Raw genomic sequence first — 1,153,433 nt, 5'->3', positions numbered from 1 at the left:
TACAAAAAAATTAGTCGGGCGTGGTGGCGGGTGCCTGTAATCTCAGCTACTCGGGAGACTGAGGCAGGAGAACAACCTGAACCTGGGAGGTGGAGGTTGCCCTGAGACGAGATGATTCCACTGCACTCCAGCCTGGGCAACAGAGTGAGACTCCATCTCAAAATAAATAAATAAATAAATAAATAAATAAATAAATAAATAAATAAATAGTAAAACCCCATACCTACATATAAAATGTGTAGTCTGCATGCAATAACTGGAATCCTTTGCTAGTAATTACTAGTAATATTACTTGCCCAACCACCAAACAAGCAAACTTCTGTTAGTACCCTCCCTGGCAACCACCCCAGGGTACTAAGGTGAATTTACTAAGATGCAGTATCCTAGTAAAAGAACATTCTTCTTCAAGTATCTAGGGTACAGACTGTAGTAGGTATTAAAACAATGTAGGTAACCCATGGACATATCCGTAAGCTCTCGAGTGTTATACCACATCAATCTTCCATGCAGATCCCAGGGTGATTGTGAATATTTGTATTTTTATTGGGGAATCTTCGTATAAAGGGGTTGATGTTGACATGGAGCCCACTGTTTGGGTCTCAGAGTCACCCTGCGTTTAGGCCTTAAATACTTGTTTGATGCAGTACCCTTGTTTTTGAGACAGGGTCTCACTTGTCACCCAGAGTGCAGTGGTGCAATCTCAGTTCACTGCAACCTCTGCCTCCTCATACTCAAGCCATTCTCCTACCTCAGCCCTTCATGTAGCTGGGACTACAAGCACGCACTACCATGTCTAGCTAATTTTTGTATTTTTTTTGTAGATACAGTTTTGCCATGTTCCCCAGGCTGGTCTATGAACTCGTGGACTCAAGAAATCCGCCCGCCTTGGTCTCCCAAAGCGCTAGTATGTCCGGAACTGGTAGGTTCTTGGTTTCACTGAAATTATGAATGAAGCCACGTACCCTCGAGGTGTGTTACAGCTCTGAACGTGGCGCGTCAGTTTATTCCTTCTGATGTTTGGATGTGTTTGGACTTTCTTCTTTCTGGTGCGTTCGTGGTCTCGCTGCCTTATGAGTGAAGATACAGATCTTTGTAGTGACTATTAAAGCTCATAAAAGCAATGTAGACCTAAAGAGTAAGCACTAGCAAGGTTTATTGCGAAGAACATTCCCAAGCTGTGGAAGGAGACCCGAGCGCTTTGCCACTGCTGGGTCCGGCAGCCTGCTTTTATTCTCTTATCTGGCCCCACCCACATCCTGCTGATTGGTAGAGCCCAGTGGTCTGTTTTGACAGGGCGCTGATTGGTGCGTTTACAATCCCTGAGCTAGACACAAAGGTTCTCCACGTCCCCACCAGATTAGCTAGATACAGAGTGTCGACACAAAGGTTCTCCAAAGCCCCACCAGAGTAGCTAGATACAGAGTGTCGATTGGTGCATTCACAAACCCTGAGCTAGACACAGGGTGCTGATTGCTGTGTTTACAAACCTTGAGCTAGATACAGAGTGCCAGTTGGTGTATTTACAATCCCTGAGCTAGACATAAAGGTTCTCCACGTCCCCACCAGACTCAGGATCCCAGCTGGCTTCACCCAGTGGATCCCGCATAGGTGTTGCAGGTAGAGCTGCCTGCCAGTCCCGCGCCGTGTGCCCGCACTTTTCAGCCTTTGGGTGGTCGATGGGACTGGGCGCTGTGGAGCAGGGGGTGGCGCTCATCGGGGAGGCTCAGGCTGCACAGGAGCCCATGAAGGGGGTGGGAGGCTCAGGCATGACGGGCTTCAGGTCCCGAGCCCTGCCCCGCGGGAAGGCAGCTAAGGCCTGGTGAGAAATCGAGAGCAGCGCCAGTGGGCTGGCACTGCTGGGGAACCCAGTACGCCCTCCGCAGCCACTGGCCCGGGTGCTAAGCCCCTCATTGCCTAGGCTGGCAGGGCCGGCCGGCTGCTGCGAGTGCGGGGACCGCCAAGCCCACGCCCACCCGGAACTCCAGCTGGCCCGCAAGCGCTGCGCAGCCCTGGTTCCCCCTCGCGCCTCTCTCTCCACGCCTCCCTGCAAGCTGAGGGAGCCGGCTCCGGCCTTGGCCAGCCCAGAAAGGGGCTCCCACAGTGCAACGGTGGGCTGAAGGGCTCCTCAAGTGCCGCCAAAGTGGGAGCCCAGGCAGAGGAGGTGCCGAGAGCGAGCGAGGGCTCTGAGGACTGCCAGCACGCTGTCACCTCTCATAAGGGTTACAGACGTGAGCCACCAAGCCCAGCCTTCAGTACCCTTCTTTTGTGACATGATCATTAACTGGGATATTTCATTCTTTTTATTTTCTTTTTTTGAGACAGAGTTTCGCTCTTTCGCCTACGCTAGAGTGCAGTGGCATGATCTCTGCTCACTGCAACGTCTGCCTTCCGGTTTCAAGCGATTCTCCTGCCTTAGCCTCCCAACTAGCTAGGACTACAGGAGCCTGCCACCACGCTTGGCTAATTTTTGTATTTTTAGTAGAGACGGGGTTTCACCATGTTGGCCAGGCTGGTCTTGAACTCCTGACCTCGTGATTCGCCCGCCTTGGCCTCCCAAAGTGCTGGGATTACAGGCATGAGCCACCACGCCCGGCCTGGGATATTTCATTCTTAATCATCCAAGTTGACCATCTGCAACACTTCTTGAAAAAGTAAAACAAATTTCAGCAGCTTTTAAAAACTTCCCCAGAATGTTGGGCTACCGAAATCCTGACCAGGCCCTTGCGAGCATTCACATCTCATCCAAAATCTGCGCTTTATTTGCATAAAACCCTTCTTGCCTGCTCTCAGCTATCAATGGAGTCCAGAAGAGTGTCTCCTACTCTTCTCCAGCAAAGCAGGACTTCAGATCCCAAAAAAGCACAGGAAAAATTGGGACATTTGCAGGGCACACCATCTTTTCACCCCAACTTCTTCTGAGTTAAAAATGTAAGGTATATTTGCCTATTCTGGTGGTGGTGTGTTTCTTTTTTTTTTTTTTTTTTTTGAAATGGAGTCTTGCTGTGTCCCAGGCTGGAATGCAGTGGTATGATCTCAGGTCACTGCAACCTCCACCTCCTGGGTTCAAGCTATTCTCCTGCCCCAGCCTCCAGAGTAGCTGGGATTACAGGCACGCACCAACACAGCCGGCTAATTTTTGTATTTTTAGTAGACAGGGGTTTCGCCATGTTGGCCAGGCAGGTCTTGAACTCCTGAGCACAAGTGATCCGCCCGCCTTGACCTCCCAAAGTGCTGAGATTATAGGCTTGAGCCACCTCACCTGGCCGATGGAGTGTTTCTGTGTCTATGAGACAGTGCCACCAGAATAGGCCAATCCGTAGAGATAAAAAGTAGATTTATGGTTGCCTGGAACTGGAGGACTTCGGGTGAAATAGAGGGTGACTGCTAATCAGGTAGGATTTGTTTCTGAGGTGATGAAACTGTTCTAAAATCAATCATAGTGATAGTTGTACAGCTCAGTAAATATACTAAAAACCATTAAATTGCACATTTTGAATGGGTAAATTGTGTGTTGAAATATGTCTCAATAAAGCTGACATTAAAAAAATACAACTTCAGAAAGTGCACCATTCTTTTAAAAAAGAAAAAGCAAGTAGTAACGCTAAAAGGAACCTCCGAAATCATCTATCCGTCTACACCTTCAATATACAGATGAAGAACCCAAGCCAGAGAATGTTGTGCTTCATTGCAGCGCTCACAGATGGTGGCTGGAAGGCCCAGCCTGGGGTCCAAATGACGCCGTGGTGGGTCCCCTTCCATGACTCCTGACTCCTCTCCCTTAGAAGAAGATGGTTTGGTTGTTGTTAAAACCCAAATCACTTTTTATTAGGATTTAGTAGGCTGGGCACAATGGCTTATGCCTGTAATCCCAGCACTTTGCGAGGCCAAGGCAGGTGGATCACCTGAGGTCAGGAGTTCGAGACCAGTCTGGCCAACGTGGGCAAACCCCGTCTCTACTAAAAATACAAAAAATTAGCCAGTGTGTGGTGGCAGGCACCTGTAATCCCAGCTACTCGGGAGGCTGAGGCAGGAGAAGTGCTTGAACCTGGGAGGTGGAGGTTGCAGATTTCGCCATTGTACTCCAGCCTGAGCAACAAGAGCAAAATTTCGTCTAAAAAAAAAAAAAAAAAAAAAGAAAAAAGAAAAAAAAGGATTTAGTGATGACGAAATGAAACAATCTAGTCATCATCCCTACGTTTAAAATGATCGACAAGGGGCAAAGTCTACTTCTGATCAGCACAAGGAGAGAAACTGAGATCATACGTTTATAGCCTGGGCAGCATAGCCAGACTCCATCTCTTAAAAAAAAAATTTTTTTTTTTAATTAGCCAGGCATGGTGGCGCATGCCTGTGGTCCCAGCTACTCAGGAGGCTGAGGCAGGAGAATCATTTGAAACTGGGTGCCGGGGGCTGCAGTGAGCCGAGATTGCGCCACCGCACTCCTGCCTGCGCAACAAAGCCAGACCCTGTCTCAAAAATAAAAATAATAATAAAATGCAATCATCCGTTTATGAGCGTATGCCCAGCTGCACTGTGGTTCCTAAGGCAGGGCAGGGCCTGCTCACTGCCCCCTGCAGTGGGTGCGGGCTGGCGGTCGCGCGTGGCGGGCAGGGGCTCCCTGTCCACAGGGAGGCTTCTTCCAGGGAACGAGTCCGCATGGAGCCAGAAGGGGGCGCCACCAACAGCTTCGTGGCCCCAGGCGGGAGGTTCAGCGCTTGGCCACCCGGGGACCCCAAGACACCCGCGCCAGAGGAGAGCCCTGGCGACCTCCTCCCTGCTCCCGCAAACTCCGGACAGACCCAGGCCCAGGCAGGCAAGACGGGTGTGCTCAGAACCCCGCGATTGAGGCGGCCTCCTGGCCTCTCCGCGGGCTTCCTGTCGCAGGCCCGGTCCTCTCAGGCCAATGGGCCAGGTCGTTCAGGGAGTTGTGGGGTGGCCGCAGGACCCTAGGCTGAGACTCCGGATCGTGAAGGTTCTGGTCCGGGCCCCACAAAATCTCCGCGAAGCTCAGATACCTCATCGGTGAACTAAGGACGGCGAGCCCAGCGATTCCGCCGTCCTTTGAGCCCCGCAACTCTGATCCCAAGGCGCGTCCAGCCTGGAGCTCGGGGCACACAGGCCCCGGGACTAGCATCCAGGAGTGCTAACACTGAAGCGCACAAAGACGGGGCCCTCCATGAGCAAATTCGCGTCGCCCCACGGCCGTCACAAGCCACCGAGGCCAGGCGCGGGGACTCGCGCTGGTAACCCAAACCCTGGAGGCCAAGGCGGGACGATTGCGGGCCATGGTGGCGCACGCCTGTGGTTCCAGCTACTCAGGAGGCTGAGGCAGTAGGGAGAGGACCCCTTGAACGCAGGAGGCGGAGCCGTGATCGCGCCACTGTACTCCAGCGACAGAGTGAGACCGTGTCGAAAGAAAGAACGAGAGCGAGAGAGAGAGACCGAAAAGGGCAACCTTTTTCCTTTTTTTTTTTTTAATATAACTCATTCTCATTCACTCTCAACATTGCCCTGAATCTCCATCTTTTTTTTTTTTCTTTTTTCTTTTTTGAGACAGTTCTCCTTCTGTAGTTCCGGCTGGAGTGCAACGGGGCAATCAAGGCCCACTGCATCCTCAACCTCCTGGGCTTAAGCAGTCCTCCTGCCTCGGCCTCTCAGCTGAGTAGCTGGGATCATAGGCACACACCCAAGCTAATTTTTAAAATTATTTTTAGTAGAAACAAGGTCTTGCTATGTTGCACCAGGCTGGTCTCAAACTCCTGGGCTCAAGCAGTCCTCCCGCCTCAGCCTCCCAAAGTGCTGAGATTACAGGCATGAGCCACGGTGCCCGTCCAATCTTCATTTTTTATCAAAACTGACTTCCTCTGAGAAGGTGTCTGGACCCATCCATTCTTCTCTGTGCTTACCCCTGCTAACATGAACTCCTTGTTAGCTAACATGGACTCCTCCTCCTCAGGACTCCTTGCCTTGTGTCCTGGCAAGCAGTGTGCCCTCCAGAGCCAGGCTGCCTTGTGTTTGAACCCTGTATGACGGTGGGCAGATGACTTAACCTCTCAGTGCCTCAGTCTCCTCCTCAGTGAACTAGGGGTAATAGTAATACCTATCTCATGTGGTCCTTAGGAGGATGAAATTAGTTTATATAGGCCGGGCGCGGTGGCTCATGCCTGTAATCCTAGCACACTGGGAGGCCAAGGCGGGCAGATCACCTGAGGTCAGGAGTTTGAGACCAGCCTGGCCGACATGGTGAAACACGTCTCTACTAAGAATACAGAAATGAGCCAGACGTGGTGGCGGGCACCTGTAGTCCTAGCTACTCAGGAGGCTGAGGCACCAGAATCACTTGAACCCGGGAGGTGGAGGTTGCAGTGAGCCAAGATCGGGCCACTGCACTCCAGCCTGGGCAACAGAGTAAGACTCTGTCTCAAAAAAAAAAAAAAAGAAAAAGAAAAAAGAAAAGAAATTAGTTTATATAATTTAACCTCATCAGAAGGACTGTCCTCTTACTGGTGTCCCTTCCTAGTACTAAAATAGTGCTCCACTTACTATCTGCTTCCCTTAGCAATCAGTTTCAAGTTAGCACAAAGCCCTTTGCCGTATTTTTTAACAAGGATGATCTGCTCTTATTTTAAACTCTTGATCCTCACTGGAGAGAAAGTTGTCCCCTTCCTGTTTGCCTCATTTCTCCAAAGCCTTTTGTCATGTTTCCCGAGTGTCCTTTAGCTGTGGCCACCCTCGGACCATGGGACTTTCCTGGTTCTGGGCTTCAGATTACGGTTTAAAATTAGCCACATGACTCTCAGAGGGGGGCACCAGAGGAGGCAGGAAACGTGGTGGGAGGGATGAAGCAGACCTGCGTCGGAGGCAGCGGTGTAGCGGAACAGAGACACGAACCCCCGCAAACGCTGGCATCCACGGAGGGAGCACAGAGCCTTGGGATCCCCAAGGTTATAACAATCCTGACTTTATGCCTTGTTATATGTTTTTGGGCAAGGTCTGCTGCTGCTACAGTTCAAGCTGCATTGACAACTGGAATCTTCCGGATTGTTTCTTTTGTGATTATAAAGTGTCTTTGGAGTAGCGTGATGTGGGTGGATGCAGTTTATAGAACTACTTGGACCAATCAGCCTCCTCCTCAAAGGAACACTGGCTTTCCACTCTTCCAGTGTTGGTCTTGCATTTTGGGGAAGAGAAGAGAAAGGACGTCATTTGGTTTAAGGACATAAAGAAATACCAGAGCCTGGGGCCGGCCCAGAAAAGACTTCAGCAGGAGTGATTTGTCTTGTATGCATCCTCCCTCCTCTCTCCCGACCTTTTCCTCATTCCATGGTATCTCTTCTTCTGTCTGATGCCTACTGCCTGCCTGTATTCTTAGTACCCTAACTCACCAAAACCCTCTACTTTCCAGAAAGGGACAAATCTCACCATTGATGGCTTCATTATAAAAGTGGGATTTAACAACAGAGACCTGGATTCAAATCCTAGCATGGGCCGGGTGCAGTGGCTCATGCCTCTAATTCCAGCACTTTGGGAGGCTGAGGTGGGAGGATCACTTGAGGTCAGGAGTTCCAGACCAGCCTGGCCAACATGGTGAAACCCCGTCTCTACTAAAAATACAAAAAATTAGCCAGGTGTGGTGGTGTGCACCTGTAGTCCCAGCTACCTAGGTGTCTGAAGCAGAAGAATTGCTTGAACCCAGGAGGCAGAGGTTGCAGTGAGCTGAGATCGTGCCACTGCACTGCAGCCTGGGTGACAGCGCGAGACTCTGTCTTAAAAAAAAAAAAAAAATCCTAGCGCATCTGCTTCCTAGTTGTCTGAACTAATCTCTCCTGTGTAAAAGTAGGGATTATAATGCTTACTGTATCTGGTAGCATGCTTTCAGCAGCAACTAACGGAAAAGCCAACTCAAATGAGTTTAACCGAAAAGGAAATGTATTGGCCTATGTAACTGGAAGTTCACAGATGGGACAGGCTGATTGAACCCTGGTGTCAAGGACCTAGGTTCTTTCTGCATCTCTGCTTTCCATCCTCAGTGTCAGCTGCCTTTTAAGCCTGGCTCCCTTCATAGTCAGAATGGCTGCCACAAAGACACAGGGCCACTCCCTTAACCACAAACTAATAACTGACATCAAGGGAATGCTATGTGCTGATTGGCTTGAGCCTGGATTCCTAAGTCAATCACGAGTAAGAAATAAAAATGAAATTCCAAGCCCCTAACTGACTAAACAGACCCCTTCTTGGCCAAGGGAATCTTGCAAGCTGAATTCACGGCCATGAGGGGATGGGAGATTGGACACGCCTCATTATACCCCCTCCCTCTATAACAGCTATTAGGTTTTCTTCCCTCAGGGCTAAACAGAAACCAGCCCTTTCAAAAGACTACTAGTTTATCTTTCCAGGTACAGAACAAAGACACCTTCACCCCTCCTCAGACATCTTCTTCCTCTATTCCCTTTTTCTTCAAATGTTCACCTTATCTTAGGAAAAATGAGCACCAACTAAAGTCTCACAAGTATGTAATCATTTGTCTCATGCCCTGCCCCACTTTCTTCAGGAAAATGTATAAATGCTAAACCTCCTGAGACCCTCTTTGGAAAAAACAGCCACAGATGCTTCTGTGACTTGCGTTTTTCCTGGGCACTCCCTTTAAGCTGCCTTGCTAAACCGCAATGATTCGAGACTTATTCCTCCATCACTCATTTTGGTTGTCACTAGCAAGGAGTGATAGGATTACCGTGACTGGTACAGACACCTGTGGTTCCCAAACATGAGCACGCATCAGAATAACCTGAAGGATGTATCAGACCCCACAGATGATGGCCTCAGCTGGAGTTTTTTTTTTTTTTTTTTGAGGCGGAGTCTTGCTCTGTCGCCCAGGCTGGAGTGCAGTGGCATGATCTTGGCTCACTGTAACCTCCGCCTCCCAGGTTCAAGCCATTCTCCTGCCTCAGCCTCCAGAGTAACTGGGATTACAGGCGCTTGCCACCATGCCTGGCTTTTTAAATTTTATTTTTATTTTATTTTATTTTTTTTAGTAGAGATGGGGTTTCACCATGTTAGCCAGGATGGTCTCGATCTCCTGCACTTGTGATCCGCCTGCCTCAGCCTCCCAAAGTCCTGGGATTACAGGCATGAGTCACCACGCCCAGCCGGTCCGAGTTTTGAATTCAGTAGGTCCAGAGAAGGGCCCGAGAATTTGCCTAACAAGTTCTCAGGTGACAATGATGCTACCACACTTTGAGAGCTACTAGCATAAACTAATCAGGGGAACCTGTAGACTGGGGTCAGTTCCTCAAATGGCACAGTGAGGAAGCAGTAAAATTGATGTTGGAGAGTTAATTGTGAGCTTCAAAACCTTGTAGCAGGCTGGGCACAGTGGCTCACGCCTGTAATCCCAGCACATTGGGAGGCCGAGGCAGGCGGATCACTTGAGGTCAGGAGTTCAAGACCAGCCTGGCCAACATGGTGAAACCCTGGCTGTACTAAAAATACAGAAAAATTTAGCCAGGTGTGGTGGCACACACCTGTAATCCCAGCTACTCAGGAGGCTGAGGCAGGAGAATCACTTGAACTCGGGAGGCGGAGGTTGCAGTGAGCTGAGATTGCGCCACTGCACGCTAGCCTGGGCAACAGAGCAAGACTCCATCTCAAAAAAAAAAAAAAAAAAAAAAAACAAAGAAAACTAAAAAAACAGGCCGGGTGCAGTGGCTCACGCCTGTAATCCCAGCACTTTGGGAGGCCGAGGCAGGCGGATCACAAGGTCAGAAATTCGAGACCAGCCTTGCCAACATGGTGAAACCCTGTCTCTACTAAAAATACAAAAATTAGCTGGGCATGGTGGCGCACGCCTGTACCGGGGCAGGAGAATTGCTTGAACCCAGGAGGCAGAGGTTGCAGTGAGCTGAGATCGTGCCACTGCACTTCAGCCTGGGTGACAGAGCAAGGCCATGTCTCGGAAAAACAAAACAAAACAAAACAACAACAAAAAACCTTGTAGCATAAATACGGGATTGTTTCAGTTGCATATTGCTGTGTAACAAAATACCCCCAAACTTAGTGACTTAAAATAGCAATTTTTTACTATTTCTGATGATTCTGTGTGTTGGCGGGGCCCAGTTGGGCTGTTTTCACTTGGGGTCTCACATGCAGCTATACTCAGAAGTTGGGTGGGCCCCAAACCATCCACAAGCTACAAGGAGCTGGATGTCCAAGATGGCTTCTACATTCACACATCTGGCTAGAATAGCTGAGGGCTGGCCAGGCATCTCTTTCTCCACTCAGCTACTCCACACGGCTAGCTTGAGCTTCCTTACAACATGGTGGTTTCAGGATAATTGGATTTTGTATTTAGCAGTTGACTTTCTCAGAATGAGCATCCTAAGCGACCAAGGCAGAAGCTGTAAGGCCTGATTTAGCTTTGCAAAGGCCACACGGTACCACTTCTGCCTCATTCTGTTGGTTACGAAAGAGTCACAGGGCCCACTCAGATTGAAGGGAAAGCCCCCACAGAAGGGCATGAATATGCAGAGGCAAGGGCTATAGGAAGCCGTCTTGGAAACTAGCTTCTGCGGGGATTAAAGGAGGTCATTCATGTGGAGTCCTGAGTAAGAACGAAAGTAACGTATTTACCACAAGTAAGTGCTCAGGAAATTAGCATTATTATTATTATTGCTGTTCTTTTCAGGGGAATTTGCCTATTATACTTTATCTGTTATTGAGGAATTTAAGGTTTTCTCAACTAGAAAAGGATTTTCAGGCACTAGCCAGAAGGTGAGGCAGTATTTTCTTAAGAGTGATCTTGTCAGTATCCTCAAAACTGTATAAACAACTATTTCTTTGACCAGGAGTAAGACCTGTATTTTCAAGTATATCAGCCTATGCAGTGGAAATGTTTCTTTTCTATTGGTTTCCATGTGGCTCCTACATTAGAATTTGGCTTTTGATGAGACATTTTTATTCAGACTCTTATAGATGAGCTAATTTTACTAATAATTATGACAGTGCTTTTAATACTGCTATATTATTAATACATCAGTATTTAGATAAAAGATAGTTCTCAAATGTCCTGTTGCACATTCCAGTTCTGGAAAATCTCTAGAACAACAATTTATCAAGACACTATCACTCCCATTCAGCCATCTCTATTCTGAGGACAAATACACCTTGCGAATTTGCATAATATCATGCATCACTTAGTTTCAGAATGGTCTCATACATAGAATGATTTTTCTTAATTTATTTCTGCCAAATGTGTGTGTGTGTGTGTGTGTCTTAGCTACTGGTGGTTTTTATTTTCCTTTCCCTTAGAGTGTGAGAGAGAGTTGTTTTTTAATAACCTCTTGATCAAGGAAAACTTGAGGGGCTTTCCATTTCTGCATGTTGTTGGGGGTGGGGGAGGAGCAGGTGTAAGCTGTAAGAAAAATCTGCTGGTCCAGAGGGAAAAAAACAAGGAGCGCCTGAGGAGCCAGGGTGTTCTGTCTGTTCGCTAATGTACCCATGCAGCCCTGCCAAGCTCTGATGTGTTTAGACTTGAGCTTCAAGGGGGAGATTGCACAAAAGCAAGTTCCTGGGATTTGTTCTGCAGTCTGAGTAGGCTGGGGTGTTCTCACTGAGCTATTTCTGTATAAAAAGCTGTCTGGAACCATCTGAGAAGCCACTAACCACTGTGGTTTACTGGAATATGCCTTCTATTCACTCTCTGTTGCATCATTTCCCCTCCATTTTATGCTCAAAAGAACGACTGTGTGTGTCCATGTATACATCCATGTGCGTGTGAGTTCCAGAGTTGCGTTGCCATGGAGTTATTTGGAAAAGGCATCTTGTGAACCACTTGAACTGAACATACAAAAATGCATCTCAAAAATCAAAGCTGCTCTTATATGCATAGACTCTTTCTGGAAGGATACACAAAAAAATTCATAACAGTAGTTGCCTGGGGGGATGGGAACTGCAGGGGGGAATGCTGTGAGGGTGGTATACTGTTCACTGTGCACTGCTTAATTTTTTTTATCATGAGCATGTAATAGATTTTTTAAAAATGAAAACTGGGCCAGGCATGGTGGCTCACGCCTGTAATCCCAGCACTTTGGGGGGCTGAGGCAGGCGGATCACCTGGGGTCAGGAGTTCAAGACCAGCCTGACCACCATGGTGAAACCCCGTCTCTATTAAAAATACAAAAATTAGCCAGGCCTGTTGTCGGGCGCCTGTAATCCCAGCTACTCAGGAGGCTGAGACAGGAGAATCGCTTGAACCCAGGAGGTGGAGGTTGCAGTGAGCTGAGATCACGCCCATTGCACTCCAGCCTGGGAACAAGAGTGAAACTCTGTCTCAAAAAAAAAAAAAAGAAAGAAAGAAAGAGAGAAAGAGAAAGAAAGAAGGAAGGAAAGAAAGAAAGAAAGAAAGAAAGAAAGAAAGAAAGAAAGAAAGAAAGAAAGAAAGAAAGGGAAAGAAAGAAAGAAAACGGATGTTTAAATACTAAGGCTCCTCTTGGGAAATATTCCCTGACTCAAATATCTCTCTTGACTCCTGCACCCAACTCCCCAGGAGGAAATTGGGAATCTCTGAACAATCCGTGGGCTGAATACGAAGGAATCTGCCTGGCTTCTTGGATGCACACTTCATGCTCTCAAGGACAGCCCTCTTTATTGGAATGCACAAAGTATGTGGAAAAGAGATACCATGTCTTGTCGGATTCAATTTTGCTCCTAACATAGTGTGGATTAAAGAGTAATCAATAGTGACTTTAAGCATATTCTTTCCGGCAGTATCACAGAGAAAATGCAGCTGGTAGTGAATGTACCAGCCTGCTGATTGCAGGGAGCTAAACATGTATATCGTATCTCCAGATGCCTGACACTACCTGCCAAGCCAACATGAAGCACTCACCCAGGTTGGACCAGGAAGCTTCCTACCTGGTCACGTAGGAAAAGACTAAACACATTCATAACGTGTCTATACAGGTATTGATTCTCCAAGAGATGATGGATCAGGCTTCAGAAAGAGAGGTGACCTTATTGTATGTTTCTGTATTATCTTTGCTGAGCTGATGGCCCACTTCCAGACCAAGAGCACAAATTACAAATGAATGCCCCCAACAGCAGTTCCTTTTCCATCTTTACTATACGGGGAACCCACTAAAATAAAGGCTGTCAATGCAGCATCTCTCATTGACAGTCTGTTCATTGTTGGCTAACTGGATTGTACTGGACAGAGTTCTATTCATTGGAAATCATTAGCCAACTCCAGAGGGAGGAAAACGGAATAAAAAGGAAAAACATTGCCCATCACGAAAATAACTCGAGAATTGTGCAATCTGGCAACATTGGTCATCTGTGTTGAACTTGCTTTCAGCACTCTGTTAAGTGTACTGTACCACACCCTACCTCTGAAGCGATTACTCCCTTCCTTTTGAATAGCAAAGTAATGGGAACTGGAAAAACTTCTGTGAATTTGGCAAGGTTTAGTATAAATGTTTCCATAAAATCTGGGCAAGGCATGGATGGGGGAGGGAAACGCATCCACCGATTATGCTTTTGTGCTACCTCTTGGTTGAGGGTTACCTTTCAGAGGTGAAGCCAAACTTTTCCCATCCTTGAGATCATGCCTAGATCATATACTTGGCTGACAATATGATTTTGCTGCACAGCTTATATATCGTTCACATATATTTGGAATTATCATGGAACTTCATGTTGTGCTGAAAGGTTTCCCACAGCAAATTCTTTTGCACATAGAGCTACCTAGTGTCAGAGTTTCTTCCTAAGGACACCACACTTTTCCATTTAACACAACAGGGCAGGTGCTTCAGAGGATTTCAGTTCAGTCGGGAGAAATTTACTGACTGTTTTCATACATGTTCATGTCTTGTTGCACAGCCACTCTGCGAGGCTGACATCATTGACTTAACTTTACCAGGGAGTAAGCCATTGCTCAGGGAAGTGAGTGACCTGCCAAGGCTGCCCCACTGGTACATGACAAAGCTGGGACTCACACCCAGGTCGTTCTGGCTCTTATGGGAGCTTCCTCCCCTGCAGCAATGCCCTCTTTGATGCTGAAGGTCAAGGTGTGGCTCATAGTTTGGACAGGGCTTTTAGGGAGCCTGGCCAGACCCTGGAGGGACGTTGATGAGAATGGGGACTTGGAGTGGGAGAGTTTCGGTAATCCACCACACAAGTGCACCTGGAGCCTGAGAGGTGGGGTTCCTCCAGCTTAAGGGCAGGTATGGAGGGACTAAGCCACAGGGTAGGACTTTAGAAAGACTGAGGAAAACACAGGTGGGCCTTTAGTTGTGGAGGATATAAAGGAAGCCACGATGGCATTGACACAGAATCAAAGGTATCAAAGGGGTCAAGATGAAAAGCTTCAAGGTGAAACTTTCATCACAGGGGCTATGATGGTTAGCCAATTACTGGAATCAGGTCACAGCAAGACCAGCACCAGCCTGACTCGGTACTAAGCCTCTACTATGTGGCAGGCACTATTCTAGTTATTATGGAAGTAGCCATGAACAAAGTAGATCAAGTATCTGCCTTCGTGAAACTGGAGTATAGTGAGAGAAGATGAATAAACAAGGAAATATATATCTAATGAGGTTAAATACTATAGGAAAAAAAGCTGCATAATGGAGTTCGTCGTGCTGGTGATGGTGGTGGTGTTTGCTATTTTACATAAGGTAGTGAGGGAAGGCCACAGGCCATGGGACATTTGAGCAGAGACTTGAAGGAAGGGAGAGGGTAAACTTCCTGAATACCTGGGAGAAGAGCTTTGCGGGCAGAAGGAATAGTCACCGCAGAAGCTTTGAGATCAAGGGTACTTGGGGTGTTTTGGTATAGCAAAGAGATCAGGTTCACAGGTCAGGGAAAGCAGTGTCTGAGATGATGGTTGGCACACATATGATGCTTACTAGGAAGTGCTCTTGGGATCAAACCATGGAAGGGAAAGAGGGGCAGGAAGCAAGACTGGGCAGAGGGGGATGAGCTGTGATGCAGTCTCAACTAAAGCCCCAGACAACCCCATGGGGATGTTGAAGATAGGATGGCCCTTCAGAGCTGCTCTGAGCTGGGGAGAGGGGACAGGCCTTTACACCTCCAAACCATTCAGCCACTGGATACTGGCTACGTTGAGAAGGGAGTGAGATAGGGTGTTGACGGGGACAGCGCTCCCCAGCCAAGGCCACCTCAGCATCTGAGGGGTGGCAGCCAGGAGCACGCCTCAGCTCCTGAAGGACGCTCTAGGCAGCACCTGCTGGTGGGATTGGAGCTTGAGCCAGGAGGCAGGGACAGAAGATGAGCTCAGGAAGGTGTCCAGGAGCCAGACTGGGGGAGCCACTGTGGGCCATGGTAAAGACATGGCCTTCTCTTCCTCATGAGGTGTGGAGCCATCGAAGGGTTTGAGAGAGGAATGCTAAAGGCTGGCTTCTGGGTTAACCTGATCACGCTGGCAGCTGTGTGGAATAGACCGCAGATGGGCGAGGGGGAAGCAGGCAGGCTCACTAGGGGGTGCCTGTAGTCCTCCACGAAAAAGGAGACCAGTGTGTAGCTGGTGGCGGGTGTGAACAGTTGTTGGATTCTGGATATATTTTGAAGACAGAGCCAATAGGATTTGTTGATGAATTGGATTTGGGGTGTGAGAAAGAGAAAAAAATGAGGACAACACCAGTGTCTCTCTGGAGTAACTAAAAGGCTGGTGTCACCATTTACTGACATGGGGAAGCTTGTGTATGGGTTTCCTATTGCCACCATAACAAACTACCACAACCTTAGTGGCTTAAAACAACACTAGTATGCTCTCTTACAGTCCTGGAGGTCAGAAGCCTAAAGTCAACGGGTTGAGTCTGGGTGTGGTGGCTTGGTTTGTGCCTGTAATCCCAGCACTGTGGGAGGCCAAGGCAGGTGGATCACCTGAGATCACCTGAGGTCAAGACAAGCCTGGCCAACATGGTGAAACCCTGTCTCTACAAAGAATACAAAAAAAAAAAAAAATTAGCCAGGTGTGGTGGAGCAGGCCTATAATTGCACCTGGGAGGTGGAGGCTGCAGTGAGCTGAGATCATGCCAGTACACTGCAGCCTGGGCAACAGAGGGAGACTGTGTCTCAAAAATAAATAAATAAACAAACAAATAAATAAATAAATGATAAAGTCGAGGGGTTGGCAGGGCTGTGTTCCTTCTGGAGGCTTCAAGGGAGAATCCATTTCCTTGTCTTTTCCAGCATCTAGAGGCTGCCTGCATCTCCTGGCTCATGGCCTCTTCTCCATCTTCAGAGTATGTCATTCCAGCCTCTGGTTCAGCTGTCACATCTCCTTTCTCTTTCTGACTCTGATCCTCCTCCCTCTCTCTTATAAGGACCCTTGTGATGACATTGGTCCCTCCCACATAATCCAGCAGCATCTCCTCATTCTCAAGATCTTTAATTTTCTCACATCTGCAAAGTCCCTTTTGCCCTGTATGGTAGCATGCACAAGTTCTGGGGATTCGGATGTGGACATCTTTGGAAAGCCGTTATTCACACTTTGGAAAGAGCCTGTTTTGCAAGGTAGAATCTGACTTTCATTGTGGACATATTAAATTTGAGATGCCTTGTTAAATGTTCAGGTGGAGATGTCAAGTCAGCAGTTGGATATGATATGAGTCTGGCATTCAGAAGAGCAGTCCCAGCTGAAATATGAATTTGGAAGTTTTCACAATATACAGAAGTGCCCTCTTATCTGTGGGGGATACTTTCCAAGACCATCAGTGGGTCTGTGGGCCTGAAACCTCAGATATTACCAAACCCTATATACTGTGTTTTTGCCCATAGATACATAATCATGATACAGTTTAATTTACAAATTAGGCACAGTAAGAAATTAACAGTAACTGGTAATAAACTAGAACAATTAAAACAGTATACTGTAATAAAAGTTATATGAATGTAGTCTCTTTTCTCCTCCCTGCCTCTCTCTCTCCCAAAATATCTTTTTTTTTTTTTTTTTTTTGAGACCTAGTCTTGCTCTGTCACCTAGGCTGGAATGCAGTGGCACCATTTCGGTTCACTGCAACCTGGACCTCCCAGGTTCAAGCGATTCTCCTGCCTCAGCCTCCCAAGTAGCTGGGACTACAGGCGCATGCCACCATGCCTGGCTAATTTTTTCTTTTTCTTTTTTTTTCTTCTCTTTCAAGACAGAGTGTCGCTCTATCACCCAGTCTGGAGTGCAATGGTGTGACCTCCGCTCACTGCAACTTCTGCCTCCCGGGTTCAAGCAATTCTCCTGCCTCAGCCACTTGAGTAGCTGGGATTACAGGCACCTGCCACCACACCTGGCTAATTTTTGTAGTTTTAGTAGACATGGGGTTTCACCATCTTGGCCAGGCTGGTCTCAAACTCCTGACTTCGCGATCCATCCACCTTCGCCTCCCAAAGTGCTGGGATTACAGGTGTGAGCCACCGCGTCCAGCCTAATTTTTGTGTTTTTAGTAGAGATGGGGTTTCACTCTGTTGGCCAGGCTGGTCTCGACCTTAAGTGATCTGCCCTCCTCGGCCTCCCAAAATGCTGGGATTACAGGCATGAGCCACTGCGCCTGGCCCCAAAATATCTTATAGTTTGGGACCACAGGTGACCATGGGTAACTGGAACCAAGAAAAGTAAAACTGCGGAGAAGAGGGGACTACTGTATTTAAAGCCACATGACTAAATGATGCCAGCTAGGGAGTTGCTGTACAGTGAGGAGAGAAGTCTGAAGATTGGGCCCTGGAATATTCCAGCGGTTGGGGATTAGGGAGAGAAAGATCCAGGAAAGAGTGTGAGGGAGTGGGGAGAAGTTGAGAGAATGCTGGTCCAGAGGCCAAGGACAGGGAGACAGCAGAGAGAGTAACAAGCTCCATAGGAACAGGAGGACTGAGCAGTGCCCATTGGATTTGGCTGGTGACCTTGACAAAGGCAGTAGATCTCCTGTTTGAGAGGAGGAAGAGGGGTGACAGCCTGATTAAAATGGGCTCAAGGCCAGGTGCTGTGGCTCATACCTGTAATTCCAGCACGTTGAGAGGCCGAGGCAGGTGAATCACTTGAGGTCAGGAGTTTGAGACCAGCCTGGCCAACGTGGTGAAACCCCATCTCTACTAAAAATACAAAAATTAGACCGGGCACGGTGGCTCATGCCTGTAATCCCAGCACTTTGGGAGGCTGAGGCAGGCGGATCACGAGGTCAGGAGATCGAGACCATCCTAGTCAACTTGGTGAAACCCCATCTCTACTAAAAATATAAAAATTAGCTGGGCATGCTGGCGCATGCCTGTAGTCCCAGCTATTCGGGAAGCTGAGGCAGGAGAATCACTTGAACCCGGGAGGCAGAGGTTGCAGTGAGCTGAGATCACGCCACTGCACCCCAGCCTGGCGACAGAGCGAGACTCTGTCTCAAAAAAAAAAAAAAAATTAGCCGGATATGGTTGTGCACACCTGTAATGCCAGCTACTTGGGAGGCTGAGGCAGGAAAATCCCTTGAACTCGGGAAGCGGAGGTTGCAATGAGCCAAGATGGTGCCACTGCACTCCAGCCTGGGCAACAGAGCGAGACTCTGTCTCAAAAAACAAAGGGCTCAAGATATAATGGGAAGGGAAGGATTGGAGACAATCAGTGGAGACTACTTTCTGAAGAGCTTTGTTGGAAAAAGGAATGAAGAGATGGGGCAGAGACTTGGGAGCAAGAGAAGACCAGTGAGTGCAGGGCATTCCAAGGGCAGCTCCGATTCCAGAATCTGGGCCAAATGGAATCTACAGGTGGGCACAAAGGGGTCCACCTGAAGGTTAGAAATGAGATGGTTCCAGGGGGAGAGGCCTAGCAAGCCCTGGTGTGGGGGATGGAGGAGGGCAAAAGAGCAATACAGATGTGTTCTCCTTATCCAGTGAATGTCTCCCTACAGATGCTGAAAGCCTGAACAGGAACTGAGTTTTTTGAAAATTTGTTCTGATTTTAACTACACTGGGAAAATTATTTAAAGGAAACTACTAGTGATTTTTAAGGTGAAAAAATACTCTCCAAATAGAATTATGCTATAAGAATTTCCATGTATCAGTTTTTCCAAAACCTGAGTACACTTATAAGTACATATTTTAGTTCTGTATTCCATCTAGTACAAAACTAAATATATAAGATTTTCTTCAAATCATTGTAATCTTTTTGTTAATGGAGACATCACTATATGACTGTGAGATTATAGAATGGTATGGTTTTAGTTTTGAAAAGCTAAAACACGGAGCAGGAAAGTTATTTTCCAGATGCCACTGAATAAGTGCCCAGCCAAGCCTGGCAATGAATCAAGAGAACAGGAATTCAGGGCCAGAAGGCCTGTCGCCCTCAGGACCCAAGGGAGATACACGTCAGGAGCCATAAAAAATGGTTTCAAGGCTCTGGGGAGGGCTTTAAGAAATTAAAGAATCAGAATCAAGATTCTTTAATTAAACAAGATCCCCAACACACAAACAGCAGCATGGGGCAGGGAAGATAGCATGCGCACATGCCAAAATGCCTGCAGAGAGGATGGTGCATAACAGCTTTGGCTTACACTGAGGAGAAGGTATCCTTCCTGTGCTTGGAGATTCAAGACTGTACGGTGTCATCTTGAAAATGACATCTTCAGGATAAGCAAGCCAGCCCAGGGCCTTTGCACATACTGTTTCCTCTGAGCCACTCAGCCCTTCCTTCCACCCCAGCTAAATCTCACTCAACCTTCAGGTCTCACCTGAAATTTCACTTGGTGAAATTTTTTTTCTGAGCCTTTTCTGAACCCCCAGGCTGCCTCATTCCATCTTAATTCAGTTGTGGGACCTATTAATTAGAAACCCACAAATATTTCCTCTGGAAGAAACTTAGAATCAAAATTTTAAAATAAAAAAAAGTAGGTAAGCATCTCATTAAATAAGGTGTCACTGAGGCCATTATAAATATTTTGTGAGCTAGGCCAAAGGTGTGGATACTAAAGCCTATTGGTAATAGAAGGTTCTGGGCCCTTCCAGGTCCTCTGTGACTAAGGTCTGTAATGTTTCTGCCTGAATAGAGAATGCAGAGCCTGCTCCCTCCCATCCTCTCGGTTCTGCTCACCATCAGGGGAGATCCCATTCCTGAGCACTCTATATGAAACAGCAAATCACCCAGGACACACGGTCTCCATCCTCTGACTTTGCTTATTTTTCTCCATAGTCTCCCAGGACATTTTTACGTTTGTTTGTTTATTGGGCTGACCCCCTCCTTTCCGTAAAGGAAATAGTTTGTCTTGTTCACTATTATATCCCCAGAATCTGGAAGAATGCCTGGTGAGTAGTAGGTGCTTGGTAATATCTGTTGAATGAAACGATGAATGAGGCCGCGCACAGTGGCTCACACCTGTAATCCCAGCACTTTGGGAGACCGAGGCAGGTGGATCACCTGAGGTCAGGAGTTCGTGACCAGCCTGGCCAACATGGCAAAACCCCATCTGTACTAAAAATACAAAAATTAGCCGGGCGTGGTGGCGCATGCCTGTAGTCCCAACTACTCAGGAGGCTGAGGCAGGAGAATTGCTTGAACCCAGGGGGCGGAGGTTGAAGGGAGCTGAGAACGTGCCACTGCACTCCAGCCTGAGCAACAGAGCAAAACTCCGTCTCAAAAAAAAAAAAAGAATGAATGAGTTGGTCAATCAATGTCAGACGACGGGGAGAGCAGGCTGCCAGGCTACACACATGGCCTGTCACAGCCTGGCCCAGGTACCTCCGGGCCTACAGGTAGAGAAACTCCTCCTCATTTCACTCAATCTTCTTTCATTTCTCTTTCTGTAGCACAGATGTGATCTCCTGGCTTCTCTTGTTTCTTGGTTTGGGTGAACCTGTGGTCCCAGTTCTCCTCTCACCTTGTTCTGGTCTGATTTCCTGGTCTCTTTTGGATTAAAACAAGCCCCTAACAGCCTGTTCACACACTGCGGCCTCCGGACGCTCTCCTCCGGTTCTGGCTGCTCATGTGAGCATCAGCAGCTACTGCTCTATGGGATAACAAATTTCAGTAGCACCACATACAGTTCCTTAGAAGATGCCTTCCTGCTTTCTATTAATCTTGGGAGAAATGTCTTATGGAAACACCTCCCTCTCCAAAGTAAATAGTGATCACCAAAGGTTTTCTTGCAGATGAATGTCCAAATAATCACTTCTCTTTGAGAAGCACTTCGATTTGTATAGAGGTCACCCCTAAAACTTCCCATTGCTTCATGGAGACTTTCCTGGGTAGGATTTTAACTGCCATATTTGGATGATATTTTGACCAAAGCAACAGCGAAGATACAGGAAGACTTCACAAGGTCCCACATCATTTACGATTTCAAATATTTGGCTGGAGAGGGGAAGAACAAGAGAAAGAGAAAACAGGAGGAGAGGGTGTTCCCTCTGAGGCTGCACTGTCAATGCTATTTGTATACCTCACCATAATGAAGACAACATGCAGTCCATGTGTCTTCATAAGAATGACCTGCTCCAGCTGGGCGCGGTGGCTCACGCCTGTAATCCCAGCACTTTAGGAGGCTGTGGCGGGCAGATCATGAGGTCAGGAGATCAAGACCATCCTGGCTAACATGGTGAAACCCTGTCTCTATTAACAATACAAAAAATTAGCCAGGCGTGGTGGCACGCGCCTGTAATCCCAGCTACTCAGAAGGCTGAGGCTGGTGAATCGCTTCAACCTGGGAGGCGGAGGTCGCAGTGAGCCAAGATTGTGCCACTGCACTCCAGCCTGGGTGACAGAGTGAGACTCTATCTCAAAAAAAAAAAAAAAAAAAAATATGTTAACAGTGGAGCTTTAGGTAGGCAAGTGTAAACTGTAGAATAGATATTTTTGTAGGACTTTACTGTTTGCTTTATCTTATTTTACTTTATTTTTGAGACAATCTTGCTCTGTCACCCAGGCTGGAGTGCCATGGCACCATCTCAGCTCACTGCAACCTCTGTCTCCCGGGTTCAAGCGATTCTCCTGCCTCAGCTTCCCAAGTAGCTGGGATTAGAGGTATGTGCCATCAGGCCTGGCTAATTTGTTTTGTATTTTTAGTAGAGACGGGTTTTCACCATGTTGGTCAGGCTGGCCTTGAACTTCTGACCTCAAGTGATCCACCCACCTTGGCCTCCCAAAGTCCTGTCTCCCGGATTCAAGCGATTCTCCTGCCTCAGCTTCCCAAGTAGCTGGGATTAGAGGCATGAGCTAAGGCCATACTTTACTGTTTAAAATTTGGCACATGGACCAGCAGCACTGAGATCCCCTGGGGGCTTAATGGAAATACAGAATCTCAGGCCTGCACCCCAGACCTACTAAATCAGAATGTGTATTTTGACAAGATCCCCAGGTGAGTTTGAGAAGTACTGGTCTAGGGAAGCACAAGATATTGGAATTGCCCATCCAATCTACGTGGAAAATGTGCTATTAGAAATTGGAGAGAGGGGGCCGGGTGCGGTGGGTGGCTCACACCTGTAACCTCAGCACTTTGGGAGGCCAAGGGGGGCAGATTACTTGAGGTCAGGAGTTCGAGGCAAGCCTGGCCAACATGGTGAAACCCTGTCTCTACTAAAAATACAAAAATCAGCCAGATGTGGTGGCACGTGCCTGTGATCCCAATTACTCAGGAGGCTGAGGCAGGAGTATCGCTTGAACCCTGGAGACAGAGGTTGCAGTGAGCCGAGACTGCACCATTGCACTCCAGCCTGGGCGACAGAGTGAGACTCCATTTCAAAAAAATAGAAACAGAAAGAAAAAGAAAAAGAAATTGGAGAGGGCAGATAGATGCAGGTAAAATTCCTACAGGTGGACCCGCATTTTCCTGCTCATTTCTGTTGCCCCTCCAACTTGTGAACACTGTTAAGCCCCTCTCTGCACCTTTACACACTCCTGGTCTAACACTGCCACACAGAAACACACCTCCACACACCATCAGCAGTGACTATCGTGAATCTACTTATCTATTTTTACATTTGTATGGTTAATTTGTAGTAAAGATGGATTCAAATAAATCTTTTGCTGATTGACTCCAATTTCATAATGAAGGAAATTAGTTCAGTTGCTCTGTCATTCTAGAGAAATTCCCATTTTAGTTCATTAGGATTGTCCTCTCTGAGTTGGTCTAATCCAACTCTCTGCCAAGTGGTTAACCTTACATGAAGAAAATACACGATTTTAACTTCTTCATTTTACACATATATAGTGACATAAACTGGTCAATCTTCCCCACCCATATATCCATGGGAAAACTGGAAAAAATAATTATTAGAAATGGACACCATCATTCTAAAACAACAAAAGGATAAACCATTTTTGTTTAAAATTTGTGTTTCAATTTTTGTTTAGAGTAGGCCAAGGTAGTAAATTATGCCTGGGAAATATATATACAAATCTCTGGAAAACAGATTTTAAATCCAGGCCTCAACAAATTATAAGATATAGATTTCCAAGGAATATGAGCTCACAATAAAAATATCTCAGAACATACAAGGAAATAAGCCATCATGCATGAAAGCCAGCAAACCCTGAATGACATTTTTTAATGAAAAAAGTATTAACAATAGATTCAGTGCAATCTCTATCAAAATCTAAGCATATTATTAAAAAGAAGTTGATAAGTTCACGCTAAAATCTCTGTGCAATTGCAAAAGACATAGAAAAGCCAAGACTACTTCTTCTTCTTCTTTTTTTTTTTTTTTGAGATGGAGTTTTGCTCTTCTTGCCCAGGCCAGAGTGCAATGGCATGATCTCGGCTCACCACAACCTCCGCCTCCTGGGTTCAAGCAATTCTCCTGCCTCAGCCTCCCGAGTAGCTGGGATTACAGGCATGCGCCACCACGCCTGGCTAATTTTGTATTTTTAGTAGAGACGGGGTTTCTTCATGTTGGTCAGGCTGGTCTCGAACTCCCAACTTCAGATGATCCGCCCACCTTGGCTTCCCAAAGTGCTGGGATTACAGGCGTGAGCCACCGCGCCTGGCCAAGAATTTTTTTTAAAAAGAAGAATGAAGGTGGCGGAATTACACTAACTGAATTCAATACTAACTATAAAGCTACAGTAATTAAGATAGTATAATATTAGTGTAAGAACAGACAAATAGATTAATGGAACAGAGAGTTCAGAAGTAGATCCTCACATATATAGTCAATTGACTTTAGACAGACGTGCCAAGGTAATTCAATGAGCAAAGGGTATCTTTTCAACAACCGTGCTGGAAAAACTGGATATCCATATGAAAAAACATGAGCCTTAACTTTTACTTCACACCATATGCAAAAATTAACTTGAAATAATCAAAGACCTACTTCTACAGGCTAAAATTATAACACTGCTATAAGAAAAAATAGGAAAAAATCTTCACAAGTTTGGGTTAGGCAGATTCCTTAGATGGGACACAAAGGCATGAAAAGAAGACATGGAGAAATTGAACTCCATCAAATTTTTAACTTCTAATCTTCATATACGTCAGAAAGGACTGACAAAGGACTTCTATCCAGAATATATAAACAGCTTTTATAAATAAACAGTAAGAAGACAAAACCCCGATTTTTTTATGGGCAAAAGATATAAACAAATATTTTACAAAAGAAGATATAGAATTGTCCAATAAGTACATGAAAAATGCTTAACATTTTCATTTATCAGAGAAATGCAAATGAAAACTACAAGAAAATACCACTCCACAGCCACCAGAATGGCTAAAATTTTTTAAACTGACAGTTCCAAGTATTGGCCAGGATGAACATTGCTGATAGATGTACAAAACAGCACAACCAATTTGGAAAATAGTTTGGCAGTTTCTTCTAAGGTTACAATAACCATACGACCCAGAAATTTCACTCCTAGTTGTTTACCCAAGAGAAATGAAAACATGTCCACAAGAAGACTTGTACATAAATGCTTATAGCAGCGTTATTTATAATAGTGAAAACAAAACAGAAAATAACCAAAATATCTATTAGCAAGTAGATAGATAATGATGGTGTATCTATATATGTCAACATAATGGAACACTACTCAGCAATAAAAAGGAATAAACTACTGATGTACACAACCTGAATAAATTCAAAACATTGAATATATTTTTATTTGTTTGTTTATTTTATTTATTTATTTATTTATTTTTGAGACAGAGTCTCACTCTGTTGCCCAGGCTGAGGTGCAGTGGCACAATCTCTGCTCATTGCAACCTCTGCCTCCCAGGCTCAAGCAATTCTTCTGCCTCAGTCTCCCATGTAGCTGGGATCACAGTCGTGCACCATCACGCCCAGCTAATTTTTGTATTTTTAGTAGAGACGGGGTTTCACCATGTTGGCCAGGCTGATCTCGAACTCCTGACTTCAGGTGATCCGCCTGCCTCGGCCTCCCAAAGTGCTGGGATTACAGGTGTGAGCCACCATGCCCAGCCCTGAATATATTTTTATTTCAAAAACATTATGTGAGATCAAAGGAGCAAACACCAAAGAGTATATAATGTATGATCCCATTTATATGAAACTTCAGAAAAGGGGAAAATCATCTATGACAACAGAAAGCAGATTCGTGGTTACCTGGGATCAGAGATAAAGACGGAAAAGGAATAGCAGAGAAGTATTTTGCCAAGACAGAAACGTTGTAAATATTGATTATGACGGTGATTACATAAGAGTCTATACTTATCAAAATCCAAGAAACTGCATTCTTAAAATACAATGATGTTGAGTTTTACAAAACTGAAAGAAGGTATTGAAAATAGAAGGTTGAAAAAAAAATACAATGTCTAGAAATGAAATATATAATTATTTAAAATATGTATGGAAGATCTACTAGATGCAAGCAAGATGTTAGATGGTCCCGGAGTGTTAAAGAAGATAAAATGGCAGCAATAGAGTGGAAAAGGGTTGGGACTGAAAACCAGAATTGGGGCTCTTGCACAGTGGCTGTGTGACCTGGTCAGGTCACTTCTCCTCCATGGGCCTCGGCTGCCTCACCAATAACATGAAGGAGATGGCCTGGCTTGCACCCAGTCCTGATACACTCTATTTTCAAGTCCATTAGGAATTTACCTCCTTATAGCGTGAGAGATTAGAAATGGAAAGATACATAGCTTAAGTCAGACAGATTTTAAATACGTTGTGCTTTAAAGAAATGAACATATTTGGCCGGGCACGGTGGCTCACGCCTGTAATCCCAGCACTTTGGGAGGCCGAAGCAGGCAGATCACCTGAGGTTAGGAGCTGGAGACCAGGCTGGCCAACATGGCAAAACTCCGTCTCTACTAAAAATACAAAAAATTAGCCAGGTGTGGTGGCGCTCGCCTGTAGTCCCAGCTACTCCGGAGGCTGAGGCAGAAGAATCCCTTGAGCCCGGAAGCAGAGGTTGCAGTGAGCTGAGATCTGACTGGGCGACAGAGCAAGACTCCGTCTCAAAAAATAAATAAATAAATAAAAGAAATGAACATTTTTGCAAAGGTGTGCTTTAAAGAAATGAACATAGCATTCATAATAGTAACTGTCTTAAAGAAATCATGCCACTTTCTTTCAATTAACTTTTACTAAGCCCTCATTTTTATAGGTGTCTCCCCGACCTCCCCACCTCCACCCTCCCTCTCTTTCTGTTTTTATTTCTTGTGACTCAAAAGACTGTGTATTAACACACCCCCGAAACTGCTCGGCGGTCACAGTGACCTACTTTCTAAATGTCAATTCCAATACACGCTTTTTTTTTTTTTTTTTTTTTGAGACGGAGTCTCGCTCTGTCGCGCAGGCTGGAGTGCAGTGGCGCGATCTCTGCTCACCACAAGCTCCGCCTTCCAGGTTCACGCCATTCTCCTGCCTCAGCGTCCCGAGTAGCTGGGACTACAGGCACCCACCACCATGCACGGCTAATTTTTTCGTGTTTTTAGTAGAGACAGGGTTTCACCGTGTTAGCCAGGATGGTCTCGATGTCCTGACCTCGTTATCCGCCCGCCTCGGCATTCTTAAATCTCCATCTTACCTGATTTCTGGGTCACATTCAACACTGTTAACCCCGCCAATCTCAGATAATTTGTAACTCTTCAATTCTGAGATGCTATTCTAGCTGAGTCTGCTCCCACCTCCCGGATGACTCCATCTCAGCCTCTTCTTTTTCTTTTCAACCCAAAAGTTCTTTGCAAGGAGCCAGATAGTAAATATTTTGGGTTTTGTGGGTCATGTGATCCCCTAAAGTATCAGATTCTTCTTCGTTTTTTGTTTATTGTTGTTGTTGTAAAACCTTTGGAATATAAAAGCCATTCTTAGCTGGCCAGCGGGAGCCCTCCCTTTACACTCCGCCAGTCCTTCCTGGCCCCTTCTACCAACTGCTGCCCTCAAACACCTACCTGTAACCCAGGCCTTAAGAGTGATGTCCTTTAAGTTCCATCTCTCCATGACGGGGGTGTTAAGGGTGCCCCATTTTCTGCATTCCAGGAAAAAATCTGGTTGTACAAAAAGTAAGGGCCAAGTACATGAATAGATGATTCATAAAATAATGAATGTCAATGGCTTTTAAGCATATTAAAAGATTCTCTACCTCATACACAATAAATGAAAGGCAAGGTAAAACCACTAGATGTAGTTTTTCCATCTTGCAGAATAACAAAAATGAGAGTCTGATAACATAAGGTGTAGATGAAGAATTGGAAAAATAAGCATGGTCCTCTTTGGTGCTCAGTTTAGCAACATCTATTAAAACATAAGATATGGCCAGCGTGGTGGCTCACGCCTGTAATCCCAGCACTTTGGGAGGCCGAGGCGGGTGGATCACGAGGTCAGGAGATCGAAACCATCTTGGCCAACGTGGTGAAACCCCGTTTCTACTAAAATACAAAAAAATTAGCCGGGCTTGGTGGTGTGTGCCTGTAATCCCAGCTACTTGGGAGGCTGAGGCAGGGGAATCACTTGAATCCAGGAGGCGGAGGTTGCAGTGAGCTGAGATCACACCACTGCACTCCAGCCTGGCGACACAGCAAGACTCCGTCTCAAGAAACAAACACACACACAAACAAACACCATAAGATACACATATCTTCTAACCTAGCAGGTCCATTTCTAGATAGTTATATGAAAAAAGGAAGGACGGAGAATTATCTGCATATAAAATAGAGTGTTGAGTGGCTAAAGTGAGGCAGAAACTAGAGTGCTGTGTGTCATGGGTGAGAGAGAAACTTACTTTTTCACTGTGTGTATTTCATATTGTTAGAATGTTTTTCGTATCATATTTTATTTTTACTTGCTCCCCCATTTTTTTTTTTTTTTTGAGATGGAATTTCACTCTCGTTACCCAGGCTGGAGGGCAGTGGTGCGATCTCCGCTCGCTGCAACCTCTGCCTCCCGTGTTCAAGCAATTCTCCTGCCTCAGCCTCCCAAGTAGCTGGGATTATAGGTGCCCACCGCCATGCCTGGCTGATTTTTTGTATTTTTAGTAGAGATGGGGTTTTGCCATGTTGGCCAGGCTGGTCTTGAACTCCTGACCTCAAGGTGATCCACCTGCCTTGGCCTCCCAAAGTGCTGGGAGTACAGGTGTGAGCCACCACGCCTGGCTAAAATTGTTAACCTGAATGAATGGATAGTTAGCTAAGTAGATAGAACGACAGATACATACATACATATATACATAGCATCTTATAAGCAAAAAGGAATAGTTCAAGTAGAAGAGAACTTAAAAGTTGTCTAATCCAAGACCAATATTTGCTGATGAGGAAACTGAGGCCTAGACAGTTCCGTGGTATTCCTAAGATCTTGCTGTTACTAGCAGAAGGGAAACTTGATTCCAGGCCTCTTAACTCCCAGTCCAGCACTTGTCTCTCTACATCCCATCACCTCTCTTAGATGACCCCCTTAATGCAGGTAGTTCATCTCAAGCATTTGAACTCGATGAAGCAACACAGCTTTTTAGAAAAAAAATTATCGTCTTTTATTTTGAGACAGTCTTGCTCTGTCAGCCAGGCTAGACTGCAGTGCCATAACTTCAGCTTACTGCAGCCTTGACTTCCTGGGCTCAAGCGATCCTCTTGCCTCAGCCTCCCGAGTAGCTGGGACTATAGGCAGGTGCCACCATGCCCCACTAATTTTTTTTTTTCCTGAGACAAAGTCTCCCAGGCTGGAGTGCAGTGGTGCGATCTCAACTCACTGCAACCTCTGCCTCCCGGGTTCAAGCGATCCTCGTGCCTCAGCCTGCCAAGTAGCTGGGATTACAGGTGTGCGCCACCACTTCTGGCTAATTTTGTATTTTTAGTAGAAACGGGGTTTCAACATGTTAGCCAGGCTGGTCTCGAACTCCTTACCTCAAGTGATCTACCCACCTTGACCTCCCGAAGTCCTGGGATTACAGGTGTGAGCCACCACACCCAGCCAACAAGACTTTTTTATTGTTTATCAGCCCTGTATATTGCCACTACACAAATTTCATATTCATCTATTTTGCCTTTTCCTTTTGAGTTTTTCTTCTTCTGGCTCTTTGTGTACATTTAGGATATTAAACCTTAATTAGAATATATGATGTAAATATTTTATTATAGACTGTCATGTCTTTTAACAATTAACCATGTCTTTTGTTGCATATTTTTTAATGCAGTCTGTCCGTGTTTTTCTTGTGGTTTCTGGGTTGCGTGTTTTTTAGAAAAGTTTTTGTTCAGGATTTCTCTTTTTCTTTAGAACTCCTTTGTGATTTTTTTTTTTTTCAGGATTTCTGATGTGCAAATATCTGGCTTTTCTGTTTAGAGCAGTCACTTCTGGGTTTGGGGCTCACCATGAGATTTTTGTTCATAGTAGCCTGGGACTCCTAAATGTTACCAAAGGCTTAAAAGGCTTATAAGACCCACCCCGGGTCTTGAACTGTGTCTACAGTACCCGATCCTGGGCATACCCAGCTAAGAACAGATCTCCACAGCTGAGAAAGAGAGCATCCTTGGCCTTACGGTTAATTTAACACTTACTGAGTTCAGCACTCAGCAGCAGGGTTTAGGAATGCGTAGGCCATGGCCCTGCCTGGCTGGTGCTTACAGAGTAGCAAAAGAGACAGATACATAAACAGATCATTTCAGTTTTTCTACTATGAGTGATTAACAGTCTAATCTCCTAAAAGATTTAAACAGCTTGGGCCCAGTGGCTCACACCTGTAGCCCCACTGTGTCCGGAATTGGTGGGTTCTTGGTCTCAACTGACTTCAAGAATTAAGCCATGAACCCTCATGGTGACTGTCACAGTTCCTAAAAGCGGCGTCTTCGTAGTTTGTTCCTTTTGATGTTGGGATGTGTTCGGAGTTTTTTTTACTTCTGGTGGGTTCGTGATCCCACTGGCTTCAGGAATGAAGGTGCAGACCTTCACGGTGAGTGTTATAACTCTTAAGCTAGTGCATACCGGGTTGCAGACAGTGTTACAGCCCACAAAAGCAGTGTAGACCCAAAGAATGAACAGCCACGAGATTTACTACAGAGTGAAACAACAAAGCTTCCAAAAATCTCCCACACCATACAAGTAAACCTGCGCTGTTGCCACTGTTGGGGCTAGCTCCGGCAGCCTGCGTTTATTCCCTTATCTGGTCCCACCCACATCCTGCTGATTGGTCCATTTTACAGAGAGCCGATTGGTCTGTTTTACAGAGAGCTGATTGGTCCATTTTACATAGAGCCGATTGGTCCGTTTACAATCCCTGAGCTAGACACAAAAGTTCTCCACATCCCCACTAGATTACCTAAATACAGGGTAGGTGGGTGTATTTACAAACCTTGAGCTAAACACACAGTGCTGATTGGTGTATTTACAATCCCTTAGCTGCACATAAAGCTCCAAGTTTCCACTGGAGTCAGGAACCCAGCTGGCTTCACCCAGTGGATCTCGCACCCCGGCTGCAGGTGGAGCTGCCTGCCAGTCCTGCATCCTGCGCCGGCACTTCTGAGCCTTTGGGCGGTCGGTGAGACCAGGCGCTGTGGAACAGGGGGCGGCGCTCGTCGGGGAGGCTCAGGCCGCGCAGGAGCCCATGGCACGGGGAAGGGAGAGACTCAGGCGTGGCGGGCTGCAGGTCCCAAGCCCTGCCCCGCGGGGAGGCGGTTAAGGCCCGGCGAGAAGTCGAGCGCAGTGCCGGTGGGCCAGCACTGCTGGGGGACCTAGTGCACCCTCCGCAGGTGCTGGCCCGGGTGCTAAGCCCCTCACACCCCGGCGGGGCCGGCAGGGCCGGCCGGCTGCTCCTAGTGCGGGGTCCGCCAAGCACACGCCCACCCGGAACTCCAGCTGGCCCGCAAGCGCCGCGGGCAGCCCCGGTTCCCGCCCGTGCTTCTCTCTCCACACCCTGCAAGCCCAGGGAGCCGGCTCCGGTCTCGGCCAGCCCAGAGAAGGGCTCCCACGGTGCAGCGGCGGGTTGAAGGGCTCCTGAAGCGCGGCCAGAATGGGCGCTGAGGCCGAGGAGGCACCGAGAGCGAACGAGGGCTGTGAGGGCTGCCAGCATGCTGTCATCTCTCACCAGCACCTTGGGAGGCTGAGGCAGGTGGATCACTTGAGGTCAGGAGTTCAAGACTAGGCTGGCCAACATGGCAAAAACTCTGTCTCTACTAAAAATACCAAAATGAGCCGGGTGTGGTGGGAGGCGCCTGTAATCTCAGCTACTTGGGAGGCTGAGGCAGGAGAATCTCTTGAACCCGGGAGGCAGAGGTTGTAATAAGCCAAGATCGTACCATTGCACTTAAGCCGAGATGGCACCATTACACTCCAGCCCGGGCAACAAGAGCGAAACTCCACCTCCAAAAAAAATTTTTTTTAAATAAAGGTAGAGATATTAACTCGATTACAGAACTCCAGATTTTAAAAATTGCTCCAAAAATTGTGATCTAAGATTCTATAACAGCCAAAGAATTACCTACTAAGTGAGACAAATAAAAATAGCATGATGTGTAGAAAGCAGAGACTCGGACAGGAGTCACTTCCTTGGATTCTAACCTGGGTTGTGCCAGGTACAAGCCATGTGACCCAAAGTACTCCCTAGACTTCTGGCCTTGGTTCTTTCCTAGTTGGCTTTCAGGATCTTGGGATAGGGGGAGTTTGATAAGGAGAGGGCATGGGAGAGCAGAGATGCATAAGGATTGTTCTGTTTTTTCATTTTGATTTTTAAATATCACACTGAAGGCCCCCTGGCTCGTGCCTGTAATCCCAGCATTTTGGGAGGCAAAGAGGGGGCAGATCATTTGAGGTCAGGAGTTCAAGACCAACCTGCAAAATTCTGTCTTTACTAAAAAATACAAAAATTACCTGGGCATGGTGGCGCAAGCCTGTAGTTTCAACTACTCAGGAGGCTGAGGCAGGAGAATCGCTTGAACCCCATAGAAGGAGGTTGCAATGAGCTGAGATCCTGCCACTGCACTCCAGCTTGGGTGACAGTGAGACTGCGTCTCACCAACAACAACAAAATCACACTGAAAAATCCTGCCTTTTCGATTAAACCCATATTTAGTTTACAAAGTGTTTTGTGATCTGATCCCTTATCTCACCTCTCTTGATTCCGTTTTTAGGCAGGTCCTGTGTTCTCTCTTCCCTGTGAGACCTTTGCACGAGTTACTCTGTCCTCCTTCCCTGGCCTTCCCCCATCACTTCTTTACCCACTGTTATAGGCTGAATTATGTCCTTAAAAAAACCTTATGTTGAAGTCCTAACTCTCAGGACCTCCAAATGTGACCTTATTTGGAAATAGGGTCATTGCAGGTATAATTAGTTAGGATGAGGTCATACTGAAGCAGGGAGGCCTCTGATCCAATATGACCACTGCCTTTATGAAAAGGGGAAATTTGGACACAGATTGAGATGTAGGGAGAGAATGCCATGTGAAGACTGAAATTTTGCTGCCGCAAGCCAAGGAGTGCCAAGGATTGCTGGCAAACCACCAGACGCTAGGAGAGAGGCATAGAACAGATTCACACTTGCGCCCACAGAAGAAACCAACCCTGCCAACACCTTAGTCTTGGACTTCCAGCCTCCAGAACTGTGAGACAATATATTTATGTGGTTTAAACCACCCAGCCTGTGATACCTTGTCAAGGCATCTCTAACTAACTAACTAACTAACTCAGCTCAATGCAATCTCCACCTCCCGCATTCAAGTGATTCTCCTGCCTCAGCCTCCAGAGTAGCTGGGACTACAGGTGCACGTCACCACACCCAGCTAATTTATATATATATATAAATATATATATACGTATATATATATGTGTGTGTATATATATATATTTTTTTTTAGTAGAGACGGGGTTTCACCATGTTGGCCAGGGTGGTCTCGATCTCTTGACCTTGTGATCCGCCTGCCTCTGCCTCCCAAAGTGCTGGGATTACAGGTGTGAGCCCCCGCGCCCAGCTGATTGTTCATCTTTCCCAGTGGCTCACACAGAAACCGAGCTCTTCTAAGACTTCAGGTGGGCCTATGATATGCCTGTGGACACCCCACCCCACATCATATTAGACATATTAAAATGTGTCCAAATCCTAAATTAAATATAATTTTGTGGTATAGTTTTGAAAGAATTTGCTTTATAACATTGCTTTGGGAATGCACTATGGGTAATTATTTTAAATTTATAATTGTTTATATCAGTAATAATTCTATGTATCTGGTAATTGTAAAAATCTTTGTTTTTTTTGGTTTTGGTTTTAGATTTTGTGTTTTTTTGAGACAGGGTCTTGCTCTGTTGCTCAGGTTTGAGTGTAGTGGTACAATCACGGCTCACTGAAGCCTCAACCTCCCGGGTTCAAGCAATTCTCCCACCTCAGACTCCTGAGTACCTGAACTATCTAGGTGCATGCCACCATGCCTGGCTAATTTTTTATTATTCTTTTGTAGAGACAAGTCTCTCTTTGTTGTCCAGGCTGGTCTTGAACTCTTGGGCTCAAGTGATTGTCCCGCCTCAACCTCCCTAAGACTGAGATTACAGGTGTAAGCCACCATGGCCTGTAGAAATCTTTTTTTTTTTTTGAGATGGAATTTCGCTCTTGTCACCCAGGCGGGAGTGCAATGGCGTGATCTTGGCTAACTGTAACCTCCACCTCCGGGTTCAAGTGATTCTCCTGCCTCAGCCTCCCAAGTAGCTGGAATTACAGGCGTCTGCCACCACACCTGGCTAATTTTTGTATTTTTAATAGAGACAAGGTTTTACCACGTTGGCCAGGCAGGTCTCAAACTCCTGACCTCAGGTGATCCACCCGCCTCAGCCTCCCAAAGTGCTGGGATTACAGGCATGAGCCACTATGCCCAGCAGAAATCTTTTAATAATCTAGTTTACAAATTGTTTTCAGATGTAATAACTTTTATAAATACTAAATGTGGCTGTGCTCAGTGGCTTACGCCTGTAATCCCAGCACTTGGGAGGCCAAGGCAGGTGGATCACCTGAGGTCAGGAGTTCGAGACCAGACTGGCCAACATGGTAAAACACTGTCTCTTAAAAATACAAAAATCAGCCAGTCATGGTGGCAGGCGCCTGTAATTCCAGCTACTCGAGAGGCTGAGGCAGGAGAACTGCTAGAACCCAGGAGGCAGAGGTTTCAGTGAGCCAAGATCACGCCACTGCACTCCAGCCTTGGCGACAGAAGGAGACTCCATCTCAATAAATAAATAAATACTAAATGAATTTGGAGGCGGTTGACATAGAGTTGCATTTTTATGTGATGTAGACATTTAATTAAAGATTTATTTGATGTTTTCATATTTTTATATTTTGAATATTTATATATCATTTTTATATATAGTTCATTTTCTTTTTATATTTTGGATATGATATTTATATATCATTTATACATCTATCTCTCCATTAAGGGTTTAGAATATATATATAATACACATATATATGTGTGTGTGTGTGTATATATATATATATATATATATATATTTTTTTTTTAGGACTCAAATATTTTTATAGTTCCTGGTAAAGCTTGCAGGCCTTAAGCTCCTGCCAGTGGTGCCTAATGAATCAAACACACCCCAATATCCTGAGCTTATTTATGTTGCAGGACATAGCATTTCTATGTTACAGTCATTACCTTGGGTTTCTTATCCAAATGTATAAATTTCTGGGGGAACAGTCAGTCTCTACCTTATTTCTCTTTATATCTTACGCAGCGCAATGTTTGCCATGCAGCTGGTGGGTGGTCCAGTAGTCTCATTTAATGAACAAATGAGCCCTTTTTGTTTTTGTTTTTGTTTTTACAAATTCAACTTTAAAAAATTACTAAGTGTGGCAATAATTAATGCTTATACTTTAAAATAAAGAGCTAAACATGAAACAGATAAAACTGCAGGAAACAGTTAAAACTGCCGGGCACAGTGGCTCATGCCTGTAATCCCAGCACTTTGGGAGGCTGAGGCGGGCGGATCACCTGAAGTCGGGAGTTTGAGACCAGCCTGACCAACATGGAGAAACCCCATCTCTACCAAAAATACAAAATTAGCCAGGGTGGTGACACATGCCTGTAATCCGAGCTACTTGGGAGGCTGAGGCAGGAGAATTGCTTGAACCTGGGAGGTGGAGGTTGCGGTGAATCGAGATCATGCAATTGCACTCCAACATGGGCAACATGAACTAAACTCAGTCTAAAAAAAAAAAAGAAACTGCAGGGCAGGCTGGGTGCGGTGGCTTACACCTGTAATCCTAGCACTTTGGGAGGTCGAGGCGGGTGGATCACCTGAGGTCAGGAGTTTGAGACCAGCCTGGCCAACATGGCAAAGCCCTGTCTCTACTAAAAATACAAAAATTAGCCAGGTGTGGTGGTGGGCACCTGTAATCCCAGCTACTGAGGAGGCTGAGGCAGGAGAATCACTTTAACCCAAGAAGCGGAGGTTGCAGTAAGCCGAGACTGTGCCACTGCACTCCAGCCTGGGTGACACAGCAAGACTCCGTCTCAAAAATAAAAAAATAAATAAAAAATTGCAGGGTGTGTATATTTTTTTACATATGAGAACATTTATATTATGTCATTATAATGACAAAACCACATTTTACCTTAGAAGAAGAAAACCATTGTCATTTTGCTATTCCTAAGGGATAGGAGCAGATGCTAATTGTTGGTAAGTGGTCTAAGTGGGCTTCCACCTCTCTTGGTCTTCCTTCTAGGCCTTGGTTCAAGGAAGTGAGTCTTGGATTAGGCCAAGCTAAGGGTTTAGAATAAATGCTAAAGAGCAAAGGCCAAGGAGGAGAAACACATGGACATCATAATGGTAAGAGCAGGGTCTGAAAAAAAGTAGGGATGTTGGGGAATGGAGGGTGAAGCGGAAGACAGTTGCCTATGCAATCGTAATGATGCTGATGAGATAATAAACAAGCAACAGCATGTGCTGAGAGTTACTAGTGCCAAAAGCAGTGGGGATGGGATTTGCATGCATTGCCTCTTTTTACTCTCATGACAGTTCTGTGATGTGTTATCATTGTCCCCATTATATGGAAAAAGAAATTGGGTTTAAAGAGATAAAGCTGAAGTTAAGGTGAAGGTCTTCCAGCTGATGATGGCAGAGCTGGGATTTGGAGTCTGTGTGGCTCCAGAGCCCACACTCTTAACTACCACCTTCTTCCCAGCAATTTGGTTACATATTTCTGTATTTTTAGTAGAGATGGGGTGTCACCATGTTGGCCAGGCTGATCTCAAACTCCTGACCTCAAGTGATCTGGCCGCCTCGGCCTCCCAAAGTGCTGGGATTACAGGCATGAGCCACTGTGCCCGGTCTCCCCAGCAATTTGTTCTCATGTGTCTATTACTAGCTTATGGGGCCCTTGAAGGCAGAAATGTCCGTTTTGTCTTTATATTATAGGTTGCTTTTCTGACTGTTTAAATGGAAGAATATGAATATAATACAGTAATTGCTTATCATATCGATTTTTATTGAGGAAAGTGTATGATACCCTCCAAATTCATTTCTCTTGACGTTTATTACAATATTTATGTGAAAGCAAAAACTCCTTGAATCAATACCTATTCTGTTAACATTAAACACTTAAGCAGTGCTTATTCTGTTCCAGGCACAATTTCACTTGGGCTGTGTGTATTAACTCATTTAATCCTCTCAGGAACCCTCCAAGCAGAGGAGCAGCCCACAACCATGCAGGTTGTAAATGGTGCCCCCTAGAGTTGTGCAGTTCTCAACCTGCACAACCACCACAACTACATGTTGTGACCCTGCTTGTGCCCCTTAATATGCTCATTTTACAGATGGAGAAACTGAGGCGTGGAGCTATTGAGCAAAACATTCTTACTTCAGAGTTTAATCAACCTCATGATCACTACATAATTATTATTCAAACCTTGGTAAAATAAAACCTCATTAATCCAGCTCAGTTGCAAGAATGGGTGTGGAAAGGTAGTAGATTTCACTACTTAAAGTGTACGAATTATAGAATTATTTTTAAGGAAATTTGTTCTAGTAGATTAAACTACATTTAACCAATTAGTTAAGTACTTCCATACTGTCTACGGAGAAGCACTGTCATGTTCCTTTAGTAAATGTTGATGTCTCACAGTCACTAATAATGAATGTACTAAAAATCCTTCAAATTAAAAAAGGATCTGGCTTTATTTAAGCAGTTAAATGTGTCCCCTTACAAGTCTATTAACTAGCATAACAATTTATTTACTAAACAATTTCTTAAATTAATTAAAGCCTTCACCATGTTCAAAATGAATGCATTATAATTCAGAATTGAGTTCAACTTGGCCGGGTGCGGTGGCTCACGCCTGTAATCCCAGCACTTTGGGAGGCCAAGGCGGGAGGATCACGAGGTCAAAAGATGGAGACCATCCTGGCTAACACGGTGAAACCCCGTCTCTACTAAATATACAAAAACAAAATTAGCCGCGCGTGGTGGCGGGCGCCTGTAGTCCCAGCTATTCGGAAGGCTGAAGCAGGAGAATGACGTGAACCCAGAAGGCGGATCTTGCAGTGAACCAAGATCACGCCACTGCACTCCAGCCTGGGCGACAGAGTGAGACTGCGTCTCAAAAACAAAAAACAAAAAAACAAAACAAAAAAAGAATTGAGTTCAACTTAATAAGGTTTTATTATATTGTAAAGGACTACATTAGGAAAGCTTTAGGCAGGAGCTCCAAGAGAAACACATTTCTAAACTCTGACAGAGTAACTCCTAAGCCAGTGATGACACAGGATGTGAACCTGGTTCATGGCCAATTTAACACAGATTTTTTGGTCTAGTTTCTAGAACACATTGCTCAGTTAAAAAACTTAAAAGGCCACAGAATTCCAAGTAAATTATTTTATGCATGTATTAAACTTACTATAAAACTGGCGTTGTGTTGCATGGTGCTTTAGGCTTCAGTCTTCCCAGACTTTAATGTGCACAAGAATCATCTGGGGATAGTTACCCTGCAGATTCTTATTCAGTAGGTCTGGGGCACAGCCAGAGAATCCACATCTCTAAAATGCTCCCAGGGAAGCTGATGCTGAAGGTTTTGGAACTCAGATTTTGGGGGCCAGATAGTTGGATTTGCATCAAAATTGTAGCTCGGTCGGGCACGGTGGCCCACGCCTGTAATCCCAGCACTTTGGGAGGCTGAGGCGGGTGGATCACGAGGTCAGGAGTTCGAGACCAGCCTGGCCAATATGGTGAAACCCCATCCCTACTAAAAATACAAAAACATTAGTTGGGTGTGGTGGCAGGGGCCTGTAATCTCAGCTACTCGGGAGGCAGAGGCACGAGAATCACTGGGACCCAGGAGACAGAGATTGCAGTGAGCCGAGATCGTCTCACTGCACTCCAGCCTAGGCAACAGAGTGAGACTTCATCTCAAAAAAAAAAAAAAAATTGTAGCTTTACTGCATATTAGATCTGTGACCTGGGGCAAGGTACTTAACCTCTCTGTGCCTTAGTTTCCTCATCTGCAAAATGGAGTCATGGTAACAATATATACATCATAGGTGTGTTGTGAAGATTAGATTAGTTAATGAATGTAAAGAAATTCAAGCAGAAAAAAAAAAACTGGCGTTATACTACACATAGGATTGCAGCTTGCTTTTTTCATTTAGCTGTATATCCTGGGCATCTTTCCATGTCAGTAGAATAAAATCTACCCCATTCCCTCTAACAGCTACATAGAATTCCACAAGTGGATGTATCTTAATTTGCCTCATTCCAATGATTTTTTTTCTCTTTTTAAAAATTATGGTAAAACATATATGACATAAAATTTTACTATTTTATTTTATTTGAGATAGGATCTCACTCTGTCCACCAGGCTGGAGTGTAGTGGTGTGAACATGGCTCACTGCAGCCTTGACCTCTTGGGCTCAAGTCATCCTCCTGCCTCAGCCTCCTGTGTAGTTGGGACCACAGGTGCATGCCACCACACCTGGCTAGTTCTTCAAATTTTTTTGTAGAGACACGGTCTCACTATATTGCCCAGACTGGCACTGAAATCCTGGGCTCAAGTAATCCTCCTGCCTCAGCCTCCCAAAATGCTGAAATTACAGGCATGAGCCACCATGACCAGCCCAAAATTTGCCATTTTCAACATTTTTAATTGTACAGTTCAGTGGTATTAAGTACGTTGGCATGGTTATGCAACCATCATCACTATCTCTAGAATTTTTTCACCATCCCAGACACAAACTCTGTACCCTATACACAACACCTCCTCATTCTTCCAGCCCTTGGGACCCTTTATTTGATTCTGTGTCCCTATAAATTTTCCTAGTCTAGGTTCCTCATATAAGTGGAATTATACAGTATTTGTCCTTTTGTGCCTCTGATGGATTTCGAAGGACATGTTTTCTCAATCCGCCTTCCTGTAGAATCTATGCTCTGAATTTTGAACTGTCTGAGGAGCTGGCTGTTACCCTCTCCTTGGCCTGGACAGGAATTAGGTCTGAGGTGGTGGCCTTCTATGACATGCAAGCTCTGTAGGCTTCTGACTGTGTAATTAACAAAAGCAAGCATCACTTTCATTCCCTGCGCACCTACTGCAGGCCAGCACTGTACTGCACGCTGCTCTGTGAACTTGGAAGAATGGCCCCCGTTTTACAGATACAAACACTGAAAATCAGAGAGGCAAAATGACCTTTTTGCTTTTACTAGTTAGGGACAGAAGTGGGTTCTAGTTAGGTCTGACTCCAAAGCCCCTGCTGTTTCACTGCCTAGTAGTCTGGCAAAGGAAAATGCAATCATTTCCAGTATTTTTTTTAAAACAACATTCTGATTAGTACAGGTGGAACTTAAACTAAGCACCCTGAAAATTGAAAATGCAGATACATAGCCAAAATAACTGAGGTATTTGCTAAACAAAGGAATCATCACAGAACCTCTCTTGAGCACAAAAGCTTCTCATTTGTTACTTAGTTTCTCAGATAGGGGCATTTTCAACCGCTTGTGTGTTTGAGAGTAGATTTACACTGCATGCTCTTGTCCAGCCTCCTTTTAACAGTCTCATCCTCATCACAAGAGTACGTTGACTCAGGATGGTAGTTAAGCAAACAAAGGACTTCAGCAAACAGTTCTTTATGAGCTAGCCCTATCCTAAAAAAAAAAAAAAAAAAAAAAAAAAGCCCTATCCTAAAGCAGTCATTCCCCTCAGTGCTCCACAAGGAACAAGAATGCTCAGAGGCAACCTCTGAGTGCTCCCTGACATGGAACAAAAGTCAAAATGCTAGTTTGATTTCTTAAGATACTCCCTGGGCAACTAAACGAGCGTGCGTGTGTGTGTGTGTGTGTGTGTGTGTGTGTGTGCGTGTGTACATGTGTATCCAGTTACTTATGGAACTAGACTCAACTATTCTACTTGATGGGAAAATCCTCTGAACATGGCTATAACTATCACATCTAAAAATTCCCTTCCTCTCTCCTGCAAGGTGTCTTTTGTCTCTTGTTTTTGCCAAAAAGAAAGAGCGCGGTCTATGTTTTGCATCACCCTCTTCACGTGCTCAAGTTCAGGATCATCTTCACCGGCTCACATGTTGTTTTGGCAGCACACATGCATTCTTTCCTGCGGCAGCCCCTTAAAGGAGCCACGTTCAGCCGAGAGGAACTGCGGCTGTCCTCCCAGCAGCTGCCGAATGGATGTACTGTGTGTTGTGATCGTGTGATGTTACGCTCTAGGTCTGTTTTGACTAGCTGGATATTAGATTGGGGTGATTAGAGAAGGCTTGATAACATCACCTGAATACAATGTGCAAGCCAAAGCCACTGTCTTCTTATTCATTGTGAACACCAACAAGACCAAAAAAAACCCAAAATGATAATATCCCCAATGACTTCAGAAAGAGATACTGGTCAAAAGGTCAAGGTTTTCCAGATCTGATGCTTTTTAGTGATTTGGGTCAAGCTATTTAACATTTTTTTTGAGACGGAGTTTCGATCTGTCACCCAGGCTGGAGTGCAGTGGTGCGATCTCAGCTCACCGCAACCTCTACCTCCCGGGTTCAAGTGATTCTCCTGCCTCAGCCTCCCGAGTAGCTGGGATTACAGGCATGTGCCACCACACCTGGCTAATTTGTGTATTTTTAGTAGAGGCGGGGTTTTTCCATATTGGTCAGGTTGGTCTCGAACTCCTGACCTCAGGTGATCCACCCACCTCAGCCTCCCAAAGTGCTGGGATTATAGGCGTGAGCCACCGCGCCTGGCCGATATTTAACATTTCTGTGACAATGATTAGTATCCAACCCCTACACGGTTACTAGGGATTTTGTAATTAGACAAACTTCTAAGCTGTTACTTAAATAAGTCTGAAATTCAAATCACATGTAGCTCCATACACTGGATACCTTTGAAGGATTTGTGAAAAACAATCCCCTTAAACACCCTGGCTAGGATGCAGTAAGGCTATTCAGCACACTAGGAAATTGGTTGTACTATTTTCTTATTGCAGCAAAGGTTGCTGCCCTTTTAAAGTTTGATGCCGTATCAGAACATAATCTTAACCTGTGATCCCTGTTTCAATGCTTTGTGGGAATAATTGTGCATTCACATTCAGCAAGATCCTCAAAATTACAGGGCTAGTATGATGTACAGGGTTCAGAAAAACAGGGATAGAAATAAAGCCATCCCTCCAGTTTTATGTGCATGTAATTGATTGTCCATTTGGGGTCATTGAAATACGTCGCACGTGTATTCTGGGGTCCATGTGTTCTGGAGAAATCGTGGTTGCCGTAAATGTTAAATTATAATTCAGTATGTATTTACTGAACATCTCAATGCTGTGCTTGCTCTCAAGTGAAGAGAGTGAGCTAAGCAAAGAAACAGATGAAATAGCTAGTGGCCACCCTTCTGAAAGGGTTTCCATCTTCCCCTCTTCCCGTCAATATCATATCACTCCACAGCAAGGCTGTTTTTCATCACTCAACAAGCACGTGAAACACACAATGTAGTGTATTTATAAGGAATTTGTTGTCTAGCTTAGGAGAAAAAAAATGTATATATGAAAAAGCTAGAGGCTGGGTGTGGTGGCCCATACCTGTAATCGCAGCACTTTGGGAGGCCAAGGCAGGCAGATCATTTGAGGTCAGGCATTCGAGACCAGCCTGGCCAATATAGTGAAACCCCATCTCTACTAAAAATACAAAAATTAGCCAGGTGTGGTGGTGGGTGCCTGAAATCCCAGCTACTCGGGAGGCTGAGGCAGGAGAATCATTTGAACCCGGGAGGTGGAGGCTGCAGTGAGCCGAGATTGCGCCACTGTACTCCAGCCTGGGTGACAAGAATAAGACTCTGTCTCAAAAAAAAGAAAAGAGAAAGCTAGAGACCAGTGCAAGTTCATATAGAATCAAGTGCTAGAATGTGAGTGGCAAAGACTGAAAATGGGTTGGAATTTCAAAGGAGGGAAAATAGCTGGGCTCAGGTTAGTGAGAGATTTCTATGGAAGGAACCTTGAGAGGGGCCCTTGAATGGAGTAAGGAATTGAACTAATGCAAAGGAGAAAGAGTGGGCATCTCAGACTGGAAAATAGCTGAGCCGGAGCAGAGCATGGAGGTGAAATGAAAACACTGTGCATGACTATTTCCATTTGTCCCTCCTTTATATTTTTCCCTGCTGCCTCACACAGGAGAGTTCCTTCAACTCCAGCTAATAAGCTGCAAGTTTATAGAATAGCCACTCGTACTTTACACCATCTGTTCAGGGAATGTTTTGTACCGTCTCTCTCATATTTTGGGGGAGGGCAGGGGAACTGTATTTAATGAGGAAAATGGAAACATTAAAGAGAAATGTGCTCCTTCCTTTCTTATCCCTACCCTTTCTTCCTGAATGATTGAGTCCTGAAGTATGAGATGGGGCAGAGTGAGGTGGGCATTCACAGGGAGGGGAGAGACAGGGCTGCGGTGCGTCAGAGCCACACCAGGTAGAGGGGCCTCCATGCAAGGGGAAGGTCAGCCCGGGAGTCACAGCCTACAGGGTGAGGCGCATCCACTCATGGGGGTGCTCGATGTGTGTATCTGAGCATCCTTACCTGGGGGCAGCCTGACATGGGGCATCAGAGCCTGAGTGGAGAAAGAAAAGCATCCATAAGGGAGAAGAGACAACTGTGGAGTTTGGAGATTCATGCAATAAGAAATATATTAAGGTTTCTGTTCGTGACCAGCCTGACCAATATGGTGAAACCCATCTCTACTAAAAATACAAAAGTTAGCTGGGTGTGGTGGCAGGTGCCTGCAGTCCCAGCTACTTGAGAGGCTGAGAAAGGAGAATTGCTTGAACTCAGGAGGCAGAGGTTGCAGTGAACCGAGATCGCACCACTGCACTCTAGTCTGGGTGACAGAGTAAGACTCCATCTCAAAAAATAAAATTATATATATATATATATATATATACACGTGTATATATGTATATGTATACATTTATGTATACATATATACATAAAGGTTTCTCACTGTCAGAAAGGAGAGTCAAAAATATGGAAAGGAAGAAAACTAAGATGAATATTGTGGTTTTGGATTAGAATTGGGTGTATTAGTATGTATCAGAGTTTTCAAGATAGATGAATAGATAGACTTATAAACATAAATGAACATCCATATATATGTATTGTGGTGGGCATACTCTCGGAAGGCCCCCACTTACTCACTTTGGGAGGCCTGAGTCTCCTCTTGCATCTACCATGTGTTAAAGATGCTCCTGAGATGCCCTGGAATGATCTGCACCCCCTGTATTCACCCCCAGTATTCATGGTTTCCCCTTGAGTGTGGGCAGAGCCTATGACTCACTTCTAACCAAGAGAATATAGCAAATAGAATGGACTATTGCTATAGTCATTTCTGTGAGTATGTTACATAAGATTATAATGTCCATCTTGCTTGGAGACTCTCTTTTGCTTTTTTTTTTTTTTTTTCTTTTGAGATGGAGTCTCGCTCTGTTGCCCAGGCTGGAGTGCAGTGGTGCAATCTCAACTAACTGCAACCTCCGCCTCACGAGTTCAAGTGATTCTCCTGCCTCAGCCTCCTGAGTAGCTGGGATTACAGGCGTGCACCACCAAGCCTGTCTAATTTTCGTATTTTTAGTAGAGATGGGGTTTCACCATGTTGGCCAGGCTGGTCTTGAAGTCCTGACCTCAGGTGATCCGCTTGCCTCAGCCTCCCAAAGTGCTGGGACTACAAGCATGAGTCACTGTGCCCGGCCTCTGCTTTTTTGTGAGACAAAGTCTTGCTCTGTAGCCCAGGCTGGAGTGTAATGGCGCCATCATAGTTCAATGCAATCTCTGCCTTCTGGGCTCAAGCGATCCTCCTGCCTTAGCCTCCCAATTAGCTGGGAGTACAGGCATGTGCCACCATGCCCAGCTAATTTTTTTGTATTTTTTATAGAGACAGGATTTCGCCATGTTGCCCAGGCTGGTCTCAAAGTCCTGGGCTCAAGTCATCCTCACCTCGGCCTCCCAAAGTGCTGGGATTACAGGCATGAGCCAGCTCATCTGGTCTTCTTGCTGACTTTGATGAAGCAAGTTGCTAGGTGATGAATCGCCCTAGGGAGAGGCCCACATGGCAAGGAACTGAGGGTAGCCTTCAGCCAATAGCCAGTAAAAGCCTGAGGCCCTCAGTTCGGCACACCCAGAAAGACCTGAATCTTGCTACCACATGAGCTTGAAAGCGTGTCTTTCCTCAGATGAACCCTGAGATAAAACCATAGCCTCAGTTGACATTTTGTGAGAATTTAAAGCAGAGGATTCCACTAAGCCATGCCAGGACTCCTGAGCCACAAAAACTGTGAGGTAATGAATGTGTGTTGTTTTAAGATGCTAAATTTGTGGTAATTTGTTATACAGCAATCAATGCCTAACATACGTATGTATGTATATTACTTAGCTCTTGCTGAAAAGACCTAGAGGAACAACACTCTGATATCAATAAGCACACTGAGCACCTAGATTTTGGCCTCAAGCACCATTTGCAATTAAAAGGAATTATGGCTCCTTGGAGAAATGGCTGATTCCAGGGCTGTAGCATGGAAAGTGCGAGATGAGTCTGGAACATCTTGTTGTGCCTGAAAGTCAGGAAGTGGTCAGAAAGTGTTGGGGACAAGTCAAAAGGCATAGAAGACAGGTAGAGGGGCTCCCACTAGCCTACTGAGGGACAATCTGAATATCAAAATAAATAATAATGATGAATTCTAACCCTATTGAATAAAATTGGAAATCACATCCATAGAGCTATAAATAAATAAATGAAAGTTTGATGAAGAATGGGATATTTGGATTATTTCAAAGCATCTCTCCACAAAATATTTGCTAATTGCAAAGAGGAAAAGAATAACTTTATAGTGGAGAAGACTGACAGATAGCACCTCTATTAAATGATAAAAGTTAGCATCATCAGAAATGCGACACATTACTATTGTTGGCACCTGATACACTGAGAAGAACACAGAGGCATTTCTATGATATGCCTCCCAAGATTCATAACCTGAATCTACACTTGAGGAAATAGACAAGCCCAAATTAAGGGACACTAAAAAATAACTGGCCTGTAATCTTCAAAAGTGTCAGGGTCAGGAAAGTCAAGGAGTTACTGAGGAAGTGTTTCATGGCTAGAGACATATGACGAGTAACTGCAATGCATGGTTTGAACTGGATCATTAGCTGTAAACAATGTTATTGGGGCAACTGGTAAAATTTGAATGGGATGTGAAGATTAGATAGTACTAACGCATCAGTGTTTCTTTCCTGATTCTGATGGTTATATTTCGGTTATGTAGAATATCTTGTTTGTAGAAATTCCACACAGGTGATGTCAGCAATTTGCTCTCAAATGGCTCAGTAGAAATAGTTCTTTGAATTGTATCTCTGATTTCCCTGTAATTTTGTGATTGTTTCAAAAATTAAAAAAAATTTTTTAAAAGGAAGAAATGCTGGTCTCCCTTAGAACTTGTTGGAAATGCAGCTTCTTGACCCCACCCCAGATCAATTCTTCAGGTGATTCTGATGCACTGAGAACCACTGTACTAGCCCGTTTATTCAAATTTTAACATCGAAAAACCATTTCTTAGCTGAGTGTGACTCCCACTACTGGACACAAATAAGATTGGTCTTTTAAAATTTCTACTCCTATTTCCATTGATAATTCATTATAAAGCTGAAAAGGTTGATACTAAGAAAGTAGAATAATACATTTTAGAACTGTTTTGAAAAAAGAGGGAAGGAACTGCTATTTATTGAGAGCATGCCATATGCCAAGCTTCATGCTAGTTTCTTTCTTGTAGGAAAGAAAATCCATGGATTTTCAGGATAGCCTCCAGAAATTTAAATCAGAATCCTCCAGCCCAATTCACTGAATATTCTAGCTTCTTAGAAACCATTCACCATTCCTTCAACAAACATCTATTGATGGCCTACTATGTGCCAGGAGTAAGAAAAGCACTGAAAGTTACATGGCAGTAAATTCATGTACACAGTATTTGGAGCTTATGACAAAAACCTTCATAGCACATGTAACCTTTTTTAAAATAAGAGCTTTATTGAGATATAATTCACATACCACATAATTTCTCCATTTAATATGCACAATTCAGCAGTTTTTAGTATATTCACAAAGTTGTGCAACCATCACCATCATACCTTTTAGAACATTTCACCACCCCCAAAAGAAATTTTCTATCCACTAGCAGTCACTCCTCACTCTCTCTTACCCCAAACTCCTGACAACCACTAATCTACTTTCTGTGTCTATGGATTTGCCTATCCTGAACATTGCATATAAAAGGAAACATAAAATATGTGGTCTTTTGTGATTGGCACCCTTCAATTAGCATAATATTATGAAGGTTCATCTGTGTTGTAACATTTATCAGAACCAGAACTCCATTCCTTTATACTGCTGAATAATGTTCCACTCTATGAATAGACAACATTTTATTTTCAAATGTTTAATTTAATTTAATTAAAAAATTCTTGAGACAGTGTCTCGCTCTGTCACCCAAGCTGGAGAGCAGTGGCATGATCACAGCCCACTGCAGCCTCGACCTCACGGGCTCCAGAGATCCTTCCACCTCAGCCTTCCAAGTAGCTGGGTGTACAGGTGCGCACCATTACGCCTGGCTAACTTTTCTATTTTTTTCTAGAGATAGGGTTTCTTCATGTTGCCCAGGCTGGTCTCAAACTCCTGGACTCAAGCGATCCGTCCTCCCAAAGTGCTGAGATTACAGATGTGAGCCACTGTGCCCGGCCAACATTTTATTTATCCATTCATCCATTGATGGATATTTGGATTATTTCTACTTTTTTACTATTATGAATAATGCTGCTATGAACATTTGTGTGCAAGTTTTTATGTGAACATATGTTTTCCTTTCTTTTGGGTATATACCCAGGAGTAGAATTGCTGGGTCATATGGGAAATCTAAGTTTAAGCTTGGAGGAACTGCCATACTGTTTTCACACCTGCAGTGTCTGAACGTATCGGGGCTCTGATTTCTCCACATCCTTGTCAACACTTGGTATAGTATATGTAATCTTTGCATCATAATTAAACTGTGAACACTTAATTCTTTTTTTTTTTTTTTGAGACGGAGTCTCGCTCTGTCTCCCAGGCTGGAGTGCAGTGGCGTGATCTCGGCTCACTGCAAGCTCCGCCTCCTGGGTTCACGCCATTCTCCTGCCTCAGCCTCCCGAGTAGCTGGGATTACAGGTGCCCGCCGCTGCGCCTGGCTAATTTTTTGTATTTTTGGTAGAGACGGGGTTTCACCGTGTTAGCCAGGATGGTCTTGATCTCCTGACCTCGTGATCTGCCCACCTCGGCCTCCCAAAGAGCTGGGATTACAGGCTTGAGCCACCGTGCCCAGCCCCTACACTTAATTCTTAGAATGAAGACCACTGGATGGGTTATAAAGACTTGAAATCAAGCATTATGAAAGTAGCTTGCTTGTGTCATCAAGAAGTATTTAAGGAGTGCCTCCTAGATATAGGGCACTACAATAGGAAATAGGCTCTTTGAAGGTGTTTTTTGTGGTTGTGTTAAGTAAATGGGGCACCTATGACTCAGATTTCCCTGGCAAGCCAGGAAGTATCTCAAAATCTCCAGGTCTGGTTCTACAGGCAGGGCAGCATGACTGAAAAATCTGGTATTTCAGATCACCCACGGTAGGCAGGGACAAGTAATGATAGCTTTTGGCAAACCTAAGACAGATCCAGGACACCTGTAATTGGCCTGAGTTTCCGGCTTTGAGTTCAGACCTAGCCTTTAGGCCACTAACTGGTGAACCATTGGCCAGATCTGACCCACAGAGGTGTTTTGTTTGATCTGTGAAGTGTTTGGAACATTTTGATTTGAAATTCCTTTATGCTCTCCACTCTGTTATTGTTTTATACCTGACCTGGTTCACTCTTTTACATTATCTACCTGGCTCATGGAGGTATTTGAGTTTGCAAGTCCTGCTCAGGATGATGCCTTAGTCATATGTTTAAGGCCTGGGCAATTATCAAATAGAATATCATTGCCATAATAAAAAAGCAGAGTTACATCCCTACATCAACAAGAAGCAGTTGTTAAACCCATAATTGTGCAACATGCGACATAGAGAACAGTAAATAGTTGTGACCTATACCTATGAGGACCTTATAAACTAAGGTAAACCATGCTGACACAGACAGACTTTCACATGGTCAACAGAGAGTAGAAAAAGGCATATGGACCATGAAAATAAACATGATGAAGGTCAGTAATGAGCATGGTGGCAACAGCCAAACTTACGGGCTTGTGTTCCTACTTACACACGTATTCTAAAAATGGTCTCTTTATGAAAGACCCTCTTCCCAGATTAAACCTATTAAAATGTGAACTTATTTGATGGACACATTTGCAAGACTTGTGACATTCCAACATTGCTCAGTAATGCCAACATTCAGAGAGTTCTCTTAAGGCAGATGTAGTCATTGAAATGATCAGGTGTGTGATTAGAAATGTGACTGGAAGGCCAGGTGCAGTGGCTCTCACCTGTAATCCCAGCACTGTGGGAGGACGAGGCAGGTGTGGATCACCTAAGATCAGAAGTTTGAGACCAGCCTAGCCAACATGGTAGACCCCGTTTCTACTAAAAATACAAAAATTAGCCTGGTGGGGTGGCAGGAGCCTGTAATCCCTGCTACTCAGGAGGCTGAGGCATTAAAATCATCTGTATCTGGGAGGCGAAGGTTGCAGTGAGCTGAGATGGCACCACTGCACTCCAGCCTGGGTGACAGAGTGAGACTCCGTCTCAAAAAAAAAAAAAAAAAAAAAAAGCATCGTTGGATGCTCTTGGTGCCCTGAGCATGTCCTGTCACCTGCTGATGCACCCATCTCAGGCCGCAGGGAATGTTGCCAGTGACTCATAGCCACACCCTCACCTCCTTGCCCAGAGATCCCTCGGATGTTATACCACCCCAGGGAGGAATGTGGTCTGCAGCTAATGAGTGGTTAATACAGGCCTTAAAAGCCCTGGACTCTTGCCTTAAGGTGGGATGATTGCATGGTGCACACACACTCCAGAGCTTCCTGTGGGGTTAGGCTGGAGCCAGACCTCACCGAGCTTACATCTTCGCCTGGCTTCCTCCCCGTGCTAGTTTACTTCCCTTATTCCCCTACACATTTCACTTGAGAGCACTCTGTCAAAAGATCACATGTACCAGAAACCCCATCTCAGCCTCCGTTTCTAGGAAACCTGATCTGGGACACCTAACCTACCCTACAAAATTGTCCTTATGGGGTCAAATTTTTAAATAGTTATTAAAGCATAATACACATGACATTAGGCATGTAATGGTTAGAAAGTAACAGCCCTGAGCTGTAGCAGTCATGGTGACCCTCTAATAGTCCCTTAAAGGCAGTTTTATGGCATTAATGCCTCTGCCCAGTGGAAGAGCCATTTCAGTTCATACTTCAATCATAAAATCACTTTTCCGTCAAACCAGAGTGCTTATATAACCCCTTCCTTTACTGAAATGTGGCCAGAACCGAGAGAGAGAGAGAGAGAGAGAGCAAGCTATAAAATTATGAAGACAAGCAGTGAGCCTAGATTGCCTTATTGACGTACATAATTTATATAACCAAGCTCTGTATCTTACAGAAAAGTACTTTCAAATAGAAAGTGCTTTGATTTTGATGAGAGAACTGTGATTGTTATATCACTCTGGCTTCTGCAATGCACAGTATACCTAATTGTCTTAACAACTTTGTGCAACATTTTTTTCCTGAAACCTAAAAAGTTTGCAGTGTGTGTATGTGTAGATTGGTTTCCAAGGGCTGCTGTAACAAATGGCCACAAATTTGGTGGCTTACCACAACAGAAGTTTATTCTCTCACAGCACTGGAGGCCAGAAGTCTGCAATCAAGATGTCACAGGGCTACACTCCCTCCAGCTCCACAGGAGAGGGTCCATTCTTTGCCTTTTCCAGGTTCTGGTGGCTGGTGGCATTCCTTGACTTGTGGCAGCATCTCTCTAGGCTCCATTTTCACACGGTCTTCCCTTCTCTGCGTGTCTTTTCTGTCGCAAATCTCCCTCTGCCTCTCTCTTATAAGGACACTTGTCATTGGATTTAGGGCCTGCAAGGATAATCCAGGATGATCTTGTTCAAGATCCTTAACTTAATGACATTTGCAAGGACCCTTTTACCAAATAAAGTCAGAGTCACAGGTTCTAGGGATTTGAGGTGGACAGCTTTCTAGGGTGCCATTTTTGGATCTACCACAGTGTTTATAAACGTGGGTGTGCACAACCACAGGAAGATAAAGAGGGGTGTATATATTTGAAGAACCTGATCAGAGCTTGTACATTTAGCTTGTACAGTCTAACTTGTACATTTAGACTCACACATTGAACATCCACAATCTTAACTCCTTTCTTTTTTTTCTTGAGACGGAGTCTCACTCTGTCGCCCAGGCTTGAGTGCAGTGGAGCGATCTGGGCTCACTGCAACCTCTGCTTTCCGGGTTCAAGCAGTTCTCCTCCCTTGGCCTATCAAGTAGCTGGGATTACAGGCACTCGGCACCACGCCCAGCTAATTTTTTGTATTTTTAGTAGAGATGGGTTTTCACCATGTTGGCCAGGCTGGTTACACACTCCTGACCTGAAGTGATCTGCCCACCTCGGCCTCCCTGAGTGCTGGGATTACAGGTGTGAGCCACCGCGCCCCGGCCAGTCTTGACTCTTTAGAAGCAATGCAGAAGGCCGTTTTGCCATAATTTTACCAAGCGCTAATAGCATCCCATGTGTGTTAAGGTTAGTGCACTGCATGGAAACACGTAGCCTAGCCAACCACTCAACAGCCACATGTCAGTGTGGCTTTGTTGTTCTTCAATCATGTAGACTATTCAAATTATACTTACTGAATTTTATGGGATGATATAATATTGTTTCATGAGATTTACAGTTTAAGGATTCAGAAAGATCTGGGCCTCTTAAGAATGTCAAAGATCTATTATCTATGAGAAGTTTTCATATAGACAATGGCATAAGGCACATATGGGGGACTGTTGGTGATATTAAGAGCCAGACTGGTAATTCCACAGACAATGCTATCTCTCTTTAAATAATTGATGCCTGTTTCAAAGTTAAATATTTGCAAAATAAACTAATTGCAGCTGAAGCAGAAAAATACTAAAAAAAGTATTTTGAAGCCATTTTATTATTTATGCTGCCTTTATTTTTTATTTTTTTATGTTTTTGAGACGGAGTCTCACTCTGTCACCCAGGCTGGAGTGCAATGGCGGGATCTCGGCTCACTGAAACCTCTGCCTCCCAGTTTCAAACGATTCTCCTGCCTCAGCCTCCCGAGTAGCTGGGATTACAGGCGCCCATCACCACACTCAGCTATTTTTTGTATTTTTAGTAGAGATGAGGTTTCACCATGTTGGCCAGGCTGGTCTCGAACTCCTGACCTCGTGATCCGCCTGCCTTGGCTTCCCAAAGAGCTGGGATTACAGGTGTGAGCCACTGCGCCCGGCCTATGCTGCTTTTTAAGATACAGATGTTCTGACATCTTTGAAATATTGCAGTTTTGGGAAGTCTCACGTATTGCTGAGCATATTTTTCCCAGCATATCTTTGAAGGCACTTAAGGAAAACAAATAAAAATGTTTTTTAAAAATTCATTACTAAGCATAAGATAGTATATGGCTATGGTGAAAGAAATAGTGACTTATGAAATAAATTGCTTTACTAAACAACTTTCTTTTTATGTTTACTTAGATTGCAAATTAGGCCTTGTACTTTCTTTGAGGACCATGATGATAAGAAAATATTTGTATCAATTATCTCCATGCTGTAGCCTAGATATAAAGAAACTTAGATTGAAGAATTCATTTTACTTGTAAGAATGGGTTACATTCTTACAATAGGCTGGACAATTACTTTTCCTAGGATATTAGAAAAAAACCTGGCCAGGTGTGGTGGCTCATGCCAGCACTTTGTGAGGCCGAGGCGGGCAGATCCCCTGAAGTCAGGAATTATAGACCAGCCTGGCCAACATGTTGAAATCCCATCTCTACTAAAAATACAAAAATTAGACAGGTGTGTGGTGGGCGCCTGTCGTCCCAGCTACTCAGGAGGCTGAGGCAGGAGAATTGCTTGAACCCAGGAGGCGGAGGTTGTAGTGAGCCGAGATTGTGCCATTGCACTCCAGCCTGGGCGACAAGAGTGAGACTCTGTCTCAAAAAAAGAAGAAAAACCTATGGCACTTTTTGTCTCTCTTAGAACACTATTCATATTCTACCTTGAAAAACTGGTTGTGTAAGTCAATTTCCTACAAAACTATAAACCAGTTGAGGGTAAAGATGTTAGTGTCCTTTAAAAATGTTTTCCCCTATGCTTCCTAGCGCTGCGCACACACAATAGGTACATAATAGGCACTCAGTAGATAATGAATGGAATGCAGCCTGCATCTTGGGGAACTAGGAGCCTAACCCACAGTGGGTTGGTGAGTTATTCTCCTCAATGATATCTGGCACCTTGGGGAGCTATTTATCATTTTCTTAAAGAATGATCATTTTCTTCTTTTTTATTTTTTCTATGCTTTCTATTTTTGTCTTTCATCTTCCTTTCTTCCTGTTCTTCCCTCCAAACTATGCCTTTGGCTGCTTGCATGATATTCCATCCACTGCACCCATAGGCATTTCCTAGACCTGCAGGGGGCATTCCCTGGAGTTCAGAGACATTCTGGGGTAGGCTTCCCATCCCATGATTCCATCAAGAACTTGATCACTGTAGCACCAGGGAGGAAATGAATTCCTGCTATCTGTTCCCTACAGTTACTCTATTTTTACTTTTTTTTTTTTTAGACAGAGTTTTGCTCTGTAGCCCAGGCTGGAGTGCAGTGGCACAATCTCGGCTCACTGCAACCCCTGCCTCCCAGGTTCAAGCAATTCTCCTGCTTCAGCCTCCTGAGTAGCTGGGATTACAGGTGCATGCCACCACTCCCGGCTAATTTTTAGTAGAGACAGGGTTTCACCATGTTGGTCAGGCTGGTCTTGAACTCCTGACCTCGTGATCCGCCCACCTCAGCCTCCCAAAGTGCTGGGATTACAGGCATGAGCCACCGCACCCGGCCTCTATTTTTACTATTTGTTTATTTATTTATAGTAGAGATGAGGTCTCCCTATGTTGCCCAGGCTGGTCTCAAACTCCTGGCCTCAAACAATCCTCCCACCTCAGCCTCCCAAAGTACCAGGATTACAGGTGTGAGCCACCATGCCCTGCCATTACTGCATTTTGAATGCACTTTTAATGTCAACCATCAAGAAACAAGAAAGAGGGTCAGGCGGGTGGCTCATGCTTGTAATCTCAGCACTTTGAGAGGCTGAGGTGGGAGGATCACTAGAGGCTAGGAGTTTGACAGCAGCCTGGGCAACAGAGGGAGACCATGTCTCTTCAAAAAAATTACAAAAAAAGTCAGCCGGGTGTGGTGGTGCATGCCTGTAGTCACAGCTACTTGGGAGGCTGAGGTGAGAGGATCACTTGAGCCCAGGAGGCCAAGGCTGCAGTGAGCCATGATTGTGGCACTATACTCTAGCCTGGGTGACAAAGTGAGACCCTGTCTCAAGGAAACAAGAAAGAGGAGACATAGAGATCAGTATGGATGGAAGGATGTGAGTTCTGGCAAATGAGGAAGGGCTACAGTGGACTAGAACAAGCAGAAGGAAAAATTAGGAGGAAAATCAGAAGGAGATTGAGAGCCTATTAATTTGTCAAAAAGTCATTAACTTAGGTTATTTCAGCCCAAATTGTAATTTTTGTACAAATTCTTCTAGAACAGATGATAAAAGTTTCCTCTAAATTTAACTTTTTGTTTTTCACATAGATTTTACTTCACGAACACTGAATTGTAACCACTTTTATTCACACATGAATATTAAATAGTATATTTATGTTATTCCATGTGGTCCTGCAGACCCTTTTCACCCTGAACCCCAAACCCCAGGGATGCAGTCTCTTGGTTTGTGGTAAAACAGCCAGCACCCCCATCATGTTCTCTTCAAGACAGCACGCAAATTCTGAGGCAGAGTCCGCCCTCACTAGACCTTTGTGTATCTGCCCATGGACTCTGGAACACTTGTTTCTAAAGAGCATCAACTGAGGCTGGGTGTGGTGGTTCCTGCCTGTAATCCCAGCACTTTGGGAGGCCAAGGCAGGAGGCTCCCTTGAGTTCAGGAGTTCGAGACTAGCCTGGGCAACATTGCAAGACCCCTGTCTCTACAATTAAAAAAAAAAATTAGCTGAGCACTGTAGCATGTGCCTGTAGTCCTAGCTACTTCAGCGGCTGACGTGGGAGGATCCCTTGAACCCAGGCTTTGGAGACTGCAGTGAGCTATAATCGGGCCACTCCAGCCTGTGGGACGGAGCAAGACTTGTTCTCCCAGTCCTTGCTATTCAGGGGCTAATCCATGGATCAGGAGTGGCAGCAGCCCCTGGAAGCTTGTTAGAAATATAGACTGTCAGGTCCCATTTGGCAAATCTCCACATTCAAGTCTGAAAATCACTGCTCTCTAATTCATGTGTGCAGTCAGCCCTCCCGTGTCTGAAGGTTTGCAACCTTGGATTCAACCGAAGACCAAAGATGTAGTTAGACCAATGATTGTTCTGTCTGTCCCGAACAGACTTTTTGTCCTTGCCATGATTCCCTAAACAATACAGCATCACAACTACACAGGATCACATTATGTTTAATATTGTAAGTAATTTAGAGGTGATTTCAGTATACAGGAGACGATGTGGGTAAGTTACAGGCAAATTCATTTTATTATCCAAATTTTTATATAACATCATGTTATATAAGAGACTTGGGCATCTGTGGATTTTGTTTTCCAGTTCTTGAAACCAATGCCCTATGGATGGATACGGAGGCGACAACTGTTAATCATCTCACCACTCTGCATTAGTCCAGTCTCACATTGCTAATAAAGACATTTCTGAGACTGGGTAATTTATAAACGAAAGAGGTTTGACTCACAGTTCAGCATGGCTGAGGCGGCCTCAGGAAACTTACAACCACGGTGGAAAGGGACACAAGCACATCCTTCCTCACAAGACAGCAGCAAAGAAAAGTGCAGAAAAAACACGCAGAGAAAGACCGTTGTAAAACCACCAGATCTGGTGAGAACTCACTATCATGAGAACAGCATGAAGGTAGGTAACCCCATGACTCAATTACCTCCCACTGGGTCTCTCCCACAACACATGGGGATCATCACAGCTGTAATTCAAGATGAGATTTGGGTGGGGACACCACCAAACTGTCCAAAACTGGTGGGTTTTTGGTCCCACTGACTTCAAGAAAGAAACCACAGACCCTCCTGATGACTGTTAAGTTTTTAAAGGTGGTGTGTGTCTGGAGTTTCTTGCTTCTGATGGTAAGACATATTCAGTCTCTCCTTTACTGGTGGGTTTGCGGTCTCACTGGCTTCAGAAGTGAAGCTGCAGACTTTCGTGACAAGTGTTATACCTCTTAGAGGTGGCGCATTGTGTTATTCTTTCCTCTCCTCCAGAATAGTTTATTTTTTGCAGTCAGTTACTGACCACCCCAGCCTCAAGAATGAAAATGCAGACCTTTACAGTGTTACAGCTCATAAACGCAGTACAAGCCCAAAAAGTAAGCAGTAGCTAAATTTATTACAAACAGCAAAAGAACAAACCCTCCACAAGGTGTAAGGGGACCCCAGCATGGTACTACAACTGGCTGGGGCAGCCTGCTTTTATTCCCTTATCTGGCCCCACCCACATCCTGCTGATTGGTCCGTTTTACAGAGAGCTGATTGGTCCCTTTTGACAGGGTGCTAATTGGTGCGTTTACAATCCCTGAGCGGGACACAAAAGTTCTCCAAGTCCCCACTAGATTAGCTAGACACAGAGCACTGATTGGTGCATTTACAAACCTTGAGCTAGACACAGGGTGCTCATTGGTGTGTTTACAAACCTTTAGCTAGACACGGAGTGCTGACTGGTGTATTTACAATCCTTTAGCCAGACATAAAGGTTCTCCAAGTCCCCACTAGATTAGCTAGACACAGAGCACTGATTGGTGCATTTACAAACCTTGAGCTAGACACAGGGTGCTGATTGGTGTGTATACAATCCTCCAGCTAGACATAAAAGTTCTTCCAATCCCTGCTAGACTCAGGAACTCAGCTGGCTTCACCTGGTGGATCCCACACCCGCGCCACAGGCGGAGCTGCCTGTCAGTCCCGCATCGGGCACTCCTACTCCTCAGCCCTTGAGCAGTCGACGGGACGGGGTGCCACGGAGCAAGGGGCGGCGCTTGTCGGAGAGGCTCGGGCAGTGCAGGAGCCCATGGCGGTGGGGAGGCTCGGGCATGGCGGGCTGGCAGGTCCAGAGCCCTGCCCCGCGGAGAGGCAGCTGAGGCCCGGTGAGAATCCCAGCGCAGCGCCGGGCACTGCTGGGGGACCCGGCACACCCTCCGCAAATGCTGGCACGTGTGCTAAGCCCGTCACTGCCTGGGGCCTGCGGCGCCAGCCGGCCGCTCCGAGTGCGAGGCCTGCTGAGCCCATGCCCACCCGGAACTTGCCTTGGCCCGCGAGCGCCGCACGCAGCCCCCGGTTCCCACCCGCAGCTCTTCCTTCACGCCTCCCCACAAGCAGAGGGAGCCGGCTCCAGTCTCAGCCAGTCCAGAGAGGGGCTCCTACAGTGCAGCCGCGGGCTGAAGGGCTCCTCAAGCCCGGCCAGTGTGGGCGCCAAGGCCGAGGAGGCACCCAGAGTGAGCGAGGGCTCCCAACTTGCTGTCACCTCTCAAAACCAATCACTTTCCAACTAGACTCTGTTCACTGAAGAAGTAGATTCCACACTGCTGTTTTTCTTTGTAATCCTTCTTGTCTCTTTTCTTCATTCCCTGCCTAGAGAAGACAGGACCCAGGGTTCCAACATAACAGGTGCTTCATAAATGCTGACTGAGAACTTTCCCAAACTTGGACCCTTTACTGCTATAGTTTACTAACATTGTTCAGCCATTTGCCATCCATTTGAATTTGCCACACTCTACGTACAGAAATATTCTTACTCCACTCGTGTGGCATCAGGCTGCCTCGGACACTGGAGAGCAGCACGCATTGTGGGTAATAAAATGAATTTGTTCACTCCTAGGATTTCATTGCTAGTGACTTGGCCTTCATTTTTAGTGTTGAGAATGGTTTATAAGGAATGTTGATGTAATAGTCTGGAACAGGAATCACAAACTGAAGCCTGTAGGGCAAATCCAGGCTGCTCCCTACGTTTGTAAATAAAGTTTTGCTGGATCACAGCCATGCCCGTTTATGTATCATCTATGGTTGCTTTCATTTACAATGGCAAAATTGAGTAGTTGCGACAGGTAACTATGTTCCGCAGAGCCTAAAATATTCACTATCTAACCTGTTAGAGAAAAAGTTTGCTGATCCCTGGTCTAGAATCCATATTTGATGTGAATGTGGCAAGTGCAGTTCCCCAGGGTCACTGGAAGCTACAAGGACCCTGTATGAGTCAGTTTCCAAAGACGGCCTTCAATGATCCTCACCTTCTCGTGTTCATAGCCTTGTGTAATCCCTTCCCCTTGAATATGGGATAAAACTAATGACTCACTTCTAACAAACATGGCAAAAGTGATGGGATGTCACTTCCGTGGTTGGGTTACAAAACACTAACTTTTGTCTTGCCACGATTGCCTTGTTGGCTTGCATGCTTTCATGAAGCAAGCTGCCATGTTGAAGGGGCCCATGTGGCAAGGCATCATGGGCCACTTCTGGCCAATAGCCAACAAGAAACTTAATCCCTTAGTCCAGCAGCCCTCACGGAACTGCATCAATGAGTGCGATAACCACATCAGTGAGTGTGAAAGTGGATTCTTCCCCAATCAAGTCTTGAGATGACTGCAACCCCAACTGACACTTTTAATGCTCATGAGAGACCCTGAAGCAGAGGATCCAGTGAAGTTGTGCCAGATTCCTGACCCACAGAAAATGTGTGATAATAAACGTTATTTTAAGCCACTAAATTTGAGGATTATTTATTCTGCAGCCATAGATAACTAATCCAGACCCTAAAACCATACTATAGATCTTGGCACACATTGCCATAACATTTTCCAGTACCCAGAAGGATACTGTCATGGGCATTGACTGAAACAGGCTGGTCAGCATCTTACCTCTTTCCTAGTATCTTTCCTAGTATGGAAAATCCTCTACTGTGGGCACCAGTGGCCCTTTTCCACTAGGGCAATGTGTCCTAAACATTTTCATGTTATGCCATGCACAGAAAATAAGATGCGTATGGTACTCTGAATGCACAAGACTGCTCACTGTTGGAAGGGACCAGTTCTGGAGGCTGTAACCACTCAAGGCCCACCCTGAGCTGAAGTTATCAATAACGTAGCATCTCTGTAACCCAGTCACTGGATAACCTGGGAATCTCTGCTTGCTGGTGTATTCTGGCATGGGCACACAATCTAGGCTTGGTGACTTTGAAACTTGAGTGAGTGGTGTAAAGGCTGGAGGTCAGAGAGATAAGAGTCCAGGTGTTGAAGGTGACATCTGGCAGTGATTTCTATGATCAGTGCTGGGGTCCAGGCCAGTCTATTTATGCAGCCTCTCCTCCTTTGGCCATTGTCAGTTTTCAGGCCTGCTTGTCCAGCCTTCTGGTCAATTCTGAGAACCATCTAATATCTTTCCAGTAAGTTCCTTTTTTGCTTAAGAGAGCCAGAATTGGTTCCTATTGTTCGATACTGAGAAACCCAGCAGATACAGATACTGGGTAATATTAGAGCAATACATGGTAAAGACTGAAAACATAGGTTCAAGAAGGGTGCGGATATGTTCATGGCTAATGGATTTTTGCTATTTACATATCTATGTACAATTCTATTATTTTCATAATAAAAGTACATTACTTTTAATAATGCATTATAATTGTCCATTATGGAAACATTTTACAATTTTTCCTTCATGTCTTTTTGGTAATGATTTTGGCAGTGCTATAATTATCGTATTGCCTCTTTTCATTTAGCATATCATAATCATTTTTCTATGTCTTCAATAACATATTTTTAAGAGGCCATAAAATATTTGTTTCAGGCTGTGCCTGTGCAAGAAGCCTGGAGAGAGTGGGTCTGAAGTTGGGCCCAAGATCCACTAAGTCAAGAGGAAGGGGTGGCTTTTTCTAATTGGTTGGCCTTTTTTGGCACTTCCACTGCCCAGAAGGGATACCTTAAAAAAAAAAAAATGGCACGAATGTGCTGTATGTGCTCCTGTAGCATAACTCCACTGAGTGGGGTATGTGATAATTTCTTCTAGTCTCTTCCGGTTGGGCATTTGATTTGCTTCTACATTTAATCTACCATTAATACTTCTTGTTGAACATTTTTCAGCCTAAAGTATTTTCATATTTAGATTGTGTTGTTTGGCTTTTTGATAGATAAGTCAAAAGGTATGAACTCCTTTATGTCTCCTTATAAATATAACCAAGTATGTAGCTTTCCAAAAGGACATTATCAATGTTCTCTATCTCCTTCTATATGAGAAAGTACCCATTTCACAGCATCCTCCCCCACAACTGAAATCATTAATTTCTTGATGGAGAACCACCAGTCCCCGTTATAAAATGCTTCCAACAAAATGTTAGACAATTCTATTCCTTCAGCTGTTCCTAAGATACGGAAAGTTCTAGATAGTTCCTAAGTGTGCTGACAGAAAAAAAGTACATCTTCAAAAGTGTTTCAAGAAAGTTTAATGAGGTCTGGAGCCCATTTATTCTAACATGGCTATCGTACATTTAAATAGAGCTTGGCTTACATTGAACTCATTGTTACTGTAATATAAATGAAAGTGTTAGAACACTGTAAATACAGTGACATCATGTGATTTAAAGTGCAGTGGTTTAAAAAAAGTCATCAAACAACAGGTTAAAATTAATGGATATTTCTATCAAAGTACAACAGAGGCCAGGCATGGTGGCTCACGCCTGTAATCCCAGCACTTTGGGAGGCTGAGGCGGGTAGATCACTTGAGGTCGGGAGTTCGAGACCAGCCTGGCCAACATGGTGAAACCCCGTCTCCACTACAAGTACAAAAATTAGCTGGGTGTGAGCACATGCCTGTAGTCCCAGCTACTTGGGAGGCTGAGGCAGGAGAATCGCTTGAACATGGGAGGCGGAGGTTGTAGTGAGCGGAGACCACACAACTGCACTCCAGCCTGGGCGACAAAACAATAATAATAATAATAATAATAATAATAATAATAATAATAATAATAATAATAATAAAGTACAACAGAACATGTAGTTGTCTGGGTAACTGAGGGAGAAATTAGGCCGAATGACTCTGTTATTTGTTCTGGCCAGATAATCTTGGCCTTAAATTAAATCACCTTTGGCCTACCTTCTTCAAAACGAAATAATTTTCTCTTCGGCAAAACATTTCTTATTTGACCAAATGATTACCATCATATCTTTGGCAGCAAACAAAATATCAGAATTTACATCATATAATTTACACATGCAAAGCCCGATTTTGCCAGCTAGGGAGGGATAAGCTAAACAAAGGGAAGTGGTAAAAACAAAGTAGTAATGTTATGATGGGTCAGAGAGCAACACTTGGCAAGTTGTGCCAAATTAGTCGACGAAGCATTCTATTGGGAATTGCAAAGTAGGAAGTCCTATTTTTGACTCTGCTGATCTCAGTAAATATTTCCTTGTTTTAAAAATGGGCATAATTTTCTGTTACCTAAGAACCCTGTTATGAAAATTAACGAGTCTATAAAATGTTCTGACGTCTCTAGAAGCCCCTCCTAAACACACACTATAATCTTGTATTCATACAGTGCCTGCTCCTGCTTTTTGAAGATATGCCGGTCTTTATTAATGACACCTTCTACCACTGTTAAGTTCACTGTGAGTCCTCGTAAAATTAATTAATGAAATAGTCACTATTGTAAGTGGGAGACTGCCTTCAGAAGTGGTTTCTACTGCCCATATGGTCAATGCTACGGAATTAAACACTGTGAAGTACCAAAGGCAATGCGTTCCTCTTTGGAGGGAGGCGGCAAACGGGAACGGGACTGAGGCGAGAGCCAGCAGCACTGCGCGGGGAGCCTGAGCCGCTCCGCACGCCCCGGGCCGACGGGTCCTAGAGCGCCCCGGGGCCTGGGCTCGCGGCGGCCCCAGCGGGGCTCGATTACTCTCGCCTGGACGAGAAACGGCGCCTCGGCTCGGAGGAGCCCTACGGTGGGGAGGTGGGGCGACGACAACAAAAAGAAGTCAAGTGGGAGGGGATTCGCCGGCGAGGGGGGCGACGGCGGCCGCCAAGGGAGAGGAGGCGGACACCTCCGAAGGGACCTGCGGCGCCGGGAGCCCAGCGATCCTGCCCACGAGCGACTGGCGGGCCCGGGAGGACGCCTCGCGGCGCACAGCCGAGAGCCCCGCGGCCCGCCCCCTCGCGCCGCTCGCACCGCTCGCGCCTCTCTCGCGCCTCCGTCCCGCCCCCTCGCCTAGCGCCGCCCGCGCGCAGCGTCTCGCGCCGGCCCGGCCCGCCCGCCGGGAAACAGCCGCGAGAGCAGCGGCCGCGGCGGCCGCCAGCGCGCCTTCCCCTCCCGCGCTCCCGCGTCGCCCCCGCCCTCGGCGCCTCGTCCCCGGGCCGCGCGCCCGCGCTCCGGCCAACGTTCTCTCCCGGCCTCCCGGGCCCGCCGCCCACTCCCGCGTCTCCGAGCTCCTCAACCGCCGCGGTCTTCCTGGGCGCGCGGCCCGCCGCCTGCTTCCGGGGCGGGCGGACTGGGCGCCTGGTGCCGGTGGCCGCAGCGACAGCGCCCCCGGGAAGCAGAGGAGGAAGGAGAGAAGAGGTGGAGGTGGCCGCAGGCTGAGTCGCGGCCGGGATGTCCGGGCAGCCGCCGCCGCCGCCGCCGCAGCAGCAACAGCAGCAGCAGCTGTCGCCGCCACCGCCGGCGGCCTTGGCCCCAGTCTCCGGAGTCGTCCTGCCGGCGCCCCCGGCCGTCAGCGCCGGCTCCTCTCCGGCCGGCTCGCCCGGAGGCGGCGCGGGCGGCGAAGGCTTAGGGGCCGCGGCGGCCGCCCTGCTCCTCCACCCTCCGCCGCCGCCGCCCCCGGCCACCGCGGCCCCGCCGCCCCCGCCGCCGCCCCCGCCTCCCCCTGCCTCAGCGGCCGCCCCCGCCAGCGGGCCGCCCGCTCCCCCGGGCCTTGCAGCGGGCCCCGGCCCCGCCGGAGGAGCCCCGACCCCAGCTCTGGTGGCGGGCAGCAGCGCCGCGGCCCCCTTCCCTCACGGGGACTCGGCCCTGAACGAGCAGGAGAAGGAGTTGCAGCGGCGGCTGAAGCGCCTCTACCCGGCCGTGGACGAACAAGAGACGCCGCTGCCTCGGTCCTGGAGCCCGAAGGACAAGTTCAGCTACATCGGCCTCTCTCAGAACAACCTGCGGGTGCACTACAAAGGTACTGGGCGTGTGTCCTGCGGTGGGAGTGGGGCACTGACCCGACGTGGCCGGCCGCCGCTGCGCCGCTCTCGACCCGCCCCCGACCCCCGCCCTCGCGGGCTCTGCCCTCGGAGGCCACTCGCCGCCTGTTGTGCTGATCCGGGTGGGCGCGGGGGTCGCGGTGAAGGGTCCGAGGGTGAGGGGCGAGATTCTTGGAAAAGGAAGGTGAGTAGAATGCCCCAGGGTAGAAAGGAGCTGGTAATCCTGGACCAGGAGCAGGACACCTTGAGGGAATCCGGGATGACAGGACAGAACTGGCTTTCTGATTTCCCTGGGAGATAAATCTTGGGGCTTGGGTAGAGGAATCCATGGACTCGGAGTTGGGTTACATTGTTCTCCAGGTGGTGGGTCAGGCGTTCTCCTCTTACAAGGGGGGAAGAGAGGCACGATTCTGAGGTATGATTTCTAATTAAGAGAGAGCAGGGATACACAGGGGGAGGAGTAATCAGAATTAGGCCAGAGATTGTCTAGGGGGACAAAAGGACAAGGGGCCCAAGTTTGCCATCAATATATTTTAGTAAAAGCAACCGGGAGGGTAAGAGAAGGGAACCCCAGGAACACCCTTTTTCTTAGGAGAGCAGAAACCTACCCCTCCCGATTGGAAGTGCCCTATACAGGTCCTTAGGTGTTGATATTACATGAAGTCTTGTTGAAAACGAAGATGGAACAAAATGCAGCTTAGTATTTTGAAGAAAATTGGCTTATGTTTTACACCTGCAGTTAAAAACAACAACCTTAGGCTTGTGCTTGCCCCTTTCCTCCCTCACCTACCTCTCCTAGGTTAAAACAAAGCTTGAAGCAAATCAGTTGTATATAAAATTATGAATTGCTATGGGAACTATTGAAATGTAGCCCAATTTAATAGCATGTATCAAGTTTACTTGTGTGGGAGAAAAAAAAATCAACCTAACATATCAGTCTGTCTGGAAACAAATCCAGGGTTTTAGGCCCCAAACCTAAAGCAGAAGCTTTTACATTCACGGCAGCCTCACTTTGATTGGCTGTAAAGGGGTCTACTCAGATCCTAGTGACATGTATGTAGACGGGATAAACAACCTTGTTAAATTCTTAACTTACACGGGACTGAAATTTGAGAAGAAGCTTGATAAGTAAGTTACTATTTAATCAGAAAGGCGAATGGCAATAGAAATCTACCAAATGATTTGGCTGCAAAGAATCACGCACAAAAATAGGCCTTGTTGAACATTCTTTTTATTCTCGCCATACATCCAAAGAAGTACTTCCAAGTGTTATCCTCCTTAATCTAAACGTCTGAACGTTTCATTCACAATATCAGATCTTTGTTTTTTCTCAAGTTAGGACCTTTTGTTAATTTCCTTGTGAAGTATTTCTACTTTTATGTTTTAATTTGTGTGAACGGTGCTATGTTATGAGGTGTTTACTTCTGATCTGGCTGCCAGAAAGCTATTGTTACATGTGACAGAATTTTATAATTTTAAATTTATGATTGACAGTAAATAATTTGCTCATGAAGTCAGAGCCAGTGTAGATGAACAAAGAATTCTAGATTTCCTGAGTTCTGCAGTCGTTTGTGGTTGTAGATATTTTACAAGACTGAGCCTCAGTTTCTTCCTCTGAGTGGTGTGTAAGTTGAGCTGGACGATTGGTAAGGAAATTTCCAGCTCTGAATTTCCGTAATGTCTAAGATTCGTGATTACTGTTTATTTAGTATTGTAAGGTGTCTTGATTAGTTTAAGTGTTTTACATAAAATTGATGATTAGGTCAGAGAAAAACACACGTTTATATGAAATTAGTTGGAGTTTGGAATATTTCTGACACTGCTGTCTCAGTTGTTTTTATTCTTGGCCTCTTTATTACTTTCTGTTGTGTAATACTAAGATTCACTTTCTGGGAACATAACTGTTCTATAAACATAAATCATTATTTCTGGAAGAACAGATTTTGTTGTTATCCTTTTACTTTCCCTCTCTTCTATCTTCCCTTTGTCTCTCTCTTACCCCTTGTCAGAAAGTCTTTTTCCCTTTCTACTGCCTCTTCCTCTTGTCTTGTTACTGTAGACTGTGTGTGTGTGTGTGTGTGTGTGTGTGTGTGTGAGTTTTCCGTTGTTACTGTTGATTTTCTGCGTGTTTTCTGAGAGGACCACGCCGATTGTGGTGGGCAACTGTGTCCCAGTAGCAGTAGCAGTAGCAAAGGAGAAGTATCATAGAGAGTGGATAATACTTTAAAGTCACAGAATAAGAAGAGTCAATTTTTATTTAACCTGTCATTGTGCTGCATTGATTTTACCTAAGTATTATAAGACACTTTTAACAGTAAAAACTACTATTCATATACTCACGTATTACAGAATTTCAAAAGAATGATTTTAATTATTTTCCAGAATGACGAGAATTTTCCTTATCTTTGAAATAGAAGTATTTTGCTTTCTTTTGCTCCAAAGGTATTCTGGTTTTTTGTTGTTGTTGTTCTGGTGTTTTTGTGTGTGTGTGTGTGATAGGATTTCAACTTTGTTGCCTTGATGGAGTGCAGTGGTGCGATCATGGCTTACTGCAGTCTAGACCTCCTAGGCTCAAGGGATCCCCCTGCCTCCATCTCCCAAGTAGCTGGGACCACAGGCTCCTGTCACTATGCTGGGCTAAGTTGTAATTTTCTTTTTTTTTGTGGAGATGGGGTCTTACTGTGTTGCCTAGGCTAGTGTTGAATGTCTGGGCTCCAGTGATCCTCCCACCTTGGCTTCCCAAAGTACTGGAATTACAAGCCTGAGCCACTGTGTCCAGCCTGTATTCTGTTTTTAAGATGTTCTTCTAAATTGAAATTACTGCTTTTGGAAGCAGTATTGTTCCTTAAATGATTTGAAGAGATTAATGTTAGATAATACTAGACATGCAGATAAGGTTGATTGGATTGCAGAGGAACAACAGGGTATGTATAGTATATGTGAAATTTTTTTAAAGGCCTTTTGCTTAGCAGTCACACAACAACTATTGAAAAACCCAGGGATAGCCCCTCTTATTTTTGAAATTGTTGTCAGTATTGAATAAGTACAAATGTGACAAGTTTAGACTTAGTTATAATGATAACGGGAAAATAATTTTAATAAATATGACAATGGATTTAGTTTAAATGTTTCAACAACAGATTGCATTTTTATATTTTTCTAGTTATTACCACTATTTGGATATTTTATAGAGTGCTTTATATATACACACACTAGTGGATCTGGACAAGATCCTGGAATTTTCATTTTAAATTTTAGTGGTAGAACCTGGAGGTTAGATCTTCCCAGTCATAAGTAAATCAGGATTGAAAATTTTCACTAACTCCAGATTTAGTGTTCTTTTCACAATCCCATAGTATTGCCTCTTTAAGTTCATATGAGACTTAATTATCTCAAGTAGATAAAATCCTGTGATCACATTTAGAACTTTTAAAGAATAGTTGAGATTGAAAATACTTACTCTGGGGGAAAAAGGTAACTGGAACACAGTGCTTCAGAAAAGTCCAGACACCTTGATTTTACTGATTTAGAACAGTTTAGAAGAAATCCAAGGTAAGTCAAAGTTGGGAATTATAGGAAGCAATGAAATAGTCAATTTCAGTGGGTGTGGTGGCTTATGCCTGTAATCCCAGCACTTTGGGAGGCCAAAGTAGAAGGATCGCTTGAGCCCAAGAGTTCTAGACCAGCCTGGGCAACATAGTGGGACCCCGTCTCTACCCCTAAAAATTAACCGGGCTAAGTGGCACACACTTGAAATCCCAGCCACTTAGGAGGCTGAGGGAGGAGGATTGGTTGAGCCCAGGAGGTTGAGGCTTCAGTGAGCCATGATGGCCTGGGTGACAGAGTGAGACCCTATCTTAAAAAAAAATTAGTAAATAAATAGTGAATTGCATTTTTTTTTTTTTGAGACAGAGTCTTGCTCTATTGTCCAGGCTGGAGTGCGGTGGTACAATCTCTACTCATTGCAGCCTCTCCTGGGTTCATGCAGTTCTTCTGCCTCAGCCTCCTGAGTAGCTGGGATTACAGGCACTTAGCACCACGTCCGGCTAATTCTTGTATTTCTAGTAGAGATGGGGTTTCACCGTGTTGGCCAGGCTGGTCTTGAACTCCTGACCTCAGATGATCCGCCCGCCTCGGCCTCCCAAATGCCGGGATTACAGGCATGAGCCACTGCGCCTGGCCTGAATTGTCCTTTTTTTTTTTTTTTAAGATGGAGTCTCGCTCTGCTGTTGTCAGGCTGGAGTACAGTGGCGCCATCTTGGCTCACTGCAACCTCCGCCCCCTGGGTTCAAGCAATTCTTCTGCCTCAGCCTCCTGAATAGCTGAGAATACACGCATGCGCCACCACGCCTGGCTAATTTTTTGTATTTTTAGTAGAGGGGAGGTTTCAACATGTTGGCCAGGATGGTCTCGATCTCTTGACCTCGTGATCTGCCCGCCTTGCCCTCCCAAAGTGCTGGGATTACAGGCGTGAGCCACAGTGCCCAGCCAGAATTTCACTTTTTAATTGAAATGTTATGAACAGTATCTAACCAAATAGGTTGAACTTTTTTTTTTTTTTTTTTGAGACCGAGTCTTGCTCTGTTGCCCAGGCTGGAGTGCAGTGGCGCGATCTCGGCTCACTGCAAGCTCCGCCTCCCGCGTTCACGCCATTTTCCTGCCTCAGCCTTCCAAGTAGCTGGGACTACAGGTGCCCGCCGCGACGCCCGGCCAATTTTTTGTATTTTTAGTAGAGATAGGGTTTCACCGTGTTAGCCAGGGTGGTCTCTTATCTGCTGACCTAGTGATCCACTCGCCTCGGCCTCCCAAAGTGCTGGGATTACAGGCGTGATAGGTTGAACTTTTGTTATACTTACTCTGTCTTTCCCACCTGTACCCCCAGTCATTAGCCCTTGAACACTTCCTAAATATAATTGCTTATCTAATTTCTTGCACTTTTTAAGTTTGAACAGATATTTCAACATGCTTGCTTACAAGTGCAAATGTCTGTTAAGCATTATGGGGGTGATATAAAAATGTTTCTTTTTTTTTTTTTTTTTTTTTTTTTTTTTGAGACGGAGTCTTGCTCTGTCGCCCAGGCCCAGGCTGCAGGGCAGTGGCGCGATCTCCGCTCACTGCAAGCTCCGCCTCCTGGGTTCAGACCATTCTCCTGCTTCAGCCTCCCCAGTAGCTGGGACTACAGGCGCCTGCCACCACGCCTGGCTAATTTCTTTTGTATTTTTAGTAGAGACGGGGTTTCACCGAGTTAGTCAGGATGGTCTTGATCTCCTGACCTTGTGATCTGCGCGCCTTGGCCTCCCAAAGTGCTGGGATTACAGGCGTGAGCCACCGCACCCGGCCTAAAAATGTTCCTTAAAATGAAGGAATTGAAGAATTACTTGCCAAGATTTTGGGAAATTAGGTTTAAAAATGTCCGTTGGTAACTGCAAGAATCAAGTAAATCTAATAATCATGCAGAACAGTAGACAATAATAATGTATATTCTTTTTTTTGTTTTTTTTTTTTTTGAGACAGAATCTTGCTCTGTCGCCCAGGCCGAAGTGCAGTGGTGGCACTATGTCAGCTCACTGCAGCCTCCATCTCCTGGATTCAAGTGACTTTCCAGCCTCAGCCTCCCAAGTAGCCGGGATTACAAGCGCCTGCCACCACGCCTGGCTAATTTTTGTATATTTAGTAGCGATGGGGTTTTGCCATGTTGGCCAGGCTGGTCTGGAACTCCTGACCTCAAGTGATCCGCCTGCCTTGGCTTCTTAAAGTGCTGGGATTATAGGCGTGAACCACTGCACCCAGCCTAATGATATGTATTCTGCCAGACGAGACAATTTATATGTGTTTTTCACTGTTCATTTCTTCATTTATTTAATAAGCTTTTAGTGAATGTTTATTTTGTGCTAGGTTCTGGACACTCAGAGGTGGAGAAGATACTGTCATTGAATTCAGAGAGCTCAGAGGACATAAAATAGAGTAGTAAGGGAAATATTATAGAGCGTACTGTGGAAAACAGGAGCGTCTAACCCAGGCTGACATTGGAAAGAATGAAGGAAGTGTAGGTATCAGGGATAGCTTCTTGGAGGAGTCGAGGCTAGTGGTCAGTCTTAAAAGATGAGTAGGATATAGGAGAAAGGGAGGGGCTAGGTGTTGCAAATGAAGGAAAAGCAAAAACATAGAGAATTACTTTATGTGTCTGGTTTTACAAGCAATTTTGGGTTGGCATTTAGAGTATGTGACAAGGAGCATCTGGGAAAAGATCAATTAGGAGGCTTTTTTTTTTTTTTCTTTTTTGAGGCAGGGTCTGACTCCATTGTCCAGGCTAGAATGCAGTGGTGCGATCTAGGCTCACTGCAACCTCTGCCTCCTGGGCTCAAGTGATCCTCCCACCTCAGCATCCTGAATAGCTGCAACTACAGGCACGTGCCACCATTCCCAGCTAATTTTTTGTATTTTTTTGTAGAGAAGGGGGTTTTGCCATGTTGCCCAGGCTGGTCTCGAATTCCTGAGCTCAAGCCATCTGCCTGCCTTAGCCTCCCAAAGTGCTAGGATTACAGGCAGGAGCCACTGTATCTGGCCCAGTTAGGAGCCCTGTGGAATATTTTGTTGAGTTTAGATCTTATTCTGTAGGAGATGGAGAATCATCAAAGGATTTTAAATGGGAAGTGACTGGCTCATATCTTCATTTTTGTCAGATTACGCAGCTGATTGGAAGATAGATTCAAGAGGTTACAAGAGTGGGAATAGTAAATTCATTTAGAAGACTGTTGCAGTAGACCATGTTAGAATTGACCTCAGCTGGGTCAGTGGTAAGGACAGAGAAAGGCAGATATATTTGTGAGATATTTAAAAGTAATACTGAGAGGATACGAGGAATGATGGTGAGAGAAATCAAGGAAAATGTTTGGGTTTCCAACTCTGTTAGGATGATGTTTGGGTCTTTAGCTGTTAGGCTCTTGCAGTGAACCATGAATAAAATAATGATTGTGAAGGAGACTGTATTACAGTATAGTTGGAGATAAGTGAAAATGGGAATCTCAGCCCTGTGATCTGACTTCATGGAAACCAGAAGAAGCCAAAGAAACAAGCCTTACAGAAAGAACAGGAACAGGTCTTTTGGAGTTAAGGGGACTCTAACTGGTCTTAACAGTCATGACTTAATTCTATTCTATTAAAATGACTCAGCTCCAATCACTAGTTTCTGGTTGTTTTATTTCTTTTTCCCTACTGACTGGCTTATCCTTTCCTTCCTATGTCAAATTCCTGAGAGACTTAACAGATTGGCCTGGCTAATTGCTATGATTCTTAGTTGGGCAGAGCTTTTCATTACAGACTATGTTGTGAATTGGTGGCCTTCAAGTCAGGTGCTAACCTGTGTTGAATCAGCTGTAGGAATGGTGGTAATTATAAAATACAAAATACCCTGCTGGTACAAGGATAGTCTGGGTCTCACTTCTTTTGGTAGGGACAATGTGTGAGGCAGTTTCTCCTAGGAAGGGTTGACAGTTAACCATAATTGATCTGAAGCTTGGGAGAGAGGTCTAGGTCGTGACTGATTTAGGAGTCACTTGTAGGTGGTAGTTGAAACTCAGAGTATTTGAAAGAGAGAGGGAGAATAGAGTGAGAAAAAGCAGTGGGCCAAAGATGGGGACCCTGAAAAACACCAACATTGAAAGACTAGAGGGAGCACAAAAGAAATGGTAGGTCCCCAGACATCAAGGAGGTTGGTGTCACAGAAGCTGAGCACGGGAGGGTGCAATGGCTCACACCTGTAATCCCAAAGCTTTGGGAAGTCGAGGTGGGAGGACTGCTTGAACCCAGGAAGTTGAGGCTGTAGCCAGCGGTGATCATGCCACTGCATTTTAGCCTGGGCAACAGAATGAGACACTGTCTCAAACAGCCTCCCCACCTTCCCTAGAAATGAGGAAGTGATATTTAGTGTCTGTTGCAACAGATGGGTTTAGTAGGATAGGCACAGATAGTTTTCCACTACGTTTGGAAATTAGATCATTGTGACTTTAGGGAGAGCAGTTTGAATTGAGTGATGGGGCAAAAACCAGATTTCAGTGGGTTGAAAGAGTAAATGAAAGGACCAAGTAGAGAGGATAGTGAATAGAGATTATCCTTGAGAAATATAGATGAAGGAAGAGATTAGGCATTTCCTAGAGGAGGATGGAGGTTAAGGTAGGATTTTTTTTTTCCTCTAATTTTTAACGGCTGATAGTGGAGTTACATTTTACCTGGGGTTTAGCTTCTAATGTCAGCATAGAAGATGAAAATTTTAATTATCCTTAAAAATTCCTTTGGAAAGTATTGTGTTAGAGACCACTGTGTCATTTCTTAGTCAATCTTGTTTTAATTTGGTTGTATAGGTAAAACTGAAGCGACATAAATTAAATGAAAATACTATATTAGTCCAAGGTATGGTGTTCCAGTAAATGTATACAAAATTTAACATGTTAACAAATCAAATTGATTAGCCTACCTGGTTATTATTACTATTTTTTCTTGAACAGAGTCTCGCTTTGTCAGGCCGGATCCCAGGTTTAAGCAATTCTCCTCCCTCAGCCTCCCTAATAGCTGAGAGTACACACACCTGCCACCATGCCTGGCTAAGTTTTATGTTTTTAGTAGAGATGGGATTTCACCATGTTGGCCAGGCTGGTCTGGAACTCCTGACCTCAAGTGATCCACCCACCTTGGCCTCCCAAAGTGCTGGGATTACAGGCATGAGCCACTGTGCCCGGCCTTGTTATTACTTTTAAGGTAAAAAATTATGTACCACCAACTCTGGTACATTACTGACAATGATTTATATGTAGCACAGAGGCATAGAATTTGTGAAAAGTGTACATTTTGGGGACATTGTCCTTTTACAGATTGAGGGGAAGGAGAGATTAGAGAGGAAGATAATGAAATACAAGCTTGAGAGGCTGACAGAGAGGCTTCTAGAGAGGAAACTGGTTCCAGAGTCCAGAATGGTTGGTCTTGGAGAGGAGAGTACAGACTGTTCTTTGATAATAGTGGAAGAGGTGAAGACTGCCATGGACATAGATCACTTTGTAATAAAAGAGTGGAGAGCTGAATATGACCATAGCTAATGGCCTCCCGTTTTTTTGTTTTTTTGGTTTTTTTTTTTTTGAGATGGAGCCTTGCTCTTGTCGCCCAGGCTGGAGTGCAGTGGTACAACGTCGGGTCACTGCAATCTCTGCCTCCAGGGTTCAAGCCATTCTTCTGCCTCAGCCTCCCAAGTAGCTGGGAATACAGGTGCGCACCACCATGCCTGGCCACTTTTTGTATTTTTGGTGGAGATGAGGTTTTATGTTGGCCAGGCTGGTCTCAAACTCCAGACCTCAGGCAGTCCTCCTGCCTTGGCCTCCCAAAGTGCTGGGATTACAGGTGTGAGCCACTGCACCCAGCTGGCCTCCTGTTTTCTTGATAAGAGGCGAGGTACTTTGCTCATGAATTTGAGTAGAGGATGTAAAGTTTAAAGTAAATGATGAAAATGTGGACTAGCCATTGAGAGGGATAGGGAATAAGCTGACAACATTTCTAAAAATACTGTTGGTAGCATTGAGAGTGCTCAGTTGACATCATTAGTTCATAGCAGTGGCTGTTCATAAGATTTTGGACTTTATTCATTAGAAGTCAACTGTCCAGTGTGGGAGTATGGAAGGTAGATTATAATACTGAGAGTGTCATTTTGCTGGTTGGATATGATAGAATGATGGGCATATGAGGGAAATCAAGGATATTTGAGAGCTTTAAGTGATTACCATGTAGCCTGTCCTGGAAGAGGAAAAAGGGAGAAAAAACACAAAGAGTTTGAGGAATTAGAGTTCCCATGATGTTGAAGAGGAAGTATAGATGTGAAGGCTTTAGAAAGGGGATAGAACAGGATGGTGTGTTCTGGAGGAAGATACCGGTGTTTCTGCAATAATGTCCTGAATGCGTGGCTGGAAAACCATGTTTTCCACAAAATCAGTGCGCTAAAAGTAACAGGACTTATGCAAACTATAAAGCTGGAGCAACCCCTTAAAACCTTGGGAACTTTGTAAGCATTAATCAGAACACTACAAAAATTACAGTCCTAGTAAAATAAAAGCCCAGTTAAATTTTCACTGTGCCCGATATTACAGGTGGCTTGGTCTGTTGCAGCTTTAGACTCTGGGTCTTGAGCTTTTGCTTCTTCAAGAAGGAATGATTGAAGTTAGAGTGGAAGTTAGCGGGAATAAAGAGGTTCAGGAATTAAAACGCAGGGAAAAAATAATTAAACGTGAGTGTTAAGTGTGTAAATGTGCAGGAGAGATACATGTTGCTATGAGGGCTTGTAAAAAGGAGCTTCAACCAAGTTGGAGAGATTAGAGAAAGAATATTTGAGGAAGTAAAGCTTGAGCTAAGATTTAAAGTGTGAGTAGGACCTACTCAGGCTAAGAAGGAAAGGTGGAGGGAATAGCATGTGTACAGACTGGCCTGATCAATGGTGAAGAATCAAAATAGTGCTGATGTGGCTGGAGCAGAAAGGAGGTGGAAAGTGTAGGTGGAGAGCAAGACCAGACAAGGTGCTCAGGAAGCGTGTCTTTTTCCTAGGCCAAAGAGGAGGCTTTGGAAGGAATCTTAGTTGTATTGAGGGCTACTGATACAAGGACGGCTGATTTATATTTCCAGAAAGGCACTGGCTGGCTGCATGTTGGCGAGTGGAAGGGAGTGGGAATGGGGTAGAATGGTTTATTCAAACTCTTTCCATCAGATTGTTTGAATAAAAAGAGCTAAACTTGCTAGCCTTAGAATTAGGAAGTATTACATATGTTTTCTTCTAAAGCCACATAGAAAACACTTAATACTGAAGACTTTGTAGTTTTACAAGTTTAAACTTTGGTAGTATGAGGTTGTTTTTTGGTTACCACAGAATTTGAGGTAATAATAAACTTTCAGGTGATGAGCATTGTTAGAAATAGGCCCTTTGCTGCTGATATTACAAGTTTGAGCATCCCAAATCTGAAATTCAAAATGCTTTCAGAATTCAAAACTTGATTTTTTATTTTTTTTATTTTTGGAACAGAGTCTCACTCTATTGCTCAGGCTGGAGTGTAGTGGCGCTGTCAGGTCCCTGCAACTTCTGCCTCCCAAGTTCAAGCGATTCTTGTGCCTCAGCCACCTGAGTAGCTGGGATTACAGGCGCACACTACCATGCCAGGCTAATTTTTGTATTTTTAGTACAGACAGGGTTTCACCATGTTGGCCAAGCTGGTCTTGAACTCCTGACCTCAAGTGATCCGCCCGCCTCAGCCTCCCAAAGTGCTGGAATTACAGGCATGAGCCACCACGCCCGGCTCAAAGGAAATGCCCAATGAAACATTTTAGATTTTGGATTTTTGGATTTAGGATGCTCAACTGGTAAGTATGTGCAAATATTGTAAAATCTGAAAAAAATCTAAAACACTTCTGGTCCCAAGCATGTCAGATAAGGGATACTCAACTTGGACTGGTCTCATTTAAGAAATAATATGAAACCTTATAATCTTGCATTTAAACTTTTCCTTATACCTTTTACATCTAATTTAAATTTTAATTTAAACATGAAACAAATCTTTTTAGTTTTAATATTTACAGAATTTATCTGCAATTGGTGAATCATAACAAATATAATGGATACTTGAAGATTTATAACTGGTACTTTATAGTAATTTTTGCATAATGGAAAAATGTATGGGATTTTAATTCATGCATGGATCTGATATATGTTTCTACCAATTTGGGGCTGGGTATATAATGTGTAAAAATTTTATTTTTTTTTCTGTAGGCCCACGACAGATTACAGATTTCTTCATTTCAAAAAGTGAGGTTAAATAATACCTATTTCATAAATGTTGAAAGAGAAAAATCCATACAAAAGCACCTAACTCTTTGAGAGACTGTTTACTTTCAAATATTAGTTTCTTTCTCTTTTCCCATAGAAGTAGTCAGAATAGGACATGGGGATATGTGAAGTGATCCCCGAATGTTCATTGTAACTAAATCCTTCATGTGGGTTCAGAGCTCACACTAGATCAGGTTTCTTGAATTTAAATCCCAGCACAAATCCTGGTTTGGAATTCGCTTTTAGCAGTATGACTTTGGGCGAGTTTCATTATCTTCCCTTGGATTCCTCAACTGTGAAGTGATAATAGATAGTACCTTCCTCATGGGGTTGTTTTGGATATTAAATGAGTTAATAAACTTAATGCTCTTAGAGCAGTGCCTTTCACACGGTATTAAATATATATAACTATTATTTGTTATTAAGAATACTTTGGGATTATTTTATCCCTAAAAGTTTGGGTCACTTCCCTTAAAAAATCAGTGGATTTAGGACTGCAGTTAGATTTTGTTTAGATAGTTTTCTAGTAGATTTATTTGTAACAATCTAATTTTTAAATATGTAGTTTCCATGGCCTTTTCTCAGGTAACTTAATTATTTGAACATATTTTGACTGAAAAATGTGTTTTACTGCCACCATAATGAAATATTATTAAAAAGTGACTAGTGCACAGACTTGTGCAATTGTTTCTTTCCTGCTGCTTAGCTCAGTGTAAATCTATTAACCTGCATCATATGTTAAAGTAGTTTTGATGCATGTAAATATTGTTGCTTCCATTTTTGTCTTGCCTAGCCAAGCTTGTTGACTCCTTATGGTCACCAGGCTAAAAGAACTTCTGCCCATAACCCAAGTTTTCATGGTAATGGAAGGAGTGGCAGAATTCATTCCATTTTTTTGTGGGGGGAGTGGGGGGTGTGAACATGTACTAATTTGCACTGCAAGTGTAAACTTAAGTGTTTAATAATAATAAGGCATGTGTTGGAAATTTGATAAATTTGGTCAAGTGTGTGGTAAGGGAGGATATGATCTCATTCATGTGCGATGATTGTATATCTTAAGATACAATTTTTGACTTACAAGAAGGTATTTAGTTTTAAAGCAATCATGATAAATTTGAGAATTCTGCTACCCATGAGGATAATTTTATAGTATGACTGAAAGATTAATGCGAAGTTTGTATTGCGTGGAGCATATTTAACTAGAACACCCAAATAATGATTTAGAGTATTGTTTCTCATGCAGTCCTTTTGGGGATTATGGAGACTTGTCTCACTCATACTCTATGAGTACTTTCTGACATGCTACTTCAACTTCTTTCTTTATTCTTCCATGGTTTTGTGGACATATTTTCTCTTAATATTGTCTACATGCTAGCTTTCAAGGTAATTTGTGTCTTGGGTGAGAGGTAGGGGAAGTGATTGTGAGTTTAGCAAACCCTATGGGATTAGAATTGAGGAATAGCTGGTTTAAAAAGTTTGAAAGCCATTATCTAAAAGATTTTCTAAAATGTCAGCAGTGGCATGGTGTTACTTCTGTTGTTTAAAAAGAAAAAAATACGTTTAGAAATTAGATGTATTTCTCAATAAGCTATTATTGGCCCAAGAGATTTTATGAATCAGCTTTAATTAATAAGACTATACCAAAGAACAAAACTGTAAATTCTTAAGAAAGCTGTTTTGCCAATTCAATCTAATTGTGTAAGATTTCACTTAGAAATATACAATACAGATGCTTCTGGTTTAAAGAGCCAGGACTTTGGCAAGAGTGTACAGAAATTATATAAGTTATATGCAGATTTAGACCTGATAAAATTAAGATCTTTCTCTCATGTTCTTCGTACAGCCTTTTTCCTCTTAAAAATATAGTGTACTCTATAACGTCTTTTATTTAATTTGCATAAAAGGCTGCTAGGTTCAATTTCCATATTTGGATTCTGCAGTCTTAATAAAACTAGTAATAGTGTGAAGAGTTCTGTGGTTAACTTGGGCTATTTTGCATATTGGGTTCATGGTGATGATAAACGTTTTATTGAGTATTTGAACTGATAAGAGCAGAAATTATACATCATTCCAAAAACCTATATGTTCCTGAATTGTTTAAGGTTTTCATCTTTCAGTGAATATCTCATGTGACTTCTTTTTTCCTTCCTGTTTCATATGCAGGTCATGGCAAAACCCCAAAAGATGCCGCGTCAGTTCGAGCCACGCATCCAATACCAGCAGCCTGTGGGATTTATTATTTTGAAGTAAAAATTGTCAGTAAGGGAAGAGATGGGTAAGTAAATTTGGTGAGAAAAATCGTTTGCTAGTTTTTTTGTTTTGATTCATAATGTTTATGATGTAATTGGAAAGTTGGAATCCTGGAAATTTTGGTAATTGGAAAAGTGGAATCTGAATATTTCAGTATAACAGATTGGATCTGGTTATGCTTAAATACTAGCTGAAGTTAAAGCTTGAGTTGGTGATATTAACTAAGCTTTTCTGGTAGGTTTATTATTAAAATGGAGAGTTTGGAATTAAGGAATGAAGGGATGGTGACTCATTTTCCATGACTTTTCTTACACTGCTTTTTCCTGAATTCTGCTAAGAAGTTAAATCCTCTCAAAGCTAGTAATCATAGTCAGTTGGTGATTCATAGGTATTTTACAGATGTTGGACTTAGAATTTTAGGTTTCAGCTGGGAAATGTGTATTTGTATGCTCTCAACTAGAGGAGATTTTCAGGGTTTAGGATGTGGTTTAGAAATTTCCAAATGAGAATTCCATGGTAGGGCCTGGAACCAAATTTTATATCATTGCTTTTCAGCTTGGGATTGGTGTGTGGTTTGTATGGGTATCAGAATTCACTTATGAGACTGTTAAAAATATAGTAATTTTTGGGCCTTACCCCAAAAGTTCCTAAATTAGGATTTTCAGAAGCAGAGCTTTGGGCAAGATAGGCATTTTGAGAAAGCTCCACACTGAATTTTGGTGCCTATCCCTGGTTAAGCACTAATTACCTAGAATCATTGGATCTATCCTATAGTATTTCCTGATAACTTTATTGCATATCAGAGGTCTCTTAAAGCAGTCATAGGGTCATTAGTTGAGTTACCAAGACAAAGCTTATTGGGCTGTGTGGATAAGTTGCCCTGTGAGGTCAGTCAGATGGACCTCAAATCAAACCCCTCTTAGTGATCCTCCTGTGTTTAATTAACCAAATAAGTGTATTCAGTAGATTACTCCTTTATCGGCTGAATATTCTCGATGTCAACAGTATGAGCAACAGAAAATAAAAACTTGGAATTCAGTGACAGCTTTTTATGTAACTGCCTCAGTTTTCTTAGGGTAATCAAGCCAAAGAGAAAATCAGAGATGGCAAGGATAGAGTGGTTGAGAGAGGCCCATATTGAAATAGGCACACGATTGTCACCATTTCTCACTTTACAAGCTGTATAATCAGTAAGCTGATTCTTTTTATACTTCAAATTATATGAACTTGACCTCATATTTGGCTGCAAATACCCTGATGATTCTCAAATCTAATGCTACATCTTAGCTTATTCCCTCGAGCTCCAGACAACGTGTCTAACCAAATGTTTGCATTTGAATGTCCCGCAGGCATTTAAATTTAGCTTGTTTAAAATCTTTTTCTGAAAAAAACAAAAAAACAAAAAACATTTGGTCGGTGGTTTCACTATTGCTAGAAACTTGAGAATTTTCTGCTTTTAACTTTTCTGTTCATCTCTACTGCCTCTCCCTTTGTCAGATCTCAATTATTTATCTGCTGAATTACTCTGAGATAGTTGGTTGATGGGTCTCCAGTTGCTGCCTGTTTTGCTCTTATTCTAGTCTATAACTGTTGTCAGTGTTCTTAGTAATAAAAAACTGAGTTGCCTCTACCCTTTTTTTGAGATCATTTGGGACATCTGTTGCTTCAAGGATAAAATGTAGAGCTTCTTAACAGGACCCCTCAGATCTGACTAGCTCTTGGGTCATTTTTCAGTCTCTTTGTAGCCAGGATACCTTATCCTTTTTCTCTTGTTTTTAAAATTAGGTATATTTTACATATAGTAAACTTTATTCTTTTTAGTGTACAGTTCTGTGAGTTTTGACAAACATGTATAGTCATATAACCAGCATCGCAGTCGATATGGGAGACTCCCCTTATCTGTGGGGGATACATTCCAAGACCCTTTGTGGATGCTTGAAACTGCAGGTAGTACTGAACTCTATATATACTATGTTTTTTTTCAGCCTGATAATTGAGAGGGCTACTCAGTGACTAAAGGGCATGTGGTATATACAGCGTTGATATGCTAGACAAAGGAATGATTCCCAGGTGGGGACAGGGCGGGACTGAATCCAATGGCATGAGATTTTATCATGTTATGCAGAATGGCATGCAATTTAAAACTTACAAATTGCTTATTTCTGGAATTTTCCAATTAATATTTTTGGACCTCAGTTGACTGTGGGTAACTGAAACATTGAGGAAAGCAAAACCACAGATAAATGCGGACTGCTTTATATAGAACAGCTCTATCATCCCCCAAAATTCTGCCATACCCTTTTGTAGACAACCCTTCCCCGTATCTAGCTCCTGGTAACTGTTGACTGGTTTTCTGTCTCTATAGTTTGTCCATTTCAAGAATGGCATATAAATGGAATCATATAGTTTGTAGCCTTTTAAGTCTGGTATCTTTCACTTAGCATAACACATTTGAGATTCCTCCCTGTTGTATATATTCATAGAACAGTCCTTTTAAATCTAATTTTGTAGATAAGTGAACCAAAGTTTGCTTACCCACTCCCCAGTTGAAGAACTTCTCAGTTTCCAGTTTTTTTGGCTGGAACTGTAAACATGTATATACAGGTTTTTGTGTAAACATAAGTTTTCTTTTCACGAGTAAGTATCTAGGAGTGGGATTGCTGGATTGTAGTTAAGTGTATTTTTAACTTTGTAAGAAACTGCCAAATTGTTTCACAAAGTGGCTGTACTAGTTTGCATTTCGTTCTTTTTGTTTGTTTGTTTTTGTTTTTTTCTTGAGCCAGAGTCTCGCTCTGTCACCCAGGCTGGAGTACAGTGGCGCGGTCTTGGCTCACTGCAACCTCTGCCTCCCGGGTTCAAGCAATTCTCCTGCCTTAGCCTCCCGAGTAGCTGGGATTACAGGCGCCCACCACCACACCTGGCTAATTTTTGTATTTTTAGTAGAGTCGGGGTTTCACCATGTTGCCCAGGCTGGTGTTGAACTCCTGAGCTCAGGTGATCTGTCCGCCTCGGCCTCCAAAAGTTCTGGGATTGCAGGTGTGAGCCACTCTGCCTGGCCCACTGGTTTGCATTTCTACCAGCAGTGTATGAGAGTTCCTGTTGATCTTAGCACTAGGTATTGTCATTTTTTTTTTTAATTTTTAGCCATTATAATAGGTTTCTAGTGATTTCTTGCTGTGGTTTTAATTTATATTTCCCTAATGACTAATTATGTTGAAGAATCCCTAATTCTCACCTGCTCTTCACCTATAAGGTACCATTTGGAGTTCTCTGACTACGCATGCTGGCTTATATTTCTAGTTCCTTATGCATGCCCTTCCTTCACCTTGTCTTATCCCTTTCTCTATTTGCCTAGCTAATTAATTAGTCTTCAAGTCCTAGTTTAGGAGTACCTTTCTTATGGCATTTTCTCCTTAAAGTAGGAATATGCCTTTTCTATGCCTCCTTTACGTTTTGGCCAGACTGTAATTATGATATTTGTATTGTTTCAATTGTCTGCTTACTGCCAACGTGACCCTACAGATTTAAGAGTAAGGGACTATTTTAATTTCTATAGCTCCAGTACTTAACTTATAGCTGGCTTTTAAAGGTATGAATAAATGAATGGATTAGAAGAAGTACTATTTCTTGTATGTTCTTGGAGAAAACTATTTTTTTGTTTGTTTGTTTTGTTTTGAGACAGAGTCTTGCTCTGTTGCCCAGGCTGGAGTGCAGTGGCACGATCTTGGCTCACTGTAACCTCCACCTCCTGGGTTCAAGCAATTCTGCCTGTCTCAGCCTTCCAAGTAGCTGGGATTACAGACATGTACCACCATACCTGGCTAATTTTTGTATTTTTGGTAGAGATGGGGTTTCACCCTGTTGCCCAGGCTGGTGTCAAACTCCTGACCTCAGGTGATCCGCCTGCCTCTGCCACCCAAAGTGCTGGGATTACAGGTGTGAGCCACTGTGCCCTGCCTTTTTGTTTTTTGTTTTTTGTTTTTTTTTTGAGACGGAGTTTCGCTCTTGTTGCCAAGGCTGGAGTGCGATGGTGTGATTTCAGCTCACTGTAACCTCTGCCTCCCAGGTTCAAGTGATTCTCCTGCCTCAGCCTTCCGATTAGCTGGATTACAGGCATGCGCCACCACGCCCCGCTTTCTTTGTGCTTTTAGTAGAGATGGTGTTTTGCCATGTTGGCCAGGCTGGTTTCGAACCCCTGACCTCAGGTGATCCACCCGCCTCGGCCTCCCAAAGTGCTGGGATTATAGGTGTGAGCCACCGCGCCCGGCCAAACTATTGTACTTCTTTGGTCACATTCATTTATCTCTCTGGTAAACGTGTCGAACAAAGTTCTAGGCCCAGCCCATTGTTTTTGGAAGCAAAGAACAATTCATTTATGAAAAAAAGCAACTCGTATTGCTAATTTTGGCCAACTAATGTTTTTCTGGAGAAAAGATTCTTTCCTAAAAATCTCAACATCTTTGTAAAGCATGGACCAGAAAGAGTAGCTGTTAGGCACCTTTTGTTTGCAATGATGTATGCCCATCTGAGAGTTTATTCTGCTTAATTTAAAACCGAATTTTCTCTGGGCACAGTGGCTCTAGCCTTTAGCACTTTGAGAGGCTGATGCCGGTGGATCATGAGGTCAGGAGTTCAAGACCAGCCTGGCCAACATGGTGAAACTCCGTCTCTACTAAAAATACAAAAAATTAGCCAGGCATGGTGGCAGGCACCTGTAATCCCAGCTACTTGGGGGGCTGGGGCAGGAGAATCGCTTGAACACAGGAGGCAGAGGTTGCAGTGAGCCCACATCACGCCACTGCACTCCATCCCAGGTGACTGTGCGAGACTCAGTCTCAAAAACAAACAAACATACAAACAAACAAACAAAAAACACTGAGTTTTCTTTTAAACAAAGTGTTTATCCCAGATCTCAGTTTTTAAAATAAATTGTCCTTGGCAACAAATTTTCTCATGAAATGGCAAGAGTTGGATGTGAATTGCCTCTTTCAATAGGGTAGAAAGAACTGATGTTAATGTATTATGTGCTTGTAAAGACTTTTAATTCCTATGGTGTACGTTATTTCTAGGTTTACCCTGGAAAATTAGGAATATGACTGTCATGATTATTACTTGTATTTCTTTATTGCCTAGAAAATGAGACATGAAGAAAGTTCCTTTTATTGAGCGAAAGAATATATTTCATTTTCTGCCATGAGTTTTCATTTAAACTGAACCTAAGTTTTGTGTATGTGCAGCTAAATAAATTTATTAGGACTAAATAGTCTTTAAATATTAATTTAAAAATAAAATCTAATGCATTTCACAAGAAAAATTAAATCACTTTATCTACATGACTTTTTTTTTTTTGAGACGGAGTCTCTGTCACCCAGGTTGGAGTTCAGTGGCACAATCTTGGCTCACTGCAACCTCTGTCTCCTGGGTTCAAGGAATTATCTTGTCTTAGTCTGTCCTAGTAGCTGGGATTACAGGTATGCCCCACCACACCCAGCTAATTTTTGTATTTTCAGTAGAGATGGGGTTTCACCATGTTGGCCAGGCCGGTCTTGAACTCCTGACCTCAAAATGATCCACCCACCTCGGCCTCCCAAAGTGTTGGGATTACAGATGTGAGCCACCATGCCCGGCCCTGCATAACTTCTTTAGGGCATATATTTAACGGGTGTGTGTTTACTTTCCCTTCTTTTTAGTGATCATTGACCGTTGAGATGAATTTCTTTAAGGAGTCTGTATCTTAGGTACTTTCAGTTCAGGGATTTCATTCAAATTTTAAATTATGCATATTAATAGAGGCAGTGGACATACAGTTAATTCTAAATGTGAGAGAGAATAAAATTTTTATTTGAAAGTTTTTAGAATTATAATTTATTATGAATGGTATTTTTAGCTCTTCAAACAAAATATTGATGCCACTCTTTGACAGTGTTTCAGTGAGAACTGGCAAGTAATTCAGTCTCTCTGTTCTGTTCCTAAATTCTTCTGCTGATAATAAAGTGCACTCTTTCAGAATGTTCCTTTTATGCTTGCTGACTTTCTAGTTTATTTCTTGGGAGGGGAGGAGAACAAAGGTCTTTCTTCCTGTCTAGCTTTGAAAACTAGAAGGATCTTTCCTTCTAGGTTTGATTTGTTGTAAGCAGCAAATGGAAGCACAGGGTAAATGTGAACAAAGAGTAAACAATATATTTATTATAAGTAAGCAATATATTTATTTAACAAATATATGTTGAACACCTATGATATAGCACATTGTCAGCAGCTGAGTGGGGATAAGAAATTATTTTATTGATTTGTCTTATTCATAGTTCTTACTAGAGGACCTGACATTTAGTAGAAACTCAATTAATACAATGAGTGAACTGAATGTGGTCCCTGCCCTTGAGGAAGATCAAATTTAGTGTAGTCATATGTCACTTAACTACGGAACATGTTCTAAGACATGAGTCATTGGGCGATGTTTTTTTATGAACATCGTAAAGGGTACTGTAAATCTAGATGGTATAGCCTACTACATACCTGGGCTGTACCTACTACATACCTGGGCTGTCCAACAGAGGACTACATATATAGTCCTTTGTTGACCAAACTGTTGGTATATGGTGTTTGGAAGATATGGTGGGACAAGGAAGGAAGCAGAAATATGCAACTCTTAAGACATAACATACTAAGTACTTAGAAATGAGACCATGTATGGGAAAACTGAGGAGAGAGTAATTAATTTTGGCTCAAGGAAATATTTATACAGGAAGTAGTAGTTGGTAGACCTTACAAAATGAGTAAGAATTTGAGAGGCCTTTTTGGGGAAGAACATTCCAGACTATGGTAAATGGCCAGAATAGTCTCACAGGAAGAGTGCAACTTTGTGATCTTTGGCAGAGATACATGGTTCAGTATTGTTGGGGACTTGGATTATAAGGAAGAGTTACAAAAGTAAGAACAGGCTGAGCATGGTGGCTCATGCCTGTAATCCCAACACTTAGAGAGCCCGAAGCAGGTGGATCACCTGAGATAAAGAGTTTGAGACTAGCCTGACCAACATATAGTGAAACCCCATCTCTACTAAAAAGTACAAAAGTTAGCTGGGTGTGGTGGCACGTGCCTGTAGTCCCATCTACTTGGGGAGCCAAGGCAGAAGAATCGCTTGAACCCAGGATACAAAGGTTGCAGTGAGCCGAGATCACACCACTGCACACCAGCCTAGTGACACAGTGAGACTTCATCTCTCAAAAAAAAAAGGAAAAAAAGTAAGAATGGAATCAGATGTTATAGAGCCTTGATGATAGTTCTAGGGTGAAATATATTCTATAGGTAGAAGGGAGCTTTCAGTGTTTTGTTTTGTTTTGTTTTTGTTTGCAGCAGAGTCTTGCTGTGTCACCCAGGCGGTAGTACAGTGGCACAATCAAGGCTCTCTGTAGCCTTGACCTCCCTTACTTAAGTGATCCTCCTGCTTCAGCTTAGCCTCCCTGGTAACTGGGACTACAGGTGTGCGTCACCATGCCCAGCATTTTTTTTTTTTTTTTTTTGTGGAGATGGGTCTTGGTATGTTGCACAGGCTGGTCTTGAACTCCTGGCCTCAAGCTATCCTCCTGCCTCCCTAAGTGTTGGGATTACAGGCATGAGTCACTGCACCCAGACTGCCTTCAATCTTTTTGAGTAGGGAAGATATATGATACCTGCTTTAGAAAGATAATACAAAGTGGGGAGAGGATGAAGTGTGTGATGGCGGTCTGCAAGACTGCTACAGAGTTTACAGGTTAGGGCTAGGAGTTAGGTTGTGAGGCGGTTGCCTGAGGATAGAGTGTGATAGAGATTAAAAAAAAAAATAACAGGAGGAAAATAACAGATGAGGAGATTTAGTTTGTCGAGTACCTGTTATGTGCCAGATACTGTGCTAAGAACCTAGGATTGACAAAGATGGAGACAGGGCTGTAAACATGGCTGAGAAAGGGTACCTACTTTCCAGAAGTTTGCAGGTAAGAAGGGAAATGAACATGTAAGTAAATAATAAAATCCAGTATGAGATACACAGTAGTAGACATATAAACAAATTAGAGAAGTATGTTGGAGGAAGTAACCAACTCTGTTGGAAGACAGGGTGGTGATCAGGGAAGTCTATCTAGGAAGCTTACATAAAATTACAAAAGAGGAATACAGTTAAACATAAGCTTCTCTGTCCTTCAGTTGCTCAGGTATCCTTCACAAGACAGGATATGAACAGAGATTTTAAAGATTAGTAGCTGTTTTAGAAGCTGACTAGTTACTTTTGTTGAGAAGTATAGTGGAGATGTAAATCTTGGCTCTGCTACTTAACTGGTTCTGTGGTTTTGTATTTTTTGACAGACTCTCTTAGTCTGTGAAAAGGAAATGATAGTGCCAACCTCATAAGACTAAATTACATAACTCACTTAAAGCACTTATTAGAGTACCTGGTGTGAAGCAAACTCAAGGTAGCTTGATGCTGCTCTGAAAAAAGATGCCTGGTGCACAGCAAACTCATGTCTTCTTGCTGCTGCTGCTGCTGCCACTGCTGCTGCTGGAGGAAGCTCAGCATAAAGTTTTGTGGGAGGAATGTGTCTGGAGATGATCATGAAGGGACTTCTAATGCTAATGGGTGTTACCTTTTATCTTTCAGGTGCTAGTTTTAAGCAAGGGAATTATATGGTTGGATTTGCTTTTTAGGTGGGTTATCTGAGGGTAAGATGGAAAATAGATCTGAGACTGACTTCTAGAGATCAGTTGGGTTATTGTAATAATAAATTGAGGGTTTAATCTGTGTAGTGGGGTTGGAGAGGAAAGTAGACAGATTTGTTAACTAATTAGGACTTAATTTTTTTACGTGAAATCTGTCTTTATTTTCTTGATTAGGAAGTAGGAGTAGTAAGCACGTAAAGGTAGTTGTTGAGAGAATGTTAAGAATGACTCCCTAGCTTTTGTCTTAGAAGATTAAATGGATAGTGATGTGACTAAATACATCAGAAAATACCAGAAGAGGATTTTTTTTTTTTTTTTTTTAAGAGATAGGGCCTCACTTTGTTGCCCAAGCTGGAGTGCAGTTGTGTGATCATAGCTCACTGCAGCCTCAAATTCCTGGGCTCAAGGGATCCTCCTGCCTCAGCCTCCTGCCTCAGCCTCCCAAAGTACTGGGATTACAGTTGTGAGCCATCACACCTGGCCAGGAAGTGGATCTTTAAAGAAGATGATGATGAGAACAGTGTTTGAGCTGCTAGGGGAATCCCAGAAAATTAATAGCAAAGGCTTTGACTAAAAATAAATGGGATTTAGGAGAGTAGGGCTGAAGGTAGATTTTGGAGTGGTCAGAAGGTAAGTTGTTAAAGCCATGGGAATTGATAGGATCACCCAAGTATGTAATGTAAAAAAAAAAAAAAAAAAAAGAGGGCCTAGGGTGGACACCTGAAACACCATATTTAAAGGACATATAGAAGGAGGGAATTCATCTGAGATTCTTTTCATGTACTTATGAATTTTTTTAAAAAATTTCTTCTTGTTACATAATCATCTAAGATTCTATAAAAGAATGGTCAGAGAATTAGAAGGCAGATCCTAGGTGTTTTCAGAGGCCAAGGAAGTCAGTTCAAAGGAGGACTGCTAAGTCTCCACTGGTTTGTCATTTGGGGGGTTAATTAGTCCTTGTGATAGCAGTTTCCTTAAAATTGGGGTGATAGCAGGTGCAGTGTGTCAAAGAGAGGTAAGGAATGGAGATAATGTGCCAGTGGACTTAGTAGCTGTGTTGCTGTTGTGAGAAACAATAATTCATAACCCATTTAGAAAAGTAATACACTGCCAATTTGATAATTCAAGGCCAGGCATGGTGGCTCATGCCTGTAATCCCAGCACTTTTGGCAGCTGAGGTGGGAGGATTGCCTGAGCCCAGTAGTTCGAGACCAGCTTGGGCAACAAAGCGAGACCCTGTTTATTAGGCTGGGCATGGTAGCTCATGCCTGTAATCCCGGCACTTTGGGAGGCTGAGGTGGGTGGATCACCTGAGGTCAGGAGTTCGAGACCAGCCTGACCAACATGGTAAAACGCTGTCTCTACCAAAAATACAAAAAAATAACTGGGCGTGGTGGCGCATTCCTGTACCCAGTTACTCGGGAGGCTGAGGCAGGAGAATCCCTTGAACCTGGGAGGCAGAGGCTGCAGTGAGCCAAGATCGCACCGCTGCACTCCAGCTTGGGCAACAGAGCCAGACTCCATCTCAAAAAATAAATAAATAAATAAAAATAATAAAATTAGCCGGGTGTAGTGGCATGCACCTGTGGTCCCAGCTATATGAGAGGCTGAGCCAGGAAGATCGCTTGAGCCCAGGAGGTCAAGGCTGCAGTGAACTGTGTTTCTGTCACTACACTCCAGCCTAGGCTACAGAGTGAGACTCTATTTCGGGGAAAAAAAGAAAAAAAGAAATTTTGGAAATTCAGGAAAGAAAAAAAAGTACAGAAAAAATGTAAGGGAGAAAACTAAACCATGATTTTTGTATAATTAATTGCTATCAATACTTCTGCTCGTTTCTTTCGGATTTTATATATACACTTATATTTTAAGCTTAGTTATACTCTTTTTTTTTTTTGAGACAGAGTCTCGCTCTGTTGCCAGGCTGGAGTGCAGTGGTGCAATTTCAGCTCACTGCAATCTCTGCTTCCCAGGTTCAAGCAATTCTCCCACCTCAGCCTCCCTCCCATTAGCTGGGACTACAGGCGCACACCACCACGCCCAGCTACTTTTTGTATTTTCAGTAGAGACAGGGTTTCACCATGTTGGCCAGGATGGTCTCGATCTCTTGACCTCGTGATCCTCCCACCTAGGCCTCCCAAAGTGTTGGGATTACAGGTGTGAACCACCGCGCCCGGCCTGGTATCCTCTTTATACAGGTTTTTACATCCTGTGTTTATCATTGATTTATTTAGTATTTTTGGGGAGACAGGGTATTTCTCTGTTGCCCAGGCTGTAGTGCAGTGGTGCATTCATAGCTCACTGTAACCATAGCTCACTGTAAACTGTTGGGTTTAAGTGATCCTCCTGCCTCAGCCACTCGAGTAGCTAGGACTACAGAGATGTGTCACTATGCCTGGCTTATTTTTGAATTTTTTTGTAGAGGATTGTTACTGATTTATTTCTATGTAACAGTTATAGTGTGTTTCTTACATAATTATAAGCATTCTTCTGTGAGATTAAAAGCTCTGAATATCTTTTTATTTTTGGCTGTGGCATAGTCTGTTATAAGTTTATTAAGGCACATCCATAGCTGTTCTCCTGTTGCCAGTTATTTAGATTGTTTTAATTCTTTCACTATTCTAAATACTCTTTTTTGCATGAAATTTGTCTTTATTTCCTTAAGAAAGATTTCTTGAAGTGGAATTATGGATCACAAGAAGGGGTATGCACATTTTTAAGGCTTATGATACACATGGCCAAATTACTCTCCAGAAAAATTATTGCAATTTATGTTTGGGTGGGAGAGACCTTGTTGTATGTATATGCTGAGGAGAAGGAATCACTAGTGAGTCCAGGAGAAGGGTGAGGAGGCGAATGAGGCAAGTTTCTTTGCCCAGCAGGTGGGATATGGGGTTTTAAGTATAAATTAGGAAGGTGGGATGCTGTGCGGAATTTATTTATTGGCACTTATCACTACTTCTGGAAGCCTGTCTTGACAGCCTTTTCACCTCCAAACAAGATGAGGCTCCTCTGTTAATGCCCTTTCACAGCATCTTGTACTTCCCCTTCATAGCATTTAATCACCTTCATAATTATTTATTTAAGATCTGTCCTACCCGTTAGAGTATCCCTTTAGGGAGGGCACAGACTTTTGTCTTTGCCACAGCTTTATCTGTGTCGTCCTACACATAGATATTTAGTAAATGTTCATTGATCAGAGAAGTGAAGGTATTGAGGAACTGTGAGATTTAAAACCACGAATTTGTGACAGCGGTTTACATACTTACAGTTTTTTACTATATACCCAGCTGGTTAGAGAGGAAAGTTGAATTGTATGATTGATGCAAAATGGGAAACTATAGGTTAGGTAAGTTGGAAGAACAATTGTAGTAATTGAGGTTACTGGTGAGGGAATATCTAAATGGACCATTTTAGTTCAGGCTGGGTAGGGAAAAAATGAAATCAGCATGGAGCTGATATACTCAGACAAAATGAGAGATTTATATATTGCTGTTTTTAGTGAGTTTTAAGGAGATGCAGAGGGATTTCTGAGGTGGATTTGCTGCATTTGGCTAAGTGTAGGGCATAACAATGAAAGACAAGAGAAGAAAATCTTTATCAGAGAGGCTTTTTTGGTCTGTTTTGTTTACTGCTATATCCATGTTGTGTAGAACAATGCCAGACACAAAATAGGTGCTGCATAAATATGTTAACTAAGTAGAGGTGGGTAGGGATAATAACATCTTTTCTTTTGTAATCCCCTAGCACTTGCTGTGCATAGTACAGAGTATAGATAGTCAATATTTATGCAATGGACAGAATGTGAGTCTTGGATTTTGGATATGTTCTAAAAACCATCAAGAATGGTAGGAGCCACATTTTTGGTGGAGAGAAAAATTGGTTATTTAAGAAGGTATGAAATATGGGAAAAGTGACCTAAAGATACATAACCATCATGTTTCTCAAATTATTCTTGAAGTGGTTATCTTTAGTGCAGTTTAAATCCCAAATCACCCTTACCTCTTACTCTGTCAGTTATTTTATACTTAACAAGTATAGGTGGTTTTTTTTTTCCCCAAGAAATTTTTTTTCCAATTACAAGGTAATGCATTCTTAATGCAAAAGGGAAAATCAAATAAACAAATCCTGTGAAATAGAAAAAAACATAACATATTTTTAAAAGCATATACAGTCCTACCACCTGGATTAATGGCAGTTGACATTTTGGAGTATATTCTCTCCAGCTTTTTTTCTCTATTAAAACTGCTTTCAACATTAGTCTAAGAAAGAAAAATAGGTTTAAGATGTATTTGAGTCACATGAGAGATTAAAAAAAATTATTCTCATGGGTACCAGTTCTTATACTTTCACTTTAATATAAATTTAATTGAAAATTCAGGAAGAAAATTTCATTTTAATGTCTTAAAGACACCCATGTCATATAACTTTAAGATTGTATATAGTTTTGTCCTGATAAATATATTACTTGAAATCATATTTCAGTTTTTCAGAACCAGGAGAACAGTTTATAACCATTCTATTTATGTTTATCTCAGATATATTGAATTCTTGCTCTTTGCCTATTGCTGGAATCACTTAGGTTGATTAACATTCCAAGATAAGGAGAAATGATCTGTTGGTCCTAGACCTTTTTGGCTTTGTGGATGATTTAGTAGTCTGGATAGTTTTTTGGAGGAGTGGTTGAAATGTTTTAAAATGGTTGATGAGAAGTAATTGTTGTCAGATGGAAAAACAGATTGGTTAAGAGTTGAGATTCATCCCAGTGATTCTTTGTGATTTGTATAGTACAGAATCTAAGGAGTTTTCCTCCCCAACATTTACAAACATACAGAAGACAGAGTTAATACAGTGTATACCCTTGTACACACCACCTAGATTTTAGAATTAAGATTTTGCTATATTTACTTTATTACAGATCTGTTCATCCACACCCCATCTTTTTAAAATGCATTTCAAAGTGAGTTCATGAGTTGCAGAGTTTCCAAATCAGTTTTAAAGTCTCTCATTTTATACTTCTTTTTTCTTATTCTGAGAATCTTTGATTCTAGTGATATTTACATATTTATTTGCTTTAGCCTAGAATATCTTGATACATTTCCAAATTAAGATACCAGTAATTTGGGAGGCAGAGGTAGGTGGGCCACCTGAGGTCAGGAGTTTTGAGACTAGCTTGGCCAACATGGCAAAACCCTGTCTCTACTAGTAACAAAAATTAGCTGGGCCTGGTGGTGGGCGCCTGTAATCCCAGTGACTCGGGAGGCTGAGGCTGGAGAATCGCTTGAACCCAGGAGGCGAAGGTTGCATGGAGCCAAGATCGTGCCATTGCACTGCAGGCTGGGCAACAAGAGCGAAACTCCATCAATTAAAAAAAAAAAAAAATTATGTATTAAGAACATTGAATACTTTATGTTTTTTTGCAGTCTTTTTTTTTTTTTTTTTAATTTTGCTTCAGTCTTTAGAATATATCCCATTAGGGATGGATATTCAAAATACTGTGTTTTAAAGTCACTTGAAGTAATTCTTTTTTCTGTATTTCTGCCACCAACTTGATATATACTAGTTTCACTTACTTAAAATTATCTTCCATTCTTAGGGACTGATTTTTAAATTTTTGTTTTAATTATATAAAACATTTACACTGTTTCAAAGTAAGACTGTTGAAGAAGGCACTTGGCCCAGGCGCGGTGGCTCACGCCTGTAATCCCAGCACTTTAGGAGGCCGAGGTGGGAGGAACACCTGAGGTCAGGAGTTCGAGACCAGCCTGGCCAATGTGGCGAAACCCCATCTCTACTAAAAATACAAAAATTAACCAGGTGTGGTGGCACGTGCCTGTAATCCCAGCTACTACTCAGGAGGCTGAGGCAGGAGAATCGCTTGAGCCTGGGAGGTGGAGGTTGCAGTGAGCCAAGATTGCTCCACCGCACTCTGGCCTGGGTGACAGCACGACTCTCTCTCAAAAAAAAAGGAAAGAAGGCACTTCACAGAAGATTCACGTCATCCTTTTTTTCTTCCCCCTTCAGGTAACCATTTTCATTAGTTCTTGATTTATTCTTTTGTTATTTCCTTTTGAAAATGGAAGGAAATATGCCATCGAAAACTTTGAAGAGGTATCACAAATAGCTGATGACACTAGTTGGCTGTAGGTAGAGGAAGTGGTTAAATGGGGATGGGAGTGAAAGGAAACTTGAAACATTTTTGTTGCTTTTGAATTTTTTTATTTTATCTATTTTGCTCTTTTTTTTTTTTGAGAGGTTTAGTATATTTTTACATTGAGAGAGGTACATTTATACTAATACCTGTAGTCCCCTCCTTTTAAGGTACTCTTGTATTGTGAGCAATAATGAAATTAGCTAGTAACCTTTTCAGCACCTTTTCTTCCCTTTCCCCAGTGTCTGTGGGTTTTTTGCACTTAAAATGTATGACTGATTAATGTGCAGTAAAATACATTTTTTTCAGTGTATAGTTGTGAGTTTTGACAAATAGAATTACATAACAACCACCACAACTAAAATTATATAACAACCACACCAAACTCTCTCTTGTTGCCCCTTTATCTCAAACCCTCCTCCCACCCCCAACTCCTCACAACCACTGATCTGTCTTCTGTCCCTATAGTTTTGCCTTTTGAAGCCAGAATGTTATATAAATATAACCTTTTGAGAATGGCTATTTTGTAATCACTTAGCATGATGCATGTGATATTCATCGAGGTAGTTGAGTGTATCAGTAGGTCATTGCTTTTTCTGTAAACTCTCTTTTTTGTTAATTGTTTTATATCTATATTTTATGAGCATATAACATTTGCATACACTACACTGTTATCTTTATTCTCATCACTTAGTGTTAATTTTAAATTATATTCAATACTCATCATCAGACCTTATCCCAAAGATACTTCGAGGATTTTTTGGTTATCTGAAGCTCACATTCTACAAGTGAGCTCATGGGAACAATATTCTTTTAAGTCCTTTTGGTTCAAACTATTTGCTTGTGACCATTATACTCATTATATTTGAAGCTTTGATTGTATGTAAAATCCCTGGCTCGTGTTTTCTTTCTTTCTTTCTTTTTTTTTTCCGAGACAGACTCTCACTTAGTTGCCCAGATTGGAGGGCTGTGGCACAATCGTGGCTCACTGCAGCCTCAATCTCCTGGGGCCAAGCAATCCTCCCGCCTCAGCCTCCTGAGTAGCTGGGAGTACAGGTGCGCACCACTATGCTCAGCTAACTTTATTTTTTATTTTTATTTTTGTTGGGACAGGGTCCCATTGTGTTGCTCAGGCTCGTCTTGAACTCCTGGGCTCAAGTGATGATCTTCCCACCTCAGCTTCCCAAAGTGCTGGGATTACACGCATGAGCCACTGTACCCAGCCATGTTTTTTTATGAGCTCCATGGACATTTTCAAAGTCTTCAGACATTTTTTTCTTACAAGAAATTTGGTCATTTGCCTGGTTACCTGAAAGATTTTTCTTTAAAGAACCATTGCTTGACTATGTCTTGGTGTTGATCTTGGTATGGTCTTAAGAGTAGGTTCAAGTGTTTTATTTCAGAAAAGTTTTTTCGTATGATGGTTTTCAATATTTGTTCTGTTCCATTACATGGGTTTGTTTTTTAGGGACTCTAATTATGAATGTATGTTGGGTCTTCTTTGACCAACTTCTTTTATTATTTTATTTGTTTTTTTTGAAGAGTTTTTTGGTAAAAACTGGAAAACCTGCCAGAGAAATTCTAAAGGAGCTGTAACACTTGACTAACTTCGTTATTTTAAAAATTTCCTCCATTCTCTTTCCTCTTTTCTTGTGGGGTCTTTTACTTTGTGTTCCAATTAGCTTGTCTTTATTTCTGAAATAATTTTCCTTTTTTTCCTTGTAATTCTTAAGTAAATAAGAACACTATTTTTTGACCGATTTATATTAAAAATTGGAGACTTCCTGTGAACAAGTCTTGAACATCCAGTGTAAATTTTAAGTTATAGCACTTGTGAAGAGAAATATTGTTGAAAAACAAAACAGTAAAACGCATCTCAGTCTCCATAGTTTTATAGGTACATCTCATTTGGTACAAGTAGAACCTGTAATGTTTATAGAATTGAAATGTAAATCAGTTTCTTCTGAACTTATTTGTGTGATTTAAAGTTGCTACTTTTTATTTATTAATCTTATAGGGATATGTTGAAAAACAAGATTTTAAATATGGATTAAAATATAAATAATTTTATTAACCAAAAATGTCAGTTTATTGGAAACATAAACAATTTTGTGTCTATTGGGTGAAAAGTAGAATATGTTGTTTTATGCATATGATAGATTATTTTCCTTAACATTTAACACCGTAACAGTTTAACAAGTTATTTTGTGTTTTGTTGTTGTTGTAGTAGTTAACTACAGATGGAATTATTCGACAAAGAATTGTCAGAGGAACTCTCAAACTAATAGGCTTTTCTTGTTTTTAGAGCCTTATTGTCTTAATTATTTAAAGGCAGGATAAATGAATAGGTACTTTGAAGGCCATCTTAGTAAATATAGCCAGGCCTTAATTTAAGGTATTGTATATTTATATTTTTATAGCTCTTCGAGAGGTAATGGGAGAAAGATGCAGCTGAAGAAAGATGCAGCTTGATGTATATTATTGTGAACTTTCTGAAGGCAAGAAATAATTTCTGTTTTCCATGATTCTTTATGCTTTGGGAAGAATGTGGTAGAGAAGGTGCAGTATATAGAGAGAGAAGTAGCTGCTTTACTGTCAGCATAGAATTAGAATTGGAACAAATTTTTTTTTAATCACAGCAGAATGTTCTAGGTTTGAAAAAAGGATTTCTGTTTTCTGTTACTTTAGTTTTAAGTTTCTTACCTCAGTTCCATTGGTGCAGATAATCATCTGGTGATTAATATTTCACTTTGCAATATTTTGAGCATGCATATACTTAAATTTATAGGTGTAGGTGTTGGATACGGTGTGGTAAAAGTCTGGGTAGCTGCAGGGAGATATGAGAATAAGGCTTAGAAGGAAGAATTTTATTATACTCACAGGTCTCAGGGAGGGTCACTGCATGCCACACAGGGGAAGCACCAGGTTTTAGTCAGGAAGCAGAAGACAGGAGCCACGGAAAAGTCCAGGCCAGAGTATTGGGATTTCCTGGGAAAGGCAAGGGAGGGCAGAGTAAACAGTTGAGGATTGAAGAGTTTGGATGATTCCTGCAGGCTTTGAGCTGTAGAGGTGGTCTCTAATTGCCTGGTACCTGACTCTGGAATGATTTAGGGCAGGAAATACTGGCTTCGTATGTGAGCGTTAGATAAGGAGGTGGATTTGGCTGTAGACTCAGGAGTGGTTGGTTTGTATATGGAAGACATGCTCCTGTGAGCCCTCGTATCTCAGAAAGCACTAGCCCTGGCCAGCAAGCTTTTAAAAAGCCAAAACATAATAAAATATAGTAAATAAGAAACATGTTTTAAATACAGTGGCCAGCTGAAGTTCTGTTTACCTTGTCAAATAATTTCTGTGTTAATAATCTTTGAGAACCATAGCTTTCTCAACAATTGCTTTCCTTTTGGTTCTTTATTATTTTTTATAAGTTCTCATTTCTTTTAGATAGTGATTGCCTTTTTTAAACACTGAAATACGTCTCAAGTATGTAACCTGATTGAAATATTTTCACAGGAGCATCTGTAATTGTTTGTTTTTTGAGATAAGGTCTCACTCTGTTGCCCAGGCTGGAGTACAGTGACGTGATCACTGTTCACTGCAGCCTTGAACTCCTGGACTTAGGTGATCCTCCCACCTCAGCTTCTTGAGTAGCTGGCACTACAGTCACATACCACTATGCCTGGCTAATTTTTTATATTTTATGTAGAGACGGGGTTTTGCCTTGTTGCCCAAGCCAGTTTCAAACTACTGGGCTCAAGTGATCCACCCACCTCAGCCTCCTAAAGTGCTGGGATTATAGGCTTGAGCCACCACACCTGGCCTGCAGTTGTTGATGGAATGTTTTTGGTTTGATTTTATAACACTGCTATGTGAATCACCAGTTGGTATATATCACTTTTAATATTATTTCACTTATGATGGTTGAAATATGTTAAAGTTTGTTCTTTTACATGAGAAAAAAATGGGTATATGTTCATAAGCTTAAATGTTTAAGATTGGTAACTTGTGAGTTATAGACAAGTGCCCTGAGTTTCTTAATATAAATAGATATACGTATACTAGTGTATCTTGCTGTAGTAACTAACTTTTGGTGCTCTTAAGTCTTATTATATTCATAATGCCATTTGGCAGAAATAAAAGATTTTATTTCAAAGGTATTAAGTAATTTTTAGGTCTTGTAAGATAAAAAAAAGATCCCTCTTACTGTGTCAGTAACTTATATACATGAATAAACTATTCAGAATTCGAAATTTTAAAATTTGAGTCTTCCTGTCCATGAACATAGGCTATTTTTCTATTTATTTAGCTTTTCTTTGAGTATTTCAGCAGTTTTATAGTTTTCATGGTATCAATTTTGTTAATATTTGTTAGATTTGTGCCTAATTATTTCCTTTTTGTTGGTGCTAATATAAGTGGTATTGTGTGTTTAAAATTCCAGTTCATTGCTGGTGCATAGGAAATTGACTTCTGCATATTAACCTTGTATCCTGCCACCTTGCTATGATTGCTTATTTTTTCCAAGAGGTTTTTTTCTGTCAATTCTTTGATATTGTCTGCATAAACAATCTTTTCAGCTACAAAAGTAGGTTTATTTTTTCTTTCTCAATCTATATACCTTTTATTTCCTTTTCTTGTCTCATTGCATTAGCTAGGACTTCCCCTATGATGTTGAATAAGAGCCGTAAAAGGAAACATCTCTGCCTTTTTCCTGGTCTTAAAGAGAAAGTGTCTAGTTTTAGCCATTAAGTATGATACTAATTGTAGGTTTTTTGTAGATGTTCTTTATTAAGTTGAGGAAGCTCCCCCTCTATTCCTAGTTTACTGAGAGTTTTTATCAAGAATGGTGTTGGATTTTGTCAGATGCATTTTCTGCATCTATTAGTCTGATCACGTGATTTTTCTTCTTTAGCTTCTTGATGTGATTGATTACATTGTTTTTTTTGAATGTTGAGCCAGCCTTGCATACCTGGGATAAATCCCACTTAGTCTTGGTGTATAGTTTTTTTTTTAAAATTTTAATTTATTTATTTTAATATCCAGACTTCAAGGAGGTATAGTTCTTGTATACCTTGTTGGATTTGATTTGCTAATACTTTATTGAGGATATTTGCATCTGCGTTCATAAGAGATATTTGTCTGTAGTTTTCCCTTCTTGTAATGTCTTTATTTGGTTTTGGCATTAGGGTAATGCTAGACTCAGAATGACTTAGAAAGTATACCCTCTGAGTGTATTTTCTGGAAAAGATTGGAGACAGTTGTGTTATTTCTTCCTTACATGTTTGGTTGGAATTACCCTGAAGCCATCTGGGCCCAGTGTTTGTTTTTTTTTTGGAAGGTTATTAATTGTTACTGTTATTTTTTTCTGAGTATATCTTTTTATTTAGCTTTTACAAACAATAACCACAATAAAAAAAAAAGTGAATGCAGATAACTTTTGAACACAATATATCGTACACCCTTATTGGATATATTCTGAGGACAAACATTATGCAACAAATATTCTTGAATTTTATTTAATAGATTTATTATGGGTGTGCTTTCTACTATTGGGTATCATTGCTTCTAGGCTCTTTCAATGGATGGAGTTTATTTTGACACTACAATTTGATCTAGTTACCAGAGTTCTTCCTCTTCTTTCTCATTTCTGTAAAGATTATTAATTATTGATTTAACTTTTTAATCTATGGAGGCATATTTAGATTTTCATTTTCTCCTTGTGTGTTTTGATAAATTATATCTTTCAAGGAATTGCCTTGAAATCCATTTCATCTAAATAATCAAATTTGTGGCATAAAGTTAGTTATAAATGTTTCTTTAATACTTTTTTAATGTCTGGGATCAGTATTGATATTATTACTGATAATAGTTTCTTATGTCTTTGATTTTGGTATTAATAATTTGTGGTTTTTTTTTTGTTGGTTATCCTGGCTAGAGGTTTATCAATTTTACTGATCTTTTCAAAGAACTGGCTTTTAATTTTGTTGATTTTTATTTTATTTTATTTTATTTTTTAAAATTTCATTGCTATCTCTATTTCTCATTTCTTCTTCTTTCTCTAGGTTTGTATTTATTGCTCCAGTCTCCTAAGGTGGAAAGTTAAATCATTGATTTTTAGATCACCATTACATTCAGTGCTATAAATTTCTCTGTAGGCACTGCTTTCACTGCATCCCACAAATTTTGATAAGTTGTTTTCATTTAGTTCAAAATATTTTTAAATTTCTCTTTAGACTTCTTTGATGTGTTATTTTAAAATGTGTTGTTTAATCTCCAGATATTTGGGGATTTTCCAGCTATCTTTCTTTTATTGATTTCTAGTTTAATTCTATTAAAGTCTGAGAGCATAGTTTGTATGACTTTAGTTAAGGCATGTCTTTCTTATGTCCCAGAATGTGTTCTGTTTTGGTGAATATTTTTGTGAGCTTAACAAGAATATGTATTATGCGGTTATTGGATAAAGTATACTATAAATGTCAATGAAATCCAGTTGATGGATGATACTTTTCAGTTTGACTATATGTTTACTGGTTTTCTGCCTGCTGTGTCTGCCAGTTGTTGATATAGGGGTGTTGATGTCTTCAGTTATAGCTGTGGAGTTAACTGCTGCTTCTCGTAGCTCTATCAGTTTTTGTCTCACATCTTTTGACACTTTGTTGTTAGGCTCAGACACATTAAGTGTGGCTGACTGCCACAGTTACTACTTGAGACTGTCACTGAGACAGTTACTACTGTTACTACTTGAGACCATCATGAGACTGAATCAAGGGGGACAGACATAGAAATGAAAACTTAAGACAAAGGTAACTACTTTAAAGTAAGGGTAACATGGGGAAGGAGAAGAGAGAAGAGAAGAAGGGCTCCCTGCTTTTAGTGAGCAAAGGCAGCCGCCTAAGACTCTACAGCCCTTAGTATTTATTGGGTAGAAAGAGCAGCAGGAGGAGGTAATGATGGTCAGCTGCTTGATTGATCACAGGTTCACATTATTGCTAACAGGTTTCAGTTATGCCTAATCACAAGAAACACTTGTGCCTGGGTGGTGGCTGCCCTCAGCATTCCTTCTGGGCAGCAGACACAGTTTGTCAGTTTGCCAACATCCTGCTTTTATGAGAAACAGTTTGCTGTTTACACATACAGCCTCCAGTAGTATACTGAGTTGATCACGACCCTCGACAATTAAGGATTGTTATATCTTGTTTGATAATTGATCCTTGATCATTATGTACTATTCCTGTTTTTCTCCGATAATTTTCCTTGTTCTGAATTCTGCTTTGTTAGAAATTAATATAACTAGTCCAGCTGCCTTTTGATCAGTGTTGGCACTGTATGTATTTCTCCATCCCTTTAACCTATCTGTGTCTTTATATTTAGAGTGAGTTTCTTGTAGACAACATATATTTGGGTCTTTTTGTTCACTCTTGTCAGTTCTGTCTTTTAATTGGTATATTTAGACGATTCACATTGAAAGAATTGTTAAAGTTGGGTTTTAGTGTCTACCATATTTGTTTCTTACTCATTATACTTGTTCCTTGTTGCTTATTTTAAAATGTACTTTTTTTTTTTTATTGAGACAAGGTCTCTCTCTGTCACCCAGGCTGGAGTGCAGTGGCGGGATCTCAGCTCACTGCAGCCTTGACTTCCTGGACTCAAGTGATTCTCCTACTTCAGGTTCCCAAGTGGCTAGAACTACAAGGGCACACCACCACACCTGGCTAATTTTTTGTATTCTTTATAGAGATGGGATTTTGCCATGTAGGCCAGGCTGGTCTCGAACTCCTGGGCTCAAGTGATCCTTCTGCCTTGGCCTTCTGAAGGGATTACAGGCATGAGCTACGTGCCTAGCCCATTGTCTGATTTTAATTGAGCATTGTATATTATTCCATTTTTCTTTTCTGTTTAAAATACCAATTGTACTTCTTTAAAAAGATTTTTTGGTAGTTTCCCTTAGAGCTCATCTAAGTTCATTTTTAAATACCATTTACACTGCTTCACACATAGTGCAGGTACCTTATAACAGAATATAACCAACTCCTCCCTCCTGTCCCTTACAGCATTGCTGTTATTCATTTCACTTATCCATAATCAGCAGTTACCCAAGATATTGTTACTATTTTGAATACTTATCTATGTGATCAATTAAGATTAAGAAAAATAAAAGAGTGTATCTTCATTTATTCCTTCTTGGACTCTCCCTTTCTTCATAAGGATTCTATTTTCTCACCTATATCATTTTCCTTTTCTCTGAAGAACTTGTAACATTTCTTGCAAGGCAAGTTTGTTGGCCACAAGTTCCCTCTATTTTTGTTTGTCTGAGAAAGTCTTTATTTTTCTTTCACTTCTGAGGGATAATTTCTCTGGATGCTAAATCCTAGCTTGGTGGGGTTTTTTCCCAACGCTTAAATATTTCACTCCACTCTCTTCTTGCTTACATGATTTCTGAAGAGAAATCTGATATAATTCTTACCCTTCTTTCATATAGGGTGAGTGTTTTGTTTTGTTTTTTTTTTCCTGATTTCTTTCAAGACCTACTCTTTGTCTTTGACCTAGGTTTGAAGATGAGGTGTTGATGTTTTGATATTTATCCTGTTTAGTGTTCTCTGAGCTTTCTGGATTTGGGGTTTGGGGGATCTGTCATTAATTTTGGAAAATCATCAACCATCATTACTTCAAATACTTCATTTTCTTTGTTTCTTCTCCTTCTAGCATTACTATTATGAATTTTTTCACCTTTTATAGTTGTCCTACATTCTCAAATACCATGTTCCAGTTTTTTTTCAAGCTCACTGATTGTTGTTTTTTTTTAGTCTGCTGATTGCTCGTCAAAGGCATTCTTTATTTGTGTTAATGCTTTTTATTTCTAGCATTTTGTTTTGATTCTTTCTTATAGCCCTTAGCATTTTAATGAGTTATTTAAAATGTCCAGTTTGATCATTCAAAATCTACCTTACCTGAGTTTGGTTTTGATGCTTGCTTTGTCTCTTCAGACCTTTTCCTTGCCTGTTACATGCCTTGCAATTTTTTGTTGAAATCTGGACATGGCTTATTGAGTAGTAGAAACTCAGGTAAACAGGTGTTTAATGTGAGATTTTAGGTTTATCTGGCTAGGAGTTAGGCTGTGTTTAATGTTCACTAGGTATTTATATTGTTTGTAGGTATAAGACATTTCATTTTCCTCTACTTTCCTGTTTTTTGTCTTGTTTTGAGTTTCTTTAGAAACTTTTATTTAAAAAAATCTATTTCTTGTAATTTTCTCAGTTGTAATCTGTTATATTGGAGCCCTGTTTAGTAGAGAGGAGAAGTGTTCTATAATCATATGATGAAATCTGTTGGGTTTTTTAGTGGACCAGAGTTCCTGAACGGATCTTCAAAAGAATTTCTTAAGCCTTTTTCTTCCCTCCTCTCAGGCAGGTTAGAGGGGGCTGGAATTATTGCTCTTCCTCTAGGTCAGATTTCAAAATGGTTACTTTTCCCTTTTCCCTACTCAAAATGGAGGGGATTTTACTCTAATAAAAACCAGGTGGAGCTCCTTTTCTCACCTATATTCTTCCTTAAGACTGAGCCCTCACGAGTTAAAGCTCAGGTTAGTTCACTCTCGGTCTCCAGCAGTTTGCTAATTACTTTTAAAGTGTTCCTTCCAGTTATTGGCTCTAGAGTAAATATAGCTCCATATGTCTATATTCACATGTTTCTTCAGTTTTTCTGGAGGTGTTGTGACCTGTGAACTCAGTTTTCCAGTGCTTCTAAGAGTAGTTGATTTTCAGTTGTTCTGCTTTTTTTCTTGTGAGGATGGGAGTAATGATTTCCAAGCTATTTACTTAATAGAGTGGAACAAAGATGTCTTCTTTATTTTTTTAATGAGAGTTGTATTGAGATGTATAATTCATGTACATATTCACCCTTTAAAAATGCACAATTTGGTAATTTTTACTATATTCACAGAGTTATGCAACCCTTACTATTTAATTTTTAAACATTTTTGTCACCTGAAAAAGGAACCCCAAAACACTCACTCCTCCCAGTTCCAGGCAGCAACTAACTATTTTGTTTTTATGGATTTACTTATTCTGGACATTTCATATAAATGGAATTATACAAAATGTGACCTCTCGTTTCTGACTTCTTTATCTTAACATAATGTTTTAAAGGTTGATTTATGCTGTATCATATATCAATACTCCATTCCTTTTTGTTGCCAAATTAATATTCCATTGTATTAATATATCACATTTTGTTTATCCATTGGTTGGTGGAAACACTTTTTGACTGTTAAGAATATTGCTGTTATGAACAATTGTGTAACATTATAGTATGGCTATGTGTTTTCATTTTTATTGCAGAAAATGGGAGTGTAATTTCTGGGTCATAGATACCCTATGATTAACTTTTTGAGGAGCTGCCAGACTGTTTTCCAAAGTGGCTGTACCATTTTACTTACTACCAGCTATGATAGTTGCAGTTTCTCCACATTCTTGTCAACACGTATCTTCTTGATTCTAGCCATCCTAGTGTATGTAAAATGAGAGCTCATAGTGTCTTTTGATTTGCATCTCTAATTACTAATGATTAACATAGTTTTACTTGCTTATTGGACATTTATACATCTTTGAAGAAATGTCTATTCAGATCCTTTGCCCATTGTTTTAGTAGGGTTTTCCTTTTATTGAGCTGTAAGAGTTCTTTATATATACTGGAAAAAGGTACCCTATCAGATATATGATTTGCATATATTTTCTGCCATTCTGTGAATTGTCTTTTAGTTTCCTTGACAGTATCCTTTAAATCACAAAAATTTTAAATTTTATGGAGTCTAGTTTGTCTACCTTTTTTTTTTTTTTTTTCCTGAGATGGAATCTTGCTCTGTCTCCCAGGCTGGAGTGCAGTGGTATGATCTTGGCTAACTGCAAGCTCCACCTCCCGGGTTCACACCATTCTCCTGCCTCAGCCTCCCAAGTAGCTGGGACTACAGGCGCCCACCACCACACCCGTCTAATTTTGTTTTTGTATTTTTAGTAGAGACGGGGTTTCACCGTGTTAGCCAGGATGGTCTCGATCTCCTGACCTCGTGATCTGCCTGCCTCAGCCTCCCAAAGTGCTGGGATTACAGGCGTGAGCCACCGCACCTGGCCTAGTTTGTCTATTTTTTTCTTGTGTTTCTTCTGCTTCTGATGTCATATCTAAAAGACCATTGTCTTAAGCCACTATCACAAAGATTTAACATCAGTGTTTTCATCTAAGAGTTTCATAGTTTTAGCTCTTCAGTTAGCTCTCTAATCCATTTTGTGTTAATTTTTATGTATGGTGTGAGATAAGGATCCAGCTACATTCTTTTTGAAAATTTTTTTTTATTTTTGAGACAGAATCTTAATCTGTCACCCAGGCCAGAGTGCAGTGGCACAATCTGAGTTCACTGCAACCTCCGCCTCCCAGGCTCAAGCAATTCTAATGCCTCAGCCTCCCGAGAAGCTGGGACTACAGGCATGTGCCGCTGCACCTGGCTAATTTTTGTGTTTTTAGTAGAGATAGGCTTTTGCTATGTCGGCTAGGCTGGTCTTGAACTCCTGACTTCAAGTGATCCACCCACCACCTTGGCCTTTCAAAGCGCGGGGATTATAGGCTTGAGCCACTGTGCCCGACCTCAGCTGCATTCATTTGCATTTGTATGTTTTCCCAGTACCATTTGTTGAAAAAAAAAAAAAAAACCAGTTCTTTCCCCACTGGATTGTTTTTTCCTGCTTGTCAAAAATCAATTCATCTACCAGATGCTGTGGCTCACGCCTGTAATCCCAACACTTTGGGAGGCCAAGGTGGGCAGTATTGCTTGAGCCCAGGAGTTTGAGACTAGCCTGGGCAACATGGAGAACCCCTGTCTGTACGAAAAATGCGAAAAAAAGTTAGCCAGGCATGGTGGCATGCAACTGTAGTCCCAGCTACTCGGGGGCTGAGGTGTGAGGATCACCTAATCGGGAGAAAAAAGGCTGCAGTAAGCTGTGGTCATGCCACTGCACTGCAGCCTGGTTAAAGTGGGACCTTACTTGTCGCAAAACAACAACAATAACAAAATTAATTGATCATAAATACAAGAGTTTCTGAAATCTCAATTCTATGGCATTGATCTCTATGTCTGTTTTTAAGCCAGCAACACATTCTCTTGGTTACTGTAGCTTTTTATTGAGTTTTAAAATTGGAATGTGTGAGTCTTCCAACTTTTTTGTTCTTTTTCAAGATTATTTTGGCTCTACTGGGCCCTTGCATTTGTGTATGATTTCAGGATCAGTTTGTCAATTTCTGCAGCAAAGCAAGTTAGGATTTTGATAGGGTTTGTGTTGAATCTCTAGATTAATTTGGGGAGTATTGCTATTTTAACAGCATTTAGTCTTCAAATCCATGAATATGGCATGGGGAGTCTTTCCATTTACTTAGGAGTTCTTTCATTTTTTTCAACAATGTTGTTTTTAGTGTTCAGGTTTCACACTTCTTTTGTTATATTTATTCCTAAGTATTCTTTTTTTTTATTCTGTTCCAAATGAAAGTATTTTCTTAAATTCATTTTCAAATTATTTCTAGTGTGTAGAAATACAACTGATTTTTGCATATTAATCTTGTATCTTGTAGTCTTGTTGAACTTGATTACTTTCAATAATTTTGGGGGAGGAGATTCTTTAGGATTTTCTATATACAAAATTGTGCCATCTGTCAATAGAGGATGCTTATTTCTTGCTTTCTGATCTGATGGCTTTTATGTCTTTTTCTTGCCCTCTTGCCCAGGGTAGAGATTTCAGTACTATGTTGAATAGAAGTGGTGAGAGAAGACATCCTTTTTTTTTGTCCCTAATCTTAAGGTCAAAGTATTCAGTCTTTTACCACTAAGTATGCTATTAGCTGGGGATTTTTCATAGATGTTCTTTATCAGTGCGAGGAAGTTTCCTTCTGTTTCAAGCTTGCTGAGTCATGATTTTTCATGATTTTTTTTAAATCGTGAAAGGGTGATGAGTTTTGTGAAATTCTTTTTCTATGCCTGTTGAGATGATTATATGGATTTTGTTCTTTATTTTCTTAATATATTACATTGATTTTTGTTTGTTAAACGAACTTCATGTTTTTGGGATAAATCCCATTTGGTCATGATTTATAATCTTTTTTATGTGTTGCTGGATTTGATTTCCTAGTAATTTGTTGAGGATTTTTGCATTTGTATTAATGAAGGATATTTTTTCTGTAGCTTTTTTGTGATGCCTTTATCTAGTTTTGGTAACAAGGTAGTACTGGCTTTGTAGAATGAGTTAGGAAGTATTTCTAGCTTTTTTTGGAAGAGTCTGGGAAAGATTAATGTTAATTTTTATGTTTGGTAGATTTCCCCAGTGAAGCCATCTGAGCACGGGCTTGTCTTTGTGTTTTAAAATTACTATGCAGTTTCAGTAGTTTGTGTCTTTCTAGGAATTTGTCCATTTAAAGGAGGTTATGTAATTCATTGTTCATAGTATTTAATAATTGTTTTCTTATGATCCTTTTTAGTTTAGTAGTAATACTCTTTTAATTCCTGATGTTTAGTAATTTGAGTCTTCTTTTATTTTTCTTGCTTAGTAGAACCTACTTTTGAATTTGTGGATTCTATTGTTTTTCTAGTCTCTCCTCTTATTTCTCCCCTAATCTTTATAATTCCTTTTCTGGTACCTGCTTTGGGTTTAGTTCATTCTTAATGGTAGAAATTGGATTACTAATTAGAGATCTTTCTTTTTTATTTAATTTTAATTTTTGACAACAGTAACAAAAAGTGTGTTGTGTAAGAATGGGGATACGTTCTGAAGAATGTGTTGTTAGGTGATTTTGTCATTGTAGGAATATCATAGAATGTACTTACACAAACCTAAATGGTATAGACCATACCACATGGCTTATTAAACACCTAGGCCATGTTGTGTGGTCTATTGCTCTGCTCCTAGGCTACAAAACTGAATAGCTTGTTATTGTGTTACAACAGGGAATTGTAACACAATGGTTTTGTGTATCTAAATACATCACATAGGAAAGATACAGTAAAAATGTGTGGTATAAAAGATTTAAAATGGCATACTTGTATAGAACAGCTCCATTATAATCTTATAGGACCATTGTTGTACATGCGGTCTGTTGTTGACCGAAACATTTGTTATGTGGAACATCACTGTAAATAGGTTTTTAAAAGTGTTTCTTGCATTGCCAGCATGTGATACATATACTAACTTAATCAAGAATGTAATAGATCAAAGATGCATTAAAATCTTAATAAGGTAGTCATTAATATACTGCCAAAAGGTATAGCAGAAAACTAATAATGGCCATAAAACAAAAATAAGAATTAAAAAGAACACAGAAAAAGATGGAGAGAACAGATGGACAGATAGCAAGATAGTAGGCTTAAGCCTATCAATAATAGGAATTAAACTAGAATGCTGTTAGTCTCCATTGTATGTTAGGCACAAACATTACTTACATAACTGTTAATAAATGCATAATTTGTGATGATCTACGTTGACATATTGACCTGAAAAATCTTCATGTTCATTGCTCTTGGTAAACACATAGTACCACAATAATAAGTTTCTTGTTCACATAAATTTTGCCTGTCCCTCACTGTTGGATTGAGTTTGTTTTTATATGTCACATAGCCTTCATATATCTACCAGCTATTCAGTTTACTGTGAGTCATGAGCCACACCCAGCCACAACTGGTATTACAAATTTCCCTTTGTCAGATAACCCTCCTTCCATCACTTCACAGTAACTCACAAGTGGTAACTCTTTTGACACCCATTTCTCAGGCATAAACTTAGGTGTTTTTCAAGGTAAAATACTCACTTTCTTTTAGTATTTGTTCCATAACAATTTTTTGTTGTTGTTGTTGTTTTGAGACAAGGCCTCTGTCACCCAGACTGGAGTGCAGTAGTGCCATCATGTCTTACTGCAGCCTCGACCTCTCAGGCTCAAGTGATCCTCCCGAGTAGCTGGGACTACAGGCAATGCACCACCCTGCCAATCTTTTTTTTTTTTTTTTTTTTTTGGAGAGGCGGGGTCCCAGGCTGGTCTTGAACTCCTGGACTCAAGCGCTCCTCTCACCGTGGCCTCCCAGTTTTGTTTTCCTTTGGGATTACAGGCATGAGCCACTGTGCCTGGCCTATTCCTTAATAATTTAATTGGTGTAAAATTGTTTTTATTGGGTTCTTATCTTTTCAAAAATGTGTTACTGACATTTTTGCATGCTGTGCTTCCAACCCCATTTCCTTCGTAAACCTTGTAGCTTTTATTGCATGATTTTGTATAATGTGATTTTTTTGAAACTCATATGTCATGATATAGCGGACCTGACTATAATTATTTTATAAGGTATCTCTTTATTCCTCTTTTCATCAGTTGATCCATCTTAGTCTTTGATACATTTCAGTGTAGGTATACTTCCCTTCTAATCACTACAGCATGTATATCATTAACTAGAGTTTGATGTCAGCTTACTTCTCTTTTTGTGTGTGTGTATGTGGTACAGTTTACATTTGGTGAAATGCACACATCTTAAGTGTACTCTTTGATAAGTTTTGCAGATGCGTATGCCCATGAAATGCAAACCTCTATCAAAGTATAGAACATCATCATTCTCAGAAATGTTCCCTCATGCTCCTTCCTAGTTAGGCCCTTGAGCCACCCTTTCAGAGGCAGCCACTGTTTTGACTTGTTTACTACCGTAGATTGGTTTTTCTTGTTGCAAAATTTCATATAAAAGGAATTATATGGCATATGCTCTTCTTGTATGTAAAGCTTCCTTGAGTCAGCATGACATTTTGAGATTGATCCATTTGTGTTTATCAGTAATTGTATTTTTGTTTTTGTTGCTGAGTAGAATATACCACAATTTGTATATCTGTTCGCTTGTTGATGGATATCCAGGCTGTTTCAAGTTTTTCACTGTTGTGAAGAAATCTGCCATGAACCTATTTGTACAAATTTTTTTAGTAGACACATCTTCATTTTTCTTATGAGTGGTATTGCTGGGTCATAGGGTAGGCAGGTGTTCAGTTCTATGAGCAACTGCCAGCCTTTGTTTCAGAGGTTTTATTGTTTTAAATTCCCACCAAAAACATATGAAAGTTCCTGTTGTGCCATATGCTTGGCAACACTGATCTTGTTGGTTTTATAAATTTTAATTATTCTGGCAGGTATGCAGTTGTATCTCAGTGTGGTTTTAATTTGCATTTTCCTGATGACTGACAATTTGGAGCACTTTTTCATGTACTCCTTGGCTGTTTGCAGTATCTTATTTTGTGAAATATCTATTCAGATCTTTTGTTCATTTTTGAAAATTGGATCATCTATGTCTTTTGTTAAGTTTTAAATTTTGCTAAAGTTTTATTTATGAGTTTACTCTTTTATGGGTCTTCCTTTTTGTGTCCTAATAAATCTTTGCTTTATCCTCAAGTCATTAAGATAGTTTTACATGTTTTCTTATAGAACCTTTATAGTTGTTAACATTTATATTTAGGACTGTGATTCATCTTCATTTGATTTTTGTGTATTGTGTGAGATAGAGATTAAGGCTTACTTTTTTCCACATGGATGCCAGTTATCTTATTACTATTTGTTCAAAAGACTTTCCATCCTCTTTTGGACTGTCTAGGCACTTTTGTAAAATATTAAATGACTATAAATGTGGGTCTCTTTCTAGACTCCTTAATCTGTTGCATTGATCTATTTGTTGATCCTTAAGCCAGTACCATACTGTTTAGATTACTCAGCCCATGCTATGTTTTGAAGTCAGATTGTGTAAATTCTACAGCTTTCCAAGCTTTTTTGGGATGTTTTAGATCCTTCACATTTCCATATACATTTTACTTATTTAATTTTAATTTTTTATAGCTGCATAATAGGTGTCCCTGTTTTGGGGGTACAGTGATAATACATTCATATAATTGTAAAGATCAAATCAGTGTATTGGGGGTATCTCTTACCTTAAATATTTGTCTTTATGCTGGAAACATTTGAATTATTCTCTTCTAGCTATTTTGAAATGTGCAATAGAATATTGTGAACTATAGTCATCTTACTGATCTAACACTAGGTCTTATTTCTTCTATTAAGCTGTATATGTACATTCATTAATCAGCTTCTATATACACTTTAGAATCAGCTTTTCAGATTAAAAAAAAAGAAAAAGAAAAGCCTATTGTGGTTATGCTTTGGATTGTGTTGACTCTGTGATCAGTTTGAAGAGAATTGCAGTTGAGGTGCCCAATTCGTAGACATGATATGTTTTGCCATTTATTTACGTCTTTTAAGATTTCCCAAAGTGATGTTTGGTAATTTTTAGTAGAGAGGGCTGCATGGCTTTTGTTCGGTGTTTTATGTTTTCTGATGCTGTTGTGGATAGAATTGGTTTTTTAAATTTTGTTTTTCTAGTATTTGCTGCCAAATACAGTGGACTTTGTATATTAACTTTGTATCCTGCAACCTTCCTAAATTCACTTATTGCAGTTATTTTGTAGATTCCTTAGGATTTTCTTTATAAACAGTCATATCATCTGTACATAGAGCCAGCTTTATTTCTCTTTGATTTTTATGCATTTTATTTCTCTTTTTTGCCTTGTTGAAATGGCTAGGATTTGTAGTATGGTGTTGAATACGAGTGGTGAGCATTGGCCTTCTTGCTTTTTTGTTGGTCTTTGGAGAATAGTGTTCAGTATTTCACTATTAAGCATGTAAGTTGTAGAGTTTTTGTAGGTACAGGTTGAAGAAGTTCCCTTGTTAGTTTGCCAAGTATATTTATTTTGAACGGTGTTAAATTGTATCAGGTGTTTTCACTGCAGCTATTTCATGATAGGAATTTTCCCCTAGTATAGTAAAATACATTGATTGGTTTTGAATGTTAAACCAATCTTTTGTTCTTGGGTTAAACACTGTCTAGTAATCATATGTTATCGTTTTGATACATTATTAGAATTTCTTTTTATTTACTGACCTTTATGTCTCTGCTATTTTTAGCCATTCTAGATTTTGTATATCTTTTTTCATAACCTGTTGAGAATTAATATTGAACCATTTTATGTAAAATATAGAAACTTGCATTTCTACATTTATCACTTCCTCCTGTCCTTGCTGTAATTGTCATATGTATTACATCTATGGTATGTTATAAACTACACAATACATGTTACCATTTTTGCTTTAAAGAGTCATATTTTAGGAAAATTAAGAGCATTTTTTAAAGTGTAGGTTTGCTAGCAACACATTATGTTTTTCTTTTATCTGAAAATGTGTTTGTTTCACTTTTATTCTTAAGAATATTTCCCTTGAAAATAACATTTTGTGTTGGCAGGCTTTTGGGGTTTTTTTCTTTTTAGCACTTTTAAAGATTTCATTCCACTGTCTTCTGGCCTTCATATTTTCTAATAAGTCAGTGGAAATTCAACTCAGTGTTCCTGTGAAAGTAATATGTCGTTTTTCTCTAGCTGTTTTCTGCACTTTTTTTCTTTTTTGTTAGTTTTCAGCAGTTCAGCTGTGATTTGTGCCTAGGTGTGGTTTTCTTTTTATTTAATTAATGTTTGCTGAGCTTCTTGAATCTATACGTTTTTGTCTTTTACCAAATTTGGGGAATTATTTTCAATTTCTTTTCTGTCCTATTCTCTTTTTCCTTGGGATTGGTTATATGTATTTTGATACTGTTCCAAGGACTCTTTCCCCCCATACCCCTATCTTTTTTTCTCTGTCCTTCAGATAAGGTCTGTTTTCATGTTACTATTTGTTTTGCCATCTTCAGTCTGCCATTAAGTACATCAGTAAAGATTTATTTCATACAGTTTTCAGCTCCAGAATTTCTGTTTGGTTCTTGTTTTTGTTTGGGCTGCAGTAACAAAACACCTTAGGCCAGGTAATTTATTGTATAAACAGCATACATTTATTGCTCACAGTTCTGGAGGCTTGAAAGCCCAAGATTAAAAGGTTCCAGCAGATTCAGTTTCTGGTGAGAACTCTCTGCTTCATAGAAAACACCTATGTGTCCTTACATGGGGGCAAACAAGCCTTCTCATGCCTCTTTTATAAGGGCAAAAATCCCATTCCTGAGGGTGGAGCCTTCATGACCTCCCAGAGGCCCCACCTCAGAATACCACCACATTAGGGACTGGGTTTCAACATAAGAATTTTGGGGGACACACGCATTCAGACCACAGTAGTCCCTTTTTATTGATTCTTTTTCTTTTCTGGAATTTCTTTTCATTCAAAGCGAGAGTATTTCTCCCTACATCTTGTGCATTGTAACAGTACCTGGTTTAAATTTTTTTGTCTGCTAATTCTCACATCTGGATTGTCTCAGGGCCATTCCCTGTTTGTGCTTTCTTTTGAGCATGGATATTTTTTGTTCCTTTGTATGTCGGGTAATTGTGTCCTAGCACATTATGTATGGATGATAGATTTTAAAACTCTGAATAGTATTTTTTAAATTGATAATGACTTTTAGTGATATATTTTGTCATTTTCTGTGCTGATTGTTTCCTTGTCCATGCTTTTCTTCTATTTTCACTTGTCTCCCTGCTGCCGAAGTATGCCCTCAGATAGTTCTTTTGTGACAGTCTGTGTATAGTAAACCATTAGCTTTTATGTGTCTTAAAATATCTTATTTTTTCCCTCATTCTTGCTGCATTACCTGGGACCTAAGTTCTAGGTAGACAGTTACTTTACTTCCAATGCTTTGAACATATTGTGCCATTGTTTTTCGTCATCAGTTGTTGCTGGGGAGAAGTCTGAAGTCAGTCTAATTGCCATTTCTTGCTAGGTAATCTGCTTTTCTTTCTGGTAGCTTTTAAGATTATGCCCGTGATTGATATTCTACGGTGTGTCTTATGTGTGACTTAATTTTTATCTTCCTCAGTATGTAGTGTGTATTTTCAATTCAACAGCATGTTTTTCAATTCTGGAAAATTACTATCTAAATTATCTCAGCAAATATTGGTACACCACTGTCCTTATATCTTAGTGATTATGTTTTTTTCTTTTAGTATATTCCTAAATATACTTATTTTTATGTTTTTTTAAAATCATACTATCCATTGGGTGATATCATCTAGAATGAATTAATGTTCCAGCCATTTATTTTATTGGTCTTTCTCTTTTTTTCTCATTTTTTTTCCCACATGCCTGTTGTGTCACATTTGTTGATATTATATTTTAGAATTTTGTCCTTGCAGCCTTATTTTGATTGGGAAGTTTAACATTTTTCTTCATTTTGCTCATCTGTCTTTTTCTATGCTTATTTTCTTTCTTACAGTTTTTACTTGATTTTCAATTCATTCCTCCCAATCCAAAATTAGGTTTGTATTAGAGTTTCCGGGTTCTTGCTTCAGCATGATATTGAGAGTATTGCAGGTTCTGTCATGGATCCATTCAATAACTAACTGGTTTAGATCCTGGTTAAGAGGTTTCTCCTCTCTCTTTCCCCTTAACTACACCACAATGTCAAATAAGCTCTAGCTTAGGCAACAGGTGATTTCAGTATATTCTTAGCTTCCTTTCAAGAGGAGAAGGCTATTCCAGCCTTTGGCTTTAAGCAGTAAGCATAGCTAATACTCCTCTTATGGAACATTTTTAGTCCTTGTTTACCCAGAGGAGGGGGAACTTTGAGCCACTATTGAGTGCTCATAGACTCAGAGCTTTGCAGGTCCACAGCTTGTATCCCCATTCACAGCCTTGTGTTTCTTCTCATCTTCTTGTGACTTAGCCTTTTTAAATAAAATGTAATACTTAACATTTTATATTGTACTTCTAGCGAAGGGGCTGAATCAAAATACAAACTTAATGAGCCTTCTTGACTAGACATCTATGTGTTGTTTCTTAATGTTTTGTCACTCTTGTCTCACTTGGCATATGCTCATAGTAGTAATATTGCTCTTGTGAATCTGAGTTTTAATTTCTAGTAGGGAAAACTCTGAGTTTTCTTTTTTAAAATTTTGTCTTGATCAAAATTATATATTTTTACATATGAACTTTGAAATAATTTTGCTCAGTTTTAAAACATCTGTTGGAATATGTCTTGAAATGTATAAATGTATGTCTACATCATTTTAGAAAGGTTGTCCTCCTTTTTTTGTTTTTGCCCTCCAGCCTGAGTGACAAGAGTCCTGGTCTGTCACTCAGGGTGGAGTGCAGTAGTGTGATCATTCATGTCTCACTGCAGCCTCAACCTCCTGGGGTCAAGCAGTCCTCCCACCTCAGCCCCGCACATAGCTAGGACCACAGGTGTGCACCACCGCACACAGCTGATGGTTTTGTTTTTTTTTGAGACAAGGTTTCCCAATGTTGCCCAGGCTGGTCTTGAATTCTTGGGCTCAAAAGATCCTCCTGCTTCAGTCTCTGAAAGTGCTGGGATTCCAGGTGTGAGCCTCTGTGCCTATCTGAAAGATTGCCATTTTTATGCTCTCAAGTTATCCAGATGTTTACTATATCCATTTATATACAGCTTTTAATATGTAATTTTGAGCCTTCCTTGAGAACCTTATTCCTGTTTTATGTTTTCTGTAGTTATTGTGGCTGTCCAGCTGGCTATACTAGAAGAAATATTAAAATGTTCCTCTTATATGTAGTCACTTTGCCAGAATGCCTAAATAATTATAAAAGGTTTTGGTAGATTCTGTGGTTTTCTATGTATATAATCATACCAACTACAAATAAAGGTACTTTTATATCTTTTAACATTTATGCTAGTCATTTAGTTTTCTTATTAAGCTTTCTAAAGCCCCTAAAACAGTATTTAACAATTATAGGCATCTCTTTGTTCTTGATTTTAGTGGAAATGCCTTCAGTGTGTTTTACTGTTGAATATCTTGCTTGCTGTATTTGGGGGAAAAGTCTCATAGTTAAATAATTTCCTTTTATTCTTATTTTATTGGAGTTCTTATTAGGAATGGTGGCTGAATTTTATCAAATGCCATTTAAAACCTTGATAACAATAATGGGCAATTAGCCTTTTAACAAACTGGATTCAGTTTGCTTTTTATTTTTTCTTTTTGTGTTCATACTTACAAGTGTATTATGTTATGTTTTCTTCCTTTGAACTATCTTTATCAGGTTTTGTTGTTAATGTTTTATAAGCACTTGAAAAATAACTGAATACCTTAATAATCTTTCCTTGTGTATTGTGTGGAGATTGTTTTGTTCTAACTTTATAAATTGATAATAAACCTCTGTTTAGGTAGATTTTGTCAGTTTGCTCAGTTTTAGAAAGCTAGTATAGAAAATACATACCTTGGGGTAATTTTATTAAGATATTTTTATGTGAGTTTGAAATTTTTTCCAAATATGAATCCATATTTCCGTGTGTGTGTGTGTGTGTGTGTGTGTGTGTGTGTGTGTGTGGTCTAAATTTGTACTGTGCCCCTTGGGAAACACATTTGTTTCCTTAACATTTTTTTTCCTTCTGCAATCCCTCTGTGCTTTTTTGTGAGAAATCTTAATCCCAAACATTTATCTGTAAATAAGTTGGAGAGATTTTTTATAGGTGTCAGTAGAGTGCATAGCTGTATATTAATGCTTTGTGTGTATTTATGAATTATTACCATATGAGTTTGTGGTGAAGTCTGAGTATTACTGGTACTTAATATTGCCCGTTGTTGTTACATAATAAATTGTAATAAAATTTTTGTTGCTACCTTAGGAGTTCCAACTTGGGCTTGGTTCTGATATTGTTTGAGACTGTTTGGTAATTTATACATATATGACTGTAATAATGTCCTTTTCTTCTCTCCCCCCACCTCCGCCAACAGTTACATGGGAATTGGTCTTTCTGCTCAAGGTGTGAACATGAATAGACTACCAGGTACACTTGTAATTGAATTACAGTATTATGTCTTATGAGTAGCTCTTTCTGGTTAAAATTTTCAAGTAAGAAATTGTAATATTTAAAGATACTGATTTTCTGTGTTTTTAATCATCATTATGAATTTTAAGTGAAAGCTGAGTGGGGTTTTTTTGTTTTGTTTTGTTTTTGAGACAGAGTCTCACTGTGTCACCCAGGTTGAAGGGCAGTGGCGCAGTTTTGGCCCACTGCAACCTCTGCCTCCTGGGATCAAGCGGTTTTCCTGCCCTCAGCCTCCCAAGTAGCTGGGATCACAGGCATGCGCCACCAGGCCTGGCTAATTTTTGTATTTTTAGTAGAGATGGGGTTTTGCCATTTTGGCCAGGCTGGTCTCGAGCCCCTGACCTTAGGTGATCTACCTGCCTCGGCCTCCCAAACTGTTAGGATTACAGGCGTGAGCCACCATGCCCAGCCTGCTGAACGATTTCTAATAAATTTAAATTTCACACTATTTAGTAAAACATATAGTATATATATCATGCTTTTTTTGTATTTTTATATTTTTAAGTTTTAGTACATAGTAATATCAGCTACTTTAAATATTTTAATGTGGCTAGTTATATTGGCTACCCATCACATTTTTGACTTTTAACCCATCTTAATATTCAGGGAATATCGACTAATACTTAAAGTAAACTAAGGAAGAGATGAATTGAGATCCAGACCTGTTTCCCAGTACCACTTATGAGAAGGAAGTGATTCTTGGATTATGTCTTCTAATACTCTCTTTGCTAAAGTTAAAAATTAATTTTGGCGAGACTTTTTGAAGTACAAGGCAAAACTGTCAATGTAAAACTACATGAAGTACCTTAAACAAACCAAGACAATGTAGTTGCATCTGATTGTAATCACATATGTTACCTTGACATGCTTTGTTTTGTACCCTTTTGCTTAAAATTATACTTGAAAGAGGGTTTAATTGAGGTTTTTATTATTTGAAAACTCCTTATAGAAGTAACTGATAAGGTAAAAATCTCTTAATGATGATATAAACATATCTGTAGTGTGGTAAGACCACACCCTGTTTGGCTTTTATATTTGGATCACAGTCTTGAGAAACTTGCAGTGATTGAATAGGATGTAATCTCTTATGTTATATAAAACGTGTATGTGTTTCTTTAAATCAAAACAAAATTATTTTGGTGTATTAGCAAACGGAATATGCACAGAAAATGTGTCCTCCTGTGGTTGTTGCATTTATGTTTGTTTTTTCTGGTAGGGGGTTCTCTCTGTTTAATATTTGTTTTAGTGTTCTGTGTAGCTATTTTTCTTAAATTTGTAAACTGTATTTTAATATAGAATAAATTATGTAGTGTAATTGTTGAGAATTTAAATGTACATTGGGAATTTCATCTTTATATTATCTTGTACTGTTCTGATTTATCATAATCTTAGTGAATAAACCTAGTACAGAGGAACCTTTTCATTGTAAATATGCCGGAACTTTCTCCTTAGGTTGGGATAAGCATTCATATGGTTACCATGGGGATGATGGACATTCATTTTGTTCTTCCGGAACTGGACAACCTTATGGACCAACTTTCACTACTGGTGATGTCATTGGCTGTTGTGTTAATCTTATCAACAATACCTGCTTTTACACCAAGAATGGACATAGTTTAGGTACTGAGATAATATATTGCATGCAAAATAACCAAATATGGAGATTATTATACTTCCAGGATGGTAGTTGTATTTATTATGTGATTCTTCTTTGTAGATGAATGCCTCTGGAAATGGTTTCTTTCTTTTTCCCAGACAGAAGCTGAGGAAATGGTGAATATTTATATTCACCGTATTTATATTCTGTGAAGGCCATCTATATAATACATATATGTATAGGAGTTACTGTAGAAATAATCCCCACACTGAGATACTTATTCTAGAAATAGAAATGCCAAGAGTTTTCTGCTTTAAATTAAACGCTACACAGTATAATCTAATTCTCTGGGTAACAGGTGCTAAGAAAAAGGGGCAGTCAGTTGTTAGGATAGTGTGGGGAATAGTAACAAAGGAAGGGAAAGCTTGATGCCACAAGCATATGAAGGGCATCGACACACTCAAAGGTCAGATCTGCTAACAAAGATGGCTAAGTTGGTAACTACAAGTTTGTTCTATGGAAGGAAGCAGAATTAAACAAGCAAACAGTGACAAAACTGAGAATAAAAAAACTTCTGAAAATAAAATAGGTTATGGAAAACTTGAAACCCATACATTGTAAGACTTATAGTAAAGATTTTCAGTGGACTATTCATGTACTCACAGCACTTCAAATTTAAAGTTATATGTGGTCATTATATTCCTTTTTCTTAGAAGTTTTTTTTTAAACTATAGAAAATATAAAGGATAATAACACTGATGCTTTTTGTTTTATAAAAAAAGATTTCACCTTTTACTGCTGGAAAAATCTTTGACTCAAAGCAAATTATTTTTAATGAGGTAAAATGAAAGGAAGCATAAACTAAGTAACCCTAGAAGGCAGAAACTACTTATAAATAGTATTTAGAAATTAGACTTAAAGTAGTATGCTTAGACATATAATAGATGTTCTTTAACACAAAAGCTGTTTTTTCTGTTATTTCATAGTATAAAAGAAAATTCTGAATTTCTGGCTACATTGGCAATACTCTTTTAAAAGTGTTTCAATAAAGTTAACTTTTTTCATATTCAGCTTAGCATTTCTATTTCTGATTACTGATTTTTAATTCTGAAGTCCTTCTGTATTATCTGACTTAAAAGTTTTTCTCAAGTCCACAAGAGATCCTTTTCTCACTAGTACAATAATGTTAAGGACCCCATGCAAATTATGTATATTTGTGTGTGGTTTCATTGTTGTGGCCACCTGGTTTCCAAGAACAGTACAGGCCTCTTGAATTTATTTGTTGTTACTATTCTGACTGATCATATAATCTTAGTTGGCTTGACTGCTTAAGATGTTGGAAGTTTTGAATCCGGAGAAATCTGCTTTTAGGTGTGACTTTTGGCTCAAAAACCAAAAAATACATTTTTAAACAACCACAATCTCTTTAACATAAACTTTTTAAACTTTCCAGAGAAGAAATTTCATTTTGGGAGATAAGACAATCACAGGTGATAATGATTTTATTTTTTCCCTATTTTCACAAATATTTAAATTAAATTTTTCTCTTGGCTGAGAAAGCTATTTTTAAAATGTAAGACGTGTCTTTAAAAAGGTGCACCTAATAATGGAGTCACATTATAAATTTTTATTTTTTGTTTATTTATTTATTTATTTAATTTTTGAGACGGAGTGTCCTTCTGTCGCCAAGGCAGGAGTACAGTGATGCGATCTCAGCTCAGAACCTCTGCCTCCTAGTTTCAAGCGATTCTCCTTCCCCAGCCTCCTGAATAGCTGGGATTATAGGCACGCCATCACCCCCAGTTAATTTTTGTATTTTTAGTAGAGATGGGGTTTCACCGTGTTGTCTAGGCTGGTCTTGAACCTCTGACCTCAAGTGATACACCCGCCTCAGCCTTCCAAAGTGCTGGCATTACAGGCGTGAGCCACTGTGCCCAGCCCACATTTTAATTTTAAGTAAACCTGAATGTTTGGCATTATTCATTCTTAAATTTAATGAGTATTAAGCACATAGAGAGATGGTATAACAGTGGTTAGTAAGAGTTCTTTAGTCAGACTTGCCTGGGATTGACTCCCGGCCTATGCCAGGTAACCATATGTAAATTACTTAACATTTCTGTGCCTCAGTTTTCTCAGTTTGTCAAGTAGGATCACTGTAATACCTATCTCACTAAGGTGGTTAGACTAAACTGCAATAGTATGTGCACAGTTCTGGCATCTAGTGAATAACCATTAAATGTTATTTAGTATCATTGTTTGTCAGCCCCTGAGCTAGGTTCCTAGGATCCACTGGTAAACCATTGATGAGCAGAAATTACTTCTCTAGAACAGGAGTCTACAAGCTATGGCCAAGTTAGCCTCCTGTTTATTTTAAAATTTCATTAGCAACCAGCCACACCTACTTAAATGTTGTTTATGGTTGCTTTCCTGTTACAGTGGCAGAGTTGAATATTTGTGATAAAGACCATATGGCCTGGAAAGCAGAACATATTAGTAGTCCTTCATAGGAAAGCGTTGCCTACCTCTGGTCTAGGTTCTGGCATCTTCCAAGATAAAATACTATTAAATATTTAGTTACTATTCCCTTATACTTCCTAAATGGATAATCTGTGCCCAAAACCTGATACATCTTTAGTTTCTGTCTCATGGAAGATTTTCAGAATATATATTTGTTTACTATATAAAGAAAAATAGAAAGGTTTTATTTGAGAAAATAAGAGAAACTTTGCAGTATATAGGTTAATGTAATTTGATAATTTTTTACTTTGTTTTATTGAATATCGTTCACCAATTGAAGATCACTTTTCAAAAAGCCTGACAAATCAGGAAATTATGAATATAGAAAATTGCTTTCTGTGTAAAATTCAAATAGTTATGCCATCTTGTTAAAGTGGCATCTTTTCGTGGTCTGATTGAGCAAAAACATGTTGTGGTAACTATATTTGGCTGTGTTAAAAAATGTTAACCTTTGGAATTAATTTTGAATTTTTCGTTAGAGTTCTTGGTAAAGTGAAGATTTCAGTAATTACAAAGGATTTTTGCTAAAGATAGAATATACAGTCTTCATTATAACTAGACATCTTTGAGAAAAATTATTTTATGAAAAATATTAGAAATATGTATAGTTTATAGTATATTAAAATATTCTCTTGCTTTCTGTATTCTTTTTACTTTTGTGAAATTTTTGGGAAAGTTTTTTATTTGGGCTGATAGTGCTTGCTTTCTGTGTTATTAATGAAGTTAAATGTAATGATAATGTTTTACATGGGGAAAACAGGAACCCTAACTTTGCTTTCCTTTTAACAAGCCACCATGAATTTACTAGTTTTTAAAAATCATAAAAACAGGGCTTTACTAACTACAAAAGCATTAATTTTACACATTATTTTGAAAGTGTAAAATTTATTTTCAGTTTGTCTTTTAACTTTATTAATAAATAGAGTTAGATGTTTTCTGTTATTACAGCACAGTCATAGAGGAATAAAATGTCCAGTAGGAAGAGACCTTAAAAACAATTTAATGGAAATTCCCTCAGTTTTAAGATAGTGATCAAGACTGTAGAAGCAGTGGTGCTGGCTTGGTTTTAATGTTTGTTTTAGACTGGAAGAATTGAGATCAGTTGACTGACTCACCAGTACTGCTCTCCCATTATTCTAGAGCTAAATCTTTAAAAATATATCTACAGAAATACTTTATTATTTTCAGCTAAGTTGTATATTTGAATATTTAAAGGAGGTCGTTAAATTGTCACGTTGAGTTGACAGTAGACTTATTCCAATGATATTGCCATTGCTCAAGTTGTATCTAGAACATGACTGTTGTAATTACTGTCAAAAGGTATTCAAGAGAAATTCTAAACTGTGCAAAATCGTTCATCCTTTGAAGGAGGAATAGATTTTTCCCACGAGTAAATCATAAGTTAAAGAATTTACTTTCATAAGAAACATTTTTTAAAGAAGCAAAAATATACTGTATTTCCCCTTGTTTGCCTTTTATAACGGAAAAACTCTTTTCTTTCCAGCTAAAATTATTTAAAAGCTAAATCTAGATGATGATTATTAAACGGTGAGGCTACAAATTGCAACTTGGGGGTAAAAAATAAACTGACTGTTTTGCAACCAACTTTCTTAATGTGTTTTCTAATGTAGCTTTGAAGATATATCTAAAAGTATTTCAAAAATCCTGGAGACAATGGCAGCATCTCAGAAATAAAATTTGTGTATGACTAGCAAGGCTGATTATCTTGAAAGGGGACAGCGTTCGTTCACTCAGACATATGTTAGTATTATTGATTAAAAATTAGTCTTGTTATTTTTTATTTAGGCTTTAATGTTTTTTCTTTTGCCATTTGTTTCCTCCTTTTAGTTAGAAATTCAGCTTGTCAGTATAGTCTGCTTTGAAAAACAGCTTCTAATGCCACTTTTTTTTTTCTTTTTAGGTATTGCTTTCACTGACCTACCGGTAAGACTTTTTTTAAAAGCAGTTTTCCGTTTTTAATTACAGGAAGTATAAAGAAACTGATACTGGGCATATTTAGAAAGTTTAAAATACAGTCTTATTGATATTTATTAGGTTTATATGACATGCAAAGAAGAGATCTTTTCTCTAACCACCTTGGGTGTAGACCCTCAGAAATTAAGCTCCAACTTGCACTGGATTCATTGTATAAAGGAAAATAAATCAGAATTGATTTCCAAGTGTCTTTTTAAATGTCACCATTCATTCATTTGAAATGTATTTCCTTGGACTTTTCAGCAGAAGGCTGTATAGCAGTTATAATCGTTTATTCATCCAAGCTATATAGAGGCCTACTATGTGGCAGGTAAAGTGCTTGGAATATATTATTCAACAGGTAGTAAAGGTCTCTGCCCTCTTGGACTTTATAGTATTCAAGCTGTGAAAGAGAATGAGCAGTACAGGAAAAACAAGTAAAGTAGAACATATTTTAAGGGTGTTAAGTATACTTTGGAAAGAAAGGGAAAAAACAGAGAATGGGAATACCAACGGTAGGACACAAGGTTGTACAAGTTGCTCCCCTTTGCTCAAGGTGAGACTTGAGCTGAAGCTTTTGGAGAGGAGTGAGGGAGTCTGCCAAGTGGATATGTAGAGCAAGAGTTTTCCAGGCAGAGGGAGGTTAGAGAAAAGGTGCTCAGGCAGGAGCACAGATGGCTTGTTTGAAGAAGAGTGTGAAGTGTGGTAGAGAGGAGTGAGGAGGGCAGAGCATATGTAGTAGCAGATGATCAGAGATAATAATGGGGTTGGGGGTAAGCTATTAATAGATCATCTAGACCTGGGCAAGCCATTGGGAGGGCTTGGAAATTTACTCTGAGTGAAATACAAAGACATTGTGGACTTTTATTTGTCATGATAGGACTTCAGTTTTTGCGGGATCACTGTGATTGCTTAGTTGAAAAATAGACTAGGCCAGGCATGGTGGCTCACACCTGTAATCCCAGCACTTTGGGAGGCCGAGGTGGGCGGATCACGAGGTCAGGAGATCGAGACCATCCTGGCCAACACGGTGAACCCCCGTCTCTACTAAAAAAAAAAAAATACAAAAAATTAGCTGGGCGTGGTGGTTGGCGCCTGTAGTCCCAGCTACTCAGGAGGCTGAGGCAGGAAGGAGAATGGCGTGAACCCAGGAGGCGGAGCTTGCGGTGAGCCAAGATTGTGCCACTGCACTCCAGCCTGGGTGACAGAGCAAGCCTCTGTCTCAAAAAAAACAACAACAACAACAACAAAAAACTATATGGGAGTAAGGGTAGAAGCAAGGGGACCTGTGAGAAGACTATTGCAGAAATTCAAGCAAGGGGTTACAGTAACTCTCTTCAGTAGAGGTTTGATTCCACGTATCTTATTTACCAAACCCAAGGCACTGTCAGTTGTAATCTGCATCATCTGTGACACCAAGGGGGAAAAAAACTAACAAACTGTGACATAATGCCTCCCTTATCACTTAGCATTTTTATTTTATACTCACTGAATGATCTCTTAGGGTTATTTAAACTTAGATTTTAATATGTGTCTCTTTTTAGGTGTTGCACACCTAAAAAGGATGAGATAAGCAATATAAATTGATTAAGGTATTCCTAAAATTTCATGTTCAGAGTCTAACCTTTTAAATCAGTTTTTTAAAGAGTGGATGCCATGATTTTCTTTGATCTCACTCTGTCACCCAGGTTGGAGTGCAGTGGTGTGATCTTGGCTCACTGCAACCTCTGCTTCCCAGGCTCAAGGGATCCTCCTACCTCAGACTCCCAAGTAGCTGGGACCACAGGTGCACGCCAGCATGCCCGACTGATTTTTTGTATTTTTTGGTAGAGACGGGGTTTCGCCAGGTTGCCGAGGCTGATGCCCATGATTTTCTATGTGATACTATCTTCTCTGTCATCAAGAACATTTTTTAAGATTACTCTTATTATGTCTCTGGGATTAATCTCCGAGCTGCTGATTACATCGTGCACGTTTGATACTGTCACTTTCATGATGTTAACCGATATCACGAAAATGAAAATTTCATCAGGAAAAGCAACTCAGTCCCAAGAGTTTTTCAGTGAGCTCATTCTTTAACAAATCGCTCCTGTGCAGGCATTGACAGCTGTGTCATGACAGCTGCCTGACAATAGTAAGGTGTCATCAATTATAAAATGCATTCCAATTTTCAGAGATGTTTTGAGAGAGATGATGGAAGATTCAGAGGTAGAGAATAGATACCAAATCTATAGACTATTTATATCCCTTAATAAAATGCTAGGAAAAAACAGAAATCAAAATTATAATAGAAAATAATTTTAAGCCAAGGAATATTTGAGCCCTACCGATCAAAAGTACTCTTCAAGAAGCATTATTTGGCTCTGGGTGTCTGAGGTGGGGGGACTGCTTGAGGCCAGGAGTTCAACACCACTTTGGGCAATATAATGAGATCTCACCTCTACCAAAAAAAAAAAACCAAAAAAACACAACAACAACAACAAAAAACCCTGCCGCATTATTTAGTAAATAGTGATGGAATGAGTCTTTATTATTTATTTTTTTAAAATACATATTGTTAGGACAAAGTGTAAAGTAAGTTCTAGATGGATTAAAGAGTTAAATTTTTAAAAATCCCAAAATAATAGTAACAAAAATATGATTCTTTTAAAAATCCAACTGAAAACCAAGAGAATTGGCTAATGGATTGGATCTGAAAATTACATAAGGTCTGAGAATTGACAATTGTACTTAGCAGAGTAGAGGTCATTGGTGACCTGGACAAGAAAGTTTCAGCTGTGGGATGGAGACATCCTGATTGGAATGGATTTTAGGAAGAGGTGAGTTATAGGCAGTGGATAACTCTGGAGGACTTTGGCCATGGTGAGGAGTAAAGAAATGGAGTAGTAGCCAGTGGTGGAAGTGGGGGCAGTAGAAGAAAAAATTAAGTTAGGAGATTGAGCATGCTGATGAAAATGTCGGTGTCGCATAGAAAGAGGTAGACAGATGTGGAATTGAGGGGATGGGCTTTTGAGAAGAGCATTGTGGGGACAGGCAGAGTGTGTAGGTGCAGATTCTGGTTAGTGGGTTGATTTGGTCTTTAACAGTTAAGAGACTGGTGAGAATGCTGTAAGTTTCATTTGGAGTTGGTTAAAGGGTTTAGTGACTTTTTTTTTTTTTTCTTTCTGTTGTGGCACTAAGCATGTAAAACCAACTAGTCAGCGTGAGCTTTTGTTGTTGTTAGCTTTCGTTTTCTTGTTCATAGATAGCGGAGATCATTTGGAAAAAGCTTGGTTGCTTGTAGACATGTTGATTATTTTCTCTCCCACTTTTGAATCACCAGTTATGTTTTTTCCCTCAGGTAGCCAATGATCATGTGCAACTTCGTTGTAACAATGGGTACAGTGGTGGTTTTAGGTTTCCTTTTAGTATAGTATTTTTCATTTTTAATACTGTAAATCTTCTGCGACTTCCATAGGCTTCATATCAATTCTTCCTTTTAAAGGAAGCATCAAGGAAGTGTTTATATCTTCTATACGTGTGATCTCTCACAAGCTACCCATACCATTGAATCCCGAGAGAAAGTATATTTGCAGAAAAACCAGTTTACCTAGATTGTTCTGCACCTGTTACGGAATATAAGTGTTTATACAGCTTTGAAAACTTTAGATTTTTTTCAAAATAGTCTTTTTTCCTCAGCTTACCTCACCAGTTTGAGAAATGACATTAAGTATAACTAATTCAGTTTGGGATTTAATTATACAATTAAATTATGATAGTTGCACAGTTCTGTGAACATACTAAAAAACATTGAAGGCTGTTGCTTTTTAAAGGCTTTTGTTACAGTAGCTGTTCTCATTTTAAATGATGCTGTTTTCGAATTCTGGGCACTGACTTGAAATCTACTTTTTGTGGATGCATTATTTGTATAGTCATTTTTATTAAAAGAGATCTAATGTAGACCAAAGCTGTGCTATTGAGAATATAAGTTTATATTGTGTACATTTAGCTTTTAAGCAATTTCTAGATTGAAAGTATGTTTTGCAAGTTAATAGAAATGTTTTCCTATTCTTTTCATAAAGAACCTATTCTGTCTATATACTATTCTACATGGGCGGGAGTATTTTTCTAGAAGACATTATTACATATAAATCTACAGTGACAATGCACCTGCTGCATAGATGAACCTTGAAAACATGCTAAATAAAAGAAGCCAGCCATCTGGGTGCGGTGGCTCACGCCTGTAATTCTAGCACTTTGGGAGGCCGAGGCGGGCGGATCACGAGATCAAGAGATCAAGACCATCCTGGCCAACATGGTGAAACCCCATCTCTACTAAAAATACAAAAATTAGCCAGGAGTGGTGGCATGTGGCTGTAGTCCCATACTCGGGAGGCTGAGGCAGGAGAATTGCTTGAACTCGGAAGGCAGAGGTTGCAGTGAGCCGAGATTATGCCACTGCACTTCAGCCTGGGCGACAGAGTGAGACTCCATCTCAAAAAAAACAAAAACAAAAAAACAGTCATATAAGATCACATATTTTGTTGTTCCATTTATGCAAAATGTCCAGAATGGGCAGATCCATAGAGTTAGAAAGTAGATTAGTGGTTGCCAGGGGGAACGGGGAAATGGGAAGTGGCTGCTGATGGGTACTGGGTTTCTCTCTGGGGTGATGGGATTGTTACACAATTAAATTACAGTAGTTGCACAGTTCTGTGAACATACTAAAAAACATTGAAGGCCGTTGTTTTTTAAAATCTGTAATATGGCAAGTTAAGGACTATGTCCTTAATCCTCTTCTCCCAATTCTCCAGTTTTAAGGTTGAGTAAATGGTATAACAATTATACTTACTTTTCAGTGAGCCAAAACTGACTTAATATTACTAAAAGTTTTTTTTAATCTATATCAGATTACAGAAGTAATGTATAGTATTAAATACTTAAATGAGAAATGTTTATATATACAGAAATGTACAAAAGAGAAGTTCTTCATAATCCCAGTCTCTTTGGCTATAATGTTTGTTTTAACTTGAATATATATCCTTTTAGACTTCTTTCTAAACACATATAAGCCAGTGTGTTCATTTTTTGAATGTTTATGTGAAAGATAGGGTCATACCATATACAATATGTTATACCTTGCTTTAGTGTGTATAGGACATCTTTCTGTGTCCATATATACATTTTTCATTCTGTTCTTTTTGCCTGCTTTATGTTATCTTATTAACTTACTACCACAATTGATCAATTATAAAATGTACATTTTTTTCATATTTTAGTATTTCTGAAATGAGAATGCACTGTAGAATCAATGACTGGTCAGAGTTTAATTTGCAGTCTGTTTTCCTAGACACAAAATAGTGATGTTTGTTACTATTAGATTTTGAGATTTGATGAATGTGGTATAATATCACGTATCTGTGAATATTTTAAAATTTTGTTTGCATTACAAATAATGCTACAAGACATATCTTTGCACATACTTATTTTTGTAGGAATACACTCTTCCAAGTGAAATTACTTGGTCAATTTTAATAGATTTTTCCAGATTTCTTTATTAAAAGATTATGTCAGTTTACATTTCTGTGTACAGTAGATGAGAGGGTTATTTCCCCAACCCTTATCAGCATTGGGTATTCTCAGTCTTTCAAGTCTTAATCTGATGTGCAAAAGTTTTTAAATCTTGAACTTTTAATTGATTTTATTTTTAAGTGCGCATTAAAAATGTTCATCTAAAAAGTTGAGTGTGATTAAGCTTCTCTTTATGTGTTGTCATTTTTATTTCTTCTACAAATTGCCTACATAATTCATTGCCATTTTTAAGAATTTGAACTGGTAGTCTTTGTCCTCCTGAATTTTTTCTGTATTTGTAAAACACATTTTGCCATATGTGTGGCAGATTTTTTTTTCTAGAGAGTCATTTGTCTTTGCCATTTGTGGCATGTTTTGTCATAGGGAAGTTTTAAATTTTTATGAAATAGTTTTATCAGGGAATTCATGAATGTTGATTGTCTTTGATAGTGTTGATAGAATTATTTTTTCTGAATTTGTAAGAAAATTTAGATGAGCAGTCATTTTAAAAATGTCTTTATTTAGACAATACTGAATATCATCATTATAACTGAATATCATCATTATAAACTGCTTAATGAACAGAATTGTCTTTCACTCAATTGTGTTTGGCTTATATGCTTTTGTGTTAAAGTATCTCATAACTCTGTAGTGGTTTTTCTGTTTTGTTTTGTTTTGTTTTGTTTCTGTTTTTGTGTTTTTAAGACAGAGTTTCACTCTTGTTGCCCAGGCTGGAATGCAGTGGCACAATCTCGGCTCACCAGAACCTCCCCATCCCCGGTTCAAGCGATTGTCCTTCCTCAGCCTCCCGAGTAGCTGGGATTACAGGCATGCGCCACCACACCCACCTAATTTTGTATTTTTAGTAGAGGCGGGGTTTCACCATGTTGGTCAGGCTGGTCTTGTACTCCTGACCTGAGGTGATCTACCTGCCTTAGCCTCCCAAAGTGCTGGGATTACAGGCGTGAGCCACCATGCCTGGCCTGTTTCTATAAAGTCTTTAGGTCTCAGTTTTCTCATTGGTGAAATGGGAAGGCTGTACTATCTCACCTGTTTTTGGCTTAAAAGTTTATAAACTTGTTAGCTCTGTTGATTATTAAGAATCAATACATTTGCATACTTTGCTTTAACCATTTATTTCCATAATCCAGTAGTACTTTATATTTTTGATATTTTGACGTAATATTTTGTTTCTGATTTGTTCTGCTTGATTGAACGGTTGTTTTTAAACACACCCTCTTTGCATTTTACTGTGAAATCTATTTAACATCTTACATTCACACAGAAATTATCCGCTCTTGATCTTTACCTTGTTTTGTACTGAAAAATACTTGTTATAACTATTAAAGATATAAGACATAAATACAGAAAATGAAAATATGGTAGGATTTGGAGTTGCAAGAGGAAAAATCAGTTTTGGATGTGGTATCAGACAAACTTGTGTTCCAATTCCATCTCTGCCATTTGTTAGCAGAACGACCATGAGCAAGTTATTTAACCTTGAATCCTCATTTTCTCTGTCTTTGTAGTAGAAATAATAATAGTGGCCTCACAGAATTATGATTAAACCCTGGCATTTAGTAGCCACTCAGAAACTCATTCTCCCTTTAGATGTAACAACCAATTAGTGACATAGCCAAAAGAATGACCCCTCTATTTTTTGTTTACTTGAAGTTATCACCTTTTCATCTTGATTAACCTTGAAACCATGGAGTGTACCTGAATGCATTTCTGAGTTTGGGTATATTCAGACTCATCCTTTTCCTCCCTTGAAATACATATATTTGAGGTTTTGTGTGTTTTTTTTTAATATAGAGAATCTCCACTCTTCCTGGCACTGTATTTTGCTTATAGTTATGGTCTTATCCCCTTCCCTTTGTAAAGTTAGGCATCCCAAATGTACAGAATGAAAACAGTAAATTTAAGCTATTAAATGCCAGACTAGCTGAGATTATACTTTTATGATAACTAGCTTTAACATGCAGTTTATAGAAATGTATCATATATAAAATCTGGGATAAACCTGAGTTATGTGTTTATATTTCAATTTCTGTAACTACTATATGACATAATCTTAGAACAAGAATTACATGCACATATATTAGTAGCATAATACCACATGGTATAATACAACGTTATCCCTGAATAAATAAAACAGAGATCTTGGGTCTCTTTGTTTTTTCTTGATGATTAAATTGCAGGAAGTGATATTTTTTCATCTAACATATAATGTGTTTTTAGATCATTTGTTTTAGCCTTCTAATATTTTGATTGGGATTTTAAAATATGAAGTCAATTTATAGTTCTATTCTTTTAAATGTAACATTAAAATAATTATTAAATCTAACATAAAATGGATAGATGTTTAATGAAATATGTTATCTTACAGCCAAATTTGTATCCTACTGTGGGGCTTCAAACACCAGGAGAAGTGGTTGATGCCAATTTTGGGCAACATCCTTTCGTGTTTGATATAGAAGACTATATGCGGGAGTGGAGAACCAAAATCCAGGCACAGATAGATCGATTTCCTATTGGAGATCGAGAAGGAGAATGGCAGACCATGATACAAAAGTAAGAGTGAAGAAATTTGAATTGATGCTATTCAGAATCTGTTTTTTATAAGACATTTATTCTGTTGGTATCCACAGAAGCTTTTTAATCCACTAATTTATATACTGACATATATATTATATTATTGATTTTAATCTCTCAACAAAAAGTAATTTATTCCACTATTTAAACAAATTAAAAACAATTGACACACGTACAGAATTGTATTTCAGTCTGAATTAATTTGATGAAGGAAATAAAATGATGTTAGGTCACCTAGGCTAGGTTAATTCATTTGCTATTCTTAGTAATAGGATTTAATGATTTCTGTAGGTTATACAATTTAACTTTTAATAATGTTAATGGAAAAGATAAAGTGGAGAGATAATCTAGATTTTATAATCAGGATCTGTGGTTTTTGGACATGAACTTGGCTATGTCCAAGCTCTTACTATCTGAACTATCAGCAGTAGTTAAGTATAGACTTAAAATTTAAATAAATACCATTAAATTTAAAAAGTCCTCTTCACTATTATAATCCAGGTCAAGAAAATAGCAGACTTTCAGATACAGTTGGTCCAACACATTTCATCTTTAATGTCCTTATAATTGCTTTGAATATTCTTAACTTTAAAATTGTAATAAAATGTTGGGGGTATTTTTTAGAAAAGGAAGTGATTGGGAGACATGATGATGACTCTGAAATCACACTTCGTCCCTGGAGCTATTATCATCTGTATTACAGAGATTGGACACTAGTTTTTTTGTCCAGCCCAGTTGAGAATAGACAACCCTGATGCAGAATCCTATAGTCACCATGAAGTGAAGCTAGAATAGGTTGTTCTGGGGCCACACTGTTTTAATGCTCTGAAAATGGTTACCACTGAGTATCATGGCAAGATAGTAGAAAACATTTATCTTAACCTTATAACCAGGATCCTTCCACCCACTTCTTCACTGACTTGATGTTCACCATGAACTCTTGAGAAGTCCATTCTAAAAGGTCCCCTCCCCCTTAAATTAATTTGAACAATTGGTTAAAATAAGATGAAGATCTGTTTCTTAGACATTTTCCCCCCTTTCCTCCCTCTGCTCTTCGCCTCAGTCTCCTCCTGTGGTGAACCACTGCTTCCCACCATTTTCTAACTGGCCCTTAGTAGTGTCAGGTGGAGGCAAGTTTAAAAATTGACTGTTTGGAGATAACAGATATTTGGGTTAATATTGTTGCATCACCAGTTTTTCTAACCACATCTTGTGGGTAGATGTAAGTATATGTTTTGACTACCTGGTACCTTTTTAAAAGATTATTGTCTTGGAAATGTGTCACTTACATGTAAACCATATTTGATAAATCTCTTGGGTAAAACCATAGTAATTGATTTAGATTAGAAGGCTGATTCCTCCTTTAATTAGTAGTACACTTATAGACATGTTCTGGAAGATTGTCTCTCTGGATTCACCTTAGTATTCTGTACATACTTTGTGATCCCACTTCATTTAACCGGTGTGTAAAGAAGATGGTTGAACTCTGGAACATTAAGAGTTAATCTTTTATTTTAAAGTTGGTTATTTTACAGAATGCCAGCAATATTGGAATAAGTCATATGATAAAGTCAAAATAGAAATTATGGTTAGTAGGGCTGAATAATAAGATAGGAAGGGACCTGGGGGTAATGAGAGTCCAAGAATCAAAGAAAAGGTCACTTAATGTCCTTGATTCTCAAGTAATATTTATTTTAGGGAGAGTAGTCTCAACATAGCATTTGCAGTTATCTTTTCGAAAATAGTACATGAATAGAACAAAATGATGTTTTTCAAAAGCTTACTTTAAAGGTGAGGTTCTTAACGCCTTGTTTCAAGGAAATAGGTTCGTTTTTATAACACCAGAGTAGATTTTGTTTATATAAATTGTAGTATGAAGCATGTATTCTCTTCACTAAAAGATATATGTTTCTTCTTTTTATTTTAAGAATGGTTTCATCTTATTTAGTCCACCATGGGTACTGTGCCACAGCAGAGGCCTTTGCCAGATCTACAGACCAGACCGTTCTAGAAGAATTAGCTTCCATTAAGAATAGACAAAGTAAGGACACTGTGGTGCATGGCTAACATTTGTTTTCAGATTATAGATTTGGTTACTTTAATTTTTAGAAATTTTGTTTTTTTAATTAAAAAAATTTCAAATATATTAATTTAAAATGGATGCCTCTGAATTTTATTTTCACTGACATTTTTGAAGATCAGTTTAAAAATTCACATAGGACTATGTCAGAATTCTAATTCTAGAGAGATTTTACAGAAATTTTTCGAAGGAATGTCTTTACCATTTTTTTCTTAAAAGAAATGTTTTCTTAAGCTTTCAGGAAATAAACATTTAATAAAAAGATTTAAAAATAATAATAAAATAGTCCTGATTAGTTGGAGGAGATAGTATGTGAAAGAAATGTAAATATCTTTGAATTTAAATGGCTAATACAGTATTGATCATAAGTATTTATTATTTAGATCCTAGTGCTGGCCTCTGTGGCCAGAGATAAAACAGGTCCTGTATAACAATGGCAAGTCAGCATAACTGGTCCATAGTTAGCCATCCTAAAATTGGTGCTGTTTGTCCGTCAGGGTGGGTATGACTTGACAAGAGTATAGAGATGAAAACAAAATAGATGGGTGAAATTAATGGGTGAAAACAACTATTTCATAGGTCAAATTGCTGTAATAGCACTGATTACATTGTGTTGTAGTTAATTGTGTGCTGTCCTTTTCTACTATTTTAATAAGCTCTGTTGAACAGAGATCACTTACTCATTTTGTATCCTTATCATCTAATTTAACAAATACCAGATCAAGTGAATGCTCAATGAGTCTCTGTTAAATTGGAATCTTAGTCAAAAGCTAGCATTTTTCAGTCCTTTGTTCAGAAGATTATGTTTGATAAGGCATTTTAGTATCCCTTTAAAACAGTCTTTTTAATCTCAGTGTTTGAAACTTCAATATTGCATGATAGGTATTTTAACTACATTACTCGTATGTTTGTGATTTTTAAAAAAAAATTTGTGACAGTGCTTGTTTTTCTAATTTTCTAGTATGTCTGAAATGTTTCCTGGATTGCCTAATGGAAACTGTGATGTTAGAGAAAGAAATTGAAATTAATCATAATTTATTTAAAGATTTCTTACTAACTTTCTTTTCTGAGGTCCACTAAGTTTATGTTTTATCTACTTTTGTAAAAGTTAATCGTTTGCTTTCTTTTACTGAATAGGAATTCAGAAATTGGTATTAGCAGGAAGAATGGGAGAAGCCATTGAAACAACACAACAGTTATACCCAAGTTTACTTGAAAGAAATCCTAATCTCCTTTTCACATTAAAGTGAGTTTGCATAATAAAATGCTATATTTGTTATATATTATAAATATTTGTCATGTTATGTAATAAAAGACATTTTCGTGCTTTTGTAATTTGTTTTTTTCGTTTTTCAAGTATATACAATTTTGTGATGTCATTTAAGCAACATGTTATGAAAAATACTTTTGTGTTAAGGACCATAAGCAGAAGGTGTCTTTTGCTATGTATTTGCTTTTATTATTCTATTTATGTGTTTAAAAATGTGAAAATCTTATTTAGAAGATGGGTGTCTGTTTTTCCTTCTCAGAAGTACCTTACATTTAATCTCTCTGGCATTTTAAAAAATTGTGATAAAATATACATTAAATTTACCATTTTTTACATTCACATCATTGTGCAACCATCACCACCATCCGACTCCAGAACTTCTCCATCTTCCCAAACTGAAACTCTCTATTAAACACTAACCATCCATTCATCCCCCTAGCCCCTGGAAACCACCATTCTACATTTTGCCTCTATGAATTTGACTACCCATATAAGTAGAATCAGAGTATTTATTCTTCATTACTGGCTTATTTTAGTTAGTGTAATAGCCTTAAGGTTCATCTTTATTGTAGCATGTATAAGAATTTTCTTCCTTTTAAAGGCTGAATTTTACTCCATTCTTTGGATAATACTGCATTTTGTTTATCCATTCATCCACTGATGGACGCTTAAAGTTTGCTTCTACCTCTTGGCTATTATGAATAATTCTGCTGTGAACATAGGTGTACAAATATCTGAGTCCCTGCATTAGATATTTTTGGTTATATACCCAGAAGTGAACTTTCTGGATCATATGGTAATTCTATGTTTAACTATTTTTTTTTAATAATAGCCATCCTGATTTGACAATTTTAATTGGTTTTATGAATCTTTGTTACTTAAAAAATGAGATGTTACTGAGCTTCAGATTTCAACTTGTTAAGCAACAGGTATCCTTTGTAAGTCAAATGACAGAATTGTTTTGCTTTAGAGTAAGAATTTTAAATGAGGCCCGTTTTGGTTAAGAGGTTGGGAATGGGACGGGTGGGGAGAAAGGCTACGCTTTATATGTATCTCATATACATAAAATCATGTCTTTAGGCACAATTTGATTTGCTACCAGGCGCAAATGTTATTTTGATTAAATTACTTGTAGCCAAAAAAATGGGGTTCATATCTTCTTATAGGTAAATTTCCATTTGGTAAATCCTGATTAAAGGGGGTAATATTATTATAAGTGTCTATTACATTGTACTCTCATTTTTCTGGAAATTCTAAAATTCTAAGCATTAAAGTATAGGACACCATATTTAATATTTTTAGCTTACTAAAGACCAATCCTACTGATAAATCAAAGTTTTAAAAATATTTTTAGAAATCTGTTGCTATTAAATAAAAGGCCATTTGAAGATTATGTCTAAGTAAATTTTTCTTTTCTCCTTTAGAGTGCGTCAGTTTATAGAAATGGTGAATGGTACAGATAGTGAAGTACGATGTTTGGGAGGCCGAAGTCCAAAGTCTCAAGACAGTTATCCTGTTAGTCCTCGACCTTTTAGTAGTCCAAGTATGAGCCCCAGCCATGGAATGAATATCCACAATTTAGCATCAGGCAAAGGAAGCACCGCACATTTTTCAGGTGAGATTTAACTTATGACATTATTTTTAGATTTTTCCTCTTTATAATCTTAAACCTTTTTCCTTTTGAAAATCTGTATATTTCCAGCTGGGCACGGTGGCTCACGCTTGTAATCCCAGCACTTTGGGAGGCCAGGGTGGGCGGATCACGAGGTCAGGAGTTCGAGACCAGCCTGGCCAACATGGTGATAACCCCATCTCTACTAAAAATACAAAAATCAGCTGGGCATGGTGGCAGGTGCCTGTAGTCCCAGCTACTCGGGAGGCTGAGGCAGGAGAATTGCTTGAATCCTGGAGGCAGAGGTTGCAGTGAGCTGAGATCACGTCACTGCACTCCAGCCTGGGTGACACAGGGACACTCCATTTGTCTCAGAAAATCTGTATATTTCCTTTGTAGCTGTTTTCAAATGTGTATACTTAAGATTTTTCTGGGTGAAAAATTGTAGGTTCAGATTGACATGTTCTCAGTACCAGGAAGTCACTTGAAGAACAGCTGTCTGAGAATAGGTTATTAGCAGACCTTCCTAAATGAAAGTCAGCATTCACAATGAGTAGTCACTGGAATTAAATTATTGATTTTTAATAGTGAAAAGGTAATTGTGTGTTTTAATAAAATATAAATTTAAAGGTGATGTGGCTGTGATACCTTATGCCACTGGTTACCACATCTAGCTGGGCTGCCCCTGCCTCCCTCCTCTCCCCCCACCCCCAACCTTTCCCAACCAAGCCTCTTGCAAAAGTCAGCTCTGCCTAGTTCGTTTTCTCCCATCCGTTTTTTGGCTCACCAGTCTTACTCTCTGTGACTTTGGGCCTTCTCTTAATTAAAATTCTCTCCTTTCTTGGCTTTTGTGACATCACTTCTACAGGTTTTTTTGGTTTTCTTTTTGTTTCTTTTTAAAGAGTTGGAGTCTCGCAATGTTTCTGATGCTGGTCTCAAACTCCTGGCCTCAAGCACTGCTCCTGCCTCAGCCTCCCAAAGTGCTGGGCTTACAGGTGTGAGCTACCGTGCCCAGCCACAGATTTATTTCTGATGCTTCTCAGTCTTCTGTTTGCGCATCTCTTTAATTCTGCATTTCCCAAGATGTTATCTTTGTACATTTAACATTCTTAAACAAGTCAGATAGTGTCTCCTTTCCTTTCATGAAGTAACATCATTGCTTTTTCTTATTTCAATTTATTCTCTTTTCTGCATTACTTCCTCTCAGTTTATTTACATCACCACTCTGTACAACAAGTGTGATTCCCATGTCTGTTCTTAGCCACTACTCCTCTTGAATATCACACAGTCACTTCAGGCTTGGATAAATTCTGAGCCTCAGTGTATTCATATGCAAAATGGGGATGATCATAATATTGCCATTTTAGGGGGATTTTGAGGATTAAATGAGATGTGTAATTAAGCCTTCAATAAATGTTAGGTGAGGTAATAATTGAGATCTCACAATTAAGTATTCTTAGTATCCTTTCAAAGAAGTTACCTGTTTACATCATCCATTGACTCTCCTACGTTCTAGAAGTCTTAATACAAAATCAACATGGAGACTTGTTTACAACCGTATTAGTAAATTAGTGTTTGTTTCTGTTTCTACGTGGTATCTTTTTCTTCAGGTTTTGAAAGTTGTAGTAATGGTGTAATATCAAATAAAGCACATCAATCGTATTGCCATAGTAATAAACACCAGTCGTCCAACTTGAATGTACCAGAACTGAACAGTATAAATATGTCAAGATCACAGCAAGTTAATAACTTCACCAGGTAAGTAATTTCACTGACTTTTGCACTAATATAAGCAACCTAGTTATAGGTGTAATCGTTGTAATAATTTTGAAAGAACTTGAATTATGTAACCCACAGAGGGGCTCTGGGAGTTCTTAAGCCCCAGAGAATAAAAGGGTAGGGAGTCAGTTCCCCAAAGCTTTTTAGTCTCCTACTATGCACATGAGCTCTTTCCTTAGTTTCTTCCTCTTCTCTACTACCCTCTTCCCTCTAGTAAAGTTATAAGGACAAATTCAGGGCTTCATGCATTGTCTTCCTGCCAGCCACAGAGCTATACAAATGGTCACATAAATGCCATTTGTTATGTTTTCACAGTAGTTAAGACACAGTAGCATATTTAACCTTGAACGGTGACATAAGATAAATTTACAACTAATTTTTTCTCTGTGTGTGAGTTTTTTTGGTGTAAATGTGTAGAATGTTTTCCAAGTTCAAAACTAACTTTTCAAATAATCTTTTTTGAAAGCCTGCCTTTAAGTAGCTTGCATATAGCAGATGGTTAAGTCATTTAGTAAACATTGGTGTGAGGATGGTTTTGAGGATTTGTTGGGCACCAAACATTCTGCTAGGTAGGGTGTCTGACTTTGAAGAGGTTTGAAAGATGATATCTCAGTCAGTGTACTATGACCCTTGATATACTCAGGTTTAATATTTATGAAACCTAAAAGTTCATGAAGTGACATTATTTGAATTAAATACTACTGTGCAGTAGCAAATTATTGTGAATTCACCCTGCCCACATCATCCAGGACTGGGTTAATTTAATATTGGTTTGGTCTATAACAAACCAGTTGGTTACATTGCATTTTCAGGAAATGGTCATCAGTGCCACATTTTCTTATTAAAGGAGAGAGAGCCTAACTTTTAGCATGGAATCTTAATGGAAATATGATTTTGCAGAAAGGAGTGTATGTAAAAAAAAATCTGTATTTGAAAATTGGGAGATTAATCTCAATTTCTGGGTTGTCTGTCACACATGACAAAAATTTACTGAAGTAATAGTGTGTGTGATTGATACAAGTTATAATGGAGAACCACAAAAGTGTATGAGAACAGCAGAAAAATCGTCTTTCACAGCAGAGATGATATATTGGAAAATATAAAATCAAAATATTATAGTTTAAAAATAGATGGAAATGTAAAAAGTTAAGTACTTCATCATGCTTTATAATGAATGCATTGGTACTTTATCATTGATCAAGGCTCTTGCCAATGTTTGAGGGTAAGATTGCAGTCAGTTTGTGAGTTTTTCTCTTGAATACTATCCCCACAGCAGGAAGTTGCTAAACAGATCTATTATTACCTGAGTTCAGGGAAGCAAGCTTGACGGAAGGGTCTGATGACACAACATCCTCCTTTGTCTGCAGTATAAAAGGGAAAGAAAGTAAACTTTGAACTGCCTTAAGCTATAAGTTATTTTGTAGTTGGTAATGGCTTTCCTTACTGTGAAGTAGGCAAAGATGGTATTAACTATTTAAACCATTTTACAGATGTAGAGCAGGATATCAGAAAAGTAAATGACTTTTTTTTTCTTAAGGTCAATTATTAGTAGCTAGTAAGTTGCAGAGCTGAGGCTGCGTTTCAGGATTTGACTTGCAAACTTGTGCTTTTTCCCTGATACCGCCCACCATCTGAAATGCTCTTCTTCCTACCCTCCCTCACCTCCAGTATAACTTCTGTCCAGGCTGAGAAAATTCAAGTTCAGATGTCAGTTCTTCCAGGATGTTTTCCTTGATTTACATCCCATCAAATATGTCATGTTTTGTGATTAACTTTCATCATACTACTGATCATAATTACTCTGTAATATAATAACTTAATTAGCTTTTTATAGGTTGTTTGCTACAGGAAGGCAGAGGCTGTTTCATAATATCCTTAGCACCTAACAGGGATCATACCTCAGAGGCTCTTAAATGTGTGTTAAATGAACGAGTTCCTTTCAAATACTAAACTGAGTTATCAAAAAAAAAAAAAAGTTTAGTATTTTTTAAAAGGCCACTGAAAGCTGTGATGGTAAGGATTTTCTTATTCTTAAAGTTTGGTTTTTCTTACCAATTTACGAAGTTTGTTAAGATTATAAACAAGCTTTCCTGGTTGAGAAGTCTGCTCTGGAGTCATAGGGCCATATCCCCCTTTTCCCTAGATCTCTTGTTTTTTTTTTTTACCTTAACAATTTTACTAACAGGAGTGTATGCATGCACACACACCCCCCCAAGGTGTTAGAATTTGTTACCTCTGGTGGTATTACGCATAGTGGTTTTTGCTCATCTGTATTTTTTTTCTACAAATGAATATATATTGCTTTTATAAGAGAAATGTCATTTTTATCTAAGCATTACCTAAAATTTCATCGAGTGTTTACTTCTAGATTGTATAATTATTACCTAGACCTTCATAGGATAAATCCTAGATATTTATTGTTGCTTATAAGAGTGCGGATGGTTCTGAAGGACATACATTGACAGCTTAAATATGTGCAAATATAGTTATTGGCAGATAGATATTCATTGAGTGGAATGAGTGAAAACTGGAAACTATCCAGGACATCAGTTTAAAAATTAAGATTCAGCAATACTTTAGCCAATAAGATAGCCTGTGAGAGAGAAACAGTGTCGTGTGGTGAAAAGGGATGAGAGAATGAAGCTCAGTCATTTTTTAAGTTATCAGTTACCCTTGAAAGAATGTATATTTTTAAGTAGTGAGGACAAATGCCAGAATGCTATTTAAAAACAGCCTCGGAGTGGATTGAGTATGAGGTCCGGAACGAGGTGAAGCGGGCTCCAGGAGTGAGATGTATTTGTTTTGAGAGTGAGGTTTTCCCCTTACATACTGGAGATCAGTGCTGGGCGTAGGGGGAGAGGGCTGGCTGGGGAGCTGGTGGGGCAGCAGTTGATTAACGAAGACGTATAGATCTGAATTTGAAAAATAATAGGATTGTGTGGAAGTATGATTTCTCTGTATTGATGTAAAGTCATAAAACCACTACATTTTAGCATATGTACTTTTTTTCCTCCCTTACCTCCAGGGGTACAAATTTGTTAAAAGTCAGCGACTTGTTTGGCTTTGAATACGTTCAAGATTTAACTAAATACCTTTTTTGCAGATTTCTGTTGCCTTATGAAGTTAGTTTATTTGTAGGATATGTAGTTCAGTAGTGATTTATTTTAAACTAAGCTGCAAGTATGATATTTCTAAAATTAGGTTTGTTTTTTCGTTTTCAGTAATGATGTAGACATGGAAACAGATCACTACTCCAATGGAGTTGGAGAAACTTCATCCAATGGTTTCCTAAATGGTAGCTCTAAACATGACCACGAAATGGAAGATTGTGACACCGAAATGGGTCTGCAGTGATATTTCTTACATTTTTAATAAAAAATGATGGCTACAAGGTTATGTTTTTACTTGTACTGATTCACAGCTGATGAGCATAAACCAGATTTAAAGATGTATGTGCTGTAGGACTTGACAGTAATGCATAGCACTTAAACTCTTGTTTGAGTGGGCTGCTAGAGAAAGTAGAGTTACCTTTCAGCTACAGGCAGTGTTTCTTGCTGAACTGCTTAGGCTCAGGTTTAGCGCTGTCACTAATGCAGCAGTACTGTCTTACTGGTGTTGAGCCTCTAGGCTATTTTACGTTGGAGATGATAAAACTTCTTATATTTATGTCAGTATAGTCAGTAAGGCCAAATGGTTAGATGATTTTACAAATTCTAATCAGTATTCCTTAAATGGGTTTAACTTAAACGTGTGTGACTATGCATAGTACTATCCCTGGTATATAGTAGGTGCTTAAGTATGACCTCCCTCAGCAAAAAAAAAAAACCCCACCACCAACAAAAAAATTATGTGGCTCCAAGACACATTAGCATGCATAATTTTATTTTGTAGACAACTTAAGTAGTAAATTGCCTGTCCCATCAGCAAACTATCCCATCAAATGGAGAGTGAAAATTTATTTGTTGGAATACATTTTTTCATTTATTTGTTGGAATTCCATGGCAATGTTAGATTTCTTATTATTTTGAGATTAAGCGGTATTACTAAAATTGTTTTTTAAAAAGAAATGCAGCTTTGTTTTACTCTTCAATATCAGCCACCTCAGTTTCTGAAGAGTAATTTAAGTACAGTGATAAAGAGCAGGAGTTCTAGAGCCAGATTACATAGATTTGATTTCTGCAACTGCCATTTACTAGCTGTGTGACCTTGGAAAAATTACTTAACTGCTCTGTGTCTCAGTTTCTTCATCTGTAAAATGGGTATAATAACGACCTCATAAGTTATTGTGAAAGTAAATGAATAATCCAAAAAGCTAATAGCACAAAGTGCTTGGGAAATATTAACCATCATCATCATCATTACCTTATTTTTAATGATTTATAAGTAATTTATACAGTTAAATTATTTTATCAATCAAGATATATAAAACTATTTTCTTAGCTGGGCATGGTGGCTCACGCCTGTAATCCCAGCACTTTGGGAGGCCGAGGTGGGCGGATCACAAGGTCAGGAGTTTGAGACCAGCCTGACCAATATGGTGAAACCCCATTTCTACTAAAAAATACAAAAATTAGCCAGGCATGATGGCGCATGCCTATAATCCCAGCTACTCAGGAGGCTGAGGCAGGAGAATTGCTTGAACCTGGGAGGCAGAGGTTCCAGTGAGCTGGGATCACACCACTGCACTCCAGCTTGGGTGACAGAGTGAGACTCCATCCAAAAAAAAAATTATTTTTTCAAAGTGGTATTTTTCTAAAAGTAGTGCATTTAATCTTTTCAGTTAGTATAATATGCTGTCTTCTGTATTTTTATTGTAGTCATTTAGCTTTTCTTAGCTTTCAGGAACATTTTATTACATCTCTACTACGTCAGTTAAGGCAGCCTGAGTGGCATTATTAACAGTTTTCCTTTTTTTTTTTTTAAATGTTGCTTAATGTAGTTTTAGGGACTTATACTTTTTCTAAAATTTTTTTCTGACATAAGTACCCTCTAACACTGAAAGGTTGTCCCCTCTCAACTGCATGCTGAATACTGGATCCTAGACTCTTGAGAGCTAAATAAAGTATATCTTTTAGCTGCAGTTTCATATTAAAAATGAATTTTTAACAATCTGCATATTTAGATGAAATATTAGGGAATAGTTACTAAATGTACAAAATGTTATAAGAAATGTATGTTCGTGTCCTCATTATACTCCATTCCATAAGTTAGTAAAATACTTGTCTGTTTTTCTTACAGAAGTTGATTCAAGTCAGTTGAGACGCCAGTTGTGTGGAGGAAGTCAGGCCGCCATAGAAAGAATGATCCACTTTGGACGAGAGCTGCAAGCAATGAGTGAACAGCTAAGGAGAGACTGTGGCAAGAACACTGCAAACAAAAAAATGTTGAAGGTGAATATATTTTTTCTTGAAAAATTATAAATATGTCAGAGGAACTAAAATGTAGTTTTGTGAAACACTGAGCAGTGTGCCAGAAATTCTTGTTAGGGAACTTGGACCTGACCTTCCCCCTGGCTCCTTGCCCATCTGAGAGTGGAAATGTTTGATGAAGTTAGGCAGTTCTGATCTACTGGAAAGAGCATTGGACTAAAGCAAAAAAAAAGAAAAAAAAGGATTAAATCCCAGTGCTAGTGCTTATCAACATTGTGTGTCCTCGTTAACTTAGTTTCTTATTTTTATTTTCTCAGCTGTAAAATCAGCAGTTACTAGGAGAAATGTGGGTGTGCAGATAAAACTATAGGTCTGAGATTTTATTTTAGTAAATATTGTTCAGGTTTATAGCATTTTGGATGTATAACACATGGTTCTCATTTTGATGGGAATTAGTGAAGAATTGGGTCACTTTTCATGGCCAGAATAGTTAAAATACATTTTAAAGTCTCTTCTGGACTGTTGTCCATGAGCTGATAGGATGGATACAATCTAATTCAGTAAAGTAGCCACAGTTTTGTGTACCAGTTGAGGGTGGAGGGGCTTTCTCCTAACTTAAGTCAGCATTGCAGTTGTAGAGATGTACAGCTCTTTAACAGTTGGTTCATTGTAAACATTTTCTTCTGAATATTTTGGAAGAAGACTGAAATTAAAGGGGAGATGAATGCAGTGGCCTTGAGACTGATGTTTGGGTATGGTAGGAAAGGGCAAGCAAAAGATTCCTGCCGCTGTTTCTTCCTGACCTGGACTGAAAGTTAGTACAGGTTGAGTATCCCTAGTCCGAAAATCTGAAATGCTCCAAAATCTGATACTTAGAGTGCCGACATGATACACAAGGATATGCTCATTGGAACATCTTGGACTTTTAGATGAGAGATGCTCAGTTAGTAAATGTTTTAACATTTGAAAAAATCTGAAATCTGAAACATAGCACAAGTGTAGGACATAACATGCTTGCCTGGCCTGGGATGCGTTATAGAGCACCTCAAGTTAAAGGCATGCAATCTTGTATTTTCCCTAGCTGAGATGGGAAGACAGGTGTATTTATCATACTTTGTACTTTATCTACTCCATAGTATAAAAACTGCTATTTCTAGTGGTTACCCTGAGCTATCAAAAAAGTTAAATTATTTTTATGTTAGATAAAAAATAATTGATAATTGAAACAAGTTTAATTTAGAAAGTCAAACCAAGGCCGGGCGCGGTGGCTCACACCTGTAATCCCAGCACTTTGGGAGGCTGAGGCAGGCGGATCATGAGTTCAAGAGATTGAGACCATCCTGCTAACATGGTGAAACCCCGTCTCTACTAAAAATACAAAAAAGTAGCTGGGCCTGGTGGCGGGCGCCTGTAGTCCCAGCTACTCAGGAGGCTGAGGCAGGAGAATGGCGTGAACCTGGGGGGCGGAGCTTGCAGTGAGCCAAAATCGCGCCACTGCACTCCAGCCTGTGCGACAGAGCAAGACTCTGTCTCAAAAAAAAAAAAAAAAAAGTCACATCAGACGTTAATATATCTGGAAAATGACTGTCCACATTTGCCTTAGAAGATTAAGATTTCCATGAAGTCAGACTGTCTTTTAACTCCTCTTTTTCATTTTCATTTATTTTTTATTTTTAAACTTTGTAGAGATGAGGTCTCACTGTGTTGTCAAGGCTGGTCTTGAACTCTGGGACCCAAGCAATCCTCCTGCCTTGACCTCTGAAAGTGCTGGGATGATAGGCAGCCACCGTCCCCAGTTTAACTTTTCCCCTTTTAAATATTTATCTTAATGATTATGCCTCCAATGTGTAGCACCAACGTAGTCAATCTATGTTTATTAAATTGAAGTAGAATTCATTTGAAGAGTATAATAGATTTTTCCACATTGGGGATTTTCATTACTATGCAACTTGGTAGAACTTTTTCTGGTACTAGGAGTGCTAAGAAGAAACTTAACATTTAGGCTCTTTATTAAGGTATTTTAGGTGTCTAAAATTATCCTTTTGGAAACTGAGTACTTCTTTGGTAGGTACTAAGGATGTATTAGGGCAGTTGTTTTCAACATACTTGGTGTCTGAATCCTTTAAAAATTATTAAGGGGCCGGGCACGGTGGCTCACGCCTGTAATCCCAGCAGTTTGGGAGGCCGAGGCTGGTGGATCACCTGAGGTCGGGAGTTTGAGACCAGCCTGACCAACGTGGAGAGACCCCTTCTCTACTAAAAACACAAAAAATTAGCCGGGCGTGGTGGCGCATGCCTGTAATCCCAGCTACTCAGGAGGCTGAGGCAGGAGAATCACTTGAACCCAGGAGTTCAGGTTCAGCCTGTGCAACATAGTGAGACCTTGCCTCTTAAAAAAAAAAAAAAAGAAAAATGAGAAGAGTGGCATTGCTTTGTATTTTTTTGTAATATATAAAATATATTATATATATATTACCTTTATATAAACCTTGGTTTAATAGGTGAGCTGTATTCGCATACAGACCAGACTGCCTTTAGTCTGTTGTGATCTCACATGTCATGTGCCTCTGGAAAATTCCACTATATAGTCAGAGGAAATGAAAGAGAAAAGGGCAAGGAACATCTTAGTACTATTATACAAATAATTTTGACTTCACAGATCCCCTGAAAGGTTTTTGGACCCAGGTGTCCCTGAATCATACTTTGAGTACTGTTGTTTTAGGGCATATTTGGAAATAAAGAATTTTTTTTTTTTTTTTAAGAATTCTTAAGACTTTTTTTACACTAGGTCATCTGACTTGGTTTTCTTGTTAAAACTTTATGCTAATTGAGCAGGATGAAATACCTTTGAAAATTTAAGATTATACTCCATTAGCTTACTTTGTGTTTGACTCTTATTTACATGAAGCTCAGAAGATGGCATTATATGGCCAATTCTCAAAGATATTCCTTGGTTATATACTGAATTGTGTGAAGATGTATCATCTTCATTTAAAGAGTATAGATGTCTTTGATTTTGCACCTCTAACTTCTAAGCAAATGCCAGCTACTTTCAGAGACTTTCTTAATACTCTGAGCTGCTTCCATCTCATTTCCCAAACTTATCTTGATCTAGATAGGGATAAGGTGAGTAACTGACCCATCTTATATATAAGTAGCCAAAGAACAAGGCCGGATGATTTGAGGGCAACATGAAGAGAAAACAGGTTTAGAAATCATTCCACTTCTTTTTGTCACTTCAGTTCACTTGTAATTGTAGCATTTTTTAAAATTGTAGCATTGTTTTTAGGTTTGCATAAACTTTGAGTCATGTGACTCAGAAGTTCATGCAAATCCACACACACACACACACACACACACACAACACGAGAGAGAGAGACAGACAGAGACATGAGAGAGAGAGATTGAGAGATTTGATTAATGTTGAAGGTCAGGTGGCACACTGTTTCTCTTGACCTTTTTCCTTTTAGTTTTTTCAAAGTCTTCTTTCCTCTTTTCCTGTTGTCTTTGTTCCTTATCTGCCTATGTCTTCCAGTGGCTCCCAAAAGAACTCTTGAATTGTTTGTTGAGCAGCTGTTTATTGAATTTTTGCAGTGTGGAGAGGCATTGTTGTAGGGACTGTGGAAAGTCCAGTATGAATGAACAGCCCCAGCCTGCAAGGACCCTTTAGTAACTGAAGTAGCAATAGAACCATTTAGAGTCACCCTATTTAGAAACTGCTCCAGATTCTAAACCAAATATGAGTACAATTTGAAAATCCTACCTAAATGATGTCACATTTCCCTCAGAAGTTATTCCACTGAGGTAATGTTTTTTGCTTTCAAATAACCCATAATGCTACATATTTCAGGTATTTTCAGTTTTGTGCCTTAACTCCCATGTGCATGTATCTTAACTAGCTAATAACTGTAGTGACACTATTTTGTATTCTGTTTTGTCATAAGAATTTATTTCCTCCCAGTTTCTATGCATTATTTCCAATTATTTTTAAATGGCTCACAAGGCTGGGTGTGGTGGCCCACATCTGTAATCCCAACACTTTGGGAGGTTGAGGCAGGAGGATTGCTTGAGCCCAGAAGTTCGAGGCTGCAGTGAGCTGTGATTGCACCACTGCACTGCAGCCTGGGTGACATAGCAAGACCCTGTCCCAAAAAAACAAAAAGGCCCAATGATATTTTATTGTTGCTGTATAGGTTTCTTTCAACATTGCTCTGTTGTTGGATTTTTCCATTTGCTTTTATGTCAGATGCTTTAGTGAAATCTTTATACATGTATCTTTGTTTCTTAAAATTGTTCCACTGAGATAAAGTTCTAGAAGTAGAATTGAGTCAAAGAATATGAACATTATTGTGGCTCTCACTGCATGTTGCTATACTGGTTTTCAGAAACCCTTTACCAACTTTTACCAGCAGTAATGAAGGAATGTACCAATGGCACTACTACATTAATGCTACTTTAGCGGGTTTAACATATGTTAGTATCTTAAAATTGCTTATTTGCATTTCTTTGGTTATCATCACCAGTTAACTTTTACAGCAGGCTTTAAACCATTAGTATTGTTTTGCCAGTTTCATTCATTTTCCTTTGTGAAGAAAGAATAAAGTCCTAGATGTTTACGACTGGGAGTTTGATGGTATAAACCATTTTTTATTTTTAAGGCTGTGTTAGTTTTGTTGCTTACAGCTTCACTCTACTTCCAAGCCATGTTTTATAGTGTTTTTGTGCGATCCTTCTAAAATTAAGTCTAATCCATATTGGTTTCCTTCATTTAAAACCTTATTTCCTTATTGGAAAAACTTCAAGCTTTTTAGTATGGTTTTTGGGGTATTTTAGCATCTAACCCCTACCCATGTTTCCAGCCATACTTTTTTCTCCTTTCTCTCAGCCTCAGTTTGCATGTATTAAGTCAATAGTAATGTACTGTGTGTTATTTATTTACATGTAAGCCTTCCCTTGAAGCAGTGACTAGGTCCTGGTCATCACTGTATCCTCAATATCTGACAGCTGTATGTTGAACTGTACTGAAAATGAAATACCAGAGAAAAATTTTAGACGTTTTTTCTTCTTAACATTTAGATTGGTAACTAAAAGAATCTGCATCTTACTATTCACTGCCTCAGTTTGCTTCTCTAGATGATAGACATGATAACAACCTTAGATGATTATTGTAAGGATTAAATAGATGATCCATATTAGTGCCTAAAACACTTCTTCACACAGTGTTAGTGCACAATACGTTGTTGTCATTTTAAAGAACTTTTTCTCTGAGTTTTTAAACACTACAATGTAGTAGTATTTTTTTTTTCCTTTAAGTTCCAGGGTACATGTGCAGGTTTGTTACATAGGTAAACGTGTGCCATGGTGGTTTGCTGCACTAGACAGTGTAGTCTTAATTTAAGATTTGGGAGTGCGACATTTCACATTTTCGGTGGTGTGTTAGGATGTAGGCTATGAATATAGTTTTGTACTTGAAGTTTACCAAGTATTCCTTGGAAAAATTGTTCAGTATTTCTTTTTAAATTTATCTCTACTATGGGTATGGTACCCTCATCAGATGGTTGTGGGGTAAATTAAGTCTTGAGCAAAGCTCAGTGCTTAAAAATAACGTGATTTTTTTTTTTTTTTTTGGAGATGGAGTCTCTCTCTGTCTGTCGTCCATGCTGGAGTGCAGTGGCGTGATCTTGGCTCACTGCAGCCTCCGCCTCCTGGGTTCAAGTGATTCTCCTGCCTCAGCCTCCTGAGTAGCTGAGATTAGAGGCATGTGTCACCATGCCCGACTAATTTTTGTATTTTTAGTAGAGATGGGGTTTCACCATGTTGGCTAGGTTGGTCTTGAACTCCTGGCCTCAAATGATCCGCCTGCCTCTGCTTCCCAAAGTGCTGGGATTACAGGTGTGAGCCACCACACCCGGCCAAAAACAAAATAATGTGTTTGATTTGAGTTAGCTTTACAGGATAAAGGGTCATATATTCTTTCCATGGGTTGGGAAGTGTGGGTTGGGTTAGGGGCGGGAAGTAGAACCAAGTAGCTTTGTGGGATGCATAAAACATCTTCATTGCTGGAAGAAGCAGGTCTTGCTCTCAACAGGCATATGAATTATCTTCCTGTACCAAGCACCTGCGTAGCTTCAGGGGATTCAAAATAGTATAGTAAATAATTTTTATCTTCAAAGAACTTTTATTGTAATTGGAGGAGAAAACTACCCAGAATGAAATATTCAGCAATATAAAACAATGGAGGAGCCATGTGTGTTTGCGTAGAGGCATGTGTATTCCATGCCTTGTGGTCTCAGACTGACTTCACAGCATTTCTTCATGGGTTATTCTTCTTTAAATCCACAATATTAGAGGCTTATTTGGATGAGAAAGGGCAAGAGTACAGTTAATCAGAAGCCTCTCCCCCACCTCTGCTTTCATAACACTAGTAAGATAACTAGAGAAATGATGGAAAATGGGTGTGGAATCTGGTTTTTTGAGCAGCTGAACCTAGGAGATGGTGCTCTTTAGGAATTTCAGTAGTCAGTATTTTCAAAGTGTTGTGTTCCTGAACTCACAAATTGACAGTTTCTGCAGCAACTCTCCATGTCTGCCTTCCAAATTGGTAAGAGTGTTCTGAATTTCTCTATTTTTATATTTGTATAATATTGCTCTGGATTAGGGTATTGACTTTTGGCATAATAAGAAGACGTCATTTATTGAAAGATTAGAATGAACTGATACTGCTAATTTCATTTAGTCCTCATACAAATCTAGGAAATAGGGCCTCTTATAGTCCCCATTATGCAGTAATGAAACTGGCACTTAGATTGTCAATTGCCAAAGGCTACACGGCCAGTTAGTGGTGGAGCTTGGACTTGAAGCCAGTATCTGAAACCACCGTTAGTATGTGCCTCCCATAGAAAGAAGACAAAAAATATAAAGTAGTTGTTTGAAAAGAAGACGACTGTCAGTCATTTTAAGTTTTGAAGAGGTGTGGCTTGAGAGTAGTTGGAAATACTGAATGCATAAACAGGTCCTGAAGGGCAGCCTGTTTAATTTTTTCATAACTGAATTTGAGAAGATGACATCCCAGTGAGATGTGTCCAGTTCCTAAATCTGTTGAAAAAAGGAGATGCAGACAGGCCCTGTCCTTTGACTGTCACATTCATATCAGTAGTAATAAAGTGTGAAGTAAAACATCTGAATGTTTTGCCTTCCGCTCTCCCTACACCAGTACTAGTTCATTCCTTTGAAATTTTTTTTTTCCTGTTTTGTGTTTAGGGATGGGAGGAAGTTGAATGAGAATGGCTGTCCACAGGAAAAATGAAAATAGGCTTTGCTGCATAATTTAATGTTCAAAAATGTAGAGCGTCCCAGTGCTAGGAGTAAATGGGTTTAAAGTTTACATTAGTCTGTGCCTGGAAGCCATATTTTACCTCTCAACTTGGAAACATTTGTGAGCATAATAGTTGAACTATTTGAATTAAAACCAAATCGATGTGTTTTCAACAGGATGCATTCAGTTTACTAGCATATTCAGATCCCTGGAACAGCCCAGTTGGAAATCAGCTTGACCCGATTCAGAGAGAACCTGTGTGCTCAGCTCTTAACAGTGCAATATTAGGTAAGTAAAGCCAAATAAGGCACAATTTCAATTAGATTCTCTGAAAATTTAAGAGAGGGTGTTTGTACTGGCATTTACACTTCGGTAAAATCATCAGGAAAATGTTTTCTATATTTTTAAAATATAAAAATACCTAAAATATAGAAACCCCCCCTCCTTTAATTCCAGATTCAAATGGATTTAAATAGAATAAAAACAGTAAGATGGGGTACAACTTGGGATGTTTGGGAAATAGAAGTTTTCGTGTGCATGTATGTAAGCATTTCTGGTAGCCCCGAATGTCTGCTTCTCTCATTAGAATGAGAGATTTGGTGGTCCTTGTGTATAATTCAAAATACTACCCTACCAGAGACATTCCTTACAGCCCTCTTTAGTGAAAGGCATTTTCTGCCACTGATTTCTAGGCTAGGAATTAGGTGGCATTCTCTAGTTTGGCTGCTGTAGAAGGAATCGGAGAACGTTAAGAACATAGATTAATAATTGTCACAAGAGTTAGGCTAGAAGGGAATGGTACATTTGAAGAAAAGAGGTCAAGAAAGGTTTTGATGGAGAGAATGAGAATGGAAGTAAGGGAGTGAAGAGCTTGAATATCAGAGAAGCTCAAACTGATCCAGTAGAGGGCAGGATTCCTAGCTGGTGCTCCCCTGTTACCTGGTTCCCCACCATTTTGCTTGAGCTATTTGCAATGGGTAGCAGCAGCCTAAGCCACTGGTATCACAGCTCCCACCATGCTTATGAATATGGGCACAAGGGGCTTCCTGGTGACTTGTGAGTACCCGGCAGGACCAAGCCTTGATGTCACATTCTATTTGCATTTATATTAGCCAGATTCAACTACATGCCCTTACCCAATAAAAAGGGTGGGTGAGGAAGAGAAAAGCAATTTAAAAGGTGAGGCTTAGCCAGGGGTGAGCATGAAGTGCAAAACGCTAATTCGATGTTCGTTTGGTTGCCATTCCTATGAGCAACTCACTGTAGCGTGTATGATTATAGTATTTATATACTGAACAAGTACTTTTTATATGAATTGTGTAACTGCACATATTGTGCATTTCTATATAAATGTGATAGGGTCGATTGTTTACATAAAACAAGTTTGAGTTTTGGGCAGTTCTCATCAAAGGTAATTTATATAAAGAGTGAGTTTTCATTTCACTTCAGAGTCTAATTCCCAGGTAATTGGGACTCCAGTCTAGTTTAGAAGTCTGTGCTGTGCTGTTTGGCCCTGCAAGGTTCAGGGACTTTTAGTCACATATTTCAAACTAGTTTAGGAAGATGAGGGCAGTGCCACAAAAAGTAGATTAAAGAGTAGTTTAGATAGGGAGACTTGCAATGAGGGCCAGGACTCTTACAGCAAGAATGTAAAGGAAGCAATGAAAAGCATTCATATTTAAGCCTCAGTCTGTTTCTTTGCCCTTAGAAAATTTATTAATTTGTTAAGGACCAATACTGAAGTTTGGGAATAGGAGTAGTGTCCTCAGTGTTGTAGTTCTCCGGAATTTAGGATTTGTATATAAATGTGAATTTTCTTTGGTTAATGTGTTATATTTTCATTGGTTCTACAAAATTCATTTAGCTCCGTTGGTAAAAGTAACTTAGTAATAATGCTGGAATTGTAAGGAAAATTATGGTTTACTATAAATGTCTTTTTGAAGTTATATTGTAGGTAATCATTAAGACCTAATTATTAGATGATACTAATCTTTAAAGTGACCAGTTTTTTTACAATTTAGTTTCTTGAGTTCTTCAAGGGAATTTAATTGTTGAGCACCATTATCTATAGACACATATACTCTTACATATTGTGCTATATTATGTAGATTCAGCCATAAATAGTGCTTAATCTTATTAATATAAATGTATGCGATTCCTGTAAAATTAATGACACAATTATTAAATTGCTATAGATGGGCATGTATATGTTTATAAATACCATGCTATATTATGTAGGTCCATCTATATAGTGTTATGAAAATTTCATACATCCAAAAAAGTTAAAGATGCATCGCCAGATGCTTCCTTTGGCCAAAATAAAATTAAAAAAATATTCCCTGTAGATGTTTGTCTTTGAGCACGGTCTTCCCTGTGAACCCTCAAGACACCATACTCTCTCATCAATCTATGTGCCTTTTTTGCACACTTTTATTCTTAATCCTGTTTTTGTTTTCTCTTCTACCTTTAAGTCCTGAATTTGCTTCTTTCTGATATTGTGCTTTTTCCCTTTTGGAAATTTCCTCTTCTTTCTCCCACCATCAAATTGCATCCTCTGAACCAAGAGTGGAGTTAAACCATATGAAGCCTTCCTAGCCATGTGTCAACTGTTTTTGCCCTTTGTTGTCAACTGTGCCTATAAAGAACTGATTAGTAATTTTACTGATGAGTTTGGACATTGCCTTCTCATAAAGAGAAATTACCAGCTTCTGAGTCTGGCCACTTTTACCATTAGTTCATTTTTTTCCATCTCTGGCAAGGAACAAATTTTGTTAATTATTGCATTTGTACTACAAATGTCTGACAAAGAAACTTATGATATGCAGGACCCTGAAAACTTATTGGCATTTTTTTAAATGTCTGAACTGTCCACTGTAAATTAGCACCTCCAAAACTGCGGGGTGGCTCTGCTGTATGTTCTCTCACTGTCACCACCACCACTTACTCCCCACCAGCCCAAATAACATCACCTATATATGCCTTGGAGATGGCTAGGCAGCCTGTTTGGTCCTATCCACAGAGGTGGAAGAACCCATCAGTGGAAACTTGTAATGAAAACCTGGTGCCTTTTTTAGTTTTAGTTAGTATCAACTGACTTTGATCAACCAGAAGGGAAATAATTCCTTACTCTCCACTCCAAATATCAGATAAAAAGTTGTACCTTTCCCATCATAGTTAATATGGAAGTATTTTAGTATCTGATACTTTAAAAGTCTGATTCTGCTAGAGTTTATCTTATAGTTGAATACACAATACCCACACTACCTTGTCAGAATAGTATGTCCAAGCCATCTGTCTTTTGCTTAGAAACCTTCATTTGCTGATATTTCAGAGTGGTATGGGAGTGGTAGTTTTTAAAGTCATGCAGTATTCTCCTGATTGAAATGTTTTTTAAAATGTCTTGCTAATTGCTGTTCTCATTTTTAAATTATTTTTCCTCAGAAACCCACAATCTGCCAAAGCAACCTCCACTTGCCCTAGCAATGGGACAGGCCACACAATGTCTAGGACTGATGGCTCGATCAGGAATTGGATCCTGCGCATTTGCCACAGTGGAAGACTACCTACATTAGCTATGCATTTCAAGAGCTCACACTTATATTGTGGCATATAGTCAACATGGAAGTAGACCAGCTCTGCTGATTTGAAATTTAGATTTTTTAAATTATGTACTGGGGACAGGTTTTTGTCGCTTTACATTGCTTCCTAGTTTACAGCATGATGCAAATGATTTTCTAACTTAGTGTTAGGAGAAATTATTTTCCATCTTTAACCTCTTAGTTGTCTAAGAGTTAAATATTACTGAATTTCAGACGTTCAAATTGATCATCACAAATCCTTTAAAACAATTACCTAAAAGAAACCAAAAATCCTGCCTTCTTTGTGGGGGAGGGGGGAGAGAGGGGAAGGAAATGGAACAAGTTGTGTTTGTGTTAGCATGTGGGTGATGTAAACTTCAAATTGGGAGATGTTCCAACCCCCACTCCCATATAAGCATTCAATCAGTGTAACTTGCAAAATGCATAAACATCCGACAGTTTGAATTTATAGTGTTGATGGAAGAAATCATTTTTAATGTGTACTGTAAAACTTGAAATACTCAGGAGCTGAGTGAATATGTTTGTTGCTACTTACAATCCCGACCTGTTAGTCCCAGTAGTTTTGTTTTAACATGGTCTTTTTCAACTTTGTTTCCTGTTTAACTACAGATGACTTCTGTTGTAGACTCACAAGTTTAACTGTTGTATTATAACAGTATTACATGTCAACGGTGTGGTTATGACCTTTATTTATATAAAAACCAAATATTTAGTCAATTTACCGTGTCTTAATTTAATCTTTGTACACCTTCCATTTTTAAGTGCTTAAATGAGTACTATATTGCAATAAAATGTAGTGATATAATTAACCAGCCATTAAAAATTTACTTCTACAGATACAGTGTCAATTGAGTTTATATATTAATTAGGTACTTGCATACTTTTTATGATTACTATGAAAATTAGAGCAATTAAAATTAATGGTTTCTACAATTAATCTGAGTTCTACAACCTAAAATTGCCTTCAGTTTACTGGCATCCCTGGATTAGGGTTAGACCTGATATTGTGGGCGACACAGAAAGGCAACAGGAAATTAACTTCATTATTTTCATATTCATAATATGGCATATGAGACTCACCAGGCAAGCAAATCCCCAGACTGGTTAAAAGTAAAAATTTAAAAGCTGTTTGTTAGCTGTATTTTGTACACTGAATCTTTAATAGCAAATTGTCTACAGGCTGCAGTTAGAGACTTTTCTGGAATATCCATTTCTCCTTTTAGTCCGTGCCATTTTTGCCACCCCTCTAACCCGGGGAGAGTAGAAGAGGTGCTGTTGCTGATGTGGGTATGGCTTGAATTCAGTTAAATATATTAAAAAGAAAACAATTCCTTCTTAAACCACTTTTTCCTCTAGGATTGCAAGGCACAATTCTACTCCAGAAGAATGAAATGTGGTTGAGCACTTCCTCAAATAGGTTTATGATTTTTATAATGATCCTTTAAAATGATCTATGAATGATTTATTAGATAAATTCTATACATACAAAGTACAGATTCTTCATTTAGCATTGATTTACTTCTTAGTTTTCATCTTTCTGACCATCCACCGTCTTTTAAACCTCTTGGCATTTTGTTTTTTCTGGATTCCTAGAATATAAAGTTTTGTGCAGTAAGTATATTAGAAAAACATAATTCAAAATTTTTTAAATTACTCTATATGAATGTAATTACTAAAACTGGGTGGGCTTATACATTAGATGTATATACATACTACATTGACCTGTTTTTCACAAGTAACTTAATATATAAGCCATTATAAGGGGGAAAAGTATAATTATGAACTATCTCCTTCAAAAGAACATTACTCAGCATATAAAGCTATTAGAGACAGGAGAATAAAGCTGGATCTTACCCCAAGCATTATTCAAAAACTTGACAGCAGCTCTTTTCACTGGTAACCTCTTGTTGGCAAGAGACAGGAACTTATTTACTAGAAAAGAAAGTTATTTATCATTTCATAGTTTTATTTGCAGTAAAAAGTGAGAAAATAGTCCATAAAAAAATTACCAGTAGTCCTGTTGGTTCCTGGCCCATATAATGAATTATGTATGAAGGCTTGTGCTGCTTGTTGCCTTGAATCTCTCAGATCTTGGTCTTTTAGCCTTACGGCCAAGTAGCTTTTATTCTGGCTGTTGATCAATATAAAAGGTTAAATAAGAATTATACATGCTTGCTTACTTTTTTTTTTTTCTTCCTGAGATGGAGTCTCACTCTGTCACCCAGGCTGCGCGATCTCAGCTCACTGCAACTTCCGCCTCCCAGGTTCAAGCAACTTGCTTTGCCTCAGCCTCCTGAATAGTGGGATTACAGACGCCTGCCACCATGCCCAGCTAATTTTTTTATTTTCAGTAGAGACGGGGTTTCACCATGTTGGCCAGGCTGGTCTCGAACTCCTGACCTTGTGATCCACCAGCCTCAGCCTCCCAAAGTGCTGGGATTACAGGCATGAGCCACCATGCCATGGCTACATGCTTACTTTAAAATATTTTTATCATTTGTCTCATAGTGATAAATGAAACTAATTTTATATATGCACAGATAGGATAAAACTAAATTACAAGGACTACAAGAAACAGACACATATTTTAGTAGAGCACATGGTGGTTTTTTTCATCAATTGAACAATCAGCATCTCAGATGTATTCAACTGAAGAACTTATTCCTGGACTTTTGTACTAAAATATACTATAACCAAAAGTCAAAACATTAGTTAACAGGAAATTGTTCGGATACATGTAGTAAAAGAGAATTGACAGCATGATTTCCAAATCGATTGCGCCAAATTTTTCCAAATGAAAAGTCCAACATATTGTGATGAATTCCTCTCACGGTCTTGCACTTTGCTTCACATTTGTTTCTATATGTGATCTTGTGGCTAAAACACCGATTTGCAAGTAATGATTTGGACCACCAAGCTGTACTGAATGCAACTCAAACGAATGCCTGTGGACTTCAAGACAGATACTACAGACATCGTCCACAGTATCGGCCAAAATTCCAGTAACAGCAATAGGCACTTTCTCTGTGACTTCTGTAGACCATAAGAATAGAAGATAAAGCCATATTGTCAGGGAAAGGTTGAATTTTGTGAAAAATGACTCCTTTTGAAGAACTGCCATGACTGGCAATAGTGGTGAACAACCTTTCCATTGGAATGACTGTCTTTGCATCACCATGCACCATAAGGGCTGGTGACTGGAGGAACATTCAGCAGCCAGAAAAATTAAACTGCCTGAATAAGAGTAGGCTGGCAAGTTTGAAGGGCTGACAGTAGGCTGCAATGTATCTTGAAATAAACATCTATCTATTGGGAGAGGTTAAATGAAATTTTCTCAATAATAAAACCACTAAAAAAAAGTTTTTGAACTTAACCTGCAGGACCTGCAAAGACAAAGTGTTCAACTGATCTTTTTTTTTTTTATGAAAACCGATTTATTTTTTTGAAACAGGGTCTCACTCTGTCGCTCAGGCTGTAGTGCAGTGGCACAATCTCGCCTCACTGCAGCCTCGACCTCCTGGGCTCAAGTGATCCTCCCACCTTGGCCTCTGGAGTAGCTGGGAATACAGGTGCACACCAGCACGCCCAGCTTACTTTTTTAATTTTGTGTAGAGATGGTTTTACCATGTTGCCTAGGCTGGTCTTGAAATTCTGGACTCCAGCAATCCACCTGCTTCAGCCTCCCAAAACGCTGGGATTACAAGTGTAAGCCACCATGCCCGGCCCAAAATTGGTTTTTCCACAGAGACTGCAATCTGAAATTACTACTAATTAAAATATTTTCCCATGTTAGCCAATACTTTAACTCTCTTAAAGGTCTCCTTTACATCCCAAATGAAACAAAAGACTCATTACCTGACAGACTGTACTTTTTGTACTTTAACTTTCTTGGAGTCATTTCCTTTTTCACAGTCTTCATTTTTCTTTTGCAAATTAACTAAAAAATAGAGTTACATTTTCTAATTAGCATTCACGTAAAAATAAATCAGGAAATTTACTGGAGTTCACTTTAAGCATCCACTACACACCAATGTGGATGCAGTTTTTATTTGTATGAAATACAGGGAATAGGCCCCAGCTAACCTTGGCCAGGCCCATGCTGGCTTTCTAAGGGCCATTCATATTTGACTGGAAACATATGCAAGTGCACTTGACACTTACATGAGAAGTTAGTTAAATTAGAATAGTCATACCTTCTTTCACCTTTCCTGGCGATTTCTTGATGCTAAGGAAAAAAAACAAAACCACTGACTGCAATGGCAGTAAAGATTACTCAAAACATGTTATATTATTTCATTTGCCTTTACAAGTAAGACATCCCCTTTCATTACCAACACCCTCAATTTCTACTCAGGAGCTCTCATCAGTTTGGAAAGCAACAGTCACTCCCCAGTACACTGCCACCAACTCTCAAGCATTGGAAGATCTTCACAGTTAAAATCTGAGAGCCTATTAGCAGGCTTTCAAAGCAGCAAAATGCTGTGGGCAATGGAGTTCAAGTGAAACACTTAAGAACAAGTTATAAAGTATTTGAAATATGAAGTGAATGGGAGTAGGTCTGCCTCATTTCATTTGGAGAAATCACAAAGGATTAATTTAATAGTTTAGGCACAGGAGACAGGGAACAGCCTCAAGGCGGCTGTGGCCCAATGGAGAGAGAAATGTAAATGGACAGAATACAATACAGAAGCATTTGCACAGGAGAAAGGCCACACAAAAGCGGAAGTGATGGGGGGGGCAAATAAGAAGGTAAAGGTGACACTTGAGCTTGGTTTTAAAAGATGAAAGGGAATTTGCCACCAAATAGATTTGCTCTTATGTTTAATGTATTCAGGATCTGAGTAACTCTTTGGTAAAGTTTTTTTACTGAAAATTTGAGAGTCACTGGCCTAAGCAAAAGGGGGCTGAATTTCTGAATTTAAAACCTTAAGGGGAGAAAAAGAGGATAGAAAAAAAAAAATTTAGAAGGCTAAATTTAGTAGGGTTTGATCAATTCCCAAAGACGACTATAGCTTTTTGCTTTAAACCATAAAACACCAAAGATGCTAAATGAAGTGGGGAACAGGAAGGACAGGTTGGTGGCAGGTAAGGCAAGTATGGGACAAATCAAGTTTTCAGAGCCTGTGGATAAGTGCCTGCTACCCCACTAAATGATTCAAAACACTTTTTATTCACCACCACCTGCTATGCCCTAGTACAATGACAGGCAGTCAACAAAATGTACTGAATGAACACAATGGGATCAGGAATTCAAAAGCTAGCTATGGGAATGAACAAAAATAAATGGTAAACTAAGAAGTAGAACGTTACCTCCGTCTTTCCCACCAAATTCATATACCAAGGTAGCTTTTAAATTTGGGTTCTACAATTCCTTCAGTTATATGGATTCAAATAAATGTACCAGTATATAATTCAAAGATGGGTGTATATAAGCAAGTAATATAAAAAGATCCATTACTTACTTAGTCTGTGAAGCTGTGGTTAACTTCTCTAAAATAGTGTCTGGAAGCAGCTTTCTTTTCTTTTGGAATGAAAACGTTTAAAATTAATAGAAAGTCATGTACATAGTATGTCCAGAGTTGCTTCTGAAGTTAACACTTTTAAGAACGCCCTACATCTAGGCAAAGAAATGAATTAGGCTGGAAACTGCCCCCATACCTCTAAGCTATGGGAAGACTGGGTCCACAAAACTCCACATTCTCTGAAAGACTTGATGAAAACTAGAAAGGGTGCCCACGGTATTCTAACCCTCAGGTCACTGTTATACATTGAAAGCAGTTAAGTAATGTCTGCCTGGAGCCAGTTCTCTGTGTCGAGTATCAGACAGCAAAGCAACCATACACTAAGTCTGTAGAGCCCTTACAGTTTACAAATCACCTCATTTAATTCTCACAGCAACCTCTTATTTTCAGTTGGTGGACACTAAAGGAGACGAATTTTTTTTTTTTTGAGACAGGGTCTCGCTCTGTCGCCCAGGCTGGGGCGCAGTGGTGTGATCTCGGCTCCAGGCAGCCTCGACATCCCGGGCTCCGCCTACCTCGTCCCCCTAAAGTACTGCCGCGCCCGGTCCGAGCATCTTTCCACCACCGTCAGAGGCAATCTTGGTGACTGTTTCCCCACTCCAATATCCTGCCAACCCAAATTACATCCACCATAGGAATTCTCCCTGAGCCGAGATGTTTTAATAAGACACCTCCTCCCTATCCTCTAACCTTCTGTTCGATGAACAGCTCCTCGCGTCGCTTCCTCTTCTCCTTCAGGAGCGTTTTATCCCTGGGAGGAAGGGTGATAAGTCAGCAAAAGGTAGGACAAGAGGGACGAGAAGGGGCGGTTCTCCCCGCCGGGCAGCGGGCTCCGAACCTGCGCACGGTCTCCCGCACTCGCCGCTCCTCTTCTCTCGCTTCCGCCTGGGCGCTGGCGAAAGTCAGCTCCTCCGGGGCCTCATCGTCAAACTCATCGTCCCCTTCCTCGTCTTCCTCCAGGGGCTCGGCGGCCGCGCCGCTGCTGGGCTGCCCGAGCAACAGCCCGTGCTCCGCCTCCTCCTCCTCCGAGGCCAGCTGGCCCTCGTCCACCATCGCCTCCGCCGACGCCGGGGCGCGAGACGCGCGCGGTCGGAGCTGCACCATGGCCCACGCAGCGCTAGACCGTCTGACCTCTGACCCGGAAGGAGCTACAAGCGGAGGACAAGCCTACTTTCATCGCCCCCTGCAGGTTCGGAGGGCCTCAGGACGGGTGGGGCGCATGCGCGAAGCGAGGAAGGGCGTGGCCTGTGGGCAGCGGGCATGTTTCTTTGCACGTGGCCAGCGCAGGGCGCCGTGGAGCCGGATGGACCCCACGGAAAATGCTCTGCCGGCGAAAGCGGCTGGCAATGGGGTTGATTTCAAGGCAGGGAAGAGCCATCGCGCTGCCCTCCTCGGCTGGGATGGCGAGACAGGGCTGGCACGGCTCACGCTGTCCGGTGCTCAGAAAACCGGTAATCGCGGGCCCGAGGCGCTACTCGCCGCCGTTTTTTGGCCCTGGGTTCCGTCGAGTGGATCCAGCTTGTCAGTCTTTGTGTAGATTTGGCTGCGTTCGCTCCGCACTTCGGAGGAGGTGGCGTTTCATGGGAAGAAATGCGCTCTAGCAGATGGCCGCCGTGGCCAGTCAGCCCTGCTGCCACCGACGAAGACGCGGGCGACAGACCTGGACTCTAAAGAAATCTGCACAGACGTGCCCGGCGCCCTCGGCCTTCCCAGCTCCGCGGCCGCAGCGACGCCGGTTAGGATGTCGGCCCTGTGGGAGGGGCGCCCTTCCTGGTGCCGGCCCTAACCCACGACCTGGAACAGCAGCTGGCCCCTGGCAAATGCTGAGCAAATCTCCTGAAAGAATGGCTTCGCCGGTCCCTAGAGAATGCACCCGAGTTTTGTGGTATATACACATACGTACTTTTTTTCCAAGTATATTTTATTTCTTGGCAAACATGGCCCTTTGTGATCGCTGTGTTTCTCTCCTCCCATCCATTATACAACACTAAATGATTCATCATTCTTTGAACAAATCAAACTGTTTCACACCTGCCATGCATTTGTACCGACCGTGCTCTTCCCTCTACTGCCGCAGCCCCCCTAGTAGAAGTCCTTTTTATACTTCAAAAATTCCCACCCAGGCAAATTTCAAGCACCTTACCCCTACCCCATCCCACTCTGCCCATCTCTAATTGCGCTGGTCTGAACCCGCACAAATGTCTGTGTAGTTTCTGCACTGCATAACAGCTTATATGACAGTTGCTCCAGCCATTCTGTGAACCCCTGAGGGGAAGGGCCAGGTCTTGCTAGTCATTTTATTTCTAATGTCTATCATCTGGTAGATGTTTAATAAATGCTAAGTTGAATAATTCTATCTTACACATATATTGTATTTTTAATTCTCTTTTCATGTCTTCTGTTTTAGAAGCAATTCCCAATTTAAAAACGACAAAACCAAATAGGAACAAACAAGATAAAACTCGAAAACAACAACAACAAAAAAAGCTGCTGAACCAGAGGTTCAGTATGAGAGGAATTGCAAAGAACAGTTTTGAAATCTCTAGGCCTTAGTCAGATAGAAATTACAAATCAAAAATATAATCAGACTCCCTGAGACACTGTGCTAACACTAGGAAAATGAATAAAGTTAACTTGGAGCAGCCCAGGAACAACCTTCTTATAAGTGCATGATGGTATTTTATGTGCAAAACTGCTTTATAAGTACTATAAGACTATTACAGGTATTACCAGTGCCCTCAGTGTAAACTCCTTGGCCCACCCATGTAAAGTGTAAATCGAGCCCTCAGGGTCCCTAACTGGTTCTCCAGCTGCCCCATAGGCTATGAGCATCCCCGTTCCCCACACAAAGGACCACTGGGATTTATTAAAGGTTATGCCTTGCAATGCAGTACAAAGTTTTATATGACAGTGTCTTGTTGCCTGTTTCTACAAAAGCCAAGGGTGTAACATTAAATGCAATTTTGCAAGGGGCTGAGGTGATGTGGTCCAAGTATGTAATCACTTCAGGGAGCCATATGTGACCTTCATACACTGTTGATAATGGCCATGCCTCCCAGTCAGGCCTGTGACACTTGCTGGACAGCAGGCATTCCAAGGCCCCTAAGCACTGAGTTAGCTGGTAAAGGTTAAGGAAAAAGCTGTATTCTTACTACTTTACTCCAAGGTAGTAAAGTGTATGGAAGATGTACCTGACAGAAATAACTTAAGCATCTCCTGAGAATGACCCTATATGGCAGATGCATCTGACAGCAATAACTTAAGAAATGAGGGTTGCCACGTGGAGGTTGCTGAGGCGAGGGTGCTGAGTGAAAGTGCTATGTAAACTGCATGCTTTTTATAAGTGGTTGCAGTTCTGTCCAGCCCGCGGCCACTGGACCACCCTGTAAGGTTCCCCAAATAAACCCTATGTTTCCTTCACTAGCTCCAGGTCTCTTCTTTGGCCTCTTGAACCTGGTGCCATCCCTACTGAAGTTAACAGAGGTCTGGCCCAACATAAGGGCATCATTTGTTAAAGTCCCATGGAAAAAACTCCCAGCAGAGTTCAGCATCTGGGAACGGTTGGCAGGCCCCACAAGAACCATATGCTTCTGCCTTTGTGATGTTGAGAAACACTTCACTGTTGACTTCCCCCATCTAAGGGGGCCAGAGCTAAATTTTAGGCAGCTGTGTGTATCCTGGGGGTCCACATATTTGCATCATTCTTTCTTCTCATCGTGATGTTCTACCTTGTTGGTACTGTTCTCTTCCTTTGTGTGAGTTCCTGTTGTGAGCTGCCCCTTGTTCACTGAGGTAATGTAGCCAAACAAGGTTAAAAAGCCCCCAGTAAGCCGGGTGCGGTGGCTCATGCCTGTAATCTCAGCACTTTGGGAGGCCGAGGCAGGCAGATCACCTGAGGTTGAGAGTTCAAGACCAGCCTGACCAACATGGAGAAACCCCGTCTCTACTAAAAATACAAAATTAGCTGGGTGTGGTGGCACATACCTGTAATCCTAGCTACTCATGAGGCTGAGGCAGGAGAATCTCTTGAACCCGGGAGGCGGAGGTTGCCGTGAGCTGAGATCGCACCACTGCACTCCAGCCTGGGCAACAAGAGTGAAACTCCGTCTCAAAAAAAAAAAAAAAAGTCCCTAATAAAGCCATATCGTGGGGTAATGTCTTTATACAATAAATTACCTACTGTAGAGTGTGATTTTATTTTCCACTAAAACTTGTGCAAAAATCAGAATTAAATAGTAGGGTTTTTACCCCTTGACTTCTACTTTGCCCAAATAACAAAAATATAATCAGAATAACTATTTTTTTAGACAATCTAATTTACAAAAATTTTCCCTCCCAATAACCAACCATACACATCAAAGATACCTTCCGTTTCAGTACAAACCAAATAATATGAATTAACTTTCCAGTTCTGTGACTTTTGAATGTGGGTGCTCTTTGCTACTTCTAAACCCCCATCACTTATCAACAGGTTGGATTCCAGCGAGGGAATCAGAGGCTATTTTTAGATTGTTCAGTATTCAGCTCACCACCCATAAGACCATTTCTCCTCTGCGTGTGGCCTAGTTCTTAGATATACTGTAATTTCTTTCTTCCCCAGGACACTTAAGAAACAGTTTCATTTTCATGACCGGCAAGGGCTTCAGGAAGAGTCGTTCCACAGGGTCCCTGGAAATGAAACCTGAAAGAGAAGAAGCAAATACAGCAGTTTTGAACTACAGGTTAGCAAAATGAATGCCCTACTTCAGCAAGCACTTATTTCTGAAGTAATAGCCGAAGTAAAACCCAAATTCTCATAAAGATGGTATTATGAATTTCCATGCCCACTTCTTTCAACTAGCTTCTAACAACTCTAGTTATAACACTTCACTACGGGCTGGGCTCTGTGACTGGGGGAATTTTGAAAAGCAAATGTCTAGAATTTATGTGCCATAAAGAAGAATTTTATTTCAAGGTGTAAGAGGCATGATTACAAAGTGTATTCTGTTTGTTTTTTTCAAATCCTGAGAACCTGTGCAAGTAAAGTGTATGTTGGGACTGTACTGCCAAACTCATTGAAATTGTAAGTATAAAATATACATGTATGTGTGTTATATATGTATTTTATATACATATATGTTTTATGTGTATCTATATAACACGTATGTGTTTGGCATGTTATATATATACACAATACATACTTTTTTGTGTGTATATATATATATACATAAAACATTACAGCAGCATTCACAGGTAGTACTGAGAACAAGAGAAAAAAATACTCATGCACTATCTGACCACCAGGATCTCAGCTAAGTCAACGAGCCTCTCAAACCACCTGTTGAACTTTCTGACTAGCTTCTGAGGTGTAGTTAGAAAAAAGAGAGGAAGGAGAAAAAAGAAGAAAAATCATGGACTTTTGTTTCAAAAAAACTATGAATGAGAAGCAAAAGCAGGACTTCCTCGTGCATTATTAAAAGAAAACCAGTTGAGCACAATTAAAAATGGAAAAGGCATTTCCTCAGTGCAACTCATTTATATTATTTATTCTTGGTACAATACAAATAGTGACTGCCTTAGCCCTCAAATGCTGTGTTCTATCAACAGAGTGCCACTTAATGGACAGCCCAGACTACACGGCATCTCCAGTCCGTCTGCCCCCTGCCACGTGCTGAGCACTGACTTCCAGAAAGTTCCAGGCCAGTATGTGGTTATCCAGGAATTACTGCCAGGCATGGGGAGCGTTTAGGGAATTCCCAGATCCTCAATTTCCACCTCTTCTCTTTCTTAAGTGATTTCAAGTGCCCCTTTCCACATTCACCCTTCTTCCACCTTACAAAAGCAAGCTGGACCCCTCACCCATCCCAAATTTTACAATGATACCTCATCCCCGAGTGTGAAATAGAGGGAGTGTGAAACATATGGAGTGCCAAATAGAGGGACGTCTGGAATACTGGTGTAGATCTGACACCTTCATATGTAAGTAGGATGGTTTCATTCTTGCTTTCAATAAAGTTGAAAGAGGGTCAGAAAGGATTTTCAGTGAATAGATCGCTAAGTATGATACAAAATTACTCTGTGTATTTTGGCATACAACTTGGAAGGTGGTCCAAAATTGGAGTGGCAAGGCTATACCAAAATTTCTTTCATGGCTGGGCATAATGACTCATGCCTAGAATCCCAGCACTTTGGGAGGCTGAGGCAGGAGGATCACTTGAGGCTAGTTTGAGACCAGTCTGGGCAACATGGCAAGACCCCGTCTCTACAAAAAGGTAACAGTAAAAACAACCATGCGTGGTGACACGAGCTTGTAGTCCCAGCAACTCCGGAAGCTGAGGCGAGAGGATCACTTGAGCCAGGAGTTTGAAGCTGCAGTGAGTTATGATTATACCACTGTACAGACTCCAGCCTGGGTGACAGAGGGAGCTCCCTCTCTTAAAAAAAAATAATTCCCTCATGCCCAGAGTTTAGGTGGCCCAGGTCTTTCAGTACTTACATCTATAAAAAACAACACTGAAGATTACAATTGACATTGAAAAAGTAAAATTTAGCTTGGCAGGTCAAAATCTGCCCAGTGATTCTTTGGATCGGAATAAAAGACACGGGTAAAGCCAGCTGCCAAGTTAATAGGAAACAATATATTTTCCCCTAGGATAAGCTGCAAAATGTCTTAATTCCATTCTTTGAGTGACTACTGCTTTTGGATTTTGTTCCTTAATATTATAAACTTGGAAACTTTGCTATTTGAAATTATAGCAGTAAAGAATGAAATATTCCTCTAGCCTTGAGGATCTAAGTCACTTTGATACTGAGAAGCAGCCTGGATTTCCAACCCAGGTGCAGAGCTTCAGATAAGGGATTTCTGGACACAACATTCCACGTTGATCTAAACTTTGTATTATAGTTTCTGGGGAAGTGGGACCCTGGCCTACTTTGCCAGCCAGACATAATGTTGACCCCTTTACACTGTACAGCCCTGCTAATTGCTTGAGTCTATCAAAAACTACTTCATTCAAATTTCACTTAAACTCCACCCTCCCCCCAGTTGCTTTAATAACTCCACTTTCCCTTGTTGGGAAACACTTCTCAGTTCTACGGGGGTCCGGTCTCCCTCATTGCATTAAATCAATAAACCTGATCTTGACAGAATACCGGTTTGTTTACGCTGACTACAGGAGGATTGGGTTAGAACAGGAGGAACTGTCTCCTTCCAACAATAGGTAACACTCAGCCATAGAAACATGGACCAATTCAAAGTTTATGCCCCATTCATCTATTAAGGATATATTTCCAGGCCAGGAGCAGTGGCTCACGCCTGTAATCCCAGCACTTTAGGAGCTTGAGCTAGGCAGATTGCCTGATGTCAGTAGTTTGAGACCAGCCTGGGCAATGTGGTGAAAACCCGTCTCTACTAAAAAAAAAATACAAAAAATTAGCTGGGTGTGGTGGCGCACGCCTGTAGTCCTAGCTACTTGGGAGGCTGAGGCAGGAGAATCGCTTGAACCAGGGAGGCGGAGGTTGCAGTGAGTTGAGATCGTGCCACTGCAGTCCAGCCTGGGCAACAGAGCCAGACTCTGTCTCAAACATAAATAAATAAATAAATAAAATGGCAGTGTTTCCAATGCACTTGGAATCACATCTCCAACTATATTTGATTTAAAAAACCTTAGATGTCAACTTTTAAAATGGGAAAGGCAAACATGAACAGTGTTTGAAAGCCTCTTTCTAGCACACCTGTGCACTCTGCCGGCCCCCACCAGTTGCAGGACAACCACGACTACAGTGTTAGCGCCACATCTGCTCACGCCACTTGTATCGGTTCATGTAATCATCTTGCTGCATTTAAAATTACGTAATAAACTGCAAAAATAGAGCTGCTAAGAGAGTTATTTCTAGGAAAACTAGTTGAATACTTGGGAAAGACATACTGAGTCACTAAATATAATTTGGTTAAATTAGGTGTAGGTGTAAAAGATGGGGGAAGACTGCTTCACATGTTTCTTTTCCTAAGTTCTTGCTCTCCTTTAAAAGAAAAAAAAAAAAAACAGACAAATATCAAAAACCAGAAGTTGTAATCCAGTGTTTGCCAAGGTTTCTTGGTAAGAATTACCTGGGTCATTTGCTAACTACACAGATACACAGGCATCTCCCCCTAGAAATTCTGATTCAGGAAGTCTAGGTGGGGGCCTTGGGATCTGATTTTCCTGGTTGTCTGTTTTGTTTTATAAAATAAGGGCTGGAGTCATTCGTATCTTCAGGGGTATTTGGGGAACACGAGGAAGATTATGGATATGACAAGAAAGGTGAGCTCCAATCAGCAGATCCCTACTCAAACAAAAGGCCTTTAGCTCTATTCCAAAAAAAAAAAGCAGGCCAAGTGTGATGGCTCATGCCTGTAATCCCAGCACTTCGGGAGGCCAAGGCAGGTGGATCTCTTGAGGCCAGGAGTTTTGAGACCTGTCTGACCAACATGGTGAAATCCCGTCTCTACTAAAAATACAAAAATTAGCCAGGTGTGGTAGTGCATGCCTGTAATCCCAGCTACTCGGGAGGCTTAGGTGGGAGGACTGCTTGAGCCCGGGAGGCAAAGTTTCCAGTAAACCGAGATTGCGCCACTGCACTCCAGCCTGGGCAACAGAGCAAGACTCTGTCTTAAAACAAAACAAAACAAAGAACAAACAAAAAGCAAATGAAGGTAGATTTATGCTTTATATCAAAATGTTTAAAGTATGTATGTGTCCTTTTCTATTAGTCTTGTTTTCAGTGGCTTTTTGAATGAACAGACCAACTAAGCCCTGACTGCATGGACTAGGAGGGCTTCCCTACCCGCCCTTGACAGCACAGCCAGGGAGAGCACTGGACTTCCCTAACACACACGGTCAACTATCGCTTCAAAGCAGTGACCTCTTCACACCCTAGATAGGTAACTATATAACCACAACAATCTATAAAACTCTTCTACCTAACAATTCCTTAGACTTCTAAACTCCAACAGCAGGTAGCTTGGGTGTCTTCCCTCCCCAGAGCCCCCAACTCCATTACTTTACTGCTCGCCTCTCCTGGGACTTCCTCACTCCACTCCAGCCACACTGAGGGGCCTCTGCTCCAGGTGGTCCCAGTGTCTGAAAAGCTCTTATCCCAGATTATGTCTTCAGCTGCCTCCTTCACCTCCTTCAAGTCTTTGCTCCAATCTCTTCTTAATGAGGTTTGTGCATCTTTACTTTGTGCAGTCTCTTAGCACCTGCTCACGTGCTGTAGAATGTGTACCTTATGTTCACTGCTTACCTGTCTGCCTCCACCACTAGAATATAATCTTTCCTTGGTATATATTTGTTTTGTTTACTGATATATCCTATCCTAAGCACTTAGAACAGTGTCTGATACATAGTGGATACTTATAAATATTTGTGGACTTTAATTCCAACATTTAGAGAAATTTAAAGATCAACAGGGCACAACATAGTGGCTGCAGGGCACAGTGGGCCAAAGGTGTTTTGAAGGCCCTGGCCACCAGCTCCCTGCAGCGACAGTCCCATTTTTGCCTCAGCGAATGTACAAATCCTACAAGCCAAGGCCCCCTGGGGTTGAATAACAGTCAAAACACTGAGGTTTAAATTCAAAAATGCCTAGGGTTTATTGGAATAGTCAGGGTTTATCAGAAATCATCCAATATAAGCATCGGACATGGGGAAAATGACAAAACCAAAACTGGAACTAATTAACACCTTGAAAATATAAATACATTCCTGTGGGAGGAGAATTCTATGCCTTTGTCTCTAGATTAGAACTGGGGCAAAGAATCTGAACAACTTGTGTAAGGCCTAAGGTGTCTTGTGAGATCCAAATCCTTATTAAAATATAGGCAGCATTCTAGCTGCCTATTTAGGTAACAAAGAAAATCAGGTTAAAAGTAGCAGAGAACATTATTCCATTTTTTTTTTCTCCGTAACCTAGAGCAGGGGTTAGAAAACTTTTTCTGTAAAGGGCCACACAGGACATATTTTAGGCTTTGCAGACCAGCCAGTCTCTGTTGAAACTATTCACCTCTGTCATCCTAGTGCAAAAGCAGCCACACACAATATACAAACATATGGCCACAGCTGTGTTCCAATGAAACCTTATTTACAGATACAGGTGGTGGGCAAATTTGGCCCACAGGCAGTAGTTTGCTGACCCCTGACCTAGGGTAAAGTTCAACCAAAATCTGTTAAGCACGAGATATACAATTCTGCCATCGTTAAGCTCTGTGTTTAAACAATCCTCTCAATTGCTCCAGGGTTGGTTTCTGCCTTTGAAAAATTGAGTAGGATGAGATGACTATCACCAGCATCTCTTCTAAATGTCAGCTTTGATGATGCCAAGAAAAAAGCATTGCTGGCTTCATTGATCAGTTACTCCTTCATTGATGAGATGACAGTTCTTGTGATCAGTCTGGTTGATAAGTAGCTTGTCAAATTGATAAGAATTTCTAACTAGCAAGTAGCCTGTTTGTTAGAGACAATCATAGGTTTTCAAGACAATATGAAGCTGAAGAATTTTGGCTGAAGTAGCAGCTGAAACAGGTCTGTGGTTTTAGGAGGCTTGACTTGAGCAATGATATATATTACATGCCAAGAATCTCTCCTGAACTGGCAGGAAAAACCACCAAGTTCAGTTTCTTTCACATGAAGACACAACCACCATATCCAAGGGATGCTGGGCCCCTGCTGCTCAGTCCATGGCATGGGAGGTGGGGGCCAACTCTAAACTTGGGTTGTGGAAATACTCCAGTTCTATTTTCTTCTTTTTCTCTATCTGCATTTTCTTGCTTTTCTACAATGATGATTTGTTTTAATTCTTTATAATAATGAGAGATGAGATGGAGATCAAATGACTGAAAAGAAACCACATTTGAAGAACCAAACTGGGGACATAGCTCATGTCCTGCTTCACAGAGTTTATCCTGTCCCACTCTTCGAGTTTTCTGATGGTCTTTCAAACAGACAGGAGGCTTGAGCTGCCTAGCTCCGGTATTACTACGCTTAGCCATGCTAAGTGGCCCAGCTGCTCCACATAGGTGCCACGACACAAATCAGACGGAGGCTCAATGTGCATTTTTCAGGAGATAAGTTAGAAGATCATTTAACTTTTTATCTAACAGCTTTATTGAGATTTGATTCACATACAATCCACCTATTTCAAATATATAATTCAGTGGCTTTTAGTGTATTCACAGAATTATACAACCATCACCACAATCAACTTTAGAGCATTTTTAACAACCTCAAAGAAACTTGTTCTCATTAGCACCCACTCCCAATTCCTCCCTACTCCCAGCCAAAACAACCACTCATCTACCTTCTCTCTATTGATCTGCCTATTCTAGATATTTCGTATAAATGAAGTCATACCATATGTGGTCTTTTATGACTGGCTTCTTTCACTTAGCATAACGTTTTCAAGGGTCATCCATGTAGTAGCATATATGGATACCTCGTTCTTTTTATGGCTAAAATATAGTCCATTGTACAAACATACCAAATTTTATTTATTCATCCTTCAGTCGATGGACGTTTGGGTTGTTTCTACTTTTTCCATGAACAAGTTGCTATGAACATTTGTGTACAAATTTTTGTGTAGATGTATGATTTCATTTCTAGGACTATATACCAAGGAGTAGAATTGCTAGATCATATAGTAACCCTATATTTAAATGCCACATTGTTTTCTAAAATGACTGCGCCATTGTACATTCTCATCAGCCATGTATGAGGGTTCCAATTTCTTCACCAACACTTGTGATTTTCCTTTATCTTAAAAATTATAGCCACGCTTGTGGCTGTGAAGTGGTATCTCATTGTGGTTTTGATACTGAACATCATTTCAATATGCTTATTGGCCATGTGTATATATTTGGAGAAATGTCTTTTCAAATATTTTGACCTGGTTTTTAATTGGATTGTCTTTTTATTATTTATAGTTGTAAGAGTTCTTTATATATCCTGGATACAAATCCCTTATCAAATATCAAATATTAGACTTACAAATATTTTCTCCGATTCAATGGGTTGTCTTTTTTTTTTTTTTTTTTTTGAGACGGAGTCTGGCTCTGTCGCCCAGGCTGGAGTGCAGTGGCGCGATCTCGGCTTACTGCAAGCTCCACCTCCTGGGTTCACGCCATTCTCCAGCCTCAGCCTCCCGAGTAGCTGGGACTACAGACGCCCACCACCACGCCCGGCTAATTTTTTGTATTTTTAGTAGAGACGGGGTTTCACCGTGTTAACCAGGATGGTCTCGATCTCCTGACCTCATGATCCACCTGCCTTGGCCTCCCAAAGTGCTGGGATTACAGGCGTGAGTCACCACACCTGGCCTATGGGTTGTCTTTTTACTTAATCGATGGTACCCATTGGAATACAGAAGTTTTAAATTTTGATAAAGTCCAATTTATCCATTTTTCTTATGTTACTTGCTCTTTTGGTGTCATGTCTAAGAAAGCTTTAACCCAAGGTTACAAAGATTTACTCCTACATTTTCTTTTGACATTTTATACTTTTAGCTCTTACATTTAGGTCTATGATCCATTTTGGGTTATTTTTTGTAATGGTGTGACAGAGGGGTCCAAGCTTATTCTTTTGCATGTGGGTATCCAGCACTATTTCTTGAAAAAGACTGTATTTCATCAAATTGTCTTGCCACTCTTTTCAAAAATCAGTTGACCATGAATGTGAGGTTTGTTTTATTGTTCTGTTTTGTTTTGTTTTTTACTGGACTCTCAATTCTACTCCACTGATTCTATATATCTATCCTATGCCAGTGCCACACTGTCTTGATTACTGCAACTTTGTAGTACGTTTTTTTTTTTTGAGACGGAGTTTTGCTCTTGTTGCCCAGGCTGGAGTGCAATGGCACAATCTCGGCTCACTGCAACCTCCCCCTCCTAGGTTCAAGCGATTCTCCTGCCTCAGCCTCCCAAGTAGCTGGGATTACAGGCATGTGCCATCATGCCTAGTTAATACATAGTAAGTTTTGAAATTGGGAAGTATGAGTTCTCCAACTTCATTTTTCATTTTGTTTTGGCTATTTTGGGTCCCTTGCATTTTCATATGAATTTTAGATTAATCTTTTCAGTTAATTGCTGTAAAAAGCCAGTTGTGATTTTGATAGGGACTGAGTTGATTGAGCCCATAGATCAATTTGGGGAGCATTGCCATCTTAATCATATTAAGTTGTCCAATCCATGAACATTGAATATGTTTCCATTCATTTAGGCCTTCCTTATTTCTTTCAATAATGTTCTGTAGTTTTCAGAGTATAAGTTTTGCATAGGAGGCAATTTTTTTTTAAGGCTATCTTCTTAGTTCCTACTACTCACACACAAATGAAGAACTATGGATCAAGAACACAGGCTGTAGCTGATCAAAAAGACACATGGAAAAGAAGAGGCCCAGAGCCAGTTCACTCACTTGAGGAGGGGCCTACCGAAGTGTCTGTGGCCCCTTTTCTTTCTTTTTTCTTTTTTTTTTGTAAATCCCAGCAAAGACTTTGAAGAGTGGTTCCTATCCTGGCTGCACACAGGAATCACCTAGGAAGCTTATCAAAATGATGATGTCTGGGCTGCAACTCAGAGCAATGACATCAAAATTTCATGAGGTGGCACCCAGGCATCAGTATTTTTAAAATATGCAGCCAAGGTTGGAAACTGTTGATTACTAATGACAAGATGCTTCAATGAAGTTTTCTATTTTATTCATTTATATTAATTTACTACTTATTTATATTCTAACTTATTCAAAAGGAATTAACTAGATGGACAAGAATTAGAGGTAAAGGCAAAAAAAAAGTTGGGGTGAGAAAAAAGAACATGAAGAAATAAAACAGACCCAGGAATAAGACTAAAAATGCATACTATGACAATCTACACTTCCCACCCAAACTTGGGAAGCAGGATCAGTGTCATAATATGGCCACAGATACAAATAACCTTGGCGATTAGACCAAAGGGGAATCTGCCAGGTGGCCTCCCAGTAAGAATGGCAGGTGATGAGGTTCTGCAAGGGCGTCTCCCAGGCTTACTTGCGGAGCATTTGGGTAACCTACAACTAAAGGTCATCACTAAGTCTAGCTTAAAAATGTAAGGGAAAGCAAAGCCTAAGGAATCCAAGAAGAGCTTTCAAAATGTGAACAAACAAAAGTCCCAAGGCAAATTTCGTGTACAATGACAGAGCTACCCTACCTTAGTGTACAGTGAATGATTTTGTTCTTCCATAAAAGCAACTGCAGATCAAACAAAAAAACACAAACCCTATGTCTTTTTTAAAAATTAGAGGAGTAGGTCAACTATGTTTAGATGACCATGTCTGTACCTGCCTCCCACGTCTCCCACTCCCATCAGGGTATCCCAGTACCTGAATCTGTTCGTAGCTGGGGTGGTCTCCGTGTTAAATTCAGCCACTGGCACGCCCCTGGCAGCCACCTGGGGGGCAAACATGGCTGCTGGGTACACCACAGAGGAAGTGCCCACCTACAAGGCAAGTACACGGAGATGAACAAACAGCCAGACGACAAGGAGAAGGAACATTTTTTCAGAAAACCTTACACAAACTCAGGCAGGTCTGTGGCTGCAGGTGTGAGAAAAGCCAAACAGGATGGGATAAAACAGGGTGTCCAAGGGACAAGGGAAAGTGAAGAGGTGTCCTTTGATCAATCACTAGAATCGAGAAGAATATGTGACATGAAAAGGAGAGTTATGCAGAGTGACATAGAAGTGACTCAATCAACATGTTTTGGGGTTAATTCTGGTTTTGTTTCTGCTTTTTAAAGTTAAACAAATGATCCATAACTTTTTAAAACATATTTTCTATCTTTTTGTTAAAGGTAGAAAATATGAAGAAAAAAACATACAAATCATCCATAATCTTACCCCAAGATAACCACTGTTAACATTTTCATGTATGTCCTCTTAGGTTTTCTCTTATAAATATTTGCTTATAAACATTCTTTACAGGGATGGGAAGAGCATGACCTGTTTTGTAAACCGGCTTTTCTCATTTAACAATCCATCATCAACAGTGCTACTATACTCAACGTTGGGAAGCATTCTTTAAATACTGGCTGAATGAATACGCACCACAAGAAAGTGCCTCTGCTTTTAAAGACGTGTCAAGAAAAATTTGAAATACGCATACAGTCTGTCCAATTAATCCCACTTTTAGGAAATGTGTCCTAAGGAAATCATTTGAAGAGCATACTAAGATTTCTATCTAAGGATATTCACAATGTCATTGATTAAACTATCAAAATTTGAAATAGCCCAAATGTCTTACAGTAGAGAATTAGCTAAATATATCATTCCTTATCCATATAAAACACCATACAGTCAATTGAAAGATGATATTGATTTAGACGTATTGATATGGAACATGCTAAGTGAACTGCTGCGTGAACAAAGTAGTTTCAAAACAGAACATATGTCATGAACTCAGTTTTGAATTTTAATTAATACGTGTACATCTGCATAAGAAAAGGTTTAGACCAGAGGTGGGCAAACTTATTCTGAAAATGACCATACAGTAAATTTTTCAGGCTTTGCAGGCCATTCAATCTCTGTCACAAGTACTCAACTCTGCCACTTGTAGTTTGAAAGTAGTCATAGACAGTGTGTGGAAGAATGAGTGTGGCTGAGTTCCAATAAAACTTTATTTCCAAAAACAGGTAGCAGGCCCAATGTGGCCCAAAGGCTGCTGTTTGCTCACTCCTGGGTCTAGAAGAAAACATACTAAACTGCTAACGGTAACTATTTCTGGATAGCAGAACTATGGGCGATTTCTAATTTCCTCTTTATAATGTGATAATTTTTGCATGTTCTCAATTAAATTTAATCATAAGCATGTATTATTTAAAAAACCAATAGCATGTTCTTTTCTTTGTTTTTGGTGGGGCTGGGGAAGGAGGCTTTGAGATGCCCAAGACATGCATGGTTTCCTACTTTAATATAAATTCTTATTCATTGTTTCTCAGTTTTTCTATAGGATACCATAAAGGCCTCTCAACATACATTTTAAGGAAAGGAAGAAATGGAGGGAGGAGAGAAGGCGGGAAGGAAAGAAGCAAGGGAGGGAGGAAGGAAAAGAGGAGAGGGGGAAGGAAAAAATAACAAACTCCAGTCCTGTCCTGGGGTTAGGGAAGGGCGTGACCCACCACTAGACATAAATCACAGTGGGCGAGCTCTCTGTCAACCTCCTCCAGAATGGCAGGATCCAGGTTTTCTCCAAACCACACGACGTGAGGTCGCAGCAAGCCCCCGCAGCCTGCCTCTTCACACCTGGAAGAATGGGATCCTTAAGCCAACCCCGAGCCAAGTCTGCCTAGCTGGATCGGAGGGAGGCCAGGGGCTGCCCCAAACCCAGTACATCCAGATGGGTCACCTCTGATGCCTCTTATTCCCGACACCCTCCCTCCCAGCCTATATAAACTTGCCTTGCTTATGAAGCATCAGGTTTAATGGTCTTTTTTTTTTGAGACGGAGTCTCACTCTGCTGCCCAGGCGGGAGTGCAATGGCATGGTCTCCGCTCACTGCAACCTCTGCCTCCCAGGTTCAAGCAGTTCTGCCTCAGCCTCCCGAGTAGCTGGGACTACAGTCGTGTGTGACCACACCTGGCTAATTTTCGTATTCTTAGTAGAGACATGTTTCACCACATTTGCCAGGCTGGTCTCAAACTGCTGACCTCAGGTGATCTGCCCTCCTCGGCCTCCCAAAGTGCTGGGATTACAGGCATGAGCCACCGCGCCCTGCCGAACTGTCCTTATTTTTTATCTTGTCTGTATGTACTTGATGTGCTGACACATTGTTTCAGCTAAGCTTTCTCAGTTCATTCATTATGCTCACATTTGTGCTCACAGCCACCCAGACCTGGGAGACATACTGGACTCAGATTTGCCTCCCACCCCAAGCATCCCCTAATTTCATCAACGACCTCCTTTCATGTTCTCTCAGGTTCATGTCTCTCTGGCCCAGTATGTAGCCAGCTTTCCTGTGTCCATTACTAAAAATCTCTCTTCTTTCACTCCCTCCTACCTCAGGGTTACCTTCTATACACCTCCTAAAACCATCCCCCAAACACCATTTTCATCATAGTGATCTCCTGCATCACAGGAATCCTCCAGGTCTACCTATTCCTTCAGAAGAAAACTTTTAATATTTAGCAATTAAAACCCTCATGAGGAAAATTTAAAAGGTTCTGTGGTTAAATAAGCCAGTAAAGCATTAACATATGTATTACAACCACTTTTTAGAAGGCAGCAATGTGGATTAAATGCTCTAAAAAGTCCTGCAGTAAAGCAAACATATTTTAACTTTGTTTGGTCTAACATTTCCATATTTATTTGAGTGCCTAACATGTTTTTTTCAAGTAATGTCTCAACGTAACATTAAATTAATGTTCTATGAAACACTTTTAGAAGTGCTGTTTTATTTTACCTTAAAAACACTCTAATCCAGCCGGGTGCAGTGGTTCACGCCTGTAATCCCAGCATGTTGGGAGGCTGAGGCGGGTGGATCATCTGAGGTCAAGAGCTCGAGACCAGCCTGGCCAACATGGTGAAACCTCATCCCTGCTAAAAACACAAAAAATAGCCGGGCGTGGTGGCAGGCGCCTATAATCCCAGCTACTCGGGAGGCTGAGGCAGAAGAATCACTTCAACCCAGGAGGCGGAGGTTGCAGTGAGCCAAGATCGTACCACTGCACTCCAGCCTGGGTGACAGAGTGAGATTCCATCTCAAAAAAAAATAAAATAAACACAACAAAAAACCTCTAATCCAATTACAGGTTATAGAAGTGCTGTTTTAATGCCTGGTTTTGAAAAATTGGCATAAAAATCTTCCTTTTTTTTTTTTTTTTTTAATCTACGAACATTCTGTTTGGTCCTGTAACCTCTCCTATTCAGGTCCTTTCATTGCCTCCCTAACCCTGGATTAATAATGCCAGTGATGTTATTTGACCAGTTATAGGTCAGCCCCTATGCTTTCTGTACACTGGGTAACCACCTGTTGTACGACAGCTTCAGAAACTTTCCCGACCTCAAATGATCCTACCAGAACACAAAGCAAAAAGAGGTTGGAAAGAAATCATTCTTTTCATCCTAATTTGGTTCATCCTTTGTCGTTTCACTTTTGGTCTCAGAGGTCAAGCCTGGTTTTTACATTTGTGCATTTGATTTAAGAGGCATCTTGCCAAATACATGTTTAGGTTTTGATGTGTGTTTTTTTTTTTGTTTTGGTAACCTGGAACACCAGTACAAATCAGAGTTTTTTACCCACCGGGGAAGTTTCTCAATTGGGATGCTGGCATCTTGAGTTCCAGGTTCTGGAGCACTGAAGTAAATAATATCAGAAAAGAAAGATTGTTATTGGCATAATAAAAAATAAAGAAACAACATAACTCAGTTTGTATATTTGCCTGGCAGTATGTGGTATAAAACTCCTAATTAATACATGCTCACTTGGAAGGGCATTAGAAGGAAGGACCCCAAGCCATTAATTACCAGTGGTGCTGGGCATAGTGGCTCATGCCTGTAATCCCAGCATTTGGTGAGGCCAAAGTGGGAGGACTGCTTGAGGCCAGAAGTTCAAGACCAGCCTCGGCAATATAGTAAGACTGCATTTCTACCAGAAATACAAAAATTAGCTGAGTGTGGTGATGTGTGCCTATAGTCCTAGCTACTTGGGAGGCTGAGGCAGGAGGATTGCTTGAGCCCAGGAGTTGGAAGCTGCAGTAAAGTGTGATTGTGCCACTGTACTCCAGCCTGGGAAACAGAGCAAGAACCTGTCTCAGAAAAAAAAAAATCACCAGTGGTTGTACTGCCAGTGAGGGAATGCATGTGTGGGGAGGGCTGGAGTGGCTGGGTGTGCTAAGGGGGAACTTCATGTTTACCTTTATACATCATCATCATTTGTATCCTCTGCAATGACATTATATAGTCCTTATACAATTTATACTGTTTTTAAAAGGCTGCGTGGAATTTTTCTCAATATTGTGTCTACCCTCAAATTTTTTCCTCATTGTAATAATAGTACATGTTCATAATAGAAATGTAGGAAAATTCAGAAAGATATAAAGAAGAAATTAAAAATTACCCATAATCCCTCCACTCCTGATATTCCCTATTAACATTTTGTTGTATTTTCTTCTGGTCTTTTAACTATATACAGATACAGGAACTCGTGTGTACACATTTAGGACCCTGTGGTTTTCACTTAACACTGTAAGTTGTGAGCAAAATATTTCTTTTATCACATGGCTATATTTTGTTTTTTTGTTTGTTTGTTTGTTTTTTGAGACAGGGTCTCCCTCTGTCACCCAGGCTGTAGTGCAGTGGCATGATCTCAGCTCACTGCAGCCTTGACTTCCCAAGCTCAAATAACCCTCCCACCTCAGCCTCCCTAGTAGCTGGGACTACAGGCATGTGCCACCACACCCAGCTAATTTTTGTGGTTTTTTGTTTTGTTTTGTTTTTTTGTAGGACAGGTTTCTCACTGTGTTGCCCAGGCTGGTCTTGAACTCCTGAACTCAAGCAATCTCCCCACCTCGTAACCCCAAAGTGTTGGGATTACAGGCATGAGCCACTGCACCCAGCCTTGTATTTAGTCTTATTTCTCATAAATATCCATGGGAATCTTTGATGAATGTTCAATTTCCTCACATTTATGTTCAACCTAAAGGAGAAAACAACCTATACTTATTCTGTAGTGTGGTATAATTACCCTTTTCCTGATAAAGCTGGACAAATTGGACTCTTGTAATTCTCAGCCACAACTCCACAAGAGGTACATCGAGTTTTAAATAAGCTACCTGAAAAATACATATGAAGCAAATCCAGAATTTAGTATAATCAAGAGCAACCTTCTCCATGTCTAAAAGGGTATAAGATACTTTATTTTTCACACTTCATTTCATGTTTTGGTCTCACCCAGTTACCCAGGCTGGAGTGTAGTAGTACGATCATAGCTCACTGCAGCTTCCAACTCATGGGCTCAAGCGATCCTCCCACCTTTGCCTCCTGAGCAGCTGGGACTATAGGTGTGCACCACCACACTGAGCCATACTTCATTTTAGCAAATGGGCCTACCCTAGCTTTAGCTTTCATGGGAAACAGAGGCATGCAGTACTCTTAAGCCAGTCAAGAGCATATGCCCTCAAGGACTTTATAATCTGGAGGAAAAATAAATAAATCCATGACTAATGTGCCATCAGATGACCTTGGAGTGGTGTTCAAGTGGGCAGAAGTTGCCAGTAGGGTAGAGGGAGCTCAACCTAAATCTAAGGGCATGATTTATTGATATGACTGACAAAGGTTCAATGGCGTGGGATATGTTTACAAAATTTTAACTTCGATTTCAGAAAGCTTGAATCTTTTATACAAAAGCACCTCAATAAATAAGTAATCAACTAATAAGTGAAAAAAGTAATTGTTAATACTAACCACCACTTATTGAGCTGAAGCAATCATGGTGGCCACAGTTTATGAAATGGGTACCAGGCAACTGGTGCCGTGCAGAGCACTTTCAACCCTAGTGGACATGCGCTGCTCCGTCCTGCCCACCAGTCCTTCCTTGGGGAGCACCATCCCTGCTCTCTCGCATGCTGAGCCAATAGGGCTGTGGGTCACATCCCAAATACAAGCTCAGCCACATGCTGCACACGGCCCCCATGTGGTGCCCATCCCTCTGCAGTCGTGTTTGGTCAGAAGGGTGGGCGTGTGGACCAAGCAGGCCTACCCAGAGGTTTATTTTCTGAGCAGGTGGCTGAGCTGGAGCCGTCGGAGGCACTCTCCCTTGGCACGTGGAGACAGATCAATTGCAGAGGGAGAAGGGAGGCCACCACAAAGAGTGAGCAAAGCTGAAAGAAGGAGGGGGACAGGGGCCGGGAGGAAAGATGACATAAGCTGCACCCCTAGGCTCCTCAGTTCTGTGAGCCAATAAACCTACTTTGTCAGTTTTAGCATAGACATCTTCCCCATTTTCACATCTCTGAAATTCAGATGTGTCCTACAATTGCTACTGGCCAGATGAGACTGTAACATTACCATCATGCTTGCACAGACTTGTTGAAGGAGAACACTGATAAGTGGGGTGACTTTGTTGTTATTCTCCGTGGCCTGACCGGGCAGATTCAGCCTCTGGATCCTTCCGCCAACAAACCCTTCAAGGGCCACTTCAGGAAGGAAAGCAAGTTTTGGCTGTTGTCTACAGCCTTTCCACTGATGCCTTTTGGTAAGAACATGTCAGGCCCAATAGTGAACTTGCGGAAGGTGTGTCAGGAGCTTGGATGAGAATCCCAGCTATAACAGAGGGGCATTCTCTCAGGAAACGCTGCATCATCCATCTCCCGAGACACAGAGCATGAAACTGCATGGAAAACACAGACATCCGTGCTCTGAGTCACTCAGAATCATTTAGAAGAGCTAGATAATGAGAAATATTTGGACCAGTTTATCATACTCATACTTTATGTATGCCTGGAAAGATATAATTTCTAAAGAACGTATCTAAGTTTTAACAAGCTCTTTCTCTAAGTATAGAATAATTCTAAGGGATAATAAAATAGTATATCATGGTTTAGGCAGGTTATTCTAAATGCCACATTAACTTAAAAAAAACCCTTCATCAGACTGAAGATGCCATTGATTTTTTTTAACCTAAGTTAGAAGAGAGTTCTCATCATTTGAAATTTTAAAAAGTCCTGACTAACACACATATATGATCTTATTTAATCCCAACAACAATTCTATAAGATAGGCATTGTCATCTCGGTTTTATGCCAGTGACATAGCCCACATTCTGACACTGCAGGGAAATCAGCAGAGGCACGTGGAAAGTGGCTCAGACCCAGCAGATGTAGGTACCAAAAAGATGCTCGGTTAATAGGTGGCTGGCTGTTCCTGATGAACAAAAGACAGACACCGTCGAAATGAGTAGTGCCTCGCTTTCCTTATCAGCGTGATCTAAGTAAAAGCAGGCAGCTTCACCACACACACGCAAAAACAAACACCCCCCACTGGTGCACTGCTTCTGGAAATGCTACACTTAGAAATGCATTTTTGGCTGGCACAGTGGCTCAAGCCTGTAATCCCAAAACTTTAGGAGGCTGAGGAGGGAGGACTGCTTGAAGCCAAGAGTTTGCGACCAGCCTGGACAACATGGTGAGACACTCTCCACAAAAATTTTAAAAAGTAGCTGGGCATGGTGGCATGTGCCTGTAGTCCCAGGTACTCTGGAGGCTGAGGTGGGAGGATCCCTTGAGGCCAGGAGTTCAAGGCTGCAATGAGCTATGATCGGGCTACTGCACCCCAGCCTGGGCAAGAGTGAAACCCCCATTGCTAAAAAAAAAAAAAAAAATTAAATTAAATTAAATTAAGAGAAATAAATGCTTAAAAAATAAGAAATGCATTCCTTGGATTTGAATGCAGACTCTTTAAATGCAAATGGCCTTGGGGGAAACCCTAGTTTGCCCATTATGACTGTGGACAACTGGATGTGTTAGATTTGTGGTGACAGCAAAGAAGGGAGGAGCCAGAAGACAAGAGTGAAGGGGTGAGGGGTTACCCAGGACAGAGGAAGGAGCCCAGAGGGACCCAAGACAAACTCCACCGACATCATAGGCTTGGTGGGTTTGGTGCAGCGTCCAGCACTGAGCTGGCAGCTCCCTGAGGCTCCAGGGCAGGGCAGAAGCACAGCCTCAGTGGGGTCCACCGACATCACAGGCTTGGTGGGCTTGATGCAGTGTCCAGCACTGAGCTGGCAGCTCTCTGAGGCTCCAGGGCGGGACAGAAGCACAGCCTCAGTGGGGAGTGCCCACCAGGATGAAGGGGGAGTGCCCACCAGGATGAAGGGGGAGTGACAGGAGACCCCAAGATGCTGCAGCCTGCTCCTGCTCAAGCCCCAGCTGTCCAATGGGCCAGGCCTCTTATTCCTCAGCTCATTGAGGCCATTGTCTCACAGTACCATGCCCCTCCACAGAGGAAAGGGTCACGCAGCTGTGCACCCCAGCGTTCCTCCAGTATAAAAAGCACACCAGCCACCTGGGCTCATGGGAAAATGCAGATTCTGATTCAGTGGGGCCTATGGGGCCTGAGATTCTGCATTTTTCACAAGCTCTTGGGGGACGCCAAATGTTGCTAGCTCTTAGACCACCCTGAGCAGCGAGGATGTAGGAACTGCTAAGTGAATAATGTTAGTGGGTCAGGGGCTCCTCCCATGGCCAAAGGCAGCTGCCCAGGTGCCACGGGACACTAACATGTCCCCAAAGGAAATGCCACAGCATCCTATAGGACAGGACGGATGTCCAGCAGGGAGGGAGGGAAGGCACCAGAGGTGATGCTGAAACAGCAGGACAGGTGTTTTAAAGTGGTTCCCTGAATGGGAGGCTGGGGGTCTCTCACCATGGATCTCCAGAAGGTTCTTGGTGCCAGCCTTGCGGTGCAGCTCATCGATGTTCTGGGTGATGACCACGACTCGCCGGCCCTGCTTGCCCAGCCGGGTCTCACACTCAGCTATGGCGCGGTGCCCGGCGTTGGGCTCCTTGCTCCCCATGACCTCCCGCCGGTAGTGGTAGAACTCCCACACCCGGGACGGGTTGTGGGCAAAGGCCAGGGGAGTCGCCAGGTCCTGGGGGTGGGAGAGGAGGCAGGAGTGAGGGAGGCAGAGACAGCCAGGATGCTGAACCCTGAGGCACAGGCCCTTCCTCCCTAAGGCAGAGACAGGCAGCGTCGGGAAGGTGCAGGCTGGAGATGGCAGCACTATGTTCAAACAACATGGCAGATGCCAGGCAGGGTCTGGGTACCAGCCTACGTCCCCATCCTGGGACTGCCCAGGGGCCTTGGAGAAATCAATCAATTTCCTTAGTGACAAAACAGGGATGATGCAACCTGTCCCATTTACCTCCCAAGTAAGTTGTGAAGATGAAGTAAAGGAACATGCAGGAAGGTATTTTGGGTCGAATCCCCTTTTTCATGCAGCCCTAAAACATACGAAGTGGATATCATTTTGACGTACACCCAGGGAAAACATGAAACGCAAAATGCCCATTGAGGTCTAATGACCATGGGTGAGAAACTCAGTTTTTGTAACTATAGCTATGGTGATACACACACACACAAGTACACATCTACATACACGCACATCTACACACAACTAAACACACACAACTCAATATACATACACACTACACATATCTACACACACACAACTGCACACACATACACACAACTAGACATACACACAACTACATACATATAACTACACACACTAAAGATACACACACAACTACACACATCTACATCCACACAACTATACACACAACTAAACATACACACAACTACACACACAAACTAAACATACACAACTACACACATCTACATATAAACTGCACACACATAGCTAAACACACATATGCTACTACACAAACTACACACATCTACATACACAAACTGCACACACGCACTACACACAGCTAAACACACACAACTACACACATACACACAACTACATACACACAACTAAACATATACACACATCTACATACACACAACTGTACATACACACAACTACATACACAACTACACCCACAACTAAACATACACACATATCTACATACACAACTACACACATCTACATACACACAACTGCACACACGCAACTAAACATACACAATTAGACAACATACATACACACAACATACACATAACTACACATATCTGTTAATACACACACAACTAAACATATACACACAATTACATCTACATACACACACCTACACACAAAACCACACACACCTACACGCACAGAACTACACACATCTACATACATACACAGCTACACACATACATGCAACTACACACACAACTAAACACACACAGCTACACATAAAAAGTGTATATTTTATATATAAACAGAATAGATAAAATACATACACTTTAAATATGGTTCTGGGAGAAACAAACCTCCTTTCTGGTAAAGGAGCCAAGTAGGGGTTGTCTGGGGCTGGGAGCTGGCAGGGAAAGGCACAGGGAACTTTCAGCGATGACTGAAACATTCTGTTTCTTGATAGTGGAGGTGGGGGTGTTACGCAGTTGCATGCACCTGTTAAAACTCATCAAACTGTACACACAATGCACATGGGTGCATTTTATTCTAAGGAAATTCTGCCTCAATAACATTAATTTTAAAAAGAAATATGGCTTCTTTATCAAGGAGACACTTCCTACATTGAACACATGTGCATTTCATTCTACCGTAAAGGCCCCTCTGCTTAGTGGCAATGCCAGCCTTTGCCATGTGAGAGGTTGACCCACACCGACCCTGCTCTTCACCTAGAACACATGGCCTGGAGCAGTTTATAGGTGGCACAGGAACATGTCCACAGGTGTCCCTGGAAGGGTGTTGGAGTCAAATACATTCTATTGACTTCTTTGCTTTGTCTGCAAACTCTGAGCCTTTTCGGACACAACTAAGCGCCCCTCCTCCGAGCTCCTCCCGCACCCTCTGACCTCCCACCCTCTGCTGCTGCTAATCCAGGGAATGCCCAGTGGCCCCTCTTTCTTGCTGGCCCCTAATGTTCTCTGCTCTCCTTTCTCCCCACTTCACCTTTAAGGTAATGACCCCCACCCTTCGCCCAGATGGCAGCAGGCAGGAGGCAAAACACCCAAACATCTGCCAGGCTCAGATGTTCAGAAGAAGGAAGGGGCAGCTTCATGAACTCTGCATTCAATGAGAAATGAGCTACTAACCATGGAAGACATGTATTGCGTATTTATTTATGACTGCTTTCGTTCAGCCAACGAAAATCCGTTAAGCACCTATAATGTGCCAGAGTTCTGGAAACTGGAGACAATGCAACGAATAAAACAAACAGAGGCCGGGCGCGGTGGCTCATGCCTGTAATCCCAGCACTTAGGGAGGCCAAGATGGGTGGATCAACTGAGGTCAGGAGTTTGAGACCAGCCTGGCCAACATGGTGAAACCCTGTCTCTACTAAAAAATACAAAAATTAGCCGGGTGTGGCGGTGCATGCCTGTAATCCCAGCTACTCGGGAGGCTGAGGCAGGAGAATCTGGGAGGCGGAGGTTGCAGTGAGCCGAGATCACGCCATTGTACTCCAGCCTGGGCAACAAGAGCAAAACTCCATCTCAAACAATCAAACAATTCTGTCTTCCAAAGCTAGGGATTTCCTGAGCCAGTGGGATGGGAGAGCACAGACTGCAAAGGGCCATGAAGGAATGTTCTGGAGGGACAGAATTGTTCCATATTGTGATTATGGTGCTGGCTATACAACTATGTCCATTTGTTAAAACTCATTAAATTGTACACTTAAAACTGGTGACTTTTACTTTATGTATATTAGATCTCAATAAAAATTGAATTAAAAAAATCCACACCTTCACAGAACTTACATTCTGAAGGTCTTCCTATAAATTTTTTAATATCAAATCCTAACCCTTCAATAACTGACATTAGTTTTAACATGGAAAGTTCACAGAAACTTTATGTGTCATACTTGAGTTCAATAACTTTAGAATAAAGTAATGAATGATGCTAACCAAGGTCTTCTGATTTCACTTTAACACAATTATTAGGAGAAACTGTTACCTGAATAAATGCAATCGACACCTATCTAGGAAGGAACGTGGCAGCCTTGCTTAAATTTTGATCTTAATCATAGGAACTTTGTGTTTATGCCAAAATCAATGAGACAATAGGGTCACAGTTCACTTAAAAACATTTCCCTGGGGTTTCGGGGATCGGTATAGGATTTGAGTCAAACTCTGTTATGGTTTCATTCGACAGAGGCTTTTAATGTTCTGGAAACTTTACAAACCTGGGCTTGCCATTTTCTCCAATAACCTCCAGCTCCTCTGAAGGTCGGAACACCACTTTCTGCACTAACACCAGCGCCTGAGATGATGACTATGTGCTTTGCTTTTGCAAAAAACTTCCGAAAATCTGCCATACCTAAACAGAGTGAAATCTTTATCAATCCAGTGTACCATTTGGACATTTGTATCCCATATCAATTGTCTGTATCTTGAAACTTGACCTAGTGTGAAGTTATACTTTAAGATAAACAAACATCATTCCTGTACCCTGAAAACACCATCCCCATGTGACCTGCTGGGTGAGTGTACAATATTTTAAAGCAGCAGGGGCTTTGGGCACACGCAGCCGGCTCTGCACCACAGCTCTGCCTCCCACACAAATGTGTGATCTCACGTAAGTTACGTACCTTTCTCCATCCTCACTTTCCTTGGCTCTTTGAGGTGCACAGTAGTGCCTTCCCTAGAGCAGGCATGTTAACGAAGATTAAAAAAAGCCTAGTGGGAAGGAATCCATCTTCCTTCATAAAAGCAAAAACAAGCCTGTATGTTTGTGTGAGTGCTGAGTCGAGGCCCACTGGACCCCAAAGCCTACGCTTCCTCCCCAAGTTCACCTTCCCTTTGGGGATCTTGCTAATTTCAGCTTCCCTCAGCACAGCGACTGAAGGTGAGGGCAAGGGTCTTATTTGAGGACACATGGCCTTCTTCTTGACAAGTCAAATAAGAGCCAAACTTTTCAACAGGACACTGCCAGAGACTTCGGGTAGCAAAGGGAACTGAAGACAGAGAATAACACGAGAGGAAGTAATTGTGGACACAGACCATGGCTCGCCCTCCCGTCCTGCAACTCCAGGCAGTTCTTCTGCCTGAACACAGACCCACAGGGACAGCAGCTATGGTGGTGAGGGCTCCCTGCACCCCAAGTGCTATGCCAAGCACTTTACGTGGATCACAAGGTGGGATTTTTTTTCCCCTGAAACAAATGTCCTCATCCTAGGACAAGAAGCAGGAGCCAGACTTGGAACTCATGATGGGGGAGCTGCCACTGTTTCTCTTGGGCAGCAGAAACTGGGAAAGGGAGGTCAGCTGGGGACACAGCTTGTTTCTGCTTCTCTCCTAGGCACTGCAGCTCTGCGGGCCCCTGTAAGGTAAGCACTGTGGCCCTGGAAAGCCAGAATTAAGGGGTACAACACTGAACATATGCTGCCAGGAGGAGAAGAGAGAGCCCCTTTTCTGCCCTCCCCCTGGAGAAGCGAGTGCTGTACCTCACTGCCTGCTGCAGGCTTAAGATACTGAAGCCGGGAATGCCCCACCCTGGATATGGAGATCTTCCAAGGATGGCCACCCTGTGTTAAAGCACTAAGAATTCCAGCAAATGTGGAACTGAATTCCTCAGCTGACTAAGCAGGCTTCCTGGCCTTCCTCTCTTGAGGAAATGGCAACCAAGGCTAACCCTTGGACTGAATGAATGAGGGGAGGCTAACCCTCCCCTGACAGATGGAACCAGGGACAGGCAGGAAGCAGGCAAGGAAGAAACATAGTGGGATGGGGGCTCAGAGATGGTGAGCTTAAATATTAAAGGGAACGTGGCCTCATTTTGTATCCCAGCCATAGGGGCATCCTACTGGTTTCTCATGTATGGTTGACTCCCTCTAAGCAGGGATGGAACTTACTCATCCTCATAAGCCCAGAGCCACACACTATGCCCAGCCTAGGATAGAGACTGTCAATAAGGGCTCAACCCCTCCTCCCCTTCCCTTCCTCTCTTCCCTACCATGGACTCCTGGTAAAAATGAACTCAGAAGAAGAATAGGCTTTTTCCTCTCTGGCTCCATTCATGTTTTGGCAGCACAAGGCTGAGAGAAATTAAGACAGTCATGGTGGAACAGAACAGAGGCCTCAGAAATAACACCACACATCTACAACCATCTGATCTTTGACAAACCTGACAAAAACAAGGGGGAAAAGATTCCCTATTTAATAAGTGGTGCTGGGAAAACTGCCTAGCCATATGTAGAAAGCCGAAACTGGATCCCTTCCTTACACCTTAGACAAAAATTAACTCAAGATGGATTAAAGACTTAAATGTAAGACCTAAAACCATAAAAACCCTAGAAGAAAACCTAGGCAATACCATTCAGGACAGAGGCATGGGCAATGACTTTATGACTAAAGCACCAAAAGCAATGACAACAAAAGCCAAAATAGACAAATGGGATCTAATTAAATTAAAGAGCTTCTGCACAGCAAAAGAAACTATCATCAGAGTAAACAGGCAACCTACAGAATGGGAAAATATTTTTGAAATCCACCCATCTGACAAAGGGCTAATATCCAGAATCTACAAATAACTTAAACAAATTTACAAGAAAAAAACACACAACCCCATCAAAAAGTGGGCAAAGGACATGAACAGACACTTCTCAAAAGAAGACATTTATGTAACCAACAGACACATGAAAAAATGCTCATCATCACTGGTCATCAGAGAAATGCAAATCAAAACCACAATGAGATACCATCTCACACCAGTTAGAATGGCAATCGTTAAAAAGCCAGTAAACAACAGATGCTGGAGAGGATGTGGAGAAATAGGAACACTTTAACACTGTTGGTGGGAGTGTAAATTAGTTCAACCATTGTGGAAGACAGTGTGGCGATTCCCCAAGGATCTAGAACTAGAAATACCATTTCACCCAGCCATCCCATTACCAGGTATATACCCAAAGGATTATAAATCATGCTACTATAAAGACACATGCATACGTATGTTTATTGTGGCACTATTCACAGTAGCAAAGACTTGGAACCAACCTAAATGTCCATCAATGATAGACTGGATTAAGAAAATGTGGCACATATACACCATGGAATACTATGCAGCCATAAAAAAGGATGAGTTCATGTCCTTTGCAGGGACATGGATGACGCCAGAAATCATTCTCAGAAAACTATCGCAAGGACAGAAAATCAAATACCACACGTTCTCACTCATAAGTGGGAGTTGAACAATGAGAACACATGGACACAGGGCGGGTAACATCACACACTGGGGCCTGTCGGGGGGTGGTGGGCTTGGGGAGGGATAGCATCAGGAGAAATACCTAATGTAAATGACGAGTTGATGGGTGCAGCAAACCAACATGGCACATGTATACCTATGTAACAAACCTGCACGTTGTGCACATGTACCCTAGAACTTAAATTATAATAAAAAATAAATAAATAATTAAAAAAATAAAAAAGTAAAAGAAATAACAAAAGACGGTCACAACACGCCATTCTCGTGAGGTTGCAACCAACCCAACTACCCCACCAATCACACTAAAGCTCTACCTGAACTCACATCCCTTCCAGAGATAGGCTGCTTGTTTTTGTCAGGTTTGTCAAAGATCAGATGGTTGTAGATGTGTGGTATTATTTCTGAGGCCTCTGTTCTGTTCCACTGTGACCATCTTAATTTCTCTCAGCCTTGTGCTGCCAAAACATGAGTGGAGCCAGAGAGGAAAAAGTCTACTCTTCTTCTGAGTTCACTAGAGACTAGGGCCCAGATAGGTTAATTTGTAGGTTTTTGCCAGGTAGAGCTGCAAAGTATTTCTGTCCAGGAGAAAATTTAACCTCATACTGCCCTATAGGACAATCACCAGTTTTCCTCCCCTGCAGAGAGATAAGGATTTTAAAGTACAAAACATGTGTAAAAAGCTTAAATGCAAATATTCTGGCAGAAGCAACAAAATGTCCTAGATGGACTTGAGTATTAAGGAGACAGGCTCTGAAGGTGCCCTAGAAGGGGTTACCTAAAAGAGAAGAGGACAGGTGGGCGCGGTGGCTCATGCCTGTAATCCCAGCACTTTGGGAGGCTGAGGCAGGCAAATTACGAGGTCAAGAGATCGAGACCATCCTGGCCAACATGGCGAAACCCCATCTCTATTAAAAATACAAAAATTAGCTGGGTGTGGTGGCATGTGCCTGCAGTCCCAGCTCCTCGGGAGGCTGAGGCAAGAGAACTGCTTGAACCCAGGAGGCGGAGGTTGCAGTCAGCCAAGGTCGCACCACTGCACTCCAGCCTGGCGACAGAGCAAGACTCCATCTCAAAAAAAAAAAAGAGAAGACGACAGAGTGGCTTTCTCCAAAACCTTGCCCAATACCTAATTTGACAGAGACATTCCTCTCGAAGTGTAGGACTTTCAGGTACTTCACATTTGGCTGCAGGTGAGGCAATGGGTAAAATGACTTACTTGAACTTGGCCGAGCCATTTTCAGGCAAATCTGGTTTCGTGTGGACGCTGGAGGCTTCAGGCCACAATATAGCTGGGAAATCAATCGACTTGGGACAATCTGGAGAGGTCGCATCAGGGTTTGTTTGTAGTTCTAATGCTTGAGGCGGGCTTTAGAAAAATCACAAAAACAAATATTATAGAAACAATCAGCAAATATTTTTATATATGGAAATATGTATATTCATATTTTATATATTACAGAAACGCATCGTGTATATTATACACACACACACACATACACGAATATCCTTTAAAAAAATCTTTAGTAACAGATCATCCTCTGAACTGGCTGTTTTCCGTTTGTGTTCTCAAGTGCTCCTAGAGGTGCAGAGGTGCCTTGGAGCAGTGCTTCTCAAAGCGTGTTCCCTAGACCAGCAGCGTCGCCATCACCTGAAATCTTGTTAGAAATGCAGCCTCTGTTCCACCTCAGACCTGCTGAATCAGAAACTCTTGGGGTGGACCCCATCATCTATTTCCAGGTGATTCTAGTAACTACTCAAGTTTGAGGACCACTAAAATGCAAGAGAAAGGGTTAAATATGAGAATTCATTTGAAAACTTGCTGCTTTTCAAAAGGTATGAAGCCAGGTGCAGTGGCTCACGCCTATAATCCCACCACTTTGGGAGGCCGAGATGGGTGGATCACCTGAGGTCAGGAGTTTGAGACCAGCCTGACCAACATGGTGAAACCCTGTCTCTAGTAAATACAAAAAATTAGCTGGGAGTGGTGGTGCATGCCTGTAATCCCAGCTACTCAGGAAACTGAGGCAGGAGAACTACTTGAACCCCGGAGGCAGAGGTTGCAGTGAGCCGAGATTGTACCATTGCACTCCAGCGTGGGCAACAAGAGGAAAACTGCATCTCAAAAAAAAAAAAAAAAAAAAAAAAAAAAACAAAGAACAAAGAAGAGAAAAAAAAAGGTATGAAAACCACCACTAGTCTCTCAACTTGCGGTCAAAGTACAGTTTCTTTCTTTTATTTCAGACAGGGTCTCACTCTGTCACCCAGGCTGGAGTGCAGTGGCGTGATCACGGCCCACTACAGCCTTGACTTCCTGGGCTCCAGCGATCCTCCCACCCCATCCTCCCCAGTAGCTGGGACTACAGGCACGCGCCACCATGCCCGGCTAATTTTTGTATTTTTGGTAGAGACAGGGTTTCACCACGTTGGCCAGGCTGGTCTTGATCTCCTGAGCTCAAGCCATCCACCCACCTAGGCCTCCTGAAGTGCTGGGATTACAAGCATGAGCCACCACGCCCAGCCCAAAGTAGTTTCCATGAGAATGTAATTTCTAAGTGAGAACTAAATTCTGAAGGGAAGAAGTGTACTGTGACAATAGTATTAAGATAACATTGTGTCAAAGAAACTCGTGGATCTTAAGGCACATTCAGTAAATCTTTGTCTATACCTGAGGAATTTTATAAAAAGAAAACAAACACAGAGAAAGACAACATTTGGAACAATGACACTGATTGTCCAACAAAACTGTGGGGGCAGAAAATATAACGGTGGTTGGCAGAAAGGGGAGGAGTGATTAAAAAGGGGCATGCGGGAATTTTTTTTTTTTTTTTTTTTTGGTGGGAGGCAATGGTATTGTTATATATCTTGATTGTGGTGGTAGTTACATAACTGTATCTGTCAAAACTCATAGAACTCAATACTAACAAAGGGTTAATTTTATTAGACACATATTTTACTTAAAAATAATGAGCATAGAGCTTCAGTTTTACAAGATGAAATGAGTTCAGGGGATTAGCTACACAACAATGAGAATATACTGAACTGTACCCTTAATAATGGTTAGAATGCTAAATTTTGTTACATGTGTTTTACCACAATTGTATTTTGTAAGAGAAAGGCAAGGGGATAAAAGAATATACCTTAACTTTCTTGCATTTGCTGTAAAAACAAAAAAAGAATTCACAAGAAATTAGTAAAAAGAATTGAATATAGGGTGGGAAACGCTATGTAAGGAGATTAGAGCTGAGCAAGGATTTTCAATATATGTGTTTATATATTGTTTGGATTATCAATGCCTTCCAGTCCAAGGAACACACTTGTACTCGAGCAAGTTGCGAGAGATAGAACACGCCATGAAGAACTGCAGCATCTGTTAGGAACCTGGAATGGACTGATTAGAGGATTTGTGCTTGTGTTAGATCATGCTGGGGAGAGGTTCATGGAAGTGGGGCTTTGTTCTGGATTGGATGCTGTAATGGATCTTATCTAAAAGGTGGAAGGAATGAAGAGAGGCTAGAGCTGTGCATGGCCAAGCAGGAGTCCCTCATGTTAGCGGCATGGGAGGATGTTTGGTCATTTTTGTGGCTTCAACAATGTTCCTGTTTCGGTCCCAGTTCAGACGTGATTACTGAGTGGCCTTGTTCTTGTCCTGACCCATTGTGGTCACAGAGTGACCCTGTCTGATATTGGTGCTCTGTGACATGGTTTATGTTCAATAGAACACCAAGACCTATCAGATAGTGCCAGGCCCAAGACTAGAAGCAAACCAAATGTCCATCAATTTATAAATGGGTAAACAAATTGTGGTTTATCCATACCATGAAGACTCTTCAGCAATAAGAACAAACTACTAATACCTTCAACAGCATGAATGAATCTTTAAAAGTGTTATCCAATAATAACTCTATAGTAGAAAACCTGGCAGCTACCACCTTAACCAAGTGATCAAAGTTAACATCACCAGTAATAAGACATGGCGACTCCACCTACCTCCTCATATGATGCAATGAGAAGGGCAAAGCATCACTTGTGTGGCATTCATTACTGCAATTTAGTTATGAGAAAATGCCAAACTCAAGCTGAGGGGTGTTCTACACACTCTACAGCAAAACTGGCCAATACTCTTCAGAAAAGTATCAAAGTTTTGAAAGATAAGAACTGGAGAAACTGTCCCAGGTCCTAATGAGACATGACAAGTAAATGCTACATGGGATCCTGGGTTGGATTCAAGACCTGAAAAGGGACATTACTAGGACAAATGGCAAAATTTGAATGAAGCCTGTAAATTAGTTACTAGTACTGTATATGTAAATGCCTAGGTGTAGTACTTGTTCTGGTTTAGATCATTGCACTCTAGTTAGGTAAGATGTGAACATTAGAGGAAATTGGGTAAATGGTATATGAGAACTCTGTGTACTATTTTTGCAACATTTCTGTAAGCCTAAAATTATTTCAAAATAAAATTGCTTCACAACAAGAAAAAAAAGGACCAGCCATGGTGGCTCACACCTGTAATCCCAGGACTTTGGGAGGCTGAGGCAGGAGGATCACTTGAGCCCAGGAGTTCGAGACCAGCCTGGGCAACAAAGTGAGACCCCATCTCCACAAAAAAGTAGCTGGGCATGGCAGTGCATGCCTATGGTCCCAGCTACTCAGGAGGCTGAGGTAGGAGGATCACTTGAGCCCAGAAGGTTGAGGCTGCAGTGAGTCATGATTGTGTCACTGGACTCCCTGCCTGGGTGAGTGAGACCCTGTCAAAGAAAGGAGAGAAGGCCAGAGCAGGAGCGAGAGTGAGGGAGAAAGAGAGAAAGAGAAAAAGAGAGGAAGAAACAGAGGGAGGGAGAGGGAAAGAGAGACAGAGAAGCATTATGCTAAGTGAAAGAAGCCAGATACATAAGGCTACATAGTTTTTGAGACCATTTATAAGACATTTTAAGAAGGCAAAACTGTTGGTACAGAAATCATACCAGTGGTTTCCAGGGACAGGGGTCGGGGGAGTGAGGGGGAGCAGAGAAATTTTTAGAGCAATGTAAAATTACATTATCTTTATTTTTGTGATTTTTTTCAACACTCATAGAACTGTATAATAAAAAGGGTGAATTTTACAGTGCATAAGGACTAATATGATAAACCTCACCTACAAATAAGCAAGCAAGTCAACACGTTTTCAGTGTATCCTGTCTCTTCTGCAATCAAAAAGACTGTAGAAGAAGATTGACACTCAAAAAGAAGAAGAGGTTAGAGAAACATGGTGTAGTGTCTCCAGAACAACCTCAGGGGACAAGGCTGTCTGGCTGCCTAAAGTTACTTCTGCAGGGAAGGCAGGTAGACTGGCTGCTAGAGGGAAGTGAACAGACTCATGGGCCCCAGCAGCCACTCTGGTGAGCAGCTCCCAGACTCAGTGACAATAGTGACATCCAACCACATGAATATCACCCCAGTGCTTGATTTAAAGAAAGCTTGAGGAAAATGGATTGCCATGATCTTCAACTAGCATGGGCATGATAAACTTTTGACAAACTTCAATTTACCTGGAAAACTCGGTAAGGAACAAATGAGGTGTTAATATAGTTTGTGGGTTTTTTGTTAAAATCTGGAAAAACTGAAACATATACAAAAATAAACAGCGTAGTATAGGGAACCCTTATATTCTTATCACCCAGCTTCAATAATTAGGGGCATGAAGTTTTAAAAATATCGTTATAGATGACAATTATTAAACTTGCATGTCATGAAAATTGTGAAGATCAAAACTCTGAATACTGCCTAACCATAACTAAAAGCTTCCTATATGCTGCGTGAAGTTACTTAGGCTATCATCTTGAGCTTAATGCATACCTTTAGTTATTTCTCCCAAAATGAAGATGGTTGTCTCCACTGCTGCTTTCTAATATATTTGAATCTGGAGACATCAATATAATAGACTTCTAATTTGATCCAGAAAATTATTTTCTTCTTCTGTAGGTTTTTATATGTTACAAAACATTTCCACTTACTGTAAAAGAATTCAAAAAAACTACTGAATAAACTGTCATTTTTTTAATCAGGCATGAAGGTAGGATTGTAAAAGTCATTAAGAATTTAAAAGAAATTAAGAACAATGTCACCTGGAATTATTCCCAAGATCATAAATGTTCATAACATAAAACTATTTTCTTAGTCTTTATTTGCGACTACAAAGTATTTTAAGACTAAAAGTCTAAATACAATTTAGTATTTGCTACTAAATAGTCTTTTAAGATACTACTAACAAAGTCTTTATTGAAAACATCCTTTGTGCCAACATGTATCTGCTTTACTAGGGTGTCAGGGCAGGCAGTGGTTCTAGTTTCCACAAGGTTACAACCCTGTTCAAATTTAGAAGCAATGTCAGAAGGGTGACAGGGCACCATTGTGACAGTTAGAGGAAAGAGGACTCAGGGTGAAAGCTACCCTGGGTGAAGACTCCTGCCTTGATTTTATCTTCCAGGTGGGAAAAGAGGCCTTGAGGGAGGAAATAAACTCACTGATCAGTCATTGGGAGCTTTTTGGGTGCTAGGCAGGTTCTTATAAATTGACATTAATCCAAGTAATGTCATTTAATGATGCCTTTTCATGAAATCTGAGACTCACCTAACAGATTTTTTTTTTTTAAAGCCTGTATGTTCTCTGTGAAAAAGGGGGGCACCCTACCAATTCTGAAAGATAGAAGTGAAAGATTATATCAGAAATTTGAGGGAAAAAAATTTACAGAAAACTCAGGACCTGATGGCTTCACTGATGACCTGAATTCTACCAAATATTTAAAGCAGAACTAATACCAATTATTTTCTTTTTTTCTTCTTCTTTTTTTTTTTTTTTGAGATGGAGTCTGGCTCTGTCCCCCCGGCTGGAGTGCAGTGGCGCCATCTCCACTTACTGCAAGCTCCACCTCCCGGGTTCATGCCATTCTGCCTCAGCCTCCTGAGTAGCTGGGACTACAAGCGACCGACACCACGCCCGGCTAATTTTTTGTATTTTTAGTAGAGACGGGGTTTCACCGTGTTAGCCAGGATGGTCTCGATCTCCTGACCTCGTGATCCACCTGCCTCGGCCTCCCAATACCAATTATTTTCAAACTCTTCTAAAAAACTAAAGAGGAGGAAGTACTTCTAAACTCATTTTAGGAGGCCAGTATTACCCTGACACCAAAGCCAGAGAAGGATGTTACAAGAAGAAAAACTACAGACCAATATCCCTGATGAACATAAATGCAAAAATTCTTAACAAAATACTAACAAACTGAATTCACTGACACGTTAAAAGGATCATTCATCATGATTGAGATTTATCCCTGGAATGCAAAGATGGCTCAACATACACAAATCAATAAATGAGATATACCATATTAACAAAATGGAGGACAAAAACTGTATGATCACCTCAAAAGATGCAGTAGAAGCATGTGACAAAATTCAACATCTTTTCATAATAAAAACTCTCAATAAGTATAGAAAGTACTGTGACACAGAAAGACCAAATATGACAAACTCACAGCTAAATCATACTCAACGGTAAAAAGTTGAATGCTTTTCCTCTAAGATCAGGAACAAGACAATGATGCTCACTCTCACATTGTCTATTCAGTGTAGTACTAGATGTCCTAGCCAGAGCAATTATGCAAGGAAAGGAAGTAAGTCATCCAAATAGGAAGGGAAGAATTTTTCTATATATGTTTTCTATATATAAGATCTATATATAATATAGATATGTATATAAAATATAGATATATAATATCTATGTATATAAGATATACAGAGAGATATATAGGGATATATAAAATATATATATAATATATAGAGACATAAGATATATGAGATTTCTATATATAAGATCATTTTATCAGCATGATCCCTGTTTGATGATAGTATGATTTTATATACAGAATACACTAAAGACTCAACCAAAAAAAACTGTTAGAACTAATAAACAAATTCAGGGAAGTTGCAGGATACAAAATCACATATAAAAATCAGTGGTGTTTCTATACTCTAACAACAACCTATATGAAAAAGAAATTAAGAAAACAATTTCATTTATAAAAGCATTAAAGAAAAAACCACTTCAGGTAAATTTAACCAAAGATATAAGACCTGTACACTGAAAACCATAAAACACTGATGTGAGAAAAGAGACACAAATAAATGTAAAGGTATCCCATGTTCAGGGATTAGAAAAATTAATGGTTGTTAAAATGTCCATACTATCCAAAGCAATCTACAGATTCAATGTAATCTCTATCAAAATTCCAATATCATTTTTCACAGAAATAGAAAAAACAATCCTAAAGTTCATATGGAATTGCAAAAGACCCTAAATAGCCAAAGCAGTCTTGAGCGAAAGGAACAAAGCCAAAGGCATCACACTCCCTAATCTCAAAATATATTATAGGGCCATTGTAATCAAAACTGCATGGCACTGGCATAAAAATGGGCACATCAACCAATGGAACAGGAATAGAAAGCCCAGAAATAAGCCCAAGTATTTACAGTCAATTGATTTTTGACAAAGGTGCTAAGAACACACAGTGGGAAAAGGAAAGTCTCTTTAATAAATGGCATCAGGAAAACTGAATATCCACATGCTGGATAACAAAATTGAGTCCTTATCTCACACCATATACAAAAATCAACTCAAAATAGATTAAAGTCTCAAACATAAGACCTGAAACTGTAAAACTAATAGAAGATAACATAGGTGAAAACTCCGTATTAGTCTGGGCAATGATTTCTTGGATAGGACCCCAAAAGCAACAAAAGCAAAAATAGACACATGGGATTGCATTAAACTGAAAAGCCTCTGCACAGCAAAGAAAATAATTAACAGAGTAAAGAGACAACCCACAGACTGGGAGAAAATATTTGCAAACCATGCATCTGATAAGGGGCTCTTATCTAAAATATATAAGAAACTCAAAAAACTCAACAGCAAAACAAAACAAAACGAATAACCCAGTTAAAAAATGGACAAAGAACCTGAACAGGTATTCCTCAAAAGAAGACATATGAATGGTCAACAAATACATGAAAAACGCTCAACTTTGCTAACCACCAGGGAAATGCAAATTAAATCACACTGAGCTACCACCTCACGCTTGTTAGAATGGCTATTATAAAAAAGATCAAAGACAACAAGTTTTGTCCAGAATGTGGAGAAAAGGGAACCCTGGTACACTGTTGGTGGAATGTAAATTAGTACAGCCATTTTGGAAAACAGTATGGAGGCTCCTCAAAAATCTAAAAATAGAATTACCACATGACCCAGAAATCCTACTTCTGGGTATATATACAAAGGAATTGAAATCAGTATGTTGAAGAGATAGCTGCATTCCTGTGTTGTTTTCAGCATTATTCACAATAACCAAGACATAGAAGCAACTAAGTATCCATCAACTGAGGACCGGATAAAGAAAATGTGGCACATATATACAATGGAATACTATACAGTCTTAAAACAGAAGGCAATTCTGTCATTTGCAACAACATGGATGAACCTGGAGGACATTAGGCCAAGTAAAATAAGCCAGGCACAGAAGGACAAATAGCATATGATCTCACTTATATACTTGGGGTCTAAAAAAGTTGAACTCATAGAAGCAGAGTAGAATGATGGTTACCAGGGGCCTGGCAGAGGGCTGATGTGGAAGGGAGGGATGTTGGTCAAAGGATACAAAGTTTTAGTTAGGTAAGAGGAGTAAGTTTTAGTGATCTACTGCACAGCGTGGTGACCATGGTTGATGATGTATTGTATATTTCCAGGAGAGTAGATTTTCACCACAAAAAATAAGTAGGTGAGGTGATGGATATGTCAATTAGCTTGATTTAATCTTTCTACAATGTATACGTATATCAAAACATTACACTGTATGCTATAAATATATAAATTTGTCAACAAAAATAACTATATAAATATATATATTTATATAAAACAAAATACATGCTAAGGATAATGCAATGAACTGCAAAAAGTTGTACAGGCTCCCAATAAATAATTTTTGAACGCCTAAGAGCTAAATAAATGCAATACATCACTCCCAGGTGTCTCCACTAGGGGGCCCCATTCCCTCCCGTTCCATCACCTGCTTTCCTCAAGGTCGTCTCCACCCTCCTATTTGTTGATACCCGGCCTCTGACCCAGTTCATCACTTTCCCGGGCTTCCAGGCGCCACCCTCTTCAGGTTTTCCTCCTACCCCTCCAGCCCTGCCCCCTCTGGATCTCCCATCCTCCCAGCGCTCCAGACTGCATGCGGCCTCCCCGCCCCGTGTCCAAGAGGCAGCTTCCACTCCCCGCGGGCAAGCCTGAGCTCCAGAGCCGTCCTCAAGCCGCCTCCTCCCGAAGCACTGGGACTTCATCCTCCCGGCTGCTACTCGTGCCCAGGGACTAGGCCCTGAGCCTTCCCTTCTCGCACGCCCCATAGCCAAGCTGCTCAGCAGAACCTGACGGCTCCACGTTCAAACTACGTCCGGAATCCGACCCCTCTCCACGCCCACTGCCTCCACCCCGGCCACCTTCCTCGGTCACCCTGGCAGCTGCAATGACCAGGGTGACCTTTCTGAAAAGGGAGGCTCCGTTGGGAGCCCTCGCGGGGCTCCCCAGCACAGCGGCCTCCCATGCCCAGCTGCTCGGGTGGGATTACTTTCCAAGCCCGTTTCCATCCCCCTCCCTGGTCTCCAGCCGCAACGACCCCCAGGCAGAGCCCGGAAGACCTTGGGCCCCGCACGTGCTGCCGGCCCGCTAAGAGCTCTGGGTACCCCCGCAGCGCCTTCCAGGCTTTCTCCTAGAAGCGCTGTGTCTCGACCGCGCTCCGGACCTGAGCCACGGCTCACCTGGGGCAGCTCGCGCCCCCGAAGACAGTCTCCCACGCCCCGCCCCCCCGGGGTGCCTCCCTCCCAGCTCTCTGTACCCACCCACCATCCCCCACATCCCTTCCTCCAACCGCTAGCCAGTCACCAGCCAGGGACCGCAGGGCAGAGGCCGGACCGCGCATGCGCACCGCGGACCGGTGCCACCTCCGCTCGCGAGCCCGCGGCAGGCCCTGGGCAGTGCGCGCAGTCCCGCGAGAGCAGTGCTTGGTCGGGACCTCGAAGCCGGAGCCCGAGCGGGAGAGGCCGCGGAGACCCCGGCCCGGCGCAGACAGAGACGCACCTGCGGGAGGCGGGCGCGCCGGCTGGAGAGGAGGCCGTGGGGCGGAGCGGCTCAGCGTTCTGCTCGGCTGCAGCGGCCCCTGCCGGAGACCCGGACGCCGTGGTCTTCTTTATAATTGAAGGATTGTCTCTCTGTTTTTCTTTGGGGGGTGGGGGTGGGGGTGGGGGTGGGGGGGGCGGCGCAGTGACTTGCTTCGACTTTGTCATCTTCCAGGGTTCATTCCACTGCCCAAATATGTAGTGAGTTACTACCGGCTTTGCTTCCTTCTTCAGCAAACGGCTGGACCACACAACTTCAGGAGAGAGGATTTTAAATGTTAGGGTCATTTTCCGTGAAACGATTTCAAATGACGGTGAGTTGGTTCCCAGGCTAGGCCACCTAACCTCGAACGCAGTGACGAGTGCACTCTGACTGCTGAGCTGAGAGCCTTCCGTGGCTCTGGGACCCGGTGACTCACGTGGCTCCGCATGTCCCCGTTCCCTTAAAATCGGAGTCTTTCCTTTTCTTGGATTCCGGCTTGCCACCAGCACCACTTGGCAGAATGGAATTGCTTGCGGGCATGTCAGTGGACTAGAAAGGGAAGTAAGTGGTCTGAGAACTTGGGGGCCAAAAATGTTACATTAACATTTTTTGCCTACCTAAAATCTCAGCCACTTCCCACAGTTTGGCTGGAAATTCAGCCCATATTGAGGCCCTTCTCACTCCTGCAGGTGTTACCAGCAACTCAGAGGTTTATGGAGTAACGAAATTGAGGAGGGCCTCACATCCCGCTGCTGTTTTTCCCCCTAACGTGTATGGTGCTTATTCTGAGCCAGACACTTTTAAGAACTGTACCTTATTAACCATTTTAAATCGTCCCCACCACCTGATGAAATAGGTACTGTTATCCCCACTTTATGGGTGGGGAAACTGAGGCCCAGGGAGGTGAAGTAACTGCGCAAAGCACAAAAGTGTTGAGTAGTAGTGTTACTAGGGCAGTCCTGGAGAAATCGCTCAGAGGGCAAAACTGAGAGCTCATTATTTTCTTAAACAGTAGACAGCTGAAAATGCTCATTGTTTTTTAAACCGTTTTGTTTGTTTGATTTTTTCCTCGTCTCTTTATCTATAGGTAACCCAGCTTAAAACAACTGCGGTTGGCCCGGGAGCCTCACTGCCCTCTGCCAAGTACGAGAGAAAGATAAGGCCTACTAGGAACCAGAGAAAGCCAGAACCAGCCACCCCGTTACTTTTAGTTCATTAATACATCATTATATGCTCCACTCCCGACCCGTAGAAGAGAATCGCCGCCATTTTCTGATAGTGCATTGTATGAAGAGGCATGTTTATGAAATGCACCTGTGCGCCTAGAGTTCCTCCCGGCATATGCTTGCATACCTCCCCACTCCACATCTAACGCCTTACAATTCCCCAGCTTCCCAAAGCTCTGGAAGAAGGGGGTCTTTAGGGTGAAAGTTTACTCCTTCTCTATTCCTGGCCAGGAATGAAACCCGCTTGCCTTTTTTTCCAGTTGGTGTGCTTTCTTTGCAACTGATACAGAATAGGAAAAGAACGCAATTTACCAGTAACAGTAGAGCTGGGATTTAAATCTAAGTGCTTTGACGTCAAAGACAAGGTTCCAAGCTGCTACACATACCAATTCTCGTTAAAGTGTATTCCATTTCTTTTGTGCTTTCGTATTGACCATTGTGTGTTAATCCTTTCAATTGGAAGAAGAGGGAGACAGTGCCAGTTATTGCAAACTTTCACAGTCCACAGGCCCGATATGTAGCCTTCACCACCCACAGGTTCTGCCACTTCTGGGGCATTATATTCCATCAAGATCCAGGCACCCGCCATCCACATACCAGCCCTGGAACTCATCCCTTCTCCCAGACTTGGAAACGCCAACTCTCCCTGACCAGTGTCGAGCCACTTCCTCATCTTGATACATCAGCCACTATCCTTTCCATGTTTCAGGCAACTCCAGCTTAATTTCTCGATGGCCTTGCCCTTCTAAAAGGCTGTTCTCTTTTCCCAGATGACTTTTTCCTATCCCCTCCACAGTAACTCCCCTCATCCTTCCAGTCTCAATTCAATTGTCCCTTGGTGGGGTGGGGCGGGGGGAGCCTTCTTAAACCCTCCTCCCTCACAACTGCGTGAGGTCCCTTGTCTCTAATATAAGCTCCTGTAGCACCATGGCACTTATCCCAGTTGAGATTTTAAATATATTTCTGTGTATTTGATTAAAATTTCTCTCCTCCACCAGGCTGTGAAGGTGGCTTCTTGTTTTGTTTTGCTCCCCGTGGTATTCCCAGCACCTCAGGATCCCTTATAGTAGATGCTGAATTAGTAAATACATATTAAATAAATGAATGAACAATCTCACAGGAAAAGCAGCCTCAAACTCAGAGGATAATGGCTTGGGCTATCTTTACTAAAATTTAAGAGGCGAATGACCTTTTCTTTCTGCTTATGAGTCTGTCTGTAGCAGCACAAAATAAAAAATAAGCAAGATAGAGTTCATTGATAACTCATCCTATTTACAGAGGTTTTCCTGGGACATGTGGGTAGGTGACAGAAGACTTTAGAAGCACATACACTGGAAGATAATTTTGCCTATTTCCTTTGGTGAGATTCAGACATGTCAAGCTTTAACTCTGGAAAGAAAATCTCTCTCCATCCTGAGTTTTACGTCCTCTTGGGATCTCTCACTTTACTGGTTATCACTGCTGTCTCTCAGGGGTGAACTGTCCTCTTTAAGCTTCTGGTGCAAATATAAATATGGAAATAAATGCCTAGGGATTTATTTCCTAGAATGACCCTGCCCTGAGTTGGAGCGTCACACACAGCACCACGAGTTGTGACTCTAGCCTCCATCAGCTGGTCAGTGCATCTGCGTGTAACGTGTAGCCATAGCATTCTCCCAACCCTGCTACACACAGCAACAGTGCACACAGCACATCTTAAGAAATAAAGTTGACATGAATAATTGAGAGGTGGCAGACAGGAAAATGGGGATTGCAGGTGTTTGCATGCTCTGCAGTGAGGAAAGCTAGGTTGTCAGGACAAGTCTGCAACGGAAGGCAGTCTCGGGCCATGAGAACAACACACTGTCTTTCGATGGCTGGATGGTTGGATGATGAGCCCATATTCTTTTCTTTTTTTTTTTTTTTTGAAACAGAGTCTTGCTCTGTTGCCAGGCTGGAGGGCAGTGGCGTAATCTTGGTTCACTGCAACCTCTGCCTCCCGGGTTCAAGCAATTCTCCTGCCTCAGCCTCCCGAGTAGCTGGGACTACAGGCGCCTGCCACCATGCCCAACTAATGTTTTTGTATTTTTAGTAGAGACGGGGTTTCACCATGTTGGCCAGCCTGGTTTCGAACTCCTGACCTCAGGTGATCTGCTTGCCTCGGCCTCTCAAAGTGCTAGGATTACAGGAATGAGCCACCCCTGACCAACCAATTAGCCCTTTTTTTTTTTTTTTTTTTTTAAAAAAAACAGAGTCTTGCTCTGTCACCAGGCTGGAGTGCCGTGGTATAATCTCGGGTCACTGCAACCTCTGCCTCCCAGGTTCAAGCGATTCTTCTGTCTCAGCCTCCCGAGTAGCTGGGACTACAGGCACCTGCCACCATGCCCAGCTAATGTTTTTGTATTTTTAGTGGAGACAGGGTTTCACCATGTCAGCCATTCTGGTTTCGAACACCTGATCTCAAGTGATCAGCTTGCCTCGGCCTCTCAAAGTGATAGGATTACAGATGTGAGCCACCACAATCAGCCAATGAGCCCATATTCTTTTACTCTTTTTTTTTTTTTTTTTTTTGAGACGGAGTTTCGCTCTTGTTGCCCAGGCTGGAGTGCAATGGCACGATCTTGGTTCACTGCAACCTCCACCTCCTGGGTTCAAGCGATTCTCCTGCCTCAGCCTCCCGAGTAGCTGGGACTACAGTGCCACCACGCCCAGCTAATTTTTGTATTTTTAGCAGAGACGGGGTTTCACCACGTTGACCAGGGTGGTCTCGATCTCTTGACCTTGTGATCCACCCGCCTCAGCCTCCCAAAGTGCTGGGATTACAGGCGTGAGCCACCACGCCCGGCTGAAATTTCTGTTCTTTATAAGTTAGCCAGTCTGTAGTATTCTGTGACAGCAGCACAAATGGACTAAGACAATACCCCAATCCATCTCCAATGAGGTGTCCAAGTTCTCTACTCTCCCAGTGTTTACCATTGGATGGAAGGTTGTCCATAGTTACTGGGTGGGGGTAGGAGGGAGTTTAGTGGGGAAGGTCCATGCTTGAGGACCTCTTTGTCTCTGATACCATTCCACCCTGGTCCTTGGTCTCTACAATAGTTCAAGGATGAGGATCAAAGTCCTAGCAGTTTCCAAATGCTGATTCTTTCTCTGATGAGAGACCTGTATAGTTTGGGGGGATTCTTATAACCTTAGCTCCCTTGACATGGTCTCCTTAGCTTCTGCATCTTGGTAGGTTTGGATCTTTTCCAGCAGAGGGCCCTTCTCTTGACAGAAAGCTGGTAGAACAGGATTCTTTCCAAGAAAACTAAAAGCCAACTCCCTTTCCCATGGGGCCGTATCAAGTCCGTGGAAAACGTGCCTGAATCTTTTCACTGCTGAATCCTGGAAACAGAGGCATTCCTAACACAGCCCAAACTCTCTTGGGTCTGTTCCCTCAGGCCCACCTAGCCACTTCTTTCCTGTGGGTTTTCACAGGTACATATTGGCTACCAGTCCCTGAGGTCCTCCAGCTCTAGGGACACAGGTCAAGCTCTCTGGGTGGTTTTCTGAAGCCCTCCTCATTTGTCTTGAGGTGTAGGGAAAAGCTCTGTTCTCCTCACCAATGAGAGATAAGAAACATACCTGCATTTTAACAACGAAAGTCAGAGAATTTTTTTCCTTTTACGTGTCTCTGGATGAGTGAGGGGCTAATACTGGCATAACAGTAACAATAGCTAATGTTCGCTGAGCTCTAAGCACCAGGCACTATTATGAACATTCCCCATGGGTTATTGTATTCTTCAATCCTCACAATGACCCAGTGAGGTAGAGGCTTTGATTTTCTTCATTTTACCGCATGGACAGATGAACTAATCTGCCCCTGGTCACGGAGTTGCTAACTACAGAGTCAGAATTTGGACCCAGGCCTTCTGGCTCCTGAGCCCATGCTGTTGCCAACTATGAATAGTCTAGCACCTCTCTTTCAAAGGTGGGGGTGCTCGTCACCTCTTTTCTTCTCAGCCTTCTGAACCTAAGCAACATTCTGAGGCAACCAGGGACATTGCATGTAATATCCTGATACATGAAAACATATATATATAATGTTGTACATTATATATAACATAAAATGTGCATTTTTTTCTTTTGCTCCCTACATTGTCTCTATTTTCTTCTGCTTCCTTTTGTGTTTGTTTTGGTCTCTCATGTTGGAGGCTTTCCTCAAGTATCTGATGATCCTTGACTGTCTGTTCATAGCAAGACACCAAAAATGGATAGGATGATCCCAGGTAGGGGTGGGGGTTGAGGAATGGCTTCACTGTTGGGCAAGGATAGAGCTAGTTCATTGGAGGACACAAAAAATGTCAGTCTTTGAGGCTTTCAGGTATTTAAAGAAGCATCATACAGTATCCTGTTGGTGAAAGGTATGTGCCTGTTTGCCAGAGTTTTCCTGAATGAGTCGTGGAAGAGGGTTTGGGATGGGGTGGGAGGTCCTTAATATTAAAATGTAGACTTTCTCTTAGTCCTCTTTTTTTTTTTTTTTTTTTCCAGTGCAGCATCTCTCCCTCACTCTTCTCTGCTTGCTGTCCCCAGGTTGTCCCCAAGAGTGGTGCAGTTTTTCCAACGAAGAAAACTTTCGCTTTGCACAAGCATGTGGGGAGGCGAAGGAGAGGAGAAGATGGGAGGGAGGGGGAAGGAAGCAGAATTTTTTTAAAAGCTATGCAGCTCTAGAAACTGAATCCTATTGATATTTTTGAAGGGAGCAAGTTAAATGTATAAATTGCTTTAAGGAGAATTAACAGATTTATGATAGTGAACTTTCCTATTTAAAAACAATGTTTACCTTTCCATTTATTCAAGTCATCTTGTAAATCTCCCAGGAATGTTTTCAACTTTCTTCATATGAATTTTCCACATTTTCCTATTTAATTTATTCCTAAATGTTTTATAATTAAAATTAAGTTGTGGAAGTTAACCAAAGGATGTGTTCATTTCGAAAAGTCATCTTTACATGAAGAACTGAACAAAACAAAAAATAAGACAGTAGGTCGAAAGCTAAGAAACACGAGAATAAAAATCCAATATTCTTCAAATTGACTGGGTAGATGCGGCCACCTCTAGTTTAGTTTCATCTATCCATCCATCTATACATCCATCACAGCATCCGTCCATTTATATACTCATTCATTTATCCTTTATGTGCCAAAAACTGGCTAGGCCTTCAATGTGAGCTCTGTATGAGTACTGATAATATTAGCAGTGCATGGATGAAATAATAAAACTCTACTATCAAACATACTCTTTTTGTTTTTTTCTTTAGCCCCTCCTCAAAACTTTAAATACTGAAATTTAGTCTTTGCTTTTTCTCCCTTCCTTTCTAATACAGAGCTCTACAGGGTACCTGTTGTAAATACTAACATTTTCCTTAGGCGCATAAAGCATTTAAAAAATTTTTTTCATCAGAGTCTTTAAGAAGTTTAATATAATCTGGTGAGAGGTCAAGGCAAAAGATTGAAGTTGAGGCAAAACTAGTGCACCGGCATTGTCTCTAATCAGGACACTTTATTAGAGCGGTAGGAACAAAAAACACCCTCAGGAAACACACAGAAGAGAGCTTGGGTTTTAGTTCTACTTCAGCGGACATTTGTCCATTTTATTACATATTCGATCTGTATTTATTTCATAAACAGATTTGATCACTTACTCCACTGAGTGTGTGATAAACACTGGAGTGCATGTAGAAGTGTGTTGCAGGCAATGTTCTGTGGGACTGAAAAGCACAGGATTTAAGAATCCAGTCTTCACCAATTCTGTCTTAGCATCTTGAACCTCAGATTTTTCACCTTTCAGATGGGGCTAATAATGCTCATTCTGAATGCATTGTTGTAAGGATTAAATGAAATAAGGTATGAAGAGTATTTAACATAGTGCCTACCATACAGTACCACCCAATAGGCAGTTGCTGTTCATTTGCTACTTTCCAGGACTAGGTTATGAAATTACTTTATACATTTCACTTTGAAATAACATCTGAGTAGTTATTAGCAACAATCAACCCCCTCATCTTTGTACTGTTTCATCAATCTCCTTGAAAAAGAAACCGTATATCAACCCTCTTGGAAAGGCATAAAATGAATATTAACCAGATTCTGAAATTTCCGTCATGTCAAACAGGCATGATTCTGAAAACAGCAGCATCAGCAACACCTGGAAGTTTTTAGAAATGCTGAATATAAATCCCGACTCTAAAATGCTCCATCACGATCTGCATTTTCAGATCCTAAGGTGACTCTATGCACTTTACAGTTTGAGAGTTACTGCCCTTGTTTACCTACCAGTGGAAGTTCAAGAGGGCATTCACCTGATGATTTTTGGAAGCAAAGGAGGAGAATGAGACATAAGATGAGAAAAAAGCAGTGGAAACTCTTGGGACTTTCCATGTGTCCTGGCTTCACCCAGGTCCACAGCCCTTTGAACTTGCTTATCCTCCCCATGATGGACACGCGTGGTACAAGATACCACCAAGAAAGGCGTATGTGGTGAACTGGCAGGGAAATGGGGAAGGGGGCTCTCTAGAAGACAGAGTGTGGACTACGGGGACCCTGGAAGTGAATTCATCCTCAGGGAAGAAACAGGAAGGCGTGTTGAGCTGGTCTCAACAATAAGTCTAAGGTCTGAAGCCGGGCAGCAGGTCTAAGTAGACAGAGCATAGCGGTCATGACGCAAGCCTGCCCAAGCCAGTCCCCTTGACACCACCTGAGCTTTAGAGAGGAAAGAGCTTGTGTAAAAGTAAAGCATTTGGCTCATTAAATTCTGTGACACCTGGGGTCTAAGGATCTCTCCTAGGGCCTCTAAGAATATAAACCAAGAAGAGCAGGATTCACAAGTCATTACCCATCACACAGCACAAATGATCTGTAGGCAATGGCCCAAGGAGACTGTTGAGCAGTGGATGGGGATGAGTCCATCCTGCTGACATGGGCACTGGCATGAAGGGGTTTGAAGATGCCCCTTCACAACAAAAATCAAAGCAAAACAATACCTGGGATACTGTAGTGATGTAGGTATGGCATATTTGACTAATAAAATAAGTAAGTGGTAATGAGCTTATTTATACTGTTAGCGAATGAGATCTGCGGATGTTCCAATTATAGAGGAATAGCCATTTGATTCTTAATTGCAAACAACAGAAACCAACTGGCTGACTGAACCATTAAAAAATGAATTCATTAAAAAAGATTAGGGCCAGGTGTGGTGGCTCACACCTGTAACCCAATATTTTGGGAGGCCAAGGTAGGAGAATTCCTTGAGGCCAGAAGTTCAAGACCAGCCTGGGCAATATAATGAGACTGTCTCTAGAAAAGTATTTTAAAATTAGCCAGTTGTGGTGGCCTGTAGTCCCAGCCACTCAGGAGGCTGAGGCTGGAGGATGGCTCGGGCCCAGGAGTTTGAGGCTGCAGTGAGCTATGATCACATCACTACATTCAAGCCTGAGTGACAGAATGAGACCCAGTCTCATTAAAAAAAAAAAAAAAAAAACTTTCTAGATAGCAACTCTATTCATAATCTCCCCCAAATGGAAACAACCAAATGTCCATCAGTAGGGGAATGGATGAGCAAATGGTAGTACATCATACAACATAATACTATTCAATAAAAAGCAATGGACTACATGAAACAATTTGGATGAATCTCAAAGACACCATGCAGACATAAAAGGCTACCTACTATATATTTCAATTTATATAACATTCTAGAAAAGGTAAACTCTAGGGATGGACAACAAATCAACAGTTGCCAGAAGTTAGGAGTGGGGAAGGGTGTGATTATAGACAGCAGAAGGGAGTTCTTTGGGGTGATTAAAATTGTCTGTATCCTCGTTGTCATAATGGTACACAAATTTATGCATATGCCAAAATCCACTGAACTGTACACTAAAACAAAACAAAAATGTGACTTGATTGTGATGGTTGGACAACTTTTTAAATTTACTGAAACTCACTGAATTGTTCAACTACAAGGCGTGAATTTTATGATAAGTAAATTACACCAGGAGGAGTAGGGGATGAAGAGATAGAGAATGGCTAAAGTGGGTTCATTATACTATTCCTTCTACTTTTGTATATGTTTCAAAATGTTCATATTAAACAGTTAACAGCTGGGCACAGTGATTCCTGCCTGTAACTCCAGCACTTTGGGAGGCTGAATGGGGAGGATCACTTGAGCCCAGGAGTTCAAGACCAGCCTGGACAACATAGGGAGACATTGTCTCTACAGAAAATTTTAAAAGTTAGCTGGGTGCGATGGTATGTGCCTGTAGTCCCAGCCACACGGGAGGCTGAGGTGGGAGGATCGCTTGAGCTAGAAGGTTGAGGCTACAGTGAGCCTTGGTCTTGCTACTGCACTCCAGCCTGGGTGACAGAGTGAGACCCTGTCTCTAAATAAATAAATAAATAAATAACAACAACAACAACAAAAGGAGGCTAGGTATCTCAGAGTCACCGAGGCCAGGTCTAGGACCACCTGCCAGGAGCAATGCTCAAAATTCCACTGCAAAACTGCTGCAGAAGGAACACCTCAGTAGCAACTACCAGGATCAGATCTGAGCTTGAACCATGGATGCTGCGCATTGTGGATATGGAGGTTACCCCAGGCACACTCTCTCTGCTGCCCGAGAATTGAATTTCTGAATCCTCTGCCATTGTCAGTGAGTTATTTTTGGTCCCTTCTTTTCATCATTTTTCTAAGTCAGGGTGGCTGCCTCTGCAGAACATCAGTCCTGCGGTTGTTACCTGGGAAAGCAAGCATCTTGCATTTTCACCTTCTGGAGTGGAAGACTGACTCTGCTTCCCACCAGAGCTCACAAGGTGGGAGAATTCCCCAAACATGGGAAAGAGGTACAGGTACTGAGCAGCCAAAAAGGACAATGCCCACTGCAATAGCAAGTACAACCTTCTTACAAGTGTTGCCTTATATTGGCCTCTTTGGGTCTGGAAATGCTTCATATTACAGCAGCAGACTTACATGTTTTCCGAAACATGAGGATGAGTGACCAGGTATCCACTTGCCTGTGCGTCTCTTCTTTCACATACTCCACTGCAGTTTCTAGACAGACCCTTACACACTCTAACCCTGTTAGCATTTTCTGCTCCAGCAAGCTTCATAACACAAGCTTTTCTTTTGCCTCCTTGGCCAATAAAGGCCAAAGGCAATGAGCAGAGCTCAGGCTTTTTGACACTTTATAAAGACAGCTTTGAATCACACATCACGTCCTTACAGTACACCCAGAGGGAAGTGAGTAAAAGGCAAGTCTGCAAGTGTCCTTTACTTTGATGTATTTGTCCCTTGGCAAAAGTTCCGTGGTGGAGGAAGGATATCCTTCATCGTCTTACATTTCACTGAATGCCAAAATGGTACCTATGCAGCTCATTTCCACCATGGCAGCTGGCTACCATGCCTCACTTAGGCTATCCATATATTATTGAAGGAGAGATTTTTCTAGCACACTATAGGTCCTAAGTGCTTTCACATCATTAGTAAGATATTTTTCCCTGAATCTTCAGGTCAATGTTAACATCTTTTGTTTTAAGTGCAACTACTTGGACATAGAGGTTATGTGATGGGCCTAAGGTTAGGGAGTGAGGCACTGTCAAATCTGGGATTGTGTGATCTCAACATTGTATCATTCATTGGTAGAAGGCTGCACTAAATCCAGGCCACTTTAAAAGTCAAAAGCAAGAGAAGAATTAACTAAGTGCTGAGCTGATTCTTTTGGAAGCTTGGCTTAGGGAAGTGCTGGCTTGAGAAGGGTCTTAAACCTTGCTGCTGTAAGACTTCTAAATCAATCCAGCTCAGCGCCTTAACCACAGACACTAAAACTGTCACTAGAGATATCTCTCCCTGGGTTTTTGCATATTCACACTCATGTCCCAACATGACCTTCTTAGGGGTTAATGGAAGAGGTGGTTTAGACCCAAAGTCACTAAACTTGATATAAAGAAAATATTTACCTAAATAAAGCAGTCATTTCTTGGCTGTTAGCCAAGCTATCAGTTATTCACAGTTGCTAGCTAATATTTTATTATTCTTTTCTTCATAGTCAGTTTAAAATATATTTTACAAAAATACTACACTTTTTTTTTCTTTTTCTTTTTCTTTTTGAGACAGAGTCTTGCTCTGTCGTCAGGCTGGAGCTGGAGTGCAGTGGTGCGATCTTGGCTCACTGCAACCTCCACCTCCTGGGTTCAAGCGATCCTCCTGCTTCAGCCTTCCAAGTAGTTGGGACTACAGGCGCGTGCCATCATGTCCAGCTAATTTTTGTATTTTTAGTAGAGACGGGGTTTCAGCATATTGGCCAGAATGGTCTTGATCTCTTGACCTCATGATCTGCCTGCCTTGGCCTCCCAAAGTGCTGGGATTACAGGCGTGAGCCACTGCGCCCGGCCAATACTACACCTTTTTTAGGACTCTCAGTCAAGGAAAGGTTAAAAGCACTGAAGTGAATCCTAGGGCATTGCCATGCAAAATCAATAGTTGCTACCTCTGGGCTTTAGCACCAGAAGAGTGCTTGTCTTTCAATTTTTAATTTTACCTTCCTCAAAAAGGCTGAAGGAAAGCTCTAGAAGGGAATTCAAATTCAGTTCTCCTTGCATTCTAGAAAACCCTACAATTAAGCAATAGTAATCTAAAGAGAGAATCCAAGAGAGTCAATCATTCTTCAGCCTAGTAGAAAAAGCTTCTGCCTAAATGGACTTTTTTGTTCACTCTTGCATTCTATCATCTCAGCATCAACTAATTTTCTGAGCTCTTCACTGTCAGCTATTTATTTCTGAGGCAGCATAATGCAATATTGTAGAGAAGGCAAGTATTTAGTTATTTGACCCGGACCAGGTAGGAATGGAGCCTGTTGAGTGTGGAGTAACAAAACCCACCAGCTAAACTATTGAAATGTCATTTCCAAATCGGCCATTGAGTAATCCTGCTGCTAGCTCAAAAAGAAAACGAGTGACTTTTGGGCCTGCCACATGTCAGCGTGCAGGTCACAAAAGGTCAGCAGAGGCGAATGTTGGAAAGAAAACTTAGCTGGAAGTTCAGGCCGAGCACAGCGAAACAAGCTCACTGGCACGTTTCCTGTTTGGTTAAATTGGGGGAGATTGGGTATATCATTTTCAAGTTTTTTTTTTTAAGATGCAGAATATTTTCTTCAAATGAACCCTTCACACAAATCTGATGGGCAGGATGCTCCAGATTTAATGATGTATGTAAACAGAAATGATTACAAAACAGAAGCCATGCAACATTAGCAATACAAGCTGAAGATTCCTTCTTTTAGGGGCTACGTTTGGCATGTAATGAAGCTGACATAGCTTCATTTAATTAGGCCATATAAGCGCTTTTCCTTTGACAAAATATTAAAGTGGGATGTGGTTGGAAATTGTGTTTTTCTTCAGGCCAAATAAGCAAAACAAAAACAAACAGTTCCGATTTTTTAAAATTTTGTATACACTTTTGAGAACTTTTTTTTTTTTTTTTTGAGACCGAGTTTCCCTTTTGTTGCCCAGGCTGGAGTGCAGTGGCGCGATCTCGGTTCACTGCAACCTCTGCCTTCTGGGTTCAAGCGATTCTCCTGCCTCAGCCTCCCGAGTATAGGATTACAGACTTGTGCCACCACGCCTGGCTAATTTTTGTGTTTTTAGTAGAGACGGGGTTTAGCCATGTTGGCCAGGCTGGTTTCGAATTCCTAACCTCAGGTGATCCGCTCGCCTTGGCCTCCTAAAGTGCTGGGATTACAGGTGTGAGCCACCGCGCCCGGCTGAGAGCATATCTTAATAATAACAAACATTTATGGAAGACTTAATAGGTGTCAACCACTGTGCTAAGCATTTTACATATTGCTTTAATCAGAGCTCGTGTTGCAGAAGGCAGAAACCTACTCCACACTGGCTTACGGAAAAGAGAGAATGTATCACGTACAGTTGAAAAGCCCAGAAGTATAAGAAACTTTAGAAATGCTGAAATGTAGAAACTTAAGCTCTTTTACTCTTTTTATTCCCAGGCAGACTCTCCCTAGGTGATGGTAAAAATGGTTACCAGCAGTTCTAGGTTTACATTCCCTTTTCAGGAAGAGAATGCCTCTTTCCCACTGGGGATCCTAATAGGGGCTGAATCTCATTAACTTTGCTTAGGTCATGTGACCACCTAAAACTTACCACTAAGCCAGGAGGCTGGACTATCCTGATTGGCCAGATTTGGGTCACATGCTCTTCCATGCAGCATGGAGAAGTCAGTCAGCTTCATCTGTGCTGCGTGTACTAAATAAGAATTGAAGACGGTGATCATCCCAGAGGAAATTAACGTGCTATTAGAAGTCAAGGAAGAAATAGATTCTGGGCAACCAAAACCAACAGATGTCACTGCAAAAGTCTATTTTATACATCAGATAAAGGAAGGCTCAGAATTTTTAAGTAATGTGGTTAAGTCCACATAGCTGGTGGTTCACTAGGCTTCACACAAACTTAAGTAAAGATTAATAGCCTAAGCTTTGGGATTAGATAAGTTTGAGTTTAAATCTTGCTCCCACTGCTTATTGGCTATGTGGTCTTGGTTAAGTTGTTTATTAATAGTTTCTCTGAGCCTTAGTTTCTTTATCTGTAAAATGGGAATAATAATAATACTGTTAGTGATCAATGGGCTGCTTTTCCAATGCATGTAGAGGCCAATACCATGGCACTGACTTTTGAGAAAAGAAATGTTTAATTGTGAGTTGACTGGCAAGCAGACAGGGAGAAACATTCAAATCTGTGTCCTGAAGCTGGGGCTGGGTCAGGTTTTATAAGCATGAAATAATAAGATGTAATCTGATTGGATCTTGCAATGAGGTGACACAATCTGATTGGATCCTGCCATGGGGTGACACCAGAGCTTGATCTGATTGGATCCTGGATCCTGCCATGCATTGTCTGCTTCTTAATTGAGACCCCACTCCTCCATTCCATCTCTTAGATTCCCCTGGTGGTTGCACACCTGGTTCACTGAGGCATGCTCAGATTATGTCACCTTCAACCTGGGAGTCTATGGCTACTGAAAAGCAATTTACAACATTGTTACATAAAAATTGAACTGGAGTGGTCTGATGTGATTACAATATCTGTTGTAATAAATAAATAAATAAATAAATAAAATAACATATAAAGCATTTGCTGTGTTGTTCAGCACATAGTAAGCTTGTAGTTATAATAAAGTTATAGTAACAGTAGTAATTTTAATATTATAACTCATTATTTTTGGCCTTGCTTCAAATCCCATAACTATCTAAAGGTATCAGTCTATTTTGGCAAGAATTATTAGTAAATTTAGACATGTATAACTAATTGATGTTTTAGGGTTATAAGACCCTACATAAGTGAAAATAAAGTTTAGAAGTTTGATTAATTCTGATTATATCCTTCCTACTATTTTCTGGTGGCCATCTTTCTGGTGGAAATACTACCTATCTTTTGCCCTATTCCACTTTTAAACCTTTAAAAAAAAAAAAAAAAAAACTGGCGTCTTCCTATTCTGTCAATGAGTGGCCCTGACCCCAGGGCAAAGCTCTGGTCTCTGTTTGGCTTGTTGTGTTGGTAACGATTTTCACCTGTGAGTGAGGTTTTTGGCACAGCCTCTGAGCCCTCATTTCACTCATTCTCAATTCAGTTTGAGTAACAACTAAGGTTGTCAGACACGGAAGGAGACACTTATGACGATTTGAAATTCAAACCACACACATTCAGTTTTGAAGCAAAACAATAGGCATCAGTCAAGACTCTTCCCTTTTCCAAACTGTAGCTCTTTTATTCCAAAGTAATAACGATGACCTCTGTCATCAGATTACTCAGATATAAGGTGACCTAGAAGCCAGGCTTATAGCACTGTTATTTTTATTAGTCTGATTTTTCTTGGGAGTGTTTTAAGGACTGGGGAATGTATGCTGTTCTCAGAGAAAAAGGGAAATACCTTAATCATGTCGAGAGTTTACATATAGGACTGTCTGTTGGCTTTAATATATTGTCTTGTGATAATGATAGTTTCATTAATAACAATATGTTATTGTTGAAATTGGCTAATCTTCAATCCAATGTCAGGTTGTGAGCCAAATTAATTCCTCCCCGTGCCTGGCACTCCTGTGCCTGACAACCCAGCTCTGTCCCAGCCCTGTTTCCTGTGGCCTGCTGTCTGCATCTCAGCCTGCATCTCTGCCAGAGGAAAGCAATGCCTAACAGTCATCCACACCACTTCTCCCACTGCTTTTGGGTGGGCCAAACTGTTGCCAAGGGTGCTACCAGCCCACCTCTGGGAGGGTTCTGGGGCAGGGGTAATAGGACCGACTCTTGTCTGTCTCAGCTTGGAGACTATACTTCAAGAGGACCTTGAGCACCTGGCAGCACCTGGAAGGAAATCAGAGAAATACAAGGATGATCCAAAGGGTTAAAAAAAAGAAATGGTAGGGTCAGGCGTGGTGGTTCACACCTGTAATCTCAGCACTTTGGGAGGCTGAGGCAGGCGGGTCACTTGAGGTTAGGAGTTCGAGACCAGCCTGGCCAACATGGTGAAATGCCATCTCTACTAAAAATACAAAAATTAGTTAGGCGTGGTGGCAGCTATTTGGGAAGCTGAGGCAGGAGAATGGCTTGAACCTGGGAGGCAGAGGTTGCAGTGAGTGGAGATTGTGTCACTGTACTCCAGCCTGGGCAACAGAGCGAGACTCTGCCTCAAAAATAAATAAATAAATAGATGGTTGTTAGTTCACTTAACTTGGAGAAAGGTAGCCCAAGAGTAGTTTTAATTAGATATTTTAAGTATCAACTTTAATAAAGAAATATGTATTAAGAGTCCACCATGTCCTGGGCAGGTGTTATACATGAAGAATCATCACCTGGAAAACAATGGCTAGCCACTCTGTCTCTGCTGAGGATGGAACAAAAGCAAATGGATTTGCAGAGCAGAATAAGAGTTTCAAATTAGCTGTAATGAAGAATTTTCTACATCACATAATGAGAGCTATTAAATGCTGAATGGCTTGCCAAGGGAACGGAGCAGTCAGGAGGGGGCCTGGGGCTGGCTTTGCTAATCAGTTCTGGGTGGGTTGAGACCCACAGCTCACAGCAATCAATTGTCCAAGTAAAGCTGGGGATGTATTGTTTATCTCTCGGTGTTATTTTGAACCATAATTTTTACAAATACTACTGAGTAATCTCTCAGAAGTGTTAAAAACATGTTACTCAGAGAAAAGAGAAATGAATATCTGAACTCTAGATGAGAAATCTCACAATAAAAACAGCAAGAGGTTTCAGTAAACATTTTCAAATATGTAAAAAAAAAAATGTTAAAGGGAAATAGCAACCTGAGGACAATACTAAGTCTATAACAAATGACAAATATTTGTTATCTATTCATTCAAATTGATTAGAAAAACATTAACTCCCCAATAGATAACTGGATTAAAACAAAAACAATCCATAAAAGGAGACTTATGTCTGGCCAACGACTGAAAAAAAAATCACTGGACCTGATTACTTATAAAATACAATTAAGTCCAAACAACTCACTAATTCTTGATTTTAAAAATCAACTATATTTTTAAGTAATAGTTTTTATTGCTGATGAAGATAGAAAGGGGTCTAGTTGGACATTAGTATGACTCTCTATATGTAAAGCTACTTGAACATTTATAGCAATTCCATTTTCATTTTTAGAAATCCATCTATCCTAAAGAAAATCTAAATCTAAATATAGTTTTGCTCAAAGATGTTCATTGCATTATCCACAATCACAAGAAAAGTTCAACATTATCTATAACCAGAAAAAATGGGAAGTAACCCAAATGTCCATTAATAGGTGAATGATCTCATAAATTGTGATAAAGCAACTCAAAACACTGGACAACAGCTACAATTATGTTTAAGTAGAGTTATTATAACATGGTAAAGGTCATGTTCAATATTAAGTGAAAAATGCATGATATGCCTGGTTGTGCCACTTTCTAGCTCTGTGGCTAGTAAGAGATTCCATTTCTCATCTGTAAAATATGAAGTAACAAAACTGTCTTTCCATCAGTTTGTTTTGATCATTAGGTAAAATTAGCCCAGCACTTTGGGAGGCCGAGGCAGGAGGGTTGTTTGAAGCCGGGATTTAGAGATCAGCCTGGGAAACGTAGCAAGACCCTCTGCAAAAAACAAACAAAAATACAAAAAAATTAGTCAAATTGGTGGTGCACTCCTGTAGTCCCAGCTACACAGGAGGCTGAGTTGGGAGGATCACTTGGGCCCAGCAGTTTGAGGCTGCAGGGGGCTATGATTGTGCCACTGTACTACAGCCTGGGACAGAGGGAGATACTGCCTCTAAAATATATATCTATATGGATATATAATTATGTACACAAAGTGCTTAACAAAATGTCTAGAAAATATCAAATGCTCAATACATTACAGCTTTTTTTTTTTTTTTGAGATGGAGTCTCGCTCTGTTGCCAGGCTGGAGTGCAGTGGCACTATCTTGGCTCACTGCAACCTCCGCCTCCTGGGTTCAAGCGATTCTCCTGCCTCAGCCTCCCGAGTGAGTAGCTGGGACTGCAGGCATGCGCCACCACAGCCAGCTAATTTTTGTATTTTTAGTAGAGACGGGGCTTCACCATGTTGGCCAGGATGGTCTCGATCTCTTGACCTCATGATCCACCTGCCTCAGCCTCCCAAAGTGCTGGGATTACAGGCGTGAGCCACCGTGCCCAGCCAGCTTTTTTTTTTTTTTTTTAGAGTGAGATATAACCTTGCATTTAAGGAGTCATCACAAGTATTTAAATTCAAAAGCTAAGCCTACAGGAAACCCTAGAAAGAAACAGGTCAAAGCCAGGGGTGGTGTCTGTAAGTGATTAACTATAGGTTCAAATATGTTTCAACTATTATATTCTCTACTTTTTACTTTTTTTGAACTTTCCAAGTTTTTTTCCCCCCTTCTGTATCTCCACTACTTTTATAATGGATGAAAAAAGCTGGGTTCTTTTCTTTCTTTTTTTAAAAATTTAGTTAAGTTTATAACAATAGTTTCCAAAGATGAGTGGCAGAAATAGATTGCCACCAAAGTTCAGGTAGACATTACAAACATTATTTGGCAGTAAATTCAGTGACTTCACTGGTCATGGAAAAGGGAGGGGTTGCCACCCTCACGCCCCCAGCTCCTCTCCCCCCACTCTGCTATCTAGGCCATGCCAGGACACAGCTGAGCCTAAAAAGGGCTTTTCTAGTGTTTATAAAGCTGCCTCCATGGCCTGTCTTCTTGTGCTTCTTGCATTCTTTTCTCCCGCAAGCAGAGAACTGCAAAGACAGATTTTCCATAAAAAGCTGAGCTTTTATATAACCAGAAGCCTGATTCATCTTGCTTTACTTAATGAACGCCCAAATGGATTTTTATTTTTACATTCTCAAAAAAACTCCCTTCTTTATCCTTGAGTTAGAGGTAAGTGGTATTTTGTTTTTGTTTTGAAGTTGTCATATTCTTTACTGAAAAATAAAATATAGGGAAAAACTCTGCTAGTCATTCTTTTCCCAGGACCGTCGTCTACAAATTTTGGGGATAAGGGTGCATGCTCACTCTGTTTGCACATATCCTCACAGGTGTGATGTGGAATACAGGGATCTGTGGGGAGGGAAGAAAATGGGGGCAAGTCATTGTAGAAAAGTCACGATTATCCCTGAATTCTAATGTTCTGGTATTCATTTCAAGGACAACCGTGAATAAGGCTTGGGATAAATATCCTCAAATAACCTCCCATGAATTTATACACATCTCATAACCAGAAAACATTCAGAACTTTCTCCACCCATTGCTTCCTTCCTCTCCAGTCTTTTTAAAAGTTGTTTGATTCACAGCCATGTCATACTGTCCCCACCTAGCGCTGCCTGCTCCCCTCCACCCTGGCGCCTGCAAAGAAAGCGGCTCTTCATGGAAAGGCAGCTGCATGTGGCTTCCCTCCCTCCCATGGGCTGGGAAGGTAGAACTCCCGCCTGGAGGAGCTGGGCAAGCCTGGCGCCAACCCCACCCCCAGCCCAGCTCTTCCCAGCTGCTTGGTGAGGCTGGCTCTGAGCCTGGGATTTACCAGGTAAAGGCTCAAGGAGCATAGGCAGGCTGGCCTTCATGCCCCTGAACTTGAGATAAATGCTGTCTCCTCTTGGCCAGCACTTCCTTGCAGTGCCTATTAGATAGAGAAGAAAACCAACAAGAAAGACTATTTCAGTCTTTGCTGTGACCATGGAAAAAAGATCATGCTGAGATTTATAAAATAGACGAATGTGCCCCAACCCAGGCACAAGAGCTTGGCCTTAGAGTGAGGTTTCTCAACCTTGGAACAATTGGCATTTAGGGCCAGATAATTATTTATTTTAAGAGGCTGTTTTGTGTGTTGTGAGATATTTAGCAGCATCCCTGGTCTCTGCCCACCAGGTAGAGACCCCCACCCCAAGCTGTAACAACCAAAAACATCCCCAGACATTGCCAAATGTCTTCCAGGAGGCAGATAAAATACAAGGTGCCCAATTAAATTTGTATTTCAGATAAATAATGTGATATTTGGAAGGTACTTATGCAAACAAATTTTCTGTTGTTTTCTGAAATTTAAATTGAACTGAGCACCATGAATTTTTATGTGCTCAATCTGGCAACCTTACCTGGGGAACAAAATCATTCCCAGTTGAAAACCACTGCCTTATAGATACCAGGAACTTGGGGGACAGTCCTGGGGCTTGGGTTTCTCATCAGCGGGATTGATCGTCTGCCCAATCTAATGATTCTGAAAGCTGGAGATTGGAATAGTCTGACCCCCGAGCCCCTCCATCTTGCATGCTCCCCAGCCACCTCTGCCCCAAGGCAGACCTGCTGGGAAGAATTTCTCTCTGGAGAAACTGACTGGGGACACAGAAACCACCTCATCACATTGATATTTGGGATTCTGCAAAAAAAAGGGCAGACCCTCTGGTTGATCTTCCTAGCAAGAGGCCTGCCCTGCAATAAACCTCACCCAGTGGAAGATTGCTTCCCACTAGCAATTTTTGATGCCTCACTCTTGGATAAAAATGGACAACCAGTGATTTAGGAGGGAAATCTCCCAATATGACAGAGATAGACTATAGCCTATCCTGCTGGTCTCGTTTCTTTCTTTTAACAAAGCCCTAAATGTATTCAGGGTAGTAATGTGCCCAGTTCTAGATGATGAATCATCATTGGGCCACGCCAGAAATGGCTGGCATTCCCTTTTCCATTATTTTTTCTTGCTATGAATGCAGATGTGATGCCTGGAGCTATGGCAACAATCTTATGGTCATGAGGTAAAAGCCAAAAGAACTCTAGTGCTACCAGCCAATATCTGGTTGGCATTAACCAATGCCAACATCTACCTATTACTGTATTTCTTGTGATAAGGGAAAAATAAACTCCTTTTTTTAAAGTTTTTTGTAACTTGTAGCTGAAAGCATTCTTAACGATACGAAGACCAAAGTAAATAATTCAGGACACAGAAAAACAAAAAAACCCACAACTTACTCAAATCTATGTAACATCCTTAGAGAAATCAAATATTGATTAATCATTCCTCCAAAAGAGAGTATTTTTATGAGTTTCTCATTTCTAGTATTTCTTTAAGTACAATATATATTCTTTTTTTTTTTTTTTTTTGAGACCGAGTCTTGCTCTGTCATCCATCCAGGCTGGGGTACAGTGGCACAATCTCAGTTCACTGCAGTCTTCACCTCAGCCGTTCTCCTGCCTCAGCCACCCAAGTATCTGGGACCACAAGCATGCACCACCATGCTTGGCTTTTTTTTTTTTTTTTTTTTGTATTTTTAGTACAGATGGGGTTTGGACATGTTGGCCAGGCTGGTCTTGAATTCCTGACCACAAGTGATCCACCCACCTCGGTCTCACAAAGTACTGGGAATACAGATGTGAGCCACCACACCCAGCCCAAATACAATATATATTCTTATTCCCTCCTTTTTACACTAAAGGTAGCATACTATATACATTCAATCAAATAATATTCTGTACATTGTTCTGAATTTTGCTTTCATCACTTAACAATACAGTCTGTGATCTCTCTGCATCAGCATGAGATCTACCATATTTCTTTTTACAGCTCCATCAAATTGGTGTACCCTAGTTTGTTCAGCCAGTATTTGACTGTTCAATGCCTGGATTGTTTATAATCTTTAAATTTTACATATTATGCCACAGTGAATAGACTCGTACATATGTTCTTTCATACTTATGTACGAGATTGTGTAGGATATATTCTCAGAGCAGAAAATATGTCTGTATTTTTGGTAGCTGTTGCCAGATCCCCCTCCATAAGGAGTTGTATGATTTTGCAATAAGAAAATACAAGACCAGCCTGGCCAACATGGTGAAATGCCATCTCTACTAAAAATACAAAAAGTAGCTGTCATGGTGGCGGGCGCCTGTAATCCCAGCTACTCAGGAGGCTGAGCCAAGAGAATCGCTTGAACGCAGGAGGCAGAGGTTGCAGTGAGCCGCCAAGATCGCGCCACTGAACTCCAGCCTGGGTGACAGAGCAAGATTCAGTCTCAAGAAAAGAAAAAAAAAAGAGAGAAAGAAAGAGAGAAAGAGAGAAAGGGAAAGAAAGAAAGAAAGAAAGAAAGAAAGAAAGAAAGAAAGAAAGAAAGAAAGAAAAAGAAAGAAAAAGAAAATACAAGAGCGCCTATTTCTCTTCAGCCTTCCCAACAAAATATGACATCAAATATTTAGGATTCTTTCCCCCCCCCCCACCATATTAGGGAAAAAATGGCAGCTTGGTATAGTTTATATCTATATTTTTCTTATTATAAGTGAAATTGTTCATATTTTTATATGTTTAAGGGTCATTTGTAGTTCTTTCTTCCATGAACTCTCCATTGCTTCTACTTTTTATTTTTGTCTTGATTTCTAGGAACACTATAAAGGGAGATTAGCCCTTTGTGATACAATTTACAAATATTTTCCTACTCTGTCTTTTGATTGCACTTTTGATGTTTTTGCCACGTAAAAGTCTTTATTATTTTATGTGGTTATCAATCTTTTCTTTGATGACTTCTGAATTCCAAATCATAATTAAAAAAGCCTTCTCTGTCCCTTAAAGAGGAGTTTACCCTATTCTCTTTTATTAGATATTCATATATTTTGCAGTTTAATTACTTACATTTAAATCTTTGATCCATTTTGAGTCTACCTGGCCATATGGTGTGAAGTGTGGATCTAGCTCTATCTTATTTCAAATGGCTGACCAATTACCCCAATACCTTTTGCTAAAAAGTTGGTCTTTATTCCCTGAACTGGAGATGACACCTTTGTCATATATTAAATTTCTCTGTAAGGTTGAATCTCTCTGTGGGCCTTCTATTCTACTCCATGGATCTGCCTGTCTTTCATGCATAATACCATACTGTTTTTATTACTAAGGCTTTGTGTGTTTTAATATCTGGTAGGACTTGTCCTCTCTCAATGTGTTTCCTCTTAGAATTTCTCGGCTTTTCTTGCTTATTTATTTTCCCAGATGAATGTCAAAATCAACTTCAATATTTCCAGAAAATAATGGTTATGTTTACTGAAATAGCATTAAAAACAGATTAAGAATGTTGGCTGAAATGAAAATTAATGATGAAGTTTGAAAATAATCAAATAAATCTTTCAGAAAAAAATGGACAAAAAGAAAATTTGAGAGAGAAAAAAAATATCTGAAAGCTCAACTCAGGAGGTCAAATGATCAACTAGTAGGCATTCCAGAAAGTGAACATAGAGAAAATGAAGGAAAGGAAATTAATAAGGAAATAATTTTTTAAATGTTTAACATGAGCTTCCTGACTAAAACAGCCCAGTATATTCCCAACACAATATGTAAACACATATTCCCTCTCCCTACTTATGCCCACCCTCTCCCCAGGAATAATTTGAAAACACCAGAGATAAAGATTATAAAACCTTCCAGAAAAAATAATAGGTCACAATCAAATTAATGAAAATTACAATAGCATTAGGCTTCTCAACAGCTCCACAGGGTTCTCGAAGAATCTCTAAGAACAACATGGGATTCTTGAGCAATGCCTTAAAATTCTGAAGAATAATTATTTTCCACATAAACTTCTATGCACAGGCAAACTACCAGTCAAGAGTAAGAACCAAATAAAGACATTTTAGTTAGACATTTAAGGACTCAGAAAAATGTATATCTGATGCACACACCTTTCTGAGAGGGTTACTTGGAGGATGTTCTCTATCAAAATGAGGAAATAAACCAAGGAATAGTGAAAGATAAGGAAGTCAGTGGCTGCAGCAGGCCTCAGCAGGCCTTATGGTTCTTAGATGTGGCTGTACATTAAAATTGACTGGGGAAACTTATTAAGCATATGACTATATCCCTCCACTTCACCCTCCCCATCTCCAAATTCTGATTTAATTTCTCTGGAGTGGAGCCCAGGTATTAGTGTTTCTTCGAGGTTTCCCAGGTAATTCTATTGAGCAGCAAAGGTGAGAAACACCAAATTATGAAGAAAAGTATCTTTCTATATACAGACTTTTAGTCATTATGGATGGAACAATCATTTGCTGCTTTTATTGTGTTTTTCAGCCAGATCTGCAGGTCAGAACTTTAAACCACAGGTGAATTCCATGTATGATACAGAGTATTTATGTATTAACTACTAGCTTTAAATGGTTAATATTCACAGGGGAAATACAATAGGTTTTTAGAGTTTTTCAATATATCAGAGAAAAAAACAAAAAAGATAAGAAGGCTGGGCGCAGTGGCTCATGTCTGTAATACCAGAACTTTGGGAGGCCGAGGTGGGCGGATCACGAGGTCAGGAGTTCGAGACCAGCCTGACCAACATAGTGAAACCCCATCTCTACTAAAAATACAAAAAAATTAGCTGGGTGTGGTGGCGGGCACCTGTAATCCCAGCTACTTGGGAGGCTGAGGCAAGAAGAATCGCTTGAACCTGGGAGGCAGAAGTTGCGGTGAGCCAAGATGGTGCCACTGCACTCCAGCCCAGGTGACAGTGCGAGACTCCATCTGAAAAAAAAAAAAAAAAAAAAGATAAGAATAAGATGCAATGATTGGGGGACAGTTTGTAAATTTCTAACCTTTGTAAGAAAGTAGGGATGTCTTGAACGCTACTGTTTAATATTCTTTAAAAGAAACAACAAACGTAAGTAACCCTCTCCATTGGTAAATAGAGTGCTCTCATTAATTTCTTGGTAGGAAGAGTCTCCCAATTAAGCTAAAGGGCACAAGTCATAGATCCTGTATAACTAGGATTAACTAGTTTTTGCCTGGTGTGGCCGACACCAAGACTTTCTCTGCCTTCTCCTGCTCCACTCAGCTATCAGTGTCTTTGGCAACACCAAGGTATCGGTTTCTAGATCATAATTTTTGCCTGGATAACTAAGGGCCAGGGCCTGACTTGGTTTTTTGTTTTTGTTTTGCCAATTAATAGATACAGGACCAGTGCCACCATAGCCTTGCCTCTTGTGAACACTTCGGATGTTCTGAAAAGTGATCGGATGAATGATGTTTTGGGCATCCTGAAAGAACATGATCATCCCAGGCTGGGCTTCTGGAGGAGTACCTCCATCTGCCCAGTCACCAACAGCCCTCTGGTGGGAAATGAGTAGAAGAAATTGGGGAAGATTTTAATTTCTTTTCTTTCTGTGTTAGTTTGTTCTTGCACTGCTATAAAGAAATACCCAAGACTGGGTAATTTATAAAGAAAAGAGGTTTAATTGGCTCACAGTTCTGCAGGCTGTACAGGAAGCAGGCTGGGGAAGCCTCAGGAAACTTACAATTGTGGTGGAAGGCAAAGGGGAAGCAGGCACATCTGACATGGCTGGAGCAGGAGGAAGAGAGTGAAGGAGGAGGTGCTGCTACACACTTTTAAACAACCAGATCAAGTGAGAACTCACTCATTATCACGAGAGCAGCAAGGGGTCAGTTCACCCCCATGATCCAATCACCTCCCACCAGGCCCCTCCTCCAACATCCCACCAGGCCCCTCCTCCAACACTGGGGATTGCAATTCGACTTGAGATTTGGGCGGGAACACAAATCCAAACCATATCTCTTTCTTTCTTTCCTTTTTTTAGAGATAGACTCTTACTCTATTGCTCAGGCTGGTCTCAAAATCCTGGGCTCAAGTGATGCTCCCCTCTCAGCCTTCCAAATAGCTGGGAGAGCATGCGTGTGCCACCTTTAGTTTCTTTTTTAGTTAACCTAAGGGATTTGGACTTTACACTTTAATTCACAAGGGTAAACATATTGGATTAATTCCTTTGAACTGTAACATAAAATTCCTGGACTTTAACTTCTTTGAGATTTTAATCTTTGAACTTTGAATCCATGGTGACTTCATGACAGGAGGCATGTGTTGTTGGCATTTTATTGTCATTATGATGTCATTTGAGCTCACTGCAGAACCTTTGGTAGGCTGTACTGAACAACATGATGAACTTAATTTGAGATGGAAAATAGAAGAGGAAGTAGATTTATAGCTTTTTAGTACCTCAGAGTTAATTTGATTAACGTGGGGGTGGGGGGATGGATCTAGGTTTTGTGAGGCCTGATGTGTATACAATATGAGGGGAACTTTTAAGAACAAAATTATGAATATCAAAGTAGATATGAAAGTGAATATTTGTTTAGATTGAAAAGAGAAGTCACAGCCGGGCACGGTGGCTCACGCCTATAATCCCAGCACTTTGGGAGGCCGAGGCTGGCAGATCATGCGGTCAGGAGATCGAGACCATCCTGGCTAACACGATGAAACCCTGTCTCTACTAAATATACAAAAAATTAGCTGGGTGAGGTTGTGGGCGCCTGTAGTCCCAGCTACTCGGGAGGCTGAAGCAGGAGAATGGTGTAAACCCGGGAGGGAGAGCTTGCAGTGAGCTGAGACGGTGCCACTGCACTCCAGCCTGGGCAACAGAACGAGACTCTGTCTCAAAAAATAAAAAAAACAAAAAAAGAAAAGAGAAATCACAACAAGTTATGATTTTATAAAACTGACAAAGACCACAAATACTGCTCATCTAGAAATTAACATGTTAATATTATTTTTAACCAAAAATATATTTATTAAATACTTATTAATAAATATTGTCACTCTTCTACATTATTTTGAAAGCTTGTTTGAAGGTTCTAGCAGGGGAGTGCAGCTACTTGTATACCCTTGACTGAAGACCAGTCCTTGTCTATCGGGGATGGTTGTCCTCTTCAACCGAGTGCGCAGCTTCAGGAGGGACACACATAGAGTGGTAAGGGAGGAAGGGGACACCCACCTAGCCAGCCAGATCAGCCGAATCAACCCTGACGATTAGTGGGGTGACAGATGTCGCAGCCAGATTGCCCTCACATCCTCTCTACATTATTTTGGCTGCATACTCTTTGATTACCCCTTCACAAAACAATGGTTTTATAATATCATTTTATGTAGAAAGAATAGAAAGACAATTCAGTCTTCCAGCATGGTTAAATAAAATTTTCCTCAATTGCACAACATTTTTCATTAGCAACAAAACTTTACTTGGAGATCTTGAGCTTGATCTTAAACCAAATATAAAAGGGACGATGACTTCTGTGTAAATCATTTTCCCAAAGAAAAAGGCACAAAGGGATTACTTGTATCAAATTCATCACTTTGCTGATTCTCTTTCCTGAGAATCAATGAGGAAGGTGTGGCAAGACTGTTTGGGAAAAAAAATCCCTCTTCACAGTACCAGAAAAATGGAGTTAGAGGATTGTCTCTCCTACTGTCGATGAAAAAAATTAAACTCTGTAAAATATTTGATGAGATTTATTATGAGCCAAATATGAGTGATCAATGGCCTGTGACATAGCTGTCAGGAGATCCTGAGAACATGTGCCCAAGGGAGTCAGCCTACAACTTGGTTTTATACATTTTAGGGAGACATAAGACATCAATCAATACATATAAGATGTACATTGGTTTGGTCCAGAAAGGCAAGACAACTGGAAGTGGGGGCTTCCAGTCACAGGCAGATTCAAAGATTTTCTCATTGGAAATTGGTTGAGTTATTATCTAAAGACCTGGAATCCGTAGAAGGGAATGTCTGGGTAAAGATAAGCGGTGGTGGAGACCAAGGTTTCATCATGCAGATGAAGCCTCCAGGTGGGAGGCTTCAGAGAGAATAGATTGTAACCATTTCTTATCAGACTTAGAGTCTCTTCTATCACCCTTAAGATGTGTTTTAATGTTACTGTTGATCAGATGTGTCTGAATTACAAAAGGGAGGAGGGAATAATGAGGCATGCCCAACTCCCGCTTCCTATCATGGCCTCAACTAGTTTTTCAGGTTAACTTTAGAATGCCCTTGGCTGAGAAAAAGGGTCCATTCAAATGGCTGGAGGGCTTAGAATTTTATTTTTGGTTTACATTACCTTCCCCAGCATTTTGCTCCAATAACTTGTTGGGCATAACCATTAAATCTACGGTCAAAAGAATGCTGTTGGCCCCTTGGAGGAGAAGACCACAGTGGATCAGGGAGGTCCTGCTCCTACCTTCCTTCAAAACCAGGCCCTGCTGTTTTGCAGCAGCTGTTGGCTATATTGGCAGGCAGCATTGAATTTTTGTCCTCAGAAAAGTTCTCAAAGTGGCTCAGAAGCCCAGAAGTACATTTACTTTAAAGCAAATGAAATTTAAGTTCTAGAGCTCCTCCACTGTGCAGGCCTCTTCAGAGGCTCACTGTATTCCATAGAGAAAAAAGCTAGGTCTTTATTGCCTTCTGCAACATCACCAAAGATCTGGGCCTCAGGTGGCTCAAGCCATCTTTCTGCCTAGGGAGAAGTGAAATTTGTTAACACGAATAAGGCAAAGAGAAAGGTAATTCTCTGCTTCTGACATGGAAAACAGGATTATGCAGCAAGATTTCAGCCATGGGAGGCAGGCTATAGTGTTAAAAAGGGATTTTCTAAATGCCTTTATCCACCCTCCTTTTCTCTCACCCTGAGACCAAGCATGCCTTTTTCCCTGCTAAATCCCTAGTGCCTCCAGAGCTCCTGGGACAAAGCTGGCACTCAATTAATACAAGTTGAATAAGTCAGTGAATATATCCAGAATCTAATCCCATTATGCATCAAAGGATACTGTCAAGAGAGTGAAAAAGCAACCCACAGAATGAAAGAAAATATTTGCAAATCACATATCTGATAAGGGATTTATACCCAGGATATATAAAGAACTCCTACAAAAACCAAAAAACCTAAATTCATAAAATGGGCAATGGACTTGAATAGGCATGTCTCCAAAGAAGATACATAAATGGTCAATAAGCTCATGAAAAGATGCTTAACATCACTAGCCATCAGGGAAACACAAATCAAAACCACAGTGAAATGCCACATCATACCCATTAGGAAGGCTATTATGAAAAAAAACAAACAAACAAACAGAAAATAACAAATGTTGGCATGGATGTGGAAAAGCAGAAACCTTCCTGGGTTTCTGGTGGGAATGGAAAATGGTGAAGTGCTATGGAAAATAATTTGGCAGTTCAAAAAATTTAACAGAATTAAACAGAATTAACATATGATCTAGCGGTTCTACTCCTAGGTGTATACACAAAGCAATTGAAAGCAGGGGCTGGAACAGATACTTGTACATTCAGGTTCATAGCAGCACTATTTACAATAGCCAAAAGGTGAAAGCAATGTATGTCCAACGATAGATGATTGAATAATCTTCATGTGGTATATGTACATATGTATATAATATAACATCATGTGGTGTATGTGTATATATGTATATAATAATATATATGTATGTATATATATACAAGAAAATATTTTTCAGCCATAAAAAGGAATGGAGTTGTAGTGTTAGCAGTGGTGAATTCATACGGGTCTGCAGCAACCTCAATGCTTGCCTCCTCAGAAGAAAGAACTCGACCGAGGGGCATAAAGCAGAGGGAGAGACCGAGGCAAGTTTTAGCGCAGGAGTGAAAGTGTACTAAAAAGTTTTAGAGCCAGAACGAAAGGAAGTAAAGTATACTTGGAAGAGGGCCAAACAGGTGACTTGAGAGATTCAAGTGCATGGTGTGACCTTTGACTTGGGGTTTTATACATTGGCATTCCACATGTGCAGTGGCCTGCCAGCACTCGGGAGGGGCTGCATGCACAGTGTGTTTACTGGAGTTGTACGCACGCTCCCTTGAGGCGTTTTTCCCTTACCAGTTGAATGTTCCTAGAGGAAAGTCAGATATGGGTTAAACTCTGCTATTTTGCCTCTCAGTGCAAATGCTTGAGTCCCATTTGCCTGACTCCTGAGATCTTACTGGGAAGCTGCTGATCACAGTTTCAGGTGTTTCTATATATTGGGAGACTGCCTTTCCCTGGTACCAGCTGTGATCCATTATTATTCTAGAGAAACAGTATGACAACTGCCTGGCCATTGTCGGCTGGCTCCCTGACATTCCTGATAGGGGTGGGAGAGCCCTCTCCTGCCCTGCTGATGTCTACCTAACAACCTACTCTAACAGTGACACATGCCACATGGATGAACTTTGAAGACATTATGCTAAGAAGCCAGACACAGAAAGATTGTATGATTCCACTTATATGAGGAACCTAGAATAAGTATATTCATAAAGACAGAGAGTAGAATAGAGGTCACCAGGGGCTTGGGGAGGGAGGAATAGGGGTTGTTGTTGAATATGGATACAGAATTTCTGTTTGGACAGATGAAAAATTTCTGTGGATGAGTGGCACTGAGCACAATGGTGTCAACGTCCTTAATGCCACTCAACTGTATTCTTAAATATGGTTAAGATGGTAAATTTTGTGTTATGTGTATTTTACAACAACAACAAAAAAAATTTGGGAGGCTGCTAGGGGAAAAAGGTCTAATCCTATTAACTCGACTTACATATCTCTCAAAGAGCTGTGTGCTCTTTTCTGTTCTCACTGCTACTGGCCTAGTGAGTCCAGCTCCCTTGGCCTGTACCTAGATTATTGCAGTGGCCTCCTCACCTGTCTTCTGTGTTCATTCTTTCCCTTTCTAATTGATTCTCCACAGAGCAGCCCGAGGGGACCTTCAAAACGTAAATGGATTGTGTCAGCCCTCTGCCTAAGAAGTGCAGAATGCTGTAAGGTTCAAGCCAGGAGTGCTATGACTAGATTCACCCTATTTAAAAAACTGTGGCTCCTGTAGGGACATCAGATTTATAAGAAACCAAGAGAAGCGGTTCTCAGACTTTAGTGCCATCAGCTGGAGGACTTGTTAAGACCCAGATTTCTAGGTCCCAACCCTAGAGTTTCTGACTCAGTAGGTCCGGGGTGAGGCCTGGAAACGCGCATTTCTAACAAGCTCTCAGGTGATGCAGTTGCTTCTGATCCTGGAACCACTGGGGTTATTTTAAATTTTTATTTTTCATTTTTTATTGTATATACTTAAGGCGTATCACGTTTTGATGTACACACATACATGGCAAAATGATTACTACAGTCAAGCAAATTAATATATCCATTATCTCACGTTTTTTGCGTACATGTGGTTAGAACACCTAAAATCTACTGTTAGCAAACTTCCAGTATACAACACACCATTATTAAATATTGCCCCCGCGTGCAATAGATTCCAAAACTTATTCCTCCTAACCGAAACTTTGAGACAGGGTTTTGCTCTGTCACCCAGGCTGGAGCGCACTGGCACGATCTTGGCTTACTGCAAACTCTGCCTCCCAGGTTCAGGTGATTTTCATGCCTCAGCCTCCTGAGTAGCTGGGATTACAAGTACCTGCCTTAGCACCCAGCTAATTTTTGTATTTTTAGTGGAGACGGGGTTTCACCACGTTGATCAGGGTAGTCTCTAACTCCTGAACTCAAGTAATCTACCCACCTCAGCCTCCCAAAGGGCTGGGATTACAGGTATGAGTGACCGAGCCTGGCTTGAAACTTTGCGCCCCTCAGACGAACATCTCATTACCACCACCCCACCCGCCCAGCTTCAGACCCTTGGCAACCACCGTTCTGTGCTGGTATTTCTATGCACTCGACTTTAAGACTCCATATGTAGAGTGAGATCATGCAGTATTTTCTCTCTACCGGGCTTGTTTCAGTTACTGTAATATCTTTCAGATTCATCCATGTTTTCGCAAATGGCAGGATTCCCTTCAAAGGCCAAATAATATTGTGAGCAACATTGGTGGGTTCTATGGTCTCACTGACCAAGAATAAAATCACAGGTCCTCACAACAAGTGTTAGTTTTTAAAGGCATTGTTTCGGGAGTTCGCTCCTTTCGAAAGTGTTTGGAGCTTTTTCTTCCCAGCAAAATCACAGTCTCACTGGCTCAGGAAAAGCTACTGGACCTTCGCGGTGACTGTCACAGCTCTCAAGGCGGCGCCTCCGGAATTCTTTGTTCCTTGCAGTAGGTTCACAGTCTTTTTGAGTTTGAGAAACAAAGCTGCACACCTCCGTGGCCAGCGTTTTAACCCACAAAGGGAATGCGGACCCAAACTGAACTACAACAGGAGTTACCGCAAAGGAGCAAAAGAACGAAGCGCACACTACATGCAAAAGGACCTAAATGAGTTATTACCGCTGGCTAGGCAGCCTGCTTTTATTCTCTTATCTGGCCCCACCCACATCCTGCTGATTGGTCCATTTTACAGAGAGCTGAGTGGTCTGTTTTGACAGGGCACTGACTGGTGCGTTTACAATCCCTGAGCTAGACACAAAGGTTCTCCACCTCCCCACTAGATTAGCTAGATACAGAGTGTTGATTGGTGCATTCACAAACCCTGAGCTAGACACAGGGTGCTGACTGGTGTGTTTACAAATCTTGAGCTAGATACAGAGTGCCGATTGGTGTATTTACAATCCCCTAGCTAGACATAAAGGTTCTCCAAGTCCCCACCAGAGTAGCTAGATAGAGAGTGTGGATTGGTGCATTCACAAACCCTGATCTAGACACAGGGTGCTGATTGGTGTGTTTACAAACCTTGAGCTAGATACAGAGTGCCGAGTGGTGTATTTGCAATCCCTAAGCTAGACATCAAAGGTTTTCCAAGTCTCCACCAGACTCAGGAGCCCAGCTGGCTTCACCCAGTGGATCCCACACCCTGGCCGCATGGAGTTACCTGCCAGTTCCGCGCCCTACGCCCGCGCTCCGCAGCCCTTGAGCGGTGGATGGGACTGGGCGCCGTGGAGCAGGGGGCGGTGCTCGTTGAGGAGGCTCGGGCTGCACAGGAGCCCACGGAGAAGGAGGAGGCTCAGACATGGCGGGCTGCAGGTCCCGGGCCTTGCCCCGCGGGGAGGCAGCTAAGGCCTGGCGAGAAATCGAGTGCAGCGCCGCTGGGCCGGCACTGCTGGGGGACCCAGCACAGCTTCCGGAGCCGCTGGCCCGGGTGCTAAGCCCCTCATTGCTCGGGGCCAGCAGGGCCGGCTGGCCGCTCCGAGTGCGGGGCCCGCCAAGCCCACGCCCACCCGGAGCTCCAGCTGGCACGCAGGCGCCGCGCGCAGCCCCGGTTCCCGCTCGCGCCTCTCCCTCCACACCTGGCTACAAGCTGAAGGAGCCGGCTCCGGCCTTGGCCAGCCCAGAAAGGGGCTCCCACAGTGCAGCGGTGGGCTGAAGGGCTCTTCAAGCACGCCCAGAGTGGGCGCCAAGGCCGAGGAGGCGCCGCGAGCGAGCGAGGGCGCGCGCTGTCACCTCTCAATATGACGTTAATGTACATACTATAATTTCTTTACTCATTTACCCAACGACAGACACTTAGGTTGATTCCATCTCTTGGCTGTTGTGAATAGTGCTGCAATGAAAATGGGGGAGCTCTTCAATGCACTGATCTCAATTCCTCTGGATATAAATCCAGGAGTGGGATTGCTGCATCATATGGTAGTTCTAATTTTGATCTTTTGAGGAACCTCCAAACCATTTTCTGTAGTGGCCAATTCACATTCTGGGACCACACTTTGAGAACCATTGTCTTTACATGTAAGCAGGGAGAGCACAACTCTGTGGCCTGGTCTTACTGTCTTAATTCTTGCCCTTCTGTCCCTCAAATAGAATATTTGCCAACGTATCCATTTTTTTCATGTTCCCCAGGCTGTCATCTAGTAAGTTCTGTCTGCCGGGAACACTCTTCTTTCTCTATTCCTCCAATCTCCTGTACTCCCGTGTTCTGCCTGGTTAATTATCATTCATCCTGCAGGTATCTGTCTATTTGGGTGTATGTTTGTGCATCTATTTTTAAAAAGCAAATTTATTGAGATAGAATTCACATACCATACAATTCACCCATTTAAAGTACACAGTTCAGTGGTTTTCGTAGAGTCACAGGTACGTGTAGCTATCACGATCGTCCATTTTAGATGATTTTCACTTCCCCGAAAATAAATCCGTTTGTCATAAGCTATCACCTCTCTGCCTCTCCCTTTTCCACTCCCAACCCTAAGCAACCAGTAATCTACTTTCTGTCTCTATAACTTTCCCTGTTTAGGATATTCATGCAGATTAAATCTTATAGTATGTGGTCTTTTGTGACAGGCTTCTTTCACTTGGCATAATATTTTTAAGGTTCATCCTTGTTGAAGCACGTATCGACATTTTATTCCTTTTTATAGTGGAATGATATTCCATGCCTCATTTTGGTTCTCCATTTGTCCATGTGTAACCCTGGACAATTGGGTTGTTTTCATCTTTTGGCTATTACAAATAATGCTGCTGTAAACATTCTTTTTTTGAGATGGAATTTCACCTTGTAGCCCATGCTGGAGTGCAGTGGCATGATCTCTGCTCACTGCAACCTCCGCCTCCTAGGTTCAGGCAATTCTCCTGCCTCAGCCTCCTGAGTAGCTGGAATTACAGGCGCCCGCCACCATGCCCGGCTAATTTTTGTATTTTTAGTAGAGACGGGGTTTCAGCATGTTGGCCAGGCTGGTCTTGAACACTTGACCTCAGGTGATCCACCTGCCTCTGCCTCCCAAAGTGCTGGGACTACAGGCATGAGCCACTGCACCCGGCCCTGTAAACATTCTTGTACAAGTTTCTGTGTGGACAGATGGTTTTATTTCTTTTACGTATATATCTAGAAGTGGAATTGCTGGGTCATATAGTAACTCTGTTTAATTGCTTGAGGAACTGCCATCTGTTTTCTAAAGCAGCTGCACCATTTTACATTCCTACCAGCAGTGTGCGAATGTCTAATTTCTCTACATCTTGCTAACACTTATTATCTGCCATTTTAAAAATCATAATCATCCTAGTGTGTGTGAAGTATTATCTTATCGTGGTTTTGATTTGCATTTCCTTGGTGTCTAGTGACGCTGAGCATTTTGTCATGTGCTTTTTGGCCACTTGTATATCTTCTTTAAGGAGGAGTGTATTCAGATATTTTACCCATTTCTAATTGGATTGTCTTCATAAGAGTTCTTTAAATATCCTAGATGCAAGTCTCTTATCAGATGTATGATTTGCAAACATTTTCTCCCATTCTGTGGGTTATCTTTTCACTTTACTGGTGGTGTCCTTTGAAACATAAAAGCTTTTAATTTTGATGAAATTTAATTTATCTATTTTTTTCTTTTGTTTTTCATGATTTTGTTGTCATATCTAAGAATCTTTTGCGAAATCTAAGGTCATGAAGATCTACCTCTATTTTCTTCCAAGGGTTTTATAGCTCTTGCTCTTACATTTAGGTCTTCGACCCATTTTGAGTTAATTTTTTGGAGATGGTTTGGGTAGAGGATCCAACTCCATTCTTTTGCATGTAGCTATCCTGTTATCTCCACACCATTTGTTGAAAAGACTGCCCTTTTCCCATTGAACGATCTCAGCACCCTTGTCAAAAATCAATTAACCATGGGTATATGGATTTACTTCTGGACTCTATTCTATTCCATTGATTTATGCATGTCTCCGTGTGCCAGCACCACACTGTCTTGATTGCCCTTTCTGCTTAAATGTTGTTACAGTATTTCATCAAATGCATTGTGATCTTGCAGATGTTGAAGTGTAAAAAGGAAGAATCAGTGTTTCTTGTATCCCAATGCCTGAGATGTTAAGGTCTTAGGATTGATTAAACGCATGTGTCTGGGAAAACTTTCTCTATCCCGATAGACTAGATTAATCCTCTGCTCTGTGTCCCTGTTTCACCCAGGACTCATCACAGCATTTATCATACTATTGTGACTGTTCCTCTTAAAGCCAGCGGTTCTCAAAGTGTGGCCCGCAGACCAGCAGTATCACCCTCACCTGGGAACTTGTTAGACATGCAAATTCTCAGACCCCACCCCAGCCCACTGAATCAGATACTCTGGAGGAGGGGCGCAGCCATGTGTATTTTATCAAGGCCTCTGAGTGAATCTGACACACACCGAGGTTTGAGAGCCCCTTGATTCAGAAGGTCTGTGAGGGTAGAAAGCACACCTATCTGCCCACCATTGTGTCCCTAGCACTTGGCATGGTGCCTGGTATGGATTAACAATCAATAAATGTTGAATAAATAAATAAATGAACGAAGTGCCATGACTTGCCAAGGTCATATAGACAGTAGGTGAAAGCTGAGAGCTACATCACCTCTTTCTGTCTTGGTTGCCAGGCTTATGGTGTGAGGTTGACGGGAATATCCTAATTCATTCAACAAGCATTTGTTAAAGAATTACTGCGTTCTCAACATTTTGCAAAATTTGGCCAAATGCTCTAGCTTTGGTAATAAAATGTGAGGCATCAGTAGATAACTTTGTAGGATCGTTAGAAGCACTTCAGGTTCAGAAAGAATTGGGGAAAGTTAGACTTTATTAAACAGCAGGGGGAGCTTTGTGAAGAAGAAAGCAGCCCATGTTGTAGGGCAAGCCAACCCAGCATAAGGACACTTATTTATTTATTTAAGAATAAATTGGTTCAAAGCTGCTTTTACACTCAATTCCTATAGACAAACCCTTCTTCCTATTGGATTTCATTATCTGGATATTCTCTTTACACAGGCTTAATAAAATCACTCTTAAGATAACAACAAACCTTTAAAGAACATATTTGTGAAAAAACAACAATATTCTAATATTCTGAAATAAAAAATTCAGCTAATCACAAAATAAATGCATGTCACTGGGGTTATATATGTTTTATATTAGGCATATTATGCCTAATAGTTTTAAGTTCTAATGAGGCAAAAAAGGTGAAAGGTTAACTAAACAAAGGACATTGTTCTCCTTGATTTTTGAATGGTTATATGGATTCTGAGGATGTGTTTTCATAATTATTAGAACATCGATGCTTTTCTTTTAAATCTTTGAGAGTATTTAAAGTGCATTCTAAACAATGTTTGGCACAGTAGTAGGAAACCACTCCTGTAAATTTTATTAGATTGCTTTGGGAAGGTACCAGTTATCAGAACAGAGGAAACCGAGTTATGCAGAAGACAAAACACACTGTTTATGGCCAACTTCTGCATCCCCACAAAACACACTGTTTATGGCCAACTTCTGCATCCCCACAGAGTCTCATTACTAAGCAAAAGCCTTCCTCAATCATCCAACTTTAATTTTATAACACTGTTTTAATAGAAATCCACATTGTATCCTGCTTTATTGGAAGTGGGTCTCATTTTGATGGAGCCAGTCCTTTGCACAAGGTTTCCCCTGAAACCTCCTGAGACTTTTATCAGTGTGCGAAGGAGACAACCTACAGCTGTTTTGTGTGAATTGGCTGCTGTTAAAACAAGGCAGGCAATAAAAAGAGAAGGCAAATTTAAAGCTGTAAAGCAAAGACTTTGAAATCAGAGTGCAGTGCCAGCCAGTCATTCTGGAAATATTTTAATCATTCAATAAGAAAAAAAGGTTTTCTCTAGAGTGGATGATTCTACAAAAATTTTCAACTATAAGCTTTCAACTTCAATGGAGAGGGAACAAATGAGTGGATTTATTAGTCATATGACTTCAAACAAGTTATTTAGCCCATCCATGCCTCAGTTTCCTGATTTTTAGAAGGGGGATAGTAATCAATAGCACTTACCTTGCAAGCTGGTTGTGAGGGCCGCACATGTACAGAGCTTGGCAGAAAGCCTGGCAAACATTCACCGTCCAGTAGATGTTTGCCACTATGTGCAATTGTTTTCTTTGATGCTCATGTTCACAATCTCTTATCTGCATTTCCCAAATCCAAAAAAAGCTCTGCAAACCCCAAACTTGCTGGTACGATCTGTTCTGAATTGACAGGAGGCTGATGGGAGGCTTTTTTAAAAAAAAATACCATTTGGGATAAATTTTATATGTTTTGCAGTACAGATATTAATGTATTTACCCTTCTAAAATCCAAAATGTTCTAAATTCCAAGCCACTCTAGCCCCAGGGGTTTCAAATATATGATTTAGGGCCTATTTCTACAAGATTCCAATGCAACTCAGAGAAAAATGAACAAACACTGGATTCATAGATACCTGGATTTGAATCCAGATATGGTCATCTACCTTGTGGGCCTTGGGCAAGCAACTTAACTTCTCTAAAGGCTCAAGTGATTGATACACAATTCCTATTACTGCACAGGGTGCAAACTTCTTCATATTCTTGCACCTCCACTCACAACGGTATCTTTCCCTTCATTCATCCTTACAACCAACCACTTTTGGGGATTGCCACATACCTGGTTTGTTCAAGGCCACTCTCCCACTGCACCCTTAGCTAACTATACCACAGGTGAACTGCGTATGAGCCAATGAGAAAGTTCTGTGGATTCCAAGAAGGGAGGGAATGATTCAGAGCAAGGAATTGGGTTGATACATTTCTGATACCAGCTAACAATCAACTGGGATAAATTCCCAAAGGGCTGCTGCCCCACAGGTAATTTGCACCAAGGTAAAAATGGTCAACAGCTCAAGGTGGTGATGGGTTTAATTCACTTGCAAATTAGAAAGGGAAAAAGTAGAGTTTCACCTCACCATGTCATTGCTGGCTGCCAAAAGATTGGAGAATGTGGGAAAGGCAAGATCCAGAGGTGGTTCATTGGCCTGGACTGATTTATTAGAGAAGTCGCTTTAGGCCAGAGAACCTCAACCCTTACTGCACAGTAGACTCCTCAGCCAGCACCTTAAAACAATGCCCATCCAAGGCAAGCAGATCGCTTGAGCCCAGGGGATCAAGGCCAGCCTGGGCAACATGATGAAACTCCATCTCTACAAAAAATACAAAAATTAGCCGGATGTGGTGGTGCACGCCTGTGGTCCCAGCTCCTCAGGAGACTGAGGTGGGAGGATCGCCTGAATCCAGGGAAGTCAAGGCTGCAGTGAGCTGTGATTGTGCCACCGCACTCCAGCTGGGGTGACAGAGTGAGACTCTGTCTCAAAAAAGAAAAAAAAGAAAAGCCAGGTCCCTGTTCAGATCAACTGGATCAGAATCTCTGGTGTGGTGTGTGCGGGGGCGGCGGGGGCAGGGGGTGGGCCGGGGGTGTGCAGGCAGATGTCAGTAGTGTAAAAAAAATCTCCAGGTGATTCTATATTCAGCTTGGTTGCTACCTGCTCACTGAAGACACCTGGGAGTTTTAGGAAATAAGTACTGATGCCCAGGTCCTCCCCCAGAGATGCTGAGCCAACTGGCTTGCATATAAATGGCCTGGAATGTGATGGATCATCAGGATTTTTTTTTTTTTTAATCCAGAGTGATTCTCAGTGATCCAGGTTATCTCCCAATGTGCAGTATTCATTTCTCCTCACAACTAGGTTTCCTGGAATTTTTATCAAGAATTCCAGCTACCGTAACAATTATGTTCAGATAATACAATTTGAAAGTTTATTTGGTTCTTTACTGAAAATTCACCTTTTCAGGAAAAGATTTAATTTTTGAAGTGCCTTAAATAGGCTGGGCATAGTCTAGTGAAAACTGAAAACACAACTGACAGCCATTGAATTGATTACCTGCCTGGGTATTTTTCTCATTACCAAGAATTACTATTATCAGATGAAGGAAAGGAGAATATAGAACATGATTCATGATTGTTTTAAGTAAGTCTGCAAGGTTAGTGTGTATCACATACATGATGTACCTTTACATATTACTATATGTTTCATGTTTGAGAATGTCTTATTTTTCACTGGCAGCTAAATAGTTGATTGACATCCCTGCCTTTATGGCACTTCACCAGGTACCTGAGACTCCAGAAGTGAGGTGACAAACCCTGCCTCTCAGAGCTGAGCAGTGACTGAGCAGTGGAGACTGAGCTCACTTACTCTGCACTTTCTCATCATTCCACGACTTTGCTTTGCATCTACTGTTGGCAGCTGGAAGGGCCAAGGGTCCTTGCATTGCCCTGACCTTCAAGGGCTCCAGATTTCCTGTGAGAGATGTCCAAGCCCCTTATCTGGGCATGCACAGCCTCGTTGGATCATCAGCCTCTTCTCCTGCCCAGCCCCAACCATGCCAGCCACGTCGGGCTGCTCCCTGCTCCTCCAAGGCCTCTCCTGGCCCCTGCACCTTTGCCACTCTCCACCTGTGATGCATATAAATACCTCTCTGGGGAAAATAAGAATTAAAGCCCTAGCCCTCTATAATCCAACAGAAGTGTACTCGGTTTGCTTAAGAGAGCCCTGGTTTGTATCAATATATGTCGGCACTTTAACTTTCCTAGCGCAGGAGTGTTTTATATTTATTTTGATAAAAACATAATTCAGAATATTAGGTGAGCCTTTTAGGAAGCTTCGATTTATTCAATGCATTGGTGAACTCCAGAGTTGACATAAATATGCTCTTTTGGGTGAGAACTCATCCTGCCTCTTGTTTACAGGACCTAATGAGATAGAATTATAACGTAATTTTTTTTAAGACAGAGTCTTGCTCTTGTCGCCCAGGCTGGAGTGCAATGGCATGATTTCGGCTCACTGTAACCTCCGCCTCCTAGGTTCAAGCAATTCTCCTGCCTCAGCCTCCCAAGTAGCTGGGATTACAGGCACCTGCCACCATTCCCGGCTGTTTTTGTATTTTTAGTAGAGACGGGGTTGGCCAGGCTGGTCTCAACTCCTGACCTCAGGTGATCCGCCCACCTCAGCCTCCCAAAATGCTGGGATTACAGGCGTGAGCCACTGTTCCTGGCCAATGTTTTTTACATATAAGAATCCTTTCCATCCGGTCAAAACTCTAACACTCACTGAATGGTCATTGCGGAGTTTAAGAGGGAAATCCACTTAGAGCATGAAGGACCGGCCTGATACCCTGGGCCTTCTGATTTCTGGTTTTGAGACATGTTCTTTGCAGTGAGTACTCACTCCTTCTTCCTCTGTCTTCTCCTTGACTTTATTTCTTTCTGTGGGCTTTATGTCCACTAGGTCAGGCTCCAAAATCCCCAGATAACTGCTTTATTTTAAAAATAAAACGTAATTGGTGGTACACATGAACATAAAGATGGAGAAAATAGACTCTGGGGACTCCAACGGGATGGGAGGCTGGATTGAAAAATTACCTACTGGGTAAAATGTCCAATATGTGGGTGATGAAGACACTAGAAACCCAACTCCCACCATTATGCATGTAATACCCATGTAATGAACTAGCACATGTATCTCCTGAATCTGAAATAAAAAAATAAAACGCAACTGGTATTTGAGAGGCAGTGTGGTCAGAATACAACTGGTATTTGACAGGCAGCGTGACAGGCAGTGACAGGCAATGGTAAGCACACAGAGCTGAACTCAGCCAGTTTGGGTTCACAGCCTGGTTCTGCCACTGACTAGTTCTATGATTGTGGCAGTGAACCTAATTTCTTTTTGCTTCAATGTGTGTGCGTGCGTGAGTGTATGCGTGCATGTGTGTGTATGTAACGTAGGCTTCAAGCTCTAAGCTCTAATGAATTGAAAGTTCCTAAGGTGGGGAGTGGCTAACGGCTTGTCTTTCTAGGTTCTGAAATCATGCCTGGTCTATCACTCACCTGTCCCAAGAGACACACCACCGCCAGGTACTCACTCTTTATTCTGAAACCTAGCTCCTGCCCTTAAACTTGCTTTCTTTCTCACCTGGTAATTGAGTTGAAAAACTAGAGCAGCCTGAGATGTCCACTTACTGGTTCCTTATTGGGGGCCCCACCTGGATCCCTTTTGGTTCCTGAAAGTAAAAGTCATTCTATACCCTGAAATGTACCTCCACCCTAGAACAGTTTTCAAAAGACAATTGCCAAAAAATCCTTCCCTAATGTCTATTAGCTGTTATCATATGTCTCCCCTTTCAAATGTCTTACCTTCAGCTCAATCATTCATTCATTCAACCAACCAACCAACCAACCAACCCACCCACCAACCCACCAACTAACCAGTATTTCCTGAGTTCTAGGCACTCTGTGGGAAGCCCATTCCCATTTGAAGTTAGGTATAAGTGATATATAAGTTATAAGTTAGGAAGCTCTGGTGACCTGAGAGCCTGGAGGAGAGACAGACAGTCCAGCTGAAGGGTAAAGGGATAACCATGGCAGGCTTCCTAAAAGAGATCACTTTGAGCTGAGTCCTAAGGGCAAGTGGGAATTAGCCCTGGGAGGGGCTGGGATATGCAAGAAAGGCTTTCCAGGTGGAAGACAAAACAACCAGGTTGGGAGAGGGTGCAGCAAGCCAACTCCCATGGCTCCTTCTGGGAGCTGCAGAGCCTGCAGAAGCTGAGTTCAAAGCTTGGTTCCACTCCTTTCTTGCCATATGAGCTGAGGAGTGGAAGACAGAATAACGGCTCTCCAAAGATGCTGCCGTCCTAATCTCTGTATCTTGTGACTATGTTACCTTACCTAGCAAAGGGATTTTGCAGATGTGATTAAGTTAAGGATCTTGAGAAGGGAAGATTATCCTGGATTATCTGAGTGAGGCTAATGTAATCACAATGGCCCTTAAAAAAAAGGAGGCAGGAGGTTAGAAAGGAGAGCAAGAAATGGATGATGGAATCATAGGTCGAGTGATTGTAGACTTGTGGCGAGAATGCAAGCAGCCCTAGAAGATGGGAGTGGTAAGAAAATGGATTTGCCTCTAGAGCCTCCAGAAGGAATGCAGCCCTGCAGGCACCTTCATTTTAGCTTGGGGAAACTGACTGTGGACTTCTGACTCCAGAACAGTAAGATAACAAATTTGTTATTTTAAAGCACTAGGTTTGGGCCAGGTGCGGTGGCTCACATCTGTAATCCCAGCACTTTGGGAGGCCGAGGTGACAGAACACTTGAAGCCAGGAATTCGAGACCAGCTTGGCCAACATGGCGAAACCCCGTCTCTATCAAAAATTCAAAAATTAGCTGGGTGTGGTGGTGCACACTTGTAATCCCAGCTACTCCAGAGGCTGAGGTAGGAGAATAGCTTGAACCTGGGAGGCAGAGGTTGTAGCAAGCCAGGATCGTGCCACTGCACTCCAGCCTGGGCTAAGAGTGAGACTCTGTCTCAAAAACAAACAAACAAACAAATAATAATAATACATAAATAAATCACTAGGTTTGTGGCAATGTGTCACAGCAGCAATAGGAAACTCACACACGGACAAGATGAACATCCCAGTGCCCGACTGCCTCTCGTATAATGGGGCTAGAATAGGATTTCCATGGGAGTGCTGTTCTGAGAGGTAAGTTAAATAACACAGTAGACAGTGCTTAGAATCGTGCCCTGCGTGTGGGAAGTACTAAATTATCATCTCTTGCTAGAAAGTTTGCCTTTTTATTCCACATGAAGTAACGCTACAGGAGCATTTTAAGCAAGAAAATAACGTGAGGAGATTTGCATTTTAGGCGGATCCAGTGGGAGGGTGTGGAAAATGGGTGCAGGGGGTGAGAGAGAGCAGGAGAGAGCAGGCTAGTAGCTGGAAGACCAGCCAGGGGGCTCCTGCCATAGCCCCAGGCAGTGGCAATGGGGACAAGATCTAGGGCAGCCTTTCCCGAGCCCTCTGTCTCACTACCCTATTGGGTTTTTAAATGCCCTCTTAGTGTTGTCAATACTGTTGGCTGCCAACCCAGAATTTGTTTCCCTCTTCTTCCTCCTTAAAGGAACCCTAATTCTGGTCAGATTTCATCTTCCTACATACCTCCTTGGGGCAGAGACTCCATTCTGTTTGATCAAAAGTTAATTTGATTCCCTCTGCCAGTTTTTGGTTCTGGGATGCGCAAGTGACCCAATTCTAGTTAAGGAGACATGAAAAGAAGTCTGTGAGATCTTTTAGCGAACAGTCCCTCTCTCCTTGGGGAGCCGCAGGAAGAAAAGGCCTCTTCTCCCTCTGGCCCTGGTTATACCTGAATGGATGCCTGGAGCTGCTGCAGCCATCTTGCTTCTAATCTTAGGATACAGCAAAACAAGAGAGGTGGAACGAACTCCAGTCCTTGATGACATTTTTGAACCACTAAACATAACCCCTTGTAAGTCATTTCCATAGCTAGAATTAAGCCAGTTTCTTTTACCTAACAGATAAGAGCAGGCTTACATACAATCTGAGGCAGTTTTATTTATTTATGTGCTTATTATTGTCTCTCCTGATAAGATTGGAAACTCTTTGACTGTGAGGCCTTCATGCCTGCAATCCCCCAGTATCTTTTTTTTTTTTTTTTTTTTTTTGAGACAAAGTCTCACTCTTTTTCCCTAGGCTGGAGAGCAATGGTGACATCTCAGCTCACTGCAACCTCCGCCTCCCAGGTTCAAGTGATTCTCCTGCCTCAGCTTCCTGAGTAGCTAGGATTACAGGTGCGTACCAGCATGCCCAGCTAATTTTTGTATTTTTAATAGAGACAGGGTTTCACCATGGTGGCCAGGCTGGTCTTGAACTCCCGACCTCAGGTGATCCACCTGCCTCAGCCTCCCAAAGTTCTGGGATTATAGGTGTGAGCCACCGCGCCCAGCTGCAATCCCCCAGTATCTTGACTGTGCTTGGCATATTGTTGCTGCACAGTAAATTTTTTTTTTGAGATGGAGTCTCACTCTGTCGCCCAGGCTGGAGTACAGTGGCATGTTCTTGGCTCACTGCAACCTCCGCCTCGCGGGTTCAAGCAATTCTCCTGCCTCAGCCTCCTGAGTAGCTGGGACTACAGGCGTGCGCCACCACACCCAGTTAATTTTTGTATTTTTAGTAGAGACGGGATTTCACCATGTTGGTCAGGCTGGTCTTGTACTCCTGACCTCAGGTGATCTGCCCACCTCAGCCTCCCAAAGTGCTGGGATTATAGGCGTGAGCCAACACACCCGGCCATAAATATTTTTTATTTGACTTTTAAGACAAATCTGATGACTTGGATGCGGAATGGTGAGGAAAGGGAAGAATCCAAGATGACTTCGTGGTTTGGGGCCTGAGTGAGCAACCAAGTTGAAGAGTGTGCCACTAGCAGAGTGAAACTAGAGGCGGACCCCACTGGGCATTTTTACGGTGATCCTTTTGACTTCTCTCTCTACTGAGTCCCTGGTTGTTACCATGGATAATTTGTGAAAACAGTGAGTAAGGAAAAACATGTGGGACCCCAAAGACAAGGCTAAGAAACAAGGATTTGGCTATTTACAATTCCTCATCCCACCTTTTCCCATACTACAGTGTTTTGGGGACACGCTAGTCTTTAAATATGGGCCTCATCCTGATTTGGCATTTCGTGAAATCGTTCTTCACTTGAGAGCAGTTCTTGTCAAACAGTATCAGGATTTTGATGTTAAAGGTGCCTTGGGAGATGAAGCTGACTGACAGGTGATACAGGAAGCAGGAAAGCCCTCCCTCCTCAATCCCATTCAAGTTAAATAAAACCCATTTTTATTGCTAACTATATATATAAATTCCTCTTCCAGTCAGCCCCCCTCCCTCGCCTGCCCAAACATTACAAAGCAGTTGTCACCTGGGCTTTGAGATTCTGGGTCTCCTAAATGGCCCAGCAGGCTGGGAGGGCCGCCCCAGGTTGCTGCGCGCCTCACGGTTTGGCCATAAGCAGGCCCTCCATTGCCTGTATTGTTTTGGGGCCCTGGAGGTTGCTTTTTGTTTTCAAGCTTGCTTACCTCTACTCTCTCTGTTTTCCTGATTATCAGGAGAAAGCCCTTCCTCTTCCCCTTCCATGGTGACAGCCTGAGCTGTGCGTGCGTTTCCCGCCCTCTCCTTTCCTCCTTTCCCACTCTAAATGCTTGGCAGGCAGACACAACTCCCTATCAGAGGTGTTGGTGCAGAAGTTGTCACCTCTGCCTACATTGACAACTACACACTGTCTGCTCCAGGACTGTGTAAGCACAGCCAGCCTGGAAATTGATTTGCTCTTTGTTGCTGCCTTCCTCTTGAATTACATTTTTTTAAAAAAAAGAAAAGTGAGAGAAGCTAGAAGTAAAAAGACAGATGCAGAAGAGAAATACAGCTCTCAGATCTTGCTTCGACTCATCTTTCTTTTGGGGGAGGGGATTTCTTTCCCTTGGCTTTATTGAAATATAATTGACAAATAAAAGATAGAAATTAAAGGCATACAACACGGTAATTTGATATAAATATATATTCTGAAATGACTACTAGCACCAAGTTAATCAACACAAATGTCACCTTATATAGTTACTGTTTCGTTTCTTGTGTGATGAAAACACTCCATTTGCTCTCTTAGCAAATTTCAAGTATATAATACAGGATCATTACATGTAACCAACAGGCTGTGCGTTAGAGCCTCAGAATTGATTCCTCTTACAACTCAGGTTTGTATCCTTTGACCATGTCCCCATTTCCCCTCACTTCCCAGCCCCCAAACCCCATTCTACTATGAGTTTGACATTTTTAGATTCCACATATAAGTGAGGTCATGCAATATTTGTCTTTCTGTGTCTGGCTTATTTCATTTAGCATGATGTTCTCATCTATGTTACAAATAACAGGATCACGGTGAAACCCCATCTCTACTAAAAATACAAAAAATTAGCCGGGCGCAGTGGCGGGTGCCTGTAGTCCCAGCTACTAGGGAGGCTGAGGCAGGAGAATGGCGTGAACCCGGGAGGCGGAGCTTGCAGTGAGCCGAGATTGCACCACTGCACTCCAGCCTGGGCGACACAGCGAGACTCCGTCTCAAAAAAAAAAAAAAAACAAAAAAACAAATAACAGGATCTCCTCCTTTTTATCAATGAATAATACATATATATGTGTATATATGTACATATACACATATATGCATATACATATATCTGTACGTATATACGTATATATGTATGTATGTACATATGTACATACATATATATGTATATACGTATATATGTACATATATACGTGTGTGTGTATATATATATATATATAATGTGTGTGTGTCCCATTTTGTTTAACCATCCCTCTGCTAATAGGCACTTAGATTGTTTCTACATCTTGGCTAGCATGTGACTAATGCTGCAATGAACACAAAGGTACAGATATCTCTTCCACACGCTGATTTCACTTTTTGTGGATATATACCCAGAAGTAGGAATGCTGGATCATATGGCAGTCCTATGATTATTTTTTGAGGAACCAACCCATTCTTGATCAAGGTGGAGGAACCAAGAAGGAAGTCCTGTTTAATATATGAGGCCAGGCAGCAAGGCCCTGCAGTCACTGATTGAACGCCACAAGAAAGGGAAGACGGCACAGCCTCTGGGAAAAGAAATCCATGAGTAAGGGAAGACGGCACAGCCTCTGGGAAAAGATATTGGTGCTCCTTTTAATGTTTGGTGTGCTTAACACAGTTGCTTTTTTTTTTTTTTTTTGAGATGGAGTTTTGCTCTTGTTGCCCAGGCTGGAGTGCAATGGCGTGATCTTGGCTCACCGCAACCTCTGCTTCCCAAGTTCAAGTGATTCAGCCTTCTGAGTAGCTGGAATTACAGGCATGTGCCACCACGCCCAGCTAATTTTGTATTTTTAGTAGAGATGGGGTTTCTACATGTTGGTCAGGCTGATCTCGTACTCCTGACCTCAGGTGATCCGCCCACCTCGGCCTCCCAGAGTGCTGGGATTAGAGGTGTGAGCCCCCACACCCGGCCCACAGTTGCATTTTTAGAGAAAACATGAGCCCGAGCACGTTGGTGCTGAAGCAACTAGTGCTCAAACGCTGTGTGGCTTTGGCTTTAGGCCTTGTGTGGGCAGAGTCAGGATGAGAAGGGTCATCCCCATTCATTCTCCACCTCTCTCTACCCTGACTGTGGCCCAGGAGATGCATCTCTAGGGACAGCTTCACCAAAGCTCTTTGCCTGACAGCTTCTGGGCATTCCTGGCTAATGGGGGCACCTGGCGGGGATGGAAGGGAGGAAGGCCGCCCTGGCAGTGGCTTTGTCCCACAGCTCCTGGGAAGCAGTCCCTCTCCCAGCTCTGACGGTCACTGGGCTGCGGTACCATATTCTGTCCCTTTGCCCCTGCAGTGCTAGAGGGGGTAACCACTCCCAGCGTTTGTTTTCTCTGGTGCCACACCGCCCCTGGTGCCACACCGCCCCTGGTAGAGTCCTTTCATCCTGCCTGCACTTCCGTAAATAGTCCCCTCATTACATTTTTTTTTTTTTTTCAGTTAAGCAATTTGGAGTGTGCCATCTGTTTCCTGCCCGGCTCTGGCTGATACTGTGACTAACCTTTTCACTGAGGCTTAAAATAAGTTGGTGACGCCTGTTTACACGGATTTAGTAGCCAACACCTGCAGCTTGCTGTTTTAGGTCTGAGCTTGCAAATGAGCCCCTCTTGCCAGGGTCTTAACTGTTGACTCTGTACTTTCCAAATTTTCTATAGGGGTGCTTATTATTTTGTTTCCTAGCCTGAGTTTGCGGTTTGCACTGAACTAGGAATAGCAAAAATTTAGGGAGCTATAGGATAGAGTGGTATGGCTGCATGACCTCAGCAATTGCTTAACCTCCTTGTGCCTCAGTTTTCCTCATCCCTAAGATGGGCATCATAATAGCACAACCTTATCTTATAGGGTTTTCCTGAGGGTTAACTAAATTTAAGTGTGTAAAGTACATAGCATACGGCATGGCACATAGTAAATGCTCAAAACAGGTAGTTCTTACTATTATTTTATTGGAGGAAGGATTTTACTCAGAATTATATGATAAGGTTAGAATCCCAGCTCTGCCATTGAGTAGATGGGTGACCTTGGAACTATTGCTTAAACTCTTAACTTAAACTCTTAAACTCTTTGAGTCTAAACATCTACATGGGATTAGTAATACTTGTCTCACTTAGTGGTTGTCAGACCAAAATCTGATCATGTGTGGGAAAGGTCTTTGTAAATATTTGTTTTGTTTTGTTTTGTTTTGAGACAGGGTCTCACTCCAACGCCCAGGCTGGAGTGCAGTAGCACGATCTCAGCTTACTGGGTTCAAGTGATTCTCTTGCCTCAGCCTCCCGAGTAGCTAGGATTACAGGCATCCGCCACCACGCCTGGCTAATTTTTGTACTTTTAGTAGAGACGGGGTTTCACCATGTTGGACAGGCTGGTGTTGAACCCCTGTCCTCAAGTGATCTGCCTGCCTTAGCCTCCCAAAGTGCTGGAATCACAGGTGTGAGCCACCATGCCCAGCTGGTCTTTGTAAATTCTAAAGCACAAATATGAAGTACAAATTGAAGATCATCTGATCTACACATTGTAGAAGATTCCTTTTTGTCCTGCATGGGTCTTTGCTCTGGTTCATAAGTTAGGACGGTTTCCTAAAGGAAAAACGGGTGTTTGTTTCTCATCTAATCATTATGGGGAATGTAGTTTTATCCGGGGAAGAGAAGAGAAAGGCAGTGTGGTGATTTTGGAGGGAATTTGTCATGGTGATGCAGGAGGAGTGAGCATGTGTCAGGGAGGTATAATTTATTTTTCAGCTTTCTGGAAGCATGATGCTCTTCAGAAGCCTGAGGCCAGCACTCCCTGGCTAGGAGGCAGGCATGCCTAGAAACCTGGGTGACAAGGAAGGATAAGGCAGGGAAGACCTGTGTTAAAACTTGCGCCATGTTGGCCAGGCTGGTTTTGAACTCCTGACCTCAAATGATCCACCCACCTCAGCCTCCCAAAGTGTTGGGGTTAGAGACGTGAGCCACCACATTAGCCGGGCATGGTGGTGGGCACCTGTAATCCCAGCTACTCAGGAGGCTGAGGCAGGAGAATCGCTCGTGCCCGGGAGGCGGAGGTTGCAGTGAGCAGAGATTGCGCCACTACACTCCAGCCTGGGCAACAGAGCAAGACTCCGTCTCAGAAAAAAAAGAAAAGAAAAACTTTAGACAAGGTGAATTTAATAGAGTTTAATTAAGCAAAGAGTGATTTGCAAATCGGGCAGCCTCCAAAATCAGAAAAGGTTTAGAGAAACTGGCAATTCCGCATGGTTGGAGAGGATTTAGGGACAGAAAAATGAAAGGGACAGTGACTACTGAAACAGCCAGATTGGTTACCGCCTGGCTTCTGCCTTATTTGCACACGGTGTGAACAGCTGGCCGCTTGTTGTGATTGGCTGAGACTCCACTACTTGTTCCTAGAGTAATTTACAATCTGTTTATACCTCTAGTTGGGTTACAGTTCACTGTGTATGGAGACACCTTTAAGCTGAATGTAAACTATGTAAGGAGGCAACTTCAGGCTAAACTGGAATATTCAGCCACAAGAAAAGAGACAGTGCAACTGGGCTGGAATGGACGGAGAGTTGAGGGGCTACAGAGACCACCACTGCTTATCTGAAGGGCCCAGCCTGGGAGTGCGACACTAGACTGCATGGGCACCTAAGGCTGTCCCAGGATGTTTGTGTTTACATTTCCTCTTAAGTGGGCCTCCCTCTACAGGAGCCAGTATATGGGATGCTGCTTAAATACATCATGCTCCCCACTCCCAAAAGTGGTCCTTGTCCACATCTCCGGCTGTTTTTGGTACAGAGGTGCAGAAAAAAGGTTGCTGTTACAGTTTCCGGTTCTGGGCTCCAACCACCCACATATAATTTGCTCTGGTCTTCTTGCCCTAGGTGATTTCTGGAAAATCCTGCTGGCTCAGCTCCTCTGTGATCTTGCTGACTTTCCACAGCATGGCCTGAGGCCCATAGCACGCTCAGAGCCCACAGCCCTCCCTGAGCCTGGCCAACTAGTGGCAGGGCCTTGTGGCCTGATGCAAATGCTACCACTACCCAAAGGCCATTTATGAGACTCTCCAAGCAGCTGCCTCTAAAGGCCATCCTACCAGCATTTAAATGACCCTCATACAAGTTTTCTTAATCTCGGGGCTCTCCTACCCGCTCCTGCTGCCTTTTTTTTTTTTTTTTTCTGGCAAACATATTCTTCTGTGACTTTCTCTTGATTGACATGGGGTGATGGGATGTTTCTATGCTCCTATTTGGGTATTTTTAGAAGCTGACTGACTGACCTGCTCCTCCTTCCTAGAATGGTTTGGTTTTTTGTGTCACTTGGTAGAGACACTGCAGGGCACTGTGTGGCATCTGCCTGGTCTGTTTGTCAAACACCGGCTCAGGGTCACAGCTGTCAAGTCTGGAGGGCCCAGAGCACAGACAGCCTTTTCCTGCAGCCCAGATGAGTTGACATGGGACCTGGGCTCTCGCCGGGCTCAGCCCACACCTCTCAGAACAGAAGGCAGTTGGAGGAGTGGAATAGCGGACTGAAATGTTAAATCAGGGAGCCCAGAGGTTCTCTACCAAAAAATTCATGCACCCTGATTCCCACTTCCACTTAGAAACAATTCTGCTTAGTCCCGTCTTTCAAGCCCACTGAGCACCACCTATGAATTATCAGGGGCACCAGGCAGATGAGCGACTGTTTCTTTCTGTCCACTTCAACATGCTCTCTGACCCAGCCCTGGCTGGGGTGAAATTTTTAAATGATTTTTTCATTTGCATATTTCCATATGGACTATGAGATTCCTGAAAATGCCTATGCTTAAAATAATGAAAATAAATAACTAAAATTATTAAAATGCTTCAACCTTCAAGAGTGCATTTATTATTAGATAAAAAGGCTTCTGTTATTCTCAAGGAAAAAAAAATCAAAGATCCAAAATAACAACTTTGGTTCTGGTCGTTTTATATACAGATAGATAGATAGATGATAGATAGATAGATGATAGATAGATAGATAGATAGATAGATAGATAGATAGATAGATAGGTGATAGATAGATATAGATAGATAGATAGATAGATTTTTTTTGTTTGTTTCGTTTTGTTTTTTTAGATGGAGTTTCACTCTTGTTGCCCAGGCTGGAGTGCAATGGCACAATCTCTGCCCAATGCAACCTCTGCCTCCCAGGTTCAAGTGATTCTCCAGCCTCAGCCTCCCAAGTATCTGGGATTACAGGCATGTGCCACCATGCCTGGCTAATTTTTTTGTATTTTTAGTAGAGACGGGATTTCACCATGTTGGTCAGGCTAGTCTCGAACTCCTGACCTCCTACCTCAGGTGATCCACCCTCCTCGGCCTCCTAAAGTGTTGGGATTACAGGCATGAGCCACCGTGCCTGGCCCAATATATTTTTCTCTTTTGTTACAGGATGCATATGTCAATGTGGTATACTATCAAGGTCTTTGGAAGGCAAATCTCAAAACAGGGTTTCAGTTGCAGAAAACTGAATGGCACACTCTGCTGTAGGAAGGGAATTTTTTTTTTTTTTTACAGTGTTCTTCCCACTACGTAATTTGATGATCATTGCAATGAACCGCATGTCCTTGAGTCATATCCTAATGCGAAATTGCTTGCTGACTAGGAAAAAGGAAGCTACGAATCAGAGCTGTACAAAAGTATTTTAAAATTTTTATCATGAAAACATTAATCTTCCAAGGATACTTGGAAGAGGATGTATGAATTCTTCCTGTCATTGTTGGGTTGGAACACGATGGTCTCATGAATATTTATTTTAAGTGGTTTATGATAGAAAATTTCAGATGATAATGTAATGAAACTCCACCAATCTGTTGACCAATTTTAACAATTATCAACATTCTGCCAATCATGTTTCATTTACTCTCCTTGTTTCGGTGTGTGTGTGTGTTTTTTTTTTTTCCAGTATTTTAAGGCAAATCCCAGCATATATAAATGCTTTTAAATGCTTTGATATGTATCTCTAACAGACAGGGCCTCAAAAAAAAAAAAAAAAAAAAGACCCATGCACAATTATACCTAACAAAATTAACAGTAACTTATAATATCATCCAACACAGATCACGGTCAATTTGTTACATTTGTTCAAAAAGTCTTTTTATCAGTTGGTGTGCTTCAATTGGGGTTTAACAAGAGCTATACATTGTGTATGGTCGAAATACTTCTTGAGTATTTCTCCCTTCCACTCCTTCTTGCATTAAAAAGATTTTTTATTATAATGAAAAATTTCAAACATATACAAATGTAGAGAGAATAGTGAAGTAGAGCCCCAAGTGCCCATAATCCAGTTTTAATTGTTTTTTTTCTATTAATCATGCCACATTATTTTTAATTACGTACAAAGATCTGACATGTCACGCAGGGACCATTTCACCCAGTGCTCTGTTTGGCCACCAGTCTTTTGTCTCTCTCTTCAGCAATGGTGAGGAGGATACCCTTTCCTCAGGGAAGAGAAATCCATGGTTTGTTGCCCTTGCCAATAACAAAAATGTTGGAAAGTTGAGTGGCAAAGCTGTGGCCATTGGCATCTTTCACGTGAAACACGTCAAAAGATCCAGGGTGCCTCTCTCTGTTGGTGATCACACCAATTCTTCACAGGTTAGCACCTTCAGTCACCATACACAGGTTACCAGTGTAACTTGATGAAATCAAGTAATCTTGCCAGTCTCCAAATCAACATGAATGGTATCATTCACCTTGATGAGGGCATCAGGGTAGCGGATGGTGTGAGCATCATGAGTCACCACATGAGGGATTCCTTTTGTGCCCACAAAGATTTTTCTCACTTTGCACAACTTGCACTTGGCTTCCTCAGGTGTAATACAATGCACAGCAAAGTGACCCTTGGTGTCACAGATCAGACAAAAATTCTCTCCCATCTTGTCAATGCTGATGACATCCATGAATCCAGCAGGGTAGGTTTTATCAGTTCGGACCTTGCCATTGATCTTAATGAACTGCTGCATGCAAATCTTCTTCATCTCCTGTCAGGACACACTTAAGTCTGTTCCTTAGGAAAGTGATGAGGGGGAGACACTCTCTCAACTTGTGGGGACTGGTGGATGGACGAAGAGCAAACACACTGGTCAATTTATCCAGCATCCAATGCTTTGGAGCTGCTACCTGCTTTAGATGCTTCTTGGGACCATAAGCCATGGCTGTGTTAGGCAAGGAAAGGTGGCCTTAGTCTTCTGGTGCACGTAGAAATTCATTGTTTTTTTTGTTTTGTTTTGTTTTGTTTTTTTGAAACAGGTTCTCATTCTGTTGCCCAGGCTAGAGTGCAGTGGTGCAATCACAGCTCACTGCAGCCTTGACTTCCCAGGGCTCAAGCAATCCTCCCAGCTCAGCCTCCCAAGTAGCTGGGACTACAGGTGTGAGCCACCATGCCCAGCTAATTTTTTATATATATTTTTTTAGAGATTGGGTATCACTTTGTTGACCAGGCTGGTCTCGAACTCCTGGGCTCAAGTGATCCTCCCACCTCGGCCTCCCAAAGTGATAGGATTAGAGATGTAAGCCACAGTGCCTGGCCTTCAATAGTTATTGATAGATGGATGATCTAGTTTCATCTATATCTCCTTTCCAACCTCTACTCCTACCCCTAATATGTCATTTTAAAACAAATCCCAGGTTTTATATAATTTCAAAGGTAAATACTTCTGTATGTATCTCTAAGAGATAAGGAATTTTAAGAAAGCAACCACATCTTTGTTAGATCTACAAAAAATTAATGATTCCTTACTATCATCTAGTATCCAACAGGTGATGTTACCATTTCCCTGATGAGGCTAGGTGTAGTGGCTCACACCTGTAATACCAGCATTTTGGGAGGCCAAGGCAGGAGAATCACTTGAGCCCAAGACTTTTAGACTAGCCTTGGCAACACAGGGAGAACACCTTTCTACAAAGAAAAAAAAAAAAAAAAGAAATTAGCCAGGCCTGATGGTGTGTACCTATAATTCCAGCAACTTGGGAGGGTGAGGTAGGAGGATCACTTGAGCCCAGGAGTTTGAGACTGCTGTGAGCCATGATTACACCACTACCCTCCAGCCTGGGTGACAGATGAGAGCCTATCTCAAACAACAACAACAACAAAGACAATTTCCCTGATTGTCCCATAAATGTCTTTTTACAGTTGGTTTCTTACAAGTGGGATTCAAACAAGGTCCATACATGGCATATGGCTGATACATGCTATGGACTGAATTGTGTCCCCGCTAAATTCATATGTTGAAGTCCTAACCTCTAACGTGACTATATTTGGAGATAGGGCTTTTAGAAGGCAATTAAGGTTAAAATGAGGTCATAAGGGTCTTAATCCCATAGGATTGGTGGCCTTATAAGAGGAAGAGAGAGAGATCTTGCTCTGTCCACGAGCATGTGCTGAGGAAAGGCCATGTGAGCACACATGAGAAGGCAGCCGTCTATAAGCCAGAAAGAGAGCCCTCACCTGAACCCAACCCTGCTGTCACATTGAGCTCAGACTTCTAGTCTCCAGAACTGTGAGAAATAAATTTTTGTTGTTTAAGCCACCCAGTCTGTTGTATTTTATTATGGCAGCCAAACCAATACAATATGCTTCTTAAGTCTTTTACATTCCCCCACTATCACGCCCTTTTTATGCCATTCATTCATCAGAGAAACTCGGTCACTTGTCCTACAGAAATTCCCACATTCCAGATTTCACTGGTTGTATTCTCCTGGTGTCATTTAACTTGTTTCTCTATCCCTGTATTTCTTATGAACAGATAGATAGACCTTGGTTTGATTTAGGTTCATTTTGGTAAGACTTAAAGGTGGTTTGGTATTCATTCTGATTGTAACATATCAGGAAAAATATGATGTCTGATTTTTCTACCTTTACAGGTTTAAGTTGATGGGTTAGTGCTAGGTGTTCTCAGCCTGATCCATCCATAATAAAGATCCTCATCAACCTATTATCTAATGGTTTTTGCAGCCATTGCAGTTCATTGCCAGAATCCATTAATTCAATAGGGACTTGAAAATGATAATTTTCTAGTTCTGTCATTTCTTTTTCTTAGCTGTGATCCTTCTATAAAGAAGAAATTTCTCATATCAACTACTCAGTTATACTGAAATACAGTTTATACAGAAAAAGGCAGGATAAAATCCTTTCCTTTTATTTATCAGCCTGTCAGGAGTTGGTGCCCTTACAATCTCCATAGGTGACCATGGATTTGTTTTTAAATTATCATTATGTGAACTATTGGATTTTTATATACTTGATGGTTTCACTCTATTATCTTTTTCCATGAAACTGACCCAACTATGGCCAGAGAGAACCCCTTCAAGTTAGCCTCTGCATTCTTTTGCCGTCATCCCAGGATTCTTTCACAGTGCCTTTGCTTTGGGGCATAATAAGATGTTCTAGCCTTATATCGAAAAACTCCTGTCCCAGATCATGACTCAGTTGTTTTTCCAAGGGTCCCTGGTGTCTTTTTGGTAAGAAGTAGTATTTAGAAATCATATCTGGTGCTAGAGATGCTCATTGCTGCTGAATTGTCATTGCTTCTAGGTCTGATGGACAGTGCTGAGGATTGCAAATGTCTTCCTCCATCACCAATGAAACTGTAAATAGCTCTTTGAAACTTAGTAAATTGCTCAAAAAAAAATTTTTTTTTTTTCAGACGGAGTCTCACCCTGTTGCCCAGGCTGTAGTGCAGTGGCACAATCTCGGCTCACTGCAAGCTCTGCCTCCCGGATTCACGCCATTCTCCTGCCTCAGCTTCCCAAGTGGCTGGGACTACAGGCACCCACCACCACTTCCGGCTAATTTTTTGTATTTTTAGTGGAAATGGGGTTTCACCATGTTAGCCAGGATGGTCTTGATCTCCTGACCTCGTGATCCGGCCCTCTCGGCCTCCCAAAGTGCTGGGATTACAGGCATAAGCCACGGCACCGGGCTGACTTTTCTTTTTTTATTCAGGGTCTTACTCTGTTGCTCAGGCTGAGTGCAGTGCTGCAATCATGGCACACTGCAGCCTTGAACTCCGGAGCTCAAGTGAACCTCTTGCCTCAGCCTCCCAAGGTAGCTGGGATACAGGAGTGTGCCATCATGCTTGGCTAATTCTTTATTTTTTGTAGAGATAGGTTCTCGATGTGTTGCCCAGGCTGGCCTCGAACTCCTGGACTCAAGTGATCCTCCTGCCTCTGCCTCCCAAAGTGCTAGGATTATAGGCATGAGCCACAGTGCCCAATCAAAGACTTCTTAAGTGATTTTTCATTTTACTAAGAGAAGAGGGCCAGGCATGGTGGCTCACACCTGCAATCCCAGAACTTTGGGAGGCCAAGGTGGGCGGATCACCTGAGGTCAGGAGTTCGAGACCAGCCTGACCAACATGAAGAAACCCCATTTCTACTAAAAATACAAAATTAGCTGGGTGGAGGCGCATGCCTGTAATCCCAGCTACTCAGGAGGCTGAGGCAAGAGAATTGCTTGAACCCGGGAGGCGGAGGTTGCAATGAGCTGAGATTGCGCCATTGCGCTCCGACCTGGGCAACAAGAGTGAAACTCCATCTAATAAAAAAAAAAAAAAAAAGAAAGAAAAAAAAAGAGAGAGAGAAAGAAGAAATAAAGAAATAATAATTGAGAAAACTGAGCACTGCTAGAAAATAAGTACTAAAAGAAAATCAAAGTATCAACTTGGACAGATAAATGTTGGATACAAATGATGGCACAAATATTAAATATATATTTTGCTGAACATTGTGTTTTTCATGTTATTTTACTCTTTCTAATAATAGTGGTTTATTCAATATATAACAAAATATTATTTATACTTGTTAGAAAAGGCCCAATAATGACAGTTAAATGCATGAATGACACTCATAAATCAGGCTAAATTTGTTTGTCAAGCTGTGTGTTCTGATTTGGGGTTCAGATATATGCTTACCTCTAGTGGAGAATGGTACATCAAAATGACCATAGCTGGATTATTTCACCAGTAGCCCTTGTTCCAATTCTTCACTCACACATTAACCTTTTGATCATCATTTGCATTCCCCTACAGATTGCTTCATAGGGAAAGGAATGCATTCACCAACAGACCTGAATATTTCAATCTGCTAGGCAGTCGTATTTCCTGTGTCAAAACTATACATAGGCATTTTGACTTATACATCTGTTTTCTGTGACTTTGGTCAGTGTGAGTCAATCCTCTGAATCTAACTGATCAGATGAACTGGAAAAACTGGATTTTTGGACGTTCTCAAATCAAACTCTGGACTGACAACCCCACCAAGATTCCACCACCCTGGGGAAGTCCTGTCTATGAAGGCAGCCTGCCTCTCTTTTTAAGGTAGTACATTATTTTGGTCCTTTTAGGAGAGGGTGCTGTCACCATTTAGAACAATGGATGGAGCATTAGCTTTGTTTTCTGTTTCCAACATGTTGACTGTAACTGTGTGTGCTGTGGCCCTGCATTCGGTTCTGCCTCAGTCTTTGCACGCTTTGGCCTGGAGCCATCCACGGCCACCTACAACATACACTCTAACACAGCCACCTCCTGGTCACTCTCCAGGTCTTGACTCAATTATCCCTTCTTGGGGAAAACTTCCCCTACCCTCAGACTAGGCAAGGTTCCACGTTCTCATGGCATGCTATGCCTTTCCTTCCCACCACCTGTCACAGTTCATAATTAAACATTTATTTGTGTGATAATTAGATTAGGGTTGAGAGATAGGGACCCCCTCTGTTGTGTGCACTTTTTATCTTCTGTGCCTATCATAGAAACTGGGATGACAGTAGGTGCCCATTACCCATGTGAGTACCTGAATGAATGACTGACGTCTGCCCAAGAGAGGCCAGTGAGTGTGGCACACTGGGAAACCAGCTCATTGGGGCCCACATGAGGGGCAAATTCAGCCCCACCCAGATTCTCTTTTCCTCTCCTGTAGCTCAGCACCCCTTAAGCCTGGGCTAGAAGTTCATTAGCATCCTCAGACCCACCAGCTGGCTTATCCATGGGGTGTAATCCTTCATCCTAGTTAGTCCTGTGCTGAGGTTGGGATCGAGTGTGTTCTTGGGGTATCATGCTCATTACTCTTACCTCTGCCATGTTGGCCCCTGGTTTCTGATAGAGTTCCCACCTTAAATCCAGTGTTCTTCTGTGACAGACACCCTGCCCCAAATGTCAACCCACTCAATGCTCTGCTCAGCATCCTCTCTCCTGTCCCTCCAGGGGATTCCTCCACTATCATGTGACTTGGGTTTTAGTCTGTCCCTTATTTATTGTGTGATCTTGAAGATACTGCATTGGCTCTTGAGCCTTCATTTCCTTAATTAGAATACCGTATAGGGCTTATCTAAGCGTGCCACTCCACTACCATGCCCTGGCGCTTGAGGAACTAACTAGATAATACAGCAGCACTTCTTCACTGAAGGTAACAAAAGAGTGCCTGGCCAGTCCATATTTGGAGAAAGCATCTCTAAAGAGGGCACCTTGGAGGTGAGAGCTGAAGGACAAACAGGAGGTACTTTAAAAGGTGTGAGGTGGCTATGATGACAACTTAATCCATTTCAACAAGTATTTAATGGAGCAATGTCTGTTTCTGGAATTGGGTTATTAGCCAATTTGGAGAAAACAAAAAGGCACATTATACTCCTGGGCTTCCTGCTGCTGACAACTGAGCTCTAGAGACCACATATACACACAGCCCCGTGGTTCTCAGCCACGGGGGCTTCTGCCCCTCATAGGAGGAAAATTTGGAGACATTTTTGGTGGCAGGGGTGGCATGCCACTGGCGCCTGGGGGTAGAGGCCAAGGATGCTGTTAAACATCCTGCGATGTGCAGGACAGCCCTCCATGGCAAATGTCAAGTGTTGAGGCTGAGAAACCCTGACACAGCCAAAGCAATGAGCCCAAACCACAGTACTGAACGTCAAGGGCCCAAATCAGGGCTGCAGATATTTCCACTCTTAAAAATTTTTACTCATTTTCAAAATTTGTCTCAAATACTCTCTCACCCTTAAAGCCATCATCCCCAGTGCCATTAGTCAGCCTTCCTAGGGCCCGCTGTTTAAGAGCACGGGGCTCGAAGGCAGACACAGCTGGGCTCACATCCCAGCTGCACAACTGATTAGCTGGGTGGCTTTGGGTGAGTCTCCTCACCTCTAGAAGCCTCTGCTTCCTCATCCATAAAACACAGGTAATAGAACTGGTAACACCACAGTGGTACTACCACACAGTGTTCCAGTGGTGATCACACGTAAATCACAGCATCTGACGTCCAGTGTGCAACCAAGAAAGGGGAGAATTCTTTCCTTTGTATTCCCACAGGGGCTTTCCCTGTAAGCTGCTGAGGTGACTTGGCTAATTTCACCCTGTACCAGGTATTGCTCCAGTGCTTAACATATTTTAATCCATTTAATTTTTATAACAACTGTGTGTTCCCCTCCAAATTCATATGTTGAAGCCCTACTCCCAATATGATAGTATTTGGAAATGGGGTCTTTGGGAGGTCATTAGGTTTACATTAGGTCATGAGAGTGGAGCCCCCATCATAGGATTAAGAAGACAAAGAGACACTAGAACACTCTCTCTCCTCTGTGAGGATTTGGCAAAAAGGTGGCCATCCCCAGACCAGGAAGAGAGCCCTCACCCGACATCAAATCTGCCAGCACCTTGATCTTGGTCTTTCAGTCTCCAGAACCGTGAGAAATAAACATTTTTTAAAGCACCCAGTCTATGGTATTTTTTTCCTAGCAACATGGACTAAGACAACAGCCTCAAGAAATGGGAAGCATTTTTTATATGCTTTTTACAAATATAGAAACGGAGGGCAGGAGAGATCGCATGGTCCCTAACGTTCAGCTGAGAGAGATGCAGGATTATAGGTATGGCTTTTCCTTTTGTTCTTTCAGGAGCCTTTTCTAGCATGTGCTATTTATCAAGGACTTTAAGGATTGGGATATAAAATCAAAGGAGACGCTTCCAATTTTCACCATCTAGTCAGAGAGTCATGCAAATCAATGATTACAGGATTTTGTGACAATTCAAAATACAGTCACACAGGGAGCTGCGGGGGTAAGAGAAGGGAGAGTTAGGTCATAAGGCCGCGGGATGGGTACAAGACAAAACCCGACTTTCAATGTGTTTTAGCCTTCTGTGAACCACTCAACCTCTCTAAATTTCGTTTTCCTCCTCTGAAGAAAGTGCACAGCACTTACTGGCACCTGGTAAAGATTAAATTGAATTGTATATGTGGAAGGGACTCCCTAAAACGCCAGTGAGCGCCCTGGGGCCTTGTGTAGCTGAGAAGGCTTCTTGAAAGAGGTGGTGTGTTTGGTTTGGAGAGAACAGGTTGCTCTAGGATGTGAGGACAGCACCTGCGTAGAAGATTGTGGTTCACCAGAATCCAATTGCTAAAGTAGTCCTGAGTTGAAGTTGCCTCTATGAATGGACATGGTCTAATGTGGCCTCTTCACTGGCCCACTCTGCATAGCAAATCGCCCTCTGCCTACTTCCCTTTGCCCAGCAGCTGTGGTGAGCCCAAAGGCCTCTCTTTAGCTAATGAGGAAGAAAATACACCACTAGATGTGGGGAAAGAAAATAGGGGGCAGTGGCTAGGCAGTGGCTCATGCCTGTAGTCATAACTCAGAGGCCCGAGTTCAGTGGTTCACTTGAGGTCAAGAGTTCAAGACCAGCCTAGCTAACATGGTCAAACCCCATCTCTACCACAGATACAAAAGCCCGCCAGGTGTGGTGACACATGCCTCTAAACCCAGCTACTTGCTGAGGCAGATAATTGCTTAAATCCAGAAGAGAACAGCAGCACGCCCAGACCGGGTCTGGAATTAGCAGGTTCTTGGTCCTGTCGACTTTAAGAATGAAGCCACAGACCCTCATGGTGAGAGTTACAGTTCTGAACGATGCTGTGCCTAGACTTTCTCCTTTCTGGTAGGTTCACGGAATCACTAACTACAAATCTCCACAGTATTACAACCCTTAAAAGTGGCACGTTTATTTTTCCCACGGGGTTGTAGTCTGTCCTAACCTACAGGAGTGAAGCTACAGACCTCCACGGTGATTGCTTCAGCTCGAAAACGTTGCGTACCCTAACTTGTTCACGCCCATCTACCCAACATTTTTCTCTCCCAACAAGTTCGTAGCCTCCTAGCTTCAAAACCCAAGCCACAAACCTTTGCAACAAATGTTACAATTCACAAACCCCACAGACTCAAAACACAAAAGCCAACACAAACGAAACCTCCACCACCTGCCTCACAGTATCCAAGCGATTTTGCTACCCCAGAGTCTGGTGGCCTAGCTTTTATTCCCTTATCCGGCCCCACCCATATCCTGCTCATTGGTCCATTTTACAGAGAGCTGATTGCTCCGTTTTACAGAGAGCCGATTGGTCCGTTTTACAGAGAGCCGATTAGTCCATTTTTAACAGAGTGCTGATTGGTGTGTTTACAAACCTTTAGCTAGATCCAGAGTGCTGACTGGTGCATTTACAATCCTTTAGCTAGACACAAAAGTTCTCCAAGTCTCCACCCGATTAGCTAGACACAGAGCACTGATTGGTGAGTTTACAAACCTTTAGCCAGACACAGAATGCTGACTGGTGCATTTACAATCCTTTAGCTACACTGAAAAATTCTTCATGTCACCACCCATCCCAACCCAGCTGGCTTCACTTTTTCCTGGTACTTACCAGGGAGCTTTGCGGCACCTAGCCCAGGCACTCCGGCAGCTGAGAGAGCTCGTTCCAGATAACCAAGAGGGAAAAAAGGGAAAGGAGAAACAGACGGAGACTCTCCATTGTGGCCAACGACCCCGTGAAGAGGGAATGGAGATCCACGCAGGACCCAGTCTCCGATCAAACCCAGTAGGCGCCGGCTCACAAGCGCCGCCCGCAGCCGCGGTTCCCGCCCGCGTCTCTCTCTCCATACCTCCTCTCAAGCACAAGGGAGCCGGCTCCGGTGTCGGCTAGCCCCAGAGAGGGGCGCCCACAGTGCAGCGGCGGGCTGAAGGGCTCCTCGAGCGCTGCCAGAGTGGACGCCAAGGCCGAGAAGGCACTGAGAGCGAGCGAGGGTTGTTAGCACGTTGTCACCTCTCAAGATCACGCCACTATACTCCAGCCTGGGAGACAGAGCGAGACCTAAGGTCTCTGCAGCACCAGTAAGGCAGGCAGCCTTTGCCCCACCGGTCATCAGATGAGACATTGCCATCGCATGCTTGGTCTTCTGAGTCCAGCCCCGTTCAAGATGGCCCTGGTTGTTGAGTTTGTGCAGGAGGTTCCTCACAGTGGGAAATAAAGAGCGCTGGGCCCTCAGTGGAATTTTGTCCTTCTAGGACTTCAGGAAGGAGCCTGGGCTTTGGAGCAGATGCTGGCTAGCTGCCTAGCTCTGGGCAAAGGTTAAACATCTCTCAACTTTATTTTTTTATTTGAGAGCTAGGGACAGTGTTAGCTATTTTGAGTGTTTGTTGTAAGGACGAGTCAATCTGTGTTGGACCTAACACAAAGCCTAATATACAGTTGTTATGCCATAAAACGGTAACCATTCTTGCTAAAGATCTGAGGAGGCTTTGTGCTCCTGAGCAAGGAATGAGCTATTTAATATCTTAAGCTACTAGACTGTTGGAAAAAAAAATCATGCTAATAGACCACACTTTCTCTAAACAGCAATCTTATTTTTTTAGAATACTGGTCTGTCTGGGCACGGTGGTTCACACCTATAATCCCAGCACCTTGAGAGGCCGAGGCAGGTAAATCACCTGAGGTCAGGAGTTGGAGACCAGCTTGGCTAATATGGCGAAACTCGGTTTCTACTGAAAATACAAAAATTAGCTACTCAGGAGGCTGAGGCAGGAAAATCGCTTGAATCTGGTGAGAGGTGACAGCGTGCTGGCAGTCCTCACAGCCCTCGCTCGCTCGGCGCCTCCTCTGCCTGGGCTCCCACTTTGGCGGTACTTAAGAAGCCCTTCAGCCCGCCCCTGCACTGTGGTAGCCCCTTTCCGGGCTGGCCAAGGCTGGAGCCGGCTCCCTCAGCTTGCTGGGAGGCGTGGACGGAGAGGCGCGGGCGGGAACTGGGGCTGCGCGCGGTACTTGCGGGCCGGCGCGAGTTCCGGGTGGGCGTGGGCTCAGCGGGCCCCGCACTCGGAGCGGCCCGCCCGCAAGCCCCGGGCAGTGAGGGGCTTAGCACCTGGGCCAGCGGCTGCGGAGGGTGTACTGGGTCCCCTAGTAGTGCCAGCCCACCGGCGCTGCGCTGGATTTCTCCCCAGACCTTAGCTGCCTCCCCGCAGGGCAGGGCTCAGGACCTGCAGCCCGCCATGCCTGAGCCTCCCGCCACTCCGTGGGCTCTTGTGCGGCCCGAGCTTCCCTGACGAGCGCCGCCCCCTGCTCCGTGGCGCCCAGTCCCATCGACCACCTAAGGGCTGAGGAGTGCGGGCGCAGGGTGGGCGACTGGCAGGCAACTCCACCTGCGACCTTGGTGGGGGATCCACTAGGTGAAGCCAGCTGGGCTCCTGAATCTGGTAGGGATTTGGAGAACCTTTACCTCTAGCTAAGGGATTGTAAATACACCAATCGGCACTCTGTATCTAGCTCAAAGTTTGTAAACACACCAATCAGCACCTTGTGTCTAGCTCAGGGTTTGTGAAGGCAACAATCGACACTCTGTATCTAGCTACTCTGGTGGGGCCTTGGAGAACCTTTGTGTGGACACTCTGTATCTAGCTAATCTAGTGGGGACATGAACTTTTGTGTCTAGCTCAGGGATTGTAAATGCACTAATCAGCACCCTGTTGAAACAGACCACTCGGCTCTCTGTAAAATGGACCAATCAGCAGGATGTGGGTGGGGCCAGATAAGAGAATAAAAGCAGGCTGCCGGAACCAGCAGCGGCAACCTGCTCTGGTGCACTTCCACCCTATGGAAGCATTGTTCTTTTGGTTTTTGGGTCTACACTGTATGATCTTTAACACTCACCATGAAGGTCTGTAGCTTCACTTCTGAAGCCAGCGAGACTACTAACTCACTGAGAGGAACGGATAACTCCAGATGCACCGCCTTAAGAGCTGTAATATCTTAAAGGTCTGCAGCTTCACTCCTCATCACTAAACCCACCAGAAAGAAGAAACTCCAGACACACCGACTTTAAAAATTGTAACACCGTGAGAATCTACAGTTTCATTCTTGAAGTCGGTGAGACCGAGAACCCATTAATTCCGGATACGCTGGGAGATGGAGATTGCAGAGAGCCGAGATCGCACGATTGTACTCCACCCTGGAGGACAGAGGGAGATTGTTTAAAGTACATATGTATGTAACAGAAAAGTGCGCCAATCATCACACCTTGGCAAATTTACAAAGTAAATACACCCATGTGACTAATAATCCAGATGAAAAAACACGACTAGCACCCCAGCAGGGAAGCTCAAAACTCCTCCCAATCAGCCCTGCGTTTCGCATGTGATTCTAACCCATGTTGCCATAAATTGGTTTCCTGTAAATGAAATCACACAGTATGAACTGTTGTGTTTGGCTTCTTTCACTGATTGTGAAATTTGTCTATCATTTTTAGTAGTTATAGTTCATTGGTTCTCATTGCTACTTAGTATCCTACTGAGTGAATAGACTTCATCGCTTTTAATCACAACTCTTAAAAACCGTTTTTAATGTGAGGTATCAGGATAATTTTCTTAACTGGCTATTTAACTTTGTACTTGTACATACAAAAAAGTTAGTATCTTAACCATGGGAGCTTGCTAAACTTGGCAAGAAATAGGTTAAGTAACCCGAGGGGCGCTGGTGAGCCCATTCTCTCGCGATCCTGTCAAGAGAATAAATTCAAAGCTTTACAGGGGTGAGAAATACAGCCGTACACGGAAAAATCAAGTTTCTGGTGGAGGGGGGAGTAGCCCCAGTGGGTATTTTAGTATCCTTTGGAAACCTTACCCACTCTATTTCCAACTACAATTGCTTGTTTCATATCAAGAAGAAGGAAGCTTCCAACTTTAGATACTGTGGAGGTTTACTTTTTATTTTATTTTTTTAATCTTCAAACCTGTCCTAATTCTTGGTGGAACTATGGGAACTGTGGTTACATTAAAAATGTTTGCTTATTTACTTAAGCTCCAGTGAGTGACATTGCTTGATAGTGGTGAGTCTAGCTTCTCTCAGTATTTTGTTTTATTGAAATCCCCATGATACAAGAAAGTCAGAGGTTGTCCAACCCAGCTGTGAATTATTTGAGCTTAGCATCTGGAATTCCTTTTCAGCTATTTTGGCAACAAGGAAATCCCCAATGTATTTTGCCCCAAGCACTTTTGCACTTCTTTTTTAAAAAAGTCTGTCGTTTAGAAAGTAATTTAATCTCGAAACCCCTAATTATAGTATTTTAAACTTACTCATTCAAATGGTGTTTGTAAAAAGATACTTGTTCCAAGAAACCTGTAAGACATTAAAAATCCTACTCACTCGACTTTCCCTTGCCAGAAATAGAAAGAGTGGCTGCCAAGAATAAATGAAGCTGTACAACCACTTTGTAAAACTATTTGGCATTATTTCTCAAAATTGAACATTCGTATAACCTATGACCCAGCAATTTCATTCCTGGGTATCCACCCAACAGAAATCCATGCAGAGATACGCACCAGAAGACATGTGCCAGAATGTTCATACCAGCACAATTTGTAACAACCTCCAACTGTAACCAAAGCCGAATCTCTCTGAATAGTAGAATCAGTGAATAAATTGTGGTATAGTCATACGATGGAATATTACACAGCAATCAAGTGAATGAAATGCAGCTGTGCATAGCACACTGACTGAATTTCCAAAACATCATGTTGAATAAAGGAAGTCGTATGAAACAGAATACATATTATATCATTCCATTATATGATGTTAAAAAAAACCTTTGTCATTAGAGGTGAGAATAGTGGTTGCCTTTGGGGAGAGGAGAACAGACAACGATAGAGGGGGCTAGAAGGGGACTTCTTGGGTATTGATAATGTTCCATTTCTTGACCCGGAAGGTGGTTACACAGATGTGAGCACCCTGTGATAATTCACTAACATCACTTTTGGTTAGTGTACTTTTTAATAAACAAGTTTTTAAAAGTAAAACAGAATAAATGCATGCTAAACCTCATGAATTTTAATATTTTTGAACAGCAATCTAACTCTGAGAAAATATATGTATTCCCCCCCCCCACATCTCATCTTCTTTACTTCATCTAATTAGAAGGTAGCCTCCATTATAAAGTACATATTTATGTACCTTAATCATTTGCAATACCCAAATGTACCATCAGTATAACAGTTTAGTTATAACAAAAACATCTCATCAATTGGTCTCCTGATTGGAGCAGATGAAAGATCCTTACAACTCTCTTTACAAATAAACTATGGTTTTCTTATAATTCATTAAAAATACTTCTCTATTAGTTAAAAAATAAAAACTAAAAAGAATTCCACTATAGACAGCTCATCTCATTTCTAGAGCAATATGGTTTTTTGAATCGTGACACAATTTTGACATCAGATTATATGTATAGAAGTATACATATAGAAACTTTCCACGTCTCCACATGATAAAATATATTCTGTGCATTTCATTTGCTTCCTGATGAGTTACATGCTCCTGCTAAGAGTAACTGTGAATTGAGTTCTTGAAGGATTAAAACCAACCACCCAGATTTTCCTCCTGGGTCTTTGGTCAGGTCATGAATATTAATGAGGTTGGCATAGTGTCCAGCATGGGTATATTTAGGTAGTTAGGTCTCCACGTAGTGGATACAGTGATAAGTGCTTCCACTGTTCTCAGACAAAAAAAAAAAAAAAAAAAAAAATGTGGCTACTGCATTTTGGAGCCAGCTTTCAGGGAGTGTTCCGCTTAACCACAAAGCCTGTGCACACACAGGTTTTATAAAGAATATGCGATGGTTAGAGGGAGTGAGAGGGAAGAAAAGCAAAGGCAGCCTTCTGCCTTCCAGAGCAACATCTGGACTGATCTGAACTTCCACTACAGACCACCTATTTCTGTGTATATATATATATATTTTTTTGAGACAGAGTTTCGATCTTGTTGCCCAGACTGGAGTGTAGTGGCACAATCTCGGCTCACTGCAACCTCTGCCTCCTGGGTTCAAGTGATTCTCCTGCTTCAGCATCCTGAGTAACTGGGATTATAGGCGTCCGCCACCACGGCCAGCTAATTTTTGTATTTTTAATAGAGACGGGGTTTCACCATGTTGGCCAGGCTGGTCTTGAACTCCTGACCTCTGATGATCCGCCTTCCTCGGCCTCCCAAAGTGCTGGGATTACAAGCATGAGCCTCCACGCCCAGTCTTATTTCTTTGTACATTTTAAAAAAATTGATTGAGTTAGTGACTTTTACAGTTTCTCTTTTCCCCTATGGCACAAGCTTGGATTTCCAAAATAGTCCAGCATGGTACCTGGCAGGTATTTACTGTTCATGGAATGAATGGCTACAAGGCAGGGGATACTGGGACTGGATGGGACCTTGGGCACCCACTAGCACAATTCTCATTTTTCAGATAAGGAAACTGCGGCCACAACAGCCTTGAGGGTAACTGGATGTACAGATGCAGAGAGGCTGCGGGTTTCCCTGCTTCTTGTCTAGTTCTCTCGCTGACCCCCTGCCTGGAAGAGTTGGGCATATGTCTGTTACACTATTTAGCAGAACTTTGGGTCGGGAAGCCGATCAAAGAACCAGGGCTTTTCTCTCCAGCACTGGGCACGGTGCCCAGCCCATACTAGGTTCTCAATAAACACTTGACTAATGAATATGTGTGGACTTAAGAAGTACATTCTTGGCCAGGCTTGAGGGCTCATGCCTGTAATCCCAGGGCTTTGGGAGGCAAAGGTGGAAGGATTACGTGAGGCCAGGAGTTTGAGACCAGCCTGGGCAACATAGCAAGACCCTGTCTCTACAAAAAGTTCAGAGAAAGCAACTGAAAAAAAAACCTCCAAAATACAACAACAACAAAAACTTAGCCAGATGTGGTTGTGTGGGCCTGTAGTCCCTGCTACTTGGGAGGGTCACTTGAGTTCAGGAGTTTGAGGCTGCAGTGAGCTATGATTGTGCCATGGCACTCACTCCAGCCTGGGCGACAGGGTAAGACCAGGTTATATATATATATATATAATATATATGTTCTAACAGGTTAAGGTCACAGCGCAGGGTTTCTCAGCCCTCGTCATCTGCCACCCACTCATACTAGGTGTCCCTGCCTTTAGAAACCTCTCCTTTTTTTTCTTTCTAACTTTTAAGTTCAGGGTACAAGTGCAGGCTTGTTACACAGGTAAACTTGTGTCATGGGGGTTTGTTGTACAGATTATTTCATCACCCAGGTATTAAGCCAAGTACCCACTAGTTGTTTTTCTTGATCCTCTCCCTCTTCCCACCCTTCGTCCTCCGAAGGGCCCCAGTGTGTGTTGTTCCCCTCTATGTGTCCATGTGTTCTCATCATTTCCTCCCACTTACACGTGAGAACGTGCAGTATTCAGTTTTCTGTTCCTGCACTAGTTTGCTAAGGATAATGGTCTCCAGCTCCATCCATGTCCCAGCAGAGGACACCATCTCGTTCTTTTTTGTGAGAAGCCTGTCCCTTTGGTGTCACTCTTCCATCCCAGGGCTCTACTCTGTGCTTCTGTTTCCAAAGCTTGGCTTCCAAGTCACTGTCTCGGAAGTTGCCGGTAAAAGTCCTACACTCTTACCTCTACTGAGCATTCTAAATAGATGCTGTGATTACCGTTCGACTTTGTACCCGGTTTCATTCTAGTGAGTGTTTTTTCCCTGCTACTCTGAACTATTCTACTGACCATTATACAATAAAACCGCGGCCTCGTTGTGTTTCTGCAACCTGGGCAAGAAGAGACAGGTCACCTGCTTGACACTCAGTCTGAACAGAATCCTTCACAAGTTGAAAATTGAGAGCAAAACTTATCCAGAGAAGGAAGAGATTCTGAGCAGTTGAAGGGCCAACTAATTACAAATAAAACTGGTGCTTCTAAATCCGGAGTCCCTTGAATAAATAGCATGGAATGCCACTCCTGGGGCAAGCTCCTGCCTTTAGTCTGGGGGCTCAGTGGTCACTGGTGCACAGCCCTGGCAGGAGCCAGGCCAGGTAACTTACACAGAGGATGATGTGAACACCTGTATGTCCCGTGACCTCCACAAATGCAGGCCTCATTTCAAAAGGAGCCAGAATTTGGTTAGCAATTCTGGGTGCCTTCCAAGAGTGATTGAAATGAAAATATGTTCCTCCTAAACAAGAGGAAATTCCAATAGGCTAAGGAGAAATGGGACCTTAGGACCACTGAGAACACATATAATTAACTCAGTACACATTTACTCAATACACATCCATCCATTCTTGAAACCTATGTATATTAAAAATATAAATTAATATTTTAAAGATTTTTCAGGTTGGTGTTGGTACAAACAAAAACTATGTTATTGGTTAAAGATTTGAGATTTTATTAAGAATTCCAGGAAGTTAGATGCTTCCTGGAGATAATACAAAAGCCGCAGAGATGTCGGTCCAGATAGTGTTGAAAAGTCTAGCTTTTGGTGTTGGCGGGGGTGTGGGAAAGTATAAATTGGGACAACCTGTCTGGAAGGGAGGGTAGCTTGCCAGTGTGTTTCAAAAGTGATTGAAATATAGCTGTTCTTTGATTAAGTAATTTCACTTTAGGAATCTATGCTTAAGGAAATAAAAAGATAAAAATGTGTATATTTGAGGATTTTCATTGCAATAATATTTGTTAAAGAAAAACTCAACAAACAAATCTAGAAACAACTAAAATAGCTATAAATAAGAGATTGGTTAAATAAATTAGACTTCATTCTCTGAAAAACATTATTCAGTGTTTCAAAATATTGATGTGGAAAGATGTCTGTTAAGACTTTTTAAAAATTATTATTTTAAAATTATTATTATTTTTTAGAGACAGGGTTTCTCCATGTTGTCCAGGCTAGTCTTGAACTCCTGGGCTCAAGCAATCCTCCCATCTCGGCCTCCCAAAGTGTTGGGATTGCAGGCATGAGCCACCATGCCTGGCCTTGTTAAGACTCTTGACTGATAAAAGCAGGCTATAAAACAGCTATTTTTATAAGGTGGAGGGAGTATATATACATACAGGTATGCCCTATGTATATGTAAAGAAAAGGTCTAGAAATATATATGCCAAAATGTCAACAATTGTGGAATCTTGAGTAATTTTTACTTTCTGTAAAAGTAATTTATACTTTACTTTCTGAATTTTGTATAGAGGGCAGTTTATTTCTTTTTGGAGAAATTTCAAAAATAGAGCAAAGTATGAAGAATGATATAACAACAGCTGTCAATCCACAACCCAGAAATTATTATCATTAGCACTTTGTTATGTTTGTTTCAGCCTTTTTAAATAATAGAAATGAAATATTGAAGTTTAAGTAGCCGTTCCCATTCCCTTATCCTTATCTGAAGAACCAACTGCTACTGGGTGTTTAGTGTATGTACAGAGGACATACACTGAGATTGGTCAGGGTTTCACAGAGGGAAAAAACAAATAGAACAAATATAACATATATACATTATATATACTAATGTATATTGTACATGTAATTGTCTATACTAATGTGCAACATGTATACATTATATATACTAATGTATACTACATATATAATACTACTAATATGTACTACATATATACTACTAACATATACATCTATAACTGCTGTATATTCTTTTACTCTGGTTTTATATATACTAATGTATATATGTTGCACATTAGTATATGTAATGTATATATACATTTTACATTTGTTAATTTTTGTCAATCTGATGGATGGGAAATAGAATCTCACCCTGGTTTAATTGGCATTGCTCTTGTTACTGAAGATGGCTTAATGGTCATTTAGGTTTCCTCTTCCATGGATCATCTATTTATTTATTTTATTTGTTTTTCTATTGGGCTGCTTATCTTTTACTTAATAATGGATTCTTTTTATGTTCTGGATATTGTATGATGCAAATATACAATATACTAATGTATATATAGTGTATATATGTTGCATTATAATGTGTATATATATAATATATATACTAATTTACTAATGTTATATGTATATTTTATATATAATATATGTAATATCACATGATTATGCAGGTGGGAAAGTCCCGGGAACTACAGGGTGAGTTGGCAAGCTGGAGACCAAGGAGAGCTGATGGTATAGTTCCAATCTGAAGGTGGCAGGCTCTACACCCAGAAAGAGGTGATGTTTCAGTTTGAGTCCAAAGGCAGGAAAAAAGCCAATGTCCCAGTCTGAAGGCAGTCAGGGAGGAGAAATTCTCTTTTACTCAGGGGAGAGCTGGCTTTTTTGGTCTAGTTAGGCCTTCAAGAGACTGGATGAGGCCAACCTCCACCTCTACCAGGGTGAAGGCAATCTGCTGAATTCAGTCTATGGATTCAAATGTTCATCTCATTAAATGTTATTCTATTATTCAAACATCCACAATAATGTTTGACCAAATATCTGGACACTTTCTGGCCCAGTCATTTTTACATTTGACATATAAAATTAACCACTGCTGTCTTCCCAGTCTATTTTTTAAGCCATGTATTGAAGTTTAATTTACATACAGTTTTAGCACACAGTCCTATGAGTTCTTCCAATTTGTTTTAAACAGACACACACACACATGCACACACACATATGTATTCATTAAAATGCAGAATTGTTTGCATGTGGTTTTAACATCAATATAAAAGTAATCACATTTTTATTTTAATCAATGTTATGTTTCTGGGACCAATGCATATTGACACATATAACTGTGGTATATTCTTTTAGTCTGGTATAGTATTGGCTTAAATATACTATCTTTTTTTTTTAAGTTGTTCTTTTTTTTTGAGGCAGAGTCTTGCTCTGTTGCCCAGGCTGGAGTACAGTGGTGCGGTCTCAGCTCACTGCAACCTCTGCCTCCTGGGTTCAAGCGATTCTCCTGCCACGGCCTTCCAAGTAGTTGGGATTACAGGAATGCACCACCATACCCAGCTATTTTTTTTGTATTTTTAGTAGAGACAGGGTTTCATCATGTTGGCCAGGCTGGTCTTGAACTCCTGACTTCAAGTCATCTGCCCGTCTTGGCCTCCCAAAGTGCTGGGATGACAGGCGTGAGCCATTCTGCTCGGCCTTAAATATACTGTATTTTATTTATTCATTTTATAAATGGACATTTAGGTTGTTTCCAATATTTCCCTACTGTAGTCAATTCAGCAATAACTACCTTGTATGAGTCTTCTTGTGCTATTGTGCCAGAAATGCTCGATGGAATCTCTGGAACTGCTAAAAGTGGACTTGTCAGTTCACAGGGTATGTACATATTAGGTTTAACTACATACTGCCACATTGCTTCCATAATGGCTATAACAATATGTATTCTCACCAGCAACGTCTGAGAATTCCCATTTTCCCACATCCTGATCAACCCTCGATATTTTTATATTTGTTCATTTTTGTCAATCTGATGGATGGGAAATAGAATCTCACCCTGGTTTGATTGGCATTGCTCTCATTACTACAGACGGCTTAATGGTCATTTAGATTTCCTCTTCCATGGATTATCTATTTATTTTACTTGTTTTTCTATTGGGCTGCTTGTCTTTTACTTAATAATTGATTCTTTTTATGTTCTGGATACTGTAGGATGCAAATACCTTCGCCTTGTTTGTCATTCATCTTTTAACCTTGGTCATCGTGTCTTTTTCTTTATTGCATGTGTCTACGTGTATGTGGATATGTGTCTGATTTAAGAAACATTTTCTACAACCACAGATATTCTCTTGTTTTATTTTCTAAGAAGTTCTAAAGTTTTTTGTGTAAGGTGTGATCCAATTTTACTTTGTTTTAGGGATAAGGCATTATATTAGTTATCTACTGCTGCATAACAAACAATCCTCAAGTTTAGCAACCTAGAAGCATATACATTTATTATCTCATAGTGTCTGAGGGTCAGGAATCTGGGAACAACTTAGTGGGTGGTTCTGGCTCAGCAGTTAAGCTGTGGGGCAGGGTTGCAGTCATCTTGCTGTGGACTAAATGTTTGTGTCCCCCCAAGTTCATGTGTTGAAGCCTTAATCCCCAGTGTGATGGTATTTGGAGGTGGTGTCTTTGGGCGGTGAGTAGGTTTAGATGAGGTCCTGAGAATGGAGCCCTCATGATGAGATTAGTGCCCTTACGAAAAGAGGAAGAGACCAGAGCTCTTTCTTTCTCTGCCATGTGAGGACACAGCCAGTCAAGAGACAGGTCCTCACTAGTCACCAGATCTGCTGGCATCTTGATCTTAGACTTCCCAGTCTCCAGAACTGAAAGAAACAAACGTTTGTTGCTTAAGGCATCCAGTTTGTTGTTGTTGTTATTGTTGTTGTTGTTGTTTTGTTTTGTTTTTGAGACGGCTTTTCACTCCATCTTTTTGCCCAGGCTGGAGTGCAATGACGTGATCTCAGCTCACTGCAACCTCTGCCTCCTGGGTTCAAGCGATTCTCCTGCCTCAGCCTCCTGAGTAGCTGGGATTACAGTTGCCTGCCACCACACCCAGCTAATTTTTTGTATTTTTAGTAGAGACGGGGTTTCGCCATGTTGGCCAGGCTGATCTCGAACTCCTGACCTCAGGTGATCCGCCCGCCTCGGCCTCCCAAAGTGCTGGGATTACAGGCATGAGCCACCACACCCGGCCTGTAGTTTTTTTTCATAGCAACCTGAGCAGACTAAGACACATCTGAAGGCCATGCTGGAAGATCTGCTTCCAAGATGGCACATTCAGATGGTTGTTGGTGGAAGGCCTCGGTTCCTCCACGAGGTTGCCTGAAAGTCCCCATGACATGGCAGCTGGCTTCCCCCAGAGTGAGTGAGGCAAGACAGAGAGAAAATGTGAGTAAGTAGGAAGCTGCAGTGCCTTTTATGACAGTTTCTAGAGTCACTCACTGTCCCTTCCATTTTACCCTGTTCATTAGAAGTGAGTCACCAAGTCTAGCCCACAGTCCATGGGAGGGGAATTACACTCCATATCTTAAAGGGAGGAGTATCAAAGAATTATAGCAGTTGAAATGCATCATAGGTACAAAGTATCATTTGTCCCACCCCTACTTTTAAAAGTCTATCCTTTCCTTACTGATGTATAATGACACTTCTTTCATCAAGTTTCCACACATGCAGACATGTTTGGGGGTCTCTATGCTGATCCATTGACTGATTTATCTAGTCTTGCACCAACACTACAATGTAACCTTACTACAATGTAACTTTGCAAACACTATACTGTAACTTTACAGATCTTGGTGGGTGATAGGCCCCTGGTGGCAGATTCAATGATGAACACACCTCCTGTATACAAACGCTTGTGTAGTCCCCTCCCCTCAAATGGGGCCACCTGAGTGACCTCCTGCAATCACAACAGCACTGCAAAGCTGAGCCCATTCCAGACTGCAGAATCATGATGGTTGCTTCAAGCCATTAAGTTGTGGGAGGTTTGTTATACACCAATAGATAATTGAAACAGCTCTTTTCCCATCCTTGTACTTCTTTTTCCAAATTACCTTTATTGAACTATTGACTCATCTGGGGAAAGAGTATTAAATCTTTCTTTTTATTCATGTATTCAGCTTTTCTTTTTCCTTTTTCAGCAACTTTTGATATTTTCCCTATAAAGCCCTGAACGTAATTTGCTTAACTTATTCTCAGGATCAATATCATTTCTGTTGCTATTGTGAATGAGAATATTTTCTTTACTATGTTTTCTAATTGGTATCAAGGAATGCTATTGATTTTTATGTGTTGATCTTGTATCCAGAAACTTTGCTGAATCCTCTAATAGTTTGCCTGAAGATTCTCTTAGGTTTCAAGTAGACAGCCTGAAAATAATGGCCATATCAGCTGGGCGCGGTGGCTCACACCTGTAATCCCAGCACTTTGGGAGGCCGAGGTGGGTGGATCACCTGAGGTCGGGAGCTGAGACCAGCCTGGCCAACATGGAGAAAACCCGTCTCTACTTAAAATACAAAATTATCCGGGTGTGGTGGCGCATGCTTGTAATCCCAGTTACTCGGGAGGCAGAGGTTGCAGTGAGCTGAGATCACGTCATTGCACTCCAGCCTGGGCAACAAGAGTGAAACTCCGTCTCCAAAATAAAAAAGAAAAAAAAATGGCCGTATTATCTTTTCCTCCGTGATTCTTTTGCCTTTTCTTTTCTTGTCCCTTTTCATTGGGAAGAACCTCCAGTGCGATATCAGGTAGTAGGAATGATAATGAGTACACTGGCTTAAGTAGAAATGTGTTTGAAGTTTCATCAGTTATTATGACATTACTACAGGTTCAAAAAAATCTTTATCAAGTTAAAATCTCCATCTATTCCAAGTTTGCTAAAAGTTTTACTATTTTTTAAATAAATGGGTGTTGAATTTTATTGCCATCAATTTATGGCTGTCCTCCCTTTAATATCTTCATATTTTAAAGTAACTTAATACAGGTTTCTAATGTTGAGTCATGGATATTTTTACAGGATAAACCCCACTGAGTTATGATTACTTTTATATACTGCTAAATTAGATTTGTAAGGTTTTTATTTAGAATTCTTTATATTCATAAATGATACTGGCTTATAATTTTCTTTTCTTTTCTTTTTGAGACAGTCTCGCTCTGTCGCCCAGGCTGGAGTGCCGTGGCGCGATCTCAGCTCACTGGAAGCTCCGCCTCCCGGGTTCACGCCATTCTCCTGCCTCAGCCTCCCAATTAGCTGGGACTAGACACCTGCCACCTCACTTGGCTAATTTTTTGTATTATTAGTAGAGATGGGGTTTCACCGTGTAGCCAGGATGGTGTCGATCTCCTGACTTCGTGATCCGCCCGCCTCGGCCTCCCAAAGTGCTGGGATTACAGGCGTGAGCCACTGCGCCCGGCTGTTTTGTTGTTTTTGTTGAAAAATACATACTTTGATGTCTATAGTAACCTCAAAAAATGAGTTAGATAGCTTTTCCCTTTTGTTCTATTATCTGGAACTGCTTGCCTAAAATAAAATTGTCTGTTCTTTGAAAGTTTGGTTAAACCTGCCTGTAAAGTTATCAGAACATACTGCCTTTCTTGAGGAGAGATATTTGACTAGCCATTCAATTATTTTAATACTTATTGGCATATTAAGATTTTCTATTTCCTTTTGAGTCAGTTTTATAATTTCTATAAAGTTGTCCATTTCAGGAAAGTTTTCAAAATTATAGGCAAAGATTTATTTAGAGTATTTTTATCCCAAATATTGTTTTAGCCTTTTCTCTTTTTTCTAATTGGTCTTTCCACAAATTTATCTATTTTATTAGTCTTTTTATTAACAACCTTTTGGTTTATTAATAATATTTATATTCTTAGTTTTAGATTCTGTTTATGCTTTCATATTTATTTCTCTTTTCTTCTAGTTTTTTCTTTCTAGATTCTTTATTATTGTTTCTTTCTAGATCATTAAGTTGAATGCTTAATTCCTTAAATTTCAAATCTCTTTTGTTATCTAAAAAAATGAATTTAAGCTCCAAATTTCTACTTGGGTACAATTTTAGCTGTACCTCATATGTTTTTATATGGGTGCTTTTATTGTGTTTCATTTCTAAATATTTTCCATTTTCATCATGTTTTATTTTCTAATCCAGAAATTGCTTAGAATAATATTTTTAATTGTCAAATTTATGGGGTGAGGGGATACGTTCTTATTGTTGGTTTTTATTTTCAGTGCCCTGTGGTGAAGGAACACGACCTAATGACCTCATTCCTTTGGAATTTGTTGTGATTTCCTTTGTGGCCCAATAAATTGTCAAGTGTGTAAATGTTCTGGGTGGGTTTATAAAAAATGTGTATTCTTTGTTGGGTAAAGATTTTTTTTTCTAAATATCTATTATTGTTTCTAAATATAATGTAAATTTATTGTTTGGAAAAGAGGAAGAGAAAGAGTCTACATCTCAGGAATCTAGTCTTATCAGAAAGGGAAGAAGGATTGCAGAAGCAGAACTTGAATAATATCCTGGGAAACCAAGAAAGCTAATGGTTTGCAGTGTGTGTGTGTGTGTGTGTGTGTGTGTGTGTGTGTGTGTGAAACAGAAACAGAGAGGAGGCTCCCATAGAACTGTAGCTTACCTCTGTGACTGCACTTCTCACACACTATATTGCACTTATCTGTTTGCTTGTTTGATGCACAAAGCCATGAGTTCCTTAAGGGACAGCTTAAGGATGGAGCTTTTAGCTCTGTATTCTCAGTGAGCATCTCCAGGACTCAAACACAGCAGGCAGTAAATGAACAGAAGTGGAAAGAAGGTAGGGCTGCTGGTCAGCTGGTATACAAGTACCAGGTATGACTGTGCTGCTTGGTGAAATATTCAGCTGCTGCCCTGAGCTTTTAGTACTGCTTTGCCACCCACTGCCTTGACCTCTTCCCAAGATCCCCCAAGCCTTACTGTGAACTAGTGAATGAAAGTGTTGAGGCTTGGTCTAGCAAGGAACCTCCAGGACTCTGCTAAAGAAATATGCATATTTGCTCTGATTGGTCAGTGCCCATGGCATACCAGTTGTTAAATATTTTTTCTATAATCTCTGGTTGAAGAAATGAATAGTCTTCGTTTCCTTCTACACCTTTTTTGCTGAGTTGTGTGATGTGTTCTCTCTGCCATCCTTCTCCCAGGCTGCACTTTGGCCCTGGTTACTTCTATCTAAAAACAGACCCAGTGTCTCTCAGCCTTTTGAGTGGCTTTCTTTTGGACCTTATAATTACAAGGCCACAGCCTACGTATGGTGTTACTGCCTAGATACTTCCAGGTCAGGTGATCTATCTTGGATTCTGCATGTTGCATCTATTAATAAATAGGTGAGATGTTTGAAATGGAGCATGTATTGTTGTATATATCTACTCTTTAAACCAGAAACTAAGGGCCTAAAATAGTACTCTTAATTTGAATTGCAGATGCCATGTCATTCTCCTCTCTCAACTGGAAATTAAAAATTTAAATAGTATTTATTTACTTTCTGCCAGACTGTTATAAAGGTTATTTTTCTGGTGTACTAAATCTGTGTGTATAAGCAGCGTGTTAATGACTTGGGACGCTAAATAGTTTTCCTATGTGCTTATTGATCTGCCTGGAAAGGGCACCATCCTTGCTGTCTGTTTATTTATAGCGCAATTATATCATCTGCCCTACACACCTTAATAGGCTGACAGAGGCAGCAGAAACGTACACTGAACAGCATTACCCCAGAGAAGCTGTGTGCATGAAGAGGCCAAGCACCCTGAGACCGTCACATACCAGAAAGAAAAGTTCTGTATTTTGCACAGAAGCTTCTGTGATGCCTAAACTCCTATGCATTGACATAAGGGCATTCCCGCTCTCCAAGAGCCATGGATTGGCTGGTGGTAAGTCAAAGAGTGTCTAGGCTTCTCTTGGCCTGGTGGGTGACACAGATAAGCAACGTGTTGCAGTACAACCTACTTGAGTCAACTATTATTTTTGGCATTTCAGAGGACTAGTGACTAGCTAGACACTTTTAGGTCTTGACAGGTTCATGTACTCAGAATGGAAGAGGAAAGAGATACTTAAGCATCTGACCAGAACTGTTAGTTCACTTACACATTTAAATGGTTTCTTTTCCTTATTGTGATTGTAAGAAAAAAAAATAGAAAAACCAGAAATGTAGACAAAGGTGTATTACTTTTCATTTTCTAGGCTATTATTCTTAAAATTTTATAGCTGTATGCACAAAAATGTGAATTACTTAATGTCACTGTAGAGTTAAAATAATTAAGATGGTAGCTTTTCTATATTTTATCATATACATATGTATATTTTATCATAACACAAAGACAAAAATATGTAGTTGTGATCATATTATATATACAATACTGACTGGCCTTGTAAACCCAACGTCATGCTATGAGCATTTTGTCATGCTATTACATGACGTTAGAAAATGTTTTCATGGCTGGGTGCGGTGGCTCATGCCTGTAATCCCAGCACTTTGGGAGGCCGAGGCAGGCGGATTACCTGAGGTCAGGAGTTCGAGACCAGCCTGGCCAACATGGTGAAAACACTGTCTCTATTAAAAATACAAAAATTAGTAATCCCAGCTACTTGGGAGGCTGAGGCAGGAGAATTGCTTGAGCCCAGGAGGCAGAGGTTGCAGTGAGCCGAGATCGTGCCACTCACTGAACTCCAGCCTGGCCGACAGAGCCAGATTCAGTCACAAAAAAAAAAAAAAAAAAAAAGTTTCCACGCCTTTGTGGCTAATTTGTTCATTCAACAAGTATTTATTATGTATTAGTGAGGTACTGAGTACTGTTTTAGGCCCTGGGATATAGCAGTAAATAAACCAATAATATCCCTTGCCCCAGTAGGCTTACATTCCAGCCAGGGGCCAAGGAAGTGAACTCAAAGCAGACTGTGGTAAGTGCTGTGAATGGAATTAAACGGGGTGGTGTTGGAGAGCAACAGCAGGGGTTTGGGAAGGATGGCTACTTCAATAGGGTGGGAAGGATGCAACATGTGAATTGAGCCCAAATGGCCTCTCCAGCCAGGAGAATGAAGGGCTGAGGGAAGAGCACTTCCCAGATGAGAAAACAGAAAGTCCAAGTGTCCTGAGACAGGAAAGATCCAGGCAAGACCAAGGAACCAAGGGGAGGTGAGTGTGACTGAGGCAGAAGGGGCATCAGGTCAAGAGTGGGTGGCACTAGAAGTGCAGAGGACAGAGCCACCTGGGTCATGCTGAGGGGTTTAGATGTCATTGTCAGTGCAGTGCAGGGAGCAGGGGAGGGCTCTAAACAAGTCAGTTTCATGAGTGATGCTTTTGAAAGCTCTCTGATTACCTATGGATTGCAGAAGGCAAGAGAGTGACAGTGAGTCCTGTTAGAAGGCTACTGCAGTAGTCCCAGGCAGAGTTATGGTGGCCGATACCGTTCCATGCCTCTGTCCCCGAGGAGCCGCACCACAAACACAGTGTTGCTTTTCCTGACCTGGACGGCAGCTCTAGTAACCCCCTGCTTAGGGAGCCTGTTGACCTGTGTTAGAAGGGGAATTAAGTGTGCTTCCCTTCCCCACAGGGACCAAGTGCTTGCACGGGAAAATAGGGGCTGTGGTATCCTATTGTACCATAATGTAAGTTCAAGGGCAGCATGCTCAGTGGTCACATACTCTGATTTTGAAATTAGGTGATTTAGTTCAAATGCTTGCCTTTATGATCTCAGGAAAATTACTTAACTTTAAAAAATCTATCAGTTTCTTTTGTAATAATGGGGATAATTATATCTTCCTGAAAGAGCTAAATGTAAATATATGCAGAGTGCTTAGCTTAAAAACAAATTGGGCCTGGCTTGTTGGCTCACGCTTGTAATCCCAGCACTTTGTGAGGCTGCAGCGGAAGGATCACTTGAGCCCAGGAGTTCGAGACCAGCCTGGGCAACATAGTGAGATCCCATCTCTCAGAAAAAAGAAAAGTGCTTAGCTTAGTGCATCACGTATAATGAACACTTAGTAAGTGGCACCTATTATTAACAACAAAAAGAACAAAGAGTTGAATGTATAATGATGAATGGATGCTTTTAAAACTCTCCTAATGAAAACTAGTTCTGGAGCATATCTCAGTGCTATGAATATTAGACTGTTTATAGACCTTTACTATTCAAGTTTTTGAACCTGGCAAAGCTATAATTCCACAAAAAGCAAAAGTATTTCATTCCACAGATATTAAGATTTATAGGAACACTGGGTATTTATGGACAGTCAACTAAAAAGAATCAAAGCCTGTTTCAACTTTGTGTCATAAAGAACAATAAACAAATCTAACTAAAGAGCAAAACTTTTCTATTTCATTAAAATAGTAACATATTTCCAATATTGTGGAAGCAAGTAAACCAAACCATTTACAGTGGCTGTGTAAGGATAGAATGATTAAGGCTGACTTCGTCTTATTTTCTAAAATGTCTGTAATATGTACAAATGACTCTTACAGTGAAAAATACCTTAAATTATCATTAAACTAAATTAATATGAGAAGAAATTCCATTTTATCATCATCTTAGAGATAGGAATACAATTATTTTATTTATTTTATTTCATTTTATTATTACTATTATTATTATTTGAGACAGGGTCTTGCTCTGTCTCCCAAGCTGGAGTGCAGTCAATCATAGCTCCTGCAACTTTCAACTCCCGGGATTATGCAATCCTTCTCCCTCAGCCTCTCAAGTAGCTGGGGCTACAGGCACGCACACCATTCCTGGCTAATTTGAAAAAAGTTTTTGTAAAGACAAGATCTTTTTATGTTGCCCAGGCTGGACATTTATTTTCAGTGACATTCAAGTGGGCCTAAAATCTTCACACAAATGCAAAAAGTAGAGGCTGGCAGCTAAATCATGGATGGAGGAAAAGAAAATTTTAGGCTTATTTTCAGAACTGTTTTAAAATGTCAGAACCTCAGGTTGTGTTACAGGTTGGGATTCAGGATCCACGGTTTAAGAGGGTTTCACATGGGCCAGGTGCAATGGCTCACGCCTGTAATCCTAGCACTTTGGGAGGCTGAGGCGGGTGGATCATGAGGTCAGGAGATTGAGACCATTCTGGCTAACACAGTGAAACCCCATCTCTACTAAAAATACAAAAAATTAGCCGGGTGTGGTGGCAGGTGCCTGTAGTCCCAGCTACTGGGGAGACTGAGGCAGGAGAATGGTGTGAACCCGGGAGGTGGAGCTTGCGGTGAGCTGAGATCGCACCACTGCACTCCAGTCTGGGTGACAGAGGGAGACTCCGTCTCAAAATAAATAAATAAATAAATTAATTAATTAATTAAAAAAGAGGGTTTCACATGAAGAACTTGAAGAATAAGACTCGTCTGTGGGGACCATGTGCACAGGCACTGTGTGTGCAAAGGTCTTTATCATCAGAACCTCAGAATAGATGCATGCTCAGAGTTATCCTCCCATGCCCAGGATGGATGAAGCAAGACCTGCCTAACTAGTGAGGACACAAGTGCACGCCCAGCTTCTCCACTAGCCTCAAGCTGAGAAATCATGCCAACATTTTTTTACTCTTCTCCCATGTCCAATTAGCTGCCAGGCCCAGGAGACTTCATCTCCTTGTTATCTTATGATATCTCTGTGCTGGTATCTTCATTCCCATAACTGCCACCTTTCTTAGTCCTCTTTCCCTCACTCTGGGGTCATTGCAGTGGGCTCCCTGAAGGGCTGGGTCCAGTGGCCCCTCATGAGACACCCTCTGTACTGGAAGTTGAGTAATGGCTCTAAAACACCAATCTAATTATTCATTCACCCCACCATGTTCTGGCCTCCGCATACACCTTTCCACCTTGAGTTAGCTTGTTCATAGCTTTCCTCTGTCGAGACTATTCTCCTCTCTTTCTTCTGGCTAACTCCAGGAAGTCTTTCAAAACCTGGGACCAGCCCACTTCTCTCAGTGCATGTCTTCACAGTCTTCCCATTCAGATTTCAGAACCCTCCTCTGCTCTCGAATCAACCCATGCAGACCAGTCTTATGGGTGCGTCATGTTGTGTTGCCATGGCCAATTCATGTCATCAACCAATGGGCTACCAGGCGTAAGCAACCTGGGGGCAGGGGCTCTGTCCTACTCCACTGTGCATCTCCATTGCATGCGCCATTCTTGCACATGGCACTTGGCACGGTTCTGATGACTTTATAAATATTAACTCATAACAACACATGATTGTTAGAGGAATGTGCAAGCATTCATTCAACAAATGGGTACTGAATATCTAGCAGATGCCAGGTACAATTTTAGGTGTTGGGGATTCAGAAGTGAATGAGACACCCAAACTTCTTATCTCAGTGAGTTTGTAACCTGTCAAGGCAAATGAATGATAAACAGATAGGCAGGCATATAATAGAATGTGAAGCAGTGACAGGAGGTATAAAGAAAAATAAAGCTGGACAAAGGGATGAAATATGACAGAGTTATCATTTTAGATGAGATGGTCAGGCCAGGCAGTCTGAGCAGAGGCTTGAGCAAAGTGAGCAGAGAGCCCCGTGGATTTGAGTGTGTATGTGTGTGTGTATTGGGGTGGGGGGAATGGGGTGTCAGGCAAATGAAACAGCAAGTGCAAAGGCCCTGGGGCAAGAACAAACTCAGCCTGTAAAGAGCACAGCAAAGAGGCCAGAGTGCTGGAATGCAGGGTATGGGGAGGTATGCAATAGGCCTATGGGTTAGGCCAGGTAGAGTCTTTCAGGCATGCTGAGGCCTTTGGAGTTGATTTGAAGTGTGAAGGGTATTCACTGGCAGGTGCCAAGCATGACGGGTGATGATTCAACTTATCTTTTATGGGATCTATGGACTACGAGGGGCATCATTGGAAGCAGGTAGACCAGTAAGGACAGTGGTCCTGATAGTGATGATGGTGACTTGGACTCCCCAACCATGGCAGGGAGAGGTGAACAGACTCTGGATGCATTCTGCAAGTGGAGCAGACAGGATTTGCTGATGGTTGGCTATAAAGGATATGAGGACCAGATGACTCCATGGCTTTTGGCCAACTGGTGAACTGGTGATTTTATTTATTGATGAAGGAAGAATGGCTTGAGAGTAAGGTTGGAAATGAAGTGTTCTGTTTTAAACCTTTAAGTTGGACTTGCTAGCAGGACATAGTTTTGCCTTCTATGAAATGGAGATAATAATGTTTATTCATAAATTTTAATGAGAATAAAATGTGATCATTTTCTTTGATGTTATATAGATGGAAGGTCTCTTTTCTTTCTTTTTTAGAGAAAAGGTCTCCCTCTGTCACCCAGGCTGGAGTGCAGTGGCATGATCAAGGCTAGGCCCACAGCAGCCTTGAACTCCTGGGCTCAATCCCACCTCAGTCTCCCAAGTAGCTGGGACTACAGACACACAACACACCACCATGTCCAGCTAATTTTTAAATTTTTTAGGAAATGAGGTCTTGCTATGTTGCCCAAGCTGGTCTAGAACTTCCGGCTTAAGCGATACCCGTGGTTAGGCCTCCCCAGTCGGTGGGATTATAGGTGTGAGCCACCACAGCAGGCTTAGAAGGTCCATTTTTCATTCACACTCAAGCTAGGGGTAGAGTTCTTTTTAAAAGAACACAAACAAAACTCTGTCTTATTACTTAGATATTGCTGCACTGTACAATGGTCTCTCTCATCAAGAAATGACATCGGTAACAGACCCATTCTCTATACTTATTTATTTAACATTTATACAGAACTTACTATGCACCATGCCTTATTCTCAGGACTTTGTAAGTATTAGTGAATACGATCCTGTAAAACCCCTTGTGGTATATACCATTATTACCCACCTATTTTACAGATGAAACTATGCCGCAGAGAGGTGATTTGCTCAAGGTCCCACAGCTAGTAAATGGCAGAGCCAGAAGTCAACGCCAGTGGCTCTAGCTGTGCTCCAACCACTACTGCACATCCTCTGCTCCCTGAAAGCCTGGCCATCTCTGACATGTGACAAGCCTGTGATGTATCCAGTCCCTTGGGTCTGACACCACTGCCTGCCCCTGTGCCCAGATAGGCGTTCCTGCCTTGGTTCTTACAAAACCCCTGCTCAAAAGAAGCCTGTTAGTGTTGAGGGCAACACCCCTCTTTGTCTCTCAGTCCTCCCCAGGCTGCTGCCAGCCACCCAGCACTGTGTCCTTTGTGCCTTTCTTCTAATGCCCTAGGTCAGCCTCCACCCCGCATTGCCACACACAGCTTTTTTGGTATCCTGCTCTCTCCACGCGCCCCGCCTCACTGCCAGTTGTTACAAGTTGTTTTAAACTCTTGCAAGTATCACGTTTTCCACTCGTGTTGCGGCAGACCATGTGCTACATTGAGCCCAGTGCTGAAGACAGGAGATGAACATGACCTGACCCATGACCTCTCCAGAGACCTTTAGCTAGAAGACGTGCCTTTCACTTTTTAGTCCCCTCTCCCGGCACCAAATGGGTGCGAAGCGGGCATTCGATGAATATGCATTCATTTATTTAGCAAATGTTTATTGAGCGCCTACTACATACAGGGCAAGGCAGTGCGCCAGGTGCCAAGGAAATGGCGGAAAACCAGACAGACGCAGAGTCCCCATGGCTCCAGAGGTGCGGGGCCAGCCTAGGCCAGTCCTCCTCAGTGCCCCCTCGAGGGCCTGGGAAGGGTGCAGCGTGGTGGAGGTGGGGGCAAGCTGGGAGAAGTAAAGGCTGCGGTAAGTGGCGACAGCAACAGGAGCCGAAGCAAGAGGCGGGCGTGGCATGTGGCCAGGGCGACATATCCGTCTCGAAACCTAGACACGAGACGCACGTGCCGCAGCGGCCTCGGAGACCCCCTGCCCCGCTGCGGCCGTCCACACCACAGCGTCTACGCGGGGGCGGGCACGGGCCTAGGGGCGGGGGAGGTGGGAGGCAGACGGGAGCCCGCCAAGACTGGACTGTCTTGGAAGAAGGCGGCTGAACAGTGCGTGCGCGGCCGGAGCGGGGGCGCGCGATTGGAGCAGGCTAGCTTGGAAGGAGACCGTAGAAGTCTGCGGTTCCTTGCCCAGACTCTGGGGCCTGGATTCCAATCGCAGGCCTGTTGCTTATATATGTCACCTTGCGCAAGTCCCTTAGCCTTCATTGCGGCTCATTCACATCACTGGTAAAATGGGTTTCCAATAACCTTAGGTCGCTGCGAGGACTAAAAGGGACAATACCTGGAAAGGCGTTAGTATGATGCTCAGCACGCAAGAAACGCTCCGGGAGCCGAGGTTATTATTACCGGCTGTTCGCACCTCGCCGGGTCGCCTCACCTACCCCAGGCCAAGGCGCCCACTGCTCTCTTCCAAGGGACAGGCGACTAACCTATTAGGGCGCGCCCTGCCTAGATAGATGTATTTGCTTGCTTGGGGCGGGGTTTGGAGTGAAGCAGGGAAGAGAAGGAGATGGTGAGGGCAAAGAAAGGGAAGAAGCGGAGGGGCAGGAGGCGAGCGAGGCGGGGCCGGGGAGGAGCCGGGCTGGGCTCCCGGGGCCCGGGCGCAGCGCGCACCCGGAGCTGGCGGCGGCGGGGGCGGGGGCGGCGCGCGGCGGCCAATAGCGCGCGGCGCTGCAGCGAGGGCGGTGCAGGAACACCGGCCGCTGACAGCCAAACTCGCCAACTCCGCCCTCGTCCCCGCGGGATCCCGGAGCCTGAGCCGGCCTGGGGCCGAGGCCGCCCGAGCCGCGAGGCGAGCGAACATGGCAGCAGAATGAGGAGGCTGGCGCCGGGTCGTGGCCGCCGCTGCCGCGCTGCAGCTCGGGATCCCAGTCCGGCGCGCTCCGGGCCGCATCCTTAGCCGGCCTCCTGGCGGCCGCGGGATTATTTCATTCCCAACGGAGAGCGAGGGAGAAAGGAGACTCCCCCGCGGAGCGGTTCCGTGCTCTGGCAGGGTGTAGACGTTTGTGTGTGCGATTCGCCGGCTGCGCAAACGACGCGGGAGAGAGCCGGTCCCGGGCTGCGGCGGCGCGGCCGCGGGGATGAGCCGGCCATGGAGCGGCCTTGGCGGGGCGCACGCAGCGGACTGGCGCTGCCGCGGGAGCGCAGCCTGAGCCGGGGCTCCAGGGGGCTTCGAAGCCTCCGGCGCCCTGGGGGGGTCCCTGCCGCCGACTCCGGGAAGGACGCGAGCCCCGCGTGGCGGACACTGCCGCAGTCACCGTTCTGAGGCGCCCCGAGCTTGCTCCGCCTGCAGCTCGGTGCGCTGTGGGCACCCGGGCGCCTTGCCCGGTGCACGGCGGCTGGCGCACCGCGGCTAGATTGGCTACAGGAGCCGGGTGCAGGACTGGCTAGAGGTGGGTGTGTGCGCGCGTTGGACTGGAGATCCGAGCAGAAGCAGAACCAGGCGGCTCTGAGCAGCCATGCTTCCCGGGGTGGGCGTGTTCGGCACCAGCCTCACGGCCCGTGTCATCATCCCGCTGCTGAAAGACGAGGGCTTCGCGGTGAAGGCGCTGTGGGGCCGCACGCAGGAAGAAGCGGAGGAGCTGGCCAAGGAGATGAGTGTCCCCTTCTACACTAGCCGCATTGATGAGGTGCTGCTGCATCAGGACGTGGACTTGGTGTGCATTAACCTGCCGCCGCCCCTCACTAGACAGATCGCTGTCAAAACCCTAGGTGAGCGACCCCTACCCCGCATCCTCCGTCCCACCCCCGCCCTTTAACCTTCTCTGGGTTCCTTCCCCGCTGCCTTTCCCTCTCCGCATCCCAGAAGCTTACCCTGCATCTACGCTGCCCCAGGGATCTGAGATCCCAGATCCGACTCAGAGCTCCCTCCTTCCTCGTCCCCGGCCTTCCCCACCTTTGCGCTTCCCTCCTGCCTCCTGGCACCACTTGGACGCGCTTCCCCACGTGTGTAGATTGCAGGCTGGAGGAGGCGTGTGTTCCGGGGATCCGAACTAGGAAGATCAGATGCCGATAATAGGGGATGGGGTGCTCCGCGAGAAGAGGAAAGTTAGTCCTCAGCTGTGTGTGTAGTGTCCAAGTGTGTGTGTGTGTGTGTGGGGGGGGGGGGGGATGGGGGGTGGAGGAGGGTTGTGCGCGCGCGCGCCTGGGAGAGGCGAGTGCGCGCCCAGAAACGCCTGAATAAAGGGCCGCACACGTGTGTCGGGTTTTCTTGGGTGCGATAGAGGACCTGCCCTTCAGCAGCTGTGGCGCCCTGCTAGGGTCGTTTGTTTCTTTCTGCTGTGAGTTAGTTTAGCGTGAGATTGCAGATGTTACTTACCATCGGCTGGAATTATTTCGTCTGCGCTGGAGGCAAGGACGGTGGGAGTGGTTGGATGGGGGTGATGATGTATTAGAATGTTTTCAGAGGCGTCATAGGTTAGCAAAGACTGATTTGGTAAAACCAGGGGGTTTTAACTTTTGACTGCAGCCTCCCGGGAAATGTCTTCTGCCCCAATTTGGAGTAATAGATTTAAAATTTTTAGGAGGATGGGCGCAGTAGCTCCAGAGGCATGGATGCTTTGCATCAGAAAAGGCCCTCCCTAATCGCCTTCAGGAATAGTTTCTGAAGGCACAGTGTTGACCCGCGGGCTGGAGATGAGTTCAGGGTGTCTCACCATCTGGTCCCTGCTCCCCTCAACTCCCAGGCAGTCTGAACAATCTCTGAGGACAGAGTAGCAGCCTCTCAGCCTATGCTCAGGCGAAGAGAAGGGCATGTTTTGTTCATCATCAGTTCTTGCACGTAACCTAAAACAATCCCAGGAAGCTTGCTTGATCTTACAATTCCAAGAAAATGAGCAGCTCACCTTTGAAAGCTGAAGTTTCTATTGGTGAGGAAAAACACAAAGCTTATAACAAGAACAAAGCTTATAACCAGATGAAGCGAATAGTAGAACAGATTAGAAGGGAGGAGCTGCGAAGGAACAGAGACAACATCCAGAAACCAGCGGGAAGTTATGTAGTCTTGGAAAGACTGTTTTATTTGTTAAAAATAGGTATGGATTCAGGGTAGGTGAAATATACGTGTGTTTTAATTCTGTCTTCGAAGAGCTATGAACAGAATGTAAAACTCTTTCTCCATAGAAAGGCATTTTTATCAGGCCATTTGGCTATTGACTCAGATGCAACATCTGATAGAATTCCTAAGGAGGCTGCCCACATTGTCAGTTTTAATTGTCAGTTAATTTTATTAAGTGTCTGCCCTTTGTGGCCTGTTTCTTTGGCCTTGAACTGAATGCCATTGAGTCTGGCTAATATTTATTTTCTGTTTAATGGAACATGTATGTTGGGTGGATAACTCCCTTGTTTACATTGGCTCTTTGCATATCAAATATTTTATAACCATCTTATGGTATAACTCTATTAGTGCAATTTGTACAAAACTGGTCCCTGATGAGCTCTGCGTATACTGGAGAGCTTAGGACTGGTCATATCTGAAAGACCATGTTGTTAACATCGTTTCTCCACCATAAAGATGGCGGTTCCTGTCCTGGGTTCAGACCCACAGAGCAAACCTAGAGCAGGAGGGTGGCAATTTGGGGAACAAGGATGACCTTGTTTTCTGGCTGTCTCTGGGACCGTGGCCATGAAAGTGTCTGGGGGCTCTGGTTTCAAGAGATGTGACACAAATTAGACATTTCTGGATACTTCTTCTCTTCTTATTTTTCAAATATCCCTGTGACTTTAATTAACAAGACATGTCTGTTACCTCTTCAAAACCAGCGATAAGAGGCATAATAGACCTAGTTTAGTAATGGTGATGACAGAATAGGGTTTTGTTCATGTTTTTAGGGTAGGTTTTGAGCTTCTTTCTTTTTTTAACTCCTTCTTTTGCAGGGTGCCCCTGCGAGTGCACAGTGGGATGGTCGTCTTGGTTTGCTTTACAGTCACTGTTGAAGGTTCAACACGTAGAACATAGGAAGTGAAAACCCCCAAACAGTTATCAGGCTGATCTGGCTGTTGGGAGTGTATAGATACGAGTGTTTGCCTGGAATTGAAACTAGCTACTTTGACTCATCCTGGTAAATTGTCCTTTTAGCAAAGGCCTGGACTTTGAATTGCTTGCCCAGTGAGGGTGACAGGTCTGTAGCCCTCGATCCACACTCATAACTGGTCACAGGCCTGTCAAAGTAAGGGGCTAGGGACCCTACTTTGTAGGGACCCTACAAAGTGTGGTCTAGGGACCACAGTGAAATGAAACTTCAGATCAATTGAATCACACACATCCTCCTTTAATTTTTAAAAATTTCCTCAAAATCCCTACCTTTGTGAATGAGGCACTCCTCTGTTGTAGAGGCATTTCTACCAAGTGTACTTTCTACACTGTCCAAGGCTGCCTCTTATTAAGTACATACTGTATGCCAGGCAGCATGGTAAGTGCTGTGTATAAAGCATTTCATTTCATGACTAAAATAATCCTCTAAGATAGATATTAGCTCCATTTCACAAATGAAGCAACTGAGATTCAGAGACCTGAGTCACTTTGCTCCTAGAACTACAGCTAGAGATTTGAACCCAGCACTCTACCTCCCCCAGAGTCATTTCTTCCTCTTCCATCAGCTGTACCTGTTCCTCTGCCATAGATCATGGCAGCCCAGGTCAGACTGTTGGAGTTGTCCTTTATTCCATCCCAGCCCTGGAATCGGTTCCCAAACCTGTTTGATGCCATCTGAAACTCTCTGTGTCTGTTCCCCATAGAAGTCAGGTCCTTTCGTAGTTTCTGAACTAGGTTCCAGTCCACCCCACCCAACCCTGCCTCTAGCCACTATCTACACTGCTGCCAGGTATGGAGTATCTGGCAGTGCTAGAGACCTGGTCATGTCATTGTTTCCCCTTTCAGGAAAAGCCCCAGCTGATTGGCATGACATGCCCAGCCTCACATCCTGAAGAAGTGAGCCCAGCCTCACGTCCTGGTGGCCATTCCCGAACCCAAGGGCTTCAGCGAGCCCACCCTGCTGGGGTTTCCTTGAATGGGCCCTGTTGGCGCACATGTCCAGGTCTCTGTCAGGAACTTCCTTGTCCCTTGAGGTCTCCTTCCATGTTCGCCCTTCAATACTCAGCCCAAGTGTTACCGCTTCCTCTCCCTCAAACCCCCCACCCTACATACCCTTCTGTTGTCTCAGCACTGTGTGCCCCCATCTTGCCTAGCACCTATTTTTAGGCATTCATTTAACATTTAAATTTTATTTAGTTATTTTGAATTGGCTATATATTCATGTGGTACAAATTTCAAATGCTATAAAAGTACACAGTGAAGACTGAATGTCCCCTAGTCCCTGTCTTTGGACAGGAGGCAATCATTATTGCCAATTGTTTATGTCTCCCATTCAAGGCCATATATATATGTATATATAACATATAATATATACACATATTTTACCTATACACAAATATATAGATGTATATATAACATAAAATATATGCATATATTTTACATATACACAAATATGTGAAACTCTGAATGTGAACGTATTAAAAATAATATATATTTTTCAAGGTATATCCTGGCAAGTATATGTATGGGAATTTAATTTAATTTAATCTAATTTTATTTTATTTTTTGAGACGGAGCCTCGCTCTGTTGCCCAGGTTGGAGTGCAATGGTGCGATCTTGGCTCACTGCAACCTCCACCTCCTGGGTTCAAGTGATTCTCCTGCTTCAGCCTCCTGAGTAGCTGGGATTATAGGTGTGTGCTAGCACACCCAGCTGATTTTTGTATTTTTTAGTAGAGATGGGGTTTCCCTATGTTGGCCAGGCTGGTGTCAAACTCTTGACCTCAGGTGATCCGTCTGTGTTGGCCTCCCAAAGTGCTGGGATTACAGGTGTGAGCCACTACGCCTGGCCTGTGTGGGAATTTTAAAAACCTTTTACACAGTTGGTAGCATGCCATTCATTCTTATGGACCTTGCTTTTGTCATGCAACAATATTAGCTTGAAAATTTATATATGTTAAAAGTTAAATATTATTTTAAAAATATATTAAATGTATTAAATTTATTACATAAATTTAATATAGTAATATAATCGATGTTAAGCAATATAAATATTAATATAAATTAATTATATTTAATCAGTTAATATGCATTATTAAATTTATGTATATTTATATCTTTACATATACAGCATATACATATACACATTTGTATATATACATATATTAACATATTTATAGATATACATGTATGCACATTTTTATATATATTACAATATATAACATATAATATATACATATATTCTACATATACACAAATATATGAAACTCTGAATGTGAAAGTATTATTGTTCCTATTTTTGGCTACCTAGTATTTCATTGTATGGATACATCAAAATTTATTTAAGCAGTTCCCTGTTACTCAACATTTAGGTTGTTTCCAATTTTTGCTTATACAACCATGTAATGAATAATCTTGAGCATATGTCATTTTGCACACATGCCAGCTTGTTTGTGGGATAGATGTGTAAATTGCTGGTCAGAGAGTACATGCTGATTACATTTAACAAAGATATTGCCTAATTAACTGGCACCTAAAATGACACTGTATTTTTTGTTAATTTCCTTGTTGCCTCTCCCAGCAAGCGTCTTGACGGTCAGGACGCAGACAAGGCAAAGAAGCCTCAGTCACCTTTGTGTCCCCAAGCCAGCCTGCCTGGGTCCAGTCTTGTTTCTTATGCAGTCTACTCTGTACAATGGGGAAAGTGAGCACATGTGCACACGTGTGTGTGTGTGTGTGTGTGTGTGTGTGTGTAAGGTATCACTCTCCACTTTCAGTGGCTCCCACAGCACCTAGAATAACGTCCAAGCTCCTTGGCATGACTTTCTTGGCCTGAAATGGCCCTGCCTTGTCCATCTCTCCCACTTCTTGGATGGCTTCACACACTCCTGGACTCTGTATTCCGGCCACCTGGCCTCTTTTCTGTTCCTCACATGCCAATCTCTTTCCTGACTCTTGGCCTTTGCACCAGCTCATCCCTTTGCCCAGAAGGTTCTTGCCTCACATTTTGGAATGGCTAGCTCATTCTCACTTTCAAGTCTCAGCTTACGTGTTACTTTGGGCGAGAGGCCTTTCTGGATCCTCCCCTCCCAATTAAAAGGTTCTCCTCCAACCTCAGTCCTGCCTCTGTCATCCTCTTTCTCTTCCTGATAACACTCTTCATGGTGTGTGATGATCGCTTTCATTTGCTTGGTTGTTTTCTTGCTTGCTATTTGTTTCCCCAGCTAGAATGTGAGTTATCTGAAGGTAGGACCCTTGTCTGCTTGGTTCACCAGGGTACCCTTATCTCCTTTAGACAGTGCCAGACACTTAGTCACCTAGTAGACACACTATAAATATTTATTGAATGACAAATGAATGCATTTTCATTGAATACATGTATGCCTGGGGGAAGGCAAAAGGTTCTAAACAGAATGTGTCAATTAACACATAGTATTCTTATCCTCCTGCATGCTGTAGCTGAATGCCTCTCAAACTTTCATGTGTGGTTGTATCACCTGGGGATCTTATCAAAAAACAGATTCCAGGTCAGGCACAGTGGCTTACGCCTATAATCCCAGCACTTCGGGAGATGGAGGCAGGAGGATTGCTTGAGCCCAGGACTTCGAGATCAGCCTGGGCAACATAGTGAGATCCTGTCTCTAGCCAGGCATGATGGTGCATGCCTGTAGTCCTAGCTACTTGGGAGACTGAGGTGGGAGGATCACCTGAGGCCTGGAGGTCAAGGCCGAGATCATACCACTACACTCCAGTCTGGGTGACAGAGTGAGACCCTGCCTCAAAATAAAATAAAAACCAGATTCCTGGGTGGGACCTGAGATTCAGAATTTCTATCCAGCCCTCAGGCAGTGTGGATGCTGGAACAGTCAGACACTAGAGATGAGATAGCTCTCTGCCTTTGGGAACAGAAGACATACCCTCCTGTGAGTAATTAACCCGGCAGGGGAACCGTGCTAAAATACCTGTTGCCTTGTGTGGAATGTGATGACATCTGTTTTCATGATCTCTGTTTTTGAGACAGCAGTGCAGACTCTCTTGGTGAAGTTTCTCCGTGGGAGTGCAAGGCTCTTTTGGGGTGGTGAGTAAGGCCACAGGGTTTCCATGAGCTTTGATCTTGCTGCACATTGATCTTGTCCCAACTTGTTTGGCGTCATCAGCTGAGGACCTGGAGCAATTGGCCCTTTTCTGTCCTTCTTCATGGTGTCAGCAGTTGCTTCATGTTGAAGAGGGCTGCCAGGAACAGAGGTGAGGGAGCAAGGAGGAAATGGGGTTGAGAGAGGATTTTGCTGGCCAGCATTGCCACGCCAGCGGAAATAAGGCTGCAGATAATGCTCATGATGCACTTGGACTTGACAGCAGCCATTCTGACATCCTAGCAAACCTGCATTTCCAGTTCTTGCTTGAGGTCTCTTCTGGATCTATGTGAGAAAGGTGATTTCATTTTTCTCTTTGGGTTCCTGCCCCTGAGCACTGAGTGAAATGATTTTTGGTCTATCAATTGGTCGTACAGCCGAGGAAGCCCTTGGGCATTATTGTTAGGAAAAGTCAAGCATCACCAATCTCATTTCATCTAACTGAAATTAGGTGCAGTTGAACGATTATTTTGTTGATGATACCTGGCTTTGATAACATGCAATTCTGCAGAAGTTTCCATTGGAGGGAGAAGAAGCTAAATGAAGAAGTTGGACATTTTGATACCTTAAACTGGGGAAGAAGAGCAACAACAAAAAGTGGAAGTCAATAGCATGTTTTAAGGGTTTCAACAAGAATGAAATATACAGGCACTTAGTTATATATTTGACTCAGGGCAATCATAGCCCAGGAAAGAGCATCATTATATAAGATGTTGTGCTTCATAACACTCATCAATGAAAGGAAAGGTTGACAGGTTACTACTGTGTAACTTTGGGAGTCATAATCATCCTTCCTGAGCCTCAGTTTTCTTACCAATAACACACAGCTAACACTATCATATAGGGTTGATGTGATAACTAAAATGAGAGGGAAAATATAAAGACCTACCCGGTGGCTGCCCTCAGCTCTCTGCGTCAAGCTCAATAAACAGTAGTTTTTACTTTGCCCTAATGCAGTTAGTTCTTTTTAAAATTTTTAAAAAGTTTTAAGTGAGTAGTTCTTTAGACTCTTCCAAATGGTGCTTTTGAAGATTTTTTAAAACTGTTTTTTGAAGAGATGATTCCCTCCTGCAAGACTCAGAGAATATATTTAAATTTTTTCTTTTGTTTTTTGGTAAAGGGACGGTACCTAAGCCAAGCTTCAGGTGTCATATTTGCTGTGAATCCAGTACGTGCTTCACAGCTACGTGATCACTCAAAGGTACTGATGGGGTTACCAAGAGCTCACCAGGCTGCTGTGAAGATTTACTATCCCTTGCAGTGGGGGTGCTTAGGGGGGCTTCCCACATGACTCAGGAACAGGGCTGCAGCAGGGCTTTAGTAGATACCTGGAAACCAGAAACCCTCTGAATTTTATTCTGCTTCTCTCTGTGTGTCTGCTTCCTCATTCACCCCTCTCTACACCAGCATCCTCTGCTTCACAGGTTCATGTGATGGGTGAAAGATTGTCCACACGCAGCTCCCAAATATGAACATGACAGGTTCAGCCACCTGAAAGGTGCAGCCCTGCCCCCGCACCCAGCTGTCTCTGTTTGTACCAGATGCTTTCTCCCTGCTCAGTCTTTCCTGTGGTTACCCACGGTGTGGGGGATACATCACCAAATGCTGCGGAGACCACCCTGCTGGAGGGGTGGAGGGATTGTTAAGAGCAGTCATTATGATCTGGGCTGCACTCTCCAAGAAAAGTGCTGATTCTAAGAATCTAGATGGTGGAAGTTATTACAAATATAGACATTTCGGCTGGGTGTGATGGCCACGCCTGTAATCCCAGCACTTTGGGAGTCTGAGGTGGTGGATCACCTGAGGTCAGGAGTTCGAGACCAGCCTGGCCAACATGCTGAAATCCTGTCTCTACTAAAAATATAAAAATTAGCTGGGAGTGGTGTTGTGCACCTGTAATCCCAGCTACTCGGGAGGCTGAGACAGGAGAATCGCTTGAACCCAGGAGGTGGAGGTTGCAGTAAGCCGAGATTGCACCATTGCACTCCAGCCTGGGCAACAAAATGAAAAAAACTCTGTCTCAAAACAAAAACAACAAACAACAAACCAAATGTAGACATTTCTTGATTGTGTAGGGTTTTTTTGTTTCTTTGTTTTGTTTTTTTTTGAGATAGATTCTCACTCTGTTGCCCAGTCTGGAGTGCAGTAGCATGATCTCAGCTCACTACAGCCTCCACCTCCCAGGTTCCAGCAATTGTTGTGCCTCAGTCTCCCAAGTAGCTGGGATTACAGGCATTTGCCACCACGCCTGGCTAATTTTTGTATTTTTGATAGAGATGGGGTCGCCATGTTGGCCAGGCTGGTCTCGAATTCCTGGCCTCAGGTGATCCACCCGCCTCAGTCTTCCAAAGTGTTGGGGTTACAGGCATGAGCCACCATGCCTGGCCTGATTGTTTAGGTTCTTTATCCACTTTGTGAAATACACATTTGGCATTTAACTGTTTTGATAATAACCATAGCAAAACAGTGAAAGAAATAATAGATGTGATCATCTATTAATACCAACCTAGTTATTATTATTAAATTATTATTAAATTTAAGACATATATATTTTGAAGAGTGTGATGGGAAAGTAGATAAACATGACCAACTGCATGGAGTTCTGTGGTCTTGGTAGGTTTGTAGACCTTTACCAAGAGCCTCCTGGGTAGTGTGTGCAGCAGGTCACAGGAGTGCCACGAGACATAGTCCCTTTCTGCTCAAGTATTGTCTTAGGAGCTTGGAGGAGCCAGGAGTCAGGAAAAGATTGAGGGAGAAGGATTTCTGCCTCCAGACTGCCTTTGTACTGGAAACTGCAACATCAACTCTTCTATGGGTCTCCAGCCTGCCTGTCTGCCTGCCTGCCTGCCCTGCACATTTTAGACTTGCCAACCCCACAATTGTGCGAGCCAATTCCTTAAAACAAATCTCTCATCTATACACACACACACGCACACACACACACCCTATTGGTTCTGTTTCTCTGGAGAACCCTGACTAATACAGATTTTGCCTGGATCAAGGCCACCTGGCTAGGCAAGCTGAGCAAGGAGATACCTGGAAGACGCGTTGGTGGAGAAACTGCTCTGGTTAGTTCCGCTGGTGGGTGTGGGCCCCCTAGGAGAGCAGCAGGCCTCTGAGCACTTGTCCTCAAAGCAGGAGACCTGGAAAGCCAGCGTTCTTTTGGGTTCAGACTTGAGCTAAGGAGAATGTTGGGAAAGAGGCTGTCACACTCACCACTGAGAGCCACAGTGACACTTCACCCCGACCAATTCTATACCCGTCTACAGATCTTTGACTTCTAGGGTTTGGGCAAGTCTGCGATGCCTTGGGGTTTAGACTTTCCTAGAAAATTGTTGATATCCTACTGTGGAGAATTAAAAAGTGCAGGAAAAATAACTTTACATTAAAATGTTATGATTTTAAAAAATTTTCCAGTCTCTAATTTTAATAGCCCTTAGAGTATTAAGATGCTTCTTTGATTAATGTCCTTAAACTGAAACTATAAATTACTCCACAATTGTAAAGCTCCAGTTAAGTTGGTTTGCAGTTTTAACACTACTTTTTAAAAAAATAGCTTTATTGAACTATATATACCATAACATTCTTCATTCTTTTTATTTCACAATATTCACCCATTGTAAGTGATTCCATTATTTTTAGTAAATTTATATATTTAGAACATTTTCGACACACTAAAACATTTCCTCATGCCAATTTTCAGTCAATCCTCACTCCCACTTCTGGCTCCAGGTAACTACTAATCTACTTTCTGTCTATAGTTTGCCTTCCTAGAACTTTCATATAAATGGAATCATGAAGTACGTAATCATTTGTGCTTGAGTTCTTTCACTTAGCATAACGTTTTTGATGTTCAGCTATGTTGTTGCACGGATCAGAAGTTCATTTATCTTTATTGCTGGGTGATACTCCATTGTGTGGATATACCGCATTTTGTTTATCCATTCACCATCTGATGGATGTTTGTATTGTTTCCAGTGTTAAGTGATTGTGAATAATGCTGCTGTGAACATTTGCATATAAGTCTTTTGTGGAGCCATGTTTTCATTTCTCTTGGTTAAATACCTAGGACTGAAATTGCTCAGTTGTATAGTGTGTATATATTTAACCTTTTAAGAAACTACCAAACTGTTTTCCAGAGCAGTGGCATCGTATTACATTCCCACTAGCAACGTAGAAGAGTTCTAATTTTCTGATATCATCACCAACACTTGGTATTGTCAGTCTTTTTTTTGAGATAGTCTCACTCCATTGCCCAGGCTGGAGTGCAGTGGCATGATCTCAACTCCCTGCAACCTCCGTCTTCTGGGTTCAAGTGATTCTCCTGCCTCAGCCTCCCAAGTAGCTGGGATTACAGGTGTGCGCCACCGTGCCTGGCTAATTTTTGTATTATTATTATTATTATTTTGAGATGGAGTCTTGCACTGTCACCCAGGCTGGAGCGCGATGGCGTGATCTCGGCTTACTCCAGCTGCCGCCTCCAGGGTTCAAGCAATTCTCCTGCCTCAGCCTCCTGAGTAGCTGAGATTACAGGCATCTGCCACCACACCCGGCTGATTTTTTTTTTTTTTTTTTTTTTTTGTATTTTTAGTAGAGACGGGGTTTCACCATGTTGGTCAGGCTGGTCTCGAACTCCTGACCTCGTGATCTGCCTGCCTTGGCCTCCCAAAGTGCTGGGATTACAGGCGTGAGCCACCGCACCCAGCCTAATTTTTGTATTTTTAGTAGAGATGGGTTTTCACCATGTTGGTCAGGCTGGTCTCAAACTCCTGATCTCAAGTGATCCGCCCACCTCAGCCTCCCAAAGTGCTGGGATTACAAGCGTGAGCCACCGTGCCCACCCTTGTGAGTCTTTTTGATCATAGCCATTATAGTTGGTATGTAGAAGTATCTTGTTAGGACTTTGGTTTGCATTTTGTTAATAATAATTAATGATGTTGAACAGCTTTTCATGTGTTTATTAGACAGTCACATTTTTCTTTGATAAAATGACTATTCAAATCTCATACTCATTTTTAAATTGGGTTGTTTGTCATTTATTGATTTGTAAGCATTGGTTTTGTGATTTTCTTATTTTGTTGAGGTAGCAGACTTCACTTGGGGGAAGGGGTAGAGTTTTTGTTTTTGTTTTTCATATACTTCCTCTTATTTTTGATTTTGGAACTAGTACAGAGGAACGAATTCTCCAACCCAAGAGAAATTAGTTTTGCCAAGTATTTACTGAAATGGTTCATGGAGTAGAAGAGCAAGACTACCAGGTGAGGGGTGCTCATGCCTGGGGCTCTGGCGTTGCCCAGGGCTGTGAGAACCCACTGAACCCTCTGCCAGGGGCATTTCCAACTTGAAGATTGTCTTCCAGTAGGGTTTTCTAACCACCTATTCTGCCCAGTGTCTGGAGAGAGTTTCTTTTTTTCCATTTATTTTTAGTTAGTAAATGCCTTTTGAATGCCTGTAGCACTATGTTAGCTGTGGTGAGAAATGCCCTATAAAGTAAGACATGGTCTTTGTCCTTGAAAGAAGAGCGCATAGGCAAACATGGAGCAATGCAATGAGATACATGACTAAGTGCAGAGTGAATGGTTATATTGCAATGCCAGGAAGAGCTTGCTTGAGGCAGTTGAGTAATCCCTCAAAAATCATTATTGGATTAAGGGTCGATCACCTGGGTAAGCTTCCCAGTGCCAGTCTACAAAAGGCACTAAGGCAAAGGGGAAAAAAATGGCATTTTTATTTTTATTTTATTTTATTTTATTTTTTCCCGAGATGGAGTTTTGCTCTTGTTGCCCAGGCTAGAGTGAAGTGGCACGATCTCAGCTCACTGCAACCTCTGCCTCCCAGGTTCAAGCAATTGTCCTGCCTCAGCCTCCCCAGTAGCTGGAATTACAGGCATGCACCACCACACCCAGCCAATTTTGTATTTTTAGTAGAGACAGGATTTCTCCATGTTGGTCAGGCTGGTCTCGAACTCCTGACCTCAGGTGATCCACCCGCCTCGGCCTCCCAAAGTGCTGGGATTACAGGCGTGAGCCACCGTGCCTGGCCGCAAAAATGTGTTAACAGGATCCCCCTCATAAAACGTTTTGTGTGTTTGAATGAGACACTTGCAGCACAAGGGGCCTGGAAGGGGCTTCCTCTAAGAGCTGGTGAATTATTGCTTCCAGTTTACTGCTGCACATTTGTTTTGTTGAGTAGGGAACATGAGCTTGACATCAGAGATAAAATGAGTGGGGCCCCACTCGTCCCGGGTGCACTTCCCCTCTTTGGTGGGTTGCTGAGAAGGTGGCACTGCAGAGAGTGGGTGCTGCCTGAAAGCTGAGGAAAGGGGCATTCCTGAGAGCTGGAAGGGTCCCAGAAGACCTCTTGGAAAAGGTGGGTTGGTCTTCAACTGGGCCCAGAAGAGGGGGTAGGATTTAAATAATTGAAAAGGAAGACATGGGAGGCTCTATGATGTAAAGTCCTCCTCAAGGAACCACTGGTTCTGCGAGATAAACTGTGTGGCTTGCAGTTGACCTCCTAGGGCAAAGTTAGAATGGTTTAAGAATGTCTGAAATTCTACAAATACTTTTCTTCATCAGCAGTAAGTGTCACTTGCATCTTTCTCTCCCTTCGTATCTCAAATGGTGACAGCCACAAATGACAGAGCTCTGGGGTCAGTCAAGGCAAACAGCTTGCTGGAGTGTTGGAAAGGACCCTGTTGAGAGGAGCCCAAATGGCCGCCTTAGAGGGCGTGGGAAGAACTGCAAAAGTTGATTCAGCTAGTAATGCTGTCAAGACAGCTCTGTGTCTGATGGAGTCAGGGGCATGCTATGGTAAAGAGTCAGCTGTTGAGAGGATGCCTTGAAGGGTGCCCAGCCCCTGGTTTGGTGCTTACATCTGATGGTGGTGGGAGCACATGTTCTCTTGTTATATAGTTGAGACCTGATGGTGCAAGGGTCAGGGCTGGCTGCAGCTATAATTTACTAGATGAGCAAGGATGCAATAATCTCCTTGGAGAAGGGTATTTGCATATGACGTGGACATGCCTCTCCCATCTTTCATGGTGGGTGGGGCTACAAACTCTGGATTTGTGTCACTGGTATTTCAAATCCCTCTCTCACCTCCCTTTCTCCTCCCTTTCTCACCTCTCAGCATTCAGAAGTGACAGCTCGTGGAAATGATGATTGTGAGGCTCTCTCAGAGTAGTCTGCTGTCTTGGGAGACGGTTTGAGGAAGAGGCCACAGTGGTGGAATGAATAGTTAACTCTTGACTTGGGATCCAGAAGTCAGACAACAGAGCCTTGCAAAGTTACTACGCTGGCTAGGCTTTTAAAAGATCCCTAGATGTGACAAAAATTGTCTATCTTCATTTTTTCTATTTCAAAAGGAAAAGTTCCTTGGCTAATTTGATGTCATTCTGGTGAAAGTAAAGTGATGCTCCTGAAGGCTTTTTTTGGTCAATGGAAAAGGCAGTTTGAAGAGGCTGTCCCATCAGACTTCAGAAAGCTGGAGGCACTACAGAAATGGGTGTGTGGGCACTGCCCGGGGTTGAATCCTTGGCTGGCCATGTGCTATGTGGGTGTGGGCTCCTCACTTAACTCTTTGAAGGCCCAGTTTCTTTATCTGTATAATGGGGATAATAAAAGTACCCATCTCAGAAGGTTGTTGACCTAAACAGGGCTTTGTTTAAAGTGAGGACTCAATAAATATGAGAATCCTGCTTAATCAGAACTTATTATGGTGAACTATGGTCCATTTATGATTTTCCTTGAACAAACTTTTATTGAGTGCCAGCTACATACAAGATGCTCTCTGGGTCTGTGCTATGCAGTACGGTAGCCATTAGCCACATGTGGCTGCTTAAATTTACATAAAACTAAATAAAATGAAAAATGCAGTTTTGATATGGTTTGGCTGTGTCCCCGCTAAAATCTCAACTTTAATTGTATCTCCCAGAATTCCCATGTGTTGTGGGAGGGACCCAGGGGGAGTTAACTGAATCATGGGGGCCGGTCTTTCCTGTGCTATTCTGGTGATAGTGAATAAGTCTCACGAGATCTGATGGGTTTATCAGGGGTTTCCACTTTTCTGTCTCCCTCATTTTCTCTTGCCGCCACCATGTAAGAAGTGCTTTTCACCTCCTGCCATGATTCTGAGGCCTCCCCAGCCACATGGAACTGTAAGTCCAATTAAACCTCTTTTTCTTCCCAGTCTTGGGTATGTCTTTATCAGCAGCTTGAAAACAGACTAATACTGTTTCCTCAGTTGTCCTAGCCACATTTCAAGCACTCAAAGGCCACATAGGGCTAGCTGGTAGCTACCATATTGGACCATGCAACATAGAACATATCCATCATTGCAGAAAGTTCTACTGGACAGCATTAATGGATATAGCAATGGGCAAATCAGTCACTTATGTGAGATCCAAACATGGATTTTTGAGCAACCCCAACTTGTGGGGATGTGTTGATAGTCTCCACATTGGGCTATGGGTGTCTCAATACTAATTAGTAGAGGTTTAACAAGGTCTGGGTGCTGCTTTCTGGATTTATTAGTAAGGACTCTATTATTAATGAGAAGAAGATGTGCTGTGGGAAGTTTCCTAAATTCTTTATTAGACATAGGGACTGAGCAACGAGATAAATGACAGTGCCCCTCACTGCTCCACCCGCCTTCCCTCAGGTTTATTACAGGACTTTAGGTAGCAGATGGCACGGACCTGGGTGGGGTGATGCCAGGGCAGGAATTCTGCCTTTGCTCACAGGTAGCATCTTCCTTAACCCTCTCAGCCATCCTCTCGGGGAGGTAAGAAAGACATTTTCCCTCCTCAAAGCACCAAGAAGCAAAGGGTCTTAGTAGATGGCCCAGGAAGTTGGTGAGGGGAAGGAAGTATATGCCAGGCCTCTTTGTCCTGCAAGAACTTTCGAGAACACCTGGCAGCTAGCTCCTGAGGACCTGGGCCAGGGGGAGGAATTTTGACTTGAGAGTAAGGTGCTTTCTGCCCTACTGCCAACATGCTGTGCAGTTCCATGGGCAATGGGGTTTCCGACTTTATTCCTCCTCTCTCCACTCCCTTGTCCTTTCCTTCAGCCGAGGGGAGAGGCTACATAAATACTGAAGCATGAAACCTCAACTAATACGTACTTACTGTTTTGCTAATTATTATTGCTTTTTTTTTTTCTTTCGAGTCCCATTAATGTTGTGAAAGCCACATCCATCTGTGTGAGCAATCTTTAGGGAACTGGGACTGCTAAGTTCCAGCTTGTGGGGGCTTGGAGGGAGAGGTGAGTGTGCATTTGTGAGAGTGTGAGTGCACACACACTACAGTGTGCTGCCCACAGAACATCTCTTGACTGTAGTCAAGGGCAAAGTAATGATTTTAGAGTACTTGTTATTTAAGTGTGTCCCTGGCAGGCTCTTCTTATCTCCCACATGAATATGAATAATCACAAGTAGGTGGTAGAAAATGAGATGTGTTCCTCTTCTCTGTCTCTTCTCCCTTTCCAACAGAACCAGGACATCAGAGGAAGAAAATCAGCAGACAGAAAAATACTGGGGAAAAAAAAATGCCACGTGGTTCTGTTCAGCTGAGCTTCTGCTCCCTCCAGCACCCCCACGTGGGACATTTGTTTACCCCCCACGATGCTGCTCTTGGAGAGTCCCAGGGGACAGGTTTCAAGCCCTTGGGGATGCAGCCTGTCTAACTTAATATGCACAGCCGTTCACATCCAGGGCACAGAGGCAGCCTGGCTTTCCCTGGAGGCCCACGGGGACCACAATGCTGCATTTGTCTGTGGAACTGAGATTTAGCTGCACATTCTTGCCTGAATGCAGCGGGCCTCCAGCCACAGCCTGCTGGCATGGGGGATTCCAGGAGGGATGTGCTTCATGAGCCGGCAATTGCTCTTCTTTCCAGTCCCCAGACCCAGCCAAGATTACAGATAGATGCGTTCATCATGCACAGGTGCTGGGGAAGCCAGTGGGACATCACTGGCTACATTCACCAACAGGATTTTCCGACTGCAGTATTTATCGGTTTTTCAAATGAATTCAACATCTGTATTCCTCACCCGTTTACTGAGTGGCTACAATGTGTAAGGCAATATTCTCAGTCATGGGGAGTTAGAAAAGGTCAAAGTCATATAAGATATGGCATGTGCTCTGAGAGAACTCATCATCTATCCAGAACCTACTCATCACATTTGGAAAGAGAAGAGAAACTAGCATTCTATGGAGTACTTACTATGTGCCAGATTTGGAGTGAGGCATAGTACGAGTGTTACTCATTTACATCTCATGGCCAACCTCCAACGTGGACATTTAGCATCTGCATCTTACAAGTGAGAAATTTCACTGTAGAGAGGTTAAATATCATGTGTCATTGATTCTGTGACATGTATTATTTTCACATTTGAACATCTGAAATATAGATATGTCTAAAAGGGCTTTTTTTTCTTGGTAGTAAGATAACTGTAGGTCTTTGCAGTAGTGTCTTAGATTCTGTGAAATATGGTATTTTGGCAAGTGTACATGGCTAAGAACAAGTGGAATCAGAATTCAACTTAAGTTTGCTTGACTCCAAAGCTTATGTGTTTTCCAGTATAATGTGCTGCAGTATCAATGGTCTGTATGAACAAAGGCCATATCATTTTTATTGACAAAGTATAGAAACGGGGAAATGGTGACTGAACTGGAACTTGCATCATCTAATTCCATAACTGAGGAGACAATAGCCTGGGGACTGCATGTATCCCACAGGATGTTAAAAAATTGAGAAAATGTTATTTCATGATCTTCACTTCTCTGTTGATTATAACTTATTTTTGAGGAGGCTAAAATAAATGGCACACTCTTGTATGGATAAGATATAAAAGGCGAGTGTGATGTATTCCTCCATCTGTTCTGGTGTGCTCCAGGCTGAGTGTGGTGCTGTTACCAACAGGGATTCTTTAGGGGATGTGACCAGTGGCCTCTTTACTGTTCTGGAGGGCCATAATAGGAGACACAGGCTGACTCCCTCTCCTACATAACTGAGTTCTGGGAAGTCCCCAAGAGCAGGCCCATGTGTGTTTATTATTGTCACAATGCCCTGTGGCCAGCACTTGCAGAGAAGAAGCAAGGTCTGTTGAATTCCACGAATGACCTGGATTCAGAAAGCAGTAGCAAGGGCTCCACAGGGGAGGAAACAGCTGATCCTGCTGCTGGCTTTTGCACACCATAGGCTTGATCTGCCTGGCTCCCATATGCTTAAACACATTTGATTCCATAATGGGCTTTGATTAAGTCATTTTCCCGAGCAGCTGATGTGAAAAGCAGAGAACTGGAAGGGGGATTGGTCAGGGGGGACTTGATATCTCAGATGGGAGGCTGTGGGGAATAGTGGAAAGAGAACGCCGCTGGTAATCAGAACACCCAGGACAGGCTGGAAGCTCCCTCTCTCCTAACACCCAGGGGAAACCAAGTCTCAGAGGAACTGAGTGGCTTATCCAGGTTGTCACAGCTGATCACTAACAGCTAAGTCAGCACCAAACTGAGGTCTCTGCAGAGTGTGCCTATTACCTTATGAGGTTGTTTAATCACTGGGGAACTGTGCTTTTCCAACAATGAAGAAAACGAGGCAGTTGACTTCTTGGAAGTTTCTGAAGGAAATAACCTAAAATAACAACAATGAAAACACCTACATGCACAATAGTGTTCAGTGAAGCCTTATTTGTGATTACTGAGACACTAGAAACAACATAAATGTTCCACAATAGGAGAACAGTTAGGTAAATATGATAAATATAATTGATAAAATACTAAATAGCCATTAGAATTATGTGTAGGAAGACTAGCAATATAGGAAATTTTCTTATGATAAATTTCCTATATTTTAGGTAAAGAAAAAGGACACAGAAGCATTTGTATATTATGATGATAGCCTTGTTTAAAATCACACACACACACACACACACACACACACACACCCTAGAAAATTAAAGTCTGGTAAGGAGCTCAAATCCTAATGATGTTTGTTATCAAATAATGGGATTATAAATTTTTTTCTTCTCTAAATTTCTTGTTTTAAAAAAAATCATAATGAAAAAATATATTTTTCAAAAGAAAGACAATAAGATGGGAAAAAATGGTTTGGTTGGGGTGACTCTCCAGTTCTTATATTCTGTGATCCTTTGGCTCTGGACTGGCTGTTCCCAGCTGCAGGCACTTGTTTTTCATAGGGCAAAAATGAGTTTAGCCTTGGCCAAAGGAAAAAGGCAGTCTTCTAGGAAGTGGAAGTGGTTGAATAAAGGTCTAGGGACTCTCCCGTAGTTTAGGAGAGTAACTGGGCATGACTCTGAATTTGGGGAGAAACCATAGACTCTTGGCTGCAGGGTAATTTATTTGTATTTCTAACCTTGTGTGCCCAAAACCCAAACAGGGCAGAAACAGCTGGAACAGTCCTATCATTTTTCTCTGCCTCCTGCATTTGCCCCAGGGTGAGAAGTGAAGCTCTTGTTGGCTTCATTCAGCCTTCCAAAGAAAATGTGCAATTCAGCCTTCCAAAGAAAATGTACAATTGCAACATTTCCATTTTTTATTTCCCCTTTTCTTTGCAGGCAGGTTTCTTTTCAGTCAAACCTGTGTTGGTGTAAATGGTTAGCAGTTTTAGAACCCTGGGCCTGAGAAAATTCATCACCATCTGCTTGAATCTCTTTATGGGCTGTGTGTGTGGTGGTGTGCAGCCAAAAGGGTGTTGGCCAGAGAGCCTGGACAGGCGGTTCTTGTCCTGACACCATACTAATTAGCGGTGTGACCTTGGGCAAGTGACTTCACCCTGCTAGACTTTCATTTCGTTACCTATATAACACAGGCATCAGAGTCAATTTTTAAGAGTTCCTTTTAGCTCACACCTTTTATGTTTATTCTGATAACTCACTTTAAAAGCTTGGTATTGACTTAGCCAAATTATTTAATTTGGTAAATATTTTTATGTGCTGTTTTATCATGACTGCTGTCATATGGTTGGTTCACTTGGCTTCTGCTATTGCCTCTTTTTTTTTTTTTGAAATCAGTTACACAAATATACACAGCTCTCCTTTATACCAGGAAGCATTCTTACTTTTATCTGTAAGGGAGGAGATGTATTCCAGGGCAAAGTAGCATGGCTCATTCTTGGTTAGTGGGACGGCTGCTTGCCAGTAGTGTGTGTGTATGTATACGTGTGTGTATGTGTGCATATGTGTATGTGTGTGCCCATGGGTGTGTGTGCACATCTGCCCAATGTGTCGTGCCTTATTTTTTTCCCCTCTTTAATGGCACTGCTGAGAACACATCTGCATGAAAAACTGCTAATACCAACTGTCAAGCTAGCAAAGCAGTGGGGTTGGGTATAATTTTCTAGCACAAATTTATCAGCACAGTGGGCGTTTGGGGTTAGCTCCTTCTGCAGATGCCTCGTGAAGCAGGTTATGGTCCACTGCACCAAGGAAAGATGTAGTTTTGCCAAAGAAGAAGTACTGCGCCGTCAGCAGCAGATCAAGGGGATATTATCCATCCCAAGCAACTGCAGGTCAGAAATTGTATCATGGACAGTTCACAGGAGGCCACAGGGAGGGAGGTGATTGAGAATGTCACCCTGTCACACTTGAGTCATTGGCGGGTACAGCCACTTTTTATGTGGGTGCCTGCCACTGACAGGCTCCCTCGGCATGTAGTCACCCTTCTTCAAAGGTGGAGGATGTGACATTAGTAATCTGTGTGGGTGGAAAGCCTGTTGTTACTGGTCATAACCCTGACGGAAGAATTAGTGGACCTCACCAGGCCAGTATAAATGTAAAACCCAGAGAGGGTCTTGAAAGGAAAAGAAATCTGATTACTTTACTTCTCTCATCTTTTCTGTCTATTATCTTCTAACTCAGATCAAAATTCCATGCCATATGGCAATAAAGAGAAGGCACTATACCATCATCTTGTACCTTCCAAAGAAGTGACATAACCAAAGCATCCCAGGATCAGCAGAGAATGAAGGAGCCAGTGGAGACTTGCTTGTATCCACATGGGACATTTTTGGGTCCTCCGAGATCAGAGGTGGCACCCACCTGCCCTAGCAGTAACTTTACTCTTGGTGTAAATTTGTCAAATTTGGTGTTTGACAGTCATTTTAAATGAGAAGTGTTCCTAAGATCCAACCTAGGCTGAGTCATTTCTTTTATTTCTAGAGAATCCTGCTGGTTCCTCCCTACAGAGGAGATATTTGGTATGATGACAGTTTCCTGTGTCAGCTGGGTGTTGGATGACCCAGGTTTCATTATAAATGTGCTGATAGTGCACATGGATCTTTTTCCTCTTTCCTTAAAACATTTTTAGGGAGACAGGAAACCTTGGTAGGATTCTCATTCCTGATACTAACTCACTTTATGACCTTAACAGGGGTCCCTCAGCTTCACTGGGCTCAATTCTCCTTCTAAGACAAGGGGTTTGTTATGGTGGTTCTCAGGCTTGGCTGTGAGTTAGGAACACCTGGGAAGGTGTCAAACATCCTGAAGCCCAGGCCGCACCCCAGACCGGTTACATCAGCGTCTCTGAGGGTAGGAACTAGGTATACATATTTTTTAAAGCTCCTCAATGTTAAGAAGCACTTGTTTACAGCAGTGCTGCTTAAATTTTAATGTGCGTGTGAATCACCTAGGCATCTGTTAAAATGCAGATTCTGATTCTGTAGGTCTGGGGTGGAGCCTGAGATTCTGCATGTCTAGCAAGCTTCCAGGGCATGCTGATGCTGCTGGTTCACGGACCAAGCTTTGAGCAACAAGATTTAGAATCTAAGCTTTAGATCAAGCTTGTCCAACCCCTGCCCGTGGGATGCATGTGGCCCAGGATAGCTCTGAATGCAGCCCAACACACATTCATAAACTTTCTTAAAACATTATGAAAATTTTTTGCATTTTTTTAGCTCATCAGCTATTGTTGTATTTTATATGTGGCCCAAGACAATTCTTCCAATGTGGCCCAGGGAAGCCAAAAGATTGGACACCCCTGCTTTAGATGATCAATTAATGATAGTACAAAGCTTAGTAATTGTTTGCAAAAATGTGGCACAAGAAATATGCTATGAGAATGAGCACAGAAGAAGAAGCAATTATATCTGGCAGAGGAAATCAGGTGTGGCTGCACAGAGGAGGTAGCATTTGAGAGAGCCTTGGAATGACGAGGAAGGTAGTAGTCAAGGAAACTTCTGTTTCTTCAGAGAAACAGAACCAAAAGGATACACACACACACACACACACACACACACACACACACACACACACACACACACACACACACACACGGAAAGAGGAAGAGAGAGTGCAGGGAAGCCCTGCAGGGTAGACCTGGCCAGTGGGCTAGAGACCTAAAGAAGAGTTAATGTTGCAGTTCAAGTCCAAAGCAATCTGCTGGTGGAATTCCTCCTCTTCAGAAGAAATCGGTTTGTTTCTTGTAAAGCCTGCAACTGATTGGATGAGGCCCAGCACATTATACAGGGTGTCTGCTTTACTTAGTATCTACTGATATAAATGTTAATCTCATTTAAAAAATACTTTCACAGGAGCATCCGGAAAAGTGTGTCACCCAATATCTGGCTGTTATGGCTTAGCCAAGCTGATATATTGAAATTAACCATCACAATGAGGGAAAGAGTATTTCAGTTTCTTCTGACCTCTAAGAACTATAGAACTATAGCTGGACAGGGAGGAGCTTGTGGTCCTAGGGATCAAGAATGATTTCTGGACACTGTTGACATTCTAACAAGTCTTTGTTCTGTGGTAAGGATAGAAGGCCAGGACTTCACAAGCCATAGCATGGATGCTGGCTCAGCTGTGGTCTCCCTGCCCACTGCCTTCTGCCCTTACTTGTGCTGGGGGCACTGGAACCCAGATGAGCATCTGGAGCCTTCCACTTGCCTGGCTGTGTGTCCAGAGGAAATGGGTTTACAGGGAAGAGTGCATGGAAAATCAGGTCTGCAGGAAAACCCATGTGTGGCACTGTGCAGCAGACACTTTGCCTCACTCTCTCGTGATCTGAGTCATTTGGGAAAGGGGAAAATGAGTGGGGGTAAATCACCCAAACATCTGCAGGCCAGCAGAGTAACTTTTTCTGACCCTGACTTACAGGGAGAACAAATTTTATATTATGATCCGGTATATACGTATATATGGTTTGTTTTTTGTTGTATGTTGTTTGTAAAGCCAGTGATTTAAGTTTGAGGTTTGGCGGATAGGATTTGTTTAAATTCCAGCAGATGGAACTAGAAAAGACCCATGATTTCACTGACCTCAAGACCCTGCTGGATAGATATATGTTTATCTTTGTATTTATGTACTGGATCATAATTAATGTATATAGTATACATATATAGCATATATATACTGTATCAGTGTTAAAAAATTTACAGATAACCTACATATGTATGTATGAATATAAATAAAAATAAACATAAGGTTTATGACATGATACTTACCCTTGTTTCATTGGCACGTGAAATGCTATCGTATTTTCTTTCTTTCATTTCATTAACAAGAAGAGGAAAAGCTGGCTGTGACCCACTGAACTTATTTCACCATGCTTAATGGACGGATAACTGTGGGTTAAAAAAAAGACCCACACCCTGGTGACGTGGAAAGAGCTTGTGATCTGGAGCAGTCCTGTCCATAGACGTTTCCAAGACAATGAAAATATTCTGTTTTGTGCTGTCCAACATGGTAGCCACTGGCCCCGTATGGCTACTGAGCATATGAACTGAGGCCAGTGTGAATGAGGAGCTGGATTTTAAATTGTCTTTCATTTTAATTAATTTGTGGCTCCTGTGATGGACAGCACAGATCTGGGTTGCTGCCCTGTGCCTGCCCCTAACTCGCTAATTGGCAGTGAGACCCCTTTTTCCAAGTGCAGCATCTGTAAACTGGGAGGCCAGACTCAGTCATCTCCCCAGGGGCTGCCAGCCCCACTCTTCTGCATTCGGTGGTCTGGAAAGCCAGGCTTTGGGCTTTCAGCTGGGCATGGAGTTAATTAAGTACCCTGGGCGGTGTCACAGATAATGTGCTTTGCATTTTTAAATGCTCTTTAAGAAGCTGGGTCCTTCTTCCCTTTCAGTTGCTTAATTGCTCACCTGTATTTCTTGACAGTTTGAAAAGAGAGCTGCTCTCTGCCTCGTGAAATCTTAGCAGCCCGTCTTCGCTGACTTGCTGAGCTCTGGGATGGCATTTGCAACCTGAACAGGAGATGCTTCACTTTTATCTCTCTGTTGCTTTCTTCTCAAGGATAAGAACTCTCTCAGCCGAGAGGCGGAATGTTCCAAACGGAGATGACAGTGGCAGTTTGGTGCATAGGTTAACCATCGGGTTGGGTTTAGTTTGTTTTTGTTGTATGTTGTTTGTAAAGCCAGTAATTCTGTTGGAGGTTTGGCGGATAGGATTTGTTTAAATTCCAGCAGCTGGAACTAGAAAGGACCTATGATTTCACTGACCTCAGGACCCTGCTGGGAACATTAAGGGGCCCAGGAAATGATGGGGGAGGGGTGATTTCTTCCTCACTGTCAGCAAGAAGAAAAGTAATGATAGTCAACCTTGACAGAGGAGGTGGGTTTGGCAGACTGTATCACTTGGCTTATTTGACTTCTCAGAAAGCACTTCCTTCTCCCAGGTGCTCACAGTTGACCGGACTGAAGATGAATTGGGTGTGAGGCTCACAGCCCATTGATTTGTGCTGAGCCCAGAAGTGATCTGAGACGTTCTGACAATTCCTTGTGGCTCTGATGGGTGGGGTACAAATAGGGGCAGAAATCCTAGGAAGAACCCTAATTTATGACATTCACAAATTGGGAACAAAAATATCCATTCCCTGATTAGAATGAAGCGGTCCAAGGTTGCGAGGGTCTTGTTTGCTTCTTATTCTCTCTGTGTAGAGATAATGAGGGGCATTTTAAAAAATAGTGCAATAGTATTGAAGACACACTATATCAGATCCTTCCTCACCCGCGACATAAATGCAAACCCCATGGTATTTGCCATGTGCCAAGCATCTCACTTAATTCTTACCACTACAGTCTGAGGAAGTGACTCTTCACTTGCACATGGAGAAACCGAGAGGTTAAGGACCTTGCCCAGCGTTACACAACTAGGAGCTGGTGGTGTCAGAGCTTGACTCCCAGCATTTGTGCTGTTGCGCTGCTCTGCCTCTCAACTTGAGGCCTGACCAGCTGGAGGTGGCCTGCTCTGCCCCAGGGCATTGGTGACTCATTGCGCCATGCTTGGTACACAGGGTGCAAGTGGCGTTCTTGGTGCCCATCACTCTGAGAGGTGGGAACCCTGGTCCTCCACAATCCAGCTGTCTTGGTAGAGGCTGAGCCTGGCTCGTGTGTTTTCTGGAAAGAGCTGAGCCTGGGGTGAGGTGGGATGATGGAGAAAGAGCCTCCTTTCTCTCTGAAGTCAGAGGCAAGGTGTTCGTGTGAGGGAGAGAGTGAACCCTGGTACACACCAGCTTAAGGGAAAAACACCAGCACACCACTCACAGATGCAGCTGACAGCAGACAGCCACAGAGGTGACCGGGCAATGTGGGGGCAGAGTGGTGCCGCCCTGCTGCGGAGGGTGGAAGGTATGAGCTGACAGTGGATGTAAAAACAAGCGGGGGCCGGCGGCTTGGGCTCAGCCAACTGAGGCCATGGTGATGGTGACAAGTCTGCACTGGAGGAATCCCAGCTGTGGTAGTTGACTTGGGAGCCCCAGCATGTTTCCGATGGCATTGGAGCAAGGGTCTGTGTGGGGCTGGGCCTGTAAAGGCTGGATGCTTCCCTTCCCCTTCAAACTCAGTGTCCCTCCTTCTCCCTAGCAGCTCTGGCTCAATGACACTACAAAGAGGGCCGAGGGCTGCTCCTGATCAAGAGAGCAGCACACTGACTGAGGACCCACCATGTACAAGATACCCCACCAAGGGCTGTGAGGGAGACTGCAAACATGGTGAGGTGGACTCTGGGCTTCTAGGGAGTCAGTGTGGAAGGTTAAAAGTAGACAGTACACACACTTATAACCCATGCCAATGGACAAAGATACGTCTTAGACAGTCTTGTGCTGCTGTAACAGAAGAGCACAGGCCAGATAATTGATAGCAAGCAAAAATGTATTTTTCACAGTTCTGGAAGACTGGAGTCCAGGACCAAGGTGCCAGCATCTGGTGTCTGCTGAGGGCCTTCTTGAGGTGTCCTCACGTGGCAGAATAGGGCAAAAATTGGCAAACTCTGTGTCCTCACATGGTGGAAGGGCAGAAGAGAGTAGACTTACTCCTGCAAACCCTTCTTAAAAAAATGTTGTTTTATTTTAAGTTCTGGAATACGTATGCAGGACTTGCAGATTTGTTACATAGGTGAATGTGTGCCATGGTGGTTTGCTGTACCTATCAACCCGTCACCTAGGTATTAATATGCATTAGATATTTATCTTGCATGCATTAGATATTTATCTTGCATGCATTAGATATTTATCCTGATACACTCCCTCTCCCCACACCCCCAACAGGCCCCAGTGTGTGTTGTTCCCCTCCCTGTGTCCATGTGTTCTCATTATTCAGCTCCCACTTATAAGTTAGAACATGTAGTGTTTGGTTTTCTGTTCACAGGAACAGAAGTTTGCTGAGAATGATGGCTTCCAGCTCCATCCATGTTTCTGCAAAGGACATGATCTTGATCCTTTTTATGGCTGCATAGTATTCCATGGTGTATATGTACCACATTTTCTTTATCCAGTCTATCATTGATGGGGATTTGGGTTGATTCCATGTCTTTGCTATTGTGAATAGTGTTGCAGTAAACATATGCATGCATGTATCTTTATAACAATGATTTATATTCCTTTGGGTATATACCTAGTAATGGGATTGCTGGGACAAATGGTATTTCTGGCTCTAAATTCTTGAGGAATCACCACAGTGTCTTCCACAATGGTTGAGCTAATTTACATTCCCATCAACAGTGTAAAAGTGTTCCTATTTCTCCACAGCCTTGCCGGCATCTGTTGTTTCTTGACTTTTTATTTTTATTTTTTGAGATGAAGTCTCACATTGTCTCCCAAGCTGTAGTGCAGTGGCGCGATCTTGGCTCACTGTAACCTCCGCCTCCTGAGTTCAAGTGATTCTCCTGCCTCAGCCTCCCCAGTAGCTGGGATTACAGGCACACAACACCATGCCCAGTTAATTTTTATATTTTTAGTAGAGATGGGGTTTCACCATGTTGGCCAGGCTGATCTTGAACTCCTGACTTCAGGTGATCTGCCCACCTCAGCCTCCCAAAGTGCTGGGATTACAGGCATGAGCCACCATGCCTGTAATGAGCCTCTTGACTTTTTAATAATCACCATTCTGACTGGCATGAGATGGTATGTCACTGTGGTTTTGATTTGCATTTCTCTAACGATCAGTGATGTTGAGCTTTTTTTCATATGTTTATTGGCTGCATAAATGTCCTCTTTTGAGAAGTGTCTGTTTATGTCCTTTGCCTACTTTTTGATGGGGTTGTTTTTTTCTTATAAATTTAAGTTCCTTGTAGGTTCTGGATATTAAACCTTTGTCAGATGGGTAGATTGCAAAAATTTTTTCCCATTCTGTAGGTTGTCTGTTTGCTGTGATGATAGTTTCTTTTGCTGTGTAGAAGCTCTTTAGTTTAATTAGATCCCATTAGTCAATTTTTGCTTTTGTTGCAATTGCTTTTGGCAGTTTCATCATAAAATCTTTGCCCATGCCTATGTCCTGAATGGTATTGCTTAGATTTTCTTCTAGGGTTTTTATGGTTTTGGATTTTATATTTAAGTCTTTAATCCATCTTGAGTTAATTTTTGTATAAGGTGTAAGGAAGGGGTCCAGTTTCAGTTTTCTGCATATGGCTAGCCAGTTTTCCCAGCACCATTTATAAAATAGGGAATCCTTTCCCCATTGCTTGTTTTTGTCAGGTCTGTCGAAGATTAGATGGTTGGAAATGTGTGGTCTCATTTCTGAGATCTCTATTCTGTTCCATTGGTCTATGTGTCTATTTTGGTGCCAGTACCACTGCAAGCTCTTTTGATAGCGGCATTAACCCATTCACCAGAGCAGAGCCCTTGTGGCCCTGGCACCTACCATTAGACCTCACCTCCCAACACTTTTGCATTGGGGATTAAGTTTCCAATTCATATATTTTGGAGGGCACACAAACATTCAAACCACAGCAAGATAGGACAAAATCTCTGGATCCTTTCTGCATGTGCCTTTCTTCTTGCTGTCCACCTGCCTTTGATAAACAAACACAGGCATTATCTATCAGTTACAATTCTGGCTGTTCTTTAGGCTTCTCTTCTCACTATTCCATCATCACTTCTTACAAGAAATCATGCCCCAAATGCTCTTCAGCCCCCTCTCACTTTTTTTTTTTTTTTTTTTTTTTGCTCAAGGGGAAATGGAGTCTTTTTGCTGGCTGCCCTAGTGACAATACTACCCACACAAAGCACTTTCATATCAGCATATTTTTGTCCCTCTAAGGTCCCAACAACCCTATAATGCAGGTATTAGTACCATTTTGTAGAAGAGGAAAATGGGGCTTAGAGAGTTTAGGTCACTTGTTGAAGGTCACACAGATAGTACAGGAAGGGCTCTGGGACTGAAATCAAGGTCAGTGTGCCTCCTCCACCATGCGAGATCACCTGATGAGTTCAGTGGAGAGCATTATTGATTACATCTTCATTTCAAAGGGGTTTGGAAATAGTATATAAAACATTGTATAATACAGGCTGGATGTGGGGGCTTATGCTTGTAATCCCAGCACTTTGGGAGGCCAAGGGGGTGCGGATCACAAGGTCAGGAGTTCAAGACAAGCCTGACCAACATGGTGAAACCGTGTCTCTACTAAAAATACAAAAATTAGCTGGGCATGGTGGCAGGCGCCTAGTAATCCCAGCTACTCGGGAGGCTGGGGCAGGAGAATCACTTGAACCCAGGAGGCAGAGGTTGCAGTTAGCTGAGATTGCACCACTGCACTCCAGCCTGGGCAACAGAGCTAGACTCCATCTCAAACAACAACAACAACAACAACAACAAAAATTGTATAATTCAAAGAGGGTTTAAAATTATGGATGAGGAAAACAGGGCGAAGGGACTAGGAAACAGTACTTTTGCATTTTAATTGTCATTAGTTCAAACATGAGCTTTTGGATGAGGTGAGACTTCTGGGTTGATGAGAAGGAATGAAATAATCCTTTTGAGCCACTGCCTCCAGGCAGAGGTCCAGGCATCGCACTGGGACCTGTGCTGTTGGCTGGATAGAAAATGCTTCTTGATTTCAGCTGCAGGCTGCCGCTGGAACGGGTCAAGCGAATGATGAAGAGCACACTGAGCCAAGCCAGTGGAAGCCCCCAAGTTCATTTTTCTTGCAAGAACAGGCCGGCAGCCACTTTCAAAGAACATTTGTCATAGAGTCTAGTTTAGAACTGCGTTAAGGATGACTTGCTTACTCTGAATCACATCCAACTGCAGAGCTTTGTTATAGATGGTTGTTGGCACTTAGAGGGAGATACCCGGTCTCTATCAATAATCAGTCATGTTCTGGCACAAGAGAAGCAGCACTGAGTGGGGCATTATCCGACCACGTTCTAGTCCCAGCTCCATCATCCCTGGGTGTGTGACATGTCGGGATCAGTGTCTTTCAAAGTGTATCTGAGGACCACTTCAGGAGGACCCTGGGTTGGGGGTAAGAGGGAGACTCTGGGTCCTGCCCCGGAATATTGGGTGCTCCTGGTGCTGTGTGAGCCAAGTTTCTTGGTTGGCTCTCTGCTTATGGCAGGCTGATTTCTCATCATCCCCAAATGTTTATTGAGTGCCTGTTATCTACAGGGCACAGTTTGGGATATTGTAGAACTTTCTAGACACCATCCCTCCATTTTAGACTCTGGAAAATTTCAGAAAGTCCAGGTCACCTCTCAAATTCCTGGCAGGTGCCCATTTGCTTCTGGCAAGGTCTGACTCAGGATCCACAGGAGGGATTGTTTTCTGGGAAAGTTAAGCTCCTTTTGCAGTCTGTTTTCACTTTCCGTGTTGGGCAGATGTGGACCTGCTCTGCTAGCTGTGGGCTGTGGGCATCATTGCCCATTTGCTTCCTGTTTATGAGAGAAAAGCCCCATCTTTGATTTTCCCAGGTGGGCCACTGAAATCACCTGAATGCTCTGAAACTGTCCCTGACTTCTTTGCTCAGGTGCCCCCGAGTTGTGAAGTGGCTTAGCTCAAAGCCTCCTGCAGGGCACCACAGTCTGTAGGAGGTCTCTTGTTCTTATTTGAAAAGTTCACGTGAACTTTCTATTCTACTCAATAATGTCCCTGTGATTGTCTGAATAGGAAGGTTTTCATTCCCAGGAGGCTCAGACCTCCTGGCTCCCAAGACAGATCTGTGCGGGGCCAAGACGAGCAGCGTGCAGGCCGCCCACTCTATATGGTGCAGCTCTAGGAGGCTGTATGTCAGGACCTATCATCTGTTCAGGTTTAATCACCTGCAGTAAGAGAGCAGTCTAATCTGTCTATATATTTATTTAGATTCTTGCTTTAGTCTAGAAAGGATTAGAGGTGACCGTGATGGGTAGTTCAAAAATTAACCTGAATTTAATGGGCAAAAGAAAGTGGAATAAGCTTGCACCTGTAGTCATGACAATATTCATGAGAAATTTTTAAAAGCTAAAGGAGGCCAAGTGTGGTGGCTCACACCTGTAATCCCAGCACTTTGGGAGGTCGAGGCGGGTGGATCACTTGAGCTCAGGAGTTTGAGACCAACCCGGGCAACATGGCAAAACCCCGTCTCTGCAAAAAATACAAAAGTCAGCCGGGCATGGTGGTGGATGCCTGTAGTCCCAGCTACTCGGGAGGCTGAGATGGGAAGATCGCTTGAGCCCGGGAGGTGGACACTGCAGTAAGCCAAGATCATGCCATTGCACTCCAGCCTGGCATGAGAGAGGGTGACAGAGCCAGACCCTGTCTCAAAAAATAAAAGATAAAAACTTTAAAAAGCTAAAGGAGTCTCTTAGAAGCCTCATTTCCTTTCAACCCTCTGAGATCTTGCTTCAAGGTAGGGCTGTTGCACTTTAAAACCCACCTCTGAGATCCATGTCCTTCCTGGGATGATGGAACTTAGCCAGATGAGGAGAGAGCCCCCAGCCTGTCAGGCCTGCTATAGCAAAATCATGCCCCGCAATCTTGTCTGAATAAACAGCAGTCAAGATAGAAGTGTGCCTCTAGTAAACTCCCATCCTGTCTATTGGACAATGCTGTCCCAAGAGGGCTGACGAGGCCAGTGTTAAACTGTGACCGACTGGGAGTTGAGGATGCTCCGGGTAATGAGTCCTCCTCCCTGTTAGCAGAGTTCCAGTAGGTGGGTGTTCCAGTGCCTAAGTGCAGGCAAGTCACGGGGCAAGGTGACCTTCTGTGCCTGTCATGATCTAATAGAGCTCTTTGTGTGGGTGTCTGTGCTTAATTTGGCTGAAACATTTATTTCTCTTCTGAATGGGCTTCCTTGTTTCACACAGAAAGTTGGCCCATGTGGGGTGCTGCTGACAGGCAGTAGCAGGGCGTCTGGTGGGCTACCGTTTTGGCTTAATGTTACGCCTTTGCCTGCAGTTTTAGGCATCCCTCTGTCAAACTGTCAACCCTTGGTGAATATCATAGGATTTTCTCTTTAGAATAACCTGTGTTTGCATCCCAGGTGCTTTTATAATTCAATTCAAACCAATGACAGGGTGGCTTTCCCATTAGTGGTAGCCACCCGGCTGGGGACCATTCCCCACGGTTTCTGTGAGTCCAGAGTTGGCTTCACTCTCAGGAAACAAAATCCCTGATGGGCATCTGGAATTACCAAGGTGATTTAGTGATAGGGACTTCTAAAAGAACTAACCCCAAGCATAAAACTCAGTTCGGGTTGGGTCAGAAACCTGACCCACCCCGCACCTCTCTGGGTGTATTGCTCACTGCCAGGCTTTGGGGCTGTTTCAGGAGGCTATGTTCTTGCAGGGACAAGAACCAGTGTGTGTACGTGTGTGGGTGTGTGTGTTTGTGTGTAGAGCCCTGGTGTGTCAGGCACACGTGCAGAGAGATTTAGATCAGCAGACCTCAGATGACGAAACCCTAAACTCTAGCGGAAGCAACTGCATCAGATGGTGGAAAATCTCATCCAAATGCCTTTACAGTGTCTTTCGGGTTTTTGATATCAAGGCAAGCAGAAATTTGCTGTGAGTGACAGCCAGGGGGTGACGCTAATATCCTGGGGTCTGAAGATTCCTCCCCTCCCTCTACAAAACTCTTGCTCTGGTGTCCATTTGTGGGGCCACCTCTCTCTCCCTCTTGCAGCCCACAGAAGGACTGGGAAGCATTGACAGTGGTCCCCAGCTGCCACCTGCTGTCTGTGACTCATGCACTGTCTGTGGGAGGGTGGAGGATATCATCAGTGGGTTGCAGGGCAGAGAGTGGGAAGTGTCTGCTTTGTGACTGATGTGTGACTGTGGGAACGTGTGTGCTCCTGGACGGGAGTGGTGGCATTGCTCATTCTGAGGAGCTGGTGGGTAGCATGGAAATGTGTCTTCACTTGGTTTTTTGGGTTTCTAGTTTCCTTTTTTCTTTTTTTAAGACATAGCTACTGAAAGGCCAGGAAGTAGGACTTGGGGGCATGCCAGTGAGTTAGAAGCCCCATTAATGTCCTGTATCTTTAGCTCTTCAGTCCAACAAAGGTGCGATTATTATGTTATGCACATGCCTTCTGCAGGATTATGTATTGGCATTGCTGATTCTAGCTAATGTCTTTTAGCAGTTTGATGGGCTCATATTAGTTTCCAGGAGTTGCCGTAACAAAGTACCATCAGCTGGGTGGCTTAAACAACAGAAATTAATTTTTTTTAGTTCTGGAGGCTGGAAGCTGGAGGTATCAAGGTGTGGGCAGGGCTGGTTCCTTCTGAGGGCTGTGAGGGAGTCTGTTCCAGCCCTGTCCTGGCTTCTGCTGGCCTGCCGGCAGTCTTTGATGCTCCTTGGCCTGAGGATGCATCACCTCATCTCTGCTTTCATGTTCAGTGGGGTTCTGCCTGTGTGCGTGCCTGTGTCTGAATTTTTCCTTTATATAGGTGGCACCAGTCATATTGGATTAGGGCCAACCCTCATGACTTCATCCTGACTAATTACATCTGCCACAGCTCTGTTTCCAAATAAGGTCACATTCACAGGTACTGGAAGTGAGGACTGTGACATCTTTTGGGGAGACACAATTCAACCCATAATGAAAGCAAAAGGGGGTTTTGTGTTCCCCTTATGTGAGAGGTCATGTGATCATAGGTTATGGAGGCTGATGGCCTGGGATTGACAGCTGCCACTTACTAGCTGTGTGTCTTTAGGCAACTTGCCTGTCTTGTTTCCATATCAGTAAAATGAACAAATTTTAAAATATGGTTGACAGGTTATAATTTAATACACATAAAGTTCTTTAAAGAATACTTGGCATATTGTAGCTTTCACTAAATCTAAGTTGCTTCTGTCACTTCTGCTACTACCTCTATTTCACTTGCTTGTTTAAAGTTATGGGAATATAGTTTTATTGAGGATGCTTTAAAAAGGGTGAATTGAAAGGAATAAGGACATTGCCACCTGAATTTTTAGATTTATGTATCTTCAAATGACTCAATAATTGCTCACTCTAGGAAATCTGCAACTATGCATTGTGTTTTGAATACTGAAATTATCTTTGAAACTGCATTTATTCATTTGATAAACATTTATTCAAGCCTCGCTGCACATGAAACACTTTGCTAGGTAGTGAGGTGCATACAAAAATGACTGTGATAATAGCTCTGGGTTTTAAAGAGCTTGCAGCCCAGTGAGAGACAGAGACATAAAATGATGCAATAATAGAAGGTAACAGGCGTTCTTCAAAATGCTGCACCTGGATCGACCTGGAATCAGGATGGAAATTTCAAAAGAACCCAAGGAGATAAACACAGTTCCTTATCTTCAATTCTGAATTTGAAAAACAAAACGAAATGAACCTTTGAAAATTGAATTCTTTCTTTGATAGGTTTGGTGCAAACTCAATTGCTTACAAAACCTGAGCTGAACTGATGTGAGGCAATAGTTTTATCTTCTTTCCCAGCATGTGAATGTTCACAAAGTTTGCTGAAAAACACCAGGGATGATACGTAACATCCAGTAAATGCGTCACCAGATTCCCTTTCACATCTGGCCCAGAATCCCTGGAAAAATGATGGTGGGACTGTCTAACTAGATATTTTACAGCCAAGGAACACTGAGCTTCAGAGGAGTCAGACGCTGTGCTCCAGTCCCAAAGCTTGGGAGCAGTGCGATCGTGTCTTTAGTCTCCTTTCATCTGGAACACTTCCACAAGCTTTATTTGTCATAAAGAGTGAAGAAGCTAAGTCTACCTGCTTGGCTCAGCCGATCGTAATGGTAAATGTTAGGCCTGCTTTGTTTACAAGTCACAGAAGCCTGCTTGAGGAGTAGACAAAAAGGGGACAAGGTGGGCAAGGTATGATTAAGATATGGGGTGCTCTGGTTGGAAAGTTTGTATCCTTGCAAAATTTATATGTTGCTGTGAGGACACAGCGAGAAGGCGCCCCCTGTAAACAGGAAGGGAGCGAGCCCTCACCAGATGCCGAATCTGCAGGCGCCTTGATCTCAGACTTCCCAACTCCAGAACTGTGAGCTACAACTGCCTGTTGTTCATAAACCACCCAGTTTATGGCGTTTTGTTATAACAGCCAGGATGGATGCCATTAGTCCATCCATTAGTCTGAAATACTTCAAGTGTGTGGTTCCTAAGAATTGGGATGTTTTCTTACATAACCACAGGAGAATGATCAACTTTAGTGATTTTTAATATCGATGCAATGCTTTTATCCAATTCACCGTCCATAGGCCAGTGTCTCCAGTTGACCCACTACAGCATCCTCCCCCTCTCAATATGATCCAGTCTCGGGTCAGGCATTGCATTTGGTTGGATCTCATGGAGCCCCAGACAGAGCCATGGCTTAGCCTCAGGAAGAATCAGAATCAGGGACACAGGGAACCCGGGAGTTTTCTTCCTTTGCCTCCCACCTGAGCATCTCTCTTTGACCATTCACTTTTTCTGCTTCCCAGTCCACGTGATAGAAAACAGCTGCTACCTGCCAAACCTGACTTTTTATCTCCTGAATTTAAGACAGTGCTGAGCTGAACTGGAGTCTTTTAAATCCAATCCAAATCCCCATGTGTCTGCATGAGGATGGAAAATTGTGGTGGTGAGTGGGGCCCTAGTCAAAGAAAACATGACATGGAACACACACATGAATGCAGTGGAAACCCTCACTCCCGTGGTGCATTTGACACAGGATCATTCGTTTGCCGACCTTAACCTGGTGTCCAGCGTGTCTTTGGGGTGAGCATTCCCAACCCTGGTCCTTACCATTTAGGCTGCCACCTTCTGCAATTGCTGACTTGCCCGCCTGCTCCCCTGAGATGATGGTGCATCCTGTTTGCCTGGGGCCAAGGCAAGCTGCTTGGCCTTTGGCCACCCCTCTCCCCCAAGCTACTGGTTTCAAATTGATGGACCCCTAGAGCACCCATGCCACCACCTGCTTGACAGCTACTCAGAGGGCTTTGCTGATGAAGTCTCGACACCTCAAGGTGACCCTGTGTTGATCAGAGTGGACTGGCCCTGAGCCTGTGTTCTCTACAAGCTCTCGTGCATCATGACTGAACTGCTGGCGATGGCTCCCTGACCTCACCAGGCCTGGTTGCACAGCCAGGCCACTCCCTAGGCTCGGGCCTCCGTGTTGCTGGTCTGTTTCCCTCCTCTCAGGCCTGTGGGTCATGGATGAGGGCCGTGGATGAAGGCCTCGTCAATGTCAAAGCCCTTCCCATGTTTGGGGCCAGTAGAGTCTGGTGGAAGAGGAAGGTTTTCAAGGCCAGACCTAGTCTGGGCAAGTCACTAAACCTCGCCACATCTGTATTCCAAGGGGAATGAACCAGATATTCTTTCAGGGCCCTGTGGCTCTAAGAAATTCTGTGATGTCACTAAAAACTCCGGCAGGAGTTGCCCGAAGTGTACAAAGAATGAGCACCATTGCATCACATGGGGCCAGCCCAGAGGTGAGGGCTACTCTAAGGTCAAGGTGTGGTAGGAAACCTTAACAAGGACAACCAAATCACAAAGCAGCTGAGGCCTGGGATTTACATACCTCACCGGAGTCTTGGTTTATTCATCGTGCAGGCCCTAGGCTGCTGTCCTTATAAGGGCCTGCCTGCAAAGTTGACCCTTGGCTGGTATCTGGCAACTTAACTGATAAACAGTTTCCTTCGCCAATATACAATTTTTCCTAAATCATAAGATGGGCTTGCTGTGCCGAAGCTGTTTGTGCAAACAGTATGATTTATACTGAACACTGCTTTCCATTTGGGAGTCTGGAATTTTGGGACATGGTAGGCAGAGGCTGCCTACATCAGCAGCCCCACGATAAGGTCCCTGGGTGATGAGTTTCTACTGAACTTCCCTGGTTGACAACACTTCACATCTGTAGCCACTGCTATTTGCTGGGGGAGTTAAGCACGTCCAATGTGATCCACTGGAAGAGGACTCTTGGGAGCTTGGGCCTGGTGTGCGCTGGTCTTCATCCCATGCACCTTCTCTTTGCTGGTTGTGCTTCATCCTCTTTCACTGTCATAACTCTTAGCCATAGGAACAGCTGTATGCTGAGTCCTGCTACTAGATCACCTCTTACCAAACCTGGGGGTGATCTTGGAGTGTGTTTGGGGAAACACACTCATGGATTTTCAAAGTGACTAAGTGCAAGTGAAGATAAGCCCAGTGTAATTCCCTGGTGCTAATTCATGCTACAGAGGATTGGGCCCCTCTGCCTGTGCTAAAAGGAGCTTTAGCTTAGTTAACATCTGCAACTGCAGCGTCATGATTACTTATGTCCCCCTTAGCCCCACCTAGAATCCAAATGCTGTGCTGTCCATTGAGAGGCCAGATCATTTGTGGTCTAGGAGTAAAAAATCAGAGAAATCTTGGCCTGGTTTGACATTCTGGAATATGGAGGAAATTCTCAGGAACAGAATTTGGCTGGTGTGCCTTCTCACCTGGGCAGCTCTGGCAGCGTTCTTCGGAAAGAGCAGCAGCAGCATTCCTTAATTGAATGGTGGTGACAGTTCTCCAGAACCAAGTCAGGAAAGCCAGTTAGTCTTACAGAAGTTGGGAAAATTTACTGCTGGAGGAAATATTAGAGAGGAAGTACAAAGTCTTAACCTTAGTGTATTAGTCTGTTTTCATGCTGTTGATAAAGACATATCCGAGACTAGGTAATTTATAAAGAAAAAGAGGTTTAATGGACTCACAGTTCCATGTGGCTGGGGAGGCCTCACGGTCATGGTAGAAGGCAAAAGGCACATCTTACATGGTGGCAGGCAAAAGAGAATAAGAGCCAAGCAAAAGGAGAAACCTCTTATAAAACTGTCAGATCTCATGAGGCTTATTCACTACCATGAGAACAATATGGGGGAAACCGCCCCGATGATTCAGTTATCTCCCACTGGGTCCCTCCCACAACACATGGGAATTATGGGAACTGCAATTCAAGATGAGATTTGGGTGAGGACTCAGCCAAACCATATCACTTAGGATACTTAGAGTTTCTATGAGCTTTGAATAGAAACCACATAACTTTTTCTGAATGCTTTAGGTACCCATAGAGTTCTATTCTGTGAAGGCAGAGTTTTTGCACCCTTCATGGCAAGAACTGAGGGTCTGTAACTAAGGAGAGGAGAGTATGCACTGTCATGCTTGGCTGTCGCATCATTTACGGACCATGAGAATGCAACAAAGGCTGTTGTTTGTTTTTCTTTGAGATAGGGTCTCCGTCTGTCACCTAGGCTGGACTACACTGGCACAGTCATAGCTCACTGCAGCCCCAACCTCCTGGGCTCAAGCAATCCTCCTACCTCAGCCTCCCAAGTAGCTGGGACTGTAGGCATGTGCCACCATGCCTGGCTAATTTAAAAATTTTTTTTTGTAGAGATGGTGTCTCACTAGGTTGCCCAGGCTGGTCTCAAACCCCTCGTTTCAAGCGATCCTCCCAACTCAGCCTCCCAAAGTGCTGGGATTACAGGCACCAAATCAGTTTTTGTTTTTTTGAGTAGCCCTTTCTTCTTGCAGTTGCCCTGGGTTGCCCAGGTGGCTCTCCAAGGGCAGAAGGAGTCAGTCCACCTCTGTGTATTCCAGCGTTAAAATTAGCCCCTGTTTTAGAGACTTTTGGTTCTGTCTCCAGAGCTAGGGCTAGAAGTCAGCAGCTTTAAGAACAGAGCATCTCAGGAGGTACAGCCAGATCTCTGTCCACCAGGTTTCTAGAAGCATGACCCTCAGAGGCTGTTTTGGAAAAGTTTATAAATTCCTTGGTGGTTTAATGGTGCGAGACACTGACTTTAGCTGTATGCCCAGGAGCTGCTGCAAACAACATGCAGGCAGTAGGCAGATATTGTGCCTCCCTTGACACTTATGAGGAAGACTGAGTGTTGCAATGGCATTTGGAAACTTCCATTTTCTATTCAAATTTGTTCACCAGATCCTTATCAGGTGGAAGACTAATAAGAGCACAAATAGTGAAGGGGACCTGAGGCTTACCCTTTCCTTGAGGCTAAAGCAAGAAAAGGAAACCATTGGCCAGCCACTTTTGTCAAGCACTTCCTTTGTGCAGAGAACATGCTGTGCTCTGTGCCTTATAGGGGTGGAGGATAAACAATTGGGAGGAGGGGCTCCCTTCCAGAACATCCCACGGGCTGCATGAGAGGGCAACACTGAAGCCCTCACCATCACTTGCAAGAAATGACTGATGGTCACTTACAAAACAACAGGTAAATGAACGAGTACATTAGCGTTCCATGTATAAGATGATTGTCCCCAGAGTCAGGTGTGGCCAATTAGAGAAGTTGCTAAGAATGAGGTTTTTGAAGGAACTGCTGAAGCCAGACCTTTATAACAAGCATCGTCTTGTTCCCTGCTGCGTCAGCTTGCTCCGCTCCTTTCTTCCCTGCCTCTGTTCAGGGCACCACGAGTGCCCCCTCCATCCCTCCACCCAGGCACACACCAGAGACTTGGAAGCCATGCTAGATGGCTTCCTCCTCCCTCCAAATTCACCCCAAATTCTACCACCTCCATTCTCTCCATTGTGGCCAGTAATGCCCAATGCTTCCAGTGACTCCATTTCCCCCTCAGGATAGAGTTCCAGCCCTCATCAGCCCTCTGTGCCTCTTTCATCCTCACCTCCTACCCTCAAATGTTTGAGGCTTTATAACTCTGTTCTCTTTACTTTTTTGATTGATGCCTTTTCCCTAATGACTTTGACTGGAAAACTCTTCTTTTTTTTTTTTGAGAAGGAGTCTCGCTCTGTCGCCCAGGCTAGAGTGCAATTGCACAGTCTCAGCTCTCTGCAACCTCTACCTCCCGGGTGCAAGTGATTCTCCTGCCTCAGCCTCCCAGGTAGCTGGGATTACAGGTGCCCGCTACCATGCCTGGCTAGCTTTTTTTGTATTTTTAGTAGAGATGGGGTTTCACCATGTTGACCAGGCTGGTCTCAAACTCCCTAACCTCAAGTGATCTGCCTACCTCAGCCTCCCAAAGTGTTGGAATTACAGGCGTGAGCTACTGCACCCAGCCTCAGAATATCTTAAGTTCATATTTTAATATCTTAAAGGTAAAATGAGTTCACTAGGATGGGCCCTGATCCACCATGTCGGATGTTCTTATAAAAAGGGGGGAATTTGGACACAGACACACAGAGAGAGCACCAGCACCTGACTTGTAGGCTGATGCATGTACCAGCCAAGGAATGCCAACGATTGCCAGCAAACTACCAAGAGATAGGAGAGAGGCCTGGAGCAGATTTTCCTTTCCAACCTTAAGAAGCATCCAGCCCTGCCCACACCTTCATCTCAGATTTCAGCCTCTAGATCTAAGACAGTAACTCTGTTTATTGAGCCACTTGCTTTGTGGTCCTTTCTTACAGCAGTCCTAGGACACTAATAAGCCTTCTGACACCGATCTTCTGTGATCTTTTGGGATGGTGGTGAAATCAGCAGATTGTTTATTTTAACATCTAGGAGATCAGATAGGTTCCAAAAGCATCCCTTACAGATGAGCCCATTTTTGCCAATACTTATTGTTACTTAGAGCTGGATGGACTCAGAATTGGGGAAACCATCTCTGTTTTGGACACCTAGAAGATGGGCAGAGAAATGACTGGTGGGGATGAAGGATGTTGTTGCTGCCAGTTGGTAAAAGGAGAAAAGGCTCAAATATGTGCTTCTGATCTGTAAAATCCCTTTCCACCATCAGTAGGACAGATGCGTGGGATCACATTGGCACTTACCCTTTTTCTTGGGACCCCTGCTTCCGTGCAAGGCTCCCCTTGCTGTAGCTGGCGGCCACTTGCATACATGTGCTTGGGGCAGTGGATGTGGCCTACACATGTGATTCGCTGCCAGTGTCAGGGGTGTGTTTGCTGACACTGCTTGATAAGCCACTTTAGGATTAGCAGGTGGCCAGAGTGGGCCTGGTGTAACCCTTGGCTGTTGCTCAGACTCTCCCGGCTTCACCATGTCCTGTGTCTGAATCCCAGGCTCTTTCCAGGCTTTTCAGGATGTGGATCCTCCCCACACTGTAACAACCTCCAACCTAGAGATCACAGCCACCAGTCGATATAATTAATGACCCCAGTGGTCCCCCGGGTTCTAACACATACAGTTCTCTGTCTTGATGCTTTTCCCCTCACTCTCCTGGGGCAGCCTGGGCATGCTGGTTCTTAGGGTTCAGTTTTGGGAATTGCAAGTGAACAGGCCTGTGTTTGGAGGTTTTAAAGGTGATTTGAAACAAATTCCATTTAATGACGTGGCTATTTCAAAAGCCTGTTAGAATCCCCAGAGCTACAGTTTTGTTAACTTTCAGTTTGTTATTGGGCTAGGAATGGGCTGTGATTATTAGCAAAGTGGACAGAACGATTGGTTCAGACTCCAGCATGGTGGTTTTGAGATCCCGTCTCCCTCTGCTAGTCTATTTTTGACCCTGCCAGCATCACTTTTTTCCTTTTGAGGTTGAACAAACAGACATTCTCTAACCCTTCCTCCTGCCACCCAGCACTCTCCTTCTGATCAAGGTTGACACATTTAGCCCACTCTGTGGTGTGATGCTCTATGAAAAGATCAGACCTACATTGTGGCGTCCACCTGAGAGGTGTAGGACAGCTGAGGTTGGACGTCTGGACTGTGCAACCCAGCAGGACAAGCCTGTGTCACACATGGCCGGAAGCTGTTGATCTCTTAAAGATTAGTCCTGAGTTTTACTTGGTTTGTGTGTCTTCTAAGTGGCAGCATTAAGCTTTCTTGTTTTAGAGCAAACCTCTTGATTCTGCAGAAATAAGGGAAAAAATGTTGCCTTTCTTTTGAAAGCAAGCCTGTTAGGAAGAACAGAGATGCCAGACCCAGCTGTCTTTTCCTCCTGGTTCTTTGGCTGTAAGAATCTTCTTCCCACTTCAGAGCCATACTTGGAGGGGAAAGAAGCCAGGCATTGCCAAATGACGAGATCTGTTTGTCCTTGGCTCTGGATAATGTGAAACAAGAGCTTGTTTCCCTAAATAGTTTTAATTCTATGGCTATTCTGATAGGGAAACGGTGGGATTGGATCTTGGTCTCTTCAGATTGAGGGCCCAGTACAAGTACAGAACATTATTACTGTGATCGATAGGAGAATATAGCCATGGGCAGTCTCTGGAACTCATTTATATGCATATTATTTCCTTAGTATTCAAATATGAATCTGAGAAGTGGTGCTCAACGAGCATCAGGAAATCTGGCTCCTGATGAAGACAGGAGTTGGTGAACATCTGCAAGCTTGGAAGGCTGCCAGCCGACACCTTCACCGGAATGCTAACTCCTCCCTCCTCCCTGTTCAGCCTCGGCGCCTGTGGCTGGCTGCTGAGCCCTCTTCCTTTGCCGTGTTTAGTCCCCGCCAGTGTATGCAGAAGTTGGTGTGTTACTGATCATTAATGTGGTGTTATTGCCAGACTGCTATTTGTATTCTCAATCAATTTCCTTTAGAAGGGGATTCATTTAATACTTAGAGGGGGTTGATTTTTATGGTGGAGCTGGGGGGATGAAAAGATACATATTTAATTTTTATGTTTTTAATTAACATATAAAAATTGTATATATCGATCATGTACAATGTGTTGTTTTGCAATATGTATAGGCTTACTTTGGAGAATTGTGGGTGCGGTTCCAGGCCACTGCAATAAAGCAAGTCAGACACATTTTTATATTTCCCAGTGCATATAAAAGTTATGTTTACACTACACTGTAATCTGTTAAGTGTGCAGTAGTATTATGTCTAAAAAACAATGTACATACTTTCATTAAATTTTTTTTATTTTTAAGTTTCCAGTTACTTAGACATAAAACGTTCTATGTTAAATATTAAATAATTGAAATTCAATCCCAATAAAAATATTGAACATAAATATAAAGCACTATCTTAGATGTGAACATATATTTTCATTAGGATAAAGAATTTTCCAGATTTTTTTTAAACTCTAGGGAAATGTTCTTTTTTTTTAAACAGGAGCATGTGTATATTTGTTAGCTAGGTAAACTCATGTCACAAGGGTTTGTCATACAGATCATTTAGTCACCCAGATACTAAGCTTAGTACCCAATAGTTATTTTTTTTGCTTCTCTCCCTCCTCCCACCCTCCACCCGTAAGGAGGCCCAAGTGTCTGTTGTTACCTTCTTTGTGTCCATGAATTCTCATCATTTAGCTTTCACTTGTAAGTAAGAACATGTGGTATTTGGTTTTCTGTTCTTGTGTTAGTTTGCTAAGGATAATAGCCTCCAGCTCCATCCATGTTCCCGCAAAATACATGATCTCATTCTTTTTTATAGCTGCATAGTATTCCATGGTGTTTGTGTACCCCATTTTCTTTACCCAGTCTGCCATTGATGAGCATTTAGATTGATTCCATGTCTTTGCTGTTGTGAATAGTGCTGCAGTGAACATTTGTGTGCATGTGTCTTTATGGTAGAATGATTTAGATTCCTCTGGGTATACTCGTAGTGGGATTGCTGGGTCCCAAATATTTTAATTTGCTACAAAATGCTAATGATTATCTGAGCCTTGAGCAAGTTGTAATCCTTTTGCCGGTAGAGGGTCTTGCCTTGATGTTGATGGCTGCTGACTGGTTAGGGTGCTGGTTGCTGAAGGTTGGGGTAGCTGTGACGATTTTTTTTTTTTTTTTTTTTTTAAGACTGAGTCTTGCTCTTGTCGCCCAGGCTGGAGTGCAATGGTGCAATTTCTGCTCACTGCAACCTCTGCCTCCTGGGTCCAAGCAATTCTCCTGCTTCAGCCTCCCGAGTAGCTGGGATTACAGGTGCCCACCACCATGCCCAGCTAATTTTTGTATTTTTAGTTGAGATGGGGTTTCACCATGTTGGCCAGGCTGGTCTCGAACTCCTGACCTCAGGCGATCCACCCACCTCAGCCTCCCAAAGTGCTGGAATTACAGGCATGAGCCATTGTGCCTGGCTGGCAATTTCTTAAAATAAGACAATGATGAAGTTTGCTGCATTGATTGATTTCCTTTCAAGGAAGATTTCTCAATATCATGTGATACTGTTTGATAGCATTTTACCCACAGTAGAACTTCTTTCAAAATTGGAGTCACTCCTTTCAAATCCTGCTGCGCCTTTATCAACTAAGTTTATGTAATATTCTAAATCCTTTCTTATCATTGCAACAGTGTTCAGAGCATCTTCAACAGGAGTAGGTTCTATCTCAAGAAACCACTTTCTTTGCTCATCCATAAGAAGCAACTTCTCATCCATTCAAGCTTTATCATGAGAGTGCAGCAATTCAGTCACATCTTCAGGCTCCACTTCTAATTCTAGTTCTCTTGCTATTTCCATCACATCTGCAGTGACTTCCCCCACTGAAGTCTTGGATCCCTCAAAGTCATTCATGGGGATTTGAATCAATTTCTTCTGAACTCCTGTCAATGTTGATATTTTGACCTCTTCCCTTGAATCACTAATGTTCTTAATGGCTTCTAGAATAGGGAATTCTTTCCAGAAGGTTTTCAGTGTACTTTGCACAGATCCTTCAGAGGAATCACTATCTATGGCAGGTATCATTTTACAAAGTATATTTCTTAAATAATAAGATTTGAAAGTCAAAATTGCTCTTTGATCCATGGGCTACAGGCATGAAAACAACATTCATCTCCTGGGACATCTCCATGAAAGCTCTTGGGTGACCAGGTGGATTGTCAATAAGCAGTAATAGTTCGAGAGGAATCGTTTTTTCTGAGTAGTAGCTCTCAACAGTTGGCTTAAAATATTGTGCTGTCATCCAAGCTTCGTTGTCCCAGGTATAGAGCACAGGCGGAGTAGATTTAGCATAATTATTAAGGACTCTAAGACTTTTGGAATGGTAAATGAATTTTGGCTTCAACTTAAAGTCACCAGCTGCATTGGCCCCTAACAAGAAAGTCAGCCTGTCCTTTGAAGCTTTGAAGCCAGGCATTGACTTCTCTCTAGCTATGAAAGTCCTAGATGACATCTTTTTCCAAGAGAAGGCTGTTTCATCTACATTGAAAATCTGTTGCTTAGATCACTATGTTTCATAATACCAGTAATGAAAAAGTCTGAAATATTGTGAGAATTACCAAAATGTGATAGAGAGACATAAAGAGATCACATGCTATTGGAAAGATGGTGCTGATAGACTTGTTTGACGCAGGGTCGCATAAACCTTCAATTTGTTAAAAAAAATGCAATAGCTGAACAGTGCAATAAAGCAAAGCACAATAAAGTGAGGTGTGCCTGTATATACTGTGGAATGGCTAAGTCAAGCTAATTAACATAAGCAGTACCTCACATACACTGTTCAGCATCCTTTCATTATAACGATTAGAAAAAAAATTGATTCCCGGCCTTGGCCACTGTATGGAGTTTGCATGCTCTCTCTGTGTCTGCCTGGGTTTTCCCCAGGTGCTCTAGTTTCCTCCTACATCCCAAAGCTGTGTTATTAGGAGAATTGGCGTGTCTACACGGTTCCCATCTGAGTGAGTGTGGGTGTGTGTGTGTGGGTGTGTCTGGCCATGGGATGATATCCTGTCCAGGGCTGGTTGTCTCCTTGTATCCTGAGCAGCCAGGACAGGCTGCAGCCACACATGCTCCTAAATTGGAATAATTGGGTAAATGATTATCTTACTTGTTTTTGTTAATCTTTCTTAAATATGTATCTATCTATCTATCACATTTACTTCAGTATTTAATATTATAAGTGTTTTGGGTGTTTATTTAGAAGTTTGGTGATATTTTTGTGACCAGAAATATGCCATAGGAAGTTAACTCTTGTTTATATCAATTAGTCTATGTCAAATTGGTTTCACATTGGTATGTTGTTATACCAATACAATATACTCAATATACTTTAAGTGCAAAGTTGCAGTTTCCAAGAACGTATTGATGAAGGGAGAACTTACTATTCGTGACATTTATTTTTGCAGTGAGAATAGTTAAAAATCTACTATCTTACCAATTTTCAAGAAAAGATACATTTTTTAACACAACGTATGAAATCGGACAGAACCCTAAATTCAGTTATTTTCTCCTTTTTGTTGGGTATTTATCTATGTGATGCATAAGTTACGTGTGCCACATTTCATTTGAAAGAGATTTATCACTTGCAATGATCTCAGATTTGTCATTTTATAGGGAGTTTTTCACCCCAAACCCCACTCATTTAGAAAGAAGAAAAGTCAGAGCCCATAGGTGTGTGCTAGCAGCGTGGATGTGGGAGGATGAAGAAGGGCAGACGTCCAGGGTGGACCTCATGCACCTTCAGAGCTGGAGGGAGGTCTCAGAATCCAGAAATAAACTTGGGCCCAGTGTGGGCACCGCACTACCCTAGCTTCTGTGGGAAGGGCTGGGGAAGGAGATCTTACTGTTAAATGCTTATTGTACCAAATTATATCAACCTTAGTAGATGTGGACTGTGTGATGACTTCTTCATGATGATCTGATGGACTTTTAGGTTAGCAGATGAAGTAATCTGTGTAATAGGCCAAACCCTATTCTTTTTATTCCCATCCATCTGAATACACAGCTGATTGCAGCAGTTCCTTCTGTCTGTGGGGAGGAACAGTAGGAGAAGAGCAGTGGAGAATGTATCCAGAGCAGGACAGACACACACCAGGGAAATTTTGGCAAAGCTGGGGCTTTAAAAATAACAAAATAAGCACTATTTTAAAGTATTTAAAGAGCTCTGCATTTCTTGAAGTGAACTAGGGATGTTAGGGTAATTACCCAACTACTGTTTACATTGAAAGCTGTTCTCTGATTTAATGGGAAACATATCTGGTTTTGATTTCTGAAAACATTTGTTAGCAAAATTGCTGCCAGGAGACCCAGCCAGTCCTGAAATGGGAGGAAGTCCGAACTCTTGGTTTTCTAGACATGAGGAGTGCTGCCCAAAGCTAGGGCTCTGAGAGCAGTCATCGTAGAGGGACTGATTACAGTCCAGGAGGTGTACATGGTTCACAAATAAAGAATTCATGTTGGCCACACACGGTGGCTCATGCCTGTAATCCCAGCACTTTGGGAGGCTGAGGCTGGTGGATCACCTGAGGTCAGGAGTTCGAGACCAGCCTGGCCAACTTGGTGAAACCCTGTCTCTACTAAAAATATACAAAAATTAGCTGAGCGTGGTGGTGGGTGCCTATAATCCCAGCTGCTTGGGAGGCTGAGGCAGAAGAATTGCTTGAACCCGGGAGGCGGAGGTTGCAGCCAACTGAGATCGCGCCATTGCATTCCAGCCTGGGTAACAAAAGCAAAACTCCATCTCAAAAAAACAAAAAAAAAAGAACTAATGTTAACCCTTAAATGGAAAGACCTGGCACTCCGTGGAAGAACTGAACAGCCTGGAATGCTAGGATTGATCAAGCTTAGATATCCTATAACAATTATCATTGATTGCCCACTTCCAGTATTCTTAATTTCAGCTTTAGGGCAGTATAGGGCAAGCAGTCAAGGTCTCAGGTTCTGGGATTAGAGAGGCCTGGGTTCAAATCCTGTCTCCTCTACTGACTTGCTTTTGTGCAGTGGTTCTTAGTCTTTGCTGCACATTAGAATCGCCTGTGAAATTCTTAAAACTCTGGATGCCCAGGCTGTATCCTAGAGCAAGGGTGTAACAGTCTCTAGGGGTGAATCATAGACATTGGTGTCTTTGAAAGTATTCTCCCTTCTTCTCACCCTGGGTAAACATGTTGAGAGCCACTGTTTAAGTAAGACTTGAAAAGTTTCATAGCTCAATAGTGGAGTTTCATCATCTAGAAATTGGGGATAGTATTATCTAACATACATGTTTCCCATGAAGATTAAAAGAGATAATACATGCATGGTGATTAGTCCACTGCCAGGACATAGTAAATGCTCAGTAAATGACAACCAACATCCCCAGCTCAGTTTCTTGAACTCCTGACCTCAAGCAATCCTCCTGAATAAGCCTTCTGAGTAGCTGGGTTACAAGATGAGCTACTGTGCCAGGTGAGCTCAGTTTCTCTATCTGCAAAGAAAACTTCTGAAATGCAAATGTGGTGGTTCCTACATATGCTAGAAGGGAAGCAAGGGAATGCAATTCTTGCATTTGTTTGACAGAGACAGTCAGATACTCTAAGCCTATGGTGCTGTTGCAGAGAAGCATTGAGGGAAATGGCTGAGCATCAGAGCCTCTTCTGACAACTGTGCCACTTTCTTAGACCTACAGGTACACCCAAATCCACTTGAAATTACAGAAACACATTATCTTCTTTCAATTTTCAGTTGTTTGTTCCCAGATTCTCCTCCTTCTTATTGTGATAAGTTTTTAAAATGGGACTTTATTGTAGTGTTAGACAAGGGGCAGTCTTGAGAAAATTAAATGTGAGGAAGGTTTGGGGAATGTACCTCTAACCTTCTATCTAGCACGTCTAGACCAGTTAATCCCTGAGTACCCTGATTGCAGAGGTGAATGTTTCTAGAAGTCAATATGCAAATTGGCTTTCATTTCTATGATTCTGTTCTCATTCACTGGCATAAAATCATGTCTACTTATAGGATATCAATTTCTGTCAATGTTTCATAAGCATTAATTATAAAATCCATTGTGCCTGGATTAACAATTCTGCTCTCAGAACATTACCAGCTAACACCTTCACCTAAGTACCAGCTCCAGTACAGATTCACTTATTTAGGGGTTTTTACTGGCATTTATTAGTGCTAGGATGTTCACCACTGGGCTGGGGTATGGACTTCAGACCTCAGAAGGTTTGGGTTGAATCCTAGATCAGTACTTCGTCACTGAACCTTGGTTTCTTTATCTATAAAATGTTAACAGTGGGTGTTCATTTTACACGGTGATGGGTGATGACGATTAGAGATGATATAAATAATATATATGTCGGGTCCATTATAAGCGCTCAGCAGTGTAGATGAATATATATTAATATATTACTAATTGAGAGACTAGTCATTTATGTTTTCATATTTAATTTTTTTCATTCATTTTTGAGAAGGTATAATTTTACATTCAGAGATGGTACTGAATTTTCTGTGAGGCTTGGGAACTACTCTTGAGTGGTTACAGGCTATAATAAAAGTCTGTGTAAGAAAGTCAATTGGCTTTCTTTGTAAAGAGGGTAATTGCATCCTCAGTTCCTCAACATTTTTGTTGCCTTCTTGCCTTCCATGTTGAAATGAACTTCCCTTTCTCTTCATTCTTATGTAAACACAATGCACCCAGCTTTTGTATTCTAAGTTTTAACAGAAGATCACAACTGTGCACTGGGGGTATTCAGGGCTGGGTTCATCAGTACTAAATCTTCAAAATCTCACTTTGGAGTGGAAGAGGAGGCTCAAATTAGTGTATGCCCTTCGATCCTCCCCGAGTTCTTTGTGTGTAGCCTACTAAACCCTTCATCACGTAACATGGCCATTTGGCATTTATATGCCTCATCCACTAAATTAAATAAATGAAATAACATGTTAAAAAGTGCGCACTGAATGCTAACCACATAGTTTGTATTTTTCTTTGTCTTTCTTTCCATATTTTATTTTATTTTTCTTCCTTCCTCCTTTACCCATTTTCTCCCTCAGCATTTTATTTCTCTGTAACCCCAGGGCCCAGCACAGCATAGCTGAAATAGATGTTTGCTGAACAAAGAATGAGTAAAGTATCTTTACTCTTGCAAACTCAAGTGCACCAGTAATGATTTCTGTCTGGTATATGGCAGTGTGCTGACCAGACATAGCAGTGACTGCCAAAGGTCATGATCAGTATTTTGGCCCATGGTGTATGCATTGCTGTATATCTATACACATCCATCTGTTACATGATTGCTAGAGGGTGGGTTTGTCCTTTTGAATGGGCTGATTATAAGAGGTTTGAACTAAAAAGGCACCTGTACTTTAAAAACAATGATAGCTGTTCTGCCCAACATAGTAGCTGCTAGTCACAAGCAATTATTTACATTTAAATTAATTAAAAGAAAATAAGATGAAAAATTCAGTTCCTCAGTTGCACTAACCACATTTCAAGTCCTCAGTGGTCACATGTGGTTAGTGGCTTCCATATTGAACAGCACAGATAAAGAGCAATTCTAGCCTTGCAGAAAGTTCTACTGGCTGCGTGTGAGGGAGTGTGGAGGGATTTCAGGTGACTTTTAGAGTTGAGAGGGTCCTACTCAAGCCTGTCTCCTACATTTGCTGTGGTTAGAGAAAGGATGATTTCAAAGATAAAATCTTCAGCGAGGCTTGGTGTGTCATCAAGGGAACTCGATGATGGAGCAGGGAGAGGCAGAAACCCAATACCAGGTTGGGTATTGGGAGAGCTTTGAGAGCAGGGAGAGGCTTTGAGGGTGGAACTTCCTGGCTTTTCATCATTGCCTTCACCAAGACCCACCTCATTTGGGTCAGCCTTTCCCTTTTTCTCATACCTTACTCACACTTTCCCTCTGAAAGTGGTTTTAGGAGGTAAACACAACTTGGCCATGGAATATCCAGGCCCTGCTTTCCCAGATCCTCTGAGGCTGATGCCGTTGGACCAGCAGCTTGGCCTGGGGCTGTCCATATGAGCTGGCTCTGCACAAAGCTCTGAACTGAAGTTCTGAATGAACACAGTGCCTTTGATAGAATGTCACATAAAATGATCTCGCTTCATATTTCTCAGGCTAGCCAAGCCTTTTATAGGAGTAATCCGATAGCTCATCAATCATTTTCTGATATACAAAATGGAGAAAATAAAGCCACAGAATGATTAAGTATGTGCCCAGCAATTCAGCAATAGCGGTCAAGGTGAAAATCGTCACCCTTCACCTTTGCAAATCGACTTGTGGAAATTCATTTAGCTATATTAGCACAACTATTTATTGCAGCATTGGTTATAATACTGAATAACTGGAAACACCATATGTGTCTATGTAAATAGGGGAATGGGTTAAGTGAATTGTGTCATATTAATACAACACACTATTATGCAGCCTATAAAACCATAATTTAGATTTGCATATGCTGATATGGAAAGATCTCTAAGATACAGTAAGTGAAAACTTAATATGTGAAATTGAATGCAGAGCATGATCCATTTGTGTTAATTATGTTTAAAAGATAGATATTCCAGGAGAATATACAAGAAACTTTTACAACCGCTTTATTTGGGGAATGAACAGGAGTTGGCAAGGGAAAAACTTAATTTCATTTTATTTCCTACTGTAGTGTTAGACTTGTTTTAACAAGGAACATATTCATGTTTTACTTTCATTTTAAAATTAAATTTTATTTATGTGCTTTCAAAATTTAATTTTTAAAAACATGTTTGTATACTTTTAGCTCAGGTAATACACACATGTGATTCAAAATTCAAAGGTACAAAAGAATAAAGTATGAAATGTTAATCTTCCTGTTTCTCCATCCTCTGGTCACCCAACTCCCCTTCTTGGAGAAACCACTGTTACTCCCCGATAACAGAGATGAATGTTTCTAGAAGTCAAGAACGCAAATTGGGTTTAATTTCTGTGATTCTAGTATCTTGTAAATCCTTCCAGACATTCTACTCATGTAAGAGAAAGTTCATTAAAGTTAGTTTCTAATTATATTTGTAAACATGAATGTGTGCTAAAATCTCCTTTGACCATCACTCCTAACCCCTCTCTTCCATTCCTATATTTATAATATTAGGGTTTTAAAAACATAGCTAGCTGGAGAAGAAACCCAACTTTTCCAAGTTTATTAGTCAAGAACAGCAGGCAAAAGTTCAAAGTTCCCAGTTAGCCTGTTACTTAGGGCCCACACTTTGTGCACAGGAAATGCTATGAAACCATATTATAAAGAGTCATTGCATGGTTTGGATCGAGTCTAGCTTCCGGGGAAGGCATGCAGGGGGCTTGGAGCAGTAGCTGTTTAGCAACCAGCACAGAAGTTTCTCAACAATGAAACAACCTGCTTGGATGTACTGGGGTTCTTACTGGGGCAAACCCACCTGGAGGGATGGTGCCCATGACTGGTATAGTTTCTTTGGAGCTAACAGTCTAGTACAGGAAAACACACCATTGATTATTTAATTGCAATTATAATAAGAGAGATGAAAGAGAAATAAGAGCATATGCCAGGGGTCTGAAGTAGTTCGTGAGTAAAGGAAGTCTTATTTGAGAGGAGAGTATGAATAGGAAATTAGAGAGGGAGGAAAAGTGTATTCCCGGCAGACGGAACGGCATGCGCAAAGGTAACTTGTTCAGGATGCAAGTAGGGAATTAGCACCTCTACCACAACCAATATTTTACAAGTCAAAGACACATTCTTCAAGGGTTCTCTGCTGCTCTCTGTTTGAGTTCCATTGCTTGTTGTTTCTTTATTAGCACTCTATTCCCAGGTAGGTAAATAGAGACGGCAGTTGTAGCTCAAGGCTGCAGTCCCCAAACCCCCCTCTGTAAGGACATGAAGGCTGGGATGTTTGTGAGTATAGCACAGAATGTGCTTGGAGGTGCTCAGAAAGAGAAAGCTCTAGAAAGAGGCAGGTCTACGGTTGCCCTGGAGGTGTTTGGTTTGAGACATGTGCCCCTCAAGATGTGTGAGTTTGTGTGGTGACCTTGCTGCTGCAAGTGGCCTGTTGAAGAGTCAGATGCTGGTTGAACATGTAGCAAATTCTCTAGGCCTCTGATTTTTCCAACCACGTTTTGCCTTGCTGTTTTTGGTTCTTCTGCTGTGCTCTGGCCTGTAGCCTGCGGTTCTGAGAAACTACTATGCTTCTATTTACTGTCTTCAAGGAGTACCTTCCCTGTTTCATTTGCCTGGCTGATTTTTACTGGTCTTTTATGTTTTGCTTTTCTGGATGTCTACTTCTCCTTCCAGTTCAAGAGTTAGGTGCTTGACTTCTGTGCTCCCATGTACCCTGCACTTAACTTTTGTGTTCTCATAATGCCCTGCACTTGACTTCTGTATTCCCATAAAGCCTTGCACTTGACTTCTGTGTTCCCATAATGCCCTGCACTTGACTCCTGTGTTCCCATAATGCCCTGCACTTGATTTCTGTGTTCCCATAAAGCCCTGCACTTGACTTCTGTGTTCCCATAAGGCCCTGCACTTGACTTCTGTGCTTCCATAATGCTCTGCACTTGATTTGTGTTCTCATAATGCCATGCACTTGATTCCTGTGTTACCATAATGCCCTGCACTTGACCTCTATATTCCCCTAATGCCTTTTGCCTGACTTCTGTGTTCCCATAATGCCCTGTACTTGACTTCCCCATTCCCATTGTGGCCTCCACTTGCCCCACACAGACTGTAACACTGGCTGTGACTCTGATGCTCTCATAAGTTGTGGTGCTTCTCAGGACTGTGTTTACTTCCTCTTAGTATTCAGGGGCCTGGTGCAGGCCTTAAAATAAGACTATGAAAATGTTTGTTGAGACGGTAGTCTGCAGATAAGCGCCTTTGGGAACTGGAACAGGTGATCTGTACGGGCTGAGGGAGCCTTGATGGAAGAGTCGGCTCTCTGGCTGACTCTCATGGTTTGGGCAGAGGAGAGAGGAAGTTGTAGGCATTCTGGGTGAAGCTGTTGGCAGTGCACTGAAGAGAGAGGGAATGCAATGTGGTGTGGTGGAGGTCAAAAGAAAACTCCCCCCACCCCAACCCCACATGAAAACTCCCCTCAAGGCTTTCTTCCATGAAAGTCCTCCTTTAGCTTAACCCAGTGATGTTCAATTGGGGGATATTTTGCCCTCCAGGGAATATTTGGCAATGTCTGGAGACATTTTTGGTTGTCCCAATTGAGGAGCTATCAGCATCTAGGAGTAGAGGCCAGGGATGCTGCTAAATATCCTCTGATGCACAGGACAGTCAGCTCCCTACAACAAAAAGTGACCCAAAGGCCAGGGATGGTGGTTCACGCCTGTAATCCCAGCACTTTGGGAGGCCAAGGCAGGTAGATCACCTGAGGTCAAGAGTTTGAGACCAGCTTGACCAACATGGTGAAACCCCATCTCTACTAAATACAAACAATTAGCCAGGCGTGGTGGCAGGTGCCTGTAATCCCAGCTACTTGAGAGGCTGAGGCAGGAGAAGTGCTTGAACCCTGGAGGTGGAGGTTGCAGTGAGCTGAGATTGTGCCATTGCACTCCAGCCTGGGTGACAAGAGTGAAACTCCATCTCAAAAAAAAAAAAAAAAAAAAAAAGGGACCCAGCACGAAATGTCAGTCATGCTGCCATTGAGAAACCCTAAATTAGGCAGACTGTGGCTTAGCCACATGTTGATCATGTAGACTGGGGCTGCATGAGTAAATGTTGGATGTTTCTAATTAACTTGTACATGTGACCAGTGATGTTCTATGAGCAGTGTTATATGACCAGAGATATAGGAGAGGAAGCTGGTTTGGGGCAAGTTGCTGCTTTGTTTATTGACACTCTGTCTTCTATCACTGCACGGATGAAGGTTTGGTGGGATATGTAGTTACAGTGTAGGAAGGGGAGATAGATGCACAGGAGACAGAGCAAGGTGGGAGGAGAGGCTGCAGTAGCCTCTGTGCTGCCCGCTCAGGGAACAACCATAGTGATATGGCAGGATGTGCACAGGCCACAGGCTGGAACCTCAAGGGAAACCGTGTAGCTGGGTGTTGTGATAGCAGCAAGGTAAGGGACTGGATGGGGTTACTTTCTTTTTTGATGCCCTTTCCTGAAGTTTCCCTCTAGCAGAAGCGTCACCTTTGGCTGACATGGAAATAGGAAATTCACCCTGTCTCCCTCTTCTGTTTTCTTCCTAAGGTTCTTGTCTGTTTAGAATACCATTAAGCTGGGCGTGGTGGCTCACACTGTAATCTTAGCACTTTGGGAGGCCAAGGTGGGAAGATCGCATGAGCCAAGGATTTTGAGACCAACCTAGTGAGACGCCATCTCTGCAAATAATAATAGTAATAAAAACTAGCCAGGCATGGTGGTGCACGCCTGTGGTCCCAGCTACTTGGGAGGTTAAGGTGGGAGGATCACTTGAGCCCAAGAGGTCAAGGCTGCAGTGAGCCATGATTGCACAACTGCATTCCAGCCTGGGCCCCCATCTCAAAAAAAAAAAAAAAAAAAAAAAAAAAGAAAAGAAAAGAATATTACTTAACCAGGAAGAAATCTGGTGATTAGTTGTGTGGAAAATGGCTGTCTTCTGTTTATGCATGGACTTGTGCTGTTACACCTGTTGGTTTTTTGTTTTGATGTTTGCCTGCTCATAGTGGGTTCAGAAGCCATGCGGTGTGTGACTTGGGCCTTGCTGGGGCTGAGTCACTGGGGAATGAGAACCCTCTCCTCCCTGAGCTATGTTAACAGAGTAGAGGCAGAATGCTGCTGAGGAAATGGTCTCTTAGTGATTTTGAATACCGAGGGTGGAGAGAATTGCTTTTTTCATGAAATCTGCCGTTAGAGGCACAGGCTCTGAACAATCAACTATTTCTGCCAAGCTTTGGATTTTGAAGGCAGGCAAAAGGAAGGAGGGACTTTGGGAAAATGACTTTAATTAGAGATTTTTAGCTGGTGACATTTCATACTTGGTGCAACCTGGGAACTAAATGTAAGTGGTCATTTAAGTTTGTATTGAGGTGCTGGGTCCTTTATTGCTTTGGTTTCTTTCTCATCACAGATGAAAAGCTTCATTCTTAAAATAAAATTTGCATAATGCTAATTGGAGTAGGGCCGTTCAGAGAAGAGAGTGGGTGCAGTTTTTTAGTTAGAAAAGTGCCACCAAGCTCTATAGCTAAAAGGGCATTTGGCCCTATTGGTGAGTGTGGAATTATCTGGAGGGAAGGCTCTTTCAGTGTATGACTTTAAAGAAAGATCACAGAGAAAATGAAAGTCCAAATGAACCTGTGTGAAAGTGCGGCTAGTCAAGACAAGGTGGGACCATCCTGCTTCTTTTGGACGAGGAGAGAATATGCGTGGTAGAGTAGAAAGAATAGGAGGTCCAGGATGGAATCTTGACTCAGACTAAATGACCTTGGAACAGTCGCTTAACATTCCTGAGCCTCAGTTTCTTCATCTGCAAAATGGGCAATAATAATAATCTTACTTGCCTAGAGTGGTAAAGATTGGACACCATGACCGTGTGGTACACAGCACAGACCGTGGCAGAGCAGGTGCTATCATCATAGTCCCCACCACCACTAACCTCAGGCCCATAGATTTCAGTTTCCCTTCTCCAACTCATTCTTCTTTGCAGAATATAGCATAGTGATTCAAAATAAGCAATGCAAAATTAAATGGCCCTGATTCAGTCCCAAACCCAGACTTATTAGCTGTTTGACCTGAGACAAATGCCTTCACTGCTTTCTTTATGCCTCGGTTTCCCGATATATAAATATGGCAGTGAATATCAAATGAGATGAAGCACATATAAGGCATTCGTATGATGGCTGGACTGTAGAGAGGGCAGGAGAAGATTACCTGAAAAGTTGGAGATGGAGTGTGCTCAGGTAGGTATCCTGATGGGAGGGAGTCCTGGAGAAAGAGAGGGTGAGGAGTAGAGTTTGGTAGCGAGCCTGACAGGAGGAGGAGGGAGTAGGGCAGACCACCCAAGATAGCCCTGGTTTCCACTGTCTGGAGGCTGTGCTGGAGGCCACAAGGATACTTTTCCCTACCCGCTGTCCCACTACTCCTGCCATAGGTGGACTCCAAGAGCTTCTTTCATTAAGTCTTCCCCATTGTACACAAGCTGCCCGTCTCTATGGGAACCCCATAATAGGAGTGTTGAGAATATGGATAACACTGTGGCCAATCCCTGCACTCTGTTTATGCTTGATGCCATACCCTATGTGGCTTGGGTTCCTTCACAGTGCAATGGCTGGATTTTATTTTTTAATTTTTATTTATTTACTTATTTATTTATTTATTTTGAGGTGGAGTCTCGTTCTGTCACCCAGGCTGGAGTGCAGTGGTGTGATCTCGGATCACTGCAACCTCTGCCTCCCAGGTTCAAGTGATTCTCCTGCCTCAGCTTCCGAAGTAGCTGGGATTATAGATGTGTGCCACCATGCCCGGCTAATTTTTGTATTTTTAGTAGAGAGGGGGTTTTGCCACATTTGCCAGGCTGGTCTTGAACTCCTAACCTCAAGTCATCCACCCGCCTCTGCTTCCCAAAGTGCTGGGGTTACAGGCGTGAGCGACTGCTCCCGGCCTGGCTGGATTTTAAAAGCAAGCATTCCTACAGAGTGCAGCTACACGGAAGCTGTGATCACCTTTTATAGCTGACCCTTGGAAGTGACATGGTGCCATTTCCACTGCATATTTTTTGATTAAGCTGGTCCCAAAGACCCATCAAAATTCAAGGGGAAGGACATATATTTCACTTCTTCATCAGGAAGTGACAGGGTTCTGGAAGAACATGTGAGATGAGAAGTAGTGTGATCACTTTTGAAAAATACAACCTGCCATACCACTCTATACATACGTGTGTGTGTATATATATGTATAGTAGCATATTTGTATAATAATGTATATATTACATATCTATGTAATATTCATACATATGAATATATAAAACTTAAATGTTTTACAAAATAATACTTCCCTTATTACCTAGGGTACACTCTATGTTCTCTTCTATTCTTTTAAGAAAGATGCTCTTTGCCAACCCACTCAGTTGATTTCCTGCCACACTATTGTGTTGTGCCCTGTTCTATTTCTTCCAGATAGCCTTGGGCAAAGGGCTGTTTCTTAGAGCGCCAGTGTCTAGGCTGTGCTCAGGGCACTACCTGACTACGTTTCTGGCCAAGCTTTATGAGGTCAGCAGTTCCTGTTGTACTCCTGGTTTTTGGCTAGCAGTAAACCCAAACTTTTCTGTCTGAGAGGACCATGGAACTCACCCTCTGCCTGTGTCTGAAATTCCCTGAGGTCTTTGCATTCGATAGGCATTCAATTGCATTCAGTAGTTTGTCGTTCTTAAAGCAGCAAGCTGGCAGAGCATCCTGGTTGATGGTATATAAACAAACCAATTCATTAAGTACAGCCATTATTTCATGTTGGGGCCACACAACCCTTTGACAGCCAGTGTCTGCCGCATAGGAGACCAGCTCCTCCAGGCAGCCTGTGGCGCTGTTTCCCTTTACTGGCAGCTGTGCTATGGCCAGCCAGGGCTTCTCAGCCCAAAATGAGATAGCTCCAGTCTTTTCACTCTCATGAAAAGAACAGCTCCCCACCCATCCTGATTTCTGCTGGGGTCTTTCCTCTTTGTGCCATTTGAGAGCCACCTGGGAGCACATCTTAGTAAATATATGACCTGGGCTCATGTTTGTAGAGTCCTCTCTGAGCATCTAGCAAGCTGGCTCACGTGCTCAGGGACTTGGTACCAATTAAGACATTTATTCTCACTTTTCATATGGTCGAGAAGATGTATGTCCAACACAGTGCTTTTAACTAGGTCAGAGAAAAAGCAGGCGGGAAGCTATACATTTTACAATACTTAGTGGACCTTCTTACTAGAATTAGTGAATGGTCAGAAAGTCCGCTTCTGATGGAGGGCCAAAGGGAGCTCTTTCAGCTCACAGCCGGGCTGTGGTGTTTGGGGAGGGAAGTTTGAGAGTGGCCGCAGAAGTACAGATGATCAAAAGCAGTACTCCTGCCGCCCGCCCTGGGAGGGGGCCTGGACTCCCTCAGGGAAGGCTTTTTTGCTGCTTTGGGTAGAGAAGCTGGAGATAGCAACTGTTGAATTTCCCCAGGCTTCGTGATTTAACGCCCTGAGCCTTTTTCCACTGTTGTTCTTGCAGCGGCCTTTAATGTGCTGGGTGTGAAAGGGAGTGGAAATGAAAAGCCAGCGTATCGCACTGGGGGCCTGAGATCAGAAGGTGATGGAAAATGGAAATGTCAAGTTTGCGTTTCCACTGCTGGCCGCAAGGGCCTCAGGCGGCACCCCCTCCTCCCGCCTAGGCTTTCGCATCCTTCTCACTTCCTCCCCAGCCCCCCAGTTTTCACACGGCCCAGTGATAAGTGTCACTCTGGGCTGAGTGAGGCTCGTGGCTTGTCAAAAGAGGCATTAGGACGGGAACAGAGAAATTCAGCATGGGCTTGAGAGGCACGTAAAGGAACTGGCCTTCTAAAGACACCGCAGAGAGACCGCAAAGTGGGTTGGTTTTCCTTTTCTAACACTGAGAAGAAAAGGAGTTCAGAATTCACACATGGTTGATAGAAAAGGCGATCTGTTTCCACATGGACTTTCCTATCTCTGTGGTGCCCAGGATGCTTAGACCTGTGAGTCTTTGAACCCAGCTTGTGTTGATGTAGCTCGGGGCACTGTCAGGCCTTTGTGCCCAGCCAGGCGTGGAGGTGTTTGAAAAGAGAGCCATCAACACCTTTCCAGCGGGGACTTGCGATTTTTCTCTTTTGGTTGAGTCAACTTTGAAGTTTAGTAGTTCCTTCCCACGCTTGGTGGCCACAATGTCACGAGGCTCAGCCTGGTGTCGTGGGGCTGCTAAAGATTCCGTAGAGGCTGGAAAGGTGCCTGTCAGGGGCACCAGGAATTATGTGCAAGTCTAAGGAAGCTCCAGGTGTAGGAAATAGTGGGATAAACCTTCCTTTATTATCGCATGGGATAATCACATTTGTGAAATGTTGATGTCTCAAATTTATACAAATTGAATTCTGAAAAACATCAGAAAAGTTTATTACAAAGCCTTTTTTTTTTGAGACAGGCTCTTACTCTGTCACCCAGGCTGGAATGCACTGGTACAATCACAGCTCATTGTAGCGTTGAACTCCTGGGCTCACGCGATCCTCCTGCCTCAGTCTGCTGAGTAGGCGGGACTAGAGGTGCACACCACCGTGCCGGGCTAATTTTTGTAGCGATGAGGTTTCACCATATTGCCCAGGGTGGTTTCAAACTCCTGGGCTCAAGGGATTCGCCTGCCTTAGCCTCTCAAAGTGCTGGGATTACAGGCATGAGCCACTGCGCCTGGCCGACAAAGTCCTTTTTTATCATCATGTTTTTAACTCTTCACAGTTTTCTATGTCTGTTACCTCACTTGAGCCCAGCTGGATTTTTGACCATTTGGATAACAGTTATTGGATTTTTCTGGAAGTCTCTACATGCATGTTCTCTGTTCAAAGGCTTGAGGTGGACAAGTTATGCGTGGCCTTCAGTTTTGGGAAGACTCTGTATGATCCTGATAAATGTAATTTCAAGATGATTATATCAAACTGAAAAAGGTGCATTGTGATCCTCTGTTACCTCAGTTTTGTCCTGTGAGGTCCAATCACACACAACATCGGAGCCACTGCCAGCTTCCTTGTAGTTTACAAAAAATGCTTTGCCACGCTCATCACAATAACTGTGAGAGAGATATGATTATATTTCTGCTGTGCAGAGGAGAAAACTGAGGCCCAGAGAAGTTAAGTAACCTCCCGCAAGACACAGATATGAGAAAGAGACGAGACTCAAACCCCTGCACCAGGGGCATGTTCTTCCACCAACAGACACTGACAGCCGTTGCCAGAACAAGAGAAAGCTGGGCAGAAGTTGACACCTTTGGCAAAGGGCTGCCTGTCCTCTGGCCTTGCTGGTTGTTAGCCCCCCTTCTGCTCATAAGGTCGTGCATTATCCCTCGCTCAGGGGTTGCCTTGTGATGGGCCTGGTCACTCTGCTTCCGCATCCTCAGGGGGCTTGTTCCTTCTGCTTGTCCCAGGTGCTCCCTGGACCTCACCTACCTCGGGTGCCTTCAGAACACCAGCAGGGGATTCATTCACCTTCTTAGGGGGTAGAGGCCGCTTCCCGGGCTTTTAAGGGACAGGCAATGGAAGTGGGATCCTTGAGAAACCAAAGGACAGTGAAGGAGAGATCATAGTTACTTTCCTGGGAACAGGGTAGGTTCGTATCTGGTTCCTGGTCCAGCTCCACTTCACTGCTCCCATTTCCCTTGTGACCCAGATGACACAGTAAGAGCTGGAGTCTGATGAATCTGGGGTTGTGTGTGGGACACCAAGCCCCATTGACGGCTGTTTCTGTGGCTTCCTGGCTCTCATATCTTCTGTATTGTAGGACCAGACAGTCTGGGCCTGTGGCCTGCCTGGGGGCGTGTGTGGCCTTCTTGGCCCAGAACTCCCTCCTAGGAGGCACAGCCAAGCCAGGGGAGAAGGGAGAGAGCTGGAGACTGAATCGTAGCCTGACTTACCTGCTTTCCATGTCTGCTGGCTGCCTAGAAAGCTCTGTGATATTTGCATCTCACATCATGTGCCCTGGAGACTTAGAGGTAGAGCTACTTCAGAAACCCAACTGGCACTGCCTGGCGTGAGCCTGCTTCTGTGTGAGCAGCATGGCGGAAGACCAAGCTTGTCCAGCCTGCAGCCCAGCACGGCTTTGAATGTGGCTCAACACAAATTTGTAAACTTTCTTAAAATGTGAATTTTTTTCTTTCTGTGAGTTTCTTTTTCTTTCTTTCTTCTTTTTTTTTTTTTCCTAGCTTATCAGCTATCATTAGTATATTTTATGTGTGGCCCAAGACAATTTTTTCTTCTTCCAATGTGGCCCAGGGAAGCCAAAAGATTGGACACCCCTGGCCTAGACCCTTTTCCTGAACCTGGCTGTCATCATCATTTCTGTCAGAGCCGGATGGAGACTATTTTTAGTTGGCTTTCTGGGTGAGATTTGACAGAGGCCAGGATGGGAGATGTCAGACTGTGTATACTGGTGAGGAAGCTGCATGGGATGAAGATCTTGAAGCTTTCAGATCTGAATGAGGACTGCCGATTCTGGTTTATCTCTCTGAGCAACCCCATGAGGGACTTTAACAAGCTCACAATTTTCAAATAGATTTTTGAACTGTTTCCCAATCTTCCTAATCCTGTCTATTTTAGCTCTGGCCTGGGGAACATCAGCCCCAGGGTAGTGGCCAAGAACACAGGACACCTGGGGCCAGACTGCCTGGATTTAAGCCTGGGCTCTTCCTCTTACTACTTCTGGGACCTGGAACAAGTGACTTAATCTTTCCGATCTCAGTTTTCTCATCTTTAAAATGGTGGCAACAATGATAACTAACTCAACAGGTTGTGGTAAGAAATAAATGTGTTAGGCCAGGCTCAGTGGCTCATACTTGTAATCCTAGCACTTTGGAAAGCTGAGGTGGGAGGATTGCTTGAGCTCAGGAGTTTGAGACCAGCCTGGGCAACAGAGAGAGACCCCATCTCTACAAAAAATAAACAAAAAATTAGCCCAGTATTGTGGCATGTGCCTGTAGTCTCAACTGCCTGGGAAGCTGAGGTGGGAGAATAGCTTGAGCCCAGGAGGTCAAGGCTGCAATGAGCCTAGATTGCACCACTGCACTCCAGCCTGGGCTACAGAATGAGACCCTATCTCAAAAAAAAAAAAAAAAAAAAAGAATTAAATATGTTAATATATATAAAGCCCTCAGAATACTGTTTGGCATATGCTAGGTGCAATATAAATTTTGGAGCTGCTGCAGTTATTGTTGTTATTATTATAATGTTTATATGATTTGTCCCCTCATGAGAAGTTCTCTAGATTGGATGGATAATTCCAAATTTGTTTTTAAAACCTTTGTAAAATTTCAAAATGATGCAAAAATATAAAAGGAAGACTTTTTGAAAGAAAAAAAACCCTTGTATCAATGAGGAATAACCACTATTAATATTTTTGCATTTCTTTCTATATTCTATACATTTTTATATGCACATAGTTCTTAAAACAAAATAATGATTATACTGTTTTTCCAATTTTCTCCTTAAGAGCGTGTGGGTATCTTTACATGGTATGGAGTCTTCTTTGAAACCTGATTTTAATAGTTTTATGTTGTTCCATTATTTAGGATAAGTATTAAAGTATTCTCTTGTTCACGTCTACATGTCCAGTATGTACTCAATGGGGTAAGTTTGAGAGGGAACCCCTTGAAATATGGCTTCTCTGTTTAAAGAGGATTTAAGATAAGCGTTGATGTGATCACCGTGGTCACCATCATCGTCATCATCATCGTCTTCCTAATGTTTGGCAAATCTGTTAAAGAAATGAGCATACCCAGAACCAACGCATCAGGGTTATGTGAGGGCAGCCTCCAACCAGGTGTAGAGGCAAAATTTTTGGCCACTAGACCTGAGCTCAGCAATGGAGTGGTGACTCTCTGAGCCCATTATAATTATTTTAAAAAAAGGGTGAATGACCAGGCTGGTCACAGTGGCTCACGCCTGTAATCCCAGCACTTTGGGAGGCTGAGACGGGTGGATCACCTGAGGTCTGGAGTTCAAGACCAGCCTGACCAACATGGAGAAACCCTGTCTCTGCTAAAAATACAAAATTAGCCAGGCATGATGGCACATGCCTGTAATCCCAGCTACTCAGGAGGCCGAGGCAGGAGAATCACTTGAACCCAGGAGGCAGAGGTTGTGGTGAGCCATGATCACGCCATCACACTCTAGCCTGGGCAGCAAGAGCAAAGCCGTGTCTCAAAAAAACAAAAAAACAAACAAAAAGAAAGGGTGAATGACCATCTGCTGAGGATGCTCCTGCTTCGGGCGGGAGGTAGATCAAAGAGGATGTCTAAGGAAGGACTTATCTCTGAGATACTTCAAGTGAAGGAACTTCATGTAGGGCCGTGTAGTGGGAAAAGGATGCCTTCCATATTAAAGTGGGCCCAGCCCCCATTCTGCTACCGACTCACTGAATGCCCTTGGCTCAGTAACCTGCATCCTAAACACCCTCCTCCTCTGTATGGTAAAGTGGACCTGACCACATTCTTAGGGCAACCTGTGACACTCATGGAGAGCCGCTTGCCTCGAGCTTTGCGCATGGCAGGTCCTCGATGAACAGACCAACTATCACATATTTCAGGTGTGTCTGTGTGTGTGTCATGGTGCATGAGTTTCATCTGTCATTGGGAATCTGGCCTCAATGCTGAGGTGAGGAGTTTGGGTATTTATACGTTGCTTCCTGTGTGTCAGGTATGGTGTCAGGCATATTACACAGATAAATGCTCCTTGACCTAAGATGGGCTCAACATTCTAATAAACTCATTGTCAGTTAAAATATTAAGTTGAGAATACATTTAGTATCCCCAATAAACCCATCTTAACGTCAAAACATTGTAAATCAAACTGTTCCTAAGTAGGGGACTGTCTATATTTATCTTGAAATCTAACGCTGTCTGGGGTTTTATTCCCTTATTGTCTTTTGGAAATGAGACAGACTTTCAAAGCCATTCACTTGGTTGGCTTTCAAGAATGTGCTCAGTAACCCAGCTGCAAGGGGGTGTCTCTGCCACCCTCGGACATGCAGCACTTTGTAAGTGCCCTGTTCATTCCTGGACTTGCTCTTCTACCTGGAGGATGTGTGTGTAAAATGAGGTACATGTAGGAGAAATAGCCAATTAATGCAAGCTGGGTTTAAAATAGCTCCTTGGGTGAACCTGCTAGTCACGCACATTCACACAAAGCCTACCTCGCCACACCGAATTTCCAGAATTGTCAAACCAGGCCAAGACATTCCCACCAGGGCACTTCCTGTTTCACTAAGAGAAAATTCTTGCTAAGAATTCCTGCCCTCTGGTTCCCTGCAGCTTTCAGGAAAGCTTTTGTTTAAACAAAGGAACCAGCCTACTGGTATCTGGGTGAACACAGGCTTCCTACTTAGATGGAAATGATCTGAATGGAGGGGGACACGGGTTTCTTTTTTCTTTCCTTTTTTCCCTGTCATCCACCTGAACGCTAGTGACTTACTTGCAAAGGATTGGAGTAGAGACACGTAAAAGACATCTTGACTTTTGGGGAAGTGACTTTCTGCTTCTGTCTTGTCAAGGCATTATTTTAAATAAATTGAATAAGCAGGAAAGTGGAGGATGAAGGATTTGTTGGATGAGATTGAAGCTGGGAGAAAATGGACACTCTCTGTGTAGCATCTTGGGGATACTAAGTGTCACTTGGTGGACCCTAGTTTCCTCCACGGGGTGGATGGGGTCTCAAGCCCCCTCCAGCTATGCCATTTTCTGCATTTGCAGAGTCAGATTTTCTCTCCTGAGAATCCGTTCGGACAGCATGTGTTTTAGGGTTCTTTTACTCCACTTGGGGTTTTTGCAACACAACAAAACATACAAATGAGCTTCTTGTTCATTTTGTTGTCACCAGAACCTAAGTATTGAATGGCAGCCTTAATTGGAAAAGGGCACGATTAGAAGAAAGGGAGAGAGCGTGTGTTTGTGCATGTGTTCTTGTCCTGTGTGTGTGTTTGTGAGTGTGTGTGTGAATGAAGGTGAAAAAGGGGAGGGGACCCAACCAACCCCTAGTTTTTCTGAAAGCCTGTTGATTTATTTTCTTCCTTCCCTGTGGATATATTTCTCCCCCAAATGAATTATATAGCTCATGATTTCAGATTTTGGCTCAGTGGTGCTTTCCGGAGAAAAAACGCAGCCGTTGCTTTATTCATCACAGATTGTTATGCCTGTTTGATTTGCAGCCCCCGGGAAAGGCCTCGTGTGCCCGGCAAATCCTCTGCTCCCTCACTAGAGATCCTCCGTAGGCAGGATGAGCTTCCGGCCTGATCTTCTCAACAGTCCCTTCTGTGATGTTCATCCTAGTCAGGCCTTAGAACATAATAGATCCTAAAAATGCTGATCGAATTACAGAAGGTTTTTTTTTCCACTTACCTCTGGGAGGGAAGGCTAATAAAGATTGCAGTGGTAGGGTGGAGAGAGTATCTGGTGGGTGGCATATGCCTTTTGCGCAGTTGTCAAATATAGAGGTTGGGATAGTGTAGAAATATTGATGGTTTTTTTAAAATATGGATGGATATCCTGCAGAAAGTATAATTTTTTAAGCTTTTCTTACTTTTTTTTTGAGACAGGGTCTCACTTTATCACCCAGGCTGGAGTGCAGTGGTGTGATCACAGCTCACTGCAGCTTTGATCTCCTGGGCTCAAGTGGTCTTCCAACCTCAGCCTCCAGAGTGGCTGGGACTACCAAGTGCATGCTACCATGCCTGGCTAATATTTGTTTTTAACTTTTTATAGAGATGGGGTCTTGCCGTGTTGCCCAGGCTGGTCTCAAACTCCTGGGCTCAAGTGATCTTGCTGCCTCCACCTCCCAAAGTGCTGGGATTACAAGCATGAGCCAACATGCCTGGCCAGTTTATTTTTTACTCACATTTATATATGCATGTGATAACACCAACAGAAAAACAAAAGCTTCAAAAATATCCATCATATAAATGTACCATACTCTCTTTAATTATTCAAAATAACAATGTTATATCTACCCCTTATTGAATACTCACTGTGTGCCAGGCACTGGGCTAAGAATTTTACATACATTATTATTATTATTTTTAGACATTTAGGTGGTTCGTGGCTCCCCCTCGCCACTATAAATAGTGCTTAGATGAATATCTTTGCAGATAATATTTTGTCTGATGTATGACATCCTGTTTAGAGTGAATTCTTCTATGTACAATTACTGGGCATGGAATTTTTTAAAATACACTTGAAACACATCACAGCCTGCTTTAGTGCCATGTTATACTCCCACACAAAGGAAGAAGGTGCCTAGGCGTATGTCCTCTCAAAGACCCGGAAAAAATCAGTCCTTTGTTGAAGTAGAGCCATTGGCCTGCTGGATAACTAGAAGTCTTGTTAATTTAAGATAAATACCTGGCAGTTTATTCTAGAGACTTAGGAAAAAAGACAGCAGCTCTTGACTGGGTTTTCACTGGATGCATTTTGAGGTACTGCACAGGAAGAAGAAAACACGCGCCTTTTGTCTCAGGGAGGTCAGGAGTTTTCAGGAGAGCTCTGGGATCCATCTCGATTGGTGACAGCTTTTCTCTTTCCCCTGCTTTTCTCTTCTGCTCCTAATTCCCTTAGTGTTCCACTCTCAAGCTAGCTGTATCTAGGAAGTGGGTGGGATGAGCTCTTCCTTGGAAAGATGCCCAAGAATTGGACTACGCTTGGGATCTGAGAGTAGGATGCCCTCTTCCTGCCAGAATTCGACTGCTGTTCCCTCGCCCTCGGACCCCTGCCAGGCCTCCATGTGTTGTGTCCTGAGGCTTGGTTGTCACTCTCTAAAACAGGGCTGCATGGATAGATGGGAGGATATCTATTTGGAAACAAATCTGTGTATACAAAGAAACTAGAGGGCCCACTGGCCTTGGGTTTTCCACTAGAAACTGTGTTTTCTCCATCCAGACCTCATTCAAAGGCACAGATCCCATGCGAGCCAGAAGGTATGGGCTGAGCCCCTTCTCTGTGCTGGCCATTGTCTCAGACACCGGAGGGAGACAGGGCAGTGAACAGGCAGACCACGTCCTGCCTGCGTGGAGCTCACACACCTTCTCAGAGGGGAGAGAGATGACTGCATCCCCTCAGCAGGTGATAAACACATTGCCCCAAAGCCCGGCCGACGGGGCACAGGAGTGATAGGGGTGAGGGGTGAGCAAAGTGCCAGCCTCCATGGGGTGGGCAGAGAAGGGCTATCTGAAGAAGGGACGTTTAAGTAGAGATTTGAAGGGAGCAAGGGAGGGAGACATGAACATTTACGGACAGCAGGTTTCAGGTGGAAGCAACAGTGAGTGCGAAGGGGGCGGGAGTGGGTTTCTGTGTCCCGCAACCGTGAGGAGGCGGTGAGCTGGAAAGAAACAAGCGAGGGGGAGAAGTCAGAGGAGCGGCGGCACGGGTGCTGCAGAGGAGGAAGCAGATCGTGGAGGGTCCTGCAAACCACAGGACTGACTCGGGGTTCTACATCAAATGTATTCAAAGCCATCGGAAGGCAGGTAGCAGGGGAGTCACAGGATCCAATGCCCTGTTTTAAGAGGTTGGCTGTGGCTCTGGTTTAGCCATCGGCAGGGATAGAAGCAAGGAGACCAGCAGCTACTGCCACAGTCCAGGAGAGAGAGGATGGTGGTCTCTGTGGAGAGTGAGAAGTGGCCCATTTAAGAGCACACATTGTAGGGCGATCAATGTCATTTGCTTTCACTCATCCCTTGGGAGGAAATCTGTGGCCTTTAGAGGCCTCTGGCATCCTTCCTTCCCCCAGGGAAGAGTAGAAACTTTAAAAATAGCCTGTTCCCTCTTTGGAGTCTTGATCTCCAGATCTCAGTCATAGTTTTTAATAATCCTTGCCTCCATCTCATTTTGGAAGACGCTCACCTCTCAAATGGGCATGAATCTTCCAAGTTCTTTCAGCAACAGGGAATGCAGTGGAAGTCCAATATGGCAACCTGGACTTCAGCAAGAACCATCTGCTTCTTCTCCTCCATGCCAAGCCTTCTGCTTAATGGGAACTTGAGAAAAACACAAAGCCAGGAACCACCTGCTGGGGCTCCCAAACTCCATGATCTGACCAGGAAACACTGACCGGACAATTGGCAGGATGCATTTGAAATCTGTTAGCTCCAGCACCTGTTTGACTTCCTTCTAGGGCTTTGCATTATTGATTATATTCATGAAAAGGACTGAGAAACATTTCCCAGTGTGGCAGGAAGGCTCTCGCTGGACCAGTGCTCAGGAGACCTTCTTTTTAATTCCAATTCTGGAATTGCCGTTGGCCAGATGTGTGGCAACAGGCACCCATCCTTGCTGGGACTGCTTCTTTATCTTCAACATGAGTCCCAGACAGCTTGATTTCTAAGATGTGTGCCAGCTTTAACATCTCACAGTTCTAAGCTAAGAGTATGAATAAGAAATGAGGAGCAGAGGTGACAGATGACACCAATACTCTGGGCTTCGGGTGATTCCTTAAAGTGGTGTCTCAGGTTCAAGTTCAGAGCAAGCTCCCATGTGTCACCTTTTAGGCCTCTGCATTCATTATTTTCACAGGCTGCATAACTTGATTCATTCCATTAAAGGACACATGAGCAAGCTGAAGGCTGAGTTAAAAAAATAAAACTTCTTCATGCAAGGAGAATCATCCCTGATGGCTGCATATTCTGCAAACAGACCTAGTTTGATCAGTGATGTGTCAATCAGACCATGTGCCCAGATTGGATTTTTGCAGCTCCGGAGGGTAATTAATGAGAATGGGACAATTCCCCTTCCAAGAAGTGGCTGTTTCTTCCAGTTCCAGCCTTCATTTTTCTTTTGTCCCTTCTCCATCTTGTTATGATTTATAATCCTGCCTGTCCCCTGCAGTGGCTTTGGTGTAAGATTTTTACTAAGTAGGTGAATGGCTAGCTTCCAAAAATGACAACCTTTGTCCAGGTCTGGGGCTGAGGCCAGGTCAGATAAGCATGATACCTTTCTCTCTTCTTACCTGCAAGTTAACACATTCTTTCCAGGTGCAGGAGGATGGCAGACCCAAGGCATTCAGCTTTAGAAAGTGTTTTTCTCCTCTCACTTTGTTTTTGTTTTCTCACTTGGACTGTTGCATATTGTTTTGAAATTTACCCATGCATTGATGAAAATGGCCAAGGTTTTCCAGAATGCCTGCAGGAGTGTACGTGCTCTCCATGGTGAGGGGTGGGTTAGACCCTTTCAGCTTAATCTTTTCCCAGCAGGTTCTGAACCCAGACATGCATTGTTGTTTCCACAAAAACGTGGCAACTGATATTGTTACTCATGCTATGGTTGAAAGAATCCATGTTCCGGGAATTATTCTGCTGCTGCACTTACGAGAAGCCGTTCCTGGGCTCAAGGCTCTGTGACTGTTTTGAGCCTGATGTTGTTCTCCGTCTGTGCCTGACAGGCTGTGTGACGCAGTAAGAAGCCCTTTGTGCTTGGTTACACCGACTATACTAGCAGCACTGTTGTAGTTGCTAAATAGCACTAGGACTTTGGGTCTCTAGGTTAATTCTCTGGTTTTGTCCTTGGAGCTGATTTAAGTCCATTGGCTCATTTAGCAATTGTCAGGTTCTTTTGGAAAATATTTCTAGACTCAGCCATTGGAAATAGGTTAATAAAAAGTCCCCAGCCTGTAATCCCAGCACTTTGGGAGGCCGAGACAGGCAGATCACAAGGTCAGGAGATCGAGACCATCCTGGCTGACATGGTGAAACCCCATCTCTACTAAAAATACAAAAAATTAGCTGGGCGTGGTGGCGGGCACCTGTAGTCCCAGCTACTTGGGAGGCTGAGGCAGGAGAATAGCGTGAACCCGGGAAGCAGAGCTTGCAGTGAGCCAAGATCGCGCCACTGCACTCCAGCCTGGGTGACAGAGCGAGACTCCGAAGTCCCCGAGCATGGAGTACTAGAGTTCTCTAGAGTACAGAATAACTTAGCATGTGCTTCTCACTTAGCACATTGTGCAGTGTTTATAATGGTTTTAAAGAAGTTGACTAATTGATTTAATCTCGTCTTGTTCTTTGGTTAAATGATAGTTCTGATAGGGATATGATAAGAATGATGATGATGGGATAGCTTGAGAAGCCAGTGGCAGTGTCTGAGCCGGGCTCTACCCTGGGTCCTCTTCACTCTGTCAGCAAAGCCTGACCACTTTCTTTTCCTTTATTCACTTCTCAAATCTCTGCACTTTTCTCCATCCCCATCTCCATCACTCTAGCCCCATTGCTACCATGCCCTGCCTGAATAATGCATGCACAATTTTTAGCCTAGAGCCTAGCACACAGTGAGTGCTCGATAGGAGTAAATAGGAATTTTTATTGTGAATAATTAAAGTCTGGTACATCTATATGAGATACCCTCTCTTGGTTAAAACCTTTCAGAGACTTTGTATTACCCTTAGGATAAAATTTAAGCTTCTTACCAAGGACTACAGACCTAGCCCCTGCCCAGCTCTCCCCCTCACCAAATGACACTATGCCTTTTGTGATGGCACAGCAGCCATACTGACTTTTTCATTTCTTGGACACATCAAGCCCCTCCTCTCCACATGGCTAGCTTCTTCTCATCGTTCCTTTTTAGCTTAAATGTCACCTCAGTGAGGCCTTCTTTGACTGCTGTTTCTAAAGTAAGTTCCTTCTTGTTATCCTCTGTCACAAACTCCATTGGTTTCTTTCATAGCATTTTCACAACTTGAAATGATGTTTCTTCCTTTCTTTAATTGTTTTCTGGCTGTCTCCCTGTATTAGTCCGTTTTCACACTGCTATAAAGCATACTTGAGACTGGACAATTTATAAAGGAAAGAGTCCATTTGTAATTGACTCACAGTTCTGCGTGGCCAATGAGGCCTCAGGAAACTTACAATCATGGTGGAAGGCAAAGGGGAAGCAAGGACCTTCTTCATAAGGCGGCAGGAGAGAGAGAGCATTAAGGGGGAATGGCCAAACACTTTTAAACCATCGGATCTCATGAGAATTCACTCACTATCATGAGAATGGCATGGGGGAAACCACCCCCTTTATCCAGTCACTTCCCACCAGGGAAGTGACACATGGAGATTACAATTTGAGATGAGATTTGGGTGGGGACACAGAGCCAAACCATATCACTCCCCAACTAGACCCTAAATTCCTCGAGGGATGGGACCACGTTTGTCTGTTACAACTGTGTGCCAGAAACATGGTTGATGCTAGAACAATATGTCAATGTTCGTTTAATGAATGAATAGAAAACTAGACACCAATCACCATAGCCATATAGATAATAATGGTGGTCAGTTAGGCGGATGGCCATCATGGCTCAAACTCTATGTGCTTCACATTCATGATCTCATTTAACCATTTCTACATATCCGTCTGATGAGTAAGTGGACCATTGAAGAGGTCAGCTTTCCCAGCTAGTGAATCCGGACACATAGAAGGTCTGCTGTCACTGGATGCCCTGTGGAACTTAACCCAAACATCCCCCTGACCCAGGACATGGGCGGATGCCTCCCCTTGAGGAAAAAATGAGAGGTAGGAAGGCTTCTGAAATCTGCAGCCACCCCCAGGTCTGGACTGTGCCCAGTAGCATCCACTTCTTGAGAGTTGTGTTGTGTTCTGAGCTGGAGAGGCCAAGGCAAGGTGGGTGGAGGAGGTGGGGGTGACTCAACGACCCCTTCTTCACTCCCATAATGGCAATGCCCTCCATCAGAAGGGACATTGATGTTGAAAGGAAGGGGGCAGAAGGGCAGGCCAACTGGAAGGCAAAGAAAGACTGTGCTTCCCACAGTCAAGCACATTCTAGAACTGTCCCATGTGCTCAAGTTCTGGAAAGAGTGGAAGACGGGAGGGGATTGGCTTTAGGAGGACCTGAGAAAAGTTAGGTGTTGGTGTCTAGTCTGTGAGGAATATTTTAAGTGTCCTCCTCAGACAGGGCACGAGTGCTGGGGAGGAACCTGGATATAGCAGTGAAGGATGAAGAGGGGGTCCTGCCAGCAGGGAGTTGGGCTTGTGCCCTGCTGCTAGCTGTTCTGGGATATCATGGCTGATGTGCTTTCTCATTGGTGCCTAATTCCCTTCCCTGCTCGGATACTACAGCTGCTGTTCCCTGGCAGGAAAAGCAGGCCTCATTCTGTTTCTAGCCCTTGCATTTGTTGGCATTACAATGGCCTTTACTTTGAGTCACAGTCTCTTTTGACTTATGCCATGTTCATAGGATTCTAAGCCCTCCCCCACTATCACCCAAGAAAATCTAATTTAACATGAAAATTACTTTGAGCTACATAATCTGTCTTTGGACTCAGAGTGGATATTCTGATTCCTGCCATAAACAAAAGGGAACCCCTTTAGAAGTTTAGATCCAGGATAATAGCCAACATTTATCAAGCATTTCCTACATGCCAGCCACTGTGCTGACATTTTTCCCAACATGCCTATGATATGCATGCTGTTTATTGGTCTCCATTTTACAGATGGGGCTATGGAGGCACAGAGAGATCACATGAGGGACCTAGGTGGCCATGCCAGGAATTGAACCCAAGCAGAGTAGCTGTTGGACTAGATCTCATCAACTCTGTGCTGTGCTACATGCCTGGCCAGAGATAGCTGTATTCACCCTGGGCTACCAAATGCATCACACTCCCGACCTAAGACAAACAGCTCAGCTTCTCAGCCTCTTAAGCCTCTGCTGGCTAGTTTTGTTCTGTTGGTTGGATTTGCAGGGGGCTGGCTGACTCTGCCCAGTGCTCCCAGCACTCACAGACCTGCGTCACAAGCCTGGCTCTCCTGCCAGTGTGACTGCACTGCCATCTCAAGTCATCTCCAAATATGTGCATCTTTTCTCGCCATCCACATTGCAAGATGCTAAGGAACAGGGCCCATGCTTTGTTTGTGTCCAGTTTCCCCAGGGTACCTAGCTTGTTAGTGGGTACTTATAAGTGGTTTAATGCCAGTTAGCCTGACTGGGGAACACGATAGTCTCTGCTGAAGAGGCAGCCTACTAATAGTAGATAAAAACCTGCTTTTGATTGGTGTGAGCAAGCCCTTATCTGTTTTAAGAATAAACGTGATTTGCTTTGGCAACTGTAAAGCAGATGGAAAGCATCATCTGTAGAATCTAGAAACTGATTTCTGGGAGAGTCTTAGGGGCTTGGCCCTATTATGCATTCTATATTGGCCTCTTTATATCAGGCATCTCTGTGCTGCATAATTCCTAAGGTGACTCTTGGTCCCATTAACCTGTGCAAGGGACGGAACCAAACTAAGCTTTGAGATTGAACCTCGTTTGCTTGGTGGAGCCTTGGGGTCTTATCTGCCAAGCTGTTTGTTTGGCTTTGCTGTGGGTTGCTTTGCACACATGCTTGTTTGGACAAGGCAGCACAGGCTGTCCCATGGTCCAGGGGGTGGTAGCTGGGGCAGCCTTGGAGGGCAGGGTCAATTCTTGCTTCAGAGTGGTGCTTTTTTTCCCATCTTGGCCAGGGAATGCTCATACATTCTTTTCAGCCTGCCTCACTCTTGGCTTACCTTGGGTAAGGAGAGTACAGAGCTAAACTACAGCCAGCTGGAAGTTCCCTACCCTTCTAGAGCTGAATGCCACTGTGGGGACCATTAGAGAGGATCACGTTGGTTTTTCTTAGATTGGACCTCTTCTTTTGATTATCCTTTTGATGAGGCGTGTGTGCTCATTACTTGTCATTGTGCATACTGACTCCAGCTGTGCTGATGTGCCTTGGTGGCAGGAGAGAAAACTGGAGGCCAATGACAGGCTGAATAACCCCTCACAAGTGGGTGGCCTACTCCCCATAGTGCCAGTCCCCAGATAGATTTTTAAGACTGGCAGGTCACCTCCGTTCCTTCTTCCTGCCTCCCAGGAGAGTGTGGAAGGGTCAAGGCCCTGTGGGCAGATGCAGTGACAAATTGTGTGGCTGGTAACTGAAAAAAGAGGGCAAAACATCAGGTACGAGTGGCCCCTCGGTCTAGGGTGCAGGCACTCCAGCGGAACATGTTGGCAAAGGCTGACTCAGTGGCAGAGCCAAGAGGGTGGGCCATCTGCCTGGGCAAAACTTCATTCCCAGTTCAGATTTCTTTGGGCCTCTTGTGTGTACAGTACCTGCCACTGAGACCACTTGAAAGACTGAAGATGCTGGGCAAACAGGATCATGCTTATCGTCATAGCAACGCACACACTCTGAGGCAGACAGGAACCCCAAGGCCTTCTCAGATGAGCATTTGATAATAGCTTTGCTCAGGGGAGCCCTCTCCACCCCGTCACTACACTTGGTCATTACAACCTTTGTGCTTCAAAGGAGGGCAGGGGAAGTGCTCAGAGCACAGGGCATGCTGAGTTGTGTTAGCCCAGAAGGGAAGGCAAGAGGAGGGAGCAGAAGGCAGGCCTGTTGCCACTGATTTCTGCAGCCCATGCTGGTTCTCCCATCCCAGGGTCGACACCCCTGGAGTAACACTAACAACGGGGGGAAGGGAGTGGACGTTAAAGACATTTGAAATCTTTCATAACTGATACTGCCAACCAGAAGTGACATTGGCTTTGCTTCCACACTGGTTGAATATCAGTTCTGCTAAAAATACCAGTCAACCTTTGTATTGGTTTGCTAAGGCTGTTTACGCTGGGTGGCCTAAACAAAGAAATTTATCTTCTCATAGTTTTGGAGGCTGGAAGTTCAAGATCAAGGTGTCAGCAGGGTTGGTTTCTCCTAAGGCCTTTCTCGTTGCCTTGTAGGTGGTGTCTTCTCTGTGTCCTCACAGGGTCTTCCCTCTGTTGTGTCTGCGTCATCTCCTCTTCTCCTAAGGACACCAGTCCTAGTGGATTAGGGCCCACTCCAATGACCTCCTCTTAACCTAATTACCTCCATAAAGAACACGTCTCCAAATATAGTCACATTCTGAGGTACTGGGGGTTTGAGCTTCAATATATGAATTTTGGAGGGACACACTTCAGCTCATAACACTTACAATGTACTAAGTGGTAGTCTAACCCTCATAGCTAATATTGGAGCTCTTGCTAAGGCTGGAATTGCTCTTAGCACTTGCTGTGGATTATTTCCTTTAATCCCTGCAATAGCTCTAAAGTAGCTCTTCTTATTTCCCTCATGTTTCAGTTAAAGAAACAGAGGCACAAAGACGCTGAGTAATTTGACCGCAACAGCTAAAAAGAGGCAGAGTAAGAAGTTGAACCAGGCCGTCCCATTCCAAAGCTCGTGCTCTGGGCTTCCTGCTCTGGTCTCTGAAGTAAAGGCTTTCCTTGGGCTTCTCACTGGAAATGCTGTCAATGAGCGGGTTGTAGAAAGGGATCATACTAATTCCTTGAAGAGAAGGAAAAGTTAAGGTGCCCCTTCCCGCTTCTGACTGGCTCCTATCACAGACTGGATGGCAGGCCTTCATCAGTGCAGCCACTGTACAGGAAGGAGGCCTTTCTGGTGACACAGTGTTACTGCGTCTGAGGAAACTGGGCTGCAGGGTGCAGCTGGATGAAAATGGACAGCTGAGGGCCAGGCGCGGTGGCTGAAGCCTGTAATTCCAGCATTTTGGGAGGCTGAGGCAGGTGGATCACTTGAGGTCAGGAGATCGAGACCAGCCTGGCTAACATAGTGAAACCCCAACTCTACTAAAAATACAAAAATTAGCCAGGCATGGTGGCATGCACTTGTAATCCCAGCTACTCGGGAGGCTGAGGCAGGAGAATCACTTGAACACAGGAGGTAAAGGTTGCTGTGAGCCGGTATCACGCCACTGCACTCCAGCCTGGGTGACAGAGTGAGACTCTGTCTCAAAAAAAAGAAAAGAAAAGAAAATGGACAGCTGATGTCTTTGTGGATCCTTACTTGGTAATGAAGGAGGCAGGCCCTGGAGCCACGGGTTGGATTCAGTCAGGGTTTGGAGCCCTCTGTCTTCACAGCTTCTCTGTTCTCCTCTGTGTTTCAAGGTGTCCCTTTGCCTGGAGTCTTCCTTCTGATTTTCACCCTTCCTGCTGACAGTCTCATTTGTCCTATAACGCAATGACAGCATACTCAAAGGTCTGCATACATGCTGGCTGTTTGCAGGAGCTGGGCTCCTCCTGGTGAAAGCTCAAGTTTACCATACAATTATGTGAGGCTTCCTTGTTACTTTGAAAGCTTTCCTTCTGCATCCGTGAAATTAAACTCTGTATTGCTGTGTGAGTAATTATGTGGCCCTTCTGTGCTGAGGCAGAGGGTGAGGGGTAAGGTGTTGATTCTCAGCGTTAGTGTAGGGAGTCAGGTCTCTCTCCTCTACCCTCCTTCTTCCTCTTTCTCCTCACTTTTTCTCCTTCCATCCAAATTGGTCAGACCTATATTGTTCTGTCCTGGGATCCCATGACACTGACTCTGAGCTTGCAAATTGTTCTCTACTTTTTTCTGCCAGCATATTGGGTAATTAATGCCCCTTCTTTCCACCTTTCTTCCTCTCTTCCTTTCCTGCTTTCTTTCTTTCTTTGTTTCTTTCTTCCTTCCTTCCTCTCTCTCTCTCTCTCTCTCCTTTCTTTCTTTGACAGAATTTTGCTCTTCTTGCCCAGGCTGGAGTGCAATGACGCTATCTAAGCTCACTGCAACCTCTGCCTCCTGGGTTCAAGCAATTCTTTTGCCTCAACCTCCCGAGTAGCTGCGATTACAGGCATGCACCACCACCCCCAGCTAATTTTGTATTTTTAGTAGAGATGGGGTTTCGTTATGTTGGTTAGTCTGGTCTCAAACACCTGACCTCAGGTGATCCACCCACCTTGGCCTCCCAAACCTTCTTTCCAACTTTCATTGTTTTTGTCAGGATTTACCAAGCATTAGGTAGAGCCTCCTTCCTATAAAGATGAGATAACCCATCCAAACACAGGAGCAAGCCAGCTGCATTGCCAGAGCCAGGGCTCCCAGAACACAAATTCCAGAGTAGCTTGCTATATTTATCTGAAGTTAAGGCATCTTCCCAGAGTGCCAAAGAAAACATTTTTGCATCATCTGGGGCTTTATTTCCCTATGTTACCTGCTTTTCTGATGTTGTTTACCTCAGTTGGCCTTAGAGGTTTACCCTGCCAATCAAAAAAAAAAAAAAATCTGTATCATTTTAGAAATTCAGTAGCAGATCCTATTTCAATTCAGTTTCTTTCTTTCTTTTTTTCTTTTTTTTGAGATGGAGCCTCGCTCTGTCGCCCAGGCTAGAGTGCAGTGGCACGATCTTGGCTCACTGCAACCTCTGCCTCCCAGGTTCACACCATTCTCCTGCCTCAGCCTCCTGGGGTAGCTGGGACTACAGGTGTGTGCCACCATGCCTGGCTAATTTTTTTGTATTTTTAGTAGAGACGGGGTTTCACTGTGTTAGCTAGGATGGTCTCAATCTCCCAACCTCGTGATCTGCCCGTCTCGGGCTTCCAAAGTGTTGGGATTACAGGCGTGAGCCACTGTGCCCGGCTGCAATTCAGTTTCTTTCTTATCTGTTAAGTTCAAATAGTGGAATCCTCTTTATTAAATACGTATAAACTACGTGTTATACTCCCTTTAAATTATTTCTGCTTGTAAATCTATCCTTCCTACTATCTCTCTGTGCATAAAGACGTAACTAAAATTGCAATTCCCTAATCTCATGATGGTTACTTGATGGATGGTGGGTTTGGAGGCATTTCATTTTCTTCTTAGGATTTGTCTCTTTTATTTCATTGTTTTTTTCCTTCCTTCCTTCCTTCCTTCCTTCCTCTGTCTCTTTCTCTCTTTCTCTTTCTCTCTCTTTCTCTCCTTCCTTCCTTTCTTTCTTCCTTCCTTCCTCTCTGTCTCTCTCTCTTTCCCTTTCTCTCTTTCTCTCCTTCCTTCCTTCCTCTCTCTCTCTCTCTCTCTCTTTCTTTCTTTCTTTCTGATGGAGTCTCACTCTGTCACCCAGGCTGGAGGGCAATGGCACAATCTCAGCTCACTGCAACCTCCACCTCCCTGGTTCAAGCAATTGTCCTGCCTCAGCCTTGCAAGTACTTGGGATTACAGGCATATGCCACCATACCTGGCTAATTTTGTATTTTTAGTAGAGAGGGGGTTTCACCGTGTTAGCCAGGCTGGTATCAAACTCCTGACCTCAAAGTGATCCACCCGCCTCCACCTCCCAAAGTGCTGGGATTACAGGCGTGAGCCACCACGCTGGCCTGTGTTAATTTTTAAAAAATGAACTGTCATTTTTCTAAAAACAATGGAGTAATTCCAAGATAAGCGACTATAGAAGTGAACAAATCTATCAGCCTGACTATTCCCTTAACAAAGCTGTGTTACCCGGGTGAGCACAGAGTACCTTCGGACATGAAATCGCTGAAGGTAGAGGGGCCCGGGCATCAGGTGATCTCCTGTTCATTAACTCTTCTGTTTGCTCCTGGCTGGATTTTATTTCGACCCACTGACCTACTTTCCTCAGGTCCTGAGTTGTTCACCTGAGCTCCTCATTATCTTTTCTCCCTGCCAGGTCACGTGGGGAGGTCCTTGCAGGCAGACATTTTTGCTAGAAAAGCAGCCATCAGTAGAAAAGCTATTTTCGCTTCACAATTAATGCTGTTTTTTAAGCAAAATGTGCCCCTCCTCAAAGTTCCACTGGAAACCACAAGGAGGAACAAGGGGAAGCTTCTACCTCACTGCCCAAGATAAGGAGCTTGCTATATTGTGCGGAAAATTGAGTTAGGCAAAGCGAGGCAATTGGAACTAGGTCCTGCTCTAAGAAGGAAAGGAAATTAACCTTTGCCTGCCATAGTTTGGCCCAAAGCCACATTCAATTGTGTTCTGATCAGGCAGCGGCTATTGCCTGAGCTGGAGAGAGAAGGTGTCACTTCATAAAGACTCTATGTGGAGGACAGATGCTACCGTGGCCAGGCTCTCAGCCACGTTCTTCTGCAGTGTGCAGTAGGGAAGGGCACATTTCTCACATGCTTCACCAGATTATAGTTTTCTGGGAGCAAAGCCAAGTGCTCCCACCTTTGGGTGCTGACCCAAGAAGAGATATTCTGTGAACTTCTGCTCTTTGGTTGGGCAACCTCTGAGAGTCAGCTGGGTGAGTACAGGGAGGAGGGTGGTTGAGATGGAGTCACCCTATTTATTTCATCACCGTCTACATTAAACAAAGGGTTTGTGTTTGCAATTCTCTTCTGATGAAATCCAGTGGCTCAAGAAAAGCCATCTGACTGAGGCCTATTGTAATAGCTGATCCTCTGAGCCCCATTTGATCTTAACTTTACTCCAAGTTTGCTACGTAGAAACTCAGAACTGGGCAGAAGATGACATTTGCACAAAACCCCATTCCCGCTTTTGATTCAAAGATAAGCCCTTTGAACTTGGCCATCTCAGGCAATTTTCTCGGCCATTGTAACAGGGTGTTTTGAAGACACTCCCTAGAGACATAACAAAGGGCTCTCTTTTAATGTCATCCTTTATTCCAACTGTCTGGGCCATTCTGGTCAAGGAATGCTGCTCTGTGTCAGCCTGGGAGTAGGCAGCATACAGAAGAAAATGGGGACAAAGAAAGACAAGGAGGAAGATGTAGTCTCTGAGGCCCAGGAGCTGGTAAGGATGTAAGATTCTTCATCAATAAGAAAAGTAGGAAGAGCTGAGGCTGGCTTTTCAATGTGAAAGCCAAATGGTGGGGTCATCTATTTTAAGGGTATCCTCCTTTCTTCTCTTCAGCAAATAGATCCCAAGCATACAATTTCAGCTGCAGTAACCCAGATCCAGATTAAAAAGTTCTTCCTCCCATAGCAGTCCCTCTGTAAGCAGTCTGGCAGCTCTATAGTGTTTGGGATCCAGGATCCTCTGTCTTGCGCCACCATCCCTAGAGTATTGTCTTTGCCTTCATGGCCCAATATAGCCTTATGCTTGTCACACAGGAAAAGGGAAATGGAGGGTGCACCATGGAAAGTTTACACAGCTCTTCCATTCACATCCCATTGGCCAGAACTTAGTCACATGGCCACACTTAATGGCAAGGGAGACTGGGAAATGGAGTTTTTTATTCTTGGCAACCATGGGTCCAGCTGAAATGAGTGGTTCTGCTGCTGGAGAAGGAGAGAACTGACAAGGGCAGAGGAAGGACAGCCAGAGTTCTTTATACTTGCTATCACACTGTGTACAAAATGCCAACATGGGGATAAACACAGGCAGCCAACCAGAACAGGACTGTCAAAGAAGGCCTCCCAATCACCTACTGTCAGACACTTTAAAGGCCCAATGGATGAGAGTCCACTTTCTTAAACCCCAGTTTCAGCTGGACCTTTATTTCCCCTTCTTTGTCAGGGAAATTGAATTTGGAAGTTGAGGTTTGATGAGCTACTCTAGATCTTTGCACTTAGCATCAAGTAAGGAGATGGAAAATATTCCTGGAAGCATGAATTTAAGGCAAATAGAATTCTTCTCTTCTCACTCTCGATTGTGCTCTCGCTCTCTTCTTTCTGCCCTCCCCTCCCGTCTGTTTAGGATTAAGGAGTTGTACAGTCCTAACATGAATACAGGCGCCCTTTCTGAAGCCGTGTTACCTTGTACTTGTAGACTGCTTGCAGGCTTTGCACAAGCTGTCCTTCAGAGGGTTTCAGGGCAGGGGCCAGGGGAGGAGGGGTGGTACAGAAAGCTCTTATGTAATGTGCTAAACAAACAGCAAACGGCGTTTCATTTTCCATTAGCCAGAGAGGCATTTTATTTCCACTAGAAATGGGAGCAGACGTGAAAGCAATTAGTGTTAGTGGGTTTATAGTGACGTCCCTGGAGCCAGCAAAATCCTGGGGCCAGATGTCTGTACTTTACTGGTTCCTTGTTCCGAGAACATTCGTGGGTTCTTTCCACCCCTGCCCATCTCCACCTCCTGCCAAAAGGACCCAAAATATAACAGTTGGGAGAACATAATATTCCCTGAATAGCAGAGGCGGGAGGCCTGTTTTTTAGAGATAGAGGATGCTGCCTCAGAAGTTGGGGTGGGGAGGCCAAGAATGAAAGGAAAATCCTTGCCAGTGTCCCCAGGCTCCTCCTGGCCCTGGAACCCTTCAAGCCACTGATGAGTTGAGGCTGGGGCTTGCGAGTATCTCTCAGGAGTGGCAATGTCTCAATCCCGTCTTTTATGCTTCTTTGTTCACTTTATCTTCAACTCTGCCGTATCCCACCCACAATACACATATAGTGGGAAAGACAGAAGGAGAAACAGCAGCAAAAATAGAAGCTGTGAATGTCCTCCCCTCCTCCTGTATGCTGGAATAATATGATCTAAGTTTCATTCCATCTCAAACTTTACTATAGCCACGGTCACCAGCAAGACCACCAAAACCCTGGAATCCGCCACTTACGTATTTTCTAATGTAGAGGTTCTTTTCCTATGTAACCTCACATCTTCTTTCAAGGCCTCATATTGGATGATTTATAACTGGTCATCTCAATCTGTGCTGTCCCATTCAGAGTCACTAGCCACTTGCTAGCTATCAGCACTTGAGCCAGTCCAAATTAAGATGTGCTGTAAATATAAAACATACACTGGATTTCAAATACTTCGTTTGAAAGAGAAATGTTTATGCTGATTACATGTTAATAAAATTTTGGATATATTGGGTTAAGGAAAATATATCATTAAAATTAATTCCACCTGTTTTTTCCCCTTAATTAACATAGCTATTAGAAAATGTAGAACTATGCAAGTGGCTTGCATTTGCAGCTTGTATTTTTCTCCTATTGGGAAAGTACTGGTCTATGTTATCTTTTAAAATACTGTAGCACTTTTTTAAGTTATTGAAAATATTTAAATGAACTTTTAAAAACCTTCTAAAGCTTGAGAAGACTTCAAAAGAAAAGAAGAGGCTCTGCAAACCTTTATAAGAGGAAAGTTGGATAGCCAACAAAGAGATTTCCTAGCATTTGAGATAGAGTCTAGAAACTTAATCACCTTCAGGGACCAGGTACTGATGTAAGGTGAGATGGGGTTGAGGATAGACAACAGAGAGTGGTGGGGCTTGTGGTGCACTGGGGAGAGAGGTGCCCTACATAGAGGCATTTAAATTAAAACATTTTTAAACACTGGGTGCCTCATGAAGCAATGGTGGAATTTGACCCAAAGGTGGAATTTGGCACAGAGGATTCCAGCATGTTATTCTTGGAACCTTTAAACACAAACTATTTTACATGGCTGATCCCATGAAAATTACTCATGCAGACAACTCTAACCAGGTTTTGTAAATGAGAATTTCCTCTTTACATCTTGAAATGACATTACTTTAAATTTTGCACCCAAGTGTGCATGCAGCCTCCACTGTGTAGTTCACATGTTCTTTTGCTAAGAACGTGGCTAACAGTTAACTCATACCGAGTTCCTGTTCTGGGAGAGTGTTGCCTCATTTAGTTCTTGTAACACCCTTTTGAGGCTGGTGGTATCTTCATTTTTATTGAGGCTGAAGGAAATTAAGCCACCCCCTTGGCTGTAGCAAAAAAGCAGCAGAACTGAGGTTCAGGCTCACGTATTTCACATACTACAGTTCTAATCCAAAGGATTTATAAAACTTCATCATACACATTGTCTCATTTGATCCTTAAAAGAAGTTCATGAAAGGCAGGAAGCTTAGGCAAGTTCCTCGGTCTTCCTGGCTGGCTGCAGTTTCCCTCAGTTCTAAGAAGGGGCTGGACTAAATGACTGCTTGATGAGTCCATGGCTTTGTGACTTCCTGGTGCAAGAAAAGGCTGAGCCTGGATCAGACTTGGACCCTTGGGATCCCTTAAATGGTTCCCCATCTCAGAATATTTTGCACAGTCTTTTCCAGTAATTTTCTATGTGCATTAAAATGATAGTCAATATTTTAGACATCACAGAAATGTATTCCAAGTTTCATTTAAAATTAGGCTGATTTCAAACTGTTGTTGTTTACTTTTTAACTTTTAAAAATATATAAACATTCAAACATTTTGCTATTCATATTTCATCTATAACTTCCCACTTTTTTCCTGCCAAAAATGCCATGTATTCACAGAGTTGTACAACCATCTCCATAATCAATTTTAGAACATTTCATCACCCCAGAAATAAACCATATATCCATTAGTAATCACTCTTCCAACATCCTTCCACTGCAACCTTAGGCAACCACTATTTTTTCTGTTTCTATAGATTTGCCTTTTCTGGAGATTTTATATAAATGAAACCATAAAATAAGTGGTCTCTTGTGAGACTTCTTTCACATGTCATAATATTTTCAAGGTTCATCCATGTTGCAGCATATATCAGCACTTCATTCCTTTTATGGCTGAATATATTTCATCGTATGGCTATACAGTCTTGCAACAAATAACAATGTTTCAGTTAATGATGGACCACATATATAATGGTGGTCTCATAGCATTATAATTTTTACTGTACATTTTTACAGATACACAAGTACTTACCCCTGTGTTACAATTGCCTACAGTATTTAGTGCAATAACATGCTATACAGCTTTGTAGCCTAGGAGCAATAGGTCGTACCATATAGCCTAGGTGTATGGTAAGCACATAAAAACCTATCATCAGGCTGGGCACGGTGGCTCACACCTGTAATCCTAGCACTTTGGGAGGCCGAGGCAGGCAGATCACCTGAGGTCAGGAGTTTGAGACCAGCCTGGCCAACATGGCAAAACCCCGTCTCTATTAAAAATACAAAAATTAGCCGGGCATGGTGGTGCATGCCTGTAATCCCAGCTACTCAGGAGGCTGAGGCGGGAGAATCGCTTGAACCCAGGAGGTAGAGGTTGCAGTGAGCTGAGTTCGCACCACTGTACTCCAGCCTGGGCGACAGAGCGAGACTCCGTCTCAAAAAAACAAAAAATACCAAAAAAAAAAAACACACACACACACACACACAACAAAACAAAAAAACCCTACCATTTAGGTTTGTGTAAGTACACTGTATAATGTTTGCATAGCAAAATCGCCTAATGATGCATTTCTCAGAACATATTCTCATGAGAAAATGATGCATGACTGTGCCACCTTTTGTTTATTCGTTCATCGGTTGGTGGACATTTGGATTGTTTCCACCTTTTGGCTATGGTGAAAGTGCTACTATGAATATTTATGTACAAGTATTTGTTTGAGTACCTTTCTTCATTTCTTTTGGCTATATACCTAGGATTGGAATTGCTGGGTCATATTGTCACTCTATGATTAACTTTTTGAGGAGTTGCCAGGATGCTTTTCAAAGTGGCTACACCATTGTACCTTCTTACGAGCAATGTTTGAGGGTTCCAATTATTCTACAACCATGCCAACACTTGTTATTTTCTGTCTTTTTTATTATAGTCATCCTAATGGGCATAAAGTAGCATCTATTGTGGTTTAGATTTGCATTTCCCTAAAGACTGATGATGTTGAGCATCTTTTCATGTGTTTATTGGCCATTTATGTGCCCTCTTTGGAGAAATGTCCATTTAGATCCTTTCTCATTTTTTATTTGATTTGTCTTCTTCTTACTGAATTGTTAAGTTATTTACATGTTATAGATACCCTTTTTCTTCTCACATCTGTGACTGGCAAATATATTCTACCATTCAGTCGGTGGTTTTATATCTTGATGATGTCCTTTAAAGTACAGTTTTTTGTTTCGATGAAGTTCAGGTTATATATGTTATATATAGTCACTTGTCTTTTGGTATTATATCTAGAGAAGGCTTTGCCTAAACCCGAGATGTCAAAGTTTTACTCCTGTGTTTCCTTTGAAGAGTTTTATAGTTTTAGCTTTTACATTTAGGCTTTGATCCATATTGAGTAAATTTTTGCATGTGATATGAGATAGGCCTCCAACTTCATTTTTTTGCATGTAGATAGCCAGTTGTTCTAGCACCACTTGTTAAAAAGACGATTCTTTTCCCATTGAATTTTTTGGCACTTTTGTTGAAACTCTGTTGATCATAAGATAAAATTTATTTCTGAACTGTTAATTAATTCTTCTCATTGATCTATTTGTTCATCCTTATGCCAGTAGTACACCATCATGATTACTGTAGCTTTGAGGTAAGTTTTGAAATCATGAAGTGTTAAAGTAGGCTTCCTACTACTTTTAAAGAGGATATTCTTTCAAGATAACATTTGCTATTCTGGGATCCTAGCATTTTCATGTGAATTGTAGGACCAGCTTGTGAATTTCTACATAGAAAGCAACTGGAATTTTGATAGCAATTGTTTTGACTCTGTAGATCAATTTGGATAATATTACTGTCTTATCAATACTAGGTTTTCTGATCCATGGACGCAGGATGTCATTCCAGTGATTAAGATCTTCGATTTTTTTCAAATATATTTTTTAATTTTCATAGTACATATTTTATACTTTTTAAATGTATTTCTAAGTATTCTGTTTGATACTGTTGTAAATGGACTTGTTTTCTAAATTCATATTCAGATTGTTCATTTTTCTGCAAAATTTTAAAGTAAATAGTGCCCCATTATCCATAAATACTTATATGACATTCCATTTGTAAATACCATAGCTAGCATCTCTAACTAATAAGGGCTGGTTCCTTCCCTTTCCCTTTTTCCCTTTTTCCCTTCCCTTCCCTTCCCTTCCACTACTGGACCCATGACAATTAACAAGGATTCCCTGCTTTCATCTACTACACGGCTCAGATTCAGATATCCTGGATTATCTATAAAATGTCGTCTCATGGTTGGCCTTTTGGAATAGGGATCCAAACAGGCCCACGCCTTATGCCTGGCAATTAGACCTTTCAAGTCTCCTCCGTTTTCTAAGAGTCCCTCTTTTTTCCTTTTTGTGCTTTAAGGGTTTAAATTCATATTATTCAAGTGCAATAAGTCTGTCACCTCACATAGGCTAACATCTATAGTCAGACATCCTCCTTAAATGGGTCTCGGCTCTCTCGCACCTCACTTTATAGAAAGGAATTTGAAACATAGACTTATGGTCTTCACAAGTATGTGATGCTGTTGTTGGCTCTCCAGGCACCTGTTGAGGGGAAGTAATCCTTGCTGAGGATATTGACAGAACATCATTATTTCCTGTCCCCACCCCCTGTACTTGAGAGTCAATGACTAATAGTGATAAAGAATGGTGGAGAGGACTCTCGTGCCTCTTTCTTTGATAGGGTGAAGAGCCAGTCTCCCTTGTCCCACAGAACAGTTTGTCATTCAGGGCCTCCTGTGTTCCCTCACCATCTTTACGCTCTAGTCACCAGATATGGTGTTGTCTCTGGTCTCCCAAGACTCTTCTCTCTTGCTTTGAAATGTTCATCTGCATGTAAGACATGAGTCTGACTAGGGTCCAAGCAGAGCTTAAAAGTGGAAAAAGATTCTCCCACTTTTATGTATTTTTCCATCGGCAGCACTTCATTCTGACGAAATGTGTGCTCTTTTGATCACTGTCTGCTTCGAATTACCCCTAAATTAAATTGTTCAAAAGGATAAACTCGAAACGGAGGTTCTACCTGGTCTTGTATCAGCATTTTCCTGATCCCTGCTAAGGAAGTGAGCCTCGTAACAGGAGGAATGGGACATCTGAAATATGTTTTTATTGAGTGTGGCCAGGCACCAACCCATCAGCACAGAGGTGCCTAGGAGCTGGAGTGGGCTCTTGGTGGCTCCCGCAGTGGTAACCACCAACTCTTCAAGTTGCTGAGCTTTGGAGAGATGGGGAGGATTCCTGGATAATAGAGAGATATTCAGGCATTTCAGGGCAGTGGCTATTTACTAACTGATAAATAGATATTTTAACATTTATCCCACCCCCAGTGTGACTGCCATTGGGTGCTGGCTGAATCCCTGCCTGGTCCTGCATGTCTTAGTGTATTGGCCTGCACTATGTCTATTTTAGAGCTTTTGCCATCCAGGAAGTCTTTATTTTCTCTTCAGTATATCAGGAGGCCAGAGGCCTCTTAAAAAAAAAAAAAATCAGAATCCCCACAGTTGTATAGATTAAAACAGCTTCTCAGTAACTGTGTGACCCCGTGGAGGATCTTAGGAGAAAGAAATGATGTATTGGCTTCCCCAAAAGGGAGCACCCCTCAGAGACATCAGATCACCCTTCTCCTTCTCCCTGCTACTTTTGTTGAGGTGATTTACATGTGATAAAATGTACCTATTTTAAATGTATAGCTTTGTGAGTTTTGGTAAATGTATATAACTGTGCAATGCCACTGCAATTTCAAGATATGGAAATTTCCATCATTCCAGATAGTTGCCTTAATTGACTTTTTGGTGCATTCTCTACCCTCCCAGCCTCAGCCCCTGTCCCAGCCCCAGTAACCACTGCTGTGCTTTCTGCCCTGACAGCTCACTTTGCCTATTTTACAACTGCAGATAAATAGAATGTCTGCATCCTTTTGCCTCTGGCTTCTTTTCACTCCGCATACCGTTTTTGAGATTTCTTCATATTGTTGCATGTCTCAGTAGTTCATTTATCTTTACTGCTGAGTAGTATTCTATTTTATGAAGGTATCACAATTTATTTATCTATTCAGCTGCTGTTGGATGTTGAGTCGTTGCCAGTTTTTGGCAATTATATATACAACTGCAACAAACATTCACATTTGGTTCTTTTGTGTAGATATATGTTTTCATTTCTCTTTGGTAAATTTCTAGGAGTGGAATCGCTGGGCTTTAGAGTAAGCCTTTGTTTTACTTTATTAAAAATCTGTCTTGCTGGGTGCCGTGGCTTGCACCTGTAATTCCAGAACTTTGGGAGGCCGAGGCGGGCCAATCACTTGAGTCCGGGAGTTCGAGACCAGTCTGGAAAACATGGAAAAACTGTCCCTACGTGCCACCCCTCCCTCCCCCACCACCAAAATTAATCCAGGCTTGGTGGTATGCTCCTGGAAGCTGAGGTGAGAGAATCACCTGAGTAGGCTGAAGTGAGCTTTGATTGCGCCACTGCACTCCAGCCTGGGTGACATAGTGAGACCCTGTCTCAGAACAAAACAAAACAAAAAATCTGTTTTCCAAAGTAGTAAAGTGCTTGTCTAGCTCCTGCCTTTTAAATGCCTAGTGTTACTGTAACTGGCTCATGATTTGTGCTAGAAGAAATAACAATGAGTCAAATCAACTGGTGTCTGTGGTGTCCTTGTCAATAGAGAGCTTTCAAAAGCAGCTGAGCCCCTGGATGTCCCTCCCTACCTCCTGTTCTGGGATGCTGCCCCGTGGTGGCCACTGACTGGTCTGAGCCCTGACCTGCGGGAAAGTGGAGTCGCCATTTATTGAGAAGCCCAGGAGGCTGAGCAGGCGGCAGTGAGGTGCTGATGGCTCAACAGAGCCTCTTTCTGCCTGCAGGCAGCTGGGATCCTAAATTACCTCCTTTCTGAGTCCAGGAAAGCCCATTAATCAAATCTAGACACCCGATGTGAGCTCCTTGGACGCTGCATTTGTGCACTGGGGTGCACATTCTGGGTTAAATATACAAAATAGGTGTTTAAGGACAGAGGAGCAACTTTTTTTGAAACAATTTTTTATTCAGGTAAATTTACATACTGTGAAATAAGCAGATAGTAAGTGTATACTTTAATGAGCTTTGCTAAATGCATACACTCAAATCACCACCAATCAAGATTTGGAACATTTCAAAAGGATAAACTCGAAACGGAGGTTCTACCTGGTCTTGTATCAGCATTTTCCTGATCCCTGCTAAGGAAGTGAGCCTTGTAACAGATCCAAGTTAGGTGTCTGTGAATGCTGTTAACAGTAATAACTGACTAATGTGCAAGGTATGTACATACCCGATCTCATTTAATCCTCAGAACAGCCCTATGAGGTAATAGTTCTCATTTCCATTTTGAAGATGAGGAAGCCGAGGCTCAGAGCAGTAACTGACATTGTACATAACATAATATACGGTATAGTACAGTAACTGACATGAAACAGCTCGTGCTGGCAGCCCCCGGAGTCAAACCCAGCGGCAGAGGCTCCAGGTTTGTACTTTCCCCTATACACAGCTTCTCAGACTTCCTTCTGCAATAGCGGTTAAGGACAGGGGAAAGAAGATGCATACTTTGGAAGATAGAGGGAGTATCTGGGGATGTGGCCTGTAGTCGGAAATGTCTTCTTTTAAAAATTAATGCAAAATTTGTTTTCAGTTCCAAATGTGACAGTGTTTATTTTCATATAAAATGTTTCATTTGCAAAGGTTTGCCCCTGCCCCCATTCAAATTGTTAGTAATAGAATGTGCCAGGATGATGCCACGTGGGCTGTGTGTTATTCCTGGTATGCCCACTGCAAGACATCACCATCTTCTGCTCATTCCTAAGACTGAATTGGTACTTGGCCAAATATTTGTCCCGTTCCCCACCCTGCTCTCCTGTTTTGCATTGGCTTCTAATGTGGAAGCAGGTGGAGGCAAATATCTGCCCTCCCAGGTGGTATCAGTGCCTTCTGTTCTCCCCAGTGGGCCGGCCCCTGGGTTTTATGATACAAGGCTGGGCCTCCACCCTTCCAGGTTATGGCAGAGGCTGCCCCAGAGATGCTAGAGGGCCTGGAGGTGAAAGAGGAAGTGAAAAGTGAAGATGCAGATCACTTTCTCACGGCAGGCCCCAGTCCTCAGATGGAGAGACAAGGGGCCTGAGCTGGACACCACTTTTCATTTCGAGGGTGGCTTCACGTTTGGATGTTTTGTGTAGATATTTGTTTTCACTTCTCTTTGGTAAATTTCTAGGAGTGGAATTGCCGGGCTTTAGAGTAAGCCTTTGTTTTACTTTATTAAGAATCTGTCTTGCTGGGCGCCATGGCTTGCACCTGTAATCCCAGCACTTTGGGAGGCTGAGGCGGGCCAATCACTTGAGTCCAGGAGTTCGAGACCACTGTGGGCACCCACAATGGGTCTGCTCCTGCTCCCTAAGCAAAGGTTCTGGGTGCTCTTGTCCCTTCTCTGAGCACTGTTTCCAACATCTGGCCTCTCTGTGGCTCTGAAGGTGTTGGTCACTGCACACCTGTGATCACCACCACTCAGGAAGCCCTACCTTCCTCCTGGGAGGTAAATATCCCTTCCTCTGACTTGAAACATCCCCAGGTATATGAGTTTCCCTTGCTGTTGTAATAAATTGTCACAAATTTAGTGGCTTAAAACAATACAGATTATTCTCTTCACAGTTGTAGAGGTAGAAAGTCTAAATTCAGTGTGCTGGCAGGGCTGTGTTCCTGCTGGAAGCTTCTGGAAAGAATCCATACCCTTGCCTTTTCCAGCTTCTAGAAGCTGCCTGTATACCTTGGCTCATGACCCCTTTCTCAAGTCCCTCCAACCTCTTGCTTCCAGGACGCATCTCCTATGACCCATTCTGATCTCCTGCTTCCTTCTTGTAAGAGTGGTGCTTATATCCCACCCACCTGGCTAATCCAGGATAATCCTCCCAGTTCATGATCCTTAACTTCATCCCACCTACAAAGTCTCTTTTGCCATTCTATAAGAAAACATTCACAGGCTCTGGGGATCGAGATGTTGACATTCAGTCTGCCATACAGGAGGACTCAGAATCCTTGGCACCAACTCCTAGGAAAAGGCCACCTGCCCTGTAGGTGATGATGCTATGGGCACAGCTCTCTGTAACTCAGTGTGGCACTTACTTTGAGAGGTGCATTGGAAAGCACATGGCCCCTCAGAGCCAAGTTCAAATCCTGACCCAATTGTTAGCTCTGTTAACCTGGCACAGATTAAATATGCTATTTCAGAGCCTCCATTTTCTGATCCATAAGATGGAGGTAGAGATCTGCAGGGAAGATTGAAGATAAAGCATCTAGTACTGTCGCTGGCAAACAGTAGGTGCTCAACAAATGATGGCTATAATTGTTTGGAGGATTTCTAGTGAGCTACATAGAAGCAGAAGTGACACTGTTCCTCAGCTTAGTTCACATGGGTGATTACATGGTTACTAAAAACAAACAAATGAAACATGTAAATGCGTTCCCCAGGCCTCCAAATTCTAAAACCCAGAATTTGGAAAGGGCAGATGATAGTGACATACAACGATGACATTCTTGCATCCCCTTCCGCCTGCCCTCTGCTCATCCCAGGCTCAGATCCCCCACGGAGTGAACAAAGCACAGCTAGACTAGAATTGCCTCAGTGCCCTGGACTGGGGCTACCACGGCCTGAGTGGGACCCTCAGGGTCAGGTCCTCAGCTTCTGTGCTCATGGCTGGGAACTAACTGGTGCACGGTGGAGTGGCCGTAGCGTTGATGCCAAGGTCAGTGGGAACAAAGACCAGGGAACTCATAAAGCCTCTGGGCTCTTTATCTCAAGTGGAAAAGGGCTAACATTTCTGACTGAGTACTGGCAGCCAGTTGCTTTACATAAGTTATCTTTATTTGATCCGTCAGGATATTGCTGTCTACATTTTACTGATGAGGAAGCTGGAGCCCCGAGAGCTTAACTCCCTTATCTGAGCTCACACAGCTAGGAAGGGGCTGGCATCTGTCCAGCCTCTAAGCCAACCAGTCCATGACACAGCAGTATCTGAATTTCTGGCTAATTCATGAATCTCTATTGTATTGCAAGAAAGGAAAAACAAGATCCCCTTATCAGAGGCAAGGGAATGATATATGAGTTTTATCAGGTGGTTTATAGGCTCTTTATCATGGATCCAGTGCCTCTTGGGAGACGGCCATGCCAAGGCCATGGCTGTCATGCTGATGGATGTGCCATTCCTTGTTTAATCCAGCCTGCCCCTCCCTCCTGAAACTTTAGCCCCCATTTCCCATCTAAGGGACATTGTGAAGGCAATTTTTTCATTTTTAAATACAAATTTTAATTTTATCTATGTATTTTTGAACTGGCAATGTAGTCACCTTGTTCAAAATTAAAAGAAGCCTGGGCAACATAGCAAAGCCACTGTCTCTACGAGAGAAAAGAAAGAAACCCAGCCAGGCACAGTGGCTCACCCCTGTAATCCCAACACTTTGAGAGGCTAAAGTGGGGGGATTCCTTGAGGCCAAGAGTTCAAGACCAGCCAGGGAAACACAGTGAGACCCTATCTCTACAAAAATTTTTTAAAATTAGCCAGGTATGAAAGGCCGGGCATGGTGGCTCATGCCTATGATCCCAGCACTTTGGGAGGCCCAGGCTGGTGAATCACTTGAGGTCAGGAGTTCAAGACCAGCCTGGCCAATATGGTGAAACCCCATCTCTACTAAAAATACAAAAATTAGCCGGGCATGGTGGCACATGCCTGTAATCCAAGCTACTTGGGAAACTGAGGCAGGAGAATCACTTGAACCCAGGAGGTGGAGGTTGCAGTGAGCTGAGATCATGCCACTGCACTCCACCCTGAGCAACAGAGCGAGACTGTCTCAAAAAAAAAAAAAATTAGCCAAGTATGGTAGCATGCACCTGTAGTCCCAGTCACTTGAGAGGCTGAGGCAGAAGGATTGCTTGGGCCCAGGAGTTTGAGGCTGCAGTGAGCTATGATCACCTCACTGCACTCCAGCCTGGGCAAAAGAGCAAGACCTCATCTCAAGAAAAAAAAAAAAAAAAAAAAAATTCAAAGGGTACAAAAGCAGATATGCTGAAAAGCTCCTTCCATCCTTCCCCCCAGCCAGACACCCGTTCTCCTGCCCAGAGACAACCAAAGTTATCAGTGTTCCTTCCGAGAGATATTTTACATAAATTCAAGCGAATACATATTTATTCTTTTTTCTGTACAGATGATAGTATACCATGCACATTCTTCTGCATCTTGCCTGTTTTTGTGTAACTTGTCATATAATACATGAAGAACTTTCTCATTTTTTCATCTGAAGTACAAATTTTATATAAAATTATGAAAAAGATAATGTGTGACTAACAGCAAGGTACATCTTTTTAAATGAGTCTATTTATCAGTTGCTAGCTTGCACAATAACTATACATTATTTAAGAAATTGGCCAAGGAGCCAGGCACAGTGGCTCATGCCTGTAATCCCAGCACTTTGGGAGGCCGAGGTGGGTGGATCACAAGATCAGGAGATCGAGACCATCCTGACTAACATGGTGAAACCCGTCTCTACTAAAAATACAAAAAATTAGCCGGGCGTGGTGGCGGGCGCCTGTAGTCCCACCTCCTCGGGAGGCTGAGGCAGGAGAGTGGCCGAACCCGGGAGGCGGAGCTTGCAGTGAGCCGAGATCGCACCACTGTACTCCAGCCTGGGCGGCAGAGCGAAACTCCGTCTCAAAAAAAAAAAAAAAGAAAAAAAAAAGAAATTGGCCAAGGAAAATAATGTACTATTTTGTAGAGTCCATATCAATTGAATAGGTAACAACTCCCTCTCTGAAAAAACAGTTGTTTGTAATCAATGATTTTTTTAAAAATTAAAAACTCAAGCACTGGTTGGCACTATTGAAAAGAAATAGTTCAGCAAGTTTTGTTATCACCAGACTTGAGAAATGAGAGGAGGAGACTGTTTTTAGGAACCCCTGTTATGGTACCGTGATGGAGAGCTCTACAGGAGCTGACCTGTTGCTGTGACTGCAGAGTCTCTCTGGACTGGCCCGTGGTCCTTTCTACAAGGATGGCAAGCAGGGGAAGGGGCATGACTACAAAGGCTTCTGTCACATCTTCTCACTTCTTTCCTTTTTTTTTTTTTTTTTGGTTGTTGTTTTTGAGATGGGGTCTCGCTCTGTTACTCAAGCTAGAGTGCAGTGGCGTGATTTCCACCCACTGCAACCTCTGCCTCTCTGGTTCAAGCGATTCTCCTCCCTCAGCCTCCTGAGTAGCTGGGATTACAGGCATGCACTAGCATGCCCAGCTAATTTTTGTATTTTTAGTAGAAACGGAGTTTCAGCATGTTGCCCAGCCTGGTCTTGAAATCCTGACCTCAAGTGATCCACCCACCTCGGCTTCCCAAAGTGCTGGGATTACAGACATGAGCCACCACACCCAGCCCTTTTTCTTTTTTAGATAAGGTCTCGCTCTGTTGCCCAGGGTGGAATGCAATGGCACAGTCATAGCTCACTGCAACCTTGAAGTCCTGGGCTCAAGCAATCCTCCTGCCTCAGCCTCCCAAGTGGCTGGGGTTACAGGCACATGTCACCATGCCTGGCTAATTTTTAATTTTTTTTTTTTGTAGGGACAGCATCTTGCTATGTTGCCCAGGCTGGCTTCAAACTCCTGGCCTCAAGCGATCCTCCCACCTTGGCCTCTCAAAATGCTGGGATTATAGGTGTGAGTCATTGCACCTAGCCCTTCTTATTTCTCTTCTTCTCTGGAAATCTTCCTGACTTCTTTGTTTCTACCTACCTGGCTCATCTGCTTACCCCCTCTGTCACAATATGAAATGACAAGAGTCAGTTACCTGAGAGGATCTGCAGCAGCAGCTACAGGCCAGCTCCTGCAGGCTCTCTCTCCATCAGGGTACAGCAACAGGGTCTGCTGAAGACAGGCTCCTCCTCTCTCATTTCTCCAGTATGGTGATACAAAAACTTGCCGAAATATTTGAAATACCAAAACTCTTTTCAATACTGCCAACCAGTGCTTGAGTTTTTAAATTAAAAAAAAAGTAATTAAGAACAACTTTTTATTTTTTGGTGGAGGAGTCGTTACCTATTCAAAACACACTGACCAGAAGAAACAGATTTTCTTTTTTTTCTTTTCTTTTCTTTTTTTTTTTTTTGAGATAGGGTCTGGCTTTGTCACCCAGACTGGCGTGCAGTGCAACCTCTGCCTCCCATGCTCAAGTGATCCTCCCATCTCAGCCTCCCAAGTAGCTGGGACCACAGGTGCACACCATCTCACCTGGCTAATTTTTGTATTTTTTTAGTAGAGGTGGCATCTTGCTATGTCGCCCAGGCTGGTCTCGAACTGCTGGGCCAAGGGATCTGTCCACCTCAGCCTCCTGAGCTGGGATTACAGGCATGAGCCACTGCACCCAGCCTAGGAAGCAGCTCTTAGTGTGGCAACAGGAAGTGGGCTGTCTCCTCGTGTCTACCAGAGTAGTCCCTGGTCTACAAATTTCAGAGCCTTGAGTAGTTCCCTGCTATGCCATGGGCAGGCCTGTTCACCAACTGTCTACTACAAGTAACTGTTTATCAACTGTTTTAAAGAATAACCCACAACAGCCATTGGTAACAACAACAAAATGACCATCGGTAGAATTGATTGAACATGGACTATGTCCCAGACCCTGTGCTAAGCTCTCAAGATGGTTCTCACCATTCCAATGAAGTCGATACCCTTATATCCCCATTTAACAGATGAGGAAATTGAGGATTAGGGAAATTAAGTTACTTGTCCAGATATGTGGTAGAGCTTTGAGGTCAGACTCAGCGCTTGGTCTGGCCCCCCTGCTGGCATCCTTTCCCAATATTCTCTACTGAAGCTTTCTTTTTTCTTTTTGAAAAGGAAAAATGGAGTTGTTACCTATTCAATTGATATGGACTCTACAAAATAGTACATTATTTTCCTTGGCCAATTTCTGTTTTCTTTTTTTCTTTCTTTTTTCTTTTCTTTTTTTGTTTTTTTTGAGACGGAGTCTCGCTCTGTTGCCCAGGCTGGAGTGCAGTGGCACAATCTTGGCTCACTGCAACCTTCACCTCCCAGGTTCAAGCGATTCTCCTGCCTCAGCCTCCCGAGTAGCTGGGATTACCGGCGCCCACCACTGTGCCCAGCTAATTTTTATATTTTTAATAGAGACGGGGTTTTGCCATGTTGCCCAGGCTGGTTTCAAATGGCCAATTTCTTAAATAATGTATAGCTGTTTTGCTAGCCAGCTAGCACCGTCAGATAGTTCCAGCCAGGATTACTGGAATTGAAGTCCATTTCTCACCTTCTGCCTTCACTCAAACAAAAAAATTGAATGTTCACCATCCACTGTGAAATAGCCAATCATATCCTTGAAAATCTTAATTAAGTGTCCTGTGAAACTTTCCTTCTCTGGGCTTCTTTCTTCCTTTCCCTGTTATGCTAACTTCAAGCAACAGAGGTTTATTGAAAATGGCCATTTTGCTGGGCCAGTAGGGGACACCAAGAAATGATTCCTGGTTGTGCTCAAGGGTTTCAGCAGCTGGTTAAAAACTGCTGAGCTAGTGTTTATTCGGCACTTCCTGTGCCAGGCACTGTGCTAAGTAGCTTGCATGCATTGCCTCATGCAATCCTCATAACAACCTTTTGAGGTAGATACTCTTATTATCCTTCCTTCCTTCCTTCCTTCCTTCCTTCCTTTCTCTCTCTCTCTCTCTTTCTCTCTCTCTTCCTGTCTTTCTTTCTTTTTTTTTTGACAGGGTCTCACTGTCACCAGGCTGGAGTATAGTGGTGCTAGCATGGCTCACTACAGCCTCAAACTCCTAGGCTGAAGCAATCCTCCTGCCTCAGCCTCCCTAGTCACTGGGACTACAGGCATACACCACCACATCTGGCTAATTTTTTAATTTTTTGGTAGAGATGAGGTTTCGCTATGTTGCCCAGGTTGGTCTCAAACTCCTGGGTTCAAGGAATCCTCCTACCTCCGCTTCCAGAGTTGCTAGGACTGCAGGTGCATGCCACAGCACCTGGCTGTTTTTTGTATTTTTTTTAGAGACAGGGTCTCACTATGTTGCCCAGGCGGGTCTCAAACTCCTGAGTTTAAGTGATCCTCCTGCCTCGGCCTCCCAAAGTGCTGGGATTACAGGCCTGAGCCACCGTGCCCAGCCCCTATTTTATATAAACAACAACAACAACAACAAAATGGAAGCCCAGAAGGTTTGGAGGAACTACCTCACTGTAATAGAGTTTACAAGTGGTTGGGGACCTCAATATTCCACGGGAAAATATGCCTAAGAATTCCAGAAGTCATATGATTAAGGCTCAGAAAGTCATAACTGGCTCAGGCAGCAAGTATTAGAGAAGGAGAGATACCCAAAGCTTGGGGTCCTCAGGGGGGATGTCCCAGAGGTGGTGGGACTTAAGTTGGACCTTGGATAAGAGTGGCACAATGGGGACTGGAGAGGCAGGGAGCAAAGGAGGGAAGGTGGGAATGTGCACGGGGGGCTGAACTTTTTTGAACTTGATGACTGAGCAGAGGAAATGCAGGGGGTCCTTTTGGAGAGGTAAATCATGGTAAACATGGGAAAGTAAAAAATGCATATCATGGGCAATGGCAAAGATTAAGTTCTAAACAGAAGGGGTGTGTGTATGTGTCGGTATTTGGAAAATATTAATAATATGGTAGTTTGGAAAGGGGCATTAGATTTTTTATTATCATTATACTTTCAGTTCTAGGGTACATGTACAGAACTTGCAGGTTTGTTACATAGGTATACATGTGCCATGTTGGTTTGCTGCACCCATCAACTTGTCATTTACATTAGGTATTTCTCCTAATGCTATCCCTTCCCCCACACCGCACTCCCCAACAGGCCCCAGTGTGTGATGTTCCCTGCTCTGTGTCCATGTGTTCTCATTGTTCAACTCCCACCTGTGAGTGAGATCATGTGGTGTTTGGTTTTCTGTCCTTGTGATAGTTTGCTGAGAATGATGGTTTCCAGCTTCATCCATGTCCCTGCAAAGGACATGAACTCATCCTTTTTTATGGCTGCATAGCATTCCATGGTGTATATGTGCCACAATTTCTTAATCCAGTCTATCATTGATGGACATTTGGGTTGGTTCCAAGACTTTGCTATTGTGACTAGTACTGCAATAAACATATGTGTGCATGTGTCTTTATAGTAGCATGATTTATAATCCTTTGGGTATATACCTAGTAATGGGTTCACTGGGTCAAATGATATGTCTAGTTCTAGATCCTTGATGAATTGCCACACTGTCTTCCACAATGGTTAAACTAATTTACACTCCCACCAACAGTGTAAAAGTGTTCCTATTTCTCCACATCTTCTCCAGCATTTGTTGTTTCCTGACTTTTTAATGATCGCCATTCTAACTGGTGTGACATGGTATCTCATTGTGGTTTTGATTTGCATTTCTCTGATGACCAGTGATGATGAGCATTTTTTCATGTGTCTGTTGGCTGCATTAATGTCTTCTTTTGAGAAGTGTCTGTTCATGTCCTTTTACCACTTTTTGATGGGGTTGTTTGTTTTTTTCTTGTAAATTTGTTTAAGTTCTTTGTAGTTTCTGGCTATTAGCCCTTTGTCAGATGGGTAGATTGCAAAAATTTTTTCCCATTCTGTAGGTTGCCTGTTCATTCTGATGATAGTTTCTTTTGCTGTGCAGAAACTCTTCAGTTTAATTAGATCCCATTTGTCAATGTTGGCTTTTGTTGCCGTTGCTTTTGGTGTTTGAGTCATGAAGTCTTTGCCCATGTCTATGTCCTGAATGGTATTGCCTAGGTTTTCTTCTAGTGTTTTTATGGTTTTAGGTCTTACATTTAAGTCTTTAATCCATCTTGAGTTAATTTTTGCATAAGGTGTAAGGAAGAGATCCAGTTTTAGCTTTCTACATATGGCTAGCCAGTTTTCCCAGCACCATTTATTAAATACGGAATTCTTTCCCCATTGCTTGTTTTTGTCATATTTGTCAAAGATCAGATGGTCGTAGATGTGTGGTGTTATTTCTGAGGGCTCTGTTCTGTTCCATTGGTCTATATATCTGTTTTGGTACCAATACCATGCTGTTTTGATTACTGTAGACTTTTAATATATTTGAAGTCAGGTAGTATGATGCCTCCAGCTTTGTTTTTTTTGCTTAGGATTGTCTTGGCTATGCAGGCTCTTTTTTGGTTCCATATGAACTTTAAAGTAGTTTTTTCCAATTCTGTGAAGAAAGTCATTGGTAACTTGATGGAGATAACATTGAATCTATAAATTACCTTGGGCGGTATGGCCATTTTCACAACATTGATTCTTCCTAACCATGAGCATGGAATGATCTTCCATTTGTTTGTATCCTCTTTTATTTCATTGAGCAGTGGTTTGTAGTTCTCCTTGAAGAGGTCCTTCACATCCCTTGTAAGTTGGATTCCTAGGTATTTTATTCTCTTTGTAGTGATTGTGAATGGGAGTTCACCCATGATTTAGCTCTCTGTCTGTTATTGTTGTATAGGAATGCTTGTGATTTTTGCACATTGATTTTGTATCCTGAGACTTTGCTGAAGTTGCCTATCAGCTTAAGGGGATTTGGGGCTGAGATGATGGGGTTTTCTAAATATACAATCATGTCATCTGCAAACAGAGACAATTTGACTTCCTCTTTTCCTAATAGAATATCCTTTATTTCTTTTTCTTGCCTGATGCCCTGGCCAGAACTTCCAACACTGTGTTGAATAGGAGTGGTGAGAGAGGGCATCCTTGTCTTGTGCCAGTTTTCAAAGGGAATGCTTCCAGTTTGTGCCCATTCAGTATGATATTGGCTGTAGGTTTGTCATAAATAGCTCTTATTATTTTGAGATACGTTCCATCAATACCCAGTTTATTGAGAGTTTTTAGCATGAAGGGCTGTTGGATTTTGTCGAAGGCCTTTTCTGCATCTATTGAGATAATCATGTGGTTTTTGTTGTTGGTTCTGTTTATGTGATGGATTACGTGTATTGATTTGCGTATGTTGAACCAGCCTTGCATCCGAGGGATGAAGCTGACTTGATCATGGTGGATAAGCTTTTTGATGTGCTGCTGGATTCAGTTTGCCAGTATTTTATTGAGGATTTTTGCATCGATGTTCATCGGGGATATTGGCCTAAAATTCTCTTTTTTTGTTGTGTCTCTGCCAGGCTTTGGTATCAGGATCTGACATTCCCTTGACTATGAAAAGGAGTTGTCAGATTATCTGGGCATTGCTCTATGTTGCTGCTTGGATGCTCATGTAAACATTAATGGCTCTGAGAAGTATTAATACTGTGCTGCATTAGAGAAGCCTCTTCCATGTGGGAAAGCTGCTTGCAATTTCAATTTCTTGTGTGTATGCCTATGTAACTGAGTGTTTAAAATTGCTTCAAAAACTATCAAAACAGAAGCACACAGAAGTACACCTATTAGGCGAGGGTATCATTGGTCTAATCATCTATCCGGGACTGTGAGAAATGAGATGGAGGCTGGTAATGAGGATGGAATGCAGAATTGATGCTTTTTAACATTTTTCACCAGCATTTCCCAAACTTCTTGACCCTAGCTTCTGTTTTTAATGCATGGCACAATCTTGAACCCCCTGTAGGGCCGGTGTTCCTCAGAAACGCTTCGGAACAGCTGTCGTAGTCCCATCTCCTCGCTTTGCCAAGGAGTAAATGGTGCCCAAGGCCACACAGATGGTGGCTGAGTCAGGACTGGGACATGAGACCACTGGTGCACATGAAGTCTACACCTGCCACATGCCCATATATGCTGATTATTCAGCCTCTGAAAGTAAAGGTGTGTGTTGAGGTGAGCACCACCCATTGAAAGCCCCCAGGAAGAATGGCAGAATGAGGATCGTTGGGGAGCAGAGCTTTGTGGGCAGCTGGTGCTCACTGGTGCAGGAGCCAATGATGACTGGGAAGAAGAGATTCTGCCCCAAACGCTAGCCCACCTGTCTGCCCAGGCAAGTGGCACTTCTGCTGATGCTGGCTACTGGCAGGGACAGCCGCATGTCCTCCGAGGTACGCGAGATTCCTTCATAGTCAGGCCAGGTGCTACCTGGAGTCAGCTTTCACCTATGCGGTGTGTATCTAGTGCACAGGTGTATCAGTTTGCTTGCTTATATATGAAAAGGGGGATTTGGACCTGACGGATAGGAGGCTCCTTAGAACAACTCGACATCATGATCCTTTAGGATCTGGAAATACAAGGGAACCAAGGATTCTGAACACTGAGGCTGTTGTTTAAAAAAATAAAGTAATTTGGGAAGCGGAGGAAGGAGAATCACTTGAACCTGGGAGGTAGAGTTTGTGGTGAGCCTAGATCGTGCCATTGCACTCTAGCCTGGGCAACAAGAGCAAAACTCTGTCTCAAAAAAAAAAAAAAAAAGGAATTACCCAAACTCCCTGGCCTGGGGCAACAGATAGGATAAGGGAATGGAGTCTTATAAGCTGGTGATTGAGGGAAAGACGGAGTGAAAGGAAATCTAAAGGAGAAGAGAATTGCTTAGACCTGAGTACTTTTTCTGTGCTGAGTACTTTTTTGTAGAGCAGAGAGGGAACTGAAGGGGAATAATTCACTGGCTTTATCCTTAGAAGTTGGGATTTAATGTACTCTATAAGTGCTTTGACTTCCACAGAGTACATTCTGTGAGCTTTAAGCCCTTGAAGAAGGCAGGTAGCTTTGTTTTAGTCACTGTGTTTTACCTATACCTTACTTATACTCTATTTAAATAAATACTTACATTTCTTTTTATTCTTCAAGTAGAAATTAACCTGCATGCAAAAGTTGCTCAATGAGCTAACAGAATAATTTGGCAAGTTCTACTCATAAAACCCTTGATGATTGGCTCGTCTTGCTGCACTGAGAAAGCAGAAAAATGATTCTGTGATTTTCTTCTGTTGTCTGGCAAAAATACAGGACAAGAGTTCTCTTAGGACCCACATTCCTATCTTCTGTCCACAGCCCCAGCAGAACAGCCACTACTCCTTGTTGCAGATTGGTTGGTCTTTAAGGGATGCTCCCACCATAACTATTTGCCAGTGTTGAATGACAGTTCCATTAACTGTGTCACATGGTTCCCAATGGCACTTTTATGTTACAGATGTCGTCTTGCAGTTTAGTAGGACCAGAGCTCCATGGGGGCAGGTACCTGGGTGGAATCTCTCCTGCCTGTCCTGTCTTGAGATACCTACACGGAAGGCTGGCACACGCCCGAGATTAGACTGTCAACCTCACACCGGACACACACCTCCTCTGCTGGCCCCAGTATTGGATGGCAGTGGTTGCCAAGCAACCAGGTTATCTGCACTCTCCCGGTTAGTGAGCAGATACAGAAGACAGGCCTGCAACTCTCATTGTAGGGTACAGCTGTGAGATACCCCAGGGGGCTGGAACTTGAACTCTGCTGCCACCAGCTAATCCTCCCCTGTGACCTAAGGGTCTCTGCCTTCTGGATCTGTGAGTCTGCCTTTTGAGAATGGAAACAACCATCTAAATAGATGAAATGATAATAGATTCAAGCTTCAATAAAACGGAGACCCAACCTCATGGGCAAGGAAGTCTCCTAAATCCAGAGGAGTTTAAACTGATTTATACCTAAATTTTCTATCTTCATTTGTATGCAAAAGCCCTTTAAGAGGCAATTGATTATTTTACGGTGCATCAGAGAGCTCAGAAAAATGGATTTACTCTCGAGGTCGGAAAGGCACTGTGCGCATCTCTGCCTCCCGGCCTGTGGAACCGGCGAGTTAGCGTGTCAGTGGTCTCCCTGTAATCACTCACACCTCGCTGTGCTGCTGTGGATCATTGAGGGCCTCTCATGGCCACATTCTGTTGTAAATCATCAACAAGTACTAAAAAGTCTCTACAGCAAGTGAAGTATGCAGAGGAGACACCAAAGTATTGACCAGTATGAGAAGGATCCTGCGTTTCAGGAACTTATAATTATGGTTGGGAGTAGGAGGATGCAGACATTCTGGAATAGAGGTGCCCAAACATTTTCCATGCACAGTGCCTTTAATGTCTCAGTAATTTTCTTGATGGTGCTCCTAGGCCAAAAGAAAGACTTCACGAGTTCATAGAGTAAGTGACTAAGTCCAAACAATAAGTATTAATCCTAATAACTTAGCAGGTGCTTTAAAAAATAACTCATAAATCGAAAGAGTAAAAATATTTTTATTTTATTTTAGTTTAGTTTAGTTTAGCTTAGTTTTTGAGATGGAGTCTCACTCTGTCACCCAGGCTGGAGTGAAGTGGCGCGATCTCGGCTCAATGCAACCTCCACCCCCGGGTTCAAGTGATTCTCCTGCCTCAGGCCTCCTGAGTAGCTGGGCTTATAGGCACATGCCACCATACCCAGCTAATTTTTGTATTTTTAGTAGAGACGGAGTTTTGCCATGTTGACCAGGCTGCTCTTGAACTCCTGACCTCGGGTGATCCACCTGCCTCGGCCTCCCAAAGTATTAGGATTTACAGACGTGAACCACTGCACAGTACCAATATGTTTATTTTGTTCTTAATCACAGTGTTAATGGTGTTAAAAAATAAACATAGGCCCATTAACATTTTAAAGTGCTTACTTGGACATTCAGCAATTCATGAGTCCAGCAGTACTAGACCAAAAGTGGTTCAGTGCTCCACCCAGGGGTGTGAAGAAGCAAGTCAAAGTGGAAAGTCCCTATTAGATGTTAGTTGGCATTTCTAATTGGTTAAGCTTCATTTTACTGTTTACATAGGGTTGGGTTTTGATTTGCTTACACAGAAACCCAAGGCGTGAGAGCCACCTCAGCCTAATGGCCTTCCCATTAATTATTTTAACAATGAGATGTGTATGCATGTGGGGCACTGCACTTCTCAAACTTGGAATCAGATAGAACTCTGCCACCCACAGTTCCATCCCACACCTTGATTTTTTCCTGGTGTGTGTTTGTTCTAATCACAGCAACTGCCAAAAACTCAGCTTCACAGAGATAGGCTGTCACTGAAAGGAATCTTGTGTAACTCAGTGTTGAAACTGTGGACTTTCTCCAGTTAGCAGTTCCTGCAGTATCCAATAGATGTCAAGTAACAGAATGTTTCCCTCTAAATTTTAAAACACACTGCGGTTACCCTGAGTTCACCATGGGACCTCTGGATGCCTTAGGTTGGGAACCATGGTTCTAAAGCACAGAAACTAGTTGTGGAAAATACAAGATTTGACGGCAACCTGGGTGACCCCCCATCTTTTCTGCAGTAGGCTCTTAATAAATGTTTGTGGGATTACAAAGGAATATAAATCATTCTATTACAAAGATACATGCATGCATATGTTCATTGCAGCACTGTTCACAATAGCAAAGACGTGGAATCAACCCAAATACCCATCAGTGATAAACTAGATAAAGAAAATGTGGTACATATACACCATCGAATACTATGTAGCCATAAAAAGGAATGAGATCATGTCCTTTGCAGGGACATGGATGGAGCTGGAAGCCATTATCCTCAGCAAACTAACACAGGAACAGGAAACCAAACACTGCATGTTTTCACTTATAAGTGGGAGCTGAACAATGAGAACACATGGACACAGGAAGGGGAACAACACACACTGGGGCCTGTTGGGGAGTAGGGTTGGGGGAGGGAGAGCATTAGGAAAAATGGCTAATGCATGCTGGGCTTAATACCTAGGCGATGAGTTGATAGGCTCAGCAAACCACCATGACACACATTTACCTATGTAACAAACCTGCACATTCTGCACATGTACCCTGGAACTTAAAATAAAAAATTTTTTTAAAAGTCTGTGGGGTTGAATGGTTACATGAAAATCCACAATTCCAACTTGTATTAGTCTGTTCTCACACTGCTAATAACATACCTGAGACTGAGTAATTTATAAAGGAAAGAGGTTTATTGACTTACAGTATCACATGTCTGGGGAGGCCTCACAATCACGGTGGAAGGTGAAGGAGAAGCAAAGTCACATCTTACATGGTGGCAGGCAAGAGAGTGAGTGCAGGGGAACTTCTCTTTATAAAACCATCAGATCTCATGAGATTTATGCATTATCATGAGAACAGCATGGAAAAGAACCCCCCCACCCCCCCCCATGATTCAATTACCTCCCACTGGGTCCCTCCCATGATACCTGGGAATTATGGGAGCTACAGTTCAAGATGAGATTTGGGTGGGGACACAGCCAGACCATATCACAACATGATTTCTTCACCATCATGTTTGACTGGCTGCCAGATTGCATTCAATATTGTAATATATTATAATCAAGATAAGCACAGATACACAGAGCCAGATTATGGGGGTTTGGATCCTGGCTCAACCACTTACTAGGATGTGAACTTGGGCCTTGACTCTTGAGGGTTTGGCTTTGTGTGTGAAATGGGAAGGACAATAACCTCTTCAGGTTTTGGGAGGATTCAGTGAGATGATTCCTACAAAGCACTTCGCAGGTACTTGGTGGTAGTTACTGCTTCAGTCAGCAAGTTGTATGTGTGTGTGTGTGTGTGTGTGTGTGTGTGTGTGTGTGTGTGTGTTTTATTTCTCTTACTCCAGGGGGCACTTTTAGACTTCAGTGTGATTGAGCATGGCGACCTGTCTCAGGAGGAGGTGTTCATGAGAGGAGGGTGGCTGAGGGCTTGGGGGAGGAGAAGGGGAGGGGATAAACCACCTGTCCACACCCCTTCCCACTGGAGCACAAAGAAAGCCACACTTGGGCCTCTGTCCTTGTTCTCTGCATCTGACACACCTTTAGGGCATTGCTGTGTCTGAGACATCTAGACATCTCCCACATGCTCCACCCAAGTCCTGTGCAAATGTGATGAGTGGCTGATTGTCCAGGAGCCCCAGGCCAGACTTGTTCCAGCACTGTGTCCATGCAGAACCCTTTCCTGGGAATCAGTGAGTCCTTTCCATATGGAAGCATCCCCAGGATGTAGAAGGGAACCTTTTCAGCTCTGCTGGGACCCTTTTCTCAGGGGCTGGAGCCTTTATTACCTGTATCCTGGCCTCTTCTAGGGCCTCACAGTATTAGGTGGAAGAGAAAATATGAAAACTTAACTCCTAGCCCATTTCCTTGTCTGTAAAATGGGGCTGCTGCCACCTGACATCACCAAGCAGGCTGTGGGCTTCCAGCTTTTCAGATTTTGAATGAGTGTTGCTGGGGCCAGCACAGATTCAGGTGCACCCAGTTTTCTGGGAGTTCTTGCCAACTGGGTTTCTGTCTTCAAAAACAGTCTGCATTATTTTTGCATATTGTTGCAAAAGAAAACAAAGCACCAGGACTCTGCCCAGCCAGCACCAGGGGCAGCATGACTGCTCTCCACCCGCAGGAGTGAGCAGTATTTCAGCCTTTCAGCCTTGGATAGCTGGGCTTGCTGAAACCCCCATCTCATTCAGCTCAGTGGTTGTCATTGGGTCCCTAGGTGAAACATTAAGCACTGTCCCTTGGAGATAAGAGGTTGTAGGAGGGAAGAAATCTGCTGGCTTCTGGGCTGCAGGAGGAAGCCTTGGCAATCTGGGGTCAGATGCTTTGTAAACCTTCCCTTACACTCCCCACTTCTGTGTCTCGCCTTGCCCATTTCTGAGGTTTCTGAGCTCTGTTGATAAGATGAATTTCCCAGTGATCCTCAGCCTAGTGAGGATGGTAGCATAGACCTATGAAAATATCAGCTTGCAACCAAAAGTGAGGTTTTGTGATTTGGAAAGAGGAGTTTTAATCTACAGCCTTGCATAGCTAGCTAAGCCTTCCTTATTTCCTGGGAGCAGTTAATAATGTGTGCAGCTAAGTGCTCAGGCAACCTCTACCCTCCATTTTTCCAGCCTTGACTCCCTGTGGCCACCTCAGCCAGCTAGCAGTGCCAACACAAGTCTCCGCCAGGGGTGTGTATATGTCATAAACTGAACTTGACATTCGCTAAGCTGCTCCTGCCAGCACCCCATCATGATATTCACGTGGGCAGATCTGGGGGCTGCAGTTTTGCATTTTGTTTTCATTCATAAGAGCACCTGCCCAGGGATGCCTGGAAGAGAGCCCTACAGTAAGTGTATTCTTTGGTGTTATTTGTAACTACATCTCAGTAATAACTTTCTTCTTGCAGTAGGCCTATTCCTTCCACAAACTTTCCCATATACTATTCATTTCATACTGTCAGCAGTCTTAACAAAGCTGGCAGGACCAGATATCAGCTCTGTTTCACAGACGGAATGGAATGAGTGGCAAAGCCAGATCTAGAACCCACGTAGCTTTTGAGTCTGTATCTTTCCCATTCCCTGTGCTGCCACGCACTTACCTCCCTGCCACCAACTTGTTTTGAATTCTTGCAGCTCTAAGAGCTGACCTGTGTAGTTTTTATTTGGGTCCGTTATTGACTTGAGCAGACATGTATGAGCACTTTTCATGGGTCAGGACAGTGCCCATCTGTCCTTTCATCCTCAAAGCAGCCTTTTGAAGAAGGCGTTATTATTCCAGTTTTACAGGCAAGTGAACTAAGCTTCTTTGGGCCACATGGCTTGCAAATGCCAGGTGAGAATTTCAGTCCACGTCCCCTGACCCTCATTTCACTTCCCTGTCTGACAAATCACACTAGATCTTGGGCTGCTTTACTAATAGGCACTCAGAGCTTCCTCCATGTCCAAATCAATCTTTCCAGAAAGGGGTCCAGAAAGCTTGGAAACCTGTTGTACTCAAGAGGCATTTAAATTGCCAACAACAGAAACTACCTGGCTGATTTTAGCAGAAGGGAATTATTTGAAAGGACCTTAGTTCCTCACAGAAAGGTATGAGAGGCTGGGGAAGTCGGCTTGAAAAACACAAGGAACAAAGAAAGGCTTGGCAGCTGGAACCACAGTCCAGATCACACCAGAGAACCCATCTGGTGTAGACAGACTCGGTTGCTTGCAGTGGTGCTGGCGCTGGGTGATAGAAGCCGTCATTGCATCACGGGCATCACAGCCCTAGAAACTAGATGCTGCTACCCCCACTGCCAGCACAGATCTCCACCTTCCTCCATTCTCATGTACCAGGCCAGAGTGGTGTCCCTGGTTGGCCAAACCGGGGTGTGTGCCCATGGCTTTGCTGCAAAGGCTTCTGGGAAAGCAAACAGCTGGCGTGCCTTCTGTGGGGGGAGGCTGTACCGCCCACCAAGACTCTCAGGTGGGAAATTTCCCAGTCGCAGCAAGGAGATTCAGGGGCTGGGCAGCTCCCCAAAATCACACATCTCTACTACCTTTCCTCCCCCAAACACACAAACACTCAATTATTGCACTGTAGGTTACTTGTCAGTTTTTACGATTACCATCTTCCCACCACTCCCTGGGCCTTGGCACAGACTGCATCTGCCACTGGAGCTGATGCAGGTGAAAGTGCTCTGGGAAGTAGCACGTTAATTATGTTTACCACCTGCTGTGGGTGGAGCCCTGGAGCTGGTTTGCCTCCTGGCTGCAGGAGGGGTTTATTGCCTCTGTTAGGCCACACCAGCAGCAGATGGGGTTCTCATAAGCTGATTGTTTCCCTCTGCTTCTGGCTGAAGCAGGAGGATCTCTTGTTTCTTGGGGAGGAAGCATGGAGCACTGGGCTGCTTTCCTTTCTTGGGCAGGCTTTGGCCACTCTAGGTGTTTTTATCCCTCCAAGGACATGCGTTCCTAGGCTGCAGGAGGTGGGGTTAATGTGGTCCCGCAGTGGCTTTCCTGCTGGCACCTAGGTTCATGGAAGTGGAGTATGTGGCATGCCCATCACTGCCTGGTTCCTTTGGCTGAGATGAGAGGTGCCCACTTGCGGAAGGCTGGGGCCCTGGGAGGACTTCCTTTATTCAGCTGTGGGAATCCCGTAGGAACCCCAGCACTATAATGGCTGGTTTCCCCGTCCTCTCTCTTTCTCGATAATAATCTTTCAGTTGTTCCGGCAGGTTCACTGCCATGGATATGGAGCAACCAGCTATTCGCCTTCAAAGAGAAGAGCCACTGTGTTCTCCCATGTCAAGCCTCCAGCCCTTCTTGCTTTCCTGTTCTTTCATCTTCAAGCTCTAGACTCTGCCCTCCTTTCACTGATTTCCCAAATTTTCTCAATACAATGCTGGGGCCTGCTGGGGGCGGAGCCTGAGGGTTTGGCGCTTCCTTTATTAACCCATCTGGTAGTTCTGAGGCTCAGTCGTTTCATCCTATCCCCCATTCCACTCATGTGAAAAATGGAAAACACGGGGCTTTGGGACCACAGAACTGAATTTGCACCCTGGATCTGCACATATCTCTGACCTTGGGCAATCATAATCTCTAAGCCTTAGTTCCCCATTTTCTACAAATGGGGGTGATGGTGCTGGAGTGGTGCTTAAGTGAGCCAAAGGGAAGCCCCTGATGCCAAGTGGATACATACAATTTTAGCTCCTCTTCTCTTCCTTGTGCCCTTTTCTGCCCCAAGACTGAGGCTCTGGCCCTGCTCTGCACCCGTTTCTGTTGCTACTGCCTACAGGGAGCCCAGAGGTGGGGACACAATCTCATTGATAACAAGGGACTGAAAATAGATCTTAAAAACCCTAGAGCACCTCAGTGAGTCTTTCTTTTTGATGGAGTAAAAACTACTGAAGGATCTCAGAAACAAAGAGAGGTTTGGAAGGAATGTAGACATATGTCTGAGAATACTTAAGACTCTTCCTCTGTGGGGGTTTCTAGAGCTTGCAGGCAGGTGACGCAATGAGTGGACAGGGCTGGAGAAACTGTGGGAAGTAGAATTCTAAGAGGACCTTTGCCACTTGGTGTTACTTCTGTGATTAGTTCTACGGCAAAAAGGGGATCATCTGGGTGGGCCTAATCTAATCACAGGAGCTCTGGAAAGGTGGCAAATTCTCTCTCACTGGTGGCAAAAGAGGAGGTCCAAGGGCTTCCAAGCATGAGAAGGCTCCAACTTCCACATGCTGTTGCTGGCTTGAAGATGGCAGGGCACACAGCAGGAAAGTGGGCGCTGTAGAAGCTGACAGCCAGCAAGGAGATGGGGACCTCAGTCCTACAGCCACAAGGAACCAAGTTCAACCAACAGCCTGAATGAGCTTCAAAGCAGATTCTTCTCCAGAATGATTGTGTGAAACCCTAATCAGGGATCCAGCTGAGCCCACCTGAACTTCTGTTCTAGAGAACTGAAAAACAGTAAATGGGTGTTGTTTTAAGCTGCTCAGTTTGTGCCGGTTTGTTATAGCAGCAATACAAAACTAATACAGGACAGCAATGCACTAGGGACTGGAGAGGACTGTGGTATACTGCAGATGTACATGCCATCTAACTGTGGAAGCCACTAGATAGCTACAACTGAGTGTTGTCATGCAGGAGGCTCTGCAGAAGAAACCCAATGTTCCTGGATTTTTGCATTTTTTGAGACCAAAACTTAGGACTGTGTGAAATATCTTGGCTTTAAAAAAAAAAAAAAAGTATCTGCTGGGTAAATACGCTTGTGATCCCTTCACTAAAGCACAACCCACCTTGAATAGAGAATTTCCTACATTTATTCTGAGATGTTGCCTAGTTTAAAGTATCTTGCCTTCCCACTGTACACACAGTGAGGATAGTGTTTCTCTTGAAGTATTGACTTGCAATCAACAAGGAGATTCTGAGGTTTTGTTGGGGACTAAGTGAGGGCTTTGGGAGATGATAGGAGGTTCCCAGCCTTTTGGATGTGTGATGAGGTTTCACGCCATACTTGGGAAGAGAAAGCATAGATTCTTTATTTCTCAACAGCCAGGCTGACCGCCATTCTAGGCCTCCATGCTGTTAGGTGGGTGGGTAGGAAATGGAATTGTAGTTCAACCCAGCAATCTCACCCAACCCAATCATTTGTGTTTTCTTGTATCTCAGCCTCTTCTACATGACTCTGGTGACCCAATGTTTGGCATTCTGCTTTTTCCTCTTCCACTCCAGAAATTGGCTCTTTCTATGGGGGTAGTGTGGCTTATGAGACTCTGGCTCTGTCCCTTGGATCCAGGGGGTGCACTCTGAATCCTGGCTTGTCCAAGCGTGGAATGGTGGTATAGGCTCAAGAATGGCTGTTCTAGGCCACTCTCTAGAATAGTGACCACCGAGGTACAGTGGTTGTCATTTGGCTATTTTGGACCAATATAGCAGGACTCAACTGCTGGAGTTCACAGTCCTGGCCATTTTCCTCTGTCCGCAAGTCCCTGACCACTGTCACCACTGTATCCAACTCCAAACTTCTGTTCTCCCATGGGACCTCTTGCCCCCGTCCCACCTCCCTGCCTCCTCACACTCTGGTCTGTATGTGCCACTGACATGAAGGGGAGGGCTGCCCCAGGCCTCCCTGCATGGGAAGCTGGCCACTAGCTTGGAAGGTCTCTTGGTTCTACATACCTACCTGTTGTTTCTAGACCTCTACCCTCAGTCTCCCTTGGGCTGGAAGTAGCAAGCTTTTCTTTTCTTTCCTGGGGAATGCCCCTTCTGGAAGGAGCTGGATAGTGACTCCCCAATATCATATCTGCATTCTCAACTGTAGCCTCAAAAATAAGCTGTAGAGATGGAGATGTATGGGATTTACCAATAAGGTAACAGAAATTCGAAAGTGTTTCAGGAGTAAATGCTCATTACACATGTGATAGTTTCCGTCATTAGATGACCAAATGCACACAAAGCAATCTGAGAAAATCCCCGTGCCGATGGGGGTTCCTGGGCAATAAGAGGGCCCAGGCAACAGGCCTGAGTCATGGGGGAAGGTCCACAAAGGGGTTGGTGGGATAGGGGCTTGGCCTTATGGGCGGGTTGAATGTAGAAAGCACTTGAGCAATTAATTCAGTTCAACACCAAGTCCCATCAACATCAGCCATCCTGACTTCCTTTCATTGGCTGTAACCCTCTTTCCGAGCCCACTGATAGCCCCAGGAGCTTTAACACAGGAGCTGAATATGAGTCACTCTGACCCATTTCTGTTTCAAGTGTGAAATTAGGATGGAAACTTAATCAAATTGCCCTGAGAGTTCAGATGTCACCCAGCAGAACATCGGGCCTCCCATCCCCACCGCCCTGGTTTCTGAAGCTCACTGCAGTCAGTCGCATGATTGTCTTCAGAGCCCTCCTTTTGTGCTGTGTGCTGCAGACATTGCATATATGTGCACAGGTACGTGTAGCCAGTAAGAATAGGAGCGTGTATCTCTGGGTGACATGGGTGCAAAGAATAACCTAGCCAGCCTTAAGAGAAGGGTGATCAGAAGGCAGCAAGAGTGCAAAAGTTCAGATCAGACCCAAAGTACGACTTGATGGGAGGAATAAGTCCTAGCATTCTATAGCACTGTAGGGTGACTGTAATTCGCAACAATTTATTGTATATTTTCAAATAGCTATAAGGAGAGTACTGAATGTTCCCAACACAAAGAAATCACAAAGATTTGATTTTTTTGGCATGGGTGCAGTGGTTCATGCCTGTAATCCCAGCACTTTGGGAGGTCAAGGTGGGCAGATCACCTGAGGTTGGGAGTTTGAGACCAGCTTGACCAACATGGAGAAATTCTGTCTCTACTAAAAAATACAAAATTAGCCGGGCTTGGTGGCACATGCCTATAATCCCAGCTACTTGGGAGGCTGAGGCAGGAGAATTGCTTGAGCCCGGGAGGCAGAGGTTGCAGTGAGCTGAGATTGCACTGTTGTACTCCAGCCTGAGCAACAAAAGACAAGAGTGAAACTCGATCTCAAAAAAAAAAAAAAAAAAGATTTGAGATGATGAATATGCTAATTACCTTGATCTGATCACTATACATTATATGTATTGAAACATCACTATATACCCCAGCAATACGTATAATTATTATATGTCAATTAAAAAAACTAATTTTTGGCTGGGCATGGTGGTTCACACCTGTAATCCCAGCACTTTGGGAGGCCGAGACGGGCGGATCACTTGAGGTCAGGAGTTCAAGACCAGCCTGGCCAACATGGAGAAACTCTCTCTCTACTAAAATTACAAAAATTAGCCAGGTGCATTACAGGTGCATGCCTGTAACCCCAGCTACTAAGGAGACTGAGCAGGAGATTGGCTTGAACCTGGGAGGCGGAGGTTGCAGTGAGTTGAGATTGTACCACTGCACTCCAGCCTAGGCGATAGAGTGAGACTCTGTCTCAACACACACACACACACACACACACACACACACAAAACATATTTTTAAAAAGACTAGGCTGGCTTCGTAGCTAGACAATCTGGGTTCAAATTCCAGATTTGACTCTACTACTATCGAGTTGTGGAATCAGAGGCAAGTTGCTTACCCCTCAGAGGCTCAGTCTCCACATCTGTAAGATGGGAACAGGACAAGTACCTGGTTGTGTAGACTAAAACATGAAAATGCATGCAAAATACTCAGTCTCCTCTGGCACAAAGTAAGCACTCAATAAATGACTGTTGTTGCTATTTGAAATTGTACCATTTGTGCTATGAGCAGATCAGACTAGTCTTTTGAGTTGGGAAGTTGTATTGATGTTAAGAACTTTCATGGGGATTGAAAATCGGGGATTTAGTCTCTCCAGATGGCCTCTTTTAATGTATATGGAGGAAGAGACAGAGGGAAGAGTGGGATTTAGACAAGTGAACCCTGATGATACTTCTACTTCTTTTGCAGTTTCTAAGTTCCAAAAAAAAAGCGTACTCTGTGTGTGTGTGTGTGTGTGTGTGTGTGTGTGTGTTGGGGGAGCAGGAAGGAGATTAGCAGGAAGAAAAATAAAAGGGGAAAAAGAGCTGGGCTAAATGGAGTGTTGCAGTAAGTGAGTGAGAGAGTGAAAGTGACTAAACGTCCCATGTCTCAGGGTGCAGGGATGGAGGGATTATAAATAGCTCTGTTCATATGCTTAGTTCTGTTGAAACCAGAGATTTGTCTTTGACCTGCCTTTTTTCTTTTTCTTTACTCTAAACTCCAATTCTGCTTAATCTTTCTTGAATCACAGATTATTTTAAGAATCTAATGAACCTCTCTCAGAAAATTGCACATCAGGATATACACACAACAGTTTTTATAAACAGTCCAATATTAGCAGTTTCCCAGATGCCACATTAAACACCATTAATCTTATTTTAGACCATTTTTTATGCCTGACCCAAACTTCTGAATGATGAATAGGCAAGCTCCTATGCATGCTTCAGAACCCAGCTCAAACGTTCCCTCTCCAGCAAAACTTTCTTCCATGCCCAAATCGGTTGGGCAGCCCTTCCTTCATGGTTTCATTGTTTATCACTTTCTGAGATCTGCATTCCATAATCACGCCTTTCCTGATTGGTCTCATCTACTAGACTGTGAGCTCTTACTCATCTTTCTTACTCATTTTTTGGTCCCAGTGCCTAGCACAGAAATGTTGAAGGAACAGAGTATAAATGAAGATAATGAGTTCCCTACTTGAAATGCAAAGCAAGCCATCTCTACCTTCTGCAAATACGAGGTAACAATAGGAAGCCATATCTGATGGGACTTCTTTTGGGGGCTCTGCCAATCTGCTGGGACAGCTGCAAGCCAGCCTGCAGAACTAGCATCCATTTTGGCTTCGAGAAGATAAGGGGCTGTCAACACAAGTGGAATGATGGGGAGGAACTCGTGGAAAGTAGCATTGCCTCCGAGATTTCCACGATGATTAGATCAGGGAGTGTGTGATTGGAAGTGTGCTCACGGGGAGGGATGCTTGAGGTTCCAGGCTGATTATGTTAGGGAACAGCCCTGGTCCCTGGGTGGCCAGGTGTCAGCCATCCTTCAGGTACCCAGGGATAACTTCCCTGATGAAGGGCAGCAACGGGTACCTGCTCTGTGGGACAACAGAGCTCCATCTTTCCCTAGAGGTGTGAATGGGAAGCTCCTTGCCCAGATTCCCAGGGGTACCATTTGGATCCAGTGTCAGCCCCACCAAAGCTCTGATCTGTCCTGAGATAGGAGCAGAGACTCAGCCACAACTTGGAGACCCTGAGCTTGGAGGATATAAGGGGAGCAGCTGCCTGAAGGGCTTTAGGGTCTTTGGGCTGGAAACTCTTCCCTATAGCACAGATTTCTCAGGAGGGCCATGAATATTTTGGCTCGGTTACAGAGAACACATTCAGCAGGCTTCGGAGGGAGCTGATTTTCCATTTCCCCATGAGGGATCTCAGGAGGGCAGTAAAGCTCCTTCTGAAATTATTTAACTTAAAAGCTTCTGATGAAGAGCAGGCACACTGCCTTGCACATAGCACTCTAACCCGTCAGAAGTTTCCCACGGATCTCATTTTGCTCCTAATTGCAGCACGGCAACATAGGTTGGAAGGTATCTCTCAGCTCCACCATTTTAAAGACAGATAGCTTTGCTTTATTTGCTGCTGAGAGGATATTGTCTTAAAATTTTAAGTTGGTTCAAGCCCCACAGCCTTCAAAAGACCCAGCTTTAGCTCTTTGTTCTCACACAAAGGGCTGCCTGGTCTTTGTGAGTGAGTTGTGAAGGCCTCCCCAGAAGACCCAGGCCAGTCCCCGTGTGCTTTCTGCCACTCACCCATGGTCACACTGCATCACATTGACAAATGCGGCAACCCTCCAAGACAGCCATTTCTGGATGCAGGGACAGAGCCCTCAGCGGGGCGAGCTGAGCATGGAGCCGTGGCATGATGGTTCACAGTCCTGGATGGATGCAGCAGAGTGACCCTCATGCATCATACCTGCATGTGCACAGAAAGCCCCTCCCGTTCCTCTACCACCATTGAGAGCACCAGGGGACTTTGCCAGACCTCTCCCACCACTTGGGAAATGTTTGGGGCTTGGCAAAACACAAAACATACTTTCTCAGGCACTTCTTGTTTTCATTTTTCACTGCCTGTTAATCTGGAGTGAAATAGAGTCCATATGTTCCAAGTCCCTTTGCCTAATTCTCTGCAGGATGATTTTTATCTCTGAAATTGTTTGAAGTCCCAAAGTTTTTGATCTTTTTGCCTCAGAAAGAGGGCACTACATTTTGCCACAAGAGGATGTAAACCTGAGACCTGAAGAACGTGTGTTGGCCTGGTGCTCCCAGAGGTGTGTGGACACAGCATGGGACAAGTGGATCCCTTGTCTTTTCGGGGAAGTTGTTCACCTAGGAGTAAGAAAGTGCAGATGGCCTCCTTAGGCTGTGCAGAGTGACCTAGGGCAGTATTCTTTTCTCATGGCAAAAGGGGGAAAGCCTTTGTAGGTTTCTCCATTAGGAAATTAGCCATGGCTCTAAAGGGCTTATAAAAAAAAGGGCCTCTGCCTCTGCCTGAACCCCTCATTTTCTGTCTTCCCGGTAGAATCTACTTACCCTCAAGTCAAGAAATGTCATAGCCACGTGCTTAGAGAAGAGTGCAAGACTGCCTCTACTTATTTCCTACATTAAATGGAGAGAGAGTGCTTTTCTCTAAAGAGCCATTTTGGTGCTTTCTCCTATGCTAAGACAGATGATTGTCATGAGAAGATCAAATACCTGTGGCATTTGCTGGAGAGCCGAGTCCAAAGCCCAGGCTGACAGACAGGCAGTTTGCAGAACAGGTACCTGTGTGCTTTCTTCGGGAGAAATCCCAGCATACAGTGAATGGCATCTGACACACCCAGGATTGTGGCGTATGTCAACCACACACTCAGACAATGCAAGTTCCCTTTACGTTGCATGTGGTTTTAGGGATGAGGGGAATGCTCTGTGCCACACTAATCCACCTACACACATACACACACACACACACACACATAAACACACATACACACACACAGTGTCTGACTAGAAGTCTATACTTAGAATTGTGCTCCTTTAGCAAGAACCTTTTGATAGCGAAGATTTGGGTGGGGAAAAGCTGGAAAAAGAAAAAACCTGAGGATCTTGAGGATCTCAGAGTGGGCTTTTCAGAAGCCCCCCGAGAGAGGTAGGGTAAGGGAAGACTGTCCAGAATGCAGAGAAAACAAACTTTGCTTAGCAATTCGTGAAGGGTCTGCTGGCTCTGCGTTTTGGGTTCCTTTTGGAACTGGAAGGATTATCTTATTTTTAACAATATGTCCCAAAGCCTTTAAGAAGTTATTGTGAATGTATGATGATGCCTGGGCCTCAGAACCAGAGGGGATCCGTTCATGGGCTTCAGGTTGTGGCAGAGTTTTGTGCATCTGTCTGAGTTGCATGTTTTGGAGAGAGAGTCCACAGCTTTCAGTAAGAATCATAAAGAGGTCTTGAGCAAATGGAGCAAGAAGACCTGGCAACAGAGCCCGGGCCTCTGAAGCTTTCAAGATTCAGGGTCAGCAGAGCCTTCTACCAGCTCTCTGGGGCTCAGGAACTGGGATGGGCCCATGAGAGCTGGGGCCTGCCAGCTCCCCTAGACTTTGGAGGACCCTTTTTCCATTATTGTGAGTGCTGTCCTTCAAAGGTCTTCCTGTCTCTTTGTGGATTTTTTTAATTAGCTTTTTTTTTCTGACCATAAAATTACAAATTTAGAAAATATGGAAAAATGTAGTGAAGAAAATAAAATCAATCATAATCCTACTAATCCAACCACTCCTACTAATCAGAGTAAACCTCCTAGGGTTTTTCTTTTTCTTTTGTCATTTTAGAGAGGGTTGAGATCATATATGTCTATGAATAGAGCCCTTTTCATTTAACATTACATCATAATCATCTTCCTTGCCATTGAAAAGTCTTCATAAGCATCATTTTCTATGGTTGCACAATATTCTATTATATGGCTGCATGACAGTTGACTTAACCCTTTTTCTGTTGGGTATTTGCGTTGTTCATAGTTGTTTTGTTTTTTGTTTTGAGACAGGGTCTCACTGTCACCTAGGCTGGAGTGCAGTGACACAGTCATAGCTCACTGCAGCCTTAAACTCCTGGGCTTAAGTGATGCTCCCACCTCAGCCTCCTAAGTAGCTGGGACTACAGGCATGCATCACCACGCCTGGCTTTTTTTAAGAAATGGGATCTTGCTATGTTGCCCAGACTGGTCTCAAACTCCTGGCCTCAAGTGATCTCCCCAAAACTCCAGAATTATGGGCGTGAAGCCACTGCATCCAACCTCTGTTCCCAGTTTTTTGCTATAATAAATAATGCAGTCAAAACTATCTTTGGGCAAGAAGCCATGCTTGCATATTGGATTAGTTCTTTATGATAAATTCCTAGAAGTCTCGTTTGACTTTTGAAGATATCGTGTGTTAAGATGTTGCTGAGACCCATCTGTAAAGCGTGAATGTTGCAAAAGACTGTGGGCACAAAGGTGGGGCAGGCAACAAGGTTTGCTGGGTTCCTGCTGCACACTGGATGCACCACAGGGTGCTGTGGGTATTAATGGAGACTTAAGTGTTGAAAGACCCAGCCCTTATCCTCGAGGACCTTACTGTATAATGTGGAGCCATATCATATATATTAGGTTGGTGCAAAAGTAATTGCAGTTTTACCATTAAAAAGAGGGCACCACAATTACTTTTAGTGGTAAAACCACAATTACATTTGCACCAACCTAATAAATAGCCTGAAGGGATGTGTGTGTCTCAGATCCCTGGGGAATCCACATGTGAGTCTCAGGATGGAGTTGCATTTTTGTATATCATGTCATGTTCATTTTACATCTTCTGGAGCTTTCATCAAAATCTCTTTATCTATGGAGCTGCAAAGAATTCCATGCAATCATTATTTTGGTTGTGTAGGGAAGGGGTGTGGATCATTTTTCTCTAATTATTCTTCTTTTATTATTTTATTTTATAGTTTTTATAATAGAAAAAAATAAAAAACTTTTCTTAAGTGCCATTAATATGACCAATAGCGTATACTAAGGAGATGGCAGTCAGGATCCTGCTTTTGGGGACCTTGAAATAGGGTGTAGTAGAGGCCACAGCCTACACCCAATGGGTGTGAGGCAGATTTTGGCAGTATTTATCACCTGTCCCTGCAGTGACCTACCACTGCATTTACATATAAATCTGTTCCTGGTAGCATGAGCTGGTGTTAGATGAGCCTTATGCCTACAGGATCATATTGTCAGAACATAATGTTACACAGGTGTGTGGCACTTTTGGCGATACAAACCAATGTTATCTCATCTCTCTGCCGGAGCCTCAGTCTTCTTCTGGTTGCTAAGCACTAAAAGAGCTTCTCACTGCTATTTCATGGCCATCAGGGGCACCAGCCCAGCTCTGCCAACATAGAAAAAAAGGCAAGGAAGTGTGGTCATTCTGTAGGCTCCAGGCTTTTCACTCAGGGCCAGAACTAGATGTGCACGTGGAAACTGACAGCCATGGTTTGTATTTCCTTTCTCCAATCTGTACCGACCAGTTCTAGGATTTGGCTAGCTCTTCCATTGGGAAAATGAGAAAGCCATGTGCCAGGCTGTGGCCCTGGACAGACATCTGCAATCTCACGACTTCTACAAAACCCCATCTTAGCTCAGCACGTTGTAAGCGTTTGTGGGTTTTGTCAATTGAGTGTCTGTAGTCAGGACAAGTGGGATAGGGTGGCGTGTGTCTCATCACCCCATTTCTCTTGGGGTCTCTCCCACATCTGCGGCTGGAGTGCCCAGGTCTCCATTAGAGGGTCTATGGGTGAGCATGCCTAGACCACAGAGACCTGCCCCGGGACAGGTGCTTTGACTCCCAAGTCTTTTTGCCTAGCGTCTGTTTTATCTGACTTGCTAACAAATCTGTGTCATTCTTTTTTTTTTTTTTCTTGCCCTCCAGTTGGCTGTTTCTCCAGGTCCAGCTGAGTTGTTTTTCTCCTTCCCTGACTCTTGGCTTCCATGAAATAAATCCCTTTCTCATTCCCTGCCACTCTCCTTTCCTTTGATCCTTTGTTTTCCCCAGACCCAAAACCACTTAGTCTCCTAAAGGGCTCAAAGAGGAATTTTGGTCTCGGTGTAATTTATACACACATTACAGTCATCACATAAGACTAAATCTTATTTGGCCTGACCTCCACTGGCCAAAAGCAACATACCCCACCCTGAAGCAGATGGGGGTCGGGAAGAAGCAGGCCCTGCCAACTCCTCAGATTTAGGTGATATCCGCTCTTTATAGGAAAAGAAAAACTTTAAACGAACACATCTGCGACCACTGCCAGCCCTAATCCGGAATGCAAAGTAAACAAGCATGATAATGCTCAAAATACAATCCTGGGGAATTGTGGGGGGTGGAGAGGTGAAGACGTCAGCCAAAAGCTTAGACCTTCAAAGGGTATCATTAAGAAGTTCTTCAGACTTAATTAGACTTACCTTGGCTAGGATTTAAGTTTATGTATTCTTATTCTGTCCAAATACAGGCACTCTTCTCCTTTCACTGTATGATTTTTAATAATAATACACTTTTACTAAAAATGATATTTTAAATATAAAATACAACATATAAAACATTTTATATATAACTGTAACAATATATTTTATATGTAAAAAGATTATATTGTATACTTTAATAGTACTATCTAATATTTTGTATTTAAATAACATAAAAGCAAAATCTATTTCTGTTTAAAGTGTTATAGATTTATATAAATAAAATATAAAATGAAGCATTTTATACTACCTTAGCAAATATTGTTAAACATTTCTAAAATATAGGTTACTTAAATATCTTAAAATAAACCTTACTATTTAAATCAATACCAGACATTTAACATTAAAATTAAGTAAGTCGTGGCCTTTTGGGACCAGGACACCTGTAATCCCAGCACTTTGGGGACTTAGAGGGTAGGGGACCACTTAAGACCAGCAATTCAAGACCAGCCTGAACAATATAAGGAGACCCCTGTCTCTTAAAAAAAAATTGGAGACCCCATCTCTTTAAAAAAAAAAAAAAAATGGCTGGGCGCGGTGGCTCACGCCTGTAATCCCAGAACTTTGGGAGGCTGAGGTGGGCGGATCATGAGGTCAGGAGTTCCAGACTAGCCTGGCAAACATGGTGAAACCCCATCTCTACTAAAAATACAAAAATTAGCTGGGCATGGTGGTGGGCACCTGTAATCTCAACTACTCGGGAGGCTGAGGCAGGAGAATCATTTGAACCCAGGAGGTGGAGGTTCCAGTGAGCCGAGATGGTGCCATTGCACTCCAGCCTGGGTGATAGGGTGAGAATCCGTCTCAAAAAAAAAAAAGTTTAGCTGGGTGTGGTGGCACCTACTGTCTTAGCTACTCAGGAGGCTGAGGCAGGAGGATTGCTTGAGCCCAGAGATTTGAGGCTGCAGTTAGCTATGATCGCACCACTGCAATGCAGCCTGGGGAACAGTGAGATTCTGTCTCAAAAACAAACAAAACAAAAAACAACAAATTAAGTAATGCAACATAAATATCTAAAGTAATATTGAAATATATAGAATATCTTGTTTATTTTCATTATTTTTTATTTTTTGAGACAGAGTCTTGCTGTCCCCAGGCTGGAGTGCAGTGGCCAGAACATAGCTCACTGCAGCCTCAACCTCCTGGGCTCAAGTGATCCTCCCACTTCGGCCTCCTGAGTAGCTGGGACCACAGGCATGCACCACCACGCCCGGCTCATTATTATTATTATTATTATTATTATTATTATTATTATTGAGACAGGATCTCTCTATGTTACCCAGGCTGGCCTCCAACTCCTGGGCTCAAGGCCTCCTCTGGCCTTGGCCTCCCAAAGTGCTGGGACAACAGGCGTGAGCCACCACATCTGACCTTCTTTTTCTATTAATGTGAAATATTTTAAGATCTGACCCAGGTATGCGCGCTCGGACATATGGTCCTGCCCCGCTGACCGCTGTCTTCCTCCCACCCGCAGGCATCGGCAAGAACGTCATCTGCGACCGCACGGCCACGCCGCTGGACGCTTTCCGCATGACCTCGGCCGCCCACTACTACCCCAAGCTCATGAGCATCATGGGCAACGTGCTGCGCTTCCTGCCGGCTTTCGTGCGCATGAAGCAGCTGATCGAGGAGGGCTACGTGGGCGAGCCGCTGGTGTGTGAGGTGCAGGTGCACGGCGGCAGCCTGCTGGGCAAGAAGTACAACTGGAGCTGCGACGACCTGATGGGCGGCGGCGGCCTGCACTCCGTGGGCACCTACATCATCGACCTGCTCACCTTCCTCACTGGCCAGAAGGCCGTCAAGGTCCACGGGCTGCTCAAGACCTTCGTGAAGCAGACTGACCACATCAAGGGCATCCGACAGATCACCAGCGATGACTTCTGCACCTTCCAGATGGTGCTGGAGGGCGGGGTGTGCTGCACCGTCACCCTCAACTTCAACGTGCCCGGCGAGTTCAAGCAGGATGTCACTGTGGTGGGCTCAGCCGGGCGCCTGCTGGCCGTGGGCACCGACCTGTACGGGCAGCGCAACAGCGCCCCGGAGCAGGAGCTGCTGGTGCAGGACGCCACGCCGGTGAGCAACTCCCTGCTTCCGGAGAAGGCCTTCAGCGACATCCCCTCGCCCTACCTGCGCGGCACCATCAAGATGATGCAGGCGGTGCGCCAGGCCTTCCAGGACCAGGACGACCGGCGCACGTGGGACGGGCGGCCCCTCACCATGGCCGCCACCTTCGACGACTGCCTGTATGCCTTGTGCGTGGTGGACACCATCAAGAGGTCCAGCCAGACGGGCGAGTGGCAGAACATTGCCATCATGACCGAGGAGCCGGAGCTGAGCCCCGCCTACCTGATCAGCGAGGCCATGCGCCGCAGCAGGATGTCCCTCTACTGTTAGCACAGACTGAGAACCTCGGGGACTTGAGCCTTCTGCAGGGGATGTCCACAGAGAGGGAAGGGCCGAGGGGAGAGGGTGACCATGGGGAATGTGGGGATCAGGGAGGTGGAGGGACAGTGTGAATAAATGGCATCTAGGAAGGTAAACTCCAATCCCGGTGACCGACCCCAAACCAGACTGTTGGTGGGCTGAGCTCCTAGCCTGGAAGCATTCAGGAGAGCCTGCCATTCCTGGGATGATCCCTGCTGGGTATTTGCACGAGAGTGGTTTGGTTTAGCTGCCTCTGCTGCCCTTTACTGTGACAAGCAAGGAGGGGTTGCTTCCCTCCCTACCTCATCCATCCCACACACCTTGGCCTTCTGCAAGCCAAGTGGTTCTGCAAGGTCAAGGCACTAGTATCAGATGGCAAGCTCAGTGCCCGGGATACTCACTGCTGGCAGGAGAAGGCCCATTTTCACAGTCCACAGAAGCGTGTTAGGCTGGGGTTGGGGGTGGGATGGGCTGGTGAGAAAGTTCAAATTCCAGGAAGCCACTTTTTATTGGATGTAAGGTATCTAACGGCAAAAGTACTTAGTAGCAAAGTGGCCACCTTTTTATTGATTGGGCTTCCTCATAGGAAGCACTGAGGGTGTGTCTTTGTACTTGGTTCATTGCCCTTCACCTGGTGGAGAAAGAGAGGTCAGAAATAGCAAGCAAAAAGCAGGACTCCCAGGAGCCACAAGAAAAGAGCACAGGCTGCACCAAAGCAGGGGCAGCAGAGAATAAAATATCCCTTTGAACTTGTCAACAATTAAAAAACTGCAAGGAGTCACCTTACAACACTATTTCCAGTAAAGGTGGAATTGAGTATCAGAGGGATTACTGCGGTGTTAAGGTAGCCCTGCCACGTGGCTCTCCAGACAGGGCCAAGAAGATAGCACAAAGTGTGGGTTTGACCATAAGCTCATATGCTGCCCCCAAAGACTGCGGAGAGCTGTGTGCCTCAGTGTTGCAGTGTGAATTCCTAAATAGAGGGTAAAGTGAGCCTAGCCAGGAGGTGTTTGGGGCTCTATCACGCATCTCTCCTACCAAGCTGGGCAAGAGCTTTTAGGAGATTCATCCAGCTTTGTGGATTTAAAAAGGAAGCCTTCAGTTCCCAATCAGAATCCTCTTTCCTTAAAAAAAAAAAAAAAAAAAAAAGGATTTTCCTTAGCTCCAGCATTTGCTTTCAGGATTCTGACACCTGAGAATATGGGGGTAGGTACTAAACAAAACAAAACAAAAGGACAACAAGGAACATTATTTCTAGTGTTTCTAAAATGGGGGTTTAGAACCCCCTAAGGGGCCATACTTAGGCTTGAAAAGGCTAATGTTGGAAAAAACATGTTCTTCTAATTGGTCTGCTGTCTGTCTTGTCCTTGCACACTCTGCTTACAGAGTTTTGTTAGAGATGCTGAACTGCAGGCTGGGAGCAGGCAGTGCCAAAAGGGAACAGACAAACACACACATGCACACACGTGCACACACACACACACACAGATTTTTGAATGGTTGCTACCGACAAATGTCGCTGAAACCATTCTTTAAAAATTCAGATCTGGTCTTGAAAGAAAGAGCCAATCAAGTGCATTCAGAGAACAGGGAATTATCCTTTGTTATCTTTGTTTAATTCTTCACCCCACATAAGACATTTGTCAAGTGTGGACACGGAAGCCATTCCTCATAAGTCTACGTAGCTTTTGTTCACAGGCTCACTGAAGTCCAACAGGTGTCTTTACATGCAACTGAGGTTTAGAGTTCTTTTCAGATAGCTGCCATTAGCACTAGAAGGGAATCTAAGAGGACTGGAGTCCACCTCCAGCCTGTGTAGGCAAAATCTGAGAATGAACAGCCCAGTCAGTTGCATCCTTCATTGTCCTCCCTAGGGTCAATATTCTTTGAAGCCCAGGCTACTCATAGGTGCAAGTGTGGTGTGTCCAAACACAAGGGGAATGCTGAGCATTTTCTAGAACAGAGAAGTAAGTACTGCCTTCCTGGAAAGAGTCACCCTGCTTCCTGAGGCTTTGCTACAGCACTGCAGGGTGGGTAAGCTGAAATTCCATGCGTGGTTTGTTGTGGTCCCTGACCTGTTGCTGACAGACTTCATGGTCAGCATTCCAGCTCTTGCAGCTATCAGTTCCAAACCAGAGATTTGCTGGAATGGAAGTCTCCCAATAATAGTTTGAACAGAGGCCCATGTCATGGCTGCTTTGGTTCACGTTCTTCTTCTTTTTTTTTTTTTTTTTTTTTTTGAAATGGAGTCTCGCTCTGTCACCCAGACTGGAGTGCAGTGGTGTGATCTCAGCTCACTGCAACCTCTGCCTCCCAGGTTCAAGTGATTCTCCTGTCTCAGCCTCCCGAGTAGCAGGGACTATGGGTGGCTGCCACCACAGCCGGCTAATTTTTTGTATTTTTAGTGGAGACGGGGTTTCACTGTATTAGCCAGCATGGTCTCGATCTCCTGACCTCGTGATCCACCTGCCTTGGCCTCGCAAAGTGCTGGGGTTGCAGGCGTGAGCCACCACACCCAGCTGGTTCTGGTTCTTCTAAATTGCTCCCTGGGAAAGTAGTTTTTGGGGAAACATTGGAATTATTATTATTATTATTTTCTAGCTAGCCTGAAGGGCTCTGATTAAGGATGAAGGGAAAGTAAACAAAATGATTCAATGGGTTTCATTTTTCTAAGTCATTCATAACCTAAATAGGGATATTCCTGGGGTTTCAATTGTATGTTTCTGTACTAAACCATAATACTCGCGAAATCTTTTCCCAAAACTTGGGGTTTTGGAGAGAGGTCCCCACAAAGGCCTCTAAGCTCTGTAATACATATTTAATGTCTAAAACAAAAAATCTCATTTGAAGCTGGGGTATTAGAAAGAACATATATTCTTTAAAAGAGGCATGAAAAAATATTTTAGTGAGTGTACTCAAATTTTATCTACTGAAATGCATGTAGTAGGTAGGTGAAGGAACAAGAGAAAGAAAGGAACTGGATAGTTCATTTTCTTTAAATATAAAATGTAGCAAATGGGTTTGAGATACTCCTTTAGTGCTCCATTTGCCCTTATCCCACCACATGCAAAGACTTGATTTGGGGTAGCTATATGAAGCTGAAATCTCTAGCCTTCAACAGTGTTCTGCAGAAGGACTTTGTTTCAGCCCAGCACCGTTCATCATGCCCTTAGGGGTCTGGGTACCCACAGCTGACTTTGACCTAGGACTAAAACCCAGCAATCTTTTGGCTCCTTTCTGCTTTGTTTAATGTGTTTCAAGGGCCTTGATGCAAGGAGGCAGTGCTTTAAGAGTCTTCCCATTTAGTTCCTGCATGCCTGTTTCGTTCCCATCAATGTGCGAATGGCCTAGATTCCAAGTTATGAGGGAGGGTGTGGGTCAGGGTTCTTACCTGGTATTTAAAAAATGTTTGGGAGTGCCCTGGGCCTGTTTGAAAAGTTTGAATCTGTGATCACTGTCAGCTCCTCCAAGACTTCTCCTCTCAACAGACAATTGCATTGTAGGGCACCCCAGACCCCCCTTAGCCTACATGGCAGCAAATACCACTGTGCCAAGTATATCTGGACTCTAGGGTAGTCTTGGTCAACTCCAAGACTGGCCAACTCCAAGACTTGTCCACTGTGTGCAGAGTATTTTAAGTATGTTATCTCATACAATCCATAAAAACAACCCTATAGTGTTGGGTATTGCTATTTCTTTTATACACATGAGAAAATGGAGGCAGTAAGAGGAAGAGGAACTTGTTCAAAGTCACACAACTGTTAGGCAGAAATGAGGTCATTCAAATCCATAATCTTCTCCTCCAGACCACACTGCCTCCCAGGAAGAGATGTGGGCACCTCCTGCTCTTGCCAGGCAGGAAACCGCTCCTTATCAACGTCTACAGGGGTCTGCTCTCACACCCAGGAAGGACTGTGACAAGCATGGACTGGCCTGCAGCTCCACTCAGCCTGCTGTCAGCACCCTCCTGTTCAGCAGGATGCAACATCTGATGTTCTGCCAGGAGGCTGTAGAGCTGCACATAGAAGTAGCCAGTGTTTCTTCCCATTCCAAAATGGAAATATCACTCAGCCTTTTTTAAAATTGACTTCCTATGTTCGTTTTGATTGTAGGTGATGCAGCAAGCCTCAGGGCTGGGGATTTTCAAAATCTTGTTGGCTGACTATTATAGATGGCCTTGGAATTTGCTCTTGGGGGTCTGAATATAATGTAGGAAAGTGTCCTTTCTCAGGGAGTGGGGCTTTAAAGTTCGTTTGTTTGTCACTCAAATTTTAGCTGTGCACTGCACCTTTCTTTACACCCTTACTCTCTTCATCTTGTCTCATAGCCACAGCTATTGAATTTGACCTGTGATCATAAGTTGGGTTTCTGATCTGATCTCTTGCATTCTGGTGGGTACTGGGGGCAGAATCAGCTTTGTTAATGATTTTCTGGGCAGAAGGTAAATTCAGCTGCATCTGAAGGGGCTTCACGGTCCAATAGCCGTCCCTTTGTTTTACATAACAGAGAGTGATGGTCAAGGCCACCCACATCTTTAGCGGTAGAGCCAGGACAAAAAGTCAGGTTTTCTGCCTCTTAAGTCTCATGCTGCCTCACATAGCACCTCCAGAGCTCTAGGGAAAGGAGGCTCAGAGAGATGAAGTGACTTGTCTGAAGTCCTGTGGCTAGTGGCAGAGAAGTTGGAATTAGACCTGCACTGGACCTCAATTCGCTAGCAGTTGCAGGGAAATCTGGAAATCCTTTTTTTTTTTTTTTGAGACAGAGTCTCACTCTGTCACCCAGGCTGGAGTGCAATGGCGTGATCTCAGCTCACTGCAACACCGCCTCCCGGGTTCAAGCGATTCTCCTGCCTCAGCCTCCTGAGTAGCTGGGATTACAGACACACGCCACCATGCCTGGCTAATTTTTGTATTTTTAGTAGAGACAAGGTTTCCCCATATTGGTCAGGCTGGTCTTGAACTCCTGACCTTGTGATCCGCCTGCCTCAACCTCCCAAAGTGCTGGGATGACAGGCGTGATCCACCGTGCCCAGCCGGGAAATCCATTTTTTAAAATAAACTCAATTATGTCTTGAATGTACTCAGAAAACGAGCTGTTTAAAATGTCCCATTGTGACTGTAATGTGAACAATGACCTCTAACTTGTATTTTATTTGGCAAGGATGGGGGATGTGCATCAAATCTTCACCTCTGGGATTTCCTGAGGCTTGGTCTACTTGGCTCACCCTCCACCCGCATCCCCACCCCACTCCTAGATATTAATACAAATCTAGCCTTGACCACCGCCTACTGCTCCACCACCGCCTACGTTTTTGGCCATCAGAGCCTTGGAGTTTACAGAGCAGAGGCCATGACATTGGGGAGCTTGTTTAAAAATCAATGATCAGAACCCCACATTTTAGTTTCCTTTTGGGGAGAAAGAGGAGGGCCGTGGAAGAAAAGGGGTGTGCAGCTGGAGCATGATTATGTCTTTCTCAGCGGCAGGCATGCCCGCCTCTCCACCTTCTCCCCGCCAGGCACAGGAGCCAGCAGCTGGAGTGTGCTCTGAGTTTCAGGGGACCGCCCCACCCAGACTGACTGGGGCTTCTGGGACTTCTCACAGGAGGAGTCAAGACCTCCTGCGCTTCTTTAAAAGGTGATGGGCTCAGTGTTCCCATTGGCATCTGGAGGTGAAGCCGGTACTGTCTCAGGAGGGAAGGCAATGGCCCACTGGCCTTTTTCTCCCCCATGTCACAGTCCCCATTTGCTGGAGCCCTTGAGGGGGCCACCGAAACTGTGGCTCTCATTCAGCCTCCCAAAGTGTTGCACTACTGAATACTCTTTTCTGTTTACACCAGCAGTGAATAGAGTCATGAAAAGAACATATTATATGCAATGGCTTGATGCTTAGTGTGGCAATCACAAGCTTGCCTGGGCAGATGTAGGCAGGGGCTAGACAATAGTCATGGAGTTGTCACCAGGTCACTGTCTCTCTCCTTCCCCTTCCAGGTCTCTACTGTCCCCTGCAGCCACCACAAGGGCTAAGCTGTTGAATGAGCCCCTTGGTTTTTCCTTATAAACGCAATGACTTACTTGTGATTCTTAGTCTAATCCCAGGCTAAGAAACAAAACAAAAGCTTGTGATCTGACCCACTCCTTTGCCGCCTTCCTTCTCTTTCAGGCACCTGGACGTATTTAGTATTCTGCCCTGTGCCTTGCCCAGGGGAGGGAGAAGTTTCTAGCAAATGTGGCTTTCTGTCTGTTGCCTGGTGCTTTTATAGTACTTCATCTGCTTTTCATTGTTGTTGTTGTGTTTTTTAACCAAAACGGCATTTGTTTGGCTGTCATTGTCGAGTATATATTTATTGTGTTTTACAAACATGAGTATATATGTATGTATATGTATAAAACCAAACTTATATATATAAGAAGTCAAGGCATGTATACTAGATATTTTAAAGAGTTATTTATCAAGGGAAAAAGATGTGTGTTATAAAGTAAACAGAGTCTATATTTTCTATATAATGTAGATAGTCAAACATAGCTTATAAATTATAGGAGGTTTTGGTTTTCTTTTTTATTATTAAAGGAAAAAAAGAAGAAAAAAAAAGACAATGAATGCAACTGTTCTTAGTGTTTTTAAGGCCAAACTACTGTGGAAGCTGGGAGGCGGCCCTCCCTGCGGGCCTCCAGCAGCCCTGTGTCTGCCGCTAGGAGCTCCAGAGCTGATGCCGGTTGTGACCTCTGCGATGCTCGATGCTCGGAGCCAGCGGTCAGCATCACTCAGCCAGCTGGCCTGTGCCGCTCCGACGTGGCTTCCAGCTGTTCTCCGCAATTTGCATTGGTGGGATAAAGGAATGAAAAGGATAAATAAAGATTTAAAAGAAAATACAATTCCAGCTCTTTGCCTGTTTTTTACACCCTGCTGCTCTCAATATAGGCGCCTGATCAGTTTGTGGGATCTGAAGCATGAATGGGTGCATCCAAGGTAGACGGGTGTGGGTGCCTGTGGTGTTTGTGCGTGTGCTGGGGGAGGCTGTTCATGAGTCAGCATCCATGAAGCTGAACAATGGAAATCAACAGACCTACAATTTTGATTGAAAACCAACGCATGTGAGAACTGGAGGCACTTCAAAGCCATCTGGTTCAAACCCTCATTTCGGAAATGTGAAAATGAAAGGCAAGTAACCTACCTATGGCCTCTGGGTATGTGTTTGTGTGTCCAAAGCTAGTGTGGACAACCAAAGCTAGTGTAGACAACAAGAGGATGAGAACATAGCTCTTAAATTGGGGGAGCAAATTTTAGAATTCTCTAGAATTCTCTAGTATTTTAACACTGTAACCTAATACTTCACACCAAGCACTGAAAAACAATTTTTTTTTTTTTTTGATACAGGCTCTTACTCTGTCACCCAGGCTGGAGAGCAGTGGCACGATCACAGCTCACTGCACCCTCTACCTCCTGTGGCTCAAGCGATCCTACCACTTTAGGCTCTTGGGTTGCTGGGACTACAGGCACATGCCAACACGCCCAGCTATTTTTTTTTTTTCTGTATTTTGTAGAGATGGGGTTTCATCATGTTGCCCAGGCTGGTCTCGAACTCCTGGACTCAAGCGATCTGCCTGCCTCAGCCTCCCAAAGTGCTGGGATTACAGGCATGAGCCACTGTGCCCAGCACTGACCATTTAAAAGAGCATCTTTGCTTACTTCCTTCTTAGCAGTGTTTAAGGGCAACCATCGCAGATTGAGCTCAGCCTAATTTCAAATTTGCATGACATAGAGTGTTTTATGGAGGGGCTGGCCTTTCCTTTCTATCTTTTGCTGAGTCTTAGAGAATGTTCATGAATGTTCCTTCTGGTCTATGGTTTCCCCTTCACTTAAAAATAAGAATTAATACGCAAAATCTGAAATCTCATTCACTCCTTCATGAGCAGGTCCTGATATGAATACATCCAGAATTCTGTCCATCTATTATGATAAAATTGTAGCAACTCCCTGTATCCACATAGATTATTGTCTTGAACATATGACATTCTCATACCACATGATTCTGCAGTAAATCTAACAGCAGTTCTAAATAAGGCCAAAAAGGAGAGTGCTTTGTCAAAACTAAAAGCGCCATCCACCCAAATGTGAAGTGTCATCACGATGGCATCCATTCCCCTAAGTTTCTTTCAGCAATGTGACCTGAGAACCAACCCTCAATGAAAACTCGAATCTCCTAACCAGTTATATAAATTTTAAATCTAGGAGCTAGTTCTTCTTTCATGGATTTTGGATTCTCTTTGTGATGTTGGTTTGTCTCAATTTAGTCCCATTTCTTGCTTTGTAAACCTGGGATTATATGCCTCCTAGTAAACCACATGATATGATCAGCGCTGCTTTCATAGTCTCTGAACTGTTGCTTAAAAAGAACAGATATAATTGCATGGTAAGTCATTCAGGTTGCTCTTTACTGGTGAAATGAAGAGAAACCTGGGTGTCCTCTGATGTCTGTCTACACACCCCACCTCCCAGATTCACAGAACCATTTTCCGGTTTCACTTCCTGCTTCTTTTATCTTGTGCATTTTTAGCACCTGTTGTGACAAGCCTGGGTGACTCGATCTAAAAAATGAAATGACTGTTACAATTACTGTAAGAATGAATTACAGATACATGATGTATGCACAACTCTGTATAGAAATGAAAACAAAAATAACTTCACCTCACTCTAATCCATAGGCTACCATGTTATTGACCCTTATTTACCTAACTTTTGCTTAAGCAAGAAAGATCCCTCTGCCTAGATATCCCCTAGGCTTGGTGCCCTCACTCCCCCACCCCAGCCCTTATGCGTTTGGCAGTAGCAATGGCCCCTGCAGGGAATGCTGTCCAAGAAGTCTAGATGATAGAGATGAAGAAGGCACATCACTTCACAGAGTTTATGGCAAGTCACCGCCAGAAGCGCAGTGTTACAATTTACTTAAGCCAAGACTGCCACAAAAAACTGATGCAAATGGAAGCTATTCAAAATCCTTTGCCTTGTGCATTCAAGTTGAGGCTCCCTTTTGAATCCTATCTCTGAGTCTACATCTGCTGGGTAAATTCCTGAACGATGACTTGAGCTGTGACAGCTTTTGTAGCATTGCTGTGGTCCAACCACAACTCTGTAAGATAAACTACCTAAGCTGGTTGTTGGACTTCCTCCAAAATGTCATTCTAATTATAGAAACACCTTTCTTTCCTGATTTTATACAGATTCTAATCACCTTAACTGCTTCTCTTCAGCCATGAATGAAAGTGAAAGATTAAGTCACTTTTAGAAGCCTTCTTGGGCAATTATAGATTAATTCATTTCTCGCTCATTGAAGGGACTCAATCCTAGAACAACAGTCTGGAATACACGTGTATGTATGCCCCTTTGTCTCTGACCTACTCATCATTGGCCATCAATGCCCTGGGAAGGAGGGACCCTAGGAAGCCCTGAGGGGCTGCACCTGATGTGCAGATCATGTGCACAGACCCCATAGGTTCAGGCTCAGTGTTGAAATTCCCCATGTCACTAACTCCCTTGTAGGAAGGATGAAAGGGTCTAAATCAGATTTAAGTCAGACATAGGCTATTTGAGGCGCCTGTGGGAATGGCAAATCACTCCAGACTCCTCAGAAGCAAAGGCCAAGCAGGCCTGAGAGCTAGTGAAACTCCAGGGAGAGGAGCAAGACCAGGATCTGCGCTTTCTCAGCTTCCCAAAGCTGTCTGTCTCGGAGCTAACAAATGAGGCTGACTCTTCAGAGTTCTAGGCCAAGGGATCCGGACTTGACAGTCAAGTTTCTGCCATGAAGCAAAAGACAGAGCTAGCCTGGAAAGAGCAGCTCTGTATCACTCCGGCTGTGAAGTGCTAAAACTCGACATCTCCCTGAGGAAACAGGAGAGAAGAAAGGATGGGGAGAAAACAAAGAGAGGAAGGAGCTGGCATTAATGGACCAACAAGGGAAGGAGAGGGGAGCAGGAAAAGCGGTAGTTCACGTAGGGTAAATTAGATGAAGGGGAACAAACAGACGAAAGGTCAGAGGGCTCTGCACTTACAATAAGGAAGCTTGTGAAGATAAGTAAATGTTGCCTGAGATATCTGAAGTATGGTTCCTCTTTGGCTGACAAGACTTAATCTGCACTCTGGAAACAGCTTGTATGAGGAGGAGGACGGCAGACAAGGAGGAATGAGGGAGGAATTCTTACAGGAACCATCTGGCTGAGTCACTTTTAGGGCTGTTCAAAGCTACCCAACTGTTGACATTTCCTGGAAATTCTTTAATGCCAACAACTGTGTTAAATGAGCAACATCCTTAAGACCCCGAGTGCACCTTGGATCCCCTCGTCCTTTCTTGTTGCTTTTGCGATTTGCAAATCCCCTGAACCTGAAGTCTTCAAGGATTCAGCATCTGCCATTTCACCATGTGTTAGTCCCCTCCCTGGGCCCCTTCAAACACACTCTCCACTCAGAAATCTACCATTTAGCCTTTATTTATTTATTTTTTTATTTTTTTATTTTTTTTGACCCACGCACAAGGCTTCTCACTCCTCCTCAGCTTTCAAAGAATCCACCCACTAGGCTGTCACTTCAATCTACTGTCTCCTCCTGCAGCACAGAATTTCTGAAGAAAGTCCCCAGGTGAACCAGCCTGGCCAGCAGAAATGGATGCTCACCCGCTCCATCTAGCCCCTGGCCTCTGCTCTCCTGGACTCCCTGGCTCAGTCCTCAGATCAGTTCTGGAACTTCTCTCCTTAGGTTTCCTGTAACATCCGGGTTTCTCCCTTACTTGCTTAAAACAACCTCTTGCTTTCATTTATCCATTCATTCACTCTGAGGCCATCTGAGGAAAGCTTCCTTACCTGCTTTCCTGATGACCTAATATGTGCTGTACCCACCTACTTCCTCTTCCTTGAATGGGGAAACCAAGTCACAGGGAAAGATACATCTCTCCCTTCTAATGCTGGATCTCATTCCTTCCAAGCCTGCTCTCATTCTCCACCTCCAATCTCTCTGTGTTCATTCTTCTCTTCCTTTCATCCATCAGTTATGCCAGTGGCTCCCAGCCTGGAGTATGAATCTGGGGGCAGGGGTGTCTCTGAACTTAGGTGGGGAAAAAAAAATGCATCTTTATTTTCACTAACTCTAAGTGAAATTCAGTGTTTTCTTTGATTATGACAACAAATCACAATTGTGTAAGCAATATCTGTGTCTTTATCACCAATAGAAATCACATCTATTTTCATCTTTTTTTTTTTTTTTTTTTTTTTGAGATGAGGGTCTTGCTCTGTAGGAGTGCAGTGGTGCAAACAGCTCACTGCAGCCTCAAACTCCTGCTCTCAAGCAACTCTGCTGCTTCAGCCTCTTGAGTAGCTGGGACTACCAATGTGGACCCATGCCTAGCTAATGTTTTTAAAAATGTTTTGTAGAGATGAGGTCTTACCATCTTGCCTAGGCTTCACATCTATTTTCAGATCTCATTATTGGTTTTGTGATATCTTGAAGTGGCATTTATACTGATTACTTCTCTGAGATTATGGAAACCAGTAGACCACAACCAGCTTTTGTTATTTAATACCTCAATGAAAGGCTTATACATTGTTTTATTGATAATTTTTTTAAATTTGGAGAACTATACATCAATATAATTTATTATTTTGTAATTATATGCATACTGTTTTGCACACTTAAAAACTTTATTGGAGACCAAGACAGGAGGATCCCTTGAGCCCAAGAGATTGAGATCAGCCTGGACAACATAGCCAGATCCCATCTCTATAAAAAAACATTTAAAAATTAGCCAAACATGGTGGTGTGTGGCTATAGTCCCAGCTACTCAGAAGGTGGAGGTGGGAGGATTGCTCAAGTCCAGGAGTATGAGGTTACAGCAAACTATGATCGTGCCACTGCACTCCAGCCTGGGTGAAAAAGCAAGACCCTGTCTCAAAAATAATAGTAATGAAAATAATTTCTTTTAAAAAAAACCTTATTGGGCAGGGAGGGGGGCCATTATTCCCAAAATTGGTCATTAGCTTCACCAGATTGCCAAAGATACATTTCTTAGTCTGTTTTGTGTTACTGTAACTGAATACCTGAGGCTGGGTAATTTTTAAAGAACAGAGATTCATTTCTTACAGTTCTGGAGGCTGGGAAGTCCAACAACATGGCACTGGCATCTGGTGAGAGTCTTCTTGCTGTGGCATAACCTGGCAAAGGTCATTACACTGTGAGAGGGTGTATTGTCAGGGTTCTTTAGAGGGACAGAAGTAATGGAATATGTATGTATGTGTGTGTGTGTATATATAGGTGTACACCTATATATGTATATATAGGTATATATATATATGGGAGTTTATTAAGTATTAAGTTTTTATAAGTATATATATGGCCGGCCACGGTGGCTCATGCCTGTAATCCCAGCACTTTGGGAAGCCGAGGCGGGTGGATCACAAGGTCAGGAGATCGAGACCATCCTGGCTAACATGGTGAAACCCCATCTCTACTAAAAAAAATACAAAAAATTAGCCAGGCATGGTGGGGGGCGCCTGTAGTCCCAGCTACTCTGGAGGCTGAGGCAGGAAAATGGCGTGAACCCGGGAGGCGGAGCTTGCAGTGAGCCGAGATCGCGCTACTGCACTCCAGCCTGGGTGACAGAGCGAGACTCCGTCTCAAAAAAAAAAAAAACAAAAAAGTTTATATATGTGTATATACATACACACACACACACACACACACATATATAATATATCTATATATAAAGGGGAGTTTATTAAGTATTAACTCACACAATCACAAGGTCCCACAATAGTCTGTCTGCAGGCTGAGAAGCAAGGAGAGCCAGTCTGAGTTCCAAAACTGAAGAACTTGGAGTTTAATGTTCGAAGGCAGGAGGCATCCAGCACAGGAGAAAGATGTAGGCTGGGAGTTTAAGCCTGTCTCTCTTTTCACATTTTTCAGCCTTCTGATTAGATTGTGCCTACCCAGATTAAGGGTGGATCTGCCTTTCCCAGCCCACTGACTGAAATGGTAATCTTTTTGGGCAACACCCTCACAGACACACTGAGGATCAATACTTTGTATCCTTCAATCCAATCAAGTTGACAGAATTAACCACCACAAAGGGCAAGAACGTTTGTGCCAGCTCAGGGCTCTCTTCTTTGTCTTATAAAGCCACCAGTCCCGACATAAGGAGCCCACCCTGATGAACTTCTCTAATCCCAATTACTGTCCAAAGACCCCAACTCCAGTCAAAATATGAATTTGGGGATTAAGTTTTTAACACATGAAATTTGGAGGACACATTCAAATCATAGCAGTAAACATGGCATACAAAAAGTTAAGAACCCCTGCGTACTGTAGAAATTGCCTTGTCTTGATCCTTACTCCCAACTATAAAATTTTTCCCATGCGTATTGAATACAATTTGAATAATGACATAATTCGTTTAAAATAGATATTCTGATACCTCTGGGTATCCAAACCTTTGTCTGGAAGATCTTGTTCCAAAGCGGTGTTTCCAAACATAGCAGTGTGTCAGAATCAAAAAGGCATCCCAACATGAGCAGGTCCCGAGGCACAGCACCATACTATCTGCATCGATTTCAGGCAGAATAGGTGGCTGGAAAACTTTTAAATGCAAACTTCACAGGCATCTGTTAAAACACCTAAACTGTACAAAAAAAAAAGTATACAATGAAAGTTAAAATCCCTTCCATTCCAGAGCTTCATTCCTATTTCTAGAGGTTATCACCATCAACAATCTGTGTTCTCCTCCTAGTCATCTGAGTGCATACACACCCATTATATGTACTATACACACTGTTCTGTGGCTTGCTGTTTTTTTAAATAATAAGGATTTTTTTTAAATTCTTTTTTTAAAAAATAAGGATTTTTTTTAAAAATTCTTTTTTTAAAAAATAAGGATTTTTTTTAAAAATTCTTTTTTTAAAAAATAAGGATTTTTTTTAAAAATTCTTTTTTTAAAAAATAAGGATTTTTTTTAAAAATTCTTTTTTTAAAAAATAAGGATTTTTTTTTAAATTCTTTTTTTAAAAAATAAGGATTTTTTTAAAAATTCTTTTTTTAAAAAATAAGGATTTTTTTTAAAAATTCTTTTTTTAAAAAATAAGGATTTTTTTTAAAAATTCTTTTTTTAAAAAATAAGGATTTTTTTTAAAAATTCTTTTTTTAAAAAATAAGGATTTTTTTTAAAAATTCTTTTTTTAAAAAATAAGGATTTTTTTTAAAAATTCTTTTTTTAAAAAATAAGGATTTTTTTTAAAAATTCTTTTTTTAAAAAATAAGGATTTTTTTTAAAAATTCTTTTTTTAAAAAATAAGGATTTTTTTTAAAAATTCTTTTTTTAAAAAATAAGGATTTTTTTTTAAAATTCTTTTTTTAAAAAATAAGGATTTTTTTTTAAAATTCTTTTTTTAAAAAATAAGGATTTTTTTTTAAAATTCTTTTTTTTAAAAATAAGGATTTTTTTAAAAATTCTTTTTTTTAAAAATAAGGATTTTTAACATCTCTCCACATCAGCACAGAACAATCTCATTCTTTTTCAATGGCTTTACTGAATGAAATCTGCATTAAAAAATTATAATTTAAAATATGTATTCGGCCGGGCGTGGTGGCTCACACTTGTAATCCCAGCACTTTGGGAGGCCAAGGCGCGCAGTCACATGAGGCCAAGAGTTCAAGACCAGCCTGGTCAACATGGTGAAACCCCATCTCTACTAAAATTACAAAAATTAAAAATTAGCGAGGTATGGTGGCACACACCTATAATCCTAGCTATTCGGGTGGCTGAGGCATGAGAATCGCTTGAACCGAAGAGATGGAGGTTGCAGAGAGCCAAGATCACACCACTGCACTCTAGCCTGGGCAACAGAACAAGACCTATCTCAAAAAAAAAAAAAAAAAAAAACTGGGGTTCTGGTGATGGACAGTGGTCATGGTTGCACAATCATGTGAATGTACCAAATACTACTGAAATGTACACTTAAAAATGGTTAAAATCGGCCACCTGTGGTGGCTCACATCTGTATTCCCTGCACTGTGGGAGGCTGAGGTGGGTGGATCGCTTGAGCCCAGGAGTTCAGGACCAGCCCAGGAAACATGGTGAAACCCCATCTCTACTAAAAATATGAAAATTAGCCAGGCATGGTGGTATGCACTTGTAGTCCCAGCTGCTTGGGAGGCTGAGGTGGGAAGACCACTCGAGCCTGGGGAGTGGAGGTTGAAGTGAGCCGAGATTGCACCACTGTACTCCAGCCTGGGCAACAGAGAGAGACCCTATCTCCAAAAATATATAAATAAATAAAATGGTAAAATGGTAAATTTTATGTTACATGTATTTTACCACAATTAAAAAAACAAAAACAAAAACAAAAAAAACTTTTTGAAGCTCTTCAGGTAATTGAGCTGCTTTGTTCCTCCTGCCCCTGGTCCAGTCACCAGCCTGACATTTTGGAGACGCCTACTCTCACTTTGCCTCTTTTGCCACCATTCTGAGTCCACTCATTCTAGAGAAATTAAAAGCAAAAAGACGAGTTGTATTTCTTCATGGAAACAATTCCCTCCTCTCCACGGGCGGCTGCTAACACAGAGCTGTAGCGGTATGAAAGGGCTCCTTCCTAAGCCTGTCAGGAGTCGGCAGACGGCTGTTATGCTGTTGGTGCCACCGACAGCCCCAGTACTCTGGGAGGACAGAATCCCTTTCAGCTGTGGAATGCCTTTCATCCTCCGTGTTGAAAAGCTCTGTAGAAATCAGGCCAGGGCTTGTGAAGCGCAATTCAAGCCCAGGCCCAAACAGCCCAAAGAGCCTGCTGTGGCAGAAGTCTGCATGGAAACCTACCCTCCCCATCCCTGCTAAAGCCCCCTTGTACTTTCTTCCACTTGCCTTTCCATATCCCTGACCCATCTACAGGGCTCGGAAAAAGCCTTTTCACACGTGATATGTTCAGATAAGTTAAATCCCCTGAAATTCTGCGTGACGTGGTGTATCTGTGCCATTTAGTGTCGTTCCATTGATCCACAGACTTGGGAGCAGTTCAGATCTGAGGGAACAAAAGCTGGTCCAAGGACATCATTGTCAAATCTTCAACCCACAGGCAGGCTCTCCCAGTACCTCGGGAACTCTGTGTCACAGCAGTCCATGGAAGTATTGCCTTGGCTACAGGCAGACACTTCACAAAGAGGATTTTGTGACCTGGACAAGTTACTGTGGTATGCAAAATTCTTGCATCTGCCTGTTAAAGAATCACTGAACGTCTGGGCGGATCTGTCTTCATATTTTCCACATTCGCGCAGCGTGGCTCTAAGGTCTGTCCGAGTCCCATCAGTTGGGTCCTGGCAGGGAGATGACTCCATTGGAGACCCAGGATTTTCCTCTCCCCGGCTGGTTTCTCCCAGGTCATTGCACATACCAACATTTCATCATTTCGTGGAAGTTTTCTTAGGTGTAGCTCTGACCTCATCTCATAGGTTCATTCAAGATTCTTCATTTTCTCCTTCCTACACAACAGCCACTATACTATAAGAGTCACTTCACTGAAGCCTCTCACCGTGCACCACTGCCACCCACTGCACTGCCAACGCTGTGTCCACGCACTCAGGAACTGTCCCTTCGGTTAGGTTTTTACCTGCTCAAACGTCATTCCTTTCAGCTATGGTGGCCTGGCCTGGCAGGCCTGGTTCATTTTTAAGAATTGGAATCCAGGGAGTGGTGAGACCTGGCTGTTCTATTTGGAGAACTAGGGGCCGCCACTCTCAACGCGTTTTCATTTTCCTGCTACCTTCCCTCTGAGATCAGACGTTCTCAGACTCCATCCTACGGCTGAAATCCTGGCAACTGCTCTATACTGAGGTATGGGAGTTGGGAACAAGCCCTGTGTAGGTCAAAACAGGCCCCTGAGTTCCTGGCAACTGGGTTTCCTAAGATAAAGGTCTTGCTCCTGGTTGCTGGCTTGCCATGGTGCCAAATAGGCCCTTTACAGCCTTCTTATGGCATGGCTGTTTTCCAAAAATTAACCCGTTCTAGTGTGCGTTTCAAGAAACTTTACTTTCAGCACAGGAAACAAATATCAGCTTCTCATTCTGGTTTTCATGCTCTGGGTTGCTAGCTGGCAACTTTTGTCTGCTCTGAGACTCCTGAGAGATGTCACACCCTCCACCATCAGAGTTGTGTGTTCTGTAATCCGTTTTGCTTGGATTCTCAATCAGAGCTACCATCTTCCCCACCTGTGCACCCCAAGTTCACCTGGGTGATACAGCAGTCTTTAAGGATGGGGACCGGACAGGTGTGGTGTGGAAAGTTACCTCTAGGTCAGCAGTTCTCAAAGTATGGCCCCCGCTCAGCAGCATCAGCATCACATAGGAAACTTGTTATAAATGCAAATCCTCAGTCCCACCCCAGACGTGTCGAATCTGAGGCTGGATCCAGCAAGCCCCCCAGCTGAGTCTAATGCATGCTCACTGGGGCCACGGCTCTAGGTGAGGCTTTGTTTGCCCTTCTCCTGTCCCTTATCACAGGGGTCCGCAACCTCCAGGCCACGGACGGGTACTGGCATTATACTCTCACAGGAGTGCAAACCCTATTGTGAACTGTGCATGTGAGGGATCTAGGTTAATGCTTTTTATGAGAATCTAATGCCCGATGATCTGTCACTGTCTCCCATCACCCCCAGATGGGACCATCTAGTTGCAGGAAAAGCAGCTCAGGGCTCCTACTGATTCTACATTACAGTGAGTTGTATTATGATTTCATTATATATTACAATGTAATAATAATAGAAATAAAGTGCACAATAAGTGTAATGCACTTGAATCATCCTGAAACCATGCCCCCTGACCCCTGGTCGATGGAAAAATTGTCTTCCATGAAACCCGTTCCTGAAGCCAAAAAGGTTGGGGACCGCTGCCTTACAAGAATCACAGTTTTAGGCTGGGCGTGGTGGCTCATGCCTGGAATCCTGGCACTTTGGGAGGCTGAGATGGGAGGATCACTTCAGGCCAGGAGTTCAAGACCAGCCTGGTAAACATATTGAGACCCCATCTCTAATTAAAAAAAAAAAAAGAGTCACAGTTTTAGAACAGTGCCTCTCAGCCCTGGCTGCATCTTAGGATCACCTGGGGAGCTTTTATAAAGTATAGATACCCTGACCTCACACCTAGAAGTTCTGATTGAATTCATCTGCTGGGTCACAGCTCTTCAGGTGATTCTAATGTTCAGATAGGGCTTTAAGAACCATTCACAGCCAGGCGCGGTGGCCCACGCCTGTAATCCCAGCACTTTAGGAGGCTGAGGTGGGTGGATCACCTGAGGTCAGGAGTTGGAGACCAGCCAGGCCAACATGGTGAAACACCGTCTCTACTAAAAATACAAAAATTAGATGGGTGTGGTGGTGTATGCCTGTAGTCCAAGCTATTCTGGAAGCTGAGGCAGGGGAATTTCTTGAACCCTGGAGGCAGAGGTTGCAGTGAGCTGAGATCACAGCATTGCACTCTAGACTGGGCTACAAGAGCGAAACTCCATCTCAAAACAAACAAACAAACAAACAAACAAACAACCACTCGCAAGCTTCTCCATGCAGAGTTTGGCAGCCTTGCGAGTAACCACCCATTTGTTCCTCACCACCTCCTCCCAGCACAGAAGTAATTTATTTTTTGCAATTCATCATGATCACTCGTCAGCCAGAGAGGTAACAAAATGTAGGACACAGCATTGCCAGGTTCAGGGAGAGACTTGGATTTCTAACCCGACCCCTCACTGGCTGCAAGCCTTTGGGAAAATTAAATCATCTAATCTTTCTAGGCCTCAGTGGCTTCCTTTACAAAACAGGAATTATATTAACATTTATTGGATAGTCTCTTAAGGTCTTTTCCAGGAAAAAAATAAATCTTTGGTTCTAAGAGCTTCTGAAGGGTCTGAACTTATCTTCAGCATGCAATTGCTAATATTGAGTTTTCATCCTTCAGGATGAGCAGAAGATATTGTGAGCCAGTCCATTTTGTGCTTTTTCCAGTATTCACAAATATGGGCCAAGCCTAAAAGAGACTGGCACTCAGCACCCAGATGCCAGGAAGGAAGCCATGACAGTGGTATGTTTGTACTCCTGCTCCATGCCCTAGAATGTTCCAATGGGCACTCTGCAGCTGCTCAGGAGAGAGACTTCCATGCTCAGTGTGCCCCCCCACTGCCACCCTCCATGTTCACAGACATCCTCGTCCTTTCACTGCCACTTAGCTACCCACCCTTCCTCCTGACTCCTCTTCACTTTCATTTTTTTTGAGGCGGAGTCTCACTCTGTCAAACAGGCAGAAGTGCAGTGGTGTGATCTTGGCTCACTGCAACCTCCACCTCCCAGGTTCAAGTGATTCTCCTGCCTCAGCCTCCCGAGTAGCTGGGATTACAGATGCCCACCACCACGCCAGGCTAATTTTGTATTTTTGGTAGAGACCGTGTTTCGCCATGTTGGCCAGGCTGGTCTCGAACTCCTGACCTCAAGTGATCCGCCCACCTCAGCCTCCCAAAGTGCTGCGATTACAGGCATGAGCCACTGCGCCCAGCATCTCTTTGCTTTTCTTTTTGGCCCTGCAAAGACTACAATAATCAGCCTGTGACTATCTTCACAGAGCTCATCCATCCAACCCTACTAACATGAAGACTCCTAGAAAAACAAGTCAAGTGTTCCAGGAAGGAGAAGGTGAATAGGTCAAGTGTTTCCTGAATCAGTTGCTTAAATTAAAAAAAAAAAAAAAAAATTTTTTTTTTGCATATTCACTTTCTTCCCTGAAAACAAAATAGTTTTATATTCCCCTCCCTCCTATAGCCCCACCTGAGGAAGTAATGGGATTAGAAGGCTAAGAGAAGATGGTAAGTTGTTTCAAGCTGATAGTGTGTCCTCAATACTATGTTAAAAGTCAAGTAAACCTGTAATTTCTAGGAATCTCTTCACAGAGAGAAAAAAACCTATATAAGGACCCCAGGAATTTGGCTAGAGGACCCGGCCAAGCCTTCCCGTGGTCCAGGTTACCACGGAGAGGCAGGGATGGGTTCCACATGCTGGTGTCCCAACTTCAATTCTTTTGCCCACTCTGGACTCCATTTCTGTAATCAGGGAACACCCATCGCTTCTCTGGAGGAGAGGTGCAGGAAAGGGCTTCAACAGGCACTGGGCCGTACAAGTTCTAGTCCTTTTCCCAGCCTGAATTTGGGAGACTCAAGTGCAGTTGGCCAAGAATGACAGTCATGCTTTTTATCCACAGGGGATTAGGTGTGTTCTGATCAAGCTGAGAGCCTTTTATTCTCTTTTCCAGATCCTTCCCTTGCTACTGGCAAGATGTATGCATATTCCGGATCCCAGGTCTGTTGTCCCCTCATGCCATGTGGAAGTTTCCCAAGACTATAGAGAAATGTTTAGATGTGCAGATGCCACACACTAATTCTTAGAGTTTCTACAGCCATTATGACTAAAGGGATTTTTGTATACTGTTTAATTTTTTGGTTGGGTCTTTGTTTCACTTTTTTTTCTAATTGAGGGGGAATTTTAAATTGTAACCGTTGTTACACCCTGAGCAGACACAGTACCTTCAAGACAACTTCTCCATCCTTTTGGTTTTATAATATGTGCATCCAAAGGCACCCTTTTCAAAGTTACTTAGGTGTCAACCTCAGTGCACAATTCTACAATGAGTAGAACCTGCATCACAGTGAAATAAACTGGTCCAGCTGGTATGATTCGATGGTTCTGGCACTTCCCAAGCACAATATTCCTCTCTTCCATTCTGTCATTCATACCTGAAACTCCACCCTACTGATTAATGACCACCTATCCATGCTGAAGTACAAATATCTCAGGAGAAAGCAGCTTATTGATGTTGCCTGGGTGATACTTCATTTATCAGATCCTTTTCAATATGGCATTCACTTGAGAGCCGATTTACAAAGCGGGGAAATGTGGGCAAGAGCATGGTTTATGCAGAGACGGCCTGAGATAGGGCCCTATTCGGCTAGGGAAGTGTGACCAGGCCCTCATGTAATCCTCACGACCACAGCAGCTATTGTTTGATGCACCACCCCCCACCAGCCCCCCCCTTTTGTTTTTTTGTTTTTTTCAAATTCAAAGCTCAGAAAGGTTAACTAACTTACTAAGAGTAGCACAGATGGCAAATGATGGAGGTGGTGTCTAAACCCATATCTCAACAGGAAGCCAGATTCCACCGTGAAATGCCAGTTAATTCTGACACAATCCTACCTTTTTCTTATAACATCACTCATCTAATCAATTTTGAGAGTTTCCCACTGTCCGGGTGATGAGGCAAAGGGCCAAAAAACATGGAGCTTCATGTAGTACCTGAGAGACCACAGCCAAGGAAAAATTACTCCAGGGATCCAAAGAAAAGAAGCCTCTTTGGGATCTCCAACATGCAAACTGTAGTTTTGTATTGTTTGTTTAAAATAATTAATCAGGTCAGTTTGGCTTCCTGTTGAACTTACTTGAGGTCTGTAACACTGCTAATGAAAGGAAATAAATGAATGAGGATGAAGAGTACATGCTAGGGTACTAGCATGTAGATTTCCAGAAATGTTCTAAGTCCTAAATTAGTTTTCCTTGATGGATACCTGCCAACTACCTGTTTGAAATTAGACTTTAATTCTTTATATTGTGTTGAAATTCTGATTCCATCCTATGAAGAAAGAGTTTTTCCCATGATCATTCATGCTTTGCACTTGCAGGGGTGGGTGTCTGCATAGGTTAGAACATGGTATGATCCCTGGAAGAGAATAAATAAGAGCCTAATACATGTTTGTGGGGAGAGGAAGATAGGGTGAACGTGTATTAGGAAAAAAAATGTCTGTTGGTTTAGGAAATAATTTTGGGGCCTTTTTGGGAACCATGCACCAGAGGAATCCAAATCCAGAATAGTGAGAAGATGCGGAGGAAGAAATGAGTTGAAAGTTTTTCAGGAGACCAGAGTTGAGTTTCCTCTGATTTAAACTCAGGATAATTGAGTCAAGTATAAGAACCGAGGAATGGCTGGGTGTGGTGGCTCATGCCTGTAATCCCAGCACTTTGGGAGGCTGAGGTGGGCGGATCACGAGGTCAAGAGATCGAGACCATCCTGGCCAACATGGTGAAACCCTGTCTCTACTAAAAATACAAAAAATTAGCTGGGCGTGGTGACACACACCTGTAGTCCCAGCTACTAGGGAGGCTGAGGCAGGAGAATCACTTGAACCCAAGAGGCGGAGGTTGCAGTGAGCTGAGATTGTATCACTGCACTCCAGGCTGTCAACGGAGTGAGACTCCGTCTCAAACAAACAAAGAACTGAGGAACTAGATTGTGTTGCAGGCATTCTGAAGGTGGGATGGTGGCAAGATGGTTTAGGCTTGAGTAGAACAATGAAGAAAGTATAGGTTTCTCAATGAAGAAGGGAGAGGAGGATAAGATCAAGAATGAACGTAACAGGACCAGAAGGCCAAAGGTGCCCAGGATTGGGGCAGCAGGGCCTCTCATGAAGTTTGTTTTTCTTAATTGGCAAAGAGCTGGGCTCTCTGCCCTCTGCAGCTGCACTTTCCTATGAACGTAAGATTGGCACGTTTACATCTGCTCACATCTCTGTTCTAGGGGTTTCATGGCATTCAAATAAGTGGTCCTGCAGGGATATTTTTATGGAAATCAATTTTTTTTGGATATAAGTTTGGTTGCATAAAACAGAGTCTCAAAGTAATAGAAACGTAATCAAGATACAGGTCTCCTTCTCCTTCATGCAGCAGGGGAAGCTAGAATGGCGGCTGTTCTGACGAGCTGCCGGGGGTTGGACTTACCTATCTGGTTGTCCCATTTTTCCTATGGAGTCATCTTTGTCTGGATGGTTCTGAATGGCTCACCCCTGTGATTGTATTCTAGCCATCAGGAAAAAGGAGAAGGGAGTGTCCCTTCCCTTGAAGAGTATGACCCCAAAGTTTCACATAAAACATCCCTTTCCCATCCTCTGACCAAGACTTAGTCTCGTGGTCACGACGACCTGCAGGGGAGGCTGAGAAAAGAGGCTGACTTGGCTCACGGTTCTGCAGGCTGTACAGGAGGCATACAGGCATCTGCTTCTGGGGAGGCCTCAGGAAGCCTTCAACCATGGAGGAAGGCAAAGGGGGAGCGAGGCACCTCAGAAGCCTGGGGTAGGAGGAAGAGAGGGAGTGGGGAAGTGCTACACACTTTTAAACAGCCAGATCTCACGATAATTCACTCACTCCCTATCATGAGAACAGCATCGAGGGGATGGTGTAACCCATTCATGAGAAACTGCCCCCATGATCTAGTCACCTCCCACCAGGCCCCCACCTCCAACACTGCGGGTTACAATTCGATATGAGATTTGGGTGGGGACACAGATCCGAACCATGTCACCCTATTATACCCATGAGAGGTTTCCCCACTCTGGGCCACTTTGACCTAAACTTCCACGTTCTCAGTTGCTACCATACTTGACTTTCCATTTAGATCACTCCCTAAAGACCCAACTTCAGCAATCCTAGAATAGAAATGGATATATCCCTCTTACAAAATTTTTTTTTTTAATTCAAATAAGACATTTTTGGAAAAGGAAACTAGGCCGGGTGCAGTGGCTCACGCCTGTAATCCCGGCACTTTCGGAGGCCAAGGCGGGTGGATCACTTGAGGTCAGGAGTTCGAAATCAGCCTGGCCAACATGATGAAACCCCATCTCTACTAAAAATACAAAAATTAGCCGAGTATCTTGGTGCACACCTGTAATCCCAGCTACTCAGGAGGCTGAGGCAGGAGAATCGCTTGAACCCGGGAAGCAGAGGTTGCAGTGAGCCAAGATCGCATCACTGCACTCCAGCCTGAACGACAAGAGCAAGACTCCATCTCAAAAAAAAAAAAACAAAAAACAAACAAACAAAAAACAAAGAAAAAGGAAACTAAAACTAAGGGAAAAGCAACATTAAAAATACTAACTGGTATGATCTAGTGCTCATTATTTATATAGTGTCAGCTACTGTTGTACGTTTTAGATACTTAACTCATTTAATCCTCACAACAGCCTGTGGTGCATGTATAATGATTATCAAGATCATTCTTTATAAGTGAAATAGAAAGAAATTAAGTTTTTGTTTTGTTTTGTATTGTTTTTATCCTTTGTCATAGAGCTTGTGAGAGCAGAGATGCAATTCAATCCCAGTGATCTGTTCTGGAGTCCATACTCATTCTCCAGGTCTTCATTCTCTAGGTCTCATTCTCTCCCTGTTCACCAAAGCATGAAGACGGGCACTCACAGGGCATGCTCTCCTTGGCTAAGCTGCCTGGTCAGTAGCTGTAGTTGGCTTGGAGGGCATGGCTTCCTGGCAATTCTGCTCCATTCCCAAGTCACATTTCCCTTTGTCTAGGCTGTCTCCACCTATGGATAAGCCCAACTTTTTCTCTGGTTGTTTCAATCTGGCCCTTGGGGAGACCTCAAAGGCCCTGTGTATCATCCCTTCACTTGCACTCCTGACTCTAGGCCAACCATCCTCTACTCAAAAATGAGGCTCCAGCATTTCTCCCCCTTCTTGCCAAATCAGCAATTATTCCTTCGCTACCAGACCATTTTCATAATCTCAGAAACGTGCTGCTTCTTCCTCTTGGCACTACCTCCTAATGCCCCCCATATCCAGCTACTACCCATTTATTCGCTTTTCTTTGCAACGAAACTTCTCAAAAGAATTTCTGAAGATCTCTGTCTCAATTCTTTCCCTTCCATTCTCTCTTAAAAACACCTCCATCAGTCTTCTTCCTCACTGATCTTGTCAAGGTCACAATGGCATCCCATTGTCATCTCTCAGAACTTTTATTTGATATATCAGCAGACTTTGACATGGTGGATCACTGCCTCCCTGATACACTTTTTAAACTTGGTTGCCAGAAAAATCTCTTGATTTTCCTCCTACCTTACGGTTGCCCCTTCCCTGTCATTTATGCAAATTCCTCATTTTCTCCCTGATCTTTTAATGTTGGGGTCTATTTTTTCTCCTCCTCCATCTGTCCACTGCATTAGTAATCTCATGGCTCCACGCGCCTTTATTTGCTGACAGCTCCCAAGGATATACATTCTGCCTGAAGCTCTCTGCTGAACCCCAGATATCAGCCAGGGTCCACTCAGGAGGCAAAAGCCACAGAGTAGTTTGCACAGGAACAGTTTAATATAATTATAATGGGGGACTGGAGTAATGGATGATGGGCTAGCAATCGGTAAAGAAAATGCCAAAGGATACATAAATAGCAGATAAAGGGAGCTTCTGCCATCCATAAGGCTGAGATAGAGTGTTCAAGAAGAGAACAAATCGGGAAGAGGAGGACCTCCACTCATACTCTAGGGCTGAAATCCAGACCTTATTGGAAAGGGTGCAGCTGTGGCTCACGGGAAGGTGGAAAGGTTTGCTGAGCTGCTACACTGATGTTACTGAGAATCGGCCCTCTCTGGTGCTGGGGGAGCTGCCTGTTGGTTGGTGCTACACCTTGGAACTTGCTGCAAAGTCTGCTGATTGGTGCTGTGCTTCGGAACTTGCTGCAAAGGTATGGAGGGAAGCCACCCATAAGAGGTGTCTTATGCTGCCAGGTACTGGCTGCAGCTCACTGTAGGACTTGGGTGCTGCACACACTATGCACACTGTAGGGGCCTGCCACGAAGCATTCACCAGGATTGGGAAGAGAAGCCTTTCCTCCTGCAGCATCCCTCCAGTGCACTCTGCTGAGAAACTTTCACATCATTCCAGAGGGCAAAGTCAAGATATTTACATGGCCCAGCTCCATTTCCACAGACCAGATAATGAAAGGTGGATCTGGAGCTGAGAGGCAGTTAATTGATAACTGGTGTACTCCAGAGTTGGGACCAGCCATCTACTTGACAATTCTACTGGATGTCTTATAATCTCAGAAGCACCAAGTCCATGCCTGCTCTACGTACACCTTTCCCCGTTCTTCCGGCTGCTTAGGTTCGATAAAAGAGGTCACAGTTGACTCCCATCTTCTCTCACACCCCACCTGTACATTGTGGGGAACGCCTATTGGCTCTACCTTAAACATATATCTATAATCCCACTACTTGTCACTCCACCCACTGCTGTCCCCCTGGTCCTGGTCATCGTCATGATCCCTTGCTTGAATTGCAGGAATACCTCTCTGTCTCTGTTTCTTCCCATGTGCCCTGACATCTATTTTCAACATAGCAACAAATGCAGTTCTTTGAAAATATGAGTCATATTATATCAATTCTCTGCTTAAAACTCCACATTTCACTTAAAGAAAAGGCCAAAGTGCTCACAGTGACCAAAGTGATCTAACTTCTCTCTCCCACCCTGTAACCCTTCTGCCACCACACATCTACTCTGTCCTTCTGTGGCTCCAGTTCAATACTGGTCCCCTTGTCATTCCTGAAGTAAATAGACATGCAACCTCACCCCCAAATACCCAATCAGCATTTCCCTTGTCAACTCTTTTCTTTCTGAAAAATAAATGTCCTTATTTATTATATCCATTGTCCATTGCCTGTTTGCCCCACTAGACTATATATCCCTATCCTCCATAGGGTAGGGATGTTTTATGTATGCATTTGGACATACCCCTGGAACATAGTGGGGGCTCGAGAAACATTAGGTGAATATTGAAGATCTAGCTGTGCATCCTCAACAGAGGATGGTGTTCCGTGGCCACACCCCCTGCCAGCTTCCTATACGCCTGAAGAAAGTTACTTTCTCTTCCTGTTAAAAGCTTGTGCTTCTACTGAAGCCTCTTCTCAAGTGCCTGCTTCTGATCTGGGAGCACCTTTGTTCCGTCCCTCTGTCAGTGCCTCCAAGCTCTCTCTGCAGACCCATTCAGGTGTTCACATGCTACTTCTTCCCTTCAACCCTCTCATCCCAGCCCCTCTTATGCGCAGTGAGAGAAGAGGCCTTCCCACCCCAACAGCCCCTCAGGTCATCAAACCATCGGGCGTGGATTAGCAATCAAAGTAATCATAGGTGCTTTATGGGTTTATTTATTTTAATCCTCATGATAACCTTGTGAGGCAAGTAGTCCCAATATGCCCATTCTACAGAAAAGACAAATGAGGCATTGAGAAGTTAGTATTTTGCTTAACTAGCACATTGAGGAGGTGGAATGTGTCTGTGCCCTGTTGCCAAAATGCAGTTTTATGTCATGAAAATGACAATGACTAATTTGGAGGGAGCTAAGTCTGACTTGAACTTGAATTAAACATTGGTTTTGAGCTGAATTGTGAAGGGATAGAAGTCAAAATGTGATTTTCCAAAGTGAACAGTCCTTAATCAGTCTTAATAGGCTCCAATGGGAACCAAATCAGAACAGCCTGACATCATCCCGGGCTTCATGTCCACACCCCCAAGACTGGCTGGTGAGCAGGGTCTCAGGTTCCTATTTTTATTCCAGTTGTACCACCTCCTGGCATTATCTGAGCAATGGCTTCCCATTGCTCTGAAATCCCCCATGTATGCATTAGCAAGTTAATTATTTCTCATATTCTACTACCTCCCACAGTCTGAATGCATTCTTCTCTAACCCTTATGTAACCACCTACTATGCACATAAAAGCGCTGGATCTCTGCATGATTTTCTGGATTCACTCACGTCTCTTTCAGTAGATCACAAGCTCCTTGAGGGTAGGGGCATGAGTTCCCAGTGCTTGGCGTGTAGGGACTCAAACGTTTGCTAAAGAAGGAATGTCCAGAGCCCCCTCCAGTCCCCTCTATCCCTCTTATCAAATCAAGCTCTCTGGAGAGGATCTGGTAAACTCATACCAAATGATGCATTTGGTTGAATGTATTACTCCTTCCTTTGGCTTTTTAATAGTGGAGAGAGCCTTAAGCCAAGGAAATGGTATTAAATACAGAGGAGGGGCAGGGAAGAAAGATTTGAGGCAACTGGGGAAGACTGCCTGGCAATTCATATTATATAGTCGGACATCTCCTTTATCTCCGTGCACTGCTACGCAAGTACTCCAGAGTCAAAACCGAGCCAGTCATTTTTCAGTTTATATCTTCAGAGAAAGAAAGCGCCTGCACATCAACAAACAATGCTGCTTCCCCTGACTCCTTCACTCTAACAAACTCTCCCTCCCATTTTAAAATTTTTCATTTGCCGTGACAAGTTCCTTTATTGTTTTGATTTTTGTTTTTCCCTAAGACATGCTACTTCTCCTAAAAGAACTTTTTTTCTTTCTTATTCCTAAATGGTGACTTTCTTTTCTTTCTTTGAGACAGGGTCTCACTCTGTTGCCCAAGTTGGAGTGCAATGGCACAATCACAGCTCATTGCAGCCTTGGCCTCTTGGACTCAAGCTATCCTCCCATCTCAGCCTCCTGAGTAGCTGAGACCACAGGAATGCGCCACCACGCCCAGCCAATTTTTTGTATTTTTTGTAGAGACTGGGTTTCTCTATGTTGCCCAGGCTGGTCTTGAACTCCTGAGCTCAAGTAATCTGCCTGCCTTGACTTCCCAAAATGCTGGGATTACAGGTGTGAGCCGCCTCACCCCACCCTCAATGGCGACTTCTGACTTGCAGCTTGTTGAAAATCAAGTATTGACTTGTATACGTGAATGGAATAAATCAACGTGGAAGCCTGGCCTAGTACGGGGACTTCAGAATCATTTGCTGTATCAAATGTGTATGCAAAAGGTGCAGCAGTCATATCTAAGAGCAGGGTTTTGTTTTGGTTTTCTTTTAGAAAAAGTATTCCTTATTCCATTTGCTTCTTTTTAATTTTGTGCTTTTCCTGTACTCATCGCAGTGACGTAGCCCAAGTCCTCCCGTGAGAGTTGTCAAGACTGTCCCTCCTCATGTTCCTCTTCTCCCATTCCTCCCTCTCTGCCACTTTCTCCCTCTTTATTGTATTTTAATCTTGACAATCAGTGAAGCTGTTGGAGGATTTAGAGGAGCAACCCTCCATGTCTTAATACTTGTGCTGGGTTTCGTTTCCCCTGTGAAAGGAACTATCTAAAATCCTCTAGACTTTTACATGTGTGTTATAAACTCAACTGCAGTGCTTCTTGAGCAATCCTGTGGGCAAGGAACTAGCCACAAGTTACTAGAAAAACCAAATGAAAAAGACATATAAAATACAAGCTCATAATGAGATTCAACAGACATAAAATGAATCTGTCAAACTGCTATCAAAGTATCTAAATGCTCTCGATTTCTGTACTTACCTCACAGGCCCCTGACCAACAGCTCATGGACAGCACCAGAGAGGGGACCGCACTTGAAAGAGCACTGCTCCAGCAAAGTATGTTGTTCACGCCTTACAGTATTTTGGTTTATAAGAAGAGATGAAGACTGGGTGCAGTGGCTCATGACTGTAATCCCAGCACTTTGGGAGGCTGAGGCGGGTGGATCACCTGAGGTCAGGAGTTCAAGACCAGCCTGGCCAACATGGTGAAACTCTGTCTCTACTAAAAATACAAAAATTAGCTGGGCATGGTGGCGGGCACTTGTAATCCCAGCTACTCAGGAGGCTGAGGCAGGAGAATCACTTGAACCTGGGAGGCAGAGGTTGCAGTCAGCCAAGATTGCACCATTGCAATCCAGCCTGGGCGACAGAGCAAGGATCTGTCTCAAAAAAAAAAAAAAAAGAAGAGATGAAAACACGCATAAATTCTTCACCTTTCCCCAAAATCTAAATAAGCTAACAAAAACTCTCTGTGCACCAGAGAGCATGTGTGCACGTACACACACTCGAATAACAACACTTTGTAGACAGGTAATACAGTGGAAGGGTTAATTAAACCAATGGACTCAGGAGCCAGATATCAACCATTTATAAGTTGCTTCCACTTAAACTCATTTACAATAAAATGTGGATGGTAATAATAATGCCAGATTCTTAAGACAATTAAATGGCATAATATGCATGCAGCTCTTAGAAGAATAGGCACTCAATGCCTTTAATTCTTCTTCTTTTTTTTTTTCTGGAGACAAGTCTCGCTCTGTCACCCAGGCTGGAGTACAGTGGCACCATGTCAGCTCACTGCAACCTCCGCCTCCTGGGTTCAAGCAATTATCCTGCCTCAGCCTCCTGAGCAGCTGGGACTACAGGCACACGCCACTATGCCCGGCGAATTTTTTGCATTTTTAGTAGAGACGGGGTTTCACCATGTGGCCCAGGTTGATCTCGAACTCCTGACCTCAGACAATCCGCCCGCCTCGGCCTCCCAAAGTGCTAGGATTACAGGCGTGAGCCACCGTGCCAGGCCTATTATTATTCTTTTTGCTTCGTGGAATAAGGCGATCCCTGTTGCTTTGCTCAGTATTTCCATCTGGAAGGTGTAGATGAAACTGCGGTTTACTTGGCAAGCCAGGGCCAGTCGTCTCTTCCCCAGCATCTGGAAACATCTACCGTCAGTGGGTGGAGGCAGAATCCCAAACCTCATTAAGGAATGAAGTTTCCCTTAACTCGGCGTGAGGAGTATCCCAACCGTCTACTGCTGCTGCCCTCTGCTGCTGCCATTGAGAATTACACCAAGCCGAGTTTCTGCCACAAGACCAGCAAAATCTAACCTCATCTGGGGGGAATTAGCAATACAGGTTGAGTATCCCGTATCTAAAATGCTTGCGACAAGGTGTGTCTTGGATTTGGGATTTTTTAAGATTTTGGATTATTTGTGTATACACAGTGAGTTATCTTGGGGATGAGACCCAAGTCTAAACAATGAAATTCCTTTATGTTTCATATACACATTGTCCACATAGCCTGAAGGTAATTTTATATAATATTTTAAATAATTTTGTGCATGAAACAAAATTTTGGCTATGTTTTGACTGCAACCCATTGCATGAGGTCAGGTGTAATATTTTCCACTGGTGACGTCATGTCAGTGCTCAAAAAGTTTTGGATTTTGTAGCATTTCAGATTTCCAATTTTCAGATTAGGGGTGCTCAACCTGTATGGACTTTGTTTAGGATTTCATTGAATATCCCAGAATTCATTTTTCACAGTGACTTTAACATAATAGCACGGCATTTTTATAATCTATAACTATTTCTGGACATTTTCATGGAATATTTTTTATTTTCCTTTAAAAAAAAATTCTATTATTATTTTAGAGACAGTCTTGTTTTGTCACCCAGGCTGAAGTGTAGTGGCACAACCATAGCTCACTGTAACCTGGAACTCCTGGGCTCAAGCAATCCTCCTGCCTCAGCCTCCCAAGTAGCTGAGACTACAGCCATGTAACCAACCATCATACCCAGCTAAATTTTTTATTTTTTGTAGAGACAGAGTCTCTGTTGTTCAGGCTGATCTCAAACTCCTGGCTTCAAGTGATCCTCCCGCCTTGGCCTCCCAAAGCATGCTGGGACGAGCCACTATGCCTGGACATCAAACGTTGCTCTATGTTACCTCAAGCAGGCTTCTGAACATGGCCAATTCTCTCCTTTTTTTTTTTTTTTTTTTTGAGACGGAGTCTCGCTCTGTCGCCCAGGCTGGAATGCAGTGGCGTGATCTCTGCTCACTGCAAGCTCCGCCTCCCAGGTTCATGACATTCTCCTGCCTCAGACTCCCGAGTAGCTGGGACTACAGGCACCCGCCACCATGCCCGGCTAATTTTTTGTATTTTTAGTAGAGACAGGGTTTCACTGTGTTAGCCAGGATGGTCTCGATCTCCTGACCTTGTGATCCGCCTGCCTTGGCCTCCCAAAGTGCTGGGATTACAGGCGTGAGCCACGGCGCCCGGCATGGCCAATTCTCAAAGCTACTCTTCTCTGACTTTCTCATTTTGGTTTTCTGCACCCCAGTTTCCCAGAGACTTAAGGCCCCCAGTAGCTGTGACCTCTCTTTTTTCAAGTCCGCTCAGTGGCTCAAACCAACCCCTCCCTCCCTCTGCAAAAGCTTTTAGCACCTCGAGAGAGGCACTCCTGCCTCCAAGCCTCTCCCTTTTACAGGTCATGGATATCCATTGTTGAAAGGCTCTCTCTGCTCTGAGTCATCTCTCCACAGCCCATGCTTGGCCCACGCTCCTTGGGCCTCCTGCAACCCACCCTGCCAGCTCCAAGCCTTATCTCTCATGAACCCAACACAGCTGCCAGGCTGGCTCCCATCATCCACATACACATTGCCATTTCCTGCCTTTGCATTTTAGTGATTGCTCTTTCTTGTGTTGAAAAGGAACTCTTTTCTATAAAAATTATTCACTGCACAGCTCAAATGCTATTTCCTATATAGTGCCTTCTCTAAACACTCCAGGGAGTACATTAACTTCTATGACATTTCTTGTGTCTTACCTGGGTTGCCCTTATCAAATGCATTGTTACTTCGGCATATTTCTTCTTAAAATTTTTTCTACTATCATATGACCCAGCAATCCACTACTGGGTATATATCCACAGAAATGGAAACCAGTATGTTGAAGAGCTGTCTGCACTCCTATCTCCACTGCAGCATTAATTACAATAGCCAATGCGTGAAACAACTCAAGTGTACAGCAAGAGATTAATGGATAAACATCTACTGTCAGTTGGTGGAGGCACAATCCCGACCACTGTTTAGGAACGAAGTTTTCCTAAGCTCACAGTGTGAGAAATATCCCAATCATGGGCATATTCATGGGTAAAGAAAATGTGGTACATATATATACAGCCTTTAAAAAGAAGGAAATCCTGCCATTTGCAGTAACGTGGATAAGCCTGGAGGACTTATTATGTTGAGTGAAATAAGCCAGGCCCAGAAAGAGAAATACTGCATGATCTCATTTATATGTGGAATCTCAAAACATTGAACTAATAGAAGCAGTGAGCAGAATGGAGGTTATTAGGGGCTGGGGTGGGTAGGTGTTAGAGAGATGTTGGTCAAAGGGTAAAAAATTTTAGACAGCAGGAATAAGTTTAAGAGTTCTATTGTCCATAATGGTGACTAAAGTTAATAACAATATATTGTGTTCCTGAATTTAATGTAATACTTTAAAAAACTTAAATGAAATAGAAACATTTCTTCAGAGACCTAAACTACCAAATCTTTTTTTTTTTTTTTTTTTTGAGATGGAGTTTTGCTGTCGTCGCCCAGGCTGGAGGGCAATGGTGCCATCTCGGCTCACTGCAACCTCCGTCTCCTGGGTTCAAGCGATTCTCCCACCTCAGCCTCCTGAGTAGCTGGGATTACAGGCAACTGCCACCATGCCTGGCTAACTTTTTAAATTTTTAGTATAGACGGGGTTTCACCATGTTGGCCAGGCTTGTCTCGAACTCCTGATCTCAAGTGATCCAACCACCTCGGCCTCCCAAAATGCTAGGATTACAAGCGTGAGCCACCATGCCCAGCCCTAAACTACCAAATCTTAATAAAGAAGAAACAGATCTCCTGAATAGCCTCTATCTATTGAAGAAATTGCATGTAAAGTTTAAAACCTTCTCACAAAGAAAACTCTAGGCCCAGATAGTTTCATTGGTGTATTCTACCAAACATTCAAGGAAGAGACAATACCAATCTATACATACCGTTCCACAATACAGAAGAGAAGGGAATACGGAACCTGTTCACTTTCTACCGGTTCCATCGCCGTCCTTCTCCTCTTGCCTCCACCTCCATGATTGGGAGTTCCTGTGCATGTGTACAGGCACCCCAGACCGCAGGCCCATGCTTCAGGCACAGCCCCTGGAAACAACCACCACACCCCCAGGGCCAAGGGGTGAGCCCACCAGTGGCTTTGAAAATGGGAAACTTACCTAGGTGCTGTTCCATTCTTCCAAAGCTCAACACTCCACAAGAATCCACCTGCTCTCGGTTACACTAAAACACCTGCAAGTACTTGTTTTTTATATTTCGTCCAGATTTGATCATTGTTATCTTCAGGAGAGTGACCTGTTTTTTGCATCACAGAATCTAACTTGGTTGTGAGATGCCCTTGTCACCAGCCCAGTTGTTCTATTCCCAAGATGGCACACAACAGAAATACATATTGCTTCTCAAGGTAAACCCCTCACCTTTGAGAAGTGTGTGTTTTGCTGGCTATTTCTGAGATCTGTAGCTTTGGACCTCTCTCTCATTCTCTGCCTTTTCCTACACGTGCCCTGCTTGGTTTCCACTGCTTTTGGAAACTTCTCCACCTACTTGACATATTATTTTCTAGTTTCACTGAAAATAGAGTTTGCTTTTCTACCCTGCTGACTGTACCTACTGTTTTGACACTAGAACTATCAAAGATCCATGCAAAAGAGAAGACAGGGCCGAGGTCAGACAATTATCAGTGGTTAATGGAATCATTATTTGTTAAATGACCCCATACGCACTAGGAAACCTATGGCTGTAACCAGAGGTTTCTATATACCAGGACAGTATTGGAAGTCTATAATCACATGTACGTAAGACATATGCCACCAGTTTTGACAGGTGAACCAATGTCTCCTCTCTGTAACAGCACATTTCTGGGGTACAGTTATGCATGCTCAGGAAGGGCCATGAAAACACACCACTGTGTTAAGTGATACAGGTATAAGCTTGGGTTTATTAGAGGAAAAACATACAAGCAGAAAGTAGTAGAGTGCATGCCATCCCTGGAATCGAATTATCCCTCAGCTTAGACCAGGCATAGAGGTTTACATGTGCTGTGACCAACATTCCAATAAAGACTGATCTCCATGCCCTTAATATTGTAAATATTTACAGTGATGAGGTGGTTCTGCCTATCTGACTGAGTTAACACAGACCTGCTGAGCCAGTTTTCTGCCAAATTACTACAATGAAGAAGAAATGAGTGTCCAGGACCATCCAGGTTTGTCTCTCTTCAGATGTTTTGGAGATGTGGTTTGACCCATGAACTATCTGAATGTATATGTTCACCAATTATGCTGTGATGGGATTTTTACTACATTCATTTTAATGGCTTCTCAACATGAAGACAGTTGTCCTACAGCCATAACCTCACTCCATCTCCATTTCCTTATCTCTAGAAAACGAGGCGCAAGGATTGAGGCCAGTGGTATGTGACAATTACTATTCTGCCAAAGTAAATTTAGAAGCTGAAAGATAGGATGCCACTTCTGAAGATATGCGGCTGTTTTTATGCCCTGAAGCTTAGCTCTCTGCACCACACTTCATGGGACTTGCTGACCTTTAAGTCCCTTTCAACCTTGAGATTTGATTCTGTAACTAGCAGTACGGTGCATTTTTTAAAAAATAATTTAGCAAAAAAGGCTAACCACTAGAGGGCAGAAATATTACAAGAAAGGAGCGATGCCTGCTACAGTGAACTACACCTGTGAGTTTTACAATTCTTATTTCAATTAAATTCCACAAAATTTTATTGCCTGACAACTCCATTCTATAATCTGTGTTATGCTAAGAGTCCAGTGACTAATAATGCTCTCTGACAGTTCACAACTCAAATATGCAACTGTAAGAACGAATGGCCACCTGTTCACATTGTGTGATAGCCCTTTTCATTTGTTTAGAAGTCTGTATTAAGCACTTACTGTGTACCAGGCGCTGTTCTATGGACTCAGGATACATCAGCTACCGAAGCAAAGATCCCTAACCTTGTGAAACTGACATTCTGGTGGGAGGACAGATCCAATAAAAACTAAAATAAATAAGTCAATGATGTAGTGTGTTAAAAAGTGATCGGTGCTGGCTGGGCGCCGTGGCTCAGGCCTGTAATCCCAGCACTTTGGGAGGCCGAGGCAGGTGGATCACTTGAGGTCAGGAGTTTTGAGACCAGCCTGGCCAACATGGTGAAACCCCATCTCTATTAAAAATACAAAAAATTAGCTGGGTGCAGTGGCGGGTGCCTGTAATCCCAGCTACTACAGAGGCTGAGGCAGGAGAATCGCTTGAACCCAGGAGGTGAAGGTTATAGTGAGCCAAGGTCGCACCATTGCACTCCAGCCTGGGCAACAAGAGCAAAACTGTCTCAAAAAAAAAAAAAAAAATGGGATCATTGCTGTGAAAGAAGGAAAAAGTAGAACTGCATACAGGGGATTGGGATTCAGGTAAAGTGTTGCAATTTTAGGTAGGGTGGGGAAAGTAGCCTCAGGGAGGGGACATTTGATTGAGACTGAGGTAAGTGAGTGGGCCATGTGGCTAGCAGAGGATAATGTGTTTCAGGCAGAGGGAACATGAGAAGGTCCCAAGGCAGGGGAGTCACTCATAGTAGCTGAGACTGAGGTACAAGGAGGTAGACCATGAGAAGTGTTATAAGCTGTTGTGAGCACTTCAGTTTTTCCTTTGAGAGAAATGGGGAGCCACTGAAGGATTTTTTGCAGAGGGATATTTTTAGATTCATTCTGGCTGCAGAGTTGACAAAAGTCTCAGAGTGTTATCTCTTAGGGAAGCTTCCACATATTCTGTTATCAGCTCATCAAAAAACAGAATGGAGGGCAGTTGAAGGCACCTGTATTGCTGTCACCATTCAGTGAACAGCAGCCTTGAAAATTGATTGTATGAATTGGAGTTATCTTCATACCCAGCTAAATTAGAGTCCAGAGATGAGGGAGAAGAGAAAGCAGTTGGGGCACAAAGTGCCTGCCCAGGAATTATATTGAAAGCCAGCTGCCAAGGTGACCTGCTATAACCTGAAGACCAGTTTCACCCAGTAGCTGCTGAAACGAATTGCTGTAACTCTAAGACTAGTTTTACTTACCACCTTCTCTCACAAATTAGAGCTTGCCTGCTCCTAAAAACTTTGCTTAGGGTCAATGAGCTATCTTTCAAGGTAATACATAACATTTCTCTAATGAAACCTCCAACCATCTCTTTGTTGTTCTGAAGACCACCCCAGTCTGTGTGTATGCCCTGAACTGCAATTCTGTTTTCCCAAATAAAATGATTTAGAGACTCATCTTTGCATTTTTAATTGATCTTGACACAGCCAATTCACATATATCCCTACTGTGCCACATGCCAGGCACCATGCCAAGCACTTTACATACTTTCTCATTTAACCCTTCCCACCTTCTATATAATCACCACTATTGGTGATGATTTTATTTTATTATTAATATTTTTTGAAATGGAATTTCTCTCGTTGCCCAGGCTGGAGTGCGGCGGCACCATCTCAGCTCACTGCAACCTCTGCCTTCTGTGTTCAAGCGATTCTCCTGCCTCAGCCTCCAGAGTAGCTGGGATTACAAGTGTGTGCCATCACACCCAGTTAATTTTGTATTTTTACTAGAGACAGGGTTTCACCATGTTGGCCAGGCTGGTCTCGAACTCCTGACCTCAGGTGATCCGCCTGCCTCGGCCTCCCAAAGTGCTGGGATTACAGGCATGAGCCACGGCGCCCAGCCCTGGTGATGATTTTAAAGACAAGAAAAGGAAATTATAAAAGTTAGTGACCGGCCCAAGGTTTAGATGAAGTAAATGGAACTTGTGTAAGGTAACTTGAAGAACTCTGCTTACTCATGTGAACACTACCCAAGTGAGGTTTAGTACCCCAGTACTGAGGAACTAAAGATGGTGGTGGTAAGGGGGTGGGGAGGGGCATCAGTGTTTGAGTTCAACCACCACACGTTTCTTCATTTTTAAGTTCTGTCTAGCCATTATACACACATTTGTCTGCACTATAACTGGACTTCTGCACTGTTGATAGTCCTAAGTTTCCTTCAAAGCTTGGCATCCGTGTGGCTTATTTGGTAGAGATTTGAACTTTCAAAGGGACGATACCCATCATTGGGGATTTCTCTCAAACCCTGGCGGTTTAAAAACCTACTTGGGCACTGCTGCTCAGCCAGCCCGAGGACCAGGGAGGCAAGCACAGAAATAGAAAGCATTTGTAAGCGTTAGTAGCTACTTTAAAGAGTAACTCTGTTCTGTTAGACCTACTAATAACAAATTAGGAGCTTGCATTTAGCACATCTTTTTAAAAAAAAACAAAAATCTTCATTTTTCTCCTATGTTATAGTGTTTTACCTGAGAGGCTGAATATACTAAGACAATGGCCAAATCTAATATAAAAATAGACCTCCAATCCACAACCTGCAGCAACCTGCCCAGAAAACCAGTCAGTTACCTACAATAACCAACCCAGGGAGGCTGCCTGCTCTAAATCAGACTTGCACTCTTCTGCCTGCCTTTCTTCTTCTCATTCGGATGATCTTCATTTATTCCGACATACTTGGGGTGGGGAGGAAATTAGCAAAAGCAAAACCAGGGTCCTGCAGGCAGGCAGCTTAAGTACGGCCCTAGGGCTCGGGTCTTCCCTAGGCAAGAACCTCGAGGGCCGGACACGGGAGTGCAACCCAGGCACGCGCCTTCGGATGGCCGGAGTAAATGGTCGCGAGATTTTGCGGGGTAGCAAGGGGTCGGGTGCCCATGGCGGGAGAAACTACACTACTCTGGAGGCGAGCCTAGCCCTTCATCCCGTCGGGTTTCACAAACGAAGCCAGAGCTTCACGGAGTGAGGGTGGAGCTTCCTGCCCGCGCCCTCTGCGCATGCGCCCACCCGGTCCCCGCCCCGCGACCTGGAGTTGATGTCACGTCCGGCGGCGGCGGTGGCGGCAGCGGCGCTGAGTTTTTGTCTCCCGGGCCGTCGGGGCGCGCGCGGGTGTCCCAGGTGCCCCGCCGCCTCCCTCCTTCCCGCAGGACTCATCCCTCCTGGCCCTGGGCCCCAACGGTGCCCGCTTGCCCGGCGGTCGGTCAGCGCACAGGGCACGGCTTCCTCTGCTTCTCCCGGACCACTTAGTCTCAACCCGGGTGTGTTTGCACTACTAGAGGTGAAGCATCCATCATAGAGAGAGTGGGACCTGGGGTCTTGGACCAGGGTGTTTTTACTTTTCCCGTCAGGTGGACGCGCATGGGCAGGAGATATTATTTGCAGCATTTCCTCCTAGAGGACGCCTTCGTCATTGTAGTGCAATCTAAGAATGGGTGTCCTTAGACAACAGGGACCGACCAAATCGTCATGCAGCTGTTTGGATGCTTTAAAAAAATAAATCCCCACACTCATTACGCGTTTTATGCTGCTGACTTTTTTATTTTTAAGACATCTGCTCCCGAAAGCTCAGAGCCCTTTAGCATTTCATTTTCTAAACGAATCCTAATCTTTCGTGTGACTGAATCGGTTCAGAGGATATCTTTTCAATAAGGAAGGCAGCCTTCCCCTGCTCACTGGGGACGTCGCAGGATTTTTAAACCTAAAGATTTACTCTTTTGTGCACAGACGCTGGAAGCATTTGGGTGAGGCAGTGCCGTGCTTTTTGGGAAATGCATCAGATCTTTTCTGTTCTTGAAACGCCAAATCTAACTTGGTCTTTTTTTGGATGAATTACCGCCAGTATTATGAAGGTTACTGTGAAGGAACTTGAGACCACTGAACTTTCTGAGTTCTTGCGGTAGATTTTAAATCGTTTTTCCGCCTTCAACTCTGACTTTGGGATCACTGTCAATTGGCTACATTCTTTACCCTCTTCTAGTTATAATTTAATGGGATTTATTTGTTGTGGGTTTTGAATTTCGATAGCTACACTTAATAGAATTGTGTTTAAAAGAAAGATAAGTGAGGAACTCGTGGCTTTTTACTTTTATATAACTTAATTTTTCATTTTACAAAATGCCCATTTAAAAAAACGTAGCTAAGCAAAAGAAAGGAAATTAAAATCATCTAGAATCCTACTATCTAAAGATAACCATTGCTAACATTTTGGAATAGAGTGTTAAGTTTTAAAATACATGAAATTTGTAAAAAAGAAAAAATGAAATCATAGTGTATAGTGTTTGAGTATAATTTGCTTGACGTATCTTGCCTGGCTTCCATTTCACTTATTTTTTTTCTTTGTGCATTTATGATAGCTACAGAATGTTCTATTGTGCTAGGCACTCATAGGTATAGTGGGAAACCTAGTGCATAAACTTTGTGCCATCTATTTTACCAGCTCAGAGAACTTTTAACTTATATCTTGGTTTTTAGCCAAGATGCATAGGTGAGGTAGTTGCGGAACTGAGTTAAAGGAAAAATTTAATATTGGGTCCTATGCAAGGGTACATCATATTGAAAAGGTGGAGAACATCATTGAAAATTATTCTAATTCTTGACTCTTTGTTTCTAGACTCACTTTTCCCCTTCGTCTCTCTCTCTCTTTCTGTCTTTCTGTGTCTCCTCCAAGAATGAAATATGACTGAGGACTCTCAGAGAAACTTTCGTTCAGTATATTATGAGAAAGTGGGGTTTCGTGGAGTTGAAGAAAAGAAATCATTAGAAATTCTCCTAAAAGATGACCGTCTGGGTGAGTACTTTAAAAAATTAATCTCATTGGTTCTCAATCACTCCACATGTTCTGAAGTAAATATTTTCTTAAAAGACATCCAGAAGCATTGGTTACTTGCTGTATTTTTTAGTGATGTGGTGAAGCAGAATGGTGTATTTTGAGAAAAGTTAAGATTTTTCAAATTTATATTTCACTGAGCGTCAGAAGTTTTTGAAAGGTTTCTTAAGAAAGTCAGTAGTATTTTTTTCTTTTATGGAACCCATATGTTTTCATGTGTTATCTAGGTAAATCTGCTTCTGGGTAAATTTGCGATAACTCTGGTCATGATTTTCTTTTTTTTTTTTTTTTTTGAGACCAAGTCTGACTCTGTTGCCCAGGCTGTAGTGCAGTGGTGTGATCTCGGCTCACTGCATCCTACACTTCCTGGGTTCAAGTGATTCTCCTGCCTCAGCCTCCCAAGTAGCTGGAATTACAGGCATGCGCCACCATGCCTGGCTATTTTTTGTATTTTTAGTAGAGACAGGATTTCACCATGTTGGCCAGGCTGGTCTCAAATTCCTGACCTCAAGTGATCCACCCACCTCGGCCTCCCAAAGTGCTGGGATTACAGGCAGGAGTCACCGTGCCCAGCCCATGATTTTCTTTTATGGAAATACTAAGAGTGCATTGTATATTGACATTTTAGTTTAAGCCAGTCTGAATAAGGTCTGTTGTTGACTAAAGTAAAATAAACTGAACCGTAGTTAAAGATAATACTTTATTTGCATAGAGTACTTTTAAAGTTTCTGAAACATTTCTCACCTTATCTTTGATCTTCAATTGTGCGGTCTTTGCTTTAGTATGTCTGGTATTCTCCTTTGATAAGTAGAGGAATTGAGGGTCAGGGAAGTCACTGTAATTTATTGGAAAACGTAGGGATTTGAAGGCAGACTGTACCACTTAATAGCTATGTTAGTTTGATCAAGTCATTTAACTGCTTTGAACTTCAGTTTCTGCATTTTTAGAACAAGAACTACCTAACAGGCTTGCAGTGTGAATTAAATAAACCCTGTGATTAATAACTACCACTGTTATAGGGAATGTAGTAATATATGCAAAATGCATCTCCAATGCTGTAAAATGCAAATTGTTTTTATTTTTATTATTATTTTTAACACAGAGTCTCACTCTTGCCCAGGCTGCAGTGCAGTGACATGATCTTGGCTCACTGCAACCTCTGCCTCCTGGGTTCAGGCGATCCTTCTGTCTCAGCCTCTTGACTAGCTGGGATTACAGGTGTGTGCCACCATACCCAGCCAATTTTTGTATTTTTAGTAGAGATGGTGTTTCGCCATGTTGGCCAGGCTGGTCCCAAACTCCTGACCTCTAGTGATTTGCCTGCCTCAGCCTCCCAAAGTGCTGGGATTACAGGCATGAGCCACCGTGCCTGGCCGGAAATTGTTTTTAAATAACTTAGTTGGCAGAAGTCTTGGGCTAGAAATCAGACTAGTATTGCCTCTCCTAAACTTACAGACCATATGGTAGACTTCCCCTGAAGAAATGTCTTAACTATTCTTTGAGTTTTAAAAAATGAAATGTGCTTTGACATACTGTGATCAGCATGAAAAGCTTCTAACAATTGTTTTCTTCTTCCTCTAGATACTGAGAAACTTTGTACTTTTAGTCAGAGGTTCCCTCTCCCGTCCATGTACCGTGCATTGGTATGGAAGGTACTTCTAGGTATGAAACCCAGGAGTTGGAAGATTTATCTTAAAAAATATTGAATAAAGGGATCATTTGCTATCTTATCAGTCAGAAAAAGGAGAATTTGTTTAGGCCTTTTACTGAATATTGGATCTTCCCCAGGAGGTTCAATTACCACTCATTATTTTCTGTTCTATTAATGATACTATAGAAGAGAAAATAGTGTATGTTCCTGAGACAAGACTTGGGAAGAGCATTGGACTAGGAGAAATGAGAATTGGTTTAGGCTTTGCTATCAGCTGGGTAACCTGGAGGAAGGCGACCCCTCTGGGACTCATTTTTTGCATCTATAAACTGAGGCTTTTGAGCTAAATTACTCCTAGTTTTTAGCTCTAAATTTGTAAGATTTTGTGATTCTCAGCTATAGAGGTGTAACTTCCTAATCTGTCAAAGAGAAATTGGAGACTTACTACTCCCTAGAAGTGTGAATGGCTAAATTCCAGTGGTGCAAGTGGCTGAATGAGAAGGAAAACTGATCTTACTTAGTTTCTATGGAAGAAAACGTGAATTAAGTGCCATGAGTAACTGGCAGCATCACTTTTGAGCCCAAGATTTTCTTTTCCCTATCATTGCTGAGCCTGCTGGAGCATATAATTCCTATCCATTACCATCCTCCTTTTCTTTCTTAAAAGAAGTATTTTTGGCTGGGCGCAGTGGCTCACACCTGTAATCCCAGCACTTTGGGAGGCCAAGGCGGGCAGATCATGCGGTCAGGAGATTGAGACCATCCTGGCCAACAACGGTGAAACCCCCTCTCTACTAAAAATACAAAAAATCAGCTGGGCGTGGTGGCATGCGCCTGTAGTCCCAGCTACTCAGGAGGCTGAGGCAGGAGAATCGCTTGAACCCGGGAGGCAGAGGTTGCAGTGAGACGAGATGGCACCACTGCACTCCAGCCTGGGCGACAGAGCGAGACTCCGTCTCCAAAAAAAAAAACAAAAAACAAACAAAAAAAACTTAGTTTGTTCACTGTAAGATAGTGGCAAGTACTAAATTCCCTGAAGAATATAAACTATGATTGCTCCTTATGGGCATCCCTGTATGCCTGTCAGTAGGCTGAGTAGTTTACATAGATTATACAGAGTAATCCTAGAATCCCTGTGAGGCAGGTATTGGTATCCTAATTTTGCAGATGGGGAAAAGACTCTCTGAGGCTAAATAACTTGTCTAAGGCATTATAGCCTGTAAGTGGCAGAGCTAGGATTTGAGCTTACGTTTGTGGAACTCATTTGAAGGTAAGATAGATTGTGGACCTCATTTTCTTTCCAAAATGTAGTATCTTTTCAGGGCTTGAGAAGCCTGCAGCCCTGTCTGGTTATGTAATAATGGAGGCAGCGAGGGAATATAAGCGGTACTAGGAAGGCCTGCAGAATGACTTGTTTCTTGTTCATCCTGGCAGTCTCCGTGCACTTTTATGTCTGGTAGGTCAACGTGCAGTTACAATCTGGAGAAGCGGTGACAACTATTTTAGTTTTTCCTAGAGCACTTTTCTTTAAATGTTACTGTTCTCCGTGCCTTCTGGGGTACATTTTAAGTGGTAATGTCAACAGTGTCGATTTATGGGAGGTGCTGTGTGTCTATTACTAACTGCAGTGGATTAATGGGAGTTGTGCAGTTGTGCGTTCCCTCACTTCTTGAGTGCTACAGCCTATCTGGCTTATTCCTCACTTCTACTCTTCTTAACCTTTCTTTCTTTTTTTTTATTTTTTTATTTTGAGACGGAGTTTTGCTCTGTCACCGAGGCTGGAGTGAGTGGCGCGATCTCAGCACTGCAACCTCCGCCTCCCGGGTTCAGGCGATTCTCCTGCCTCAGTCTCCCGAGTAGCTGGGACTACAGGTGCGCACCCCCATGCCCGGCTAATTTTTTGCATTTTAGTAGAGATGGGATTTCACTGTGTTGCCTGGGCTGGTCGCAAACTCCTGAGCTCAGGCAGTCCACCTGCCTCGGCCTCGCAAAGTGCTGGGATTACAGGCGTGAGACACCGCACTCGGCCCACCTTTCTTTATCATGTCATAGTTATTTTTTGAGGACAAGGCACTGGAAGTTTAGAGCTGTCGCGCTGTGTAGGACACAGCCTGACTCTTCCCAGCACAGAGTTTTGATTACTTAGGGATCTTTACTTCAAATGCCTACTTCCTGATACTATTCTAGTTAAATATCAAAAAGAGACATTTTAGGACTAGCTCTTAGAAAACAGGTTTAAGGGTTAAGGTGCTGCCTCTAGCAGTGTGATGAGGGTTTGGTCACAGCTGTTTAATCTGTATTAGCCGAGATGTAGGAGACACTTTAAGTGTGTTCCCTTGGCTTTTCTGGAAGCCTGGCACACAGTCTCGTAGCTTACATGAGTAAAGATTTATTTCAGGGAAAAGAACATTTAAGCAAGTTTTTTTTCTAACATTAACTGGTATCATGTTAGCTACTATTGTTTTTGTTTTCTGGGGTGTTCTTTAGCATACTAAACCTGTGGCATTTTGCACCAAAGAGGGATTCATAGTCAAATGTACTAGCTAACACTTATACTAGCTTAGTGTTTGCTGAGTACTCTTCTGAATGCTTTGTGTGTGTTGATTTGTTTATTCATCTCAACAACTGTATGATATTAGGTATTGTTATTCCCATTTTTCAGATGGGGAAGCTAAGACATAGGGAGATAAAGTAATTGCTAAGGGTCACCACCCAGCCCGTTAATTGTAGAGCTGGAATTTAAACCCAGGAACTTTGCTCCAGAGTCTGTGCTTCTGTAGAGCCTCATTAAGTTTAATGAGGCTTGAGTAAATAAAATGTTTTTTTTGTTTAGTTTTTTCTTTTTTTTTTTCTTTGAGACAGGGTCTTACTCTGTTTTCCAGGCTGGCGTGCGGTGGTACGATCACAGCTCACTATGGCCTTGACTTCCTAGGCTCAGGTGATCCTCCCACCTCAGCCTCCCACTTCAGCCTCCCGGGTAGCTGGGACTACAGGCATGTGCCACTGGACCTGGCTAATTTTTTGTAGAGACAGGGTTTCCCAGATACCTTCACCCAGTTGCCCAGGCTGGTCTTGAACTTCTGGGCTCAAGTGGTCTGCCTGCCTTGGCCTCTCAAAGTGCTGGGATTATAGGCGTTAGCCACCATACCTGGCCTAAAATGTTTTTCTTTATGGCAAAACTTAGTGCCATGAAAATTCATTGTCACCATTTCCCAAATCTGTTTGATGAGGGCATTTTTTTTTCTCTTGGGGTTAGCATTCTGTGGAGAAGCATTTGGTGAAATCCTTATCCCATCTCCTGCCTCTGGCAGGTGGGGAAAACAAGTGCCCAGAAAGACACATTTCAGAGTCCTAGTATTATCCAGTCCGAGGCTAGAACCCAGGATGGCTGGCCTGTCTAGTGGTCTTTCCACTGTGTTTTCTCAGAGCCATTTGTTTGTAAAAAAGATATGACACCATGTTTAAATGGGTTAAGGAGCTTAATATGTCATAGAAATGTCCTGTAAGGTGACCTCACCAATGAAGATTAAGGACTTTTGTGACCTAGAGGATAGGATGCTTAGTGAGCAAGTTTTAACTGTTGGGGAAGAGAAGAATTCAATGGGCTGTTGGTGGTTCTGAGATATAGGGGCCAAGTACAAAGACTAGGGTGAGACCTCTAGGAGCTAAAGGCAGCCTGAGGCTGCCATAAATTAAGTTAAACCATTGTTACGATTGATGTGGTTGCTAGTCTTGAATGTATGCGGCATACTTATTCAAGGGCTTTGCCAGTGTTGTTTCATTTCTCTCTCATATCAGTGATGCGTCAGCATTCAGACATTGATAATATTTCACATTTAAGATTGTTTTATAGTGAGAATTTCTAAAAGAGATTCTACATGGTACTTGAATGTCTGCGTGAATTCTAGCCTAATTGTGTGGGTCGCTTCTCACAGCATCCTCTTTCATAGATGAGGGATCTGGAGTGATGGCTCAGTATTTTGTCCTTTTTTCGTTTTTCCTATTCTCTCTAGGAATCTTGCCTCCACACCACGAGTCCCATGCCAAGGTGATGATGTATCGTAAGGAGCAGTACTTGGATGTCCTTCATGCCCTGAAAGTCGTTCGCTTTGTTAGTGATGCCACACCTCAGGCTGAAGTCTATCTCCGCATGTATCAGCTGGAGTCTGGGAAGTTACCTCGAAGTCCCTCTTTTCCACTGGTTAGTGGTCACTTTTGTCTAACACTAAGCTCAACTCTAGACCGTCCCATCTTGCCAGCCTTTGATTACATCATGTTTTGCCTTAAAAACTTTTGGTGGCTCCCTGTTGTTATTAGAATAAAAGTGACACATCTTTACTTGGCATTCATGGCCATGCACATTCTGACCCAACGTTCTTACTTTTTGTTTTTTTAAAATACGTTTTATTTTGAAGTAATTCCAAACTTCCAGAAAAGTTGCAAGAATACTACCAAGAATTTGCATGTGCCCTTTACCCAGATTCTCCAGTTGTTAACATTATGCAACTTTTTTCTACATCCAACGTTATTTAAAAAGTTAAAAAATAAAAAATTGTAGGTGCTAAGTAGCTTTAAACATCTGTTTTGCTTTGTGTGCATCTGTTTTGCTTTGTCGTTTTAAGACGTATTTTTTTTAAACACATTTTTTTTTTCCTAAATCATTTGAGAGTAAGATGCAGACAGGATTCCCTATTACCTCAGATTCCTTCAGTGTACACTTCCTAAAGACAGGACACCCCTGTAGATAGCCATAGTACAGTCCTCAAAACTAAGACATTAACATTGATACAATGTTAACGTAATCTACCAACTCCATTTGAATTTCACCAATAATGCCTTCACAAATAATCAAACAGTCAAAGTTCTGGGTGAGGATTGGATCCTGGTTTAGGCATTGCACTGGGTTATCATATTGCTTTAGTCTCCTTTGACTTGGGACAGTTCTGTCTTTTTTTATCTTTCATGCCTTTGACATTTTTGAAGGGCATAATCAGATGCTTTGAAGAAAGCCCCTCCCTTTAGGTTTGTCTGGTGCTTCCTCCTGATTAGATTCAGGTTATTCATTTTTGGCAGGGATACCAAGTAGGTGATGCTGTGTCCTTCTCAGTGTCTCTTATCAGGAGGCACATAGTGTGAATTTGCCCCATAAGAGGTAGTGTTAACTTGGATCACTTGGCGAGGGTGCTGCCTGCTGGAGTTTTCCGCTGGAAAGTTTTTACTTTTCCCTTTGTAATTGCTATTTCTCTTTGTGGGGAGACACTTTAAAACTGCTATGTAAACATCCTATTCCTTATTAAACTTTTGCTCATGAGTATTCTCATTTGACAATTTCTAAAAAATTTTTATTTTTTAACTTTTTAAATAATGTTGGATGTAGAAAAAAGTTGCAAAAATAGTACAGTGTTCTGAAATACCTTCACCCAGTGTCCTCAAATGTTACATCTCATACAACCGTAATGTAATGATCAGAACCAGAGAATCACAATACTGAGAGCTACTCTGTAGGCCTCACTGGGATTTTGCTGATGTCCCACTGATGCTCTTCTTCTGATCCAAGATCCAGTTCCAGATCACACATTACATTTAGCTGCCATGTCTTAGTTTTTAATCTGGAAGTGTTCTTTTTTTTTTTTTTTTTCTTTTTTTTGAGACAGAGTTTTTCTCTTTTTGACCAGGTTGGAGTGCAGTGGTGCGATCTTGGCTCAGTGCAACTTCTGCCTCCTGGGTTCAAGCAGTTCTTGTGCCTCAGCCTCCAGAGTAGCTGGGATTACAGGTGCGCACCACCACGCCCAGCTAATTTTTGTATTTTTAGTAGAGAGGGGATTTCTCCATGTTGGTCAGGCTGGTTTTGAACTCCCGACCTCAGGTGATTCACCTGCCTTGGCCTCCCAAAGTGCTGTGATTACAGGCGTGAGCCACTGTGCCTGGAACAGTTCTTCAGTCTTTGTCTTTCATGACCTTGACACTTTTGAAGAGCCCTGGCCAGTAGAGCATTTCTCAATTTGGGTCTGTCTCATGTTTCTCCATGATTAAACTCTGGTCACGCATTATTGGCAGGAATATCACAGAAGTATGGGACTCATTACTGTTGCTGCTAACTTTGATCACTTGGGTAAGATGGTGTCTGTGGAGTTTCTCCACTATAAGGTTACTATTTTCCTCTTTGTAATTAATAAGTAACTGTGGAGAAGTACTTTGAGACTTGTAAGTAGCCATCCACTAATGATTCTTGCCTGAACCAATTTTTACTATGCTGATTGCCAAATGGTGATCTAACTCCCTCATTCTTTCTGCATGTATTAGTTGGCATTCCTCTCTAAGGAAGAGTTTTCCCTTCTCCTTCTTTATTTATATCAGTATGAAATTAAAGTGTTATTTGTTTGGCTAGAACAGTGAATTGTTCAAATGGATTTGCTGGAACACTCCTATTTTACAAAATTTATTTTTATTGCAGATCTTATTTTTTTTGAAGTTAATGATGGGGTATCCATGGACAAACCTTAGAGCTAATAAAGATCATTTATATTTATTACATTTATCAAGAGAGAGAAGGTCCCTAAAAAATAATTGGAATAATTTAAGCAATCATCTTTAAATTTCACTTATTGGCAAAGTGAAGTTGATAGTACTACACAAGTTCTTAAATTATATATCAAATTAAATTAGATAATCTGTTAGTTCAAGGAATTGAGATGATAGGGTGTAGGTTCCCCCTCACCACTACTCAGCTTGTCTGTGTTCCAAGCTGAGACACCTTTACTGCAGCCTCAGGCAGACGTGCTTCTGAGTGTGTGTTTTGGACTCTGCCATCCCACGTCTCCCAGTCATGATCCTCATTGTATTAGTCTGTTTTTGATTGCTTATAACAGAATACCTGAAATGGGATAATTTATTTTAAAAAGGAATTTATTTCTTACAATTCTAGAAGCTGGGAAGTCCAGGATTCAGGGGCTACATCTGGTGAGGGCCTTCTTGCTGATGACTCTCTGCAGGGTCCTGAGGTGGCACAGGCTATCACATGGCGAGGGGGCTGAACGTGCCAACGTGCTCACCCAGGACTCTCTTCGTCTTCTTAGGAAGCCACCAGTCCCGTTCCTGTGATAACCCATTAATCTATGAATTGACCCACTGATGAGGGCAGAGCCCTCATGATCCAGTCACCTCTTAAAGGCCCCACTTCTCAATACTGCCACAATGGGGATTAGATTTCAACATGAGTTTCGGAGGGGACAGATATTTGAACCGTAGCACCTACTTAGCGCCCACTCTGCCTCATTTTTTAATCCATTAATAAGAGGGTGCAGCAATGCTCATCACAGGGCCAGGAAGGATGACATGGGTCCTCTTCCCTTGACCTGTCAGTGGTCAGGAGCAGTCAGTGATATGCCACCTTTCGGGGTGCCAAGCACAGTGCACAGAACTGCACGGGAGTCCAAGAAAGGAGATTTTCCTTTCCCTTTTCTTCCTACTTACTTTCCATTCTCCTCTGACACATTAATAAAATGCTTAGAGAAAACTTATTCCCTATGATTTAAATTCTGTTTTTCTTGACATTTTATAGAATATTAACAAGTTGAAAGAAGGGCTTAGAATGAAATAATACATTAAAATAACAATTTTGATTTAAGTCGGTACTTTTTAAGGGAAACTGTGATACTTCTTAGTTTCTTTTTAACATTAAAATCCTTCAGCTATTAAATCCTAGATGAAAATGTAAAGCTTTTTGTATATGATATGGTGTTTGAAAGCAGAAGAGGTTTTCAAATAAGGTCCCGGTTTTTCTAAGATTTCTCTGTTGAAATTTACCTGAGAGTTTACTTTCGCGTTCTGAGTATTGACACAAGGTTTGAGAAATGCCATTCTTTTGATTCCTAAAATTCTGATTCTAGGAACATTTTAACTTTTTTACTGCTTAAGATAGAACAAAATTCTGAAGGTATGCATGAATGCTTTGAAATAAAGCAAATGCTTTATTAGTCTTTTTGGAGCTCTTCAATATTTGCAAATTACTGTGCTGAAAAATGTCTCCAGTTACTGATGGTGCTGTTTATTACACCCTTTTCAAAGACATTCTCACCTAGTGCTGAGTATATTTTTGGGTGGAGAGAGTCAGTGACTTGCTTATGATTTATGTTGACTCTGTGAGGGGCTTAATGTTAGAAGCTGGGGAGTCTCTGTACACTCAGCCTGAAACCTGGTCATTCATAAGCAGCACTGACCCTGTAGTTACTCATCTTTTTCTCCCCCTTGCTCCCCTCTTCAGGGATGGACTCTGTGCTTTTTGATCCTACTTTGATTTATTAATATAGCCTTTTCAAAATTTAGGGAGCAAGGTTTCATTTTTTATTAAAGAAATATGTATTCCTCTCTTTCACTGCCTTCCTCTTGAGATTTATTATTAATCTTTCAGGAGCCAGAAGATGAAGTGTTTCTTGCCATAGCTAAAGCCATGGAGGAAATGGTGGAAGATAGTGTCGACTGTTACTGGATCACCCGACGCTTTGTGAACCAATTAAATACCAAGTACCGGGATTCTTTGCCCCAGTTGGTGAGGGCTTTTTTTTTTTTTTGGCTATTGGAGAGTGAACAATGGTAGTGGGGGTCTTCAGGGAGTGCTCTTACCTCCTGGGGCTGCTGCAGTTATGAATAACCCTTTGTAGTAGGACTCAGCAAGTGTTTTCTGTAAAAGTCCATATAATCTAAATATTTCCAGCTTGGTGGGCCAGATGGTCTCTATTGTAACCACTCAACTCTGCTGTTGTTGCACAAAAGCAACCTTAGGCAACGCATAAAATAATGTTCCTGGCTGGATTTGCTCTGCTGCAGGCCAGAGGTGGCCAGTCCTGCTCTATAGTATTCCTTATTCTGGTCTAGAATCCGCTGGTCTAGAGTAATCCCTCTGTATAAGGTAAGGTTTTCATTTGGCTTCATATAATGGGAAGCCCAAATACCAGAAGCTAAGAATCCAGGCAGTGCAGAGCTGGCGCTGCAGAACCACAGTATGGAGAGGGTTGCAGACTGCTGCCATTCTGCTCCAGTATTCATAGGAATGATCTTTCCTCTCGTGCTCACAAGGTTGCTTTTGGACCAGCGGCCATGATGTCTGTGTTCTAGGCAGAAGGAAAGGGAAGGCAAAGGTAAACACAAAGGAATAAGAGGGACAAGCCAGCCACAACTGTGGCCCATTAGCTTTCCCTCTGTATGTACAGCTGACCTTTGAGTAGTGTAGGTTTAGGAGAACTGACCCAACCCCAGCATAGTTGATACTCTGCATATAACTTTTGACTCCCCCAAAACCTAACTACTAATAACCTACTGTTGACTGGAAGCCTTACTGATAACATAGATGGTTGTTTAACACATATTTTGTACACATATTTTGTTTCCATTTTTGTTTTTTTGAGATGGAGTCTCATGCTGTCGCCCAGGCTGGAGTGCAATGGCATGGTCTCGGCTCACTGCAACCTCTGCCTCCTGGGTTCAAATGATTCTCCTGCTTTAGCCTCCCAAGTAACTGGGATTACAGGTGCCTGCCACCACACCTGGCTAATTTTTGTATCTTTTTTAGTAGAGACGGGGTTTCATCGTGTTGGTCAGCCCAGTCTTGAACTCCTGACCTCAAGTTATCCGCCCATCTTGGCCTCCCAAAGTGCTGGGATTTACAGGCATGAGCCACCACACCCAGCCACATATTTTGTTATATGTGTATTCAGTGTATTCCTGTAATGAGGTAAGCTAGAGAAAAGAAAATTTAAGAAAATCATAAGGAAAATTAAATATATTTTCTATTTATGAAGTGGAAGTGGATCATCACAAAGTCTTTATTCTCATTGTCTTCACGTTGAGTAGGCTGAGCAGGAGGAGGGAGGGAAGGATGGTCTTGCTGTCTCAGGGGTTGGCAGAGGTGGAAGAAAATCCATGTTTAAGAGGACCTTTGCAATTCAAACCCATGTTGTTCAAGGGTCAACTATATGTTAGTGACCAGGACTGTGTCACTTGGCTGCCCTGTCTGCAGTAGAGGCTGGGAAAGGTTCTTTTTTTAAAAAAAGCCGTGTGATCTCCTACTAAAACAGGGGCTCTGTGAGTGACATAGGAGGGGCACATGGGAGTGTGGCAGGCAGCAAGCTGTTTCTGTCATAGCCTGGCTTGGGAAGGCAGAGAACTGAATGGTACTTGCTGCATTGCCCAGGCTAGTCTTCCTTTGCCATTTTCTTTTTTTCTAGTTTTTTCCCCTTATTTATCTCATTTATAAAAATAAACCTTTTTTTCTTAAATCATCGGGTTATTTCCTTTTAAAATTCTACTGAAAGTGGTAACTGTGGTACAGGGTGCAAGATGAGATGTGGGGCACTGATGATGGTGGGATGAGCATTGAGGATCACTGCGGTTAATTATTAATAAGGCAATGTGCAAGACCCTTCAGCTTCTGAGAACACTTACAAGAGCAGTTTTTGTATATTTCAACTAAGTAAAATTTGATTTTTAAGATTTTGAAATTTGATCCACTTTGTTGATTTCAATAAAAATAATTTCAGCCTGGAAATGGAGCTTAAGTAAATATGTCAGTTGCCTAATCAAATCAGGAGGTTTCAGTTATATCATACCGTGATCTAATTAGCTTTTCTTATTTAATATTCGAGTAAGTCAGTAGCATTTTGATAGTTTATGCTATTCTTTAAAAATTCATCCTTTATTTTTCATAACATAAGTGGTGAATGCATTCTCAAAAGAAATTCAGCAATTCGGATGAATCCATGTTTCCCTAGACCTGGACTAACCACCCCCCATCCCTGCAATTCCCCACTTCCCCTTCTAAGAAGTAAACATTTGTCATTAGCTTGGTGTGTACTATTCAAGATTCTCTGATGTGCATGCGTCTACGATACGATTTTTCTTTTCTTTTCTTTTCTTTTTTTTTTTTTGAGATGGAGTCTCGCTTGGTCGCCAAGGCGGGAGTGCAGTGGCGCGATCTCGGCTCACTGCAAGCTCCGCCTCCCGGGTTCATCCCAGCCTCTTGAGTAGCTGGGACTACAGGCGCCCGCCACCATGCCCAGATAATTTTTTGTATTTTTAGTAGAGATGGGGTTTCACCGTGTTAGCCAGGGTGCTCTCGATCTGACCTTGTGATCCGCCCCCTCGGCCTCCCAAAGTGCTGGGATTAATCACATTAAGTAGTATTATACTGTACATGTGGCCCTATGGTTCTATTTTTGTTTTTTAACTTACTGCCTTGGAGAACTTTCCAAGGCAGTTTAGACAAATCACTAGTTTTCAGTCCTGACTTCCTGTTAGTACCACCTGGGAGCTTTTAAAAATTACCATCACCTTTCCTCCACCTAGACAAGTGAAATCTGAATCTCTGAAGGTAGGGCCCTGGAATTCTAATTTCTTAAAAGCTCCAGGCAATTCTGAAGTGTAGTTAAGGGTTGAAAGGCACTCATTTAGAACCACCTTTTAAAAAATATTTACTCCTAGCATTTCCTGTTACGAATTTGCTCTATTTAAACCTAAGAGATCCATACTGAGAGTAAGCATGCCCTTGTCCAGGCTCCCTGTGTGTATGCGTGTCTCTCTAGGCTTGGTACCTACGAGCAGATGCGCAAGCGGAGGGGAGACATATTTAAAATCTATTCATTTATTTTTGACATATTTAAAATTTAAACTGCCTGGCTGCTCATCCAAAGGCCATTTCAATTTATGCTCCTACCAAACAGATGATGAGATTTCCCATTTTCCACCCCATTGCCAATACTTGATAGTATCAATGTCTTACATTTTTATCCATCTGATAGTGAAATGGCATCTCATTTTAATTTACCTATCCTCAGTTTCTAGTGAAGTTGAGTATGTTTGCATATGGCTATTGTTTTGTTGACTTTTTTTCTTTGTAAGAGTTACTGGTATATAGTCACTCTTGGATCTGTAGGGGATTAGTTCTAGGACTCATTGAGACAGTAAAATTCATGGGTGTTCAAGTCCCTTACATAAAATGGGACTTGCAAATAGTATTTGCATATAACCTACACATCTCTTCCTGTATACTTTAAATTACTTATAATACGTAATACAATGTAAATGCTATGTAAATAGTTGTTATACTGTATTATTTAGGGAATAATGACAAAAAAATCTGTGTCTGTTCAATACAGACACAACTATCCATTTTTTATTTCCTGAATATTTTTGCCCGTGGTTGGTTGAGTCCATGGATATGAGGGTCGACTGTACCCTGGATATTTATCCTTATCCCTTACGTTTGTTGAAAATAGTTTCTGTTTGTTGTACAAAATTTTAGGTTTTGATACGAGATTTGCCAGCATTTTTTTTTTTTTTGCTTTTTTGTGTCTTACTGGTTAATTAGCCGTTTCCAACCCCAAGATTAAAAAATATATATTTTTTTGTTTTCTCCTAACTTTTTTTTTTTTTTTCTGAGATGGAGTCTTGCTCTGTCACCCAGGCTGGAGTGCAGTGGTGCGATCTCAGCTCACTGCAACCTCTGCCTCTTGGGTTCAAGGGGTTCTTCTGCCTCAGCCTCCTGAGTAGCTGGGACTGCAGGCACGAGTGTGGCACCATGCCTGGCTAATTTTTGTATTTTTAGTAGAGACGGGATTTCGCCATTTTGGCCAGGCTGGTCTCGAGCTCCTGACCTCAGGTGATCTGCCCCCACTCGGCCTCCCAAAGTGCTGAGATTATAGGTGTGAGCCACCACGCCCGGCCTGTTTTCTCATAACTTTTAAAAATGCTTAAACATTTTAAATTTAGCTCTTTGTCAGGGATTTATCTTTCTGATTGGCATCAGACACATACTGGATTTCACTCTTACGCTTACCTGCAACACCACTACTTCTACCAACACATCACTCCTCCTCCTGTTCCTCTTCCCCCAGTCTGGTTGGTGTATTACTGAGAATGTACTTCATGTCAGGCAGTGCTAAATTTACATTGTTAGTGAGCACTTCATTCAAGCATATTATCTTTGTTTTTACCGATGAGGCTACTGAAGCACAGAGAAGTTAAGTAAGACCAAGGTCTCAGTTAGTAAGCAGTAGAACAGCACTTACACGGTGTATTTGTCAGTTCATCCTTTTTCCACGGATTTGAAATGCCACCTTTATCATATGCTGGATTTCCATATATGTGTGTGTGTATATATATATAAATATATTTTTATATATATTTATATTTATATTTATATCTATAGCTCTTTCTGGACTCCTTTTTATTCCATTGAGGTATTTGTCTATTTCTGGGCCAATATCACATGATTTATTTAATACAACTTTCTAGCGTATTTTAATAGCCGATAAGGAAAGTCTCTTATTGTTGCTCTTTTTCAAAAATGTCTTGGCTATTCTTGAGCTTGCCTTTTTCTTTTCAGAAATGAATTTTAGAACCAGCAAGACACTTCATGTCCCTTAAACCTTCGTTTCCTCATCTTTAAAAATGGGACTTCTTTTTGTGTATGCATTACAGTGCCTAGCAAGTAGTTTTAAGTAGTTATGAAGTTCTCAAGCCATCCAGAATGTCTACAAAGCTGAAACTTCCTTGTGTTGCTTGCTGTCTGATTTAGGCATCAAGTGATTGGCTTAAACTTTTCTCTCTAGTGAAACCATCTTTAGTCTATCTTATAACACACAGTTTAGGTTGCTGCTTAGTTCTATGGAAATGTGTGTATGATGGACAGTGATGGGCTCGAAAGAAGATAACGATGCCCCTGAGTGGTGATATGTCTATTCTGCCATACTATCCTGATTCCTAGGATTGCATCATAGCCTCTGTCCTTACAAGCTTTTCAAATTGAATTCTGCTTTTTGACAAGGTCTCATTGTCAAGGAGAATAGAGGCCAACTTCAATTGTATGGCATGGAAGGTTTTTCTTAAACCATCTCAAACTTAATTGTGTTAATCATTAAAGCAAGTGATCTTTGTTTTATTGCTATTGACACAGTTTTTTAAAGCTCTGCTAAAGAGGTTTTTTTTGTAAGCACTATTAGCAGCTTCTTGCTAAGTTTAATATAAATTCCTCTCAGAGTGATTAAGTACATATTTTTGTCACGTTTTGCCTTCTGTTGATGATGTATAGTTTATTGTCCTCATGAAGTAAGACTATGGGGGTCATAGAAATATTGAAAATAACCAAAATGTTTAGGAGTAAAACATAATTATGGTTATGATAAATCACATCTATCTATAATAAATCACATCTATGTTATCTATCATTTGCTAAGTATGAAAAAGGTCAGGCAATATAAATATTAGCTCCTTCCATTAAAAAATATATATACACATATGTATTTGAATTCACCTTCTTTCTTAGATGAAGCAGTAGCATACAGTACACATTCTTCCCATCTTGCTCTTTTTACTTGCTGTGTACTGGAGATCATGCCATATTAGTATACAGAGATACTCCTTATTCCCTGTCATGGTTTCATACTACTGTCCTGTGTATATATTCTTACACAATATTCTTTTTTTTTTTTTTTTTTGAGACGGAGTCTCGCTCTGTCACCCAGGCTGAAGTGCAGTGGTGCAATCTCAGCTCACTGCAACCTCTGCCTCCCAGGTTCAAGTGATTCTCCTGCCTCAGCCTCCCAAGTAGCTGGGATCACCGGCACATGCCACCACGCCCAGCTAATTTTTGTATTTTTAGTAGAGATGGGGTTTCACCATGTTGGCCAGGCTGGTCTCAAACTCCTGACCTCAAGTGATCCACCCACCTGAGCCTCCCAAAGTGCTGGGATTACAGGCGTGAGCCACCACGCCCAGCCTACAAAATATTCTCAGGTTAGTATATTCATACTGTTCTATTGTGAATATAGTTTATTCAACCTGTCTTTATTGTTGGCTATTTGGGATGTTTTCAGCCTTTTGCTGTTTGTTATATACAGTGTTACAGGTAAATGGACTTGTGCATGCAGCTTCTCATGTGTTTGCTAGTATATTTGAGTTGGATTCCCTGAAAATAGATTGGCTGGATCAAAGGGTAAATGCATAAATTACTTTGCTAAATATTGCCAAATTCCCCTTCGTAGAACTCATAGTCTTTTGCATCCTCACAACCAGTAGATTGTTTCCCTACAGCCTTGCCAACATGGTATGTCAGTAGTCTTGAATTTTTGTCATTCTGATAGGTAGGCAGTGATACTTCAGTGTAATTTTATATTGCATTTATTTTGTTGTAAGCAAGGTTGCATGTTTTTATATGGGTAAGAGGCAGGTGCATTTTTTTTCACTATAGAGTTCTTGGCTTTTTTCCTTCTCCATTTTAAAAAGCTCTCTTTAGGTAGGGATATTAACCTTTTAAGATTATTCATTAACCTGGGAAAATGTCCACAATTTGAGTGCAAACAGCAAAATACTAAATCGTGTATTCAGTATGAGTTCAACTAATAAAAGAAAGAGAAGTGTGTCTGTATGTATGCAGGATAGATGCTCTATAACCTAAGTATTACCAGTAGTTATCATTGGGAGTGTGATTATACTTGCTGTCTATGTCCTCTTTATTCTTTAATAGAGTTTCAAGATTTCTTATAATAGACTATAATAAACCAGGAAAAAGGTTAAAAAATTAATTAGATATTGGCAAAAAGATGTATATTGAGCGATTACTAAGATATTGATTGATGTATTCAAAACTTTATATTAATTCACAGTATTGATTTGCTCACTCAACAGTTATATATTGAGTGCTTACCAGGCCAAGTGATGTGCTAGGTACTGAAGAACCAGCAGTGAACAAAACAGATACAGTAGCTTCTCCCCGTGAACTTATTGTCTGATAAAGGAAAAAGACAATACATAGTTTTAAAATGTTCACACATCTCCATCTTGTTTATTATTTGTACTGACTTTTGGATGAAATTTTCTTTGCTCTGAGACATAATATATAACTGTGTGTGTGTGTTTTCAACCAAGTCAATAGGAAAAAAGTGCATATATCCCCTTTGCAAAACCAACCAAATTTCCATGTTTGGGAAGTTGTCTGCAGTGTTATTGAGAAATTCTAGGAACCGTTGAGCAGTATAGGGAGGTTGGATAAACAGGAAAAAGATATCCTGAAACAGAAAGGGGAAAGCTGGACCAGATATTATGATGTGGGCCCCTCTTTGCCTGGCTAACTCCTGTCTATTCTTCAGAGGTCAGCTCAAATGTCACCTCTCCTGAGAAACTGCTTCTGCCTCCTACAGCCCAGGTTAGGATTTTCTCCTGGATGTACCCAACATCTTGTGCTTGTTCCCATCATAGCATCACAGCGTTACAGTGTATTGTAGTTACCTCTTTACTAGTATGTCTCAAGCTGTAAGCTCCTTGAAGGCAGGGATTTTCTCTTATCTTTCACTCCATTCATTGTGTGTAGCACAGTCTCTGACTATAGTGGACATTGTAAAGGTGATGAATCTCCTCTTTGACAGAAGCAGAGAGTTATAGATATTGAGTAAAATAAACATTTACATTTGCTTAAGTGATGCGGGTTCTGGTTGTACTCCTGCAGATAGTGAGTGTGGACTTTAGGATTTGACTCTTAGAGCCCATTCTCAGCCAGTGGACCCTAAATATAGCAGCCAACCTAAATATAGCAGCCAATGCAAGATGGATTTGGCCAGGTTTGGGGAGCTGGCTTTATTAGCTCTCCAGTCTTCTAGTGTTGGCTGCCACCTGACCTCATGAGAGAGAGGCTACCAAGTGGAATCCAGGTGTTTTGTTCCCTCTGAGTTATCCCTTGAATTCTAAGAAATTCTTGTGCACATTTATGTTGAATACAGAGTTCACCCTCTGGACATCCCTGTTGTGTGAGCCTGCTTGGCACTGGTGCATAGTGGTGCTCAATCCAGGGCAGTGTATGTAATGTCAGTGACTGGTCAGCCCCTTCTCATCACCATCACTTTTTGTCTTACTCTTCCTAATGCCCTCTCTCCACGCTAATTCCACTCTATTTCTTTGGTTTTACCTTTCCTCTTTCCCCCTTTTTTCCTTAGTATATAATCTGCTGCTCTAGACCAGCCAGTAATATAATGGGCCTTCCTTAGCTCCTCAGAACAATTGAATTTTGCTTTGGACTTTTGCCTTAGGCTGTTGAATCTGGCTAGTGAAGTTAGTATTAGGGTGTCCAACCATTCCATTTTGCCTGGGACTGCCCCAGTTTTAGCACCGAAAGAGCCCTGTGTCCTGGGAAACTCCTCAGTCCTGGATGGTTTGTTACTTTAGTTAGGGCTGACCTAGGAAACTGCTGTGTCACAAGTGACTTGGACAATTCTGAAGTTTTGTTTTCTGATACTTCCTCGAATTCAGCATGTCCTTTTTTTTTCATCAGAGACTATAATATCAGATGATGTTATGACACAGAAAATGAATAATCTCTGTTCTTGCTTAATCTTTAGCCAAAAGCGTTTGAACAGTACTTGAATATGGAAGATGGCAGACTGCTGACTCATCTGAGGATGTGTTCCGCGGCGCCCAAACTTCCTTATGATCTCTGGTTCAAGAGGTGCTTTGCGGGATGTTTGCCTGAATCCAGTTTACAGAGGCAAGTATGTCTTTCGAAGACATATTGAAGGCTTGGCGTTAGAGCAGAGTTCTGGCCTTTCATGTGGTCATCCCTTAGATTATAAATTTGCTTTAGAACAATACAGTAATTTGAAGCTCAGTCCTCCAGCAGCTACCATAACAGCACATGATTCTGCTTATTCTTGAATATACAATTAGAAAAATTAAGGGCCCTCAGTGCGTTAGATGCTGTGAAGCAGTCACACCTCAAATGGTCTCCATGAGTTTATATAAACGTCAGCCCCTTTTTTCCAGAAATGTGACAAATCCTCCTCTAGTAGAAATCTTAGTATTAGTTTCATCATGATATCTTCAAAGAGGCTGAAAGCAGTCAAAGATTTGACTAAGTTCTTCCAGTCAGTTTCAGACATGTCTGGGTATTTCGGAGTCCAGGTGCCACCCATGAAGACTTTGTGATGTAGTAGAATAATAACTCTTAAAATAAGTTACGGCACTGAACAGTGCAGTACACAGAGAACATTATAAGATAATATGTAACTAAGTGTATGAAGTAGAATACCAACTTTTAGGAGTTACAGGAATGATCAGAATTATTATTTTAGAGTGGTTATAGATCAGTAACTGGCTCCTTACGCCCTTGGAGAAGTTTAAGGAGTCTGTCCCCAGAATCACTGGCAATGAAATTGAATTTATCCCATTTCATATACATCTTTTGTTGTCCCTTAGTAGGCTATAATTATATTAACATTACGGAATATTAGCAGAATATAAACCATTAGTTTAGGATTTTCTTTTTCTTCCTCAAAAATGTCAGGTTCACAACATGAGGAAATATGATTTTTGTAGATTCCTAGTGGAGCAGTAATTTTTAGTGAACTTTCCTTTTTCCTTCTAGTGCTGATTGTATCTAGAATAGATTTCAAATGGCTTCTGTATTTTGTTGTTGTTTTGGTGATTATTTCATAAAAGTTGTTCTTTGAAGCTTTTACATAAAATTGGAGCAATTTGATTTTATTTTGTAATTTGAGATGTCTAGGCCAAACATAATTCTGAAACTCATATAATTTGATTATATCTCCTTATTTTTGTAGGGTTTGGGATAAAGTTGTGAGTGGATCCTGTAAGATCCTAGTTTTTGTAGCTGTCGAAATTTTATTAACCTTTAAAATAAAAGTTATGGCACTGAACAGTGCAGAGAAGATAACAAAGTTTCTGGAAAATGTAAGTGTGCTTTGATTTGATTTTGAATCTGGAAATGAAGTTACCTTAGCAAGTCAGATTTTCCTGTTACATTAGATTATTTCAGAGAAATAATTACATTATTTCAGAGAAATAATACCTTAGAATGTTTCAGAGAATAATTATAGTAATGATTATTTTAGGGAAATTATTTAAGAGAAATAATAATTTGATTTGATTTTGAATCTAGAAATGAAGTCACTTTAGCAAGTCAGATTTTCCTGTTACATTAGATTATTTCAGAGAAATCATACAGTATATTTTTACATTATAAGAAACATTTTTCCCTGAAAAAGTTTGGCCTAAAGTTGGCCTGAGGGTTAGTTTGCATCCTGTCTTTGGGAAATGATGGTCTGAGACCATCTTGTGAATGTGTCCACTTAGAACCAACCAGAGTCTCATCCTCCATGTGACTATCAGCAGGCATGTCAGGAAAAGGAATAGGTGGGATCTGTCATTTTACAATGAGTAATTTTTGTCAGTTCAAAAGGGGTTCTGTATTTTGGAGGATTTTGTAAGCCATTTCATTTCTGTTACTGTCTGCGGTGTAGTCCCAGTTGGGTTTATTAATATACGGTATTAACCTAGTATATTGCTGAAAAAGGCAATGGTAATGAAATTAACTTTTCCCTCGCTATGTATCTTGGAATACCCTTTACCAGGCAAGAAGTAGGATTAAAGAGACTTATGCCTGAATGATTTTCACAGAATCCAAAATCTATTCATTTTTAAAATAGTATTAACATTTGAAAAATGGCCTGGTAAATTATAATAAAGTACTGAGTCAATATGCGTTGAATAAATGAATAATCATCATTATAATCAGAGGTGGCTAGCAGTGCCAGGCCTGTGCTAAGTATTTTCCATGGGTTACCTCATGTCCTACTGTGAACAGCTCTGCGAAGTCAGGCTATCATTTCCCCCATTTTAGAGGTGGGGATCTGAAACCAGGTAGCTTAGGTAACCTGCCCGGGGGTGCACAGTTAGTGAGCAGTGCAGGATTTGAACCCAGGCAGGCTGACACTGGAGCCCTTTCATGTCCTCAGGTAGCATGTGACGCAAGTCTTTTATGCTGTCACTTTCTGAAAAACAGTGAAAACTCCCATGGAAGTGGATTTCATGCCACAGCGAATGAGGGAAGACACTGAAGTTGTCAACACTGAAATTTCACAAAGACTGATTTGCTTGCCCACAGATTCCCCAGGACAGCTCAGACGCGATCGTGAGCAAGGCCATTGACTTGTGGCACAAACACTGTGGGACCCCGGTCCATTCAAGCTGAACGCACCCGCTGGTTGTGGACCGTCTGCCAGGCACCACAGTGAGCATTGTGTTCTTGGCATGTGATCTGGGAAACTGATTGAATAATACACTTTTCTTGCTTTGGTGCTCAAAGTGGTTTTTTTTCCCCAATAAAATTATTTAATTGAAATGCCTGGTGTTGCTGTGTTGGCGAGCAGCATCTTGCAGTTACGTAGAAATGTAAAGTTCGTCTCTGAATAGCATTTCAAAAGGGTTGTTAGAAAATAGCTCCCTGATTTTAAAGCGGTTTAGTCAGGGTGAGTGGGTGTGTTAACCAGCAGTGCGTAACTAAGCCTGCCCTGCCTGTCTCTAATGAGCACCAAGCTAGTTACTTTCAAGGTCTGTTTCTAGAATAAGAGTGACTTCCTTTTGTTGACACCTCAGATTTGGCTTTTGTTGATGCAATACGTGTTTAAATCCAAGCCAACTGCCTTCTGAGGCTTCATCTTGCTAAACAGGCTTTAAACAATTCCTTACTCTTTTTTTCTCTTTGGGCCAGTTGGAATGAAACCGTTATTGAACAAAATGTGTTTGAATTGCTCCTAGGAGCAAGTGCTTGTTGGATATTTTGCTGCACTCACATTTTTCTTGATGGGGTGTTAAATGTGGGATGTTAGGGTGCACTGTGCCACGCACTAAAGCAGTGAGAGAAATGGCCGGTGAAGTGAACAGCTCATCAGCCCTGGGCCACCTTGTGCCACGTAAATGGCATGGCCACTCTCCACTGGATAGTTCCCGGCTTTGGGAGTAGTGAGTGAAAGGGGACCGTTTGTTTCACACCGGTTTAGCCTTCAGACCTGCAAGAGCCTGAGTGGTGAGTTGGATTTTCCACCCACCCCCTAAAAGACGAGGGCAGCTATGAACTTATAGAGGTACAATTCTGAGAATTCAGGCCCTCCCTAGTGTGTGAAATATCTGTTGAAAAAAAGTTCAGAGAAAGTGTGAGTTGTTGAAATCTGCTGCTTCTGAATACTAATATATCCAAGAGTATTTAATTTTTTAAAATAAAAATGCACTCCAAAGAAAAACCTTTTAAAGCAAAATTGCTGCCTAGAGTTAAAATTTTAATAAAAAATGACTTATTGCCAACCATTTATGCGGGAGCCAGGCAGGAGCGCTGGTACTCTTAGGGAGCAGGAAGGCTTAGGGGCTGAAGTTCCTCTGACTTCGCTGCTTTGGCTGGAGGCCAGCTGATCTGAAATGAAAGACTCTTACTGTACTGTTAAGAGATCTAAAAATAAATATTCTGCAAGTATATTCTGTCAAACCCAGTTTGGTAAAACCTTTCTGGCTGTAGGGTGTGGGGCGGCGATTTTTTCTTGAAGTTAGTCGATCTGAGAGTTTTTATTAAAACACTGATTGGCGGAATGATTTTTTTAAGGCCCACCCTGAGAAAGTGGTGGATGGAGAGGATGAGCATCCAGTTTCGCTTCATAGCAGAATTTCACTTTGCTGAATGCTGAGTGTTTTGAAAATGTTTGTGCCTGCTGTCTTGGGTGAGGAGCGCAGTTCCTGAAAAAAATACATCCATATGCCTTTTCTTCAAAACATTTTGTCAGGATACTGCAGAATTTTTCCTTCATATATTACAACCCACGGTTCCTGTCACAGACTATTGCGGCTGAAATGTGGGATTCTTCCTCGCCCTTGGAAAGCTGGAATTTAACATGATCAAATGTAGTTTCTGCTCTTTCCTGTCTAGAGATTTGCCTTAAACACAGATGAGAGAAGATCTCAGTCCTCTTGGCCAGGAGAAAGGAAGGCCGAGGAAGGTTGGAGAGTGTGTGTGTGTTGGGGGTGTGGCTTTGGCCTGCTGACAAATCGAATGGATGGATTGCGTCGAGGTACAATTGTGTAGAGATTGTGTGTACACAGGCTTGTGTGTCAAGGCTGTTTCAGGAAATGAGGTCAGGGTTCATGAGAATGAAGCACTTTCTTTGTTAATGGAAAGTTCGCCTGAAAATTATGAGGCAACACTGAAATCATATGATGCGCTGGAGGAGCTCCGAGGACCTTCTTGCACTGTAGCTCTGGGTATGACAGGCACTTGCCCTGTCTTGAATTGCATAAGTTTCCTGTCATGTGGTTATCACCTCCCCATGGTGACTCAAGGTTTTGGTGTTTTCTCTCTGAAAATGAAGAACCCGGAGGGAAGCCAGTGGGGATGAGGAGGGTAAGCAAAGAGCTTAGATGCCCAGGACCAGATCCTAAAATGAGTCACTGGCTCACATGGCCCAAGTGACAGCGCCTGCTCGAGCTCTGTGACCATAAGCAGCAGAGTGACATCCCAAGTTCTCCAGCCAAGGCAGCCTTTGGGGAGCTTGGTGAGGGGTGTGGGGTGTGGACAGTGAATCTGCCCGGGTCACATAAGGTCAGCAGCTTTTGTCTTTAGCTGGGTGTTTTGGGTCTAGAAGGGCCAGAAGGTGCTTTCCTCTGCCCTTGACAGAGAGGGAAAGGAGTGTGGGAATTTGGGGAGCAGGAGTTGGTGGCATCTCCTCTGTTGGTGAAAACAAAGAGCCGTTTCTCCTTGAGACTGTGTGCCAAATGAAACTGTCCGTGGCTCTTGGCACAAGCTGCGGCTCCTAGATCAGCTGATGTTCCTCCAGAGCTGGCACCAGTTTGAGTAGGAGGGAGGGGTGATGGATGGCGGTGTGGAGAACAGAGGGTGGTAGTGATTTCTGGGGGACCACGGTGGGGGTGCTGGCCTTTCATGGCTTTCCCGACCAGTCGCCCTTTCCACTTTGGTCCCTCTGTCAGCCTTGCCTTGGGGAGGTTAAAAAGTGAGTGGACAGTTTCTAGATGAGGTGATAACTCCCCATAAGGGGAGCCCCCTCCCAGGGGCCGATTTTACTCCAGGACAATGACAAAGGGAGTTGGAGAATGTCATCAGAGAAGGACACACAAGAATCCTAGAAGCTCATCCTAAGCACAACTCCAAAGTGAATGTCGTAGCAAGCGCTTAAGGTTCACACCTCCAACTCATACCTAATACTGAGGTTTTCCCTTGCAGTTTACCAGGAACTTACATGGCAGGCACTCGGGACTGCCAGAGCTCACGCTAAGCACTGGCTTTATCACAGAGTCACTTCCTGGTCTTCTCCATCATCCTTTCCTAGAGTCTTAATAAGTAGCAAGCTGGTGCTTGCTGGACATTTTAGCATCTCTCTTTTCCCTGCTTCTGCCTGCCCTCTGGACATAATACTAAGAAGATTTGAGAGGGGGGCAGCAAAGAGGAGAAGCTTTGGAAGATTCACTCCTAAACATCAGGTGGCTGCACGCTATACCGCAGTGGGCCTGCATTCCCACCTCCCGTTTCTCCCTCTTCTGACCGATATGTTTGGTTCATTTGTCCTTTTATTTGTTTTCATTCAATCACGAAATATATGTGAATACACTCTTAATTATGGGCCAGGTACTGAGCTTAATTGCTGAACAAGACATGGTATCTGCCCTCTCGGAGTGTACAAGCATGCAGGGAAGACATATTTAATAGATAGATGTTTTGTTCCAGACGTCTTTAGGAGAAACTCTCAACTCCTGTGCTGCCACACCAGGGAGAAGGTGGACTGAGTCTGTCCAGAAGCTCCAGAGGAAGGGTAGAATTGCTCTGAGATGTGTGATTCTGTGTCCCCTTCACTTAGTAATGGAAGAGGTGACAGGAAGAGCCTTAGACCGGGCAGGGGGCATGAGCATCTGCCCCACTCACTAGTTTTGCAAACCAAGCCAATCACTCAGTCTGTGTCTTGGTTTCCCCATCATCAAACAGTGATTCTGTGACATCCCTACCTCCCCAGCGTGCTTGTGAGCATCACGTGAGTTGGCTGTGAAAGCACTTTTAGAAGCGTGGAACTCTGTGGATATTTAATATTTTCAAGAGCATCATTTGCAAGAGTGTGGCTAGGTACTGTCTCTATTTGAATCTACTGTATGCTTGGAGGCCTAATTCAGCTCTACCTTCTCTGAAAATTTGTTAACTGCCAAGCTCAAAGTGCATTTTCGTAACTCTGAGCTTCTGTAACATTTCAGGGACCACTCATTTAGCAATAATTGTTTGGAAGTCTCTTGTTCAGTTGTCTTGAACTTTTATTAAGTGTTCCATGTGGTTTCCCTCTAAGATGCAAGATTCTTGAAGCCAGGGGCTGCCTTTAGCACACCCGAGGCACTGGCAGATTCAGTGTCTGGCGAGGGCCCTCTGTGTGGTTCATAGATGGTGCCTTCCTGCTGTGTCCTGATGGAAGGAATGAACGCTGGTCTTTCAGCCCCTTACAAGTGTCCTAATCCCATGCATGAGGAACCACCCCAAGACCTCACCACCTTCCAAAGGCCCCACCTCCAAATACCATCACCCTGGGGGCTAGGATTTCAGCACACACATTTTAGGGGAAGACAAACATTGAGACTAATACACTGGTTTAGAATGATCTGTTTACAGCCCAGATTTATGTGACCTCTTTGAGGTTAGTGATAATGACTTATTCTTTTTTTCGTTCCCCCAGTGTCAAGCACATCTCCTAGCCCACGTGGGCTCTTCATGAATATTTGTTGAATATGGGAAGGCCTGGTTCAGCATTAAGACGCCTCCACGGACAAGTAATAGAGTTGTTCTGAAGCAAGCTTGCTTAAAGGAGATTTTATTATAGGATGCAGGGGTGAGGCTGAGAACCTAAAGAGGGAGGGCTTGGAGTCTGGGATGGGACTAAAGAGACCCTGGACCCTCTCGTCCTCTTATCTATGATCCACACAGTGTGTGGGCTCTGTCTAGAGTCTGTGTCTCTGCAGTCTGGATCACTCTGGTAGAAGATGCCCCACCCTGAGACACTAAATGTATACATTACAGGTCCGGCCTCTGGAGACAGAGTCTCGTGACGCAATTCCTAAATCCATGGGAAAGAGGCTGTGGTCTGGCCTGGGCTTGGGGCTGCCTATGGGCCAATCATGTAGAGCCGAGTGGGTGGAGGCATCCCACAGCAGACGCAGGGCCACCAGGAGCCTCCCTTGTGTCTACTGCAGCGCAGGGAGTGGTGAGCAAGGGGCATGGTGGACAGGTGCACTGTGAACTGGGAAGAGACTCTCAAAGACTCTCCGCTCCACTTAGATCTGTTGACCAGATAAATACCCTGTAGAAGGGCCAGGGGGTAACAAGAAGCCTTCTGCCTCGACTAAGTCTCAGTGACTTTTCCTGCACCACTTCTTTCTGGTTTCTGCCAGCCAGGCAGGTGGGCAGCCAGCCCTTTCCGACGGGGGCGGGCAGAGGGGTAATATCACACCAGCAGCCTTGGTGAACTGACTCACATGGGCAGGTGCTCCCTTTGCAAACTTTCTTACCAAGTCTAATTCAGTCCGAAAGTCTACAGGAAGTCGACTTTGCCCAGCTCCTTCCCCTCCACCTGGGTCAACTGGGGGGCTTCGCTGGCAGCAGCTGTGTTTATTTGTCTCTGATTGCTCGGGAGGGTATATAGTTTCCCTGCAGGGTGTCCAACATCTGGGTGTCCAGACCAAGTTGGGCTGTGGCCAGGCTGGGTGGCAGTTGAGTGAACCTAAATAAAGCCAGTTAGGGGAGGCAGCTGCTAAGGCTGACTGATTTTCCGATCATACGGAAGGCACGTCCGGACCCGAGGGACGTCAGAGCTGGAGGGGAGCTTGCAGATCACTCCATACACAGATAAGAAACGTGAGGTTCCAGGTGGTCTAGTGAGTTATTTATACAAGGTCACAGTAGCTGAGCAAGCTCTGGAACCCAGGCATCCCCGCTGCCTGTCCAGAGTGTATTTCACCAAGCTGCTCCCTCATTCGGAAACACTGACCCATCTTTCTCTGAGACTTAAAATCTCTCCATCTGGGCAAAACATTCCAGAGAGGCAGCATCTGCTTGGACCTATTGCTGGCTGGCTGGCTGGGTAACTCAGCACCATGTCCTTATTTGTACCCCAGGGGAGGGGATGAGAGTACGAGCTCCCACTTCACAGAGTGGTTAGAAGGATGAGCTACAGAAACAGACGTGAAATCCTTAGACCAGTGTCTGGCACAGAAGTTGGTAAATGTTAGGTATTATAGTTCTACAAGTGTTTTAATGTGCATTCTCCTCAGAGAGCGGTGCTGTGATGCAGAGTCTCACCAAAGACTAAGAGTCCCAGAGCACACTGCTTCCTGAAAAGAGGTTTTTAGGAGAGTGGAGGCCCATTGCAGACTCTTTAGGGCATTGCATTGGAACAGGGCTTCTCAAACTTGAATGTGCCTTGGGAGCCCCTGTGGTCTTGGTGAACTGCAGATTCTGTCCGTAGGTCTGGGGTGGGCCTGGCTTTCTGCATTTCTAACAAGTTCCGTGATGATGCTGATGCTGCTTGTCCAGGGGGACCACAGTTTGAGTAGCAAGGGCCCAGGGAATGTAGATTTCACCTAATGATGACAGGTTTAATGCTGATTGCAAAAGAAATATGCCACTTGCCTGTGCCTTTTTCTCATTTTTAAGCTAGTCTGACCTCATTTCTAAGCTATTGCTAAAGTTTATAAAACACTGAAATAGTTTATCAAACCTGGAATAAAATCTCGATACTGAAATGTGAATGTTTTCCACAAATTGTTCCCTTTCCATGCTAGGAAGTGGTGTCACTCTAACCGTATTACAAATCAGCTCATTACCAAGGACAGCTCTGTGGCAGCTCACCAACTACCAACTACCTTATAGTTGCCTACTCATTCTTCATCTTCTCTCTTCCTTGCTAACGACACCCCAATTTTATTTGAGGCAGGAGTGTGTTAACATAACCTTATTCCCCAGGCCCTCTTGCTGAAAGGAATGGCCGATAAAGTCATTAGGTAGGACTTCCAGAAAGGTTTTTAAAGAGAATTTATTCAGCTGGCAGGTAAATTTCCTCTTCCTGGTATTTCCTCTTACTTTCTGCCTGGAACACATACATAATGGCGGGAGCTTCAGCAGCTATCTTGGAATGTGGGGCAACATCAAGAATGGAAGCCACATGATAAGGATGGTGGGGCCGAAAAATAGAGCTACACATCGATGGTGTCGCTACCACACAAGCTCTTTTCTGCTTCATTCCAGACTGCCTTTACATTTTAAAAAATCCCGATTTGTTTCAGCCACTAGTATTTGAGTTTTTGGTTATGTGAAGACTGTTGGACCTAATGCTAACTGACACCACCAGAGCAGATGCAGATTAGCAAGGCAGATATGGGTTTAAATCTATGTCTAAAACCATCATCTTTCTGACTGCCCTTTCTGGGATTGACTAGTGAGTGGTATAGGGTCAAGGGAACTGGATTGAGAGTTCTTTGCTCATCTCTGCTACTAACTGTGTGACTGTTTTTTCTTGGCCTCAGCCCCTTCATCTGTAAAACGGGGATGAGAGATGAAAGTGACCAGCACAGTGCTGGGGTACAAAACTCATTCCGCTGGTGCTGGGGGCAGGGGTGTCTCAGGATGATGGTGTGGGGATGTGATGCAGTGGCCAGTGCTAATGCAGCAGGGAGGGGCCCCGTGGGGTGAAGCTTGGGTGCTGGCAGCAGTGCAGCTTCTAGTCCTTGCTTGCTTTAAAAAAATTTTTTTTGAGATAGGGTCTCACTGTGTCACCCAGGCTGGAGTGCAATGGTGTAATCACAGCTCACTGCAGCCTTGAGCTCCTGGGCTCAGGTGATCCTCCCACCTCAGCTTCCCCAGTAGCTGGTAGCTGGGACTACAGACACATGCCCAGCTAGTTTTTTGCATTTTTTGTAGAGATGGGGTTTCGTCATGTTGCCCAGGCTGGTCTCGAACTCCTGGGCTCAAGAGATTCACCCACCTCGGCCTCCCAAAATACTGAGATTACAGGCGTGAGCCACTGCACCACACCTTCTAGTGCTTTCTTTAGGGGTGTCCCCCCTTGGTGTGCTGAGGGCAGCAGAGCACCTTCCTCTGTTGTGACCAGAAGGGTTGGACTAAGTGACCCTTTTAGCATGAATGGCCTTTGGTTTTGTTGGGAGGGAGCTGGGGGCAGCACAAGCAGCTTTCCACTGGGCTCGAGAAACCTGCCTTGGCGTCTTCCTCCACCTAGGCATGATGCTGAGGCCGGGGAGGCAGCCCAGGCAGCATCTTGCCTCCCCGCACAGCTTTGCTGCTGAAATCTAAGTGACTCTACCCAGCCAGCCGAATGTCCGGTCAAAAAAAGAGCGTTTGTGCTGTCCTGTTGACTGAGGCCTATAGTAAGATTGAAACCACAGCAGAACTGTGCACACCTCTGCAGTCCAAATCAGAGATGCTTTTTGCTTCCAATATCACTCAACTACTCTCCAAACGTGAAGCTGTCACTCTTTGTCCTTCCCCTCCTCCCCACTCCAATCAGTTACGTTTGGCACCTGCAGGGTTTCTGCTCATGCATAGCTAGCTGATTCCTGGAGGGCAAAAACCATGTCTTTACAGTGAACTAAAAATACCAAGAGACGCACTTACCTCCCGGCACAGAGGGGGGTCACTAGGGAGACCTGAACTAGGATGGCTCAATTGGAGCCTCTCACTGTTTGGCCCAGTGGGTCTCCGTTTTTCTGCCCAGCTGCTGGACAGCCTGAAACATGCCTGCCTTTCCTTACTGTGGCCGGTTCCTGGATTTTAAAATTGGGTATGATTGAAATAAGGTCTGTCTGGGTGTGCATGTTACACGCAAGTTAAATTTCCCTGTTCATGTTTTGTCCTACAAAAGGCAGTCAGCTCTGTGTGTTCTTTCTGGTCTTCTTATTTTAAAAAAATAATCGTAACTAAATTTTTGATGGAAAAGGAACATGTGCCAATAGAGGGGAAAGGCAGCCAGGACAAAAGGGTCTACAGTGACCGGTGGCTGTTCTCCGTGTCCCAGCCCCAAGGACCCTTCCTCAGCACCAACTCCTGGAGTCTAACAATGAGCGTGTTATTTCAGGTACTTTTCTAGGAAGAAAGAAGGGGTTTGTCCTGCCTGCTTTGGGGCTGTCATCACCAAGTCAGTGAGATGGAATTGAGGAAAACCCAAGGTGGCTCAGCTGCCACAGGGGCTCCTGCCATGATTGCGTGGATGCTGACGAGTGGGCTGGGGGCGTGGGGGAGTGGGGCTCGCCCAGGTGACAGCTCATATTCTAATGGTGGCTTGGAAAATGTCCCCACCACCCCAGCGACAACGCAGCACACAGTCTGAACAAAGCCAGCCTCTTGCCAGATGGCATTTTTGCTATTTTAACCCCAGGGCCTTGCAGAGCCAGTACGCTGGGGCTTCAGTGAGGCGGCCAAGGCCTTCCAGGAGGCTCAGGTGTTGAGCCATAAAGCCCCAGATGTGCTTCATGCATGACGGCCTCGGTCGCACAGTGGCAGGCCTGCCGCACTGCGGGGACTGGCCACAGGGTTGCTGCGTGAGACCAAAGCCTTTACCCTGATGCCGTCCCTGGTCAGGACTGTCTGAGATAAGAAGTTCAATCCATGTGTGAAGTGTTTTTTTACCTGTGTAGCTGAAGACTGGCTTGTCCTCTTCTGGGTGGGGGCTCTGAATGGACCCCAGGACCATGGACCCCAGGGACCCCCCTGCCACACTGGACAAGGTGTCAGTGACCACTCCAGGTTGGTGATTGGTGATTAAGGAACAGACAGCATTTTCCTCCCTCCCTCTACCATTTCTGTTTCTCGTTTTTGTTTTGTTTTGTTTTGTTGATTAAAGGCAGAACAGCAATGGTATCTCCACATAGGAAACACAAAGCCTTTGTGACCACATGAGCCGCAGCGTCTTCATCATGGATGAGGAAGGGAACCAGTTCTGGAATTCTGGCTTAGGGTAGATGCATCTTAACGGAAGAAGAATTAGTCAATTCTGTTTCCGTGGTTTATTCTTCCTGTCTCCTGCAGATGAATTCATTAGTTTAATTAATGAGAGCCCTTTGCCTTCCTCTGCAGTGTTGCCCATGGAAATAGTGGATGATCATGGCTCCCTATTATGAAATGTGGAGAGCATTATTTGATTAGGAGCAGAACCCTTTTTCCCCCCAGAAAATAGCCTCTAGGTAAGGGACTGGACGCTCACACACGATGAAGTGTCTGGTGTTCTTCTCTCTCATTAGGTAGCATGCCCTTCTCTTCCTGCCTTTGCAACAGCTCTAGGTAGGACCCACACTGTACAAGTGCCTCATTCGTGACTTCTGCTTCCCTTGCAGGAAGGCATAAATGTTGGCTGACTGTCAAATGCTTGTGGGAGGTCCCCACGGAGTGGAGAAGCGGGAGACTCAGCTTAACCACAGACAAAGTTGTGCATGAGAGGTGAGAGGGAGGAGCTGGAAGCCGGGGCTTGGAGGCAGTCCATGATCTTTCCGTCTGTGATCCTCAGTGTCAGAAAACTATGTAATCACTCAAGACAGGCAAATGGGATAACTGGATGGATGCTGAGGAAGTGTGAACTCAAGAAGGTAGAGGGAAAGCCACGACACGTCGGCGTAGCAGGGAGGTTAAGGGCATTGCCTTAGAGTCAGGCAGACCTGGGTTTGGAAGCCCCTCTGCCACTTACCATCTGTGTGACTTTGCCCACGTTGTTGTTTGGGGACCTGAGTTTCCTCATCGGTGACCAAGGTGTTGTAAGGGTTAAGGAAAATGGTGCATGAAGATGGCCTAACAGAGTGCCTGGGGTACGGTAAGTGTTTACTGTGTGGGAGCTGTTAGTGGTGCTGTTGGGGTAGGAATCAAGTGACCAGCTAGCCAGAGTTAGAAATCAGGGCCGCCACCTGCCAGGTGTCAGAAGAGACAGCTATTTGTTCATACTTTTTTTTTTTTTGTATGCTTCTCATTGAGTTCCAAGGTTGCCTACATGAGACCTCTCTTGGACTCCTTTCAGGGAAGCTTAGTTGCTCAGTGCCCGAGGGCCCTTGTTAAACCCTGGTTGTCCCTGAGGTGGTCACCACAACATGGCCACATCAATAGCATCCCTCACAGGACTCCCAGATCACACACACCAGAAGGGTCTGCTCGGGAAGCCTGAGGAGAGCGATGTAGCAGGGGACAGGAGGTGAGGCTGGCGGAAGTGAGCAAGGGCCACACTGTCACTACGGATGCCACACTGCAGAGTGGGGCTTGATGGGTAAGACAGTGGAGGCAGGTACCAAGAGGGAGGGTGGGGTGAGCCCATCTGAGTTTGGAGACATGACTCTCATGGCAGGACTGGATGCTGAGGCCACAGGCAGAAAGATCATGGCTGCCGTCATCCAGGTGGGAGAACCTTTTTCAAAAATTAGTATATCTGTATTTTATTTTATTATTTATTTATGTTTCAATAGATTTTGGGGTACAAGTGGCTTTTTATTATTTTTTGGAGACAGAGTTTTGCTCTTGTTGCCCAGGCTGGAGTGCAATGGCACGATCTCAGCTCACTGTAACCTCTCCCTCCCGGGTTCAAGCGATTCTCCTGCCTCAGCCTCCCAAGTAGCTGGGATTACGGGCACCCACCACCACACACAGCTAATTTTTTGTATTTTTAGTAGAGATGGGGTTTCACCATGTTGGCGAAGCTGGTCTCGAACTCCTGACCTCAGGTGAGCCACCTGCCTCGGCCTCCCAAAGTGTTGGGATTACAGGTGTGAGCCACTGTGTCCGGCCTCACAAGTGACTTTTTGTTACATGGATAAAGTATATAGTAGTTTATTCTGAGATGTTAGTGCTCCCGTCACCTGAGTAGTGTACATTGTAGCTAATGTGTAATTTTTCATTCCTACCCTCCTCCCACCCTCCCCCTTCTGAGTCCCCAAAGTCCATTATCTCATTTTTAGGCCTTTGTGTCCTCATAGCTTAGCTCCCACTTATGAGTGAGAACATACGATACTTGGTTTTCCACTCCTGTGTTGCTTCACTTAGAATAATGGCCTCTAGCTCCATCCAAGTTGCAGGACACTCTACGATACCCTGCTGCTTTTTAGAAAACCTGGGCCAGGGGCTTGGGACAGATCTGAGCTACAGCCATAGACAGGGAGTCATCTGAAGCCACACCCGTGGAGGAGATCACTTAGGACCTGTGGAGAGTGAGCCAGGGAGCGTTTCCCGAGTCAAACGAGTCAAACGTGTCCTTTGGCTTAACAGGTTAAGTAGCTACATCCGCAGAGCACCCTCAAGCCTGCGATGCTGTAGGGGACAAAGCATTGTGTCGTAGACATCACCCATCAAGACCCAAGAGCACTCCAGGGTGTTTTGCCCAAGGGCAGGGAGAGGCAGAAGGATGTCAGATAACCTGATTGATGGCTTCGGGATGAGGACCCATGAAGGCACTTGGGAGGGTAGGTCCCAGGGCCACCCAGCTCTCCAGGAGGGCAGTGCATGGCAGGGAGGGACTGCAGGGACAGATGGCAGATTTGTGGTGACCTGAAGGAGAGGAATCTAAACTGTTAGAGAGACAGGCCTCAGCCGGACTTGCTTTAAAGTTAACTCTTTCTTAATGACTAAGTTGAATGTTTTAAAAATGCCAATATTCCCAAATCATGGACAAGTTGATGCTCCAAAGAATATTAGGAACATCTAATTCACTGTCTCTGTTTTCCATATGAGGAAATTGAGGCCCAGATAAACAGATGCGATAGACACACCAGGCTGCCCCTTCCTGCAGAGAGAGAATGTGTAGCCACAACCTTTGTTTCCTTGGGAAAGGGCTCCCTCCGTAGCAGGATTATGGCCAGTTTCCTTCCCTCTTGCCAGGCAGTCTGCTAGGAGTTTTATCAAAGCTGTTTCTTTCTTGTCCTTTCACTGCCCTAAAACTTGCAATCAAGTTCTCAGATTAATTTATCAAAAGTCAGAGAGTGGCCGGGCGCAGTGGCTCACGCCTGTAATCCTAGCACATTGGGAGACCGAGGCGGGCAGATCACGAGGTCAGGAGTTCAAGACCGGCCTGACCAACATGGTGAAACCCTCTCTCTACTAAAATACAAAAATTAGCCAGGCGTGGTGGTGGGCACCTGTAATCTCAGCTGCTCAAGAGGCTGAGGCAGGGGAATCGCTTGAACCCAGGAGGCAGAGGTTGCAGTGAGCTGAGATCATTCCATGGCACTCCAGCCTAGGAGACAGAGCAAGACTCTGTCTCAAAAAAAAAAAAAAAAAAAAGCTCTGCAAGGACAGAAAGAAAGAGAAACTGATGGATTTTTGAAATATGAAAACCTTTTTGTAAACTACTTGCCCCTTCTGTCATAGCCACTGCTGCTCCAGGGGCCCCCTGGCTGCACAGGTGAGAGCTCTGGGCACAGATACTCTGATGCAAATACTGCAGGACCTGAACATCCAGGAGGGCTTCACTGCTGCTTCCCAGCAAAGATATGAGCAGTACATGGGGGCACTCAGAGATCTCAGGCAAAGGAGAGGTGGCTCCCTTTGGGGATTCTTCTCCCAGCCTTTGAGACTCAGAAGTGTGATTCCTGGACCAGCAGCATCAGCAGGCCCTGAGAGCTTATTAGAAATGCAGACTCCCAGGCCCCGTTCAGACCTACTGGCTCAGTACTTGCATGTTAACAAGACCCTCCCCAGGTGATTCCTAGGCAAGGTGGTTTGAGCAGCACGGCACGAGGTTGCCCTTTACCAGAACACCCTTTCTACACTGCTGGACCAAGGATATGCTACCCAGCAACGTCCCCCACCTAAAATGCAGCCCCTCTGCTTCCGCTGAAAGCCTTCAAAGACAAGTTAGTAACCAGAAGGTTATGCAATGCAGTTCTTTGCTTTATAGATCAAATACTCAGGCTTCTCAAGAACGGAGATAGAGGCCAGGCACGGTGGCTCACACCTGTAATCTCAGCACTTTGGGAGGCCGAGGAGGGTGGATCACCTGAGGCCAGGAGTTTGAGACCAGCCTGGCCAACATGGTGAAACCCTGTTTCTACTAAAAATAAAAATGCAAAAAAAAAAAAAAAAAATAGCCAGGTGTGGTGGTGCACGCCTCTAGTCACAGCTACCCGGTAGGCTGAGGCAGGAGAATCACTTGAACCAGGGAGGCGGAGGTTGCAGTGAGCCAAGATCTCCAGACTTCCCAGATCGTTAAAAGGACAGTTGACATTTTAGATATTCTTATAAAAATGTTGAGGAAGGCCGGACGCAGTGGCTCGCGCCTGTGATCCCAGCACTTTGGGAGGCTGAGGCGGGCGGATAATGAGGTCAAGAGCAAGACCATCCTGACAAACATGGTGAAACCCCATCTCTACTAAAAATACAAAAATTAGCCAGGCATGGTGGCGCATGCCTGTAATACCACCTACTTGGGAGGCTGAGGCAGGAGAATCTCTTGAACCCAGGAGGCGGAGGTTGCAGTGAGCCAGGATTGCGCCACTGCACTCCAGCCTGGCGACGGAGCAAGACTCAGTCTCAAAAAAAAAAAAAAAAAAAAAGTTGAGGAAAAAAAATCCTAGTACACAAAAGTCTTCTAGAAAGTTAATGTATGTGCTACAATACTTCCTTCCCCCAATAATACCAGAGACATGCGGTTGTCCCGTATGTCCACTCACTCTCACTATGTATTTTGCAGATGAGCTGACCTCTCCCGTTCCTGCAACCTCCCTTTCCCAGTCAAAGCATTTTTGGTGGTTTCTGCTGCTGGTTGATAACAAAACACACAAGAGTCAAGAATTTTTTTTTTTTTTTACTTTTTTTTGGTTTGTTTTTAAAGAAACTGCATACATCATCAGAGACAAACAATAATTTAAATACCATGCAGTTTCTGTATGTACAAAACCTAGGCCACAGAGATCCAGTTTAATTTGTATTCTCTATTTACATCGTTTTCCTCATACAGCCATCATCTGTTAAATTAGAACCTGGGAGATTAGGGGATTGACGGTCACCACACTCACTCCTATACAAAGACAAACTATGTACAGACACCCAGGAAGCAACTGGAAAATGCAACCGGTCTGGGGATTAACAGACAGATAGGGAGAAAAAGTCATTTAAGGTGACCTTTGCCCACCGGCTGTGCACAGGGAGAGCCTGAAATTCCATTCATCGAAGCAACACACCACGATTTTCATTCGGCAAATAAAAATACATGTTCATAAGCGGGAGAAAAATAAACTCAGAGCTTTTCATCACATTTACCGTCACGTTGTTTGGTTTCTCTAATCTGACATAAAGGCTAAAGTTTTAAAAGTTTTACAGGGCTTTGAGGGCCTTTGGAGATGAATATATCAGCCATTTAAAAAAAGCTAGTTGGCTGAGGCGGTCTCTTCTGTCATTGACTGGGGGCGGGGGCAGGGTCGGGCAATGTCTAATCTTTAGAAGGAAGCATTTGATTTGAGACATTTCACATTTTTCCTCTCACGCTAATCCAAATGAAAAAATGCTCAGCTGGGAATTTACACACATAAAATAAACTTTGACTTGCCAGCTGCAGCTTTTTCAAAAAAGAGATGCATTTTACGTCATCTAGCTCACCTTTTTATTTTTTCCCTTAATTAATGTCAAATTGTCATCTTGGAAAGTAACACAAATTGCTGCAGTTGTCACGACATTGTAGTGAAAAAAAAAAAAAAAGAAAATTGAATAGGTCTCTAGAAAGACCTTAAGGTTTTAAGAAAGGAAAGAGACAGCAGAAGCCCATCCTGCAGGCCACAGAGGTTGCTGAGCCTGTGTAAGAGCCACTTAAAACGGGCTTGAAATAGCCCATCCTGAAGGCGCAGGACCTGTCAGTGGCAGGGGAGGTGCACCCCTCAGTCTGAGCAAGTCACTGCTGGAAAAGAGGCCCTGCAGGAAGAGCAGTGGAAATTGTGTTCAATATCTTCCATGCACAAAGTGGACTGCAACATGAGGGCACTTTGGGCGGAAACCCTGGGCTGTTTGCTGGCTGGCTGCAGGGAGATCCGCTTGGGCCTTATATCCCCAGGGAATCTGAAGGGCCAAGAACTAAGGCCAGCAGAGAAGCCATGGGCCTATCATGGGAGGAGTCCGGTCAATGGAATGAATTTCCTTAGGACTCGCTCCTGGCCAGGGAGGACCATCATGCCAGGGCACTGCGTGTGCCAGGAGCCCAGCTGCAGTTAGAGGAAGTTCAGACTCAAAGCCTGGCCGGCAGGCACCTCTACCTGGAACACGTGCCCGCCTGCCCGCCATAGAGAAGTTCAACGAAAGAGCCCTACATCTTTTGTCATACCATTTGCACATTCAAACGTCAGTAAGCCTTTCGGGAAGACTGTGTTTACAGCCACACTAAAATCCCGATCACATTTTCCCTGAACAATACCTCTCCCCATGGCAGGAACTATTCAGATTCAAGAGTTAAAAAAAAAAAAAAAATAGGATCTAGTGATGGCATCCTCCTTGGGTCGGGCAGAGGCGTGCTGGCTCCAGGTGGCAAGGCAAAGCTGCAGCTGGAGGCACCGCCCAAAGAGCTGCCCTGAACTCTCCCCAGCAGTTGTTCGGCTCCTGGGTTAGTGCCTACATGGGAGCCGTTCATGCCTGCAAAAAAATGCAATGGCCTCGTTGACGGGTGTGCATCCTAAGAGTAACCTGCTCCCACAGGGTTTGTGGTGGGGAGACTGGTTAACTTTTTGGAAAGGCCAAGCTGGCATCTTTCTAAATGGCATGTATGGTGGAGAGTGTGCCACCACCTAGAAAGACTGGGGTAACGATGGAGTCACTCCAGAAGGTGAGAGAGCTCTGTGACTGAGGGCCTACGAGCTCTGTTAGGAAGGAAAACGAAAGCTGCAGTGGGCCTCGTTAGGATGCTTGTTAGGGTTTAGGAGGGTCCTGGCCTCATTGCACACCCTATCCTGGGTGTCCCAGTCAGAGACACCCACAATCACGCTCCCTGGCATCATGAGGGTAGAGGGAGGAGCTCTCTGGATCAACTGGAGCAGGAAGGGGCACTGTGGACAGGTGTGGCTGGTGTTGGCCTGATTCTGGCACATGCCCAACTCTGGGGCTCCTTCACAGAAACTCTTCAGTGCAAAAAAAAAAAAAAAAGAGAGAGAGAAGGCCATGGAGTGGTTCCAAGTCCCTCAGTGGCTGGAAAGCCAGTCCTACAGGAGTGATTTCTGGCCTGCATGCACTGGTCCTATACACAGAAGCTAAGAACTCCCAAGCCATATAATCATCGGCTTCGAGGCACACAGAGAAAATAAATGTCAGCCAAGCAGTTTCTGACCCCACAGGGTTCAATAGAGTCCTCCCACTCAGACTTATAAACAACACAGGAGTACCTTAGCAATGGCTGTGTGTGTGTGTGGGTCACTTATGACACTGGACTCTCTGAACACAGTTGGGTTGATTATTTGAACTGAGCATATGACATCTTTCCCCTTCTAAACCAGAGCTTCCTGAAAGGCAGCTCAGCTCAGGCAGAGGGAGTAGGATGGGTGCTCAGTGCCAGCCTTCGTAGCCAAGAGGCAGCCAGACTCCCCCAGAAATGGGCCCTTGCCTTTTGTTCACTGTGTGGGTGGTGGCTGAAGGGAGGGAAAAGCCATGGGCAACTGAGAAGTGTTCCCTCCTTCTTGGCATCAACTTCAAAGGGCCCCCAAACCAAATGTCATGTCTGGAGCCAGTACCTTTGGCCAAGTGTAGAAGTCCAACCAGATCATTAGCTTTGCACAGTACCTCCCAAAACAAACCCACCCCTTCAGCTTTCTTTGGACTCAGGTGACAGACACTTGTGAGGAAGAGGTTTGCTGGAGACTTCATGAAGGCAGTGCCTGCTGGGCCTGGCTGGAGAGGACAAGGACCGTTCCACCTGCCAGACAGTCTTCAGTCAGGGCCCTGCCGGTGCCCTTGGCACTGCCGGGGGTTGGGATGCATTTTGGTGTCAGAAGTGGGACCAGCAGCTCGGACCGCCGAGCCATTACTTTTGCGTTTTCACACATAAAATCCTGATTGTGTTTCCTTGATTTTTCTTCTTCTTTTTAAAAAAAAGGCAGTTCAGAAGATTTACATCGTAATGGGGAAGTGAATAAATACCAGCACTTATGGTTCTTATAAATTTATGTTTTGAAGACAGCATAGCACTCGAGGAATTCGACTGTTAAGGTCGGTGAAACCTAAGGAAACAAATAGTTACATCAAGACCAAGGGGCTGCCAACGGTGCAGGATCCAACAGTCCAATCTCCCATCTTCAGGGAGGTTCTTCACCGTGAGAGGGAGGTGCGAGCTTCCCACCGTCATCCCCACAGGAGTGCCACTGAACACACACCTGGCTTTGAAAGTTTCATCTGGGGCAGCCCTGGTGGCCTCCACCTCCTGCCATCAGCCTGGATCCAGCAGCAAGGTGCAGAACCCAATCTGTGTCTCTGAGTCTCTAGACTAAATACTTGCTATATCCTATTTCTCTAAATGTTCTCCCCAAAAGAAAGTCAGAATTAAATCAATGGCTCTGTTGCTAACTAGCAATGCAACCCTATATAATCCTCTTAATCACTCCATGCCTCAGTTTCCCCAAATATCATCATGATGCTGGACTGTCAGGGAGAATGTCAGGGAATAACAGAAGTGGTCCACTTTGGAAGTCCCGTGTGGATGTGGTATTTTGTTCAGGTTTGGCCTCTGCTGACTGGTTGCAAATTGGCAACAATCTTTTCTCCTTGACTTAAGTTTTCACAAAAACTCACCTGGGGGTCGTTGGTAGTCTGGTGCTTATCAGACCTTTAGTTTAAATGAGTGAAACTCAGACTTTGCAGAAAGTTGGTTTTAGCCCGGGCCATCTGTGTTCCACTTCGTTTCAGTAACCTAAAGTGGAACTGCATGCCTACCTTCCTACTATCTTCCCTCCCATGGCACCACCAACCCACTCATGTCCCACAAGTGGGAGAGCTTCATTTGGAGATAAATATTGCAACTTGAGGGAAAAAAAGGAAAAAAAAAAACCCTTAATACTAACCTTGTTAAGTGTCTACTCAATTCATGAACTTCCATCTCAGTGCTTTTGAATTCGTTGAGCTCCTTTCGGATGGCAGCCTGGAATCAACAGAAGCCCATCAATGTGCAATGGGAGAGAGACAGAAAAAAACTCCCCTTTCAGTTCATTCCTAACAACATATTTTTCTTCTTCAACAAAGACAAACAAGTTTAAGATGGATTCTTTCATTGGGAGGAAGAAAAATCACCTGAGATGTCCTTTAAAACAAAGATTCCCCTCCTTCCCTAAATCTAAGTTGCAAATGATGACAGGCTATTGCCCAAAGTGTGTTTTTCTTCCTCTTTTCATAGAGCTGTGGCATTGAGGCATCAGTGGTGGTATACACCTACCCCACACTCCTGGGAGCCCAAGAACACATTCAATGTCAACCTCTCATCTTCTATAAATAAACAAAGCTCAGCACAGGCACAGTGATGCCTCGAGGTGGAGACTTCCAGAAGGCGTGGATCAAATTCTCCAACCAAATTAGGGGGACAGGTGATGGCCAGCTCCCTACCAACAGTTTGCTTTTGCTCTTTTACAACTTCCCTGACTCTTCAGTGATGTATTTCACCATGTGAGATACATTTTGAATAACCTCACATGTTCTGAGATGATCCCGAATCACCCCATCCTTATAATACTGCCACTGAGGACGTAGGGCCTGGAATCAGACAGCAAAGAGAGGCCATGAGAGAGCAGGGGAGGAGGAGGGGCTGGTAAAGAAGGCAGCTGGGGCCGGAGACAACCTCACTCCTTCCTCAAGGGTGGAAATTGCAAACGTGTGCCTTCTTGCATAGCTCTGTCTATGGCCGATACTTGCTTTGATGGGAATATCAAGGCCCCAGGAGTTTGAGGAGAGAAAAGTCTTCATGTAGGATCAGAATGGCCCTCCCCAGGAAAAGAAGGCTGGCTTAGGTTTAAGTGCCTGGGTAGCAACTTTGGGGGTGGGGGCAGGGGTCACCCCATGCTTCCTGTCTTCTGTCCCTAACAGCCATTGAGAAACTGGATATGTTTTCGGCCTAGGAGCTACTCAGAACTCTATGAGGGTGCAAGTAGAGATGTCTGTGGTTTCCTTGCACACTTGCTAATATCGTTATCCTTGCAAGCATACTGCAGAGAGAGTATGGACAGGAGAGGACAAGAGTGAAAGCCCCTTCCTCTTCATACTTAGATGACACACTCCTGGGGAGCTGGGTTTGTCTATCAGGGGCATGGCAGTGCCAATTCCTGGGTTGCTCCCACAAATTCCCTTGCAGAGATGTGAATGCTGTGTTTACAGAGGAGGGCATAGTCTTCCACACATTGTGTCTGTGGGTTGACCCGCCACAGGCGAGGTCATCTCTGGAAGTCTATCTGCCTCTTGCTGCTTCCGTCCCAGCCAAGTGCAGCAATGTGTCTGCATACATGTTTCCTGCACCTCCTGGATCCAGGGTTGGTGATAATGTAGCCAGCCTGGGCCATAGATGACTTCCTGCTGTATCATATAAGAAAACCCTGGGTCCCTGAAACGGACAGTGAAGGCAGGACTGTTGAGCAGAAGGCCCCTGACACACTCCATAGTTTCTATCGTTACCTACACATTGGGCAGAATCATTATTCCAGAATATATATATATATATATTTTTTTTTTTTTGAGATGGAGTTTCACTGTTGTCATCCACGCTGGAATTCAGTGGCGTGACTTTGGATCACTGCAACCTCCACCTCCTGGGTTCAAGCAATTCTCCTGCCTCAGCCTCCCGAGCAGCTGGGATTACAGGTGCGTGCCATCACGCCCGGCTAATTTTGTATTTTTAGTAGAGATGGGGTTTCATCATGTTGGTCAGGCTGGTCTTGAACTCCTGACCTCAAGTGATCTACCTGCCTCGGCCTCCCAAAGTGCTGGGATTACAGGCATGAGCCACTGTGCCTGGCGCACAGACTACATTTTTAAAAAGGCCCTTAACCCTCCAGCTCCTCATGGTGACCAGACTAGAATCAGAGAGGATTACCAAACAGAGGTTCATTCTGATACCTTGTCCGGTGGACAGAGAAAATGATTTCTCATTGGCATCACTGCTCTTCCTAAAAAACAAACTGAACTTCAGATTATTCTTTTTGTTTTCTAAATCGGCGAGGGGCTAGGGCAGTGAGATATGTTTTGCGACGTCTCTTTGATTTGTGCCCTATTTCCCTCCTGAGGTTATGCGTCTACTTTGTCTTCTCTTTTGGTTTGGTGAATCCCTCGCTGGATGCTGGCAGCACCATCCCCTATACGGAAGGGCTGTGATGAGCCTGGAGCCTCTTGCCTTCACCTGTCTACGCCTATCCAGTGCTATTCTCTTTCTCTGGGCACAGACTCCTAGGCTGCTGCTCCTCCTCCTGTAAAACGGGCACAGTATTATGTGCCTTGTGTTTTCTCCGATTCAGCAGCCTTTCCGCAGATTATCTGTGGCCCCTGGGGAAAGGTGTTGGGGTCCCAACACTCCATTATGGGGACTGCGGCTGAGGCCTGGCTGCCGGTCTCCCTACATGCTCCCCAGCGGTGAGCCCAGCGAGACACCCAGCAGACGATCCTGCCTCCCACTCTCCAGCACTCCCCTCTGCTTACTTTGTCTGCAGCGGTGAGGCGGGTCCACGGCTTATCTGCCCTGCGGTCATAGTCCTGAGCGTCAGCCACCTCCACGTAGTCACTGAAGCGGATGAGGATCTTTCTTTCCCGAAGCTCTTCCACCGTGGGCCTTTGACTGAGCTGCAGGGAGGGAGAGAGATGGACCCAGTCAGCCAGAAGGGTTGACCATGGCACTTGGTCCTGTCTGTGAACTTGCAGGTGTGGAAAATAAGGTTCAGTGAGGCGATGGATGCATCGCATAGTGAGTGAGGGGCAGGGGCAGGGGGAGGGCCAGGGTGGGGGGACCCAAGTCTCCTGACTCTTGGGACTGGGACCTTTCTAGGTCCTAAGAGAGAGCTTTGTTATCCCTTACATACCCTCTAGGCCAAGCTCTATCTTTTTTTTTTTAAACTTAAAAAAAATCCTTTATTATGTAAATTTTCAAAACAAGGAAGGAGACTAATATAATGAATTTGGTGTATTATCACCAACTTCAACAATAATCAACTCTTGACTACATCCACATGTAAATTTCTTTGAAACAAATCACAGGCATCATATCATTTTATCTGTGTATATTTCAGTATAGAATATATAAAGATTAGGACTTCAAAGCATATTCACAATACTGTTTTTACACCTATACAAATTGATAGTAAACAGTCTCTATCTTCATAACATTGCTGCGTCCCAGTCATTACTAGAAGCTTGTCTTTCTGTTTGGCTGTGGGCGCCTGTTGTGGATTTCTTCTTATCTCTCCTACTCCCACCAGGTGACAGGGACATTCTACAATGATTCTGTCTTATTTTGGATTTGCGAATCCACATCTGTGTCACATTGAGTGCTTTCTGCAAGGGGGGTTTGCAGTGCATTTTGTGTGGGTTTTAGATGCAAAAAAGCATATGTGCAAATGGTATGCAAACTCTGGGGTATGCAGGGATGGGAATCTGCTGGCTGAAGAGGTCAGCCCAAACATTGCTGACGGCCCTCTGCAAGAAGTTCAAGGGGAAGGTCAGTCAACAAATGCGGAGTTGAGTAAGTACAGAAAAAGGCCACATTTATGCCAAGGGAGACTCAGGACCAGCCCTTTGGATGGTCCATGATGAAGGACTGCAGGAATGAGGGATGAAGCAAGTAAAAGGAAGATTCATATGTATTTTGCCATCTCCCAATATTAGCCATGAGGACCCTTCCTCTACTTTAGCAACATAAGGCTGACATTTCTATTATCTCTTCCTGTCACCAGGTTTATTTCTCCTGGAGCAACACAGTTGCTCTCTTTAAGATGCTGTCAAATGATGTTCAACCAATGCTATTTAAAAGCAATTTTCCCTCTGAGCCCTAGACTCTGTGTAATTCTATTACTAGAAGACACTGTTTCATAGAATCTTGCAACTCAGGCCCATAAAACAAACACAACGGAGTCCAAACCACCCTGGCAGTTTCGACTCTGCAACAGGCAGCTTCCAGACACCCTTGGCTGCTGCGAGAATGTTCCAACTTGCTCCCACGCTGGCAGAGCACAATTAGAGGACGGCTGGCAGGTATCAAATAGAGTGGTGGCACACCCCGGACAGGGCCAAGGCAGGCCTGCAGCTCCCTCTCAGCCAAAGGCAGGAAGCTCTGGGGATCAGGGGCTCAGCCGCCTCTGGTGCCGGCCCCCCTGCCAAGACTGCATGTAGGCCTCCCTTGGCTTTCTTAGGCACGACAACATTCTGGCACCAGTGTGGGCCTGTCGCGGGAACCCACAGGCTTCCCAGGCTGTTATGGCTGTGGTCACCGTAAACAAAAACAGCAGTCATCCTGACTCCAAAACATGTTCTCCACAATGTGAGTGCAGGGAGATTTTGTGTTATAATTAAAATACATACAGACATGCAACATTTGCCATATTTACTCCAGATAAACAGACTCCTACTCAGAATCCTGTCTGTGTTCCTCAGGACTTGCTGGGTTTACCCCAAGGGGCCGGACAAAGTGTTATTTTCTTTTCTTCATTTTTCTTTTTTTAGACGGAGTCTCACTCTGTTGCCCAGGCTGGAGTTCAATGGTGCAATGATCTCGGCTCACTGCAACCTCTGCCTCTTGGGTGCAAGTAACTCTCCTGCCTCAGCCTCCCGAGTAGCTGGGATTACAGGTATGTGCCACCTTGTCCGGCTAATTTTTGTATTTTTAATAGAGATAGGGTTTCGCCATATTGCCCAGACTGCTCTCGAACTCCTGATCTCAAATGATCTGCCGTTCTCAGCCTCCCAAAGTGCTGGGATTACAGGTGTGAACCACCGAGCCCGGCCCAAAGGGATATTTTCTAAGTGCACTCATGATGTGAGAAAAGTTGTTGAGCCCTGACTTTCAAATTTCTCTTCCTGGAAACTGACCTGGATTTTACTAATGTCCTATCTATGGCAGAGTCTGGAGTGAACCGAAGACTAAGCACAAATGCTGCAGGTCAGGGGCTGTTTCTTATGCCTGAACATCGCGGGGCCTTGGACACCGTCTTTCCAAATCAAGACAGCATAGAGCACAAGTGCTCAGAGGGAATGAGCGAGGATGCAGCTGGCTGCTGCCTCTGAGAGTCACAGTTGGTGCACGGACCCCAGCACTAACAAACGGCCACCAGGACGCTCCTCCGTGTGCATGGGCTCATGTCCCTGACCACGAAAGGCTCAGAAGACGCACCTTTGGCCTGGTGCTGGCTGTAGCCTTCGGGGCATCTGGAACCTGAAGTCCTTCCTTGAATGCTGCAAAAATAATCTTTGCAGCTAAAGTCAGGCCCGCCTCGGCCTCCCAAAGTGCTGGGATTGCAGGCGTGAGCCACTGCGCCTGGCCGCAGGCATATTTTTTTTAAAAAGACAAAGCATGTAATTTTTATATTAGTCTCAGTTTGGTCAGAGAAAATGACTGGTCTGTTGCTATCAGCCTCAGTTACTACGTTTTATTTTTTATTTTTCTTACTAGTGCATTACAGTTAAATAGAATTTTATTGAAGAAGTTATTGGGCTGAAGGCAGATCACTGTAAAGCAGCCACCATCACTGGCATCTGGTCTCAGTGTGATAAATGCTCAAGAGGAGAAGAACCTTCACAGGGCCAGGAAGTGATGATGTAGGTTCCCTACCTGCCGGAAGGCGCCACATCTCTGCCCGCAAAAGCAGATGTGGAAGTTGCCCCTCTGTTCTCCAGTCTCTCTCTTAGAAGCAGTTATCCCCTCTCAAGCTCCTTATTTCTAAACCCCCCAGCCAGTCCCAGGGGAGGGCAAATGCTAAAATTCCAAGGCCATTTCCCTGGGAGAAGAAAGGAGAGGTGAGCAGGAACAAAGAGGCAAATATTTGATTGTGGAGACCTGCAAAAACTATGAACTATTTGGGGTCCCCATCCCTAGTGTTACCTACCCTAGGGAGATGGGTGTGGAAAGGAAGACTCTTTACTCGCTCATTACCAAATCATGCAGTTAGTCAAGTTCTCTGCAAAATCATATCAACTTTGTTAAGAGATAGGAATTAAATAAATGTCTAAGTATTTCTCTATGACCGTCTTTTAGCAAGCAACCTTAAAACTGGGTGAATTTTGGGGATCCAGCAACCAATTCTGAAAAATTTGATGAAAATCTGATTTAAACAACTTTTTTTTTTTCTAAGTGTCTAGACCTTTCTGTATCAGAAATGAAAGTTTATCACAGTGTCTTTTTCAAGCCCCAGTCATTTCAAGGACACGACGAGAAAAAGCTAATGCATCTCTCCTGCTCTTCTCACTACTCGCTCAATCTCAGGAAAAACTGCACCCTGCATCCAAAGAGTGGGTGGGCTTAAGGATGTAAAGGGTCCAACCTTGACGGGTGGGACAGCGACTGGCTGGTGAAGTCACTTAGCTCTTGCTCTAGTCTCCACCAGGGTGACGCCAGCCAGTCGTCTGGCCATTCAGGCACTTGTTTGTCCTGCTCTTGCTAATTGGGTTGGCATTTGGCTTGTCACCAGGTATTTGGGATGCTTGCAGGGAAAGTGTTGAGAAATACAAACCATCACCTTAATAATTGGTATGATATTTCAGGATCTCTGAATTTCTTCCTTTGTGTGATATTTCTGGAGAGAAAAATCCACTAATAAACCTTTTTAAAATTAATATTAATGGGCCTCTTAACTGTAGCTAAGATATGAGAGTATCTTTCTCTCAAGATAGTCACTGTAGGAGGCTGATTAAAAACACTTTGACTTCGTCAGACAGAAGGGAGTATTATATCTTGCATGTCATCAATTAATTAAACTTTTCAGCATCATCCAAGAATAGCCTTAACAATGCGTTTATTATTAAAGAGGACACTCATGTGGAATGAGATGCATGCGAGGCTACAGTGCATTGCCAAACCATCTATTTCTGGGGTTAAGACTATATTAAAATTCTAGTTTTATGACTTTATGTGCTTCTCAAACATCTGCTTTAAATTTGTCAGTACTTTCGTAATTTAGCCTAATAAAGTTGCATAGTTCTTAATTCCTAGGGAAAGAATAGTGTCAGGGGGAGCAAAAAAAAAAAAAAGTCTATACTTTCCCAGGGTCATAGCAAATAATTGTGTAATATTCGAACTAGTAATTTTTTTTTTTTTTTGAGACAGAGTCTTGCTCTGTCGCCCAGGCTGGAATGCAGTGGCGCGATCTCGGCTCACTGCAACCTCTGCCTCCTGGGCTCAAGCAATTCTCCAACCTCAGACTCCCATGTATCTGGGACTACAGGTGCACATCACCATGCACAGCTAGTTTTTGTATATTTACTTTGACAAAGACAGCATTTTACCATGTTGCCCAGGCTGGTCTCGAACTCCTGGCTTCAAGCTATCCACTCACCTTGGCCTCCCAAAGTGCTGGGTTTATAGGCATGAACCACTGAACCTGGCCTTTGAACTACTGATTTTGATTATGAATTTCCCATTGCTTAATGGGATTATAGTGAATTTTGTAAAACAAAACATTTAGTATAATCAAAAATACAACGCAATAGCCATCGAGTTGTTAGGGAGTAGGTGGGTGTCACAAAATCAAACAACATTGAATGTCACCAGCTGAAAGGACTGAGGGTCATGAAGCTGAGTGGAGAGGTCTTATAGAGTAAGAGAGTGGCACTCTCTGACACAGGAGGAGAGGAACCAGGCGGTGGCGAGGCCACTGAGGCCAGCAGAGGGCAGAGGTGTGGCAGGCAGCCCACCCTCTCCTGTCCCAGCTCTTGGCATGGAGAACCACCTACCTTTCGGGTTAGCCTCCTCTTGATCTCTCTCTTCTCCTCCTGTTCCTCTTGTTCATTCCGAGCTAAAAAAAATATTTAAGATTTTTTTTTATTTCAGTAAACAGTGTTGTGTACAGGTGCATCCTTTGGACCTTGGCAGGCTCTAGGCCAAGCATCTCATTTTAATAAAGGGAAGAGAGTACTCCTGTCCCCTCCCCCAGCTGCCCTTCTCCTTATGGGGATTGCTTTCCAAACTACCTGTGTTGTTTCAAATTGCTACTGAGCAGGCTGACCTTGTCATTTTGCCTTCTTTACATGACATGGGGTTTCAGGTCTCCAGGCAGAGATGCTGGGTTGAGAAATGTGGCTACAAGGCAGGAAGGTAGGTTTTTTTTTTTTTTTTTGACACGGTCTCGTTCTGTCTCCCAGGCTAAAGTGCAGTGGCACAATCATAGCTTACTGTAGCCTGGAACTCCTGGGCTCAAGTGATTCTCCCACTTCGGCCTCCCAAGTAGCTACTAGGACTACACATGCACGCCACCACACCTGACTAATTTTAAAAATGTTTTGTTGAGATGGGGGTCTCATGATGTTGTTCAGGCCGGTCTTGAACTCCTGGCATCAAGCAATCCTCCTGCCTTGGCCTCTCAAAGTGCTGGGATTACAGGTGCGAGCCACCGCACAGCCCAAGGAGGTGGGTGGGAATGTTGACACGGGGACACACAGGCATTTGGGGAGATGTGAGGCTCCTTTCTTTGGATAAGACTGGGGCTCACTCATTCTTTGTTGAGCCTCCCAAACACTGAAGGAGGCTCATTGTGGTATAGTCCTTGTGTCTGGTGCCCTGTGGGGGTAGAGAGAGCAGAAGACTGGCCTCAACCTGCTGCAGGAACAAGACAAGGCAGGAGGAATTTCAAAACGCTCACCTTTCACAAGCCCTGATTCCATCGATTGTTTGAATCTTCCAAGAAGTCCACAGAGCATGGGTGAGGCCAGAGTGTGGGATACAATTGCCTGCATGTAGACTCTTTAGGAGTGGCTCAGAAGAGTAGACTGCAGAGCCTGAAAGCTCTTGGCTTAACATATGGGTGATTTACTCATCAGATTTTTAAATAGCTGTACATGGGAGAGTCTGGGGTAGGGGGCAGATACTTGAAGGGCAGAGAATCTGGGCTTATTTCTCCTTTTAAGCTAACTGGATGACCTGGGGTAGACCATTTCCCTTCTGAACCTTGGAAGAATTCCTTGATATCTGTGGAAGCACAGATATCAGCGTAGCATTGTTGTTGGACTTGGAAAAACTATGGAAGTCAGCTTGTATCAAAGAAGGCCTGTGATTCTCAGCCGTTAAATTTCAAATGGCATTAGTAAAAGGAAACACGTTGATTTTGGCATAGGGTGCATCACGACTGCCTGGGACACTAGTTGGCTCATTTTGAAAATCACAGTTGTTGAATTATATTTTGGTAACTTCATTAGTTTGTTGTATTGGTGCACACATGCAATTCAGGTATGGTTGCTGATTGTCTCAGTATGGGACAGGTCTTTATTTTATTTTTTAAATTTTTTTAATTTTTTTAATTTTTTATTTTTTTGAGATGGAGTCTTGCTCTGTTGCCCGGGCTGGAGTGCAGTGGCATGATCTCGGCTCACTGCAAACTCCACCTCCCAAGTTCAAGCGATTCTCCTGCCTCAGCCTCCCGAGTAGCTGGGATTACAGGTGCCCACCACCACACCCAGCTAATTTTTGTATTTTTAGTAGAGATGGGGTTTCACCATATTGGCCAGACTGGTCTCGAACTCCTGACCTCAGGTGATCCACCCGCCTCGGCCTCCCAGAGTGCTGGGATTATAGGCGTGAGCCACTGCGCCCGGCCTTGGGACAGGTCTTTAAAGGAAGGAAACCCCCTGTGCCTAGAAAGGGGTGGGGACCATCTGATAACTGTGTCACCTTTACACTCAAGGTGACTATACCTCCCACTAGCACAAGTGGTGTAAGGTCAGAGCAGAAATCAGGCCCTTGAGGGCCACCCCCACGGGCCTGATTTGGCCCCCCAACCGCCTGTGGGCATAAGGCTTTGTAGAAAGGCAGCACAAGAAACAGCCACATCTTGCTGTGGGCTGAGGTCACCAGAGGTCCCTGCTCCAGCCTACCCTACAGTGCCTGAAACCGTCACCATGAGTGTGCTTTCCTTTGGATTTAGAGATCCTATCTCCCTCCCGGAGGGTTTTTTTTTTTTTTAATGCAATTTTCTCTTGAATAAAAGCCCATTAAACTAGTCAGCCATTAATAGCTCAGTATGAATTAATCTAGTAGAGATAAACTGGGGGGCAGACAGCAACACCCGGAAGTAGGGAGCCCCCAGACAGTGACATTTGTACAAATGCAAATTTCAGTGGGATAAAACCTATTAAACTCGTCAGCCATTAATATCTTAGTATGAATTAATCTAGCAGAGTTAAATGGGGAGGCAGACAGCAAGAACCAGAAGGAGGGAACTCCCATTTTGCGATGTCTCAGGTGGGAAAATGGATGGAAGAAAAGGTGGTCTGGATGTTGGGTCACCAGGGACAGCTAGAGGGCACACGGTGAAAATTTACAGAAGCACAGAATACTAGGGCCATGAGGGGACCTAGTGACCACCTCGTCTACCACTCCTGGTTTATAACTGAGGATCTGAAGGCTCAGGGGTGTTAAGTGGCTAGTCACCCTACCTGGCTCAGTGGTTACACAGATAGGTTTTTTCCTGTGGTCATGTTTTGTGTGGGGCCGGCTCTCCTCCTCATTACTAGCCTCAGACTTCTGATCCTACAGGTCCCTTCAGAGCCGTGAAGGCGGGCATCCTGTGTCACAGCTGACACAGCATGGAGCCTTCATCTCCTATGTGCGTTTCTTAGGTCACTCTGAGGGGTGGGGCCACAAGCTACCACCTACAGAATTGATACCTTTAGTTCAAAGCCATTGACCAACCCAGGTTCATGAATTTTCAGGCAGAAGGTACCAAGACGACCCCATTAGGCAACTGGGAAGACAGGCCAGGAAAGGCCTACGATGTCGTCATTACAGCTGCCACCATCAGAGGGTTCATTATGTGCTCAGAGGTGCACAGGGCCTCACTGGCTGCTGGACAGAACAGGGGCTGCTCCCAGGACCAGGCAGGGTGGGGCTGGAAACCAACCCAAGGCTCTCAAAGCTCCAGGGCTGAGCCATGGCATCTCTGTGCCCTGTTCCCCACCACCCAACACCGAGCAGTTCCTGAAATGGCTGAAAGCTCAGAAAATCAGTTTTAAAACAAACTATTGGAGGATGTTTTCTTATACCACTAGACATTTTTTTTGTTTAACAATCGCAATAGATTAAATTTAAAAAAATATTTAGGAGAACATAGTTCCAGAATACAGGGAAAAATAAGAACCTATGGGAAAACAAGTTGATTTCTGAAAAGTTTCAAAACTATGAAATGATCAACCTGTTAGAATTGGTCAAGTAGTTCTTTAATTTGCAACTATGTGGCCAGGACAAGAAGGATTAGGGAAGAGAATAAAAGAGAACCATGGGAACAATCTTTCACAACTCCTTTTTGGTCCCCTGAATCTAAGTTCCCTGGTTGATGGCGGTAAAAACCCAAGCTCAAAGGACCTGTAGTCTCCCAGGGATCTGGACAAGCCACAGCGGGGATCTGATATCTTTGAGAGAGCCCAGAGCTGAGCTAGGGGATTTTAGATCTCTCCAGAAACCGTACTCCTGGTGTGATAAGCACTATTTTCTGAAACCTAAATAATCCCCCGGAGGCTTTTAGCTTCTTTGAGTTTAGGTCTCAGGTCAGAGGCCACAAGTACAGCAGCGGGCTGTGAGTAAGTTGTACAGGTTCACCTGGCTATTTATCTTTCTCTCCAACAATGGGAAGTTTATAATGGCTCAGGTACCAGATTAGGGCCGAAAGGAAGACATCCTACAAGCCAAATGCTTCCCTGACCTTGGAAACGGTTTGAAAAAGCTCTGAATTCATTATATAGAATATTAAGCTTGGAAACTTTAAAGGGTACCCCTTGGGCAGAAAAAAGTAAACACACATTCCTAGAGACCTAGGCAATGCGTAGGGTTCCCCCACGACTGAGGAAGGCTAATCCTGAAAATAACTTCTACTGAGAGTTGAGGAAGTGGCGGCTGGCGTGGGGACGGGAGGCAAGACATTGATAAAGGCAGAGTTGACATAAACGGACATGCGGGGGCGTCGGGCGGGGGTGGATGCTCTAGGCAACAGGTCTCCCCATCAAAGCGGAACCCAGCACCCACCTTCAGCAGACTACGAAATGCCGACCAAGTCACAAGGCCACAGTGAGCACGGTAGAAAGGTAAAGTCAAGAATATCTTAGTGTGGTTACAGTGGAAATTCCCGGCAAACTCACACTGCGGTTGCATGTGATTTACTGGGCATGGGGCGGGGCGGGGGGGCCGGGGGAGGCGAGGAGTCAGTCTGTACAACATAGCATTTCTAGAAAACTCTGCATAGTATATATCTTTCTCTTCTGGAGACAAATTAGAAGTGTGTTGTGGGGTAGGGGGAACAGGGTCATGAATTAAGCCAGAAATATTTGTTCACTATCTTGAGGCCAGTGTTGGCGAGAATGGTAGCAATGAATGAATAGAATGGTTTGATATTTAAGTTATTTAATATCTACCACTAAACTGACGCATACTGGTGTCCATCAAATGCTTGATCTCTTTTAGTATTTTGTATCCTGTTTTCTCTCTCTTTTTTTTTTAAAGCACCAAGTGGATCCTCTGTACATATTCAAATGTCTCTGTGTCCTAAACCAAACAAGGGGCTCATTTATTGTTTTCTGTCTGCAGCAATGGTGAAAGGCAGTTTTCCTCGAATGAGAGCATCAGACAGGCATGCCCGGGACCAGCTGTGGGAATCCTGAGAGACAGACATGAAGCACTTCGCTTGGAAATGCTTTCTTAGTCTTTCAATTTAACATTCAAAGGGATGAGGGATTTTTATCAACAGCAGCCAGCTGCAATGCAAAGTCATGCTTTCTAGTCTCAGTTCAAATGGACGTTTCCCTTATTTCAGCCGTGCATATCACGGTCTCCATTTTCAAGCCAATTCTGGTTTAAAGGTGACCCTGCTCTTAAAAATCATTAAATAATAAGTGGTCTCACTCTAATTTTTCAGCTTCTCTCTGACTTTACAACTCACTAAAAGGAAGGTTCTGCCTGCCGCCCGTGAGCTTCTAAAGACTAAAGGGGAATAAAATTTGCCTTTTCTTTGGGGAGGTTGTCTTTGGTGTTCTAACATGCACACATGAAGCTTCAACCGTTAGAAAGGTTTTCAATGCTTTCCGCAGAGGCGCAAGGTAGAAACCTTGTGGCCTACCATTAAATAATAACAAAAGCCGCCACAAAACATCAGGGATTGCCATGGGCTTAGTCACTTACGTTTCAAAATGTTCCTCTGTTCCAGTTCCTCTGCAGTTGGCCTCTGGCTCAGCCGCCTACGGAAAAAATCCAGGAAAAGTTTTTGGACCATATCATAGCCTCCTTGGGTCATTAATTTCCTCGGCCCTTGCAGATACATGAGACAGTCAGTGGCTGGAGTTCTTGTTCCATCCTGTGCTCTGAAAGACTGACTCTCGCCACCACCGCCTCCTCAGTTCCTCAATTTCAAGCCCAGGAGAGGCACGTGCGTCATGTCACAGCCGCTGACCCCCGCCCTCCTCCCTGCAGCGGCCCCTCCCCAGCCCCGTCTCCTCCAGTGGCCCCAGGCAAGTGGACTGCAACTCAGACGGGACTCTTTTCTTCACAGAAGTCCTTTTCTTTCCTTGTGGCCTCCTAACTTGGGGACTGTGGCCTCTTGCCTCTCTCTCCCTCCCTTGAGGCTAAAGCCTGTCTCCTGCCTCTTCTGTGCAGACCCAGTTAGAACATAAAGAGGTCTGTGGCCCCGGGGACATGTGAGAGAGTGTGTCTGTCTGCAGAGAACAATGGCTGCTCTTCTTCTGGTCCTGCTCCTCTTATTTCGGAGGCTTAGAAGACATGAGTGGCAAAGGCACGGAAATGATACTTCTGTGGCCAGGCATGAAATTTAGCCACCGTACATGAAACATCATAGCCAGGGCATGAGCCTGCAATGACGCAATGGGTGGAGGCGGGAGAGGCAGTGGATGGCACGTAGTGACAGAAGTAGCCAGGGAACGGGCATGGCATCTGAGGGGGGAATGCCTGCATTAGGTCCCAGGAATGACTGACACGGACTCAGGAGCCTGAGCAGGAACAGAGACATCTGTACCTTTGAAGCTTTTGGTAATTATTTAACAACCTGCAATTATCCGGCATTCCACTTCACCCACTGGGATGAGGTGTGTGAGAAACTGAATCATTGTAGAAGAAATTTTAGGCTTCTCAGACTCCTCTGTTGGGATCTAAGGGGTAGAAATGATGCTCTCCTAGTTGAGGAAGTTGCAGTCCCTCCTTGGGTATTAGAAACTGGTGTCTATAGTCGGCAAGATGTTCACATCTTGAAATCTAAAGAGAGATCCTAGAGTGAAAATATCAAGTCAATGAAGTCTCCAAACCTAACTACAGTTGGTCCTCTGTGTCCATGAGTTCCACGTTCTTCGGTTCTACCAACTGCTGACGGAAAATATTAAAAAAAAAAACAAACAAAAAACAATAGTCTAAAATTATTGATATAGCATTTATCTTGTATTAGATATAAGTAATTTAAAGATGATTTAAAGGATATGGGAGGATACACATAGTTTTTTGCAAATACTATGCCATTTTATACAAGGGACTTGAGCTTCCTTGGATTTTGGTATCCAAGGGAGTCCTGGAATCAATCTCCCAGAAAGGACTATATTTTTAATTCAAAGCTTGTTGTCATTTGTGTTTTTGTTTATTGTGCTGGGCCAGAATCAATTGCTTCTGTGACATTCCCGTGTCACCACCACACATCCTATATAGGGAATGGGCTTCAATGTCTCATATAGTTTGGATATTTGTCGCTGCCCAAATCTCATGTTGAATGGTAATCCCCATTGCTCGGGGGGAGGCCTGGTGCAGGGTGCTTGGATGGGGAGCCCTCATGGCTTGGTCCTATCTTCTTGACAGTGAGTTCTTGCAAGATCTGGTCATTTAAAACTTTGTGGCGAAACCCCGTCTCTATTAAAAATACAAAAATTAGCTGGGCATGGTGGCACATGCGTGTAATCCTAGCTACTTGGGAGGCTGAGGCAGGAGAATCGCTTGAACCTGGGAGGTGGAGGTTGCAGTGAGCCGACATTGTGTCACTGCACTGCAGCCTGGGTGACAAAGTGAGACTGTCTCAAAAAAAAAAAAAAGAAAAAAAAAAAAGCATGTGGCAACTCCCTGCTCACTCTCTCTCTCTCTTGCTCCTGCTTTTGCCATGTGATGTGCCTTCTTCTCCTTCACCTTCCTCCATGATTGGAAGTTTCCTGAGGCCTCCCTAGAAGTCAAGCAAATGCCAGGGCCATGCTGCCTGTATAGCCTGCAGAACCATGAGCCAATTAAACCTCTTTTATTTATAAATTACACAGTCTCAGGTATTCCTTTATAGTAATGCAAGAATGGCCTCATACAATGTCAGAGAAAGGATTTTTGGTCATATACCTGCTTATAAAGCCTATAGCACCCTGAAACTGTTGGAAATTGCATTCCAAAGTGTTTTTAAGAGTATAAGAACATTTTCATATTTATTATTCCTTTTCAAAATATCCCTGTGGTATAATATAAAACATATTTATCTTTGACCCAGTTCCTATCACAGAGCACCTAAAACCCCTGGAATTTCTGGGGTGTCAGGAGTGTATTTTGTTACTTGGAATGAGTCCTTTTGGATTACACCAGAGTTTGTGCTAATTAGGTGACTTAGGATGGGGCTGGCCACCAGAAAGAACACATAGTTAGAGGCCTGGAGCTTTCAGCTGGGAAGCAGGAGGGTGGGGGGCTGGAGGTGAAGTTCTATGGAAACTCTTAAACCACAAGATTAGATGAGCTTCCAGGTTGCTGACCATGGGGCTGGGGGGCACTGCTGGGAGGGTGGCACCCAGAGAGTGCACAGAAGCTCTGCCTCTCTCCCCCAATACCTTGCCCTGTCCATCTCTTCATCTGGCTGTTCATCTGTAACCTCTGTAAGAAACTGGTAAAGTAAGTGTTTCCCTGAGTTCTGTGAGCTGTCTTAGCAAATTATTTGAACACAAAGAGGGAGCTGTGAGAACCCCAATTTACAGCTAGTGGGTCATAATATAGGTGACAACCTATGACTTGGTATTGGCATCTGAAGTGGGGGCAGTTCTGTGGGACTGAGTCCTTAACCTGTGTGATCTGACACTGTCCCAGTAGAAAGGGTCAGAATCAAATTGAATTACAGGATGTCCAGTTCATGTCTGCTGGAGAATTGCTTGGTGTGTGGGGAGCTGCCTCACACAGAAATGTGTGGGGTCACAGAAGCGTGTTCAGTGTGAGAGTAGAGTGAAAAAAGTTTGTTTTTTTCTTTTTTTGAGACAGAGTTTAGCTTTTGTTGCCCAGGCTGGAGTGCAGTGGTGCAATCTCAGCTCACTGCAACCTCTGCCTCTCGGGTTCAAGCGATTCTCCTGCCTCAGCCTCCTGAGTAGCTGGGATTACAGGTGTGTGCCACCATGCCCCGTGCTAGTTTTTTGTATTTTCAGTAGAGACAGGGTTTCACCATGTTGGCCAGGCTGGTCTTGAACTCTTGACCTTAGGTGATCCACCTGCTTCAGCCTCCCAAAGTGCTGGGATTACAGGCATGAGCCACTGCTCCCAGTCAAAGTTTGTTTTTTTTCTTTGCAATCCCATTAAGACATTTTTCATCCCCATTGACAAGGGCCAGCTGTGTATTTGGAAATTCACAATATTAGGGGGTCTAAATTTGGATGCAGTAGTCTTTGAATTCTTTCTAAAATAGCATTCTCACGCTGCAGGAGGAAAGCGATGATTATGCAACTGAGTGAGCCGGTGTCAGAGGTCTGGAATGCAGCTTACCAACTCCACGTTGAAAGATCTTAACAGCTCTTTCTCACCTGCCAGTTTATTTTCCCTAAAAATACTTGCTTCTTTTATAACAGATGCACAGCTACTTTTATGGAATGGTTTGGTAATACCCAGGCTTTAAGTCAAGCTAAGTTTTGGGGGCAGAATGTTTTGAGAAAGCCTTGTAAATGTGGGTGGCGCCTACATCTTGGAGGTCAGGCCATGGTTTGGAGTCTTATGCAAAGTGTCTGGAGACTACATTGTTCCCTCATCAGCTTTGACGGTGCCATCCCATTGATCTCATTAGTGAACATGACAACTGGCTCTGTGGTGGCCCCCCCTTTTTTTATGGGTAGTCATATTTGGAGGGGGCAAAACTGAGTGACTAGACTCTGATCAGAGAAAATTCTGTTATTAACTAGGCTGCTTTATAGTCAAACACTCATAATTTCAAATGAGTTCCTCTGTTTATGTTTCATTTCTCTGGAAAGCGACTGAGAACATCAAGACTAATCATAGCTATAAAATGCAGCTGAGCCCGCCAGAAGGGCCTGTGCTATAGTTAGTTGTTTTGACCTTGAAAATGAGATTTGGGAGGAAAATGATATGGTGGCATTGTAAGGACAAAGCACTAAGTAGCTCAGGAGCTAGGAGGTTTGGGTTCTAGTCCTGGCTCTGCTCTGAACCTATTTACCTCAGACAAGGTATCAGATCCTGCTAGGCCTATGCTCTTTTCTCTGCAAATCATAAATACTAATTTAATAAGCTAAGGCTGATTTAATGCCTATAATGTAAGGGTATGGTTCCAAGCACTGTACATATGTTAGTTCATTTAATCTTTATCTTAAGATTTTTAACTGAATTCCAGTTGCAAAGTCTCCTTTGCCCTGGGACGTTACATATTCATAGATCTGGGGATGAGGATATGGACATCTTGTGGAAGGGTGGCCAATATTTTGTCTGCCATAACAATGATACTTTACTAGTCAGAGGTTGCAAACTGATGCCTGGTGCACTGGATTTTACTCTATCAGTTCTCTTTGGCATGCTCAGAGGTTACACTTTTTTCTCTTTTTTGAGACAGAGTCTTGCCCTGTCACCCACGCTGGAGTGCAGTGGCACAATCTCAGCTCACTGCAACCTCCACCTCCCAGGTTCAAGCGATTCTCCTGCCTCAGCTTCCCGAGTAGCTGGGATTACAGGTGCGTGCCACCACGCCCAGCTAATTTTTGTATTTTTAGTAGACATGCGGTTTCACCACGTTGGCCAGGCTAGTCTCAAACTCCTGACCTCAGGTGATCCACCCACCTCGGCCTCCCAGAGTGCTGAGATTACAGGTGTGAGCCACTGAGCCCAGCTGGTTAACACTTTTTTTGAGCCTGAATGCCTTTAGACAGAGTGTGTGATCAAATTAGCCCACTCCCCAGGCCTCACTTATGTAATACAGGTGAGCACGCTCACATCTGTCCTGCTTTTTTTTTTTTTTTTTTTTTTTTTTCAGATCATTCCTGGACCCCCGAGGGCCTCTGAGTTTGAGACGCTGGCTGAGATCAAATGATAAGAATTCCAATTTTTGTTTTCCTAAGTCTTTCATCTGCTAATCTACCCAACATGAACCACGGGCCACGTGGAGGGCCAGACACATTCTTAAGGGGCTCACAGCCTAGAGGTGCACATCTGTGATTACAATGTGCAAGGTAAAACTGGATCAACAGTTTCCAAGGACTGGCATGTAATAAAATATCCTCAAAACAACAAGCAAGTTGGGCGTGACTTAGACTTTCACTGCCCATGTAGAAGGCACTGTACATTCTTGCAGCATCTCAGTTGGCCAGCAAGAGGTGAGTCAGAAAAAAACCATTCAGCAGCCACATGGAAGTGGGGCTCGCTGGGCACAAGGCAGAACTGTGAAGGAGATAAAGTGTCTGTGGTTCTGCATTGACTCTATTCCCTGGAGTCCTCCCCTCTCGAGTTCCTAGAATTATGTTATCACTCTTGCTCTATCTCATTCCTATCAAGACTTGTTTTAGAAATGGGTGCCACAGACTCAGTTACATTCAAATGTAAACCCATTCATTCATTTAGCAAGTTACTTATTAGTGCCAGTGCTGTGTCAGGTTCTACATTAGGTACCAGAGTACAGTGATGAGCAAAACCAGTCCCTGCCCTTCTGGAACAGAGAAGATTGGAAGAGGATGGGGGGTAGCCATTAATCAAACAGTCACAGAAATGAGTGCAAAATGTAGCTGGAGTAAGGGCTTCCATGGTGAGGCACTTGGTGCAGGGATCTCTGGATCTGACCAAATCAGGAGGTCAGGAAAGGCTTCCAGGAGGAAGTGACACTGTGCCCAGAGCTCAGGGATGGAAGAAGGATGCTCCTTCTGGGCAGAGAGTAAGGAGAGAAGGTTGGTGGGAAGGAGGGCAGGGGCCAGATGCCGTGGGTGTGATTTGGATCTGTGTCCCTGCCAATCACATGTTGAATTGTAGTCCCCAGTGTTGGAGGTGGAGCCTGGTGGGACGTGATTGGATCATGGGGGTAGTTTTTCATGAACGGTTTAGTACCAACCCCTTGGTGCTGTTCTAGTGAGTTGAGTGCATTCTCGCAAGATCTGGTTGTTTAAAAGTGTGTAGCACCCTTCCCTCTTGCTCCTGCTCCTCCAGTGTGAGACTCCTTGCTTTCCCTTTGTTTTCCACCATGATTGGAAGCTTCCTGAGGCCTCACCAGAAGCAGATGCCAGCGTCATGCTTCCTGTGCAGCCTGCAGAACTGTGAGCCAATTAAACCTCTTTTTGTTATAAACTACCCAGTCTCAGGTATTTCTTCATAGCAGTGTGGGAATGGCCTAATACAGATGCTTCCAGGACTTAGATCTTCTTTTTCTAGGAGCAATGTGAAGCCGTTGAAGAGTTTTAAGTTTTAGGGTGTGAGAGGGGAGGAGTGAATGAAATGATCAGACTTACAGTGGAAAAAGATCATGCTGGTTATTATATGGAGAAGGGATTGGGGGAGGCAAGGGGAAACCCGAGCAGAGGCTTTGGGAGGCTTGGCACACCTGGTAAGAAATGGTGGAGGCTTGGGCGAGGCTGTGGCAGTGATGTGCAAGCTCTTAGGAAGTCATGTAGCCACAGCATACGTGAATGGACAGGAAGAAGCAGGTGTACAGGATATCTCCTTAGGTTTTCTAACTCATGCAACTAGATGGATGGGAATGCTGTTCACTGAGGCAGGCACACTGCAAGAGAACCAGCGTGTTTGTGAAGGAAGAGTGGAAGAAAACCATGAATTTGAATTTGGATCTGTTACATCAGAATGCTCCTGAGACATATGAATGAAGCTGTCATGTAGGCAGCAGGATACATTTAGCTCAGTGGAGAGGAGAGGACTAGGCCAGTGATAGAAATCTGAGACTAGTCTGCAATATAGACAATATTTGAAGCCATGAGTATGGAGAGAGTAGAGAATGGGAAGAGGCGAGGGCTTAGGATGGAACTTTGCCGAATTCCAGTATTTAATGCATGGACTAAGGAGGATGACCCTGCCATGGATTCTGGGGAGGGGAGTTCTTGGAGGTAGGATGAGGACTAAAATGTCATATCATGGAAGCAACGTAATGGGAAAGAAAATATAGTAACTAATGCTAAGGCTTTCTGAACTGGAGTCGAAGGTTGCAAGAGGATCGCACTCACACCTGCTGAAGGTCAAACCAGGGGATGTTCCAATAGACTCGGTCAAACAACTGGAGTCAGCATCTGCTGGCCTTCAACACCTCAGCTGAGAGTACTCTCATTAACTAACCAATCACAACGGCTTTGTGATTTAGGATTTCTGCCTGGCCAATGAACTACTTCCGAAAATAACTTTTTATGACAATCCTCTATTTTAAAAATTCTCTCCTGCAGCCTGCCTTATAGGGCACTCTTCAGGGCTGCCCTGATCCGGTGTACCCCAGCTGCCATTTTTGCTTCCCAAATAAGTGCTATTTGCTTTGACCTGCATGTCAATCTTTTCGTTAACAGTAAGATGATAGGTATGGCCCACAAAGAGTGCTGAGAGCTGCTGTAAGGTTAGATGAGGCCTGAAAAAAATGCCCACTGGGTTTAGCACCATGGAGGCTGTTACTGACAACACCTAGAGCCCCTTCAGTGGCGTGGCAGGAAGAGAAGCCAGATTGGAGAGGGCTGAGGACAGGGGTGGAAAAATGGATGCACCGAAGCTGGAGGACTTAGCCACGAAGCCTGGCTTTGAAGGGGGTGAGAGAAGTAGAAGTGAAGGAGGCTGTGGTGGAATTTTATTTTATTTATTTTATTGTTTTTTTTTTTTTTTTCAGAGATGGGGCCTCACTCTGGTCACCCAAGCTGGAGTGCAGTGGCACCACCTTGGCTCACTGCAGCCTCAACCTCTCGGACTCAAGTAATCCTCTCACCTCAGCCTCCTGAGCAGCTGGGACTATAGGCATGCACCACCATACCTAGCTAATTTTTAATTTTTGGTAGAGACGAGGTCTTTCTGTGTTGCCCAGGCCAGTCTCAAACTCCTGGGTTCAAGCTGTCCTCCTGCCTTGGCCTCCCAAAGTGCTGGGATTACTGTTATAAGCTACCACACCTGGCCAAATTGTATTGTATTTTTTTCTCAGACGAGGGCTCACTCTGTGGCCCAGGCTGGAGTGCAGTGGTGCAAACTCGGCTCACTGCAACCTCTGCCTCCCAGGTTCAAGTGATTCTCCTGCCTCAGCCTCCCGAGTAGCTGGGATTACAGGCACATGCCACCACACCAGCTAATTTTTGTATTTTTAGTAGAGATGGGGTTTCACCATGTTGGCCAGGCTGGTCTCGAACTCCTGACCTCAGGTGATCCACCCACCCTCAGCCTCCCAAAGTGCTGGGATTACAGGTGTGAGCCACCACACCCGGCCCAAATTTTATTTTTTTAATGGATGAAAATGGGGCATGTTTAATGGAAATAATCCAGATTAGATGGTGGGGGGTGGAGGGAGAAGCTGAATATATAAAAAGGGAAAGGCCCAATTGGTAGTGCATGAGTCTTGAGAAGGTAGGAGGGCTTGGGATCCAAGGGATGGAGGTAGCAGTATTTTTGAGTGGAAGAAGAACAGCTCTTTACTGGGACAGCAGGGAAGCAGGACAGAGTGGGTTGCATGTAGATTTGCAATGTTCCGTATTGGAATTATAGAAGAGTTTCCAATTGATAGCTTTTGCTTATTCTTTCAAGTTGAGATACACTGAAGATGACTTATTTTAGTTTAAAATTTTACCATTCACTGGGAGATTTGTCTTTGATCAGAGACAAATTCACAAACCCAAAGCATAAAGCTCCAGCTTTGGAATTCTAGTCATCAAAATTTTCGGGGGACACCCAGGGCATCTTGCCATCTTCACCAAGCAAAGCAGCCATCTGCTTGGCTCATTTTATGATCGATGTACCTGGTGCATCTATTAAGTATTGGTTAACATAGAAAGCTGAGCAGCAGAGCATGATGACGTGGTCACCCGTATGAATCATCCCAAGGAGCTGCTAACTCCAAGAATCAAAGTCAAGACGCCTCCTGAATATACTGTATCTCCTTTGCTCCCACCTTGCCAGTAGATTTAACTAGTTGTATCTGATTAAAACTAACATTAAATTAAACAAAATTCCTGACTATATACCTAAACGTGATCACTTTGCTAGGTGTCAAAGGCGATGATTTTTGGAGATAAATTTTTACATAAAATGAATCATCCAAAATTAAATGTTTAATGTACTTTCAAGGGATCTTAAGTAGCTTTGCTACTATATATGTGACCCTGGTTTATAAAATATGTCTGAGCAGCAAAATGGTTTCCATGCCTCAAATGGTTTTTTCTTTACCATGGACTATGGCTAAATGATTCAGTGAACTGAAAAAATCTCTGGGTTCCTGTTTAAATGCCACATGCTATCAAGTGCCATATGTGAGCCTTCTATTTTCTTTAAAAATTTAAGAATGGATCTTGCCTTTTTTTATTTTTTCAGTCTGAACAATGCTGTCTCTACTGGTGACCATAAGAAATAATCAAATAAATTGAAGTTTTCTTTTTGCATGGAAAGACTGAAAAAAAATAAAAAAACAATAAAAGCCCAAAATAAAGGACACTTCAGTTTTGACCTTGGAAAAAGAAGACTGGTAGAGAACGTAGTGGCGAGATGCTTTAAATGTATGCAGAGCAGGCAGCATTGTCTTTGCACATTACAGCATCTCCCTAGAGAAGTGACAAAACCCTTGTAGGTTTTGTTGGTCTGACTTGTTGAGGCCGACAGAAATTAGTTGTGCTGCACAGAGCTAATGGGCTTTCTGCCGTTTCCAGAACACCAAGGTCACAGCTTTCATTAGCATTTACAACTGCTTATTGTTTTGAGGGCCTTGACTTTAAAGTCTGGATCTCTGAAACTGTATCTGCATTTCAGGACACAGGAAAAACTGAATTAACTTGGGTTTTCTGCAACTCAGCACCAGAGAAAGGTAACTGCATTTTCAGACAGATGGAAAGAGGAAATGCAAAAGTCCTCACAGAGAATGACAGAAAATAAGATCCTCTCTCCAAAAGTAGGAGGAGATGGGGTTTTCTAACAGGTATCCAGAAGTGTAGATGGGCTTGGTGGGATCAGGGGAAAGGGAGAAGCGCTGAATTCTATCCCCTCTACATCCTTTGGAAACTTCCTCCTGAGAACCTATGAGTTCCATGAGGATTGGGGCATTTCTGTCTGGGCTTGGTTATTACTACATCCCCAGTTCCTAAGAGAGCATAGAGAGCATAATAGAGGCTCATTTAGTAACTATTTAACCCAGATCCCACCAGTTCAGATGCCACACATGCTCCTTGGATGATCTCATCAACACTCATGACTTCCAATAGCATCAATATGCTGATGATTCCAAAATCAAAACCTCCAGTCATATTTTTGAGTTCCTGGCCACCTTTCTAACTGCTGTCTTGTACTCCTATGGGCCATCAGACTTAAAGGGTCCCAAATGAATTAATTCATCTTCTTTCCCCATACATCTTCCTCTCCAAGTGGTCTTGCATGGAGTCCCAGTGAGATGCCCAGGCCATGAAACTGGGAATCATCCTGTCTGAACTTCACTCTTGATGGCCAATCAACCACCAAGAGTCCTATATCCAAACCATCTCTGATTCCATCTACCACCACCTTAGGGAAGCAGTCCATCAGCATCTCTCCCAGTTGCTGCCAGCCTATCCCACTCTGGTCCTCCTCCAGCCCATACAGAATGATCTTTCTAAGGGACTGATCTGATCACACCACTCTGTGCTTGAAAAGTAAGTATGCCTTTACAGTGCTCACAGGACAGAGTCAAAACACTCAATGTTCTGAAAGATTCTTCATGATCTGGCTACCTGCCTGTCAAGAATCTGCCCATTCTGTCCTTCACCCAGAATGATCTCTTCTTGGTTCCTTCCAGATTTGCATGCCCTTCCTCATAGCCTTACCATTCTTTTCCTTCCTCTTTGTCTGGCTAACTGACAATAATCCCTAACGTTACAGCTTAAAGCTTCAGTATCACTTCCTCTGTCTGCTAATCTCTTGGTTTAGGTGTCCTACAGTGTGCAACAATATTCCTGCATGTTCCATACCCCAGTGCTTGTTTTACTTTCTTTTATTGCCTGTCCTATTCACCAGACAACAAGGCTTACGCTCTGTGAGGCAAGGGCCACCTCTGCCTCACTTAGACAACCAGGGATAGCTTCCTGTCCATAGAATCTGAGCAGGTGCACAGAACACCCTCCTACTCCACCCCTGCACAGAAGGGCTTCCTGCTTGGGGTTTAATGCTCTGTTGCCATTTCAAACTTTTCAGTATTTTTTTTATCTTTTGAACAAGGAACCTCTCACTTGTTCACCATGACATCTGCAGAGCCTAGCACAGAGTCTGGTAACTGGAGATGCTTAATGTTTGTGAAATAATTAAATGGATGCTACTTGGTGACTTTCCGTTACCTTTAACCTTTACCTCTTTCTTGGTTCTTTCCTTAGGGCAAACAACTATATTCTCCATTAGAAATAAAACTCATTAAAACAACAACAAACGAACAAAGCTGTCCTACGCCAGCCTCTTCCTCCAGCTCACCCCTCTCACCTGTCTGCTCTTGGCTGCCAGACCTCTCGAAAGGGTGGTCCAGGCTCGAGGTCTCAGTAACTCTCCAGTCTGGCTTCTGTTCACACAGCTCTACTGTGCTGGTTCTCAGCATGGGTGATTTTGCCTCCTAGGATGCATCTGGTAATGTCTGAAGTTATTTTTGGTTGTTGCGATTGAGAAGGTGCTATTGGCATCCGGTAGATAGAGGCCAGGGTGCTAAACATCTTCCAATGCATGGGACAGCCCCCACCACAAAGATCATTCAGTCCAAAGCATCAACAGTGCTTAGGCTGAGAAGCCTTGCTCTACTGAATCAATTCTTGATAAGGTCATCGATGATTCAATTGTCTAATCCAGTGGCCTTTTGGAGCCCTTATTTTACTAAACCTTTCTCTGTTATATGATACCTTTGACTAACAGTCTCATATTTCTCTCTTAATATTTCGTAGTTCCTGCTACTTAGCAGATCTCAGGTGTGATAAAAGCCCAGGGGTGCCCTATCCTTCAGAGTGGCTTTGGGCAGTATGATGCATGCCAGTCACCAGCTTGGGTCAGCCTGCTGTTTAACAAGTGTGAGATCTTGAATGAGATGGCATTCCTCTCTAAGCCTCAGCTTTTTCATCTCTGTGCGATGGAACAAAGAGAATACTTTAACTGCCAGTCCTGGTCAAAATTCCTAGTATTTTAGTGCTAAGAAGGGGCAGAGGAGAAGTTGGGAGGCGGGGAGGACATAGCTTGGTTGTTTTACTCCTCTGCTGACAGCCTTCCACCGCCTGACATTGCGCTAAGAATAATGCTTGAATTCACTCCACACCACAGCCTGGCCACAATGCCTCATTTACCTTCACTCCCTTATTCACAGTAGGACAACCCAGTAGCACATTCACGGTTTAGGGAAGCTGAGATGCCTCCTCTGATTCTACCAGGCAGAGGTAGTAGTTCTGTCTGTGGAGTTCCCCATCTTGACGATGGCCTTATCCATTACATTGATGATACCTGCGTACATGAAGATCTTCTCAGTTGGACGATGAATGCTCCAAAACCACCAATTACATCTTATTTATCTCTGTGTTCTTAGTACTTAGTACAGCAGCTGGCACATAATAGGGGCTCATTTGATTTTTTATGTTAAACAAATTAATAATCTCTCACCCCTGGAGTTGTGCCCATGGGATGAATGAGAATGCTGGCCGCACGGGAAGGCATTCCTGCCACAGAAGAGGGGCTGCTGGGAGGGCTGAACAGCAGTTTTGCTTTTATTCCTCAGTACTATGCCCTTTTCTCTCTGCAAACTGAGCAGAACAACTCTTAATACTATTGATCCGCATGCCCAGCTCTTCCCAGGCATTTCCATCAATGATTTTCAAATTTCTGTCATTCCCCTCAAGCTAAGAACAGTTAGCCTGGCGAGATGAGAGAGCACAGAGGGGGGAAGATGAACTGGGGCCCTGAGGCCCGCATCCTGGCCTGCCTGCACCACTCATCAGAAGGTCCCTTGAGCACATGACATCCCCTTACCCCTCCATGCCCAATTTCACTATATGACAAATGGTCATAATGACATCTAGCCCGCCTGCTGTGTAGGACTGTCAGGAGGATCAAAGGAGAATTAGATGTGAAAGTCCCTTTTAAAAATAAGTACAAAGCATGAAATACTATTTTTGGTAACTTGAAAAAAATCCCTTACCTGAAATAGATAAACAGGTTACGCTGAAAAGAATATTTTTGGCTTTATTCTCTGGAGGCTATGACCCCAGTGCAATGGCCTGTGGCTAAGATGAGACACTGTGAGATAATAACCCAAAAAAGTATTGTAATATTGCTGGTCATGTTGAGTGGAAATCACTCTTGGAGTAATGATGGGACTGTGTGTATTACTAGGCATCAAATCCATTAAAAAACAAAACAGTAAGACGGTTGAGAGCCTGCACAGTGAACATTTTCAGTATTATTAGGATTATTGGACATAAACCCCATGTCAGGATGATTCCACTTTGAAAGAGTATCTGAGTTGTTATAACAGAAATTAAGGTAGTTAATTACAACAGAAATTAAGATAGTCATTTCAACAAGGCTATTTTTACAAGAAGAATCCATCAAAATAAGTGCCAAAACATTGTGATGCCAAAAAGCTAGGAAATACAGAGTAAAAGACAAATGTCCAGTGCTCCACCACTTTAAAGTGACTCAGGAGATTTGGTCACCTTTAGCTTAACTCCTCCAACCATCCCTGCGTGTATTATGTGCCAGAAATTGGGCTAGGCTTTCAGTTAGAGCTATATATAAAAACAACATCAGCAAGAATGACCACGCACAGATGATTTAAAAAGCTCTGCCATCAAATATAGACCATGTTTTATCTTTTGCTATTAGCTTCTCCTCACACCTTAAAAACTAAAATTTAGCCTTTGCTTTTCCCTGCTCCTTTCCAATAAAGAGCTCTACTAGGTACCTTTGGCAAAAAATGAACCTTCTTTCTAGGAGCACAAAGCATTTTTTAAATAACCCTCTGTCAGAGTCTTCAAGAAGCTTAACATGATCTGATCAAGGGAAAAGACTGAGATTGAGGCAAAACTGGTGCAGGGCCACCACTGCCAATCATCACACTTCACGAGACTAGTGGGAACAAAAACTACACTGAACTTATAACTTCAAGCCCATTGCTGGTCCTCTTCCTACAGCATTTTGTCTCTTTTCCTGATCTCTGCTGTTTGCCATGGTTTCTGTGTCAGTGGTTCTCAATCCCATAGCACCTTAGAATAACCTGTGTTACCTTAAACCTGGGCCACATTCTTAACCAGTTAAATCAGAATGTATGAAAGTAGAGCTTAAGCACTGTTTTTTTTCTTCTTTTTTTTAAGACGGTGTCTCTCTCTGTCGCCGAGGCTGGAGTGCAGTGGCGTGATCTCAGCTCACTACAACCTCCGCCTCCCAGGTTCAAGCAATCCTCCTGCCTCTCCTAGAAGCTGGAATTACAGTCATGCACCACCATGCCCAGCTAATTTTTGTATTTTTAGTAGAGATGGGGTTTCACCATGTTGGCCAGGCTGGTCTCGAACTCCTGACCTCAGGTTATCCATCCACCTCGGGCTTCCAAAGTGCTAGGATTACAGGCATGAGCCACTGCTCCCAGCCTGTTGTATTTTTTTTTTTTAAGCTTTGCAGGTAATTCAGACCTGCACTGAGGATTGTGAAGAATCCCAGGTCAGTGCTTCTCACAGCGTGGTCCCCAGCATCAGCATCACCTGGGTGCTCTCTAACCTGCAAACCACTGGGCTCCGGAGCTACTGAATCAGAAGGTCTGAGAGTGGGGCACAGCCATCTGTGCTGTTTTTACAAGCTCTCTCCAGGAGATGCACGTGCATGCTAAAGTTTGAGAACAACAGCTCTAGATGCTGTCATAAAAGGTTGAAGGAGGCTGCTTCAGTAGGTGGGTGGACATGCAAGCAGGTAAGGTTAGAGAGATGTGAAGATTTGGAGACAGCCTGCATATGACTCTACTGAAAAGACAGAGGTCACTGAGCAATAAGGAAAGAAATAGCATGTGCAAAGTGTCAGCCTCCATCTACAAGGGAAAAAGTGAGATTTGTGTTCTATCCTGTGGAAGGAAGAAGATCCCAGAGGAGTCAAGAGCTGTGATTTAGACCAATGGGTTTAACCTTTATTTATTTTATTTTATTTCATTTTATTTCCATTTTACTTAATTCAATATGATTTAAAATATATCTGTTGAACGTTTTCCAGATAAGGTGCTGGATGGGTGGGAATTAGAAAGATGATTATGATGTATAATAAAGCTCTATGAAGTTAGGGATTGATATGGTTTGGATCTGTGTCCCCACCCAAATCTCATGTTCAATTGTAATACCCAGTGTTGGAGGTGCAGCCGGGTGGGAGGTGACTGGATCATGGGGGTGGTTTCTCATGAATGGTTTAGGACCATTCCCTTGGTGCTGCTCTCCTGATAGTGAATGAGTTCTCATGAGATCTGGTTGTTGAAAAGTGTGTGGCACCTCCTCCTCTCTCTCTTGCTCCTGCTCCTGCCATGTAAGATGCCTCACTCCCCCTTTGTTTTCTGCCATGATTGGCAGCTTCCTGAGGACTCCCCAGAAGCAGAAGCTGCTAGGCTTCTTGTACAGCCTGCAGAACCAGGAGCCAATTCAATCTCTTTTCTTTAAAAATTACCCAGTCTCAGGTATTTCTTTGTAGCAGTTCGAGAAAAGACTAATACAGAAATTTGAAACTGAGGAGTAGGGTATTGCTATAAAGATACCTGGATATGTGGAAGTGACTTTGGAACTGGGTAATGGACAGAGATTGGAAGAGTGTGTAGGGCTCAGAAGAAGAGAGGAAGATGAGGGAACATTTGGAACTTCCTAGAGACTGGTTGAATGGCTGTGACCAAAATGCTCAAAGTGATATGGACAGTGAAGGCCAGGATGATGAAATCTCAAATGGAAATGAGGAACTTATTGGGAACTGGGGCAAAGGTCACTTTTGTTATGCTTTAGTAAAGAACTTGGCTGCACTGTGCCCCTGCCCTAGGGATCTGCGGAACTTTGAACTTGAGAGTGATGATTTAGAGTATCTGGCAGAAGAAATTTCTAAGCAGCCAAATTCAAAATGTAGCCTGGCTGCTTCTAATGATATATGCTGACATGCATGAGCAAAAAAATGACCTAAAACTGGAACTTATATTTAAAGGGGAAACAGGGTAAAAGTGGAAACTTTGCAGCCTGGCCATGTGGTAGAAAAGAAAAGCCCATTTTCAGGGGAGGAATTCAAGTAGGCTGCATAAATTTGCATAAGTAAAAAGGAGCTAAGTGCTAATAGCCAAGGCAATGGGGAAAAGACCTGGAAGCCATTTCAGAGACCTTCACAGCAGCTCCTCCCTTCACAGGCCCAGAGGCCTAGGAAGGAAGAATGGTTTCATGGGCCAGGCCTAGGGCCCCGCTGCCCTGTGCAGCCTTGGGACACTGCTCCCACATCTCAGTCACTCTAGCTCTAGCCATGGCTCAAAGGGCCCAGGTGCAGCTCAGGCTGCTGCTTCAGAGGGTGCAAACTGTACGCCTTGGTGGCTTCCATATTGTAGTAAGGCTGTGGGTGTTCAGAGTACAAGAGTTGAGGCCTAGACTTTAGAGTATGTATGGAAAAGCCTGGGTGTCCAGGCAGAAGCCTGCTGCAGGGGCAGAGCCCTCATGGAGAACCTCTGCTAAGGCAGCACAGAGGGAAAATGTGGGGTTGGAGCCCCCACACAGAGTCCCCACTGGGGCACTGCCTAGTGGAGCTGTGAGAAGAGGGCCACTGTCCTCTAGGCCCCAGAAGATCCACTGGCAGCTTGCACCCTGTACCTAGAAAAGCCACAGGCACTCAACATCAGTCCATGAGAGCAGCTGTGGGGGCTAAACCCTGAAAAGCCACAGAGGCAGCACTGGCCAACGCTTTGGGAGCCCACCATCCACACCAGTGTGGCTGGGATGTGGGACATGGAGTCAAAAGAGATTTAGGAGCATTAAGATTTAATGACTGCCCTGCTAGGTTTAGGACTTACATGGGGCCTGTAGCCCCTTTCTTTTGGCTGATATCTCCCTTTTTGAATGGAAGTATTTACCCAATGCCTATACCCCCATGTATCTTGGAAATAACTAACTTGTTTTTGATTTTACAGGTTCATAGGCAGAAGGGACTAGCCTTGTCTCAGATAAGACTTTTGAGTTAATGTTGGAATGAGTGAAGACTGGGGATTGGTGGGAAGGAATGATTTTATTTTGCAATATGAGAAAGACATGAGATTTGGGAGGCGCCAGGGGCAGAATGATATTGTTTGGATCTGTGTCCCTACCCAAATCTCATGTTCAATTGTAATACCCAGTGTTGGAGGTGGGACCTGGTGGGAGGTGATTGAATGATGGGAGCAGTTTCTCATGAATGGGTTAGCACCATCCCCTTGGTATTGTTCTCCTGATAGTGAATGAGTTCTCATGAGATCTGGTTGTTTAAAAGTGTGTGGCATCTTCCCCTCACTGCCTCTTGCTCCTGTTCCTAGCATGTATGACACTTTGCAGCCACTTTGTTTCCTGCCATGATTGGAAATTTCCTGAGGCCTCCCCAGAAGCAGAAGCCGCTATGCTTCCTGTGCAACCTGCAGAATTAGAAGCCAATTAAACCTCTTTTCTTTGTAAATTACCCAGTCTCAAGCATTTCTTTATAGCAGTGCAAGAATGGACTAATACAGAGATGTGTTGCTTTCCTGCCTTGGGGAGCTAAGAGGTGGGTCTTTCTCAGTTCAGAATTTATGTCCTCTCTTAACTTGTTGCATATAAGAATTTCCTGCCTATCTATAATGTCTTTATATAAAATTAGATAAGTAGTCTATTGCTTTCTTGGCTCTTATGGAAGATGCAACTAACAGTAATCTACATGAGTCACACTGAAAAACAGGTACAGTTCATTTGTCAACTCTGGTTGGCTGGTAAAGGCAGCCTGGAGCTCTGTGTTGAGAAGGATTCTGAAGCCTGCCCACACCTTTATAATTAGTTCTGTTGTAAGTAAACCCTCCTCAGGTTATCATAATTAGGAGCCATCTGTTTCCTGCTGGAACCTTGACTGATGGGAAGATCATGATAGAGAACGTCTTCCTTTTTGATGAAGGTATTCAGATTTGGGACACTATGGATATCCAAAGAGGAAGGAGACACTTGCTTTGATAGTCATATAACCACATCAATCCTGGTGATCAACAGTGACAGATAATGGCAATCAGATTAGATGACCTTTGCACCATTTCTCTTTAAGGATAGAGAGTTACACTGGGCCCAATACTCCAACTAAGAGGACTAAGCCAAAAAATATTCAGATGACTTATAAATAACAATTTTCCATGTCACAAAAATACATAACCTCTAATGTTTGCAAATTACCTCAATTAATTCTGGGATACCCCAGTTGGTTTTTTTTTAATTTATTTTATATTTATTTTATTTTTGAAACGGAGTCTTGCTCTGTTGCCCAGGCTGGAGTGCAGTGTTGCAATCTTAGCTCACTGCAACCTCCGCCTCCTGGGTTCAAGTAATTCTCCCACCTCAGCCTCCCGAGTAGCTGGGACTACAGGCATGCACCACCACGCCTGGCTAATTTTTGTATTTTTAGTAGATATAGGGTTTCACCATGTTAGCCAGGCTGGTCTTGAACTTCTGACCTCAGGCAATCTGCCTGCCTCGGCCTCCCAAAATGCTGGGATTACAGGCATGAGCCACTGCACCCAGCCACCCCGGTTGGTTTCTAATGTGTGCCCCAAATCAAGTCCTGCAATTATCAAATGGCATTGGGCATTTTCCTCCTTTACTGTCTTAGCCCTTCAGTGAGGTCTCCCAGCAATGCCTAATCACTGCCACTGCCCAACGTGGAGGCACAGATGTCCACGTCCATGCAGCTGACCTCCCGCAGGAAAGGAGACTGCTGGTGGACCCAGGATACACCCACCAAACATGCCCACCACTGTGGGCATGCTTAGGCTCTGCTGAGTCTAAAGCAGGTCTTTTGCTGAGATTCAGATGGTGGTGGACATCCAGATTTCCTTTTCTTAACTGAAGGCTTACCCTAGGTGTCACTGTACTTATTGTCCTTACTTCTCTAAGCAGTGTTGCTTCTGATGATTACAGAACTCTGGGGCAAGGACAAAGAGTGATCAAATAAAGAGAGGAATTTCTGGCGTTCGCTATAGAGAGGGACTGTCACGGGCAATATTGTGGTTAGGTTGATATGCACAGCCCAGACAACAGAAAAATGTCATCATTCATTCATTTATTCACAAAGTACCATGGTTCTAGATTTCTCCAATGCCTGTGCTTAGTTGGGCCTCAGTAAACAACACATGCACCCACCAATCATTTTTCAAAGATAAGCAAGGGATGAAACGTTAAAAATAGGCAACAAGGTGCCTCCTTCCATGTCTTTCTCTGACTGCAACACGTGGATTCCTCCTAGGAGCTACAGAACATGTGAAGCTCATGTGTTTTAAATGTCACCTGCAAAGGGCCAATCTCTCATTTTGGGGCGATCATACTTCCCAAGGAGAGGACTGAGGATAGAGGGTGGGGAAGAAGCCAGGAGACGGGTGGCAGGAATCCCGATCCTTTCCCTCCTCATTCAGTGGGGCCACAGCTATTTTCCTTCCAGCTGTCTCCCAAAGTCTCTTCTGAACTTGTTTCTGGAAACAATAACAACTCAAGTTCAGATGAGATCTCATGCTATTTAGAAACCTGGAAACGAAAACACAAAAACCCCAAGGAATCTCAGATGCTCAAGTGGAGGGGGGTTTTGGCTGCAATATTTTGCTAAGTTTTCTATAATTCTCCTTTAATAAAAGTCCCATTTTCCCTACCTTTCCTGACCCATGGTCCATAAATTTAAACATAAAGCCTCATTTTTAAGCCAATAGCCTTGTAGCCCAAAGGAATGGTATGAATATAGATACTCTCATTAATCTCTAAGTGTTTTCCTGCGGCCGATACTCTTTCACAAAATACATTTCTCTGCAGATGTGACACAACAACAAAGAGACCCCTCTCCTCTCCCCCAAAACTATTTTTTTTTAATACCAGCAGCATGGCAGATTTTAGGAATGTCTAACCAGTGTAGATTTGTATTTTTGCATTCTTTGAAAATTGGTTAATTATAATGAGATCAGGATAGATGGAATTTTAATAATGGAAATAATGGAATGAGTTATTTATCCAGGAAAGGATCTATTTATATGGGAAAGGGAAAGAAGGAAAAGAATGGAAAATGGAGAGTCAAATGGAAGTTTCAAATAGTCTTTATCCTTTTCTTTTTTAGACTTTTTTCTTTTCTTTCTTTCCTTTTTCTTTTTTTTTTTTTTTTTGAGACAGGATCTTGCTCCATTGCTCAGGCTGGAGTGCAGTGGCACGATCTTGATTCACTGCAACCTCTGACTCCCAGGCGCCTGGCTAATTTTTTTTTTCTATTTTTTTTTGTAAAGGCAGGGGTTTGCCATGTTGCTCAGGCTGGTCTAAAACTCCTGGGCTCAGGCGATCTGCCCACCTCAGCCTCCCAAAGTGCTGGGATTATGGGCATAAGTCACCGTGCCTCCTGGCCTTTTCTTTCTTTCTTTCTTTCTTTTTTTTAAGGCAGGGTCTCGTTCTGTTGTTCAGGCTGGAGTACAGTGGTGCAATCACAGCTCACTGTAGCCCCAAACTGCTGAGCTCAAGTGATCCTCCCACTTCAGCCTCCCCAGTAGCTGGGACTATAGGTGTGTGCCACCATGCCCAGCTAACTTTTAAATTTTTGTAGAGATGGGGATCTTGCTATGTTGCTCAGGCTGGTCTTGAACTCCTGGCCTCAAGCAATCCTCCTGCCTCAGCCTCTCAATCCCCTTATTATATATATAAATTTAAACGATTTTTCACTAGTTCTTCAGCTAATCTACTCAATGGCTTGAGAGAGAGCCCTTGAGAACGGAGATAACTGCTTTCAAATAGGAGACTCAAAGAGAGGCTGAATTTAGAGCTGGTATCTGCCGTAGGACTGTCAGAGCTCAGCCTGGCACACATTAGTCCGTGTTCTCTTCCCTTCCTTATGGTTTTTTGTTTTATTTTCTCACATTCCGGTCACATCAAATACACTCAACACACACATGCACCATGAATACATCCCCACCCTCCCCAGAGGCCAGACAGACATCAGAGACCACAGCGCCCCCAGCACATGGGCAGGCAGTTTCTTGATGCTGAAATGCCCCAGCTGGAGGCCGGGGAGAACCTGGACAGATCCTGTTTGCAGCCCTGCACCCGTGACTGTAATGTCCCTCTCAGGGAGCACCAGCCAAACCAACTCCTGCAGTGAAAATAAACACCCGCCTCCATCCTGAGGGAACGACTGATTGTGTAACGTTCCCCTCAGTCACAGGAGCCATCTCCCCCTTCTAGGAGAGCGCCCGCCTATGGCCAGCATCCCACCCGATGTGTCTCTAACAAGAGGTCACTGGGAGGCTGGGCGTGCCTGGCAGGCAGAATCCTACCCACAGCAGACAGGGACACACAGCCACTCGGGGCCCTGAAAGCTGCCCTTCTCAGGTGGCTGCCACTCATGGGAGAGGCACGTGGACCACGCACAGGGACCACTGTCAGTAGCTCTTTTCACTGATCAGAAGATCGATTGTGTGTGTGTGTGTGTGTGTGTGTGTGTAAAATGGATATGTTTTCTTCATACAATAAGTGTCATGTAGAGGATTTGTCAGCCTCTCTTCACCGCAGTGTTACACACATCCCAAGCATATTCCACGGTTTTGCAATTTGCCAGAGCTCTTGCCACATCTCTTCCTATCTGTGTGACACTCCATTTGTGCGCCACCTGTCTTGAGGATAGACCTGTCTTGCACCCAAGGAGTCATGTTTTAGTATCCGCTCTTACTCGTTGGCGACCCTCCTTCCAGCCCCCACCTTTTCCTGCAGGACTTGGAATCTAGCTTCAGCTGCAAAAACAGGAACATACTTCTCACACCTGCTGATATTTATTTTCAAGCTAAGCCTGCATGGCATGGCTGTGGCCTTCCTTTCTTAAGGACAACACACATTTTCTGCTTACACAGATTCCTTCTCTCAGTCTGTCTGCACAGCCAGCCCCTTCTTATCTGGCCGGCAGCTGAGCTGAGCTGCTTTCAATGATACCTGGTTGTCCTTGAAGTAGCTTTTCTAACTGCTCAGGTAATAAATCAAGTTTGAAAAACTGGACCGTATTCCCAGCATAATCTGTATGCTATATGATGCTTCACAGGCGGATCTGGACTAAGAAGTAAAGGTAAATGGGATCATTTTGATGATTAGAGTAATGAGCACAAAGGAAATCCCTATGTGTGTGAGGATGAATTTAGTTTCTTTCTCTAATGGAGATATTTCGGGCACATGCACTTTCTAAATAGATCTAGGATCAGCACTGTGAGAGGAAGGCCACATTCTCTAATGTCCTCAGTCTAGGTCCTTAAATGTCTCATTTCTTTTTTTCTTCAAAGGGCCAGATAGTAAATACTTTGGGTTTGTGGGCCATACAGTTTCTGTTGCAGCTACTCAACTCTGCCATTATGGTGTGTAAGCAGCCACAGAGAGTAGGTAAATGAATGAGTGTAACTGTGTTCCAATAAAGCTTTATTGACAAAGAGAGTGGGGTGGGTTCAGTCTGTGGGCCACAACTGGTGGGCCCCTACCATGGAGTGTCACCAATGTCTGAAAACTATTTCCTTGAAGCATCAGCCAGTGGAGCAGAACCACATAAATGGTCATAACTTACAAGACAGAAATTATTTTGGTTCCCCAATGAAAAACGAAATAGGTGATTCTTTAGTCACCATACTTTTTTTTTTTTTTTTGAGACAGAGTTTTCTCTGTTGCCCAGGCTGGAGTGCAGTGGTGCAATCTTGGCTCACTGCAACCTCCACCTCCCAGGTTCAAGTGATTCTCCTGCCTCAGCCTCCTGAGTAGCTGGGATTACAGGCGCCTGCCACCACATCTGGCTAATTTTTGTAGTTTTAGTAGAGATGAGGTTTCACCATGTTAGCCAAGCTGGTCTTGAACTCCTGACCTTAGGTGATCCACCTGCCTTGGCCTCCCAAAGCGCTGGGATTATAGGCGTGAGCCACCACGCCCGGCTTAATCACCATACATTTTAGTGTAGTTCATACCCCTGACCAGAAAGATGTAATCTGCTGGGGCCTTTAACACACTAGACCAGCTGTCCCCAACCTTTTTGGCACCAGGGACTGGTTTCATGGAAGACAATTTTTCTATGGATGGGGGTTTGGGGGCAAGGTGGTTTCAGGGGTTGGGGTGATTCCACCTCAGATCATCAGGCGTAAGTTAGAGTCTCATAAGGAACCTGAAACCGAGATCCCTCACATGCACAGTTCTGAGAATCTAATGCCCCCACTGATCTGGCAGGAGGCAGGGCTCAGGCAGTAATGCTCACTCCCGCTACTCATCTCCTGCTGTGGGGCCTGTTTCCTAACAGGCCACAGACTGATACCAGTCCACAGCCTGGGGGTTTGGGGACCCCTACACGAGCATGGCCAAAAGGCTGCAAAGAATAATGCTGATAGGCCACGAACAGTTAATCAAACCTTTAAAAATGGTACAGTTAGGAACTGTGGCTGGCAAGGGAGGACGGAAGACCTAACTTCTCCTCCTCTTGTTCTTCATGATCCTTATCATTCTCAATAAAATATCTAGAAGACATTATAGCTTATGCATTAGCTTTGCTTAGTTGGCACACGATTTTGATGTTTGCAGAGTGCATTTTATGCCAACTTTCTCTCCGCTGTGGCTTCCAGTCTTCTGTCCCTTGCTTGTGCTTTAGCCCACACATGCGGATTAGATTTTTGGTAGCTCTGCAGTCAGATCAGAGCTGCAGGGATGTGGCTGCAGCTGTGAGTTCCTCCACTTACGGCAGCTAAAGGCATGCTTCTCCCAATATGAGTTATTGCCCCGTCTACTAATTGGCCTTACAATGATGATTTATCTCCTCTAACAGGGTCTCTCACTTTGGGGCTTTGCGATCACCTCAACATGAGGATAACCGTGATCACACACAAGAGACCAGAATTTCCCCCTATATCAAGTTTATTTGCCAAACAGGCAGTTTGAAAGATTTTATAGAAATGACAAGTTTTCACGTTCAAAACATGTTCCATAGAATTTTACAAATACCTCGATGCTATATTATCAACAAATTAATGCACAGAGATCACTTAATATGTGATACACATTTATGATACATTTTAACTAATTAGGCAGCCTGCAGCTGACGTGATACAATGTTTTTCATTGTTTTGTTTTGAATGAATGAGCTCACTTTATTTTTGCCTAGACAAAGCTATATGCATTTACGGATTCCTCCTGGGAGCTGCCTGAGCATATCCCAGTGGCTCTGTTTGCTGACTGTGGGAAGAGAATCAGATTTCACAGGCTGTGGCCCCAGATGGCTCTGTTCATTAAGAACTGTGAAGAGAGAGGGAAACTTGACAGAGAACCACCACAGCGAGGGCCAAGGCTGCTCAGCAGAGATGCATCAAGGATGTGCTGTACTGATATGGCAGGCTTCAGGGAGAAGCTGCCTGCTTACAGTTCCATGAATATAAAGGCAGTGCCGAGTAATTGAAGGAAGATGTGCTGAGGACTTCACCTGAAATGCCACATTAACCAGGCTTCTTTGGGTAGAATGGGCAGGTGGTAGATTCATTGGTTGAACCAAATTTGTCGATGGTAGCTCCTTCATAACGTCATTTAAAATTTTTGTTATTTTTTTAAAGAGGCAGGGTCTCACTATGTTGCCCAGGCTGGAGTGCAGTGGCTATTCACAGGTTTGATCATCACAGACTACAACCTCGAAGTCCTGACCTCAAGTGATTCTCTAGCTTCAGCCTCCCGAGCAGCTGGGGCTATAGGTGCATGCCTAGCTTCCACAATGTCATGTTAGTGTATAGGAAGATGCAATTATCTGTCTTGGCATCTTTTAAGAGGGAACTTGGGCTGGGCGCGGTGGCTCATGCCTGTAATCCCAGCACTTTGGGAGGCCAAGGCGGGTGGATCACCTGAGGTCAGGAGTTCGAGATCAGCCTGGCCAATGTGGTAAAACCCCATGTCTACTAAAAATACAAAAATTAGCCAGGCATGGTGGCTGGCGCCTGTAATCTCAGCTACTTGGGAGGCTGAGGTAGGAGAATCGCTTTAACCCAGGAGGCGGAGGTTGCAATGAGCCGAGATGGCACCACTGTACTCCAGCCTGGGCGACAAAAATGAAACTCCGTCACACACACACACACACACACACACACACACACACACACACACACACGAGGGAACTTGATAAGTTACAATGTGAAGATTAGCAAAATGAGGAAAATCCTAACAGTCGAAAGGACGGTTGGATTTACAGGACAGGCAAACCTCTTTTCAACACGCCGATGACCTGTCTGCACCCACTGTTTATCTGTCTACCTATTTCTTTTCAAAGACACTAAAGAGGCTGCCCATTTTGAATAACTGTTGTTTTAATGAGTTGAAGGGCACAGAAGATCAAATTTTCATGAACACACTTCCTAAAATAGAAGTGTATTCACTTATATTTCAAAGGAATTGCTTTTAGAATTAGAGGAAAAGTGATTTTCCAGGGTTGTATCTTTGGATGCTTTTCCCTGTTTACATTCTGCCTCAAAATTACTATTTAGTTAGGTATGTATGCAATTTTTGAGGCCATTATAAAAGTCTTGGCATCCCAAGAGGAGTGAAATGATCATAATGAAGATAAATAAAGTGAATTATTCCTATTAGCATTTTGCATGAGATTCGAGGTATTTTGCCAGTAAACAAAGATACATGGGGACACGTGAAGAACAACTGTACTGCAAATTTCTCAGTTGTAATCTCGTTCTGCTCTTTAAATATTCAGGTCCATGTGCAAGCTCTGTATAGGGACTACAGAAAAATCACATTCCATCAAGCCTGAAGCCAAATTTGGTGGGTGAGGGAGAAAGAGCACTATATGCAATGGAAATTATAGACTGGAAATGCCAACTTCACCACTGAAACAAAGAACAGATAATTCTTAATAAGTATACATGATTAGAGTTTCACTTATCATTTGAAAGAATCACAAGAATAGGCCAACTCTAAATTAAGGTACCAGCAAAAGAATTTTCCAGAGTACCTGCCTAGTTTTCAAAATGATTAATGAGACTTTGCTCAGCTGTAATAAACCATCAGCCATCCATGTAGGGAAACAGCTTTCGCTCGCACATTTAATTTCAGTGTTCTTTTGGCTAAGTGGGATCAAGGAAGATCATGGTGGCTGTGAAAGAATGTATCTGTGGGAGAATTCAAGGATTCCTTTTACATGGGCCTTTTGATAACTGAATATGTTTTTTAAAGATTTCATTCAAAACCTCCACATTATTTATTTTTCTTGTGAGAAAATCAACGAAGATATACGAGTTGTTATGGTTGCTAACAAACAACTGGCCTGTTTATTCCAGTAAAACATGATCTATTTCTCTCTCTTTTTTGAGAGATATTAATTTTAAGCACTGACTGGGTCAGAGGACTTTATTTTAAATCCTAGTTTGTCAGAAATTACTGTGTGAACTTGGCTAGTAGTGTAGCCTCTATCAGCCGTTTACCTGTAAAATTAAGGCTAGATGCAGTGATAGTAAATGTCCATTTAAGTTCTAAAATGTTCTATTACACTCTGAGATCCTAATGATACAGTTGTGAAGTGGGTGAAGAAACTCACCAAAGAACTGGGATAACTGGCTAGCTATATGCAGGAGATTGAAACTGGACCTCCTCCTTACACCATATACAAAAATCAACTCGAGATAGATTAAAAGACTTAAAACCTAAAACTATAAAAACCCTGGAAGATAATCTAGGAAATACCATTCTGAACACAAGACCTGGCAAAGATTTCATGAAGATGCCAAAAGCAATTGCAATGAAAAAAAAATTGACAAATGGCACCTAATTAAACCAAAGAGCTTCTGTACAGCAAAAGAAACTGTCAACAGAGTAAACAGACAAGCTACAGAATGGGAGAAAATATTTGGAAACTATACGTCCAACAAAGGTCTAATATCCAGCATCTATAAGAAACTTAAATTTACAAGCAAAAAACAACCCCATTAAAAAGGACATGAACAGACACTTTTCAGAAACAGAAATCCATGTGGCCAACAAACATGAAAAAATGCTCAACATCATTAGAGAAATGCAAATCAAAACCACATATCATCTCACACCAGTCAGAATGTCTATTATTAAAAAGTCAAAAAATAATAGATGCTGGTGAGGTTGTGGGGAAAAGAGAATGCTTACGTGCTACTGGTGGGATTGTAAACAGCCATTGTGGAAAGCAGTTGCTATTTCTCAAAGAACTTAAAACAGAATTACCTGTCGACCTTGCAATCCCGTTACTGGGTATATACCCAAAGGAACAGAAATCATTCTACCATAAAGACACATGCACATGTGTGTTCATCACAGCACTATTCACTGCCCACAGTGAAGACATGGAATCAACCTAAATACTGTTGTGGGAAGTCAGGGACCCCAAACAGAGGGACCGGCTGAAACCATGGCAGAAGAACGTGGATAGTGAAGATTTTACGGACATTTATTAGTTCCCCAAATTAATACTTTTGTAATTTCTTATGCCTGTCTTTACTCAATCTCTAAACATAAATTGTAAAGATTTCATGGACACTTATCACTTCCCCAATCAATACCCTTGTGATTTCCTATGCCTGTCTTTACTTTAATCTCTTAATCCTGTCAGCCGAGGAGGATGTATGTCGCCTCAGGACTATGTGATAATTGCATTAACTGCACAAATTGTACAGCATGTGTGTTTGAGCAATATGAAATGTGGGCACCTTGAAAAAAGAACAGGATAACAGCAATCGTTCGGGGAATAAGAGAGATAACCTTAAACTCTGACCGCCGATGAGCCGATGAGCCGGGTGGAACAGAGCCATATTTCTCTTCCTTCAAAAGCAAATGGGAGAAATATCGCTGAATTCTTTTTCTCAGCAGGGGATATCCCTGAGAAAGAGAATGCGCACCTAGGGTTAGGTCTCTGAACTGGCCCCCCGGGGCGTACCTGTCTCTTATGGTTGAGACGGCAGGGGTGAAATAAACTCGTCTCCCATAGCGCTCCCAGGCTTATTAGGAAGAGGAAATTCTCACCTAATAAATTTTGGTCACACTGGTTGATCTCAAAACCCTGTCTCCTCATAAGATGTTATGAATGACAATGGTGCCCAAAACTTCATTAGCAATTTTAATTTCACCTAGCAGCTGTGGTCCTGTGATCTCGCCCTGCCTCCACTTGCCTTGTGATATTCTATTACCCTGTTAAGTACTTGATGTCTGTCACCCACACCTATTCGCACACTCCCTCCCCTTTTGAAAACCCCTAATAAAAACTTGCTGGTTTTTGTGGCTTGTGGGGCGTCATGGATCCTACCAATGTGTGATGTCTCCCCCGGACGCCCAGCTTTAAAATTTCTCTCTTTTGTACTCTGTCCCTTTATTTCTCAAGCCAGCCGATGCTTAGGGAAACTAGAAAAGAACCTATGTGATTACTGGGGCAGGTCCCCCGAAAAAATACCCATCAATGGCAGACTGGATAAAGAAAATGTGGTACATATACACCATGGAATACTACGCAGCCATAAAAAAGAATGAGATCATGTTCTTTGCAGTAACATGGATGCAGCTGGAGGCCATTATCCTAAGCAAACTAACACAGGAACAGAAAACCAAATACCACATGTTCTCACTTACAAGTAGGATCTAAACACTGAGTACACAAAGACACAAAAAAGGAAACAACAGGCACTGGGGCCTGCATGAGGGTGGAGGGTAGGAGCAGGTTGAGGATCAAAAAACTACCAAACTACCTATCAGGTACTATGCTTATTACCTGGGTGACAAAATAATTTGTAAACCAAACCCCCACTATATGGAATTTATCTCTATAATAAACCTGTACATGTACCCTTGAACCTAAGGTTTTTTTTTCTTTTAAAAGAAACTCATTAAAGAGTTTCCAACAAGTCATAGGCCCAAGGTCCACACAGTGACAAAAATCTCTGAGCCAGTATGAAAGGCCTAGACGAGATATTTGAATATTCCCTGCAGTAAAATCTCCTTTTAACCAAGGTTTAGGCCATTATTTGGATGCTTCATAAAATGATTTAAATCAGAGTTTATTCATTGCCTCCTGGTAAGTTCACAAGTGACTGAGAAATCCTTTCATGGTAAAATTATGAGAGAAATGACACATCTTTGTGGCTGTTTTAAGCTTATAAGTGGTTACAAGGTTGTAGAAAAGAAAAAAAGAACATCTCGCAAAAAAAAAAAGTGGTCTGACAACTCAAGTTGAAGTTGTTCACATTAATGCACAAGTTTAAGAGGAAAAAAACCTCAGAATCAGATGTTTAGATTATTCAGTGTTTACATGATCAGAGCCCTGACTCATTCCCATTCTTTTGGGGGATATTTTAAAGGAAAAAAAATGGCAAGAGAAATAATCTAAAATACATTCACACCCATAAAAGAATTTGCTACAGAGAGATCTGCGCCTTCTTCATGGAACTTGCTGTGTCTTTTCCAGATGAAAGCAGAAAACAGTAAGCATACCATGACTCACTCATCTAAACCTTCTGAGAAGCATAATTATCTAGCTACCTTTTAAATAACACCCATTACAGAGCTGTGCACACAGTTGGTGCTTAATCAATAGTTTCCAATTGAATCAACTGGCTGAAGCTGAGGTTCCCATGTTCTCCCTTAGTAACTTGTTTCCCTGGAAATTTAACCTTAAACTCATATAAAACAAACTCACTCGAGCTCAAAGTCCACTGTTCCTTTTTGTGATTTCTCAGTTGTAGTTAAGCTAGTTTTTCCTTTAAAGCAAAAGCAATGTTGATTTTTTTGAGTCTGTTTTCTCAAATTGAGATCATTTTGATTTCCATAAGTTGCTTTACTAAACTTAGCCTTAGGTGCAAATTCATTGATATAGACCATGGGCATTAGTGACCTCCATGTACTCGCCCCAAGACAGACCCCTCTGGCAATCCAGGTGATATGCTCCATTCAGATGTACCTGGTGGCCCTGAATTCCAACTGCTAATTGTGGAAAGTCTTTTAATCAAGTCTCTTATAGCTGTGACAGTCCCTTTACACAAGTGCAAGAATCATGACCTAAAGACCTGTGTGGCAACTGTAGGCTCAGTGGAATTGTGGAAAAGGTCCTTTACACTCATCCAACACTGCGTGTGCTTCTCTATGTTTTCCACACTCCCTTGAAGTGAGATTGGGTTCTGATGAATGGACTGTGAGCAGAAGTGATGTGTGTGCCTCCTCTACCTGCTCTTCCCTCGCGATTGAGATTGGAGTCATGTGTTCTAGAAGCATGTAATGGCTATCTGACGGATCAAGGCTACCAGATCCACATTAGGCTTAACTCCAGTGAGAAATAAACCTTTGCTGCTTTAGGTGACTGGGATTTAGGATTTTCCTATTAGGGCAACTAGCATTACTTATTCCTTTTTTTTTTTTTTTTTTTTTTGAGACAGAATCTCAATCTGTTGCCCAGACCGGAGGAGTGCAGTGGTGCAAACTCAGCTCACTGCAACCTCCATCTCCTGGGTTCAAGCGATTCTCCTGCCTCAGCTTCCCAAGTAGCTGGGACTACAGGCCTGTGCCACCACACCTGGCTAGTTTTTTTTTTTTTGCATTTTTAGTAGAGATGGGGTTTTACCTTGTTGGCCAGGCTGGTCTTGAACCCCTGATATCAAGTGATCCACCTGCCTCGGCCTCCCAAAATGCTGGGATTACAGGTGTGAGCCACTGCGCCCACCCAGCATTACTTTTTCTAATAAGAGTCTAGCATGATACAGTATTCAGACTCACCAGGAGAGGGAAGGAACTAGCATTCATTATCTACTACAATTGAAAGTCTTACTCATTTGGTGCTCTGGATGACCTTGTGTGGGAGGTCCATCTTACAGACGTGGAAACTAAGGCTTGACAGGGGCCCAGCTAGTAAGTGGTGAAGAGCTTTCAAGCTCAGGTCCAGCTCCAAAGTCTTTGATTTCTCTTCTTACTAGCCCATTGCTTCTCAAACTTTAGTGTGCATCAGAATCATGCTGGTTAAAATGCAGATTCCTGCACGCCACCTCCCACCTGGCCCAAGAATTTCTGATTCTGGGTCTGGGGCGGGGCCTGAGAATATGCATTTTCAACAAATTCCCAGGGGTTGCTGATGCCATTAGCCCAAGGGCCACACCAGGAGAACCACTGCATTGGACCTCTGTTCCCCACATTGCAACAGGCACAGGTATTACTGAAATGCAATAAAAAAGCCCAGTTAAGCCTGAGATAGAACATCTCCTTTCCTCTTCTTCATTCCATGCCTTATCTCTCCCTTGAGGATATTTGCACGTAGCTTGACCCACTGCTCTAGAACTCTACAGTCCACCAAGATACCTACCAAACCACAGGTCCTTGGGAGGGAAGCTCTGTTCAACATAAAAACTCAACCAAACTAAACATTTTTTCCAGTGGGTTTGCCAGAAATAGGAAAACCCTGGATTTAGAAGATGTGCTTCTCTTTGCCCTTTATCATCTCTAAGATCATTGGTTCAGTTTCCTCATCTACAGAATGGGATTCCCAGTAGCGGCCGCCTTGCAGGGTTGCATGGAGATTATTAGATGAGGTGCTGATGGGGAAACACTTTATCTACAGCAACAGGCTTTAAAGTTATAAATGGCACATATCAGGGACCTTTGCCCTGAGAAGTCTTTAAATGTAGATGGGTTGATTCTTCTTTCACTTAGCCAAATATCCTGGCTGGGTACAGTGGCTCATGCCTGTAATCCCAGCTCTTTAGGAGGCTGAGGTGGGCGGATCACTTGAGTCCAGGAGTTTGAGACCAGCCCAACCAACAGGTCGAAACCCCATTTCTACTAAAAATACAAAAATTAGCCAGGTGTGGTGGCACACTCCTGTAGTCCCAGCTACTTGGGAGGCTGAGGCACGACAATCACTTGAACCTGGGGCGGGTGGAGGTTGCAGTGAGCCAAGATTGCGCCACTGCACTCCAGCCTGGGCAACAAAGTCAGACTCCATCTCAAAACAAAACAAAACAAAACAAAAACAAAAAAACCCACAACGAATATCCTAAGAAACACAGCCTTTCTTTCTGCCTTCTGCTTAGATTAACAAACAAGAACAATCATTACAGATTAGGGGAAAATCACCTGAGAACAAAAAGTTGCGGTGAGTAATAAACAGCCCAGTCTTTGAAGCTTCCTTTTCATCTACCCTAAGAAGAGCCTCTTAAAATGTGACCATGCAGCCCAGAAGATTCATCCATTCCCTGCTTAGTCTGCAGTTGAGTATAGCTGTGCTCTCCCCACCCCCTGCACCCAAAATTTGAAATGCTGCTGGAATAATCAGTTGTTTAAAAAAGCTATGAAATATAAAACAAAGTAAGACTCACAACCTCCAAGAATGGCCAGTTTTTTTTTTTTAAAAGAAACTTTGCAAGTTTAAACACTAAGATCGATTGTGTTCCCACTGGGTAAAAGGCAGCTCTTTGTCCACCACACTTACTGTATCACTGAAAAATGTACAGACTGCCGGGGCAGCCGCAAGTCACAGATGCAGAGAACTAACGGTGCTCTCCAAGATGTGGCTCTGCTCCTCAACATGTAGTACTGGGCTTGCAGACGGGGCCTCCTCTCCTCCTGACACACAGGCATGGACATACACACACAGAGTCGAGGCTCAGAAACTCTGTCCTAGCAACAGGATGTCAAGAGTTCAGTCTTTGCTGTAGCTCTTAACAGCTAGAGGCTGGGGTAAGAGGGCAAGAGGCCATGCACATCCCTGCAAGGGCTCTGAGACATGTTCAATGGCTGTAGGTCCCTGTGATGGCTGTGACCCATGGCTCAATGCCAGAACCTCTACATGTGTGGTTTTGAAGTTTTATTCTACCTCCTTCCAATGCGTCTTGCTCAAATCTTCTTATCCAGACAGCTTTCTCACCTTCCATTGATTTTTTTTTTAAATAAGCCCCAGCGAACATGTGGTTTAACTTTCTATCAAACAGGTAGTGCTATAGCCTGAGCTCATCTGAGCACCTTTCAGAAGATGTCAGCATTCCCAAAGGGCTCTCAAAAAGGATTTTCTATTGCGTGCAGTGAGTTCATAAAAGATGTCAAATTATCTGAAAGCAGCTTAGCTACACTAAGTCCATGCATTTGTGGGACAAATGTTGTAGAACTCAATAAATACATTCAAGTTATGCTCACCCTGACCTGACTTGTTCCCAACACACAATTTCAGTTTGGTGACTGGCGTCTTCCTTCAGTTTTATGGGAAGTCTCCCTGGCCTGAGCCACCCCCACCCAGGCTTTGTGGATCTGAAGATGAGCGAATACCAGGGCCGTCTTTCCATTTCTCTCCTGTGCCCTCTAAGCTGTGCCCCACTCCCTGCTCCTCCACAGCTGAGATGAAGATGATGAGGAGGAGGATGATGATGGTGATGATAATGGCGCACAACCGCAAGGGCTAGGCCTACAAGCATGGCCTCCAAAACTTCACTCCAGTCTATTTTCCTTTTTTCTTTGGAGTGGTAATTCACAGTGACACGTATCCAGGGACACTAAGTAAGTCCAAGTTGAATTGACATCAAGGAGCCTTTTATTGTTATTCCTATTTTTAGAAAGTGTTTCTGCAGCAGAAGAAATTACCTAGCCCAGGGAGATGCCAGCTCACACTCAGCATTAGTCCTTAGATTCCTGGGGAGACACTATTTGGCACTTTGGAGCTAGGTGTCGGTGTGTCAGACTCACCACACCAATTTTCCCCAACCATAAACGCTACCCAAACTACATTTAGAAGTCAAGATTACTGTATTTTATTGCCTGTGCTACAAGCATAAAAAATGGATTTCAATTTTCTCTCTTGAACACCATACCATGATTTAAAGCAGCGCATAATTCTTGGTACATATTATTTCATATTCTGCTTATAGCAACAATGGTGTAGACTACTTAGGAGTATAAAATACAGATTTAGGATACTTTTTCTATCTAGCATATTATGAAATTCTAAATAAGACAGAGTAACATACTAGGTTTCATGGAGATGATCAGACTATTATCTCACTATCTCATTCACTAAGTCACGGTAATGATAAAGTAGTGAGGAGGAGAGAAAAGAGGAAGAATTTCGGTCCTTTACGAAGGAGAAAACTACATCTGATCTACCACATGGGGCTTAGTGCCAGTTTCCATGCCTTCAGTGTAGATTGAAGCTATCAGCGTCACTAGGTGCTTTAACCTTAAACCCTTCTGATTCCCAGGCTGTGGGTGTTAAGGAAAAGAAAGCAGTGATGCTACTTCACCAGCCTCATCCAAATTAATGTGTTCTTCAGGAGTCACTTGTAGACATTCTGCAGCAACCTAACTAAATTCCTAAAACAAAGACCTGGAGCAAGTGCTCATTTTTAGGAATATGGCATACTGATTAACGATCAATCCACACAAATAAGTAAAGTCATGCACCTCATAACAACCTTTGGGTAATGGACTGCATATGGGACTGTGGTCCCAGAATATTATAATACTGTATTTTTATTCTACCTTTTCTATGTTTACATGCACAAATACCATTGTGTTACAATTGCTACAGTATTCAGTACTATAACATACCACACAGGTTTGTAGTTGAGGAGCAATAGGCTTTACCATCTAGCCTAGTGTGTAGTACACTCTACCATCTAGGTTTGTGTGAGTACACTTCATGATGGCCACACAATGACAAAATTGCCTGACACATTTCTCAAAATGTAATCCCATCGTTAAGCAATGTATGACTGTACATTCAAACTAATTTGGATTCTACAGATGCTAATTTTAAATTGCTACTGATATACACATACACGTGCTCACATTTACGTTTACAACATACCTACTATTCCTGTCTCATTGTCTCCTCGGCATGTGTAGTGCATGCACACAGACTTCATGAATATACTATAAATAGAATAAACTACACCATCCAGGTCCAAGATTTAAAACAGGAGGCCCAGAACTGAGATGGAGTCATTGGGCTGAATTCAGTCCACAAATATATATTTTTGCCTATCTCATTTTTTTTTTAAAGAGGGGTCTCATTCTGTTGCTCAGGCTGGAGTGCAGTGGCACAATTATAGCTCACTGCAGCCTCGACCTCCTGGGCTCAAGGGATCCTCCTACCTTAGCCTCCTAAGCAGCTGGGACTATAGGTGGACGCCATCATGCCCAGTTAATTTTTAAGAATTTGTTTTGTCAACATGGGGTCTGTGTTGTCCAGGCTGGTCTCAGACTCCTGGGCTCAAGTGATCGTTCTACTTTGGCCCCCCAAAGTGCTGGGATTATAGGTGTGAGCCACTGTGCCAGTCCCATAAAGTCTAAAAAAATTGAAATTGTCATTTTAAAAATCCAGATTCTTTTTTTCAGAAGAGCTAACAAACTAGTCCTTCATTTTTGCAAAACAACAGGGGGTTGAAGCTGAACAGTGATGGCCTCTTGATGCAAGGGTGGACTTTTCATCTCACCCCTGTTCCTAACACTCCCTATTCATCTCCTCACTGTCTGCTTCACTTCTGTGCAGTATGTGTCTTCCCACATGCATTTGGGGTCATGGTCCCTTCTCTAGGTAAACCCACTTGAAACTTCTCCAAGGGTTATGGATTGAATTCTGTCTTCCTAAAACTTCTAGGTTGAAATTCTAATCCCAGTACCTCAGAATGTCCCCTTATTGAGACAGGGTCTTTACAGGGATAATCATGTTAAAATGAGGTCTTTAGGGTGGGGTGGTGGGCCCTAATCCAGCATAACTGGTGTCCTTATAGAAAGGGGAAATCTGAACACAGAGATACACACAGAGGGAGAGCATCATGCAGAGACGAAGGCAGAGATTGATGTGATGCATCCACAAGCCAAGGAAGACCAAAGATTCCCAGCAAACACCAGAGGTGGGGAGAGACGCCTGGAACAGATGCTCCCTCGCAGCCCTCAGAAGGAACCAACTCTGCTGACACCAGGATCTCAGACTTCCAGCCTCTAAAACTCCGAGACAATGCATTTCTGTTGTGTATGCCACTTGATTTGTGGGACTCTGTTATGGCAGCCCCAGCAAATGAATACACCAAGTAGCTTAAATAAAGTCAGTATCTTCCTTTGATCATTGGGAATAATCATAGGTGAGTGGTCTGCATTACTGGCTATGTCTAGCTTAGGAAAAGGACATCACAAGGAGAAATATTCTTTCCCAAACCAAGTGACCAGGCTTCCAAGAGCTTCTACATAGAGATGCATCCAACTAGAAGTAGGGAGTCTGCCTGCTCCAGCTCAGGTGATGAAAAAATTCTGGTCAACTCTGACTGCCAAAAAAAAAAAAAAAAAAAAAAAATGCCCATAGTTCATTCCTGAGTAGGAGGGTGATATTTCAAGGGTGAAGGGATATTTTAGGGGAAGGAGTATGTCAGGGAGGTAGACAGCCCCAATCCTCATTTACTCCTGAGCTCACTTTAGATGATAAACTCCTGTGTATATGGTGAGGCACTTTCCATTTTATTTTTCTTTTGCGGCTTTTTCTTTCATCTGGTCCAAACCACAAAGAGGGTATGGGTGGGGACAGAGGACCCCAGTTGGAGAGGACTGGGCCAGTCGATCCTCTGTTGGGTCTGAAGAGCTAGCTGTTCCCTAGGTGAAGTCCCAAGTAGACTGGCTGTTGTCTGACCACAAATAGGTCATGTTTTGGAGTCTTAGTCCCTTCCTTTAAAAATGTGTAGCCCTATCAACTTACTGAATGACTGACTTTTTATAGGATGTTTCAGAATCAAAAGCACAACTTGTTAGGCATTAGGTTACTCTTTAGTTCCAGAACACCCCATACCTAGTGATCTGAAGCTCCAACTTCTGGGGGTTTCACTTCACCAATCTGTCAGTGTCACAGGCTGGAAAGTGAGGAAGTGCCAGAGCATGCTGTCTCTGGCAGATCACGAGGTCGCCCTGACAGGGCACCCTAACTATGAACTTTGAGAAGCATGGCTCTGTGTCTAATTTTTTAATACTGATTTTTTGGAGTAGTATGTTCAATTATATTTCAAATAAACAAAATGGAGTCATGAGGGAACATTACTCTTGTGGGAATAAAAAGCTTGGCAAATGAACAGAACTAGAAGTAGATCTGATGGCTAAGATCCCATAGTCAGGGCACCTCCTAGTTCAGGATGTGGAATCCCAAGAGGAGATCTAGAGAGAATGCAGAATGGTTTCGCATGGGGCGGGGTAGGTGGGGTGAGGGATTGCCCTGAGGTCTCTGTGTGTCCACTGGAGATGAAAAGCGCTACTCATGTAGCACTGAGAAGTGACACTCAAACCAGTGGATTCTAAGAGAACTTCATCAATACGAATCTAAGCAAATGTCCCCATATGTACCATTCCTTTATGTATAAGACACAGGTACTACTGCAGTGATACACCATGCACATTACAATTCAGGCACAAATAACCATATTAAAAAGGATCATATGAAATGAATGTAAATAGAAGCTCTACAATTTTCGCCTGGCACCCCAGTGGATGGCATCATTCACCACCCCTTGGTCCTCTGTGCCATCCTGAAGTTCAAAGTCTGTATACATATGGAGGAGGAGCCATGTGAACCCTGTTGACCAATGTTCATGTCTCTGGGGCAGTCCACACGTCTCCAATGGCAGTTGACTGAAATAGTTATTTATTAAAAAATCCAGATGACTTGCTTATTGAGACTTAGTAGAGTCTGCCCAATAGCCTCAACAAGTAAACATTTTTGGAAGCACAGTAATTTTGGCATTTTTATGTAGAAACTCTGCCTTAATGCTGGGAGGTTCTGCAGAAGTTGACATCATTTTACTTGGTGTTTCTGTTTCCCATTCCTCACCCTCAATTTGGGATTATTCTTAGAATGCTACATATCGTGGTCTTTTTTTTCTTTTCTTATGTTATTGGAACTGTCAGGCTAAAATTATGTTTTCTATCTTGCTGACTCCATGAGGACCACAGACTTGGCCACATGCTTTTCAAAGAGCCTAAGATTTCCAGTACATTAATAGCCAGAGAATGCTGCAGCCTTGTAGCTTCAGAAATGCCAACTCTACAGCACACGTGTACATTCTTTTAGTTACTTTTTGTGATCATAAAGCACATATTTTGCACACAGTAATCAGATGACCTAGTCTAATGCCCTCAGGGCAAATGACTAGAGAATGAAAGAATCAGAGCCAGAACCCAAACTTCTACTCCAGAGTAGCTCGCTCTCTACCACAGTCACTTTTTGGTTCTCGGATTTCCCCTTCATTCTGCCCTGGCTTCAGGATGAATGGGTGGCTAGAAGCACAGAGTTGAGCTCTCAGTTCTAAAGGGAATAGTCCCTAAAACTCTTTGGGTCTGCATTAATGGCTGTGCTACCTCAAAAATGACCTTGAGGTATAGATATGGCCTATCTGCCTGATGTGCTGAACTCTGTACAACTTTGCCAATTTGCTAGGCATGCCTGACAGTCTGTCCTGTAGGTATAGTCCCTGCAATCTGGCTAGAGCTTCCAAGGGTCTTACCACAAAGAAAGAAACTCCCTAGTTGAAAGAGTGAAGGACAAAGTGGATTCAGAGGAAGGATGCAGGCCATCTCAATGGCTTGAATATGCTGCCTTCTGTACTTTGTCTTTCTGACCCTAGTTGATGTGTCTTCTCCTGCTGGTATGGTTTGGTTCTGTGTCCCCACCCAAATCTCACCTTGAATTCTAATCCCCATAATCCCCATGTGTCAAGGGCAGGACCAGGTGGAGGTAACTGAATCATGGGGGCAGTTTCCCTCATGCTGTTCTCATGATAATGAGTGGGTCTCACGAGATCTGATGGTTTTATAAGCATCTGGCATTTCCTCTGCTTGCACTCATTCTCTCTCCAGCCACCCTGTGAAGAGGTGCCTTCTGCCATGATTGTAAGTTTCCTGAGACCTCTCCAGCCATGGGAAACTGTGAGTCAATTCAACCTCTTTTCTTTATAAATTACCCAGTCTCAGGTATTTCTTCATAGCAGCAAACTGAATAATACGCCTGCCATCCGCCATAATGAAAGAGGGCTGGGAACGATGTATACTATGGTAAACCTTCAGTGGATGTTACAAATTCCAAGCAGTATTTAAGCATCCTTATAAGGGGAAGAGTTGGGAAAGGGCTGATTTACCAGGATAAGATTTCAGATGCAGATAACTTCTTTCAGGGCATGGATGGTTTATGTCTCTTCCCACCTCTGGGTTTTGTGGCTGCCTTTGCTAGCTAATCATGGTGGTGGCTTGTGGATATGTATTCAGGCAGGAGAGGCTGGGATTGTCTCCCTTTTTAGGAGTATGCTCTGGGGCAATGGTGCCCTTTTTTACTGTGTTAGTCTAAACCAGGTGCAAGGACCCCACAGTGAACAAGCAGGTGGCCAGCCTCACAGGCCAACTTCCTATGCTTCCCATCTCTCTCTCACACTTGGCACAGAAGAGGTCACTGGGGCAGCCAGATGCTCTGGCATCTCACTCCCATCTGCAGATAAATCTTCATTTGCCCCTCACATATCTGGGGCTCTCCTTGTACTGTAGCAGAGCTGGAGGAATGGGAAGTGAGGGGAAGGAGCTATAATAAAAGATCTGCTCCTTCTCTTTTTTCTAATTCCCTAGAGGATAATGTGTAAACTTGAACAAGCTGGGTCAGGAGTAGCCCAGAACCACACCCACCCACCCCAACCACCCTCAGAACTGAGATCTGGTTCTATGTAACCTGAGAGAGATCGGGGAAGCCAGGATCATTGTCTTCAAGTATGCTAAAGCATGCCATGTTATGGGGGATGAGGGTGCAGAAAACACAGAATAAGACCAATGGGTGGGAGTGGCATGGACAGATTTCAGTTCAATATTGGAAGAATGTCTAAGAACAAGGCTCTCCAACAATGGGACAGGCTCTCTAGAGAGCTGTAACTATCACTGAGGTATTAAAAGAGAAGGCCATGTTACTTCAGTCAATGACAGAAAGTATGTATGTGTGTGTGGCAGGTGGTTAGATGTTTTCATTCTATGACTCTAAAGACTGCATAACACTAGGTCCAATCATCCATCAGTGTTGACCATTTTACAAAGCCCTGTACCATTACAATATCCTCCAAGAGGAAACCAAGTTAATTTTGAAAAAGAAGCTGCTCTTAGGTAGCAAAATAAATCAGGTGGGAGGGAAGAATACTGGCATACTGTTGGATGACGCCTATGTCTACATAACCTCTAGGCACCACCTTTCTCACTTGTACAATGCAAACGTGACGGTGAAAACAGGTAACTGATTGCTTGCTATGGGCCAGATACTGTTTTAAATACTTCTATTAACTTGCTTAATTTTCACAACTCACTCTTTTACATATGCAGAAACACAGGTAAGGAGAATAAGTGACTTACTTAAGGCTATACAGCTAGTAAGAGGGAGAATCAGAATTAAACCCTGGTAGACTTCCACACATTATGTCCAGGCACTCACAACAGTGTCTGGTACAAAGTAAGGGCTCAAGAGAGAGAATTCCAGAGCTGTGCTGTGTGACATTATGCAAAGTAACCAAAGTTCTCTATGCCTGGTATTCTCATCTGTAAAATGGGTATACAAATGGTGTATCTTATAGACAGGCTCAAAGACAAACGATGTAATACATATAAAATGTTTAGAGAATGGTGGCAAATAGTAAGTACTCAACAAAGGTTACCTAATGTCACATAAACATGCCCTTGATTACAAATACATACACGGGTGGTTAATATCTTAATATAACATAAAGCTATGCCCATGTCTGTAATATCCATACATAAAGGGCAATCACTCAAAAAGAGTCCCAGTGGAGTAATGAAGCATCACTACCAACCACTTAACCATATATCAGAGAGTGTGTTTATCTGATTGCTTTGTGCTTAATCAAACCACACCTTATCTCTCCATAGGTCTTCAATTCTATTACATGATGGAGGCTTTTCTTCCTTCCTTCCTTCTTTCCTTCCTCCCTCCCTCCCTCCTTCTCTTTCGCTCTTTCTCTTTCCTTCTTTCTCTTTCTTTCTTTCTCTCTTTCCTTCTTTCTTTTCCCTTCCTTCCTTCCTTCCTTCCTTCCTTCCTTTCTCTCTCTCTCTCTCTCTTTCTTTCTTTCCTTCTCTCTCTCTCTCCCTGTCACCTGGGCTGGAGTGCAGTGGCACAATAATGGCTCACTGCAGCCTTGACCTCCTGTGCTCAAGCCATCCTCTTGCCTCAACCTCCCATGTAGCCGGGACCACAGGCATGTGCCACCACATCTGGCTAATTTTTGATTTTATGTAGAGATGGGGTTTTACTTTGTTGCTCAGGCTGGCCTCAAACTCCTGGGCTCAAACAATCTGCCCACTTTGGCCACCCAATGTATTAGGACTACCGGTGTGAGCCACCGTGCCTGGCCAGATGATGGAGGCTTTTCTACAGATGATTATTCTCCCTGGAAACCTGCCTCTCAATTTCTCCCTGAACCTTGAATCAAGTCAATTTTCCAAGATTTGGATAAATAAAGGAGAGGGCACTATAGAAACAACCTTGGAGACAAAATGGGATGTTTTCCATTGTCTCTTCCTTTTTTTTTTTTTTTTTTTTGAGACAGAGTCTTGCTTTGTCACACAGGCTGGGGTGCAATGGTGCGATCTCGGCTCACTGGAACCTACACCTCCCGGATTCAAGCAATCCTCCTGCCTCAGCCTCCCGAGTAGCTGGGACTACAGGCCACCATGCCTGACTAATTTTTGCATTTTTAGTAGAGATGGGGTTTTACCATGTTGGCCAGGCTGGTCTTGAACTCCTGACCTCATGTGATCCACCTGCCTTGGCCTCCCCAAAGTGCTGGGATTATAGGCATAAGCTACTGCACCCGGCCGAGACTGAATTCTTTTGCTAGAACCTGGCGAGCTAAAGGCCCGCTGCCAGGGAGGCAGAGGGTGCCGCTGTCCTACCTGGTGAGCTTGGTGCCAATCTGTTGCCTCAGCTCCAGCCGCTCCTCATCCGTCTGCCTGGGAAGGATGTTCTTTTCTTCCAGCTCTCGCTTGGAGGGCCTGTTGCTGAGTTTGATGGCTAAGGAGTCCTTCCTGCAGACCTTCATGGCCAGGGAGCCTGTAGGAGACAGAAATGAGTCAATTAAGGCTTACATATCTGCCTGGGCTCCCACAGGGCCAACCCTGGGTCATAAGATACAAGGCAGGAAGGAAGTCATCAAGGTTTTAACACCTGAAAGTGGTTAATGCCTCAGTTCCTAGAGTTCCTGCCATTGCCACACACTCTACCCCTAGCACTGTGTGGGGCACATGGACAGCACATGGGGAACCTGTGAGTGGGTCTCTGCTCTCCAGGAATGTCTAGCATGCAGGCGACATCACAAAGGAGGGCAGGACTGGCTGTGGGGTGCAGTGGACTGCAAAGGGGGAGATAGGACAGAGGCTTTTAGCAACTAGGGGAAGTTTCACGAGGAGGAGGGGCTGACACCTGAAGCAGAGATGAGAGTCCAAAAGGCAGTAGGTGGGCGGGGATCTGTGTCTGCAGAAGTTCAGCGGTGAAGGCTACACCAGGAAATCTCAAGACACAGAAAAGATCAACTACACTGGAGCTGGGGGGACGTGAAGGAGAAAAAAGGTAGGCGGACAAAGTGGGGCTGGTTGGGGGTGGGAGTGGAGGTGAGGGCTTTGAAACACGCAATATCCTGGGATGGGTTTTTTCTTTTCAACCCCAGGGTTTCTGAGCAGCTGAGGCAGGGCTTCCCTACATCTGATATAAATCAGTGGTTCTCAACCAGTGGTGATTTTGTGGTGATTTTGCTCCCCAGGGAACACCTGGCAAAATCCCAAGGCATTTTTGGTTGTCAAAACTAAGGTGGCAGGCAGAGGGTGCTACTGGCATCTAGCGGACAGAAGCCAGGGATGCCTGTAAGCATCCCACAGTGTACAAGACGGCCCCACACCAGAGAATTATCTGGTCCCAAATGCCGGGAGAGCTGAGGTTGAGAAACCCCTGTATAAAACATTTAATTCTCTGGATACTGAACAGCAAACGGGCTGAGCAGCTGCTCCTTCCATTCATGGATCATTGAGGTCTCTGGCTGCCCTGTGTGGTTCTTTCCTTGACATCACTTGGATCCCTTCATAGCTCGCCAGGTCTTACTTGGAGCCAGCTATTTGAAGCCTGTTAAGTAGAGAGCAAGAGAAAACGCCAGCAGGCAACAAGTCTGAGGATGGCTTTGGGCTTGAATGAGTAGTGCTTTTCTTCTTTCTTCCTCCACTAGTTTTAGAACATGAGCTTCAGAATGTGACAGAGCCCGCATCAAACCTCAGCATTGCCCCTTAGCAGACGTGAGGCCCTGGGCCAGCGCCTTGTCTCTCTATTTTCTGCCCTTATCTGTAAAATGAGGCAATAGTGTCCATGCCTCAGGGTTGTTGTGAGATGTAAGTGAGAGATTAAAACTGTAGCCCATTGTCAGGCACACAGTACATGTTCAATGCATGGTTGCTATTCTCATAAGTTCATTTATTAAAAAGTTGGCCAAATATCAGGCTGTACTCACGTAACTAACATTTATTTACTGTTCATGGCCAGTGTGATAGGTTTTGAACTTTGCTTTCTTCATTTCTTCTCTTGTCTCTTAGCACATTTAAAGGTCATAAATAAGAAATTTAAATTGAGGCCTTCTAAAGTTGCTGAGGTATGCTTAAAAAGTGAATTTGTTGCATACACAGTGAGTAGTATTTGAGTGTTTGCTAGACAGGGACAGAGTTTTAAACTTCTTAAAGTTTTTTTTGGGTGGGGGAGAAGTTGCATCCTAAGAGAAGCAACAAAGAAGCCATTTAAAGAGGTAGGAGGTGGCAGTAATTTTTAGAGCTAGGAGGGAATTTAAGGAGGGCATTTAGAGGACATTTACCCTCTCCTCTTACTGATGTAGGAACTGAGGCCCCAACAGGTAGACTAAGCTGCCCTACGACCCAGGACCAGTCAACACCAGAGCAGGGATTAGAACCCAGACTGCCGGGCTGCTGGGTCCGCTCTCTGCTGTCTTTCTACAATAGCATGCTTCCCCACCCCTGGTGACGAGTTAAGATGAACGCACTGGTGTATAATGAGCTGTCGTCATCTTCGTCCTCCTCCTCTTCCTCCTCTTCTCTTGTATACAGGCAAGAAGAGTCTTCGTAGTCTGACTCATGAGGCACATTTTCTTTATTGTCATCACATTCAATCACAACAGTTGGCACTTGTCTTATTTCTGGAAGGCCCATAGGTCCTGCTTTGGTGACCCCATCACCCGAGTGTAACCCAGAGCTGTGGTAAGAAGTGGAACAGGGGACCCGCTGCTCAGAGCTGTTTAAAGACAAGGAGGAAAGAGGAAATTCACTTTGGCTAACGTGCTATATAAACGCATCAAAACCATTTTAAAACTCAGTTGCCCAGTCCTAAGAGACAAAGGGTCTACTGGGCAAGTAAAGTTCCATTGCTCACCTTACAGGGAATCATTTTAAGATGGCACGGTTTCCTGATGGGAATAGTGGCGTGGGATAGGAAATAATAAATCCAGTTCCTCGTGGGTGGTGTGATGGTTGCACAATGATGTGAACATACTTAATGCCATTGAACTGTATGCTTTAGAATGGTTAAGATGGCAAATTTTATGTTATCTGTATTTATCATAATTAAAAAAAATTACAAGCAAGGGTAAAGGATTAATTTGATAGTGAAGCTACAGATTCAGGAGAGAAAGATAATAATTGAGGTTCTAGTTTTCTAAAGCTACACAGGGCGACTAATAGGGACTGAGTATGTGAAAGACTGAAATGCTGTGGCTGGAGATGCTGAGAAAGGGAAGAGGGGGATGGACACAAGGCTGGAGACCCATGCATGACATTGTTAGCGATGACCTAGAGAAAGTTCTCTCCCACAGGGAGCCACAGGTAATGCCAGTCTGGATATTTTGCAGGTCAGTTTTCTAAGAGGCATCGAGGATGATGTTTTTGGTTCCACCTCTTAAGTTGAACCAACTTGGATCAAATATCTTTGTTAACTAAAAAAGCTATACTGCTGGGCGTGGTGGCTCATGCCTGTAATCTCAGGACTTTGGGAGGCCGAGGCAGGCGGATCACGGGGTCAAGAGATCGAGACCATCCTGGCCAACATGGTGAAACCCTCTCTCTACTAAAAATACAAAAATTAGCTGGGTGTGGTGGCAAGCACCTGTAGTCTCAGCTACTTGGGAGAGTGAGGCAGGAGAATCGCTTGAGCCTGGGAGGCAGAGGTTGCAGTGAGCCAAGATCGTGTCACTGCACTCCAGCCTGGCAACAGAGCGAGACACCATCTCAAAAAGAAAAAAAAAATCTATACAAGTTTGTTGTTTGAAAGTTACTAAATGCGTGTCATCAAAAATAAAGAAAATAATTATTTTCTTAATCCTCTAGCTGAGGATTATGTAGTAACTTAGAACGCTTTTTTATGACAGGCTTTGCATGAAATCTAGTAAGAATCATAGAATATGAAGCCAGAAACCATAGTTAAATTTTGTAATTCTTTTTCAGATTAACTGGAAGTGGAATTTATATCTTTCATTTAAGGAATTTCTAAACACAGGAAACTCAATGCATTTTACCATCCAAAAGTGTTTGACATGCCTAAGGAAATGGAGCATGAGGTTATATTATATATCATAAGTCCTACATTTGAATATTTTATCCAAAAGAAATCTGTCTTATGACATATGAATGCATGCCTCTCCTTCAAAACTTTCAATTACACTTTAAATTATTGCCATGCCTAATGTAAATTCAATTAACTTCCTTCCTTCCATTGTTTGCAAAGAGCTGTTTTTCTCTTTGTATTTTTCACATAACTCTTCAGTGATACAAATGGAAAAATCTAGTTAACACATTATGAGCTATGATGTTCAAGGCAATGAACTAAATTAACTTAAAAAAAAGCCAACTACTGAATAGGATTAAATCACCTATTTACAAAATGCAGCATCTTATTAGTGGTTTACCACATTAGTGGTTTACGTTGGCCCATTTCCCACCTAATTGAATACAAATGACAATGGGAGCAGGAGGGTGAAGTACACGATAGATGGCCTCCAGGGTGGCGAAGGGTGGTGCAAGTGGGGCTGGGGACTTGGTGCCCACCCTGCAAAGCAGCCCTTTTATCAGTGACAGCCACTCCATTCCAACTGCGCTTGGATTTCCACATTGGGTATTATAGGAAGTAAGGATGGAAGAGGCCAAAAAATGTAATTCCATGGCTCATGTTGTGCCTGAATCCTGTCTTTTCCTCTCTCCACTTTTTGGTTAATTGGCAATGGTTCCAGAGCTGGGGATAACGGCAGCCGGGAGCTGGGGATGAAAGCAGTCAATAGATTCTTGTTTGGTGGGAAGAATCTTTTAAGGAAAAAAGTTGGAAACTAGAGAGTATGAGTTCCTTAAGGTAGAAGGCTCCAAGTTGATTCAAAAAGATAAAGAAGAGAGAAAAATGCAAAGATAAGAAACTCCACCTCATAGGTAGTGTGTGATCAACAAGAGGCTGTGGTTTCCTCTCTTTCAAAGATACATGGGCAGCGAGAGACCTTCTTGCATAGGATGGGATTAAATGGAGGACAGCTGGCTACTTTGAAAGGTACCAGGTACCATGCTACTGGGTTTGTCAAATAGGGATTGGTCAGGTGGCCAATGACTGCCTGTTGGGGCACTAGAGAAACAGCTAAAGACTTCTGGGGCCAATCAGGTCATCTTCTTGATGTGTGAACCCTAGCATGTGCTTGAATGCCTAATTTTCCTTAAGAATGAAGGAGGTAGTTTTCCATGAAGCTAGGTGAATCCACCAAAAGAATTGTAAAACATTCTATTAATAAATATCCACTGAATGCCAACTATGCATCAGGAAGAGTCCTGAGAAGAAGACAAATGCCCCGATAAATCCACCCCTTTTGTAACTATGGAGAACCACAGGAGAGCAAGAAAAGAAAGGAGAGTATAGAAGTTAGCTGAAAAGGAGGCTGGGAAGGTTAATATGTGGCCTCAGTTTGGGGAGTCCAGACAGATCTGAGTCCACGTTTTGCCACTTACTCTCTTCTTGACATTGGCCAAATTGTAGGGCTGGTGCATGTGAAGTCGCCTGTTGACACGGCCTCAAATGAGACCCTCACTGGTTATTGACAGACATGGCCTTCCAAGTGGTTTCACAGCAGGCTCAGTTTCAGTCCAGTCTCCAGAGTTGTCGGAGCGGCTTTCTAAAACTCGGATCTAAGAGCCTCACCCATGAGAACTTTGAATGCCTCTCAAGTCTACAAAACTACTGCTCTAGGAGTGATGCAAATGAAAATTCAGTTAACGCATCATGAACTGTACTATTTGAGGCAAAGAACCAAATCAACTCAAATGCAGCATCTTATGACACGTGGCCTGTGCCCTGCTGCTGACAGACACCCAGCAGAACATCAGTCTCTGTAGCACGAGTTTTTTTTATAATATAGTTATTACCTACATCTGCTCTAAATACAGGCTCTCATTCTGAAAGGAAGGTGAAAACCATTAGCCTGCAAACAGTAGCTTAAACATAATGTCACGTGCCTGCCACACCCTACATAATTTGGCCCAAATTATTAACCCAGACTCATTCCCACTTCTTTACTTCTGTCTCCAAACAACTGACCCCTTGATCACCTGCAACTATGCATTCAATGCTCTTGGCCTGGAATGTGTTCCCAAACCATCTTCACCTCATTCATTCCTATTTCTCTCTCAATACTTGTCTCAGTCAATGCCTTGCCTGTGTTTATGGGAGAGAGTCCTCAAGGGTGAAAACCATGATCATCTGTTTGCTTACTATCTTCTCTTCACCACCCAAGGCTGTAGGCTCCTTGTGGGGCAGAAGCCACATCTTCTGTTTGTATCTGGTTCCTATTACTATGCTTAGTGCCTAGTATCGTGCCTGACACAAAGTAGATGCTCAGTAATTGTCTATTGCTTTAGCCGAATGAAATAAATATGGGCTGGAATGACTGACATTTAGATATATTTGTAAGCAGTCAGCAAAACATGTTCAAAAGGCATTAACTAAGGGATGGTTTTTTAATTTTCAGGGAGGCATCTAGTGGTGTGCTGCAGGGATGTGGTGCTCTAGACTTGGTTAGCATCTTTATCAATGGCAATGACAAAAAGGGCATCCTCAATGAATAACTGAAAGAGTTGAAGGAGAGAAGGGAAGAAGGGAGAGTGAATAGAGAGAACATTTACTAAATGTGTAATTTTCACACACAGTGTTGCATTTCACCTTTCCAACAACCGTATGGGACAGGTGCTGTTCTCCCCATTTTATGAAGCAGGAAATTGAAGCTCTGAAAGGGTAATTAATAGGTCCACAAGGACACAGTTGGTAAAGGAAGGGCTTGAAATTTGAACCTACTCTATTACAAATTCTGCATGCAAAAGTTGAACTGTGATACTTATGAGATGTGTCCTTTGATAAAACACACACCCAACTAAATGTACCCAGGCAAGATGGAGGAAATATCATACCTTGTCAACAACGTGTGTAAAAAATGGGCATCATTATTTATAACTATTTTAAGTCCTACTAACTAGGGTAGGTAATAGTATTCTACCCTGCCATGACCAGGCCACTCCTGGGGCACTGAGTTTAATACTCAGGGCGTTCAGGAGACCCATCCATTCACCGATCACCTTGGCTGCTTTTGCACCAAAATAGAAGAGTGGAGTAGTTGCAACAGAGCTGAAAATATTTACTATCTGGTTCTTTAAAGAAAAAATTTTCTGTGCCCTGATCTGAACCAGTGTTTTCTAAACCTTGATTATACTCCCACCTCCTTAATCTTTTTTGTGTATGGCGTCTTTGAAGTCCATTTACACTATTATTTACTTTGTAATTTTTTAAGTCTGTATAGTACTTTTTAAAAAATTTAAACACTATTGTGACCTCATCCTAAGCAAATGATATCTTTGTAATAACAGGTTTTATATGTAAATCATATAGGTTCATAACATGTTAAGATATATTTTTACATTTGTAATACATATATTTTCAATACTGATACATGCATAAGTACATACAATATTCAATAAAATATTAAAACTAATAAAAGGTTGTCCTAAACTCATTTTCTGCACCACCAATGATGCAGATATCACATTTTGGTTAAATGTTGGTCTAGACCAGGCTTTTTCAACACAGGCATGACTGACATTTTGGGCCAGATAATTCATTGCTTTGAGGGTTGTCCTGTGCATTGCAGTACACTTAGCAGTACCCCTGGCCTCTGCCCACCAGATGCCAGCAGCACTTCCTCCAACTGTGACAGCCAAAACAATCTTCAGACATTGCCAAATGTCCTCTGGGGGACAGGGGGACAGAAATCATCCCAGATTAGGAGCCACTGGCCTAGAGCATCCACAGTGGCTTTGCTGCTTGCTGCATTCTCAGCACTGTACCATGTGAGTCTCTTCAAAAGCCACTTAGGTATTAATTATCAGGAATCTGCAGCATTCGCTGAATGATGAAAAACTGTCCAGATCCTCTCATGTGAGTTCCTGACTTGTCAGGTCTGAGGCTGGCATTCTGGGGGCTGCAACAAGATGCTGATGCTCGTGGGTTCTACTTACTCAGTTACTTGCACTCCTGCCTTCAGTTCCTGAGCTGTTAGTTACCCCATGAATGCAAAAGCTCCAGGCTGACGCTTGAGTGAAACAGGTTTTCTCATTCTTTGCCCAGATCAGTGATTTACTGAATGACACTCAGTGGTCTGAGAGAGTCACATCTTCCAGAGTACCTATCAACAGGAACTGCTGACTCGTGTAATAAAATCTATTCTAGATCACTCACATCAACATTCTTTGGCATTAAGCATTTAGTTGGCTTCAAATTCAAATGGACTTCATTTTACATGGGTTGTGTTCACCCTCCCTCTTCCTAAGGGCTAACTAGCTTCTAAAACCACAGGTAAACACGAGGAATCTCATCCTAACCTCCAAGATGGAGCCTTTGTTCATTCTTTTTTTTTTTTTTTTTTTTTTGAGATGGAGTCTCACTCTGTCACCCAGGCTGGAGTGCAGTGGCGTGATCTCGGCTCACTGCAACCTCTGCCTCCTGGGTTCAAGCAATTCTCTGCCTCAGCCTCCCAGGTGGCTGGGATTACAGGTGCCCACAACCACACCTGGCTAATTATTATATTTTTAGTAGAGGCAGGGTTTCACCATCTTGGCCAGGCTGGTCTTGAATTCCCAACCTTGTGATCCACCTGCCTTGGCCTCCCAAAGTGCTGGGATTAGAGGCGTGAGCCACCGTGCCCGGCCACCTTTGTTCATTCTAACTGGATTATTACAGATGATGATGGAAGTTAACATTTCTAAATGCTCACACTGTCCCACGTGTTGATTCACTTAAGCCTCACAAGGATCCTAAGAGATAGGTACTATTGTGATCTTCCCGTTTTAGATGGGAAAATGCAAAGGCACGTGGCCAAGGTCACACAACCAGAGGGGTGCAGACACTGAATTCAGGCCATCAGACTACAGGACCTGATCTACTGATGTCACTATACCACTGCCTATGTAGAAGTAGTGGTCCCCCAATGGTTGCAAACTTTAATCTTCTTCCAGACCCTCCCCCTCCCCACCCACCCAGTCCACCCTCTATTCTGCTGTCAAACTGGTCTAATCATATAATTCTCCTAATCAAAAGAGCCAGGAAAGGCCTCATTGTAAACTGGATCAACTCCACCCTCTACAGCATGGACTAAGAGGTGCCTCACGATCTGACCCCCCAACTCCTTTCAATCTCATTTGTTATTATTCCTTACCATCTTCCTAGGGTTCCAGCCATATCAGACCACTTGCCATTGCCCAAGTACCCTGTGGACTTCCCTACCTCCTCCCTCTGCTCCTGCAGTTGCTCCGCCCCAGAACTCACCCTTCAGATTTTGGCCTAGAGAGAGTATCCTGCCTATCTTTCAGGGATGACTCAAATCTCATTTCATTTGAGCATCCTTTTCTGATTTTTCCAATGGAAATCAGTCCCTTCTCTGCACATCCATAGCCTCTGTTCCCAGCTTTGTTATAGCATCTGCCACATTATGTTATAATTACAGGCTAAGCATTTACCCCCCACGCCAATTAACTGTGAGCCTCTCCAAGACAGAGGCTGATGATCTTCCTGCCTCTACCTCTACATTGCACATGTGTTTGGAACTGATGGATAAGTTGATCAAATATTTGAATTGAAGTCACACACAATCAGAATACACCACATTACATTTCCAATTACTTAATTTGCTAAAATTAGGATCCCTGACCCTTAGATAGAGTCTTGCTGTTGTAGGGAAATTATCTTTGTGAAAGGAGCATTAGGATTTTTGGAAATAGTGCTCTAGAGGTCATTTTCCTAAGAAGACAACTCAAAGAGCTAAGGCACAGAGATCTATGCAAGCAAGAGCACATTGGTACTGTGTGGCCTTCATTCCAGGACTGTGTGTGCACAGAAGAGGTAACAGAGAGAGCTTATGATATTCCAATTTCCAATTCTATACTCACAGGCCGTCAGCCCACTTTAATTCAGACTGTCCAAAGTTAGGCTGCTTTGTAAGGTGACGTCATTAAGCTTGATGAGATCTATATGGTTTCTTCTTATACTAACATTCTATAATGAATTTAAACAAAGACCAAAGGCCTTAAATTATTTTCCAGGGGAAAAACAGATGAACTTCTGCTCCCTATCACCTAGGTAGCACCAAATAATGTCATTTTCTTGACAAATGTAAGAGGGATGAACATGCAGAAGCCGAACAGCATTCCATGATGTTCACAAGATGTTGGACAGATGCACCAGTTCGGAATATTTCCACGCAATGTCTTAAAGATACCAGCGGGTTCCACAGCTCAGGATGAAGGAGCAGGAGCATCTTTCAAAACAACCACATGGCTACCACAGATGGTCCTTTAGTGCCCTGTGAAAGCGTGTTGTAAGTGTTCATCATCTCATTTAATTGCCACAAAAACTTGCAGAGTTAAGAAGGGTATTGTTATTATCTTGATTGTTTATGAATGGGGACATGAAGTTTCTGAGAACACAGTGATCACTCGGCAGTGATCACAGCAGGATGTGAACTCAGGTCTTCCCACCCAGGGCCTGTGTTCTTTCCATGAACCATGTTGCTTTCTCCTGGAGAATCAGCAAAGCCCATCATTTTTTCTGTAGATGTATATGCTGACTATGAAATGCAATTTATACCGCAAATTTTAAAAACCGTGGACTATAATATTTTTATAACAAAAAGCAAGGATAACAGATGTTCACACAATCCAGCTACTCTCTTGCTCTGAATTTTGCTGTGAAGAGTCCCATGATGAGCGCTATTATGGAACACACAGGGAGGGGGTTTGAATTCTAGACTTGGGGATACAAGTTTTGTGTGAGTAGCACATGGCTGGGGGTGAGTAGGTGTGCGGAGAGAATAGGCGACAAGGGGAAGGACAGAATAATTACCAGGCTGGATAATCCAGCCTTGCACAACGGAGCGCTGCTGATAAAAAGGGGTCGTGCAGTGGGTTTTGTATCTGTTGTGGCCACTTTAATAACACGTCTCCTTGAGGATAGAGAGGCATCACCACCACGCTCCTCCCATGACCCTGCATAATGGTTCTTCAGTGCCCCGTCCCTGCCCGACATCACATTACACATTCATAGGCTTATTACCTGTCGCTCCCACTAATGAGTAAGCTCACAAGGATGAGGACTTTGTTTCATCCTCATTTTCCCCTAGAGGATGGAACAGCTTAAATGAACAGAAAATAATGAACAGAAGTATCCCTAAAACAGACGGCTTGCTATTTACACAAGAAACACTGAAAAGGGACATATTTGGAAAGCTTGAGAGGAAAATGGCAGTCCCGAGTCAATAAAAGGCACACATTTAAAACTGCCTTCCTCTCATCACATCTACAGGATGCCTTAGGGAGGTGAAAAGCTGTACTCTATTCCCTTGGTCTTGTTCCCACCAAGAATGACCTTTACCAAGCCTTCTTTTTGGAAAACTCGACTCTTCTCTTTAACTCTGTTAAACTAAGTAGGAGATGCATAGGTTGAGAGCCCGGGTAGATAACCATTTCTGCCTCCTTTCCCTTTTTCTACCTTTTCTCTTCTCTTCTCTTCTCTTTCCTCCTCCTCCTCCTCTTTTTCTCCTCCTCCTCCTCCTCCTCCTTCTTCTTCTTCTTTTTAAATAGCTCATTGCAACCTTGGACCTTTGGGCTCAAGCAATCCTCCCACCTCAGCCTCCTGAGTAGCTTGTACTAACAGGTGTCACCACACCTGGCTAATTTTTTGATTTTTTTTGTAGAGATGGGGTCTCGCTATGTTGGCCAGACTGGTCTCAAACTCCTGGGCTCCCAAAGTTGTTAGGATTACAGGAGTAAGCCACCGTGCCTGGCCTTTTCCTACCATTTCAATGGCCGAATATTTTTAAGGGATCTCTAGACTTCAAAAATGAAGACACTGACTTATCTTTCATGTTCATTACTGGATAAGGGTAAGGCCCAGACCTTACTTTCAGTCTTTCATACAGGAATGAATGCCAAGACATCTACAGTGAGTCTGGGTCATTATAAGAGGCACTCCCTTTTCAAGGGAGCTTTGTAATCATCACTTTATCTCCATTCCACGGTACAGGCTGATGAGTAGGAAATCACTGTGACCCATCCATGGGAGGGGAATTACTGGCTGGCAAACACCTTTGAAACTCTTGTAGGGAATCAAGGGCAGGTCATAAAATTGAAAATCACTGTCTCTTTTAAATCCTTAATCTTTCTCTAAAATAGGTGGGATCCATTTCACCATCATTTCTAAAGAAAAACATGTAATAAAGGGAATATTGCTTTCTGATATCTGATTTTAAATGCATCCACTGTTAAAAAAAAGAAAGACATTAATCTCCTCAAAGGACAGAGAAAATTTATTATCTACAAATATGACACTGAAAGCCAAATTAAACTTCAACAGGAACAGCTTTTGTAATTTAGTCTGCACAAGTTATGAAGAGAGTTTTCAGAGGGGAGAGAGAATAATCAGCCACTTTCCTCTTGGAGACCAAAAATGTGTGAGAAATTATGCTGCAAATTGCAGTGCCTGAGGCTGAAAAATAGCAGAAATAACCAATGTAGCCTAAGAAAATAGTTAATCAGCTTCTTTTTAAGAAAGCAGGCATACATTGTGTGGTTTATCATGGCCTAGGATTAGCCTTCTAAGATAAGACATGTAACATTAAAGCTTTTGTTTTTTGTTGAACTTTAGTCAGCAGGAAACTATGCTGTTCTATATATAGACGAGGGTACTGAGCCTTCCTGAATAGAAAATGTATTTTGAGGTTTTTTTTTTCAGCAGTGGTAATGGATTTAAATTAATTTGTTCACAGCCTCTGTCCTTTCAGGGACCAATGACCCACATTTCTGAAATATTATCTGGGATTGGGATGTGATGAACAAAACCATAAGACACACAGAGTCTGACCAAGAGCCCATCCCTCCCAGCACTCTCTATTTCTGATGGAGAAACCAGTGGTGGCTTTTCTACTTGACTTTGTCCCTAGACGCTGGTGAGCGTTCTAGCATGCTTGGCTGAGCATGGGTACTAAAAAGGCAGGACACAGAGTCAGCAGAATGGTGCGAGTCCCAGCTGGGCCACTGCTAACCTTGTCTCTTGGTGTTTGGCTCTTCATCAGTTAAATGGAGAAGCCTAGATGCCTACTTCCCAGGCAGCTGCGAAATTAGAAGACAATGCTGGTGCAGTGTGCTTCCTGGATAACAGCGCTGAGAGTTGCTGTTTTAACTAGGAGTACATGTCAACACCAACAATTTATCATAAATTAGTCATTATAGATATTACCCACTAATTTATTAACATATTTCCTTTAGTGTTTTAATATTTTTGATCCGCAAAACTTTCTGGACGATGGTTTCCAAGAAGATCAAAGAGTCAATATTTGTGCATTGGAAAAGGGCAGGATTTCTATTGAAGCAAAAAAAATCAAAAGCAGATTCCCTTTCTTTTGAAAATACACTTCCTTTTTTAAATCCTCTTAAGCCTTAAAAAGGTGTTAATGGTTTGTACAGTTTCATTTTAACTTCCTTAAAGTTAAGCAACTTAGGAAATTGCTTAGACAATTTCCTTGCCAACCTTATAGGGAAAGATGGGTCTTGCTCATAATGACATTACTTTGCACTAAAACCACATCATGTACCTTGGAATAGCAGTTAAATCTGAAAAACAACATGTACGTGTAGGCAATTAAAGATGATAAATATAGGCTTTAAAATCAAAGAACTGACCTAAAGTAAGAGATTGACAGTGCTGGCTTCCAAGGGGCAAGGACAAATGTCTAGCTGGAATTGTGTGAGATTTTGAAGAGATGATCATCACCATAAGAAGAGAATCTTTCCCTGGAAACATATTTCATTTAACAATGTAGGCCATTTGTTATGTCATGAAGAAACACGGAACTACAAAGCAACACCACTTCACAAACAAACAACATCTAGGTGTTCAGAGTTTCATTCTTGCTGAGGCACTGATTCATATCTGTGTATTGTCAGGGAACACCCTAACTAGCAGGTGAAACATTACAGACATAAGCCAATATAATAATTATTTAGACTGTTAAGGCTAAAAGAAACCCTAGGGATCATCAAGTTTAGGAGGAAGAATTATTCTTTAGAATTTCCTGTGACCCTTGAGGCAACATGAAAAAAAGTAATTGTAACCATGAAATGTATTTACCCAAGGATTATAAATTGTATTGTGCTCTTTGAAAGGCCTAAAAATAATCATGGGATAATAGAATTCTAGAGCTTGGAGGGATTTGAGGGTCTACTGATTTCAATTTCTTCTGTCCAATGTAAAAATGATTCCTTTTTCAATATTCTTGACAAATTCATCTCTAGCTAATATGTAAATGTAAAAAGGGGACATTATAAGAAATAATAAACTATTCATATAAACATCAATGTTATTATTTTAAAGGAAAGATTGCTTTGTTATTCTGTGCCTATCACAATGCTTGGCATGCAGTGATCAATGGGTGTTGCTAAGAGTTCAAGACGACTCTGGAACTTTCCTCCATCTAGTTGATCATCCATATTGGACTGGCTTATCCATGTTAACACAGATGTACATTGACTATGCCAGCAGAGGTAAAGCCATTCTACTTCTCCAAAATTTCACATTACAGTTAACCTACTTCAACATATCTAATCTGCACTTAGAGTTGGATATGTCCTTAGCAGCTGATCCGACCTGTATGGTTTTTCTTTACATAAGTACATGAATAAACCATTTGGGACTCCTATTGGCCTGATTTTTCTTAAAAAACCTTCAGTGTCCTCTCTGTTGGCTCTTGGGTTCTTCCTTATATCTGATTACAATGTTACATCATCAATCTCATTCTCTATGCTATGTCTTCTAAAAACCTGGAAAACAAATGCCAACTCCCTTTTCTTATCAAAAACCTCATTCTCTATCTGGAGACAGTATATCACCCCTTCCTCTAATCTGCCTGAATGTTCTCTCATTCCCATTCTCCTCTCCATCTGGTTATTCCTCTCTTTTAGCTTTTAGTTTAAATGCAGTTCTTCAGAGAAGACAACTCCGAATTTCATAGACCAGTTGACATTCCTGTTGCACATTCTTCTCCCTCCCTGCACTCTCATGGGTACTGATCTGTCCAGTCTATACTCCCAGCAGATTCTAAGCTACACTGAGGGTTATCTTCTGTATTTTGTTCACTGTTACATCCCCAGTGCCAAGCACGGAGCCTGATCTAGAAAATGTACTCAGCAAAGAATTGGTGGATCTTCCATTTGCTAAGCAAACACAGGTACCATCCTTTCTTTCTGCAGGGCCTGTTTTCATTCAAGGTTTACAAGTCAGTAACTGCCTGAAATTTTTTCCTGGCAAATGTCAGCGCTTTCTTCATTTAGCTGCTCAGGGACTTTGGGACAGGAAGAGGTAGATAAAGAATGAATTTATCAGAAATGTATTTATTTTTTCATTTTTAAGGCCCATAGGTGGCAATTTCCATCAGAACTAAATGTATGGTACTTAAAATTTTCCTAAACTAAAACTCACTGGGTGTAAAGAAGGCATCATTTAAAATATCTATTGATATTTTGCATCAGTTGATAGCATGCATGAATGATACTAGTAACAAAAACTCATTCATATTTCACCTTTTTAGATCAAACTCAGAGATTTCAGTTATTCTTCCCATGTGAACTCACCTGGTCTACCAACACACTTCTTCCTCTAATCCGTCTAGAATGTACCCGCATTGCCTTTCTCCTCCTTACATGTTTGCTCCTATTTTTCAGGTCTCAGCGTAAAATTCTGGAAGTTAACTTTCAGGTTTAGTCTGAGGACACTGGATAGAGCTGAACTATCAAATACGATTCCCTACACCTTAGCGATCTTAGCATCCCTACCTTAGCTAAGGATGATGACCCCTCTCCCATTTTATCATTCATGAAGGATTTTCTCCAAGAGAATTAATAAGAAGGGACGATGTACTTCAATGATGGCTAAAGTTCATAATCAAAATTATAGTATCTGGAGCTCTAGTTTGATATTATCAGGGATGACAAGTAAAGATCTAGATTTAATTTTAAGGGAGGAACTTTGTACGTTGTTTCTAACATCAAACACAACACAACAGGAATGGTCCAACAGGGGAAGCAGGAGTGGATCCTCAGCAAAAGCCTGTTTCTTTTCTTGCTTTTTTTTTTTTTTCAGGGGAAAGCGCAAGCACAGTCCCCCACTACCACAAATTATGCAGTCGAGTATCCCACATTTGGGAAAATCGCAGGGGTCAGCATATCCGGAGTGCGATGGATAAGCCTCGCCCTGGGAAAACCACCTTCGTGATCATGGTATCTCCACTGCCAGGTAAGTATGCTAAAGCCTGTTTCTATAATTGAGACAGTTTGTAACAAAACATTGATCATAAAAGTAAGATATTTTTCTATTTCAAAGATTACAGTAACTTTTAATGAAACCCACTCCATAAATAGTTTCAGAATACTTCCTACATGACAGGTACTATGGCAGATTGTGGCCCATTTGTGCTGCTATAATAAAATAGCCAAGACTGGGTAATTTAAAAAGAACAGAAATGTATTTCCTCACAGTTGTGGGGGCTGGAAAGTCCAAGATCAAGGCGCTGGCAGGTTTGGCTGTCTGGTGAGGGCTGCAGCCTCCGGCTGGGAGAAACGTGGCATGCTCACATGGTGGAAGGCCAAGAGGGCTTTATGCTGTTGTGTGAAGTCCCGTTCACAAGGGTCTTAATGTCGTTCATGAGGGAGGAGCCCTCATGGCCTAATCACCTTTTCAAGGCCCCACTTGTTAATACTAACACATTGGCCATTAAGTTTCAACTTCTGAATTTTGGAGGAGAGACACTCAAACCATAGCAAATGGGGAGACAAGGATGGTTCCCATCCACATTAAAGAGAGAATATACAGAGAAACACATAACCTGTTGCAAGTATGCAAAAGGGGTGTGTGCAGGAGGGCAGAGCTCTGTATGGGAATCTGAGAAGGGATCACAGAGGACCTGGTATTTTAATGTCTTGAAGAACAAGAATTTTTCTTTGTGAAAGAAGCTGCTCTGGGTGGTAGAGGACAGGATGTAAGAGAGTGCATTCCAAACAGAGGGAACAGTTCAAATTGTTAGAATAAAGAAAATATAGAAGGTTAAAGACCACTAATACTGCTTAATATTTATATAACATATGCCTTGTGAGAACTCAATCCATCAACAGGAAGCAGATTAATAAGTGAAAGAATATCACTGCAGCTATGAGAGGCTCTCCATTCATTCAGTTATTCTTTCACTCACTCACTCACTCACTCACTCACTCACTCACTCACTCACTCAAACCTATAAGCCAGGCTCTGTTGTAGGCACTGTGGATACAGCCATGAACAAAACAGTTCCTGCCCTTGTGGACTGTATGTTCTATTAGGTGAGAAGAGCAACAAACCGAATGAAAGGCAAATGACACAAAACGTTAGATGGTGAAAAATGCTTTGATAGGAATAAAAGGAGCTGGGGAACAGGCTGTGTTGTGAGGAGCGTTGCAATATTGAACGGGAAGGGCCTCACTGAGGATGTGACATTTGAGTAGAGACCCGAGGCAGGTGAGTGTAGGAGCCCTGAGGATATTTGAGGGAAGGGCAGTCCGTCCAGGGGAACAGCCAGTGCCAAGGCCCCGTCAGGAGGTGTCCGGCATGTCCGAGAATGTCCAAGAATGTGCAAGAATGGTGGGAAGGCCGCTGTGTGAGGGAGGAGGGAGCAACACAGAGGGGAGCCGATGAAGCGAGGGAGACCACAGGGGCAGTCCATTAATACTCAGGTTTCAACCCTGAATTTTGGAGAAGAGACGCTCAAACCATAGCAGATGAGGAGACAAGGATGGTTCCTGTCTACATTAAAGACAGAATATAGAGAGAAACACATAACCTGATGCAAGTATGCAAAAGGGGTGTGTGCAGGAGGGCAGAGATCTGTACCAGAATCTGAGAAGGGGTCACAGAGGACCTGGTATTTTAATAATGTCTTGAAGAGTAAGTAGATTTTTCTTTGCAAAAGAACTTGGAGTGGGTGTGGGCTTCTGGGCCATGGGGAGGATTTTGCTTTTTACTCTTAGTGAGTTGGACAGCGACAGAAGAATTTTGGGCACAGCCATTGTTAAGAGCTGAGCTGTGTCCCCAGATAAATTCATATGTTGAAGTCCTAAGTTCCAGTGCCTCAGAATGTGACTGTATTTGGAAGTAAGGTCTTTAAAGAGGTGAGGGAGTTACAATGATGTCAGTGGTGTGGGCCCTAATCCACTATCACTGGTGTCCTTATAAGCAGAGATGAGAAACAGCCACACACAGAGGGAAGACCACGTGAGGACACAGAGAGAAGACACCACCTACAAGCCAAGAAGAGAGGCCCCAGGAGAAACCAACCCTGTTGGCACCTTGATCTTGGACTTCTAGCCTCCAGAACTGAAAGACAATAAATTTCTGTCATCTAAGTCACGCATTCTGTGTGTGTGTGTGTTTTTAAATGGCAGTCCTTGCAGACAAAGACAGTCATGATCTGACTTTCCTCAAACCCTGTCTCTTTTGCTGTTGTAGTGGGGATGGGCTGCAGAGCAGGTGTGGACGCAGAAGAACAGGTGGGAGAAACTGCAGTAAGCCAGGCAAGGCCGACTGAGGCTCAGGCAGGGGAAGAAGGGGCATGTGGAAGTGTTGATCTTATCCCTGTGTATGTACAGTGTGGACCAGACAGGATTTGCGGACAGTCAGATGTGGGGAACCAGAGAAAGGAAGGGGTCAAGGGTGACTCCAGGTTTTTGGCATGAGCGACTGAAAGTGTGAAGTTGCCTTTAATTGAGAAGGGAAAGACTTCTTTAAAGTGCATTCCATTAAGAATCTTCCTAAAATTCCTCAGGGTCCACATGGATCCACATTCCACCTTCATTTTACTAATAGGAGACTGGAACACAGAGATCAGCTGAATTAAGATCAGAAAGAAAAGGAGTCCTGATTAGGACTTTACATCTGACTTCTAGAATCGATGCCAACTAGATCACGGAGCTTACTGCAGATATTAAAAATAAAAACACTGCATCATCTTTGAAATGATAACAAAGGCATAAAAATGATATAATGGACTTTGGGGACTCAGGGGGAGGGGTGGGAGGCTGGTGAGGGATAAAAGACAACACGCTGGGTACAGTGTACACTGCTCGGGTGATGGGTGCACCCAAACCTCAGAAATCACCACTAAAGAACTTACCCATGTAACCAAAAACCACCTGTTCCCCAAAAACGATTGAAATAAAAATAAAAATAAACAAATAAAAAGTTGTTCCACAACAGGGTCACTAAATAACCATGAATTCAACTCTTTAATGACTTTAAGAAAAGCTTGTTTCTTAAGAACAAGAGTAAAGGCTAGCAAAGATTTAAGTACAAAAATGGGGGAAAAATGCAGTGTTATTTATTAGAATGGAAAGTTGAGGGGAAATCTAAATGCAAAAAAAAAAAAAAAAAAGAAATGATAAAACATCATCTTCCAAAAGATGTGGCTCACCAGGATGAGGGGAATGAAGATAATCTAATTTGAGGAAACTTACCCAAAAAACAGACTTACCCAAACCATTGTAGGGTCACTGAAGACAAATTTTCCATGCTGGCTAATGTTCAATACTATTTGCTTACTGTGTGACATGCAATAACCCCACTGATTTGGATTCATTAAATAATGTGATCCTCACAAATGACCCTAATGAGGCTGCTGGCATTATGATTATTTTTATTTTACAGATAAGGCATGAAAATGGAAAAGAGGTTGAGCCATACGCTTTGGGTCACACAGCTAATACGTGGTGTGTCTAAGACTCAAACTCCGGCAGTTAATTCTGGAACCCACACACTTTGTCCTGAAGTAGGGGTGCATGATGCCACCAGCTCGGCCCCCACTGCCTAGGGCAACCCTGTGATTTTGAATAAATATGACCCTTTAAATTTGCTTCAAGTGGATTCTAGCTCCTTCCCCCAAATCTTGTGAGCCAAAGCTGTAAATAACCATGCCATTGTTTAGTGCCATCAAGCAGGCTTAGGCAAGGTAGTGTCTAAGAACTTCTCTGCAGGTGTGTGCCGTGGCTTACACCTGTAATGCCAGAAATTTGGGAGGCTGAGGCAGGATGATCACTTTAGACCATGAGTTCGATGCCAGCCTGGGCAACATGGCAAAACTCCATCTCTACAAAAACTATAATAAAAAAAAATTAACTGGGCATGGTGGCGTGCACCCATGATCCCAGCTACTCAGGAGGCTGAGGTGGGAGAATTGCTTGAGCCTGGAAGGTCGAGACTGCAGAGAGACATGATCACGCCACTGCACTGCAGCCTGGGTGCCAGAGTGAGATGCTGTCTCAAAAATAAAAAATATAAATAAAAAGTAACTTCTCCATATAAATCAGAGCAGATTTGGTATAATCTCAGGGGAACACGAACAAGATGGTATAAGATCTAGAGAAGTCCTTAGATGAAGGGAATGGTAGCTATCTTCAAAGATTTAAAAGCCTTTTACAGGAAAGAAGATTAGAAATAAGATCGGGAAGGGGCAGATACAAATTTCAGTAAGTAAAACTTTTAATAGAGAGGGAACTTTGTAACAGACCTTCTTAACAATGAAGCAGGCTATGTTGGGACCTGGAGAACGTCCTGTTGGAGCAGAGACCAGAGGATAAATGGTCAGGAACACTGCTGTGAGCAGGGGCTTGGTGGCCTGGATGGTCTTCAAGGCCCCTTTCATTGATAAGATGACTTGTGCAAATGTATGGTCCAGTGTCAGGCATTGATGCTGTTTAATTCACCATTCAACTTTGTATATTACCTATAACTTTTCCATCAGGATCAGACTGTCCATCTGGACCGATGGCCTATGGTGTGACATTCTTTGAGATTTCAGGGGGCAGCAATGGCCCAAACAGGGGGTCGGTCCAAGGAACTTTAAAGGCAGGATGCCTGAGTGTTTGGTAACGCCTTTCCCTTTTTGCAGAGTTTTTTGGGGTCACTGGAAATTGCCAGGAGGATAGAGAAATGATTCTTTCTGTATAAAACTTGGTTAGAACAAGAATGAAATCATGTTGACAGGCAACAGCGAGAATTTTTAGGCAGTAAAAATCAGGGGGAAATCACCCAAGACAGCTGGTGATTCCCTCCCTACACTGAAAAGTGTGGCCTGTGACCTTGGCCTATTTTGAGATTCTTCCTGGAGATGACTGGAGACACTCAGAAAAATGTCTCCAATCTTTGTTTGGGAAGAGGGCCTCTGGGATGGTCTTTGTTTGGGAAGAGGGCCTCTCTTTCTCTGGGGTGGCAATCTTGTCAAACTGATGCATGCATTAATCTCTGCATCCTGGTCGGTCTGTTAGGACAACCCTATGCTTTGACCTCGAGTGGGAAGTGAGGGAGAAAGAAGGAGGAAATGACTCTGAGTTGGGACAAAGCACAGAGACTGCCTTGGCTCTGCTGCCGAGATCATGCTGCATACCCTGCCCCCACCAAAATTCCCTTATCCCACTAGATCCACCCATTGGTCTAAATTAAACTGAAATATCCCGCAAATACCCACAGATATTATAAAACTTGTCAGTTAGCATCTTTAATTGAACCTTTTAATGTGGTGTTTTTTTAAAGTGGAAGCATATTTAGCAATATACTATTAACATGCTATCCAAGTATTTTTTCTGATGATTGATGCTCATGAGAGACATGAAAACTTGGTGGGTGCATGTAGACATGGGGGGGGGGCAGCAATGACGTTGGCTGCTACATGTCCTTAGGAAGCAGCTGTGTGTTAGTACAAAGATCTCTGGACTTGGAGAGGGAAGACCCAGGCTGGAGGCTTAGCCTCTCAACTTACTACCTAGGGTAGTGTTTTCCAAACATCTACAGGGAAGAAACAGTTCTTACTGTTTAGTTCTTTCCATTTTCGATCCATCACAAACTGATGCTTTTGTAAAATATAATACAAATGTAAAAATAATGAAGCCCTTTTTAATGACAAAATTCAACAGACATGAAATTATTCTGTCATATTGCTGTAAGAGTATCTAAAACTTGTTCTCAATGTCTGCACTTACGTGGTTGCAGATGTGAGATAAGCCATTTGTGGGCCACCCTTTGAGAAGGTGGCTTTGGGGAACTTAGTGAACCTCCCTTAGTTTCTCCATCTACTCAGTTTCCGTAGATGATGTGAGGATTAAATAAGATGACAATGACAGTGATGACAATGTGTATGTGTAATAGATTAAAACGTGCCAGCCACATTTTAAATTATTATTGTTCTAATTAATAACAAGAATAGTTGCCAATTACAGCAAGGGGCCAAATTAAGTTTTGTTTTTTTCCTTTTGCAGCAAGGGCAGGTGTTAACACCAAGAAATCAAGTCAGAATTCCTAGACACAGCAACCTCCCAGTGAATCACTCCTTTCCCAAATGCAGAATACTCAGCTGACAGGCAGGAGCAGAGAAAGCCATCGAGAGTCAGGAAAACACAACCCAAAGCTCCCGCCTGTGCATCTTGCTTTTAGCTCTCTGGTGATTCGCTGGGACCTCCATACTGCCATTTTCCATCTGTAGGACCCAATGACCAGCAGCCACTACTATGGGACAAGCATTCAGCTCACAGTCAGACACACCCTTTGCACCTCATAATCATACTTTCTCCTTGTTACACCAGGGCACTCAGTCGAGCAATGTGCCTCAGAGCCCCAGTGGGAAATCCCAGTGCCTTCTTGGATGTGAGGTAGGTGGCGGTGTTTGAATACACACACACACACACATACACTCATGTGTGTATACACAATCAAGAGTAATTGAGAACCAGTTTGAGAGATCTCCCTAGGTGGTGAGGAGTTAGGGTCGTGGCTGCAGGCCTGCCCGTGGGGTCATCTTTGCAGCTCTCCCTGAAGAGCGACTGGAGGCATATTCTGGTGAAAGAGGGAGCTGCCTTGGTAGTGGCCAAATATTAGCCTCACGAGTGCATATAATCAGAGCCTGGGACTCTGCTTCCTCCATCAGCAAGAACAGGGTATATCTTCCCACCTTCCCCAGCCCTCTTGTTTCCCTCCAACACCTGCCAGTCCTCATCTTTTCTTATTTCATATTTTAATTCTTTTGAGTATCATAAAAGTAATATACACAGAATTAAAAAGTACTATAGAAAGATATGAAATATAAAAGTATTTTCTCCCCATTTCACCATCCCAGGAACAAACGCTATTAATGACTACGTGTACATTTTTCCACAAAATATTAATGTTTATAGAGACACAATATGTGCGTGTATGTGCGTGTGTGTGCATACGTGTGTGTACATGTGTATGTGTGTACACCCACACGTATGCAAAGACGGATATACAGCAGGTCCTTGAATAAGGTCATTTCATTCAATGTCATTTTGCCATAACATTGATGAGAAAAAAAAAAAACTGATTCCCAGCTGGGGCCATCGTCTGTGTGGAGTCTGCATGTTCTCCCCACGACTGCATGGGTTTTCTCCATGTACTCAGGTTTCCTCTCACATCCCTAAGATGTATATGTCAGGTGAAATGGCGTGTCTACACTGTCCTAGGTCTGAGTGAGTGTGGGTGTGGGTGTGGGTGTGAGTGTGCCCTGTGAGGGGATGATGTCTGACCAGGGCCAGATCTTGCCTTGTGCCTTGGGCTGCTAGGACATGCTCTGGCTAGCCACCACCCGGAACTGGAATAATTGGGTAATCATCTTCTTTGTTTTTATTAACCTTTCTTAAATGTATGTACAGCTCACATTTATTTCAATGTTTAATATTAGAAGTGTTGTGGTCTTTATTTAGAAGTTTGGTGATATATACATATATATGTGAATGTTAGTTTTTCTTTCCGATAAATGTGATTATTCTAGAGCTTTTCAATTGGCAACATTTTTTTTCTTCCATGCTTTGACCTTCAATTTTTTGTCTCATTTTACTTTCAAACATTCTCCCCCCAGTGGGGATGACCCCTTGTTCACATTCCTAAGTCATGGTCCAAATCCCTAAGCCCCCCTCCCCAGCCAACCCCTCTCCTCCCATCCTCCCTCCTGGTGCCCACCTTTACCTTTCCAGCCTCTGCATGGTCATGGCCAGCGTTTTGTTGAGCTCGTCTATCATTCTGCAGCCCGAGGGGTGCATGGGGAGGGAGCCGGTGGTGGAGGGGAGGTGCTGGCCGTGGCTGCCGTACTGCAGCTGGTGCTGGATCTGGGAGGGCAGGACAGTGTGGTGGTGCTGGGCCACACCCTGCTGGCCACTCTTCTGGGCTGTGTAGGACACCAGTGAGAGGTCTGGCCCCCCCACGGGCATACAGATCATGACTTTCTTTGGAGGTAGCGGAGGCGACAGTTTCACTGGCAGACAAGGCAATTTCACAGGGGCGCCAGGATCTGTGGCAGAAAGAGGGTGAGAGGCGGATGTGAGTTTGGGGGCATCAGAAGGAACTCAGAACACCAGATGCGCTCACCTGGAGACTGCGGCCAATGAGTTGAGCCTCTTAGGTAAAATGCGTCAATTGGAGGCACCAGCGTGATGAGTGCCATTCAGCAAGTATCCATTGACTCTTGTTTCCTACTCCAGGTGCACTTGCACTGGCCATAAAGGCCTTCAGGAACCCAGACATTAGTGGTGTCTAATGCACAGTATGTCAGAGACTTGGGAGCAGCCCAGATAGTGAGGCAGGAGGAAGGAGGCATGTGATGAGCTCTTCTGCTCATGGACACTCATGGACTGTCAAGGAAACCTTTGCTAGGATATGCCAAACTATGGTTTGGATGCAGTTTGCCCCTGCAAAAACTCATGGTGAAATTTAATTGTCAATGTAAGGATGTCAGGAGGTGGAACCTTTAACAGGTGGGGCCTACTGGGAGGCACTTGGGTCTCGGGTGTGGATCCCTCATGAATAGATTAGTGGTGGGTGTGAGCGAGTTCTAGCTCTCCCAGGAAAGGATTAGTTCCCAAGGAAGAGTGGGTTGTTAAGAAGAGTCTGGGTTCCTCAGTTTCTCTCCTTTGCTTCCTCTCTTGCCATGTGCTCTCTGCACACACCAGCTCCCCTTCCGCCTTCCTCCATAGGTGGAAGCAGCCAGAGGCCCTCACCAGAAGCACCATGTTTCTCATACTTCCCAGTCTGCAGAACTGTGAGCTAGAGAAATCTCTTTTCTTCACAAATTACCTGGCCTCAGGTATTGTTACAGCAACACAAAACAGACCAAGACATGCTAGTCTACAATATATGTCTACAATTTTGCCATTATGATGTGAACAGATCCTTTCAAAGCTGGAACTTCCCAACAGGCATGGGATTTAAAGCCAGCCCTAGGGTCAAGTCCACCAACAGCATGCTACTCTGCAAGTGCATTTACTGCTGCCAACCTTAATTCCCTCTTCCATCACCTAGGGATGACCATCCTGCCTTGAGAGGATGCTTTGTGAAGATTAGTTTTTGCAGATCCTGGCTTGGGTGCACTAGTGGGGCAGGAGTGACAGTGACTGCTGGACTGGTGGGCCCACTCAAGTGTGGGCTACTGAAACAGTAAGGAGGCTCCCACAGGGGATTCCAGGCTGCTGGAACCTACCTAGGACCAACTGCTGGGTTCCATGACAATGCCATTGAGCTTCCTAGAGATGCTCCACATTTGAGGGGCTCAGGGTCAGACTAGACCCCAGGGCATTTCTGGGGAGATGTAGCCTGCTGCCATACCCCACATTTCTGGAAATCACCTAGCACTGGAGGGGAACCTGGGCGAACCCTGTGGGTTGTAGGCTTGCCTGGGAGAAGCATGGTCTGGAACAGCACAGCAGGGAGGAGTAGGGAGTCTCAATGCCCCACTGGCACCCCGTGTTGGGGAGCACCACGCAGTTCTGACTCTCCATCTCGGAGGCCATAGATTCTTCTCTAATGATCTATCTGCCTTGAACGTGGCCTTCCTCCAGTCTAACTTACAGTCCTGCCAAAATGACATTCCTAGAGCACAAATCTGATTACGTAGCTCCCCAGTTTAAAACCCATCCATGGACTAAACCTTCCTGATACATCATTCAAGGCCTTCCATGGGCTGGCTGCTGCTTGGTTCATCTCTTCATGTCCACATTGTACCTCTATAAAGTCTGCTCTGGTTCCCCCAGCTGGAAATAACCTTACCTATGGCACCTGAAAAGCTGGAGCAGAATCTCTCCTATGGCCCAGATCACTTTTCTCCTGTGGATTCTACTTATTTGGTGGCCCATGGATTCAGGGTCTCCATGCTCAACAAAGTTGACCAGGTGGCCTTGGCCATTCTCCCAAGAGCTGCTGCAGTCTTCCCCAGCCTCCTCCAGGATCCTCACCTTCCACAGATGCCTCTCCCTATCCCAGTGAGGAACTGAAGAGGAGCACTCACGGCTTCCCCACCTCCTGTTTAGTTCCAGCCCACTTTTCTCACCATTACCCAGACCATGCACCCTCACTCCTGAACTGCTGAGTTTCCTAAACTGCCTGATGTTCCCATAACCCTAGGCTTTTGCATGTCACTTTCCCTCAGTTTAGAATATTCTCCTCTGTTTTGTCTTCTTGGTCAATTACTAGTCACCCTTCAAGATCCAACTCACAAACAATCACCCCTGAAAAGCCTTCCTTGATCATTACATCTCTCTTCCCACTCTGTGGAAAGAGAGTGGGAACGTGGATGCATATTATGTCCGTGTTAATCGTGTTAACGATGATAGCAGGAATGACGACAGTCATGATAATCAAGACTTCTACCATGCTTACTATGTGCCAGATACTGTTCTAAGGGCTCTTTGTATTCTAACCGGTTTAATCCTTACAACAAGTCTGAGGTAGATGCCATTATTATCTCATGTTTACAGATGACAAAACAGGATCTCTGAAGACACTATGCTGCACTTCCTGTTTACATAACTGTCTCCTCTCCCGGAGAAGAGTGACAGTGTGTAATTTATTATTGTACCTCAAACCTCAGCATCTTGTTCAGTGCCCAGCTCACATCACAAGAGATGCAAATCATGTTTACAGAATGAGCCAAAGTTATGATGATCTGCTGTGGGATGAATTCACACCTTCCCCAGAAATAGATACTCTAGGAGGGAGATGTGAGCCTGAAATGGATTACAATTTTAGGATCACGCAGTTGTGGCATATGGACACTAAACTTCTGATCCTACCGCTGAGACACAGAAAATTCTAATCATTTCAGGGGGCCTGATAAGATTGCTCCCCAACACCAGAATGCAAACCAGTCATAACCACAGGCTTCCGCATGTTCATTCCCGAGGGCTTGTCCTGTTCATTGTGACCCCTCATGCACATGGTGCAAGGTCACCACATTCAGGAACTTAACAGGCAGGCTAGCTAGTTCCAAAGTGCTGAGACACGGAAAAACTCAACACCATTGTCCAGCTCCTCTTACTGAAGGGTCCACTTACATAGCTCTTAGAAGCTTCAGTGCAGGCGGGCGCAGTGGCCCACGCCTGTAATCCTAGCACTTTGCGAGGCCGAGGCGGGTGGATTACTTGAGGTCAGGAGTTCAAGACCAGTCTGACCAACATGGTGAAACCCCGTCTCCACTAGCTGGGCGTGGTGGCAGGTGCCTGTAATCCTAGCTACTTGGGAGGCTGAGGCAGGAGAATCACTTAAACCCAAGAGGTGGACTTTGCAGTGAGCTGAGATTGCACCATTGCACTATAGCCTGAGCGAGTGAAACTCTGTCTCAAAAAAAAAAAAAAAAAAAGCTTCAGTGCAAACCTAGCAAATGCAGTATGTCCTGAGGTGTTAAGGATTTTGCTCCAGGACCCTTAACCCATAGTCCTTCATTTGAAGACTCTGGTTCTCTAAGGCAAGTAGGTGCTCATTTGCTTGGTCAGGAGAAAGAACCAGGAGGGCAGAGTGGAATTCTCTGCCTAGGAAGGAGCAGTGATTATATTGAGTTCTGCCCATCTTGTTAATCAATAGCTTCTTGTAACATTCCACCACTTCTTGTGACTGCTTCCATAGCAAAACCTACTTGGTTTCATCACTAGAAAATTGGCCAAGTGAGCCCCAGCAATTCTATGAAAACAGGCAAGGAAGAAAAGGCCAGCTGGACCAAGTTAGTGGAGACGGTTATTCTTACTGTTCCAGGAAAGGCATGCTGGGGCCTTGGGGAACCCCCCTCCTTCTTTCCTGCTGCATCTCCTTTCTGGTCGTTGTGATGCACATAGCTATGAATTAAAGAAGGGCAGCGAATAAAAGTGAATCATTTAAAATCATTTTTGGCTCAGTGGATTTCATAAAAATGAACAAAAGTAAGAAAAGGGCTAAAATCAGGTAGAATTACCTGCTTTCTGTGAATTAGCCATGCAGTCTCTATCTTTCCCCAAAATTGTGGATAACTGAGGAGCGGCTGGGCAGCTCATGTCTTTGTTAGAGTGGCAATGCCTATTTGTATATTTTTACAACATCTTAACACCAAGCCATTCCCCATAACATAACTAGAGGCACGATTTGGAACCAGCTGCATATTATCTGTCATTCTGAACTTCCATCTAAGCTTTTAATCTTCCTTTTCCCACTCAAACTTCTGTATTCTCTGGCTTCTTGACCACTACACCAGTCTAGGACACTCATCTCCTCTTATCGTGTGGATAATGCGGTCCCAGCCCTCTGATCTATCCCCACTCTGTACCAGATATCTATCTCCCTACAGCATCTGCTGGGCATGCGTGAGGTCCATGATGGCTCCATGCTCAGTCCATGCTGCAAGTCCAAGTACGACTCTGTCTGGACTCTACTACGAGTCTCCCACTTACATCTCTCTCGTCCACTCTGGCCTCTGGGTTTCCCGATAACCACGCTCCTTCTCTCTTCAGGGCCTTTGCTGTACTCACCTCCTGAAATGCCTTCCTGTTCCTTGATAATAAAAATTGCATTCGCCCTTCAAGCGGCAAATGAAGACCCGCTTTCCTCTGGCAGCCTTTCCTCCCTTAACTCCTACAACCCTGGTGGTCAGCAGCGCCAGTGAATTTGGCTCTGTTTTGTGCTGGTTACTGCTGGCTCCATTTGGGTCAGCCCTGTCTTCCCAGCTAGTTCCCGGATGGCTCCTCCTACATGTGCTGCAGCAGGACTCTGAGGCTGGGCAATGATGGAACGTGCTCACTGCCCTATGGTCCTCAGGCCCAGGACTGGGGGTGCATCAGAATCACAATGATGCTCATTCCTCTTCTCGGGGATTCTAGGTTGGGGTCCAGCATTATATTTCTTTCTTTTTTAAATTTTTTTTTTTTTTTTTTTTGAGACAGAGTTTTGCTCTTGTTGCCCAGGCAAGAGTGCAATGGTGTGACCTCAGCTCACTGCAACCTCCCCCTCCCGGGTTGTTCAAGTGATTTTCCTGCCTCAGCCTCCGACTAGCTGGGACTACAGGTGCCCATCATGATGCCTGGCTAATTTTTTTTTTTTTTTTTTTGTATTTTTAGTAGAGATGGGGTTTCACCATGTTGGCCAGGCTGGTCTCAAACTCCTGACCTCAGGTGATCCACCCACCCCAGCCTCCCAAAGTGGGTGGCCACCCAGTGCTGGCCACCTGGCCCAGCATTGCATTTGTAAAAAGCCACAGTCAAAAATAACTCTTGGCCTCTTACTTTTGTCCTTTTCTCTGAACAAAAGGGCACTATTTCTTAGAGCAGAGTCCTTGGAACACCTGCAATAGTTGCCTGATGCAACTTCATGTTCCTGGGCTTTACTTTGGACCTGCTGAACCGGAATCTTTGGGCCAGACATTTGGATTTAAGATGCTTCCTGGCCGGGTGCGGTGGCACATGCCTGTAATCCCAGCACTTTGACCCCGTCTCTACTAAAAATACAAAAATTAGCTGGGCGTGGTGGCACGTGCCTGCAATCCCAGCTACTCGGGAGGCTGAGGCAGGAGAATCGCTTGAACCCGGGAGGTGGAGGTTGCAGTGAGCCGAGATTGTGCCACTACACTCCAGTCTGGGTGACAGAGTGAGACTCCATCTCGAAAAAAAAAAAAGATTCTTCCCAAATGCTCAGCATATACAAGGAGCTGAGAATCACTGGCTCAGGGTGCTAAATCGCTTGGTGCTGCCTGAGGCAGGGATACTGCAGCACTCAAGGCCAGGATGCATCAGTTCCATCCAGCATCTGGACCAATGTCCATCCTGGGGGGTCACTGGGATAATTTCCAGATTCTATTTCTATGCCCCCAACATGTAAAAAGTAAAAGAGCAATTTTCCCTAAACCAATTTATTAAAAGCTAATTTGCCTAAAATCTATTCACCTAATGATCATCTTGTCCACATTAGAATGTGCAATTAAAGGATACTTCTTAAACCAATTTGTCTAATGGCACTTCCAATTGAGTTTTATAAAAATCATTTGTCATTGAGCCTTTTGTAAATGATAAGATGTCTTATATCCTTGTGGGTGATTTTTTCTATTTTATTTCTATCTATAGAAATAAAATCTTTTATTCTGTTTCTATCTATATCTTGTCTAAACTTTAAGGATGTTTTAGACAAGTTTGCATAAAAAGCCTTTCTTCAAAATTTTGTGTCAAGCAATAAGTACTTCATCAAACAATTAGCTTTTCCTACATAGTTGATTCAAAGCATTCAGGTTCTTCTGCCTTCTTGCTGATTTTTTATTTACCCTATGTGCACTCTGTAAATTTACTAAACAAACCAAGAAATATATATCTAGTACCCATTTCTGTTTAGTGAGGCGATTACATTTTTATAGTGAGGATGACAAAGGGAATTGGGTAGATCAGGATTCTACTGCATGGCATCCACTTTTCAAGATGCCAATTTTTTTTTTTTTTTTTTTTTTTTTTTTGAGATGGACTCTCACTTTGTCGCCCAGGCTGGAGTGCAGTGGTGTGATCTTGGCTCACTGCAACCTCCGCCTCCTGGGTTCAAGCAATTCTGCTTCAGCCTCCCAAGTAGCTGGGATTATAGGTGCACGCCACCAAGCCTGGCTAATTTTTTGTATTTTTAGTAGAGATGGGGTTTCACCATGCTGGCCAAGCTGGTCTCGAACTCCTGACCTCGTGATCCACCTGCCTCGGCCTCCCAAAGTGCTGGGATTACAGGTGTGAGCCACTGCTCCCAGCAGCTAACTTCTTAAAGTAGTGTTTCCATCAGCCTCATTAGGGAAGCTTGGGAGAGGCAGATTCCCGGGCCTCACCTTCAGAGTTCAGATTCAATAAGTCCACAGTGGTGCCCAGGAATCTGCTTTGTAAACAAACTCCCAGATCACTCTGATCTACCTGGATGGAAATGACACCTGGTGCTGCAAGTTCTTATCGGGCAAAGAGGCACAAAATCATTACCAACATTTGTTGGTCTAAAAAGTATAAGATAAACTATAAAATCAGGCACTGATTCAGTTCTGTTGGCTTCAGCAAATTGCTTAATCTCTTTGATGTTCAGTTTTCCAATCTGTGAAATAATGTGTTATGGCAAGGTTGTCCAACCGGCGGCCTGCATGCGACCCAGGACAGCTTTGAATGTGGCCCGACACAAAATCGTAAACTTTCTTAAAACATGACGAGATTTATGCACGGATCTTTTTCTTTTCTTTCGTTTTTTTTTTCACTCATCAGGTATCATTAGTATTTGTATATTTTATGTGTAGCCCAAGACAATTCTTCTTCTTCTTCCAATGTGGGCCAGGGAAGCCAAAAGGTTGGACACCCCTGTGTTACAGGACAATTGTAAAATTAAATAAAGTACATAAACCGTGTGGCATAGCGTCTGACACTCCAGACACTCCAGACAGTTATTCCACAGAGAGTAACCATAATTCTTGATGCTATCACCATCCTCATTATTAATTGCCTCCTTTAGGAAGCCCATCGTCCCGAGGCTGGCTGAGGCGCCTGCCCATGGGACCCCCAAGGCCTCGTGCTTCCCTGTGTCACAGCATTGCCTATTGAGTCAATTCAATCCCTTTCATTTTTCTTAACTTGTTGCTGATTTTTCCTTGCAAGGGCTATGTGTGATGTAGTAATTATTAAATTTCACTGAGCGTGGCTATTTCCTCCTGTTTTACCTGCTAGAATGAACTAAGCCTAGTGCATAGTAGATACCCAATAAACATTTGTTTACCTTTTCATCATGTCTTCAGGGCAACGGGAAAAGGTGGACCTCAGTGACTGGTTTCTGCTGTATTAAAGGTCTGCTAGTCAAAGTGTGGCCAATGGACTAGCAGGAGGCACATGGCCTGGGACCTTATCAGAAAGGCAGATGCTCAGGGCCCAGCCCAGACCCTCTGGCAAGATCTCTAGGGGATGCTGATCTGTCAAGTCTGAGAAGCACCCCTGAAAGAGGCATTCCTTTCCGAAGAGGCTACTCCCTCCATAGGCAAAATGACAAATGCCCAGAGCCTTCTGGAGGAGGAGATTATCCCAGCACTGCTCTGGGAGGGCTGGGAAGGAGGTGCAGAGGCTTCTGCTGTGGGCCAAGGGCAGAATGTCCTGGTGAAACCACCACTGGCTTAGAACTCAGAAGAATGATTCTAGATCCTTGAGGGATAGCATTAGGAGACATACCTAATGTAAATGACCAGTTAATAGGTGCAGCACACCAACATGGCACATGTATACATATGTAACAAACCTGCATGTTGTGCACATGTACCCTAGAACTTAAGGTATAATAATAATAAAAAAAAAGGAACTCAGAAGAGCTGGGGTTTAAGTACAGCTCCAAGACCAAGAAACTTTGTTACTCTTCCTAAGACATTTAGCTTTCCTGAGCCTCAGTTTTCTCATCTGTAGAAAGGAAGTATTGCCCAGAGTATAGATCTGTAATGAGAAGTAAATAGATTAATAACTATACAGCTCCATGCAAGGTGCTGAGGGGAACTTAGGGTTGAAATCTAGCCTGAGGCCTGCCCTGGTGTGGGGATGATTCACTCTAGAGGAAGGGGCATCCTCTACAGGGCACTGTTTCTAATTTTACAAAGTCTCCATATAGGTCAGCAGAAGGCCTGAGTATAAAATACCCCCCGTACAGTCCTTGATGCATCACAGGAGATCAACAAATGTAGTCTTGATTCTGAGACAAACATCATAATACATTCCCCACCTCTGTCATAGGTTGTTTGGAGGGTCAGACAGGATCACGCGAACGTGCTTTGTAAATTGCAAAGTACCTTATATAGCTGCAGTGTTGCTAATAGGGCTTTCACCACACTTCTGAAAATCCACCTATCCTGATGCTTTCCAGCCTGGGGTGGGAAGGCAGAAGCCAAAAAAACAACAGAGAGTGTTTAATATGTGGTGGTACTATCATAAGTAAGCAGTGGAAAAGAGCAGAAGTGACTGGAAAGTGAATCAAGTAATAGAGCAGAGAGGCTTGTGAAAGACTTCCATGGCGGTTCTCCATGCTTGCAACAAAACACCACCACAAAATGCTCCAGGAGAGGTTTCTAGGTTTCAGTGTATTGTTCTGATGCACACCGCACTACATCGGTATTGAAAACTAGTGGATGGGGCCGGGCGCAGTGGGTCAAGCCTGTAATCCCAGTACTTTGGGAGGCCAAGGCGGATCATGAGGTTAGGAGTTCAAGACCAGCCTGACCAACATGGTGAAACCCTGTCTTTAAAAAAAGTACAAAAATTAGCTGGGCGCAGTGGCACGCGCCTGTAGTCCCAGCTACTTGGGAGGCTGAGGCAGGAGAATCGCTTGAACCTGGGAAGCGGAGGTTGCAGTGAGCTGAGATTGTACCACTGCGCTCCACCCGGGGCAACAGAGTGAGACTCTGTCTCAAAAAACAAAAAAAAAAAAACAAAAAAAAAAAGAAAGAAAGAGAAAAAGAAAGAAAACCAGTGGATGACCTAGGAGTCTGAAAACCTGCGTCCTCTGCTTTTAACTGCCTGAGGAAGACATCTAACCTTCCTGGGATTTTGTCTCTTTACCTCTAAATATCCTAGAATAAAAATGCCTCCTTTCCCTTGATTCCTGGGATAAAAATGCCTCCTTTCCCTTGACAGCACCTCACTGAATAAATGGTTTTGCATCTATCTGATGCATGATATTTATTAATTGTTGGAGGATACACACTACTTCTTGCCTTTCTAATGATGATGGTGGCTGCTCCTGCTGGGAAACACACAGAGCTCTCTGCTTGCTGACTTATTTCAGCAGCTAGACTGATTGAGATGCAGTGTATTCATAAAACTGTCTGTGTTGATGGAGTGGAAGAAGCAAAAACGACCAGTTCCAGAGAACAAGGAAAATAAACCCAAACCGTGAATGTCACAGAGCCATAAAACCCAAGAGGGCTGTATTTCCAAACCTGACACAGCCCTGGCTGATGACTTCAGACAACGAAAGAAAAAGCAAAGATGACTTCTAAAGTTGGTCCTCGTGCCGTATGGCTGTAGCCGACACACGGAATAAGTGTGAACTAAATAAATACACCTCTAGCCTCTCTTCTTACCACCACAAATGAACTTTTTTTTTTTTTTTTTTTTTTGAGATGGTGTCTCTCTCTGTTGCCCAGGCTGGAGTACAGTGGCGCGATCTCGGCTCACTGCAATGTCCGCCTTCTGGGTTCAAGCAATTTTCCTGCTTCAGCCTCCTGAGTAGCTGGGATTACAGGTGCTCGCCACAACGCCCAGCTAATTTTTGTCGTTTCAGTAGAGATGGGGGTTTCTCCATGTTGGCCAGGCTGGTCTCAAACTCCCAACCTCAAGTGATCCCTTCATCTCGGCCTCCCGAAGTGCTGGGATTACAGGCATGAGCCACCGCGCCAGGCCACAAATGAACTTTTTAATCAGCACCTGCTATAGAGGCCCATTTGTAACTGCTGCTGTATCGGCAGCTACTTGTCAATGAGCACAGCACTTAGTGCCCAATGAATAAAGGTGTTGCAACATTTTCTCAGTCATTTGCCAACTAGTTGCAGTGAGTTGGAATTACTTATCTCCTTTAATTACTTAACCTTAGCTATAGGTACTCCACCTGAAGATGGTGGACCATAATAAAGGGCCTATTGGCAGTATATTTGGAACAGAAATGAGAGTCTAGCATCACTAATCTACTAAATCAGATTCCCCTTGGCTGCAAGAAAGAGGTCAACAGGAGCTCCATCAGTTCCTTCAGAACACCAGGCCCGCCTAGGGATGATCACTCGCCTGGCGTTTTGCCTTGGTCAAAGGCAAAATGTGCTGACTGACCCCTTGTGGTGAGAGGGATGATGTTGAGGGAAACAAGAGTTAATGAAAAAAATGTTATTTTTGTGAAATGCCCCAAACCTGGCTTTCCCTTCCAAGCCAGGTCAGCATGTGAAAACCACAGCAGACATCTGGCCTCCGTGAGGACCGTCCTCAGATCTGGAATCATAACCTCAAGGGCCATGATAACATACACAACCCTGGCACCCTCAGCTGACTTAGTTTCAGAGCCGCTTTCCACAAAGAAACATTAAATTTAAAAAAAAATTTTACTAGACAAATAATAATTGTAGATATTCATGGGATGACATTTTGATACATATTTGTAATGTGGGATGATTAAATCAGGCTAATTAACAAATCCATCACCTTACATACTTATCATGTTTTGGCAGTGAAAACATTTAAAATCTTCTGTCTTGGCAATTTTGAAATATACAATCCATTATTAAATGTACCCTGGGAAGGTGGCCATGAGTAGGGAAGGACTGGAGAGGAGAGTCACTCTCCAGCTAACTGAGTCACTCAGGCACATCACCCTTGCAGGGCATGTAATTCAGTTAGTTTTTTTTTTTTCCTTCAATAAAATTACACAGTATTCATTGCCAGAGAACTGCTCTCTTTTCTTTTTTCTTTCTTTCTTTTTTTTTTTTCTGAGACGGAGTCTTGCTCTGTCACCAGGCTGGAGTGCAGTGGTGTGATCTTGGCTCACTGCAACCTCCACCTCCTGGGTTCAAGCAATTCTCCTGCCTCAGCCTCCTGAGTAGCTGGGACTACAGGCACGCGCCACCACGCCCAGCTAATTTTTGTATTTTTAGTAAAGACGGGGTTTCACTATGTTGGCCAGGATGGTCTTGATCTCTTGACCTCGTGATCTGCCCACCTTGGCCTCCCAAATTACTGGGATTACAGGCGTGAGCCATCGCGCCAAGCCCAGGGAACTGCTCTCAAAGAGTCAAAATGGTCCTTCTAATCATGGAACAAACACCTGTTGAGAGGATCAGTAAGTATTTTGTGAGAAATTATAAATCACCTATATAAAAACACATCATATTGTTTATGTCTGCAGCCATGGACTGGTACTGCTGCTCCTAGGGAGACCGGAAGAGAAGAATGCCCTTCAATTGATCACTGTGCTGTTGAACCTGGGCCTTCTGCAGGACAGGCATAAAGGAGGGTGAGAAATGCAGAGATGGAGAGATGAAAGGAGCATTCATTCATCCAAGCGGATAGGGAATCAAATCAAAGTCACCACGTCATCAGGGTGAGCATCGACACATTCATCTGCTCTCAAAACATGCAAAACAGGAGATATATGTATGAAGTTTGAAAGTAAATTGAGATCATATAAAAGAAAATACTGAGCTGGATGTGGCAGATCTCGCCTGTAGTCCCAGTTACTTGGGAGGCTGAGGCAGGAGGATTGCTTGAGCCCAGGAGTTGGAGATCAGTCTGGGCAACGTCGAGAGACCTTGTCTCTAAAAAAATTTTTAAAAATTAGCTGGGAGTAGTGGCGCATGCCTATAGTCCCAGCTACTTGGGAGGCTGAGGTGGGATGATCATTTGAGCCCAGGAATTTGAGGATGCAGTGAGCTATGATCATGCCACTGCACTCCAAGTTGGACAACATAGTGAGACCGCATCTCAACATACACTCCCCAAAACTCTCTCTCTCTCTCTCTCTATATATATATATATATACACAGAGATATTAAGAGGTAGAATATTCATGGTGACAGTGTAAGTTCAAGCTAGATCCATAAATACTTTAAAGGAAAAACAAGGATGGCTGCAGCTCATCTCTTATCTTGCATCTCTTGGATGCAGGATGATATTTATTCACTGTTGGAGGTCACACTCGTATTTTTTGCATTTACAATGATGTTAATGGCTGGTCTAACTGTCTGTAGTTGGTGTGTGTAAGAGCATGCCTGTTTCCTTCCAAAATTCTTAGTGTACGGCCTGAGAACTACGGCTGGACCGTGAGTTTGACCAATATGGGTGACTGTCATGTTCTAACTGCTACTCTTTAAAGCGGTTGCTTTTACATCTAGGTTATCACGTTTCCTTCAAACACTACAGAATACAGGAGAATCAGGGTTAATTTATGGCAGAACTTAGAACTGGAGAACATTTTGCTAACTTCCCTAAAATGCAAGTATCCTGCTATGAAGATACAGGCAAAAGATCATCAAACTCCTCCTTCAGCAACAGGGCTTCTCTCCCTCACAAAGCCTCCTGTTCAGCATTAGCTAAGGACTCAGCAGGGAACACATCAGATTAAATCCCTGCCCTCATGAAACTTACCCCTGGGATGTTTAGAAAATATGCAAAAGGAATGAAGCTTGGTGCCCTTTGCAATTTCATGTTGATGTTGGACATGCCCCAGTTTATTTATACATCCAGTTATAAATCCATCGAACAGCATTACTGTCCATCTTATTCACAGGAACAATTGAGAGACATGCTTGGCTGAAATCAAGCAATTGCTGCTAAAAAGTGCACAAAAGATGCTAACTTCCTCCTACAAAGTTAAATCCTTCCTCATGACATTCACAGCTCTCCACAGTTTCACCACAATCCACTTTTCAGCCCCAATTTTCCTTACTACACCACAAGAATCCTACTTCCCTGCTGATAGGACTATTTGCTATTTCTTGAACATAATAAGCCTTGTACCCATGTGCCTGTGTGTCCTTTGCGTCTTGTTTAAGAACAACCTCCTCCTCCAATCCTACCTGTCAAAATCCCACTCATCTTTAAGGCTTGTCTTAAATAACTCCTCCTTAATGATGCTTTTTCTTGATTCCTCCAAAAGGATTTGACTTGTTATACTTGAATTTATTTAGAGCCATGTTTACATCTCCTCCTATTAAACATTTTCTGTAGCTTATCACAGCCTGCAGCTCCTCCCGCTGATGGCCTTAACCATTTTTGTACACTGTATGAGGGCTGGCAGAACACCTTGCACATAGCAGGCATTGAAAACATAAGTGCTGAGTGAATTAAATCTCCAACCTAACAGTGCTACAAAAAAGACAGGTATTTTGCTACGATCTTTGCCCTGGTTATAGAAATCAGAGCAGAAAGCATCCTTTAAAAACTGTTTTAATCAACAGATAGTCCTTGTATGCACTGCAGAAAAAAACTTCTGCATTTTGAGAATAGAAACAAGACTGGAAAAACATGGAGAAATGGGTAGAAAAGTGAGTATAAAAAGTAAAATCAGCTAACTCCCCCATTCGTTCTGTGTTGTTTCCATTTTTTATTTTTTGTATGAGTTTTGACATCTTAAAAACCTTTCTGGCTGGGGAGACTGTCCCTCCTGGGGCTGGCCAATTCTCAGAGTTAGCAAGGGCCAAGCCAGGAGCAGCCCTTTGATATGGAAACAAACCAGTCCAGAGCCAGACTTCCTCTATCAGGCCTGTCCACCCCAGGATGCATTATTCCTCTGCCTTAATCATCCCATGGCCAGGTACCAGGCAACTATAGAACATTTGTATAGCTTAGAGCCTGCTGACACCATGCAAACTAGCCAGTCCTAAAGTGCTCTGTCTGCCCTGCTTTGCCTTTCTGCAGAAACCCCAATAAACACTCTGGCCTCGGCTTTCCCCTCTCCTTGCTTTCTGCCTCCTGACCACCCTGAGGCTTCCCCATGTACCCTGTGTGGTGAGCCGTGCCTCCCGTCTCTAGGGCCCGTGAGTATAATAAACCTTACGGCTGCACTTGACTGACCATCTCACAAAGAACACAGAACACCTTCAAATTATCAGTTACCAAGAGAGTGTAAACCTTAAACCTCTGAGACTTCTATGCAAACATTCATTTTTTTCCATTTAAAGGCATAGATAAAGTCCAAGGTCACAGTGGTCTAATCTTTGGTTTTATTGCACTGGGATTACTGGGAGGGAAGGCAGGGACAGAGGCAGAAGTAGCCAGGTGGTTCTGGAGGGTTGGAGAGGAGGACATGGAGGGTTGGGAATGTGGGGATCAATGGGGGAGAGAGAGCATCAGAGAAAAACAGAGACACATAATGAAATTACGCAGCAGCATGTGACTGTAGAACAGTGAAAAAGTCCACAAAACTAGAGAGATAGCTATAAGCAGGAATATTGGTCAAGCATGGAGAGAGGATTCTTGTTACACAGGTACACATGCTGGGGCTGAAAATAACACAGGTCATGGACACCATTTGTCAGGCAAAGTTGTAGTAGCGAATACTTTGGTAACATTGAAATGAGCAATCAACTAAGTTCTGAGAATATATTAAGTTTCCTTGTATTTTGAATTCTAACCACTGTGCAAATAAGTCCTGGGTAGGTGTGTATTATCAGTAGGACTTGCTTTCAAGGATAAGCCTCAGTTTCCTTTCTTTGCTGAAGTGTCAATAATCTCTAACTGTGGTCAGATGCTTCCCATGTGGTTTACCCCTGCTCCTGACTCTTACACAAACTGTCTCCTTCGGGTCTGTTCTTTGAAACCCGACCCAACTGAACTCAGATCCTCCTCTTTATAACCAAGTGCCTTGAGTATATGACTAATTTTTGAAGAACTAGATAATTTTTGTCCTTGAGTCACGCTGTGGACTGAATTGTGTCCCCCCACCTCCTAAATTCATCTGTTGAAACCCTCACCCCCAATGTGACTGCATTTGGAGTAAGGAAGTAATCAAGATCAAATGAGGCAATGAAGATGGAACCCTAATACGATAAGATTAATGTCCTTATAAGAAGAGACATCAAGCCGGGCTTGGTGGCTCACGCCTGTAATCCTAGCATTTTGGGAGGCCGAGGCGGGCAGATCACTTCAGGCCAGGAGTTCGAGACCAGCCTGGCCAATATGGTGAAACCCCACCTCTACTAAAAAAAAAAAAAAATACAAAAATTAGCTGAGCATAGTGGCACAAGTCTGTAATTCCAGCTACTCGGGAGGCTGAGGCAGGAGAATCGCTTGAACCCAGGAGGTGGAGGTTACAGGGAGCCAAGATCATGCCACTGCACTCCAGCCTGGGTGACGGAGTAGAAACTGTTTAAAAAAAAAAAAAAAGCAGAAGAGATATCAGAGATCTCTTTCTCTCTCCCTGTTATGTGAGAACATAGAGAGAAGGGAGCTGTCTACAAGCCAGCAAAAGATACGTCACTAGAAACCGAACCCTACGGACCTTGATCTTGGACTTTCCAGCGTCCAGAACTAAGAGAAATACATTTCTGTTGTGTAAACTACCCAATCTACACTCTTTAGTTGCGGCAGCCCAAGCAGAATAACACAACTTTTAAAAACAAAGGGGCCGATTTTCTAACTTCTTAAGCAGATGAAAACATACAATGCTAAAACACAAAGAAAGCTGATTTTTTTAAAGATTTGGGAATAGGCCGGGCAAGGTGGCTCATTCCTGTAATCCCAGCACTTTGGGAGGCAGAGATGGGCGGATCACTTGAGCTCAGGAGTTCCAGACCAGCCTGGGCAACTTTGTGAAATTCCTTCTCTACAAAAAAATACAAAAGTTATCCAGGCGTGGTGGCATGTGACTGTAGTTCCAGCTACTCAGGAGGCTGAGATAGGAGGATCACTTGTGCCTGGGAGGTGGAGGCTGCAGTGAGCCGTGATTGTGCTACTGCACTCTAGCCTGGAAGATACAGTGAGATCCTGTCTCAAAAAAAGAAAAAAAAAGGGGGCGGGGGTGGGAATCTTGGTGGAGATAGTATAAACAAATGGTTATAAATGAGGATTCTGGAGTCAAAAAAAATAGGTTCATGCTTATCTGTCACTTACTAGCTAAGTAACTACAACCAAGTCCTTTAATTTCTCCAAATTTCATGCTCATCTGTGAAAAGAGGTAATAATGATAACAATATCAAAGAGTATGTGGTAAAGTTCTCAAAAAAGGCTGACATTATTATTACCCAAATGTGAACATCTGACTGTGAAGTCCAGCTAAATTGATTTATCCTTCATTCAACTGGCATGCCGGGAGCACCGGCCACAGGTACCTTATGCAGAAGGCATAGGTTATTCATGCAGCGTTGAACATCTGACTTCTGGAGCCAGAATGCCACGGAGAAGTGACTGATGATGACTTAGAGAGGTAGGAGACAGTGGCTTTTGCCTTCATCACGCTTTTGGGGTCACCCATCACTCCAAGGATTCCAAGAAGGATGCATTTCACTTCAGATCACATTCATTACACAACAAGCTCTGTGGGACACTGTACTTCTGGAAACTAAGGAAACTGATGCCAACAACTCCTGGCCCTGTATCGCATGCTGTTGCATGGTTGATGTTGGAGGAGGTGAGATGGAAGGAGATTTTAACAAGAAATGAAGCAAGACAGACAGGGAGAATGAGAGAACTTCTCCCCACCTGGCTGATGAACAGAAGAAATTTGTAAGACAAATACTCTCCAAATTAATTACATTTTCCTGATAAAGTGGAAGCAAATGCCACAGTAGAGGTATTTCTGCATGACTTTCCCTGACTGTGAATTTGGTAGTAGTTCCAGTTCAGCCTCACATTTCCTCCAGCATTCTACCAGACCATTAGCCACTGTCACTCCCCATTAATCACGCTTGGTGTCTTTCAATTGTCCTGTGTTTCCTTTCAAACATGTCACCAGAGCAGCAGACACTGAGAACAGACTAAAACTCATGAGTCTCAATTTAGAGTTCTAGAATTCTTAGTTTATTAATTCCTTCTGACATGGCCCAGATGTCTTCAGAGCAATTAGTAACAGAACAGGGTTAATGTAGCTACCTCATGGTGATGCAGATTCATTATAACTGATTGCTCACTTATAAAAATTAAGCAAGTCTAATTGAGTTTAAGCCCAAAAGGATAGCACTAGATTTGCAGTCCACGGACTTCTCCACCTGTCTTGCTTTATCATGTTTAAGAGGTTACCAGGTACTACATAGTAAGGATATTAGCTTTTTGTGTATTTTTATTCATTTGATCCAAGCTGTATAGAGGTGAGGCATATAGATAAGAGTCTACTCTCTCAGGAAAGGACCAGGGAAGCCAGAGAGATGGGGCCAATTGAGATATCTTCGGTCTCTCATATGTAAAGAACCCTGTGGATTCCAGGCCACCTGAGCTCCTGGGCTCATAGATGAAACTCAAGTTTGTCTCCATTAATGAGATAACTAGATAAATCAGAGGTGTTGTTAGTTAAGAAATTCTGCTGACTCTTCTTTTTACAATGTCATATCTACTGGTTTGCTCTCTCTCTTCTCACTGATATCAGTCAGATGCTTGTTAGCTCATATTTCAATGACTGGAGAAGCCTCTTCAATGGTATCCGTGGCTCAGGGTATCCCTGGCCCAATGGTATCCCATGGCTGAGTCCATTTAGCTGATCTGACTTTGGAGTGCATGGCCTAGAGCTAGCCTTGGTGGTGGCTTCTCTGATAGGCCTTCAACCTGCTCCTCTTTCTGCTCCTTCTACACGGTGATCCAAGATCTCTTAAAGGCTAGTTTTCATCATATCACTCCTCTGCTTAAAAACCTCCAAAGTCTTTTCACTGCCTAGGGATTAAAATCTAAATCTTTTTATGCCTTTTTCTAGTGAGTCCTGTCTCTCAGTATACTTCAGAATGAAGCTTCCACCCCTCCTCAGCCAACTCTTCAATGACCCAAAATGTTGCCACCTCTGAGGCTTTGTCTAGGGTCTTCTTTCCTGGAATACTCTTCCCTCATTTTCTATAAATGTCCTTCATGCTTGAAAAGTCAGTTCAAGCTTCAGCCTTCTCTTTATCAGACTGCATTGAATTGCAAGTGTTACTGCTAACAGTAGTTATGTTAGTACTCTCTCTCTACGTATATATATGCATTCATTAAACCAGGGGTCCCCAACCACCAGGGCCATGAACCTGTACTGGTCCACGGCCTATCAGGAACCGGGCTGCACAGCAGGAGGTGAGTGGCGGGTGAGTGAGCAAAGCTTCATTTGTATTTACAGCCACTCCCCGTTGCTCACCATTACCTCCTGAGCTCCGCCTCCTGTCAAATCAACAGCAGCATTAGATGAGCGCGAACCCTATTGTGAACTGCGCATGTGAGGAATCCAGGCTGCACGTTCCTTATGAAAATCCACTGCCTGACGATCGGTCACTGTCTCCCACCACCTTAGATGGACTGTCTAGTTGCAGGAAAACAAGCTCAGGGCTCCCACAGATTCTACATTATGGTGAGCTGTATAATGATTTAATTATGTATTACAATGTAATAATAATAGAAATAAAGTGCACAACAAATGTAATGCACTTGAATCATCCCGAAATAATCTCTCCCGCCCCACCTCCGGTCTGTGGAAAAATGGTCTTCCACAAAACTGGTCCTTGGTGCCAGAAAGGTTGAGGACAGCTGCATTAAGCTGCATAAAATAGTAGATATTCCTATCTACTTTGATACTTAGTACAGTATTCTGCCTATTGTAGATGTGTTGAATAAATATGTACTACATGTGGGGGTTTATTTTGTACAATGTTTAATCTTTCTTAAGGGAAATTTGACATCAAAGCCTTAAAGGGTGCATAATCTTTGACTCAACAGTTCTAATTTTAGAAATAAATTAAACTCAGAAGTGATTATGAAGATATATGCAGGCTGCTGCAGTTGTTTGCTGTTGTGATTTAGCAATAAGGAAGATGGAAAAACTTTAAGGGGTCAGTCAAGTAAACCCTGATCCATCCAAGCAGCTAATAAAATCATGTTGTGGAATTGTTACTAACACGAAAATCAGTTTACAATATATCACCAAGTGCAAAAAGCAGGTGACAAAACAATACGTACAGCAACATTCAATTTTTATTCAATAGACAGACAGATGGACAGTGGATATTGCCTAGAAGGAGGCTTATGGGGCCTTTTCTCCTTTGTAGTTTTCTGTGAATTTCAATTTTTGGACATCGAACAAAAGTGTTATTGATATGTTAGATGGTTCTGTTAGATGGAAATTTGCTATTTCAAGCCATACACATCTGACTTGGATGGACATACACATTAATAGATTAGTTTGACATGAGCCCATGTCTAAGATGGACTCTTATAGAACTCAGTATCACGTGAAAGACAGCCTGCTCTGCAAACAACATTAGCTGAACTCGGAGTTGAGAAATATAGCATCGATTGTGCCTCTATTACAGAATTCTTGTCAGCCCTGGAAGTCACTTATTTTTCTTGAACCTCAGTGTTTCTCCTATAAGATACGTGAATATTTTTCCCTAATTCCACCCCCATTACATGTTACAAAATGTTACTATGATTACCGAGGTATTATTTGTCAAAATACCAAGTGCTTTTTAAAAAGGCAGTCGATCAGCATCAGGTGAAACTATTATCAAAGTTGGAGAAATGACCCTCTGAAATATTTTAATCTCTGATTATACCACAGCCTTCAATCACAAAGTGGTATCTAATTCATGTGCCAAAGTGCAGTGAAGTACAATTTCACTGAGTGCTCAATTTAATATCTGTGGCTACATTCATTACGTAACACTTCAGAAACACTGCAAAGGACGTGCGCAATCATTTCAGAACAACATTGCTAAGCTTACTCTTCTTTTAAAAGTATTTACCACATAATTTGCAGATTGTCTTTTTTTTTTTTTCCCCTAAGAGAACAGACAGCACTGACATGAATTTTAATAGGTGAAATACACTGGGCTTCAGATCAATAACTTAAAGACAAAAAATGTAAAACCTTGACATACTCATATGGAGAAGGCACTATTCTCTATCTTTGCAAAAATGTTGACACTGAATCGATTTCACCTAGATGAGCAAATAATCTTGAATTAGTCACTTAAATACAATGTACACATTTACAGATACACATGACTGAAAGCTCTTGGCATATGGCTGGTAGGTGGATATCAAATGCTGCTTGACACAAAAACACAAACCCTGGTCATGACTGCAGATATCAAGACACACACAGAAACACCCAAACATCCCACAGGGCAACCTCCCCAGAGAGCTGCCTTCAGGCCTCAGTTCAAAGAACAAGAGAAAAAGAAAATCCCTTGAAGGGAAGGAGGGACTGCTTGCCCCAGAAGACGTCTGCACTCACCTGTTAAGTGGTTGGCAATCCTGGTAGTGGGTTTGGGAGGCAGGGCCGGGGGCTGCTTGAGAAGGGGCAGCTGCTTCACTGGGGTCTCTTCATGGTCTCCAGGGAAAGCAGCAGGTTTTTTGGGGGGCAGTAGCAGGACTGGTTTGGCTGAAGGATCTTGGGACAGGAGGACTCCAGACTCACTGGCAGAGGGACTCTCTTCAGACACTGAGGGGACAACCACATGACACACAGGAGACATTACACAAACGCAGTGCAGGTGGGGCCAGCGGGGGACACAGGACAGGGACTCGGGTTGGCAACACAGCGGAGCACCGATGCTTCAGGCCGCCACGCATGTGTAGAGAGCTACAGCGAGGACACTAGAAATCCAGTGAAGCAGGAGGACAGAGAGAGGAGGCAGAGGAAGAGAGAGAGTGGAGGCGGGAAGAGCAACAGGGAGAAAGAGGAGGAGGATGTTTTCTCAAAACCAATAAACACTTGACCATTTCAAACTCAGCTTTGGTCATGCAAACCCTACACATGCTCTAAGATGGGACTCATGGGGCACAGCAGGAATCACCAGGGTGGCCAGTGCAGAAGGCCCAGGATGCAGAGCCCCTCTAAACCAAACCAGAACTGAATGCCAGCAGCCTCGCTGGGGCCTGCTTGCCCTTTGCTGAGGGGCAAGAGGGAGTGGATTCAAACAAGTGGAGGGGCTCAGTTTTGTCCACTGGGTCCGCTCTGTCTCTGCTCTCAGATCTGCGACACTGGGTACAGATGACAGCCTGGAACGCTGACACCTCATAGGCTGCACCCCAGGCACTGGACGGCTGCTCCTCCAGGTTCTGGAGTGCCCGGCGCTGAGCAGCAGCCTCTCAGCCCAAATTCTGTAGTTTTAGCAACAGCATCCTGCCCCTGCCAGCTCCTGTAAACTTTGACGAGGCAAAGGATGCTTTAAATCAACTTTCAATCTTCCCCTTTCCTCTCTCCTCTTGCTCACCACAACTATAGTTTTCTTTTATCAATTCCTCCATTTCTCTTCGCACTGCATTGGACGCGCCTCTTCCTTTCTTTCATGGGGGAACCCCTGACTGGCTTTCATGAAGAGTTGTCATTGGGTGGTGGCACACACCTTCCTATCATGCCGGTAGCTTGGCTGATGACAGATTGAAACTCTGTGATTCTGCTGGAATGACAGATTTTTACTATAACAGTCAAATCTATCTGACTTCAGTGTCACAAGGAAGTCTGGATTCTTTTAAAAAAAGCACTGCTTTCATTGGGAAACCCTCCCTGGGGTGGGAGGGTGTAACTCCACTGCATCTCCTCTCACCTCCCGCCACCACCTCAGTGAGAAAGCCTGTAAGGGACTCCTCCCCTCCCTACCCTCCTTCCTCCTCCCTGATCAGGTGTTCTGTGCAGCACCAAAGCCCTGCTGAAAATCCTCATGAGCACTACATTCTCCTGTCTCAGGGACACTATTATTGTCAATGTGGCACACAGTGATGGAGCAATGACTCACCGGGTCCCATAACGAAGCATGGGAATTAACCCTGTGAAACCTCATCCCTCCCACCCTCCCACGTGACTGCCTATGGATGTGGATTTTGCACATGATGGGGAGAGAGATCTTTCTATCTATACTCTGGATATTGCAAGAGGTTCCTTCTCCCAGACTCATCTCCTGACAAGTACCACTGCTCATTAGCTGTCAGGAGGGACCTATTTCGGGGCAAATTAGGACCACTCTGCAAACCTTCTGAGAGGATGAGTATTGGCCACTTAGCCACCTCTGGACCAAAGAAGGAGATGACAGTCAGATGGCATCAAAAATCAGCTATCAGCAGGATACAATTCAATCAGTAAATTATATACAGTTTAATAGACAATTAAATTAATTGACTATATCCAGTAAATTGATACAAGTATTAACTGGCATACTGGCACTAAGACTATAGGACCTTTCAGACAGACCAATTAGATAGGTATCATATAGAAATGTAGGATTCCTCAGCTTTATCTTAACAGAGATGAATGTTAAAAAACAAAATAATAATATTTTAAATCATTAATGTTACAAAAATAAGCCATATCATCTTTAAAGAGATTAAGGTAGTAAAGAGTTTTTTAAACACTGTAGGATAATAAGTGTAAGTATATTCCATTTTAAAAAATACTCAGTATGTACTAAAAACTAATCTGTTTCACTAAATTTCCAGATCCTTATGCTCAGGATAGTCCAAAATAGAATTCCAAGTCCAGCCAGGCCAAAGATTCCTGGTGCCTGGCTGGACTTGGTGTCTGGGACCTGCTCTACAATCCTGCCGGGGCATTACCTGGCCCATCCATGATGTCTGACGGTTGGAGCACCTCATATGAGCAGGGATCCCTGGGCATTGGGACTGGCTCCATTTCGGACAGGGCAGGCAGAGACAGCTGGCTGGAGCTCAGGGACTGCCCATTTTCTAGGGAGTCCTCTTCATTGGATATAGAGAGTTCTCCATCTGTCAGAGAGAAAAGGAGATTGCAGAGTTAGACAATGTCTGCCTTTCAAGAAAGAGTGGCACTTACTGCCTGCTGAGTCTAGATGCTGCTGAACAATCAAGGTCAGCCTCTGAAACCAACATCTGTTCTTTTGCTTTTAAGACATTTATTTCATCGTTAGAGATATGTTGTCTAATCATCAGGGCAAAAATTTCCAATGATCTTCAGCATTTTGCCTGTTTTCTCTGTGTCTTTCTAACCTGAATCCATCACATTTTCTATGTATTATTATTATTACTTTTTTTGAGACAGAGTTTCACTCTTGTTGCCCAGGCTGGAGTGCAATGGTATGATCTTGGCTCACCGCAACCTCCGCCTCCCGGGTTCAAGGGATTCTCCTGCCTCAGCCTCCTGAGTAGCTGGGATTACAGGCACGTGCCACCACACCCAGCTAATTTTGTATTTTTATCAGAGATGGAGTTTCTCCATGTTGGTCAGGCTGGTCTCAAACTCCCAACCTCAGGTGATCCGCCCAACTGGGCCTCCCAAAGTGCTGGGATTACAGGCATAAGCCACCGCGCCCGGCCATTTTCTATGTATTTTTAAAAATAAAAAGTAAATTAAAATTATTTTTTTCTCATAATTTCTAAAAACTTGGGAAAAAACTCAGCAAGCCTCAGAGATTGGAAGACCAGGATTGGGAATTCCTACTTTAGGGAGCAAAGGGCTTCATGTCATTCAACATGCACCAAGGTCCTGTCTTCTGTTTGCCTCCACCCTGGTCCAATTTCTCTACTTGGATAAACTATTAGGACAGCTCTCATCTGCACCTAACAGGCTGCAGCCACTCAGCGATGCTGGGAAGTGCCAGAATTCTCCTGGTGCCGACCACCAATCATGCCACATAGTGCAGACTTTGATGTTGCTTAAAGCTCAGCAAAACAAGGACCACAGTGCAGGATCAAAGGCTCCCATACAATGGCCATTTGTCAAATCACAATTCCCCCTGTGTGATTTCATCCTAGCCCAGGGGAGTCTTAGATAACTAGACATTAAAGTCAAATTAATTTTTAAAGAGGACTGAAAGCTGTTCCAGCGAGATGAATAAACACCAGATGAAAGACTAAGTTCTGCCGAGTCAGAAACAGAAACCAGCAGAGCAATTATCCGACTTAAAACCAGAAGCAAGATGACAACTCGTAGAAAAGAAACAGTGAAGTGACTCCAAGGTGATTCTTGGGTAAATAATCCTTTCCTTTTTGCTATGTTCCACCTCTAGTTTAATTTTATAAATCAGTGATCTATGGTGGCACAGAATCGCTCCACGGCCCACCCCCGCCCGATTAGAGTCCGTCCAGTGAATATCTGTTTAACAGAATAATCAACAAACCAACAGGCCTGAAACAGCATATGTTTCAAGGGCATATGGTGTTTGACCTGAATCTTCTATAAGCATAGAAAAAATATAATGAATGCCAAAAAAAAAATCATCTGAAGCAGACAGTGTAAAGCACCAGCATTTGAAGAGTGTGTTTTTTTTCTTTTTTTAATTCCGCTTTTTTATATGCCCAAAATGGTAGTAAAAGTTATTATAATTGGGATCAATAATATGATGTTTACTAATTAATAAGAAAGCAAAAGCAGTACAGACCGTAAGCCCATGCAATGGAAATCACACAGATGAACTGGGAGTCTTTGGGATGGGAAGGGCTGAGCGTCAGTATGTCGCTATCCCATCATGGATGCTCCCCAGTCTTCTTAACGTGCCTTTATTTAGCATGTTCAAACAGATGCCGTGGGAAGTAACTCTGTTTCAATTTCCCAGTTGGTGGAATAATGATGCAGCTGCCATTCAGCCTAACACATCTCTAGGAAACCACTTTGATTCTTGATGTTCCAAAGTATAATAAAAGTGCTGGACGAGACAACCAGAGGGGACGGAGGTCTCAGGGCTCTTGCCAAGTTCTGCTTCTTTGGGGGAAGGATGCAATCAAATGATTGCCATACATTTTAACAGTTAAGAGTACCATAGAAGCAACATTAGAAAAAAGAGATGTAACTGCGGTTGGATGACTCTAGACTCTCTCCATGAGTCCTGGGCTTGGCTGGTAACAGAGAAGCAATATTGCTTCCTCCTCTTGGGACATACTAACTCTTGAAAAATTGGGCTCTCTATAGATTAAAAGTAATGTGGCTAAATCACAAAGGCCCAAACCACTTTGGAGAGGAAATAAGCTTGGGAACTCCACTGTTATAATTGCTAAATACACATTTCCTTTGAAAAAGTAAAAACAGGAGAAGAAGGTGTAAGACACTGATAATATCACCACCCTACCTAACAGAAACAGTTTCCTCTTTTTGAACATGTTTTTCAAGATTGTAATCTTACTGTGTGCCAAATTTTATGTCTTGCTTCCCCCATACTATTATAAGCATAACTATCACCTTAATGATTATACTGGATGACTATATATCAATATTTACTTGGCTAGCTCCCATTTGGTTGGTCACAAAGGGATAGACTTATGCTATTATGAAAAAAATGCAGTGAGGACCATCTTCTTGCATACAATTTTTCTGCAATTAGAATTCTCCCCCTTTAGGACAAATTCCAGTAAATGAAATTTTCATGTATTAATATTCCAATGTCTACTGACACATACATGCATCCTGTGAAATTGTTTTATTAAAGGATTTTCCAATTTACACAATTAGAAGAAATGTACAGACCATACACATATTTTAGCTTTTGGCAATTTCTTCAACATTAATATTGATAACCTTGTTCTGTCTAACTATCATCTATCTATCTATCTATCTATCTATCTATCTATCTATCTATCTCTATCTACTTATCTACCTACCTATCTTTCTACCTATCTATCAACCACCCATCCGTCCATATATGTATATACATATCTAGTAGAAAGAAATGAAAACCATTCAATAAGTACAAATTCATTATTAATATCATTTATGACCAAGATGGGTAGCAATAAAAGTAAAAACTATTTTACTTGGATTCATTTAAGGATGGAATAATACTGCCACTTTTAAGTAATATTTAAAATTTTTTATTATGACATTTTTAAACACACACACACACAGGAAACATTAATGTAATGGGCTGTATATACTCATCATTAAGCTAAGGAATTATCTGGGAATTCCTAATGCTTGGTAATTCCAAGTGTTATGAATTTGAAGACTAGTCTCTCCATGTCCTGCTATTTATATATCAGTACTGGGTTTGTTGTTGTTGTTGTTGCTGTTTGTTTGAGACAGGGTCTCACTCTGTTGCCCAGGCTGGAGTGCAGTGGCATGAACATGGCTCACTGCAGCTTCCATCTCCCAGGCTCAAGTGATACTCTTACCTCAGCCCCCAGAGTAGCTGGGACCACAGGCCCACACCACCATGCCCCACTAATTTTTATATTTTTTGTAGAGACAGGGTTTTGCCATGTTGCCCAGCCTGATCTGGAACTCCTTGACTCAAGTGATCCACCCAGCTTGGCCTCCCAAAGTGCTGGGATTACAGGTGGGAGCCACTGCACCCAGCCAATTGATGTTTATTAGCATCTTTACCAGCATTAAAAAATTCACATTATTAAAAAATTCTCCCCAGGAAGAATGTAACTTGCTTCACTAAGGTGAGGCTTAGGCATTATCTGTATCCCCATCTAGCTAGGTCATCACCATCTTGTTAGTGTGGATGAGACAGTGTTCACTGAGTGTTGGAAATTATGCTGATGTTTTACATGAACTTCTACAGTCATCTGTGATAATGGCTTTGAAAAATGGTACACAATAACCTCCAATCATGAGCTGCTTCCTATTAGAATTAGTAAAATGCAAACAGCAGGAAGAAAGAAGGCAGGATGAGACATGGGTTAAGACAGCGGTTCTCAAACTGTAGCTGGCATAGCAACCCGCTGGAAGCTATTAAAACACAGATTGCTGGGCTTCACCCCCAGAGCTTCTGACCCAGTAGTTTCTGGGTGAGACCCAAGAATGTGCACATCTAACAAGTCCTTGGGTGATGTTAGTGCTCCTTTTGCTGGTCAGGGTACCACGCTTTGAGAAAACACTGAATTAAGGATAAACAGTAAAGGAGCCAAGAGAAACTGCAGTGTAATTGTGCCTCGTCCTGATGAGGTTTCGGGCAGGAAATGCTGGCTGTGGCTAACATGGGACAGACAGCATGAGGAAGCAGGAAGTTGTGTTGTCTAACCGTGGATCATGAATATGAATCTGACACAAAGGACAATGGGGCTGGAGAGAGCAGAAAGATGAAGTGGAAAAGAAAAATGTGTTTCAGAGGCAGACACATCTAACAAGGTAGAAGCAGGTTACAGAAGCAGCAGAGAATAGTATGCAGACGTCAGTGTAGGTCAATGTCATAAGTCTTAAATAATGAGACATAGAAAGCAACGGATCTAAGATATAGAGCTGGCCACCAAGATTGTGCCAGCCTTACTCTCTTCTTCTGGTGAAGCATAAGAAACAAAGATGTTAGGAGAGTCAAAGTTAACACCAAATCAGAGAGAATGAATAAACTCATTCAATAGACAAACACCTGTTGATGACAACATGCATCATCTACCAGAAACCTCCAACCCCCGACAATGACCTCATGGAGAAGCCAGAGGTTTGCTGTTAGCTCATTATGATACTCATAGAAACAACGCTCAGTAGGCTGCTGCCAGGGCCCTGGAGCTTACCCACACCCCAGCCTGCCACTCCTCCCATAAGTGAGGCATGAGGCAAACACCTCAAATGGATCTTGTCCAAGCGGCTTAGAAAAATGGTTTGTTGCTACATTATTGTTCTTCGTTTGGCTTTAGGGACACCCCCTGGTTTTGGGATGATCAATACCAACTTCTGTTCAATTACATTTTCTCAAATCCTCATGGTTAACCGAAGTTGCTTTTTATAGATGACTGTCACTATGGAGAATGGGTGACAGGAATTCTTTCAGGCTCTCATGGGTACCTATGTAACAAGAGTTTCTATTTAGAAATAGATATAAAAATCTGATATGTATATATATACACACACACATATATATACACATACATACATATATGTGTGTGCATGTCTGTGTGTGTGTGTATATATATATATAGAGAGAGAGAGAGAGAGAGCGCAAGAGAGAGAGAGACAGACAGAGAGTGTCTTGCTCTCAGAGTATTGCTCCATCACCCAGGCTGGAGTGCAGACTTTACGCCCTAGGTTCAAGTGATCCTCTCACTTCAGCCTCCCAAGTAGCAGGGACTACAGGTGCACACTACCATGCCTGGCCTGGAATTTTTTTTTTTTTTTTTAGAGATGGGGTCTCACTATTTTGCCAAGGCTGGTCTTGAACTCCTGGGCTCAAGTGATCCTCCTGCCTCGGCCTCCCAAAGTGCTGAAATTACAGGAATGAGCCACCATATCCGGTAAAATATTGTATGAAGGAAGGACATTTTATTCTGAAAAGGCCTCTGGAGTTTAGGATTTTTAAAAGTGTCAATTCTAATTCTGAAACACAAAAGTACATTAATAAATGTAAGCTCACTGCTAAATCTGATTTTCTATGATATGAATTATGGTTCATATTTTTGAAAACCCATGTTTAAAATGTATCTCTAGTGAGCTAAGAAATCCTTATTTAATAAATAACCATTGAATATGACTATGAAGAATTGCTTTATATCTATATATTGAACCAATATGGCAAGACATTTCACACAGATCCAAAAACTAAAAATAAAACTTTAAAACCAGAATAAAAATGTACGAAAAATAGAATAGTAGAAACAAATATATATTTATTTATTTATTCAGGTTGTTCAAGAGGGAAGCCAGATGGATAGTTCTGACTTCCTTATAGAACTTTCTGATTTTTAATTTGCAAAAGGAAATGTTGTACACCAAACAGAAGAACAAAAGCAGCACAATGGAAATATATGTGCTACACAGACCTAATAAAAGAACATACTCTTCCAAGTAGGAAGAGTGTTTGTTCTGGTAAATAAAAAATCAAGTCCCAGGTGCCACTTGTAAAATGCATAACCTTGCTAGGAATTAGAGAAATACAAATGAAATGACCATGTGAGTGACGTGGATGCATGAAATGTTTGAAATAATGTCAAGCACAAAAGCAGAAATGGAGGACAGTATGCACATGTGGATTACAATGACATGAAAATGAAATATGTGTGCAGGTTGGCAAAGCTCTGAAGTGAATCTGGCATGATATAGAACTTAATGATCATTCACTTTTTTTCCCCTGCAAGATGCTTACATTTATTTTTAAAAATACAAAAAAGTTGCATGCTGCCATGTTACGCTAAAACAATAATAGCTTGGTTAGAGGGGAAACCCATTCCTCATTCCTCTGGTTTCTACATGGAGACGTTTTCCCCAGGGCTCCTGCTTGCCTACCCTCTTGCCCCTCTTAACTGCTGCCTCATTGCTGGGGTATAAGCACTGGCCCCTGTGTCTCCACTGGGGGAGCCAATCCATCCTTTCCCTCCTGCCCTGGACCCGTGTTGATTCCAGACTCAGACTTTCCCAGCTGGTGGGCTGATTTGAGGTCAAGGCTAGGGGAGGAGCATGATCAGACCCATCAACGACTTCCTCCAGCCCAGCTTTTGCCAGTGATAAAGGAGATCCCCTACTTCGATCTCCCATTTGTCTTATTTCTCACATGGTTCAGAAACTCAGAGACAGAAGATGGTTCAGAAATTCAGAGACAGAAGAAGTGTGCTAATAGAGGGCCCCTCAAATCCTTAACAGTCTGGAGACTCAAGGGAAGAGAATGCTTTTCCCGCCTCAGGTAAAAAGAAATCGAAGGAGGCACTGACAGGTGATAGAAAGAATGGTGTTAGAAACCATGCTCTCCTGGGGGACCTGCTAACCTCAGTTAACAGAGGTGTGCTGGTGAGCGCCTCTAATTTGTTCTCAGGAGAGACAGGTGGGGTGAAGCGCAGCTGCAGTGGAAAGAAGCCCTGACTCAGAGCACAGGGAGAGCCCTGTTATCCTGGCCATCACTAGCTCTCAACAAGCCACTTAGCTTCTGGGGACCTTAGTGTCTGCCCCTTGAAAAGAAAAGGACTGTGTTGGATGATGCCTGACTTCCTTGCAGATCAAAGTATTCTCTGCATGAGGGCTGGAAGAGATGAAAAAAAGCGCCCCCACCCAAACTTGCAAATCATCCTGAAATATCAGATGAGCTAACACAGCACAGCATTTTATATGCAGGTTTTCTTTTTCTTGCCTGACATACGGTTTAGACCTATTACAGCAAGAACTAGAAAGTAAATGAATGAATTTCTGCTTTATTGTTGGCTAAACAAAGTTTTATATTTTCATTTTTTAAAAACTTGTAAGTAAAGTTTTCACATAGATCTAGAAATCTGTGCTCTACACAAAAAGGCTCTGTACACAGCAGAGAGACAGGGAGGAAGAAATGAAAGGAGAAAGAAACATTTCTGGAGCATCTTCGGTGTCCAGCATTATGCTGGACTTTTTATATATGATAGTAATAATAACAACCTCTGAAACAATATTTCAGAGAACTTACTATGTGCCAGGCTGTGTTTATTTTTTCCTTCCTTCCTTCCTTCCATCCATCCATCCTATGATGTTAGTACCAAAATCACTGTCATTGTTTAGAGAAAAGTGAACATTAGAAACTTAAATAACTTGTGTGAAGTCCCTAGCTCAGTAGATGCTGAGCTAGTACTATATGGTAAGAGAGAAGGAGGGGGAGAGAGAGAGAGAGAGAATGTATGTGATTTAATTTAAAATGGCTTACTTGGAAATTTTAATTCCTTAAGGATGGCAAGAACCATATAGAATCCTTTATAAATAAGACATGTAGTTGTCATTAACAAAACTCAAACTCTCTTAACTGTTAGTCCTTGTAGAAGAGAATAATGAACATCATGAAACCATGGCTACATTTATGCTTCCATTGTAAAAAACATTATGTAAGTGAAGTGCCATGTGACAATTTTAGACCAAAAATCATAAGAAGAATTAACTACACTGCATCTTTGTTGGTAATGCAAATGTGTTGAATTTACACATGCATGCTTGCAAAAATTCAAACACATTTTAACTTACTGATGATCACCTATGGCTATAGTTAGCAAAATAAAGAAGTCAAGCCACCCTGTGTTAAAGCAAATAATTATCCTTGTGAAGACACAGAAGAGGAGGCTAACGCAAGCATTTGCTAATTGCCTTTTCTCTCTGAGACAAGAGCTGCTGTTCAGCATGTTCTCTGTTCCCATTTTAGCTTCCCAGACATGTCCTTTGTGCATCTCAAATGGAGAGTCTAAGGTGCTTCCCACACAAGTGTCATTCTGGTGTTAGTGGTCCTAACATTAGTGAGGCTGAAATAGAGACTTCGTCTTATGTATTTTTTGACATTGATATATGTTTTCTATGTGAATAGAAAAAAAAAATCCACTCATTAAGGGGGCATAGCTATTGTTTTCAATGGAAAACGCTTGTTATCCCAGCACTTTAGGAGGCCGAGGCAGGCATATCACAAGGTCAAGAGATCGAGACCATCCTGGCCAACATGGTGAAAACCCGTCTCTATAAAAAATACAAAAAGTTAGCCGGGCGTGGTGGCGCATGCCTGTAATCCCAGCTACTTGGGAGCTGAGGCAGGAGAATCACTTGAACCCCGGAGGCAGAGGTTGCAGTGAGCCGAGATTGCGCCATTGCATTCCAGCCTGGGCAACAAGAGTGAAACTCCATCTAAACACCTCAGAGAGGTGTCGTTTTAGCAACAAGATGCAGAGCTTTGAAAGCTTCTGTTAATCCCAACAACCTTTCAAATCACTGCAATCGAAGCTGCCAGTTGCCCTGATAGTCAGTAAATGATGTAAAATGATGTGTTGAGTAACAGTTAACTAAGTAATAATTTATCTAAGGATTTCCTCGATGGATTAAAAGCTCTAAGCCTAAGAAGTTGGAAATGTTTCTGTGGCATTTGTCAATCTCTGTTGGAGATATTTTCTCCAGTTTGCCTGAGTTTAGGGAGTTGGTGTGATTACATGGTGCCATAGTTGTCATTTTAAAGAATTTTAAACGTAGAGCATAGAAAGCAATATATTCTTATTAAATGTTGCCTATTTACTAATGAGTGTTACTATCATTTGATGCTTGGGCATTTAAAAAGACTTGATAGTCTTACTTGGAAGAAGAAAAAAACAAAAAAACGATTTAAGTTGGTGCAAAAGTAATTGCAATTTTTGTCATTACTTTTCATTAAAGCTGCAATTACATTTGTACCAACCAAATACATTAGTTCTTTGGCACTTTTGGACTTTTCCAAGTGAAGAAAAGTCATTTTGTTGTGTGTGTTTGTGTTTAAAAGTCTCTGTGCACTGTCAGGATTTGAGGCAGACACTACAGGGGTCTGTAGGACCAGGGAACCTATATTTTCAGAATCTACAAGTCAGAGAATCTTCCAGTTTTTTTACCCCACCTGCAGCCAAGTCTTTGGATTATTCTGACCAGTACATATGCAAGAACAATCTGGCAAGAGCCGTGATGTTCTTTTCTGCCTCATGCAGGCATCTCACAAAATCCTTCTGAATCCAACTACCTTGAAAATCTGTGCAAAATTTATTTTCATTCTCAGAATTTAATTGATTCTGTGTTACTTGGAGTGGATATTTTCACACAAGGAATGAAATGGTACCTGTTTTTGTACTCAAAGAATCATCTTGCTTTTTGTTATTGTGGTTATTGTTCTGAGTTTATTATCCTATTTTGATTTCAATAGGCTTTTCCTTCTTGCTGAGAAGCCTTTGCCTAAAACATTAAATAGGTGAGATGCAATGACTTTCCATCACAAGAGTGGCAAAGACATTGACCCTGGGTAGCTTGTTTCAGCTGCACTTCCCTGGAGCTGTTTCCTGCTGGATTTATTAGTATCTGCTGCCTCTGACTGCACCTCATGGTCAATAAACCATGGCTCATGTGGAGTCTGGGCTGCTTCCCCTGCCTTCAGCCTCCTGGTAACCTGAGCGCCTCATTACATGGAATTGTGTGGTGCCTGTCTCCCGGGTATGGTTATACCTCCCCAGCAGTCTGCACGCCAAGTGCATGGTTCTCAGATGATGTATCCTCATGAACTATCAGGGCTCTGACCACTATTTCCAAATAATGACTCTGGCTCCAAGGTTTGTAGCTGAAAGAGGAGATACCATCTTGCTATTTCTGGGCATTTTGATATAAAAAATGCAACTGGGGCAGAGATTGAATATAAATGAACAGAATGTCAGTTTCTCTCCTATGGAATCTGATAGTCTGAATCTCACAGAATCAGTCATTGTGAAAGGGGCCTCTTTCATCATTAATAGGGTAGCCCAACTGAGCCTAGCATCCAAGATTTTAGAAAAGGCTAGAGTTGACCGGGCGTGGTGGCTCACACCTGTAATCCTAGCATTTTGGGAGGCCAAGGTGAGCGGATCACCTGAGGTCAGGAGTTCAAGACCAGCCTGGCCAACATGGTGAAAACCCATCTGTACAAAAAATACAAAAAATTAGCCAGGCGTGGTGGCGCATGCCTGTAATCCCAGCTACTTGGGAGCTGAGGCAGGAGAATCACTTGAACCCCAGAGGCAGAGGTTGCAGTGAGCCGAGATTGAGCCATTGCATTACAGCCTGGGCAACAAGAGTGAAACTCCATCTAAAAAAAAAAAAAAAAATGGCTAGAGTTGGGGGAGGGAAGTTATAGCGGACGGCCATTTCAAAATTTGCACAGCTCTGTTTCTCTAGCTGGGCTCTCAAATAGGGCATTCACTAGACACATGTAGTGGTGTTCAAGTTCATTAAAATTGAATAAAATTCACAAAGCAGTTCCTCAGTCAGAGTGACCACATTTTAAGTGCTCCACCACCACACGTAGCTAGAGGATACTGCATTGGCCGATGCAGATGACAGAACATTTCTGTTACTGTTGAAAGTTCTACTGGACAGCACCGCTCAAGGTAGACTTGAAAATCACAACCATGCGCCTTACATGTATGCAAAAGTCAATCCATTTCTGCAACAGAGAGGTTAAAATGATGCTGCTACACTGATCTCCACCATAATGAGTGTCTGGCTCAGTGTACTGTAGTCCTATTAGAGAAACTGCAGTTGTGGGAAACCTGGAGTGCGGGGATGGGGGATGAGCTCCAGGGCACACATGGACAGTGGGAGCCCTGAGAGCAGTGAGACAGAACTACAGAGGCACACATGGCCCTTGGAGGAGTCCTGAGCCTTCAGTGGATCTCGGCTCTACCTGGGCGGAAGTGGCGTGGGGTGGGGACTGTGAAGAGGACTTGAGAAAAGCATGAAAGGAGAGCAGAATAGCAGGGAGAACAGGTGGCTGGTGGAGACCATAGCTAACCTTGATCGAGTACCTGCTCTAAGCAGGTGATGACCTAACTTCCCACATTGGATTATGTCCTTTAAGCCCAAACGGGATTATGTCCTTTATGAGATGACAGGCAAGGGCCAGAATGGAGTTGAAGAGTTCATCATTCCATGGGAGGATGGAATGATTCCCAGAGACTCTAGGAGGATCACCCGGTTGGTAACAGACTGCCTTCAATCAAGCAGGCTTGGGCCTGGGAACAGTGAGAAGGAATCAAATGAAAGCATGGCCTTGCTGGTGGCAGCAGTCTAGGGTCCTGGGGTTATATTCAATCAGAAACCAGAGTCTAGAGAGATGAAAAGATGACCTGTATCTTCCACAGACAGAACACAATGGAGCCAGAACTGGAAACCCTGGCTCAGGACTCCTGCAAGAGTACTGTTCTTTTAGACATTATGAATGGGGTGGCGTGCCCCATTGACTTGTCTAACTTTACACAAGTCTTGGGCAAAAGTATGAAATCTGGAACATTTTTCTAAGCTATTTCCAGCTTTTCCTTCATCAGCTACTAGACTCCCAAAGTTTGGCTGGCTTTCCAGTTATAAAGGTCAATGCATGTCAGTGGCTGGGGAGTAATAGAGCATTGGAAGGCCGGGGACACGTGGATGAGGCATTGATGCCCACCATGCCCCACGTACCCTGCCCTGCCATGAGTTCACAGGAGGGGTCCAGGTAAGCAGTTAGAAAGGGTGGTTTCATGGTGGATATTCCAATATGAATTTACATCATGCAGCAGCACTCAGGCAGGTGACTGTACTTGCAATACTTAAATTTATGGAAACATTTGTCAAAATTAGAGGAAAATATCTGATGGTTATCTGCCCAAATTTTCATCTATGAGACATGAGGGTAATCCTGAAAAACCTTTGGTGCAAAATTTTCTTGCTGTCATCAAGACACCAAGAAGATATAGCCTTCGTTCGTTCCCTGTACACTGTGGTATACGCATGTGATGTAGGAATTACTGCAGCCATCTTGTCACCATGAGGAGTTACAGCCAGAGGATGGCATCCATTAGCCATGGTATACAGCTGATGAATGAACCAGCCCTGGAGCTGCCCTACAATTGGACTTTATTATGTGAGTTTCATTCTTTCACGCAATAAATATGAAATGAGCACCAACAAACTCTAAGATTGTTTGAGGCATTTGGGATACCTTAGAGGACAAACATACAAAAATTATTAGCCTGCAGACTTTCTAAATTTGCTTATTGTTTCAGTCTCTTTAACCTTTTTATTTCCTGCATCTAGAGCATCTTAACTTACACCCTGCTGCCTGCATATTGGCTTCACAGGTAACTGAAGAATCTATATAATAGCATAAATGTAATCAAAAGGGCACTTTTATTCCTGATCTTTTTCTCATTCCTTGTCTTCTTTGATGTGTCTGCATTTGACAGTGTGGGCCATTTTGTCCCCAGCTGAGCAACAGTCTCTTGCGTTGGCTTCCATAATGCTACACATTTTTGGTTGACCTCCTATTTTTTGACCACTTCTTAGTTTTTGAGGGTCCTTCTTACTCCTAGGTCATTTTTTTACTCCCCAAACATTAAATGTTGGGGTTCCATGGAGTTTTCTATCAGGGCCACCTTATGTTCCTACTCTACATTCTGAGAAATACCATCAATTTACATGACTACAGGATGTCTACACTGACCAGTCCAAACCATCTCCAGCCCAGCCCAGCCCAGATCTCCCTTGAGTTTCATGTCTGTATACTTAGAGGTCTACTTAGATATTTGGATATCTGAGACTCAATGGGGACAAATCATCACAATGTTTTGTGTCCTAAACTCACTTCTCTCGGGATCCCAGCTCAGGGAATGGTCTACCCAGTCGCCCACGCCCAAATCCTGAATCTCAGCACTGCCTACTCCCTTTCCTCACTTCCCCAAATCTAAGTGGTCACAAATCCCTTTAGACCTCACCTCCTAGAACTCTCCAGTCTGTCCTCTCTTTTTCCCCATGGTTACTACCCTTTTCCCCACTACCCACCATCACATCATCTGAATCCCAGCAACGGTCAGCTAGCTGGTATCCCTGATTCATGTCTTGCTCTCCTTGCAAGTCAGTCTCCCTGCAGGCAGTGTGATGAGGCTGCAAATCTGATTATGTGGAAAACCCTCCCAAAGCACTTCACTGTTCTCAAGATGAAGAATAAACAATGAACATAATTTTCCAGTCTGCATGATCTGTCCTGACTCCCCCTTTCCTTACAGACATGCTGGGCACTCTTACCCCTTCTCTTCATTTATTCCTGACTCCGTGCCTCCAACTGTACTGGTCCTTCGGCTTGTAACATTCCCTTACCCCTCCTATCTTCTCTAGCATGATTCTTACTCACCCCGCAGGGTTCCTCTAAGATAGCACTCCTTCTAAGATGCCTTCCCTAAGTCCTCAGACCTCGGTGGGTGATGCTTCCACATGCACCTGAAAATACTATCCTTTCTCCATTGTAACTGCCAAGCAGCCTAAACCCGTCACCAGGACTGTAAGTTCTATTAGCCAGAGATGCCTGGCTTGGCCTTCCTAGTATTCCTGGTGCCCGGGATGGTGCCTGAAACACAACAGGTACTCACAGATATATAATGAATGAATACATTTATGTGGAACGCTTACTCGTTACAATAATAATTATTATCTCACTAATTCTTTAGGTTTGGGATAGTGGTTTTCTGAAAGAACAGTGTTGCTTAAGAGAATTGTTATCACAATTGCTCTTTATTCTTATTGTTTAAACCACTTTCTATCTGTCTTAATTTAACACCTTTACATTTTAAAAGGTGGATTTTGTTAAAAAAGCAAGTCCAAGTAAACCTATTGTATTAAGAGCTTAGGTGCTACACAAATGATTATAGGTTGTTGATGCTGAAAGTAAACACTCTTTTCATTTTCACTGGTTACTCCAAATCACAGCTTTCAGAAAATGCCATTTCTAGGTGAGACATCAGAAACAGCTAAAAACGTGACAAACAATAGTGCCTGGTAAAGGCTGTGAAAGGCGTTTCCTATAAACGTCAAGATTTAGAAGTCTATGCACCTGGAATACCAGATAAACTATGGGATTTAAGAAGGCTCGAGTCTACATTTGTCTCCTCTAATACAGAGAAGAAGTTTTATTTTTATTTTTAAAATACGATGATCTTTTAATTTAAATATTGGGCTTTTTCATCTTGAATGTCAGAAGACGAAAAATGCGACCCCTGTGTAAAAGAGTTGTCCATTTCAGGAAGCTTCTGTTTGTGTTTATAATTAAAAATAACACCTTCCAACCTGATTAAGGTTGCTCCAACCTGATTAAGGAAAAAAACATACCTCAATGCACTTTATTACTTGCTGTGGCATGTTATCTCTAATTTCCAGCACACAATGGAAAGCAAAGTTGCTCACTGGCACACTGTCAGTTTTATTCTTTCCTTGCAGGATACATGCTCTCCTTATCTCTTTTCCCCTCCCTGTGGGATAACCTCTTCCCCCAGGTCTAGGTAGGACTGCAGTGGAAACTACTAGGTGAGCTGCGGCAGCTTCAGTGATCTCACGGCAGGCTGCCACATTTAGGGTGTGGAATTGTCTAACATGCAGGGAAAATGTCATTTCATCGGATGGTAGAGAAGTGGTCTTCTTTTCCCTCCCCATCCTCCCAATAAAAGATAGATCCACGTGAATTACACATACCCATACCACACAAAGTGAGTGACACTGTGGTAGAATTGAGGCTTCATAGAGAAATTCAGTGATGGAAATAGCACAATCACCACTGTTATCCCTAACATTCTACAAATACAGCATCATGTTTATTTGTAGAGATTACTTGCAACAGCCAGTAATAGCAATATTTATTAAGATTCTCAGACAACCAATGTGCATAGCTTTCCTGTGTCCTTATAAATCCCACATGAAGAACATATGATCTCAGCAGGGGTTTTAAGAGTTCACACTCACTGGCTGTGACTTAGGTTACATCAATAACCTTTCTGGGCTTCAGCTGCTTCCTGACTACATTGGAATAATCAGTAGCTAGCCAGGTGACTTCGTGAGATCCTCGCCAAGTGTGAGAAATATTATCACTATTTTACTAATGGCCAAACAATATACAGTTGCTCCTTGAATGACACGGGTTTGAGCTGCATAGGTCCATTCATATGTGAATTATTTTCAACCAAACACAGATTGAAAAACCTGTGTTTGGAGGGCTGATGTTCTGTATACATGGGTTTCACAGGGCTGACTATGGGACTGGAGGATGTGCGAAATTTGGTACGGGAGGTGGTTCTGGAACCAATCCCTTGCGTATACCTCGGGATGACTATACTACTGACTGACATTGCTATATTTCTCCCATACCACTTAAAGACACTATCTGAAAGTAGGACATTTGGCATCCATGTATACAAATATATACATAATATAATATTACCTATTTAAATAACTGGCAATAAAGTTTTATGGACCATAAAACTGAATACATAAGGGGGATCAGTGTTCTTAGTATTCTGGACTTCGCCGGTGCAGTGAATAAACCAAGTCATGTGAACATGCAGAAATTACCTCATGCCTGCATTCATTGCTTTCTATCAGCATTTGCTGAACATCAATTTTGTCCCAGGCCCTGCTATAGACACTTGGGCTACAACAGGGAACAAATTAGACGAAGACCCCTGCCCTGCCTGGTGGAGCTTATGAAGTGAGCAGAGATAGGCAAGAAAAAATTAACATGATAAATACATAATTTACAGGCGTCTGAAGGCGGAAGGTGATAAGAGGTAGAAGAAAAAAGGAAGAAGGAGGCTAAGGAGTCTAAGAACTTAGAGAAGGCGGCAGCAATTTTAAACTTGGTGGTCGCAGAGTAAGCTTCACTGGGAAGGTGACACCTCAGCCAAGGCTGGAAAGAGGAGCCAGCCATCTGGATATCTGGGGGAAGAGGCTTCTGGAAGAAGGTGCAGCCAACGCAAACCTCAAGGGCCAGGAAGTAGGGCTGAAGTGGCACCAGAGAAAGGGAGTTTGTAGGAGGGATGAAGAGAGTGAAAACAAAAGTTAGGGGTTGGAGGGCAGACCATGCAGGGCTTTACGCTGTTGTAGAAACCTGGAATTTCTGAGTGAAATGTGGAGCCACTGCAGGCTTTGAGCAGGCAGTGACGGGCTCTGATTTACAGGGTAATGAGAGAGAAGCAAATGCCACAGAGAGGCCTTTATTGAAAAGAAACATCCCGGGGCAATCTGAAGAACTGAAGGGCTCATGAATGAAGTTACAAGTTGCCTTAAAGTCGTAGTAGGACCAAGTTTCAGAATCTGGGTGCCCATGCCCCTGTTTGAGCCACTCGGTCACTTCGTTTAGGTCTCTGTGAAAATATCACCTCCCACAAGAGGTCCTCCATGATTGCATTGACCTAAAATCACAACCCCCTCCCCCTTCGCTTGACTTTATTTCCTTATCCTGCTGCTTCGTTTTTCTTCAGAGCGCTCATCACTCCTTGGCAACAAATACTATATGTATTATTTCCTATTTCTGAGTAGAAGGTAAACTCTGAAATGGTAAGATTTTGCAATTGTGGTTATCACTGTAGCTCCATACCGAGGCAACTCCTTGGCATGGAGGGAGCACCTGGTGCCAATTTGTTGAATGAATAAATACATGCATAGCCTGGGAGCCAAGGAGAACTTTGTTTAATTAAACTTTGTTTAGTTTGTTTAAATTAAGTTCAAATTTAAGCAAATAGGTCGTAAGATTGAGGAATAAATAAAAATAAACTGTCGAACTATAGATTATTTTACACCATTAATTGGTTTAACATTTTTACTATTTATAGTGTTGGCAGTTCACTTTAACATTTAAGTTGTGTTCTTTATAAAACAATCATATTGTAGAAAATCAGGAAAATGAGAAAAAAAGAACCTACAATTTTCTGTCCATGCTACCATCACAACTAACATAATTTAAAATTTCCTTTTATGTGGTTTTCAAAGTGTGCTGCATTCTTACCTGGCCTCAATATATCTAGAGATCAAACTATTTCCTCTGATTTTAAAACTTTTATCTAAATCTCTGGATTGTAAAATTATGTGATTCAATATGGAAGCCAATAATAAAAAAAAAAGCTGTTGAATAACTATGCTCTTCTTGTCTAACACACTCTGTTAAATGAGGAATCTCTGTGCTGGTTCAGTCGACATTTGAGATTACTTTTCTTAGACCCAAGCTCTCGTTTTGCCTGAATTAAATTCATTGACCAGTTTGGGATTTTATCCCCTGAAGAAAAATGGAAAGAATTTTGAGAACTGTCAGAGTAATAAAACCTCATTAATTTTGTGTGTACTCTGCCCAAATAATTATGACTCTCAAATCACTAGTTTATTTTCATGATTTCTATGAACAAGTGGGGCATTATCAGGCAAAATCAATAATGTAAAAAGCACTGGAAGGGAAAATCCTACCTACTAAAGACAAATTATCTTCCACCACATTAGTAGTATCGTGCACACAAACAGCATAACTGCAGCACAAACAGAGGTGGGGCCTAGAGGCTGCATGCAGGTGGACAGGCTGACACAGTCATTACAAATCAATGCGGCAGCTGTCAGGGTCCATGCATCGCTGGTGGAAACGATTTTGCTGCCGGTAACTAGCTAGAGTCATGTGCGCTAACACAAGGAGATGGTGCAAAATGAGGAATTACCAGCCAGGCAATATGGAATGATTGCTCCAAATCTATGAGATTTATCCTTGAAATGAACAACTTAAAAAAACAAAGTCTCTTTGCCATTTGCTGTTTATCAGGTTGTGGCAATAAAATTCTATTTGATTTACCCCCCCGAATCTCAGATACAGGAAAAAGAATGATATTATAGAAAGGGAAGAACAAATGACAGGAAAACGACTTGCTTAGAGGCTAACAGGAAAGCCAGGTGGAACCGAATTCGGATACAGAAGACTGGGTTCTCGGTGGACACCGACACGAAGTCCATTCTGAGGAGGTCACAGATCTTTGTACTTTTTAAATCCTCAGACAAAAGGGGACAGTGATGTTCACCCTTCTGAATTCTTGGGCCTGTTGATAGGGTCACCCAGGGTGAGGCACATAAAAGGTTTGAAGAAAATATAAAGGACAATGATGATGATGATGAGACTACCAACAATCACAGCATGTTAACCCTTATTGAGAATTTATAGATTGCTATAAAGTCACTGTTACAAAAAAGTCACTGTTCTATTTCATATGTGCTATCTCCTGTAATCCTCATCACAACATCACCCATACTTTCGGATAAAGAAAGAGAAGCACAGAGAAGTCAAGCAACTTGACTAAAGTTGCACAGCTAGTCAACAGTGGAACTAGAATTGAAACTGATTCCAGGGCTCATGCTCCTAACTGTAGATATACTATAATATGAGGCAATGAGATTAATATCCACAGAGATACAAAATGAATGCTTTTTTCAGAAAATCCCATAGAAAACACAGACCTATACACTACTATGTGCAATGAAGTTTTCATTTTAGCCTGTCTCTTCTTCTCCTCTTCCCATCATCCAAACAGTAAACATTTTTGAGCATCTAAACTATAACAGACATGATTTGGGGCTTGGGGAATCACAGCCTCTGAGGCCCCTGCTCTCCTACAGGTTATGTGCTAGTGAGCAAAGTCAGTCAACAAATAACAGAAAGAACAGACAGTGATAAGTGCAAGGATCAAAGTAAAACAGGAAGTTGTGGTGACAAGTGACAGGTGGGGACTAGACTGGTCCTTCCCTCTGCAATCACTTATTTATGTATGTATGTACAGATTTACTTATTTATTTTCTTTTTTGAGACAGAGTCTTGCTCTGTTGCCCGGGCCAGAGTACAGTGTGCAATCTTGGCTCACTGCAACCTCCACCTCCTGGGTTCAAGTGATTCTCCTGCCTCAGCCTCCCAAGTAGCTGGGGCTACAGGCGCATGCCACCACACCCGACAAATTTTTGTACTTTTAGTAGAGACAGGGTTTCACCATGTTGGCCAGGCTGGTCTCGAACTCCTGACCTCAAGCGACCCACCGCCTTGGCCTCCCAAAGTGCTGGGATTACAGGCGTGAGACACCGCGCCCGGCCCGCAGCCACTTACTGAGTGCAGGTCCTGTGTCAGCTCCATGTGTGCTGATGGAGAAAGAAGCAAGTGTGACAGAGGCACAGTGCCTGCTCTCAGGGAACTCCTAACTGTTGGTGAGGACTTGGGGCACCAACAGTCAGGAGTTCCTTGAGAGCAGCCTCAGGGACCCTCCAGTCTCAGGGATCCTGTTTCTTTCCCTATCAAATGAGGCTTTTGCTCCAACAGTTTGTGACTTCTTTTTATAAGTCAGGAAGCCACTTAGGCAATTCTTACCTTAACCCAGTTATTAGATGTAACAGAAATAATAAATGCTACAGTACGTGTATTCTCTACTTCAGAATATTCCTGAGGGAGAAGAGGGATTGTTTAAGTGGATCTGAACAAGTTTTGGCTGTAACAATAATATTTATTTAAGCACTCGGGTGCTTATTATATAATACTATACCTTTAGTTAAACATTTTCCATCTCTCCTGGGGGGTGAATATGGGGAAAGGAGCTTATGATGAAGCATGGAGATTTAAAATCAGAACAAGGGAGGGGCCGGGTGCGGTGGCTCACACCTGTAATCCCAGCACTTTGGGAGGCGGAGGCGGGTGGATCACCTGAGGTCAGGAGTTTGAGACCAGCCTGGCCAACATGGTGAAACTCCATATCTACTAAAAAAAACAAAACAAAACGAAACAAAAGTAGCCGTGCATGGTGGTGCGCACCTGTGGTCCCAGCTACTCAGGAGGCTGAGGCAGGAGATCCACTGGAACCCAGGAGGCGGAGGTTGCAGTGAGCCAAGATTGTGCCATTGCAGTCCAGCCTGGGTGACAGAGGGAGGCTCTGTCTCAAAACAACAACAACAACAACAACAAAACAAGGGAGGGTTGGGGGATCATACAGGCAGCAAGACATTGAAGAAATGCAACAAAAGTATGGATTCTTTTCCTGGAGAGCTTAATCCATCAAAAAAGTGGTATGCTGGTATGGTCGTACACAGAAATCGATGGATAAAACTGGCTTACCATAGGGCTTGCTTGACCCCAGGAGGTTCTGATAATGACAGAACGTAGTTTGGAATCATGCACCTTCACATTCTGCCTCCATTATGCCTTGCCACCGGGGCAGGGCAAGAGCTAGGCCACTTTTCTCTTGCATTTCAGGCTAGTAATTCGTGCTAAGAGAAAATACTTCAAAAGTACCATGGGGAAGGCCCATGACAAGAATGAAGGAGGTCAGATTCACCAGAGGAATAAGAAGCAACCCACAAAGCAGTGGAGTCTGAAAGATGCGCCAGAACCCAGAAGTACCACCTGCCTCGTTGTAGTAGAACACACATGAGGCATGTAGAAGACCTACAAAAACACAGCAAATGGACTGTGTCGGCAGATTACAGGAGCACTTTGACTATCAGGACAGATTGTTAAAGTAGAATATTATGTGATTTAATAATCTGGCCCACCAGATAACACCTGCGTGAAACAATCAGAAGACCTGACATAGAAAATCACTGTTGATGATTTTAACAAGATTGGAAGTGACAGTCTGTTATTTCACTTAAAGCGCTAACAGAGGGAGTGTGGTCCTCAGAGTGAGAGAAAGAGATAAGAGGGAGAGGAGGGAGGAGGAAGAAGAGGAGGGAGGAGCAAGAAGAGAAGGTGCACGCATGCAAGTTCAATTGAAAATTGCAAAGGCCGGGCGCGGTGGCTCACGCCTGTAATCCCAGCACTTTGGGAGGATGAGGTGGGAAGATTGCTGAGCCCAGGAGTTTGAGACCAGCCTGGGCAACATAGTGGGACCCTGTCTGCACAAAAATACAAAAATTGGCCAGGTGTGGTGATGCACACCTGTGGTCTCAGCTACTCAGGAGGCTGAGGCGAGAGGATCCCTTGAGCCTGGGAGGTCAAGGCTGCAGTGAGCCGTGATTGCATCACTCCACTCCAGCCTGGCCAACAGAGCAAGAACCTGTCTCCAAAAATATATACATAATAAACTAAAATACCATAAAGCTCTTAGAAAAGAGGAGTGAAGGATACTTCATATGCCATGTAGATCACTGCATACATTCATACTCAAAGGCAATAATTCAATAAGCAAAGGACACGTGGTATTCACCAGCAAATATCTGTGGACACATTCACAGAGCATTTGAAGCACCATAATGTTATCATTTCCAATATCTTAAATGTACAGTCATATATCATAGATTTATCTCCTTCAATTTATTCTATTGTGGCAAGATGGACCACCAAAAACAAACAAACAAACAAACAAACAAACGAAAACAAGTTAAGGAAATCCTAGATGAGTATGGATTTCTCACACTTGTCTTGGGAATCCTTAGTTGCTGAAAGGGCCTAAACAGGTGACTGCACCCTGGTCGTGTGTATTTGCATACCAACAGACTCACAACCAGTGCCTGCGTCATTCCTGGGGCCACATCATTTTGCTTAGCCTCCTGTGGTTTGATTCCAATGCTCAGGAAAGGGAGTTTTATTTCCTTCGTCTCATATGATTCTGACAACTTCAGCACTGTCTGCTATGTTCTCTTTTCTCTCTAGAACTGTCTGGAGTTTTAATGGTTCAAATCCTGATATCTGGTGATGCAGAAAATGAAACGGAACTCCAAGCAATATGCATGCAGATTCCACGCATGACTCTTTGACCCGGGGATGACAGACCAATCCTCCTTACCTTTATCATAGATTTCCTTCAGGACTCCTCGCTTTATCAGCTCTTCTCTGCTTTGCCTCATAGATATTTTCCTTTCCAGGGCTACAAACAAAAGACAAACAGGGAGGCAGATGTGAGTAGGTAATAAAGCTGTCTTCTAAAGGATCCTATGTTAACACATATGGCAATGTAACGTACGAGAAAGCTTCTGTAAATCGTGCTTTGCTAATGTGAGCTAATGAGACATACCAGTTAATATGTTTTGATACTATCATAATAAACCTTTTAATCAGATTATGTCATTTAAGCTTCCAAATAATCTTCAAATTACCACCTATGACAGGGTAGGCATTCTTTTTTTTTTTCTGAGACAGAGTCTCACTCTGTTGCCCAGGCTGGAGTACAGTGGCGCGATCTCAGCTCACTGCAACCCCTGCCTCCCAGGTTCAAGCGATTCTCCTGCCTTAGCCTCTTGAGTAGCTGGGACTACAGGCGCATGCCACCACGCACAGCTAATTTTTGTATTTTTAGTAGAGACGGGGTTTCATGGTTTGAGCCAGGATGGTCTTGATCTCCTGACCTCGTGATCCACTTGCCTTGGCCTCCCAAAGTGCTGGGATTACAGGGGTAAGCCACTGTGCCCAGCCGAGGTAGGCGTTCTTATTTAATTGAACCCCAATTTATGGTTGAACCTGTAGCACAGAAAAGCTCAACAACTTGTCAGAGTCACATCGCTATTGAGTAAAGGAACTGGGATTCAATGCTAGAAACGCCACCTTGGATGTCAGCCGAACCGCATGTCTTACTGAACTTTCCTGAACATGGTACTTCCTCCCAGGAGGGACTGCTGTTTCAATGATCTAGTTCATAGAGATCATGCCTCACTGAGGATTCCGTTGCTTTCCAACTATTTTAAAAAATGGTGTGAAAATATCTTCTGAGAAGCTCTCTGGTGTGGCCTCCCAAGGTCCGGAGGTGATACTGTCTAAAGGTAGGGGTGGCTTCCATGGCACGGCCCCTCCACTGCCTTCTTCTCTTAGGCTCCAAGCTGGAACAGCCAAGTGGAGAAGGAACCATTCAGTTACCCAGTGCACCTCCACCATGGCCCCACCATGCACCTAGGTCAAGTGCTTGGGAAGGTGGCAGCGGGGCTGCAGGAAGGAAGAGGTAACAGTGGGTGTGCTGGGGGGCAAATCAAGTAGAAACAGCCCAGGAGTGAGGAAATGAGGGGCTGCCCAAGAGGCAGGCCTGTGGCTCAAAGGAGGGACACGGGTGAACATGGGGAGGAAAGAAGGCTATTCCAGCAGCTGGCGCAGTCTCTGGTACACACTGACTCAACCTCCACAGCCTTTGAAAACATATTCAGGGGAAAATCATCAGCTATAAAATAAGGAAACTACTTTATGCAGACAAATTCAGATACAGATTAATTAAACACACACTGCCCTCAACGGAATTTAGTCCAAAGAATATGAAGAAGAACTAGAAAGAAAGCAAGCAACAAGGATTGTGGTTCTAACTCTGCCACCCTCTAAACTATGGGACATGAGTCGAGTGACCTTAGTCAAGTCACTTTGCCACACTGGGAAAACACTGATGCCTCAGCCCAGCCATTCCAATTTCATAGGTCCCGGGTGGGACCAGGACATCTCCATCGTGATAAAAAAGCTCTCTGGGTTATTTTCAGGCATGACTCGGCTGAGAATCACTAATTATATATTTTGGAACTTACTATGTTAAAAATGTTACGTTCTAGCTCCCTCTCTGAAATTATAATGAATTAAGTGGTATGAGGGAGAAAAATAAATGTTAGGTTAGAATGCACTCACATGGAGCTGACGGAGAATATATTAATCCTAAAATAGAGACATAAATCTGTACCCACAGAAGTGACGGCAGGAGGGCTATATGGGAGGACAAGGGGGAAAGCTGGGTGCAGGAAACATGGAAACAGTGTTTGTGTGGGGGTTCAAGAGTTTTATTTGTCAAACCAGATGACATTATATGGTGGCAGGAAGGCAGAAAGATGTTCTATTCAGAGCTTGGGGAAGGGCTGGAGAAGGGACAGGGGATTGCATGCAGTTAGGTTAGAAAGTTCTGCCTGATTTGAAAAGATCTGCTAAGCAGCCGGGCGCGGGGGTTCACACCTATAATCCCAGCACTTTGGGAGGCCGAGGTGTGTGGATCATTTGAGGTCAGGAGTTTGAGACCAGCCTGGTCAACATGGTGAAACCCCATCTCTACTAAAAATACAAAAATTAGTTGGGTGTGGTGGCGCATGCTTGTAGTCCCAGCTACTTGGGAGGCTGAGACAGGGGGATTGCTTGAACCCGGGAGGCAGAGGTTGCAGTGAGCGAGATTGTGCCATTGCACTCCAGCCTGGGCAACCCACGGAGACTCTGTCTCAAAAAAAGAAAGAAAAGAAAAGAAAAGATCTGCTAAGCAGCACAGCAGCACAGCGGAAGAAGACTGGACAGGTAAGGTGAAGCAGGGGGGCTTTAGGTACGGGGTTTGTTACAGATGTTTGGGTGACAAAAAGCCATCCAAATATAAAGAGATGCTTTCCCCTTCTGTACTTAACCGCATAAATAAAACGGATTTCTCTTAAACAAAATGAGGTTTTCTAGGTGTTGTAAACCACAGACTAAAGTGGAGAGACCTGGTCTACAGCACTAAAGGAAGATCTGCAATGAGGTGAGCAGAACCCTGGACTTGGAGGTCCAAGATCCTGAGCTATTAAGAGAAACGTGGATGTTCTCAGGCTAAGCACTCAGCCATCTGGACATCAGCTGTCACTCAACAACTGTGGATCCACTGTCCACAGTCAAAGGCACCGGCTGGGGCTGGAAATAATGGTGACCAAAGAGACAGCTGTTGCTGTGATAGAGTTTACAGACTCATGTGACATTCAGACCATCATCAAATGATGATATTACTTAATGTGTGATCACAAGTTAAGATCAGTCCTCCTTAAGAAAAGGGACAAGTTCCTATCAGAGCATATGGTAAATATTGTCCCTGATTGGGGTGTTGGAAAAGGCTTTTCTGAAGAAGAGATCTTTGAGCTGAGGGGGGCTGGGTAGGGGCCGAAGGAAATGCTCCAGATAGAGCAGCCTGCTCTAGATGGAGAAATCATGGTGCCAGGAAGGAACAGAAAGAAAGCTGGTGTGGCTGCAGCTGCCAGCATCAGATGAAGAATGTTTGAGATGGGGTAGGAGGCTGGGCCATGAAAGGCCTCATGGACCATGTTATTCTAAGAGCAATGGGAAGAAATGATCAGCTTTGAGGATATGAAAGATGAACATTCACTTTAATATAGGGAATGGATTGGAAAGAGGCCAATGACTAGGTGATTACAGGCATCTAGGCAGGGGATGATGGTAGCTGAGATGAAGATGCTGTTGACAGTGACAAAAGATGCACCCAAGACATGTGAAGGTGGCAATGTAGACACGACTAGATGTTAAGGCTTGGACAGGGATATGCAGGAAAGAGAAAGGCCAACGAGGATGCCTTGGTTCTTGACTGCATAACTCAGTGGACGGTGCTGTCCATGACTAAGGCAGGGAATACGGGGTGAGAATCGGGGTTGGAGGATGCATGACAAGTTCGATGCTAGCCACATCCAAGAGACATTATCAAGCATGTGCTAGGGAAATGCAGTTGGATACGTTATCAAACAGACATGGGAAGTTAAATCAGAATGTGCTACGTGGCACAGACTATGCCAGATGCTTTCACGCACCAGTGCTTCTCCAACTTTTCCATGGAAACATTCCTTATGACAAAGGGAGAATACTAGGGGCTCCAAGGGTGTGACTCAAAGTTGCCCATGCCAAGCATTAAAGAAAGTACATTTCTTTAACGTACTAAGTTTCCTTTAAAAGTAAATGTAGAAATCACATAATATATCTGTTTTAATTTAAATAAGAAAATACTCCTGCTCCAACACCACCAATTTCCAAGTTAAAGTGACATGCTGGAAAGAGATGGCTTATTTGTTCTATGGCTTTGTCCATTCCTCGTATAGAACCCTGAGCCCACAGCAAATGCACAGATTATTTTGAGAAGCATGAAAAATTGTTACTTAACTTAATCTTCACCACAATCCTGTAAAGTATAATCATTCCCAATTTACAATGAGGTCCCTGAGGCCTAGCAAAATGAACTTACTCAGAGTACCACAGCAGTAAGTGGAAGGGCAGAAAGAGATTTTAATGCTCTTCCCTTTGTCTCCATGACGCAACATCATTGTGAGAATGATTATAATGTATAGGAAAACAAAAAGGTTCTAAAAACAGAAGGCAATCTGATTTGAGTTTACTTGGGTTGAAAGTCATAGTAAAGTGACATAATTCCACTTTACTCTCAGGAGCTTCTTTCTTCCCTGTAAGGAAATCTTCAGGTTTTTTTTGAGAGGGAGTCCTGCTCTGTCACCCAGGCTGGAGTACAGTGGCATGGTCACGGCTCACTCCAACCTCTGCCTCCTGGGTTCAAGTGATTCTCCTGCCTCAGCCTCTCCAGTAGCTGGGATTACAGGCGCCTGCTGCCACGCCTGGCTAATTTTTGTATTTTTAGTAGAGACGGGGTTTCACAATGTTGGCCAGGCTGGTCTCGAACTCCTGACCTCATGATCTGCCCGCCTTGGCCTCCCAAAGTGCTAGGATTACAGGCGTGAGCCACTGTGCCCAGCCAGGAACTCTTCTCTTCTTACCATCTCTCTTAACAAGGTATGCATGACGCCTCTCTTCTGGTTTTACTTTAAGCAGCTCTTCCAAAGTCGGAGCTAAGTTTCAGTGGGGTCAAAGTGTTCTGCAGCAGGCAGGTGTACGCACACCTACCCCCCCATGTCTGAGGAAGCTGAGAGGACAAAAAAAGGCTGAGAAATTAATCTTCTGAATTTGTACTAGGGACTCACAAACAGAAGCCAGGGCTGGGTCTTGGGCAGCAGTGAGATGAGATAGTGGATCCCCAGGCCATTACTCTCTCAGACCCAGGGCTTATATACTATATGGAAAGGGTCTGCATGATTGAAAAGAAAGTGTAGGACAACCGAAGCATGGTAACATTAAGGTTGTTTTGACCTAAGGGCAGCACTTACGGTAAGTACATGCTCTTGCACAAAGAACAGTAGATAAATTGGAAATCTCAGAGGCCTTCTAAGACCTGGGGTTAATCAGAAGCCAACATGGTGGATTAGCATCCAAGATGAAGTTCCTTTAACTTTTACACTAGGACAAGCTCACCACTGCTCCAGGAAGTAAAATACTGTGGGCTGTCTGGTGCAAAGGGACAACCATTGGACCTGGTTTATGACTGACCCGTAAAACACAGCGGGAAATGGGGTTAATATGGGGAAAAAAGAAAATACAATGGTTTCCCTTCTCACAAACCGGGTATGGTCTGACCCTCCTTCCTCGATAATTTTGACTTTGGGTAGAACAAACATGAAAAAGGAAGAAAAAAGAAGGAATTATGAAAAGTTAAAGAATTTAGAAGAAGAGGAGTGAGCCACTGAGAAAGAGAGAAGGTGTGATGTGTCATGTACCAGCCCGACGGATGGCAGGGATAAGATAAATCAGCTAAATGAGAACCGAGGTGTGAGGGTGAGCTGACTGCCTGGGAGTGTTTGGTCTTTGGGAGGTAGAAAATGAAAGTGAACAGAACAAAGCAATCCATCCCTTTAAGCAAACATCTGTATTTCTAGAGGTGCTGGAAAAGCATGAGAGCAGATATTAATTTTATATAAAAAAATAAAGTCAGAAGGACTTATTTTAAAACAAGAAAACCTATTCTCAAATCCAAAAATCACTCTGATATTATACAGTTATTAAAATACACGGCAGGCTGGGCACGATGGCTCAAGCTTATAATCTCAGCACTTTGGGAGGTTGAGGTGGGCCTCACTTGAGGTCAGGAGTTCAAGATCAGCCTAGCCAACATGGTGAGACCCCATTTCTACTAAAAATACAAAAATTAGCCAGGCGTGGTGGCCTGTAATCACAGCTTACTCAGGAGGGTGAGGCAGGAAAATTACTTGAACCTAGGAGGTGGAGGTTGCTGTGAGCTGAGATTGCACCACTACACTCCAGCCTGGGCAACAGAGTGAGACTCCATCTCAAAAAACAAAATAAAATAAAATAAAAAATAAAATAAAATACAGGGCAGTATAAAATCCAAGTGTCCACATGAGGGGATGCTTCAGTGTAAACCATTTGGTTATAAAACTGGATTGCGGTGATGGCTGCACAACCCTTTAAATTTACTGAAATCATTTACTGAAATATACTTACAATGGGTTCATTTTATGGTATGTAAATTATACCTCAATAAAGTTGTTAAAGAAAAATGCCTGTAATAGCAAAAGCATTAGTTAAAAAAATGAAAATAGTAAATCTAAGCAGACTAAGAAATGAATAAACTTTAGGTCACAAAAAGCTAGGAGGCCAACATTAAAATTGAAAAATTAGAAATATAGCATATAAAGGTAAATTTCTTTTCAGCAATGTTTTAAATCTCTAACACCTAATTGATCAGTAGAACCAAAACAGTAAAATCCGGAATCTAGTTCTCCCCAAAATGAATATGTGGCTTAGAAGGTGGCCAAGGCAACTCCCTGATCTTTAGAAAATAACCAAATTTCCAGCCTGCAGTCAATGCAGAAAACCATCAGAGGCTTTACAATGTGATGCTGGCAACTGAAACACCAAAACAGAACTACACAAACCAGCAAAGGTGCAAAGACTACTTCTAGAAACATCTAGTCTACAATTCAAAACCAACATATGAGAAGCCTGAAGACAGAAAGGAAAAAAGCAAATTGTGCTTTGCTTTTATAGACCAACAATGTTAGCTGAGAAGATCCAGACATGTAAAAAAAGAGATTTCGCATATCTCACTTGCCTGAAATATGACTGGGAGAATGATTTCTCAATTAGAGTGCCAAACATAGCCAAAAATGGCCCCAAGAAACTGTATTTAAAGGTTGGCATGTCCAAGGAAGGCTCTCTAAACTTGCCTTCAAACTCTGCCTTAATATAAAAACTAGGCATGAAACCTCAAAAGGCATGGCTATTCTTGCATCTTTACCACTGTGTATTCACCATGCACTTTTATTCTGTATTACTGATGCTCTGACACCTCGGAGCCTTGCCGACCCTGGATGGACTGCCTCTCCTGTGGCTGGCTGATTCCCAGAGAGAGTGAATAGAATTCTTTGAATGTGCCTTTCACATCCAAATGAATCTATTCAGAGCCCACAGTCCTGACCACCTCCTTTAATAAGCTAGTACATTCCCAGTCGCTGTGCACCTGTCCTCAGCACTCCAGGGCCGGTACTAGATGACTAGAGACCACCCCTATGTGACAGAGCCCACTGAAAGTGTTCCCGCTAGCCAATCCTAAGCCTGCTTATTCTGTCTTGCCTGTTCCTTCCCATGGAAACCACAAACAAGGCTCACGCCCACATTTTCCTCCCATACCTCCCCCTGTGTGGCCCTGCTTGGGTGGCATGCCCCTTGCTCTTGGGATTTGGGAGTAAAACAATCTTTTCAATGGCAGTTGTCTTCTTATCTGTTGGCCTCACCATACCTGAAGAATAATCAAATCTCCAGTTTAAAACACACCAATCTTTGCACTGGTTTGTAAAGAAGGAAAAAACAGGAAAACTAGGGAAATTCTCACAGCTTTCTGTTCCACTTTGTTGTTCTAAAATCTGTCTGCATGTGAGCCAGTACTTTAGAAATGAGCAGTCTGGAGATAAAAGACCAAAGACCACCTCTACTAATAGTGACGGTAGTTCTAGTTTAGTCATTTTTTAAACTCCTCTTCTGAGCCACCATGTCAGTCTATGCTGTATTTACGAAAGCCAGTTCCCCATGATATCTCCTTAAGGTATTTTCCCAGTCTCCCTCTCCATATGAATTTGTGATGAGCCAGGGAATCCTATGCCTCTTTGACATTGATGAATTTTTTTTTTTTTTGAGACTGAGTCTTGCTCTGTTGCCCAGGCTGGAATGCAATGGCTCGATCTTGACACACTGCCACCTCCGCCTCCCAGGTTTAAGCCTTTCTCCTGCCTCAGCCTCCCAAGTAGCTGGGACTACAGTCACCCACCAGCACGCCTGGCTAATTTTTTGTATTTTTAGTAGAGACATGGTTTCACCATGTTGGCTAGGCTGGTCTCAAACTCCTGACTTCAGATGATCCGCCCACCTCTACCTCCCAGAGTGCTGGGATGATAGGTGTGAGCCACTGCGCCCAGCCTGACACTGATGAATTTAAAATAAGCATCTTGGATGGGCTCATTCTCCTTGGTGGAATACCTAGGTTAGATGAATTTGTTAAAAATAGGGCATTTAAAAAAATGTCTTGCACATACACACACACGCACACACTTATTTATAAAAATAATACATGAAAATATTTTACTGTAAAAAACTCAAGAAATCAAGAGAAAACAGTCCTTTTCACTCTCTCTCCCTCCATAGGCTAACTCATCAAATCCACTACTGCCTCCATCTTTTTCCCCGCCTCTCCCCTGCAACAGTCATACCTTCCCACACCATATACAAATACCATTTTAAAAACATAAATGAAATCATTCTATGCATGTTGTTCTACAAGTCTTTTTCTTCCTCTAACTTATCAAATGGTTCCATAGCTCTTCCCACCTCATTCTTTTTGAGTACTGCATGCCATTTCATGGGATGTAGGTACTATGATTTATTTAACCAGCCTGCAGCTGAAGGCAAGTTAAGTTGTTCCCACATTGTGGCATACAAACATAGCTACTGTGTTGATGCTTGTTCAGGCACTCATGTAAACATGTATAAGGATTTTTCTAGAATATATAGCTAGATGTACAATTTCTGGGCCAGGTATTTTCTATGTGCTCCCAGTACTGATGGAAGAAAGAAACTCTTACATTCCATAACTTTTAAGTATTGATGAAGTAAAGATGAAGAGGTTGGAGAAAAAGCAATATTGATGTTAGAACAAGTCATTTGGTCCTGCTCAGATTACCAGAGCAGAAACTTATTTAGATTTCTCTCCAGGACAATCTATCTCTGTTGAATTCTCTGCTCAACTGCCTTTAAATTACATTCTGAAGGGAATAGAAAGTTGAAGGGGGAAAAGCAATTGAGAAATGATGAAATTTGTGGTAGCTTACCGCTGAGTAGTTTACTTGCAAGTAAAATCTATAGCTTTTATCCTTTGTAAATCTTACAACTCCAGTGAAAGGAACTTTTTAGGCTAGAAATCTACAAGTGACAAATGCAATGAGCCTCCAGAACCTAGAACATGCCTCCACTTCCCATCTGGCTTCATGAGTAATGAGAATTATTCGTATGATACAATAACTGCAGCCTAGAAAGACTCAAAACATAATAATCAACCCACGTATTAGTATGATGCAACACCTATAGCCTAGAAGGATTCCAAATGAAACAATCAATCCACATTTATGCTATCTCTAGAGAAAAATGCTTTCTTAAGATAAAGAGATGTTTCAAAATTAAGTTTATATAAACAATATATAAAAGAGGAGAAAGGGGAGCAATGAGAAAAACCTAGTGGTCTTCCATTTCAAAAGACCAGGTGGCAAATATCCTTATGATCTTTTATGTCATAAGGAAGTTAATGAGAAAAGAAATAAGGCTGTCAATCTAATGATATGTTGAAAATGGAAAGGAATGTAAAAAAGGAAAAAGAATGCAACTCTGAATGTCTAATTTTAGACAACATGATATGCTAAACATATCCAATAAAAAGTCATATTAATCTAGAGGCAATTTGTATGAGTACCACATACTGGGTCTTTCACTACCTCAGGTACCATGAATATCTAAACATTTTGCCAGTAACCCAGTTATTACTAGGTAAGAAGGTTTTCAATTACTTGATAATCCAAGGAAAGCTTATCGAATCACTAATTCAAAATGAAAGAAAATTTATTATTATTATTATTATTATTTTCTGAGGCAGAGTCTCACTCTGTTGCCAAGGCTGGAATGCAGTGGTGCAATCTTGGCTCACTGGAAACTCCATCCGCCAAGCTTAAGTGATCCTCCCACCTCAGCCTCCCAAGTTGCTGGGACGGGCATGCGGTACCACACCAGGCTAACTTGTATTTTCTGTAGAAGTGGGGTTTTGCCATGTTGCCCAGGCTAGTCTCGAACTCCTGGGCTCAAATGATCTGCCTGCCTCGGCCTTCCAAACTGTTGGGATTACAGGCGTGAGCCACTGTGCCCAGCCAGAAAATTCTTTTTATATTTGGCAACTAAGGCCAAGTGATCCTCAAAAGCAGAGAGAGGCAGGTCAGTTTAGAACTTTTTTCCCCTCTAAAAATCCAAACCACATGGAACTTCTATCTAAATCAGGGATGTCTAATCCTTTGTCTTCCCTGGGTCACATTACAAGAATTGTCTTGAGCCGCACATAAAATACACTAACATTAACAATAGTTGATGAGCTAAAAAAAAAAAAAAATCGCAAAAAAAAATCTCATAACTTTTTAAGTAAGTTTACGGATTTGTGTTGGGCTGCATTCAAAGCTGTCCTGGGCTGCATGTGGCCCAGGGGCTGCAGGTTGGACAAGCTTGAAATCTGAGGGCTCACTGTCCTTGTTGCAAGACAATAAGCATAGATCCTGATCTCTGCTCTCTGTTAGCCCCTCCCCAATGATCACAGTAGGAACTGTAGCAGAGTCTACGTGAACAAAATCCCTCATTTCCAACACAGATGCCCAACCACTCTACTTGTGTAAAGCTACATAGTGAGCCTGGATAAATTCTTCATGGCCCATGAGGTACGAGATGAGACTTTATTTACTATGGTTTGCAATTATATCCAAGTCATCTACATCAGCACTTTCTAAAGTCTGTTTTTGCAGAATAGTAACCCACAGAGATGCTCTGAGAAAAGGGTTCTGCACACAAATAATTTTGGGAAATGCCATGTACTGCTGGAGAATCACCGTGTTCATTAGCACACTGAAGGCCCTGAGAAGACTTGGAATAAAGGAAGCAGTGTAACTCAGTTTCACCGTTCCTCCCCAGTTCGTTGGACAATATGACCCTTTTATGGAGTACCATGGGGCTGGTACTCTGAGAAAAAGCCTCTGAGAGATGCTGATCTAAATACCAGATTGCAGAAAGCAAATGAGGTGTTCTGTTGTAAAAAGGCACCAGGGAGGGCAGCTCACTCAGCAGGGGCCGTGCTCTTTCATCAAGAGCTTTCTGGTAAACATTTGAAACAAACACAACCGACACCCTAAGTCCAGCAATATCAAGTTAGGAAGACATGATGACCTGGAAGATCCTAATAGATCAGAATGACCAACCATCTATCTACCTGCACTCCTGTGGTCTTGGTAGAAAATTCAGTCAGTAGAGACCTGCATTCCAATGAGCTCCCTTGGCTGGGCCGGCCCTGATGTGCATTCCCCTAATAAAGAAAGCTATAGACTTCCTGAAGAAGCTCAAGCAGCCCAGTACTACAGAGTATCTCCTCAAGACAACAATTTTGGTTTTGATTTCATTTCTATTAGGCTTGTCTTCTGAAAGTAATTCAGATAGCATACTTTCCTCTGGAGTGATACAGTATGAGGTAGACCATGTCACTAACACAGAGGAGGCTACTTGTTTTCCTCTTGACTATGGGATAAGTACCTGAAGTCAGGTCCTATAGGAGCTCTGTTAACTGAGTAGGTATACGTGAAAAAAAAGGAAGGAAATAGCCTCATTTTCAGCATGCTGTCAAAAGTGCATTCTTCATGAATTTTGATTGGATCTTAGTTTGAACAAACCAGCTGTTGAAGCATTTTGGGGTCATCTAGGTAAATATGAATATGAACTGGGTATTAGATCATATTAGGGAATTATAATTAGTTTTTCTACATATGATAATGGTCTTGGATTACACAGAACACTTTCCTTATTTTTTTTGGAGATGTATGATTACAGATGTCTGTAATTTACATTAAAACACTTCAGAAGGAAAAAGCAATTGATATAGGCAAATCTTAGTCATGTGATGGCAATGCAATTATAGAATATATAGTTATATCATTATACAATTCTCTCAACTTCTCTTATGTTTGCAAATTTTCAAAAAAAAAACCAGTAAACACACAAATGAATCTTACAAGCCATGCTGAGTGAAAAAAAAAAAAACAAGGCAAAAGAACACATATACTATGGTTCCATTTATATAAAGTACAAAAACCAGAAAAACTCAATATATGGTTTAGAGAAATGTATCTCTAAGCTTTAGAACTACAAAGAAAAGGAAGGCTATGATTACAGTAAAATATCAGGACAGTGGCTACCTCTGGTGGGGAAGGGAATTACAATTAGAAAGGTACATTAAGGGGCTTCCAGGTGCTGGCAATATTTACTTTTTTTTGACTTGGGCAGTGGTTACACGGTGTTCACTTTATGACCAACTGTTAAACTGTATATTGATGCTTAACCCATTTTCTCAATTTATATTTTATTTCCCACATAAAAAAAATTAAACGACATTGTTACTAACTCTGCTTCTTTGTACTATTGCAATAGTTTCTGAGGGGGAATAAAACACTCAGTCATCATATAATAAAATCATGCAGCTGGCCAGTAAACTAACTCCTGTTAATGAAAGAAAGGGTGGCTGTAAGGCAATAAATGCCACAATAAGTCTTTTCCTGGTCATTTCTTCAAATAGGTCAGACAAGAGTGCAGAAGGTTGCTGTTAACAAACACTTGCTTAGTCTCTTTCCAAGTCTCCAGAGAGCAAGACGGAAACTTGAAGTATTGGGGGAAGAAAGCCAGCAGAAAGTTTTAGAGGTGAGTAATTTTACAGAAGTAAGGATTCTGAATTTGGAAAACAGGATTGACTATCCTTGAAGACCATGTTTAAAGTGTCAAGTCAGAAGCAACGGAGAGAAGATAGCTTTGCAAGGACCAGGCTGCATATTCTTGGGAGTGCACCGAGGAAAATTTATGTTACAACTTACAGATTCCATTTTCTATCTCTCTGCACCAACCTGCACAGGGAACTTCAAATCAAATTCGAACAGAATAAATATCAGTTGTCTTTTCTGAGAACGATGAGAAATAATTCCTTCTCCATTTATTGGTCCCTTATTACGGGAACGTGGTAAAACATGACTTGATAAAACTAAGATCTGAAAAATAAACTATGTTAAGCCCCACGTACAACCTTCACTTTGTCCTTTCACCTATATATCACCTATTAGGACAGACTTTTTCATTAAATGTGAAACAGGTGACCCTGCAGTGAAAGAGAATGTCATGTGATGAAAGTGTTGATGTTAGACACAAACGCTCAGTGCTCTGGGGCTTGCTTCTATTACTTGTAAGAGGGTGTATCATAACATCTAATTTTTTTGTGATTGCGCTCAGATCCACAATTCACATTTCCACCCTGTTCTCTGCTGCCTTTAACACTCCCCCCAGGAATAAAAAGAAAATTCATTGATTCAGAGCTAGTGAAGTGGGTTTCTCCTTCCAGATGTAGGAAGTATAATGGTGTACTGTATTTCATTCCAGACACCTAATTATTATTGATCGCTTTATGATAGAAGTGTATTGCCCAAAGCACCGAAGAATGGAAATCTGAAATCCTGCCCAGAACGGCTTAATATCCCAGCTACCACCTGTTACCTAAAAGATAATAGCACCCTTGTTCAAAGTGTTTTGTGGTGCCAAGTTAATGGAAATAAGCTTGCCTGCTTGGCGGCTTGCTTTTCGACTCATGGTTGGATCAACCCTGCTGCAATGAAGTCTTCAGAAGACAGTGTTAAGATAGTCAGGTTTTACATTCTTACTGCTTTGACTTTTTATCAGACAGAGAAAGACAGCAGAGTTAGATTGAGGGTTTTTGGTTGTTCTTATTATCTATGGTTAGAAGAAAGTTAGCTAATAATTTTGAACCAAAATTTAAAAAATCATAACTATGCATAGCTATGTCAGATGTCTATCCAGACAAATATTTTGCCTGAAGGGGACATTTTGTGTGAAGACTTGATTTCTCCCCATTATCACCATGGTAACCCTTATTATGTATTAGGAACCATGCACTCTGTGCTTTCCACATAGTACTTTATGTAGTAAGTCTTACAACAACTCTGAGAGGTTGGCACTATTATCCACACATGACAGATAAAGAAGATGTTACATGACCTGCCCAAGGTGCAGAGCTGCACTTGAACCCAAGCCATGGGATTCCATTGTGAGAACACTTAAGGATGACATTATCACTGCCTTTTTAAGCCTTACAAGCTAGGGATATGGCCCACAGTTTGTCAAGCTGATCTGCAAATGAACAAACTTGTACAGATAGGCTTTCATGTATATACAGAAGAACTAAAGATACAATATTTTGCTCTCTCCTAGGCAGAATTTTGGCTTGATATACTAGTCTGCTAGGGCTGCCATGACAAAACACTATAGACTGGCTTAAACAACAGGAATTTGTTTTCTCACAGTTTTAAAGACCAGAGGTCCAAGATAAAGATCTTGACCCTTTTGGCTTCTGATGAGGGCTCACTTCCTGGCTTGCGGATGGCTGCCTTCTTGCTGTGTGTTCACGAGCCCTTGGTTCGTGTGCTCAGAGAAAGAGAGCTCTCTGGTGTCTCTTCTTGCAAGGACATTAATTCTATCAGATCAGGGATCCACATTTATAACCTCATTTAACTTTAGTTACTTCCTTACACCAAATACAGCCACATGTGGGTTAGGGCTCCAACATATGAATTTGGTGGTGGGGCGGGCACAAACATTCAGTCTATAACATTTATAAACTGTGATCACTTCTTAAATCATTTTTATTAAGTTTAGCAGTTAATTGTCATTGAATGAGATTACACATATGAAGACCAAGCACATTCCCTTAAACATAAAACTCAATCAGCTGTGACTGTTATTATTAGCACTCTCCTACTTTAGGAAAAAATTAAACTATTCAGAGGAAATAAGTCGCAAATGTATAATTTAACTTTCTTCTTGTATACATGTATGATAAGGTAATACCCATATTTAGGAAGGCAAATATTTGCTCAGCTACTTCTCAAGAGTCATTTCAGGTGGTGAGAACTACACAGGGAAGAAATGTGCAGATTTGCTGTTGATTCTGATGCCTATCCTTGAAATACTGAGCTATAACAAGACTTTTATACCACAGAAGAATAGACATGCTCATGGAGGATATGCATAATAACTGCTTCTTAAAAATAGATAACCAATTGATTAAGCATCATTTATTTTACAGAGCCTATTTCATTGCAACAGTAATTTTCCCTTGAATTAGATGGTTATATATGTTTGAATTGAAATCTAGGCACTTTCTTATTTTCTACTTGTATCTTTGCCTATCCTGCACCTGTACTACATTGTTCTAATCACTGTAGCCTTATCATTAGACTGAACGTCTAGTAGTATACATCCTTTAACTTGGTTCTTCAATTGCTCTTACTATTCTTGGTCCTTTGAATTTCCACACTTTTTTTTTTTTTTTTTTTTTTTGAGACAGGGTCTCACTCTGTTGCCCAGGCTGGAGTACAGTGGAGTGGCATGATCATGGCTCACTGCAGCCTCCACTTCCCGGGCTCAGGCAATCTTCCCACCTCAGCCTCCCAAGCAGCTGGGACTACAGTCATGTGCCACCACATTTGGCTAATTCACACATATTTTAGAATCAGTTTGTCAATTTTCATAAAAAAACCTATTGGGGTTTTTATTAGAATTACACTGAATCTTGAGATCAATTTAGGGAGGACTGGCATCTTTACAATATTGAGTCTTCTAGTCCATGAATATGCTCCATCTCTTCATTTTATTTTTATGTGGCTAAAAATAAGATTTAAAAATTATTTTCAATACGTGTTGCTGGTATATAGCAATACAATTTATTTTTATATATTGACCTTGTATCCAGAGATCTTGCTAAATTCATTCAGTTCTAATAGTTTATGAGTAGATTTTATTGTATCTTGTAGGTACATAATTATGTCATTCACAAATAATGGTTTTATTTATTGCTTTCAGTCTTTAAACCTTTATTACCTTCTCGTCCTTTATTGCTCTGGCTAGGTCCTCTAGTGTCATGCTGAACAGAAGAGGTGAAAACAGTCCATCTTCTCTTATTCTAATTTCAGGAGAATATCCTTCACTATTTCACAATTAAGTTTGTTATCTACTGTGAGTTTTCTTCTTAGTTTTTGTAAATAACTTATATCAGAATTTAGAAGTTCCCTTCTATTTCTACCTTGCTTCAAGTTTTAAGAATGAATGTAAAATTGTATTAAATTTTATCTGCACCTATGAATTGAACATAAGATATTCCCCTTTATTCTGCTAACAGTATAAATAATATTGGTTGAGTTTGAATATTAAAAAAACTACGCATTCACAGGACCAATCCAACTTTAACTGTGACATATTATCCTTTTGAATATATCATCAGATTCAATTTCCTAATATTTTATATAAATTTTTTATGTTTATGTAATGAGAGATATTGGCCTATAATTTTTCTGTCTTATGGTATCATTACCATGTTATGGAATCCAATTTATGCTAGTCTTTTAAAACAAGTTGGGAAGTCTTTCCTCATTTTATTTTTTAATTTATATTTATTTTTATCACTCAAGTGTTTGAGCACCAGGGGTAGCAGTATCACTTGAAGGTTTACTTTAAAATGCAAATTTCCACAATTGAAAATGTAAAAACATTTTTTAAAATGCAGAATCTCAGGCCCCAGCCCAGAACTACTGAATCAGTATCTGTGTTCCAACAAGATCCCCAGGAGATATCTGCACACATAGTTTGAGAAGAAAACAATGTATATATCTTTTTAAATTTTAAGTTTTTGTGGATAAATAGTAGGTGTATATATTTATGGGGTATGTGGGATGTTTTGATATAGGCATGCAATGTGTAATGATCACATCAGAGTAAATGGGTATCTATCACCTCAAGCATTTATCCTTTGAGTTACAAGCCATCCAGTTATACTTTTAGTTATTTTAAAATGTACGATTAAATTATTATTGACTATAGTCACCCTGTTGTGCTAGCAAATGCTAGTTCTTATTCATTTTCAACTATTTTTTGTACCCATTAACCATCTCCACTTCCCTTCCTTTCTACCCTCAACTACCCTTCCCAGCCTCTGGTAACCATCATTCTATTATCTAACTCCATGAGTTCAATTGTTGAAATTTTTAGCTCTCCAAAATAAGTGAGAACATGTGAAGTGTGTCTTTCTGTGCCGGGCACTTTCCTCTTTTTATATTATCTAGAGTCAGTTTGTGTAAAACTAATATTATTTCATTATTAAATATCCGGGAGACTTCATTAATGAAGCAAGCTGGTCCTAAAGTTTTCTTTTGGCAAGGTTTTTAATTACCAATACAATTTGTTCAATAGGTATAGTAGTCGTGTTTTCTTTTTTTTTTTCACACTTCTCAATTCTAATATTTACTACAAAGCCACAGTAATCAAGACAGTATGGTACTGGCATAAAAACAGGCATAGAGATGAATGGAATAGAATCGAGAATCCAGAAATAAACTCTCATATTATGGTCAATTGATTTTTGACAAGGGTACTGAGAAAATTCAAAGGGGAAAAATAGAACTTTTTAAACAAATGGTATCAGGACAACTGAATATCCTCATGCAAAATAATGAAATTGGACCCCTACCTTACATTATATTAAAAAATCAAGTGAAAATGAATCACAGACCTAAACAGTAGAGCAAAAACTATAAACTTCTCACAAGAAACAGGTGTAAATCTTCATGACCCTGGATTAGGCAATGGCTTTTTAGATATGACACCTAAAGGACAAGTACATACACATACCCAAAGTAAAACTATTGGATTCTCGGCCAGATGCGGTGGCTCACACCTGTAATCCTAGCACTTTGGGAGGCTGAGGCAGGTGGATCACTAGAGGTCAGGAGTTCAAGACCAGCCTGGCCAACTTGGTGAAACCCTGTCTCTACCAAAAAATACAAAAATTAGCCAGGTGTGGTGGCGCATGCCTGTAGTCCCAGCTACTGGGGAGGCTGAGTCAGGAGAATCGCTTGAACCCAGGAGGCAGAGAGTAGTTTGTGTTTTCTATTTCTTCTTTTTTCTTCTTAAATTTCTTTCAACTGCTTTTATTTTAATTGAATAATGAAACCTTCAACCTTAATGTCCAAGTAATTTAGAAATGTGCTTTCCCGTTCTGCACACTAAGCATATTGTGTTTTGTTCAGCCTCAGCCCTCTCCCCTTGCATGGCAAGACGTTTCAACCAGAAGCAGGGTCTGGGTTTAGCTGGATTGCACCCAAGCATTGGTCACCTAATGATAAAAATAGTGTGGAAAATATCCATTATCCTCAAATAGGCGCAATGAATTATTCTTCTGTATTTGGGAAAAATCAACCTTTAGTAACTGCATACTATCATGGAAAAAAACAATCCCAGAATATTTAAGTGGCAGGTTTGAGAATCAAATGTTTACCCTAACTGCAATTGAAAAAAGCTGAAAAACAAGCACAACAAAAAAAAAGAAAGAAGAAATCTAAAAATGTGTGGAATAAAGACAATAGGGAAGAAAGGTCTAAAAGCACAGTGCTACTCAAAGCTCTGGTTGAAGCGTTCTTGATCTTACAGAACGCCATCATCCTCACGGTAATGACAAGGCAGCGAGACAGGGCAGGAAGCACACTGCTCCCTTAAATGAGCGCCCAGACTTCTCCGCTAGTTTTTTGGGACTGCAACTTCTGATTTTGTTTTTGATGAACATTTTTACACTTATTTTGAAATAAATGTCACATGCATAGTGGAAGCTGACGAACAGGCAATCCTGAATTCACAAATAAAAATAGCAGACATCATTTTCTTTCATTTGTTTGAGTCAGGTTCTTTAGGACATCATGAATGGAGCTTTGTTCCATAATATTGTCCAGCAATTTCTTAGTTCTAGAGACTGACCCCCAGTTGATTTGAGTTGGGTTGATCTGAGTAAAGGTCTGAGCCAAGGCAGCAATTTAGAATTCAAATTCTGCTTCTTAGTACAATCTTGGCTGGAGTTAGGGAGGGGATAAAGGATTTGGCCATGGGGCTGATGGGAACCCAGCTGATCTCAATGGTGTTCAAAGGCAAATGCAAACTGTCAAACCCATTTTCTTTTTCTTTCTGGCATACTCATAAAAGGGACTCTGCTGGTCCTCACCATTGGGTCACTAGAAACTCTTGCCCGAGGTTATATTCCACACAATATTACAGGAACAAGTGATGAAAACAGATCAATCAACTTGATTTGATTTCTCCCCTCATTAAAACATCCTGTCACTTGACAGAGCTAAATAGATAAATTAATTTCTGTGAAACCATAAAGATAGAGGCTAAATAGAAAGTTTGTCTGGACTCTGTCATGCATTATATCAAAACTATTAGTTCCATGGTACTGACAGCTTCATTTTTTACAAACATTTTGGTAGACTATAAATAAGAAAATTTATCATCTTAACCATTTATAAGTGCACAGTTCAGCAGTGTTAAATAGATTCACATCATTGTGCAACCATCTCCAGAACTTTTTCAACTTGTAAAACGAAAACTTTGTATTCACCAAACAGTAACTCCTCATTCCCCTACAACCCGGGCCCTGGCAACCACCATTCTACTTCCTGTCTCCATGAGCTTGGCTATGATAGGTATCTCATTAAGTGGAATCATACTGTATTTGTCTTTTTTGTGACTGGCTTATTTCATTTAATACAATGTCCTCGAGGTTCATCCATGCTATACAATGTGTCAGAATTTCCTTTCTTTTTTCATGATGAGTAATACTCCATTGTATGTATAGACCACTTTTTAAAATCCATTCATCTGTCAACAGGCACTTGGGCTGCTTCCACCTCTTGGCTTTGGTGAACAATGCTGCTATGTACATGGATATGCAACTCTCTCTCTGAGATACTGTTTTCAATTATTTTGGATATATACCCAGAAGTGGAATTGCTGGGTTATATGGTAATTCTATTTTTAATTTTTTGAGGAAATGCCACACTGCTTTCCAGAGCAGCTGCACCATTTTATTTTGATTAGCAACAGTGTACAAGGGTTCAAATTTCTCCACATCCTCATCAATATTTGTTATTATCTGTGTTTTTAACCATCCTAGGGATATGAAGTGATCACTTAGTTTTAATATGTCAAAATTCAGAGAGAGGAAGATCATGAGAATCTAACATTACATATATTTGGCTGTGAGCTTAAATACTTTTAAAAGTTGCCCTTTCTTCACCTCAGAGCACAGAAACAATAATATTACAAACTAAAGTCCTCCTTTGACCCTTTTGGATTATTAGACTTTTGAATTCTCTGCAGAGGGAAAGTGGAGATGAATTTTGTCAAAAGCATGAGTAAGTTAGGAGGAAGAGTTACATTTTTTTTTCCAGAAAAGGAAATGAAGGTTTTTATTATTGTGGTTTTATTTTTAATTTCAAAATAGAGACTTAGCCACAAATTTCTTTATAATTAATGAAGAACAGTAGCTTTGCTGAAATTATTTATATCTTCCTCTGTTGTGTGTGACGAAAGTCTTTAATTATGTGAGCCACTCAAAGTTTCTAGTTAATGAGGAAACCTGCTTAGCTTAGCTTGGTATGTAACTTGACTTGACCTCTGTCTTTGAAGCTTCACTGGGGCTTGAAACAATGCTGTTCTTTCAAGTTCAGTTCCTCAAATGAAAGTTTTTTGGGAATACAAAGGTACAATATGAGTTCTGTAAGCCTTCCAGTTCAAGCAGATTCCAATAGATAGAAAATATAAATATAACGGAAAAAACAATTTGTGAATAAATAGAGCAGGTGTTGGCAAACTTTTTGTGAAGAGGACCAAACAGCTGATACTTAAGGCTTTGCAGGTCACACTGTCTGTGTGGAAATGACTCAATTCATCTGTAGCAGCTGCAGACAGTATGCAAATGGATGTATGTGGCTGTGTTCCAATAAAACTTTATTTACAAAAATATGCAGTGGGATGGATTTGGCCTATGGGTCATAGTTTGTTAACCCCTGTTGTAGAAGACCCAAAGGAAAGAACTTTGAAAATTGGGGTCTTTTTTCAAAAGTAGAAGAGGAACAAGCTTTCAACTGTGGCAAAAAAAAAAAAAAAAAAAAAGGCAAATAGCAAAATTAACCCTCTTGATATGATTTCTCTAACTAAGTATAAAACTGTGGTTTTCATGTAAAAAAAAATTATTTCATGGCTCCATGTCATGTTCAAGCTTCTGATCCTTGATCTAAAGAAGCTCAAGATGGATGAAAATCAACGTAAGCTTATATGTGAAACCCTAAGTCCTAACTCTTCCTTGCAAGATCATATTTAACTTGACAAACAAGAAAATGTCAGGAGACAGCCAGGAAGTGCATCCTTAAACAGAAGTCACTCAACGAATGCTTTTTGGTATATAAGGAAACAACATTTTCCTCATGAACATACAATCGAAGGCTCCAAGGTCACCACTGGAAGGAAATGCACCTAGTTAGTGGGTGGCTGGGCCAAGGTGCCTCTGACAACCACTCATTTTCCCCTTTGAGTTTCTCCCAAGGTGGTGACAAAGACTCTCTCCTTGAACAAACTTGAGTCAGTTCCTCTGAGGTCTCTTTCCAACTAGGCTTCAACCTTGGCCTGTAAGAACTACAACATTCAGTACAAATGATTTCACCCACTTTTCAACACTAAGGGACTTGAACAAACACTACCACAGTTTCTAGCAGCTCAAAGCCATGTCCCTAGGAAGATAATCCCAGTAACCTTAAAATGCCTGCCTGAGAAGGTTCAACACCACCAAAAATATTTGCTGTTTGTTCTAATCAACACTTGAAAATAGACCCCTAAATTCCCTTTTCTTGGAGCATTTACTTTAGAAAGATTACAATTGTAAATCCTTTCTCTGTGCCTTTGAGATGTACATGTATCTTCTACAACCCAGGAACGTCTTTCCAGAGACCTGGGAGCCATCTCTTTGACATGTAATTATCGAAAAGTATTAAGCCCCCATCTTCCAGTCTCTGGGGGAGGCTAGGAACCTAATTTCAATAAGCACCAGTTAGCACACACAGATGGCCTCATCACATCCCTTAAGGCCCTTCAGTACGTTTCCTTTAGTAGCTCCCAGTGCTTATGAGGACTCCTACATTTTGGTTTCCATAGAGTTGAGCTCAGTATACACTGGGGTCTCTCTCCTACTGCAGTAGTACTGGAGAAAATCCATCTCACTGCCTTTAATTAGCATCTGGCTTTCTTTCTCTTTGACAATGGTTGCTGCTCCATGCTGCCTTCAGGGGAAACTGCTCTATCTTTAATGCTCAGGACACAAGAGGGTGAGAATTCTCTCCCCTTATTTTCCTTAGCATGTCTTGAGATATAGCACCATTCCTATTCCAGGAGGCCCAAGCTGACTTTCTGAATGAGGTTTTACAGGTGAGCCCAACAGACATATTTTTCTCTTCTACCAAGAGCTTGTCCTCTCAGTTTTGTATTTCTGGAGAAACAAGACTCTCTCCCTAGTGAATGATGCCAGCAATGGCCTCAATCATTTCCATTCCCAGTGCACAAATGCATGGGTCACCTGTGCAGCATAAACACATCTTAGCATGAAAACAGTTGCATGGGATTCAAACAACAGGAACTGCTAAACATAGAAACTTGAATGTTATTTAATCTTTATTTTAGATAACAGAGGACAGAAAACAGTACATAGATGAATTAATTCAAATAGTTTAACTTTCAAAATTCCATTTTGAATGTAGAATTTCTGAATTAAGTTGACATTTCCAAAATCAGTTCAGTTATTCATTTATTCTATCACCACATACCGAGTTTCTTCATAGTTAAGACATTGGAATAGGTTTAGGTAATAGGCACATTCCATTAACTCAATGCCTAGGTATATCTTGAAAAATTACTTTTTATGTTCTATAAAAAGAAAAACAGAGCAGAAACAACCAAACCAAAACCAAATGCCTCCTGTTTCTAGGCTTTGAAAAGATCCTTGCATATTCTGGGAAGAAAAGACTGTTCATTGATTAACTCAAGCTGCCTTAGTGACTAATTTGCCCCAATGCTCTCCAAACATAGCTTTTTCCCCCATAACAAAATACAAGCACACCTTGTCTTAGTGCTTAGAAGACAGCATTTTATACAAATTGAAAGCTGAAAGCTGGTGACAACTCTGGATTGAGCACGTCTATCGGCACCATTTGTTCAACAGCATGTGCTTACTTTGGGTCTCTGTGTCACATTTTGGTAATTCTTGCAATTTTTCACACTTTTCATCATCATTAGGTCTGTTATGGTGATCTGTGATTATGGCGATCTGATCTTTGATGTTACCATTGTAATTGTTTTGAGGTGCCACAAATCCACCCATATAAGACAGTGAACTTAATTGATAAATGAAGTGTGTGTTCTGACTGTTCCATTGAGCTGCCATTTCCCATCTTTCTCCCTCTCCTCAGGCCTCCCTATTCCCTGAGACACGACAATATTGAAACTGGGCCAATTAACAACCCTACAAAGATCTCTAAATGCTCAAGTGAAAGGAGGAGTCGCATATCTTTCATATTAAATCAAAAGCTAGAAATGATTAAGCTTAGTGAGGAAGGCATGTCGAAAGGTGAGACAGGCCAAAAGCCAGGGCTTCTTTCGCCAGTTGGCTAACTGGCCAGAGTGCTACTTCAGTGAATACATGAATGATAAACAAGTGAAACAGCCTTGTTGCTGAAATGGAGAAAGTCTAAATAGTTTGGATAGAAGATCAAACCCAGCCACAATGTTCCCTTAAGCTAAAGACTAATCCGGAGCAAAGCCTAACTCTCTTCAATTCTATGAAGGCTGAGAGAGGTGAGGAAGCTGTGGAAGAAAAGTCTAAAACCAGCAGAGTTTGGTTCATGAGGTTTAAGGAAAGAAGCTGTCTCCATAACATAAAAGTGAAAGGTGAAGCAGCAAGTGCTGATGGAGAAGCTGCAGCAAGTTATTCAGAAGACCTAGCTAAGAGCATTGAGGTGGCTACACCAAATAGATTTTCAATGGAGACGAAATAACCTTCTATTGGAAGATGCCATCTAGGATTTCTTACGGGGGAGCAAAGAAAGCAGTTTCTTGAGATGGGAGTCTACTTCTGATAAAGATGCTGTGAACTTTCTTAAAATGACCAAAAAGGATTGAGAATATTATATTAACTTAGTTGAGAAAGCAGCAGCAGGGTTTGAGAGGACTGACTCCAATTTTGAAAGAAGTTCTACTGTGGGTAAAATGCTATCAAACAGCATCACATAGTGCCAAAAAATCTTTCATGAAAGGAAGAGTCAATCAATGCTACAAGCTCCATTGTTGTCTTATTTCAAGAAATTGCCACAGCCACCCCAACCTTTAGCAACCCTGATCAGTCAGTAGTCATCAACGTAGAAGCAAGGCCCTCCATCAGCAAGAAGATTATGACTTGCTGAAGGCTCAGATGATCATTAGCATTTTTTTTAGCAATACGGTATTTTTAAATTAAGGTATGTACATTGTTTTTTGGACATAATGCTTAATAGCTACAGTATAGCATAAACATAACTGTTATATGCACTGAGAAACACCAAAATTCGTGTGACTTGCTTTACTGAAATACTCACTTTATTTCAGTGGTCTGGAACCAAGCCTGCAACATGTCAGTGGTCTCTCTAAAAATATAAATCATCATCACTATGTCACAAACCATGACATCGTGAATAGACACTTGCTAAGCATCTGCTATGGGCAAGACATGGAGGACAGTGGGAGAGCACGGGTGTCTGCAGAACATGCAATCTAACTAGGGCACAGTCTCTAGAGAAAGCTGATAAGCTGAGGGCCATGTGATGAGAAGAGAGACTAGGGGCTGCTATGGGCTTAGAGGAGGGAGCAGACCCCACAGGCAGGTGCCAGTAGGTGAGACTTGTGCTGGAACTGGAAGGGAAAGAGTTTGGCTCCATGATGACCTGAGCCAGGAAGTGCCACTAGTTCATCAGAACTAGAACAAAGACCTCAACCAGTTCTCCCACTGAGTTATTGTAACTCCTCTGAGTTACTATATCTGAAAGATTCTTTTGAGTGGGTTAGTACTTAAACCTCTACTGTAATAGATGAATTTGATGCCTGAGATGAGAGTCAATTGTTTACAGTCATGGAGTGGGTGACTATTTGAATTTCTTCAAATTTAAAGGGGTCTAGTGCACTGTTTTACTTACAGTGGTTCTTGGAAAGGATGCTGGAAAAAAGGAGATTAGGAAATATGAAGGTCAGATTTTGAATGACAGCTGAGTTCAGCTTCTTTTTCTAAACTTCCAGCTTTGTGAATTCCCTTTCTACATTAATAAAATAACAGGAAAGGATTAAGGGAGGCTATGTTTGTGTTTGAGGTACAGTCAAATGATTGAAATGCATCCTCTAAAATATTTAACAGGTCTACCCAACCATTCTGAGCAAGCTTTAAAAATATTTTAACCATTTTCAAAGCAGAATGCCACGTTATCAAATTAAAGGAAGATAAAATCTCTCAAAAATTTGAACAGGATTTTGAACTGAAGGAATTTAAAAATAAACATTGCTCTTAACTTATTGAGAGTTACAGAAATTTTTTTATTTCAATTGTTTTTGGGGAACAGGTGGCTTTTGGTTACATGGATAAGTTCTTTAGTGATAATTATTGAGATTTTGGTGCACCCATTCATCCGAGCAGTGTATGCTGTACTCAATGTGTAGTTTTTTACCCCTCATCCCCCTCCAACCCTTCCCCGCAAGTCCCCAAAGTCCATTATATCATTCTTATGCCTTTGCATCCTCATAGCTTAGCTCCCACTTATAAATAAGAACATACAATATTTGGTTTTCCATTTCTGAGTTACTTCACTTAGAATAATGGTCTCCAACTCCATCCAGGTAATTGTGAATGCCATTATTTCATTCCTTTTTATGGCTGAGTAGTATTCCATGGTGTGTGTGTGTGTGTGTATGTGTGTATATATATATGTGTGTGTGTGTGTGTGTGTGTATACACACATATATATACATATATATGTGTATATATATGTATATATATGGTAGTTTTGATCATAAAGGGATGCTGGAATTTGTCAAATGCTTTTTCTGAACCTATTGAGATGATCACATGATTTTTGCTTTTAATTCTGTTGATGTGCTGTATCACATTTATTCACTTGTATATGTTAAACCAACCTCACATCCCTGGTATGAAACCCACTTGATCATGGTGTATTATCTTTTTGATATGCAATTGGATTCAGTTAGCTAGTATTTTCTTAAGGATTTTTGCATCTATATTCATCAGGGATATTGGTCTGTAGTTTTCTTTTTTTGTTATGTCCTTTCCTGGTCTTGGAATTAGAGTGATACTGGCTTCACAGAATGATTTAGGGAGGATTCCCTCTTTCTCTATCTTTTGGAATAGTTTCAGTAAGATTGGTACCAATTCTCCTTTGAATGTCTGATAGAATTCAGCTGTGAATCCATCTGGTCCTGGACCTTTTTTATTGGCAATTTTTAAATTACTTTTTCAATCTCACTGCTTGTTATTGGTCTGTTCAGAGTTTCTATTTCTTTCTAATTTAATCTGGGAGGGTTGTATATTTCCAGGAATTTACCCATCTCCTCTAAATTTTCTAGTTTGTGTGTGTAAAGGTGTTCATAGCAGCCTTGAATAATCTTTTGTATTTCTGTGGTATTGGTTGTAATATCTCCTGTTTAATTTCTAATTGAGCTTATTTGGATCTTGGATCTTTTCTTTTCTTGGTTAATCTCACTAGAGGTCTATCAAATTTGTTTATCTTTTCAAAGAACCAGTTTTTTTGTTTGATTTATCCTTTGTAATTTTTTTTGTTTCAATTTCATTTAGTTCTGCTCTGACCTTTTTGTTTTGTTTTGTTTTTGTTTTTGTTTTTCTGCTGGATTTGGGTTTGGTTTGTTCTTGTTTTTCTAGTTCCTTGTGGTATGACATTAGATTGTCTATTTGCACTCTTTCAGACTTTTTGACATAGGCTATGAACTGTCCTCTTTGTACCACCTTTGCTGAAGCCTAGAGGTTTTGGTAAATTGTGTCACTATTATCGTTCAGCTCAAAGAATTTTTAAATTTCCATCTTGATTTCATTGTTGACCCAAAGAGCATTTAAGAGCAGATTATTTAATTTCCATGTATTTGTATAGTTTTAGGGGCTCCATTTGGAGTTAATTTCCAGCTTTATTCCATTGTGGTTTGAGAGGATACTTGGGGTACTTTCAATTTTCTTAAATTTATTGAGACTCGTGTTGTGACCTATCATATGGTCTATCTTGGAGAATGCTTCATGTATTAAAAAATGTATATTCTACAGTTGTTGGGTAGAATGTTCTGTAAATATCTGTTAAGTCCACTTATTTTAGTGTATAATTTAAGTCCATTGTTTCTTTGTTGACTTTCTGTTGTGATGACCTGTCTAGTGTTGTCAGTGGAGTATTGAAGCCCCTCCACTATTATTGTGTTGCTGTCTAACTCATTTCTTAGGTCTAGTAGTAATTATTTTATAAATTTGGGAGCTCCAGTGTTAGGTGCATATATATTTAGGATTGTGATACTTTCCTGCTGGACTATTCCTTTTATCATTATGTAAGTCCCTATTTTTTTTTAACTGTTGTTGCTTTAAAGTCTGTTTTGTCTGATACAAGAATAGCTACTCCTGATCACTTTTGATTTCCATTTGCATGGAATATCTTTTTCTACTCCTTTACCTTAAGTTTACATAAGTCCTTATGTGTTAGATAAGTCTCTTGAAGACAGCACATATTTGGTTGGTGGATTTTTTTATTCATTCTGCCATTATATTTTAAGTGGAGCATTTAGGCCATTTACATTCGATGTTAGTATTAAGATGTGAGGTACTGTTCTATTCATTATGTTAGTTGGTGCCTTAATACCTTGTGTTTTTTTTCCACTGTGTTATTGTTTTATAGGCCCTATGAGATTTGTGCTTTAAGGAGGTTCTATTTTGCTGTATTTTGAGGTTTTGTTTCAAGATTTAGAACTCTTTTTAGCATGTCTTGTAGTGCTGGCTTTGTAGTGGCAAATTCTCTCAGCATTTGTTTGTCCGAAAAAAGGCTTTATCTCTCCTTCATTTATGAAGCTTAGTTTCACTGAATACAAAATCCTTGGCTGACAATTATTTTGTTTCAGGAGGGTGAAGATGGGACCCTGATCCCTAATGACTTGTAAGATTTCTGTTGAGAAATCTGCTGTTAATCTGATGGGTTTTTCCTTTATAGGCTACCTGATACTTTTGTCTCACAGCTCTTAAGATTCTTCCTTTCATCTTGACTTTAGATAGCTTGATGAATATGTGCCTAGGTGATAATCTTTTTGCAATGAATTTTCCAGGTGTTCTTTGAACTTTTTGTATTTGGATGTCTAGATCTCTAGCAAGGCCAGGGAAGTTTTCCTCAATTATTCCCTCAAATAAGTTTTCCAGACTTTTAGATTTCTCTTCTTCCTCAGGGAATGCCAATTATTCTTAGGTTTGGTGATTTAACATAATCTCAATTTTCTTGGAGGCTTTGTTCATTTAAAATTTTTTTCATTGTCTTTGTCTGATTGGGTTAATTCAAAAGCCTTGTCTTCAAGCTCAGAAGTTCTTTCTTCTACTTCTTCTAGACTATTTTTGACACTTTCCACTGCCTTTTGTATCTATCTAAGTGTATCTTTCACTTCCAGAAGTTGTGATTGTTTTTTCTTTGTGATATCTGTTTCTCTGGGGCATTTTTCATCCATATCCTACATTTAAAAAAATATTTATTTAAGTCGGTTTTCACCTTTCTCTGTTATCTCCTTGAGCAGCTTAATATTAATAATTAAATTTCTAAATTATTTATCTGACAATTCAGATTTTTTTTGGTTTGGATCCATTGCTGGGAAGCTGGTATGATCGGGGGTATTACAGAACCCTGTTTTATCATACTACCGGAACTACTTTTCTGGCTTCTTCTCATTTGGGTAGACTAATTCCATGGAGAAGTTTGAAACTCAAGAGCTGCTGTTCAGATTTTCTTGTCCCAAGGGGTGACCCCTTGATGTTGTGCTCTCCCCCTTCCCCTAGGGATGGGGCTTCTTGAGACCTGGACTGCAGTGACTGTTATTGCTCTTCTGGGTCTAGCCACTCAGCAGGGCAACAGGCTCTGTCTGAGCTGATGCTGGGGGATGTCTGCAAAGAGTCCTGTGATGTGATTTTTCTTCAGGTCTCCCAGCACCTGCTCTGGTAGAGGTGGCAGGGAAGTAAATTAGACTCTGTGAGAGTCTTTGGTTATAAATATGTCTGGTGTGCTGGCTTTCTTGAATGCTGGTTATGCTAGTGGTGAAGCTGTCAAGTGTACACCCGCAGGACCCCTAGTTAGCCAGGATATTGCAGGCAGCAGAATTCGATGTTGTCTTCTCCTTCCTGGAATCAGAGTAATTTTGTTCTGAGTTGCTGTAACGGCCTAAGTTGGTTGGCCTCTAGTCAGGAGGTGGCACTTTCAAAAGACTACCACCTGCAGAAGTAGCAGGGGGCTCTAAGCTTGCCCTATGATGGCCAGGGTAAGTATTTTGGTTTCTCAGATGATGAGTGGGGCCATAAAGCTCCCAAGAGTTTTCTTGCTTTGTGTTCAGCTACCAGGGCCAGTAGGGAAATACCATCAAATGGGGGCAGGGTTAGGCGAGTCTGGGCTCAAACTCTTCTTGGGTGGGGCTTGCCAAGGCCACTGTGGGGGATAGGGGAGTGGTTCTCAGGCCAATGGGGTTACGTTCCAGAGGGTATCTTGGTCACCTCTGCTGTGTCATACAGTTTGCCAGGGGCATGGGGGATAGCTGGTAGCAAGAGGCGTCAAGAAGCCTCACTCAGCTCCCATGCAGTTGGTGAGGCCGGTCTCGCTCCCACAGTGTTCCCTTGGCACTGTGCTGTGCCATTTCTTTCAAAGGCTCTGTGAATTATTTTGGTTTTCCTGGTACATTCCTGCAGTGGTTCTTGGAGCAAAATATGACGTGTGAGTCTCCACACGCTGTTCTGTCTATTCATGTGGGAGCTACACGTTAGCCCTGTTTCGTATCTGCCACCTTCCCCCTCCTAAGAGTCACAGAAATTAAATGCAGTACCCACGTCTCTTCTCTTGTGACTTAAGTTAATTTTACGGGAATATTGGGGGCTGGTCTCACTAGTTATGCTTTACTTCCATAAGATTCAGCCCAAACAGGAGGCTGATCCTGCCCTGGTTCCAGGACTTCACATCACCCAGGAAGGGCAACCAGACCTCAACTCTCCATTCTGCTTGAAGTCAGTGAGCACATTTTGAATGAGTTGCCTTTGAATTTCATTCATTCTTTCGACAATTTTTGTCTTGTTTTTAGCACATCCCATGTCCTAGCACAGACCTAGTCCTGTAGATTGAGTGGTGAATAAGACACCTATTCTGGTATTTAAAATGCAGAGCAAATCAGGGCTAATATTGCTCTGTTCAAGTATTCTGATTCTGGTACCTCAGTTTCAGTAACTCAGTGTTTTTCTTAGTTTCATTCTTGAACTCTCTACTCTTAGGGACTAAGATCCTAGTCCTAAGGATCCTATTTCTTCTATGTTTGCCAGGGATTTTTTTCTAGAAAAATCTAAGATCCTATTCTAGAAAAATCTAAGATCCTTATCTAGAAACACTAAGATCCAATTTCTTCTATGTTTGCCAGGGATTTTTTTTTTCCTAAGGATTTTGCTTGAGAATGCAATTATGTACTTGAAGCTAAAGGCCTGTGGCTGAGTCTCTACTGGGTATCTCCCCAACCCTGACTACCCGCCCACCTATATTATACTCTAACTGTTTGCATTCAGGCAACTGTCTATAATTTTCCCATTCCCCTCATCATGTAAGCACATAATTTTCTATATTTCAATCCCTTACTGCACTGACATTGAGTGATGCCCCAACCATCATGGGGAGGTTGAAAAGAGGTCTGCTTTGGGCTGCAGGTGGGATGAAGGAGGTCATATTATCTTTTGGATGAATTGGGATTTTCAAATGAAAATTTTTTATGGTCAACTGAATATATTTGAAGAAATGGCAAGAAATCAGAAGAAAAGAGACAACCAAACAGAGTTCACTATCAAATCAGGGGAAGGAAATTAGAGAAAGAAATTAGACGAGAAACAACCAATGGGCAATGACTGAGTCTTAGAGGCAACCACAGTGATGAGGCTGGTTGAAAAACATTCGGCAGAAAGTACAGGGGAAAAAAGCTGTTGCTTTAACATATTTTAGGTTAGAATGTTATATGTAAGGAATACTACTAACAAGGGTTGTGTAACTATTTTGAACACCTTTAGTGGGATTTACTATATCACCAGTAAAAGTATAATTTTTAGATTTTTAAATGTTCATTTTAAAGTTACTGTTATTTCCTAATTTGTGTAGTTAAGAAAAGGCAATTTAATTTTCCAAATAAGGAATTTTCACATTCAAAAACATATATGGAGACTCCATTTATGTCTGCATAAAACTGCATTTATGTCTCAAAAACATGTGTGGAGACTGCCTGCAACGAACTTATTCTGATATACGGAAAACACAATTTTCTTCTACTACCAAGACTCCAAAGATAAGAAGCAGATTTGTAGAAGACAAAGGGGTTAAAGAACTTTAAGTCTCAGGTTATAAACTTGAGGTGGGGATTTGACAGAACTGGCTTTATTTTAAGGCATATGAGTCTTTGTTAATTTAGAATGCACCTAAAAGGTTATTTTAAAATGCACCTGTGCAAAACTACAGGTTTGATGAGTTTTTAAATGAGGTCATGAAACTATTTTCAAGCCTCATATTGTTAGTTTATGAGAAAGTTCAGTTAAAATTTTAATTTGCCTCAATGGAGTTACAAAATGTATACTGAGCTCATAATTGCTTAACAAAAATATGCGAGAAAAAAAAAATCCTCCAGAATGTGAGCTGAAGCGAATGGAAGAAAAAGTCTTCCCTACTGAGTCCATTTTTTCCCAATTCAAAGAAACCACTGGAATAGGTGATCCAATTAATTTTGAGAATGATTTTGAAACTCAGTTAATATTTTTTCTTTTTTATTGTTGTATTTTAAATTAGAGGAATTTCATTGTTATTAATAATTTGAAATGGATTTAACAAATTTTCTTCCTCTATGTGAACCCAGGAATTACTTCAAAATGCTTTCAGGAGTTTTAAGTCACCGTAGCATTCACTTGTCTAATCACATAGTCAAGTTTCTAGCTAGCAGAAAGCCAAGAAGCAAAGGAGCTGGCAGCACAAATTATGCATTAAAATTCACCTAGTTAAAGGATTTTGAGCATTCCCCCAGCTCCCACTCTTAGCTAGTTTATTTTAATTTTAGGTGCAATTTAAATAGGCTTTGTAGTCTGGTTTTCCAGCCCATATCTACTTAGAAACATAAATTGGAAAGCAAGAGGCTGGCTGAAAGGAGAAGCAGCAGCTTGCAGATATGAAAACGGGTGAGGGGCTTTTAAAGCAAAAAAGACAAAATCCTCCTACACCATTTATTAGCCACTGTGAGCATCATTATTCTGGGCATGGCATGGTGAGAAACATTTTAATAAGGACCCTGAAGCATTAGGAAAATATAAAACTAGGTTTACTTTACACTAAGGAGAAATGGGAAATTCCATATTTTAAAGAGATGTCTATTGAAGATTGGAAATTTAAAAATTCTTCAACGCATTTAAAAAAGATAGTCCTTTGGTAAAAACAGAACATCTAATTTCCTAATGCTTAATGAAGCATTATATTTCCATAATGATATAAACTGACATAAATCATAGGGAGACATGATTATCCATAAAGCTATAAAACTGTGCTTGATTAAGAATCAAAGAAATTAACAATTTAATAAAGGCAGATTTATGCTACTATTTTCAAAGCACTTCAACAATTTTAACACATATTCTCAGAAATTCAGAATGATGACTTTTTCAAAGTGATGAGGCCAGAACGCAGTTCTCTTAATTTTATAACATTATGTCCTTCAAACCTACTTCATTTAAATCTAGATTCCTAAAGGCCAGTAGCTAAAATTTCTGGCTGCTGTCATTAGAGCATTCTACTATTTAGAGAAGAAGAGGATACTCTGGCGGGTCCCACATGGTCTCTTAATTCTTAGTCATACCTTCTTTGGTCAAACACGAGAGGACGTAAATATGGCTCCAATTAAGCCAAGATTTGTATAAACCATCCAACCCAAAGACAGGGCAAAATCTAGTACAGAAAAAAATGTCATGGCTTTCAAGCATCATATATCATCTACCCACAATACAGCATTAGAGAAACATATATGTTTATATTCTTGTATAAAAAAGTCACTTTAAATTCTTTCTGCACGTTATATAGTGCACACCTTCATACTATATGAATATATGGTAAATATTAAAGAGATGAAATCAAATGTTTTTCGAATAAGTGAGAAGTCAAGGATTTTCTATTCCAACCTTCTGAGCCACAGAGGCTGTGAGAGGTTTCAGTAAAGCACACTCTTAAGGTTAACACCTAGCAAAGCGGTGCGACTAAGACCAAAAGCTAAACTCTAGTAACCACACTGTGAATCAATCCTGTCAATGTCAGATGCACACTAATATGCTGGACACAAAATTCTCCCACTTTGCATTTTATTCTTTGAATCTTATTCCCTCAAAATAACCTGATAGATATTTCATATGGACCTTACATCACGGAGTCAGGTGGGAGAAATGGAAAAGGGAAAAGGAACTTTTCCATAGTCAATGGTTAAAAATTTCTCCAGGTAGTCAGTATTGCCAAAACCTAAAAAACCTCTAGTCAGATGCTTTACTTCTGCAGCCAACTTCCATACGATTCATTAGAAATAGTGTCAGTTGTTTTCATGATATGGTTTGGTTGTGTCCCCACCCAAATCTCATCTTGAATTGTAATTCCCATAATTACCCCCATGCTGCTGTTCTCATGATAGCGAGTGACTTTTCACAAGATCTGATGGTTTTTTAAGGGGCTTTTCCTCCTTTTGCTCATACTTCTCCTTCCGGCCGCCATGTGAAGAAGGATATGTTTGCTTCCCCTTCTGCCATGATTGTAAGTTTGCTGAGGCCTCCCTAGCCATGCGGAACTGAGTCAATCAAACTTCTTTCCTTTATAAATTACCCAGTCTCGGGCAGTCCTTTATAGCTGCGTGAGAATGGACTAATACAATGCATATGTTTGAAACACTGAATAAATACATTATGCTATGCTGCCAACTACAGCTTCCACTACAGATAGAAAGGGCAAACAAGAATACTGAAGCACTGTGAATCAAATGGGCATCCAGAAAAAAGTGTGGGTGCTGAAGGGCTTAAGAACATACCACCCCCAAAATATGCCACTCTGACATATTGACTATTTTGAGTTAAAGGCACTTAAAAACCAGTAAGTATACAAAGACCATTGGTGACCTTCCTTCTATTTTCCTTTCTTTCTTTTTTACAGGGTCTCTCTCTGTCATGCAGCCTAGAGTGCAGTGGCATGACCATAGCTCACCGCAACCTCAACCTCCTGGGCTCAAGTGATTCTTCTGCCTCAGCCTCCTGAGTAGCTGAGACTACAGGCATGTGCCACCATACCCAGATAATTTTTTTTTTTTGGTAGAGATGGGGTCTCACTCTGTTGCCCAGGCTGGTCTCAAGCCCCTGGCCTCAAGCAATTCTCCCACCTCTGCCTCCGAAAGTGTTGGGATTACAGGCGTGAGCTACCACTCCTGGCTTCTTCCTTCTGTTTCTTAAAAGCAGGTGATAATTTCCATGTGAAAGATGCCCTTCTTACACCAGAAGGAAAGTATTCTTATCATCAAGCAAAGGAGATCGAGGCCCAGAGAAACCTATTTCAACCAACCTTGTTAAACGAACCCTTATCTTCCTAGCCACTTCTCCACCCAATTAACTACCTTAGCCCAAACCGCTTTACCTTGTTATATTTTCGTAATTTACTGCTCTGTCCAATTCAGCATATAAGCGTTCATTTCTGTGTCTTAATTTTCATTTCTTGACGAAGGCTCCCATTGTAAAACTTGCATTAAGTACATTTGTATGCTTTTCTCCTGTTGATTCTGTCTTATATCAATGTAACTCTCAGGCCCAGCCAAAAAACTTGAAAAGAATAGAGGTAAAAATTTGCCTCTCCTACAATGTATATAGTAAAGTTTTGACAATTGGTTAGAAGTACAGATTTCTGTAGTCCAATAGACCTGAGCACAAATTCCATATCTACCATTTACTAATTGTGTGACCCTGGGCAAGTTACTGAACCTCTTTACATTTTAGTTTCCTTGTTTGTAGAGCAGAAAAATATTTATCACATAAGGTGGTGTGATATTTAAATGAGCCCAGATATGCACTTAACACATGGTGGATATTTAGCTTGGATACCATGGTGGGTCACCTTTTTAAATGAGCCAAGAAATGCACTTAATATGTGGTAGATATTTAGCTTGGATACCATTGTGGGCCGCCTTTTTGGTTCTAGGGCTAAGAGGCTTGTTCAAGGCCATTCTTTAGTGGGAAGAGTTTGGTCTCTTGATGCAAACCATCTCTCCATTCTGCTAACTTGCAGAGGTTCAGCTAGCATTTAGTACACTTCCAATAGCAAGTAATATTTTATGGGCATCTGGGTTTGTCCTTCTTGCAAATTTTAAGAAGTAAATAGTGAAATTCTTTCTTCCTTCCTTTCCTCCCCTTCTCTTTCTCCCTGCCCCTCCAGACATTTATTTGGCACTTACTAGGTTCCAGATACACTGATGTTTATTGTTACTTAAATGTAAATGCAGTACTTTTGCCAATTAGTGAACTGACTAACATAAATTCTAATTTACACACACTCACACACAGCCAATTCAGTTGTATGATTTGAACCATTTTTCTTTCTTCTTGCACCGTTATTTGGTCTGAGTCCCGAGAAGGAAATCTTACTTGAATAACATAAATGTTTTTAAATATTATTAAATTCTTAATATCAAATATTAACCAAGCACAGATGCACAATCTGGACATCTTCCATGTGGAAATATCTTCATACAAAAGGCATTTATTTAATTTGGACTATGTTTAACATTTTTTTTTTTGAGACAGGGTCTCACTCCTGCTGCCCAGGATGGAGCGTAGTGGTATGATCATGGCTCACTGCAGCCTCAACTTCCCAGGCTCAGGCAATCCTCCCACCTCAGCCTCCCAAGTAGCTGGGACTATAGGTGTGCACCACCAAGTCTGGCTAATTTTTTGTATTTTTAGTAAAGATGGGGTCTTGCCATTTTGCCTAGGCTGGTCTCAAACTCCTGGGCTCAAGTGATTTGCCTGCATTGGCCTCCCAAAGTGCTAGGATTACAGGCATGAGCTGCCATGACCAGAAACACAATATTTTTTAAAACACAAGAAATATACCACTAGATATTGGGGATTTTTAATTTAAATTCTTTAATTTTTTATGAATTTTTAAGAGTGACATATTTTTTCCTTTGCTGGAGGGAGATAGAAGATAAAGTCATAGGAGTAGAAATTATAAATTACTTTTCAATAGGTTTCTTCCATTGAAGCTAGCATAAAAAATGACTAAAAGGTAAATGAGAACAACTTCAAAAAGCTGCTGGTTTTAAAAACACATAAAATCAAGCTACATACGAAAAAAAATCCAGTGCAATAGAAAGACTACCATTGTATTTACAAATCAGAATACAAATACAAATTAGAGCAGAGCAGATATTTGAGAATTTTCAGGAAAAATCCCTTCTAAAACCATCTAAGACTGCCACTATAGCAGGAAATTATTACAGTTGATTCTTGTTACTCTTCATCTGTCCCTGGCTTCTCCACTCCTCAGCAGCTGGTTTTCAACTTTCTCTGGTTTGCTTAGTCAATTCACCTGCTTCCCAGCCGTGAAAGTCTGAGGACTTTTCTCTTTCCTTTTGCCTCTTCCACTGTTCTCATTGTCCTGTGGATTCATGCCTCTATGCCCCTTTATCATTTTACTGGTGCTTCAGGAGTAGATGGAGACAAAGTTCTGTGTTCAACACCCTACCAGGACATCTTTAGCTTGAATCTCAAGATTTGGGTCATATTAAGGACTGGCCATTTTTGTCCTCTCAAATTCCTATATTTAAGATCTAACCTCCAATGGGTGATGGGATTATAAGAAAAGATACCATATAAGACATACAGATACTTATAAGAAGAGACACCAGAGAGCTTGCTGGCTTTCTCCACCACGTGAGCACACAGTGAGAAGGCGGCCGTTTGCAAGCCAAAGAGAGAGCCCTCACCAGAACCCCACCATGCCAGCACCCTTATCTCAGACTTCCAGCCTCTAAAGCTGTGAGAAATAAATTTCTGTTGTTTAAGCCTCCTAGACTGTGGTATTTTGTTATGGCAGCACAAGCTAACCAACATGGGTTTGTGTCTTTAAGCAAAAGGCCTTTAGAGATATGAATGAAACAATATTTGACTAAGGATAAAGGCAATTTTGAACTTAGTGGCCAAAATGTCCACAGGTGAGGGGGGTATGAAGGAACAATAAAATGACCAAATGACTGAGTCATGTGAGCCTGTTCATTGGACACCAACTACTGCATGTGCATACCTAAATGCTCTTGGATGATTTTGTATTATAGGGAACATACATAGTTATTTTATTGACTCATTTCAGAAAATAAATGGAAACAGATGTTATTATAGCCTTCAGTGACTTGAGCCCCAGGAACACAATTTATTGGGAACTCCATGGTATGGGAAGCTGTGCTCTGTGGCATCCCAAGTTGGGTGGGATGCACCACTCTCCTAGCATCAACAAGAGGTCCCAATGGTAGCTTCTGGTTAAAATGCTGTGGGGAGGGAGACCTGCTTAGATTTTGGAGCAGTGCTTATAACCCAGCTCTCTGCAGTTCATACTCCCACGTCCCTTGGATTCTTTTGATGAGGATCTTGGCTCAGCCTTTTGGATAGTGGGGGGACTCTATTTCGTTGGATCATCTGCACATGGGAGGACCTGCATCCCCCGCCCAGCTAAGATGGCAAGCTCCCTGACTCCTTTGAGACTTGGGCTGTCTGACTTCGGGTGCAGGGTTCTTCATCTTCAAACCTGCCATTTGAAACACTGCACCTCAGGACTGCCTGTGTCCCCAGCCTCTGCCTCAGACCACACACCACTGTGAAGCCTGAAAGCATGCAACTCCTACCTCTCCCGGGCCACAGGTAACACAAGGGAATGTGATGGGAGCCTCTAGTGTGTGTGAGTCACAACATATACAAACACAATTCATCATGGTTTTGATTTCAACCTGCTGTTCTTTTTTCTGTTTCAGAAGAATGGTTATGCACATTGGCACTCTTGTCAAAATTTCAGTGATTCACAACAACAACAGAACACCCCAACTATACCCCTCCACCCTCAAATCGGCAAGAATGAAAGATAGCTTCTAATTTCATGGAGGATATTAATGACTTTCATTTTCCCTCATCAAAGCTGGCTGTAGGACCTAAATTTAGGTGGCCTTCCTGTTCCCATTTTAATATACACACCCATTATAAGCCTTTAAATGTTTAATGCTTTGCACTTGGGTGAGAGAAAGGGCCACGCTGTTAAGCTCCTTGCTCTCCTTCTTGTCCTTCATTTATACTTCCATGACAGCCCCATTCAATGCTAACTCTGCTCCTCACTGTAAGAATATACAGATTTGGAGATTCCCTCAAAACCTTTAAAATGTTCCCACTACTAAATCTGATCCCTGGGGAGCTCAGCTGTGATTTCCCCACGCAGAGGGGAGAAAGGCAATGCGATTCTCTCCTAAGTCATTACCTACACCCAGGAGCTGGATACAGGCTGAGCTGGCTTTAGGTGAAATCATATAAGAAATGTTTATCTTCATATCCAAGCTATTTATTCTTTCACTCGTTTTTGGGGGGCCCTTTTCTCCTCCTAAGTTCTGGGAAGTTTGCTACGTTCTTGATTTTTCTTTATGTTACTTCCAAATTCATCTTGTGAGCACTTCCTGAGACACTTCCTCCCTGGTTTCTAAGAAGCCAGGTAATTAAACAAAATGAAAGAAACAAAAAACACTGAATATGTGCTGCCTCGAATGAATATTTGTATGGCACTGTGCAAGCTCATAAGTAGTAACCCTTGTTTGTCTTTAAAAGAACTAAAGACAGTGACTTTAACTAACAGAGTTGATCTCATGCTGAGAGCATCAGGCTAGACTGGATAAGTGGTCCTTCCAATGGCCCTAAAATCATGCCATGTACTCTCTAAGGGAATTATACCTAACAGTATCTTCCAATTTCCAAAAGTTGAATTCTCTTTAAAAATAAAAAAGTAAACATACAAAAGATTTTAAGTATTTAAAAGTAGAGAGATCAGTACAATGAACCCCCATCTACTCATTCCCCATTTCAACAACTGTCACTAAAATTCTTACAAGTTTGACAAACAAATTACCCTCATTCTAGCGGGAAAGTCCTGTGTTGGGTCCTGTGTCAATAGCTTGACATTGTCAGGACACGTTAACCTGCAAGCACCATGCTGATGTGCACACACATTTTTAAAGCTTTACTTCTTCTGACAGTTATGAAGCTCTTCTGAGATCAGGTGTGGAGGAAGCTCACCACATCTCTTCCCTTGGGAGGGTTCAACTTCACCTAATTACAGACATAAGCTGAATATGAATTTGGGGAATTAATCAGTAGCAGGTTATGCAATACCAATTAAAAATAACCTTTGAAAATACAAGATACCTAGATGTAAAACACAAAGTCCTTACATACTGAAACTCTTAAAAATGTTTTCTTAAAACACTTATTTCAATCCTCATTGGATTGCCTACCATTTGGAAAGTGCGGGCAAGTATTCTATTACGGAGGATGAGTCTTTATTGAAGAGTGGTGGCTGTCGGGCTCAGGAACAGACTGCCTCAGTATCACACAGAAGCAAAGGCAGTCACACCATAAATGTGTGGCATGTCATAATACTGCCTATGATATTTATTATAAGACTTTACGTATATATTTACACATACATACTTATATATGCATATACACATATATATTTAAAACTCATGCAGTCCTGAACTTCACATCGCATGATGCATTTTCTGAACTCAGTAAGTCCCTGTTCCCAAGATTCCCAAACTGATTCACTGTGAAGCCTTGCTCATATGATCACCATCATTTCATGCACAGCCTGCTTTCCATGAAGATTGCTGCAGCCCTGGGCAAGGCCCTGTCTAGATTGAAAGAGACATCGATGTGTCTTCCTGCAGCCAGCCTTGCCTGTTCCCACCTAGCCTTCATATAGCTGCCAGATCTATTTGCTGGAAACCATGTCAGATCATATAAAATGTACCTTGAGTCCCTTTCATGTCTCTCCGTTGCTTATAGAATAAATTCACATTCATCAAATTGGCATGTGAGACCCCATGCAAACAATGTATCAAATAATAATAGCTACGATAATATCCTACATAGTATAGTGTAATCGTTAACTCCTGTTTAATAGTTAACTATATAGACTTCTATGTTATAATTATATAATTAGTATATATGGTCAATAATATGAGAAGACATGACCTATCTGAAGGAAGTACTATATTACCATTTTACAGAGGGGAAAACTCAGGCAGAAAGTGATTGGGTAGCTTTCCCAAGGTCACCTAGCTATTAAGTGACAGGATTGGGAGTTGGACCCAGGCAGCCTGGCTCTGGAGTCTGTGCCTCTCACCATTCCGTCCCCTGCCAGATCTCCCTTCTAAGTGCCTCCATCCCCAGCCCATCCACATTCTAGTGATTCCCTCCAGGCACACTGTACTTCTTTGCTGGCATCACTTCCCCCATCTGGAAAACGCATCCATCTCGAGCTGGTGAAAGTTCCTTCTGCAGACCACCCAAGACCTAAGTTAACATCACTCCCTCCACATGGTGGGTGCCCACGCCTCCTTTACACCCTTATCTGGTTCTGTCTTGTGTAGCCGGCTGTCAGCTGCACCTGTCTGAATGCCCGGCAGACCTCATGACTAGGGTGCCAGGCTTGTTCTTTGTCATCTGGGGGTTGGCACAGAGCTCCCAATCACCCTGTCACTGAGTTTAATGACACAAATGTGAAGACGTACAGAGGCATCGCACACTGCAATGCTGGGTAAAAGTTTTCTCTACAAGAGGCAAACATACGCTTTAAAATGACAACAATAATGAGGACTGCATGGAGTCCTTGCAGATGATGTCTTGCCTTTCCCCATGCCCCCTGTTTTTCCTACAAGTGGGGGCAGGGAAGAGAAGAGAGGAAGGGCAGCATGCCCTCTGCAGCCACAGCCATCCTGGCTTGCAGGATTACATAAAAGAGATGAGACTAACAGTCTGTCAAGGAAGCAAAGAGGTCCCACACTCAAGGGCTAGCGAGAAGAAAAGAGAAAACCAGCCACCCCACCTTCGGCCTCCTCTAAATTGCTACCATCCCAAACCACTCCTACACTTTCTCCTCCCCACCCTGTGAAGACAGAAGCGGCCAGCAGCGTGCTTCGACAGTCAGCCTTCCTGGACTCTGTCCTTAACTCATTTAAGATCATCATTTTCCTATTAACTCTCCATGCCAAGAAGTCCTATCTCAGCAGTGTGGGTTTAGGATGTCACAGTGGGGCCCCTTGTTATTCAATTTCACTGGGTCTTCTGTTTTCCTACTTTGTTTAAATGGAATGTTTTTCTCCAGGAAAAAAAAGGAGGGGAGGAAGAGAAGGAGAGAGGGAGAAGCAGAGAGGGAGAAGAAAGGAAGAAGGAGGAAAGGAAAAGTTAGTTTGCAAAGCTAGATTGTAGACCAGGAGGGAAGTCCTTCATATGTGGCAAGAAGGAATAAAATATTTGCAAACCCTTGAGACACTGGCAAGGGAAGGTGTTTTCTCCACAGAGAAGAGGAGGCACCAGGAGAGGTATTTCCAGAACTAACGGACCATGTGTCCATGGGCCCCTTCACCATGTATTTCATCCAGCAGGTTGATTTGATGTGACAGGCAGGGTGCATCTCCAGGAAGCGACTCCCTAATAAATAAAGGTGGGTTTGAGTTGGATGTTTCCATACAAGGAAAAAACTGTGGCACACGCTTTTACCACCCAGACTTTGTCTCTACAAGTTTGGATTCCTGGAAAATGACATAGGGAAGGGTAACTGGGAAAAAGAACACCCGTCGGCTTCTCATGGAAACATCTGTTCTGCTGGAAGGGTTCCTGGCGCTGAAGGTGAGCTGTTGAGACCCCAGGCGCTAAAGCTTTAGCAGGAGCATTTATCCGCTCAGCCTCTCTCAGGCCCTGCCCTTCAGGGATGACCTGCTGGAGCACAGGCAGAGGTCTGAACCTCCTCCTCAGTAGGAAGCAGAGATGCAAAAGCAACAAACCTGGGATGTGAGTTGTAGCTGCAGGGGCTGGGAGCTCTGGTGGCCTCTTCCCCCAGCATCTATTCTGGGCTAGTGGGTCCCTGAGAGGCCTTCTTAGGGAACACCCTCAGCACTCCCCATACATCACAGAGCCTCACCTTCCTCTAATGTGGAGAAAATTCATTTTCCCACTAGTGAGGTCAGTATGTGTAGGACTATATGGTAGCTTTCTGATGTTGTGAGAAAAGTGACCAAATTATCATGAAATTGGTAAACTTTATACGCGAGAAATCTCAAGTCAATTCTGAAGCCAAATGCTGTTTTCCAAGTAGTGTTAGAAGTTTAAATTAATCCCAGTGGGTTTTCCAAAGTGTATCACATGACGCTAGTCTCTGTTTGGGTATTGCTCTGGAAGAGAAGCTTTTCTTACCATGAACAAGACCTAATTTGCTATCTTCCACCATGTGAGAAATATGCTTGGGGAGAAACAGAAATGAAGTTTAAAAAAACTATTTTTTTTATGAGGTAGATAAAGAGAGAGGCTGAAAAGGGGAGACAAGGAGAGGAGGCTTTTCGTAAGCCCTCTAATAAGGCGAGATGAAACCTTTGTTCAGGGTCTATTATGTGCTAGGTGCTTTTTGACTCATAGGAACTCTCAATAGTTCCTAGCGTTAGAAGTAGTATCATTCCCATTTTACAGATGAGGCAACTGAGGCTCAGAGCACCCCAAGAATCATCCAAAAGTGAGTCTAGTATGTAGCTAAATAGAGTTGCAAACTCAGGTAGTTCTAGCTGCAGTGCCTGGGCTCTTTCCACTGCGCCATGCTGCCCTTCTTAGAAAGGGCCCTGGGCCAGGCACAGTGGCTCACGCCATAATCCCAACACTTTGGGAGGCTGAGGCAGGCGGATCACGAGATCAGGAGTTTGAGACCAACCTGGACAACATGGTGAAATCCCGTCTCTACTAAAAATACAAAAATTAGCTGGGCATGGTTGTGTGCACCTGTAGTCTCAGCTACTTGGGAAGCTGAGGCAGAAGAATAGCTTGAACCTGGGAGGTGGAGGTTGCAGTGAGCCGAGATCATGCCACTACACTCCAGCCTGGGCAACAAAGTGAGACTCCGTCTCAAAAAAAAAAAAAAAAAAAAAAAAAAAAAAAAAAATGGCCCTGGTTGGGCAAGCTTCAGAGCAATGAACTCACACAGAAGCTTCACGAGGATGTTATCTGATAAGACAGCGGGACTTGGGTAAAACTCCCAGGCAAGTGGCTTCTTGATTCCTTGCTTCCCTGAGGTCAGTACAGTTCTGGCCTTTCTGAGGATGTGAAGGGATCCCAGGCATAACTGGGGAACAACTGCCGTCTTCACATACATCCATGAAACCTAGGTGCTTCTGGATGTAAGTGAACAATAGCACATGTTCAAGCCTAGGTGCTTCTGGCAGGAACGGTGGAGGAAGAAGAAGACCCATCAACACATTCAGCTTACAATCCATTTCCATTTTAGAAAAGCTTAAAATATTTCTCGGAAGCTTTAATTCATCGGTAGAAACAGACCAAATGTTGAATTTCTTATTTGATTCCATCTAGCTTCTAGGACCAGCATTGAGCACTAAATATTGGTTGAAGGAGGAAAGTAATATGAGATTCTGTGTGCAACATGAATATTTAAAATTATGCTCCGGCTTGTAAAAATCAAAAGTTGAGAGGAGAGGGTGTGGTTGCACTCATTTATGTGAGACATCTGTTGCATGCTTAGCACCTGCAGAGCTCTGCGTTAGGTGGGATAAAAGCACAGGAAAGGAGATGGCTAAGGAAGGAGATTACAATCGCCAGGGGATGATGGATGGATATGGCGCTACTATCACTGATGAACATAATGTAGACAGAAAGTCATGTGATCTGTGCAGGCTAAAATTATAAGGTGAATTACTGTAAATTATGTTACATGCCATTTTGAAAGCCTGTCTCAGTGGGATTTAAAATATGCACACATTCACACATATCCCAGCTCCTTGACTAGAGACATTTTTTGTGAAACTTACAGTGTGTACTAACTGGTTACACAACAGGTGCGAAATAAAAACTTGTTTGGTTGAATTAAGCAGGTCAGATGGTGATGGGAATTCAAATTTTAGCCCTTTACAAGCCAAGGATGTATTTTAATTTGACATTTCATGCCCCTTATTAATAGTCCACTGAGATTATTCATAGATACCCATTTCCCAAACAAATCCATATGACATCAATACTGAAAAAGAGCCCAAGTTTCAAAAAATGACCAGATATAACAAACAATGAAAAGGATATCAACTAAAACCAAACCCTAAACTCACTAAACATGGCATCTTGCCTAGCTCAAGTCTGCAGAAACGAAACCAAGTGGTCTCTTGCCGTTACTGCTACAAATAACCAGTGACTTTTAATTTAAAGGAGAATCCAAGAGACTGGGGAAAAGACGCAGGTTTCCAAAGAAAAGTGTCAGCGGCTCTGAAACAACATGGTGGCTGACTTCTTCCCATGGGACACCTTGTCCTTGGCATTTCTGGGCTTCAATGTTCTGCAGATCTAAGCCTGGGTCTGAGTGACTAAGTCAGCTCAGACCTCACTCAGGTTTTGAATAAACCAAGATGCCTCACTTTAATAGGCAAGCTCTGACACTTTAAAAAGTGAAAGTAACATGTCTACATATCAAGCCTTACCACCTACTAGCAGTGTCACCTGGGACAAGTAATTTAATCTATATGCCTCAATTTCCTCATCTGACGAGGATAATAATATTGTCATGTACTTTACAGGGTATCGTGAAGATGAAATGAGATCACTCAAATAAAAGGCTCAAAAATTTCTCACCATTATTATTCTCTCTCCAGCAGTTATTTTTCCATTTAGTCATTAAACAATAATTTAACCTTCTTTAAATTGCAAAATATTACACACTTACAAAAAAGTATATAGCAAGTGGATGTATTTTTATTTAAAAGGGCATACCTCTGTATCCATTACCTGGAAATAAGAAATAGAACCCTGCCAGTTCCCCAGAAGAGCCTCACACAGCCCCTCCCCACCAATTTCCTCCATCCTCCCTAAAAGTAAACACTGTTATGTCTTCTAAAATACTTCAATAGTTTTTCAAGGCAGCCTTAAATGACTTAATGCATGGGAATGGTAAGTGCTCAACAAATGTTGGCTACTTTTTAAAAAAGACAATATAAGGTACACTCAAGAAGTTTACCACTTCCTCATTTGACATTGCTCTCACTTCATAATTGCACTTACATGCAATGCTTCTCACTTTTAGCCTGTCTCAGGGCATAAGCAGTTTGCATTTATCACTCTGCATAAGGCTGTGGGACGTCACACCATGCCGGATTTGTAATGCTGGCTTTTGTTAATTTAATGCATGTTCCTCCAATTTCAGTTCAGTTATCTGCCTATTGGTAGCCTCCTCAATAGTGTCCAAGAGGACTGGAGCCATAATGATTGCATCTTGTTGATTGAATTCATCTAGAACTTTTACAGAAAAACCAGATAGTTCCAGTATAATTTTGGGAGAAAAAAGTGGAGAACTGGTGTGTCAAGAGACAGTCTGCAGCACACTAAGCATCCCAGGGCCACTTGGTCACATACATGGCAGATCCCTGTCACACCAGCACATCTTTCTCTAGTCATCTGAAGCAGAAGATTGACAGCTTAGTTGAGAAATCCCCTATGCACCTGCTGTTCTGTCTCTGGGCTTGATGAAATTTTTTAGAAGAAATGTGTTCTCATCCCTTAGGCTTAACTCTGAATTCAGCTGGAGCTGCGGTGGACAGTTCTGTGTGAGCGCAGACACAACCTCACCGAAAGCACCCCTTCTCAAGCATGCAGTGCTCACATGCATTTTTCCATTATCTGCCCCAAGCCCTTTATACAGCCTATGTGGAGCCTGGAAACGCCTGGGTTTAAAGCCATGAGTATGGGAGCTTCGACCGTGGCAACCTTAGTAACTAAACGCATCTTGATAGTGGCTTTTCTTCCTCTCTGACTTTGCCTCATTCCTGTTTCCTGAGACCACCTCCCAAATAAACTATCTGCATACAAACCCTTATCTCAGGCTCTGTTTTCAGGCCAATGCTAAGTAAGACGTGGGTAGAAGGGAGAAGAAGGTGTAGCTTAAAAAGGAACCCCTTTAGGAGGCAGAATCAAGTGCAATGAAGACTGATAAGTGGTGAGAGAGAGAGAGAGAGAGAGAGAAAAAGGGAGAGAGAGAGTGTTTGTGTTGAAGGTTTGAGAGAGGGGGTTTTTCTCAGTTCTTCCTGAATGTACTGTGTAGCCGTAGGTTGGTCATTTTATGTTGAGTTGGATTGCAGTAAAATCAGAGATATGTAAGTCTTCAACCAAACAGTTCTCTGGCAGTGTAAAAATAATTCTGGGCTGAGCCTGTCCCAAGTCATTATAGCATTTAACTATAAGGACGGAAAGCGAAACAAACCTACGTTAAGATCTCATACAGTTCTCTTATCTATAAAATGAGGGCATTGGTCCCAACTTGGGAGGCAGTTTAGCCTAGTTAAAATTTCAGGTCCTGGAGTCAGACCAGTTTGAATTCCAGCTTTATGCATCAGTCACTAAGTGACCTTACACAATTTTTTTTTAACCTCCCTAAGGCTGTTTTCTTATACATAAAATAGGTATAAGACTAGTTCTGTGAGCATATGTATGCAGTTTACTTAGCACCAAGTCTGGGATATAGTAAGTGCTCAAAAAATGTGCACTGTTATTATTGTGATGATGTTTTAGATTTATAACTTTTAAACCAGGGCTTTTCAGTCTCAGCACTATTGACATTTTGGGCCAGATATTTCTTTGTTGTTGGGGAGCAGGTCTCTCCCATGTAGTGTACGCTGTTGAGCTGTATCCCTGGCTTCTATCTACTATTTGCCAGTAGCACATCCCCTACAAGTAGTGACAACAAGTAGTACCTCCAGATATTGGCAAATGTCTGGCAGGGCAGGAGAGTAGGTGGCAAAAATGCCCTGGATTGAGAACTGCTGAGCTAGAGAAATTACGTTTTAACTCTAAATCTGTTGATTACTGATTGTTCTGAAATTTAACTTATCACATGGTATTTGTGTATATTTGTTACTTTACATTTATGCTATGTTGAAGCTCTCATCCTCTAATAGAAGAACATTTCCCTGGGGGAAAGGAGGGTTGACTCGATGCTGCAGATCAGGTCAGACAGGATCACCTGAGCCTGGAGAGACTATCCATTATTCCTGAGAATGTACCAAGGATATGAGAGCTAGGGATGAACTCAGACCAGATGACTTCTCTCTCCACTCCAGAGACTTAAACTCTGAGAGGTCTCCAGGAAACACGGAGGTTTTAGAAAGGAAAAAAAAATAACTGTATTCTTTTCTGATCTTGAGCCAACTAGTGAGAGCAGCTAGAGCAGGTCTTGGCAGAGGAGAGGGAAAGAAAGTAAAGCCATCAGAGCGAGTCTGCTTCTGGGAGGCTGGGAAATGGGGGGCAGGGAAGCCACGGATGAAGGAGCACCAGCAACCTGTGTGCATTCAGCTACTTTTAGGACCAGAAATCTGCCCTGTGCATGGCTGTTAGTGAAATATTTTTGCAGACCTTTATGTTTTCTTTTTGGATTTTCTTAGCATTTTATGTTTCTAAAATTAATATAGTTTTATTGCTTTTTCTCCAGTTGGAACCTGGTTTTTGATACTTGCAGGTTACCTTGCTCAATACTTTCAATATTTCTAACAACCAGCCTTACAACTTTAGTCTTAGAACTATCATAGGGTCTGCAAATAATAGTAGTTGGTTCCTTCCTTTCCAGTCCTCATAATTGTAAAATAGTTTTCTTGACTTACTACACCGGACAGGGCCATGGGTGCATCGGTGAGATAGAAGCCCGATTAGCTGGGAGTCTTGTCTTGTTTTAAATGCCGAAAATGATTAAAAGTGATGCTTCCTCCCATTTTGTGTGGTATCTGGTTTTGTTTCTATTGTTATCAGGACCCTTTATTAAGATAAGGGATCTCCCTTTCTACTTCTGCTGCATTGGTTGTTAATCATGAGCAGGTGTTAAATTCTGTAATATAATTTTTCTGTGTCTACTGAAATGATCATATCTATGTTCTCTTTTGTTAATGTGAATTATTAATCGAGTCTAATGGAATGAGGTAGGGCGCATCCCTTGCTTTTCCTTTCTCTGGAAGAGACTGGTTGAAATTGTAATGATCTGTTTCTTGGAAGTCTGGTAAAACTTGTTTTAAAATCTTTGATGTATTCTCCCTTGAAAGAATTCTATCTAATGATTCAATTTATTTAATGGTTACTGACTTACTCAGATTCCTACTTCTTCTTGGATCAGTTTTGACCAGTTATCTTTTACTAAAAATTCATTTCATCTAAGTTTTTTTGTTTTGTTTTGAGACAGGATCTTGCTCTGTCACTCAGGCTGGAGGGCAGTGACACGATCATAGCTCGCTGCACCCTCAAACTCTTGGGCTCAAGTGATCCTCACACTTCAGGGCACTTCATATGCAGATGACTGAAATTGGACCCCTTCCTTATACCACATACAAAAATTAACTCAAGATGGATTAAAGACTTCAACATAAAATCCAAGACCATAAAAACCCAGGAAAGCAACCTAGGTAATACCATTCTCAATACAAGAATGGGCAAAAATTTCATGAAGAAGACACCAAAAACAATTGCAACACATGTAAAAACTGACAAATGGGATCTAATTATACTTAAGAGCTTCTGCACAGCAAAAGAAACTATCAACAGAGTGAACAGACAACTTACAGAATGGGAGAAAAATTTTGCAACTATGCATCTGACAAAGGTCTAATATACAGCATCTATAAGAAACTTAAATTTACAAGAAAAAACAAAACAACTCCATTAAAAAGTGGACAAAGGACATGAAAATACACTTCAAAAAATGACAAGTGGCCAACATATATTTTATATGAAAAAAGCTCAACATCACTGATCATTAGAGAAATGCAAATCAAAACCACAATGAGATACCATCTGACACCAGTCAGACTATCATTAAAAAGTCAAAAAATATCAGATGCTGGTGAGGTTGCAGAGAAAATGAAACACTTATACACTACTGGTGGGAATGTAAATTATTTAATAGTTCAACCATTGTGGGAGACAGTTTGACAATTCCTCAAAGACCTAAAAGCAGAACGACCATTTGACTCAATCCCATTAGTGGGTGTATACCCAAAGGAATTTAAATCATTTTATTATAAAGACATATGGACATGTATGTTCACTGCAGCACTATTCACAATAGGAAAGACATGGAATCAACCTAAACGCTCATCAATGATAGACTGGATAAAAAACATGTGGTACATATATACCACGGAATACTATGCAGCCACAAAACAGAAAGAGATCATGTCTTTTGCAGGAACATGGATGAAAGTGGAGGCCATTATCCTTAGCTAACTAATGCAGGAACTGAAAACCAAATATGGCATGTTCTCACTTACAAGTGGGAGCTAAATGATGAGAATACATGGACACACAGAGGGGAGCAACACACACTGGGGCCTAATGGAGGGTGAAGGATGGGAAGGGGGAGAGGATCAGGAAAAGTAACTAACAGGTACTAGGCTTAATACCTGGGTGATGAAATAATCTGTACAAAGAACCCCCATGACACAAGTTTACCTATATAACAAATCTGTACATATACCCTGAACTTAACAGTTAAAAAAAATGAAGGCACTTAGTAAATATCCTGGAGCTAAAAAAGAAAATCAAAGGGAAATATGGCAGGAAGAAAAGAAAAACTATTAAATGCTTCTGGAAAGAAAAAAACCATACAAGAATAGAACTGCAATGAGTTGATTATTAGCTCTGCAGAGAATATCACAGGCACAGTGATGTGAACACGCATTATTGATTTAACTATATACCTATATTGAGAGGATGGGGGAAGGAACACAGAGAGTTGGAGTAAGAGTCTAACTTAAGAGTATGAAGTAAAAATCTCAAATTAATAACCGAGGTTGTGACATTATAAGATCCAATTTAGAAATCTAAAAAGAGTTAAAATTGGTTTCTTTTGAGCAATAGGACTAAAATAATGAGGTGTGCGATAGGGAATGGCTGTTTTCATTGTAAGATTTTCTCTACTATTTGATATTATAAAACACATACATATTTTAACTTGACAGAATTTAAATTAACAAATGCAAATAACCAGAAGACACATGCAAATTCAAGCATAGCAATAATAAAATAAATGGAGTTCCAAATAAAGTTCCAACAATAAGATACAAATTTTTACTTAAATTGGAAATTAAAAAAAAATTGAGTATCCACTACTAAAGAGATCATTGTGGTACGCACACTGTCATATAGTGACCCTTTGAATTTAAAATAATCTGTCTAGATGGCAATATGGTAATTTGTATAAAGAGCTAGTCAAATATCTCCTTCCTTTGACACAGTAATTTCATTTTATCCTATGGATATAACAAAAATGTACATTAATACTAATGCAGTGTAACTGAGGGTCTACGTTCTTATTTGAATTGTGGGGATTCTTATGTAAATTGTGGTATATCCATTCAAAGGACTATTCTCCAGTCATTAACATGAGAATTCCTGAATATTATAGAAAAGACTTAAAATATAAAAAGAGAGAGGGAAAAGGAAAAAAAAAACAAACAAACAAACCCAGGGCACAAAACTCTGCAGGAAGAACAGAATTTCAGCTTCCAGCCATGATAACTACAGTAGCCAGATCTGACCTTCGACTGTAAAAAAGTAGGAACCTGGACAAAACTTAAAAACCAACTATTTTCAGATAGTTCAGACATGCAGAGCAGTTCTGAGAGACATAAGAAAAGAAACCAAATGAAATGAGCCCTATGATCTCCCCAGTTTTCTGTCTGGAGACACTTTCCAGTCTGTGTTACAGGAACAGGAATACCAAAGAGCTTAGCAGTCCTACTGAGTTGAAGAGATGGAGGTTGTAGTTCACAAGGAGACCAAGGTAACTGGAATATGAGAAACAGAGTACTAGAGAGGAGAAAGCGGCACAGAGCAGAACTACAGAAATCCTCCTGCGTTTTTAGCTGAGATTCAAAACTGTTGAGCACGTCACAACCTTTGGGGAAAGAAAAACTACCAGAAAGCTGAAGTCATTCAAATTCTGACCATTAAAAGTGAAGAAAACTCAGTGAACATCTGCAGCATTGTGCACAGACCCCAGAATGCCTTAATAGAAGGGTTAAACTACGCATAGAGGAAAAGCTACCTTACATCCATCCAAAACAAACTTAAAAGCAAGCTTTGGAGGGATCATGCAAATTACTGCTAGCCAGAATAAAACTTAATACTCTATACAGAACTAAAATAAATGCTTGGTATTTAATGAAAAACTACAAGATACACAGAAAAACAAGAAAACGTGAACCATAACCAGGAAAAAAATCAGTCAATAGAAACAGATGCAGAAATAACAGAGATAATGAAATCTGCAAATGAGGACTTAAAAACAGCTGTTTTATTTATGCCCAAGGATTTAAAATATGAACATAAGAGAAACTGAGAGAAGCTTAAGATATTTAAAAAATCAACAAAGAAATATAGAACTGAAAAATACTGTATCTAAATTAAAAGTTTCTCTGGATGAGAATAACAGATTAGATAATATGAAAGAAAAGATCAGCGAACTTGAAGACACAAGAATAGAAACTATCCAAACTGAAACACACAGACACACACACACACACACACACACACACTGAAAAAATTGCAAAGAGGCTAAGTGATTTCTGAAACAATATGAATGGTCATCACATACATACAATTTTCATTCCAAAAGAAAAGGAGAGACAGGGAGGAACAAAAAACTTTTGTAAAAATAATGCTTAAAATTTATAAAATTTGATAAAAACTATGTAAGTATAAATCTACATATCCAAAAAGCATAACAAACCTAAAGCAGGATACATGTAAAGAAAATGACTCCAATGCATACCTTAATCAAACTATTCCAAATTAGTGATAAGAAGAAAATTTTAAGAGTAGCCAGAGAGAAAAAATGTTAGATACAAGTGAAAAAAGATAAGAATCATCTTTGACTTCTTATTAGAAATAATGTAATCCAGAAGGCAATGAGTGAATAAGTTTATATTATAGAAAAAAAATATCACCTATAATTCTATACTCAGAGAAAATATCCCACAAAATTAAGGTAAAATCAAGAACTTTTCAGATAAACAAAAGTTATAACAATTTATCATTAGTAGGCCGGCACTATAAGACATAATAGAGGAAGTTTTTTAGGGCTGAAGAAAATAATATCAGATGAAACTCAGATTTACATAAAAATAAAAAGCAGGATGGAAAAAATACCTTTTACTCACTTTTACATTTATTTAAAAGATAATTACCTGTATAAAAAAAGTAATAATGCATTGTGAGGTTTACATGTTGAAATAAAGTGCATTTCCACAATAGCACAAGGAGTGAGGAGGAAAATGGAGGTTTACTGTTTTAAGGCACTGATATTACACATACAGTAGTATATTATCTGAAGGTAGACTGCGATAAAATTAAGATGAATGTAGTAAATCCCAGAGCAATCAATAATATAACAAAGGAATAGAGCTACTAAGCAAATAGAGTACATAAAATGTTTTTTAAAAAAACTAAAAATAAAACTCAAATCAAAAGATGGCAAAAGGGGTGAAAAGGAACAAAGAACAGATGAGACAAATGGAAAATAAGTAGCAAGAATGGTAGATGAGATCCAACCATATTGATAATTGCACAAAAATAAAATCCTGATCACTATATGCTATCTATTGGAAACCAAACATAATTTAAATGTAAAGACACAGATTGGTTAAAAGTAAAAGAATGGTATAAAGATATATTATTTAGACACTAACAGGAGAAAGCTGGAATGCTATATTAATGTCAGATAAAATAACCTTCATGACAAGAAATAGTGCCAGATATAAATAATATCATTACATAATAATGTGAGTCAATTTTTAAAGACAACATATATAATAATCCTAAACAACAGGATTTGAAAACACATTAATCAAAAACTGACAGTATGAAAGGAGGAAAAAACAAAGTCCATAATTATACTGAGAAATTTTCAGTATTTTCTAGGAAAGTAGACAAAAACACAGTAATGACATGGAAAACTGGAAGAATACTTTAAACCAGCTTGATCTAATTGTCATTTATCAGATACTTTACTCCAAATTGCAACATGCACATTCTTTTTAAGGACACATAAAACATTCACCAAGTTATTTTATACACCAGGCCATAAAAAAAGTCTCGTTAAATTTAAAATGTCTGCAATCATATGGAATATGTTCTATGACTACAATGAAATTAACTTAGAAATCAAAACCAAAAATATTTGAAAAATAGTTATATATTACAAAATTAAACAACACTAGCATACATAATCAATGGGTCCAAGAAGAAATCATAAAAGAAACTAGAAAATATTCAGAAGTGGATAATAATGAAAATGTAAACTACCAAATTTATGAGATGTAGCTGAAGCAGTGCTTTAAGTGAAAATCTGAAAACCTTAAATCCTTTTATAATAAAGAAAATCAATGATACAAACATCCCACTTTAAAGAAATGGAAGAAGCGAAATCAAATTGAATTCCAATAGAGGAAAAGGAAATAATAAAGACTGGAAACCAATAAGAAAGGAAATGAACAACCACTAGAAAGAAAAATGAATGAAACTAAAGGCTGTGTCTTTGAAAAGATGAGAAAAAGTGATAACCTCCAGGAAAACTGATTATGAATAAAAGATAATTTTAAAAATTATGAATATCAGGAATGGAAGAAGACCTAAGGGACATCACTACAGATACTATAGACATTAAAAGGATAATAATGGAATATTTGAACAACTTTTGGTTAATAAACTCAACAACTAACAAGAGATGAAGAGATTGTTAGAAAGACATAAATTATCAAAAGCAACATAAGAAAGAGAGAAAATAGTTCTATAGCTATTAAAGATAGTGACATTGAAATTGAAACCCTTCCCACAAAGAATACTCCAGGTCCAGATGGCTTCTTTGCTGAATTCTACATTAAAGAATAAATAATAACAAATTTACACAAACTTATTAAGATACAAAGAGAAAGAGACCAAGCATGGTGGCTCACACCTATAATCCCAGCACTTTGGAAGGCCCAGGTGGGAGGATTCCTTGAGCCCAAGAGTTCGAGCCCAGCCCTGGCAACACAGCGAGACCCTGTCTCTACCAAAAACTTTAAAAATTAGCCAGGCATGGTTGCATGTGCCTATAATCCCAGCTACTCAGGAGACTGAGGATTGCTTGAACCTCGGAGGTCAGGGCTGCAGTGAGCTGTGAGTGTACTACTGCACTCCAGCCTGGGCAACAGAGCAAGGGTCTGTCTGGAAAGAGTGAGAGAGGGGCAAGAGAGTAAAAGAGAGAGAGAGAGAGAAGGAAACATCTCCTAACTCATTTTATAAAGTTAACTTTCCTCTGATAACAAAACCTAACAAAGACATTACAAGGAAACTACAGGCCATTATCTCTCATGAACATAAACATGAAAATCCTTAACAAAATACTATCAAATTTAATCCAGTAATATATAAAGAAAGTATAATACAGTATAAACCAAAATATTTAAACTGACTGATGTTTATCTCGGTCATGCAAGGTTAGTGAAACATTCAAAAGGCATTGAATTGCAATTCGTCTTTTTGATAGAAAAAAGGAGAAAAATCATCTGCTTATCCCAAAAGATGAAAAAAAATTGGACAATATTCAACATCCATTCATGATTTTTAAAGAAAACTAGAGATGAAAAAAATTCCTTAACTTAACAAAGGCAGCCTGAGCAACAAAGTGAGACTCCATCTCTAAGAAAAATAAAATAATTAGCCAGGCATGGTGGTACATGCCTGTAGTCCCAGCTCCTCAGGAGGCTGAGTTGGGAGGATTGCTTGAACCTGGAGGTCAAGGCTGCAGTGAGCTATGATTGCACCATTGCACTCCAGCCCAGGTGACAGAGCAAGACCTTGCTTTTTTAAGAAATAAAAGAATAAAAAATAAACAAAGGGCACCTGCAAATAACCTGTAGCTAACATCATACTTAATGATGAAAGACTGAACAACTCTCCTCTGAGAACAGCAACAGGGCAAGGATGTCCCCACTCACTACTTCTATTTAACACTGTGCTGTATTATAAAATGCTCTTAAAAATATCCTCAGTAGCCAGCACAATCAAGCAAGATAAAAATAAATAAATAAAAGGAATCCAGATTGGAAAGGAAGAAATAAATATTTATTTGCAGGCAATATGATTGTTTATATAGAATATCCTAAAAACAATGTCAATGAGAAAAGAAAAGAACTTTTATCTAGGGAATGTGAGACCTTTTAAATTATCAGGCCCATAGAAATGTTAAAATGAGACAGCAATCATATCCTACTTCCTCCTTTAACTATATATTCATCCTTAAAACTGTTTGCTGTTGCCACAAGTAGTCATAAATCAACCTACCAATGCTGCACCAGACACTATAACTCACACCCTATAGCTTAACAACAGATAGCCAATCACCAATCAATGTTATTTCTGTAAACCATTGAGAATTCCTGATAAACAACTTTATATCAGCCCACTCCCTGTTACCCTTTTATTCTTAAAAAATCCACTTGTAACTGCTGCTAATGGAGTCTATGTTCAGAGCAACTTGAATCTATGCTCCTTGTTGCAATCCTCAAGCTTGGCCCAAATAAACTCTCTACTTACATTAATTTTGTCTCAGCTTTTTCCTTTAATTACGTGTAAGTGCTTCCTTGAGTTCTGTGAGTCCTTCTGGAGAATTACTAAGCCAAAGGTAGAAACCCTTAGATTTGTAGGCAGTCAGTCAGAAGCATGGGTGGCAGGGGGACCACTTGTGGCCGGCACGTTCAGTAAGGGCAGTCTTGTTAGGGACCACAACCATGCCTTACAACTTGTGGGGTTTGCACTAACTGGATGGTTAGTGTCAGAATTGAACTGCTGTATACTCAGTGCCAGAACTGTTGAAACAGAATTAAAGGGGGGAAAAAACCTTTTTGGAACTGGGGCATGTGTATCTCCATTTAATAGGCATACTTCCCTCCACACCAACCCCCCCCCCCTCCGCCCCCGACACACACACGCCAGAGACAGTGTCTCACTCTGTCACCCAGGGTGGAATGCAGTGGCATAATCATGGCTCACTGTAGCCTCAACCCTCTGGGCACAAGTGATCCCCCCAACTCAGCCACCAGAGTAGCTGGGACTACAGGTGTGCATCACCATGCTTGGCTAATTTTTAAAATTTTTTTGTAGAGACAAGGTCTCCCTATGTTGCCCAGGCTGGTCTCAAACTGCTGGGCTCAAGCAATCTTTCCTCCTTGGCCTCTCAAAGTGGTTGAATTACAGGTGTAAGCCACCATGCTGCGCCGACAGTCATTCTTAAAGACAGGTGAAGTGTTGAGAATTACTGCCACATTTACCTATCAGACCATGCTCACGATCCTCTTGCATACACATGACTGTGGTGGTGGAAAAAGGACAGAGGATAATGTACTAAGAGTAGATTAGTTTATAAATAGTTCAAATGCTCTCCAAAATCATATTCTAGTAACAAAACTTTAAGATTCTGACACAATAAAAACCTGTTAATTTGAATGATATTAATTTGAAATTTATAGAATATAGGTAAGATTCAGGCTTTGGTTTATCTTTGCATAGCCAATACCTTTTTATAGTGGAAGAAAAAAGATAAGGTCCTTCTTAGGGAGAATATTTAAGGAAGAAAATTACTTTTTGAAGTGGACATAATCTACCACATACAACTAATACTTATGCTAATTCTAAATTGGCCTTATATATTCAATGGGATCTCCTAGACAACAATGAGAATGAAAGGCTATATCAATTAAGAGTTTTATAAGTTAATGGAATAAAACTTGATCTATTTGCAAAATATAATTTAAAGTAAATTTCAGACTCTTTTAAAAAAACTAAATTTAGTGGCTTTTTTCAAGTAATCTGAATTACTAAAGTTTGATGAATTAGGCTAAGTTGTCATATGTCATTAACATATTGGCAAGGTCCCTGTCATATTTCTCTTAAAGCAAACAAGGAGTTCAAATGTTTCCTGTTCAGTCACCATGTGTACCCCTCAACACACACACAGGTATGATCTTGCATATATATTTCACCAGATTACATAAAACATTTGCTTTAATAAATTTTTTTTTCTTTTTTACCTTTCCTATGGTGCTGAAGGAAATATTTTTATGAAAGAGAAAGACTGGTAAGTTGTTACAGACTACAGGAGACTAAAGAGAAAGAGAAATATTAACTAAATTCAATTTGAAGTCCTGGATAGGATTCAAGAAAGAAAATAAACTTTCATGGAAAAAATAGGTGAAATTCTTTTCGAAAAAAATTTTCTTTATTTTTTATTTTTTTGAAACAGAGTCTCACTCTGTTGCCCAGGCTGGAGTGCAGTAGTGCGATCTCAGCTCACTGCAACCTTCACCTCCCGGGTTCAGGCGATTTTCCTGCCTCAACCTCCCAAGCAGCTGAGACTACAGGTGCGTGCCACCATGCCCAACTAATTTTTGTATTTTTAGTAGAGATGGGGTTTCGCCATGTTGGCCAGGCTGGTTTCAGCCTCCTGACCTCAAGTGATCTGCCCACCCTGGCCTCCCAAAGTGCTGGGATTACAGGCATGCACCACTGTGCCCTGCCAATATAGGTGACGTTTTAATGAATGCTGTAGTTGATAATATGGCACCAATGTTAAGATCCTGCTCTTGATCACTTTACTATGGTTTTGTCAAATGCCAACAATGGATGTCACAAGGTATGGGGTATAAGGATGCTATGTACTATTTTCACAACTTTTCTGTAAGTTTAAAATTAGTTCAAATTTAAAAGTTCAGAACAAAGAAACACTTCTACCCCATAATAACAATTATATATACTTTTTGTTTTGGAAAGAGAAATGCTCATCTCAAGAAGCTACTACAGGTACTGGGAGATGAATTGAAATAATAGTAGTCCTGAAAATTTTAACATCTGTTATTTCAAGAATAATTTCTTCTTACAAAAGTAACATAATCACCATGCAAACACTACAGAAAGTATTTGCAAATTCTCACAATAACAAACCACAGTCAGCATTTTTTAGCAACTTTCCTGTTTCTCCTTGGAAAAGAATTCAGATACCACCTATATCCAAAGCTATTAGAGATCTCATGCTTAAGAGTGGTCATCTCATCTCTAATTTATAATGTGCCTCCAATTATATCTACTGCTGAACACTAATATGCTTGCCAGAAAAGCAATGCAATTAACAGCATGGCATTTTTTTCCAACAGGACGAAGTAATTTATTTTGCATGTTTTCAAGCCACATTTGCGACAAACCTTAATAGGTGGAAATAAGTAGAAAAATTTCTCTCTTTTGTTTTGATGGTATCATAAAATGAATTCCAATCAATTCAAGCTGAGGCAAACTGAGCCTCTTAAGCTCCAGAAAGAAAGAAAATAGCACGGCTTGGACTGCCTCACACTACAAAGAACGAAGCAAAGGTTGTGAGCTCCTTTTACAAGCTGGCTTCTTGGACCAAGGTTGGCTGGCCATAAAGGAAGCAATGGGGGTCTGTCTGTCACGTTAGAGATTATTTTTAAAGGTGTGATTTGCATATGAATAACATAATGCAACATCAACTACATTTTCAAAATAGTACACACTGCTATCACACCAGGATGTTTTGTGAGCTTTTCAAAATAAGAACAGTTTTCACTACTAATGTAGACATTTAGAAACTGGAAACAATGGCAACATTTTTTTTCTTCCGGGGTGATTTTGTACATTCTTGAGGTCCCACACAGTCTACCTAGGTACCTAAAAGAGATGTGGCAACAGGCTTGGTTGCTCTGTAATGTTACCAAGCCAAAAGAAACCACACCAAAATTGACACCAAAATATGCACAATTCATAGTGGAATTGCTGTGAATGGACTGGCTATGATGTTAAATGCTAAAGTTCTCCCTGTCTTTCATTTATAATTATAAAACCTATTGTGGTGATTTACAATTTTTATTCACTGTGTTTTTGGTTCCTTGAGAGTAAGAAAATATTCCAAATTTCAGAACCATGGTTTTTCATAAGGCCAATGACCCTCTCCAAAAACCCAGAAACTCCCTTACTCCGAGCCAAAGAGAGGGGTTTTAATGAGTCTCCAGGACAACTTGGTCAATGTTGAATTCTGATGATTAGTCTGAAACTTGATTGTACTTGTTTTTCCTCCAGCCCAATCAATAGTTCCTTCCATGGGGCTTGTTAGATGCTGATTGCTAAATACTTGGCAACTCCTTTGCCCTCTGGGAAAACAAAGAAAAGTGCTATTCTAATTACAGAGGTGAAGCTCTGGGTCAGTAAGCAATGCAAGTGTTTTTTAAGTTAGCCAAATTTTGACAAGCATCCTCTGGCTAGGGAGGAAAGCCTTTTCAGATAATTTTTGGGATATCTAGAGAATGGATGTTCAGCAAGACCTCTTTGAAACCTAGTGGTATTAACCCTTGAGCAGCAAGCATGCTGTAGGGAAACTCAGTATTCTATGCATCTGGCTTTACCCACGAGGCTCCCTCCATGAATAGGTGGGTCTTCCCTGAGTTAAGAGCTCTTCACTGATTATGAGCAGTACCGCTGAGACGTACCATTGAGTTTCTGACTGGCATTCTTATTGCAAAAGTTAAGCTCCTCTTTGTCTTTTCAGAAATCTCTTGTCCTTTCCTACTTATTCAGATTCTGGCAACATACTTTTTGCTGGTCAGCCCACGTGCTGCTTGTACCAATGGTGAAATACTGTCCACCACTCAATATACTGTTTTGAGTACCATATCCACCACATTCTGACCACATCACTCTGTGAGTTACATAACAAGAGGTTCTTCTATATTTTTTCAGCTATTCTTTCATTTCTTACAACACAGGTTTATTGCAAAAGTGGTAGACGGAAATCACGTGAGTCAGCTGCTCCTGTTGTTGGCTAGACTAAACCAGGTCTACTCGGTGTGGTCAGACCAGCAACATCCATATCTCTTGGAAGCATACTGCTATGGTCTAAATGTGTCCCCCAAAGTTCATGTGTTGGGAACTTAATCCCTAGTGCAATGGTCTTGGGAAGTGGGGTTAATAAGAAGTGATCAGGTCATGAGGACTCTGCTCTCATGAATGGACTGATGTGGTTATTGTGAGAGTGGACTGTTATAGAAGAGTTCTGCCCTCTCTCGCTCTTGCCCTTACTTGCCCTTTGGCCTTTCATCATGGGCTGACACAGCATCAAGGCCCTCAAAAGATGCCAGCACTATGCTCTTGAAATTTCCAGCCTCCAGAACCATAAGCCAAATACATTTTTGTTCATTATAAATTACTTATGGTCTGTGGTATTCTGGTATTCTGTTATAACAACACAAAATGGACTAAGACACATAAAAATGAAAGTTTATGGGACTATTCAAGATTTACTAAATCAGGATCTCTGGAGGGTTGGGGGAGTTGAGCCCAGGAACATCAGTTTTAACAAAATCTTTAAGAAATTCTAATGTACTGTATACTACTATCTGAGAAGTAGCTTAAACAAGCTAGTCATTGAAATTGCAATCTGGAACACCTGGTCACCTCTTCTCTTTACCCTTTCCTTACTATCAGCATTATCTTAGCCTCCTTAAGTAACTGAGGAGGTATAAACAGGGCACAAGCATCAATCGTCTTACATTCTGCAGAATCCTTCCTCTAATTCATAGTTAAATAAATCCTTGTTGATTGATTAATTCAACTCCACAGAGGATTTCCTAAAGTTAATAATCACACAATTTGGTGAGGGTAATCATGCTAAAACACAACCATCCAGCTAGCTTACAATTTGGGAATTTAAGAAGCCAAGAGATGGAAATACCAACACTTCCATTGCAAGGTAAGAGAGGAATAACTGAATAAATATAACGTGCAACAGTGTGGTACTCAGGTATGGAGACAGAGAGTTTTGGAGGTGAGTGAGTGGAGAGCTGAAAAAAGAAATTTTTTCCTCCACTCCTTTACTGAACGGTGTGTCTTCGTAGTTTTGTGACATACCTACTACAGGCAGACAATTTATCAAGTTTAACGGTTGGGGTTTATACACATGTATAAATAGTTCTTTTCTGCAAATACTAGAAAAAAAGTCACTACAGACCCTTTTGCCTCCAATCATATTTCACTATAGCTAACCACTTCTTCATCAAACCTAAGCATAAAAATAACAAGTTTACCTGTTTCTTGGGGTCTTTATCCCCCAAAGCTTATACTAAACTTAACATTAAATAAATTTGTATGTACTTTTGCTTGTGAATCTATCTTTTGATTGATGTAGGGGCATCAGCCATAAACCTAGTGATCGTTGAGGACTAGATATTTTCCTCTTCTACAGTATTTGGCTTCCTTTTCTAGTTTTATTGTTATTCTTTCCCTCACCACCAGGGTTTCGTAACACACTCAATATTTGCTTGTTTGAATATTGTTGATTATTATGCAGTCAAGCAGACTAAAACTAGCCCTTGTTGTGAAATTAAATCAACAACCCTTCCTGATTTACTGTCATCCATAAGGCTCACAAATTACAGAAGACTTTGACTGAGGCTAGTGCTAATTTTTAAATGTGTGTCTTGTTTGTTTCTCAATTTAAAAAACAAGCAAACAAACTATAAACAATCTTGGTAAAGAGAAAGCTGAAAAGTGTGTTTATGCATTAATATCTCTTGTTGAAACATTCCAAGTTAATGTCATTTTATTGGGTCGATGTAGTTATGTTTGGATTTTACCTAAGTTATCTTTCATGTTCATGTAGAATTCTTCAAGATTAAACACTCTTTAGAGGTAAAAGGGTATACACCCACATCCACATCCACACCCAGAGTATCTCCACTGGGAGTGATTTTTGATGAAAACAGGAACACTCTGCCTCACAAGCAAGCTGCACCCCATGGGAATGGGAGCCTGTCCCACCACCAGTGGCTCTAAAAGAGCCAGTCTGAGTGACCAGAGAATTCAGTCCATTCCAGAGGATGTTCCTATTCATCACTCACTCACTGATTCACTTGACTACTATGAGTGGGCATCCATCACATGCCAGGAATGTGTAAGACTCAACAGACAGACAGCCTACAACTTGCAGTCTACTGGAGGTGACAAATGTTAGATCATCAGAAGAGGAGACATATGATGGTGAATGGAGAAAAGTTCGAGGGAAACTAAAAGGCATGATGAACAACTGTGATAATTGTGCCTGATTTAATTCAGAGGATGTCTGAGCAAGTTACATTTAGACAGAGATGGAAGGGATAACTAAGACTTTACCCAGGTGAAGACTGCGAGGTCACATGCAGATGCCACAGAGCCGGAAACACAGAGCACTGAGGTGGCTGTGTGGCTGGAGTGACCAAGCCAGGGAAGCAGGCAGGGCCTCATAGGCCACATCAAGGACTTCATGTGTTGTAAGTTACTGAAGTGTATTAAAGAGGAAATGATATGACTATGTTTTTGCTTTTATCCCATTACCATGGCTACAGGGCAGAGACTTGGTTGCAGTTGCCCACGTGGATGTAGGAAGATGATAGGAGGCTGTTGTGATGGCTCAGGCAAGAGATAGCCTAGGATAGCTATCTTATTGGATAGCCTAGGAAGGAGTCACTGGAATTAGAAAAAAGTGAACACATCCCAGAAATAATTAAGAGCTATGATCAGCAGGATTTAGAGACTGACTGGATGTGAGAGGTGGTAGACAGTGAGGTGTTCAGAATTACTGTTTTCATTCTGAGTGAAAGAGTGGATGTCAGGCCATTTACGGAGGAAGGAGACACAGAAGGTGGATCAGGTCTGGGAAGTGAATGATGAGTTTAGTTTTGGCCATTTTGAATCTGAGGTCCTCACAACACAGACTAGGGATATCAAGTAGGGGTCTGGTGCTTAGAAGGAAATCCTGTTGGAAATATAAACTTGGGTTGTATCAGCTGGTAGATGATAGTTGAAGCCAAGTGTGTGATGAAAATCCTCAAGAGACGGAGTCCCAAAGCGATGGCCTAGATAGCAACCCACAGGGATGTAACAGGTAGAGGTTGGGGAGAGGTGGAGGAGTAGCAAGGGAGAGAGAAGGAAAAACAGGAAGGCACAGTGAAACAGAAGCCAAGAGAAGAGGGCCTTAAATAAGAAGGACTGTTCAATTGGGTAAATATTCTTGGGATGCTAAGTAAGAGGAAATCTTTCAAGTAGCATCATGGAGGGTGTGGGCCTTACAAGAGCAGTTTCAGTAAAGCAGTGAGCAACTTGAGAAGTTCCATGATGAGAGGTGAAACTACTAGTAGCCAGAGGAAAACATAAAGTCAAAGGAGTGTTTTCTAACATGGGAGGTGCTTCAGTATGCTTGACTGAGTAGAGGAAGGATCCAGTAATAAATGAAAACTGAGATCCATAAGAGAGAGGAGAGGATGTGGGATTCTGAGTAGGTGGGAGAACAGGACCCATGCTAATCTTCAAAAAGCAGAGGGACATTTCTTCTATTGCAACAGGAGGAGCAACCCAGATAAAAGGTAGATTAGACGGTGGGAAGTTGGGGGCATTCCTGTCTGAGGGCTGCTGTTTTCTATATTAGGCTCCTAAGGCCAAATCATATAGTGGGGATGGGAGTAGGAAATTGAAAATGGAAAGGAGGAGATCTGGGGATACTAGAGGAGGAGTAAGTCTCTGGGTACAAAAGGAAAGTGAATATTCTAGACAAACATAGTAGGATGGCTAAAGTGGTATGGAGGCCCCACTGAGGCTGCCAAGTTTGCAGTAGGGCAATGTGCCATGGTTGAATGGGAATCTGGTTATTAACTACTCTATGACAGGCTAGATGGTTAGCCAGGGCAAGAGGGGCATTCTTCAGCTTTAAATTAGTTTCCTTGCATGAAGTTAAATGGTTTTGTAAGGCTCAAAAGTAAAATAACTTTTCCTCTGCTCTTACAATCAAGAAAATGTCAGAATACTACTACAAATCACTCACGATCAGTGTAACAACAAAAATAAATTACCACAGTGAATTATTTTAGAATACAAGCATTCCTTTATACTATTTCTGGTGGAACTAGGGGCAGGAGGTGAAGAGGGGTGGGGGCAGGAGGCCAAGACATGAATTGATTAGCATCAACAAGAATAATGTTTTTTTAAGAAATATATCCACCTTAAATAAGCACAATGCTTTCCATTTTCCATAGAAAACATAAAACCAGTAGACCATTTGAAGATCTAGAAATAGTATTCCTTAGTTAGAATGCCAGAGCCTCAAGGGAATTCAAACTGACCCTGTCTATAACTGTGTGGGTTACAAGGAGTTAACTTTGTTCTGGAACAAGAGTGTAAACCTGACTTGTCAAAATTTGCATTATGTTTCCAATTATTTATCATCTACCTTATTAATGTTTATAGTAACAGAGAGCTTGAGTCCTCTTCTTTTTAATATCAGATTATTCACTACACATTTAGAAACTTATACTATGCTGCCTTTCTATGTCACCTTTGTTTTTTCTTATTGCACACAGACGCAATTAAAAGCTCTTTCTGTATTCCAAAAGTCACGCATGACAGGAGGGAGAAGCTACATGCCTCTTGAAACTATTCATAGAATAGATCCAATCTCTCCTTATTATTTTTCCTGGCATCTCTAGACACACAGACTTTCCTTAAAAATAACACTTGTGAAAGCTATGCTTAATAAATAAATTTGTCACTATGCTGACATATCCAAATCAGAATGCTTTAAAGACAAACAGAAAACTAAGACCATTGGAGTTTCTTCACGAGTTTCAATTCCCTGAGTCTCATCACATCCTCAGTCTTTGCACTTATTCTTTTCCCTACAGGACAAAATGACATATTTTTCAAGTGTCCACAGCCTCCCAGGTGTAATTACTAATATTATATTAATCTGTACTCACAGTGTCACCAACACTTGATTTGCTTTCCTAAGAAGCTTCCCAAGTATGATTTCCCCAAGGTTAAAGAGTGGAAAAGAAGACACAAATGTAAGAAGCTTTGCCCGCCATGGCTGCCCAACAATTTCTAATTAGCATGTGTATTTGAAAGATCTGAAGCATTGGTTTAATCTCTAATCAGAGAAGGAATTTCTCTTGTACCTTTAGAGAGGCTTGTGAATGAGCCAATCGCTTGTTTGGCTCCTAGGATACCAGAACTAACACCAGGGGGTGGAAAACAAATGATCAAATTTATTTCCTTTAGCTATCGATTTGATTTCTATCCAGAAAAGTCTGTTGTTTAAAAAAGGAGGGGTGAGGGGAACTGTGGTTTGGAAAGGTTCTCATTTTAACCTCTGTAGGCTGTCTATATAGATTGACATAAAACTCAAAAGTTAACAACATCTGTGGGGATGTGGTTAAAAAAACAGGGAGCTCAAAGGAGAAGAAGGTCATTCCCAGTTGTAATAATTTCAGACTCTAACTACTGGAAAGCACACAGTTAAAAGAAACGGCACACAGATCAAAAGGGACCACCCTGCTACCTTTTGGGTTTCAAAACCTGCAATTGTTCCTATCCACTTGTTTTCTTGTACTTCATGACTTAACACATAAAACGTGAAATGTGATAAGCCAATGGGTCAAAACCCAGTTCTTCCTCTTGATAGGTTACCCAGTAAGCTTTACAAGCCTGGTCTAACAAAAAAAAAAAAAAAAAAAGCCCTTCACAATAATTCACTTTAAAGTTTAGTATCAATTTACATTTCTAAAGTTCAAGGTCATGTCCCTTCCTCCACCCTTTGCCTGCATCCTCCATTCACTTCAATCTTTGTATGACCTTCCAGCTGTGAGCAGATTTATGTTTTGAGTCTGCCTATTCCTATTTAGGCATGCCAGAATAAAGTTAGGATAGTGGGAGGATCCCACAATACACTTTTTTTTTTTTCTGGTTAAAACACAAACTATCAAACCTAGAATGAATCAACAGAATACTCTGCAAGGTAGAGACCACGTCTATTTTACTTGCATCCTGCAGACCTAGCAGAACATCACCCAAAAGTGAACAAAAGTGAGTGCTGAGGATGGTGATGCAGGCTGCCATTTACTCAAAATTTAAATCACTCACCCTGAAAAGTAATATGCTCTGTTCTCTATTTACTTATTTTATGAATTAATAGCCCATTAACAGTGCCACATCTTCTACAGGGCTTCCTCTCTTAGGAGTGACATTGGAAATAGCGTTATCAGTCTGCTCAAGCTGCTGTAACAAAACACCACAGATTAGGCCACTTCAAAAACAGAAATTTATTTCTCACAGTTCTGGAGACTGGGAATTCCAAGATCAAGTTGCTGGCAAGGTAAGTTTCATTCTGAGGCCTCTTCTCTTGGCTTGCAGGTGGCAGCCACGGTGCTGTGTATTCACATGACCTCATTTTTAAGAGAGAGAGACACTAGGCTAGCAAGCTCTCTGGTGAGTCTTCTTATCTAATCCTTCCACATCAGGGCCCTGCTTTGACCTCATTTAGCCTTAATAACTTCTTTAGAGGTACCACGTCCAAATACAGCCACATTGGTAGTAAGGGCTTCCACGTATGAATTTGTGGGAAGACACAAACACTCAGTCCATAAAAGGGAGAAAGAAGGGGTGAGTGATTAAATAATGTTGCATATTTTTTTCTCCAAACTTTGTATTATATTAGTGTAATATATATAGGTAATAATCAAATGTACTTAATCTTATGCTCTCTTCTGCATCAAAAGATTGTAGTATAATTGTGCTGTCAAACACACCTATCAACTTTATGCTCCCATCTCTGTCGCCTTCAGCCTCGTTCCTGGGCTCCTTAGCTGTCTCCTGTTTCCTTCTCTAAACCAGAAAGATGCTCTATCGCTGGGTGCGGTGGTTCATGCCTGTAATCTCAGCACTTTGGGAGGCCGAGGCAGGCAGATCACCTGAGGTCAGGAGTTCAAGACCCACCTGGCTAATATGGTGAAACCCCCCCTCTCTACTAAAAATACAAAAATTATCCAGGCGTGGTGGCAGGCACCTGTAATCCCAGCTACTCGGGAGGCTGAGGCAGGAGAATTGCTTGAACCCAGGAGGCGGAGGTTGCAGTGAGCCAAGATTGCGCCACTGAACTCCAGCCTGGACAACAGAGTGAGATTACATCTCAAAAAAAAAAAAAGACACTTTATCATTTTTAAAAAATAATAGAACCACAGAAAAAGTATAATACAGGTAAAATGTTTTGATTTTAAAATAGAAAATCTGTTTAGCTAATTTTAACCTAAAATTAAAAATAGCTGGCCATGTGTGGTGGCTCACACCTGTAATCCCAGCACTTTGGGAGGCTGAGGCGGGAGGACTGCTTGAGCACTTGAGCCCAGGAGTTTGAGACCAGCCTGGGCAACATACTGAGACCCTGTCTCTATAAAAACAAAAATAAATTAACCAGGTGTGGTGGCACGCATCTGAGGCCCCAGCTACTTGGGAGGCTGAGGAGGGAGAATCACTTCAACCTAGGAGTTTAAGGCTTCCGTGAGTTGTGATTGCACCACTGCACCCCAGCCCGGGTGACAGAGCAAAACCCTGTCTCAAAATAAAAAGAAAATCATAATATCTGACCTTGGTGAAAGACTGGCTCTTCGAAATCAGATTCTGTCCAGCATTCAAGGCTATCTACTTACTGGACTACTTTAACTTTCACTCCTAGTGTTTAGTCCATTCTTGATACCTTTTGTCTTTGCTGAACAGAAGTGAATAAATATAATATTAATAAAGAACTGGACTAGAACCCAATATAGAGGATAAGGACTGGAACACATTTTATTCAAAACCTGCAAGGAATTCACTTGAGGCAAGGAGGCCCAGTTATCAGTCTCCTGAATACCTTATTTGTACTGAGTTGTCTATGTTAGTGCGGAGGGTATAACCACTAACTAAATTGGCCTGAAATGTGTAATACAACTGTGATTTTGCTGACCCAGTGTTAGAGTAGCATGCTGGATGGAACAGTAATAACTGTGATAAGGAGAATGATAATGGCCATGGGAGGCTGATTGTTTCTAATAATCGGAATGATCTTTCTTACAGAATATTTGGCTCAATTCTCAGTTTATGGACTTGGATACATTTGGTATTCTTCTGGCTAAATACAACTGAATGCTAACATATTTTTAAGTTGTTGCAATATATGCAAAACTACATGGCTGGCTCAGAAGATGCCTCTTTGTAATTCATATTAATGCATTAAAAACTAAATTCAATAAAATTTGACTTACTTGTATCTTGCCTATAGTTCATAAAACCTAATATCAGTTTCAAATATTGTAATACCTGTTTCTAAATAACAAAGTAGACACATATTGCCTCAAGATCACTAAGAATTCTGTCAACCATATGAATGCAAATCACGCTTGGACTGACCCTGAAGAGTTCCCCAATTTGTCACTGACAGACACAAACAAGATCATGGCTAGACCACCCAAGGCCTGCGGGTCTGTTGTAAAGATCATCAGACAATATTCCATAATCTCCTCTAGATGCCTATTTTCTATTATAAAAACTTTCAAAAATATAGAAATGTTGCTTTCCTGCCAGAATCCCTCAGGCTGGAGTTACTTGGTTCTCAGTGAAGGCAAAAAGCATCAGTCTTCATCCATGTTCTATAGCAAAGCATGTATTCTGGCATCTCTGCCACACTGTGCTAATGGGTAGAGTTCCCTTCTGCTTTTTTACTCCATCCGGGGCTTCCTACATTCTTGGTTTAGCTCTTTTCCACATTCCCATTTCCTCACTGTCTCCCATCACCGCCAGGTGGGACTGAGTAGTTGTAGGTAAACAAGCTCAGGACTCCCACTGATTCCATATTATGGTGAGTTGTATAATTATTTCATTATATATTGCAATGTAATAATAATAGCAATAAAGTGTACAAAAAATGTAATGTGCTTAAATCATCCTAAAGCCACCTGCTGTCCCCAGTCCACAGAAGAATTACGTGGCTTCTGACATTGAGATCTTGACGATCTCAAATGATTCTTTACCATTTAGACTGGAAGCTACTTAACAGCAGGAATGACATCTGCCTGGTTCACCTCTATATTTTTAGTACCCAGCACAGGACTTAGTAAATTACAACTGTTCAAGAAATATTTGTTAAAAGAACAAATCGTATACAAAAGAATGAAAATTGGGAGGCCCTAAGCCAGGGGTCCCCAACCCCCAGGCCCCAGGACTGGTCCGTGGCCTGTTAGGAACTGTGCCGCAGAGCTGGAGATGAGTGGCAGTTGAGTGAAGCGTCATCTATATTTACAGCCACTGCCCATCACTTGCATTACCATCTGAGCTCCGTCTCCTGTCAGATCAGTGGCATTAGATTCTCATAGAAGTTCGAACCAGCTGGGCGCGGTGGCTCATGCCTATAATCCCAACAGTTTGGGAGGCTGAGATGGGCGGATCATGAGGTCAGGAGATCGAGACTGTCCTGGGTAACACAGTGAAACCCCGTCTCTACTAAAGATGCAAAAAAATTAGCCAGGCATGGTCATATGCACCTGTAGTCCCAGCTACTCAGGAGGCTGAGGCAGGAGAACAGCTTGAACTCAGGAGGCAGAGGTTGCAGTGAGCCGAGATTGCACCATTGCACTCCAGCCTGGGCGAGAGAGGGAGACTCCATCTCAAAAAAAAGAATTGCGAACCCTATTGTGAACTGCGCATGCAAGGGATCCAGGTTGCCCACTTCTTATGAGAATCTAATTCTTGATGATCTGTCACTCTCTCCCATTACCACCAGATGGGAGTGACTAGTTGTAGAAAAACAAGCTCAGGGCTCCCACTGATTCTACATTATGGTGAGTTGTATAATTATTTCATTATATATTACAATGTAATAATAATAGAAATAAAGTGTACAATAGATGTAATGTGCTTAAATCATCCTAAAACCATCTGCTACCCCCATTTGGCAGAAAAATTGTCTTCCACACAACCGGTCCCTGGTGCTAAAAAAGCTGGGGACCGCTGCCCTAAGCTATGTTCTCATTCTTGTCTCACGTCACTAAAGAACAAACTCAGTGAATTACAGCTGTAGTATTCAAGGCCAAATGCTGGCTGACCTAAGAGGCCAAGTTTGGTCCAATATAGTCATCTTGGGGACGTTACTCAACAACTTTAGTAGAAGTTAGCAATGCAGTGCCGGCCAGGCACAGTGGCTCATGCCTATAATCCCAACACTTTGGGAGGCTGAGGTGGGTGGATCACCCGAGGTCAGGAATTCAAGACCAGCCTGGACAATGTGGTGAAAACCCGTCTCTACTAAAAATACAAAAATTAGGCGGGTGCCCGTAATCCCAGCTACTTGGGAGGCTGAGGCAGGAAAACTGCTTGAACCCGGGAGGCAGAGGTTGCAGTGAGCTGAGATGCGCCATTGCACTCCAGCCTGGGCAACAGAGTGAAATTCTGCACCCCACCACCCCCTGCCCCGCAAAAAAAAGAAAATAAAAACAAGCTCAGGGCTCCCACTGATTCTACTTTATGGTGAGTTGTATAATTATTTCATTATATATTACAATGTAATAATAATAGAAATAAAGTGTACAATAAATGTAATGTGCTTAAATCATCCTAAAATCATCTGCTGCCCCCAGTCTGCAGAAATGTTGTCTTCCAAACAACAAAAGGCTGGGGACCGCTGCCCTAGGCTGTGTTCTTATTCTCATCTCATTTTACTAAAAAACAAACTCAGTGAATTACAGCTGCAGTATTCAAGGCCAATTGCTGGCTGACCTAAGAGGCCAGGTTTGGTCCAGTATAGTCACCTCGGGGATGTTACTCTGAAGGGAAACTTGCAGGGATAAAAATGAACAACTTTAGGCCGGGCATGGTGGCTCACGCCTGTAATCCCAGCACTTTGGGAGGACGAGGTAGGTGGATCAAGAGGTCAGGAGTTCAAGACCAGTCTGACCAACATAGTGAAACCCCCTCTCTACTAAACATACAAAAATTAGCCAGGCATGGTGGCGGGCACCTATAGTCCCAGCTACTCGGGAGGCTGAGGCAAGAGAATGGCGTGAACCCGGGAGGCAGAGGTTGCAGTGAGCCAACTACTAAAGAACAACTTTAGTAGAAGTCAACAATGCAGTGCTGGCTGGATGGGGTGGGGTGGCTCATGACTGTAATACCAACACTTTGGGAGGCCGAGGCAGGTGGATCATCTGAGGTCAGGAGTTCGAGACAACATGGTGAAACCCTGTCTCTACTAAAAATACAAAACATTAGCCAGGCATGGTGGCATGCACCTGTAATCCCAGTTACTCAGGAGGCTGAGGCAGGAGAACTGCTTGAACACAGGAGACGGAGGTTGCAGTGAGCCGAGATCGTGCCATTACACTCCAGCCTAGGCAACAAGAGCGAAACTCCATCTCAAAAACAACAACAACAACAACAAAAAACAAAACAATGCAGTGCTGTTGTTCCCTTCTATTATACTACTTAGCTTCTGGCATTTCGGCTTACCTGATAGCCTGCTGTTGTCCACTTCTGATTCTAAATGACATTTCCTATTCATTTCAGGAAAATTATTATGTCACAAGGAGGACAAATCCAAGTGATGCAGATGCTACAGGGCATGTGGCTGCATTTTCCTCTGGCCTCCTCTCACCAGTTTGTTCCACTGTGGTTACCGTTTGTCAGTTTTATTCACTAGCAACAAAATTGGCAACATAAATGTGTCAACCCATTCAGGAACTCCAGTGATAGGTGCTGTGAATATACAGCTAGTAGGACGCGAACCAGAAGCATCATCCGGACTCCAGAAATCTGGTTTTCTATTAATTGTCTAACACTAACCCTGTCACATGACCATTAGTAAATGAGTTCATTATTTTTTGGCCTTGGTTTCCCCACTTAATGAACACTTTGGATGAGGCAATTTCTAAAGTCTCTTCAAGTTCTCAAATGCTGCAATTCTACCCAAAAAATGATGATAGCATATTGAGTCAGAATTCTTCAGGAAACAAGCTGACGTATTCCTGGCTGCACACTGAGACCCAAGAAAGCCTGCCCTGAGCCAGGCACCTAAGAAGACCTCTCCCCGGATCTGCCCTTCTATACAAAGTGAGATGTCTGGGCCAATGGAGTGCACCCCCCTGGAGCCTGCACCCTCTCAGAAATCCCACTCTGTGTACTGGGGACCCCTGGGTTCTCTGCCCAGATGGCCAAGAGCTTCCAGGGGATGGAGCTTGAGCAGATGTACTGGTAAGTGTCCCCACCTGTGCCCCAGGGGCTTCTTGTGGTGGAGGGATGGGCCCAGGGCAGGAAGAGACGGGGGCAAACCAAGAGCTAAGGGGGAGGGGACTGTGTTTGTAATCTTGTCCAATTTGTCCTCTTGTTAGTGGAGGACCTGTAGAAGGTCCCTGTATGATTGCACAGTGACAGAGAAGGTAAAGGAGACAGAGGAGATGAAGCAGCCCCTTCCTATCACCTCTTGGCAAATCTAAAATAAATTGCTCTGTTTTCTGGATGTTTGAAGTTTTGTATAATCCATTTCTAAATATAACTGGCACCCTCTTTTTGCAAGACTGTCTATTAGGCTCAGAAGATACAAAGCTGAACAGCAGATTGCCCGTAATCTTGAGAGCCCAGGAGGAAATATTTCCATGTGCATTGCATTGTATCCCTGTTTTCCTGCAGACAAGGGTCATTTAAATGTCAAAGCTGACCTTAGAAGGGCTCTTCAAGGTGACTATGGGGACAAGTCTGTGACATCCAAAAGGCTGAGAATCAAAGGTGAGCAAAAATAAGGAGAAAGGAACATCTTATACAGAAACTAGGGTCAAAACAGAGCCTATCTGAGCCGTGTTTAGGGGGCTCTGGAGAGCAGCTGTTGGGAGCAAATTTTCCAGATCTAAAAAAGAAAACCTGCTAAATAGATGCTGGCCAAAAGAAAATGCCTGAAATATAGTCATTACTCAAAAAAAGTTTGGGAATATAATTAAATGGATCAATAAACACTCAGAGTACAGAACCACCTAGGTAGATATTTGAAGTTAGAAAGTATAGGGAGAATCAAATTTCTCCCAGGTGGCAAGATAAAGAGCCAGGTCCAGGGTGAAATGGAGAATCAGCTACAGAAACCAGAAGCACAGCTCTGAGTACTGAGGGTTTTTTTTTTTTTTTTTTGCGGGGGGTGGTGGGGCGTGGTGGGGGGAAATAGAACTGTCAAGAATAGAATCTTTTAAAAAATATTATGTTTTATTATTACTTGTAGCTGTTATATATGAATTCAATTGTTTTTAAAATCTATTATATTTTATTCACAGCAAACTTGCTAAGTCCTACATATTAGTTCTAAGTTTGTTTAGATTCTCTTGCACTCTCTGTGCGGGAATTGTGTCTCATTTTTCTGGGTCGGACCTCAAGAACTATGTTAAATAGAGGTGGTAAGGATGAACACTCTTCTCTCTTACCTGTCATCAAAGAGAAGGTTTCTAGTGTTTCGCCCTTCAATACGGTGCTTTTTGTAGGGACACATTACCAGGTTAAAGATGTCTGCTTTTGGCTGGGTGTAGTGGCTCATGCCTGTAATCCTAGCACCTTGGGAGGCCAAGGTGGGAGGATTGCTTGAGCCCAGGACTTCGAGATTAGCCTGGGCAGCATGGTGAAATCCCATCTCTACAAAAAATACAAAATATTAGCCAGGCGTGGTGGCATGCACCTATAGTCCCAGCTACTAGGGAGGCTCAGGTGGGAGGATCACCTGAGCCCAGGAGGTCAAAGCTGCAGTGAGCTGTGATCACACCACTGCACAACACCTGTGCAACAGGGTGAAACCCTGTTTCAAAAAAAAAAAAGAAAGCCTGCTTTTATTTGTAATTTCCTAATATTGTTTCTTTCTTTAAATCACGAATATTAGATATCCTCAGTGCTTTTTCTTCTTTTGAGATAATTATATGATTTTCTTCTTAATATGGTCAGGCAGTAAGTTATATTAATAAATTGTCTGATGTTAACCTATCATTGGATGCAAAAAACTCACTTGAACATGAATTTAGTTTGATAATATTTCATCTATGTTGCAAGTAAAATTGCTCTACAAATTTTCCTTTCTCATACTATGTGCTTTGGTATCATGGTTATACAATAAAATGATTAAGGAGCTTTATTTCATTTTCTAGAAAAATTTGTAGTTTTTCCTCGATGGTTTGGTAAAATGGTTAAATCATCACCACCTAAGGCTTCATTTTTTAAAAAGAAGGATGATTTTAAGCTACTGTATGTAATTTTTACCCAGAATATATATATATTAGATATCTAAAATATATTCATATATTTTATACATATGTTATATATAAAAAAAGTTATATATATAACATATATATATATAAAACAGTCTGAAAACTCAATAAGAAAATGAACAGCTCAGTTTAAAAAATGGTCAAAATACTTAAAGATATAAAAATGGCAAATAAGAACATGAAAAGATGCTCATTAGTCATTATGAAAATGCAAATTTGAATTACAGTGGGACTCATACCTATAAGAATGGCTAAAATAAATGAATGGATAATACCAAGTGTTGACAAGAATACAGAGCCACTGAAACTCTATCACCTTGTTGATGGGAATGCAAAGTGGTACAAACACAGCATGACAATTTCTTATAAAGTTAAACATACCCTTATCACATAACCCAGAAATGTTACTCTTAGTTATTTACCTAGGTGAAATAAAAACATGTATGTACATAATAGCCTAAACCTAGAAACAACCCAAAAGTCTTTCAACTGGTCAAATGGGTAAACTATGGGATATCCATGTAATGAAATACTACTCAGCAACAAAAAGGAATAAATGACAGATACACACCATAACACAGATGAATCTGAAATGCATTCTCAAAATGCTACGTGCTATATAATTCCATTCTTACCACATTCTGGAAAGCACAAAATCATATTGGCAGGAAAAAAAGCACCGGTTACTGGGGCCTAGGGGTGAAGAAAAGTTGTCTACAAAGGGGAATGAAGGAATTTTTTAGGGCAACAAAACTGTTCTGTATCTTGATTGTGGAGGGGGTTACATGTCTGTATATATCTGCCAAACTCCTAAAACTGTACATGAAAACGGGTTAATTTTGCTGAGTGTAAATTACATCTCAATAAAAAATGTTTTAAAAGAAAATAAAGATTTTTAAACTACTAATTTAATTGCACACTGGCTAGAGTTTAGTTGCGTTTTCTATTTCTACTAGTATGCATTTAGGCAATTTATATTATGTTATAGAAACTCTTTTTAACCTAGGTTTTCAAATTTTGGCATAAAGTTGTTCTCAGTTTTTCCTTTTGATTAAAAACTCTGAGTTCTATCTGTAGCTATGTACTTTTCCTTTTAGCTTTTTTTTTTTTTTTTTTTTAGAAATGTGTATCTTCTTTATTTTTAGGCAATTACTTTGCCTAGATTTTTACTCAATTTAGAAATATTTTCAAATAACTGTTTTTAGGCTTTATGGATCTTATTTTTTAAATTGTTTTTGATTCATTAATTTTGGCTCTTTTCAATCTTTCTTCTTTTCTAAGGTATACATTTAAGGTGATAAATTTACCTCTACATACTGCTTTATGCTATATCTCACATGTGTTTGACACATAATATATTTATTTTCAGTCAGTTCTAAGTATTTGTTTAATGCTGAATGTATAATTTATTCTTTAATCCATAAAACATTTTAATGCTCATTTTTAAATTTCCAAATCTATGATAGGTTTTGGCTGTCTTACAGCTTGTTAATCATGCATTTTAGCTTTCTATATCCTCACTTCTTTTTGTCTGCCTGATCTGCCAGTTCTTGAGAGGTATAAGTTGATAGATTTGTTCATTTATCCTTGTATTCTGCCAACTTATGCTGTATATATTTTAAGACTATAAAGTTAGATACATACATATTTTGAATTGTTGCATCTTCCTAATAAACTCTTCCTTTTATCAACTTTATAGCTGCTTTTTGCCTGAAAATATATTTGATTAATATTTGCATAAATTAGCATTCTTCTAAAAAATATTAGTCTATCCTTTTATGACCTTCTAAACTTTTCTATCCTTATGTTTAAAGTATGTTTTATAAACAGGAGATATTTGAATTTTGTTGTATACTTTTTTTATGGTTAATTTTGAATAACATTTTAATAACACAGTATTATTTTCAAAAAGATTTAGTAGTGGAGTTTAGTGAGAACTCTTCATGTAAGAGTTAAAGTATAAATTATTATGGAATGAGAGATTATAACAGGATTTCCAAATTTAAATTTAGGTTTAGATCTCCACTAAATGGAGTTAAACTTTATCAAATAATGTCATTAAATGGTCATGTTTAGTGATATGGAAAAAATGTTTGCAATAATAATAATTTGTTGTATACTTTTTAACATCCATCTTTTAATTGGTATATATTGAATACTTACATGTATTGTAATTGCTGACATATTTGGATTTATTAATATTTCTCCCCCTTTATTCTACGCTAATTGCCATAATTTTCTTAGCGTTTTCATTACTTTCTATTAGAATGATAAAGTTTTCTTTATCCTGTTCCCTCTTCACTGGTTTAAGTTACATGCTCTACTTCTATTCTTTTAGTAGTTAGCCTTAAATGTTTAATATGCTTACTTGACTCAGAAAGTTCAAAATGAATCCCTATCACCACCTTCCTCCAGAATAATATAGTGAGCTTAGAATGTCATTATTCACGCCACCCCCTCTTCTTATACATTGTTATGTAGGATACTGGTTCTTCCTTTAAAAATTGCTCATAATAATTATTTTTACTATTTTTAAATAAGGGGCACTTATTTACATTGATAAAAGAATGTTGCCAATTTATTTGCTCATTATTGCTTCCTCCATTCAAGTCCTTTATTATGTGTTCATTTTTCTTTTTTTTAATTTGTATTAATTCTTTTTTTTAATTATACTTTAAGTTTTAGGGTACATGTGTACAATGTGCAGGTTTGTTACATAGGTATACATGTGCCATGTTGGAATGCTGCACCCATTAACTGGTCATTTAGCGTTAGGTATATCTCCTAATGCTATCCCTCCCCCCTCCCCCCACCCCACAACAGTCCCCGGTGTGTGATGTTCCCCTTCCTGTGTCCATGTGTTCTCATTGTTCAATTCCCACCTACGAGTGAGAACATGCGGTGTTGGTTTTTTGTCCTTGCGATAGTTTGCTGAGAATGATGGTTTCCAGCTTCATCCATGCCCCTACAAAGGACATGAACTCATCATTTTTTATGGCTGCATAGTATTCCATGGTATATATGTGCCACGTTTTCTTAATCCAGTCTGTCATTGTTGGACATTTGGGTCAGTTCCAAGTCTTTGCTATTGTGAATAGTGCCGCAATAAACATACGTGTGCATGTGTCTTTATAGCAGCATGATTTATAATCCTTTGGGTATATACCCAGTAATGGGATGGCTGTGTCTAATGGGATGGCTGGGTTACATGGTATTTCTAGTTCTGGCCAGGGCAATCAGGCAGGAGAAGGGAACAAAGGGCATTCAATTAGGAAAAGAGGAAGTCAAATTGTCCCTGTTTGCAGATGACATGATTGTATATTTAGAAAACCCCATCATCTCAGCCCAAAATCTCCTTAACCTGATAAGCAACTTCAGCAAAGTCTCAGGATACAAAATCAATGTACAAAAATCACAAGCATTCTTATACACCAATAACAGACAAACAGGGAGCCAAATCATGAGTGAACTCCCATTCACAATTGCTTCAAAGAGAATAAAACACCTAGGAATCCAACTTACAAGGGATGTAAAGGACCTCTTCAAGGAGAACTACAAATCACTGCTCAATGAAATAAAAGAGGATACAAACAAATGGAAGAACATTCCATGCTCATGGGTAGGAAGAATCAATATCGTGAAAATGGCCATACTGCCCAAGGTAATTTATAGATTCAATGCCATCCCCATCAAGCTACCAATGACTTTCTTCACAGAATTGGAAAAAACTACTTTAAAGTTCATATGGAACCAAAAAAGAGCCCGCATTGCCAAGTCAATCCTAAGCCAAAAGAACAAAGCTGGAAACATCATGCTACCTGACTTCAAGCTATACTACAAGGCTACAGTAACCAAAACAGCATGGTACTGGTACCAAAACAGAGATATAGACCAATGGAACAGAACAGAGCCCTCAGAAATAATGCCGCATATCTACAACTATCTGATCTTTGACAAACCTGACAAAAAGAAGAAACGGGGAAAGGATTCCCTATTTAATAAATGGTGCTGGGAAAACTGGCTAGTCATATGTAGAAAGCTGAAACTGGATCCCTTCCTTACACCTTATACAAAAATTAATTCAAGATGGATTAAAGACTTAAACGTTAGACCTAAAACCATAAAAACCCTAGAAGAAAACCTAGGCAATACCATTCAGGACATAGACATGGGCAAGGACTTCATGTCTAAAACACCAAAAGCAATGGCAACAAAAGCCAAAATTGACAAATGAGATCTAATTAAACTAAAGAGCTTCTGCACAGCAAAAGAAACCACCATCAGAGTGAACAGGCAACCTACAGAATGGGAGAAAATTTTTGCAACCTACTCATCTGACAAAGGGCTAATATCCAGAATCTACAATGAACTCAAAGAAATTTACAAGAAAAAAACAACCCCATCAAAAAGTGGGTGAAGGATATGAACAGACACTTCTCAAAAGAAGACATTTATGCAGCCAAAAAGCACATGAAAAAATACTCATCATCACTGGCCATCAGAGAAATGCAAATCAAAACCACAATGAGATACCATCTCACACCAGTTAGAATGGCGATCATTAATAAGTCAGGAAACAACAGGTGCTGGAGAGGTTGTGGAGAAATAGGAACACTTTTACACTGTTGGTGGGACTGTAAACTAGTTCAACCATTGTGGAAGTCAGTGTGGCAATTCCTCAGGGATCTAGAACTAGAAATACCATTTTTCTTCTTCCTGAACTGTTTCTTCCACATTTCTTTTGGGGACTATCTCTTCATGGTCAGCTGTTTCAGATTCCTATGGCTAACACATCTTTATTTTACCTGAATGCTGGTTTACCTAGGCACAAAACTGTTGGCTAATGGTATTTGCCTTCAGCACACTGAAGATATAATAATATTTATGGCCAGCCATCTCCAGTGTGTTGACTTTTAGCAAAGTGATACCCATTGGAGCCATTGGTGACTCAGTGGAGGAGAAGGAAACATACAGAGACCAGCATACACTCCTAACGGTGGAAGGAAAAAGGATGAAGGCATCGCGATGAGTGGAAGTAGGAGGCAGAATAACATGGAGTGTATGAGAGAGGGGGGCCATCAGTGAAATGCTCAAAGTCTGCACCTAGACCAAATGATCCCACCTAGGCCCCTAATTGTTCTTTCCTTTAAGTATTAACATCTGTTCTTGCTCATAAGAAAGTGTGGCCAGATTGATCTTACCTGCAATTCTTTATGAATTGTTAACCTAGGAAAGAAACAGCAATGATGAAAGAGACACCACTTGTTCTAGTATTCCTAAATTCTCGTAAATGAAGTCTATTGCTGTAGCATTTAAACAGGACAAACCACGCTTCCCTTTGACTTCTTGTTTTTATTGTTTTAGAGACAGGGTCTTACTCCATTGCCTAGGCTGAAGTGCAGTGGTACCATCATAGCCTACTGCAGTCTCAAACTCCCAGGCTGAAGTGATCCTCCTGCTTCAGCTTCCCAAGTGGCTGGGATTACAGGTGCACATCTGCACACCTGGCTAATTAATTAATTTTTTTTTGTTAGAGATGGGGTCTTACTATGTTGCCCAGGCTAGTCTCGAACTTCTAGCCTAAAGTGATCCTCCTGCTTTGGCCTCCCAAAGAGCTGGGATTACAGGCATGACCCCAGCCTGGCTGCTTCTTTAAGTACACTTTTAGATAACATCATACAATGCTTTCAAATAGTTGTAACCGGGAGCAGTGATTCGGAAGGGCATTGTGCAAAGAGATATTTTGCTAACAGAACAGATACATGTTGTGTCTATCATTTCTGCTGCTACTATATTTATATGCAACTGAAAACATAAAATTTGACCTGTTTTTCTTAAATTCGTTGTTTTAAAATCCAAGAATATTAGGGTTGTCAGGAGCCTCAGAGCCATCTATTCTAAACCCACCACTTCACGCATGAAGAAACTGCTGTAGGGGAGTTCATCTTCTAGTAGAACCCAGTTCAGAAAGTACAATGGAGTTATGCCAAGAACTTCAAATACTGGCAGAGCCCTGCTCAAAGTAATTACTACTATAACCCACTGTTTTATTTTTCAACTTTTGGGGTACATGAAAAGACTGACACTTTTAGGGTTTTTATGCTCGGTGTTTTAAATACTGCGCTCTGGACTACTCTCTATTCTTATGAAGAAAATAATCCATTGGTTATTCAACATGTTCTGATTTAATGTTGATGTAACAAATTGTCTGTACTCCAAGTGCTTGCTGTATTTTTCCAAAAATATTCTCCTTTTTAGCTTAGCCTGAAAATTCCTCTGGTTTTCTATTAGTCATGGAAGCAAGCCATTAAAAACTTTTTTTTTCTTTTACAAAAAGTTCTTTCGTAGGATGACATAAAATTTAGGTGGAGAAAGCTCTATCATTACTGTAGTACTTAATTCCTAACACATATTTATTGTCATTTCTACCAGGTTTTCTTTTTATATTTTCCTTCTTCTGACATCATTTATTATCCTCAAGGACAATGTAAGGGAATTTATTTGTCACAGACAGCATTCCTGGCTGCTGATCAAATGAGTTCATTCCCAAGATAATTACTTGTAGACAGCAAATACAGGCCACAGAAGGTGACAAAACCCGGCTTTTATCCTATTTTGTTCACTGGTTATTTGAATTATTAGTTCTTGGAAGACCGTCTATACATTCAGAAGGTTATTTCATTTTAGAAGACTTTGCCGAAGCAAATCACATGCACCATTGGTTTAGTTGGTTAATGAATTAATCAATGAAAAGTCTTATCCATTTTGACCCTTACACACCCCAGTTCCAATTAAACCAGCTGGGTAAAAACTTCAATAGGGTTAATTTTGCCAGCTGAATAAGTTCATGCTCACCAAGACTCTAGGCTTATTACAGAGCTCTCTGGATAGACACGTCCTACAAAATTCTAAACTCCAGCACTTGAAATGACTTTTTTAAAGGCTCCTAAAGAAATGCATTCAAATCTTCTAAATCAGGATAGTTGTGCTGGGTGGGGGTCAGGGGTCAGGTGGAAAGGAGGGGCAGTGAAGTTCAGAGACATCCAATGTCACAACATTGGATGACAGGGTTGCCCTAAGTGGAAGACACATGTCCTATGTGGCATGTTTCTCATACAAAACTGGGTATGGGTGAATTTTTGAGCCTTCCAACACACAAATCCTGTTCATGGCTAGAGAAACACACATCAAGGGAGACTGGTTACATGCCCTTTCTCTGTATTTGTAGAAAAGAATGCTCGGTGGCTGTCAAAACAAGAGGAAGGTTAGACGTTATAAAATCTTGGAGGTGGTCTAGCCTAGGATACATATTTTGAAGATGAAGTGAGAAGTTTCGAAGAGGTGAACTCACTTGTTCAAGGTCATATGGCTAGTTATAGCCGGAGTGGTGATCTTGCTGGTATATCACACTGCTACTTTTAATTTAACATCCAATTAAAAAAGAATGAACAAATCACTGCACACCCTGAGACTGGTACATAATGCAACCTTCTCAGGGTCTCATGGGAACCCCATAATTAGATTGCAAGCAGGTACTGGGCATTTTACTTGTCAAAATCCCTTGAGGTATGTTTCTGAAACTTACTGCTGGATGCAGCAGTGGCTTGCCAAGCATTCTTTGGCCAGCAATCCCAGTGCCGTCTATCTGCGTGTCTCCTGCAGCGAGAGGAGTGAAAAATTAATGAGAAGCTCAGAAAAGCTCATTTTCAAGGCTATAGAGATTGGGAGGGCAATGAAAACTGGAAGGGAAGGGAAAGGTTTTAAGCTATCAGCCTCAAGCTTTGACAAATCACATAAATGGAGTGTAAATGTAAATATGCCCACATGGAAATGGAATGTCACCTAAGAGCTATTTAGGGAAGGGCTGGATCTGAATTATAAACACCCAGGGCAGAGCTCCTTGTGATTCACTCATGGGTATCTGTCCATCTCTGCGATGCCCAAACCTCCAGCCATCGCATGTAAGCAGTAAGGCCTGTGTCTCCATGAGTTGGCATTGCCTCTTCATGAGGAAGAGCCGTGATCATGATTCAAATGTGTTTTTCTCTGATCCTGCTTGGGCACAACAGCCTATATGCCTTATGAGGATGAAGGTGGATCTGGAAAAATCAAATATCTTTAAAAAATTTGCTCTTGGAAAACTTTTTTTCTTTTCAACAAGGCGATAAAATTCATTTTCCAAGAAGAAAAAAAATTGAGTTTGGGTTAAAGACTGTAAACTATTTTACTGACAAAGCTAGACCCTCCCAAACAGCAAAATGGGCACAGATCTATTCCTAATAGGAACTGAATGTGGTGGGACTTTGTTTGCACCTGAATGCCCTGGTTACCCACAGCTCAGGTTTTCGCCTTTACTTGTTCTTTCTCTTAAGCAGTTCTCTAGCCACTGGGCATGTGCTCCTGGCTATACAACTATTCTGGAATATGATCTCTGGGGGAAGGATTACTATTACTCAGAAGAACTCTTGAGCTGGGAAACCAGGCTGGAATATGATCTCTGGGGGAAGGATTACTATTACTCAGAAGAACTCTTGAGCTGGGAAACCAGGAGGATGCTAATCACAGGAACAACTCTTTTGCTGATTAAACGTATCTGCCAGTCTGGTAATGAGCTGCTGATAGACCACAGCTCTGGATAATATTTTTAAGATAATAATGAATTGCTCGCAAACCTCCAGAAAATGCCTAAGGAAACTAGAAACCTGGCTATCTTTTGAGAGCAATAGTCCGTCATCTCATTCACTGCTGTTATGGTTAGAACTACATTCCTCCAAAATTCACATGCTGATGTCTTAATCCCCAGTGTTTAGAACGTAGCCTTATTTGGAACAGGGTTGTTGAAGATGTCACCAGTTGGATTAAGATAAGATCATGTTGGAATAGTATAAGTCCCTAATCCAATATGACTGGTGTCTTTACAAAAAAGGGAAATTTGGAGACAGACAGGCACACAGGGAGAATGCCATGTGAAGCCGAAGGCAGAGGTCAGGGTGATATTTCTACAAGCCAAGGAATGACCAAGATGGTGAGCAAACCACCAGAAGCTAGGGGAAATACATGGAACAGATTCTTCTTCACAGCCCCCACCCCCTCCCTCCAAGAAAACCAGCTCTAGGGAACTGATACAGCTGCCCCATAGGGTTAAGAGTGTTCCTGTCCTTTCTGAGACATGGTAGAATCCAGCCTTGGCGTCCTACACTCCCAGTAGATGACCTCTCCTTCATTGTGTGATGGGGGACCCCTGGATCCTCTTTGGCCATGAGGGTTCCTTGTCATAAGCAGATTCCCCTTCTTTTCTCATCTTAATTCAACTCTTATCCATGGCTGTTAAAGCACCCAGTCACCCAGGGTCAGAACCTCTAGGCTATCTTTGATTTCTCCTTCTCCCTCACCCCGACATTTTGTCTCGCAAGTCTTGTTATTTCTCCTCCTCTGTGCCTCTATTTCTTGGCTTCCTTTCATTCTGGATGCCACCACCTCATGCTGGCTCCAATGTCTCTTGCCTAGACTGCTACGATAGCCCCCTAACTAGCCTCCCTGGCCAGGCTCCTGCTGTTCCTGTTGGTTGTATCTCTAACTGCCAGTCAGTCACCCAAAGGCCAGCTGTGATCATGTCACCTCCTTGCTCAAAAGCCTCCAGTGGAATGAAAGCCCAACTCTGTAGCTGTTACTGCTTTCCATGTCTAAACCCAACTTATATCTCCCAGCAGTTGCCTGTTATAACCCCTGATCCAACTGAATCAAACTTCCAAAACACACTTCTGATCTGTGCCTTTGTTTATTCCACTGACTGTGTTTGAATATCCTCTCCCCTAATTCTGCTGTTCAAAATCCTGGCCATTCTGCAAGGACTGTAGCTGTGGTGGTGCCACGGTTAGGTATGCAGGCCCTGGAGTACAATGAACCAGATCAACTCACTGAGATATGAGCTTGGCAAGTTATCAAACTTCCCTGTGTTTCAGTTTCCACAAATGCAAGATGGGAGTACATAATACCTCATTGGGCTAGAGGGAGAATTAAACAAGTGAATGCATAAACCACACTTAGACACATAAGCATGCAATCACTTTCAACTATTATTGTTGAAAGCAATGACCCTCTGCCCTGACCTCTCAGAGCGTTCCAACTAATCTGCTCTTTTGGCACTTAAGTTCCTTCTATCATTCCTTTTGGACATGCTTCTCCTTAACTCTATGACTTTGCAGCATTTCTTCCTGCATCTGGAATGTCCCTTCTCTCTTTCCAACTTTGAACACCAGCTTCAAAAGCCCCAGGGAACCTCACTCCGTCTTGTTTGCTTCTCAGAGCTCTGTTGCCATCTCCACTCCAGCTCCAACTGGGCCACACTCAAGTCTCTCAGAGGAAGGAATTGCATTTTTTCATCTTTGTAACCAAGGGCCTAATTCCGGGTTTAGCACTTACTATGTACAAAATGAATGCTTGCAAAACATGCAGAAGACCAAATGTTGGTGTGAATACCCCAATGAACGTAACTCTATCACATTTTTCTCTAGGCAGCCACCAGAGCCAGTGTTGCTAGGTGTTCCGTGTTTGTTGCATGCATGCATGAACAGGTGAAGGGCTGAAATAACCCAAGGCATTCGTATTTCCCAGTGGAGACTGAGGCCATTTCCCTGGGAAATAATTATCAATTGGGACTAAATTAAGACAATTAAAGGATTACTTACTTTGTGCTTCCAGAGCACTTTTTATATGCTTCATAATCACTTATCTTGCAGCCTTGTAATTATTGGCTGCCAGTTCTATTTCTTCCATTAGTGTGTGCTCAGTGTGGGTGACTGTGTCTTATTTAGCTCTCTATTTTTTGTAGCTGGCATTAAGGAGATCTTAGGTAAGTGTTTGTTGAACAAAGGAATTTGCTCAGAAAACTGAGCCAAACAATGGGGCACAATGAGCCATTAAGTAACATCAGCCAACCAGAAAAAAAAAAAAAAAAAAAAAGATGCTCCCTTGCATTGTTTTTTTTCAAATAATTCATTGCTAAGAAGGTATTTCTGATCAAATCCTATTGTCATTTCCATGACATAACTGAAAAGAGAAAAATTCTTAGCTGTATTAATCTAGTTATCCTGGCCTTGGATCTAGCTTGACTTACAGTATTTTGTTTTCCAAGCTTGCTGCAGGGAGTCGGAGGGCAGAAAGATCCTTTGGCATATGACCTTGAGCTATAAAGCATTCTGTTAAGGGGTATTCAGGGAGCTCAGGCTGGGAGTCTAGAAGACTTGAACATAGCCTGGCCAAATGCTGGACATTCAGCATGCCTGGAAGGGATAAATCCTCTGTGTATTTCCCTTTCAGAAAGCAAAACTAGGACTGAGAAAGAAGGACGGCTGCAAGGGGCACCTGTGGCCTTTATGTATTGGACTCGTTGTCTTCAGATGAAAGCTGAGCAAATTCTGCATGGAGAAAAGAGGCACTTGTTGGAGCAGGTGCCAGAACCAATTTTAACCCCTTACTAAATACAACTACTCACTGACTGAACTAAAAGAACCTCAAGTCAGTAACAAGCAACAGTACCAGGGTCATTACAAAGACCTTACTCAAGGGATCAGCTTCTTGTTTCGATGGTGGCAAATCAAAATCATTGAGGGAAGCTATAGTGGGCTGGGGTGCCAGGCTACTAGAGTTCAAATCCTGGATTTGTTCTTTAAGAGCCACGCGACCTTGGGACAAGTTGCTTAACCTCTCTGTCTCAGTTCCTTCTTCCACAAAATGAGACTATATGAATAGTTCTTATCTCATATGGGTTTGTGATAATAGGAGTTAATATATGTGATGAACTTGGAAGAGTGAATGACACATAAGTAATATATATGTTGATAAACCAAGATTAAATTAGGCAAAGGTGATGTGTGGCTAATAGTCAGTGAAATGTCTTTTGTAATTACTTTTTATAAAAGCAACGCATACATACGACAATGATTCAAATAATTCCAATCTCAATACCCAATTCTATTTCCCAATGATCACCACACTCTTAAATGTTTCTTTCATGTTTTTGCAGAAAAAATTATTCAGAAATCAACAGGTGGATATATACAATCTATCCCTTCAAATGAATAGGATCACAATATTCATACTGTTCTCCACCTCATCTTGCTTTTTTCCGTTAACTGTGTATCTTAAAGTCCTTTTCGTATCTGAAGATATACGTCTTCTTCATACTTTTCTATGACTCACTGGTACTCCACTGTGTAGAAAGATCATGATTTGTATAACCAGCCCCCATTGATGGCATTTACCTTGTTTCCAGCTTTTTTGTGTGTGATTATAAACATTCTGTAACAAACAACCTTGTACATCCTTCTTATTATATTTCTGCAAGTATATATATATATAGGTTAAATTCCTGGCAATTTGCCATTTCTTCTGGGCATGGCCTTCCTCAAATCTGAAACTTTGCAGCATCTCTTTTTCCTGCATGTGGAATGCTCTTCCTGTCTTACTATCCTTTGCCGGGTTGATGAATTACAAGGTCAAGGGTAAGTGCATCTAAAATTTTGATTATTTTTGCCACATTGTATTCCAAAAATCTTGCACTGACTCCTCTTTCCACCAGTGCTGTATGGGTAGCTGTTTCCCAGTCTACTTTAACACCAGCTGACAGAGTGTCGTTATCGATTTCTTATCTTTGCCAAAGTCATAAGTGACAAATGGTATCTCAGTAGTTTCAATTTGTATATCCTTAATTATATTATGAGTGAGGGTAAGATCTTTTTTATGTTTATGGGAATTTGCATTTTTCTTTGACTTGCTGGTTCATATCCTTTGCCCAGACAATTTGTCTTGAATTGAAAATATGGGCTAGGTGCAGTGGCTCACGCCTGTAATCCCAGCACTTTGGAAGGCCAAGGCAGGTGGATCATGAGATCAGGAGTTTGAGACCAGCCTGACCAACATGGTGAAACCTTGTCTCTACCAAAAATACAAAAATTAGCCAGGCATGGTGGCATACGCCTGTAATCCCAGCTACGCGGGAGGCTGAGGCAGGAGAATCACTTGAACCTGGGAGGCTGAGGTTGCAGTGAGCCGAGATTGCACCACTTCACTCTAGCCTGGGTGACACGGCAAGACTCCATCTCAGAAAAAAAAAGAAAAAGAAAATATGAACTCTACTACTTCCCTGCTTAAAGCCTTTCACAGTGACCTACTGCCTATGGGATAGTCTGGAATCCCTAATATGAAAAAAAGGGGCTTGTGTGTCATCTGGTCCCATCTATGCCACTCCTCTCAATGGTTTATTCCTCTTGTCTCAAGCTTGCTGGCACAGAAACACCTGGCCACTTGTGGTCCCAGATCTCTTTGTCAATAAAAATTCATAGAATGGGTCAGGCATGGTGGCTCATGCCAGTAATCCCAGAACTTTGGGAGGCTGAAGCAGGCAGATCACAAGGTCAAGAGTTCGAGACAAGCCTGGACAACATGGTGAAACCCCTTCTCTCCTAAAAATACAAAAATTGGCCAGGTGTGGTGGCATGCACCTGTAGTCTCAGTTACTTGGGAGGCTAAGGCAGAAGAATCACTTGGACCCAACAGGTGGAGACTGCAGTGAGCCAAGATTGTACCACTGCACTCCAGCCTGCGTGACACAGTGAGACTGTCTCAAAAAAAAAAAAAAAAAAAATTCATGGAATGATTGGTTGAAGGAATTCCAATTTTCATATAACTCATCTTAAGGAACTACCTAAGAAACATTCAACTATTTTCCCCAAGTATTTTCTTTTCTTTCTTTTTTTTTTTTTTTTTGTTAATCCTGTTATCAGATACCATTTGTAAATATTACGTCTTTTCTGGTTTCTGCTTGTTTATGATCCGGAGATCTTCCAGCTGGCTCTTACTAAAGTTCTCACATACTAAACTTCAGTTATTCTGATAGGGAAAATGTGGGACTACGGTGGATTGGTCCTTTGCAACATTCACAGCAGGAGTATAATAAACTACAAAAGACGAAATCAGTCTAAATAAAGGCCAATGATCACGGCTTCCCTGAGGCCACTCTGGACAGGCTGTCTAATGCTGGAACATCCTACTTCCCTACTTGATTCCTCACTAACCACCTTAGCTTCACACCATTATACATCTCTATCTTCCAGCCCTGCTGAGTGTGAAGTCATTACTCTCCATATCACAGGAGGTGTAAATTGTTACAACCTTTTTGGAAAGCAAGGGCCCATAAAACCATAAAACTATTCACACCCAATGCACCCCAGAACCAGATCTCTATCCCAAAGAAAAAAAGTACAAATAAAGGAGAAATGCATAAAGAAAAAATAAAGAAAAGAAACACATACATGTTTGTGGCAAGGTTATTTATAATGGCATACAACCAAGGGAATGTTTTAGAATTAGGAGGGTGACTACTCAACAGTGAGCTAGAGTTTCTACTATGACATAAGGTCAACTTTAAAAAACAAAAAAGAGAGAGGTAAAATTAGATCTATATTTTGATTTCAACTATGTGGAATTATTATGAAAAAATGAAAGCAAGTATGTATAAATGATCATAATGTATAAGACTGTCAGAATTAAGGGTGCATTTTTGTCTCTGCTTTCAAACTTTAATATCGATTATTTATATTTTTTAAAAATTCTCAAGTTTTCTTCTAGTCAGAATCTACATACCAAATTATGACAGTAAAGACCTTTCATAGGCATGCTGTTGGTGACAAACAAGTTAAATGACTGATCTAAAGGCATTTAATTAATGTATCCACGATTAGGATTCAGCATTACAAGAGCCCAGTCTTTTCAGAACTACTGGAAACAGATGTGATAATGGGCACTGGGGAATGGCACGTTATTATGAGTATCCTTGTAAATATCTGACCTACTTCTATCAAGTGATGTTTCAGCCATTCATCAGGAAAACAAAGATCATCCTTGTTGTAACAACAGATTTGCTAATGAATCTTTTCAGTTGTCCACAGATGAAATAGAGTTTTGTGCTACAACAGATAAATTGTATAACCTTTTTTTCATATAAACATATTATTATAAAATGATGCTGCTGAATTACAGTTCATAGTTGCTTCCTATCATCTTCTTAGAAACATCTGGAAATATAATTAACATGAGGCTCAAACTACAGCATTAAACAACCCCTTCCTGTATGCTGGGAAGCATTTAGAAGCCCCTTTTCCCCACAACGACATGCAGTGGTAGCAGGCAGCTTCCTACATTTTAACAGAGGTTTTCAGAGAAGGTAAACCCCAGCAATATGGAACAAAACCACTATTTAGAGGACCTAAAAATGCTGCTATGCCATAGAAGAGATTTTTTATTTTAGAAACTCCCATTTGGTTAATTTGAGGACCAAAATAGACCAAACATTACAATAGTCTTCTACGGCCAAATTACATCTGCATCTGAACATCATTAGTGCTCTGACTTCTACTCCACACAGACCTCTCCCAGCTTTGTGCTAATTTGATTTGACAGGAAAAGTCCTCAGAGGCATTTGAGGTTATCACCCCATCCTCCTAACTCAGGTCAGAATACCACGCAATGTGGGTTCTTGGTATACAACTTTCTTTTTTTTTTGAGATGGAGTCTCACTCTGTCGCCCAGGCTGGAGTGCAGTAGCGTGATCTTGGCTCACTGCAACCTCTGCCTCCCAGGTTCAAGCAATTCTCCTGCCTCAGCCTCCCGTGTAGCTGGGATTACAGGCACACACCAGCAAGCCTGGCTAATTTTTTGCATTTTTAGTAGAGATGGGGTTTTACCATATTGGTCAGGCTGGTCTCGAACTCCTGACCTCAGGTGATCTGCTTGCCTCGGCCTCCCAAAGTGCTGGGATTACAGGCACGAGCCACTGCACCTGGCACAACTTTCTTTCATTCATGCGATGTCATTAATATTCTACATGTTTTATATTCACAAATTGCCTTCACCCAACTCTCCTTCAGGGTAACAAAAAGAAGAAAGACCTTTAAACCTGACCTTCCAGAACTATTTGATTCAGTCCTTTTTTTTTTAATTATTAAGGTTACTTTATATTTGTTTTAGTCAAACAAGTTCCAAATCCTCATTAATTCATTGCCTAATGTTATTTCTCTATCTCCTTCAACTTAACAAAGAAATCACCATCAACAAAACCAATCAACCAACAAAAACCTTGTTTTTTTTGGTTGCTGCTGTTTTGTTTTGTTTTTTTTTTTAAGCAGGCAAATTCATATACATCATATAGGTATCTTTCTCTGCCTTGGGAATCCGGAATTAGTGACCAAAATCACCGAGTCCTATTTCCAATAGTTTCTGTTTTCTTAATGAGATTAGATTTCTGAATTCAAGTATGTTTAAAACTTACCTACCCAGATATGCATACATCTTAACCTTTTCACTCTGTATGTTTTCAAGTCATGGGTAACTGTGATATTTCCAAGTAAAGCCCAGAAGACTTTGGGGTGAGACAGCGTTGCAATTCCAATCTTCTAGGGCTATATCATTAACCAGCCCTGTGACCCTGGGGAAGTTACTGGCCCCTCCTAAGCCTGATTACCCTCACCTATCAAACAGGTATTAGGCATAACTAAGTAACTGCCTCAGAGGACTGCTGGGGCGCTGAGAGCCAGACTGCAGCTAGTTCACACTTGTCAGGTGGGCACTCAAGCACTAGCTATTACCATTGTTACTATAGTGCTAATGTATATTAATAACATAATTATTAAGTTTTTAGTGAATAAAAGTCAAAGGGAAAAGGTCAAAGAATTCTGGGGAAACCCAAAAGACACCAACGAATATCTAGATTAAAGTGACAGTGAAGAAATGAAAGGACACATCTGTAATTCGACTAGATAAGGAAATGAAATTGAGGCTTAATTCAGAAGTGTCCTCGAAGGCAATGATCATCATTTCATAGAGTCAGGGTGCTATTGGAGGGGAAACCTGCTAGGGTGAAAATAAGGCATTTGGTGTACACATACTTATTTGAAGTTCTGCAGAGGGCTGGTCTCAGGGCAGAAGTTGGGCTTGCCAACAGAGATCGGAGTCCAGTGCGACCATGGAGTCGGACACCAGCACTGTAGCCTTAGACTACAGGTTAAGTTCAAATTCCAGCTTGGTCATTTCTAACTGGCAATTATTGAGTCTCCCTAAGCTTCAGTTTCCTCACTTGTCAAATGAAGTTAATAATACTATATAGGTCTGTTGCAAGATTCAAGTCCATAAGGCATGGAAATGGTCACGTGTATTTCATATTATTAATACATAGTAATATGAGCAGAGCACAACAGAAGATTGCTCCTGCTTCAGTCAACCGATATGACATTGTTGAAGCACATTCTACCTGGGAAGAAGGAAATCAAATGAACTTAGGAGACATCTAAGCTTTATGTGGAATAAATGAGTGTTCCAAGAAGAAAAGGAGAGGGAAAGAGTGGAAAGAAAACCAGAGCCGAGGAAGAGGAAGAAAGAAAGAACAATATGTTGAACATGAAGAGAAGTACTCCAGGAGAGTCAGGCATGACTCCCAGGACTGGTCCAAGTAGAGGCAGTGGTAAGACGTGCGTGTCATGCAGGTCTAGAGGGCCTGGAAGTGGGGCAGAGGCACTAGACCTGGTGGCATGGGAGCTGATGACGGGAGCCATCAGAACTTTGGAGAGAAAAAGAAGTGTTAAAGGAATAGAAAATAAATTATTGGTGAAAGAAACGGCACTGGGACAGAATTTCCAGACAAGACATTCTGCAGAAGAGGTGCAAGAGAGGTGGCAGAAACAGTGCGAGGACTGGGAACAAAGAAATTCAATTCTGTACAGAAGCAAAGATACTCAACCTCCATTAATTAATTTAACTGAGATGGTAGACAGTGGAGGGCCATGTTAATGTTCCTCTGTTTCTGGGGTCCAGTGATCCCTTCTGTTTTCTTTTGAAAGTTAACTGGCGCTTCTTTTCTGTTTGTAAAACAGCACTGGCCTCGGGGCCTGCACTTCTGTCTCTGTGGTTTTGTACAGGGTGACCCTGTACAAATATTCTTAGGGAGACTAAATAAATATTCTCCCTGCTTTGCTTAGCTCAGGCCTGGTTTAGATTATCGTTCAGCCTAAGTAGTTATAGCACCCCATTTCACTCTCGGAAATGCCCAGGTTTGGAACGTAAAGTAGAAGGTCGCTCCATTTAGTACCTTCTATTTTCGAGCCTTCTGACTTGCCACCAATTTCTGCTTTTCGAAAGGATACTGTGCTCACCTTCCCTCCCAAGAACATCTCTTCCTCTATCGTGCATATTTCTGCCCGTGACATAGCAAAGGAGAAACAGGATAAAGCACTTCCTCAGTGGCCATTGTGTTTGCTCACTTAATTGTAAATTCACAGAGAAAAGGAAATACTTTAGTGAAGAAACTTGCTGATACCCAGGAAACTACGGAACAAAACTCCAGCTTTGTGGAATTGTACAACGTGTCTAAAGGCAGGCTCCTAAACTCAGCACTGAAATGAACACTGCCTAGATCTAAGAGAAGCTTATCAGAATCATGAAGTTATCCATACACCATCCACAGACTGAAAATAGGAAATAAACCTTTCCTTACTCTTAGATGTCAGTTGTGTTTTTCAAATGCATGTATAGAAGAAAAAATAATCATAGATAAAACTTAGCGCAAAGTAGTATTCTAAGAGCTTCCCATCAGTTAACTTCTTTTTGAATCCTTAAATTTATAGAATGCCAGTTTTTTGTTGTTTTTTGTTTGTTTTTGAGGTGGAGTCTCACTCTGTCACCCAGGCTGGAGTGCAGTGGTGCCATCTTAGCTCACTGCAACCTCTGTCCCCAGGTTCAAGCAATTCTCATGCCTCAGCCTCCGGAGTAGGTGGGACTACAGGCGCACGCCACTATGCTCAGCTAATTTTTGTAGTTTTAGTAGAGGTGGGGTTTCACCATGTTGCCCAGGCTGGTCTCAAACTCCTGACCTCAGGTAATCTGCCTGCCTCAGTCTCCCAAAGTGATGGGATTACAGGCGTGAGCCACCGTGCCTGGCCTAAGGGGCCAGTTTTATCCCTATGTTAAAGATGAAGGAACTGAGGCAGAGAAAACACAAAAAACTTGGCCAAGATAACTCAGCAGTCAGGCTCCAGAGTTTGACCCCTAACCACTAGTCTATACCACCTCTCCCATAAAACTCCTTATCTTAGAAGTAAGTAGTCACACATACATCATGCAATAAAAAGCCTGTATCTTTTTATAGAAATATTTCTGTGCCTATCTAGCCCCAAATCTAGCAACTACTGAGGCCTGTGTGATTACTGTCTGATTACCTAATCAATGCATATTTTGTTCCTATATATCATACAGTAGAAAGAGATAGTTATATTGAAAACATAAATGGAATGATTTTGAAGGTTTGTTTCATGCCAGTATCAATTTACTCTTTCTTAGCTATTCAACAAATAGAGTGCATCCTCCAAGTACATGGCATTGAACTAGATACTGTGGGGTTCATACAAAGCTAAGTATGCTACACCTTGACTTTCCTCTTTAAAGACTTTCAATAAAGACTCGTATCATGGCTTCCAGTGTCAGTTTTTATTGATGAGCTTCTCTTCCTTCACATTTCTTTATAGAGATATGTCAAAAAAGGAAAGCATCTTGTAATATCACTGTTATGTGTAGAAGAATTATGTTTTAAAGCATCTGAATTATCGATTTCCACCCTCATGGATCTGAAATGCGATATATTTGAGAAGACTGCAGGCTAAGTTCAAATTCCAGCTCTGTTATTTCTAACTGGCAATTATTGAGTCCCCCTAAGCTTCAGTTTCCTCACCTGTCAAGTGAAGTTAATAATACTATATGGGTCTGATGCAAGATTCAAGTCCATAAGGCAAGGAAAGGGTCAAGTATATTTCATATTACATAGTAATATGAGCAGAGCACAACAGAAGATTGCTCCTGCTGTTGTCATCAGTGTAACATTGTTGAAGCACATTCTACCTGGGAAGAAGGAAACAAGGAGCAGCTGTTGTCTTGCCACACTTTGAACAATGGTAGTAGCTGGCTTCCAAAAACGAGCCCCAGTGAACCTTGTTCTGGCATCCACACCCTTGTTTAGTCCACCCAACAATGAATCTGGGCTGGTCCCATGGCTTGCTTTAACCATTAGAATAATGTGACTGTAATACTAAGCCAATGTTGTACCTAAGCCTTTAAAAGGCATGGAAGCATCTTATTTTGTGCTTTTAGGGGCCCTCAGCTCCCTGCTGGAGAGACCATAGGAAGAAACCCCATGGAAAAGCCCTGAGACAACATAAACAGGGAAAGGGGCCCAGCTTTCCTCGCACCTTAGGGAGCCTCCAGATGACTCCAACGCAATCCACCTGAAAATGCATGAGAGACCCCAAGAGAGACCAGCAGAAGAACAATCTCACTGAGTCCAGTCAATACCCAAGCCATAAGAGATAATACAGAGGTTGCTGTTTTTAAGCCATTATGTTTTAGGGGGTTTTGTAACACAGCAATAGATAACCCAAACAATAATGCTGTCCAAACAACCTGAGCTTTTAACACACGCAGTCATTTAGCCTAACCTGTGCACAACTATGAAAAACTGGAAAACAATCATGAATGATGGCAAATTCTTCAAACTCTGGGACCTTCCATCTTATGCATCCATAAGTACCCTACCTCCTCTCCTCTTTCAGATCTTAGTAAACAGAGAAACTTAAAAATATATTAATATCTGGCTGGCTGTCTTACTGACTTTCAGTTCAATATGTACTTATCCGGTACCTATTCTGTGCCAGATGCTCTGCTCAACACTAGAAGACAAGAGGATATCAGCAGAGTCAATGCTATTAAGGATTTTATAGCCTGGACTTACATGCAGAGAGTGCTGGATAAAGTTCACTTTGAGAAGAAACAATTACATCTTTTATCCAGCCCTAGAAGGTAACAGATTTCCATAGTCTTTAGACTGTACCTGTTAGAGATTTTTAAAAAACATAAAACAGGACCATTAAGTCTGCTTTGCTTTCTAACCACTAGATGGTCCCTTTGTGGGTCATGATGAATACACAACTAAAAATATTCCCTGCTTACCTATGCTGGATCTTTTTTTTTTTTTAAAGAAGAAATGAAATGCTCCAATCATTCACCCAAAGGGAATATGTGATCTGGCCAGATGCTGAAGGCTATTCAACTTGGTTTGATAGTTTCTTATTAAAATCAGATGCTAACTAGTGCTCTGATTATTTGCATGTTTGTTTTTCCTAGTCACGAGAATTGTCATTGCTGAAAAATGTGTGCAAATATATTTATTTGGCTTAACAGTCACTTTGCTGATGTTTCAGTTTCCCTGAGAATGCCACAGCCATGTTAAGGCAAATTTTGCAGCTTGACACAATCTAACCAATCTTAAAAAACATCCCCCTCAAGCTCACATCCCCTTTTGGTGTTTACTATATATTTCTCATTTTCCCTCTCAACCAACATCTTAAAAGAAGATGACTACCTCCTCTCCTCTCATTTACTCCTCAACCACATGCTATCTAAATCCCAGCTATGTGGCTTCCCTAAAGTCATAATCCCAAAGGACACCAATGATGAGTTGTCTATGCCCACCGGACACCATCTTGTCAAGATCTGCCAGGGTGGACTCTTCTTTCTGAAACTCTCTCCTCTGGTTCACCGAGACCACCAGTCCCTCCTGGTTTTCCTCCAAACTCTAGTGGGCCATCTGTCTTCTCTGTAGGCTCTGCTGCCTCTCTTCAGAACTCACAGGCTGGTGGCCCTCAGGGTGTTACTGTACCCTCGACTTTGCTTCACACTTTACTTTCTCTCTTTGGAGTTTTCATCCCAGGACTTCCGTGATCATCCAGGTGCTGGTGACTTCCAATCTGCATTTCTTAGACCTCTCCTGATCCAGTTATCTATACCCAAGGAGCCCTCCATCTGAATGTCTCAGAAGCACATGAAAGCTGGCATGGCCCCAAATAAATTCATCTTTTCCCCTCACAAATCTGCTCCTCTTCAGTGTCCCTGACTTAGTCAATGGTACAATGTGGATGAAAAGTTAAATATTAAATTTGAACTCAGTTGAACATGGACACAAACAATGGTCACCAAGTCCCGGAACAGATGAGTTGAGGCGTTCATCCAGCACTGTTTTGGAGAAATCTGTATTTCAATCTATTCCTATATATTAGTTATTGAAAAACAATAGACAATCACAAAAATCAAGTTGACTTTTTGCGTTCCTTGAGCCCAGTCGCAAAGGGCCTTTGTGACTGGGCCTCATGCCAAACAACTTGTTACCAAAAGACCTAGGGTCCCAGACCACGCTGAAGCTTCATGAGACGTCTCCTCATCTGTGCAGAGACAAGCAAGTGGCTGACTCTGGAGCCCAGGCTGTTGCTTCCTGGTCTGGTGGTGAATTCTCCATAGTCTGGCAAGTGTGGATATATATATATATATATCTTTTCCCTTCTCCCCTTCCGGTTGCAATTTATTATATTAATTTGCTTATTATACCATTTGCTTATTATATCATTTGCTTATTATATCTGCATTGCCATTTACGTGGGATAAAGCTTGTTTACCCTTAAAGATATTGTGTGTGTGTCTTTTCTTCTCCCCTCGTGCATCTCCTGCACAGAACACACCTCCATCCATTTAACTGCTCAGTGAGAAATCCAAGAGTGGTTTTTTTTTCTTCTCCCCACTTCCACATCCAATCTGTAATCAAGTCTTTCTCATTCTGTCTCCTAAATATCTCTTGGATGTGTTCACAGTCTTCAGTTCCTAATGTCACTATTTTAGTCTAGGCTATCTCCCTCTCTCCCCAACATTATAATCAACCACCTGCTAACCAGTCTCCTTGTTACCAGAATCAATAAGGACACAATATTCCATTTGATGTGATAGGAATGAGGTATCATCTTAATTATATCACAAGTAAATTTTCTCTCATTACCAACACAACATTTATAGAAGTTGTTATATTATAAACTTGTAAACACCACTTGGTGCCACTCCAGGCTTTTCCCATAATATAGAGAATAATCTTTCTAAAATGCAAGTCCTCTCATAATTTCCTATTGCATTAGGATACCACCCAGACTCCTTAACATACCTCATAAGACCCTTCATGAGCAGATTCTTGTCCATCTCTTCAGCCCCATCTCTCACTACTCTCTGTCCCTTCCCCCAACAATCCTTTTCAAGTCATAATTTTTTTTTTTTTTTGAGACAGGGTCTCACTCCATTGCCCAGGCTGGAGTACAGTAGTGCAAACATGACTCACTGCAGCCTTGATCTCCTGGGCTCATGTGATCCTCCCACCTTAGCTTCCCCAGTAGCTGGGACTACAGGCATGCGCCATCACACTCAACTAATTTTTAATTTTTTTTTTTTTTGTGGTAATGGGGTCTTGCCGTGTTACCAAGGCTGGTCTCAAACTCCTGGGCTCAAGTAATTCTCCCGCTTTGGCCTCCCAAAGTGCTGGGATTACAGGCATGAGTCACCGTGACTGGACATAATTTCTTTTTAAGCTGTAGACTGTTAACCTCTCCTCTCTTCCCTGGCTCTCCTACATTCTGTTCTGCCCACCAGGAGAGATTTCCTCACATGCATTGCTAACCCCTTGGTTAAACATCCCTTTCTCTAGCAAACCTTTCCCAGTGACTTGCCACTCAGCTGGGCTTGTCTCCTTCAAGCTCTCAAAGCCCCTGTGCATCTCTTATCACTTCACTTCTGCTTTATTGTAATTGCTGGCTTTATTGCCTGTTTTCCCTTTAAGACATAACCTTTGGGAGGTAGGGGCCATGTCCGTCCTCACCGTTGCAATGGTATGGATTTCTTATGAACAATGGCAGCATCTGGCACATAAATACATTCAATATGGCAAGCTGGTATCCTTTATGAATTTCTTATAGTTTATAGAAGTCCAACAGCCTAGATTCTGAACAAGTAGACTATATTACTCTGTTAGAATGAGAAATAGGAACACCAAGGGAGCACTTAAGTTAGAGTGCAAGGCCTGTAACCCTCCATCTTTCAAGCACATAAGAGCCTACTCAAAATCATCCATTTTTTCAACCTATCAATTTTGTCTCTTTGCTTTAAGCTTCCAGCTCAAGAGCTAAGCCAGTGATGGGCCATAGAGTCTTCATGGTAGACACAGCTAGTCTTATGCTGGATAAGATGCCATGTTTCCCTTTACCAACAATAATCTTCCATCCCACACTACAAAGATGTCAAGACAAAATGTGATGTAACTAAGGGTTTATTTCTCTATTCCAAGAATTGCAAATGTACTCTGTCAATGACATGGCATGCTAGGGTTTCCTGATAGAGGAATGAGAAATCTGGGGCTAGCATGGAAGGCAACCATCTTGGACACCAGGGACAGACTCTTCCAGAACAGCCCAGAAGCCTATCACCATCAGGTCCAAAGGCAGAATCCAATGTAGACTGCCTTGACTATCCAAGAAGTTTTATTTAAAGAAGAATAATTCTAGAAACATGGGCTTCCATGGAAGTGATTCCTGGGACATAGTGGTTGTTAAAGTCATAAGCAACTCTGGGTGAATTGATGGAAGACATAAAGGAAGCAGAATCTAGCCCTGTGGGGAAGGGGAAGCCGGGAAACTAGGCAAAGTGGTTGGCTAACAGCCCAGGGTTAAGGGCTGGTTCTTGTTTGATTGGGGAATTTCAGGATAAGTGGAACCTATAGCAGAATGACAATTAGGCAGAGGGGTCTTAGGGAGAGGACTGGAGATCTATGCTCACCTGAGTACCTGAGACTTTCCTGTGCATACATACTATTACATCAGTCTTCTGTTGCAAATAAAATACAGGGCAAAAGCAAGGAGACTGTTTCTGGATGCTGTCATGAGTATCAGGAGAGTTCCCAACATATTTCCGGCCCAACCCTTCATCATTATCATCAATTACGTGAGGCTGACAGAAGCAGACTAAGGCTATGTTTCACAGGTTCCCAACTGCATGGAAGATGAACAAGCAATCAATTATTTGTATCTGAAGCTGCTGCCTGATTATCGTACTACTTTACCTATATTAGGTGGGTCTCCTAATAGCTGGAGCGAAACATTCAAAAGCAAATTTTGGTTTTGATTTTCTATGAATCAGTTGAACTGCAGTACTTTATTGCTTAAAAATCTGATGGGCCAAAACATCTCAATTTGGAAAAGGAAAAACAAAATTTTTCCAAGAAAATATCAGTTCAAAATTAGTTTAATGCAAAAACCAAAGAGGAAATTTCCTTTTTTTCCTCGATTGAAAATGGCAAATTAAGTCAGCACAAAACTCAGCAAATAAGATATATAGTTGTTAGTCTACTAGTAAGTAGGATCATTTACCATGTTTTGAATAAGGCAATTTCCAGTTTCCTAACTTATTCCTCCACCTCAGCTGTCCACTCCCATGGTTTGAGTTTGTATCTTGTCTCCATAACTGTATCACCTTAAAAACCACTGATTCAAGAATGCAGCTGTTTACTCATAAGCTCATGATCTTCTGTATTGCTTCTGCAATTGTTCCCACTGACCAATTTAAACTTCTTTGACCTCTTTGGAACTTAATATTTATTGATTTTTCTAATTCCTCTGAACCCCCTGGGCCTTTCCTTTCCTATCTAAAATTCAGTACTGCAGTGGGTCCCCTGCCAAACGGTGTGCCCCAAAAGATACATCCAAGTCCCAATCCTTGGTTCCCATGAATGTGATCTTATTTGGAAATAAGGTCTTTGCAGATACAACAAATTGAAGGATATCTGAAATAGATTATCCTGGATATATAGGTGGTCCCTAAATCCAATGTCTGGTACCCTTATAAGAGAAAAGGAGAAAGAGAGAGACTTGAGACACAGAGAGATGCCATGTGAAGGTGCTGGCAGAGATTCAAATTATACAGCTGCCAGCCAAGGAACACCAAGGATTGCCAGTGGCCACTGGCAGGGAGGAGAGAGGCATGAACAGATTCTCCCTCAGAGTCTCCAGAAGGAACCCACCCTGCCAACACCTTGACTTCAGATTTCTGGAACTGCAGGAGAAGCTCTGTTGTTTTAAGCCACCAAGTTTATAGTAATTTGTTATAGCAGCTTAGGAAACTAACCCAATCTCCCTTGCCCTCCTTTTCTTTCTACTCATCTGGCAAAACTCCAGTTCTGGATGGACCCAACTATTAGCTGTACCAGGACAGCCAAAAGCCAATGAAAAAAAGTCACCAGTACCATATAGAGTCATAATCATCAATCTGGAATGGACTTCACCCTGTACGTTCTTCTCCTCCTCTCCCTGTTAGGAGATAACCTCGCTTATTACCTAGACAAACTCAGTCACCATTGGATGAGGTCACCAAATGTATTATTCTGTCTACTGCTGCAGCTTCCCTCTGATTGCAGTAGAGTTCATTCCTTTTCTGATACTAGCCCTTCTTTCTGTGCCTTGTAACCCACCTACTCCTCATTTCTCAGCACCCTTCCCCTATCTCTTCTGTCTCATATTTTCTGACTCCTTCTACTGCCTCTTTCACATTTGCTTTTCCTATTGATCTCTTGTGCATCATAAAACAATGGTGACAAATCAGAAGGCACACATACAACCCCCTATAGACACACATAGATTTCTCCATCACCCATCTTGTCCTATCTCTTACCCACTTAGCTGCCAAACGTCTCAGAAATTTAACCCCATCTTACCCCAGCTCCCACTAACTTCTCACTCTACACTAATCTGACATCTGCCCCAAACAATCCACCCAGGCAGCTCTTGCTAAGTCACCAATGATCTCTAGTTGAGTGGAGCCACTAGTGTCAATGGACATTTTTCTGTACTTCTTCCACTTGACTTCATGGTATTAAACACGGTTAACTGTAGCCTCCTGGATGCCTTCTGTTCTTGGTGTCCACCACATCTTAGGCTTCTGGTTTTCCTCCTACCTCTCTGGCCACTGCTTCTCCATCTCCTTTACAGGCTCCTCCTCCTCTATCTAGTCTTAGGGACAATAATCTTCCCTCATCTATAAGACCATCCTTGGCCCTCTTCTTTCCATTTTGTTCTTGTTTCCTAGCCAATCTTACATCTAGTCATCACTCTAATTATTATATATATGCGAACAACCTGAAATTTACATAGCCAGCCCAGACCTCTCTTCTTCGTTCCACATATTCAACTGCCAACTCTGGATGTCACAAAGTTGACTCAAACACATATCTACACATCTAAAATTGGAATCATACCGCCAAACCTGTCACTCTTCCAAAGTATTCATCTCAGATAAAGCCATAGCCATAAACCAACATTAGGGTGTCAAACTTTACACTTTAAAACCATTTTTTTATTTTAAAAATTGTCAACTTTATTGAGGTATAATTGTGTACAAACTGCATATGTAAATATACAAGTAGATGAGTTTGGACCTATGCATACAACCATGATATCATCACCACAGTCAAGGTAATAAACACATCCATCACCTTCAAAAGTTCCCTTGTGTTCCTCTGTGGGTTTTGTGTGTGTGTGTGTGTGTGTGATAAGAACATTTAACATAAAATCTACCGTCTTAAATTTTTAAGTGCACAATAGTGGATTGTTAGTTAGAGGCACTGTATTATACAGTAGATCTCTAGAACTTATTCATCTTGCATAACTGAGCTTTTATGGCCATTAAGAAACAACTCCCCATTTCCCCCTCCCCTGGCAACCACCCTTCTACTTGACTTTTCAGATACCTCATGGAAGTGGGCTTATGCCACATTTGTCCATCTGTACCCGGTATGTTTCACTTGGCATGGTGCCTTCCAGGTTCACCCCTTTTGTCACAAAATGGTAGGATTTCCTTCTTTTTTAAGACTAAATAATATTGCCCCCAAATGTCAAAATGGAACATTCCATGCCAAAGGCGACACTGCTTCTATCTCTCCTTCTCATGTTTGACCCATTACTAAGTCATTTGTTCCTTATAAAATCTCCCAAATCCATCCTTTTCTACCACCAGACATTAGTTCAGGCTACTATCATCTGCATAATGCCTCCCACTGGTCTGTCTGCAGCCACTCACACTCCTGAATTTGCTCTAAACGAAGCAGAATCAGTGGGGAGCTGGTCTTTGGTTACCTCTCCAGCCTCAACCCGCACGACACTCAGCTCTCCATTCTCCAGCCACTGGTCTTTCTCGCTCTCCTAGACTGCTCACCTCTCCTTCTTCTACCACAGGGCCTTTGCACAAGCTCTTTCTGCTGCTCATTTTCTACATTTCTACACTTTCCTCAGACTCTAGCCCAAACCTCTCTTCCTTAGGAAAGTTTCCCTGACCCCTCAAGACTAAGTGAAGTCCCCCCTCTCCTTCTCCCAAGTACCTTTCCTTCATTGCCCTTATCACAGGTGAGACTTTACCTTTATTTTTATAATTTCAACATTTGACCAGCTGTCTCTCCATTATATCATGCATGCCAGGAGGTCACCGACTAGGTCTGGTTTGGCTCATGGCTATATACCCAGAGCCAGGTGACATTCCGGCATGTGGTGGACACTCAGTAAAAGTTTTTCATGTTTTTCTCTCCCCACCAACAACCAAGACCCTAGGTGTGCAGAAAATCTTAGAAGCACAAAGGGAATTCTGACACATTGTAGATTTCCACGGCCAACCCCTGCGGCTTATGATTTTCTGTCAAGAGGAAATAAAAGCATAACTCGGTGGTGTCTTCACAGTTTCTACCTGCCAGTTCTACTTTTCTATAAATACAGTCCTCATTTTCAAGGAATTTGGATAAGATCGCTGCAGTTGACTATTTGGGGAGGCACTGCCTGTTCTATTTCAGAGGGGATGTTATCATCTGTCTTCATTCCTGGGGCAGGTGTGGAGATGCATTGTGGACCCCATTGCAGATTCACATAAGAAGCTGAATGTATCAGGCTCATAGGTTCGTAAGCCCTGGGCAGGGCCTCGGAGGGCAGACTGAAAGGCATGTGAGGATCGTCTTCCCTGAGGACCCATTATTTTATGTTCCATCCATTCCTGTTTTCCTCCTGCCATCCTGTGATGCAGGACTTCTGCTGAGAGCTACTCCGTGTCTCAACAGTGCTTTTACCACCATCTGGAGCTCAGCCCCTGGGTCTTAATGCTCAGGGCCTTTTAAGGATGGCAGCCTTCAGCTTAGAACAGGAAGGATGTAAGAGTAGCATTCGAAGTGGAGGTCTACGTTCAAAACATCCATGTAATCGTTGATGTCAAAATTGAGGGAAACGTTGAAATCATAATTTTCCAATGTAGTTTTCTTATTGCTATACAACTGGTAAATAAAATTTCTGAGTGTCCCCTTGTATAAGGTACACTATCTACTATCAAATATTGTAATTTATTCCTTGTATAAAGGTACACCCAGAAATTTAATTACAAAGAGACACATAAGCCCCTGTAACAAGTTACAGTTAAACCACAGTATACCTAATCATGGCAAATTATAAATGTAACCCAGTCTGTAAACAATAACAAGCAAAGTAAACATTGTATTGATGTCTTTTTGTGTGTTCAAAGAGGGATATAATTTTAAATATAAATAAATAATATGAATATATGGACTTATTCTTTCTTTTTAAAATGGTGGATAATATTGTACATATGAAAGGACATGATATAGACTGAGCAAGATTTTCTCATTAACCAAGTTCTACTCAGCCTCCCCTGAACCCCTTTTTCCTTTTTTTAAAAATTAATACACAATAGTTGTATATATTTTGGGGGTACATGCGATATTTTGATGCATGTATACAATGTGTAGTGATCAAATCAGGGTAATTGGGAATATCCGTCATCTCAAACAGTTATCTTTTCTTTGTTGGAACATTCCAATTCTTCTCTTCTAGCTATTTGAAAAGTATAAAAAATTCTTAACTATAGTCTACTCTATTATCAAATATTATACTTTATTCCTTCTATCTAACGGTAGTTTTGTACTCATTAACCAACTTCTCTTCGTTCTCCCTTCCCCCGCCCCAAACTCCTTTTCAACTGAGCCTGACTTTGGCCTTCCATGTTCTTCCTTCCATTGTCCAATTTTAGCAAGGATCCTGGTAAGTCAATTTAACCAGAATCTCCCCATCCTCAATATCAGATAATTCTCATTATCTAATCATTAGGTTCCTCAGTCCCCACCATCTCCCAGGTGATATCTGATCACCCTGGCCTGTCTTCAGCAAGAATCCTATTAGATTGGCTTAGCCAGAATCCCCCTTACTCCTGATGTTTCCTTTTAGTAATTTTCCACCTAGGGACCCTCACTCTGCTCCTTGGTTGTAAATTCCCACTTGCCCATGCTGTATCAGAGTTAAGTACTGACCATTTCTCCCACTGCAAGACCCTATTGCAGTGGTCCCTATCCTTCTTTCAGTGGTGTTGAATAAAGATTGCCTTATCTTCAACAAGTGTCAATGAATAACTTTTCCTTTAACAACACATACATACAAGATAAAGATAGGTATACTAGCTAAAATTGGCTAACAAATGAACATTCCCTCAATCAACCAATTCTCATGTATATTTACTTAGATATGACTCTTATACACACATGGAAAAGTTTGCTTTACATATGTGTGAGATTGGGTCTCAGCTGGTCACCCAAGCTGGAGTACAGTGGCACGATCACAGCTCACTGAAGTCTTAAACTCCTGGGTTCAAGCAATCCTCTCACCTCAGCTTCCTGAGTACCTGGGACTACAGACATGTGTCCCCATGTTAATTTTATGTTTTGTAGAGATGAGGTCTCACTATGTTGCCCAGGCTGGTTTTTAACTCCTGGGCTCAAGGGATCCTCTTACCTGGGCTGCCCAAAATGTTGAGATTGCAAGAGTGAGCTACTGTGCCTGGCCAACTTTTTTTAAAACTAGCATACCTTTAGTTATATCATGCACCCATCCATCTATCATGATATAAAGATATTCTGTAGTGTATTCTCTACTTTCTCTAATTCAGGAGTGGAATGTCTCTAAGAAAACAAAACAAAACTGCATACAAATATCACATTCAACTGCCACGTTAATCAGTCTGGCCATAGAGGTCACAAGAACTTGCTATGATCATTAATGACAAGAATGATTTAAGGTTAGCAACTCTGCTTGTCACATGTTTCCATTCTTTCTCCCAAATGAGCTTAAAACAAAATTTTTGAAGATGTTTAATAATTCATGAGTAATCTGATGCCATTGTATCTGCACCTATCAGGTGATATGTTTTCCAATGTCTTGAAGACGTTGGCATAATCGGTCATGTGAGAAGCCTCAGGGCGTTGCCTTGTGGCCTTGTCAAATGAACTAAACAAAGCCCTTGACTTGCCAGGAGGAAATGCATCCATCACTCCATCATTCAGAGATTCATGGTGACAAATGACAATTACCGAAATGTGTGTACAAACTATTTTGCTTAGCAAAGTCAGGAAGAGACCTCATGGCATCTTTGTTTTATATATATATATTTTTTCAATGCTTACAAAACACTTCAATTTTCTTTCTTGTTTCAGTGTCTCACATCTTACTTTGCTTAAAGAATATATTTCATTTAGATTTCTTCTCTCTGAGACAATGACCTAAGTACCCTTTTCTGTCTCAGTGGAGGATACACATTTGGAGTTTTGTTCACTTGTAAATCACTCAGTTGTTTTTAAGGATGCACAAATGACCTACAGGTTTTGCGACACCTTAAGGAACCAGCACGATGACTGAGAGAGTGGAGAATGCAGAGTCAGAGTGGTGGTACTTATATGGGTAATGATTTAGAAATTTATGAAATTCAGAGATTCATTCTTATCTCAGGAATTAACAAATATAACATCAGGATGGTGGGGCTTCCATCTAAGAAACAGAGTCAGAAAACATGGCTATCATGAGAATTAAGATTTCAAGATTCTGCAGCTTTTCTATGTTATTCTCTTTCTTTCCCAAAAGTGATTAGCATTAAGATTCTCAGATCTGTGGACTGATATTCAGGTACAAGAAGCACATCTCCTATTTCAAGGTTAGTTTAGGGGTGAGGCAAAGAGGGAGGAAACCCAACAAATGGAAGAGGTGATGATTCTGAGCAGGTGAGAAGGCAGGTTGAGTTTTTGAGGATGTAGAGGGAAGAAGGAAATGAAAACCTCGGGGTAGCCCTGGCAATGACTGGACACGTGATTAGAAAAATCAAAACAAAGTGCCATGGACTTAGTTGTGTCCCTCCCAAATTCATATGTTGAAACCCTCACTCCCCATGTGCTGGTATTTGGAGAAAGGGGACTTTGGGAGGTGATTAGGATTAGATCAGGTCATGCAGGTAGGGCACTCATGATGGAATTAGTGTCTTTATAAGGAGAGACTCTCAACAGTCTGCTCACACTCACTTACGTACATGCTCTCTCTGTGCACACAAAAATGAAGAGGTGATGTGAGTGTACAGCAAGATGGCTGCCGCCTACAAGCCAAGAGAAGAGGCCTCAGAAGAAAACCTATCTTGTCAGCAACTTGATCTAGGACTTCCAGCCTCCAGAACTGTGAGAAACACATTTCTGTTGTTCAAGCCACCCAGTCTATGGTATTTTGTTATGGCAGCCCAAACTGACCAAAACCAAAGAGAATCTGTATAGCTCTTCCACTGTCTGATCACAGACCCAACGGGGTGAAGTCAAAGCTCTGTGTCTTTCCCTGTAGCACATTTCCCTCTGCACACCCTTACTTATTTAAAAAATATCCACCTAAGATGCCATACAAACTCTCCACAAATATTAACTCATGTAAGGTATTATTCTTACTTCTATTTTACGGACGAGGAAGCTGAGGCACAGCATTAATAAACTAAGCAAGATCATATAACCAGCAAGTATCAGATCTGGGATTCAAACCCAGGAAGTCTGGTTCCAGGATCTGTGCTCTTAACCCCTCAGCTGTGCTGATTTCCCCCACATTTCTTTGCTGTCCATTGAGCCACAAACCGTACAGTTATCTTTGCCACCACGATGATTCATTTGTATTCTTTGTTTTCCTGCTATGTCCAAGAATCACTTATTCAAGGTTTTTCCTCCATGAAATAACCTATTCTTATCTGCCAGTAACCATATAACTTGTTTTCTGCTATGTGTTCACTTTTACTGGAATAGTGAAAATAACAATGAATATAATAAATGCATCATCAATGCCAGAATGAAAGCATTAAATTATAGAAAAGGCAGAGGTCTAAATTCAGATTATTCGTAGATCAAATTAAAAGGGTGGTTCTTTAGTTTAAAAACAAACAAAAAACCATGAGATAGGAGAAAACACATAGGATATAAAAGTCATAAAAGTCATTCTTGATCATACTGAAAAAATTTTAAAGACAAGAGCCATTCCAAGGCTTGATATTTTTTCTCCTTTGGTTCAAACAGCCTATTGCAATTAAATTCTGTTAAGATAATAGAGTTGAAGGCAACAAACACCAAATGGGAAATGAAAGAACAAATCATCTTACCTGCTGACGTGTGTTTGAACTTTTCGCTTTTCTTCTTCCTCCATTTCCAAGGCTTGAAAATCCTTCCCAGGTTGGCAAACTTACTTCTCCTGCGGATGGGTGGGGTGTGGGTGCCTGGGACGAGGGAGTCAGAACGCATCGCCGCCAGCCTCTCCACTTCCTCAGCTTGTTATTTCCAAGAAAGAGATGAAAATAAAGAGAGAAAAAAAGTGTTAAAATGGGAGCCTCACAGATGGCCAACGTTTTCCATGGTTACAGATAACAGAAACCACATGACTAGAGTTTCTCTTTGCCTTTTGGAATGGAAGTCACACCAGTGTGTTCTGAAGGCTGAGGACAGTTGGCCAACCCCTAGAGATTCAAAACACCCCAACCAAATTTGCTCAACTTCTATTTAGGCTGGAGGAGGAAGAGAAAGAGGAGGGGAGCTCTCTGGACAAGTCAGGGACTACCGCCCAAAACAGGGAGAGGCCACCAGAAGATTCAAATAAGAGTCAGTGTAACTACTGGTCCGGCAATTTCTCAAATAAGACTTGGCAGACGCAATCACTACAGCACTGTCTACTGAGAAAAAAGAAGGGAGAAAACATTTATCAACTGTCTATTCCAAAGCCAACGTCTCCAATACCCACTGCTGTCTACTTCCTACTACCTGGCTTTACCTAGACCTTCAGCAGCACTGAAATCTGTTAAGCAAGTGACTGTACTTTAGGATTACTGATTGATTTTTGAGTCACTCACACTTCCATTAGATTTTACAATTGTCTTAATTCCACTAGTTTTTCTTTTCCTGGAGTCTTGCTTAAAAAAAAAATTCTTACAAATTGAGAGCTGGGGGTATCTTTAGGGAAAATCTATGCTAATCCCAATAATAGAACACTTGAGCATATTCAACTTTCAATCTCATAATGCCTAGTGGACCCTTCCTTAAAGGCCACAATCATCCCAACCTCTTTTTACCACATGAAATAAAACAAACTCTTTTCCATATTTACAGATTCCAATACCCCAACTTGAATTTTTAAGAAAGGAATAATCAGGGAAAATAAGCCCTTTGGCAAAATTGAGGGCATGGAAGGAATTCAACTTCCCAGAAAGCAAAATGATATCTGAAGCCATGGCAAATCCCAAACCACTTTGTTCCCTCAAAAAAATCATCCAGACTTCTGCAACCTATGCATTCCTTGCAAGTTCAACCTGCCAATGACCATATAAAAATGATAGTCAGTTGTTGTGGTCTGAACATAGTTTTAACTCAGGAGATCCATTCATTAAATACATATGGAATTCTGAGTGTGTGCTGTGGCAGTTGTATTGGTGACAGATGTGATAAGCTAGTAAGAGCTCCCCACAGCAGGACTGAAAGAAAGTAGATGGAATTGAGAGACACGTCAGACGTAAAGTCAAAAGAACTTAGTGACTGACTGAGTGACCAGAAGGACTGGAGGCAGACCACTGGCAATTCCCAGATTCAGGTCAGCAGAGTGGTACCCTTCATTCATAGAGATAAGGAAGACAGGGGAGGGCACAGGTTTAGGGGTGAGGGCAGTGATGATTTGGACATGCTGCAATGAAGAGGGCACTTAAACCTTTACTACCTGGTTCAGTGCACTGGGAGCTCCTCTTTTCAATCATTTAATTAAGTGGCCACTTAAATCTCTGCCAGATACTATGATCATTTCTGGGGAAGACACACAGGAAAACTGGCCTTGAACACAGAGTCCCAAGGAGGAGACAGAGAGATCAGTGTGTAAGAACATACCACAACAGAGCTACAATGTAAAACTCAATGTAAGTGAAGAGGAGAGAGCAACTAATTCTGCTTCACAGCATTGGAGAAGACCTCGAGGGAGGTCACTTTGGGCTTAAGTTTTGAAAGAGAAGGGGCCGTTCTCCTGGCAAGGGGAAGAGGGAGAAGTGGATCCCTGGGAGGAGAAACAGACCCAACAGGAACAGAGAGGGCTGAAGGCATGGAACATCTAGGGACTTCAAGGAACTCAGTCAACTGTGAGCCTCAGTGACGTTAGGTGAGATGAAGCACTAGTGGAGAGAGACAGGGGTTGGAGGGTCTGGAACCAGATCATGTAAGCTCTTGAAATGAATTGGCATTTGGGGTTCATCCTCTGAGCAGAGGGACAAGGAAAATTTGAAAATGGGAAACTGGTATTATCACATTCAACCAAAATGTATTGCATGCCCACTCTGTACCAGATGCTTAGGCTATGACGGTAAACAAAACAAATAAAAATACCAACTCATAGAGCTCACATGCAGAGGTAGGGTGAAGGGCAGACAGCAAACACTGAAACCAAATAAATTATAGAGTATGCCAGAAGATACTTGCTTTGGGGAAGAAAATAATGAGTGGAACCTGGTAAAATAGATCAAGAGTACTTTGGGTAGAATGGGGGGGTCGGCCTGATCGAGAAGGTACGCGATCAGGATGCAATTAGATTTGTTTCTTAGGAATATCTTTGCAGCAGCAAAGGTAACCTGACTCGGAATATGGGGAAATCCTTGACAGCGAGAACAATCAGGAGGACACTGCAATCACAGTAACTAGGATTCAAGCAGGGGCATGACAAAAGGATAGGAAGAAAAGATGGGATTCAGCCAGGTGGGGGAATCAGCAGATTTCGTAACTCTCTGGATAAACATGAGAAAGTACCAGGAAGCAAGAATGGCTAACATTTTTAGTTTTCATGACTAGGTCAATGTGATGATTTTACATGTTTTAAAGAATTTGATGATAAAGGAATAAGCAGAATAGGATGGCAGCTCAATGGGGACAAGAACTTTGCAGCCAGATAATTCAGTATTTTTGCAAAGGCTTTTTAGGGGTTAGAACTTTATTTCCTGAGGTAATGAAGAACTATTGAGAGGAAATTTGCCAAGGTAGGAAGGAGAGACTTGATTTGGGGGTCAGTAGGCTGAGCTGCCAGAGCCAGGGGAAAGTGAGAGATCGAAGATGTAGAAAAAATGCTGAGAAATGTATGAAACATGGTTCTTAGGAAGGAGAAGAAGTGGGATCAAAAGTGCACAAAAGTATTACTGATCAGGAGATTTTATGCTGAGTGATTGAAAGTTTGAACTGAGGTCTCTGATCACAAATGGCATAGATCAGATGCGGGCCTCAGGGAGATTAATTTAGCAGCAGTGGTAAAATAACAGATTACTGGAGGCTAAAGGAGGAAGATAAAAGATTCAGAAGGTTTTAAGTATGGGTTGTGGAATGGCTGAAGAGAGTGGTAACAATAACAACAACACAGCTACGACAAGGAATAAAAAAAGAAATCAAATCAGGCAAGTAAATAGCCTCAGAAGTAACACTGAATTTGAGCATTCTGCTTTTTAAATGGCATCAGCTGCTTGAATTGGTGGTTCTTCAACAATGTCAGCAGAGCCACACAAGTAGTGATAATTGTGGGAAACCACAGCAAAGAGGTGTTGAGTCCAGGAGAGAAGCAAAGTCACCATAGTCCAGAGGTCTGATTCTCACAGGTCACTTCCTCTTTCATACTCATCACTTTCCCCTCATTCCTTACCTTGGTGTATAGTCTTGTTGCTTTTGTCCAGATTTTACAAGTCTCCAAACCTATATTCCCAGACTTACTCTCCTGCCTTCAAACCTGTATTGGATACTTTTACTAGAAGCCTGTTCCTTGTAGGAACTGCAGGTGGCTCCCCACAGCATACAGTAGGAAGTTCTAATTTCCTGTACTGGCCTTCAGACAAGGCCAAGAATCACTTATTCAAGTTTTTTCCTCCATGAAATAACCTATTTTTTATATTAAAACAACCTGACTTATTACTCTCAACCTGAGTAAGCTGCTCAGAATGATCTTCTAGTACTTCTCTAAACACGTGTTATAGCCAAAATGAAATACTCCCGGTAGAAGCACTCATCCCGGGATCTCTGGATCCTAGTGGGCTTCAAGGGGATGGGTATCTGCATTTGGTTGGAAGATTTCCTAACATTCTTTGATTCTCAAAACAGCCTAAGACACAAAAGTGAAGTTTTTAAAATATTCAGTTTGAGAATTCTCTGAGTTCAGCCAACATCAAACATCTGCTACAGGTTAAAGAGAAATTATATACAGAATCCTTTAAAAAATCAAGATAGTAATTATTCAGGGTTGATACTGAGTTTGCTTCTCATAGTTGGCACTCAATAATGACTTATTAAATAGATAACTGGATAACTGCATTTGATTCAGTTCCTTTGCTCACATCTTCAGAGGTATGAAAATATGTATCGTTACTTGTCTTAAAAAAAAAGTGCCATGAGAACTGAAAGGCTTTTCCATAATCACATCTTTAAGAAATGGATACAAATTATTCTGAAATTGCCCCATTAAAATAATGATATGAAATTAGAAGTGCCTTTGAAAAACTGAGAGTGGCAAGGAACAGAGGGTATTATAAAGGTATAATTATAACTCAATAGTTAAATGAATCCTTAATAAGTATTATTATGAAATTCATGATGTTTAGCTCTTAAATTCAGTAGATTATTGAGCAGACTGGATCACATTAGGTTTAGCTGATTTATATTTTAATCACCCCATTACATTTTTCTCCAATTAATTTGATGATGGGGCTAGCTTTGCCACCAGATAATGATATTGGAAGGCTTAAGTGTGAGGATGGCTCAAGAGTGAGCCAACTTATGAACACAGTTTGAAAAGGAAGGGAAGGCTTGGTGCGGTGGCTCACGCCTATAATCCCAGCACTTTGGGAGGCCAAGGCAGGTGGATCACCTGAGGTCAGGAGTTCAAGACCAGCCTGGCCAACATGGTGAAACCCTGTCTCTACTAAAAATAGAAAAATAAGCTGGGTGTGGTGGCATGTGCCTGTAATCCCAGATACTGAGGCTGAGGCAGGAGAATTGCTTGAACCCAGGAGGCAGAGGTTGCGGTGAGCCAAGATTGCACCATTACACTCCAGCATAGGTGACAAAAGTGAAACTCCATCACACACACACACACACACACACACACACACAAGGAAATGGAAACCAAAAAACAGGGCTCAGGATAAAGTGGTCTCCCACTGCAGGAACCAGAGAAAGAAAGGGATGAAGGCAAGTGGGAGAGCAGGGCGTGGCCTGCCATGTTTTGGAATCACAAACAGCCTTTTCTGGAAATGGAGCATGTAAAGACAGCTTCACTTTGGCCTGCTCAAAGGTGGCTACCTCATGCTGTCTGGAGAAAATGCTGAGCCACACATGAATCAGCTTGAATGTCAGCTGCCAGGACTGAGCATGTTGAATCAAAACGTTGGAAGCCGGGCAGCTGAGCTCCTTCAGAAGGCTGAAGTGAGGAGTGAGCCATGGGCAAGCAAACTCCTGGGGTCTTTCCTGCTCTACCATCCAAGAGAACACTCTTTAAAGGACCACACAGTTTGGGCTCCCACTTATGACAAAACTGGGTTTTGTTTTACCCATAGGGTGGAAATGACTGGGAGATGATTTTTCTTTCTCCTTAGAAAGGCCAGAAAGAAAATATTTGATGTATGCATGATTTTAATGAACAAGAACCAAAGTACCTAGGCCGGATGGTGTTCTGAACCCCAGCCCTTGTGGCAACCTGGGATTACTCTTGGTGGGCTCCTAGGGCATGCAGCGGGAGGAGCTGGGCCGGGGCTTGGGGCGCTCCTCAGGTACACCATATTTCTCATGGTGGTTTGGCTTTCAAAAGGTGTGTGCAAGGATGGCACCACCTTGGCTTCCTGCTGGCCTAGAAAGTGCTCATCATACAGTATCCCAGGGAGCAGCCTGGAATGAAGGAAGCATGGTGTCTGTGCCATCTGATGTCTAGTCAGAGTCAGCACCAGAGGCAGGAGGGCAGCCCATCTGGGACCCCAGTGGAGATCTCTCCATGTGCTAAATGCTCCTAGGGTTTTTGGAGGACCTAAGATTCTCATAAATTGGATTCTTGTTTCTTAACCCTAAGTGAACTCAATAACAGAACGTTTATGTTGCAGGATCTGATAACCTTCGCTTTTGCTTGTAATTAGAAGGGGTTATATACCCCCCTTATTTCACCACCCTAGGAATGGGAACCAAAGATCAGAGTGGAGGTAAGGTAAGCTGTCAGCTCACTACGCTGAAGCAGCACTGCCTTTTTTTTTTTTTTTTTTTTTTTTTGAGAGAGGGTTTTGCTCTGTCACCCAGGCTGGAGTGCAGTGACATGATCTCAGTTCACTGCAACCTCCACCTCCCAGGTTCAAGCCATTCTCATGCCTCAGCCTCCTGAGTAGCTGGGACAACAGGCGTGCACTACCACACTCGGCTAATTTTTGTATTTTTAGCAGAGACAAGGTTTCACCATGTTGTCCAGGCTGGTCTTGAACTCCTGGCCTCATGTGATCCGCCCACCTTGGCCTCCCAAAGTGCTGGGACTACAGGTGTGAGCCTCCACGGCCAGCCTGCGCTGCCTTTTCCTGCCCTGCAAAATGATGCCACACAGGTGCCCAGCCATTCAGAAAGGTCCCTTTTATAAATGTACTGTCACTTTCAGAGCTACCTTATCATAAATAAATGAAGGGTTGATATGAATTATCAGGCATATGAGGACACTATTTTTCCTTTTTCATTCTAGAATAAGTCATGCCATACACTTATAGAGGCTGGATCTCTTGGAAGAGTTTCTGACAACCTAGAATTGATTAACTAGAAGATTTTTTTTTGTTGTTTTTTGATTTTTTTTTTTTAAAGAGTAAAACATGTTTATTCTAAAAATCCAGAGTGCCTACCCGGTTTCATTAGGAATAGGATGGGGACGTAAAGTGGGGAGTGGATGGGACAAAGATTGGGCATTAAAGAGGGAAAATGATGGGGACAACAAACTCTTTTAGCACAGAGAGGTTGCCTGGTTAAAGGAAAAATATACACCATGAAGGAGCTGGGAGATAAATCAACAAGGCCATGTTGTCCAAGAGCTATTAAACACAGACACGATGCCTGAGAGAGTACTCATGTTAACATCGGTGAGTACGAGGATCACTGACCTTCACTGCCCTCACTTCCTTCTTTCAGGCTCTTCTGCGCCTCTGTGTACCACCCTCCTCCACCCCATCCCTTAGCATCCAGTCAAAGAGGGATCCAATTTATGTATTAGCACCAAGCTGTGGACACTGATACTGGCTGAGCATATGGTAATGAGACAACAACATTTAACTAAGGGTTTATCTGTCTGAATCCAAAAACTGGATGACTTGAGTAATGCAAGTCCCAGTGGGGATGGGTAGGAGGAGGGAGCTCTGATGCTCCTCAGCTGCTTGGACACACAGGTGGCTATCTTTTCTACCTAGGAACCATCAGAGGAAACACCACTTACATTCCACACAAAACAACACCCACACCCCAGATGCAACCATTATACCACATCATGACATCTGGCAGTCTTCTCCACTACATCTCTGGAGGGAGAGGTCAATGTTTACATTGAGAGAGTTGCTTATCAATCTTATTGCTTGCAAAAATGGTAGTCCTCATGGGGGAAGAACCAATAGTGTGTGCATGCCTATATGACAGAGTCCTGTGGTCTGGGAGTGGTGGAGAAAGGAGGGAGGCTCCATATACCTGGACCCAAACTTCTCAGCAGATTTGCTCAGGCTCTTGGCCAACTTCCTCCTTTGTCTCTGGCTTCTACAGAGTTCTGCCTGGTAAAGGCAGCTCTCCTCACTGCCGGGGGCAAGTCCCTAGGGATGCTTTCATCATAGGTGTACTGCTGCCTCCTGCACTGTGGACAGGCAGAGCTGCCCTTTAGTGGCCCCCTGGGAAAACACTGTGCTGACATACAATGCGGGGAGATGGGAAGGAAGGAAAACTCAGGGATCCATAGGTCCAAAGATGGCCCATGTTTCTGTTAATTTGCTCCTGAAGCATGAATTGACAGCCAAGAATACAAGAACATCCATAAATCCTGGTGCCCTAAGATGTACTAATTTTAAAGAAAGCAAGAGGGTAGCTCTACTGGTTTTGGAATCGTAGGCCACTGTATCAGAAAGAGGCCACATGACTAATGTGGTTTATGGGTCTCTGCGTTTCCTCCTAAAAGGAGGGGGGATTGTAAACGGTACAGTGTTTCCTTACGTATCGGTGCTGATGACTATTATGACGGTAAAGATGATCATTGATGATGACGATGATGATAACAGCATCCATAACAGCTAATATTTTTCAGTCACTAAGTCTATTCCAGACACTGATCTAAGCACTTAAAATGTGTTACCTTATATAATCCTCAAATTAAACTTGTGAGCGAGGGCTATATATTATCCCCATTTTAGAGCTGGAGAAATTGAGAAGGGACTCATGAATAGGAAAAAGTGATTCTCGAAAGAAGAGAAACACATGCTTTTAATTAAGACATGCCTATTTGCAAGAATGTCTCCTCAATGTGTGAGAGTCTGGCTTTTTGAATCTTTGTATTACTCACTAAAGTCATAGGAGGGCTTCAGGGATGAGGGAGGAAATGAGCTGCTTTTTTGAAAAGGCTGCAAAACAGATGCCAATTATAAATTGATCCTACTGTAGCAAGAGAAAAGAGGAGCTGTCTTACCATAAAATGTCATAATATAGATGTACACCTGTCTGTAGGTGCCCTGGAGAATACCCGCCCTAGATCACTAGGACAAGAAGAACCGGTAGGACATTATCTACTAAGGACCTGTGCTCAAGCTACAATTACGAACTCAGCGGGTGTCAGTCAGGCCTGGAATAGGCTCAGATCTGCTTCACTTAGAAAATGCTAACCATTGTGTATAGGGGAAAAATATTACGAAACCAGGAGGATGTGGGTCCAGATCCGGAATCTACCACCTAATAGCTGCTGGTGGAGGTGAGTTCTTTCTGGCCCCCACCAGCTGGCAAGGGCTTCCTAATTCTCCTCTGGAGAGTCACTCCTCCTCTCCTCGCACTCTGGGTGGTTCAGGAAGTTCATTTCCGTCCTGACGCCAGAGGTGGGCATGTGACCCAGTGCTGGCCAATCAGAGCATTGCATCTCCACCCTCCACCCACAGTAATTAATTCAGGGATGAGTCATTGAGCTTGGCCAGGCAATGAGACTCAATGCTGGAATTTGTTGGAACTACTGATAAACATGCTCTTTCAACTGGGATTGCAGATTACACAGGCTCTAAGCCTAATCAAAGTAGGGGTCACAAACTAAAACATCTTTATTTAGCCTTGGTTAATATTAAAAGAATTTCCAGGTCACAATGATGATTCATAAGCGTTGAGAAGAAACCGTCCTATTATGTCGAATACTTCATATTTCCTAAGAACTGTGTTAGAAGGATGAAGATACTTCTATTCCATGAACACAGGGCAATGAAGAGAGCACATTGTGAACGGACCAGACAGGTAGGGAGGAAAGTTCCTATTTAAATTTAAAATTATAAAATTTAAAATATTTAAATTTAAAAGTATACAGGTTCTATATTGTTAGACTTATTGAGCTAATAGATGTTATTATCAAAATTCTTCCTTAGATATTCAGTACAAAATTCTTGTTTTATCTCCCAGGAATGTATCCTTCAACCACTAACACATATAATGACTACAAAAACTTATAAAACATTCTGTTGTTCATTTAATCTATAGAATACATTTGTGTTGGCAACAGAACTTATTTAAATTGTAAATAAACTCCCAAGTCTTGTGTTAATCCAAAGCAACAATCTTTAAATAACGTAGACCCTTTTTTCATCTTAAATCTTTAGACCCTAGGGTCTGATATTCTTCTTGCAGTTAAATAAATAGTGCCTTTTACAGACTCAAATCCCACCTCAACAAAGCCTGGTTTCCCCTGCAGGGTAAGCAAACTTTTTCTGTTAAGCCAAATAGTAAGTACTTTAGGCTTTATGGACCATATAGAGTCTGTTGAAGTACTCTACTCTGCTGATGCACTGTGAAAGCAGCAGTAGACTAATATGCCCAAATGGGCATGTCTGTATTCCAATAAAACTTTATTTATAAAAACAAGCATCTGGCCTGCATGGCCATAGCTTGTCAACCCTTGTCCTATAGAGCTGTGGATAATCTTTCAGCCTCCCCAATCCCCCCCCACCGCCTTTTTTTTTTTTTTTTTTTTTTTGAGACGTAATCTCACTTTGTCACCCAGGCTGGAGTTCAGTGGCTCTGTCTCCGTTCACTGCAACCTCCACCTCCCAGGTTCAAGCGGTTCTTGTGCCTCCACCTCCCAAGTAGCTGGGATTACAGGTGCACACCACCATGCCCAGCTAATTTCTGTATTTTTAGTAGAGACAGGGTTTTGCCATGTTGGCCAGGCTGGTCTCACACCCCTGACCTCAAGTGATCCACCCACCTCAGCCTCTCAAAGTGCTGGGATTACAGGCGTGAGCCACCATGCCCAGCCCTTTCAGCCACTTTAATGGCAGAGGCTGCCTGAGAATTGAGCCACAACAGAGACAAAGAGAACAGAGATGACTCAATGAAACTGAAACCTCATTACATCACTTGGTCTTCTGGATCCAGCCCTGCCTGAAACCATTATAACCCTGAATATTTTCCTTACACGAAGTAATAAATTCTCTTTTTTACTTACACTAGGTTGAGTGGGGTTCTCTTTTACTTGCAACTAAAAGGGTTCTAACAAATTCACTGTGTGACCTTAGGAAAGTCCCATCAGCTTCCTCTCTGTAAAATGGGGATAATACAGACTTATAAAGATTAATGGGCATATACTAAAAGCATTCTTTTGGGGCACAGAACATGGGCTCAACTAAAGTTATCTAAAAGTGAAAAGTCTCCTCTAGTATCAGCTTATTACCACCTGGCTAATAAGCGTTCCACTAGGGGTGAAATTCGTTACCATGTCACCACTAGAATATCCCTTAAGGACTTACATGAATTTAAACAGTTTTGGAGGCTCTCAACTGTGCTGTCTCTTCAGACTAGTGGATCTCAAAATTTAGTGCATATAAGAATCAACTGAAGTACCTGTTAAGAATTTTAATCCATCTCAGACCTACTGAACCAGGAATATGAATGCATAAATAAGCAGCCCAGGTAATTTTGACAGCAGTGTTCTGAGAATCACTCTTTTGAGGCCTGCAGCATTCCTAATGAACCCTAGGCTCCTACTCCCTTCTTCCCAACTATATCCATTGCCTTCAGGTGGCTGGCTAAGAAGAAAGATCCTTAGTGTAGAAAATTCCATCATACTTCAGTGCTGCCTGTCAGTCCCTAAAACGTGAAATCACTGGGAATAATTTTAAAATGCCTAAGGTTCATGTAGTGCTTTATTCTAAGTGCTTTTAGATCTATTATCTCATTAGATCTTCACAACACCCCCATTATGCAGGTGGGGTATAACATTTCATTTGTTTCTCTATATATGACTATGGTACTATTTTCTCAAAGAATCGAATTACAATTTAGCCTTTTAATGGCTCTAAGAAGGTCTACAATAAACCTTTTAAACTCTGTTGAACCCTTTATTTTCCAAACTTAATTTAATCACAAATATGGTTGGATGGTGTTTTTTTGTGGGACACCATTAAGGTCTCATAGACTTGTGTTCCATGAAACACAATTTATCAAATGTTGAGTATCTTTTTGTACCATTCTATAGTTAAAGGAACCGAGACACAGAGGAGTCAAGGGATTTGCCTAGAACGTGGCCACTCACACAAAGTTGCTGTGGTCCGGGACTGAGTCTAGAGACGTGTCATTCACACATCTTTTCCTGTGGATGGTTTGAGGATGCTCAAGACCAGGCAGTGCAGGCTTTTTGATTCAACCTTTGCAAAATCTTTCCCTCCCTTAATACTGTCAAGGTTAATACACTCCTGGACATTTTTTCTCTCTTGAACTCATTCCAAAATCTCATGATAACAGCCACTCTGTTACCTATTAAGTGTAGGATGATAGAGAACCTGATGAAACTTTACATTCCATTTGAGAGTCACTTCTTGAGTCTACTTCCTTTTAAGCTCAGATTTCTCATTTTCTCTCTCTGATGACATTACCCTGTTTCCTTATGTAGCTCCCATTACCTCCCAGGTGAGTTTTTCAGTGCCATTTATCATTTGTGTAGTGACGAGGTAAAATCCAAATAGTACTGCTGAAGTGAATATTTTTGCAAGGGTGTTGATCCTTGCTAAAACATTCTTTTCTTCTTCTCTTCTGTGTGTGTGTGTGTGTGTGTGTGTGTGTGTGTGTGTATTTTAATTATCACCAGTGTCTCTAACTTGGACTTGTTTTGATTATTACTCAGAAAGTAAGGAACCCTGCTCATATCTTTGTCAAGACTTTCACAAGGAATTCTTAATTTTCCTTGTCTCAGAACACAGAAATTGACTTCCATTAGTCTTTTTTCAGAGGTAAATGTCGTATTATTTTTGTCCTGTTAATTCCTTTGGGGACTTTTTATTCTTCTTCTGCATGAAAGATGTTAAATTTTTAAAGAGGTCTCAACAGAGAAAGTCACCTGTTAATTTTGCCACATAGGAAGCTCTGAATTCACATTTGATTTAGTGTTTATTTTTAAATTATTATTTTCCTTAAGTTCTTTCTTCCAAATGTCTGGCTATAATGACCTCAGAGCCTAGAATTGGGACTTTGAACATCAGGTTTAAGTGCATTTAATCATGACTTGCTGTGTAACCGCAGGCAAGTTAATCGGCCTCTCAAAACTACATTTCCTTAACTACAAAAAATGGGAATAGCAATATCTAGCTCTCTGATTGCATATACAACCATTATATTAATACATGGAAACTCTAGTATAATAAGTGGCATTTCGTGGGTGCTCATTAAAGATTTCCTGACTCCAAATTTAGAGTGTTGATTGCTTATAACCGTTTCAGTCTGTATACACTCTTGATTTTACTTGAATCTCACAGGAAGGTGGTGGCTGGTGGGCAGGGTCCTGTGTCTCAGCTGGAGGGTATGAGAAAGAGCAGCTAACGACTATCCAATAAGACTCATCAATGAAACTAACCAAGCCACACCAGCTCTCAGTGGGAATTTTCCCCAAGTTGAATTGTTGGCTACAAGTTGGGCTTCTCATCTGTCAAATATGTTTTCCTGCATTACTTGCAATATGGTTTTTTAATGTATATAGTATCTTTTTAGTTTTCCTTTAGGACACATAATGAAACTCATCTTAACTAAATTAGCTCTATTTGTGCTTGTTCCTTTTTCCCTTTCCAAAATTTAAGCATTAAATTATAAGGCAACAGGTCAAGGAAAGAAAAAAGGGCAGGCACAAGAAATAGAGAAATAGAGAAATAGGCTGATGTCAAGGGTCCTGCTCTCAGCCCTGTCCCTTCAGGACCTTTTGGGAAATACTAAGGCCCATGAGTGCAGGAGGTTATGATGTATTGATGTGGCAAAAAATAGTTAAGCATTTAGTGTACATACATCTCAAATTATGAGGGTAGGGATTTTGAAGAAAGAGAAGAGGAAATTTCTGCTCTTTAAAATCCTAAGATGCAAAGTACTGTGCAAAGGAAAACATTATTTTATTTTTAGAGGAATTAACATATAAAGCATGTATATAATGAAAGATAATAGAAACTGCCCTGTGTGGTGAAATAATCTTAAAGGTCATTATTTAGTGCAAAAGCATCATCTGTTTCTGGGGTCAAGCTCAAAAGTTAAAAAGATTATCAGTATTCACAGATAATTCCTGACTACCCCAGATTTATTTTAATAGGAAAAGAAACTTCATTTACTTTTATCCATGCCTGGGAATCTCTAAGCACAATAAGTAGCTACAGTTTCCAGAGTGCCCTGCTATCTTTGCATTCTGTTTCTTAATGATCATTTCAATTGGTTTCTGAATTAAAGAGCCATTCTCTTAAAAACAGTCACCACAGGGGACCTTGGTCTGGCATCCTTGTTATGTTGCCAGTAAGTCAGAATTGTGAGGACCAGGTGGGTTAATGACATGAGCTGCAATCCCCACAAATAATCTACCAGAAAAACTCAGGAGAGTGCCTGAGTTCAGCAGAGAGTAGGCAATATTGATGGGAACTTTACTGCAGAGCTAATCAAATATCAATCTTGGCTGTCCTGAAATTGATTCTGAAGGCAAAGAAAGGCTTTGTCACTGAAATGCAAGATTTGCAGAAAAAAATTTTCTCTTATCAATCCACATTTCCTGCTTTAGACCCTACAAATAGAAAATATTTTTGAAGGTTTTCTCACTGAAAACATATTTAAGTGATTACTGTGTGCAAGAGGAGTAAATGGTCATCCTCACAGCAACTATCTGAATAGTGTTCTATCATTTATCAAACACTTGCCTAGTTATTATATCATTTGATCCCTACAACAAACCAATAAGAAAGGTGAAGTGAATATTTTAAATCCTATTTTACAAAAGAGCAAATTGACAATGGCAGAGAAAACTGGCCGCCTGCCAAATCCATTCTTCTATTTAGTGAATACATCTTGATTTTTTGCCCTACTAAAAGAATGTTTCCCAGCCTCCTCTGAGGGTACGTGTGGCCTATTATAAAGCTTTTACCAATGAGATATGAACTAAAGTGTTCCAAGTGACTTCTTGGAAATCTGCTTAAAGATAAGAGATATGCCATTTCTTTCGTTTGCTTTTCCCTTCATTCAGTTTTCTAGATCAGAGAAGTGATGGCTGGAACATGGCAGGCACTGTGAGGACAAGGGCCACTTCATAGTAATAATGGAGTTGTAAGCTAGGAGGCATCTTGGTCTTTAAGAACTTTCTGGAGCCATCAGACATAGCAGCCTTAAACTGACCACATCTGTGCTTCTTTTACATGAGAGAAAAATTCATCCCTATCTTGTGTTAGTTATTACTATTTTGAGTTGGTTTTATGCAGCTGAACCTAATCCTAATGCAAAGAAGTAACTTGCCTGAGTTTATACAAATTCTATAGTTTGTAAGTGGCAGAACATCAAGTGCTAACATGCATGTCCATATTTCACACTCTGTCTCTGGCAGAATTTCAGAACCTTTTATAAGCTGCTTTTTAGTTTGTAAAGGAGCCAAGTCCTTCCTTTTTTTTTTTTTTTTTAACACTTGAACACTCATGCAAAAGTAGCTGATCCCCAGGGAGGCTTCCTCCCTTTCCTTTTCCTCTAGAGTACTTTTGTACCTCTCAGGCTTTGAGTTAAATTATGGAATTTCCCATGGTTCAGTTCTCCCTAGACCATTTCATTTGTACCCATGGCTCTAACTACCATTGATAATCTTAATATTTTTAAATTTATATTTCCAGCCAAGAAGGCTCTTCTCATTGACACAGTTCTTACTAGCTGTGTAACACCAGCCAAGTTTTTAACTTCTCTGGGTCTTAAGTTACCACATCTGAAATATGGGGATAATAACAACATCTGCTTCATGGGTTATTGTGAGAATTATATTATTTCATACAAAATAATATTTGGAAAAATATCTGAATTACTACTAGTCTCATCATGACTCTGCATCTCCAAATAACATTTCATAGGCACCTCATCTTCACTTTATCTAAAGTGAGTTATTCTTACCCTTAACTGGATCATTCTTCAGTAATGGCAATGCCAGTGATGTAATTGCTCAGAGAGAAACCAACGAGTTGTCCTTGATACCACCTTTTCCCTTATGGCTACCAGCTCTAACTCATCATCAAAACTGGTCAAAGGTAACTCTTAACTATTTGCCAACTCTTCCCACTTCTCTCTTCATGTAGACCAGTTATCCATATCATCAGTTTCTGTGTTCTGACTTTTGTTACTTGCCCTCAAGTCTTCCACACAGCAGCCAGGAACATCTCTTCTAAAGATGAATCAAAGCATGCCATGGTTCCTCTATGAATCCCGCAATGGGTCCTCCTTGCTCTTAATGCCCTGGAGTCTTCACATCAGCTTAGAAGGACATGTTCTGTCCCATCTCCAATCACTCACTGGCTCCAATTCTACTCCTCACTCTAGTCTTCAAACACAAGAAACCCATCATTTCTGCCTCAAGGCCATTCGGTCTGCCTGGCTAATTAATTAGCCAGTCACTGATGCATACTAGTTTCCTCTGTAAAAGACAATGCTGCACCCTTATCTGTCCATCTTCCTTTTTAATATAACCCAGACTGTGCTCCAACATTTAGCTTCTTCACCAGACCATGAGCTTCCTAGAGGCTGATCCCACCCAAGCTCTAGTGGGTGGATCTCTGGTTAGGAATTGGTTAACGGGTAGGTTAATGGGGGGTTGGGGGGGGGGGTGCCTGTAGGTAGTGAGGCTTCTAAGAATGGCTTCCTCACACTTAGAGAAAGATACCTATTCTGTATCTCTAAGTCCTACTTCTGCCTCTGATCACTATGGTGTCAGGATGTGAGGCCTGAACTATTGTAGCCACCTTGCAACTGGCCTGAGGATAGAGTCCTGAAGCAAAGGTGGGCAGAGCAGAGAATCATGGGGTAATCAGGCCTGGAGCCTGCCTCATTGATACATTTGCTATATAAGATAATAAATGACCTTACTTTTTGGGCCAAGATGCAGGAGAACTTCTGTTACAGCAGCCAAAATCATCTAATTGATATGACCCTACCCTCCATGTTTGCTGTGGAGGGCAAGGACCGTTTATGACACATAGGAAGTAACCAGTGATTATTTTTTGAATGGATAAATGAATGAATGTTTCTCAGAGAAAGGATAGGCTCTGGTTTCAGTATGTATATTTCCCATCTCCTGGAATATTCATGGTTAGGACAAACCACTGTAGTTAAGATTTATCCTTTATTTACTTCCAGGCAGAGCCATGGCTGGAGGTGGGGCTATGGAATAAGAGACAGCATCTACCTCCAAACCACAGGTAAGAAATGACATGTGGAGAATTTTCTCGCATGACAGGGTAAGATTAGAGGCTACCATGCTTCCTTAGAAATTTGTCTTGGTTGTAAGTTTATCTCGAGTTTGAACTGAGGCTGTTGTTTCAAGGTGACCATTGGCTTTTCACATGAGTTTGTCCCATATGCCACAAGAGGATTTGCTAATTTTGGTCAAATTTGACATATTATTGAAGAGTGACATCACAACTTAAGCTCTATTTGTATTTAATACTGTAAAAAGATAATGACCCCTATGTTCAACCATGACAGATTGATTAAATTAATGAACAACCATTTAATGCGTGTCTATGCAGCCATTAAAAATTATAAACAGCTCTCATTATTGACATGAAAAATTGCTATAGTTTGTTGCTTAGTTTTGCCAAATAGTATGTATAATTCTATTTTTCTACAAGAATGGCTTACTTGCCTATCTTCATATCTATTTATGCATAGGGATAGGATTTGGAAGAAGAAACTCAGCTGACAGTGGTTCTATTTGGGTGATAAAGTTATAGACAATTTTAAGCTTCTCTATAATTTTCTTTTCTTCAGTCTTTTTTTTTTTGGAATGCGGGGGTGGATTTAATCCCATCACTGTCAGCTACTAGCCATATGCTAAGCCTCAGTAGCCACCTTTGTATAATAGAGAAAATATGAGAACCTATCTCTTAAATTGCTATGCGAAATGAATATATGTAAACATTTAGCAATGGAATTAGCATGTGGTAGGCACTAATATTAGCTATATGAAAAGTATATATCATCATTGTAATATAAATATTACGTTTGTGTTTAAGCCTAACAAATCTACAGATGGTACTCAGTGGAAGTTGTGGTTGAATGTGCAGGGCATAAAGGAATGACTGATGACCTTGAATGTGACCTTTCCTCCCCAAGGCTATCACTGAAGTATGTGCAATGCAGCATGTAAAAGCATGGCTTCGGCATAGAGAGTCATGAGTCCCATGACCTACGGCAAATTTCGTCACTTTACAATGAGAATAATAATAGTTTCTTCATAGGGCTCTTGTATTCCAAAAGATAATGTACTTAAATACTGAACACAGTTCGTGGACATAGTTAAGTGCCCAGCAAATATTAGTATTATAATTCATCATAAAATAATACTTTAAGTATAATAAATTTTGCCTTGACATTCCACTAGTTTTATTTTTACCTAGAGAATTGCTTGCATTTTAAAATAAGGTTGTAGGAATTATTTAAACAGAAACTAGAACAATGCAGTAAAATGGGTTGTTAGGTTTAAAAAAAAATCATATAGAACTTTTCTGGAATATTTATATTTTGAAAAGATAAACCCCTACCTAAAAAATGGGAGGGGGGAATAAGGAGATTCTGAGAGGAGGGTATATAATAAAATAAGTTCAGGCTTAATTGGATGCCAAATTCATTTTTATCTGTTAGGATTTAATTTATGTGAAAATGGCAGTCTAATGAAAAATGGAAGTATTTATAGATTAATAACAACAGAGCCCATTAGCTGGTGTAATAAGACATATCTATGATTATTTTTTGTCTAGGGAATATAAAATAATTTGGGTTTTAGTCTTATAGCTAAATTGACTAACAAAGCCAAGAGTAACTCAAATACATTCACAATATTATCATGCCAGGCACAAAGCAAACACCCCATGAATACTTTGAAGGCTTTAAGGCATTTATTTAAATAGAAACTGCCTGAGATCTGGTGTAGATCCACTAAGCAGAAAGAAATTAGACAACATGAAGTCAATATTTTCACAGGTCTTCTAACAGCATTTGATATTTGTTGAACTATCCTTCAAGAAACATTGAAAGTAATTTATCTATTTCCTGGCTTTTCACTACCAGAAAAGGACTTTTTCTGTGTGCCATTTATACTGCCTCAAATGCAAATACAATTGTTCACTTTGATACTTATAAAAATTAGTTGCACCTACAGGATTGAGCTGGTTCAAGAAAGATTCAATTCAGGAAGACGAGCCAGGCTAAGGAAATCTTTATTTGCAAATATAGAAGCCATAGTCAGAAAATTTAAGTCTGGCAAACAAGTCCTCTCTATAACACTCAGATAACAACCCAGCCCCAACCCTAATACCAGTAACAGGAATTTTTCTTTTAATTATCTGCAGAACTCAGCCACATGTCCACTGGGGGAGAAACAGTAGCTTTTCATCTTGAGTTCTTTCTCAGCTCTCTAAGAGAGTAATAACTGAACCTCCAAGATAAAATATGAGAGGAAGTGGTTTGGAGGGGAAAAATCTATATTAAGTACTTTAACAAAAGGTTTCTCCAACAAACTGCCTTTTATGAATTTAATTCAACAACCATTTATTGAGCATCTGCTCTGTGTGCAGCTTTGTGCATTAGAAAAAGAAAAGTCCTGGCCGGGCACGGTGGCTCACGCCTGTAATCCCAGCACTTTGGGAGGCCGAGGCGGTCGGATCACGAGGTCAGGAGATCGAGACCATCCTGGCTAACACGGTGAAACTCCGTCTCTACTAAAAATACAAAAAAATTAGCCAGGCGTGGTGGCGGGCGCCTGTAGTCCCAGCTACTCGGGAGGCTGAAGCAGGAGAATGGCGTGAACCCCGGGGGGCGGAGCCTGCAGTGAGCCGAGATCGCGCCACTGCACTCCAAGCCTGGGCGACAGCGAGATTCCGTCTCAAAAAAAAGAAAAAAGAAAAAGTCCTGTCCTTCACAAGTACTGAAAATATTGTGGGACACACACTCATCTATTGGCTTAGACAAGACAACAATTTCAGATTTTCTTGAAGATAAGTTCATACAGAGGTTTTAAAAGAATTATTTCTTAGGACCATTTTGCTTTATTATATTTGGTGTAAAGTATGAACAATTTTATTAAAAGTCATAAACTAGCTCTTTGTTTAGGGCACTCTATGGGACAGGAAGAAAGTAAGTCAATTCTATCTTTATAGCACTGAGAAAGTTCTTTTCTAGAATAGTTCATACTATAAAAGTTGAAACAACTTTTATGCCAGTAGCCATGTTTGCATGAATTAAGCTTCAAAGTTCTGACAGATTGAATCAATCCTGTATATAGCATTTTCCTTTCTGGTTCTCAGGCTGACCAGCTAGGATAAACGGCTAGAAATAAACAGCATTATACAGTTGCCTTAAATTCTTTTTTCTTTATCTAATTGCCAATAACTGCTAAGTATGGCTGTTTATCGAAGGAATCAATGATATAATGGTGCATTTTAACAGAGCATGGCCATATAAGACAACTTGTCCATAAAACAGGCAGTAATACTCTCATGTATAATAGTATGATGATAACCTGGTAGCTAGAATATGTCAAGTGTATGCAGTCATTGCACAGTGAAAATGAAAAGTCACTTCAAACAGATGCATGTCTACAGTTTGGTTAGGGCTGGAAACAGGTACAGAGGGGAAAATAGTCTCATTTCATTCTTCCAAATCATAGCCCTGCCAAAAAGCAATTAGAAGAATTTTGTTGACATTAAAAATCTAAAGTTTAAATAAGAGAGTTTAAAGGCAATTTTGTGTAACTCCTAATTTTGGGGGGTCTGGCTGGCGTATTCTTCCTAGAGTTGCCTCCTTATATATGTAGTTGCAAGTTAGGATGAATGCCTCAGCTCTCTGGAAAAACAATGAAATCATAAGAGTGGGAAAAGAGAAGTCACGTTCATTTTTACGACTTTCAGAAACAGAGGCAGAACTTTTTTTAATTTCACAAAATTGAGACTTCCTCTAACGGGAAATTTTGACCAAAACTAAAAATAACAACATAAAAGAATAACAAAACATCTCTCATATCACTGGGCACAGTAGCTCATACCGGTAATCCCAGCACTTTGGGAGGCCATGGTGAGTGGATTGCGTGAGTTCAAGACCAACCTGGGTAACATGGTGAGACCCTGTCTCTATACAAAATAAAAATTAGGCAGGGCATGGTGGTTGCATGCCTATAGTCCTCGTGAGGCTGAGGTGGGAGGATCACCTAAGCCCAGAGTTCAAGGCTGCAGTGAGCCATGTTCGTGCCACTGCATTCCAGCCTGGCAACAGAGCTAGACCCCATCAAAAAAAAAAAAATCTTTCATAACATCTTCCATATTCTCAAACAATAAAAATTTTATGACAAAGTAAATATCACGTAAATATATAAGGCACAGGGATATCCTGTATGCACAAATAAAAAGAATCTAGAAAACACTGCTGTAAACATGGCAACAATAGGATTTATTCTACTGCATAACCATGACCTCACAAGGACTAAGGGCTCAAAGCTAACAGATGCTTTGTCATTTGTTTATATAGGTCTTCCGTTACAGTAAAATGCTATAAAATAAAATGGAGAGGAGAATAAAAGCACATTATTACATATAAACAGACTCCGAATAAAATAAATAAGCTGAACTTAATGTTTTAGGATAGCCAACATTTAAAATACTATGGGCCACAATTATTTTTCAAGGTACTGATGTTCAGTATATAATGTGTCTCTTTAACAAATGGTAAATATAGAATAGACTAAGGAATGAGTTGGCAAAATTATTCACAGGCTATATAATATCTGAAATATATCTCCATGGGTAATTATTCTGCAGCATTAGGTAACATATTATATTCTAGAATTGCTTTTCCTGATGCTGAAATTTGGGTGTTTCATTACACTAGTAAATTCCATAAGGGTCAGAATAGTGATACAGAAAACTACATATGTTCTTACTGTAAATATTTTCAAGATAATTTAAATACTGACATCTTTCTCCATATCCTCTGTAAGTGACCATCTTAATACAGGTTAAACAGACATTTACATTTAGCACTTGGTGTCAATCCAGTAAGAAATGCAAACTTTGATTTCATTTTTCTTACTACGATTGTATTCCTTGGGCAAAGGTGAGTCAAAAAGAAAAGTGGCAATTTTTAATACTTGTTTTAAAGTCATGAGTAATGTCAATCTTATTTTACAAATGAAATGCATCCTAAAAATAAATGAACTTGTTTCAGGGAATATAGCCAATGTGCCAGAATTTACCTGGAAAGGTGTCCTGGTAGACAGGTAGAACAATACCTCCCTCATGCACCTAAAAAGTCATCCCTTCCCAGCCACATGTAATGTGGCATACTACTAAAAACAATCAATGACCATGCTTTCATATGAGAAGAATCAGACCGAAAAATTGTATCACCCCGCATCTTAAAGTTTTAATAGAATTCGTTTCAATTAAATTAGTGGTAGACTTACATCACTCTTGGGATATAACCACATTCAATGTTGCTAACCAGTATGAAGTACATCAACTATTTGTCTAAGCAAAATTCACAAAGTCTAAAGTGAATGGTGGCACAATAAACATATTCCAACTAAGTATTCCAGCTAAGTCCTAAAATAGACAAACACTGCATTCGGATGGTCACTCAATTTTCAAATTGAAAAAAATATCAGAATACATGGGGTTCCAATTACATTAGATCAGTGGGGCAGAATACCCAAAATTAAGACTATCCTGAGAAATCAGGCATATATTCCAATATGAATAAGTTATTATTGCTTGGATATGTTGGGACATAATGTCTCCAGGCACTGTTAAACATCAATCTACATCAGTGGTTCTGGACCAGGGGTAATCTTGCCTCCCATGAGACATTTGGCCAAATATCTGGGAATATTTTTGATTGTCACCACTGGGGTGGGGTGGGGGACATCTGCTACTGGCATCTAGTGGGTGGAGGCCAGGATACTGCTGAACATCCTGCAGTGCACCAGACAGTCTTCCATAATAAAGAATGATCTGGCCCAAAATGTTAATAGTGCTCAGGCTAATAAATCCTGCTGTCTGTATCCTCTGAACACATGATCCTAAAGAAACTAGACCTAGTTGAGTGAGTTCTGCTTTCACCTCTTCTATACATTACTGAATGATCATTGTCTCAGCACATGAATGAGTGTTTGTAATGAGTATTCTCAAGGTGTAGAACAGAAACTATTCTTCACTACCAACAGACAGCTGTTTCACATGTGTGATTTATCTTGTTTCAGCTGTAATACAAACAGATCATTTTGAAAAGCAAACGCCTTGACTGGCTTTAACATTCCTAGTTTATGAGCAATGGATTCTACTTCAGGGAATCCCTAATTAACAAAGCCAAGCAATTAATTGATTCCAAACATGAAAAACTAAACTGTTTATGTACACTGAATGCTAAAATCTCCCCCATCAGATTTCCTGTTTAATTGAAATTCCACAAGATTTCTAAGTAATTAATTTTTTTATGTTCTGCATTTTAATACTTTATTTTTCAACATCTTCTCTTCCTCCCCGTTAGGTATAATATATTGAGTGCTAAGTGACAGGAAACTCTGTGTAAGTTTCTTCACATGAATTTTATACTTATAACAATCCTCATTGGTAGGAACTACAGATATTTTCCTTATTATCCTTCAAACTCAAGAAATCTAGAGATAACAAGTGCAAATAAAACGTCTGTTGCACTCACAAGCATGAATTCAGTGTGAATGCATTTAATACAATGAAAATAAAGAAGGAAAAAAGGCCAGGAGTATAAAAATAATACTTGTAACCACAATAACAATAAAAGCCACCATTTATTCAGCACTTACTATATGCTAGGGTCAGTGCCAAGCACTTCACATTATCTCACTTAATCCTACCACCAACTCTAAACGTGGATGCTATCAGATTCACCATTTTACAGATGCAGAAACTGAGGCTTAGTCTGAGAAGGTCGCACAACTAGCAAGTGGCACATCTGGGGTCTGTGCCTGTTCTGTCTGTCACACTTGAGAGTCCACCAGGGGTGCACAGATCTGACCTTCAGTTCAAATCTGGCCTGCTGCCTCTCCTTATAAATAAGTTTTATTGGAACACAGCCATTCTTATTTACATATGCACTGCTTCTCACTGCATTTGCACTAGAACAGCAGATTAGAGTCATTGCAACAGAGACCGTATGGTGAAAGCCTAAAATATTTACTATCTGACCCTTTACAGACAAAGTTTGCCAACAGCTGTTGAAACTCTTCAATAATACGTAATGTCAACACTGTACTCCTAGCTACATAGCTTCATTTCATGTCAGTATGCTCCTCCATCTATTTTTGTAGCCATCTTGAGAGCTAGTAATTACCTTCTCTTTGTATTTTGCCTGCTGAATGATGGCAATACTATATGAGTGAATCCCATTAAATTCTGCCGTCACTAGCCATGCCAAGCCCCACTCCTCCACACCTGTACTATAGCTTGCTCAGCCCCACATCATCTCAGCCCACTTCCAATCAATTCCCCATCCCTTCTGCACGGCTGATGCTGCGAGATGAATCCAATATGCCCTTTTCACCAAACCATTCCTCTGCTGAAGACTCTGCCGTTACTTTATGCAGGGCATCCCCTGAAGTCCAGACATTTCTGTCTACAATTTAACATTCTTTAATCTTACCTGATGTTCTTTCAAATTCATATCATTTTAATACAGTCTTGTAATTAAAAGAAACCTGGTTTCAAACTCTAACCCCAACACTTACTACCAGTGAGACTCAGGCATACTATCTAGTTCAACTGAGCCTCATTTTCCTTTTCTACCAAATTGAGATAAATAGTATCTATCCCGGGAAGATTAGATTAATTCTCATAATTGGCACATAATAAGTGAATAAGCAATGTTATTACTGCTAATATCCAAAAAGCCAGTACACTTACTCTTCCTTCCTTCCCTCTGCCAGTGTTCATGCTACTCCCCCCACTTAGCATTTCTCCCTTCCTCAATCTACTAATCCAAACCAGCCTCTTCACACAAAGCCTCCTCCTAGACACTAGTCCACACTGAACTCTTGCTTTGGTGAACTCACTCGTGGTCAGCAGTACCCACCTTGCTCCTTATTCAGTGGCTCTCAACTCAGGAGCAATCTTGTCTCCAAGGTGACATTTGGCAAGGTCTAGAGATACTTATGGTTGCCACAAATGGGAGGTGGGTGCTACTGGCATCTAGTGGGTAGAGTCCAGGGATGCTGCTAAACATCCTACAATGTATAGGACGCACCTGACACTCCCCAATAGTAAAGAATTATCCAGCATAAAATGTCAACAGTCCTCAGCCTGAAAAACCCTGACCTGAAATATTCCAGGCATTGCAATCACAAGGTCTCCAGAAGCATCAACCCTGCCCTATCATTCTGTCATACTGCCTGCTATGGAAAAGAGGAAGCTCCTGATTCCTGGATTGATTGAAGCAAAAGTATGATTGATATAATAATCTAATTTGCATTTATATCTATCTCTGTTAACTAAAAATCACTGAATAAGTATGTCCAGCAACAGTGGAAACATTTCTTCTCAATTACTATGCTATAGTTTCAAGCTAATAGCTTCTGGTAGAAAAGAACAAATCACAAAGGAATCTCAGTGTTGTGTGTGTTTCTTTATCTCTCACAAGTGGGAATGTAGTCAGTCAATACAGTACTTTCTATTGGAAGATTCTAACGCAGCACATTAATTTTCCTCTAGGACACTAGTCACCTGTGGCACTCTGCAAAACAAACAAACAAACAAACAAAAAACAAGACATATGTGTGATAAAATGCATGTGGGTAAAGAAGCATCTATACCCTGTTCTTAGAGATTTCCTGTGCACATTTTCACACCAGGGGCTCTGAGACAATAACATTTGCTTAACTTTGTTCTGCTCAGTTTTCCACCCTAGTGTGATCTTGAAATTTTCCATGTATCATCAGGCCAGGCATGGTGGCTCACACCTGTAATGCCAGCACTTTGGGAGGCCTAGACGGGTGGATCACCTGAGGTCAGGAGTTCGAGACCAGCCTGGCCAACATAGTGAAACCCCGTCTCTATTAAAAATACAAAAAATTAGCTGGGTGTGGTGGCTCATGCCTGTAATCCCAGGTGCCTGGGAGACTGAGGAAGGAGAATCGTTTGAACCCAGGAGGCAGAGGTTGCAGGGAGCCTAGACTGCGCCACTGCACTCCAGCCTGGGTGGCAGAGTGAGACTCTGTCTCAAAAAAAAAAAAAAAAAAATTCCACATATTACTGTCACCATCCTGTGCAGCAAGTGTTAGGTGGAACACATTTTGGAAAACATCTCATTGAAGTTGGCAAAAACCTCAACATTGAACCACAGAACTTGAATTATAGTTTCTCACAGTGTAATCAGAGCTGCTCTGGGACACTAAATAGCAAAGAAGCACAACATAGCCCCCTTAGCTTGAGAAGTGTTGGTAGGAAGAGCACTGCTTCTGCTGGTTTCTGTTGCAGTAACATGGACCGGAGGACTAGCCAGACCACACTTCCCGTTGTCATAAAAGACAAATGAAGGAACTTGTCTTTTCTGCCTTATCACCTTGGACTGGATACAACAGTACTGACCTCAATATATTTAAACACTAGGCAGAAAATTATTATTTTCTCACAAGCAATAAGGCTAATTTAAACTTTTGCAGGACAAAGAAAGAAAAACCCCCAACAAATAGTGACTCTGAATATCCTTAAGCAAGCAAAGTAAGAGAGCATTTGCAAGAGACCAAAGGACCAGGTACTCGGTACCCGGTACCCTCTTTCTCCCCACCCACTTCCCAACCAGTCCCTAATCCTCTCTAATCCCTTGTATCCCTAAGTCATAGACCCAGCTGTTCATTTTTAAAATTCTGTGATACCTATGGATTTAGCTGTATTGCAGAGGACTGAATTCTGAAAAGGATTTGTAGTTCCTTGAAGACCTCAGCCCAACCACCTTTGCTTAAGACCATGCAGACTTGTTATTTTTTTATTTTTTTATTTTTTATTTTTATTTTTATTTTTTTGACAGGGGACTGGCCATCAGCAAGGTACTCTGGTGTCTAGAGCAGCCTTCAGGACACTGATCTTTAGAGTCGGCCATTACTCTGTGACCTGCACAGTCTGAAGAGGTTCGGCTGGGCACGGGGTGAGGACATGCACAGCCAGAAGCAATGTAGCAGCAACAACGCTGCCATCTGTTCCTCTAGCTCTAGGGCTCCCTCTGCACTTTCACCTCGAGATGAAAGGGCTATCATCCTCCCACCCTGTGAATCACACATACATGCCTGTTTGGCCCTCCATTCTCCCACCCACCACCACCATGAACAGAGAGGAGAAGACGGGAAGAAAAGAGAAATCCATCTCCTTCCTCCCTCTCTACAAGCCAGCACTATGGATATAAAAGCACAAGACTCCCTGTGTTTTTTGTTTGTGAAAAGTCTCCAGATACCTCCTACATATTTTCAAGACCCTTTGGAAAAAAAGCTTGACCCTCCTATACCTAGGCCCCGTTTGCAAGAAGGAAAACAGAGAATTTTAAAATATCACAGAATTTTAAAACACAGGGAGACTGAATGACCGGTCTGAGCCCAGTTGGTTTGGAGGCTACTGGAACTGAAACTTAAGAGCCTGATTCCCAGGGGCGCTCTGTTTTCCTAACCCTCCCCAGAGGCTGCTAATTCCTTCTCTCTGGTAAACACTGCCAGGAATTGCACTCTTAGATTTCTGCAATAAAAATAAGCCATACTTGCTTTCTAAAATCATGGTGGAAATTCTCCCAGTTAAATCTGACTGCGATTTAGGCTATGATATTTTCAAAGCAAATTTGTACCATTTTATTATGGCTAATTATGTATTTGGAGTTAGCAATGCACACTGACCCATCTGTCATAATTATGGCTTAAAAGCGAAATGTCATTCCTGTCTGGTCCTCAACTCTTGTTTATAAAACCAGTGGTGCATTTTGGAACCATCAACAATGTTAAGAGGAGAGCACAGGGACTATACAACTGTTCCAACCTCATTCTGAGCAGTTGCTTTTTTTAAAGAGGTGATTATTCACGTTGGCATGAGATTAAACATTCTTCTGGAAATAATTTGAATCTAAAAATGTTATATTCCTACCAATTTCTATATGATGTAATGTAATTCTTTAGCCAATACATACATGTTTCCAAAACTAACTCTGCCCTAGGACATTCGATACACACCCATACACACAAACACACACACACACACACACACACACACACACACACACACACACACACACACACACATAACATATGACTTATCTGGTTATACCTGACTTCCATCACAGGTTATTCTATTAGATGTCGTCTTCCTAGAATTAAATTTGGGATATAATGTCCACTGTTATGAGGTGGTGCTTATATTCTAGAGATGCAAGTGCCACCCTACAATACAGTGTACCTCATCTAAATGGAGGACAGCAGGGAACAACTTTTAAACTATAGTTCTGAAAAATTCCAGGACTCTGCGGCACTATGTCAGGGCAGGCCTGCCAATCTTGCCTAAACCAGAGCAATCTCCCTTTTATCTCGTTTGTATATGGGCGTCTTCCAAGATGCTTGTTTTCTTTTTCCAAAGAATAACTCTTCTATTGTATGTTTCTTTACTTTTTATTTCTTGACTATAGATACTCTTTTTTGCTTTTTGTTTTGTTTTGTTTTTGAGACGGAGTGTTGCTCTGTCACCCAGGCTAGAGTGTAGTGGCACAATCTTGGCTCTCTGTAGCCTCAACCTCCCCAGCTCAAGCAATCCTCCTACCTCAGCCTCCCAAGCAGCTGGGACTATAGGCACGCACCACCATGCCCGGCTAATTTTTGTATTTTTGTAGTGATGGGGTTTTACTATGTTGCCCAGGCTGGTCTTGAACTCCTGGGCTCAAGCAGTCTACCAGCTTGGGCCTGGCCTGATACTCCTTTTTGTATAAGTTCTCCTTCTTTTGCCCTCTAGAAAAACTAAAAAAATTAACCTAGGCATGCAGCCCAATGACTACTACACTTTTCAGGTATTCCAAGCCATTTCTAGTGTCTTACCACAGGAATCTGCATTGATATTCACAGATTCAACCTCAAAGACCTGGGACAAGGATGGGAGGGGTCCAGTAGCCCATCATTTCTACTCCCACGGCAAAGGGCATTTTCAGCTGCAGATATTAAAGCCTCTTCTTTTGTATTCAGTTTTACTTTGGGTAGTGGTGTTCTGAACACAGGCTGCTTAATAGTGCATGAATAATTCATATCATGACTAGTAGAAAACAGCCACATACTATTTGTTCTGGATATGAGCACATTAAGGCTTTGGGCAGGCAAAAAAGGTTCACTGTATGTTCATTTTGAGGATGATGAGCTCCTGTCTGGTGGCCTGTTTGACTTTTCAGGGGGATGGTAAAGGGATGCATAAATCAGTGAGTTACTGAAATTTGCAGACGTGATTCTTGAAAATGTAGCAGATCAGCAATGTCCCTGCAGCCAAGATCTGCTTCTCTACACATCCTCTCATCATGTGGATTAGGTCAGCTCATCAGACCGGTGACAGTTTCCAAACATAAATAAACACAATCTATAGTTTCCACTGGATATGTCAGACAAACAGTTGCCCATAAACAGACTTCAAGTCTTTCAAGAAAGAACCTAATTCTGGTAGATGCCCAGCCTGTCAGAAACGGATGGTCCCTAATTGTGCAGCAGATTTCAGCCTTCAAGTTGTGCAAGGACATACTGGTGCCAAATCTTACTGAGAACACCTTCAGAATCAGCAACATCTCCCTATAATGCATCTCTCAATAATTCAGACTAATATGCAATTGAGTCTGGTAGGCTGTTATTCCCGTTTTTTTTTTCTTTGAGACAGAGTCTCGCTCTGTCACCCAGGCTGGAGTGCAGTGGCTCGATCTCAGCCCACTCCAACCTCTGCCTCCGGGATTCAAGCGATTCTCCAGCCTCAGCCTCCCAAGTAGCTGGAATTATAGGCAAGTGCCACCATGCCCGGCTAATTTTTGTATTTTTAGTAGAGACAGGGTTTTGCCATCTTGGCCAGGCTGGTCTCGAACTCCTGGCCTCAAGTAATCTGCCTGCTTCGGCCTCTCAAAGTGCTGGGATTACAGGCATGAGCCATCGTGCCCGACCCCATTTTTTTCTTTTACTTTCCATGGCCAGAAGAATTCCATTCACTTTTGCTTTCCCCTTCTGTTACTTGTTCCTCACTCTTTCTACTCATAGACATGGAGCAGTGCTACTGTTTCGAGGAGACTGCATCAAAAGAAGATGGTGCTTCACTACAGATTGCTATTGTACTTGAAATAACCTCAGAACCGAGGTAAGGGGACAAGGGAAGCAGAATGTCACAGTCCTAAAAATGAGAACGAAAGAACGGGAACTTTTTCCCCCCAAGAGCCTCTGCTGAGGTTACAGCTTGTTTAGAAGAAAATTATTTGATTTTATAATTACTTTTGTGGGTTGCAAAATAATTACCGTGGAGGCAAATCTCCATGTGCCAAAATAGCAGAGGCAATTGTTCTAAAGTTCACATTGAAACAATAACAGAGTCAAGATGATTAACTCTTAGGTGGGGATTAGAAAAGTCATCCCTCTTTGTAACATGTGCCAGCCTGAAGCCCACATAAAGGTCAGGGTGGGAGTGGGAACACTAAAGATACTCCACAAACTGAATTCAGATCAGTTATTTCTTTGTAGGCTGATTTTCATTTTAAACCTGTGCCTCTGAGTATCCCACAACATCAAATAGCTTTTGAAAAGACCAATACTGCAATTCAGGTGAATGACACAGATATGTAATTGGACACTGGATAATCTACAGGGTCATTTTCAATTCTAAAATCAGACTATGATGCTAAAATGGTCAGGAGTGGTACTTTATTTTTATTATTATTATTATTATTTTGAGACAGGATCTCCCTCTATGGCCCAGCCTGGAGTGCAGCGGTGTGATCTCAGCTCACTGCAACTTTTGCCTCCTGGGCTCAGGTGATCCTCCCACCTCAGTCACCCAAGTAGCTGGGATTACAGGCATGCACCACTACACCTGGCTAATTTTAGTACTTTTTGTAGAGATGGGGTTTCGCCATGTTGCCCAGGCTGTCTCGAATTCCTGGGCTCAAGCGATCCACCCACCTCAGCCTCCCAAGGTACTGGATTACAGGTGTGAGCCAGCGCACCCAGCCAGGAGAGATACTTTCTATTTACAGCAACTTTTATGTCACCAGGAGTTGGCAAAGTTTTTTTTTTTTTTTTTAAGGCCAGAGAATAAATATCTTAAGCTTCGAGAGTGTCTGTGACAACTTAGTCTCTGTGACAACTTAAGTCTGCAGTTGTAACTTGAAAGGTGCCATAGACAGTGTGCAAGCAATTGTGCATGGTTGTTTCCCAATAAGACTGTATTTACAGACACTAAAATCTGAATTTCGTATAAGTATCTTGTGTCATGAATTATTATTCTTCTTTTGATTTTTCTCCAGCCATTTAAAATCGCAAACAACATTCTCAACCTACAAACATAGGCAGAGGGCCCATGGGCCATAGTTTACTAACCCCTAATCTAGATAGGTTTTAGGCACCTCCAGTGGAATGGAAGTAAATTCATTTTACAGGTGGAAGAAACTTAAAAGCAGGTAGAGGCATTGGAGGTCCCCTCGGCCTCCTCATTCTAACCAAACACCCTCTTCATCAGATAATTTCCACTTCAACTTTTCAATGAATTGACGGTTTGCTTTGGGTGTTCATCTTTGCCCAAATTTCCCTGAATGATCATATTCACATTTAATTAATTGCTTTAAGAAGTTAAACTTAATTGGCCAAAATAAACAGTCACTCCTCAGAGGTTCAGTAAAGTGTGAATCTCCAGGCAGCTGAAAGTGGCTTGATTGCCCAAAGGTGGGAGCCAGAACCGGACAGACAGCTCAGCTGCAGCAGCATGGGCAGGTGACATTTAGGAAGCCATGAGCTACTCTGACTCTCTGACCCTCTTCTCTTAAATGGTCACAAGAGTAATTCCAACTGTAAAAGGTTGTTCTGATGACCGCAAGGAAATAAGATACACAAGCTATAAAGTGTAATATAAATACATTTATGTAAGGTGTCTAAAATCACTAGTTTTCTTAAGTGGACTGAATTAACTCTTTTTCTTGACCACCAACTCAGTTAGAACCTTCTGACTTTCTTTCTTAAAAGTCCTGCAGGGTGGCTATCATCCATAACAGATAATAACAAATGTCAGAAAAATTGTAGAGAAACTGAACTTCTATATACTATTCATTGCTGGGGGGATGTAAAATGGGGCAGCCAGTTTGGAAAAGAGTCTGGCAGACCCTCAAATGGTTAAACATGGAGTTACAATGCGATCTAGCAATTCTACTCCCAGGTACATACATAAGAGAGATGAAAACCTGTGTCCATGCTAAAGCTCGCGCATGAATGTTTATAGTGGCATATTCAGCAAAGCCAAAGAGTGGAAACAACCCAAATGTCTATCAACAGATGAATGGGTGAATAAATGTGATATATCCATACAATGAAATATTACTCAGCCATAAAAAGCAATGAAATTCTGATACATGCTACAGCATGAATACATTTTGAAAACACTGTGCTAAGTGAAAGAAGCCATATATTGCATGGCTACCATATATAAGGTACCATATATTGCATGGTTCCATTTATGTGAAATGTCCAGAATAGGGAAACCTATAGATTAGTGGCTGCCTGGGATTTGGGGATGGGGTGTAGGGAATGGAATAATGAATGGATAGGTTAAGGGGAACAGAGTTGCTTTTTAGGTGTAAGGAAAATGTTCTAAAATTGATTGTGGTGATGGATGACAATTCTATGACTTAAACACTATTAAATTACATACCTTAAATTAGTGAACTCTGTGGTGCGTGAATTATATCTCAATAAAAATGCTTTTTAAAAAATCCTCCAGGGAATACTACAACCCGTCATGGAGCAAGTCCCAGCTCCTTAGTGTGGTATCCCAGGCCCTTGGTATGTGGCCTCTGTCCATCTCCCCAGGTGCCCTTCTCACCGTCCCCCAGCCACATCACACCACTGTCCTTACAGCCACTGTAATAAAGGGACACACATTCATCGACTAGATCCATAATAAACGAACATGTACATTCATGTACTGAACATATCTTAAGTAGATAATACCTGTGCACCGTTCTCAGCACTAGAAACATAGCAGTCATGAGGAGATAGGACAGACCCTCGCTGGAAGAGCAGCATTCAATGCCCTCCTCTGGCCTCTTGACCTTTCTCTACCCTTGGTCTTTGTCCTGCTTCCAGTGACTCTTTCCTTCAGGTATCTGCCAGCCCAATCCTATTCATCCTACTCAATTCAGCCCAAGTACCATCTTGTCCTACATGACCTGCTGGCCTTCACCCCCAGGGAGGAGATGGGTTCCCCACCTACGTGTCCATGACATCCTGAGTCTGCCTGTCACAGCAACGTCCCTCGCTGGACTGTTTCTCTCAGAGCAGGAACTCATTCTTTACCTCTCTACTCACACGTAAGTTCACTGTAGGCATCAATGCTTGATACATGAATAAACAAATGACCATGTTCTATCCTTCCTCTGGCCTTGGGTATAAAAACAATACAACACTAAAAACAATCATTATATGACTTCTCTTGAATGGTCTACTGCTAACCTTCTGGCTGATTTTTTCCCCTGGGCTGAAAATCTCTATAATTCATTTCTTCTTTTCCAAACCGACAACTGGATTCTTGTTTAGTTCCTGGTTCTATTGCAACTTTTGCCTCCTTAGACTTACCTTTTCTCCCTTACAGCCTGTGGGGTGAAGTAAGGTCACCTGTGCCCCTCTGGCTACCTGGCCTTCAACAAACTCACCTTTATCTCTTGGCTTTCAGCTCAGCTGTCCCCCTGGCACAGGTAGCCTGTCCACCAGCAGTACCACATTGAACATCATCAATGGTGGCTCCTAACTGGCTCAATGGACTACCACCATTCAGGCTTTTAGACACTTCTAGAAGGCCCCAAAGCCTAGTCAAGTCCAAAAAGTTCTCACCATTCATATATAAGTTAGTGAACCGAAGAAATTGAAGTTTAGGGCTAGGAAACAAGTACTGATCCTTTCACCCACCCCCATTAAAGTTTTATGGATATATTTTATCTATTACCTTTTTCAATGTGAGTGTTTTTATCTCCTTCAGACAAATGAGGATATTTCAAGCTATAGATTTCACAAATTGTTTAAATATGTCTTCTCCTAAACTAAGTGACTATTTACAGATGTCTGTAAAGTGTCAGAGCAATATTAGAACAAAAGGGGAAATTATTAGTAAAATTATATATGAGCTCAAAGTTATGTTAAAAATAAGACAAGCTGACTTTGAATTGCTGGTGATTGAAAGTGTATTATTGGACACACTCTGAGCCTGAAACAGATATTGCAGAATCTTGGCCTTTTGGCTGCTCAAGGTCTTGAAACATCCTTTGTTGAGCTATAAGCAGCATGGAGCTGGGTCCTTGTCTTGTCTGGTCCTTGCCTAGGCACTAGCAGCAATAGCATCGTAAAAACTCACTCAAATTTGCTTTAACATAATACAAGAGTAGGGGAATCTGAGTGATATGTCTATGGCAATTAATTATCCTATTATGTCTACTTTTGCATATGTGTACAATTTTTCATAATAAACTTTTTTTAAAGGGCATCTTGGGCCAGGCACTGCAGCTCACGCTTGTAATCCCAGCACTTTGGGAGGCTGAGGTGGGTGGACTGCTTGAGCCCAGGAGTTCAAGATCAGCCTGAGCAATGTGGGGGAAATCCTGTCTCTACAAAAAGAAAAAAAATATATATATATATATATATATATATTTCAACTGTAAAAGTTTAAAATATATGTATATATATATACACAAATTAGCTAGATGTGATGGTACATGCCTATAGTCCCATATACCAGGTGGGAGGATAGCCTGAACCATGATTTTGCCTCTGCACTCCAGCCTGGGCAACAGAGTGAGACCCTATCTCAAATAAACAAGTAAATAAATAAATAAACAGATAGATGAGTTGGTCACATCGCCTCTGCTTAAAAACCCTGTGCCATCTTTGGTACTTGCAATCTGAATTCCTTTGGAAGTGGATGCGATCTGAACTGCTTCTGAAACTGAAAGAGGCTTTTCCTGACCTTCCTTCTCTTGCCCAAGGTGGAACCTACCACTCTGTCCTCAGTCTGACCCTTACCTTATTTGTCTTGTTAGAAATATATGTTTAAATATAGAGAAGAAGTGGGTGCTCTCATCTTGGACTCAATCCAAGGAAGTTTAATTACAGAAGAGGCAGAGCAGCACAGTATAGCAGGGGGAAATGCCCAAGGCAAAACTGGACTTGGGGGGTAAGAATACAAACGCTAGCAATCGCAGCTAATATTTCTCAAGCACTTTCTCTCGCAAGGCGCCATGCTAAATGCTTTGTACCAAATATCTCATTGAATCCCCACAACTAATATAGTAATATTCCCAAATCACCCAGCCAGCAAGCAGAGGAGACACTGAAAACAGGCAGTACGTTTCCAGAATCCAGCTGTGAACCCCAATTGAAAACTGCTTCCCTCTTCAAGGACAGGTTCTGTTAGCAGCCCTGACACCAAATGGTGGTTTGATCTTGGTAGACTGCTCACTTAATCCTTATGCATCTTCATTTTCTCACCTGCAAAATGAGGGATGTGATCCACAGGAACTCACAGGGCATTCTCTCCTAAAAGGCTGTCTCAATGGATGAACTCTACAGTCAGTACAGCAGAGAATTAGTATGACAAATTGTTATTCCTAAAGTTCACATTGGGATCCATTAGAAAATATGCTAAATGTTTCTAATCCCTGAAACAAAACTTGGGAAAACATCTAGCAAGTCCATGGATTAGTAAATTTCTATATAAATGTTTAAAAAATAGGAATCATATATAGTAAAATGAAGACAACTGTGATCTACTGATAAATTACATGTAAAAGGCACTGAGTAGCAGTTGCAATCAATACGTCTTGTTTCTAAATCCATCATTTTATTACTTTTTAAGTGTCATTATAAAATAAGACTGAAAGGCTTCAAGATATTTTTAAAAACTGTTAAAATATTTTATTTCTATTGAAATTACATCTTAATACATAATTATTAAATATATTATAATTCCTAAAATTATTCTTCACTATTAATGGACTCAGAAGGAGTTCAAATGAAAATAGAAATGTGTTTGAAATTAAATACAGAAAATACTTCACTTTCTAGAATAGATTTTCTCTAAATTTGATTTTTAACTATTTGTAAATTAAATCATATGCTCCTATTAACTTCTAATATAAGTTCAGCGATGACTTCGCTGTGTTTCTTATGGCTTTATGACGTCCATAACTTCTAATCTACCTGGTTGTAAATTACTCTCCCTCTATCCCCACTAAAGTCAGCCTCTCTATCAAGTAGGTAAGGAGGGAAAAAACAATTAAATGCAGCAGAAAATTCTGCAATTCCTTCTCATTCTTTACCATAATAAACCGAGCTTATTGAGACTGCACATGTATACATCACACACGCACACAGATATAAACAGACACCACAATACCTAATGTTCCACATTCAGTGTAGGTGGCAGAGATAAATGGCCATTAAAAAAATCAACTTGATGGTAGGTACAGTGGAAAGTGTCTTGGTTGTTGTTGATGCTTTTTTTTTTTTTTTTTTTTTTTTTTTTTTTTTTGAGACAGAGTCTCACTTCTTCACCCAGGCTGGAGTGCAATGGCGCAATCTTGGCTCACTGCAACCTCCACCTCCTGGGTTCAAGCAATTCTCCTGCCTCAGCCTCCCCAGTAGCTGGGATTACAGGTATGTGCCACTATGCTGGCTAATTTTTGTATTTTTAGTAGAGACAGGGTTTCATCCTGTTGGCCATGCTGGTCTCAAACTCTTGACCTCAAGTGATCCACAGGCTTTGGCCTCCCAAAGTGCTGGGATTACAGGCGTGAGCCACCGCGCCCAGCCGCATCTTGGTTTTAAAGTGAAATAGATGAGGGTGTGAGTCTTTGTTTTCCCCTGTATTTACTCTGTGGCTTTCCTATGTAAGCTTGTTTCCTCACCTGAAAATAGCTTTAGTATTGAACCAAAACAGCAAAGACGGAAGGAAACAAAAACTGTCTTTGGCCATTAATGGTGAATTGTGTTCTATGGTTTCTTAACAATACAGAATTACTTAAAATAAGTTTAGCAAAACATCTTTAATACTAGTTAGTAGATACCAGGAAAAAAAAAAAAACTCTTGAGTAAAAAGATAATTGCTAAAATGTAATTTCACCTTTTATGTACCTCTCAATAACCAGAACTATTTTATCCTTTAAAGTTTATTCTTTAGTTATGGATTGTCTTTAAACTGCAAGTTATTAAAATATGCTTTAAATAACTATTTCATATGCAAAGAAATTAAGTGTGAAAGAAACTCAGTGAACAATACCTTTGTAAAATTTCATCTGTGTAAAATTTCTAGAAGGGCTTTCAAGCTGTATCAGAATTTTCTGTGGGTGCCGCCAAGTGGCCTCTTCGGTGATGAATGAGGAACCAGGCACACTTATGGTACTGGACATAATACAGGTGTGCCTCACCTTAAGAAGCATCTTCCTCTATAGAGCCTGACCAAACAGGACATCGGGGAAATCTGTTTGGCTCATTATGATCTTGAGCATACAAATGTGTTAAAATAGCTGGTGCTCCTGGCATGTAGAAAATATGACTCAAATTGCAAATCGCTTCCAGAGAATGTATCTAAAAGAACATCCACTCCCTACAGACTATCATGGGAGGGCAATCTTGCCCAAAGTGAAATTTTATTGGAACTTCCACAGTGGGCAGTGCTGCTTTGGTTTCTGGCAGTAAAAGAAGAAGGGTTAAACTCCTGACCTCATTCCATTTTGGTGATTAAATGAGTGCACCACACAATAGATTGGCAGGATTAGCAGCATGAAATTAGGCAAAAATTAGGCACTATAACATTCGGTCTCCCCTATTTAAGAATCCTTTGAGGGTAAATAATCCTATCAGGTGATATGTGAGCATCCATACATAGCTCCTTGGAAGTGTGTGAGGCTGTGGAGATGACCCACGTTTCAAGAAGAACTATGTGCTGTAGGTTAAAATACGTACCTGTCTCCATCGACGGGGTATACCGCATTTACCAGTGACAGCACTCATAATGACATTTGTAAACACACATCCTTGAATATGGACATATACCTTTCCTTACTGCAGCAGCATTTACAGACACTAATTTAAATAAACTCCCAGTGTTGTGGAAGCAGCCCATCTGGGCAGCAATTCAGTCAAGAGAGCAACTGACATTTAATAACCATTTTAGCCTGCATCTCAAGCTCTGTTGCGTTACATGGGAAAGGTCTGGCTTTGGGTCATCTGATTAATCCGTTTGTATTCCATAGGACTCGATGTTATCGGCTGATGTAGTAACCAACACATGTCAGTCAGTGTGTGCTTCTCAGAAACGTATATCCCCCCTACACCTAATAGCAGGGGCGTTCATGTGTTTTGTGTGTGCGCCTTCCTCCAGTGCCGTCCCAGTTTTCCTCTTGGATGCCTGGTGGTGTCCTGCACAACCTGTCTTGCAGTTTAATCAAAGAAAACGATAATGACGCTAGCAGGACTCTAATTTTGAAAAGACATTAGCCAAGCCAGAGTCATTTCATTACTCTGCACTTCAGAGGCCGACTAAGAACGGGAGGGATCCTAAGTAATGTTTGTTCTTCCAAAAGGAACAGCAAAACCTGCCTAGCTGATAGGAAAATCTGCCTGCCCAAGCAGGTGTGCGTGTCAGGCATGGAGACGAGCTTCAGGCCGGCCAATAGCTAAGGCTTTCAATGTAAAATCTGCTGCCTAAAACTTTTCCATGACCTCCAGCGGCCCTGCAGAGCCTGTTCGGTGAGCTGCTCGGGAACCGCCTGGAGGGTCGCGCGAATGCACAGGCCACACAGGGGCGTCCACAGCTGCAGAGACTTCTGCCTGGTCCGCGCCGGCGGTCCCTCGCTCTGGGCTCCTCCTGCCCAGAGTCGCTGGCAGCCCGGAACGCCTTCACTGCTCTGCTTCAGATTAGATTGCGGGAGCTCTGGCTCGCACACGCCCAGGCTCACCTGGAAGATGCGGCTGCGCGCCCCCTCCCCCACCTCTCCACATTTTGGCCTTTGGGCATCATTCCAGCAGGGACCAGCAGTGGCACTCCAAAAATCACAGCCATGTTTTACTCTAAACAGGCGTCATTCAACAACTCCACAAGTCTCTAGGGCTCTGGGCGCCGCCGCCAAACCGCCTCTCCAAACTGATGCCACCCGAAGGAAGCCCATGTCCGTAACGCAGCCCAGCAAACCCTGTATCCCATCATAATACGAGGACGGGGCAACAGTTAAGAAGCCCATGGAAGGAAAAAGCAGGAGTCAGCGCTTTTGCTACCGACAAATCCCCTAAGCCTCGGCTTCCCAAAATGAAAATCCCAGACTTGCTCTTTTAACTGTTTCAAAACCCTCATTTTGGGGACCATATACGTCAATGGGATGTGCAGGGTTGCGAGCCCGGGTTGGGCTGTGGGTGGCACTCTGCGAAGTGCCCGGCGGGCGGCTGTCATGTCTGGGTGGAGTGCGGATGTCCCCGCAGTTTTCCAGGCGACAGACGCCGGCGGTGCCCCCAAAATGAGACAGCCCGAGCCACCTCCCCGCCTCCCGCGCTCGCCGCCGCCGCCCCGACGGGCCCCGGCACTCACCGTCCCGGGCGTCCTCCCCACGACTGCAGTTGCTGCAAATGTGTTTGATCTCCTTGCCTAGTTGACAGTGGATCACAAAGGACACGTTGTTGTTGTTGTTGGGGGCGGGCTCCTTTAGGGGCTTCATCCTCAGCAAATAAAAAGCTTTCTTTTTGGGTTTCTCGGCGCTCGCGCCTGGCACCGCGCCCTCCCTGCAGCGCGGCGAACGGAGCGCAAACCTCCCCGGCTTCGCTGAGCGCGTGGGCTCCGCCATCCGGCCCCCGGGCGCCCGGGGCCGGGCGCTGCTCCGGCCCCCGCGCGCTGCCACTCGCGCCCCTCGGCCTCGCCAGCATGCCCCCGCCCCGCCCGCGCCGGCCGCTCTACATAAGCACCGCCGCGGCGGGGCGGGTCGGGGAGCGCGCCGAAAGGGTCTTGACCTCGCCGACCTCGCTGCCCCAGCCAATCCGGATCCCGGAGCCGGAGGAGGGGGTAGGCAGGGCGCTCCTGGGTCCTACCTGAGAAGCTCCACTCCCACCTCTCTCGGGGTCTCACGTGCACATCCTCCTCTGGCAGCCCCACCCCTCCGGAAATCTCAGCACCAGCTACTGAGAGCCTGCTGGGTTTGAAGCTACCTTCACTCTCAAGAGCTCCAGGGCGGAACGCCAACCCCCTCCCCCTTTTCTTCACGCCTAAAGCTGCCGAATGAAAGCAAAATGTTTCACACGGAAAGCGCTGCACTGGGAAACCTCTGGTGCAAGCGCCCCTCCAGGGCCACAGCAAATTACCCTCTCCGGCGGGTCCAACCCGTAGCCCTTGACTTTCACTGGAGCAGACAACCTGTTACAACATAATTGATGTTTTCACCTCCCATAGAAATTCTCCGATCCGAAGGAGATTGTTTAACGCCAGGGTCATTAAAAAGGAAAAGAAAACGCTGATTTTATCAAAACTCAGAAACAATTTGCGAATTTGGGATTGTCAGCTAATTTGGCCAAATAACTCTCCAGCTGTTTTAGCATAGTGACTAAGGCTTAGCAAAGCGAGTGACATCTACCAGGATTTCCAAAGGGAGAACAGGGTCTTTTCTTTAAAAAACAAAACAAAACAAAAAATTGTTTTTAGAGATGGGCTGTCACTCTATCGCTAGAGTGTTGTGGCACAATCACAATTCACTGCAGCCTCGAACTCCCGGGCCCAAGCGATCCTCCTGTCTCAGTTTCCTGAGTAGCTGGCATTGCAGGGAGAACAGTGCCTTTAACAAACCATGCAGAACAAATCAAAGCTCAATAACTTGTAATTATTATTCTTCAGCCATGGATTTGCCTTATTAAAATCATGCTATTTCTAATAAACCACCAATTCACACAACAATCCCAAGACTCAGATATCGCCAGTCCGATATCACCTTTTAGAGAACTAAGGCTTAGAGAAGCCCTATATCACAATCACCTTGTGTGCTTATTTTAAAAATAGAGATTACAGAGCCCCAAATCCAGATATTCTGGTTTAGTAGGTCAGTGCAGGGTCCAGGAGTCTGTACCTTTAACAAGCTCCCCAGGTGACTTCGATGCAAAGCATAAATGGGGAAACAGGTGTTTACAGCCAGGTGTACCTGCTCCCAAGCCTGTGTTCTTTCCACCCTACTGCATTCACTCTGAGTCACACCCTTGTCCTCTTTTCAAACCTACTGGAATAGTGTCAGTTAAAGAATGCACTGTCACTACCAGTTGTTTCTAGGAACTTCCTCAAAGCTAATTTCACAATTCCCTGTCACTGCCTCTTCCACAAAAGGCAGGTCTTTGCTAGTCTCTCCTCCAACTGGGCGAATTCTACACATACAGTTGCCTCACAGGTAACAGGGTCAATGATCCACTGAGGATATTAAATTACTGTATTACAATAGGCTTCTGATCACTCCAATTCTACCACTCTATCATTTCTACTACTTCTCATCTGCAAGTAGTCTGCACAAATCAGCACAATAAGAGCTTCATCTTCATTCTGGAGTTAGGAAAGTCAGGTGTCCAGCTGCCATCGCCTCCCCTAGAGGGGGATGGATGTAGAATGCAGGTCTCTGTAATTAGATCTCGATCCCTCTTGGTACCCACTGAGGGCTTCAGCAACCACCCCCCTTTTGCTGGATTACCAGCCAGGCCAACCACAGGTGAATCCACTATGTCTGCTCATGTCAGATTCATGTCACCTGGTCCCTGGCTAATTATAAGCCTTATCTTAGAGATTACAAAGGACCTGTTTGTTATACTGGTTGAGTGCACCAGGGAATTTACTGCATTGTGTTCTGAGCAAACATTTGTTATTCTCTTTTGTAATTCCTTGGGTCCCTCCTCCAAACTATCACCCCTTAACTCCCTTCTGAAAAGAGGAGGTTGTGTATTTACCAGCAAATTACATGTTTCCTTAAATGTGTATTTTAAATTGCATGCCTTTTCCGCCTTACTCTCTGCCCCACAGGTTAGAACAGTGGACCTGCAGAAACCCCATCTGACCTCATTAAAGCAACTAAGACTGAAGCAATCTTTTATTTCCCTTGCAGAATACTAAAGGGCTCTGTATGTTTCTATCTTAATTGGCCAACGGGCATTGTGATTGTATCATACCAAACACTGACACAGGCGCCAGCTTAGCCTCAAATATTAAAGGATGTGCCCTGGGCTGTAGGGGCCCTTTGTTCAAGTTAAGTGTATAAAAGGCATGAAGTTTACCTGAGAGAGTCATTTCTCTTGTTTGAGGATCCATCTTTCTGAACTGTCCTCCCTGAGTTTGCAGCCTCTAATGGTGCTGTGCAATATAGTATCCACTAGCAGCATGTGGCTGTTTACATTTAAATGAATTAAAATTCAATAAAATTCAAATTCATTTCCTCAGTTGCACTAACCACAATTCACATGCTCAATGGCCGCATGTGGCTGGTGGCCACTGCATTGGGTAAGGCAGATTATAGAATATTTCCATCACCATTGAAAGTTGTATGAGACCATGCTGTTCTTAGCAGATGTGTGAATTTTAGTGTCTCAGACTAAATTCGAGAATCATTAGTTTAAGTTTCAGAAGCTAAGAAGTGCCATCTCTTATTGTTACAACAGAAGATGCGTGAAGAAGGGCCCAGGATGGAATATAGCTTAGTATGGGCAGCAGTTTGGAAGGTGGCCGAATCTGGCAGCTTCCAGCACTACCTCCTTGCCTCAGCAGGCAGCAGGGCTGATGTGCACACTGTCCCGCATTTCCTCCTGACCCTGCTCTGTACCCCGAATGCTGCCTCAGTGAAGAATTACTACTGGTGTCCATTATTATCGTTTCCTTGTAGCTTTTTTGTTTTTTAACCAAGTTGATCTAAATGAGGACGAGCTCCTGCGATCACGCTCAGTGTCACTTAGCTGTATGACAGTCTCCTTCCCATCCCTTATTTAGGATACACTTAACTTGCAGATCCCCTTCTGAAACTTGTTTGGTGCCCTAAGACCCCACTACCTAAAATATGACCCCAAGGACCAGCAGATCCCAGGTGCCTGAGAGCTTGTTAGAAATGCAGCACTTCAAGCTCTAGCCCAGAATCTGCATTTTAACAAGACCTCCGGGTGATTTGGATGCATATTGAGGTTTCAGATGCACACTCTAGAAATCAGCCTACCAGAGGAACACATATTTTCATTCCAAAGTAAGTCATGGATAGGACTCTTGATCTCATGGAACTTGAAACTTAATGGGAAGGGCCGGGTGTGATGGCTCATGCCTGTAATCCCAGCACTTTGGGGCACTGAGGCTGTTGGATCACCTGAGCTCAGGAGTTTGAGACCAGCCTGGCCAACATGGTGAAACCCTGTGTCTACTAAAAATACAAAAATTAGCTGGGTGTGGTGGTGCGAACCTGTAATCCCAGCTACTCGGGAGGTTGAGGCAGGAGAATCGCTTGAACCTGGGAGGCAGACGTTGCAGTGAGCCGAGATCACGCCATTGCACTCCTGCCTGGGCAACAAGAGCAAAACACCGTCTCAAAAAAAAAAAAAAATTAATAGGAAAGAGGGTGCACTCAATACAAGGACATATAAGAATAACAGAAGACAGCCAGCTGAAAACATGTGTGGAAGTTTGTAACCAAGAGTAGCCACAGAGATCTATGCATTTAACATCAGGGGTGTGGGGTGGGGTGAGTCATGTGTAAAGGGAGTTCTGCAGTGATTATTGTGGAAGAGATGGCGTATATGCAGGAGGAGTCCCCTGAGAAAGTTGATCTGAAGCAGTAGGGGGCAGAGGGTAGTGGTGGTGGTGGTGGTGGCAGTGTAGGGAGACTGCAAGCTCGCAGACTAGGAGTTCATGGGGTGGGGAGGTCAAGGATGTGCAGCCATTGGCCTGGCAGGACCTGTTACAGCCAGCAAATGGAGTTTTCCAGAAGATCCCACCATTAGGGTGATGTGAGGGCAACTGCAGACCTTGAAATCCCCCAAGGCTGAATGTGAGAAGCAGTGTGTGATCTCCTGTGAACTGAGGCTTTGTTCTGCTTTCTGCTTGCCTATGCTCCTCCCCATTTTGAATGCCCAGCTGTTATGAGACTTTAAAGAAACCTACAATCAAAATTAAGTTTAGAAATTTAAAAATGCTCACAAAAGTGCTTTAACTCTTATGGAGAAAGACACAGTAGAAATACAAAATGTTAAGGTCAACACAGGGCAAAGCAATGGAAGTGTACTCAAATAGAAATTACTATACATATTTAATGTAAGAAAAGATTTTTATAAAAATCTTCTTTTCCTCCCCCAGTATTTTTTCTTTGATTTGAACTCAAGCTATTCATTCAATTTCTGCCCTGCTTCTATGTGTCCTTTCCTGTTCCTATCCACCCTGCAGTGGGTTGAATGGTGTCCACCTCTCCCACCTGGAACATGTGAGTGTGACCTTATTTGGAAAAAGTGTCTTTTCAGGTTTAATTAAGTTAAGGATCTTGAGATGAGGAGATCATCCTAGATTCTCTGCGTGGGTTCTAAATCCAGTGAGAAGTGCTTTTTATAAAAGGCACACAGAGGAGAGACAGACAGAGGAGGAGAAGACAATGTGAAGATGGACTCGGAGATGGGAGTGACACTGCTGCCACAGGAATGCCAACAGTCACCAGAAGCTGGAGGAAGGGGAGGAACAGACTCTCCCCAAGAGCCTCTGGAGGGATCTTGGCCCACCTTGAACTTGAACTTCTGGTCTCCAGAACTGAGTGAGAGAATAAATATCTGTTGTTTTAAGCCGCTAACTTTGTGATAATTTGTTACACCATACCTAGGAAACAATACACTCCCTAAACATCAACAATATGTGATATTCTTATTACAAGAATAGCATCTACTTTTTTCCAGGTTTGCTCTAAATTTGCATGCAGTATGTTAAAACCAGACCTGCAAGCTCATCTACAAAGTGTAGATTAAGAACAAGGTTAAAAAGTACTTCTAAATAGTTCATGGACACAGAATGGTGCAGCGCTGCTGCTATGCGTGTGTGTGTGTGTGTTGTTGTTGTTGTTGTTTTGGGGGTATTTTTTGGTTTGAGTTTTTTGTTTGTTTTTTGCAGATGCTAGACTGGAAGTATGGAATGGAATGGAAGAGAAGACTGTGATTAAGAGGAGAAATAGCTTCCAGGCTGTCTCATATTTGATATAATACATTTATATTTCGAGCAAGGAGATGTGATCAGAGCTTGCTGTGAAAGGCTAGTGAAAATTCCTTAGGAAATTTAGGGGTATGTAAGTGGAGTCATATTCAGGGCCTCAGCACTGGTCCAGCTGTATGAATTGTTTAAGGCTGGCATCTATTCCAACAGATTGAATATTCTTTCTGACTCTTGCACGTCTAGTTATTAAATATTTTGAATGTCACTCCTGCATATGATTGACAAGCTTTGATTGCCCCGCTAGTGAGGCTTTTCCACCACAGTGTTTTTCTGCCAACTGTGTTTTGAAGCCTAAAGCGAAAGTTCCTTTGGCTTTAGCTTTTCCCTTATTATCTCTTGCTCAAATCTGGCAGACTTTTGATATAAGCTCCAGGGAGAGGTTAGTGGACAAGGAGTTTACAGAAACAATTCCATAAAACAATCTAGTTGAAACATCTAAATGTGTGAGCAGTTTTTTGTGTGTTTTGTGGGGTTTTGTTTTTTATTTTTTATTTGTTTATTTTAGCTGAGGGTTGTTTCCCTGAAACTTTGAATGGAAAGTAGTTTTACTTCTAGGCTTGTGATAATTATGCTTACTAAGGGGATTGCTCTGTGAAAATTATTCTGTGAACACTTAGCAGATAGCAACATGATGAGAAGGAAGATTGGAATCATTTTAGATAAAACAGGTGGAGAAAGAGGTGATTGAAGGAGAACTATCCAGAATATGATTCCTGTAGTTTTTTGATTGCAGCATTATTTCGGAAGACTGCTTTCTCTTCCACATTACCACTGATGAGAAGAGGGCTGGGGTAGTCTACCTCTTAAGTTCAAAAAAAAAAAAAGGATCTCCAAAACAGGCCATGTTTTCAGAGTGAATATCATCGTTGTGGACATGACAGAAAGAAGATCAGGTCTGGTGGAAATTTTTCTGCAAAGTCTTGTAACATTAAGCATTTCTAAAGCCTGTATCGCTAATATCCAAGGAAGACTCTTATTCTAAGTTAAAAAAAATTTAGCATCAGGTATTGCTGCTCATGTCTGGGGATAAATAGGGGACAGATTAGGTAGAGGTTGAAAATTATCAGAGATTAGTGAGACTTCTAGTTGTTCCAAAGTATTCAGTTTCTTTACATTTTGCTCCAAACTATAAATCCCATTCTAAATGAGATTTATAGACTGATAAACATAGCCTTATGTTTTCTTCTTTTTGGCAGATTTAGACACTTCCAGATATTTGTCTTATAGAAATAAAAGTACCAGAACATAAAGGTGCTATTAAGTGTGTTTACATTACAATAAAATAAAATAAAGCAGCTGGGAAGTCAAGCAATAAAGGAATGACTGCATAAATTGTGGTATATTTATAGCATGATGCCACTAAAAAGAATGAGTTAGACCTAAATAAGAGGACCTGGAACGATTTCCACAATATGTTGTTAAATGAGAAAATTAAAGTTCACAAAACTGACTAAAATATGATCTCATTTTTGTGAAACAAATATTGTAGACATTACTAGTGCCCTCCAAATATTTCTGACTTGCTGTCTTCAGGCACATGGTAGGATTGCAGTTGGCACAGCCAGAACCCTTTGTGAGTGGGGCCATTCTGACCTATAAAAGATAACTGAAGTTCAAGATAGCAGCTATGGCTTCCCTTTGGGTTCTGAAGTGATGCAGTGATGAGCTCAGCCTATCTGACGACCCACAGCCATCCTGTACTATGAGACATGAACTTGTGTTGTGTCATGCTGCTGAAATTTGGGAGTTGTTTTCACTGCAACACGATCTAGCCTATCGAGACTAATAAAACAGTGAGAAGTGTGTGTGTGTGTGTGTGTATCATATATCACCTTATTTAATATAAGTTGTGTATGTATCACCTTATTTAATATAAGTTGTGTATATATCACCTTATTTAATATAAGGTGTGTATGTATCACCTTATTTAAACATCATACTAACATCATAAGATAGAAGTAGTATTTCCATTTTTTGTACTTCACAAAACAGAAGATCGGTGAGATGAAATGAATTTCCCAGGTCACACAATTAACATTTGGCCAAGTAGAACTCTGAGTCAAAATGAGTTTACAGCAAAGCTCACCTTACTGTCTCTAAACATTCCACTGACATTCAGAAAGCGGCTAGGCAGTTTTTCTTCAGAGGACCCTCAGCACTATTTTAGGATAGAGCATATGGCATCATAAAACACAACCAAGAAAGGTTATCGGACTACAGGCACAGGACACAGAAACCTTGGCTGCCATGCCGACCATCGCTGCTGGTAGTAAATAGAACAGGGATAAAAATAGGATGCATAGGTTCTTATCTATCATCTGTATTGGCAGATCCTGCTCTTTTAATCTTTAAAACACACTGCAGTTGTGTACTGGCTGATGTGATCCTTTTAGGGCTGGGATTGTATCTACATTGTGGTGAGTCCCTCAGGGCCGTTTAACAAAAGCTCACCATCAGCTAATGATAATTGGCCTTTAGGACAGACTCCTAATTGTTTGTACTGAGCAGGTGCTGGAACAAGGTAATAGGATAATGTAACATTGGTGAGAAATGGAGAGTGGAGTGGCCCTTTTTCCAAGTGTGAGAACTTTAGTTACACATGCAACATAATTGTGGGGGGTGGGGTGAGGCAGGGAGTTACAGGTAGTCAGCTCTGGGAAGATTTTAAGTGGATGTCACTGGTGTATTAAAGTGGGACATACAATTGATTTCTTCCATGGGAAATACGACGTCTAATTCACCGAGGAAAACAATGGAATATGCTCTAAGACTTGTGAAGTGAATGATCAAAGGAACACCTCTACTTCTAACAAGGCAGGTTGTATCTTGATTCCGGCACTCCAGGGTCCTGTGATCCCTGAGCTTCCAAACCAATTTTTTACAGTACAGAAGCCATGCTGAAGAGAAAGGATATTTATATTTATACATTATATTTCAATAGAGCTTTTCCTCTGTGATTCATATTATATCCACACAAATTAATATAACAGTTTGTAGCCATTTTACATGTAAAAGCAATGTTGTCTGCAAGAATCAAAGGGTAAATCAAAAGCTAAGAGGAGTCTAAAGAGAGCTCATGTAAAGGGAGCTTAAGGGTAGGACAGCAATACATGAATGTTGTATCTATGTTGTATGGATGCATGTGGATATATATAGAGAGAGGTATATACTGTATGTATAGAGACAGTATATGTATATACTCTATATACTCCATACTCCATAGAGATATAGTCTAAGTTCAAGGTCAGCCTAGGCAACGGTGAGAACTTGTCTAAAAAAAAAAAAAAAGAAGAAAGAGAGAGAGAGATTTTAAAAACCCATTCAGGTTCATAGCAATGAGTTTGCAGGGAAAGAAAGACCACTAGCAGGGAAGAAGGGGAAGGATGTAAAGGATGTATCATTTAGTGAGCTTCTGGTGTATCTGAGAAACTGCTGGGCTTTTTATTAATAAAAAATTTAAAGATATTCATCTGCAAAATATATTTAAAGAATAAGAAATATATTAAATATATATTACAAGCAAATGTTATATAGTATTGTATATTTTACATAGATTTTATATTTTTAACCGCAAATCTTATCACTTAATGCTTACAATGGTTACAAGGTTTGAGGTGTTTCCCTTATAAGGAAAAAGCTGGCGAGAGGAAGTTGCACAAAGCTATATTGCACAGATGTGCCAAAGCCCAGATCTGAAGTGAACGCAGGCCAGACATATCCACTCTCCAACATATCATGGTGCCGTCCAGAACTTTGCACATAAGAAAGAGGCAAGGGGAGGGAGAGCATTAGGACAAATATCTAATGCATGTGGGGCTTAAAACCTAGATGAGAGGTTGATAGGTGCAGCAAACCACCATTGCACATGTATACCTATGTAACAAACCTGCATGTTCCGCACATGTATCCCATAACTTACAGTAAAATTTAAACAAGAGGATATATTGACAAAGAACTAATATTCAGAATCTACAAAGAACTCAAATAACGCAACAATAACAATGACAAAAAACAAATAAGCCCATTAAAAATTGGGCAAAGGACACAAACAGACATTCTGCAAAAGAAAACATACAAAGGGCCAACAAAGATATGAAAAATGCTCAACTTCACCAATCAGAGAAATGCTAACTAAAATCGTAGTAAGATACCATCTCACACCAGTCAGAATGGCTATTATTAATATGAAAAAGTAAAAAAATTAACAGATTGTTGATGAGGATGCAGAGAAAAGGGAGTACTTATACCCTGTTGATGGGAATGTAAATTAATACAACCTCTATGGAAAACAGATGGAGTTGTCTTAAGGAACTAAAAATAGATCTACCATTCAATCCAGCAATCCTACTACTGAGTGTATACACAAAGGAAAATAAATCATTATATTAAAAAGATACCTGCACCCATATGTTTATTACAGCACTATTCACAATAGCAAAGATATGGAATCAACTTAAATGTTCATCAACAGATGACTGACTGGATAAAGAAAATGTGATATATACATATATATATAAAGGAATACTACTGAGCCATAAAAAAAGAATGAAATCATGTCTTTTGCAGCAACCTGGATGGAACCACAGGCCATTCTCTTAAGTGAAACAACTCAGAGACAGAAAGTCAAATACCACATGTTCTCACTTATAAGTAGGAGCTCAACAGTGGGTACCCATGGACATGGACATAGAGAGTGGAATGATAGATGCTAGAGACTCAGAAGGGTGGGAGGATGTGGGAGTGAGAAATGAGAAGTTATTTAGTGGGTACTATGTACTCTTAGGGTGATGGCTACACTCAAAGGCCAGGCTTCACCTCTCCATAATATATCCATGTAATAAAAAATGACACTTGTACTTCCTAAATCTATTAAAAACATTTTTAAAAGAAGCAATAATGAAGGCAAAAATACCTTTCCAATGCACTCTAGAAAAAAAAATTCCTGGAAGACTTCCTAAATATGAAGGATCTATCTATCCATCTATCTATTTACACTGGAAGTACATCTATCTTTTCAGTTTATAGATTATTTTTAAAGTACTGAAACAAATACTCTATCTCAAATCTTGTAATTTATTTTTAAAAGCATTTTAAAACATGCTATTTTTCTTGGCAGTCAGCAGGTGAAAAAACAGAATTATTAAACTTTGACAAAAAGAATCAATCCTTAGAGAAAGTCTGAGTTATGATAAAAAATGAACGAAACATTCTGACTCTATAGATAATAAATCAACATATATTTATATTTTATCAAGTCTAATGTACAGAAATAGTTTAAAGGAATCTTGCAAAAATTTTAACTATGTGAAGTCCTTCTTCCAGTTTCTCTTTTTTTAGTTCCCTTTCTCTTTCTTTTCCCGAATTGGCAATATATCAGGGAGACCTGAACTCTCAGGTTAAAATCTTCTGATTTCATGAAGATAAACCTTCAAATCTGTCCATTTCTTAAAGGCAAAGAAGCCCTATCATTTCCACTTAACTAAATCCTAATCTCAAATTTACCTTAAAAATGAAACACACTTGTTTTGCATGCAAGGTAAATGTATAGACACTGCTCCATTACCTAAACCTGATGTTCAAAATTAAGTTCTCAGACATACTTCAGGGCATTAATGCATGTGACTTACCAGCATAACTCCTCAAGCTTTTCTGTTAATACATTCATGAGCCCATAGAGGGCATATTATCATGTTTGCATATTCAGATTAGCGAATTTTTCTTAAATGGTGCATATTAAGACAACTGGGAACTGTTTAGAACACTTTATACACAGTTTGGGAACTATTACCCATCATTACATTCATTTAGAGTTGACTCTGGAGGCAGGCATTGGTACAGCCAAGTTTGGTTTTTGACAGTTGCACATGATCAACCGATAGATCACACTGCTTCGATCTTATGTACATTTTCCAACAGAGAAAGAGTTTGGCCTTTTCCTCATGGTGCTTTTAAGCCTGAGGGTAATATAGTAGACACATGATAATCATAGGAAATGCTTTCTCCTAAAATTTTTCCTACGTTTTGTTAACAAATAAATAATGAGAGAGATAGGCATTTCCATGCAGAGTACTGAAATAAAAAAAATAGAGCTGAGACATTTTCCTGTGAATAAATATTTGTAACTGCTAACCAAAAAAAAAGTGGACATGTATATAATGCTTTATAGTATATATTGACATTTTGCCAGGCCGTGAAAGAAATAAGATAGCTGAGCTAATAGAGCAGGCATTTTTGCCTTTACGTGAGACAGAGTGTTGTTTGCTGAAACAAATGAGCAATGTGCCACTGTGCTCTCCAAAATGATCTTAGCTCAAACTTTATAAAAGAGGGAAAAGACAGGTGACTCATGAAGGAAAGGGCTCATTCCTTGTAAATGCATAGTTCAGTGTTAACTGTAAATACCAGCATATGCTTGGTAACATAAAGAGACTGCTGAGAACTCTTTAGACCACCAAGTATTGCGGGGAGGAATGAACGAGTCAACAAAATCTTCACAGTTCAAATCCAAATCAATTTGAATCCAGGTTGATACTACTATCCATATTGCTACCCGCAGTAATCACTTGTCAGTCACCCAGACTGAAACTTCCAGCGATGACAGCCTTAGAAATTAGGGAAATACCTCATGCATATTCTGTTAAAATCTACCTATCACTCAAGCATGATCAGGAGGATTAGGAAACACAAAGCTTTCACACCAAAGTGAGAAGGAGGAGAGAAGACCAGAAACAAGACAGTGCTTCCCCAAAGTGGGGGGCACACTATTTATTGGATGTCACTTTCTAGGCTGCCAGGTTTCTGTTGAGAGGTGGCACTGAATCAAGAAAAGGGAGAGATTGACCTTTTCTGGGAGAAACTGAATTTCAGAATGCTACAGAGAAGCCTTGAGAAAGACTTCTGGGCTGTTGCAGGTCATGGTGGGGAGACGACAATGAAAAAACTAGAGTTGGAATCTGTAGTCATATGCTGAATGTCAAGTCCAGCCCCAAACCATTTGCACTGTCCTCGTGTGCAAACCATCCTCCTTTCAAGGTCACCCTTTCTTCTCTGCACTTGAACCCTCTGCACTATCTTTTGGTCACTTCTTCCGAATACAGTGCCAAGACTTATTAATTTTTCTTCCCAATTTTTCTCTTATTTATGATGAAAAAATACTCGAAAGCCGAGAGTGGGATGAGATGGCATCCTCATTTCATTCTTTAGAAAATGAATTAAAGTAACAACCTCTTTCATTATTGATTTTCACAACTAAAAATCCATCAACATCATTTGTAATTTATTAAACACCTGTCTTTATTTATCACAACATTACTTGCGTGACATTTTCTACCAATGGAACCACTTCTGACACAGTCTATCCCGATTCCATCATAAACCTTTCCTAGGAATCAGTTATTCCAAAAAGCCAACTAAGTTAGCTTTGATTACAAAGACAAAACCTTTCAGAGGGGTTAATCCTCAAAGTGATCAATACATTCTTCGGTTGCCAAAATGAGGGCATTGGACTAGTAGAAGATTGCTAAGGCCTTTCCAAAAATGTAATTCTTTGACTCTAATAGATGCTAAATTGCAACTGGAAGATTATCTTGGGGAGGAAAGAAACATAAATAACCTTGTCGGAAGAGGAAAAATGACACTCTAGATTGAAGTGAGAGCTTGCCGAGAGCATTTACCTTTCTAAGGTAACAAATGGTGACCTGCAGCCAAGGCAGGCTTAATCTTCCTCTATAGCTGCATCTTCCACCACCTTTGTTTTTCTCTCCTTCCTTCCTTCCTTCCTTTCTTCCTTCCCCCCTTCCTCCCTCCCTCACCCCTTCCTCCCTTCCCTCCTTCCCTCTCTTCCCTCCTTCCCTCTCTTCTCTTTCTCCCCCTCCCACTCTCTCTGTCTCTCTCTCCCCTACTCTTTTTTTGGAGACTCTGTCGCTGAGGCTGGAGTGCAGTGGTGCAATCATGTCTCACTGCAGCCTGGACCTCCTGAGCTCGAGAGATCCTCTCACCTCAGCCTCCTGTGTAGCTGGGACCACAGATGTGCACCACCACACCTAGCTAAGTTTTAAATTTTTTATAGAGACGGGGTCTCACGATGTTGCCCAGGCTAGTCTTGAACTCCTGGGCTCAAGGGATCCTCTGGCCTTGGCCTCCCAAAGTGCTGGGATTCCAGGTGTGAGCCACAGCACAGGGTCATCCGGCCACTTTGGTACCTGCCACCGCTTCAAGCCTAGCTGCTCCAGATGACTTACAGTTCCTCAACAACACCATGCCTTGTTGTGGATTCCCACATGCCCTTTCTTCATATCTTTCTGGAGCCTCTTTCTTGTTCTTCTGATCATAGCAGTGAGGGTGCCATTTTGGAAGACACCTGCAGCACACCCTGACCAACAGAGTTCCCTGCTCAGTCCTTTGTGCCACCTTGGAACTTACTGCTAACTGAACATTTATTGTAACATCCTGTAAGTATTTAAGTTTTTCTTCATGAAATATTTCAAATACAAGACAAAAAATGATGAATATAATACTTTCCACCTGGGCATTATTTAGGTTTAGAAATGTTAACATTGAGTCCTAGCTGCTTTAGTGTTTCAAAAATAATGTAAAGGAATACAAATTACAGATATAGCCAAACATCACGGATGCTCCCTTTTCCCACACCTTTTCCTGGAGGCGACTACTACCCCGAAGTTAATGTTTGTGTGTCCTGTTGAACTTTTACCATATAGGTATGCATTTGCGAGCATTAATATAAAATATTGCTTCATAGGCTTCCAATGTCCATACTTGGTATCACACTTTAAGAATCATTTGTAACATTCTATATTTAATACAACACTATGTTTTCGTTTTTTCTTTTCTGAGACAGAGTCTCACTCTGTCACCCAGGCTGGAGTGCAGTGGCACCATCTCAGCTCTCTGCAACCTCCACCTCCTGGATTCAAGCAATTCTCTGTCACAGCCTCCTGAGTAGCTGGAATTACAGGGGCCTGCCACCACGCCTGGCTAATTTTTGTATTTTGTTAGTAGAGACAGGGTTTCACCATCTTGGCCAGGCTGGTCTTGAACTCCTGATCTCGTGATCCACCCACGCTGGCCTCCCAAAGTGCTGGGATTACAGGCATGAGCCACCATGCCCGGCCTCAACGTATTTTAAGATTATTGCATGTTGGTTCATGTAAACCTAGTTCATTCATATTTCCTGTTGCATTAGTATTCCAATAGATGATTCTATCACAAGATTCTTCAACCCTTACAGAGGGTTATTTAGTTGGTATGTAAATTTTTGTCAACGACAGTCCTCCAGTGAGCATCCTAATCAATTCTCTTTTGTACCCTTGTGCAAAGGTTTCTCTAAAGAATATAAGTAGAACTGCTGTGTCATGGGGTACGTGCAACTTTAGCTTAACTAGGTATTGACAGATAGCTCTTAAAGTGATCGTTAACAATTACCCTCTCATCAAAAGTGTATGAAAGTTTCTCTTTCCACTTCATCATTACTTGGTACTACCATTATTTCATTTGGGTTTTCAGAATGCTGGGTGATTTAATTGCTATATCTTGATTACCTTTTAGGTATTCAGGTTTCTGTGTCTACAAATTACTTGCTCATATTTTGTCCACTTGTTTATTGATTTTTTTTCTCATTGATTTATATAGACTCTTTTTTCTTCTAGTATAACCACTGTTTTTGGCTTTATGTGTAGTACCAGTCTTTCAGTCATAATTTTGTTTGTGAGTCCTTTGTCATATAAAGATTTTTTTAAATTTAAACTTACCAGTTGTTGACTTGATGTTTTGCACTGTCTTGGGACTTTTACTTTTTCTTTTTTTTTTTTTTTTTTGACCAGGTCTTGCTGTGTCACCCAGGCCAGAGTGCAGTGGCAATATCATAGCTCATAGCAGCCCTGAACTCCAGGCTTCAGACAACCTCTTGCCTCAGCCTCTTGAGTAAATGGGGACCAGAGGTGTGCACCACCACGCCTGGCTAATTTTTCTTTAAGTAGACATGAGATCTCACTATGTTGTCCAGGCTGGTCTCTAAATCCCTGAGCTCAAGGGATTCTTCTGCCTCAGTCTCCCAAAGTGTTGAGATTACAGGCATGAGCCACTGTGCCTAGCCTATTTTTGGACTTTTAAATAAATTCTTTTCTATGATGAGGTTATGCAATCTTCACCTATATTCTCTTTTTAAAGTTTCAAGGCTTTGCTTTACATATTTAGGTTGTTAATCCATCTGGAATTTGTTTTTATATATGATGTGAGCCAGGAAGCCAATTTATTTTTTACAATATGGAGAATAATTTTTTTTCCTGAGTACTGCATATTGCATAGTTGATTTTTCCTATACTGATTTATAAAGCTACTTTTGTGATGTACCAGTGGACTGAGTTATATTGAATATTTTAAATATATTTTTATGTGTAAGTCCTGACGTTCTTTGCACACTAGGGTAACTGTAGTTAATAATAATGTGTTGTACATTTCTTTTTTTTTGTTTTTTCTTTGAGACGGAGTCTGGCTCTGTCGCCCAGGCTGGAGTGCAGTGGCGTGATCTCGGCTCACTGCAAGCTCCGCCTCCCGGGTTCACGCCATTCTCCTGACTCAGCCTCCTGAGTAGCTGGGACTACAGGCGCCCGCCACCACGCCCGGCTAATTTTTCTATTTTTAGTAGAGACGGGGTTTCACCTTGTTAGCCAGGATGGTCTCCATCTCCTGACCTTGTGATCCGCCCAACTCAGCCTCTCAAAGTGCTGAGATTACAGGCGTGAGCCACCGTTCCCGGCCAATGTGTTGTATATTTCAAAATAGCTAGAAGAGAGGATTTTGAATATTCTCGCCACAAAAAATGATAAATGTTTGAGGTGATGGATATGCTAACTATCCTGATTTAATCATCACGCAATGTATAAATGTATTGAAACATCTCATTTGTACCCCATAAATATACGCTGTGATTATGTGTCAATTAAAAATAGAATAAAACTTGAAAAAATGGCAGGCAGAAGAATAAAAAGACTCTCTCCTCCCCATCCCCCATATATTTATTTATATATAAATATATACAATATATATTTGCTTTAAATATATATTTACTTATATATAATATAGATTTACTTATATATATAAAATATATTTACTTATACATAATATATAATATACATTTACTTATATAGAGATTTACTATATACTAATATATATTTACTTATATATAAATATATAATGTATTTATTATATAATAAATCATATATACATGTATTATAAGTTTATAATATATTTATAATTTTTCTTTTTTTGAGATGGAATTTCGCTCTTGCTGCCCGGGCTAGAGTGCAATGGCGGGTGATCTCAGCCCACTGCAACTTCCACCTCCCAGGTTCAAGAGATTCTCCTGCCTCAGCCTCCTGAGTAGCTGGGATTACAGGCATGCGCCACCACGCATGGCTAATTTTGTGCTTTTGGTAGAGATGAGGTTTCTCCATGTTGGTCAGGCTGGTCTCAAACTCCAGACCTCAGGTGATCTGCCTGCCTTGGCCTCCCAAAGTGCTGGGATTACAGGGGTGAGCCATCGCACCCGGCCATACATTTATAAATTTTAAAAATTTATCAAATAGTTTGCTGGCTTGGGTTACAATATTATATTTAGAATTTCTGCATTTAATTTACGTTCATAAATTAGATTGATCTGTACGTTTTCTTTCTTATATGGTCCTTCTCCAGTTTTTAGATCAAGGGTTGTATCACTCTCATAAAAAGATTTGTTGAACATTCCTTCTCTATTGTCTTGAAAAGTTTATATAAAATAGAGGTCACATATTTAGTCTCTGGAATAGCTTAAATAAGTTAAGGGTAACCCTTCTTAAATGTTTATTAAAACTCATCAGCCTAATTGATTTTTACTGTAGATCCGATTTCTTCAATGATTGTAGTGATTTATTTTCTATTGCTTCTTCAGTCAATATTGGTAGTTTATAGTTTATCTAGAAAATTTTCCATTTTATTTAAGTGTTCCAATTTACTTGCATGAAGTTGATCATAATATTTCCTTCAGTTATTTTAAAATTATCTCTTAACTGTGTCCTTCTAATAGTCTGTTTGTGCCTTCTTTTGTTTTGTTTTTGATGCCTCTTGCCAGAGATTTGCCTATTTTATTAACATTTTCAAAACAAGAAACTTTTTGTTTTCTTTGATTTTTGAGTGTCCATTGTATCTTGGATTTTCTTTCCATGAATTTCACCTCTTATTTCTATAATTTCTTTTTTCAGTCTTTGGGATAGTGCTGCTGTATCTTTTCTTATTTATTGAGTTGACAGCATGGCTAATTCACTTTAAATATTATATATTTCCTAACACATGCATGCAAGGCTACACATTTCCCTCAAAGTACTATTTGCAAATCTCATGTATTTTGTAAGTAGTTTTAAATTATTGTTCAGTTCAAAATATTTCATATTTAGAAATGATTTACTTTTGATGTACGAATTTCTTAGGTATTTATTTAATTCCAAACATATGTTTTAAGCAATATCTTTGACACATATATAGCTTTATTGCATTTTAGAGAAAATACTTTGTATATTAATAGTTTGAGTTGTTCAAATCTCCAATAAAATTACTAAGCTAACTAATGTATAAGTTACTGTGAAAAATGTGTCTTAAAAAATTCATTTATAATTTTGGATTAGTTTTCCCTTGTAATTTTAATCATTTATGCATTTTATATTTGGAGACTATTTTGTTCAATTTTTACATCTTCCTATGAAATATTCCCTTTATCATTATTAAGCAAATCATTAAGTATTAATCATTTACCATTAAGTATTAATACATAATTATTTATCTATAATCATTTACCATTAAGTATTAATGGATACGTAATTAAGTATTAACAAGTATCATTAAGTAACAATTTTCCTTATCTTTAATAATGTTGTTAGCTTTAAAATCTATTTTATTTAATAGTAATATTGGTATGCTAGTTTGGTTTACTTTCGGTTAATATTTGCCTATTGTTTCACTGGTGCATCATGTTTTTTTTCTACTTTTAGCAGAGAAGTTTAATCTATTTATAGTTGTTGTGACTCATTTGTTTCATATTATTTTGGTTTTCTATTTGTCTTTGCACCTCTTGATCTCTGACTGATGGGGTTTTGTTCTTTCTTTTCCTTTCCTCTAATTTGGAAGTTATATATTTTGTTTCTGTTTTTTTTTTTTTAATAGTTGTCATTACAACTTTAACATATTCTTATGTTTCTGGCCAGTATATCCTGAACAAGCCCAGAATGCTGAAATCCGATCACCCCTCTCTGTTATTTAGGTTTGCTTTCAGTTCTACCTTGTCTGTAATCCCACCCCTTTAGAAAACATTCCATCATTGTTTTACGTTGTTTTACTTTTACAAACATATTTATCAACTTCACATCTGCCTCTTCAATCTCACTCCTTCCTTCTTGGTTCAATTTTCTTCTTTCTGAATAGCAGGCGATTCCTTTGTTTAGTGAGGGTCTATGATTAACAAACTCAGACCCTGAGTTTACTAGCATGAATCTTTATATATTTTAATTATCATTATCTAATAAACGTATGTAAGTAGTTAAAAATTTAAATAGTGCTAAAAGCAGTAGTCTTCTGTTCCTCACTTCCCCAGACATAACAATTTCCAACTGTTTTTTCTTTCTGAGCTATTCTGTATGGTATTTAACTCCAAGTTTCTAAATAGTATGCTTATAATACTCTCTTAATTCATTAATTTACAATACTATTTATTAACTGTATATTACAGTAGCAGACTGAGCGCTCTTAAGCCTTCCCATTCCCCTTTTCCTCCTCCATTTTTATATCATATTTTGTAAAATATTCGAATTTTACATATTTCAATTTTGTTAAAAATGGTTCTTTGGAATTCTATGATTACACTTCCTAGTTTAAACAACTTTTCATTTTTCCTGGAGTTAGTAATCACTTAATTTTTTTCCTGAGTCTTCTTTGAACTGATCTCTAATTTTTTTCCACACCCTTCAATAGCTTCTCAGTATAACACCCCAGTCAGCCAAATATTTCAGACAGGGTGCCTCATTTTGGAGCTATGATTATGTGCCTAAATCCAGATGCTTTTGGATTTAACTTCTCCAAGGGGGGGAAAAATCCCATCTCTTGAGGGAGTGACAGAGAAGTTGCTTTACACTATCCCCTTTTACTATCTTTTGTGTCACCTAATATATCATATTTTTCATCTCATTTCTCAGGGCTTCATTCTGGCTGATTTTCTTTGATCTTCCAGTTTATTAATTCTTTCTTTGGCTGTGTCCACTGTGCTATTTAATTAGTGTTTAATTTCAAAGACTATATTTTTCATTTCTAATCTGTCTTTTTTTACTGTTGTTTTTCATAGTGGTTTCTTTTTCACTATGGCTCCTATTTATTCTCTATTTCTTTTCTTTTTGTAAGCATATGTATTTGATAGAAACCTTTATATTTATATCTTATTTCCAGTTCTTCATTTGTTGAATCTGCTGACTTTATTCTAGTCTATTTCTTCATGTGATCTGGAGTTTTTTCACTGTGAGTTTATACTTAACAGGATGCTTTTCCACTCCTTACAGAGTGATTTTTTATTTGCTTCTATCAATATTCCAATGACTCTAATGGCCTAGAGAGGGGAAAATATGTTCGCTTTTAGCTCCAGGATTCCCAAATCCTCTGGGTACTAAAAATTTGGATCACATAGGCTTTCAGTTTCAATTTCTCATAGGGAATTTCCTGCCTCTACAGAGATCCCCTGGGCTTACAGCTCCTTCCTATTTTCCTGACCTTACAGGCAAAGTGATTGTTTTGTCTTTTTTTCCCAATTTCCAGATTTATCTATGGGCAGGACTTCGAGGAGGCTTCCCTTAATCAGAGTCTTAGCTCTGGCCTGAAGCAAATGCAAGCCTGTCACATCTCTGCCCTTAAATTGAGAACTCAAACTCCAGCCCTCCGTGTCTTAGGTATGCATCCAGGTCAGACACCCCGCAGTAAAGTCAGTTCAGTCTATTATGCTGCTGAAAGTTCTTCTGATTATTTCTTTACGTGTTTGTCTCTCTCAACTAATGAATGAGCATTTCAAAGGCAAGAACCAACTTATTAACCATTATTACTCTCTGCTCTACTATCCCAACTCCTAGCAAAAAACCTGGCAGAGAGTAAACAAGAGCATGGCTAATATTGATAGAAGAGCTAGAAGTAAATTATTTAGGCAGATAGTGAGGGTAAGAGAGTCCTCAGTAAGGTTTCCTTTTAATAAAAAGCAGCCCCAAAATCATTTCTTTTCTAACAAAAAACGGCCTGAAAAATCAAGCTGCAAGCATAGATAAGCAAGCTAGAAGCTTACACAGGTGAATGCTGGCAGCTGTGCCAATAAGAAAAGGCCACCTGGGGGCTAGGCATGTTCAACATGGAGGCTCTATCTTCCTTTTTCTTTGTCAACCATGTGTGCAGTAAAGAAGCAGGCAATATGGCGCCAGCCAGGTAAAGAATCCATTTGCATAATAAAAGATTAAGGTGGGGAGGCCAGCTTCTTCACGCACTATGTAAATAGCATACCTGGTCTGACCAATATTTTGTGCCCTATGTAAATCAGAAGCTGCCTTCTCAAGCTCGTCCATAAACCCCTGCCCCACCCCAGGCATTTCACCACAGAACTGGAAGACCCACTCAGGAGCCCCTCTCTCTCTGTAGGAGAGAGAGCTTTTTTCTTTTCTCTTTGTTTTGCCTATCAAACCTCTGCTCTTAAATGCATTCCTTGTGTGCATCTGCGTCCTCAATTTCCTTGGCATAAGGCAATGAAAAACAGCACCGCTTCAATATTTGGTAAATGAATGAATTTAGTTTAGGTGAGTTTGACATCTACTAAAAAGTTCTGTACAACTTGTCACTTGCAATATGGTGTCCAAGACACAGATAAGAGATACGTCAGAGAATAAAGAGAATTAGATAGCAATAACTGGGAGATGTCTATGGAACCTGATTGTTCTGACCTCTTCTTCAACTGGTTTTCTTCCTCACTGTTTGAAATATTGTTATTAAATAATTAACACTATATTAAGAGCCAAGAATAGCACTCAGAGGCTATATTTAGCTTCTGGCTACCTGGTTATGCCGTGCAGTGAAATGAGGCAAGAAGCTTTTTGACAATTTAATTAACATCTTTCTAGATTTTCAATTTTTAAAATATGAAGCCCCATGAAGGGACTTCATTTTCAATTTATTTACAGTGTAAGAGGAGGAAACTCTGATTTCTCCTTCAACATTTATCACTGGGGATTTGGAGGGGATTGGAGAAGGGAGAAAGAAGGAAGAAAGGCCTTGTCTTCTATTAACCTAGAGCTCATCCTTCTCTGCAGCTTCCTTTAAGTCAGTGGTTTAACTTTGGGACGTGGTAAAATAACAATGTGTGTGTTGTCGGTGGATTTGGGATGTTAGAAAATAGCAGATACTAATTAGGATTTTGAAAGACCTTTCATAAGGGTAAAAAAAAAAAAGACACAGAAACATACTTATGTCAGTGCCATAATTGAGTAAGGCTGTGTATTCTGATTGGAAATTTGCAAGGCTTATTACATTGAATACTTGATACTTTCATTATTTGAGGTCTTGAGCAAGCTTTAAATAAAGTGTGTTTAGAAAGTACTGTGCACGTGATCTCCTCCTCCACAAACACAAAACCATTATAGTTTTATCTAATTAAACTACTTCCATTTCTTCCTCAGTGCCTACCACAAGAGTGCTGGCCTCTGTCAATAGTGGTCCTCATCATCCAGCTTATTTCTCCATATGGCAACAAAATGCTGATGAGGAAGTTTCAGTTCAGTTATAGTTATTTTTTTCTTAAGAAGAAAATGATGTAGGACAGGACTTTGTAAGAGAAGAACAAACCAAAAAGTAGAAGGGAATATTTTTAATGACATCAGAGAAACTGCATAAGACCACTTTTCTGTATTGCTGGCCTCTTTAGAAAGTATTCAGTTGGCAGGTAACGGAATGACCTGTTGTAATCACTGAGCACTGACATATTGATCAGCTCTGTAAGGGGAAAATTTTCCAGTATGGGGCAGTCCTGTGGAGACACAAGCTAAACATGCCCATCTACTGCCCTGCAAACCAGGGCCACCCCTTGGGTGCCAGGGTCCTTGTCTATAGAAGCAATTTGTGTCACCCTGGGTCAGTGTGTTAGCACCCATCTCACCTGATTTATAAAAGAAATGGCATCCTGGTCAGCAGGGTAAACTCCTTGGCAGGCTACCCTCCTGGAACAAGGGACAGGTAATAGTGATATGGACAGGAGGCAGGGAAATACTGGGCAGAAGAGGGCGGTTCCCTGGCAAAGGCCCCACCCTCAAGCCTGGAAACTATGGCCCTAAATGAGAAAAGTTATCCCTGTTTTCCAGCCCAAATGTTGCCTTTTTGGCCTGCCTCGCCCTGCTATCCTGTGCCCATATAAACCCCAGACCCCAGCTGGCAAAGAGAAAAGTGGCTGAACATCAAGAGAAGAAGCAACAGAGCATTGGAGACTATAGATAGATGTGGCTTAACTTTAGATGGCATGACTTCAGAGAGGAGCCCGGTCGTCTCTGGGAAAGATCACCTTCATCCTACACCATCCCCTCTCCAGCTCCTGATTCTCTGAGAGCCACTTCCACTGCTTAATAAAATCCTCTGCATTCATCACCTTTCAAACAGTTCATGTGATCTGATTCTTCTGGATGCCAAACAAGAACTTGGGTATCAAAGGGGCAGGTGCAGAAGGCTGTCACCCTGACCTACCACTGAGCTGTCAACACTTAGCCATCCATAGACAGCAAATTGTATACATTTGCTAAATTTACAAAAACTAAAATTGTAGCTAAAACTGTAACACACCCGTAGAATGCTGCCATGGGGCTGGAGCCCAAAAGCGCTTGGCCCGGCCCTGGCACCCACTATCCTGTGTGCTCCTCTTGTGAGGGTTTCAGCCTAGCAAGTTCGAGCGAGTGAAATTCATTCCTGTTGGTGTTGAAGTGGTCAGCTGGTCCCAGAGCTGGTGCACTCCAGTTCCTGCCCACGAAAAGGTCAAGGGTACTCTTCAGTCTCAACAGGGCCCAAGGCCAACCACAGGTGGGAGTGCCGAGCTCCTTGGGACATCTGATCAACTCTCAAGGCTGGGGGTGGGTGGAATGGTATTGGAAGGTTGAAGAGTATCCCAAAAAGAAGAAACGGGGTGTAAGGGTGGCACAGGTCTGGTCTGGGCCCAGGGCTCCTAGCTAAGACAATTACTGCTTTGCCATCCAGGCATCTCATAAGACCTTAGCAAACTGTTGGGAAAAGGGCTTGTGGGGTGCCTGTATAAACTGGCCATAAAAATATGGGACAATAAGTTGTGGAAAGCCACAAGAGTCCTCTGAGGAGGAAAGCCTCCTAATTGCCATCATGTTCCCATGCTCAGAGTGAGACCCGCTCTCTTACCTGTAAACACTGTGTTCAAGGAGAAAGACACTCCTTTAGAACACTGAAATGTGGACAGACGTATGGGCTCCTAGTTAAGCCTTCTCCCACTAGCTACTCTCCGATAAGTTAAAGATATGCTGTTTGAGCACAAAGGAGATTCATTTAAACCACCATTGCTATAGATTACGCCTATGACACATTGCCTCCCTTTCACTGTTTGATCCTGAACATCTGCTTCTTTGATCTAAGTGACTGTACTCAATAAATAGTGTGGAGACCAAAACTCTGGGCCTTTCGCAGCCTCCATTTTGCAACTGGCCCCCTGGCTCCCACCTTTGTAAACTCTTAACTTGTCTCTTCTCAATCCTTTGTCACCACCGGACTTTGGATATCCTACGGGCGGTGTTGAGACTGGTCCTCAACAGAAAACATCAAGAGGAAGTCTCCAAAATGGGAGTTGCAGGGGTGAGGTGCTTCTGGCCTGGGTCAGAAACTCTGAAGTTGCACTGGAATGAGCAACAAACCCAACATCTACCCTGCTGGCCTCCCAGACTATATGTTGGTATAACCTGCAACTCAGATAGCACCTCCTGATGATAACTTTCTTGACTACCCAGACAAAGTTATTCATTCTACCCTCAGTGACCCTGAAGCATTTTCTTCATGACTCACCTCTCACTTGGCTTTGTGCATATATGTTTATATCTCTATCTCCTCCTGTAGACTTTGAGACTCTGTGGAAAGCAATTATATCTTCTTTATATTTGTGCCTTTAGTTCCTGGACACATGAATAGCAGTGATGTTTGGAAAATTAGTGAATAGATGGCTTGCCCACCTGAAAGTCACCTTTTGTATTAGTATTTCACAGGCAGATTACTAATTACCATGTATAGGATTCAACGTTATAAGATAGGCATTATGATGCCAGGGTAAATATTCATCTTGAGTGGTTAATACAGTAATTTCCTTCCTGCATCTTTGTTGCAGCAACAGGCGGAGTGAGACACACATTGTTCTAGGAGATCTGTATTCCTTGGAGGACTCTGCCAAGTTCAAAAATGTATAGGAGCTTTACCTTCTAGTCACACTGATGGTACCTTGCACCTAAATCCTGCTTTCACACCTATTATCTCTTTGATCCTCTCAAAACCCCTGTGAGATGAGTAGGCTCTTACTGTGATCACCATTTTACAGCAGGAGGCAGCAAGGCGGACTGGTTAAGTGATGCATCTCTGGTTCTACATATAAGGGCGGTGCTGAAATTCGAACATGACTGTCTTGGCCAACCAGTGTTGTTCCCACTATCTATTCACCACCATGATGCTGGTCAGATTGCTTAACCTCTCAGCTTCAGGTTTCTTTTCTGAAAAGAGGAATAATATGCTCTACACACTGGGGAGGTAAGATCAAGGAATTTAAAAGATGCTTAGGTACTTTGCGAACATTATACTTTTGCATCTTGGTGGTTTTCCATGATTGCCTGATGGACATATCTTCATTCATAATGCATCACCTCTATTAGCATCGTTGATAACTTTGTAGCCAAGGATCAAAGGGGAGCCTCTGCTTCAATATTTCATTATGAATATTTAGCATGGCATCCAGACAGCTTTCACACACTTCTGCTACCTACCCATGGTAATTGGTGATCAGTGTGATGTGGCTTCGTGCCACATAATACTTTGAGATGATTTCTAGGTCAGCTCCAGCAATCAGTCTGGATGAAGACTATTTAACTTGTAATTGCTTATGACAATTCTTCCATCTTTTAAAAAGCTCTGACGGAAATGGTACTCTTATTCCTCTATGTCTTTTACCTGCCAATATGTACTGCAGATGGACCCTAAGGCATTCAATTTCCAATATTAATTCACATTGATGACCTTAGTTGGCTGCCACATGACATGTTTAAGATTAGAGTTGAAGGCCCACCCCTGTGATCAGCTAAGTTGACTGTTCCCACAGCCACAGGCTAGCCAACCCTCTTAGAAATGTGCACCAGTGGCTGCCAAGGGGCCCCAGCAGGAGAGTGTAAGTGGTTAGTCCCATCTAGCACAAGTGCTGGAAAGTTCACAACATCCATGCAGTCATAGTGGGGACTGGTGTTGCCATTTTCATGTGAGTGAGATTCTCTGGCAATTTATAGTTATCATCAGGACTTTAGAATTCTGCTCTACAGTAGAAACACCATTAACCCTTCCATCTTATTCTAGCAAATCTTCACCCTTCTAAATTTTTAAATTTTAAAATGGGTTACCTCTGCCGCTCTATTCCTACTTCTTCCACTGTCAGCACCCCACATACAGACAAGTGCCTCTCCTGCTGCATCTGCCTAAACACTGCTGCTGAATGAGCTTTATTTGCTCAAGAACTATTTTTATCCCATCATTCTGCTTGAAGATCTCCACTGGCTTACACAGTCAAGTCCAAAGCCATCCTTTTGGAACTAGAAGCTGCCTTAATCTCCCATGGTTTCACCTGTGCATCCCCAGATCTCATTATTTCCAAACAGAAACATTTGTCTTCAGCACTTTGCTTTTGCTCATGCTTTGCTTCAGCTAAAATGCCTTCTCCTTCTACCTAACTATTACAAATTGTTCCAAGTTGAGCTCTGATCTCATGTCTTTCTACAAAGCCTTTCGTTAATGTTCTGGTCCGCAATGCTATTTTCTTCTCTGACTTGTTGCTTATGTTGATGTAACATATTTTGGAGCTGAATCAAATACTCTTTTGAGCTGTTCTCTAAGTGTTTTTCAATGGATAATGTCATTCTGCTGTAAAAAGGCCTTTCTTATCTCCCACTCACCTGCAGAATAAAATAAAAATCCTTAATATTCTGTATCTTTCTAAACCTAGTCATAATAGATTATTGGCTATAATCATAATCATCCATATTACATTTCTTTTAAAATCATATACACTTATATGTGTATACATATATAGATGTGTGGATATATATATTCCAATTGTGAATACAGTACATTCTTATTGTAAAAAATGCACAAATGACAGTCTTATATAAAGTAGGAAAAATCATTTACAAATCAACCACTCTGAGGTAGCCCCTATTAGCATCTTGACAGGTGTCTTTCAGATGCATTTCTTAGCAAACCATAGGCTTTCACTTCTCTAAACCTTTGCTTACCTTGTTCTCTCTGAACTATATTGCCCTTCTGAGTCCTCTCTGATAAGCATACTGATGGATCAAGGACTGCTCAAATACCGCCTCCCCTTCAAAGCTCTCCATACACGGGTCCTCACAAGGAAGATGGATCCTCCGCCCCACCAATCTTCCGTAGGTGTCTTCTATGCTGGCATCATGGGGTCTGGCATGCATATGCACATCTATCTGTCATGCACACATATCTGTCGCCCAAACGAGACCGGAAGCTCTCTGATGGCAAAACGGGTTTTATCCATCCCTTTCTTTAGCATGCTGCCTAGCATAGAACTGGCATCAAACAAACACTGGGGGAATAACGAACGCAAGAGCATTAGTATGGCTTCTCATCTAGTGAGCTGAAGACTGAAACCATACAGTAGTAGGCCCATAGCACTCCGTGAATTCTTGTCAGCTGTGTTTCTAGTACATCAGATCTTTTATGTTAGAACTACTGTCTATTTAGTAATGAAAGGTCTGAAAAGACTCTAGGCAATACTTTTTCAGCTCCACAATACACAACTATGTGTGTCACTGGTGCAAGGTCCTGGGATGCCCATGCAGACATCACCCAGATCAAGAAAACAAACTTTGCCAGAGTCACTGAAGCCCCCACTGATGCCTCATCCCAATCTCTACCCACCCCTGCTCCTGAAAGCTCAGGGCAAGTTGTTTCTAACATTATAGTTTAATTTAGCATGTTTGTAGGCCGGGCGTGGTGGCTCATGCCTGCAATCCCAGCACTTTGGGAGGCCGAGGCAGGTGGATCACCTGAGATCAGGAGTTTGAGACCAGCCTGGCTAACATGGTGAAATCCCCTCTCTACTACAAATACAAAAATTAGCCGGGCATGGTGGCAGGTGCCTGTAATCCCAGCTACTTGGGAGGCCGAGACAGGAGAATCACTTGAACCTGGGAGACGGAGGTTGCAGTGGGCTGAGATAGTGCCATTGCACTCCAGCCTGGGCAACAAGAGTAAAACTCCATCTCAAAAAAAAAAAAAAAAAAAAATTAGCATGTTTTTGAACTTAATATAAATTTAATTATACAATACGTGTTCTAGCTTCTTTCCCTTAATATTATGTTTATGGGATTCATCTACATAATTGTGATTTTGTTACTTCTATTTCTGTGAACTATACCATTGCATAATTACACCATAATTAATTTATCCATTCTACTCTTAATGGACATTGAGTTGTTTCTAGGTTTTGGCCTTTATAAAAAATACTATTAACTTTCATATTTGTGTTTGTGTAAGTGTGTGTATAACTCTCTCTCTCTCTGTATATACATATATATATATTTTTTAATTTATAGTACTTTACGAACTTCTGATGATGTAGTATGGTCAATATAAACAGTAGCCACATTTAAATACATTAAAGTACAAAAGAATTTGGTTTTTCATCGGGAAGAAAATTACAGGAGGTACTTACTGGTATACAGGAGATCCAACTGCATCTACCTTCAATCAATTTTAAACCTATGCCTGCTATTTGAGCCCATGCAAAATCTAGTCTCTACAGGTTAATTTCTCAATTGGAGTAAGACCTTAGGCTTATATTTTTCCTATGGTTCAAGAAAATTGAACCATAGAAAATTTGGATTATTGAGATAATTTATGGAGATGAGGTGTGAAATAGAGAAATTATAAACAGTACTTTTCAAAGTGCATCTTAAAGTATCAACTTAGAATGTTGATGATGCCTATGAACCTCATATTCTATTAATAAAAAATAAATTTTAGTTGGTTTCAGTTGGATGAAATTGTATCTATATATACTAGTGGAATATTGTGGTTTAGAGGATTTTAACTTAAGGGACAACCCGGCTTTTGCCAAGTATAGAAGCAGTTCCAAAACTTGTAAGTGAGAAGTTTCAAACTCAAAATAACTATTATAGTCATTTGGTCTTGCTCAAATTTTGTTCTTACATTTCCATGAATGTGCTATAAAAATCTCCTGGGCTTCCTGTTTATTAAGAGCATGTTCTGAAACTGTGATTGATGAACTCTCCAGTATTATAGATTCATCATTAGATGGTTTGCTTTTTCCTTATGAAACAAACTGCTCAGTTGGGGAAGGTGTAGACAACAGGACCCATCCTCTCCCCAGTAATGATCCCAAAATTATTTTAAAACTAGTTTTAGCTAATATCCTATAAATGAAAGGTGTAACCAGGTTAGTACCCATGGAATGACAAAATCGAAAGTGGTGACCATATATTAAAAGGGATTCTCTCTTGGAACACCAGAGGGGATAACTTAGAAATAAACAATGATATAAGTTCCTAAGGTTAGAATTGTTGACTTAAATCCAGCCCTGACATGGCACATTTCTAGAACCAGCCCTTCTTTCTATTCCCACTATCTATGCCCTCTGGCTCTTCAATCTATCCAAACATCAGTTCTGGAAGGAGCTACTTTGTTGAAAGATTAAATTATCTCACATCGCCTGCCTCCTTAACTACCTCCAATGGTTATCAATTTCCAAAACAACAACAACAACAAAAAAGGCCACACTCTTGACTATATGGCCCCAGACTAGTTAGGTTTTCATCTAAATTCTAAATACATCTCCTTACCATCTCATACCAGTTAGAATGGCGATCATTAAAAAGTCAGGAAACAACAGGTGCTGGAGAGGATGTGGAGAAATAGGAACACTTTTACACTGTTGATGGGACTGTAAACTAGTCCAACCATTGTGGAAGACAGTGTGGCAATTCCTCAAGGATCTAGAACTACAAATACCATTTGACCCAGCCATCCCATTACTGGGTATATACCCAAAGGATTATAAATCATGCTGCTATAAAGAGACATGCACATGTATGTTTATTGTGGCACTATTCACAATAGTAAACACTTGGAACCAACTCAAATGTCCATCAATGATAGACTGGATTAAGAAAATATGGCACATATACACCATGGAATACTATGCAGCGATAAAAAAGGATGATTTCATGTCCTTTGTAGGGGCACGGATGAAGCTGGAAACCATCATTCTCAGCAAACTATCGCAAGGACAGAAAACCAAACACTGCATGTTCTCACTCATAGGTGGGAATTGAACAATGAGAACACTTGGACACAGGAAGGGGAACGTCACACATCAGGGCCTATCGTGGGGTGGTGGGAGTGGGGAGGGGTAGCATTAGGAGATATACCTAATGTAAATGACGACTTAATGGGTGCAGCACACCAACATGGCACATGGATACATATGTAACAAACCTGCACGTTGTGCACATGTACCCTAGAACTTGAAGTACAACAATAAAAATAAATAAATAAATAAATAAATAAATAAATAAATAAATAATAAATACGTCTCCTTAGAATTCCTACCCTCTACTTAACATTATCCTCTTCTATATTCCAAGTCCTCACCATGTACCTTCAAGACTCTTTGGTTTTACTTTTGTAATTATTTTTGTCTGGAGTGCTCTTCCTGCCCTCTACTTCTCCATGTCTTCAAATCTTTCACAACTGTCAAGACCCAGGTTAAATGCCACCTCCTCTTTTGAATCAGATAAATTACAATCAGATTTTGCTTTATTTAGCATTTACTTCACTCTGCCCTGTATTAATTAGTGACCTATCTTTATTCTCTACTTGTTCATAATCTTTTTGAAAATAGAAACTAGGCTTTCTTTTTGTATTTTCAGTGCTATCCACAGTTCCTTGCAGCAAGCATTAAATTAATTTGTATTTACTTGAGTTTGCAAATTCAACATGTTATACAAGAAAAACAAATCAAGGGACTGGAAATCTCAAGCATTGGTTTTGTTCTCAGCTTTTCTACTAACTAAATGACTGTGGTATGCAGGAGCACTTTCTTCATATGTAAAATCAAGATTGGTCTTCATATCTTTAGGGGTCTTAGCCTTAATGATCAAAGAAGAAATTCAAAAATTCTCTCATTTACACCAGATGTAACATCTCTAATTGCATAGTTATTGTGAATATACATCTCATTAGTTATAGCTAGAAAAGTAGAGCATTTTTTGAGAGTCAGGAACTTATCCACTGGATGGATGAGCAAACACAGGCTCTAAAAGTGATAGAAACAGGAGTTTGGACCCCAGTTGTTCAATTTCAAGTCTAGCGATTTTTGGGAAAGTAAACTGACTCTTGAGAGCAAGCCTGGGAAGGGAACTTTAGATAGGTTTGTTTGTTTATTTATGTATTTATTTTGAGACGGAGTCTTGCTCTGTCACCCAGGCTGGAGTGCAGTGGCGCAATCTAGGCTCGCTGCAACCTCCACCTCCCGGGTTCAAGCGATTCTCTGCCTCAGCCTCCCGAGTAGCTGGGATTACAGGGGCTCGCCACCACACCTGGCTAATTTTTGTATTTTTAATAGAGATGGGGTTTGACCATGTTGGCCAGGCTGGTTTTGAACTCCTGACTTCATGATCCACCTGCCTTGGCCTCCCAAAGTATTGGGATTACAGGCATGAGCCACCATGCCCGGCTGATAGATTAATTTTAACAGTGAGTAAACAACTGACAAGCAGTAGAAAAGTCATTCATGTCTCAGAGGAAAGGACTAAACAGGGTTCTAAGCAGTAGCTGGAAAAAGTTGCTTTGGGGACTAGAACCTGGGCAGTTCTAGCTAGAGGACTATTAGGGGTTGTCGGGAGCTGCAGAGAGCTGCCAGGAGGGGCCAGCTAACTTGGGGGAAGTCACATGAGGAAAGCCTAAGAATGAGGATGTTAAGACCTGTTGATTAGGTGAAAAGCAACCTTACAATTTACCTGTTTCAGTCCTGGAATTTCAAGTCAATATGCAAACATCTAATCTCTTCTTGAAGATCATTAGTAAAAGAGGCTCATTGGGATTTGGGAAGGGAGAGAGTAAGCAAAAAAGATGTAGAAAAGTCTAACAAGAAATCAAACTGGTGGCAGAGAGGGGCTTAGAGAAAGAAAGCAAGCCCAGGTGGATTCGGGAGATACAAATAATTTGATGGGGTTCAAGCAACTGCCAACTCATTTGGATGTGATCTAGACCCTGGGAATAAAGCAGAAAATATTGAAAATACATATAAAAATATATATGCCAAGATGCGCTGAGGCATACATTTCAGCTACCTACTACAAACTGCCCACTTATACATGGTTTGTACCCTGAAGTTTTCTTCCTTGTAGTTCAGAGACTTCCTGTTTCAACCAGTTCACTGGTCATGTCATGCCCAATCGAGGATGGGAAATGAATATGAGTCAAGACAGCGATCCCATGATAAAATTCTGAATGGGAGAACTCCTAACCTCTTAACCTGGAAAAAAGATTTGGCAATTCAAATAACAGGTAAAGAAAAGTGCTTACATCTGGGGATGCTTTGTGGAATTTTTCCTACGTAAGCACGATAAAAATCTTTCCAATGTGAGATTTTCTCAGATTGTTCACATTCTAATAGGAGAAAGAAGGGAAATACTGTCTACTTCATTTAATTTAAAGGTTTTCTTCCTATTCATGGTAGTAATCAGAAAATACCAAGGCACAAAATCATATCAGTAACAAGACATTTGGCTGGACAGTTCCAATTAGCTTGCTTTGCAAGGGAGGCAGGGATGGGGAACAGTTTTTATGCTATTGTCTTTAGCATCCTTTTTTTGATTACTTTTTTCACCAGTATTTTATACTATTATATTTATGAAATCAGCTCTGAAAAAATTATGAAGTTCTTGGTGATTCTAGTCACATTCACGTATTGAAAAGGCCAGTTTCCTAAATGCAGCACTCATGCAAGAAGATAGATTAAATGCAATGTTGCAGGAATAAGCTGACTGTTGCAGGCTGCATAGCTGAGGACTTCTGATTTGTAATCCTGTTTGGCGAGCATTCCCACCAGTTATCCTGAGGGAAGCTGACCAGGTTTATGTCAAGGAGAATGGAAGCACATCCCCAGGCATCTGTATACCCCGCACACACCTCAAAAATGGGAGGAAGAGTAGGCGGAGCTATGAATACTGATGTACAAGTTTAATTTTAAAGACATCGTGTAGGCAGATTCAGTCCTACTTGGGGATTTCTGAAAAATGAAAATATGACTAAGGAGAGACTTCATAAAAATATATAAATAACAGCAAGGATATATCTCTTCCGGGCTGTCTTTGTCTTTGGTCTGCACCAGCGTCTCTAGAATGAAGTAAAAAGAATTTATCTAAGACTTAGGACATGGGAGTCTCAAATAGTTTTCATAGACTTTTTTTTTAAACTGCCCACTTCATCCTATCCTCCTTGCCACAATCGCACATAGAAGTCATTCTGTTTGTGACTCAAAAATAGTGAATCTAAACTCACCACAATTTTAACCCCTAACTCTCCTATGGATTCATTCCAATGACTATTGGGCACTATTGGGTAAGTGCAAGTCACCGTGCTATTTGACAAAACATACTTTGCTCTCTGGGAGCATATAATATCACTTATATGGGATATGCTTGACACGCCAGATCCTGGTGCCCTGAATCTAGGTCTGGAAGGGTGACAAGGGGAGATAATGAATCCTTCTCTCATCCTGGTCACTTTAAGGCTAGTGGGCAGATGGATTTGCAAGAGCAAATAGAAATCAACAGGCCAAATCATAAACCTTTTAGCATCTGTCATTTGTCACACACGTGCACACATGCACACATACACACACATACATACACACATACTCCATGCTGCTTTTTCTGTATGCACTTAGAATAACAAGTTTTCACTATTAGATAAAAACTGTTATCTTGAGGACTTATGCCACCATCCTTTTGCTATGACACAAAACAAAATAATTTGACCAGGATCTCCTAATTATGTCATCAGCTTTTCCATCAGTAGATTGAACATTTCTACATACCATGAAGAGAACTATCTCCACTTGTGGCTAACAAAGCATGCTAATTGTGAAAGTGATTTCATCCTTATGCAAACAAAAAAGAACATTTTGGAGAGCCATTTTCTGGGTGAAAAGTAGGTCTTCTTAAATCAGTCATTCCAAATAAACTATGTTATTTACCAGGTATTCAACAACGAAAGGATGAAACAATCTTTTAGCGTTTGATTTTGTTCCAGAAAGAATCACAGTGGCTTACAGAATTCCCCAAATACACTGTAACACTTGTTGTGTGGGTTTTTTTTTTTTTGGAGGGGGGGTCATTTTCTTTAAAGGAAAACTCACGGCATTGGAGGTCCTCCGCATACAAACATAGAAAGGGAACGTTTCTCTAAACAATAATGGCTGTGTGTGAGGCTCACAATGCTACAAAGTTACACCAAAACAACACAATGCAAGCAATGAAAATGTGAAGGTGCATTCTAATTGGGCATGCCACCGTTCTGTGGATGAGAGTAGGGTCTCTTCAGAATGTCAGACCACCAGAGACCCACTGCAACTGCAAAACAGAGCTCAGGAGGGATCTCTGGACCTCGCCAACTATTCTCTCATAGCTACATGTGCACTGTGAACTCCTGAAGGTAGGATCTGCTGGCTGACTTGCATCCTTTGTTCAATGCCTGGTGCAGCACCGCCATGTTTAGAGATGCACCTAATGGATTCAGAGACATGCTTAATGATTATGATAACGATTAGAGGGAATCTGCCCAAAGTGAAGAATAAGGGGCCAGGTAAACTTTTCAAGCAGCAAAAAGAAAGCAGAATTCACTCTTCCGCCTCCTCCGCCTGAAGAAAGGTTAAATATGACAGTCCCTGGCCAACACAGACCCTGGTCCACCAGGGACAATGCGCTCAGTGGCTGGGTTGGAGGTGGGAGTGGAGTGGTCTCCTGGCCACTCTCTTCTTCAGCTTCTTCTAAAGAAAGGGCCTTAAAATCAATAATCATTTTGAGCATATTAAGGACAAAACAGTGCTAGGGGCATCTCCCTCCTCTTTTCACCAGCTGCCCTTTCTTATTCCTGCTGCAAAGGTCTACAAAAGCAGAAGACCAAGCCCAGTAATCACTAGGAATATTCCAGTTAAAATCTATAATGATCCTGGTGGTCAAACAACTCAGCTGGAGGCATCTTGAGTTTCATAACTTGTTAGTACTTAATTTCAGTCTGAAAAGCTGGAAAACACTTCTTTCCCTTGAGACTTGATACTGCTGTGGTAAGGAGTTAATATGAAGTCGACCCCATGCAACAAACATGTGTCATCAACTATAAGCCAACACCGTCCCAGCAGGCACTGCAAATACAAAGAAGACATATGTGACTATTGTCAAGCTTTGTAGGCGGGAGAAGCTCATCAGAGCAACAACCTATCCCAGATGTTAAGACATAGGGTGCAGGGAGGGAAAGAATGCTTATTTTTATTGGGGAGCCCAGAGAGACATCACTATTGGGTGTCTTGGGAGCAAAGTCTTAAAAGAGAGATATGGCAGCCAGAGTGCTGAGGAGGCAGAACAGGACAGCAGGCATGGAGGTAGGCGAGCCCTGACTGCGTGGAACGGCAGACAGCATGAGTGGCTGGGGTGTGGACGTGGTCCTGAGAGCCTGGCAAGAACAAGTATTGGAAGGGTAAGGACTGGATCCTCCTGGAAGGCCTTGGATGCCTTTCTAAAGAATTAGTGATTATTCTTAAGATGACGGAAAATCAGGGAGAGAGGATTTGCACAAGGCAGGGGGGGGTGACACGATGAGATTCAGATTTTGAACACAGACTCTGGCGGCCAGTGGGAGATGGAGCAGTGGAGTGGATGGGACTCAGGGGCCTAGCCAAGGGCACTGCTGCAAACCAGGCCAGGCAGGATGCGGTTGGATTTCTAGAGATGGAAGGAAATATCATGCAGGATGCTGAAACATACAGGCAGATTTGCCTTGAAGATACGGGAGCTGAAATTAGGCCTGGGCCCCTTTCCAAAGGCCTTGGGAGAGGACCTAGCCACGTGTTCACATGCACATATGTTTTTCCTAAATTTTCAAAATCAGATATTTCTATATTTTTCCTTAGGAAGACCTCCTCCAAAACAAGATCTACCCCAGCCAAGAAATGTTATTTCAACAGGGGGAGGCTGAGGTTCAGAGATGTTAAATGACAAAGACATTGGAACAGATCAGGCGAAGAGAAGCTGAGAGAAACAGGACAGAGCCACACTTTTAAAAGCCTCACTTTTAAAAGCTAAATGGCCCACTATGTTTCTCAAGATGGAGATCTAGAAAAAGGTCTAGAGAAAGACTTTCCATGAAAACATCACCTTTCCCCATTAGTGGCATGCTCATTTAACTTCGATCCTTACATTACACTAATTACTGAGCTCTCATTGCTAAACAAATGATTCACACAAATCCTTGCAGACCTTGTTTGAATGGAGGATTCCAGTGTTTTACTTCCATCCTTGTAAAGCCAAGGATAACTTTATAAGTTTTAGGGGGAGAGAGTGTGTGAAGCTATTACATATAGGGATAAGCTAAAAGAAATGGGTCCTAGATAGTTGTCCTTTCAAGTTGAATGTCTTGTTTAAATGTGTTGTGTGTGTGTGTGTGTGTGAAAGAGAGAGAGAGAAGTAGAAGGAAGAGGAGGAAAAGGAACAGCAGCAATATATAGCAGTCCCCCCTTATCCGCAGGGAGGTACATTCCAACACCCTCAATGGATGCCGAAAACTGCAGATCATTTTTGGCCAGGCGTGGTAGCTCAAGCCTGTAATCCTAGAACTTTGGAAGGCCGAGGCAGGTGGATCACCTGAGGTCAAGAGTTCAAGACCAGCCTGGCCAACTTGGTGAAACCCCATCTCTACTAAAATACAAAATTAGATGGGCGCCTCTAATCCCAGCTACTCAGAAGGCCAAGGCAGGAGAATAGCTTGAACCCAGGAGGCAGAGGTTGCAGTGAGCCGAGATTGCACCATTGCACTCCAGCCTGACCAACAGAGCGAGACTCTGTCTCAAAACAAACAAACAAACAAACAAACAAACACTGCAGATCATAGCGAACCCTATACATACTATGTTTTTTCCTATACATACATATCTATAATAAAATTTAACTTATAAATTATACACAGTAAGAGATTAACAATAATTACTTATAATAAAGTAGAGCAATTAAGTGAAATCAGTTAGGTGAACACAACACTGTGACACCAGGACAGTTGATCTGATGACTGAGATGGCTACTAAGTGGCTCACAGGTGGGAAGCATCTTCAGGAGAGACACCAGATAAAGGAATGATCCACGATCCAGGCAGGACAGAGTAGACGGAGCAAGATTTCATCACAATATCAGAACGGAGTGAAATTTAAAACTTACGAATTGTTCATTTCTGGAATTTCCCATTTAATATTTTCAGATCATGGTTGACGATGAGTAACTAAAACCACAGAAAGCAAAATTGCTGATAAGCGGGAAAGACTATAGCAATGGGGTAGGGCAGAAGGAGCCCTGGACACGTATGAGAACACTTTAGTCCAAAAGTTCTGGAGTCCTTGTGGCCAAATCGCTGAAACTTTCAAGGTCCTCGTTTCTTCTTGAGTCAAATGGAAGGGTTGAATCAGATGTTCTACAAAGTCCCTTTTTATTCTAAGATCCCAGGTTACACATAAGTCAAATCTTATTTAAAATTCACCCAAAGACTCACGTTTTACCTGTTTGATTGTTTCCTAAAGGAGTTAAACCTATACTTGACTTTATTAGAATATTCCATATGCCGCTCACGCACCACCTCTGAAAAGAAATCTAAAAGTCAGCAATCCTGCTCTCTTGTTCTGAACTACAAAATGATTGAAGCTTAGAATTCCTTGGCCAGCTGTCTCCTTCCCCTTCCATCACCCCCTCCCCCAGTGATTGATTGCTAAGCCTCTTCTATTTTTCATAGATGTTGGCAAGTTGAGTTCTCAGAAATAAAGTTCAGAAGGGGGAAAAGGAATTAAATTATCCCATTCCTCCCGCCCCATATATTTCTAAAAGCATATCTAAATGCCAAATCTTTTCAATGGATGATCATAAGACCAATCGGCCCATTTTACCTATAGCACTGGCTGGTGCATTTAAAGAAAGATTCAGCCTACCAAGGGAGCTCATGCCTGTAATCCCAGCACTTTGGGAGGCTGAGGCAGGAGGATTACTTGAGCCCAGAAATTAGACCAACCTGGGCAACAGTGTTTAGTGAGATTCTGTCTCTACAAAAAAATTTACAAACAGCCAGGCATTTTGGCGTGTTCTTATAGTCCCAGCTACTCAGGAGGCTGGGGTGGGAGGGTTGCTTGAGCCTGGCAGGTCGAGGTTGCAGTGAGCAGTTGATCACACCACTGCACTCCAGCCTGGGTGACGGAGTGAGACCCTGTCTCATAAAAGAAAAGAAAGACCCAAAATACATAAAGAAAGGCTTTTGGCCAAACTGAACCTTCTATACCAAGCAATTGAAAATGAGCTCCTTAATAGTTAAAATGTCTCCGCGCTATAAAATTTTAATGTCATTTCTGAAGAATGGATATAGAGAAAAAAATTCATTGCAGATTTTTGCAGAGTGAAGTTTTAAGAGTATTTTCATATAAATAATACACAGCAGCCATAATTTATTAACATATCACCCTTTTCACTCTGGTCAGGATCTTAGTGAGCTCTTCTTTAACGTGTAGCTGCAAATTTATTTTCTGGTCCATGTCCATCATGGAGGTAGCATGTTTATGCCGCTAAGCATTGCAGAACAATGCCTTGTAATCTCTAGAAATGTCATAGCAAGTTTAAAAGAATGCAAAACACAGGCCATGGGCTTTCCTATTTCCTAATTTATTATTCATTTCCCATACTTCCCCCACACCTCTCACACTCATTGTAACAGATAGAGTCAGCACTCCCTCGGCCCGTAACCCAGTAGCACTTACTTTTCTAATTAGAAGCTTACTGGGAACATCTACAATTGTACAGAGGGCTTTTTTCCCTGACCGTAGGACTATGGGAGACAAGCTCAATGAAGCAGTGATCATCCAATGATGGAGAGGAAGTAAGTGAATACATACCCCAATTTCTACACACTTAAATTGGAATAACTTGGAGGTATGTTTCACACAGTGGTCAGTGGCTTGAAAATAACACCTTTTACTGACTTTCTTCTCTTTTCTGTCGTACTTCCCCAAATCCCTGCTGGTATTTTCTGTGTGCACCTCTCAAAATATCGCTTGCACTCAAAATCTTATCTCTGGGTCAGCCTTTTGGAAACCCCAAACCCCAAGACGCAGCACATACTTCCTGTATCCACCAAATGTTCTGAGTTTATGAGATTGGAATTGAAAGGCACCGCAATTGAGTTGTCACCCAATTGAGTTTTCACCCAATTAGACAATGTTGGTGAACTGATTTTTATCTGGAAAAACTGAGATCTTGACAAACTGATCTCAAGGTCACATGAGTAGTTAATGTCAGAGAGCAGATATCCTGAGTCCACCAGTTTTTTACTCTGTGAGTGAGACAAATCTGGTTAACGGGCCGGGATATTTGTAAGCTAAAATACTACTTCTAGCAGAAGGCTGTCATGAGATTTGAATTGAAGGATAGAAAAAGTCCATGGTGATATGCTGAGTGTAAGAAGAGAACAAAAGATTAAGAAGATGGTACAGTATGTGAAGGTGACAGGAGTTACAGAGAATGGCATTGCTTGCATTGGTCAAGGAGAAATGAGAATATATAGGGAAACTCTGAAAACGAGCTTAAAAAATCTCACATTCCTGGCCGGGCGCGGTGTTTCACACCTGTAATCCCAGCACTTTGCAAGGCGGAGGTGGGTGGATCACAATGTCAGCAGTTTGAGACCAGCCTGGCCAATATGGTGAAACCTCGTCTCTACTAAAAATACAAAAATTAGCCGGGCATGGTGGCGCATGCCTGTTGTTCCAGTTACTCGGGAGGCTGAGGCAGGAGAATCGCTTGAACCCTGGAGGTGGAGGTTGCAGTGAGCTGAGATCATGCCACTGCACTCCAGCCTGGGTGAGAGAGCGAGACTCCAACTCAAAAAAAAAAAAAAAAAAAAAAAAATCCCAGCCTCTTCAACCCCTAATATATATATTTGTTTGTTTGTTTATTTGTTCAAAGATGGTTAGTTCTCCCACCTTGAAAAAACAACCCCTTAGAACCCAGGACCCTTGAATAACAATCAATAAGCTCCTTTCTTTGCAGCGTGCCTTTGGTCAGAACAGTCAAGGCTGTCTCATGGCCTCTGGTTTTGTTCCTCTTCTGTTGGTGCCTTGACATTGACAATTTACAGCTCTGGCAGTAAGTGAGCAACCCTAGAGCAAAATAGATAACACAGATCCTTTAAAAAACAACACACTGACCTGTTGAAAAAGAGCTTTATGAAGCTCATATTTGTCTCGAATGAAATGGTAGAAGAGAAAGTATGCCTCAAAACAGTTTATAATGCAATGTAAACATTATTCTACGTGCCTGTTTGTTCCCATTTGTCCACATTTCCACATTCCTTTGTCATGAGACCTCTCTGAGGGCTGAACATATGAAAGTTATTTTGTAATTTATTAACTAATAATAATAATGCTTTCCAAGGAAAATGATATTCTTCATGGCACATGATCAAGTCTTTATTTTATTCCCCTAAAATTTCGAGTGGAGGAGATTTAAAATTGGAGGCAAATAAATAATAGTATTATTTAATCTAGTCTTGCTTTTGTTGTTATAAATAAAGAAAAGGTTTTGAGCTTATGTTCAAGGTCACAATGTGGAAGACTACATTTATTCTCAGACTCCTTTTAAACAAAGGGTTTCTAGAGCAGGGTGGTGGCCTAATCCTGACCCTGTGAATATGGTACCTTACATGGCAGAAGGACTTTGCAGCTGTAATTAAATTAAAGCTCCTGAGAAAAGGTTATCCTGGATCATCCAAATGGGACCAGTGTAATCACAAGGGTCCCTATAAGAGGAATGCAAGAGGCCCAAAGTCAGAGAAAAAGGAGTTGTGATGGCAGAAGCAGAAGTTAGAGTGATATAGGCCAGCCGCGGTGGCTCACGTCTGTAATCCCAACACTTTGGGAGGCCGAGGCAGGTGGATCACCTGAGGTCAGGAGTTCGAGACCAGCCTGATCAATACGGTGAAACCCCGTCTCTACTGAAAATACAAAATTAGCCAGTGTGGTGGCATGTGCCTGTAGTCTCAGCAACTTGGGAGGCTGAGACAGGAGAATCGCTTGAACCCAGGAGGTGGAGGTTGCAGTGAGCCGAGATTGCACCACTGCACTCCAGCCTGAGTGACAGAGTGAGACTCTGTCTCAAAAAAAAAAAAAAGAAAGAAAGAAAGAAAGGAGTTAGAGTGACACCAGTGCAAGGAAAGGGCCATGAGTCACAGAATGCCAGCAGGCCAGAGAAGCTGAAAAAGACACAGAAATGGATTCTCTTCTAGAGCCTCCAGGATGATCCAGCTACGCCTATACCTTGACTTAATTCCAGTGAGATTGATTTTGGTCTTCTGACCTCCAGAACTGTGAATAAATCTAGTGTTGCTTTAGGCCACTAAATTTGTGGTAATTTATTAAAACAGCAACAGAAAACTAACACAAGGGGTATGTGTAGGAATTAATGCTGGGCAATCTACCAAACAGTTCAACCTCATGCTATGCACGTGAATTCACCCAATTTCAAGGCAGCAGAGTGGAGTAGAAAGAGCAAAGCTTTAGATGAGACATCCCCTGAGTTCCAATCCTGGTTCTGCCACTTCCCGTCTGGTCTGCGTGCCTCTGGGCTATTTACCTCTCTGAGTCCTAATTACCTCACAGGTAAAGCAGTAGTTGTTTATACTGTATCACATCCAATAGAATCACAACCCTACTGCAATGGCAACAAACCATCGAGATATAGTAAAAGGTAGCAGTAGGTTGTTGTGAAGTTTCAATGAAACAATTTGCATAACGAGTCTCTACACAGTGTTTCTTATACAGTAGGTACTCAACAGAAGTCAGTTCTCTTCCTCTCACCCCAGCCTTACATAGCAGGGGCTGTGTATGATACCCCAGGGAGCTTTCTAAAATGTAAAGGCTTGTATCTGCACCATTAATACCTTCCTGCCTCAACTGGGATAACAACAAAACTCCTTAGCAGGGCTTGTGAAATGCTTTTTGTATTTTAACAGCTTATTAAGACATAATTTACATATCATAAAATTCACCTGTATGTGATTCACAATAATTTCATGGTTTTTTAAGCATATTTGCAAAACTGTATTATGCATAGTGCAGAACTGCCATCACTACAGTCTAATTTTAGAACAGTTCCATCATCCTAAAAAGGAATAGGATGGTGATTTACCACCATTCTTTATTCCCATCCTACCCCTCAGTAACTACTCATCCATGTTCTGTCCCTGTGGATTTGTCTTTTTGGACATTTCATATACATGGACTCATACAATATGCGGACTTTTGTCCTGGGTCGTATTTACCTTTCCAGGCTTACCTTACCAATTTCCCATCCCTCAGTGATAGGACAGCAAAACTGTAATTACTTTTAGTCGTTTGAGTTTTCACAGTTCCCACCCTTCTGCCTTCAGCCCTATCTATGTGCATGTGCCTTTGCCTGGAACAACCTTTGCATCCTTCAGGTATCAAAGAAGACAGCTAAGTATGATGTGCAAAGAGCCCAGGAAAGATGGTGCAAAGAGGCCAAGAAAGAAAGACTAACCCTACGACTAGTGTTGGGTGAAGATGGAATCAGAGAAGAAACAAACAAGAGGGACACTGATTTGTTTCTTCCAGCCCTAGCTGGTTTGTGCTGCTCAGCCCTGGGACATGAGTGGGTTACATTAACTCAAAGGGCCAGGTCAGAGCACACAAGGTCTCAAAACAGGGTATTGCAATGAATAACAGGAAACACTTCATGACTATCCTGGCCATGTCTATTCTATTAATGATCATTCTACTACTTATCACTACTACACAGTTTCAGCTTATGGAGAAAATGGTTAAGAAGACATTGGCAATGATGATTGTTTTTGGTCAGCCTTTGGTTCATGCACATGAGCTACCCACGGCATAAAATGGGAAATGTTTATATGGCATCAACATCTTTCATTCTAATTTTTAATTAATTGTAATGTTTAATTAAAGCCTGTTATCATAATACTGCTGGCAAAAAAGATGGGATAAATAAAAATGGCTTTTTGTTTGTTTGTTTGTTTGTTTGTTTGTTTGAGACAGAGTCTTGCTCTGTTGCCCAGGCTGGAGTGCAGTGGCGAGATTTCGGCTCACTGCCACCTCTGCTTCCCGGGTTCAAACGATGCTCGTGCCTCAGCCTTCTGAGTAGCTGGGACTACAGGTACACACCACCACGCCCGGCTAATTTTTGTATTTTTAGTAGAGACAGGGTTTCACCATGTTGGCCAGGATGATCTCGATCTCCTGACCTTCCGCCTCGGCCTCAAAACTTGCTGGGATTACAGGCGTGAGCCACTACGCCAGGCCAAGAATGGCTTTTTGGTGGATTAGATTTAAATTCTAAAATACTGCTGTGCACTGAAGTCTTCTCCCTTTGAGTTTAATATTTAAATAAGTTGATGTGTTTATTAGCTAAATTGGGTCTGCATCCATCTGCCAGAATAAACAGGGACACATTCTTTTCTATGTTGCCATAGTTTTATTATCAGAAATTAGGAGTGGCCTTAAAAATAACTGCTCCTGTTGGCTAATTATTGTGAGGAAGAGAAGTTTAGTCTCAATTAAGCTAAACTGACATAATTGTCTTTGGCAGGCATTCTCTAATGTTTAAGTCCACAGTATTTAATTACCCCAACCACAGACAGCACATTCAGCTTCTTAGAGGTGCACTTTGCAGGTGACTCATCCAAGAAGATCCATCAGGACGCAGTTAAAAGCAGAATCAGATGTTCGCAGAAGCAATATTACATTTATTTTATGCTAGAGACAAGTGGATTGTAACATTTGTTCTTAACATTTGTGGTTTTTGTTTTGTTTTTTGTTTTTTAAGATGGAGTCTCACTCTATCACCCAGGCTGGAGTGCAGTGGCATGATCTCGGCTCACTGCAACCTCCACCTCCCGGGTTCAAGCAATTCTCCTGCCTCAGCCTCCTGAGTAGCTGGGATTATAGGCGCGTGCCACCATGCCCAGCTAATTTTTTGTATTTTTAGTAGAGATGGGGTTTCACCATGTTGGCCAGGCTGGTCTCCAATTCCTGACCTCAAGTGATCCGCCTGTATTGGCCTCCCCAAGTGCTGGGATTACAGGCATGAGCCACTGCACCTGTCCTGTTCTTAACATTTTTAAGATAACATTTTCTCCTGATATTTTTTTGGTGCAAGATTCTGAGTTCTCAATTATGTGTCTAAGTATTTAAGCATATATTTTTGGTAGAGATGGGGTTTCACCACATTGCCTGGGCTGGTCTCAAACTCCTGGGCTCGAGTGATCCTCCCACCTCGGCCTCCTGAAATGCTGGGATTACAAGCATGAGTTACCATATCAGGCCTAGGAATACCCTCGGCAGGGGTGAAAATACAAGACAGGTTGCTAGATTTTCATAGCTGAATGTCAACTCTGTAGTTAGTGTATTTGGAATCTAAAGCATTTGGCTCTTTCTTTTATCAGGAACACAGAAATAGCCACTTAAGGCTTTTACTAGAGAAGTCAAGTATGAATTCCCTGCAATCCAATACTCAGCGACTCAGATAAGATATCTGATTTTAAGAGAGGCAGACTAAAAATATTAGCTCAATTTCTCCAGGTCAGAGGTTCTCAGTGCTAGCTATACATTAGGATCGCTTGAGGTACTTTAAAAATACCTATGCCCAAGTCCCACCCAGAATATCTGAGTTAGAATTTTTAAAAGGCTGTCGAGGGTCATGAACCACTCTTCTAGAACCTTGTTTCTCCAAGTGTGGTGCATGGACTAGCAGCATTACCATCACCTGGGAGGTTGTTAGAAATGTAATATCTTGAGCCCCACTTCAGACCTGCTGAATCAGAATCTGCGGATTAACAGAATCCCCAGGAGATTCTAACGCATTTGAAAGTTTGATAACCACTTTCTTTCTTTCTTTCTTTTTTAAAAGAAGATTCTATACATTTTTACTATCAGATCATCAAAAAGCAGCACAGCAGCAGAACTCCCTGGTGAAATGCCTTCATTGAACTCTAGTTTCATGATTTGCCTGGGGATCAGTGGAGTCCATTTGTGTCAATTATACAATTCTCATCAAATCATCAAAGACATTTTCCTACTATATATCCAATATCCCTTGTACAAGAATCCACACAACAAAAGTCCTTTCGCATTTTAGTGACAAAAAAAGCTCATGTCACCAGATGAATTTAGTTACTCCTTAATTCAGACAGAAAGTAGAATGATGTTTTCAAGGGGCTGAGGGGAGGGTGAATGAAAAGTTATTGTTTAACGGGCAAATGTTTCACTCTTGCAAATGAAGAGTTCTGGCGAGGGATGGATGGTGGTGATGATTGCACAATACTGTGAATGTACTTTATGCCACAAGTCTGAAGACCTAAATATAGTCACGATGCTAAATTTCATGTTATGTGTATTTTGCCATGAAAAAAAATTAAAGAAACTCAGGAAGAAAGATAATTTTGCTTTTCCTTTTCCTGGAGTCAATAGCTCCTTTGAAGCTGCTGTTTTCCAAGCTCCTTTGTGAAATTCTACCTTAGGCTTTTAACGGCTACAATGCCAACATGATTTCAGTAGAGAAGTTATCTCTGAACCATCATTTAGCAAATGGAATGTGGGGGAAGCGGGCATGCGATTCCATGAAGGGCAATGAGTTTGAGTGGAAATCATGGAAGCCCGTGATCACCCGTCCCTTGGGTTCTTTTCCCTGAAAGAGTTCTATAATTCTGGTGAGTGGAGAGGGCACACAACACAGACTCCCTGAAGGAATTATAAAGCCAGCTCTGCCATGTTGGAAATCTCGGTATCCAGGGCTTCTGCCCCGACAACCAAATCCAGAGCCTCTGCTCAGGCGTCTGTTAGCTCTTGGCAAAACGGAACTTCCTGTTTTCAAGATAGTGTTTTCAAATGGCTCATAAAAGCTTTCTTGGACAAAACTAGTCCTTGCAAAACAATATTTTGATGATTAAACTATAAATGAATCAGAAACATATGGAGTGAATTTCCCTTGGGTTTGGCAGAGCACACTTTGGACTTGATTCCGTCCAGGATACTTGAAAGATGGTTGCAAGTGTTTGTGGAATCAAATGCGGCTTCACTTTTCCCAGTTCCATTTCTAGGGAATGGAAGTTTAAGAAGAGATCAAAGATTTCTTAGGTTTCTTTGTCATAGCCTTTGTTTCTACACTACCAGATCTATACACACATGCAGAATTTACTCACCTAAGAGTTACAGTTGACTGAGTATATAGCACAGTTGCCAGCAACATTGCTTTTCTCTCTCTCCCTGGTTTCAGTATAGTTCAGCAGGTTTCTTCTTTAATTTATAAATGAAGGGTTTCAGACTTGGGTTATTTCAAAGAATAGAGACTCCCTTGTAGGAGAACTCTTTTCCACTTACCTACAAAGATTCAAGTTTACTTTTCTTCTTGCAACCCTCAGCATTTGAACTCTGTGGGCAGAGTTGTTTTAATGGAGTGCCACAGCTCTGGAGAGAGCACCTTCCATGTGGTCAGAAAGAATGCTCACCTCCTTGGACATCTTGGAGGACCATTTGAGAAACAAGGAAGGAGCCCAATATTCTGATAAGAGTTTTTCCCTATTATGTATTGTCCACATTTTTTAATATATGAAGATGAAACATTTGCTGTATTTGGAAACACTTTTATCCATAAGAACAGTACTAAGAGGGCTGTGGGAACAGCCCTTAAAACTTAAGTATTGAGGATTATTTAATTTTGTAATATCTCAGGAACATGGGCAAATAATTCTCAGCAATGCAAATTTGGGAAACATAAAGAGAGACTTCAGGTCTTTAAAAAGGTTCAGAGATAATTCATATCAGAGATGAAATGTAAAATGAGGACCATATCTTTTTATTCCAGCTTATCCAAACCTAGTGGAAAAATAGCATAAGCATGCTTCTCCTCTGTTCACGAGCGCATCTGTAAGTCACCTGCAGCTCCATTAATGTGAAATGCAAGAGTCACTTCTCAGTAATATATATTATATTCTAGGAAACACTGAAATGTTCACATATTTTTACTAAACAGCACAATATAACATAACACAAATAAAATGTCCAATTTTTTCAGCTACCAAATCATTTTAACCACCCTTTTGCAATATCAACAAAACAAAACAAGAAAACCTAAAGGCCAGAAGAGAAGAACAACCTTCCTGTGGGAGAAAAGAATTTGAACAAAAACATGAAGGTAGAAAAATATGTGGTGTAAGGAGAATGTTGGAAAAAGTAAAAATAAAAACAAGAAACTAGAGAACAAGGTCAGGTATCATTAACATTAGTGCTTCTCTTCCTCCAAGATCTGAAACTCCAAAATGTCTCACTGTGATCACAACCAGCCAGGGTCCCCTTGCCTGGGTTTGCATTCCCTGTTCTGTGCTTTATCAGCAGGATGTCCAGGGACAAGTTACTTTACTTCTTTGAGCCTCACTGTCCTCATCTGTAACATGGGTATAATAGTCCCTCTTTCTCTCTTATAGGGTCGTGAGGATTCAATGACATCATTTAGCAAGAGTCTCTCAGCAGCATTTAGAACACAGTGAGTGCTCAGGAAGTAACAGCTGGCCCGTCTGCCCCCAGCCTGAGTCCTTACTTGCTGCTGGAGCTGCTTCCTACCCTCCCTGCAACCTTGACTCTCAGGCCCTCCAGACTCAACCTTCCATCACCTTCACCTGACTTCAGGGTCCTCCTGCACCCCTTCCTCCTCATAGCCCTCCACTTGTGCAGTCAGTGGCCAAAGCCTATTGATTCTACTTCCTCAATCATTTACACTTTGCCTCCTCTCTTCCATTCCTTGCCATCGCCATGTCCGGGCCCTTTAATGTCTTTAGAAATGTGTGCCATTTATGACATTCCAGTCTGAGTTCATGCTAGCTGTGCAGCTTCCGACAAGTTTCTTATTTCTCCAAGCCTCAGTTTACTTTTCTGTGGGAAGGAAATAACTAACAGATTCTCACTATTTATGGCAGTTTTGTCTCATAAAGTCACTGTGAACACAGAATTAGTGAATACTGAAACATTGCTGCTGGAGGAAATGCAAGGTGACGTCTCCGTGAGCACGTTTTCTTCAGCCCACCTGTACGTACCTTTGGTTTTCTGTTTGTTTCTGTTGAACTATGCCGGATTTAACACGTACTGTTGATTCATCAGCATTGAAGCCACACGGCCAACAGCACTATCACTCATGCCTGAGCCATGCTCACTGTATGTTCTCCATAAAGCTCGTCACAGCTTCCCTGAAGTTAGAAGCACTGCATCACACTTCAGCATGACGCTTGGGGCCATTCTAAACAGCAAAACCACCAACAAAAAGCACCAAAATGCAAAAAAAAAAAATATGGCACAAAATAGACTGCGAAAAAGACACATCAACAGGATGAGAGCTCAAACAGGGAGGCAGAGCCTCACTTTGTTCCATCTCAGCTCAAATTTTCGCTGCTCTGCACATGTCTGTGAATGGCTGTGAAAATGCCACAAGGACTGATTTTTGGGGTTACAAATACATTCTAGTGAGTAGGCAAATTTTGCAAAAGCAGACTCCAAGAAAAATGAGGATTGACTGTACAGCCAGCCCTCTGTTCAATCCATGCGGGGGTTAAAAATGTGAGGAAAAAATAAAAAATCACAATACAGCAGTAAAAATAACACAAATGTAATAAACAATACAGTATAACAACTATTTACATAGCATTTACATTCTATTAGGTATTATACGTAAGCTAGCGATGATTTAAACTGCGTGTGAGGATGTGCATAGATTATATGCAAATACTACGGACGCTATTTTATATCAGGAACTTGAGCATGGCGGGGGTAGGGGGACTGCGGGACAGAGTGGAGGTGTCCAGGAACCTGCACTGTGGTTCCCTATGGATATCAAGGGAAGACTGTGTTTGTACCTAAACAGATCTTGGAAAAATGAGGAACAGCTGTATTTGTACCTACCATGCAGGCTTGCTGTGCAGATTAAAGGACATAATCTAAGAAGTAACTGCTAGGCAATTAACAAGTGAGAGCTATTATTATTATTTATTATCATTATTATTTATTACCATTATGTTCCCCACTGCTGCAGTTGCATTTGTAACTGATGGTGCCCCCATCAACTTCCATTCACTCCACCTAACACATAGACTTAAACTCTGACCATGTCACTTCTGGGCTTGGTATTCAAATTCTTTTCAATGCATCTACCATCGGTCCCTTTCTCTCTACCCTCTCGTTCAACAAAACTGGCCTGGCCACCATGCCTCATGTACACTCCAGGCGTGCCTTCCCCTATGAATTGGCATTCCACTTACTCTCCTTCCTTTGCTGAAAATGTCTCCTGCCTCCCTCCTTCTGTTCCCCATTCTCCTATATTAAAATATACCTATTCAGCTCTCAAGACTCTTAGGTTAAAAACATCTCTAAAGCCTTTTCTAGCCAGAATTAATATCTCCCTCTTATCATCCTCAATAATCTTTTTTTTTTCTGTTCTCATGGAAGCTGTCATTTTCTATATTTTGTTAAAATTTTATGTACATGTTTTATTTCCCTGAATAGGTATGAGTAGCTTTGATTCCTTTTCTCATATACTGCGGAACTCTTTGCACAATACCTTGTCTTTAGAACAGTAGATAATAAATGCTTACTGATTAAATACAGTAACAAAAATACTCACAAGGTAGTTGGCTTTGCTTTACTGAAAAAGACATGATATTTATAAAAACACATTTTTTTTTACTTGAGAAATTCTACATATGAACAAACCAACTTTAAATTAAAAAGAGAGTTCGTAATTTATACAAAAGCCAAAGGGAGCCAATATTAACTAGTTTTCTTAAAGTCTGGTGACTTGTTTCTGAACGTTTGTCCTAAACATTTTCAGCCTCCAGGCCCTTTTTTGGGCAAGTTATGAACCCTGAAATCAGAGCTAAATAATACAGGTGCCAACATACTCTGAATTACATCACAGGGTCTTTCAACAGCCTCATTCTAATAACAACAAGAGCACTTCACACTTGGCGAGTTCACTGTATCTAAATAGCTTGAAGCTTGGGCAAACTAATTTTGTACGCTAACCTGTTGCTTCTCTGCCTCTGAAATGGAGCCTGGTAGAGGGTAAGTCTGTCTACTCATGACTGAGTATGTTCCTGTTTGTGAGAATCAGGAGGTGGGAATCAAAACGCCCGGATCATAATGCCCAGGGAACAAATCCTTCTCGGGCACTGGAGGCATACCGTATTTTTAATGAAGAAAGACATGGCAGGGTGTTTTTTACAAGTTACTAAATGTGTGCTCCTTTGTTCCTCCTAATATATTTTTTCACCATCATCAGTTGGTTTGTTTTTTTTTTAAAGAAAATCAAAGTACATGTCTTGCCTGAATGATTTCCCCCTTTATGTTGCATTTTCCTGTTTGAATGGAGGATCCAGGCTGCTACCAGGGGACTGGTCTATGCCTTACCAAAGTGTGCAAATGGTCCCGGTAACGGTGCAGCTGTGGAGGGGAAGAGGAAGCAGTGAGCAGGCTCACCCTCATCTGTGGGCGCCTGCAAATCACCTGCTCTACTCTTGTTATTACTTTTTCGTCCATGCCTTTTCATGTCTGTTAATTTGGAAGAAGCGTCAGTTCCTCTGCACTTCCCATATTTGTGAGAATACCTCAGCTATGAGCTGGACTTCCTGTCTCTTTCTCTGAATTCTGAGATCCAACATTTAGAAAGGAAGTGACTTGTAAATACCACTTGCAAATCCTCTTCCTCTGTACTGACCAATTCTGTTTCAAAAATATATAAATCAATGTGTATGTGTGTGTGTGTGCATGCATGTGCTGAGGTGTGTGTATTTCAAGTAACCATATCCTTGAATATCACTGTTCATGCTGAATGGAGACAGGGAGAGCTGGGGACTGACTGAGGAAACGGAGAAAGCCATGCTTGATTCTGCAGAACATGGCAGGAACCTGGATGACAGGATCAATCTTCCTGTAAGTGATGAAACAGTGAAAGGAAGTGGGAAATTATCCAGAAACATGCCGTAATCCTTTTGACCTCAAAGGAACATCTAATTCAAAACTATGTTAAATCCATTCTCCAAGAACAGCTGTCACCACAGAGCTGCAAAACTTGTTAGGTACAATCTACCATTGCTTTGACAGAATGCCCAGGTCGAAGTCAATAAAACAAGGTCCTCCCTTTCCCTTGAGATTAATATACTCTAGAGAGTCAAGCTTCTCTGGAAGCTTGGCCCAGGTCTACCAGACTGCCTTTCCTGGAGTCTCCTCACAGCAGTTTGGTGATACCATTTTCTTCTAAGGCTGTACCATGTTCCCTAATGGATCTGATCAATTCCTAAAACAAGAAGAATGCATTTTTAATGAGTTTTCTTCATTAACTTGATAGCTGTTGGGGGCCAAATTGTGCTCCCTCCTAAATTCATATGTTGAGGCCCTGACCCCTAGTATGTGACCTCAGAATGTGACTGTATTTGGAGAAAGGGCCTTGAACGAGATGATTAAGGTTAAATGGGGTCATAAGGGTGAGGGATAATCCAATATGACTGGTGTCTTTATAGAAGAGATTAGGGCCAGGCACAGTGGCTCATCCCAGCATTTTGGGAGGCCAAGGAGGGAGATCACTTGAGCCCAGGAGTTTGAGACCAGCCTGGATAACATAGCGAGACTCTGTCACTACAAAAAATTAAAAAATAAAGAAATTAGCTAAGGTGGTGTCATACCCCTGTGGTCCCAGCTACACAGAAGGCTGAGGTGGGAGGTTCACTTGAGCCCAGGAGATCAAGGCTGCAGAGAGCTGAGATCACACCACTGCACCCAAACCCGGGTGACAGAGACAGATCCTGACTCAAAACCAAAAACAAAAACAACAAAAAAAGAGAAGGGGACTAGGGCACAGACACCCACAGACCAAGGGGCAACTATGTGGGAGGATGAGGTGAGAACGTGGCCATCTACAAGCCAAGGAGCAAGACCTCAGGAAAAATCAACCTTACCAGTACCTCAGTCTTGGACCTCCAGCCTCCAAAACTGTGAGAAAATAAATTTCTATTGTTTAAGCTACCCAGTAGTATTTTGTTATGGCAGCCTTAGCCAACAAATCATTAGCTATGGACTATCCAAGGTGATTTTCTTCATTACTATCTATAAGAAAATCCTGGTTTTCAGTAACACACATATTCCTTCTTTGGGAGGTCAATTTCTTTAATCCCAAATAGTTATCAACACAAGTTTGTACTTTAGGTTCTTGTCTTCCTTTCAGTTTGGACACAGGATATCATACGTTCCTCTTCAATAACCTGACAGTAGGGTAGGAGTTATTTTTACTATTTTATAAGTGAAGAAACTGACTCAATGGCATGATTTACCCAGGGCACATGAATTTATAACCAAGTGTTTCAATACCGCTTTCCCTGCTGCTTCTCCAACATTCCACTCCTTCTTCTTTTTCCCTAGCATTAGAATATACCCAAGTTTGGGAGTTTTTCCATCTCAATTGTTTTTGAAACTTGTTTCTCATCTTTCTGTATTCTGTTGGATTACTTTTTTTTGTTTCTCTTAATTTTAGACATTTGTGTTATCTTTGTCATGGATTTCTTAGAGGAAGACACCCTACACTATTTTTCACTCTGCTTTCTTTAGGACAAGTTCCAGGAGAGATTTTTTTATCCAGTTAGTTTCCTAGAGAAGCTCAAGCTATACCTAGAGAACCTTTTATGAAACCCTTTCCCTGCAACCGTGGATCCTGAACTTTGTAGGAAGCTGAATACTCATGGAATGCCAAACTTAAGGGCCTTTGGCATCTTTACCCTTTAGAGTAATTATGCTACTGTCTTTGGACGTTACAGTATACGATCAGGAGTTTGCTTTATGAGAGGCATTAAATCCCCATGTTAGGAGACTGCAAAAAGAAAAGAAAAACACAGTCATTAAGGGGCCATTTAAGGGTAGTAGATTCTGTGTTGTCCCTAGTGAAGCCTTGGAATTGTATAGTCATGGATCACTATAGCCCATCTGCGGGAATTTTCCAAGTGGGGTAAAAGCCTACAGGATCCCTGAGCCCATCAGATTCAGGATGAGAAAAGGGCAGAATCACAACTTATAGCATGGCTGAGGCAGGAAAAATCAAACCCACTACATCCATTAGAAGGTGTTTGGGGCTGTCCGGAGACAAGGGCTACTTTGTCCTTGTTGGACCCTCCCTGGTGTGGGGTCGCTGTGACCCAGTGGTAGAGTGCAGGGAATCTGGGGACAAATGTTGTTTATCTGGTGCTGCCACTGATGCCCTCTGTGGCTTAAACCAGTTCAATTGACCCTTCTGTCCAAAACACGCAGACACTCGTGCCTTCTCATCTAGAGAAATACAAGTGTTATTGAATTAATTCCAAAATATTTGTAGCAGCACAAATGTGAGCTAAAGTTTCACACATATTCTTTACTCACTGGCACATTCAAGGGAAAAAGTGACCTGGTTTTTCAAGTACTTTGTGGTCACTAGACACCATAAATGATAACAACAATAATAGCAAGTACTTTTTCAGGCACTAAGTGTGCCAGGCACAGCACTACACGATGTTCTATATAATTTACTTCCCATACAGTCTGTGAGGTAAAGCAATGTTACTCTCCAATTTTATGGATGAGGAAACTGAGCCTTAGAAAGGTCAACAAACTTTCTCAATGTCACTCACTGAAAAGGTAGCAGAATTGGAATGGAAACCTCAGTCAACCTAACTAAAAAAAACTTAAGCTTTTAATCAAAGCACCTTGATTTCCATAAAGACTGAATTTTCAAAATCTGTCCTATTTCACCAGTTGTCCCATAAACTGTTGGACTATCCCAGAAATGAACAAAACCTGGCATCCAAACTGCATTTCTCAGACTGTTTCTCACGCTGAAAGCAACATAAAAGTCCTCTGTAAGATCACAAGTCCTGGTCCTTGATATAGAAAATGTGGGCACCATGATCTATGCAGAGGAGCAAATTTTAGAGAATTAGAGTGGAAGGCAATGCACTCAAAACCAAAACTATTTTGAGCATCTTGTTATCTTCTGTGATTTGGGAGGCACTAAAGAGCCTTGTAGTACCTGGAGGTCATCCTCATGAATCTCAGTCCTCATGATATTATTGAAGTGTAGAAAGGTAGGTTTCCAGCAAGTTTCAACAGGTGGAAATCCAGATAAAAGGAACTCACTCTGCTGATATTAATTATTTAAGCAATGTTTTCTCGAGGGACTGCCATGGCCTTAAAAAGGGGCTCTATGAGCTGTTCTTTTATATTATGAATATTTGTAATACTATAGCATCCACATTTCAAGTGTGGGCTTTAGTGAAAAACTTTGTTATGCTTTTTTAGCTTTGTCGTTTAGTTTTGTTTGTTGAGCATCAGAAGAGATGGGAGTGATAGGGCCACAGTAGAGAAAAGACTAAAAATTCATGATCCACAGTCTTTTTGCTTCCCAAATGTGGACCATGGTTTTGAAGATTTAAGAACCACAGATTTAAGATCATTTTTTAATTCCGATATACAAATATCCTCTTAAAAGATAACTGTACCACTTTAAAGAGCTGTTTCTGTTTTCTTTTCTTTTCTTTCTTTCTTTCTTTTTTTTTTTTTTTTTTTGAGATAAAGTCTCACTCTATCACCCAGGCAAGAGGGCAGTGGTGAGATCTGGGCTCACTGCAGCCTCCGCCTCCTGGGTTCAAGCTATTCTCATGCCACAGCCTCCCCAGTAGCTGGGACTACAGGTGTGTGCCACCACACCCAGCTAATTTTTGTATTTTTAGTAGAGACAGGGTTTCACCATGTTGGCCAGGCTGGTCTTGAACTCCTGACCTCAAGTGATCCACCCGCCTTGGTCTCCAACAGTGCTGGGATTATAGGCGTGAGCCACCGCGCCCGACCCCTCTTTAAAGAGTTGTTTCTATCAGATACATTCAACTCATATAATTTGCCCAAACTGGGAGAAAGGCAGAAAAAGAAGGAACGGCAGTGAAAACTTGAAGGCCTCTTTGTAGATATTATTCTAAGGACACTTTCCTTTTGGTTCTAACATCACCATATTTTGTTTAGAGCAGCTCATGGGGCCAAACAATAAAAAAGAAATAACAATTAGAAATGAACTCTTTCGAACTAACACCTTGTCTATTTCTCAGGCTCTTTAGAAGTCAGTGTTAAAAGAATCCATGTAGCATTTCTTATTCATGCTGAGTGAGCTGTTATCAGTTCCCGTATTGATTTTTATCTCCACGCAGCAAGCCTCAAAATGCCACTGCCCCAAGCTGGAATCCCACCAAGCCTATCCCTTATGTTTCCGTTTATTTTCCAAGTCGTCTTTCCTTTTTCTTCAGCCACAAATTCTCCCTGAACCCACTTTCCCCAAAATAACAGCTGCGGATTCAATTTTTCCTTTCCTGTCTCTTTAAGTCAGAAACTTCCTGAGGTTCCTAAGAGCTGCCTGCCTCAGCAGGCACCAGGACTCCCAGCAAGTCTCCATTGCAGTGAGATTTGCAAGTGAATCTCCTTTGAAAATCATCACCAGTTTTGTATCCATCTCTTCTGACTTTGAGGCATCTACACTAACACCGTGGGCTCCAGCCTATCCTATGAACCCGGCCCGAGGATTTCAAAACCAAATCTATTGATACTGGCAGCTCCATCAAAGGAACATTCTCTAAACCGAACAAAGCATAAAACCAATACAAAATCCATCTAACAAATAAACAAAAGGCAATAACATGATTTCAGACGCCAATGCCTACCTTAAAGGCTGCCCAAAGCTCTTTGCTCCCACATGCATCCGCCTCTCTGGGTCTGTTTCCTGGCTTTCCAATAGCTGTGCTTTCTTAAATTGAGCAACAGTCTCCTCAAGTGTCGGGCTCTGAAAATACACATGCTACACACGCCCATGCAGCCTCTCGGTGCCAGGCAGCCCCTTCGCCTTCCTTCCCGGCCGTGCCAATTCCCTGGCCGCTGACCAGCTCCCACGTGGGATGGAATGGAGAAGGGGAGGGTGTCAACCAAAGTCGGGGGATGGATTCAACTCACCGTGGACTAGGTGGCCACCCATCTGGCATGAAGGGTCCATTTTATCCCTTTTCTAACCTAAAACCGCCTCCACGATGGTCTCTCCAGCCTCACTCAGAGCCCAGAACAGTTGGCAGGCACACCAACCCCTCCTGGGTGTGACCTGCGGGTACTCAGACCTCTCTAAAGTGGCAGCCTCCAGCCGGTGGGGCACAGACTGCCTCTTACCTTCACAGAGCCCCAGTCCTTAGAAGCCCAGCTGGCGTCTCCAAGGAGTCCTGTGTTTTACTTGACATCGGAGGCAACCGGTTTCAGAAACAGGGAACATTTCAAAATGAAACAGAAAGTAACCCGGGGATCCAAACCAGACCCCCGACCTGCCTCGGCCGTCCCCAATCTCTGGGAGTCTTCTGACTCAGCAAGCCCGTACAGCTGTTTCAGCCTGGAGAGGATTCAGAGGAAATGCAGCTTGGAAGTCTGGAACTCACGGCCTGGGCTTTTTTTTTTTTTTTTTTTTTTTTTTTTTTAGAGTATTTGTTGAGCTTTTTAACATGCAGTTTGTCTCCTTCTGCAGGGAATTACTCAGTGATCCCGTCACCTGACTCAGGGCAGTTCCATTATATAATTCTAACTGCTATTAGATCGCTGATCGGAAAACCACACTTGCCTCCCCTTTCCCCCATGCCCCAGCATCATCCACCCCACCCCGCCCCCTAGGAAGGGAAGAGGGAGGGAGACCTAAAAACGTGACACAATGACAATTAACTTTCCTTGAACCTTCCCGGGAAGGACTGCATTTTTGCAATGCACTTTAGTTCCCTTCGGTTCAATTCTCGAGTAGAGGACCTCCCAAATGCCCATGAGGAGTGAGTGGGAATTTCTCAGGATGGGAAGGTAGCAGCTTTCTTGATTTTCTTTTAGGATGGTTGTCTGTAGGTGGGATAAGGCGCTGAGTGGATTTTCAAATGATCAAGTGCGTCATCAGTTGAAAAGCTTCAGGTAGATTTATAAAACATGTGCAAATAAAACCTAAAACCGAGAATCTTCTATTATTTTTTGCCACGTTTCCGTGAAATGCCAAAGGGGTGGCTTGGGTTGAGAGGTCTTGAGCCAAAACCCCTGCCCTGACCTCAATCCTCATAAACCCTCTCCAGCCACCTCAAATAAGCATAATGCCCAAGGGACAACATCTTGCTTTGCTAGGCAAACACTTCTGAAAGGGCAAGCCCCCAGTCTCCACTTTCAACCGTATTGCAACCCCTCAGGCCACTCTAGATAGACATTTTGAAGCCACGCCTGTCCTAGGTGAAGGTAATAGTAATAATTCCTCAATGCCCCCAGTCCCTGTCTTAGCAGCTGTTATCTCTGTCCAGGTGATACCCACTAAGGAGCAAGCATGTTCAAACAGAATCGACCCATGAGTGGAACTTAAGTGGCAATCAATGAGGGTAACACCTAAAGCATCACATAATATGATGATCAAGTTAAAGAACACTCCAGCCCATTTGCTTTTTCCATGTCAAAGAGCAGATGAACTATCTGCATAGCTCTCGGCTCCCAGTCTTCTCCCAGCCAGTGGAGGCTTGTTGCTGAATACAGGAAAAGAACTATTTATGTTGATGAGAACAAATGCTAATGTTGGTCAGCCTTGTGTGGGTTTTTCTAGTCTCACTCCTTTTCTCTCTCCTGGATCTTCCCAACCCATAATCACCAGAGGAAACTACTTTCTCCCTCCTGCCTTCCTCCACTATTGTAAGTAATATTAGATACTATTTTCATGTTAAAATATGTGACATTAGACAGATACTGTACCCTAAGAATCACTTTCAAAATACTTTGTAACTATCTATCCACATACCCCCCTGAGGTCAGCATGGGGTAATGACTGTTCTTACGGAGACCCAGAGGAGCCAGTGTCATAGGCGGGAGTTAGAAGACGGGTCTCCTACTCTTGGTGTTCCGCTTTGCAGAGGAAAACCCAGATAGACATGAGAAAAATATAAATGTGTAAACCTGAAAACCTGAATGACAGATTGATGTCTGTTTATGTCTCTCCCTCCAGGTGTAGTAAATACAAGCTATTGTGGCCATTGCTATAGTAACTTCTTTCTTAATAAGAATAAAGACACATAGGAAGGTGTTAGAAAACATCAGGTGGTGAGACATTCCTCAGTAATGGGAGGAGGATGCAGTAATAAAAAATATACCCTTGGCCTGTACATAGTCCTTAAATACTGGCACTGCGAATCTCAAGTTTCTTAGACCAGCACTGTTCAATAGAAATATAATGTGGAGCCAGGCATGGTGGCTCAATCCTGTAATCCCAGAGCTTTGGGAGGCCAGGCGAGAATAGGAGTTTGAGACCAGTCTGGACAACATAGCAAGACCCCGTTGCTATAAAAAATTTTTTTTAAATTAAAAAATTAGCTGGTTGTGTGCACCTGTAATTCCAGCTACTGGGGAGGTTGAGGTGGGAGGATCCCTTGAGCCCAGGAGGTCAAAGCTACGGTGAGCCACGACTGTACTACTGCACTCCAGCCTGGGCAACAAAGCAAGATGCTGTCTCTCTCAAAAAAAAAAAAAAAAAGAGGAAATACAATGTGAGCCATAGAAGTAATTTTCAACTTTCTAGTAGTCATATTAAAAATTTTTAGGGGAAATTATTTTTGTAATATAGCTTATTTAATCCCATATACCCCAAACATTCTTTCAATATGTCATCAATATAAAAATTAATGAAATATTATGTATTCTTTTCATACTGAATATCTGAATATTGATAAGTGTTTTATACCCTCATCACATCTCAAATAAGACTAGCCACATTTCAAGTGCCCAGTAGCCACATGTGGTTAGTGGTTATCACATTAGATGGCCAAGCCCTGGATTATATATGGGCATTTTGAGGTTAGAATTTATTTTAGGGGAACAAATTTGTCTATCCCTACTTGCACATTTTAGAAAAATAAATTGTATTAATTTGGTTCTAGCCCTATGGCATAATTCAAGTGGTAATCTCTTGGGTGGAAAAAGAAAACATCAGATAAGCCTGGAATTGAAATAGTATTAAAGATTCAACTTCTTTCTTGCCACTAGAGGATCATGAAGATTAAAACATCAATCTCAGGTTTGTAAAAAGTTCTTTCCTTGTGTTGCCCCAGTTGCCCAAGCTCAGGCCCCCAAAGTCTTATCTTGACTTGACTCTACTTTCTACACATCCTCTCTCTCTGCCCGTTTCCTCTAGCCGTCCTAATAGACCTCTCAATCTTATCAAGTCCACCTGTCACCTTTTCTCAAGTGGCAGGGCCTCAGCCAGTACCCAAACTATCACGAGCACCCCTGCCTGGCCCTCCTGACTCCACTTTCTGACCACTTGAGTTCAGTTTCTACCCTGCCTTCAGTGTGAGCGTGTGTCAAAGCAGACATTTAATCATACAGCTTCTCAGCTTAAAACTTTTAATAGCAACCTACCCCCTTTCAAATGGAATCCACACTCCTTGCAGTGATATGCTAGGCAATCATAAAGCGGCCCTGGGAGCATTTCCAGCTCAGCTCTTTGCTGCAGTCTTTGAATTTACCCTAGTCTACATGCTTAACTGTGGCATGGCTTCTCGGTCTCCCTGCCTTTGTTTAAAGTCTGTTTCGTCTGCCTGGAATGTTCTTCCTTGAAATGCCTACCCCTTACCAAATAGTGAAATCTTTCAAGCCCAGCTCAACTGTTTCCTGTAGTTTTTCCTAATCTTGTAGTCAAAATTAACAGCTTCCTCACCTATGTCATCACGCCACTTTTATTAGTCAATGTATTATAACTTTTATCACATTCAACTATAATCTTATAATATGCTATACAAGGACCTTTCCAAGAATAGGAATTATGTGTGTCATTTACCTGTGAATTCACCTTGGGACATAAGAGTATTTCAATAAATGTCTGAGGAATTCCAATACTCTTCCTTTCTACTCCTCCTTCTGACTCTCTAATCCCTTGGTGTATGATCGTTATCACCATCATCATTCTCGTCATTACACAGCAGCCAATATGATCAGCACTTACTAGGTATCAAACACTGTGCTAAGCATTTTACACAGATTTCATTTAATTCTAACAAAAAATCTGTAAGGCAGGGACTTATAATATCCCCAATTTCTAATAGCTGTGGCATCTTGAATACAGTTTGATTCTTTCAGCCAGTGTTTTTAGGTCATTCTTATAAACACCTGTTTAGACAAGTTGATCTGTAGTTATGTCTCCAAAGTGCACAGGGTTACATATTTGTTAACTTATTTGCAAACAGGCTAAGGCATGTATTTTTGTTTTATATTTTTAGTGTCTCTGACTCTTTAAAGCTTCCAAATTTTAGTGGGCTGGGAAAATAGAAAACTAGCTTACTAGCATTTTGTGTAGAATGAGAATATTGTAGCTTTGATTTTATTTTTATGTATTTATTTATTTTTGAGATGGAGTCTGGCTCTGTTGCCCAGGCTGGAGTGCAGTGCCGCGATCTCGGCTCACCGCAATCTTCACCTTCCAGGTTCAAGAGATTCTCCTGCCGCAGCCTCTCAAGTAGCTGGGATTACAGGTGCCAGCCACCAAGCCCGACTAATTTTTATGTTTTTTGTAGAGACGGGGTTTCACCACTTTGGCCAGGCTAGTCTCTGACTCCTGACCTCAGGTGATCCACATGCCTCAGCCTCCCAAAGTGCTGGGATTACAGGCATGAGCCACCACGCCCGGCAAGAATATTGTAGCTTTGAGTAAGGGCACAAGGGGCACTGCCATGTGGATGTCACAGGACCTGACATTCAGCCTTTTCCTCAGTCATTTTTGGCACTATTTTTGGCTGTCTAGTAGTTTCTACCATAATTCAGTTTATTGATGCTTTAAAAAATGGACAGACCAACCATCCAATGCTGGCAAGGACAGGAAGGAACCCTCATTTATTGCTGGTGGGGACTCAAAATGGTACAGACACTTTGGAAGACAATTTGGAAATTTCTTACAAAACTAAACATATTCTTATCATATGATCCAGACCTCCTGTTCCTTGGTGTCTACACAAAGGAGTTGAAAACTTCATGTCCACACAAAAATCTGTGCAAGGATAGCAGCTTTATGCATAATTGCCAAAAGTTGGAAGCAATCAAGATGTCCTTCAGGAGGCGTATGGATAAATAAACTGGTACATCTGGACAATAGAGTATTATTTAGCATTGAAAGCAAATGAGCTCTCAAGCCATGAAAAGACGTGGAGGAAATCTTAATGCCTCCATGGAAAAAAGCCAGCCTGGAAAGGCCACACACTGTTTGAGTCTGACTACATGATATTCTGGAAAAGGTAAACACTACAGAGACAATGAAAAGATCGGGGTTGGGGGAGGGAGTGATGAATGAGTGGAGCACAGAGGATTTTTAGGGCAGGGAAACTACTCTGCTCAGATGATACTATAGTGGTAAGAACATGTCATTAAACATTTATCCAAACCCACAGAATGTTCAGCACCAAGAGTGAACCCTAATGCAGGCTGTGGACTCTGGGTGATGATGATGTAGGTTCATCGATTGTAACCAAGGGACCACTCTGCTGGGGGCTATCCACAGGGAGGCTGTGCACTCGTAGGGTAGGAGGTATATGAGAAATCTCTGTTCCTTCTTCTCAACTTTGCTGTGAACCTAAAACTGCTCTAAAGCACATGCCTGTTTTTTTAAAATATGAAGGGACCAGAGAATGTCTTGCTCACGGGTGCCCAGGGCTGTGCTCACTGGCTCAAGTGCAATGCACCAATTGTTTTTCACTGGGTTGTCAGTTACTCAAGAGTATTCATCGCTTTCTGCGTTTTGTTTCCATAATGCCACTACATAAACAGCAGTGCATGTACTAAAGGTTTAACAAACTTTTGTTGAAATGAAATGAATAGAAAATACACTGGGTGCTTCACATAATAAATACGTATTTTCACCTACTTAAACAGTATCATAGCCTCAATGTCAACAGAAAACTATTACCAAAGGGGTTTCTGGAGGCTCTGGAGCCTGGGATAGCCTCAGACTTGCACAGGGCATGATGGTGCTAGGAGGCCAGGCTCAGGGCTAAAGGAGAAGCTGATTTCTGAAAAAGCCTAACTCCCTCAGGGACTTGATCCAGGAAGAGGCTTTTTGCTCTGTGTGCTCCAAGGGTCAGCCCTTGGCCACCACTCCCTGGCTTTACAACACATTGCACAGAGCAGAGCTGTCTCTGCTGGGCAAAGTACTTTACCCTCTGAGAGCCTCAGTTTCCTCATCTGTAAAAAGGGAATGAGGATATTGCAGATTATAACTCCCCCCTTTTCTTTTATTATCTTAAAAATGAGTTTATTTGGTCTCCTTGCTATCCCTGGCCGACTAACTAAGGGTCTTTGTATGGAGATCTTTTTGCCAAGGCCATATTAAGCTCACCAGGTTGCTAAACTTAGACTAGCCTGTTTCTGCTCTCCCTTGGAAGGTCTGCAATACCATAAACAAGAAAGGTATGAGGTCAAAGGATTCTTGTTCTGAGCAAAGCGGACAGTTTCACATAGAGCTTCCCAGAATGAAGGCAGGGCCTGACAGGAATGAGATCAGAGGCCTCCAGCATAATCTATAACAGAGCAGTTATTACCTTCCTCCCTGCCAAGTCAATGCCACTGCCAATCTCGGAAGCCATTTTTCAAATTGCTTTTTGGCCAGCTCAGCACAAAATCTATATGACAGCTTTACTTAGGGAGAGCAACAGAAAAAGGCAGTTTCCTGCAGGATCAGGCCCTTTTGTTGGTCCGTCTAATTCTCTCCAAGGCACCATGTGGAATTTTTGTCATGACTTGTGCCCAAATAGGACCAAGACCCAGGGAAGATACAAGAACTCAGAGGCCTAGGTAATGGCGCAAATGAATGAGGTGTTACAAGGTAGCAACTGCAGTAGGAAGAGGCCTGGGATGGAATTCTAGTTCTGCCACTTGCTCACTGGGGCCAGGTGAGTTAGCCTCTGTTTCGTAAACTGGGGGGAAGTTCTAAGGTGATATTTGTAAAGCACCTGTCAGGGGCCTAGGGCAGAGCTGGAGCTGAACGATCCTAGCCACGTTGGTTTCTTAGCCTCCTTTTTCTCATGTATAAAACGAAGAAGGACAACAATGCCCCTTTTGTAGAGTTATTTGGGGGAAATTAAATGAGCTCTCCAGCAAATGGTGAGTACCACATGTGTGTGCCTCTCCTCCTCCCTTCTCCCGGAAAACCTCTACGTTGCAGATTGTATTTTCCAAAGATGAACACAATCATATCTCCAATCCTACATGGTCTTCTAGAATCCTACCACTCCCCCATCAAGTGGTGGAATCTAATTCCTCTCTCTCTGAATCTGAGTAGGCTGGGAACTTGCTTACACACAGTATGGTAGAAGTAATTCTGTGGGACTGCAGAGATGCCATCATAAAAGGCAATGTAGCTTCTCTCCAATTAGTTGGGATCCTTGCTTTTGAAGCCTTCAGATGACAGGTAAGCAGTTAACTGCTTTGAGGCCGCCATGCTATGAGGAAGCCCAACTTAGCCTGCATGGAGGGACCAGAGAGTTCCCAGATGCTCCAGCCCCACCCTTCAACAGTTGCTGCCTGAACTGCAACCTCATGAGAGACTGAAACAAGAACCACTCAGGTGAGTCCTCCCAAATCCTGGCTCACAGAAAGATGAGAAATTATCAAAATGATTATTGTTTTAAACAGCTAAATGCTGGGGTGATTTGTTATGCGGTGAAAGAGACTTGGGACACTCCAGTAGCTATTTAATAAAAATCCTAAGCAGTCCAGGATTGGAGCATTAGGTGTGAGACAGCAGGGGTGTATATAAGGCTTGGCCTCTTAGTCATTCTATCAGCCGTGGGGATGAGAAACTCCATTTTCAAGTAGTAATCTAATCCTTCTCTTCCTCAGAGCACTGTGTAATTATGTGTGTGTAGTGGTATGAGAAAATCGCACCATTGATCCAGATTGATTCGTGATTTTTTTTCAAACCACAGAAGCTGTTTACTTTTATACAAATCTTAAAGTTACCAAACCATTTTTGATTTAAAAGGACGTTAATACTTAACAGTTTTCAAAGTGTTTTATATTAGGGTTTATATATTCTTTAAATTTATTTTAAATAAACCACTATAGCACTATATTCAGACCCCCTTCCTGGTTGGAATATCCTTTCCAACTCCCATGCCTTTTTGGCCAATGTATGTCTATACCACATTTGCCTCCAGAGACTCACCTCCTCCAGGAAGCTCCCCAAACAGCCACAGTGGATTTGGGTCATTTACTTAGTCTTCCCTCCCAATGAGCACTTATGCTAAGAGAGTGGTGTCTGTGCTGGACGATGTTGCCCTTGAGTTACTATTTACTGGGCTTTCCTAGGTGTTTCATTAACATAGGTTGTATCTCCACTGTGGTGAAAATTTCTGGAGAATGTGGACCATTTTTCTTTTTTTCTTGAGATGAAGTTTCGCTCTTGTTGCCCAGGCTGCAGTGCAATGGCATGATCTGGGTCACCACAATCTCCGCCTCGTGGGTTCAAGTGATTCTCCTGCCTCAGTCTCCCAAGTAGCTGGGATTACAGGCATGCACCGCTACACCAGGCTAATTTTGTATTTTTAGTAGATATGGGTTTTCTCCATGTTGGTCAGACTGGCTTCTCACTCCTGACTTCAGGTGATCTGCCCGCCTCGGCCTCCCAAAGTGCTGGGATTACAGGCGTGAGCCATTGCGCCTGGTCCCATATTTCTATTTCTTTGTACCCCATTGTCACAAGGATTCCTTGATCTGACCTTCAAGCATGTCTGTTATAAAAATTTATTTTGAAATGCTCTTATGACTTTCCACACAAACAAAGAAAAACAGCTATAAATGCTTGGAAGTAAAATTTAATATATTACTAAATTGTCGAATATTCAAATACTTCAGAATGTGAGAGCAACTTTGAGTAAGGGCATGTGAATGAAATGTAGATGATGAACACATAAAAAAACCTAATTGAAAGATAAATATGGCCTCAATTACCTCTTCCTAGAGGAAAATAACATGGGGTTCAAAGCTTAGGTACCGGAAATGGGCAGGGTCAGGGTTTAAATCTTGACCATTATTACTTTAACTGTGTGACCTTTGACAAGTTCACAAGTCTTGAAGGGGGATAAAAATAAAGCCTAGATCATAGGATTATTGTCAAGATAAATGTGGTTTGTGTTAAATACTTAGCACCGTAACTGGCACAGAGAAGGCATATATCTTATAGTTTACTGTCATCATCAGCATCACCACCATGACCACCACCAACAACCCTATCCTAGTCACCATGATGGGTTTTGCTCTTAAGGCCTTAGAGCTGGCTGGGATATACCTCTTTCTTTATTTAATCACCTTTCCTTCCACTGAGACATTTTCCCTTCAACCCAACTATATTTCTCAGCTTTTATGTTAATGTCATGATCATGATTGTTTCAAACAATCCAAATAATCTCAGGGGCTCTGTACAGCTTACCAACACCCAGCCATGACTTGACACTAGGTGTTTTCAACTATCTCAGTCAGCATCACCTACTGGCCAGATTACCCTAGAACAGGAAGTCTGTTTTGACTAATGATGCAGAACGATCCAGCTCCTAAGTCTGTTGCCAATCAGCTTGGCCTTTCCTTTAGGGATATGGAAAGGTTCATGGCACACCTACAATGAGCCAACAGAGGAGAACATTAGGGTTGAAAAAGATAAAGTCTATTGGAAATAACATTATAGATTAGTTGTTCATTCACTTATTCATTTATATATTAATTCATCCATCCAACAAATAGTTATTAACAGCCTGCTATGGATCTGTAGGATATACAAATGTGAAGAAAGCAGAAGTGATTTCTGCCTCATAAAGTTTTCAGACTGGTGGAAAATAACTGCTTTGTCATCAAATGACCCTGGGTTTGAATCTGACTCTGTCACTTACTACGTATTTAAATTGCTTAGACCTTTCCGAGCCTCACTTTTCCTTAGGGTGATTGTGAGGATTAAATAATTCACGGAAGTCTACTGCTTACCACAGCCCCTGGCAAGATCTACCATTTCTTTCCCCAAAGGTCATATAATTTATAGCCACTGGAGTCAGGATGCAAACCCAGGAGCGTCTGGCTCCCACATTTATGCTTTCAAAGAAATGTTCTAAATATTTCCTTTAAGTCTCACTACTTTTGATTTAGTTTTTTCCTCTCAAGTCACTAATTCAATTCATCATCCATTCAAAAATAAGAACGTTGTTTTTTCAGATGTTTTTCCCATGTCTTCTTAATTTCTCATTGAACCCTCTGCAGTAAACCACTTCCCTCTACATTAACTGATGTGAAAATCATGAGGCAACTGTTGTCATCACAGAAAAAAAAAAAAAAAGCAGAATAGTTATGTTTCTTCAGGTTATACTTGGGAAGCCAGATAAAGTGCTGGGTTATGCAGACCATCCTGTCTCAACAGTGCAGTAGAAAGAGGCATAGTAAGCATCTAGCAGAAAGAACTTGGCTTGCCACGCAGTAATTTATGGGTATTCCTTTTTTTAATCTAGGAGTTGGAATGTTACAAAATTATATTAATGATCTAGGGGACCTCCACTAAAAATCCAGCACCATCGGCCGGGTGTGGTACCTCACGCCTGTAATCCCAGCACTTTCGGAGGCCGAGGCGGGCGGATCACGACATCAGGAGTTTGAGACCAGGCTGACCAACATGGTGAAACCCCATCTCTACTAAAAATACAAAAATTAGTCAGCCGTGGTGGTGGGTGCCTTTAATCCCATCTACTTAGGAGGCTGAGGCAGGAGAATTGCTTGGACCGGGGAGGTGGAGGTTGCAGTGAGCCGAGATTGTGCCACTGCACTCCAGCCTGAGCGACAGAGCAAGACTCCATCTCAAAAAAAAAAAAAAATCCAGCACCATCATTGCATTGTATGTGTACTGCTTCTTTTGACTCTGAGCCCTCTACCATATTGGACACCACACTGCAATTCTTTTCTCTCTTTCTGCAATACCACTTACTCTAAGCTACTTTTTCATTTGTTTGCTTAAACTGTACTTCTTATTTCTTTGTTTTTTCTCCATTTATCTACTTCTTAAATGTCGGGTTCTCTCTCAAGCCATTTTTTGGCCTTACTTTTCCCTGGATGATCTCACTTCTGATCTTTTAATCTATTTTTCTAGAGCCTTCTCTTCTACACCACTTGCAATTTTCCCAATTCACATCCTTAACCTCTCTTACCAGGTCTTTTGCAATAATCTAACTGGTTTCCCATTTGCAAATTGCTCATATCTCGGAGCTTTGTTTTTCACACTGCCACCAGAATTGGCTTCCTAAAACCAGGTTAGTACATGACACCCTTTCTCAAAGGTTAATATCACTCCCTTGACAGCATAATGTTCAAGTTATTTAGCATGGCACCCAACTTCCTTCACTACATTCCTGCTCATTTTTCACTCCATCCCTCCCTGATGCCACATTCTCTGCTATTATAGTCTACTTAGTATTCTACACACTTTTCATCTTTCCCTACCCACCTTCTCACTGGACGATGCATTTCTTTATTCTTTATCTTTTGTGGCATTTCCCAATATATGCTCCTCAGAATACTGGTCTTGTGAGATGTCTACTGAAGAAAAGAAATCTGGTAATCTGGTGTAATACTGTCTACTAGATCCACTTCCACCCCCGCCTTGGAGGTTTCATGAACTTTAGCATTTATTTATTTATTTATTTTTGAGACAGAGTCTTGCTCTGTTACCCAGGCTGGAGTGCGGTGGCACGATCTTGGCCACTGCAACCTCCACCTCCTGGGTTCCAGCAATTCTCCTGCCTCAACCTCCTGAGTAGCTGGGACTCCAGGCACCCACCACTACGCCTGGCTAATTTTTGTATTTTTAGTAGAGTTGGGGTTTTGTCATGTTGCCCCGGCTGGTCTCGAACTCCTGACCTCAGGTGATCTGCCTGCCTCCGCCTCCCAAAATGCTGGGATTACAGTCATGAGCCACTGTACCCAGCTGAATTTCAGCATTTAAAATGCTCTGAGAAGTCCTGCAGCAAGTAAATCAGGCTGGCTTTGCTACCCAGTGTTTCCTAAACACCAGATTCCTCTTTTTCTAGAAACCCTTAAGAATTAGCATTTAATGACCGTACACTGGGAATCCCTGATTTATTCAAATCTTCTTCATTCATTCACATTTTATTTCATCTGTCCTTATTCATTGACTTGGAAAATATTTATTTAGCACCATGCCAGGCACTGGAGAATGTACTGAGAAAATATTCTCTTGACAGCAAGATGAACATAATTCCTGCTTTCATGAAACTTACAGTTTTGACTGAACAGTGGATAAGTAAACATGCAATAACCACAAAATGCGGTAAGAGCTATCATAGGGGAAACAGAGACAGTTGTGGCAGCGCATAGCAGAAAGACAATGAATCTGGGGGAGTGATTAGGGAGGGCTTTCTGGAGGAAGTGGTTTTATATGGGGACCTAAAAGAGAAGTAGGAGTTAGTCAGATGGGAATAAAGGAGGCAAAAGGGGAAGAGTGTAGTCAGGGGCAACTGCTCGTATGAAGCTGCTAAAACCAGAGACAGCATGGTATGTCCGAGGGAGTAAAAGAAATCTTAACTCTCATGCCTGTAATCCCAGCACTTTGGGAGGCCGAGGCGGGCGGATCATCAGGTCAGGAGATGGAGACCATCCTGGCTAACACGGTGAAACCCCGTCTCTACTAAAAATACAAAAAATTAGCCGGGCGTGGTAGCAGGTGTCTGTAGTCCCAGCTACTCGGGAGGCTGAAGCAGGAGAATGGCGTGAACCCGGGAGGCGGAGCTCGCAGTGAGCCGAGATCGCGCCACTGCATTCCAGCCTGGGCGATAGAGCCAGACTCCGTCTCAAAAAAAAAAAAAAAAAAAAAAAAAAAAAAAATCTTAATTCAAAAGGTGACGACGTCTTCACCGCTCCTTTCATCCCCATTCGCGGGAACTTTCTCTGTCTTCTCTACGTTATCTAGCTTGCAAAGTGGGTGTTCAGAACACGCTTGGGCATTACAGTAATCTGATCAAACAATTATTTTAGGGGGACAGATATGATCTTTTGAAGCACAGAGCTACACACATACCCACTTCCCAACTCTTTCAGTAAAGTCAGAATAAGGAAGTTTATTTTTTAAAAGGTTTACTGTTAAAGGGCACTTATAGATGTTGTATTAATTTTGTTTCTAATTTATTTTTTAAATGAAAGGATTAGCAGAGGTATGTAATTGTGGATGGTGAGGGATTTTCTTAATCAACCCCATTGTTATTTTATCCTCCTTAGTATGTTTTGCATTTTTAGGCAGCTTGCTTTTGTCAACTAGCAAACAGACAGGCCAAATTGTAATTGGGCAGATTGAACTAGAAGCTTAGAATTAAGCATACTTAACAGCCCAGGAGTTGGACTCAGCGTCTCTCTCGGTAGCCACCATACTGAGATGCATGCCCTCGATCATTACCTTAATTCTCAGACACACTGTGCCTCCTGCCTTTCCTTCCATGGCTGCTGTCTGGTAATAAAAGAGTCATCCCTTTTGTTATCAGTAGAACAGAGGGTAATGTCTCTTAATTAACAAAAGGAAGTGGTGCAATGTAGTAAGAACATTGCAATTGTTTCCAATTAATCCCACACGCAGTTTGGCAAAGTTAATAATCCATAAAATGACCTGAGACCTAAATATGCAGAAGAGTCATCTTTTGTCCATTATCTTTCTATTGTTCCAGCAAAAACAAGAAAATTCCAAGACTAGATACAAGGCCTACAGATTTAGAATATCATAAATTCTTAACTATTATCTCACATATAAAATAAATTTACATGTGCCATTCAGAGCTTATGAATTTCTAAATGTTTTACATCCTTTATAAATCATTACATATTGACAGGTGTCAATTCAACCACAGTGAAGCAATTATTTACTTGGATATACCATTTGTCACCAAAGCAACAGCACCTTCCCATTCATATAAAAGCAAGAAGGACATGTGCATTTTAATTTCATCATCAGTGTATTTCTAAATTATTTGAGGATAGAGAATGTGTCTTACACATCTATGAACCCCTAAAAATGCCACATGGATCATACTATCCCAGGTCCATAACAACCTTTTCTTTCCATTGTGGCAGAATACACATATGTAAAATTCACCATTGTAACCCATGTTAAGGTGTAGAATTCAGTGCCATTTAGTACATTCACAGTGTTGTGCAGCCATCAACACTACGTAGTGCTATAATATTTTCATCAACCCAAAAGGAAACCCTGTAGGCAAGAAACAATCATACCTCATTCTCCCATTTTCCTTAGCCCCTGGTAAAACCAACCTGTCTTCTGTCTCTGTGAATTTGCCTATTCTGGACATTTCATGTAAATGGAATCAGACATATGTGGCTTCTTTCTCTTTGCATAGTATTTTCAAGGTTCATCCATAAAGTACACATGTCAGTACTTTCTTTCTTTCTATGGCTGAATAATATTTCATTATATGGATATGCCACATACTGTTTGTCCACACTTTGTTCATTGATGAACATTTGTGGGTGTTTCTACCTTTTGGCTATTGTGAGTAATGCTGCTATGAACATTCCTGTACAAGTTTTTGTTTGAACATCTGTTTCTTATTCTTTAGGATATCTGTCTAGGAGTGGAATTGCTGGGTCATATGGTAATTCTATGTTTAACCTATTGAGGAATGAATAATACTTTTCTATTGAATATTACCAGGATTCTGCAAAGATTGAATGTGGTTGGTAGGGCAGATCTATACCTGCTGAAATGCCTGGGTGAAAGAGCTATGGAGCTTTGGGATATGTGTGCTTGTATCAGCACGGGTCAGGAAGATTGACTTGTATGATTCATTTCTCCACTAGCCCATAAGCTACTTTCTTCAGTGGAACTGCATTGTCAAACACTAGGGCATTGGAGTTGGACTGTATGAATTCCAGTCCCAGGCTTGTCATGTATCATTGTGACCTTATTTACATTTATTTATTTGAGACAGGATCTCGTTCTGTCACCCAGGCTGGAGTGCAGTGGTATGATCTCGGCTCACTGCACCTGCCGCCTCCTGGGTTCAAGCGATTCTCCTGTCTCAGCCTCCCAAGTGACTGGGATTACAGGTGTAAACCACTGCACCTGGCCACTGTGTGACCTTAAACTAGTTGTTTGACTTCGAAGACTCAGTTTCATCACGTGTAAAAGAAAGAACTAGCTCTAACTACAACATGAAGTTGTGGTTACTTTAAACAGGGCAGGGTATTTCAAAAGTGTAGTATATCACTTGGCAATAAATACTCAAAAAGTATTAGCTTGTATTGTGTTTCTACTACTTGATATCCCTGTGGTGTTTAAGTAGCACAGTGCTAGGCACACTAAAAGGCACGTAATCATATGGAAATAATGACATATTTAATGGGAAATGACTCAGATCATTTTGAGGATTGTCATTTTTTTCTCTTTTTTCCTTCTTTTTTTGTTGTTGCATGTCTGTTGGAATATTCTGTTTCCTGAAGGGTGGGCAAAAGATGGGATGGGGCATTGGAAGGTCAATGTCAATGAATGTAGGCAGAGATTTTCTTATGGGTACCTTTCCTTTAATCCCACTCTGGATGAGGTCAGTTGCTGGCAGAATGGGGGAATTGATGAGCCATTTATCTCCTGCTCAAAGTTTTTCATACCTTGGGGAGGAGCTTCTCCAAAAGGAAATATCAAAGAACTCTCTGTCTGTATTAGAAAATGCATTTTAGTTAATTCAGGTCCACTCATGATGTTTTGATTGCAAGCCCCATATAATGACCTTTGAGTTCACTTTACATATTTTTCTATGCCAGTGCAAGCCTTCAGCGTTACAAACATCAGGTTGCATATACTTTTGCTTGTATGCTTGCTTCTGGCTGAGAATCTGCCCTGGGCTCTGACTATGCTGTATCCCTGACTCATGCTGCTTCAAGGCTCGCCTGTCCTGACGTACACCCATAATTCACAACTCTGCAGCTTCCCAGAACCCCAATGCTACACTTCAAGGACGTTTGGCTCCTACTTACTGCAGGTAGGAGCAGATTCAAGTGGAGAGGCAGGAAGTGGCGAGTGAGAGGTAGTGACATCCGGTCACGAACTCTCCCTGCTGAGGAAAGGTCTTAGAGCAATGTGCTGAGTGATGAGACCCCTCCACCTCTTGTTTACTTACAATCAGCCTGGTACTACTGTGGTTTTCTGCTTGCTTCTCTTCACAGTTATGACTTGTAAGAAAGACCCTTCATCATTTTCCAGAGGTGATTTATGCCATAACAAATGGCCATAAAGAGTGCCACAACTGCCGTGGGCCAAGCACCAGATGTGACACAGAATATGTGATGTAGGTTAAATATCAAGTACCTGTCAGTAATTTGCTACGACTCTGAGGATACTTCTTAAAGAGGACTTTACTGCTGGTCTGGTTTAGCCTTTCACCAGCTGAAGAAAGTTTACCCAAATGTATTGGGACTCAAGGGTTTTCTGTAGGTGAACTACAAGGGTGAGTGCCCTTGACCCTGAGCCTCACTGGTAGGTAGAAAAGGATTGCTCATATGAGACTGATGCCATAAAAAGCCCAGGAAACATAATGGCCAAGTGAAAATCATATGCTTACTCTGCAAGCACCTCTTTAAGGCCAAGCCCCCAGGCTCTCCTTCCAATAATATTGTAATTACTAAGGACAATCTATACAGACACCTTGAAGCCATTGCTACATGGGGTGACAGTAGTAAGAATCATTTCTGTCTGTCCCGATTTTTCTGTCTTAGCATCTGTCATGAGCAGATAGTAAGCGTCTCTGTCCAAATGATACATATTAAGGGACAAGTGTGTTCAAACATTAAAATAGTCCCACTAATGGGAGGCTGAGAAACGTAGATGGCACAGATGAGCAGCACAGCACTCAGAGAATCATTAAACATGAAGATCAACATAAAAATCTCCAACCTGCTTGCTTTACCCATGTCAAAGCCAGGATGAGATGTATGTAGGACATGACACACAGTGGCGAGAATGTATATTTCCATCACTTCTGAGCAACTTCCTAGCAAAAAGTTCCATGAGGACTTCCACCTCCTTAAAGTCAAGGCTTTTCATCTATTACGAATTCTCAACTGACTTCTGGGGCAAACATCATAAAGCAATTTTATCTCCACTGAATATTTCACCATTCTAAATAGAAACTCTTCCAGCCTCTTACCCTGTTGCTGAAGTTGCCCTAAAGAAAAGTAACCCTAAACCAACATATGCAGGCTCTCATGAGTTAAAACACAAACCCCTTACAACCGTGTTATATATACGAAATTCATCTTTTAACACAAAAAGCTGAAAAGCAGTTTTAAGAAGACTTCACAATGCCATCCCACACCGTGAGTTATTTAATTGCAATAGGAATACATGTACCAAAAATCATTCCCTAATTAGCTTAAACCTAAAACAGCAGTTGTTAAATATGTGATTGGTGCTGTTGCAAGAGGGTGTGCTTTTGCCATTGTGTGGCAGAGGCTGTGATGGTGTTCAGGTTTTATTTTTAAAGTTTGGGTAATTATAACTTAAACTAAACAGCAGGGGGGAAATGAATCATGTATTTGTCTCTCTTATTACAGCTTCTCTCCCCAAAAGTGTTTCCTTTCTTGCCGCATTTACCTAGCTGGCAAGGTGTTACTCTGGGTCCTGAGGACAGAAGCATCTGGGATTTGACCACAAATTGTATAGTAAACATTCTGAGACAGGTGACTGCCACCCAAATTCATTATAAAGTGGAAAAAATGCACTCAATTAATTCAGTACATTTGCTGGCTATAAAACTTGAACAATCAACAAGAAACAGTTTGGCATTGGAGGTAAAGTTCTGGACTGGATGTCAGAAAACCTGGATTTGAGCCCACCTCTGCCAGTGACTAGTGGGGCACCTCTGCCCCCCCCAGCTCCCGGCGTCTCGGTTCTCTTTTATGCTCACTTAGGTTGCTTGCAGCTCTGAGATGTAGAATTCCACATCAATAAAGAAGAGTGGAATGGTGTGAATGTCATGAATATACAGCTACTTGTATAATCTACTGCTTTTCTCCAATTAGTATGAGCTATGCGTCAGCCTTAGACTTGGCTGGGATTTTGACTGATGAGGAAAGAGTTCTAGATACGAGAAGTGACTGGTTAACAGTCACACTCTTGGTAAATGTGGGAGACAGAGTACAAACCAGGGATTTCTATGTTAGGTGGGCTCAAATCCAGGTTTTCTGACATCCAGTCCAGAACTTTTCCTCCTATGCCAAACTGCTTCTTGTTGATTGTTCAAGTTTTATATCAAGCAAATGTACTGAATTAACTGATGCTAAGGCATCACTTACCTAAGGCATCAGTTACCTAAGGCAATCTCTTCTTCGATTATGGAGAGACCAAGTGACATCTAAATTAAAGGCTTTACCATTGTATTTTCCAATGGTTACTCATTATTCTTAGACTAGGGGACAGCATCTGGAATCCAGCAGTCTCAGTTCTGGTTCAGCATGATTTTGCCACACAATACAGCATCTATATGTCCTAGGTTTATCTTTGTTCAGAAAAGCTGTATTATGTAATAATCAAGAGTATGGGCTTGATACCAAGATTTGTATGTGACTGTTCATAGCAGCTTAATTTGTAATAGTCAAAAACTGGAAACTTCCCCACTGTTCATTAACAGGTAAATGGACAAATTGTGGTATATCCATACAATGAAACACTACTCAGTGATTAAAAACGCATGAGCTGTTGAGATCTGCAACAACATGAATAAATCAGAAAATAATTATGCCAAGTGAAAGAAGCCAAACAAAAAAAAAAGTTCATCCTTTAGTGTTCCGTTTACATAAAATTGTAGAAAATGTAGGCTAGTCGATAGCAACAGAATGCAGATCCTTGTTGCTTGGAGATGGGAGTCTGGGGAGGGGATGAAAAAGAAGCAGGAGGAAGCTTTTGGGAGTGAGGGATATGTTCATTATCTTGATTGTGATGGTTTCATGGGTGTATATATATGTTAAAAGCTTTCAAATTATATGCCTGAAGTATGTGCAGTTTATTATATACCAAATTATACCTTATTTTAACTGTTCCAAAAAATAAAAACTAGAAACACCAGATAGGGCTTGGTGTTGAAAAACCAGATGGGGCCATGCCGTGTTATTGTCATTGTTATTATTGTCATTGTGTGGTGCTATTGCTGATGGTGTGCACGGGTTTGTGCTCCTCTATGATTCCATGCAGCTAGCCTAACATAGAGAGGTGGCTGGGCAGAAAGAAGACCTGGAATCAGTTAGCTTGGTGAAGGCAAATCTCATTTTTTCCTGGCTCTGTAGGTTTCACTATGCACTATCTGTGTAACCTTTGGTGAGTTATAAACATCATCTGAAAAACAGTAGGACAGGAAATAACAATTCTTACCTCATGAAGTTGCCTTGAGGATGAAATAAGTTAATGTTTGTTAGGTGCTTAATAAAAGTTAACTTATATTATTATTTTCCCAGAACACCGAGAAAGGATTCTGTTTTGTTTGTTTTTCAGACAGAGTCTCACTCTGTTTCCCAGGCTGGAGTGCAGTGGCGTGACCTCGGCCCACTGCAACCTCCACCTCCTAGGTTCAAGTAATTCTCATGCATCAGCCTCCCGAGTAGCTGGGATTACAGGCATGTGCTACCACGCCTGGCTACTTTTTGTATTTTTAGTAGGGATGGGATTTCACGTGTTGGCCATGCTGGTCTTGAACTCCTGACCTCAAGTGATCAGCATGCCTCTGCCTCCCAAAGTGCTGGGATTATAGGCCTGAGCCACGGAGCCCAGCCAGGATTCTGTTTTATCTTTTGCATTGCATTGTGTTTTCATAAAATTTAAGTTCATCAGTCTATTTAAAGAATATTAACATAAAGCAATTCATACAGGTTTCCAGATTGCTACTCAGCACCCTCTCTGGGAGCTTTTGTTCTGCCCACACTGTCTAAAATAGTAGCCGTTTCCCAGTCACTCTTTAACCTTGCCCCTGTTTTATCTTTCTTCATAACTCTTACCGCCACCTGACATATTATATATTTGCATGTTTATTTGTTTACTCTCTATATCCCTCCACTGGAACATAAGCCCTCTGAGGCTAGGGACTTTGTCTGTTTGGCTCACTGAAATATAAAATTCACTCAATCAGAGGCAGGAGAATTGCTTGAACCCAGGAGGTGGAGGTTGCAGTGAGCTGAGATTGCGCCATTGCGCTCCAGCCTGGGCAACAAAAGTGAAACTCCGTCAAAAAAAAAAAAAAATCCACTCAATTAGTATGTGTTGGGTGTTGAATAAATGAATGACTGCATTATCTTCAAGGGCCTTCCTTTGACATGGTGGCAGTGTGGTTGTGGCCATTTTTATTATTGTCTTTGTGTGGTGCTGTTGCTGAAGGTGACCATGTGTTTATGCACCCCTATGATTCCATGCAGCTAGCCTAACACAGAAAGGTGGCTGGGCAGAAAAAAAGACCTGAAATCGGTTAGATCAGTGAAGTATTAATCTCATTTTATTCCTGGCTCTGTGGGAGTAAGAGACTGCATAGGCTGAATAAGATATTTGAGAAAATAAGACCGGGGCCTGAAACTGTTCCTTAAATGATAAACAAAGAACAGAAATCTTAAGTTTTGGAAACCTGGAAATATGTTGGCTCTGATGTGACTCATCCTCAGACCCTTTAAAAAAATAGTCAATGAGAAAAAAGACTGAAAGGAAGTTAAGTCCAGGGCAAAAAGTCATTCCAGGCCTCCAGCGGCCCTCGGAACTGCTGCCAATTTGTTCTGTTTTGGGTTACTCAAGACTTACCACAACTGTCTTTTTTCCTTCTTTTTAATTTTGTGAATGCAAATTACATGCCTAAATCTCAAAGGAGCTAATTCTTGACCTGCTTGCAGTTGCCTGCCTTGTCCTCCTGCTGCCGCATTTCCTATAGATGCTATTTCTTCAAGTTTTTTGCTTTAGGAAAAATGTGAAAAGTGCATTAATGCATCAAAACAATATCCTATGGAACATATGCTTGGATCTAAAATTGTACTGCCATCAATCCTCATGTGAGTGTAACACACTCAGATGTAAACAGTCACTTAAATTATTCTACCTTGAACCTTCTCCTTAGCAATCTGCAAACAACGCCATATAAATGAGTGGCAAATGTTTCAGTGCGTACAAAAGACTTCCTGAGTTAGCATTTGTCATCTTTTATGTTTTAATTATCTCATTTCATTTCTTTATTGTTGCAATTACATTCTAATTTTGTGTGCAGACACTTCAGTGCCTCAGGCTAGATTAATCAATTAATATTAAAATTATTATTATACTGGTATAGATAGGTGGATAGGTGGCTAGCACAACTCCAGATCCATGTTTGATTCTGAATAAAGAAATTCTAGCTGTGGAAAATTACTTTAGACTACTTTGAAGTGAAAAATGAGACTCTTCCTAAAATCCTAAAGTAACATAAGGGATTTGGATGGATTTTGTTTGTTTTGGTGCTATATCAACACTCATTGTTTGTTGCAAATATGTATATATCTTCAAGAGGGAAACAAGATTATCTGGTTTTTTTTTAATGACACTCAAGCTGAAATCATTAGGCAGTAGCCTTGATCAAAAGCTCTAGGTGAGCAGGGAGTTTGAGTAGGTTGTGAGAACATTAGGTTTCAGACAAAATGAGAAAACATACCTCCCAGCCATGAGATGACTGCCCGGTTCAATGCACAGGACTAACAGATTTTTCAGGAGTCTATGCATGCATGCACACAGGCTCACAGCTCCCATGAGTGAAGGGCCAAACACAGAACCCAGCTAGTCCTTGGGGCTTTGCAAAAACCATGTGGTTAGATGGAAATACAATAAGAAAAAAAGGGCCCTAGGTTCTTCATGAGTCTCAGGAAAGAATCCCTTCCTCCAGGTTACTGTTCCCCTACCACACTACCCCAAAACCCCAATACATACATTTACACACACACATACACACACACACACGTGGGCATACCATAAATAACATACTATGTCACTGTCTGAGATGCTATTTTCTTTGTCTGAACTTCTTTGTTATAACATCAGTGTAGGCCAGGTGCAGTAGCTCATGCCTATAATTCCAGCACTTTGGGAGGCCGAGGCAGGCAGATCACTTGAGGTCAAAAGTTCGAGACCAGCCTGGTCAACATGGTGAAACCCCATTTCTACTAAAAATACAAAAATTAGCTGGGTGTGGTGTTGGGCGCCTATAATCCCAGCTACTCAGGAGGCTGAGGCAGGAGAATCGCTTGAACCAGGGAGGGAGAGGTTGCAGTGAGCCAAGATTGTACTACTGCACTCCAGCCTGGGTGACAGAGTGAGACTCGGTCTTAAAAAAATAAAAATAAAAATAAAATAACATCAGTGTATAAGTTACATCATACTTTTGGTCCTTGTTTGTTCTTCAAACCGTGGAGGTGTTTGGTTCACACATTAAATTACAGGCTCTTAGAATATAGTAATAGCAACTGCTAATATTTATTGAGCTTTGCTATGGCCCCCCACAGTGTCTATTATCTCATTTAATCCTCACAGCAACCATATGAAGAAAGTGCCACAGCTATCCCCATTTTAAAGATAGAGAAAGTGAGGCACAGAGAGTTGATGGTACATGACCTGGTGAGGGATAGAGCTGGGATTGAAAATAGAGACAGGGTCTTGTACATCTTGAGCAATCTCTTATAGTGCAGTACAAACATGTACCTGGTTATCAGCTGGTAAGTGCTCATTAAAGTTTTTTTTTTTTTTTTTTTTGAGAGAGGATCTCATTCTGTCACCTAGACTGGAGTGTAGTGGCATGATCTTCGCTCACCGCAACCTCTGTTTCCCAGGCTCAAGCGATTCTCCTGCCTCAGTCTCCTGAATAGCTGGGATTACAGGCGCGTGCTACCACACCCGACTAATTTTTGTATTTTTATTAGAGACGGGGTTTCACCATATTGGCCAGCCTAGTCTCGAACTCCTGACCTCAAATGATCCACCTGCCTCGGCCTCCCAAAGTGCTGGGATTACAGGCGTGAGCCACCACACCCGGCCCTACTAACTGGAGTTTTAACACATCTGGTGAGTAAATGCATGCTCTGTTACGGTCCTGGGAGAGATGATGCAGATCTGATAGCTCCTCAAAACCATCACTCCAGAGCCATGGAGTAAATTTTACACACTGACATGGGTTGAATTGTGTTCTCCTAAAAGATATGCTGACATTCTAACATCCAGTACTTGTGAATGTGACTTTATTTGGAAATAGCGTCTTTATAGATATAGTCAAGTTAAAACAAGGTCGTTAGGTTAGGTCCTAATATAATTTGACTGGTGACTTTATAAGAAGAGAAGAGCCCCAGAGACTGACCTGGACAAAGGAAAGACAATGTGAACACATAGAGAGAGACAGCCATGGGATGACGGGGTCAGAGATTGGAGTGATGCATTTTTGAGCCCAGTTAACACCAAGGATTGCCAACTGCTGCCAGAAGCTGGAAGACACAAGAAGGTTCTTCCCTAGAGCCTGCAAAAGGAGTGTGGCCCCACCAACACCTTGATTTGGGACTTCAAGACTCCAGAACCATCAGAGAGCAAATTGATATTGTTTTATGTCATGTAGTTTGTGGTACTTTGTTACAGCAACTCTAGGAAATGAATACACACGCCAACCCGCATTTTCCCTTCCCATATGGACCAAAGAGTAAATGTCCTCTCAGCCAAACTCTTCCCCCTCTAAAGGCAGCCAAACCACCCTCCTTCTCTTAGCTCCTTGAACAGGGCTCATACCCTGAGTAGAGAATTGTCCACCTGTACTGGGGCCTGAGCAGATGTGGGTTGATGTAGTGTATGTAGGGGCTGTCTTCAGGAGGCTGTGGTTTTCCAGGGAACACAGTTCGAGCCCAAGAGGATGCCCAAGAGTTGGCACTGCTGGTCCCATTCTTGCTTCATCCATATCCCCAAAAAGGGAAACGCCTGGACATTGTGGGAACATGAAGACATTAAGGTGTGAGCCCAGGTCAGATAACAAAGAGATAACAAGAAGAATCACCCTGGCGAGATCCATTAAATAGTCATCAGTTCTAACCGATCTGTTTGCTGCTTTTGTGTCCATTTTCTAGTTTCTCCTCGTTTTGGTGTCATTTGGATCCTTATGTTATGATTATATGGAGATTGTTTTTAAAATTATCCCTTTAAACATCTAGTTTATTAAATATGTCCTTCTCCATGAACATTTTAATTTATATAATTATTCTTCTGTATGCAGTTATTTGTAGGACATTTAAAGCATATAACTTACCATTGAATTTCCTACACTAAGAAAAATATGAAACCATTACTTCACCAAGATTTGGAATAAGGCTAGGTGTAGTGGCTCATGCCTGTAATCCCAGCACTTTGGGAGGGCGAGACAGGGGGATAACCTGAGGTCCGGGGTTCAAGACCAGCCTGGCCAACATGGCTAAACCACATATCTACTAAAAATACAAAAATCAGCCGGGCTTGGTGGCACGTGCCTGTAATCCCAGCTACTTGGGAGGCTGAGGCAGTAGAATCACTTGAACTCAGGAGGCATCCGTTGCAGTAAGCCAAGATGGTGTCACTGCACTCCAACTTACATGACAGAGTGAGACTCAATCTCAAAAAAAAAAAAAAAAGATTTGGAATAAATTAAATGCTGGCTGTATAGTTAGATACATAATAGCAAAGGTAGAGACTCTCTGCTTATGAATTTTGGCCCAGTCATTTCTAAGCTCCATAACCAAGGTCAGTTGTTTAACTTACTGAACCTCAGTTTCTTCATGTATAAAATGGGGTAAAGTAGCAGCTTCTACTTCTTAGGGTTACTCTATGGATTAATGAGATAATGCAGACAAAAGCTTAGGAAACCACTGGGATCATTCGGAATTAAAAGATATTGTTTAAGGGGTCAGAATTGTTTAGCTTAAGAGAGAAGAATAGACAATGATTTAATGTGTCTTTGTGTATATGACAATGATTTAAAGCATCTTTGTGTATACAAACAATAACCAGAATGATCTAAGATTGAGGATTTCTTGACAAGATTATTCAAGAATAAGTAGACTTATATTATAAATAGAAGGAGTTTGGTTATTTTTTTAAAAGGCCTATATATTGACTAGACATTGGAAGTAGATAACAAGGAACACTTAATGATTTTTATCCTTGGAGATATTTGGGAATAGCATTGGCCATACTTGCTATCTTGGAGGGCTTACATATTTACTGGCATAGAGACAGGCTGATGAATGAGAAATTTTTTTTCCAAATTCCTTCCTAGACTAGGATTCTAGGACCAGATCTATCAGTCTCTTCTTGTGAGATCCAGGAGAAACCAAGCTGCATTCATGGGCTTCACTGCTTCTCTCCAAAGATATAAAGTGGTAATGGCCTCAGTAGCAGGCAGGAGAAACAGGTTATTGAAGCAAAGTCACTGTCGAGAGTTGTGGTCCTCAGAACTGAATGTGCATCAGAATAATCTAGAAGACTTATTTAACACAGATTTCGGGTCCTACCTCCAGCGTTTCTGATTCAGTAGGTCTTGGGTGGGCCTGAGAATCTGCTTTTCTAATACATTACTAGATGATGCTGATACAGCTGGTCTGGGACCATACTCTTGGAACCACCGGTCTATAGAGGAAGAGATGCTGAGAGTGGAAGACCCTTACTATCGGAGTGAAATCTGAGTACCAAGGTATTGGCCTGGATCTCAGCTGGCTGAACCTCCCAGCTGTGAGATGTTGAGACCACAATTGAAATGCATGTTAAGCCCTTTCCTCAGCACACATTTGCCATCCTCTGCTTGCCTGCACTAACAGAAAGAATATGAGGGCAATTCAGGGCATACACTCCCCTCCTTTTTTACTTATGTGAATGTTTGTGTGATTCTGCTTTGTGACTATCACCGCTGTTTAATTAAAGTCCCCGGATGCTGACGTGAGCAGTCATCCCATTTATCGTCTACTCATTCACCCATCAATCCAGACTTAAAAAATGTATTTGCTATTTACATAAGCAAGGCCCCACAGTATGAGCTTACTTAGACTGCACCTCCAGTTTTCTCCTGGATTTATTTTGGGTCTCTGGACATTTATATTAACTTGCCATGGTAGCAACTGCTGACCTCTTTCTTTGCGTAACAGAGCCCCCTGAATTTAGCTGGACACATAGCTATTGTGCTTATAACTACAGTTGCCAACTTTCCCTGCAGGTAGGTATGACCCTGAGACTAAACTTAGGCTAAAAGGAGATGAACCAAAATAATGTATGTAACTTTTGGGTTATATTCTTGAAGGAGAAAGATACTTCCCCAAACTTCCCTTACCTCCTTCTCACTCACTGAAAAGTCACAATAGTTGGAGAAATACCAGAAACCACTTGTTAAGGATGGCACTGGACCACTCTCTTCCAGGCTATTATGCGACAGAAAAGCAAATTTCGATATTAAGCCACTATATTTTAAAGCCTCTTTGTTATAGAAGCTTAGCCTTTACCTTCACCACTAAAATTGCCTATATGGCTGTCCTGTGCATTTGTCACCTTCTTTTTTTTTTTTTTTTTGAGACAGAGTTTTGCTCTTGTTGCCCCAGATTCAAGTGATTCTCCTGCCTCAGCTTCCCTGAGTAGCTGGGATTACAGGCCTGTGCCACCATGCCCAGCTAATTTTTGTATTTTTAGTAGAGATGGGGTTTCACCATGTTGGTCAGGCTGGTCTCAAACTCCTAACCTCAGGTGATCTGCCCACCTTGGCGTCCCAAAGTGTTGGGATTACAGGCATGAGCCACTGCGCCCAGCTCATTTGTCACCTTTCTGGACTCAAGATTCAGCTGAAACATCTAGATTCATGGTATTCATACAGCCTTTTAGATTCATGGTACCCATACACCCTTTCTCCTACTGAATTACTTGCCAACTGGCCTTGAATTGATGTTTATTTCCACCCCTTCCAACCAGTTAGAGTCTTGGATTCAGGCTCCTGTGCTCTCTTCTGCAGTGACTCACCACCTAGGATAAGATGCGATGACTTTCTGGGGAACAAGTTAACACTGAGGGCAGATGTGGCTGGCAACGCTGTACACAATTCTGTTATAACAGCACAAAGACAATGATTATCCAAGTACTGGTGTAATTGTTTGAGGACCTAGCCTCAGCTCTTAGGAACTTCTCTTTCTTTCCATGTATGCCCAGAGAGGTTCTCCACACACCCAAAAAAATTCTCTTGGCCAGCGCAGTGGCTCACACCTCTAATCTCAGCATTTCGGGAGGCCAAGGTGGGAGGACTGCTTGAGCCCAGCAGTTCAAGACCAACTTGGGTAATAGAGCAAGACCCCGTCTCCACAATAATTCCCCCAAATCAGCCAGGTGTTGGGGCACACACCTATAGTCCCAGCTACTCAGAAGGCCTGGGTGGGAGAATCGCTTGAGCCAAGGAGGTCAAGGCTGCAGTGTGCCATGATTGCACCAGGTTCACTCCAGCCTGGGTGACAGAGCAAGATCCCCATCTAAAAAAAAAAAAAAGTTCTTTCTGTTTACGGGCAGTGTTGGGAGATTAACTAAGATACTGCAGTATTTAGGGGATAAAATATTTTATTTTTTAAAAAAAGTGGTGCAAAAAAATTGTGTAGACAATAGCTATGCTGGTGTCTCAAAAGACTGTCATTTGCAATAACATCTCAAAACAATGGTTACGCAAGCAGGAAGTGCCATGAAGGCATTCATAGAAAATTAAAATGATTATTTCTGACAAGCTTGAATGAAGGAACAATCTCAGTAGAGGCTGATCAGTTAGAAACTATTCCAAAATATTATCTAGGGATGCTGCGTGTATTTTTCTAAACCAAGATAACACAGTGAAGAAGTTCCAGGCTTTGGCTGTGAATAAATAGTCCTCAAAAGAGGTGAGATTGGCAGCTATTGAAGTGGTGTGACTGAGGAACTGAGGAACAATGAGTCATTTGTTCTTTGCATTTGTCTGTTTCAAGCCTGAGAGTCACCTTGTTGTTGCGTCTTCCTCGGATTAAACCATGGTCCTTCAAGTTCTTCCAATAAAGGGCCAATGCATCATCTGAGGATAACATTTGAGAGCTTATAGTTCCCCTCTCTGGGAAATTTAACCATCACTGCCAATAAATCCACATCAAATTTCTGTGATGAACAGTTTGAAGGACTGGGGTCTCTGGAGTCAGGTGCTCCAAAGCAGAGGACAGAACAGAGATTCGGGTGAACGTGACTTACTAGATAAACGCTCTCGAAGCAAGGGAGTAGGTAGGAGGAGTAGATTAGGGCAGGAGAAGGGGCTACACCAAGGATGAGATCTTAGCTGGATTCTAGCTGCAGCCTAACCACGTGGGGAAGCTCTGAAGCACAAATTGCCTCTCAGAGTTGGTCCCAGCTTTAGGCAAGGGGTCCCTCCTTTTGTTCCTCTGTGCCAGTTGATCATGCATTGGCTGTGAGCCATCCCAGGTGAGGGGGATTGGAGGTAAAGGGTGGAACATGAACTCCAAAATGGAGCTGATCCTGCTTTGCTTAGCATAGTTCTCTAAAGCAGTTATTTCTCAAACTTTGCTGCACATTGGAATTGCCTGGAGATCTTTGAAAAAACACCAATGCCTTGCTCCGACATTCAGACATTATGATTTAAGGAGCTTTTGCCCGAACCACCTCGCTTCCCTTTCTTCTCCTTCGAGACTCATGTATCCTTCCTCAGTGTAACCTTTCTTTAGTCCTGCCTTGGGGGATGAACATAGCACCTTTGCCTGTCTTTGTTATAGAATCAAACACCCTCTATTGAATTTTCCTGTCCATCCATCTGCCTTGCCCACGGGGCTGGGCTCTCCCTTTGAGAATATGAGTAGAGCTTTAATTTTCTCTCTGTCCTGCCCCCTACCACAATGCCTGCCACATAGGACAACTTCAGGGCTCATCACATGAATGGATGGATGGATGGATGGATGGATGGATGGATGGATGGGTGGGTGGGTGGATGGACAGATGGAATGAATTGCAATTTTCAAGTAAGTTGCACAGATGCAAATACTCTGTGAACTCAGAAGAGGAAGCAATCCTTCAGGGCTGGAGCAGGCTTTGAGGAAAAGGTAGAAATTAAACCAGGATTCTGAAGATAAAAGAAAGACAAATCCCGTCATGCCCTAATTTCTAGGACTACCTAGAACCCTAGGGGTTAATTTCAAGCCAGTCCCATTCGTAGGTAGTGGGATGAATGTTGAACGCGCCAGGCATTTTGAGGGGTTTCGTTCAGCAGCCTGCCATAAGGACCAACCGTGGCTTCTAACACACGTAGCGAAAACAGCTTTGGAAAGAGATCTTGCCCTTCTCCCATGGTTGTTTGAAGATGATTGCTCATCCTTCAGCAGGCCTTTCTCTCAGAAGGTGTCTGCCGCATCTCCTGTTCTATGTGTTAATGAGCCCTGGGTGAAATCGGGGGGCATGCTGGGACTGGCATGATCACCCTGGGATGATGGATAGCTGTGCTGCCCCTCCTATTCTGAGTCTGACAGAGGGGCTCCATGGCTTATTCAGAGTGGCTATGCCAGAAATTGAATGTGAGCTGACAACCTGGCTGCCATTCAAAACAGGTGAGAGAGAAACAATGCTGGTGGCAGAGCAAGAGACACCCACGGTCAGCAATCGGAGGTGCAGCCCTCTTAACTCTGTGCAGTGCTAACCTGCCAGGAGGATAATTCCTCTTAGACTCTCATGAGACAGCAGGGGCTGAGCTCGCCCTGTTCCTGTGCAGAAAGGTTATGTCTATCTTTTTATAGGTGGACATCAGGATGCCTCTGGGTTTGCTCTTCAGCAGACTGCATTCTATAAAAACACTTTAGATTCTCAAATGGTCCTGAGCCCCAGGCATTGTCATCACGGGCATGTGAATTCTTTTTTTGGTGTATGCATGCATGGTACCTACACTGTTTGCTATAGTGTTTAAGGGCCCAGATTCTGGAATTAGACAGGCTTGGATTCAAATCCTGGCTGTGTGACTTTAAGCAAATAACTGAGTTTCCTCAAGCACCAGTTTTATAATCCACAAAATGGGAATACTAATAGTACCTTCTTGATAGGCTTAATGTGGCAACTGAGATGATCCATGCAAAGCACTTAGAGTTGTTCCTACAATATAAGAGATTTTTTAATGCTTATACAGTATTATTGTTGTTGTTGTTAATCTTCCAAAATTGATCATCTTTGCAAGCCTATGCAAGAAAGTGTGCTAGACATTGAAGATATAAAGACAAAGAACACCTAGCCCCAAAAAGTTTATAGTCTAGAGAGGCAGATGTCCTCAGGGAGCACTAAACTAAAGTCCCTTTTGAAGTACTGGGTCACCATACTCTATATTGCACCTTTATGTGAATTAGAAAAATAGATGCTCCCTTCTGCCACTTGCCTGGATTTTAGACCCTTGCCCTCTAGGCTAGGTGTCCTTGTTCAGCAAACAATCTGAATAACTGCGCATGATGACCCAGGGTGATATGTGCTATGCCAGCAGCATTAGCAAAGTTGTGATTACTGTATTGCTTGTGGAAAAGTGAAGTAAATCTTTACAGAGAAGTTGACATCTGAGCTGGATCTTAAGCAATTGACTAAATTTAACAAGGCTTGCAGGAGCTGGCTGAAATGAGAGCTAAACAAAGGCACAGAGGCATGAAAAGACTTGGTGACTTCAAAGATGAGAAGGCCAGGCAGGACCAGGACCAGCGCATGTAGGGATTAAATGCTGCACAAAAGAGATTGGTCTTTTGTCTGTAAGTACTGTGAGCTCATGATCAGCTCTGCTGGAGCATAGCCTCTGCTAGATATTTGTAAGACGGATTTGTAAACAGAGAATCAGAAGAGAAAGTCACTCTATAAATCCTGTTGGGAGGAATGAGGGTCCATACCAGATTGTGATGGAGAAGCTGCCAAAGCCAGAAATGCTACAAAGGCGGAATCTTCAGGACTTGATGGGCAGCTTTCTATGGGGACAAGGATATGAGTCAGGAGGCTTGGTGAATGTTGATATTGTGAGACAGGGTGGAGCCGGTGGAGCCTGGACCGTGGACAAGTAACACAAGTTGGGAGAAAAAGGAATTCGAAGTAACTGTAGGGTATCCAAACATAGATATGGATCTAGAATTCATGTGAGGAATCAAGTTATAGATTTGGAAGTCATTGGTTAACAGGGTAGAACTGAAGCCATGGGAATTGACTAGATTCCCCAGAGAGGGTATGTAACCAGAAGAGAAGAGGATCTAAGACAAAAATCTTAGGAAATGTAAACAAAGGGCTGAGAGAAAAGACAAGAGTGAAAGGGAAAAAATGTAAAACCCAAATGGTGGAGAAGATCCAAGAGAGACACTGGAAAGAATGAAGGCATCAATGGTAGCCATAATTCTAGACGAGGAAGAAGTCAGGGCATTGGGCCATTAGCTGCATAGAGTTCTATCTAGTAGTAAGAGGTCTGAGAGGCAGCATTTAGGAGTTCATAGGGGACATAACCAAAGAAGCTTCAGTAGCAAGGTAAAGGTAAAAGCCACACTGCAGAGAGGATGGCATATGAATTTAAAGGAAGAATGTGGAAGAAGGAATATAGACTATTTTCAAAGATATTAGTGAAGAAAGGAAAAGAGATAGGTGATAATGGCTTTAGGGCCAGGCAGGGTTCATGTTAGGATGGAAAGTGGAGTGGCAGAGTTTGAAGATACGTGAGAGAGAGGCCCCTGAATTTTTTTTTTCCTATTTCTGCTTTGGGTTGCAGGGAAATGGGAGACTGCTTTTGGGGGAGCAGAGAAATGGGAGCTCCCAGGCCATTTTGTTCTCTGATACTTCATATTACTCACCTTTGGAGTTGAATTCTGGGCTTTCTGTAATATCAGTGTAAATTGCAAGATGGGAAACTATTTTTAAGTTTTACTAGTGGAATTGCATTTAGTCACCAGCCAAATCCAGGACCTTTGAAATAAGATATGAATTCTGAATAACAAGAGGAATGGGGAAAATGTACCAATATTTATTGCAAATCTGTTAAATCCCACTCTATGGGCTAGAAGTTTTATGCACATCATCTAATATAATCTTCACAATTGCTATATGATATAGAAGGTATTCTCTTAGAACAGTTTCGTACCTTAGAAAGACATTAAGTTATTAAAATTTTATCCAACTTTTTGTGTGTATGTCATATGAAAGAGTGTTCTTAGGTTTAATGAGATGAACAGGGTCCAAAATATTAAGACTTGCTGACCTAGATGACCAATATATTCATAACCTAGAGGAAAAAGATGGCAGAAAAAAATTTACTTTGAACCTATAGCTAATATCACAACATAACCATGTTGAATCAACAAGTCAGTTGAGCCCTCAACAGAAAGGTGATAAAGTTGTTGGAGTTTTTGGGACACGTTTGTTCTTGAAGTTTGCATTGCACATTTCTTATGAGATATTTGATTGTATATAAAATACAAATGACATCTGCTGTGTGTGCATTTTAGCAGCCACTGCCAGGAAAGCATATGCCAAGATAAATAAGAAACTTAGGTGATGGATCTGAATGTGAATCAAAACCAGAAAAACAATCCATGCTGGCATAATGAGCTTCTCACAGATGATTTCTGTCATAAATGGTATGTATTGAGGGGTAATGCTAATGAAATGAGTTGAAAATATGTCTATTTTCATTATGATCATCAATATGCAATACAAATACGTAAGAAAAACCACTTCTTCATTTTAAAGTTGGGTCCAAATGAGTGTAAGCAACTGCCAAAAATGATTACTTACTACAGTTTAAATTTTTTTTTTTTTTTCCGGGACAGAGTCTTGCTCTGTCGCCCAGGCTGGAGTGCAGTGGTGTGATCTCGGCTCACTGCAAGCTCTGTCTCCCGGGTTCATGCCATTCTCCTACCTCAGCCTCCCGAGTAGCTGGGACTACAGGTGCCCGCCACCCTTGCCCAGCTAATTTTTTGTATTTTTAGTAGAGACAAGGTTTCACCATGTTAGCCAGAATGGTCTCGATCTTCTGACCTTGTGATCCGCCCACTTCGGCCTCCCAAAGTGCTGGGATTACAGGCGTGAGCCACCGTGCCCGGCCTATAGTTTAAAATTTTAAATCTCATTGTATATCTCATTAAGAGTTCATGGAAATTACTGCATTGCCAAAAGATGGGCAAATCAGTGTCAATAGAAAATTTAACCAGTTTGGGATGGTTGCTTGTAGAAACACACATAAGACCAATAATAAAGCTTGAATTGTTGTTTGCATTTACTTTAAATAACCTAAATATAATTACAAATTAACACATGTTGGCATATGTATGGACACACACGTTTATCTGTGCCTATATGTAAATATATTTATGTATATATGTATTTACATACATACACATGTATTATCTAGAAACACATGGTCTCAGCAGTTTATAAAGTAGGTCAATTTAGCTTTAAGGGCAAATATTTTATATCATCTAAACTACTGCCTCCAAAACTTACCCCAATACAACAGCAACAAAAAGCACAGTTTGTATTTGGAGATCATGTCTTTCAAGATTGAATTAGTAAATTAAAGTGTTTGATATTCAGTTTACTTTAGAATGTTACCTTATTACCATGAACAGAAGCTCTTCATTATCCAAACCTCCACCTTTATGGTGGTGTTTAGAGAGGCAAACAATCATTGTAATATCAACATGTGACACATGAACCTACTGCTTATAAAATTAGTCATCATCTCTCTCACTTCCTTACACTACTGCCTCTTCAGGCCTATCCAGTCTTTGAAGATCGGTTTCTCATTCATGTCTAATGTTACCTGACAACACAATTAAAATCAATTGCAAAGGGAAAGAGCAAATCTGGTGAAGAATGCATGGTTTCTTGAAGTTAGTGAAAATGATGGGGGAGAACTGCAAAACTAGTGAATCATGAGCTTCTGAAAGAGATTCATTTGTAACTGAGAAGGAAAAAAAGAATTGGCAAGGATAATGATAAGATAGATGCTTCCATGGAAATAATTTCAATATCAAAGTATTGGTATTAGGAAAATGGAGGGGGTTCTCAAAAAATTTAGCAAATGCGATTCTCTTTTGGATCATGCTGCAGAAGTCATGCATGATGTCAAGGATATTGCATTGTGCTATCATAATATTTGTTGCAAAATTATTTTTAGTGAAAATTATTTTGTGTTCTATGAATTATAGCATGTAATATTTTATCCTAAATTTCATTAGAGGATGAGATTAACTTACATAGATTCATTTTTCAAAGTAAATTCTCAATCATACATCTTTTTTACTATTTATTATTAAAGCATAGGTCCTTTGGGGTAGATTCATTTCCATGAGCTTTGATAAAGACTTGTCAGTCATATCTAGACCCCTGTCTCCTCTCATCTCTTCTAGTTTGGGCACATCCTTAGTCTCCTTTGCATTAACTTTTGAGTTACTGGAAGTCTCTGTAACTATTCCTAGCTGCACAGGCAATAGATTTATGGAGGAAGGCTCTGTTTTGGATTCTATTTTTGTAATCAAAATTGCATGGCGGATTTTTGCAATCAGAATTATGGCAGATTACATATCTCCTGACATAGTGTCTTGTAGAAAACATTCAGTAAGTATTTACTAAAGGAATATAGTTCTTTCAATTTACTCCGGGGTCTGATGCAGAGTTCTAGGAATAGGGTGGGTTGTGGGAAGAGGTGCTATTCCTTTTAATTCCTGTACCCTGACTCCAAAGGCAATGCCAATCTTAATAGACAATGGTCTCAGTGGATAATGTATACCTCTTCAGAGCTGCAGATAATTTCTTCATAGAATTAGTGAATTAGTAAGCAACTAGTAAGTCCTTCAGATCTACTTAGAAGGTATTTACTTCCATACTCCTTCTTACCACCCACTGACTAGGAATGCACACTATTGAAAATGAATGGGTAAAGGATAGTAGGAGGAGTGAAAAGGAAAGTTGAAATCAATGCATGGAGAATCAGCTAGGAGATATATGTTCTTGTTTCCATCTCCATGTTTATGGATGTGACTTCTAAACACGATCTAGCTGTTCCATACATATTCAAACTCTCATTTTAGGTTAGGATGAGAACTTTGCTTTATTCCTTTATGGATGCTGATGGCTCTGCACAAGCTAGCTCACATGCCCTTGCTTTATTTTCCCTGGGCTCCAGCACCATACACTGCATGCAGTTCTCTAAAGCCAATATTATTAATGTGTACTGATCTACGTAAAATAAGACAGAACTATGAATAATTTTACATGCTTTTACTAAACATTACCCTCAATACTTCAGTCACAATTATGAAGTCTTAGAGTCATTTTTTATTCCAATTTTCCCATTTAATGAATGAGGAAGCAAGATCTTGCAAGGAGAAGAGTCCTTTGTGAGGTCATACTGCCAATAAAAGGCAACCCAGAAATTAGAACCCAGGGATCCCAACTCCCCATTCAATGTTCTGCAAATGACATGGGGTATTCCTTATAAAAGTAGCTCACAGATGTTCTGTGCTTTATAGTGCCACAAAGCAAAGTGATCATCTCCTTTTGATACCTATTTTTACTGTGACTTTGTGATGTGGATAGCACAGGCACCATCATTCTTATTTGCAGATGTGGAGAATGAATCTGAGAGAGAGTAAGGGCCCTTTTCACAAGGCCTGCTGGCACTAGAGCCAGACAACACTGAGATGCAATACACAACAATGCATGGACCAGCCTGCTTGCCTGCCTGCCTCCCTCCCTCCCTCCGTCCCTCCCTCCCTCCCTCTCTCCCTCCCTTCCTTCCTTCCCCCTTGCTCCCTCCCTCCCTTCCTTCTTCCCTCCCTCCCTGTTTCTCTCCCTTCCTCCTTCCTTCCTTCCTTTCCTCCTCCCTCCCTCTCCTTCCTTCCCTTCTTCATTCCTTCTCCTTGCTTCTTTCCTTCCTTCCTCCTTCCTCCTTTCCCTCCTCCCTCCCTTCTTCCCTCCCTCCCTCCCTCTCCTTCCTTCCTTTCTTCCTCCCTTCCTCCCTTCCTTCTTCTCCTTCCTTCCCTCCTTCTTTCCTTCCTTCCTTCCTTCCTTCCTTCCTCCTTCCTCCTTTCCCTCCTCCCTCCCTCCCTCCCCTTTCTTCCTTCTTTCCTTCCTTCCTTCCCTCCCTCCTTCCTTCCTTCCCTCCTTCCTTCCTTCCTTCCTTCCTTCCTTCCTTCCTTCCTTCCTTCCTTCCATCCTTCCCTCCAGCATGGGTAGGATGTCAGTGATTCACAGTGCACTAGCATTTTAGTCTTGAAGACAAGGACTGTCTTTTTCATTTCTGTGTGTCCTGCACACTCAGCCCTGTGCCCAGCATTGGTAGATACTCATTAGTTATCGAATTTATTCTCCAGAAAGCTGGGTGTGAATGCCTGTGCTGGTTCCTAACAAAGTGGTCAAGAACATGAACTTTGGACCTGATTTAAAAAATTACTTGGCCATTTTCTTTCTAGCTGTGTGATCATGGCAGGGCAGGGATAGAGTGAAGCAAGTGAGAAGCTTAGGGTGCTTGGTTTAAGGAGGTGCCCATTCCCAGGTGCACTGCACCAATGTGAGAACGGGCACATCCTGAAAGTCTGCACCCTAAGTGTCTCATTTGTCTCACCCTAGTCCTGGCTCTGAACTGGGGACAAGTGCCTTAATTTGTCTAAACTTCATGTATCAAGCAAGGATAGTAGTACCAAACTCAAATGCCAAACCCAGTATCCAACTCAAAAGGCTGACTTATAGCTAAAGGAGATGTTTTGTACAGTGTTTGAAACATGATTAATCACTCAAAAGTGGTAGCAGTTATTATTAGGGGTTCTATTTTCCAGTCCCTTGAATTTTACAGCATAATCCCCACCCATCCCCAAAAGCTGCTTGACATAGAAATGCACACCTTCTTACAGCTACTTTCTTTCTTTTGTTTATTTTGCTCCTACTTCACCTTGGCCTGGCCTTGGCCTTGTTCAAAGGGGCACTTTGATAATGACAGTACTTTTACATTCACCATAATTCTACAATTTATGAATTATAATGTAGCTACAAATTTATTTCAATATTGCATTCTGCCTCACTCCTTATAGTGCCTGGCAGGGAAAATAGGAACAGGAAGAGAAGCAAAAACTTCATAATGAATGGATTACCATTAATGAAGAGATAATGAAAAACATTCATTAACATCACTGCAAAGTCAGACTCCTTGACAGTTTATTTCAGATGACAGATTTTTAAAAGTTCTTAATCTGCTCTGTTAAACTGATGAGTGATTCACACTGGGGAATAAAGAAGCAGCTTAAGTTTCACAATGCTAACGGTATGAAATGTTCCATCCATGTGGATTTTAAGCCTTCTACAATTTATTGGAAATTTTCACAGGTTTATGAGTCTAAAACACTTTATGCTTCACTGTACTCATTGTCAGGTAAATTGGAGGCAGGACAAAAACAAGTTTAGTTATTCTCTTAATCTCTCCTCCCTTTGTTCACCATCCGTTAAGTTTATTTGGAAACTTTCAGCAAATTTGAGCAGATATTTATCTGTTAACAGTAACAACAGCAATAATAATACCAATATTTCTTGAGCAAATAATGTATTTCAGGCAAAATATTTACATATTAGTTTCTCTGTCTCTTTTTGATAATTATCCTCCAAGGTAGATATTACAATGTTTTGAAGATGGAAAAACTAATATAGACTGAGGTCAAAAAAGTGATTTTGTCAATGTTACACAGGCAGTAATGTGTGTGAGTTGAATTTAGGCCCCTATGACAATAAAACCATTGCTCTTTCCATTGTACTCCAGGGCTCCTAGAGTCCCAGGCACAGTGCTGGATTCCGGGAATAAAAACAAAAGACGCAAAAGATGTAGCGCTCTCTCCTTAAGATCAGGGTCCAGCAGGGATAAAAACACTGACTGCAGGCATAATACATATTTAACTCTCTACACATAAAATGATGGCTTAACTTGACTTTGGAATTAGATTGCAGTGAGGAATGCCAAGTGTACCAGAGCCCAAAGTCATGGGAAGCATCACAGTGGAAAAACTCTCCAGAACCTTTTGCATGAGAAAGTTAATTCTAAGTTTTGGAAGGCACTTGGGTAAAATATTGATCATATTTCCTTGATTCTGAAACACAACTTCTAGATTGCAGGGATCCTGTAGGATCTTAGTACCAGTGTGCACATCCAATGTGATTGTGTTTCTTTTTTTCCTTAAAAGTCTTTATAGGCCAGGCACGGTGGCTCATGCCTGTAATCCCAGCACTTTGGGAGGCCGAGGCAGGCATATCACGAGATCAGGAGTTTGAGACTAGCCTGGCCAACATGGTGAAACCCCGTCTCTACTAAAACTACAAAAATTAGCTGGACATGGTGGTGCGTGCCTGTAGTCCCAGCTACTCGGGAGCCTGAGGCAGGAGAATCACTTGAACCTGGGAGGCAGAGGTTGCAGTGAGCCAAGATTGCACGATTGCACTCCAGCCTGGGCAATAGAGTGAGACTCCATCTCAAAAAATAAAAATAAAAAAAGTCTTTACAGGCTGGGTGCGTGCAGTAGCTCATGCCTGTAATTCCAGGACTTTGGGAGGCTGAGGCAAGTGGATCACTTGAGCTCAGGAGTTCGAGACCAGCCTGGGCAACATGGCAAAACTCCGTCTCCAACTCTATTTCAAAAAAAATTAAAAATAAAAAGTCTTTACAAAGCCAGTGGTGAGCCCTATAAAACAACTGCATTTTAAAAATCAAAGAAATTTTGCAACTTTTTCTTGTTCCTGGACTACCAGTAAAAGGTCAAAGTTAAAGCTCAGGTGATCTGAACGAATGGTTGTTTCCATTTGAGTGCAAATTATATTCAAATGGTCTCTTTCACCAATGGACACCTGGTCTACTTCTAGGGGTCTGGCTGGGATTGTGCTTTTTGATTCTATCTTTAGATTTATAATGTGTCACAATGGTTTTAGGCATTGGCTAGTGATTTTATATGATGAGGCAAGATTTAGGTAGCTTAATCACCTATGACATATAACACATTGTTTTATGCTCCAAATGACATCATATCAAATTAATGAATGTTTAAAAATACAAACAGACAACCTCTATATGCTAATGAAACAATGATAACGATGGCATCTCTCACAACACATGGCTAATTTTATGTACGACAACAGAAGTAATGTCAACAAACACGATTATAAATGCGCTGCCAAAATGTGTGCTCAAGTCCTTTCACTAGGTAGAGATGCAATTAAGTATAAAACAAAATTGTGTTTGCAATTTGAAGTACAGATATGTGTGCGTGATTACAATGGCTACAGCATAAAAATTAACTCTGGACTGTTCAAAAAGAGTAATGGAAATTTTAAAATGTCAGCCTAGTGTTTCCCCAGAACTCTCTGATGATTCCTAGATGAGGAGGAAAGTGTCAAGGAGATTTGCGAGTGGGCCAAATAGCCAGCCTTCAACCTAAGGCAAGTCCTGTCTGGTGGAAATATATTTGTGACTCTTTATAGGGATGGTTACCTGGAATGACTTATAAAGGTGATCCATGGTGCAATGCTTTTGTTTGCCTGGGAATAACACAGCATGGGAGAGCACAGGATGAAAGCTAAGAGTGACATGCCATTCCTGTTGTCATTGTATCTGTTTCACATCACTATGAATGGTGCCAAAGCTCCACATCACAGAAGGCAGGATAGCATTTTTGTGGTTCTTTTTAGTTACCATTGAACACGAATTGCATTCTGCGTTTAGTGCACAATCAGAATAGTGGTGCCTGAATTTCCAGTCACCCTAAATTCCCGAGTTCTGAGTTCCTGAGTACAACTCAGTGAGAGTCAGTATGGACATGAGGGGCGATATTCACCTCTCGGTTTGAGCCGCTTTTCCTTTGTTTGTTCATTTGTTCATTTTTATTTAGTTATGGATGGGGTCTTGCTGTTGCCCAGGCTGGAGTGTAGTGGCACAGTCGTAATTCACTGTAATCTCAAACTCCTGGGCTCAAGCAAACCTCCTACCTCTGTCTCCTGAATAGCTGGGACGATAGGCTCATGATGCCACCTCGCTAATTTTTATTTTTAATTTGTTTACAGACAGGGCCTCATTTTGTTGCCCAGGCTTGTCTCAAACTCCTGGCTTCAAGTAACCCTCCCACCTCAGACTCCCAAAGCACTGGGATTATAGGTGTGAGCCACTGCGCCTGGCCTGCTTGTCATTTATGACTCTACCTGGGGTTGACCAAAGGGAGCAAGCACAACATGAACATGAATGCTGCCGGGATGGCATGATCCCTGTTGAGGGTCAACCTAAACTGAAGGTCTGGAGCTAGGCTCCAACCCATCCCAAGCAAGGCCATCCTGAGATGTTGACTGGCTAGAGAAAAATCCAGGCTATGCTACAAGTCTTGTGACAACTTCACTCAACAACACTTATTAGCACCCTCACTATAATAGAGAGGCTGATCTGAAAAACATAAACTGGGGTACAACTTGAAAAACTGTCCCCAGCCATGGAAAACATAATTGATTAAGCCAATATGAAGATTAAGTGAAGAATCCAAGTGCAGCATTGAACTTGGAGGCTGGCACACTTGCTTTGGAAGCCACAATTATAATCACAGCTCACCTCTGCTACAACCAACCTTAAAAAGGTAATAGCATCCTTCAACTAGACGTCGTTTGGATTTCTGAGTAAGCATGAGTGAAGCACTACAGTATCCTTGAATGCTGATATGTTGAAAGTAAAAAAACATTAGTCATTCATCACTTTGACAATTTATTCTACTCAAGAGCCCAGGCCCAGGAATATCCAATTCTCCTGAGATTTATTAGTTATTAATCATTTTGAGTTAGCAAATGAAAATTTAGTGAGTGTCAACATTATGTTTTATATTAAGGGTGCACATATTGGAAGATCTAGCATTTTAATTTTGATCTATTTTTGTCTCCTACAAGATAGGTATCCTGACCATCTAAATGATATTGCTCTCCCAACTGCGGAGACATGGCAATAAATTTGCCATATGGGCTGCTGGTGTTCTTTTCATCATTCATCCATTCATCATTCAACAAACATATAAAGAATGCCTACTCTGTACCAGGTGCTGGGGATAAATTGTCAAAAAAAAAAAAAAACAGTCCATGCCCTCTAGTGTATAAACACTGACAAAGCCTGACATGTAAACAAGTCATTTAAAATATTGTATGTTAAGACATAAAATGAGAGCAGAGAGAGAAAAATAACCAGCTGGCTGGAAAGATTTTAATAAGAATTGACATCTGAGCTGGAAATTGGAGGATGAATAGAAGTTTTCCACTGGAGAAAAGCAAGGAAGGGTATTCCACACAAGGGCGGTGAGTTGGTTTGAAGTAGAGCTGTGGAAATTCAGGGGTTTGTATGAGAAATTCAGTCTGATGGGAACTGAAAGATGAGGCTGCACAGACATGAAGATTGTGAGTAACCTGCTGCGAAGATGAGGAGTTTGGAAAAGGGAAGTCATAGAGGGAGGGTGGTTTTGTTTCGTTTTAAGTTAATAAACTAGTTTTTGGAGCAGTTTTAGGCTTATGGAAAACTGAGCAGGCAGAGATACAAATGTATTACCCTTTTCACCACGCATTACAGAGATACCCATATATTACCCTTTTCTCCACGCACAGTTTTTCCTGGTATTAACGTCTCGCACTAGCTGATCAGGTACCAGAGGTTTTCAATCACGGGCATAATAAAGATAATTTTGTTATTTTAGGAAGCTACCTAGTAGTCATGCAGGTATGGGGCTGGAATGAGAATGTACTGGTGGCAGGACAACCAGTCATGAGGCTGTGGTCAAAGTCCATGTGAGAGCAAAGAAGAGGATGAACTAACTCAGAGGTTGTAGGGGTGACGAAGCAGATGGGTTCAATTCTAGAGACATTTATCTGCTAAGTTGTTAGCAAGATTTGGCAACTAACTATGAGGAGTGAGTAGGAAGGAGTTTAGTTTGGGCAACTGTGCTGGTCAGATTTATTATAGCTCAGCTCCAAATTCACCTTTTAGTACCTGCTCTGTGATAATAAACTGGACTCTAAGCATTTCTCTTCTACTATGTCCATGGAGGGTACTGGAGGGACATTGCAGGAAGAAGGGCACTTCTCCTCCTGTTTTTTTTTTTTTTTTTTTTTTTTTTTGAGAGAGAGTTTCACTCTATCACCCAGGCTGGAGTGCAGCAGAGTGATCTCAGCCCAATGCAACCTCTGCCTCCTGGGTTCAAGCGATTCTCCTGCCTCAACCTCCCAAGTATCTGAGATTACAGGTGCACATCACCTCGCCCTACTAATTTTTGTATTTTTAGTAGAGACAGGGTTTTGCCATGTTGCCCAGGCTAATCTCGAACTGCTGAGCTCAAAGTGATCCACCTGCCTTGGCCTCCCAAAATGCTGGGATTACAGGCGTGAGCCACTGCCCCTGGCTCCTCCTGGTTTTGATGCTGAGTTTTGCATTTTCTTGCTCTCGCTCTGGTGGTGCAGATGTGTGTGTGTGTGGACATCCAAAGGCTCCCTACCCCAGCTGCACACCCAGAATATGCAGTCCCTTGGTCACCTTGCTGCTCTGGCTTGCCCTGGCATCACATTGCTGAAGCCGTCTTTATGCAGACAAGACATACTCCAGGACTTGAGCTCCAACTGCCTTGTGAACTACCCATCAACCTAGGCTCACCTTCATCAAAGAGGGCCGGTTCCTGCTGCCGAGTGACTGTTGATCAGCTCTGGTGTGGACAACCCAGCCAAATTCTCCATCATCCAGTGGACTTCAAGGACACTTTCGCCAGTGGACCTGAACCTCAGTCCTTAGGAGGGGTCCCAGTTCCAAATTTGTCCTGACTTGCGTACTTTTCCTTCGCTCTAGACTGTCCTTGAGAGTCCTCTTTATAGTTACTCCACTGTCATAGTTTAATGATATTTTTATATTGTTCCTTTTTTTCAATTGACCGTGTGATTTATGTCTCCTAATTGCTCCCCCCGAGAGAGCAACTGAGTGGATGGTGGTCCTTACGGAGACTGAGAAGGAAGAAAACCTTTTGGTGGTAAAGAGAATGAATTCATATTTGCAATTGCTACATTTAAGGTGCGTGTGGGACCTCCACGCGGAGAAATCAAATAAGTGATTAGGGCAAGAATGTAGAACTCAGGTTAGTGATACAGATGTCTTCAGCGCATCTGTAGTAGCTGAAGTGAAGTGCGGACATACAGAGTTTCAGAGCTAAGCGAGGTCAAGAATGGAATCCTTAGGATTCCCCAAGTTTAAGGACTAGGCAGAGTGAAGCAGCCAGCAAAAGAGGTGAGAAGGAGCAGTCTCAGAGGTAGGAGGAGACCTAGCAGAAGCTGGAAGAAGAAGTTGTCTCTGTTGGGCGCAGTGGCTCATACCTGTAATCCCAGCACTTTGGGAGGCTGAGGCAGGCAGATCACAAGGTCAAGAGATTGAGACCATCCTGGCCAACATGGTGAAACCCCATCTCTACTACAAATACAAAAATTAGCTGGTCGTGGTGGCATGTGCTTGTAATCCCAGCTACCTGGGAGGCTCGTGCCTGTAATCCCAGCTACCTGGGAGGCTGAGGCAGGAGAATTGCTTGAATCTGGGAGGCGGAGGTAGCAGTAAGCTGAAATTGCGCCACTGCACTCTAGCCTGGCAACACAGCAAGACTCCTTATCAAAAAACAAAACAAAAAAAAAAAAAAAAGAAAAAGAAAAAGAAAAGAAAAGAAGTTGTCTCAGACCACTCAGTGGAATTGAGTGTCTTCAGAGTCTGCTTCAGGTTGTTCCCAGAAACAACATCTTCAAAAGTGTCAAAAATGAGTAGGGTGTAAACAGGTCACCTCTGACCACCTCCTGTTTGTGAACAGTGACTTACTTGTTTGTTATTCAGGAACACCTGGGATATCGCTTCCTCTTCTTCATCATGAAACATGCCCAAAGGTTTGCAGCTCAGCTGCTGATGATTCTGGGCCACAAAAATCATCAGACCCCTCAGGATTTGAGGCCCTGAGATCCTCTCTGATTTTGAGAGGGGCTGAGATAAATGTGCGATGCATTATGCTACTCCAGAGCTGGAGTTTGATAAGGATACCAGAAAAATCATCCCACCTCTAAGGAGTTCTCTCGTACTAGAGAGCATGCAGGGTGGGCCTCTGGAGTCAGCTGGGAGCCCCTATATGATTTGAGAACAGTTTTATCCATTCAGACATTTCCTGGGGAGACATGGTCTCAGATGGAAGCTGTTAGCGTTTAATCAGTCCTACCAAGTTCAAGGTTGCCCAGTGCCTGTCATATGGCTCTTTGGATTTGCAGCAACGGGGTCGTGGGACTTTGTGTGCTAAAATTTGAGTGAAGGTTTTGACATTTTAAGTGCTCTTGGGACACAGTGAGAGCTCACGGCCAATTTGCCTGACAGCCTAGCCTCACAGGCTAGTCACCTGATGACCTCTGGAGCCAGTGCTGTTCCATATTCTGCATGATCTCTTTCCAAGGAGACATCATCCTTTGTGCTTTTATCAGATGGGAACAATTTAAAATGTTTTGGTTGTATGTCTACCTTGGTTTTTTCTGTAGGAAACTTGGTTTCTGATCTGATATTGCTAAAGTATGCACGCTGGGAGATAGGGGAACAGGTATGAAGCTTTTTCAGGCATGACAAATCCCTCCTACAAAACATATTTATGATGGCTTTAAAAGCCAGGTTTTTGTTTGTTTGTTTTGAGACAGGGTCTCATTCCAGTTGCCCAGGCTGGAGTGCAGTGGCATAATCTCATATCACTGCAGCCTTGGCCTCTGGGGCTCAGGTGATCCTCCCACCTCAGCCTCTTGAGTAGCTGGGGCTACAGGCATGCACCACCACACCTGGCTAATTTTTTGTATTTTTAGTAGAGATGGGGTTTTGCCATATTGCCCTGGCTAATTTCGAACTCCTGGGCTCAAGGAATCTGCCTGCCTCAGCCTCCCAAAGTGATGGGATTACAGGCATGAGCCATCAAGCCCAGCCTACAAGCCAATTTTTTAGAACCTTCATTTCTTAGATAAATGAGGATGAAACAAACCTATTCCTTAGCGAAGGTATGCTATCAGGGTGGGGGAGTGGAAGGCATGGGGGAGACAGGCCCAACGTGAGTAACATCTACATCCCTTGCATGTTTACTTTTATACCAGGCATAGCCTCGCTTTAGAGGTATGCACTGAAATTACCAGCCAGAAAAACCTTTTCAAAACTGGACAACGGAGTCTCTCTTTGGATAACATGATGTGGGCACCACAGATAATGGAAAAAATTACCAACATAGGCCCTCTGATTAGTGTTACAAATGGGGTCCCCTGGGAGCCTACCCTTGTCTGCTCTTGAGATTAAATGCTGTTTTGGGCCAAGCACGGTGGCTCATGCCTGTAATCCCAGCACTCTGGGAGGCCAAGGTGGGTGGATCACCTGAGGTCAGGAGTTCAAGCCCAGCCTGGCCAACATGGCGAAATCCCGTCTCTATTAAAAATACAAAAAAATTAGCCAGGCATGGTGGTGCATGCCTGTAATTCCAGGTACTCGAGAGGCTGAGGCTGGAGAATCACTTGAACTTGGGAGGCGGAGGTTGCGGTGAGCCGAGATCTCGCCACTGCACTCCAGCCTGGGTGACAGAGCGAGATTCCGTCTCAAATAAATAAATAAACAAATAAATAAATAAAATGCTGCTTTGAGGTACAACACTCATCACATGTCTCTCTGTCCTAGATGATGTATTTTCCTTTCACCTTCCTCTTTGATTGGTTTGTTTTCAGGTAATAAAGTTAATAGAGCTTTCTGGAGAGGATTTCACAGTTGGTGGTGGAGAAGACTTAGCTACTTTAAATGACAATGAGATTATTTTGTAAAGCTGTTTGGAAAGGGTACAAAGACACTTATAAATGTATCCATTATAAACCCCCTGAAAGGTAGCAAAACCGCAAAGGCTGCTGGTTTCCAGCTGAGACGCCAGCGGTCACCCTGGATTTTTTTTTTTTTTTAAACAAAAAATCATTTGAGTATCACAGGCTCTGGACTTTGCTTTTGAACTAGATAAACTTTGTGCCATCCTGCAGAAAAACAGCCACATTATTATTTAACATATGTTGCCCTCTAGCAGACGCCTCAGTATTGCAAGCATTTTATTCAGAAATTGTTTTTACTTACCAGCTCTCTGGCAAGTTCACAGAAAGGCTAGACTTTCTCACCAGCTAAGATAAAGGATATGCAATATTTTTAAAAGTGTATTTTCCTCTGGGGATTCTTTTCCAAAGTAAGATATGGTATGATATATATTCTAATTCTCTTTCTTTCTTTTTTTTGGAAGACACAAAGCCCCAATGTTGATTTCTGAGACACAAAGCCCCCAATGTCGATTTGTGCAGAAACTAGAAGAAACACAGAAAATTGAAACGAACCTACAAAGAGTTTGGAAATCACATATGGCCATGAGATCTATGGCTAGGCAGAATCCACAACATGGGAAGTCAGGAAATGAAAGGTAGTGAGCCTTCTAAGTCAACAGGGATTTCCTGAGCACCAGTTTTGCACGGCTTTGTTAAGTGTTGTAGGGGATTGGCTTGCAAACTGTTTGTGAGGTTTGTGAGGACACCTTGGGGACTGTTCCTCACCATCTCCATGCAGCCCCTTTGTCAGTCAAACTGAGCTTTCATGCCAGTCAGAAATGGTGTTTCCCTCTGAGCTCCTATGCCACTTTGCCACCCTTGGGATGCCTGCCACATGACACCATGCGCCACAGTTCTATGTGTACATGTCCCATCTTCCCATCTCTAAGGTTCCCAGAGACTCACTTGCTGAACTGCCATAGTGCAGCAGAGCCAGCCAGATCTGATTCAGATCCAGGCTTTGCCACTTAACCTGTCTTTGCACCTTAGTTTTCTCATCTGCAAAATGGGAAAATGCCCATCTTCATGACTATGTGGAAGATTAGAGAATGGCCTGCTCATAGTGGACATCCAGTAGACGGCAGCTATTACTGACAAAAGGGGACTTCTGTCAGTAATAATATGTACGTGATCATGGTGCTGATGAACAAAGCTGAAACTGGATCCTTGGTTACTGTTTCCTAATTTACTTAAAGAGGAAAAAGTTGAAGGTATTTATTTTCACGTGGTAAAGCCTGTTTGTTTTCCTTAGCAATACATTTTCCTAGAGAAAAAAAGAATTTGATCAAGCAGATTTTCTTTTCCTATTTTTCAAAACAAGTACTATATGCATTTTGTTAGTGCACGAGTCTGCCAATTCTCATTGGCCTGGTATCCTCCTATGATTATGCTTGGGCACCTATCACTAGACACCTAAGGTTTTATAAGACATGAACTGGCAAGTGGGAGACAAATGCATCCTGGGGGGCCATTATTAGAGTTTCAGTGGTTATGGCACATTGCTGCTGATAGATACACTAAAGGGCCTGATATAATCCTTGGTCTATCAGTTTATACAGTAGAGCTCGTCTAGGAAGATGTGCAGCAGAAAACCTGCCTACTCCTCCCTCCTGGCTGGTCTGGGGCCCCAAGTGTTTTATACAAAGCCTGGACTTGGCTCTGATCTACACAGAATTGAAGAACAGATGGGCTCATATAAAGGAGCTGAGCCAAGGGAGATTAAGCAGCTCTGTTCTCTAGAACTCACTGCCCCCACCAGGCGAAGGCTGCGGAGTTTGCCAGGGCAGGGCTGGACAGATACTGAAGGCAACTGGGATCTTTGGATGTGGGGCTTGGAGAGATCACCAGTGGTTGTTTGTTAGAAGTTGAAGAATAGTGGGAATCGTAAGCCCTGGGTATGCAAGAGTGGTGAGCTTAGACGCTACTGGGCATGTCTTCTAGGGAAATTTCAAATATTCATGGGGGAGGTCCAAGGGAATGCTGCCGATCTTAAGTCACAGCAGCAGCCAGGATGCTCTCCCCTTGATTTAGGCATTGGTCCAGTTTCAAATGAACTCTCATGAAGACTCCACTTGGCAACTGTACTACACTGGCATTCAACCTGGAGGGGGATACATGGGTCATTGTATTTACACTGCACTTTTACAAATGAGCAAGGTTCGTTTTCACCTACTCAAAACAATCATTTCTTTCATCTACCTCTTATGAAGACATTGCATCCGGCTCGATGCCATGCCCTTCATATTTTTAAATTCACATCCATGTTCAATTAGTGTAATTACAAAAATAAATTTAAAACCAATTACTCCCGCATATAATTATACATCTCACAACTCAGCATTTGCAGATAAAGGAAGCCATAGCTGTTATGACAATAGTTCCTAATAGCCTGGAACTGTGAATTAATTGCAGTTTAAGACGGCACCACAATGTAAATAGTGACATCGTTATTATTGCAAGATCACTGCACCACAAGGAAGAATAGGTTGCAGTGAAATTGTGGGAGAAGGGTCACTAGTTTCCATCAATATGTAACCAAATGGTGAGGAGATGGGCAAGAGTATGACATGAAATGACTGAAAAAGTTGGAGTCTTTATGAAAAAAAAATTTTTTTTAATCTTCCTGACCATTTGTTTCACTCACATCCACTCAAGTACTGAGGAGTCCTGGAGACTTCACCTCTGTGACAATGTGGGTCCTCACCTTGCCTCTCCACCTCCATTGCCCAAGTACTGCTATGCACTGATCATTTCTGTTTTCCCCCCCGTCTTCTCATGCTATCTTCTTCTCTCTATGCAGCCACCTGATGCATTTTACTAAATTGAAATTTGACGGTATCATTTCTAGGCTTAAAATCATCCAGTGGTTCTTTATGGCTAGCAGGAAAGCAGTTGTCATGTTGTCAAGCAAACCTACAAGGACCTACAAGGAGATGTGCGGCTTCCTGCCTGCCATGGGTCATCTCCTTCCTCCTGTTCCTCCTACAGCTTGGGCATCCAGCACCCGGCTGACCTGCAGTTCCATGAGCACACTGTTCTTAACCTTTGCATGTGCCTGTGCTCCCTCTTTGTGGAGGACCACACAGAGGCTGGCCCCACTTCCCGGCCCAGCTCCATGCCATAGTCACCTGCCCCATTCTTAACTGCCTTTCAAGATTCAGCTCACACTTCACCTCCTTTGCCAGACATTCCTTGACTGCTGCAGGCAGAATTGTCTCCTCCATCATATTTGCACAGCACCCTTTTTTTTTTAATCTCTGCAACTGCACTTAGCACATTTTATTATTCTTTCCACTTATGCACTGGCTTCTTCACTAGACTGTGAATGCGTTAAAGACAGCCACCAAGCTTTCTGTCCTATTTATCCCTGGGACTGAGCTCACTGCTTCATCTATAATAGGCAGTCTCCATATTATTGTCCAATTCTATTTTTAATTTCGGTTTATTTTCTTTACATAAACTCATAAAGTAAAACAGGAAAAGTTTGGTCTGGAGAAGCAAAGATGAAGGGGAACTCGATAACGATCTTGAAGAATTTGAAGGGTTGTCCTATAAGAAAGGATTTGGGCTTGTTCTACCAGGCCCAGGTGCGATTCTTGGTTGATGGATGGAAGGCATAGTGAGATAGATATTAGATCAATATAAAGAAGAGCATCCTAAATGTCAACTGTTCAAAAAAAGAATCAGCTGTCTCTTGAGTTAGTTGGTGAATGTCTCATAGCTACATGGCTAAGCTGGAGATTTTGTGGGAATTATTCAAGAATCACATAGATGGACACACAGGCTGTCTTTTTATATTGTGAAATAATAATTAAAACATGACATTGATGTTCCATTATACTACCACTCTGCATCGTAAGAAAAGGCCTCAAAGAGCCTCTAACAAGGTAGAACAAAACTCATAGAAGGAACCTGGACATCTTTCTTGAAAGCTCACAAACTTTAATAGTGACCAAGCCATCCCAATTCTATCTTCTTAACACCTTCCATTCTCATCCTCTCTTATTTAACCCCTTTGCCTCTGGTGTATAGAGGCCCTCACAAACTCCAACCTAGACTATGGTTCTACCCTTCTAATATCCTGAATGAGTACCCACTCCTTCTTCTTCAAGAAAGATGGCCAGGTTCCTTCTGTGAATTTGGTACCAGGCTGATTTGGAGACAGTGATCATGTTTGAATGTACTGGGGAAAAATTAATGAAATTTCTAGATCTTCAAAACTGAGGACCAACCTTAGATCAAAATGACCTCCGCAAGTAGTTCTACCTTGTTAGAGGGTCCTTGAGTGGAAATGAATGCTTTCAAATTGCAACAACTACATAGAAATAAAAGACACTAGCAACTATTCATAGAAGTCTTATATAGTGGAGAGCACATACGTGAAATTGCTCATGATTTTCAAACTTCTCTCCTTCTTCCCCTATCTGGTTCTCTGGAGAAATAAAAAACTCAAGCTGATTAGGTTTGGTTAACTTATTTCTACTTTAAACTATAATTATTTTTCTGATGCACTAGTAATATGAGCTTCTAAGAGTTGCCCAGACAGTTGACTAACCAAAGAGAATTTTGTAATGTAATAGAAAAAGCCAACTGTTCATTGAAGGGAAATATGTCAGTAGCTGAAAGGACTTGAAAAAGAGGAAATGCCAACTATAGAATCTAGTTAATATTTTAAATTAGATCCTCATTTTTATCTAGTGGAAATATTAAAAATTTGAAGGAGGAAATAGAGAAACCTTATAATAACATGATTACCAGTATTGGTCAACTCTTAGTTTATCTGCCTCAATTCCTTTCTCAGGGAACTACTCTGTGCCTCTTCATGTGGTTCTGATGGGTCCATCCTTCAAGTGTGCTGTCCAACCACAGTGGTCGAGCCAAGTGTCAATCAGAAAGCCTAATTTCTCTAAATGTAATCATTGATCCAGAGTGGGCACGTGACCCAACCAGAGCCAACTGGAGTTCTTTTGGGGGACTGGAAAGCTTCACCGAGAGTGGGTTTCCCATTCAAAGGTCATGAAATGTATTCAGTTTCCTCTGTGTAGAAAGATCCTGCTAGAAAACGAAGACAACAGAACCAAGAGATGGAGACACATAGAAAGGGTCATGATGACATTTAAGGGTCTGTGTTCATCCTTGCCTGAGCTAGTACTATCCCTAGAGCCAAAAAATTCTCCTTTTATGTATTTATTTATTTTTAGTTAATTTTGGATTTTAAAGGAGAGAATACTGACTGATTTCATACTCTGCATTGAATAGTGCTTTTTAGTTCTCAAAGCTAAAAACATACAGATGATCTGAGAGAAGGAAATATTTTAGTTTATTATCAAGAGCACTTTTCACTGAAAGCTCTGAAAGCATCTTTAAACATGAGGTTTTTGGAGGGAGAAAAGGCTGACCCCTTGAGCACGCTAGCTCTATGATCATAGGAAATGAGAAAATAGAAACACATAATTTATATGTATTGTAAGCCAAGTATCAATTCTGAAATGTTTTGGTATCCCTCCCAAATCCCTAGATTGCAGTAATTCTATAGTCGAATGCCACTGAGCATAAGAAGTAATATATTTTTAAGTCATTCTGTCTAACTGGTGAAAACCAGAGCTGTCAATAGGCCAACTACCAGAGATTTAATTTTACACTCAGACCACAAGTGACATTTCCATGAATCTGACTATCTCATATATAGACAATGACAGACACACAAAATGTGCCTTAATTAGTCTATTATATAAATAGAAAAGCAGAAATAAAGTGAGAGAAAGGCAACTTGCAAAACCATTCCACTTCTGTTCTAGAACTTTAAAATAGTTAGAAGCAATACTAAAAGTTATTCATTCAACCTCTTTACTATGTTATGTTGGGACACTGTCACACATACATCCCAGGAAATTTAATTAATGAGATGTTGCCATGTAGGAATATTCTAAGCCCCTACTATCCTAATATCATCTTAAATGTACAAAAGGTGCCCACTGACTTAAACTGATAAGTTAAATATAAAGCAATATGAATTTATGGTTGTTACATGAAACTGGCAAACACTCCTCACTCAAGCCACCAAAATCCTGTCTTTGGACCTCTCTTCTCTGCCTGGTTAATTCCTTGTCATCACCTTCTCTGGATGTGCTGTCATGCCCTCTCCCTCCTGAGCCTGTTTTAGTTATCCCTCTCCTGCTGTCTGTCACATAGAACTGTCACTCTCCTCTATCTCCTTCACTAGACCGGAAATGACAGCAAAGACTGTGTCACCCTCAGTTCTGGACCCCAGAAGAATAGCACAGTTCCTAGCATATAAGATGTGTTCGACAAATTTTGTACTTAAATGAATATATGGCTGCTGATTAGACACATAGTATGGGAACAGGCAGCTCTAGAACCAGCGCTGAAGGTCTTATTAAAAGATACCCATCACTTTAAACTAGATTGAGTTTAAGGACAGGAATATACATTCCAATGGATCTCGCCTTGAAAATGTGCTTCAGTGGTTGTTTACCACCAAACCTTTGACTTCCTATGAGGACACTGCTCCTGCACCCCGTTAGCTCCATGCTTTTCCACCCTGGGTGGTCATTGGAATCCCCTGGAGAAACTTTAAAAATCTATAGCTATCTTGTCCCCATTTAAACCAGGCTCCATGGGGTTGGGACCAGGCATCATAATTTTTCAAAAGTTCCCCAGGTGATTTTGACGTTCAGTGCAGGGTTGAGAAACATGGAATTAGTTGGTGGGTAGAAGCCTCCCCTACCATCAAGTGGGCTTTCCACTGGACTTTCCTGCTATTTTTATGAAACTAGTTGGAATCCTGGCCCAATAAATAGCACTTATTGCTGAGTGCTCACTGCATGCCAGGGACTTTGCATACCTCATCTCAACAAAATCACTATTGTTCCCTTTATATACAAAAAGAAATTGAGGCTCAAAGGGGTTAAGAAGCAGCAGCGATGAGATTGAGATCCATCTCTCTCAGAAGCCAGACCGTGCCCTTTACACGACATATTAGGCTGGTTGGATGGGGTTCTGATTGTGCTAGACTGAGTCCGGGTCAGTGCCTCGGGGTATGTAGCTGGTTCACCCTGCAGGTAAAGGGTCATTTATCCTTTCCCAAGTCAAAGAGGTGTTAGGAAAATGAAGGTGGAAAGGTTTAATGTTTGATGTGATTCTTACGGCAGGTAAACTACTGTAATGAGTAGTTTCTTTTCTTTCTTCACTTTTTTTTTTTTTTTTTGAGATGGAGTTTCGCTCTTGCTGCCCAGGCTGGAGTGCAGTGGGAAGATCTCAGCTCACCGCAACCTCCGCCTCCCGGGTTCAAGCAATTCTCCTGCCTCAGGCTCCCAAGTAGCTGGGATTACAGGCACCTGCCACCACACCTGGCTATTTTTTTTTGTATTTTTAGTAGAGATGGAGTTTCACCATGCTGGGCAGGCTGGTCTTGAACTCCTGACCTCAGGGCCTCCCAAATTGCTGGGATTACAGGCATGAGCCACTGCACCCGGCCGTAATGAGCAGTTTCTATAAAAGAGACTAGTTTAAAGACAAAAGGAAATGCTAAAAGAAAGCCCTAACTATTGCCTTTATATATAGTTTATTTGTTAATTCATATGTATGTTTTGGTTATTTAATAAACATAAATGAAAATGTCTTCTCTGTTCCAGATGCTGCATGATATGCTGGAGATATGTAAAAGAATAGCTCAGTAATCCCCTAAATCTTAAAATGAATGCAGGCATTCTGTCAAAATAATAAGCAAACTCTCCACTAAAAATTATTTTTAATAGTTAAAAACAGGAATTGACTTTAAAAGTTTTAAGGCTCTCACCTCCTTAATAAGATGCTAAATTATAAAACATATGGCATTATCAGGAAATAAGAAGAAACAAAAAAACCATAGATATTCCAGTTGAATTCCTGACCCATTTAGAATGGTTTAGGAATTGTTAGTAGGCTGAAATCTCTCTTAATTTACCACAGACTTTATACATATTTTAAAACTCAGCTCGTGGAAAATATAACTATGGCCAATGATTTTTAAGCTATTTTTATATGATCTCAAGGGCACAGACATATTTATTACCTTTAATAAAGTAATTAAAATCCCATTTTACTCATGCTTCTTAATGATTACGTACTGAGTTATTAGGGAGAAGGCTATAAACCTTTCTAAGGGCAAAGGCCAGGAGGGCAGAATAAGCCAGTGGGGAGCCTTGGAGAATTGCACCCAATGTGCTCATTCTTAAATAGGAAAGAGGAAAAAACCCATGTCAAGAAGGATGGAGTCCAGTCCTGTTGCCCTTGTAAGGAAGTGAAATTCGTTTAGCTTCTTCTTTAACCTTGCAGTGAGGCAACCTTTGGCTATGCTGACCACGTGCATGATACATTTGGACTAATGCTATTTTAAGTTGGTATTAGTGATGGGAACATTCACTTCTTGGCTCCTACTTGAAGACATGTCTCCCTTTAATAATATCCACCCTTTACCACACAGTTGCTTTGTGCCTTATACTGTTCTAAGTGCTTTCCTTATCCTTATTCATTTGATCCTCTCAGGAACCCTTGATGGCATTCCCACCTTATAAATAAGGAAACTGAGGAACATAGTGGTTAAGGAAGGTGGCCAAGTCTCCCAGGTGATACATGGCAGAGCTGGGAGCCGAATGCAGGTGTCTGGCTGCAGGACCCTCACTCTTCACCCCCACACTTTGTCACCTCTCATGAAGATGTTTGCTTCTCTCCTTCCTTCACCTCAAATTCGTAAGTTGAAAAAGCCACCAGGGATGTTTGGAACTCATGGAGGAAGGCAGTCACAAGGGGCCGGTTGGGTCTGGACAAATGGTGTCATTGCCCTAAGTAAGCTGAGTGTCTTCTGGGGACCGGGTTGCTGGGGGCTTAAGTGGCCTGTTGAGATGGACAGTGTGGGTTTGTTCAGCTTTATCAAAATATGGATAGTTCATCCTGCTTTGAGAGAGTAGTGAGCGAATCTGCACATTCTCCAGGCCAGTTATATGTTCTTCATATATTGATGAATGTATTGATTCATTCAATTATCATCCAGTTGATTGATGGAGCAATCGGACATTCAAGAGGAAGAAAATGAATGCTGGGAAAAGAAAATCCAGGTCTATGCCCCTCAGCCTAGGAAAGATGTGGAGAAAAGTGATACCACAGAGATGAACTGGGACACTGTTTGTTGATGGAGCTGACACTATGTTTACCCGAGGAGATGTTGTATGTTCATCCAATGGAAGAACCTAGAAGTATTGGAAGGTAAGGGGAAGATTGTTGGGAAAACTCATTATAGTAGGTTCTTTATTTTTGGAGACAGGATCTTGCTCTGTCGCCCAGGCTGGAGTGCAGTTGTGTGCTCTCAGGTCACTGCAACTTCTGCCTCCCGAGTTCAAGTGACTCTCCTGCCTCAGCCTCTTGAGTAGCTTGGATTACAGGTACGTGCCACCATATCCAGCTAATTTTTGTATTTTTAATAGAGACAGGGTTTCGCCATTTTGGCCAGGCTGGTCTCGAACTCCTGACCTCAGGTGATCCACCTCCCTCCGTCCCCCAAAGTGCTGGGATTATAGGCATGAGCCACCATGCCTGGCCTATAGCAGGTTCTTAATCTCAGTTCTGCTGACCTTGAGGGCTGGATTATTTGCATTGTCTGCAAGGGGATGTCCTGTGCATGTAGGGGGCTTAGCAACTCCCTGGCTACACCATTAGATGCCAGTAGCATTCTCCAGCCCCTCCCAAGTTATGACAACCAAAAACGTCCCAGACATTGCCAAATGTCCCCTGGAGAGCAAAATTCCCCCCACTTCCCTTGTTGAGAAACCACTGTCAAGCATAAACACTGGAGTTTATTTTTCAGGGATTCCAGGCTGTCTAAGGCGGTTGATTCTTTTTTCTGTCTTAGTCTGTACAATAAGAAAGCTTATATAAAAACGCTTGGGCCAGGTGTGGTGGCTCACCCCTGTAATCTCAGCGCTTTGAGAGGCTAAGGCGGGTGGATCACCTCAGGTCAGGAGTTCGAGACCAGCCTGACCAACATGGTGAAACCCTGTTTCTACTAAAAAATACAAAAATTAGTCAGGCATGGTAGCGGGCGCCGGTAATCCCAGCTACTCGGGAGGCTGAGGCAGGAGAATTGCTTGAACCCAGGAGGCGGAGGTTGCAGTGAGCCAAGATCGTGCCATTGCACTCCAGCCTGGGCGACAGAGCAGGACTCCATCTCAAAACAAACAAACCAAAAAATGCGTGAAATCCATTTTATTTTCTCTGCCCTCTCTCCCTCCCTCTTTCCTCCTTTCCTCCAACCTTTCCTTCCTTCCTTTCTCTCTGCTTTCTTCCTTTGCATTAGCTTTTTGGATCACGTTACCATCTTTGGGGAGGATTACAAGAGGAGCCTCTTGTTCTTAGGTATCCTCTACTTTCTTCACTTACAATGAAGGCCAAGAAGCAGCTGTCTGTGTACAGAAATAGGCTGTAGTAATGTTTTTGGTACCGGTGTGTAGATACTGTTGCAAAATCACTGTTATAAGCAGAAAAGAGAATCCTTATTCTCCAGTAGCCCAACAGGGCCTCCATCAGCCCATGGTTTGCCTCACTTCCTGACTCAGTGCTCCTTATTTCTTTACTTACAAAGAAACAAAGTGAAAGAACATGCCTGGAATGGGCTCCTGATCCCCTTACCCTCTCCCCCTAGGAGGTACCCTCAGCAAGAAAACACACATCCCTCCCAAGAGCAGGGCCGCCTTCAGATTGTCCCTTTATCAACATGCTTCCTCAATTGCCCTTCGTAAAAAAGAAAAAGATAACATTTAAGCATAAAAATGGAAGGTAATGCTTACCTGAGCAATGAAAGAAAAAACAAGCAAAAGAGGTTTAAACATCAAGCGAAACGCCGAGTTAAAACGAAAACACACACACGAGTTAGGAATGATTAGTGAAAAGTAGATAAAGTAAAAATGAGGCAAAGAATAATTCATATACAAGTCAGACACTGAACATGGACTTTAATATAAAAATTGATATGTATATATATTTTGAGACAGGGTCTCACTGTGTTGCCCAGGCTGGAGTACAATGGCACAATCTCCTCTCACTGCAGCCTCTACCTCCTGGGCTCAGGTAATCCTCCCCACTCAGCCGCCCAAGTAGCTGGGACTACAGGCACACACCACTACGCCTGGCGTAGTGTATTTTTGTATTTTTTGTAGAGACAGGGTTTTGCCATGTTGTCCAGGCTGGCCTCAAACTCCTGGACTTAAGCAATCCACTCACCTCAGCTTCCCATGATAAAATATTAAAATAAGCCAAGACAATGCAAAAGAACAAACAATTTTAGAGACCAGAAAATGTAAAGCTTGAAAGCCTCTCAGCACAAGATGAGTGGGAGTTAAAGTAAGATGAAGGTAATAATAAATCACAAGATAAAGGTATCCGCTTCGAAAAAAAAAAATGATGAGCTAAATGGAAGTTGTTTAAAAACAACAGAAAGAGGAGGAAGGAGGGATTCAGACAAGTTAAAAATAATAAAGTAAAAAATCTTAAGTTCAAGCAATTTAAGAGGCCAATCTGTAAGAGGAAGAACAAGTGGTTTGAAGAAGTGAAGCAAGGAGACCAGAAGGCGATACAGTGGGGTGAGGTATGTCAGAGATAGGGTTGCCAGATAAAATATTTGTTAAATATTTGCTAAATCTGGCCAATGTGCTTCAGGGAGGGTCCACTAGACAGAGGAGGTCCCCTAGCTTGGTTTTCTGGCTGCCAGGGCAGGGGCCACTGGTGGTGTAAGGGGGCAAGCTGTGTCCCCAGTGATGATGGCCCTCTTGTGACCACCAGGGAGCCCATCCCTCTCAGTGGGATGGACACAGGGAGGCACCACACATCACAGACCCGGGCGTGCAGCCTCCTGCGCAGTGAGCTCATGCCATGCTGGAAAAAAGCAGTTTCCTGATCAATCGTAATGTCATACACTTTCCTCAACAATTCCTTCTCATTTAGAAAGACAGAGTTGATCTGAATGTGAAACCACACTGCAGGGTTTATCCTAAGCATAAAGATGTCCTTTGGGAGTCTTTTCAACGCTTAAGCTATTCTCAGTCAACCCAGAAGAGGGTGCAGGCAAACACACAGTGACTCCAGTACCTGGAAATTGCAGCTTGCCTCTCTTGTCACTGACTGCTTTATTACTTTAGTGTCTGATTTTTATGAATACTTGCAAGTAACTACAAGGCACACCCTTTTAATTATAGTTTTATTCATTCACTCAGACAAATTAAAGGAACCCTATTAGCTGGGCTATTTTAACAGTTTATGACATACAGATATGTCTGAAAATTATATTAACAGGTAAAAGCCTGATCTATCATCTTTCTCTGGAGGTGCTTTTATTACTTTAGTGCCTTTAAAATGATTATTTCCATCACTATTCCCCATAACAACCCTGCATTAGGAAAGTAAAACCTTGCTGCAATGAATATTTCTTGATCCCTTACTGTATGTCAGGCATGTGATAGGTGTGGGCAAATCATGAATAAGATTTGGCCCCTACTGTAAGGAAGGTACAGCCCTATTAAAGTGGGGAAACCACAGACAAGCAGCAATTTCAGTCCAATGTAAGAAGTGATGTGAGGGAAGCACACACAGGTGCTCTGGGAGAATGCAGGGAGGCCACTGTCACAGATACTGGGGACCAAAGGAGGCTTTACCAGGGAAGCTGCATATGAGGAAGCATAGGCCAGAAGTGGAGTGGGGTAGCTTTGCTGGTGGAAGCACATTTCAGACAGGCCCGGGGGAACAGCATGTGCAAAGGGCAAGGGGTGAGATACAGCGAGGCAAGTTGAAGGAACTGCAAGTACTGGGAACAGGGCTGCAGTGCGGTGCAGGGGAGCTGATCAACATATAGAAGGGTGGAAGGCAAGCGGGTAGATTACAGAGAACCTCACAGAGCATAAGCTAAGGAATTTGCATTCTGACATCGATGGGGAAGTCCCGGCAACAAGGACAGATTGCGGCCGACAGAGAGAGAAAGAGTGTTCTGCCTGCAGCACGAGACTGGATCCGAAAGAATGGAAGCAATGAGTCCTGCCAGGAGCTGGCCAAGGTGGTCCCAGAGCGAGTCAATGTCAGTAGCCTGGATTAAAAGTAGCAGCGGCCAAGATAAAAGGAGGCAGATATGTCTGAGACATTTAGGAAGTCGATTTGACAGGAGTTGGCCATTTGGTCATGAAGGAGGATTGCCAGGTTTCTGGTTTGACAAACAGGCTCTTGGCATTGCTGCTGATGGAGACAGGAACTATAGAAGTGGGCTGAGGGCGAGTGGAGGCTGAGTCCGGGACATGTTGGGGTTGTGGGGTCTGTTGGACCATGGTTTTAGGATTGAGGAGGGCAATCTCGAATGAAGTGGAGCTTTTAGAGTCATCAGCTCCCCGTCGGTATTTGGAGATGAAGGAGTGGACGGATCCCTTGGGCAGGGAAGCTTTCCGGAGAAGAGGTGGTTGAGGGCAGGACAGTGTGTAAACATAAGGTTTAGGAGGAGAACAAAAGGAAGGAGAAGTGGCAAAAATGGACAGAGAGGTAGGAAAAAGAGAAACCCTAAGAGAATGAGGTGGCCTGAGGTCAAATAAAATGAGTGATTCAAGGAGACAGTGGTCCACAGTGCTAAATGCTGCCCCGGAAGTTCAGTAGAATAAAGATTTCAGTTCATGTCCTTTGCAGGCACATGGATGAAGCTGGAAACCATTATTCTCAGCAAACTAACACAAGAACAGAAAACCAAACACCACATAAATGGGAGTTGAACAATGAGAACACATGGACACAAGGAGGGGAACATCACGCACCAGGGCCTGTTGGAGGGTGAGGGGATAGGGGAGGGAGCACATTAGGAGAAATACCTAATGTAGGTGATGGGTTGATGAGTGCAGCAAACCACCATGGCACATGTATACCTATGTAACAAAACTGCATGTTCTGCACATGTACCCCAGAACTTAAAGTATAATAATAATAATAATAATAATAATAATAAAAGATTACAAAGTGCTTGTTGCATGTTAGAACAAATACACAATAAGTCATTTTGGCTGGAGAGGGCTTAGTGGAATGGGAGAGGCTACAGCCAAATTGAGGATATAAATAAAAGAGAGGAAGTGGACGCTATAAATTAGGCGAAGTCTGTGTGTGCCAGAGTAGGGGGAGTTAGGGTGATAGCCTATGGCAATAATGAGAGGATGCAGGATTGGTGGAGGCTTTATTTTGTAGCATGGGAGAGACTGGGCATGTTTAATGTCAATGGAAAACACTAGTAGAAGCAGAGGGATGACAGAGGAGGTCCCCAAAAGAGGCAGGATGGGTGGAGTCTGTGGCCAGAGGGGTGGGATTGGCTTAAAGCGGGAGGATGAACCTCTTGCGCTGCAAGAATGAGTATTTTCTATGGGATTATTTGACTTAATGACATAGATACCGCTAAATCTCCTCCTCACATGGAGACGAAGTGAAAATAAGAGACAAGGTTATGACATATTTTCCATGTCCACTATGCAACAGAGGGACACAGAAGCCAAGGGTGGTGAGGAGTCTCATTATTATACAGTTTAATTACATGTTGTTTTCAGAAATGGCCCCTTTAAAAAGGATGTGTGTGATCATCCCTGCTGGGGAAATTTTATTTTGGTCCAACATTTCCACGTCTGCCCTGGATCCAAGTGATGGATTTAGGTGGAACTCTTTGTGACAGTGAACTGCTCAAGAAGGCATACTGGGAGCTTAAACTTCACTATCAACAAGGGATCAATAGAATTTCCAGCTACCTTACTTTGAATTCTACCCCTAGTACATTGGAGATAACTGACCTTTCCAGTTCTCGAGAGAGACCCACTGACCCTCCAAAAAAATACAAGAAGGACACTTAAAAGGCAAGAAAGAACCACACGGATCAAAACCAATTGTGTGGGAAGAAAAACATATAACGAACCGTCAATTCACTGTAGTTTTCTAGAGGAGACACTTTATTCCCTAAAGAAGTATGTTTAGAACGGCTTTCAGCACTGGAGAATGTTTCTCTGCTGTTTACTGTGTTTACTTTTATTATTAACTAGAATCTCCCGGGGAACAGGGACCCCATCCAATGCCCTATGGTGTTTTCTGTCCCATGGGACTGTCTGGCATTTCAATCCCCTGTGAAGCACTTAATTGTACCTTAGGGTTGGGGTGGGGCTCCGTGATCCGGGCATGCTCAGTTCAGATGGGATAGCTCAGAAGTCTGATAAACATAAAATGAAAGCTGAGAGTAAGCAGGTGATGGGAATTGTCAAGGGAATATGTGGTCTATGTTTCTGAAGAATCTGTGAGAAGAAACACCCTAACAAATCTATCAAATGGTGCTAAATCAATTACAGCACGTGTATGCAGTTCCCAAGTTAATTTCTCCTACCCTACAATTGAAGCCTATTCTGATACTCATGTTGAGTTACAAGGGTAATGCCTGCTAATGGGTTTACTGTATTACAACAGCAATGTGTAGTTTATGTCTTTACGTACACAAGGGCTATGCCTGACGTACATAAAGTCATTGTGGTATTGGCACGTTGTCTATTAGGCGTTTGCTCCATTTGCATTAATTCTGTTAATTCCCTAAAGTAGGTTTGAAGGGTTCCAGTCAGCATTAGCATGCAGAACTTGCAGCACTGGATCTGAGAAGCTACAATATACATGGCATCATGTGTTTATCTTGAGCTGCACACACTCACAGGGCTTCTTCACTAGGAAACAAGTACTTTAATGAGGTCTCCCTGACATGATCCCTGTGGCTCATTCTATTTAAAGCAGAGTTTCTCAGTCCTGGCTGCACATTAGAGTTACCCAGGAGTTCTGGAAAATCCTTGTGGGTGAGACTTACCCAGACCAATGAAGGCAGAATCTCTGGGGGCATCCCTAGTTCTGAAATTCCCGCAGGCAATGCTAATTTGCAGCTAGGCTCGAGAATCAATACGTAGAGTTCTGATGAAGATGATGTCACTTTGGTTTCATTTTGTTGGATAAAAGGTGTGGAGTATGCAATCCTCCGTAGCAGAGCTTGTATTTTGTTTAGAAAGCAGTTACCACCATTGCTGCACCTGGTCCATAATCACAAGGTTGACTGAGGGACCCCTTTACCATGTTACTATCTAGTAAAAGTCATCAAATTCCACTACCTTTGCTCATTATAGTTTTGTTAACAGTAAAAATAGAAAGAATCAGCTGGGCACGGTGGCTCATGCCTGTAATCCCAGCACTTTGGGAGGCTGAGGCAGGTAGATCACCTGAGGTCAGGAGTTCAAGACCAGCCTGGCCAACATGGCAAAACCCCATCTCTACTAAAAATACAAAAAATTAGCCAGGTGTGGTGGCAGGCACCTGTAATCCCAGCTACTTGGGAAGCTGAGGCAGGAGAATCGCTGGAACCTGGGAGGCAGAGGCTGCAGTAAGCCGAGATCATGCCATTGCACTCCAGCCTGGGCAACAAGAGGGAAACTTCGTCTCAAAAAAAAAAAAAAAAAAAAAGAAAGAGTCACAATATCAGACAAGAGTAGATTAGTTAAATATATACAGAATATCCTAAGAGTAGAATATTATACAGATATTAAAAGCAATTCTGCAGGTTTGTTTATTTACATTCATTCATTCATTTAACAAGTATTTACTGAGAAACCCTCGTGTGCCAAACAGTGTTCTAGGCTCTAGGGATATAGTAGTGAACAAGAAAGAGATATTCACATGTTTTAAAGAGAAGATTTAAAAACAGCATGCATATTATTTTATTACATATAAGCATAAAAATATGGAAGGATCTACATTAAAATATTAATCAAGATCTGTGTGATGAAATTAAAATGATTTTAATTTTTTCCTTTTTGGATATTTTTTTCTATGCTGGCTTTTATTCCTCATGTAATTCTAGGTATATAAAATAGACATTCGATTCCATTTCTCAGATGTCTTATAGCTCTAACGGAAACATGTTAAATGACTTAACATGTAGCAGGACCTGTCTAACTCTACTATGTGGTTAGGGGTGACAGCACGGCTGGGCAGAAAAGTCAATGAAAAGTTATTTTGTCTCTTTTTTCAGAAGGAGTCTCGCTCTGTCACCCAGGCTGGAGTGCAGTGGCGTGACCTCGGTTCACTGCAACATCCGCCTTGCGAGTTCAAATGATTCTCATGCCTCAGCCTCCCAAGTAGGTGGGATTATAGGCGTGTGCCACCACACCCGGCTAATTTTTGTGTTTTTAGTAGAGATGGGGTATTGCCATGTTGGCCAGGCTGGTCTCGAACTCCTGACCTCAAGTGATCTGCCTGCCTTGGCCTCCCAAAGTGCTGAGATTATAGGCGTCAGCCACTGTGCCCCACCCAAATGAAAAGTTTTGATGGCCTCTGGCAGCGACAAGCCTGGCTACTGAGGTTTAAAGTGTAGTGAAAAATAATTACATTCATTCTCCTAGGCTTTTTTTTCTTATTATTTGCTTTTGTCCACTTGCTTTTCTGTGTAAGTACTTGAGATATTAGAGTCTCAAAAAGTACTTGAATAGATGAGTTAATGATTTGCAAGGTGGTTGAAACTGTGCCCAATCATTCAACTGCAATATTGAAAGTAGCCACAAGATGGCAAGAACGCTTAAAAAGTAAAGAGACCAATAAAAATCCCACAGTCAGCCAGTGGGTGATGTGTTCCCTTGCAAATTGCCATTAACGTGAGCTCACTGACAGACATGTAATCATCAGCCTAAGGTGTCTTGTCTCCTTTGCCCCTGCTCAGCAGAGAGTGCAGCTGACATCAGTTAAATAGAGGGGTTCCAGAATCTTCTCTCCCTGCAGCAACAGGGCTGCTTTGCTAAATATGGAAGCCCATGTGACACTTGACTTAGCAAAAGGCTTTAGACTTGCGTGAACTGCCTGTGTGGAGAGCTGCTTGTCCCTGAGGGAGAAGTAGCATCTGCAGTCATGCTGGAAGAAGACAAAAGGAAACCATACTCTATATACACAGTTTTTCTTGCCTTTGGTCAGTCTGAGGGCTGGAAAAGAGGGGCTGACAGACTGGTTGAAAGATAATAATAGTGTGATCAGCCTGCAGGCTTCAGAGGCTAGGGGTACAGCAGGTCCAAGGGAGGAGGAAGAACGGCCCCCCCAAAATACAAGTTGTAAAAAAATCATAAAGTATGTAATAATGAAGGATTCACAGGGTCATCTTGCATATATCTAAAACCTGTCCAGGGATTCGCCTTCCAGTTTATGAATGAAAGCAAGTGAACCTTAAAGCAGCATTTAAAAAATTGTTGATGGATGAAGGCTTATTAGAAGATATAAATATAAAAATCTTGCTCTTGTTAACTTTCTTTTTTGGATTTCTGTGCCCCAGCCTACCTCGCATTTGTGTGCCTGATGTGAAGTGCATAGGCCCTGGAACTGCACAGCTGTGTTTGGCTTCAGCTTTGTACGCATCTGTCTATGTGACCCTTTTGACCTCTTGGAGCCCTGGTTTTCATGCCTGTAAGATATGGCTTACAGGAAGAATCAGAGAATCATGTTTGTAAAGTGTCTGACATAGCCCAGCACATAGTAGGGGTTCAAATAAAATTATTTTTCTTTCTTTCCAATCTCACCTTCAGCCACTTTACTTTTGAGTGTTGCCTGGACACTATATTGCCAAGACTGTGTGCTTTCTCTCTCTCTCTTCCTTCTCTGGAGGTCTCTATCTTCCTCTTTGTCCTGGAAATCCCAGCATTACTTCAAGGTCTGGTTCAAGTAAAGGTGTTCCTCAGAGCCCCACTGCCCCAATGCCAAAGAGCACTCTGATGAAGTCTATTCTCCCTATCAATGATGATATCTCTTGTGGAACTTATGCTGCTTAATCAGAGATAATAGTTTCCATGTCTGCCATCCTCCTTTACTCCACATTGTGTGTTCCTGGAGCATGAGCTATGACAATGTCTTACATGTCTTCACATCTCTGAATAAATGGAAGAATGAACTTCAGTTGCACTGTTCTGTTCCTTTTTTTCCATGGGGGGAAAAAAGATGTCTATAAATGTGTCTGAATCAGTAACTGCCAATGTTTTTGTTCTGCTTGACCATTAACTCAAGTTATAGTCAAAGAAAACAAAATATTTAGATAAGACCATATTATTATGTCAACAACCGAACTCGGTCCTTCGCTTGAAGATTTTGCAGTTGAGTCTGCAAAAACTCTAACTAGCTATAAATCCATATGGGAGCGTATGTTTCATCACTTCCCTCTGACAGACCCAGATGCAGCTCTGTATTAATTAAATCCAGGTCTGAAGAGCCACTATCCAAGCAAAAGAAGTTATGCATGTGTAGCTTATTACTTACATAAAGTGAAACCCTCCCTCACTAAATGCATTGTATGATAAATGAGCTGGACACTGTCCCAGGCCTTTCAGTTTTTACAAAGAGGACAATTTTCTTTAATGTCCTCCTTTGGCAAAGACTACTAATTTTGACAAGAAAATTCAAACTGAGTGAAACTGCTTGCTGTCTCATATCATTGGGTCTCCCAAGACAAGAGGAGCTCAAAGCTTTTAGTAACATATTTGGAAAGGTTGAGAGTTCATGAGGAGCACAATATCACTAATGTATTAAATATGGATTTTTAGCATAAGCTAGTAGCTTCCTAGGGAATGCATGTCTCTTTAATGTAGAACCTTTACATTTTACCTAGGAATGATTGATGGAATTGCTAATAGCAGCCTTACAAGTATTATCTCATTCAATCATCCTGAGCATCCTCTATGGTGGCCCTATTATTATCCCTGTTTTACAGATAAGGAAACTGGAGCTTGGGCGTTTAAAAGACTTGCTGAAAGTTACACAGAATGTAGGTGAAATGAATTCAAGGCTGGTTTGATCTCAGAGTAAACTGTTACTATGTACAAAACCTTGTAAGGCTGTTAGTAAAACTGACTTATTCTGGTTTGCTGTTCATAATGTAAACAAGGATAGGTTACATGTTCATAAAACACAGACTCTGAAAAATGCTACCACAGGGCACAAATACTCTAAGGAAGCACCAAACATTGTGGAACTTGGTCAGAGGAGGAGGGGGATCATAAAGGCTTTTTGACAGGAGCATAAGTGAGGTCATGAAAACCAGGAGTAACCTGGAGTAGCCATTGGTAAGGTTTATCCATCTTGAGGCTTTGAGTCACATAGCATCTTCAAACTTCATTTCTTTGTTTCCTCATGATAAAAATGCAAACATGTCTCAATCTAAGTAATGACAGCACCATATTTATAAAAGTCAGAACATTTAGGGAGGTCTCCTTTGTATGTTTGACTTCCAACTCACATTTGAATAACTCACGGAAAAGGGGCTGTCAGGGACAAGATATGGATTAAACTACAACATCATGTTACCCACTTTAGCATGTTAACATAATTTGTAAAAAAAAAATGGTAGGAGTACTGACTAGCTTTTCACACTGATCACCCAAATGTTACATGATCATATTAAAAATGGTGATATTATCCCCCCAAGAAAAATTGATACTACTTTGCAAATTACTACCTCCTCAAACATGATGAATGAGAAAAAAAATTTAACTTTCATTTGAAATGCAAGTAAAATGATAAAGGAAGTAGCCTAGCGACCTACAAAAATCTTTTTTTACAAGTTTGTATTTCAAGGAATGAAGATCAGGGCTCAGCTGGTCATTTAAGGAATGATTATTGAGCATTACTTTGTCCCAAGCATTATTACCAGCAACTGGGATACATGAGTGAACAAAATAGACAAAGGTATCTGGTCTCATCAAACTTACATCAGTGAAGGGAAAATAGATATTACACAGTAAATATAATAGGCAAATTATTAGGAAGGTTAAAAGGTAATATAGAGATACTGAAAAAAGAACAAGTAAAACAGAGTTGGAAGGACCAGAAGTGTGGTGGGGCAGTGTTCGTTTTTAAAAATGGTGATCCACATGTATATATATCCCTGAGAAGGGGAGATCTGAGTAAACACTTAAATGAAGTGAGGGATTTAACCAAGCAGATATCTGAAGGAAGATCACTCCAGGCAAAGGGGAACCGAACGCCTAGAGCAAAGGCCCTAAGAAGGGAATGTGTTTGATGTGTTTGTGTTCAGGAACAAGGTGGCCCATGAGGCTGGGTCAAGCGAGTCAGGGGTGGATGAAGGACAGAAATATGGGGAATCAGGACCCAGAACAGGTATGACCTGCACATAATGGGGGCGGGTTGGCTTTTCCCTGAGTGAAATGGAAGCCATTTCAGGGTTTTGAAGAGAGGAGGCTCATAGTCCGCCTTGCAACTGAAAAGGCTCCCTCTGGCTGCAGTACTGGGGACTGCAGGGAATGAAAGCATAGTAGGAGGCCTGTTAGCACAGCGAGCCCCAACCTTTTTGGCACCAGGGTACCAGTTTCCTGGAAGACAATTTTTCCATGAACTTGGGGGCGAGGATGTTTTCGGCATGAAACTGCTCCACCTCAGATCATCAGGCATTAGTCAAATTCTCATAAGGAGAGTGCAACCTAGATCCCTCACGTGCGCAGTTCACAATAAGGTTCACGTTCCTATGAGAATCTAATGCTGCTGCTGATTTGATAGGAGATGGAGCTCAGGCGGGAATGCTCACTAGCCCTCGCTCATCTCCTGCTGCCCCACCCACTTCCTAACAGGCCATGGCCCAGTACCAGTCCGCGACCCGGGGGTTGGGGACCCCTGTGTTAGTGGACCATGGCAGAACACAGGTGATTTGAGGGTGCCCTGGACCAGGTAGTAGCAGTGAAGGTAAACTGGCAGGATGTGGTTTCCCAGGTGGGACTACATGTTTACAAGCCCCCAGATAGCTTGACTCCAATCTATCTCTGCCAGTTTGGGAGTTGTTTAAAAAAAAAAAAAAGGAAGAAGGAGAAGGAGGAGGAGGAGGAGGAGGAGAAGGAGAAGAAGAAGAAGAAGAGGAAGAAGAAGAAGAAGAAAGAAGAAAGAAGAAAGAAGAAGAAGAAAATTGAACCTTGGAAGATATTTTCTCTAATCAAATTTCAAGTCCATCTTTCAGTTACATCATTTGTTAAATGAGTGAATCTATGAACATAAAAACTTGAAATGCATCAAAATGGCCAAAAAAAAAAAAAAAACACTGAAACACTAGCTAAAGAAAGACTGGTTAGCTCATTGGTAGATCTTTCTTGCTGCCAAACAACTCCCAAATGTCACTGAAATTTGAGAGAAGGCCGACAAAATCATTTTAATTCCTTTCCAAGCCTATACATTCCCAAATAACATGTTTTCTTTACTTTGTAATTCTCCCAGCACGCATTGATTAGGACATGTTGAATCATTCTGTCTTTGAGACAGGCAGAGATAGAGGCTCATTCATCTTACTGAAGTAAACATTCACTTTCCTCTCTCACCCTTGTCTGTGGGAAGAGTGTACTCCATCCCACTGATTTTATTTGTGTGTTTTTGAGATTGGGTCTCGTTCTGTAGCCCCAGCTGGAGTGCAGTGGCATAAACACAGCTAATTGCAGCTTTGATCTCCTGGCTGAAACCATCCTCCTGCCTCAGCCTCCCACCTCAGCCTCCCAAGGCTCAAGCCACCATGCCTGGCTAATTATTTTGATTTTTTCTAGAGACAGGGTCTCATTATGTTGCCCAGACTGGTCTTGAACTCCTGAGTTCAAGTTATCCTTCCACCTTGGCCTCCCAAATTGCTAGGATTACAGGTGTGAGCCACCATGCCTGGCCTTACCCATTGACTTTGACCTTGATCTTGTAACCTGCTTTGGGCAATGAAACATAATTGGGTATGACATACATTTCATCAAAGAAGAAAATTCCAAGAAGCATTGTACATTTCCATCAGTTTTCTTAATCTTTCCCTCTCAGATACCTTTGGCAGCTGTTCTGAAATCAGAAGACCCATGGGACTTAGCCATAGGTGACCACCAAGCACACATATAACATGAGAGAGAAATACATATTGCAAGTTACTGAGATTTTGGAGTTGTTTGTACTGCAGCAAAACTGACTAATATGAAGTCATTTTGGATGGGTGTGTTCTCTAGATAGCTGAATGGTTTCTTTCTTAGAGTGCAAAACATTTTAAAAAACACATATTTTATTTAGAAAATCTAAAAGTTGTTCCATTAATGGGCATTTAAAAGAGTTAAATAAAACTAATTTTCATGACTTGAGGTTTTAAAAAATTATGATTAATTATAAATGCTAACATAGGTATACTTTATTAAAATGTGGATTTCCATTCAAAACTTTTCTGTTAAATGATACATGTCTTAGTCTATTTTTGCTGCTATAACAAAATACCTGAAACTAGGTAATTTATAAAGAATATAAATATATTTCTCAGTGTTCTGGAGGCTGGGAAGTCCAAAATCAAGGCACCCACAGGTTTGGTGTCTGGTGAGGGCCCATTCCTAATAGATGGCACCAGCTAGGCATGCTCATGTCGTAGAAGGAGCAAAAGGGCAAAAGGGCAAAAGGGGATGAATGAATGCTGTATCCCCATATGGCAAAAGAGCAAAAATGGCCTCAGCTGCTTCCTTCCAGCCCCATTCTAAGGCACTAATCCATTTATGGAAGCAGAGCCCTCATGACTTAATCACTTCCCCAAAGACCTCACCCAGCCTTTTTTTTTTTTTTTTTTTTTTTTTTTTGTGAGACAGAGTCTCACTGTGTCGCCCAGGCTAGAGTGCAGTAGCTCAATCTTGGCTCACTGCAACTTCTGCTTCCTGGGTTCAAGCAATTCTCCTGCTTCAGCCTCCCGAGTACCTGGGACTACAGGTGCCCATCACCATGCCCGGCTAATTTTTTTTTGTATTTTAGTAGAGACAGGGTTTCATCATATTGCCCAGGCTGGTCTCGAACTCCTGAGCTCAGGCAATCCACCCGCCTTGGCCTCCCAAAGTGCTGGGATTACAGGTGTGAGACACCGTGCCTGGCCAATACTACTATGATAGAGATTAAGTTTCAACCCATAACTTTGGGGGACATTCAGACCATAACAATATGCTTCTTGAGATTAGAGATAGTGTTGTACCCACCTGTGTATCCTGAGCACCTAGAGTAATGCCTGGCACATAGTGGACTCTATAAATGTTTGTTGAAAGCATTTGGCAAATGAGGGCATGAGTAAGAAAACCACAAAGAGCGAATATCATGCTCTGTGTTGGGGGTTTCCAACTTTTCTGACTGAGAAGGTGATGTTCCATGGATAGACGCTGCTAGATGATAAGGGTCAGTGACAGGATGGAGGAAAGAGGCTATGAGTGCTTAGCTTAGCCGGCAGGTTTTCAGTTCGCAAGTAAGATTTGGGGAAATGAAGAACAGGGGCATGTGAGCTGCATTCCATGCCTATAAGGACTCAGCAGAAAGCTGCAACGTATTAAGCCTGTTATAAGGTTAAGCCTCCCTTTACTGTCTTCAGGTGCCTGGCATTTTAGCATGAAAGTCCCTCCATTCTTCCTTTTGGTGCATGTTCAAAGGAGCAGAGGATTCCCCGAGCAGAAGAACAATTGGAGTGGAACCTGAGGAGCACAGGAAGGGGCCTTGATTCTCCCAAACTTGGGAGGGACTGGCTGAAGTAAAGTAAAAGGAGGCCCCTTGGTGCTGGCCAACTGAGTGGAACAGCACATGGCTGGCTGGGAAAGTCTCCAGCTCATTAAAAAGAAAAGGAGGAGGAGGGGGTGGAGGACAAGGGGAAGAGGAGGAAGAGGGGGAGGAGGAGCCACTTTATCACATTGGAGCTGCACGCTGCTGCTCTGAAACCGACCACCACCTTCTGTTGGGATCCCGTGCTTGGAATCAAACTTTTTTGCTTCATGATTCACACCTCCCATCCCTCTTGCTACTGTTTTTTGAAGTGACAGCGAAGGCATTTTTTTTTCGGATCTGCATTCCTTAAGATTCCACCTGCCCCCTAATGATGAGAGTCCCTGCAGAAAGGAAGTATCAGACACAAAAAATGAAAGAGCACTTCTCCCCAGTCTTCTCTCCTTTCAGCATCAGGTGTCTCCATGAGCTGTGAGTGGGTTTCCTTCGGAAGGTTCTCTGTTGGGTCCTGTGTTGTTGGGTTGTGGTGTTTCCTTTTCTTCCCCAACCATGCACTGATGTGGGAATAGCAGATGTGACATTTGAGAGTTCAAGTTCAGCGAATCCTTTGGGTGCATGTCCTTGGGGAACTTATCTAATCTCTCTACTTGTCTCAATTAACTCTTCTGTAAAATGGGCATAAAATATGACTCCAAAGAGTTATTTCGAACATTTAATATGAAAAAAATATTAAAAGCGGTTAGTAGAAACAAGTAAGAATGTGTATCATAATAAAAAGTATGATGGAAATGCTTTTCTCTGATATGGGAATTGCTCTCATTGAGAGTGACCTTTTAACTTTTAAAACTTTTCCTTCATTTTCAGGAAAGTGTAAGTCTGTGACCTTTGAATGTTTTTTCTTAAGTTGCCTTTTTCTTTTTAACAATCAAACAACAACTTTAACATGAGGATTATATGCACTTGTGGTTTGCTTCATTCATAACAAGGCAACAATGAGCCAATATATTGAGGTAAAGGTAGAGTTAGTTATGAAGCTTCCTTGGACAGGGTTTTTTGTTTTGTTTTTTGTTTTTGTTTGTTTTCTTGAGATGGAGTCTCGCCCTGTCGCCCATGCTGGAGTGGAATGGTGTGATCTCAGCTCACTGAAACCTCCGCCTCCCAGGTTCAAGCCGTTCTCCTGCCTCAGCCTCCTGAGTAGCTGGGATTACAAGTGCCATCCACCAGGCCTGGCTAATTTTTGTATTTTTAGTAGAGAGAGGGTTTCACCATGTTGGCCAGGCTGGTCTTGAACTCCTGACCTCAGGTGATACGCCCGCCTCGGCCTCCTAAAGTGCCAGGATTACAGGCATGGGCCACTGTGTCCGGCCTCTTGGACAGAGTTTTAAATGGACAATTGTGTTCCCAGATCTTATTCCCTGTGCCTGCCATTGCTAGCATCAGATGAGAACTGCCCCCTTGATTTCCACGTTTGTAAGGGTGTAAATAAAGAACAGTATTTTTTCTAGGAATAAAGCTACATGCAAGTGGCTGTGTCATTGTGAGGATACTTTCAAACTATAATCCTTCTGGTGAAATGGTTCATTAAACAAACCCTGTACGGGGACGGCCAGAGTGACATAAAGAAAATGCATCTTTGCTATTTCTAAGGCCAGATTGCAATTTCCAACTTCAAAGGGGGAAAAAGTAGCCAAAGCCTCAAACATCCTCTATCCCTGCTTACTAGAAAACCAATTTTCCAGATAATAGGAATCCTTTGATCAAAGGCAGGCAGGCATTTCCCTTTAAGTGGGTCAAATGATAGTTGCCTACAGGACACCCACGTTAATAAATTAATCAGTATTCTGACAGCCTGCAAGGGATGTGGACAGATGCTTGAGGACAGCCTTCCCCCAGAAGTGTTCTCAAACAGTACCAGATGCACATGGAAAGGCCACTCTAGAGCTGGATGAAAGCATTTCTTTATCATGGGGCGGTCTAGGTCCCATGCAAGGCAGTTCCACGGGACCTTCCCTGCATTCCGCAGGGATGTGTGGCAACCTCACTCTAGGCTGTAGGCAGAAGCAAGCATCAGAGGTGCCCTCAGCTCTGCACTGTCTCTGAGTGGGTTGAAGAGGGATGGTGTTAACATTACTAGGCACAAAGAAGGCTTTCCACAAGGTAGATGGTCCTGTTCATCCTCTAGGACTCGACTCCAATAATTTAGCAGATTGCTAAATTATCGAGAAAACCCCAGTGGTTCCTTTATCCAGCTCTCCTATTAAAGTAAGCCATCTTGTAAGTGTTTATTTATGATCAGTCTTTTTCAAAATTGAGTTACTAGAGAGCAAGGATTTGTGTGTGTGTATGTGTTTGTGTGTGTTTGTGAGTGTGTGTGTATAGTATACACAGTACCAGGTATTCAGTGGTGTTTAATGACTGAATGAATGAATGAATGATGCATTGATGCCTGCGATGATTTTGACGCATACAAAATTCCAAAGGCCGGGCACGGTGGCTCACGCCTGTAACCCCACCCCTTTGGGAGGCTGAGGTGGGCGGACCATGAGGTCAGGAGATCGAGACCATCCTGGCTAACATGGTGAAACCCTGTCTCTACTAAAAATACAAAAAAATTAGCCGGGTGTGGTGGCAGGCGCCTGCGGTCCCAGCTACTTAGGAGGCTGAGGCAAGGGAGTGGCATGAACCCGGGAGGCGGAGCTTGCAGTGAGCCAAGATTGCACCGCTGCACTCCAGCCTGGGCAACAGAGTGAGACTCCGTCTAAAAAAAAAAAAAAAAAAAATTCAAAAAAATTCAGTAAACCAATTATGTACTTGTCTGGACCGAACCACAATGCCCATCTCTGTGTGTATATGATCCCTTCAACCAAAGTTTGTGCTAAGTTACAAATGTACAGAGAGACATGAAAAATGAAATAAAAACCATAAATATTGACTGAGCATAGTAGTGGGACAGATATTGGGAAATAAAAATGTATGGGTCAGGTCCCTGCCCTTAAGTGCTTATGATATGCTGGAGAACATGTATGTATGTATGTATATGTGTTTGCATAGGTATATGTATGCATGTGTGTATGTGGGTACATGTGTGTGGTTATGTGTGTATATTTGTGTATGTGTGTGTGTGGGTACATGTGTGACTGTGTGTATATGTATGTGTATGTATGTGCATGCACGTGTGTGTGCATGTGAGTGGGCAGATGAAGAAATACATATACTGGAATCCTATAAGACAATACCTAATAAGGCCAAAGGACTGGTACTAGTGAAAAGAGAATTATGATATGTATGCAGGGGAAAGGAAAAAGAGTAGGAGAAGATAAAGAACGGGATGTGAGCACTATCAAGATGCCAGTATCCTTCAGTCCTAGAGCCAGATCTTATCAACTTGTTCCAGCTCTCAGACCCGCAGAGAGAAGGAGAAAACAGGACCTGAGCCATCCCCAGATAGCACAGGACTCAGGAGTCAGGACTCAGGACTCAGGACTCAGGACTCAGGACTCAGGTCTCCTGGGGCCTGGAGTTGGGGTATTTCTTTTTCTCTTCTGTGTGGTTTTATTTTTTCAGACTTTCTACCTTTGGAAAAAAAAAAAAAAAAGCTTGGACGGGCACGGTGGCTTACACCTGTAATCCTAGCGCTTTGGGAGCCCGAGGAGGACAGATCACCTGAGGTCAGGAGTTCGAGACCTGCCTGGCATATATGGCAAAACCCTCTCTCTGCTACAAATACAAAAATTAGCTGGGCGTGGTGGCGGGCGCCTATAATCCTAGGTACTTGGGAGGCTGAGGCAGGGAGAATTGCTTGAATCCAGGAGGTGGAGGTTGCAGTGAGCCGAGATGGCACCACTGCACTCCAACCTGGGTGATAGAACGAGACTCTGTCTCAAAAACAAACAAACAAAAAAAGCCTGACATTCTTGTTTTGATATGCCTGAGAATGCTACAATCCAGCTGGCTCTCCCTCAGGCAGGGGCTGGGGTGGGGGGATCTTCTTGTCAAGCTCCCAACTCCATAACTCTGACTTATCTCAGCCTACCTGTGGGGACCATGCTGCTGGCCGCCTCTGATTACTTCCCCCAGGGCAGCAGCATCACTAGAATCATTAAACTTCCTGCTGGCCTAACACCTCCTCCAAAAAGGTGCTTTTAAAGACCTTTGCAGGAAGGTGCTGGGGCCCCATTAATCACTTCTCCATGGGTGCACATAAAGCTGTCATGTTATATCTGGGATAATAAAATCACTTTCAAGCATTACTACACCAGCTCACACTCATTTATAACATACTTCTAAGTGCTTTACAGAATATTATTTTTTCTATTGAACCCACACAACTACCTCACAAGGAGGGTAAGAAGCCAGGAAACCATCCAATTTTCCAGAGTAGACAGCCACCCTTCCAGAAGGGCGATAGGGTTTGCTCCAACCTGGGGGCTAGTCTCTATGGTGACGACAGTACTCATACATTGCTTTTCTTTTTTGTTTTTATTTTATTTTTTAAAATTTCAACCATTTTCATCTCTCTGATTATTTTCACATTCTGCCTCAGATGCTCTTATTTTGCCCCTAAATTGATTTTAAACAGATGAAAACATTTCTTTCTACACTGCCAAGGCATTAGTTAGCATTCTTCTTCTTTTTTTTTTTTGTATTTTTATATTTCTTTTCATAGGTTTGAAGCTGCGACTGCATGGTAATGAGATAAATTGCCACAAGTCATAAAAAGTCACTATGTGGATCTGAGAGTCAATTTCATGGATCTGCTCAATCCGCCTTCCCTCTTCTTGGGGGCAAAGTCCTCTTCTTATTATCGTCGTTCCCTATTTCTTAATCATCTCCAATCTCTCCCTTCTCAGGCCAGGTTCTCTCCAATCAAGGAGCCACTTTCGTCTTCATTCTTCCTTCCTTAAGCTACTATCTTATTTTTCACCGTTTCCCATGTGAAGACTCCTAACAATGGGCGATAGGTGGGTAGTAGCACCTGCTTCCCTCCATCCCCCTGTCCCTCTCAGCCTCGGGTGCATCCTCACAGTGAACGAAGCCCCAGCCCCCAGTCAAATGCCCTGTTCTTATCGTTCATTGTCTTTAATTCTCCTGCAGCATTTGACCATGTTGAATTTGTCTTTAACACACCTTCTGCCCTTGGTCTTCAGGACACTTCTGTACCCTGGTTCATTTCCCACCTCTCTGACTTCATTTTTACTCTTCCTTTATCCGAAACCTGCCTCCTGCATCGTGGAGATTTCCAAGGGGTTGGATCCTGACCTTTTGCCCTTCATTCTCACTCTCTGCCTGCATGGGACATCATAGCTTTATTTATTCATGTATTCAAGTGTATGTCTATTTACTGAGTTTAATAGTGTTTAGTACAATTTACTTAGGACATCGCGAGCCCTACTGTGTTCCAGACACTTTTCTGGGCTCTAGAGATTCCGTGGGGAACAGGACCAAGCTCCTGCCTGCTTGCAGCTCACACTCTCCTGGGGGAAGAAGAGTGATGACGTTATGAAGTAAACAAATTGGGGTGATGAAATGGAGAGGGAAGAGGGTCTTAAGAGGTGACATTAGAGCTAATCCCTGAATGATAAGAAGAGCCAATCACGGGCATGTCTGGGGGAAGAGTATTCCAGGGAGTGGAGCAAGGAGGTATGTGACATCTATATAGATGACTCCAAACTCAGGACCACACATAGTGACATTTTAAAGAGCTCTTCTTATCTCCACTCGCCTCCTAGCTATCACCATTGTCCCTGCAGGTTCAGCGCCAAATGCAACCCTTCCACAAAAATCAGCTCACTCTATCTTAAATTCTCCACCTCTTCCATGAGTGCCAGTTAGGCTGGAAACTTAAGAGTCACTCAGCATACAGCATCGCCCTCTTCCTTAATATTCACCATGGCAACAAGAGCCCCCACTGTCCTTCCTTTTTTACATCTGCCGCCTTTCATGCAGCTCCCTGTTGTCAAGTTCTTCCCTACACAATTCAGCTCTTAGTCCACAGTCAGATAACTACCATTTATCGCAAACTTACACTATTCCTGGCACTGTGCTTCGTACTTTACACACCTTTGCCCAGACTACCTGTCAGGTACTCTTAATAGCTCCATTTTACAGATGAAGAAACTGAGGCTCAATATCCCCCTTAGATAATGACCTTCACTATGCCATTTCATTTCTTTTTTAAAAATCTACATGATAAAAGATCACATTTCATAGCCTGATAATCAAAAGCTCCAAATTTCCTTTTCAGCCACAGCTTGCCTGTTCCGCGAACATGAAACCTCTGACCCTGCCAATCAATGAATCAATTTGCTTTTACCCATTGTCTTTTCTCATGCTGACCTCCATACCTGGAGTGCTTTTCTTTTTTTTCTTTTCCTTTGTTCAAATCTTGCCTAATCTTTGCACTTCAATTCCACATTTGCTTAGGGTATAAAAACCCATATTATATATTTTGGGATCCATTCTGGGGCTCTTATTTATGCATACATTTCCTTTATACGACTATGACCTCTTTGTGGGTACACCTGTATTACAGCACAGAATGGTGGTTAAAAGTATGAATTCTAGGCCAGGTGCGGTGGCTCACACCTGTAATCCCAGCATTTTGAGATGCCAATGTGGACAGATCACTTGAGCTGAGAAGTTTCAGATGAGTCTGGGCAACATGGCAAAACCCCTTCTCTACAAAAAATACAAGAATTAGCCAGGTAGTGTGTGCCTGTATCAAGTCTCTGACAGGGACACAAAGGTCCTGTAGTTCTAGCTACTCAGGAGGCTGAAGTGGGAGGATCGTTTGAGCCAGGAAGGTCAAGGCTGCAGTAAGCTGAGATCACATCTCTGCACTCTAGCCTAAGTGACAGAGTGAGATCCTGTCAAAAAAAAAAAAAAAGAAAGAAAAAAAAGTATGAGTTCTAGAGACAATCTGAGAGTATGAATCTCCAAATCTGTCCCTGAATTGGCATGTGATCTCTGGAGTTCCATTTCCTCATTTATGAAATAGAGTTGGTGATCATAGTACCTACCTCAAAGGGTTGCTGTGAAGTTTAGGTGAATGCATGCACATAAGCATGTGGTGATCCTGGAGCATAATAAACACTCAATAGATGTTAGCTCTTTGCACCTCATATTCTGGGAATAATGTGGCCTTAATGAGTATCCTTTTACTAGCGATCTATTCAAATTATTAGATATGTGTATAACAGTGTCCTAGCTACTACAAGGATAGAGGAAAGTGCCCATATGAGAGTAGAATAATGGCCATTGTGGATCTGATTCATCCCTTGTTGTTTGTGGAAGAGGTGAGGTAGAGAAGTAAAGGTTATGAAGTCAAACTGTCTAGGTTCAAATCTTGACACTTCATTTCTGTGTTGCTGATTTTACCATCTGAAAAAAATGGGAATAATAATATTATCTGTTTCACAGAGTTCTTGTTAAGGACCAAATAGGAAAATAAATGGAAAATACTTAATACTCAATATGTGTTGGCTATTGATATCATCACGAGTTAGTGTTGACCTAGCCCTGCATCAAGTCTCTGACAGGGACAAAAAGCTCCTGAGAAAAAGGTCACAAATCAGGTCTAAAAAAGCCAGAGAAAAAAAGAATAAGAAGACAAGACCTGCTACTTCTGGTGGCTCCTAGAAAATACTGGGTACCTGGGAAAGGTGAGTGTAAATGCAGAAAAAAAGCCAACGGGTCTCCGAGGGTTCCCCAGTTGCCTGACCTACAAGGCTTCCCTACTTAGGGTGACATTTAAAAGGGTTGAGTGGTCTTGGGCAATGGTATTATTTTTTATTCCACCCTCGTTCTCAATTTCCACACTCAACTGGGCAAGACAGACCCATGTTCTCTCTTCAGAGAGATTAATCTTCTCTCAGATCTATCCTTTCCCCGTCTGCACCACTGTCTCTCCCTTGGTTCACACTCAAGGTTCAAATTTCTTGCTCAGATGATTGTCATAGCCTCCTAAAATTTTCATTGCCTCCAGCAATAGCCTCTGCAATACACTCCACAGGAGCAAAACCAGCCTGCTTGAGAAACATGACTGTAAGCAAGAACTGTATTAAAATATTGAAACTGTGAGCCATCACACTACATCTCCAGACTATTAACAACCCCCAGTGCTCCACGTGCCATTTCAATGCTGTTGATAAAAGTAGAGGCACAGGTGAAATTTTAAACAGGTGATGATTGCATGGAGTCATAAATTCCAAATGAGTCCACTGGAAAGGGTGCATCTCAATCTGTCTCACGCCTCTTTATTACCTCCTCCTGTTTTAGACGACAGTTTCAAAGTATAATATAAACACTTTCAGGACCCAAGGAAGTTTAAAGGGGGACAAGGCAACTTAGTGACACTGAGCTGCTCACTGGTGCTCTAAATATTTCAGAAGTGAAATATTCACTTTTCAATATTTGTCGGAAGCCCACTAAAAAATCCCCAGAGCAACCACTATATTACCAGCCTGAGCTCCAACTTCATTTGTCAATTTTTGGCTCACCACTCAGCTATTGGTAATAGAGAGCTTTATGTTTCTTCCAAAGTATCTGATATATGAGCTAGCTGGGGTTCCCCTGTAAGATGATAAGCTCCCTGAGAGCAAGGGCAAGGGCTTCAAGAGACTTACTTTCTTGTTCTGACTCTACAGTCACTTGGTTCTGTGGCCTAAGAAATACTCAATTTCAATGTTGACATTTATCTATCGTTAAAGTAAAGGAGTTGAATTAGATGTGTGGCCCCAAGCTGGGGATTGTAAGCCCCTGGTGGGTAGCACAGATTTTTTTCAAAAGTTCATCAAACCCATAGCAGCTTATTATATTCTCAATCCGCAGATATTAAAAATAGCTATGATTTTGTGGGGACCATCAAATTATATTTTTGAAATAGGTCCTTGTACTCATGGCAAAACATCAGCTAAGAGCCCCTGTAAGGTTCTTGGCTGCTCTAATGTTTATTCATTCCTTTGTTTAATACATATTCACTGAAGGCTTCTCCTAATCAGGTACTTTGCTAAGTGCACTGGAATCTGAGGTGGAAAAAGCATGATTTTGGCCTCAAAGAGCAATGAACACTTAGCTGCCAACTGCAACCCAACATGATATGACTGGGAAACACATATTGGAGCCTTTCTGAGCTTTTAAGTGAGTGTATCATTTGATCTTCCCCACTGTGAGAGGGGGACTCTGATCATCTTCATCTGAGGAAGAGTCAGCTGATGCCAGAGAGTCAAGAAGCCCAGGAGGGAGAAAATTCCATTAAACTCCAAAGCCTGAATTGTGGACACTGAGCCTAAATTGCTGTTATGAAGGTGAGCGCACAGTGGAGTTGAGAACTTATGTTGGAAAGAAGATCTTGGGGGAATTAGAGAAAGTGTCACAGCGTGTGGACATGAATCCTCTGATAAAGGAGGAGTAGCTTGCCAGATGGACAATCAAGAAGATCATTCCAAGAAGAGGTGGGAGCAAACGCAGAGCCACACAAATGGGGAAGCCCGGGGCACACCTAGGGACCCTTCAGAGTTCTGTAGGCAAGGGCAGGATGATGGGGGTGGAACAGGCTCAGGAGTAAACAAACGGCTGTGATTGGGCACATTCCAGTTCTGTATGCTGGATGCTCCGGTATACAGTAGGTGATCTCTATTCTCAGTTGATTAGGGCTGGATGATGTGCATCCAGTTCACCGACATAGTGTTTACCAGTATTTTCTTCCAGGAGATGCATTATCTCAAAAACTACTCTACTGTCACCCTAGATGGCCATCAAAGCCTTTGTTGATCATATACTGACCTTCAGAAGGCAACGGCTTCATATACCCTGAAGCACCCACATTACAGGTGTGACAATCACACAACAAGCATACATACAAGTCATTCTACTGCAACCCTTTCAGCAGTCACCCCAATGGCTTTGCTTTGTTGCGAACCATATCATGATGGTTAATTCTATGTGTCAACTTGACTGGGCCACAGGGCGCCCAGAGTAAACACCGTTTCTACATGTGTCTGTGAGGGCACATTGGGACGAGATTAGCATTTGAGTGGATTCTGTAACGTAGATTTCTTTCCTCAACGTGGAAGAGTATCATCCAATCTGTTTGGGGCCTGAGAAGAACAAAAGGTGAAGGAAGGAGGAACTTGCATCCCCTCTTTATTTCCCGCACAACTGCTAGAAACATCTCATCTCATCTTCTCTTGATTTTGTACTGGGATTTATACCATCAGCACCTTTGGTTCTCAGGCCTTTAGGCTCAGACTGAATTACGCCACCAGCTTTCCTGTGTCTCCAGCTTACAGATGCAAATTATGGGACTTCTCAGCCTCCATATCCTATGAGCCAATTCCTCATAATAAACCTACCTATATCTAATCTATATCTATATCTATTCTACTGGTTCTGTTTCTCTGGAAAACTTTGACTAATATACTTACCTAAGGATGATGCAAGTTTAGGACTTTTTTTTTTGTTGTTGATGTGTATTTTGGAATCAATGCTTCTTAGTCTGTGTACAGTCTTTTAAGTCAGACAATACAGATTAAATATCTGCATGCTTGGCCTTGCAGGAGAAGTCCTCCCTGAGAAGACAGTGATGTGTTTTTAATGCTCCAAAGGCAGGAGTAAGCTGAAGTTTAGAAGATCATTTTCTCATTAGAGCAGATTTCTAACTCTGCAGTTTACCAGCTGTGCGACCTTGGATAAGTCTCTTAACTGCTTCTTGTCTCAGCTTCTTTATCTGTAAACTGGGAATGATAATGATATTAACCTGAGTATTGTTACTTTTGTACATAATAGTCAGGTCATTGGATCATTATGAAGATTACATAATTAATATATATGTTTACATTTAGAACAGTCTCAGGCACATCGTAAGCTGGGTATAAATATTTGTTCCTTGTATCAGGAGGTTCTGCAGAAGGTATGACTGAAATCCAGCCTATGCTTTGCTCACTAAGCCCTGTGTCCTGCAGAGAGGCACCTTTTCCTAAGTGGTACAAAGGTGTTCGATGGGCTACAGTAGCCCTTCTTCTAGAGGAGATGAATCTGCCCTTACCTGCTCACAGCCTTTTGTTCTCTTTATTTTGAGTTAATTGAGAAATATTTGTAAAAGCTTCAATAGATTGATTATAGTGTCCCCATCTTCCCGTTCATGTTCCTAACCTCCCTAGCTTTATTATAACATTGGGCCAAGAATGCTGGAGCAGACCTTCCTGGTTTTTCCACGCAGCGCCCCTGGTCCTCCTCTTCACACACTTGTAAAGAGCACGGTGGAGATTCATAAGCAACACAGAAGGCATGTGTTGTCACATGGTCACATTTAGTTTCTGCAGTCCCTCTCAGAAAAGCTCGAAAAATATTGACAACACAAGCCAGGTTTATCTAGCAAATTCTCCATTAACTCGAAGGAACTACAAATCTTCAGCGCTGCCTGGGAGCTCACACAAATCTCCACAATAGTGATTTCCAAATGTTACGGCAGAAAATAGCATAGCAACTGAAAAATGTTTGGGGTTATAGGTTTAGGTCAAATTGGACTGGGTACCTTTTTTACTGGTCTTTCAAGAACAAGATAATAAAGACATGGTTTTTACTTACAGGGGTAGCTCAAAAAATTGCAAAAAGCCTTTCACTTGGGATCAAAAGGCCAAGGCTGACTCTTGGTTCTGCTTGGCTTTGGGTGATCTTGGGCAAATTCACCTAATTCTGCTTTTCAGAGCTAGCATGGGCCTTACTGGGCGCAACGCAAATATTGAGGTGACGAGTTTAAGTGACTTGAGAAATGTTGCTGAGTTAGCAGAGCAGGGACTTTCAGCCTTGACTCCTGGCCCAGGGCTCATGGAGCACGAAGAACCCTGTGGAGTCACGATGAGTAATAAATGATTTTTCCAGATAAATTGTAACATGCACACCATTGAATATATTAAGTACAATGTCCATGTGTAAATTTCCTGTGGGAATTCAATCCTTATGTTTCTGAGTCATTTGGCGTTAATTCATGTAAATGTTACTCTTTTGAGAGCTATTTGATGTCCAATGTGCCCTGTAAGCTTGGTTCTTTTTATATAAGCCTCATTTATTTATTTGTTCATTTATTTATTTGGTGCAAAATCAGGAAATTCTTCTTTGCCAAGGATAAACACACTTGTATACCAGATGATTCAAAATTTTCTCTCAAACTCAAGGTCTGCCAGATGAATTAGTTCTAATCCTCTAAATAATAAATAAAAGGAGGGGTGGGGGCGTTCCCAACTCCAACCTTCAAAATGACAAGCTGACATAAGCAAAGCATATGTTAAGTCATTCAGGTGAGTTTTCTTATTTTCCATCAATGTTAGAAGGATTTGGGGAGGTGGAGGAGGAAATTGGCATTATTCTTATAATTGTTGGTTCAAGGCAGAGACCCACTGAATTTGCTCTTCTTGTGTTTTGCAAGAGGTTCTTTCAATTTGATACCACATTTGGAAATGTGTTTGATCACATTTAATTGCAGATAGGAGGAGGATGTAGATGGTGGTGGCTCGATGGGGATGAGGAACTTGTGGGAGCCTTATGTAGCCTACCAATTAGATCTTTAGCTAAAAGGAATAGAAATGTAGACACAAAGAATAGAGGCAAGTCCTAGGGTGTCTACGGTATAACCCTTGTTGTGAGGAAGAAGAAAGATATGATGAATAGCCATTTGGTATTTATACAGCTGTTCTAAAAAACTAAACTGTAATTACTGAAATGAGGCTTCTCATCTCTGAACTTTAGTAAGCCAAGTTGTGTCTAGCCATGAGTTCAGCTCTCCCCTTATTCTCAACTCTCAGATGCCCCTTACTGGATTGCTATTCTGGAGGAACAAGCCCTGAGGATCCAGAGTTTCTCTAGATCCTTGCTACTGAAAGTGTGTTAAGCCATCTAGCAACACTGACATTACCTGGATCATCACAAAAGGTGAAGGAAGGAGGAATCTTAGAACTTCAGAACTCTTAGAATTTCAGAACTATAAGCCCACCCAGTACTACTGAATCACAATCCGCATTTAAACAAGATTCCTAGGTGATTTGTACGCACATTAAAGTTTGAGAACTATAGCTTTAGAGAGAGAGAGAGTTGGCAAACATTTTCTGTAAAGTGCTAGAAAGTACATATACCAGCCTTGTAAGACCAAAAGGTCTCTGTTGCAACTACACAACTCTGCCTTTTAGTGTAAAAGTAGCCATGAACGATCTGCACACCCACAGGCATGGCAGTGTTCCAGTAAGTGTTATTTACAAAAACCAAGTAGAGGCTGCATTTGGCCTGCAGGGCCCAGAGTTACAGGCATATGTTGTTACTGTACAAAGCAGAAAACCATGTCCTCTCCCTTACATCCTTCTCTGCCCATTCACACTCTTTGGCCTTTGTACATCTACTTTTTCCTGTCCCTAAATATCTCCTCCCTCTTCCCTTGACTCCAGGCCCCTTCATTGTCTGGGGAATTCACATGCTACCTCTTCTCTCTAGGCTTTCTCTTCTGGTTTTCCCCAGAATTGATTGCTCCTTTTTTGTGGCTTGAAATCCCTGTACATGAACACCTGATGTAAAACGTATACTTACCTGTATTGAAACTTTTTTTCTCTTCCACTAACTTCTGAGGGACTTAAAGGCTCAGTAATGCACTTATGTGTTTATATAGTTCTCTCCCACTATAATGTCCTTGAGAGCAGGCATTGAGTTTTATTTATGTTTGCATATCTAGTGGCCAGCACAGTGACACAGCATATATTGATAAATGTTTATTGCTTTTTTCATCTCCGATCCAGACTGGTCTTATCTTAAGAAAGATATTAGGCCAGGCAAGTTGGCTTATGACTGTATTCCCAGCACTTTCAGAGGCTAATGTGGGAAGATCACTTGAGCCCAGGAGTTCGAGACCAGCCTGGACAACATGGCGAGATCCTATCTCTACAAAAGAATTTTTTAAAAAGTTAGCTAGATGTGGTGGTGTGCACCTATAGTCCCAGCTACTCAGGATGCTGAGGTGAGAGGATCACTTGAGCCCAGGAGTTGAGGTTGCAGTGAGACATGACTGTGCCACACTGCACTCCAGCCTAGGTGACAAAACAAGACCCTGTTGAAAGCAAAGAAAGAAAGAAAAAGGAAGGAAGGAAGGAAAGAAAGAAGGAAGGAAGCAAGGAAGGAAGGAAGGAGAACGAGAAAGAAAGAAAGAAGGGAGGAAGGAAAGAAAGAATTGATGTAAGGAAGGAACTAAAAAATATATTTAGAAATAAAGAGAAAAATGGACCTGGAAGAGCTGTACAACCACAGGAGTGCCAGGGGTTGATGGCACAAGGATTTGGGTCCTGCCCCCTTGAGGAGGATGTACCTGGATGCAGCATGTCTAAAGGACTGTGGTGATGAACACGAATGATGAGAAACTTCAGGGGGCATTTGATGTCATGGGGGAAAGAAGGTGAACTACAAACTACAGGACTGAAAGGAACCAGGCTCACAATTGATTAACGTATAATAGGGATTTCTCCTTTTTGAAATTTAAATAGTCACATCGTATATCCTCTATATTCTTTCTTGTATCAACTTACATGGAGAGTTGAGTAATTAAGTGGTTATGTACATATGTACATAAAATCAAAGAGCAAAGAAGTGAAAAGGCAGGTGTATATTTGCCTGTATGTGTGTGTGTGTCTGTGTGTTTGTGAGATATTATCCCTTTCTTAAGCTTTTTATCATGGAGATTTTCAAACATCCAGTAAGAGTAGAGTTAATAGTATAATAAACTTCCATGCATCCATCATCCATCTTTAACATTTTCCAAGTTTTTTTTTTTCATTCTTCTACTTCTAGTTTTTAGTTAGGGTATTTAAAAACAAATCCATGCTCTTGTTCCGTGTATCCTAATAGTTATTGCAGTATATACCGCTAACAGATAAAAGTCTTCTTTTAATGTAGCCACAATACAGTTACGTATTTCTAGCTTGGACCTAGCTGATAAAGCTTAGAGGCAACGGAAATCCAGTAGCAATCAGAACCCTTAGCATCTAGATTATGGGCAACAGAGTGAGATTCTGTCTCAAAATAAATAACTAAACAAATAAATAAAACTCATGTTCATAATGGTAAAAAACTCATTGGTCACTAACTCATTCTGAAAATTGGTAGATAAAAGGAAAAAAAAATCCATCACATGTCCTCTCTTTCACATACAAACTATTTCAGGGTAACCAAATGTTTGATGAGGGAATGTTTTTCTTTATAGAACAATACCAGCTAATCAATGCAGAGGAAATGGGAGAATTATTAAATAACAATTTCTAACTGCTAATAAAATAGTGAATCTAGGTGACAATCATCAACAGCTGTGAAAATGTTTAGGTGAAAGATTGGTGAGGAACTTCAGAATGGTTAGATCGGGCTGACACTACCTAACTAAGCCCATTAATCAACCTTCACATCACCAAACAGGGGGCAATCAGACCTTAGATGACTACCCACGAAGTATTCTTGGCAAAGAACTGAACCTGAATCTTACCAGGCCAGTTTTCAGAAAATATCGGGTATAGAGAAGCATGGTAAATGACACTATGGGGATGAAACAAGCTAAATCTAGAATGCAGGAAATGCTGCAGATTAAAGGATCCAATTTTTCCATAATAAACCACATAATCAAAGGGGGAAGGAACTCTCGTACATTGAGACTTAAAAAGCTTATAAGTCAAATGCAATGTGAGCATCTCTTTTAGGATCATGATTATGAGAAACCAATTGTAAAAAGCCATTTGTAAGATTATTAGAACATTTGGACACAGGGAAGGGTTTTGAGGCATTTTTAGGGTGGGGCTGGGACTTGTAAATGTCTAGTGAATCAGGTGTGTGATCCATACTTATGTCCCAAAGTCCAGTAGCACATAGTGGTGAACAAATACCAACACATTCTTTTCATCTGGCCCCCTTTCCTTGAATCTATGAAGTCCATTTTCTGTTAGAAGTCTTTCTTCTTCATCAGTTTTCAACTTTCTTAATTGCTACCACATACCTTTCATCCCTTCCTAGATAGATTAGATTTGGGTCTTTCCATAAAGTTGCAGCCACACATTTGCTAAGAGTCTCTTAGATTACTTCTACACAAGCCTAAACTCATTGATTACAGATGATTACTCGAGTCTTAGTCCCAAGACAGTCATTTTATTTCCTGAGTATGAGGATTAACTACTTTCCCCATGTACTGATATTAGCTCTTGTTTTTGTAGAGTTAATTTACAAAAAACAAAAACAAAGCTGCTTTGGTGAAACCTTTTAGAAGCTGATAAAAGTCAGCTTCCCAACTCACCAGTCCGAGGCAATCCTGTCAGTGAGTGTATGTGGCTGTTGACTCCTAGCTGGAAATGGAAGTATGAGGATGGGCTTAGGAGGTTTTGATGTACCCAGGAGAGGCTTAATGTACTTCAGCATGCAAAGCTGGAGAAAGAGAAAAATGCGCATGGTTGTGTGTACCTGTGTATCTGTATATGTGCAATTATAGATGTGCAATTATATGTATATGTGCAATTATAGATGTGCCTGATATAGAGACACAGACTCTTCAAATAAAATTCCCAAGGAATCAGGCTCCAGTGTGTTTTCTAGATGATTGTAATTTTAAACATTTCGCAGGCTGACATTTTCTAGTAAAAATCATTCTACCAAATCCCTCTCCAAATGGGGAGTTGATAAAATCTCCTTGATGAAACATGTAATCATACATTAATGAATCTTCCATTTAAAAGAATTGAATTAGATTACATAGCAATAGTCTAAAAAAAAGAAGAAAAAGAAAAGCATTCTAAGCAAGATACGTATTTCTTTGCCTGAAATGAGAGTGTCAAAGAATGTCTTTGAATGACAGAGCACTGTGTTATTACACCTACATGTACTGCTGCATTCTCTGACATCTTATTGAAGAAAATGTGCATGTTTGCCTTGAGCCAATTAGAGATGTTGATGATACAGGGGAAGCATTGGAGTTTTTTTTTTTTTCCATGCCCTTATTCATCCACAGTGATCATTCAGCCAGCTAATTTGCTTCTCCTCTTTCATTCGATCCAATAAAATGTATGAGGGCTTGTTACAGGCACTCAGCCAGGTGCTGCAGGGGAATATAAATAATCAGACTATCACATAAGGTCATCTAAGGTCACGGTTTAGTCACCTTATAACCCTAGCACCAGGGACAATGCCTGACACAGAGGAAGAGCTCAGGAACTATTGCTAAAAAGATCTGTGGTACTGTACTCAAGTTCATTGACTTTACACTCTCATATGTGTGAAAGATACACTCAAATGTATAGAACTACAAAATAGAATGTGCTAAGTACTCAAAGAGAGGTGGCTAAAAAGAGCCACAGACAGAGAAGATAGAGAAATTCTGATCCAAAAGAATCTCATGTAGGTGGGGAGATTTCAAGAATAGAGACTGTGAAGGACATTCAGGCAGAGTGAACGTGATTAACAAAAGCACTATGGTCAGCAGGAAGGAGGAGGACTGGTTTGCAATGCAGCAAAGAGCCCAGTTTAGTTGGAGTGTCAAGCATAGGGCTGGATCATCAGGGGAAGGTGCAAGGGTGGTAGATAGGGCTGGTCCATCAGGGGAAGGTGCAGGGGCTGGTAGATAGGGCTGGACCATCAGGGAAAGCTGCAGGAGGACCAGTATTGTGGTACAAAGTGGGGGCTAGGGCTAGGCAGGAAGGTGGAGGTGTGGAAGATGGACTATTGTGAAGAGGCACAGGTGGTTGAGGCTAGGACTGGATCATCAGGAGGAGGTGCAAGGGATTAGGATAGGGCTGGACTCTTAGGTAGAGGTGCATGGAGTGTGAGACAGGACTGGATTAGTAGGCAGGTGGTGCTAGGGGTGGGAAATAGGGTTGGACTATGAAGTGGAGGTGGGCGATAGAGGAATCTACATGTTCTACTAAATTTGTCCCTCATTCTGTATCTCTTGGGGAGCCACTGTCAGCCACAGGCTGGGAATCTATCAATGCCCTGGAGTCTCTCGTGGCCCAGGGTTGTTCTACCTGAAGCACAGTCAGCTCTGAGGGGCATGCAGATTAGGAGGATGTGGGTGGCAGTAGAAAGGGGCTTGGAGGAAGAGAAGAGTGTGTTGAACTTTGCTACTGATTGTAAAGCAGAATTCACAAGGACCTGCTACCCAAGACCTGGAACCGACTACTGGGCAAGTTTTAGGATATTCTTACCTAAAAGGGGTTCTCCAAAGTGGAACCCCTTTGGAATTCTGCTTGGAATTCCAAGCAGAATTGAGGTTCTTATATTTTCCTGGCTTTTGGTGAAAAGACAATATGAAGCTATTATTTTCTTTTTGTTCTAAATGAATAGAATGCCTGCCTGGGGTCTAGGTCCTGGCCATGTTTTAAACTGTCCTTAAGTTTTCATAAACTGTTGCTACACTCTTTCTATGATCCTCTGGGGAAAGGCCAGGATATATGTCTTTTGCTATTTTCAGAGTAGTAAGAAGGAATTTGATAACTTTCTTCTCTTTCCCCTCTCCTCACCCTTTCCCATTGCTCCTTTCTTTCTCTGTCTGCTATTATGTGTTTCTCTGCAATATCTCCATCTTCTTCCCCAAGTGCTATTTTGGTGAAATCAATGAAAGAGTCTTGATTCACTCATCTTGATAGACTGTGGACTGTCTCCCACCCAATCCTGGCTTCACGTGTCCTCTCCCCTTTCTCTACTGGGGTTGCCATCTCCAGAATATGTATTTTCATGCCAAATGCATCTTTAGAAATGCATATCATCTCATCATGAACAACAAGAAAAAAAAGATGGTTATCATTCCTTAAGGAACTTCAGAAATATGGAAGGGTTAGAAGGGTTGACATGTGCACTGGTCAGCACCTGAACTTTTTTTTTTTTTTTCTTTTTGAGATAGAGTCTCGCCCTGTTGCCAGGCTGGAGTGCAGTGGCACGATCTTGGTTCACTGCAACCTCCGACTCCCTGGTTCAAGCAATTCTCCTGCTTCAGCCTCCTGAGTAGCTAGGATTATAGGTATGTGCCACCATGCCTAGCTAATTTTTGTATTTTTAGTAGAGATGGGATTTCGCCATTTGGCCAGGATGGTCTCCATCTCCTGACCTCGTAATCTGCCCACCTTGGCCTCCCAAAGTGCTGAGATTACAGGCATGAGCCACCGTACCTGGCCTTAGCACCTGAACTTCTTATTCCCAGCAAATATATCTATGGATTGGTGTGGAACTGTGGCAATGTTAGTCTAAAAATAGAGGGGTCTAGGCATACAGACGGTCTTATATGTCTACCCACACACAGACAATAGGCCAGTTCCTCCCTTCCCCTTGCTTCATTCCTCTGGTAATCTAGTTAAATTATGCAAGGAAGAAAAGGAGGAAACAAACCCAACAAATACCTCTTGATATTTCACCATCTTGCAATGTAGTCACCTGACTTTAAAATTCTTAATACTGATAATGACAGCGTATTTGTATTTTGTGAAGTGCTGCTGTGTATTAGGCATTGGGAGAGGGCTCTGATAATGAACTGAGTTTCTCCAGCAAGAGGGCTAGTGTTAAAATTCTAATTCCTCCATTCATTAGCGCCTTGTCAAACATCGAATTAATTAACCTCTGGGGCAAGTCAGTTGCCATCTCTGTACCTCATTCTCCCTTTCAATGAAGTGGGGATAATAACTGAGCTGGAATTCATTACGGTTACTAATAAAGGAATTGGTGCATGTTAAGAATTTAGAAAAGAGCATAACAAATAGGAATAACTTGTACATTATGTAATTCAATTATTGGAAGAACTTGATCATTTAGGTATTGTTATTTCCAGTTTGCAATGAGCCTAGTGAGGTTCAACTCTCCCTTGCCTCCTAGAAGCAGCCACCACAGAAGATGCAGAAGACAGTCAGGTGCCTACCGTGAAGGCTAGAGTGCTAGGATGGGGATCAAGTGACCTGGTTTTGGTCTTGACCTCTGAACTGAAGAGACCAGTACAAATACCCAGGCTGGAGGTCCAAAACTGAGCCTTTGCCTAAGTATGTTGCAAACCCCCCTTCGCTGGAGGCCTGATTTTTTTTCCTTTCACCAGTGCCTGATGCAGCCTGTAGCCTGGTGAACTTCTCTCTCTCTCTCTTCGCTACAGGTTCCAAACTATTAGCTAAGCTTAAAACTTAGCAAACACAACAGGCAACGGGGGAGGGAGAGAGGAGGATAAAAAAGCATTTTGCAAAATGGCATTGTAGCCCTGAAATCCATAAGGTACCACGTATTTCCTTTGAAAGCTTTGTTTCGGTTCAACAGCAGTGACAAACAGAAAGCTAGTTTAGCACCTACGGGCCACTTGGTTTCCTAGCATACAAGCCTGCTGAAAATACCTCCCATCTATTGTTGATATTTCTTCTCTGCCACCAAAGCACAGAGTCTCTTCTCAGCAAGGCAACTTGCATAATATTTTATTTGCAGAGGGAAGTTGGGCACCCTGCAGAGCCTCCTTAACCATTGTGAATATAAATGGTACGTTGTGAATGTGACTTCTCAATTACCCCAAATCAGCCTACAAAGACATGGCATGTGTGTGGGAGGAAAGAAGATTGAGTGGGCGGAGCCTTGTAGGTACCAATTCTTTCTGACATAAAAAAAAAAAAAATAGCAGTCCTGGGGTGCAGGGGGAAAATTCTTGAAACTTTTCCATTCTTTTTCAGGGAGAGAGAAATGGATGAGAGAATTTCAGAGCTGCCTGGAACCAGTCCTCTACCAGCGATGTGGGTGGAAGGGTGGGGAGAGAGGAAGAGGTTAAAATAGCCCATAGGTTAAGTTTAAAATGCAACCCAAATATTTTTCTCTCTTTTTCTTTACCAGGAAAAGCTCAGGTCCTATAATATATGCAATCTGCTTGCTTGATATACCATTTGTTCTAAATGAGAGTAAGCGAAAAGCTTTCAGTCTGTAATCACAAACACCACCATCAGCTTGAATTACTTAGGCACAGGGAAAGAATAAATTCTGGCATTATTATCATTATGGTTCTTCCCCAAAACTGTTGCTTGGGCTGAAATTTGCTGAGTACCATGCCTATCCCCATACAATATAAAACATAATTGAAAGAGTTGTAAATCTCCCTCCGGAATCACTCTCTCAGGCAGAAAGGGGATGACTCTGAGGCTCCCTCAGCTGTTCCTGTTGGAGGCGGTGCCTTTCTTAGGGTGGGGAGGGAGGAGGGAAAAGACAAAAAGCAAAGGATGGAACCTAGGGCCAAGCAGTGCTCTCCCACTGAACTTCATCACTGAGCCATCTGCATTCCCTAGGGGAAGAGAATCATTAGGTTTTATAGCTGGAAGAAAACATAGCAAACTCCTCATGCAAGAAATGAATCCCCCACATCCAATAAGATCAAGGACATTTGTGGGAAAAACATAGCAAGCTGTCTAGAAGTGGGACTGTCCCGGAACATCAAGAAGTTCAAACCTGTCATTTTACAGCTTTGCAAACTATTATATTTGAATGGTTCTAATAAGCAGAGGATGACAGAGCTTTCACAATGGTGAAGCTTTGTTACAGTTTCAGACTACTGAGCACGCCACTGCCTATAGGAATAGTGTACAAAGGTGCCCATTAAAGAGAGTGAAAAGACCAGAGAATCAAAGATTAAAAGAGCCTGGGGATGAAGGATTGTCTACACACACGCATGCACACACACACACACACCCATTAAACAATTACATGGTATCTCAGCAATAGCCTCATATTGGAATCTGGACAGAAGGCAGCAGGTATGACCTTGCTGGTATTTGTCAAATTAGTGCATCAGTATTGAAGGATATTTTTCTGCTCCCATGATACCATCATTGTCAAGGCATTTCACTAGTCTGAAGCAGTGCTGTCAAGATGTCAGTATAAATAACATTATCATTGGCCTTTATTCTTCCTCCCTCTGCCTAGTCCTCCCAGTGCCCACAGTGTCCTCCCAGTGCCACAGAAGCTGTGCCTCTGCTACGGTGGCTATCCATCATAGTTGTCCGGGACTGGGGGTTTTCCTGGGATGAGGAACTTCCCATTTTAAAAGTTGGGGTAGTCCCAGGAAAACTGGGAAGGGTTGGTCATCCTGTCTCTTGCCTTTTCTTCCCTACCCTCCACTTCTTGCCCTTGGCTAGCGCTAACCAGCACTAACACAGTGGCACTAGCACACCCCACTTAGTTGTGTAGATAGCGACGAAGAACAGTCGATTAGGGGCCACAAACAAGAAAATCAAGAAGAGAATGAAGTGGATTATAAATGCTGGGCTGTATAAGTCAACCATGAAATCCTTTAAGCTACTGAAGAAATCCACACTGGAAACTATGCTCTAGTCCATGGAGGTCTCCATGTTTGTCTCATGGATTTTCACTGAATCTCTTCAAAAGGACAAATTAACTGAAGGAATTATTTCTTAGAATTTAAGACTGTGGGGGTGTGATTTCCTTCTCTTTTTTTTTCTTTTTCTTTATGAGACAGAGTCTCGCTCTGTTGCCCAGGCTGGAGTGCAGTGGCGCAATCTCAGCTCACTGCAAGCTTCGCCTCCTGGGTTCATGCCATTCTCCTGCCTCAGCCTCCTGAGTAGCTGGGACTACAGGTGCCCACCACCATGCCCGGCTAATTTTTTGTATTTTTAGTAGAGAAGGGGTTTCACCGTGTTAGCCAGGACGGTCTGGATCTTCTGCCCTCGTGATCCGCCCACCTCAGCCTCCCAAAGTGCTGGGATTACAGGCGTGAGCCACGGCGCCCGGCCTGATTTCCCTCTTAATTACAAGGAGTTCGCAAACAGCAACACCCTTTTGAATCAGCAGCATCAATATCACCTGGGAACATGTTAAAAATGGAAATTCCCAGGCCCCACATCAATCAACTGAACCCGACACTGTGGGGATGGGGCCCAGCAATCTGTTTGTACAACCCCTTCAGGCAATTCACATACATGCAGTAAAAGTTTGAGAACCACTGAATTTGTGTACCCACACCCTCGCTTCCTTATTTGTGATTGACACTCAGCAGATTAGTAAGACAGTCCACTAAATCGGGTGTTGAGTCTAGCTTTTCTATTACCACTCTATGCCAGATCAGGAAATTAAAGGTACTGAATACCACCAGCAATGGTAACTATTTCACATGGCACCAGATTCACAATACCTTAGTGCTGGTGCACGAAACTCGAACAACAGTATCCTCTCTACTACCCATTTACCTTTCCTACGTCTGCTGTAAGTTAATCTCATGAATCACGAATTGCTACAGAATTTACCTTCACTGAACTCACCCTCAGCAATTGTTGCTCCTGTGGATCTATTAAAAAAAAATCATCTGGGCCTTTTTATTTTATTTTCAAAGATGTTTTATTACTTGAAATGCTGGGCAACATAACAAATACATTTTATGAAGAAGGTAAGCGTCAAATCAATTATCATCCTATTTTGTAGCATGAAATTGTGATTACCCAAACCTGATTTTCTTAACTTTTAAAAAACACATTTATTTCCTGAGAATGTCCTCCCAGGACTGCACTTCTGTGATCAGATCCTGGCCTTTGAATGGGAAAAGCTCATGCAGGGCATTTCATAATCTCATCTCCTTATCTGTTTTCTGCTGGCTTAATAAAAACAATGGTCATCTCGATATTACAGTATTATGGACTGAATGTTTGTGTCTCCCTCAAAAGTCCTAACCCCAATATGACAGTATTTAGAGGTGGGCCCTTTGAGAAGTAATCAGGTTTATAGGAGGTCATGAAAGTGGAATCCCCCGATGGTATTGGTGCCTTATAGAAAGAGAAAGAGAGAACAGAGCTTACTCGGTCTCCATCACATGAGGATACAAGGAGAAGGCAGCGTCTGCAAGCCAGGAAGAGGGCCCTCAAGGGGGCTAGCACCTTGATCTTAGACATCCAGCCTTCAGAACTGTGAGAAATAAATATCTGTTCTTTGAGTTGCCCAGTCTGTGGCACTTCATTGCAGCAGCCTGAGCAGACTAATCTATACAGTAAAGACTCCAACTTCATAACTTCTCTACATACTGTATATGTTAGCAAATGCTGCTGACAATTATACAGCTGTAGAGTTCATAAAGCCCTTTAATGGATTATTGTGATGTATTTATCATCACATTCCCCATCTAAAGGTGAAAAGCTATGGTTCTGAGAGTTTCAATGACTTGCTCAAGGACACAGGTGGTAAGGGGTAGCTCAGGGGTGGAACCCATGTCTTCCAAAGCAGAGGTCACTGTTCTGTTCATTCAACACAGTTGCTGCAATTGCAGAGGGGTCTTCCTGGCCACTTCTAGACTCTTACATATAGAATCTGGTACAAGGTTATTTATATATTGTAGGTTGCTCTAATTAATTAGTAGTAGAAGGTGCATGGAGATATAATTTTGGTTCCAAAAGTTTCTCAGTTGTGCACACACATCAGAGAAGATGTGCTTTTCTTTTCAGTTTCCTTCGTTCCTTGTTCTAGACCCTGCTGAATGCAAAAAGCATGGTGCATCATGATCCCTGTGGTGTATGAAAAAGCAGAAGTATTTGCTGAAACTCTGTTGAACTTTTTAATGGCTGCATGAGTAGTAACTTACCACTGATCATTCTTCTCTTGTCTCGGGCTTGTAAGGGAGGGGGATGTGGCCCTAAACAGTAAGCATCTCTGTGATAAGAGCCATCCCTCAGTGTATGCCGGTGACCCTGAGATGGACAGTAGAGATGTGTTTCCTCCTTCCTCATAGTCCCCCAGATCTAGCGCTTTCTAGTTGACCTAGACTGTGACTCCAGGGGCATTATTTCTTCCTGATGTCTCAGTAAGATCCCCTGTGCTCAAGGTCAGGCCATTCTGGCTCCAGATCTCCACAGGACTCACCAACATTGGCCAACCATGCAACTCATGCTGAATTTACAAGTGCTCTCGCTGCCTATACCCCGATACTGGTGTTTTCATATGGAATATTGAGGTTGGCTGCTTTACAGTCAGTCCACACACAAGTCTTTCTCCTTCCATCTGCTCTCTCCTTTCACACTTCCATATTATATTAGAACTCATGTTGGGTCTCTCTTCCTAGAATATAAGCTTCTTTAAAAGCACAGACAATATTTATCTGTAGATCCCTCACCTTTACTTCCACTAACATATAAATTATTGGCATAGTACCTTACACATAGTAATCATAGTTTTATGATACACACACACACATTTTGTAATACATACATGGTACTTTACATATACTAATATATATGCCCACATGCATTCATATATATTTACATATATGTGTGTGTTTGCATATATATGTATTTATTTCCAATGTTAATTTTTTTAAAAAATGAACTGATTGAAATGAGCTATTCTGGCATAGAGCCAAGTTTTTGGCTCTAGTCAGAATGTGTACTTCTTGCCAGAAATGATACGGTTAGATGTCCTACATAGTATTTATATATGGGAGAGTATGGTTAATTGCAGTCTAAAGAAAAGAACTGAAAAGACAAACTTTTGTAAATTACATGTTCATAACTGACTTACTTAAAACAAAGAAGACCACTGCTCCTCCTTTACTTACAGCACAGAGCCTCTATCCTGTTTCATTGAGCTATTCTTCTTCTAACAGCAGAAGAGCAATACAGTGATGGGAAGTCATTGGTAAAGGAGTTTAGCTTCTCTGTTTCCTCTTTTCAATTCAGTATATATTTCATTATAACACATGGCTAAAATGCCTGTCTTAACTTGAGGTTTATACATGGGATGTCCTAGTCTAAGGAAGACTATGGAGTTAGCATTATTATTGTTTTTGTTGTTTAGTTAACAGGACCTGTGTGTAGTCTAAAGAATATCCAGATTGGCAAACCACAGTGCAACCTCCCTTTTGTCTTCTGAATAGTAGTGTTGGGTGACTTGTTAAACCTTTTTATGGAACCTTCCTTTTAAGAAATTAGAACCTTCACAATTGCCTAACAGGCAAGTCCCTGCAGCTCAAGAGAAGTCCCTGAATAAACAAAGTGTGTTCTCTATTAAATGTCAACACAACCAAAAATGTTTACATTTCGGTAGTTCATTACTAATTTATTTAGGAAATACTGGTCAGTCAATAACACATCAAAAACTGTGTGAGTGTTTTGGGAAGAAAGGCATGGCCACTATGATGGCACTGTCTATGGACCACATGTCCAGGGCAATGACATTTTGAAGATGGTGTGAAATTATAAAACCAATTTATAGTGTTGCCTTATTTGCCCATAAAAATTAGTAGAGTTTGTATAATACATCAGCAATGAATTTTGTAATTGTCAAGCGATCCTTATATCATAACCTTGGAAGAAGAGTACACTTAAGATATGCTTCTTATATGAACAGACACTTTTCAAAAGAAGACATTTATGTGGCCAACGAACATATGAAAAAGAGCTCATCATCACTGGTCATTAGAAAAATGCAAATCAAAACCACAATGAGATACCATCTCATACCAGTTAGAATGGCGATCATTAAAAAGTCAGGAAACAACAGATGCTGGAAAGGATGTGGAGAAACAGGAACGCTTTTACACTGTTGGTGGGAGTGTAAATTAGTTCAACCATTGTGGAAGACAGTGTGGTGATTCTTCAAGGATCTAGCACCAGAAATACCATCTGACTCAGCAATTCCATTACTGGGTATATACCCAAATGATTATAAATCATTCTACTATAAAGACACATGCACATGTATGTTTATTGCAGCACTATTCACAATAGCAAAGACTTGGAACCAACCTAAATGCCCATCAATGGTAGAATGGATAAAGAAAATGTGGCACATACACCATGGAATACTCTGCAACCATAAAAAAGAATGAGTTCATGTCCTTTGCATGGACATAAATGAAGCTGGAAACCATCATTCTCAGCAAACTAACATAGGAACAGAAAACGAAACACTGCATAAATGTTCATAAGTGGCAGTTGAACAATGGGAACATATGGGCAAAGAGGGGAATATCACACACTGGGGCCTGTCAGGGAGTGGGGGATAAGGGGAGGGATAGCAATAGGAGAAATACCTAATGTAGATGATGGGTTGATGGGTGTAGCAAACCACGATGGGACATGTATACCTATGTAACAAATCTGCACGTTCTGCACATGTATCCCAGAACTTAATAATAATAATAATAATAATAATAATAATAATAATAATGAAGATGTCCTTCTTAAGCCATTAGTTAAGAACTTTTACAGGAAGTGCAATGGTACCTTAGTGGGGTTGGTGCCGCCTAGCTCTAAAAACCTTCTGCAGAATATCGGCACCATTTTACAGGTTTTCTCTGGAGAATTTCTGGTGTATTTGGAATTAACATCTATTGTCCTCATGTATTAGAGCCCATGTTAGTTAATGATGTTGAACGCACTGGTTTTTGGCAAGGGTACAAAGCTGAGGTATTATCCCTAACCAAGAAGAGAGCTCAGTGAGCATTTGAGGGACAGGCAGGCTACTTGGTGATGGCCTAGTTCATAGCCCTGCTCTCAAAGACTCAACCTTGCACACATGGTTCTTCAGATGTGTTTGCTGCTGCTACTTAAACAACCTTTCAAATCCTCGACTGCTACCTTTTCTCATTCCCTCTGGACTTTCACCTGCATAAAACCCATCATAAGTGTCAAATTTAGATATCACTTAGCATAGCATCATTGGTACAATATTCAGTTCATGAAAAATATGCTTGAGACATTCAAGCCATGGTGAAAACTACCAATATGTATAGGAAAGAAAAACTATAAATTGCTACATACACATAGTGTACATATACTATATTTATAATACACACATTAGCTGTAAGTATCATTCGCTGATATGGAGCATGTTGGCCAGCTCTTTTATGGTTATATCCCAAGTGCTGTACATTTCATTAGGAAAAAAAGTATGTGTAGGGTATTAAAAAAGAACGGCCAGTAACCTGTGGTAGCAGGGTTTAAAACCAGCCATTATTTTCATTGGCTTACCGTTGTTTCTTGCCACGTCTTATTAAGTCATGTTTGTAAAGGTCTTTGCAGCTCCTAAAGCTCTTTCAGATTTATTTTTATCATTTCATGAGAAATTGTATATTTAGGGTCCAACACCACAGGTTTTGGAATAAGGCAGCCAGGTTCAAATCTTGGATGTGAATCTTAATTGTCTGGTCTTGATTAAGCTATTTAAATTCTCCAAGCTTTAGTTTTCTCCCTTATGAAACTGACATATTAATATCCACATCTTAACACTGAAGAACACCGAACATCTTAACAATAGAAAAAATGCAAATTAAACACTCAATGAATAGTTGATGTTTTGATAGCTGCACTTTGTGTGTGTGTGTGTGTGTGTGTGTGTGTGTGTGTATGTATGTGTTGGCTCTTTTTTTAAAGAAAAATAAAAGCAGTCGAGTACAGTGGCATGATCATAACTCACTGCACACTGAAACTCTTGGGCAAAAGGGATCCTCCCACCTCAGCCTACCAAGTAGCTGGGACTATAGGCACACACCACCATGTCCTGCAATTTTTTAATTTTTTTTTGTAGACATGGGGGTCTCACTATGTTACCCAGGCTTGCCTTGAACTCCTGGCCTCAAGCAATCCTCCCATCTAGGCCTTCCAAAGTGCGGGGATTACAGGTGTGAGCCACTGCACCCCAACCTATAGCTAGACTTTATCTCCAAACTTAGCCACATTCTTATGAAGTATACAGCAAATGTGCCATTATTATCATTATTGCTATGTTGACAGATGAGAAATTAAAGCTGGAAGTGTAAATAACTAGGGCACTGGACAGTTATATATTTACCTCTAAATTAACAAATTGGTTTTATGATTTGTATATTTCAGCCTTTTGAGAGTGTAATCAGCAAGCGTCAGCCTCCACAAGCCTGATGTGCACTGGGACCCTGACCAGAAAGAATTTCTGTGCCTCTAACAATAAGGGTCAGATGCAGACTGCCGGAGACTTTGTCAATATAAATGTCACCTCGTGAGGTCCCTTAAAGGCCTTCCCAGCCTTCTGCCAAACTCATTGTGTGCCTTGCACTCCAACTTCTGCAATTTACATTATTTTAACTTTCATGTTGCAGGGAGATTGCATATCTGTTTCTCCGCTCTACTGTAAACTTACTGAGAACAGGCTATATCTGTAATCTTTACCTCTCAAATGCCTGGAACAGTATCTGGCATGGATGAAGCATTCAATACATGTCTGCTGAATGACTGAAATGACCTCACTAAGATGACTGTGAATAAGTGGTAAATTCCCGACTTTAAACCCAGATCTTGTGACTACAAATCCCTTGTTTCATTTCTGTAGACTTTGGTTGAAGCAAGGCAATTGAGTCTCATTTCTCTACCTAAGGGTGGGAGAATCATTACTAGTCCTGGGAGACATTAACCCTGATGAAGTGCTGAAAAGTACAGTCCAAGGCTCTGGTGACAGAAAACAACAACAGCAGCAGCAACAACAAAATAACCCAAATTCATACTGTTAGTTCATTCAGCAAGATCGTCTTCATCACCAATGAGTGCTATTTCTGCCTGGGAGAATTTTTTTTTTTATTTTTAGATGGATTCTTACTCTGTCCCCAGGCTGGAGTGCAGTGGCGCGATCTCAGCTCACTGCAACCTCAGCCTCCAGGGTTCAAGCAATTCTCTTGCCTCAGCCTCCCTAGCAGCTCGGAATACAGGCACGCACCACCACACACAGCTAATTTTTGTATTTTTAGTAAAGACGGCCATGTTGGCCAGGATGGTCTCCATCTCTTGACCTCGTGATCCTCTGGCCTCGGCCTCCCAAAGTGCCGGGACTACAGGCATGAACCACCGCGCCTGGCGAGAATGTTGATTTTTTTCTAACGAGCATGCAAGTATATTAGTCTCACTTTAAGTGTAAATTTTAGATACTTCTTGTAGAATAACATTTGACCTAATTTTTATCTAACGAATAAATTCCCATTGCACTGTGGCCCGCAGGCAGAAAATAGCTCATAGGAAAAATAAAGACAAACAACCCTGTGAAGAAAATGAGCATTTGATCTACTACATACACAGAGGTCCTTATTAAGAAGAGGAAATTGTTTTTTCCAGGTTCTGTGTTCAGGAGTCATACTTTTTTTAGTTGGTTGTTTGAATCTATCTGAAACACAATATTCCTCAAACAGAATAACCCTCCGTTTCAAAAGAGAATGGAAATGACCGAAGCCTCAATTTTCAAGGGCTGAGGATTCTGAGATTTTCCTTGCCGCTGCAGGGTCCTTTTCTGCAGGCAAATTGTTCAGGAAAACAAGGTCTCTGTCTCTGGTCATCAGTGAAGATGACAATCCTCTGGGTACTTCTGGCTTAATTCTCAAATAAAAACCAGCATTTTGTTTAGACTGGCCAAGGGCATATCACCGTTCTTTCACCACAGCTGCTGAGAGCTGGTTGGAGTGAACAGCCGATCAGAGAACGCAGGGTCCTGAAAGCCTTAGTGCTGGTGATGGTTACAGTAAAAACCCAGCAGGAAGTGGGATTCGCTGTAATCACAGGACTCCTGTATATTTGGCTGATCATAGATTTGCATTTGGTCCTGCAATTATTTTTCAGATAATTTAAGAAAGGATGAATTTGGGCCGGGCACAGTGGCTCACGCCTGTAATCCCAGCACTTTGGGAGGCTGAGGCAGGTGGATCACGAGGTCAGGAGTTTGAGACCAGCCTGGCCAATATGGTGAAACCCCATTTCTACTAAAAATACAAAAATTAGCCAGGCATGGTGTCGGGCGCCTATAGTCCCAGCTACTCGGGAGGCTGAGGCAGGAGAATCACTTGAACCCGGGAGGCGGAGCTTGCAGTGAGCCGAGATCGCGCCACTGCACTCCAGCTTGGGCGACAGAGCGAGACTCCTGCCTCAGAAAAAAAAAAAAAAAAAAAAAAAAAAAAGAAAGAAAGAAAGAAAAAGAAAAAGAAAAGAAAAAAAGGGTGAATTTTAGATTTAAGCTTAAGTAGACAGTGACTTAATGAGTTGAATGGACCAAACAATTCTACTCCCCTAGGGTCCCAAGAAGATAGGGCTGTAGTTGAATTTAGATTCACTGAGCTTTTCCACTGCTTGCCTCTCTTAAAACCATCATTATTAAAGATATATGTTACCTTGAGTCACAATCTTCTTCCAATTTAGCAGCTTTTGTTTGTGACTATTAATTTTAAAGTTTACATGCCCTGGGCTGTAAGGCTCTGGAATTAAAAGAACCAGGATTCACTCTAAGCCATTTTGCCAGGAAGTAACCAAAGTAACAAATCTTTAATTAATGTTTTTATTCTCAGGTAATACTGTTCTTATGACATTTTCAGATTCTGAGCCAATTTTTTTATTTTAATTTTTTTAAACTTTTCATTTTATTTTAGATTCGGGGGTACATGTCCAGGCTTGTTACAAGGGTACATTGTTTTATGCCGAGGTTTGGGCTTCTATTAATCCCATTGCCCAGATAGTGAACATAGTACCCAATAGGAAGCTTTTCAGCCCTTCCTATTCAGCCCTTTAAGAAAGGATGAATTTGGGCCGGGCACAGTGGCTCACGCCTGTAATCCCAGCACTTTGGGAGGCTGAGGCAGGTGGATCACGAGGTCAGGAGTTTGAGACCAGCCTCCCTTCCTCCCTCCCTTCTTCTGGAGTTCCCAGTGTCTGTTGTTCCCATCTTTATGACCCTGTGAACCCAAAATTTAGCTCCCACTTATAAATGAGAACATGTGATATTTTATTTTCTGTTTCTGTGTTAATTCGCTTAGGATAATGGCCTCCAACCGCATCAATATTGCTGCAAAAGACATAATTTTAGGGTTTGTTTTTTGTCTCATAGAGACAGGGTCTTGTCCTGTCTCCCAGGCTAGGGTGCATTGGTATAATCATAACTCACTGCAGCCTCAAACTTCTGGACTGAAGAGATCCTCTGGCCTCAGCCTCCTGAAAAGCTGGAACTACAGACATGCACCACCACACCCAGCTAGTCTAAAACTCCTGGAATCAAGCCATCCTCCTGCCTAGGCCTCCCAGCATGCTGGGATTACAGGCATGGGCTATGGCACCTGGCCAATTGGTTTTTTATGGCTGTGTAGTATTTCATGGTGTATGTATACCACATTTTCTTTATCCAGTCCACCATTGATAGGCACCTAGGTTGATTACATGTCTTTACTATTGTGAATAATGTTACGATAAATATGAGTACATGTGTCCTTTTGGTAGAATGATTAATTTCCTTTGAGAGTACACCCAGTAACGGGATTGCTGGGTCAAATGGTAGTTCTATGTATTTTTAGTTCTTTGAGAAATCTGCAAACTGCTTTCCACAGGGGCTGTACTAATTTGCATTCCCACCAACAACGTATATTCCCTTTTCTCTACAACCTTGCCAACAGCTGATATTTTTTGACTTTTTAATAATAGCCATTCTGACTGGTGTGAGATACTATCCCATTGTAGTTTTGGCTTGCATCTCTCTGATGCAAGTCAAAATGTTGAGCATTGTCTCATATGTTTCTTTGTCTCTTATATGTCTTTTGAGAAGTGTTTGTTCCCATTCTTTGCCTACTTTTTAATGGGCTTGTTTGTTTTTCTCTTGTTGATTAGTTTAAGTTCCTTATAGATTCTGGATATTAGACCCTTGTTGGATGCATAGTTTGCAAATAATTTCTCCCATTCTGTAGGTTGTCTGTTTACTCTGTTGAGTTTCTTTGGCTGTGTAGAAGCTGAGCAAAGTTTTTAAAAACTAGGTATTCAGGAAGTCCCTGGACAAAAATTCATCCATCTAACGGTGATATTTCCTTAGGTACACAACAAAGCATTCTATCCTGATTTGATAGAAATAAGGAAAATGCTAACAAGGTACAAACATCCTCTGAGACAAGTTGTTCAACCAAAAATACATCCTATTAGCCTGGCCTACTACCCTACATCTGAGGGAATGAAATCAAAAAGAAACATACACATTTCCATGACAAAGCTTTAAGCAGATTTTGGAGAAACCTTGTGCTTGGCAGCTCTTTGGAGAAATGGGTACTTTGGGCATTTATTGTTCCATTTTAAATGAATTGATCAAAGTAGTACATTGCTACTTTCCCTCAAAAGGATTTCCATCATCTCAGAATAAAAAGTTAAATTTCCTAAGACATTGAAGGTTTTTCATGGCATAACTCTAGGTTACGTTTTGCTTCCCACTATAGCCTTATATACACCCATAACCCAGTCACCTGGGGTTGTCAATACATGTAGTTCCACCTATACATATTGACAACTCCTATATGTCTTTGTTCCTGCTTTTGTCCCAGTCAGGAATATTCAGGCCCTAAACATCTACCTATTGACATCATATTAATTTTGTAAAGTCTTTTGTAAGTACCTTCTCATCCATGAAGCCCTCTGATACAGTTTGGCTGTGTCCCCACCCAAATCTCATCTTGAATCATATGCAGCTCCCATAATCCCCACATGTCGTGGGAGGGACCAGGTAGAGATAACTGAATCAGGGGGGCAGTTTCCCCCATCCTGTTCTCATGATAGTGAGTTAGTTCTCACAAGATCTTATGGGTTTATAAGGGGCTTCCCCCTTCACCGGGCACTCATTCTCCCTCCTGCCACCCTGTGAAGAGGAGCCTTCCACCATGATTGTAAGTTTCCTGAGGCTTCCCCAGCAATGGGGAACTATGAGTCAATCAAACCTCTTTCCTTTATAAATTACCCAGTCTTGGGTATGTCTTTATTAGCAGTGTGAGAACGGACTAATACACCCTCTCTGTTCCTTTCATTCAGAATAAATTGTCCTTCATTTTCACTCTCTCAGCACATTATTTGAATCCCTACTTAGCATTTAAAAAATTGTCTTGACTCATGACGTGACATGCCAACCAGAGTTAACAAATAAATCCTATCTCCTGTGCCAAATCTGATCAGCTTCTTTTGCCTGTCTAGGTGTTTCGTTGGAGATTCTGAGGCTGCATCCATGAATACGACAGAAAAAAAGTCTGCAGGGGACACTGGAGCAGGGCAGTGGCAGCACATGTGATGTAGGTTTACCATTTCTTCAAGAGACTACACTTTTTGAGCCCAGGATTGTTTTTTATTCAATTTTATACATTTTACAATGTTTGTTTCTTGACAGTTGGTACTTAATATGTGCCTTTTGAATAAATTGAATTGAAATAGGCAGTGCTGGAGACTTAGGTTAGAAGTAAGGCTGGATTATCGATGCTTCAAGTTGCAATAAGATAGCAAAGGTTCTCATAGGAGCGAAGGCACCTAGAGATTTTAGGACTTAGGTTACAATTTCTTCACATAGGATGCATTATACCCAGTGCTGATAAAGGAAGGTGATGAATTTGGGTACTCACCAGATCCGAGAGTCAATGACTTCCAGAGATTGCCATGATTTCAGCATGCTTGGATAAGGAGTTTGTATCCTAAAAGCAAGTTCTATAAGCTTTGCTGTCATAAACTATCAGAGTGAGGAATGATTTTTTTGTAACATCAGTGCCCTCTTTGAATACTTTCTGAGCAACGTTTACTTTTTTCATTTCCTACCAGCAATGATTGTATGCTTTTGTGATCCATTGAGAAGCATATATCACAGAAAGCTTTCCAGGATATTGGAAGGCTTTAGGCCACAGACCTAGGGGGCTTTTCAGGGTTTTTGTATGCTGCCTAGAAATATATCAGTAAATATAAATATAAAGAGATTTCAGAAATCATCTGGTCTGACTCTGTTGTTTGACAGGTGAAAGAAATGGAGTCCCAGGAAAGCGAGCTGTCTTGCTCAATTCTGCCACTTTGGGTAACGGCAGATTCAGAATCTGGTTCCTGACTTCTGCTGTACCATCCCATTCTGCCTTCCTCCATATTTCTATGTCTGGTACTATTATTTCTTAAGTTGGATTCTTCTGATTGAGATTATGACTTTCTTTGGTAAGATTTTTGTTGTTTTCTGTTGTTAGATGTGTTTGTTTTTATAGGATAGGGAGGAAGAAAAAGAGAAAGACATGGGTCACCCCAGCTCTGGGCCGTTGCTTGGCCCTCGTCAATTTAGTGGTACTTTAAATTGGCTTCACAATTATTTCTCTTAGGGCCTCAATACCTCTTACCACATATTAGAACATAATAAAAATGTTTTTTGGCCTAGCGTGGTGGCTCATGCCTGTAATCCTAGCACTTTGGGAGGCCAAGGAAGGGCAATCCCCTGAGGTCAGGAGTTTGAGACCAGCCTGGCCAACATGGCAAAACCCTGTCTCTCTAAAAATACAAAAGTTAGCTCGGCGTGGTGGCACGTACCTGTAATCTCAGCTACTCAGGAGGCTGAGGTAGGAGAATCGCTTGAACCCAGCAGGCGGAGGTTGCAATGAACTGAAATCACACCACTGCACTCCAGTCTGGGTAACAGAGTAAGACTCTGTCTTAAATAATAATAATAAATAAAATAAAATAATAAAATAATAAAATAAAAATGTTGTTTTTCAGTGGTAGTACCAAAGATCATGGAATACATGACGAAAGAAAACATTCGGCAGAGCAATGCCTGATTTTGTAAGATTTTTATTTTTTAAAGGAAAATTCAGAGTTTAAAAGTCCAACTGCTTTAGAATATGTAGAATCTATTAGATTATTAAGGATTTGGGAAATCAAAGTAGAAGCATGTGAAGTCTGTGTAATTACATATATGCCGGACTCTATTTCAACCCAGCTTTCCTATTGCTGTGCATGATGAGTTACTGGGTGCTTGTGTAATTAAGGATAAAATGGAACCTTTTATTGCATTAGACTGTTATTACTCATGTCTGTTTCCCTCAGGAAATTTGTAGGCTATTGGCTGATTGAAAGGCAAAATCTGAGTATTGTTGGATTCCCTTGTGGTAACATTTTCTAATGCCATCAAAACCCACTGCTATTCTCAACAGCACTGCATTTCCTTGCATTCCCTTATTAATGTCCTAGATTGTTATTTGAATGTTAGCCTGTGTATTGTTTCCCAAGCCTCCCTTGAACTAGGCTATTTAAAGTTCAAAGCCTCACTTTATACTTGTTGCATCCGTTGCTCAGCACCCACTTCCCTGGTACAATTCTTGTTGATCAGTCTGGCCAAGGACATGTCTGATTTTCTAAATCTATTGCCTTTGTATGAGTTTGCAATAATTATGTCCAGTTTGTGGAATCAGGGTGAGGCAGAATTTTTCAGATGTGTGAACACATGAACTCTCTTAAAATTGGGAAGATTTAGATATACTACATAGGTGTATGAAAACACTGGAATATAGTTATGGGTTTAATTATGTCCCCCACCCCAAGAAGACATATTGAAGTCCTGAATTCCAGTACCTTGGAATGTGATCTTATTTGGAAACAGGGTCTTGGCAGACTTAAGGGAGTTAAGTTGAGGTCATGAAGGTGGGACCTGATCCAATACAATTGGTGTTCTTATAAGGAGAGAAGAAGAGGCACAGAGGCACGTGCAGGAAGAGGGCGTGAAGACACACAGGGAAAAGACAGCCATGTAACTGGGATGATGCATTTACAAGCCAAGAAATGCCAAGGACTGCCAAACATCAGAAGCTGGAAGAGGCAAGGGAGGCTCCTCCCCTAGAGCCATTAGATAGAGCATGGCCCTGCTGACACCTTGGTTTCAGACTGAGACAATACATTTCTATGATTTTAAGCCACTCAGATTTTGGTACTTTGCTACAGCAGTCCTGGGAAACAAATACCAAGACTGAATGAGGCCAAAGGCTACTGGAGACCCAACTGGGAAAGAGTGATTTTCTGCTAAAGTGAGAACAAATGATGAAGAAGTAAAGTTTCCCTTCCCCAGGCAATGCCATACAGAAGGGATGGCAAAAAATTTCATCTTGTGTGCAAAGTTGATTAACTAGCAGTGGCTCCCTGGAGCAAGAGTAAAGGAGGACTTTGCATCTGCACGCGGGCCTGATGGGCAAGATTGCATGCATCGATCAGCAGTATCTGTGGTGAATGTAGATGAGGTAGGAGTTAGACTGTAGGCTAGGGCAGCAGTAACCATTGTTATTCTGGTGGCTTCTTGGAAGTTGTGACGGAAGAAGGAGATCCAATATCTGGCATAGGCTTTGGGATAAGAATAGGGAGTAGAGATGAAGAGGTAAAATTTGCCCAGGGCAAGAGGGAAAAAAGAATTCATGATGATTCCAAGTTTCAGTCCATGCAGTCAAATACCATGACATGGCAGGAGAAAGGACATAGAAGACAAGAAATCCTATAAGATCTCAAAGCCAGAGCAGGAAAAAGAAGCAGGCATTAATTTTTATAGCATGGAGTCACCCAGGAAATCTCAGTGACAAAGCAATGTATGACTCACCTAATTTTGAATAAATATGGCTTTATTTATTTTCTGGAAATTAAAACCTCCTACTGTAAGGTTTAATTAATAATTAATTAATGGTTTAGTTAATATAATTATTGGGGGTATGAATTGTGTATTTTTGTTTTATATTTCAAAGATTCCTAGGAATTCTGGGGGAAAAAGAAGAAAGACATTTCCCTCATTATTATTTCATTATCTGGGGGACGGGAAAATTTCTAAATGCTGCACAGATGATGGTTTATGACATCATAGTTCATGGGACCTGAACTATGCCAGGCCTCATCGGTTCTGCAAAGCAATGAAATCATAACATCAGCAAAATCTCAACATTCCCTAGCTCTTGCACTTCCTGCCCATATGGACTCTGTGCCAGCCCCAGGCTGTCTGACCTACATGCTCAGTCTGTCCACTACCATTACTGTGTGCTATCTAGACTATTTTTTCTCTTCCAATCAGACCCATCATTCATGTCTCCAAAGAGTTCGGCCTGAAGCTGCTTTCCACAGGGGGTTGCAGACAACTCAGCATCCTCACATTCCCCGACATAGGGTACCTTCTCTTCCTGGCAAGTATATGTGTTCATACAAGGAAATGAAGGTCTGGCTGACTGAATCACCGACGTGGGACCTCACCACACTGAAGCCCAAGCGCTTTATTGTTAATTGTGAGGGCTCTGCACTTCAGTCTTCCAGAACTACTGGCATTGCGGCAAGGCCTTCCTAATTGGCTCATTCTTTCACACGCTCCTAGGGAGCTTCTGTCATTGCTCTTATGTTGGGAAAACTGCAGCGTCTAACTCTTGCCACACTGGAGACTTCCTGCTGGGGAGAGGGGGCATCCATGTCACCTTTAGAGAACTTGCACTGTGAGATGAATCAGGTGCCATCTGCAAAGTCATTTGACTTCTGTTTAAGAAGAATAGTGCCTGTCTTTGAAATTCAAGAAAGAACAATCATTGATACTGGGAGGCAATAAGATTAAATGTGCTTTGAGAAATGGAAAAAAAAAAAAGTCTAATTTCCTTGGCATTTTAGTGGTTCTAATGAATGTCCTTTGAGTGTCAGCCATAAATCCAAGAATTTACAACCCTTTCTTAAAAAAAGAAAAAAAGATTTGCTTCCTTTAAATTGAGGTAGATTTCTTTCTCAGGGGAGTTCATTTAGCGTTCTCTGACAGCAGAAAGCCATTTGAAAAAACATTCAGAACCAGAAACCTAGCTATTTTCCTCATTTTTGCTCAAGTTCCCAAGTCTTATTTTCAAAGTGATCAGTAACACTGAAATGTTTATCAGGATGTGGAAGAAAAACCTATTAAATGTCATTTAAAGTGAGATAATCTTCAGGCATGTTGCAAACCAATTGTCTTGAGAAACCTTTTATCAAATGCTCCTCCCCCCCTTTCTAAATGAAATGCTATTACATTTCCAAATAAAAGTCTCTACGAGTTACATTAGATTTTTAATAGAAATGAGATTGGCGCCTTGATTCAGTCTAATGGAGCCTAAAGAAGCTTGGGAAAAAATGATAGTAGGAGAAAAGAAAAATGAGCAAGTACCCTTATGTGTGTTTGTGTTTATAGAAAATCTTGTAGTTTAACATATGTATATGCACATATATGTATATTGGTAAGAGTATGTCAGAGAAAATGGACAAATCTTGATCTTCCATTAGCGAGTGATCATTTCTGATGGTTAAGATAAAAATGTTAGCACACAGGTTTGATTTCTTGTGTGGGTTGGTTAGTTACTCTGTTTATAACCAATATGTGCTATTGATCTAGCCTGGTTATGGATGGATTAATGAAAATCTCAGTGCATGGCATCGAGGATAATATTTGGTTATCATGAATCATTTATTATCCTTTTCTTCTTTATGATGTTCAATTCTAGCACTGCCCAATGATCAGCTGCTGTCTCAGGAAAGGCTGTTCTTCTAACCACATCAAGATGGTGAGATATATCAAAGTTCAAATAAAAGATAATATACAGGAAATAGTGAATATTTTCAAAACCTCAGTTAACTGGTATCAGTGAGATAGAAATTGTTTCAAAGGGGCAAATTTTGAGGAGTTTTGTTCCTTTAAGCCTTAGCTTTAATTTTTTAAAATTAATTTTGGATGGAAACATCTCAAGATATATTAGCTGTTTTCCTGCCTTTGGAAACACAGCATCTTGAATGTAAAGTAGCACTTTTTAAATAGTTTATTACCATGAATCTTAATTAGGATACTGTGCCACTGAAACATCTTGGGATGTATTCAGTAATTTTTTTCTTATACTAGATGGCTGCAAGCTGCTGTTCTCATTGAGGTAGTATAATTGTTTTCATAGTTTTTCTGTTTTCTTTGGGCTAACAGTTTCTAGCCACTACAAATATTAATACTAATACTAAAATCAATACTAATAACCAAATGTGTTGGATTTATATGTCAATTAACATTCATAGATTCTCAGTAAGTATTGAGAAGCACTGTGCTTAAGATTAATGAGCTTTGTGTCATATAAGTTGACTACTCAAAGACCTTTAGAGTTTGTTTCTTGCTTTTTGACTCATCTCTTTTGTCATAGATGAGATTGCTGAATCTTTAGTTTACAAATAGTGAGTGGCTATTATTTATCCGTATCTATCTACCTACCTACCTATCTGTATCTGTATATTTACACATATACGTATATAATGCTGGTGTTAAAAATGACATCTACGAATGTGATTATACCAGGTGTGGTTGAATTACCTACAACTGTGAAGACCATGCAGCAACATAAAATGCTTATAAGAGAACATTATCTTTAACAAAAGGAAAAAAAGCAAGTTGCTGCTGGGCGCAGTGGCTCACGCCCATAATCCCAGCCCTTTGGGAGGCCAACGCGGCCAGATCCCTCGAGCTCAGGAGTTTGAGACCAGCCTGGGCTACATGGCGAAACTCCATCTCTACAAAAAAAAAAACAAAGAAAAAAATTAGCAGGGTGTGTGGCGTGTGTCCTAGCTGTGGTCCTAGCTACTCAGGAAGCTGAGGTGGGAAGATTGCCTGAGCATGGGAGGTGGAAGCTGCAGTGAGCTGAGATTGGGCCACTGCACTCCAGCCTGGGTGGCAGAGTGAGACCCTGTCTCAATAAAAATAAAAATAAAAATAAAAAGCAAGTTGCTAAGTGGTATATAAACTGTAGTTGCAGTTACCACAAATCTCCTAAGGCTACAAAAAAAAAAAAGGATGAAAGAAGCATTAATTATTAAGGTGATGATGTTATACATTCCTATATTTCCAAAATTCCTGTAAGATTAATATTACTTCAAAAGTTAACAAGCAAATATATGACAAAAAGCTCAATAAGAGCCAAGTGTTCCTACCACACCTTACACATAAGAAATCTGGTTTTGTTTGTAAGTGACATCAGTGCATGCCTTGCAGCTCTGAATCTTAGACTCAAGGTCTATTCAGTTTTGTTAGGAAACATCTGCCCATAAAGTTTTACCTAACAGTAAGGATCCTTAAGATGCTGAAAGGAAATTGGGTTTATTAGAACACAGAGACCTTAAAACTGTTACTATTTTGAAGGAAATTTGCAGTATTGTCTCAAGAAAAGTATCTGACATGTGTTGGTACCAACTTAAAATTTTCCATTTACAGAATAGTTAAGATTATGTTCTCTATATCAGCCATCAACATTTATCAATCCATTCATTGATAACTATTGACAAATGCACATGCTTACTAAGCTCTCATTATGTGCCAAGCAGTCCACTGGGCACACCAACCAACAATTAAATACCAACATGTGGCTAAAGTTATCCTTCCAAGTGGAGAGTGAAAGTCTTCATGTTATGTGTTTGGAACTCAGTTTGTTTGTTTGTTTGTTTTTAAAGAAATGGCTTCAGTATCGTTATCAGTTCCCTCCTCTCCACAGTTTTGCTAACTGCAAACAAATTACATTTAAACTATTCACCTTGCCGGCTTGGTTTAGGAATTGGCAGGGAAGAGATGCATACTTTCAGCAGGTGCATGAAAACTGCACACAGTGAAATTCCTTACTTTGTCAGATGAAATGTTAAGGACAATAAGGGAGCTATTTTAAACAAAGAAGTCAAAGTTACTCTTGCCGAGCCTAAGAGAATACTGCCTTCTGGTGAGACAAATCACCTTTTAAAAGGAATAAGATAACGTACATTGCAGGGACGCATGTGCACAATTCCGTATCAGAGCCCACAAAAGGAACTTAATAAAGCACAGAATTCTGGCACTCAGATGTGCAGGAAGCAAACTAAAGAGATGCATTAACCTCAGTCTATCTTCCTTTCGGAGGTATTTTTTTGGTAAACCTTACACAAATGCCTTATATATGATAATAATCTCAGCACATTAGACTGTCTCAGTGCTGAACAGAAACAGTAATCCCTGAGGGGAAATACCTGCCGTGCTATGGATGATGATGCTGCCATCTGATGCTGCAAAGCAGCAGAAAGACTGCCCAGCACGGAGGGGGGTTTTCACAATGACATCTTGGCACTCTTCTCCTTTCTCTCTGCAAAAGAATGAGCAAGCACCTGGCAGTGGAGACTGAAATGCAAAGGAGAGAGTGGGGAAGGATTTACAAAAGATCTGCTGGCCTATGTGATGGGTAACACTTATGCATCAAGAGATCTGGTGAAGAAGAAAAGACACCGAAATAACTGAGGGCACTTCTCCACTTTCCCTCTTATAAATCATGCATTGATGTATAAGCAGCCCAAACACATAATCACGCTGTAAATTTTTTAAAAACCCACAATTTTGAAAAACGTCGATCCAACGCTCAGATGCAGATATGCATAAATATGCACACAAACACACACATATTACATGTATACCATTATGGCTTTATTAATTTTTTTCTTCAAAATCTTATACCAGGGGAGAATGGAAACATAATAGGTGGCCTTTCTGTAACCAGTTAATTTGTCTGTTGCTGCTCAAGCATTTATGTTTATACTTGCTGCTCAAGTATTTATGTTTTTATTTGTTCCCACCACTAGTGGGCTAAGCAGAGGGGACAGGTTTTTCTTCTAGGCCCACGGATTGCTTTTAACAGTAGCCCAATTTCCTCCCCAAGCCACTTTCTCATCGTTTCTTTAGTGGTACCTTCTGCTGCTGGCTTGCTTGCTTTTCTTTTTTTTTCTTTCACCTTTAATTCTTTCCTTCCTACCTCAAATACTTCTTGAAACATTACAGGCTCCAGAAGACGGATGTTCCATCTAGTATTTCTCTGTGCTTTATAATGCAGTGTTTGCAGATAGTAATAAACTCTAACAGTTATTGAACACTTGCCTACCAAAATATAAACTCCCTAGAGCAAGGAACGGTTTGTGTGCTTTACCTCAGTGTCCCGTACGCATAGAACTTTGCCCAGTACAACATAAAAGGCATCAGGACCTAGGTGCCTTAACCTATATTTTCTCTGGCCTCACAGTGCCATAGTTGCTTCTTGTTAATGTTTTATTTTATTTATTTATTTGCGTTTTTTTGGGGGGGGGGGATAGGGTCTTGCTCTGTCACTCAGGCTGGAGTGCGGTGGTGTGATCACAGCTCATTGCAGTCTCAACTTCCTGGGCTCAAGGGGTTCTCCTGCTTCAGCCTCCCAAGTAGCTGGGAGGACAAGTGTGTACTGCTATATCCGGCTAACGTTTTAAAATTTTTTGTAGAGATGGAATCTTGCTATGTTGCCCAGGCTGATCTCAAACTCCTGGCCTCAAGTGATTATCCTGCCTCAGGCTCTCAATGTGCTGGGATTACAGGTATGAGCCACTGTGCTTGGCCTGATTCTTGTTAAATTTTAAATCTCATTTCATGTAAGAGGAACCTTGGGTTCAGAGACACCAACTAAGAAATAACTTTTATTTTCATGTCTTCAAAGATTGACTCAAAGTGATTATTGCTCAAGGTCACGTAGCAAGTGAGGATAGAGCTGAAATTCACACCTATGTCTGTTTGACTTTAAAATTATTTTGTTTCTACTGCACTCCATCGATGCAAAGAAACAAATGAATTTTATGACCAGCTAAAACATTGTATACAAATATTAATACAGACTTGACCTGTTTTCCGTGAAGAGTAAAGGGAACTTTATTGATTGATAGTCTACCACATGTCATACCTACTATGAAGTCTGTTACTCATACCATCTCCTTCATTTAATGTCAGTTTACCATCTTTGAATATTCAAAGTTAACCATCTTTGAATATCTGCAAAGCTCAAGTTGCCCATGTGGGTCTGAAATCCTTCATCTTATTCTCATTGGCATTAAGAAGAAGTTGTCAATTTATGATGCATGGTTTAACACATTATTTATGAGGAATCAATGGTTTCCAAGCAACTGGTTTGCTCATCAGCTTCAAAAGAAATAGGTATTTCTAGGTAAAGCAATCTTTCTATCCGTTTATCTATTTATCTGTCTATACACACACACGTGCGTAACTGCTATTTTCCACTCTCTGGGCTCTGCTCTCCCGACCTGCCACCCCCAACCTTCAAGCTTCTACACCAGATTCTAGACCTCCTCATTTGTGTCTCCTTTTTTCCTTCTAGGCTGTCATAAAATTGTCACTGAAATGGGAAACAATGAAAAGAAAGTGAACCAAAAGACTAGACAGTTCAGGCACCTGCTGTCCAAACCTCTGGAGCTAAAGTCCTTATTGGAGCTACAGAAATAACTTTTATTTTCATGTCTCCAAAGATCAACTCAAAGTGATGATTGCTCCTAAGTAATAATAGAAAAGTTTTGAATATTCTCCTTGCTATAGGGAATTTTAACAAGAGAAAAGAGTCCTAGTTCCCACATTAAGATACTTGGACCATCAAAACATCAACTCAAAGTCTTCCTACATTCCAATGACAAAAAGAAACTGCTAAGAAAATGTTTAATTTAGGTAGCATATAAAGGGGAGATAAGTCAAATTGCGACCTCCAAAACAATTATAATTATGTGCTAGATGTCCATCTAATGGTTACATTGACATTCTTTAAATAATCAATAGGTACATTACATTAATGTTGATTTTGCAAGATTTAGAAAAAAACACCTTTAGGCCAGGTGTGGTAGCTCACACCTGTAATCTCAGCACTTTGGAAGGCCAAGGCATGGGATTGCTTAAGGCCAAGAGTTTGAGACCAGCCTTGGCAACAGAGTGAGACCCTGTCTCTAACAACAGCAAAAAAAAAATCAGCTGGGCATGATAGTACTTGCCTACAGTCCCAGCTACTCAGGGGGCTGAGGTGGGAGGATCACCTAGGCCCAGGAGGTGGAGGCTGCAGTGAGCCTTGATCACACCACTGCACTCCAGCCTGAGTGAGAGTGAGATTGAGACCGTGTCTCAAAATAAAAAAAAAAAATAAAAAACCTTTACTGTTTAAATGCATTGATTAAAATGTGTTTTACTATTTGAAATAATTTCAAAATTATAAATTACATCATTTCAACAGTTCATCAGTAATTTATGACATTGACCCATTGGGCAAAATTACACAGCCTCCTACTTACAACATTGTCCTTACAGGAAAATATGACACCCTTACTATCATATGTTTTCCCCAGTAACATTGGCAAAGTTGAAGACTGTCTATGTAGTGTGTCACACTGAGAGAAGTGATACTCATGAGTCATGAAATTATGCTTTAAATAATCAAGTTAACTGTATCTGAATAATGCAAATTACTCATCGGGATGTTTTCAGAAATGTTTCAATAGAATTTTTAAGGGTAAAACATAAAACAGGCATCATTTGTTCTCATTAAATATAGATTTTTTTCCGATGTTATTTTACAGATTTATTTTTATTTATTTTATTTATATATGCCTTATATTAAAAGGTAGAAAAACAGTTGTCTTAGAATGAATCTCCTTATTACTAGTGGTATAAAAATAACATGACTGTTTTGAGTGATGCCACAAACTTGTATAGATTCAAGATGAGATCAAAAGATTCTAAAGGGCCTTCTTTACTTTTTTTTAAATAAAGGTGTAAGAAGCCCTTGGACAACTGAAATAAGCTGCTTAATTAAATGATAATATCATAGAAAAGAATATTGCCAGGGGTTAAGGTTCCCACAACAGATACTGCAGATAAAGCAGGATAATTATCAGAATGATTTTTGGTATAAACTTGAAATGTTTACTGTACTCATTCTTGGCCAACTCTTTCAATTCTTTAAATAGAACACTGATTTTTAAAACTATCATTTCTAGTCTCCCTTTTTGATAGCTAGATAGCTACAGTAAGCATTGAAATGCTGAATTATTCCGTTTGACTAATATTTCTCCCTGAGCATGCTGGAAATTTGATTTTCCATTTAGTCATCAGCATTTAAAAAATATTTCTTATCTTCCTAGTGATGTAACAAAAAAGAAAATCTTGATATCTGATGCTCAATTCATTTGTATAATGCTCTTCTCCTCTGCATTAGAAGTACATGGAGCTGAGATATTGTGAAGCCCCACTCATTTTAATCTTAATGAGAGTTTCCTAGAATTTAACAGGTTCAAGCTGGTGGCCTCTCAAATCATCCTAGTGCCACTATGGTAGGGGCACACTCTTTGAGTAGAATGATGTGATTCTGCACAGCAAACAACAGAAAGGAGGAGGCAACACATTGGTCTAATGGAAGAAACAGGGTCTTAGGGTCAGGGCTTCATCTGACAGCTTATTAAATGTGTGACCTTGGATGTGTCATTTAACTTCTCCAAATCTCAGTTTTCTTATCTCATACCATAAGGAATTGCTGTGAGGATTAAGTAAAGTAACTCTACCCAAAGAGCTTAATGCAGTGCATATTATGCAACAGACAGTAAAAAAACGAAGTTAGTTCTTATATTTCTCACTGCTTTAATGCAGCCAGGAGACCCTGTCCTGCAGAGTGCCGCTTTTGTGAGTTCCATGTTCCCACTTGGACTCCTATTTAAGGTTGTGCCCCAGCATGGCTGAGAGAGTGACCGTGCCATCCACAAAATCAACTCAACTGCTGAGTCTGTAGCAGTATGTCCTTATCAGCTCAATGCAACAAGCATCGCTTAAATACTTCCTTCATGCATAGTACTCTCCTTTAAAGCAGTGATAATATCCCTGGAAATCTGAAGAAAAAAAGCAAGAGAAAATGGTCACTACCTTTGAATAGACATAAATTTGGGGGTGGAGGTGTAGACCTATGTACTTTCCTTTTGGTAGAGATGGTGAGACTTGTGCTGATGTATGGGTATAGGAAACCTATGTCTAAATTACCCATTTCTATCTAGGATTTTACTGAGTGCTGCATCATAAGGTCCCAGAAAGTTCCACTGCTGTGATACATTGCTGTTGCTCTTCCTGGATGAGAGAGTGGGTCCAGGCAGCAATACAGAAAAGAGCTTCTGGCAGGCTCTCCTGTCTAGACTCTTTTTCTGCAAGTTGATCCCCGGACACAGGCTCCACTAGCCCCTTTCTCATGGACACAGTCTTCTTTTCTGTTATGTTTAGGTTGTTAGCATGATGGAGCAAGTTAACAGAACAAATGGGCAGTATTTAAAGATAATAAGCTAGATATGCCAAGATAATGGCTTGACTAAAGCCAGTTGCTTTGCATTTTTAGATGAATTTCTATAAAGATCCATACCATGCATTCTTGAATGAATTAGCATCAAAAAAGTATAAAATACAAATGGTTTATATTTTTGAAAATAATTTTCAAAGTCAGTGATCTGTAATCAGATCCCCTTGATCAGTCAGTCCCTACAAAGGACTCGCTGTGGGGTGGAGGGGGATGAAAAATATCCTGATTACTCCCTGCTGACTGACTTAAAGGGAAGGAATGATAGCTTGCTTGATGCCTGGGCAGCAGCAAGGATGGGGAAAGTACAGGAGCAAGGGCTGACACCATTCCTACATGACACCTACATAAAAACTCTGCTTGTGATTTCTCATCAATATCTAATTCCCCTGCATTGGTGCTGGGAGTACTCTCTGAATAAATAAAAGAAAGTATAAGTCAATGATCCTCTGTTCTTGCTTTATGGCCGTGTTCCCTCTACATTCTGGTCTTCTAGTCACAGGCACTGTTTTCACCTTCTGCGCAGCCTATCTTCACCACATCTGATCAAGGTGTGAAATGTTACTCAGCATCAGCATGCCATAGACAGTTGATCTTACTTCATTCATTATAATTTAACGAACCGTGTGTTATGCATAAGGGCGAACTCACTGTCTTGTGTGTACATCTTGATCTGTTGGTGACCAGTATCCTGTTTCTGTTAACTGCATCAGACTTTGGAATCAAGTTGGGAGGATGAGGCTTGAGGAGACCAAGTAAATCCTGGTACCCCTATGAGGGGTCAGTGGGACCAGGCAGAAGGAACCCAGCCCACAGGCCCCATGACATATCTAGAAGGGCCAGCCTACCTCAGAAGTAGCCTGGCTACTCTGCTTTATGGCATGACAAAACCTGACTTTACTGAACCCCACAAAGGACTCGCTGTAGGGTGGAGGGGATGAAAAATATCCTGATTACTCCCTGCTGACTGACTTGAAGGGAAGGCATGATAGCTTGCTTGATGCCTGGGTGGCAGCAAGGATGGGGCAAGTACAGGAGCAAGGGCTGACACCATTCCTTGGTCACAGATACAATGTCTGCATCTTCAACATGCAGTCCTGTGACATTTTGAAAAGAGTATTTAGACCCACTGTTAGCCTTCTTATTTGCATCTTCAAGTTCCCTGTTCCTCAAAGCAAATTCTGAGGTTCTGAGGTTGAACTTTTCTATGGTTAGAATCCAGGCCCTGCTACTTGCTAGCCATGTGACCTAATTCTCTCTAAGGCCGTTTCTACATTTGTGAAATAGAAATAATAACAGTTCCTTTCTTCCAGGGTTGTATTAGATTACATATATGAACCATTTAGAGTAAATGACATGCAGTAAGTACACAGTAAATATTAGCTAGTAGCATCATCATTGACAGCAGCATCAGCAGCAGCAACAGCCTTATAATTTAAAGACCCCAACATTTTCCAAAGACCCCAGAGACCAGAGACCTGAGATGCAGATAAGGCTTATCAAACATGGCCAAACTGCCCAGGCTGACTCACACCTGCATTAATGCCATTCTGCTTCATGTGGGGGTTGGGGTTATTTTTAACCATACTTAGGGGAACACAAATTCACAACCATTTTGAGGCTATTGAATGAAATTATTTTGTAGTGCCCATATTTCATGAGTGCTTTTGTACTCATTGATTTAGAGTTGCAATCATTTTCCAAACACATCCAACAAAATGGCATTAAAAGCACAAACAAGAGAACACGAGGGCCTCCCATTTTACAAAATTTTACTTGTTTATTTTACCAAAGACAACTTAACTTGTTATAAACTACTACTTTTAATATTTTCCAGCATGAATTTTCTTCTCCTATTTTATTTCTATGAAATTCTAAAGTACTGCCTTTAACTGAATAGACAAGATTTTGCTGGACAGCAGGGGTTATATATGGCCTTTCAATCTAGGAATCGAAACAAGGAAGGGTGGTGAGATAGGAAAGGAGGAGACAGGCATCAGATACAGTGGCATTAAACACAGACACAGTGCCTGGAGGAACCAGGCATCAGACACAACCAGGCTCCAGGTTGGCTTCTGTGATCCCTGCCTTCTGATTTTCACACCCTCATGTGACCCTTTTCTCTTGTGTGTGAGCAGGAACTGTGACTTGTTTTTACTCAGTATGTTATAGCCAGGGGGATGGGCTGTCACTTCTGTAATTATACAATATAGGAAAACACTTTCACTTGCTGGTTAATGAAGCTAGTAGCCATGTTGGGGTGGCCTCTTGCCACTGAGGATCCTCCAGCTGACAGCAGGTGAGAAACCAAGTCCCTCAGTCCTACAACTGCAAGGAACTGAATTCTGCTGACAATGACATGAGCTTGGAAATGGCTCCTTCCCCAGTTGGGCCTTCAGATGAGAATGTAGCCCTGGCCAACACCTTTGCAGCTTTGTGAGACACTGAAGCAGAGGATCCAGCTAAGCCTGTGAGGTTATAAATATGTTGTTTTAAGCCACTAAGTTTGAGGCCACATTGCTGTGCAGCACTGGAAGACTAATACACATACCTATTACTGTCAGTCACTGGCTTGTTACTTTAACATATATATCTCTGTACTACTCCCAATAATTTTGTGAAGGTTTTATCCACATTTTATAGAGAATGTTGCTGCTTAGGTTGTTAAAACTTGCCCAGGGCCACATAGCTACATTGGGGTAGGGCTGCAATTCGTAGAGAAAAAGAGATTTTTGTGGTTTGTCTGTCTCATTTAGGTAAACTGTGTTAAGTTGGACAAATGATATCTCTTCCTTATCTTTATTTTTCAGAAGTAGAATGGAAAAGATGCTAGATATCTGCTTAATTTTTTCATTACATTGGAACTAATAGGACTGATGAGACAATGCCTTTAAGAAACTCCTGGCTCCCTGGAGAAAGGCTTGTTAATGCAGTTAATATTTGAAATAATTTTGAAGATTTAAATTATAAAGTGAATTATTGAGGAGGTGCTTGCTTTCTTAGAACAATTCTTTCCTCTTTGTAACTAAAAGACAGTAATTTTAAAAGTACATAATTTATATCTCTAGCAATATTACACAGATATTATTTCAACTATCATTTCTAGAAATGGACCTTTAAGCTAAACGAGTCCAACTCTGGTATTTGTAATTTTTTATTATCATTCTTTACTGCATTGGTTCTGGAAAATCTGCAAAGACATTATCATAGGACCAACAGGTTTTTGTGCCTGCTGCACTGTAACAGACCAATTACACTGAGACAGCAGGGTTTGTAGCAGAGAAAGACTTTAATGATTGCAGGACACTGAGCAAAGAGATGGGACGAAGCTCTCAAATCCATCTCCTCAAGGAGTTTTGGGCTGGTGTTTTAAAGAGGAACATAGAAGGGGAGGGGCTGGAAAATTGAGGTCATTGATTGGTTGGGGTAAGAGGGATGCAATCATCAGAATGTGGAAACTGCATTCCTTGATGAGCCAGCTTCTGGTGGGGTCCTTTAAACCAGCTGATGTCAGTAGTTTTACTGGCATGTAGGACCTGAAAGAACATCTCAAAGGGAAAACTTAACATTTCATGATGTTCAGGTTGTTATCTATGGAACAGTTAAAGGAAACTATAATTTTGTAGCTGGGTCTACATGATGCTAGGACAACAGGCACCAAACAACTGTGAGGAAGCAGGTCAGAGAGCAGCTCACCTAGCAATTAATGCTGAATGTGCTGCAGGCTTAGATTATTTTTATTTTTTCTTTCTCTCTTCTTCCCTGATTAATTTAATAAAGTTTACAGGGACAGTTTCAATGACAGTCTGATTAGTACTTGAAGATGCCTCTTCACTTTCCAGTTCTCTAAATATTGCTGGAGATGTTCCATTCTTCTGTTTAGCCTAGTATCCTTTGTGCTATGGACATCAATAAAAGGATACAACAAGGGAATAATCCTGATAACAAATACTCAAAAGAATCCAAGGTTTTGACTTTGATTTCTTTAGGTTTACCAAACGGTGCCACCAAAAGAATTCAGGTAAATTGCTTGTCCAATGGAAAAAGAAAATCTTATTCCATCATTTGTCCTGAAATTGAAACTGAAAAAAGAAACAGAGTTGGCAGGAGAGAGAAGAGGGAGACAGCAGTTGAAACTCAGTACCAGGCTGATACTTCATATTTTAAGGCTCTGTGGGTGCACTTTCTGATGACTTTAGAAGTCAGGTGAGGCTGATGGCTTCCTTACAGGTTTCAGAAAGCAATTCAAGCTGAAACAAAGTCCTCGGTACTCAGTTCAAAAGCACTGCAACCATTATTATTGTTGTTTTGTGGTTTTAAATAAAAGGCCATTATGTTTTACAGGATTTTATAAGGAAACAAAGTGGGCACACTGAGGATTTAAATTTTTTTATTTTTGTTTCAAAAAGAATTTAAAACTTTGTGCTTTGCAGCTATTCAAAAACTGAGGATGAAATTAGTATATGTGAAATTTCATTTGCAGTTATCTTTAAGTATTTTCTTTTGTGTGTGTCCCAAAAACCTGAATCTTAATTTAGATATTTCCACTAAAAAGCTACTAACTTTTTATGTTACTTGACTTTTCTGATCCTCTTTCCTTGTCAGCAAAATCGAAATAAAACATCCGTCCTATCTACCTTAAAGGGTGTTGATAACATAAAACCATGGTGAAGAATAAACTATTGCATAAAACATAGCAAATTATTAATATTTAGTCTATCCCTATTCATACTTTCTTCTCTAAAATATGTCTTAAAATGGATATCCAAAAAATGTGTGATATTAGTTGCTGGGAGGGAGAGTTATTTCTCCTGAATACCCTTTTAAAACTATTGAATTTTGAATGATAATGTACAGTCTATTAAAAATAAATAAAGAAAATTAAAGCCAATAAATAAGTGTTTAAAAGTATTTCCTCAACTGGCCTTTCTTCTCAAGGTCAAATCCTTCAGGCCTGTCATACTGCAACAGTCGTCTCCTTGATTAAGGGTTAGGCCAGGGAGCGGTCCAACCCTCCTCTGAACTACCCACAGCTGCTCCCCAAGCCTCACACTCTGACACAGGTATCCCCAGAAAAACCTCATTTTCCTCTCTCCACATTTTTCTCACTGCTGGAAAGGAAGAAATGTCTTTATAATGTGACCCCACCCAAGGTTCCCCACCTGACTTCTCACCTCTTACTCCAGGTTTGTCCACACTCAGTTCTACCTTCCACAAGAGGTCTGCACTCTCCTCAGGTTCTCTCCATTTGGGATGCCTGCCTTTGCTCTGCCAGCTCTTCGCATCCCATCCAGGTCAACTCTTACCTCTTCTCTAGCTTTTCATCCTAAGCTCATTGCTCCCTTTTTCTGAATTATCTTCATTGCTAATTGGTTGTGAGGCACAAATAAATCATTTTGCCTTTCAAGCATACATTTTTACGAAGGGGGTATTTGAAGAGGTACAGATGCTTCCACCACTGGTAGTAATCATTCTGTTCTAGGAGGTTCTAGAATGTTCTACATTGTTCTAGCAACCTATCAAAAACTAGTCACTTGAATCAATCCATATGCATATTTAAGCAGAATATATTGTATGGTGTTCTGAAGACAATATTGAGAGAAATATTCATTTGGATGTACACACTCTGAGTTTTGTTTTTAAATCATTACCTTATGACTCTGACTACTACATCTCTAAAATAGGGTAAACTATTTTTGGTATTAGGTTTTGCTTGTATTACTCAAGTTTTTGTTTCCACCCACTGCTATAGTTATCTGGACTTGTGTGTGCACCTGGCCATAGCTACATCTATATAAATTTTATTCACGGGTGCACATTTTGCATATACCTTTGTGTAGTTTAAAAATGTAAGTTATGTGCTGATACCCTTCCTTCTCTATTTTAACTTCTTGGATAACACTGCCATTTCACTTTATCATTTTAAACCTACTTAACTCTACCCAATCTGCAGAAATGTCAACCTAGAGAATCAGACTTCACAAGCTCAAACTCCCCAGGGAAGAAGGTTGAGACATTTCTACTCATATCTATAGATGTATTATGCCAATCAGGTCCCAGGGTTGACAAAATCCAATTACTTCAGCCAAAGGGAACATATTTTTATTATCTTCCAGAATCTTTTGAAAAATAGTTATTGAGTACCTATGTGCTAGACATTGTTCTAGTGATACACATCAATGGAAAGAATAAGTAAAGTCTTGTCAAATATCTTAGGGGAATGGGTGGGAATAAAAGCAGTGGACAAATATAAAATTATGATTTCAGAGAACAATAAGTGCTATTGCAGAACTATAGCTGGTTGATCAGAGCCAAGAGTGACCATAGCCTACTGTCAGGATGGGGTTCAGGAAGGTCTCTCTAAGGGGGGCAGCTCCAAACTGAGACCTTGAGTGACAAAAACGACGTAGCTACAGGATAATCAGGGAAGACCACTCCAGCTGGAGGGAGTTATTGGTGCAAACGTCAGAGTGCCCAAGCATGGTAAGTACGGGCAGGAGTAGAAGGAGAGGGAGGCTGGGCCAGCCCAGGCACTGTCCACAGCAGGCTAGGGGATGGGATTTTATTCCAGTGTAGTAGGAGGCCATTAGAGGATTTATACTTAAAAGTGTTCACCCCAGCTGCCCTATGAAGAATAAACTGTGTCCACATGCATGTGCATGTCCATGTGTGTATATGCAAGAGCAGAAGCAGGAGACCAGTAAATAACTGGGATGAGAAAGGTGATGTTTTCAAATACAATGAACATGGTGATGAACATGGACAGAAGTAGATATTCAGATGTCATTCAAGAATTGGAGGTTTGGCCGGGCACAGTGGCTCACGTCTGTAATCCCAGCACTTTGGGAGGCTGAGGCGGGCAGATCACCTGAAGTCAGGAGTTTGAGACCAGCCTGGCCAACATGGTGAAACCCTGTCTCAACTAAAAATACAAAAATTAGCCAGGTGTGGTGGTGGGCACCTGTAATCCCAGCTACTCAGGAGGATGAGGCAGGAGAATGGCGTGAACCTGGGAGGCAGAGGTTGCAGTGAGCTGAGATCGCACCACTGCACTCCAGCCTGGGTGACAGAGCAGGACTCCATCTCAAAAAAAAAAAAAAAAAAAAAAAAAGAACTACAGGTTTGTGGAGCAGAGATTATCTAGTATATCAAAGATTCCTTAGATGTGCCCAGGTTTAACATGAAAAGGAAGCCAAAACCCAAGTAGCACATGGATAGTTCCTCTACATCACAGCATTCCAGAGGCAGGAGGCACCTCACAGTGGGAAGACGGTGAACCTCATAGGTGAAGTGACTTCTTCATGGACACACAATCAATTGGCTCCACAATTGAGACTGTCTCCTCATATTCTATCTACCTCACCAAATTTGGAACCATTGCTAATTTGGAATTTGCTCTTTTGATCACATTACAGTTGATAGTCTAAAGCTGCAGGTTGCTTATCTCATGTGTCCTAAGACTGATTGTGATGGAAAAGAAGTCAAATGTTTTGGCTCAGAGAAGGCATTTTAGCATTTAGCATATTATTCCACACCCCGTGTCTATTAGTGATATATCTGTGTGACTGACAACATAAGAGGAACAAAAGATGGGGGGTGGGGGCTGTTCTTTTCCAAATAACAGCTTAAAGGTCTGAAACTAAATTATTTATTGAGGCAAAGGGCTTTGAAACAAGCAATGGGGTAAGTGAAATCTTGAGCATTACACCACATTTAATAAAAACATTCCAATTTTGCTTGCTTTGAGACTTCATTGGCTTTCATATGAGAAGTTCTTGACTCCCTAAAGAGCTTAGTATTTGTGTCCCAGTTACCAAGGCCAGGTTGAAAAAAAAACCCCAAAGTGCTTCCTGTTGACAAGAGATGAATTGTCTGATTATTTGAGACATGTTAGGCCATAAATTATTTTGTAATGCTTACAGTTCTAGAGTGGCTTATTTTTTGTTTTTTATTTTCATGCTACTGTGTGACAAATATGCTGGCCTAGCAATGACAGCAGCATTCTAAAGCTAAATGTATCAGAACGTTCAGCTCAGTTTTATGGTATATGAAATGAATTCCATTTCAGACTCTTAGCTAACATAAGATGTTCTTTCCAAGTGTTCTCCCTATAACAAGTGCTGTACCCTGGAATTTCAGACTGCTATCTTGAGAATATGGGAGAGAACCCCTAGATTTCACCATAGTTCTGATAGAGATGAGCATCACCTAAGTTGGCACACTCATTAAACCTTTTCAATGTCTACTTTTCATAATTTTTATGAGCCCAGGTCTTGTTCTGTCACCCAGGCTGGAGTATATTGGCACAATCATGGCTCCCTGCAGCCTTAAACTCTTGGGCTCAAGTGATCCTTCCACCTCGGCCTCCTGAGTCACTCTGACTACAGATGGATGTACCGTCAAGCCTGGCTAAAATTTTGTTTTTTTATTTCCTCCTCCATAAAATGAGGAGGGTGTTCAGATCATACAGTCTAAGATCCCTTTCCCAAGTCAAAATACACAGTAACTATTTTAAGAACTCATTAAAAATTGTGTGTGTGTCTGAAAAGACCAAGACCATATTAATGAGAAGTGTATTTTCCATCTCTTAGATTTAATCTTCTCTTCCCTTATATCTCCAAATAGCCAAGAAGAAGAAAAGTCATTACTGTATGAGCATTAACATAGGTGGTTCTAAATCATATCACAGCTGTCACTCTTGTTGTGTCAGTCAAGGAATCTGATGAAACATAGAACAATTTCAGACTGGCCAAGGCCTCCTATGAGGTAAGAAACACTTCGAGAGAAGCCACACTTGGAGTGTGCAATAGTGCAATGTGAATTTAAACAAGGGGGCAGACTTCTGACCCAGGCTGTAGGTCTTTCTATCCAAGTAGGGCCTGCATTTCAGCTACTGAGTTATGAAATAATAGATGACATTTTCTTCTATTTTAAGCCCATCTCTTGCTCTTAGGTCACTGAAGTGCAAACTGTAATCAATATGTACCTGAGGTCCTGAGTGACGGGTTCTTGTCTGGATGATTTTTCTCATTTGGGTACCATGATCCTTTCTATTTTCTAACAAACCTAATGTCTATAAAGTGCAAAGACTATAGACCCCAGTGTTGACATAGATTTCAAAAATGCGTCATAATTTCAATGTTCATTCACGTATTTGTTCATGTAGCCAGTTATCAATGGATATTTCTTGAGCAACTACTATGCACAGAGCAATGATTTTTAATAAGAAAACATAGAGAAATATTTCATCTTTATTTTCTTTTTCTAGAAGAAGCTCAAATACAATAGTTCTTTGATAACTTTGTATGTTTTAGGTTTCTGGAATTCAACTTTTTAAAATGTTAGGCACACAGTTCAGTTGATAGTTACTCTAAAAGCCGAGACTTCGCCACTACGCAATATATCCATGTAACAAAAGCATACTTGTGCCCCCTAAATCCATAAACATTTTTTTCAAAACAAAAAAATTTTTTGAGGCCAGGTACAGTGGCTCATGCCTGTAATCCCAGCACTTTGGGAGGCCGAGACGGGTGGATCACCTGAGGTTGGGAGTTCGAGACCAGCCTGGCCAACATGATGAAACCCCATCTCTACTAAAAAAAAATACAAAAAAAATGAGCTGGGCATGGTGGCAGGTCCTGTAATCCCAGCTACTCAGGAGGCTGATGAAGGAGAATCACTTGAACCCGGGAGATGGAGGTTGCAGTGAGCCGAAATCGCACTCCAGCCTGGGCAACAAGAGTGAAACTCTGTCTCAAAAAAAAAAATTTTTTTTTTTGAAAATTAAAAATATGTATTACTCAGAAGAAATGAGTCTTCAGTTAGCATATTCTGCCCCTAGGTGGTGATAGACTGGTGGGAAGGCTCTTCGGTTTCCCTCCCCCTCTCTCCCTCTAGTCATCATTTCTATTAACATGTTCAATATAGAATTCATCAAGGTGAGCTTAAATATGTGGATTCCATAAAGCAGAAATTGAAAGAAACAAGTACCTTACCATCAATGCCTTTTTCACAGATTTTTTTTTTTTTTTTTCTAAAGCCCTTGAATCTTATCTTAAGGGCAATCCACTAAGGGAGTAGAGTAAGAGTCTGGGAACTCAGGTCTACTGCGTATCAAACTTGATTGGAGTTTTTAGTTCATTTTCAATTTTCAGCCTTCACTTAGTTGTGAATTAAATACATGGAGTGTCTTCAGTAAAGTGAAGATGTCTTTCTTTCTTTCTTTCCCTCCTTCCTTCCTTCCTTCTTTCTTTCTTTTCCTTCCTTCCTTCCTTCTTTCTTTTCTCTTTCTTTCTTTCTTTCTTTCTTTCTTTCTTTCTTTCTTTCTTTCTTTCTTTCTTTCTCTCTCTCTCTCTCTCTCTCTTTCTCTCTTTCTTTCTTGACGGAGTCTTGCTCTGTTTCCCAGACTGGAGTGCAGTGGCACGATCTTGGCTCGCTGCAACCTCCACCTCCTGGGTTCAAGCGATTCTCCTGTCTCTGCCTCCCCAGCAGCTGGGATTACAGGTGCCAGTCACCACACCTGGCTTTTTTTTTGTATTTTTAGTAGAGACGGGGTTTCACCTGGTTGGCCAGCCTGATCTTGAACTCCAGGCCTCAGGTGATCCTCCCATCTCGGCCTCCCAAAGTGCTGGGATTACAGGCATGAGCCACCGCGCCTGGCCTCATTTTCTTTTATTATCTTTTCTTCATCTTACCCACTCCACTCATAAAATTGGAGCCTAATTTAAGATCTCTTCTGGGCTATTTTAAAGAGTTTCAACTACTCAACTCTTTCTACTGTTATTCCATACTCCATTGCCAGTCAACGTTTCTAAAGCATAGTAGTAATCAGATCACTCACCTACTCAAATATTTTCAAACGAGTTTTCATCACCTCCTAAGTCAAGCACAAAACTCCTTTGTCTTGTACTTGAGGCAACAATTTGGTCCCAAACTTCTCCTCTATGAAACCTAAGAGTCCCTCAAGGCTATGCTAGGCTGAGATACAACTTCATGTAAACAGTTGTTTCTGCTACTAGAAAGAGCTTTTTCCCCAGCCTCTATGCTGTTGTTTTTCTCTCTTTTTCCTTTACAGAAGTCCCACTCGTGTGCACTGTGATCAGGCATTGCCTTGCTGTGATAACAACTCCCCTGGGCCAAGAGCTACAGTGTATGTCTTGCTTCTATTCCAAATTGCTTTCTTGTTGTTGTTTTGTTTTGGTTTCATTATTTTCCTTTTATTTTTAGTTGGCACATAATAATGGCACACATTTATGGGGTACGGAGTGATATTTCAATACACGTGTATAATGTGTAATGAACAAATCAGGGTAACTAGGATATCCATCACCTCAAACATTCACGATTTCTTTCAAAATCCTCTCTTCTAGATTTTTGAACATATACAATAAATTGTTTGCTATATTCACTCTACAGTACTATACAACCCTAAAACTTATTCCTCCTATCCTGCTGTAATTTTGTATTCATTAACCAATCTCTCCGTATCCACCCCACCCCACTTCCTAGCCTCTAAAAACCATACAAATTGCTTTCTAAAAGAGCTTGTGTTTTTCTTTTTACAACGAAGCATTATTTTTCCCCAAAAATAATTTTTTGGTCGGTTTTTGTTTATTACAAAAGCAATACATTTTCATTCCAGAAAAAGAAAACGAAGATAAAGAAACAGAGGGAAACAGAAACCATCCATAATCCTACTCCTTCAAAGACAGCTACAGTCAAATTCTCATGTAGCTCCTTCTCTTTTGGCAAGAATATTATACGCTACAAAGGTCTCTGGTGTGGATTTAAAATACTACAAGTCACCAATATTACAAATAAAAGAAACAAAAAGAATAGAAATTCCACCATAGAGTATACTTGATATCTACTTCTGATGATTATTTTCTTATAAAAAGAACACATCCACATAATTTTACATCCTTCTATACAATCAAAATTTACCTTAATCTGTGTGTTTTCATGTGCAGTTTTTTATACTGAATACATATAAACATGCTATAGGAAATGTACTGTATAAGAATCAATGCTATTTAAGTAGGTAACTGCAAAAGTCAGTGACAATTCATAATTAGTGGGAAGAATAGAGAAGCAAAATGTCCCACTTTAAGCCGAGAATTTTATGATCTATAAATAAATCCTTTTGACGCATTGGCCTCATACGCAGCAAAATCACAGAGTGACAACTCTATTGCCTACCCACTCAGCCAACTGGGATTGGTTAAGGTTAGGTAGGTAATCAAAGCCCACAGCTACTTCTTTGTATAGATAATTCTAGCTCTGATTAACCTGACAATCACATTCCAAAATTAAGTTTTTTACTGAAAAAGAAGGATGTTAAACAATTGCTGAAAACCAAAGTGACTAATGAGTATCAAAAAAGCCCAACAAGCCATAATTTATCCAAATATTCTATTTATTGCAAACCCCACTCCCCTCACCCTCACATAAGACAGAAAAGAAAGCTCTTCTTGTTATTTTCATATTATCATGTAATGTGGTTGAAGGAAATTACATTAAAATTTACTTCTGCTTTCTTTATATCATTAGTATGCTTGCCAAGGGCCAGTCTTTTCAGGAAAAGTGGACAATTTGAAGCTGGTATGTGCTTCCACAAAAATAGTAGATTTTGTCAGCTCCAAGAATATCTGTCGTAAACATCAGGTTCTGCCAATCCTAGTAAATTGGATTTGCATCTGTGTGAGGATATATGTTGCCTTTTTCATGAATGAAATACCTCTCTTGACTCTGTCTATTGACACTGATGTGGTGGTCATTTCAAATTATCTTCCAGAGGTAGATTCTCCATACACAGGCTTTCATTCACATGGATATATCTTAAAATAAGCAGAGCTATATTACTTAAGTTAGAATGAATGGCATCTTTGGATTAGAAGGCCTTTGTGTAAGCTCTAAGAGGTCTACAAAATCTTTGAAATGGTACATAAAATGTAATGTTATGAATCAGTGCATTTTTCTAGGGATGGAGCTTTCATCATTTTTGCAATGGATTTGTGACCCCAAAATGTCTAAGAATACTTGCCCTACATTAAATACAATTGAGCGAATTTGCCTTCTCATCTATGTGGTGAAGTTATAGCAGCTATTTGGGAAGTCCTTATCTCTAAAGTAATTAAGTAAAAGATAGAAAAAGTCCTTTCGAGAAAACTCCGGGAATGTTAGCCAACAACATTATTTCAAGATGGGTTGTTTTCTTAAATAATCAATAGCGTAATGACTATCAGCTTTATGCACAGAAACAACAAAGAAGGACGATAACGAGTGAGGGAAAGTGGGTATCCCACAGAATTGCAACAAGTGAGGGAAAGTGGGTATCCCACAGAATAAATAAAATTTGGGTGGTTATTAGGATGTTCTTAGCATTCAATTCTTAAGAGTGTTAAAATTAGTCCAATGGAACTCGTTGGTCCTTCTACAGTCAGTCAGGGTGTCGTGGAGAAAGTGATTCATTGAACAAAGCGTGCCCATAATGAGTCCCAGGAGAAATCCCTGCTTGATCTTCATTTCAAGATTAATTGTCCTTAACCTGAGTTATTATTTCCTTTATATTGATTTATGGACATTGTGAATTGTGCAAACCTGGAAGTTCTCTAGCACAGTATATTTCAGATGCACTGCAAGGGATTTTTATTATTACTATTAAAGTAATGAAGTTTGTGAATTACATACTTAAGACATAAATTAGAAAAGATTCAAGGACACCCTATAACAATGTCACAGTAATTTGAACTCCTGTATGCTTTCTTCCTGAGAGGCAGAAAAATAGAATAACAAGAGGCAAACTGGCTACAGCTATTTCCCCATGGAGATGATAATCTCACAGGCAAAAGTCATCTGTTCTACAAGTTGAAGGAGGGAAAACATTGGGAATTGTTGCTAAATTTGATCAAGTTTTTAAATTTTCCTAGCCAATTATGTAACCACATCTAAAAAAGACATGTGGGTCATCATGATATAAATGTTTAGACTCCCTGGCTCTACTTTGCCCAATACTTTATTTTTACTTTTTTGTGTAGGGGGAGACACACTTTAAATTCACATTATCTTATTGGGGAGTATATATCCTTGTAAGCTCTCAATTCCTTTCCAGAAAAAAAGTGGTAAGTACATGAATGGAAATACTGCATTAAATATACCCTCTATTGGCTTTCTTGGTTCTAAGTCACTCAGCCAAATGTCTGCATTTTTGGAGTTAGCCATGGGAAAAAATTACTTTCAGTCTCTACATTACAGAACCTTGTCATCTATGTGCATGCACAAAATCATACTGAGAAACACTCCCAATCTATTAAAATGATTAATTAAAATACAAACAAAACTGTAATCTAGGAAAAACACATGGAATTGTGAAAAGTCCCCTCCTAAATGTTTCTTTTCTTTTCTTTTCATGTGTTATTTGTAATGTTTATCTCCTCGTGAGTGGAGAGTTTACCAAGAGTAAAGGTGAGTTTGGGAAACCTGAATTTCATGAAGTGAAGATAGGAAAGGCAGTACCCTAGCAGATGAGAAAGAGACAACCAGACCTGCAGAGGAGCTGATGGTGAAGGAAAAAGCAAAAATGGAGACAGAAGGACACTCTAGAAAGAAATTGCATAGGAGAATGTGGTAGAGGCAAATGACTGGGAAAGGAAAAAGGCAGGAAACAGGCCTTTGAGATTCACTGCTTCCGTGGGTACAACTTCCACAATCCAAACATAAAAACCAGAATGATGAGATTGATCATCACAACCAGCACTTGACCTTCAAAATACAAATTGGCTGTATTAACACAAACTTAGGTTTTTAAATTAACTTATTCTGTTCATTTGTAACATGCTGGTATGTCTCCAAATAACATGGAGAAACCACACTAAACAAGAAGCTGTCCTTTCATTCAGAAATGAGCAGAAAAATAAAAGAAATAGTAAGAGCTAAGATTTATTAAGTGTCACCATGTGCCCCTTACTCTTCTAAACACTTTTTTTTTTTTTTTTTGAGAGAGAGGGTTTTGTTCTGTTGCCCAGGCTGGAGTGCAGAGGCACACTCATAGCCCTCTGCAGCCTTGAACTCCGGGGCTCAAGCAGTCCTCCTGATCCAGCCTCTTGAGTAGCTAGGACTACAGGTGCACACCACCAAACTCAGCTAACTTTTAAATTAAATTAAATGTGTGTGTGTGTGTCTGTGTGTGTGTGTGTGTGGAGATGGGAGTCTTGCTATGTTGCCCAGGCTGGTCTCAAACTTCTGACCTCAAGTTATCCTCCTGCCTTGGCCCCTCAAAGTGCTGGGATTACAGGTGTGAGCTACTGCTCCTTGCCCTTTTCTAAGCACTTTAAATATATGAACTTAATACCTTTTCCATTGATTTACAGATGTGGAAACCCCAGCACAGAGAGCACAAGTCACCTGCCCAAGGTCACTGTGGTGGTGAGCCAGGATAGAGCCCCTTTCAGACCCAAGTACTTTGGTTGCAGAATCCTTGCTGTTCACCACTACACTCTTGTGTTAGACTGAAACATACATGAACAGAACTACAGATACTAAAGTTAATTTCCTGAAATATCAGGACCCAAGAACTAATATATTAATAGATCCCATTATGACATGGTTGAGAAGAAATGAAGCGTGCAATGAAAATAGTGCTAGGAAAAGAACAACATTATCTACTTTATTTCTAGCCTCCATGCCTTTCTTCACTACCCCCTCTAAACTTTCTGAATTCCATTCTTAAGTCATCTTCTTTCAGAAAGGTAAACTAAAAAGTCTTTATATGGCTTTTCTTTTCTCTTTAATAGTATGCAGATTTATAATGTCATTAGGGACATTAGGTAGGCCAGCAGTCCCCAACCTTTTTGGCACCAGGGACCAGTTTCGTGGAACACAATTTTTCCATGGACCAGGGTAGGGGGATGATTTTGGGATGATTCAAGTGCATTACATTTATGGCACATTTTATTTCTATATTGTTATATTGTAATATATAATGAAAGAATTATACATCTCATCATAATGCAGAATCAGTGAGGGTGCTGAGCTTGCTTTCTTGAAACAAGATGGTCCCATCTGGGGGTGATGGGAGACAGTGACAGCTCATCACACATTAGATTCTCATTAGGAGCATGCAGCCTAGATCCCTTGCCTGTGCCTTTCACGATAGGGTTCTCGCTTCTATGAAAATCTAATGCTGCCACTCATCTGACGGGAGGCGGAGCTCAGGCAGTAATGCAAGGGATGGGGAGCGGCTGTGAACACAAATGAAGTTCCGCCTGCTTGCCCGCTGCTCACCTCCTGCTATGCAGCTCACTTCCTAACACATCACAGACCAGTACCAGTCCCTGGCCCGGGGGTTGGGGACCTCTGAGGTAGGCAATAGAATTTTCCTTCTGAAGGAAGGAAAAATATAATTCAGGAATGTATGAAATCAATATGTGGTCACACCCCAACGAAGCAGTGAATGATCCCAGTAGCTAATGAACTTGAGTTTATATTTGTTTGCAGAATAAAAGAAATGAATATGATGAATTAACACTAAGTAGAAGCTTCTAACATGGCAGCAAATTAGCTCTGCCCCATTATAAAAACAGACCAACCGACAGAATTGAAATGTGGAGTGAACCTGAAGCTCCAACTGATAAAGGGATTTTATAAAAATCAGTTAGCATAATTCAATACAAAACTGTGTTCTGAAACTGTAACAGGGTCATTTGGTTCCAGAACTTTCACATTCCATATGGATCTCCAATTGCTATGAAAATCTACAAGACAGATCTGTCCAAGTCCAGAGATGGGCTTGTTATGTTTGTAATAACCAAGAAAATACAGTTAACCTTTAATTTTGTTCACTTCACTCAAAAAATTCCACGAGTCTTATTGATTTTTTTGAACTATTGGAACATTTCTTATATTTTATTGTTTTAAAACTCACTGTTCACTTAATGAATGGGTGCTTTCAAATTAACTGCTTGAATTCACTGTGTGTTGATTTTAATAAAGCTCATTTAAAATATCAAATTAAGCACTCACCATGTGTCATTTCTTCTTCTAAACACTTTAAATATATTGACTTATTTACTTCCTTCCCAAAATCTTAGGGCAAAGTGACTTATTCTTCCCATTTTGCAGATGTAGAAATCTAAGCACGTAGAATGTAAGTAACTTGCCCCTGTTTACATGGGTGGTAGGTGACAGAGGCCCCATAATTAGGTGATGTCTGCAGAAAATTAGGTTTTGCAATTTTGCCTCGATATATAATCCTTTTCTAATCAGAAGCCAAGGTGCCCATTACCACAATATTGTTCAGTAAATCTATTAATGAGGCTCCATGGGGTTGGTCTGTTGTTACTGCTAAGCCCACTCATATCCCTGACCCAGATGTTATTGTTAAAGGACGACTTGAAGAGTAAAATCAAACGGCATTGTCTGCTGCCCTAACCTCTCTTGCAAACTTTCTCTGTGGCCTTATGGCTCATCTACCTTCTCAGAGGTAACAAAACAAAACAAAAATCCTTCTCTCACTTTTGACCTCAGAATCCATGCATGTTAAATAATGTTAAAGCTGTGGTTTTGGGCTGCTGCTGGCTAGAAGTCTATTCTGGGAAAGAAAGAAGGTCTGGTTCTGTTCTTTCCTGATGGGCTTCTGTCCCTCTGTCCTGCCCTTGCCCTCAAACTCCAGCCATACCCTTGCTAGATGCCCCGGTTCCTCTAACACTTGGAAGAGCAGGGAAGGGAGAGGAGGCCTGGGGCGAGGAACATATTAGTTGCTTAGAACTTTTAGGAGCTGGCTGTGGTTTCTTCTGACCGTGGCAGATACTTACAGTCAACTCTGTCTCATGGAGGGCTTGGTGGATTGTCAGGCGTCCCCTAGCACCTGGCTGGGCCCCAGCCCTCCTTCATGTGGTATCGCTCCCTTGTGCCTCCCTGACTAGAATTTCTGGATGGCTCCTCGTGGCCTCCCCTTAGGTCTCTGGTTCTTAGAAGTCCATTGTCACACAGGTTCTCCCTGTTGGGGACTCTGTCCTTCCAGGTGGCTCTCTATAGCAAAGACCATGTAGAACAGCTCCAGGCCAGTTTCTATTTCTGCCAACATCTCCTCCTCTCAAAACACATGCCTTTGACCTTTAGTCAACAGGAGTCCAGTGACTCCAAAACCTCTGTCGTGCTGCCACAGCCAGGTTCTTGTCCCTTATACTTCCAGACCTGTGTCCTCCAGCAGCCCAGAGTGTTCTACCAACACTACAGGCCACATGATAAACTCCCCTGGGGGTTTCTTAAAGCTCCTCTTACTTGGCCCCAGGCTGAGGGGATGTGTTTGAACTATGGTCTCCTCATGGGGCTTACAATTAAAATGATTTTCCCCAAAGTTTCCTTTCAAGGAGTTTTCAGAATACCGAACAATATTTACAAAGACGCAGTCAAGCCTGCGACCCAAAGTCATTTGCTCACATATCTGAGCAGAATCTGGACCAGTTTGTGTGACCTTTGACAACTTATTTAGCCTCCCTTCTTCTTTCTAAATCCAATGTGCCAATAATATCTAGAGATGTTTCAGAAGGTGACAAAAACATTTATAAAGCCCTTAACCCAATACCCTGGCCCAGAATAGGCAGTCAACAGATAACATATATTATCGTTTTAAAAAACCTTGATTTTTTTCCCAACAAAATATCCTGTGAGTCCCTTCCGTTCATACGGAGACATTGAAAGACTAAATGACTGACTACACATTGGAGTGTAGGACAATAGAGGTATGAAGCTTCCTGGGGTTTCAGCCTGTGGTTTAGGACCTGAGCCACATTCATTGATGCTTAACTTCTCTCTCTCTCTCTCTCTCTTTTTTTTTTTTTGATGTGAAATCTCACTCTGTCACCCAGGCTGGAGTGCAGTGGTGTGATCTCAGCTCACTGCGACCTCCGCCTCCCAGGTTCAAGCAATTCTCCTGCCTCAGCCTCCTGAATAGTTAGAATTACAGATGTGTGCTACTGTGCCTGGCTAATTTTTGTATTTTTTAGTAGAGACGGGGTTTTACCATGTTGGCCAGGATGGTCTCAAACTCCTGACCTCAGGTCATCCAACTGCCTTGGCCTCACAAAATGCTAGGATTACAGGCGTCAGCCACCACGCCTGGCCAGTGGTCAGCTTCTCATGCACTTCTCCTTTATATTTGAGTATTGAAGACACAAACACATTGAATAACCACATTGGTAGGCCTCAGAAAGATTTTGTGTCTAGCCTACACAAATACAAGTAAACTAAAGGTCCTTCCTGAAAATCTCAGATCTCCATACCAGGTTTTTCAGTAAGAAAATATTTGGAAGTAGTTTGAAAAGGTGAAAGTGACAAACAAAAGTAAAGGCATTGTTCTCATTTCTCAACAGCACATAGGGCAGGTTTCTTTTTGCCTATTTTTTCCTTTCCTGGAGGGCTCGGTTTTGGTGATGGTAATGATGATTTTTTGTTAATAAAGAGTTTATATAAACAGTTCTCATATCTTAGCAACTCAGCTTCTTTTCTCAATCCGAAGAGGTACACTTGAATGTTAAGTTTGAAGCAATAACAAATTCAAGTTTTAAATTAAATGTCTCATGCTTTGATTTCCAATTAATTTCTGTTTTCTCTTCCCAAAGTAGAACCTGTGCATTTGTAAATCTCCTGGTTGAGTAACCCTTATGTAAAGACACTCAAAGTATACAAGGCACTCCAAGATAAGAGAGGATGAGAGGAGAAAGCGAGAAGAGAGGAGAGCAGGAGGAGAGGGATGTTATATAAAGCATCTCTTTGCTCTGAAACAAGTTTTCATTGTACTTAGACCATTAGAAACACTAGTTGGCTAGGTGCGGTGGCTCACACCTGTAATCCTAGCATTTTGGGAGGCCAAGGCGGGCGAATCATGAAGTCGGGAGATTGAGACCATCCTGGTTACCACGGTGAAACCCTGTCTCTACTAAAAATACAAAAAATTAGCCAGACGTGGTGGCATGTGCCTGTAGTCCCAGCTCCTTGGGAGGCTGAGGCAGAAGAATCACTTGAACCTGGAGGCAGGGGGTGCAGTGAACCGAGATCCCACCACCGCACTCCAGCCTGGGCAACAGAGCGAGACGCTATCTCAAAAAACAAAACAAAACAACAACAAAAAAACTTGTTCACTGATGAGTGAATACTCAATATTTATGCAGAAGAGGTTAGGGAGGTAATAAATGACTTACACTTGTATGCAATAATCACCCCCATCCCATTCCTCCAAATCGTTAAGTTCTCAGTTTTTACTTTCTCTCCCATGCTTGAATCAAGTGCTGCTAGGGTGTAGAGTTGTTTCCTAGGAAATGAGTTGCTACGTATTTAGGCAGCAGCAGAAAGGAAGTAATCCATGCTTGGGGTGAGTAGTCTCTAAATAACTGTAAATTCTGGTACCTTGATAATCCCAAGAATAAGCTAGAATGAGGATGGTTACCAAACTGGAATCGAGGATACCTGACCTACAGAAGTGGCTTTCTGCTCGCATTTGATGTTAGAGCAATTACTCATCCTAAACTCAAATCAGTAAAACAGAGCTGCGTCCCTCACTGCTTTGAATGATTCTGGGCATGGCCTTTTTGAGGCTAAAAATAATAATAATATCATCTCTATACAGATTTTTTAAATTACAAATCACTTTCCCAAACATGATTTCATTTGGTCATCAGAACAACACTTCTTGGGATAGACAAGAATTCATATTTCCATTTTATGGCAGAAAAAATCGAGACACAGTGAAGTTGTTTTTATTGCCCAAATTCACAACTAATAAGAGGTGCATTGAGAAGAAGAACCCACGGCTTTTCCTAACTCCTACCTTACTGTGTGAAGTGTGATGTTATCACCTATATCAAATAAACATCCTGTGTGGTTGAAATATATGAGAGACTCAGACCAGCTGTTTGAGCTGCTCTAGTGTTCACCATAAGAGCTACTGTAGAACAAAAGAGCAAACCGAGTAACTCCATGAGATATTTTGCTTGCAGAAAATAAAGCAATACATTGTAATTGCAGAGAATTTTCCTTTCAAAATTACATAATGCCCATTATCTCATTGTCACTCTGGGATATTAAATGAGAAGCCCCAAAAGACCTATAAAAATCCACAAAATTCAACAAAAGAAAAGCATTATGGTATGGAAATAGAGTGGCAGATGAGACACACTAATCAGTTGGAAGATGCCGAGGTTTTGGCGGTGGAATGCCCAGTGTTCATGGTTTTCAAGTCACCATGAGTCAATGCTTTGAGAAGTTGCAAAAGGTGCAGTTGTAGTGTTGTTTTGTTTGCTTCAAATGTTTTCCAAACTCTGCGCTTTATTTCCAGCTCATATCTCCTGCAAAGACATTTCTGGCATTTCCTATGCCTGCATTTTCTTGAATAAACATGGAAATACAGAACTGCTGTAGTTTCCAACAGATTTCCAAACAGTAAAAAGGAAGCTGACTTGTATGGAGAGTTCTGGACCAATCTGTTTGGGCTACAATTACCTTGGAAATTTTATACCTATGTTGGTATGGGTGAGAGGCCAAGAATCAGATGCAGATGATGACTCTGTATTCTAAGAAGTGATGTACTTTTTCCTAAAGGTTTTGATTTTTTTATTGGAACAAAGCTGTCAACTCATTAGAAAATATACTAAAGAATTCTTTTCATAGCTGTGTATGAACATGAGGAAGACTGGCCAATATAAACTCCTCATACTGTAGAATCTGAGTGACCACAAATTCTTTGCAGCAACTCCCATCACGTGAAATCTACTTCCCACTCCTTGTATCTGGGTTGGTCATGTGACTGACTTTGGCTGATTAGCAAACCAAGACTTGAAATGTACTTACCTACTGGAGTTTTCCCTCTATAGCTGCTAGAACTCTTTTGCCATCATATGGACAAGTCTGGGTTGGCCTCCTGGAAGATGAAATACTACCTGGATACAGGCCCAAGCTAGCCCAGACATCTCAGCTGACCCAGCAGAGTCCCCAGACATGTGAGTGAGGCCATCCTTGACCATCAAGCCCAAAAAGGACTGTCCTAGACTGGAAGAACCACCCAGCCAAGTCACAGATTCCTGAGAAATAATAAACATTGTTTTAGGCTAACTTCTGGGTAGGTTTGTTACGTAGCAAACACTAACTGATACACACCTGGCTCCCCTAAAAATTACAATTTAAGGCCGGGCATGGTGGCTCACACCTGTAATCCCAGCACTTTGGGAGGCTAAGGCAGGTGGATCACGAGGTCAGGAGATCGAGACCATCCTGGCTAATATGGTGAAACCCTGTCTCTACTAAAAATACAAAAAATTAGCCCGGCATGGTGGCAGGCGCCTGTAGTCCCAGCTACTCAGGAGGCTGAGGCAGGAGAATGGTGTGAACCCAAGAGGCAGAGCATGCAGTGAGCCGAGATCGTGCCACTGCACTCCAGGCTGGGCGACAGTGCAAGACTCCATCTCAAAAAAAAAAAAAAAAAAATTAAAGTAAACATGTGCTTACCTTTAATTGGTGGTGATCTTCCACAATATATAGTTTACCTTACTAATAGAGGGTAGAATGATTTCAGTACCCATCTTTCCTGAAAAATATAACCCACATCTTCCACCTTACTGTTTGAAAAAGTCCAAAGATTTGAGCTCTTTTCTCTCACTTCAGGAGGCTGTATCAGTAATAAACACTATCATTTATATAAGCAGTTACTCCATCCCAGCTACTGTGCTCAGTGTTTCAGATGCATTAACTCACTCAACTGTAGCAATAGCACTAAGATGATCTCATTATTTCCATTTTCCTGTTTAAAAAACTGAGGATCAGAAAGATAAACTTGTCCAAGGTCCCACAGTATATGGCAGAGCCCGGTTTCAATCTCAGATCTGACTTCAACCACTTTAACTTATGGTTTCCCAAGCCATTTATTATTGCTATGAATATGTTTATAACTTTCTTTGGTTTTGATGGGTAGAAGGGTCTGGAAAAGGTACAGAGAGGAGTAAAAGTTACCAGAAAAGGGATACACAGGATGTGATGATAAAATTCACCTGCTTCATAATTTGACCTTCTATCACTTTCCTTGGTTAAAGTCCCCTTTGAAAAAAAAGTCCACTCTCCCAAAATTCACTAAAAATAAGAAAAGGCAGCCAAGGTTTATAAATGATCATCATCTTTAGGCAACTTCACAAGTATGATCCTAATCCTATCTTCCCGACAATCAAAGAAGCCATATTACCACCATAAAAATCCTGTCATTACATGCATGCACATATATTTAATAGATTCACACAGAGGCAGGCACACACACGCACCCCCCCACACACAACCCTGTGTCTTCTTCCTTTCCCTTCTGTAGTAAAAATTACGAGTGTCCTTCCCGGTTGGCAAAGTGTTTTTTTCCTTTCTTTGTGGCTAGACCCCGTGTGGATGCTCACAGCAAAGACAAGCCATAATTCTACTGCACATCCTTCTGTAATCTAAATATTGTCCTGATAACTTGGTCATCTTCCTCAAAATGGGACTCCTAAATTCTTTTGACACTTGTCAACACATCTTTCTGACCCCCTCTAGCTTGTTACTGGGATAGGGAAGATTTTTAAAACAAAGGAAACAAAAATCAAAGCCTGTCTTCCAGGCTGTGTCTACTGCCATTTTTATAGACAAAAACAAGATTTATTGCTTCTGAAAAACTGTATGATACCCTAAAGTTGTGAGAATAGAAGAAAGGTATAAGCTGTGATTTCACTGGACAGTGACACACTGACAAGTGTCTCCCAACCATGATGCAGTGCAATGCAGGGCCCTCAAGAACAAAGATTAACATGTCTCAGAGTAATGATTCTTCCCCCTAGGGAGCAAACCTAATCAGACTTTATCTCTCCCTGACATGAAACCCTAGATACACACCCACAGAGTTTAATTACATAAGACTAAAAGACTAAGGGGAATAACTGAATTTACCTTAGAGAGAACTTCAGATTAAGAGACGGATAAAACGTTTAAGAGATGACATCATTCTTTGAAACTCAAAAAGCATGGGGCTTCCCACAAGAGGGTAAGTGGTTCACATCTCTTTTGCATATATCAGGTATCATCAAGTACATTAAGGAGATACATTAACAGCTTCTTTACTTTAATGCCAATGTTCATAAATCTCTAAATTAAGAGCCTTTTATGCAGTTCCAATTCAGAGCCATTTAAGGTAGCATTGGTGGACAGTTCCAGAATCTGGTAATATTGTGCAACTGTTGTTTGCTTCTCCAATATGATATACCTGCAGGGGTGAAGAGGTGTAGTGAGTTAACTTTCTCTTGCCTTGCCCATATTAGAGGGATCCTTCTCTTTGGAAGCTGAGTATATGCCCAGGAAATATTGATTCTTTCAATTGGAAATGGGGCATAAGCCCACAGCAACCTGCCTTGCTCCCCTAGAAGATGGACATACACCAGGAGAAGAAAAAGGACTTTTTTTCATGAAAACGTTTAGTTTCTTGTGGAAAGGTACTACCTACTATTTGGTGTTCAGTTAAGTAATAAAAGCAAGCTAGACTGGGGAAAAGGGCAAAGGGTTTATACAGAGAGAAGAAGAAGATAACTGAAGACAAGGAAACAGATCCACCCTTTACCGCTTTTTCCAGAGAACTGTATTTTCCCCGTTTTGGATGTGAGCTGTAGTTTCACAAATGTGACTTAATTTGGGAGAAGGTGAAGGAGTTAAGTAGCATCACGCCCTGCCAACTCACACTCAGTAAAAAGGGGAGGATGATTATTTTCTTCCTTTCCCTATTTCTAAAGGACAAAGTAAGAGTAAGCTTCACTAGCAACCACTGAGTACACGGAACAGATTAATTTGTCACCTTTGCTGTTTAGTAGCAGTGATCTGGCTTCAGAGTGAATGATCAAAATAGGTAAGTTTGGTGTAGGGAGATGCAAGTAGAGAAAATTCCAGAGTATGAGGTTCTCAACAGAGATAGGAATCTTGGGAAGCAAATTTGGTACTGGGGAGGGGCAGTTTCAGCGTCTAGAAATACAGGGAAAAGAAACACAGGCACTATCAAAACAAAACAACCATTTGCATTGCTTCAGTTTTAAGAGGCCTCTTGAGATGTTTTAATGTGAAAAAGCAGTATCTACAGGTTGTTAAAATTTTTTCCAAAACTGCAAACAGTGTGGTGGCCCTCCTTATGGCATGGGGGTGTTTCTACACTGAACTGTAACTCAAAGCAAAGCAATTAGAACAGATTCTTTGAGCATGATTTTTAATTGTCTGCATGGGAGACTGTATCATTACAATGACAGTTGGCACCATGATGGATAAACACAAAGTACTGAAGCTCAAAATTAGCCTTCATTTTGTCACAGAGGAATTTGCAACTGTGCTCAATTCACTTGAAGCATGTTGTGTTTTGAGACAGACTTAATGGAGGATCTCTCACAAAGGACCAAGGATTTGGGCTCTTGGTTGCATAAAGCAGCCTCCCCCAGCAACTCAGAATAACTAATGGTGGGGGATTAATGTCCATGGAAGTGGAACAATTAAAACATATTGTCTCAAGGGATACCCTTCAAGTGTTAGACTAACTGTATTGAGTATAGCTTTTTTTGTTTTTTTTCTTCCATTTGTAGAACATCTGGTGGGTGATGGCTTTCTCTAGGAGGCAATATATAATATGGCAGAGGTATAATACAGAATCTTAGCAAGTCCTGTGGTCAAAGCCTTATTTTACAGGTTGGGAAACTGCGGGGCAAGGGACTTACTCAAGTTCACACAAAACTAGGCAAAGCCTGATCAGGTGCAAGAAGAGCAGACTGGCTAGCTCCCAATTCAGTGCACTTTCCAGAGAGTATCTGTGGCCTTTGCCAAATGACTAAAACAGCAAAGAGACATTTTTGGAGCCTCTATTCTGTGCCAGGCACACAGCACTTTTCATAAATGTCTTTGTTTAATTCTTTCCACAAGCTAATGAAGATCGGGACATTGAGGCACAGGAGGCGGTAACTTGCTCATGACTGTATGGCTCATGAGGAAGGTGACTGGAGAACCCTGATCTTTGGATTCCTTCCTCTTTCATCACAACACTATAAACACAGTGCAGCAAGAGGAGTTTGTACTCCAGAAATGGGCTGGAGGTCAGATCATGGGGCCAAACAGGAAACATGCACTAGAAATTGCTGCTTCCTTAGGGGACATGAGAGAACAGAAATTCCACCTGACACCCAGGAGCCAAAACCAGGGTAAAGTTAAAGGAGGGATGTGTCTTCACAGGGGAAATGGAACAGAAGGAGCTGGAATGAGAATGAACAGCAGTGCTCAGAACTGGGCATCCACTGAACTGATGCTTCTTAAACTAAGGTGTTTAGGAATCCCCTGTGCAGCTTGTCAAAATGCAGATTCTGATTCAGTAGGTCTGGGGTGAGGGCCTGAGATCCTGTGTTCCTAGCAAGCTCCGCAAGGATGTTGATGCTGCTGGCCTGTGGGCCACGCTCGAAGTGGCAAGGTTCTAATAATTTTCTTCTTCTGAACCTCTAGAGCACTAGTTCCAGTGGTGACTTGCGCCTAGTGTTGGCCTTCATCTAGCTGCTCTTAGTTTCTGATGTAGTCTCTGGCCTGATTGTACAGTTTAGTTTACTAGTAAGAGAGGGACGGCGGAAACCACAGAGTGGCTTTTCCAGGGTTATTATCACAGGAAGGGCTCTGAGCCTTTGCTAAGGGGTTGGTTGGTCATTAGCAGTTTGGGATGGCAGGAGCACACTCACACTCTGGATGCAAACTTCTCTAATGGCAGAGGGACTTGGTGTCTCTAAACTGTTAGACTGTGGTCTGCTGATGACTCAGATAATTGGAAAGAATGCAGTAGAGTAGTGGTTCCTAAACCATGAGAATCTGGCAAAAGCTCTGCCCGCTCAGCCTAGAAAACTGCACACATATGTGAAGTTTTCCAGATAATTTCAAGGTGTTCATAGACCCCCCTGAAGCTGGTTCATGAAGCTAAGGTTAAGTATAAAGCCCTTCAACTCTAAAAGGGCTCTCAGAACTTGTGTGTGAAACCAATATCCTAGCACACATTTAGACAACACACATTTATAAAAATAAAAATGAGTTTCAGTGAAGTGCAATTTGTAAATATTTAAACACTTATTGAAGAGATGATTGGGGCTTCCTGTCTGTTTTTTTCTCTCTCTGTGCATCCTTAATACCTAAGATCCACCAGGTTGTAAAAAATAATTTGAATTTTTAATTGTTTTTACTATCTCCTAGTTGACAAAGCTTCACAACCAATTAGAGAAATAAATTGGCCTAATGAATTAATTATTAAAATCCACCTCTGCTGTTGCTGCCTCGGTCATGCTCATGCATATTCAAGGTACTCCCTCTCCTCAATGGTTTAAACACAGCTGAAGAGGTCTTCTTCTCTGAGGATTGCCAGGCCATGAAAGAAAATTGCTTATGGGCTTCAATTTGATGAAAGTCCAATTGCACACCGCTGAAGTGCAACGGGAATTTCTGTAATAAGTCTCTCTTTTGAGTCCTAACAAACATGCGATTTCAAACACAGGAAACCACGAGCAAGGGTCTGTTTGGCCTACTCTGAAATGTTGTGCTCGAATCACTAACGTATCAGCAGAGAATGGAGAAAGGCATGACGATGGGAAGTAAGCAGCCTACAGACAGCAGGGCTGAATAAGCTAGGGGAGTTCACGAGCTTTCCGAGAGACAACTCAGTGTAGTGCAGAAACACTGGGCTTGGGGTCAGGAATTTGGATCCTAGACCTTGCTGGGTGGTTTATATGCTTTATAAACTTAGGCTAGACACTTCGCTTCTTTTAACCTTAGTTTTCAGATCAGTAACATAGGGTTAATAATTCCTTTATCTTAGTGCTGTTACAAGGACTCCACGTGATGACACATTTAAAATATCAAACTTGGTGCTTTGTTCGTGTTTAAAAAATGTTAGCACTTTAGCCACAAAAAGAAATGAAGCACTGAGAACGTGCTACAATGTGGATGAACTTAGGAAACATTATGCTAAGTCAGAAGAGTCAGACACAAAAGTCACATACTGTATGATTCCATTTATATAAAATGTCCAGAATAGGTAATCTGCAGAGACAGAAAGGGGAGTGGTCGTTGCTAGGACTGGGGTGAGGGACAGCAGGCAGTGACTGCTAAGTGGACACATGGTTTTCTTTTGGGGTAATGAAAACATTTTGGGACTAGATAGAGATGGTGTCTGCACAACACTGTGAATGGACAAAATGCTATTGAATTGCACAGTTTAAAATGGTTAATTTTATGTTATGTGCATTTGCCTCATAAAAAAAAAAGTAGCTCTTGCTTGTCTCTTCCCCGGGCACCCTGTAGATCAACTTCCTCTTTCAGAAAAAACAAAGGACCATGAATCTCTTTGACATCCTTAATGAAATCTTACCACGAGCTGAGCCCTGTGTCAGCTGCCACGGAGACATAAAGGAAACGGAGTACGGTGCCTGCCTTCAGAAAGTCTACTACTAAGTAGGCAGTCAGAGGCAGAACACCGAGTTATGTAAACAACGGTACCTGATGAAGACAGGCCCAGACCAGGGCTGCTTCAGAAAGGGTGATCCGTGTGGGGTAGAATAAAAAGGCAAAAAACAACACAGCGTGGGATGTATTTGGGCTAACAGCCTCAAACTGGAGAAGATTTGGTCAAGATAAGAATAGAAAGTAAGAAATAAATCAAACCATATCTTTCTAAATTGAAAGATAGCAAACATAAAATAAAATACATCACATACACTAAAGTGCACAGTTCAATGGTTTTACATTTTTATATACCCTAGTAACCACTACTGTGTCAAGATATATAGCATTTCCAGTAAGAAAACGTGTATACTTTCAACAAGTCAAATTACTAAAACCCACAAGTTATTTTCAGCAATAAAACTATATTCTCCAGTGTAGCCTTATATAATCAAGGATTCATTTTATGTAATGGTTTTAAATAAACCCAGTGCTACATCTTGCCCAATTTCAATTGCATTTATTTAGGAGGTTTATGTGACCAGGAAAATTGTAATCTACTACATTTTTCAATGTTGTCTTCAAACTATCACACTTACTTCCTCCTATGATTTCTGAAACTCCCTTATGTAATCTACGACTGATAATAAAACAAGCTAACGGAGCATCTTCCTCTATCATGCTAAATCCCATGTCACTTTAAAGCCCACGAAATAACCTAAGAAATCAATCTTGTATTGGACAGGCTATAGAAGAAGTCCTCAGAGCACCCACTGAATCTACACATGAGGCAAAGAAACATCTAAGAGGAGTGAGGACAGGCAACTGACACAAAGCGCGCCAATGAAGAAACGGACTGCTCCCCAGGTGTGCCCTGCCTGATACTCATGGGCAACTGGGTGACCAAGCAGGCTCTTTCTTGAGGAGTTAGAATGTGAGAGACATAGGGAGAAGACATACAATAGCATAGTGCAGGGGCAAAGAAGCACAGAGAAAAGGAAGTGAGCAGAAAGGAGCCAAAGGAGAAAGGAGATAGACACATGGAGGTAGTTGGTGGGAGAGGAGGAAGAAGATGCATGAGTGGTGAGAAGAGCAGAGTCAACCACCTCAGCTATGAGCAGGGCACACCACGGCAGTCACTACCTGGTGGCTATGGGGAGGATGCCGGAACACGAGCCTTTGTTGTCACTTTCTGGCAGGTGGAGCAGCCTCCCTGTCCTGCAGCTGCTGAGACCTCCCAGGTATGGAGTCTCAGGATGGGGTCTCATGTTGGAGTCCCAGGATGTGGTACCAGAAACCCCATCCACTGAGAGAACACAGTGCATCTCTGCATCTGGAAACCTGAAGAGCTTCACACGAATTCTGCCTTATATACAATTCAAAGAGAGCGTTTTTCTAGATGCCAGGGGATGTGGAGGGATGGAAGAGCAGCGTAAATTATCTTAGGCAAAAACAAACAAACAAACAAACCACAATGCAGAAAAAAGAATACTTTGGCATGAAGCCAGGAGCAATTTTGGCCGCTTTGTCTCTTATTATCAGTGAGAAAAAAATGAGTTTAAAAATACCTAACTTTGAAATGTGTATATTATATGAAGAGAAAAATAATCTGAAGGTGACATTTCATTTTCAACCTACATAGATTTCATTTGATTAATTTCGTTCTGTAACCACCAAAACTGAATGTGAATAAGACCTAAAAGACTTGTTGGAAAGCAAATGTAACTATCCAGGCAATGGATCTATCTACACACAGATTTTAAGAAAATTTGGTTCATTTATTCGGTAGTTTCATCTCCTAGTATTAGAGTCCTGGACACCTTCCTTTTGAGTATGAGGACTTAGACTTTAATATCAAGATGATAAGAATTATTTTAAAATGTATTTATTGTTTTAGCCATTAGTTAGAATAACAGAATCATACATTTTGCTGTCCAAAAAGATAATTTTTGATACAATTTATTTTTTAGTGTTTTGGATGGAAGGAAAGTTCCAATCCATAGGCCTTCCGTATGTATCTGATCTTGTAAGGACAATTGAACTATAGAGCTTACTTAAAGCATCATTTTTTTCTCTAAGTAAGACACCTGTGCTCACATCTACCATTTTATTAGTGGGCATAATATTCCCTAGAAGTAAATATAAGTTTTTATAAATGGAGAAACTGAAATGGTTGTTAGAGGAAAAGCTGAATGAAAAAAGATCCTTAAATCTAAATTCCTGGGAACAGAGTTGTGTTTTGTTTTGTTTTATCTGATAGAGTAGGGTTGATAAATAGGTTTCATCTCTCATGCCAGTTTGGATAAACGGATAGTGGCTGCCAAGAGCAATGCTGTGAATAACTGAGGTTTCACTGGGGCCTCTCAGGGCAGAGTACTAGGACTGATGAGTGATATCTGTTGTGGGCACAGGAGTGGGGCTGGGTGTGGAATATCTATATTCCTGCACTAGGGTGATTGATTTTTTCCATGTCATAATAAAAGCACCTATGTAAATATCAACAATAGCTTTTATTTTCCATATTACCAAAGCAATAACTTTCACTGTAGAAAGTTAGAAAACACAGATAGCTTAAAAGTAAGACAGTAGATGGCTGGGCATGGTGGCTTACTCCTGTAACATCAGCACTTTGGGATGCTGAGGCAAGAGGATGGCTTCACCCCGGGAGTTTGAGACCAGCCTGGGCAACACGGTGTAACTCCATCTCTACAAAAACATACACACCCAAAAAAACTTAGCTGGGAGTGGTGGCACATGCCTATAGTCCCAGCTACCCAGGAGGCTGAAGTGGGAGGATCACTTGAGCCCAGGAGGTGAAGGTTGCAGTGAGCCAAGATTGCACCACTACACTCCAGCATGGGCAACAGAGTGAGAGAGAGACCCTGTCACCCCTCCCTGCCCCCAAAGAAAGAAGAAAAGAAGAAGAAGGAGGAGGAGGAGGAGGAGGAGGGGGAGGGGGAAGGGGATAAGAAGGAGAAGAAGGAGAAGAAGGAGGAGAAGGAAAAGAAGAAGAAGAAGAAGAAGAGGAAGAGGAAGAAACTAAAAATCACTACTATTTTATCACCTAGAGATGTGGCAACAACACTGACAGGTATTCTCTCACTGAGTTATTATTTTCTAGAAGTGGGATACTCATGTAATTTTATAACCTGATTTTTTAAATCTTCATCTTATCTCATGAAAACCTTTCTATGTCACTTACAATATCTTCCTTGTATTCCTTTGTATAAGTTTTATGTAGTTTTACCACTATTCTAATACATCATGATGGGTTCTAATTTTTACTCTTTTAATTACCCCAATTCCATAAAACATCTGTAGCCAAATCTTCTGGCAACATTGTTAAATTGGGATAAATTTTTATGGGTGGATTTGTTGGAAAAAAGTGAATGCAAATTACTTTCAATATGTACTGATGAATAGCCCTCCTGAAATGTTTCAAAAATTTATTCTCCACTAACTTTTTAAAAGTTAAAATATATACTTTTAAACCTATCCAAGACTGAAAAATAGTGCCCAAAGACTGAATAAGATTTAAGAGATGGATAAAGAATCTCGTTGTATAGATTAGTAATCAGTGCTCCAAAAACTGGTTTCTGTTCATGTACTTACAATGAATCATATTAATGTCATATTAAGAACTATAGAGGTGACAAAATACTTTTTTAAACATGAAGATATAATGGAAAAGTTACCTGCTTGTCATGAGTATCCTGACTCATTAGGTGGACTCATTAGGTTCAGTAGACTAAGTGGAAAATTCAATCTCTAGATTACACTTGTTGACTGTAAGTCTGCCTAAAATAACCAAAGCTGAGGTGTGAGTATCTAAATCTTTACTCTCCTCAAAGCAAATTCAAAACACTTTATTGGGCAATGACATTTTACGAGACACAGTGATGCAAAGAATATTGAAATGTGATTTCAGCCTTTAAAGCTATCACAATGCTATTGGGTGTTCAGGGTAACAAATACTAGAATGGATGTAAGGAAGCTCAAGATCTAGGGAGAAGAGGAAGCAACAAGCTATGCCTGTGATGCTCAGTTCACAAAGGAAGGACACAAAGGAAGGACAATTTAAGATGGGTTCATTGGGCAGACTGGGTGGTATGAGAGTTTCGATCAGAGTTCTTATCTGCTCTTTGTAAGAATTTCACATGCTTCCGTTCTAAACAAAACAGTCTGCTGACAAACTAAAATATCTGAAATAAGCACTGATCAGCAGGATCCTTCTGTCTACTCTCTGCCCTATCTTTCTCAGGTCCTTATATTTCCTGGGGTTGGCACAATAATTAACATGGAGAATCAACTCCTCAATATACACTAGCATCCCTCTTGGTGAAAAATTCTCCAAAGTAGCATTATCTACCTCTTCAATGCCATCAGCCTGTTGAAGAATAAAAGAAAATGGAATAATTAAATATTTTATTTTTTCTCTTCCAGTTGCTATCAACATAAACAAAAAATCCATTTTAGAAAGATATGATTAAATAATCCAAATAATATTCATTCCCACATCCATTTATGAACTACTCATCGGGTACCCACTCTGTACTAAGTACTGTGTGAGATTTTTTTAAAAAGCCCATCTCTATGAGATAATTAAGCACTGAAAAATCTATGAAAGCACACATGTGTTACAACATCATCTTTCAGAATCAGGCTCTTTATGTTTTGGGAAACAGAGATTTGTTTGCCAAAATACTGTAGCATGGAAGGAAAAAATAAGAATCTTTGTGTTTTTAACCACAACAGCTGCTTTGAAAAAAATGTCATCATAAAAATAGTTATGCATGAAATGGTAATTGCTCAACTTGTCATCTGATTGCTAGATTAAAAACTCCAGATTTGTAATTGCAGCTATCATGCAAACAAATTCACAATTCTGAAAATATATGTCCTGCTGGCTGTGTTTTTTAAGGACAGCCATTTTGCCCAGGGATTTTGATGTAAAGTATTTTAATCATCCTAAAGACTGAAATTTATAGCTATTACTGGTGAAAATGTATAATGCAGATCTGTTTTATAAAAAAATTATTGCTTCACTAAATAATACTGTATAAAAGATAATTTTCTAGTATTAAAGCATGCTAGGAATGGCAGAAGTTATACTCTCTAAAAAAAGGTTTCAAAACATTTGATTATAGCTGGGCGAGGTGGCTGAGCCTGCAATCCCAGCTAGGAGGGAAGCTGAGGCAGGAGGTCATTTGATCCCAGGATTTTGAGGCCAGCCTGGGCAACACAACAAGACCCCCTCTCTAACAGATTATAAAAGAGAAAATTAGGGAGGTGCTTAGTCCATAAAAGAGGGAATAAGGGCCTGAATTAGGATTCTGTGACCTAAAAGGAAGGGAAGTGAAATTAGAGTCTTTACAAAAGTGCCTCATACATGATTGGCAACTGATACAATGTACAGTAGGAGAGAAAAAGAGAAATGAACGTTTTCTTCCAGATTGAAAGTCCGTGTGATGACAAAGATGGTGCTGATGTCATGGGACCAGAATAGAGGGAAAATAAATATATTTAAATGAGAGGATGGTAGACACTGCGGTTGAAAATGGAGTCCCATCTAGGTTATGAAATGCAGATGAGGATCGCAGAAGGTGTAGATTTTGGAGGCAGGTATTAAAGCCTTGAGACTGGAGAGGATTTCTACAAAAGACAGTGTAGAGAGAGAACTGAATCAAATATAGAATACTGAGCTATATTTGGGAAAAAGGGGTAGGAGACCGTAAAATTGGGATTTGGGAAGTGGGAGAATAACAAGAATGCAGCATTATGACACCAAGGAATGAAAGCTTCATGACAGGAGCTGTAGTCAACATTGGCAAATGCTGTTAGCAATCTGAAGATAAGAAAATAGGCCGGGCGTGGTGGCTTACGCCTATAGTCCCAGCACTTTGGGAACCTGAGGCAGGCAGATCCTGAAGTCAGGAGTTTGAGACCATCTTGGCCAACGTGGTGAAACCCTGTCCCTACTAAAAATACAAAAATTAGCTAGGAGTGGTGGTGGGTGCCTGTAATCCCAGCTACTCAGGAAACGGAGGCAGGAGAATTGCTTGAGCCTAGGAGGTGGAGGTTGCAGTGAGCCGAGATCCTGCCATTGCACTCCAGCCTGGGCAACAGAGCAAGACTCCATCCAAAAAAAAAAAAAAAATAACAGGAAGAAAGAGAAAGAGAGAAAGAAAGAAAGAAGCGATTCAAGTTGACAATTAGTAGGTCATCCATATCTTTCAGAGAATAGCCATTCCAGGAGTATTGTGGGGCAGACGTCAGAGATGGAAGTACAACGAAAGGGAGGTGACTAAGTGGAGGCTGCTGAGTGGTGACGAGGATTGTTTGAGACTGGGAGAAGTGAGACAGAATTTAAAGCTACACAAACGTGTCGCACTTCTAGAAAAGTGAGATAGGGGACTGACAATTATTTGAAAAATTATGACCTCAAGTAAACCAGATTATTTTAGAAGACATTTATTTTAAGGAGAAGTTAAAGAGTTTGTCACCTAAAAATGTATTGTTAAATAAATTCCATACAATGTGTTAATTGATGAATTTCAAGTGTGATATTTTCAACGCTCAGATGAGTCATTTCCTTCGTGGTAAGAATTTCTAACTCAGCTAACAAGATAACATGATAGGTTTTAGCCCCAAACTTCACCAAAAAATGTTAAAAAGCCAAATCCCAGCAACCCACATATAACCCAAAAGGCAAATTCCCTTGCAATGCATACATTGAGGATAAAAGAGGGGTAAAATTCTGAATAGCATATGAAGCAGTGATTGCTGTTTTGTATAATTTTGTAGTGGTAATCACTAGTATACAATTTTTTGAATATATGTCTATAGATTAATTCTTGTCCATTTTTGGAGTATTTATTTTCACATACGTAAGTTACTAGTATGCTCAGTTGAGGTCTATTCAAAGTTTGACAAAATGATTTAATAAAATATTATTTATTTTGAAACAGGGTGCCACTCTGTCACCCAGGCTGGATTGCAGTGGTATGATTTCAGCTCACTGCAACCTCACCCTCCCAGGCTCAAGCAGTAGCTGGGACTACAGGCACATGTCACCACATCTGGCTAATTTTTGTGCTTTTTGTAGAGACGGGGTTTCGCCATGTTGCCCAAGCTCATCTCGAACTCCTGGGCTCAAGGGATCCACCCCCCTCCCAAAATGCTGGGGTTACAGGCATGAGCCACCGGGCCCAGCCTGATAAAATAATATTTAATAAAATCCCTGTAAGAAAATGTTTTATATTTCAAATAATCATTCTGTAATGGGACCAGCCATCTTCTTTCAGTGAATTGTTCCTTTTCAGGTGGTTAAGCCCAAACCCTCTGTTTTATCACATCTCTGAGGTTATCACCCGCTGGGCCATTCCAAGTAAGAAAGAACATATGAGAAGAAATCAGAAAAATTTATGGGACAAAAGCCATCTAACATAAGTCAACAATGAAAAGAGCCTCCCACAAATCACTGAATAAGAGGCAGAGTTGTTGTCTTCGATCCAAATATAAGAATGATTAGATGATTCAATGAGCAGATAATTCCATAGGCATTTGGTTTTAAACTAAAAAGGCAAAAGAAGTCTAATAGCCACAAGATGGTACCAGATAATGTTTTGTAGGTGGTGTTGATCTTCTCTGAAATAGAGTGAATTTAGTCATGCTAAGGTCAGATGAATGGTATAAAACACCTCTAAGCCGAATTTTTCTCTCTAAGCATGGCCTTGGAGAATTCTAGAAAAATGAATCCTATTTAGCCCTTTGCCAAGGACCAATTGACAATTTGTTACTATTTGGAATTTTGTTCTTTTCCCTGGAGATTTTCTTTCTGAAGAGATTAGAGCACAGGTTCTCAAATGGGGTGGGGTTGAGGGGCAACTTTATCTCCCAGGGACACTTGTCAATGTCTGAAGAAATTTTTTTGTTTGTCACAACTGGGAATGCCCTGCTACTGGCATCTGGTCTGTAGAGGCCAGAGATGCTGCTAAATAACCTGCAAGGCACGAGGCAGCTCCACTCCTTCGCCAAATAATTAACCTGCCCAAAATGTCAATAGTGCCAAAGTTGAGAAACTCTAGATTACAGCACAGTTTAGAGGAATTTAGAAAAAAGAAATAGTTGCATTCCTGATATGTGTGGCTTTGTTTGGTAAGAATAAACAGGAATATTTCTTTGTCCTATTTATTCAAGCACATTTTACACTCTAAGAGTGCAAGAAGTATAGTGTAAGGTGAGGCTGCTTGAGAGTACCATGGTTTTGGCACATTTTTGTGACCCTTAATTTCCTCTTCTTCCTTTCGGGAGGCCCAACCTGCTGTAGAGTGTTCTTTAGTCTTCCTCACCTTCCCTAATGCGTCTCCTCCTCCTTTTCTGTGAGGGGCTGTGGACTCAGTCAGAGGAATGGAGCAGGTGCAAGGGTGAGAAGGGAAGAAGTGAAAAAGAGAAACCACCAATCTCAGTCCTGCCACAGCCTCCTCTCAGCTTTTGGCTCAAGGGTGCCAGAGATCTGTGAATTATTGAACGCAGCGGGGTTGACACATAGAACTTTCAAACAAGAGAACCTGTCGAGAAGCGACACAATAATAGGACCAAGTAGAAGCAGTGCGCAGTGCTTGAGCAGTGCACAGATAAGACAGTGTGGCTTGTCAGCAGATCACAGTTTAACACACAAGCTTTGAAAGGGGAAAAGTTATGGCAGCCTGGAATTTTAACACACGTGTTCACCTTCATCATATCACGGAAGGTGGCTCCTCTACAAAGCCACATACATTAGCTATCTTCACATAGGGTTTTTATCTTGCCACTTTTGTCATTCAAGAGTAAGGAATACACTGAATTGATTTTCTTTTAAAATGGGAAACCAAACTCAAAACTTGCAGTCACTTTTAAAACGTCTTCTCTCGGAATAAAATGATAGAGATGAGAATCTTGGGTGCCAAGGGGCTTTCCATCAAGATCGTAAACACTGAGCTTAGAGAGGTAATCCATTCCTATGGAGTTAAGCTTAAAATTTTATATTTTATAGATTCCAAATTCACAGTTGTAAAAACATTTTAGCATTTAAGAAATCAGAATGTATATTGTACTTGATGGGATAAAAAAGCATTGCGTCATAGTTTAATTGGTTTTCTCTTTTTTGGTGGCAGAGAAAATAATGGTACATCCTACGGTTGATGGCATTTTAGATTCAGTATAATAAAGAAAATACATTCCACATTTCTTAGAATCACTCTGATCTGGCAGGTCATCTCTAATTGCTCCTCTTCTGATACTTGTATATACATCATTTTTCTTGTTTTAATTTGTTCCTGTTCTGCTTTTATTTTAGCCTAATTATATATTCCATTTGCCTGCACACAAAAATGACTAATTTTGTGTGTAGCTTTTTGTTCCTAAGACTGTTCCTTTTTCTTTTACGTTATGGTAAATTGCCAATGAGGAGTATGAACTTATAAGAACTAAGAAATAATTGTTTTATTCAATAAGTTATTATGTTGGAAAAAGAAAAGCATAGGTGGAAGTCAGATCTACTCATCACCTTTGGCATTAACTGGCTATTAATGCCAGTTATATTTATATGCCCTTTAAGTCATAGGAAAATTGAGCTACATATTATTTTATATAATAAAGTACTTTTATTATATAAAATAAAATTATTTTATATAATATGTAGCTCAATTTTCCTATGACTTAAAGGGCATATAAATTCAAAGGGTTATGTAAGGTTTAATGATCACACCAAACCTATGCAATTTTCTAAATTTGAATCAGACGAGGCCACCAATATAAGTAATGGTAAACAAGGTCATCAAAAGACAATGTCTGACAATTTATTTAGTCACTCCTCGGAAACCTAATTCCTGATTCCTGTGAGTAAAGGCATTAGCTGAAATGTTGCAAGAGGACCTCAAATTCTAGGAATGTAACATATTGGAGAAGAACTGAGGCAGAGATTCTTCTTTGCTCAATAAAGCTATATTAAATAATTCTCGTTTGCCGACAGTTTTTCTTGCTTTTTATGTCAAGCTTTCTCAGCTTAATTTAGCCTCATTAATTCCAACCAAATCTCCAGATGATCTCTAAGATGCCTTACAGCTTTAAAATCCCAAGATTCTACTAAATGCTTCCTTCCTAAACTTCTACAGACTTCTTAGCTCCTTCTCTGCAATTAATTCCTCCCCCTTCTGCCATCCATACCCCGTCATAGTCTATCAGCCAAGCAGTGAGAATATTCTGTTCTTTTTTATTTTTATTCTTATGCGTGAACCCTTATAATCACTTTCATGGCCCCTTCTGAACTTGCTCTAGTTTGCCTCCATTCTTTTGATAATGAGATGGCCAAGCCATACATAGTTGGGTAGTGAAGTACTGACAACATTTTGCTCAAGAGAGTATGTGGCAACAACGCCGCTGGGCAGACTAGGAGGCACGTGGCCACTGTTGACCATCTCACTAACTTAACATGCACAATGAGGCTTTATCAACAAGTTAGATTGTGTTCTTCTATGATTCATTTGCAACGACTTTTTCAGCCTTTTTATAATACATTCCCCCTTCTACATTATTATCAAAATATATTAACATGCTGTAAATCTTTGTCCAAGTTACTTCACCAATACAAATTATTAATTTAAGGCACTTATCATTACATCTATTTTCAGCATTATTATCTTGAGAACAAAAATCAAAGGCCCTAAAGAATCCCAGTAAATAATTACCATATACTGTACTGTTTTCCCAATAACTTCATGTTATTTAAAAAATTATTAAACTCAAAAATGTATTGGCATAATTCACCATTTAGAAAATGAACTAATCAAATTGGCTTTTTATCTTCCTTCTTTTTTTTTTTTTTCTTTTTCTTTTGAGACAGGGTCTCACTCTGACACCCAGGCTGGAGTACAGTGGCAGGATCAGGGCTCACTGTAGCCTTGGATCTCCAGGGCTCAGGTGATCCTCCAACCTCAGCCTCCCAAAGAGCTGAGACTACAGGCACATGCTACCAGGTTGTGCTAAATTTTATTTTACTTCTGTAGAGCTGGGGTTTCACTGTGTTGCCCAGGCTGGTCTTGAACTCCTGGCCTCAAGCAATCTGTCCTCCTTGGCCTCCCAAAGTACTGGGATTACAGGTATGAGGCACGGCACCTGGCTTCAACTTCCAACCTTTCTTAACTCAATATTTTCTAGATCGAATAGCTCACTCTCTTCATTATGACTTCCCTAATGAACTCTACACATATTAAAATTAGGAGTCACTCTGTTAACTTTAAGAGAAAAAACAATGGCATACAATGAGACATAAAATCAATTCGTTTAACTGGAGTCTAGGAAAAAGTTTGTAATAGGGAGAAAATACTGAAAAAATAAAGTTAGTCTCCCTGCATGTGTTGCCCACTCACTCTTCATCTTCTTGGGTTGTAGCCTTTTGGTGAAGTGCCCAGACTTTGAGATTTTTCTCTTGCACATATGGAATGATAATCTTTAAATTTTAAAAATGAACTCCAGAGATTTACATCCTTTGAAACTCATTCTAACCAAAGAAAAGACTAAACATCTAGCCTAGAAAATGGTTGGATTTGAGATTTTTCTTTGCTATTGCTTCTTGCTTATATGACTGTTCTATTTCATTTTTCTATGGGGTAATGAAATAAACATGGAGTCTGAGATAAGAAGACCTGGGTTTGCTGTGCCTGTCATTTATTTATTTGGATTTCAGTGTTTTTAGCAATATAATGGAAATAATAAGAATAATGAAAAGCTATCACACAGTGTTGATGGAAAAATTAAAGTAAATAATGTCTGTCAAAATTTTTTGTAATTGCAAAAGAGTGTAACATGCTATAGTGTTAGTGCAAAATTAGCTCTGAGTTCTGGGTTATACCAGCGTCATCTTTCACCACATTTTTTCTATGTCTATTCATAGTTGTGAATATATCTGTAACAGTTTGCCTAGAAAAAATTCTGTGAGAATCCACCTTTATTTCATTATATTCAAGGTCATACTAAATTCAGGTTGAAACATCACTGACACTAGATTATCGTAAAGTCTAACCACATGGCTGTACAGCTTGGCCAGACTACCAAGGTTATTGACACATCAGAAATTTGTAATATGTCAGTTTCTAGCAATGGTGTCTGGGTTAGGTGAGGCAGGTGCCCTTCTCACTGGTCTCTTGTCCAACCCAAAAGAAATGTAATTAGTTTTTTCATTTCCTGTGAAATTACTTTGAATGTTGGTAAGTATCAGAGCACCTGGTATTGTGAATGCCTTTTTTTTTTTCATTTTAGCAGGAAGAAAATATAGTGCTTTTTCATGAAGAAAAGTAATTTGAAAAAAATCTAGTATTTTGAAAACCTAGTAACTGGCTCTAGCTTTGAAAGCTAACAATGTCTCATTGACATATTCATCTTGATTCTGGTGGCATTACACACCAGAGCCCAGCTAGTTCCTGACCACCTATTGTGACCCAGCTTGATGTATGACCTCGCCTTGCATCCATCCTATCCGTAGATCATGATGACATATCCGATGGGTAAAGATCCTTTTATGAATCTTATGACTTGAGCAAAACTGATTTGAATCACATGTACCAAACATGCTCCATAGAAAGGTCAAATTAAAAAATAGATATTCCTTTTCCCAAAAGTGACTAAGGTAGAATATGACATTTAGAAGTTGTCACTTAGCCTTTTCACTATTTGACATAGTCTTAAGTCAGTGAAATGCTTTCATTTGCTACCTAGAGATCTTCACAAAGGAAAGAAAAGAGAACAACTTCAGAGAAGAAAGAATCTGAATATACTTTTGGGTGCAACTGGTAGAATTTGGTTCTTGGAGAAAAACAATCAACTATAATGAAAGAATAGAGAGAATGTTCCCTTCCATTATACAGATTCAGGCAAGGGCCATAAGCTGTTTGCATTTTGAAACCATATGAATTTATTCTAAACACTATGTGATGGTATGCATCTTGATTATGCATCAAAAATTAAAAGCCAACTGAAAGCTATACTCTGAAAGATAATCTAGCATGAAAAACAGCTTCCTTTGCGATACCCTGACCTCTTCAGCGACCATCCAAAGCATACAGGACAAGTCACCACACCCCCACTTAGAAAGCAGGATGTGCACTCTTTCTGACAAACCTTCAGAAGTAAAAAGCTGGTGGCATCACCCGGGCACTGACTTTAAATTGGTCATTTGTTACTCAGTCCATTGTTCTATCATGCTTTATTTACTTAAGACTTAAGTAGTGCTGTCTAGGCTGTTCCTTGAGTCTGGAATGCCTTTCCAATATCCACTACTTTTTGAGTCATTAATCCCTTGAAATCTTAAATCACTTCCTACCTCTTTCCCTAGGTTTCTCCTACCATCTCATGCAGTTGTAATCTCCACCCCTCAAGTTCAATTTCACCTACACGATTCTATCACTGCCATCCATTATATTGGACAGCTCTCCCCCTGTGCTCATGTAATTAAACAAATATCCACTCAACCTCCAGATTTCTGGAGTGAAAGCTTCCTTTCTTTTTCTTTCTTCCTTCCCTCCCTTCCTTTCTCCTTCCCTCATTCATTTAGTGAATATTTATTGATGGGTGACTCTGTGCTAACCACAGTATGGTACCAGACACTGAAGATACAGTAATTAACCAAAGTCCCTCCCTTTATAGAGCTTATGTAGGAGTGTGTGTGTGTGTGTGTGTGTGTCTAGGAAATGGTGAGACATTGACAGTCCAAGAAAATAACAATGGAAATATAAAGAAATGATACTATGTTAAATAGCGGTAGGTATCATAAATATGTAATGCAAACTGAGAAGAGAGGGAGGCTACTTTCAATATGGTGGTTTGAAATGGCCTCTTTGATGAAGTGACATTTGAGATGAGACCTAAATCACAGAAAGAAGCAACTCCAACTCCTGTGATCATCCAAGGAAGAAGTGTTCTATGTAGAGGGAACAGGTGGCACAAAACCCCCAAGGAAGAATGAGCTTGATGTGTTGACAGACAAAAAGGACAGTGTGGCTGGAGTGTGACGAGTGAGGAAGAGAGGCGTCCAGGAATAGGTTGGTGTGGCAGGTGGGTGAGGCAGTCCAGAGTCTTCACCGGCCATGGGAGGGTGCAACTTACATGTGCTTTCCCCTGTGCTCCCACTGTACTGGCTACCTCCTCCAGCAAAGCAGCTATCCTCCTGCATTATTGTTTATTTCCTTTTCCTCCTAGTCTGTAGGCTCCAAAATACTATGGAGAAGGTGCACAGGAATGACTGATGGAAAGAAGTAACGGATGAGTTACCTTCCACTTGCATGTCCCATAGGTAGAGCCACTGCAATTATCAAACTCTTCAGGGTCAGTCAGTGACAAATGTACTGATGACCAGATTGAAAACTCAGTGGAAGTGCTTGCCTTTGAATCACTGCACAATATGCCGCCCATGAATGTATGCCTTTTGGTTGTTGATCTTTGTTATAGAGTCTTTTCCCTGGAGCCACTGGAAGCACTTGATTGCCCTTTAGCTGCTTGCAAGTGGACTGCTACAGAATTTGCAGTGGGGTTTTCATGTTATCAATCTGTCCCACTTCATCTATTGTGCACACCTAGACTAGGCATCTCCATTACTCCTGGAAGGCCTCAGGTTTGGCAGGATCAGTTCTCTTCTCTCCAACTGGAGTCCTACATTATTCACATCCCTCTCTCTCTCTCTCTCTCTCTCTCTCTCTCACACACACACACACACACACACACACACACACTCCTAGGCTTCGGAGTTGGACACCCTGGGCCTAATGTCTGGCTCTTCCACTGACAAACTTTGTGTCCTTGAGCAAGTTTGTTAGCACATTTCTGAGTCTCAATTTTCTCTTCTGTAAAATGGAGGCGATAATAACTGCTCTTCAGTGTCAGCACACAGAGTGAGAATTTTACAAAAGTGTCCAGCACTTCCTCTGGAAATTAATGGGAAAAGATAGATATTAGTTGCTACTTTGTGTATCTGCTTATCCATTGCTATGGACTCTAGCTTTGGGGTTCTCCATTGTTCATCTGCCGTGTGGTCCAACAAAAGCTCTTTTCTGTGTGATGCTACCTTCATTTACTGCAAACCATATCTCCCACCTTACTTCTCTCCTTAAGTGTCTGCAGAGACTCTGCACACCAATGCCTAGCAGATATGTGGGGAATCTGACCTTAAAATCAAAGATTAGAAATCAAATTGGTTATCAATTAAAGACCACAAGTCAAAAAATCAAGACATCCGAAGTCAAGCATTCATTTTGCAGAGGCATCTTAAAGACCCATCTTGCTGTGCATAGCATTACTATGCTGATACTCAGTTAACAGTCAGGATAAATACTGCTGCTGGTTCAGAGTCTGTACTGGGAACAAGGTCTCATGAAATACAAAGCAACATAGCAGACAGTCTGGGTCATCAAGCAGTCTTCCAAGTAGCATGCCCTGGGAGAAATACTATGTTTTATTTCTCAAATTGTTTTCATTCAAATTGGGCATTATACATAATTGCTATAATACAAACAGCATGCCCATGCTTACGTAAGTCAAAGGGCACTCAAATATTGTAAAAGCAAATGCATATTTAGAAATGACAGCAATTAAATCTCCCTACCCTATATACCCCCAAATGTTATGCTTTTTCCTTCTTTCCAAGTCTTTTCAACTTAACCTAGAAAAAAATAAATCAACTTCGTTGGTTTTGGCAAAGTTTCAGTATGCCACAGAGTTAAAATCTTTGGGTTCTAAAGGAACACAGATGTATATGTTGAAAATTTTCTAACTTAGAATATTAATTCTTTATTTACTTAAATTTACTGAAAGGCCAAGGGTCTTTAAGAAATTTTAAGAAAAGGAATTGATTCTTTTCTTAAAATGTAAGGTCTGGCTAAGAGGAGACAGTATTCTATCAAGACTTCCCCTGAAGAAAATTTTCACTCTGTTCCAAAAAAGGTTAATACATTTGGCTAAGTTACCTAAGTATTTAAAAAGGGGAAGAATTAAAAAAAAACACACAAAAACCATGATGTTGTTCCTTATATAGATAACTGACCTCTCTCAAATTGTTTAATATGTATGGGCACAATGAAAAATTCACTGATTCTATTTCCATACCCTTCTCGCCCTCTCCTCTTCCCACATTGTTTGGTTGGATGTTACCTGACTCAAACAGTAGCACCTATTAATCATACATCCAACCTTCAGATGGCCAATTTTGTTACAGTCCTGTGGTTCCCAACTCATTTGTGAATCAAAATGTTCTTCCCCAGGAGCATTAAATCACAGGCACTTTGTGCTCAAAATGTCTTTATCCTTTTAACATAAATTAATGAGTTTCCTGGAAAGGTTAAAAAAATTAAAATGCAAGATAATGGTTGTCATTCACATCCTTAATTGACACAGCTAGTTACCCGAGAAGGGCAACTTCAATGTGGGGCTCATTGCCAAGAGTAGTTTACCTCTAGACTGCAAAGTACACATGTCATTTGTTTTCAGTGGGATTATTAACTAGAATTTCTCTCTTCTCTCTCTAGGAAATATCATCTTGTAAATTATTTCTTGGTTTTTATTCTAGATCCTTGCTACTCTAAGTGTGTGGTCCATGGATCAGTGGCATGAGCATCCTCTAGGAGCTTGTTAGAAATATAGAACCCCTGGCTCCACCCCAGGCCTAGAAAATCAGAATCTGCATTTTAACAAGATCCTCAGATGAGTGATGTACACAGTAAATTTTAAGAAGAAGCAAGAGTCTGTCTAGGTCATTTGTGACAACCTCCTGAGTGATGGCCCCCTTCTCTCTTCACAGCCCCCTAGAGTGATCTCTGTCAAAAACAGATCTGGTCATCCATAACTCTTCCTACAATGCCCTCTGTCATCTGGCCCCTGCCTCCCCTCTACGTTCCCCACTCTCTCTAATCCCTATGCTACTCACACTCACACCACTTACTCTACCTGTGCTGAGCAATATGGCAGCCACCAGACAAACAGTAGACACCACATGTGTCTGCTGAGCATTTGAAAGGGGGCCAGCATGAATTGAGACATGCTGGAGGTGGAAGACGCACATCGAATTTCAAAGACTTAGTATGGGGAAAAGAACGTAAAATACTTCTTGAAGTTTTTATGCCGATGACATGTTGAAATGATACTATTTTAGATATATATCAGGCTAAGTAAAATGTAGTATCAAAATTAATTCCAACTGTTCTCTTTTACTTTTTCTAATGTGGCTAGTCAAAAAGGTAAAGTTTCATGAATTTCTATTGCATAGGGCTGCTCTATGCCCAGCATATTCAGGCTCGTGATCTGCTTGGGCAGTTCCCTTGGTTTGGAATTACCCTCCTTACCCTGTCTGCCTGGCAAATTTCTTCCCCATCCAAGTACTTCCTCTGCTTTCCCTGGCACCTCCTTTCAGGAGAAAGCAAGGATACCCTTAACACTTCAGCAGTAACTCCACTGTATTTTTATAAAATGGTATCATAGTCACCTGTTCATAGTTTGATCCCTCTTACTAGATTAATTAATCTATGACTTAAAGGAAGAAGAAGGGGTCTCATATTTGAGGGCCTACTATGTGTGCAAAGTGCTAAGAATTTTACAATGGATTATGTTCCATTTTGTTCTCATAAGTAGGCCAAGTGGGTTGAGGCTCAGAAAGATTAACTTATTTTTCTAAGGTCACCCAGCTGCTAAGTGATTGAACCAGGATTTCAACTGAAAGCTCTCTGACTTTAAACTCTGCACCCATTGCATTTTATTTCTCTTTATAGCTCCAGGACTTAGCGGAGTGCCTGGCATTTTATTGGTGCATAATAAATGCTTTTTGGATTAAATTTCTTTCTAGTTCACATGAATTCACACTATACTCTCACTCAGATTACTAGCTGCCATTGGGTAGTTTGAGAGGATGCTTTTGGAAAGTGATATTGATTACATTGGAAATCTGATGACTCATTAAAGAAAACAGAAACATGAATCTATTTCAAAAGGCTGATTCAGACCATATATTTATCTATAGCCTTTGGAAAACAGAGTGTTATGGTTAAAACACCACTAATTTGAGAATCATAAATCCTGGATTCTGATGTGCATCCCACCACTAAATTCTACCACTAACTTTTAAAAGTCATTCTTCTTTTCTGAGTTTGGTTTCTTAATACAATCAGAGCTTACAGCACTAGGTATCTTCCAATTCAGAATTTCACAAAAATTTTATTTTCTCTATGATTTTGCATTTCCTTTCAAATCTTGAAGCATAAAGAACAACATCATTTATTAAATGTTCCTTTTGTTCACTTGATATACAAAAAGATGGAGAAAAAGGCACTAGGACAGAAATCTTGCAATATCCCATTCAGTTAAGACTTGTTCCTTGCCAAATAGCATTCTTCAAAAAATGCCAATTGGGAAAAAAATAACAAATCTGAATAAAGAAAAAATATGCAAAGCTTTGCATTTACAAGATGTTATAACCCAATAAAACTCAAGAATCGCTACTAGCGGGAGTGGTTGCCAACTCTCGCATAAGGGAAACACTCGACATTTGCTCAACTTTAATTCTGAAACACTCATAAAATACTGACTTAATAACTTCCCATTCAGAGCACTTGAGAAATACCACAGCAAAGAATAAAAACATTAATGTGAACGCTACTAATAATTGTCCTTTTATTTAATTCTAACAGGTGGTGAGGGTTGATCATGTCTTTAGGGGGAAAATGTAGCTTTGAAGATAAAATTAAAATGGCAAATCTCACGAACTTGACTGGGAGCAAGCAAAATGTAAAATCTAAGCAATGTCTCTGACTAGGAGGGAGCTTGCTGAAAATAGCAAGCCTGTAGGTGTAGTCAAGACAGAAATGCTTCAGAATTCCTTTGATGATTATTCAAAAAAAAAAAAAAGAGCTTCTCTTTAAAGCACAAACATAGTGGGAAACATCAAGCTTGAAGAAGCTACAGCTCTATTTAATATCACTTAATCTTGAATTCCATTTTAATGAAATCTAAAAAGCCTCAGAGTCCAAAAGACATACTAGGCCAAGTTAAATTTTCAGGATTTTGAACAAAAATTGGAAGATCATGATCACAGTGAAGTAGTTTCTAAGACACAAATAGCACTGAAATTTTCGCAACCCTGGACAGCTTGAAATGCATGGGCATGATTGTGAGGTCTATAGCACTGCATTTGAGTTTTTAGTAATAAAACCACTCTATATATTTTTATTTTTTCAGGATGATGTCAGAAATCTTCTTTTTTTTTTTTTTTTTTTTTTTTTGACATGGAGTTTTGTTCTTGTTGCCCAGGCTGGAGTACAATGGCACAATCTCTGCTCACTGCAACCTCCGCCTCCCGGGTTCAAGTGATTCTCCTGTCTCAGCCTCCCAAGTAGCTGGGATTACAGGCATGTACCACCATGCCCGGCTAATTTTGTATTTTGGTAGAGACGGGGTTTCTCCATGTTGGTCAGGCTAGTCTCGAACTCCCGACCTCAAGTGATCTGCCTACCTCGGCCTCCCAAAGTGGTGGGATTACAGGCATGAGCCACCGCGCCCGGCCCATTTTCTTATTTCTAACCACAAACTATGGTGCAATTGCATTGATATATAATCATATACATATGAAAACACACACCCACATATGCTTATGTCTACTTTCATATCCATACATATATACCTGCATGTATACTAACATCTTCTTTGGGATGCTGTTCAAATGTCACATTGTTGGGGCTGCCTTCCTTGACACCCTTTATTAGATATCACCCATTACTTTATATCCCTCTTGCTTTGCTTTATTTTCCTCCATGACTCTTAACACCAACCTCATATTATGAAACACATTATGTATTTACCGTCTGCTTTCCCCACTATGGTGCAACCCTCAGGCAAGCAGGGATTTTTTTCTGTCTTATTCATCGCTACACCTAGAACAAGATCTGGATGCAGAGGTATCAGCAAGCATTCACTGAAAGAACAAACACTTAACGGCTGTTTATTTTGTGGTGGAACTGTGCTATTCATTCTACACACAGTCATTCATGGTCTCATATAATCTTCTGAATAAAAGTTGGTGCATTACTATATCCTTTTCAGAGGTGAGTCGTAGAGCAGTGAAGAAACTCTCTCAAGCATGAGGCTTCAAAGCCAGCCTGCCAGTGCATTTCACCACGCATCATTTCTGCCTCATTTCTCTGTCCTTTGCTAGGGTTAGTGAGTGTGCATCTCCTTTTGCTGAAGGACTGGCTTCTTCACTCTGAGGACACCATGCTCATACTTCACTGTAAGGCTTTGTTCCGGTCGTTTCATTGTGGAGTGGGATCAGTGACAAGTTCCTGGGGTATTATTCATCTCTGAACTATTGGGCTGATCTATTTCCTCCAGTATATTCCTCCATCCCAGGGCAGGAAATAGGAGCAAGGACCTCAGATGGGCTCCTTGGCAACTATAGATGAGAAGGCTGAAGGTTGAGATTGTTAAGATCCTTATTCAAAAAACATGTCCATGTCCTCTAAAAACTTCTACCTGCTTCCTTCTCCTTCTGCAGACGGAAGCAGTCACACATTTTTCTGTGTTCCCATAGCATTTTGTATAAATTTCTGGGACATTTGTCTTTCCTATTATACAAAGTTGCTTACACGACTGTCCTTATCCTGCCACCTCCTCTGTGTATCCCAATGTATGACATATAATTAGTGCTCAATGAATGTGGGTTGCATGATGACTGAATAGGATGTCTATTGTGTTTGCCTTCTCATTATTCATTCTGCCTTCTTTTAATAACAGCACACTGATTTTAAAGGGGGGAATTAGTCTTCCCCCATTTGATCCAATCTTGACAGAACTGTCAACCAAGTTGTCCCACCCACACATGGCCAAGGATCAGGCAGGTGACCAAGCTAGACCAGCAAGGCTCTCTTCCTGGAATTTCAACATCGAGCTGGATAAATCTCCTGATTTAGCCTGATGGAAGGGACCTACAGAGATGGATTCTAATCCTTTCCCAAACCTAGTTCTTCACTTTCCTTAAGATTCTCTGATCCATCCTATGTACTTCTAATAATATCCTCTTTTCCATAAATTGGCCATGATCAGTCTCTCTCCATTCACCAGCAAATATTTACTGAGCACTCACTATGTCATCTTGGTTACTGAACAAAACAGACAAGGATCACTGGTCTAAAGGAGCTTACATTTTATTAGGGAGATAGACAATGAACAATGCGAAAGCAAGAGGGCTGGGAATGGGTCAGTCTGCAATTTTAAATAGGGTGGTCAGAGGAGGCCTTACTTCTGCAAGAACTTGAGGGAGGAAAAGGAGTGAGCTACATGATACCTGGAAAAGAGCATTCCAGGCAGAGGGAACAAAAGTGAAAAGCCTCTAAGGCACCAGTGTCCCTGACGTGCTGGAGAAAAGGAAACAGGTCATTGTGGCCCATCAGGGTAAGTGAGCAGGGCAATTCTAGGGAACGCCATCAGAGAGGTTAATAAGCTCCTAGATTATGAAGGGCCTTGAGGTCATGTCAGGATTTTGGCTTTTACTCTAAGTGAAAGTAGGAATTGACCAAGGGGTTTTTCACAGAGGAATGATATGACCTGCCTTTCATTTAAAAAGGATAGCTCTGGTTTCTGTTTTGAGAATAGATGTTGAGAAAAAAATCGAACGGAAAAAAGAAACAGGGACTTATTCAGAGGTTATCAGAGTAAACCAGGTTAGTGGCAATGGAGGTGGTAAGATGTGGTCAGATACTGGAAATATTCTTAAGGAATAGCCAACAGAATTTCCAGATATAGGCAGTGAAAGAAAAAGAGGGAGGGGGGAGGGGTAGCATTAGGAGATATACCTAATGCTAAATGACGAGTTAATGGGTGCAGCACACCAGCATGGCACATGTATACATATGTAACTAACCTGCACATTGTGCACATGTACCCTAAAACTTAAAGTATAATAATAATAAAATAAAATTAAAAAATAAAAAATAAAAATAAAAAAAGAAAGAAAAAGAATAGTAGGGAAAGAGTCCAAGTTTGTAGTCCAAGTACACAGAAAGATGGAGTAGCCATCGACTGGGATGGGAAACCTGAGGGTGGGGCAAATTATGGTGGGAATGAAGAGTCCAGGTTAGGATGAATGTTGGCCATTTGAGTGAGGATGTCAAAAAGGAGTCAGATGTGTAAGTATAGAGTCTGGAAGAGTGTTATGGGCTCAGAATATAAATTTTGGAGTTGTCTCTTCATATATAGTATTTAAAAATCATAATAGCAATTGAGATCATCGAGGGAGTTGGTATGGATGGAGGAGATGAGAGAACCACGGACCTGGCCTTGAGATACTCCAATGTTAAAAAAAAATCAGGGATAGGATGAGGACTGTGAGAGGGGACTTGGAATAAGTAATCGATGGCTTGAGAGAATCTAACAGAGGGGGCTGTCCTGGAAACCAGGCACACGAGGAAGGTTTACCAATGGGGTAGAGAGAGGGTCTGTAGTACAAAATGTTGCTGACCAGTCAAGTAAGATGAGGTGTGAAAATTTCACTTTAGATTTAATAGCATGGAAGTAAGTCATTAGTGATCTCAGCAAAATCAGTGTCAGGGAAGTGGGAAAACAAAAACCTAAACCTGGGTGATTCAAGAGGAAACGAGAGCAGAGGCATTGTGCGCAAAACTGACATACAAAAGAAGAACAAAGAAATGGTGGTTATATCATCCAAATGACCTCAGCTGATGCAAATGCCTTACATTCATTTCTCCTGGAATGATTTCTTCCTTTCTTCTCCAAATACTCTCTCTACTTCAGCTCCTACCTTCCTTTCAAAGTCTAACTCACATTATTCCTCTCATCTTGCAATGTTTGCATTGGCATTTATTTCCTATGCCTTCAAGTCTTCAATGCAGAATTTAATCAAATCTGCCTCCTCTTGTTACTTTAGTGTTCTCTTACGTGTCTTATCTCCCTCCAGAATTATTAGCTCCTAGAAGGCAGAGGCAATGATTTAGATTTCTTTTGTGTTCTTAGAAATGATCACTAGACTATTCTGGGCACAATGGGCACCCAGACAAGGCCTTGGCCACTTTTCTCTGTCAGATTTATTGATATCCTTAAATAAATTAACTAATTTCTCACTTTATTAATATTTTGATAGGTAAGGATAATAACAACTATTGCAAAATTAATGTTGGAATCTTTTTCCATCTAAAAATCAGAACAGTGAATCAAGGTGAAATAAAATTTTACAGCCCAATATATTCTCAGTGTCCTGATGAATTTATTCTCATTTATTATATTTCTTTCCTCTCCATCACCTATGAGGTCCTCATTAAAAATAGGTGATTTTGTATATCATCACTAAGTCATTCAAAATCCTTAGAAATAACTCTGATAAGATAATATTTCTCTCCTGACCATGGTCTCTAGATTTTCATTTCTGCAAAGCAAAGCCCTCATCTCGCTAAGTGGTAGAAATTAGAAATATCACCACTAGTTACATCAGCTGATGAGGTAGGGAACTTGGGGAGGGAAGCGTGGGTCTGTGGTGCTCAGTTTCCTTTGTTGAGGTGTTTTTGTTTTTTTTTTAATTTGAGATTGAGTCTCATTCTGTCACCCAGGCTGGAGTGCAGTGGCGTGATCTTGGCTCACTGCAACCTCTGCTGCCCAGACTCACGCTATCCTCCTGCCTCAGCCTACCGAGTAGCTGGGACTACAGGCGAGTGCTCCAACGCCTGGCTGATTTTTCTATTTTTTACTAGAGACAGTGTTTCACCATGTTAGCCAGGCTGGTCTCGAACTCCTGACCTCAGGTGATCCGCCAGCCTCATCCTCCCAAAGTGCTGGGATTATAGGCATGAGCCACCGTGCCTGGCCTCCTTTGTTGAGTTTGCCTAAGGCTCTTAGGTATGGCCCCAAGTGCCCTCTGGAATAGCAGAGCTTGGGTTGGGGCAGAAGTTGCTACCATGGTCTCTACAATTTGCCACCGTACTCATCCTGAGAGGCTGGTTCAGAATCTAGGAGGGTCACTCTGGACAGGTAGCACAACTAAGAAAGGTCCCGGGAACCTGTCGGGTCAGCACACCAGCTTTGGCCTTCCAGAATCCCTCCAAGAGCAGGAGCTCAACTGCAAATCAGAGCCACACTGAGCTTTCCCCCATAGTCTCCCTAACTTTTGTCAAAAGGCAAGTTGGAATAAACTCCCAGAATCTACCTCTGACTGTTCTTTTGATCAGCATCCTGGGAAACCATTTGCTCAGGACACATCAGAACTTTTCCAACCTTGGCCTCGAAGATGTAAGATTTGCCACACAAAAGAGACTTACGCCTTTCACACTCAAGTCATGGGAAGATATTGTTGTCTTTTTCTATGGAAGTATTTTTCTATGGATAAAGTTTAACTGTGTAGCACTGAAGTAAATATTCAAAATGCCTATGCTTTACACTTGCTTTTAATCTCATACCTACTTGGCTCTAACCTGAAATAACAATAATAAGTTCTAACTTTAAAACAGCAATCTTTTTAGTAGGAAAAAACTGGCATTAAAGGTTAGCAGCAAACCCTGATTCAGCCTCACACATTGTCCTAATTTCACCAGCTGTTTAAGGATGGGGTGCTCTCTAAACTCCCTTCAATTCTAATATTTTATAAGAACTTTCCATTCAAATCATCTCTTTTTCAGTCAGTTGGAAAATGGTCCTGACTTTCCATTGCTTCAATGATTGAAATATTTTCCTTGGCAGTATTTTGCTCCTGCTTTAACAGTGTATTTCCTAGCCTCTCTGAATTTATACAAAACTTATAATTTTCCCTCAGTAATAGAAGGTAGGGCATAGTGTCCTTGCTGCTGTCTGTTTCCCAAAATTCACTACTATCAGTGATTTAACCAGGAGTTACGAAATATGTAATTTTATAGATGGAATATTTTTATACATGACTATGGTTTCAAGCATGCCTTGTTCTGCCACAAGGGTTCAGTTAAGTGGTTTTGAAGTAGAAGAAACAAACAAAATGACTGCTTTTACCAAGGCTGATGATGATGGACCTTGAAGAGCTTTGCTCTTGTACGCCTGAACCAGCTGTCATTTTGAACTCAACTTTAGAACAACAATTTCCAGGTCTCTAGCTTCTGTGATACTTAAATTCTTCAAAGAGTGTGGGAAGAACCTGTCAGTTAATTCTGATTACAAGCAAACCTGAAGCACATAGGCACAACCATTAACAATTCGCACTTTCCAGAAACTCAGAGAGTTCAATTTTTCCCCTTCTGCTTCTTCTTACTTGAGTACTGATTTCTGAATCTCAGGTAGACATTCCACTCTGGACTATATTAATCTGCATATTTGAAGCTTTGAAATTAATCGTTAACAAAAGATCTGAATTTGTATTAAGAATTATTTTCCTATTCAAGAGTCATCTTAGAAAGCTATGAATTTGTAATGCTGGATGTATACACACACACGCATGAATGTGCAAGAAACACGAGATAAAAGAGAAGCTCCTGGTGTGGGGTTGCCATCAGTTCATGAGTAGCATGAGAAACCCAATTACATTCCTTTATAATTGAACATTGTACTATGTTTAAAGACACAAAAAGCTATCTGGCCAGGCCATTACTACAAAGGTCCCATTCACTGGGGAAGAATATGCAGTCTTTCTAATCACTATGTTGATATTTTTGAGTATCCAAGGGCAGAGGGAGAAAACGCATTGGGAAGAAGTTTTTATTTTCCCTTCGACTAATGGGTTTAACGTCTCAGAATGATGTTATTAGCACAATATAACCATTGAAATTTGACAGGTCGGCTTTTCAAGAAAGAATTCCCTTCAGGAAAGTCAGAATAAATCTCAGCCATAGGGTGAGTACATCCAGTGGACACACCCCACTAAATAAAGAAATAAAGCTATGATGAGTGAATAATATAATGAATATAATGTGAGTAATGTAATACATATTGTATATGGTACATATAACATAAACAAATGAATACGCCATATTAGCAAAGCAAAAACAGTTTGTTCTAACAAAATGTGTTACAGGGCACCTTTTACATGGGAGATCAGGCCTGCTTTAAGGATCTATTTTCTACGATGTCCAGTCTCTAAGAAACCTTTAACTAGTTTTGGAATGCCAGACAGCCTTGACCCAACACATTGCAAAACTACTTTTGCTTCAACACAAGAGAAGAAATCTGAATTTTCCTTCTGGTTTTCTGCTCCCTTCAGCAACTGGCCTGGCAGGTTTGTGGGGATTAGCCAACCTTTGCACTACTTCAGTATGTTGCTTCAAGACATCCAGGCATAAGACGTAACTATGTCTAAGGTTTCCTTCCTGAGCAAAACAGGAAAAAGCTCTGCCTATCCATATGTGTCAACCTAATACATGTACCTCCATTTATTATCTTCCATCACAGCTCTGCCATGGAGTGGAAATTGGACTGGTGGTGGATACAGCCACCTTTTATATGACAATACAAAATAAAAACTACAATGACAGTTATTGTTGGTGATGTTCAGTATTTGTCTATATGGCAGCTCTGATGAATTGCATTTTTTGCATAGGTATGTTCTGCATTTCTTCTTAGACTATACACTCCTATGGGGAGTTCAATCTTCCTTTTCTCTTTCTTTGCTGTAGTATATGTGTGTATGTATGTGTATAAATATATAAGCATAATATATGTATATGTGTGTATGTGTATAGATATATATGTATAAATATATATGTATAATATAAAATACGGCCTGGCTCGGTGGCTGACACCTGTAATCCCAGCACTTTGGGAGGCTGAGGTGGGCGGATCATCTGAGGTTGGGAGTTCGAGACCAGCCTGATCGACATGGAGAAACCCCGTCTCTACTAAAAAAATTAGCTGGGCGTGGTGGTGCATGCCTGTAATCCCAGCTACTCAGGAGGCTGAGGCAGGAGAATCGCTTGAATCCGGGAGGTGGAGGTTGCAGTGAGCCAAGATCGTGCCATTGCACTCCTGCCTGGGCAACAAGAGCGAAACTCAAAAAATAAAATAAAATAAAAATAAAATATTTATAAATACACATATATACACATGTGTGGATGTGTATGTATATATCATTACATATATGTATATATCATTATGTATACATGCATGTTTATCATCATATATGTGTATAGATATACATGTGTGTATGTATATATCATCATGTATATGTGTATAGATACATATGTGTGTATATGTACATATCATGTATATATGTGTGTCTAGATACTTATGTATATATGTGTGTATATGTATATGTGTATAGATATGTGTGTATATGTATATGTGTATGTGTATAGATATGTGTGTATACGTATATATCATCATGTATCTGTGAGTCTGTATAGATATATATGTATGTGTATATGTATATGTCATCATGTGTATGTGTGTATAGATATATATGTATATCTGTGTGTGCATGTATATATTATCATGTATCTGTGAGTGTGTAAAGATATATATGTATGAGTATATGTATATATCATCATGTATATGTGTGTATAGATATATATGTATATCTGTGTGTATATGTATATTCATCAAGTATATGTGTATAGATACATATGTATATGTGTATATGTATATATCATCATGTATGTATGTAGGTGTAGAGATATATGTGTATGTCCATGCATATATCATGTATATGTGCATATGTGTATAGATATGTGTGTGCATATGTACATATCATCATGTATATGTGTGTATGTGTATAGATATATGTGTGTGTATATGTATATATAATCATGTATATGTGTGAGTGCATGTGTCTACCAAGCAAGCATAAAACTAATTGGTCTCTTGTGTTGATCTTCCCTTTCTCTGAATTTCTACAGCAATTACCTACAGTGCTGATATTTATTATTTCACTATTTTATTTATTTAACATGATATAGTAGAAAAATGTGGATTTGAAGTCAGTTACCTAAATTTGAGTGCTATGTCTAGTTACTTGCACTTAAGCCTGCTAACCTTTAATTTCTTCCTTTGTGAAAAGGAGGCAATAATTTCCAAGATTTTTGTATAACGTTTGAAATATATGTAAAATATCTACCATGCAATAAAGGTTAACTGTTACAGAAGCTGCTGTGGTTTTATTATTGTCTTTCTTCACAATTTGATCAAAAGCTCCCTGAGGCTGAAAACTGCTAATTTGGAGTCCACCATGAATTTGCTCATCAGAGCAGCAAGCACCTGATGGCACTCTAGAAATATGTGTTTACTTGCCTTGAAAAATCCATATTGTTTGGGCTGGAACTAAGTAAGTTTAAAGTTGAGGTAAACAGTTATCTCATAACGACATAGGTGAAGCCCATTCATGTTCCTTGTGCCCTTGTCACCTAAACATTGCACCTCAGCTGTCATTGAGCCCCATGTATTGCTATGCACAAAAGAGCAAAGAAATGTGTCTTTAAAAGAGCAAATAAATGAGTGTTATTAAATGTTGTTATTATACTTTGAACCAACATTAATCCAATTTTTTTTAATGAAAGGCATTTGACCATCATATAGATTCTGATCAGTATATTCCTATATATCTGCTAGGATGCACAGCAAACACAGTATGTGCCTTTGCACAACAAAAAGAGTATGTGCCTTTCGTGCAACCTACCTGGGCAATGGATGCAGGGAGATGACAATATAACATGATGACTTGTGACTTGAAAACAGGGTTCTGACATTAAGCAAGTCATATACAAGCAAAGCAACAGGCTGTTGACAGCCTTTCATTTTCTGTCAACAGCTCAGACGTTCTCCTAACTCATGTAAACTGAAAGTGTTTCATTTGTCTTGCTTAAATCACGATTAAACTAAACATACGGGGCCATAGTTCACAAGGAAGATTCATAACTGAACATGGTAAATGTTTGAGTCCAGGAATAATATAGGTTGAACACAAATATTTATCCTTTTTTTGCCCCTCTAAATTTCCCAACTGAGTTTCCAGTGGCTATATATTTCATAACAGGATAGGCAATAAGGTAATTACTCTGTCTACTTGAATAACTCTTTTTGATAGCTACATGGCCCCTCATTTCCCGTAATCAGGGTGCCATCCAGAACCTATATTTTCTGTTTCTCTGTTACTTTGCCTGTCTAATTAATAGTAGTCCTCTTTTTTAATTCTACGGCTGGCCATTATCCAGCTCTATCTAACACTCCCTAAAGCCTAAACACATCTCGTTTTATTTCTTGTAAGTTGTTATTAGTTCTTTTCCTATAATTATCCCATGTGCCACCACAATCCAAGCTCATAAAATTTAAAATAATAGATTTAAAGGCTTAGGTGGGAAAATTTACATTTTCCAGCCAATATTTCTATGGAAAATATTAATCATATTCCCAGTATTGCATATCTATATGCAAACATGAGAAACGCAAGCTGATTACAGCTTGTCCCTGTGAATACAGCCTCCTTATGGCCTGACATTATACTGGAAGGGTCAGTTAAGGTAACTGACACGTCGAATGTGTCCTTTCTAGACACCGGCCCAACCTGCTTGTCCTGCTGAAGAAAGTAGCCAGAGCTAGTATGCTATGTAAGGCGTCGTGTTCCGTGTCATGTTTTAAACCCACAGATCTAATGAATTTGATCAAGAAGCGGCACCTGACTGCCAACCCTTGGGTTGACCAGAAACCTATGAGATGCCTTGATACAAAAGCTCAGCCTCAATTTTTTTAAAGTTTATCCCTGATGGACTGGGAAATGTTCTTTGTTGAAAACATTGAGCCAGACCAAGAAGCATCTAGGCCCCTCAGAAACATGGCAGACAGAGCAAGAGGGAGCACAGAGCAGAGGCCAGAGCCCAGGCAGTAGACAGCACAATTCCACTGCCATGGGCATTCGGGAATGAGTGTCAGATGGGTGACTTGGCCAGATAGGCCATCGTTTGAGTGACAGAGATCCTTGCCACATCACATTCCCAGCTTCTTCTCCGTCACTGTGTCATGGTGTGGCTAAATGCATTCTTTCACTTGGGATTTTGAAAGGAAAATTGTAAAATAAGCAGTCGGTTGGTAGTGAGAGAAGAGTACACATTTACCACCCTCCCTCCCTCCAGGAGGAGGTCAAGACAATCAGAAGCAGAACACCAAAGGAAAGATTCGGGAACACTCTTGCCTCTAACATGGTGACGTGATGGGTCCTGGAGCCCATGTTAAAGGTGTGTAGACAGTGGCTGATCTCTGCCATGTGACATCTCCCTCCCTGTGGCTAGGCTTTTCATTAAGCCCCCGTGGATTAGGATGACAACATTGAGCCTCTGTTCCTTGCCAGTGGAAAGCCTATCTAACAGTGGACATGCTTAATGAAAATATTCTTTCAAAGTGGAAAATCCTAGAGCCCGTGTAGGCCCATTTGGAAAATAGTTTGCTAAGCATTTGAGGGCAGCAAACACTTCCTTATGACCACAGGCACTGATTTGAAAATGGCTCCAGTGCTAGAGATTCACGTCCTGGGTGGAACGAGTATTTAGTAGTGAAGGAGCAATCACAGACCTTATCACTGACAGCAGGTGCACAAGTTGTCTGGATTCTGTACTGTAAAGTTATTGCAGAACAGGGGACTCACAGTGAAGCCAGAATCATCCCAGATCCAGCATGTGGGCGAAAGGAGAAGCTCAGCAGGGGATGCCTCTAGGTCTGTGCACAGAACACAGTAGGGACTCAAAACCACTTAAAGAACTTATTGATTTTTCATTCTTCATGTTCCATAGGACCAGAGTGGGGAGTGACAGGGAATGGGCAGGCTCTGCATCCTGAGTTGAGAGGAATTTCAGTTTTTCAAAAATGACTACTAGTAATTTGCCTGAGAATAGTATGACTGCCAAATTGTGCAAAAGGTCCTTCAGCAGGCTCTTCTGGTAGCTGAAGGGGACAGAGAGAGGAAAGGAGAGCTGAGGGGGAAGCACTAATATGTCTCTCCCCATTCCTTCCCCCACTTCATCTGTCCTCCAAAGCCATCTAGCACAGAGGGGCTGACAAAGATGAAGCATGAGTGAGGTCAGTTTGCACTCTAGTATTTAAGAAATTGTCCATTTAAGCTTTGTGTATGTTTTTAGAGTTTTGGGATCACATTCCAAAACAGTACCTGGATGCCTTTTTCAGGTGACTATCGGGCAGCTTGAATGCATGCCCTCAAATACAGGGCAGGCAGCTTACAAAAGCACCTGGTTTGAGCATGTCACTGTTTATGCTCAGAGTTGGTCATTATGCATGCAAATGAGAGAGGTATTAGGGATGTGTACTAGGCTTTGATTCTTTAGGTAGACGGCAGCCCCTAGTGCTCTATTCCTTTCACAAGGATCTGGCAAAGATTTACTCTGTGATAAATGGCTTTAACCCACCAAGTAAAATTGCCTCTGCATAATTTTGCTGGGTATGAAGTTTAGAGGAGAGTGGATTTACAATTTAAGCTCATAATTGCATAACAGTAATTACCTATTTCTGTATGTCAGGCCCTGATTCTTTTATATGAAGCTGTGTCTGCAGAATACTTAGGTATGTACATGCACACGCACACACAATGGAATGGCTTCTCTCTCTGTCACACACACCCACACACACACACACACACACACAGAGAGAGAGAAAAGATATATATATATATGTTTCCACCACTCTATCTTCTAGATTTGAGCTTTTATTCAGCACATACCTGCCAAAGATTTGAAATTTTAAACAGTAACAATAATACTAAAATATAATCAGGTTCTCGAGTCCCTAAATTCTCCTAAACTTCCTGGTTTCCACCTCCAGCATCATCCAGTTTCCTGCCACAGGTTCTTAATACATTTCTCTTCTCTTTCCTTTTCTCTAGGCTAGAGCAGGGTGGGCACACACATGGACCTCATCAAGGACTTGCATATTCAGAAGTAACCTCTAAACAGCATTTAAAGCTCAGTGAGTAATATTCATGAAAACAGCATTACATAATTCACCATCACACATTCCTACTTGAGATGCTCTATCTATATGGAAAGGGCTTTGCTTAAATTAAGCTACATATATATATATATATATATAGTAAGCAAATGAGAATGTGAGTATATATAGCTGCATCGCTGCTGGGCAACCCTGCCATAGAAGATGCCAAAAATATTTCCTTCTAGACCCTATGGCATAACAAGAAAATAGCCTTTTCGATAAACAGAAACTGATCAAGAAGGGGTCAGGAAACTTGAAATTAGGGTTTGATTACTTGGTCAATTACACCAAATGGGTTAAAATGGGAAGATTGCCATGAAATTAGGGAAATAAGTGGAAATGGAACTAATGGGTTAGAAGGTGTTTTTTATTTATTTATTTATTTAAGAAGCGGTCACCAGGAATATTTTCCCAAGGGAAATATTTCCCAAAGCTTTTGCTTTAATTAACAGAAGTAAATACGACATTACAAAAAAGTTTAACTGAGCTAATGAGTCAATTTGAGAGTCTGGATTTCTTTTTTTTTGAAAAATTAAATGAAAAAAGAGGAAATTTGCTTCTCCAACTTTTTTATTTTTGAGATGGAGTTTTGCTCTTGTTGCCCAGGCTGGAGTGCAATGGCGCGATCTCAGCTCACCGCAATCTCTGCCTCCCAGGTTCAAGCGATTCTCCTGCCTCAGCCTCGCAAGTAGCTGGGATTACAGGCATGTGCTACCACACCCAGCTAATTTTGTATTTTTAGTAGAGACAGGGTTTCTCCATGTTGGTCAGGCCGGTCTCGAACTCCTGACCTCAGGTGACCCGCCAGCCTCGGCCTCTCAAAGTGCTGGGATTACAGGCATGAGTCACCGTGCCCGGCCGCTTCTCTGACTTTTTAATATAAAGTGTCTTCCATGTACAGTTATGCAGGATGTCATATCACGAGGGCACTGAGCCAAGGGCAAGTAGGGCTGAAATCCTGCCTGGCCCCTGTGGCTTAAGCCACGAGCCCTGGCTTGGGGCTGTGTCTGCAGGGGAGGGGGGACCCTTTTCTAATTTGCACAAAGGCACAATGTAGGTTAGTAGTGACCCTGTAATATACTATACAGAAAAATCAAACTGCATTTAAGTGTTTTATGGCATTGAATTTCAAAAATTTGTGCTATTATATAGAGACTACTCTTTCATATAGTACAGGTTCATAATAAGTTTTACTATCTTCCAAGGTACTCTTTTCAAACTGGTGTCCATGGTCATCAGAAATGGGAGAGAGGAGGTGCTTGGACATGTTTTTAAGATTCTTCACATTATCTAAGGGATTTGATTTATAATACCTTTATGATTTTATTTTGATGATAAACTAAACAATCCTTTTGTGTGTAACAGCAACAAGTAGTACAGGCAAGAATTAAAAAGTGGACTTAATAAATAAATGATTTATTTGCACCAAGTAAATTTAAAGAATAAATGAAGACTTTACTGTGTTCTTCCAGAAAACTATCACCCCAAACTTGAAATATACAGGCACGCTGAGCTCAGAAGCACTGTTGCCACAGCAGTCTGGTACCATATTCACATTTTAAGCAGTAATTTAATTTCAGCCAAACAACATCTTCTGCCACATTAAATTAGTTTTGTTAACTTGATTTTAAGTGATTTTGTAGCCTATATTTGATTTTAATTTGTTTGGATTTTATGGTTTCACAAGGGCTCTCAGAATCAGTTTATAACCAGGTTTGTATATGTACATGCTTAACATGTTTGTTATGTCACATATGTGTATAACAAAAATAATTAAGTCAATGCCAGAGACACAATAATTCGTTTTTTTCTTTCTTTTAAAAGGATCCACACCTGATTCAACCTTGAGACTTCCCCTTGTATCTCCCGCACCACACCTGCAGCTTGTGAGCTGCTGCGGGGCCAACACAGTCACTAAGAGAAGTCATCCCATTCATATGCTCATACCAGTTAATAACTGTAGTCTAGATAAAGAAAAGGTGGGGCTGGGCGCCGTGGCTCATGCCTGTGATCCCAGCACTTTGGGAGGCCAAGGCAGGTGGATCACCTGAGGTCAGGAGTTTGAGACCAGCCTGACCAACATGGCAAAACCCCGTCTCTACTAAAAATAGAAAAATTAGCCGGGCATGGTGGCAGGCACCTGTAATCCCAGCTACTTGGGAGGCTGAGGCAGGAGAATCGCTTGAACCTGGAAGGCATATGTTGCAGTGAGCTGAGATCACACCACCGTACCCCAGCCTGGGTGACAGAGCGAGACTCTGTCTCAAAAAAAAAAAAAAAAAAAAAGAAGAAGAAGAAAAGGTGGTATATATACACCATGGAATATTATGCAGCCATAAAAAAGAATGAGGTCATGTCCTTTGCAGCAACATGGATAAAGATGAAGGCCATCATCCTCAGCAAAATAACTCAAGAACAGAAAACCAAATACGCATGTTCTCACTTGTAAGTAAGAGCTAAACACTGAGTACACATGGACACAAAGAAAGACACCTGGGCCTACTTGAGAGCTGAGGTTGAGAGGAGGCTGAGGATTGAAAAACTACCTATTGGGTACTACACTTATTGCCTGGGTGATGAAATAATCTGTACACCAAACCCCTGTGACACACAATGTACCTATATAACAAACCTGCACACGTACCCCTGAACCTAAAATAAAAATTTAAAAAAAATATATATATATATATATAAAACTGTAGTCTGAATAAACCTCAAATGTGTCTACACTATAATTCTTCAGAAGTATGCAAGTGCTGATGTATTGAATAAAGTACAAAATGTTTGCGTATTACCCAATTCGTCATCATTTCCAGCAATCCATGGATATATTAAACATAGATGCTATGGGCACACCACACACATTTTTGTGGGACAATTGAAAATTTCTAACCTTGAACATGAGTGTATTTTTAAATGAATGAAAATTACTGCTGTTGGAGCCTTCTATACACCACTATTATTTTGACTCAATGGAAAAAGGATTGTATTAAAGGTGGTATTTTGTAACAAGCTATATCATGTAAAGAGTCCTAACTAGTTTTCTACATTTGCTAAAGAATTTAAGACTCTTCCATGTTATTCTATCATTGAACATCTTATTTCCTCAATCTATAAGTGAGCAGTAAGAAGAACGTAAGGATCCATTTGGTTACATAACTAGTACTTGAGGTTTCTTATATTCTTAAGTTAGGGAAGAGACACATAAATGATTAATGAAGATAAAAACAAACTTTAAAATAATACATCCATTCTGCTTAATCGTTAAGTGGGATTTTACTTAGGATATGTGAAATTCCAAATATTAAAATGGAGTACTAGAACTGATTCTAAGCAACACAAGGCATTTCTGAGTTCCCGTTAGAAGCTGAGCTCACATCTGCCCAATGACAATGGCTGTGGAATGCTCTGCAAAGCCAAGTGGAAGTCTTTGCAGGATGGTGGCATTCAGATCACCAGGGACAGGAGTGTCAGCTGCTGCGAGTGATTAAGTTTCTGGTTTACCAGAGGCTGCTGAAAGTACTGATTCCAACTCTCCAGAGTAAGCTTTTTCAGCAGAAGTAGAAAGATTATTTTCTTATTTTGGACCAAATTAAATTGTAAACGGTAATGAGGAGTGTGTTAAGACAACAGAAAAAAATTCTCATGTTTTTCTTCTATCAACAAGGAAAAGGAAAATAAAGACAGTGTTGGCTACATAATCAGCACTTTCTAGGCTGATGTGGATTTGTATATTTTTAAAAATATCCCATTTAAAGCCAAAAGATACAGAAATAAACTCAGGTTTGCTTAAATATTATATGCGTTTTAAAGAGAAAACATCTTTAGACAGTAGCTTGTTTATTTCTTTAAATTTTCAAACATCACTTAAGCATTCAGACTGAGGGGACTCTTAAGACTGGAAGATCTCTTAGAAGAAAGAACATGACTACATCGTTCACCATTATCTTTACATTTCCTGGCAGAATGCCTGGTATAAAGTAAGCATTTAATAAATCATTATTAAATAAAGTAATTATTTTTATTAATTTATGTATATAATTAATGAATGGTTTCTCATCCATAGAATCAATGAAAATGGTTGATAATTTGCCTTCTGCCTGGAGGTAGGTAAGCCTGGTTGTACAGTATGTTCCAGGCAAACTATTGGCAGGAGAGACTCTTGGAATGTGAGATCCTCAAATACCAAGCTTCTAAAAAATGTACTAGAGTTAGAGCAAAAGAAGACCACCTGCTCTGAGATTCCCATATGTACCAATTGCATTTCATCCCATTTTGTATCTCATATAAATTTGCATATTTTCTCCACCACAATGGGTTTTTTATAAAGCACAATATTAAATTTTATTTTCATTTGTTGCTTGGCAATCACAAATAAATGAAATATCCCAGGATTAGCCTTTGCCACCACGGTACAAATTTAAAATGTGAGTGGCACTGTGCAGTCACATTAGGCCACACGATTAATGAGTTCAGTGAGTGGAAACAGATGTATGTTCTCACACTGTATTTACTACATTACTAGTTAACTATGTGGCAACAGATGGCCAGATCCAACTTTGTCTAAATAAATATTTTTTTAAAAACAATTAAGATATTTATTTTAACTTTTAAAAATAAGAAGTGTTATTTCATTAGGGGTATTTTTTGAGAGTAGAACATTGATTTATCACAGGGTTATAAGTATTAAGGACCTCTTTACTTGAAAAACTGAATAAAATGTGGTACAGCATGTGTGTCTTTGAGTGATAAATTAATGTGTCAAAAAGATGAAGGGAGACTAGGTTCATCCTGGAAGGATGACACAGTGAGGGCACTGAAACTTTCCCTGCTCACCCTCTTCACAGGACACTCCAGCTAGTGACGCCCTGAGAGGCTCCTGCCCGACACCCTCATTCCCTGGCCACTTCACAAGTTGGACACCTCCTTGAAAAGAAAATAAAATGTTTCTGGTCCCTCAGTTCTAGCCATGTTCTAGAAGTGACTCAGGAACTTCATAGGAACATCTTACTTCACTTTATTTGGAAATGGCTTTGCCTTTTAAAAACTTAACTGGATCTGACACCAAGGCCCGCACACCTCTTGCTTCTATACCCTTTCCTGAAAACTGACTATCAGAAGTAATGTGTCTGTGTCTGTGGATGTGATACTGCATTTAAACATCCTACAGATACTTAAAGCCTTGACAAAGTATTGCCTTGAATATATTCAAACATTGGTCAGGCACGGTGGCTCACATCTGTAACCCCAGCACTTTGGGTGGACGAGACAGGTGGATCAGGAGGTCAGGAGGTCAGGAGTTCGAGACCAGCCTGGCCAACATGGTGAAACCCTGTCTCTACTAAAAATACAAAAGAATTAGCCAGGTGTGGTGGTGGGCACCTGTAATCCCAGCTACTTGGGAGGCTGAAGCAGGAGAATTGCTTGAACCCTGGAGGCCGGGGGTGCAGTGAGCCAAGATTGCAACATTGCTCTCCAGCCTGGGCAACAAGGGCGAAATGCCGTCTCAAAAAAAAACAAAAACAAAACAAAAACAACAACAACAAAAAAACCAAATATGTTCAAATTATTGATTTGAACATATTTCCTTTGAAGTATTGGGGAAATGAAATACATGCCTCTAGGTTTCAAGGAGTTTACAGTGCTGTTGAGAAGACAAGATCTGAGAGCACTTTACAAATTGTAGAGTGTTAAGCAAACATTAATCATGAATATTATATACAAAGATAGCTACTAATACCAAAAACATATGAAAGGCTAAAATAAAGAATATTTCCAATACAAACTATGTATCCATCATATCTGAACAAAACACTACTACCAATATTTTAAATTTTATTAACTCTTTGACCTTCCAGTTGAACACCTTTATTTGTACCCATCTTACTCTCTCGTTCTTTTTCCTTCCAGATGTACTCTTTAGATTCCCAGAGTGAAACCTTTAAGCTCAAATCCTAAGAGGAAACTGTTGTTGGAGTTTAGAATATACTTTCTGGGCAGTAATTTTAATTACCAAATTGATTAACCAATCAATCCAAAGTGAGTGACAACTATGTTCTACCCTAGAAATGAAAAAAAGAAAAGATGAGCTCACCAAACAAGAAGTGATTTCTGACTTGTAGAATGGGAAAAATATTAGGTATTTTTGTCAAAGTTTGGTATTTGTAAGCATAATATGAGAAGTAGATATTCTGGCAAAGTGAAACATCCAATCCATGTGGTTTTAAATTTTTTTTTAAATGCCAAGTTGATGCCTGAAGCAAATATTCACAGCTCAGATATTATGAGATCTTTGAAATCTTAGGTTTTATATTAGAATTGGGCCATGAGATTCACTGACAGCCTTCTGGTTCTATTACATATGATTATTGGGGATAGTTTAAAGTGTGTTTTTCAAGTATGACTTAAAACTAAGTAACTGAATAAGTAAAATTGCATTTCTTATACCTTCAGGAAAGCGATACATTGTTTAAACTCTGAAAAATACACTAGTGAATCAGGTGAGGCTAGATGGTATAAGTTACAGTAACTGGAAGTTAATTGGGGAAATATACCATTTGTCACACTATTGTTAAAATATTGAGTTGACGCAGGGTGTGAACATCCCTTGGTTCACACAAGGGGCAACTCCCAAATGTGAAACTTCAGTTATTGCGTGTCCATTAAGAAATCCTGGCATCAAATAAAATTGAGCTGAAATTACCAGTCTTTTTATCTGGAGATACAAACATTTTTTAAAAAAACTCCTGTGCAAAACTTTGTTTCAGAAAAATGTGAACAGAAATCATTGAACACCAACGACTGGCTGCCACTTCTACAAAAGAGATACTTCTGCTGTGTGCTCAATCAATTCACCAGAATTATTTTATTCCTTTCATTATTTTAAAGGGCATATTTTCTCATTTAAAGGTCTTGTTATTATCACATCCATATTGTATCTTCATATAAATGTCTGGAAATCCTTCTGGATTTGCTAGAAGTTTAAATTAAAAATGGGAGTTGAAAATAGAGTCCATTTGTTATGATCTGTAATCACTTCTAACACTTTTCTGCGATTCAACGACACATCCTAGTGCAAACAGAAACTTTAAACACGGACCATCATGTTTTATTTGGCATGCTTTACGCAATATAAATTAACATAGACCTTTCCATTTAAGTGCAATGGTAAGGGTGGTATTTTTGATCAATAAGTTGTCGGAAGAGCTGATCTTACACTTAAGCTCAATTAGTATATTTGTTCAGTATTTGAGAATGATGAGATCCACGCCCAAGTACCATTTATCTCACTAAAAAAGTCAAGAACACTGCAGAAGGGGACCATATGGTCTGAGTACTATGGGAGAGAAAATGTTACTTAACAGATGAATGCAGGAGAAAGGCCATTGTGCAGAGTAAAGTAGGCACAAAATATCTTTAAAATAAATCTAGGCAAAAGAAAATCTCCACAGAAAGAGGATAATTGTCCATTGAATCTCAATATTTTAATAGATTCCTTATTGCTATCTAAAATCATCAAATCTGTTCTCTCCCCTTATGAAACGTGTATATGTAACATATGTATAAACATATCAAGAAATTACATTTGGAATTGGTGCACACATAATTAATGCTGTTTGAATAATTCTGTGACAAAAATCAATATGTGAACCTGCATATCCTGAATTAGCATCTGAATATGCCCAGAACCTTAGAAAACAGGATCTCATTTGGAAAGCATGTAACCTAAGTGGGGAAATCAGATTAGCCACACCTCTGTGAAAACAGAAAAACAATATCAACCCTCCCTTGACATCTGTCTCCCTCTAACTAGGGCACTTGTTCTCACCTCTCACTCACAGCCAATGTCCTGGAATGGGAAATCAACTTTTAGTGCCTCTACTTTCTCGCCTCTCTTGATTCTTCTACCCACTGAAACTAGGCGTCTACGGCTTGGCTGAAAGAACATCTGATGGAGTCACTGGCCATTTTCTCTCTGCCAAGGGACAAGAACATGGTCTCCCTGGTCTCTCTGCTGCATTTGAACCTGCTGTTTCTTCCATTTCCCCAGAACACCCCTTCCCCCAGTCTTGCCCTTGTCCAACTTCTATCCCTCCCCAGAGTTGTAGTGGCTCCTATTTTTCTGCAGTCCTTTAAAATTGATGTTCCGTGGGAGTCTGATCCCAATTCCCTTCCATCTCTCTCCACGGTTTCCCTAGCATAGAGCTTCCTTAACTTTTTGCCATGTCACGGCAAATATAGGAAAGGGTGGTATTTTTAAGTTACAGTAGGGTAAAGCAATAGCCTGATTGTATATGGCAGACCCTGGTGTGGGAACTTGAGCTGGTCCTACTGGAGCATCCCGGATCCAGACTTTGAAGGGATGCACACTTTGACACAATTCAATCCACTGGGCAAGAATCTTTGACCCAGATCTTACCTGCTTATGATTTTAGTGAGGATGAATATTTCTCCTGAGTTCCCAATCCATGTATTCACTGCCTGCTTGAATCCTTCACAACGATGTCACCCCAAGACTCCCCTGTGTAAGTGTGAGCTCATTAACCAGTCCTGTGAGCATCTGCCCCCTTCTCTGATTTCTGAACTGGTAAGTAGAACCACTAGTGTACCTAAGGTGGAAGCTTAGAGGTCATCTACCCCTCTCCTTAATCCTTCATGGTCATTGTTTACTAGGTCCTGAGTATCTCACCTCTTAAAAATGTCTTAATCCTAAATTAATTTTCCATTCCTATTACTGCTCTAACTCAAGCCTTTATCATGTCTTGCCAAATATTTAAGATCAACCCAGTACCTCCCTGCCTCTAGTTTCGGGCTGCTCTGATCCATCTTCCTCATGTTGCTATCATGAGCTTTTTGGAGCAAAAGCCTCTGGGGCCCTGCCTTGTCCAGCTCCCTCTCCAGTCTCATCCTTTGCATGTCCTTGGTCCCACGACAGGTTCCAGTCCTACCAGCTTTCTTGTTCTTTGCAATGTGTGCATGCGATTTGCACTCATGCCTTTACACACACTCTCTCCTCTGCCTTTCCGGGGGAAACTGCTCTTTCCTGAAGCCCTGCTCAAGCACAGCCTTCACCAAGAAGCCACACTGGGTCCCCAGGCTCTGCTGGACAGGCTCCCCGTTTTCTGTCTCGCTCCCTCTAACCCCCCAGCACAGAAGCTGCTCAAGCTCTTATGCTACATCACATTCACCTTCCACACCTGTCTTTCCTCTCATGGGTGCTCCTCAATGGCAGAGATGTCTTTGTCTTGCCACGGCCAGTTCGGTACACTGCAGATCACCTGTGAACGTTTTTGAAGGAATACATATACAATCTTGTGAACCAGGGGGACTTAAATGCCAAATGAGTTTTGTGCAGACTGTCTTCTCTGATTAGAATGCCCCTCAACTCTTGAAGCTCCTCCTCCATGTCCCTCCACACACGGCTTCATCCCTGAGAAATATCCTACTCATCCTTTGAGGACCGACCTCAGTGCCTTCCTGTCTAAAGATCCCTCACTCTCCCAGACTGGGCCAGCCTCTTCATTTCCTGTGCCCAGTGATGCTTTGTCTGTGTCTCAACTATGTCACCATCTGTTTACAATCCCTCTACCCAGCCAGACTCATGTTCCCAAAAACGAGGGGCATGCTTACCTATCTTTGTGCCCATAGTGTCTACACAGGGACTGGGCATAGGAGATGCTAAATAGATGACTGTTGTAAAAACAGATGTATTAATACCTGGAGTGCTAGTCTTGCTATCCTCACTCTGGAATAATTGTAAAATCAGTTTAAGAGTCCCCATAATGGGAGGGCACAGCAAGGAGGCTTTCCAAAGGAAAGGGCAAGAGGACCCGAAGTCTTCACTGACTCATACCCTGCTTCCCACATCCTGTGACATTTCAAATCGCATCAGCATCCCAAACAGAATTATAAGTGACTAAACACTGGTATATCACATCTTTTATGTGCCTCCTGAGTTAAATGATTTACCCACTAAGTTGAGTTACCTAAAAGAGATTTCAGTCTTCCCAAACACAGCCTGAACTATGGCGTGGGACAAATTGCTTCAGCCAAGGCTCGACTTGGGGGGTTAAAGAGATTTTCCTCTGAGCCTGTACACAGATCTATCTGTACAGAAGGAGAAGCAATGCAAAAACATCGCCTCACAGAGGGATCTCACAGCTGAGCCAGCTGGCTCTGCTCAGCCCGAGTCTGTCTGTGACTCTTCTCCCAGCAGGTGCTGAGTCGCTAAAGCTTATTAGCATCCTGGGCTGACTGGGCCAGTGAACATTTCCTCAGTGCTCACTATGTACCCGCGACCGTTCTAAGACCTTTACTCATATTGCCTTATCATAATCCTCACAACTGTGAAATAGATGCTATTACAATATTATCCCCAGTTTATCCCAGAAGAAGTAAGATACAGAGGGTTCATCAATTAACTCAAGGTCCCATACATAGAGAGGCTGTAGGTGGGATTCAAACCCAGTGGGCTAGACTCTGTAAAACCCACAGACCCCAACTCAAATCAAGACTGGAATTCATTCCTTTCTCAAAAAGACAAAGAAGGTGAAAATGTTTTAATTTAACATTTAAATTTATACTTGACACATAATAATTGTGCATATTTATGAGATGTGATGTTTCAATGCATGTATACATAGCATGAATGATCAAATCAGGGCAACTACCGTATCCACCACTTTAAACACTTATTTTTTTGTGGTGACAACATTCAAAGTCTTCTCTTTCAGCTGTCTTAAAATACACAATACATTGTTATTTGCTATAGTCACCCTACTGTGTATATCCTCCTGTTTAACTGTAACTGTACCGATTGACCAACCTCTCCCAGTCCTCCCCAATGACAATCCTCATCTCATCTATGCTCCTCAGCCTCTGGTAACCACTATTCCACTCTCTGCTAATATGAAATCAACTTTTTAAGACTCTATATATGAGTGAGATCATGTTGATACTTGTCTTCTGTGCCTGGTTTATTTCACTTAATATAATGTCCTCCGAGTTTGCCCATCTTGCTGCAAATGGCAGGATTTCATTCAGTTTTATGGCTCAATAGTATTCCATTGTGTGTGTGTGTGTGTGTGTGTGTGTGTAGATAGCACATTTTCTTTATCCATTCATCTGTAGATGGGCCATTATGGAAAACAGTATGGAGGTTCCTTTAAAAATTAAAAATATAACTACCATAGGATCCAGCATTCCCCTTCTGGGTATATACCAAAGAAATGAAACCAATATGTGAAATAAATATCTGTACCCCATGTTTACTGCAGTGGCAACCATAATAGCTGAGATATGGAGTCAATCTAAATGCCCAGCTACAGATGAAAAAAAATGTTGCCCCTTCATACTAATCCACCCACCCAAACCCCTAAGGAAAGTAAAATCCAATCTCCATTCTAAAAGTCTCTCTTCGCAGGATCTGTTACACCACAGGGATTTGATGGTGATAACTGTTTCTTCCAGGATCTGTTCTTAAAAAGGATTTGGGCAGGGCGCAGTGGCTCACGCCTGTAATCCCAGCACTTTGGGAGGCCGAGGAGGGCGGATCACGAGGTCAGGAGATTGAGAGCATCCTGTCTAACACGGTGAAACCCCGTCTCTACTAAAAATACAAAAAATTAGCCGGGCGTGGTGGCGGGCGCCTGTAGTCCCAGCTACTCCGGAGGCTGAGGCAGGAGAATGGCGTGAACCCGGGAGGCGGAGCTTGCAGTGAGCCGAGATCGCGCCACTGCACTCCAGCCTGGGCAACGCAGCAAGACCCCATCTCAAAAAAAAAAAAAAAAAAAGGATTTGATAGTGTTCTAAGAGATTGTCCCCATAGAGAGAGATGTTATTGTACCTAGTCATATCAAACTTGTCAAAATCAGGTAATTCTAGTTCCCAGTTGACAAACCTAATTATCCTAATGCACCAGGTCTCACTTTCTACATCAAAGAAAAATGCCAAGCCCATTATGCAATAATATTTAAGCCAAGTACCACTAAAAATTTCTGCTTGATTCATTTGTTCAGGTAGAATATGCTTCAGTAACTTAAACCAGATTTATCAATGTCTTTTAAGTTTGGCTTGTCATTTTTCCTGGAATTCTCCATCCTGTGGATATTTTCTTCATCAATGATCTTCCGCCCTGAATCATTTTCCTCTGTATGTCAGAATGCCCGAAAATGTCCTGGAGAGCTTTAAATCACACCAAGAGGGCAAATAGTCTCATGTATTACCCTACACCATCTTTGTGCATAAATGTAAAACTCTAATCTGGTTTCTTGGTGTATGCACAGGTAGGAACTTGTCCTTTATGGTCACCATCAAGTCACATTTTTTAAAAAAGAAAGTGTAAAGGAGATTTCTCATGTCTCCTTGCAGCAAGTCAGGTGCTCACCTGGAACCCCCATTTCATCTACACCTGCACTTACTCTAAGTTAGCAACTATTTGGAAAGCAAATGAATGAAGGAAACTTTTTCTCCATTGCTTAAAAAACACATGTGTCTTGCAGAAACTGAAATATGATTTATAGAGGCTTCCTTTGGAAGGCCTACATATAATGACTTTCTTAAAGTTCTGATCTAGTCAAGTAATGGTGCTGAGGAGAGCGAGGCTGGGGGAATTCTGAACAGTTGTTGACTTCTTGCTTCCAGATGCACCTGGCCAGCTGGCAAACCTTGTGTGGGGGTGCTTCAAATGACTCACCATTTATTTGATTGAAACTGGATTACAAACAGAGTTAATGTATTACAGTGGCATTAGCTGGGAAATGTGGAAATGCTGCGTGATATGTTGGGACGCTGACCCACCTGACGTATTATTGAATGGACTGCAAAAGGCAATCCATTTTCATCTTCATACATGACCAAAATACAATGTGAGGGGACAAAATATCTCCTATGAAAAATTGTTTGAATATGCCCATATCATATAGATTTATATGTATTCTAAAGATGGAAGCCTATTTTCAATAGACGTGCTTACAGTCTTTCACCTTAGCCATAGTGATTTTTCCGTATTAAAATAGCAGTAAAGCAATAATAAAGTTACCTATCAACACACTTCTAGATCCTTTGAAACAAACATTTGAACATTAAGTTGCCACATTAAATTGGTTGAGCAAAACCATTCTGATACTTTTCTTTCAATATTTTTAGCAGCAAATAAAACATGCCTAAACTATTTGTATGTGTACTTGGATAGTGCTGACGGTATGTCTATTAAATATCATACTCAACTCTGTGAACTGAGCACTGGTGTGCTGGTAAATGTTTAACAACCAACTCTCTAATTTATAGTTGTTTTTGCTGACTTCCATGGTGTATGTGTTGCCTCCATGACTGATTTCAAGCTACCAATATGACGTCACTAATCTTGAAATTGGGAAGAGATATGCACAGTCAGCTCTCATGAACCTAGAGAGTCAGCCCAACATACCCCTGGAACTAAGTTACCATGAAATTTCTAGATTCCGGGGGTTTTTCCTTTTCACTTTGTTTTTCTCTTCTTATGGACCCCAGAGTTCTGTAGGCCACAATTTCCTCACCTGCAAGATGTGTTCACTGGAATAGGTAATCTCTCAGCTTTCTTTCTGCTCAGTTCTTTAAATATCTTAATAATTTTCCTTCTACGAATTGTAAGGCAACCTGAGCATGACAACAGACTGAAAGAAAAATTCCGTTTAATCCAAGTTTATATTCTCAGGACATGGAGTTGAAGGACAGCCTCTGAGGTTGAGCACGTCATTTCCATTTCAGTAAGGTTTATTTTTAAAAGTTCAGGTATCGTTTTCAGAAATATATAAAATGGGAGGCACCCATGATTTTTGTCACAGTGATGATAGTTCCTAGGGTCCAGGTCAAAAAGAAAAAAATTTCTGAGTCAATGAGGAAAAACACACTATGGTCAGGCTGTACCTGCTTCATTTCAACTTCTGCATTTTCAAAACTGGCAAAATCAAAGGCATCCTTATTTTTGAAGTGCAGGGGAAGTAACATCTAGTGTTCGTTGCAAGAATTGCATGTTAAATTTTTCTTCATGTCTAGGAAGTCACTTGGGAGGAGGCCATGAGTTGAATATTGATGAGGAAAAGCTAATGGTATGTATCATTGCAAGTGATATTGCAACCATAATATAACATGAGTAAAAATCAAAATAACCCTTTCTTTCCATATGACCTAAACACAAACCCTATAGAGAACATCAGGTCTCTAGATTATTCCAGGGGCTGAAGGAGTGGAAACAGAAATGCTAAGAGCCCTGACGGGCTTGTAGGCAGCTCTGAGGGGACAGGTTTGTCTCCTTGCTCTAGAGCTTCTGCATACAGAAGTTGCCAGAATAAATCAAGGACCAGATATATGAAGATGTTTGTAGATATTACTAGATAATGAAAAAGAAATCCAATAAGTTTGGTGTAAAGATGGACTCATGGGGAAGTGGTCAATATCCTTCATTCAACAAATACACTTTGAGCATCTATTACAGGCCATGCCCTCTGCTAGCCACTGAGGATTTACAGGTGAATTAGGCAGATGTTGTCCCTTGCCTGGGAAAGGAAATCTCTCTCACGGATGTTGATATTTCTACTGATAGATTTAGTTGTTTATGAAATTGTTAACTTGTATTGCGTACATAGCAAGCTTCTGATGAATGTTTGTTAGATTAATATTTCATGCAATAAGTCAAAATAAAAGATAGCAAGTCATCTTTCCTTATCATGGTGATACCACATCAAGGTTTTATGTTGATAAACAAAACTGAGCCTTCTTCTTGCCTGAGTTGTTTGAAAGGTTCTTATAAAGCATTGACTACGCCAGGTACTTCACTTCCTATCCCCCTTTAACCAAATTCTAATAACTCTGAAATATGAGTATTTCCATTGCATAAATAAGCCAGCTACCATTCAGAAAGATAATAAACTTGGTCTACAATTGCCCAACAGTGTCAGAATTCAAACCCACGTCTGTGCCTCAAATCCACACTTATCTTCTTCTGCTACTGCAATGCTTCCCAGCACCACCAAGAGCACTCAGACCATCATTTCATCTTTACCTGACCAGAGCAGGTCAGGTCATCTTTACCTGACCAGAGCAGGTCAGGTCATCTTTACCTGACCATATGTATCCATGAACTCTAGACATTTTCTCCTTCTATGCATGATGATAGATTGCAAATCGGTGGGAGCCCCACTTCCCAAGGAAGGCTAGAGCTCTACCTTTTACTTTGAACACCACTATTTTCATCTGCTCCTGACTGTACAGCCTCTAAACCTTCACCACCATAAGGAATTTTATCCATATCCTAGGCAGGGCCATGAAAGTAATGAAAGAAGTTATGAGAATCCAAGCCTTGAAATCGTGTTCTCCCACTCAGGGGAGAAAAATAATTGAACCTCAGCAAGAGGTTTACAGAAATGAAGGACTTCAGGGAAAAAATAATAATGTTTTTATGAACCCACATAAATAACATCATTATTTTCTCTTAAGTCACCAAGAAAAACCACAAGATAAATGAAACTAGCTATAATTTTGAAAAGATACTAGACTGTGCTCAAGATTCATTGTGACTATTGGGTTCTATTTGAGCTTTTCAGAGTTTGACAGAGAATAAAGACCTGTGGCAACCAGCAACTAGAAAGAAAATTGCACTAGCCTTAACACACAGTAATAGTAGCTTTAATACACATTTGCTCCACAATACTTTGTGTGCAGCAAATGCATTAAAAACTTGAATCAATGCACTAGTATTCATAGCAAGATTCTCATTTCCTTCTAGTTCTGAATGATGAGTCTTGGCAGCAAAAAAGTTTTCATTTGTACATTAACATCTACTTCTCTACTTGGTCCCCTTCTGTGCCTTTTTATTATAACATGTGATTTCTTCTCCAAATTAGTGTTACCATTTCAACTCTATGTAGAACAACAAATTTGGTATGAATACCTTCTGCTTTGAGCTTTGGTATAAGGTTAAAAGAAATCACATATTTCTCAGTTGGGCTTTTTTTCCAAACAATATATTTTTATTAATTATTAATTAATAATATGTTTTATTAATCACTATTCTTATTTTCCTTCTGCCCCTTGCCACCAAAGGTCTTAGTTAACAAAGTACTGTGATGGTTAAATTTAAACTAAATAACCAGTTGATTTTTTAATGAATCATGCATAATTTTGTGCAAACAAATTGGTGAGATATTGACATTACATTCATATTTGTGTATAAAGGGGCTGTTTACAGCTTTTACTTAGGATGAAATATCTATAATAAATGAATCTGGCAACACAGCAATAGGAGAGAACTAAAGTTATGCCTGATTGAGTAATTATGCCAGCCTTTTCTGTGTTGGCTAAATTCAGTCATTGTTTCTTTCCCACCTCAATATTTTCACTTCACTGTCTTTAATAAGCAGAACCATGGAGGAGACAGAACACAGATCCAGTAGCTATAACTCTGCTGAATTGTTCCTATAATTGGGTTTATGAAAGGACTCCATAGATGATATATTTCTTTATGAGGTAGTTTTACAACAGAAATTGTTCATACAGATCATATTATATGAGCCGTAACCCAGAGGCCAATGAAGTGATTTTAAGGCTGATTTGAGCTTACTTTGTGTTGACCTGGTATTATTTTTGTGGATGGTTTTACTTGGTCTTAGACTTAATACATGTTGTCATTTATTTGGCTGCTGTTTTTGTTGTTGTTGTTGTTGTTGTTGTTTTTGAGACGGAGTTTCACCTTGTTGCCCAGGCTGGAGTGCAATGGCACGATCTTAGCTCACTGCAACCTCTGCCTCCCAGGTTCAAGGGATTCTCCTGCCTCAGTCTCCCAAGTAGCTGGGATTACAGGCATGTGCCACCACGTCCAGCTAATTTTGTATTTTTAGTAGAGACGGGGTTTCTCCATGTTGGTCAGGCTGGTCTCGAACTCCTAACTTCAGGTGATCCACCCACCTCAGTCTCCCAAAGTGCTGGGATTACAGGCATGAGTCATCGCACCCAGCCTGACTGCTGTTCTATGAAACAAGTCGTGACGTGGTTTGACTCAGATTTTGGCAGTCAAGAAAAACAAGGGCAAATCTTTTATTCCTAGAAATTTAGATGTTCTTAAGATACCTGAAAGGACCTGACCTATAGATGCAAACATATATATCAACTTTTAAAAACAAAGAAGAATTTTCTAATCCACTAGACAGCAAACCAAGTGTCATTTACAGTAATTATTGTCAAGGCTGCCTGGTTGCTTCATGGCACAGGGAGGAGTTCTGAGGTGAGGGTAGAGTGGTATCCGGGGTGTAGGGACCATCTTTGGCTAAGAATTCAGAAACCACACTAATGATTTATTCCTGCATATTTAAAATGAACTTCTTACATGATAGGTTAAAAGAAAACTACCTCAGGCATTTTACAGCTTGAAAAAAGATTTAGCCATTGTGAAATTTTGCACAATTGTAATAATGTATCAAGCATCTAATTTGCTCAAAGCCTATTAACCAAGTGTTATTTATGTCAAATGCAGTAAAATACAGCCATGAAAATCATGTGGAATCACAAATCACGGATAACAGAGAAGCAGTGACTAACCAAAATTTGGTGTGGTCTGCATTATCCGTCACAGCTCCAGCCCCAGACAATTGGCTGAAACATGTTGCTTTTTTTAATGAATAAAATTCATAGTTTAGGAGGGTATTCTAAACTGTAAAACTCAAAGACCAAATAAATAAATACATAAATAAATATGTAAAAACCCAGTCAGTCATAAATTTGCTTCTGCCTGTTCTATTCCAATTGAATAACTTTAACCTGGAGAAACTGTTTCTAGAACTAAGTCTCCTTACACCCGGAAGGCATTTATAGGTCCCGCACCAAAACTGTTGGGAGTATCACTTTTGTTATTGAAAGAGTTGCTTCTTCGCTGATTACAGCCAGGGTCACGAGCAGCTAGAGCAAGGATGTTGCTGGAAGGCAGCGTGGCGCGAGGTCTGGAAGAAATGCAGGGCAGCTGGCTTCACAGCTGTGCGAACTGTGTCATTCTATGGTTTGAGTGGGAGGGAGTGAACAGCCCTAGACTTCCGCAGATCCACAGGGGATCTTTAAGTCTCCCCACTTCAGAAAGGAAGGTTTGCCTTGAACCTTGGGTTGTGTTTTTGTAATGTCAAAACAAATAATTAGGGCATTCAGTTGGGGAAACAGGGAGAAGGTGAAGAAAAAGGGAGAGGTGATTGAAAAAGAAGGATGCTCCCTGGTTACTTGGCTGAGTGTCTGCCTTGGGCTAAGTTGGACTAGCAGCCTACGTGGCAAATCACATGGTCCTAGTAGGAAGTACAGTTGCTTCTACAGTTGCTTCATGCCAAGTGCCTTTTTGATGACTGTTATCAAGTAAAAAGATGAAGTGAGGTCAGGACCACACTAAGAAGTTAAAAATGTCTGTGACTCAAAAACACTTGTAAAATTCAAGCACTTTTTCTCTTACTGATGGAACATAATATCCTGAGACCACATTTCATATAATGATGAGAGTTGACAGTGGAAGCATGGAAATGGCTTAAATGTAAAAATTGTTAAATGCTGGAGTCAGTGTTTCTGGGCTATTAGGCTGTATTGAGTTTTTGGCCATGGCAAAGGCAACACTTTAGGGGAAATCAGTCTATGTTTCGCATTTTTATTTTAGTGCCTTAGTTTTGCCAGAGCTAGACATCTAAAGCTGTCCCATTCACCCAGACCACATCTGTTTCTTGCCTTTGTATGGCACTTGGCTGTTGGCAAAGCATTTTCACATTTGGTTTTCAAAGTAGCAATGAAAATTAGGCAGAAAGTGTTATCCACACGTTACAAGTTTCAGAGGTTCAGAGAATGATTCAGCTCACAAGCAGCAGACTTGGGTTTTGGAACCAGCAGGTCTCCAAACCCATTCACAGAACGCTTGTGTCCATTATTCAGACAAGAGAAGATGCTCCAATGGACTTCAGAAAGCTACGATTCTGTTGTTTGTTTGTTTTGAGATGGAGTTTCACTCTTTTTGCCCATGCTGGAGTGCAATAGCACGATCTCAGCTCACTGCAACTTCCGCCTCCTGGATTCAAGCGATTCTCCTGCCTCAGCCTCCCGAATAGTTGGGATTACAGGTGTGCACCCTCACGCCCAGCTAATTTTTGTATTTTTAGTAGAGATGGGGTTTCATCATGTTGGGCAGGCTGGTCTCAAACTGCTGACCTCAGGTGATCCACCCGCCTCCACCTCCCAAAGTGCTGGGATTATAGGCGTGAGCCACCGCACCTGGCCTCTGTGGTTTTTGATGTGATCTTCTGACCAACATGTATGGCCTCCCAAACTGGAAGGTTGTGTTCTATTTCTCCTCCCTTTTTCTTTGCCTCCCTCTTTTCTTCTCCCTGTATCTCTTTCTCTGCTCTTCTTTTGTTTCCCTCCCCACACAACACTTCCTCTAAGTTCAGAGGACTATTGGAATTTCCAGTAGGTCTTTCTCATTTCCACGTGGCCAGAGGTATTTCAAGGTTGATTCATTCAACTTTACTCAGAGGATGACCTATTCTTAATTTAAATTTTCCTAACTTTCTAAGTCTGGGGGTGACTTCCTTTCTCATTTGGGGCCACTCGTATTCATTCTGTTGTCTAAGTAAGAAGGATTGAATAGGGGTAAAATGTAACGGCAGGAAAATTTTCTCCTTCTGTGAGTGTTTCTGAATTTGTAACTCATTTGGTCTGCTCCAAAGAGTAAGATGTGGTCATCAGAAAAGAATCATTTTTTAAATTTTTGGTAGAATCCTGGAAGAACAGAACAAGCATGAAGCAGAAGGAGAAACAAAATGGACCTCATTCTCCACTCTGTGCTAACAAACACTCACTATGTGTCAGGCATTATTCTAAGTGCTTTACACTTATTTAATTATTTGCTCTTTAGAACAACTCTCTAAGATGATTACTATCACTAGTCCTATTTTACAAGTGAGAGAACTGAGGAAGGGAGAGGTTAAATGCCTTGCTCAAAGTCATACAGCCAGTAAGTGGCAGAGTGAGGATCAGAACCCAGGAAGTCTGGGTCTAGGGTATATCCTCATAACCACTGTGCTACCTCAGAAAAGAATGGTCTTTGTCACTGCTCCTCTTTCCCTCTTTGCAGGGCCCATGATGACTTCCATAGTCCTAGGTCCTTTTGCCTTTGTGGGCCCCTTTCACTACACAAAGTATCAAAAACAATATTTTATGACTGTGTGGGTAAAAAGACAAATATAATCCATGGGTTGGATTACATTCATTTTTTTCCTTCTGACTGTAAAAGAAGTTAAAATGTTTTTCTTGGCCCCTAAACTTATCATCAGTGTGGCCCCATGCCCACTGTGCCCAAGGGCTAGGTCAGTACTTACTCTTTGGGATTTTTGTTTTTCACCTTGACTCATGTCTAGACAAGAGAATAAATTTGCCACACTCTCAGCCATTTAGTACCAAAGTAGGATTTTTTTTTTTTTGCAAATGCCTTTTCTGAGTTTAGAATTAGCCCCGAGAAATCCACCAATTAAGTAAATGTTTTTCAAATTGTAGGTTGTAAAGTCATTTAGGTAGGTCATAATTCACATTTTTGTAATAAAAATATATTAGAGTGGAGTGGAGTGGCAAGGGATGGGATAGGATAACATAGAAAACATCAGAGTAATTTGCACCTTAAGGGTATTTTGGAGAATATTTTATTTCAATTATAATAAATATGTATGTGTGTTATGTGGGGTGCCATAAAGTGCATTTCTCACAGTGAGTTCCAGCCATTCTTTTTTTTTTTTTTTTTTTTTTTGAGATGGAGTCTCGCTTCTTCACCAGGCTGGAGTGCAATGGCGTAATCTTGGCTCACCGCAACCTCGCCTCCCAGGTTCAAGCGATTCTCCTGCCTCAGCCTCCCCAGTAGCTGAGATTACAGGCATGTGCCACCATGCCTGGCTAATTTTTTGAATTTTTAGTAGAGACAGGGTTTCACCATGTTGGCTAGGCTGGTCTCGAACTCCTGACCTCAAGTGATCCACCCGCCTCAGCCTCCCAAAATGCAGGGATCACAGGCGTGAGCCACTGCACCTGGCCCCAATTTTCTTTTTTTAATACTAGGGTAGGATACATTCCTAGTTCCATCTCTTCTTTCCTTTAGCAATGTCCAGCTTTAAATGTGACCCCATAGAAAAGCTAGTAATGTAAGCTTGCTGTCTTGTGGTAAATCACGCCTATTAAGTATACAGGTTTTGAAGTCATATGAAACAGAATCCAAATTCCAGTTCTTTATCTTATTAGCTGTACTACCTTCACTATGTCATGTAACTTCTCTGTGATTTATTTCCACGTGGATAAAATTAGGATAATAATAATAATGTCAATCTGATGGGGTCATTGTGAGAAATAAATAAGAAAATGCTTATAATGTCAACTTAAATATTTATCTCTGGGCCCTTTTTTTTTTTTTTTTTTTTTTTAGAGAGAGAGTCTCGCTCTTTCACCCAGGCTGGAGGGCAATGGCATGGTCTCTGCTCACTGCAACCTCCACCTCCTGGGTTCAAGCAATTCTCCTGCCTCAGCCTCCTGAGTAGCTATGACTACAGGTGTGTGCCCCCACACCAGCTAACTTTTGGATTTTTAGTAGAGACTGAGTTTCACCATGTTGGTCAGGCTGGTCTCGAATTCCTGACCTTGTAATCTGCCTGCCTCAGCCTCCCAAAGTGCTTGGATTACAGGCGTGAGCCACTGCCCCCAGCCCAGACCTCATTTTTAACCTGTGACTTGCATAACTGCTTTTTAATTTTTTTTGAGACAGAGTTTCACTTTGTCTCCCAGGCTGGAGTGCAGTGGCTTGACCTCGGCTCACTGTAACCTCCGCCTCTCGGGTTCAAGCAATTATCCTGCCTCAGCCTCCAGAGGAGCTGGGACTACAGGTACACGCCACCACATCAGACTGATTTTTTGTATTTTAGTAGAGACGGGGTTTCACCGTGTTGGCCAGGCTGGTCTCGAACTCCTGACCTCAGGTGATCCGCCCACCTCGGCCTCCTAAAGTGCTAGAATTAGAGGTGTAAGCCACCACACCTGGCCATAACTGCTTTTTAAATGTAGCCACTTGGATGTCTGATAGAGGTCTTACACTTGACACGTCTTTCTCTGAGCTCCTGACCAATCCTCCATGCCCCCAAATGATCGTTCTATCCTTCCTACTGCTCAGGTGAAACCTATGAATTACTGCTTGCTCTTCTCCTCTCACAACCTACATTCAATCCATCATGAACGCATACTGGCTGTATCTTCAAATACACAAGGACCTTTACCACTTTCCACTGTTTCTGCTGTACCACGCTGATGAGCCACCACCGTTCATAGCCTCCAAACTGGCTTCTCTGCTTCTTTGGTGCCCCTCTCCAGTCTGTTCTGAACTCAACAGCCCCAGTGATCCTTTAAAAAATCTGTCAGACGGTGTTACTCCTATGCGCAAATCCCTGCAGTGCTCCACACTTCACTGAGAGTAAAGTCAAAGTCTTTGCAAGGTCCACCAAATTTTGTCTAGTCCCCATTCCTTCTTAATCCCCCTCTTCGTCTCCCTTCCTTACTCCTCCCCAGCCACACCGGTCTCCTTGCCATGCCAGGAACACTCTACTTTAGGTCCTTTTCACTTGCTTGTCCTCAGCTCTCTCTCACTCTGCTCCCCACCCCACATTGGCATTGTTCATTCTTTTACCTGCACTGAAGAACTGTGTTCAAAGCCCTTCTCCTCCATGTTGCCTATCTCGAAATCCTCTCCTCTTCCTGCTCCCATATGCCGTACCCTCTTAGTCTGCCTTATTCATTTTTGTCTTAACACATTGACTTATAACATACAATACAATTTACTGATATATTCTAACATTTCTTGCTCATAATCCACTTTTGGTAGTAAAAATTCATGAAAGTAAGATGCTATTTGTTTTGATCGCTGATGTATCTCAAGTGTCTAAAAAATGGTCTAAAAAAGGGCCCAGGTGGAATAAGAGAGAAACTCATGAATAATACAGGTTTTTCTGTGCCTCTGATTAAACCATGATTTAATATTCGACCACCTAGTGTTTGGTTGATAGAGATCTGGCAATAATGGCCTTTCCATGTCTACAAATGGCAAATGAACATATTGATACAGTTCAGAATTATCTCAAAACCAAGATGTATATTAAAGTCTCATCTACAGTTACAGCCCAAGTATTTGCTATCAAAGATTCTGCTGCTGAATTGCTAGTTTAATGTATACAAATGTGGCAACAAGGATCAATAGAAAGCCTACAGGCTTTTACACCGCACTTACATTCACAAATGTTAAACAACTACTAGTGTGATATTATTCCTGTTGTCCTTCAGTAACTGTGTAGAAAGTCATGCTAATCTGTCATCATTCAACAAGGCCATAAAATTGATTTTGTCTTTTATTTAACTACCCTTCATTATATAGAAGACTTGTAAATTAAAGCAATTAAAATGTCAATACTGCCCACTCCCCCACCCCGAAATCACATCCACTTTAGCACATACCAAAGTGGGTAAGGAAAGTGAGAAACAAAATATGAAATACTAGAGTTTCTCTTGTACCATACAATGAAGAAAATGTTATATCAACTGTTCTTTCAGGCCCTTACAAGATATTGGCTGTAATGTATGTCCCCTTTTTCACCCCATAAACTCAAGGAGAAAAAAAGCTCTACAAATTGTCTTCTGTTCCCACCTGAATTTTAATTCTTGTACACTAAATAATGATCATGAATTCAAGTTGCATATGTCAAAAAGCGACTCCATAAATAACTTTACTTTTTTTTTGCTTTAGTGTTAGAATCTATGTATGAAAATGTATTAATGTGCCTCTGCTGCATTTATTATGACCGGTAGGTGATGAACCTGTCAGTTTATATGCACGTGAAGAAAAATGGAAAGAAGTTTCCTTGTATTTCATGGCTAGGTCAGTGCTTAGAGGTTAGGATCCTTCTTTCTGTGAATTCCAAAGAGATATTTTGTTGCTTTGTAGGATTCTGCCATTTAGCTGGTCTGCCCACATGTTTACCTTCCCTGGTAATCTAAAAGGGTAAAGGGGAAATATAGATCTTACATACCCGTTTAATTTTAATTATAAAGGAGAACAGGTTAAAAGACTTGAAATGCCAATTAGGAGCCGAATTAGTATTTAGTTTCCTCACTCTCCATTTATTGCTAAAATTTCTTTAATATCTTATTTTATTATACAACAAATATCTAGAGATCATCAATTTGAATAACCCTGAATATTCAAATTAAAAATATAATATTTTGTATATAAATGTGCCTATATAATAGAGAGTCATTCTTCTTTTAACTCAAAAATTTCCATAACTTTGCTGTGATCAAATATTTTCATTCTTATTGTAATGAAGCTATTTTATATGTTTTATACAACAAATAAGACTATCTATAAAATCAGGTGCAGTATGTATCCAGTAATACAGCTAGAGTTAGAAGTATCAGTTATTTTTAGATTGAATGGGACTTCAGAGACTTTAAATCTAAAACCCTCATCTTAGAGCTGAGTGAATCAAACCCCAAAAGGTTAAATGGCTTGCCCATGGTCTTAGGAAATTGATGCATTAGAATCAAATTCTTCTGACTCTTGCCTCACATATTTCCTATAAAACACGCCTCTGTGGGATTTTATAGAATTAAATTATATAGACATATATAGACAAACCAAAAAAGTAATTTACCATGTAGCCATAAGATAATTGTAAATACCATACTTACATGTTTAAAAATAATAATGATGCTCAGACCAAAGATTCTAAGAAAATCTAATTACCCAACATAGATTCTGTGTTCAAGTTGTTTCACAAATTAAATATTTATGGGAAAGGGCTTCCCATTTACTCATAGTGTTAATTACAGCCATCCCTTGGTAACCATGAGATTGGTTCCAAGATCCCCTGCGAATAACAAAATGCGTGGATACTCAAATCCCTTACATAAAATGGTGTAGTATTTGCATATAACCTAAGCACATCCTCCTGTATACTTTAAATTATCTTTAGATTACTTATAATACCTAATACAGTGTAAATGCTATGTACATTGTTGTTATATCACTTAGGAAATAATGAAATAACTCTTTACATGTTCAGTACAGATGCAGCCGTTCATTTTTTAAGAATATGTCCCATCCCTGGTTGGTTGAATCCACAGATGTGGAACCCATGAATGCCGAAGGCCAACTGTACTTACTTTCTTGTACCTTTTAAATATTCATTACACTATCTGGGGTGATCTTCACTGGTACCATCTTAATGCATGACATAATGAGATTATCAGGTTAGCTAGCTCTAACTATATATAGCACAGAAGGAGGGAAGGCTCACAGTAGAAACACTAGAGGCTCCTGGTGAGCTGTGAGATCCACCATTTGAATTCTGCCTACCAAATACAGGAAGCAATACTTAAAAGAAGAGTTTGGGCCACCAAATAAAAGCCAGACCCACATGGTCTACCTTCAATTTACAATCAGTAACAAAAAATATAGTGAGGAACACACTGGCATTCTTCAGCAAAAGAGTGAAGGAGGATGCCTATCAAAACCTTTAGGTTGGTGAAGCAATCTCAGATGAGGATGGCAATAATATTTACAATTTGCCAGCCCAGGCGCACTGGCTCACGCCTGTAATCCCAGCACTTTGGGAGGCCAAGGCAGGTGGATCACGAGGTCAGGAGATCGAGAACATCTTGGCTAATACAGTGAAACCCCGTCTCCGCTAAAAATACAAAAAAAAAAAAAAAGCCAGGCGTGGTGGCAGGTGCCTGTAGTCCCAGCTACTCGGGAGGCTGAGGCAGGAGAATGGCATGAACCTGGGAGGCGGAACTTGCAGTGAGCCAAGATGGCACCACTGCACTCCAGCCTGGGTGACAGAGTGAGACTCTGTCTCAAAAAAAAAAAAAAAAAAAAAAAAAAAAAAATATATATATATATATATATATATATATATATATATTTACAATTTGCCTAGGGACAGTTCTCATTGCTAAGTGATGATGGCACATTCTGAGCTGCCACTCTCTATATCATGGGCCTCCATTATTTAGCTAAGCGATAAGGGTGGAAGAGAGGTACCCTGGGACCTAGTTTATAACTTCTTTTTGTAGACCCATCCATCCTTATAGGAAACCATAGCAAGCCAGTTCTGACTGCCATTGTCCTCTGGGCCTAAAAGGGTGAAAGAGACCAGTGAAGGCCAGAAACAGCTATCCTTGGTGGGCATCCAGAACCAAAACAGATCTCAGCTTTCCAAAGAGAATAATTATGCTGGTGTTGACCATACTGTTAATTTAAATTCTCCCCCATACAAAGCAATTCTGATATATCAACAGAAGTTAAACCTCCTTATCATTAGAAAAGGACACATTTTTCTCAATAGTGCCTAATAATGGTTTTGTGTTTTAAACTATCCTAAATCATCAGGATGCCTTGCTTTCCTTCTTTTGACACCCCTTTAAGAAATATAAGATGGGTTTAATTTTTCTACTTACTTTCATTCACTTTAGTATGTAATTATAGAGTTTTTCAGTTTCAGCAACTTCTATGTATCAGGTAATCCTCCATATACTGTCAATATAAAGATAAATAGAATACACTAGCCCATGGGAAAGTACCTGCCAGATGAGCTGCAACTCTTCATTGCACTGACTGCAATGCAGTGAATGAATGACCTCATAAGGCAGGCTACACTCTTACAAGATAAATGTCAGTGATGGGTTCATTCTAAGTGAGAACACAATTAGAAACACTTGCTACTAATAGTGTGAACAGACTCTTCTGTTCCAGGATGTCCTTTTAACACACTTGAATTCCTTAGGGGAAAAATCCCTTTTTGAATGTTTTAATCTTTGATGTGTCTGGGTAACCTTCGACAGATATATTGACTTAATTTTATTTTGCACTGATAACATCTTCAATCATCTATCAATGTTTGTGTCTACTAAATGCTGAACAGAAGTTAAAAACCTAGAAAAAGGACTCTTAGAAAAATAAAAGTCATGGTTCAGAAAATTTCTGTTATCTATGCTCTCAATTTTAGCTGAAACTTGAAATTAGCATCTTCATACATTGATGAAAGACCCACATTTTGATGCTATTCTTTGACTGACTTGCCACTGTAGGTGAAGAAGTATATCCTTCACTCAAGCTGCAGAGTTATTTCTGAAATGATATTATTAAGTACTGTTGGAGATAGGGTGTAGTTGAAAAATCCTTAAGTGTTTAATTAGTATTCAAAATGCCCAGTCCACTTTATTTGGCAACTGGACGATTAGTTTAATGATTTAGTGATAGCCAAGTAAAAGGAATATATGTATATGTATTCCTTGAAGCATTGCTAAACCTCTAAAATATCAAACATGGGTTTATGTATAATTAGTGGTGTGGGAAAGCAAATATTAAACATAAATAGTTTAAGCCAATAAAAAATTTCTCTGGAAAGAATAAACAATAAGTTATTGTTTGGGGGCAGGATTGGAAAGAAAGGGCACAGGACTTGCTTAAGTGTTCATAAATTGTGGTTAAGACATAAACAAAATTATCTCTATGCCCAGATTATGTAATTTATTGGGAGTGTGCATGCTTCTCTGTTCAGCAATGCTGATAACAACACTAATAGTTTAATTACAACTTGCTGCTTAAGGAGATAAACAAGGCTGTTTGCTTTTAAAACCAGGGGTTACAATTACTCTTAAATGCGGGAGAAAGGCACATCTGTGAGTGGATCTTACTTCGTTAGGGAAGCAACCAGAAACCAGCTGGAAATAAACAAGCCCCAGGAGTGAGCAGTTGGCGCAAAATTAGAGCATAAACGCCCGATTTGAGCAGCGGAGCAGTAGGCGTGATGCGTAGTAAATAGGCAGCAAATGTAGGTGGAGAGGGATGAAAAAGTTTTTGGTAGCCTGATCTTATGCATTTTCTTTGGGATTCCATCACAGGAGGGAAAGGGTACCCATCCCTCCACTGTCCAACTTAACAGTCACTTCTCTGTCTCGCTTCAGCACCACCAAGGGAGGACAGCTCCCCTGACTGCAGTACAGAGCAGGCTGCTAATGCCCTTCCTCCTTTACCAATATCCTCTCTGCATTTCTCTCTTACTGGTGTCTTTCTTGACACTTTACATTAGGAATATTTTAAGGGACATATAGAAGGGACTGAGTGCTTGTCTGGCTTATTTATTTCCAGATGAAACAGAGATAAGTCCTGTCTGAGCCAATCTTTAAATTGGACTCCAGAGCAATTTAACCAAAATAAAAGATTGCAAGTCACTAGGTTTAATCTGGTGACAAAGTAGCTCAATGTAATTGAGTAGCAGCTGAAACTTGAAACTCTTGTTTAGCACTTTATTTTATTGTTTTGTGAGAAAAGTACTAGTAGAAGGTAAACAACATTTACTAACTGCTGCTTTGGCTCTGTTCCTCCTGGGCTAAGCAAAGGGGTCAATAGACTAATTTCCAATATCACTTGGTTGGGAAAACAATCTTGCTCCTAAAAGAAACTATTATCGGTCCTTTGTGAGACCCCTCACAACCATATGCTGAATCTGAAACATAGAAGTAAGGGATTAACAATTCCAAAGTGGGAACCATGGACTACTACACCATGCCATAGAAAATGCCAAAGCTTTCTAAATAAACTTGTCCTCAGCTCCAAAGTCAGAGGCAAACATTTAAGAAGTGACAAGATATACATGATTAAAACAACAAATCATCAAGACAGGAAAATTATAGTCCAAGGCAGTTGGCCACTCTGGCACATTCAGTTACCATTCTTCCAGCCATAAGGGTATGGTTGCTTAGTCAGTGCATCTTGTTTTTCTATGCAGAGTTTTCTCTTTTGTCGAAACTTCTCAACAGGGCATAAATACCCATCATCTGAAGGTTCTCTGCTCCAACACATGCACCATGCACGCGCACGCGCGCACACACACACACATTTTGTTTGATTTAGTCCCATTTCCAAGAGTTTAGTTTCCTAAAGCAAAACGTACCGTCTGCTTTTTAAACTTATTTTGAAAGGCAGTCTTCAGGAAAATGCCCTCACTTTTATTATAGTTGCTAGAATAATAAGGGACCTTGGACAGGAAGAGAAAACAAACTAGGATGGAAGATTAGGCATCTTCCAGAAAAGGCAGAGCTATGAAGTTAGTGGTGAACAACTTCTTCCCAGTGATAGTGACCACACACGAGTAAGGCACTCTAGAGTCGAGTTGGGAGCAGCAGCAGCAGAGGGAACAGTAGATGCTGGACTTTACTCATTGAGTAACCTTCAGTGGACTCAACTGAGGCATTTTTTGACTCTGAATCCCTCAGTCCTCCTTCTGTTGCTTTCCTTCCCCCTCCCTCCTCCCTTCCTTCCCCCCTTCCTTCCTTCCCTCCTTCCTTCTTTTCTTCCCTAGCACCTCACTGCCTTCCCTCCTTGTTTCCTTCCTTTCCTCCCTATCTTCCTTTCTCATTTCTTCTCTCCTTCATGTACCTCAGTTACCCTTTTCACTTAATTCGATCTGGGCCACTTTGGGCACCAGTTCCAGGGACAGCATCAAGTCACCTAACGTGCATTCTCCAGACCATGCTATTATGACCAGCACGGTAGCTTCCCAGCTGCTTGGTGCAAGGAAAAGGTTCCGTTCCAGGCGGCCAGCCCCGCCCCCTCTCCCCACTCCAACACCGCAGCGGCGGCGTCAACCCGTCAAAGCCAACAGAGTCTGAATGTCACCAACAAGTTCCACCCCGTAGTAGCCGCGCCAGCCAACCTCGCCCGGGGAGCCTCGCCAGACCCCGCGCCCGCAGCCTGCGCATGGGCGCGCGGCCCGGGCTCCGGGTTATTCCTGGGATCACTGTGGTCACTGACAGCACTTCCTCCTCCCCGTGCCGGGGAAGCCCGCGTGGGACTCGGGCGGATGTGGGGCTGCACGCGCCGCCCTCCCCCACCCAGTAGCTCGCACACACGCCCTCTGCGCACCGGAGACACAAAGAGCGCGAGTGCTGAGCGCCCGACTGCGGGGGGCGGCGGGGAGGACGCCCGGGAGGGGCGGGGGCTCAACAGCCGGGGAGGGAGGGAGCAGGGCGGGGGCGGGGGCGCGGCGCCAGGGGCGTTCTTACCTGCCCCCAGGTTAAAGGAGATCCTGGCCTCTGCGAGGTACGGCGTGTCGCTCTTGGAGCGCACTCTCCGGATGGGCCGCCGGTCTATATCATCCTCCGAGGATGCCGCCATTAATGTGGGAGGCAGGAGCAGGGTCGCCCGGCGAGCTGAGAGGGAGAAGGAGACGGAGGGAGAGGGAGAGAGGCGGAAGGGGGAGGAGGGGAGAGGAAGAGGCTCGCGCACGGGGGAGGGGGAGGGGAAGGGGGAGGGGAGAGGAAGGGAAGGGGTGGGGAGGGAGTGGGAAAGAGAGGGAAAAAGGAAAAAAAAAGGGAGAGAGAAAGAGAGCAAAGGAGAGAAAGGGGTGAAGGGAGAGAAAGAAAATCCGTTAAGGATCTGTGGACTGGAGCAGAGATCAGGCTATCCCTGGCTGGCGCCCGGGGCTCCCCCCAGACTCCTCTCCCAGCCACAGGGCCCAGGGGCCAGTGCTCTCGGCTGACACCCCGCCTCCCGCCTGCAGCCCCAGTTTCCAGCCCTTGGCACAGATAGGCTCATGCGAAAGGGACGACTCCAACGCAGAGATGCCCAGTCAGCACTGTGCCCTCTCCCGCCAAACGCGCTTACTCTGCCCAAGTGCACACTACGGTCTCCTTCACCCACAGGCTGCTCTATGTGAGCGTGCCGCGCCAGCGGTCCCAGCTCCCTGCGTGGAGTTACTACTTCTGGGGTGCAAGCCCTGGTCCCGCTGGTCATGGAGGAGGGCACTGTGCCCAGCCCAGCCCTCTCTACTCCCTTACTGCCAGGCAAGAGCTCAAACAGAAAGAGAACTAGATCTGAAATCCTCAGAAGTTTTCTTATCTGCCCCCTTACAACTTAGAGGTGGGGAGTGGAGGAAAAATGTCTACAAGTTTGGGAGCGGTTTGGCAGTAAGGTTTCTAGAGTTGGTATTTTGAATGTAAAGTAGGTATATGCATGCAGAATTGAGTGGCCTTTTCTAACCACTAACTTCTGGGTTGTGTTGTCTCTACATAAGTACTCATTCATTTTAACCGAATTCCTCTTTATTTGGTCACAAATAATAGTGTTTGGGTTGGACTTGTAGCCTCTACAATCTGGCAACATTGTTTCTGCAGGAGAGGTGATCAAGGGGACTTTACATTTCTTTGAATGCCTGCACTGCCCCCTGCAACCCTCCCTGTAACACAGCAGAAGAACCTAGAAAGGTTTCTAGGGTGTGAATAAGAATGGTTTGATGCTCCTGCTGAACCTGTTGATGGGCTAAACCCTTTAATCTTTGTCTTTCTGCAGCTGTAGGAACTTAGTCTTTTTGTGGCCTGAGTTTACCACTCTTCTAATAAGTGCCCACCTGGAGTACAGATTAAATCTTACCTTGCTTCCCTCCCTGCTACAAAGGGCATCTCAGTGTGGACGCAGGGGAAGTGCTGATCTGACTGTGCAAGCCCTCCCTCTCCACTTCAGCGGTCAGTTCTAACTCTCCACTTGCCTTTTCTCATTCTAGAATCTTCTTCTCTCTTCATTGGTCTTTTACCTTCACACGTGCATAGTAACTACTCATTTTAGGAAAAATATACCTGCCTTTGGCCTTGCTGCTTCCTCTATCTGTACCATAATGTTTCCTTCCCATTCTGTTTAATCTTCCCGTGGAACTCCTGGCCATCACTCTCTGTTTTTACACTCCAATCTCGTCCTTTCATCCCCGTCATTGGTTTCTGTTATTTTAAAAGCTTTCTATCCATGTCCTTCTAGTAGTCAAAACTAATTCTTTCTTAGCTGCTCTGAAATACTTAGTAATCCATCATTCTTGAAATAATCCCATCCTTTGCTAGGCTATCTCCCTAATCTGATTTCTAATTGTTGGCCAGTTCTCTGTGTTAATCTGAAACTGCTTATGCTGGCATTAAGAGGCCTCTACAACCTGTCTTTCCCATCCTCATCTCCCATTATTTACCTCCAGTCTGCTTGGAGCCACCCCAACAAATCTGGCTCATTTTTGTATCTGCACCTTTGCTTAAGTGACGCACCACAAATTTCTTAACTATAAACATTTCCTGTTCTCTCTCAGAAATGTGAAGTGACTAGCTCATTAGTTTATGGCATGAACCCAGCATATAGTAATTAAATTTTCAGCAAGTTTTGTTTGTTTTGAGACTGGAGTGCAATGGCATGACCTTAACTCACTACATTCCTGACCTCCTTGGGCTCAAGCAATCCTCCCACCCAAGCCTCCTGAGTAGCTAGGATTACAGGCATGCACCACCATGCCCAACTAATTTTTTTTTTCTTTTTTGTAGAGATGCGGTCTCAATATGTTGTCCAGGCGGATCTCAGATCCTTGGCCTCAAAGGATCCTCCTGTCTGGGTCTCTCAAAGTGCTGGGAATACAAGCATGAGCCACCACAGCTGACCAACAGCTATTTTTGAATAAAGTAAAAGAAGAGAGGGAGGGAGAGAAGAAGGAAGAAGAAAAAAAAGAAAAGAAGTGAAGGAGGGTTGTGAGTACTCATAACTAATGAGTGGCTGAACTGGGGACCAAATCCGTGTACGCCTGATTTCAAATCCTATGCCCTTAACTAGTATTTGGATTTGCCAAGTATATATATTTGACTGATTAGCCACCTTTCAGATTCACTTTTCTATGACATATGCCTCATTATTATGTCCCGTTTATCACTGTTAAACATAGTTTTAAAGTGAAGGCCTCCTCTTCCAAGAGGTGCAATGGAGTCCTATGGCTCATCAATTGAATTATGAAAGTTAATACTTTTAAAGGACTAACAGGCTGTAAACCAATCTATTGGTTACAACTTTCGGGTTCAGGTTCTTAAGGAAGTGCAAAATGTAAGGAAATAAACAATTCTAAATACTGTATGAATGGTGCCTCCTGTGAATTAATGCAATCTATTTGATTGTTCAGAATTTGGAATTCCCCATTCCTTTCTATTCTCATTCATCAGCCATGTCTCTGGAAAAATGATAAGGTCATCTGGAGGAATATCTACACTTAGCTCTGCCATTTCAGAGAAGTACATCTTCGAATTTCTGTTTCTTATTCATTTAACATTTTAGAGGATTAGGAACTTAATATTGCTACCACTTTAGCTTTATCCTTCTTCAAAGGAGTTTAAATGCACTTTTGTATTATTCCATTATAGGCTATTTTATTGTTGAAATAATTCCAGATAGCTAAACTTTTGACAAAAATGGACATAGAAATACTACATTTATCTCTGTGTTATTGAATTCTTTTTGAGACAGGCTCTCACTCTGTCACCCAGGTTGGAGTGCAGTGATGCAGTCTCGACTCACTGCAGCCTCCACCTCCCCAGGCTCAAGCAATCCTTCCACCTCAACCTCCTAAGTGGCTGGGACCACAGCTACATGCCTCCACCAAGCCTGGCTAATTTTTATATTTTTTGTAGAGATAGAGTTTCGCTATGTTGACGTAGCTGGTCTCAAACTCCTGGTTTCAAGCAATCCACCCAACTCAGCCTCCCAAAGTGTTGGCATTACAGGCCTGAGCCATTGTGTCCAGCCTTGAATTCTTTTATCACATTTTTATTTCTAATTGTTATCTTCCATTTCTTGACTTCTGTGATTTACTTTCTTTTTCGTCTTTCATCTAATTTTTTCTATTCTCTTTTTACTTTGCCTTTCTTTTCTCACACCCTTCCTTAGTCTTTGTAACAGTTCCACACAGTCCATCCCTTTTCATGTATCCCCTGCTACCCTATACAAAGGACTCATTTTAAGGGCTTGTCCCAATATTTCCACATTCTTTAGTCTCTGGGACTCCTTTCATATTCATGACCTCTTTTCATAAAACATCTGGCTGCATGACATCAGTGGAAGAGCGCTAGGGATAGGCATCAAGATGGTGGGTGCCACTGCCAGTAGTACTACTACCCCACCCAAGTGACACTGGGCAAGTCACTCTACCAGCATGGGTCCCATTCACCTCCACTATAAAAATGCAAGGGTCAGATATCATGATCTTAAAGGCGCTGCCTAACTCCAATACTCTAGTGTTATTTGTAGCTATTCTTGTATCTCTGCTTTCCATAAATATCTGTGGTGTATTTTGTCTCTTAATCTAAGAAAATACATTGGTCCTTTGTAATGAATTATATTTAGAAAACCACATGGCATCCATACTTCTACCCAGGTGATTTCCTATTTTTTAAGTCTATTTTATATAACTCTGCATCCTTTAGAATCTATTTTTTCCCCCTCATGCTGTTTCCATCACGTGACAACACCCACATGATTGTTTATATGTGTGCATATGTGGATGTAGGCATCTGTGCAGAAGCATTGAATTCAACAGTGACCTCAATGACTTCTAAATGTAGTTTTTATGCACCCTCCCCACCCCACTGCCACCCATGATTGCTTCTTTCTAAATATGACTCCTGACTTGGGAAGAAGGCATTTTCTCTTTTCCTTTTCCTAAAACCAGTCAACATTTTAACACTGTAGACTCTTAAATGTGTGTTATATCCAGAACTACAGCCAAAGAAAAAGAAGCAGCCCAACAGAGTGCTCAGGAAAATTACACTTCATACATCCAACTGCTATGGAAGAGGATGGAGGTGAGAAGGGGAGGGAGAAGGAAGGATGTGATATTCCATCCCCATTAAGAAAATTTTTCAAGTAAGTAAACCTTACCCTTTAAAAATATTACTCAAAATATGTTTCTAGGACACTCCTACATCAGAATCACTTGCAATACTTGTTAAAATGTCTATTTTGCAGGCCCCCAATCGGAACCTACTGAATCAGAATTTGAGGAGATGAGACCTGTATACCTAGATTTTCAAAAGACTCTCAACTCTATCCACTCTCATCACTTCTATTTAACATTATACTGGAGGTCCTGGCCAGGGAAGTAAGGCAAGTAAAAAAAAATTCCAGAGATATAATGATTGGAAGGCAAGAATAAAATTGTTGTTAGTCAAATATGTTATGATTTTATACCTATGGAATTCATAAGAATCCACAGACTGTTAGAAATAAGTAATTTTCAGAATGTCACTGGATACAATATCAGCATAAAACATCATTTTTTTTGCTGCTTTGCCTATGGAATAGCTATTCTTTTATTCCTTTGGATTCTTAATAAACTTGCTTTAACTTTACTCTATGGATTTGCCTCAAATTCTTTCTTGGGTGAAATCCAAGAATCCTCTTTTGGAGTCTGGATTGGGACCCCTTTCTGGTAACATCTTCCTTATGAACCGTGAAGGGCTGATATTGAGGAGACTCCAGACCCAAAGGAAATAGATTGCAGCACTGACTGGCCGATTTTGGAGTCAAGGAAACTTTTCTTTTTATTGACAGCTTTTAACAATTGAGTAAAGTGTACTCCTGTGAACAAAATTTGGAGCACATTTCTTTCTCTCTTCCTGATTTCTCCAAAATTTGGAAACTATTTGTGAATATTCTTAACTTATGGCAATATAGTTGTTTGCATAAGTGCAATAAGAATCTGCTTTCTTTTGCAACAGGACACAATTGGAGAAACTGGTTATTTTACCAAGGCTTTGATGGGAATGGCGTGGTTCCCTTTAAGGAAGCAAATATGACTTATAGAGCCAATAAAAGCCCCTTGGGAAAACTGGCCTCATACCTTGTCTACACAGTACTTGTACAGGGCTCCTGACCTATGGTAAGTAAAGAATAACATTTCTTTCAAAGAACATCTTTATTTCTGCCTTCATTTCGTGATGTACCCAGTAGTCATTCAGGAGCAGGTTGTTCAGTTTCCATGTAGTTGAGCGGTTTTGAAGGAGTTTCTTAATCCTGAGTTCTAGTTTGATTGCACTGTGGTCTGAGAGACAGTTTGTTATAAATTCTGTTCTTTTACACTTGCTGAGGAGTGCTTTACTTCCAACTATGTGGTCAATTTTGGAATAAGTGCAATGTGGTGCTGAGAAGAATGTATATTCTGTTGATTTGGGGTGGAGAGTTCTGTAGATGTCTATTAGGTCCACTTGGTGCAGAGCTGAGTTCAATTCCTGGATATCCTTGTTAACTTTTTGTCTCGTTGATCTGTCTAATGTTGACAGTGGAGTGTTAAAGTCTCCCATTATTATTGTGTGGTAGTCTAAGTCTCTGTAGGTCTCTAAGGACTTGCTTAATGAATCTGGGTGCTCCCATATTGGGTGCATATATATTTAAGATAGTTAGCTCTTCTTGTTGCATTGATCCCTAAGAATAACACTTTCTGACAGGCCCAGCAGTCCCAGGTTATCTAGGGACCTCAAGAGGAGAGGAATCATATAGATATTTAATGGTACAAAGCCATGGCTGGGCTTGGCTTTAGAAAACTCTTATCTGAGTTTCTTTATGGAATAAAGTTCCATCAAAGCCAATTTAAAAGCCTATGTGAAAGGTAATTATTCTTGCTGCACTTTATACAAATAATCAGGGCAAGTATAAGACTAAGGTTTACTTTTGCAAACAAATTGGTTCTATTATGATTTGTCTTTAGCAAAAGTAGGAGACTGGAGAGAGAAAAATTATGTTTCAAGAACTGTGGTTCACCTGTTATTAGATTCTAGTGTCATCAGTTGTTTTTACGTTTGTTTGGGTTTTTTTCCTGCAATTTAGACTAACCCTGCTTATTCTTGTGAACTAAATCTCTGGGTGCTGCTCAGAAGAAACAAAAACAAAAGGGGATGGGTAATGCAACAATCTGGATTAATACTCTAAATTCTGGGCACATATTGGAATCAGCTAGTGACTCCATATCAGGTTGGTTCCAACAATTGCCCAGTTCATGGAAAGCCTTCTTATTTAGTTTACTTGGAATAATTTTCGTTTACTGTTGTGGAATATATTTGCTGTTGTACTCTTTGTGTAGGAATGCCGGATAAGCTTACTGAATATTTTCTTAAATTGAACACTTATTATTCTTCCAGATATCATCTTTTGCCAGATCTGAGAGTTATGAATGACCCTTGCCATATGTATGCTTTCTAACTGAGCTCCTCTCTACCCTGAGTACCAGAGACCCTAATAATTAGGAATATCATCACCCCTATTCAACCAGAAGCAGTTATGGAAGCTGGATCTTTGTCTTTCTACAACCCTTAGGATTAAGGGTTCCCTTGTAAAAAAGGAGGAGGAAATGTCAGAGGCATTTGAACCAGAACAAATCCATCTTGAATAAGGGCTGGGTAAAATAAGGCTGAGACCTACCAGGCTGCATTCCCAGAAAGTTAGGCATTCTAAGTCACAGGAAGAGATATGAGGCTGGCACAAGATACAGGTCACAAAGACCTTGCTGATAAAACAGGCTGTGGTAAAGAAGTCAACCAGAACCCACCAAAACCAAGATGGCAACCAGATTGACCTCTGGTCGTCCTCACTGCTCATTATGCGCTAATTATAATGAATTAGCATGCTAAAAGACACTCCCATCAGAGCCATGACAGTTTACAGATGCCATACCAACATCCAGAAGTCACCCTATATGGTCTAAAAAGGAGAGGAACCCTAAGCTCTGGGAACCACCCACCCCTTTCCTGGAAAACTCATGAATAATCCACCCTTTGTTTAGCATATAATCAAGAAGTAACAGTAAGTATAAGCAGCTGAGTGGCCCATGCCTCTGCCAATACTACTGTATTGGCCATTCTTTTATTCCTTTGCTTTCTTAACAAACTTGCTTTCCCTTTATAAAAACAGACAAAAAATCCCCCTCAAAATCATTTTTTCTATATATTAGCAAAATTAGAAAATGAAAAATTTAAAGTACCATTTACAATAGCATCAAAACCATCAAATATCTATCAATAAATTTTAAAAAAGATAAGCAAGTCCTCTGCATGAAAAACTATGAAACATTACTGAAAAAGATTAAGAAGACCTAAGTAAGTGAAAAGTGAGATAATATGCAATAATCGTGCTCGTGGATTGAAAGACACATATTATCAAGGCATCAATCTTGTCAAATTGACCTATGGGTTCAATGTAATTCCAATCGAAATCTCAGTGTGTGTTTTTTTTTTTTTTTGGAGTTTGACAAGCAGATTCTAACATGTATATGAAAATGCAGAAGGAGAAGACCAGCACAATCTTGACAAATAAGAGTAAAGTCGGAGGATTACAGTAGAAGATATCAAGACTTATTATAAAGACATAGAACACAAAAAGAAAGTAAGATAAATAGATCAACAGAAAAGCATACAGAATCTACAAACAGACCTAGATATGAGCAGTCACTTGGCTATGACAAGGGTCCCACTACAAGATAGTGGGGAAAGGATGGACTTTTCAAGAAATAGTTTGTGGTTACACAAGTATATATATGGTGGAAGAAAATAAACCTTGATCCCTGCCTCACACAATATTAAATTCCAAATGGATCATGGACTTAAATATGAAAGGTTAATAATAAAATTAAAGGTTAATAACAAAATATTATTAAAGGTTAATAATAATAAAATTTCTAAAAGAAAAATTTTTCATAAAAGAATATTTTTATGATCTTCAAAAAATTTTTAAGCAGGGCATAAAAATCACTAATCACAAAAGAATAGATAGACATGCTGATGCCATTAAAATTAAGAACTTCTGTTCATCATAAGACACCACTAAAAATGTAACATATTAAAGTATGTGAGATATAAACAGTGCTGGTTGGGACATTTATTGCACTAAATGTTTATTTAGATAAGAGAAAATATTTCAAATCAATAATGTAAGTTTCTATCTTAGAAACTTAGAAGAAGAAAAAATAAATCTAAAGCAAACGGGAGGTAAGAGTTAATAAGGATAAAAGCAGGTCAAGGAAATCAAAAATTTTAGGAGTTGAAAAATAAATGAAACAAAAATATCATTTTTCCAAAGAAAAAAATCAATGATTAATTAAGCTCCAGCAAGACTTGTAAAATTAAAAAAAGATATGAATCATCAAGATCAGGAATTAAATAGGAGTTATCACTATGGATCCTAAAACTATTAAAAGGATATAAGAGAATAAGAGAATATTACAAGCATCTTTCTGTTTATATATTCAAGAACTTGGTAAAAATAAACTACATGCCTACTTAAAAAAAAGAAAAAAAAATGAGAAAGACACCATTAGGAGATTGGAAAAGCAAGCCACAGACTGGGAGAAGATATTTTCAATACATATTTAACAAAGGACTTATAACCAGAATATGTAAAATATCTCCTTAAACAGCAACAAAAAGATAGCTCAACTCAATTTTTTTTTAATGGACCAAAAACTTGAACAGACACTTCATACAAAAAATGATTTTCAAATGTTCGAATAAGCATATGAAAAGATACTCAGCGACATTACTTAGAGGTAGATTCAAATTATAGCCTCAATGAGGCTATAATCTGGCTAAAATTTTAAAATCACTTAATGCCAGTATTGGTGAGAATAAGGAGGAACTGGAGCATCCATGCAATGCTGATGGGAACATCACTTGTAAAGATCACCTTGGAAGACTTTGTTTACATAAACATGGGTAAACATACTAGACCCATGACATGGACCAGCATGTCCACAGCAGATTTATTCATAATGACCCCAAACTGGGAACAATCCATCAATAGGAAAATATATAAACATAATTGTAATGTCTTCATACATTGTCAGGCATAAAAAAAAAAAAAAAAAACTACTGCTACATGCAGCAGCAAGGACGAATCTCTTAGATATGATGTTGAACAAAAGATGCCAGCCCTGAAAGACTACATATCACGATTCCATTTACACAAAGTTCAAGAATAAGCAAATCTCATATACCATAATAGAAGGTTGGTGAGAGAGATGTCTTGGAAGGAGCACAAAGAAATCTTTTGAAATGTAGGGAATTGTATGTTGATTTGGGTCGTGGTTGTACTTTTTAGTAAAGGTGATAACTTTTGTAAAAGTTCGAGTCACACATTTTATATTTGTGCATGTTGCTCTACACATGTTATATATCACTAAAAAATAAGGCCCAGTAAAGTGGCCCATGCCTGTAATCCCTCTGGATTTACTTTGGGAGGCTATGGCAGGATGATTGCTTGAGCCCAGGAGTTTGAGACCTGCTTGGGCAACATTGCAACACTCCATCTCTACAAAATTTAAACATTAGCTGGGCATGGTGGTACGTGCCTGTGGTCAAGTTACTGGTGAGGGTGAGACGGGAGGATCGCTTGTACCAAGAGGCTGAGTCTGCAGCGAGCCATTTTCATGCCACTGCACTCTAGCCTGGGCAACACAGTGAGACCCTGTCTCAAAAATAAATAAATTTATTTATTTATTTATAAAAAGCTTCTAGCTTATTAAGATGCAGAAATCAGTTTGAGAATTACCGCATTTAAGATAAGTACTAATACTTAGAAAACCACAGTATTAATAAATATGAAATTTAATTAATCAATTAAAATAATGTATTGATGACTTGGGCTGTCTTTATACATATCAGCATTTTATTATTTCAAAATTCTGTCTTTTTTTGGTGTGTCTCACCCTTATTTTTAGGCTATCATCCTGTCTATTTCTGATAATGATGATCTTTTAAAGATTCAGGTCCCAGCATTTTGTGCCGCATTAAAAATAACAACAGAACAGCAGATAACTGAGTTGGAAGTACATGTAAGGCATAAGAAAAGAATGATGACAGTGGGCTTCTTGCTGTGGACAGTTAAGCCTTACTATGTCTTGTCAAAACAGCATTCCCCAAAATGCAGAGGACATGTCACAAGAGTGTCGCAGCACTCAGTTTGAAGGGGCTTATATGGGCCAAATCTGGGACAATTTGAACACAAAAACAATGAAGTCCACTAGTGAATAATAAACCATTATATATGGGTACTCATTAGTTTTGATAATAAATGGATAGATTAAAACTGGTTTAAAAAAACATAAATAATATAATAAATTCAGGATAGGGGAAGGCTCTTGGTTTTGTTTGTTTTTGTTTTTGAGATGGAGTTTCACTCTTGTCGCCCAGGCTGGAGTGCAGTGGCGTGATCTCGGCTCACTGCAACTTCCACCTCCCAGGTTCAAGGGGATTCTCCTGCCTCAGCCCACTTGAGTAGCTGGGACTACAAGCGCACACCATGACGTCTGGCTAATTTTTGTATTTTTGGTAGAGACAGGGTTTCACCATGTTGGCCAGGCTGGTCTCCAACTCCTGACCTCAAGTGATCAGCCTGCCTCGGCCTCCCAAAGTGCTAGGATTACAGGAGTGAGCCACCTTGCCCAGGCTGGCTCCTGCTTATACTAGAATGCTGAGAGCTGGCTCGTCAACGTGGAGGAAGTGCCAGAAGTTGAAAAATCATCATTTTGCAGCCATCATAGTAAAGATCAAGCACGAACTGATAAGGGATGCTAACTCTAGGGGAAAATTTTTAATGATGGGCAGGATATTTTCATGGCCTTAAAGTTTCCCCCCATACACTTACTAGTTTCAAACTAAAAACGGGACAGCACCTTCACTGAGCAATTAAAATTATCATCACCATCGAGGGACGAATGGACATTGGATGCCTCCAGAAGTGATGTCTAGGGAAATATATAACCACCTTTGGAGCACCCCAGACTAGAATGCATAAACATAAGTCTAATCATGAGAAAATGTTAGACAAAATTAAAGGGAAAGGAAACTATATTTTTCACAAATGCCAATGTTTTTAAAGACAAATTAAGGGTGTGAAATTATTCCAGATTAAAGAAGGCAAAAGAAGACAGCCCCTAGACCAGTACTGGATTCTAACCTTAGACTGAATTGACCCTAGACTAGTTCCTGTCCTGGAGGAGGAAAATGCTTTAAAGGACATTTTTGGGTCAACTGACAAAATTGAAATACAAGGAGCAGATTAAATTAAAGTATTAGTGTGAAATTTATTTCAGGTGATAGATGCGCTGTGGTTATGGAAGACACTATTCCCACTGTTAAGAAATGGGCCAGGCATGGTGACTCATGCCTATAATCTCAGCATTTTGAGGGAGGATGACTTTAGGCCAGGAGTTTGAGACCAGCCTGTACAACATAATGAAACTTTGTTTCTATAAAAAATTTTAAAAATTAGCTGGGCTTGGTGGCACACGCCTGTAGTCCCAGCTACTTAGGAAACTGAGGCAAGAGGATCGCTTGAGCCCAGAACTTGGAGGCTGCAGTGAGCCATCATCATACCACTGCACTCCAGCCTGAGTGACAGAGAGAGACCCTGTCTCTTAAAAAAAAAAAAAAAAGAAAGAAATGCACAGTAAAGTATTAGGAATAAAGGATTTTGATGGTTCAGAAAAAATCAGATGTATATATATATATATAAAGTCATATATAAAATCACCTATAAAAATACACACACACAATCATACATATATATTTCCTCCCTCGTCTCTCTGGACACATATATGTGCATGCGTGCATGTGTGTGTGTGTGTGTGTATAAAACAATATCTCCTCTGTATATATACCATCATGTGCCACATAATGGCATTTTGGTCAATGATGGATCACATATACAATGGTGGTCCTATAACTATACCATAGTTTTACAGTACCTTTTCTATATTTAGATACACAAATACGATTGTGCTGCACTTGTCTAAACTATTCAATACAAAAACATGCTGTGCAAGTTAGTAGCCTAGAGCAATAGGCTGTACCATATAGCCTAGGTGTGTAGTAGTTTATATCATCTAGGTTTGTGTAAGTACACTGTGATGTTCATACAATGACAAAATTGCCTAATGACACATTTTTCAGAATATATCCCCATTGTTAAACCTGTGAATGTGTGTGTATATATGTGTAAAGTATATATATGTATATGTATATGCATATACATATATACACACACGGTGTAAAAATGAGTGTATATGTGTGTATATATTTTATGTGCATATGTACACACAGATACGCACACAGACACACTCCTCTCTAGACGAATAGATCAATAGAGACAAGAGAGAGCAAATGGAGTAAAACGTTATTAATAGGTGAATCTACGCTTGATCTTAGCCAAAAGGCCAAAAAGCAATTTTTTAATAGGTGAATCTGAGAAAAGAGTACATATGTATTCTTTGTACTATATCGTTTTTGCAAATTTTTGTATTTTTAAATTATTAGGTTTTAAGTTAAAAAGTGATTGTAAAAAAAATGTTTATTCTTTTCTATTTAGGAGAGTTTCCAAAGGTTAGAGATGATGCCCCATCCTTACTTTTAAGTTTTTCTGAAATATTATCATTGTCAGATAGTCCCATAGGCTGTGGACAAACATTGATATGAATATTTGCCCATAGATATTGCCCACAGATTGATAATACTGTGGACAGTATTGATATTAAGGGTAATACGTCCTAGACTTACTGGCAGTCTTTGAATCTTTGTATTGATTCTGGTATATTATAGTCAGGCAGATTTAGAATCTGGGCTGTATAGATAAATTATATCTCACCATTTTGCACATCTAACATGAGTTAGAAGTATAAGAACTCTTACACCTCACAATTAAACCCAGTACAATATCACTAATTATAGTGGCAATATTGAAAATCATTCATGAAAAGCTACAAAATGTAAATGATGGGGATGAATATCATTAACTATAATAACCCAACTTTCAGTAATAACTTGCTAATCTTAAATAGGTTTCACAAAAATATACCAAAAAGTTTTTTGGACTTTTTATTACAACTAAATTTAGTACCTAGATCCTGGAACATTTTTCTTTTTCTATGCATATGAATACTTTGCTAGAAAACAAAACATCTGAGGAAATATTATTAGTACATCTCAATTCTCGCTGCTTAAACTTGTCATTAAAGGGGCTGTCCACTACACAAAGTTCTGATATTTGTTTCCTTTTGTATGTGGCTGATTCTGTGGGCTACACAGGGAGAGGAGGTGGCTGCCTTGTTTCTACTATTGCAGCTCAGGGTTCCAGCTCTACTGTGTTCCTCTGGGCCCCAACTGAGGTCTTTAATGTTGCACAGCTTCAGGGATACATCATTCGCTTAATAGGAAGAATCAAGTCCACAACTTGTACAGCCATACCTTGAAGGATGTAGCTCCCAAAGAGATGGAAGCCAGCCCTGTTTCCTGTAACAATAAGGGTCTAATATTGACTTTGCTCTAACTCTTCTTTAAAGTGTGAATACCTAGCTTTTCTTATTGCCTGTATATACATGAATGAAAGACAATTCAATAACTACCCTAACATTGGTATGGTGACTTCTCTCCCAGAGAGCCTACATAATTATGCAATATTGTGCCTAATTTTGAAACCACTTGATGATGTGAGACATATTAACAAAAACTGTTTAGGTGTATGAGCTACGCTCCCTCTTTCTTTTGAAATTGTCCTGCCCCTGTAAAAACGTGTGTATTGTGGTAGCCAGCTTCCAAAATGGCCCTTGATGAACCCCGACTCTTGGCACTCATGCCCTTGTGTAGTCTCTTCCTACACTGAATTAGGCTTGGTCTCTGTGACCACAAGAATATGCTATAAGTGATAGTATATCACTTCTGAGGTTAGGTCATAAAATGTCTTGTGGCTTCTGCCTTGCTTCCTCTTTGGGATCTTGCTTTGGGGAAGGTCAGTTGCAACGTGATGAGACACACCAGCAGCCTATGGAGAGGCTCATGTAGCAAGGCATCAAAGCCTCCTGCTAGATGTCATGGGCATGAGCCACCTTGAAAGCCTCAGTTAAATTTTCAGCTAACTACAGCCCCAGCCAACCTCGTGACTGTCACCTCAGACCCTAAACCCCAACAGCCCAGCTAAGACTCTCCTTAATTCTTGACCCACAGAAACTGTCAGATAGTGTGTTTGTTGTTTTAAGTCACTAAATTTTGGGGTAATTTGATACGCAGCAATAGAAAAGTAATAACCGTGGGTTCACAATGGACTCAGAGCATCAATTGTTAATGCCTAATACTATCTATGTCTATCAGAAAACTGAAATCTTAACCAGTTTGACTGAACTATTAGCAAATTTTAAGACAGAAAACAAAAATTAAATGACAGCACAAATCTTTCCAGTGGAAAACCTTTCTTTTCCCTCCCCATCTTAACATATCTAAACTCCGCCCATCCTCTATGGCTGAAATGTTTTTATTCCTGTCTCCAGTACCACCATGAGACTACAGTAACTTTCTCTTCCTTTGTCTCTGCTCACCTTGTGGTACTTTATAATTTTCACTTGTATGAATATATTAACAAAATAATGTGGATATTATTTTTCTTCTAGACAATAGGAAGTAATGGTTCACAGCACAGTCTTTGAGGTTAGCCTTCCTGAGTTTGTGTCCAAATGTCATACTTAGTAGTTACATGATTTCATGCAGGTCATTTACCTCTTACACATCTATAAGATGGGACTAACATAGTACCCACAAGTTGGGGCCATTACAAGGATTCAGACATATAATTCAAGAAGTATTTGGCAAAGGAAATTCCTGATAAACATTTATTATGTTAAGACTATTATTACTATCCAGCTCCAAGCAAGGCTGTGGCTGAGAAATTAAACCTTGGCATAATTCCCAAGTTTATTAGACCTTGTAAAAAAGTTAGCGAGCTCTCCAAGCTTTGGTTTCCTTATATGTAAACTAGAAATAAAATAAACTCTCTCACTGGGCCTTGGGAGGATAAAACATTATGTAATAAATGCAAAACACCTAACATAGAGCCTGACAAATGGTAGGCGGGAAACAAATGTTCGTTGCTTCCTTTCCTCCCAGTTTCTTAAAGTAGACACTGTGCAGAGGGGCTGGGGGCTGGCTGCTAAATCATGCTAGATGCAGAAAAAGAAAATGTGCTTCAGGCTTTGTATGTTGAACTGAGTTGGGCAGAGACCCAAGCAGATTTCTATTATTTAAATGTTGAGCATTCCTCATTTAGATATAGAAGTAACTTTTCCAATCTTACTTGATAGTACAGGTAACATTAAGACTCATATATTTTGATTTTATATCTTCCACGTGGCTGATTTTCAATATTGTTGCTGTAATTAATGGCATCATTTGAAATCTAAAGGTTCTAGTATTTCTAATTCATATTCAGTGTACACACAAGTGATATATACTTGGACGTATCTTTGCGTGGCAAACTCTTGGGCTTGGTTACTTGCAAAATAACTTCAGAGGCAAAGGCTGCAGGGGCTTTAATCCTATTTGAGCCCCACATACAAGAAGACAACAGGATGTAGAGATATGGGCACAGATGAGACATTGAGAAACTGGGTTCTGGCTCCTGCTGTGCTACCATCTACCTCCATCTGGTTTAGCCAAGCTATTTCTCTCCAGAAAGGCAGGATGTTGTAGGGGAAAGCTGTGAAGCCGGAAAGACTCATGTTTGAATCCTGGCTTCACCTCTTCATGGTTGTGTGGTATTCGGTCAGTTTCTGATCATTCTGAGGTTTAGTTTCTTATAAATTGGGGGCAATAATATCTAACTCATAGGTTTGTAGTTTCAAATGAAACAAATATGCATAGTTTCTGTTATATGTTACGTATTTAATAAACAGTGTTTGCTTTTCCTGTCTTCCCTAAGCCTCAGTTTTACCACCTGTGAAATGAGCTAATTAAATTAAGTCCCTTCCAGCTCTGATGTCCTGTTATTGTAGTAATTATACTGTTAAATGAAACATTACAAATATCTGGCATTTGCTCGTGATACATAATAAAATGCATCTATCTATAATAAGGAGAAGAAATACTGTGTTTGTGGAGGGGAAAGAACATAAAAATTTCTAAATGTATGAGTCTAAGAAGGAAGAACCACCCAATATAGATTACATAGATATTTTATTTGCATTCTGTTGTGTCTACAGATGGACTGATGACAGTGATTAGATCATGAGGTATTAGTCAGAGACTCTGTCTAGTAAATAATGGCAGAACAGATCCAGGGACATCAACCCAGCTGGCAAAGTCACCCGCTGGGAAAAAGCAAAGCATGGTTGACCTTTCCATCAGAGCCCAAACTGTGTCTGATTATTTCATAATTCAGTTAGAATGAACGACTTCAAGGTAAAAAGAATTATTTTATTGTTAAAATTCAGACATAGAAAAATTAAAAGCAATAAATCTGAGGAGCTTGATTTAAGTTAGAAAAATCTGTGTGTGCCATGGAATACTTTACAGCCATAAAAAGGAATGATATCATGTCCTTTGCAGGGACATGGATGAAGCTGGAAGCCATCATCCTCAGCAAAGTAACACAAGAACAGAAAACCAAACACTGTATGTTCTTACTCATGGGTGAGAGTTGAACAATGAGAACACATGGACACAGGGAGGGGAACAACACACACCAGGGCCTGTTTTGGGGTGAAGGGTGAGGGAAGGGAACTTAGAGGATGGGTCAATAGGTGCAGCAAACCGCCATGACACGTATACCTATGTAACAAACCTGCACGTTCTGCACATGTACCCCATTTTTTAGAGGAACTAAAGAAAAATAAATAAATAATGAAAATGTCTTAAAATAAACAGCACCAAAAAAAAAAAAAATCTGTGTGTGCCCATGTGTGTAAAAAGAATATAAGAATATTCACCAGGTTGTAAAGAATACCTATTTTTAGATGATGGGGCTAGTTGAGTTTTGTTTTGTTGTTTGCCTATATATTTTAAAATTTTCTATAATTACTATATGTTGCATTGGTAGTGAGAGGGAAAAACAAGTTATGTGTATCGTAAGACACTCCCGTGGAGACTCGGGCAGGTTTCCCTCCTCCCCCATCTCCCAGGAACTGCAAGCAAATCACATGTTCTGCAACTCAGTATAAGGGTCAGAGGCCCCATCATTCCATTTTGATAGTTTCCCAAATAAAAAAAAAAAAGGTAAAACTTTCCTTTAAGAAGTTGAACCTGAGTATAATGACATAAAATTGCTCCATTGCCACATTTGTATCACACAACATTGAGACATTCTACCTTTGAATGTGTGGTGACACGTGAGCATCTGTCCATCCCCACATGCCCGTACATGGATGTCTTTGCTAGTATTTCCATGGCCGCCAAGATAACATAGGACCACCAGTTGCAGTGGGAAGAATCCAAAAGCTCAAGATTATAATTCTGGCTCCATTACTAGTAGCTGTGACCTTGGGAAGTCACTTGATTATTAAAAACATAGATTACTTCATCTATAAAATGGGGTCAATATCATGTGCCCAATAAATTTCCTTTTTATAGATAAAATGAGATAATAAATACAAAGCCCTTGGCACATAGTCTGAGTCTGCTTACTCTCATTTTCTTTTGCAATTTCAGTGTACATGTCCAGATTATTAAGCTAGCATCAGATATAAGGCTAATGTAAAAATATCTCTTGCAGTGTGATGTTTGGAATGTGGTCTAGCTTTTCAGAGACAAGAATTCAATTGGGCTAAGCCAAGTAGTTTCTTCTCTGCCTGTCACCTATCAAATTTAGTCACCAAACAGTACATAATCAACTAAATGAAACAGAATATATTACTGCATGGGTTTTAAAAAGGTAATATGGCCGGGCATGGTGGCTCACACCTGTAATCCCAGCACTTTGGGAGGCCAAGGCAGGTGGATCACGAGGTCAGGAGTTCAAGACCAGCCTGGCCAACATGGTGAAACCCCATCTCTACTGAAAATACAAAAATTAGCCAGGCATGGTGGCGGGCACCTGTAATCCCAGCTACTCAGGAGGCTAAGGCAGGAGAATTGCTTGAACCCAGGAGGCAGAGGTTGCAGTGAGACAATATCGTGCCACTGCACTCCAGCCTGGGCAACAGAGCAAGACTCTGTCTTAAATAAATAAATAAATAAATAAATAAATAAATAAATAAATAAAAAGGTAATATTCTGCATAATATTCCATGGTGTATATGTACCACAGCCATAAGAAAGAACAAGATCATGTCCTTTGCAAGGACATAGATGGAGCTAGAGGCCATTATCCTTACCAAACTAATGCAGCAATGAATACCATATGTTCTCACTTATAAGTGGGAGCGAAATGATGAGAACACATGGGCACATAAAGGGGAACAACACACACTGGGGCCTATTGGAGGCCGGAGGGTGGGAGGAGGGAGAGGGTCAGGAAAAATAACAAATGGGTACTAGGCTTAATAGCTGGGTAATGAAATAATCTGTACACAAACCCTCATGACACAAGTTTACCTACGTAACAAGCCTGCACATGTATCCCTGAACTTAAAATAAATGTTTTTAAAAAGGAAGGTCTATTTTTAACCAGCTCTAACTGAATTCCCTTTTTCCTCTTCCTTTGCAGCATTTTGGAACAAGCTATAGTTATATACAATGATTGAGCTGCATTGAGGTTTTTTTTTTTTTAAATCACGTGTGTTTTTTAAAATGACCTTATAAGTGTTAACTGAGAATTTTGCTTATTATAAAAATACAAGCCAGAATTTGCAATAATCTCGGTGACTTCAAACATTTGGCTCATGTAAATATTTCAAATAGAGTATTAATTGTAAGTACTGGTGCTAGGAAGAAAATTTTGTATTTATAGAAGAAACATTTCATTTAGAAAATATGTTTTTATAAACAATCTCCCAATCTTCTAAATAATGTGAAAGGAAAATAAAAGGCCCAGTAGAACCACATATTCAGAGGCCAATGTAAAACATGTTAGTGAAATTATTTTAGGAGTTACCAAGGAATATAGAATATTTTGGGTGGTTTTCCAAGATCTCCATACCAAGCTTTAGATCCATGGAACTTATTCCATACTGATAATCTAGGCTTGGCTATTCCATAGGATCTCCAAACTCAATATGCTTTAAATGTTTCTTTTTCCTACCTTCATCTTGGTCATCCTCCTGTATTCTCCCTCTCAGGGAAGGGTTGCATCATTCACCGAGCAGGCCCAAATATAACATGTGGGAAGCATTCAAAGAACCTCTCTCTCACTCTCTATCTACCTACTTTGTCACCACATAATCAGAAAAAAAAATCTTCTTAATATTTCTAGAATCCTCTCCCCTTTTGAATTCTCTCAGTCAGTTCCCTCTTTAGGCTTTCTTCTTGTTTGAGTCACTGCAATAGCCTCCTGATGCCTCTCCTTGCCTCTGGTCTTCCTCCCCAGTGTGTCCTCTATATTAATGATCTCTATAAAAGCAGACCTGATAACATCTCCTCTGTATTCGCTGCTTTAGTGGATTCAGTATCAGCTTTGGGATTCCTTGGTCTGGCATGGCACAGCCTCACGTGCCATGACCCCTGCCTGCTGTTCTAGTCTTCTCTTATGCCATTCTCCACCTCTGCAGTATAACCTGTCAGCCTAGGCAGAGTCTAACACGTGCAGTCCTCCAGATGGATCACCCTCTTCCCATGCCTGTTCATGCCTTGTCACAGGCCACTTCACACAGCCCAGAGTATTCTTTTTTATCCTCCCTCAAATGCAAGTGAATTGTCATCTCACCTTGAAGCTAACTTAGAAACAAAGCTGCATCAATGATAAACTGTAGAGTTTGCTCTGATTTCAGAGGAAATCAATACAGTTTAGCTAATGTTACCCAGAGGCAGAATGATACAGAGGATACTTTTGGAATTCGTTAGTAATTTTATTTTAAAATCAAAGTTGTGCTGTTTATTCTTGTTCTTGTGTTTTAAGGCTGTTTCGTGTCTCCAAAGGGTTTAGAAATTTGAATCGGAAAGAAATGGCATCAGAGAAAGAAGTGATGGGGCGGGTGGGGGTCTCTCTTGGGAAGCAGAAGCCCTGCCTATTTCCTCTGAGGCTTGACAAAATTAAAGCATAATTAACATAAGAGCGGATACATTTATTAAACATGTATCAGGTGCTTGACATCTTGCTTCGTGCTTTATATTTGTGTGTTTCTAAACTTTAGTCATTCCTATATGACTTTTTATGTATTTTGCTGTAGCTGAGTGCCATCTAGCCTATTATTTACTTAATATTACTCCTTAAATGGACTTAATCAGCCTATTTTTCTTATACTGCTTGCTCTAAGCAGTGGTCTGTAAGTGTGCAGTGCTGGCTATATATTCTTATATTTTAATTAGTTTTTCTATTTATGTTTTTCTAAAACACCATAAAATAAATACACGATTATTATGAAAGAGTTACGTATTACCTGAAAATTATATATCGTACCACAGTTTGTGAAACTATGGTTCATTTAATCCTCAAAATAACCTGTTGGGTTAAGAATTCTTATTACTGTCATTTGCATTCAAAAGGGAAAGGTGAGGCAGAGAGAGATTAAATAACTTGCTTAAAGTCACAAGCTAGGAAGCGAAAATCATCCTTTGAACTCAGAGCTGTGCAATTCTAAAGCTCAAGTCCTAAATACTATGATATTTTTAAGCTAATATGGGAAACTATCTTATTCATACCCCCAGTTTTATAAATATAAATATAAATATAACCTTGTAAAATTCCAAAGGTATGTGAAAGAAATTAAAAGTAAATACAAAAAAATTAAATAGTTGTGTAGGGTTGATTTTATTCTTCTTGATTTTTTTAAAGACAGAATCTCGCTCCGTTGCCCAGGCTGGTGCAGTGGCATGATCACAGCTCACTACAACCTGGAAGTCCAGGGTTCAAACAATCCGCCCGCCTCAGCCTCCTGAGTAGCTGGGACTACAGGTGTCCACTACCATGCCTAGCTAATTAAAAATATATATATATTTTGTAGAGATGGCATCTTGTTATTTTGCCCAGGCTAGTCTCTAACTCCTGGCCTCAAACCATCCACCAGCCTCGGCCTCCCAAAGTGCTGGAATTACAGGTGTGAGCCACTGTGCCTGGCCCTCTCATTTTTTTTCCCCTTTTGGCCAAAGGCATTAACACTCCTCTTGCTTTGCTTTTATGATTGAAAAAGGATATATAGGTCTTGAAGATAACTTTGTTGAGTCCTAGTATTTCAGAAGTCCAATTTAAGACAAATATTCATTCCATGGTTTTGCATAAGTGTGTATGTCCAACTGCTTACTGAGAAATTCTTAAAAATATTAAAAATGATGTTGGCGTGGGCTGATTTTGAAGTGTTAGGCTCCCTATCCTTTCTTCTGCTAGCACAGGCACAAAGGGTGGTACCAACATTTTTGAGAAAACAGATTTGTTTGGGCAAATGAGGAGTGAGAATGATTTCCCCAGCACCTGGTGAATTGTTTATGCTAACTGGGTCATGGCTGGCACTGGGTGAGTGTGGGCTGCCTCTCGTGTGGTATGTGAGAGCAGGAATGATTAATTGATTGAAATTAGTTCATTGTATTTTCACATCATTTTCTTCTTCTCTGGCTCTCGTTCTCTCATTTTCTCTCCCTCTTCCTCTCATCCCCATGCCCTACTTTACGTATGAGTCCTGGATCACAATACATGGCAAAGCAGATCCTTGCTGGGGGCAAAGGCACTAAGAGCATTGAAAGGCTGTGTACAGTTAAACTGTGAGCACCAAGAATGAGACTTTCTGTACAGAGAATTGTCCTGTTCCCAGGGCACACTCCAGAACAGGGGGGTTGGATTCAGTGGTCATCTATGTATCTGTTGGAGTTGACAGGTTGGCTAGCTCCACGATATTTTTTCTCTTGATCTGCCTTCACTCTCTTTTTCACCCATCATGTTCCCTGTATTAAACACAGGTTTGGAAAGCCTGGGTGTGAGCAATTAGGGGTCTGAAATGGAATGAGTGGGCAGTTAGGAGGGTAGGCTTGGTAGTTAGTTTGTCAGTTGTGTGTGAAGTGCCATATACTGCTTCCTGACTAGAGTGATGGAGAAAAACAACAACAACAAATAAAAACAAAAACAAAATAAAACAGCAAGTATTTGTTGAGGGTGATGGCTCAAGCACCAAGACTGGAAATAATAAAAAATAAATTCTCATCTGAAGCACTTCTCAGAGACAAAGGTCTGGAAAACAGTATGATTACATATCAACTATTTGGATAGCAAACCAACAAAAATACAGGATATTACCTAGCAGGACTCTGAGGGGCAGGTGGGAGGACATTAGAAGGGAGAATGGAAAAAGTTATAACCCAGTTGTTTAATCGTGTCCAGATGAGGATTGGGTTGACTTGGAAGCACTGTTCCTGCCCCAGTCCTTCTGAAGCAAATCAGACCTGTAGGTCCAGATATGAGCCATATGTAAGGTCATGACATGAAGGGCTCAGGAGACAGACATGGAGGAAGAAGACAACCTGATTTCCACTGTGCAAGACTCCTAAAACACCATGGCCAGGCTTCCACTGAGTGGTTCTCAACCTGTGTGTTTCCAGTGTGTGGTTTTAGGTGGGTGTCTACACCCGCCTTCCTTCGAGTCTGATTAGAAGCGTGAGTGGGATGGTAACTAGTTTGAGGATTAATTAGCCAAAAAGTATAAAAACAGGACAGTAAACATCAAAGAAGGAAGGGAAAAGGGGATCTCAAGGTGCAGCTCAGAGCTGGCTTTCTGGACATGTTCAGAGCAGCTTTTAAACTCAGCTCAATTAAGCTCACCGTAGTAAGAGTTGGGTGTTTGCCTATTCCATAATTCTGCTTTTAGGCAGAATGAAAACTCCATCATCCCAGACTATTCTATATCAAAAAGCCCTTTTCAGAAGAATACTACTCAGGGATCCCTGGAAGTCTATTTTAAAAGATTGATTTTTTTCGATAATAGACCTAAATTTCCCTGCTGTATATTCTTACTTTTGTTTAATTTCTTCTGTCTTATATGAGATGCAGCAGAGTTGATGACTTGCTTCCATTGCCTATATCTCTATGTATTTGAATATTATTTTTGCCTGTCCTTCCCTTCAGTCTTATGCAGGCTCCATTTTCAACTAAAGATTTTAATTCTTTAAAAGTGTTAGGAGGTTCTATTTTCTAAATCTTGAATAATCACACCCTTTCCTAGAGTCTAAAATGTATCTTTATACTATGTACCCATAAAAATGTTAAAAATATAACAATTTTTTAAAAAATTCTTTTTATAGTGTAGATTTAAGCATTCTCACCCCATCAGTTCAATAGAGACACTTAATAAATGTTAGTGCTTCTACTGTATAAGAAGGATGATATTAAGCACCAAGAAGATGCTATTTAAGGAGATCACTGTGACTGAGGTAAGTCATAGACACTTAAGTAATCGTAAAACAAGAGTATCACTAACTAATCAATAACAATAGACAAGGTACTAGACACTTTATAGGCATACCTCACTTAATTCCCAAAGTCTCCTGTGGATTCAGAGCTAGCATTATATCTATTTTGTTGAGGGATCTGAGGTTTAAAGAAGTAAAGCCATTTATATGAGCTCATGCATCTAGCAGGTGGTGGAGGCAGAATCATAGATGATGACAATGGCTGTAGTGTAGGCGTGAACAGCTGTAGTATAGGCAATGGGAGGAAGGTCTGGGAAAGTTAAGCAAAGCTTCACAGGGGAGGTGACAATGGGGCTGGGTGTCCCTGTAAGCACAGCAAAGGAAATAGTATGAGCATGTTTTGTGTTTGTTACTACTGTTCCTGATTTTGAACTAATGGAGTGCTACCAAATGTCTTTGTCTCTTGGGGCCATGTTTGAAGTCCTAGAGGTTTAGAGTCAGGTTTAGAGTATATTTAACTCAAAGCTGAAGACTCAAAAGTCAGCTGCTCTGACCGATTTCACAGAGTGGGCAAAGAGTGGAGGTGGGTGGAGGTGTGAGGGGAGAGAGGGGGTTTGGATGAATTCCTCTCTATTTCCAAAAACAAAGAGACTCTTAGCTGCTCACTGTGGCATTCATCAGTTGTCAAAACTGGCATTTCCCTTTGTTGAACAAGACAATGTAGATGACAGAAAAGGTGCATTATGACAAGTAACAGTGACGACTGCACCTGGTTCTAATGCCGAGTGTTATTTTAAATGATAAAAGAGGGGAAATTATTAGCAGGAGTCACTAGGATTGCCTAGTGACTTATGTCATTTGGCTGCCTTTTAATGTATTTTCCCTTTAGAAGGTAATTTAAATGTCCAAGGATATTGATGGTTTTTGAGAAAAGAGACCTCACACAGTGGACAGGGCATGGATGTGGTAAAATGAGATCTGGTTCTGTCTCTGCTGTCTTCTTTTAAGCTGTGTGATTTGAGTTCCCAGCAGAATGACTCTGAGCCACAGCTGGACCATCCCTGGAAGTGTGGTTTGGTCAGGGAAGTTACCTTCGCTGATCTGCGGGGTTGATTTGATCAGTCTAACTAGATGAGAGTTTGCCTCTGCCTGGCAAGCAGCATGAGACAGCTTAAACAAAATAGCTTGGGCTTTGGAGATGGATAGGTTTGAATGAAAACTCTGACTCTGCTGTTGTCTAAATATACAGCCCTTTCAAGATACTTCACCTCATCAGTCTTCAGTTTTCTAGTCTGCAACATGAGCATAGGATTCCCGCTTCCCAAAGTTCCTTTGAGGATTAACAGATACAATGAATATACAAGGGGAAGCCCTTGATACATAGTCGTTTTTATTTTTATTTTTATTTTTATTTTTATATATTTATTTATTTTTTGAGATGGAGTCTTGCTCTGTCACCCAGGCTGGAGTGCAATGGTGCGATCTCGGTTTACTGCAACCTCTGCCTCCTGGGTCCAAGTGATTCTCCTGCCTCAGTCTCCTGAGTAGCTGGGATTACAGGTGCCCACCACCACACCCAGCTAACTTTCGTATTTTTAGCAGGGACAGGTTTCACCATGTTGGCTAGATTGGTCTCGAACTCCTGACCTCAGGCGATCTGCCTGCCTTGGCCTCCCAAAGTGCTGGGATTACAGGTGTGAGCCACTGCGCCAGCCCATAGTGCTTTTTAAAAGTCCATTTGCATCTTCCCCATGGTTCAAATTCATTTAAAGTGGAAGACCTAGATAGAGAAAGTTATTCGGGGAAGAATAGCTGCGTGATGCTAAAACCTTTTACTATGAAACAAAGTTCAGTAGTTGTCAGCCCTGGCTCCACATTTGAATCTCGTGGGGGCAGTTTAAAAGATTACCGTGTGTGGGGCTTATCCCCAGAGATTCTGATTTAATTGGTCCATAGTGGACTCTAGCATTTAGTGGACCTGGTTGTGAAAGCTCCCAGGTGTGGCCTATAATCCCAGCATTTTGGGAGGCTGAGGTGGGAGGACTGCTTGAGGCCAGGAGTTTAAGACCAGCCTGGGAAACATAGCAAGATTCTGTCTGTAAAACTTAAGAAATTAGCCAGGCATGGTGGCATGTGCCTACAGGTACTTGGGAGAATGAGGCTGGAGGATTGCTTGAGCCCAGGAGTTTGAGGCTGCAATGAGCTATGATCCTGTCACTGTACTTTAGCCTGAGATGACAGAGCCAGACCCCCCTCTCTCTCTCTCAAAAAAAAAAAAAAAAAAGGCCAAAACAAGGATTCCAGGTGGTGTTTGTAATGTGCACTGAATTCAATTGTTGCTCCTCAAACTTTAATATAAATTACCTGGAGATTTTGTTAAAATGAGGATTCTGATTCTCTAGGTCTAAGGTGGGGCCTGAGATTCTACATTCCTAACAAGCCCCAGATGAATGAATGAAGCTGGTGCTGTCAGTCTGGGATCACACTCTGGGTAGCAAGTGACTGATGATCCATAACGGTGGTTCTCAAGCTCCAGTATTCATCATAAAAACCCATGGGCTAGTTGAAAAAATAGCACTGGAGCCTGGGGCTGGCCCTCCCGGGGTCTGTTTCTCTTGGCTTAGGAAGAGACCTAAGACAGTCCCTGGCCTATAATGTCCATTTTAACCTAAAAATCTCATGATGTTAATTTTGTGATTTTATAATATGTCTTCTCTCAAAGTTCAATTGTTCACTACAAAATTACAGAGTCTGAAGTTGAGTGTGTGGGGTAGCATTGTCAGAAACCTGAAACACAGATGAGCTCAAATTATGTGATGCTGAGACATGTTGATATTTGAAGCCATGTGTATCTCTAACCTCTGGAGTTCTCCTTTTCAGTTAAAGGGGACTTCCGCAGAACTCCCTTCATGTTAGGATTTACCATTGGCAAACGACTCACTAGTTAATCAAGAGAGCCTCCTTCACTGACAGGAGGCAAAGAGGAGGACCCTGTACATTTTCTGCTCTCTGCAACACATCATACCTTCCAAAGCAGAATCATAAGAGAGGCAGCTGATCTCCCCCACCTTGAGGTCCAACCAGGGGAAAATGGAGGTGGGAGAAGATAACAGGTTCTTTATTCAGAAGAATAGATCAGGCACCTTTGAAAATCTCAGGGAATTCCAAAAGAATTTTTCTCATGATAAATTGCCTTTTTCCTTCTTTTTCTTCTCACCCTCCTGGATTCCTCTTGCTTTAACTAGCTAAAACATCCTCTATTCAAGGGAAGGCTATTGCCACTTTCCAAGAAAAATCTAAAAGAAACAACTCTGTGTGGATCAAAAACATAATTCTGGCATTGTTGCTTTGGATAAATATTTTGCACATGACTAATACAGAAGGTGTTATCTTCCTGGAACTTTATGAGTTTGTAAATAAATTGATACGAGGCTGTCATGTGGGAAATGAGAGAGGGGAACTCAGATTTTCTTGCTTTTCCCTTTAAAAACATTTACATCTGTAAGAACACTTCATCAGTCTATAGAAATATCTGCATGACAGTGAGAATAGACTACTCAAAAATGCAATAATCACACAACAGTTTAGCCAACCAAGCCTTAGGTCACCCAAGTTTTAGACACTTAACCCCATACTGTACTTTCAAGTTGGCCTTCTTTTTAGAAGAAGTTATCAAATTGGGGCTACTTGCCCTTACTAATATCCTCTGCACGGGCTGGACTTGCCAAATAGAAAACTGCCATGTGGTAGAGTGATTCAGCAATAGCATGAGACCCTAATTGTCTCAAATGTGTTTCTCAAGAGCTGGCCACCAGCTTGCCCTCCTTCACTGGTCCTCGGAGCCTTGCCGTTGGTTAGATACAAGCTTGAGTCAGGCCAGTGTGTGCATCTGGTTTGGATGGGAAGGGTGCCGGCGATGGTACTCAGGCCTTCACCCATTCACTGTTCCTTTATTAGGCCTAAGGGGTGCTGGTTGTCCAGGACAGACTGTGGAATCTGTGCAAAGGGGAGGGAAGCTACAGTGGAGGAACCAATGCAATGCAGTGCCAAGCCCCAATTAATGGTAAAAGCAGAACTTGAGAAAGGAGCCTCCCAAGGTGATAGGTCCTGTGTGCTGGGGATCTAGGGAAGGTGTTGGAGGGAGAGGGACTCTCATCTTTAAAGTGAAATGAAGGACAAGACAGATGGGGAGCAGCAAGATGAGCTATTTTTCAGTTTTGCCCTGAGTTGGGTTTTGACAGGACAAGAAATGAATCACTGCATTTTTAAATGTATTTAAAATTTCTATTTTTTGTGGCTGTTGCTAGAAATAGGTTTAACTTTTTAACTTTTATCAGGCCACATTTCTTGTTTGCAAGGCAGTGGCTTCATTGTGAAGTTTTTTTTTTTTTTTTTTTTTTGACAGAATCTCACTCTGTCACCCAGGCTGGAGTGCAGTGGTGCCACCCCCACTCACTGCAACCTCCGCCTCCCAGGTTCAAGCGATTCTCCTACCTTAGCTTCCCGAGTAGCTGGGATTACAGGCATGCCACTGCGCCTGGCTAATTTTTATATTTTTAGTAGAGACAGGGTTTCACCATGTTGGTCAGGCTGGTCTCGAACTCCTGACCTCCAGTGATCCACCCGCCTCGGCTTCCCAAAGTGTTGGGATTACAGGCGTGAGCCACTGTGCCAGGCCCATTATGAAGTTTTAAACAGAAGAGGATGGCCTTTTGCTGGGATTTTTACTTTATTGATTTGCTCGTGTGTAGTATTTCTTATGTGGCAGACACTGTTTTAAGCACTTTAAAATCTTACCTCATTAATGCTCTTAACAACCTGTGAATTAGGAACTATTACTGTTTGCATTTTGCAGAGGAGCCTGCAACCACTATGTCATCCTGCCTCTAGTGTTGAGTACAATGTTCCTGTTGTGAGGTGGAAGAAGAGAAAACGGGATTAGGTGGACTGGTTCGTAAATACTGTCCCTAGACTGATGAACTGGCTAGGTAGCCATCCCTGGAGCTCTTGCTTAAAATGCAAATTCACAGGTCTTACACCGGGATATCTGATTCAGGAAGACTGGGGGTTTTGAAACACTGACCTAGACAATGTGTGCGGGAACCCCCGCCCCTCCTGCAAATCCAGGAATCCTTGATTGAAACATCATCTGATTACTCTAATACGAACATGACTCCAGGGAGCAACAGTAGCTTATGCTGCCACCTCCCATGCATTTTCTAGTCCTTCCAGCTCCGGTGTCTAAACCACAGTCACTGATGGTGACAATTCTGACCACTCCACCCCCAGCTCCATCTGCTGAAAACCAGAAGGCTGCCTTGAGTCCTCCCGAGCCTCCCACACCCTGCCTGCTTTCCTTCCGTAAGATCTTGGAGCCCACGGTCTTCTTAAAGGCTTAAACCATCCCCACAGCAAGACAAAGTGGGCATCTTTATTCTCTATAATTAACTGCTGCCCCCCTTTCTGTTTTGCCAACAGCTATGCGGTTCAGCGGGATGACCCCGCTACGGAGCATTATTGTCTCATTCCAGTCGAATGGACCAATGACATAGCAATGTGTGACCTTGAGACTGGAGAAGGGATTGAGCCTAACTTCATCCCCCACCCCCTTCCAGCCTCCATTCTACCTCTACTTTCAGCATTTTCTTACTTGCAGACCCAGAAGAGGTTGGAGGTCCTGGCCAGTCTCTCACTCTTTTCCTTCTTCACTCACATTTTTATGTGTCTTTAAGTGGCTGGGAACAGCCATGTTGACTCCATACACCCAGAAGGTTGAGGAGAGTTTGCTATTACATCACTTCTGCTAATTTCAGCTCTGCTGATGAGCACACAGACCTCAGCAAATCAACCAGACCATTTCCAACCCCTCTTGACTTTAAGAAGACTGGGTCATGCTCTGAGAAATGAAAGCAGAGAAGGAGACGGCTTGCAAGCCCCCTGAGGTTACCACGATAAGTGGGCTTGAGAGGGAGGTAAAAGCAATTCAGAGGACCACTTGGGAAAGCCCAGACAGGATATTATCAGTGGCCTGTGTAAAGTTCCCATCACCATCTAAAGTGAAAGATGCCAGAATTCTAAAAACTGACTGCATTATCTTCTCAGCTCTGCTTTGTGACTTCTAAGAATTCAACTGCTTTTCTATTTTAAAATAGGGACATTGTCCTCCTTCTCAATGCATCACCTGTATCATTTGGGACATGCCCATCATCAGGTTGCTTTGACTGAACACCTTAAACATTTCATGGAAAACAGAAAATATGTGAAAAAAAAATCTCCTCCTTGTCACGAGATCCCATATAACACTCCAGCTTCTTCTTTAATGTGGTGGAAAAACATTCTAAATACCCCAACGGAAGGGCAAGAAAACTGGAACCTAACTGACCATCTTGAAACATGTAATAAAAACAGACACATCAACCACACTTCCCAACAGGCTTGCTCCCTGAATGTACACTAGTAATTATCTGAGGCTGTAACTGAATTCAGCTAAAACAGAGAAGGCAGCTATAGAGAAGCTCAGCACTTCTCTCAGGAACCCCTAATCCTGATGGATTCCAGTCCACTGGGTCATGATGCCCTAAGATTTCAAGTGCTGTGGCTGCAAACTGGAAATTCTCCAAGGGTAAGAGCATTCTTAATTCTTTTTGGACATAAGTGTTGGACACAGGTGGTAGGAAATCATTTCTAACATAGCTTTCTGAGGGGCACTTGCAGCAAAAGTTGGGCATTTTTTTAACCACATCTAAGAAGTGTGGATTTATTTATTCTATTATATACCTGCCTCAATTCTAGCAGCAGTTTGGTAGAGGTTATCAACTTAGAAATACTGGTTATTAAACTTTCAGAGCAAGGCTTTAACAGCTACAGCCTACATGGCTGTTCATATAAAACTGACGTGCAAATAAGAGGAATTTCTTTTTCTTATTTTATTACCTTGAGCTCCTTGACTGTAGAAGAATCTTTGAGCTGACTCAACATCCAAGAGTCTGTGAGCAGACTCTACATCCAGAAAATAATCCATTTTGGGATAATCCATCCTTGATGTTCCAAACACAGAGTTTTGAGAGAAAATGTTCACTGGAACACCTATAAAGAGGAAAAAAAATCCACAATATTTTAGATGTCAAGTATAAAGCGTATATATAGATGTACTTTAAAATGTTTGAATAAGAATATCCCATTATAATATTCTACTACTTGATTGACATTTGCAATTCTAAAGCCACCCCCCAGCATAGCTTTCCTACCATATGAGAAAATGCCGCATTTAGCCAACATTCATTAAAAGTAATGTATTCTAGCCAGGAAAAACAGATGATCTGATCTAAAGAGAGATAACATACCAGCCTTTCCTTGCTTTATATTCTCTGGAGCATATACTGTTAAATTCACATGCCATCAGTTTTCAAAAGGTCTATTTGATAAATAGCGTCATTAAGTGTCAGCCGTTGTGAGTGTTGATCCTCAGCTCATCCTGGGACTTTCGGATTCCCCTGGAGCAGGGAAAATTGCCTGGGAATCTGAGCCTCCACTCATAGATGCCTTGCGTTTATGACACACACTGACATATTTGCTGTACAAATGCTTTGAATTCCTTCCTTTCCGGCAATTCCCTTCAGCACATTTTATAAAGTGCTAGAGGATCGTCACCTGCCTGTGCCTGGCAGGGGCTGATTTTTGAGAAACAATTGTGGTTGGTAGAGCAGCAACAAAGATTGCAGCATTGCAATGATCCCTATGATATTATCATATACTAGCCTGTCACAAAGCTAATATACTTCCCTAGAAAACATTCAGCCTGTTGGGTTCTTTTTTCAAGCCTATGTAGCCTTTCCCTGATACACAAATGAATTATCTCTATTTCTGCAGAATATTTTTTTGGAAAGAATTAACAAGACAAAGTCATTAAAACAAAGCTTGGAAGTCTAATCCAATTGGTTTCTCTTTCTAACAATATGTATTTTAATTTAAGAAACCAAGTCCGGTAAGACAAAACTTTTAAAAATACCCAAAGGTACCCCAATAGCAAATATACTTACTGCAAAAAATAAAAATCAAAGGCTATCTGTCAGCGGTAAAACAAGAGCCGTTCCAGCCAGAGTGTCTTTGATCTTGCTAAATATTCCCGGTGAAAGTAAACGATTTTGATTGTTTGATTAGAACAGTGATGAATAATGCATACAGTCCACTGGACTTCCTTTATCAGATAAAATGGCCAGAGCACGTTACCTTAGCAACGGAAGGTGACGCCAGCCTCAGCCTCTGCACCCTCCCCTGCGAAGGGAGAAAATTACCAGTTTCCCGTGTAAAACTTTGGCAGAAAATCATCAAATCCACATGCATACATCATGCAGGGCTATTCCCCAGCCCCCTATCTCTTAGGCAGAGAAGTGCCATAGTCATTAAAAAAAAAAAAAAAAAAAAGATTTATGTCTTCATTGTTTATTTTCATAATCCCAAATCTTAGTTTGATTTGCAGCTACAAAAGAATAGAATATGAAATGATTAAAAATTTAATATATAGAAAACTTGTCTAGAAATTTTTGTGGGGGCACCAGTTATTACCCTAATGCTGGCCTAAGAGTGGCAGGGAATGGGGGAGTTTAGGGAAAGGCCATTTTAGCTTAGCATACGTTAGACATTCCCCTGTTATAATTAATACACAGAACAGCCACAGGCATCTAGGCTGAAAATAACTCTTCCCTTCTGCAAATCAGTCACTGGAAGAAGCTTAAAAAGCTGTCTGAAATTTCCCAGATTCTGAAAGACGTATTATAGCATAGATTTTGTGGGAGATCCCCACTCCCCCCACAACCCCCATCCCCGGCAAAGGAAAATTAGCCAAAAAGATATTTGAAAGGAAGAGTCTGGAAGTTAGCGGATACTCACCGGCACTTGTTGACCCCTTTCAACAGGACACGGTAGAGTACAAAACAAAGCAGTGCGACGCTTCTGAGCCCGCAAGCCCAAATGAACAGCTTCTAATTTTCCCTTCAATCTCGCTTCAAGAGCACTGAGCAGAGGGAAGTGATGGATTTGCCCATTTATACTGTGATGAAATGCAACCCTTAAGAAGAGATCTGAGTGGAGCTGCTCTTTAGAACACATTAGACTGCTAATTTAAGAAAATTGAAAGGTTTTGTTTTACTGTCTTTTATGTGTTCTTCTCTGCTACCCCCTCAATTTAATTTGCATTTAAAATTATTCTCATGTCTCCTCAGCTCTCCAAGGTGTGGAGTACTTTCTAATCATGAAGGCTGCTCCAGTAGGGTTTGGTGCAACACCACTTTTATGCTGAGCTGCAAAACAAGGCAGGTAGTCATAATTGTGAGCTGTTTTCTGGAGCGAAATACAGAGGGCACGTTTGATGTCACCCCTTCCCTCTTGCCTGGCTTTCTTCCTTTCCTTGCTTCTGATTGCCTGGTCAAATATCCAGCGCAGATCATGCCAGTCTGCCTAAATGCATTTCTCTCTGTCTGAATGTAACAAAATAATCCCAACAACAAAAATAAACTTTGGCTAGTATCTCAAGTTATTCTGGTTTAATATCCTTCCTACCAAACCTCAGTAATGACTTTTAGGCACAGTACTTTGAGATCTTCATGCAGGGCATAGTGATAGCCAAATGCAAGCCCTACTGTGGGTTTTCCACAACCTCTTGCACCCTTTGTTGACCAAGCAGAATTGCTCATTAGTATGGTGTGGTGTGCAGTGGGTCAGCTTGTTAAGAAAAGAGCATTTACATTTGATAAGCCTCGGAAGGAAGACCATCAACACCACCCCTGTCCCCCCACTCCCTATACACAGCTCGGCTGGCTGCCCTTGAAACAAACCTGAAAATCCTCTGCTGTTTGTTTTGTGGGGTCTCCCTCTCCCACCTAATCAGAACAGATCAGACACCAAGCCGGTGCTGCAGACAGTTAAGCCTCATGAAAAAGGAAGCTGAAACTACCAATCATATGCCCTTGTAGGAAAGTCAACTATGGACTCTGAATTCTCAAAGCTTTGCTCCAACCCAAGGACTGACTTCTTTAAGGTTACTTTTCTATTCAGCACCCACTGGAGACATGCTGAACACTTGACATTTATAAGAGGAGAAAGCTGTCTTCTGGTTCCTTTTACTTACTGTGAGGTGTGGGCGACAGGTTCTGAACTCGTTATTGTAATTCTACTGAAATTGTAATGACTCATAGGTGAGAGAAAGAGAGAGAGAGAGAGTATAAGTCTATGCTGCTGACCAAACCTTTAGGTGAGTGCAAATGAATGTGTGATTGAAGAAAGAGATGCTAAACTGGAAATGTGAAAAATAGAGTTGATTCCCAGGGGGTAGATGGTGGATTTGGAAGTCACTCATTTCTGGAGAGCTGACCAAGAAAGGGAAATTTAAAATACTTTACAAAGTGAACAAATAATATGAAAGGGTCATAATTTAAGAAAACTCAGGAGGGAAAATTTCAACTTAAAGAAATGTATTTGGGGCCGGGCACAGAGGCTCACGTCTGTAATCCCAGCAGTATGGGAAATCAAGGTAGGTGGATCACCTGAGGTTAGGGGTTCAAGACCAGCCTGGCCAACATGGTGAAACCCCATCTCTACTAAAAATATAAAAAATTAGCCAGGCATGGTGGTGGGCACCTGTAATTCCAGCTACTTGGGAGGCTGAACAGGAGAATCGCTTGAACCTGGGAGGTGGAGGTTGCGGTGAGCTGAGATCATGCCATTGCACTCCAGCCTGGGTGACAGAGCAAGACTCTGTCTCAAAAAAAGAGAAAGAAAGAAAGAAAGAAATGTATTTGGGAAGGGGATGATTATTCATTTGCAAACAGGGACTTACTTTTACTAAATAATTATCACTGTGTTCTGTAGCATCATATGACCAACTTCTGTAATAGAGTTTCAAAAAATGATCTCACTCTCTGGGGGAATATAGCTATAGATTACATATAGGTGTGTGTGTGTGTTCGAAAATTATTTTTAAATATGGTAAAGCATAGTAATGTTCAAAAGCCAATGTCAAAATCTGATTAGCTCAATTGTGTTTTGTAACTTTAAACTGCTCCAAAACAACACTTACAATGGTCTATTGTTCTGAGAAATAATCGGAGAGGAAGGCAAGGTTACATCAAGTATTCAAACTAACACGTATTCGGCACTGAACAATCCAACCCAAAATATTCTCAAGATTTCAGCTCTGCAAAACTTAATTCAGTGTTAACATATCTCTATGACCTAGAAATAAAATATTATTTTGAAAAATTCCAAAATCAAGTCATATGTTTTACATTGATGGCATTAAAATATGAAAGTGTAGAACTGTAAGGTTGAAACAAATAATCTAGAATTATTAAAAATATGTGAGATGGTAGAGAGATACATACTTTTTTGTTTTTAGTTTGGTTGGAAGAGGATACATATATGAGTATTCTACACACAAGCAGAAGTATTCAATTAATTCAAAATAGAGGTATGCTTCATGATGGAATCTAGAGGCAAGTAAAGATATAAGCTTGTATTTATTTTGGGGGTGTGCTTATTTATTGTGTTAGATGGCAAAAGACCCAAACATTCCAGGAGAGATCACATGATTTGTAAGTAGATAACTTGCTCTTTTTACATTATGCTGTTGACTTCCATTGGAACCAGCCTGGGTTTATCCTCTTTGCTAAGAGATAAAGCAGTTCTTCTTATTTATAATTTTACAATGAATTTTCCTTGTTTAATTACCTTATATTCCAGAGCTCCCTAGAAGACCGTGTTTTATATTTGTGTTGGACTATTGAGGTCTGGCCTTCTACCTAAATGACATCCTGGAGAAGATTCTTTTTCTGCTAATAGACCCAACTAACTTTAACTTTAAAATATTAGAGACTTTCTTAAAGTGTGATGATATGTTGGATCTGTTGGTTTGGTACCTAGATTAATAATCTTTGTTGAAGTGCTAGCGTGCTAGACAACCACAGAAAACAATATTCATTCATTTTTGCAAAGACTTGACCCCAGAATGTTTCAATAGCAGTGGCTCCCTCTGCTTGATAAGTCACTTTACCTCCCAACCCCTCCCTCGAAAGAAATTTCTTTCCTTTTTTTTTCTTTCATTAAAAAAATTAACAGTGACGGGGTCTTGCTATATTGCCCAGGCTGGTCTAGAACCCCTGACCTCAATTGATTCTCCTATCTCAGCCTCCCAAAGTGCTGGGATTACAGGTGTGGCCTCCTTTCCTTTCTTTATAAGCTTGTCATTAATTGATAGGGGTACTGCAAGTATTTTATCTAAGGCTTTATTCATATTGAAATCTTGATGGCAGAGAAAACATGTTAAGCCATCATCAGTTATTTTTGCTTTAGAGTAATTGAACTTCCAGTTCTTTCTCGTGAATAAGTTTTGATGATACTTAGAAAGCTAAAGAAGGCTGGGAAGACTGGGAAAGTGTGTGGAGAAAGAAGTCTCAGGGAAGAGACCTTAATTCTATTCCGTATAAGCCTACAGTCATGTTTTGAGGGCTTCCTTAAGTTTAAGATACCTGGTACTCTGCTGTTAGAAAAGGGCATTAAATTTGTTAGCATCTTCATTTGAACCAGGGCCAAAGCTGCCTTATAGATTCAGAGGTGGATTCATTAATTCTATTCAAGAACGTTGTGCCAAAGGAGTTTCCCCTTGGGCCATCCTCAGTTAGCAGGAAGAGTCTTCACACCAAAACCACAAAGCCCTCTGCTCTTGAAACTGCCCTGGAGACAGCCACGCTGGATGAGGTGCACACTGGACAATATGGTGGGGCCAGGGCCAGGCAGAGGACATCCATTGGCTTCACTTGCTGCCCACTTCTGAAAATATCCTTTCCCTTCTGTTAATACTTTTTAGAAAGGTCAGTTGAGAGAGGAAAGAACAAGAGTTCACATGTCATCTTACCCTTCTGCCAACTGGATTCTAGTAAGTTGATCTTGCTTATAATATGAAAATCTTTTTGTTTCAGAGAAAAAATAGTCAGATTCAGTCCCCATCTCTGTGCCCAGGTCGTTCATCTGGAAATAGGGGAAGGGGGAAATGTTGAGTAAGGAAACAAGAAGTTCTCTAGCAACTCTCTACTTACTATAACTGTCAAATATCTAAATATGAAGATGTTAAAATGACCACCCAATGATGGAGAAGTACACTGACAATAGTAATTTTTTTACATGAATTTTAGGATACATAATAATGATATTTGACTTATTCCCTCTGGCAAGAAAATCACATTGCCCTCAATTCTTTCATTCTCTCTCTCTCTCTCTCTCTCTCTTTCTTTCTCTTACTCTCCCCCTCTCTGTGTGTGCGTGATTTATTTTCAACTCTCCTGGAGAAGGCTGACAAATTAGTCACAAGTTCCCTAGTGGGAGGACTAGCCTTTTCCTAGTCCCCCTAAAAATCCAGATAGCAACCCTGAAAATATCCAAACACATATTCAAGAAAGAAAGAACAATAATCTCTAAGAGCCACAAGTCTAATAGACCCTACGTTAATGATATGGCCCTTGAGCCTCCAAAGCACATTGAACAAATAGGACTGAATATAGCAGTGAGAGCTCACAGGGAGGGAGGCAGTGTGGGTCGTATCTAAATAGTAATGGACTTAGGTGACTCATTCCTTTTAGCTTTAAAATACACTGACACATTCTACAGCAAAGTCTGTATGCTTAAATATTAACACTTAATGTTTTTGTTATGTATATGTGCAAGGACATTTGATGCATATCTTTGTATAACAAACAATTATTATTATTCATGACATAGTCCCCAGTTTAATTTGTTGTTCAAAGGTAAATGCTTTTAGGATCTGTCACCTGAAGGCATTGAAGGGTATCATATCACAGGAATTAAGTTTCCAAATAATAATTCTCTGCTCCTCATGGATTAAAGATAACAGAAGACTCAACTCCTCTCTCATAAGAGGAATGCCTTTATTTGTCTTTTCTGAAACAAAGAGAACCTTGTTGGTATTCACTGCATTTTAATATATCATAAACATTATCAGTAAATGAAAGAAAAATAATCTGTCATATTTAGCCTCAAAACACTCATTGCTGTATAATGAGCACCAAAGAAATGTTAGCTAATCATTCAGGAGGCAATGCAGTGAAGTAGTTAAAAATATCATCTAGAGGATCCTAGTTCTGAAGCAGAACCTTGCACGCTAATCTCCTTGGGTCTCAGTTTCCATCTCTAGCAGAGGAATAAAAATCAGGGCCAAATGAGACAACGCAGAGCCTGAACACAGGAAATACATAGGTAGTATTTAACAATATTTTTTGAACAGCCTACACGTATGCAAGGAGTTGAGGGAATAGAGCACCCCTTCCCATCCACCCCAACTGTATCCATCTAATGCGTTGAGACATTGCCTCCATCACTCCAATTGCAAATAAGCTCTTAGTCCTCTGAAATTCGGTAGTATTTTGTCTATATCTCTAACGTATGTTGTAGTTAACTATGTATGTATACATGAAGATTAAATGAGTTAATATGTGTGAAGCAGCTGGAGTGGTGCCTGGCTCCTCGTACACACCCAAGGAGTGTTAGATATTATCATTATTTTTCTTCACAGAGAGTGCTTCAAGGCACATTTTTTTTTTCCTGGTGGGCCGTATAAAGTAGGAAAGCATTGAGGACCCATGCCAAGACATCTTCACCAAAAGGACATCTGTTATTCTTTTTGCTACCCTGCTTTCCTGAGAGAAGTTTGCAACAGTGAATGACAAACTAGAGCAGAATTTTCATGAGTTCATCTTCTCTTTCCTCAGCCAAATTAAATGACACGATATATGTAGATGCTTGGCACAGAGTGGGCACTTTATACACTGGGTAATTGCACAACAACTGATGTTCTGGCAGGGTGCAGTGGCTCATGGCTGTAATCCCAGCACTTTGGGAGACTGAGGTGAGAGGTGAGAGGATCGATTGAGCCCAGGAGGTTGGGGCTGCAGTGAGCTGTGATCGCGCCACTGCACTCTAGCCTGGGCAACAGAGCAAGACCGTGTCTCAAAACGAACCAACAAAACAACTGAAGTTTCTATTCTTCCAGGGATTGGTCCAGAGATCTTGCCCACTGTAAATGTTCAGGTATTATACATTTATTCATCATTGTTTCATTAGCAGATGGTAGTTTATCACTCAATATGTGTCAGACACTGTAAATAGTTGCTGGGAATACAATAAGCTAGTTTGATTCCTTCCTCAGGAGATTACAGTTTAGCTTGAACTTTGATTCTCTTAACTTTTTTTCATGTGAAAGCATACACTGAAAACTATCCTATCTGTAAATGAGCAGAAATGTCTAGAAGCAGTCATCTCCAGGGTCTCAGCCACCAACGACCAAGAGAGAGGCATTTTGGTGTGCTGGTTGGGAACCTTTGTGTAGTGTTCAACCTTTAATGTGTTTAATTTCTCCTTAGCTTTTCAAATTAGATGGGAATACAGTACTTAGTTGGTGGTAGGGGAGGAAGGAGTAGACACTCAAACCTGGTACTGTGTTTAATGCTGAAATTGTAGGGTGGCACTCTCATGTCTGAACTTTGAATAGCAACAAAAAGGATTAGCAGGCTGACTGATGGAAAAAAAACAAAACAAAAACATGTACCACCATGTTTTAAACGAATAATCTTTAAAAATGGTTTCAAGAGCTGTTGGTTTTAAACCAATTGATTTTTAAATGTGCTTCCACAGTACTACGATGATAATTGCCTTGAGTGAGTTACCATCCATCACAGGCTCTTTTGTGTATTTCACAGATCTCTCCTGGGAGGACAAATAATAGAGCTGCATTGTATTTCACTAGCCTGGGAATTGTGGGACCCAAGGTACTTGGGAGAAGTTCATGTTCTTTAGCCCTTAGAGCATTGGGAGTAACATTTTTCAGGTTAGTATAACCTTCTCTGGCAGGGTAAACATTTGGGCTGCATTTTTTTAAAGAGCCCTTGATTTAAAAAGCTGGTAGTGGTAAACAGCAAGACTCTACCATCACATTTTTAACATAGCTCTGGAGGAACTATGATTTAAAATCAAAAGTCTTCTCATTCCTATGGCAACCAAAGAAGTATTCAACTAATGTAACATGCTGTGTCCATTAAGTGCTGTGTTCCTCCCCCACCTTCTGCTGCCTCCCTCTCTCTGGATCAACCTGAACCTCACTAAACTGTATACCTGGAAAAAGGCTCTTTTCCAGATGCAGAATTGGCTTGCAACATGCAAGCCATCAAACCCATGAATGTAAAAGGGAAGAGTCCTCCCAGAGGAAACCTTTACAAACCCAAAGGGAAAAAGCACCCCAAAATAGAGACACCGTCTGCTTCCCTCATTTGACATGTTTGAGAGCTCCTTGTTTTAAAGCCAGACACAAATCTGTGAAGAGATTCCCTTGAGTTACAACCCTTTTTGGGAGCAGCTACCATGAAGATAACATATGTGGTGAGACAGAGCCAACAGCACCCACTGTGCTGCAGCACAGCCATGGGAACATTTATCACACATTCCCAGGAAGCTGGAGTGGTTACTCATGCTTATAGAGAAATACCCTCCCTGAGCCACTGCCTCATGGGTGGTGGGGGTTGGCTGCCACCATTACTGCCTACATTTCAAGGAGGACTCCAGTGGCTTTATGCTCTCCTAGAGGGCTCCTTTTTTCAGTCAGAAGCTGAAGCCTGAGATTCAAAGACCCCAAAATCAAGGACAAGCAGAGTCTGAATTCTGGCTAAGTGATTTTGAAATTTACAAGAAAGAAAATAATTTTCAGGGTGGAGATGGCCAGGGATGCTTTACATAAAGTCTTGCATAGATTCCAATGTGGATGGACTGGTCGTTTGCTTCTGGTTCTTTGGAGAGGTTCGGAGGAACATTCTGAATCACAGAGAAGCATCATACCCCCATTGGCTTCTCTTTGGACTCCAATCCCTGTCCTTCTGTCCCTGGGCTTCCTCAATGAGAGTGTATGTTTGAGAGGAAATTGGGTGAAGGCTGTCCTCAATCACTGTATTTGTGGCAAGTGTAAGGACTGAGAGGTCTGTTGCTCTGTGACTTTAGGCACAGTGCTTCCCAGCTCTGGGCTTTTCTCCCATCATTTGTACGACAGTGATGTTAAACTCTTTTAAGTTTAAAGTAAGTCCAAGTCTAAGGTATCTATTGCTCAAAAAGTTTAGAACTGAAGATAATAGAATTGAGACCTGATTAAAACTTTCTATTTCTTTCTTTTTATAAAACGAGACTAAGATATGTACAAGCAGACTGTACCGTGAGACCCACGGTGCCGGGTCTTGCTGCTCAAAATGTGTCCCTACAGGGGCATCATCACTGGGACACGGGAGCTTGGGACCTGCAGAAGCTTGAGCCCTAGTCCAGACCTCCTCTTTCAGAATCTGCATTTTAATAAGATCTTCAGGAAATTCATGGGCACATTAAAATGTGAAAACTACTGACAGAGAGTTCTTACAGAGGCTGTGTTTCTCTAAATTTGTTGGCACCGAGGTCAACTGTTTCAAGCACCCTGACTTACTTTCCCCATATCCCTGGTGATGTTATTACTGATCATTTTTTCCCATCTAACAGGTGAGAAAACCTAAACTCATAGAGATTAGGTAACTTGCCTATAGTCACACAATAGATTATTAGATGTTGGGCTGAGGTGGATTTAAGACAGACTTCCTTGCGTGGCCAATTAGCTGTGAGGGAGAAGAAACCAGGTCTTCTTTAGAATGTCCACCATAAACCTCGCTTGTTTATTAACAATAGCATCTCCTGGTATAAAACCCTTTATCTAGCCTTCCCCACCTGCCCCCCCAACTTGACATTGTACTTTTCAATTTAAAAATGATCATTGGATTCTCAGGACAGCCTCACATGAAAATCAAGGGAGGGATTCTCCATTTTACTCAATTCTGCTTCATTCTACAGAAGAGGACAGAAAGTCTAGAGAACCTAATGGACTAGTTGGAGCTAGTAAGTGCCAGAACAAAAGCTGAAGCCCAGATGTTTTAGAGTTAAGCCCATTGTGACAGCACCATCTTCACATTGTGTCTCATTCAGAGTGTTTTTCCTGCTGGCTGCTCTGTGCCCACGCTTACCTTAAAGACCAGGACAACTGGTGATGCCTTCTTGGTGATTCTTCTTCGTGATTCTTTTTTACTTTTTTATTACAGAAATTTTATTGTGGTAAAACACACATAATACAAAACTTACCATGTTAACCATTTTTTAGTGTATGGATCAATGGTATTAAGTACTACACATGAGTGTACAGATATCTCTTTGAGACTCTGCTTTCCATTGTTTTGCGTAGTCCAGAAGTGGAATTGCTGAACCATATGGCAATTGTGCTTTTAATTTTTTGAGAAACTGTCATACTGTTTTCCACAGAGGCTGCACCATTTTACATCTCCACCAAGAGTGCAGAAGTGTTCCAGTTTTTCTACATCTTTGCCAGCACTTGTTATTTTCTCTTTTTTTTAAAAAAAAAATCCAAATGGATATGAAGTTCTTTGTGATTCTTGAAGGAGCATTGCTCTTTGAATGGCCCCGCTTGCATACTGGGTAGGCCAATGGGTGTCTGACACAAAGGCCAAAGCACTTTGATTTGAGCTTGTTATAGAGTCAAGATCACAAGCATGCTGTTGAGAGAGTGAAAAGACAAGCCACACACTAGGAGAAAATATTTGCAAATCATATATTTGAGAAAGGGATTGTATCTGGTAAGAAAAACTCTCAAGCCTTACAAATAAGAATACAAAAATGCAATAAAAATATGGGCAAGACATTTGAATAGACACATTGCCAAAGGAGACATGTGGTGACAAATAAGCACATAAAAAGATGTCCAACATCATCACTCATTAGGGAAGTGCAAATTAAAATGTATTAGAATGTCTAAGGAAAAAAAGGGTGACCATACCGGGTGCTGACAAGGATGTAGAGCAACTGGAATTCTTACATTGCTTGTGGAAAAGTAAAATTATTACAAGTGTGTTGGAAACATTTTGACAGCTTCTTGAATAAATGTTCACCTACCATATGATCCAGCCACTCAACTCCTAGAGGTTACCTAAGAGAAATGAAGGCATATGTCTTGTAAAAAGATTGTTCATAGCAGCTTTATTTTTAACAGTCCCTAACTGGAAATAAGCCAAATGTCCCTCAACAGGTGAATGGATAAAATAATTGTGGTATATTCATACAATGAGATACTACTCAGCAATAATAGGGAATGGACCACTGATACCTGCAACAACACAGATGAATCTCAGAAACATTTTGCTGATTGAAAGAAGCCAGACAAAAAAAAGGAGTACATACTGTGTGATTCAGTGTATATAAAACTGTAGAAAATGCAAACTAATACATACTGACAGATTAGTGGCTGCCTGAGAATGAAGTTGGGTAGAACAGGGGAGATGAGATTATAAAGGGCATAAGGAAATTTGGGGGGATAATGGGTGTGTTCATGATCTTGATTGTGGTGATGGTCTCAACAGTGTATGTAGTTCAAGAGTGAATTAACCATATTACACACTTTAAATATATAGCATTTGTTGTAAGTCAGTTATGCTTCCAGGAAAGCTATTTTTAAGAATTGAAGGAAACTGTAATACCATAATGGATGTTTCCTCTTTTATTATTTCAGCTTTTATTTTAGATTCAGGAGGTACATGTGCAGGTTTGTTACAAGGATATATTGTATGATGTTGAGGTTTGGGGTATGATTGACCCTGTCACCCGGGTACTAAGCATAGTACCCAATAGTTAGTTTTTCAGCCTCCTCCACCCATTTGTCCCCAGTGTCTGTTGTTGCCATCTTGTTGTCTATATGTTCTCAATGTTTAGCTCTCACTCATACGTAAGAACATGGCATATTTGGTTTTGTTCCTGTGTTAGCTGTCTTAGGATAATGGCCTCCAGCAGCATCCATGTTGGACGCAGCCACAGTTTATGGCTGTGTAGTATTCCATGTAGTATTCCATATACCACATTTTCTTTATCCAGTCCACCATTGATGGTCACCTATGTTGGTTCCATGTCTTTGCTATTGTGAATAGTGCTCCAATGAATATACGAGTGCACGTATCTTTTTGGTGGAACAATTTCTTTTGGATAAATACTCAGTAATGGGATTGCTGGATCAAATAATAGTTCTAAGTTCTTTGAGAAATCTCCAAACTGCATTCCACAGTGGCTAAATTAATTTACATTCCCACCAATGGTGTATAAGCGTTCCCTATTATCTGCAGCCTTAATAGTATCTGTTGTTTTTTGACTTTTAATAGTAGCTATTCTGACTGGTGTGAGATGGTATCTCATTGTGATTTTGATTTGCATTTCTCTGATGATTAGTGATGTTGAACATTTTTTCATGTTTGTTGACTGCTTGTATGTCTTCATTTGAGAAGTGTCTATTAATGTCTTTTGACCATTTTTTAATGGGGCTATTTGTTTTTCGTTTCTTCAGTTTTTAAGTTTCTTATAGATTCTGGATATTAGACCTTAGTTGGAGGCATAGTTTGGAAATATTTTCTCTCATTCTATAGGTTGTCTGTTTATTCTGTTTCTGTGTTGATTGTTTATTTACTCCTTCCTTCCCTCCCTCCCTCCTTCCTTTCTTCCTTTCCTTTCCTTCCTCCCTCCCTCCCTCTTCCTTCCTTCCTTCCTTCCTTCCTTCCTTCCTTCCTTCCTTTCTCTTTCTTTCTTTTTCCTCCTTTCTTTCTTTCTTTCAACAGGATCTCACTCTGTGTCACCCAGGCTGGAATGCAGTGGTGCAAACATGGCTCACTGCAGCCTGGACCCTCCTGGGATCAAGCAATCCTCCTGCCTCAGCTTCCCAAGTAGCTGGGACTACAGACACACCACCATACCCGGCTAATTTTTTTTTATCTTTTGTAGAGATGGGGGATAGTTTCTTTTGCTGTGCAGAAGCTCTTTAATTAGTGCCAATCTGTCAATTTTTATTTTTGTTGCAATTGCTTTTGAGGACTTAGTCATAAATTATTTCCCAAGGCTGATATTCAGAATGGTGTTTCCTAGGTTTTCCTCAAAGATTCTTATAGTTTGAAGTCTTACATTTAAATCTTTAACCCATCTTGAGTTAATTTTTGTATATGGTGAACGGTAGGGGTCCAGTTTCTTTCTTCTGCATATGACTAGCCATCTATTACAGCACCATTTATTGAATATGGAGTACTTTCTCCATTGCTTATTTTTGTCAACTTTGTCTAAGATAAGATGACTGTAGATGTGTGGGTTTATTTCTGGGTTCTCTATTCTGTTTCATTGGTTTATGTGTCTGTTTTTATACTGGTACCATGCTCTTTTGGTTATTAACAGCCTTTTAGTATAGTTTTAAGTCTGGTAATTTGATGTCTCCAGCTTTGTGCTTTTTGCTTATGATTGCTTTGGCTATTTGGGCTTCTTTTTGATTCCCTATGAATTTTAGAATAGCTTTTTTAGTTCTGTGAAAAATGACATCGGTAGTTTGATAGGAATAGCATTGAAACTGTAAATTGCTTTGGGCAGTATGGCCATTTTAATGATATTGATTCTTTTAATTTATGTGTATGAAATATTTTTCCATTTGTTTGTGTCATCTATGATTTCTCTCAGCAGTGTTTTGTTGTTCTCCTTATAGAGATCTTTTACTGCCTTGGTTAAATGTATTCCCAAGTATTTATTTTATTTTATTTTTTTGCAGTTATTGTAAATGGGATTGCATTATTGATTTGACTCTCAGCTTGAATATTGTTAGTGTATAGAAAAAGATACTTTGATATTGTATCCTGAAACTTCATTGAAGTCATTTATCAATTCCAGGAGCTTTTGGCAGAGTCTTTCGAATCCTCTATATATAGACTCATATTATCTACAGAGAAAAATAGACTTCTTCTTTTCCTATTTGGATGCCTTTGATTTCTTTCTTTTGCCTGATTGCTTGACTGGGACTGCCCCATAATTGACCTTAATGTCCATTTTTCTATTTTATTTCTTTTAGTTAATGTTATGAGAAATTGGAAAGGTGATTTCTGAAGATTTAATTCAGCCTACAAGTATTTTCTCCATTCAGAAAGTAGTTATACCATATATTTCTTATTTTAAAACATGTACAAATTATTGTGAAGCTTCTGCATTAAACATGAAACAATTCTTGCTATAATTATTATTTTTCATAGCATCAAGCCATCTTGACCACTGATGCTAGAAGTAAACTGGCCTTAGTGTGGTAGTGGAAGTCAAATAGCACACCCACGAGTGGCTTAGCACTAAGCAAACTCAAATAAGGTATTTCTCAGAGAGAGGGAAATATAACAAGGAAAGTACATTTTTGAGATTTTAGATTAAAATATAGTGGTTTCAAAGCCAAATTTTATTGAAATGAGATAGAAGCATACATCAAAAAGGGAAAATGGGTCTTTGGAATGGTTATAGGGTTATTTTGTGTCACCGAATGAGCTATTGTTGAAACAAGTTGTTGAATGGTAGTAAGAATTTCTCATATGATCACTTGAGCAACACAATTAAAAAATATATCTCTATCCAGTTTGATTTTGACTCCAGTATCCTTTAGCTTACAGGCTGGTCTGAACTTCTCTGAAGTTGTCTTCAGAAGGAGGCATCTTCTCCAAAGCTCACTTAAACATGGAAGAAAATCCCATATCTTTTAGAGATCGGCAGAATGACATGTTTTTCCATTTTAGTTTCTTGTTTATCTTTAAGAAATATTGAGAAAAGCCAAAAGCTATGTATATATATATATATATAACATACAAACATGAACACACAATGAAAAACTGTTCTTAGAATAAACATTTTCATATTCAAAAGAGATATAAAAATTTAATTTATTTATCAGAAAAAATGAAGTACAGAGTTCTTATTTGGTATCTATGAGAACTGAATTGTTTATGCCATAAAAACTGGACCAATCGCTATAGTATCAAGCTGGCTAGATTTGATTCATTGACTAATTGACGTTTGTTATGGATTCATAAACATCATAAAACACGAAATTCATGGAATAAATGCTGACTTTTTTCTTGAAAAGTTCAATTCTGATAAATGGAATGAAGTAATTGAGCATTGTTTATTAAATATTGAACAGTTATTAGATTAAACAATATGAAATCGCTGGTATTAAACCACTTTTGGCTTACAAAAGCGTCAGGCACTGGTGAGGTGCTAAACGTTAAAATATGATTAAAAATAAAATTATTACATTCAAAGAACTCAGTCTACTGAAGAAAACAGACTCAAAATCTGATAAGTGTGAGTGTTCTATAAGACAGGTGTGTGCGTAGAGGCAGGGAAGGTGGAAAAACTAACTTTGCTTCAGCAGACATTTTACTAACTGCTATTCACCAGTAATAGTGCAATATTTTAATAGAATAATCTACATGTTTTTTTCTGGACTCACAAATTCATTCTGAAGGTAATAACACCAACAACTGTATGTGGAATGATAGAGAATAATTGCCTGGGAATGTTTTCAGCTTTTGTGCTCAAAAACTTTAAATCGATCTGTTCTTCTGTCCTCTTAACAAATCCATTTGGAAAAATTTTGGATATCAGCAAGGAGACTGTCATCAAATGATTTATGCAGAACCGAGCAGTGATGCAGTTCCCTGGCAGTCCATTTTGTTGATAGTCATGAAGAGATCAACACTCCAGGGGCCTCTTCTATATACTTGGGATTATTATCATAATCCCCAAATTATAAGATCTTTTGGGAGATAGCTACCATCTTTCTTGATATCCCTGTTTTTAGCCATAAACACATTTTAAATTCATTGGCACTCACATGGCTTTTAATCCTTATAGAGAACTTCTTTCATGTTAAAAACATTATATTAAAAAAAAAAAAGCCAAGCTGAACCACTTTCTAAACATTTAAAAGTTTTAAAACACCCACTCACCTTAAAAAAAAAAAAAGTAATAGCACACCAAAACTTCTGATGTCACTTTCCATGGATGTTGACGCATTTAGGTTGTCAGTTCTATTTCTGTTCACTTAACTGTAGCCTCCAATTTCCACTTATAGCATTTAGCTTGGAAATTTGGCATTGTTCAAACTTCAATGGCTGCAAAGCCATGTAAAACATGGTACAATAAAAATACGCCTGAAACTGCCACACCTTTTCTGGACAAATCTCGAGTTGGTTTTATAATGGTGAACATGATGCTTTTTTTTTCCCCACTAGGGCTAAACTGTGGAATGAAGGATACAGAAACAACTATCACATTGCTTAATAAAAACTATCATTTATACATTTGAATTCATCCTAATACATGACTATTTGGTTTTTCTATTTGCTAAATCGACATCTCTTAATTCTGTTGCTCTCTAGGGCAGCTAAGCAATCAATTTGAGCTTAAACAAATAAATGTTTATTGAGCAAACTGAATTCTTATAGAGAGTCAAAGATGGCAACATTAGGATTCATTTAGTGCAAGCCATTCATTCTGCACTTCCTTTAGTGATGCTAACAGTCAAAACAAAAAAGAAATAATAGAGTTCCTTTTCTAGGGGATGGGGGGGGTTTGGTTTTGTGGAAGGAGAGATTTGTAAGACAAATAATTGCAATTCAGTTTGAAGTGCTGTTTTTAACAGAGGCGTGGAGGAGGGAATTTAACCCACTCATCTTGGACTTTAGAGAGTGTTTGACTTAAATTTTGAGGAACTGAGTTTAACAGGAAGATAAAGTGGGGAAGAGAATCTTTGACAGATGGGGCATCCTGCGTAAAGTTGTGGAAGCTAGGGAGAGTCCAGCTTATCTCAGGAGGAATAAGAAGTTGGACAGATTCTTGTACAGGAGAGGTTCAGGTATTGGCAGAAGAGGATAAAAAGGTAAGCAGGAATCACGCTGTGAAGGATATAGTCCAGCTTCCTTCTCTAGAGTCAAGACTGAGGCAGGTGATCTTGTTAAGAAGCAACTGACAGAGTCCAGGCATAACATGAGGAGGATTTGACTTAAGACGGTGAAATCCAGTTTGAATCACTTTTAATTTCAAGTCCCTCAGAAACATTCTAGAGTAGATGTTTTAAAGACAGTAGGAAATTTGGGTGTAAAGGGAGAGGTCACACCTAAAGATATGGATTCTCAATCAGCATATTTGGAAGTCGAAGCACTGAGAATGAATGTGATCTCTTGATCTCTTCTTTAATCGTTTACAGATGGACCCTTGAAGGAAGAAAACACCGAAGGAGGAAAGAGAAGGCTTTGACATAAATTGAGAGGAACAAGGAGAAAGAGGTTGGTTGCTCTGGAAACCAAGGAAGAATCAAAGAGGAGAATGGAAGATGTCACATATCTAAGAATTCTTTTTTGGATTGGGCAATTGAGGATTCACAGATGAACAGAGGAGCCAGAGACAAATCAGAGTGGTCAGTCTCTGCCTACCAAATTCAGAATCTCTTGACAGGGTTCTGGTTTGGGTATGACTACATTAGTAGCTAGGGTTATCCTACCGTGTAAAAATACTTTGATGATGATTATTTTTTTAATGCCAGTAGTCAGTGAAGCATTCTTCAATGTCTTCTTCCTGAATTTCTCCCACCTTTTGATCTGAAATGAAACCTTAGGGGAACTCACCCAATTAGCCTCTATGCCACAGTCTAAGCCTCCAAATTCTAGCAATTGAATATTTTGTAGCAGCAAATGCAATTCGTTTACCCAAGACAGGTTACATAAGGTAGGCTAGAACATTCTGGTTTCAGTCACTTGTTGTCCTTTGGACTTAGCTGAGGAGCTTCTTGAGCCTATGCCCTGCCCCAGAGATTCTGATTCTGACTAATCAGTCCAGTTAAATTTGCACAGGGGTTAGGCTCAGTCATCATTATTTTTTAGGGTCTCAGAATACAGAAGGAGTTAAGAACCAGTAAGTGGAATATTCGAATGCATTATATCCTTGGTAGTCAAAGTGATCCACACAGCATAATTTGTATCATTCACCTGCAGCTTGTTAGACATGCAGAATCTCAGGCACCACCCAGACCTACTGAATCTGAATCTGCATTTTAATGAAATTTTTAAAAATTTTGTAATTGTTTTCTATTAAAAAAATTTTTAGGGAGGGGGGTCTTGCTCTGTTGCCCAGGCTGGAGTGCAATGGTGCAATCATGGCTCACTGGAGCCTCAAACTCATGGGCTCAAGCGGTCCTCTGGCCTCACCCTCCTGAGGAGCTGGGACTACAATCATGTACTACTATTCTCAGCTAATTTTTTAGAAACAGTTTTTGTAAAGATGAGATCTGGCTATGTTGCCTGGCTGGTCTAAGATTTAAACAAAGTTTAAAATCCTGCATTATATGTTAGACTTGACCAATCTTGCCTTTGTATTGCCCTGAAGATAATTGGGCAGACCTGGCTAGACTCAACTTAAGTACCCTCTAAATTGCTAAAACACTAGTTTAAACCCTTGCTGCACCTTCCAAGCACCTTCAGACCTTTAACGATATATTGAAGCTCAGACTTTCCCCCTAGAGATTCTGATTTATTTGTTCAGGGGTGAGGAACAAGCATTAGTATTTTAAAAGCTCCCCCAGATGGGTTCTATTGTATAGCTAGGGAAAAAGGTTCATTGTACTAAGAAGTCCTAAGGGGAAGCAGAAATCTAAATTCAATTTAAATATAATAGAATTTTTTAATATAATGAGAGCATAATGCTAGGAGTGTATTCATAATTGGAGCCTCAGCTGCTGTGCAGCAGGATGGTGTGAGGGCAATGTCTGAAGGTCTCACTGATGAATGAATGATGGCATATTCTTTAAGAAACATTCGAGGCCGGGCGCAGAGGCTCATTCCTGTAATCCCAGCACTTTGGGAGGCTGAGGCAGGCAGATCACGAGGTCAGGAGATTGAGACCATCCTGGCTAACACAGTGAAACCCCATCTCTACTAAAAATACAAAAAATTAACCAGGTGTGGTGGCACACACCTGTAATCCCAGCTACTCCAGAGGCTGAGGCAGGAGAATCGCTTGAACCTGGGAGGTGGAGGTTGCAATGAGCCGAGATCACGCCACTACACTCCAGCCTGGGCGACAGAGCAAGACTCTGTCTCAAAAAAAAAAAAAAAAAAAAAAGAAACATTCAAGTTTTTAGTAAGCTCTTGCAAGAGTTTCAATCAATTAACTTAAAACACTTATAACAACAATTTTTAAAAGTTAGTAGAGACAGCACTAGGATAAAAACTTGTCTCATGTTAAAGTAGTTTGAGGGAGCGGGAAAGAGCAAGAAGTCGGAAGAGGTACTTTTCTCCTAGCGGGAAAGATCTGTAGGCCTACATTTGCTAAACCCTGAAACAGTGGTATTTTGCAAGACTGAAAGACTTTGTGTAGGTGTATGCAGAATGTCAAGGATGAGTCAAAGATTAATACCTAAATTATAGAGTATGAAATGGGAATTTCATGCCTCTGACTTGGAAAGTTGGAAAGAAGGAAATATTGACGGATTCTAAAGTACAGTTGACCATTGAGCAATGTGGGGGTTAGGGGCACCAACCCCCTGCGAAGTTGAAAATCTGTGTATAACTTTTGAATCCCCCAAAATGTAATTACTAATAGCCTACTGTTGACCAGAAGCCTTACCAATAACATAAACCATCAGTTAATACATATTTCCTCCGTTATATGTATTATGTACTCTATTCTTACAATAAAGTAAGCTAGAGAAAGAAAATGTTATTTTAAAAATCTTAAGGGAGAGAAAATATATTTAATATTCATTAAGTAGAAAAGGATCATCATGAAGTACTTCATCCTTATCATCTTCACATTGAGTGGCTGAGGAGGGGGAGAAAAAGGAGGGGTTGGTCTTGCTGTCTCAAGGGTGACAGAGGCAGAGGAAACTCCATACATAAAGGGACCCTGGCAGTTTGAACTGTTGTTCAAGAATCAACATACTATGTATTATAGTTTAATCAAGTGGATTATAACCAACTTCAAGAACTATTCACAATAGCAGAGACTTGGAACCAACCCAAATGTCCAACAATGATAGACTGGATTAAGAAAATGTGGCACATATACACCATGGAATACTATGCAGCCATAAAACATGATGAGTTCATGTCCTTTGTAGGGACATGGATGAAATTGGAAATCATCATTCTCAGTAAACTATCGCAAGGATGAAACACCAAACACCACATGTTCTCACTCATAGATGGGAATTGAACAATGAGAACACATGGACACAGGAAGGGGAACATCACACTCTGGGGACTGTTGTGGGGTGGGGGGAGGGGGGAGGGATAGCATTAGGAGATATATCTAATGCTAAATGATGAGTTAATGGGTGCAGCACACCAGCATGGCACATGTATACGTATGTAACTAACCTGCACATTGTGCACATGTACCCTAAAACTTAAAATATAATAAAAAAAAAAGAATGGAGAAAGACTGAAGCCACGCATTTAAAAATAGTTTAAAATTTTAAGCTATTTAAAAATAGTTCTGCCAAATTTCTCAAAGCTTATTCACTGGCAAGTTTTCCCAAATGCCCAAATCATGCTACAATTTAAGTACAGCAGTGATCCCGAAAGTGACCTTCTAGCAGAATGATTCTTTATGAAATGTGTATAGAATGTATTTTTGTATTCAATAACCACTTGTTAAGTTTTCCAAACTGTCCTGGGTACCTAAGGATGGTATTAAATAATTGCAAGACATTCTCTCTGTACTTGAGAGACTTAAGCCTTTGTTCAATAAAAACAATTAGAGAATTGTGTATTTAGGGAAAATATTCTATTTTCAAGATACAATAAAGCTGCACTTAAATAGAGAAAAACTGTAAAGTCATAAAGCTCAAGGTTTTAAAAATTAAATGACAGCAATAATACTCTTGATGATATGAGAACGCAAAATAGCTGTAGATGTTTTAATATACAACATTTTAAAGAAATTACACTTAGCTCTCCATATCCAGGGGTTCTGAATCAGTAGATTCAACCGACTGCAGATCAAAAATATTTGAAAAGAAAACCAAAAAGTAATAATACAACAATAAAAAATAATACAAACAAAATATCAATACAGTATAACAGCTACTTCCCCAGCATTTATATTGTATTAGGTATTATAAGTAATCTAAAGATGATTCAAAATATAAGGGAGGATGTATGTAGGTTATATACGAATGCCATACTATTTTATATTAAGGGGTTGAGCATCCTGGATTTTGGTACCTGCAGGGGTCCTGGAACCAATCCTGGTGGACACTGAGGGATGACTATATTATGTAGCTATAGTACACAGAGTCAGTACTGGCCTGAGAAGTTGTAACACTTCATAATTCTCCTTTCTCTAAGATAGAGACATAATCACCTACTCACTCCAATTCTTGAAATAGGGTGGATAAAAATACTCTTGCCTTACCTTCTTACCTGAACGTGTTAATTTTGAAAATGAAAAAAAAAAAAAAAGACATAAAAGGAGAGCAGTTTGCAATCCCATCTTTCCCCCACTTTCTGTTCTCTGTATTCTGTGACGGTGGTTACTTTCAGAAGTGAATAAGCTATTGGAGACTGAGGAGAGTTGAATTTATGATAGACTTTTAGAGAGTGCTCACTATGTGCTGCACTTTCAAATAAATTCATTTTATTTCATTCTTGAAAAGTTCTTTTGGGTGATATTATGCAACTTTGACAGATGAAGAGGAAAAATGGAAGCTCACAAAGATAAATTTACTTGTCTAAAATCACACAAAGGAAAATTTCAAACCCAGTTTTTAAAACTAAATTCCCTACAGGACATGACATTTGCTCCCTGGGTTGTAGAATATCAGTACACAATTGAAAATGCCATAGAGTGAATCTACTGTTAAAGGAGCGCTGGTGTGGTCCAGGGTTCTTACTTTGGCTACTTTCTTTGAGTCTTCAACCTCAAGGTTGAGGAATTAAGAATATGATCCCTGATTCAGATTCTGGCTCAGCTGTATACTAGCTCTGTGACCTTAGCAAGCCAGTTAACATTCATTATTGAACCTCTTTTTCCTATTTCATGAAAAAGAATTCATGATTCATAATGAATTCATTCCTACCTCCTATGGGTGTTGTGAGAATTAAACGGGTAAATTACATAAGTGCTTAGAACAGTGCCAGGCATGTGGTAAGCATTCAATACATGTTAGCTATTCTTATCGTCAGGACTCTAAAAGTCTGATTCCAAACCAACCAGCTCTTCTAAGCTGCAGGCTCATATATCCTACGTGCCGATGGTGAGGATGTTGACCTGGATAGTTGTGGACCTCTCAAAACTCATCATGCCCCAAATCGAACTCGATTTGGACATAAGATAATACAAAGCGTTCAGCACAGTGAATGATCAAGCATGCAATAAATTTAGCTGTTATCACTGTAGATTTCAAAACTTCTTTCTCCTGTATTCTTTTTTTGTAGAATCCTCTTTATTACCCAGAGGATACAATGAAGGAAGCTTGGGGTCATCCTAAATTCCTGAATTTTCTCTATTTTGCAAGATCCAGCCAATAATCAAGTCTAGTCACTTTTTCCTCCTCGTAAGTATCTTCTGTACCTTCGGTTCTCACTGCCTCATCGTTTTTTGTTCTGGGTATTTGAATAGGCTTCTCGTGGTCTCCAGTATCCAAGGAATGCTCTCTTCAATCCATTCTCTTCAATAATACAGGAATGAATCCTTAAAATTCAAATTGAGCACGTCATTGGCTTACCCTGAAGTCCTTCATTCACACCCATTTGCTTCCAGGAAGTGCCCCTCAGTCCTGTCTTTCTGTGATGTATGAGACCACCTCCTGCCGGAGGCTTACCTCTCAATGTACCAGTCGTTGTGGCCACAGTGGCCTTCTGGAATTTTCTGTACACTCTCATTCCTGAGAGTCTTGCTTATGCTCTTTTTCAGATCTGGAATGGTTTTTCCCATCTCTGTAAAGAAACATTTTCATCTGAAAAATTGGGAAACACCATGATTATTTGACACATTTAAAAAATGCCAAGTATATGAAATTAAATTAGGTAGAATGATTTTTGGGGGGAGCTAAAGAATTGCCAATTAGTGAATACACAGAATGCCCAGAAGAGAAGTTTTACAAAAATTGTTAGGGTAGAAACTGTTATTGCTAACAATTTTCTGTGTAGAAACTAGTATAATCTTTTGGATGCTAAGGAAGCTGTAATGTGGAATTACAAACCAAAGACAAAACCAAACTTCAGACATTGCTGGTGCTACCACCATGGAGAAGGAGAGAGATTCATACGTAATTGAAATGAATCAGTCTCTTTCTATGGCTTAGGTGTCTTAATGGGGCAAGGTGTCAGTTTTTACACTGCTTACTGGCATTGTTTCAAACTACAAGGGCCTTTGTGCACCACCTGACCTGTGAACTTATCTCCTGGTACCCGGAGAGGGACGGATGACTTGGATTTGATCCTAAATGGGACTATTAGAGAAAAATGGCAGTTAATACATCAACAGAAAAAAGATTAATTGTTTAGTAATCTGGAAAGGGATAACTATGCCAACAATTTCAAGGAAGAGAAGAAGCTTTTCAGTAAGTGGTTAAGATAAATATTTTGCACACTAAAATTCTGCAAGTCATTTTCCTTGGGTCAAGCTGACTGTCTTTTACACACAGCTTGTCAATGTAAAAACTTAGGTCATTTAAAATGTATTTCCTTTTAGAATCTTCTATCTCAAACAATCCTAAATTTAAAAATCAGCCTAAAACCTTCAAAACAGGCAGATGTTTGCTCTGCCTAGCAACAGTGGTCTTTGGTGATTTCTTATTTCTCTGTGTTGCAGTTCAGATTCCCTAGCATGACATTCAGAGGCCCAAGATTTTTCCCATTCAGCAATTGCCCTCCATCATCCTATTTCCACAAGCATCACCTCTTCTAGTCAGACCACACTTGCTGGCCTTTAATGACATTTTGCTTTCTGTCACCTCCTCATCCTTGTGCATAGTCTTCTTTCTGCCTAGTAAGTTCTTCTTTCCCTGTATAAGTCTCTTTTATCCTTCAATATTCTCACACCAGCTCCTAAAGGGTGACTTCATAGCCTTGTTATATTTCTTTCCCTGACACTCCCATAATGCCAGGTCCACGCTTCCATTGTGATCACGATGATGATAACAAGTATTTCCTTCTAGGCTATGAGCTTCTTTTCCTTATCCCCAGTTTCTAACACAGGGCCTCAAACATAATACTGTCTATAGATAAAATGAATAAAGTGTCATAGTATTTGCTGGTTGACTTTTAGGCTGTTCATAGTAAGTGCTATCTATAGAATGAATGAGTAAAGCATCACAGTACTTGCTAGGTATTTGACATTTAGTTGAATGGCTCCTCCTAAGAACTGTCTAAATATATGGCTGGCTTTTAAGATGGTCCAGTTATAATTGTCATAAATCTACAATATGTCTGACACATTGTTTTGTATCTGTCATGTGCAATTTGTGCTCGATATCAGGATTTGAGTAAACCTCCTCCCCTCCACTTTTCATCTAGCCCATGCCCTGTGGATAAAATGAACTGTATGTGAACTCCAAATGTCACTTTTGCTTTGACATCTAAATTGGTATAATATCCATTTATTCATCATCCATCATTCACTCATACATATTTATCGGGCACTTTCTTTTAGAATTGGGCACCAATTCTAAAATCAATTGTGTTCTGATTATGTGTTGTATTACATCTTCTTCTGTGATATTATATTATACTTATTTGTGAATGTTTTTGCTTTTGTCCCCCGGTACAGTTCCTGATATACAGGCATTCAATAAATGTTAGGTGAATAATTAAATTGAACAATTCATAATCCAATGGCTAAATTTGGTTATCTATTCACTAGTTTAAATTCCAGATTTAATTATCAAACTCAATAGGTAGCTTAGATTTATTTTCCAGTTCAAATTCTCTCTGTTCACACATTATCTGAGATGAAAAGGGGCCATATAATTAGGTTGGTGGCTTTCAAATATGTTTTTAAAGCACCAGAACTTTATTTTCAGATGTAGTTAAAATACAGAAGATTGTATAGAAAAAGTTAAAAAACAAGACACAATTCTATCACCCAAAAGCAATGTTTGAATTCCAGTGATGTGTATATTACCTGCAGATCTACAGTTTTGTAAAACACCAGGATGCACCATTTACATAGAATTCAATGAATTCACCATTTACATAGAATTCAACATCTAGAGTTGTCCAACCTGGTATCCCTCATTACCTTACTACCTTTTATATATGTACGTACATCTATGTATATAGCTCAGTGAACATAGCATTCTGCTTTTCTAGTTTTTATTAGTATGTTCCATATTATTAAAGTCATTATACTAGTTAACTTTTTATTTAATTTACCATCGTTCTGATAAAAAAATTTATACATGTAGCATTTGTAGAGCTCCCAGAGAGAGGAGTTCATGCTTTCTGTTAGTTTTGCGTGGCTCCCATTAGGAACCTGGCATATAGAAGTATTTCATGTGACATCATGACCCTATCAAAACAGTCTCGGTTCCCATGAATAAAATCATATCCATCTCTCACAGTGGATCTCAGAATAGGGAGTGAAAAGGTATAAAAACAAAACCTTACAGAACTACCTGCCAACAACATTCATTACAAGTTACATTTCAGTTAATATAATTCTTCTAGAAAATAGAGTTAAGAGCCAAAGACATCTTTGACTAGTGATACTAAGAATTCATCAGAAGGAACCTTTTCAGCAGTAGCAAAAATATGCTAATGGTCTTTATTACTTTATTATTTATAATAAAAGGCTGATGTACCCTTTCTCTACATCTATGTATCTATCTATCTATCTACCTATCTATCCATATAAAATGAAAAACTCTGCATAGACTTAACAAACTTGCACATTCTGCACATGTATCCCAGAACCTAAAGTATAATAAAAACAATTAAAAATTGAAAAAAGAAAAATGAATGTAAAAAAGTGAAACCACCAAAAACAACAGAAAATTTTATGAGACGATTTAATAAATCTGTAGGTGATGAAAACTTTTGATACGTCAAAACAACAGAAATAAGAACTAATGACAATGCTAGAATATTTGGGGCTATATAAAGAACAAAAACTTCTATAAACAGGAGACATCTTAGAGTGGGACACTAAGGATTAACATCCCTTCTATATAAGAACAATTGTAACTCAATAGAAGAATTGGCGAAGGGCATGAAACAAGCAGAAATACAAATGACTAGTAGCCAATTAGTAAGTGGCTATTAAGTGACTAACAGAAGTGGGACTCAAGGACTGCCACCTAAGCCAGGATTCCTAGATTCATCTGTCCTAATGTGACTTATCCAAGCAGAAAAAAAATTGAATATTTTTTCATCATTGCATATAATGTTATTATAAGTATATGAAGTTATAATATATGAAATTCTTTAGATCAGTGCATATAATGTTATAACTGTATGAAAAATGTAAGTGGCTAATAGAAGTGACTTTAACAAATGGAAATCTCTACTCTATGTCTCTCTTTCTCTTTTTCCAGTGACTGTCTTAATAGTTTTGACAGTCATGCATAAATCCATTTGCCTTTAGCCCTATATCCAATATAAATTCATTTGTCCCAGATCTTGGTGCAGATTTTCCTGTGCTTCCTTCCCCATCTCTCCACCAGCATTGTATACAAGAATGCATACATAACTTTCCCTCCTTAGCCTGCTGCCTGCACCATCTTTGGGGAGCCCAAGGTCCAGCTATTTGGGGCCAGCAGTCCTTCTAGTAGTCAATGTCACTTGTCCAACTTTCTGAGTAATCTCATCAGAGGACTGAAAGTAAGAAGGACTCATGGACTGCCTCCCAAGCCAGGATTCCTAGATTCCTCTATCCGAATATGACTGATACAAGCAGGAAAAAAAAAATTGAAAAATATGATGCTTGTGATGTTATTATAACTATATGAAAATATATTTTCATGAAGAAGAATATATACATAAAGGAAAACAGCCATGCCGCAATGACAGGGTTATAAGTTATTTATATATAGTTTACTGTAAAACAATATTTTTTAAGTTGGTTGCTTTTAACTTTTAATAGAAAGTTAAGAAACGTATTCACAGGTGTAGCATCACATAATAAACTTGAACTTCCAAGGGGTGGATGTAGCCTGCCCCTTTCTGAGGCTCACTAAGCCCCTTCTCCTGTTCATCTCTTCATCCCGAGCTTAAAAAAAACTCTCCTTGAAGGGCAAGGTAATGAGAGAGTTAGCCATTCTGGTCCAGTACATCTTAAGATATTTTAAGCCATAAAATCAAGTTATTCAAAATCTTTAAAGAGTGCTAAGAGACATCAGGAGGAAACTAATGAACTATTGGTGAGAAATTTATTTTATTCTGTATTTTACTTAGATGTCAAGTAAACAGTAAAAACAAGTATTTTGGGTAACTTGTGAATAAATGATTTTTTTGTTTGAAAAATTAACATAAGCTGCTGAGAGGTGTTTGCTTGTTAATTCCATGAGTAACCTTACAAAACTGTGCTTCACAAGTTGATGACTTCTCTATATTTTCTGATTGTTCAGTTAATGACTGAGAGAGGACATATATGCAATTATTCTCCACACATTTATTTCTCCCAAAAGAGTTATTTCAAAGACATATGTCATAGTAATTTTCTGAACAATATGGTGATTATTTTGTTTCCCCTCAGAAAGACCCACCAAATATGCAATTTTGAAAATGTTAGTCTAGACCCTAGCCTGGGAAGAACTTGTACAAACCTCTTTCTCTTATGGAATCTGGGGTGAATCTACCCATCTGTTTCAGTAAAATTTTTTGAGAGGAACAGGATCTAGAAATATCCAGTTAATAAATTTTCTAACTTCTAAAATTAAAGGAACAGGTTTTTGCTTCATTTAAATGGGTAGACACTCTCATTTAAAAAAAAAAACTGATAGCATTATCTTTTCCCATGTGTAGAGAACAGTATATTTAAACTTTGTATTTGAACAGTCTTACCATTGTAAGGATGAAGATGTCTCTGGTGGTCATATTTTTACTCATTTTTAAGCCTTTATAGTGCATCTTGCCATTGATTGAATCATTGCTATAACAAGCTGTAAAGAGGTAATGGTGAAAATTTTGAGAGATCAGAAGGAAGAAAAGCCCACTTTTCAGTGAAAGAGCATTGCATCTATCTTGGTTATTGGTCTCTTTGGGGCATTGTGATAGAAAACCATGAAAGCAATGCTGTTCTGTACTTACAGAGACCAGGTTTATAACCTGAATATTTCACCATGTGTTGTAAGATTTCATCTTTCCACAAACAGGTTTTAAATTTGAGCCATGACTAAGCAAACAGTTTTACAAACAATTTGCAGGTGAAACACGTTTTATGCCTTAGTTTCAAAAGAGCCCAAAAGCTCATTCTATGCAAACTGACAAGGGAAACTCAGAAGCAGTACCAAAACTGGGCATGCTCACTTGGGCATTAATGGACGTTAAGTGCCTTACTATGTTCTGAACCACTCTCTCCCCAATAACAGTGAGTGGGGGGACCCTCCTGCATGATTGATGCTCTCCTTCTCCTCCCAGTCTCTCTCCCACATACAAAGGAGGAGGCTTATGGGCTCACACAGTCCGCTTAAACCTCTCCTTTGCATATCCTAAGACTCAGTGTTCCATATGCTCCAAGCTTGTGCTTAATCCTTTTTTCATTGATTTTCAGAAGTGGAAGTGATCAATATAGAGATTAATTTCCTTGCTGATAAAATGATAAAACCAAGTCTTTCTTCCCCCAACTCAACCAATACAGAAAACGGACATCAAAACCCATCTACCCCCTTTTCCTCCTTTTACAGTGGTCAAAGGAATTCTCCTCCAATCTCAGGTTTTTCCTTCTGCATGAACTCTAAATCCTATTATCTTTCATCTCCTCACTGACCGCAATCCATCAGTCATTCCTCTTCTCTCCCTTAACTTTCTATTTTGATGTTATTTCAAACCTATAAAACTGGTGCAGCCATAGTACAAGAAAATCCCATTTACCCAAATTTACCAATTATTTTCATTTTGCCTCATCTACTTTAGCACCCCCTCTCTCTCCATGAGGAATTATTTCAGATCCATTGGCAGAGACAGCTTAGCTCTTAACTCCTAAATACTTCAGGTTTCTTTTCTAAGAACAATGAAATTCTCCTCCATAACCATAGGGCAATGATCAAAATCACAAAGTTTAACATTGACATAATGCTATTACTTAATCCAGGGTTCATATTTAAATTCCATCAGTTTTCCTATTACTGCCCTTTATAGTTATTTTCTTTATTAAAGAAAACATTTATTTTAGGTTTAGGGATCATGTGAAGGTTTGTTATATAGGTAAAGTCATGCCACAGGGATTTGTTGTACAGATTATTTTATCACTCAGGCACTAAGCTGAATACCCAATAGTTACTTTTTTCTGCTCCTCTCTCTCCTCCTACCCTCCAGCCTCAAGTAGGCCAGAGTGCTTGTTTATGTCTCACTTTGTGTCTCACTTTGTGTCTATGAGTTATCATCATTTAGTTCACATTTATAAGTGAGAACATTAGGTATTTGGTTTTATCTTTCTATGTTAGTTTGCTAAGGATGATGGCCTCCAGCTCCATTCATGTCCCTGCAAAAGACATGATCTCATTCTTTTTTATGGCTGCATAGTATTCCATGGTGTATGTGTACCACATTTTCTTTATCAAATCTGCCATTGATGAACATTTAAGTTGATTCCATGTCTTTGCTATTGTGAATAGTGCTGCAATGCATATACATATGCATGTGTCTTTATGATGAAATGATTTATATTCCTTTGGGTATATACCCAGTAATGGGATTGCTGGGTTGAATGGTAGTTCTGCTTTTAGCTCTTTGAGGAATTACCACACCTTTATAGTTATTTCCTTTTCTTGCTGTAGGATCCAGTCTGGGAGGACTCTTGCATTTAATTGTTATATAGCTTTAGTTTCCTTAATCTGAAATAGTTCCTCAATAGTTCTTCACCTTTTCTTTTGTCTTTCTTGACTTTAACAATTTTATAGAGTAAATACCAATTAATTTTTAGAATGTCCTTTAATTTGTGTTTGTCTGTGGCTTCTTCATGATCTGAATTTAAGTTTTTCATTTTTGGCAGGGATATCACCGGTATAATTTTGCGTCTCTTTCAGTATATTTTACAGAAGATACTTGATACTGGTTTGCTCCAGTCCAATATTGGTAATATTCACTTGGTTAAAGTGATGTCTGCCATATTACTATACTGTAAAGTTATTATTTTTCCCATTGTAATTAATAAGGTATTGTTGGGGGATAATTTGAGACTATATTAATATTCTGTTCTTCATTAATCTTTCACTCACTACCTTCCAACTCTACCATTCCTTCCACATTTATTAGTTGACATTTTACTAGAAGGAACAGCTTTCCCTTCTCCTCCTCTATTGAGTGAATGAATGAATGACATTACCATAGACTCATGGGTTTTACTTTTTTAAAAAATGGATTATCTAGTTCTATGATAATTAATTTTAGTTGTCAAATTTCTTAAGTTTTGGCAATTGAGTCTCTCCCCTATATCCTTTTACCTCTCTCTGCTGGCTGCTTCCCGCAGCATTTAAACACTTCTCTCTCCTTTCTAGACGTAACTCTCTATGTATTGCCATATCTCTCAGTTTCCTTCACAGCTCTATTTCTTGAAAGAGTTATCTATACTTGTGCTTTCCTCTTTCTCCTTTCCCATTCACACTTCACCCTACTTATGTCTGTTTTACAGCTATATTGCTCCACCAAAACTGACCCAAATCACCAAAACCAAAACTGATCAAAACCATGAAAAAAAATGACCACTCAGTCACTAGTTGAGTAGATATAGAAACATTCTTTTTGATAACAACTTCTCCCAGCTCTCTCTGTTTTAATATTTACATTATCAGATAAAAACAGGCTGGGCATAGTGACACAAACCTGTAGTCCCAGCTACTGGGGAGGCTGAGGCTGGAGGATCCCTTGAGCCCAGGAGTTAGAGGGTGCAGTGACCTATGGTCATGCCACTGCCTTCTGGCCTGGGTGACAGAGCAAGACCTTGTCTCTACAAAAATAAAATAAAATAAAAACAGATACAGAAAATTGCAGAGAATAAGTGTATAACAGTGATTATTACAAATTAGACATCCTGGTAAACATCACTCAGGCCAAGAAATAGAACTATGCCTGCCACCCCAGAAGATTTTTCTTCCACAAGTAGCCACTAACCTGACATTCTTTGTTTTTGTCCCACATATTTCTAAGCATCCATCCTGACGTTTCTGTAAGGTTTTGTCACACATGTATGTATCCCTAGATACTATAGCTTAGTCTTTCCCACTAAAAAAAAAAAAAAATCAATATATCGTTTAGGTCTCTTTTCATCTTCAGACTATTCATCGCTTTCATCTTTTCCACGCCTTTCTGTCCTTAACAATTTCACTGTGGAAGAACTGGGGCCCCTTTATTGTAGAGTTTTCTCACAATCTGAATTTTGCTAATTGCATATTCCTGGTGCAGTTTAGCACGTTACTCTGTCCTCCTTATTTCCTGCAAATTGCCAGCTGGGCCTAAAACACCTGGTCAGACTTGGGTGTGATTTCTTTGGCAAGACCATAGGTGGTGGTGTGTTCTTTCATCAGGAGGCATATTATGTCTGGTTGTTTATCTTTTTATACTATTAACAGCCATTGATTCTCAACACCTATGTCCACGAGATCACTGGGGTGTGCAAAATGGTTATATTCTAATCTGTCATTTCTTTTTTATTTATTAGTTTGAAAGGTTTTTAAAAGAGACATTTTCGCCCATCTGTTTGGTTAGTGGAGGAAAAGCTGGATAAATTCTTGATTCATTTCTTTATAAGTTTTCAAGGTAGTGACTTAGTTCCCTGTTGTCTTCTGAAGATAATCAACTGCTTGAAAAAATATTATTATGGACTCATGAATTTAAACATATTTAGTTTCAATATGTTATAAATCTTATATTTATTGAATATCAAGTTGCTCCACCTCTGACTAGTTTGAGCCTTCTTAGGTTAGATCCTGAGTCTTTTTAACATGGCTAGTGGTCTTTAATTTCTTTCTTGCTATCTGGTTAAATCTTATATTTATTGAATATCAAGTTGCTCCACCTCTGACTAGTTTGAGCCTTCTTAGGTTAGATCCTGAGTCTTTTTAACATGGCTAGTGGTCTTTAATTTCTTTCTTGCTATCTGGTAGACCAAGATATTCCAGGAACATCTTGTATATTTCCTGCTCCATACCTGAAGCCCAGCATTTTCCCAACAAGCTCTGGATTTTTATTTCTTACTCTTTTTAGAGAAAGGGACTCCCTCTGTTACCCAGGCTGGAGTGCAATTATGTGAGCATAACTCACTGCAGCCTCAACTTCTTGGGTTCAATTAATCCTCCCACCTCAGCCTCCTGAGCAGCTGGTACTACAAGTGTGTGCTACCATGCCTGGCTAATTTTTTTTTTTTTTGTAATTTTAGTAGAGATGGGGGTCTTGCTATGCTGTCCAAAATGGTCTTGAACTCCTGAGCTCAAGTCATCTTCCCATCTCAGCTTTCCAAAGTGCTGGGATTACAAGCATGAGCCACCATGCCTGGGCTGGTTTCTTTTCTTTTCTTTTCTTTTCTTTTCTTTCTTTTTCTTTCTTTCTTTCTTCTTTCTTTCTTTCTTTCTTTTTTTTTGACAGAATCTAGCTCTGTCGCCCAGGCTGGAGTACAGTGGCCCGATCTCAGCTCACTGCAACCTCCACCTCCCGGGTTCAAGCAATTCTCCTGTCTCAGCCTCCTGAGTTGCTGCGTCTACAGGCACATGCCACAATGCTAGCCTAATTTTTTTGTATTTTTAGTAGAGACGGGGTTTTACCATATTGGTCAGGCTGGTCTCAAACTCCTGACCTGAGGTGATCTGCCTGCCTCGGCCTCCCAACGTGTGGGATTACAGGCATGAGCCACTGCGCCGAGCCAGTCTGGTTTCTCTTTAATGGGAACTAATATTTCGAGTGCTAATATAACCTAGTACTATAGATGCTCTGTGTTACTGGGTTGGTCACTGTTTTCAGGCCTTTTTTTTGAGATGGAGTCTTGCTCTGTCGCCCAGGCTGGAGTGCAGTGGTGCAATCTCGGCTCACTGCAACCTCTGCCTTCTGGTTTCAAGTGATTCTCCTGCCTCAGCCTCCCAGGTAGCTGAGATTATAGACATGCACCAGCACGCCCCGCTAATTTTTATATTTTTAGTAGAGATGGGGTTTCACCATTTGGCCAGGCTGGTCTCAAACTCCCGACCTAAAGTGACCCGCCTGCCTCAGCCTCCCAAAGTGCTGGCATTACAGGCATCAGGCCTATATTGATGAAAGGAATTATATATATATAGTATTAAGTATATACATAGATGTGTATATATAGGTGAGTGTAAATATGTATATATATGGGTGTGTGTGTATATATATATACACACACCTCAATGCTTTATCCAAGTTATTCTCAGTTAGGACTGAGTTTCCTCCTAGGGGGATGTTTAGCAATTTTTAGATACTGTATTAGTCCCTTTATATAAATATATCCCTTTAGTCCCATATATATATATATATTTTATATATATATGCCTTTATATATAAAGATATATATATGCCTTTATATATATATAAAGATATATAGATACATAGATATAAAGCTGATTTTATTAAGTATTAATTTACACAATCACAAGGTCCCAGAATAGGCTGTCTGCAAGCTGAGGAGCAACGAAAGCCAGTCCGAGTCCCAAAACTTGGAGTCTGATGTTCGAGGGCAGGAAGCATCCAGCACGGGAGAAAGATGTAGGCTGGGAGGCTGGACCCATCTCATCATTTCACATTTTTCTGCCTGCTTCATATTCACTGGTGGCTGATTAGATGGTGCCCACCTGCTTAAGGGTGGGCCTGCCTTCCCCAGCCCACTGACTCAAACGTTGATCTCCTTTGGCAACCCCCTCACAGACACACCCAGGATCAATACTGCATTCTTCAATCCAATCAAGTTGCACTCAGTGTTAACCATCACAGACACATTTGAGGTTGTCACAACTGTGTGGAGGCGATGTTACTGGTGTCTAGGAGGTAGCGGCCAGGGTTGCCACTAGACATCCTAAATGCACAGGACAACCTCCCACCACAAAATGTTAATCATGGTTGGTGGGATATATGCCTGTAGTCCTAGCTACTCAGGAGGCTGAAGTGGGAGGATTGCTTGAGCTCAGGAGGTCTAGGCTGCAGTGAACTATGGTCCATCACACTCCTGCATTCCAGCCTGAGTGACAGAGGGGGACCCTGTCTCTGAAAAAAAAAGTCATGCCAAGATAGAGAACCCCTACTATCCCATAGTATACACATATAATAGTCTCAGAGTAATAATATTGATGCTACAACCATTAGTGAGTGATGTTTACCAGGATGTCTAATTTATAATTACCAGGATGTCTAATTTATAATTATCACCAAAGCAGTTTAAAGATGTGTTTTAATATGCCATTCTGCCCATCCCCATCCCATAATGACTGTATCATGTCCACATTTTCAAATCATACTGCTATTACATACTAAACACCCTCTCTCTTTTAACTCCATTTTGGTTCTACAAGTTGCTGTATATTTCATGCTGTATATTTCACTCGTCCTTATGTCAATGTCTCTGCAGTCATCTTTGTTCTTCAAAGCTTGCTTTCTATTATTTTGGAAGAAATCATAAGAGCACTGTTTCCTTAGTCCTTTGCTAGTGATCACAGTTTTTCTGTGCCCTTTGTCCTTGATGGTCTGTTTCGCTAGATATAAAATCTCTCGTTCACAGTCATTTTATCTGAAAATCTAAAGTATTTTATTCCTTATTTATCTGGTAAAATGCATTACTGCCAACAAATCTTATGATAACCTGATTTCATTTCTTTTATAAATTCCTTTAAATTTCAACAATTTTACTAGGTTACCTCTTAATATTGGTTGTTTTGGGTTAATATCCTCAGGTGGATTTGTGCTCTTTTAATATGTAACCTCAAATCTTTCTAAAAAAAATTTTAGAACCATCCTCTGAAATTGTAGTTTTGAGTATTTGTTTGGCTTTTTTGCTTTTGGTTTTATTACTCTTCCTTGGAACTGTCTGTTTGTTGGATCATCTTTGCATATCTCCAACATTTGTCACTTTCTCCTGAGTCCCTTTTGAATGTCTTTGTTTCCTTTTGAATGTAAAAAATATTTTAATTTTTTATTCTATTAAGGCATTATTTCGTGTGTTATTCCTCTTGTGTTCCTTCTAGTTTGGTCCTCATTTCTAAAATGACTTTCTTCTTTTGTTTCTAACTCTTCTTGAGTTCTATTATCCCATGTAAGTTTTTCTAATTCTGATATATGTTGATCTTTTGTGTCTTGTGTCATTTTCTTAATGTCTTTTAGGTCATTTCACATATGTAATCATTTTCATTTATTTACTTTTTAATCATTTTGAGATGAAGGCTCACTCTGTTGCCCAGGCTGGAGTGCAAGTGCATGATCTCCTCTCACTGTAGCCTCTGCCTCCCAGATTCAAGTGATCCTCCCACTTCAGCCTCCTAAGTAGGTGGGATTACAAGCATGTGTCACCATGCCTGGCTAATTTTTGTATTTTTAGTAGAGATGGGGTTTCACCATGTTGGCCAGGCTGGTCTTGAACTCCTGACCTCAAGTGATCCACCCTCCTCGGCTCCCAAAGTGGTGGGATTGCAGACGTGAGCCACCGCGCCTGGCCCTTTTTGATTTATTTTTGGAACATATCTTTTGGCATGTTTTTACTCTCTACAGGATACTACTCTGCTTATTATTCTCTTTTGTCTTATAGAAACATTGTAAGAAATTTGAACTTGATAATTCTCTGTTGCTCATTTTTGTGAAAAATTTACTTTTTCTGAACTTTTAGAAAGAGTCATTGTTCTGGTAACTTTTCTAATGTTATAAAGCACCTTTGGTTATTCTCATACAATGTTAAACATTTTTGGTGGCATGATTTAAAATATTTCTTGTCTCTATTCCTTTCTCCTAATTTGAGCTATACCTTTCTTTCCTATGCTCAATTTTGATTTCATTTGTCCAGTGTGGAGGCCTTTCCTATGAGGAGCTCTGAAGCTTCAGCTTCAGGAGTTCAGATGGGTTAAGCCACTCCAGCCTCTTGAGACCTTCCTACTGTGGGCTTCGCTCTTTTAGAAATGAAGAGCATTAGAGTGAGGAAACCCCTGTTAGCTTCAGCTGCTGTTCTCCAATTGCCCCACAGTTCCTTCCAGTGAATTCCTTGGGCTAAATTGGGGTTCTGTTCTCAGGTGTGTCAAGGACCTTGTTGCTCCCATCTGCCTTCTCCCACACAGAAGCTGAAACCATGTGGCGTTTGTGACCGTTGATGGCTTGTTGTCACCCCCATTGGGTTTTGGGGGGTCTTCAGGGTATCTTGTGATTGAATCTCATTCTCCATACATTTTGTTTTGCGATTTCATTTCTCTCTCTCTCTTTATGTGGGAAATTTGGGAAGATCCAAATACTGTTCCACTGTGTGCCCTGCCACCGTCTGCTAGGCATTCTTGAAACATTCTATTACCTTAATTTTTATTTCAGCAATTTCTTCTCGTCTTTCTTCTTCTTCTCTTACCACCCCCTTTCAGTTTTCTTTCCAGATTCTTCCTTCTGCCAGTCTCCTAAATGTCGGGGTTCCCTGTAGCCCTTTTGTTTTTCTAACTCTGCAATTTCTCTGTGGTCTCTCTGGGAGTTTGGATATAATCCACAGATTTCATTGCCACCTAGATTGTGATAACTCCAAAAACCTGTATTTACAGGGATGACTTGTAAATACCGATCGTTCTGCCTTCTGAGCCTCAGGTATATACACATATATGTGTGCATGTATATATATATGTGTGTATGTATACATATACACATATACACACAGATATATATACACAGATATATAATCTGTATATATCTGTATACATGTGCGCGTATATACATATTTATGTATTGTATATATGTATCTCTATATATGTGTGTGTGTATATATATATATATCACAATTGCCTATGGGATTGTCTTATTTGGACTTCTTTTAGGCCCCTCAAACTCGACATATTCAGAACTGAATTAATCATCTCACCCCAAAATCTCCTTCTCTTTTTTCCCTTATGTCAGTAACAAGCACCGTATGCATCCATTTACTCAAGGCATACATCGCTTGCTTTTTCTTTCTCATCCTAACCCAATTAATTCTTATCCTTACCTTCTAAGTAGTTTCCAAATTTGTCACTTTGTCTCTGTTCCATCCTGGAATACCACAATATTTTCCCAGTTGACATCCTGGGTTCCAAAACTGCCTCTAGCAACATGCATTGGAGTTGCGATGGGTAATATGGAAGCATTTCCTCCTGTTTCCCCACTTTCTCCCTCTTACTCTTGCCCTCTGGAACCCAGGACAAGATAGGGTTGAAAGAAGTGCAATAAGCAGCTGGAGCTGGGGTCCTGTGGGATGGTGTCACCCGCACGCCACATCTAGGCTGCGTTAGGCAAATCAGCCTAACTCAAAAAATCTCAGTCTGGATGTGGTGCCTCACGCCTGTCATCCCAGCACTTTGGGAGGATGAGGTGGGAGGATCACTTGAAGCCAGAAGTTGAGACCAGCCTGGACAACAGAGCAAGACACCATTTCTACAAAAATAAATAAATATAAATAAATATATATATATATGAATGAATAAATAAAGAAATTAGCTGGACATGACCGTGCACTCCTGTAGTCCTAGCAACTTGGGAGGCCGAAGCAGGAAGATTGCCAGAGCCTGGTAAATTGAGGCTGCAGTCAGCTGTGCTGTGTCACTGCACTCTAGCTTGGGTAACAGAGGAGACCCTCTCTCAAAAAAAGAAAAGAAAAACCTTCTGTGCTCAGAAGCTGTGGAGGAGAAAATAACATAAATCGCCTCTGTTATATAATGGCCTAGTTTCTTCTTATGACATAGAATTAAATCTGTTCAAGTCTTAAACTGATGACTAATAGAAATAAAGCAGTGGCAGTTTACTTGAGGAGCTGGTTGACATTTGGGGAACAAGAGTTTGGAGCAAGATAAGATAGTAATATATTTACCATTACTGACTTTTATCTGATCACTTTCAGTGATTGGAATTTACCTTTTTTTCTGCCAGTAATCTCTGCCTTTAAATTTTTTTTAAAACATAGTATTACAATGAGTTAACGATTATCCATCACTTATTTATTAACCAGGTTTATGTCATTTGACTATCATGTGTCTCATGTGTTTCTTTCCAACTCCTTTTTATGGAGACTGGCTCTCACAATGTTGCCCAAGCTATTCTTAAACTCCTGGGCTCAAGCGATCCAATCCCCTGCCTCAGCCTCCCAAATAGCTGGGATTACAGGCCAGCAGAACCGAAACTGACTGTTTCCTTCCAACTCTTGCACTTTCTCCATGCCTGCCCTTCCACGTACAACTTTCTTGTCTTTTGCTCCCTCTTCCTGTCCTTGTTTTCATCCCAGCTGGCTGTCCCTTTCTTTTTTTTTTTTTTTTTTTTTGAGACGGAGTCTCGCTCTGTCGCCCAGGCTGGAGTGCAGTGGCGCGATCTCGGCTCACTGCAAGCTCCGCCTCCCGGGTTCACGCCATTCTCCTGCCTCAGCCTCCCGCGTAGCTGGGACTACAGGCGCCCGCCACCACGCCCGGCTAATTTTTTGTATTTTTTTTTTTAGTAGAGACGGGGTTTCACTGTGTTAGCCAGGATGGTCTCCATCTCCTGACCTCGTGATCCGCCCGCCTCGGCCTCCCAAAGTGCTGGGATTCTGGCTGTCCCTTTCTTCTCATCTCCAGTCCCTTCCCAATCCCAGTTTTTATTCTCTCCTTCGCTGGTGTTCCATTAAAGCCATCCTTATTGGCTTGTCTGTGGAAGTTGTATTTGTCACTTGACTACTGTCTGGTCGGTTTTCACTCTCATGTTTTCACTCCATTTCTGGGTGCATTTTCTTTAATTAATTAATTAATTAATTAATTTTTGAGATGGAGTCTCGCTCTGTCGCCCAGGCTGGAGTGCAGTGGTGCAATCTTGGCTCACTGCAACCTCCGCCTCCCAGGTTCAAGCAATTCTCCTGCCTCAGCCTCCTGAGTAGCTGGGATTACAGGCACACACCACCAGGGCTGGCTAATTTTTACATTTTTGGTAATGACAGGGTCTCACCATGTTGGCTAGACTGGTCTCGAACTCCTGGCCTCAGGTGATCTGCCCGCCTCGGCCTCCCAAAATGCTGGGATTACAGGTGTGAGCCACTGCGCCCATCCTCTGGGTGCATTTTCTATGGCGGCTGCATTGTTCTGACTATGGTGGCTGCATTGCTTCCTCAATAGATACTCACATGAAGGCCTCATTATGCCACACCCTCACTCTTTAGCGTATTCCTCCTGCCCTCTAATGCTTGTATGCCAGGTAAGGAAAATGGTCTTCAAAGTAGGGCTGCATTTCCAATTTTGCAAAGGAATAAAAAATTATACTCATCCTCTTAAATGTGTATAGAATTATATTCCATTAAAATTTCCTTATTGGACTTTCTTTTCAACAGTGTGTTTCTAGCCTTTCTTAAGCCAGTTCTGGTCCCTCAGAGGTATACCAGAATTCACTGTTGAGCAGGAGAACTGTCCCCCTTTCCTAAACTGGACTCTGGGGCCCAGGAATCTGTGACTGCTGGTATGGTGGGTTGAAACTAACTCTGTACACGTAGCAATTCAACCTGGGCTGCCGGTTGTTGGAAGACAGCTGGGGTTTGGTGTGTAATGGGTGTTTGTGTGTTGGAGGAAAACAATCACAGTTTAGTCTCTGCATTCAACACATCTGTCGGTGGCAGGATTGGCTCTGCTGATCGCCTGGTGAGGAGTCTCTCCACAGCATGAGCTTGTTGTGCCAGGAGCTCCTGCTGGGCACCTTGCTGCTCTTTGCTGCTCCAGCAAAGAAAACCAGAGGGATTGACATTTCTTCTTAAACACGCAAGGACCTGAGCCAAGTGAAGGAAAAAAGACATCAACAAATTTCAAGGCGTCCTCTCTTGGTGTACAAGGTCTGTTAGTTTTATAGGCAACATTTTCAGTATTTCTTAATCAGGTAACACATCATGGCCATCCAAAGTTACCACTTGCCCAGTCTGAGATCTCTGCAGTGATGGGGTGTAGGCTACTGAGAAGTCAATGAATCCCTGTCAATTCCTGACAGATGAGAAGGGTGAGCCTACAAACCAAATGGAGATGTGGAGACTGCATTCCTGAAATAGGAGGGTGTGCTGAGCATGGAGAAGGTAACTTTAGAGATGGAAGCTAAGGACTTTGAGAAACTGTCCAGGCTTCCAGTAGAGAACAGCCTTCCCCCTCCCATTGTGCCTCATACTGGTTCATTTCCAGCCTTCAGGGAACAAACAAGCAGGGTCTATGATAGACAGTACAATGGAGTCCCCAGAATTCACATCTAGGCGGCCCAGCATTCAGAGTAGTGAGAGAGAAGAAACTGTTCTGCTTAAGTCAGAGTGGACTTTTAATCCCACCTAGATCTTCGTGTAGGCTCTCAACCTAGGCTGAGTACAGAGGCTTATACCTGTAATCCCAGCAAAAGTGAGGTTGAGGTAGGAGGATCACTTGAGGCTAGGAGTTCAAGACCAGGACCAGCCTGGGCAACATAGTGAGACCTCATCTCTACAAAAAATAAAAAATAAAATATAGCCATGGGTGGTGGTACACACCTATAGTCCTAGCTACTCAGGAGGTTGAGGAGGGAGAACCACTTAAGTCCAGGATATTAAGGCTGCAGTGAGCCATGATTATGCCACTGCACTCCAGCATGGGTGACAGAGTGAGACCCTGTATCAAGGAAGGAAGGAAGGAAGGAAGGAAGTAAGGAAGGAAGGGAGGAAGGGACGGAGGGAGGGAGGGATGGAGGGAGGAAGGAAGGAAGGAAAAGGAGGAAAGAAATAAAGAATCTCAGCCTTGTTTTCAGGGCTTTAAAGTCCTGCATTTCAAAGTGTATTAGTCTGTTTTCATGCTGCTAATGAAGACATACCTGAGACTGGGCAATTTACAAAAGAAAGAGGTTTAATTGGACTTACACTTCCATGTGGCTGGGGAAGCCTCACGATTGTGGTGGAAGGCGAGGAGGAGCAAGTCACATCTTATGCGGATGGCAGCAGGCAAGAAAAGAGAGCTTGTGCGGGGAAACTCCCGTTTTTAAAACCATCAGATCTCGTGAGACTTATTCACTATCATGAGAACAGCATGGGAATGACCCCCACAACATGATTCAATCACCTCCCACCAGGTTTCTCCCATGGCACGTAGGAATTGTGGGAGTTAAAATTCAAGGTGAGATTTGGCTGGGGACACAGCCAAACCATATCGCAAGGTCAATGAAATATAGTCCTAGTGACCCAAAAGTATTTCAAATCTGGCAATGAAAAACAAAAAACTATCAGTCCCCTAGGACTGGTTTCTTCAGGCTAACATCTAAAATTCAATCTGTCTTTTTCAATATTGAAAGAGATCTCAATGTTCATTATAAACGCTTATCAGATAAAGGTGGAAGAAAACAGAGAAAACGACTTTTACTATTGGACATCAGTTGGTGTGAGAGCACCTGTAAATATGTCTCAAAACAGGACCATGGAGACAATGACAGCAATGTGAGGCCAGGACAGGGCAAAGTTAGTCTGAGGACATGAGAAGGCAGCAGAAATGGCACAGGCTAGGATATGAATCAAAAAGCCTTTTTATATGGCTGGTCTTTTCTTTAATTGCCTCTTTGCCTGGTTTTCATGGCAAAGTGTGTCTGTGGGAAATGCCTTAGCAGAGAACCAAGGCCTAATAATTCAGCTTGACAGCAATGCTGACTGGAAAAAACTGCAAATGCACACATGGCTTGTCTATCTATTTTAATCATCTTTGCTAGACAGTTGCCTAACCATCCACATCTATTCGCCAGTTTGATCCATCTTAAGAGCACCTGCTACAGGCCGTGTCCCATTATCTGAGTGATGGCCAGAGGTCTAGGGTTAATGGATGGCTCTGAACATTGTGGTCAGGTGCTGCTACGGGTGATTTGCACACATGGCAGTTTAAACTTTGCAGAGCTGATTCATATGAATTCTCGATCATCTTCCACCATCCATTTGCCCTCCATCCCTCACCAACTAAGCTTCTCCAAAGAGTTGACTTCACGTGGCTTCTTACTTCCTCACTTCACATAGACTACTTAGCACCCTAGGGTTTGGCTTTAGCCCCCTCCACATGGACTTGCTGCTGTATTTACCAGATGCTCCTCCGTTCTTATCAGATCTGACACGACAGTTCACTTCCTCACTTGACATCTCAGCTTTTTTGGTTCTCCTCATACATCTCTGAGCATTTTAGCTCCATGTCCTGTGTGGCCCCTTTACTTGCCCCATTGCCATTGGTGTCCCTGTGTTAGCTTCAGCCCAGTTGTTTTTCTCTCACTGGATAATCTCTGTACCCATATGCCCATTCTCATGTGCTCAACCACATTCTAGATACTGATGAGTCCCACACCTGCCCAGCACAGAATTCTCTCCTGAAATTCAGATTGTTTACCTAATTCCTGATAAAGCTAACGACTCAATCTCCATCTAGGCACTAGCTCCACTTTAGCTAAACTCAACTGATCCGTGCTGATGGCATCATCTTTGGCTCTGTATTTACTCTAGCTTGATTCTATATCCAGTCAACAAACTGTGAAAGCATCTGTGAATGCTTACTGCCATCCTTCTTACTCTCTCACAAAAATATATCCCCCAAAGCCATCAATTTTTACTTTATAATTATCTCTATAATTATTTCTTCAAGCCATCACTGCCTCTTTCACCTTAGGCTATCCTAGAACAGATACTCTCTAGTGGGGAATATTGTTCCAGCCCCTGCTTATTTTACCATCCTTTGATCTTTTTCCCATCACATTCATTTTTCACAAAGCAAATTGTGAAAAATGCCTTAAAATCCTTCATTGGCTTTCTAGGACCGGCAGAATAAACCCCAAGTTCTTTGACGTGGTGTATATATATCTGACTCTGACCTGGCCTCTGCCTTCCCTCAAATTTCATCTTTTGTATTTTATACTCTAAAAACACTAAACACTGAACATAGACCATTGTTTACTTCCCTGCCTTTGCTCATGCCATGCCTCTACTAGGAAGGTCTCTTCCACCATTTTTATTTTTTACTTTTTTGATTTTGATTTTTGATTTTTTTTAAATTTTTTTCTATGCATTTTGATTATTTTTCTATGCATTTTTTTTTTTTTTGAGATGAAGTCTTGCTCTGCCGCCCAGGCTGGAGTGCAGTGACACAATCTCAGTTCAGTGCAACCTCCACCTCCCCAGTGCAAGTGATTCTTCTGCCTCAGCCTCCCAAGTAGCTGGGACTACAGGTGCATGCCACCACGCCCGGCTAATTTTTTTATTTTTAGTAGAGACTGGGTTTGGCCATGTTGGCCAGGCTGGTCTCGAACTCCTGACCTTGTGATCCGCTCCCCTCAGCCTCTCAAAGTGCTGGGATTACAGGCTTGAGCCACCATGCCCAACCTTTTCTATGCATCTTTTAAAAATGACTTCAAGTTCTACCTCCTTAGGAAGTCTTTGCAGTTCCATCCTCCCCACTCCCCAAACCCACTCTGGTGGATTATGGGATCTCCTGTAATCCCATAATTTGCACATTTCTCCTTGCTTGAACTTACAATAACGCGTTGCAATGTTAATGCCTCTCTCTCCCACTAGGCTTTGAATTCCTTGAAGTCAAAGTCTGATCCCTTCATCATTGTGTGTTCAAATCCAAGCACAATTCTTGACCAAGTGAGCACTCAACTAGTGATCGTTGAATGACTGACTGAGTCTGTGAACAGGTCTGGTTCTTAGTTTCCTTTGGTAAATTAAAGTATAAGAAGGGGTAAAGAATGGGATCACTATAAAAGGAGTACACATCATTTGTAATTGTTACACCTAATTTTAAATGCAATTACTTTAAGAGAAACACTAATGGATGTGGAATTAAAAAGAAAAGAAGAGATTGCATGCAGTAGGGGATGAGAAATGAGCAGGAGAGGGGTCAGAAAATACACTGAGGAGGGCCTGGAATTTAAATGGGAGGTTGAGGAACACAGCAAGAGGTCTGGCTAGTAAAAATGGGCTCTGGAGCCCCATCTAATTAGGGCCCTTTTTGATGTGTAGCAAAAGAAACAGCAGTAACAAATATACTGGGGGAAAAAAGCTAACTCCTTTTCCCATTCCAGCAGGGCTGGCGCATCAGCCGATGAAGTACAAGGTTCTTATTTAGGGTGGCACCTGGGAGAAAGAATCGCCATGAGGAGAAAGAGAAAAGTGTTAGGGAAGTACCTAGGAGGAGATTCACACTCTTGGCTGGCAGGATGCCCTCTCCCTTTGATTGCTAGGAAGGAAGGAAGTTCACTCAGTTTAAGCCATGAGCCAGCCCGCCTTGCTCTCTGGGGAGATGGTCAGTGCTCTGCTACCTAGGAATCAGCAGGGAGCTGCCACTCATCAAAAACACAAATTAGTTTCTTTCCCGACCCACCTGTGCAGTCCTTTTAGGGTCCAAGGACTCAGACACAACCAGCACCTTTGGCTTATTTGTCAAAGGAGGGTAAGTTTTCGAAAAGCAGAAGTCACTGGAGAGAAAAGGAGATTTTATCCCAGGCAAGAGGAGCAGGAATATCAGGAACCTGAAAGTGGAAAAGTGTAGGGTACAAGTTATCTAACCTGTAGAGTATAGTAAAATTGGGAGCTACAACTGAAAAGCTATATTAAGTGAAATGGTATATTTGAGTTCTAGGATTTTCCTTTTGTGCTATGTGAATACGTATATATGCATCTATTCTGCAGACTTGTCTGTGAATTTCCAGAGACCACAGTGGTAGATAAATCGGTGGCTGGACAGGGAGCCAGCATGAGAATCACTGCCACAATCACACTGCAGTTGTCAGGAGAAGACACTGCAGATGTCACCACTAAACAGTCGATGCCACAAGCTGGGCCACCACTGCCCAGCACTGGCTTTCATGCGCGTCCGTGTGAAGAGACCACCAAACAAGCTTTGTGTGAGGAACATGGCTGTTTATTTCACCTGGGTGCAGGCGGGCTGAGTCCAAAAAGAGAGTCAGAGAAGGGAGATAAGGGTGGGGTCGTTTTATAGGATATGGGTAGATAAAGGAAAATTACAGTCAAAGGGGGGTTGTTCTCTGGCGGGCAGAGTGGGGTCAAAAGGTGCTCAGTAGGGGAGCTTTTGAGCCGGGGTGAGCCAGGAGAAGGAATTTCACAAGACAATGTCATCAGTTAAGGCAGGAACCAGCCATCTGGATGTGTACATGCAGGTCACAGGGGATATGATGGCTTAGCTTGGGCTCAGAGGCCTGACATTCCTGTCTTCTTATATTAATAAGAAAAATAAAATGAAATAGTGGTAATGTGTTGGGACGGTGAAAATTTTTTGGCGTGGTATGGAGAGATAATGGGCGATGTTTCTCAGGGCTGCTTCAAGCGGGATTAGGGGCAGCATGGGAACCTAGAGTGGGAGAGATTAAGCTGAAGGAAGATTTTGTGGTAAGGGGTGATATTGTGGGGTTGTTAGAAGGAACATTTGTCATGTAGAATTATTGGTGATGGCCTGGATACGGTTTTATATGAATTGAAAAACTAAATGGAATAAGAGAAGGAGAAAAACAGGTATTAAAGGACTAAGAATTGGGACGACTCAGGATATCTGATTAGAGAGTGCCTAAGGAGATTCAGCATAGTCCTGCCAGCAAAGATAATTTATTTACTTCAAGAGTTAAGAGTGGCAGTTTGGGGATAGCACCAGGAGATGTCAGCTGTGGTGGCTTGGAGAAACAGTGTAAACCCTCAGTGTAAACAAGAGCAGGGCATGTATGAGTAGTTGAGAACAGTGAATAGGAGTATGACTAGACAGAAGATAGTAGGGATGACACGTTTTTTGGGGCACAGTCTAAGTTGGTCTGGTGTCTGGAATGAGACTGGGGCCTAATAAAAAGGAGCATCTATACAGGAGCTCAAATGGGCTGTACCTTGTAGCATTCCGAGGACAGGCCTGAATTCTGAGAAGGGAAAGTGGTAAAAGTATTGTCCAGGCCTTTTTAAGTTGGTGGCTGAGCTTGGTGAGGTGTGTTTTTAAAAGACTTTTAGTCCGTTTTACTTTTCGTGAAGACGGAGGACCGTAAGGGATATAAAGGTTTCACTAAATACTAAGAGCCTGAAAAACTGCTTGGCTGATTTGACTAATAAAGGCTGGTCTGTTATCAGACTGTATAGAGATGGGAAGGCTAAACTGAGGAATTATGTCTGACAGAAGGGAAGAAATGACTGCGGTGGCCTTCTCAGACCCTGTAGGAAAGGCCTCTACCTATCTAGTGAAAGTGTCTACCTAGACTAAGAGGTATTTTAGTTATCTGACTTGGGGCATGTTGAGTAAAGCTAATTTGCCAGTCCTGGGTGGGGGCAAATCCTCGAGCTTGATGTGTAGGGAAGGGAAGGGGCCTGAATAATCCCTGAGGAGTAGTAGAATAGCAGATGGAACACTGAGAAGTTATTTCCTTGAGGATAGATTTCCACGATGGAAAGGAAATGAGAGGTTCTAAGAGGCGGGCTAGTGGCTTGTACCATAGCATAGCCTGCCTTTGCTGGTGTGTGGCGATTAGGCCTGGTGGAACTGCCATCAATAAATCAAGCGTGATCAGGGTGAGGAACGGGAAAGAAGGAAATATGGGGAAATGGGCTGAATGTCAGGTGGATCAGAGAGATACAGTCATGGGGGTCAGGTGTGGTATCAGGAATAATGTGAGAGGCCGGATTGAAGTCCGGGCCAGGAACAATGGTAATTGTGGGACTTAACAAAGAGTGAGTACAGCTGAAGGAGCCGGGAGCAGAAAGTATATGCGTCAGGTGCGAGGAAGAAAACAGATTTTGGCAGTTATGAGAAATGTAGAGAGTGAGTTGAGCATAGTTTGTGATTTTGAGGGCCTCTAAAAGTATTAGGGCGGCAGCAGCCGCTGCACAGAGACATGATAGCTAGGCTAAAACAGTAAGGACAAGTTGTTTGTACAGAAAGGCTACAGGGTGCAGTCCTGGCTCTTGCTTAAGAATTCTGACCGCACTAACCATGCCTAGGAAGGAAAGGAGTTGTTGTTTTGTAAGGGATTGAGGTTTGGGAGATTAATCGGACACGATCAGCAGGGAGAGCACGTGTGTTTTTATGAGAATTATGCCGAGATAGGTAACAGATGAGGATGAAATTTGGGCTTGACTGAAGTAATGGGGGCTGTCTGTGAAGCCTTGCAGCAGTACAGCCCAGGGTAATTTGCTGAGCCTAATGGGTGTCAGGGTCAGTCCAAATGAAAGCAAAGAGAGGCTGGGATGAAGGGTGCAAAGGAATAGTAAAGAAAGCATGTTTGAGATCCAGAACAGAATAATGGGTTATAGAGGGAGGTATTGAGGTGAGGAGAGTATATGGGTTTGGCACCACGGGGTGGATAGGCAAAACAATTTGGTTGATAAGGCGCAGATTCTGAACTAACCTGTAAGCCTTGTCTGGTTTTAGAACAGGTAAAATGGGGGAATGGTAAGAAGAGTTTATAGGCCATGCTGTAACAGGCGAGTGATAACAGGCTTTAATCCTTTCTAAGCATGCTGTGGGATGGGATATTGGCATTGAGCGGGGTAAGGGTTATTAGGTTTTAATGGGATGGTATGGGGTACATGATTGGTCACTAAGGAGGGAGTAGAGGTGCTTATACTTGTGGTTAAGGTGGGGAGATACAAGGGGAGAATGTGAAGGAGGCTTTGAACTGGGGGAAAAGGCAGCAATGAGGTGTGGCTGTAGCCCAGGAATAGTCAGGGAAGCAGATAATTTAGTTAAAGTGTCTCGGCCTAATAAGGAAACTGGGCAGGTGGGGATAACTAAAAAGGAGTGCTTAAAAGAGTATTGTCTAAATTGGCACCAGAGTTGGGGAGTTTTAAGAGGTTTAGAAGCCTGGCTGTCAATATGCACAACAGTTAGGGAAGCAAGGGAAACAGGCCCTTGAAAATAAGGTAATGTGGAGTGAGTAGCCTCCATATTGATTAAGAAGGGGACAGACTTACCCTCCACTGTGAGAGTTACCTAGAGCGTCTGTGATGGTCCTGTATGCTTCTGAGGCGATCGGGCAGTGTCAGTCTTCAGCTGCTAAGCCGAAAAGATCTGGGAAGGAGTCAGCCAGAGAGCCTTGGGCCAGAGTTCCAGGGGATCTGGAAGTGGCTGTCAGGTGAGTTGAACAGTCCAATTTTCAGTGGGGTCCCGCACAGATGGGACACGGCTTAGGAGGAATCCTGGGCTGTGGGCATTCCTTGGCCCAGTGGCCAGATTTCTGGCACTTGTAGCAAGCTCCTGGGAGAGGAGGTTCTGGAGGAACCCCTGGCAGCTGCGGTTCAGGTGTTTGAAGTTCTTTTGTGCTGGAGATGTGGCTGGGGTTTGTCTCAGAGTGGAAGCAAAGAATTGCGACTTTTTTCTATTATTGTACACCTTGAAGGCAAGGTTAATTAAATCCTGTTGTGGGGTTTGAGGGCCGGAATTTAATTTTTGGAGTTTTATTTAATGTCGGGAGCAGATTGGGTAATAAAATGTATATTGAGAATAAGACAGCCTTTTGACCTTTTAGGGTCTAGGGCTGTAAAGCGTCTCAGGGTTGCTGCCAAACAAGCCATGAACCGGGCTGGGTTTTTCATATTTGATGAAAGAGCCTAAATGCTCACTGATTTGGGAGAGGTCTGATAAAGAAAAAGGAGCATTAACCTTGACTATGCCTTTAGCTTCAGCCACCGTTTTGAGAGGAAATTGCTGGGCAGGTGGGGGAGGGCTACTCATGGAATGAAACTGTAAACTGGACTGGGTGTGAGGAGGGGAGGTGATAAAGAGATTATAGGGTGGAGGAGCAGAGGCTGAGGAAGAATTGGGACCTAGCTCGGACTGGGGAGGAGGGGAGAGGTCAGATGGGTCTGTAGAAAAGGAAGATGAGAAAGACTCAGCAATACTTGGGGTTGGGACTGAGGGGACAGGTGGGAGGGAAAGAAGGAAGATTTGGGATGAGTTGCACTGGGCACAGAGACTAGGGAGGGACCGATGTGTAAAAGAGTGCCTGGACGTCAGGCACCTCAGACCATTTTCCTGTTTTTCGACAAAAATTATTTAGGTCTTGGAGGATGCAGAAATCGAAAGTGCCGTTTTCTGGCCGTTTAGAACCACTGTCAAGTTTGTATTGGGGTCAAGCGGCATTGTAGAAGAAAATAAGGCATTTAAGTTTTAGGTCAGGTGAGAGTTGAAGAGTTTTATGTTCTTAAGAACACAGGCTAAGGGAGAAGAAGGAGGAATGGAGGGTGGAAGGTTGCCTATAGTGAAGGAGGCAAGTTTAAAGAAAAGGGAGAGTAGAGACACAGAGGGAAGTGGTTCGGGGATTCTTACCCTCCAGAAAAGTGGGAAAGGGATCAGGGCGCAGAGATACGAGGTCGGGGTGTGGAAATAAGGGATCAGGATGTAGAAATATAAGAGGTTGGGGTGCAGAAGTAAGGGATCAGGGTGCAGAGATACGAGGTTGGGGTACTTGCCCCACCCCTAGAAAAGCAGGACTTGCTGCTAAGGGTGAAGAAGAAGGGGATGGGGGTTTCTTGCCCCCAAGAAAGGTGGAGAAGGGGTAGAGACATGGAGAGAAGGGGTTGGGGTACTTGCCCCTCCCCTAGAAGAGTGGGACTTACTGCTAAGAGTGAAGGAGAAGGGGTTGGGGGTTTCTTGCCCCCCAGAAAGGCAGAGAAGGGGTAGAGACATGGAGAGAAGGGGTTGGGGTACTTGCCCCTCCCCTAGAAGAGTGGGACTTACTGCTAAGAGTGAAGGAGAAGGGGTTGGGGGTTTCTTGCTCCCCAAGAAAGGTGGAGAAGGGGTAGAGACATGGAGAGAAGGGGTTGGGGTACTTGCCCCTACCCCAGAAAAGTGGGACTTGCCGCTAAGGGTGAAGGACCAAGGCAGGCGTCCCTGCATGGTCTGACACCTCTGAAACGTGGGTGAATAATCAGAGAGGTGTCCCTGCAATGATTAAACACCAAGGGAAGGCTGCCTTCCCAGTCCATGACCGGTGCCGAAGTTTTGGGTCCACAGATAAAATGTGTCTCCTTTGTCTCTACCAGAAAATGAAAGGAATTGAAATTAAAAGAAGGGAGAGATTGAAGTGTGGCGCCAAGATTGAAAGGAGAAAGAGGTTGAGGGATAGTGAGGGAGGTTGGAGAAGAAAGTAAAAACAGGCTGCTTACTGGATTTGAAATTGGTGAGATGTTTCTTGGGCTGGTTGGTCTGAGGACCTGAGGTCGTAGGTGGATCTTTCTCATGGAGCAAAGAGCAGGAGAACAGGGGATTGATCTCCCAAGGGAGGTCCCCCCAATCCGAGTCATGGTACCAAATTTCATACGCGTCCGTATGAAGAGACCACCAAACAGGCTTTGTGTGAGGAACATGGCTGTTTATTTCACCTGGGTGCAGGTGGGCTGAGTCCAAAAAGAGAGTCAGCAAAGGGAGATAAGGGTGGGGCCGTTTTATAGGATTTGGGTAGATAAAGGAAAATGACAGTCAAAGGGGGGTTGTTCTCTGGTGGGCAGAGTGAGGTCACAAGGTGCTCAGTAGGGGAGCTTTTGAGCCGGGATGAGCCAGGAGAAGGAATTTCACAAGACAGTGTCATCAGTTAAGGCAGGAACAGGCCATTTTCACTTCTTTTGTGGTGGAATGTCATCAGTTAAGGCAGGAACTGGCCATCTGGATGTGTACGTGCAGGTCACAGGGGATATGATGGCTTAGCTTGGGCTCAGAGACCTGACACTGGCTGTGAGACCTCCTCTGTACTTTTGCCACTGTGGTCCCTGGAAACTCAATGCAACTGCTGCTATTGAGGTTGCCCACAACCACCAAAGCTTCCCTGTAGATTTCCTCTTTTCATCATGAACTCCTAAGTCATTCTTGACTTGGTACAGTTGATGGGCCAAACCTCAGTTAGGTGCCCAAGCTGTCTTCAAGGGAGCCTGGCAAACAAGCATTTGGGAAGTGATGGTCTCTCAGCAAAACTCATCAGGTGGAGATTTTTCCAAACATAGAAGGCACAAGACAGTTACCATAAAAATAAAATAAAAAATTTTAAAAACGGCAAATTCCTACATATGGTCGTTTAAGTCAGACTGTTAAAGTTGTAATCACTCATTCCTTCACTAAGAGTAATGTTAGAAATTGAAGTAATGCACTGTATCAATCACATGATAACTCAGTAATATTACAAGCTCTTTGTGTTTTTTACAGTAAAGGTAGTTTTCAACCTTTGAATAAATTTGTTTCACAAATTCGACTTCAACATTGGTTTGAAACTCATTTTGTTGTCCAAAGGAATGAAAGTTGTCCATGTGAAATATTTCACATGTAGTTTGTTTTCTTGGCCATGACACTTCATTTAACTCCAAATGTTATCTGAAGTATAGGAGAAAAAGGAAGGGATATTTACATATGTGTTAATTGCTTTTCAAACACCGTTTTCTCTCTCCCCTTTTTTGCAATTGCTTCTTAATTCTTTTTTATGCAGTATAGCTGGGGTGTATAGTCACTGGGTCTTTTGCATCTTGCAAACTATTTGTCTGCTGTCATTGTACGTGACAGACAGCTTGAATGGATGGGCCATTTGTAGGTCATGCTCTCTTTCTTTGACGACTTGGGGGCAGAACTCCAACTGGTTCTCACATTATGCAGAGTCTGGATCTTTTTCCCTTGATATTTTTACTTGCAGGTTCAATGATTCTTTATCTTTGAAGTCCAGTTATATTAACTGATACATTATCTAATGTCTGCTGCTTCAACTTTACTTCTCCAACCTCAAATTAACTTCCCTGTTTTCTTCTCCTCTCCAAGAAGAACAGTGAAGCCCAGCCTGGGACGAGTGCTCCCGCCCCATCACTTGTGCTTGCTCTTGGGTTGCACTTTTCCATCCTCCTCTCTCTCACCTGACTTGTCTTGCCTTCTTGTGGGTACCTTTTCTCTGAATAATCCTGCCTGCATCCTCTCCCTCATTAAAAACAATAGACTTTTGTCTGCCCCTGCTAAACTTGAAAGCTACTACCTTTCCCCACTTGGCATCGCCAACTTTGCACACCTCCAATCCTGCTTTTACCCTTTCTCCCCTATAGAATTGAAAAATTATTCACTAAACTGGAGGATCCTTCAAGCTCAGGTTCCCCATGTATCCCAGCTTCTAACACAATGCCTGGAATACTTGTGTGCATGTGCGTGTGTGTGTGCTTGTGTATCTTCAAAAGATTTATTCAAATTCAGACCTACCCCAGAATTCTCTGTGGCCATCCACTTCAATGAGCTTGAAATGAGCTAAACTAATAGGCAAAGAATAGAAAATAAATATATGGGGAGGGAGAGGAAGAGCCTGTTTTGCTACAAAGCATTCTTCAGAGACTACATTTATGAAGTCTGTTGGAGGACATGGAAGAGAGCTCAAAGAGGAACTAATTAATAAATGAAGACTCCCAGCACCATCACACCTCATCTTTTTTTCTTTTCTTTTTTTCCTTAAAGGCAAATAAATCCCCAGAGCTTCCATTGTCACCTCTGTCTGGCCCCATGACTCCTGACCCTGGAGTTGCAGCTGCACTACACACCTTCCCCTCTACTTGTCTGACATCCTCACCTGTTGTTCTTAAGTCTCAGTATATTGAAATCCCAACCTTAAACTCCCACCTAAACAGTTTCTATTTTCCTCTTGAGGCCTCTATTTTGCTGGCTGATTTCATTGGCCTCTTGATTGCCCAAGCTCAAGACCTAACTGTCCTCTGACTTCTTCCAACTTGTCCCTCCATGCAATCCCGTGCCAGGTTATTTTATTCTACTTTTGTAATATCCATGGATTCCTCCTTTCTATTCCCACATGCATTGTGTTGCTTTAGTTCCTTTTTTTTCTTGGCTCACATATTAAAACAGGCTTCTACTGCACCTCTTGTCTATTCATCTTCCCAGCCGTTGTATGCACACTGCTGCCAGAATAATATTCTGCTCAAACCCATTCAGTCCTCTCAATTGCCACCAAGTACAGAAGAAGGAAAACAAAAACAAAAACATCCACAAAATAAACACTTCCTTCTGTGTCCAAAGGGATTCTGCAATATGATCTCATCTTATTTTTCTGTCCACTACTCTACTAAAGCAAACTGTATTCAGCATTCCTGCCCTCCCCCTGGGCACAGTGTCTGTGCTGGGAATGCACTTTACAGAAGGTTCATTTCTGATAACACGTAACTCAGTGCTCAATACAGACATTACCCCCTTAGCAAAACCTTTCATGCTTCCCACACCTGGTTATGACACCTTTTGCTATAAGCTGCTTTAGACCATTGTCAGAACTCTTCTTGGGACATTTCTCTTCAGAGCATATTGTGGTAACCAATGAACCTGTGATATCTCCCACGGGCTGCTAGCATGTTAACACCACATCTGATATACACCTGTGTCTGTCATGGTACTTATCCTAGAGCTTCACACCAGGAGTCTACTTTTTTTAGATTGTATACTTCCATTATATTTAAAAAACATGTTCTAGCATATATCACTGTCGTGGGTTGAATATGGTGAAGTCCTGAACCCCATTACTTGTGACCATGACCTTCGTTGGAAACAGAGTTTTTGCAAATACATTCAAGTTAAGAAGTCATGCTGGATTAGGGCGGGTTATAGATCCAATGACTATTGTCCTTATCATGAGGAAGAGATTTGGAGGCCCAGAGACACGCAGGGGAAGAGGCCTTGTGAAGATTGAGGCAGGGATTGGAGTGATGGAGCTGCAATGCAAGCCAAGGACCACCATGAATTGCTGGCAAACACTAGAGGCTAGGAAAAGGAGAGGAAGTGTTCTTCCCTGGGGCCTTCTGAGGGCATGTAGCCCAGCTGACACCATTGGGTTTGAACTTCTAGCCCCTTAAATTGTGAGAATAAATTTCTGCTGTTTTAAGCCATCCAGTTTATGGCAATTTGTTATGGCAGCCCTAGGAAACTAATATAACCACCTCTATGGAAATTAATATAACCACATATATAGGTGGTTATATTAATCATATATATGTGTGTATGTGTATAATTTTATGTATACATTGTATACTTGAGATACTATACTAATATGTACATTATAAAGCACATAAAAACACAGAAGTTTTTAAAGTACAAGATAAAAATAAATAAATAATGATTTTTTTGTGTTCCAATGGGCATCATTGAGTACTCTGAGTGTATTCAAGGACAGCAGCTTAGTAGATGCCTAATAAATGTCTGTTGCATTTAATGAGCCTGTGAAAACTAGATATAACTATTTGGACCTTTCAGATCAAACTTCCTTTAGATTTTGCTTTCTAATTTTATGGCATTATAATCTGAAAATATAATACATATGATATGATTTTGTAGAATTTTTTAAACTTTCGTTTTTGCCTAACTCATGTCAATTACTATGACTATTGACATGTGTTTGAAAGGAATGTGTATTTTCTGATATGTAAGTACCTGTCTATGTCTACATCTATATCTATACCTCTATCTGCCTATCTATATTTATAAGTTGTGTTGTTAAGTCTTTCTTGTGTGTGTGTGCATCATCTATCTCATCTATTTTGGAGCAGGGGCCATTAAAATCTTCAACTCCAAGCAGATGAATCTATATTAAGTTTTCCTTTACGTATTTAAGGCTATATTGTATGCAATTACATTCTAGATCAGTTTGGAGCCTCACTGAATTATCCTTTTTTTTTTTTTTTTTTTTGAGATGGAGTCTCACTCTGTCACCCAGGCTGGAGTGCAGTGGCATGATCTTGGCTCACTGCAACCTCTGCCTCCTGGGTTCAAGCGATACTCCTACCTCAGCCTCCTGAGTAGCTGCGACTATAGGCGCCCACCACCACACCCGGTTAATTTTTGTATTTTTAGTAGAGACGGGGTTTGACCATGTTGGTCAGGCTGGCCTCGAACTCCTGACCTCGTGATTCTCCTGTCTTGACCTCCCAAAGTGCTGGAATTACAGGCATGAGCCACCGCGCCTGGCCGAATTATCCTTCTTATAGTAAATGATGCAACTCTTTGATCCTTAATAGAATCTTAAATTTTATTTTAACTAATGATAAAATAGTTACGATATGTTATTTTAACTTGTATTTATCTGATATTCCCATATTTTAAATCTTAGATATCCTTTTATTATAAATATGTCTCATAGACTATATTGTTGGTTTATATTATTTTGTTTGTATTGTTTTTAATCCAGTCTGAGATGCTTTATTCTTTGATCTTCATTTACACCACTTATTGTGAATACTTCTTCCTGTCATTTTTTTATTTACTGTATTTTCTTTTTAAAAATATTCTCATTTCTACTTTACCTCCATTAAACTACATATATTTTTTCTTCTCCCTCTGGGACTTCTGTATTATACAGATGTTTACATTTTTCTACTTCTTGCATACATTAAATTTTTCCTCCCTCTCTAGGACTCATATTAAATAGACTTTTTTCACTTTGTCCTTTTCTCTGTATCTCTTAACTTTTCTAATTTTATCTCTTATTCATGTCTTCTTGAAGAGTTTCTGGACCTAATATTACAATTTAGTAATTGTTTTTCACTCTACCTGTTCTGCAAATTCACCACCTTTTAAAGTCTATACATAGCTATAAAGTTTTTTATGTCCGTTTTCACCAAATGCTGCTTAATTATAATTGCTGACCTCAGCTCAATGTTTGCAATATTCTCCCTTACGGAAAATACAATGGAAAATTGTCATTATGCTTATTTTAAATTCTTGTTCGTTGTGCTTGTTAATTCTGCTGACTTTAGCATAGGTTTTCCATATGTGATCTAAATTCTGTGCCGCTTGTGCTTGCCAGATACCTCCTTATTTTCTCTGGGAGCTCATATCCTTTTGGATCTATTAACCCATGTTGGCTGGTGCTGTGTACACAGTGGGAGGGACAAATACCTCAGCCCTAGCCTCTACCCCCTGGTTGGTTAGGAAAAGGAGCATATGCTCAGATTGGAGAGCCTCTGATGGCACAATCCGAGTTACTCCACGCCCATCCCCTACCATGAAGCGACTTTGCCTCTTAAGAATTCGCCTCCCTGAGCACCTCTGTTCCAGAAACCACTTATCCCCAAATTCTCAGTTGGTTAGAATTATCTAGCCGAGGGGGGAAGTGGGGTGAGAGGGGGCAGAGGGAATGTATAGAGGGCTGGCCAGTTTATTGCACCTGTTTTTGTACTCTTTCCTCCCAAAGCCTGTTTCGGAGATTCTCTGATGTTACCATTCCTCTCCCTGACAATGGGCTGGAACTGGAACTGTAGTTTTTCCACTCCATAGTAACAGCAGATAAAATAATGGAGAAGATGCCAGCCGCGGTGGCTCAAGCCTGTAATCCAAAACTTTGGGAGGCCGAGGCAGGTGGATCACCTAAGGCCAGGAGTTCAAGACCAGCCTGGCCAACATGGTGAAACCCCGTCTCCACTAAAAATACAAGAAGTAGCTGGGCATGGTGGCAGGCACCTGTAATCCCAGCTACTCGGCAGGCTGTGGCAGGAGAATCGCTTGAACCCAGGAGGCAGAGGTTGCAGTGAGCAAGATCATGCCACTGCCCTCCAGCCTGGGCGACAGAGCGAGACTCCATCTGAAAAAAAAAAAAAAAAAAAAGAGAAGAGAAAAGGATACTGCTAACACATGCTCCCCACCTGGCTCCCGTTCTCCTTCCTGTCCTGACTCCTCAGTGCCACTTCTGCCACACGCACCGCAACAAAGACTCAGCAACTTCTCTCTCCGCGGGGATTTCCTCTGGTTGTTAGGTTCTAGGATCTATCAGCCTCCCCTCTCCTGTGGCATCTACCTCTTTGGGCACGTGGGAAGGAGCCAGCAGCCTTTATTAGCTCTTGCCTTTAATATTTGTATGATCGAAAGATGCCAATATCCTGGACATCCCCCCACTAAAAATCAACTCTGTCACAATAAATGCATCTTCCACAGTTGCTATTCAATAGTTGAGTAAAAGATCTCACAAATAAGCTTGGGTTGCTTAAAACTTCAACAAAACCATCTGAAGAGAATCGATATATAAAGGGGTCACTAAAACAGGGGTTAGATCCCACCACGAGGTGACATCAAGGCAGATAGCCTGGTGAAGCATTTGAAAAATCAGAAAAATCCTCAAGTGGAAACTAAACATTAACAAAGTATTGCTAGTGAGCTTTAATATCTCCAACAAACAGGCAAGCCCACCTCACATCATCTGTAGCAGGAAAAACACAGCAAAGGCGAATGTTCTGGCAGCCCAGAGTTTCAAGGAAGAATGAAGTACAGTGACGACATGCTTTAGTGAAGCTTGTACATGTGTGTGGGTGCCAGAGCCAAAGAGAGAAAACATACATCTTTCCTCAATCCCCTTTTCGAAAAATGAAACTGCTGCATTAGCAAGGTCACTTGAAAAAGATTATTACCTATTCTATTTTTTTTTTTTTTTTTGAGACCAAATCTCGCTGTATTGTTGCCCAGGCTGGAGTGCAGTGGCGCGCAAGCTCACTGCAACCTCCGCCTCCTGGGTTCAAAGTGATTCTCCTGCCTCAGCCTCCCGAGTAGTTGGGATTGCAGGAGCGCGCTACCACGCCCGGCTAATTTTTGTATTTTTAGTAGAGATAGGGTTACACTGTGTTGGCCAGGCTGGTCTCAAACTACTGACCTCAAGTGATCTGCCCGTCTTGGCCTCCCAAAGTGCTGGCATTACAGGGGATAGCCACCACGCCTGGCCTGTTACCTATTCATTTAAGAAAGTTGTCCCAAATAGTTTTCTTTGAGAGTTACTCTGCTTATTTAAGGCTGGTTTGTTTGTTTTTGCCTTCTTCTCCTTGAACTGTGAAATCAAAAGACAAGTGGAATGGAGAAAACCAACGCAAGGTAACTCAGCCAACACTGACAGCTGTCAGTCACTGGAGTTTTTGAAAGAGGAAGCACTTGTTTTCCATTGCAGCCAAAAAAAAGTAACATGAGCAAGCTTGATGGCAAGCTTCTGCTACGTTACTAAAAATGGAAATGTTGCCTGGGCACGGTGGCTCAGGCCTGTAATCCCAGCACTTTGGGAGGCTGAGTTGGGCAGATTGCCTGAGGTCAGGAGTTCCAGACCAGCCTGGGCAACATGGCGAAACCCTGTCTCTACTAAAAATACAAAAAATTAGCCTGGCATGGTGGCGGGTGCCTGTAATCACAGCTACTCGGGAGGCTGAAGGAAGAGAATCGCTTGAGCCCAGGAGGCAGAGGTTGCAGTGAGCCGAGATGCGCCACTGCCCTCCAGCCTGGGTGACAGAGTAAGACTCTGTCTCAAAAAAAAAAAAAAAAAAAAAGGGAAATTTTTCTTTGCTTTATTTGAAGATTGTCTTAAGAATAGTGAGATCATTTGAAAAGAAAATGAACAAAAAAGTCTATAATTGTTTGAAAATAATTTAGAAATGTTTATTTAGTTACTGATATTAAGGATAGTAAGGGAATTCATTAACAATCAGTTGCCCTGAAAATAAATATGCTTCTCAAATATCCAGAAAAGAGCAAATACTCTCAGTTTTCATTTTAGTAAAATTAGAGTACCATTTGGATAAATAAAAAATTGTTCTAAGAAAAATACAGTGAGGGGCCGGGCGCGGTGGCTCACGCCTGTAATCCCAGCACTTTGGGAGGCCGAGGCGGGCGGATCACGAGGTCAAGAGATCGAGACCATCCTGGCTAACACAGTGAAACCCCGTCTCTACTAAAAATACAAAAAATTAGCCGGGCGTGGTGGCGGGCGCCTATAGTCCCAGCTACTCGGGAGGCTGAGGCAGGAGAATGGCGTGAACCTGGGAGGAGGAGCTTGCAGTGAGCCGAGATTGCGCCACTGCACTCCAGCCTGGGTGACAAAGCGAGACTCCGTCTCAAAAAAACAAAACAAAACAAAACAAAAAAAAATACAGTGAGGTGCTAAGTGCTTCCCCTGAGTTTAATTTTTATGCACAGTCACTCACATTGTGTTTATTAAGCAGACACAGGTGATTTATATGCATACTTAAGGGTTTTCTAATATATATTGGGTAAAAACTCCATTTAAAACAATGTATCATTTTTTACAATATTTTATTATTTAGTATAGTATATTTGATATTATAACATACAGAAAATTTTACACATACAGAAAAATTGAAAGAATTTCAGAGCAAACACTGAATACACACCAAGATTCTACCATTAACATTTTGCTATACTCACTTTATCACATAGGTATCCACCCCACTAACCATGTAGAAATTACCATCCTTGCAGAAGCCCTCTCATGCCTTTCTCTGCCAATCCCCAGCCCTTCCTCCCAAAGGCAAAGACTCTAGATTGTCATCTACCGTAGATTTAAAACTCAAATTTAAATGCCACTAATGACTTCCCGAATGCTGATATCATTTTGAAATAGTTGGAAATTTACATAATCCTTTTAATTTGTAAAGTAATCTGTCTAATGGGTATTGTCCTTTCTGGTCAAACAAATCAGAGCCCACAGTTCAGGAAGAATCATCAGTCCTCAAGCACAGCATCACTTTGGGTGACAGTTGATCTGTGGGACTCAGTTCTTCATTTGTAAAATGGACATATCTATACCAGCCTCAGACTCACCTCTGGCATGTTGTAGGTAAGAAAAAGAAGAAGGAGTTAAAGCTTCTACCAAAATGCAAAATGTTTTCCTTAGATGTAATGATTAGGCAAATTGAATTATTAATGGCACATTGCAGGTACAGCCTTGGCAATCACATGTTTTGCTAAATAAACATTGTGAGCTTTATTTCCTGGAAAATTTGGTAGAATTACGTAATTGGCTCAGTGTGCTATAGTTCCACTTTTCTCATTAAGGACGTTTAAATTCTTGCTCTAACAAAGCGTGTAAAAACACTCTTTACAATAGTGGTATGTAATAATACGCTTATTTTCTGTCCACTCTAATAATTCAAATACATTTTATTTATTTCATCTTTGTTATTTATTAAATAAGTATTTAAGAATAAAATAAAAGAACATTGAGGTCTTTTCTCTACATACTAATGGTAGATCATTTTTAAATTGTTGCCTAAACCACTGCAAAAAAAAAAAAAAAAAATTGACAGCTGATCATTTTGAACCAGAGAAATTTCTAGCTAAATTACTGCAGGTCTCAAGCACATGAACCATTTCAGATATAAGTCAATTTGAAAATGAGGTTGGAAATCAGTACCCTGAAGAGGCAGCCCAGAACATTTAAATCACATGGCCTTTGGTTTCCAAATTTGATGTGTAAATGTTACTGCCTTTAGATGTGACTTTAGAGAAGTCAGTTTCCATCTCTGAATTGTGGCTTTGTAGGTTCCAGAGCATTTATTTGTCCAGGGTATGGTTTGTGGTGAGGAGTGTGGGTGAGTTCTTCCTGTGAGTCTATTTACTTCTCAGCCCAGGGCATTCCTTTGTGGCATGTGGGATCTTTTCCATTGAACGTGCGTGATTCTCTAACTTTGATACAGTTCCCATTTAACCCCAGCATAGCAAAGAGAGATAGGATCATGATGTTCTCAAGTCAGTGATTCTCATGCTTTAATGCACCGAAGGATCCCCTAGGATGTTGATAAAAGTAAGGCTGATGTGGGATTCAAGCTTCTGCATTTCTAATAAGCTTCCTGGTGAGACCTATGCTGCTGTTCGCCAAACCCACTTAGAGTAGCAAGATCTTTAGAGAAGGATCAAGAATGACATGTTCCCTAAGCAGACTAGTCCATGAAAACCATCTTCCCACAGCTGGTCAAATTCATCTAATTGAGCAGCAACAGGTCAAAATATAATCAATTCCTTTCTTGTCGTTCAACTTGCCCTAGAGCATTATTTTTCCCTCTCAGGCAAAATGACTCAATGCTGAAAGGCTTCTGCTGTCTTAAATCTCAAAGTGAGTAATCAAAGCCAGGTTTTAGGCAATCATCAGCAAAGAAAAAAATATAGTGGAAAAAACCCAAACACTCACACATCTGCCTAACACCATGAGTGCAGTAATCAGGGTGCCTCTCTGAGGGACAAGTAAAAATGCATCTTTCACCTTTACTATTCCCCAACTGAATATACAAATTCTAATTAAGTTAATAAAGTGCTTATGGTTAATAATTGAATCAGCACTAAAAGCAATAAAGAATAGAGTAAAAATTATCTAAAGTCCCAGCATTCAGATATAACCACTGCCAACAGTTATAGAAAGCATGCTTCTATGTCTGTCTCTAAATATACACACACATAAAACATATTTAATTTTACATAATTAAAATGCACTTTGAATATTGTATCAAAAAGTGGCTGTTTTTACAAAAATAAGGTTACCCATCAGTAAGTCTTACCAACAGTGTTACTTTAAATAGCTGCTTAAAATTTCACGGCATAGGTTGAAGAGCACCACTTTTTTTTCCTAAAAATTTGAAGACATGCATTTAATATTTTATTAATTTTATATATTATGCAATTATAAAAGTTAAAACAGCATAGCTAATTACAGAGCAGAGAGCAAAACGTCACCCCCAATTTTAACTCTCAGAAGTACATTGTAATGTTAGATGAGCCGCATTTCTGACATTTTCCTGTGCGTATATACAGTTGGAAATAGAACTAGATAAAAGAAATCTTTTTTATAAAAATGAATTTTGCCATACATATTAAGTAAAATGTTTCAAATTTAATTATAATTGAAGATAATAGGGAGGGAAATAAAGTCAAATTTTGTAGAATTGTTTCTGTGTATGAAAAAGTACCACCTCCAGGATCTATCACTTAAACTTTCTATGGGAACTTGAGCAAATTACTTAACATTTCTGTGCTTTGGAATTCTGATCTGTAAAATGGGATTTAAAGTATCTAAATCATAGGCTGTTGTGAGGAGTAAAAAGGTATAAGGTAGAACATTGAGAATAGCACCTGGAATACAATGATTCATGCATGCTATTTCTTTTTAGATTAGCTCAATTATATAGATTCATTTTAAAGAAAATGAATTATGAAAAACAACAGAGGTGGGAATCATGTTTTGGGGTTGAGTTTAATTTCGAAAAAAATTTAGACAGTTTTATTTGGTTTTCTGCTATGAAAGGTGGAGAAATTTATCATGCTTTCTCTCCCTCCCTCCTACTTCCTTCCCAACCACATCCTGACTTCTATTTTATTATTTTTATTTAACTAAGAATATTAACATCTGCATTCTGCTCTCTACCTATAATTCTGATAGTTGTTTCATCATGATTTCAGATTGAAATTAATGCAATACTCAATACTCATTGTTTGAGGTCAGTGTGCACTTTTCTAAGACCTTTATTTTGATTCATCTTTTGATTGATTTCACATGGATTTCACTTTGGAGTCACTGCTTTCATCAAAGGCTCATGGGTACGCTCTCCTCTGATTGTTTCCTGACCAAGAATGTCTGTTAGTTTAGTACCTGAGCAATAATTTAAGCTGAATATTATATTCTTCAGTAATACTTTTCTGCAGATATTTATATATGTTTTTGTATTACTTCCTGGAATTTAATGGCAGTTATTTTTCCTTTCTGTAAGGGAATTGCATTTCCCTTGGATAAGTAAAGATTTCTTTTCTCTCATTACACTTAATGTTCAGTAACCTCTTTATGACATGTCTTCATGCAGATCTTCTATTAATAGAAATCTTCCACAGAACACAAAATGTCCCTGTGTTCTGTAGATTTAGTGCTACCTATATTTAGGTAAATTTCCTTCTGTTAGATCTTTTCAAAAATTAATTGTGAAAGATATATACAGCTGCATTTTAGGGGTCTCTAAGGCCACCTTCAGTTTCAGTGATTCACTGGAAGGACTCAACAGAACTCAACAAAGCTGTTATACTCACAATTACAGTTTATTATGGCAAAAGGATACAGACTAAATTCAGCAAAGGGAAGGGGCATGTGAGGCAGTGTTCCAGACACCAGGGGTGGGCTCCCAGTTGTCTTCCTCTATGGGAGCTGTGCAGACACGGCTCACCTGTCCCAACAATGACGTGTGTCAACATGCATGGGTACTGCTAAACAGGCAGTTCAACCAGGATCTGCTGCCCAGGATTTATGCGCTTGTGTCCAGAGACATATACAGGCATGGTTGACCACCCACATGGCTGATCTTCAGCTCCACCTCCTCCAGAGGTCAAGCTGCTATCTCTAGCCCTGGGCTACCACCATAAATCACATTGTTAGCATGGACTGTCTGGTCTGGGCCTGCGCCTGAGTAGAGAAACATACTCTTACCAGGCAGGACATTTTAAGGGATTAGAGCTTACCTACCTCTCAGAAGCTGCCCAAGGGCCAGGCCTTTTTAGGGGCAAGGTTAGTAAAGCACAACAGAAAACTGCATAAAAAACACATGTAGATTAGATAGATTGGTAGGTAGGTAGATAGATAGATAAATAGATAGATAGATAGATGATAGGTAGATAGGTACGTAGATAGATAATAGGTAGGTAGATAGATGATAGGTAGGTAGGTAGACAGATAAATAGATAGATCATACGTAGATAGATAGATAGATATATGATAGGTATGTAGGTAGATAGGTGGGTAGATAGATAAATGATCAATAGGTAGGTAGATAGATGATAGGCGAGTGGATAGATAGGTAGGTAGGTACATAGATAGGTAGGTAGATAGGTAGGTAGATGACAGATAGATAGATTTCAGAACATTAGTAGAAAAAACAACCCTCCATTCATTCCCTACTACCCAGGTTAGGAAATAGACTATATTACCAGAACTTTTCCCAGTTGTATCATTTCCCCTCTCCACCAGAGGCAACCACTGCTCTGACTTTTGTGTTAGCCTTTCTTTGCTTTTAAAAACAGTTTTTTTAATCCATGTATGAATTTCCAGTCCCTCTCTCTCCCTTTTTCTTCTCTCTCTATCTGCCCTTAATTTAAAAAAATCTAAGTAGCAAGTACAAGCCTAGTTATGTTAGGAAAGGCCCACACTGCATGAAGGAAACATAGCTGAATATTCTCTGGGTCATATTCTGGCTTCAGCTTCCCTTGGAATTAACAGCAGCCTCCTCTGAGGAAGTAAGTGGGCGAGATCATGACTGAGTCCTGGGAAACTCAGGGCTTGCCAAGGTAGGGCGTCTGGCGGAGATGAACTGTGGGCCACATTCTGGGTATCTGACAAAAATATGAGGGATTGGGTTGCTCGGTATTTTCTGCTTCTCAGCTTGTGCAGCAGAGATATAGATTGCTCACCATCTGTTCATGTGGTCTGCCACATTTCCTAGAGCCCTTGCAGTTAGTTGGGGCCATGTTTCTGGTTCTTGCTGAAGTGCCGGGAGTGCAGGAGATGTATTGTTACTTCTGAGTAAAAGATCACAAGCTGATGCTAGGCTAACTCTCTCTCTCTCTCTCTTTTTGTTGGGGAACAAGATCTTGCTCTGTCTCCCAGGCCAGAGTGCAGTGGCGTGATCATGGCTCACTGCAGCCTCAACCTCCTGGGCTCAAGCATTCCTCCCACCTCAACCCCTCAAGTAGCTGGGACTACAGGTACACCATCACGCCCAGCTACTGTTTGTATTTTTTTTTTTTTTTAAATAGAGATGGTGTTTCACCATGTTGCTTTGCCATGTTGCCCAGGCTGGGCTCGAACTGCTGAGTTCAAGAGATCCACCTGCCTCAGCCTCCCAAAGTGCCAGGATTACAGGCCTGAGCCACCATGCCCGGTCCACTGGCTAACTCTCTTCTAAACTGCCACAGCAATTGTGGAAACAGCACATTAAGAATAAGCATGCTTGGCCTGGTGCGGTGGCTCACTCCTGTATTCCCAGCACTTTGAGAGGCTGAGGTTGGCAGATTGCTTGAGCTCAGGAGTTTGAGATCAGCCTGGGCAACATGGCGAGACCCCATCTCTACAACAAGATACAAAAAATTAGCCAGCCATGCACCCCAGCCTGGGCGACAGAGCAAGAACCTGTTTCCAAAAAAACAAAAAAGAAGAAGAAGAATTAGCATGCTTATCAACCTGGGTGCCTCAGAGACTTTGGATGTGCAGTGTAAGAGTGAAAGGTCGCTGAGGTTTCGAGTTCATTTGTTACACAGCATAACCATGGATACTCTGATGAAAACACCTCACCATGGCATACTTTTAGCTCCCAGATAAAGGTGAATGAAGCTCCCTTTTGTGGTTTGAAATGAGAGTCTTTAGATGTGTCAAAACATGACCCAGCATTGAGCTTGGAGGAGACAGCAGGAATTTATGCAGCACGTGGGGAAACAACCCAAGGCACAGAATCTGGAGCGGGCTCACCCAGGTGTTCTGGGTTGAAGGCCATAGGGATCTTGGTGAAGAAAGATTTCTGTATATTCATTTGGGACATACTACTTCAGACTGGGCTGCTGCTTTCTAATCTACAGCGTAAATATCATTCTGAGATTTTCCGTCTTCCTTGGAATTCCCTGGGAATTCTCTTTGTCTCTCTCCTTCATTGGATGATCTATTTTCCATGTCCCTATGTCTTCCTCTTTCTTGGTTTATGCACTCATTTCAAGGAGCACATCCTCCTGCAGCTTCTTGTCAAAGGGTGCACAAAGTTAATTTTTTAACACTTTACATGCCTGAAATGTCTTCATCTTACTCTCTCGTACTGGATTTACAGTTTGGCTAATAATTGAATTCTAGATTAGCAGGTTATTGATGGAATTGCTGTATTTTCTTCATGCTTATAATTGCTGTTGGAAAGTCTGATGCCATTCAGATTTCCAATTCAAAACAGATGTTGAACCTGTTTTTCTCCCTTTGGAAGTCTACAAAATCTAGTCTTTGTCTTTGGTATTTTGAGATAGGGACAACAATGAAGGTTGGTTGCATCTGTTTTCATCCATTATTCTGGAAAATCAACAAATCATTTTTTTCTTCTAATAGTTTTTTCAATTTTTTTAAAATTATGCTTTAAGTTCTGGGATACATGCACAGAACCTGCTGGTTTGTTACATAGGTATACACATGCCATGGTGGTTTGCTGTACCTATCAAACAAATCATTTTTTAAAAAAGAACAACTTAAATGAAATATAATTCACATGCTATACAATTCACTTAAAGTACAATGAGATGATTTTTAATACATTGAAATGGTTGTGAAACTGTCACCACTATTAAATTTGGAATATTTTCATGGCCACAAAAAGAAAGCCCATACCTACTAGCACTAAGTTCTGATTTTCCCAATCCCTACCCCCACCGCAACCTCCAGCCCTAAGAGCCCACTAATCTACCTTCTGTTTCTATGGATTTGTCTTTTCTGGCCATTTCATATAAATGGGATCATACAATCTGTAACCTTTTGTGATGGGCTTCTTTTACAAGCATGACACTTTCTAGATTTATCCATGTCGTAGTATGTACCAGTACTTTATTCCTTTTTATTGCCTTACCACATTTTGCTTATCCATTCATCAGTTGATGGACATTGGGTTTCCATATTTTCAGTATTGTGAATAATGTGTTATTTGTGTACAAGTTTTGTGTGGACATACCCTTTCAATTTTCTTGGATATATACCTAGGAGTGGAATTGCTGGGTCATAAAATAACTATGTTTAACTTTTGATGAACTGCCAGACTGTTTTCCAAAGCAGCTGTACTATTTTACATTCCCATCAACAATGTATAAGGGTTCCAATTTCTTTATATCCTCTTGGATGCCTGGTATTGTCTGTCTTTTCGACTATATACATCTAAGTGGTGTGAAGTGGTATCTAATTGTGGTTTTTGATTTGCATTTCCCTGACGGCTGCTAATGTTGAGTCTCTTTTCTTGTGATTGTTGACCATTTGTATATCTTCTTTGCAAACAACTCTGTCAGTCATCCTCTTGATTTTGGCATCTCTTCCATTTTGCCTCCAATTCTAGAGGGATGTGAGGCTGCCACTTCATGCACCTTGTGGGAATTCTGTGAAGTAAACTGTGTTGAACCTCAACTCTCCCAGTTGCAGCCTTGAGGTCTTTATTTCTGGTACTTGCCAAATTAGTTATCATTGATCCATTTGCTTTTCAGCTTCTGAAATTTTGTTTCATTTTTCTCATCTTTGTTCCCTCTGGCATAGCATTATTATTACTGAATAATAATAATAATAGTTGTTATTATTCTGTGATTATAGTGGGGCATTAGGATTAAAAAATTATTTGCGTGTATTCAAAAAAATTATTTGCATGTATTTAAATATACCTTTAAACATATTTTTGTCATATTTTGTTTGTTGTTTTCTACCTAGGGATAGGAACTATCTTGATGATGGATTTTGTTTGTCTCTCTTTTATATCTCTTATCATTTTTCTAGTTGCCTTATCTGTTTGCCTGTTTCCTTAGCATTCATTATGTTCAAAGGCTTTCCCCTTCACCAGGAATTTAATTTGCAGTCATACTTAATCTATTCCTTAACATCTTTACTTTATTTCTTTATTTGCTAGGTAAGGGTAAACTTTTTGGCTCTCAATTTGTTTTATTGGCTGGAAAGAGCATTCACATTTCCTCTTACTATATGGTGTTATTATTTTAACTCTGAGTACTTAACATATTAAATGCATATTCTTCTAGAACTTTTCTATGACATGAGGCACCCACTAGGAATTTTTGTCTGTTCTTTGGTTTGTGCTTTCTTTTATTGTTGTTCTTTTCTTTTCTTTTGTTCATGTTAAGGTGGGCCACTCTGTCTACGCTTGAATTTTTCTAATACAGTATGAATTAACACTCACTAATGATACTTCTAATTTATCTGATAGCAGTGTAAGAATGTGTCTTCCCCTTGACTCACACTTTGAAGCAGGGGGATTTTGGTTTGATTTGCTTTTCTGAGTTTGTGGACACTAGATGGGGGACAAACATTGCAAGTGATGGAGAGACTTCTACTGCAGACTTTATTAAATGGCAAACACTCTCTTCTCACTTCTAAGATTGTCTCAAGTGTCCTGTTTCAGAGTTTACTCCTATGTGGGGGATGTTCTCAGTTATCTTCATAGGTTCTCAGGGATACTTCATTAAGCATGTAGCGCCCACAAATAAGTGATTATGATTTTTCTTGTCTTTGTAGAGATCCTGTTATCTTAGATGGTTTCATTTATGATTGTTTTTCCTTGAATTTTTTTGAGTTGAGGATTAGTCAGAAGAAAATATCCAGACCAAAGCACAAAAAACTAAAAGGATAGAAACACAGAAAAGAGCAAGACACATGGAACATGGTGAAAAGTCTAAAATATGTGTAATCACTGTGTGACAGAGGAGAAAGAAAGAGACAGGGATGATAGTTGAAGAGGTAATGGTTGAGAATTTTCCAAAATTGATGAAAGACATCAAGCTACAGATTCAAGAAGTGCTAAGATCTCTAAGCAGATGAAAAACAAAACATGTTATACCTAGGCCTGTCATACTAAGACTATGGAAAACAAAGAGAAAATGTAAAATCAGGCCAGAAGAACAAAATAATTCTTGCTTGTTTAAAAAAGATGACAATATTGAAATGCAAAATCTCTTTTCCAAGTATGTTCCTCAGCTTTACTTTTCCTTGACTTTTAAAAGAAAAATAAGATGATACTACATACACCATTAAGAAATTTGCATTTTCTTTTTGGAACAATGTATCTTTCAATGTCAGCAAATGTAAACCTAGATTGTTCTTTTTGATTGCTGAAGGGTGTTCTGATATATCAATGTCCACAATTGATTGAACAAATCTTCTGTTGAGGGAGATTAAAAAAAAGAACAAAATAAATTTCACCAATAACAAAACAACACTACATATTAATTTAACACTTACTATAGTTGGCACTGTTCAGTTCAGCAAGTATCAATTGTTATTTAAGTTAAAGGTTATTTGTAATTTTTTATTAATAATGCTGGTATGAATATATGTATTTCCAGAGAAGTGTGCAAAGATATACAAATGCACATACATATGCACACATAGAAATACTTCCATAAGTACTTACACAGACAGGAATATCTTTGCATAGTATTTCTAGAAGTATTTTATGGCCTAAATTCCTAGAGGAAATATTACACTGTGTTAGACTTTTGCATTTAAGTTTTGGCAGATACTCATCATCATTGGTGAGGTGCATCTGCTTCTCATAGAGTTACGTTATTTTTGTTTGTGACTTAATGATTGATATCTGTTATTTATTTTCTACCTGCTTGCCTTTAAGGTCTAGCAAACACTTGAGCTTTCAGGAATACCCAATCTCTCTTTCTTTTCTCTTTATGTATTTCTGAACTGCACTAAGCATATGGTCATTTCACTGTTCATTAACACCTCTACCAGACAGTAGGTTGAAGAAGGAAGAGAAGATGAACTCCTAGCCATCCATCTGTGGTTTTGACGCACGAATCTTACCTCCCTCGCATTTATTGCTAGAGCATTGTTGTATTCATGGTGTAAAGTAGAATTGCTTTTCACTGAAAAATCATTCTTACGCAACTCAAGAATAAAACTCATGGGAAGAGAATAGAGACCAGAAGTAAAATAACATTCCTCTGCAAAGTAAACAAAAAGAGTGTGCACAGTGTGTTTGTCATAGCTACAGGCATGTTTTAAACCAATTCAATGTTTTATTGTGGAGTTTTCTAGTATCACTAGCTATTTGAAATAATTATATAAGATTTGTACAATCACAGAGACAAATTACTTTGCAATCAGTATAAATTGTAATGTTGATAACTATTATATATTTATAACTCTTTTTGTTTTCTATTGATTAGTTGATGATATGCGTGATATATTATGCATAGTACTAAGTTACAATTTAAAACCCAACTTTTTACTTAGTAGTGCTTGTTCTGTGCCCCACCTAAATTCTACTAGTCTTCTTAGCACCAACCAACAGAAGACCAGCCCTTGGTCTGGGCACAGTGGCTCATGTCTATAATCCCAGCATTTTGGGAGGTTAAAGCAGAAGGATTGCTTGAGCTCAGTAATTTGAGACCAGCCTGGGAAACAGATCTTATCTCTACTGAAAAAACAAACAACAACAACAACAACAACAAAACTAGCCAGGTGTGGTGGTGTGCACCTATAGTCTCAGCTACTTGGGAGGCTAAGGTGGGAGGATCACTTGAGCCTGGGAGGTTGAGGCTGGAGTGAGCCGTGATAGCACCATTGCACCCCAGCATGGGAGACAGAGCGAGATCCTGTTTAAAATAAATACAAATACAAATAATAAAAAAAAACTAGCCTTCAGGCAAGTCTTAATTTATCCCAAGGTTTTCTCCACACCTATTTTTAACATTCTCTCAACAGTGTTTCCTTATTATAAAAATTAATTTTAGTTGTTAAAAAAATCTATATTCACATCTATATTCATCTGTCTGTCCATCTGACAGTTATTATTTGTTCTGAAAAACAGACTATTTTTCCTATTACATGTATAAGAATATGGTTGTTTGAAGTTGTATAAATATCTATAAGCTGGCATATATAAATATATAAAATAAATACATGTTTTTATTATATGTATTACATGTATAATTTTATATATATTATATATCTCCAAATATTAAATAGCAATTCTCCCAAATTATCACCCAATAAAAAGGGCATTGACTTATATTCAAGTCCTTACAAATTTATCTACCAAATATCATTTCTTCATAGTTTGAATACCAAAGTGTTGGTTGGGTAAAGGTGTATTTTTTCCAGATGATTTCAATCAATTCCTAATTATATATATTGAAATGTTGTGCTGGATGTCTGATGTCAACTGATTTTCGTCTATGCTTTAATCAGCTACCTTATATAACTTTTAAAAACTTTGAATAATTTTATTGATATTCTTGAATACGTTACATTGAAAATTGTATTACTTTCAAATAGTGATAAACGTATTTTTTCTGATATCTTTCTTCTTTTGTTTGTTTTATCATATGATTTCTCACTTCTAGACTATTGATAAATAATGGTGCTATCATTATATATTTTGCTTATCTATTTCTGATCTAAGTGTGACAGAACAAGTATTTCCTCATGAAGTATGATGTGGCTTCTGGTTTCAGACTAAAAGCTCTTCGTTTATGAAATATAGTGGTAAGCCTAGCTCACTAAGAGTTTTTGAGAATTATTTTCTGTTTGACATAAAAATATTTTAAAAGGGAGTTTTAAAGTAATTTGATGCTTTTGGTTTAACCTTTTTATACATTTCTGGTGTGAATGTATAAGATAGGAGAAAACAGCATGTATAATTTAATTTCTTAAAATTTATTGATTCATTTTCTTTGCAGACTAGTGTATTATCCTTTTAAAAGTATTTCAAGGGCATATACACACACATATATACACATACCTACACACATATTAATGAATCCAAGTTTATTGGATGAATGGATTTCACTTAGAAATTGATTTTGGAGACTCTAAAAATAAGTCTGACAGCATTTGAAGGTAGCCATGTCTGCTTTGTGTTTTAGAGACTCACACCTGACAGATTGTGCAGTCTATTTGTAACAATGGTTGTGATCACACTTACAGAAGAAGTCTGTTTGCAAGCTAGGGTGCCCAAGGTTCTAATGACATGCAAGGAAACAAAAGCAGTTCAGGGAGTATTTTCAATGCGTTTAAATGTGTGATGGGTATATTACATCATCTGCAGGAAAGCTCACAAGAAAATTGTACCAGTTACTTATTGTCAAACAGCCATATCACAAACAAACAACCGTCTAGGTCTGTTATTTCATAGAGATGTGTTTACCCTATGGAGTCAGCCTTAGGTTAACCAGGAGTCTTGCTCATCTTGTCCGAGCTCACTCATGCATTGGGAGTTGGCTGGTCTAGGCTTGCCGTGACTGAGATAACGGGCAACTCAGGTGTGGTGGATAGGTCTCTTATCTTCCAGAGGACTAGCATGGGTGTATTAGTCCATTATTGTATTGCTATAAAGAACTGCCTGAGGCTGGGTAATTTATAAAGATAAGAGGTTTAATTGACTGGCAGTTCCATATGCTGTATTGGTAGCATGGCTGGGGAGGCCTCAGAAAACTTACAATCATGGTGGAAGGCAAAAGCGAAACAAGGACATTTTACGTGGCAGGAGCTGGAGAAAGAGAGAAAGCTAAGAGGGAGGTGCTACACACTTTCAAAAAACCAGATCTCCTGAGAACTCTATTAGGAGACAGCACTGGGGGATGCTGCTAAACCATCAGAAACTACCCCCATGATCCAATCACCTCCGACCAGGCCCCAACTCCAACACTAGGGATCACAATTCAACATGAAATTTGAGTGTGGACACAGAGCCAAACCGTATCAGTGGGCATGTTCTTATGCTGATGGCAGGGATACAAGAGACAGCAAGCAAACACTTGCAAAGCCCCTGCAATACCAGGCATAGAACTAGCCCACTGCCGTGTCCACTTATTCCAGAGGTCAAAGCAAGGCACATGGAATGGCGAAATACTCTGTCTTTACAGGAGGAGGTCCAAAGTCACTTGACAAAGTGTGTGGGTTCAAGGAGAGGTAAAGAATTGGGGTCATAGTGCAATTAATTGTATTGTTCTTAGTTATGAACTAAGACATGAGCTAGGAGGAATTCTATCAATTTCACCTCTCAAGCCAATCAGAAGCTCTGACCATCACTTATAAAGGTCCTTGATGCATACAAAATGGTATAATAAATTATTATTTAATATTTTGTGTTGCATTGATATATTATTTCAAAATACAGTGAGAAGACATGATAAAAGAGGAGTTTCACTGTGAAGAGCTTGTGTGCAATGGATGCATTTGGTGCTAATTAACATGCGTCATGCTACAAAGTAATAAATACAGTGATGCTATAGTTTTTCTGTATTTTAAAGTTTCTATTTGTAGTCTGATTTCCTATATCATGGCCTAATTTCCCTCCAGCCTTGGACCTGTGGGACCTAGTTAATTCTGTTTGCAGGGGAAAAAATGCACCTCTTTTCTTCAAGCTATTTTCTCTCTTTCTTTGTATTATTCTGGAGCGAGGCACTTAGTGCCTCTGGAGTTGGAAGATTGTTTTTTTCACTAGCAGAGATGACAAAAAAAAGTAAACTTTGATTCTTCTTTTATTTTGGTATTTAAATTCATGATCTATTCATAGGCTATTTTGGCTTGAGAAGCTGTGAATTTTTTTGTGATGGAAGTTTTCAAGTGTTCTACTGAGTTCTTGCAAGCTTTCCACCGAATCACGAACTTGCAGAGCTAGAAGGGATTTTGCAGCCCCTCTAGACAAATGAGCCATTGCAGAAATCTGTTATTATTATTATTATTATTGTTATACTTTAAGTTCTGGGATACATGTGTAGAACATGCAGGTTTGTTACATAGGTATGCATGTACCATGGTGGTTTGCTGTGCCCATCAACTTGTCATCTACATTAGATATTTCTTCTAATGTTGTCCCTCCCCTAGCCCCCTACTGCCCAACAGGCCCCGATGTGTGATGTTTCCCTCCCTGTGTCCATGTATTCTCTCTGTTCAACTCCCACTTATGAGTGAGAACATGCAGTATTTGGTTTTCTGTTCCTATGTTAGTTTGCTGAGAATGATGGTTTCCAGCTTCATCCATGTCCCTGCAAAGGACGTGAACTCATCCTTTTTTATGGCTGCATAGTATTCCATGGTGTTTATATGCCACATTTTCTTTATCCAGTCTATCATTGATGGGCATTTGGGTTGGTTCCAAGTCTTTGCTATTGTGAACAGCGCTGCAGTAAACATACCTGTGCATGTATCTTTATAGTAGAATGATTTATAATCCTTTGAGTATATATCCAGTAATGGGATTGCTGGGTCAAATGGTATTTCTGGTGCTAGATCCTTGAGGAATTGCCACACTGTCTTCCATAATTGTTGAACTAATTTACACTCCCTCCAACAGTGTAAAAGCGTTCCTATTTCTCTACATCCTCTCCAGCATCTGTTGTTTCCTGACTTTTTAATGATCACCATTCTAACTGGCATGAGATGCTATCTCATTGTGGCTTTGATTTGCATTTTTCTAATGACCAGTGATGATGAGCATGTTTTCATATGTTTTTTGGCTGCAAAAATGTCTTCTTTTGAGAAGTGTCTGTTCATATCCTTTGCCTGCTTTTCGATGGGGTTGTTTTTTACTTGCAGATTTGTTTAAGTTCCTTGTAGATTCTGGATATTAGCCCTTTGTCAGATGGATAGATAGCAAAAATTTTCTCCCATTCTATAGGTTGCCTATTCACTCTGATGACAGTTTCTTTTGCTGTGCAGAAGCTCTTTAGTTTAATTTGATCCCATTTGTCAGTTTTGGCTTTTGTTGCCATTGCTTTTGGTGTTTTAGTCATGAAGTCTTTGCCCATGCCTGTGTCCTGAATGGTATTGCCTAGGTTTTCTTCTAGGGTTTTTATGGTTTGGGGTTTGACATTTAAGTCTTTAATCCATCTTGGGTTAATTTTTGTATAAGGTGTAAGGAAGGCATCCAGTTTCAGTTTTCTGCGTATGGATAGCTAGTGTTCCCAACACAATTTATTAAATAGGGAATCCTTTCCCCATTGCTTGTTTTTGTCAGGTTTCTCAAAGATCAGATGGTTGTAGATGTGTGGCATTATTTCTGAGGTCTCTGTTCTGTTCCATTGGTCTATATATCTGTTATGATACCAGTACCATGCTGTTTTGGTTACTGTAGCCTTGTGGTATAGTTTGAAGTCAGGTAGTGTGATGCCTCCAGCTTTGTTCTTTTTGCTTAGGATTGTCTTGGCTATATGGGCTCTTTTTTGGTTCCATATGAAATTTAAAGTAGTTTTTTGTAATTCTGTGAAGAGAGTCAATGGTAGCTTGATGGGCATAGCATTGAATCTATAAATTACTTTGGGCAGTATGGTCATTTTCATGATATTGATTCTTCCTATCCATGAGCATGGAATGTTCTTCCATTTGTTTGTGTCCTCTTTTATTTCATTGAGCAGTGGTTTGTACTTCTCCGTGAAGAGGTCCTTCACATCCCTTGTAAGTTATATTCCCAAGTTTATTTTGTTCTCTCTGTAGCAATTGTGAATGGGAGCTCACTCATGATTTGGCTCTCTGTTTGTCTATTACTGGTGTATAGGAATGCTTGTGATTTTTGCACACTGATTTTGTATCCTGAGACTTTGCTGAAGTTGCTTATCAGCTTATGGAGATTTTGGGCTGAGATGACGGGGTTTTCTAAATATACAATCATGTCATCTGCAAACAGAGACATGTCATCTGCAAACAGAGACAAGGACTCTTTTACAGAACATTATTGCTAAATGATGATCTGACATTGGCTTGAACACTTCCAGTGATGGGAGCTCACTGCTGTAAAGAGAGGACTATTCCATAAATACAGTCAATAGATGAACGTGCATTACAGCAATCTGTCCCTTTCCCCCAGTAATATTCTCCACTTGATTCTAATAGTGTCATCTGGAGCAAGTAATGTGTTCACTTTTCCAATGTGACAGACAGCCAAAATTTGAAGTTCATTAGAGTTGATGATTCCTGCTGTAAGGATAGATATATAGGTCAATACAACAAAATAGCCGATCAAGAAGTGGACTGTTCAGGAAACAACAGATGTTGGAGAGTATATGGAGAAATAGGAATGCTTTTACACTGTTGATGGGAGTGTAAATTAGTTCAACAGCTGTGGAATACAGTGTGGCGATTCCTCAAGGATCTAGAACTAAAAACACCATCTCACCCAGCAATCCCATTACTGGGTATATACCCAAAGGATTATAAATCATTCTACTATAAAGACACATGCATACGTATGTTTATTGCAGCACTGTTCACAATAGCAAAGACTTGGAACCAACCCAAATGCCCATCAATCATAGATTGGATAAAGAAAATGTGGCATGTAAACACCACAGAATACTATGCAGCCATGAAAAAGGATGAGTTCATGTCCTTTGCAGGGACATGGATGAAGCTGGAAACCATCATTCTCAGCAAACTAACACAAGAACAGAAAACCAAAAATGGCATGTTCTCACTCATAAGTGGGAGTTGAACAATGAGAACACGTGGACACAGGTAGGGGAACATCACACACCAGTGCTTGTCAGGGGGTGGGGGGTGGGGGATGGGATAGCAATAGGAGAAATACCTAATGTAAATGACAGGTTGATGGGTACAGCAAACCACCATGGCATATGTATACCTATGTAACAAACCGGCACATTCTGCACATGTGCCCCAGAACTTGAAGTAAAATTTTAAAAAATGAAAAGCTCTTGTTCAATACAATGTAGAAATACACAAAAAGAAAGAAAGAAAAAAAAGAAGTGGACTATTACATTTACAGGTGGTTTTCTTTTTTTTTTTTTTTTTTTTAATGGAGTCTCACTCTGTCGCCAGGCTGGAGTGCAGTGGCGCAGTCTCGGCTCACTGCAACCTCCGACTCCTGGGTTCATGCCATTCTCCTGCCTCAGCCTCCCAAGTAGTTGGGATTACAGGCATGCGCCACCACGCCCAGCTAATTTTTGTATTTTTTTTTTAGTAGAGACGGAGTTTCCCCATGTTGGCCAGAATGGTCTTGATCTCCTGACCTCATGATCCACCCCCCTTGGCCTCCCAAAATGCTGGGATTACGGGCATGAGCCACTGCACCCAGCCAGGTGGTTGACTTTTAACAAACATTTCAGGATAATTAACTGGTGAAAAACTCGTCTTTTCAACAAATGGCACCAGAACAGTTAGATATCCACATAAAAAATTGAATCTTCAAATCACCTCACTATATATATATATAAATGAACAGAAACAGACATTCACATAAACATAAAAGCTGAAAGTATGGTACTTTAAACAGAAAGCATAGAAGTATATCTTCTTCCCTTGTAGGAAGAAGATATTTCTTAAATATGATACCAAAAACATAAACTATAAAAGAAAAAATTAATAAATTACATGACATTAAAATTCAAAAATGCTCTTCAAAAGAAACTGTTAAGAAAAATGAGAAGTCAAGTCATATGCTAGGAAAAAATTCACAATACGTATATCTGACAAAGGACTTTAGAACTTACGATGTACTCTTACAACTCAGTAAAAAGTTTTTGAACATACCAGGTACAAATAGGGAAAAGATTTTAGCAGACTTTCCGCCAAAAAAAGTGTATACAGATGGTCAATAAGCACATGAAAGTAGCTCAACATCATTAGTCATCAGGGAAATAAAAACTAAGAGATCCCATTCCTCACCACCAGGATAGCTAAAATTAAAAAGGCTGACAATACCAAGTGTTGGTGAGAATGTGGAACATCTGAAACTCTCATGCATTGCTGTTGGGAAGGTAAATTGGTATAATTACATTGGAACACAATTTGATGTTTTGTTATAAATTTAAATATTGTTTTACAGTGCTAGCCAGAAATTTTACTCCACTGTATGTACCTAAGACAAACTAAAGCATAAGTTTACAGGAAGAATTTTACACGAATGTAATTAGAAGCTTTATTTATAATTACTCCAAACAGGAAACAACCCAAATGTCCATCATCAGTTGATTAGATAAACAAATTGTTACTTATGTTAAAATCAACACTTCTCAACAATAAAAAGGAACAAACTATTAACCTATGCATCATCCTGTTTAAATCTCAAAAACATTATGCTGAGGGAAAGAAGATAAGCAAAAAAGATTATATATTGTATAATTTCATTTACATTAAATTTTAGGAAAATCTAAACTGGTCTATAGTGACAGAATATTGCCCATGTGTTGATGGGGTTTGAAGTGATGAAATTTGACTGCAAATATTCTATATCTCGATTGTGATGGGTGTCACACGATTGTTACATCAGGATATCGTTTGTCAAAAGTCACTAAATTCTACACTTAGATTGTATACATTTTGTTGTACGATAATTATGACTCAAGTTGATTTTTGAAATGTTTTTTTGATTGTAAAAGTAATACAATCTTTTTTACAAAGTATGAGAAACAAAATGTAAAATTAAAAACAAAAACTCTGACCCAATACCCAGAGAAAACAAATACAGAAGATATGATATATTTTCACTTCCTTTTCCTTCTGATATATATGTACATTAAAGATTATGTGGCATTATTGGATATTTGGGGGCATATAATTTATTGTTAGAATAAAGAATGCCAGAATAAACTTTTCGTATATATTCTTTGACTAAGCTTCCAATAATTTCCAGAGCCATATTACTAGTCGAAAGGTATTACATTTTTTTATTATACTTTAAGTTCTGGGGTACATGTGCAGTACATGCAGGTTTGTTACATAGGTATACACGTGCCATGGTGGTTTGCTGCACCCATCAACCCGTCATTTACATCAGGTACTTCTCATAATGCTATCCCTCCCCTAGCCCCCCACCCCCCGACAGGCCCTGGTGTGTGATGTTCCCCTCCCTGTCTCCTTGCTATGCTTTGTAAAATTTTTTCCTAGAATGATGATCTATTTCTACTAACCATATGTAAAGCGCGACTTTGATCTTTGCCATATCCTAAGCATAATTGCTAATTACTGAATTAGTCTTTGCTCATTTGAACAAAGGTCATTTTAATTTGCATTTTTTTCTATAAGTAATTAGATTACATTTTTTCTTAAAATATGTTTATAGTTACTTATGTTTCTGTAAATTCTGTTCAGGCACCATGTCCATTTTTTTTCTGTCATAATTTTATTTTATTTATTTTGAGACAGAGTCTGGGTCTGTCACCCAAGGTGGAGTGCAGTGGCACAATCACAGTTCACTGTAGCCTTGACCTTCCGGGTTCAAGAGATCCTCCCATTTGTGCCTCCCAAAGTGCTGGGATTACAGGTATGAGCCACCATGCCTGACCCAGTATTTTATTTTTAATAGATATATGTGCTTCCTTATCTCTTAAGGACATCACTGTTTGTGGGTCATATTGGTTTTAAATATTTTTCTCAGATTTTTTTTCCTGGTATTTTGGTTGTTCAGACCAAATTTAACAATTAAAATACCAAAAATTTCTATTTTTGTGTAGCCAATTTTTAATTTGAATTCTGCTTTTCAAGATGTTAGCAACCAAACTATGCAGGAATTTGAAAATTTTCTGTGTTAAGCACAAGGCAGTATGATTATTCCATATATGAAACCATAAAAGAAAAATAGACTGGACTCTACTAGAAAGGAAAACATGGAGAAACTTTTACCTGCCTCAGCCTTGCAACAAATAACATAGATCATCTACCTTAAAATAAGACATACGTAATAGTCGAAAGAAAGTAAAATACAGAAAAGAGAGTGCATGGGGTGGTGTTTTGGCATATGCCACTTCTTATAGGCAAGGAGTATAGATATGGAGTTGGTGGTTAAGGTTATGATACATGTTTAAGATTGGACACTTAAAAACTTACCTGCCTGGGTCCTAGGGAGCTGCTGGTAGTGTGTATACATGGACCTCACTCATAGTCAAGAATATTTGGACATTGCTCACATGACTTTTCCTAAGATATTGGTATAAGAATAAGAACCTGAATTTCAGAGAGTATTGACTAAACCATAATGTAAGGTTCGAGCAATCAGGTGGTTTTCACAGGCCACGTAGTGTTGTCCAAGGGTTTGAGGTGATGTGAATGAAGTTTTTTGCGTTAGAGAATCAGTGACCACAGAGGTCTTTCTAATCTGTGTGTGAGCACCGCCTGCTGGCCACCACAGGGAAAATTGACCCTGGGAAGCTGTTTCACGGAGAAGCATTGGTGCCTAGACAGGTTATCACAGTCTTTAAAGAAGTTTGGCCATATGCAAATTACAGTGATGACTCACTATGGTATGCAAATTACAGTGATGACTCACTATGGAAAGAGATTTTTTGCTTTCAAAGTGTCTTGGAATGTGAGACTTTAAGAATTATATTTCTAAAGGGAGCGAGTGTGGAAAAGTTATTCTAATGTACTGTTTGTAGGAGAGTAGGTTGGTTTAATCTTCAGGAAGTGCATTTTGGCAATGTGTGCCAAAAAATTAAATTGAACTACCAAATCCTGCTTTTAGGAATTTATCCTAAACAAGTAGTAAAAAAAATTAGCGAAGACAATTGCAAGGGTTCTTTTTTTTCCCAAAGTAATATTATAGTGGCGAAAAAAATATATTCCATTGTGAAGTAAAGAGACTGTTTATGTAAACTATGGTTTGGCCACCTAATGGAATACTATGTTGCCATAAAAAGGATGTATGTATTTTGATATATATCAGTATGGTAAGGTATCTATAGTATATCGTTAGGTGATAAAATGCATGTCCATTAAACTGCATGTAGTGTATCATGAGCTCTGGAGTCAAACGGCCTTGTTTCAAATTCTGGCTTCTCCACTTGCTATCATATGAGTTTGGGCAATCTGACCTTTTCTGTCCTCAATTTTTTAATCTCCAAATAGGAAATTTATTGATAGTACATGCTTTATAAGGTGGCTTTAAATATGAAAAAGGAATTCAAATAAAGGGCTAAAGCTCACTACACCTAAAAAAAAGTCAATTCTTTTGATTGTATCTTTGTGCTCATAAAATATATTCCCACTTATGTTTCTATCCAGGAACAGAAGTAAAGAATAAATCAACATAATGGGGCTATTTATCTCATAGTGTTGTAATTAAAGGTAATTTTTAAAATATTTTCTTTATACTATTTTATATATTTTAGTTTATACTTTTAATATGTATCACATATAAAACTTAAAATAATCAAAGCTATTTTCTATACAGAAAAAGAAAAGCAGCCTTCTTACTGCAGGAACAGTAAGGCATCATTAACAACATACGTTTTCAACTGAAAATGAATTGAATTTGAAATTTCAGATCATATTTAGAGCTTCATAATCGGTTTGGCCAGGTGGTGTTAGTAGTCACTGAAATTTACAGATGAAAGCATGAATCCTGAATACCCAGACAGAGTTCAAATTTTTCTCAAATGAAATATCTATAAAAGCTGGGAAACAAACTAAATTCCCCAAAGGAATGCTTTTCTCGTAATCTCCATGATTTAAGCAAAAGTAGGGCATGTACTATTGATGTGCATATAATCATAATGACTTTGAAATCTGATTTAATGCTACAGAATGTTCCTTTTTTGTCATATATCATCCATGGAGAGGAAAAGATAAAGGAAGAGAAGGAAAGAGGCCATATATGATCGTTTTCGAAGTGCTACCTAAATTATCTGATTTTTAATTCTTAATGGATTCTTATTTGAAGTTTGATGTCAGTGAATGTTGAAATAAGAAATTATCTTAATATCACATTTCCAAAGTTCCATTTGTGTTTCTCTACAGGGTTCTATTTAATGATACTTGTTTGCAAATCTCAGTGTCTGCACATTGCCCCATACTCAAAATAGGCAGCAGGGGGCAATTTCTTTCAGGATTGCCCTTTCTAAAATCTTTGTGTTGTTACAACCAGAAGAACCCAGCCATAAAAATATTGACGAACCGATGTATAAGTTTCACAGTTGGGCTTATATGAGTATTAAAGTTCGTGGTGGAACATGGACATTTAACCACGTGCAAGGATTTATTTTGTTTCAGATCAAGAAAATTATCTTGACTTTTCAGATAAGATGGCAAGATGACTACAACACAGTCATCTAATACTCTTTTTCCCCAAATTCCTTCAAAATAAGCAAGAAAAAACCCGCATGGCCATTGGAAAGTAGGAAAGGCACTATCGAATTTGCACTAGCTTTGGAGAATTTATTGGAGAGGTGGTGAGATGAACCCAGATTGATGAAAGTTCTAGAGTGACTCACAACACTCCTCCTGTACAAGAGCCGTGCTCCTGGAAAGGAGGGGAGGAGATTCTGCCGGACCCAGGCTAACATCCAAAACTAATCAAGCAAGAGCTGGAGATAAGCAAGGCCTGTTTTGTAAGATTTGGACCCCACCAGTTAAGCTCCATTGTGGAATGTGAAATGTCAAAGAGACATCAACTCACATGTCAACAGCAGTTGATTTATACTGACTGCATGCTTGTGTTGAGAAGAATTTAATGCTGTGACTGGGCTGAGCAGTAGGGTTGCCAGATAAAATACAAAATGCCCAGACAAATTTGAATTTCAAATAAACAACACATACTTGTTTAAGTATATGTTATGTCCCAAGTATTACACAGGACATGCTAAAATTAAAAACCTATTTGTTGTTTCTTCAAATTTAACTACGTACCCTGTATTTTTATTTATCAAATTTGGCAATCACGTGTAGCAGTGAAGAACATGCTGACTATTGGTTTTGTCTGCCATGATTAATGAAAAGAGAAATGGCTCCACAGTCCCAAGGAGACATGGAGTCAATTCTACTGTCCAGCATCCACAGTCTCATGTGAAAATGACAGGTGCAATATTCACCACAGAGAATATTTATAGCTCTGCCTTCTTCCCCACTGCCCAGTATTCAGAGATGCTCAAATAACAATGTAAATTTATCTCAAGAAAAACACTCTCTCACCCCTCCCTAACTCATTTTATGAAACCAGCATCATCCTGATACCAAAACTGGGAAGAGACACAACAAAAGAAGAAAACTTCAGGCCAATATCCCTGATGAACATTGATGTGAAAATCCTCAATAAAATACTGGCAAACCGAATCTAGCAGCATGTCAATAAACTTATCCACCACGATCAAGTTGGCTTTATCCCTGGGATACAAGGCTGGTTCAACATACACGGATCAATAAATGTAATCCATCACAGAAACAGAACCAAAGGCAAAAACCACATGATTATCTCAACAGATACATAAAAAGCCTTTGATAAAATTCAACATCCCTTCATGTTAAGAACTCTCAATAAACTAGGTATTGATGGATCATATCACAAAATAATAAGAGCTATTTATGACAAACCCACAGCCAATATCATATTGAATGGGCAAAAGCTGGAAGCATTTCCTTTGAAAACCCATACAAGACAAGGGTGCCCTCTCTCACCACTCCTATTCAACATAGTATTGGAAGTTCTGCCCAGGGCAATCAGGCAAGAGAAAGAAATAAAGGGTATTCAAACAGGAAAAGAGGAAGTCAAGTTGTCTGCAGATGACAGGATTTTATATTTAGAAAACCCCATCATCTAAGCCCCAAAACTCCATAAGCTGATAAGCAACTTCAGCGAAGTCTCAGGATACAAAATCAATGTGCAAAAATCACAAGCATTCCTTTATACCAGCAATAGACAAGCAGAGAGCCATATCATGAATGAACTCCCATTCACAATTGTTACAAAGAGAATAAAATACCTAGGAATACAGCTAACAAGGAGTGTGAAGGACCTCATCAAGGAGTACTACAAACCACTGCTCAAGGAAATAAGAGAGGATGCAAACAAAAGGAAAAACATTCCATGCTCATGGATAGGAAGAATCAATATTGTGAAAATGGCCATACTGCCCAAAGAAATTTATAGATTCAGTGCTATTCCCATCAAACTACCATTGACATTCTTCACAGAATTAGAAAAATCTATTTTAAATTTCACGTGGAATCAACAAAGACCCTGCATAGCCAAGACAATCCTAAGCAAAAAGATCAAAGCCAGAGGCATTATGCTACTTGACTTCAAACTATACTACAAGGCTACAGTAACCAAAACAGCATGGCACTGGTACCAAAACAGATATATGCACCAATGGAGCAGAACAGAGACCTCAGAAATAACACCACACATCTACAACCATCTGATCTTCAACAATCCTGACAAAAACAAGCAATCGGGAAAGGATCTCTTATTCAGTAAATGATGCTGGGAAAACTGGCTAGCCATATGTAGAAAACTAAAACTGGACCCCTTCCTTATACCTTATACAAAAATTAACTTGAAATGGATTGAAGACTTAGATGTCAAGCCCAAAATAAAATTGCTAGAAGAAAGCATAGGCAATACCATTCAGGACATAGGCATGGGCAAAGAGTTCATGACAAAAATGCCAAAAGGAAGTGTGACAAAAGCCAAAATTGAGAAGTGGGATCTAATTAAACCAAAGAGCTTCTGCACAGCAAAAAGAAACTATCATCAGAGTGAACAGGCAACCTACAGAATGGGAGAAAAATTTTGCAATCTACCCATTTGACAAAGGTCTAATATCCAGAATTTACAAGGAACTCAAATAAATTTACAAGAAAAAACAAACAACCCCATCAAAAAGTGGGCAAAGCATATGAACAGACATTTCTCAAAAGAAGACATTTATGTGGCCAATAAACATATGAAAAAAAGTTCATCATCACTGGTCGTTAGAGAAATGCAAATCAAAACCACAATGAGATACTATCTCATGCCAGTCAGAATGGCAATTATTAAAAAGTCGGGAAACAATAGATGCTGGCAAGGCTGTGGAGAAATAGGAACGCTTTTACACTGTTGGTGGGAATGTAAATTAGTTCAACCACTGTGGAAGACAGTATGGTGATTCCTCAAGGATCTAGAACCAGAAATACCATTTAACCCAGCAATCCCATTATTTGGGTATATACCCAAAGCAATATAAATCATTCTACTGTAAAGACAGATGTACATGTATGTTGATTGCAGCACTATTTACAATAGCAAAGACTTGGAACCCACACAAATTACCATCAATGGTAGACAGGATAAAGAAAAGGTGGTACAAATACGCTGTGTAATACTATGCAGCCGTAAAAAGTAATGAGATTATGTCCTTTGCAGAGATATGGATGAAGCTGGAAGTAATCATCCTCAGCAAACTAACACAGGAGCAGAAAACCAAATACTGTATGTTCTCACTCACAAGCAGGAGTTGAACAATGAGAACACACGGACACAGAGAGGGGAACAACACACACCAGGGCCTTTTGGGGGGTGGTGGGTGAGGGGAGGGAACTTAGAGGATGGGTCAATAGGTGCAGCAAACCACCATGGCACGCGTATACCTATGTAACAAACCTGCACGTTCTGCACGTGGATCCTGTTTTTTTTTGTTTGTTTGTTTGTTTTTAAGAAGGAATTAAAACAAAAAGAAAGAAAAAGGAAAACACTCCCTCTCCCTAAGCACCTAGACTTGAAGAATTAGCAACAAAACCACAAACAAATCCCACAAACTCATCTTAACTTCAACTTGCCTATAAGCCAATCTGGGCAGCAGAGACTTGCTTCTGAAAGGATGGGTAAGTCACACATCTTAGAAAAGATAAAGCATTACTTTTAGATTAAATCTTGTAAAATTGCCACGTTTGTAAGTAAAAACTTGTTGAAATACTGGCAACTTTGTATGCTTCAACCTAACGTAAGAACTGCTCTGAAGAATGAAAGCAAGAGCTTCCCTCTGAAACAGATTTACCTCAAGAAGCAGTAGGGAAAATGTTAAATGGCTTTGACTATGTTATCAATATGCCTTAAAAGAATTTGCATACATGAATCCAAAATAAGGAGCCATGAGGTTCTAAAATCAGAGTTGTATATAAAGAGATTAAAGACACAAGTATTCAGATAAAAAATCATGATGTATGCAATGCATACTAGATATGATACTGAAAATATGAAATTTTTTAAGTAGAAAAAAAACCTCAAAACTGTTCCTGAGATTAAGACAGAAAATATAGAGATAAAAATGAAAGAAGGAAGAAAAGAAATGCTGAGGCACACAGAACATAATGAGGAGCTCACATTTATGACTTCCAGAAGAATAGTGTTTCTGATGGACCCAAGGCAATAATGAAAGGAAGAAGAAAGTTTTCCTAAACACCAGATTCTAGATGAAAAGGGCTCATCAGGTGCTGAGGAAAAGAGAGTGATGCCACATACCTGTAATGCCATGTACAGGGGTGACGGGACATAAACTTGGGTCTCCACCAGTTGGTCCATGTAACTGAGCAAGAAATCAAAATAGACAACTGGAAAATGTGTGGGTTATGGCAACAGAAGAAACAGCAATGAGCAGGAGCATTGAAACTAATTTAATATGAGACAGACACCCAGTTTACATAAATATGCACCTACAACGTGATAAAAATATCAGTAGGCCTTGACAGAGAAGCTTTCTATAATAGTAAAACACAAATAATTAGTTAATTAAATAATAATGACATAATCATAATTGAGTTCTAAAATTCCAGGTTAGATCAAGCTGAGGAAAGGATAGGAGGTAATGCTACCTTTTTTCATCTTACACAAGAGGAATTGAAAGATAATTCTTTTCAGTTTTGACATTAAAAAGCAGAGAAAAAAGATTAAGTATAAAGGAAAATGTGGGCCGGGTGTGGTGGCTCACACCTGTAATCCCAGCACTTTGAGAGGCCAAGGTAGGAGGATTGCCTGAGTCCAGGAGTTTGAGAGCAGTCTGAGCAACATAGTGAGACCCCAGTCTCTACAAAAAATAAAAATAGAAAATTAGCCAGGTATGGTGGCACAGGCCTGTAATCCCAGCTACTTGGGAGGCTGAGGTGGGAGGATGGCTTGAGTCCAAGAGGTTGAGGCTGCGGTGACCCATGATTGCACTGCCACACTCCAGCTTGGGAGACAGAGTGAGATTTTGTCTCACAAAAAAAAAAAAAAAAAAAAAGAGAGAGAAGAAAATGTGATTAATAATAAAACAAAAAAGGCCGTATATCAAAATAAAATACAGAGAGAGAGGGAAAGATGAGAGGGAGAAACAAAGTCTTTTTGGCAAAAGACTGAATCAGAGAAATAGAAAGGGGGAAAACCTGTTAGAAGAGTACATGGATTTAACTGCCTGTCAAGTCTCTCAAACAGGAGAAAAAACCCCCAGAATTGAATTATGTGAGGATTTTAATTCATAGACCTGAAGTAAAAAGGCATAGCTCACCGCAAAATAAAAAAGAGTCAGCAACAATTCTCAAGTAACCATAGTCAAGAGAAATATGTGCTCATGTAGGTGAAAGCATCAGGAAAGATGTATTTTCTAATTCTTAGTTGCTAGGTATTAATAGTGGTTATCTCTAGGTGCAGGTTAATGTGAACTTTTGTTTTTCAACAAGCTCTGTTTGCTTACTGATATTTGCTATTTCTTTTTTTTGCAGTGATACCTTTGCTTTTGCCATTCAAAAAAATTATAGTTACTTTTACTTTTTAAAAACCTAATAAATTATAAGACCAAGAACAAACCAGACACAAAGTCACTACATCTATGATAAGATGTTACTATCCTTAATAGACAATTAGGATTTGCAATTCAATCAGAAAAAGATGAATTCCTGCTTAAAAATTTGGGCAAAGGATTATTGCTAACCTAAAAGCTAAATAAGTAAATAACGAAGCACCAGTCCATTTGACATTCATGTGGACATTCAGCAACTGAATTTAGATTATTAACCTATTTAGTTATTCACATAGATTCCATTTGTGAATGTGATTGACTTTCTCTTAGATTGTATTTTCAAAGTAAATTTTGTTTTAAAAGTTAATGAGTCTAAATAACAATCAGAAACTTTTCTAACAGTTCAGAAAACTGGAATATCACCATGAAATTTTTTGGAAAACTTGGTTATAAGACATGATTTCTTTTTGTTTGTTTGTTTGTTTTGTTTTGTTTTGTTTTGAGATGGAGTTTTGCTATGTCTCCCAGGCTAGAGTGCAGTGGTACAATCTTGGCTCACTGCAACTGCCGCCTCCTGGGTTCAAGCGATTCTCCTGCCTCAGCCTCCTGAGTAGCTGGGACTACAGGAGCGTGCCACTACGCCTGGTTAATTTTTGTATTTTCAGTAGAGACAAGCTTTCACCATATTGGGCAGGCTGGTCTCGAACTGCTGACCTCCTGATCTGCCTGCTTCAGCCTCCCAAAGTGCCAGGATTACAGGCATAAGCCACCAAGTCTGGCCTTCTTGGTGTTTTAATTAATAAAATTTAGGGGCAGAGAATTGGTTGGTACTTTTATCAAACCTTGCTAGAAGCAGAACATTGCCATCAATATATTTGTCAAAATAGGAGATTAGAATAGTTTGTATAGGTGATTTTTAAGATAAAAAATAATATAAAAATATCAAGTCCAGTTTAAAAGGCATTTAAAATTATTTTGAAGTACTAATAAGTCTTCTCTTGGCTTTCCCTTAAGTCACCTCAAGGCTCTCCTTTGGCTTTCTTGAAACATATTGATATATGTCCATCCACCACAGCTATAGAAGACATTCTTACAATATCAACCTAAAATTAAAAGACTCCAGAAAATGTACTTGTACTGAATTAATCATCAGTGTTATATCTCTATTGGTTTATAACTGATACACAAAATTTGCATTGCAAGTTCTTTTGAATCAATTAGAACATATGTAGCCAATAGTTTTTAAAATCGAGTACATTATGCCGTCACTATAAGTAAATCAATTATTCAATAATCGCTTCATCAGAAAGAAGAATTAAGTTTTACGGTTAGGGTAAAAGTTTCTGACAAGAAGGATGTCTTATCTCTGTAATTAGAAGCATGGTAATTTATGAATTCTGCAAAATTTGAAGTTATTAATCAGTATTTTGTGCACCCTTTTAATAAAGATTTAAAATATTCCCCCTGTCAAAAAATAAAATTGGTCAAAGGACATAAACAGTTTAGAGAAGACATGCTAATGTTCAATGACTCTGTTAGGATTTTAATTTTAATTTTTAAATTTTATATTTATTTATTTATTTATTTTGAGATGGAGTCTTGCTCTGTCACCCAGGCTGGAGTACAAGTGGCATGATCTCAGCTCATTGCAACCTCCGCCTCCCAGGTTCAAGTGATTCTCCTGCCTCAGCCTCCTGAGTAGCTGGGATTACAGGCACCCGCCACCACGCTCGGCTAATTTTTGTATTTTTAGTAGAGACGGGGTTTCGCCATGTTGGCCAGGCTGGTCTCAAACTCCTGGCCTTAGGTGATCCACCCGCCTCGGTCTCCCCAAGTGCTAAGATTACAGGCGTGAACCACCATGACCAGCTAGAATTCTGATTTTTAAATACACACATATGCATAGCTAAAAGTCATGAAAGGTGACTTTTAAAATGTTCACAAAGGTTATTTTTATTATCCTCTTTGTATCTACCTTTGTTCTCTGGAAATGAGCATGTATTACCTGTGTAATTGTGAGACAATATGAAAATAATCATCTCTCTTAACAGAAAAGAAAGTGACGTATCGTGGCACATACCTGTAGTCTCTGCTACTTGGAGGCTAAGGCAGGAGGATCTCTTGCAACCAGCGTGTGCTATGATCATGCCCATGAATAGCCACTGCACTCCAGCCTGACCAGCATAGTGAGATGCCATGGAAGGAAGGAAGGGAGGAAGGAAGGAAGGAAGGAAGGGGAATGTGCCCTAAAATCTGAAAGCGGGTTTGTGAAAGTGAACAAACTTGCTCAAAGCTAAAGGGAAGATTAGAGCTGAGATTGTTCTCATCTCCTTAGAATATTTATCCATCTTTTCTTCCATTGTTACCTAAGTTTCCTTGAATACCAGCAGGGCAGGAGGCTGGTCTACCAGTTGTACAGTCAGTGGTAGGCCTGGGATCAGAGGTCACATGTGTGAACTCTCAAACTGGAGCAGAATATATTAGAACACATTATCCAGAATAATCTCTAGGAAAACACACTTTTAATGCCTGTTTGCCAACATACCCTTTCTTGAGAGGTACTCTTCTTGGAGCCTTAAAGTGGTCATGCATTCTGTGTCTCCAACTTGACAATTCCTATGCCCAAGGTTGACTCAAGTTCCCCAGTTGTCCACACAACAAGGAGAATGCAGTAGCAATTTAAAGGAAAACTGTCTGCATCAAGCAGTTGCAAGAAAAAGAAACTAAAAAAGACAATTTCGGGTACTTTTTAGGGGTGAAATACTGCATGATTTATCTATATGCAGTGCATGGCTTACCTTTCTGGAATGGAAGTGGCATTTCTATATCCAAACCTACTGCAAGAGTTTCAAGTTCAGATGAAGGCATTATTTTCTATTTTTATAAATAGCCCATTGAGGACCTAAAATCTAGAGCTGAATATTTGTCTCTCCCCAAAAGATTTACCAGCACAGATGGCAAACAAACCAAAGATAGAGGTAATCTTTGTCCCAAATGAAAGGAATGTAATTACTTGAGCTACTTCCAGCTCTCAAGTAGTCATTACTAGAGCTAACCCTGCATTTCTTGCAAGCTCCTGCAGATCCTCCAGGAAGAGGAAAGTGAACCAGAACTGAGCACACAGATTCTCTAAAATGTACACGTTTTTGTATTTCTGTGTAAGATCTTACTACGCAAAATGGATAATTATTTTTGATCAAATTTTGACACGCCTCCACAGACAATTTGCAACTTGAGCTTAAAAGTCCAGAAGTATGCCCACAAGAAAATAGGAGACCAGCAGTCAAGTCAGTAGGCAGGATGGGGCTCCACTGTACTGTGAGATTCCAGGGTTCAGAGAAGGCCTTCAGACATTGCCACAAAACTATTGACTGAGCAACAAGAGAAACAAACCAGAGTATGTTACTTTTATATAGAATTTTATAGTGTATAAAGTGTATTCACAATTGTTTTCCTTCAGCTTCAACAGTGTTTGTGAAGCCTTCATTCCCAATTCACAGATTTGCAAATTTACTCAGAGAGGTTAAGTGATTTGCCCAAGATCACACAGCCAGTCAATATTGGAACTTCAACTTCTTTTTGCTATATGAAAGTCATCATCCTCTTGCCAATTTATGGTACCTTACCAGCTGGATGATACAGCAATTACACATTAGGGCTTCATCCCTTTAACTTGAGATAATGCTCCTAAAATGTTTCTGCAGATGCCTGTCTGGTAGCAGAGGGTCATGACATCGATGGTAGAGGAATGGGTGGCTTTGAGGGCTTTGGCTCAAATAGCCTATCACAAATATAAGCTTTCTTTTTACAGTTTTGTGTTTTATCTTTAAAATTGTGGGGTACTTTGCCATCCCCACTTATAATGTAGCTAGCCATGCTTATTTTAGCATACAAATATTTAAAATGAGGTACCATTGATCTTTACATTCAAGAAGATGTTCCGTGTTTATCCTGTGACTTTGCATACTCTGGCAGCCAAATGTACCACAGGATTAAAGATACCCTGATGTGAGAAGCTCAAGCATTGCTTCTTATTAAAATTCAGTATGGGGAAAATCACCAAAATAAAAAGACATGATGGTATGTTAATTTCAGTTGCTTCTTCTAAGAAGTTTTGATGGGTTAAATCAGGTAGGTGATGTAGACACAGTTTGCTTTGGAGGACAGGGAAGAAAGTGGAAGGTGGAGGTTGAGGAAGGTTAAGAAAACAGATTGGGTAAACTGGGGACGTAAAACCAAATGCTGTCTTTTTACAGTTTTATCTAAAGCCAACCCTGAGTCTGTGTCCTAGGTAAGCATGACTCAAGAAAAAGCTACTTAAACACCTTGATTAAGGTAAAAATTATTTGATTAATAAGTTTTTAGAAATGAAAAATTAAAATCATATCCTCAAGCATTAAAAAAATTCTAATTCAAGATATATAGAAAATGTACTAGCTGTAGTAACAAATATGAGAGGCAAGACTTGTAAGGATTTCCTTATTTATACTGTAAATATTCCCCTGACTTGAACTGGTTACTGGTTACCTGTTTGAAATAGTCATCATAGCAAAAACAAACAAACAAAAGATCAGGCTATTTATAATTCTACCATATAAAGGCTACTTTATTTTTTACTGTTGAAATTTCAACTTTTAGATTCGGGGGTACATGTGCAGGTTGGTTACATAAACTTTTGTGTGACGTTGAGGTTTGGGGCCTGCATGATCCCGTCGCCCAGGTAACAAGCAGAATACCCAACCTGAAGTTTTTCAGCCCTGTCCACCTCCCTCCCTCCCTCACTCTTCCAGCGGTCCCCAGCGTCTGTTATTCCCGTCTTTATGTCCATGTGTACTCAATGTTTAGCTTGTACTTATAAGTGAGAACATGTGGTATTTGGTTTTCTGTTTCTGCATTAGTTCGCTTAGGATAATGGCCTCCAGCTGCATCCATGTCACTGCAAAGGACATGATTTCATTCTTTTTTATGGCTCTGTATATGGTTTCCATAGTGTATATGTACCACATTTTCTTTATTCCATCCACTGTTGATGGGCATCTAAGTTGATTCTATGTCTTTTCTACTGTGAATATTGCTGCAAGGAACATAAGAGTACATGTGTCTTTTTGGTAGAACAATTTATTTTCCCTTGGGTATACCCAGTAATGGGATGGCTGGGTTGAATGGTGGTTAAGTTCTTTGAGAACTCTCTGGACTGCTTTCTACAGTAGCTGGACTAATTTACATTCCCACCAACGTATAAGCGTCCCCTTTTCTCCACAACCTCACCGACATCTCTTATTTTTGACTTTTGAATAACAGTAAAGATGTTTTAAAAATTACAATTTCAGTATCACTTAGAAGCCTACAGAAAACTTTGTTACAATGAATTTGGAGGTTTTATTTCACTTGTTGGTGCTCCAGGATGAGAATAACAAAACATTATTTTTTCTTCTTTTTTAAGCTTTATTGAGGTATAATTGACAAGTAAGAATGGTATATATGGCTGGGCGCAGTGGCTCACACCTGTAATCCCAGTACTTTGGGAGGCCGAGGTGGGCGGATCATGAAGTCAGGAGATCAAGACCATCCTGGCCAACATGGTGAAACCCCGTCTCTACTAAAAACACAAAAATTAGCTGGGTATGGTGGCGCACACCTGTTACCCCAGCTACTTGGGAGGCTGAGGCAGGAGAATCGCTTGAACCCAGGAGGTGGAGGTTGCAGTGAGCTGAGATTGCACCACTGCACTCCAGCCTGGTGACAGAGCGTGACTTCGTCTCAAACAAACAAACGAACAAAAAAGAATGGTATATATTCGAGGTGTACAGCATGATTTTTAAACGACACATTGTAATTGAACATATTTATGGGGTGTGCTTTGATGTTTTTATTCATATCTATGTTATATAATGATCAAATCATGGTAGTGTATCTATCACTTTATCCATTTATCATTTCTTTGTGGTGAGAATATTCAAGTCTCTCTTTTAGCTATTTTGTAATATACAATACCATTAACTGTAGTCATTTTACTGTGCATTAGAACACCAGAACTTATTCCTCTGGGCTAATCTTAATTTTGTATCCTTTGACCAAACTCTGTCTTCTCTTCCTGCCCCCACACACCCCAGCCTCTGGTAACCACTGTTCTACTCTCTGCTTCTATGTAACATGATGTTTTGACATACATATTCATTGCAAAATGATTTCCATATGTTAATCAGTCAAGCTAATGAACATATCCATCGCCTCACATTGTTACTGATTTTGTGTGCCAATACTTAAAATCTACTCTCTTAGTAAATTTCAAGTATGCAATACGTTATTATTACTATAGTCACCATGCTGTACAGTAAGTCTCCAGAACTTATTCATCTTATAGCTGAGAGCTTGTGCCTTTGACCAACATCTCCCCTTTTCCCCCAACCCTTAGTTCCTGGTCGTCACTTTTCTACTCTCTGATTTTGTGAGTTCAATGTTTTTCGATTTCACATAAAAGTGAGATCATCAGTATTTTCTTTCTGCGTCTGGCTTGTTTCGCTTGGCATAATGTCCTCCAGGCTCATCCAATTTGTCACAATGACAGGATTTCCTTCTTTTTTAAAGGTTGAATAATATTCCATTGTATGTGTGTGTGTGTTTTATATATATATATATATTTTATATATATATAAAACATATATATGTATTTTATATATATACAAAACATATATATATGTTTTGTATATATATATTTTATATATATATAAAACACACACACACATACATATATATATAAAACACACACACATACATATATATATAAAACACACACACACATACATATATATATAAAACACACACACACATACATATATATATAAAACACACACACACATACATATATATATAAAACACACACACATACATATATATATAAAACACACACACACATACATATATATATAAAACACACACACACATACATATATATATAAAACACACACACACATATATATATAAAACACACGCACACACATATATATATAAAACACACGCACACATACATATATATATAAAACACACGCACACATACATATATATATAAAACACACGCACACATACATATATATATAAAACACACACACATACATATATATATAAAACACACACACATACATATATATATAAAACACACACACACATACATATATATATAAAACACACACACACATACATATATATATATAAAACACACACACACATACATATATATATAAAACACACACACCACATTTTCATTTCCATTCCTCTGATGATGAACACCTAGCAACAACCACAACAACAGTAACAGAGACAACCAGCACTTATGAAGCACATGCTATACTGGGCGCTGGAATATGTGCTTTTGGTTATTAACTCATTTAATTCTTATATAACACAATGAGGTAAATGATATTATTAACCTCGTTTTGCAGATGAAGAAACTGAGGCATACGGAGAGTCAATAACTTGGCCAAGTTCACATACTTAGAGGGTGGGTTATTTACTAATTTTTTACCATTCCAATGAATAACTTAGTAAAAATGTTCAGTCACAGAAATCAATTGATAAAGAATTGTTTTAATTCAAACTCTAATAGCTCGTTTGTACTTTTCATTCATTATATATATTTATTTCAGCATATATACACATATACTATGTATATATAAGTGCTAGTTTACACACACACGTGCACACACATGCACACATGTGTATGTTAAAATACATATATAGATGTATATAACAGCTGTATATACATACCTCCCAAGTCCTGCTATGGGAGGATGCAATCTAAATTCATAGCAAGTGACTTCACGGTGTCTACATCTCCTTATTAAGGTCACAGCAGCAATTATTGTAGACACTGTCTTATGTATCTTCTTGCTTATAGCAGTTACTCTATTTTTATGCCAAGAATCACTATCACATTTTCCAAAATCAATTTAACACTCCTTTATCAAGAGCCCACTAGGTTTAAGGCACTGTCAGGCAATTTCCTTTGAGCAAAGGGCTGTTTGCAATGCCTGAATCTGGGTGTATTGGATGGCTACCATTTAAGCAGAATACACCCAAGCACTGTGGGCTGTGTTAGCCATTGTCCATATGCAGGAGGCAAATTCATCCTCGAATTATTTCTTGGACAGTTTGCCTCTAGTAATTAAGAGGTTAAAATTTTCTCACATTTCCGTTGGAAAGTTTCTTTTTATTTGATTCTCCCAGGTGTGAAATAATTTAATACTAGTCTCTGTCTCCAAGCCTCTCTGCTGGGGTTCTGAGCTCAGTCAGATAATATTTGGAAAGCACTTTGTTCTCAGAAGAAAGGTCACACTTAGAAGGGTTGGTATCATCCACCTGACTGCACCAGGGGCAAATGTTGTCCCTAGCTAAGCTTCTGCCTTCAGATGCTGTATACCAAA

At 41.6% G+C, this 1,153,433-nt stretch overlaps 6 protein-coding genes, 6 long non-coding RNA genes, 2 other non-coding genes and 1 pseudogene across 50 annotated transcripts; 8 read left to right on the top strand and 7 right to left on the bottom strand.

The window, feature by feature from the left end:
* The first annotated feature begins 62,405 nt into the window (after positions 1-62,405).
* On the top strand, positions 62,406-153,217 carry RANBP9 (RAN binding protein 9). Of its 2 annotated transcripts, none has more exons than XM_031011867.2 (14): positions 62,406-63,303; positions 77,337-77,448; positions 115,029-115,081; positions 116,576-116,743; positions 121,159-121,181; positions 129,151-129,335; positions 131,285-131,397; positions 132,574-132,682; positions 134,131-134,321; positions 135,929-136,076; positions 139,319-139,440; positions 141,336-141,487; positions 148,958-149,069; positions 152,223-153,217. In XM_031011867.2, exons 1-14 carry the CDS (start codon positions 62,736-62,738, stop codon positions 152,351-152,353), a joined length of 2,187 nt encoding a protein of 728 aa, XP_030867727.1. In that variant the 5' UTR covers positions 62,406-62,735; the 3' UTR covers positions 152,354-153,217. The 2 variants fall into 2 exon arrangements, with proteins under 2 accessions (XP_030867727.1, XP_055246628.1); XM_055390653.2 differs by having other exon boundaries at positions 62,602-63,303; positions 141,339-141,487.
* On the bottom strand, positions 93,799-93,860 carry LOC115935139 (U7 small nuclear RNA). The gene has a single exon (XR_004070840.2). It is a non-coding gene; the product is annotated as a U7 small nuclear RNA (small nuclear RNA).
* Positions 153,218-153,827: 610 nt separating the features above from the next.
* On the bottom strand, positions 153,828-162,426 carry NOL7 (nucleolar protein 7). Its single transcript, XM_004043296.5, has 8 exons — positions 158,741-162,426; positions 158,593-158,653; positions 157,843-157,901; positions 156,574-156,605; positions 156,236-156,317; positions 154,390-154,511; positions 154,235-154,312; positions 153,828-153,969 (listed from the first exon to the last, which is right to left on the bottom strand). Exons 1-8 carry the CDS (start codon positions 159,004-159,006, stop codon positions 153,896-153,898), a joined length of 774 nt encoding a protein of 257 aa, XP_004043344.1. The 5' UTR covers positions 159,007-162,426; the 3' UTR covers positions 153,828-153,895.
* SIRT5 (sirtuin 5) lies at positions 162,195-199,022 on the bottom strand. 13 transcript variants are annotated; one of them, XM_063707350.1, is made up of 10 exons: positions 198,760-198,913; positions 193,587-193,743; positions 188,968-189,117; positions 184,735-184,868; positions 181,301-181,526; positions 177,624-177,711; positions 176,181-176,234; positions 174,061-174,184; positions 172,269-172,384; positions 162,195-162,583 (listed from the first exon to the last, which is right to left on the bottom strand). In XM_063707350.1, exons 3-10 carry the CDS (start codon positions 189,080-189,082, stop codon positions 162,508-162,510), a joined length of 933 nt encoding a protein of 310 aa, XP_063563420.1. In that variant the 5' UTR covers positions 189,083-189,117; positions 193,587-193,743; positions 198,760-198,913; the 3' UTR covers positions 162,195-162,507. The 13 variants fall into 13 exon arrangements, with proteins under 13 accessions (XP_063563420.1, XP_030867728.2, XP_063563419.1 ...); XM_031011868.3 differs by lacking the exon at positions 198,760-198,913 and adding an exon at positions 198,593-198,690; XM_063707349.1 differs by lacking the exon at positions 198,760-198,913 and adding an exon at positions 197,845-198,652.
* LOC129534237 (uncharacterized) lies at positions 162,544-173,953 on the top strand. The gene is made up of 3 exons (XR_008680747.2): positions 162,544-162,623; positions 166,634-166,804; positions 172,868-173,953. It is a non-coding gene; the product is annotated as an uncharacterized lncRNA (long non-coding RNA).
* A 52,453-nt stretch (positions 199,023-251,475) lies between the features above and the next one.
* Positions 251,476-252,371, bottom strand: LOC109027207 (small ribosomal subunit protein eS4, X isoform-like; annotated as a pseudogene).
* Positions 252,372-285,877: 33,506 nt separating this feature from the next.
* GFOD1 (Gfo/Idh/MocA-like oxidoreductase domain containing 1) lies at positions 285,878-414,492 on the top strand. 2 transcript variants are annotated; one of them, XM_031012206.3, is made up of 2 exons: positions 285,878-286,288; positions 406,671-414,492. In XM_031012206.3, exons 1-2 carry the CDS (start codon positions 286,036-286,038, stop codon positions 407,588-407,590), a joined length of 1,173 nt encoding a protein of 390 aa, XP_030868066.1. In that variant the 5' UTR covers positions 285,878-286,035; the 3' UTR covers positions 407,591-414,492. The 2 variants fall into 2 exon arrangements, with proteins under 2 accessions (XP_030868066.1, XP_030868067.1); XM_031012207.3 differs by lacking the exon at positions 406,671-414,492 and adding an exon at positions 302,227-309,181.
* Positions 414,493-417,899: 3,407 nt separating this feature from the next.
* LOC129534236 (uncharacterized) lies at positions 417,900-420,698 on the bottom strand. 2 transcript variants are annotated; one of them, XR_010134089.1, is made up of 4 exons: positions 420,394-420,698; positions 419,744-419,814; positions 418,471-418,711; positions 417,900-418,371 (listed from the first exon to the last, which is right to left on the bottom strand). It is a non-coding gene; the product is annotated as an uncharacterized lncRNA (long non-coding RNA). The 2 variants fall into 2 exon arrangements; XR_008680745.1 differs by having other exon boundaries at positions 417,900-418,711.
* A 19,983-nt stretch (positions 420,699-440,681) lies between these two features.
* On the top strand, positions 440,682-443,377 carry LOC129534235 (uncharacterized). Its single transcript, XR_008680744.1, has 3 exons — positions 440,682-441,582; positions 442,278-442,383; positions 442,562-443,377. It is a non-coding gene; the product is annotated as an uncharacterized lncRNA (long non-coding RNA).
* Positions 443,378-446,057: 2,680 nt separating this feature from the next.
* On the top strand, positions 446,058-508,030 carry TBC1D7 (TBC1 domain family member 7). 14 transcript variants are annotated; one of them, XM_063707345.1, is made up of 9 exons: positions 446,064-446,300; positions 447,653-447,829; positions 449,450-449,530; positions 453,533-453,720; positions 457,930-458,067; positions 466,901-467,046; positions 468,119-468,248; positions 469,462-469,587; positions 506,730-508,030. In XM_063707345.1, the coding sequence occupies exons 2-8, from the start codon at positions 447,718-447,720 to the stop codon at positions 469,546-469,548; spliced, it is 882 nt and encodes a 293-aa protein (XP_063563415.1). In that variant the 5' UTR covers positions 446,064-446,300; positions 447,653-447,717; the 3' UTR covers positions 469,549-469,587; positions 506,730-508,030. The 14 variants fall into 14 exon arrangements, with proteins under 14 accessions (XP_018885187.1, XP_063563415.1, XP_055246622.1 ...); XM_055390647.2 differs by lacking the exon at positions 506,730-508,030 and adding an exon at positions 479,727-482,574; XM_063707346.1 differs by having other exon boundaries at positions 446,069-446,300; positions 447,710-447,829.
* On the bottom strand, positions 486,469-1,058,934 carry PHACTR1 (phosphatase and actin regulator 1). 7 transcript variants are annotated; one of them, XM_019029631.4, is made up of 16 exons: positions 1,058,703-1,058,934; positions 1,057,853-1,058,087; positions 1,056,747-1,056,899; positions 1,025,802-1,025,948; positions 721,908-722,072; positions 613,603-613,683; positions 591,259-591,426; positions 588,941-589,147; positions 567,767-568,088; positions 546,147-546,394; positions 544,009-544,165; positions 501,659-501,714; positions 496,234-496,295; positions 490,999-491,139; positions 488,388-488,464; positions 486,469-487,550 (listed from the first exon to the last, which is right to left on the bottom strand). In XM_019029631.4, exons 3-16 carry the CDS (start codon positions 1,056,847-1,056,849, stop codon positions 487,535-487,537), a joined length of 1,950 nt encoding a protein of 649 aa, XP_018885176.1. In that variant the 5' UTR covers positions 1,056,850-1,056,899; positions 1,057,853-1,058,087; positions 1,058,703-1,058,934; the 3' UTR covers positions 486,469-487,534. The 7 variants fall into 7 exon arrangements, with proteins under 7 accessions (XP_018885176.1, XP_063563410.1, XP_063563411.1 ...); XM_063707340.1 differs by having other exon boundaries at positions 1,058,043-1,058,087; XM_063707341.1 differs by lacking the exon at positions 1,057,853-1,058,087.
* On the top strand, positions 544,471-562,150 carry LOC109027331 (uncharacterized). Of its 2 annotated transcripts, none has more exons than XR_002006490.3 (4): positions 544,471-544,681; positions 553,805-554,042; positions 559,856-560,008; positions 561,981-562,150. It is a non-coding gene; the product is annotated as an uncharacterized lncRNA (long non-coding RNA). The 2 variants fall into 2 exon arrangements; XR_008680739.2 differs by having other exon boundaries at positions 553,768-554,042.
* Positions 559,853-560,016, bottom strand: LOC115935203 (U1 spliceosomal RNA). Its single transcript, XR_004070894.1, has one exon. It is a non-coding gene; the product is annotated as a U1 spliceosomal RNA (small nuclear RNA).
* LOC129534232 (uncharacterized) lies at positions 1,025,779-1,030,740 on the top strand. Its single transcript, XR_008680740.1, has 4 exons — positions 1,025,779-1,025,838; positions 1,028,091-1,028,291; positions 1,030,301-1,030,449; positions 1,030,552-1,030,740. It is a non-coding gene; the product is annotated as an uncharacterized lncRNA (long non-coding RNA).
* Positions 1,031,312-1,075,174, top strand: LOC129534233 (uncharacterized). 2 transcript variants are annotated; one of them, XR_008680741.2, is made up of 3 exons: positions 1,031,312-1,031,464; positions 1,055,292-1,056,435; positions 1,074,985-1,075,174. It is a non-coding gene; the product is annotated as an uncharacterized lncRNA (long non-coding RNA). The 2 variants fall into 2 exon arrangements; XR_008680742.2 differs by lacking the exon at positions 1,074,985-1,075,174 and adding an exon at positions 1,059,035-1,059,344.
* Positions 1,075,175-1,153,433: the final 78,259 nt, after the last annotated feature.

This window comes from Gorilla gorilla, chromosome 5 (assembly GCF_029281585.2).
Source record: "Gorilla gorilla gorilla isolate KB3781 chromosome 5, NHGRI_mGorGor1-v2.1_pri, whole genome shotgun sequence".
Classification (NCBI taxonomy): Eukaryota; Metazoa; Chordata; class Mammalia; order Primates; family Hominidae; genus Gorilla; species Gorilla gorilla.
This window is presented reverse-complemented; position numbering and strand designations above follow the sequence as displayed.

Excerpts from the sequence above, each read along its gene's own strand:
- NOL7 (XM_004043296.5), bottom strand. The coding sequence starts at position 159,006 with ATGGTGCAGCTCCGACCGCGCGCGTCTCGCGCCCCGGCGTCGGCGGAG. Across the intron at positions 157,902-158,592 it reads AGCTGTTCATCGAACAGAAG|AAAAGAAAGCTGCTTCCAGA; the intron begins GTTAGAGGATAG and ends TCATTCCAAAAG. Across the intron at positions 156,606-157,842 it reads ACCACAGCTTCACAGACTAA|CATCAAGAAATCGCCAGGAA; the intron begins GTAAGTAATGGA and ends TTTTTTCCTTAG.
- RANBP9 (XM_031011867.2), top strand. The coding sequence starts at position 62,736 with ATGTCCGGGCAGCCGCCGCCGCCGCCGCCGCAGCAGCAACAGCAGCAG. Across the intron at positions 115,082-116,575 it reads GAACATGAATAGACTACCAG|GTTGGGATAAGCATTCATAT; the intron begins GTACACTTGTAA and ends CTTTCTCCTTAG. Across the intron at positions 149,070-152,222 it reads TCTTAACAGTGCAATATTAG|AAACCCACAATCTGCCAAAG; the intron begins GTAAGTAAAGCC and ends ATTTTTCCTCAG.
- GFOD1 (XM_031012206.3), top strand. The coding sequence starts at position 286,036 with ATGCTTCCCGGGGTGGGCGTGTTCGGCACCAGCCTCACGGCCCGTGTC. Across the intron at positions 286,289-406,670 it reads GATCGCTGTCAAAACCCTAG|GCATCGGCAAGAACGTCATC; the intron begins GTGAGCGACCCC and ends TCCCACCCGCAG.
- PHACTR1 (XM_019029630.4), bottom strand. The coding sequence starts at position 761,598 with ATGGCGGAGCCCACGCGCTCAGCGAAGCCGGGGAGGTTTGCGCTCCGT. Across the intron at positions 722,073-761,345 it reads TGGGGAGGACGCCCGGGACG|CTGAGGAAGTGGAGAGGCTG; the intron begins GTGAGTGCCGGG and ends GGAAATAACAAG. Across the intron at positions 496,296-501,658 it reads ACAGAGGAACATTTTGAAAC|CTCGGAATGAACAAGAGGAA; the intron begins GTAAGTGACTAA and ends TATTTTTTTTAG.
- SIRT5 (XM_031011872.3), bottom strand. The coding sequence starts at position 189,082 with ATGCGACCTCTCCAGATTGTCCCAAGTCGATTGATTTCCCAGCTATAT. Across the intron at positions 184,869-188,967 it reads AATGGCTCGGCCAAGTTCAA|GTATGGCAGATTTTCGGAAG; the intron begins GTAAGTCATTTT and ends CACTCTGTTTAG. Across the intron at positions 176,235-177,623 it reads CCAGCTTTATCAGGAAAAGG|TGCTCCAGAACCTGGAACTC; the intron begins GTAATTATACCA and ends TATTTACTTCAG.
- TBC1D7 (XM_063707345.1), top strand. The coding sequence starts at position 447,718 with ATGACTGAGGACTCTCAGAGAAACTTTCGTTCAGTATATTATGAGAAA. Across the intron at positions 453,721-457,929 it reads GAAGTCCCTCTTTTCCACTG|GAGCCAGAAGATGAAGTGTT; the intron begins GTTAGTGGTCAC and ends TTAATCTTTCAG. Across the intron at positions 458,068-466,900 it reads GGGATTCTTTGCCCCAGTTG|CCAAAAGCGTTTGAACAGTA; the intron begins GTGAGGGCTTTT and ends CTTAATCTTTAG.